The sequence below is a fragment of the Myodes glareolus genome, chromosome 15 (assembly GCF_982192425.1).
Source record: "Myodes glareolus chromosome 15, mMyoGla1.1, whole genome shotgun sequence".
NCBI lineage: Eukaryota > Metazoa > Chordata > Mammalia > Rodentia > Cricetidae > Myodes > Myodes glareolus.
In genome coordinates, this window is record NC_142040.1 from 69,561,013 (window position 1) to 70,708,209 (window position 1,147,197).

At 41.4% G+C, this 1,147,197-nt stretch overlaps 1 protein-coding gene across 4 annotated transcripts; it reads left to right on the forward strand.

Annotated features, from left to right (window-relative positions):
• Positions 1–153,820: 153,820 nt before the first annotated feature.
• Ctnnd2 (catenin delta 2) lies at positions 153,821–958,161 on the forward strand. Of its 4 annotated transcripts, XM_085676585.2 has the most exons (23): positions 153,821–154,050; positions 306,671–306,807; positions 453,859–453,971; positions 567,050–567,084; positions 567,659–567,775; positions 581,493–581,665; positions 595,100–595,655; positions 615,790–615,984; positions 629,244–629,499; positions 719,502–719,634; positions 750,043–750,256; positions 797,332–797,515; positions 835,924–836,041; positions 841,700–841,885; positions 857,560–857,733; positions 873,025–873,099; positions 874,046–874,196; positions 915,275–915,485; positions 920,273–920,357; positions 940,172–940,298; positions 944,683–944,814; positions 950,821–950,894; positions 956,965–958,161. In XM_085676585.2, the coding sequence occupies exons 1-23, from the start codon at positions 154,014–154,016 to the stop codon at positions 957,223–957,225; spliced, it is 3,744 nt and encodes a 1,247-aa protein (XP_085532711.2). In that variant the 5' UTR covers positions 153,821–154,013; the 3' UTR covers positions 957,226–958,161. The 4 variants fall into 4 exon arrangements, with proteins under 4 accessions (XP_085532711.2, XP_087753098.1, XP_087753100.1 ...); XM_087896972.1 differs by lacking the exon at positions 873,025–873,099 and having other exon boundaries at positions 153,823–154,050; XM_087896974.1 differs by lacking the exons at positions 153,821–154,050; positions 306,671–306,807 and adding an exon at positions 429,732–429,865.
• Positions 958,162–1,147,197: the final 189,036 nt, after the last annotated feature.

Here is a 1,147,197-nt window from a genome sequence, read left to right on the forward strand (position 1 = left end):
CTTGGGATCACAGAAGTTTATGAAACTATAAATATGATGTTTTGACATGACAGCTTACAGGCATCGTGACTTGATGGGACAGCACCAGGTTTTGACATTTCTAATCAAACCTGTCATCCTTAGTGAATTTTGTTTTTTCCTGAGGGCAGCATTTTCCTTTTAGATTTATTCTCTCTGTCTATTACACAACTTTAACTCTGATTTTTTATATCTTCTTTCAAATATCTATAGACACAATGGATGATGAACTACTTCTTAGATGAGTTAATGTACTAAGTTTCACATACAAATTGTGATTGAGAGTTTCCCAGCTGGAATTTCAAACTAAAACACTAGTGTTTAGGACTGATAGTGACCTAAATAGTGTGCACTACAATTCTGGGAGGCAAGATATTATGAGAAGAGATTTGATGCACAACTCAAGTAACATTGAAAAATGCAAGTTTACCCTTAGTCTTGAATGAAACATCCTTGTGAAAGTAGATAACAGGGGGAACCACCAACTCTAATTAAGCAAACACAAAAAGGACCTTTCCCTGCTCTCCCAGCAGGATACCTTCAAATTCCCCAGGGAACTTTACATCCCAAGGAGATGAAGACTTAGCAAATCCCATCTGTACACTTAAACCTGAGTATTAATGCAGATGGCCAACCGACTTGCTTCTCTTCTAAAAGATTAATATTGATTTAAAGGAGCAAGGTGTACATTCTCATGCTAACTTCATTGCATAGTTTAAATTATTTTTAATTTTCAATTGTTTGAAGATTTCATGCATGAACACTGTATTTTCTCCATTTCTACTTTTCTCCACCCCCTTTGACTCCTCTTGTATCTCCCATTATTTCTCAAATTTATGACCTCTTTTTTAATTATCATTTTTACACATACACAAGCACACACATATGCACACCCTTTGTTATTTTTACATACACACACGCACACATATGTATAAATAAACTAGTGAATTCATTTAACGTTTATCGTGTACATGTGTGTTTAGGGATGACCACTTGGGAGTTGACAATCTATCAGAAGGCTTATTCTTAGAGAAGACTGTTCCTCTCTTAGTAGATTTTAATTGTCCATTGTTCTTCATCTAGAAGTAAGACTTTGAAAACTTCTCCCACCCACAGTGTCATAGCAAGTGGCATTACCACTCTGTAGGTCATATTATGATAAGCATAGTGTTGATATTTCATGGTTACAGTTTTCTAGTCATGTATAGAAGAAACTATCCCACAGCAGATGACATGATTCTCCATCTGTTACAATAGTTCTGCCCCTCTTCTGAGATGTGGTAAACCTTAGGTATAGGAGCTGTGTTGTAGATGTATTAACTGAAGCTAGGCATCCTGCAATCAACTGTTCTCTGTATTTTGACCAGCTGTACACTGCTGTAGTAGTCTCCGTTTATTGTAAAAAAGAAGCGGGAGCTACATTTATCTGTAGGTATAAAGATAAATCCCTAGAATGCAGTCATAAATTATACTTCTCCATTATCTTTGAGATTGTATTTTAAGTACAACATTTCTCCTTTTCTCTCTTCAAACCCTCCCATGTGGCCCTCCAAGCTCTCCTTCAATTGCATGGCCTCTTTTTATATCAAATATCATTGCACATTTATGCATATGTATATACATAGATATTCCTAGATATAACCATATACTGTTCCTTGTATGTATGTTTTCTTGAGTGGCCATGTGGCGCTGGATAACCAATTGTTGTGCTCTTTCCTGGGGAGAGCCACCTCTCCTGTTCCCAGCTTCATTCTCTTACCTGTAGTTCTTTGTGAAGGATTGAGGTCTCATGGGAATTTCCTCATTTAGTTTGGTGTGTCTGTTAGTGTTCAGCACACATTTGAATGGCCATGTTAGTGAGACTTAAAGGGTACAGCTTCAGAAACTAGGAGACAGAATCTCATGGCAAACTCCCCAATCCTCTTGCTCTTATATTCTTCCTATCCTCTCTTGTACAGTGTTCCCTGAGTCTTAGGTGTGGGAGTGTTTTGTAGATATATGCATTAGGACTTCAAAAAACCTACAACCAATCAATAGGCAGAATTGTGGAGCATCATCCCAGAAACTAGAAATTATAATTTTTTTAAGAAAGTGGTATTAATAGGGTCTCCTCTAGAGTCTATAACCTTTAAATTACTTCTATTTTATGTGCATTGATATTTTATTCTCATTCATATCTGTGTAAGGGTATGGGATCCCCCAGAACTATAGTTACAGACAGTTTTGAACTGCTATGTGGGTGCTGGGAATTGAACTGCGGTCCTCAGAAAGAGCAGTCAGTGCTCTTAACCCCTGAGTCATCTCTGGCTGTAGAAGGAAGAATCCAGAGACAGCCACTTACCAAAAACTTCATTGAATTTCCCTAGGTATGTGCCGGCTAATAAAAATAATAGCTAGGTCTCATCATCCAAAAATGTGACAAATCTCATCTCTGAGAAATGTATTGCAGATTGGAGAGCAAAATTTTGGCTCTCATCTGAGCAATTCTATCAGGAGGAATAGGATTAGACACTAGTGTAACAACTGAACACCTCTCTGAATTCATTATAAACTCCCCACATCTTTTTCCAATCAGTTATATCTTCACTCCAAGCATTTAAAGGAAATCTCTTGCCGAAATTGCTGGCTTACACTACCTTCACAAGTGGTGTCACTTGCTGGTAGTCAAGAAGAGCATCTGTCTCATAGTGTACAGTCTGATGTCCTCAGACTCCTACTAAAATTGTCCTCTAGGTAAGCTTCTAACTAAGCACTTTTTCAAAACATTTTATGCCCCGAATTGGAGAGCATCATATCAACAAAGAAAGTAGAAAAAAGTTCAAAAATGGTAACTTGTTCTTGATATTGTCATACACTTACAAAGTTTCCGAGTTGGCCTTCATCCTGAAGCTTCTGACTATTTTACCCTCCTATATTTGTTGCTTCAGTCTGACTGTTGAGAAATAATCATGTACACATAACTATGCCAACATAAAAATACATTATTTTTAGTTAAACCAATTTTTTTTTCTTGTTGCAATGTTAGAGATGGATGTCAAGAGTCTTCTGCACCAACTTATTTTAGAGACAGGAACTCTAAAGGAGCCTAAATCTCACTGATTTGACCAGACTAGATTGCCACCAAGTCCTGAAGCTCCACCTATCAATACCTTCCCCAATACTGGGTTAGAGCCATGTGCTTCAGAGCTTGGCTTTCACTTGAGTGATTGCATTTTTTTCATGCTTGTGCAGATAACACCCTACATACTCTGGCCACATTCAGTTCATTTGAACAAATTAGTCCATTCACATTAAACTATACTCTTATTAAGATAAGATATTCTGTATCCCATAAAAGAAGCTCCCAGGACTATCATCAGGTTTGGAGATTTGCAGAAAGAACACCATAGCTTAGCCAATGACTCATTATTTTGAGAAGACACAAAACAATATCATCAAAAGCAAAATTGAATATAGTGATGTATGGAGACGCAGGCAAGTTTATAACAGTCTTATCACACTGGAGTCATATGTGATGAAACTAATTCCTCCAACAGCAATTGTCAATACCAGTTTGAGACTCAGAATCTCTCATTCATGGTGGGTTTTATCACAGACGCATATTCTTCCTTGCAAGTATGAAAATTTCAGACTCTAGTAAAGGAAACAAGAATTCAGAATTCAGCTTAAATAAGCAATTACAACAGTTTAAGCTAGTGAGCAAAGTTAATGTCTTCATGAAGGTACAACTTTCTAAGGAATAGATAGATCTCAGACTTAATGTCGGAATAGTTTTGTTTGTGGTCAATGTAAGTCAATCTTACAAGGCATGCACTTTCTGTAGAAGCAAATTTTCTTCATCTGGTACTTTGCGTGTATGGAATCACACTGAATAACAGTGCTTTTTTTCAGAAATATTTGATAGTTTCTAAAATAACGTGTTTGGATTTATTTTCCATCATATGTAACAGGCAACACGATGTATCTCAGACACTATGGCCACACCTAGTGTGAGATAGCCTTTATATGGTATCTCAGACACTATGGCCACACCTAGTGTGAGATAGCTTTTATATGGTCTGAACACTGGGAGTTCTATGATAATGCACAATTGACAACTCCAGGAAAAAAATCAGACAGACCTGAATTGAGTTCTGGCGCATTCTGAAGATGACATGGAGCAAGGAAAGCGTGGTTGGATTGATTTGAAGCCAGAGGAGAATCTAGTGGGAAAAGTGATTTAGCGTCTTTAGCTGTTTTGATGCTTCCTGATTCATGTGGCCAATGCGCTTTACCTCTCCTATTTGTTATTAAAAACACTTGTTCATCTTCCTGAGTCTGAGCAGAGGTCTCCCTGAGTCACCCTCTCTAATCACCCTTGTTGAGGTGAAAATATACCTTTCCTTTTTTGGAAGTGGGGGGGCTTTTATATTTTTATTTTATTTTCTGTTTTGTTTTGTTTTCAACATATCCCAATCTCAGATTCCCCAACCCTTTCACTTCTCCCAGTCCCCTGTCTCTTCCACCAGATCTACTCCTCGGTTTCCCTTCAAAAAACCTTTCCCAGGGATTTCAGCTGAATGCAGCATAACAAGATACAATAAGACTAGGCATAAATCCTCGTTATAAGTCTGGGTGAGGAAACCCAGTAGGAGGAAAGGGGTCCCAAGAACAGGTGAAAGAGTCAGATATACCCCCCATCCCACTGTTAAGAGCTACACAGAAACACAAAACTAACAACCATACCATGCAGAGGACCTAGGTCAGACCCATGCAGGCTCCCTGATTCTTAGCTACTGTTTCTGTGAGCCACTATGAGTCCTGCTTAGTTAATTTTGTGAGTCCTGCTCTCCTGGTGTCCCTGAACCCTCTGCTCTTACAATTTTTCTTCACTTTCTCCCATGGGTTTCCCAACTCCACGTGGACAGACCCAGTGGATATCTCCAATTTGGGCTCTCTCTCTATCTAATGTTTGACTGTGAGACTCTGCGTCTACTCACATCAGCTGGTAGCAGAGGTTTCACTGATGACAATCGGGCTAGGCGCCAATCTATGAGCATAGTAGAATGTCATTAGGAATCATCTTAGTGATTTTTCCCTCTACCATAGGTCTCTTTTTTATTCTTTTGTACTGTGAGATTTTCTTTTCATGAAATATCATTTTGTCTTCCATGTGCTAGTGGAATTAGCTAGTGTCTTCCATCCTCTTTCATATACATGAGGAATGCTAAAATACTTGAGAGTAATCAAAACCTTTTTAAAGTTTTCATTTCCTACGTCTTAAAGCATTAAAGTTTGTAACAAAAAAGAATGCAACTTTTACCAATATTTTATGCATACTGAATACCACTTTATAGTCGTTAAGATAACTCTCTCCCATATTAACACACTCTTAGTGAATTAGTTCATTCCTATCACGTGAAGACTGCTACTGATTAAGTTGAATTTTTTAAATCTTAAATTTTAATAAAAAAGTTTCTTTTTTCCAGTTCTGATAATCATAACAAGTGCATATACCCATGTTTTATTAAAGGACAACCCTCTGAACCATTTTGAATGAATATTTACTAATGATGATTTTGTGTTATGACTCCTGTACAGATACAAATCTATCCCCTAAAATCTTCTAATTAAAAAAAAAAAAACAAGATTCGGTGATCATCTTAGAGTTAAAAGTTATTCCATCCAACTTCACAAGTTTTAATTTTCTAATTTAATCTCCATTCTCCAGCTCTGTTGGTAAAGTGTATGTAGCGAAAATCCTAATAATATTTTTTGTCAGTACCTCAGCAGCTTATCTGTGTAGCAGTTTCTTTGCTTAAAGTATCAACAATCTGGCTGGAAAAGAACGTAAATTTTCTGCATGATATACAGCAAAGCTTAAGCAAGTTTCTGAGAAAAAAAAAAGCTGTAATGTAATCAGTCTCTTTTCTTCCATCGTAGTCAGTCTGCATTTTCCACTTTTATCTGCTTCTGTTATTTTGAATCCCAATTAAATGTCTGTTGAAAGTAAAGTTAAAACACAGTATACTAGTAAAAGCTATATATTCACAATATATACTAATGATCATAATTCTTCATAATGCATACTTTTCTTATGATTTTCCAAACAACAATGTTGGAATCATGATTATTTTCATTAGACACATTCAAGCACAAGCAGTAATATATAATTTAATGAATATCTTTGAAACTTTTTAAGTCATTAGACCTTAGAGTATATATTCTAACAACAGCAACTATTGTTTAGGTTATTTTGTTCAAATATAATGACTACTGCCCGCGTTTGCTTCTCTGTTGTTTTAATGAAACACTGACCAAAATCAACTTGGGTAGGAAAGGGTTTGCTTGGTTAACAGGCAATATTTCTGTAATCCAACACAAGAATTCAAGGCAGAAACCTCAAGGCAGAAACTGAACCAGAAACCATGGAGAAACATTGGTCACTGGCTCATTTCCATGTTCTTGTCACCTTTCTTATGCCCGCCTAAGGATGGTAACACCTGCAGTAGACTCGGCCCTCCTACATCAATCAACAATCAATAAAATGTCTCACAGACATGTTCACAAACCAATCTGATGGAGGCAATTTCTGATTTGAGGTACTTTCTTTACAGGTGTGGTGTAGGAGGACCTTCTGCATTTGCGTTGCTTTCATTGGTCATTAAAGAAACTGCCTTGGTCTAGTTGATAGGGCAGAACTCAGGTAGGCGGGGAAGACAGAACAGAATTCTGGGAAGAAGAGCAGAGTCAGGCAGATGCCATGGCTCTCCTGCCTGAAATGAATGCTGGATAGGCTCATGCCAGTAAGCCACAGTCAAGTAGTGATATACATTAATGGAGATGGGTTAATCAAGATGTGAGAGTTAGACATTATTAGGCTAAAAATAATGGGCCAGGCAGTGTTTAAATGAATACAGTTTCTGTGTGATTATTTTGGGTATAAGCTAGCCGGGCAGGATGAAAAGCAGGCCCACTCTCCTTACTAACACAGGTATGTCAAGATAATCCAAAAAAATAGCCATCAGACTCTTTACTAAAATACAGATTTTTAAAATAAAACTGTATGTAAGACTAATTAAAAATATTATGTACATGTCTTGTTGATATCCACAGAAAGCCTTCCCCTTTCTAAACATAAACAGAGGAGGAGAAGATTGGGTGGAGTGGGGCAAAGGTGAGGTGGGGAAAGGAATAGGAGGGGAGGAGGGAGGGGAAATTGCATACTGGATGCAAAACAAATAAATAAATTTAATTAATAAAAAAATTTATGTACATTTTTTAAAGTTAGTGATGACTTGAGAAGTATTAAATTCAAAATTCTCTTAGGATTCCTCCTGATCACAACTACTTTTATGATCTTTCAAAGTTTGTTTGTACATATCTGGAGATCACTTCCATTTTCAAAACTAATCAGTTTTTATATTTCTAACTTGATATTTCTGATATGCAAAAGAGCACAACTGGTCACAATTAGCTTCTCCAAAATCAGTGCTGAGGAATACAGGTGGAATTTTGAATCAAGCAATCTCAGTCTAGAGTACCCTCTTTTTTTGATACATGATCACTGTAGTTATATCATTCCCCCTTCTTCTTCTTCCAATTAATTCCATGTCTTCCCTCACTCCTTCTCAAATTCATGACCAGATCTTATTAATTACTTCAACATACAAACCACACACGCATGCATACACATGAACACGCATGCATACACATGAACACACATGCATGTGCACACACACGTGCATGCACTTGCACGCACACACACACACACACAATTTGCTGAGTCATTTAGTTTCTTCATATATGCTTATGTTTAGTAATAACCATTTGGGATTAGATAATCCATCAGGGCACTTGTCCTTGAAGAAAATGAATTTTCCCTCTCTCAGAAGCAATTAATTGCTTCCATATGTTCATCTAGGTGGGGAGGTCCTGTAAGATTTCCCCCCTTCATGTGGGCATATTAGCTGATTCCACCATTGTACAGGTCTTCAGGCAACCATGTTTTAAGAGGTCATGGGTGACACTCCTTGTCATATATAGAAGACAGCCAATGCCTTGGTCCTCAGGATCTTAAATCTTTCTGCCCCTCCTCACAGAAGTTACCTAAGCTTTAGGTTTGATTGCTATGTTGCAGATGTATCATCTGGAGTTGGGCAGCACATGATCAATTTTCCTCTACATTTTGACCAGTTTGGGATGTCCGGAATGGTCTCTACTCACTGAAAAATTAGGCTTCTTTGATGAAAGATGACAGCTAGACCTCTTTGTATATAAAAATGACCATTTATAATGAAATTGGAAATTACCCTGAGTGTGATATTTTTAATGTAATTGGCACCCATAAGTTCATAGAGAGTGGCACTATTAGGAAGTGTAACTTTGTTGAAATAGGTATAGCCTTGTTTGAGGAGGAGTATCACTATGGGGATGGGCTTTGAGATGTCCTGTGCTCAAGATACTTCCCACTGTCACAGTCCCATTGTTACTGCCTGCAAGATATAGGACCCTCAGCTACAACTCCAGCACCATGTCTACCTTCATGTTGCCATGTTCCCTGCCATAATGACCTGAAGCTCTGAACTGTGAGCAAGCCCCTTAATGAAATGTTTTCATGTAAATTGGGACTAAATTTTCATTTCTCACCCACACATCCCCAAATACTCACACAAAAACTATATTAATTACAATGCTGTTTAGCCAATGGCTCAGGCATATTTTTAGCTAGCTCTTACATCTTAAATTAACCCATTTATTTTCATCTGTGAATCACCATGAGGCTGTGGCTTACTGGTAAGGTTCTGGTGTTTTTCTCCTTTGGCAGCTACATGGTGTCTGCCTGATTCCACAGGTATGTGATGTTTTCAGCATCAGGATCTTATCTTCAAGTCATTGGAAGCAACTAAGGGATACAGCAACAACCATACAATTTCAGGAGTCTCTTGTATATCCATGACCAAGTACTCATGCAGTTATTTTTCTTGCCTGCCTTTGGAGTTATTGTTAGATAGTCTATGACTTTTGGGGGTGGACATTGTTAACCCTAGCTCTATAATACCATTTAAATTATTTGCATATTAATGCAATATACATATATATGTTATACTTGTATTTAAATGAACTTAGAAAAATCACTTTTGCAATCATCCTTAGTGTTCATCGCTCTTCCATCACTGTACATCAGTTTGCTCCTTCTTTCCACTCAGTATATCCATCCCTTCCTCTACCCCAGAACAATTCCTCCCTTTTCCCCTTTATAGCTCCTGTGATATGCTATCCCTTCTTTCTAGACAAACTTCTACACCCACCCCCACCATGTGCCTTTTTACTTTCCTGTTTCTGTGGTTATTCCAGGTTGTATATTCACAACTAAATATTCACAAATATGAGAAAGTAAATGATGATTGTCTTTCCTGGTCTGGGTCCCACACTCAGTAAAATATGTCCTAGTTCCACCCATTCACTCCAAATTTCATTAATCTTTGCAGCTGGATAGTATTTTGTAGCACATATGTACTACATTTTTTTTCATCCCTCATGAGTTGAGAGATTTTAGGATTGTTTCCATTTCTTAGCTGTTGTGAAGAGGGCAGCAATGAATATGGTCACGTATCTGTTGAGTAGTCTATTGGACATATGACAAGGAGTTCTATAAGTCATTCAAACATTAGATCTACTTTTACAGTAGATCTTAAAAAGATCTTAAAAAAGGAGAGATTAGATCTCCTTTTACAGTTCTCCACACTTGTTTACATAATGGCAGCACCAGTCCACTGCCCTGCCACTAATGAAGACGGTTTCCCGCATGCTACAGTCTTACCTTTAGATGGGAGTTTCTGTATTGCTCATTTCTACAGCTGTTCTGCCCCCAAAGAAACACACAGAGGCTTATTTTAATTATAAACTATTTGGCCACTTAGCTCAGTCTTGCTATTAGCTAGCACTTATGACTAAAATTTACCCATTCTTGTCTACGTTTAGCCATGTGACTTGGTACCTTTTCTCAGTGAGGCCTTCTCATCTTACTTCCTCAGCATCCAGCTGGTGACTAACTCTCTGCCTTTCCTTTTTCCAGGATTCTCCTAGTCTTATTGCCCTGCCTACACTTCCTGCGTGGCTACTGGCCATCAGTTTTTTAAACACATTATCTTACACTACTTTCTGCTATAACACTGAAGACTACTTTTGAATAAAATGCATTTTTCACAGTAGTGGTTATCATCAAAAGACTGCATCTGCTTCAGCCAGTGTTACTGTTTTAAAACATGTCATATCACACATGATGAAATATTAATGCACTGTGTGTGTGTATTAGAAAAAGAGAGAAAGAGAGAGGACAATGCCTTCTTCCCTTTCACAAATGACTCCCTCATCTGCTAACAGCCCTAAGCCATTAACGAAGGCTGAGAACCCCTAACATACTCACTTTCTAAAGGTTACAGTCTCCTGTCACTGTTGGTAATTTCTCAAAAACAGACTTAGAGAAAAGCATTAAAGCATTCAATTCACTTCCTACACTAAGAAACAAATGGGTGCCAGATCAAAACAATAGCAATGATGTAATAAAATATAATAATTTGAATTTAATAACTGTATGTCTTCAGAATAAGTAAGAATTTGAGGAATATACTGATTAGAGAGCATGTATGCTTGTACAATTTTAAATAACTTGATCTTTAGTCTTTCAATCTACATTTTTCATATGACAGAGCCCTATTTTAACTACCCATCAATTTATGGTTTCAAATCTTTAAAGATATCTCCAATTTCATAAGAAAAGCTAATATTCAAGGTGTCAGAACTACTGATGTTATAGAGTGGATGATCTTCCAGAAGCGTGAGGTGCAGCTGCTCGTGCTATTTGTCACGTCTTTGCTCAAAATTAAAAACCATATCTTTGGCCTGGTATAACTTTTGCATGCTGACATTTCAAAACAACCTAAAAAGTTTAAATCCCCAAGCACTCACTTGATATTGATGTGTGCCTTCTTATTGTTTTCTAATCTATGTTGTTTTTTTTTTTTTGAGAAAAGACTTTCTCCAGCTTTAAAGGCCAATATTATGAAAAGCACATCGAATGACTGTATTTTCAGAGAAAAAAAAACTGATCAGGTTTTAGTATATGAATGTTTTAACCTATAAGGATATTTTTAAACAAATTGACATAGAGTAGAACCTGTGTTTCAAACAAACTAAAAAATGATGTTTACTGGTTATATGAAAATAAAACTATCAAGAATAACTTTAAAGACCCTATAGAATCTACTAGAAAATTTTTTATGTCTACTAAATACTTACAATAATGTTACAGGATGTAAAATAATTATTAAAAAGCAGGAGACTTAATATATACATATATATGTATGTATGTATGTATATATATGTGTGTGTATAATATGTTCTCAGACAAAGAAATTAAGAAAGGTATTACAAGGTAACCGCATAAATATACATCTAAGGGCTGGAGAGATGGTTCAGAGTTAAGAGCACTGGTTTTTCTTTCAGAGGTCCTGAGTTCAATTCCCAGCAACCAGTGGTGACTCACAGTCACCTTTAACATGATCTGGTGCCCTTCTCTGGCAGAACACTGTATACATAATAAATAAATAAATAAATAAATAAATAAATAAATCTTTTTTAAAACTTTCTAAATAATTTCCAACGAAAACAAGACAACACACAGAAAGGAAATCATAAAGACACTAACCAACCAAAAAATCTTCCACGTTCTTAAACTAGCAATGATAATATTGTGAAAACTTTATATGCCAAAATTTATCTAGAAATGTAACACAATATTATTCAAAATTATAATATCACATTTCATAGTTTTTTGGGAAAAAGTGGCAATCCAAGACTTCATCTGAAACTACAAAAAAAATCATGCATGAACAAAGGGGTAAGAATATGACTGGAGGTAGTACAATATCCAACCTCAAATGATACTGCAGATCGACAGTGATAAAGACAGCCTGGTACTTACATAAGTCAGACAAGGAGACCAGTGGAATAAAACAGAGGACCTAGTAGTTAAAAAACTGCATCCACCTAAGTTCTAACAGAGCAGGAAAACACGTACATTGGCAAATTAAAGATAATGTATTCAACAAAGAGTGTTGGTAAAACTGCATACCCCAATTCCATAAGAATAAAATTAGACTCACGTCTTTCAATTGAAAATAGTTCAAAAACCTTAATTTAAAACCTGAACTGCTGGAAACTTAGAGCCTACCCCTTAAGATGGTGGAGTGAGTCAGAGCGAGCCTCAACTATCAGCAGGTATGAATACAGCACAGCATGGACATCATAGATACCCCACACAAGGAGAGGAGAGCTACCTGCTACACGCAGACAGAGTCTTAATGTCTAAAACTTATAAATAATTGCAGAAATTAAATATCAGGAGAATGAGACTGCCAATCAAAAAATAGGTTAATGAATTGAACAGACAGTTTTCAAAAAGAGGCATTGAGCCAATAACTATTTTCAGAAGTATTCAACATCCTTTGGTAACAGGAAAATGCAAATTAAGACTACATTGAGATACCACATCATCCCATTCAGAACGGGTATCATCAAGAAATCTGTCAATACATGTCAGATACATGGATAGAAGGAAATGCTTTTTAACGTTGATAAAGGGTGAAAATTAATATAGCCATTATGGAAATCAGTTTGGAGAATCCTCAAAAACTTTAAAATGACTTACCATATGACCTGGCCGTTTTACTCATTGGCATACATCCAGAGACCAACATACACAACCACAGAGATATTTGTACACCCATGTTTATTGATAGTTTACTCCCTATGGCAAGAAAATTGAACTGATCTAGTTCATCAACAGATGAATAAATAATGAAAATCAGGTATATATGGAAAATAGAAAACTATTGAGGTCTAAAAAATCGAAATCACAAAATTTGTAGGACAAAGGATGGATTTAGAATGTATACCATTAAGTAAGGTCATCTAACCTCAGAAAGAAAGAAAAACTGTGTGCTCTCTCTCTCATTGACGAATCCTACCTGTAATGCATACATGTAAACAAATACATGTGTGAGTGAGTACACTATGACACATAGAAAGGGGAACAAAAAAAGATACTATTAGGTAAAGAAGAAGGAGGAAATGCAGATAAAAAACTCGTGAGCTCTGGAATAGGATATTAACCAAATTATGTTTTCGAGTTTTAACAGTGTCACAGATTTAGAAAATTAGTATGAGTGGTGGATAAGTTCATAGAAGGTAATGTGGGTAAAAGAGCAAAATCCAAAGCAAAGCTCCACAGTTTCATAATGGCCATTGTGACTACATAGAAGTTTGTATGGTCTTGGGACCTGGCAATACCTTGTATGAGTGATTCTGCTAGTCTAGGTGTGTGATGTTTTCCATTTGCAAGTTCTTTACAATTAAGTGGATTTTATTTAATAAAAATAAAAATGAAATGAAGGAGACTGATTATGAAAATTAAGAAGAATGATTGCTTTTTAAAAGTTTCAATTATGATGGTATTTCTAGCTACAACAGAATAAAGATGTGAAACATCTTAACATAATAAGTAAAAGTGATTAAATAATGAGATTTTTTTAAATTATGTTTTAGTTTATATTTTGTATAAATATATTTTCAAGTTGTGTATACTTGATTGGTTCATTCTAAATGATGTCTTTATGAAACATGTTTCTAAAACATTTTAAATGAAATAAATGAAGAAGAAAAAGATCAAAATTTCTTTTTCACATATTTCATTTAAAACATCATGATTTGGGAAGTGAAAGTATAAAACTTTATAATTTAAGAACACCTAAAGGAAGTTTGGGGAACATTCTCATTGCACAAGTTACTGGCTTTGCAACAAATTACTTCTGAGCAGAAGGCAAATTGAACTAAATGCTACAAGCTCTCCAATTCCGTGCAGTAGAGAAAAGCTTGAAAAAACAGAAGGTTGAGAAATCGTTGTTCAGTTGCTTGGGGAACTTGGTTTCCATTGGTATACTTGATTCATTAATATCGACTTTCACAAAGCACATGTTTATTTGTTTCCTTAAAATAAAGCTTCTCTTTTTCTTAATGTCATAAATTTTTACTTTAGGTTTCGAAGATAGATTGGAATCAGGGAGCAAGTAAGGTAACACCAGATAAAATTTACAGTGCTAGTCCCTGGATGAAAGAAAAGAGTAATTTCTTGTCTTGAAGCACACATTTTAACGCCTAACTAACACGTAATAATTTACAAAGAGTCTCTAAGTAAAAAGAGTACCAGTAGGCTTCCAAAAGAATGGTCTATAGCGTGGGGGGGGGGAATCTTCTCAACTTGATTAACCTAATCAAGATAATCCCTCATAGGTGGAAAACTTGATCTGCAATGATTAGATTAGATAAAAATCAGCAAGTAAAGGATAAAGAAGAACATGTAGAATAAAATAAAAAGGCTAAAACATGTTTTCTGTTGCTGGGTTAAAATGATGCTACCAAAACAACTTAAGGGGAAAAAAAGATTGTTTTGACTAAGTTTCCAGAAAACAATCTTATATTTCAACGTTTTTCATGAGGCTACAGTCAAGTTTTCCAAGAAGGTTTGCTCTCTTCTCTGAAAATGTACCCAAGGAGGGGTTGATTTCCACTCTCAGTGATTTAGCATGATTTAACTCAGAGGTTGCTCAACTAAACATACTGTTTCCTTGCTGGTTGTTGGCCAAATGCTATACGTCATTTTTGTTCACTGTTGTTAAAACCCTTTGCCATATGGAAGCCATAAAGGCAACTGAAATTGACTGCTGGCAAGGATAAAAAACTTTCAGTATTATGGAATGCATCCTTAAAAGTGATTTCCCAATCTCTTTGTCATATTCTACTAAATCAAAGCTAGTTAGAGTAGACCTATACCCAAGAGCAAACTCCATCCAAGAGTTGGACACAAGTATTTCGATTATAAATGGAAATTATACGCTAATGCCAATGCTTAAGAATTGGATCTACTGTCTCTGAGCTACTGTTGCTGTAGCATCCCTGTCTTAAATACTGTTGGCACAGTTGAATATCAGCCCTTTGCTCCATAAACACCCAGGTCTGGATAACGTGACTCTAAAAAGATGGCTGATTTATCAAGACTGGCTAGGTCTCACTTTAAAACCCTTGCCTTCACTGAGGTATCCTGCTACACATCTATAATCCCTGCCCTTAAGACATAGGATAAGGAGTTCAACATTGAGTGTATACAATAGCAGACTGCGTAAGTCATGAAGACTAAAGCTAGCAAATGAATTCCTACCTGATCTCTGCTTCAATTCCTGCCTCAGGGTTCTTGACTTGAGTTCTTTCTGCCTTGGAGTCTTTCAAAGGACTATGAATTGGGATATACAATACAAACAAACTCTTTCCTTCCCCAGCTTGCTTTGGTTATGGTTTTAACACATCAACAGAAACCTAACGAGAATAATGCAGTATTTAGCAAATATTGGTCTCAAGTGATATTTTTTTAACCATGTTGAAACTATAAAGTCATAAACTTTGCCCAATCACAATTCATCCATCTTACAAGAATGACTAAAACTCACATCATTATGGATCTAGAAGTATGTAAATATCTTACCCTGGAGCCATCCTTCTGAAATATTACTAGAATTCTAACAAAGTAGGATAGTGTCTGAAAGCAGTATACTTGATTCAGTCAATACATTTTATGAAGAAAATGATATTCACTACATCTAATAACTAGGTGGAGTTAAGAGGTCAACTTTGTTGAATATTATGTCAACATAAATAAATTAATTATTTCATGCTACATTTAGATGAAGAACATTGTATCAGGCTAGGTTCTCTAGAGAAACCGAACACAGAAAATACCATTAGAGATATTTATTGGATTGACTCAGCAATAGAAATGAGTGTTATTCTATCTTCACACTGGAAGGAGCTATGTTTCCAATCCATGAAGAGGGATATTTCAACAGTTCCAATTCACAGAAGAAACCTGGAGAGTCTGAGTTACTAAGTCTGCATTGAAAGGCTGATGAATTTAGAGCCTGGTTTCAGTAACAGCAGCAAAAATGAACATATTCAAAAATAAGCATTAAGTTTATTTTTATAAATTTTGATATCACTATTACAGTAACAGGAACATTTTCTGACCTGAAAAAGAGGCATCTTCTCTGGCATTAATACTCTGAATATGGAATTCTCCTGAAAGTAGCTTTTTTACTGTATCTGTAGAAGTTTAAGAACACAGCTTTATTTTATTTTAATTTGTTTTTGGGTTATGTGGTTACCGACAAATCTTTGGAATACTCTTCCAATAATTATTCATTTTCTTCCACTGCCTTCAAGATTCCCTCTTAGCAGTTAGTGGGTAGTTCCACCGTGTCACCGTGTTATGATTAGATATACTTTTCAGAGTTAACTTTTGTCTGAATTTATTTATTCTTTTTCATTTTTGTGCCTCTCCAGTCTAGAACTACTGCTGCATGTTTATTAATGCATTTGATAATGGTCCACACCTGTGAGATATTCTGTTGTTTTTCCTTCAGCTGAGATTTTTTACCTGGTATTCCATTTGAATATTATTCCACAGATGCAACTTCAGCCCAGTTGCTGAGGAATTTTAATAATATTCTCTATTTGTAATTTCTATTTCTTTCCTTAAATTTCCCATCAATTTTTGCAAGCTGTCCAACATGTTGATAGATCCCTTGACATACAAACTGTAAGTATTTTAGATGCTTATTTAACAATTCTAGTATCTAGATAATCTAATGGGTATAAGTTAACTCCTTGGTTTGGCTCTAGAAAATGTTTATTTGTACACTGTTTCTGTTTTACTTTGTTCTTCATTTGTTTTATTTGCTTGTTTGATTGATTTGGCTTTTAAAGATGGAATCTTGCTATATAATCCAGTCTGTCTTTGAACACACTGCGTGGCTGAAGGCTGATCTTACATTTGCAACCTATTTCAGCTCTGTGAATTCTTGGATTTGTCTCTTAATGTTTGTATTGAATGGTGATTATGACACCGGCAGGCAAGTTGTATTTGTACCTAAATGTTTTTTCCTGTGATCCTTTTAGACTATTCATAAAACACTAGTTAGGAAGCAGTGTTTGATTGGTGTCTTTACTGCTGAAGTTATCTGAAATTCACTGAAGGGTGGAAAATCTCCCACACTTCTGCTGCTGTTCCCAGGGATTTGTGTGACACTTTCCTCATCACTGTTTTCCTAAATATTTGTACATAATCTTGCAGCAGGAAAAGCAGACTTCCTTAACTGGGGTCTCACCCTGTATCTCTGCTCCTTTCCTAGAAGTTAGCCTGCTACTAATGCCTGATAGATGGAGATTTCTAAGCTGCTAACTCAGGCTCTAACCAACGCAGTCCATACGGTGATTCCAGGGAGTGTTCTCATTCACACTACGGCATCTAAAATTTACCTCATATCAGGGAGAAGACAGATGAGAGGGACTTTTCTTCTTCCTCCGGCATTAGATCTTCAGTTTACTTGGCTGCAGAATCTCTGGCAAGCAGCACTTCCAACCCTCCTCCATCAGAGGTAGCTTCCGTTTCTTCAGCTGCTTGGTCAAAATGTTTTCTGGGACAGAGGGTCGAGGGATTGGCTGCCTCCTTTCTGTGCATATGGCCTCTGCTTAGAAGAGAACGGTGTTCTGAGAAGTGGAGAGATTCCTGTCCTTAGGAAGCCACAAGTGCTGTCTTTAGGACCGATTTCTCTGTGTTTTTCTGATAAACCTCACTCTGGAAGAGGCAAGGGCTCTGTCTCAGGCTGGTTTTCCTGCATTTCCCTGATAAGCGCTCAGCTGGATCCTATGTAATAAGCAGGGTCGTATCTAAAGTCCTCAGGCTTCTGCCATTATTACTATGACAGAAAACCAGGTAAATTCACAAGAAGAAGAAACAAGAACGCAATCCACTACAGATAGGTTTCTTCAATGAGTAGTGATGCCAGTATTATGACTGAAATATCTACCACAGAAATTTAAGAGTATATTAAAAAGATTACTGCAACTACCTTTGTCTCATAACTATGATTCAAGAGCACGTCAGTATGTACAAAGTAGTATGAATAATCTATATGAATAATCTTAAGAAATGAAATCATTTTGATAGTTGCAGAAAAATACTGACCAATAGTGAACAATTCTTCATGAAAGAAATACCGCATACATTAGAAATAAATGAAACATAAATCTCAACATAAAAAAGACTGTATACAGCAAACCTATAACCTACTTTGTAGTAAATGGGGGGGGACAGGGTTGTTCCTAAGATGATGGCCTCTAAAATCTAGTGAGACAAAGATAGCTGCTCTCTATACTCATTAAATTAAAAGTCTGGATGACATAAAGTAAAATTTTAGGTGTGTTATTCATAACCTAATTTTAGAGTAGTAGAGCTACAAACTATTGCGAGTGTTTCAGATTTACCTGTCACAGTAAGGACCTGCTGTCATAGCCACTGTATTTAATTGTCACTCGCTGTGCTGACAACTCAGTTGACCGGTAGTTATGTCATCATTATCAACAGATGCCGTTTGTCCTCTGGTAGGCCCTATGCTAATCATTATCATCCACGTTCACCCAGTGCCATAACAAATGTTATTATTCCTTTGACCCAGGTAAGAAACCAAAGTTTGAGAAGTCCCAACGGCTCGCTGATGTCAGCCAGTTCATAATATTGGCCGGGACTGAATGTTGGACTCCTGCTTCTGCGTCTAAGCTACAGCCAGACGCTCCACTTATGAATGTTCAGATCAATAATCGATTTGTGCCTATGCTGTTAGTCTTTGCACCAAGACCAAATACACACCGAAATTTCCGCAGGGAGTATTTCCAAAGTGTCTTTCGAGAGTAATGACGTATTTCTTCCAAGAAGAATTGATATGATTAATTTTAGAGTTTCCAGTGCAAGGTATTCATATAAATATAATTTAAATTTAGAAACTAAATCTCTTAGATTACAAGCTTATTCATAAGATTTCTTGTTAGTCTTGAAAATTAGTATTCCTTTCTGCATTACATTATAATGGCAATTACAGAGATTCATTTATCCCAGAGTATTACTGACTATTTCTAATTTACTAGGATGGAATCTGTACATCTTCACTGGATATTAAAATTGATCATTTAAGTTCATGAATGGAAAATGAAGAACTTAGTTGGAATTTAGGGACTGATAATAATGCACCAATGCATTTCTATTTGTATAGTATTTGCCATGAAAATCACACACATGTATTAAAGCTTAAATTCAACTTTGTTTCTCAATGTCAGCAGAAAACTATTCTAAGATGATTTAAAATGAAGTAAGGGGCTAACACCTGCTCCCCGCTGGGCTGGCCTTTCTTTATAATATCCCCATGTTATATTCTAAGTCATTTCCTTAAAATAATTCACATTTCTTCTAAGTTTACAGAAAAGTCACTAATCCCTCATTGTTTCTCTATGGTATACGATAACAAGAGCTGCAACAGATGCTTTTGAAAAGAAATGCCCAGATAATTTAAACAGCAAAATGCAGCCATGGTTTGATTGTGTTAACACAGACAGCCAATTTCTCCAAACAAATTTGAGAATCATGAGCTTATTGTATACACAAAAATACCTAAACAATCAACCCAATGAATAAAACAGTAGCATGTTGTGACCATCGAGGAGGAAGTGTGTCTGGGTCATAGTGGCTGACAAAGGGTCTGCGTGGTTATTCTGGAGAGTCCATAGTGATTTCCCCAGCAATGGGCATTAGATGGGGGAGCAGCAGAGTGAGTGAGACAGCTTTACTCTTTTAGCATCAGTGGCACTCAGAGCATTGTGTGCAATTGCCTGCCGCACGAAACCACGTTGCTGATGCTAAGATGCTGAAGGCTAAAGCAATGCTAATTTAACATGTACTAGATTTAGGCAAATCATAGTCCACAGAATGTAGTCTAATTTGCATTTCCTCAATCATTGCTTAGGCACACCCATAACTCTAAAACCTCTTTATATCTACAAGATACTTTTCATTATAAGCTTGTAATCGTTCGACGATCTGGTATGTGTAGAGTTTTCTTAAAGGCTTTACACCTCACTAAATACCTATGCATCTTTATGAATTGCCTATCCATTGATACTCCCTCTTACAACTTGGCTGCTTACTCATATTTCATGTTCTATTTTATTATTTAGTTATGTGTCTTTACTAATATTTACATCTTTTTATCTTATAACTAGTATTTGCTTATAGATTTGGTATTTTGCAAACATTATTGACACAAATGTTCACTGTCTTTTTCATTATGAGGCTATTGGGCAGTTTCTCATTAATGAGTAGAGAGGGATTGTCTCAGATTCAAGTGCTGTAGGAAAATAAAAAACATCCACTTTACAGACAGCCAAGACTCATTTTTCCACCATGTGAGGGCTAGAGAGTCCACAGTGAAATCAGCTGTGAAACTGCTGTGGCTGCTGAGCATCAGAAATCACAGTATGTTACCACGTCTTCACCTGCCCAAAGTGCCAAGGTTTTCTGTGGTTCCCCCCGACAAAGAGTTCAAATCCCATCCACAAAGACCCCATCTTCATGACCTAAATCAGTGGTTCTCAGCCTTCCTAATGCTGTGACTTTTTAATATATTTCTTTATGCTGCACTGACCCCCAACCATAAAATTATTTTAGTTGCTACTTCATAACTATAATTTCACTACTGTTGTGAAATGTAATGTAAGTATCTGATATGCAGAATATGTGACATGCAACCCCTGTGAAAGGGTCATTTCACCCCAAAGGGGTCATGACCCACAGGTTGAGAACCCCTGGCCTAGTTACTCCCAAGGGCCTTATTTTCTAAAAGTCTCACATTGAGTAAGCCTTCAATACATCAGTTTTCTGTGGATGTACTCAAACCATAGACTTTACTTTTCAGATGATTTCATTTTAAAGTTCTTCACCTGCTAAATATTAACTATCGTTTCCTTTGCTGTTAGTTTTTGTTATTAGCTCTGAACATTATCCCGTAAGTTCATTCATGATTCTTGAGTTATATAAAATTGGATATGCCTGATTTCTAATACTTTAGTTTTCAGTTTCGTTGCAGGTACTTTCATGTATCAGGAAGTTTTCTCATTTTGTAGTTGTCCACAAGGGTTATCAAGTGTCACAGTGTGCTCTGCTGTCTGCTCTGTCTTTTCCTGTCTGATCTGCATGGCCAATCTTAGACTTCGGTGTAACTTCTGGCTTCTCAGTTATATCCTATCTACCAGCTTTATCAATGCTGTGCCAGTACAAAGTGCCCAGTTCTGAAAGCTTTAGGTTATACCTTTACCTCTGTGGATGCCTCCCACAATCTTTCTCTTCTTCTTGATAAAACGGTGAGGAATTACTTTTTTAAAGTATCACTAATTGCCTAAAGGGGCTACATGTGAATCTGAAAGAGGTATATGGAAGGCATCCAAATGTGCCAAGAGGAACTAGGAGACAGTGATGTTGTTGGAGACATTAACACAATTGTAAGCTAGGTCATGGGGCAGACATTATAGATTGGGTGGGTTTGGTGACAAGAAGGGCAAGCTACATAACTACGGTGTGCTTGCTTGAAAAATACACAAATGAGGCACCATAATTAGGAAAAAACATACTGCATCAGGGTAGAAAAGATATAAAGCTCACTGAGAACCTAAAGCAAAACAAAAACCACATAGATCAGAAAACATTAGATAAAGTTTAACAAACAAGATCAAGAAATGCTGTGCTATCTTAAGACTCATTTATATTACATCACTATCTCTGCGCTCTATATACTTGCTACTTTTAAAGAGAGAATTGGGAAATTGGTGCTGCTTCAACATGGAAATGGGCCATAAATGATATGACACCATGGATTCTCTTCCTCTATCTTAATTAAATGGGTTACATTTTGAGAATGTGCTATTGCTACAAGATATTTATTTCAGTTGTGTTCTTCCCAGGCACCCGGCTATTTTAAGTGTTTGAGTCTCTAAAGATTCAGGTTCCCTTTTATTCTACTTGCTGACATTTGTGGAAAGTAAGACTCATGCCATTTCAGAAGAGGAAGAAAAGCCTGGGAAGTTATGTGCCTACACCTTGCACTTGCAGAAGAGCTGTGACGGAGAGCTTTGCAGTCTAGACTCCCACCTTAACTGCCCGCCTCAGTCCTCCCTACATGCTGTGTGACTGGAATACTATTCACTTCTCTTTGCCTCAGGGATTGCAAACCAAGACAGTTGTGTTAGTCAGGGTTCTTTGGAGTAACAAAACTTACAGAATGAATGCCTCTCTCCTCCCGTCTCCCTTCTTGCACTTCCCTTTCTCTCTCTCTCTCATATGTCTATGAGTGCATGAAGGGAATTTGTTAGAATGACTTATAGGCTGTGGTCTAGCCAACCCAACAATGGTTGGCTATGAATGGAAATTCCAAGAATCCAATGGTTGCTCAGTCCACAAGGCTGAATGTCTCAGCTGGTCTTCAGTATACTCTGGAATCCTGAAGTAGGTTCTAATGCCACTGACTTGATAGCAAGGTGAGAGCAAGCAGGGAAAGAGCCAAAGTTTCCTTCTTCCATGTCCTGAACACATAAATTTCCAGCAGAAGGTGTGGTCCAGATTAGGATTAAAGGCGTGTCTTCCTGCCTCAGAGACCCAGATTAGAAGTGGATCTTCCTGCTTCAAATTAAGCTAAATTCCTCACAGGTGTGCCCTCCAATTTGGGGTTTTAGTTAACTCCAGCTGCCATCAAGTGGACAACCAGGAACAATCATCACACTGGTGATGCTATTGCTGTCTCAAAGAGTTAAAATGTTGACTGTGTTTATGCATGTGGCAATCTGAAATGTATGCAGCACACCCAATAATGTTTAATTTGTAATAGCCATAACCTTAAATGTGAAATTTTAATCATCTTTTACCCATGCTTCTTTGGGAGGTTTGAGCGGAAGTAGCCCCACAGGTGCATGGGAAATGCATTGTTTAAAAGAAATAGGGGGTGTAGCCTTTTTGGAGTAGGTGTGGCCTTGTTGGAGGAAGTGTTTCACTGGGGGTGGGCTTGGGGTTTTAGAAGTCAAAGCCAGACCTAGTGGCTCTCACTCTTCCTACAACCTATGGATTCAGATGTGGAAATTCCAGCTACCACATCTGTTAGCATGTTATCACACGGATAATGGACTAAACACCTAATACTGTGAGCAAGCCTTGGCTAAATGCTTTCTTTTATAAATGTTGTCATGGTCACGGTGTCTCTTCACTGCAATAGAGCAATGACATGACATCTTTTTCAGCCTTTATTTGGTTTAATTTAGTTTGTCTTCAATCAGTTTAGTAACACGAGACACTACTAGGAATCAAAAATGAATATACAACCATAATACTCACACAAATAGATATGTAACATTTAGATATGAAACAAGGCATTCACATACAAGGTAGCTTTGGAGCGATGTGAATTGATTGTTCCTGTGCACGTTTCTATTTACTGGGGGAGCGGGGAGACAGTGGTATTAGATCTCAAATCGTATGATTGTATGAACACATGGACATAAATGTTCTCAGGGAGTGGTTATGCTTCAAAGGGATTTTGAATCTCAACAGAACTTGAAAAAACTTACTGCAGAATAAAGCCCATATTCAGACTTAGTACCAGCTTCAAAGTGGATAAAAATTTGAGCTAATAACAGAAAGTATTCCAAAAGTGCAAACTCTGATCCATTGTTCAATTTTTCTCTTTCTAAACTGGTTTTAAAGAAAGAATATAAAAGATTTTGTGAATTTAATGCAACTTTAGCATCCAGTCTTTATGTCCTCAATGCTGGACTGGGAGTTTATATCTTTCACATATTTGCCTTCCTAGTTTCGACATTTCTAATTTGGTTCTATAAAGGGTCATATTTTAAATTATGGAAAGTTCTCACCATGTATAGAAGTATTAAAAACTCTTTGCAGGTATGTGCTATTTTAAATTCTTGCTTAAAAGATAGTTTTTCAGATTTTCTTTTGTCCTGCAGTCCAGGGTAAGTTTGTCAAATTGATGTTTGCTATTTATTAATTTATGCATTTTAGGAAGATATAGGAGCTGTTTTGAAATCAGCTGAGATCACTGCAATGCTACTCTCTGCAATACATCAGAGTGAACACCACAGCTTGCTGAGTTAAAACAGATACTGAAAAGGGTGAGTACTTGGCTTTATAAGGTGAAATTTATTCATGATTTCTTGACTTAGGGGTGGAGCCCAGCGCATCATTACCTAGCATGTGTCAACTACATCATGAAGGTCAATCGAATGTCAAACCTGAAGCATCAGAGAAACAGGTGAAATTATCAGCTCTCAAGAGAGAAGTGACAGATTAACAGTGTGAAACTTCATGTAGACTTTATCATATTAAATTAGAAGTATTGAAACATTGTATGTACTGGCACTTTCAAATGTAGACATAACCAGGACCACAAAAGCATTCCTAAAATTTTAATTATTTCATAATTTAAGATTATGGTGTAATTACATTATTCCCCTCTTCCTTTCCCTCCCTCCATACTTTCCCACATACTCCCACTTGACCTATTGAATTCATGACCTCTTTCATCATTGACTGTTTTTACATACATATATTAACATGAACATCACCTACCTGCTTTCCTATAGGATAAAGAATCAATTAAAAACTGAATCTCCATTTCACATAATATCTTTACCTCTTGATAAGATTCAAGTCATTTGTGAAACTCTTTTCAGGTCCTGCAAGCTGCTCAAATGTGGAACTCTCTGTACTTTAGTTTCAGTACAATAACATATGAGGTTAGGTTAGGCACAAACTGGCTTCCTCTTCACTGTGTCAGACTCATTGTTGCCTTTGCAGATTCTGTTTTTAGAAGGTGGTGAAATAAAGATATTTCTTGGGCTAAGTCTGAGAAAGTTAAACCATAAGGAGAGCAGCTGCTGACTGCTGAACATTGCCACCTGTCCTTACGGTAGCATTAGTAGAATTTGGGCACTTGAGATATTACTTGAAGGTGGTGCATCAGAATAATTCTTCACAGGCAAGAGTAGTGCTCGAAGCAGCAACCCTCCCCAGCCTGACACTGTCCCTCTGCCTGCTTCCTCTCCATCCCCAGGTTTGCTGACTCTTTGGACACAAGCATAGGAACTGTGCAGCAGACAAAGAACTAATCTTACTTTCACAAAAGAGATTTATAGGCATCCAAATGGCTGTAATATCCCACAATCTAACAAGCAGCCGATTCAGTATAAAATCAGAATCATAATCCCTTTTGCCTCCAGATCTAATAGTTTTTCTAGAATCTTGATCATATTTTCCCTCCACCCAGGCTACATTGTGCTAAAATGTCCATCCAATACCACAATGTTTTTATTCACTTATAAATTATTTATTGATTTGTTATCTATGAACCACAAAAAAGCCATTAACAAATTATAGCCAATAGGAAATGTGAATGTGTAATAGGCATGAAGTGTAATGAATGAAGCAACACTAGAAGAAAAGATCAGAGCTAAGAGTGTGAACGATGGCTCTTTCAGTCCTCTGATCAGAAAAACACGTGGATTTAGTCTCATCTTGGCAGCATGGAAATGCTACATTTTCCCAGCATCGAGCAAGTGTGTTTTATATAAACCCATAAGAATGAATATAAAATATATTTAAACACATAAAAATAAAATGTGAGAAATATGAGAAGATGGGAGAAAAGCATAAAGGTCTTCCACTACTGTGGTCTTGTATGTCCTGTGTTCCACTTCAGAGAGCAGAGTCAATAAACTGAGTATTATAATTAGCTACGGACAATTCAAGGAAAACCTTGGCGGTGTACTGTAACCCACTAGCTGTGTCCAGCTTCTGCACGTGTAAGAGTAGGGCTATAGATACATTGCATTATTTCTCAGCATTAGGGACACATATGTCTAGTAAGTTCACCACACTTCAAAATTCTCATTATTGTCTTTGATAATTCAAAGTATTAGAGCAAGAGGAGGCATTTAAATGTGCATAGTTGTTTATGGGAGCACGTTTTAATCCTTTTTCTTGTCACTGAGATAAAATGTCTGAGATAAACAATCTAAGGAGAAGGAGCTGATTGTCTCATTGCTTCCAGAGTTCTCCAGTCATCACTGAAGAGTGCATGAGCAACAGAAGAAGCTAGACCAGAGCCTGGGCCGAGGGACAGCTTCAAAGCACTTCCTTTCCCAGTAACCAGTTCATCCAATCAGGACACAGCTCTAAAGACTCTAGGATCTCACTTAAAGCACCTACACCTATTGACCAAGTGCTCAAACACAGGAGCCTATGAAGAAGATTGCACACTTACACGCTAACAGCACACTTACACGCTTACAGGATATGGCACAATTTCAAAACCTTCACTGGAAAACACAACATTGGTGAGAAAGGAGTGTTAGTGATTGGTTTCAGAAAGACTAGAATTTGGGTGGATTTGAAGCATTAAACAGTTTGATACCCAATGTTTTTGTTTGTTTGCTGTGATTTTTTTAACAGCATAGAAAAAAATGAATAAAGCTAAGAGGGGGAAAATCATTCATTTTCCTCCCTCAGTGAAGTAGGATACAGCATTTTCTATTCTTTAAGGGAAGTTTCACGAAAACACCCATTGTTTTACAAGGTCACTACTATTAGGAAAGCAATGAACACAGAACCCCTTTGAAACAGCTCTTACAGCCCTTCTGAGCCTGTGGTACAGCAGGGTAAATAAATGATGTTCCTGTATGTGGTTCACAGGCTGCAAATTCTGACTAATGTCTTAAGAAGTAGGCATGTGTGGACACCGTGAAAAAGACCTGCAAGACATCTTTTAAAGGCTTACAGAGTAGCCCTGAAGATATTAGGTGTGTGAAGCACCAGTCTTAGGTTTAATCTCATGTTTCTTTTTACTACTATCTTTGTTAATTCACTCACCTTCTTGCCTATAAAATGGGGAAAATTATAGCCACCTTCCTGTAGTGCTTTTAAGATTAACTTATCTGGTGACTGAAATCTTCCTTTAAAATATCTTGCCTTTACAATCAATGGATGCATGTTAATGATTATTACCATTATTAAAATAGTATGTTCTGAAGTGTTCAAACCATATACTTAGGAAGGTGTGTGCTCAGGCAGACAATGTTTTACGATCCTTCCAACTCAATGCTTTAAGAACAATCACCTCCCTGATTTTCCAGAGAACCTATTATTGGTACACCAGCAGCCACAACTCTCTGCTCCTCTGATGGCTATGATACGTGCTACAGTGTAATTTATTTTTAGCTAATGTGGGTTGTCTGCCAGGTAAGTTTTAATGTTTCTTTGCCTGAGACATTTCATCTTATCACCTCAGTTTATCTAGTTTTATCTAGTTCTTAGTGGTTTTTTTCTCTTACTCAACATACAAAGCACTCTTTTGGTGTAGAGAACCTGTTTTCTCTTATCTTAAGAAAACCAGATTTTTATCCCTTGAGTACTATATTTCCTGAAAAATTTTTACATTTGTCCAGGCAGTTCCCTCAACATAAACGAGGCCTTCCTACAATATGGGTCTTTTACTTGCTCTCACATTTAACAATACCCATCTCTGAGTGCTAGAACACACACACACACACACACACACACACACACACACACACACACACACGTGCTCTGTTGCTTTGTATAGAAACTTCTGCTTCACCTGTTGTGGAAAAATGTATTTTCCAAAAGCTACCTCTTAGAAAAACATTCTTGAAGGTCGCTGTCGTGGAAATTAGGCACACTGTTCCCTGGAGAAAGAAAGTGAAGCAGAGAAGACCCAGGGCAAACACATCAGTGTAGGTACATACTGGAAAAGCAGCCTCAGACTTTAGACTCTAACATCCAGTGAAGGCCAGAGGTGACCATTGTCTGCCAAAAATATGATGCAGGTTTTTGTCAGAAACATGAGCAAGATAATGTAGCAATTTTATATCTTTAATTTGGGAGACCATATCATATTTAAAAATCTTAAAGAAGAGATCATATCTTTCTTTTTTATCATTTACTGCACCTTACTACTATTTTATAATCCTCCTGTGTGTGTGTATGTGTGTATGCTGTTTTGTTTTGATTTTAAAACAATGTTTCATGTAGCTTCATGTAGCTCAAATAGGTCAGGCATGACCTTGAGCTCCTAATTCTGGCGTTCCTACCTTCCAAGTGTTGGTATTTCTGGCAAGCAGGCACCACTATGCCCAGCTTCTATGTTAGAACGATATTTCTTTTCTCTCTCTCTCTCTCTCTCTCTCTCTCTCTCTCTCTCTCTCTCTCTCTTTCTCTCTGATCTTTTTTATTTTTTGTATTGAACTATACTGATTGCTTTGTTTTATTGATAATATATTCTTTTCTTACATAATGCATCCTGACCACAGTTCCCCCTCCCTCCATTCATCTCAGTCACCCCACCTTTCCCACTCAGATCCACTCCTTCTCCATCTCCTGTCAGAAAAGAACAGGCCTCTAAGCGACAACGATCAAATACAACAAAACAAGACACAATAGGACAAGGTAAAAGCCCTCATCAATGCTGGACAAGGTAACCCAATAGAAAGAAACAAGTCCCAAGAGCAGACAAAAGAGTCAGAGACACACCTGAACCCATTGTCAGGAGTCCCTTGCAAACACTAAGCTAACAGCCATAAGATATACTCAGAGGACCTGGTGCAGACCATTACGGGCCCCACGCCTACACTTTCAGTCTCTGTGAGCCCATGTGAGCCCTGTTCTGTTGATGAAATGGGCCGTATTCTCCTGATATCCTCCAACCCCTCAGATTCCTACTATCTTTTCTTCCTCTCTTCCATGGAGTTCCACGATTCCCTAGTTGGGGGGGGGGGGACCCATTGGAGACCTCCAATTTAGACTCTCTCTCTCCCCAAAATGGCTGACTGTGAGTCTTCGCGTCTTGCCCCGTTGGCTACCAGAGAAAACCTCTCCGATGACAACTGAACAAGGTCCTGATCTCTAAGTATATCAGAACATCCTTAGGAACCCTCTCATTGCTTTGTTATGTTTGGTTTTTTGACAATTTTTTTCTAGAGATAATCCAAACGGGATTATCAAAAACAGTCACAGAGCACTCAAGTTGTACAAAAGCAGGACATAACAGCTTTCAAAGCTAACAACAGCCCTACTTTTAAAATGGTTAACAGACAAGTTTGTGTGGATGGAACAATCGCCTTTGACATCAGAAAAATTACAGGCACTGGAACAACAGGCACAGGAGCAACAAAATGCTCAACATATCGAAGAACTGACAGGTGCTTGGAATTCTCCTTTATTTGTTATTAAAAAGAAATGAAAAGTGGAGAATGGAAACTGAAGAGTGAGAACAGATCTGAGACCTATTAGTAAGGTGACCCAACTAGTGAGCTCTTTTACAGCCCGGAATCCCCTGGCATTCTTTATTACATAAATGGCGTCCTCTTAGAGTGATGGATTGAAAATACTGCTTTTTTTTTAACTACACCTTTACAAGAACAAGATAGAAAAAAAGCTTTGCCTTCACAGTGCCTCCTTTTAATGATTCCCAGTCTGTTAAAAAAAAAAAAAACTTGGAAAATTCTTCCACAAGGAATGTTAAACAATCCTGTTTTGTCAATATTTTGTACAAGAGTCACTAGAAATAATTTGTAAACAGTTCCCTCATTCTATAATTTAACATTATGTAGATGATACCTTATTTGCTGATTAAAACATGGATACTTTGGAAAAAACTGTTTGATGAAGTAAAGAGAATTTTGACTTGTTGGGGATTACAAGTTGCTTCTAAAAAATATAAAGAGCAGATTCTATTAATAATCTAGGATATAAGTTAGGTTTACAGAAAATTCAAACACAGAAAGTAAAAAAATCAGGAGAAATCAATTATGAGCTCATGAAGATTTTCAAAACTTGCTGGAAGATATTAAATGGCTATGACCCACAATTGGATTAACTTCTCAAAAGTTAAGTAATTTATTTCAAACCAAAAACGCAATAATGACTTAAATATTTCAAGAAATATTTTAGAGAGAATTACCTCTTGTAGAAAAGAAATTCCAGAATATACATCTGTATTGTTTGGATCCAAAACTTGATTGTGTCCTTGTTATTCTACCTTCTATTTATTCTCCCACATGAATTCTTATGTAGAGAGAAGATATCTGAAAATGGATATTTCCACCACATGAACAGAATGAAAAATTTAAAAACATACATAGAAAAGATTTCTATGATTCTGATAGGAAAACTGAGACTTCATCAATTAGCAAGAATAGACCCAGCAGAAATTGTGGTACCTGAAATTGTCTCATCATGGGCAGAGAATGAACATTTGTAAAGAGCTTGAAGTAATTTCCCAAGACAGATTAGCAGCGAATAACCCAGAAGCCCAAAAGCAAGAGACTCTAGTTTATAAAAAGAACTAATTGGATCCTCCCACACATAGTAAAAGAAACACTGATTTCTGGAGTCCCTATATACTATACTGATGCAAATAGTCAGGAAAGGAAGGTTATATGTCATGAAAAATAAGTAAAGTGGCTCAAAGTCCTTAGGATTCAGAATTACATGCTGTTCTCATGGTAATGGATTTTCCAGAACTTCTTAATATAGTTATTGACTTTCAATATGCAGAAAGTTGTTTTGCATGTCAAAACCACTGAAATTATAATAGATGATTTAGAATTAACTTTGTTACTTATTCAATTACAACAAATAATCAGAAATGGAAATCACCTCTTGTACATAAACATATCAGATCCCATATAGGTCTACCAGACTCTCTATCTGCATTGTGATCCATTGTGCTTTACTGTAAAACTCTCTATTTACAGTAAAGTTAAGCTTCTTTGATGATAATTTTTATTGCTTTTAAAATATATCACACTAAAGTTGTACATGATAAAAAGTATAAAATTAGGGGGTTGGAGAGATGGCTCAGAGGTTAAGAGCATTGCCTGCTCTTCCAAAGGTCCTGATTCAATTCCCAGCAACCACATGGTGGCTCACAACCATCTGTAATGAGATCTGGTGCCCTCTTCTGGCCTGCAGGCACACATGCAGACAGAATATTGTATACATAATAAATAAATAAATATTAAAAAAAGTATAAAATTATTCAAAAGCTACCAAGATATTTTCTAAATTTTACATATGAAATTTTATTCTCAATGTGATACATAATTAAGTTTAAGATATTTTCACATCCTTGTTAATTTAATTCTCTATACACTTGTGTTTGCCATGGTTTGTTCTGCAACTTTTTTATAATTTATTGATTTTTAGTATATGTGTATATTTGTCTGTGTGAGGGTTCCAGATTGCCTGGAACTGGAGTTATAGACAATGTGAACTGCCATGTGGATGTTGGGAATTAAACCTGGGTCCTCTGGAAGAGCAACCAGTGCTCTTAACCTCTGAGCCATCTCTACAGCCTTGATCTGCTTTTGAATGATCATAAACCCATCATTTTAAAAATATCTATACATACAAGCAAATTCTTCCAATATATGCATAAGTCAATAGCTTTTCTATTAAATTATGGCACTATGTAATCATCATCATATTACAATTAAGTAGCATTACCTTTCTGAAAACAATTCCTATATTAAAAAGTAACATATATGTCCATCTCCACACAGAACTCCAAGCAAGACCAGTGTACTGTTTGTCCTATAGATGAGTTAGTCTGTATTTTTTGCTTAATGAGAATCATTATAATATATTGTCTCTTTAATATGCTTTCTTTTATGTAGTCTACAAATTTTTAAGTTTTAGCACATTTTTACATGTATTTGTACTTTTGTTTTTAATTCTGAGAATTCTTTTTCATGGATATGCTACCTTTCATTTAACTGTTCAATTACTGAAGGTCATTTGGGTCATAGTGTTTCTTTTAATTTCCAATATTGTCATGATTCTGATAACTAAATATACGTGTGTGAGTGTGTGTGTGTGTGAGCATCTGTGTAAGTATCTGTGAAGATTTCATTATTCTAATTCACTGTTTTACATGAATGAAATAATTTTACCCTTTCTGATCCTTTTACAAATTTAGATGTTTGCATGAATTTGTATAAACACAGGGACAGTGTTCATTTATGTCTTAAGCCCACTATCCTATTGGGTATTTGTTTTTTTTTGCTTTCCTTCATTTTGTTTACGCAAAATTATTCTCCACCTAATATAAATAGTAGAACTTTACCTAACTTACATCCTCTGTATACGTACCACCAGTTTTCATTTTTACCTCACAATGATGCTGCCATGCAGTTTTTCAAATGTGTCATTTATGTGTAGAACTGTATCACGTGACCTCCGTATTTTTTCATGTTTTCCTCACTGAGACTCCTCCCTTATCTGGGAGGTAAACGTTCTTGCTTTTGTGTCTCTGGTTCATGAGACATGTTTTATGTTTCTGTAGCTATGAAAATTTATTGAGCATCTGTGTCCTCTACTCTGTTATTCTCTTTGTCCATGTACTAGTAACAGATTTTTAATTACAGATTTGTGTGAAGTTTTAAGCTCTGATAAATTTAGTTTATAGCTTTTTCAGTGCTTGAGTGTTTATTTTTACATATAAATATTAGTGTCAGATATTTAATTCCAGAGAATTAATTCTTAATTTTGTTTATGATTGTATTATCTTTAATAATTAAACAATAGAAAACTGGCATTTATGATAATGTGCAATTCCACTCAAGTAAATATGTTTGGAAAAAAAGAATTAATGAGCAAGTAGAATAGTCCTGCTAACTGATTAATGTGTGTGAGATATAAAAGCTATCTGACGACAGTAATTGGGTTTCCTTTTTAGTAAGTAAGTAAGTCTGTATCTATGGAAAACTGGTATTTCAAACCTGCCAGACTGGAAGCTTCACTCCTTGATACAGTAAATCAGCTGAAGACTTTTCTCCAGGGATGGTGCCCCACAGGATCTGTGTGGTTTTTGCTTTCCTCTTGTTATATGCCATTTTTATTCTGTCATGTTTTAAAGTTCATTTTGTCTGCCGCATTTTTTAAAATTATGGTGTATTTTGTAGTTTTTTTTCAAAACACATGATTTCAACCTCATTTTTTGAGTCTTGTAACTTCATTTTATTCCAGTGTGATTTAGCCTCATTTTATTTTCATTGTTCTTCAAAATCTTCATTTTTTTCTAGTTTTCACTGCAAAACACTACTGTCTTTTAACACAGATTTTCTAAGAAAAAGGTTTACATGTAGCAAAGATCACACAATTATTCAGATGGTAAAATTTGGAAAAGTAGAAGTTTTAAATATTAAAAAGTGTTTAGCAAATGATTATTATACGGTGTCGGGCTTTCCATTTCCTTTTCTGTCTGTCTTGGGTGAAGTTGTCACTATTAATGAATTCTGTTATCTCCTTCTTTTAGCTGAGGGTATGTCTCAGCTGATAGACTGTTAGCCTTGCATATGCAAAACCTTAGGTTCCATCCCTTCTACCGCATATACCAGACATGGTGGCTCACACTTCTCTCAGCACTGGAAAAACAGAGGAAGAATCAGTAGTTCAAACTCCTCCTCAACTACTCACAAGTTTGAGGCTAGACATGTGTCCCTGCCTCAAAAAAGAAGTAACTTTTAAGTTGTTCATAATATAATCAGTTTTCATTGCTTAACTGATCAGTAAAATTTATTTAATTGTGATGATGGTGGTGGTGGTGATGTTTTATTGAATCACACACAATACAAATCAAAATTGTTAATTATGTTTCCTAAATTTGTAACACCTGTATCTGTTTCACCTATGTGTGTCCTCTGAACACTAGCTCCCCACTGCTTACAGGAATCTAAAATTCCCCCTTTTTAATTCTTTCATTTGTGACTTCATCCCTGCTAATGTTTTGACACTGCATGTCCAACTGAGATATCTTCTCACAAGGTTAAACCTTTTTCTCCTTAATTGCCTGCTTTTAGATTGATCATGCATTTTTGGTACATTTCATTATCACAATGTTAATTATATATAGTAATGTACTCCACAGTTACATTTATTCACTCTTATTTGAAAGGAGTGGAATCTCTCTCTCTCTCTCTCTCACACACACACACACACACACACACTTCATAATACCTATTAAAATACACTTTTGAGGGGATAGAAAGATGGCTGAACTGTTAGCAAACTTGCCACACTTTCAAAGGACCTGAGTGTAGTTCTCGGCACCCATGTTTAACAGTTGTTTCTCCAACTCCAGAGGATCTGATGCCTTCTCTTTTCTCCCTGGGCACCAGCATACACATGGATTTTACTCACAGAGACACATAAATAAAAACAAATCCTTTTACAAAAGAAATCACTTTGTTCTCAGTTTCTTACTTATTTTTGCTACTTCCACAGAATTCATTGATTTCCAGGAGTTCCTTGCCATTGAAATGTTTCATTATAAGTTACATAATATTTTATAATTATGAGTTACATAATATTTTTGAGTATAAGATTCTAAATATGATGATGAAGAAAGTGCATTGCAGCCACTATAAATATCACATGGGAAAACAAGTGCTGTATTATGAATATATCAGGTAATAAAATCTACTACTGATTCTAGTAACTATCGAAGTTTAAATTAATTATGACTCAGTAGAAATCTGAGTCCCTGCAGCATATGAAATATGGCATTACATTATAAAGTCTTTGTTACCTTTGGTATTTGTAAATAAGGATGCTCTGGGTTTTAGAGATTATGAAAAAGATGCTATTTCATGTCCATACTTCATGATCACTTAATTATATCCACATTCCCGTGTTCTCTAAACAGGAAACCCTGCTTCAACAAAGCCAGTGCCTAACAATGGGGTTGTGTATATTCGTATCTACCACCATCGTGTACACCTCGGCCGGAGAAACAACAGGACCAGGATCTGCAGGGTCTCAGGTCAGTGGCGGGTGTGTCTTTTCAAATTTAAGCAGAAGGTCAAGGAAAAACAAGGTGCTGGGTGACCGGTTGTTGTGGGACAGTCTTTACTTTCCAGGTGTTCATTGGAAGTTAGTGTCCACTGGTGTTCAAAATAGACTTGGGGAAACTGAGTAGACAGACACAATGTAAGCGACTTCCAGTTTGCCACAGACAGGCATACAACTTTTAAATTAACATCCAGTTTGTAAATTTCATGTCTGGAATTCTTATAATATAGCTCAACTCAGGATACAACTTTACCAGACTGCACTATTCCTAAGGATTTTTCAAAGAAAACATCCTCGCTGGGCTGAACCTTTTGTTCAGGTATCATATTGTCTGAATTAAGAAGAGAAGCAACAGAACTGTTTCCAGGGAGTGACCCCCTCCAGATGGCAGTAGTACCTGAGGACCCTTTGCCCCTCCTTACAAACACATTCCTTCTTGTCCCAAGACCTCAGGGGAACGTGTGAATCCTTCCTTAGTTTATGCACTTTTTTAAAAAGCAATTTGCTTTTAACAACTTGTATGGACTATTTCCATAGGTGTCGTAAGTGCGTAGGTCATTAGCTTATCCTCTAACTTTTGTTGAGACAAACTAGTCTTGATAGAACATGAGAATATATAAAGACACGGACTTCATTCGAGTGCTGATCATGAAAACAATGGAAAGAGGAGCTACTAATCAGTGGGTATTTGCCACCTGTGGATGTTCTGACAGCAAAGGTGGTCCATATCGTCCGGGGTGTTAAAACATTTTAAATGCACTTATTCAAATGATCATAATTCTCCATTGTTGCTCAATATGACTTAAGTTTGAAGGATGATAGCAGACTGATTTTTGTCTTTTATATTAACATGCAATTGGTCTTAATTTAGTATTTGTTTCTAAAGCCATTTTGAAATCTGTCTGTGGCCCATCTCCTAGATTTTTTTGGCAAGATTTGCAGTAATCATAGCAAATAATATGCTATCGCTCAAATACAAATTATTCCTAAATATAGTAACTAGTTAATAATATGTTACACCAATCACCTTTCACGTATTTAAATTTCAAATGATGTAAGATAAAACCTAGGACTTCTAACAATCAAATTAGATCAGTTTATCCAAACAGTCCACAAAATAAATTAAAGTACTAGATGAACATATTTGATACTGTAGTATTCTATAATAATTTATTTAGCCTCTTCCCCTTAAAAGATATGAGGTAGCTCAATGTGAGTCATCTATTCGTGAATTCTCTATCAGTCTGGTCTTAAGTAATCCACATGCCATCAACAGCATATGATTTCTCCTTGCCCAGTAGAGGGCAGTGCTGCACATGGAACCCGTATATCCCAGTACTAGGTTCTTCAAGAGCTTTGAATAAATGACCACCTTCTGTCAGCATCTAGGATAATGATTGTTTCTTGAATAGATAAGTCTAAAGGAATGATGGGGAAATATAAACATACACAAAGCTAAGTGTTCTGGAAGGACACCGGTGGTCTCATCATCGCTGGGTATGAGTTATGAAGGATTTTCTTTTGACTCAAAAAGACAATATTACAAAAGTAATCAATCATTTTATTTTATTTCAGAGTACTCTAACTAATTGGTGTCTACTGCTATGAGTAAATTCACGTATTTGGATGATGTAGCTTCTACTATTGAAGCTTCTAAACCCCTGAAATCTCCACCATGCTGTGTTTGAATTCCTTTGAATCAATGATCTCCGAATCACGACTGAGTTTTACTTCACTGTATACCTTATGATGGGATCAATATCACACCATTAAATATTCATTTTAGTAATAGTTTCTAATAAATCTCCCCTCAGAGGCATTGAAATAACACAATGGGACCTTGTCGACATATGCAGTTATGATTGTATTGATTCTTAGAGAAAAACACATCTGTTCTTCGTGAGGCTTAAGTTATTCCACTTCACAGTCTTATTAACCAGCACTTACAGTTTTTCATTAGCTTGTCGGTTAGCAGTCTTGACGCATCATCCCAGATAGAATATCTCCATTCATTTCCATAATGTTTCTAAATTTTAAGCACTTCAGAAAAAGCTATTCCGTCTTTAATTACTTTTAATTAATCAGTTATTTTTGAGGATTTTATATATGCATGAAATTAGCTATGATCATATCTCCACAACACACATCCCTCCTAATTTTCTTGGATAGATAAATAAGTTCAGCTATTTGTCCACATGTGTATGGGTGTGGAACCATCCACTGTAGCGTGGAAAGTGCTCACATCCTCAATGATGGTTCACCCTCCACCATTAATTTTCCACAGGCAATAGGTCCTCAGTTAGGAGTGGGGACTGGATGACATACATGTATCTCGTGGTTGCTAGAATTTCAGCTGGTTTGAACTTATGAAGCTCTTGTGCAAGCAACCACAGCTATGATGAGTTCCTAGTTGTGGCAGCCACATCATGCCCAGAGGCCAGCACTTTGCAGACTTATTCTCCATCCTCCGGCTCTTACATTCTTTCTACCTCCATTTCCTCAGCTGTGGTGAAAATGGGGCTAAAATATAGATGCCCACTTCAGGGCAATTTGAAAAAAAAATAGAGATAAAAAGTTCCTTCTGGATGTTTTAGCATTCGACTTTTTGAGATTTAAAATATAAGAAAAAGAAATTGTTTCCTGTTTTGAAACCAAGAGTTGAGAGTGATGGATCTTCCTCGGGCTTTCTTCTCTGTACTACTTTTTTAATTTTGTTAAAGAGAAACATCTCATAAAAAAACTTAAATAACGGTAAGGGTGTCTTAAACAAATCCTGTCAGTTTATGGTGTAGCCTCTGAATCAACCCTACTAGGAACTATCTCTGCTTTTTATAATACATTGCATGGAGGTGATATGGTAGAAATTTACCATTCACAATAGTTATTTAGAAAAGACACCATCAACAGAAACCTCCAGGAACCAACTATAAATTATTTTATATATAATAATTTGACCTGAAATACACAAACTCACATTTTTGTCATTATAAAAATATTTATTGATATGGTCTATTAAATGAGGAAGGAAATACCTAATCTGAATGCAGGAAAATATTTTTTAACATATAGTAAAATGCTGTGGATTTAATTTAGGCTCTAATGTTTACAGGACTAATATCACTCACAGTGTCAGTTAATTGGGAACATTTTTGTGGCCCTGAGAAGACTCACACAAGCAAGACAGGTGAGCGTATGTGAAGATCCTGTCCTAAGGACCACAATGTATTCAGTGAGTAGAAAATATTGATGATAATCATTTGCTCTGAAAATGACTTTGTATTTGGTATTGGTTAAAGTGCTAAGTTCTTTGACTCATTTCAGCTTCCCTGAAATATAACCAAAGATTGCTGCTAATTTGAAATGAAATAGTAAAAGTGAAGCGTAAAAACACTTTGCAAATGATGAAACACTGTGTAAATATTAGGGTGTGTAATTAATCAGAAATACATAGAGGAATTACAGTGGCATAATAAACACTACATTGAAAATTTTATCATCTGAGGAGATTGTTTAGGAAAACCATTTATGAGTGAAGTTTTCACGGGCTTGAACAATAGCAAGTCATATTAACAACATCGTTATACCTATTTGCTTGTTTTGTGGAGATTCTGTTTACACTTCAGAATTTTGTCTGAACAATGACAGATTGATTTAGTGGATCAGACCTAATAATGTTAATGCAACACTTAGATAAAGTAAAGTACTTCCAAGACAAATTCCCCTCCTTATGTCTTATGTGCCTCTCTCTCTCTCTTTCTCTCTCTCTCTCTCTCTCTCTCTCTCTCTCTCTCTCTCTCTCTCTCTCTCGTTTGGTGTGTGTGCATGTGTAGTTCAGAGGAAAAGTTGCAGGAATCTGTTTTCTCTTTCTACCGTGGGGATCCAGGGGATGAAACTCAGATAATTGGGCTTGGCATCACTTGCCTTTTCTTGCTGAGTCATCGCCTTGGCTTGTGTACTGGGACTTTTTAAAGGATGTATGTAGTTGCTATAAACTTATATCAGAAGAAAGCAGTGCAAACATAGATAACACTGTGAACCACCTTAGGGAAATATGTTGAAGAGCCTTGACCCTTACCCTTCAGCTGCTCTCTCTCCAGTCAACTCTTGATTTACCGGTCAATTGGTTTGTTTAGTTGCTTAATATGGAAGTATCCAATTGTAAAAACCTACATACTGAACATACTGATATATTCATACCTACATCCAAATATGTAGCTCCATAGTAGGTCTGTGGTCTGTATCTTAAAAACAAACAAACAAACAAAAACCAAGAGGGATATCAGCTCAGGTCACTGGCTTTATCTCCTAGGCCTCATCTCATCACTTTAATAATTCATGCTCAAAATATTGCAAGTGGTAAGAGACACAATTGTTTATTCTGACAGACAGGATGTCAGATTCGCCTATAAATTCTCATAGACATCAGACCTCAGCTAACTAAAACTCACTGAGAACATGTTTTTTATCTATTTTTATTGATTCTTCAGAAATTTCATATCATTCACCCCAATTCCACTCATTTTCCAGTCCTCCCATGCCTGCTCTCTACCATTGTATCCTTCCCCCAAAAGAAAATAATAATAACAATAATACAAAGTTTAAAGAAACCCTTTGCTCTTCAGTCTTGCCCACCTCTCCATCACACACTCCTCATCTTATTGGTATTGGGAGCTGTGGTCTGTCATGCAGTATACTTTTTCTGTTTGCAAATGTTCAGTGTAATGAGTTGGTCAGGTTCAAGGCCTCTGTTTTCTTCTGCACCATCAATACCGGACCCTCACTGAGACTCCTCTCAGATCTTCTGCTGTTTCCCTGAGTCACAGAGATCCTGTGGCTATGGTTCTACAGGACTGGTCCCTTCACGAGCCCCAGCAGCTCATAGATGAGGTAAATGTTAGAGTGGCCAACTCAGAACACTAGATGTGACCCTGCGTAGTAGCCCAGTTGTACAACAGGACCCCCCTTCAGGAGAGGGACAGAGTCAGTTCTTCTGCCGTCGAGGTGAGCCCCTCCTCCGCCCCACCAGCCCCAACTCTCCAGCACTCATGCAATCACCTTTGCCACACCAAAGCCAGCAAAGACAGGGTCAGCTTCCCTGAATGTGGTGGCCAAGGGGGGACAGCACCTGCTCTCCTATGCCCATGCCAATGGCACTAGATCTCCTAGGAGGGGCAGGGATAACTTTCCCGTGGACAGACCACCAGGGACCACCACCTTCTACAGGTGCCCATTGTCCTGACTGCCTCTTAAAACTACCATGTTGACTTCCAAGGGCTTTGCTGAGCAGGCCCTGCCCCTCACTGACCCTGGGATAGCTGGCCTCACCCTTACAGGAGAGCTGGCCCTGGTGGCATAGGTGCAGGAGAGCATACTTCAGCATACACATAAGTTATAGTTTTACTCTTCAGTGCCTACAAATACATGGCTTCCACTTCTCAGCCCACCATAGTACCTCTTTACTGTTCACACCATGATCACTCAAGCTGAAATGGAATATCCTACACAGGAATCAGGCGCTGATTGATAAGGCAGCTCCTGTAGCAGACCATCCACAAAGATACATCACAGGGCATGTCCATGAATGCCCATAGAGGTGTCTGTTTTCTCATCACTGTGTCTAGAGACCTTACTACAGCGCAAAGGCCGTGGAAGAGCAGGTAGTTAGTAAATAGATCTTAGTAAATAAGTTGGGCGTGACATCATCTTTAGGACAGAAAGATAATACACTTTTCAGGATATGTAGATTATTTTGCCTCACTGTTAAAAACCAGAAAGTGTTATGGGACCATTTGATAAATGGCGGGCAGAGAAGAGGTGAACTGAGAAGCAGTAGTACAGTTGAGTGTTTGGTGTAGAGGCTGTGCGTGATATCATCAAATACCATGGACAAACAAAAGGATAAAGCAATTCAGTGAGGGAAGGAAAATTATAATGATACAAGAAAGGAATCAAGGGATCTTCTGAGAAGAAGTTTCAAGAGAAATAAGTGAACGGCTGTGAGAACAGTAACCATGGAGAACTGGAGGATTTCCTGGTTCATAGACACTGAGGGTGTGGGGACGGAGGAGGACCATGGGAACAGCGCAAAGAATTAAAAAATGAAAAGACACTGAGCAGAAGACCCTCTTCTGTGATCCACTTTTCCAATGTTAATATTGGTTCTTGTTTAAGTTTATGAATCTGTAGCCAGTTCAAAATAATATCTAGCTAACAGAACTAAAGTCTGAGAGTCTCGTCTGGAAAAAGTAGTCTCATAAGGCACTGGGAAACAGAAAGGTGTGTGTTTGGCTCTAAAGGACCAAGCTGGAACAGATGGGGAAGCATGAGGACAGAGGCCAGCTTGTAGGTCATTGATCTGAACAACAACGAGCAAAACACTCAGTATATGTGACACATTTCCGAGCAGCCTTTAAAGAATAAACACTGAAATGACCTCCCTCTACAAACACGGCTTCCGCTAATTAAGCCATAATTCATTAAAACCATGCAATTCTATTTAATTATGATGATCCGCCTTTTCCTTTAAAATAAGAAAGCCTATTTCTACGGTTACACTTACATTTTGCATTTGGGAGGTATCCAAGTACAGATTTTTGCAAGTTATGTACAATACTGACTAAAAATAATGTCTGGATATTTGTTTCAGAACAGAAGGAATTCTAGACTAATGCGGCAAATGGCATTCCCCCAACTACACCCATAACTATTCCATTTCGGTTATAAAGATAGTTCCAAGAGAAGACAGAAATTAAAATTTCTATCTTCATTGCACTTTAAATTTGTGGCATTCAGAGTTTTAGCAATCTGAATATATTCACCGTTCTCTGCTTAATACATAGGTATAATAATGATTTTTAAACCATCTCTATCATATGATTTTACTAGAATACGTAGAAATGTTGAAACCCAACTGCAAAATATCAAAATAGCAGCAATATGAAGAAATGTATATGCAATATACAAACTTATATGCAAAATGAATTATAATTCCATAAGTGATAATAGCATGTGCGATGATCACCGTCATCGACTTGAGAGCATCAAGAAGACAAGAAGCTTCTGGGTGTGCTGTGAAGACTTAGCTTGATGAGGCAAATTAGTTTAAAGTCTTGCCTTTAAAGTGGGCAGCGTTCACAGGTAGGTAATACAAAGGAAGCCCTCATTCAATGTAAACATTTAATCTAATTGAATGTCCTTAATTATAGTCTCTAACTGATTTGTAAAGGTGACATTGCAACCCAAAAGAACAGTAAGGGAAACGATTTTTAAATTGCCATCCAATAAATATTTTAAACAGCTTAAAAACATCCATTTCCTATAGTCAGCTGCAAAAGGAGCAGACATCATGGTGCCATGAGTTTCACCAACCTGTGTGTCAAAACCACAGTCAAGAGGTTACTCATATCCCCCAACTCAGTGAAGCAGCAGAGACACTTGAAATGCTGCAAATAGGTGAGGGATAACCATGAGGAAATGTGAGGAATTCAGCAGCCATCCGCTGGTAGTGGCTAAAACTTTCCCAGCAAAACAAACAACCATATTTTACTTTTGGTTAGAAATAAATTGGCATGACCTCAACCTTGACCCAGCAGACCTATGAACATCCCTGGATTCTAATTGAGTGAGGTCAAGGCTGAGTCATGATTTAGTTTTTCATGCATAATTAATGAACTATGTAGGTGTTGGCAAAAGTGACTGCAAGACTTCTAGATCATTTTAAAAATGTGAAAGATGGGCAAATGCCTTAGAGAAATGTCCATGCAGTGGTTGTAGTTGTAAAGGGAAAAACAGATGATTCTGCATTCACTAGAAAATTCAATTATTTACAAAACTATACACAAGAAATTAGAATTAAAATGTTAATTTTAAAATACCTGGATTAGAGGAAATCACTGGGGAAGAACTGCCACTGCCTGAGAAAGACAAAGCCATGTCAGGTTTATTGCTCCTCACTGTGAATAGAATCCAAAGGTAACATCTTGCCCGGAAATCATCCTTTATCTTTTTAAATATTATCGAATTTGTTGATGTGCTGTCTAGTCTTAGGTCAACTTGACACAAGCTAGAGTTATGTGAAAGGAGGGATTCTCAAATGAGAAAACGCCTCCCTATGATCTGGTTGTAGTGGTTAATGGAGGAGGGCCCCAGCCCGTTGTGGATGGTATCATCCTTGGGGTGGTAGTCCTGGGTTCTATATGAGAGCAGACTAAGGAAGTCACAAGGAACAGTCCCCTCCACGGCCTCTGCATCAGTTCCTGCCTCCAGGTTCCCACCCTCTTTGAGTTCCTAAAATCCAGCTGTAAGGCATTTTTATTTTTAATTAGAGACTGAAGGGGGGAGGGTCCAGCCCATGGCAGGTGGTGCCTTCCCTGGACTCGTGGTCCTGGGTTCTATAAGAAAGCATGTTGAGCAAGCCATGGGGAGCAAGCCGGGAAACAGCTACAACAGTAGTGTGTGGAGAATAGGATGAAATAGTGGCAATGTCAGCTGGTCAAAGTTGGCCACGTAGAGTTTTCCAAAGTATGACTGAGATGATGATTCATAAGACTGTTAGTGGGGAGAGAAACATAGCCCAATAAGAAGTGAAAATATTAACTCTTACCTTATTGGATTATACCGTTAGCATAGTCCATACCAGACAATATTTACAATGATGTAATTGCTTAGATACACAGGACAATCAGCTCTGTGCCTGGTGACATACTCGGTGCTGCTGCTGATTTAAAAACAAAAAGCCACCTATATTTCTCAGGTCCATGACTGATACCGAATGTTATCATGATCCCGCTGAGAAGCCATGCACGGCATTGGAGCAGTTGTCAGCTCTCCCTTGGGACTAGCATACTCAAAGCACAGGACTGCAGATGCTGAGCTGACAGAGGTGCCTTCAGGACTCTGAGGGCAGGAGGCAGACACAGTGGCAGAAAAGCCCCAAGCAGTGTCTGCTTTTCTACCCCTCCTCTTAGCTCAGCTCAGCTCAGCTCCTTATATTTAATCTCTTCCTTCATCGTACTTGTTTCGTCTTCGCCTTCACTGCCATATGGAAGATAGAAACAAATGCTCCCTCACTTGCCAAACTTACAGATGTAGATTGGAAAAAAAAAAGATGAGGAAAATATTCTCTCGGGTTGAGCGTCGAATCTGTTAACCCTGTAAACAGCCAAGGTACTGCTCTATGGAACAGAAGCCAATGGTTTCTGCTCTATGGGAGTGGCAAAGAACCAACCGCAATGAAAGTATCACTTTTTAAAAATAATGCACTTACATAGATCTCATATGTGATATGTAATGCAGTTTTGCTCAGCCACCAGACATTTCTAGGTTATGAAAACATAGACTGCAAAAGAATGAAGGCATCCGAGATATTTAAATTCCCTGATATTTGGATGAAAATTGACAACCTCGATGGACAACAATTCAGATTGGCAGGAGTCCACTGTAATGGCTCAATTTGGAGTCTTTTTTTAAAGAAAAGTAATTTGTCTGAAGATGGCCACCTAATTTCTGGGAATAGTGAAGGACAGAGATGAATGATTTTTCATTCTTCTCCAGTTACACACCAGACATTCCTGTCTTTTCTCCTTCTTTTTCTGATACTTTGCAGTCCTGACTGGTTTTGCAGATGGCAAAGGAACCACTGCTATGTTCACTCTGACCTTTGGCCAGTCTCAGGCTTTCCCCCCATGTCATAAGTTCGGGACAACACTCCATTGCTCAACAAAAACCAGTGACATACTGCCCTGGCCATCATGCCCAACTGATGTGGAAAATCCTTCTGTATACGCTTTGTTTTACTGGTTAATAAATAAAGCTGTATGGACAGAACTACATCCATATTCCCAAATATTGTTTATGATTGTTTACATTTAAAGGGGGATATGATGTAGATATGAGTAATTTGCATTGGTATAGATCTTGGTTTATTGATATAAATTTAAGGTCAGTTTTATTATTCTGATCTTGATTGTGTTTTGTATTGTATTTGTGTAGTTCATTTAAAAATGTAATGCATAATTAAGAAATATAGATTAATAGATAGTCATCTATAACAGTCAAGCTTGTAGTCATGTTAGTTAGATTTTCTAGATGTATAGAGATATATTTATGTTAGTTAGGTATTCTTCAAATCTTTCAGAGACCTTCAGAATATGGCATTTAAATGTTTAAAAAATTTAGGACTTTTCATGACAATGAGACACATCTGCTCTTGGCAGCACCAAGTTACTTCAAAAGGATGATGAGCATTGAAGAGGCTCCTTATGGAGCTGGTTAGCCATTTGGGCAAGAAACTGCTCTTGCCTTGACTGCTTCACTGGACATGCAGGACCTGCAGAGAAATGACTGCTGAACTTTCTTAAAGGTGAGATGATCATTTGGGGCTCCTGCCTCATGAAAGAGTCTACCAGACATCCTGCAGGACACAAATGAAAATGACTAAACTGTCTTTAAAATTTCCTGCTTCATGGAAAAGTCTGTTGGATACTATGGGCCTGTAGGCTGAAGATGGATGCCCAATGGTACAAAAAAAAAAAACTTTGGGTGACTGTTCAGGCAGCGAGATGTCTCTGTCAATTCCAGAGTTTTGGAAGTTGCTTACAATGCACTTTCAGTTTACATAGGTAATATTATATTGTTCTGGAGTCTTTGATGGAGTTGAAGAATTTATAGTTATAGTTATAGTTTTTCTTAGTTATGATAAAAGATAAAGTAGATATAGATATTGTAACTATAATTCTTGCTTGATAATTGTTTTGTTATATATAATTTTACTATCTTAAGGTTAAAGCCTTCCTTTTTGTTTAAACAGAAAAGGGGAAATGGTGTAGGAGTTCCTTCTCTTTGTGTGTTGCTTTCATTGGTTAATGAATAAAGAAACTGCCTTGGCCTAGTTGATAGGGCAGAACTTAGGTAGGCAGAGAAAACAGAACTGAATTCTGGGAGGAAAAAGGGTAGAGTTGGAGAAGTCATGGATCATCTACTTCTAAACGCTGGTTAGAATCTCTGGTAAGCCACTGCCATATGGTGATACAGATTAATGGGAATGGATTAAACTAATATGTAAGAATTAGCCAATAAGAAGTAAGAGCTAATGGCCAAGCAGTATTTTAATTAATATAGTTTCTGTGTGGTTATTTCGGGTGTGAGCTAGCTGGGTGGCCAGGACAAACAAAGGGCCCTCTCCCTGTAACAGTATTCTGTAGTAAGGTATAGAATCCTTTGAATCTATGTCAGGTAATTGTATAGTTGGATTATATTCTAGTTTTTGTGGCACCTCCAGACAGATTTCCATAGTGACTTACTAATTTGCACTCCCACTGAAGTGGATAAACATTCTCTCCCTTTCCCTACACTCATCCAGCATTTGTCATTTTTTTCATTTTTAAGAGACCTATTTCATTTTTAATTATGCACATATGAGTGGAGGATTTCCATGAAAGACAGAGGTCCTATATGCTGTGAAACTGGATTATCAGTGGCTGTGAATCCCCTGACATGGACTCTAGAAAATGAATTTCATTCTGGGAGAGCAGCGCATGCTGACAATAACTAATTCATCTCTCCAGTCGTAAGGGGAGGTAATCTCTCTCTCTCTCTCTCTCTCTCTCTCTCTCTCTCTCTCTCTCTCTCCCTCTCCCTCTCTCTCTCTCTCTCTCTCGCTCGCTCGCTCGCTCGCTCTCGCTCTCAATCAGGCTTGCCTTAGACTTCCATAGGGCTCACTGCTTGACTCTACCTTCCAAGTCCTAGAATTAAATAAATGGATCTTTAAATTATTTTCTTAATATCAGTCATGCTGACAGGAGTAAAATAAAAATCTGAGTGGATCTGGATTACCTCATTCAATATAGTCTTTTCTGGGTCTATTCATTCACCTGAAATTTTCACTATGTCAATTTTCTGTAGAGCTGGAAAATATTCCCTTGTGTATATGTACCACATTCTCATCAGCCACTCGTCTGTTGAAGGACACTCAGGCTGTTTCCATTTCCTGGCTGTTGTGACTGCAGCGACAACAATATTGCTGAGCAAGTACCGGAGGATAGGATGTCAAGTTCTTTAGGTAAATGTCAAGGAGTAATACAGATTTCTTTTAAGTTTTGAGTATTCTCCATACTGATTTCCAAACCAGTTTGCAAACCCAACAACAGCGAAGGAGTGCTTCCCTTTCCAAAAAAATGTCACTAGCATTTGTTGTTGGTTGTTTTGTCAATCTTAGCCATCCTGATTGGTGTGAAATGAAATCTCAAAGCTGTTTTAATTTGCATTTCCCTAATGACTAAAAATGGTTATCATTTTTTGAGGTGTTTTTTGACCACTTTCATTTCTTCTCTTGAGAACTTTCTGTTGTAGCATTTGTTTCCTTGACCCTTCCTTTTTTGATTTTTGGATATTCTATGTATTAATCTTCTGTCCATCATCACTGACAATTATTCTCTCCCATTCTGTGGAATTCTCTAATGCCAAACGTTCTCTTCACATGCAGTTTCTAGTTGCTCTGACTCCTCAACTATGAGTATACGATATGGAGTAACCACAGAAACCAGGAACGTATAAAGGATCCATAGGTGGGGTGGGTCTGGGTGGGGTAGGTTGGGCAGGGGACTAGTAGGGTAAAGGTGATATGAAACGGGAAATGAAAACAGTGAAAGGGCCAACTGGAGAGGAGGGAGGGAGGTCAATACAGATGGAAAGGGAGGGACAAATAACACCAAGCCTCAAGGAACCATATTATATTATATTTAATATTTACCTAAAATGAGAGAGAGAGAGAGAGAGAGAGAGAGAGAGAGAGAGAGAGAGAGAGAGAGAAGGGGGATCATTCCTTTGTTCTATTGCTTTGTTTAAGGAAGTTAAGCCATTGGACTGACAATGCTCTGCACAAGAACCGGCCTAAAGAAATTACAACTAGGCACAAAATACTCCCTTTGAATGGTTGGTAGTGGTAATCACGGTAGTTGAAATGGCTTCTAAAATAATATATTCAACTTAGTCCTTTCATCCACAGTTTCTAGCAAACTTGTTTGTTTGTTTTCTTCTCAGGGGTTGCTGAGAACGAGGACACAACACACTTAGTACTGAGGTCTAGCAGCCTCAGTTCCAGGAAATCATATGTGAGCTGCCAAGGGAGAGAAACAATTGAGCAGTCCAGCCCAGCTACAGCACTTGTGAACCTCAGAGTGACCATGAGTGCAATAAGTGACTCTCACCTGTCAGTGGTAGCCAACAGAAGTGTCACTGGACTGAAGAGCAACTCAACAGGTGAGAAACATGCTTGGTAATGTATTGACCAAAGTTTCTGTTCCGCTGGTCCCACTCTATTTCTTTTATTTTTTATTTTTAATTTTTAGCTTTTTGAGACAGGGTTTCTCTGTGTGACTTTGGCTTCCTGGAACTCACTCTGTAGACCAGGCTGTCCTTGAACTTACAGAGATCCACCTGCCTCTGCTTCCCAAGTGTTGGGATTAAAGGTGTGTGTCGCAACACTCGACTACTCTTTCTTTCTTTCCTTTTTAAGACTTTATCCTTTATTTTCTGTCCCAAGCCTACATATATTTTAAACACATTATAAACCATTGAGAGGTTTTCTTCATCTGAATTTATCTTTACTGTATATCTCTCTTTTTCTGACCACATGAGTCTTTATTTTGCTAAGTGATATGGCTAGGATTAAAGCCATGGCTTTGACAGCAGGATCTACCCCATTCCTTAGCTTTCTGAGAGTCTAGCCTCATGGCAGAGGTACCAGCTGGAGTCATGTTTATTGCCACAACTCTATGAAGTTTCAAGGTCCCTGCTACCACCAAAAAGCATGCAGTTGGCTATTCATCAACACCCAAGTGTTTCACAGCAGAGCCTCTTAAAAGAGTTGCAAGGTTTTTTTGCTTCTAAAACTGAGTCATGAAGCCTCTCTTAAATGAGGTGCACCTGCCTCTAGCAAACAGAAACCACCTGAGTAAATACTACCAATAATCTATGCATAACTCTGTTCATTTTTTTTCTAGAATTATTCCCCAAACTCTCTCAGGATTTAAGTGGATGTAGCTGTCTACATTGGGTGCCATTCTATTGGCTGAGGTTTCTGTCCTGCCCAGTTTCACAGCTGTTCAGTCCCAAAGAAACACACAGAGGTCTACATTCATTATAAACTGATTTTCCTATTACCTCAGATTTTTTATAACTCTTATAACTTACATTAGCAGAACTCTGGGAAGAGGAAAGCTCAGTCTGCATCTCTCACCCAGATACAGAGGAAGCAAGATGAGAATGCCTCACTGATGAAAGGTACCAAGCCACATGGCTAACACTGACAAGAATTATGGGATAATATACGTTATAAGAGTTATAAGAAGTCTGAAATAATAGGCCAACTGGTTTATGATTAATGTAGACCTCTATGTGTTTCTTTGGGACTAAATGACTGTGGGACCGGGTGGGTCAGAATTTCAGCCAACAGTAATGGAGACTAGAGAGCTTCCTGAGTCTAGGGAGTTTATGGATGTTAGAAAAGAATCTATGGTCATCACTTTTCTAGACCAGTAAAACTCCTTACAATGTTCTAAACCTTATCCCTATACTCACAGAAAAGTCTAAGTATTGCATTAAGAAGTCTTTATGGCAAATGGAGACTATCATATTAAACCACAACTGGACGCAGAGATCAATACATCATTGAGCTCCCAGATCTACACAGCTTCTGAATTGAAGGCTCAGAGAACATCACTGAAGAGAGGGCTAAGAGCCAGAAAACTAGGATATCTTCTGTGAAACAGTTTGTCCCACAAATAACTACATGTACAATAGAACAGTGGACATACTAATGTAAAGGGGGGAAATTTTCACTATAGGATACTAAGACTGCTATAGAAGCTCTCTTGACAGTGAGTCCTCTTATTGTCTGTCCGATGTCAACTGGTCAGCCCTGAAACCATATAAATATAAGCAACAAAATACAGATGCAGTGTTTCTATATTTCTGCATACACATTCATACTTATGTATTAATAACAACCAAAGTAATGAAGTTATCAACTTCAGAGGGTGCATAGGAACACAGAAGGAGCTGGACAGAGGGTAACAGGGAGGAGCTGGTGTAAGGAGAAATATGTGGGAGGCAGGCAGTTCTTTTACAATATGAATGTATCTAAATTTTTAAGTTAAATTTACAATATTCTGAGTGGTTTTGCCTTGACTGCTAAGTTGTTGAATATTTTAAATACATCAATAATTTAAATATTTAAAAAATATTCATTCAATATTTATATTTCTTTTAGAGTAATCTTTCTAAGTTCTGACACCCATTTTTTATTTTAAAAATTCCATATGATATATTTTGATTGCATCCTCTCAGTTCATGCCAGATCCTCCCCACCTCGCTACCCACCATCATGTTCTTTTACATGGTCCATTTTTATTTGGGTTATTAATTTTCTTGGAGTTCAGATTTTTATAAAGTTCTTTCTATGCTCTATTCTCTATTCATCTCTTAGATGAATATAATAGATGAATATAATAAATGAATATAATAGAATCTTAGATGAATATAGATGTATAGCTGGAAAAGCCTTTTTTTCTATTCTGTAGGCTGCCCTTTCACAAACACTGTCAGATGTAGGTTTAAGCTGTTGGTGAGGGTATTCATATTGACCCTCAAAATAAAAACCTCCCTTACCCTCAACTGGTACACTGGCTAGTTTTATGTCAATGTGACATAAGATAGAGTCACCTGAAAGGATGGAGCCTCAATTGAGAAAATACCTGCATAAAATCTGGTTGCAAAGCACTTTTTAAATTAGTGACTGGTGGTGGAGGGCCCAGATCATCACACATGGTACCAATTCTGGACTGGTGGTTCTCAGATCTATAAGAGAGCAAGCTAAGCAAGTCATGGTGACCAAGCCAGTAAGCAACACTCCTTCATGGCTTTTGCATTAACTCCTGCCTCAGGTTCTTGTCCTGCTTCAGTACTTGTCTGGAATGCCTTTAGTGATGGACTATGGATATGAAAGCAATCATAGGCCAAATAAACCCTTTCCTTTCCAACTTGTCATGGTGTTTCATATTAACAATAGTAACACCTAAAAAGACAACTGGTTGCTTCCAACATTTCAAACCCTAAATAACTATTTAATACTATTCTGAAGTTGAAAATCACAGGTTTATAAGAATTGAAGGTTAAAAAGCCTGCTGCTAAAGACACAACATTCTTGATTATGGGTATGGGAAAACAAAGCTGGTACTTACTTTGAAGCTTCATCCTTACTGGGTTAGATTTCATAGTGATGGAGGTGTCATGCAGGCTCAAGCAGTAGAAGACCAATCATCAGCTGTGACCCCCATGAGTACCAGTAATGACTGACCGGGCAAAATAGATTCCTTTGATCTGTAGTGTTATAAATCTTGTGACAAGAATGAACCAATCTCTTATTGCATTTAAGGCATGATTCACAAGATAGAACTCACACTGGTACTGTTAACATAGCCCATACATAGTTAGGTAGCTAATAGGCCCTAGTGGAGAACCTATCCCAACTATTAAGCTAAATGAATATAGTATCAAATTATCCTGTAAATATTTGTCTTTATACCTATCAATTACTATAGTTCTCAAACTTTGTCAGAGAAGCTTCTTTTTGCAATAGATCAAGATTAATATGGATGCTTATTGTCCAGAGAACAAGACTGTGATGTGCTCATCCCTAAGTAGGACGTCTTGTCTATATTACAAACCGTGGCCACAAGAAAGAGGCGAAAAGACTGAAATATCCGACAATTTAAGGAGAAGGCTGTAAGAAAGTATTATCCAGACATGCTAGGGCCTACAAGAACTCACAGCAGCTGTGTCTGTGTTCACAAGAGCTGCACAATGTCGGACCTGAAGAAATTGCAGTGCCAAATCCTACCCCAATCATGGAACTTCTGGTTACTGATGGCTACTGGGGAATTGAGAGTCCAGGCTCTATACTGACTCAGGTCCTGGCAGCACGGCGTGGACCCAAACAGGCTAAAGAGTACATAAAGCCAGGAAGAAAAGGTGGTGATGGGATATAGGAGGAAATAGAGTGAAGGTGCATGGGTGAGTTTGATTCAAATACATTGTATGTAAGCATGAAACGGTTAAAAATAGGATTAGTTCTACTCTGCTGACAAAGAGGGAGGCATACAACCATGCCTTTTTTATGGAGGCGGGGGTTGGTTTTTCGAGACATGGTTTCTCTGTGTAACAGTCCTAGCTGTCCTGGAACTAACTCTTGTAGACCAGGCTGGCCTCGAATTCACAGGCATTCACCTGCCTCTGCCTCCCGAGTGCTGGGATTAAAGGCATATGACACCACTGCCCAGCCACATCCTCGATTTTTTAAGTAAAATGCTTTATACCTGTGACATCATTCAACTGGGATATTTGTGTCATAAAAATTTCATGTTTAGAAAAAACTTTCAAAAGGCTAATAAATATTCTGGGAAGTCACAGAAATGAGTGATGATGTTGATGACAGTCAGCAAGACTAATTTTTAGATATTTTTCTTGGATTTTTAAGCAATGATATAAAATAAACAAATCTAAAGATGCATCAAACAACATAAACTATCTTACAATCCTCTGCATATGCATATGTGTTCATATCAGCTAACATACATAAAACCATCCTATTATCAGTGAAGTCCTATGAACAAGCATGTGGAGGAGGTGGGAATGTTGTAGACAAAATAAGAAATATTTAAAAAAAATCTTGGCATTCTGTTGCAAGAAGAGTTATAAAGACTTTGTTTTACAGAAGACCGTGATGCTGTAATTAAAGAAACATATCCTGGCTTGGATCCTACAGCAGTGACAGCTCAGCTTTACACAATGTGCATGACTGACCACTTAGACTATGGTCGTCATAGCAGCATTATTTGTCATAGCCAGAACCTGGAAACAGCCTAAATGCCCCTCGACCAAGGAATGAAGAAAGATGAAATATGTTTACATAATGGGGTACTACACAGCAGAAAAAAATAACAACATCTTGAAATTTAAAGGCAAATGAATGGATCTAGAAAACATCATATTGAGTGAAGTAACCCAGACCTAGAAAGACAAATATCATATGTACCCACTCATAAGTGGCTTTTAGACATAAAGCAAAGAAAAACTAGCCTACAATTCACTATCCCTGAGAACCTAGATAACAAAGAGAACCCTAAGAGAAACATATATGGATCTAATCTACACGGGAAGTAGAAAAAGACAAGATTTCCTGGGTAAATTGGGAGCATGGGGAACATGGGAGAGGGTAAAAAGGGAGGGAGAGGGAGGAAGGGAAGCAGAGGAAAATATACAGCTTAATAAAAACAATAAAAATACAGAAAAATGAAAATGTATTATTTTAACAAAAAGGCTAAAGGGAAAGTACATATTAATGCAACAGACTGTGACTATGTAGGTGAGGGTTGGGAAATAGGAGTAAACACATAATAAATAAATAAGAGTTTAAGAAAAAAATAATTAGACAAATTGATATTTGGTACTGGATTTACTGGGTACAAAAGAAATAGGAGCTGCAGTGGTGTCTGCATAGTTTTCCCTGTCAGGAAAGCAAAAACATTGTCCTGGGAAACAGAGCGTTCCCTTGGCGTTTCGTCTAATGTAACCACCCAACAGTGGATGGTGTCATGGACCTACTGAGCGGAAGGAAGGATGTGCCTCCGTGCAGAGCATCCCATTAGTACTTACTTAAAGATGTTTCCTGTAGTACTGCTACATGCAGCCGGTGAGAATGTGTTAACTTTTAGGAACATATGGGCCCAGAGTGTATTCTCAGGTGACCTGAGTAAAGGATGAAATCTAGAAGAGCACAGTCTGCTTGATCCTAGGCAATTGTCCATCATGGTAACATATACCAAGTCCTCTTTGGATGGTTATAAACATGAGCACTTTGGTGAAGGGTGAACATAAATGAGGCAAACCTGTCTGGTGGTCCTAACCTTTCTCCTTTCTCCTTGGTATAGCATTTTAAATGGTGATTATGTTGTTACAGGAAACAACCGAAGATTACCTAGGTAATCTCCATAGAAAGTGAGATATATGCTTCTCCACCTTCATTCCCAGCCATTCTTTTTCCTTCTCCCACATTCCCTTCTGAGTACAGCAGTACGCCTTGTAAACCTACACTGAAGAAATCTTGGAGTACATGTGTTGCAAGAGAGAGGTCTGCTTGTTCGTCCAGGCCGCCCAGCTAGCTTAGCCCCAAAATAACTACACAGAAACTGTGTTGATTAAATCATTGCTTGGTCTATTAGCTGTAACATTTTATTGGCTAACTTTTACACCTGATTTAGCCCATTTCTATTAATCTATGTATCGCCACATAGCAGTGGCTTACCAGGAAAGATTCAGCATGTCTTATTCTGGCAGGTCCATGGTGTTTTTCTCCTACTCTGCCTCTCTTCCTCCCAGCATTCAGTTCTGCCTTCCCCACCTACCTAAGCTCTGCCCTATCAACTAGGCCAAGGCAGTTTCTTCATTCACCAATGAAAGCAACATGAAGACAGAAGGACCTCCTACACCATACATGCCTTGCAAGAGTCTCATCCAGCTGTGAGCTGTGAGCTGTAAACCATTTCACTCGCCCAAACTGAAAAGATACATTCTTTCTTTTCTGAATCTGAATCTAAAACGATGAATTGGGATGAGAACTTGAGAATAAGAGATAGTGCTGATAACAAGTCATCCTTCAGGACAAATGAACACAGGAATGCTTGAGGAATTTAAAGCCTCAAGCATAGTTGATTGGAAAAACTGATGAACAAAGAACAGAAGAAATAGAGCAAAGAAGAGGGAAGCACAGTGTGCTACATTATACTCTTTAGACTGTAATAATAAACAATAATAAAATGTGAAGACCAATATAATCTTTACAAGAACAAAAACACATCCTCAGCACACTGATCCAGAGACTCCTAGGTGAGGGTAGAACAGTTAGGAGTTAGTACAGTCCCTCTACTGTATATCAGACACTGACTTCTTGAGAGATCTCATGGGGGACCTTTTTATGGGCACCATCTCCCAAAGGCCCTACCTCCTAACATCATCACTTGGGTGCTAAGAATTCTCACATGTCATTTTCTTCCAGTGGGAGACACGAGCAGATCATAGCATCTAAAGCTCTATGAGCTGCATAAAGTCCACATCCGTCTTCCTACTTTTTTTCTACTTTCTACTTTTTCATGCAAGTTTTCCAGAGTCAGGGAGTTGGATTTAACATTGTTGAGCCTCAGAAAATATCTGAGGATAGAAGAAAAAATGAAGGATAAGGTGTGTGAAAGCGAGCTGGCAAAGCGAAGGCCCTGGAAGGAAATCGTCGGGAAATGATGAAAGGGTAGCATAGTCTCCAAGTCTCGGGCCCTAAGATAAAGCCCCTACTTTCTTCACATTGATCCCATAGGCACATTTTTAAACCAGTTTTCAAAGCTCATGTAGAACACATATTTTCGAAAACCAAGTTTTCTCCTCGCTGGAATATTATCACAGAGTAGGCAAAATTGAAACACGGAGATCCCTGAGTAGAGAAAGGTATCACAATTGCCCTCTAGCAATAAAACCTTATTTGGGAGATGGAGTGGTAGAAAGGCTAAAAAGGAGAAGCTAAAACCCAAGGACAGGAGGAAGCTAAGGGAAATTGAACCATATCTCTGGGAATTCCTCATCAAACATATTTCTAATCCTCAAGTTCACTCTTGCAGATATGTGGTCCTGGTCGATATTCTTCTTCTGTTCTCAATATTGACCCAGAAAAGATTCTTCTACAATGATCTCTAAATAGAAGATACTTGATTTCTACATTTGTCTTCTACATTTGAATCTCTCTCTCTCTCTCTCTCTCTCTCTCTCTCTCTCTCTCTCTCTCTCTCTCTCTCTCAGTGTGTGTGTGTGTGTGTGTGTGTGTGTGTGTGTGTGTGTGTGTGTCTATAGTTTTGGGATTATGGGAAGCTCTGTTGGACCTGTCTGTTGACTCGCTTCTCTTGTTATGGTTGCATGCACTCGGAATACATTTGAGAAAGTACAGTGTGAAAGAAGAGAGTCCTACAACAGCTTTTTAGAATTTTTAAATTTGATCATTAGTCCAAAATAAACTGATTATACTTGAGGAAATTTAATTAACAAAGCAAATTGGCAGCAAATATCTACATTTGGAAATGTTTCACATTTTTAAAATGAGTGCCATATTAAACTAGTCACTAGGGATATTTAAATAGAGTTTGCATAGGTTTCAGGAACTTCTCAGTGAAGTTACATAAGTATAAAAAATATATCACACCCTAAAATAAATAAAAAACAATAACATTGACAAAAAATTAAGATTGTCTCACCTCTTGTCCTCCATAGTCACAGTGAATGTTGTTCAAGTCACCTACAACACTACTGGAGGAAGAGACCTGGTCAATCATCCTCATCAACTTAGACCAGGAAATCCATTATGGACAAGTTCAACAAAACTGCCATATACAGACTGCTCTGCATGCTTTAGCATTGCCAGAGCATAAATTTCATTGATTGATTATAGTACTGCAAAGACTCTTAATATGTGGTAAGGTCCTATAGATGCCCTAAGAACTCTTTGCAGAAAATCAACTGCTACAGCAAGTTGTGTCTTAATGTTCTCAGCCTGACTTTGGTTTAGCAAACAGATACCTGAGAACTTGCCTTTATTAATAGTTTGCAAGGCCAACTAGTTTAGTTTGAATCTGTTCTGAAGTCTGAAATCAGCTAAATGTGTAAAAATCTGTCTTTGTAAGATAGAATATTGTAATTTTCCTCTCCTCTCTGAGCTATCCCAATTCCCATCCTTCTATCTCTCTCACCTCCACTCACCCAGGGGATCTCATTTATTTCCCCTTCCCAGAGAAATCAATGCATCCTTCTTTGGGCCCTTTTGGTTAACTAGCACCTCTAGAGGCTTGGATTGTGGGCTAGTTACTTTTCTCCTATTATCCACTTATGAGTGAGTACATACCATGCTTGACTTTCTGGGTCTGGGTTACCTCACTCAGAATGATTTTTTTCTAGTTTCATCAATTTTATGCAAATTTTATGATGTCATTGTTTTTTTTTTCTGCTGAGCAATACTCTATTGTATAAATTTACCACATTTCCCTTATCCATTCTTTGGTTGAGGGGCATCTAGGTAGTTTCCAGGTTCTGGCTATTACAAATAATCTTTTATGAACATAGTCGAGCAAGTATCCTTGTGGTATGATTGAGTATCACCAAGAGTGGTAATGCTGGGTCAGTCGTGAGGTAGGTTGATTCACAATTTCCTGAGAAAATGTCATATTGATTTCCAAAGAGACTGTATAAGTTTGCCCTTCCACCAGCAGTTGAGGAGGTTCCCTTTACTCCACATTCTCTCCAACAAAGGTTGTCACCAGTATTTTTTAACTTAACCATTCTGACAGGTGTAAGATAATATCTCAGAATCATTTTGGTTTGCATTTCCTTGATGACTAAGGATGTTGAGCAATTCCTTTGGTGCCTTTTGGCCATTTGATACTCTTCTGTTGAGAAATCTCTGTTTAGACCTCTATGGGAAAAAACAAATAAGAAGGAAAGAGCATTAGATGCAATAGAAAGGGAGAGGGAACCTGGGAGGGTTAAGCTAGACCAAATTCCAGCATGGAATGGGAAATAGACAGGAAGTCCCAACTGCAGTTAAGGAACTATTGGCCACTAATAACTGTTGAAAGAAACAGTCATTTTCTTTAAAAATGTGGCCAATGGTAAGTCAACCACATTCTAGTAGATGGTCATATATCTAAGAATATCTGGGCAACACAGGTTAGACTTGATGGATTAAAAGAAAATGATACAAAGTTGAATGCATAAAGAAAGTATAGTAGATCTGAGGGTAGTTGAAGGAAAGGATGAAATGATCAAAAATATAATATTAAATTCTCAAAGAACTAATTTTAAAAAATCACTGAAAATAAATAAATTAAAAATAATAGCCGGGTGGTGGTGGCAGCACATGCATTGAATCCCAGCATTCAGGGAGGCAGGTGGATCTCTGTGAGTTCAAGGCTAGCTTGGTCTACAGAGCGAGTTCCAGAACAGCCAGAGCTACACAGAGACTCTCTCTCAAAAAGGTTTTTTTTGAAAAAAATGAAAACGGATTGTTAGCCATTAACTTACAATTTCTTGGACAGGAAATCATATTAGAAGCAATGAAGCAGAAATATCTTTTATGACTTTTCCTACATTACACATACAGAATATTAAGTAGGGTATTTCCAAGGGAATTCTGTTTACACATCTGTCAGTCATTCCTGGCCAGCTCAACCTGATTCTAAATGTTGGACTTTGTTTTAGATAGTCACTGAAGTCAACACAGCAGGGGAATAAGAATGGAAGATCTTTCTGGAATTCCACACATAAAATTCTTCAGACCCTACCAAATTATGTGATTGGAAGCCAACCATAGCACAAGCACTAACCAAAAGGACAACATTCAAGAGAACAGGAATTAAATTCTGTCTCTTAAGGGAGAAATGATGAAGTCTCTACAGAAAGAACAGTGGAAAACTAGTGAAAAAAATGTATTTCATTTTAAAACCCTACCAAGTAACAGGGGAGGCTCAATGAGTGTGACTACAACCTCAAGAACTATAACTAAGAAACACCGTGAGACTCGGTACCACATAGTCAACATCCAACATGTTATACATTATGTATAATATATATAGTTTTCTTATGTGCGCACATATACACAGAAGGGAATATCCAAGGCAGCTACATCTTATGATGCTAAGAAAGGTGGGAGGTAGACCATCAGTAGGCACAGCATCACAGGCAAATCATCATGAAAATGCACAAGCAATCAGAGTCTTCCAATGAGCAAAACTGCAATAACAATAAGAATTAAGTTAAAGAGGCCAGAATTGGAGAAGAAAAAACAAAACTTTCTTATTTGTACATAAAATAACTCCCCACATAGAAGGATCTAATAGACTCTAACTGCAAAGTATTATGAATAATATGTGCTAGGTAGAATATCAATAGAAAAATGGTATTTCTTTACAAAGCAATAAGAGGAAAATCGAATTAAGAATGCCCTTTACCATAGCAACAAAGTTGCAGTATCTAAGAAGATAGTCAAATAACACTTGGCTAAGAACTCAATATAATAACCTTTAAAAGACCAGAAAAGGAAGGAAAAATATCTACAAAAAGGCATTAGCTTGACATACTCATTTTATTTTTACTTTTTATTGTATTTTATTTATTTGCTCTATATATGCACAGGCTTGTATCTGTGCACACACACATATACCACACAAACACACACACACACACACACACACACACACACACACACACGCAGAGAGAGAGAGAGAGAGAGAGAGAGAGAGAGAGAGAGAGAGAGAGAGAGTGTGCTGTGGAAACCAGGGAACAACTTGCAGAAGTTGGTTCTTGCATTCCATCACGTGGGTTACTGCACTAAACTCAGATTTGGTGGTAAATGCCTTTACCCCTGCCATTCTCAGCATCCCATGTTGACATATTTAAAATGAGATTTAAGCACATCAGTATTCCTAAAGTACATACTAAAGAAATTTCAAATCACATGAGAATCAAAAGGTAAACAGATTTAGTTGAGAAATGATATAAAATGGCTTACAAAAGGCCTATGTACATCAAAGGAAGGTGGGACAGGTAGACAGGTCTGCTAAGCAATGAGAGATGAGGAAAACAACATCAGAGAGGACCTAAAACAGAAGCTCAGTGTGAGACATCCACTCAGCAGTAAATCCGCCTGGTGTAGGAATGGTTGACAGTAGACACCATGGAGGGAAAGCTGACCACTGGAGAAGCAAGCAGTCAGCCTTTCTTATGCCACTCACAACGGCAAAGGCGGAACATGTATATTTTACTAAAATAAAAAAGAGGATTTTTTTGTTCGTGTGTTAATATTGATTATGATGGTGACTATGCAATAACCATAAATTTTACTTTGATTACAGTAATAAAAAATAAAATATATTTTCAACTTGTAACACTATCGAAGGGAATGAATGCCAGGATGTCTCTAGGTAACGTCAAGAAAAGTAGCTGATTCAGATTCGTGTTCAGATGATATCTAATTGTGTGAATAACATGGTGAACCCACTGCACACAGAATTAACAAAATAGATGGAAACACTGAGAAGTGAAACTTCACGCTGATTAAAAATATACAAATTTTCTGAAGCAAATTGACAGTCTGAAAAGACAGGCTCAACCATCATTTTTATAGGAGTTTAGTAGACAAAGCAACAACAACACACACACAAAATGCCACTTTGCTACAGTCTAGATGAAAGTACAAATTATTTCAAATACTTAAAAATAGTTTTTAATTTTCTTTTAAAATAATGAGAGTGTTTTTTATGACCCGAGGATTTTATTTCTGACTGTACTTCCGTAGAAACAACATGAGGAGTGAGACAGAGGGAGGAAGCCAGAAATGAGGGAAGGAAAACAATACCTCTATACTGAGTGATTAAAAAATCTTTAGAACACTGAAACCCCAAAACTCAGGAAGACAGAAAATAAATTGTAGTGTTTTGTTGTATGAGTAATATAAATTGTCGATGAAATTAAATTCTATAACAGATATCACACCAGGCATAGATGTGCATGTGTACACATAAACACATTCATAGAAGCAAATATGTGCACACACGCACACACACACACACAGTGCATGGACTCTTTTACATGATAAGATTTTATGAAAGAGTCATGAATCCACTTGTGGACCACAAGAAACTGACCATTTGTTTTGGGGGCTTCCCAGACCCTCATCATCACCCATCATTACCAACATTTTCCCTGAGGTTTTGAATAACCAAAAATTAGCAGATAATTGTGCACAGAGTGTTGTCTTGAGCTATAAAGAACTGAGGTATTCAATGCACAGCATGAGGAATGTCCTCGATTGGGCAGGAGTTGTGACAGGTGGCACGTTCAGGAATGCACACAGGAAAATGAAAGGACGTCGTGACACATCCAATGATCAAGAAATACATGGATATATCATTAAAACTTCATAAAATATATTTCTAGACAGGTGAATAAGTAGGTACTCACACAGAAATACATTTTCACCTTAATAGATAACCAGAGAAGCCATCAGAATGATGTGAATTGTGCTTAATATAACATACCACGGGTAAAAGATTGGAAACCCTCAAATGAGAGCCTTATCATTCAAAAAAAATAACTCTTTTCTAAATTTTATATAATTTTTGTAAAAATTTTTATATATTTTTAAATAAGTTTTGCTTGTATACTTACTCAGGAATGAGATAACCAAAACAAAGTACAAATATCTTTCTAGTCTATGTTTAGGTGATTATTTAGCATACACAGCAACAAAGTTAGATTGGCTAGAGTCACCTCTATCCTACACAGGGACTTGCGCTGTTATACAAAGGATCATGTGGAGAGAAGATAAAAGACCTGTCAGGACCTCTCTTTCTGAGGAAAGCTCATTCTTGCAGAGACACTATAGTATCTTAGGACCAAGGAAAGAAAGAATATCAGAATAAGACATATAAATACATTCTATAATTATATATAAAGTAAACATTGTACCATGCCAGTAATTGAATAATAACTGAAGAATATTTGGCCTGAGGATTTTTCTTGAATACTCTGACCATTTAAAGTTAATAATATGCTGCACAGGACATGGTAAACTGCCAAGGCTGGCCTGCAGATCCTGTCTAGTGTCCTTGAAACCGGAAAAGCTGTGTAGAAGATGTGTCATGGGGTTGAAGAGTAAAAACGATGGTTTAAGAAAAAAAACAAAACTCTGTTTGTCACAGTTTATCAATGATGACTAAAACATATGGAAGAGTAAGTAAAGCATGTGTCCAAAAACAGAAAGGATATGATCTATGTTTTGGAGCCATTTGAATCTATCCCTGCTCACTGAATTCTGTATAAGAAGCATTCTGACTGCTAATCAGTCAAGTTGCATGATTCTCTCAACTACCATGCCTCATCCTTCCCTTGAAGACTTCCTATACCCTTTGGGGGACCTGACCACGGTTGGATCTGGTTCCCAGCAACTGATCTCAGGGCAAGATCCCACTCAGCTAAGTTTTCAACTTGTGAAAAGGAATTAAAGAAAAGCTTAGAGCCCCTTGTGTTGGTGCATGCCTTTAATTTCAGCACTTGGAAAGCAGAGGCTGGAAGATCACTGAGTTTGAGGCCAGTCAGATCTACAGTTCCAATTTCAGGGCAGCCAAGCGTAGGCAGTGAAGGAAACCATGGAAAACAGAAGGCTGGTGAGGATATAATTGAGCGAGGGGGCCATGTTCTTGTCCTAGTAAACAACAAAACTTGGCAGCTTTGGCCTTATGGTTTTGGCTTTAGAGTCAAGGATAGAAGAAAGGAAGGAAGGGGTTATGGAATCTTCCTCTGCAACCAAGGAAAAGCAGTGAAACCAGGCATGTGTTGGAGATGTCCTTACATGGAACCTATGTAGAGAGGTCCTTTTGTGAAGCTCTGCAGATGAAGCCTGTACTCCCTTAGAGACCCCAAAATATTAGAGATACCAGAACCATGGGATACCTGATGAAGAGAACTACTAACAAGGAGTGGAATCAGCCCAAAAGGAAGAAACGTGTTGCAATCAACAAAGCTGAAAAGAGTTGGAGATCTGAAGAGTGCTTTGACATCGGACATGAAGATGCAGAGATGGGAGTTTGCCCAGCTGGTTTTGGTCTTGCTTTGTTGCTCTATTTCCTCACTATGCTCCTCCCTTCCCTATGTTTTAGAATGGTAATGCATATCCTGTGCCACTATATGTTGGAAGTATGTGACCTGCTATTTGATTTTGATCTAATAGGCGATTGTAGTTAAGAGATTGCATGAATCTCAGAAGACTTTGAACTTTGGATTTTTAAATTAGTTTGAGATGGTGAAATGTGATGATTTTAAAAAAAATGGCCACCATAGAGAGTGGCACTATTAAGAGGTGTGGCTTAGATATAACCTTGTTGGAGGGAGTGTGTCACTGTGGGGTAGGCATTCAGGACTCCTTTGTTCAAGCTCCACCCAGTGTGCCACACGGAATTCTGCTGCCTGCAGAGCAAAATATAGAACTCTCAGCAACTCTGAACTCCTTCTTCAGAACCATGTCTGCCTGCTCACCTCCATGTCTCGACATGCCATGATGATTATAGACTAAACCTTTGGAGCTGTAAGCCACCTCAGTTAAATGCTTTTCTTTATAAGAATTTCTGTGCCTCCTGAAACTGAGAAGCTTCTGTAAAACAAAGGACACTGTCAGTAAGACAAAAAATCTACCTTCTGACTGGGAGAAGATCTTCACCAACCCCTCATCAGATAAAGGCCTGATCTCCAAAATATACAAAGAACTCAAAAAACTAGACACTAAAACTCTAATTAACCCAATTAAAAAATGGGGTGCTGATCTGAACAGAGAATTCTCAACAGAAGAACTTCAAATGGCCAAAAGACACTTAAGGTCATGCTCAACATCCTTAATGATCAGGGAAATGCAAATCAAAACCACTTTGAGTTACCATCTTACACCTGTCAGAATAGCTAAAGTCAAAAACACCAATGATAGCCTATGCTGGAGAGGATGTGGGGTGAGGGGAACACTCATCCATTGTTGGTGGGAATGCAAACTTGTGCAGCCACTGTGGAAATCAGTGTGGCGGTTTCTCAGGAAACTGGGAGTCAACCTCCCTCAAGACCCAGGAATTCCACTCTTGGGAATATACCCAAGAGTTGCCCTATCATACCACAAAAGCATTTGTTCAACTATGTTCATAGCAGCACTATTTGTAATAGCCAGAACCTGGAAACAACCTAGGTGCCCCTCAATAGAAGAATGGTTAAAGAAGGTGTGGAACATATACACATTAGAGTTTTTACAACCTAGGTGCCCCTCAATAGAAGAATGATTAAAAAAGGTGTGGAACATATATACACTAGAGTTTTACTCAGCGGTAAAAAACAATGACATCTTGAATTTTGCATGCAAATGGATGGACATAGAAAACGCTTTACTGAGTGAGGTAAGCCAGACCCAAAAAGAGGAATATGGTATGTATTCACTCATATGTGGATTCTAACCATAATTAAAGGTCTTTGAGCCTATTATTCGTGATCCTAGAGAAGCTAAATAAGAAGGTGAACCTGAAGAAAATCATGTAGTTATCCTCCTGGAGATTGGAAATAGACAAGAGTCCCAGGTAACCTCGGGTGCGTGGGGGGGTGGGAGGGTTGTTGGAAGGGGAGAGGGTTAGAGAGAAGGGAGTAGGGGAGGAATGGGGAAAGCTCGGGGGACTGGGATGGGGGGGGAGGGAGGAAGGATGGATATGGGATCAGGGAAGAATATATCTCAACTAAGGGAGTCATTTTAGGGTTTACAAGAGACTTGATTATAAATGAGATCCCAGGTCCAAGGAGAGATCCCCAGATTGTTCTCTGGACAGAGGAGAGTGTGCCTGAACCGGCCTTGGCCTACAACCATACTGATGAATATTTTGCTTATCACCATAGAACCTTCATCTGGCGATGGATGGAGATAGAGACAGAGACCCACATTGGAGCACCGGACAGAGTCCCCCAAGGTCCAAATGAGGAGCAGAAGGAGGAAGAACATGAAAAAGGAAATCAGGACCGCAAGGGGTGCGATCACCCACTGATACAAGGGGACGGATCTAACGAGAGTTCACCAAGGCCAGTTGGACTGGGACTGAACGAGCATGTGATCCAACCAGATTCTCTGAATGTGGCCGGATTCTCTGAATGTGGCTGGCCCGGAGCCTTTCTGAAAAGCCATTGACAATGACACTGGGACTTGTTTCCTCTGCATATACTGGATTTTTGGGATCCAGTCTGTTTGGATACTCACCTTCCTGGACCTGGAGGGAGGGGGAAAAATCTTGAACTTCCCACAGAGCAGGAAACCCTGACTGCTCTTAGGGATGGAGAGGGAGGAGGAGGGGGAGTGAGGGGAGTGGGAGGGTGTTGGGAGGAGGGGCGGAAATGGAAACTTTTATAATTTAATAAACTTTGAAAAAAAAGAATTTCTGTGGTAATGGTGTCTGTTCACAACAATAGAAGCCATAAATAAGACTAGGTGCATGGGCATACTAGCCAATAAATTTAAAATCCAATCAATAGTAATGCTCAATTACCCACAGAAAGTAAAAGTACTATTTCTACACACACACACACACACACACACACACACACTCACATACACACACCTGTATTACTCTGCGAGATTTTTCCTTCTTTGCACCTTTGTTAAATTTTTAACTGTATGAATTAAAGTTAGGAATTAAGGAGATTTGGCTGCTCATTGTTTTCTGACCATGACTATTTCTATTTTGACAAGAATGCACCTTTTTTTAACTTGTTCTTTTTCTTTCATCCTGTGACTTCCTGACATTTTCATTGTCCTTTTCTTCTTAGGGTGACAGATGTCAAGGAGTCTGGGATATAGTAGAGGCATTTGCAATCTTTCACATTATCCTAACTTTATTTACATGTGTAGCAGATAAGATCTAGTGGTATTTTTTTCTGCATCTCAATTAGATGCATACATCATAAATATATATCATAACCACATATATCAGTTACACAGTACAGAGGTGGGTCATAAATAGTCCCAACAGATCTGTTCATTTCAAAGCGACTGCATACAACTCCCTGCACATTGCGTTTAAGAGAACACTGAAAAAAAGAGTTCTAAACGCTATATTATCAGTTTTATGTTTTTATTCTTTATGGATTTTTGAATCTCCTATATGTAACCCACATTGGTTGTGAATTCACTATGCAGCAAATGCTAGCTTTGAGCTCATGAACCTCCCGTCTCAACCTCCTGAGAGTTCGAATTATGAAAGTGAACTGCCACACATGACTTACTGTTGTCTCAAAGCAATAGAACAATAATGGAAAACAAAGCATCTCGAGGGAGGTTGACTTACAATAAATTGGATTACCTCCTCAGTTTGTCTTTATTATAAAATTCAAATTTGTACAGAAAAAAATCTTAATCAGCTACCACTAGAAGTAATTATGTTATTTCTCCCAGAGGTGTATTTTATGGAATTTTAGTACAAAGAAAAAACATTATATCTTTAATTTACTGAGAATTCCCGAATAATATTGAATAATGAATTTAAATATCTATTGGTATTCAAATAATGAATTAAAAGCAAAATTGTGTTCTAATGCACACATTTATGATATATTTATATATACTTTATAATGCACTTTTAAATAACATTGCTTAAGTCAGTTGGTAGGACTTGTTCTTCTCTTTTAAGGTGAAAGTTTGAAAGAGACTAGTTGTATACAATAATATCAAGTTACATATGTGTATTATGAACTGCCAATAGAATGTGCAACCATAAAAATACTGTTGAGAATAATAAGTTTGATATGTATAATGCCATTAAAATAGACAAGGATTAGAAGCCAAATTTTATATGACTAAACTCTCATTTAAATTAAAGATTCTCCCAAGAACACATCAAAAGAATCATCCACCATGATTAAGTAGGCTTCATCCCAGAGATGCAGGGATGGTTCAACATATGAAAATCTATCAATGTAATCCTCCACATAAACAAACCCAAAAATAAAAACCACATGATCATCTCATTAGATGCCAAAAAAAGCTTTTGACAAAATACATCTCTTCATGATAAAGGTCTTGGAGAGAGCATGGATACAAGTAACATACCTAAACATAATAAAGGCAAGCTAACAGGCAACATCAAACTAAATGGAGAGAAACTCAAAGCAATTACACTGAAATCAGGAATAAGACAAGGTTGTCCACTCTCTCCGTATCTATTCAATATAGTTCTTGAAGTCCTAACTAGAGCAATAAGACAACAAAAGGAGATCAAGGGGATACAAATCAGAAAAGAAGAAGTCAAACTCTCACTATTTGCTGATGATATGATAGTTTACATAAGTGACCCCAAAAATTCTGCCAAGGAACTTCTACAACTCATAAACACTTTCAGTAATGTAGCAGGATACAAGATTAACTCAAAAAATCAGTAGCCCTCCTTTAAACAGATGATAAATGGGCCGAGAAAGAAATCAGAGAAACATCACCCTTCACAAATAGCATAAAATATCTTGGAGTGACTCTAACCAAACAACTGGAAGACTTCTATGACAAGAACTTTAAATCTTTGAAGAAAGAAACTGAAGAAGACACCAAAAAGTGGAAACATCTACCATGCCCTTGGGTAGGTAAAATTAACATAGTAAAAATGGAAATATTACCAAAAGCAATCTACAGATTCAATGCAATGTCCGTCAAAATCCCAGAAAAAATTTTCATAGACCTTGAAAGAAAGGTACTCAACTTCATATGGAAAAGCAAAAAACCCACAATAACTAAAACAATCCTGTACAATAAAAGAACTTCTGGAGACATCAGAATCCCTGACTTCAAACTGTACTAGAGAGTTACAGTACTGAAAATAGCCTGTTACGGGCATAAAAACAGACAGGAGGACCAATGGAACTGAATTGAAGACCTGGATATTAATCCACACACCTTTGGACAACTGATTTTTTGACAAAGAAGCGAAAAATACCAAATGGAAAAAAAGAAAACATATTTAACAAATGGTGCTGGCATACTGGATATTAACATGTAGAAGAATAAAAATAGATCCATATCTATCACCATGAACAAAACTCAAGTGCAAATGGATCAAAGACCTCAACATAAAGTCAGTCACTTTAGAATAAAAGTGGGAAGTATGCTTGAACTCATTGACACAAGAGACCACTTCCTAAATATAACTCCAGGAGCAAGACACTGAAAGAAAAAATAATAAATGGAACCTCCTAAAATCTTCTGTAAAACAAAGTACATGGTCAACAAGACAAAACAGCAGCCTACAGAATGGGAAAAGCTCTTCACCAACCCCACATCAGATATAGGTCTGATCTCCAAAATATACAAAGAACTCAAGAAATTGGTCATCAAAAGAACAAATGATTCAATAAAAAAGTGAAGTACAAACCTAAACAGAGAACACTCAACAGAGGAATCTAAAATGGCTGAAAGACACTTAAGGAAGTGTTCAACCTCCTTAGCCATCAGAGAAATGCAAATCTAAACAACTCTTACAAAAACAAGAATTGCCAAGATCAAAAACACTGATGACATCTTATGCTTGAGAGATTGTAGGGTAAAGGGAACACTCCAGCATTGCTGTTGGGAATGCAAGCTGGTACATCCCCTTTGGATATTAGTATGACAATTCCTCAGAAAATTGGGAAACAACCTCCTCAAGACCCAGCAATACCACTTTTGGGTATATATCCAACAGATGCTCAATTATGCCACAAGGACATTTGCTCTGCTATGTTCACAGCAGTATTGTTTGTCATAGCCAGAACCTGGAAACAACCTAAATGCCCCTTGACCAAAGAATGGATAAGGAAAATGTGGTACGTTTACACAATGTAGTACTGCACAGCAGAAAAAAAATAATGATGTCTTGAAATTTGCAGGCAAATGGATGGAGCTAGAAAACATCATATTGAGTGAGGTAACCCAGACCCAGGAAGACCATTTTCCTATGCACTCACTCATAAGTGGTTTTTAAACATAAAGCATAGAAACCAAGCCTACAACTCACAATCCCAGAGATCCTAGACAACAATGAGGACCTTAAGAGAGACATACATAGATCTAATCTACATGGGAAGTAGAAAAAGACAAGATCTCCTGAGTAAATTGGGAGCATGGGGACCATGGGGGAGTGTTAAAGGGGAGATGAGAGGCAGGGAGGGAATCAGAGAAAAATGTAGAGCTCAATAAAATCAATTGGAAAAAATTAAAGATTTTCTTATCTCATCATCTGGCTTTCCTTTTTACCTTGGAGGAATATATATCTTCAACCACACAATTTAAAATTCAAAACTGAACTAGATGAAATCTATGTTCCCACAATCTCTTCTAAAATGATAATTATGTCATTATATAACTTAAAATATATTTCAATATATTCCTTTTTATGTAATTGCCATTCTTTAATGATTCCATGCATGAGTACACTTTATTTAAATCACCTCTATCCCTTCCTCTTCCACTTCAAACTCCTATCTTCTCCTATTCTGCCCGTTAGACTCATAACTTCTTCTTACACGTGTGTGTGTGTGTGTGTGTGTGTGTGTGTGTGTGTGTGTGCGTGTGTGTGTGTGTGTGTGTGTGTGACCTACTGAGTTCAGTTAGTTTTGCTTTTTTGAACGCATGCTTTGGACTGCTATCATATGAATGTTTGGGATTGGATAAACTATCACAAATCTGATAATTTTTGACCAGGAGTCGGTAGGACCTTGTAAAATCGCTGTTATTATGTCAACTGGTATGTTCATGATGCAAGTCTGGTTTAGATGATCATACTAGTGAGACTTAATGTGTGCAACTTCCCTGTCCTGTCTAGAAGACACTATTTAGCAGTAGGCATTCTGGTCTTCTTCCTCTTGTTCATCTTCCCATGCTTCTCTTCCATGGTGTTTCCAGAGAGCCAGGTGTAAGAGTTGTGTCGTGGATTTATTCATTAGGATTGGGTGCCCGTGGTCCTCTCTGAATTTTGAATACTGTGGATTTGTGACGTAGCTTACATTTGCTGTGAAAATAAGCTTCTGTGATGGGTTTGGGGATGGCACTGTTGTTTGTTTGGGTGTATAAAGAAAATATAGCCTAGTTCCAATAAATGGCAGGTTCAGGCTCCATATCCCCCACTTCTAGGAATCTTTGCTAGGGTTGTCCTGATAGGTTCCAGGGCATTTCCACTACTCTATGTTTCTACATCACCCCACAAGACCCCAAATTCCAGTCATCTCTTCTAGTACTCTCTCACTCCATCCCATTCCACCCCATTTGATCCCTCTTATTCTCACTCCCACCTGCCCCCAGTCTACCCCCAAAATGTGTTCTGTTTTCCATTTTCAGGGAGATCCATGAATCTCCCTGAGCGCTCCTATTCAACACGCTAAATGCTATTTGTGCATATGTATCGTTATTCATGGGAAAACACCATAGATAACTGAAACTACATTTTCTTACTGTGGAGTTTTATTTCTTTTACTCTTATGTTGAAAATAATGTGTGACCAGAAAGAAAGTAATTTATAATCATTTTACATTTAACCACCCAACTTTTCATTCAATATTTGCTAAAGCACTGAGCTTTGTATAATATGGCTAAATGTAAGTCAATAATTTTTCTGAGTCACCTAATATTCTTACAAAGACTAAAATAGAATATATATATATATATATCTGACTACTTAAGTATCATAAATATATTCAACAGATAATTTTAAAGAAATCTGCTAAGAGAATTTTGAATGCTATGAGCAATGAAAAAAGTAAAATGTTTACTTTTGTGCAGCAAAAAAACATGAATCAATTTATTGAAGTAGCTCAACATAATGTAAATTTTGAACTAACGTGTCAAAGCTACACTTGATCTCACAAAAAAAGACAAATTCTCAACAGTTACTTTGTTTAGGGCTAGAACACCATATGGTTTGAATGTCGAGTGTCTTACACAGGTTCATGCACTCAAACACTTGGCTTAAGGCTGCCCATCAATTTTACTGTTTTGTGAAGATGGAGAACTTTGAGAACGCAGTCTCTATCCAAGAGATAGGCACTTGGGTGCAGGCATTGATAATTATAGGGACTGGAGCTCTGCCCTGCTTCCTTGCACTCTATCCCCCCGGCAGACTTCTACTTAGGCTTCTGCTGCTGATGGCTTCACCACTCCCAGTTCAAGACTTCCTTCCCATGAAGGCCTCTATGCTCTGCAACCATGAATAAAACTAAATCCTGCCTTTGTTAAATTGTGTTTTTTCAGATATTTCGCTATAGCAACTAGAAGAGTAATAAAGCAATTAAATCATGCCAGCAACCATATGTAATTGATTAAGAAAGGATGCAATTACCTTTAAAAATAGTGTGAGTTTAGCGATACTGAATTCATTTGAGCCTCAAAGAAATGTTCACTATTGATAGAATATGTAACATTAGTGAATCGAGACTTGTCTGCTCTCTAGTTTTAAAAGTTTATGAAAACTAACATGAAAAGTATCAACGATATCTTTGATTTTGTACTTTAGAGAGACATAAGTTATCTTAAAACATTCAGGTAAGATGTCAAATTAGAACGGACATTTAAGGATGTGGTTGAACAAGGTGCAGAGTAAGGAAAGACTCAGCCCAGAAGGATGGGGCTGCTCAGCCTCCCCCGCTTCCACCAAATCCCTGAGCTGTCTGCCGGCACTTGATGCATATTTCAGCAAGCTTCTCAGAGGAAGGGATACAGGGAGGCTGGTAGGTGCATTCTCTGATGCTGCAAAAGACAGAGGAGGCATCAACTACAGCCACCCTATCGACCAGCCTGCACTGTCGCTACCAACGAACTGCTCAGAACAGCAGGAACTGGAAATTCAGAGAGACGATGTGAGATGGTGAAAAGAAAACCCCATCATCAGACTGGAGCGAAGGAAGCCAGAGCACACAGCAAAAGTGAGGCCTGGATACCCAAGCATTACGTAGTCAGCCAGAAAAATCAGCTTCAGCCCCTACTCATCGCCAGAAGCACGACATAACCACACACACACCGCACTGTGGAACCTACACACTGTCAAGCTGGCAAGGAATAGGTGCTCAGATGAACAGCCTTCTGCTTCCCACCAGAGCGGGGCCCGTGGAAAACCTGGTCACTAGGTCACTAGAGGAAAGGTTGTAACTTTGGAGGGCAGGGCCTTTGGCCTGGGAATTCTAGCAGTCGTCTATGTTCACAGGAATCCTATTAACTGGAAAAGCCGCAGTGACCTAACTTGGGTGAACTACTGGAGACAGGCAGTCTAACCCTTTCAGTTTTGGAGACTGGTACAGGCCAAGGAGAGGGTGAGGCCATATCAAAACAAAAAACAAAAAAATGAAGACTATTGTATGGATCGTCAATTTTTTTATATCTATTTTTTAGATGCTTAGCTCTTTCCTATGTATTTTTGCTTATTATTTGTGCTTAAAATAGTACACTTGATTGTTAGGCTATCATGTTTCTCTTCATTTTTAACAAAATAAAATATAATAAGATAAAGCAGAAAGCATCACTTCCTAGTTGGACAAGGCAAACCAACCAAAGGTAAAAAGGAGAAGGCACAAGAATCAGAAACACACTCACTCACACACTCAGGAGTTCCATAAAAGTACTAAAGTGAAAGCTGCGATATATCTGCAGAGGACCTGGTGCCGACCTGTGCAGGCACTGTGCTTCTGCTTCAGTCTCCGTGAGTTCACGTGACCTTTGCTCATTTGGTTCTCCTTGTGTCCTTGATCCCCTCTGGCTCCCGCGTTCCTTCTGCCTCCGCTTCCAAGGGATTCCCTGAGCTCTGAGAGGAAGGATTTGATGGAGACAACCCATTGAGAGCTGTGTGTTCCAAGATCTCAACAGAAAGAATTCAGGATGTTAGACTTTAAAATGACCCATGAACAGATAAAAGACTTATATAAGCAGATGAAAGAAGTAATGAAATCAATGCAGGGACTCTGTAAGAGAGTTACCAACATGAATGATGTGGCCAGTAACATGGAGGAGAATTCAAAATCTCAAAGGCAACATTTGTTAAAGAAATAAAGACACTGAAAAAGAACCACAAAAAAGTTCTGGAAATTAAGTAATTGATCAAATAAAATACACAGCAGAAAGAAAATCAACAGACAAGAAAAATCAGAACAAGTTCCAGGTATCGATAACAGAATTTAGACAAAAATATATTTAGACATATATAAAGAAAAAAGTAAAAAAAAAAAGAAAAACCAAAAACAAGCATGATCCAAACTTCTAAGTCTTAGATATATACAGAAATCAAACTTAAGAATCCATAGGGTAGTCAGGGTTTTGACTGCTCTTAGGACTGGAGAGGGAGGAGGAGAGGGAGTGGGGGGGGAGGAGAAGGAGTAGGGGGAATGGGAGGGTATGGGGAGGAGGGGAGAGGAGGAAGTGGAAATTTTTATAAACAAATAAATAATTAAGTTAAAAAAATAAAAAGAATCCATAGGGTAAAAGAGGCTGAGATAAAATCAAAAGTCGTAAACAATTATTTATTAAATTATACTAGAAAATATCCCAAACCTCAGAAAGAATTGACATTCCATAGCAAGATACATATATAACACGGTATACATAATGAAAGAATTTCTTTGGGTCATATGACAGCCAAGATGTCCCAAATACAATATAAAAAAGGTAACACCAGTGCCTGAGGGAGTGTCTCAGTGTACCAGCATAAAGATCTGAGTCCAGTCCCCACAACCCATGTAAGAATGCTGGTGTTGCAGCTCCAGCCTCTAACCCCAGCACAAAGGTGGTGCAGAAGCAGATAAATCCAAGGACCTTGCTGGTCAGCCAGTGCAGTCAAAATGACAAGTGCCAGGTTCTGTGAGAAATCCTTCCCCAAAAACCAGCATAGCAGTGGCTTGAGACGGAACACCCGACAACTACCTCTGGCCTACCCACACACTGGACACTCACACCCATGCATACATGTAAACACATGTACACGCACAAGTGTAAACACATGTACATGCACAAATACATTCACACACACTACACGTATGCAGATACAGAGGGGGAATGAGGGAGAGGGGAGAGGCGGAGGGGAGAGAGGAAAAGAGAGAGGGAGAGGGATACAAAAGCCTAAACTGGAAAAATGCCACCATACACACATGAAGACAGAATCATCAAAGTAGCCGGAGAGCTTTGATCAGTGACATTGAAAGGCAGGAAATCGTACAACTATATAGACGCAGAGGAGGCAATAGCTGCCGATGGAGACTCCATACCCAGAAGTCATGCACTGTTTTTCCTTCACTTTATGGTTAGCACACCGAGTTTCAGATTTCTTTATGACACTTCATACACACTTAGGCTTGTGTTGGCCTCCATCCCGACTCACCTGCCTCTCCCATCCATCTCCCTGCGTTCTGCCTACATTTTCACCCTTCCGTATCTAGGGCACCCCGTATACTCTCAGAGAAACAGTGTTTTGTAATCTTCCTCACTTCTTTCCTTTACAGCTTTTCCCCCCACCTTGTCATGAACCCTTTTCTAGTTTCTGGCCTCTGTCTATACTATATACATGTCATATTCCACATGAATATGTATATAAAAATTAAAAGCTTAAATATGCATACTCAAGAAAGCCCTGATGTTTATCTGAGCCTGGGTTGTTCTACAAATATATTTTCCAGCTCCATTCAATTTCCTGATTTCGTTTTCTCCTTTATGGTTGAATAAAATTCTACTGTTATATGCACCACATTCTCTTTATCCATTCTTCGGCTGATGGACATCTAGGCCTGTTCTTCTTCCTTGTTTCTGTGAATAAAGCAGTCGCGAATGAATGTGCAAATGTCTTGGCAGCAGGATGTGAATCTTGGGATGTATGCTTAGAAATGGTCTAGCTAAGTCATAAGGCAGCTTTCTCTTTAGTTTCATTGGGAGCGTTCCATATTGATTTCCACAGCGGCTGTGGATCAATCGCTCCTATCACAGGTCCTAAGGTTCTCCTCTAGCTGCATCTCCCATTTGCTCTCGTTTGTTTTCTTAATAACAGAGAATTTAAGTGGGGTGAGTTGGCTTTTCAAAGTTCTTTGTTTTTACAAGTTGAGTTGTCCTCATATCTAGCAACATTACACAATTTTAAAATGTTTCTGGTCTCTTGTTATCTTCTTTTCAAAATTATATAACCAGTTCATTGTTCCACTTTTTTGGCAGTTTTGATTTGAGGAGGTGTTTAATTTTTCAGTTCTTTATATATTCTAGATATTAACCGTTTGTCAGAAGTATAGCTGGGAAACAGTCTCTCTCTATTTGCTGTCTTTCTTAGTTTGTATTTTATGGTTGTCATATAAATCAAAAGCAGTGTAGAGGAAAGGTTTATTTGGCTCAAATCCTTCAGTCAGTCATCCAAGAAAGGGAAGGCAAGAGCTCAAACAGGGCAGGAGCCTGGAGGCAGGAATTGAAGCAGAATCCATGGGACGGTTCTGCTTACAGTTTGCTCAGCCAGCTTTCTTATACCACCAAGGGCTACCTGCCCAGAAATATCATAGCTCTTAGTGGGCTGGGCTCTCCCACATCAATCTTTAATCAAGAAAATACCCCAGACACTGCCTATAGTTAATCAGAGAGAGATATTATCTCAGCTGAGATTTTCTTTTCCCGGATTATTCCAATTTATATCAAATTAATGCCAACAACAAAAGCAACAGGTCAACATACTCTAACTATCACTTAAAATTGATGGAGAAATAACAATACTTAAGGCAAACTCACTCAGATAATGCAAGAAAGCCAAGCCAGCTCTGTAGAAATACTTTAAAAAGCTGAGCATGGTGGTGCATCCTTTAGTTCTAGCATTCTGGAGGCAGAGTTCTAAGACAGTCGGGGCTATACAGAGAAATTGTGTCTTGAAAACAGAAAAGAAAGAAGAAAAGAAAAGAAAAGAAAAGAAAAGAAAAGAAAAAAGTGCTTAAAGAAACCCTACATATGGAAAAAAAAACCACAATCTTATACATGAGAAAATAAGAAAGAATAAATTCCATCACAAGAATAGATGATCAGCAAAGATAAGAAAAGAAAAATTATATTTAGCACAGTGAACCAGCAATTTAGTATCACCAGGGTAAGAAAATGATGACCAGCAATAAGCCAACATTAAAAAGGGTTGTCAGAGTCCTATTTCTTGGGCAACTTTAAATGCTTTCAAACTGACAGTTCACACTACCCACCAAAACAGTCTTAGCCATCTGGGAAAATGCAAATCAAAACGACTTTGATATTCAACCTCATCCCAGTTACAGAAATTTTTTTATATAAAAGACAAATAACAAATGGGTTGACTAAGCTGTGGATTAAGAAGACCCTGTACTACAGAGAGGCAGGTGAAGTGGTCCAGGCAGGAAATGGAGCTCCACATGACCTAGCTTTGCTGTCAGGCACAACTACAAAGACTGCATCCTACCACAAAGACACTTGCAAATAAATGTGTGCCTACTGCTGTTCTAGTCACAAACACAAGGAGATGAAATTGGCCATGCTGTTCATCTACAAATGGATGGATAAAGATGGCATGGTACATTTACACAGTGGAGTTTTACTCAGCTGTAAAATGAAATTATGAAAACTTCATTAAAATATATGGAATTTGACAATACTACTTTAGAAAAAAATAATTGGGATTCGGAAATATAAATATCACAGGTGCTCTCTCACAGTCAGGCGCCAGACTCTAATTTTCAATATATTTACATGAAAGCATGAGAGGGAGGAGTGAGGAGAGAGCTCATCAAACTAGAAACGGGACCATGAAAGGGGAAATAGGGGGAACGGAGGTTGAGGAAGCAAAGGGAGGTTCACAGAGCAGAGCACGTGGGATAAGAAGGCTGACTAGAAACTACTGGAGTAGAAAGGTAAACAGGAAAAGGACAACGGGGGTGAGAGATGGAGAAGCAACACAAATGAATCATATATGGAAATGCTACAATGAAAATGACGTTGTGCACATGTAATTTTTTAAAGCAATCTCATGGCAATTGGATGGAACTTTCCAATTTCCAATAAAGTAGTGATAAATTAAATCTGGGTTGAATTTTGTGATTCATCTGACAATAAATGTCCCTCTGGTTTATCATGGAAAAATAAGCCTGAAATTATATATATTGAAATTATATATTCAATTATGGGATAATTTTGTTCTTTTCATTTTTTTCTTCATAGATGCATTAAATGCATTTTCTCACTGCTTGTAAACAAAACCTCGCTCATCCCTTTGGTGAGGGAGTTATATTTGTAGTTGAGTAGCACCCTCGACAGCAACTATCAGTCATCTCTCAGACTCTATTAGTGAGGATGGAAGTTTGTTCCAATGTAGCTAGTAAGTTAAGTGACAAAACAAAGCTATAAACTGTTTACTCCCTCCAGATTCTCTCCTGCTTCCGGTACAAATCCTGAGAAAGGGAAGCGTGTCATGTTGGTTTGGTCTTCTCCTGGTGCTCCTTACCATCACATCGACCCTCAACTTATGACCCAGTCAGGTCTCTGAGAAGCCCTTGATCTGCACTGGTCACGTGTTTGTTCTGTGCCCAGTGGTTGTTCCATGAGTCTCTGAATTCCAATCTTCAGCTGGACTATGACAGCAGGTCTTCAGAGCCCTCTCCTTTTAGGAAAGCCAATGACAGGTCTTGTATCTATCATGAGCTCCACAGAAAGTCATGAGCTTTAAGGAGCTGCGACAGCAGAGGTTGCTGAGTAGGACTTGTGGTGCATCTTCCTCTAAAGATGGCATAACAAAGACCCCTACTCTTCACTCTCCAGAAATATCAGACCCTCTACATTCCCTTCAATATGTTCATTATTGTGTGGTTTATTCTCACCCATGTTCACATGTCCTTAATTCACAAGGCCTCTAAGTTATCTTAACATATATCATACTTCTTTCTTCAACATGATTTCCTGTATCCATTCACTAGAAAACTCTAAAATCTTTATCTGTAAAATAGATGACAAGTTAATTTCTGCTCTGTTTCCATGGTTAAACTCCTACTCTAGTGAAATCCCATTACTCTTGCTTCCATGGGCATCCACACATGGGTGTGTATGTCCAAATACAGTCACAAAACATGCACATGATTAAAATAATGTGTTTGTGAGTTCTGCTCAGACCACCGGAGAGTCAAGATCCTGCCTGCAGCAAGGTAGGACTGCAGTCAGGGAGATTTCTGGCCAGCAAGGGACACTGATCCTGTAGCAGAAGATGCAATGGAGGGGTAAGTGTGCTCCTGACCAGCCACAGAAGCCTGGCAAGGGAACACACAATTTCCCCACCACCCTTATCTCCCTGGGTATTAGGAAGGGGCGCTTTCCCTCAGCTAAGCCCTCTCTCCTCCTATCCCATCCCTGCTTTCAGTCAGGAACCCCTTCCCTTCCTCCCTCCCTTTTTCAGAGCCTAAAATCCCCCAGCCCAACCTGTGTGGGTGCCAGGACAGGGCAGTGAGTGCAACTGGGCAGGAAGGAGTTCCTTTGTTTTAATAGCCTGCCTGCAGCAAGGTAGGGCTGCAATCAGGAAGATTTCTGGCCAGCAAGGGGCACTGATCCTGTAGCAGAATATACAGCAGAGGCGTAAGTGTGCTCCTGACCTGCCACAGAAGCCTGGCAAAAGAACACACAATTTCCCAGCCACACTTATTTCCCTGGTTATTCAGCAGGGGCAACTTCACCCTGTAAAACCCTCTCTCCTCCTATCCTATCCCCGCTTTCACCCAGAAACCGCTTCCCTTCCTCCCTCCCTTTTTCAGGGCCTAAAATCCCCCAGCCCAACCTGTGTGGGCACGGGGACAGGGTAGTGAGTGCAACCAGGCAGGAGGGAGTTCCTTTGTTCTAATAGCCTGCCTGCAGCAAGATAGGGCTGCAATCAGGGAGATTCCTGGCCAGCAAGGGGCACTGATCCTGTAGCAGAAGATCCAGTGGAGGGAAGAGCCATTGGAGAGCATCGGAAGGAAGAGATGGGCAGGTGTCAAGGCAAGAATTCCTCCAACAAACTGAAAAACAACATAAAAACACCAGATCCCAGCGATCTTACTACAGAAGGACTTGAACATCCTATTCCAGAAGAAGTTGAAAACAGTGCCATTATAAAAGCAATAGAGTCCCTTAAGCAGGGTATGAATAACTCAATTAAAGAAATGGAAGAGAAATAAAACAAAAAGTTTGAAGAAATGAGTAAATCTGAAAATGACACCCTGGGAAACCAAGAAAAAAAAATCAAACAGGTAGTAGAAACAGTTCAAGAATTGAAAACTGAAATGGAGACAATGAAGAAAACACAAACAGAGGGCCGGCTGGATATGAAAAATCTAGGTAAACAAACAGAAATTTCAGAAACAAGCATAACCAATAGAATACAAGAGATAGCCAATAGAATACAAGAGATAGAAGAACAAATCTCAGATTATGAAGACACCATAGAGAAAATAAACGCTATGACCAAAGAAAACAGAAAATCCAACAAATTCTCATCAAAAAACATTCAGGAAATCTGGGACATGATAAAAAAAAAAAACCAAATCTAAGAATAATAGGGGTAGAAGAAGGAGAAGAATTGCAGATCAAAGGTCCAGAAAATATATTCAACAAAATTATAGAAGAAAACTTTCCGAACCTAAAGAATGATATTCCTATGAAGGTTCAAGAAGCATACAGAACACTGAATAGACTGGATCAGAAAAAAACATCCCCTCGCCATATAATAATCAAAACACAAAGCATTCAGATTAAAGAAAGAATATTAAGAGCTGCAAAGGAAAAAGATCAAGTAACTTATAAAGGTAAACCTATCAGACTTACACCAGACTTCTCTATGGAAACCATGAAAGCCAGAAGGTCCTGGATAGAGGTACTGCAGGAACTAAAAGATCATGGATGCAAACCCAGACTACTATACCCAGCCAAGCTATCGTTCACTATCAATGGAGAAAACAAAATATTCCAGGATAAAAACAAATTTAAACAATACATAGCTACAAATCCAGCCTTACAGAAAGTATTAGAAGGCAAATCACAACCTAAGGAATCCAACATTCCCAACACTACCTACAATAACTCAGACATCTAGCGACCCTTCACAAGCACAACTCAAAGAAGGGAAACACATACACTCTACTACCCAAAATAAATAAATAAATAAATAAATAACCGGAGTCAACAACCACTGGTCATTAATATTACTTAATATCAATGGACTCAATTCACCTATAAAAAGGCACAGACTTAGAGACTGGATACGAAGACAGGATCCAACATTCTGCTGTTTACAAGAAACACACCTCAACCACAAAGACAAACACCTACTCAGAGTAAAGGGTTGGGAAATGGTTTTTCAAGCATATGGACCTAAGAAACAAGCGGGTGTGGTCATTCTAATATCTAACAAAATCAACTTCAAACTAAAATCAATCAGAAGAGATGGAGATGGACATTTCATGCACATAACAGGATTGAAGTCTCAATCCTGAATATCTATGCCCCTAATATAAAGCCACCCAATTATGTAAAAGAAACACTTCTAGAACTCAAGGCAGTCATCAAACAACACACACTAATAGTAGGAGACTTCAACACACTTCTCTCACCAATGGACAGGTCAATCAGACAGAAACCTAACAGAGAAATAAGAGAATTATTGGAGGTATTGAATCAAATGGACTTAACAGACATCTATAGAACATTCCACCCAAATAGGAAAGAATATACCTTCTTCTCTGCAGCTCATGGAACCTTCTCGAAAATTGACCACATACTCGGTAACAAAGCAAACTTCCACAGGTACAAAAAAAATATATTAGTAACCACCTGTGTCATGTCAGATCACCATGGATAAAGTTAGAATTCAACAACAATGCTACCCCCAGGAAGCCAACAAACTCATTGAAGATGAACAGTCAACTACTAAAGCAACCCTGGGTCAAGGAAAAAATAAAGAAATTAAAGTTTTCCTTGAATTTAATGAAAATAAAGACACAACATACTCAAAAATATAGGACACTATGAAGGCAGTGCTAAGAGGAAAGTTCATAGCACTAAGTGCCCAATTAAAGAAAACGGAGAAAGCACACATTGGAGAATTAACAGCACACCTAAAAGCTCTAGAAAAAAAGAAGCAGACTCTCCCAGGAGGAGTAGAAGACTGGAAATAATCAAACTGAGGGCTGAAATCAACAAAATAGAATCACAGAAAACAATCCAAAGAATCAATGAAACAAAAAGCTGGTTCTTGGAGAAAATCAACAAGATTGACAAACCCCTATTCAAACTAATCAAATGGCAGAGAGAGAACATGCAAATTAATAAGATCAGAAATGAAAACAGGGACATAACCATAGACACAGAGGAAATTCAGAGAATCATTAGATCTTACTACAAAAGCCTGTATGCCACAAAATTGGAAAATGTAAAAGAAATGGACATTTTTTTAGATAAGTACCATATACCAAAGTTGAACCAAGACCAGGTGAACAATCTAAATAGACCTGTCAGACATGAAGAATTAGAAGCTGTTATCAAAAAATTCCCTACCACAAAAAGTCCAGGATCAGATGGTTTCAATGCAGAATTCTACCAGAACTTCCAGGAAGAGCTGATACCTACACTCCTTAATGTATTTCACAATATAGAAACAGAAGAGTCATTGCCAAACTCTTTTTATGAAGCTACAGTTACCCTGATACCAAAACTACACAAAGACACAACCAAGAAAGAGAATTACAGACCAATCTCACTCATGAACATCGACGCAAAAATTCTCAATAACATACTGGCAAACCGAATCCAAGAACACATTAGGAAAATTATCCATTATGATCAAGTGGGCTTCATCCCAGAGATGCAGGGCTGGTTCAACATACGCAAATCTATCAATGTAATCCATCATATAAATAAACTGAAAGAAAAAAAACATATGATCATTTATTGGATGCTGAAAAAGCATTTGACAAAATTCAACACCCCTTTATCATAAAGGTGTTGGAGAGATTGGGGATACAAGGATCATACCTAAATATAATAAAAGCAATATACAGCAAGCTGACAGCTAACATCAAATCGAATGGAGAGAAACTCAAAGCCTTTCCACTAAAATCAGGAACACGACAAGGCTGTCCACTCTCTCCATACCTCTTCAATATAGTGCTTGAAGTTCTAGCAATAGCAATAAGACAACATAAGGAGATCAAGGGGATTCGAATTGGAAAGGAGGAAGTTAAACTTTCGTTATTTGCAGACAACATGATAGTGTACATAAGTGACCCCAAAAACTCTACCAAAGAACTCCTACAGCTGATAAACACCTTTAGTAATGTGGCAGGATACAAGATCAACTTCAAAAATTCAGTTGCCCTCCTATACACAAAGGATAAAGAAGCAGAGAGGGAAATCAGAGAAACATCACCTTTCACGATAGTCACAAATAGCATAAATTATCTTGGGGTTACTCTAACCAAGGAAGTGAAAGACCTATTTGACAAGAACTTTAAGTCTTTGAAGAAAGAAATTGAGGAGGATACCAGAAAATGGAAAGACCTCCCTGCTCTTGGATTGGGAAACTCAACATAGTAAAAATGGCAATTCTACCAAAAGCAATCTATAGATTCAATGCAATCCCCATCAAAATCCCATCAAACTTCTTCACAGACCTTGAGAGAACAATAATCAAGTTTATATGGCAAAACAAAAAACTCAGGATAGCCAAAACAATCTTATACAATAAAGGATCTTCTGGAGGCATTACCATCCCTGATTTCATGGCATAGTGTTCACTCTGAAGACAATGCAATTAAAACTTTCAATGAAGTAATGAGTAGGCCACAACAAGCAGACGTCCCTGAATCTGCAGTCACACAAAGTAAGAAGCAAAAACTCTGCTGCAGGTCTTGGGAGAAACAGACTGGTTGATGGCAACATGGAACCACAGACCTGAGTGCAGTGGTATCCCTGTGCTGAGCTTGCATTGACAGCCTGTGACGAAATGGCTTCTGACATTTGTCCTGGATTGTACGTACACTGGGGCCTGTGGTATATTTATTCTGCATTTATTCTTTGAGAGAACTAATCATATTCTTTATATATTACCAGGCATGCTATGTAGTGGGAGGGCCAGCTTGTTTGTGGGTTTCTGTCCCACCTGGTCACCCAGCCGTTTATTCCCTAAAAAAATCACACAGGAATCTCTATAAGTTATAAAGCTGATTGACCCATTAGCTCAGGCTTCTTGTTAACTCTTATAGCTTATATTAACCCATTATTCTGATCTATGTTAGCCATATGGCTTGGTACCTTTTTCAGCTGTCAGCTCACATGTTGCTTCTTTGGTGATCTATGCAGGAATGGCGTAGGAAGCTTCCTGCTTCCCAGAATTCTCCTGTTCTCACTGCATCACCTCTACTTCCTGTCTGGTTTTCCCGCCTATACTTCCTGCATGGCCAATCAGCATTTATTTAAAATATGATTGACAGAATTCAGACAATTCTCCCGCACCATTTTCCTCTATTTTAAAAAAAAAAAAAAAAAAAAACAAAGGAAAATACCCATAGTCCATTTGTTGGGAATGTGTGCATAGTATTTCAGGCTACTTTCTGCTGGCTGGGGGTGCTGATAATCTTATGGGGACCTAAAAAAAATTTAGAGTTATAATCAAGTACTGACTGGAGTATCCTCTGAGTCTTGATCATCTCAGGTAGCAGTCTTGAACTGGTTCTGGATGAAGAACTCAGACATCTGGGCCATCTGTTCCTACCGGAGATTGCTCAGGTGGTCTCCCTTGGTCAAATATGATTTTTCTTAACTCTGAATAAATCCAGAGCCTCTCATTTTCTGTGGAAACAAAAGCAAAATCTCTTCTCCAAAGTAACATACCTTTTGACTTCAATTCTGAAGCCAAGGAATTTTCAAAATACCTATCTTGGATTAATTTTGCAGCATTTATAAGCAAGTATCTTTTAGCAGCTGTTTCTCCTTCCTCAGCATTTAAACAATTTAAAGAAAGCATAATAGCAAACAGTATCAAGATTCTCGGTATATTTTCTATCTTTATGCAGCTTTGTTTTAACCTCTATTTCTTTTGTTTTTACTTTTAACTTTTGGCTTTTTGAGACAGGTTCTCTGCATATCTTTGTCCTGGAACTCCCTCTGTAGACCAGGCTATCCTTGAAATCCCAGAGATCCTTCTGTCTCTGCCTCCCCAGTGCTGGGATTAAAGGTGTGTACCACCATGCCCAACTATTCTCTTTCTTTCTTTTTTATTTTAAGGCTTTAAACATTTTTTTCAAGCCTGCATATATTTTTAACACACTGTAAACCATTTAGAAGTTTTCTTACTCTTTGAATCTCTCTTTACTGTAGATCTCTCTTTTTCTGACCACATGGGTCTTTAATTTGCTAAGGAATATGGAGAAAACAACGTTCAAAAGCTCCTATGGCATTTCAAGGTCCTTGCCAGGAAGCAAGCTGCAACAGTGTTTCCATAGTCAGGACAGCCTGCTTGAAAGAGTCAGAGTTTTCCCTGGCTGGATGGCCCAGAAAGCCGGCATTTTAAAACAGCACAGCTTTTTTCCTGCTAGGGCTGAAAACCAAAATGCTTTACTCTAGTCTTTCCCAAGCTTTCTCAGGCTTTTTGTGGATGCAGTTATCTACGTGGGCGCCATTCTGTAACATGGGGGTGGGGGCTGTTTGTTATTTGGGTTTTCTGTTTCGTCCCATCCCCAAGCTATTTAGTCCCAGAGAAAAATCACACTGAAATCTCTGTAAGTTATAATGCTGATTGGCCCATTAAGTCTAGCCTCTTACTGGCTAACTCTCATATCTTGATTAACCCATTTTTCTGATCTTTGTTAACCATGTGGCTCAGTACCTTTTTCAGTGGGACAGCTTACATCCTGCTTCTTTGCAGGATCTGGGCAGGAGGGGGAGGAGTGAACTTCCTCCTCCCCAGAATTCTCCTGCTCTCCTTGCATCATTTCCACTTCCTGTCTGTGTTTCCCGCCTACACCTCCTGCCTGGCCAATCAGCGTTTATTTAAAACATGACTGACAGAATACAGACAATTCTCCCGCACCACCATACTGATGAATATTTTGCATATCACCATAGAACCTTCATCTGGCGATGGATGGAGATAGAGACAGAGACACATAGTGGAACACTGGACTTAACTCCCTAGGTCCAAATGAGAAGCAGAAGGAGGGAGATCGTGAGCAAGGAAGGCAGGAGCAGAGGGAACCCTCATCTGACGATGGATGGAGATAGAGACGGAGACCCACATTGGAGCACCGGACTGAGCCCCCCAAGGTCCAAAGGAGGAGCAGAAGGAGGGAGAACATGAAAAAGGAAGTCAGGACCGCGAGGGGTGCGATCACCCACTGATACAAGGGGACTGATCGAATGAGAGCTCACCAAGGCCAGCTGGACTGGGACTGAACGAGCATGTGATCAAACTGGATTCTCTGAATGTGGCTGACATGGGGGCTGACTGAGAAGCCATTGACAATGGCACTGGGTCTTGTTTCATCTGCATGGACTGGCTTTTTGGGATCCCAGTCTGTTTGGATGCTCACCTTCCTGTACCTTGAGGGAGGGTGGAGGAACTTGAACTTCCCACAGGGCAGGAGACCCTAACTGCTCTTAGGACTGGAGAGGGAGGAGTAGAGGGAATGGGAGGGTGTTGGGAGGAGGGGAGGACGTGGAAACTTTTATAAATAAATAAATAAATAAGTAAATTTAAAAAAAATTTAAAAATGTGTTTGCAATGATTGTAAAACATACTTTATCATTATTCTGTGCAAATGTTTTAATTGCTTTTCTTTGGGTTTTCTTTTTATTATGTTTATTTGTTTTGTGTTTGTAGTGCAATAGAGCTGAGACATGTTCAGGCCACAGCAAGCATTTCAAGATCAGAGGATCAATTTCAGGAGCTGATTCTCTCCTTCCACCATGTACATATTGGAAATTGAACTCAGGCCTTCAGTTTTGACAACAAGCACCTCGTTCCAGGAGCCATCTACCTGGTCCCTCCTCTGGTTCTCAGAACTAAAGCCTTTTGACTGATTTTCGTTACTTTGGATCTAGGTCTGGGTTATTAAGTGTATACATATCTCTGCACTCAACCATTTCTTTCATCATTACTTTCAATAGTAGGGCTTTTTGAGGACTACATTGCTCACAGAGGATAAGAAATTCTACCCCACGGTACATCATGTATGTCTTTAGAGTTCCCACTCCTAACCTCTCAAGTCAGTGCAAATGAAAAATGCATGCAGCCCTACATATCCAAGATGTGCAATCAATAAATCCTATAGGCTTGGGTTTATTTACCCCCAGAAGTTTTACTTTCTTGGGGTGTTGTTTTATTTGTGTTCTTTCTCCTTTGATCTGAGTTACCAATGGACAAATAATCATCTCCAGAGAAACTGCTCCAGCCCCCAGCAGCATGTGAAACTTGCAACCGTAGTAACCTTTTACCCTTTTCATCTTCCTTTTTATATATCTAGTGATAGAGACTTCTCTTTTAGAGAATTCTGTTTTATATGTCTTAATATGTACTATGATCCAAAGTACCACAGAATTACAATGAAATTTTAAAACTACCTGAAACTGTGTGTTAGAGGAGCTGGAGAGACAATTTGGAGATTTGAGTTAGGCATTACCCTTACAGTGGTCTAAATTACTTTACTACATATGTGCATATATATATATATACACATATACATAAATGTATATAATGTATATGTAATATTTCTCTCTCACTACCAATGTCTCTCTACTTTCTCATGCTCACCATGTGTTCTAACATGACTATTTCATTACTAAATTGTCATGTTTAATTTCCACTTGCCTTCCACAACACAGCACCTTTTCTATCTTTGGAGCCATGAGTCAGAACATGTGTTGCTATAATCAGATTTTTTTTCATTGTGAGATGCTTTCTTAGAAACTTAAATTTGTCAGTGTTAGGTGAGGCTATTATCAATCACAGTAAGAACAGGAAAACTGCCTTAAAAATTAAATACCCTATATTAAGCCACTGTTTAAATCAGCTCTAAGTTGTGATGCACTGATGTAGTAAACATACTAGGTCAAAAGAAGATACTTTCCATGAAGTCTTTTTCATAATCACAGTTGAGTTGTATGGTGCTCTGAGTGAAATTGTCTCCCATATACTCGTAGGGAATGGCATTATTGGAGGTGTGGCCCTTTTGGAGAAAGTGTGTCACTGTGGGGTAGGCTTTGAGGTTTTAGAAACATGAAGTAGTCATAGTGGCTGTCTCTTCCTCTTGCCTGCCAATTGGGGTGTAGAACTCTCAGCTACCTCTCCAGCACCATGTCTGTCTGTGTGCCACCATACTTCCCACTATAATGACAACAGAGTAAACCTCTGAACTGTAAGCTGGCCCCATGTTTTCCTTATAAGAGTTGCAGTGATTGTGGTGTCTCTTCACAGCAACAGAAACCTTAATAAAGACAAGTAGTGTTTTGAGTTATCTTCAAAACAAGATTATGCCAATGGTTTGACAGTAATTTGAATATGTATTTACTAATGGTGTATTTAATATATAGTTAGTGTAGTTCTTAATAATAATTTTTTAAAACATGCAATATTATTACATCATTTCTCCCCTTCCCATTCCTTGATACAACCCTTCCCATGTACCCTCTTGCCTCTCTAAAATTCATGTTATCTTTTAATTAAATTATACATATATATATATATATATATATATATATATACCTAAATACATCAATAAAACCTACTCAATTCATATAATGTTAGATCTAAGTATATTATCACAAGACTGACCTCTTGGTATTGGGTAACCAACTGGGGTGCTATGCCTTGGGGAACTATCTCTCTCAGTCATGGCATTCTGATGTTACTCATAGTTCTTTGTCCAGTGTAGAGATACTGTGAGCTTTTCTCCTTCTATTTTATCATTGCCAATAGTGCTATCATTGTTCAGATCTTGTTTAAACAGTCAAGTTGATGTGACTTCATGGGTATAGCTTCTCTGACATTTCTTGAAGGCAGAGTCTCACAGCAATCTCCCTGTTTCTCTGGCTAAACCCTTCTGCCCCCTTTTAAAGAATTCTGTATTCTCCACCTATTTTCCTTTCAAAACCAAAAGCACACATATTTTTCTATGCTTGGGTGAAGATAGGTTATTTTTTGAGATCTTATTTTTAAAAAGAAGAAGACTACAAATGAAATTGGCCTTGTGATATTTTTTCTTTGACCTGGAAATGTCTCCCAAAATTTCTTGTGATCTTTGAATCTAACAACTTGCACAATAAGCATCAAGGTTTTCCAAGAAATAGGTCAACAAATGAGAACACCCATCAAAACTGGTGAATATTTACATTGTATATTCAGATGTAAAAATCGTTGCAAAGATTTCGGTCACTGTGATGAATTGAGAGCATATGGGAAACATTAACCAGACATTAGACAATGAAATACAGACTGATTTCCAGCTGTAGTGGTGTAAAATTGAAAATATTGTGTGTTAAAACCTTAAATATCTGAATCTGAGAAGTACTTAATCACTTTCTTATGGACTCTAAAAACAATGTCACAATGTGATGAAATTATCCAATATTGATGATTCTCAGAAAGAACATTAACCAATGGACTCACTTTCCAAGAGACAAACAAACTGACAAATTGTAGATTAATAAAATACTTTGCAATACTTGATAATTTAACTAAAATTCCAACTGTGTCTTTGTTAAGTAAAAGCTTGAACAGATTCTTTTTCCTGAAATAAAAGCTCAGAGTAGGTTATAATAAGATTAAAAGTGGCCTCTGGAGACGTATAAAAATATTAAAAGGAGGTTGATGGATGTTCGTAAAAACAGATAGCATCGCAAAACTAAGCAATAACGTGGGAAGAAGGTAAATTTTGATGTACCATTTTTTGACCAGCAATGGAAGTTGGCTTACTAGGAAAGAGATGAAGGTGGCTCTGGGGACTGTTAGAGGTAAAGGAGCAAAAAAGGAGAAATATGCTCCATGTAGCCTCATGTCTTGCTGTCTAACTTTAATTTTTAAAAAGTCAGGCTTCCTAAGACTGAGACGCAGAAGCAAATAAAATATATTTTGCACACAATCAGGTACATCTTGAACTCTGCTATGCTTGCTCTTTATTAAACCCAATCTTAACTCAGGAAGTTACACATTAAATGTCACTATACAATATAAAAGTTTAAGGCAATAGTTTTTCCTCAATAGTTTCAAGTAACTTAAATTTTATATAAAGGCACTATGTATTTCTATTATTAATTTAATGTTGATTAAACTTATGAGAAAAACATGACTATTACAAAGTCATTTTTGGATGGTATCATCAAGAAAGAAAGGTCTAAACTTTCTTAATAACCATTCTGATATGTATTGGTCAGCTAGCTAAACCCGGTGTGGGGGGGGGTGGTTGGGTGTGGGTGTGGGTGTGTTGGTGTTGATTTGTTTTCATCTTCAATGCATCCTTTTTAGGAGAGAAGAAACTTGAACTTGGTAGGTAACAAAGTGAAAGAGGATCTGGAAGGAGTTGGTGGAGGAGAAAACGTATGATACAAATATAGTGTACAAAATTCTAAAAGAGACTTAGATATTTTTACAAGTTAAAAAATCATAACCATTTATAATTTCAGGCTTCCAAAAGTCAATAAATAAGTATAGCAAGTGTCCATAACAACTATCTTTAGAATTTCTATAATCCTACTCTTTGCTCTACCCCAAGTTTATCTCCAAATAATATTTTAATGTTTTCTCTACTGAAAAACACATCTCACCTCCTATAGTTTTTATTTTTTCCACTATTGGAGCATCCAGCCCTTTCCTGATGTTCTATATTCCTGGTGACTGCCAGAGAATATGTATTTCTTTCTTAACTAGATATCTATTGCTGTGATAAAACACCGTAACCAAAGCCAACATGGAAAGAAAGGGTATATTTCACTGTGTGTCATACCCTCCTTTGAGAAAGGATGTCAGGGCAGGAACTAGAGCAAGAACCTACAGGTAGGAAATGGAGCAGAGACAATGGAGTTCTGTTCACTGGATTGTTCCTCTTGGCTTGTTATGTTTGCCTTCTTTTAGAGCTCAAAACCATCTGCCCAGAGTTGGCATCACCTACTGTAGGATGCACCTTCTAACATTCATTAGGGATCAAGAAAATGTCTTACAGGTGGTATGATAGAGTCATTTTCTCCATTGAGAGCCCTCTCCCAAATAACACTCTCTCCTGTCAAGTTGGAAAGGAAATTAAAACAGGGACCACAGATAATGCCCTAATTTTTGACTATGGGTAAATGGTGAATATTTCTATTTCATCTATTTCCACATAAGCAGAATTCAACACAGAGTGGTGTTTTTTAAAAGGAGTCTTGTCTCTGTGATTCACGAGTTCTAGCTAGTGTTTACCTTACTTTTTCTCCATACACTAGCCATTAGATGTGAGTTTCCAAATTCAACAAGAAGATTGAACCATAGCATGAATCTAAGAGTGTAGATCAATAAAGACCTTTATTCAGTCCATGTTTATTATTCAACAGATCATATAATATAGTGTGGTAGGTAAACACTGAGATGCCCTTACTGCCAATGTCCATTGTAAACTTTGTCTTCTTTGATAATAGTTAGACTGCTAGAAATGATGAGAAACCAAGTGAAGGATGATTTCAAATTATGGAACAGATTTTATATTGATGAAAGGAGAGAGTCTGCGTGAGTCTATTCAAATCACAACCATTTAAAAGCAGAGAATTTGATTCATGTACTGATTGAAGAATGTAGAAATACTAAAGTTTGGAGAGAAATTCAAACTGAGAAAATTCTTCATGACAGTCTTTGACACTAGAGGAGCCACATGGGAAAGGATAGGGTAGGTAACTCAACCTTGTAGCCACAAGGGAAAGAATTTTATCAACAGTAAAAAAGAGCTCTGAAGCATGTCTGTAAATAGAGCCTCTGGACAAGCTCAACTAAGAGAGAGATTTTAGACTGTGCTGCCCATACCAGAGACTCCATGAACTGTTTCTGACTTCAGACTTACAAATCAGTGGGATAATACTAAGTTGATGCTTTGGGCTGCTTAGTTTGTAATACACTCATATTTAGCAGTAAAAAAACTGTGATACTCAAACAATATTAACCTCCTGAGGCAATTTTTCTCAGAATCTTCATTGTTAAGACTTTCCTATTTAACTGTGTATTAACTAGTCTTATTTCAGGAGGTTTAGTAAACAATGTACTTAACACAATGTGTTACTAGCTTGCCTTTATGCACAGACATGTATACCTACATGGATGTGCATATATAATAATCTGATCAATATTTTTATAAATACAAAACTTTTTGAAACTATGGTAATTATTATTAATTATATTCTCAACCTTAGAGGTAGCTAAGGATCTAAATTAGTAATTCTTTTGGCCAGGAATATCAGCAAGTATATATCTTATAAATGACAAAATTCATTATTTCATACTTCAGACAGCTAGAAATCAGATATCAAGTTGCCAGCACCTTTAGTGTTTGGGGAGATCCTACTGTCTGACTTAAAGTTGATGCCTCTTGATGAATCCGTCATTGGTAAAGAAGACAGAAGAGTTTCCAGAGGAATTTTTTTTATGGGGCTTCAATTCCACTATAAAGTCACCATCTCCCAAATATCCCTTCATCCTAGATCTATACCTTGAGGGTTACAATTTTAGCATATCACTTTTGAGGGGATACAAACATGAAGAGATATATAAGTTATCAAAGTGCTATGAATAAGAGACAGTGTTCTGCCCTAAATGGAAAATCAGTCATGAATCTCCACATATAACATCAAGAACATTGAAGAAGAAGAGATGGAAAAAATATAAGAGCCAAAAGATAGGCGTGGGTGTTGTGAAATGCTGTCCTGTAGCCCCGATTCGGTCATGGCACTCCTAAAACCACAGCTTCTTTGTTTATCTGGGCAAAACCAAGTCAGTCTTCGCTGCAGACATGGAGTAAATGATCTCCAATCCCCAACAAATGCTGAGGAGCTACTGCCAGTGCATAGTGGCTGGGAGACAGACAAGCATTCCTTGGTGAGGACGTGATTTCTGGTAACTTTTCCATCCTCTAGTGAATGGTATCATACCTATGAATATGTGGGTAATACTAACTAGACATACTGACTTGAGGGGAAAGAGAGAGAGAGAGAGAGAGAGAGAGAGAGAGAGAGAGAGAGAGAGAGAGAGAGAAAGACAGAGAGAGAGACAGAGAGAGAGAGACAGAGAGAGAGACAGCGAGAGAGACAGAGAGAGACAGAGACAGAGAGAGCGCTGAACTGAGGACACATAGTAGGATGGTAGGAGGGAGGGTGGAAATGGGAAAGAGATATGATCATAATTCATTGAACCCGTGTTTGAAATTCTCAAAAGTGAAGAAAACTTAAAAAGAACAAAGTCACTTCCCACTGTTAATTTTAAATTTTAAAACATGACTGTTATCAATAAAACTGCTATTTATATGAACCTAAAAGGATTAACATGTAAAAGTCTAAATAAAAAAATACATAGCTTTTTTATAATTCCTCAAAATCAATTGTTTCTGTAGTAAATACTGATAGATACAAGGCATTTAAACAAAGTCTTTGAGCTTTTAGTATAGTTTAAGAGTAAAAAACAACTCTAAGACCAAAATATTTAGTAACTTAGTACGTATGCCTGGGATTAGTGTGTAGTTTAGTGGTAATGCTGTGCTTAAGACCCTAGGTTTATTACACAGCAAAGCACACACAGAGACACCCCACACACACACACACACAATTTCTAATGTAAATGTTCTCTTTTGGGAGACTTTTTAAATTATTTCAGGCACGGTTGAAACACACTTAATACTTAACTAGTTATTTATTTTGTGACTGTGAATTCCTACAAGTTCTATTTTAAAGAATGTCAGCACTATGTAGAATTTAATCTGTAAAACTTAATCCTGTAGTTCCAGTTTGGAGAGTGAGTGTAAGAATATTAAAGGTTCCTATGAGACAGAAAAGATGTTTTATATCCACTTTAATGAAGGCAGAGTAAGAAATTTTTATCTTTGTAAAAAAAAACCATATTGGTCATTCAGCATATGAAATATGGTGCCTTGTTTATATTGTATTCCAACAGTGAAATGGGAAATATTCTGTTCCAAGCACCAACCTATTGACCAAGATAAAAACTAACAACTATTCAGAATATTAGTTTACTTAAAAATACATGAGATTATTTGTGCAAAAAAAACCATTAATACATGTGTTATTTTCAGTGTACCATATAAGTATGGTAATAAAACTTGGATTATTCTACATGAAGAGAATAGAAGAGAAAAGTATTTGTAGTGTGCTTTAGTAAGTATGCCGCTTTGTTGTTTTTGTTAACCTGACAGTCTAGAGTCAATGGGGCAAAGGGAGCTCAGCTGAAGAACTGCCTTCAACAGACTGAGCTCTGGGAATGTCTATGGTGGATTGTCTCCACTGATGATCTGGAATGAGTTTTTTTCTGTCCTGCCAGCCAGCTCTCAAATAGTGACATGAAGATTTTTATTAATTATGAAAGTTCAGCCTTAGCTTGGGTTTGTCCCACTATCTGTTATAACTTAAATTAATCTGATTCTATTAATCTATGTTTTACCACGTGATTTTTTTAACCATTCTTTCATTCTGTACATCTGACTCACGCCACATCTCATTAGAGTCTCTGCCTTTCTTCTTCCCAGAGTCTTCTCTATCCCTGGAAACCCTTCCTACCTCCTTCCTGCCAAGCTATTGGCCATTCAGCTCTTTATTAAACCAATCAGAAGGTACCTTGGCACAGACACATTTTCACAGTGTAAATAAATATTCCACAACAATGACTGATTTGAGGTGTCAAGCCCACTGTGGGTGGCACTACCCTAGGCAGGAGGAACTTGCCATAGAAGAAATCTACTTGAGCATGAGCCTCAGAATAAGCCATCAAGCAGCATTTTATAGTTTCTGATGAAAGATTTTGCCTCAAGTTCCTCCCCTGTCTTCCAGTAATGATGAATTGTAATCACAAGTGTAAAATTAAAATAAGTCTTTTTCTACCCAAGTTGCTTTTGGTCATATCACAGCAGCATAGAAAAGTAAAGAGAACAATAAGAAAAGCCGAGGCGGACATCTCTACTGTTGTCAGTGACTTACCTTATTATTTCATCGGCATAAATACCACATTTCTTTTTTCTCTGAATAACATCATGTAAAAGGCACCCATATTTGTCTTTTATATCAGTTAAAATTTAAGAGATATTTTGGAAAGGAAATTTTGGATAATGTTCAAAAATAGCACTTTTACAAAGTTTTCTGGCAAATAATGAGATTTCAAATGTATATTTCAGTTTTAGACTGGCAATTGCTGCCTAGCAGATTTTTTTAAACCAGTAAACCACAAGTAAACTGTACAGATGACAAATTCAAAAGTTCATCACTTTTCTTTATCTAATAGTCTATTGTTGGTACAAGAAAAAAAAGTGGCTGACGTATTTTTGAACAGTGATAACATTTTGAGAAAATGAGATGTTCAATTATCTTTACATCTAAAATTCTACTCAGGGTAGAAAATAACATACCAGCAGCAATGCTCCTTGTAGTATGTATGTTAATTCAATGCTCAAATCACAATGTAACACAGCCAACACATATATAAATCACTAAGAGAATACAATTTCCCCCAAATAATTTATACCAAGCATTTCTTAACAAGTCATATTTACTTAAAAGCTGAGCTTTTGAAAATGTTTCTGGTGTTCTAAACCTTCAATACAGATTTATAAATTTGCTGTTAATTACCTTTCCAGATACTTTGACAAAACGTTTGAGATAATTACATTATATAAAGTAGTATTTTATTTTGACCCTTGGATTCGGAGATTTCAGTCTATCCTGAGTTGGCCCCATTGCCTTAGATCTGAGACCAACTGATGCTACCAACAGAAGCCCATGGCAAAGGAGCTTACCTAATGCCAGCCAGGCAACATTGAGAGAGAGACACAAAGAGGATATGGTTACAACCCCAATAAACTCCATCCAAGGTAAGGCCCCAACAGCCTCACTTCCCTCCACTAGACACAATTGCTGAAGCTTCTGTCAGGTCCCACAAGCACCACTGAAAAGAGAAGAAGACACTGTCATGTGTCTGCTGTTGGACATCTGAAATCTGAACTGTAACATACAATCCGAAAGACAGCTTTTCTTAACCCCAGTTCATCAGTACCATCAAATTGTACTCCCCAACAATATTCCCAGATCTAGGTGTTCAGTTGTGTTGTGTTGTTTGTGTGTTGTTCTGCCCTGTCGTTGTGGCATAAAGATGTTAAATTTAAGAAGCCCAAATTTCTTTACATAAAAACTGTTTGACAAAGCCGGGCAGTGATGCCTCACACCTTTAATCCCAGTACTCAAGAGGCTGAGGCAGACAGATCTCTTTCTGTGAGTTTAAGGCCAGCCTGGTCTACAGAGTTAGTTCCAGGACAGACTCCAAAGCTACAGAGAAACCCTGTCTTGAAAAACAAAAGCAAACAAACAAAAAGCCTTTGACAAATATCATAGTCCCATCCTGTTTTAACCAAGAACCATTAACTGTGACGACCTTCAGTTCACTGAAGCATTATGTGAGTTAGGATATCTCAGTGGTTTCACATATACAATTATTAAGCAAAAACAGACAAACATTAGTATCAACGTGCTTTGTCTAGGAAAGCAGGTCATCTCCATACCTTGTCAGTCGACACTCAAATACATCACCTTAAGGCCTAACCTTCTGTCTTAGTTAGGGTTACGAGTACTGCGATAAAACACCATGACAACTTGGAGAGGAATTGGTTTATTTAGCTTACACTTCCACAGCACAGTTCATCATCAAAGGAAGTCAGGGAAGAAACTCAAGCAGAACAGGAACCTGGAAGCTGGAGCTGATGCAGAAACCATGGAGGAGTGCTGCTTTCTCGTTTACTCCTCAAGGCTTGATGAGCCTGCTTTCTTATAAAACCCAGGACCACCTGCCCAGGGATGGCACCACCCACAGTGGACTGGGCCTTCCCACATCAACCACTAATTAACAAAATGCCTTACAGGCTTGCCTATAGCCCAATCTTATGGAGATGTTTTCTTAATTGGGCTCCCTCGTCTCAGATGTCTTTAGTTTATATCAAGTTAACAAAACTATCCAGCACACTATCCATGTTATAATTTAATATGCATTCAATCTAACCTTTAAGTACTCATTGTCTTCAATAATACTAACATTTTAAAATTCTAAACTCACTTAATTTTAAGCTCCTACAAAATAAAATATAATATGCATGTATAAAATGTTCAAAGAGTAAATTAAATTTTTAAAAACCTAATGAGAGTTACATTCATCCCACCTACCATCCCAGAGACAACATTCTAGGTCCAAAAAAAGGAACTGAGCACACACACACACACACACACACACACACACACACAATGGATGGTTACATCAAAGCAAGACCAAGGTTCAGCGGGGCAAATGCCTAATCTTCCAGCTCCAAGTCTAGCCTTGGGGTTCAGACTGCAACATTCCAGGTTCTTAATGGGTTATCTTGCCCTACGTTTCTGTCTTTAGCCTCTACAGTATGTAAAGATTTGCTCCTAAACCAGAAGGTGGTGGCACATACCTTTAATCGCAGCACTCAGGAGGCATGGCCAGGCATATATCTGTGAATTCAAGGCCAGCCTGGTCTACAAGAGCTATTTCCAGGACAGGCTCAAAAGATACAGAGAAACCCTGTCTCAAAAAATCTAAATAAATAAATAAAGAGTTACTCCTAATCTAGCTTTGCTGTGTGTCTACAGCGATGGACGGTAGACCTTTTACAGTCCTGGGATTTCAGTATCCCAAGGTCTATGGTGAAATTGAGGTTTTACCTACATAACTTTACACAGTGGCCTCTCAGGACTTTCTTCAGGGACTCAGACTATGCAGCACTGATGTCTTTTTAAGGAAGCTAATGTTCTTAACAATTGCTGCTGCTTTCCTTTCTGTCGCCCCCCGCTTCATGTTAAATGATAAGTTTACTCGCAATGCCCTTCCACTGTCAAAATCGTCATCATCATCATCATCTTCATCATCATCATCATCATCATCATCCATTGTATTTAAATTCATGTTCACTCACGTCCACATGGCACAGGCACAACGAAACAGGATTCTTGGTTAAATTATCTCGGGAATAGTCCCTATTCCAGTGCCTTCTAGAGCCCTTGCTTCTTCTGAAGCCTCTAGAGTGAGGCCTCCACTGTTAACATTCTCTTAGCTTTCTACAATCTTCTGACCAAGAATGCCCTGTTAGCCACATTTGCAGGCATACCATGTTGTTTCTAACCCCAAGTCACATTTTTGCCTACATCCCAGCCGAAGAACAATTCCAAAGGCCTAAATCTTTTCTCCTTTTTTTGTCCTTTTATGGATATAATACCATGACAAAGCAATGTACAGGGGGAAAGGTTTATGTTGTTGGTTTTTTGTTTGTTTGTTTGTTCACAGTTCCATGTTATAGTTATAACAAGGAAGTCGTAGCATCAGGAGTTTGGGGAAGATGGGCACATCCTGTCTGCACTTGAGAACAGAGAGCAATGAGGAGTGGAAACCTTGCTGTTCTATTTCATTCCACATCCATAAAATCCCACATTCCAGGAAGGAAATGGCACCACAGTGGAAGGGTCATCCTAACTCCGTTAGTGTCATGCAAATATCCCACTGTAGAACTGCCAAAAGGCCCATCTTCTGGGTGGTTTTAGAGCCTGTCATCTTGACAACTCTAATAATAACAACTACTAAGTAATTAAAGATAAATAGATGTGAACGGCAACATCATGCTCTTCCTGCCACCTTGCCATCAGAAAGGCAAATTTCAGGTTATAGTATTGATCCTTATAGTACACACTGTGAATTTAAGCCTAAAGCCAGTTTTCAACAAATCTGCATCTAAAGACATGAACTACAATAACCAGTATTACTTCAAAGTAATAAAATATGAATACATATTTAATGTGAATGAAGATTACAGAGGTATTTACATAAGTTCAACAAAGGATTCTGGATAGGAATTTGAATAAATAACTTACATAAGTTGTCAAAACGTGAATAAAGCCCATAAATTGATTAATAGCATTATGCAAAGGCTAACTTTAAAGTTTTATTAATTATTTCATATACTTTTAAGATTTTTAATGAGGGAAAGGTTAGCTAAACTCTATATTATCTCTGTACTATTTATAAAAGTATGATTTTATTCCAAATAAGAACATTTTTAAATGGTCTTATGTCCTATTTAGGGTTACTGCTGCTGTAATTAAGCACCAGGACAAAGCATCTTGGGGAGGAAAGGATTCATTCAGCTTACACTTCCACATCACAGTTCATCCTTAAAGGAAGTCAGGAAAGTAACTCAGGTAGGGAAGGAACCTGGAGGCTGGAGCTGATTCAGAGGCCATGGAGGAGCTCTACTTACTGGCTTTTTCTTCATGGCTTGCTCAGCCTGCTTTCTTACAGAACTCAGAACCAGCAGTCCAGGAACAGCACCACCCACAACAGGCTGGGCTCCCTCCTGCCTGATGACTCTATCTTGGGTCAGCTTGACATAAAACTACCCAATACATCTTGCAAAAATAGGTCAGGTAATCAGTCCTCTAGAATAAACCTATAATCTCTTACCCTGGAACTTGAAGAAAGAGAACCTTGAGACCTAAGTTCAAGGCACACCTAGGTTACACAATGAATCCAAAGCACATCTGTCAGAACTGTAGACAGGTGTGATCTCTTGCAACAGCTTTCTAGGATAATGTCTGATATATATGTATCCTCCAGGGTATTCTAATATACCTCTTTCCTGACAACAGGAGCACCATAGAACAGGGATTGTTATGACTGGCCAGTCTTCTAGGAGAACCTGGCACTTACTCAGTGTTCATACATGTTAACTGAAGGAGGGAGGGGGTAAAGTAATCAATATGAATTGTATTTTTTAACACTGCATAGCAAAAGTATACAGGAGTTTTTGATAGTAACTTACGGTGCTCTTCATAGCGTAGTATAAAGTTTTATTGGCTTTTCTTAATGAGGAAGATCTCTGTGTCAGCCTCTCTAGGTCTTCAAGTTAAACAGAGAGCTTTCTACTGCTTACTCAGAAAGACTCACAGGATAGTGAGAGTTCAGTGGTCGATTGTTTCCTGTGTAGTCAAATTTCAACTCCTCTTACCTTCCCCTAAAGTCTGGAGCTGACCTTCTCTCAACTCCTCTCCCTCGCCTTTACAGTCCCTCACAGACAGTAAACAGGCCACGGGTCATTTTCAAACACATGACAACAAAGCAATATAAATAAATAATTTAAATCAGAAATATCTGGGTTAGAATCCTAATTCAAGTAATCCTAAACTAGTCTACAGTGAGGTATGTTTTAATGAAATTTGTAACACACTAATAAGAAACCTGGAAAAGAAACTGCAACTTCATGTCTAGAATTAATAGTGAGAATGGAGACTTTTGTCGGAGGGACTTTTAAGCAATTTAAGCTGCTACAGATGCACTGATTATACATTCTAAAAATCATATTGTAAAGTTCTGGAAGATGCCGCGTTTAGAAAATATACCTATATGATACACCACCCTAAACCATGCTATTTAGGTGCAAAGCTCACGTGGTGACAGTTCTGGAAGCTGGAAAGCACAGGTTCAAAGCACCTACTGCAATGACCTCTGGGAGACCGTGTTCCGTGTTTGTAGTCCAGAGGCTCCATCGCTCATTTCCAAAGCTGCATTCAATTTTATTTTGGGGGAGGGTGCTTCGCTTCTCAGTATCAATTTTTCTCTCTTAATTTACTGAGTTATAAAAATATTATGAGTGGCTTATATATAGCAGTCATTGATTTCTCATCGCGGTGAGACTTGGAAGACTGAGATCAAGCCGCCCTCAGACATAGTCTGGTGAGGCCTCACTTCAGACTGCAGAAAAGGAGTGTCCTGGGATTTCAGCTAAGGGAACACTAATCCCACTCAGCGGCGTTTCCTTTTCATGTCCTAATCCCATCCCTAAGGACCTGACTCTAAACATCGGTGCTCAGATTTCCACCATGACAAATAAGGGGAAATAACCAGTTTTTCTCACAGTTTTTCACTTCAGTAGGTTTAACTGAATACTTACTTCACTGCAGCAAACCAGTCCATGGAATGGGGATACGATTTTTAAAATCTAGCCAAGAAAACAAATGAACAACAACAAAATCCACTAACATTAGCATGATTACAGGAGGAAATAATAGAAATATCAATGCCTGTTTCAAAGGCAGTGTTTGAACACACTGTGACGTGATGAGGGTTTCGAATGTTGCAGGCAGAGTCAACTGTTTCTCATCTTCAATTGATTGTCATCCAACAATCTACTTGAAATGAGTTTTTTGTCCAGAAAACCAAAGGTTTTATTATAAACAAAAAGTTAATATAATAAGTTCTTGGCGTCATGCTTTCAGACAGAGGCAAAAGAAAATTAATGTACAATCATGGTCAAAAGCAGGGGGGATTAAAAAAGTAAAGAAATAGATGGATAGGGTATTAGTCAACTTAAAGTGATGATGTTAGATAATCATAACCTAAAAATATGTTCCCCCTTCTCAGGCCGTTCTTAATTCTAGCTTGATATTGTTTCTTCTACTACGTAGATCAAAGTTGTTATATAAAAGATAAGCATACAAAAAGTAAAAGTGAATTGTGATGGGGATTTTCAAGGGCCGAAAGAGTGAATTGATTTAATTTTATTGCAAGTATCATAAAACATTATTAAATTCGTTCTTCGTTCCAAATAGAATATGCCACGGTTTCCACAACTAAAAAGTAAGAAGTTTTAGATATTCCTGGAAATAAGTGATCTTAAATTTAGTGTCTTTGTGTGTGTGTGGCATTATAAAAATGTTCATAGCTTATTATCAAATTGGTATTAATACCTATGAATTATATAAAAATTAATTATGCATTCATTACCTTTGATGCTTAGAGTAACTTATTTGGGAAAATACCAAAAGATACTAATGTTAGTCGGGCATAACATGCAGGTGGAATTGCAAGCATAAATTTCCTTCATATTCTGTAAAATATGCTTTTCTTCTCAAGTAAATAAAAATCATAAGTGATTAATATATTCTCAATTATAATCCTATAATAACAGAGTATCTACTCTAATTTTCAAATATATGTGACTTTAAGCTAGTGAAGAAGGGTCACATCAGCTAGCAGTGTGGCTGCTGCCAACTGTTATAGTTGTAACACTACCTTTTATTGTACTTGATTCACATACATAAGAATCTTATGAGTCCATAAAAATAGAACACTTAGGAAAATATAAAAAATTACTATTTTACTTAGTTTTTAGTATAATATTCTATAAGTTATTTAAGAATCCCATAGGATGTATTTTTTATCATATTTACTCCCTAACTCCTCCAATATTGTCCATGAGCTCCACCTCCCCTCAACTCCGTGTTCTATTTTGATTTCTTTAATAACCCTCAAACTGGCCCTCTCTCCTGCTACGCCATCCCAGCTTTCGGCCCGGAACCCCTCCCGTCCTCTCTCCCTTTTTCGGGGCTTAAATTCCTCCATCTCAGCCAGGGTGGGCACCGCGGCCCGGGGCAGGCGGTGAGTGCAAAGGGACCAGAGTCCCTTTGTTCGGATAGCCGGCCTGCAGCAAGCTAAGACCGCAGGCAGCGAGTCTTCTGACCAGCGAGGGGCTCTGATCCTGTGGAGGGGTGAGTGTGTTGACCGCCATACAACTCAGGTTAGGTACACAAGGTATTCCCGCCATCCTTATCTCCCTGGCTGCTCCACAGGGGCAGCTTCCCCCAGCTAATCCCTCTCTCCTGCTACGCCATCCCAGCTTTCGGCCTGGAACCCCTCCCGTCCTCTCTCCCTTTTTCGGGGCTTAAATTCCTCCATCTCAGCCGGGGTGGGCACCGCGGGTCGGGACAGGTGGTGAGTGCAAAGGGAAGGAAGTCCCTTGGTTCTAAGAGCCTGCCTGCAGTGAGCTAAGACTGCAGGCAAAGTGATTCCTGGTTAGCAAGGGACACTAATCCAGTAGAAGAAGACCCAGCGGAGGGAAGAGCCATTGGAGGGCATCTGAAGGAAGAGATGGGCAGGCACCAAGGCAAAAATTCCTCCAACAATCTGAAAAACAACATGAAAACACCAGATCCCAGAGATCTTACGACAGAAGGACTTGAACGCCCTATTCCGGAAGAAGTGGAAAACAGTGTCATTATGAAAGCAATAGAGTCTCTTAAACAGGGTATGAATAACTCACTTAAAGAATTAGAAGACAAATATAACAAAAAGATAGAAGAAATGAGTAAAGAAATGGAAGACAAATATAACAAAAAGGTTGAAGAAATAAGTAAATTCGTAAATGATACCCTGGGAAACCAAGAAAAAACAATCAAACAGGTAATGGAATCAGTTCAAGAATTGAAAACTGAAATGGAGGCAGTGAAGAAAACACAAACCGAGGACCGGCTGGATATGGAAAACCTAGGTAAACGAACGGAGACTACAGAATCAAGCTTAACCAATAGAATACAAGAGATAGAAGAACGAATCTCAGATTATGAAGACACCATAGAGAAAATAAATGCCCTGACCAAAGAAAACAGCAAATCCAACAAATTCTCATCACAAAACATTCAGGAAATATGGGACATAATAAAAAAACCAAATCTAAGAATAATAGGAGTAGAAGAAGGAGAAGAATTGCAGATCAAAGGTCCAGAAGATATATTCAACAAAATTATAGAAGAAAACTTTCCCATCCTAAAGAGGGATATTCCTATGAAGGTGCAAGAAGCATACAGAACACCGAACAGATTGGATCAGAAAAAAACATCCCCTCGCCATATAATAATCAAAACACAAAGCAGTCAGATTAAAGAAAGGATATTAAGAGCTGCAAAGGAAAAAGGTCAAGTAACCTATAAAGGTAAACCTATCAGACTTACACCAGACTTCTCTATAGAAACCATGAAAGCCAGAAGGTCCTGGATAGAGGTACTGCAGAAATTAAGGGACCATGGATGCAAGCCCAGACTACTTTACCCAGCTAAGCTTTCGTTCACTATCAACGGAGAAAACAAAATATTTCAGGATAAAAACAAATTTAAACAATACGTAACTACTAATCCAGCCTTACAGAGAATACTAGAAGGAAAATTACATCCCAAGGAATCCAACATTGCCAACACTGACTACAATAATTCAGACATCTAGCAACCCTTCACTAGCACAATTCAAAGAAGGAAAACACATACACTCTATTACCCCCCCCCCAAAAAATGACTGGAGTCAACAACCAATGGTCATTAATATCTCTTAATATTAATGGACTCAATTCACCTATAAAGAGGCACAGACTTAGAGATTGGTTACGAAAACAGGATCCAACATTCTGCTGTTTACAAGAAACACACCTCAACCACAAGACAGACACCTACTCAGAGTAAAGGGTTGGGAAAAGGTTTTCCAAGCAAATGGACCTAAGAAACAAGCGGGTGTGGCCATTCTAATATCTAACAAAATCGACTTCAAACTAAAATCAATCAGAAGGGATGGAGATGGACATTTCATACTCATAACAGGAACAACTCATCAGGAAGAAGTCTCAATCCTGAATATCTATGCCCCTAATGTAAAGGCACCCACATATGTAAAAGAAACTCTTCTAGAACTCAAGGCAGTCATCAAACCACACACGCTAATAGTAGGAGACTTCAACACTCCTCTCTCACCAATGGACAGGTCAATCAGACAGAAACCAAACAGAGAATTAAGAGATTTATTGGAGGTATTGAATCAAATGGACTTAACAGACATCTATAGAACACTCCACCCAAATAGGAAAGAATATACCTTCTTCTCTGCAGTTCATGGAACCTTCTCGAAGATTGACCACATACTCGGTAACAAAGCAAACTCCCACAGATACAAAAAAATATTAGTAACCACCTGTGTCTTGTCAGACTACCATGCATTAAAATTAGAATTCAACAACAACGCTACCCCCAGGAAGTCAACAAACTCATGGAAGTTGAACAGTCAACTACTAAATCACCCCTGGGTCAGGGACGAAATTAAGAAAGAAATTAAAGTCCTCCTTGAATTTAATGAAAACAAAGACACAACATACTCAAACCTATGGGACACTATGAAAGCAGTGCTAAGAGGAAAGTTCATAGCAATCGGTGCCCAAATAAAGAAAACGGAGAAAGCACACATTGGAGACCTAACAGTACACTTGAGAGCTCTAGAAAAAAAAGAAGCTGATTCACCCAGGAGGAGTAGAAGACTGGAAATAATCAAACTGAGGGCTGAAATCAACAAAATAGAATCACAGAAAACAATCCAAAGAATCAATGAATCAAAAAGCTGGTTCTTGGAGAAAATCAACAAGATTGACAAACCCCTATCCAAACTAATCAAACGGCAGAGAGAGAACTTGCAAATTAATAGGATCAGAAATGAAAAGGGGGATATAACCACAGACACAGAGGAAATTCAGAGAATCATTAGATCTTACTATGAAAGTTTATATGCCACAAAGTTGGAAAATGTAAAAGAAATGGACATTTTTTTAGATAAGTACCATATACCAAAGTTGAACCAAGAACAGGTGAACAATCTAAATAGACCTGTTAGTCGCGAAGAATTAGAAGCTATTATCAGAAATCTCCCTGCCAAAAAAAGCCCAGGACCAGATGGTTTCAATGCAGAATTCTACCAGAACTTCCAGGAAGAGCTAATTCCTATACTCCTTAATGTATTCCATAATATAGAAACAGAAGAGTCATTGCCAAACTCCTTTTATGAAGCTACAGTTACCTTAATACCAAAACCACATAAAGACACAACCAAGAAAGAGAATTACAGGCCAATCTCACTCATGAACATCGACGCGAAAATTCTCAATAAAATCCTGGCAAACCGAATCCAGGAACACATTAGAAAAATTATTCATTATGATCAAGTAGGCTTCATCCCAGATTGCAGGGCTGGTTCAACATACGCAAATCTATCAATGTAATCCATCATATAAATAAACTGAAAGAAAAAAACCATATGATCATTTCACTGGATGCTGAAAAAGCATTTGACAAAATTCAACACCCATTTATGATAAAGGTGTTGGAGAGACTGGGGATACAAGGATCATACCTAAATATAATAAAAGCAATATACAGCAAGCCGACAGCTAACATCAAATTGAATGGAGAGAAACTCAAAGCCTTTCCACTAAAATTAGGAATACGACAAGGCTGTCCACTCTCTCCATAACTCTTCATTATAGTGCTTGAAGTTCTAGCAATAACAATAAGACAACATAAGGAGATCAAGGGGATTCGAATTGGAAAGGATGAAGTTAAACTTTCGTTATTTGCTGACGATATGATAGTGTACATAAGTGACCCCAAAAACTCTACCAAAGAACTCCTACAGCTGATAAACACCTTTAGTAATGTGGCAGGATACAAGATCAACTCCAAAAAATCAGTGGCCCTCCTATACACAAAGGATAAAGAAGCTGAGAGGGAAATCAGAGAAACATCACCTTTCACGATAGCCACAAATAGCATAAAATATCTTGGGGTTACTCTAACCAAAGAAGTGAAAGACCTATTTCACAAGAACTTTAAGTCTTTGAAGAAAGAAATTGAGGAGGATACCAGAAAATGGAAAGATCTCCCTTGTTCTTGGATTGGGAGGATCAACATAGTAAAAATGGCAATTCTACCAAAAGCAATCTATAGATTCAATGCAATCCCCATCAAAATCCCATCAAACTTCTTCACAGACCTTGAGAAAACAATAATCATGTTTATATGGCAAAACAAAAAACCCAGGATAGCCAAAACAATCTTATACAATAAAGGAACTTCAGGAGGCATTACCATCCCTGACTTAAAACTCTATTACAGAGCTACAGTATTGAAAACAGCTTGGTATTGGCATAAGAACAGAGAAATCGACCTTTGGAATCGAATAGAAGTCCCGGATATTAACCCACAAACCTATGAGCACCTAATTTTTGACAAGGGAGCTAAAGGTATACAATGGAAGAAGGAAAGCATCTTTAACAAATGGTGCTGGCATAACTGGATGTCAACCTGTAGAAGGATGAAAGTAGATCCATACCTATCACCATGCACAAAACTCAGGTCCAAATGGATTAAAGACATCAACATTAATCCGTCCACCTTGAACCTGATAGAAGAGAAAGTGGGAAGTAGTCTACAAGATATAGGCACGGGAGGCCTCTTCCTAAGCAGGACCCCAGCTGCACAGACAATAAGAGAAACAATGAATAAATGGGATCTACTGAAACTGAGAAGCTTCTGTAAAGCAAAGGACACTGTCAGTAAGACAAAAAGGCTGCCTTCTGACTGGGAGAAGATCTTCACCAACCCCTCATCAGACAAAGGTCTGATCTCCAAAATATACAAAGAACTCAAGAAACTAGACACTAAAACTCTAATTAACCCAATTAAAAAATGGGGTACTGAACTGAACAGAGAATTCACAACAGATGAACTTCGAATGGCCAGAAGACACTTAAGGTCATGCTCAACCTCCTTAGCGATCAGGGAAATGCAAATTAAAACCACTTTGAGATACCATTTTACACCTGTCAGAATAGCTAAAGTCAAAAACACCAATGATAGCCTATGCTGGAGAGGATGTGGGGTGAGGGGAACACTCATCCATTGTTGGTGGGAATGCAAACTTGTGCAGCCACTGTGGAAATCAGTGTGGCGGTTTCTCAGGAAACTGGGAGTCAATCTCCCTCAGGATCCAGCAATTCCACTCTTGGGAATATACCCTAGAGATTCCCTAGCATACTACAAAAGCATTTGTTCAACTATGTTCATAGCAGCACTATTTGTAATAGCCAGAACCTGGAAACAGCCTAGGTGCCCCTCAATAGAAGAATGGTTAAAAAAGGTGTGGAACATATACACATTAGAGTTTTACTCAGCAGTAAAAAATAATGACATCTTGAATTTTGCATGCAAATGGATGGACATAGAAAACGCTTTACTGAGTGAGGTAAGCCAGACCCAAAAAGAGGAACACGGTATGTATTCACTCATAAGTGGATTCTAACCATAATTTAAAGGTCTTTGAGCCTATTATTCGTGATCCTAGAGAAGCTAAATAAGAAGACGAACCTGATGAAGATTATTTAGCTATCCGTCAGGAGGTAGGAAATAGTCAAGAGTCCCAGGTAACCTTGGGTGCATGGGGGGGTGGGAGGGTTGTTGGAAGGGGAGAGGGTTAGAGAGAAGGGAGTAGGGGAGGAATGGAGAAAGCTTGGTTGACCTGGATGGGGGGAAGGGAGGAAGGATGAATATGGGATCAGGGAAGAATATATTTCAACTAAGGGAATCATTTTAGGGTTTATAGGAAACTTGATTATATATGGGATCCCAGGTCCAAGGAGAGATCCCCAGATTGTTCTCTGGACAGAGGAGAGGGTGCCTGAACCGGCCTTGGCCCATAACCATACTGATGAATATTTTGCTTATCACCATAGATCCTTCATCTGGCGATGGATGGCGATACAGACGGAGACCCACATTGGAGCACCGGACTGAGCCCCCCAAGGTCCAAATGAGGAGCAGAAGGGCGAAGAAAATGACGAAGGACTACGAGGGATGCTATCACCCACTGATTCAAGGGGTCGGATCTAATGAGAGTTTACCAAGGGCAGTTGGACTGCGACTGAACGAGCACGGGATCCAACCAGATTCTCTGAATGTCGCCGGATTTTCTGAATGTGGCTGGCCCGGAGTCTTTCTGAGAAGCCATTGACAATGTCACTGGGACTAGTTTCCTCTGCATATACTGGATTTTTGGGATCCAGTCTGTTTGGATACTCACCTTCCTGGACCTGGAGGGAGGGGGGACGATCTTGAACTTCCCACAGGGCTTGAAACCCTGACTGACCTTAGGGACAAAGAGGGAGGAGGAGAGGGAGGGGGGAGAGTGGGAGGGTGTTGGGAAGAGGGGCGTAAATGGAAACTTTTATAATTTAATAAAATTACTTAAAAAAAAATATCCCACAAACTGCCGGGCAGTAATGGTGCATGCCTTTAATCCAGCACTAGAGAGGCAGAGGCAGACATCTCTGTGAGTTTGAAACCAACTTGGTCTACAAGAGTTAGTTTCAGGACAGACTTCACAGCTACAGAGAAACCCTGACTCGGGGAAAAAACCCAACAAACTGCAGTTTGTGATGCCCAGGCACTCACTCACAGATGTGGCATCAATAACGGGAGTGTGGTCAAGCTACCCGAGACCACACCCTTAACAAGCGTAAGTCTCCCTCTCACAGAAACTATAGACCATCAATAACTCCTCAGTTAGGGCTGGGGCCTTGGAGTGCATGCTACAGAACAGTGTGAATCGATCTTCTGCAGGCAGTCACAGTGTCTGGGAGTTCGTAAGTGCAGTGGTGTAATCAGTTAAGAACTTTTAATACCAAGGAGGTTGGACTTTATTTTATAAATTTATAGAAATAAGAATATTGAAAACATTGCTCACTATAAACTACAGAATTAGAAGTAGGAGCTCAGAAAAATGTTTAGACCCATGCATTTATCAGTGACCAAAATGGGATTAACATGTGTTAATCAGACTCTTAATTTCAAGTCTTAGAAAGACAACAAACACAATCTGAGAATAGTAAAAGAGAAATTTTTAGGAAAAAATAGAATAGAAAATAACAGAATTAAATATTTGCAAAGAACGACATAAAAATGCTTAAAGATTTAATTTAAGGTGCAAAATGTGTCAGCTGGGCATCTAATATACTGAATGGCGACTCCAGGCAGCAATAGATCTTATGTGAGGGTCTTAAATGGTCTTACAACATTGTACACAATGGTAACTGTGAACTACAGATGTTAATTAGCCTGATATTGGTAACATCTCATGGTGTTTGCATGCACCAGAATGTCCTATTGCGTATCTTAATTATACACAATTGGTAAGTTTTGCCTGCATGGACGTGTGAAAATTTTGATAAAGTGTTATTTTCTATTTCCTTTAAATCTAATGAACAAAATATTAAAATGACCAGTTTTAAAAGGAACCTAAATTCACAGAAATATTGCATCTGGTGTAATAAAGAAATATGAATTAAAGAGATTAAAAATTAAGACCTAATTCTAGTAGTCTGTTCTGATATATAGATAAGCAAATTAAAGTTTAACTCAGATAGAAGAGATAATAAAATACTAGGATCAGACTAACGAAACACGTTCACAAGAAGAAAAGAAACAACTTGTCAAAGTATTGTGAAATTATTGAAAGCTAATGTTTAATATTATTTAGTTAATGACTGACACATGTAGAGTTTCTCTAAAATGCTTTGTGCTGACAAGCCATGCCACAGGTGGGGGTCTTCTTTCTGATGTGTGAATATTCCCAAACCGAACCAGCACCGCGGTGAGGTTTATCTCAGCACAAACTGTAGTGTACAGTTGCATATTTTTATTCTTTTCTTTTTCACAAAGCTTCAAACCACTTGATCGTCTTGGCCTGGTAGAGAGGTCTGAGACAGGGGCCTGTCTGTGGGCATCTTGGCTGCTGCTCTGAGGGTTTGGTAAGGAACTAAGCCCACCTTAGCAAGTTTGGCTTTAGAGGGGATTAGAACATGAGAATTGAAAAGACAGATTTCAATGGTTATATTTAAAGCACAGGACTCAAGTCAGACACCTTATTTTATTTGCCAAGTTTAATTAGTACACCAAGTCATGGGTTGGGTTTGCCTTCAACGTTTTCATGTGTACATGCTTTTTCTCTTCCATCTCACTGCCCCTGCACATCCTCATTGCTTAAAATCATGTTTACCTCTTTGCACAGGCTCCTGATCATTTATGTAACTATAGCCAAGTACACTAATAAAAATAAACACATAATAATTAGTGAGGGCCATCTAAAGAAGAGAAAGAACAGTTCATATTGTCTTTAATAATTCTGTGTTCTCTCAATATATTCCACTCCCATCCATTTTCTTGGAAAATTCATTTTTCTTTATGTGTTGGAGAAGGAGATGCTTGGTGGTTCCCGGTTGCCCGGCTAGCTTAGGCCCGAAATAATCACATAGAAATTAAACCACTCCTTGGCCCATTAGCCCTAGCTTCTTATTGGCTAACTCTTATATTAATTTAACCCATTTTTATTTGTAAAAGGAATGGTGGGCTGCTTCCCGCCGCCCGCCTCCCAGCTAGCTTTACCCCTGAAATAATTACATGGAAACTGCATTCTTTTAAACACTGCTTGGCCCATTATCTGTAGCCTTTTATTGGCTAACTCTTACATATTGATCTAACCCATTTCTAATAATCTGTGTAGCACCACGAGGTGATGGCTTACCAGGAGGATTCTAACCTGCAGCTGTCTCGCAGAGGAGAGTCATGGCGTCTGCCTGCCTCTGCTTTCTTTCTCCCACAATTCTGTTCTGTCTACTCCACCCACCTAAGGGCTGGCCTATCAAAAAGGCCAAGGCAGTCTCTTTATTAACTAATGAAAGTAACACAGACAGTTAACACTCCTCCATCATTTATTAATCTCTATATCACCACGTGACAGTGGCTTACCAGGTAAAGTTCACAGCATCTAGCTACAGCTGCTCCATAGCTTCTCTTTGACTCCACCCTTCTTCCTCCCAGCATTCAGCCTAGCTTTCCCTGCCTACCAAAGTTCTGCCTTGGCTATAGGTCCAAAGCAGTTTCCTTACTCATTAATGGTAATCACAGCACACGGAGGGGACTCCCACATCATCTATGGATGAATAAAATTCCATCATGTACATGGACCACGTTTTCAGGATCCATTCACCTCTTGATGGACTCCTTGGCTGAATCATTCCTTTGCTTCTGTGAATAGAGCAACAACAAGCATGACCTTGTGAATGTCTCTGAGATAAGATACAGAGTCCTTTGAATGTGCCCCCAGCAGTGATGGGGCAAATCGCTTTAATGCGTAGAATCTTTCAGATTGGCTCAGATTAACAAATGTTTTGCGGTGCTTTCTGCTGGGAGAAAATGAAGTCATGTCCACCTTACTGAGTGGGGTTTAAAGTATGTTATTTTAGAGTCAACACTTATTTTTAATTATTTGTATAATATTTGAATGATTGTATGCCATTGAAATTGAGATGTGCATCTTTCTGAAGGAGTGTTCCTGAACATGGTGAATGCCTACACCTACCCATAGAACTAGACATTCTCTTTTGATATATGTTCTTTGGTTTATTGAGAATGAGGGGTCTCAATTTGTAGCCAATTTTTGTAGATCAATTAAGTTTGATCTCAAACTTAATGAAAATCTTTCTGTCTCAGACTCCCAAATTCTGGGATTACAGATTTGAGATTTGGGTCTTAGACCTGTAACATTCTTACACCCATAACATTTAAAATAATGTGTCATGAAATTTAAATCTACTATAAAACAATGCCAATGTTCCCTTCCACACACATCCTCCCCTGCCTGCCTCATGATTGGAATATGTACAACAATGGACTCAGCTAGCCAAACTTCAGAAATGATAAAGCAAAGATGACATCCCAGAGGCTTTTCAGCCAGTAGGGTATCATGAGTTCTGCAAGTGATGTTTAACAAAGAAGCTTCTTGGAAAATTGTACTTTAGTTGAAAAATCATTTCTTAACCAAATTTTCCTAGAAGAAATGGATGCCCTGGTTAACTATCTAATTACTACTAATAAAAACTAAAATAAATGAACTATATAGAAATGCCAACAATAATAATATTGATGCCTCTGGCTCAAATAATCAAATTTAAATATTTTTATACAATCCCAGGAAATCTTCCATTATAAACAGAAATTGTGTAGATTTGCATACTTGCAATTATACAAAAAACAAGGATTTCTAACTTAAGAAATCAAACTAAAAAATAAAATTTATATGTACGTGTGTATAGTCTCAGACACAAAAACTAATGCAACATTTTATAATAAAGGATCATTAAATGCTAATGTATAGTAAAGTAAGCTGTTTTAAAATTATTTCAAACCTGTTCTGAACCTCTTAAAATATGGTCAATATTTATAAATTAATTTTCCTGTTTCAGAAATAGATTCCCTCTTTACCATTACTACACAAAATTTTCTGAACAAAAGTCTCTCAAATATCAACTCTCTCATAAAAGTTTGAAATCACTGAAACTCCAAGAAAGAGCCTTCAGCGTCTCCCAATAGATTTCCAGTGTAGTTCTCTGTCAAGCAGCACATTATTCTGCCTGTACCATAGTCAATTCATCACAATCCAAATTTTATTGCTCAAAAATTTAAAAATTGCATAATGACATTACTGTTTCTTTCTTGCTTTCAATTTTTTAAACAAGTGATTGTAATTTTGAATTGTAATTTTGTAATTTGGAAAAAGTAAACGTGCTTGTAAAATTATTTTTTTCTTACACAAAATAATCTGAAATAATAGTGAGGGCTAAATGAGTATAATACATTGATATGTTAAAATATTTCTGTACACATTATACTTCACTGTGTTTGCTTTATACTTCATAGTCCTCATGTTTAATTTATAAACAACTCTAATTTTTTCAAGAAAAGAAAAAAACTAACATGTTTTTTTTAAAGTGGAATAACATTTATGCCATTCTTTTTTCTATTAAAAGGCTTTTTCATCCAAAATATGGAAAAATCTTCAGGATTATTTCTGTGCTATTAATACATCTATCCTTGAAACACAAACAGCAATGCCTGCCCTAAATTAGGCATAGTTCACTGGGTAAGTCAAGACATCCAAACAACAAAGTGATATGGGATTCATTCTAAGAGAAGTCTGCAGATTTCTAGAATATTCTTTAAAAACAAATTCATTTTAATAGAATATATGTTAAAAGTCAATAATGTATAGCACCTTATAGATGACTATGAAAAATAGAATACAACATTCATTACACTTTTAGAAATGGCAGACAGTGTTTCCTCTAAATAAAACCTCAAGTCATGGATCATTTATATTAAAACCAACCTTGAATTCCAGAGGGGGAAATGTTTAAAGAATGAAAACATTAAAGCAGTCACATTTTCTGGAGGAGCATAAAGCTTTATTCAGAGGTGATAATCTGAATTTGAAATGACATCTCTGGAGAGAAGAATCACTATTTTAATAACAAAGGACTTATACATAACCACAGAGAGAAAATCAGTATAGAACGTCATTGAAGCAGGGTCAGAGAAAGAGGCTGGGCAATTTTTAAGTTAGAGAGAGAGAGAGAGAGGGGGGGGGGTAAGAAAGGATAAATAAAAGCAAACTCTCCAGAAAGGAGGCAATTCACACCTTTTAAAACTTGAAATAGGTCTGGCAGAATGGTTAGTGAGGGGGCTTAATGCTAAAACTATGAACCTGAGTTCAATTCCTATATCCACATGGTGGAAGAGTAAATCAATTCTAATCTACACAGACATTTACACACATACACAGGCACACATACACAAACACTCATGAATGTGTGTGTGCATAGGCACATGCACACAAACACACAAGTACACACACATACACAAACACACAGTGGCACACACAATGATCTGTGCCACAAATGATTAAAATGTAGTCATTAGCTTTAAATAATGACAACACAATTTTATAGAAAACATAACTTTAATATTTTGATTTCTCTAGAATGTTTCGCATTTACTCTGCCACCAACTCTAAGTGAATATAACACTGAAAAGAGTAAAGGGTATTTAGAAAAGTATGAATGCCTTAAGTAATACATTATTACTTAATTTAATAATTAATTAATAATACAGGTAATTGCAGAATACCTGTAAAATATAACTTTTACCAGAATACCTGTAAAAAAAATAACTGAAATCCTGCTGGGTTTGGTTGTATTAGACAAACTGTCTTATTTTCTCATTTCAAACCCTATCAGAGACCATCTTCCTGCAAGGAGACTTATGGTTCATTTCAGTGAAAATCTGAGTGATTGTCAGGTGTCTGTGGAAATCAAAATTTGCTTTGCAGTAAACCTCAAGAACAGAAAACAATATCTGAAAGACAGAAAGTAGAGCTGACTAGCTTCCCAAACCTTATTTTACTTCAGTGATTAGAAGTTAATTGATCTTCTCTCCACTGTGCAAACCCAGTCAAAACCCACGGTTCTCTCTAAGGGCACTGTAATGAGAAATCATCTCTCTTAGGAGGTAGATATTTTAAGCCAATTTTCTGGAAGGGGACAAAGGGGCTATTTCAGTGTAAAAATCTTCATCGTTTCAAATGTACAGTTAATTTTCTCAATAATTTTATTCAAATCTGAACTGTAGGACGATCTCAGAAGACATTGGAAAGGAAAGTGTCACAGGAACAAGTGAGAAAGAAAACAAACTGTCCGCAGATCTAAAAGTAGATGTTTGCTGTTTAGTGTTGGATTTCTCTTGCAAGCAGAAATGGAGGTGGTAAAGTTTGTTTTCAGTTGAAAGCTGGGTGTGAATGCTGCGTGTTTGTATGACTTCCTGAGTTCCAACAATAGGGGAAAAGCTACAAAGAAAACAACAACAAATCAGTAAAGCAAGGGAAACATACAGGTTTCATACGTGTATCTGACAGCATCAGGTCACAGTGTTGCTCTTCCTGCTCAGCTGTGACCTTGTCTCATGCCCTTGAAAAGGTACCCAGGCTTACACACTTCCTCACTGAGAAATAGGAATAGCGGATGCTATCTTACATCTACTTACATGCAAAGGCAAGATCACCAAAATAAACCTAATTTTAACTCCTCTGTAGGAAAAATACAGCATTTTCTGTGTAAATATTGCAGTATTTCTATGCCCCTACATGACAAAATTCACCCAAATCACAGATTAAGATTGTTGAGCCTCCTATGAGCAGATTAAGTTCTTCTATTTTCCTTTATAAAAAGATTTGATCTTGAACACAGCTGGGATTTAACATGTAATTATATCTGCAGAAATTTGAAAAATCTTACAAAATCTCAGTGAAGAGGAAACCGTGTAATGGAAGCAGTGAGGATCAGACGAGCAAATGTTCAGAAGGGGTCAGTATTTTTCTTTACATGGAAGCTATCCTTAGCTTTAAAGATAGTATGTTCCCTTATAGTGGTATAAAAATAGTTTTGCTTCGAGGCTGGGGAGACTCCATTCGTGAAGTCCTTGCCATGAAAGCCTGAAGACCTGAGTTCCAAATTCGCATTTCAATGTCAGGCATGCTTTTCTCCCATGACACTTTACTTGGCACACTTTGATTATTATGAGACCTAGTACTCGGGTAGGAGGCTTCTAGGTTAATCTAGCTCTATACCTCCAAGTGCTGTGTCCAGAATAGAATGTGTAACGTCTTCAGTAAGTCTAGCCCAATGGTACAATAGTGGTATTTTATCTTAAAGGAAGCAAACAGCTGTCTAGTTGGATTTAAGGCCCACTCACTATGAGGAAAGTTTTTAGTACTCTGAATCTAGCCAATTGCCATCGGCTAGAGTAATCTTAAGTGATAGAGAAGAGCCAGATATGGCCTTCTGTCTTCTAAACACCCATCCTCATACCTATAGATTAGGTATCATTTTCCTCTCATCAAATAAACTTCTTTTGCAGTAGCAGATGGAGGCTACTACTACAATCTTCAATGACCAAAATGCTGAGACAAGTGACTCTGGGGACCTGGGCTCAGGGAACATCGTGGGAGTGGGGCAGAAAGTCTGTGAAGGCAAAGGGGCAGGAACCCTTCTGGTAGGCAGTATCTTCTAGACGTGACAGTAAACAGTATCCATGGAATCTCACCAATATTGTTGTCTATTCCTGAATAGTGACATTATGCCAAAGGGAACAGGGAAACTTTCACAAGCTCCCTCCCCCTCCAGATGGAGACGTCGTCGAGACAGCCAATAGCTGCTGACTGAGAGATCAAGAACTAATTTTCTTCAGGGATGAGCCCCCTGAGAGGTTACCTACTCCCAAGCTTTCAACACTAATTATTTGTACATGCAAGAACACTAAATAGACTCAGTAGGGTGTGTGTGTGTGTGTGTGTGTGTGTGTGTGTGTGTGTGTGTGTAACAATAGCAATTATAAAAGAAGGGGTTGTGAATTGAATTTGAGAGGGACTGAGGGGGAAAAGCAAGGGGTTAGTGAGGAGTGGAGGAGAAAAATGATGTCTATAGAATACACATGGGAAGTCTGTGGGGCCACTGGCTATAGGACCAGGATTTATCCCAACTGCTTAAACTGGCATCTGGAAGTCCATTCTCTTTGAAGGGATACCTTGCTGAGCCTAGATATGGGGGCGAGGGGCTTGGTCTTGTCTGGAAGTGAGGTGTCAGGCTTTGTTGACTCCCCATGGGAAGTCTTACACTTTCTGAGGAGTAGATGGGGGGGGCGGTCTAGTGAGGAGAGGGTGGAGCAGGAGGAGGGGAGGGAATGGGAACAGGATAGCTATGTAAACGAGAAAAGATTTATTTAAAAAACCTTAATTAAAAAAAGAAAGCAAACAAAAAAATCTCAAAAATCAAATTTTTAAAATTCAGGAGTGGTGGCTGTCTTTGCAATCCCAGCCCTGCACAGTGGAGACAGGCAGATCTCTGCAGCTAGTTGCCTGGCCAGTGTAGACTACTGGACAACCTCTCCTCCAATGAAAGACTCTGGCTCAAGAAACAACAGCAGCAGTTGTTTCCTGGCTTTTAAGAACATGCACACACACATATATGAACATATACAATCATGCACCCACACACATAAGTGAGCACAAAATTATTTGACTTGATAATTTCAAAAGTACATTGAAATTTCCTGAGAAACATTCTTTCAGCCTCTGTATAATTTTGGTATTTTCTATCTGTTTTGATCCTTAAAACATGCATGCATTCACTCATAAGTGTCTTAATTGCAGATTTGTAAATAAAAATATTGCACTCAAAATAATTTAAAACCATTTTTGTTCATTGGAAAACTGAATAATAGATAGAAAAAATATATTGTAATATGTTCCAGATGCCTACTGACAAAGAATGTAATATAATAAATTTCTAGCATCATGCTCACTCTTTTATTTGATGATAAAATAACTGCTCTCAGTGAGGTACTTGTTAGTTTCGTGTCTGTTGAGAAGTACTGAGGACTATCACAATAGATTTTTTCTGTGTTATTTACCTTTGTGTCTGCCTTGCTTTAGGGTACTTTGTAAACATACTTTCAATGAAGATAGAGGTTTTCTTAATGCCAGAGATGAGAAAAAAATCAAGACAGAGAAAACAGCAATAAAGATTCAAGTAAGAATTGAATTTCATATCTCTTAAAAATGAATGTGATTATAAGCTCTAGTCAGTTAATGTCAACATCTGTAACAATATCTCCTTGCTTTTATCTCCACAGCATAAAAACCTAAGTTGGCAGACTCGCTGTTAATGAATTATTCCACTGTTGTGTTAAGTTCTGATATGACAATGAAAGTCTATTAAAATAAATATTGCTTCAATGTCATCAATGTGGTTTATAAATTATTTTCATAGATATGTATGCATATATATATATATATCAGATAATATTATTTTTCTTTGCATTAAAATCTGAAGTGGGCCAGATAGACTGGCCCGAACACTAGGGCGATATTAATGGTCCTGTTTTATCATCTTCACAGAGGGTCCATGCAGTAACACACAGAAGCAGGCAAGGATGAAGACTAAAAATAACAAGCAACAATCAGCGGCTTCTGAGTCCCAGGTGCTTGGCTTCAGTATCTTCTGAATCCAGTTCCCAAAGGAACAGAACACATTTAGGGCAATTAAATGGCACTATCTTTTATCTCGTGGAAGGGTCAAAAATCTATTTTTGCAGTCAGCAGCAATTATTGGCCCATTATCCTATATTTACCCCCGAGAATCACTCACCATCTCAGTTCTCCGCCAACACTTGGAGTCTCTGCACATGGGCCTTAAGGAAGGAGTCATCAGAATGCAAAGGAAAGGGGCTCAGTGACAGCCATTTGGGGAATAATGACCCAACTGGCAATCGGCTAGATGAATTTCCTAGGAGTACTCATGAAAATACAAAAATAATTAACACAACCATTCTGAAAGTGCACACCAAGCACATGTGATCAGATGGGTTGTACTGATACGTTGCCATTGTAGGGAGCTGTGAGATAAATCACAAGAGTTCACTTTGGTTAAACTTTCCACAGAAATACATATAGCGTGTATTACGTACAAAGCATTACTGGGTACTGGTGGTGCTGTGACCTCAACATTAAAAGCAGAACTCAACCTGCCAAGAGATTTAGTCAGGGCAAGCTCAGACAGGTACCGATTTCAAGGTGGGTGTAATTACCTTCTTACTAGTGGGCAGGTCACGCTGCACAGTTATTGTCACTTAAATCACTCTGACTGGAGTGGCGATGGATCAGGTGATAAGAGGCGAAACAGTTCGTCCGGAACTGAGGGGATCACAAAGGCACCAAGATGGGCAACTTCATTTCAATGTGTTTTCTGATCCAGCTCAGAAAGCAGCAGCATCTCCATGATACCTCTTTGTTCCAGGCTATTGTAAAGCATATTAATATATTTATCTTAAGAAGGAAGCTTGGCTACAATTTTCAATCTTACAGGTACATGGTGTTCTCTAACATCGTGTCCTTTGGCTGCCAAAAATCAAAAGGTTATTCTGTGTGTCTGATAGCCCAAATATTATTAAGTTTCTTGGGAAAAGGGTCAGTAAGAACCAATTTCAGTAACTTCATTATCACTGAGATTTGGGAATGATTTTACCTGGAAGAAAGGGACCATATTTTCCTAGTAGTATAGTAACAGCAGGCTGCATTCCTGCGAGCTATTCCCGGTTTCTGTATTTCCTGGAATGTGACTCCACTGGTTAAGAACTCCCAAGATGGAAAAGTGATCCTGGATATTACAGCTATGCATTTTGTTTAACCCAGAGCTTCCTCTCCAAGATATTGATCCAACCGCCTTCTCATTTCTCCCCGAGCCAGCGCTGCACACACTGATCACAGCACACACAGTTTCCAGTGGAGGAGCAGAAGAGGTGGGAAGGCTAGGAGCTCTCCCTTTCCATGGATAAGCGTGCTTATTTGCTTTAGAAAGGGATATTCTAGATAATCAAGACTGAAGGGGGAAAATCTTCATAACACTTCTAAATAGTTTTAAAATAACAACAATAAAATTAGGCTGGGAAGACAGCTTAGCATGTGGACCCAATTTCAGATTCCCAGCACCCACATAAAAAAGGTGAACCCGACTTTCCCACTTTTGCAGAACTAGGAAGGTCCCTAAAGATCACCAGTCAGCCATGCTAGCTGAATCAATCCGTAAATTCCAGCTTCAGTGAGAAACTTTGTCTCAAGAAGTAAGGGGGTTCCCTGAAGAACACGAACACACACTGCTGATCTCAGAGCCACATGTGTTCATACATGCATGGACATACACATGTGCATGCACATAAATATGAACACATATGAACACCACATGCATATGAAATATCATAAAATCAAACCTTTTGTATAATTGTTGCTTGTGCGCATGTGTGTTTGTCACTATGCCAACATCTCTCAGTATTTCATTGCATTTACTTTTTAAATCAATTTTCACTTTTTATTGTCTGACTAACGAAATAAATTATTTTCAGTGCAATAAAGAGAAAAAGATGAGCCAGACATACACATACTATCCATAAATCTTCTTTTAATACAAAGGATTTGGCACAGTTGTAGATTTTTTTGGATGTGGGCTTTAAGATGCAAAGTAACATTATCTACTTGAATTAAAAGTTATAAGGTCTCATTAATAGAAAAATTAAATATCAAGACATTGAGGAACACACGGCACCACAGGGCCAGGAAGTTAGAGTTTCACTTTGAAAGATAAAAAGCACAAAGTTTTTCAAATCAAGTAAAATGGTCATATCTGGTCTTAAGGAAAATTAAACTGACAGCTATGGTTATGTTGAATCAGAATGAGCACACAACTGGAGTGTGGAAGAACATTTTCCTAGGTGAACTTAATGAGAATCTAAATTAGAGAAGTGTCAGTGGAACTAAAGAAGAAGAAGGAGCTAAGAGGCTTGTTTTAGAGCCAGCTCCAGCTGCACTCAGACTTTATCTAATGGTGCAACAATAGAGGTAAGGTAGATGTCTCACCTCAAGTTCTGGGACCCTGGCACTTACCTGACACTTACCTGGCACTTACCTGGGACCCAGGCACTTACCTGACAGACTTATGGGGAAGGATGGAGATGTTGGAAATATGAGAAAGTAAAATTCTGAAAATATTACAATCTCAGATGGAATACAGTATAACCCATTAAAAATTAGTAAAATGGCATTCAGATGTTAAGAGACATGTATGGGTTTCCATCCAAAATAGAAGAATTTAAAATACACATAGAAACAAAGAAAACTATGATGGAGATGCATATAGAAGACAGAGCAGGCCTAAGACTTTCTTTATTCAGAGGAGAACCACTGCAGGGAAGCTAGTTATGCTTAGCTCAGGCTGAGCTCCTGGATGACAAAGGACAAATTGTATTGACTTGTGAGAGTCTTTAAAAGGAAGACTTTCAAAACATGTTTATTGTAGTGTTTAACTGTCTCAATATGTAAGCCAAGGAATTTATATATGCTGTTATAGAGCAATTAACGAGGCAGACTGTGTTCCAGATGTTTCTGTTCCGATGTTTGAGGCAAGACTGTGTCCATAACATCATGCCTATGAAACTACTAATAATGATAATGCCCGTTGGAAGGCTGAGCAGAGAAATGGGCAGCATCCAGACTAGGAAGGATGACAGAACAGTAAAAACCGCCATTACAGCAACCAGCTCAGGAAGCAACCACTGCAGCAACCAGCTCAGGAAGTAACCACCGCAGCAAACAGCTCAGGAAGCAACCACTGCAGCAAGCAGCTCAGGAAGCAACCACTGCAGCAAACAGTTCAGGAAGCAACCAGTACAGCAAAGAGCTCTTGACCTACAAGAGTCCACTAAGACCAGGACTTAGCCAATGACTATCAGACTTCTCACTCAGGATCAACTAGCAGACCAACATGCAACAAAACAAATCACACAAGAACTTCACTTTTATTGAACCATCTTCAAACAGATGTTACACAAAGTTCCCTGCTTCTCACTGGGTTGAATTGTTTGGTTTTTGTGTTGTGTGATTAAAACTTCCTGTGTCTCTGGCTGCCTTTGAATCTCTACCAAACACTAGGCATGGTGACTTGCTACTTGCTTTAGGGATTCTGAATGATTAGTTTATGAGTTTGTTTGTTTTTAAAATTTGGGGTGGGGGTTATTCATTTATTTCTAGAGTGGTTTGTCAAATATGTGTCAGTGTGCTTCTAAGTTTGTAGAGGTCAAAGTTGGGCCCCTTTGTGTTAAGTTCCCTGAGAACTCTGTACCATGCCTTGATGTTGTTGTTAGATTCCATATATGAAGCCTTTGTGGAATCAGGCTATTAAGTTTCACCCTTCTTGGCTCTTTTTTTGCATTTCCAGGTTGTGCCACTGTCTAAATTCACTGCTGTCGTGTGTAGAACACAGCACAGTTTTTTTTAACCCTGTTATTGAGCTCATCTGTGGACTCAAATTTTCTCACTTCTCAGCATCCATCTAAACATTCCTATGAGTCACCAAGAAAACTGGATGAAATTCTCTCCCTTCTAGTATTTTCTTTCTGGGATTATGGTTCTATCCCAAAGAATAATTTTAACTCACAAAGAAGCACAGATTGTTGAGACTCAAGTTGGATATAGTCATTAGTTTGTAACCCAAAACACAAAATACCCAAGGATCACTTTGACTCACCATTGTCACCAGCCACAGAGTCATTGATGCTCACCAGTCACAGGGTCACTTTTGCTCTTGTATCATCATACTCTACTCAAAAGAAGAGCAAAGAAGAAGAAAGAAGGAGAGAAAACTGTATATGCAAGGTATATGTAAAGATGTTGAAGAGGTTAGACTCCATAATAAAACACATCTTGTCTATGAAGCTATCAGATGGATAACTGCCAGATATGCTCCTAAGATTTGGGTGATTAAAGATGGGAAAGGTTATTTATTAACAGAATCAGGGGAGTTAAGCAAAGTTGGAGACAATACCTTGAAACGCTATACAATGATACTAATGCTGTCAAATTAGGCTACAATGAGAAACACTTCTGCAGTCATTCATACACCAGAAATGGTGAGAAAATATTAAATATTGATAGAAGCGAGATAGAGGAAGCTATCAAGAGAGCAAAATGCAAGACGGCCCTAGGAATGAATGACGTCATAGTGGAGGAACTGGAGGTGTCTACAATAGGCTCAGGGGCAGAGGCACTTCTCATACTCTTCAGGGAGATATGGGAACACAAAGTGATTCTCACGGAATGGAAGCACTCGGTCATAAATCCCATACACAAATAGAAGGACAAGCTGGACTGCTCAAACTAAAGGGACATTAAATTATTGTGCCAGAGCACCACGATCCTCTCCTCCATTATCCTGCAAAGAATGAAGCACAGAACAGAGGATCTCCTAGCAGAGACCAAGTGCAGATTTAGAGTTAACAAGAGCACAATTGATCCGAGCTTCAATTTTAGGCAGGTGGTAGAAAAATACAAAAAAAAAAAATTTCTGGAAATCCTTTCTGGAAATATCCTTGCAAACACACCCAGAGATGTTCTTACCAATCTCCAACATGATTCAAAACCATGTCAAGTTGAAAATGAAAATTAATCAACATGGGTGCAGCTACTCTTCTTATTTTGTGATACAGACATGGAGAATAAAGATTTACACCTGTATTGTCTGCCCCACAATCCTCTTAACCAACCTTCCTTAAAATTAATGTAACAGTACTGGAAACCTAAAGAAAAGTATCCACTCTCCTTAAATTTTATAACCAAGTTAAAGTACCTCTCATTGTTTCAACGATTACTCTCCGGAAGAATTAATGGTATACCTAAACAAACAAATCCTTGAAGGTATTTACTTACTGTTTTTGTGTGCGTTTTGCATGTTCCACAAAAGAAGTCCTCACTTTGGTCTGGTTCGTATTATTAGGCTGTATATGTTGCTGTAATTTCCCTACTTTGGTAATATTCTCCTATTAACAGATAAGCTGGAAGTGGTTTGACCTTTATGCACTTTCCTGACGTTTCTTTTAATTGTACATCTTAGACAATAAGACTACACAGCAGAAATTGGACAATTAGGGAGACTTATCTTTCTGCAGGTCATTGGGCAAGGGTTGAGAATTGTTAAAGGGCAATTAATGATGTTGATGTTAATAATAATTCTTATGATAAGCATCCCTTCTGCTGCTTACATTATTGTTGTATGAAAAATGTTGAGGAAGGGCATGTTAAGGCTTCCTAACTGACAGCTCTTGTACTTTAATTGGTTCTTCAGCTGCCTTGAACAAAGGAGATATAATCAAATGACCATCTGGCATGTCCTTAAGGCAGTCTTGGCTACTCTGAACCCTGTAGGAGATTGTATCCAGTCGTGACTGTTTTCCAGGATGTCCAGTTTGTAACAAACTGTTTGGCACCACAAGTCTTAGTGAGTTAGAGGTGAATATGGAGACTTCTCCACTTAGATCAGGGAAAAAGCATTTGTAGGTGGCCTAGCAGAGGAACTGTCATGACTGACAATGTAAAGATTAACAGAAAGGTGCATTTGCCTGGAAGGCATACTAAGTTTAGTGGCAACACCCTCTCTAGCTAAAGAAGTAGACTATTCACTTGTAGTGTGCTGAGAAATATCTCCTTGTGTCACCTGGTGTTGGAGGTCTTTCATACCTTCTGTCGGCAGAGTAGGTTGAGCTGGCAACAGGAATAATCCAATGAATGGCCCTGCTCTAGTGTGCACAAACTGGCAGCACTAATCTAACTCTGTGTAATAAAGAAGAAGAAAGAACACTAAATTGTAGGTACCCAGGTTTCTCCCCCTTTTGTTCGTGGCGATTTGCAGGGCCATTTGACCTCTGGCTCCCTGGCTCTTCTGCTCTTGCACAGGCCAGAACTTGGCCCTCTTTTGTTACGGTAATTCCACCTGTAAACAAGGTTCCAGCCATGGGGCCCTATGTGCCTGCCACGCCTGCCTCCGGCTCTACTTCTGGCTTTGGGCACCGGGTACCTGTCATCCTCTTCCACTGCTCCTGATGGGAGGGGGCTTTACCCTTTTGCACCCTTGCCCCCTAGTATATATACCCGACTTGAGTTTAATAAAGTGGCCATTTACTCTTTGGTGAATGAGCAGGTCTCTTTATATCTATGTGCTTCAACCCTTAGGATATTCATCCATTCTCGTGGGCTTGGTTCGGGAAAGCGCGCGCCTGTTCCGAGGTCTGGGTGTTCACAGAAAAGTGCAGGCCAACACTAAATGAAGCTGGGGGGAGATGAAGGATCTAAATGAAGCTTGGGCAGATTGGATAGAATAAGACTCATTTTATGTATGTATGTATGTACATACATATGTGCATATGTACGTATGTATGTATGCATGCACGCATGACAGTCTCAAATAAGTAAATGGAAAAATTTTTAAAATATAAGTGAAGGTGGAGAGACTGTCAGGCTAATCTCCAGAGGCAGAAGGGTGGGTGACTCCTTGTTAACTTACATTAAGGAGGAGCTAAGCAGACAGCAGGCTAGGATGTAAAGGATGCAGAGAGGCTGGCTGTGCTGACAGCTGGAAAGGTGTCAGAGTAGCAACTCCTTCAGTTGACAGTGGCAGCCATGACAGAACCAGCAAAAGGAGCTACAGAAGTCACTTCCCGACTCGCATCAACTGTAACGATGAGCATAGCAACCTAGCATGGCTTGGAAATTCAAGAGTGACCTAGACAGGAAGAAGGACAATGTAAGCGAGTTAGAAGGCAAGAGAGGACAGAGAGGTCAGGTTGCAGAAAAGTAGAAGGAGTGAGAGTCGCAACAAGAAAACTGTGTAGATCTTGATCACTAAAAAATTCCAGAGAGTGATGACATTTGTATTGCTAAGGGTCTCAGACATAGGCAGAGAGGTTACAATGCAGGCTGCATTCAATGTCTTATCCCAATGTCTATCCTTGAAAAGTTTACCCGCTAGACTTCCTATGCATACATGAGTCATACACTGGAAGAGTTAAGGGCCCTAATACTAGAGATCTATAAGCTGTAATATTTGTAAGGCTATGCAATCCCCAAAAACAAACTTATGCAAGAGCTGCAACACCAGAGGGAACTACTTGTAGCTGCTCAGTCTGTGTGACTCCCAAGATATGCTGATGTCAAAACTGAGGGGTCCAAATGTTCAGTTCCGAAAATACAAGTAACATTATACAGACTGAGTAGGTTATATTTATGTATTTAGATGTTAACTGCCATCCACCGATGGTTTCATCTGTCAGAACATGATTGGTGGCAGAACAATCAATCACTAACATGAAGGACACTAGAGTCGGTTGACTAACTGTCTGTAGCTCTTGGGGCACATATTTTCTTTCTTGGGTTCTAGTTTTAAATTTCTTAATCTGTAAAATGAAGAACTTGGAATAAACGAGCAAAACAACACCCCAGGGGGGAAATCCAAACCCGGAAAATTATCACCCTTGTCCCTGTGCCCGTGCATTTTCTTACAAACTTTATACTGCTGGCAAGCTGTATGCTTCTCGGTGCTCACACACTAATTAGGATTTTGCAACTAATAAAAACTTCCTGGCTCTAAAAGGTGGGTGATGATGGAAACATCCACCAAGGGTTTCCAAGGTACTGGGCTTTGATGAACACAGGCTCTTGTAAATGGAAACTGACTCTCAAGTCTATTTTTCCAATTAGATATTTAAGCTAAACTTCTGGAGTCAGAAGCATTTCTGCCACATAAATCTGGCATGATGATGTCAGGAAATCATTGTATGTTTACTAATAACTTACTTTAAATATGTAATACAGCATAGCATATTAATGTTGAAAGTGTAGTTACCAAAGGAAGCTTGCTTCTTCATAAGATAATGCAAGTCGATAGTTTACTATTTATTATTCATTGGTTTACAAAGATTATAAAAGTGACTTTGAAAAATATTCTGTCACTTTTTACTCATTCAGTTATAGTGATTTTTATCCGTCTATACCAGAAACATAAAACTGAATAAAAGCCGAAATTAATTTTATATGAAAACATCTACCTAAAGTTTTCAACATTGTATAAACTTAGGATTTAGTATCTATATTAATAACAAAAATCTGTGTTGAATATCTCTTTTGCTTTTAGAAACCCCATGTTTGCTGTAAAATTCTGAGTCAAAAGCACAATATAACAGGTTGCTCCAAGTGTTCATTTTGATCATGTTGCTTCCCATAATTAATTATACTCATAAAAACAAAACAAAATCAACAGCTCTTTGTTTACTAGTAAGATTCCTTTCTATCTTACCCAAGGCAAATTTAAATAACTTGGAAAAATATTCTTTTGCACTGTATTTTAACTATTAATGTTGATCTAACCACACTTTTATTTTATATCAAGTCCGAATATATGACTACAAAGGATGAATTTTTCAGATTGATAGAGAATTCTGACAATCACCATTGCCCTTTTCAAGATAATGTACCTGGGTAGGATATAGATGCCTGCAAATATCAGAGCTTTTGATGAATAAATCCATGATGATGATGGTAGTGATGATGATGATGATTGTATGGTAATGATGGTGGTGATGGTGTGATGATGATGATTGTATGGTGATGATGTGGTGATGATGACGGTGGTAATATGTTAATAATGGTGATGATAATTGTACAGTGATGATGGTGATGGTGACAATGATGATTGTTGTGGTTTTGGTGATAGTGATAACTTGTTCTTAAACATAAAGGGTCCTTGACGTGGAGACCGTTCAAAGCTTATTTTGGCATTCTATTGTCATAAAATGATGCTATCAGATGCTCCTCTGTCCTCTATTGTTATGAGAAAATTAGGAACAGTAAAGATTGTTTAACTAAGTCTCAAGCTGGTCCAAAACCTGGGAAGTTAGCTCGGCAGTTAGAGCACTGTTTGCTCATCAAAAGAATCCAGGCCAAGAAACCTTCCAGGACTCCCAGCACCTCCATGGTGATTCACAGCTATTTATAACTCCTGTCTCTGAGAAGATCTTATGCCTTTTACTGGCCTCTGCAGGTACAAGGCACATACCTGGTGTACAGGCACATGCAGGCAAAACACCCAAACACAAAAAATAAACTAAAAATAAAATATTTAAAAGATGTTGAGTCATGTAATAGAGCCTTACTTTCAGTCTGGAAAATATAGCTAAGCACACTTGGTACTTAGTCACTTTAATTGGCACTTTAATTTTACTCAGCATCATGTGAACCTTAAAACTAGGTGAGGTATCATAAATACCCAAAAGGTCCAATTTAGTTTGTGTTTATCACTCATAGATATTATGAAATTAGAATATGGTCATATCCTCATAAAATAATTCACTTTAATCCATTTACATTGGAATGGATTGTTTATAAATTTTTATTTTGTGTATTATATATGAGTGTAACCGAATTTTTACATTTTGCTGTTGTTGTTGTTTAGAGACAGTATCATTATGTAGCCACGCCTGGTTTGTAACTCACGATGTAGACTGAGCTGGCCTTGAACTCAGAGATGTACCTGCCTCTACCTTTGGAGTGCTGGGATTGAAGATGCATGCCACCACATCTGGTAAATTTCATGCTTATTTATCCTGAAAATGTATTTAACTCATGGATAAGTTTTAACAATCTTTTAGTGGAGTCTTTATGTTTTTCTACATGTAAAATTATGTCATCTAAAACCAGAAATGTCTATACTTTTTCTTCCCCTATATGTGCCTTATGGTGGTTTGAATAGGAATGACCCATATAGACTCACGTGTTTGAATACTTGGCTTAAAGGGAGTGACACTATTAGGAGGTGTAGCCTCATTAGAATAAGTGTGGCCTCTTTGGAGTAAGTATGTCACTGTGATGGAGGGGTTTGAGCTCTCCTATGACCAAGCTATGCCCAGGGTTGCACATAGTCTCCTTCTGTCCTTCTGTTGCCTGTGGGTCAGGATGTGGTACTCCCAACTTCTTCTCTAGCACTATGTCTGCCTGAATGCTTCCACGTTTCTTGCCATGATGATAATGGACTAAAGCCCTGAAATTGTAAGCCAGCCCTAATTAAATGTTTTCCTTTAGAAGAGTTGCCATGGTCATGGTGTCTCTTCACAGCATTAGAAACCATTAACTAGGAAATGCCTTTTATTTTCCTTAACCAAGTGCTGTAGTTAGGACTCCCAGTACCATACTCACTACAAGCTAGAGTGTGCATCTTTGCCTATTCATGATATTATAGAGAAACTTACAAGTTTTCACCATTAAGTGTGGATTAAGCTGTATGTTTTACGAATAAGGTGTGTTGTGCTGAAGTCACTCCTTATGGATGTAGTTTGTAATATGTGTTCACTAAGGAAGAACACTGAATTCTAAAACCTCAATTTACTCAAATATCCAACTTGAATTTACAGCTATTAATGTGGTACGCTTCATGAATTGATTTTCATATAAAAACCTATAATTTCATCTTAGAGGATGGCCAAGATGACATATTCATCTAAATATTTACATTGTATATCAAAAATCCAACTGGATTATGAAGTATGCACTTTTGAGCTTGCTGATGAATTTCATTTGCTATTATATTGTTTAAGGTTTACTGTGCATTAAGTTTATCAAGTTAATATTTTATGGGGAAATTTTTCATCTTTCACTTTTATGAAACAGTTTAACTAAATATTTTTGTTGACTTTCACATCTTCCAATGCTTTGAGTATACTGTTGCAATTTCTTCTCCTTTATTTACACACATTTGTTTATTTATTTAGGCATACATGTATCAGGGAATGAGAGTGGCAGTCAGAAGACAACTTGTAGGATTCAGTTTTCTCCCTCCATCATGATGTTTTCAGGATGAGCTCAGGTTGTCATGTGTGGCAGTTAGTGTCTTTTCCCACCAAGCCATCTTACTGGTCAACCACTTCCTATCTGAAAAGCTTCTATGTGGAAGCTGATAACGCAAAGGGGTTCTAATGTCCATGTATGTTGCTTTTCTCCCTGAGAACTTCTTAATTTTTTCCTTTGTGTTTTAAATGGTGACCATTTGATGGCAATATTAATTCTTGATGCATTTTTATTTGGGTTCATCACTTTGAGTACTTTATGTTCCTCTCCAAATCCGATTGTTGTTTTAGTGTGGATTTTCTTCCCTTCTTTCTACCTTTTCTGAAACTGGTATTGTATGTAAATGGATCCTGTACAGGGTATCCTCTAAGTATCATAACCTTGTTTACTCCCTTTACTTCCTGTACCAAAGTGACATCAAGTTACCTGTCCTTCTGCTTCCTGAATTGTCATCTTGATAAACTTTGTTATTTAAGCCATTTAGTAATTCATTTTTGCTTCAATTGTTATATTCTCCAGCTCCAGAATATGTTTTGCTCTTTTCTACAGTTCATATCCCATTGTGTTGATATTCTTGCTTTATCTTCATAATGGTGGTTTGATCTTCGTTTCTCTGTGTCCACTAGCATCTTACTGAGATATGAGACAACTGTATTGACACTCTAGTAGACCACTGGAGCTCTACATATCTTTAGAACCATTTGTTATTTCATGAGTATTTCTATTTTATTACTTTGATTCTGTCATGGTTTTAAACTTATGTATGTTACCTATATCTCCGTGGCTTTAGAATTTAAAGAAACAGCCACCATTATTTTGTTTTAACAGGAAGAGATGGACCATCTGCATAAAGACTCTGAGATACTGTCTGATCCTTTATGAGGTTGTGCTTTCAGGGATTCAGGTATGCAAATTTCTAAACAGAATTCTTCCTGGTGGGTGGTGGTTATTTTTTTGTTTTCAGAAGCCTATAGTTTCCTGTTCTTTGTGGTATCTGGAGGGTCAAGGTTGGGGTATTGGGAAAGTGCTCCATTTTTATTCCACATTCACTCTGAGGAAACCATTTATTCATATTGTGTACAGGAAATCTCTTGTCTGTTTCCTTCTGCTTGTAGCTGATGATATCAAACTTTATCAATCCCATGGATGCTTCATGTTAAATGAGACAGAGACAACCCCTTTTGAGATATAACTCCAAAGACCAAGGGTATGTGAAGCACGATACACTCTTCTTCCTTTCTTTTTCTAGGAGATGAAGCCTCCAACATTGTACCTTGTGTCACATAGCCACAACCTCAGAGGCAGCAGGTGTCCCTGCTCCAATGCCTTTTTTCTTAACTATCCCCATGAGTCTGAGTTATTCCAGGACTATCAGAGCCCGAAGCACAGTGGAAAAAGAATCCAGTCAGCCACGCAGTAAAATGAAGTCTAGGGAGGTTCAAGGTACACAACATTTTCCTTTCCTTTGAGATGATAACCCTGGGTTCAGGCTTTTTTTGTAACTTCTGAGTTCTGCTGGTTTGGAGGAAGATTTGATGCTTTCAAAGTAAAATCATTCCCATTGTTGCTATCCTGCCTACCGCCCAGAAATCCCTGTATTTGTCTGCTAAATCTGCCATACCAAAATATCACTGGCTGGATGACTTCAACAGCAGAATTTTATTTTCTCACGGTTTTACATGGAACGTTTAAGATCAAGGTCCAGTGAGGTCAGTTCTCCTGAGGACTGTCAGCCTTGCAATCAGTCACCTTCGAAAAGGTCCTCACATGCCTTTCCCTTGGGCATAGTAAATGGATGGTGACAAAAGCAGAGAAAGATTTCTACCATATTGTCCTCCTTCTATGGATGTCAGCCCCACTACACTAGACTCTACCCTCAAGATTTCCATTGTCTTTAATGTGCTAAAGGATCTTTTACTATCAAATAACACTATCAAGTTGGTGGACAAAGCATTAAAATATAATTATGTGAGGGTACATATTTTAGTACATAACAATTATTGCAATTTTTTTCACATTTGTTCCAGTGGTAACATTTCAACTTTATTTCTGTATAATGCCGGGATTACACATGAAATTGTTGTCACATCATAGCTGTGCACTGTTTATGTGATTAATGATATCACCATAGATGCTGATGTAGTCAGAATCATTGACAATCATCAGCATTTCTGAATAGCCCATTCAAATTTTTACAAATACTATTGAACTTATAGATTAAAATAAGATCACTAGAACTCCACTAAATCACAGTGGTAAAATCGAAAAATAATCTCATTTTGCTTTTTTGTGTACCATATTAGCTGTTATTCAACAATGCATTTCAGGAAATGGGTTTTTCAATGAATAGTATGTATTAAAATCAGTAAAAAAATAACAAAAAAGTTATTCCTGTAACAATATTATTTGATGAGGTTGTCTGAAGTGTCTGGCAGTTATTTCCATCTATGAAATTGATTTTTTATGTGTTGTATAGCTTTTCAGAATAGTAACTTATTTTATTCCTTTACTGATAGGGGAGTTCAGCCAATCACATCTTCTTCGTGGGGCATGTTGCCCGAAGGCAAAAGTTTACCTATAAACCTAGCAGGTGAAAGCCCTTGCCCCCCCCTCTCTCTCTCTCTCTCTCTCTCTCTCTCGACCTGGCCTAGATCCAGTGTTCCAGATGGGTGGGACTCTGTGTAAGTTTTTCCTTCTGTTTTATTAAAGCTTTATCTTTTGTAAGACAGTCTGGGGACTTTTCATTACCGATTGCCCTGCGTCTTCACTTTACAGTTTGGGAAGTTGTACTTTGTCTTTTGGAAAACACTGCAATTAACAAAAATAAAACTCAGAGTTGAAGCTATGCATTCAGTTTCTTCTTGAGATCAAGATGAACTGATTTTGATGAAGGAAGCTGTCACTGCTATCAAGTAATATATGTGTCTATGTGTGTATATTTATATGTGTATATTTATATGTGTATATTTATGTGCATGCATCTTTTCAGCAAATGTAGGCCAGTGGACAACAGCTTCCTGTGTTATCAGGAACTGTAAGTGGCATGTGCATTTATCACACTGCTTGGGAAACTTACAATGCTATCAACAACGCATTCTTGTTTTCACAGTAATCTGCTATTACTACCATAATAAAACTGCATAATCTTTCTGATTCAGAGCAGGCCATGTTATTGGACTAGCTCCCTGTATTGCTCAGTAGTGAATCTATCAAATAATAGCACTATGTCAGCAATACTGTGGTAGGTTGTAGTGTTTTTGCATCTTTCTAAAAGTATTTAGTTAAAAATGGGTTATAATTAATGCATGGCTTGGGGACTGAGGTTGACTCTAACTCTTTTGACCTTGGAAAAATAATTTACCTCCTTTATGCTTCAAAGCAAAATAACGGAGATCACACAAGTGATTTATAACTTCCTTTTAGATGAAACAATCTAGGACAATCTTCTGAAATTAAGAACTAATTTCCTTCAGGCAACAAACATTTTAATCAGACTCCTATAAAAACTCTTCCGCTTAATAGCATCCCCAGCCAAAATATGATTTTAAATTCAATGTCTCCCTCCCTTTTAAAAATAATAAATACACATTATCATCAAATATACATGCATTGGATCTATTAAAAAGGCATATTAAAATTTAAAAAGTAATCATTGACCAGAAATCCACTTTCTGCATCCATGTCTTGCTTCTTTCTGTGGACAGAAATTCAGAAGGAGTAAGGGCTCCTTACTGCTCCTGTGTTGTCAACCATCAGCACAAGGCGGGAAGTGCAGTACATTTGCAATCTCGGGTACTCTGGGCCTACGCACGTGCAATTTGGCTTGACTAGGTGAAGAAGAGAAAGAAGCAACTTTCTTAATACTCATTTCATGAACATACTACAAGAAATATGTGTAACACATTCATAAAAACTTCAGTGTTCATCCAAATGGGGTGAACTCTCCTATGGCTGCCATCAGTAAAGGCTTTCACAGTTGCCACACCCATTTACTGAGCTAGCCCACATCTTTTCTTAGCAAGGGAGCTACCTTAATCTGCACACAGATAGGCTCATCTGTGGTTCTCTTGCTAACACTGCCTGGGATTCTCTAGAGTCTAGAGAATTCTCAACCTGTGGGTCATGACCCCACAGGGAGTTGCAGATCATATACCCTATACATCAGATTATGAAGTAGCAATGGAATCATTTTATGTTTGGGGGTCACCATAATGAAAAACTGGTTCAAAGGGCCACAATGTTAGGAAGGTTGAGAACCATTGAAATAGACTGTTGAGGGAGGCAAACAGATCCTCTCTACAGCTTCACCTTTGTGATTTCAGTTAGCCATGGGCAATAGCGCTGTGTAAATAGCAAACAAAAAATTCTATAAGAAAACAATTTATAAGTTTTAAATGACAGTATAATGTTGAATTGTTGTATTCTGTTATTAATCATTGTTGTTTATGTTATACCATGCTTAGTATAGATTAAGATTTCGTAGAAATGGACCCATGGGTAAAACACAGTATGCAGATATGGTACATTCAGTAAAAATGGCTCCCACAGGTTCAAAAACTTTGTCATTAGGAAGTGGTGTTCATGGGAGTGACTAGCAGGTGTGGCCTTGTTGCATTAGGTATGCCCTTTTTGAAGGAAATATGTCACTGAAGGTGGACTTTGGGGGTTGGTTTCAGAAACCCTAGCCCTTCTGAGTGACTCTTTCTCTACCTGCTGTCTGTGAAACCAATGCAGAACTCTCAGCTATTTTTCCTGCACCGTGTCTGACTGCAAGCTGCCATGCTTGCCACCAGGATGACAGTGGACTAATTCTCCGAACCTGTAAGTCCCAATAAAACCCGGGACCCTATGTAGTAGAAGAATGGACATCTACGAGCTGTCCTCTGACTTCCACAGCCAGGCCATGGCTCATGCACTGTGGCAGATGTCCCAACATACATAAACAAATACATGTTAAAAAAATGCTTTTTAAATAAGAGTTTGTATGGTCTTGGCATCTTGTCAAAGCAACGGAGCATTGACTAAGACAGACATTGATTCCAGGTAGCAGGGTATTTCTCTCTGACAGACCTGACCATGTGGCTTCTTGGCAGGATGTAGACTTTGAAACTTTGGATTAGAAAACAGTTGAGCACTGTAAGTAGAGCTTAATGGTTCATACTACTAGGAGCTTGGAAAATAATGGTGCTGAGTGTGATTTGAACTGCGGGGGCCTGGTTCAAGGAGTTTCAGAGGGGAAGAATAGTAGGAAGTGGCCTAGAGACTTTTCTTGTGATATTTTGGCAAAGACCGTGGTTGCTTTTCATTCTTGTCCAAATAATCTGCCCGAGGCTAAATTGAAGAGTTTTGGATTAATGGCACTGGCAGAGAGGATTTCAAAACAGTCTAGTATTGACTGTTTGGCATAGCTATTAGTGGCCATGTTTATACAGATCTATAATAAAAACAGAGGAAGCTGAACAAGGAAAAATGCAAAATCTACAGTGGAAGCAGAAAAGGAGCACCAGGAAGGGTAATGGAGCTAAGACCTGCGCTCAAGGAGATAAAAAGCTTTAAAACCTGCTGCTAAAATAACAAAGGGAGTAGTGATCTCAGGACAAGTTTTCATACAGGTAAGCTTCCAACGTGTGAGCAGGAATTAAAGAGAAGCACAGGACCGGATGGACTTTAATCTCACCACTCTGAAGGCAGAGGCAGGCAGGTCTCCGAGTTTGAGACCACCCTGATCTGCAGAGAATTAGGTAATGAATGAAACCATTGAAAATAGAAAGCTGGTGAAAATGTATTTGAATGAGGGGGCCATGTTCCAGCTCCAGAAAGTAGCAGAATTTGGCAGCTTCAGCTTTATGGTTATGGCTTTAGAATCAAAGACACTAGAAATGGATTATGGACCCTCCCTCCATAACTAAAGAAAGCTGCTGAGACCAGCTCTGTGTCAAGGGTGTGCCTGCATGAAAGCTCAGAGAGACCACTATGTGAAGCTGCAAAGGTGGAGCCTAGCTTGCCTTAGAGACCACAAGATGTAGGAGATGTCAGAGATACTGGATACCTGCCAAGGAAAGCTGTTAACAGTAGAACCATTTTAAGAGAAAGGAGTATGTTGCAGTCAACAAGGAAGAAAATAGTTGAAGATCTGAAGAGCATTTTGATATCATACATTGGGATCTAGAGTTTGGAGTTTGCCCTGGGGTTTTTAGGTCTTGCTTTGGCCCAATATTTTCTTACCATGCTCCATTTCCCCATTTTTGGAATGGTAATATATATTCTGTACTGTTGTAAGCTGGAAGTATATGATTGTTTTTTTATTTTGTTTTTACAGGAGATTGCAGTTAAGAGATTACTGTGAGTCTCAGAAGAGACTTTCAATTTTGGATTTTTAAAGTGTTGAGTCAGTTATTGACCATGGGGACTCTGGAAGTTGGACTGAATGCATGCTTTGCATTATGATATAGCTACAAGTCCATGGAAGCCAGAGAATGAAATGTGGTAGTTTGAAGAGGAGAGACCCCTACAGGCTCAAATATTTTAAATGTTTAGACATTAGGGAGTGGTGTTACTTGAGAGAGATTAGAAGGTGTGGAGTAAGTGTGTCACTGTTTGGGGTTTCAGAAGCGTAAACCAGGCCAGTGGATCACTTTCTGCCTGCTGCCTGTGAATCCAATTCAAATGTTGATGTACCAGTTACAGTCCAGCATTATGTCTGCCTGTGTTCCACCATGCTTCCTGCCATGATGACAGTGGGTTAAACCTCTAAACTGTAAGTCATCTCCAATTAAATGATTTCCTTTATAAGAGTTGCTGTGGTTATGGTGTCTGCTCACAGCAACAGAACATTGAAACAGTGGAAATTTTAGTGCTACCTTGTCTATATGCACTGAGCAACTAAAACAAAGCTCCACAGATTAGAAGGTACTGTTGTACACCAAGATAAAGCTCTCTATATTTCTATTCAATCACTCAAAGCAGCCTCTGCCTTGCTGTCTTCTCTGTTCTCACATGCAGCCAGTCACAGGACCACAGCAGAGTAATAGGGCTTCAGAAGAAAGTCATCATCACATCCAGACTCACGGATGTAGGCGTATCTGCCTACCATGCCCCTAGCTTCATTACTTCAGTCAAACCTCCAGACTTAGGGCAGAGATGAACATTCCTCTGCATCTGGGTCAAATCTTTACTCACATAAACAAAGAAATCAATCAATAAATATTGCTGTTGCCATTTGTTTATTTTCTTAAGTGGTACACTTTTTAAATGGTTCTTTCAACAACCTATAAAATATTAAATTCTGATTGAGTAGGGTATCACCCACACATAATTACAATCTTACTATCAAACTCATCATTGTCATAAAGATAATAACTTTTATATTGGACCATAAAAGGGAGACGTGATAAACACAGGCATAATATGATTGATTGTGGAATTCTTCATTTATGTAGCACTAGAAACATACATTTAATAATCATACTAATATTTAAAGTATTATGCATGCAGGATGTTAAACAGAAAGCATTCTGCTCTCCTTGCTAAGCCTTAGTCCCTGCCATTGTCAGGAACCAGGGATTTCGCCTGATCTAGGGTGTGGCCAAGGGATGCACTATATGGCTACAGGAGATGTAGGATCAGTCACTTATCTTTGAGATAAACACATCTTGTCACATTCTCCATGATGCAGAAATTGCTGGCCAAAAGAACCGTGGCATGGAGCAGAAGAAGCACAGACCTGTGTCTAGGTAAGAGGCAGCATCCAGGGGTAAGGGTTGTTTACCTAGGTCCTCTAGATCTGCAGTCTCCAAAGACACAAATCCAAACAACATTAGATGGAGGACATTTTAAAATAGTGCACTGAATAGGTTCAGAATTTTCACTTGTCATTATTCCTGAATGACACAGGTTTCTTTACACAAGATTGGCTTAGTGCATGACTTGGGGATTTTGTTCACTCTGACACATGCCAAGAGGAATGACTTCAAGGGACGACAGGTTTGTTTTGACTCAGAGTCTCTGATGTCTCAGTACATGGGTATTTTCTCCACTTCTCTGGGCCTCTAGTAAGGTAGAGTGTCATGGCAGCAGGAGCAAGAGTTGGGGAATGGTACTCACCTCCTAGCAGACAGGACATTACAAGGGATGAGAGACTTCTTTCAAAGTCTCTTCATCCCATCCCTTTCCAACTTCTAAATCTTAGCTAACTTCTGATAATATCATTAAGTTAAAAGCACGTCAATGGGTTGGTTAATTAATAAAGAAGACACACTGTGATCAATCACTTCTCAAAAGCCGATCTATGAACACTTCTTGCATGGGTAACCAAACCTTCAATACACGTGTCCTTTGAGGGAATGCTTCATATCCAAACCATAACAAGTAGTTTTATGTATTAGATATTTTAAGTACTCTAGGGATGACTTACAGTAGAAGGAAATATTTGTGTAGGTTATATACAAATGTGATGCCATTTTATATAAAAGAATTGAAACTCCACCGATTCTGTTCCTAATGGGCATTCTGGATTCATAAACACTTAGAAACATCTGTGTATGCTTTGAGTCAGGGGCATATTTTTGTGAGTGCCTGAAGATACACACACATACACAACCAAGTATCCCAAATCCTCAAAGATAAAAAGAAGCACACATGGGTTCAGGTATCAGAGGTTAAAGCAAAACCAGGGGGCTAGGGCATTGACTCAGTGCTGAAAAACACTTGTTGCCCTTGCACCGGCTCTGAGTTCCACTCACAGCATCCATATGATTGCTCACAAGTAGTAACTCCAGTCCGCAGCAATTTGATGTCCTTTTCTGTCCTCTGTGGGCAGAAGGAACACACATAATGCACCTCCATACTGGCAAGCAAAACAGTCTTATGTGTATTATATTTACATATGCACACATACATGTATGGATATATACATATTCACACATATGCATACAGACATAATACATACTTATATCACACACACACACATATGACTTAGAGTTTTTGTCTCTGTGAAGAGATACCATAACCATGGCAACTCTTACAAAGGAAAATATTTAATTGAAGATCCAGTTAAGAAGTTTAATGCATTATTATCATGGTGGGAAGCAAGGCAGACATGACGCTGGAAAAGGAACTGAGAATTCTTACATCCTGACTCCCAGGCAACAGCATATGATCTGAAATACTGGGCATGGCTTGAACATTTATGAGACATCAAAAAAGTCTCTACAGTGACACACTTCCTCCAACATGGTCACACATACTCCAACAAAGCCTTTTGGGGCCATTTTCTTTCAAACTATTTCTCTCTTCTCTTCTCTTCTCTTCTCTTCTCTTCTCTTCTCTTCTCTTTCTCTCTTTCCCTCTCTTCCTTCCTCCTTCCCTTTCTCTATCTATCATCTCTATCTATCTATCTATCTATCTATCTATCTATCTATCTATCTATCTATCTATCTATCTATGTGTGTATATGTATGTACATATATATTTATATATATCAAGGTTCATAAAGAATTTTTAAAATACATAAACAGCTTCATGTTGTGCTGCGGGTTTGAATTTTTCTATTCCTGTGATGCTCAAAGTCTTAGAGCCCAGAAAAAGAAGCACCCCATTACAGGACACAGACCAGCTCCTTACATGGGTGCACCCCACTACAGGACACAGAACAGCTTCCTGTTTCCGGGAACACTTCACTACAGTACACGGACCAGCTCTCTGTCTTTGGGAACATCCCACTACAGTATACAGAGCAGCTCTTTTTCTCTGGCTCCTTTAGCAAGGAGAGACAAGTAAAGATGCCTCTAGGGGAAGTCAGCACAAGACCATTAAAGAAACATTTATTTAGTCTCTGATTTTGTTCTAGAGACTAAAATCAAAGAACTGAAAGGGACCCAGATCCTCTGAAGGTTCCCAGGAAGATTTTTTTTTTGTCTTTCCACCCTTGAATAACCAGCCACAATTCCGGGTGGTTTCAGGCTTCTAATCACTTGATTCTGGTCTCTGTATCCACCTTATGTAGTCTTCCTCCTGTGAAGGAGGATATCCTGTGAATATCTCTGTATTCTCTTTTCTTATAAGACACTATTTTTGACAGACTTCACCTAAAGCCAATGTAACTTTATCTTAACTCTCCTACTTATTTACAAAACTTCTTTTTCTAAATATATCACCTTTGGGCTACATGTAGAGACGGATTTCAGGGGCTAGGTTGGATTATTATATGTGACAACCTGAATGGTTATTTGATATCTACATTGAATACTATTTCTGGATATATCTCTGTACCAGTATCTCCTGCCCTCATAGCAGGCCCTCTGTCATTGGCTCTATTAGTTTCCAGGCCTTCATATTCAGACAGGGCCACACGACCCACTTGTCTGAGTCTCTAGCTTGGAGCTGGCAAATGAGGGACTAATGAGCTTCCACAGTCTTGTGTCACTCTTATAATACGTTACAGAATTTATTGGGTTTCTAATTTCAGTGCCGTGACTTTTGATCCTTCTGTTTCACAATAGAATGAAAACATACCCATATAACTGCTCTATTTATTTCCACTGTGCCCTGAAATAGTCAACAAATTACATGAGACACTCAACCCTTAATAAAGTTGGCTTTGTGTTAGATGACTTTTCCCCATTGTAAGTGTCCCCACAGCATTTAAAATTGGCTAACCTGCAATTTTCAGAAAAATATAAAATACATTTTTCATCTATTAATATTTTTAGAGCTTCACTTTGTTTCATTGGGATGGACCCCCAATCAAGGTAGCTCTGTGTGTGTGTGTGTGTGTGTGTGTGTGTGTGTGTGTGTGTGTGTGTTTATGCGTGTGTTCTGTTTTTCTGAAGACTACTACAGACTAGTATTACAGAGGAACACTATTTAACCTACTTCAAAGTATCACCATCCTGGATAGGTTAATTGAATGTGGCCATTAGGTAAATAGAGTTGTAAACAAAGAATATAAAGTAAAATAACAAAATTCAAGAAATTCATAAATAGTGCCGGGCATTGGTGGCACACTCCTTTAATCTCAGCACTTGGTAGGCAGAGGCAGGTGGATCTCTGTGAGTTTGATGCCAGCCTGGTCTACAAGAGCTGTTCCAGGACAGGTTCCAAAGCTACAGAGAAGTTTTGTCTTGAAAAAACAAAAATAAACAAACAAAAAATGAAAGAAATTCATAAATATATACACTGTGATTTTGTTAAACAGTTGTTAAATGTCAGCATATTTCCACATAATTTTGTCTATACTTTTATATTGATATATGTTTTATATACACTTTGGTTAATTTAGGGCTCCAGTTCTATGAGTTTTGACAAATATATTGGGATGTTTTATTAGTTCAAAGAAAATACAGCTTCCAGGATTATACAAGAGGAAGAAGATTTTGTGCTTGGCAATCATGTAGATGACCAATATGTTTACTGACAAACAGTATTTCACTGTAGGATGGTAATATTTTATACTTGTAAAGCCTATAAAAAACTGTACTCTGAGTTTACATGGGACTGATATTAAAAACTGCATCTAAACATGGATCAGGAATATTTTCACAGCAGTAAGGGACACCCATTGAAGCGCTTCATATACAAGCAGAGCTGAGATTTCAGATATTATGATTACAACCTCCCCGCCTCTTTGCTCTCAGCCTGTAGGTTTGTTAAAAGTTGTCTGTCCCTGCTCTGGAAAAATAATCTTTAAGGTAATGTAAATAAATGTCCCTGGCCATTCAGATTGGTGGTGTGCTCAGAGGCTCCACAGGACTGTGTGGATTGCAAATAAACCCTCCCAGGGAAACCTATCACCTGCGGAGCATTGGATCCTGCTGGTATCTAACATCATCCTTGAGTAATACAGCCTTGCCCCATGCAACTGCCAGGGCCAGGTGAGATGTTTCTCTTAAACAGAGAGGAAAAAAATACCAACAGAAAAAGGTATTCACAAAAAAAGGTGCTTGTAGAATTTATGGACTTTTGATTTCTCTGATATGGAAATATAGGAGCTTATTGTTCAAATCTGAAAGAGGAAGAAATGGAAAGAAAGTATAAAGTCAAGCTCCCCCCAGAAGCTGAGAACATAGCACCTGTGTACATAGATATTCTGAGTTTTGTACCCACTCCTAACTTACCACAATGCAGTCACAAATTCCTTTTAGCTTTTGTTCCACACACAAACATGGACAGCTTATAAATGCAGGAACCTTTAAAAGATACCGTGACCACAAATATAAGTATGTATAGGTTATTACTAAAATATGAGGGAACAAACTGGTACTGTCAAGCATTAAAATGTTGTAATAGTCTAAAAAGAACCCCTGCAAAAACAAACAAAAACAACAACAACAGAAAGAAAACCAACTAAGCCAAAGGGAAAAATTAGAACTCTACCCTGAACATGACAGAGAGGAAACACAGAAAAACAACATCCAGAACAGTGATCCTGTGATGTACAATATCATAGAAAAAAAAGTATTACAAGAACCATTATAATTCAAGGTAAGATTTTAGAAAAATTACCATTAGGGTCAGAGTGAGATCATGCTGTGATTACTTCTTCCTAGGTGTGCATGGGAATTACAGAGCAGAGAGATGGGATTCTAAGGACAAATACCACTTAACAAGATGTATGCAACTTTAAAGGGGAAAACACCAATATACGCTACGTGTTAACAGGGCAGTGGTCCACTGAGCTGTTCCAAACGAAACTGGCATAACCAACCTGAAAATCATTAGAGAATTCATCCAGGTTGCTGCTTCCTCCGCTTAGTGTGTGATTTGTGGTTGTTTAAGAAACATTTCCTCTTTTAATTCCAACTCATTCTCAACTCCCTGCATTTTCAACAGCTGGAGCTCGGAGTTTCAGTGCAAGTTTCCGTTAGGATAGAAACGGATACAGTGTTCCATGTCAGGGGAACACTAGGATTTATGAACCCATTTCTCTTACATCGAAATGAAAATGCTGTATACCAACAAACGTTTACTAAACCCCATCAACAGTTCCTACCTTACTACTGCAGCTGCCAGTAGTCCTCGGGGGTCTCCTCACCGCTGGTCATCTTTCAGGAAATGTGCATTTCCCAAACGGGAAGGAAATACTGACTTGGGATTAAACTTCTCTAAATGGATGTATTATGGCTAATCTCTCTTGTCAGCTGGATGAGATCTAGAATCGCCTAGGAGATAGGAATATACCTCCCAGGGATTATCTGGGTTAGGTTAATCTTAAAGCTAGTCTGTGGGGGAAACTCTGTTGATTATGTGGATCGAGCCGGAACGCTGGGATGGATGAAAAGGAGAGCCTGAGCTGAGCAGCATCATTGCCTCTCACTGGTGCTTGGATTTGGAGGCAAAGTGACCAGATGTCTCTGGCCCCTGCCTCTGTGACTTGCCCAGAGATAGGAACTGTAATGTATGTGGGACTCTGAGTCAAAATGAGCTCTCATTCTTGCTTTTGTCAGAGTATTTGTTTGTACAGCGATAGGAAAAGAACTAAGACAGCCAGCATGATTTTCAGGGTAGGAGCTGTACGTGTCTAACTCTGTCAGATTCTCCAGTCAGGTAGGTGACAGGCGGCAATTGAAAACAACCAAAGTGAAGAACACTCGATATCTTTAAAAAAATAAAAAATAAAAGCTTCATTATCCCCAACCAGCCCTTTGGCATGATGAGGTTCTATCATTGTTGCTATCTCTGTTGTTAGGGTCTAGAAAACCATAGAACAAGTTCTTGCACAATATAATCTCTTGCCATTGTCTCTTAAATTACCCATGCCTGGGGACTTTAAACCAGATGTATTCGCTTTTCAGCAGTCCCAGAAGCTAAGAGCTGAGAGTAAGGTTCAAGGCTGTTTTCTTTTGCTCCTCTTCCCCGCCTTGGGCATGAAGCCTACCCTCTATGGTGTTCTGTCCATGCTCTGGCCTTTTCTTATCAGGACACAGTTGAGAAGGGGGGTTGAGCTCAGTGGCTAGTGATGTCAAGAATGGGCAAGGCCCTGAGTTCAGTTCTAGCACCACAAAAACGAACAAACAAATAATAAAGTGACAATTATAGGGGACTATGGCACAATCCTAATGACCTCTCTTTAATTTTTCTCCCATACTCTATACTTACTGCGATGGTTTTACATCCTTATCCCTTGCCATTATTGTGCCATCTACTTAGAATGCATGCATCTGTGATATTAATACAACTTCTTTAACTATTCAGACCCAAAATGTCATCTACCCAGAGAAGTGCCTCCTGAACTCAGAATCGAAAGCGACCTGCTTTAAAGTTCTGGCACTTGCTTCCAGGTCCTTCAGGTTTCCGCACTGACATACGCATACTACAACAATCTGGAGACATTTGTTTCTCCGCTTCTTGCCTTTGCCGTCCCTCCTCTAGAGTGTTTGTTCCAGGACAGCAGGGATGCCTGCCATTCCTGGACCCACAGCATGGCCTACAATTGAATAGGAACTTAATATTTGATGATCCAATGAATGAATGAATGAATAATGAATTAGCAAGGTGAGTCAAAGAGATCTCAATCCCCAATTACCATTACGGACAACTAGCAGATGGTCGCTCTTAAGGCTAGACCTGTAGCCCACTTGTAAGTTGAAACCTTAAGTCTTCTTCTTTAGAAAATGATGGCTTTTGGAGACAAGGCCATGCAGGATGTAATTACATTAACACTGGAGGGAGAGATGGAGAAGCAACAAGCCCACAACGCAAGAGAGGGACAGAGCAACAGTGAAGAGAACACTGCAAGAAGGAAACCAGTGGAAAGCCAGGCGCAGTCTCCATGGAAACCAAACCTGCACACACCTTGATCACGTACTTCTATTCACCTGTAGGGGTATGTTTGCTTTGTCAAGCTCTGTCAACTAACACAGTGTCTGAACTTACACCAGCAATTAGGGGCAGAGGCCTAATCTTGCTGTGTAAAGGTGAAAAGACGGACAAAGGCCATGCCTGATGGATAGGGCAGTAGGCATATTGAGCTGGGACGTAAAACTGATGATTTAAAAATTATGCATTTGCTAACATTCAAGTAATACAGCTTTCCTTTTAGGTCTGTTTTGGAAAAGTGTCAATTAAAATCCTGGAGGAAAGTTTGCTGTCTTCTTCACGTGTTGATTTCTAGCTTCGTCGTAGCATTGTCTGAGAATATATTCTGAGTTCGTCTAAGCTCATAAAGCTTCCTGAAATCGTCCTCACCAGTTAGTGGACAGTTTATCTGTTGAATGTTTAGAAAATATTATTACCTAAGGTATTAAATAAGATTTAGTTAGCTTCAGTTATTGCAGACATCCTTGAACTTACAGTAGAGTTATCCTCACAGATTCCAGTGTTTTGATGAATTCGTTAATAGTTTTTGTTGTTATTGTTTCTTGGTCACTTCCTTGATTCTATATTACTTTGAGCATATAGATCATTGCTGTTCTAAACATCCTGTCTTCTGGTTCCAACTTCTGGAGCACACATGAGCCTATTTTTAATCCATATGTGTTCACTAGGTTTTAGTCATTATTATGTAGACATTGTCTACCTTCCTGACTGAAAAATTACCCTGAGTAGCAGGTCACATGTATACACACTGTGGACATTTGCCTCAAAGGTTTCATGCTTTCTCTACTTTTTCCAGGTGGAAGAATCACCTTTGCACTCAGAGACTCCACTGATTTGAGCTGAACCCCCCAAATAAACACACATCATTTCTTGTTCAGTCAACAATGAGGGCAGTAAAACCACCAGCAACATTAAACAATGGCTCTTTCCCTCGGAATCCAGCCTCTTCCAATGCTCTGGACTGGCAGAGACTCCCGTGGGAGAGAAGACTGTAACAACAGCCCTGCCCTGCACATTTTGTCGTCTGGGTTCTTGGCTCCTCTGGTTCTTTCTGCTTCAGCAAGACTCAGGTGTTTTCTGGGGATATTTCTGCTCTCCGTTCAAGACTTCTACTTATACCCAGCAGGGATAGAGATCTGCCTGAAAGTGGTCTATCCTCCCTAGCAACAGAAATCCGAACTATGTCACAAATAAAACATTTATCTTTTAAAATGATTGAGAAAAGTCTCCATTGGATGTTTTGTTGGCACGTAAAACAACATATGAAATGGAAACTGGATATTAAGGGATGGTCATATTTTGGAATAGAAGCATGCTAGAAGCATTTTAAAAGTATAGAAATATGGTTTTAAGTGAATACAAGAATATGCATTTTATATTATATCTCAATTTAAGAAAAAAATATGAGATGATTATGCCAAGTAAACTGAGGGGTGACAGCCTTGTTTTTTCATAAATTTTTGAAATTTCCATTTTATTTAGGTAAGAACTTGCTGATTTTACAACAAATGAAACAAAATGTTTGATAATATACACACTTCAAAAGTACAAATTTCATTTCAAAAAGCATAAAACACCACTTCTATATATCCTATGTAGAGAAACAAATTTCTTTTAAAATATGAATCTCGTTTAATCTAAATATGTATGAGATCATGAAATATAGCAAAATGGGTAAGTTTCTTGAGTCATAGATTTTCCCCTTTTAACTCCTTTAGATTCAGTGAAGGCATTTAACCGAGCTAGTCCACACAGTGGAACTGATTATGAAATCTCATCATTAATCTGCATGATATAATTGCTTGTATGTAGGAGAAATTCAGTTAATGCTTATTTGAAATAAATGAATATGAAAATACTTCATTGCAGTATTTCATATTACCCCTTCCTAAAGACAAAAAAATGTAGAAAGTGTGTTTTGTTGCAGCAAGACCAAGACAACAGCAGTAAAGGACATTTCAATGTCATTGCTCATACCAGCCAGGAGTTATTAACCATTTCCATGTTCCGGCACGTGGCATTTGCTTGTGAAGTACTAACTCACTCATTTCAGACTCACAGAAGATTGGGAACAGTGTTTTGCTTATTGTAGGTGATAAAACGGGACATTGGAAGGCTTTATTGTAATGAGTTGATTCACTTCATGCTGTGCTCTGTACACCATCTTGAAAGTATGTGGTGTACTTTGAGTGGGTGGAAAACATAAAGCTGACCTATGCCAGAGGGGGAAACTATCCATTAGTGAAGATGGTAAAATAATCACTGAAGCAGGCTTTTTACACACAGGACTGGACCAGTTAACAAATACATCGCGTCTCATGCTGCTGTGCACTGGCCTCCACTCTCACACATGGGGTTTCAGACCACACCAACAACTTCTCTCACTGGAAAAAGTTTAATTTTAATCTAAGGGAAAATACTTCTCAGAAAATACACTATATATCTATAGTAAGAGGAAGAAATATGTTTTTTAGTTTCCTTTTATTGAAAATAGATGTTTTTCATACAATAAATTCTTATCATGGTTTTGTGCTCCTCAAATCCTTCTAGATCTCCCCAATTTTACTCCATCTACATTCAAAGTCTTTCTGTGTTTCCTTAAAAAATAATCAAGCATCTACAGAATAATAATAAAAAATAAAATTAGATAAAGCAAAAACAAACAATCTAAAATAGGATAAAAGAATCAAACAGTATAAAAAGAGCAAAAGAAATCACACAAGAAATACATATAGAGGCAGAGATACGTGTTTATATGCATAAGAATCCCATAAAAAAGCCCAAAACCAGAAATCAGAAAATATATGTAAAGGACCTGTAAGGCAAAACAAACAAACAAACAAATGTCCTGACTAAACAATACGAGGCCAAGCACCTCCAGAGATGACACTGAGTTCATTTTGTTCAGCCATCTACTTAGAGGCGTGGGAACTTAAACCTCATTAACCCCTAAGCATGGTTTGTATCCCCAGTGAGACTGTTGAAGAGAACTAATGTTTCATTTGCAAGTAGTTATCAATTGGAGGTAGTTTCTGGGTTAGGGATGAAGGCATGAGTTCACTTCTCTCAGTGCTGGTACCCCATTTTGGTACAGATCCACGCAGGCCTTATGCATTCTGTCACAGCAGCCGCAGGGAGTTCATGTGAGTGTTGACGCTGCTTGCTGTGTTTCGAAGGCTTTGTGTCCTTGGTGTCCTCAATCTTCAATGGCCCTTGCACTTTTTCTGACTCCTCTTTCCTAGGGTTCCCTGAGCTCTACAGGTCGGAGGTTGATGAAGACATCCCACTAGGACTGAGTGTTCCAAGTTCGCTCACTCTCTGGACCTCGTCCAGTCTCTGTATTTGTTTCCATCTGTTGCAGGAGGAAGCTCCTTTGATGATGGTTGAGCAAGACACTCATAACACAATGTCATTAGGAGTCATTTTATGTTCCTTTAACAGAACAATAGTATTTAGTTTTACCCTAGGTCCTGGCCTGCCCCAGCTCAGGTTCTTGGCCATCTGCACAGCATAGGTGATGGGTTCCCTCTCATGGACTGAATCTTAAGTGCAACCAGGTATTGGTTGATTACTCCCACAAGCTTTGTGCCAATGATGCACGAGTGCACATTGCAGGCAGGTCTTTACTGTAGGTCAAAGACAATGTAGCTCCACCGGTGTTTACTTTTCACTTCTGGTAGCACGTTCCAGTATTTTACGCTCTGGTCAGTAGGGGTGAAGGCTCTAGCTATGCCCCAACTCAACTTCCCCATGTTTAATGAGTTGTGTAGGTGTGGATTTCAGCAACAGTGCCTTACTGTCAATTTGAGGACAACAACTAAAAGCCTTGGCGATAGCCTGGGTTATTTGGGGGCTCCTGTGGGGTCTCTTTGTCCAACAATTCAAGTAGATTTAATGCATTCTGAGCTCTGGAAGCTTCATTTGGTGACAAAAGATGGCCAGTTGGTGCTCTGTCTCACCCATTATATGACAATTTATATTAGATTGCCTTCATATATATAATATATATTATACATATATTAGAATAGATGAATATTTTTAGTAAGAATCTACTGTATTACATTTCCATACAACCCTCAAATGGCCCTTAGTTTTAGTTGTGGTTATATGGTAAAGATTTAGCTACTGACCTCGACATAAAAGTAAATACATACCGTATTTGTCTTTCTGTATCTGATTACCTCACTCAATATGATTATTTTTCTATCTAGATTCATGATTTATCTGCAAATTTCATGATTTCATTCTTAATGACTAAATAATATTCTACTGCATAAATGTAACACATTTTCTTTATCCGTCATTCATTGATGGACATCTTGGTTATTTCTAATTTCTTTCTATAACAAATAGAGAAGCAGGATGTGTAGAGCCTTTTGGGTATATGCCCAAGAATGATTTAGCTGGATCTTAAGATAGATCAATTCTCATCTTCCTGAGGAATCATCACACTGATTTCCACAGTGATTGTACAATTGTTCCTCTCACTCCATATCCTCACCGGCATGAGCTGTCATCTATTTACTGAGCTCAGCTATTCTGACATGTGTAAGATAGAATCTTGAAGTAGTTTTGATGTTCCTGCTTATGCTACCATGCCTTCACTCTGTCGTCATGAACACTAACCCTTTGGAACCATAAGTCCAAATAAAGGTAATTATCACTGGGTGTGTTCTAGCATCCAGGAATACTTCCATTCTCTTGATGACAGTGGGGTAATATTGTGTGCCCAGCCTCGTTTCTGGTGTATTTTTGTAAATGCAGAAAGGTCATCAATTCCTGTTGGGCTAGTTCCTGACCCAAAGTCCATTTCTGATGACTAATGTATGTCCTTTCTACATCTGACCAGACCACACAGAATTCAGAGATTTCAGTACAAACTATGACCTTGATTCTTGCAAGGGTATTTATCAGATGACCCCCCCCCCATTGAGCCCCAAGTCTTCCTGTCAGTGTCCCTCTCCTTGCTCTGTAGTGTCCCATGAGCAACGGCAGCTGGGGCAAAGGAGGCTGTCTCAGCCTGGCTGAGGGTCTCTCAGTGGCCCATCTCATAAGGAACTCAGTCACAGCCCATGGGGGTGGTGAAAGGCTTCAGAATGTTCTGCGCTCCTATCCGTACTGGCTTCATTGTGTATCAAAGAAACTCAGCTCTTAAGCTAATATGACCTTTCCTGGTTTTACATTAGGATTTCAGATACTATTTCTTCTCCATGCTACCTTTGGTGGTTTAAATGTTAATGGACCCCATAGATGCTTATATTAGAATACCTGAACTCCATTTGGTGGCTGTTTGGGAAGAATTAGAAGGTGAGGCTGTTGCAGGATATTTGATTACACTGTATGAAAATGTGACATTGTGGCTAGTTTAATAAAAAGCTGAACAATCAATAGGCAGGAGAGGATAAGCAGGACTTCTGGATGGAAGGAAGATGCGGTGCCAGATGGATGGATGGTACTGAGGAGAGGTAAAAAGTCACAAGGCAAAATGTAGATTAATAGAAAAGGGTTAATTTGAGTTATAAGAACAAGTTGGTGTAGATGGAAGTTTCTGTCCTGCCCAGTTCTGCAGCCATTCAATCCCCAAGAAACACACAGAGACTTATACCAATCATAAACCATTTAGCCTATTAGCTCAGGCTTATTATTAACTATGTCTTACAACTTCAGTTAATCCATAATTCTTGTCTATGATAGCCACGTGGCTTGGCACCTTTTATTGGTGAGGCATCTCATCTTGCTTCCTCTGATGACTGCAGACTAAGCCTTTCCTCTTTTCAGAATTCTAGTCTTGTTGTCCTGCCTATATTTCCTGCCTGGCCACTGGTCAGTCAGTGTTTTATTAAACCAATACAGTTGACAAATCTTTACAGGGTACAAGAGCATTATCCCACAGCAAGTTGGAACTAAGGCCAAGCTTTCATAATTAATAGTAAGTTTCTGTATCATTTGTGGGGGCTGGAAGTCCAAATAAAGTTCAACAAGAAAGACCTGCTATATGTGACCTTAATGGAAGACATATGTTACTGGGGTAGAGTGCAGGGTTTAAGGTTTCAAAAGACTCTGACCATTCTGCATTCTCTCTCTCTCTTTCTCTTTGCAGTTCAAGATGTGAGTTCCCAGCTTTTCATGGACTCTGACCCTCTGTAACAATAAGTTCAACTAAATGCTTCCTTTTATACAAGTTGCCTTGGTTATGAATTTTGGCCCAGCAATAGAAATGCAATTAACACATCACCCATGTCCTGGGGCAGTAAACATAACTGGCAGAAAAGAAATGAACAACTAAAAGACATTGGGAGATGGGAAGGAATCAGTGACTCATAGCACCACACAGCTACCACACATGCAAGCAAGAAGGAGGAAGTTTTCCATCATAGTCACTGCTGGATCTTCTCCTTGGATGCTTTCTTCTATTCTCATCCAAAAACCATAGTTTAAGTCATAGGGAATTCATCATCTGCTTGACTGTTGCTCATTGATTCTGCAAATTTATCCCCGTAGTAAACCACAATAGATACTCAATAAACATTTTCTGAATGAACAAATAAAAGAGTGTCCCAATCATATAAGCTTCAGTGGCCATAAAGGACACTCTACTGGGAGTGCAAACTTTTTAATAGAATGGCAATATGACCCCGGTACTGGTCTTCAGAAGTGTGGTTAATGAAAATTAGTTAACCACTATTTTATTTTGCTTTTTTTCCCTGAAGTTTGCAAAAATATAGAAATGCTCTAAAGTAAAATGCGGCATCTTCCATGCTTGCTATTGCTTGTATGCCTCGTATAAATCACAGGTCATGACTGCACGGATGGGTCACTGCATGGATCCTTCGTTGTAGAATTTAAATCATGATTTTTAAAAAGATTTAATTATGTTTTAATAATGTATATGTATACGTGTGTCTGCAAGGGAATGCAGTGTCTGTGGCAGCAAGAAGCAGACATCAGATCTTTTAAAACTTGAGTTACAGGTGACTGTGTGCTGTGCCACATAGGTACTGGAACCAAACTTAGGTCCTTTACAAGAGCAGCATGTATTCCCTTTCTCCCTTTCTCCCTTTCTCCTTCTCTCTTCCTTCCTCCTTCCCTCCCTCCGTCTCTCCCTCCCCTTCTTTCTCTCTCCCTCCATCCTGTCCCTCCATCCCTCCCCTTCCTTCCCTCCCTCCCCCTCCCTCCCCCTTTTTCTCTCCTTCCATCCTGTCCCTCCCTCCCCCTCCCTCCTTTCCTCCCTCCCCCCTCCCTCTGTCCTGTTCCTCCCTCCAACTCTCTTCCTCCCTCTGTCCTTCCATCCCTCTCTACTTCCCTCCCTCTTTTCCTCCCTCCACCCCCCCCCCCGAGATAGGGTTTCTCCATAGCTTTGGAGCCTGTTCTGGAACTCACTTTGTTGTGTGCCACCACCACCACCTTGCCTGCACTTTTAACCTCTAAGACATCTCTCTAGCCTCTTTTAAGGAGTTATTGTGACTATCTGTATTGACGTTCCATTATACTTTCCAATGTCAATAGCTTTATTTACCAACAGGTAAACAAAACCTTAGAAATGGCAAGCCATTATTTTCTAGCTTTCATGACCAAGATAACAATTTACTAGTATAAAGATAATGCTTTTTCTAAAATCGGCATATTTTGAACTCTGAAATATGATATATGACTTTATAAAATGTTGTGCATTGTTATTTTTTATTCTCAAAACATAAGTCAAATTTCCATTTAAATATATTTGCTCCAAATGTTAAGTTGATTTGGAAAATGTCAAGATACACGTGTTGCTTTTCGATGTGATTTCTGTAACTCATTGCTCTACTAATGTGCAAACCGTAGAGCAACAATTACGTGTTTTCCTTTAGCATTGATCGCCATAATTTGAAACAAACAGAATAACTATTTTCTGAATTCATACTGGATGTGCGAATTTTGGATACTGCTTGCTCCAAAGCAGGAGGCAAAAGATGGCAGCAGTGAGTCATGCCAGACTCAGCAGCACACAGCAGCATTACGTCTCACTTTTCAAAATTATCTAATTGTGAATTTAATAATATCTCCAGTTACAAATTATTCTGGAAGAATAGAAATCATAAGTGTTTCAATGAAATGCGGCAGAGGGTAAATTAAATCAGTGTAGTCCGCAGCACTTCTGTTTCTTAAGTATCCCACACCCACCACAGGAAGTTCTGCGGGGACTGTTCGTGGGTGCTGCCACGGTGCACAATCAACCAATGGGAATTTTGCAATTGCTCACAAAAAGAGGAAAGAAAACAGAATAAACAACTTGAACAAGGGCTTTGGAAGATCACTCTCTCACACTGAGTCTGTTTGGACAAAAATGTGCTTACGTTTAGGGATAGGATTGGTGCACCTGCTACATACAATAACTGATTTTGCTTTAACCTTTTCCCTTTCCCCTCTCCCCACTGACTTACTAAGTTGAAATACATAAGGAGAAAAACAAGTGACGCAGAGATGGCTGGGTAAGTGTCTTTGTTCTACAACTGGGAGAATCCAAGTTCAGATCTCAGCACCGGCACCAAAAGCCTGTTGAGCCCACGCTCACGCCTGTAACCCCAGTAGTGTGGGGACCTGGAGACTGGAGGATTTCTGGGGTCTGCTGTCCTCCAGATTTTTAACAAGTCCCAAATGCAATTGGAACTGATGTAAACGACATCTAAAAATGACCACAGGTCTTCCCTCACAAGAAACAGACTACATCATCAGCTTCAAAGTAGTCCCCACACTGGAGAACTGCTTTCTGCAAGTGAGACCTAGTCTATCTGAGGTCAGCAGAATGACTGCAAATTCCACTGTGGAGAACAGCCATTGCTCCATCTTCCGTTTGTTCCTTAGCCTGCTTAATCTGTTTAACTCACCTTTACATTTGTCTCAGCCTTCAACTCCAGAGAATACTAGAGGATAGCTCAGTTTTCATGCTTGTATCATCTCTTGCAAGCTGAATAGGAACGACCCTGAGATTACAGAAGCTGGGATGAGTCCCTCCTCTTATTACAAGTCCATGATTTCTGTCACATCTATCTGTGTCTCAGAAACTGGTCCGAGGAAGTGGTGGAGTGGAATGTGGGATCTTCAGGGTCTAGGATAATGGGTAGCGGGATAATTACGAGAAATACTTGTCCTGAATGTGACTCTTGGACTTTGCCACTTAAGAAGGCTGCAGTACAGGGGCATAGGAGAAGGGCCTGATGGCCTGCCTTGGCATGTGACGCCGGTCTTGTTTTCCAAAGTGTGATTTTGCTTGCTAGATTTCTCACGCTGTGGGCCAATGGCTGTCTAATCGAGAGACATATGGAAAATTCAGGTACAAATGGAGAAAGCTGCACAGGTTTCCCTGGGGTCTGTGGAAGAGGAACGAAGTTTCCATTTTAGCATGGGACAATGGGAAGAGGAGAAGGAAAAATGGTGGATGTGCAGAAGAGGACAACTGGGTAAGAAGTGACACGGGGACGAGGAGAAATCCACAGTCTTTAAAGCTCGAGATGAGACAAGGCTCTTCCTCGCAGGAAGTTCACCTACATACCAGATTTGAAACCAGACTGAGTTTGCATAAGGATAGAGTATCTGTGAAAAAAACATCATCAGAACACTGGAGGTGGTGGAAACGGGGCCGACACTGTGAAGAGAACCTCACAGACATCACGCAAGCTTTTCTCTGGAACCCTAGAATCTGCAAGAGCATACACCCCCATCCCCATCCACTGGCTCGCAAGGCTGGCTTGGTGCTCTCCTTAACTCTCAAGGTAGTCTAGAACCCCTCCATCGTCACCCGTTTACAGACTGGCATCTGGCCCGCCAGAGTCTCCACACCTGTTCTAGCCCGGGTGCCTCGCGCACCCGAGGATGCTCGGCCCTCTCCCAACCTGCTCCGCCTCCTCCTCCCCTCTCTGCTGCTGTGGCTGCCGCCGCGAAAACCAGAAGTGGAATTCGCGTTGCGAAGCGCCCCGCTCTGTCGGCGGCACTGGGCATGCTCCGCACCCGGGGCAGCTTTCGGCGGCGGCGGGGCGGACGCTCGCTCACTAGCCAGGCGCCGGAGTCGGCCGCCGGGGCTGAGCCGGGGGCTGAGCTGCTGCGCGCGGCGGGAGGAGCCTCGCTCTCGGCGGCGGCGGCGGCACAGGTGGCGCGGGCCGCGCGCAGGGCGCAGCTCGGGAGCGCTCGGCGCCGGGCGCCAGGGCCGCCCAGGCTCGCCCCCGCGGCGGCAAGCGGCCGAGCGGAGCGGCGGGCGCGGCGGCTCGGGAGCCCGGGCCGAACCCGGGGAGCCCCGCGGAAGCCCGAGCAGCCCGCGGCGCCCGTGGAGTCGGGCAGGGGGCGCTACGCTCGCCGCGCTCGGAGGGGCGGCCGGGCCGGGCGCTGCGCACTCGCGTCGGGAGCCGCCTCTCGCCCGCCGCGCTCGCCCCTGCTCCCCGCCAGCATCACTTGTCCCGCGGCCGCGCTCCGACAACAAAAGCGGAGGATGCTGCAGCTGGGCAAGGTCAGGACCTTGCTCTGAAGCCGGGCGGCGGCGCGCACGCCTTTCCCCCGACTGAGGAGCTGTCTTTGGCTGCGGGTGCATGTTCGCCAGGAAGCAGTCGGGCGCCGCGCCGTTCGGTGAGTTGCCTTCGCTGAGCTGCTGGAGCCGGGCGCATCCTCCGGGCGTCGTCCTCCTGCTTACCTCCGGTGGGGGTTGGTCCTTTGCCGCCGGCCGGGCCAGGGGTGGTGGTGGCGGCGGCTGAGGGGTGCTGTCTGCCTCCGGGGAGGACTGTGATCGCGCCGGGTCCCCTTTCGGAAGACTGCTCTGCCCAGAACGGGGTCCGGGGCCAGTGTCTTTCTTGGAGCGGTTACCAAGTGGCTTCTCCGCGTGCTCCCCTCCCTGCCGCCCCTCTCCCCCGGAGGACGCGTATATAGGGCAACACCGACTGCTCCCCGCCACCCTCCAGAGCAACCCGGTTGCATTCATGACGTCCCTAATATACGGGAGAAGAGGGGGTGGGGGTGGGGAAGACTTCCTTCCAGTCTTTTGCCCTTATGTTCAATGTCATTACGATGTTTGGCTAGAACAAAATGGAAAGACTTGGTCATATGCGTACATGGCCGTTTCTTCAGTCTCCCGCTGCTCGCCAGACCCAGACCCCTTTGGTCTATATTTAGCGTTTCCGAGGACGCATTTTCAGAGGGATTCACAGGCTTCCGGGGCTTCTCTGCCCTGACAATAGATAGCGAGGCTCTGGAAAGCGCTGCCTGACAGCCAGGTTTGGCAAGGGTGCTTGTGCTTGGGAGATCCGCGCAGCGATATTTGGGTGACTCGTAATTAATGGCTGAAAGCAAAGCTGCGTTTCGCTCTCCTCCCACCCGACCTTCCTCTTCTTCTGGTGTGTAATGTGTTTTTATCGATTGCTACTCAGCAGGTTTGAGCCACTCTGTTCAGAATAAAGTCGTTAGGAAGGAGGTACAACCTCCTTGGTCTTAGGGTGGGGGTCGGAAAATAGACTTGGGGGGCTTAGGGGGTGTGTATCTCTGTATTTTCCACAAAGAGCCACTTATTTCCCAAATGCCCAAAGTTGCGTATCACTGTAAACACCGGGGTAATGAAGGGTGTGGAAGAAGACGATAATGGGGGAGGCTGTGCTTGCAAGGGGGTTTGTATTTCCCTCATTTGAACTGATCTGATCTGCTTTAGCTCTGCGAGGCTTTATAAATATGCATGCCTGATGTTCTCAAACAAATATGTTGGCTTAGAAAAGAGATATGTAATGAGCAAAAACCAGGCCTGATAAGCATGACGGACAGTTCACTTTTAGGAACTGTGTGACTGATATGTAAGGTGGTGGGAATTTTCTGCATTGACTTCCATGAAAATGGGGAGGTGTTGCCATGCCTATGAGTTACCTCATTGTGCGCCCTTCCACTGACGGTAGTTTAGTTCATGTCTTCTGGTGGGGATGAATCTACATAATTAGAAGGCTCCCCAGTCAACACTACTAAAAACCCTATGAAAGACTGTTTGATATGACTCCTTTTGGATTGCCGAAATAGATCTGTGCATGATTTGGGGGATCCGATCTATGGGAAGTATGACCAATAGGGGCAAGAATCTTAGTGTATGGACTAGCTGCTTTCAACTCCCGGATGTCTCTTTCTTTAGTGTTTCTCTGTGCCAAACAGAATCCATTGTTAATGTTGAACAGTATGCTTACTGGTCTGTGGATCGCAAGGTCTCAGGGCTTGAACGAAGATGGCTGTGTTTGGAATTAGTTGTTGAAAATTTAGAAGGACTGTAATTATACCAGTAACAAGTGAGCACGGTGGGCACTCTACCGCCAGAGGCTTCACTGCTCAAGTTAAGGGAGTGTGTGCTTCTTTCTACCACGATGCTATACTTTCACCTTTATCCACATTTCGGGAACTTTCCAAGAGCGCTTGGAGCACACTGTTGCAGCCCTTGCATTGTACAACTGTACAGTTTCTCTCAGGAGCATGCCTCGGAAGCAGGAGGAGGAATGCCGTTCTCCCTCGTTTCCTTCCCTCTCTTCAAGTCTAGTGTTTCAGTCTGAACCATGGTTCTTAGAGACTAGTTGACACCGCTGTGTGGCCGCGTGCACCTTCCGGGAGCAGGTGCTGGCATGAGGCTTTTATGCCGTACTGTGGGTTGGAAACGATAGCGCCCAACTGAATGGCAGTTACAGCAAGTGCACGAGGTGGTTGCTGTAATGAACCTGCCCTAGTCTTGTTGAAAGGGGTTATTTAATTTTGTATGTGTTTGTGCAGTTGTAAAACCCAGTCATTGTAGATGTCACTAATGTTTGCATTGTTTATAATAAAAGTCACGCGCAGTCGAATTACAGCATTACCAGCCACTTTGTATCTTTCACAATACAATAGAAGCCACCAGTTCTTCCTCCCAGTTCAGTAGTTCATCACAGAGAGGGGAAAAAAATGAAATTCAAATAATATTAGTTGGAAAGAAAAATTTGTAGTTTTGTTCAATATTTTCTAAGAATACTATCGCTTTCATAATGGGATGTAAAATTGAAAAATAAACTTAGAGTATTCTCCAAGTATCTATCTCTTCGTGCACGTAATTGAATGGGTAGTGCCTCTCCCCAAAATGTGACCCTTTGATGACGGACACACATGTGGAATTATTAAACAGTTTTGCATAGTGCTCTTGTGTTTAGACAGGTTCTTTTTATAAAGGAAAACCATCACTTTTAAGTTGGAAATGATTTATAGTAATTTGTTTATAAAATCACATACTTTTTGTACGGATGGGTATATCTTGTTGTAACAAGCCAACTGAAACCAAAATAGGAAATGCTACACATCTCAGGCTTCCCCAGAATGCACCCCTTGTCCTCCCCACTATGAACAGAATATGGACACCCTTCTTGGTGGTTTCTCTTTAGGAATGGTGCTGTCCCTTTTAATGGAAAGTTGGCTTGTGTTCCTCTTCCTGACATAGTTTTCACTCTTAAGATTCCACATAGTTGAATGTATTTAAGCTCAAATTCAAACTATGAATATTATGCAAACATGCATTGCATAGTTATTTTATTTAAACCAGTAGTTTGGTTGAAGGTGTTGCACAATGGTTTTTTGCTGACTGGGCTTATGAGTAAGTAAACCTTAGATCCAAATTTTCCCAGTGGCTTGCAAGAGGGTTGTCATTGTCCACATTCCAAAAGTGAAGTTCTTCGATGGCTTCATGAGGTGTGTGTTGTTGTGCGTGAAAAGTTAATTTCAGTAAAACAGTTCATGGTTCTTGATGCTGGCTTCAAGTTTATCTGATTACATGCCAAAGTAGTAGCTTTTTATATGACTGTAAAGTATTAAACCTGCCATACATAAATAGTTTCCATCTCATTGTCTGCCAATCCAGCCTACTGATTAATAAACTGCCTGGTTAGGTTTAATGAATCCAATTATGTTCCCAAACAGTACCTCCAACACAGGAAACTCATAGAAATATTTTACCATTCTGTGATTTTAGTTGCTTAAATTATGACTCATAACAAAATAAGGGTTGACGATAATTCAAGTTCTTCATTTGTTAAATTACATGGCAGGTGAGGTGATTTCAAGGTCTTTATCTTGGCTAATTGATTTGTAGGGAATGGCTCATAGACATTAGGATATTGAAGTTATATTCAGTATCAATTGTTTTTTGATGGGTTACAAAAAATGACCAAATAAATGAGACAGTGAGTGACTCCTAGAAACTTCTGTATCACACATGCATCCAGCCATGTCTCTGGTCAAGTTGTCTGCTGAAAGCTAAACTTATTTTTTATGATTATATATATTACATATTACAATACATACCACTATTTCAGAATATTTTTATAACAGTGACACACAGGGTATGTAGGGCATGTTGCAGGGCATGGCTCAGTTTTCCTGTATACCTGCAATGAAAGTTATTAGAAAATTGAATTTCCATAATGTAACACTGTCTCATATCTCTCCTAATAGAGAGAACACTGGCTTTGAGTGAATGTCGACTGTTGTCTTTTAGCTGCTTGCCTATGACCACTTTTGCGGTCATTAGACTCGGCTTATTTATCTGTATAATGGGTCCAGTAAGACAGCCTATCACAACATTTTGATTTGAATATAAACTATGTGAATAAATGGCTTGTAATTTTTTACTTATTAATTAGGATGTATGCTTTAGAATAGATTCTAGGCATTAAATGATTTCCATCCTCCCTATCTAAGATTAGGCATTATTTACTATTATTTTATAGAGAGACGCTATTGTAATATTATATTTTGTAGATTGACATGTAAATGACAAATTTTCTCTCTTGCGATATATATTTCCTATTACTTATTGATCTATATAACCATTATAGTATAGGGAATTAAGTTATATCTTCTAGCACTATTTCTTTAAATGATTGCCATATCCCAGTAATCAGAAATTTCAAGACATTGATATTTCTTATTGTTAATGCCAGCCTCCTGATTAAGATCAAATTTTCTACAGAGATTAATGTTGTACAGTGAATATTATAGACTGTTTAATCAGCATCACTCTGTGAGGTTAGATATTAACCAGCTGCTCAATTTAAAGGCAGAGAGCTCCATTCTCAGCAGAAATCATTGTAAGGGAATAAAAGGAAACAGCAACAAAAACTATCTGGAAAGGAGACCACATCCTCTGATGTCATTGGAAAGGGAGCCGAGGGTGCGCATTGGCGCCATCTTGAACATCAGTCATCACTGTCATGTATTCCCTCATCCTAGGGATCTGCAGTGAAGACCTTGTGGGCTCTGCTTCCTCCTGGCTCCTTTGGCATCACCGAATTCCCCGAAGTCGGTGCAGCTGTGACCTTCTGTAGCCCAAGTTTTGTGGTCACTACACTTGGATATGTAGTAAAATTTGTGACCCCTGAGACTGACAGGAGAGACTAGCTTATCTTCAGTAGAGGAAGCATTTTGGCAATCAGCATGGTTATTTATATTCAAGTTTATGTTTTGTTGTAATAACTGCCAATTATGTTTTCAGAGGAAAATGCATGTTAAGTAAGAGGCATTACTGGCTTTATTTTTGCTTGTTTTTGAGCAAAGTAAACAGGTGAGCCAGTTATGGTTGGTAAAATTAGTATAGGTATATGTGTGTCAAAATTTTCTTCAACTTTTGAGTGTCATGAATCTACTTCTTTCAGAAAGTGGTAGTGTCATTGCGTCTAGGAAGACTGGTAGTCGTGTTGTTGAAGTTAGTAAGGATGATTATTCTCCATAGGTAAGACCTGGGATTTTCTCATTAGTATTGGTTTATTTCTTTAAAAATTGTCATTACCAAAACTAACCTTAGAAATTGGATTTAAAAGATGTATGTTGGTTAAATACATTTTTGTAGCTGTTACATATAGTTAGTTCTGTTGGTTCAGGAAACTCTTGGTGTCTACTGAAATACCTCCTCTCATTTACACTTGTAGCAACATTATTACAGAATAGTTTAGTTTATCTTAAAATTATGAAATACACATAAATATTGATTACTGATGCATCCAAGGAGCCAAATAAATAACCCTACCCTGATGTTCTGGGCAAGGTAGGAAATTAGAAGGGGAAAGATGAAGGTATCCCCTGCAGGGACTAAACATAGCTTTGTGTGACTGCTGAGTGACATCCTAGGTCCTTGGTCTGTCTTCTTTCTTCCTCACCTTGGAGACTGAGTCGCATCTGAGTTGGTAGAGCCCAGCTCTGCTCTCTGCAGACAAAGGTATGTCCAGAGGAGGAAGGGGGAAGAAGCAAAACAACTCCTTCCTGTGTTCTTCAGAGGCAGAGAAAGTGGAAGGTTGGACAGAGGCCAGAAGTGTTTCATTAATTAAGTTCCCTTCACCTGGAGGGAAGCGTCAGCAGTAAGAAAGAAGTGTTCCCTGTTGGCATGGTCTATAAAGAATTCCGCTTCGTAGAATTCAGGATATAGAAGCGTTCACAGCATTTCATTTAGTAGTTGAGTTCCTTAAATATTTCATGCAGCTTTGTCATTCTGTGAGGAATTGTCAGGGGAGTGCCTACTGCCCTGGCTAAGTTATAGCGAGGATGATCCATGAAAGTCAACTGAGTTATGAATGGCGAACTCAGAAGTAACTTGCCCTTAGGATTTCTTTCTTACTCTCCACGTTAGTTTTTTTTTTTAATTAATTAATTAATTTTTTTAGCTAAAATTAATTGGATGGCCTTGTAAGTGACAAACATTGACCATGAAAAGGATCATGTCACAGGCTAACTTTCCAAACCACATATAAATACCGATCCAAGATAGCTGTTATCTAGAGCATATTTCACCTCACTGGAGTTAGAGTCTGACTGGTGTTATAGTGTCTCAGGAATGATAGGCAGAGTTAAGAAAGAAAAAAAATACATTAAAAATAAATATGTTTTCTGTGACTCTGAGCATGATTGTTCAACCTAAAAATGTCCACTTCTTATAATAAATTTTATTCTTTAACAAATATTTTATTTGGTCCTCCAGATATTCTAGTAACATAGTAGTCATTATCTTCAGCATAGAATAATTTAACTTCTAGAAAACAATTCTTCAGTAATAAGCCAGTTTATACAAATGTAAAAGAGCTGTAATTCAGCCTTCTGGGTCTAAAAAGTCCTCATGGATACAGAACATTGTATACAGATAGACGGGTTGAGAATCGTCCAGATGTTGTCAAAGTGTCTTCCAAAGAAGTTGTATCATTTATATTTTACCACAACAAAAGTGAGATTGTCTTCCTAAAATGATGGCCACAATGGGCGTTGTAATTATAAAAGCAATTTCCCATTAGATTGCAAAAATGTTACTTGCCTGTGATTTAGTTTGCTACTTTTAAAAATATGAAGGTTGAATGTTTTATCAGCCTGTGTAACTTTCTTTTGGGGAACCTATATTTCTGCACTCTATCCATTTCTCCTTTTCTCTTCTTGCCTTTTAGTGATATAAATTGTTTATCTGTAGTAATTATCCTTCCCCGTTCTGTGTCTGAACAGCTGTAGAGTTCATTTCATTAACTCTTATTTCAGAGCATGGTTCCGAACCTTGTAAATAAATAGAGCCACAGAGAGGATAGCTTAGAAGTCACACCCCAAAGGGGTGGATTGTTACTGTCATTGTAAGTCAAGAAAACATACTAATTCTTGAATTTTCCAGTAGTATCGAGGGAAAGTTAAGGAATAATGTACTTAAAATACTTAGCCAAGTACCTTGTAAAGAGACATTAGGAGTGTTGGTTATTCTTTCTGCAAAATAATAAAATATGAAGTCATTGTTCTGTAATTTCTACCTTTGCCTCCCACCCCACGATGCATAATTAGGTGCCTGCAACAATACAGGGGCCAATGCTTGAGCAGGCCAGGTGTCCGTGGTCACTGTGGCTCTTGGGTAGATTTTGGGTAGATGGTCCTTACCTATATTACAGACCCTTTCCTTAATGTTGCTCTAGAGAGTCTTGCTTGTCAGGTTCAAGTTTCCTGGGGAAGTAGAGTTTGGCACGATCTAGGGAAAAATACTTTTTTTTAAATTTACATTCATCCTTTACCTTCAGAGATGTGTGCCCATTTTCCTGGCTATACATAGTAGGCTTTTTTTTAACCAAAATTAACCTATTTGGGAATTTATTTTATTATTGATCCTCAAATTTTAGATGGTGATGGGCACACAGTAAATATGCTAATCGATACACGTGATACATACAACTTTGCTTTCATTGTCTAAACCAGTTCATGGGCCTTCATGAGGTTTTGTTGTTATTGACTTTGGACAAATTTTGGATACTGGCTACTGGGACCTTATGAAAAAAAAAATCCAGTAGTTGCATGAGTTCAATGATCCAGATGATAGTGGCATTGGGGGCTTCTGTTCACCTTACCTGTGTGCCTGCTTTGTCATTTGCTTATTGGGATGAAACTCTCGGGTTTTGGGATGGGAAAACCGTACGGAAACGTTTAAGTTCAAAATACATTTTTTTGGAACCTTTGATATACTCCGAAATACGGCAGTTTTTATGAGTTGGAATGAAAGTATTTTCTTGCCTGTAAAACAGTGTTTGAGCTCCTCTACAATACCAGTTACAAGCAAAGAAAACCAGCCTACAAACCACAATCCCAGAGAACCTAGACAACAATGAGGACACTAAGAGAGACTTACATAGATCTAATCTATATGGGAAGTAGAAAAAGACAAAAGTAAATTGGGAGCATGGGAACTTTGGGGGAGGATTGAAGGGAGAGGGGAAAAGCAGGGAGGGGAGCAGAGAAAAATGTAGAGCTCAATAAAAATCAATAAAAAATTAAAAAAAACCAAACCCCAAACCAGTTACAATATTCTCACTTCACTGATGACTATAATGATTGATGTATGGCATGACATTGGATATCTCACAAAGGAAGGACTCTTCATGGTAATATACTTGTTAGTTCTTTATACTACTTCAAAAATTGAATATGATAAATCAAATCAAGTATTTAGATACTCTGAAAGGGGGAAGCATAAAACCCTTTGCTCTTCAGCAGTGAAGTCTGTCAAAGCTATCTCTAGAATGCTGTTTTCTCTCCCACGGGGCTGTGGTGCCTGGCGCCAATGAGGCTTTATCAGAACCGTTGTAGAAGTGCGAACTCTGTTTTGGCTTTCATTTTTTCTCTTACAATATTTCTTTTAAAATACTTTGAATAGAATTGCAGAGATTCTTATCACCCCAACTGTAGCCTGTCAGTGGCAGAAGTCAAGGCAAGTCACAAAACTTTAATTTGTTACACATTCTCCAAATGTTTGAAGGAAATAAGGAGGGGAAGTTAAAATTGCCCACTGAGTATTATCACTTAGCAAGTGGCAAGATTTTAAGATTTGGAGAAGACCTATCTTTGTGGCTGTTTATTTCAGGCATGGCGGTCTAGTTCCCTTGTTAATCTAAAGCCTCTCCTGCAGCTTAGGTGCCTGATACATTGTAGAATGACATCATTCTTTCTATGTGAGAACGTAGAGCACGCACGAGGAGCGATTCTGCCTTGCACCTGTGGACACTAGATAGAAGTGGACTGTCAGAGGAACTAGAGGATGGTTGTTGCAACTGACAGGAGACACCCCTTGCTTGGCAGGCTTATATATGGACACACCAGAGAAGGTGTGTTGTGGCGAGTCCTGAACTGGGGCTTGGATGAAAAGTGAAGTTGTTTGGAGAACTGTCAAAGAATGAATGTGTGGCTGAACGTACTTTCACTAAGCTGGGCAGCATTAAGTTTTGGAGAAGGAAGAAGCCCACAAAGAGGAATCAACAACATGTTCTGAGTGTGTTCTTCCAGAGCAAGATAGGATGTCTTCCCCTTTGAGATGTGGGGCAATTTTCTTTCTCTACTTGAAAGGTTACAACACTTCTGTTCAAAATCAGTTCTTAAAAATGTAGATGGTGGTACAATCTTATTTTCCATTGGGTCTCTGACATACTTTGCTTCCTCTTGTGCAAGTAAGCTTCCTTAAATTATGTTCATAGCCACAAAGACTCTGGATCCTTTAGTGTTAAGTGTGCATACTCTCTCTTTCCCACAGTGTAGCAAGATGAAATTACCTGTAGCCTGACAAGCTGTCTCCTACAGCATCTTGTTTTGTACATGGAGGCTAGCAGGTGACGCCAAGTTCCAGGAAGGTTTACCTGACGGCTGACGGAGCCTAGAAGCATTGGCTTTCTTTGAGCAGAGTGTTGAAGGAAATAAAAACAGTTATTTTTTGAGCTTTCCTAGCACATTTGTTTTTACATGTGTATTCTCATATTCTAGCACTGGATGTGAAAAACATTTTTTAAAGCAGCATTCCAGGTTTCTGTCCAGTCAGTTTTGCTGCTGCTCATAGATCTTCAGAATCCCCCTCAATGATATCTACTTGATTGCAAATAGCAGGAAGTAATGTCAGGCATTTCTCATTGTAGCTTTTGAGGTGGGGTGTGGCAGGGTTCAGTGACTTGATGAGATTCACAGCTCTGATTCAAAGGAGAGGTTAACACTAAGCTGTAATCACAATCTCACTCAGTATCCTTCATGCTCACACAATTCTATCTATTGCATATCACTCTTCCTTTTCCTTCTCAGTATTTTCCACTGAGAAAAGAACAAACCATAGTCTACGAGTGTACGCTTTGTTTACTGTAGCTTATTAGTGCTCAAAATACTTACTGATAGCATATTAAAGAGGATGCTCACATACTATAGGAGTGATTTCAGTTTTACTCTGGAAAGCAGCCCTGCTACCGTGTCAGGAAGTAAACTGAACATGCATGCTGGCTTTAAATTGGGCATACAGTAGAGTTTCAGGTGTTTCAGTGTGTGGCTGTTGGGTGTGTAGAGTACCAGGATGTCAGAAGACTTTGTGAAGATCTTAAGGATGGCAGGGAACATACTGCTTTTTAACAAAGTGTCTATGAATAATCTTTAACATTACAAATTGAGTAGACCACTGAATGGCATGAATTTATACCCAAATCAAGACCTAAGAACATATCATGTTTCTGTTTTGTGGGTAGTCCTACCTGGCTTTTGGGGAACTTCATTAATTGAAATATAGAAAGATTCTTGGTAAGATTGGGCAGTTGTCAAAACAAGATGGTGTGGAGCGGTGGCACAGATGGCAGGCTTCTGTTCTCAGTCCTAGAGGTTGGGAAACTCTGCACACTTAGTTTCTGGTAAGGGCTCTCTTCCTATTCCCAGATCCTCCCTTCTACCTGTATCTTCCTTCACATGGTCTTTTGCTCTCTGACCTTTCCTGGGAGGTATTTGTGTCCACCCCAATGATGGATTGAAGGAATGTTTGTTCCATCTCAGACAAGCTTGATGAGTCAATGTGTTTAATTGGGGTTACTTAACAGAAGTATTTGTCACTCTTAAGCACCTGTGTCACTGAAAAATCCATCCCAGCACAGATGAATGACGAATAAAAGATGTAATTCCAGAATCCCCACATAGTTTTCAGCAAGTTACTCCATTGAAGAGTTTTATCTTGGCAAGCAATTGTTTGTATTCTGCAAACTATGGGAAGGGCTTTGTGAATTATATGTTTTCTTATGAGTCCTTTGAGCTTCTTTCCATTCATATTTCAGTCTGGAGGAACAGATACACACTCATGTTCTAGATTTGTTTTACCAATACCCTTCATTTTGTAAGGTCACTGATTCCATAAGGCCCTCCTTCTGTGGAACTCTACTTAGCCTCAAAAGACCTCAATCCATTCATTTCCAGAGCTAGGGCTTCATCAGATAAATTTTTTTTTCTGGAACGAGCAAGTGTTTCCAATGAGACTATAGGACAAAGCCAGTGAGATCTTCAAAACCAAGAAGGCCAACCTTAATAGCAGGTTTTCTGACTTTAATACCGAATTATTTCTGGAGCGAATGAGAATGTTCGGTAGATAAAGTTGTCAATTCTTTGAGGAATTTTAAATTATTCTTCAGGTCTTCTTAAATATTTGGCTTTGATTTATAAACTGCAGATCATGATATGAGTCATGCTGTAGAGTACTATATACACACATGTGTTATTAAGGTTTTACAAAATTATCTTTGCATGTGTTGTTAAAAATTGGATGGCTGCTTCTCATCTTGGTTAAACCTATTGCTTCCCTGTATCTGAATTATTAATGCTGGTCCAGCCCACCCCCTATCTTATTTTCTACTCTAGATTCCTGATGGCAGGAACAGTTGCCTTTACCTGGCTTCCCTCCAGTACATCATTCCCACAGCTTCCAGAAGGCTAACATCTTGCTTTTGCTTATGACACCTGCGAAGATGGTCAAGTAAAGGACCAAATCTTTTGACTTCCAGGCTAATATGGACATTGTTTTAGTAAAAAGTGCCCCCTCCCCACATTTTATCACCTTCCTAATATGCATGTGAACCAGAAGTCATCTCATCTACTTATTAATTTGTATGATTGTTTTCATGTGTTCATCCCTTGAGGGTTGATGCTTCTAAGATGTCAAAGGAAGCATAGGTGGATGTCACACTGCACTCGTGAACACTAATGCATGCCTGGCTTCTAGGCAGATGCCTTAAGAAGGATCTGTTTTTAATATATGTTCATCGCTGAGGCCTGTGTTAGGTACATGTTGAAAGACAGGAGTTAGAAGGCAGATAAGCCAACAGTAGATGGCCATGAGAGATCAATGTGGTCATCAGTGAGCAAGAGATGATGGAGTGTCCATAAAAGGTCTAACACAGACTTTCCTTAGTAAGTTAGCTGCCTTGTATTTCCCAGCAGGTTATGTCTCAAAGACAGATTATCTCATCGTAAATATAATTCAAAGATCCAGAATAGTTTGCTGTAGAATAATATTAAGCGTACTCTTAGAATTCCACCAACTTCATATTTTCATGGGAAAGTGTTACCTCAGAGAAAAGTTGTACATAGGAGATGCTGGTTTGTGTAAGAACTTGGAGACCATTCTTCTAGGAACATCATTTTAAAGATAAGTATATATGAATAATGGTAACATTAGAAATGATTATCACATTTAATTATGAAAAGTAGACTTGTTTTCTCAAAGTATGTACTCATCATCCAATTTAAATTTCAGATACTATCTGTGCAATAGGATATTAAAACTGAAAAGGAAGTTATTTCAAACTCTACCAGTGTCCAGATATTGATTCTGAGATAAACCTTTGATTGTTTCATGTGGAACACACAGTATTGTTTTTTTAATAAGGAATACATTTTAGTGTATATGGGTTATTAGTGGGTTTGAAATACTGCAATGTAACAAAACTGTTAGCCCTGTTATGTGGCTTCAAGAGTTGAAATTTGGTAGCTTCATGTATACTTTTTGTTTCTTTTGTATTCGTGACTCAGAATTAATGTAATGCTTTTGCTTTTATATACATTCATGTCATTTGGACTTCCTTGTCACAAATTCCCCGCCTAATTAAATGTCGTATGCCTTGTTGAGTTGTCTTCAAAACAGTTTCCTTGTGAGATTGTATTTTTTGACTGTCTACTTAAAGAGCAGTGTGGACCATGCATTTTCCTCTTGGAGCCTTGTAGTGGTTCTGTGTTTGAGCATCTTAGGCTTTTGGGTACTGCACTCTGTTAACTCTTCCTTAAAACATGCGACTCAGTTTAACTCTAGAGAGGGTTCTAGTGTTCCTGACTTAGTTTGTCTTCTCAGTAGCTGTGCTGAGAGAGTGGACACCTCCAGGCTGGGTAGCAGGTGACATTCTGGCCTTTCCTTAACACCTTCCTGTGCACTGTTGACATTTCGTGTGCTATTTGAGTCTTACTGAAAGTGAGAAAAGGAACATTCAGCTGACTATTTGCCAAATGTATCCCATGCCTTGAAAATGTTCTTATTTAATCATCTTGAGCATTTGAAAAATGAACACTCTGGCCTGCATTATCACAGCGTTCCTGAGAATATTAGATAGGATCAAAAGAATCCATGCTGTGTGTCCTTTCCCTACCTTTTATTCTTTTCATTTTTTTTTCTTGTAACAGGGTCTCACTCTTTAGATCAGCTAGTTCCCAACTAACTCTGTAGCCATGGCTGCCCTTAAAATTTCCATAGTTCTGCATCAACCTTCTGAATGCTGAGGTTATCATGTGAGATACAGTTCCTTTTATATCTATCTTTTGTCCACAAAAATGTAATTTCAATCTAATCATTTTTCTCCTCAATTGAGGACCTAATTAATAATTACAAACAATGCTTAAGTTTTTTTCCTTCACTGAAATTTTCCATTTGGTGGCTTACTGAGTAAGACACTTGAATCCTCCTGTTTTCAAAACACTAAGGGAGATGTGCCAACAGCTAGGTCATGGGGGATTTCATGATTGGATTAACACTGGTGTGGCTAGAAATAATTATCTGAAGTCCCGGAGCATCTCAAGGACCTTTGGGCTGTTGTGGCTCTGCAGAGGGATGCAGTAGTTCTCCATAGGCAGCTGTTCTTACGTCAGCAGCACTTCTGTCTTCCTAGGTTTTATACCCAGCTGTAATATGAGCGTGGTCTTTAATTTCTAGAGAACTCAACTGAAATACCATTGTAATGTGCTAGTGTTTTTAAGAAAATTCATTTTCTGAGTTTTACTTCTTTGTGAATTATCCTTCTTTCATACATTGCATCCTGACCACAGTTTCCCCTCCTTTCACTCCTGCCAGTCCCCTCCCCCAGCTTCCCCTCCTCCAGCTTCCCCTCCCCCAGCTTCCCCTCCTCCAGCTTCCCCCTCCCCAGTTCTACTTCTCCTTCGTTTTTTTCCCCTTTCAGAAAAGAGCAGGCCTCTCAGGGATATCAACTGAAAATGTCTTAACAAGTTAAAATAAGACTAGGCACAAATCCTCATATCAAGGCTGGACAAGGCAACCCTCTAGAAGGAAAGGGGTCCCAGAAGTAGGCAAAAGAATCAGGGATACCCTCATTTCCACTGTTCAGAGCCTCACAAGAACACCAAGCTACATAGCCATTCTGTATATGCAGAGGACCTAGATCAGACCCTGAGTTTTATGGCGTAGACAGTTGCAAGTGAAAATGTTTAATAAATATTTCAAATCAAATTACAATTCATATAAGGTACTACTCACTTATAAAATACATTTTTGAGCTAGTGACTGTAAGCCTGACAGTCTGATTTTAGTCTCTGGGACCATGGTTGAGGAAAGAACCACTGAAAGAGTATGTGTGTGTATGTGCGTGTGCATGTACACAAACACAAACGCATGCACACACATGCACAGAAATAAAGAAATGATGTAAAAGATAAAGTGAAGCTTGTCCACTTTGGGTATTTTGTTGATGTATCTGACCTTCTGTATATGGTATTCTGCATTCAAGGACTTGAATTCAACTACACTTGAACCAAAAATAAAAATAAACAAATACTAGCATATATGCACAGAGTTCTTTTCTTTGTTTCTGTTTTCTAAAAATTACTTTTTTTAGCTTGATCACTTTTTGTTTGCACTGTTTCTAGTGCTGTGGTGTCGAGAGCTGCTGTAACCTAAAGACCCTGTGCATACGTCATATAGATTGGATACTGCATCAATTTACCTAAAGGGCTTGACTATCCAAGTACCATGTCTAGAACAAGTACATTATGGATAGTGGGGCATCACTGTGCTGAGTTGAGGGCATTAAAATAGAGTCGCGTATTCCAGAGCAAACAATTCATAAAATTATCTGTAACCCTCATGCTTCTCATGGTCTTGACACAATGTGCTGAGAGCAGCACCTGATTTTTGTGGGTTCTCGTGAGATGCTCATGACTTCAGTCTGATGCTGTTAGTGTTGTTAAGGCCCCCAAACAATGGTGGTCTAAGACATTCAGCGTTGACAGGAGCCCACAGAGATATGAAACTAAATGAAGTGTAGGGTCTTCTGTGGACTCCTTGAAAAGTAAGAGAACATTAGGGAAATATGAGGTGAATTTAAATGAAGTCTAGACTTTAATTAATAGCAATACTTAAGTATTGACTTATTAATTGTAACCAATGTACCATAGCAAAGAGGGTAAATTGAGTATTAAAAGATAACTCAGTATTAGAATTTCAGAAATTCCTATTTAGAGTTGTCAGAGACTTCAGGAAGGATGGGGAAGCTTGCTTCATTTGAATACTTTCGGACTCTGTCCTAATATTTTTTGCTTGTTTTTCTAACTTGACTTGCTGCTTATTAAATGGCAAATCAGTGAAGTATTATAATTAGTTATGTCATGGATGTCTTGCTCTGGTAACAGGAAAGAGAACACTAAAACTGCTTTAAAGCAATAAGTTTTCCATTGTCTTGATGATTGCTCATAACCACAGGAAAAACTAACCCAAAAGTTGCTGAATATTTCCATTCAGTGTAATTTTTAGAGCAGACCTTTCGGAGAAGCAAAGAACAACTTTATTATTTATTTCAACGTCATTTTGAACAATTATTAGGAATATTTTCTTGCTTCCACATACAAACACAAAACAACAATAATAACATGAAGAAAAAAGAAAGAAAAGAAATAGTCTATGTTTTGTAAATCATTTTTCTAGTACTCGAAAATGAAGTCTTGATGCCCCAACAAGGCTAATGCAGAACCCGTTCAGTCCCCAGGTTCTTTCTAGCTAGGCTTACAGTGGATACACTTAGCTAGTGAGGATGTGAGAAGCCTACCAAAATTAAAATAAAACAAGACTTTAAATAGTGCATTTCAATTTTATTGTTCTAAGAATTTTTAGGGCAACCTTGTCCAAAATAGTACATTAGATATATACATTGAAACAAAATTGACTTTCTCTCTAAAATCCAAATTGAACTTGGCCAAACCAAGTTAATTAGCAAAATCACAATTCTCTCCCTTAATTCTACTGATGCCAATATGTTTGATGCTGCTAACACTGGTGGTGGACCTGTCTTAGCATTTTTGGGCCCCCACAATCGTGTTGGGAGGTTTCCCTATTCAGCAGTTCTTCAGTATCACTTACTTAAATATCGTTTTCTTGTGAAAGCTCATCCAGTCCTACCTAATCTCAGCCCTGTGTGGAACTCAAACAAAAACTTACTCCATGTTGCTTTTCATAGCAATTATATGCTCATTGAGAATCTGTCATAGTTCCCTGGGCTCCTAGTGATAATGGATAATAATGTTATCAATCACATATTTTTTTTATTGATTTTATTGAGCTCTACATTTTTCTCTGCTCCCCTCCTTCCTCTTCCCTCCCTTTCAACACTCTCCCATGGTCCCCATGCTCCCAATTTACTCAGGAGATCTTGTCTTTTTCTCCTTCCTATGTAGATTAGATCCATATAGTCTCTCTTAGTGTCTACATTGTTGTCTAGGTTCTCCAGGATTGTGATTTGTGGGCTGGTTTTCTTTGCTTCATGTTTAAAAACCACCTATGAGTGAGTACATATGATAATTGTCTTTCTGGGTCTCAGTTACCTCACTCAATATGATGTTTTCTAGCTCCATCCATTTGTCAGCAAATTTCAAGATGTCATTATTTTTTTTTCTGCTGTGTAGTAAGTACTCCATTGTGTAAATGTACCACATTTTCCATATTCATTCTTCAGTCTGGAACATTTAGGTTGTTTCCAGGTTCTGGCTATGACAAACAATGCACTGTGAACATAGTTGAACACATGTCCTTGTGGTGCGATTGAACACTCTTTGGATATATACCTAAAAGTGGTATTGCTGGGTCTTGAGGAGGTTGTTTCCTAATTTTCTGAGAAATTATACTAATATCCAAAGGGGTGGGACCAGCTTGCACTCCCACCAACAATGAAGGAGTGTTCCCTTTACCCCACAACCTCTCCAGCATAAGTTGTCATTAGTGTTTTTGATCTTGCCCATTTTTACAACTGTATGATGAAATCTCAGAGTTGTTTTGATTTGCATTTCTCTGATGGCTAAGGATGTTGAGCATTTCCTTAAGTAATGTGGAGGCTATGTATCAGTGTGAGTCAACCTAGTTATGCAGCCTGAGAGATCAGGCCCTGGCGTCAGCAGATGAGAATAGAAGATTTGGTGCATTACAGCTTAGATTGCCAGGGCTTGAAATGGAGTTGTATATAATACTAGTTATCTGGGCATTCAGCCAATGAATTCTCCACCTTTGTAGGTTTCCTCGGCCAGTGGGGGGGAATGAATGAAGTCTTAAATGACATCATACATCACACAGCCATATTTCATCAGGCAAAGGGAACCACAGAGCCATGCATTCTTACCTGTGCCAAGAGACAGAGAGAACGAGGGTAGTTGAATGAATGGCCCTAAGCATACCTTTAAAAGAGACAGAAGAGTCTTAGTGAACTGGGTAATTTAGAGTTTTGGACTCAGGAATCACTCCTTTGGAGCATATAGTTCTATCCACAAAACCATACCTGGTTTCAGAACTCTTGTACTAAAAGCAGAGCTTTGGATTTTGTACAGAAGTTAAGAAAAAAAATCGTCAAAGCTTCATTTGTCGATGGTGCGGAATAGGATATGAATTATGATTGAGAATCAATATTATGATAATGTGCTCAAATAAAGTAGCAGCACATTCCAAAGCAATCTTGTTAGCTTTCAAGAATTACCATTTCTAGATACCAAGAAAATCCAGACCCTTTTTTATATAGTAAAGGCATTTGTGTGTATGTGTGTGCCTATGCATATATTAAACATATATTAAACATATATTTGTGTGTATTTGGCTAATAGATAGGTTGATTTATGGATTGATTTTTATTTTATTTTTATTTATTTACTTATACATGTGTATATCTCTGAGTGAGTTTTATGCGTATCACATGAATTCAGGAGCTAGAGGAGACTAGGAGAATGTCTTGGATCCTTTGGAACTGGCATTCCAAGACCTTGAGTTATGAGACGTTGTGAGCTAGCACGTAGGTGCTGGGAACCAAACGATGAGCTGTTTGTTGAGCCATCTTCCAGCCCCGATAGATTTGACATTTTTCTTCTCCAGTTCTTCTTGCCATCCATCCACATCTTCCTTGCCTATCACGTGAACCTCAGGGGCATGAGTTCAGCAGCCATGTCTCTCTGCTCCACTTGGCATCCACATCACCCTCCTTCTTCATGCTGGCATGGTCTCCATGGCAACCCCAGGCTGCTCCACAGGCAGCTGGCCGTGCAGGATGGCTGAAGCTGGCTGACAGAAGTGATCAAAGACTGAGGAGGCCTTGAAGAGCGCTGGGAAACGCTTCCAGTGTCATCACAGAGGCAGAAATGAAAAAATGTTATTAATTTGAGATATTCAGACTACTGGTCAAAGTCCCAGGAGGACTCATCTTCCGTCTGCACCTTGCAATTGCTAGTGTTCCCAAGTCCCCAAGCGTCTTCCATGGGTGGGTTTACTCTGTTGGTAGATGCATGAATATAGGACAGGCAGATTGACCACTGGGCAAGGGCCAGTTTCTGCACTGGGCAGTTGTGAACAGACACAGGACGGCAAAAGCTCCAATAAAACAATGGGAAATGTCTTGCCCAGATTTCAAGGTCTCTGGATTTTATGCTGCATATTTCAGTTTAGCAGTCTAGAAATTAGTTTTAGTCACTTCCTTAGTCTCCATGCTTTAGAGCTGTTTGACTTCCCGTGTACTCAGTGTAAGGTCTGCACTACAGAGCACTGTCAGACATTCAGTGGTCATGCGTCCTTTAAGCCTTGATCTATCCTGAAGATGGGAGGCAAGCTGCAGAAAAAGCTCTGCTTATTCCTTGGGTTCCACTGAACCTAGCATAACTTGATTGACCTTTCTCCAGGGAGCCCATCCCAGAGACAAGCTATCAAATGTTTACAAGAAATAGCCCATCATGGTGCAGAGTGAGAGCAAACATCAAAGGGGAGATGCTCTTTAGGGACCACGTCCAAAGAAAATGTGCAATAGATATAACACAGTTTAAAATAAATTCCACACACACGTTTGTTGCTCCCTGCTTCTTAATACATAGTGATGTTGTTTTTCAACATAAAATGAAATATAGTTTAGAAATGATATAATTTTATCTTTAATCATGTCTCTCACTGCTTCTAAAACATTCCTTTTTGTATACATGTGTGTAGAACTGTTAAGTGTTCTACATTGAACTTTTAAAAGGATAAAGCTTAAATAGAAGGTAGTTGTTTCTTGTGTTTCTTATAAGATTCGGTTACTTAATCCCACTATCATGGAATGTTAATAATTTTGCTCAATGCAATGTATTTTCCATTGTTAGGTGAATATATATGTGTAAATACCACATACATATAAAATAATACATAAAATATATATGGAATTTGTCTGTAACTTATAACTGAATTTACTTTCACTTGTAGAATAGAGATTTTCCTGACGTACAATAAACTATATCCATTCATGGTTTGGTGATGTTATTTGTCTTACAAATAATTGACATTCTCAAACAGATGTTAGTATGAGGTTTTGACAATAATGGAGACCATGACTGAGTGTGAGGAAAGTTTTCCCCAAATCTGTTTTCAGACTCTAGCCTGGATGGTGACATGGAGTAAAAGCTTCGCAGCAGATAACCACAGCACCAAGGGCAGAGCGTCTCTAACGTCATTCAAATAGCAATAATAATGATAATTGAAAAAATTATTTTTTAACTATAGCCTTTCTATTTCTTATTTTTATTTATTAAAAATTTCCACCTCCTCCCCTCCTCCCATTTCCCTCCCATTCCCCCCACTCTCGTTCCCCCTCCCCCCACTCCCCTCCCCCTCCCCCTCCCTTTCCAATCCTAAGAGCAGTCAGGGTTCCCTGCCCTGTGGGAGGCCCAAGTTCCTCCCCCCTCCATCCAGGCCTAGGAAGGAGAGCATCCAAACAGACTAGGCTCCCACAAAGCCAGTCCATGCAGTAGAATCAGAACCCAGTGCCATTGTCCTTGGCTTCTCAGTCAGCCCTCATTATCAGCCACATTCAGAGAGTCCGTTTTGATCACATGCTAGTTCAGTCCCAGTCCAGCTGGCCTTGGTGAGCTCTCATTAGATCAGCCCCACTGTCTCCGTGGGTGGACGCACCCCTTGTGGTCCTGACTTCCTTTCTATTGAAAGTTAAATCTGATTTGCAATTTTAACTGAAAAGTTTTGAAAATAAATTTGAGATACCACAGTGGCTTCTAGAAACCATATACCTTACTTTCCATTTATAAGCATGTATAACTGAAAGAACATATTTAGCCAATAGCGACACTTGATGGTACTTTAATGCACATATTGGAAAAGAAAGATGTTTGATGAATAATGAGCCGTGTGCATATCTGAAGACATTAGGAGAAAAGATAGCAAAGAAAATGAAAGAAAGCAGGTGAAAATTGGCCCTTACTGACATGTGGGCTATAATCGTTCCTAAGAACATGGAAATGGTTTAATAATTAAAAATTATCAGTTACAAGTCAGTTCAGGATTTACAACAGAGAGAAGTTAAAGGAGAGTGTTGGATGCGTATTTGATAGGAGAGCTGAGCAGTCGGAGGATGTAAAACTTACTTGTGGACTAGCCTCAGGAAAGCTTTACTACCTTTGTAGGTATATTGAGTGCCCTCCTCAACCCCACCATTTCCCACCACCAATTTCCTCACTAGTTAACCCGTTTTTCATGAGCACAGAGAGTATTATTTGAATCTCATATACAGACAGAAGTGATGTTCTCCAACACCCAGCCCTGCATTGCTGAACCTCCAGGTCTCCAAAATATAAGGAATGTTAAGATGGAAAAATGATGGCCAAAAAAAGATAGTGAAAGACATGACCCATAAAGCACCAGCGTGGGCTCTGCAGGAAAAGCACAGGACATGTGTAACTGCCAGCTTGGAGTTTGAGGAAGGCAGAGAGGAGGGGACAGTAAGGATCTGGCGCTTTGATTCGTCCTTCTGTTCAGGGCTTCCAAGTGGGTAAAGCCAATTAAAATCTGATTGACAGACAAGCACAGACATCTACCTGCAGGGCAGCCCCATGATATGGGGGCAAGACTTGCTGGGAAAGGTGAGGAAGTAAACTATAGAGAGAGATGAATCAGCTAATGCTTCTAGTCGATGCCTAAAATATATTAAATTTCAAAATTATGCACGATCAACAACTCTCAGCAAGCTAGGAATTTAAGAAAATATTCTGAACCTGAATAATACTTAAACCCTAAATTTTTGGTATTATTTTGGTCATGAAAAGAAAAAGAAATATAATAATAGTTTTCCTCAGTCACTACCATAAGGCAGAGAAGTATATATGAAACAAAGTATTTAAAGAAAAACTATAACTTAAAAGCTATTTGCTGATTATTTAAATATTTACATACACCTCTGAAGGAAATCTGAGGGATTTATTGAAATTAAAAGTAGAGCACAGTAAGATCTCCGGTCTTGACAATGCAGTGCTAGTTATGACTTGTCTTATAGCTTGTTCAAAACTATATTATAATTAATTGTTTTAAAAATATTTAAAATATCAATGTCAGATAAGACTGCCAAAGAAATGAATTAAAAAGCAGCAGCAAAAGTATAATATAGAATAGAGCTGTAGTTGAATATACATTGCAATCCATTACATTGTTAAATGCCCATAAATATTTAGTATGTTTTAAAAAATAATTGTTTATGCAAATTTGACTGTTCCTATATTCAGCTTTTATGCAAAGTTGCTTCTCTTTTGATCATTTATTGTTTTCTTTTACATAATATGTGTTTATGTGTATGTTACACATAGATTTTTAATTCTATGTTTTTTTGTTAGTATGTAAGTCTATTGACGGATTTTTTTTTCAGTGAAATGTGTCCCTGACCAAAGTTACTCTCTTAGTTACTTTCCTATTGTGGTAATGAAACACCATAGTTATGGCAGTTTAGAGAAGGCAAAGTTTATTGGCCATACAGTTTTAGAGGATGAATTCATCCATGACCACCATTGCATGGAACAAGGCAGTAGGCAGGCAGGCATGATGCTGGAACCGTAGCTGAGAACATGCATATTGAGACAGTAATAAAGAAGAGAGAGAGAGAAAACTGGTAATGGAGTGGGCTTTTGAAACCCCAAAAAAGATTCACAGTGATACACTTTCTAAGACAAGGCCATGGCTTCTCCACAAAGGCCATACCTCCTAATCCTTCTCACACTTTAGAAGGAGTGGAGCAGCGGGCTGCGTTCCCACTGCCCAGTTCTGGCTAGCTTTATATCTGAAATAATTACATGGAAACTGTATTCTTTTAAACATTGCCTGGCCCATTACCTCCAGTCTCTTATTGGCTAACTCTCACATATTGATTCAACCCATTTCTAATAATCTGTGTAGCACCATGAGGTCATGGCTTACCAGGAAAGATTCTAACCCATCTCCATCTCGGAGAGGAGAGCCATGGCGTCTGCCTGCCTCTGCTTTCTTTCTCCCACAATTCTGTTTTGTCTTCCCCCGCCTCTCTATTTTCTGACCTATCAAGCCAAGCAGTTTTCTTTATTAATTAACCAATGAAAGCAACAGATAGATAGAAGACTCTCCTACATCATCACACAGTTCCACCAACTGTAGATCAAGTGTTCAAATATATGAGACCATGGAACTGTTCTGATTCAAATCGTAACATCTACTTGTTGAAACGTTACATATGCCATCAGTTTTATATCTATCTACCTATCGTCTGTTTACTTTCTACCTACACTCCTAACGTGCCATCATCTTTCCATTCACTCAAGGGAATATGAGGATGTGGTGGCTCTTCTGTATGGTGAATAAGCATGGGTGAATATAATATAGATAGAAGTCACTTGGTAATATTGCTCAGTCATGATATGAAAATGTAGAGTGTATATACTTTTCACTATTTTATTTGTTTAATTCATCACCAGCCGTGTCCTTTGTAAGACTGTGGGGAAACAAAAGCAGCTGTATCAGAGAACCAGCACTTGAGGTCCTTCATCATTGTTGTAAGAATCAGAATCTGTCAGTAATCATGGTGTTAGTTCACTTGGTCTCCTATAGAAACATATGATCTGGTGTCTCCTCTTCTTGTAAGGACACTGACCATATCACAAGACCCCTACCGTTGTAAAATTCTCCAAACCTTATTTCCTCCTTCAAAGTCCTATCTGTCAATATCACCACAGTGGGAGTTCAAGTGTCATCATTGACCTGGGGAAAGGGAGTATATTTCTGTTGTAATGAGGAGTGGGCTGCATCCTGCCGTCTGACTAGCTTATACCCGAAATAATTACACAGAAACTGTATTCATTGAAATCCTGCCTTGCCCATTAACTCTAGCCTTTTATTGGCTAACTCTCACATCTTAATTAACCCATTTCTATTAAATCTATGAATCACCATGTGACTGTGGCTTACCAGCAAGATTCTAACCTATGTCCATCTCGGGTTGGGAATCATGGCGTCTGCCACACTTCCCTTCTTTCCAGCATTCTGTTCTGTCTACTCTGCCCACCTAAGGGCTGCCCTATCAAAAGGCCAAGGCAGTCTCTTTATTAAACCAATGAAAGCAACAGAAATACTACACCACATTTCCTTTGCTCTAGTCACTGATTCCAGAGTCTGCAGTGCTCTCACACATTGAGTCCTCTTCCTAGATCTGAAGGTTCTGAGCAGAGCTATATTTTCTTAGACTAAGAACAGAGAGAAGTGCTGGGTGTGCTTGCATGAATTTAACCATGAATAACAGAGTGAGGAAGCAAGACCTGAGGTTGTGGGTAAGGAAGCAATTTCAAGCTGAAGAGCTGAATACCATAATAGACTAATAGGCAGTCTGAACCTAGGGTTTAAAACTCAGAAGAATACAGGTTTCTAGAAGATGATTCAACAATTTGGAAACCTTTGTTTGTGAAAGAATAAGGGCTTTGTCCTTTCATACAAAAAATTATTTTTAACCTATCCATCTAAGTGAAGGAATATAGTCATGAATACTATCTGAGGTCAAAAGTCTTGTCTTCTATCTGTGAAAATCAATTTGGGATAATTTATAATTATTAACCATAAGTGTTTAGAATATTCTAGTTAATTACTACTACATAAACATTCTTTCATGTTTATTTTTACATCTATTTGGGTTGTGTTTTCCCTTCAAAGTTAGTAAGAAGATTTGCCCTCTTTTAGGACAGGCTGCCTAGATGGCAAGTTACAGAACTTCTTTCCTGAATTACAGATCTTTATGTCTCCTTTGCTCCATGATACTGTGTGGTCCTGCTTCTCTATTTGGTAAGGTATGGAGGTGAATAGGTTTTTCTCATGAAGTAGTGTTCAGGATGAAGGAAATTATCATTAACCCTTGCTGTTTTCACTTAATGGTAGTTGAGGAATAGAGCTTTGAGATTTTGTTACTAAATTCCAAAGTTTCCTTTGTTCTTGAGACCTTTTTTCCTAAAAACAGCCTTATAAAAACTCCCCAGAGTCTTCTCACCACCGACTTAGCGGGCTCTGAAGGAGTGCTGGAAGGGGACTCCATACCCACTTCTCTCCCACTCTTCCGTAGATAGCTCCCTCTTCTTCTTTATATCCCCTGTCTCTCAAGAGGCTACCTGCTAAGATATCCAATAGATGCCTACAACTGTGGCTAACCTGAACCCTATGTATAGGAGAAGTGATATTTATTATAAATAGCCATGAGGTAGGTGGTATATAGAGCAGGGCCACTCTTGCTCCCTCCCTCCCTCCCTTCCTCCATTCATCCATCCATCCGTCTCTCCCTCTCTTCATCCCTCCCTCCTTTCTTTCTTCATTCCTTTCTTCACAGATGGTTGTGAACCTCCAGGTGGGTGCTGGGAAGCAGGAGTGATCTCAATTGCTAGAGCCATCTCCGTGTGTGTGTGTATGTGTGTGTGTGTGTGTGTGTGTGTGTGTGTGTGTGTGTGAATGCCTGCAAAGGCCTGAAGAAGCTGGAATTCCCTGGAATTGGTGTGACAGGCTGTTGTGAACCGTCAGATGTGAGTGCTGGATACTGGATTGGGTCCTCTGGAAGGGCAACAGTGCTTTCAGCTGCTGCGCTCGCTCTCTTTCCAGCCCTCGCTGAGCCGTAACTGCTCCAGCTTTCACAGCAGAAAAGAACCATGTTTGCAAAGAAGCTTTGCGTTGAGTCTATTGAGCACTGCTTAAGAGTGAATAGATTTTCTAGAAACTCTATTCAGAACATATCACCAAGCCCTACTACTACGTTGCCTTCTTTTGAGAAGTCTGCAGAGAAAACTTCTTCTGTAATTAATTCTTGTTTGAACTGGTCTCCTCTCAAGACTCCCAACTGCTCGATGAGTGATGCAGATGTGCTTTATTTCGATTTGCTAAATTATAAACAACATCGCAAAGAGTCACCAAATATTTTAAGGTCATTTAGAGGCCAAAGTAAAGCCTTAAGGGGTGCTGAGGCATGCTTCTTTGGAATAGTAGTGATGACAGAAAAATTCTTCTTTTAAATATTTCATCATCCTATGCTTTTTATGTTTTTATTATAATATTTTTAGTCTGTGAGTATTTCAGATGTATGCAATTTATTTTGATCAAGTTCACCCTCTACTACTTTACTACTTCTTCTAACTCTTCCCGGATCTAACCTTCATCTCCACATCCCTTCCCAATTTGATCTCTCTCTCTCTCTCTCTCTCTCTCTCTCTCTCCCTCTCTCTCTCTGTGTCTTTCTCTCTCTCTCTCTCTCTCTCTCTCTCTCTCTCTCTCTCTCTCTCACACACACACACACACACAAAATGTAGCTATATGCATGCAATAAAATCACCACCAAGTTCAGTTGTATGTCCCATATACTGGTGTATGTGGAGCCATGACCTAAAGCATGGTCAGAGTACAAGGGACCAAACCCTTAACGAAAACTAATGTTTTGTTTCATTTCAGAAGCTACTCATCCCTGCTCCAGGTGATTCCAAATGTGTTAGTTCAGAATCAGTCGGCATGTAGAAAGGAGGGGATCTCTGGTGAACATCCTTCCTGAACCTGTTATGTCCTCTGAAGGGATGGTGTGTCTGGCAGATACTCATTCAACCCTTGTGCACAAGCCAGTTGACTGTGACAGCCGAGTGAGCAGAGTGGTAGCAATGGACTGGAAAAGATTCCCTGTTGTCTAGGAGATGTGGAAGTCACATGTTTCTTGCTATGCCCTGCAAGCCAACCTGGCTCTGGGAATATTTTTAGCACCTTTTTGTATAGAGGAGCCAGTCCAAAGAGCTCTCATTTATCCTCAGGCCTGTTTATGTCAAGGGATGTTGCAAAAGAATGTTTGCTCTAAGCAAATTTGGGGCTTTTATATTTTTGACTGTGTCAAATATATAAATAATATTTTGGTCACCATGCCCCTGTTGTTCCATTTTTAATGGAATGAGCAAGCTTTGACAGACTCTGTTTTTATGTTGCTTAAAGTTTGTCTGCCTTAGTCCTATTGACACTGAATTTGATGACATCCCAACTGTCTTTTGCATTACAGGAATTTTAGCGACATCCTTGGCCTCTGACTCACCGAGTGACTGTTGAATTCCATCTCCCAGTTGCCATTGCTAATGATGTTGCTACACATGGCTAAATGTCTCCTGGAGAGAGAATCATAGATGCATATGTAAAGAGCCTTTGTAGGATCTCAAGCCCTGTAACTGCTCCCTGTGACCCTGCCGATAGGCTGAGAGGCTGTGTGTAGCCCTCGGCAACATGTCACTTCCTACCTTGCCACTCAGAACAAACATAAATCTATCAAGTGGACGGCCTGCCCCAGCAAGATCTCTGCCATCTTCCAGGGACCCAGACACTTTGAAATTTTTGTGGCATACGATTTAGTGACTGTGTCCAGAGTTAGAATAAGAATCTTTCTTTCTTCTTTTCCCTTATTTTATTCCCAATGCCTCAGTGTTATTGCTCACGCAATTAAAACATGAACTCTTCTGTTCTATTACCAACAGCCAAAGGGATTGGTCCTTGGCTCTCGTTTCAGCACTAATAAATGGTAATTTTAAAAGTGCTGATCACTTACTGCTCACACAGTAGCCCCCGCGCCTCTGCATCTTCTGCCAGACTGAACTGCCATCATCTCTATGTGGACGGGAGAAGGGAAATCTTAAACAGCTCATTAAGGTTGTGATTGGCTGATTATAATAATCTGACATGTTCTCCGGAGCCTGGAATGTTTTCTGTGATTTGTATTTTCTTCTCCCAAATAAAAAATCAAAACCAGCAATTATTTCTTGCCTCAAATAATCATTGGACATTTTCTCTGAAATGAGTCCAGCGTCTGAGCAAAGGGTAAATTTTCTGGCTAGAGTGAACGTGATATAAAATTAGCGCTTGAGCCTTTAGCAAGTCCATGGTTTTCTGGAATAACGTGACTTGTTGAATCCTTCCCCGGCTTCAGTGCATTTTGCATCGGCCAACCCGCTGGGCATTCTCGGCAAGGGCGTTCTGCCTTGGCAGTCCAGAAAGAATGACACCTCAAGCTTTGATCGGAATCATGTGGTATTATAGACAGGCTTGTGGTATTAAAAAGAGGCTGGGAAGAGAAGGTGTGATGCCATGTCATGCATCTGTCACAATGATAGATGTGTTTTCGGATACCTAGAAAATTCGTCCCAGCTTATCTGCTGCTCCTGATAAGGTGTCACGGACACAGCTCCTTGGACGGCGTGCATGGTGACTGGAATCACGTATTGATCGGAACCACACAGAGAAGCACACAGTTATCGATTGTTCTGAGACTTCTAAGAGCTGCAGAGTGGCACGTGACCCCCCTCTCTGCCTATGTATTTTGCATGGGCACCAGAATAGTGTGTGATGAGTTCAACACAGGCAAGAGTGCCCTTAGACAAAGGTTCCCTCTCTGTCTATGGGGAATTGCAATAGAATGCCCACAGCAAACACTTAGAACTCAGGAGATACAGGCGCTGTGCTGCACAGTATAGATAACAAATCTCTTCAGATTCTTCCAGTAGCTCCCTAAAGTAGGTTTTCTTTCTTTCTTTTTGCTTTTTGTTTGTTTTTTGAGACAAGGTTTCTTTATGTAGCTTTGCAGCCTGTTCTGGCACTCTCTGTAGACCAGGCTGGCCTCGAACTCACAGAGATCTGCCTGCCTCTACCTGCCCAGTGCTGGGATTAAAGATGTGTGCCACCACGCTCGGCTTCTAAAGTGGATTTTAAAGACATTTTCAGTATTATCTAAAACCTTCTGATTCTTTTATAAAGAGTTGAGTTGGCTCACAATAGTATTTATATAACCATAGAGCATTCTGTACTGAGAACTTTTTGTTAATTCTTTTCTTGACTTTTTTTGAGACAGGATTTCCCTGTGGAACAGTTCTGGCTGTCCCAGAACTTGCTTTGTAGGTGAGGCTGGTTTTGAATTCACAGAGATCCACCTGCCTCTGCCTCCCAAGTGCTGGAATTGAAGGCCTGAGTGATGGTTGCCTTGTTTTGTCTTCCAGGGATTCCTTATATCTGAGGGCGACTTTTGCCTCTGTCAGAAGTCACCGTGCTGCTGTGCCATAAAATGCCACATACTTATGCTCTTAAAGTACCGTATACCAGGATTCTACCTGAGGTCTCACTGGTACCATCCAGGCTGTGATGTCTGTGCAGACTCCCTCCATAGAGAATCCATTTCCTGCCTCCCCCATAGTCCTTGACTTGCCTCCCTCATCCTCTTTTTGCAAAGCCAGAGACCCACAGTTTGAGTCCTTTGTGTTACACTGTCCTCCCTTCCCTCCTTCCACCTCCTCTGTGAGTCTCGCTCCCTTGCTTGCCTTTCTCTCATGAGTTGATCACCTTATTTCTCAAACCAGATAGTGCTTCTGGGTGCTTTGGAGATCTCTTCCTCTCAATCACGAAAGATCTATGAGAGTGCGCGGGTGACGGAAAGAACGTCAGAACAGGTGGATGATCGTTTTGAAAGGAATATCTGAGCAAACTGTCTCTTCTCTTGAACCTATTTTAGAGTTTTAAAGCCATGAATCATCTGAGATTTGACAGGTTATTTGTGGTAGGTTCTCAATGGAGGATGCTGATGGTGTACGGGACATGCTAGGCACTAGGTGAGGTTCTTGTTTTATGTTTGTTCCTGTTGTTTTGTTTTTTTTTTTTTTCTCATCTTGACTCTAGGGATAGCACTGCTAATGCCCACTAGGTTGTGGAGTTCAGAGAAGTCTAGCACTTCGCCTTACTTGCAAGAGCCTTCAAAGCGAAGGGTTATCTTACCTGCAGTACTGTGAGTTTCTTAAGACAGATAAGTGCTCAGACCAGTAGAATCAACTGTGAAGCCGATGCTGAGTCTGCCAGATGGTGACAAGGGACTTGAGATTAAGAAGCCTTTGTCTTTCAAGTGGTGACATTTTGGGACAAAACTTCAACTTTTCTTGCTATAAGTTAGTATACTCATGTTTTATGAATCACAGTCAGGGGATTTCCAAATTTATAACACACAGTGCTTTCTTTGTTTGATGTGACTTCCACTCCCCCCCCCCTTAGGTAATACTATGATGATTTTTTTAAAATGAATTCAGTATGAATTTCTAGGAATTGCAGCATTATTTGTTGGACTTCACATGTAAATGAGTTCTTGTTTCTGTTTTCTCTGAAGGAATTAGAAGTCCACCATGGTCATTTCTAGTAGAAACTTTTGATGTGACTCTTGGAACTTTTTGTTTCTTTTGATGAAAATGTCATCTGCTATTATTGGTGAAGATGAAGACGTCAAGGAACTATTAGGGCATAGAGAAGCTGATCTGAGTGGAGAAACTGATCTGAATGGAGAAGCTGATCTGAGTGGAGAAGCTGATCTGAATGCTCTAAGGGAAAAAATACAATTCATGATCTAGTTCACAGTCATGATCAACGTTTGACAGAGCTGTAAAGGACCAGGATGAGCAGACTTAAGTTGTTGAAAGAACTCTGGCTTCTGTCCTAGGTGGATGCCAAGTGAAACCTTAAATAAGTGCCTATTAGCCTAAGTGCACTTCTGCTGGTGCCAAATACACACGTCTTTCATACAGAACTGTTGAAGAGCATCCTAGAATTTGGTGCTATGATTTCATCCCATTGTCTCAAACAGCCAGGTTTTATACTACCCTTAATTGTGTGTTATCTTTTACTATGTTTCCTTTGTATTCATGATTACATTATCTGAAATTCAATCTGGACAGAAATCATACTTTCAGGGGAAAACAAAACCTAGGCGACAGCTTGAGTTCTGTGCTGATGATGTGCTCGGAGCATCCTAATGCTTGTTTAGGGATTGCTAACTTCAGTTCTCTGAGCTTGGATTTAATTATTATTTATTATTATTTTTATAAAGGTCAGGATTAAAAGGAAAGAACTCCATTCTACTCTTGTTTTGCCCATATAGCTTATATGCAATCACCTATTATCTGAATAATTGAATTTATTGTGGAAAGTTACTAATAATTTTATTGTCCTAGTAACATCTGCCCATGTAATGCCTATTCCAATAAAAAATAATTGGTTCCTTGGCTAGGGAATCTATTGTGCTTGGGGTCCTGGTGTGATATTTCTGGCCCTGTAATTTGATTTATTCCTGTTGAGCAAAATCCTTTGAGACCTGTATCCCTCAAGCTCTAAATAGGAATATTTTCAGGATACAACATTCATGCTAAGAAACAGCCCTTGTTGGCAGTCAGCAGCTTTATTATTGAGTGTATATTCGCATAACAATGTGCTGCATGCCATGGAGAATGCAGGTATGAGTCTATGTATGATTCATTCTCTGGAAGAGAAAGTTTTCATCTTTATGAGGAAGAAACCATTTAAACACAGGAAATTCAAGGGTTAAAGGAAATTTGGTAGGAGTGATGACATCTGGCTGCATTGGTGAAGCGAGAGTGGAATATACTATGCCAAGCTTCTCAATCTAATTCTGAGCTCTGTTCTTCCACACTTGAAGCCTGAATGGACTTATATTATTTTAGCCCTAAATTTCCTACTGAATTGGATGAAGAGGGCTTTTTACTTTAACTTGTGTTTCCAAATGGTATTCACTGTATTTCATTCATGTTCGATTTAATATAGCTCTTGTTTGCATCACCTTAAATGTATTCAGAATGGATTTACAATAACTATAAAGCAGTTTGAGAACTGTCAAGAGGCTGAGAATGGAAGGGTTTCCTTATGTGTAGAAGGAAATAGACTGGAGTTAAGCCTAGGGGTAATTGCCTAATACCTATGATAAACAGAAGCTCCTTTTGACAGAAGGGGTTGGAATGCAGAAAAGAAGGTACAGTCAATAATAGTAGGATGATTATTGTTTTTTGAGTCACTTTTCAAAATGCTTACCATTTTTAAATCACAGGTGAAGGACTAAAAATAACTACTTCAGTAATAATGATTAGGAATGCATCAAAGTTTTAAGTTTCCTAAGCCTGTACATATACTATGAGCTCTTAACACATGAACTATGAGAGTTATTTTCTTTTGTTTAGCTTTTCAAAATCATTGGTCTTGTGAAGTGGACAGGTGTCATGTGGTTAATGCCACACTTCAGTGTTGCCAGGGAGCTCTGTCTGGGAAATGCCTCAGAAAGTATAAGTCATGGTTAAAACATTTTAAACAGTAAAAGAAAAATACACTAGCATTATAGTGTATAACGCAGAAATTTTTTGTATAACACGAAGAAGTTTTTAAAACTAATGACCAAAATTAACAGATTACACCTATGAACATTGTGGTTAAATCTACAGATAAAAGAAGTCTTGACTTCCTTTTCACTGAATCCCCTTTACTTCTAGTTGAAGGTAGAATATTTTAGGAGGTGATGCGTCATTGGATCGTAAGGCAACTCCGAGGGGTTGTGAATAAGAAGTTCAGGTGCATCTTTTGTGGTTGTAAATAGAACAGTGAGAGACACACATTGACAAGATGCCAGTCAAGATGAAATTTCAGGAAGGTGGGACAATAGAGAGCAGCCATGTGGGTAATTACGTGCTGGGCAAGGATCCAGTAGCTTAGCCTCCTGAGGAGTGAGAAGGCTTAGTGTATCTGCAGAGTGTAAAGGAGAGCAACTGGCTGGGGCACGGAGGAGGACACACAATACGAGATGTGGGGATGATGTCAGTTAAAAATGGGAGGTCAAACCAAATTGCCCTGTGAGTCACTGTGAAGGTTTCATAGTTTTCATTCTATAGAGTTTTGATGAGTGTCCCAATCCAGTTTACATTTCAAAAAGATCCTTTTTTTTTTTTTTTTTGCCCTAATTGATTGGGGACCAAAGTTGGAGCAGCAAGATCCTGGCAGGAATCTTGACAAGAGATGAGTTGTTCTATATAATTACACTGCTTGTATTCCATGTGTAGGTTTCCGACAGATCAAGTATGGTGCAACAATTGTTGACTGGGAGAGTCATCCGAGCCATCATTGAGAGTTAAGCTTTCGGGGAGAAAAGTTGAGTTGGTCAGCTACATATTGAGATGTAGCAGATATACTATCTTGTATTAGACTTTGCCTGGCCGTTGAGGTTTACCAGATGTTTAAGTAGAGTGGCCCACAGGGTAACAGGTTGCACATACCTGGCATTAAACAGAGAAGCCTCACTGGGACTCCAAAAACATGAACGTGTATAAAAATATAGTACGTTATTAATGGAAGAATTAATTATATTCTGCAGATATAAAAGTGAGCTTCACATAAAAAGGATATATAAGGCTTTGTTTTCTATTTAAGTCATTCCTTACAACTTAAAATTACAGGACAGAGTTAATAAGAGCATTCTTTTGCCTTTTAGGATTCTATTAAGTAAAAACAGTAACTTGATTAAGATTTGAGGTGGGATTCCCCTCTGTAGGCTGTGAACACCATTGGTTAATATAGAAACTGTCTTAGGCCCATGATGGGGCAGAGTAGAGCTAGGCAGGGACAATAAACTGAACGTGAGAGAAAGAAGGCGAAGTCAGGGAGACGCCATGTAGCCTCTGCCAGAGACAGATATGCTGGAACATTGCCAATAGGCCACAAGCCTCATGATAAAATATAAAATAATGGAAATGGGTTAAATTAAGATGTAAAAGCTATCAAATAAGAAGTTAGAGCTAATTGGCCAAGTAGTCATTAAATTAATACAGTTTTTGTGTGATTATTTTAATTTTGGGCAGCCGGAAACAAACAAGTGGGGCCTCCTACTATAATGATTGGCAATAGAGATTTCTGAAAACATTATCTTTATTTATCTTTTATAATAAAAACAAATTGTGATATATTGTCACGATAGAAACTCTGCTGCAGTAGTAACATGTTGATGGCCCTTTAGGCAGATGCACTGCCATGATTTATGCTGATTATATTGTTAGGGTGGAACATTTTCTACAAAACCCTAATGTAATGGAGATTTGGCAGCTGTCTTAAAGAACTATTGCATTTAAACACCACATTGCAGTCATGGAGGTCATTGCTTGAATAAAAGTAAATTGCAGGTTCTAATTGGTTTCTAAATTACTTAGTTTAGCTTCTTTACGCATGTATCGCAAGGGAGGTTTTCTCACTTGTATAAATACAATCAGCCTACCTCTGATTCCCATAGGGTTCAGTTTAGAAGTAAAAGCAGTGACATGTAGTTTTGCCTTCTCATAACTTGCAATTTGAATATTTCTCACCTCTGTTAGATAATTTTATCTGTAGTTATACAGTATTTAATTAACATAAGTTGCTAAGATGGTAAAATTAGAAATGAACCTAGAAGCATGTAGCTCTTATAGATAGTTTGTTGCAAATCTGATTAAAAAAGCCAAAGTACATCACTTGTCTTCTGCAATATTTCAAAACATGATATTAAGACACCGTCATTGTAGCAGAGTTTTCATTTCCTGATAACTGAGTTGTCCAGTTAATAAAATTATTCAAATGTCGAGTGGTTACAGTAGTTGTAAATAAGCACAAGCAAACAAACAACAACAAAGCTGTTTGTAAGAAAGAATGGTTGCTCTCTTGATCAGAATATGTATATCTATATCTCTTATCAATAGAAGAATTAAAATAAGACAGAGATGTTGCTGGGGTCAATGGATTTTGCTAATAAAACACCCCTGCTGCAAAATTTTGCTATGTATTGTTATAATCAACACAGTCACTCTTCTAAGGATTCAGAAATATTATATTTCTATTAATACTTAATAAAAGCACGTGCTACCTAAGTTCGACGTGAGGAGCCAACGTAATGCACAGAAAACACAGAGGGTGACAATAAGTCTACAGTAAGAACTGCCAGAAAAAACTAGGACTGTTTTCATTTTTGTAACTCCCATCCTTTCTGTTTTCATGATAAGTAGAGGTGGAAGTGGGAAACCTGATGGCATCACCCCCCTCAAGCATCTGGAGGTGAATGAGGCTAAACCCACAGCTGGGAAGGCACTTTCCATGCTTTGAATGGATTTGTAAGTTTACTGTCCAATAAAGTTAATTGCATTTTCAATTTATTTCAGTATCATCCAGTTGAGGCTTGAGTATTTTAAAAGACTTCATCTGATTTGCTCATGAATGGCACTTCAGGCTACACATATTTTTCTTATTGTGATGACTCTTAAATGACAAATAAAAGACTAAAAAAAAAACAGTGGCCAGTCCATTCCTGGTATGTCCTGGATAATGACAGTATTGTGGGCAGTGCGTGCGGTTGGATTTTAAAAAAGTAGCCGTAGCTTCTACTCACAGGATGCTCATTCTTAGCTTTAGCTCACTTTAGAAGACGAGTTTAGCCTGCTAATGAGTGAATGTCAGATACTGAGAAAAAATTAAATGTGAAGAAAGCAAGATTCTGGGAAGAAGAGAGAGTACTGAGAATGCCAGGAATGTCCTAGAAGGCGTGTTCAAAGGAGAGATAAGTGGGTCTAGTGGGAGGATGAAGTAAAAGAAGAAAGTTCAGGAAAAACATGTATAAAATGCTCTGAGGCAATTTCCTGAATCCAAAGAAGGCTCATGGGATGAGCATTGGTGAATGATGGAGGCCCTGCTTCGGTGTAGAGATCTGGGGATTTCCAGTAAAAGACCATGTTTTAGTGCTGACATGGGGGCTGACTGAGAAGCCATTGACAATGGCACTGGGTCTTGTTTTGTCTGCATGTACTGGCTTTTGGGGATCCTAGTCTGTTTGGATGCTCACCTTCCTAGACCTGGAGGGAGAGGGGAGGAACTTGAACTTCCCACAGGGCAGGAAACCCTGACTGCTCTTAGGACTGGAGAGGGAGGAGGAGAGGGAGTGGCAGGGAGTTAGAGAGGGAGTGGGGCGAAAGGGAGGGTATGGGGAGGAGGGGAGGAAGTGGAAATATTTATAAACAAATAAATAAATAAATTTGAAAAAAAGACCATGTTTTATTCCAAGAAGTAGGAGCTGATGCTTACAATATTCTCATGATCCTCAGATCTATTGAGTGACAGAGATATATTTTAATTATTGTTGTCCTCGTTTTTTATTGTACTTAGTGGCATTCTAGCAAAACTGCTCTAGGAAGGTTGCTTTGAGAAACTTCACTCCTGTAGAGGCAGTGCCATAAGATAGGTCAGAAGTGAACTGCTCCAGCCATTCACAGAAAAAAGACATTAGCACTGAAGGGAACTGAAGACCCTACACATGATGACGCTTAAGCTGTGGATAAGTTAATAGGCCTGGAGCAAGTACTAGTCACACATTTGGGACATTAAAGGCCTAGGGTCTTCAAGATCCCAACAGTCAGCTTCTGACTTCCTCAGAGTAGATCTTATTTATACCATTGATTTCTTAAGTGAACGAAGTCATGAAGACAAGACTTTTATTCTGAGGACAGCATATAGAAGCTTACTAAAATATTAAATACTTAATTTTTTTTTGCTCTTGCAATTTTGTTTTATTATTTAATCACTTTAATAAAGGTTCTAGAATATTTAATGTTTTGTAAATAAGGCTGTGGACCTGTGATAAGACTCTAGATCAATAAAATGTATATACTGTTAGCAGATAAGACTAGAAAGAATAGGGCAATATTGCTAAAGTGTGCTTACGTTAAGACCTCACATTGTAGGTAGAAATTTTGGTTCCCTTAATTCACAAACACTTCAAGTTCTTATGAATCAATCTTCTTTCTTTTTTATTTTAAAATCATTTTTCGGTCAATTGGAAATTTACCTTTTAAATTATGAGGCTCTGCCTGCGTGCATGTATATTGACATCACTTACAAGGAGCTATGAAGTAAAGCCAGCTATCTATTTTTATTGTTAATTAGAGTCCTGTGTTTGGGGAGATGTTTAAGAAGAGTTCTAGAGATGCCATGGCAACTAGGAAAACCAAATTAAAACTAGAGAGAAGTGAGTGGAAAACAAGGATGAGCAATCACCAAATAAAGTAACTAAAAAAAAAATGGTGTGCAGCTGGGTTGAAGTAAGCTGTGTGTAGCTGAATTCCACTGCAGTCAGGCTGAGGGTCCAATTTCCACAACTGCCTACCCTCAGAACTACCCTTAAGGGAACACAATGTATGCTTTCCTCTCTGAAAAGCTTTCTTTGTCCCCTGAGGACTTTATGACCTTGGGCAGAAAGATCTTGCAGAAATAACGGTATGTTCTGTTTCATTTTTCTATTCTGCCTTTACACACATGCATGTGTACTATTTCAGAACACGCTGCAGAGCAGATAGGCATAACTTCCTCTGTATTGAGACTCTTTGTCTTTACTAGCATGCGTATCCCTGGTGAAATAGGCATAGCTCGGTTTTATTAAACACGACACTAAGTAGGTTAACCCACTTAATGCGAATCAACTCTGGTGCTTGCTGACCGCAAAGTTCATAGACTCGTTCGAGTCAGAGACTTTACATTTTTCTGGGTCCCATTAGAAAACAAGTGTAAAGTCATTGGCAAGGGGTAATCAGATCCTATTATTGTCCTGCTCAGGACTCTCCCCAGTCCTCCTGTGTACCAAGAAGAGCATCTTTTACAGATCCTGTAAGGCTGTGGCCCCAGCCGTATTACTGGTTTCCTGCATCGTTCAAAACAGGTACTGCATTCCTTGTTACCTTTGTATGTGCCATGCATTCTCCTACAAAAATGTCTTGAGACATGACTGACTGGCTCTTACCGTCCCAAGCTCCATTTGAATTTTTTTTTCCCCGAGCACATTCCTGTATTGGTCATCTGAGAGTAGAAAATGTTGAAATATAAAAACCAATGTATTCATAGTTAACTAGGCATGTGGGACGTGAGGAACACAACGTATATATCAGTGCTATGAGCCTGACTTTTAAAGCCATAGCAAGTTCAGGTCACAGGTGCATGGTCTCAAATAAAAAGATCTTAAGTGCATATAGCCAACATTAATGATAGAAAAAATTTTAAAATCTACTAGTTGAATATTGGTGTATGTTTGCAGGCATATTTTAACAATATAATTGTTTATTCCCCTGGGGATTTGATCAATGAGAATAAACACATTTAGTTTATATGTAGTATATTTCTGTAATTTTAGTTTCTTATCGCCTGGATATTTCAAACTGATGGGATTTTAGTTATTATTCTAATTGATTAATTATTTTTCTAGATTAGTTTTTATTCTAATTGACTGTTATGCATTTGGAGGCAAAATATTTGGTGAATGTATACATTAAACTTGTGTTTGCTCCTCGTGGTTAATTGTCTAAAAATGTTGCTGAAAAGGTGATTTGATTCATAGGTGGCTATTTACTAATTTTGACAAAGATTTTATGGATTGTTCCTGTTTTTAGCAAAGGAAGGCCATGTCAAGGTTCACTGTGATCTGCAAAAGAAGGGCTGATAAACTTGGATACCAGTCTGGGTCTGGGGACCTTGTAGCGCTCAGTTCTCTCCTTTCTCTGTTGTTAAACAAGATGCTGTTGTCCCAGTCTGGGAGATGATGCCTTTCACACAGATTCTTTTGGCATCTCCTGCTAATTCCTGGTTGAAGGCTGCCCTTTGGGCCTTACAAGATTTTTCTGCTCGAATGGAAAAGCCCAAGCAACCATCATTCTTTAAGGAGCTGTGACATATTAAGATTTATTTGGGGATTTGAGTGCAGCTGCACATTATAATTATGGTATGTTTGTAACACTTGCCTTATGAGAAGTGACAGCACATCGCAACTGGCCAGGTTCAAAAGGAAATAGTGGGTGGTCGTCACAATCATCGTCCAGTCGTCCCCCGTGAATAGATAGCTTGGCTGTGTCGGCACTTCATCTTAAAAAGAACACAACAAAATCCCGAAAAGTGATGTTTACTTTATAGAGAAAGAACTTTGAGAAAGAGAAGTTGAAGAAATTCTTCAAGGCTACGCTGTAACACCTGGGTTGAAGCTCAGGGCTGGCTGTTCATTTCTCGGGGTAGCTGGTGCTCGCCACGCATCGTGACATGTATCTTTTACAAAAGTTAGGTGAGAGTTTTCAATTGCTAAGTACAATTGTTAGCTTTGTGTATTCTTCTAATCAACAAATGTTTGCCGCGTTTCTCGTTTATGTTGGCGGGTCCTGGAGCTTCTTGGGTGGTGTCGGTGAACAGAGCCTAATGGGACCTGTTCTCATGGAGCGTTGAGTGTGATGGCGGAGTGTGACAATGACAGTGAATTATATACTGTATAAAATCTGATGTGTGCTGTGGGAATGAAACAGGAGGCGATCGGGGTCAGGGAGAGTCGCGTTGAAGCAGTGGGAACAGGGATAGAGCTTGACTTAGGGCTCACAGACAGAGGTGACTCAGAAATGAAGGATTTGGCCCTACCTGAGAAATCAGTGGTCCATAGAGAGCAGTGGGGGGTCTATGGTCACATATGGGAGTGCGTATAATGCACTAGGACTACTGTCTTGGATGCTGTAGCAAAAAGGAGAGTAGTATATGACACTTTATAGAACTAAGCAGCAGCCACATTTTACAGGGTCTTGAAGCTCAGAGGATGTTTTAAATTAATAGCTTTAGATATGCCTAGGTCTATGAAAGAGGGAATGGTGGGCACATGGAGGCCTGTTAACAAATTGTGTCATCAGTTTAGGTGATGACTCATGCAAGGAGGGGACAATAAAGTGGAGAGGTGGCCACATGTTGGGTGTGTAAGAATGAAAGGCTTGGCTAAATCACTTAGTCCAGTGGCTATAGAAAGAAAGAGGGAAGGCTAAGATCAGAAGTACTGTAGGCACCAACTGAGTGGGAAGATACTGTGGGTTGAGCAGGTTTATGAGCTAAATCAACTGATCACAGCCATTTGAATTTAAAAGGCCTAGCAGGCCACAAGACATCACTGTGGAAGAAATATGTATGTATTGAAGCAGGGTCCAGCTGCAGACAGTGTCTAGAGGTTCATTAACATCGGCATGGTCTTTCAACCTTCCAGAATGCATGTTCCCCTCGAGCAAGTGAGTTACCCAGAGAGGAGCTTATAGGGCTACTGAGTGTGAGCACATCAGCAAGAACACCTGAGAATCATCCAGGGGCTTTGCAAGCAGTGCTACTGGGAGACAGTCTTTATGAACAAAAGTTCAAATACGTGTATTTTGGCCCTCCCCTACATTTCTTTCTTTCTTGATTATGTTTCCAAATGCACATAGCCTGGGCTGTAGTAGGCATTGAGAAATAACAACTGAAATTTGACAAGGTATTGGGCATATACATTCGTAGGCAAAATGTTTGTCATGCAAGCAGGAAATCTTGGGTTGAATTCTTACTGGCACACACACCTTTAATCCCAGCACTTGGGAGGTAGAGGTAGGAAGATCTGAAGTTCAATCTCATGACAAGAATTAACAGGGAAAGTGAGGAGATACAGTGAGAAAATTCACTTGCGTAAACACAGGGCACTTGTATCTGCAGTGAAAAGAAACTGTAACTGAGACAATTAGCTCAGTGAAATCACAGCTGACAGAGGAAAAGCTCTTGGAGTGGCCCAAGCAATATCCAGTCACACACATACATCTCCTAAAATCATAATGTCCATGTGATATCAAAAAACTTAGATTTGTCTTAGAAAAAAGTCTTTTTAGGCTAAGTACCAAATTCAAGACCAATCTGAAGAACGTGAAACTTCTGTTTCAAAAAGAAAAAATAAAAACAACTAAAATAGGACCAGAGAGAGCAGACTATACATACATTGTATACATCTAAGAGTATCAAACAATTAGAGGAAGAAACCCATTTTAAGTGTATAGAAGGAGAACAGAAGCAAATGAACAAGGAAAAATCACTTGCCAATGACTTCAGGTAGAAGAACAAAATTCATAGCTGGCTGACTGGAAATACACTCAGAATCTTTTACTTGTACTTTCTGGAAATTGTGGAATGAAGTCAGCTGCCCCTTGTCCTCACCAAATTGTCTCATGCTGATTGAAAAATAAATAGCTTGTTCTAGCCAGATATTTTGAATATCAAGACAGTTTTTTGGGGATTCTTTTTCCCATCAGTACCTTTTAAACATATTATGTTTACCAAATCACAAATGGAATCCACATGGCCCAAGTGAAGACTTGGCAATGACAGCAGGCCAAGCAAATTCTAAAAACACAAACATGCCTGCAGACTGATGGGGAAGCACAGTTGGGGAGGATGCCATATTGTGGCAGGACCTGGGTGGGGTCGGTTACCAAACAGTCTCTGTAGAAACACGGCCTCATAAAGCTTGCCCCTCCTGGCTTGAGAATGGAGGAAGTAAATTATCATCAAATCCAACAGTGGGCTGAGGGCACAAACCTGTAATCACCCTGTTGCAGTTCCTCCAGTTATGAAGACCACAGACTTCTCATGGATTGTAGGTGTGTCAGCCATTGTTTTGTCACCATGCCCAAATGCCTGACAGGAAACAGCTTAAGCGAGAGAGGATTTATCACTGGGTATGTCTCAAAAGGCTCCTTCTTTACTGGTGGGAGAAGGCATGGAGTCATGACCAAGATGGTGGGTCATAATTCACCTACAGTTTGGAGTCAGAGAGTAAGTGAGAAGTGGGACTCAGCTATAAAACCTTAATATTGGGCTGGAGTGATGGCTCAGAGGTTAAGAGCATTGCCTGCTCTTCCAAAGATCCTGAGTTCAATTCCCAGCAAGCACATGGTGGCTCACAACCATCTGTAATGGGGTCTGGTACCCTCTTCTGGCCTGCAGGCATACACACAGATAGAATATTATATACATAATAAATAAATATTAAAGAAACCCCTCAATATCATCACACATCGATCCATTTCCTCCATTGAGGCTCTACCCCTTAGAATCTAAAATTTCCCCAACTGCACACTTTCTGGAAATTAAATATTTAAACACATGAACCCATGGGTGATATTTCACATGGAAACCACAATAGTAGAACTCAGCCAAGATGTTTGCAGTGATATTTAAATGCCACATCAAGAAGAGACCACTCCAGAGAAAAAGAACAGGTGTATATGCCTTAATAAAATGTGTGATGTGTGACTGTGTTCTGTACATGTGCACATGTCCACATACATATTGTGCATATTCAGAGAAAGAAGATTATTTTTAAAAATTGTCATAATCATGGAAACTGACAAGTGCAAAATCTATAGAACGAGGAGACAGACTATAAATTCAGGTAATAGTTGCATTCAAATATGTAAGGTGAAATATGTGCACATCTTAAGGTAGAAGTCTTTCTGTGGGATACCCTTGTTATGAACACACTATGTCAGAAACATAACATGAACTCTTTAGACATTCCATGATGTCAGAATTTGATGAATAACAATACATTTGTGACGTGCTTTTTTTTTAAAAAAAAAGTTTCTGAAGTAGTTCAAGTTTCCTTCATAGCTGTTCAAGTTAAATGTAAGGTCTTTTATTCAAATATTATTTACTAATACTAACTCTCAAATCACATTCTGTCACCTAGTAAAGCTTCTTATCTAGCATTCACATATCTATCCATCAATCTACTATCTATCTATCTCTATCCATCTATCTATCTATCTATCTATCTATCTATCTATCTATCTATCTATCTATCTATCATCTATCTGTCTGTCTGTCTATCTACCTATCATCTATCCATCCATGTTATGTATTGGTAGTAAAGATGTACCCATGCCCCAGCAGAGATTAAAATGTTTGAAATAGGCCCAAGAAGCTGAGAGAGATGCAGAGAGAGTTTCTGCATCCATAACTGAAGTTCTGCTGGTGATGCTACTGCTGCCATAGAGTCTAGCAGTGTTTCACAGTTGAGCTGTATCCGTGAGGTGTGGTACAGGCTGTAGTAGTGAAGGACAAACCTAGCTTGAGATGATTGAACAGGCAGAGAGGTCAATGCCAGGTCTACGTGGGCAAACAGGAGAAGAGACAGAAGATAATTTGAGTGTAGCACATCAGTTATAGAAACTGAACTGAGCTAAAGCTCTATCTTATACAGTGGCGTTTCTCTCTCTGTTAGTCCCTTGAAATACACAGTGGGTAGAAAAAGAGATAGGTTAGTAAGTCCTGGCCATCACCATTCTAAGTTTGTGACCACTTCTTAATACGGGCAGGGCGAACTTGAACTTCTTCTGTCTGATATGTGCAATAAATTTTCATATCTGGTTCTTCTCATAGGATATTAATATGTACATATACCTCTATAGCCCCAATTGACCTTGATGTATGTCGGGTGGCAGCCTTTCTACTTCTAGGAAAAAGTTATTTATTGATCTCTACCACGTAAGTGTTTCTAGATGGGATACTGTTCCTGCATCCATCAAGATGCAACACCATCCTTCTTATGCAGATGCCATCAAAAGCTGCTTACCCAGTGGTGTACCTTAGGGGACAGCACAAGCTGAAAAATTACTGTTTTGCACAATATAGAATAGCCTTGGAGAAGGCGAAGCATTGTCTCAGCTTTTGTATGTGAACAGATTTGGGGTACATAACCCAGCCAAGCTGACACATGCAGTTATCTATCACAGCAAATAGAATCTTCACCCAGTGATGGATGGAGATTGAGACAGAGATCCTCATCAGAGCAATCCTCTGAGCTCAAAAGGTCCAGTTGAAGAGCAGAAGGAGGGAGAAGATGAGCAAGGAAATGAGGACCGCGAGGGGTTGGTCCACCCACTGAGACAGTGTGTCTGCTCTAATGGGAGCTCACCAAATCCAGCTGGACCTGGACTGAATGAGCATGAGATCAAACCGGACTCTCTGAATGTGACTGACAATGGGGGCTGACTGAGAAGCCATTGATAAAGGCACTGGGACCTGTTTCTACTGCATGTACTGGCTTTTCGGGATCCTAGTCTGTTTGGATGCAAAGCTTCTTAGGCCTGGATGTAGTGGGGAGGGCCTTGGACTTCCCGCAGGGCAGGGTTCCCTGCCCTCTCTTAAGGAGAGAGAGGGAGGGAGGAAGGTGTGTGGGGGAATGGAAGGGGAATGGGAGGAAGGGAGGAAGTGTAAAATTTTGAATGGAAAAAAAATAAAAAAATATTAAACATAAAATTCCAGAAAAAAAAGAAAAGAAACTTCAAATATGTTTAATTTACAAAGTAGACACTCTGAACTATAAAGAAATTTATCTCCAGGGATGCACAACATACTCCATGTTACGAACTCGTGATTTTTACTGAATGAAATGCACATGTGTGAGGAGTAGACCATCATCTTGAGTTGGCACTCAAGGTACTATCATCCCCTTTTAAAGAATTGCAAAGTAGATGAAGAAAATTTCCCGTTATTTTTATAAAAGCACTAAATATTCTACGTTAATGTCATTTGCCTTCATTCTCATTCCTCAAGAAAATGTGTCTGCTAATGTGATTTTTATCTTCGATATGTAGTTGGATACAACCACTGCTCACAAGGAACAGAGGTATTTATTTGGCATAAATAATGCATATGAGTCTCTGCTTCTGTGTAAGTGAGAAGCTGATTATTACTAGCTTTTATATCGCCCATATATTATCTTGAATTATATCTTTGTGAAATTCAGTTTTCTTTTATCACAAGATAAAATATGCTCATCAATTTTAATTGGTTCAAAACTGGAGCCTCCTGTTCCTTCCAGTCATGTCCCTCCGCCTTGAAGGTCTGGTACAGGGCAGATGATGCCCTTTCTACAGGGTTCTTGAGCCTTTGGTCTTGGAGTACAAAGAAATCTGTGTTATTAGCTTGGCTTGTCACTGTTTCTGTATCCTCTTGGCTCAGGCGTTTGGTGTATTTGAAAGCCTGTGCATTGTATTCTGTCTGTTGGGAAAACCCCGTGACCATTGGATTGTGTGTAGCTGTTCAGTCTGCACAGGCTCCTGGTTTTCTGATCAATGAATTCCAAGTTACTGTCCATGGGTGAGTTGTGCCTCTGTAGTCACAAGTTTCTTTCTTTTTCTTGCTCTGTGTCTTCTCAGTGTTTCCAGACACAAAACTGTTTGCGCTTTGTAAGGGTTTGCTGAAGGCTGTGAAAAGCGTCCTGGGTGCTCTGACATGTCCCCCAAACCTCCACCTCCAGGCCTGGGGCACGCAGACAGGAGTTTACTTGTTGCTTTGCAAACAGAGGGTAAATCTAAATCCTTCACTAGATCCAACCAGGTCTATTTTTCTGACTCAGTGCTGACTGCGCTGGGCATCTTTCTCCATAATTGAGGATCCCTTCATTAAAAACGTGAAAGCCTGATGGGTGGGAGTGATGGCATATGCCCTTAATCCCAGAAGTTAGAAAGCAGGGGGATCTCAGAATCAGAATTCATTCTGGTCTATAGAGCAAGTTCCAGAACAGCCAGAGCTACCCAGCGAAACCATGTCTTGGGAAAAAAAAATTGGGAAAATTAATTGAAATCAGAATAGCTAGAAATATGGAATTTTTTTTGCTGACTCTTCATATGTAAAAAAACTTTAAAGTAAGTTTTTAAGTTTTTAAGGTTGTAAGTTGGTCCCTCCCCATGTTTATTAGGGCTTATTACTCTATTTACATATCAAAATTCTTTTATCTTTTTATGAGATTTATCTTCGGCATGTTTATGAATGGTGCTGACAAAGAGAGTGAGGTATGCAGACTTGGAGGGCATGGCTCCATAACGTCTTTATCCTTTGCAAGGGGAGGTGCCCATGGAGGCCTGCCTGTATTTCAGTGACTCTCAGTGTAGAACAGTGTCCCTTATGAAGATGTGTGAAATGGCATGGTGTGTAACTGAGACATCTCAGTCCTCGAGAGATGAGATGAGGAACAAAGGCTCATGAAGAGAACCATCACTGGGGCCAGAGAAAAAAAAAGTGAAAGAATCCATTTGGACGCGTATGCCCTTAAGTCCAAGGTAGAATTGCTGCACAGGAGCATATGGGGCACAACTAAAGATGCCGGAGGATGGATGTGCGCCTTAGGCTCAGGGGCATGGGCAGAACTTCCTAGCGAAGCAGTGTGGGCAAGGCCTCCTCGGGGGTGCTGAGCAGAGACTTACAACTATGTGTGCATCGTGACTTTAGTCTCCACCACAGTCATATTTCTATAAGGGAGACCAAGAGTGGGCTGAGGACACCTACAGAAGTTCTGAAGTACATTCACAGCGAAGACCACTGTGTCTGCATGAAGTCATGTTTTCACTGTCTGAGAAAAAGCAGAATCGAGTCATCCCCTGAAACCAAATTCTGAAAATGCAAAATCTTATCAGTCAAGTTCTAGGTTCATAGTGTGGTTGATGACATATCTTCCACAACTATTGTTATCAAGCACACTATATTAATACCATTTATTTATTTTTATTTATTATATAATAATGAGTAAAGTACTTTCAGCTGAGTTGTGCATAATTAGGGCACTAATAAGTGTAAGTTAAAGGTGGATGTCTTTATTATTTTTATTGAAGGGCATGACTTTGTGGAACATGCAGTTTTTCTATAAAATATGGCAATATTTGAATATAAGAAAGTAATTTGATAAACAGATTAAAATTCATTGATAACTGAATAGATAGAAGGAGTAGGGCACAAAACTTTACCTTTTCTGGAAGTCAGTGTCTGAAGATGGTGTGTAAAAATGGAAGGAACACCTAGGATTAGACGGATCTTGATTTCCATTAATATCAAACTGTTAAAGGTAAGAACTAAATATATTTTATAGCATTGTAAATAATGGCGAGTTTTTTTTTCCTTTTTTAAATTTGATTTTATGACATCTTGAAATGTGCACACAAATGGATGGATCTGGAAAACATCATATTGAGTGAGGTAGCCCAGACCCAGAAAGACAGTTATCATATGAACTCACTCATAAGTGGCATTTAAGCTTAAAGTATAGAAAACCAGCCTACAAATCACCATCCCAGAGAACCTAGACAGCAATGAGGACTCTAAGAGAGACTTACATGGATCTAATCTACGTGGGAAATAGAAAAAGGGAGGGGGCAGAGAACAATAGCTAGTTCTAACAGAATTAAGATTATTGAAATATTTTATCTATGGCCCTCGACAATGTCATCCCCGAGTGATTTATTCAGAAAAGGGTACTCTGTACGCGTTGGCAAATTACTCTTCTTGCACTGCCTGCTTCCACATTGCTTGTTTTGTAATGAGTCTTTTACAAATACAGCAACTTTGCCACCTGCACAATGTGAGATAGAATTTGAGAAATACTTATTTGATGTGTTGAAAACGCCACTGTGTGTGTGTGTGTGTGTGTGTGTGTGTGCTTGTGTCGTTTCTCACGCTGATGGCAAATGACATAGTTCTTATTTTTCCTCTAGGGCTTATTATTTGTGTGTGTATGTCTGACATACAGTTGTTAAAAATTGACAAAGTTCTTCCAGTGGAATGGGCAATGAAATGATACCTTCTTGTTCCATCTCTGGCTTGAAGTGCTGATTTTTAGTGTTTTGTGAATTTATTATTTCTCATGCTCATGTATTTTGAGTTATTCTTTTCTGCATTTTTATTCATTAGACAAACCATGATGGTTTGTGAACACAATAACTTGTTTTTTGTTTTCTAAAGGCGTGTAAAGTTTTGTTTCTTTTTTCTCAAAGGGCTTGTGTTAGTTTTCCTTGACTAATTTAATGAATCTGTTCTTGCTTCCCTAGGAGTAAACAAATGCTATGCTTTAAAGTCTAGATATTAAATTTTGCAGTGTATAGTTTGACACTTTTTCTCGCTTTGTCTGGGTTACGCTACTGGTTGCCAAGGCTTCTGTAACAAAGTCATAGGAATATACTGCTCCTTTTCAGGTCTGGACTCCAGAATTCTAGGCCCAGGTGTCCTCCAGGTCCATGAGGAAAAGGTCCCAGCTCTTTTCCAGCTCCACATCACAGTCTTTGGCATTGCTCTCAATCTCTGCTGTCATCCTCCAGTGACATTCCCTTCCATGTGGACACTGGTCCTGTTGAATGCCAGCCTAGCTCTGCATTTTTAGTTATAGGAATTTTGTAAGTGTATGGGATTTACACCAATTCATAGCAGCTACCATTGAGTGGATAAGCTTTATTTTACTAAACAAATATTTGCTACTTATCTACTAAGTCCTGCACCATTCACAGGAAATAAATTAGATTAAGACCCTTCCTCCTTTATAGCAAGTCAGCTTCACAGTGATAAGGCGGTGCTTACATTTTGACTGTCTAGGTCTAGACGTTGATGATAAAATCTACTCTACTTAGGCCTGTTCTCCTATCACAAGCCTTGTTTCCTTCCCTGTCTTCAGATGTCCAGCCTGGAAGAATCAGGTCCCTTGACATGTCACATTAGATGACTCTAATTGGGTCCCCCACTCATGATGACAGCTTCCTGTGTATAGTAAGGTAAACTCTGACCTTCACATGATGCATGCAAGCCATTCCCAAGAAGGTTGACTAAAGATGCTACCAGGGCTTACAATAGATGACATGTAGGAGTAAAAGGAATTTTCCTGTAGTTGGAGAGCTGGCTCAGTGATTAAGAGCACTGCCTGCTCTTCCAGAGAACTTGAGTTCATTCCCAGCACCCATACCTCAGCTCACAAGCATCTGTAATTCCAGTTCCACAGTATCCAGCACCCTGTTCTGATCTCCACAGCACCAGGCATGTATGGGGAACATGGGTATATATGCAAGTAAAATACCCATACATATAGAAAAATATTATAATTAAAAGTGTTTCCCTGGGTAAACATACTGATTATTTTTTTTTAAAAAGCAGTAATTGAGGTTTTATTCTTTTGACCCTTCTGTTCTTCCAGAAGCAGACAATAGAAGATGCCTGGCTTCTGTGAAGGACCCTGTGGAGTGAACAAAGAACTGTGTGGATTGACTTGTGTCTCTGATTAGAAGCAAGGTGAAACACAAGTCCCGGGCTGGGCTAGTTTACACTGGGCACATTCTCCGGATTTCAGAACGAGCGAGATAATTGGAACTGAACATTGCCTTCATTTAAATGGGGTCCGCAAGTCCAAATGCCAATTGGGCTCCAGGAACTGCCCGAACAGGCTTGGGACTCTGTCAAGGAATGTGTGTGTGTTCCAGTCTAGCACTCCTCACTTAGGAGACCTTTATAACGCCTTCAAGGTAAATGACTTCGTAGGTTTTATGAAAAGTTTTAGGAGTTATCAAGCAAACTTCTTAGAAATAGCTAGTAAAGCGATTTGTAAGGATGTTTGTTCTTAGATATAGCCTAGGGTTTTGTTTGAGGAGATAAGGGCTTTGTTTGGCTCTACATGACACACTTTCCCCCTTGCATCTGCATGAAAGGGTGGAAGATAGAAGGTTGGCGCTGGAAGGGAGCGCAGCAGGATACCCATGCCCCCACTCAGAGACAGGACAGTGCAATCTCAGAAATAGCACAAGTGTGGTGAGAATGGGCATTTCATGTGAATTCCCTTGAACCCCAGTTAGTATCTTAAAGAGAGCGGTGCTTTAACCATTTTGGGCTACTGATAATTCATAATTTGGGAATAGGTCAAATTACAACAATTACATGTTCTTGTTCATATGTGGAAACAGAACAACGCACTTGACCTGAAAGTCAAAGCATTCTTTCTAAGGACAGGAAAGGGTTTAAGGTGGGACAGAGAGTGCAGGAAAGGTAGCTAGAAAGCAGCGGCGCATACCGCATGAGTTTGTGGTGGTTTCCATGCTAAATCCCATTAATATTAAAACACTTGGTTAGTGTATAAATTGTTTTAAAATGCCACTGACCTAGTGTCTTAGCAAATATCAGTTAGCATCCCTAATGTGCATCTGGAAGATAAAGTACTTAGAATCAGTGAGATATGAGCCCAAATGTACGGTTTTAACTATAATAAAAGTGAGGTGATTCCTTTCTCAGATCATAGTATATTACTGGCAAGGCAAATTAAGGGAGGAATGGTTGGTTGTGTTTCACACTTCTGAGCAAGAGGTCTATCGTGGTGGCAGGTGTTTGAGGCAGCTGGTCACATGACATCCGCAGTCAGGAAGCAGAGAGTGATGGATGCTGGTACTCAGCTCACATACTCCTTTCTACTGACTGTGAGACTCCAACCCACTGAATGATGATGACCAGTCTTGGCGTGAATCCTGCCACCTCAATGAACCCAAACTAGATAAAGCCTCCCCGTCATGCTCAGAGGCCTGCCTTCTGGGTGACTCTAGATTCTGTCCCGTTGGCAGTCTACATTAATCACTGCACATGTTACATCATAATGATACTTCTGCAGTTTCTTGTTAAACGTTGTCAGCCAGGATGGCACTTGGTGGAAGTCAGAGTTGTAGAAAGAGGGAGATTTTATTCGCTTGTTTTCCCTCCTCTGACACCAAAACAAGCTGAGGCAATAGAACCAGATTTTATGTTCTGAGTCCTCTGGCAATTCTCACATAGTTGGACCAGAGACCACACTTTGGGTAGTAGCAACCTGGGGTAACTGTTGGAGAACCTCTTACTGTAGCCATCTTTCCTTTTACCACCAGCCCTCAGATAATGGCAAAGACTTCTTATTAATTATGAAACTTTGGCCTTAGCTCTTAGGTTTGCCTTAGCTCTTAGGTTTGTTCCCCACTAGCTATTATAACGTAAATCAACAGATTTCTGTTATCTATATTCTGCTACATGACTCTTTACCTCTTTTCCATTCTGTATGTCTGACTTGCTTCACACTTCACTGGCTTAATCTCATGTGCCTCAGATTTTTCCTGAGTTTCTCTCTCTTTGGAAGTCCTACTTTGTAGTAGGAGACTGCTTTTTTGTTCCCAGCTGCCCAGACCATGAAATAATTACTCAGAAACTATATTATTTAAGTTATTGCTTGGCCAATCACTTAAGTGTATTGTTAGCTAGCCCTTATATCTTTGGTTCACCCATTTCTATTTTTTTTTTATTTTGCCACAAGGTCTGTAGCCTACTGGCAAGGTTCTGGCTGGCAGCTTGCATCTTTCTCCTCTGGCAGCTCCATGACATCTCTCTGACTCCATCTACCCTCTCTCTATATATATATCTTTTCCAGCCTGGCTATATTCTGTTAAGTCATTGGCCAAAAGCAGCTTCTTTATTCATTAACCAATAAAAGCAACACATATACAGAAGGATCTCCCACACCACTGCCTATTCTCTTCTGAGTAGATACTGGCCATTCAGGTCTTTATTAAACCAATCAGAAGGTTACCTTGCACATTTTCACACAGTGTGATCCAATATCCCAGAACATCTTACTATTGGTTATTTTGCTGTATAGTTCTATTGCTGCCTAGGACATTTTTCTCCATATACATTGATGCCAAGATGTGAGTTTTCTTAGAACTATATGTTTGTTACTGGCATATCTGACTAGATTCATTCAGTCCTTAAAAGGTGAGACGTTGTTGTGTGTCTCACTTCTTCAATTGAGGTATTCAGAATTGTCTCCTCCCTTCACATGATCCCTACATCCCCGATGCCATGCACTTTATATGATACTTTATCTGAAAAAATTGACCAGTAATTTTTTCACTGACAATGGGTCAAAGGTATTTTTCCAGTTGTGAAAATTTGGACAGTAATTAGTAGATAGATTTTATCACTATCTTTATGGAGAGACACAAAATCGGCCAGTGTGGAATCTTGTAACCTGTTTGGTGACATTTAGAAATACAGTGTCTCTCATGTTTAAATATTTACTACTAAGCCATCTTGGATTGGAAAGAAGGGAGCAGCCACTCACTGCTGGGGAAAGGTGAGATGCGTAAATGATATGGTTAGGACACTGTTGGACCAGCTTGTTACTGTGGTTTTCTTGTGCTGAAAGGTGTCCAGTCCCAGGATTTCAGAGCCTGACATTGCATCCTGTGCTACTGTGTCCAGTCTCTAGCTTTATAGTTCAGCAGTCTTGGGCATGAAGTGGTTACAACAGTAGTTTCTGAACAAACTCTGTCACCTTGTCAGAAATAGCACCTAGCGAGCCCTTCCCTGACACTACCTGGTCTCTCCTTGCCTCCATCTCATTCTCTCCTGCCGTTTAGCCTGGTGTGTCTCCTGTGTTAGCTCTCACCCTGTAGACACACTGTCCTTTGAACTGTTTACCCTGGTACCTGGCAGAGTGTGCATATGTGGTCAAAAACTATTTTTACTTATTTAACCAACTTGTAGCCTAAATCTATTAAAAATCCATATTAAAAAATATAGGGAAATTTACCTATAATGACCAATGGGTCTATGATTTTTTAAAATCTGAAGTTGACCAATTGCTGACCATGAAGACTCTTGCATGCCTGACTGAAGTGCTCATAAATGATTAGGGACTGTTATGAGTGGAAAAGGTGATTAAAAGTGATTAGGGAGGGGAGGGTGATAGGTGCACATGGGGGTATTTTAATTTTTCCTTCTTTGCTATTTATTGTGAACAGTCCAGATTACCTTTGTATCATTGTGAAAATTGAACTGTCTGTACATTGGGCGCTTCAGATCCAAAATAGAAAGAATGTCACTGACTGTATGGCTTACAGATTAATTGAAATAATGTACTCCTGTCACTAACATCGTGTTTCAAATACTTGTGTTAATGCTTGTGGAAGTTAACATTGCCAGCTTGACAGACTCTGGGATCACCCTGGAGGCAACACTCCACGTGTGTCTGTCAGGAATTATCTTGATGAGATTGGTTGAGATGGAGAGATCCTCCTTCTGGATAGGCTGGGATTCTGGACCGTATGAAAAAGAGAATATGGGCTGAGCACTGAAATTCATTCTCCTTTGCTTTCTACGTGTGGATCGCATGTGACCAGCTGCCTCATGCCTCGGCTGCTGTGACTTGCTAAACAGTGATAGACTAGACCCTGTAACTGTGAACCAAGATAAACCTACCCTTCCTTCCATTGCGTCTGTCAGGTTGTTGCATCAACCAGACAGGCACCTAGTGCAGTATGGATAATGTGAAAATACGTTTTAAAGTTTGTTAGTAACTACTTGGTAGGAGAGGTATATACAGTGGTTTCTAAAGTAATCCTTAAGTACCCTGGATGACAGATTTTAGGTAATTTTGAATTTTAATTATAATAATTGAATAATTTAATTATAGCCATCAAAGGTATTTACTTTTTACTCACATTCATTCTTAATGAGCCTCTAATATTCCCCTATGTCTACTTGTTTTCATTGGCAGTTTATTACAGAATGCTAATTCTAGAAAAATTTTGTCTCATATAGCAGGGTGCCCTGGGTTTACATAGTCATGATCCCTGTTATAATACTTGTATTAATTCTTTGATAATGGCATGCAACATATTTTTATCATATTTAATCTCCCTTCCCCCAACTCCTCTGAACTCCATCCCAACCAAAATTAGCACCCTCCTCTCTTCTCCCCCTACCCAGTAACTTGTACTGCACAAACAGGGTTAACTATGCAAATGCCCTGGAGCATGGCTGCTTTTTGTGAGACTGTTTGGTGTGCTCAGATTTCAGCATTTGAATCTTAAGTTTTTAAAGTTGCATTAAGATCACAAAGAGTGAGTGTTTCCCCACTAAATGTTAATTTATTTCTGAAACAATAAAAACAACATAAGGCATATTTAATGTTATCCAAATTGCTAGAGTTCATATTTACCTGGTTGTAAAAAGTAGATAAAAACGAGCTATTCCTTGATCTTAGATAATTTTAAGGACATCAATAATTATTCCATCATATGTTCTGAAAGGATTTTTCCTATCCAGTAATAAACAGGTAATATTGAAGGAGAAGTACTGTATGTGGTCACTTAGGAATCAGGTGAGAGAGCTGGAGAGATGGCTCAGAGGAAGTTCTAAGTTCAATTCCCAGCAACCCCATGGTGGCTCACAACCATCTCTAATGAGATCTGATGCCCTCTTCTGGTGGGCAGGCATGCATGCAGGCAGAATATTGTATTCTAAATAAATAAAATCTTACAAAAAGAATGTGTTCAGAGTTTTTGTATTGGTGCAACTTGTATTGAAGGAATCTGTATGTGTGCATGTGTGTGTGTGTGTGTGTGTGTGTGTCTGTACATGCAGGTGTTTGTTTCGTGTGTATGGAAGTTCTTACACATATGTAAACACATGCACAGTATTTATGTGTGTTCATGCTTGTGTGTATTCATGTGTAATTTTTAGGTCCCCAACATGCATGTATGTGTGCAAATGCATGCATATGTGTTTGCAAGTTCTTACACATGAATATATAGGTGCATATTCACTTTTATGTGTGTGCATGTGAATTCACTTGTGTACTTATGTGTGTGTGTGTGTGTAGTTTTAGTTCTTCCATGTGTGTTTGTGTATGTACATTCATATATGGGTGTATGTGTTTGCATTTGAGTTGTTTGTGAATATGTATGTTCACATGTGTTTGTGAGTTCCTGCAAAGGCATGTATGTGTATGTTTGAGCATTCGTAAACATATATTTGTGCACCTGAATACTTTCACTTATTGAAATCTGTTATGTACTTATACAATGAGCTTTTTTTTAACTAAGTAGAGGCATTACTTTTAGCTCTTATAATTTATTTAAAAATAAAAATCTGTTTTTTGGTGCTTCACTTTCCCAGTAGATGTTATTATAGGAAGACTTTGACTTAGCAATTTGAGAATAACTATTTATATTTGAAATACCTCTTCATTGCAATTTAAAACTATGCCAATAAATTTAGAAGGCCATTTTCCTGAACAAAGAATGGTTTTAGTGACTTGATTTTAACCAATGTTGAAACACTCCTGAGTGTCCTGGTTACTGAGGAAGGTCTCAAAAAGTTCTGTAATTCACATAAACTCTTAGTCTGCCTGCTCCTCCCTCGCTCTTTCTTCTCTACCTTCCTCCCTTTCTTTGTTTCTTCATTTCTCTCATTTAGACTTTGACTCTACCTAAAAGAAGTATAAGTTCCCTGAAGTCAGGCTTTGGATCAGTCTGAAGAGTATATTGAGATTGGAAGAGCGATCTAATCCTGTGCTATAACCCCAGCTGCTCTCCAGATTTTCTTTTTTTTTTTCTCAAAGCTTATTAAAATACAAAAGTCTCCATTTCCGCCCCTCCTCCCAGCCCCCTCCCACTTCCCCCACTCCCTCCCCTCCTCCCTCTCCATCCCCAAGAGCAGTCATGGTCTCCTGCCCTGTGGGTAGTTCAAGCTCCTCCCCCCTCCCTCCAGGTCCAGGAAGGTGAGCATCCAAACAGACTGGATCCCAGAAGTCCAGTATATGCAGAGGAAACAAGTCCCAGTGTCATTGTCAATGGCTTTTCAGAAAGACTCCAGGCCAGCCACTTTCAGAGAATCCGGCCTCATTCAGAGAATCTGACTGGATCACTGGATCACGTGCTCGCTCAGTCCCAGTCAACTGGCTTTGGTGAACTCTCATTAGATCAGTCCCCTTGTATCAGTGGGTGATCACACCCCTCATGGTCCTGATTTCCTTTTTCATGTTCTTCCTCCTTCTGCTCCTCATTTGGATCTTGGGTGACTGAGTCCAGTGCTCCAATGTGGGTCTCCGTCTGTTCGCCATCCATCCTCGGATGAAGGTTCCCTCTGATCTTGCCTTCCATGCTCACGTTTTCTTTCCTTCTGGTTCTCGTTTGGACCTAGGGAGTTAAGTCCAGTGTTCCAATGTGGGTCTCCGTCTCCATTTCCATCCATCGCCAGATGAAGGATCTATGGTGATAAGCAAAATATTCATCAGTATGGTTATGGGCCAAGGCCAGTTCAGGCACCCTCTCCTCTGTCCAGAGAACAATCTGGGGACCTCTCCTTGGACCTGAGATCCCATTAATAATCAAGTCTCTAGTAAACCCTAAACTGACTCCCTTAGTTGAGATATATTCTTCCCTGATCCCATATCTATCCTTCCTCCCTCCCATCCTCCCAGTCCCCCAAGCATTGCCCATTCCTCCCCTGCTTCCTTCTCTCTAACCCTCTCCCCTTCCAACAACCCTCCTACCCCCCCATACACCTAAGGTTACCTGGGACTCTTGTCTATTTCCAATCTCCAGGAGGAAAACTACCTGAATTTTCTTCAGGTTCTCCCTCCTATCCAGCTTCTCTAGGATCACGAATAATAGGCTCAAAGACCTTTAATTATGGCTAGAATCCATTTATGAGTGAATACATACCATATTCCTCTTTTTCGGTCTGGCTTACCTGACTCAGTAAAGCGTTTTCTTTTCTTTTTTTTTTATTATTTTTTTTAATTTTTTTTATTTTTTTATTTTTTTATTATTTTTTTATTTGATTTTTACTGGAAACCCCTCCAGAATCAACTCTCTTGCAAACCCTAAAATGGCTCCGTTAACTGAGATATAAGCCTCCCTGCTTCCCCAACCATCCGTCCTCCCTCCCCCCTCCCATTCCCCCAAGCCTTCCCCAATCCCCCCCCTCTCCCCTCTCCCTGACCATCTTCCCTTACTTCCATCCCCCATCCCCCATGCACCCGAGTTTGCCTGGCAATCTTGCCTAGTTCCACTATCCAGGAGGATAACTATATGATTTTCTTCAGGTTCACCTTCTTATTTAGCTTCTCTAGGATCACAAATTATAGACTCATAGACCTTTAACTATGGCTAGAATCCACTTATGAGTGAGTACATACCATATTCCTCTTTTTGGGTCTGGGTTACCTCACTCAGTAAAGCGTTTTCTATTTCCATCCATTTGCATGCAAAATTCAAGATGTCATTGTTTTTTCCCACTGAGTAAAACTCTAATGTATATATGTTCCACACCTTCTTTAACCATTCTTCCATTGAGGGGCACCTAGGTTGTTTCGATGTTCTGGCTATTACAAATAGTGAAGCTATGAACATAGTTGAACAAATACTTTTGTAGGATGATAGGGCATCTCTTGGGTATATTCCCAAGAGTGGAATTGCTGGGTCCTGAGGGAGGTTGACTCCCAGTTTCCTGAGAAACCGCCACACTGATTTCCACAGTGGCTGCACAAGTTTGCATTCCCACCAACAATGGATGAGTGTTCCCCTCACTCCACATCCTCTCCAGCATAGGCTATCGTTGGTGTTTTTGAATTTAGCTATTCTGACAGGTGTAAGATGGTATCTCAAAGTGGTTTTTATTTGCATTTCCCGATTGCTAAGGAGGTTGAGCATGACCTTAAGTGTCTTCTGGCCATTCGAAGTTCATCTGTTGTGAATTTTCTGTTCAGTTCAGTACCCCATTTTTTAATTGGGTTAATTAGAGTTTTAGTGTCTAGTTTCTTGAGTTCTTTGTATATTTTGGAGATCAGACCTTTGTCTGATGAGGGGTTGGTGAAGATCTTCTCCCAGTACGAAGGCAGCCTTTTTGTCTTACTGACAGTGTCCTTTGCTTTACAGAAGCTTCTCAGTTTCAGTAGGTCCCATTAATTCATTGATTCTTTTATTGTCTGTGCTACTGGGGTCCTACTTAGGAAGTGGCCTCCTGTGCCTATATCTTGTAGACTACTTCCCACTTTCTCTTCTATCAGGTTCAAAGTGGACAGATTAATGTCGATGTCTTTAATCCATTTGGACTTGAGTTTTGTGCATGGTGATAGATATGAATCTACTTTCATTCTTCTACAGGTTGACATCCAGTTATGCCAGCACCATTTGTTGAAGATGCTTTCCTTCTTCCATTGTATACCTTTAGCTCCCTTGTCGAAAATTAGGTGTTCATAGGTTTGTGAGTTAATATCCGGGTCTTCTATTCAATTCCATAGGTCGACTTCTCTGTTCTTATGCCAATACCAAGCTGTTTTCAATACTGTAGCTCTGTAATAGAGTTTGAAGTCAGGGATGGTAATGCCTCCAGAAGTTCCTTTATTGTATAAGATTGTTTTGGCTATCCTGGGTTTTTTGTTTTGCCATATAAACTTTATTATTGTTCTCTCAAGTTCTGTGAAGAAGTTTGATGGGATTTTGATGGGGATTGCATTGAATCTATAGATTGCTTTTGGTAGAATTGCCATTTTTACTATGTTGATCCTCCCAATCCAAGAGCAAGGGAGATCTTTCCATTTTCTGGTATCCTCCTCTATTTCTTTCTTCAAAGACTTAAAGTTCTTGTCAAATAGGTCTTTCACTTCCTTGGTCAGAGTTATCCCAAGATATCTTATGCTATTTGTGGCTATCGTGAAAGGTGAAGTTTCTCTGATTTCCCTCCCTGCTTCTTTATCCTTTGTGTATAGGAGGACAACTGATTTTTTGGAGTTGATCTTGTATCCTGCCACATTACTAAAGGTGTTTATGAGCTGTAGGAGTTCTTTGGTAGAGTTTTTGGGGTCGCTTATGTACACTATCATATCGTCAGCAAATAACGAAAGTTTAATTTCATCCTTTCCAATTCGAATCCCCTTGATCTCCTTTTGTTGTCTTATTTCTATTGCTAGAACTTCAAGCACTATATTGAAGAGGTATGGAGAGAGTGGACAGCCTTGTCGTGTTCCTGATTTTAGTGGAAAGGCTTTGAGTTTCTCTCCATTCAATTTGATGTTCGCTGTCGGCTTGCTGTATATTGCTTTTATTATATTTAGGTATGATCATTGTATCCCCAGTCTCTCCAACACCTTTATCATAAATGGGTGTTGAATTTTGTCAAATGCTTTTCAGCATCCAATGAAATGATCATATGGTTTTTTTTCTTTCAGTTTATTTATATGATGGATTACATTGATAGATTTGCGTATGTTGAACCAGCCCTGCATCTCTGGGATGAAGCCTACTTGATCTTAATGGATAATTTTTCTAATGTGTTCTTGGATTCGGTTTGCCAGTACTTTATTGAGAATTTTCACGTCGATGTTCATGAGTGAGATTGGCCTGTAATTCTCTTTCTTGGTTGTGTCTTTGTGTGATTTTGGTATCAGGGTAACTGTAGCTTCATAAAAGGAGTTTGGCAATGATTCTTCTGTTTCTATATTGTGGAATACATTAAGGAGTATAGGTATTAGCTCTTCCTGCAAGTTCTGGTAGAATTCTGCATTGAAACCTTCTGGTCCTGGGCTTTTTTTGGTGGGGAGGTTTTTGATAACAGCTTCTAATTCTTCACGACTGACAGGTCTATTTAGATTGTTCACCTGTTTTTGGTTCAACTTTGGTATATGGTACTTATCTAAAAAAATGTCCATTTCTTTTACATTTTCCAACTCTGTGGCATAAACTTTTCGTAGTAAGATCTGATGATTCTCTGAATTTCCTCTGTGTCTTTGGTTATGTCCCCCTTTTCATTTCTGATCTTATTAATTTGCATGTTCTCTCTCTGCCCTTTGATTAGTTTGGATAGGGGTTTGTCGATCTTGGTGATTTTCTCCAAGAACCAGCTTTTTGTTTGATTGATTCTTTGGACTGTTTTCTGTGTTTCTATTTTGTTGATTTCAGCCCTCAGTTTGATTATTTCCAGTCTTCTAGACCTCCTGGGTGAATCAGCTTCTTTTTTTTCTAGTGCTTTCAAGTGTGCTGTTAAGTCTCCAATGTGTGCTTTCTCCGTTTTCTTTATTTGGGCACTTAGTGCTATGAACTTTCCTCTTAGCACTGCTTTCATAGTGTCCCATAGGTTTGAGTATGTTGTGTCTTTATTTTCATTAAATTCAAGGAAGACTTTAATTTCTTTCTTTATTTCTTCCTTGACCCAGGGGTGATTTAATAGTTGAGAGTTCAACTTCCATGAGTTTGTTGGCTTCCTGGATGTAGCATTGTGGTTGAATTCTAACTTTAATCCATGATGATCTGACAAGACACAGGTGGTTACTAATATTTTTTTGTATCTGTGGAAGTTTGCTTTGTTACCAAGTATGTGGCCAATTTTTGAGAATGTTCCATGGGCAGCAGAGAAGAAGGTATATTCTTTCTTATTTGGGTGGAATGTTCTATAGATATCTGTTAAGTCCATTTGATTCAATACCTCTAATAATTCTCTTATTTTTCTGTTGGGTTTCTGTCTGATTGATCTGTCCATTGGCATAAAAGGTGTGTTGAAGTCTCCTACTATTAGTGTGTGTGGTTTGATGACTGCCTTGAGTTCTAGAAGTGTTTCTTTTACATAAGTGGGTGCCTTTATATTAGGGGCATAGATGTTCAGGATTGAGACTTCCTCCTGATGAATTGTTCCTGTTATGTGTATGAAATGTCCATCTTTATCTCTTCTGATAGATTTTAGTTTGAAGTCAATTTTGTTAAATATTAGAATGGCCACACCTGCTTGTTTGTAAGGTCCGTTTGCTTGGAAAACCTTTTCCCAGCCCTTTACTCTGAGTAGATGTCTGTCTTTGTGGTTGAGGTGTGTTTCTTGTAAACAGCGGAATGTTGGATCCTGTTTTCGTATCCAGTCTCTAAGTCTGTGCCTTTTTATAGGTGAATTGAGTCCATTGATATTAAGTGATATTAATGACCAGTGGTTGTTGACTCCAGTTATTTTTTTGTGGGGGGGGTAGTGGAGTGTATGTTTTTCCCTTCTTTGTGTTCTGCATGTGAAGGGTCGCTAGATCCCAGAGATATTGTAGGCAGTGTTAGGAATGTTGGATTCCTTGGGTTGTGATTTGCCTTCTAATACTTCATGTAAGGCTGGATTTGTAGCGACATATTATTTAAATTTGTTTTTATCCTGGAATATTTTGTTTTCTCCATTGATAGTGAACGATAGCTGTAACATGTGGGGCCGGCTTGTTGGGGTTTCTGTCTGGCCCAGTACCCCAATAAGCCAGCAAGTCCCAAGGAAAATCACGCACAAGACTCCATAAGATTATAAACTGATTGGCCCATTAGGTCAGGCTTCTTGTTAACTCTTATAACTTATATTAACCCATTATTCTTATCTATGTTAGCCATAATGGCTCCGTACCTTTCTCAGCTGGGCAAGTTACATGCTGCCTCTTTGGTGGTCTGTGCAGGAGTGGCCGAGGAACCTCTCTGCTTCCCAGAATTCTCCTGTTCTCATTGCTCCACCCCTACTTCCTGTCTGGCTTTCCTGCCTATACTGCCTGCCTGGCCAATCAGCATTTTATTAAAATATGATTGACAGAATACAGACAATTCTCCCACACCATTTCCCTCTCTTTTTTTTTTTAAACAAAGAAAAATACCCATAGTCCATTTGTTGGGAATGTGGGCGTAGTATTTCAGGCTACTTCCTGCTGGTTGGGGGCGCTGATAGTCTTAAGGGGACCTAAAGAAAATTTAGAGTTATAGTCAAGTCCTGACTGAAGTATCCTGGGAGTCTTGATCATCTCAGGCAGCAGTCTTGAATCAGTTCTGGATGTAGAACTCTGTCATCTGGGCCATCTGTTCCTGTTGATTTCTCAGGTGGCCTCCCTTGGTCAAAGATGATTTTTCTTAACTCTGAATAAATCCATAGCCTCTCATTTTCTGTGGAAACAAAAGCAGAATCTCTTCTCCAAAGTAACATACCTTTTGACTTCAATTTTGAAGCCAAGGTATTTTCAAAATGTCTATCTTGGGTTAGTTCAGCAGCATTTATAAACAAAAGTCTTTTAGCAGCTGTTGCTCCTTCCTCAGCATTCAAACAATTCAAAGAGAGCATAATAACATACAGTATCAAGATTCTCTGTGTATTCTCCATCTTTATTTTAAACTCTATTTCTTTTATTTTTACTTTTACTTTTTGAGACAGGTTCTCTGTATATCTTTGTCCTGGAATAACACTGTAGACCAGGCTGTCCTTGAACTCACAGAGATCCACTGTCTCTGCCTCCCCAGTGCTAGGATTAAAGGTGTATGCTATCACACCTTGAACTCAGAGATGCTTCTGTCTCTGCCTCCCAGGCATTGGGATTAAAGGTGTGTACTACCACACCTTTAGGTCACAGAGGTCAATCCCTACCTCAGTCTCTTGAAGTCACAGAGGTCAATATGCCTCTACCTCCCAGGCATTGGGATTAAAGGTGTGTACCACCACTCATAACCACTCTCTTTTTACTTTAAGAACTTTAACTTTTATCCTGCATTTATTTGTAACATACTATAAACCATTTAGAGGTTTTCTTCCTCGTTGAATCTCTCTTTAAGTATATCTCTCCTTTTTTCTGACCACATGAGCCTGAAACCATGGCTTTGACGGCCAGACTCATGGTAGAGGTACCACTGGAGCCTTTTACTGCCACAACTCTATGGCATTTCAAGGTCCTTGCCAGCAAGCTGCAGCATTCTGCTCACAGACCACACTCAGTCGGACTGCCTGCCTGAAAGAGTCAGAGTTTGCCCTGGCAGGACAGCCCAGAAAGACGGCATTTTAAAACAGCACAGCTTTTTTCCTGCTACTGCTGAAAACTGAAAAGCATGTGTTCAGCTTTTCATCAACACCAGTTAAGTGTTTTGCGGCAGGACCTCTTAAAAGAGCTGCAGGGTTTTGCAGCTGAAGCTGAGTCAGAAAGCCTCTCTTAGATGAAAGCCTTGCTTGCCTCTAGCAAGCAGAGCAGACCCGAGAAATTGCTGCTACCAAGAAAACATGCTTTACTCTTTCCCAAGCTTTCCCAAGCTTTCTGTGGATTCAGTTATCCACGTGGGCGCCATATGTAACATGTGGGGCCGGCTTGTTGGGGTTTCTGTCTGGCCCAGTACCCCAATAAGCCAGCAAGTCCCAAGGAAAATCACGCACAAGACTCCATAAGATTATAAACTGATTGGCCCATTAGGTCAGGCTTCTTGTTAACTCTTATAACTTATATTAACCCATTATTCTTATCTATGTTAGCCATAATGGCTCCGTACCTTTCTCAGCTGGGCAAGTTACATGCTGCCTCTTTGGTGGTCTGTGCAGGAGTGGCCGAGGAACCTCTCTGCTTCCCAGAATTCTCCTGTTCTCATTGCTCCACCCCTACTTCCTGTCTGGCTTTCCTGCCTATACTGCCTGCCTGGCCAATCAGCATTTTATTAAAATATGATTGACAGAATACAGACAATTCTCCCACACCAGATAGCTTGGCTGGGTAAAGTAGTCTGGGCTTGCATCCATGGTCTCTTAGTTTCTGCAGTACCTCTATCCAGGACCTTCTGGCTTTCATGGTTTCCATAGAGAAGTCTGGTGTAAGTCTGATAGGTTTACCTTTATAAGTTACTTGATCTTTTTCCTTTGCAGCTCTTAATATTCTCTCTTTAATCTGAATGCTTTGTGTTTTGATTATTTTATGACGAGGGGATTTTTTTTTTTTTTTGATCCAGCCTATTCGGAGTTCTGTATGCTTCTTGAACCTTCATAGGAATATCATTCTTTAGGTTGGGGAAGTTTTCTTCTATAATTTTGTTGAATGTATTTTCTGGACCTTTGATCGGCAATTCTTCTCCTTCTTCTACCCTTATTATTCTTAGATTTGGTTTTTTATTGTGTCCCACATTTCCTGAATGCTTTGTGATGAGAATTTGTTGGATTTGCTGTTTTCTTTGGTCAGAGCGTTTAATTTCTCTATGCTGTCCTCAGAGTCTGAGATTCTTTCTTCTATCTCTTGTATTCTGTTGGTTATGCTTGTTTCTGAAGTCTCTGTTCATTTACCTAGATTTTCCATAGCCAGTCGGCCCTCGTCTTGTGATTTCTTCATTGACTCCATTTCAGTTTTCAAATCTTGAACTGTTTCCATTACCTGTTTGATTGTTTTTTCTTGGTTTCCCAGAGTTTCATTTACGGATTTACTCATTTCTTCAAACCTTTTGGTATATTTCTCTTCCATTTCTTTACTCATTTCCTCAAACTTTTTGTTATACTTATCTTCCATTTCTTTATGGCAGATTTTCACCTCCTGTTTAAGTTCCTCTATTATTTTCATAAAGATCCGCTTAGAGTCAATTTCTTCTATTTTTTCTGGAGTAGGGTGTTCAATTCTTCTCGTTTCGTGATCCCTGGATTCTGGAGATGTCATGTTGCCTTTCAGGTTGTTGGAGGAATTCTTGCATTGGCGCCTGCCCATCTCCTCCTCTCTGGATGAAACTCCTCAGCGCTCTCTATCCAGGCTCCAAGCCTGGAAGCCACTTCTGAACTCAGCCACTCTTGCTTTGACAACAAATCTTAAATGAATTCCATTTAGCCCAGTCCAAGTAACTGGGGCAATGGAATGTATCAGTAATGATGAAAAAAGGTGTGAGTGGTTCCCATAACTCTGAGTCATTTGTCACTCTAGAAAAGACTGTTTTTGAAGGAGTCTTATTATCCATCTGTGCTTTATAATACATAGGTCAAGAAACAATTCATGGCCATGATGTGTCCCAAGCCCAATCCTTTCCCAGTTTTAAAAATCAAGTTGACTACTGCAGGATTAAATTTCTGTTCATTATTTGATAAAAGACAATATCAAATGCAGAGTATAAATGACTGTGTGGTGTTCAGCACTAAGTAGGATGTGGGGTATATATGTTATAGCCACTCCCCCATCGGTTCAGAGAGCATTGTGGAAGAGAGTAGAATTATTGCGTGGAGGACTGCTGCTAATCAACGTTTTCAGTACACGACAAGGTCATTGAATACATGAAATCACACTGGCTGTGATTGCCTGCGCATGACCTACACAGTCAAATTGGTTAAGACCAACATGATAGAGGGAAGATTCACAAAGTCCACTCCTAGCTGAGAAACTATTGGCAGTTGATGGCAACTGAGGGCATGAGTCAGTTTTCTTCAAGATTTTTACCCTGTTAGGTTGCTCATGGTCCAGTATGTGGTCCTACCTGCTACATTAATTCATCTCAGTGAGCTAAAAAAAAATGAAAGAACATGAGATGTGGTCGGATTTCTTGGAGGAATCGGAGGGGAGAATGAAGAGTGGATGTGGTCAAAATACTTTGTGCACTTGGAAATTCTCAAAGAATAAAAATATATTAAGAGGCACTCTAGAGTCACATGGACGTGTGTGTGTGTGTGTGTGTGTGTGTGTGTGTGTGTGTAAAATACATAAATATAATGACTGAATAAAATAATGTTATTACCTTATTTTCATAATAACTGGATGGTTTTATTATTGCTTCTCTTTTGACTTTGACTTAAAGTGCCAGTAATTTCCCATTGTATTTAGCTGATTCCAAGAAAATTTGACTTTTTGATGCATAATACAGTATGCATTACAGACAGCAACATGAAAGAAGAGATGCAATTTGAAGATGTAAATTTTAAGATATCAAAGACAAACAAGTCTTTTTAAGTCATTCTGTCTTAGCTGGATTCATTACAATACTTAGTGCTATTTTCTGGTTAGTAAAGAATATTTGGCAAATAAAAGACAAATTTCAGTGTCATCATGAGTTGAGTGAACCTGGCCTTCATCAAGAAGCATAGAGTGTAAGGAGTCAGTTAGAATTGCTTTCTTTGGCAGCTGAAACATGCTACCTTTAATCCCAGTGGTACCCTTTAAGTACTAATACATATCTCAATCCTTATCCTGAATCATAGAGAGTCTGGACTTGTCATTTCACTAAATTGCCAGGTGACTCTGATAGCCACCGAGGTGTCAGAACCAGTATTCCAGCACACAAAACATCTGTCAGAGAAATGTTGCACTTCAGATCTTTAAAGGATAGATAGGGGAATTCTAACACATAGATTTAGGAGTGGAGAAAAATACCGCAAAACATAGAGGTCAACCCTAGGAACTGTAGTTTAGTGCAGGTGGGAGAATCATGTCATCAGAGAACTGATAATCGTTGTCGTTCTTTTGAAACATCGGGAAGGGAAAATTCTCTAGGAAGGGAGCCTGAAGAGATGAAGGAGATGAGATTCAAGGATGTTTTATGTTATTAGATATAAGCTGTGTACAGAATTGATAGTCCTAGCACAGTGGGAGACATGGTCAAGCTGCGGGCGGAAGGCAGTGTAAGCTTGACATAGAGCAGTGGATTTGGAATGGGGAAAGCAAAGAGCTAGAAACAGAAGAACATCAGGACTCTACACCTGGCTGTTTTCAGAACTGAAATTCTACTCCAAAGATGAACCAACGTGTTGTGAGATAATGTTTTATCAGTTGTATTGCTTTTAATAAAAAGCTGATTGACCAGGAGCCAGGTAGGAAGTATAGGCGAGATGACCAGGCAGGAAGTAGAGGCAGGGCAATGAGAACAGGAGAATTCTGGGAAGAGGCAAGATTCAGTCTGTAGCCGTCAACCAGACACAGAGGAAGCAAGATGAGACTGCCTCTCTCATAAAAAGTACCAAGCTACGTGGCTAACACAGACAAGAATTATGGGTTAATGTAAGTTATAAGAATTAATAAGAAATCTGAGCTAATAGGCCAACCAGTTTATAATTAATGTAGACCTCTGTGTGTTTCTTTGGAACTGATGGTTGCAGGACCAGACAGGCCAGAAACCTTGGTTAACACCAAAGTTCCAATCCCCACTTGCCAATGGACATACATATAAAACAAAAATCACTAATTTCTGTTCCACGGAAGAAAAAAGAAACTCAAAATCCTTTAATGTCAGGTGGGGTTGCAAAAATATTTAAAGTTCATGTGTCAAAGATCTGAGTGGTCTCTGAAAATACTCATTCTGAAAAAGCCAAGCGAACAAACAAAAGACAATCCCTGTGTTGTAGCTTAACAGCTCAAAACCTGGGCAGGGTGGAGACAGATGCCCACTTGGATAGACGTTCAGGATTGCTCAATTCTGATACGACCGTGACTTCTGCCTAGAAGGCCTCCTTCCTAATTCTGCCTTTGCATACTTCACATCACCAGTGGTGGTTCTGTGCTAGTCTGTGTTTATAATTTGCAAAACATTTCCACTTACACTGTCCTATCAACTTTTGAAGAAATCTTTTCTGTTGGATTAGACAAATTTTATGTCAATGGATTGCTAGATTATATAGGTAATAAAATATAAAAACATTAATAATAATAATAACCATAACAACAACCCTCTGAAGCTGACATTTTTTGTTTTTGTTCCTGGCAAATATAATCATATATTGTTATGGACTCGAGTATAATGATTTGCTATATACAGACACTGCTCATAGGCCAGTTTGGATACTTAGACTATCATCCACCTTACACACTTATTTCATTGTGGTCTCAGGTATTTTAATTTAAGTACTTTGCTATCTCTCTTCCTTTACCAGGTTTTCCCATGATGGTGAACTGGTAATCTAGTATATATTGAATGATATAATATTTTTTTAATCTGGTGGAAAATTTGCAGAAGTTTAAAGTTTGCAGTTTTCTGTGTTGATAAATCCCTATTTTAGTGTTAGGAAAGCTGGCACCCTGTGAATAAAGGTAGCTCAGCCAAAGTTTACAAATATAAAACAAGTTAACAAGACAGGTGTGGCTGGTTCCCTGACTGTTCTGAGAGATAAGCCTCTTCTGTTTGCTATGCAGATAATTGGGCTCTGTGCCAACCCCAGTTATTGATGCTTATCACCTTGCCCTGAGCATTCTTCCCTTCAGCTTTTCAGCCTCAGCGTGGCCCATCTTTGGAATTGGATGTTTTGCCGTTGGGATAATTTCTTTTGTTGCTCTAAGGCACGTGTGTGTGTGTGCGCACACACACACACACACACAGTATAAGTTGTCAGCTCCTGGGATTTATCCATGCATGTATTATTATGGCCATTATGGTTACTCTTGGTAAGCTGAAATATAGTATAACAATAAAATGTATTGATTCAAATAAATCTATTCTAGGACTTAAAAACGCTATTTATTAGATTATTAGGAAGCAAGGGAAATTAAACAAATGTCAGCAAATAAAGATATAATTTATCTCTGTTTTTGGGTGAGAGGACTTTGGTTTTTGAGTTCTATTTCTTTGCTTGAATTTTAATTTGCAGAGTGTTTGCTGTAAGGGAGTAAAAGTTTGGGTGAATCATTTCTTATTAGTGTGTATCTGTTCAGTGGTGCTATCTCATGTTTGAATGAAGGCAGGCAGTGTGATTTCTCGGAATCAATCAATGGTATCTGTACCCAGTAGGAAGCAGAAAGCCCTTGTGTTCACTTCCTCATCAATACTCACTCTGATGAACTAAGTACTTCCTATCAATAAAGGGAAGCACGTCTCTGCAGTTCTGAGATTTCACAAGATAAAACTACTCCCCACCTTTCAGAGTTGTTTTCTGTGAGACATTGAAGCAGCTGAGATGCACTTAGTGTCAAAATATTCTTCACTTTCTTCTAAGTTTTCTATAAGTTGAGGATTTGAAAGTTTCTCATTCACCACATACTTCATTCTGCTCTCAAACGGTCCAGATCATTTTATTCGTGGATCTGAAAGGGATGATACCCTTTTGAAAATTAAATATCACACTTCTGATGGATATGTGGATCAAAGAGAAAGATCCATGAGAAATAAACAAAATATACTGAGCCAAATGAAAATTTATAATGCATCATATCAAAATTTTGCATGCACAAAAAAGACATCATTGGGAAGGAAACCTCTAGCCCCAAGTGCTTTACATACTACATGCAAAAGAAGACATATCCCAGATTCAGCTAAAGGACCTTCAAAAAGTGGAAGTAAACCCTAATGCAACTAGAATGGGAGATGTAATAAAAATAATACGAACACTATAGGATTTCACAGAGATAAATATTAGTGAGAATAGATAGAACAGGTGCATATGTAGGATTGTGTTAGATCCCTGTCCGTGTGGCAAATACATGAAAAAGCAAAACAAAGCAAGACAAGTTTGATTTTTTTCCAATTGGTCAATGGGTTCAGGTCATTGTCATTTGACTCCAGTGGTCCTGGACTTGCATAGGCTGAATACCATAGTGAGGAGTGTCAAGTGCAGTGTATGACAGAGAGAACACAGGAGGGGCTGAGATATGGATGCCTACCACAAAGCCCTACCTCCATTACACTACCCTAATTGTGCAATACACTGGAGACTGTCCTTCTGTTTGATGATTTGGGAGGAGGGAATTTGGAATCCAAACCAAAAAATTAAGATTTCTAGCATCAGAAGACAGAAATTACCATTTTCAGAAAGCAACTGAGAAATGTTATTACTGATCATGTAGCTACTAAAATGAGGTACCATGGACAGTTCTACATGTGTTGATCAGGCAAATTATATAGACAAAATGGAACAAATCACTGAGACTTATAAACTACCAACACTAGATTGTAATTAAATTGGCCATCTGAATATGCCTCCAATTTTTATTGACATTGAACCCATAATTAAAAACTTCCTAGGTGAAATTGTTCTATGAAGATTTATGAAATATATTTAAAGTGGAAATAGCAGCAAATTATATAATATCTTCTTTTGTGTGGAAAAGAGAAGAGAGAAAGTGCTTGCCAACTAATTTCATGAAGTCACATTATCCTAATACCAATTCAGATAATTTTAATGTGGAAAAACTGCAGGCCAATATAGCTTATTTTGATACATATAAGAAAGTTTCAAATGTTGTCCAATGAAATTCAGAAATTATGAAAGGAATAATTTATCATGATCATCTTGTCGTTATTCCACATTTAAGAGTTGGGTCAAGGTTAACAACTAATTAGTACACTGTGTGTATTGTTATCTATTTTATGAAGGAAATTCATATACTCTTTTCAATTGATGCAGCAGATAGCATTTTCAAAAAGGCTGTTCATGATAAAAATGAATAGAACAAACTATAATTTGGGAAAAATCCATATGCAAAAGATGTATAGCTATCTTACTTAGCAAAGAACAGCTAACATGTCTATTTTCCATCATATAGATAAAGTCAGTATTTACCTGAAATACAATAAGTGAAATATTATAAGAGCATTTACTCTCAGCAGTGCTAACAGTGCTGAAGCTATAACCAGTGCATTAAAGGAAGAAAATCTGTCTAAAATGGTTGAGGAGGAAGAAACAAAGCCCTCACAGAGGAAAGATGCTCATCCGTGTAGAATAATACAAGCAGTTTACAAAGAACTTGACTGTAGATATAGGCTCAACGAACACAAATCGAATGATTTTTTTTAAGTACACCGTCAGGGAATAATTAGAATCAAAAATTTTAAACTAACTCGTTAATTTTCCAACAGAACTATGTGGACATATGCTGAGCATACTATCTATATGCTGAAAAAAATCACAAAATGCCTATAAAAGGAGTTCATGATATTTACAACAGAGGGACCACCAGACCTTTGCTTGCAGATTGTGAGACTACACAATCTGGGCCACCCATCTTATTTACAGGTCTGATGCAGTTCTCACCAGATCTGTGTAGGAACCTTTGCAGGTGCCAATACTAAAAACCTTCATTCTATAGAAAAGAAAAATAGCTATCCTGTTGTAAAAATAGATTAGGTTTGGAGGATCCTAGTCACTCATGTTAAGCTTCTTAACCACGTACAGTAATCAAGACACAGTAGTAGCTGAAGGAAATAGATCAAGGGAACAGAATAAAGACTCTGGTTATAGCTTTGCATGATTATATCCAGGTGATTTTCATGAAGTTGCTGGCGAAATAAATGTAATAACAGTGGTTTTAGTCAGATGGAGAGACATGTTTAAAAGGAAGAAGAAAACCGCTTAATTTAAATTTGACAAAGTTAAAAAAAATCTGTCATACATTTAAGCACAAATTTATGGATTTTTTAGAAAATATTCATAACCTTAGGTTAGGTAAAACTTAGTAGACCAGCCTTCAGTGCAAAGTTCCTGAACAAGGATGCTGATAAATGGACTTTAGTAAAGTTAATATTTCCTCTGTGAGTGCTGTATTAGTAGAGTGAAAAGATAAATTTCAGATCATCAAGCAACATTTACTTCACCTGTTCAAAAGGTAACTTGTATCCACTACATGAAGAACCGTCTAGGATCATGGGTAAAGAAAACAATACAACTAAATAATGTCTAAAAATTATTGTGGTGGTGCATGCCACAATTTGAAGCATGTAGAGGCTGAGGCAGGAGGATTGTGACTTTAAGGCCAGCCTCAGTCATGTGGTAAGAACCTGTCTCAAAATTTAGCAACGATGATGATGATGGTGATATTAACAGGTGAGAGAATAACACTTTACCAAAAAATATATGCTGTGGTGCTAAAAGTTCTTTCCTTCAAATTGAAATATTTCCTCTTGGTCAAAAACACTGATGACAACTTGTGCTGGAGAGGATGTGGGGTAAAGGGAACACTCCTCCATTGTTGCTGGGAATGAAAACTGGTACAACTGCTTTGGATATCAGTATGGCAATTTCTTAGAAAATTAGAAAGCAACCTCTTCAAGACCCAGCAATACCACTTTTGGGTATATACCCAAAGAACGCTCATTTGTACCACAAGGACGTGTCCTCAACTATGTTCATAGCAACATTGTTTGTCATAGCCAGAACCTGGAAACAACCTAAATGCCCCTCCACTGAAGAATAGATAAAGAAAATGTGGTCCATTTACACAATGATGTACTACACTGCAAAAAAAAAATGGCATCTTGAAATTTGTAGCAAATGTATGGATCTAGAAAACGTCATATTTAGTGAGGTAACCCAGACTCAGAAAGACAAATATAATATGTACTCACTCAGAGGTGACTTTTAGACATAAAGCAAAGAAAACCAGCCTACAAATCACAATCCCAGAGAACCTAGACAACAAAGAGGACCCTAAAAGTGACATACATGGATCTAATCAGCATGGGAAGTAGAAAAAGACAAGGTCTTCTGAATAAATTGGGAATCATGGGAGAAGATAGAAGAAAAGGGGAGAGAAAGTGATGGGAGCGGAGAAAAATATATGGCTTAATAAAAACAACTTAAAAAAAGAAAAAAAAGTTAAATATCTAAGCAAGCCATGGGAGGAAGTCAGTAAACAACAGGCCTCCATTGCTGTGGAGACTCCTTCATCCAATAGCCTTAACGATACTGACCTACCTTGGGTGTGGTCACATGTACTATATGTACAGATGTAAAAATGTATGCAGGCCCCTTGACTGCTGATCTGTGAGTTTTCTTCTAAATAAAGAAACCTTTATTATACCCCCCCATAAAAAGAAAAGAAATATTCCTTCTTGGAGAGATGAAGGAGGGTCATGTGACTTACAGAGGTAAGGATAGTTAGAGGCTTTAGACAGCTCTGATAACCACAAGATTGACAAGGGAACTCTCCAAGATTTTAAAAGAAGTAAATAACTCCTAAGAAGGGAATCTGTGATAGAGCTTCCTACAAGTTGGGCAGAATGCTCCAGGGATATAGCTTTTGTGAGTAACTGTCCATGCATGTTTGGGATTTCCCAGTTACATTTGATGTTACTGTAAGGAGTTCCAAAAATGTCACTGGATCACCAGGCTGAAGTTGGCATTTCTTCCCAGGAAAAGTCATACATCATGTGACAAATCAATCAATATGAATACCAAACATGAAGAAATGTTAAAAGTACCTTGACTGTTAAAGGAATGAAAATTAAAACCATGATTAATTTAAATGTATACATCTCAGAATGATTCAACTAAATGATGCCAACAATCATTATTATTATTTTGGTGTTTCAAGACAGGGTTTCTCCGTAGCTCTGGAGTATGTTCTGGAACTTGCTCTTGTAGACCAGGCTGGCCTCAAACTCACAGAAATCTATCTACCTCTGCCTCCCAAGTGCTGGAAATTAAAGGCATGCACCACCACCGACCAATGATATCAACAATTATTGATGTGATCTGCAAAGATTTGAAACTAGGCACCTTGCAATTTCTTAGTATGAATGAAAAATGCTTTAGCCACCTGGAAAAAAAGCTTTTTTGTGGTGGCTTCCTATGACTCAATATGATGCACTGGAGATTACAGTGCACAGTTTTTTGTAGTATACTTCAATAAGGCATGAAAAACATCTGATTGATATTCAGTATGTGAATGTATCACACTTATCCACTTACTAGTTAATGGGCTTTTGTATTGCTTCTGGTGTAGAGTTATTATGAATAAATTTGCAATAAATATTTTCTTATGGATATTAAATATTTTCTTCCTCAGATGAATGCTAGAAATGGGGTATGGTTTATCTGTGTGTGTCTGGTACTTGGACTTGAACCTAGGATGCTGTAAATATTAAGTAGTTGCTATACCACTGAGCTGTATCTCATCCCAATTTTAATTGTTTGTTTTGAGGCAGGGCCTCCTTAATTTGCCAACAATGTCCTTGACCTTGTAGTGTAGGTGACCCTTAAACTTGAGATCTCTGTCCTGGCTTCCCAAGAAACTGGTGTTACAGAATGGTGCCAAAAGTCCTGGCTGAGACACATATTCTTAGGTGTCTTAAATCTTTCCTGCTGCATCACACCCAACCAAACTCCTAGTGCATGCTTCTGTTTTGACCAGCAGTGTCAAAGGGTTCTAACTTCTCCCAGTCTTTGAAGGCACAATGTAGTTTCTGTAGGCTTTCATTCATTCATGTGAGTTGATGGCTTGTGGTATTTCATTGCGGTTTTTCAGTCCATCTCTAATGGATGCTGGTATTGAGCATCTTTTTATGTACTGTCTATGATCCACATCCTTCCTCCCACGGTGTCTATCAAGATCCTCTGCCAATGTTTTAATTGAGTCATTCTTCTTAAAGCTTATAGCAGGGAGGTTTTTTTTTCCTGTATCCATATTCTGGAGACATCCTTTCATTCAGTAGGTGTTTGGATATATCTTCATTCAGTTTGTGTATTACTTTTTCATTTTTTGATATAATATTTCAAAGAATAAATGCTTTATTTTGGTGTTCTTTGTTCTCTTTTTTTTTCCTGGTGTCTGTGTGTTTTGGGTTCTATATTTGAAAACTTTAACTTGTAATTTGGATTTTTAAAAACTTCTGCCAATAGTATCATTAAATTGTTGTACCTTGAAGCTGGTGGTGTATAGTGAGAGATTCTTTTGTTCATTTACCTCATATTTTCTCCAGATAAAAAGTAAATCTACCATCAGTTGTTGGGAACACCTTCGATTATGCTGGAAGAGACCATGATCAAAAGCAACTGACCCTCATATGTGAATGTGTAAATTAATGATATTTCATTGCACCCTTATTTTATATATCTTGTCTTATATCAAGGTGATACAATCTTGACTCACTTAAGTTTGAATGGGGTCTTTTGAGGAGATTAAATTTGCTGCTTTTCCCCACAATTTCTTTTTTTTTACAACAACAAAAAGATACTTTTACCTTGTGACATTTAGTATCATCTGCTCCATTTATGTGGAAATACTTACAAGATATTTGACTAGGATTGCATTGAGTGCAAGGAAAAGCAGCTTGCGAAGAATCCCTGTGCAGTCATCATAGAGTCTTGAATTCAGCTAAACCACTAATACATGGGAACATATTCTCCTGTAACTTTTCGATTGTTGTTTTAGAACTTTACCCTTGCAAATCTTACATTTATTGCTACACATCTTACGTGGTTTAATGTTATAGTCTTGATTCATTGATTCATTTCAATTGACAGCTGCTAGTGATTAGTATATATTTAAGGCTTTTTTTTTTTTGTATTGGGACTTGTCCTGCAACCTTGTTCTTCTAGTAACTTTTTGATAGATTCTGTGAGAGTCTTTAGGATCTAATGTGCTGTAATATTTCTTTCAAACAATGTGCCCCTTTTCATTTATATTTTAGTAGTATGAATCCCTAATTCATTTTTTGAACTATTAGTGAGACTGACTGCCCTTGCCACATGTACACCACTATCTTCACTGATGCCATAGTCATTACCACATGTGTGCTTTATACCTTTTACATTTTACTTTTATTGACAACGTTCCCTTTTATTTCTAATTTGCGTGCTTTTTATTATTCTTATAAAGACTGTTTTCACTTATTAACATAATTTAGTTTGTATTTTTTCTTAAATGTAAATTATATTTTAAAATTTCTTCATTTAAATTTTTTCTGTTGGAAAGGAGTGTTGAATTCCATAATGGAAACTGGATTTTATTCCCTTTTCTTCTTTTACTTTTATACACTTTATTTTCTATTTAGATCTGAATTTTGTCTTAGAATAGTGGGAGGATTTTTTTTAACTAGAGATTGAACCCATGTCTTTGCATGCTAGGTAATGATCTACCAGTAGTTTCTTCTTATGTTTTGATGAATTGTTCATCCTAGAGTAGTCTGTGTACTTATTGCTTTGGAAGCTGTCATGTTCAGCAAAAGATTACCACTCTAGACATCCTCTGCCTGGTGTTTGATGATATACAAGGCCTGTTTGTAATTACTACCTCATACAGTATAACTGATCTTCAAACATGCTGGTCACAATGCATGCTGCAAGTGTTGATGGTTTCCCTTTATGAGTCTGCAGCTGACTGAGAGCGTCAGCTCCCTGGCAGAAGTTAAGGTCCCCAAGAATCTACGTACTACAGAATGCACACATTTCTTCATAGTCATAGGGAATCCAGAAAAGGAAATCTCAGTTTGGAGCCATCTATTTGAGGGTCCCATGAAAGTTTTGCTTCTGCTGTTGTATTTCCCACAGTCTTTGTCGCTACTTTGGTTTCATTGGAGTTCCTAGATGTCTACTCTTGGCATATTAGTTATACACCTTCCTTTTATTATTAGCTGGAGGTTATATGGCTATGAAGGTATTTGTAACTTATCCAATTTCACATTTATTGCAGGACTTTTATTATTTACTGGATGCTATATGGCTATGAAGGTATTTGTAACTTATCCAATTTTACATTTTATTACAGAACTTATTATGTATTTCAAGAAACTAAGAGACTTTGCTATTATTAATGCTTTACGCTGTCCCATGCTTTTTGCATATGTTTCAAACCCCACAATATAACACCATTCTTTTGTCAATTGTTTTTTAAATGATTAAAATATTTAAATATGAAAATATTTGTGTAATGATTTTTATTAAGAATATTTTTCTGTCTTTATACTGCACCTTACATTGTATATCTCACTACTTACATGAACTTTTTCTCATGTGGCATTCATATCTCTCCCATAGATTTAATTCTTGAAGTACTACTGAGAAGTTTTTTACTAATATGATACCTACTAACCTAGAAGACTTTTAAGCACTACTATGAATAATGGTGTTCCTGTTCACTTGTGGACGTGAGAGTATTGTCCTGTTTTGGGAAATATTTATCAAAGTAAACATGTAGCAGTAACTTTTGTAATGAAAATATGCTATATATTAGATGAGCATTTAATAATTTTATAATAATTCATATATCTTTATTCACATCAGTCATGAAATCCTGTGCTTATGATTCGGGCTGCTTTCCAGTGTGTTTCTTTAGCTGTAGCTATAACATTTGTGGATCATGCTAAAATACAAATAGTATCTGGGGACAGATTTGAGTCAAGAAAATTCCTGATTGATTATAGCACTCTTTTTGTTTTAATTGAAAATAGAATCTTCTCTCACACACAGTGCATCCCAACCACAGTTTCCCCTCCCTCCAGTCTTCACAGATTCCCTTCCTCCTTCCCTTGATTCCAGATTCATTCCCCACATCCCCCATCCGTTTCTCTTCAGGAAAGAACAGATCTCTAAGAAGACTATAGCACTCTTCGTCACACACATACACACACACACACACACACACACACACACACAGAGAGAGAGAGAGAGAGAGAGAGAGAGAGAGAGAGAGAGAGAGAGCGCAAAATCCAAAATCACAGTAATTGAATAAAAGTTTGTATGTGTCATGAATGGTTTCTTACACTGATCTTTACATTAACTGTTTGTGGGATATTAAATGTCAGTTTGAAGTCTTTATCATGTGTACTTGTAGTCCTCATTTAATCCAGTAGTCTCCAACATTAATCTCATATAAAATGTTGAATTGTTGATGAGAGTATTGAAGTTATGAGTACAATATGGATTAAAGAAAATTATAATTAAATATAAATTGCCAAAAGCTAGAACATATGAATCATCTTAACATAGCAGCTAATTATATGAGAAATCTATTGTTAGAAAGTTTTGAATATCCTAATGTCTTAGAATAACACAAATTAGGGGCTGGAGAAGTAGTTCCATGCTTAAGTGTAGCTACTGCACTTGCAGAAGACCCGAGTTCAGTTCCCAGCACCCAAGTTAGGCAGATCACAACCACCTGTATTTCCAGTTGCAGGGGGATCAGGTGTCTCTTTCAGCTTCCTCAGGCAACTACACTCATGTGTGAGTGACACACACACACACACACACACACACACACACACACACACACACTTAAAAGCAAATCTTTGATATCAGTCTTGTGGTGGGGAGTCAAGGTGTGCGCCTTAGGTGGTCTTCTGATTCGTGGAACCTCAAAGCATCTGTGATTTCATCTGAAGTCTTGTGTGCTCAAGGGTCCATTTCTATAATCCCTCCAGATTTCCAGGACCATAACACCGCTTGTTGGGCTGAGGTCTTCATATCTTCATTCACCCTTGCTTAGAGATTTCCCTCTGTCCTTTGCTATGCTTTTTTCCCTCTTTCTAGGGTAGTAGCTTGCCTTAGCAAAATATGTGAACCTAGAAGGACTATATAGAGTCTAATATCAATAATAACTTAGAGTACAAAGTTTTATTCTTTTGACTCTTTGGTTTTAGGGGGCAACCACCCAGGTCTCAAATAAATATCACATGGAGATTTATTTTGTACTTATTAATCCCCGCCCTTAGCTTGGCTTGTTTCTTGCCAGCTTTTCTTAAATTAAATTATCCAGACTACCTTTTGCCTCTGGTCTTTTTCCTTTTCTTATTTTTCTGCATATCTTACTTTTACTCTACTCCATGGCTGACAGGGGGACTGGGTTGCCAGCCCCTGATGTCCTCCTGCCCCTTGTTCTCTCGTTGCTCCTCCTCTTCCTCATTTCTTCTTCTATTTAAACTCTCTGCCTGCCAGCCCCACCTATCATTTCTCCTGCCTTGCTATTGGCCAATCAGCTCCTTATTAGACCATCAGGTGTTTTAGACAGGCAAAGTAACACAGCTTCACAGAGTTAAACAAATGCAGATTAAACAAAAGTCACACACCTTAAAATTATATTCCCCAACAATAACCTTTCATTAGAGAAAGGGTCCCCGGGGGAAACTTACATAAAGTCATAAATGCCAGGTTGTGAGGCCATTGGTTAGCATCTCAGTGGCTGTCTACTGTAGTAAATATCACAAAATACTTCTTACAAAACTAGGAGTGCTTGTCTTTTTTATTTAGAATAATTGTTCTTCAAATGAGAATTAAAATCCCTGAAAATTTTTCAACTCATATGCTATTTAAATTTTTTGAAATACATCATTAAAATTTCATCTTAGCCAAAGATAGTACTATTTTTCTGCCATAATATAACCTCTAGAGCAGCAAAGATAGTGTAGTTGATAGAATGCTTGCCCAGTGTGTATGAAATGCCAGATTTAATCCTTCATATCATATAAACAGAATGTGATATCCCATACCTGTAATCCTAATACTTATTAGAAGTAACCATAATGTCAAAAGGTCAATACTGACCCTCGAATCACAGCAAACTCAAGACCAGGCTGAAATAAAACAGAAGTGGAGGGAAGAAAGTGAGAAGTAAGGAGAGAGTGATCGGCAGAGGAAAAAGAGTAAGGTAGCCCCCCAAAGGTAGTGTAAGACATAGACCAAGTTGGGTGGCTTCAGAGCCCCTGAGAGACTGAGGTAAGAGCTTCCTTCCCAGGTTCAAGTTTAGCCTAAGTCCGTAGGGGCCCTGCAGGAGATATACATGCATATATAATGCACATATGTGCTTGTAAATGCCAAGTTATTGTGAGAATAAAAACAGGCACAATGTAGAATCAATGCATGATTTTATTCAAACTCTTTTCCAACCAGTATTTTAAAAATATTTCATCAAATATTTTTTTAATTTATATGAAGCTAATAATGACTTATTGGATAGTTCTATAGTTTATATAAGATGATTTAAAAACCTCAGTATTTTACAACTGCACTGTACTTTTTGTAGTACGAATTATTATTATCCATACAACTCCTCAAAGAATGAGGAATCCTGCTCTACTGAAGAAACCTACTAACTTATTCTTAGTAAGCTGAGTATATTCTTTGCTTATTTGGGGACAGTTTTGCTGCTGTAATGGATTGTTAAGAAATAGTTCCAGCATATGCATTGCTAAATTAGATGCTTAAAATAACATAATGCTAAATTAAATGAGAATGGCTTTAGATTTTCCCAATTAAATAGAAATGTCAGTATTTTTAATTGACATCACAATGTGAATTTAATTGTTCCTTATGTTAATATCAGGTTATTGACATTGACATTTAGCTTAGGAAATGATTCCTAAGTAACATATAATGGGGTGTGGTAAATCATATATAGAAAGTCAAGCAGATAAAACAGTGAAATTCCAAAATAATAACTAGCCAGCAGTTCACATACAAAGGGTCTGAAGTAAAGTCTTGGGTGAAATTCATATGTACACTTTTATGAGTGATTTAAATATGTTTGCTAGAATTTTACTATAGAAACTTTAACACTACAAAATGCAGAATTTTCTAGTGAGCAACCACACACCTTTGTTCTACAAGTGATAATTCACTATGCTAACTTCTTTCACATTTCCATTCATTCTGTCCTTTTCTTACTCTTCCAGCAATCAGTCTATTGTTGGTGTTCCCAGCTTGTGCCGTAACTATTTTAGCTTGGTGTTCTCAGCTACAGCTTATGTTCTGACAAAAGAAGTTTAATCCCGAGACTTTACATGATATCTCACAAGTAAAAGTCAGCTTTAAAACAGAAGATGTTGTTTTGATAACAGGTTGAAATGTTTGCATAGTGACATCCTCTTCCCTCACTAGTCAGTCCTAAGGTGGCAAGGCCAGGATGGACATCTGCTGAGGTGAATCCTGGAGTGTGCCAAGATGGCTGCCGTGACCCTGGTGGAAAGGACACTGTCAAGGATGCAGGAGTACTTTCTGTGGCTTGGACTTAGTCAGACCCTATGCACAATGACAACAGTTGCTTCAGCAGCCACGCAGGGACATTACCTACCCCTGGCTCAGCAGGTGGAGATGACTGAGGATTATTTAATAGCCTCCAGCTGCCCTGGCTTATGCTGGCAGGGCAATACCAGAGTTAGTTTGTTCCCAGCCCTCCCAAGGTCCTCATTCTTCACTAGATCTCTGTAAAAATCTAGACAGAGAATCAGACTTGCTGCTGCTCATGACCTGAGCCGAGCAGATACAAATCCACCAGTGTAGTTCCTGCCTTTCTGGTGTTGGAGAAAATGCTCCCTACAGTTGTGCAACGTTTTCCACTGTGAGGTTTAAAGTCGGACTGGAGAGATGGTGCCACAGTGAGGAGGATGTCTTCCTCTTAACAGAGAAGCTGGGTTTGGTTCACAACACTCAGATCAGGCCATCTCAGGCCACCTATAACCCAGCCCCAGGTGATCTCGTATGCCCTTCTGGAATCTGCCGGCAATTGCACTCATACGTACATATCACCCCGCAGATACAGACATATGCATAATTTAAAATAAAATGTATATTTAAAAGAAAATATACTTAAAATATGTTTTTATTTCTTTTAATACCCTTTTATTCTTCTGTAGTTCCAAGACCTGATATGATCCTGCTAGTTAAATATTTATTAGATTAACATGGTGCATATATGTATATAGAGAGACATCATGAACTAACTCATAGCACCTGTCTACAAGGAGCCACCATTAAAGAGGAAAGAAAGGCAGTAAAGACCGTTTGTACTAAAAGGAGCAAGGAATAGATCCCTTCAACATTCCATGTCGTCCCCCATGCCCCAGCCCATGATCATGATCACAGTTCCCTGCTGTTGGGGGAAAATGTGCAATGACTGAGCCTGGTGATTCCTTTCATTTTAATTTCATTGTATGTATTACTCAGGTTTAATTTTAGATAATGGATACATTTTCCTGTCTGTAAGTGCATGTTCTATGCTCTCTTGTATTGGCGTGTTCTCTGATTCTGGGAGACATTTGTGTTACAGTATTTTTCTTGTTACTCTATTGCAGCAGGGTGTGGAGGTTTAGAGTTCAGATTGGTCAAATTAAATTCTTCTATTTCGGTGTGTTTTGAACATTAGTGAATCCATGAAATACCTTTATTCAGGATAAAACCCTTCCAGTAACACCTACATTGTAATCACTATACATCCTTCTTTCTGTCCATCTTTCCTTCTTTCATGCTTGTTAAAATACTGATAAGTGGTTTTCATATTATAAACTATAAGGAAATATTAAGGAGTCACAGTCATCTACTAAGTTAATGACAGAGCTGTTCTTTGAAAGGAAACATAATATAGACTGAATAATTAGATTGAAGAGAGATGACACACACCACTTCCCTGTAACACATACCTTCCCTTAATCAAAACTTGAAACTCCCCGGGAAGATTTTCCTTATTGAAGTTGTTATTTTCTTTATACACTCCAATTCTGGTTTGGAATTAAACCCAAACATTGATTTTCTTATTTTGTAATCATGTTTCCCTTTAGGGTAAAGGATGTGCTTCCACTGCTGTTGGATGTGGGTTCAGAGCCCTGATTGAGTTGCATGCTTGAGTCCAGCTGATCGGATGGACTCTTCTCCATTGACTCCTGAGGCCCTGCCTCTCTCCACCTCCTTTTTCAGCAGAATTGTAGAATCCTTAACTACTTCCCCCATCTGCAGACACAGGGCATAGAAAGTCTATTTCAGGTAGTGGAATCAGTCAGATTGTAATAAGCCCACGACTTTCATGAATCGTTTGGTTTAGAGTTTCATTCCCTTTCTCCCTTCCCTTCCTCAACCCAGAAAGGGTTATGACTTAGGGGATATGGAGACTGGAGGTTTCTGTTCTGTATGTCTGTGTTCTCTCTCTTTTCATCTCTTCTTAACTCCCTCTTCCTTTTCTTCCTGGGATAAGAGGTGGAAAGGACCTCAGGAAAACTATCTGTGCTCACCCTGACAGCAACATGCCGTCCATTGTGACAGGAACCCCACAGGCATCTCTCTGTATTGTGTGAAGTTTTACTTAAACTCTAATCTATGGACTTTGCAGTTTAGCAAGGAGGCCACTTGTTTGCTCCCCAACAGCTCGGGAGTTCATTCCCAAAACAATTGCACAGAAACTGTATTATTTAAAACGCTGCTTGACCCGTTTGCTCTAGCATCTTATTTGCTAACTCTTACATCTTAATTTAACCCATTTCTAGTAGTCTCTGTATTACTACGTGGCTGTGGCTTACCGGCATAAGTTCTGGCTCCAGCTGGGCTACATGGCTTCTTTCTAACTCTGCCCTTCTTTCTCCCAGCATTCAGTCTAGCTTTCCATGCCTAACTAAGTTCTGCCCTGCTAGAAGGCCAAAACAGTTTTCTTTATTAATCAGTGGTAAACACAGCATACAGAGGGAAATCCCACATCATTTAGCCGGCATCAGGGGACAATAGAGTGCTGTCTGCACCCCCATTCATAGAGCTCACTGTGTCCCTCATATACACATTAGCAGCAGCAAGATTGGTGGCAATAGCCTTGCTCTCTGCCCTTCTGACACAAAGTTCAAATCTCATAGCGAGCATGTTGGGGTCATCTCAGTGGTGCTCCTGAAAATGTGCACCTGGATGGACATTTGTTGAAATGTCCATGCAATGAGAGAGCTCAATTCCTCATCCCCCACTAAACAAACAAATTGATTGTCTGAGCTGTTTTACTTAAAAATCATACTTGATTTTGTCCAGAGCTATCTCTAAATACTATTGCTTGCCAGTTACAATGTGGTACAGTTTAACAGAGCAAATGGAAAAAAATAGAAGCTCAGTCCACTTAATGTTGGCTGTGTAGCGAGAAGAATAACTGCTCTATAATTAGGGTTTCCTAAGACAAAATTCTTAATAATGGTCGATTAGTTAAAATAGAATTTGTGAGATGGTATCTTTCTAAGAAGCACTTGTTCTTGCTCATGTGGTGATGAACATAAATGTAACCTTAGTGATGGCAGTTACGTTACCAAGTCACAGTGTAGAGCAAGTTACAAAATATCAATGAAGGTTGTAACATTCATTTTAATTAACATTTAGTGTTAGTACTTTTGGCTGCTGCAGAAATGATACTTCTCCTTGGGGTTGAATTCATTTAAATATACTTTTTATTTTGATTTCATCCAGCACTATTTTCAAACAATGTCTACATCTGGATACATGTCACATTTTCAAATATAATATTTTATTATATGTTCACTTGCTATGTTTGTGCATCTATGTATTAGTGTGGATGCAGTCCTCCATATCTGGAAGTCAGAGGGTCACTTACTGGAGTCAAGCTTGGATATTGGTGCCTTTTCCTACTAAGCTGTTTTCCTGGACCACATGCCACTCCTTAATAATGTTTCCCCTGTCTTCATGAATCTTCATTTTATAGAGATTTTTTATGTGGTTATTATTAACAAGTGGAATCCTTTTAGCAAGTATAATCCTGGCATCCCCAAAATTCTGTAAGTTGAAATAAGACCTTAAAAACAAGTCACTCGAAAACCTTTTGTGTCTATAATACATATTTACTGTGTTCAATTATACCTGGATTCCCATTGATCTTGGTAATGGAAATATGGACTCATTTATCTTCTTTATAATTCTTAGACATAATCTATATTGTGACCTCACAGCGAGATATATGGAGCTACTTGTATAGCAGTTCCTTTGGAGTTTATTTTTCTTTGTCATCCAGACCAGCTTTGCATAGGGATGACCATGGGTTCGGTGTAGACTGAGCCTGGAGCTCGGCTAGCAAGACTGTTGTCATTTGCCGCTAAAACCTGCAGGTTGAATGTGACCACAGACAGCTTGCCTCTAACTAGCAGGTGCCCCTCACTTGCTGGGTAGGTTCTCTTTTCACTGGCCAGCTGCTGCTTGCCATAATTTACTGTATGTTCTATGTAGCTTCTTCCACATGACTGCAGTTGTTATTGATATGAAGTTTAAGGTAAATTTTAGGCATATCTGTATTCTATATGATATTTGCATATTATATAGACTGTGTGTGTGATAGCTGCATAATATCCACATAAATCTAACATAAAGCTGTTATAAAATTCTTCAAGTTAGCAATCAGCATCACAGTGTAAGTGTCTCCATGCCTCAGTGGTATCCCACCCATGTGAACTTGAGCTTCCATTGGCCCTCACATCCTTTGTTAAATGCATGTCTGGGCACTCAGTGTTCTGTGATGTAAATACGTCTTCACTTTCTTATGTGGGATTCCTGATTACTCTCTGTACATATTCAAAAACAAATGCAATTTGTAAATATAGATGAATTTAATGCTTATTGAAAATCTACTTTGTCACAAGTTAAAATGCATTAGCAGTAACTTATATTGATTTTACATCAGTGTCAGAATGCCAGGTTATACCATTAGTACATGCAGAAGTCCATGAAATACACGGAATATAGAGAAGAGGTTAGGCGTCTGGAGAGAAGGCTCAGCAGTTAAGAAATTGGCTATTCTTGAAGGAGACCCACTTTCATTTCCCAGCACCTACGTGGTGGTTCACCACCTTTCTGTAACTCCAATTTCAGTGGTCTGATGCCATCCTCTGTCTTCTGTGGGCACTGTCTGTGTGTGGTATACATATATACATATGTACATGCAGGCAAACCACATTCACATGGAATCAAAATTAGTCTCCCAGAAAATAAATGCAAGATAATTATCAAGCATAGAGGAAAGAAATGTCTGGAATGTAAATTCTATTAGCAGTTATCTTGTGGCTGTATTTGATTATATATCCAAATAACTATGCATATTCTTATAAAATTTTTCTGGATCAGTGAATAAATGAGACCCTCACTGATTCACAGTAAAGACTGAGAATTATGGCTTCCTTCTAAAGCCTTGTTGATTTTTAGTTAAGATACTTATCAAAATCTTTGCTCTAAAGCAAATGTGGACCATTGTATAAAGTGAATGCTGGCATATATATATATATATATATATATATATATATATATATTCACAGTACCAGTTACTAGGAGATAAGGGGATATATGTTTCAATTTATGCAAAACCCAATTAAGGGCAGAAATAATTAAATTCATTTTTATAACAAGTGGAGGGGAAAGAGGGTTGGTTGCTAAGTATTATAAAATGAAAAATTAACAGATCACTTCAGATTGTGAAAATGTTGCATGGGCTGGTGGAGGAGACAAAGTTTAGTATTTCAATCTGTTCTGGAAGAATATAATGTGAATGTTATTCTATGAAACATGTGACTGTATATCCACTTCATTGTTGTTGATGGTGGTGGGGGATCATAAGCAGCAAACCATGCAACATTAACTTGTCGTAAGAATATGTTTGACATGTCTGAAATTTTACTGTTATTGTGGGCTTCAGGCTCTATGATTGGCTTCATGCTGCCCTGGACTAAGAGGTGGTCTGAACCTAGGCCCAGTCCCCTTGCTGTAAAGCGGAGACTCCCTCAGTCCTGGTTCTCACATGCCGAAACACATCCGCCAAAGGAAGAGACCCTCTGCTTTGACATCATCAAACAAACAAACAAAAAAACTCAGCATTGCTGTCACTTTCCTCTTTTAACTTCATCTCCTCCCGATTTGTTCACAAGTTCAATTGTATAACTTGCTTAGATGTCTACCCTTCAAAGCACCAGTGTTCAGGTTAAGTCAGTTCAATGCAAAAGTCAAGGCTGTTCACAGTGAGCTACAACAGGCGTCAGTGCTGGAGAAATTCAGTCTGGTGTTGAAAAGGGTGTGGAGGAGGAAGCTTGGAACATCAAAAGGACCATATTGTGTCAGCCGAAGGATATTTTTCCAGTTAGCCCTTTCATCAGAAGATCCATTACTGACTTTTTAATGAAAACATATTTTTAGGAATCTTTATTTAGCCTGAAAACTAAAATGGTTTTTAGGGTAGCAGGGACGGCAAACGAGGGAAGGAAAACGAGAGTAAAATGAAGACGGAGGTTTAGGTTCCTGTCCCTCATGCACTACCTGGCTGTTACATGATCCGTGCGATTCACCCCACAGTGAGGCATGGAAGCCAAGCCACACAGAGGAAGGGCTCTTTGACTCTTCTCCATGTTCATAGACAGCCCGTCCACCTGACAAAGTACTTTGTGATCATTTGACTGGCGTGTTCCTCTGAATCCTTTCATTTCACGCTAGCAACACTTGAAGTTCATAGGAAATGACATCTTAATAAACTACTTTAAAGATCATTCTATATGAAAATGCCTATTTTTCCCCTTCAGCTGCCATTTCTAATCCAAGATGTCTAGCTTCTGATTTGCAGCCAAAGATAGCTAACCTGTTGATCAGTGTTGAGGAGGAGCCTGCACAGCCAGCCAGGAAATTAAAAGCAACAGTAGAATGCAGTGTCTTAGAGTCTTGTTAACCAGATACACATAAGATGAAAATAGGAAATGCAGGGCCTTTTGCTTCCCTTCACTTTACATTTCAAAACTAAAATAGATTATAAGGTTAAAATCCTTTTTTTATCTCTGTATATGTAATGAAGTCATCAGTTGGACCCTATGTGACCAAAAAGAAGAAGAAGGAGAAGAAGAGGAAGAGGAAGAAAATGAAGAAGAGGAAGACGAGGAGGAGGAGGAGGAGGAGGAGGAGGAGGAGGAGGAGGAGGAGAAGGAGAAAACGAAGAAGAAGAAAAAGAAGAAGAAGAAGAAAGAAAGAAAGAAAGAAAGAAAGAAAAAACAAGGAAAATTAGCTGATATAGATATTTTGCAGTATACAAAATGTAAATGTTTGAAGTCTTCAAGTATTCTTCACATAAACATGGGGACTTCAGATGGAGCTGAGTGTTATGTGTGTTCAGATACTATCTTGATGAGGACCTGCAAAAATTCATCCTAAGATATATAAGTGTATATTGGACATGAGCATTCCACTGGGGAAACCAGATGGGCCGATGGGCAGGAAAGGGCTCAGTCCTACCTGCAGTTTCAATATCTCCTCACCACTCACAGTGCTCCCTTGTACAGCATCCTGAAGTTGATTTCAGTTCTCAAAGCAGAATTGAACTACTTTCTTCAATTTTAATAACGTCTACCCAGTTCCTTATGCTCCAGACTGCGTTGCTATGAAGAAAACGTGGTGCTGAAATTGGAAGGCTGTGGGAAAGCTGAGCTTAGTTACAAGTATGTGAGAAGGTTTGTATGATGTGTGTTATGAACCCCTGGGTCTCTTTCTCTACTTGCATATAGACTCATTGGGAGTGGACCAGTAAGAAACCAAGGCAGTATGTGTTGGCTAGCTGTAAAATCAACATAACCTTAGAATATTGCTTTTTAAGCACAAATATTTTATTTTTAAGATGACTTTCTTAAAGCTTACATATTTAGCATTGTACACATTATATTAAAGTTCAGATGATATAAAAATATAAATTATTAGTGTACCCCAAACATCTTTTGTGTCACATGTCATAACATTTGTCTTTCATTAAAAATACTTCTCAGTGCTAAAGTGAAGTGCTCACTAATTTGCCCTGATTTTAAGCTTTCATTTAAGGTGGTATGACAATACTTAATTAACGAACTTAAGTGGTGTGTTGCTTTTTAAATTTAATCAGCAGAGTACCTGTATATAAATGCATATGCACGCACAGGCACACCAACAGTTTGGTTGGTTTCCAAATCATTCTTGTCTCATAATAAGCATTAGAAGCAAAGTTGTTTTTCAAGTTAATGATTTTTCTGACATGGCACAATTGATGTAATTGCAATTATATTTTATATTGAATGGAAAATATGATCATTTTTAATTTAGAAATCAACATTTGTTAAAAGTAGTAATCCACATTAAAACATTTAATTTTCAAAACATTGCTTCAGGCAAAGGTTTGACATTTACTTACAGTTATAAGATTGATTTTCAGGATTAAACTGAAAAAATTAATTTGCTATAGCAAATCCCTGATAAAAAATATGAACACCATCCAAAACTTCATACCCATCTTTAATGAAAGCCTTTCTTTGTCAAAGTCAGTGTCATAGTTATACTTAATTACTCTTTAAGCTTATGTCATAATCGTGGCAATTTAGCTTAAATTAACACGATTGCTCAGATGGCAACATTAGTAAACACTCCGGAAACATAGTTAACACTATGGAAAATTGGCTCCATACACAGGAACTGGGTTCTCTAATCTATTAAGTAAGATGAGCTAGACGTGGCAGCCCACACATGGAATCCCAGCGTGTGAGGGGTAGAGGCAAGAGGATCAGGAGTTCACATCCATCCTTGCCTACACAGTGACTTCTAGGGTCGCTTGGCTCCTAGTGGCCCTCTCTCAAAACAACTGAAATCTAAAATATATTAAGAAATATAAAATACAAGGGGGTATGAATGCTGTCTTAGGTGTAACTCCTTATATTTAAGATACCAAGTTGGTCAGGGGTCGAGGTTTCATTGTTGTGTAGAATGTAAGGTATCATCAGCTTTGATATTTTTGTTAAGGCTCTGACACTTTCCTTGGCTCGTTTCCTAAATGATTAAGGTCAATATTTACATTTGACAATGCAGCTTAAGATGTATTCTTCAACTGAAGGCAGTGCAAATCTTCCCTCCAATTACAGTATTGTTTTGGCTGCAAATCATTGACCATTTCCATGCTTTCTACCCAGTGAGTGATTATTCTTCCTCCTGTTCATTTGGCAAGAGATCATATTTACAAGTGCTTTCCGGTTCCACCTAACTAAACTGTGAGAATTCTATAAACTGGAACTCATCCCTGTGTCCTAGTAGAGAACAGAGCTTTAGGTGCTCTGAATGGCCGGTGATTTAACACTATTTGGTTCAATAGGAAGTGACACTGGTTATCTGGAGTCTGTGACTCAGTACCCTGACTCGGTAACTCTCTTTGCGCTCATGACATCCAAGTTTCTAAGCTTGACTTATTTTTCATTATCATCTGTGAGATTTATCCTTATTAGTGTCCAATCATGGCACATAAAACTGAGATTGTTTATTAAATCTTGATCATGTGTCTGTATTTTTAAATGGGCATCTGAGCCCATACATTGTAATTAAAGGGTGGGTACTCAGCACCCACATTAGAATATTGGGCCTCAGAACTTTGTTAGATTCTTTCAGAAATCACCCCTAATGCACTGTTGTGATATGTAAGATTTAACATCACTAATGGAATGATGTGCTGGAATACACTTAGTGAATGCACTTCTAGAATGTGATGTTTCAGGATCCCAAAAGGTATTAATATAAGATAGCCATGATAAAAAACTAGATAATGAGAGCATCCAAGTTCCCCATCAGTATCTGAGAAACCCATGCTTTTGCACATTTCACAACCATTATGGTGTAGTGTAATATTCAGTATATCTCTTCAGTGAATTACAAACCCAGAACCCTGTACTCCATTCTTACCCCATTTACTTCATTTGGGGAGATCTGAACTCTCGTCTTTTTGCTTGTGTGAAAGGTTTTAACCACCATCTAACTCTGCGTGCCTCTGGTGGTCTCTTCTGGCTTTGAGCCTGTGTTTGACAAGTGTCTGCTGTGTCTCAGAGCTGTTTTCACAGTCGTTCGTTCCCTCCTTTGTATGTCAGTGTCCTCTGATGGCCAAGGTCTACTTTGTAGTCTCTGGTCTCGCAAGGTTCTCAGTACCTCCAGACTTTCAGATTGTACTGGCAAACGTGCTAGCTGGGCCACACCTTCTAAATAGGTTGCAAGAGGAGGACGCAACCACAGCATTGGCATCTCTGCGTATAGAAGCTCTGCCATCGTGCTTCCTGCATCTTGTAAGTACTGAGCACCCCATGGAAGATTATCACTGTACATATAAATTTCCCAGGTGTTTGAACACTAAGGAAATGCATGATGGGATGAGTAGTTCTATTGATTGAACCACTTGACCCCAGCCAAGCCTTCCCAACTTCCAAGGTTCAACTCTGGCACCTGATGGTAGGCTCTCTTTCCACTTGAATGTCACTGACTAAATTTCAGCATCTTCTGCTAGCATCTGCCTTCCTGCATCTGGACTTGTCTTCGGTGTATAACATAGTCAGCTTCCTCCAGGGCTACCTGGTTTGCCTTCTGGATGGGGCTCACCAGAAGTCTGTATAGCCTCAGCTTTGCCTCCCTTCTCTTTTGATAAGTCACCGGTCATTTTCTCTTCTTTTTTCCACTGACCTTCTATTATTTTTGTGAACTACTGAAATTCCTTCTCTATAGAAAAGGCTCTTTTTCCCCTCTTGTTTGACTTTCTTTTGCCAGGCCACATGGAAGAAGCTTCTAGTTCATTATGTTACTCAAAGTTTAACCAATTTTTTTTTAAAGATCTCCTCCTATTAGATTGACACGGTGTGGGTGAGGGTCCTTGTACTGAGTCATGTGGAGTGAAATACTTGGGTGCCTTACCTGAAGATTGAAGCTGTCACAGATCTAAAAATAATAAGCTTCTTCATGTTTTCATGACTAATTATATGGGGCAAAATGCTGACCCACCTTGATGCACAGATATTTGAAATTACTTGTGTACCTTGTATATTGTGAGTATTCATAATCTAGTCTCATAACTATCAATATAAGTTGCACCAAGTCTTCCCTAAGACCTTACCATGACCTTGGTAAAAATCATACATTTATTTCTATACATCCAATAATAATTGCACATGGAAACACATGCAATTTCATTGATTTATATAGCAACATATAACATGAGGGTTATAAGTGATGAAACTTTATAGTTAATTTTCAGCTTGTAAATTGGCTCAGCAGTTAAGAACATTAGTTGTTCTTCCAGAGAATCCAAATTCAATTCTAAGCACCCACATAGTGGGTCACAACCATCTGGAAGTCCAGTCCCTGGGGATCCAGTGCCCACTTCTGTCTTCCGCAGACACCAAGTACACATGTGGTACTCAGACATCAATGTAGGATGAACACCCATACACAAGAAGTAAAATAAAATAAAGTGGCTCTTTAAAAAATAGCTGATTTTACTAAAATAGGAAGTGTTCATGACCAGGCACAGAGTAACGTTACCATGGTTAAGCAAGTGCAGAAATTTGCTACATATGTCTAAGTCTTTGAGTGACTGCAATTTATATTTTTTTCAGTGTCTGTGCCTCTGATAGAGAGTTGGAGAAAAACAGAGGCAGGTGCATCCGAGGTGGTCGACAGACCAGCTGGAAGAGGGGAGAATTAGAATAGAAACCTTCTAGTTGTAACAGACTTCAAGTTCTGGCAGCTATGAAAAATACCACAGAACAGTTGGCATGAAACTGTTTGAAGACCCAGAGCTACAGAAAAGCCCCGAGAGGAGCTGATTCCAAATGAAAGAATTCCCTGTGGGGAGCTGGGGCTAGTTTGAGTAATGATTGATCTCAGTTCAGATTTCGCTAGGTTGTAATTGCCTGTTTGTATCTCTGCTCCCTATCTAGACCGTGAGCGTGGGCAGTCAGTCTGTCTGCGCTGCTGAGGGGGTAGGAGAGCGTGCACTCCTCAGACATCAGCTGGCAGCTGGTGGGTGTTCATTAGTTCATTTGGCAATATGTGAATGAAGTCTAGTTCGCTAGGGTCCCATGGCTGCAAATCTGCACATCATGGTTTTAGTATTTGAAGTTTAATGAGCGTGTTAGAGTAGGGCCAAGGAAAGGAAGTGCTTTGTGCTTTTAAACATTTAAGAGGAAGCACTATGGAGAGTGGGGTAGGGTTTATTTTGACCTCACTGCTTATGACATCCCATCCGAGCTCCCATATGTCATCACAGTCAGGATATTCTATGTGTGATGCGACTTGCTGATGCACAGCCACTGTGACTGATAGACGCTTTCGCATGTTTGTTTGGTGCTGACACGGAACATAAGGGTGAGAACCACTGCGGGGAAGAGGTCCAATCTTAGTCAAACACATTAGTGAATGGGTGAGAGTGAGTCTGTGTGCTTAGACATTGTAACAGCAAGGCTTGTTTTAATCTCTGTTGGAGAAGAAAACCATGCCATGCATTCTTTTAGGCAGTTGGATCCTGGGGGTCATTTGGACAGTGGTGGTGTGTGTCCACTGCTATAGCTGAGCAGTGCACACTGGAAATGGTGTGAGCAGTGCTGGTACAGTCCACTCCTATAGCTGAGAATGTGCACATGACAGACGACGTTCAGAATGGAAATTCAGTATTTTGGAGATAGTTTTACAAACTCAAGTATGTTATGCTCTTTCAGCTAACAATTGTTGGGTTATATTAGCAAATACAAGTTTCCGAGATTGACAGTTGATCCTGCCCCATCTCATACCTTTTGAGTACATTACATACTATTTCTGTGAGCTCTGCTGCGCATGGTGAAGTAATACTGAATAGAATTGATAACAGGAGAAAGAAGGCTTGCGTACAGTATTTCAAAAATCTAAAACCTGAGAAGTGCAAGGACTTTGTGAGTAACCCAACTTGGGAGGCAGATGGAAAACAGGAGAGCTTAGAGAAACTGAATTTTCACCTGTCTAAGTGGGAAGACAACAGACAGAGTCTAACTGGATACAGCAATAGCCTTGATCTGGGTGTGCTGTCCAGAGACGAGGAAGTTGTGGCTCGAGTGACAGAAACAGAAAAAGGTTGAAAATCACTAATGCTCATAGATGCTAAGGGTGAGGGCAGGATAGAATTGGTTCTCAACAGAAAACGTTCTGAATATTAGTATTTAAATTTATGCACATACTGTTAACCTAAGACAGAGTTTAAAAGGATAGACTATAAGTGTAGTTGCTTATGTCTTAAATGCTTATTTTGTTATACGTTAATGCATATTTATCTAGAGGTTGAAAATAAGAGAACAGCAAAAGAATATCACCCCTGACCTGACCACTTAAAGGTAACTACTGTTTGCCCTGCCCTGCCCTCTCCATTTGGCCTCGGTTACTTAATAAACCTGGGGAGAGAGGAGTGAGCATCTCTTTGTTTAGGATGGCATCTTAATGATAACCTTCACCATCATGGTGGCAGGTACTGCTGGTGCTCGTGATGTTTGAGATGCCCCTAAGTGTTTTAAGAGCAATTTCCCAAAGAACCACGGAGGTGAGTGTATTCTGAACAGACATGTCCTAGGCAAGTGAGCCTAGATGCAAATCCAGACTGCTGGCTCACCCGAGATACACCACCAGACAAGAGTCAACACTGGAGAGGAGTCAGTGCGGCAAACTAATGTCTGCCAAGGTGTTGGCAATTCTGTTCTACCTTATTCAATAGAGATTAATTTGAGAATAACTTTGAATGCCTTAAGGTCCTTTAGGAATTTAATTTGTAATCAGAATAATGTTGATTTTAGTAGATCAGCTCCTATTGTTATTTATTTAAATTACTATAGGTGGAATGCATGTTTTTAAAATCTTTTAAGAAATGCTTGACCGTTTCATGTATCTGTAAAGTGAGTAAAGAATTAATAAAGCATGCTTTAAGGGGTCAAAGGGATTGCTCAGTGTGTGATGGTATAGTTCACACTAGGCAGAGAAGAGTGAAACTACCCCCTTATCAAGAGTAATTCTTCTTCATGAGGTGTTACCTTTTCTCCTCATGTTAAAATTTGTTCACACCTTTAGTGTGGATATGTGAACGTTCGTTTTATACTGTGTGATATAACGCAGCACAAATGTGCATAGTTTATTGTTGAGGAAGTTCCAGTTTTTCTTAAAGCAGCTCTTGCATTCTTTTGACATGCCTATGTGTATCTATTTATTAATTAACACATTTCTCATTTTCTTTGTGTGGGGGTAAGTGGGGTGTGGAAGTGTGCAGTTTTTTGCTTAGACCAGACAGTGGTGACGTGCACCTTTAACTCGAGTAGCCACAGTAGTTGCTATAGAAACCATGAGGTGCATGACTTTAATCCCAGCCCTAGAGAGGTTTATAAAACAGGAGGCGACAGCTCTCAGTCTCAGTCTCAGTCTCATTCTGAGATTCTTGGAGGCAGGATCACCATTTTCCGACTAAGGTAAAGGTAACAGCCGGTGACTGGCTGTTTGCTTTTCTGACCTACAGGTTGAACAATTTCTCTCTGAGTTTTTATTACTCATGCTTCATCTTATCTCTCCATTCTCTTATTCAACCCTATCTCCTCTCCCCGCCCACTTGATCTTCCTGTTCCTGCCCCCCACCCTGCTACTTCTAGTCCACCCATACAATCTATTCTATTTCCTCCTCCCAGGGAGATCCGTGTTTCCCCCTAGTCCTTTTGTCTATCCCTAACCTTTTTGGGTCTATGGATTGTAGACCGCTTATTATTTAATGACTGATGTCCACATATAAGTCAATAGATAAGTTTGGTCCATTTTAATACTAACATTTGTATAGTAAACGTCCACTTTCTTCCTGCACAGCACAGCACAGCTAAGTGCCTATAAGCAGATGCCAAAAGAAAACACATTTGATGGCTGCCTATAGAGTCCCGATCATACACCTGAAGGGTGCCAATCATGGCTGCATTATGCAAATGGCACTGTCATTGTTGGATTATCATAGGTAAGGAATCCTCACCTTGGCTTTGCACTTTTCGTTCCTACTCAGTTAGGCTGTTGACTACTGAGGAAAGCCTTTTTTATTATTGTCTTTTAATTCCACAGCAGCTGTGCTGCCAGTCTGATGCTGTGCCCTTGGTAAATGGAGCCATCCCTGTTACTCCCCCTAGGTGATGAAGAATTTTGTCATTAATACATTTGTTCTATACTGGCTCGGAAAATAAAACCACTGTGCGTGCTTACACAGAAGCACCAGGCTTAACTGGTACCTGTCGGCTAACAAGACATTCTGCCAGCGTGCTATTTAGCACAAGGAGCAGCATCAACAAATGAATGTGTTCATTTGGGGAGAGACGATTGTAAAAGATAATTATGGAAGAACGGCCCAAATGTGCCTCAGCCTCGTATTATTGCTGTAGGAGATGAGATCCTTGAATCCGCTCTTTCTTTGTCACAGGTGGATGTAAAGAGCATCCTCGGGAACAGTCAAGGAACGCTGTCTGCTCCTCCTCATTAGAAGTCTTCACACTGTGGATTGTTAGCTGCCGTGTTTTCTGAAAGGAGGAGACGGGAATTGTACAGTGTTTACATGGGTGATAAATAAGACTTGTTAAGCTTCTGCTGCTTTGGCTTTGGCCTTCAGATGTGTGTACGTGTGCGTGTGTGTGTGTATGTGTGTGTGTGTGTGTACATACAAATACACCCAATTTGGAAAGAGAGTGTTCAAGATTCCAAATATTCAAAAATATACAGAGGTGCTAATATTTTGCTTAAATTAGAGCCATTTTTGTCTGATTATTTCAATTGGCTTTTTTAAAATCAATCACTATTTCACATTTTGAGGAGCCCAATGAAAGCCTCATTACAAAAGCTTTATTGGTGACATGAAGGATAACCTGCTCCCCACTGACAGTCGTTACCCAGACACAGAATGGGACACAGCAAATGTCTTACATTTGGAGGAATAAATTAGAGGTTTTATGTTGACCTGTTTCTCTTTATTAGTAGTGCTAATTACTGACTCAGAGGCTTATAGATACCGTTCAAATGCATCACATAATTCTATGATTACAATGCTGGGTACATTACATTTATAAGAGGTTTGAAGGAGATAATTCCCAACATTTATGCTATGGAACACATTCACTCACATATGTAATTGCTAAGAGTAGCCACCCTGATATCTTTCAACCTCAGTGTAGCAAGCACCTTTGCCTCTAACTCATCCCAGAATTGGCCTAAATAAGGACAAAGAAAAAATAATAATGCATGTTCATCCATGAAGATCTACATTCCAGCGAAGCAATACTTACTCGATATCTATGATATGGCAGCATTTATCTATTCCATCGTCTTACTGACTCATTCTGCTGATATTACCACTTGAAGTTTGAAAGAAACTGTACATGTGTCTGAGAAGCATTCATTCAGAAGATAGAAAGCCATGGATAGTCGCTCTTGGAAACCCACAGTTTTGAATGACAGGCTCTGTAATTTGACTAAAGGTGGCATGGAAGAAATTGAATATTGTTTTTCTTTTTTATCACAGTCGGAATCCAGCACTGCTGTTTGTGTTTTGTGTGAGAGAATAAAGCAAGGAATGTGTTCAACCTCCTGTCTCTTTGTAGATGATACCCTGGGTGGCGTCTAAATGGTACCTGTTACTCTCCACACTATCAGGGCGCTGTTCCGTATCTTTATAGATATTGTTAGCCCCTATAAAACATCATAACCCCATTCTGTAGCCAAGAGGATATCTGGACGGAGAAAGGTGAACATTCAGAGCATTGTAGAAATGTATAATATGTTTCATTAAATCTTTCAAAATATGCACATGTTGTCTCAGAGGATACTTTGACAGGTATTGCAGATAAAGCAATAAATCAAAATAATGTAGGAGAACTCTTAACAGAAGGCATAGGAGACAACTGTTTGGAAAATGCACTCATGTCTTCAAGAATGCGTGACCCAATAAAAGTTAAGAGATTGAATAATCTTTGACACCGTAGAACAGAAATAATAAACAGAGTAGCCAGTAAGGAACCAGAAGCTTCACTATTACACACAGAAAATAGGAAAACAGAAATTAAAAATAGCTTGTGAAAATGACACAGAATTTCCATTGGACTTTGACACAGAAATGAAAATTATGACAGTGGAGGTGAGAGTAAGGCATGGCACAACTAGAGGAGGCGAGGAGACTTGATTCTGAGGAATCTGAATGGATGGCAGGTGGGAGGCGTGCCCCGTGAAGACCTGAAGTCTCACAGGTGTGCTGTTTCTCGGAGGTAAAGAACATGTCATGATTGAAATAGCCGCATGTGTGTATGCACAGCACAAAGAGAAATTCAGTTCTCAGAGATCATTTTAGGAACTTAAAAATAAAGCCAAAAGGGATTTTAAAGCAGACTATTTTTCAGTTTTAAGTGTGGATATGAAGTATTGCTAGATATTAATTATAAATGGCATAATATGCAAATCAATATTTTAGTTTTTTGTAAAATGGAAGGGATTGCATATGGATATATGCATTATACATCAAAGCATAAATTTTGCATATCACTAAATATATGCATATTAGTAATAACACATAAGTTTTCTGTGTATTCTCATGTTGGGCAGAGGTAAATCGATGTAGTGAAAGAGAACAGTTCACCTCAGTGACTCTTAACACCTCAGAAGCGCTCTTATCCTTGAGTGGAGGGTGGAGTTGTTGCTGTGGAAATGTGTGAATGGTGATATTAGTTAGCCAGACAATTTTATAACGATGCCGTTGATGAAGTAAGAAATAGGGCATCCGATGACATACTTAAAAAGTCCCAAGTTTATCTCAGCAGTATGTCAAGATGTTAATGCTTGTCAGTAATTCACAGTCCCCAGGTGAAAATTCTCTTTGCACCCAAAGGGACTTCTTAATGGCCCTAGGAGAACAACGACATGGACTTCTTTCTTCTGGTCTCTTAAAGTGTGATAAGACTCACTCGAGATACCCATTTTCTATGAAAGACTGCTCACTCATAGTAGCCTCTAAAATATGAAGTGATTGGTAGTGAGTCCAGCAACAATTAATTATACATGTGTTTTATAAAAGTAGTAATTGTGTTTTTTTTAAATTTAGCAGTGTTTGGGGCATAACCTCTAACATTTGTCTTTGTGTTTAAATGCTGTGTAAGTACTATGTACTTTGAAGGCAAGGTAGCATCCTGCACTCATGTGTGATTTCTTGAATGACAGAATGAAGTGAATCCCTCTTCTACCCCAACCTCTCTCTTGTCTCATTCTCTCTATTACTCAATTCTACCTCTTGTCTCATCTTTGGTTCCTTGTAACCTGTGTGCCCCAGCATGCTTCTAGCTGATACAGTAACTAGTTTTCAGTCAGTATTGGTAGCAAATCATTCCTATTAATAATAATGATTGAAATCATAAGCTCCTCTGTTTAAGAAACTGCTACAAAACGGAGCTCCTATGTTTTTTAAAGTTTAAGCATACTAATTATTTTGAAACTGAGCCTGGTTTCTTGGGGAAGCGTTGTGTGTCTCCCTCTGAAGTAATCACCTTGAAATGAGCGATGATAATCCTTGTTGTGTGCAGAGTGCTACGCTCCTTGGGGAACAATGATAAAGATAAGATAGAGGGAAAGCTCACACTTGGCTTTGAGTGCTCTTATTAATGTTTTATGAGAACGCTAGCTTTTAGTCGTTTAAAAATATGTTTCTTTTAAAAGTATTTGTTTCAAAGTTGGGCTTAACACCTTTGGAAAATATAAGCTAAAAAGGAAATACGTAGATGGATTGTTCAGTTCTATCTGTCATAATCTTTCTCCTTCACACACTAGCAAACCTGCCCACTCAGTACTTACCACGAGAGTAATATATATCAAAATTATTTCCACTAAAATAAAATAGTTTATTAAATGCATATAACAGTAAATTAATATCTTTGTTTGAAGAAACAGAAGTTATTAAAATATTTTATTTCCTTCATTTTGCTAGAAATGTGTATCATAAATTTTTTCCTACCTGACAAACATATATCCCTACTCAGTGGTTATCACAAGAGTAATATATACCAAAATAATTTCCACAAAAAATAAAATAGCTTATGAAATGCATAAAACAGTAAATTGGTATCTTAGAAGAAATGCAAGTTATTTAAGTACTTTCTCTCCATACTTTTTCTCAGTGCCTCAAAAAAAAATTTTTTTTTTGTTAAGAAGTTTCACAGAATCATGCATAAAATGTTCCAAGACTTCATCCTTGCCCAGGAGCCAGGGAAGGCTGAGCATCTGCTGGCTTTCATTAAAAAGAAATGTGTCTGTTTAAACGTGTTCTCCACTTCAGAATCATTCCTTAAAGTCCTGCACAGTAGGGGACTGCCAAGATCGGTCAGGATTTGAGAAACTTGCAGGTCTTACAGAGGACCTGAGTTTAGTTCTCCATGTTTGTGATTGCCTATAACACAGCTTCCAGGAGATCCCATGCTGTCTGCCCTCCTCAGGGGACTGCACTCACGGACTGCACAGACACTCATGTAGGCACATGCAATTTTACTTATACATAAACACATAGAAGTCTTAAAACATATACTTAAATATCACATTGTTCTGGATAAGACAATTATTTTAATCTATACCTATGTCATTTAAATCTGCATTTGGAGCCCTTTTACCTACGTTTCTTGGTGATAATCTAATTAGTGTACATACTTAAGGTACATTGTTTAATTAAAATACTGAAATATAAACATGTTTATTTTTAATTGACCATATAATGATAATATATTTCATAATTCATATGACCTGTTAATGTTCCCTTCAAACACGTTTGTTCAAGTCCCAAATGCTTATTGTGTTAAGTGTTTACAAATAAACAAATTGAGACTAGTAGAGGCTAACTTCCTCAAAGATAGATTAGCAAGGAAGAGGAACTTTTGAAGAACCAGGAATTGACTTCAGCTATTTCACATTCAGAGAGAATATTCACTCTCATGAATGAAATTGTCAGCTCCCTCTGCTAATTTTGTAGATAAAACTCATGATCACTCCTTATGTAAACTAAACAAGGCAACCACATTCTGTTTATCATACTGCTTAATATGTAAAATGTTTAATGTACATTTTAATACAAAATTATTGAACAAATTATTTTCTATTAAGTATTACTTTGGACTGTGTCTTTGAAATAACAGGTGATTATAATTGTGTAAATTCTCTATTTTTTGTAAAAAGAATCATTACTTATGTGATACTTTGACACAGATTTTTGTGCATATTTAGTAGTTATGACAAGAATAACTAGACTATAAGAAAATAACTTTGACTAAGGATTACATCCAACATATTAATGTTAGTCAAGAAATATCTTGGTTGGAAGAAACACAAATTATTAAAACATTTCTTTGTCTTCATTTTTTCTTGTTGCTGCATTTAGCCTGTGTCCCAAGTTGAGTTTTAGAAAAAACTGCATATGAACATACATTAACTGCATATGAGCATACATTAACTGCATGTGAACATACATTAACTGCATATGAACATACATTAACTACATATGAGCATACATTAACTGCATATGAATATACATTAAAACACTGTGTCCTTTCATCTTCACTGAGGGGGAGAGGAAACTTGTGTCTGTCTTTATTGTGTTACTTTATTATTTCTTATTGTGTTGTCTATCTATGTTAAATCCTCAGAGATATGCTGTCAACAACATGGAAATGTATAGTAGGAAGAAAACAATTAAAATTTAAATCCTAAGTCACACAATCTTAAATTTCTTGAATCCTAGCAAACTTACTGCTGAGTATATTTGAAAGCAGTTTATTATTTTCATAGTTGTGCCTCTGAAAATTTTTCACTTAAAATATGATTAAAGGAATTTATATTTAAATTATTAAAGTAACTAGTAAGGAAGCTCCATGTTCAGAGATGAGTTATTTGTGGATAATAATTAATGTAGTGTGGAAAATTTTATTTTGGGGTGGTTGTTTACCACTCATTCTATGTAACATATGTAGAGTTTTCGGTTTATCTGCCACGGTGGGGATACTAGTGAATCCTAAGTCAGGGGATACCTTTCAAGTATAGGAAAGGTTAACTTCTTTTCTTCCTGTCAAGTTTGGAAGGTCCGGCCTGGGGCTCAGGACAGTCTCGCGCCTCTGTTGAGATTCAGGCGAGAGCAGAGGTACAAAGATTAGAAGAACATTGTGTCCCCTGCTGCCCAGGGTCCAGCCAGGCTCTTCACACAAAAGTGATCAGTGAGCATTCGGTTGTAGTGATGGAGATGGGTTTTAAGAGGCTTTCTCCATTGTTCACTGAAGGAATTTAATTTTAGAAAAAAAAACATTTTTTTTCAGTTAAATCTCCTGTTTTAATATAGTTAATGATCCCTTTCTGGCTTATTTGCCTGTTTATTGCAGTTAGTAAGGAGATGCATACAGGTTGCATGTGAACTCCAGTGTTTGGGAGTGTTCTCCAAAGCTCTCACTGCTGGGCTGCATCCAACACACACATAGATTTTACTCTGTCGTATTCTTCAGTAGTTTGGCCCTTAGGTTTTAGCAACAGATGCAGCTTTAACTGTGGTCCTTTTATAAAAAGTATTTTATTCATTCGACCCACCAACCACAATTCTCCTTCCTCCCTCCTCTCCTCCCACTTTCTCCCACCTTCCCACAACCCACTCACCCACCCACCCACCCATGAACTCCTCAGAAAAGGTAAGGCCTCTTATTACAGGAAATCAACAAAGCCTGGCACATTAAGTTCTGGCAGGACCAAACTCCTTCCTCTTGCGTTCAGACTGAGCAAGGAATCATACCATAGGACTTTTTGGAACTCTGGTCTTTCTTATGTAGCTTCTGATGATTTTTCTTGCTGTTAGACTTGAACAATATTAAGCATTCTTGTCTATTGTTTGTTCCAAAAACAAGAAAATGGTTTGTGTGGATAGATGCTTGTTTTTATTTTCATGTAGATTTTTCTCTTTTATTGAAAATAGATTTTTTTCTCATACAATACACTCTGATTACAGTGCTCCCTCCCTCTGTTCTTCCGAGCTCTTCCCCACCTCTCGTCCCACCCGGATCCACTTCCTGTCTCTCTTTAGAAAAGAATAGGCTTCTAAGAGAGAACAATGAAACATAACAAGATGAAGTATAAGATAAATAAACAAAAAGTTTAAAGAAAACACAGAAAACATAGCATCAAGGATGGACAAGGCAAACCAACAGAAGACTTTGTTCTCCTGGTGTCCTCCATCCCCTCTGGCTCTTACCCACTTTCTGCCTCCTCTTCAGTGGGTTTCCCTTAGCTCTGACTGAAGAGATTTCTGACTGGAGGGATTTGATGGTGACATCCCATTTAGAGCTGAGTGTTCCAAGGTCTCTCTTCTCTCTGTGTCTCCTGTCTGTCTGTCTGTCTGTCTGTCTGTCTCTCTCTCTCTCTCTCTCTGTCCCCCCCACTCTGGGGAGGGGTCTTGTATGTGTAATGTCTAGCTCCAAGTGTCTGTTTTTGTTCCCAAATGCTGCAGGGGAAACTTTTCTAATGAAACACTAATCTATGAGTATAGCAAATGTCATTATGAGTCAGTTTATCACTGTTTTTGTTTTGTTTTGTTTTGTTTTTTGCTGTTGTTTTATTTTTAAAGACCAGTAGTATTTGGTTTTACTCTAGAACTCTGTATTATCTATTCTTTGGTTCTTGGTTACCCAGGTGTCAGTGTCTGATAGGAATTCTATGGCATTTAAAAGGATTAAAAGATCCAACAATAGGACCTATTACTTACAATTTTATAAATCTTTCATTGATTTAAATTAATTTGTTTAAAATCATTGTCTTGATAACTGACCAAAATTTATGACTGACAATATTCTGTGGTTGTCTTCAGTGGTATAGGGACTGATAACTTTTCTGTGCTCCCATAAATAGCTTCCTACTCACGCAAGAAAGTGCAGTTAAACTCTGAGTCTGGCCTAAACACCGAGACATAAACCACAGAAGGAGAAGGGATGCTTGTTGAGAAGTAGAGTTTCTGGAAGAGGGTAGGGAGTGATTATAGAAACCATGGGGAGGGAAAATGACAAAAATCATTACCTCCAGGGATGGAGCTGTAAATGGTGTAACAATACCGTGTGGCTGTGAAGCAAGTTGTAGAAGTGAATTGAGAAGTTCAGTGGATGAGGCAAAGGTTGGGCAATGTTGTAGATGCTACTGTCCGAGATTATCTCTGATAGGAAATTTGTTGACTTGTTGTGAAAAGGCATCCGTTCAGACAACGGTACCATGCATAGCCCGTGATGATGTTCTGTATAAAACAGAATTCTTTCGTGATGCAAACCCTTTCCAGATAAGTATGTGGAGTAGACATGGACTAGGCTGAGCGGGCAGAACTATCTCAAATGTGTAGTTAGCACGGAGATGTCTTTTGAAGATGTTTATTTCCCAACATTTCCTAATTCTTAGATTCTATGACTGTGAGACATCTCAAGGCAGTGGGCTTTAGAGTTGCGAATTAGATTAAGATTGCAATGCTGCTGGCATTGAGAGGATGCATATTTGGCTTTTCCTGATGGGTGTAATAACAAACACAAGTCCTCAGAAAGATTAGATTCTTTCCCATACACAGAGGTGACAATAGAAGAGAACTGGTGTGGGAGAATTGTCTGTATTCTGTCAATCATATTTTAATAAAATGCTGATTGGCCAGGCAGGCAGTATAGGCAGGAAAGCCAGACAGGAAGTAGGGGTGGAGCAAAGAGACTGGGAGTATTCTGGAAGCAGAAGCTCTCTCAGCGATTCCTGTACAGACCACCGAAGAGGCAGCATGTAACTTGCCCAGCAGAGAAAGGTATGGAGCCATTATGGCTAACATAGATGAGAATAATGGGTTAATATAAGTTATAAGAGTTAACAAGAAGCCTGACCTAAATGGGCCAATCAGCTTTATAACTTATAGAGATCTCCATGTGATTTTCCTTGGGACTTGCTGGCTTGTTGGGGTACTGGGTGGGACAGAAACCCCAACAAGCCGGCCCCTCATGTTACATATGGCGCCCAGACGTGGATAACTGAATCCACAGAAAGCCTGAGAAAGCTTGGAAAAGAATAGAGTAAAGCATGGCTTCTTGGTGGCAGCAATTTCTCAGGTCTACTTTGCTTGCTAGAGGCAAGCAAGCGCTCTCATCTGAGAGAGGCTTCCTGACTCAGCTTTAGCTGCAAAACTTTGTAGCTCATTAAGAGGTCCTGCCACGAAACACTTAAACGGTATTGATGAAAAGCTTAATGCATGCTTTTCGGTTTTAAGCTGTAGCAGGAAAAAAGCTGTGCTGTTTTAAAATGTCGGCTTTATGGGCTGTCCTGCCAGGGCAAACTCTGACTCTTTCAGGCAGGCAGTCCAACTGAGTGTGGTCTGTGAGCAGGATGATGCTGCTTGCTTGCTAGCAAGGACCTTGAAACGTCATAGAGTTGTGGCAGTGAACCACAGCTCTGGCTGGTACCTCAGCCTTGAGGCTGAAAAGCTAAGGAATGAGCTGGATCTAGCCGTCAAAGCCACAGCTCTCCATATTGCTTAGTAAATTAAAGACTCATATGGTCAGAAAAAGAAAAATATACAGTAAAGAGAGATTCAAAGAGGAAGAAAACCTCTAAATGGTTTACAGTGTGTATATGCAGGCTAAAAGTTAAAGTTCTTAAAGTTAAAAGGAAAGAAAGAGAGTAGTTGGGTGTGGTGGTACACACCTTTAATCCCAATGCCTGGGAGGCAGAGGCATATTGACCTCTGTGACTTCAAGGGGTAGAGGTAGATTGACCTCTGTGACCTCAAGGGGTGGTAGTACACGCCTTTAATCCCAATGCCTGGGAGGCAGAGACAGATCTCTGTGAGTTCAAGGTGTGGTAGCATACACCTTTACCCAGCACTGGGGAGGCAGAGACAGAGGAATCTCTGTGAGTTCAAGGACAGCCTGGTCTACAGAGTTATTCCAGGACAAAGATATATACAGAGAACCTGTCTCAAAAAGCCAAAAGTTAAAAATAAAAATAAAAGAAATAGAGGTTAAAATAAAGCCACATAAAGATGGAAAATGCACAGAGAATCTTCATACTGTATGCTATTATGCTCTCTTTAAATTGTTTGATTGCTGAGGAAGGAGCAACAACTGCTAAAAGACTTTTGTTTATAAATGCTGCTGAACTAACCCAAGATAGGAATTTTGAAAATACCTTGGCTTCAAAACTGAAGTCAAAAGGTATGTTACTTTGGAGAAGAGATTTTGCTTTTGTTTCCACAGAAAACGAGAGACTCTGGATTTATTCAGAGTTAAGAATAATCACCTTTGACCAAGGGAGGCCACCTGAAAAATCTCCGATAGGAACAGATGGCCCAGATGACAGAGGTCTACATCCAGAACTGATTCAAGACTGCTGCCTGAGATGATCGAGACTCACAGGATACTCCAGTCATGACTTGATTATAACTTTAAATTTTCTTTAAGTCCCCATAAGATTATCAGCGCCCCCAACCAGCAGGAAGTAGCCTGAAATACTACGCCCACATTCCCAACAAAGGGACTATGGGTATTTTCCTATATAAAAAAAAAAAAAGAGGGAAATGGTGTGGGAGAATTGTCTGTATTCTGTCAATCATATTTTAATAAAATGCTGATTGGCCAGGCAGGCAGTATAGGCGGGAAAGCCAGACAGGAAGTAGGGGTGGAGCAAAGAGACTGGGAGTATTCTGGAAGCAGAAGCTCTCTCAGCGATTCCTGTACAGACCACCGAAGAGGCAGCATGTAACTTGCCCAGCAGAGAAAGGTATGGAGCCATTATGGCTAACATAGATGAGAATAATGGGTTAATATAAGTTATAAGAGTTAACAAGAAGCCTGACCTAAATGGGCCAATCAGTTTATAACCTTATGGAGTCCTGTGTGTAATTTCTCTTTGGGATTTGCCGGCTGTTGGGGTACCAGGCGGGACGGAAACCCCAACAAGCCAGCCCCACATACTACAGAGAACCATTTAAGATTTTAAGATTTTGATCTGAGGATGAAGGTCAGGGGCCCAGGAGTCAGGGTCTGCAGGAGACCTATATAAGATTGGGACCAGGGTCTTGACTAGAGTCTCTGGTAATGTCAGTGAAGGCTGCCACATGTGTGTTGAACTTCTGACTGAAGGAACTTACTCTACATTGATTTTGGTGCTTAGGCACTTTGAATATGCTACCTTTCCCTATCAAGTAGAACACAAACGGACGTAGGTCTACTAGTGAGGTCCTCCATGGGCAGCAGTTCCTTCTCAAAACTAAGAAAATATTTGGATTTTAAGATACCATACTCTTGTCTGTATGGCATTTTTGTCTCTTTCCTCAGCTGTCATGTGCTGCCAGACACCCTGGCCAGACCGTAGTGCAAGTCTCTCCTCACTTCTCTTCTTTCCACTTTCTCATGCCCTCTTTCTCTTTCTGCTGCTCTGTGACGAGGTTACTGTAACCACTGCTCAGCTGACATTCCATGTCCTGTCTCATCTCTTCCTGCTTTCACCCATTAAATCCAGAACTGTAGCACTGCTAGCCCTAGTTCTCCTCGGTGGTCTCTCAGTACTTTAAAGATAAAGGTTACTTCAAAACATGTTGAGGCTTGCTCCAAGCTTTTTGTTCCTTCTTTGGGTATTGTCTCTTCATCTGCTGGTTTAGCCACTCCTCTTATCTATCTATCTATCTATCTATCTATCTATCTATCTATCTATCTATCTATCTATCTATCTATCTATCTATCTATCTATCTATTGTGTACCAATCCCAGCTCCCCCTACCTCCTTCCTCCTACTGCCCTTCCCTTCTCCCCACCCCACCCCCCATCTGCTCCTTAGAGAGGGTAAGGCCTCAGCCTCCCCTGGTATGTCAACTAAGTCTGTCCCATCACCTTGTTGAGGCAGAACCAAGGACCCCTTCAGTGTGTAGGCTGAGCAAGTTATCCCTCCATAGAGAATGGGCTCCACAAAGACAGTTCATGCATTAGAATTAGATCCTGATCCCACCGCCAGTGGCCGCATATACTGCCCAAGCGCAACATTGTCACCTGTATTCAGGGGACCTAGTTTGGTATGCAGGTCATTCCTCTTCTTATCTCAGCGCACATTCAAAGTGTCATTTCCTTTCGTGGTCATCCCTGGTCTTCTGCAGACAGTAATCTCCCTTCTATGCTGTTTGGCTTCTTATAGTTTCAGTTGTCCAATGACAGCCATTTACTGAAAACACTCAGTGGGGGCTAGAGAGTTGGCTCAGTGGTTAAGAGCACTTACTACTTTTGCAGAAGGCTTGGGTTCAATTCTCAACATATTTATAGCAGTTCATAATCATCCTTAACTCCACTCCTAGGGGATCCCGTGCCCCCTTTTGACCTTGCATATATAGCACACATACATACATATAGTAAAACACTCCTACACATGAAAATAATAAAGTAATTTTAAAAAATTAAAAACTACTCAGTGGGGGAACTGGGGAGATGGATCGGTGGTGAAGAATATGTGCTGTGCTTACAGACGACCTGGGTTCTACCCTTGATACTTGCTTGACAATGTACACCAATGTCTGTAATTCCAGGTCCGGCTAATCCAATGCTCTCTTTAAAAATGAAAAATGCTCAACGGGAAATTCCAGAAATAAATATTAAAGTTTCAAGTAACTTTTATGTATATCATTAAAATTGTCCCATCTTATTGTTAATTGTTTGCTATGCTTAACTTATAATTTAATTTTATCATAGGTATGCATGTACAGATGAAAAGAGTATAGGTGGAGGGTGATGCTAGCCACAGTTTTACCATCCACTGATGGGTCTTGGAAAGTGTGCTTTGTGGGTAACAGGACTATATGTAGATAGATACAGATATACCTGTGTTATTCATTGTGTCTACTTCCTCCCCTGAGTGGGCAATAAGGTTTACAACAGAAATGATAGCACCTAGGAGATACCCATGATGGTATCTCTAGAATACAACCATGCAAATTTTGTTTCAAAATTGAGTGAGTTGATAAGTTTTTATTATCCCTAAAGAGTATTGTGCTTCTTTATTCCAAATTTCATAAGGTTTTGATGAGGATAAATCAACAAATAGGAGGAAATGTGAGATTTATAAGTATGAGCACAGTGGTTTTTGAAAGGAAATATTGTGTTAATTTTCTACAGGGAAAATAGCATGAGTTATTGAGTCAAGCCTACTAATCATTACTACAAGTAATGATTTGAACCATTGTGTATATATGAAATCATCCAAGTGGATGAACCCCCTACCCAAAAGATGTAGACACAGTTAAGTGGGGGGAAACCCATCCCATTGGATCCTAAAACTTTCATTTCATAACCTGTACATCACTTATTTAATGGAGGATAGATAGTATAAAGTTTAATTCGGCCAATGATTGCTGTTGATAATTCTTGTTCCTTAGGGACTGAAAGTTCTCATTTTTTGGTTCTATTGAAAACAGTCCTTGTGGACAAAGATGTTTAAGTATGCTTTCAAGTTGCAAATGAATTCTAAGTACTTAATATCCCAAACAGAGTGTAATCCACAGTCAACAAAGCCATTTAAAGAGAAAAACACAAAGACACACAGCAAGACTCCTGTGCCCAGGCCTGCACTCATTGATCTAAAGCTGCTCTGATCTCTTAGCGACTGTAACATCCGTGCCTGCAGTTCAGCTCCTAATTATATAGTGTCTTGGTCAGTAACAATCGTTTCTCAGATTCACTATCTGATTTTTTTCTCCATAAGATTAGCTCAGTTTCTAAATTTTCTACAAAACGAAAGTTAAAGTATGAATATCTGTAAAACTTGAGAATACCACTGCCACATTGGCTCCTTCCTGGGAAAGACAAGAACACAAGAAGCTGACTTGTTCATAGCATAATGAATGCTAGTTTTAGTGCTTGGCCTAAACCTAGGAGCACTGGTGTAGAATAGTTGGGTGATCATGTTTACTATGTGCCAGGAATAGTACAGAAAACATGAAATCATGCATGGTACCTTATAATAGTTCTTACTAATAATTTGCTATTTACTATTTGACTTAACCGTATGCCATGTGTATACGGTTGGGACTGATCCTGTTTTTCAGAAAATTTCCTCATGATAAAATATCGAAGAATAAGCCTAATTAAAAGTAAGCATTGACCAGAAATTATTTCTGTGGGTTCATAATATCTGTAGTATTGGCTGATCCATTGAATGCAGTTCAGGTGTATTGGGGTATTCTTTCGAAATATGGTGACTGGGTGGCCTAGAACAATGGAGAGTTTCTTCCCGTTCTAGAGGCCAGAAGTTTAAGGTCAAGGTGTCAGGTGAGCTGGACTTGTCTGCAGCTGCTTGGGGATCTGACTCAGGCCTGGCTCTTAGGTTCTGACCTAATGGAAACAGAATTTCCAAGCTTAGGTGACCAGTTCCAAATGACCTTTTGTCTGTGTTCAAAGGTTATATAAGATTGAAGTTTGCAATACTCCATTGTGAATGTTGTTCAGATAATTGCAGTATATCAAAACTTCATTTCCAGATACAATCACATCCTGTTTAATTGGGGGTTAGGATGATAGCACTAGAATTTAAGGATGAGGCCAGTTTAAAATAACCAATAGAGTATCAAAAATTAAGACAGGAGTCATGGATGAGTGAGGCTCTTTAGAATGAGCAACTAGAAAAGTATGTGAAACATCAGAATCGGAAAACTGGGATGATCAATTCAGTGGTTTCAGAAGCTAGGTTTCAGGTAGATTGACCTTGAAGGGCTCATGTGAAGTGTGCTGTGAATCAGCATATATGATGAACCATACACCTTTACTTGATTAAATTTTCTATTAACAACTCAATTTCTCTCTGTGGGGAAAATGACAGACGTGATTTCAGTGACCTAAAGCATTTATAAGTTGCACTGACATGTCTCACTGCTAAGTCATTGTGTTCAGTTCTTGTTTGGCAAATGTGAGCATTTTACTCCTTCATAAACATAGCTGATGTATCTATCCATGAGTTGGTTTACCATTTTAAGCCTTTTTGGCAAGGATTCGTTGGCCATGAATGGGATTTGGCAGACGAACTTCCCTTAGGGGATGAGGAAATACAAGGACAATAGAAGCATTGTAAGCGGCTAGAATATTTTTCTTTCAACAGGACATTGCTGTTTTATTGATGGAAGTAACCATGGAATTTGATAATTAAAAGAAAGAATAAGCAAAATTCTAGGCAACCCAGAAGTGAAGATTTTTAAAAAGCCATGTCAAGTATGAATAATATCTTGAACACACAATTCACTGCCTTTGATAAGCTTTCTTTTAGACCCCTGACTTAATTGTGTTTGAATGTCTGCAAATTTTCATGTCTACACACAAAGATAAGGAAAAGATGTTCAAGACTTTTCCTGTTTCTTATGCTAGGAGACCCAGGGATCACTGTACCCGCACCCTTGTCTTCTCTCATTTCATTAGTACTTTTGAGTTACTTGAAAATAGAAAACTCAATATAACACTGAGAACTAATTTTCATAGTTAAAATTTGGGCTTCAGTGATTATTAGTGATGAATTTCAATAGGCATATTCAGAATTTTAAAATATGTGAGTGAATATATTTTAGAGAAAATGGGATCCTGGTGTCTAAATCAGCATGGCCTAACAGTTTATAAGTGTAGAACATTGCCATAATTATTATCACTCCTCCCTGACTGTGTAATTAGAACATTGAGTTTGGCAGGAGTTCCCTCATTTCAATTGATTATCATCTGAGAATAAAAACTTTGAGGCTGCCTAGTCTAGTGAAGAGAAAGGAGAATTGATGGGGAGAAATTCTGGTTTCATTCCCAGATTTAGAATAGCTCCATCATATGACTTGGACAGCAAGTCAATTAATTCTATTTGTGGAGTGTTAAATGCAGCCACCCCCTTCCTTGGCGTGGCATCTATGTCGTTGATCCTGTTTGACCAGAGGGAATGCAGCATGGCTTCTCCTGGCTTGCCTTGTGAAGCTGATGACTACACACTAGTTGACTTCTCCCTACTCATCAATTAGAAAATGAGGATGAACAAATTTTAATTTTCTCCAAGTGTAAGAGCTGTGCTTTCCACGAGTAATTTGGGATTTTAACGTTTACCAGTGATGGATTGAGAGAACAAATAGAAAGTATAAAGTGAGGATGTGTTCCCATGGCCAAGATGTGTTTTCAGCATCAACTTTCACTGATACATTGGAGATTATGCATGTGTCTTTATTGCATACAGAATGTTGGGGGAGGCCGCTAGCTTATTTCCCGACTCTGCTCTGACTCAAAATAATCACGCAGAAACTATATAATTTAAATCACGGCTTGGCTAATAATTTAGACATGTTGCTAGGTAGCTCTTATATCTTAAATTAATTCATTTCTATTATTTTATATTTTACCATGAGGTTTGTGGCCTACCGGCAAGGTTCCACTGGCAGCCTGCACCTTTCTCCTCTGGCGGCTTGTGTCTTTCTCCTCTAGTGGCCCCATGGCTTCTCCCTCACTCTGCTGTCTTTCTCCCAGCATTCAGTTTAGTTCACCCCCACTAGCTCTATTCTGCCCTATCACAGGCCAAAAGCACAAAAGCAGCTTCTTTATTCATTAACCAATAAAAGTCACACATATACAGAAGGGCTTCACAGATCAACAGAGTAAGGCTTTATGGCATTATTTTCAAAATACATTAACAAATCTCAAAAGCATTTTTCAGGCTATTGGAAAACTTTGAAACAATGTTATTAACTTCAGCATACTTAGGCGGCCTGTCACATGAGGCTCTGCTTTTTCTAGCCTTCCACCCCTCCCTTTACATTGGCTCTCACTTGCCTGCAGCTCAGAACACACTCCTGTTTTCATCCCAGTTGGGATAACATTTGACTTAGTATCAACATTTTCTTGTTGCTGGTGGCATACCATCTGGCTCTTTGTTTACTTCATTGACATCATGAATCTCTGTCTCCTTTCTTGGCTCTGAGCCATCGCACCACCTTTCCTGGAGCTCCTGGAACAAAGCAACGCTGATGGCATTTTAGAAGAACAGAAGTATCGTATCCTCGGCTTCTGGAAACTGAAGATAAGAAGTCAGGGTATTGACAGAGCCGTGATCCCTCTAGAGCCTGTCAAGGAGGATTCTTCCATGCCTTTCCCAGCCTCTAGCTGCCTCTCAGTTTGTATGTATCAGCTCAAATTCTGTGTCTGTCTTCCTGCAGCGTTTGTCTGTTGGCTACTATCTTTCATTTTTTTAGTATTTAACTTTTTATTGATTCTTTGTGAATTTCACATCGTGCATCTCAAATCCCCTTATCTACTCTGTCTCTTCCCATCTGCCCTCTACCTTTGCAGTACCCCGCAGGATAAAACAAAATAAAATTTTAAAAATTTCAAAGAAAATAAAAGAGAAAAAGAAAAAAGACCTAATCTCATTGTAGAAGCTGTAATGTGACAGAGTGACTCACACTGCATACCATTTATTACATATGTCATTAATTGTAAGTCTTCATTGCAAGTAATCATTGGTCTGGTTTGAGGTCTCTGGTGTTTGCTACACCATTAATACTGGGCCCTCACTGGGTCTCCCCTTGGATATCCTGTTATTGTCCTGTATCATGGAGATCCTGCATCTTTGGGTCTACAGGACTGGCCTCTTCACATGTTCCAGCATATCATGGGTAATGGGGTGGGCCAACTCATAGCCCTGGGTCTAGGTAGTTGCTAGGTTGGTCAGCTCTCTCGCTCTCTCTCATCTGGGGTGAGCTTTTTAGCACTGCCCTGGCTAGCTCGCCATATGTAGTAAGCAGCAAGGGATGGGACCTTGTTTCTTCTTCTCATGTTCTTTGGTCTGGCTCGTCCACACCTACAGCACCAGGGCCAGCTATCTTTTGAAGGCTTTAGTCATGTTGGATGAGGACATCCTACTCCAGTGTGATCTCGCTTTAGCCAATTGCATTTACAAAAATCCTATTTTCAAATAATGCTCTGACTATAGACACTGTGGTGTTAAATAGAACCTCTTCTTCTTGGGAGATAAAGGTCTGAACATTTGCCTACAAGGTTGCTAACTCTGCCGTATGATTTTAATTTTTTATATTCCAAGATAGTCTCATTGTCTACATCAGATGTATGACTCCAGATTTTTTTCTCATAAGAATGCCAGTAGCCTTTCTTATATGAATATATGGTACTTGAATGAAATAGGTTCACCTCTTAATAAGTGAAAACATGTTATTAATCAAAGATATAAAAAAAGTATATGAAGGAGAACACTGGGGAAAATTGCCAAGGGAGTGTTTTCCTGCAACAGGTAGAGTGAGGACTTCTATTGGCTGAAATAGTTACCAGGGCATTCTCATGCAGGATGAAATTCTCAACACAAAATGCAAGTACACAATACTTAGTACAGTATAGATATTTATACAGTAAGTATTTAAAGATTCAGACTGGTAGTTCAGGCCTGTAACCTCATTTACTTGGAAAGCTAATACAGGAAGATAAGAAGTTTAAATCCTGACTGGGCTCTAGAGTAAGTTGAAACCAGCTTAGTAAATTATTTTTACCCATCTCAAAATCAAAAATAAGTAAAAGTAGGCATGGATCCAGCTCATTGGTAAAGTACATATCTAGCATTCAATCTCCATTTCTGGAGAGCAAGTTCCATGAAATCTTTACATGGATAGTTTAATATTACAATAATCAAAATTTACTTCCAAGTCACCTAAGTTGTTGTGGCACAGTTCACTTCAGAATATTTGTAGGTTAATTTGCCAGGCTTACCTGAAATAACCAAACCAATAGAGACTGCTTTAAAGGCCTCTTCAGGGTCCCCAGCTTCCTTATTGCAGGTTTAGGTGGTTGTGTTTGGAAGGAGTGGCCTAGTGGCTGACCATGTTGTTTGTCTCCTGTGTAAGCCATGTGTGTCATGCAGAAACCAAAATGGACAGAGAAATAAATACTTATATTCCATTCACCAAGAAAAGCCATCATCATCATTATCATTCATAGAAATGCTCTGTGAACTTTACTCAGTCACCACAGCAGCATGCAAGTGAGAGATCATACATACTTCACAGAGGTAGAGAACATGAACACAGGGCTCAGTTCATAGGAACAGGTCCAATCAGAGCTAAGACAAAGGCTCATATTTATTCTTCGTCTCAAGAACACTCACCCATAGGCATCTGGACAAGTACAAACTAGGATGTCCTCCTGGTGATCACCCATAACCACATAGACAGTGCTAAGCAACTGGGTGGAGCAAATGTTGTGAGGGGTAAGAGTTAAGGGATGACAAGCCAATGAAATGATATCAGTCAGATCGAGTAAGCCAAGAAATGTTGCTTTAAAGAATTTCATTTTTATCACATTTTTTAAATGCAAGACTCTAATAAATGGAGAATAAATAGTAAGTGAAAATAGATCAAACTCAGTTTTCATCATCGAATCAAAACTCAGAAAAAAGTCTAAGTGTTCAAACTAATCATAGGAAAGTATGATTCCAGAAAGGCAAAGATGGCTGAATTTTAGAAAACTAGTGAGTTAAACTTAGTAGGTTAATACAATCAGTAAAACAAGTTTTATTGTCTTTATAAATTATCATAAATAATATCTAAATGCATTTGAGAGACTTTAATTCATACTTTGCTTTAAAAGTAATTATCTTACCAGAAATATACAGGCAGAATTGTTTAACTTTTTAATGCCGAGCAATACAGATGGTTTCAATAGTGAACTATTAGATTCTAGAATTGTAGGGATTTGCATAATCTGTAGCACTCAAGATTAAGATACTAGAGGATCCTAAACATCAGAGATGAAAGGATGAAGAATCATGAAACATGCTGTCATTAGGACTTTATAATCATAGCCCAGAAACCTAGAAGAACAACCTGTAGGCCATTGGAACTAATCCATGAGTACATTTAAATACCCACATCAAATTTCAGAATATAGAACCAGAGAACTTTTCCATACCTACCATAACTAGAAAATATAAAATGCAATTGCAAAAAAGAGCAAATTGATAAGAAACAGATAAAATATAAACAATTTTATGATAAACACTTTGGAAGAAAATTGTAAAATTTTATTGGAATTCATTAAGGAAACTTGGGTTATAACTGCCTATGAATAGGAAGGCTCAGTATAATAGTCTTACCTAAAAAGATTAATCCTAATATAAACTAATGTGTTGAAATTTCTCAAGGTGTTCAGGTGTGGAAGGAAATACTGAAGTATTACATATTTCACACAAAGTAGTCTAAAATTATTTCAAAAATAATGATGATTTTCCTAGGGCATAACTTGTAGGCATTGCTGGTTTTCATTCATATGACCATGCCTTCACATCACAAATCTATAATACATAATACATGTCATGTGATTAAGACTAGCAACATACTCAATGTGTGTATGAGATTCTCCTCTGTTGGAGTAAAGAAAGAAACTTGCAGTCGGCACCATTGTCGTGATCTTGGGTCACTGAGTATCTGTCTGGTGAACCGACCATGACTGGACTTTTTCTTTCACACTGTAAACTTGAATTCTGGGTTGGTTAAACCTGGAATTCAAAGTTTTTAAATTATGCAATGTTAAGTAAGGTTACTGTAATTTGGTCTATGGTGAAATTAATGGTCATCATCCCTCTCACAGATTTTAGTGAAGGGCACAACTTCCTAAGCACCATGGTGGGTAGGAGCTTAGTTTATTAAATGAAGGAAAATGTATAGTAATAGGTTTAATAGCCAGTCAGGGAAAATTTGGATTCTTGAATAGCTACATCTTTATAAAAATCTATCATCTGTCTATCTGTCATCTATAGCTGCAAATGTCTGGAGTCAAGAATGTATATGTAACTAAATCTACATATAGAAATTATAATTTATATATATATTTAAATATATATTTGAATATATATATAAATTACACACATATATATTTAATTGCCTTAGTTTTGAGATCCTGTAAAGAGACTTTGAAATAGCATCATAGAAGAGTAATTCCTTGGGCTTTAATTTCTTGCGGTTTCTCCAAGAAATCTTGAAGGTTGATAGTCCGTCAATGACTGCTGTGTACTTTCTTGGAAGTCTGTTTTATGTGGGGCCCTGTGCACACTCATACTCAATTTCACTTTCAAGTAAACAGACTTAAACCTGGTGTCAACAGGAAATACCAATGTCCCCACCCACCCTCTAAAATTGTGCCTGTGTTTCACTTATTGGAAGTTCAAGAAGAGTTATTTATAATAGTCTTCCTACTAGTAATCCTTCCTGATCTATCTTCAGTCTAAAATCTGTATTACTAAGATATGAACACACTCATAGACAACACACCTAGCATGTCTTTATTAAAGGCTAGACATAGGTAAAGTCTGGGGGTTTCTAATATAATTAATAAAACGTTCTAAATGTCATTCCAATAACTGTTCTTAATGAAAAGGCTTAGACACTCAAAGGGTCTACTGAGAAGTTAAATAAACATTCCAAGTGTCTGAGAACTGGAGCATCTACTAACACATAGTGTATCAGCATAGTCCTGACTAGAGACCCTGACTCATGTGAGGTCAGTGTGGCATGTAACCTGTTCCTCGGGGAAGGGGTTGATCTATAGTAAGTAAATCACAAACTATAGCTACTCTGTGACTGCTTTCCCCTTACCTATGATTTGTGTTCAATTTTTAAAACTTTAGCTGAGTTCATGATGTACGTGGAGACATTTAGACTGTCTTGATCATGCAAAGATGGTTCAATCTCAGTATAACAGGTATGCTTAGCTATCTTTGGCCGGAGTGTTGCTCAATGACACTGTTTTAACAGTTTCAACAGTATTTATCCAGAGGGTTGTGTAAGAGTACCATTGCTTAAATTTGGAACAATTACAGATGTGGATGAAATCTTGCTATTCTCTCCCATTTTAGATTTTAATAATTGCCCACTAGTAAATGGCGTAGCAGTCTTACATGAGGGCCACCACATCATTCCATCCATAACATATCTCAAATAGTTGTAAAACTCTGGGTGACTCAGGCTATAATTTGTCACTTGTATAATGCCACTTTATTGTTTAAGTAATTGAATTTTTGAGGGAGTTAGTCTGTCACTTTGTCTGCTGGTGTGATAAAAATACTCTGACACAAACACTGTCTGTGATCAAGGGTTTATTCTTGCTCAGAATTTAAGGTACAACTCTGCATGTCAGGGGAGTCACAGTGCCAGGTGCTTGAAGCAGCTGGCCACATTGTATCCACAGTCAGGGAGCAGAGATTGTGACATCATTGCTTCTCTGGCTTGCCCAAGCCTGCATAGTCCAGGACACAATGAGGAAATGATGCTGAACACTTTGAGAATAGGTCTTTCCACCCTAGTTAACCAAGGCCCTCATAAGCATACTTCATAGGTTTGTCTGTGAGTTTGTTGTCTAATTAATTCAAAATCCTGTCAGTTTGGACATCAATGCTTTTGCACTTAATATGCCTTCTTCAGACATTTCATGATTTTACTCCTTCCGGAAACTCTATTTGAATATTAGGAAAAAGATGTTGTCACTTAGTGTAATGAAGTTAAAACAGTGTCACCCTCAAACCTACACAGGGCTCACAAGTCAGTTAGTGTAGGTGTAAGATTGTCCGAGGTGTTCAGGTCAATCTGTGGGAGTTGAGGGAAGATGTTAAATTTGAAAGGAAGGGGTCTTGAGGACGAGTTATCTTTTCTTTTCTATTTTTTAAAAGAACTTCAACTTATTTTGTCAGAAATATGCTATGAATGTGATGCCCCTAGCATAGTTCCATGTTTTTCTTTTTCTCTGTCTAGTGCCAGAGCCTTTTGTATAGCTGCATTGCTTGTGTATTTTTCAGTGTTAGGAAGGAATTGAATTATCAACATCAATTAATTTTTCCAGTATTGCTCTGGAAACCCGGTGGCACGTAGCCTTCTGGGTTGGGTACTGAGGGATTTAAGGTGTAATGCTTTATTTATAACAATCTCAATGATTTATCTGACAGAGAGAACCTTGGGAAGCTGCCTCACTTTAAGAAGTGTTAACAAATTAATAGATGTCTGAAAGAATCTCCAGGAACTATGTACATTGAAGAACTCCCTTCGGAGAGGGCCAGCTTCCACCCTGCCTTTCTAAAATAGAAATGCGGCAGCTGTAGAGGTGTGCTGTGATTGCCGTAAGAGAAAGAAAAGGCAGCCCTCACCCTTGTAGAGAAGATGGAGTACTCTACAATATGCTAGCCTATCGCATGCTCACGCGCAGACACACACACACACATACACAGAGACAGAGAGAGAGAGAGAGAGAGAGAGAGAGTAAAATACCATTGCCCTATAATTGGTTAACAATGCCCCGACTAGACACCCCAGGTCAACAAAAAGCCAAGTTCCAAGAATGGGTTTCCTCTGAATTGTTGGCCGATGTGGTAGCATACAACCCCACACATTAGAGGTTGTTATCAGTGTTGTTTGTTACACTCCAGACATCATGCACTTGGATTGTAGAACAGGACACTATTAACCTGGCACTGCTGGAAGCTTCATTCCTATTGGTCAAATTTCATAGTGCTGGAAGGTGCAAGCTCCTGGGGTGGAAAAGTCGTCAACAGCCACACTCGGCTGGAAATCCTATAAACTACAGCAGACATCCCCACTGGTGCAGTAGCAGCCTGAACGTTGAGAGTGAGTGACCGATTTCTGATGGAATCGAAGCCCTGCTCTACAAGATGAAACCCAAACCTGGCATCATCGCTAGCTAACTTTTTTGTACCGTAGAAGATCACGGTACTAATCAAAATGATCCGAGCCTTTCTGCTTTGACCTAGCTCTCTTTCCATTCCTGTAAAGAAGACCTGGAGCAAAAGCAACTTACAGAGAAAAGGGTTTATTTGGCTTTCATGTCCAGATCATAGTTTATCATGGAGGGAAGTCAGGACAGGGACTGAATGAAGCAGGAGGCAGGAACTTAAGCAGTGACCATGGAGGACCTCATGACAAGAGACGGTCCTCTGGAAAGAGGTAACCTCAGCTGAGAAAATACCTCTACCAGATTGGCCTTTAGCCAAGAATGCAAGGTCCTTTTCTCAACTGATGGTAAATGCAGGAAAACCTGCCCTACCATGGGCAATGACTTGTCTAGACAGGTGGTACTGGGTTGAATAAGAAAGCAGGCCCATTGACAATGGCACTGGGACTTGTTTCCTCTGCATATACTGGATTTTTGGGATTCAGTCTGTTTGGATACTCACCTTCCTGGACCTGGAGGGAGGCGGGAGGAACTTGAACTTCCCACTGGGCAGGAAACCCTGACTGCTCTTAGGGATGGAGAGGGAGGAGGAGAGGGAGTGGGGGGAGTGGGAGGGTGTTGGGAGGGGGGCGGAAATGGAAACTTTTATAGTTTAATAAAATTACAAAAAAAAAAAGAAAGAAAGCAGGCCCAGAAAGCCATGGCGAGCCCGCCAGTCGGCCGCATTCCGCCATGGTTCCTGTTTCAGTTTCTACCTCCAGGTTCCTGTCTTGAGTTCCTGTCCTGACTTCCCTTTATAATGGACTCTAAGCTCTAAGTTGACAGTAAATGATTTTCTCTCTAAGTTGTTTTTGGTCATGATCAATAGCTCATTAGACAGGTATAGAAAACAAAGTAGAATATACATCAGTTAACAATCAAGACAGTCCCTCAGAGATATGCCCATAGGACAGCCTATCTGGGCAGTCCTTCAGCTGAGACTCCCTTTGTAGGTGACTCCAGGTCATATTAGGTTGACAGTCAAATCTAAGGAGGACACTGAACCAAACCAATTTCTTCTGCAAGATAAATTCTAATACTTACGAATTTTATCTTATTTAAACCACAAGTGTGGGATCTGCCTTTACTAAAAATATGTTCACAGCATACTTCCATCTCTTTCTACTTGTTAAATTGTGTTGAATTATTTTGATGGGCATATATTATGCAACTGACTCATATTTTATTCACTTTAAACTGGGGCTTAAATTTTTGAAGCGTTTTTCATATATATATTTGATGTTCCCATTGCTGGGTAGTGCCTAAAATGTCTATTTTGAGAATCTATATTAACAATTTCTTTACTTGGATCATCATTTATGATCCTTCCGTTTAAAATCTCTGCATAAGCTACTTCCAGAGAGACAGCTTGCAAGATAATTATCATCCTTCTCTATCTTCATCTGCATTGAATTTCATGGTGAAGTAAAATCATATTTAACATGTCAACGTGAAATACAAAGAATTGTGACCATATTTCACTTTTCTTATTGCAAGTCAAGAAGAATGTATGAACTGCTCTCCATGCGAGTGATCCTTAATGATTTCTATTTTCTTTATTTTGAGGTTATGATATAATTAGACCATTTTTTCCTTTTTCTCCTTTTGAATACTTTCATATTCCCCCTTTTCTCTTACAAATATGTGCCCTTTTTTCATTACTTTTAGTTATATGTGTATATATAAAATATATATCCACATAGATTCCTAAATCTGATCAGTCTGTATAATGTCACTTGTATGTATGTCTTCAGGGTTAGCCATTTCGTATTAGATAACCAATTGATGTGCCCTTCTTTGGGTAAGTTTGTTTATTGTTGCTTTACTGCTCTGGGGTCATAGACTAAAGGTTCCTTAGTTTTTGCTTAGAGCTAGTAGTTACTTAAGAGTGAGTACATACCATGCTCATCTTTGTGGGTCTGGGTTACCTTACTCAGGATTTTTTTTTCTAGATCCATTCATTTGCATGCAAATTTCAAGATGTCATTGTTTTTTACTGCTGAGTAGTTCCAGGTATCCTTAGCCTTATTCCCCAGGGAAAAGTGAGTGCACTATCTGCCCATTCGGCAGACCCACGATACAGACAATCAGACACTAAAGGGAGTCAAGTCAAGTCAAATCAGGGACTCAGTTTATTACTGTGAGCGTCAGCTTATATAAGTTAAGTGACATTATGTGATGTGGGGGTACCTCCAACCAATGAGAGACAGCCAAACCATCCTTCTGGCTAGAGGGGCGCCTACCTAGATTTTGCTGTCTCATCCACACTCAGTAGCTTTCAGACTATTCTTCAACTCAAGACAGGCTTTTCTCTGTCCTACAGGCCTTGAGGTACAGGCCCTAAGATAATTTTGGCCCAACAGAGTAGTACTCAATTGTGTAAATGTATCACATTTTTTAAATTCATTTTTTGGTTGAGGGACATTTAGGTTGTTCCCAGGTTCAAGCTATTATAAATAATACTGCTATGAACATAGTTGAGCACATGTCCCTGTGGCATGGTCAGGGCTATTGTGCCAGGCTGGTCATTGATGGGGTCACAGATGTCATACTGAATAGGACTATTGATTGCTTCCCTCTTTGGAAGCTTGCATACTACTTTCTAGTATCACAAAGGCTAGTCCTCAGGGTGGAGGTCATTTAGGTCTGTTCCAGCTCGGTGCCTCTGGGCCCTATGTCTGAAGTGCATGTTGTTTTATATATATGGGACTATATGTTTGTATCTGTTACTTACATTCTCCAGTACATTGTTCCTCAGTTACATTATAATTTTTGAAAAAGTAAACATTTAATCATGTACACATCCAACATTTGGCCAACGATGAGCTGCTTATGTGAAGTTAATTGCATGCAGTTATATCACCTGATGATATTTTATAATGTATGTCATAGGCTAAAATTGACTGAAAACTTACATGTTTCTGACAGTATAACTCTTAACTAGTGCATGACTGTGTTAGATTTTAAAGTAGTAAAAAAAAGGTCAATATTATTTTTTTACCTTGTATGAACATGAAGACATGTATGTATTTAATTAATTTGTGAGAACAATGGAAAAGAACAGTTACACACATTGTCTCATGTTAGTTCATGCTTTGGGGTCTTAATTATGCCCATGAAAGCCCTCTGTCTTTGTAGTTAAACAATGCCTTATCATACCCGTTGTATCCACAAGGCTTCCTTCTGGGTATCCTTTTATATGTTTGCCTCCCATCTTCAAGAAAAATCCTCTAAGAACAGCGAACTGCCATCATATATTGTGGTACATCTGAACTGTGATAGGTGACTGTGTTATTTTCATCTCCTATACTTTTCCAAAACATTCTTACATAGTTCCCTTTCCCTAGTATGTTTCTCCTTGCGCGTTGCATGTCCAAAGAGACATCTGTTATCATGGCTGCAGGGAGAAGGATCTCACTCCAGGATTTCTCTTTCCATGGGGGAACCACATTCAGGACATCTGTACAACTTTTCTTGACCCCTCCTTCTTTTCCCTGGGTGATTAGGAACGCAACAGAAACAGGTGAAAGTAGACACTGCCCCAGTCTTTCTTCCTTGAGTTCACTTATTGTAGTAGGAGCAGCGGGCCACTTTCCACCGTCTGGCTCCCGGCTAGCTTTACCCCCGAAATAATTACATGGAAACTGTATTCTTTTAAACGCTGCTTGGCCCATTGTCTTCAGCCCCTTATTAACTAACTCTCACATATTAATTAACCCATTTCTAATAATCTGTATATCACCGCGAGGTTGTGGCTTACTGGGAAGATTCTAACCCACCTCCATCTCGGAGAGGAGAGCCATGGCGTCTGACTCATTGCCTTCTTCCCAGCATTCTGTTCTGTCTACTCCACCTACCTATGTTCTGATCTATCAGGCCAAGCAGTTTCTTTATTAATTAACCAATGAAAGCAACAGAAATACAGAAGACCCACCTACATCAATTTATTTCTTCCATAATGCATTGAGATTACTAACAGTGTTGTTTGTTGATCTCCCTATGCATGAGCTTCGACATTCAGGCTCCCTTGGATCACTGCTCTACAGCCTATTCTCTGTTGTCTCTTAGACCAGAACATGGAAAGTGTGTTTCTGTGTTGTCTCGAATCCCTGCCTCAGGCTCCTGTGTCTGAACTTGGACAGAGACTATGAGTAGCAATTTACTCAGTTCCCTGAAGAAATGTAAATATAGTTTCTGGGAAATTCATTCTAATCCTGTGAAATAAGGTTCAACGTGCAGATGAAAAACGAACCCAAATCTCATCCTGGAGTAAAATAATAATAGAAATATTAATATAAATAAAATAATAATAAAAGCATATGTAAGTTATTGAGTGTTTCCCACTAAGGGAGACCACTCTAAGACCCAAAGCAAAAGTTACATTAAGCATAAATGAATGATTTAGGGACTATTAGTGAGAAAAAGTTTGTATTTGTGGCATCTAATCAAATATTTGAGTAGTAGATGACAAAGGATGAAATTTGGTAAGAAAACAGATATGAAGGGTATTCTTTTTCCAAGATGGTCTTGGATGGAGTTTAAGCAAAGGATCAACATGGTCATTATTTCAAACCTTCCCTGTCCTCATTGGTACACACTTAGAAGTGTAGTTCAGACTGGACTCAGGACTCTGTAAGGATGAACTGGGACCCTTGATACAGTGTGTCACCATGTTTGTCTCCATCTCATTTCTTTGAAGAAAAAAAAAAGGTTCTAACTCTACTAAATTTACAAAAGAGTATCTTGTTTTTGTTTTATTTAACGTTTAGTGGCACTGTGGTTGTCAACCATTGAGCTCCTTAATATTCATTCCCTGTCCCAGGCCACACAACCTGCTTAGTTGCTTCTGCATCTCCGATGTCAGTTTTTAGAAACCCAAATGTAGCTTAAAAGTTGTATGTTACACAAAGAGTTTTGAAAATAGAGATGCTGGAAAATGAGTATATAAGACTAAAGGGGGCCTCATTGTGTGTCGTTGGGAGTGAAGTGGGGCCTCATTGTGTGTTGCTGTGAGTGTGATGCTGGGTGGAGAAACAGAAGATGATGATAAAGGCATGCTTATTTTACCTGCAGTCACACTTGAAAATCAGGGGTAAATACGTGTGAATTATTTCTTACGTAAATTAGCTATTGAATATATTGCAGAGAAAAGTGGAGACTTTCCATGTGTTTGCACCTACGTTCATGTGTGTGCTTATGTGACTTTTTAACTTAGTTTCCAAAGTAAATAATAATAATAAGTAATTGCAGCCAAAGACAGTGGATGTACCGCACAGCACCGAACAACCCGTGGCAGGAAGCAAGTTCTTCAGTTGTGACTGGTTCTTTGTAGCTTTAAAAAACCTTAGCTTTCCTTAATACACTCTGTTTTTGGCAACTGAGGATCTTAAAGATGTTACAGATCAGAATGCTAGAATAAAAATAGCAACATAAGAGGGAAAGGTGGAAATTATCTAAGTATATGACTCATATATGAAAGCCTCAACAAACAAAAAGCCTGAAGATAAAAAAAAAATGGTAACATGAAATTGGAAAGACAGAATTTTGTTTTGTTTTGTTTTGTTTTGTTACAAGTTGGCTAGGCACAAGTGTTCACTGTCTGTCACTGCTCAGCTCCCTCCTAGGGAAAGCATGGGTGTTCATGTCTGTTGCTGGGGGATTGTCTGAAGTAGTATTTTTCAGACTCCTAGTGATTGACATTAACTGGTATGTTTTAATGAACACTCTCTTCAACACGAGCTTGGAAACAGTATGGAGGCATGCTTGGCTAAATCAATGCCTCTGAAAAGGAAATAAGGTAGTTAAAGACATTTAAATTGAAGGATATGTAGACAATGCATGGATACACAGATAGGACCTGCTCTCTCCCCAACAATGAAGTAGCTAGCTATTTCAAGAGGAACTCCTGAGATTGCGGTGACATTAGGGGATTGTCTATAACAGGGGTTGATTGGCTAGGTGGCATCTTCTGTTTTCTAGGCTTGGGAATGGAGCATGCTGGTTTACCTACACTAAATTCAGAGGTTTACCTGGGCAGGGGTGATAGAATCGCTTTCAGGGTCATAGCACTGTCCAAACAGAGGCAGTGTGACTTTGTCGTCTTAAAATTTACAAGAACTAATTTTTATTAGGGGAAATGGCGTTATTTTAGTAAATACATTCACTGATAACTTAGCATATTATATTGATGGTCGTTAAAACTAGCTGCCCAACTTGAGAGGGAAGTCTAAAATATAGCAGACTCTGCGTACTTTAATAAGGAAGGGAGGGAGGGAGGGAGGGAGGGAGGAAAGAAGGAAGGAAGAAATTACTCTTTAAACATTAACAGCTGGTAAGTCTTCATATAAGCAAGGTGGATCTTTCAAATGTAGCAGAATTCACCTCCATCTAAGAGATTTACTGGCCTACCAAGCCCCTAGTGTTCTAACACTTTCTCATGACATAGCCTCTGCCACAAGGGAACTGATTCCACCGCATTCTTATTCTCTTTCCCCCTCTTCCTCTTCTTCTTCCTCCTGCCCCTCTTCCTCTTCCTCTTCTTCTTTCCCCTCCACCACCAAACAGCATGCATCTCTCCCATCAAGTGAATCTTAGTCAACAGAGCCTGCCATATGCACACATTTTTCTTTATCTGTTGCGTTACCTTCATGACACACGAGAATATGAGGCAGAGCATAAAGAAAACTATTATTTCAGTGTAAGCTATAAGCAAAGCCGAAGGCAAGAAAAAGATTATAGTTGTAGGATTATTAGGGGGTGGGTGAGAAAGCAGTGAAAGGGGGTCTAAACAAGTGGTAAAAATCCAGGATTGTTTTGCACTTAACCTGTTACAGAGTTTTGGTTTTTTTCTTTTCTTTTTTTTTTTTTTTTTTGCATTTAGTTAAACTCAGACCCGAGTCTACATCTCATATGTTTTCCTATGAATGACATGATAGGGCCTCAGACCCCAAGCTTAGATTTAGAAAGAACCGTACAAAAGATGGGACTGGTTGGAACGCTACGTATTTTATACAACATGCTAAAGGATGTACCTGTCCACTCTTGTCCTTTCTTGTTTATTTCCTTGACTGTTTTAGCTAAGTTTTCCACTTAGAGCAGTGTTAGAATCACAGAGAATTTTAGGGGGCAGTAGAGTTCCCACAGGCTCGCACCCAGAGGTCTCTGTTATCCCCTCCTCCAGGAATGCTGGGTATTCTCCATGATGCGCAGTTCAGGACCAACACAACATCATCGACTGAAGCTTCTAGTTAAGAAGTCTTCCTTCCCTCACCCCCTCTGAGAAGCAGATAGTGGGTGGATGTCAGGGAGGTGGGGGCAGGAGAAGGGGAAGGAAGGAGAGCTGGGATTGGTATAGAAAATGAAAAATAAATTTTTTAAATAATTAAAAAAAGAGAAGCTTTCCTACATTTTTCCTTAACACTGTGTCTGTCCAGCATCCACCAAGGGCTGGCTGGCGATTATATTAATAATCACATCTCCTCACTGTGCCAGTTTCTGCCTTTGTTGGATTTGTGAAGAGCTTGACAGTTTGTGGGAGTGCTGCTCAGACATATTATGGAATGTTTCTCATTTGGTGTCTGTCTCGTTTTTCCCCTCTTGATTTGTCTAGAGTTATGAATTTTGGAAAAAAAATTCATGAAATGTCATCCTATCAATTTATGGGCCCAGGTGTCACTATAACTTGTCCCTGTCCATGTCGGTGGTGTTCCAGGGGCCAGTATTTGTGTTCTTAGTCAACTTTAGAAACTGCTGGTCACTCAGAACCGAAGGATTTGGAGTTTTGACTCTCAAAGGAAAAGCTAGAGGTTGTGTGTGGTCTAAGACAAAGGCTATGTAAATGTCAGGCTTTGTATTCCAAGAGGTCAGGGTGAAAATGGTGTGAATACACATCTGTGCATGAAATTCTCAAAAAAAATTAAAGTTTTTAGGCTCTGAAAACTCATATGATGGGATCGTCCTGTTGAAGGAGGTGGCCTCTTGTTCGTTCCAGATGCCCAGAACTGAAATAACCACACAGAAACTGCATTCATCAAATAAGTGCTTGGCCCATTAGCTCTAGCTTCTTATTGCCTAACTCTTATATTAATTTAACCCATCTCCATTAATCTGTGTATCACCACATGGCAGTGACCTACTGGGTACAATTCCCAGCATCTGTCTCCGGTGGCCCCATGGTGTCTCACTCCCTTCCTTCTCCCTGCGTGCCATTTAGTTTTCCCCACCTACCTAAGTTCTGCCCTTTCAACAGGCCAAGGCAGTTTCTTTATTCATTAATGGCAATCACAGCATTCAGAGGGGACTCCCACATCACATCCCATAATGAAAAGCCAGGTCCTGAAACATGTTTACAGAACAGACCCTGGGATGCCAGACAGCAGAGTATGTGGGTCTCATTGGGAGCTTTAAGGAAGAGCTCAGGACAAGTCACGGAGCCATTTACAGAGCCAGGGCCAGGGCGATGCTGTGTTCTACAGGGGAATTCTGAAAGTTGCCAGCAGGATAATTTTGCTGCAGAAAGATGGCTGCTCTTTTCACCTGCCAGTCCTTCCCTCCCTGCTTTCTACACCTCTCACTGGCAGCCAGAAAAGAAAGCCCCCTCCCCTGACTTTTCAGATTTGCTGCTAAGACTCTAAGGCTCTGGAATGAGACTTTGACCAAAACTCCCTTATAGATCTACCCCATCTGCTTGGTCTCAGAAGTTTGTGAAGGGCTGGAGACACTGTAGAAATCAGCATGTCTATGCAGAGGTTTGCCAGTGAAGGGACAAGGGACCATGAACTTTGTGCCCACTGCAGCTGGAAACATACGCACCTTACATCAAGAAAGAGTCGGGTTTTGTTTTCATTTGCAAATGAAATTTTGAAAGGCCACCAGTTCAACCAATCAATATTTCAGAATGGATCAGAAGCATTTTTTGTTTTCTATCAACAAAGTGATATGCACTTGAAATATATCCCAGTGAACAAGTGTGTGTACATTTTTCAGTAATAATACAGGATATGGGATTTATTAATTATTTTTTTTAAAAAATAAAATGAAGCTACTGCTTGGATTTCCTTCTGTCCAATATTATTGAATAACCTGAGGCAGCTCTACGTATTCATGTAGTTTCTCATCTTGTTTAACTTCTTACTGAATGTTTTCTGTCCCGCAACAATTTGACAAGAACATACATGTAAATTTTAATAGCTACTTTCCGTGATCCAACCTTATTACTTATTCTCTTAGTATTAAAAAAATAATAATTTCCTGGCTTCTACATCATAATTTTCTTTTTAAGCAGATTCAATATAGAGTTATACGTTTCCGCATGCCTCATTATTAAATCTGTATATATGGTGTTTTAGTGTAAAACAAAACAGAGATTTCAGTATTCTGACTATAAATAGCATCTGGAGCCAGAACTGCATTGTGCCCCAGTAGGCTCAGGCTCACTTGGCTGAAGAGATCATTACGTAATATCTGACTCTTTTCGGCCATGTTATGGGTCTCTTGCACAGTTTGCACTCCTGTACTGAGCAGAAAAGCTCTGGAAACCGAGTTTGCTTCTCGATGAGCATCACTGTGTTGATGTAGGTTTTGGGGATGTAGAAATGCACTCACAGGTTCGTGTCTTCTCCCTTGCTTACACACTCAGCTGAGCGAGACTTAGCCGCTCGTGGGAAGACGTTATTGGCTTTCAGTTTTTCACTGACATTTGGGTTGGCTTGACATCAACAGAAACTGTTCCGCACAGAAGCCGTGCCAGGGGTGTCATTCTAGTGAGTCTGCAGGGACCCGAGTCTTGTCTAGGATGCTGCGGTGCTGGCCTAGGCCATTTCCTGCTCTACTCTTTGAGAAAAAATATGAATATTTCTCATTTAATCCAGAGTGTATTTTCTTGTTCTATAGCCATAGTGATTCTATGCTACGTTGAGTCTTTCTGGACTCCCTTTTACTTAGAGGAAAAAGATGAATTCGGATAGCATGGGCTACCTAGAGCTGTATCTCCATATCTCTCTCTCTCTCTTTCTCTCTCTCTCTCTCTCTCTCTCTCTCTCTCTCTCTCTATTTATCTATCTATATCAATCTATATCTATATCTATATCTATATCTATATATATATATATTATTTTTGAGTTCTGTAGTAGCTTCTAGGCTCTCTCATGGAACTCTCAAGAAGACCCCCATCTCTATTGGACTGATGTCAGAAACCCCTGCTCTGCTCACTGATGTCAGAAACCCCAAACTCTCCCTCTCCCGAGGTACTTTTCTTATTTCAGAACCCCTAAAATTGTACAAAAGAAGTCTGTTACTATATATCTGGGGTGCAGATCATGTGTATGGGACTCAGTTATTTCCTGCCTCATGAAGGTCCTGAGGATTAAACTCAGATCATCAGGCTTGATGACAAGTCCATTTACCCTCAGCCTACTGAGCCATTTTGCCAAGCCTCATTCCCAAAGAGTTTATCTACTGAAATGGACAGGTTAGCAAAGGACCTGATGAAGTTCCTCATTGGGAGTAGGAAGCACTTTAACTATGTAGAATGTAGATCAGGCGGACAACTGTAAACATCCACCAGGGAGAGACTGTGCCACCACTAAAATGACCACATGGACGATTTCAGTATAGATGGGGATCAGGAGAATGTATTAGTCGAGAAGCACATGTTATGAATCAACATCATATAACATTGTGTATGTGTTTGTGAAAAATAATGAATCAATATCAGTCAGCATATTAATATTGATTTTTCTGAATATTGACTTTTAATTAATCTGGTTCTTTTGTGATCATGCTCCTTGTCTGTGTTTATGTTTTTTCTTATAGCCCTGGACTTAATAAAGTTTTAAAACTTCTTTTTAAATATTTATATTTTTAATTAAAAAATCACATTACTACAGTACCACTGGTAGCCAGCAGAGGGCATCAGATCACTGGAACTGGAGTACAGATGGTTGTGAGTTGTCGCCTGTGCTAGGAACCAAAGCCATGATTCTTTTTCATCTCTTAAAAAGCACAGCATTTCGCCCTATGCATATCCTGTGAGTTTGAGTTTTAATATGCGTAGAAGGGTGGTTGATTTCTTTGGGACACATTTGACTCATCGGCTTTAATAGAAAAGGAAGTGGTTTCATTTGGCTTTAATTGGATGTGGCTGCTTCTCTCATAACCCGCGAAGGGAGCAGAGCTGGATCTCATGGGTCACTGAAGCTCCCTCTGCTCCTTCTGGGGCAGCTCTGGTGTTTCCTTGGGCTTCTGTCGCTCCCATGTTGTTTTTATCTCTGGTTCCCTCTCTTCTTTTCCTCTCCCCTCTCTTCCTTCTCTCTCCCTTTCTACCTAGTCTAGATAGTTCAGAATTCAGATGCATCTCTCCCCTTTGACATCTTACAACTCTCTTCACTGGCAAGCCATGTGGATGTGGGGGAACCTAGAGGGAGCTGGAGGCGGTGAGATCCCCACACACGGTGACTGTGGCAGGGTGGAGACAGCCTGCCAGCTCCTTCCGTCATTGTTGTCGCTTGCACAGCTCAGGGTAGTCCCCTTCGTATTGGGAAATCCCTTATCACAATTAAAACGTAGTAGCCATATTTAATAACATCTTGATTTTCTTTTAGACAACATGTAGCAAACTAAACCTGAATCTTCCCTGGCATTTTGGGGTCTTGACACATTCTAACTATGCTTGCTTTATGTAGCATTTCCCCAACACCTGGTGTGCACAGTGAGGTGACAAGATGAGTCTCTGTCAGATTCTGTGACTCATATCCCTGGGTGTTAGAACTGAAGCTTCAGTATTTCTTGGATTTTTCTCTAGTTTGTGCTGCGGCTGTGGTCTATCTGGGTCCAGGGCACCCGTGTCCCCAGTTCCCTGTGGCTTTTCTCTCCAAAGGCTTCCACAACTCTGAGGAGGCTTCCGTTCTTTCCAGTTTCACCCAGAGGCTGATTGCATTCTTTGAATTTCGTGAACCATTTTAAATTTCATGATCTCCTCCTGAAACTTAACAGTGTGTTTTCCTGAAAAATACACAGAAAGTTATTAAACCTGGAATTAGACTGCCAACATATTTTCAAATCGAATGTTTAATTTCATAATTGGAAAATGATACATCTGCCTAGAGAAAATCAGTGGGGTTGGAAAACAAATTATGTCGACAGTGTTGGTACAGAAAGATTATACATATTTATGAATGGCCAAATCATCTTTTACTGGGATTTGAAAATATAATTATTAACTATTTATAATGTAATGATTTCAGTTGGATGCCATATCCTGCAGCGTAGTGTGTGTGTGTGTGCAAGCACATATGCATATTTAGATTGGTGACTGTGTAGGATTTCTGGTTAACATCTCATTTGATCTTTAAGCTATTATTACTATAACTCAGAGTCTGGTGAACTGAGTGTCTGCTTCATTGATATAGGCAAATGGATACCAAATGATATGGTTAGTAAAACAAGCTGGCATTTTAATCTGTAGAAGAACGGTATAATTTGCAGTATCTTAGTAGGGATGTAATTTGCTCCTTAAGTACATCTTGTTAAGTGTTCAAAGACCACATTAAACTAAGTTCTTTAAGGACATAGTTGTTACTACTAGAGGGAAGCGGGTGTGTTCCATTGATAACTTGTTATTGGAGTGAGGAGTGAACACAGGTGTGCTCCCCACCTCCATTCCTGTTAATATGGCTGGAAACCGTGTATCATCAGCGCTAGGAGAGACCTCTGGAGGCACTCTGCCAACCCTCACAAAGCTGTCCCCCAAGACACAGCTTCTCTTTCTGCATCTGGGCATTCGTGAGAGGTGCAGGGTGGAAAGGAACCAGGTTTGTGGCCCTAAAGGGATTCAAGAACGTGTCAATCAGATTTTCCGAGGGTGCTGCCTAGAATTCTATGTGTGGAAGTTTGAGAATTGATTGATTTGATTGATCACTGAATTGATTCGGAGGGATAGGTTTCATTTTTAGAGTGTAGAATGAGAAAGTAAAAGAAAACAGTCTCCTCTCCCTTGTAAGAAAGTTGGCTTTGTTCTGCCAACCAGAGAGCTGAAGCAACAGGAATCTGCACAGGCCAATGCAGTGCAGACAGAATCTGCAGAGGAGGTGGGCAAGCCGGCCTATAGGAATTTTAGGAAGCCTGCTTCTCTTGGGAGTCTGTGATTGATTAATCTTTAGCCCTGCTGGTTCTCAGGAATAATTGTTGGGGGGGGGTGCAGGGAGGGACTGGAGCTGTGGTTGTGAAAATCAGGATGATGTTTTTGTAGTTAAGAAACATCTCACGCTGAGCCAGACTTTGTGAGTTCTTGCCGGGGCTTAGTTATACTTGGCTCATAGGGTCTATGTATTATGGTCCATATGCTTGTTTTCTTTTTGTTTTTTAATAGTTTTTAATTAATTTTGTTTCATTTTATATACCAACCCATTACCCCTCCCTCCCCTTCTCCCACATCCCCTCCCTTTGCCATGCCACCCCCTCATCCACTCCTCAGAGCGGGTAAGGCCTCCCTTGGGGAGTCAACAGTCTGGTATACCAAGCTGAGGCAGGACCCAGTGCCACCCCCTACTCATGGCTGAGCAATGTATCCCACCATAGGGAATGGGCTCCCAAAAAGCCAGTTCATGGACCCGGGATGTGTGCTCATCCTACTATCAGGGGTTCCTGAATAGGAAGGATGCTTTCTGGGCTCTGGGTGTCCTTCTTTGCCATTTTCGGTAGAATCTATCCATAACAGATACAGGGCGCTTGCCACAAAGACCATGTACTAGCGAGGAGTCATAAGCAACCTGTGGCACTTAGTTCTGAAAAGCTTCTACTGAAAACCTTTAGATGACTAATACTGTATTGCAAAATTTGGTATAAGAAAACATGCCAACCTTATTTGGGATTATTAATAGAAGTAAAGGAACATGGCATTTCAATGCCAAATCTTTACATAGTTATTAGTGATTTAGCAAAGAACTGATTGGGGTGTTGTCTTAATTGACAAATAAACCTGGGGTATTATACATAGGTGCTTGCTTCTACATTTTTTGACTTTGCCCTATATTTGGAAAATTACTGTCTGAGCAATGTAGGATCGAGTAGCTAGTGGGTACTGTAATACAGGCTTCGTCAATAGATGGAGAAGCCAGGGATTGCTATAATGTGGGCTCAGTCAACAGGAGAAGTAATAGGGGGTGTTGTAATACAGGCCAGTCAACAGACAGAGTACCTGGGAGGTATTGTAGCAAAGGCTCGGCCAGCATTTAGAGTAGTCAGGGATGCTGTAACGCAGGGTCCATCAACTTTCCAGTACTGTCTGTTAGACTGCCATACAGCAAGTAGACCTCCGATCTGCAGTGACACCTTCAGAACTCAGTTGGAAACCAGCAGATTCAATGGGAAAAATATGCCTTATGGCAGTTTGCTTTGTTTTGTGACCTCTGGTGTCCACATTCATTGTTCTTATAAGTAGGCTGAAACATAGCTAAGGTACTAAGAGTCACGTTCAGGCATCCATCCGACTCCCTCTGCTGAGGGGAGACTTACTTTTCCCATTTAAAATAATCCCTTGAGTGTAATACAATATATACACTCTGGTTTTTTTTGTTCCTATTTATAGATCGTGCTGATCAAGCAGGATGTGGGGTTGCAGAAATTCAGTGTTTGTCTTTAATCAGATGAACATACATGCCTGCCTGCCACCACACACCTGACATCACATGGCACACTAGTAATTAATAGGTGATGTGTAGCTGATGGCTTTCTACCACTAAGACATCATTGACACATAAAATTACTGAAAACTAATTTGAAGGAAAGCAAGAAGAGGCATATAGAGAGTTTGGAGGCAGAGAAAGGAAGGAGGAAATGATATAATTATAATCTCAAAACTAGGGTTTAAAAAAATAAATTTAAAAATAAAAAACATTGAGTCAATACGATGTTGAAGAGCTACAGAGACCTGTGCTGTACAAGTTAAATAATTCCCAGTTCCTGCATTCCACACGTGGGTTTTGATCTTAAAGTGATGATTCTATCCGGTAGATGTAGGGAGAAGTCTTCTCTTCTACCTTCATTGGAGTTTCTGTTGGAGGAAGGTCGCTTGTTGGTTCTCGGGCACCTGGCTAGCTTAGACCCGAAATAATCACACTGAAACTGTATTAATTAAATCACTGCTTGGCCCATTAGCTCTAGTTTCTTATTGTCTAACTCTTACATCATAATTTAACCCATTTCTATTAATCTGTGCATCACCACGAGATCGTGGCTTACCAGCAAAGTTTCAGCACATCTATCTCCGGCAGTGACCCTATGGCATCTCTCTGACTCCGCCCTTCTATCTCCCAGCATACAGCCTAACTTTCCCTGCCTACCTAAGTTCTGTCTTGCTATAGGTCCAAAACAGTTTCTTTCTTTATTAATGGTAATCACAGCACACAGAGGGGACTCCCACATCAGTTCACAACTGATAGCACATATTACAGGGACCCAGAGACACTGGTGATGATTCCTGGACATAGCTGTATGTGCTAGAAACAGACCGGGTTCCTGCATCTCCTGACTCAGGTACATGTGGCCATGAAGACCCATGGGCATCCTTGCCATTGTGGTCTTGCATTGTCGTGCTTTGTTTTGTAGGAGAGAAGAAAAATCTTAAGTATGTGCACTACTACATATTCAGCTGCCAGCAGCAGAATGTCACAGCCTTGGGGAGCTACAAAGCAAAGATGCTTGTCAGCTCTGCCTTCACCCCATGATACCTGGCTTGTTGGCAGAGTCCCAGCGCCGTGCATGGAATCATATAACACGAAAAGGAAACTACAGTGTGACCCTTCTGCCCTCTCTTAAAAAGACAACAGTCTTCAGTCATGGGTGTGCACATTCTGTTCACATCTCAAAGGTTTCACCTCTTCTATCCTTTTTGGCACTTTGATGAGGACTAAATCTTAGGGACATACTCAAACCATTAGGGATATATGTGTGTGTGTGTGTGTGTGTGTGTGTGTGTGTGTGTGTGTGTGTGTATGTATATGTGTGTGTGTATGTGTGTGTATGTATATATGTGTGTATATGTATATATATATGTGTGTGTGTGTATATGTGTGTGTATGTATATATGTGTGTATATGTATGTGTGTGTGTGTGTGTGTGTGTGTGTGTGTATATACACACCCCATATCCAGACCATACCAGGTGAAGGGACAGGAAAGGCTTCCTCAATGATTTATTTGGGATTCCCCATAATACCCTGGTTCAAAATGAAAGCCTTTTCATCTTGCCTATGCCACCAAATGTGAGTATCCCTGGCTCTGCCCTAATCACACCAGTACCATGACAACTGTGTTCCTATCCTTAAGGAATACTTCCCACTTATTCTCATCACAGGTCTGCGTTCATTATCAGCAGAAGAGGTGCTGAACACCCAATAAAGGGAGATATTGTTCAGCCTAAATTAACTGGGAGAAAATGTCATATGAGTAAATGCTCATTGCAGTGTCAAACACACGCTGTGAGGTGTTCTCAGGTTTGTGTGCCTTCTACAAAACCAAGCTTCTCTTTCTGTGATTGGTGTAATGTTAATTTTTGAGAAATAATGCAAAATTCACAAAGTGGGAAGGCAGGCAGACAGTCAGGAAGGATGGGGAAGAATAAAGGGAGAAAAGAAGGGAAGGAGAAGGACAAAGGGAGGAGGGACAGAAGGGAGAAAGGAAAGAAGGAGGAGAGGATGGATCTTGTGAGAAGGCCAACAATGTAACTTCCTTAAGGCACACATCAAGGTGGTCACAGCAGCAAAGGACCAATGAATGCTGATAAATTTACAGTACGAGTTGGTACCCATAGGTAAGGTTTCCCTCTGTTTGTCAGGATGCTTTTCCTGATATGAGTTTAACTTTCTATGTCTCAAGTGTATAGTTGGGACTGCAACATTATAAACAACTTAGTATTGAAAACTTTTTGCTGCTGACTTCCTGATCCCTCAGCTGAGTGCAATATCTGCACTCAGAGAATACATTTTAATAGAAATCAGCCAAGGACCTTGTTATAGTCAGGGTGAGTATCTGAATGAATTAACGATTGTGTTTAGCATCTTTGGCCACAGATGAAAGAAATTAGAAAAGGAAAAGTTATTTATGGGACATACATAAGGTACTTGGGCGGTAGCGGGGAGAAAGAAAAGAAAAGAAGGTGAAGGAAAGAAATGACCAGTGGTCTGGATTGCAGGGGCTCAAAACTCCAGGAACATCAGTGGCAGGGGTGGTACATGGTCCCACCACTGTAGGGGCTGAGGCACATTTGCAGCTGGCCCAGGGAAAACGGTTCCTGGTTCCATTAACTTCTATGAAAGTTTACCGTGAGTGCTGTGGTTTAAAACAATGCGGATGACTATCCCCTGTCTTTAGACATCAGCAACCTGATTCACATGCCTAGACTAATGTTGTGTGTTGTCCAAGGTCTTAGGCTTTCCTAGGACACATTTATGTTTCCTTTCATTGGCTTTTAAAATACTCCCTTTGGGGGTCATCTAGGCTCTTGGATCAGCAAATGTTTGCTGTTGTTTGTGTATGTGTGTGTGTGTGCACATACATGTGTGTGTGCATGCTTGTATGTGTGAGCACACGTGCGTGTGTGTGCATGCTCGTATGTGTATGCTTGTGTGTGCATGCACACATGTGTGTGCATGCTTGTTTGTGTATGTGTGCACATACGTGTGTGTGCATGCCTAGCCTGATGTCAGATGCTTTCCTCTTTGTTACTTTTGCAAGAGTACAAGATTGGAAGGAGCCCCTGGACATTACAATTTGTATCTAACAGCCAAAACTTATAGTTTTGTTCCCTGCTTCATTAAAGAGTCAGGGTATGACCTTGAAAATATTACTTAATTCTTTTATGCCTCATTACGCTCCCACTTACATGATCTCAGCCAAGAGTCCTTCCTCTCCCTGGGGCTGCTCAAGGACTACTCATGTGCTTCCGAAATCTTTGTTCTATGCCAAGAAGAGATGGGTAGAATGGCTATCATTATTTTAGGGGGCGCTAGAATTGACAAGGGAAAATTGGAATTTCACCTCATCAAACCAGTAAATACTTTTCAAATTTAAAACTGCATTCTCCCTGCCCATGAGAGGAACTAAGTGTGTTAGAAGTCACTTACTTGTGCCAGAGATGATGACACGGGCCCGTGATCTCTGAAAACGGACAGCTAAAGCCGAAAAACTGCTAGTTAAGGTCAGCCTGGGAGTGTCTAGCAGGGGCCTGTCTGAAAAGCAGAAACAGGCCAATGAAGTCACATGGCCATATAGGTAACTTGTTCTTGTGACAGGCTTCATCCCTGGCAGTTCTTGTAGCTTTCCTCTCTAGTTTTCTACTGATGGTAGAATATAGTTTTCCAGATTTTCCCATTACTTTCATTAATGTAGCCAGTTTTAATGTTAAGCTGACAGGTGTTTTGCTGACCAATATAATCAACATATTTTGTCCGGTGTAAAATAGTCTGTGAAGATAATTGTCTGCAGGTCCTATTGGGGGTATGTGGCTACCTAGTGAATTCTCATATGAGCAGGAGATTCCACTATGCTCAGAGGGTGCTGACTGTAATAATGTTGGTCTCAGTTCATGTAGAAACCCGGCAAGCTTGGATTTTTTCGGTGTATTTGTATAAGAAGGTGCAAATTTAGATATATAAAATTTAATATTTTGTTACTTATCTTCCCTAAGTATCCATGCAATTAAATAGTGACTTAATCATGAGTTTGATCATATCTTGAGAACGAAGTGTTCAAATGAATTTGTAATTGACGTTTTTCTTCCTATTTTATCCAGTCTCTTCACTGTGTCACCGGGCTTTAATCTTGTGCTCAGAGTTCAGAGAGCTGCTCTACTTTTTAAAATAGCTAATTAAGAGACATCTTTTCTCAATTGTGCAAATTATATGTGTGGTACGTAGAAATTAGATAATGATTTGCCAATAAGATGATGTGTAGATTGGTTATTCGAAATTGAAATTCAGTCAACTTGTACAATTTAAATTTAGCATCGTTCTGAGAGTAATTACCACTCCATAAACTCAGCTTGTCTGTGACGCCTCTTGTGGCTGTCGTGCGCAAACACCCTCCCCGGGGAGCCAAAGCTGAGTCCCTGGGACACAAAAGGACCCTTCAAAACTAGGCTTCACTTTCCCTGGAGGAATGGCTGACATCATCAAATGCCAGTAGCCACTTGTTTGTTAATTAAGTTAATAGATGACTAATTGATCCAATAAGTAAATGATTCTTGGCAAAATACACACTCCCATTCTGGAAAGATCAGCTGAACAAAATATCCCTGAGCAGACAGCCTGGGTTTAAACATCCTGAAGTCAATTATTACTCATCTCCCAGCCAGTCACTCATCCCACAAGTATTACTGAGACCCCTCTTGGTGACAGGAATGCTTCCAGTCAAGCTACAGAGACCAGCGGGCTAGGATGGATTCTTCCAGCGAGGGACTCTTAAACCCCTGCCTTCTGTGCTCCATTCAGCTCACTGACCTTATAGCAACCATTTTTTTTAAGTTTATTATTGAAATGGGAGTCTGCACCTGTGTATGCCACGTGAACACTACGTTTGCAGTTTCTGCTTCTTCAGGAGAGTGAGGAATCTAAAACATGGGCGAGGAAATCATTTCCATGTTGGTGATGCGTCCCTCGCCATTCAACACCAGCTCCTCTGTAAATAATTTCACGGTGTTTTAATGGTCTATCTTAAAGGAGGTTCACCAAAGCAGGCATTTAGCAGCAATAAACCTCTCTTCTGGATGCAGTTATGTTTCCTGGGTTTACAAATATTGAGATGAATGATTATGAATTAAAGTGAGGTGAGTGTGTTTGGAGGCAGCATAGCTGGCTTCTGATATATGCCTGTCAAATATTTGTGGGAGGGGTCCCCAGGCTTTCTTGAAGTAAACAACTGACCATAGGTTACCAGATTCCTGAGCAGCAGGGTGACATGCTGGAGCTAACCAAGTGTCTTTCTAAACATATTTTTCGGATGTCACAGTAGACCCTGAAACGCCTAAATACTAAGCTTGCTGGAGAGCTACCTGCTGGTAAACTTTCTCCCTTTCTAACCAAACCCCGAATGCTATATCCTGTCAGTAATGTCCACATTTTCTCCAGCAGTCACTCCGCAGTAGGAATTTTATCTTTTCATCCAGCCCTAGTGGCTCACTCTGGACCTGGATTGTTTCTGAGTAATGAGCTGTCTTCTTTGCTGTGGCTGAGAGTTGAGGGGCATCTCATGCATTTACAGCACAGTCACCGACTGGGAACAGCACAGCGGGGGCTGGACAACAGTTCTTCCCTCTGATTCTCTGCGGGTGGCACTGCTCTGGTTTTCTGTTGCCCTCCGGAAAAGGTGGTAGGGGGTGATAATAGAAGGGCCTCAGCTTGTTTGTTAACCATCAGCCTTGCTGAAGAGCTTAGCCCGGTGCAACGGTGAGTATTCAGCCAGCGCCCCTATTGTATGGCTTTGAGAAAAACATCTGTTTAAAGAGAACTTAAAACTCTGAGCATGGACACAGGAGAGAGACTCAGGTGTTAAGGGCATCTCCTGCTCTCCCAAAGGGCCAGAGTTTGGTTTCTAGCATTTGCACCTGCGTGTAACTCTACTTTCTAGGGATCTGATCCCCTAGGCATGCACATGGTGTGCAAACGTAGTGGTGGGCAAAACACCCACACTTGTAAACTTTTTAAAAACTAAAAATAAAAACTTTGAGCACATACTCATTTTTTTTACCTCATTTGTAATGCCACCTGTGTGCATATTTAGGATAACTCCTAGGGCTGGGGTACCACAAATGCAAAATTTCAATTGCTCTTTCTTCTAAGAAAGACAGAAATGGATTGATGATATAGGACCTCTCTAGAGACAAAGAGAAAGGCTATGTTGTTAGATGTTTGTACATTTTTTATTTTCTAGCCAAAAATCTATATACCTACAGTGTTTATTTTTATTTTTAGACTTTCTTTATATGGAGTCATAGGCATCATGGACTGGCCTTGAACTTGCTTTGTAGCTGAATATAGAATTGAATTCCTTATCCTCCTGCCTCCATATCTCCTGCACCAGCTAACCCGGTTTATACAGTACTGAAGATTGAACTCAGGGTTTCATGCAAGCATTCTAGGAGTTTATATAATGGAGAATTTTAAATTCATAGATAAATGGAAAGCTTAAAATGTGTTAATTAGTTTTTAGTTTTGACAAGTCATTTCCTTCAGGTCTTTGGACAGTTGTGTATAAAAAACAAAACAAAACAAAAACCTTTAACCTTGAGAATTTGCTAGCGTGTTTCTCTTGAGAGCACACGCGAGTGTAAGAGGATTTCACAACGGAAAGGATTCAAAGCTGTCCCTCCGTTGTACTTGTATGGATTAAAACTTTCTTTACCCATAGCCCTTAGAGATATGGGAAGTTTATGCACAAGGTAGAGACAGCAGCTAAAAGCGAGTTCATCTAAGGACTGGACCTCTCACTGTGAAAAAGACATCATTCTAAAGGTTTTGTCACTTAGAGCAAGGTGCGTGCTTCCCACCAAAAAGCATGGTTTGCGTAAACAACAGTACCACAGGTTTTCCTAAGCATTGCACTTCCTTTGCATGAAGCTTGCACAAACATTTAAGAACACTTGCAATTCAATAATTGTATCGCCACTACAAGTCATTAATATTTGACATTTTATTTACTATCACAGTCCGGTAAAGCTTGGAATATAATACATAGGAAGAGAAAGAAGGAAGTAGAGAGTGGGAAACCTGGCGACTGGCAGAGGGAGAGTTTCCTCAAAGGCCCAGCCACTGTAGTGTGCCTGAAAAGGACAGATTTTAAAGGGACAAATGAACTTTAAAATGCTAATTATTATTGTTGTTGTTGTGTTTTGGTTAAATAATCTTGGATAAACTTTTCACTCATCAGTGATTTAGAATGTGACACAATTACATCAAAACGTTGGGCGCATGTCTAAGACCTGCTTTTCTACCACCCCCGCTGAACTTGCCTTTGGAGTTCTCCTTGGACTTTGCCAACACTGGGAAGGTTTTCTGCACTCCCAGGTTACCACGCATCGAGGGGAGGCAGATGAGGAAACCTAAAGTGTTGGCTGTAGGATTGAAAGTCTCAGGTAAACAGAGGGCTACACTTGACCTATTGCACAGAACAGAAGCCATTATAATTGATAATTGTAATGCATATGATAGCCCCAGTGTTTGCCTCTCAGAAAATAAGCATATCGGATGAATATACTAGTTATCTTTTTCAGATCATTCCACACTGCTAACATAGGTGATAATATATTGGTCGAGCCTATAAAATATGCACAATATTATTTTTCAGTTAGAATTTTATTTAAAAGATAACTGATATCATCGTGGTTAAGATTTTACCATCCTGTCTCAGAAACTCAAAACAGTGACCATCTTAAGGACGCATCTACACACACACACACACACATACACACACACACACACACACACTGGCCTCTTGGCCCACTTCTGTAATTACAGCTACATGGGACATTGGGACAGATTGATTTCAAGTGCAAGGCCTGCCTGGAATATGTAGAGTCAAGACCAGATTAAGCAATTTAATGATGCTATAATAATAAAAAAAAAGTGACTGGGATTATAGTTCCATTGAAAAGTACTTGCTTGATACGACAAGATTTTGTTTTCGGTCCTAGGTGTGGCAAAAGCATTGGCAACTAACTAGCTAACTTATTTACTCACTAAATAAGTAAATAAATAAACAAAACAAAACATCAAACACTTGAAACTTAAAAGGAGTGAGTATGGTTTTCAAGTAATTTGCATTTGTAATGTAAAAGAATCACAGCATTTGTGACCCCACCCCACCCTACCCCACCCCGCCCCCAGGGATAGCTCTGTCTGCTAAATACTTGCCTTGCAGTGTAATGACCTGCCTTCTATTCCTAGAACCTATAACTCTGATATGAAAAAAATGACAGACGTAATGAGATCGACGTGTTATCTTTGCTAGGGAGTCAGAGACAGAAAGATCACTGGGGAATGCTGGCTAGCGAATTTAGTGGAATTACTAAGCATCAAGCCATGAAGGACTGTATCAAGAGGTGGGTGGCCTTCCTTAGGATAAATTTTGAAGCTCTCCTTTTGGCCCCCATATATGTATGTGTGTGTGTGTGTGTGTGTGTGTATATATATATATATATATATATATATATATATATATATGCGCACATGTATATGCACACTTGCACAGGCATGATCATATATACACACGGTGAAGAAAGATGAATTATCACGCTGAAGCATCCATAGGGATTCAGAATAACCAAACATTTAGTGCACAACAGTGGGCTGCTGTTGACCACATGCTGAGAAGATACACGTTTTCTTTTTCTTGGGTCTCACTTTTTGCATTTATAAAATAGAGTCACTGGTGTTGTACTTTGGTGTAGGCATCAGAATCGTTTCGTCAGTAATGACAGAGAAAGGAATAACTGCTATAAGGAAACACAGTATATAATAGAATGCATAAGTCATGGGGGGACCAAGAGACTTGCTCTTTGTGGCTGGGAACAGCTGCTTGTCTCATAGAGTTTTCAGTGTAACAATCCATTTTATACTACATGAGACACTGTGTGCATTACACTCTAATTATCACATTGGGCTTGGAGTGTACACTTGAAGATCTTCCCTAATAACTTGCTTTCCTTTTATGGATGTTTCTCATGAATTTGGGTATAGCAATGCTGATGAATAAAGTTATGAGGTTATGGGTGGTAGGGAGAACATTAGTGTTGGTTAGCTGCAAGCTTGTCAGTATGATACTTAGTAAATAGCTTTTGATTTGCCTTCTATTATTGCCCTGAGTAGAAGGTTGAGTATACATTAAAGGAGTGTTGCTTTAATTGCCTGCTATGATGAGGTGAATAACTATGTGGCTTCCATTTTGCCTCATAAAGATTTTGAATATGCATCCTTGTTTTATTTAGGAACATGTCTCCACCTCTACCAATGTGTCATTTATATCACAAAGTAAACTCAGTGCAATATACCCTATTGTTATAGTTTATTTATCAGTAACTATTGATTATATCTTAATATGTAAGATGGCTTAAATGGTATCTAATAGATTTTTTTAAAACTTCGAACAGCTTAAAAATAATTTTTAATGCCGAGTCAAGAACTTCATAATTTTCCAAGTATAATAATGAGAATAGTTTTGAAACAGACATAGTCCTTGAACAGAGATCATTGCCTGCTCTGCCAATTGCAGTGGGGCATTCTAGTATATTTCCCAGTGGTATGGTAATTAAACCCGATCACTTTCAGCTCCTTAGTCTGCCACAAATTACAGCCACTGGTTTTCAAGCCTAAAGCAAAGGAGAACAAAGGAAAATGAACAATGAAATTGGTCTTTAAAAGCAATTCGTATTCCCATGTCTTCTTCACAGAGGAATCTTTGTAAGATGGCTTTGTTGGGACCTCTGGATAGTGTGCCTACCTGTATGGGCTGGGAATGGGGAATAACAAAGTCTCCAAACCCCAGTGCCTTTCTCCAGGCACTGTCTGTGTGATGTCCCAGGTGATGTTCCTAGTGGAGCTGAACAAAGCCTTGTTTTCTCATAGTCTTTGTTCAAGTGTTGTGCCTCTGCCACCCACACAATGCACAGGACCTCCCAGAGCAAAGGAAAACACAGAATAAAGATTTGTGCACTGGTTATGAAGTACATGTGTATCACCAGGTCTGTTAGAGAAGGCATGGAATTCCATGTTTCATAACATGGAAAAGAAGCCATGCTTTTGGGTTCGTATGTGTTTCCTAGCATGTAGCAAGCAAAGGCAAAAAAATATATATCAAGTAGCAAAACAAACGAACAACAACAACAACAAAAAAACCCCACAAAGGGTTGTCAAGAATCATTAAATAGGCACTTAGAGCATCCAGAATATGTGACTACGGGGTCCCTTCTGAAATATTTGTTCTTGGGTTCTTGACTGAGAGATTTTTCAGACGGGGCAGAGCAGAGGCTGGTCTCCCCAGAGATGATCTCCCAGCTTCCTGTTTCTAAGGTGGACAATTTATAGCATGGGATAAATAATAGCGATCACAGTTGGAAATGACTCACCTTCTAGCTGCTGTCATGTATGCAGGGGTTTGGATTGCCATAGCTCTTCAATTTTCTTCTTGTCCCCTGCTACAGACCTAGGGGACTCTATAACCCAGGAAACATGGCCTTCCAGGCTTTCAAGTCTACTTCGAAAGTGGATACTCCACAATTTCCCAGCATAACTTGTATCACAGTAGAGTTTACAGTTTATATCTAGCTTCTCAAGAGGCTGAGGCAGTCGGATTGCAGCTCAAGTTCAGCTTTTGACTACAGAGTGAGTTCAAGGTCAATTTGAGTAACTTAGCTAGATAGACTGTCTCCAAGTGAAAAACCCACCAAAGGAGTGGGGATATAGCTCTGTATTAGCCCTGGATTCTATCATTCAGAGAACAAAAATAATAGGTAAATTAATTAACAAATAGTTATGTAGCCACTAATATTTTATTGAGCAAAACAAGTCCTAATATCAAGAGTTTTTAAATGAACTATGTAAAGAACAGCACCAATTTCTGTCTGGATACAATTTCACACCAGTTCTCTTAGATCAAGACCTAAAAGGGACCGATGGGCAATTGGAAAGGATCTCATATGTTAGTGATTGGCTTCAACTTGAACACATAACAAGAAGTGAGCAGGACCTGCCAAGAAAAGCTCACAAAATGCTCTCAGAAACTGCATCCCTGGAAGCTTAGTGTCAGCCTTCGCTGGGTAATTGAGGGTGATTACAGGTATCCACCAAGGGGAGAGGCTGAAACTGTAAGGAATAAGGATCTGTTTCTTTTTTTTTAATTGATGTGCAGTATATGAATGAGATTCAATCATCTTAGGATATTAAAACATTTTGTCCCCATCACTATTCACATAAAAAGAGACCAGTATTTATGCATATTTTATGAAAATTATAGAATAGATTCATGTAAGTTAACAGGATGTCCAAAAATAGCATCAAAAATTTAGCAATAATATGGAATACTTTGTATACATGTGCACTATTCACTCAAATCTCTGAGCAGACACAAATAAAGTACCTTGTGAAGTCATCTTCAGACTCAACTAATTATTAATACATTGCTCTAACTGATTTCTCAGTACTCCTGGCTTTACTTAAAAATGGCTGCCTATTGGAAATGATGAGTGTGTAATGCCAACATGGATGTGGAAAACGTCAGGGGTTCCCAGGCTTTGATGAAGAACGACAAGCAGTTAACTACTGCTGGGAGATAAAGTAGTCTTTCCCAGGGGTACGCCCTTTGATTATCCAATACGAAGTGATCAGCCCTAAAATCACATTCATATAAGCAACACTAAATGGACTCAGTGAGTTGTATTGTGTGTGTGTGTGTGGGTGGGTGTGGGTGTGGGGGGGTGGATGTTGGAGTTAACTTATGGTAAGTCATAAACTCTAAGCAGTTGTCTGGAATAGCTCTTGATGAGAAGGTTGAGTGACTGTTTAGCTTACTTGTGTTTCATTCCACACGACTCTCTAAAAAGCTGTCCCAATAATGTTAGCACTGGCATTAAACTCTCAAGCACATGAAGACTGACAATCATCTCACTACTGTTCATTTGTTGGTACAGAACACATTGCCCAAGAAGCTAAAAAACTAATGCTTATCTTTTAGTTCTGTGGTCCAGGAATTTGGTAGCAGCTTAGGTACATGTCTATTGACATGTATTTCTAATACTGTGTCTGTGAGGATGTCACCCAGGAATCTGCCATCCTAAGAGCACTGGGGAGACTTTCCGTTATAGCCCTCTTATACCGCTATGGCTAAAGTTGTGTGACATTGATAGGAATGCTGGGCTCTGTTATTGGCAGTATCTCTGTTGGAATGAGATAAGTGTCTTCTCTGACAATGAGTGTTTACTCACAGTGTGAGTTCTGACCCGGGAACCTCACTGATAGCCATGTGGGACAAGTGCTTTCCAGCATTCTGAGAAATCGTGAGAAATCACATGTATATTTGTGATCAATGTGAATGGCCAATTGCTGTAATTTCAGTGGAAACATTCCAATGTGACACAGTAAGAACGTGTTGCTGACCAGTGTGGGGCTGGCATTCGGGAACTTCCCAGTTAATGGATAGTCACAATCTGAATTGGAAATTCGTAGCAGTTAATTTTTTGAGGGCTGACTGCTGCATATCATGGAGCATCCTTTTTACAGTGACACCCCATCATGCAGATCTCTGATTGAGCATGGGGATAGAATGGAAATCTATGTATGTGTTTGAAATATGGTGAAAGAGAGTACTTCGGAAGGCATATTCTTTTCCTTGTCAAACTGAGATTGTTAGCCCCTTGCACAGACCCCAGGGTTAGATGTGGCTTTAGGCTGCAGGAGCCGAGAAGGGAAATTCTCCACACTTTGAGGCATTGTTAGTCTTTTCTAGACACTCACTGTGTGACCTGCAGTGTGTGGTGAACTGCTTTTTCTTTTAATCTCTTCTTTCAATTTACAGCTAAAGTCAACAATTCAACTAACCTGAGAGAACCTCCCATGATATAGTCAAAGTCTTAATGCTGACGGTACCAACTCTCTGTTCAGCCTATTGTCATGATGGTTAGTGTTTAATTCTAGAAGCCCATACTTCATTTCTTTGTCATGATGAGAGGTGTCTCTACAGTGTAGCAAACCCATTGATCAGCTCGGGAAATGCATCTGTGTCCTTTGGGGTATGAGCGTGGTTATTGATTCCAGAGGTGGACAGCTGTAATTTTTGCCTGAAATACTGCTTTATTATCATCATTACGTTCACTTGGACATTCCTGTTGTAATTAGGGGAAAACCAGCTGTGTGGCTTGGAAAAAGCAAGGACAGTGTCTCTGTACTTTAATATTATGTGTATTATTCAAACTCATTAGTTTGTCAATTTCACAAGCATGGCGAATTTATAGGACATTTAAACAACAATCAGAGTTTGGGGTATAAAATTCCTTGATACTTTAAAATAAGGCTGATGGTGAATTTTAACTCATTTCTTTTTTGACATAATGAGCGCTAATCATGTCAGGCACGATTCTAGGCACTGAGGTCATAAATATGAATGAGACACAGTTTCTGAGCTCAAAGAATCCATGACCTAATTAGGAGACATAAAATATAAATTTATGGTGTTTCCATAAATCTGAGCACATCATTGATTTAGTGGCACCTTTAGTTGCAAGTGCTACAAAATTCCATCCAAATCGCTTACAGGAGAAGGGGACCATAGCCGTACCAAGTACTGTCCCAATTTTAAAAGCATTAAACGGCCCTTTTTTAAAACAAAATTCCAGGAGAAGTTAGATGGTTAGATCATGGGAGAATGAGCAAAGAGAAAGTTATCATCTTAGTGATGAACACATGCCGGCGAATGCTCTGTAGGGAAGATTCCATGTAATAAGATACGCTGTGATGAGGAGTCATTGGTGAGTGTGCCCAATGACCCAAGCTTCATCCCTGAGATGTGGAAGGAGAGGACCATCTACGGAAGTTTTCCTCTTGACACATGCATTCTATGACATGCACATGGCTGTATTTGCACAAATAGCATACAAACACATGCACACATAAACATAAACACAACACGCACAGCAAGTAAAATGAGTAATAAAACATGATGTGCGTGGAACTACACGAAGCTTGTATCTATACCAAGAATGTGTGTGTAGGGCCACTAGGTTAACCAAGACAAGACAGAAATTGAGAAAGAAGCATAGTTAGGCCAGGACCACAGCCTCCCATGGCCGGACTTCACACTTTATACCCGTGGTTTCTTGCCTATTTTGCTTCCATCAGTTTAGAAGGGACTACTGTTTTAAAGGTCATTTATTTACTGTGGGGGGAGGACAAGGCATGTGCACCACAGTGCTCATGTGGATATCATAGGGTTGTCTGCGGGAGTCCATTCTCTTCCAGTCTGTGGGTCCCAGGATTGAACAGGCTGGCAGGCTTATTGCCAAACATGTTTACCTTCTGAGCCATCTCACTGGCACTACCCCAATCATATTTTTAATGAAATTAAAGGAAATGGGATAGTGTCTGTATGTTATTGGATAATAATCTAAAATCTCAAATAAAATCGACCTTCACTGTCAAAGTTGTGATTGGAGGAGGCGGTACCGTAGGGAGATGGGTGACTCTGGGGATTTTTTTTCTGACTGTTCTGTTAAGAGATAAGGACACTGCTGAACTTGGTGTCTGTGGGGTTCCCAGGAAGGAGATAACAGGAAGCGACCTGCCTGGATGGTCAGGTTCTGCTCACAATAACCTTCCAGGTCATCATCTGCATAGCTAGCCTCAGATGAGTTTGGTTTTCCCAAGGTTTGGTATCATGAAGCAGGAGGTTGTACTGCTTACAAAGGCTCATGGGAAGGTTCTGGGTTTCAGTCTCCTCTCTGTGTGCTATGTAGGGGAACCCCACACTGCATATAGAGTGCCTGAGTTATGTCCCTTCAAGTTCTTACATGGAAGAGTCCATTCCTCTACGACCTGACTCTGCCTTCTGAGACTCTTGCTGTTTGGTGGTCTGATTATAGTCCAATGCTGGCGTTTTCCATCTTTGGGTGGTGCATACATCTTTTTCTAATTCTTTCTCTCAAGTTGCTATTTTCCTGTGTCAGGTCCCAGATACCTGCTTGACTGATGGTTGTACCTTAGTAGCCAAATACCCAGGATTCATGACTGTCAGGACTCTATTGAGCCAAAGCCTTCAGCTAGCCTTAGGATTTCTGAAAATGTTTCCTAAGTCAAAATAAATCTCTCAAGTATTGTACAGAGAAGTGCTTCCAACAAAAAGCCCATTTTGCTTATATTACATTCTCTAGTAAGCAGCCATTATTGATTTTTCTCTAATAGTTTATACATTAACTCAACAGATATTAACTGGCTGCTATATATCAGCTACTGAGCTAGGTGTGATATATTGAACACTAATCAAGACATATCACACTTCTATCCTAATTACTCAGCTTTGACAGTGATTAACTATTATCCTGTTTATTTTATGCCTAGCAGTGATTTTAAATTTCTCTTCTAAAGGACAGAAGAAAGGGTAGATGTATTTATATCAGTGCAGAGCACATCTGACAGAGGATGGGTTTCTGCTTCCCCTTGGCAATCGTACATTACTTACAAATTGAAGCTTGAGCTTGAATGTCCACAGTGATCACACAACGAAGGAGTTCAATGTCAGTGTTTCAATGCTAAACTGTTCTAGCTGTGTATTTTATACAGCTTTCTCTTCATAAAAATGTTAACGCTTATTTTTAACCTCTTTGAAGTATTGCAATTTGATGTAAAAAATATAAAATCAAAAAGTAAAACATATTAAACTTTTAATCATTAAGCAGTTCGTACCCATATCTATTTAAATGGAAATTCTTAAAGAACTTCATTATTTAATTTGGTATGAGTGATACATTATGAAAGTGATTCTAAGCGATAGCAGTTAAGCAAACAGTCTGTATGAGAAAGTGTGTTTGTGCTTTAGAGCATCCAACCAGCGGGGTGTTGTCATGAGGAGGTAGTTCTAACCAGTGGCAGTCCAGGGAATTCTAGTTGGGTACAAAGAGAAGTCTAGGGGAGTCATATAAGCTTTTATAGGATTGAAGGTAGAGATGAGAATTTCAGGTGTATAGACAATGAAGTAGAAGATGAAATACACTTATTCAGACAAGAGTAAAATATGGGAAATCTGCAGACTTGACACACAGAGTTTAGAAACATCTGTATGTCATTCTGATTAAAAAGAAAACATGGTTTCTGGCTGAGCATTCACTTGTGTAGGAGTTGCACCAAACATAAACCTTGGAGGGTTGATTTGGGATTGAAGGTTTGCTGCAAGGAAGGTCACCTAATACTGTATGTTGGATCCTGAGCGTTTCCTCAAGGTTCAAGCGTGAAAGTTTTGCTCTCCATGGTGGCCCTCATGTGAGGAGGTGGTGCCTCATGGGAAGTTAGTAGGTTATTGATGCAGGCTATAAGATGTGCCCTCTTCTTCTTGTTGTTGCTTCGAAGCTTGTGAGGTGAGCTGTAGCTGGACTGTCCTTGGTGGGACTGCCAGCCTGCAAAACACAAGGAGACTTATTACTTACGAAAGATTGACCTTGGCTTAAGCTTTTTCCCAACTAGCTCTTACAACTCAAATTAACCTGTTTCTGCTAATCTGCATTCTGCCGTGTGACTCAGCTACCTTTCCTCTGTACCATGTGTATGACTTCTTCAGGGTCTTGCTGGCATCGCTCTTGCTCATAGATTCATCTCCTCTCTCTCCCCAGAAGTCCTGTCTGTTCTCTCTTGCCTAGCTATTGGCCATCCAGCTCTTTATTAAACCAATCAGAAGGCAGTGACACATCTTTACAGTGTACAAAAAGATTATCGCACAACAGTGAGCACTTAGCTCTGCCATGCTTTGACTCTGACTCTCGAACCAGAGATTTAAAATCAATGGTTCACTTACCTTCAGCTCAAACGTCAAGAATTTTGAGCTAAATAAATTTTTATGTTAAGTTAATTATTTCAGGTTTTTTCTATACACATGGAGGACTGACTAACATTAAAATGGCCAGAACGATTTTAACTGAAGGTTTGTAGACAATATCCTTCCGGCCAGAGTCTTTTCTACCCAGTCTGGATATCCTGGCAGAGCTGGTCGTTAAGAATATAGCTCTGAATTCACCTTGACTTGCCTCCCTTCCTTCCTGAACATTCTTTCCTCAGATTATGTCCAAATGTAACAACTCACAAATTCTCCCACTTAGGATGTGAACTGGGATTGCATCCAAGACTTGAATACAGGGTGTTTATCAGAGGCATCCATAAAAGTTTGTGTGTGTCACTAGTAATACCTTTTATTTTCCAGTATAAGTAGCTACAGGTCAGAGCTACATGTTATTGGACACGTGAAAACAAATAGTGCAGCATTCTTTCTGTATTTTTACCTCTAGGAATTTGTTTATTGAAAAAAATACCGTAACTTCAAGAATGAGACAGATATTACACATAAGCATTAGGTAAGTCAATTTTGAAAATATAAGTTTTTTTAGAGCTTTTTATGCTCCTGTTGAGACAGTTTGGGACTTAGTTCTGGTAGGTCATCTCCACATTTCTTTTGTCTCTTCTTTGTATAGCATAAGATAACAAGTTTGGGAGGAAGTTCTGTCAGTCTTTGCTTCTCGGGCATAGTAGTGACCAGTGGTCAAGTTACAGCTGTCCTGCAAAAGTTCCTGTGAGTCGTATTCATTCAGGCATGAAAGTTGCCCCAGATAACATCTGCTCTGCATGGTGGAATAAACCTTGAATATTTCACTTTGCTTCCTGCTCCAGCTTCAGAAGAATGATAGGAGGGGGGAGTTGTATAAACAGCACTATGTATCTCTTAATTATGATCTTATTTGGATCAAATGTCAAACGGTAAGCCTCAGTTCAATGTCTATTAAACATATTATTTTATTTAGATAAGTCACTGCTATAGTTTTAAGAAATACATTCTATAAAACTTTGTTGATAGGCTAGCATTTCTGATGCATTACAGGTTGTTGGAAATAGACATATCAAAAGGTACTAAAAGGAGGAACGGAAAAACAGAAAACCTGAATTCTGGCTTCTTAGTAACTTTGAGACCTTAGACAATTTCTTTATCAGAAGACACTTATGATAACCCTAGCCTGGAACCTCAATTAACATGGATCAGATAAACTTTAGAGAGCATAAAATTTATAATAATGATTTAAAGTATGCAAGACTCTAACTTTCTCAGAGTTTGGTGCTTCTGTGTATTCCTGTGGAAGCCACCTACATGGGCAGTGGTGGAGGGTCCAGTGTCAACCCCAGAGGTGGGTCTCTCAGATGCCACAATGTGACATTTTCTTTCTTACTCCTCTGTGTCCCTGGCTCCTTCCTTTCTGAAACATCTCCCAATTTCAAGGCTGTAGGTCTCACTTCTTTACCTGGGTGCATTTGTTGACCTAAATATCTACATCCTGCAGAATCCAGAGACTTGGTCAAAAAAGGAGAACACCTAGCAAAGTGATGTAAATGCATAGATACGTTTCAGATCTTCCCAACAACACACTGTCGTCATGTAGGTAGCATCCATTCCCTTAGTTTTCATCCTTTCGAATAGACATCTTCAACTTGTCAGCTGTAGCTGCATCTCCCCTAGTCATATTTGTGTTGATCATAATTGTATATTCAAATTTTGTTTTTCTAAACATGCTCATGGGTTCTGTTTTACTGGATTCATTTTCCAATGCTTGCCTGATCCCCCAGGTGAAGTAACTTACTTCAAGAGCTGGTTGGCTGAAAGGTGCAGTGAGAAGTTTGAATGACACATTTTTATTATATATTTTGGGTAAGATAGGGCTTAAGTGAGCTTTCTTGGGTTTTTATAGCCCAATAATATTAAACAACTGTAACACATAACATCGAATAAGAGCATATGTAGAAATTCTACCTCAGTATCAAAGCTAGGATGCTCTGAATGGGGTCATAGAAAGTGCTTTTGGTTATGCGAATTGTACTGTTCCCAACTCTTGTGTTGGTATGAGGATAAATTTTATCTATCCTTAGTCTTTTAATAGGATGCTGTAGTTAAAGTTTATCTTACTTTTTAATGCTTTCTGTGTTAATGAACGCTGCTAGAGGAGATATGCACCTGACAGAGCAGTCTTTGTCTTAATCCATTCAGGATTAATTCATCATGCCAGTGACGGAGTGCTTGCCTGCTGTGTATAACACCCTGGGTTCAGTCCTCAGCACTGTAAAATACATACATGCATACATACACTCATACACAACACACACACACACACACACACACACACACACACACACATATTAACTTCATCTTCACCACCATCATCATCATTATTTTTCACAGTTGTAGAGAGTCAAATAGTCCAAGTTCAAGGAACAGCAGAGTCAGTGTCTGGTGAGGTCCTATGTTCTGCTTAATAGATGATTCTTTTCCCTGTGTTTTCATATGGTGGGAGAAGGAGGGGTACCATTTGGGCCACTTTATCATAACACCAGCAGGCTCATAGCCTAATCAATACCAAATAGACTAATCAGTTACCAAAGGTGTCCTACCTCATGGCATTAAAATTTGAATCTGTGTGAGTTTGACCAATAAAATAGAACAAAAATAATTTTGGAGAAGCTTACTGTTAGCCTACACCAATGTGTCCGTTTTGCATTGTTAATGTGAGTTGAGTTTCTGATTTTTTTTAAACTCACACTATGTAAATGGATAAAAAGCGGGGGCTTTCTGGTTTTAAAGAAGTTTAGTCTGCTCTCTGTCAGGGTATGAACTTAGTTGTGTGCAGGATGAACCAGTTGTTTTCTGTATTTCACAGTACTAACCAAACTTTTTTTTTTGAGGGGGTGGATATCCCTTTAGTTATTGATAATAGCTGGTCATTACATTGTGTGAGTTTTCCTATAAGGGGGATGTGTAATAGATTATCTTGAAAACATACCAGTAGAAAAGAGAAGTGCCTTTCTGTAAGACAGATGTCAATCTGTAGTTAGACTTTTAGACTCAATGTTTTTATACCTTTTCTCCCATTCTTATTATCTTGCTTCTACCTTGTCATAATTTATTGTCCCACATTCAGGATAAGAGAGCACAAAGGCGTGCCTGTGCTATCTCAGACTTGGTTGGGGTCGATACAGGGTGACATTTTGTTTGACTTCATTCTTCCTTGTTATACAATTATACCACACTTGTTGGGACAGCTTGTGCCTTTCATCCCCCCAACTGAATTCCCCACAGCTGTGTTTGTTTACGATGACGTGTGGCTGGTCTGACCTTGTCCTCTGTTGTTTCAGGAGCTATGCCTGTCCCAGACCAGCCTCCTTCAGCCTCAGAGAAGACCAGCTCCTTGAGCCCAGGCTTAAACACCTCCAATGGGGACGGCTCTGAGACAGAGACCACCTCTGCCATCCTCGCCTCTGTCAAAGAACAGGTAGAAGCATTCCATTTGTGTCTCGTTCATGGGGGCATGTAAAAGTTGTTTCTTTGGGTGAACATCCATGATTACATTGTTTGAGCATAATATCATGTTAGTATTTATTATATAAAAAATATTAAAATTATTTTTGACTTCATAATACTTGTGATTTAGGCAGCTTTTCTTAAAAACATAGCCCAACATATTTCATAAAGGGAACACTTTCATGGAGTTGAACTTTTGGAAGGTATGTTGATTAAATTGACATTTGTTGTTATTGGGCATTTCAGGCCAAATACTTGGTGTACTGAAATATTGTCTAATAACCTGTCAACAAATATCTGGAAACTTAAAAATTGAAAATATATTGATAATAGCTGACTATTTCAGTAAGTGAAGGGAAAATGTCTTTCCTGGCGGTTTTTTTTTAAATGACTTCATTTCTGGGGAGGAAGGGAACTAGATTGCACTGATACTTTAAAAGATTGTACGAAAACATAAACACTTGACAGTTTAAGGAAATCAATAAAATTCATCATTAAAACATGTTAATTACAATACAGGAAAAATTCTACAACTTTCCTATCAAAGTCTTCAATATCTGATTGACTTCTCAGATATGTCATCGCTATAAAAATGAAAAAATAAATAAAATTTAAGTCTGAGATTTAAAAAGAAACTGTTCTACAAATGCTATGCTTCTTGTAAATCAAAAGTGATTACAGAAAACTGAATAGAGACTTGTATTTTCTTCTGCACATATTCTAGAGAATAAAACAGGATTATCAATATAAAAATGTAATTGACATGTAATTTTTGGATTTCTTTAAAGAATGCAGTATTATAATTTGAAACCTGTCCTGCAGAATCTCTAGATGGAGCATAGACATTTCTACCTGTGAAATGAACTCAGGTTGTTTTCTGACAGTTATTTTGAATTTTTACAGACTTTAGTTATACTGTCATTTTATAGAATATTAGACAAATTCTTCTGTTCAAATAGACTTTGCTACCCAGCATTGCACCTCTCTGCTCCTTCACACCCTAGTCTTTGTGGGCCTCATTCTGCTCTCTGTTGGGTTTGAGCCATTTTATTCCATGCTGCTGGGTTTGCAAATGCATTTGTGTAAAAGTGACACAAGGAACACAGGCAGGGACACTGTGCCTGTGGAGGAGCACGACCCAAAGGTGGGGTGATGAAGAGTAGGCACTGCTCTGTATGCAAGTGAAAAGTTCCAGAGGAAGCTGATCATGTTTAGTAAGTGGGCTGATTAGGTCAGTGTAGGAAGCCACCTACATATCAATCCATCAGTAAAGCTAAAGGAGATGCCATTGACAGGGAAGATGAATGATGTTGTCAGGAGTGCGCCCCAGTCCCAGAAAGCGTGCAGCTAAGTAGGTCTAAGGGAGAGCTGGGTGGATCGATTGGATCGTCTAGAGTGGTAAATGTAACTAGGATTGTGCTGCTCCATGAGTTTGCTGGTGAAATCCCACTCGTGAGTTTTGTGATCATTCTGAGGAAGAGTGGGTGTGGGAGCCCAGTAGGGCTTTGGGCCAGCCCAGAACTCGGGACAGTTGAGGCAGCCTGGTATCTTCTTTGGATTTGCTCTGGAAGTCTTTGTGAGAGACTGATTTAGTTCACTGACAAAATGTAAATTGGGAGATCAAAATTTAACAAGAAAATTGCATGACTTATCTATTGACAAAAACAGTGTTTTATTATGGGATTTGGTAGTGTAGTTTACAGTGAGAGAAAAGGCATGAAACACAGGTCATCAATATTATTACCATATCCCAAAGGGACACATAAAGTTAGACAATTGTTTCGTTGTCATTTTGATGTAGTCTCATGTAACCCAGTCTAGGCTTAAATCCTCATGTATCTAAAGAAATTGACTTTGAATTTCTGATTTTCCTACTTCTACTTTACAAGAGCTAGAACTACAAACATGTATGAACATTCTTGGCTTGTGAGATTCTGGGGATTCAATCCAGGGTCTCCTGCAGACCCATCAGGCACTCCACTGAATCACATACCTTGTTCGTGTTTAGGCATCTGTAGCCAGTATCATCTGCCTGGTTGTTTTGTAGACAAGCAGTAATGTTAAGGTCTTCTGGATATATGAATATTGGAAGGTTCAATGTAGGATAGAATCTGCTTCCCAAACATACTAATCACAGCAGTATCAAGTGGATGGAAATAGAAAGACTTATCTTGTAGGACATAATGAAGGGCTTATAGCAGATTCAGAGTGAGTTGGGGTCCAATTCCTTTCCAGTTAGTATTCAATTTAATACAGAGGCGCACTTAAATGATGCCAGCGTGAACATCTCAAATAAAATTAAAGTTCTTGCTTTACAATATGTAGGAAGAAATACCCAAGGAAATACCATAGTCGTAAACATGAAAAATAAGCATATTTGAAAAAAATATGGGAGATATATAGTTGATGTCAGGCAGTGGTGATGAGGGCTTTTATTCAGAAAAGCAAATTATTAGGGAATGTGTGGTATGTGAGGCAGTGGAGTAGCAACAATAGTAAAGTAAATTATGCGTTAGACAATAGAAAAGGGAGCCGAGAGATGGCTCAGTGGTTGAGACCACTGGCTGGCCTTGCAGAGGACCTGGGTTCTGTTCTCAGCACTCATACAGTAGCTCACCATGGTCTCTGCCGGTCTAGTTCTGATGCCCTCTTATGATGTCTGCAGGTACCAGGTACATGGTGCCCATGTATGTAGTCAGGCAAATCATTCACACACAAAATGAAAATAGAAAACTATTTAGTTAAAAGTAGAAAATACCCTAGAGGAAATATATGCCACAGTATAACAAAATGTGGATGGAGCTACTGTAACACTTTTTAATGCTGATGAGAAAAAGAACAGACAAGATTAGAAAACTAAGTAGAACATAAAAATGAAATTCACAGGAGAAAAATGTAAACAAGCCATGGGTATGTGTTTACTTTTGTATACATGCATTGTGCATGACAAATTTTAAGTACAGATTCTCATTTGATTCTATCAAGTATACCAGTATAAAATATATTATTATTTTATTCTAACTAATGGTTAAGGTTTAGCAAAATCCTCATTTTATTAATTTCAAAATGGCAGTGAATTGGTGTATGCTTTCCTTGGTCAAAGGATCTGTTTGTATGCACTGACCTTGGAGTGACATATTAAGTATCCAGTAGGAGTATTGAATCCTTTCAAGTCTGGACATACTGTTTATACCTTCAGATTATATATACATGTACATAATATTTACGCACAGATAATCTATCTGTCTATTATCTATCTGTTTATCTATCATCTATCTATCTGTCTATCTATCTATCTATGTATCTACCATCTATCTACTTATCTATCATCTATCTATCTATCTATCTATCTATCTATGGATATTTAGTACAATACTTATTTGTTATCTATCTATCTATCTATCATCTATCTATGGATATTTAGTACAATACTTATTTGGGGGTCACAAAATACCTAGAAGAATATTGGCTAACAAAGAGAGGAAATAATAGCAAATTCTTACTGTAAATAGTGCAAACATTAATAAAGGTGAGTTGGAGCTATATGAGTAGCATTTAAAAACAAAACTGTGAGACATTGTAAAAGGAAATGGTATATGATGGTGTTACCGGGTCTTTAAAACAAGAGAATAAACTAACTGGGATTAAAAATCAAGAATTGAAAATGCATGGTAGGGCAGTGGTGAGAATCTGAGGGATGTTGGAGGAGGAGGAGAATATGATCAAAATATAGTCAATAAGAACATTAATAAAAATATATTATTTAAAAATTACTTGTTTGGGATATTCTAGAGATGTTCAAAGGAAAAGTTAAAAATGTTGCCTGTGATTACACTGATTATAGTATGTGATTACTTAGGAAGAATATAATGTGTTCATAAAGAGTATGGAAGATATCAGAAATTACAAGGGAAAATTTAGTGTAAAATAAACATTTATAGGATTTGGTCAATAGAAATTCCTCTTAAAGCTGAGTTAGTGTTGGATCAGTGTTGAGAACTCCGATGATGCTCCTAGTGCCAAACTTTATTGTTGTAAATAAAACAGCTCCAACAAACCCAGCCCCCACCCCACTTTTTTTGCATTATTGAGGATAAGTCCAAAGCCCCTACATCCAAGGCTAGACCTGTGACACTGGCCACACTTCTAACCTCCACCTTCGTGAGGAGAAGAATGTGAAACCTAAAGATCAATTTATCTAAGTAATCGAAGAATTCAATATTTGGCTTTGGGGAGCAAAACTGAGATTCTTCTGTGGTAGATGATTAAGATGAGAAGGAATCAAATGCCTTCCGGGGAACTTGACATAGAGCGTGCTGAAGGGCTCAAGGGAGACCTGTGGTCTGATGTGCAGTGTTTGCTTAGGTGGAGCGAGAAACGCACTGGGAAAATACAGGAACATTCTTTGGGTAGCCTGATCCAGACAATCCATCACTTCTGCATTAGGGGATTTAAGTTCTAAACAATTTTAAAGGATTATTTTCTCTCTTACATATAACTTTTATTTATACAGTTTAAACAAATTAATGCTATTTCTACAAAACATCATGTCGTCATAAAAACTGACTTTAAAAGTTAGTCTTTTATTTTTTATGTTTTCTTTTTATTCATGTGTATGTATGTGTGTCTGTGTTAGTGTATGCCATGTGTCCAAGCAAGTGCCCTTAGAGATCAAAATAGGATATAGGATACCCTGGAGCTGGAGTTATGGATAGTTGTAAGAAACCTTCCTTTGGATGCTGGGAACTGATCAGACCTTCTGAGATATGTGTAAACACACACACAAACACACACACACACACACACACACACACACACACTTTCTCTTAACAGCTCTATCATCTCTACAGCCCCGAGTTATTCATTTTTATCATTAGCAATAACATAGACAAGGTAGGTTTGTATTTTTAATTTAAAGAATACAATTTTATCTCCATCCAATAGGCAGTTTTGATAACTGGCTATTTGAGTATAGACCATATTTATGAATAGGGAATTTCAAGTAGAATCTTTTCTGATATCACATCATGTTCTAATCCTGTCCCTTTGGAACATTCCTGCAGCCGGGAAGTCATTCTTTTGTATAGCAGGCATATGTTCTGAATTATCATGCACTAAGTTGAATAATTCATTAACCCATCCAGAATACATACTGAGAACCTTATACTGTCAGCATACACTAGGGCAATGTGCACAGTGAAAATCGAGTAGCTAGAGTTCATTAAAATAAGTTGTTAATGAGATGCAGGCTGGTAGTTAACGTGGATGGAAATAAATTCTAGTTTACAACCACAGATTGAAACTTCAGTCATGCTACACCATATGCTTTGTACCTCACAGAAAGGCGTGAGCGAAATGTTTGTAAGATGAGTCCTTGAACCTAGCCGTCATGCATTGTTCGACATAAATGTGTTCATTGATTTTTCTTTTTGCTACAATTTCCTATCTTGATTGCCATTTAACTGGTGGATTTTCCACTTTCCTTTTAGCATAAATAGATGGTTTAGCATGATAGGTGGTTAGTTAACTCCCATGCTTCAGTTTCCTTGTCTCACAATTCCTGCCTCACTTCCAACAGTTACCAACTCTCTCCTATGGAAGTTTTGAGAAATACCTAATCTTCATTTTTTGTCCTGTAACTGGGTGTTCTTCGCCAAGTGAGTAGGGAAGAATGAGCAAGCATTATGTGGTTAAGCTGTGATGCCAATCATTTGGATAAATAAGACTGGCCATGGGTGGGTACCTTTGTGGCAATCAAGAGGCATTATTCTGTTGTGTTTACCAGGCCCCTACTGTGTGCTCAGGACTGTGATTATGAAAGTTGATTCTCAGATTTTGAGTTTGCCTTTATGACAGGTATGTGATAAGCTTTAGAATGCAAGGGTGGGAGGGGCAATGAGGATAAGGCTCAGGAGAACTGATCTTATGATGTAGGATGGAAAAGACCCATGATTTGTGTAACTGATGTTAGCCGAGAGACCGTCATTAAGAGGACCAGAGTGAGCTGAATCCAGTATACACGCGGAATGGTGACAGTTTAACCTTTTCAAATGGCTGCAGAGCCAGTCCGGATTAGTCTAGTTTAGGAAATATGGGTTATTGTTTTTATTTTTATCACACTGGCCACGTCTACTGGTTTGAGTTCATAAGTTCTGAGTATGTAAGGAGTTGGGCTGAACCAAGTTATAAAAAGAGAGACATGGGAAATGAGGGATGAAAGACTTTATTTCTTTTTTTAATTTTATTAATTTTTATTCAGCCCAACATTTTTCTCTACTCTCCGCCTTACCTCTCTCCTCCTTTTCAACCTTCTCCCAAGGTTCCCATGCTCCCAATTTACTCAGGAGATCTTGTCTTTTTCTACTTCCCAAGTAGATTAGATCCAAGTATGTCTCGCTTAGTGTTCACATTGTTGTCTAGGTTCTCTGTGTGGTTTGTAGGCTGGTTTTCTTTGCTGTATGCTTAAAAACCACTTATGAGTGAGTACATGTGATAATTGTTTTTCTGTGTCTGGGTTACCTCACTCAATGTGATGTTTTCCAGCCCCATCCATTTGCTTGCAAAATTCAAGATGTTGTTATTTTTTTTTCTGCTTTGTGTAAATGTACCACATTTTCCTTATCCATTCTTCAGTCGAGAGGCAGTTAGACAGACTTTAGTACTAAGCCTTAGACTCCCCACCAAGTGAAAAAGATTACTGACTAAGATCCTGTTGGAAAGAAGGGCTTCATGGTCACACTGAAAATGATGTAAACCCGAGAATGGGTACAAAACCAGAAACTGGAAAGCAATCATCGATAATGCCAAGACTCATGTTAAAACCATGAAAATGAGGGCATTAGTAAAAGTAGAGATGGCACATCTGTTATCTGTGTCCCTTCTGGCAGCTGCTGTGGGAGTTTAGGTGGAGCAGTTGTGAGGAAGGCCTGGCGCTCTCTCCGGTGGGGAAGAGAGAGCTGGAGTTCATCCTTGCTGCTGGAGAACGAGTTTGCCGGCCTGTGACCAGCCAGAGGACAATCACTCTGGTCTTCATGTGCATGCCGTCATTTTGAAAAATAGTGGTATGATGTTGGTGTGCTCGCCTAGGCACGAATTTGTATTCGACCATACTTTATAAAGTTTGCCTTTGTGTTTGGTTTGCAATGAATCTGATTACATTTTGCTCTTTGCAATACTATAACTGCCCTGGAAATATACTTTTGATTAAAAATAATATCTCCTCTGTTGTTTAGCCACTGTATCATTAGATAATTTTGTGCTTCCAAAAATTAGTATCCAGGTGAGCTTTCTAACTTTCTTTTTTGCATGTGTTTCTGCCATGCATACATCTATGCTTGTTTGTGTGTGACCGGGTCAGAGGTTGATATAGAGTAATTTTTCCAGTCACCACCCTCCTTATATATTGAAGCAGTACCTCACTTGAATCCACAGTTCACCAGCTTTTCCGGTCTAAATAGCCAGCTTGATCCAAAAATCTTCTGTGCTTGCTTCCTACATAGCTGGGGTCTCAGGCTGGCTGCCCCGCATACCGAGCACTGCAGGTGGTGCCAGGCACCCAGACTCAGGCCCTTGCGTTATATGGCTAGCACCTTTACTCTCTGAGGTAGCTCCCAAATACTCCAAAGTATCTTTTTTATGAGGTAGAAGAAAATAATTGAGGAGTTTTACAGTCTTACTTAGTGCTTATTGATATTTGCACTATGTGTTAGCTATATAAATGACTTTTTCCACCATTCAGGTTTATTCAATTGTGAATAGGCCACACGGAGGATTTCTAGGCGTCTGCTAGTTTGTGTAAAGACATTTTTCCCCCATAGCATTTACTAGGCTCCTATTGTGTGCTCGGGACTGTGATTACAAAGGTTCATTCTCAGATTTGGAGCTTGCCTTCTTGAAAAACATATATAATGAGTTTTAAAATGTAAATATTGCAAAGTTTTACACGTTATTGAATTCCAAATGATTTATACAAAAAAAAAGTACTCAAAACCGTGAAGACTCTTAGCACTGATGCCCTGTTGCTGCTGTAGTTTTACTTATTCTCCCAGGATCACACACATTGTAAATCATATTGCTGATTGGAGAGGCATTTTCTGGGCCAGTGTTGAGTACCTGACGACTAAGAGATAGCAAACACCATAACACCGTCCTCTCGTTTATAGGCCCTTTGCTTGTCATTCAGTAAGAGACAGAGCTGGAGGCATTTCTCAGCTACCATTCTGATAGAACCACTCCACTGTGTCCTTGACACAAGATGTGCCTGCCATAGGAAGGCATCTATAAACTATATAAATTATTCTTTCTTTTCTTTGGTTTTGGGACTCAACCTTGAGAGGCCATGTCCACACCTTGGTCGGCCTAACTCTTCCCCTGAGCAGTTAGCCTCCTGTTAAGCCCTGTTAAGTGATATAAATGCATGTTGTATTTATATGTTTCCCAATAAACTCCAACTCTGCTTCAAGAACTTTAATTTTATGTAAAATTAAATTTTACTCTTTTGCATTGATCCATTGGATGCTCTTTCTCCCCCTTTTAAAATATAGCTTCTATATTTATAATTTTAAAGAACTTTAGGGTGATGTCTTAGGGTTTCTATTGTTGTGACAAAACACAACATGACCACACAACAAATTGGGGAGGAAAAGGTTTATTAGACTTATACTTTAGTATTGCTGTTCATCACTGAAGGAAGTCAGGGCAGAAACTCAAAACAGGGCAGGATCCTAAAGGCAGGAGCTGATGCTGAGGCCATTGTAAGCAATAGTGGAGCTGCTACTGACTTGCTTTCCCTGGCATGCTCAGCCCACCCTCTTAGAGAACCCAGAACCAGAAACCCAAGGATGGCAGCACCCACCATGGACTGGGTCCTTCCCTATGCATCCCTAATTAAGAAAATACCACACAGCTGGATCTCATGGAGGCATTTCCTCAACTGAGGCTCCTTCCTTTGATGACTCTAACTTGTGTCAAGTTGACACACAAAACCAGCCAGTACAGCATGGAATACCATTTTAAAGATAAGGTTATCTTTTCCCTTTATAAGATAGTCTCTTAATTGCTATTCCCCAGTTTTGCATATTGCTTGAACTTTTAACATTATTGATGCTACTACCAACACAGCTGTAGCTCTGATAACACAGTATGGAATATGAGAAAACACCATGAAACATCCCCCAAACAGTATTCTGGAAAAGCATTTTGTGAAAGTAATGACGGAATTATTATCCATGGAGAGAAGGAAATTCAAACACCTTCGGGAAAGGTCAAGAACAGAAAGGATTACCTACAGAGACCAGTGAACTTTAGATTCATTTAGTCAGAAAGGCAAGGATTAGACGTTCCATAATACCTGCATGGAAATTTTTCCACATGTCAAAATTAAAAAGAAAGTTACTTTGTTCTTGACTTTTAAACTTTATATCTTGTTTCAAGCCTTGCATAAATAGAGGAAGAAATAGCAAAAGTACGATTGACCCTACATTTTTTTTTTTTTTACTAGATCAGAAGCTGCTTTAGGAGCAGTGTGGTTTTCAAGGTGTTGCTAGGAGTCTACATAGTGGGGCTTCTGTAGTTTCAAATATAGTTCACAACAAATACATGCAAATGTATATACAAAAAATATAGTTCACAACAAAAATAGGACAGAATCTCAGAGCAAGGCCTCTGCATGTCACAGACAAGGATGGCCGGGCTGGAGTTCTGCAGTTGCCTGTATGGAAGAACAGGATAGTCAGTATTCAGACGGTCAGACTAAGGATTTTGTGGATCAGACAGGGGTGGGACAAATCCAGAAATGAGTGAGACACAGGGGTAACTGCCGTGAGGAACTCGGGAGTTAGGCTGCAAGCCGTCTTTCTCTCCACATCATTCTCCTCTCACTTATATTGTTCTGCTCTTTCCTGTGAGGTATTTTGTCTTTGTCCCTTAAAATGTGTTTTCTCTAAAAATTTCCAAATACATCTCACCTCAAGACATTTCATTATCTGCTCATCTGCTTGAAAAGCTCAACTCCACTCCAAGGGTGAATCCAATGGATTCCCTGTGCCCCTTTCTCTATAACTCCTAATCGTGGGGTTCATATTCATATGGCAGTGGAGACTATGATGATTCGGCTTTGCACACTAAGTAGGAAGGAAGCTTTTAGCATATAGGGTTTTGAAAAATGTTTTAGTGCCTCTTACCATTCTCTCATATTTGTCAAAAGAAGTCATGGTTAGATATTCATCATGTGGAATAATATTAAATATTTAGAATGTGATATTTTAGTGTTTTATGGATTCCAGGATTAAAGTAATTCTTGAATATTATGGGAAATGCACAAATACTTATCAAAATTTTCTTCTCCAAGTTATATATGTGATTATTGAAATACAATGTTCATTTTGCTTGGTAACTATTATGACCTATCTTAATTCATTTAGCATATCAGTAGTATTTTTATATTATTACTTTTTTCACCTTTTCTCATATATACAAAATACAGAATCATTGTGAATTGTTTAATAGTATAATTTTTTAAGTTTATGCCGACATTCGTCTTCTCTGTTGATTCAATTTTGTTAGTATAAAAAAATGCAGCCACATGTCATACTTTCTCGTTCATAAGTCATTTGGTCTGCTCTGACGGAGGTGCCTGGAGCAAAGTTTCCGAAAAGAGTTTAATGACCCTTACAAACTCTCTGGGAAAATATGTCATAATTAATTACTGATAAGGGCCTCAGGCAGAACAACAAAGCAGGAACTCTTGGAATATAAAAATCAATGCCTCATGAGTAGTTTTCTTAGAGTAGGAAATGAACACATAGAACTGCAGGGAGAATAAACAGGGAACACTTGTTGCTCAGAAAAGCAGAGATAAATACTGTCAGCCTAGCATCTGTGTGTCCAGCATTTAGGTACATGGTGGAAATAATTGCAAAAACACAGAACTTATTATCAGACAAGGAAGCAGTCATAAATGGTACCTCAAGTAAAATAGTTTTCTAAAAGATTATATTTTAAGTTTCTTTAAAACTGCACAATTTTAGAAAATACATATTAGTTTTTTTATAAATTTACAGGCAAAATTGTCTCTCAGGCATATAGTTAAATACATTTTTATTTTATACTTTTTTGCTTAGTATTTTTGTTTATGACAGAAATTCCTAAGACTAAAACTTTCTCAGCTGATCTGCTAAAAGTTGCAACCAAGGAGGTTGCTGGGAAACCGAAATGAAACATCCGTGTTTGCTGTTAGTGATGGCTCTCACCACAATACCCAGTCTCACGTCGTAAATACAGCAGTAGACTTGTGATGTGCTCTCTGCTGGTCTTCCTCTGGAAATGCTTTCCTAGCACCAGAGCTCTGCTCAGGCTAAGACAGGTTCCCCTTCAGCACTGAGTTCCACTGTGCTAGGGACAGGGGAGGGGCTGACAATTCTATCAGCAGTAGCCGAGGGGGTCACTAATGACGATCTAATCAGTACTTAGACACTGCACAATTAGTGAGTTCCTTCAGTGGACAGGGTGTGATCCTCCGAGAACCCTGGCTTAAGTGTGTTCTGCTTTAGTGGAGCATTCCTGATGTTGAGCGTCAGTGCTTTGGACTGGAGTTGTCTGTGCTGTGCATCAGTGACATAGGTAAACATGCCCGAGGCAGGCTATCAATCATGTTCAAGTTGCTGTCACCGGGCCGCAATCATAAAAGGCAAGTACAGGTTCAAGCCCGGGGCTCTAATTGAGCCTGCTCTGTGGCCTGCTGCTGCTGGAACATGATCAGCATTCTCCCTTTTCACTAATGATGGCTTCTGACTGCCACGCTCCACTCATGGCCTTAGGAATCAGCTGGACTGCTTGCCTAATTATTGTGGAAAAAGAGCAACTCAACACCAATAAGGCAAAAAGAGAAAAATCACTTTTGACATGTGATCCTCCACATTTAGAGATTTGGGATCGAGTCATGTGGGGATGCCTTTGCAGCCTACACAACTGAGATGTTATGCTTCTGGGTGAAGTTGCACTCAAATGAAGACTTAAAACAACACATAAGTCAGTGCTGGATTATGCCAGAATTGTTTTAGGCAATCACAAACAATGTAATATGCAATTTTGACTCTCAGCTCTTCTGTTAGAGGTGATATTGTAAGCCCCATGAGTTGCTCCCTTTAACTGCCACACCCATGACAGAGGAGAGGCCCTCTCTCCAAACAGGTCAGCCTGATACTCAGATCACCTATTAGCAAAATAAAGTGCCACTAGCAAATACTGCTGTCTGTTCTAAGTGTTTGTCCGAGACCTGAAATTGCCTGCTATTGACCTCCTGTCAAAAGACACAGGCAATTTATTCGTAAAATTAATAAACTAGAGGGAAAATACTCCCTCTTTGGGGAACTCTGCTCAAATTGGGAGCAGCACTCCAGCCCTCCATGGAGTACTGTCCAAGAGCTTGGCTTTAATAATGCCAGGGAGAAAATACATCGCCACGCCTGAGATGACGCAAGAGAAATGGCTTTTCTGGGAGCTTCGCTGGCTTGCACAGAAGTCTGGCATCGGAAATCTTTCCTATGTGCTCACTATTTGATGTTTAATGAGGAAAACTTAGAAGTAACTTACAGTGCTGCTATTAACTGGTTAATATCAATGAATAGGAACAGACATTTTATGGTACATTGGTTAATTATTTCATTTTTTTAAAAACTTGCAAATTTTTTGTAGCCCAAATTCCCTACAATTCTTCCCCTTCACCCCATGTTGTGAATTTACTAAGGAGGTCTTGTCTGCTTCCCCTTCCTGGGGGAGCCGATCCATATATGTCCCCCTTAGGGTTCTCCTTGTTTTTCATCTTCTCTGGGATTGTAGACTGTAGGCTGGTTATCCTTTGCTTTACATCTAATATCCACTTATGAGTGAGTACATACCGTATTTGTCTTTTTGTGTCTGTGTTACCTCACTCTGTTTGAGTTTTTCTAGTTCCATTCATTTGCCTGCAAATTTCAAGATTGATGACTACCTTGATTGTCAGTCATCATAGAATCTTCGTCCAGTATCTGATGGAAGCAGATGTAGAGATCCACAGCTAAGCACTGGGCTGAACTCCTGGAGTCCAGTCATAGAGAGGGAAAAGCAATAATATGAGAAAAGGGATGAAGGCCATGATGGGGAAACCCATAGAAAGAGCTGACTTGAGCAAATGGGAGCTCACTGACCCTGGACAAATGCTGGGGAACCTGCAAAAGACAGAGCTAGGCCCTCTGAATGACTGTGACAGTTCTGTGACTTGGACAGTTTGTGGGGCCACTAGCAGTGAATCCAGTATTCCTAGTATATGAACTGGTGGTTTGGATCCAATTCCTTGTGGAGGGATACCTTCCTCAGCCTAAATACAGGGGCAGGGCTGTGGTCCTGCCTCAAGTGATGTGACAGAGTTTGTTGACTCCCTATGGGAGGCCTCACCCTCTTTGAGGAGTGGATGAGTATGTGGTGGCAATTAGGTGGGGGGAGCAGGAGGACAGGAGGAAGAGGGAACTAGGATTGATGTGTAAAGTAAGATTGTTTTAAAAAATAGAACAATATATAAATAAGTTAAAAAAAATTAGTGATGTAGTATTATATCTAGTTTGGTGTGATTGTTTATTTTGATTGCCAACTTGACAGGATTCAGAATCATCCTGGAGACTAATTCATAGGCTCATCTGTGAAGGGTTTTCCAGACTGCGAAGATTGCTAAAACAAACAAACAAAAAAGATACAGGAAGTTTAGCACAAGCATTTACCTCTCTCAGCTTCCTAGACTGGATATAATATGGCCAACTCTTGACTTCAAAATGCCCCTATCATGTGGGAACCTCAAACTATGAGTCCAAATACACCCTTCCTCCCTTAGTAAGCATTTGCGTGGCAGTTTGTCCGTGCAATGAGACACATTACAGGTACACTTTGCATGAATGGGTCAAGAAGTTTTTGTAGGAGATACCTCTGTGGTGGGTATCCAACCACCCTAAGGCCCATACTGTGTACAGTGCCCCAAGCTCATGCTAACCATGCAGGATGATGACCTGGGAGTGACCGAGTGAACCAATATGAACATCTGAGATTGGCTATATCTCTTTGTCTAGCTCTGTTCTGTGAGAGGAGTTCACTGGCCTGTAGCAAAAATTAGGACAATTAGAATACGTGTTCTGTAAAAAAAGCCAGAATGCTTAGTTGTTTGATTTTTTTTTGGAGATTTAGTTGAGATAAACAAGTATCCTTTTGATAAAGTCTTTCTTGTTTGATATAGTTTTAGAGGGCTCAAAAAGTGTCTCTATAAAGACTGTTGAGTAATTCAAATTGTGCTGGCACAACCAAATGATTCTCACGAGGTCGCACATATGGGCTCGCATGCTCTCCCTTTATATCACAATGTGATGGACAGTGCCTTTGAAGGCAGACCCACGACATCTCCTTTTCATTCAGGAGATGACTATGAGACTCTTTTACAAACTTAGTGATCTGCTGCAGCACCCCAGAGTATTCAGTGAAGGCCAGGCCACTTAGAACTGACTTTTAAGGAAAGAATAGGATGGAGAAATCTGCCTTCCGCTTACTTCTGTGATTTGGCTAGCGTTCTCCAGTTAATTAAAGACTATTTCCTTAAGCAAAATGGCTCATTTGCGTATAGGTAAGGTCTGCAATTAAGCCAGTTACTGTAAAGAAATGATTCCCAGGAAACTGCCTTGGTGAACTGGAACAGGGACCTTTGCACACTGCCCGTTTGTTTTCCTTTCCTGCCTTACCATGCAGAGAGAGCAGTGACAGACTGGAGATAACCTTCTTCTAGAAGGCGTTTGGCGTTCTTTTGAGATAGTCTGTAGTAAAATGTGTTCATGAGGAGCATACCCATGACATAACCGTCTTCCCTACATACGGTATTGAACTGGGCTGGAGACAGATCTGTGTTAATTCGGAGTCCTCTTTTCCTAACCGCTCCTGACTTAGGGACACTGAGAGACATTCCATCTGCAACAAAAAGCATAAGGAGTTTTATTTCCACATAGCTGCTGATGCTCTGCTTGGTAAGGACGGGAATAGCTAACAGCAATGTGCCAAAATATAACTTCTCTTGTTTATATTCCCGAGTCCTCCTCATTTCCAGCATAAGGAAGGTTGCACTCTACCCCTGTTTAAATTAAGACGAGGTTGAGAGAAAAAAAAAATGGGATTCATATAGTCACAGATTATTAAATTTCTGAGAGTGGTTCAAAAATAAATTTCTTTGCTTTTAGAGTAAGTTCACTTCTGTGCTTTGTAACTTTACCTGAACTAAGCTTTAGAAAGGAGAAATTTGGACAATGAGGTTTACTAAAATAAACCACACACACACACACACACACACACACATACACACACACACAATCATCATCATCGTCGTTGTCGACGTCGTCCCTAGGAATATAGAAATATTTAAAAACTCAGGGGAAATAATTGTTTCTCTGTAAAACCAACTGCAGTCAGTTTTACTGGGTTTCCCTTTTTATCTTTTTTTCTACAAATTTTAGCTCAGCAGGGACACTCCTCCATCATATTCATTCTCTGTGTTTTCAGATGGATTTGCAAGAAAAATCTTTCAAGTTCTCCTTAAAACTAAATTAAACCATCACTCACAGCAAACACACACTCCCCGTGTAGTGAAATTAAGGGTAGAGTGCAATTTACAATTAAACTAATACTGAACTTGCTGTTGGCACCACAGCCTGGGTACAGCCCTGCCATGTTTGAGTGGCTGCGACTGTGGAGTCCACAGGGTGCCCCCTGGTGCCCTCTCTGACTCTATCAGTAGGCCTCAAGGACACAGGTCAGGAAGTCCCAGTCATTCGTGATGGCCTGTTTCGGTTCAATGATTGGATTCTTCAGACTGACCACAGCTTCCATTCCAGTGTGCTAAGAACATTATAGAATTGTCGAATTCTATTTCATGTCGCCCTGTTTAAGCAGACTTAATTTGGAAATGTTTTAATGATATTAAGAGTATTTGTGGAGAAAATCTTTATAATGAAAATGTTATGGAAAGTGACAGTTTATAGTCCTTGCTCTCAGGTAGCCGAGGCAAACAAGGAGGGTACATGTGAGGCCAGGCTGTTAAATACACTAGGGGGGAATTCTATGTGCATGTGAACAATTGCGTTTTCTATGTAGATAAATGTTAAGTAGCTCTACAGTAGGTAGTTTTAACCTGGGTCCTAGGTACACAATGGTCATGACAGTAGCAGTTTCATTAGTGAAATTTCTTCTTTGTGTATGTTTCTCACTCCAAAATAAGAAAGGAAAATGCTAACTGTACTTACTTTCCTCTCTGATGAAAGCCAATAATATTTTCTTCAGAAGATTTTTATCTTATTATCTCTTACTACTTTCTCCCATGTGCACGCTATTATGTACCTCTGTTTGCTAAGACTGGGGCACCTTCATCTTCCTTTACGGTCCGCCTCGCCTCCAGGCTAAGATAAATTTTGATAATAAGATATGACCATGCTCTCAAAGGCTGCTACTTAGTCCTATTGATTGCTCTCTTTTAAGCTTTTATATTTATTTTTATTTTATTTCTTTATTTTGTTTTGAAACAAGATGTTGCTAGGTAGCCTTAGCTGGCCTGAATGTACATTAGAGAGAACTCACAGAGATCCCCCACCTCTGTGACCCAAGTATAGTGATTTAACACATGGGTCACCATGTTCAACTGTTTGCTTTTAGTTTTAATTATGCGTGTAGGGCTGGGGTAAGGGAGTCCTGTGTATGTGAATGCAGAATTTATGTGCCCCACATGGTCATTTGGGGGCACCAGATACCCTGGAGTTACAGGTTGTGGTTGCGAGGCTCCTAATGTGGGTGCTAGGGACTGAATTTAGGTTCTTTGCAAGAACAGTGCATTCTCTTAACTACTGAGCTGGGTTTTCAGGTCTTGACTTGCATTATAAGCCATCAAGCCTGGGACAGTGGGATGTTTCTGAATACAAATTTCCAGATTTGGCAGTGTTTCTTTAACATTTTTAAATGTATGTCAAAGTAATGCATTATCCTCAAATTCATTAAACAGTTATTTAAATTATACTCATTTATGTAGCATCATTGGAAATTGGGTTTTAATTAAGTAATAGCAAATAACAGTTCCTGACCTTCACAAGCAGTATTTTTTATTTAAATCATTTTATAAAATTATTTTTATTTTTATCTTGATCTGTATTCCTTGGCGAATTAAGAAAAAAATCACTGCAGATGTTTGAACATTTTCATGACCTCTTAGTGTTATTAGTAGGAAAAATTAAGTTTACTGTGCTTCATCCATGAACATCGAAGCACGCTCTGTAAAACTGCAGAGAGAATGGTTTATGTATCAACTGCTGCAGAAATTGTTTCACACACCGCCCACACTTCACTATCAAAAGTAGGGACAGCTTTATCAGTGCAAGCGCACACGAGTCTGGGCATCTTGCAGCTTTCTGAAGAGGTAATTGTGGAATAAGAGGTTGAGGCAATTTTCTCCCTGTTGACTTAACAAAAGTGATAGTTGGTATAGTTGATACAGTGTGCTGAGTACCTCTGCAAACATGGTTTGATCTGACCTTGAACTGTATGATGTGATTCCAGGGGACATGTAGCTTAGTCTCAAAGCTCAGGCCCAGGAACTGGCAAAGCAATGGTCTTCGTCAGTCCGTGTGAATTATAAGCTCTCCACACTGGCCGGGCTTTGGACTTCTACTAATAACAATACTAACTAAAAATCATTGAGGACTCATTGTGACCTAGGTACCATGTCATTCAAACTTAATTACTCCACATTGGGACATATGCAGTCACACAGGTCATTCTACAGGTGGAGCTTTCTCAGAGAGGCTTAGTTGGCCAACTGGCTGGCATACAGAAAAGAATCAAGATGTAAGGATTGACCAAAAGACAGAGCTACACATGACTTCATTGTGATCATAAATGGGAGCATTGTAAGATATATTTCATATTTATTAAACTTCTCTCTGCTCCAGATTTATCCTCTATGAAAGTCAGTGACAAGAATGTCTACCTTGAAGGGTTATTAGAAATTCAAACCCAATATCTAATAACAGCTTAAAATCATTTATTTGTTTTTATATAAAAGACAATAATTAAACTAAGGCATTTAATATAAAAAACTTGGGATGGACAGTTAGATATTTTTATATGAAATTCTATGTAATAATACTGTTGTATATGCAGTGCAGCACTGTGCCCACTAAACAAATGAACAATGCCATCGCATTGTCAATAGTAAAGAGAATGTGTCTCTCAAGGATTCCCCTTTGACCTAAGTCAACACAAGAAATATTTAAAGGCAGTTAAAGAGTAATGATGGGCGCTGATGAGAAATTGTTTGCTTCTGCATTTTTGGTTGTTACTGTGTCCCAGTGATACGCTGTGGTATTTTTTCCATGACAGACAAATAAATTACTAAGCAAAACTTTAATCCAAGTTATAGGCTCAGCTCTACCCTTCTCTTCTTGCATATTGAAAATGCTGTCCCTGCAGTTCACTGCCTTGTATTTCTGGTGTATCTAGTGGAGGAGGCAGCAGGGGAAGAACTAGGCATGAAGAATTAAAGATTTATGTAAAAATGATGCCAGTGTTGTTTTGTGGTGACACAGACAGGCTTGGGGACTGCCACCCACCCCCTTTCTCTCTCTTGACTTTCTGGGTCATCTTCTTTACCATTCTGACTTTAGAACGCGGCTGCTTTTCAAGGAATGAGGAAAGGCATGTTCAGTCGCGGGAATTTTCAATTTTTCTTGTAGACAGTGTAAAAAAAATCACCAAGGTAGAGGGGGAGAGGGTAGTTGTACTGTTTTGTGACACTATGCTGGGAGATGTGAGCAAATGTCTCCTCACCCCAGAAAGGAAGCGAACGACAGACTAATGTCCAACTACGTGAACGAGTGTATTTTATTGGCGTTACCCACAGGAGTGTGGGTGAGATGCTACAGGAGCAGAAGTAATTCCAAGAGAGTTGCATCACAAAAGCAGCATCCCACCCTAGGATGGGACACAGCTCACGAGAACTGGAAAACTGGAACACACTGTACAGCCTACAGGTAGTTCGGTGGACTGGAGAGTCCTTTCCGTATAACTCAGTAGGTCTGAGCCTCTTCAGGGTAACTCCGCTCTCTGTCTCTTTTGGGGGGCTCTCCTGGCCTTTGCTTCTTCCAGGAAGCTCTGCTGGTCTCAGTCTACTCTGGGCAGCTCAGCTGGAGTGTCTTTTAACAGGCAATACTGCTTAGGTATTGCTGTGGAAGCAGGTGTCTAGGGAATCAGGGACTTCCTGAAGCTATCAAGTCTTTTACTTCCTGAGCTTAAGGAGCATCCCTGCAGGATGGAAAGCTTTTGCCCCTTGTTAGAATCTCCTGTCTGAAAGATCTTACTTCTCAGATGGAAGGCTTTATCTGAGTAGAAATTACCACCCTACATTTAGTAACTGTAGTGCTCTATTAAAGCAGGAAGTACAGTTGAAAGGACTCTGTCCAGCTCAAGTGTAGCATGCTGGCTTTGCCCTTCTCTCCCATTCCCCCTGCCTTGCCAAAAACCCTTAGTTTACATTCCTAAAGCTAGTCACCAAACTCTATTCCCTTATTTGGTCACCTCTTCCTCCTGGGGCTATCTACCAAGGTTCAACTATCAAAGTATTGAATTTCAGCCATCAAAATCCCCCATTGACTCACCTAAGTAACTTACCCAATTAAAATTAAAGACATCATCCTATTTTGGTATTCCCTTTTTTTCTTTATACACTTTCCTATGTGCCATGTCTGTTTCCTCTCTACCCAGAGGCAGTTCATTGTCTTTCCAGAATAAATACACTTGCCCCTTCTCTTGTTCTCTTCCCCTTCTCCCTGGTCCTCTATTGTCTGTGTTTGTTTCTTATTCCCCGCCCTCTGTCCTTTTCCTTTCCATAGTGAACAGATTGCCCTTTGGAAAAACCAAGACCCAGTAGCCTTGTGGTGAATGCTAATGGAAAGGTGAAGAATTGTTGTAATATGTTAGAAAAGACGCAATAGGCCAACCCCAAAAGAATACTGGGAAAATGAAATCGGATGCAAGGGATATAGACAAAGAATTGTTCTATAGCATTTAGAAGATTTTGACAAACACAGGAAGGCTTAAACATGGTTTCAGCCTGAACGATCAGCAGGTTCTTTAGACTTTCTTCTGACTTAGGAAATGGAGGCAAAGGGAAGAGGTTGAAACAAAGATGTAGGCAAAAGTGAATTTTAATTGTTTTCCTGAAGCCAAGATAAAGACATGACTATCTTTACTTGCTGGTATTAAGGTTGTCAGTGTGAGACATTCTCTCTGTATCTCCCTCTGTCCTTCTGAAAATCGTGTTATATTTCATACCTCATAGAATGCATAGCATCTATGGATTTTAATGGAAACACTGCAGGCTTCAGATCACCACCTGTTTAGTTTTTATATTATCTTCATCTAATTTAATCAGATGTGCATGCACTTTAGTGACTTCTTCAACCTAGTATCGTCTATCTAATGGAACATAAATTTAATGTTAATGTTGTTTTATACAAAAGCCTCTCCATGTTAAAATGAAACCACCCTCAGCTTTCCTGACATCTTTTGCATCATTTTAGGCCTTCTTGATCCTTTGTCTAGACTTTTTTTTTTTAATGAAGGGAGCAATTCTCTTTATGCTGTTCTTTTTGTTTTCTGCATAATTTCCGACTTTTTCCATTGGTTTGCAGATCACTGTATGTTCTCAGCAAGCAGAGAAAGAAGTAGCACAGAGGGTGTTTTGCATTGTTGTGTATAATTTTAGAATACAGCGTTCACTCATCATCTTCCTTTATGTGACATTTTGACAAGCGTCTTAACAGATTGGAGAATAGAGATGCTTTTACATGATCAAATTAGACAAAGAAACACACATACAAGCCGTGTCATGGTGTAGCTCTATTTTCCCAGAGTCACTGAATAAGAGATTCTTGACACCTCTGTGTGCTGACGGCTGGAGCCAGCTCTCTTGTTAATGCTTAAGAATAACAACTTTGAAATCTCTTTGATCTTGCCAAGTCTCTGCCAAGCACTTTTGATAGGCCAGTCAAGACACCTCCGCTTCTGGCTTGGGATACAGAAATTGGAAAGCCGAATTTGATCTTCCAAGCTTCTTTTGTAGCCAGGCACACCATTCATGATGCACAGTGTATACTTATCCTTCTTCAGTCATGCTTAACAAGTTCCTCTCCCGGGTAAACTGAGGCATATTTAATGGCATGAAATGTACACTCAGCTCTACTGATTTTTTTTACATTTTCCTGCTGATAAATTCATTCATCTCTCTCTTACATTTTAAAAAGTTACAAGTTCAACAATATTTTTAATTTTGTTTATTTCTTATGAATGTTACCACATAGTGTTACTATTTACATTTTAGAATTTGAGAAATAGGTAAACAGAGTATGAGAGTTTTCAGAAATACTTAATTTCATCTCTTTGCTCCATGTATACAGGGAGACTCCAAGAGGCAATGATTTTTCTGATTTCTTTAGAGTGAGAAAATAGGAAAACTTCTATCTTGGTTTACTCTCTAAAATGCTTGAATGCTTAACATTCCCTATGTTATAGGCTGCTGCATGCTATGCGTTTCAGTTAGGGCAAGATTCTTCATCTATCAGAGCCTCTCTCTGGAGTATCTTTCTGAGTTCCAAGAGGAATGAGTATTGATGATGCATTCCCAAGATTGCTTTTCAGTCAGGCTGTTGGCCCTGATGCAGTTTTCATCAGTTAGATTATGTGAATAAAACTGAGGATGCAGAAGTATTTTGAGAGTAGTTATTTTGTAAACAGACATGAGGAGACAGACAGGGGCTCCCATTCATCGCTGGTCCATGTGCTTTGGTGAGAGGCTGGGGTTCTACCAGCTTAGCTGTTTCTGAAGCCGCCAATGGGTAAAAGTCACAGAAGTGAGATACTTCCTTCTCATCTTATTGTATGTAGCGTGTTCTCTGACAAGGAAGTTCAGAAAGAAACAGAATTACCAGCATACAGTAACCACTGATGTCAGACTCCAAAGTCTTCTTTGATGCAGGAAACTGCAGGATTTGTGGGCTCCACAAACAGATGGAATTAGACAGAAACTGTTAGCAGATGCCTGGAGAAAGGGGATGGCACTGATCAAACATTCTGTTCCTTGACATCGTGACATGCATCTGTGTGCATTTGTCCAATTTTGCATAAAGTTTATATACAAATGGTGGGTTTTACATTGTGGGAAATTTTTTCATCAGTGGGCTGTTGTAAAATACTAAAAAGTACAGTTGCGGTAAGTAACTGTGTCCTGCTCAAATTTCCTCACCGTGCTTCAGGCCACACCACGTGACTGGGAAGAGTGTTGGAGCTTTGCTCATGTTAGATGTGGTCTAAAACAACACACATGTGTCATTCCCAGTGGGCAAGTTGGGAATTCTAGCTTGTTCATCTGCTCAGGGTGTCAGGGCAACATTCAAGGTGTCCTCTGGGTTGGGTATGCTTGAAGGTCCAATGGAGATGATTTGTGCCCATGTTTGTTCAGAGTGTTGAAAGTATTCCTTTAGAGCTCTCCTTTTCAACAGCTTGCTTGTCCAAGACTGCTATGGCTCCCAGAGGTCTCCTCTGGTTCTTGAAAGTTTGCAACATCTCTTGGTTCTGCAGGCTTTCCCAGCAAGGCTGCCCCCTTCAGCAGCCTGCCCCAGAGGGTCTCTAAGATAGTCTGATGGCAGGGTCCTCCCCTGTTGTGCAGGTTGTATGATGGAGTGCGCTCATCATAACTGTTGTTTATAGCAAGTCACAAACCCTGATTACCCTCAGGGCGGGCAGACTGTATAAAACTCTGAGCAGACATAAGGGCCACCTTACAGTCTGGGTGCAGTTTAGAAAACGCTGTTGCTCTGGGAAATTGAGGACATGATGGGAACATACAGAAGCAGGGCGATGGAGGGCAGAGCAGGAGGACATTAGACTTGGAGACGGTTACAGTGCTTTGCTTGGGTTTGACTGAATTCTTGGAGGATAGGCCCCGTGCAGATTTTCATAGCTGTGTGTTAGGAAAGCAAAAATAGAACTATATGAAGAAAGCAAAAAATAGAATTCATCTCCCCACACTAGGTACTCAGATATGTGCTTTTAGTTTTAGATACACTATCCCTGACATTATTGTATTTGTATACCTTCATACAAATACATTTTACATATGAAGAAATACAGCCTTCTTAATACCCACTGAGGATTCTTCTGGCTCATACTTTTTCTCTCAAGTCTGAGCAATGCCAGTTGGGCATGGAGTGTTTGGGGCGATGCCCTGTTCCACTGCTTTGGTTTCCTACACAGACTTAGGCAGACATTTCCCTGGGTAGGGCATCCAGTCACCCTGGTAGGGGTTCCACACAATGTTTGCACCTTAGGGTGCAAGTCTGAACAATGCCGTTTGGAAATTATTTATTTCTGCGTCACTGACAAATGTCAGTTCTTCACATGCTTATGGCTGTCTCCTCCTCCATTCCTCTCTGACTTTGTCATCAGATAGCTTGTCGACTTTAATTGTAAGAAAATTGTCTCTTGCTTGTGAGATGCTTGGTTGAGATATTTCCCATTGATTTCTAGCAACGTCTGCTTTTTGCTCAACCTCTGCAGAGGAGTGTGTCAGCTCTCTGTTGCCTCAGTTCTGTTTTACTGGGTTCGCATTAACATTGTAGATATTTCCCATGTTAATACGTGTGCCTGGATTATTTCCCTCTATTCCAGTGGTGAGGAAAGAGCCATCAGGTGTGTGTCGGTAGCCCTCCTTCTTTCCTAACTCAAGGCTACAACTCAAGGGAAATGGTTGTGTAATGACTGGGGCAGACTGAAGACCTCCAAAAGAACAGTTTCAACCTGTATGTCTTTAGATTAGAACAGAAGTGCACGCCTTACTGTTCGTCAAATGACAGGTTAAATTTATAAAGATCAAAATAAATGGACTATTTAGAGCCAACACATTCAGTCCCCAAAACTGATTGAACAGCACCCATATTTTGCTCATCTGGAACCTGGAACCTGAGTCACATCTGACGCCAGAGCTTAGGTCGAGCATCCTGCTACACAGTGGAGGTGACTTTAATACCCCGGCCAGGTGGGAATTGGGTGACAATCGCTTCTTTTCATCAGACTCATGTTAACCATCTGTTACTATGTCATCATGTCTTGACCCAAGTGAAAAATGGGACCTGTCACTTTGACTCTGGTGAGGTAGCCTGCTGCACTGTGAGGAGCATTCTTAATTAATCTTCGTGCAGTGAATGTCAGGCAGTGCCATGCGTTGGATCTGTTCTGATGTTGGAGCTGTCTTCCCACCTCTGTAGGTGGCTCTCTTAGGTCATGCCCAAGCTAGATTGATGGGACGAGCCCTGTGCTTTCAGATAATGAACTTGAAATTAGTCTAAATAGATCTCGTTTTCTAGTCATTGTTTTTAAAATAGCATGTTCAAAGTTTTGTTCAAAAATCATTTTCTTTCCTTACAGTCACCATAAAAAAAAAAGACAAAGGCTGTAGAATTGTGGGCCAGTAATGCTTTTAAATGAGTACTTCAGTACAAGCATTGTTAAGACATTGTATTAGTCCTTTAAAATTCCATGTGACTCAGAAAAGAAATAATTATTGTGATTTTCTACTTCCTGGATTACATTCTCTGACTTCTTGTTAATTATTTCAATTACTTATTGATTGTTGCCAAAGCCTCTGAGTATTAGCCACATCATATTTTGTTTCTGTAATGCTTAATGTTGTCAATTTGATGGACTTCGAGTCATCATAGAACAAATCTCTGAGTCTGTCTGTGAAGATTCTTCTAGATTCCTTTAACTGAAGTCAGAACACTTGCCCTGAATGTTGGGCAGCAGTATTCTAAGGGCTGGAATCTTGGACAAAAAGGAGCCAGGGAGCCTAGGAGCAGCATTCAGTGTTGCTTTGTTCCAGAGGATGCAGTGTGGCTCCTGCTGCCACAGTGAATTGTGTCCTTGAACTGAGAGCCGAATCAGCCATTTCTCCCTAAAGTTGTTATCGTCAGGTACTTTGTCAGAGTGGCAGAATAAGTAGCTGATATAATATTTTTATTCCAAGCATTGGTTTGTTAGAAGATTTACTACAGTAAGAGAAATAATTTGTAAAACTAGAGGTTTTCTTCCTTTGTTTTCAAACCTAAACCACTGGAGAGTAATTTGTCCGTCCCTTTACTAAATATGCCTATGGAACGGGTGGTCTGTTTCCAGAGGCTACCCTCAATATTGTACCTAGCCAGTGTCCTGTTCCACTCAAAATCCATGAGACACTCTAAGCTCTACCTTCAGCATAGTATTTGTTGAATAAATACAAAATGAGGGTTAATGATTTGTTTCCATTACATTTGGTATCTACAGGAGATAGAGACCGCTAAGGTACAGTGGTGGTGTGCTCTACTCTGTCGCTGTGACGCTTCATAGCTAGTTAAAGGGATGTTAAAGTAGGCTCTCTCAGCTGCCAGTGAATGCCAGGCCGCTGTGTTGGTTGTGGTGCAGGATTTCTCACCGGAAGCACAGAGCCAACAAAACTTGTACCTTATCTGGTCTTGCTTGAATCATATTAAGATTTTTTTTAAAAAAAAAATACTTGCAAACTACATGCTTTCTAGTTCTAATGAAAATTTGAAAGACTTGAGCTGGACATGAGGACACATGTCCGTAGTCCTCGCACTTTGGAGATACAGGCAGGAAAGTCCGTTCAAGGCCATACTTGGTTTCATGGCAAATTAAAGGCTACTCTGGGGGATATGGCATACTGTTTCAAACAAATGAACAAATAAACTAAATATTTGTAGTCAAAAATTCTTTGTTTTACAGAGAACTCACTAGAATCAAGTAGCTCTTACTACCTTTGGATAGAGCAGGAAGACTCTAGTTAGCTAGAGCCCTAATGTCCATCACATCCAGGTGCTGCCTCTCTGGTCATAAAGAGGTAAGCCTTTACAGCCTCTGAAGGTCTACTGAGAAAATTTCTCTATGATCTCTGCCTCTCCCCCTCCTTCTCTCTCTCTCTCTCTCTCTCTCTCTCTCTCTCTCTCTCTCTCTCTCTCTCTCTCCCTCCCTCTCCCCTTCTCCACCCTCTCTATAATATATATTATATATAATATATTATATATGTGAACTACCTACAAAGGTAGCTACAAAAAAGGTGTTTAGCTACAACACAAACACACACACACAGAGAGAGAGAGAGAGAGAGAGAGAGAGAGAGAGAGAGAGAAAGTGTGTATATGTTTTCTACATAACCTCTTGCCTCTGTTTGACTCTTGCCTGTATGGATAAGATTTCAAGGCTGACCCCTTGATATTAGAAAACCAGTTAGGAAGCCCTGGAAATGATTAATTTTCTCTCTCTATCTCAGCATTCCTTTGGTGCCTGTAAATCTTTGCCTAAGGGTAAGGCCCCATGAAAATTTCCCCCTTCCTTAATAGCATTTGTTGGTTCATTGTTGAAGTCCTGTTTAGACAGCTATAATTGTTGAGGTATCATCAAGACAGGAGCACACCACAGACTTCCTGGCCCTCTGAATCTCAGTCTTGTGCCCTCCCCTCTGCAACGTCTCCTCCTCTTCCCTTGTTTATGGGAGAGCCCTGGAGGACCTAAGCATCAATTATCCAAGTTTACCTCCTCAGATACACAGTTCACCCTTTGAACCAAGTGGGAATTTGGTTTTCTGACTTAGCGTAGAGTTCATAGTGTCAGCCTCAGTTTATATCTAGAGAGATTACGGGAAGTGAAGTGGGTTAATCCGGCATGAGAAAGGAGGAGGGGACAAGGCTCACTCTCTGCACAGACACTGTGTTAACAGATAACTTTTGATGCAGACCCATGGGACAACTGTTGGATAGAATGGTATGGAAGCCTAGCAGGCAAGCTCTTTTGCCCTCAGTTTTCTTCTATAAGAATGTGGTATGGCAGTCTTTCAGCTCCCGAGAGTGGGTTTGAACTGGTTAAATGTTCTTGTTTTCTAACTCCCTTTGTGTCCCCAGCTCAGGATGCCTATTTTTCCATGTTCTCACAGCAATGGTGGGTACATGAGGTGGAAAACAATCTACACTGGACTCATGAAACCTTCATCTGTGCTCTGCTTCCCTCTCTACCTGCTTCCAGGAAGAGTTTAAGAGGATATTGCAAATTTAATTCTCATTAAACTCTTGTTGACACATGCCGTAAATATCTTTAGGGCATTCTTATCACAGCATAATTCAGCCAACATGACAGGTGTGAATTCTTAAATATTTCCTCATCTTTATGTCACAGAAGATCTTACAAATAGCAGTTATTTCTCTTTGGGTATGCCCATGTGAATGTGATATGCATGTATGTGGGTATGTTTACATATGTGTATGAACATGCATATGTATGCATGTAGAGGCCTAAAATTCACATTGTGTGCATTCCTTATTCATGCTTAACTTAGTTTATTGAATCAGCATCTCTTGACGCACTTAGAGCTCATCCACTCCGGCTCTTGTAGCTAGCCACTTTCCCCGGGGATCCTGTCTCTGTCTCTCAAACATTAGAGTTACAGGGGTGGGGCCGGCTTTTCTGTGGGTTTTGAGAATCTGAAAATTCCTCACATTTCTGTAGCAAACTTTATCTCCTGAACCAAGTCCTGAACCCCACAAATATTTCTTATCATGACTTTTTATCATAAGACTTTAAAAAAGAAATTATGTATTAATGCTCTAGGGGACTTACATAAGGAATATTCAAAAGACTTCTTTATAATTTTGTTGTTAAATGTGCAGGTATGTTTAGTGATATTCCTAAAAGACTCATTTCGATTGTTGATTGGTTCTGAGTGTTTTGAAGACAGATTTCAGTATTTAGGTTTTACTAACTACAGGTCACCATATAGTTCACTGGCCTGGTCTCAGACTCATGAGCACTCATCCTGCCTCTGTTCCATGGGCAATATCATTACAGGCCTGTGCCAGCGGGCATAGCCTAAGTTTTCATATACAAATTAATGTAGCAAATGTAGAGTAAAGTTTCACCTTAACATTTTTTGTGCACTTATGAGATCTTACACAAAATTCATTGATTGCAGTTTAATATTTCAGAAGTCTATCAGTTTAACTCAATATAGAATATAGATATTAAATATATATTTATTTTGGAAAGTTTATATAATCACTTTGGGCAAGTAATATATATATATATATATATATACTGACTAACATCTTATCATTGCTAGGATGTTCATTTTTTTCAGTTTGGACTGACAAAATTAACATTCGTCCACTGTCTCAAGCTGCCAGCTTGGAATATAGCTGTTGTCTCTGGTGCTGCCAGTGATGCTCAGAGGGTCCAGAGCTGGCACAGAGATGCTCGGCATCCACCCAGGAGAATTCTATCAAGGAGACTTATGAAATCACAAGTCTTATGAAAGCAGAAATGGATACCCATTCAGCCTGTTGCGCCTCCAAATAAAGGGGACAAATCTCCACCTGAGGCCGATGGTTATTTTTATAGCCTTTTTAGAGTGTTGACAGGTGATTTAGACATCTGAAAAGGTTATTCTGCGCAGAATGGGTATCAGATTACTATGAGTGCCTTTAACTGAAATGAACATCTGTGTAATGAAGCAACTGCCTTTTGTTTGTGTGGTGTTGCCAGTGAAGGATAATCTGTGGAGCAGCGTGCTGAGTTAGCAAGACCTGACTTCACAACTTCTCAAGTGCTCTCTCAACAGGAAGGGCCCACATTGTTGCCTAAATCGGCAACTTCAAGTAGACCGCTTGCTTTCACTGAGGCCTTTCTCCCTCTTTAGCTCAGTTGTTCAGTAAGAGTCTTATATCAGGAACTTATCTCTTCCTTCCTTAAGCTCCTAGCCCTGTTGTGTCTTTTAGAAATGCTCTGAGATCTGAGAATATTCTTTCTAAAAAAGAAAACCTCCTATTCATCTGATGTTTCTATTGACTCTTGCCTTCACAGAGTCAACAGGAAACATAAAATCAAAAGGATGCCAGCTGAGAAGGATGGCACAGAAGTGTGTGTGTGTGTGTATGTGTGTGTGTGTGTGTGTGTGTGTGTGTTTAGTGGAGACTGCAGTAGTTTCCCCATATACCATACTTACAGTGTGGTTTATTTCCCAGACACTTCAGAACACAAAATAGGCCTTTGATTCTTTAAGTAGTTGATTCAGCAATAAACTGGAACCTCCTTAAGGTAAGAGCAGGCATCTTCAGTAATTGAATCTTTGACTCAAAAATTACCATGGAGGATAGTCTTAGAATAACACAAATGCACACACATGCACAGATAGAGAAAGAGAGAGAGATTTAAATCCATCATGCAAGTGACTATACGAAGTTTCCAAGATCAGTCAAATGAATTTCATCAAAGGACCCAACTTCCTCTGCCGAAGAAGAAATGCTACTGAGCCAAAGAAAGAATCCGCCCCTGGAGATTGATTAAATTCACACTTGGAGGCAATGTACTCATTTCATGCTCACCTTTGTAATTTCTAACTTCATAACAAACTAATTAAATTTCTTATACAGGTACAAGTTAGAATGCTTAAACAAAGGCTTCATTTAAAAAAGAAACTCTAGGCTACTTATGAGCATGTGTAAAAGCGACGAAGATGTAAATACATGGCTAAAAGAGGGAAAGCAAATGGGCATTTCTGTCTCACCTCTTTCTCTAGCCCTTCCATCTTGGCCCTTCTTTTTGCAAAGTTTTTTTTGTTTTTTTTTTTTTAACTTTTGTCTTATTGGTCTTAAATAATTTTTTGCTGAAACTCTGGAAAACATTGATTTACTGACATTCAGCCATCTTAACATCTTTCCAGGTTTCATGACCTCTGGACACATTAAACTCTACACACCGTGACTTACCTCCTTCCCATTGCTTTCACCTTTTCCTTCTGTCATTTCATCCTGAATCTCTGATGATCCAGTCAGACGCCAAGTCCTTCGAGTAACTGTCATCCCCCTTCTTTACTGGACACAGTCCATACATTACCAAGACCTGTTTTGTTTGTTTGTTTTGATCTTGCTTTACTCTCCTGTTAAGATCTCTGAAGCCTATAGACAGTACTATGAGTAAAGACAGAGCAATATTTCCAAAAAAAATACCTGAACCTGTTTTCCTAGTATTTAATAGTATGACTGCATGAGAAACCTATTCTGTAGCCACTGACTTGATAAAATTGACATACTCTGTCACAATTTTTTTTAGGATTTTCTTTTTCTAAAAGCATAATTAGATGGATTTATAGATACATTTACATTTATGCTTGTCTCTATATGTTTGTGAGCATATCACATATATGCAGCTAACTAAACAAAATTGTGGAACATTTTAATAATAGCCATACCATAGTGTTATAGCAATTGGTAAAAGATAGGCAATATTCTAATTGATATCAATTAGGTTGGAAAAGTCTGAAAGTTATAATTTAAAATAAATTAAATATATTTATAGGTTCTCTAATGATTCCATTTTCCAAAAATAATCAGAATAATGACTTACATTTTACAATTCTTCAAATTCTGTGATGATACTAGCTTAATACCCTTAGTAACACTTTGTCATTGCCCGCATGCCAGCTGAATAGGAACATTTCCTCCATGTTAGAGTTCATCCCCTAACATTTCCAAGGCTTCCTGGGAGACAGGTTTAAGGTCAAGATAATGCACCCTTTTCTTAGGAGAATGCACTGCATTCATGGGAAGCAGCATTGTTGGTCTTTACCATGAAGTGGCCCAGAGAATTAGCCTGGGGAATGTTGCTGGGGAGCTGTCTCCTTAGTGGATGTGTCAGTTTTCCCTCTTTCTCTGTTGTGTTCACTCAAATTTAAGTTAAAATAAAACAAAATAAAACCCCAGCAGCCTTTAGTCTTCCCCTTTACATTCTTGTTCACCAGTCCTTGTCATCCAATCGATACAGCTGCTGTCCGGATTGGTTGGTTAAAATGAGATTGTCCTGGGATCTCACTGCAGCCTCTCTTCAGCTCCCTGGTCCTTGTGAGCTCTGAAAAGAGAGAGTGTAGAATAAAAGCAGAGTTTGTTACAGACGAAAGTGAAGTGCTTTTAAGTGCTGAGGATATACAATGGCCCAAAGGATCTTCGCAAAGAAGAATACACTCACAGGGTGAGAGTAGACAATGACCAGAGGGATTATAGTGGCAACACACATTTTAGGTGGCCTTAATAGTATTTCCAAACTCCCTAGATTGACAGTTTTCCTTAAAGGGTATTGTCCTTCCCAGATGATTGATGAGGAGCAATGAATGGTCTTTGTTCTCTACTAGAAACCCTCCAACTAGATAACAATGTTAGAAGACTTAGATTGTTGTCTGCTAATGATCTGTGAGGCAGTCGAATATCATGTCTCCACTTTACTCTGTCTACTGAAACAATGCTCAGATACCATTCATTTGTATAATCAGATTACTGTAGGTGCAATTCCTGGTTTTACAAGATCTGGATTGTGAGGGAAGGGTCCATCCCCAGGGAACCTCAAGACCTTCATATCTTACCTCCAGCCTAACAACATCTGATTCGTAACTCTTCATTCTTCATCCTTTTGCTTGATTATTTTTGATTTAGGCCAGGCTTTCTATAAATTTGCCACTCTCCTTCCTCAATTTCCTAAGAGCTAGGGTATTAACACTACATACAGCTCTGCTTCTCTTTGAAGACTTCATAGCTTTCCATTATTATGGGATAAAAGTTGAGCTCCTAACAAAGGTTTTCTCATGTTCCAGGCATATCAGCTTTCCCTTTGTGGAAGGAACAATGGAGTCTTCCAGAAATAGATGTTATACCTGCTCCTTTTGAAATGTCTGTCTTTTTTCATTGTTGATGCCCTCGAGCCTTTAGGCTTTATTTTGAATCATCATTGCTGAGAAAGACTTTCCTAGTCCACTGTCTCCTCAAATGACCCCTTTCTAAAGTTTTATTGTCCAAAACCAAAGTATCAAGATTAAGATCCAAAACCTAGCATAAGTGTGGTGGCTCATTCCTTCAACGTCAGCCCTCTGGAGGCAGAAGCAGAGGGGTTCCACAGCAACCAGGACTTAATAGTGAGACTTTATCTCCAAAAATGAAGGAAAAATAAAAGTCTGTAGCACAAATAATAAAAAACCCAGAGATAGATATTGGGGTTCAAGCTGAAGATCAGAGAAACAGTCAGACCACTAGAGACGTCTTATTATTCATACTATAAAAGTCCTAACCCACTGTTTGAAAGGTTGTATTTATATCAAGGAAGAGACCAGTTCCATTGCCCTTAATTTCCTCATTAGCACAGTGAGTTTAACATTAGAACTTTTCTCTTAAAGTTGGGATTTTGAATATATTTATGTGTACTGTGCTCAGAGTTTCCTGGCATACTGAAAATGGTACTTATTATAGCATCCATTTTTTTAAAAAAAATTATTTTATATCCTGGCCACTGTTTTCCTTCCCTGCTCTCCTCCCAGATCATTCTCCATATCCCCTCTGTTCCCACCCCCTAATTTACTCCTCCTCCATTTTTTGTCAGGAAAGAACAAGTCTCCCGTGGATATCAACGAAACATGGCATATCAATTTGCAGTAATACTAAGCACCTCCCCATGCATTAAGACTGGGCAAGGCAACGAAGTATGAGGAGTAGGGTCCCAAAAGCCAGTAAAAGAGTCAGAGGTAGCCCTTGCTCTCACAGTAGGAGTCCAATAAGAGGACCAAGCTACACAACTCTAACTTGTATGCAGAGTACCTAGGTCAAAAGACTTACCTAGCATCTCATTCTCATAAAATACTAATATCAATGTCTCATCAATATTAACTGGTTGTTTCTTAAACTCTAACCTCGAATGGCAATGCCAAGTTAGGGATGGCTTTTACCTTTTTCTTCAGGGATGTCCTGACAGCTGCACACTAGAGGAACTCCACACATGTTTTATTTAAGAAATGAAAACTGGGATCAGACATTTGCCAGTCCCGTAACTATGCAGTTGACGCCCATCACTCCTGAGCTCCTCCTGTAAGCAGAGAATGACTGATACCACTCTGATTTCTGAAACCACTTTTAGGACGAGCTGGCATTCAGCTGCCTTGGACTATACAACCATGTTCCCCATTACATACTGCTGTTCAGACGGGTTCAGGGAGTTAAGGGCCTCCATTAGGATCAAGCTATAGGTACTCAACCCAAATACTTATAGAAGGCTTAAGAATTGCCTGCGAGCATCACGGACTTGAACAGGAATTCTTGTCTTATAGCTGCTATGCTAATGAATCGCTGGTTTCAAGTGTCCATCATCCATCAGATTTAAGGATGGGTGATTCATTTGAGATAGTTCCTCTTTAGAGGATGAGGCTTCTGATTGGAGAGAGATCAGGCTTCTCCTGGAGCAAAAGATGCTCATGAGGCCAAGTAGTAAGTGACCACGATTGGGGATCAGGAAAAGACAGCTAGAAGTGAAGTCCAATCGGCTGCCTCTTTTTCTTTGGCCTTGAGCAAACAATGATTTTCACATTTTGGGTAGCTACACAGACTTGAAAGAACAAAAACATCATTTGATATGGGAAGGTTATATGAAATTTAAAGTGAATTTTTGTTTGAGCAAAGCACATTCATGTATTCAAAGCATCACTTCTAGGCACCAACATGATGGTGCTGGATGCTAGCAAAATAAATATCGTTATTGTCATTAAATGCCCAGTTTGCTGCTTCCTAGTTTAAATTATCATATAGGCAGCATCATATTCTCAATAGTAAATATTTTAAAATATACACACTCACAAATATATTTTAAAGTCTTCCCAAAAATGTAAAATTATTTGTAGTACCCATGGTGAATGGCTCAGGCATATCAAAGTCATCTATATTAAAAAGATGTTCTATGACATTAGACATTAGCCAGTTTATTTTTAAAAGACTAAATGCTGAACAAGACAGCCAGATGTGGTGAACTACACCTTGAACCCTGCCCTCAGGAAGCAGAGCCAAGTAGATCTCTATGAGTTCAAGACCAGTTCATTCAACAGAGCAATTTCTAGGCTAGTCCTGGCTATACAGTTATACAGTGATTTAAAACCCATTTCAAAAACAAGTTTTGTTTTGTTTTGTTTTGTTTTTGGTGTGTGTGTGTGTGTGTGTGTGTGTGTGTGTGTGTGTGTGTGTGTTTTGTTTGATTTTATTTTGTCAAGGCAGAACTTCTCTGTATAACAGCTCTGGCTGTCCTGGAACACAATTTGTAGACAAGACTGGTCTTGAACTCACCCAGATAGTTTCTTTGCCTCCCAAGTGCTTGGATTAAAGGTGTAGATCACCACTGCCTGGATCTAAAACAATTTTGTAAGAAAGCAAATATATAATCAAATATAATATTTATATAATAAATAAATATATAATTAAAGGCTTAATATATAATCAATATAATCAATAGAAGAAAAATCTCAGTAATTATTTTCACACATTCATCAAATCATATTTAAGTTTTATTTTACAAGTTATTCACATTGCATGTTTTATAAATCTATTGAAAATGTATTAATTCATTTTATGCTCTAGATAATCATTTCAAATTTTATTATATAAATGGATCATTTTATTGGTAAGAAGACATTTAACATATCATATATTTATATTTTCTGGTTATATATGTTATATTAATTATAAAAAGTGTTGTTTATATATTATTTAATTATAATCAAATTCAAACAAGAAAATATATATATATAATATCACTTTTGTTATTAATATGTAGGCACATAATGTTTGTTTTTCTTAAGAAGTGCATGGAACAGATTAAGAGACTATGAGCAATAGCAGTTTTATTTGTTATATAACAGTTCTAAGCAAGTCTCCATGTGTCTAAAATAATAAGACCACACACGAGCATGGACCACCAAATTCATACCAATGATTAGTTACTAAAAGAACACTTTGCATAGTTTTCTCATTTTTGAAGTAAACATAAGATATTCCATGTATTCTCAAGAGATAGAAAAACATCTCTGTAATCCACAAATGAGAAAATAGCCCCAAATGGCTTCGTATTTATCCAGTCTATTTAACAGAGCAAAAGGAAAATTGAGGAATGTTCTGTGCCTGGTCCTTAATGAGTCTGTAGACAATGACTCAAGCCTTGATTATCAGTGCAATGAAAAAGCAACAAACCAGGAGCTGCTGAGACAGAAAGTTGTTCTCATTGTCATTGCCACCAAACTACAGATCAGGTACATACTAATGGGTGATTAATTTCCCTTCAGGACACTTGTTAATAATTGTCTGGGACAGTGGGACATGGTGTGAGACAGTTGGTAATTCTAATAACATGTTATGAACCATTTTCTTCCATTATATGATCCCAAACCTTCCAGCCCATCTCTTCCTGATCTGGCTCTCTGTGATTGTAATAGTTTCCTGATCGATAGGGGTGTATTTTATGAACCACCTCCCAGCCACACACTCACACACATGGTGAATGCTCAAAACCTCAAATAGTACCTAATTTTGTATATGCTGTGTTTCCCCCTATAATCTATTCTGTGATCAAATAGTATTAGAATGCATATCTCTCCTTCCATGCATTATACCACAGGGCTGCCTCTACAATTAGTATTCTTAAGGTTTAAATCTATTTTTAAACAATAACGGTCACTTGTTCTTACACACCCAATGACAGAAAGAAGTTCAGTCTTTTAACTGAAGAGGAGCAAGTGACTTACAGGCAAATAACATGCGTAGTGTTGATGGAGGGACTCGGGATAGGCTCATGTCCTGAACAGAATGTAACAGCAAGGAGTGAGATTTAATCACACATCCAAGCTATTGTGCATTTTAAAACTTTAAACTGTTAGTTTCTAGAACTTTTTGTTTTAGTGTTTTCTTACTTTTTGTTTTATTGTTAGTATTTGAAAGAAAGAAAACAAACCTCTTGATGGGGGTGGGTCCATTCAGCCAGCCACATCCCTTAATCAAAGGTAGCAGCCTTCCATATACTCCTGTTCACTCAGTGTCAATGGGACTCATTGTTTTAAGTTTGCCTTCTTGCTAAAATGCTATTATAACTCTCAAACTAATTGTCAGGGTGCTCTTGAAGTCATATACCACACTCATGTGGCCTGTGAATACCACCAAAGAGGCACTGGTCTACTTCTCTTGAGTTCATGTAGATAATCAACCTCTGTTTACAGCCCATTTACTGCCACATTTTTGCAAACATATTCCCTTGGGGATAAATGTTGTTTAAAATGGGCCACAAAGTATGGTGCTACTACTGTTCTACTATGATTTCTAAATATAAGAAAGCTATCATATGGCTTAAAGAAAGCTTTAGTATAGCTTAAAATGTGTGATAGATAAGCTATGTTTAGGCTTGAGTTACAGAGCTGTTAGCTGTGGATTCAGCAGTAAAGCAGCTCTGACTCTCACATAGGTAGCCTGTAGACAGAAGTTTCTGTACTGCCCAATCCCGCAGCTGCTCAGTTCCAGTGTAACACACGGAGGATTATATTATTTTTAAACTAATTAGCCTATTAGCTCAGACTTATTATTAACTAACTCTTACAACTTAACCCGTAATTGTTATCTGTGTTTAGTCACATGTCTTGGTACTTTTTCTCAGTGCAGCATTTTCATCTTGCTTCTTCTACATCTGACTGGTGACTACAGACTAAGCCTTTCCTCTTCCCAGAATTCTCCTAGTCTGGTTGCTCTGCCTATACTTCCTGCCTGACTGCTGGCACAATCATCATTTTATTAAACCAATACAAGTAGCAAATCTTTACAGGGTATAAGAGCATTACCCACCACAGTGGCCCTCAAGGCTGGGCCTATCTGCAGATGCTTTCCATCAAAGATGGCAGAGATGGCAAGTATCAAGAGCTCATCACATGTGATTCCAGCCACTTCATCTTGCATGTTCCCACAAACTGTGTATAATTCTGTCCTAGCAACATATGTGATCATGGGATCCCAAAAAATGCTTAGCTGTGGAGAATTCATGCATGCAGGGGTGGGACTTTTTCAGTTCTGTGGTTATTTTGGAGTTATCCATTTTCCTGTAAGTAGCCTATCACACAGACTCAGTAAACTCAGTGGATTGTTAATGTTTCCTTAGGTAGCATTGTACTTTGTCGTGTCTTTAGTTTCTACGTCTCCAGAAAGAAGATCAAGCAACAATCTTTGAAATGTTTTGAGGCAATAAACATTTTTTAAATCATGTGTCTCTTAGGCGAACTTCCACAAAGCCCCTTTAAATGTTGAGAAGCTTTTTAATGTTTACATAATGACATTTTTATCATCTTTGCATATATGTAGCTTTGTCAACTAATTCACTTCTCTAGCATCCTTCTCAGACCTGAAGTTTGTTCCACTGTCTACATGATAAGATGAACTCTTATCCGTGAACTATCAGAGAAGCTACCTGTGTGTGGTGGCAAGTCCCACCCCTTTGGCAACGTCCCCTTTAATATGTTGTACACTTAAGTAATAATTTTTGTTATTTTTAATTTTTTATTTTTATGATAGCCTGGAGACCCGATTCCCTTACACTGTAACTAAAATTCTCATGTAAAATTTTAAAACAAGATAAAATATACAGTGAAAAATTTAAAAAATCAAATAGTTACATCTTCAGAATTAGGCAAGATGAACATTCATGAATGTCTTGAAAACTGTCCATAGATTTCTATGCTAACATATTTAACTGCTCCATCCTAAAACTTTAATGGTTTCCTTCACACATGTCCACATACATACACTAATATAAACAAGTAAATTATTTCAAGAGATTGAGAGTGATTGAAGACAACTCTCAATGTTGACCTCTGGTGTCTACCTGTGCATACATGTATATGGTATCTATACTAGTACACATGTGCACATGCCTACATACACGCAAAAGGAAAGAACTGGATTTCTTCAGTCATTTCACTGATGACTTTTGTGAATATGTTTATGTTTGAGGAGACTGTAACTTTCAAAACCCATGTTGTATGTCTTCTCAAGTCATTTGCTTAGTGACATCATCATTGTCTGAAGTCAGAATAGGGTAGGTGCTAAAATCATTGTCAAAATAACAATTTAGTTTTTTTAACTAAAATTGTGTGTCCCTTTTTCAACATAAGTTCTGGTTGATCCTTTTGTAATCTTGAATAAGTTAGAGTCATTTGGGATGAAGGAACCTCAAATGACAAAATGCTTCCATCATATCAGCCTGCAGGCATATCTGTGGGGTATTTCTATTATTGATAATGGATGTGAGAAGGCTCAGTCCACTGTGGATATTGCCACTCCTGACATCCTGGTCCTGGGTGTATAAGAAAGCAGACTGAACAAGCCACCAGAAGCATGCCAGTGAGCAACACTCCTCCAGAGTCTCTGCTTCAGTTCCTGCCTGCATAACTCCCCTCAGTGGGCCGTGGGCAGGATGTCCAAGCCACATAAGCCCCTTTCTCTCCAAGTTGTTTTTGTTCATGGTCTTTATCCCAGCAATAGAAAGTGAATGAAAACAACAGAGTGCTATGTTAATATGTGGAGATTCAGCTTCATAATTATCAGTTGCCTCTCATACACAGCAGGGTTTTGTGCTACAATTACAAGGAATTTGCTTTGGTCAGGGGGATCCTCCTGAGAGTATGGATTCCTAAAGTCAGGGTCCTTGCCTGGAGAATAGCAGGACTGTGATTCTGTTCCGTCTCACATCTCTATGTGACCGAGACTGAGGAGCACTACAGTGCCGTGCACATTTCATGTAACAAGTGTTTGTCACATATTATGGTCTGGCAGTTTCCACTTTTAGTTTCAGTTGTATACTTTCGTTCTCTATTTGTTGTGTTAAAACTTTACCTGTTTCATGGCTTGGAATTCCTGAGACACTTTGGATTTCTTCCCTATTCTTGTCTCTTGATTTTGTTACCTCATCAAAGTGCAGGTTTTTTTTTTTTTTAATTTGTGTTCGTCTTTGAAGTCATTTTTTAATTAAAGCAATGAAAATACTGACACTTGGGGTGATAATATTTAAAACTTACCCAGATTATTATTTCTGAAGAACAAGTCAGCTTTCTACCCATGTTCAATGGCTGCTAAATAGTGTTTATGGTCCTGATTGGAAGGACGCGTGGGCATTCACTGAGTCTAAGCCTTTACTCTCCTCTGTTCAAGGCCATGAAGTCTGGCACTGCTGTAACAAGATGGCTGCCCTGTGTTGTTTATTGTCTTCTATTTATGGACCATAGTGCTGCTTTAACAAGATGGCCATGCCATGTTGTAAGGCTATTCCTTTACTGTCCTCGGTTCATGGCCATAGACTGCAGTGATTCTATAACAAGATGTCCACACTGTTCTGTATTGGGCACTACTGAGGAGAGAGGATAGGGTCCTGATCCCCACACTAAGCTGGAGCTTAGTCAATTTTATTATTGCAGACTTGAAGGTGACTTCATATAACTGCTCCCTGGTTGCTCTATGATGGACTCGTTGCTTTTTCGTGTCAAATGTCACAATGCCAACATAATAAAATGCAGGGACAGCATTGATGAATAGAATATTTGCTCTACTGTTTCAGCAATACAGAAATTCTTAACTGTATGAAATTGTTGCACCTTCAGTATTAAAAGAAACAATAAGCAATTCCCTCTAATCTGTACAGTGGCATGCATAGATGGATTTATATGGTAAAAAGCAATGTTAAAATATGAATGAGTTTGCTTTTAAAATCTTGATGGTTATATAAATGGTAGGAAAAAATCATAGTTTGTAATGATAACAAGCTGCTAGCTAATTTTAAGGAAACATTACCCTTATACCTCTAGTTGCTTTCTTTCTAATTGACTTATCTTCCCCCATTCAATGGATCCTGATGATCCAATACCAAATGATCAGCCCTGAAAACATAGATACAAGTAACATTATACATACTGAACAGGTTATATTTAGGAATATACATGTATACACATATTCATGTATGCATGTAATAATGAAGAAATTTACTGAAGAAAGAGGCCAAGAATTTGAGAGTTTGAGAAGGGGCATATAAAATGGTTTAGAAGGAGGAAAGTGAAGGGAGAAATGAAATAATTACATTTTAAAATATTCTTAAAGAAAACTCATTTATATTTTAACATTGCTTTTTACCATATAAATAAATCTATGCATGCCACTGTACAGATTAGAGGGAATTGCTTATTGTTTTTTTTTTAACATTAGAGGTGCAACAATTTCATACAGTTAAGAATTTCTGTATTGCTGAAACAGTAGAGCAAAAAGAAAAGAAATAATTTAAAAGTTGCAGGATTTTTTTAAAGGAATGTCCAAGATCTCCTGTGTAGTAAGTGGAAGTCTCTTACGTGCAGTACCACGTTAGTTAGGTTTTCTTGTTGCTGTGACTGTATGATGGGACTCTTACTGAAGAATTAGGATTGGACAAATGACATGATACTAAAGTAGCAATATGGAGATTAGACCCCATCAGCAGCAAGGCTGGTGTGGCTCATTCAGTACCTCCTCATTCCAAGTCACCCCTACTTCTTATAGCAACAGGCCCTCTTTTGTGGTCCTCACTGTGTCCTTCAGCACAGGGGACCTACCTGTGACTGGTGGACACCAAATTTGTTCTCTGCCCTCACTCCCGAGGCTCACTTTTCCCCTCATGGCCTGTGGCTATTTTTCCTGCCTTATGTGGACTCTCTAGGAAGCAACCTAGGAAGGGGGTGTAGGCTATGTGCGAGGAAGCAGCTGTAGGGCCTTTTGCCCAGAACAGATTCCTGGGCACATGACTGAATTTTCATTAGTTGCTTCATATTTTGGTCCTCACTTTCCTTTCTTGGAAAATGGAGATGTTTAAATCCAAGTATCACAAGGTTATTTCTGAAATGTATTTAGATAACACTTGCAAGAATTTTGAAAATCATAAAATGAAATAATTTTAGCAAAATAGCCGAGTACTGCTGAAGTTTGTGCTGACATTGCTTAAAATTGAAAACATGATGTCAGGGGAAGGGACGTACTTATTTCCTGCCACTATTTTCAGTCTCTTCCAGAAGAGTCTTAGCCCTGTGTGGCATCCGGACTTGTGTGTGTGTGTGTGTGTGTGTGTGTGTGTGTGTCTGCACACATGCTTGTATGCCTGTGTGTGTTTAACGCTTTTCATTTGTTTTCCTCTTGTTCCTTCGGTGTGAGGTCTTTGCAGGACCCCTCCTCTGTGGTAAATAGCCAAGTAGTACTGGAAAACTGAGATGAATCCCAGCCCTGACTTTCCAGGAAGTAACTGGAGTTTAAATTGTGACTATAGTAAGTGACAGGAGGTGTGGGCTGTTCCATGACAGCAGAGGCCTGGGGGTGGGAGAGGAACCAGGCTTCCAGGTGTACAGGAAGCTGCCATGGACATTAGGCCAGGCATGATGGACGATAGATTTTGTGTCTTGGTAGCAGTGGCACTTGTTCGGGAGTCTGCATGAACTGTACCCAAGAGCCCTAAAGGGAAATGAAAGGTGGTCTATTTGGGTGTGGCAGTACCACCCAGCCCGCCACGTGTGCGGAGACTGTCGCTGGGCCTGTCAGGACCGGAGGGTGGGAAGGTAGGCAGGTAGTTTTGTGGACTTGGCAGGACAGTTTGGTTACCATAGCAACCACCAAAGGTTTAATGTGAGAAGTGAGGGTGAGGTAGTAAAATCAGAGGGAAGAAGGAAGAGAGGGAGGAGAGGGAGAGAGAGAGACAGAGGGAAAACACTTTGATCACACATTTCTAAAAAGAAGAAATCAAACAAAAGAACGGTGTCTTGCTTCCTTGATTCCATTTTCTATTTAACACTAAGTTATTAAAATAGGTAGATAATACATATTTATCTATATATATTCCTTATAATAATTTTTATGTAATTATATACTACTTATATATTTTATATGGATATCTGATGTCCTTATGTATCATTTACACTTGTATATAAAATAAACATATTTTATTGTGTAATATTTATTATATAATGTATATATGATACCTATATTCTGCAATATGCTTATCTGTATTTAGTCTCATATGATTCTACTGTTCTCATCCATGTTCTCAGTTATGAAGCACAGTGGCCAGGATTCACTCCCTTCCCTCCACTCACACCGTTCCTCCTCAGAAGTTCTGCTTGATCCATAGCCAGAATGTGACTGGGGGAGGCCTTTCTGGAACTCTCAGTCTGGAGAAAGTACTGTAGCAAGAACCATGAGATACATGCGTTGTTATTTGCTGCAGACCCCAGGAGCTGTCATCACCAAGGAAACATTCCCAGCAGGTTCCTGACCAAGGGCTTCCTCCTGAAAAACACTATTTGTCCTAAGTGCTTGGAAGAGAAAGATTATGAAAATCAAAGAAGCATGACTGCTGGTATCAAATGAGAAGACCTGGTATGTCGGGTCCTCCTGTCCTTCCAGGCAAAAATGTCTATAATCTAGTGTTAGGTAATAATAATAATAAAATAACAATAATGATAATATTAATAGTGATAATAATCTCTTGAAGTACACAGTTTTTCATGAGGCTTGTTCCCCGTAAGTCTTTGAATTTAATACATTTTAGTCATAAAAGGAATAGGAACTTAGCTCAGTCATACAGAATCGAAGATATAGATGACTTTAGGCTATAAAATGGCTTTGTTCAATTCAACTGCCAATGACATGGTGGGGAAGGGAGGACTGGACTATGAGACATCAGTGTAAGGCTGAGGAGTGGATTCTTTCTCCTTCCTCATTGCTAAGAACAAATACATGACAAGGAGAAACTTCCAGAAGGAAGAGTTCACTGCGACTTTCACTTAGAGGGACAGTCAATGGTGAAGACTGTGAACAGCCATGGTGACAAGCGTGTGAGCAGCCATGGGGACGAGAGCGTGAGCAGCCACAGCAACCACAGTCACAAAAGTGTGAGCCACCATGATGATGAGTGTGAGCAACCGTGGTGACAAGAGTGTCAGGCAGCTGCAGTCAGGAAGCTGAGGGACATTAATTGCTGGTCCTCAGCCTATTTCCTCCTTTTTAAATAATACGAGCGCTCAGTAGACTGGTATTGCTCACATTTCGGGTGAGTTTTCCACCTTTAGAAACCCAGTCTACAAGCTCCCCTGGAGATGTGCCAAGGTGTTTGTTTCCTAGGTATTTCTGGATCCTCTCTAGTTCTTAAGCTTTGCGTTCTTATGGTGTCTGCGTGCATTCATAGACAGAAAAGAGGGTGGGGTTGGTGCATTGTTCTGACTCCTTATACTATTGCTATTGGGAAACCATCTCAGCAAAGACCTCTAGACATGAAGAAAAATCTTTCCATCCTAAGAAAGGTGAAGTGGAAGCTGATTCAGTTAAAAGCTTCAAGAAGTGTGGCTGAGATGATTTACCCAAGGAGTCTGAGGCAGCTCACACAGTCGCTCATCCCTTGGTGAGGAAGGCAGCAAGTGCAAACTCTGTAGAACCAACCGGCTTTGTTCTGCCAGAGGTGGAGCATTTCTGCAGCCGACCTCCTGCTTTCGCTTCCTGTGTGGAATCAGCCTGATAGCCAGGTGCTTGTTTTCAGCCTTGATCCTGTCTTCATTCTACGGCTGGGTTCTCCTTGAACCTCCCCTTGTCCTTCCAGTCATCTGTCTCACTAAGCAAAATCAAACTGTGAATCCAGAAATGTTGCTAAACAGGCCCGCTAGTTTCTGGGTTGGGTACAGCAAACCCAGCTGTTACTTTGGAAGCTATCTTGACACATAAAGTTGGAAGGGTACTTATTCAGTGAAAAGAAAAGAAAGTGAAACTTCTCTAAGAATCACACTGTTGCATCAAACACATGCTCTTTGTAGCTGCATCACTGAGAGCCACAAAAGCAGGTCCTAATCTGAAGCATGCTCCTTCCCCAGCCATTAGATAACAGCTGATGTAAAATAAACAAGCAGAGAAAAAAAACCCAAAAACAAACAAAGAAATAAAACATGTGCAACACAAAAAATGCAGCAGCAATGACTTTTAATTTAGCATATTCATGTTGTGTGTGTATGTGTGTGTCCATGTGTGGGCATGTGGTGTGTGTGTGTGTGTGTGTGTGTGTGTGTGTGAGAGTGAGGGTGGGGGCGAGCATGTGAAGGTGTGGAGGCTAGAGGACACCCTTAGGTGTCATCCACAGGAAAGCTACCTCACCATCTAAGGCTCACCAGTTAGGCTAGACAGGCTAAGCATCCTTCTGTCTGTACCCTCCCAGGGTTGAGTTACAAGTACACCATTATGTCCAGCATTTTTGCATGGACTTTGGGTATTTGGTTCAGGTCTTAATGGTTTCAAGGCAAACTCTATACAGACGTTGACTTCCTCTCAAGCCGTAACTTTAAAGTCTGAATTAAGAATGTAGGAGAGCAAGTATGTGTAACGACTGCCCATTGTTATGTTCTGGCTTCTTAAGTACCTTAATGCACTTCATACAATTTTGGGGATATTCTTGCTTAAAATAAATCATGTAGAATGTTCTACTATTGCTTAAAGTAGTTAATTTGTTCAATAAAGCAGGATCATTAAAACTGTTTCTCTTTAAATATTTGAGTGAGTTTTCTTAATGTCAATAACCTTTCAAACTGTGATACTGGCAGTTTCTCTTGATTGAGAGTGGATCAGCCCTGGGACAAAGTGTTATTAAATCTATATCTTCTTCGTTCCCCTTCCTCAATTCTCAAACTACTGAGCCTTTCGCTGCCGCAGAGCTTGTGAACTGATGGACGTCTGGAGTTTATTTCCTCCAAACTGCTTATGTTGCAGCACGGAAGCAGAGACCCGCCAGGCCACAGTGACTTGGACTTTGACCACAGTGTGCCACTTGATCATGGTGAGGGAAACAGTTATTTTACCTGGAGTTTTTAATGTTGTCACTCTGTGGGATTTCCACGGATTTTTCAGGTTACTAACTGGGATCATGTGTGGCTTTGGAGGGAGAGAAATTAGAAACTTGTTGTCCAGGACGTACTTGTCCTCCATTCTCAGAAGTTGTCCATTCGTTCTCGCTGAGCACTTTCTGAAGAGCAGCTCTACAGAAAGTCAAATAACAGTACTGTTCTCTACTAGGTACCATCCAATGCCAGGGCAGCAGTGCCAGGGGAAATACAGCTTATGCTTTGAATCAGTAGAACTGATAAGTTTGAATTTTGAAAAAAAAAGTGGTTTTAAGTTGGTTTAAGTTGAACTTTCTTATTGTTTTGGATTATTAATTGAGGTTTCAAGAGGTGGCTTGTGAGATAGTAAGGTCAGAAGAAAATGAAACCTGTTTTCTGCTACACTTTAAAAACTAGCGTGCCAGGCTAGGGTATTTGATTATTCTGGATGAATCTTCATTTTTCATTGGACTTTGCATCCTGACTTGGAAGTTTAGCATTCTCTTTATTGAATTTCTCTTCAAGTAATATTTAAGTATCTTGAGTCTCCATGATGTGTCTGTGGATTTCTAAGTGAGGATAAAAGTATGTTATAAACTAGTTACCTACATTATTAGCATAGATATACTAGCATGACAGAGTGAGTCACTAGAAAATATAGTATTGCCTGCATGTGTGTATGAATGCTTCATGCATGCGTAGTGTTCACAGAAGCCAGGAGAAGGCAGCAGATCCCCCAGAAGTAGAATTACAGAAGGCTGTGAGATGCCACGTGGGTGCTAGGATCTGAATGTGAAGTCCTCTGCAAAAGCAGCAGTGCTCATTCTCAGGAGCACCTCTCCAGCCTCCTCCTGCCTGCACAGCTGAATACATGTCTCCTTGAGAAGACTCTTGTCTTGGTTGTGTTTCTAACCTCCCCAGGTAGAGAGGCCATTTCTATTACACACAGTCAGCACATTGCCTGGAACACTGTCTGCTCAGGAGTTTCCATGCTGCCTGCTGTAGTCTGGAGCAGCAACTCCCAGAGGATCATGTGATAAAGGCTTAGCCACAGCTTAGAGCACTAGAGGGACATGGTGAATCATTGAGGAGATGGAACTTACCAGATGGAAGTAGGTCGTTAGAATCATGCTCTTAAAGGGGACAGTAGACCCAGATCTTACTTCCTGTTTTGTATCCCAACCATGAGGTATGTAGGGCTGCTGTACCACATACTGCCACCAGGACATGGTGCCTTACTATCTACTAAGAAGCAATTATATTAATTAGTCATAGATTGGGATCTCCAAAACTGCGAGCCAAGACTAACCCTTTCTACTTATGGGCTGATGTGTACCTCAGGTGCTTGCTATGATGACAGGAGACTGACTAACATCCTGCCTTTGAGTACAAGACAGTTCACTTTCATACAAGTTATATGACCTGCATATTGTCCTCATTTGTTTTCTATTGCTGTGATAAATACCACATCCAAAAGTAACTTGGGGGGAAAGGTCTTATTTCATCCTACAACTTACAGTGCATCATGAAGAGAAGTTAGCCACAAACTCACAGCAAGAGTCTGGAGGGAGGAACTGAAGCATAGATCATGGTGGAGGAATGTTGCTTATTGATTCCACATGCCTTGCTCAGCTACCTTTCTTAGACTACCCAGGACCTCTGGCCCAGGGTGGCATCACCTGCAGTGCACTGGGCCCTCCTATATCAATTAAGAAAATGCACTACAGAGCTTTCTTACAAGAAAATCTGATGCAAGAATTTTTTGCAATCAAAAGTTCTCTTTTCAGATGTCTCTGGCATAAGTCAAGATGGCAAAATACTAACCAGAAAAAATATTTGTATACATATTTGTATACAAAAAATATTTGTATACATATATATATATTTATATATATTCTACTTATGATCCACAGTATTGACAACAGCAAGACACAGTGCTTAGAACAATTTGTACAACTTGAATATATATATATGGAAAGAGAGAGAGAGAGAGAGAGAGAGAGAGAGAGAGAGAAGATAATCTTCTTGCTCTAGAAGAGATGGGGCCTGGGAGAAAGGAACCAATGAGGTAAACTAAAGTCTCATGCAATAGCCAGCTTTATTCAGAGCATCAAACAATGTATACTCTACGAAGAGAAATTATGAGTAAAGTTCTCATGGGTTCAAGCTGTGTACAGTCACAAGGACATTCCACACAGCGAAAACAAGTTCTTCAGTAGAGGAATAAAGGATGGTTTAAAATTTTAGTTGAACAGCATCAGCAGGCAATAATGAGTAATCTGAAGTAAACTCACTCCTGTCTGCTTCATCCGGGGAGAGCATGAAACCACTCCAAGGACAATTCCATGTTTGAAGAGACTGAGGTCACAAGATTCTTGTCTTGTTTTCTTGGAGTTTTCTCACAAGAACTCAGAATTTTCATACAAATTCATTCCTGGACTGTGTTACAACATATGATCTTAGAGTCAACCCCTTGGTATTGGAAAACCAATTACATTTATTATAAATATAAACTAACCAAGACACATAGTTTCAGATATGTTTCTGGTGCGGGAGAATTGTCTGTATTCTGTCAATCATGTTTTAAATAAACGCTGATTGGCCAGGCAGGAGGTATAGGTGGGAAAACCAGACAGGAAGTGGAAATGATGCAAGGAGAGCAGGAGAATTCTGGGGGGGAGGAAGCTGATTCCTCCCACTCCTGCCCAGACCACCAAAGCAGCAGGATGTAAGCTGCCCCACTGAAAAAGGTACTGTGCCACATGGCTAAAATAGATCAGAAAAATGGATTAATCAAGATGTGAGAGTTAGCTAATAAGTAGCCTGACCTAATGGGCCAATCAGCATTATAACTTGCGGAGTCCTTTGTGTGATTTTTCTCTGGGAGTAAACAGCTGGGGGGCCAGGCAGGACAGAAATACAAACAATCTGGCCCCCTCATGTTACATGTTTCATATTTACAAATATAAGAAGCATTATTGAAAATGAAAGAAGTCTTGTTTTCCCCTGTATTTACTCAAATAAATATTTTTGTATTATCAAGTTGGGGAATCTTTTCATTTTGAATATGCTCACCATGCAGAGTAGACATGATTTTTGTAAGTTCACTTAGATGTTACTGAACAAATTGTTCAAAGCAACGTGTCTTGTTTGGAATACTGTGGATTAGGCACAGAGCCCTATACATGCTAAGCATGTGTTGTACACTAAGTTACTTTGTATTCCGTTTTTGTTTTTTCATTTTGCTAAGTCACTCAGTCTTCCCTTAAACTCACTCCATAGTCCAGGTAAACCTTGAACTTGTGACCCTCTTATCTTAGCATTCTGAGTAGCTGTGATTAAAGACATGCACCACCAGGCCTTACTGGTCAATTACTTTGGGCCACCTATGGAATATAGCATACTGAGGTTCAAGGACAATTCTCAATACCTGTGAAGATCTCTCTAATCTTGCTTCCATGTATTGTTTTCTAGTAAATATCAGTTCCAAATATGTGTCCTAGGCTTTATATTCGTGGTATGTCTATAATATAAGCTTCTGAATGTCTAGTAAGAGAGTATGAAATTGCCTTGTGTCAAGATGAAGTATAGCATTCCACTCTGTTTCTCTGTTGAGGCGGGAGATAATTCAAATGTTCTCTGACTTTATACCATGACTCTGTGGTAGGAAGTCTCAGTCAGGCCAGTTGCTTTTCCCAGGTACCCAGGGCGAACAAGCTGGCCCTCAGCTGTGTAGAAGGACAACGGGCTGTTTCAGGACTCTCCTCTGCAGACAGCTTGTGTGTATCTTACTGCACTGTGAGATTTACTTCCAGTGGCGACCATGAGGATGCTGCTGAGAACTGTTAACCCATTCCTGATAGGTCAGCAGGTTTCTCACAGGTAATTAGTAACCTCACAGGTAGCTGGCAAGGTGTGTGCAAACCAATTTGTTTAAGGAATTAGGCCCACAGTTCTAACACATATCTAAATGTCATGGCCAGTGGTAATGATATTGTGATAAATGACTCTATCATTAAGATTATTGTGTAGCTATATAATTGTTGGTTTACTCAAAATTAGCATTTTTATTTTCTGTTGCCAGTATTATCCCTTCATTACCTCTGCCTGATAAGAGTTGAAGGTGTTTCATTTCTTGAAGAGTCAGAATTGCTTAGAAAGCCCTCGACCAGGTGCAGTAGAAGCAAGCATCAAGCATGCTTAAAATGAACTAAGACTGAGGTTAACCTGAAAGGATGGGTATGTGTTAGAAAAGATCAAGCTTTTGACTTACTTTTTGAAAAGACTAATTTCCATCTGGTAATTTATTCGAGAAGTCTGGATATGCCATCTGTGGGTATATTTCACGTCTTCCTCTAGCCCATACCATCCTTCTTTCCTAAAAGACCTTCTTTATTGAGTCCAGCATACAGTCTTGCCCTGGTTTTCCCCTACAACTCTGCCCATTCCCTCCATTTCCCATTGCCCTTGCCACCACTCTCTCTGCCTGACTTCTAAACGTGTGTGTTCAGGAAGCTGCAACCGAGACCTCACAAGGCTCGGCATTCCCTTTGTATCTCTCTACACATATAGTCATTCCTGGCTTTGTTAAAAGTTCTCAAGCCTTCTCTGAATATCCAACATTCCTATTTTATAGGTCTCTAAACCCCAAGATAATTACTGAAAGTAGAATTTTCTCTCCAAAACCAAGTCCTTTCTAGACATGATTGGTAGGTATCTCTGTCTACCCAATGGTACAAGACAAAACAAGAAAGGTCACTTCTTGGAGCCTGCCCTTTTCTTTCTCCTCATGGCTGTCTATAGACAAGGATTTTTCACCTTGCATATCCCGAAACCATCATTGTCTATAGGTACCATGCTGGTCTGTGACGTTAATCTCATCCTGACATCATGGATTATTTCTAAATTCATCTTCCTCAGATACATTTTTTTCTGTCTTTGTATTCATTTTCCTTATAGGACTATCAGAGTTTGTATGGTTTTAATTGCATAGTCCACACATTTTCTTATGGTACTTCTTTGCAGAAACTGTCTGCAGTCTTCCCACTGTGTTAAGGCATTGTTGTTGTTGTTGTTCTTGTTTAACACTGGCCCTGTTGATTTTCAATTCCGATGACCCTCTGCTATACAGAGCAGCCTTCTGCATAATTAGCAGCAAGCCTTAAACTATGCCAGATGGATGTTGGTAGACCCCCACTTACTACCCACGACTTCTGTGACAACCAGAATTCTCAGACAAGTGTTGGTGATGAGAAGGGGACAAAACTATTATTTGAAAATGATTTGAGTCTTTCTCCCTTATTCCTCATACCTGGGTTTTCACATCCTCCATGTATCTCAGTGCACTGTTATCTTTGCATCTCTGACTTATGTTCCATGGACTTTGGGTTCATGTTCCTTTTCTATGGATCTGGATGACTTGCTAGGAGTCATACCACTAATGAGGCTGGAGCTCTCCGATGGAATCTGGGAGCTCTGTGTGGGAACCATAGAATCTCTGACTAAAATAGAGTTAATTTACAGTGTTCTCTCACATTTTGAGAAGTGTTGACTGAAACAACACAAAACGAATCTTAAGTGCATGGTTTTATAAAAGGTGATGTATACATTTTTTTGTAAATTTAGGTTTATATAACCGCGTGTTCTCTAAATATACTCATGATGCATTGGAGTTTTTGGTACTTGTCTGAAAACCCTGTCCATTTGAGCATCACCCACGTGCTCATGTTAACTCTTATTTCTAGACCATCATGATCGTGATGCTCTTCCTGCCATCAACTTAATGGGGAGATGATTTAGAACTTAAGGTCAGACAGAGTCAAACAGACAACCAATAGAGACAAGGAGATGTGTTTTCGGTATAAATAAGTAGCTGAGGACCAAGTTTTTGGTTGTTTCCTAAAGATGATGAGATAATGTTGAGAAAAGATTCATGAGCTGAACATCCTTTATAGGTAAAACATTAATGTACATGGAAGGAAAGCAGGCTTAATATTAATTGAAATAAAGCATTTTTCATAGAAAAAGCTCTTAGCTCCCGAGTTGTAGACCAGACGAATAATGGAAAACTGAATTTGAAAATAAAGTACAATTTTGCTGTACTGCTTAGTAATGGCTGAGGAGTTTTCAGACCTTGAGATTAAAAACCCTGCAAACAACTGAGAGCATATGGCACAAACTGATTCAGAAATAAGGACATTTTTAATTACTGAAAAAGTATAGGAAGCAGTTTGCAGAATGCTCGCTAGCTTACATGAAGCCCTGAGTTTGCTTCCTCGACACCGTGTAACTTGGTGTGCTGGCACATGCATACCATCCTAACAATTCAAGGTCAGAGATAGGAAAATCAGAAGTTAGGGACCAAAGTCAGCCACATAGTGAGTTTGAAACCGGGTTGGTTACATAGGAAGTTATCTCAAAATTAATAACATTGAAATATGTACATTGTTACTTTAACTTTAGTCAGAATTCCAGGGTGATTTAGGCTGTTTGATGTTTTTAATTTTGGCCCCTAAGTGCTGGGGAAGAAAGTTTTGTGCATCAGCACTGAGATACGAAAATATAGAATTCTGAAATTGGACCTCAAACTTTATGCCACTATAGTTCCCCATTTTGTGGATTCATTCCTACATTTGCTCTCTGAGCCCCTGTACTTCGTCTCTTTCTCCCATGTGAGCAAACAAGGTTCTATACATCTAGTACTATCAGTGCTGAAGAGGCTTAAAAATTTATTTCATTTGCTTGATTGCCTAAGAGCTTCTTGGTAATTGTGACAACATTTAGCATGACCTATTAATGGGAACAATATTGAAATGTTTTAGGGACCTTTCCCCCTGATTTTCTGCAAATAGAACTGTGTACAAAGCTGACTTTTTATCTGAAATACAATAAAAAAGAGAATACGATGAAGTGAGGTGAAAATATACTTACATATTGCATAAATATAAACACAATATGTTGCATGGCTAGGTAGGGAGGTAGACAGACAGACAGACAGACAGCAGATAGTTATTCCTTTAAAGTTTTGTTTAATGAACTGACCAACTAATGAAAAGTTTTGATCATTTCTATGATAAAATCTTGTCAGAGAGACTCATGAGTTGAAAGAGTAGAAAGTGAAAACCACAGGAATGGTACAAAGACATGTCTACATTGTTAATAGTCAATTGACTCCGTGATACTGTGTGTTTGTCATTTAGATCCGCGTGTATGTGGCCAAAGTAACAGCTCCATGTTTCCAAATGGCCTAGAGAACATATAGCAAGTACCCCTCCTCTTTCTCTTTCTGTTTGTGGCTTACCTACTAAAGTTCCAGCATCAGTCTCCATCAGGGCTACATGGCATCTCTCTGACTCTGCCCTTCTTTCTCCCAGCCTTCAGCCTAGCTTTCCCTGCCTACCTAAATTCTGCCTTGCTATAGGTCCAGGCAGTTTTATTCGTTAATGGTAATCACAGCACACAGAGGAGACTCCCACATCAATACAGAAGATGTAAGTCAGCTTGCTGATGCCAACTGTGTCCTTGATGCTTTTTTACTTGTGCCATTGAAGAACATCCAATAACACTAAGATTTAGCCTAAAGAAAAAAGTGAAAACACAGAGGAAAGATTAGACTTGATTCCTCATTGTAAAGCAGCAATAATTCAAGTTAATTTTGACTCATTAAAAAAAGTACTTCTATAATTATTTGCTATAGTTTCTATTGGTCTTCGTAGAGCAAAGTCTCCTGGTCAAGATGATACTTTAGCCTAATAATCCAGTTGAACCTTATCGTTTCAGTCAAGGGACCACCCCTAGGAGGGTGGACTCACTTTATGCCCTGCTATGAGATGGGCGGAATAATTAGTCTTTTAGTAGGACTCTGTAATCTTTTCTTCCCAGAATCCCTGCCTCTAGTACAGTGGCTTCTGTAGGACCATAGGTCTATCCAGTTTTTTGAATTATTCAGAAAAGCCTATATTTTCCCTTTCTTTCTTCTATCTCTTCTCTAAGTGTGCTTTCTTTATCATTTTGAGCTTTCTTAGTCTTTGCCTGTCTGTACTATGTGGCTGATTTGTCTGCTTTGTCCCTAACATTCATTCCATCTTAAAATGGCATGGCCTTTTTTCCCCTTCTTCTCGCCTCAGTTCCCTTCTTTTGAAGGTTGCTGAGGTTTCACAGCTTGCCTACCATAAAAAGTTTTTTGTTTATTTTAAAATCTAATAATTATCCTTGAGCTTCTTTTTGAGTCTGTTTGTATTTCTTTTATTAAAAGACTAAGAACCTCAAGTGGAGATTTTGCTTTCTCCTGTATTAGCCTCAGCACAACATTAAAACAACTTTTTATTTTGTTTTGTTTTGTTTGTTTGTTTTATTCTGGCTTTTTATTTTTTGCTTTTTATATATATATTCATAGTTGGGATCTTAAGCGGGAGAGAGGTCCATACTATTTGAGCTAAGCCAGCAAAAACGTCAGCCACAGGGAAGGGAGCCTTAGAAAAATGGAAGGAAACTCAAGAATCAGAAAATGCGTATTAGGTTTTGGCCAGCATCCAAAAGAAAAACAAAAGAGGAAAAAAATATTAGGAAAAGTAAGACATTTTGAACAAAATTGAGAAAGGTAGGTGAATTTCTCTTGACACACCTAGAAAACTAATTATTCCTTCTGCCTTGTTAACGTGACTTAAGGTAGACCCGCCTTCCTGAGAGGTGGTCCATTGGCCAGAGGATTGAGCTCCTCAACTGAACTGTTTAAGAGATGATGGCATGTCTCCACCTAGACATAGATTCCATTCTTCACTGTGATGGCCTGGGAAGAAATCTGTAAGCAAACACAAATATGTATTCTTCAAGATTTTAGCATTAAAAAAGAAAATAAAGCAAGCAAAAGAACTATTGAAGAAAAAGCAAGAGAAGACAGACCAAAAGATAAAATTTCCATTTCTGATGACTTGTACTCAGTGTGCATCATAGTGGCACAAACCTCTAATCGCATCTCTGAGAGCCACAAAACATCCTGTACTGGTATAGTGAAATTTATATCTTTTGGTGTTTGTGCATATGGAAAAATTACATATATGAGTTGGTCAGTATATCAATAGTGACAGAGATAGATAAAGGCAGGAAAAATCACCCAGAGATACTTTCCATCCTTTCTATTGTTCCTTGGGTAGAAAGAGGCTTCCCTAGTGAAAACTGTCTAAGCTACATTCTCTCTACTCTGGACCTGAAGGTCCAATTTGTCCTCACCTGGAAGAAATTTGACTCCCTCCCCAGGGAGGCTTTTGTGTGCCTTCTCAGTTTCTCAGAAGTCACTTTCTCTCAATCTGAAGTGTAGAATTCCTTCCTTTACATTACAAAAGAGCAGTTAAAAATCTCAAGTGCTCTCTTTTGTAGCCCACAGGAATATGCCAAGCAGCAAGTTCTTCTCCACAACTCAGATGCAAAAGAGAGCAATTCCTATGATGAGGCACAATTAGCCCCATTCTGTGATTTCATTACACTGCACTTTTATTTTTACCCAAATATATTTCTTCAACTTAGTCTCAGATTTTTTCTCGTTTTGTAATTTCTAGTTGTTCACGTGATCCCATGTATGAATACTCTTTAAAATCTTCCTCTCTGAAGAGTGTGATTGAAATGTTTCTTTCCTTAAAGTGCCTAAGGATGAGCCAAACATGCTGATTGACTTGAGACTTTGCTTCTCTCTGAAAGGAAGTACCTAGGCACTAGGATTCTGGTAGCTTGGGCAGTGTGTACTCTGCAGAGAGAGGAAGACAGACTATTCTTTAACATAAGCTCAGAATTTGTATACATGTCTTTATCCCCCTAAAGCTTATTTGGGATTTTAGGCTTGTATTTATCATTTTATGATAGATAGGCATCAGATTTAAACTGTTGACCACCCAATAGATATGGCATGCCAGCGTAGTGAAGCCCTCGGGTCTCTGAAAATTGTTTCTGGTTCTTTACTTGAAACACATATGGCTCTTTGTTACTTATTGTGAAAGGAGATATATATATATATATATATATATATATATATATATATATATCTGTCTTGCTTGTTTATTTAAAATAGGAAACCTTGTTTGTAAAATGGGAACACATGTAGCGGGTGCTTTGGGAAGAACAAAGGTATTATTGACAAGGTGAGGGTGAAAGGGCTCTCATCACTCAGCTGGTTCTAAAATACACATCTTTTCCTCTTCCCAGGTCATTATAAGTTACAGAGAAAAAGTTGGCATCATTCACCCAATATAGGAACAAATATGTGTCTTTCTGGAATGCTAAAACTAACAAGAGATGGGCATACTTGCATAGACTGTCCCATAAGCGTGGATAGTAAAACAAAATTGCACCCCCTGGAAAGAAAACAAGCCCTCAAGTGACCTATAATCTGTTTTTCCCTCACAAGAAATCCCCCAGAGATTTCTGTACTGTGAAAATGTAAGAAGAATTACAGCCAAGTCTCGGGGGCTCCGTTTCTATTAAGTAACCTGTTGTGTGCTATAACTAGATGGCATTCACAACTATATGTATAAAGTGGAACTACACCTTTTTAATGTCAGTTTCACTGTCCCCACTCCGGCCGTGAAGCAGCCGTCTGGAATAATTTGCTCGTTTTATGGTTGCAAAGCAGTAGACCTGAGATGCATGGGCTGGGTTCCCAGATGGCGCACAGACTCACCGCCGCATGCACACATAGTTGTGTGGTTTTGCTCATGAACTCTGATTGGATATCTCACCTGCACCAATTGCATATATTACCCTGGCTTTCTTTAAAGTTAACCCATGATTTAAGTTATTCCTAGGAACTATTGTGAAATTGTTATTCAGTTCATCCTCTTGCTTACTGATTATAAAAACCGCCAGCATCTCTAGTATTAGAACCTCACTAAATATGGGTGAAGATGGTATCAGATAGGCAACTGTCAGTGACTGCTCATGACAAGAAGCCATCCGATTGGATGCCCTCTTCATGTTGCTTTCTGAGATGCTCTGCTGTCGTTCTACAATTGTAACATGGGGGCCGGCTTGTTGGGGTTTCTGTCCCACCCGGGTACCCCACAACCGGCAAACCCCAAAGAAAATTACACACAGGACTCCTTAAGATTATAAACTGATTGGCCCATTAGGTCAGGCTACTTATCAGCTCTTATAACTTATGTTACCCCATTATCCTTATCTGTGTTAGCCACATGGCTCAGTACCTTTCTCAACTGGGCAAGTTACATGCTGCCTCTTTGCTGATCTGCACAGGAATGACTGAGGGAGTTTCTGCTTCCAGAATACTCCCAGTCTCTTTGCTCCACCCCTACTTCCTGTCTGGCTTTCCCGCCTATACTGCCTGCCTGGCCAATCAGCATTTTATTAAAATATAATTGACAGAATACAGACAATTCTCCCGCATCATACAATAGCATCGCCAATCCTACAAGAAACTGTGCCTTCATAGTGTTCTCTGTGTATATTCTATTGGAGCAGTTCATTCTGGGAAGGAAGGATGGCACAATGGTCAGTTTCTGCTTCCCTTAATCAAGTGTCCATAGGGAAGGTGGTGGCAGGAGTGGCAAAGGGTAAGCACAATTAATTAAATTGAAGTTGATAATTTATTAAAACAATAATTGCTCAGAGGCCCTTGGAGACTATAGAAGGAGCACACATTTTTCAGTGATATTTTTGTAGTTTTTATAACATTTAGAATAAATTACTTTGATTTGTAAAAGTCTACTTAATGAACCCATGTTTAGAATCTCTTTTCTTGTTCAAAGCTTTGGCCCAGGAGTGGTCTTTTCTTAAAGTATTGTTGAGAATGAAAATATTTGATGGGTATATGATACTTTGGACAAAGATATTAATAGTGACACCCATTTATAGTTTTATGAGGTTGTATTTTTTTAGAACCTTCACTTATAATATTCAGATCTGAATAAGTTTTTAGACTAACATTTAATGTAAGGCTTCTGTTGGTAGCCTTCTGAATGTGAAAATGAAACAGCAGCTGGAGGAATGAAAAAAAAAAAGAACTAAAAGAAAGGCCATGACTTTTCCTAGGTATGGTGGGGGAGAGAATTTATTACAGCTATATGGGAGAGCACAGGCACAGGCAGGGGTATCTGGTAGAGTCCAGAGTGGACATGATCAGGCTGAGCTGGGTCATGTGGGGAGAAGGGGGAAAGGAAGGAAGAAGGGAGAGAGGGGAACCAGGTACATCAGCCAAGAGTCTAAGGGTACGAAATGGGAGGGGTAGCCAGAGTTAGTGGGCTTCTGATGGTTGCTATGGTTACAAGTGAGATCAGTTGCAAAGAAAGAAATCACCAGTCTGAAGTCTCCAGACAGTCAGACTTTACTCTTGATCAATAGAGTGTTTCCAGGAAGAACAAACCTACACCAAGGCAGGAAGTGCATTTGGTTTTTATCCTAAGGAATGTGGTGACTGTGTCTTTTCCTCATTCATCCCCCACCTCCAAGTCTTATTCAGTTGACTGGTCTGAAAAGAATTGGAGCATAGGAAATGGCGAAGGGAAAGGGGTCACTGCTGTAGGCCATCCAAATCCTAGAATAAAGAGCAGTGGGCCTTTGTGTTACTGACTGAACAGGATTAAAGCACTTGCAGAAAAGTCTTACTAGGTTAGGGAGGTGCATTTTAATTTCTTGTCCTAAAAACATGTTTATATCATAAAAGGAATCATATTTAATATTTCTTACACTGCCACCACAGATCAAAAAGATCTAATTTTGTGGGGTGCTTTCAATTTTAAAAGGCTTTTAAAAACATGTTTTTTGTCAGTTCAGAGCCCGTGAGCTCCTACTAACTCGGGTCAGCTGTCTGTGATTCTCCCCATCAAGATCTTGACCCCATCCCAATTTCTCCCTCTCCTCAACTGAACTCCAGGAGTTCAGTTCTTCTTAAGGCATGATGAAGAGGATATCTTTTCTTGAGATTCTGTTGTGATAAAATAATCATTAATGAATTAATAAGTATATGGAGATATTTTTTCCAACAACCATGAAAGTTAAATTTATAAACTAATTTAATTTAGGAACTTGTTAATTTTAGTTATTCAATATTGTTGACCTCAGATATGTTGGGAAAGTATAAAATATCTTTATTATTATTGTCTTACATGTCTAATGCCTTTTGATAATTATTTTGTTATTTCTAGGTCAAATTATGACTTCATCTGGGATTATTTCATTAGCAATAACCTTTTATTCATGTCGGTTTTGTTGAATGAGTGTCTTTTAGAACTTTGTGGAAATTTAGAATCTGATCTTATTAGTCTTTCATTTCCAAAAAATTTCACTATGGTGTTACCCAGTAAAATTGGGTTCCTTTTTTAATTATTAGTCTAACCAATAAAATGGTTTAAAAACACAAAGTGTTGTAGAATATTCCTTTACCCATAGTGAAGATGTGTCACTGTGATTGGTTAATAAATTGGTTTAATAAAGAGCTGAATGGCCAATAGCTAGGCAGGAAGAGGTTAGGTGGGACATCTGGGGACAGAGAGAACTTGGAAAGAGGGAAAGGCAAGGCCTCAGAGGAAACTGGACCTGCAAGAAAAGAGGTAAAACCCATGAGCCACATGACAACACGTAGGCTAATAGAAATGGGTTCATTTAAGTTATAAGAGCTAATTAGGAACAAGCAGGAGCTAAAGCCAGGCTTTCATAGTTAATAATCAGTTTCCTTGTGGTGTTTTGGTGAGCAGTGGCTAAAGAAAAGACTCATCGCAAGAGGGAAGTTCGGAGATCATTGTATTAGAGCTTGAAAGAAATACAGGGGAGACAAGCTGTAACTCTTTGCTGGTGACAGGACCAAGGCTGAGAAGAGAAGGAAAGGAAGTAAGCCATTTTGAGCTAGCATCCATGAAAGCTATTGTGTTCAGCAGGCAACACCATGGTGGGCAGGGGAAGACTTCAGAGATAAAGGCTAGAGTATCAGGGCAGGAATACTTTGTCTTTGACATAAGGAAAAGGAAAAGGTATACTATTTGAGTTAAAATTGAGAAAAATCGGCAGACCTGGCTATGCTGATGGAGGAAACATCTTAAGCAACTGCATTTGAGGAAGTGTAAGCACATTATCATTTTTGTTTTAAGACGTTTTCTGTACAATGTATTTTGGTGTTTTTCCCTCCCCAGTTCTTCACATCTCCCTACCTACCCACCCAACTGTATGTTTTCTCTCTATCTCACAAAGAACACAAAAGACCCCACAATCCCACAAAAATGAAAAATCAAAACAAAAAAGAATAATAAGACAAACAATGCCAAAATAAAACACAAAGCATCATTTAAAAAAATACACTGATTTTATTATGTGTTGGCTAACCACTCCTGGTACTCCTGGGCACAGGGCCTGCCCTGAAGTGTGGTTGGTATACTTAGTGAAGCCTCATTGGAGAAAACCTATTTCCCCTTTTCTTCATAGATCTCTGATGTGTTATCATTTTTCTTTGGGCCACCAACCAGCTCAGCTCCCAAATAAAGAGACAGAGATTTATTATTAATTATGAATGCTTTTCTGTAACTTGGGTTTGTCCCACTAGCTTTTTAAACTTAATTTAACCTACTTCTATTCATCTGTGTTCTGCCTTGGGGCTTTTTACCTTTTTTCATTCTATATGTTCTTCTTTCCTGCTTTGTTGGAGACTGTGGAAATATATCCCATGGCAATTGATAATTCAGATGTCAACCCACCAAAGGAATGACTCTGACGGAGGCTAATCCTGTCCAGGAAAGCCTGCAGGACCATCAACTCTGAAAATGTTTGCTAAAGCTTGTATTGCAGTGTGTAATCTCATGTGATGTGTATATGTAATCTCATGATTACATCTCAAACTTTTGGGCACATATCTCTGTGGGTGGTGAGGAAGATGACTTTTCATTTAGCTATAGAACTTTGGTATAGAGAATACATGCTTTATAACTAGATCTATTTTTCCCACGAGGATTGTAGACACTTAAAAGCCTGCTTTGTTCCTTTTTGCTCAGACCAGCTGCACATAATTTGCTTACTTTCACCTCAAAGAAAATTCAAGCTAGACTAAAGGATTTTTGTATGTGGATCATAAGTTTAAGACTTTACAGCTATGCACAAGGTCAAAGTCACAGATGTCCAACCAGGTTGCTACACGAAGCACCCTAAGAAAAGCATGCCAATTCTTCTCTTGTCAATCTGCTAATAAACCTATGTCTCAGAGTTTGTCACTGGTCACTGTGTTTTCCTGTCTGGTCATAGTTTTACTCCTGTAACCTTGGAACCTTGTGTTGCCACGGCAGTGGCTCAGCAATCTGTCAGTTTACCCAAGGAATGTGCTTTTGACCAATGAGAGGTAACTTACTTCAAGGTTCCTGTAAGAAGAGTTTTTAGGCTAGAGAGAGAATACACTAGGAAAAATTAGAAATAGACAGACAAATCAGAATTGAGATGGAACAATAAAGAGGCTGATTTGGAAAAGCACGGTGAGAGAGTTCTTTCATTCTCAGATACCCAAAGAAAAAGTCCTTTTCACTTGCTGTCAGTCAGTCTAATCCCTGAAAAGAGTCTTGGGACTGGAACCCACAGGCACGGGTTATTGCTTCTACTGTGTCTGTCTGTTTGTCTGACCCCTGGTGTCTCCCTGGTGTCTTTTTTTTTTCCTTTTTACCCTTGCACCTAAATTTCTCCCCCTATTTACTCTCCCTTCCTGGAAGTCCCACCTATACCTCCTTTCTCCCTATTGGCTGTTCCTGTTAGACCAGTTAGGTGTCTTCAGCAGCCAAGGTAATTCAGCAACACATCTTTACATAATTAAACAAATGTAATGTATCTTTCCATAGTTAAACAAATATTCTGCAGCACCCTGAGCCTTGAGAGTTTGAAATATTAATAAGACAAACCATTTGGGACTTACTTCTCTAAAGTTGCTCACTATCTGCATATTGTCCAGTTGTGGGTCTCTGTGTTAATTTTAATACACTGCAGGAAGAAGTGTCTTTGATGTGGGTTGAATGGGTTTATGATCTATGGCAATAGCAGTATGTTATTAGGAGTCATTTATTGCTATATTCCTTTAGTAGAATAATAATATTAGATTTTCCCCTAGGCCCATGATGTATCTATTCTCAGGTTTTTAGTCACTTCAGAACTTTCAGATATGGGTATCATCTTAGGTAGTGGTCCTTGAATACAGTTTTATAAAGTTGTTGGTTACTCCTATAATCAATATTGCAGCTAGAAGCTTCCAAGTATAGGTTGCAAGGTTTGTATCTGGGGGATTTTGATAAGTAACCATTTTCCTCCAGCAGCATACAGTGTACCTTCCAGAACCATGAGCACAAGTCTGTTGGGCTGAAACTTCTAGTTATGGGCCAGCTCAACTCCTCAGTGTAGCATGGTATAAGTAAGTGTGGTCTTAAGCAGTAGGCCTTCATCATCAGGTGGTGGAGAACAACCAATAGCCTTGGCAATGGTTTGTGATATTTGAGGGGTTCAATGAGACCCTTTTGGCCAATGGCTCAACAAGATCCCTATTCAACAAGTAACCCATTCCTGGCACTGGGTTTTTCTTGGTGGTATAAGGTATCTATTGAGGCATTGACTTTCCTCAGTTGTTTCTTACTTTCCCAATATGTAGTAGTAAAAAAGATCATTTCATCCCACAGTCATTACCAAGCTTTACAGAAGCAAAGGGAGCTGTCAATACCTCACAGCCATTATCCTATTCTTATCTCTCCTGCGGGCCACTGTGATCTCCCAGGCATTCCAGAGCAAAAGGTCAATAGCCCTCAAGGGCTGCCTGGCTGCACATTACTTTTCTTTGTTATCTCAGGGGACCTGTGTAAATTATTTCTCAGGTCTGTGCACTCTAATGACTGGAATAGAGCAGTTCATTTCTTGCCAGGCAAACAGACACAGGGCTTTCAGGTTAAGGGTGACTGTCACCTCCCCTCCCTGCAGTTATTTGGTAATTCATCAAAACTGAAGAAATTACTACTGAACGAAAATTGGGTCAAGACACAAACGAAAACTTGAACAGTTGGATGAAACCTGTGTCACACAGTAGAGGCAGGTGCAAATCAGCAACACTAACTGTGTATGTCAAGAAGCTGGAGATAGCCCTTAGAGTACCTTAATCACATCCCTCAATTCTCTAGAACAACAAGGAGAAAAAGCACCCCAATAGAGTAGATGGTAAGAAATAATCAAACTCAGACCTGAAATCAGTGAAGTAGAAATAAAGGAACAATAAGAAGAAAAAAACATTACAAAGAATAAATAAAAGGAAGTGGTGGTTCTTAGAGAAGTTTAAAAAAAATATTGATAGCACCTTAGCCAAGTTAAGAAAAAGACAAAGAGAAGATCCAAATTGAAAAATTAGGAATGCAAAGGAGGAAATTACAACTAACACTAAGAATTCAGAGGATCATCAGGACATACTTTAAAAATTTCTGTTAGGTCAAACTGGAAAACTTAAGTACATCATTTTATTAAGAGGAAAATTATTCCTTCCATCTTCTTAGCATATTTCTAGATAACTCTGTTTTCCTGTGGGTTCGGCTCCTAGCAAAGTGATTGACAAGCACAAATAGATTAGCTGTTTAAGAGAGAAGACAATAGTATGTAATGGTAATCTTTGAAGCATATCTGTTTGTCGTCTTTGGCCCCACTCAGGGTCAGAGGTAGAAGATAAGATTCCATTCTTTGGTCCCAGAATAAAGCAGCTTTCCCTTAATGGGCCTCAGCAAAGCCCTGGTACCTCCACCTTTATGCTTGGAAAGTTGTGATGTTTTCATTTCTAGTGTAACCAGGGAAACATGAGGTTTGTGATCCAAAGCCTCAAAGGCCTTCGAGGCTACAGTGGATTCCTGGAAAGAAGCTGTCCACAATGGTTGATTGACTGATTAGGACTTTTATGATAAGGAGAGGTTAGAATGTTGTAGACCTAGAGGCTAAGTACAATTTATCTTTCGCTGTGAGCAGCCCCTAAAGAGCCAACCCTTACCCAGGTGTCTAGGTTTCTATAACTAATAGATAAAGCTGAACCTAATGTTTGGGTAAACACAGTAAAACCTTAGGAATGTGTTAGCTTAACATAACCCTATTCTCCAGCAGTCAAAGGGCTAAGAATGCTCTCAGATAGTATGTGAGGTCTTCAGCTGAGATTTCTTCAATGTGCAGTAATCACCGGCTTTGTTTCCACTGGTTTACACGAGAAATTTCTTGCTTCATCTTTGTTCTGTTATTCTAAGAAGTGCATGAGATTGCAGCCTCATTTTAACATGGAATTTGGAGAACCTAAATCTCTGTTTCCAGGCCACTGTCATGCATGTCTGGCCCCTTATTTCTTTTGAAGTGAAACCTGCATTTTTTGTGTATGCTACTAATCCCTATACCAGGGCTACTGCATTTAGAATAGTAGTAAGAAAAAAAAATACTGTGTTAATGAAAATATATAACCTCTATTTACATGTGCATAACTAAGTTCACTATATTAAGAACATATTATATTTTAATGGCTTTCCTGGTTATTGCAAAGAAAGCATATTCTAAAAATAAGCATCTTTCTCCTCCAAGAATATCTTTGTCCTGTTCATTAAAGGACTTAAATTATGTCAGTATTGTCCATGATTTATTTTGACAGACTATTTATGTGAAATGATTGCAGATAGAAAAAGTAACTCATATTCATATCTGAATTACATTTTCTTGATGGGAAAATGCTATTCTCTGCAGATCAGTCATCATAGAGGTGCAGAACATGAAAATGCTTTTTAATGACTACTTTTTTCTTTTATATTTTGAGATTACTATCTAATTGTATTATTTATCCTTTCTCATTTTTTCCTTCAAACTCTTCCATGTACCCTCCTTGCTTTTTTTTCTAATTTTCGACCTCTTTTTCCATTAATTGTTGTTACATAAATATGTTTATATAAACATATATTTAAGAACACATACATATAACCTGCTCAGTCTGTATAAAGATAATTGAAGGTATTTTTTTCAGGGCTCATCATTTTGTATTGGATTATCAATTGGTTGGGGAAGGCAATTTAACTATTTGCATGTGAAGATGCATTCTTTTGTAATTTTATGGTAACTCATTTTCCAAATAGCAGAGGCATGGAAGACCATCTCATTGTATGTCTTGTCTTTATGTAGACACAGACTTGAAGTACTCCTATAAAAAAGATATCTTGAAAATTGCTAAGGTCATTAGTTATCAGCTTTGCTTCCATTATTCCTTTTAGCACATTGCTACACTTACCCTGCTTGTAAGGTCTTAAGACAACGTGGTTTTGGTGTAGGAGGTCCTTCTGTATTTTTCTTGCTTTCATTGGTTATTAAAGAAACTGCCTTGGCCTAGTTGATAGGGCAGAACTCAGGTAGGTGGGGAAGACACAGAATTCTGGAAGGAAGAGAGCAGAGACAGACAGATGCTATGCTTCTCCTGCCCAAGACAGACGCTGTTTAGACTCATGCCGTTAAGCCACAGTCAAGTGGCGATACACAGTAATGGAAATGGGTTAATCAAGATGTGAGAGTTAGCCAATAAGAGGCTAAAGCTAATGGGCCAGGCAGTAGTTTAAATGAATACAATTTCTGTGTGATTATTTCAGGGATTAAGCTAGCTAGGCAGTGGGACACGGCCTGCTCCTCCTACAACATGGTATACTCATTTCTGCCTTACTAAATACAAACTGGAAATATTGGACTATTTATTTATTTAACATTTTTTGATATAATTGTTTAACTGGATATAGTGTGAAGTGGTGTGTACTTGTAATTCTAGTGTTCAGGAGGCTGTCGATGAAAAAAATTGATGGTAGTTAGAGTTGTCAACATCTCTGCCTCAGTAGCTAATACAACATGCAAATAAAAATAGTACACACAAAATATTTGATCAGTCTTTGTGGTTTTTGTGCACGGACACAGACTACATCTGCAAAATATAATAAAGTTGAGAAAACAAGCCTCACACCAATTGTATTTTTTTTAATACCATAGTAATGTGTTTAGGCTAGTTCAAAAGTTTGAACAATTTTAATTCTAGTCTAGTAAATCTAAACCAGGGAAGTTTAAAATGAAGCATCATTCAGGGTCTGTGGTTGTTTGTCTGCGAATGTCTCTAATACATTCAAATGTTTTAATACTTGTCCCTAGGTGATTATGCTATTTGGGTATGTTTAGAGTTTTTGTTAGGGTTTTATTGCTGGAAAGAAACACCATGACCATTGCAACTCTTGTGAAGGATAACATTTAATTGGGGCTGGCTTGTGGTTCAGAGATTTAGTCCAGTTTCATGGCAGGAAGCATGGTAGTATGGAGACAGACATGGTGCTGAAGAGGCAGCTGAGAGTTCTGCATGTGGATCCTCAGGTAGCAGGAAATGACAGTAACACACTGGCCAAGCTTGAGCATCTGAAACCTCACTGCCCTGCCCTAGACATACTTTCTTTGACATGTCACTCCTACTCCAAAAACTGCCATACTTCCTAATACCACTCTGTATGAGATTATGGGGCTAATTTTATTCAAACCCCCACATTTAAGAAGTGTGGCTTTGATGAAGGAAGTGTGTCAATGGGGGTAGACTTCTGGGTTTCAAGGACACATTCCATTCCTAGTTCCCTCTCTACTTCCTGCTTGTGTTTTAAGCTATGAGCTCGCCTGCTGTCATACTTTCTCACCATGGTGGGCATGTCCTTTATCCTTCTGGAGCCATAAGACCCCCAAAACCCTTCCACCTCTAAGCTCCTTTGTTCATGGTATTCTATCACAGCAATAAAAAAGAAATCTACTATAGAGTGAAAATTATAGAGTCAAGGTGATAGCCATTCTTTTTTCAGCATTGCAATGTAAATGCAGAAATGTTGGTAAAGAGGATGTGGGGAAGATATTCAAGTACCCAGAGTTAGGACAGCAAATGATGGTTGTGATATAATAGCGTTTGGCCTTATGATGACATGTGTCTGAATACATAGAGGGGCCATGACACTTGTGTATGGTCAGGTCCATTGAACAACATCCCTAGGGCTGGTTCTCATCGTCTTCTGTAGAGTCACGTTCCAGTTACAGGTATAGAGTCATGCCCTAGTGAGGTATGCTTGTGAAAATGTGCATGCTAACATATAGAAAAAATAATTTATGAAGCAATCAGGATCATAAAACTTCCAATTCTACAAGCCTCACCTAACTGTGGCCTGCAGAAATGAAGGATTCACTCTAATAGCATACCCCATGCTAGAAATATGTGCAATAAATTATCTATTACAATGCAGTTTACTAAAATAAATTTTTAAAATCTTTTATTAAACTGCTAAATGGTTTCTAAATGTTCTATAATTATAATCAGTTTTATGAATAGTTAATTCATGCATCTTTAATTGCTTTTAACTCATCCTTTGTAAACTATAGAAAAAGGAAGATGTTTTTATTTCTTAGAGAAGACAGTGAGTTTTCAAATTTCAAGTTCCCTACTTTTTCAAACTCATGTTAATAGTCAATAATGCTGATGATAGGCCATGTTTTCATATTGTGTGTGTAAAATTTTAATTCATCCATTTGTCACTTCCTCCCATCAGCAATCTACTGTCATTTGTGGAAAGCTTACAGACGGAGTTCATGGAGCCAGAGGGCTTAAGTGACTTCCAGACATTGACTGTAATGTTTTTAAGGCTTTGACAAAAATGAGGGATGTCAGGTTTTTTCAGTTTAGTGAGTTTCCGACAGAATATAGCAAACCCCATAGCACTTGAAGCCAGGAAATAAGAGCTTTGCAATAATGGATTTGGTTTAGTTGTTCACTCTCTATAATTTGACTTGACTGAATCTGATCCACTCGGAAGAGCAGATAGACTCAAAATGCCCAACACCACTGCACATCTTTGATGTGTAGAAGCTGCATCATTACAGATGGATGCACTCTTTTTATAAGGTGAACTATGTAATAGGAAGGAGTGTTTGCAGACCAGATATTTAATGGGGGATAATATACAAGTATATAAGAACTATAAAAAATATTTTCCTTCACAACTCACCCAACTAACAGAAATGAGAAAGCAATAAATGTTCTTGTTTTCCTCAGTGAACAAATACCAATGACTGACAGACTTATCAAAAAGTGATCAAAATTGTTCATTATCAAAGGTATATAAATCAAAACTACAATGACAAATTTATTCATACCTGATTGATGTGCAGTTTAGCACTGTATGCTGTGATTACCATTAATGAATAAACTGCTTTGGGCCTGTTGATAGGGAGAACTTAGGTAGGTGAAGAAAACTAAACAGACCGCTGGGAGGTAGACGGCAGAGTTAGAGAGATGCTATGGAGCTGCCGCCAGAGTCTGACATGCCAAATCTTTGCCAGTAAACCACCACCATGTGGTAATGTACTAATTAATGGAGATGGGTTAAATTAAGATGTAAGAGTTAGCCAATAAGAAGTTAGAGGTATTAGTCAAAGCAGTTAATTAATATAGTTTCTATGTGATTATTTCAGGGCTGAGCAACCAGGAATGACCAAGCGGCCTCCGTCCCTGCAACACCCAATGATAATGCCTAGTATTAAAGAGTAAAATAAGTGTTGTTAATAGTGTGAATACAAGATGACCATTGTACAGTGTTGTGATGATAAACTCCCTCACCATGCTGGAAGTTCTAACTGAATCGATGTGCACAGGTCATGTGTGAGTAACCAATATCATTGCAATAAGAAGATTCTTGATCAAGGTCAGAACAACACCAATTTATGACTATAAACATGAGTATTTAATGGCCATTTGACAACATGAGCATTTAGCAAAACAATATTGATAGGTTCTCCCCTAGAGCCTATGATTTCTGAGCCATGTTTCTTGACCACGCCTATATTATCAAACATAAAATTCCCTCCTGCTGGGGAGATCTCAAATCCTATCAAGAGACCAGTTGGTTACCTCATAAATATCCGTGCAACGATTGTACTAGTTGGCACATATTTTCTGGTAGATCACTATTGAAGCATACAAACAGACACAATTTAATATAAATCAGCTTTTAAAAAAGAAAACAAAGTCATACACATATCAAATAATATGGATAAAAATAAAAGACATTAATATAAGTGAAATAATCTGGAACTGGGAAGACAGCTCATTAAGCAAGATTGCTTGCTCTTCAAGCATGAGACTCTGACTTTGACCCAGCACCACATCAGAGGTTGAACATGTTGCTACTGTGCACATTAACATTGCTTGACAGGACGAAACTGGGGGATTGTTGGTGCCATGACTACACGCTTGACTATTATAGGTGACTATCTATTAACCTGTACTCCTTAAGTATAAATTACATTTTAAAATAAACTACACAATCACAATACCTTAATCAAGAGCAGAAATATAGGTATAACAAGATTTACCTTAAATTTGCATCAATAAACCAAGATTCATACCAATGCAAATCTCTATAGCGTATCCTCCTTTAAATATAAAGAAACATTTATAGATAACTTTTGGGAATTTGGGTGTAGTACTCTCCAAATTGCTTCCTGCTGTTTATTAGGCAAAGTAATTCTTTGAGGGGTGTTCAAGGCGACCTTTTAGGGGGTCTTGGTCCATAAAATCATATTAGTCTAGAAACAATCCACAGGTTCTCATCCTCTGTGGGAACAAAGGAAGAACCTTTTTTTCCATAGCAGCATATCCTTAGACCTATATTTTGAATTCAGAAGAATTCAGGATATTTTTAATAAATAATAAACACACACACACGTGTGTGTGTGTGTGTGTGTGTGTGTGTGTGTGTGTGTGTGTGTGTGTGTGTATATATATATATTAGCTTAGCCTAACTTTCCCCAGAATCAGATGTCTCTCTGCAGGCAAAAATTCAAAGAAAACACAATAATAGACATAATCCATACTCTCTTTTTATATTCAGTCTTCACGTGGCTTATTGTTTTTTACTTTTTAAAATCTGTGTCTGTCTGTACTGTGTCTTTTTAAAGATTTTACTTTATTTTTTAAAACAATTTACTTCTTTTCCAACTCCCTCTACTCTTTTTCTTCTCTCTCCCAAACCTACATACATTTATTCAACAATGTGACCCATTTAGAGGTCTATATCTGTCTGAATCTGTTTTTATTGTGTATCTGTAAACCCTTTCCAAACAGGACAGCTTCTTAAAACCCTAAGCACTTCTTAAAAACTTAAGCTGCGTCATTGCTGGGGGGTAATACGGCATTTCCTGCTTGCCCCACTCAGTCCAGCATCACTTGCCACCTCTGAGAGTCACACACACCGGCCCACTTCCAGACACACAGTTGGTCCAAGTTGCCATCAAGCAAGCCACAGCATGCTCCTCACAAACCCCATCCAAATACTTGGTCTCCTGAAAGAACCAGAGGTTGTGCTGGCAGCATGGCCCAGAAAGCTTGTATTGCAAAATGGCACGGACATCTCCACATGGCTGTGGCTTACAGGGTAAAGTTCCCAGCGTCTATATCTGGCAGCAACTTCGTGGCTTCTCTCTTCTTTCTCCCAGAATTCAGTTTAGTTTTCCCTGCCTACCTAACTTCTGCCCTGCTATAGGTCCAAAGCAGTTTCTTTATGCATTAATGGTAATCACAGCATACAGAGGGAAATCCCACATCACTGGGTAGTATGAGTAGTTTTTTGTGTTGAGAAGCATTAATTTCTATAAGATATTAAGTGTAGATACAAATGCAATTACTACTTTTTATCCAATGACATTATTTCCTTATTTATTTTTCACGCTTCTGTGATAATTTTGTAAGTAGATGTATTTATACATATATACTGATTCAAAGAATGGTTTATTCTTTATTTAAAAAGAAATCGTTATGCCATATAAAAGCAATGCTTTAAACATAGCCATGGCATAGGTTTTGTTACATATTTAAAAAACTGGGTAGCAATTGTTAACATGTGGTTAAACTTACTTTCAGTAGCTTGAGAAAGTAATTTGAGGTCAGGCATTTTAGACAGTGCTGTAAGATGCACAGAATTTCAGGCATGCAGTTCTCTGTACTATGCACCATTTTCAGAATGTTGCATGATGTAATACATACTCAGAATGATTTGTTGTGAATTGACACTGTGTACCAAAACTTATTTAGGGTTTGGCTACTTTATGGTTTTGGACCACATTGACATTTCTGCCATTAAATCAAGTTACCTCCCTCATATTTCTGCTTTCACAGAATTATCTACAAAAGGAATCCATGTTTATATTTATCTTCAGTTTGACTTCTGTGAGATAAGTACCCATTCTTCAACTGGGTGCATTAAAGTGCCAATACAATAAGCCTGTGAGAGGCAGCCATGGCTGTCCTCCTCTGCTCTTCTGGGGCCAGGAGAATTAAATATACACAGTGACTTTATTATTGAATAATAAGTCATTTGCCTTAAAATGTTTTGGATGTTGGTAACTTGTTATGAAAAATATCCTATAAGCTGCCTCTTTAATCTTTGTGTCCTGTTTCTGGAATGTTATGTTCCTGTAATATTTTCAAGTACTGTTGATACTGTATAATAGTGTATCTGGAATGACATGTTCCTGCCAAACTGTCAAATACTGTTACCTTGGTGTTTTTACTGTGCCTTATTGACCTGCTATTGGTTTTCCTGTTAATGAGACTCTCCACTCTGGGGAAAACAGACAACGTAGTAAAGTCAGACTCCAGACTAAGCAATTTTATCATCCTCCAGGCTTTGAATATTTAGGAAAAGAACAATCAAGGCAGACTTCTAGCCTGTGACCTACTTCATGCTTGACAATTGGAATGGATCTTTTAAAAGATTTCTTCCTTCTGTCAAAGAGTTGTTTTCAGTAATCACCGTAAAATCGGATGGATAATGCTGTAACTATGTGAGTAGTAATGACAGAAAAATTTCTGTCATCTTAGTTTATATACTCAGGGTAATAAAACAGATGATATTACTGTGGAGAAAGGAAATAGATAATAACAGTATCTATGCCACTGCATTTTGATAGAAATTTTTATAGAAACATAATTACTTTTACTTCTCATGATAATATGTAATAATACACAGTTTAATAGCATATGGCAATTTTATATACAAATAATTTAAACATAATATTTTTTCCCTGAGGTATTTTTGAAAGCAAGTGAAAGATGTGTATGAACTAAAATCTGCATATATGCATGCACACACAGACTTGACTCCTGATGGCTGCATGTGTGCATGCACACACAGAGTTGATGGCTGATGACTCTGATCTATTTCACTGTCTCAGTGTGGGACAGAAATAAAATGTCAAGATGCAGGGGCTTCAGGTGTAACTTGGTGCCAGACTGGGTTCTTGGCCCGGGTCAGCCACAGATTTAATCCTTGATATCCAGGAGAGAAAAAGACCAAGAAATCACACAGAATCCATCTGAAGATCATCACTCTGGCAATACCTGATTTCATTATTTCTAAGTGCAGGCTTATATTTGCAAAGACTTCAGACAGGAAGTTTATGTGGTCCCTCAATGTCATTGCATGTGGCTGAGAACACATCTGTAGGACTGATTAGACAGCAGGGAGTGGCCTGACAGGCATGTAGGACCTGGCACACATGCCTGTTAGTGAAACTCCAGTGCAGCCACAATGATGCGGAATTTAGTCCAACGAAAAAGTTCACGTGTCAAGGATAATTGTATCTGCCATGTCCATTAGAATTGTTGCCATCCTCTTGCTGGCTTCCTCTCCTCCTCTAATTCTCTGATCAGAATCACATTAGGTACCCCTGCTTCGATTTTTCTACTTCAGACTGCACCCCTCTCTGTCACATTCTACTCTCCTTTAGATGTGACTACCTCCCTGGAATGTAATACATAATTTGTTGACTGACGATGATATTCTTTTTAATTGTTCTCTGCCTTTTGCCCCAGGAAGACAGTGCTCTTTATTAAACTGATAAGCAAAGATAGTACATGTGGTCTTAGGCAAAGGGCCAAGAGTGAATGACAGTGCTCTGTATGTATTTTCATCATTGTGACGTTCCACACCTGGTAGGTAATAGTTACTTGGTGAACACATCTTAGTTCCTTTTTAGTTGCTATAACAAAACACCATGACCAAGGCAACTTAGAAAATATTTCATTTGGGACTCACAGGTACAGAGAGTTAGAGTCCATGACTATCTTTGTGGGAGCACGGCAGCAGACAGGCAGGCCGCAGGCAGGCATGGAACTGGAGCAGTAATTGAAAGCCCACATCTCAGTCCATAAGCACAAGGCAGAGAGAAGTAGCTTGGATTTGGCTTTTGAAATTTAAATGTTCATCCCTAGGGACACACTTCCTCTAGCAAGGCCATACTTTCTAATCCTCCTAAGCAGTTCCGTCAGTTGGGGACAACTGTTCAAACATATGAACCTATGGGGGCTATTTTCATTCAAACCACCCACATCAGTACTATTGTTAACGTGTTTCAACTGCACAGATCAATGGGGCTCACTGTGAAATCTCAATGCATGCACATAGCATATCGATCACATCCACCCACTCTGCTTCCTCCTTCTCCTTCTTCTTTCTTATCTACGTTAACAATCTCCCATGCCCAGGTGCATTAGTTAATTTTCTCATTGTGACCAAGAACCAGACTAAAGCAACTTATGGAGTTAAATTCTGTTCTGTGAGGGTCTCCATTTTTCTCATAGTCCATTGGCTACCAGACTGTAAGGGAATAGCAGCCATCTGCAGAACTTTGTAAGGTGGTGAGTATGATGAAAACAGCCTTCCAGGTGTCAGGTTCAGTGAGACAGCTCAACTTTATTCCAGAGTGAGGGAAATATATAGGGCAGGGACAGCGGCTGAAACATCACCTGCTGGGTGCTCAGATCACGCTTCATTTGCCCTTGGCAGCATGGTCCCATCATACAGGTAGGAGCACAGCATCTAATTATCATGTGGGCAGCGGCAGGAGAGTGTGTGTGGTGAATTGTGTCAAAGGTCACACGTAAGATACGTCAGGCATCCAGGCCCAGGGACAGATTCCAAATGAAGTCAGACAGTGAGGAGGAGGCCCTGCTGGGGGAATGGAGTCTTCCATTTTGCTCCAAGCTCAGAGAGCTGCCTAGACATAATGGCCTGCAACCCTTAGCAGTAGTACTTTCCAACAGGGTTCCCTTACATTTTAGCTGAAAGTTTGGTGGTAAAGTCTACCTCAGACTGCTGGGAAACTATGCAGACAGGAATATGAAGCAACTGGTCACATTATATCCAGTCAAGAAGCAGAAATGAATGCTGATGTCTAGTTCTTTTCCTACTTTTTATGCAGACTAAGACTCCAGCCCTTGGGATAGCGTCACACATGTAAGAAGCAGTCAATATTAGCCTTTTCTATCAGGACTGCAGAACTCCTGTTTGCAACAAGGAAGTTAAATCTTCTTATCTCTTTCACCATGTAAGATTTTTATGCAAATGATTTAATTCCCCCCACTGATAAAAAGTTTTATGTGCCCAAAGGCCCTGCTACATTCTGTGCAGTAAGGTGTCCCCCTCCCTTCATTCACTTCCTGTGCACAGATTCTCTTAAAACCAACCAATGGAAAAGGGTTGTGGGGTCAGATCCTAGCTACTGAGGGAAAGACTCAGTTGCCACCTGCCTCAGAATGAAAGCCAAGTGCACTCTTGCCCCGGCAATCTTGTGCTTTTGTGCATAACATCTGCCTTGCTGAGTGGTGGTCTCTTTGGGACTCTGAACTTAATTCTAACACAAGCATCGAGGATACACGTCTGTGTATCCTCTCTCAGGAAACACCCTCAAGACACACACACAGGTGGGTTTCCATGGTGATTCTAAGTTGATTCAGGTAGGTAATAAAGATTAATCATATACCTGGTAGTCTGTATTTTCAGGTCAGCTCTTCTCTTTCACGTGTAGGAGATAATGTGTTAAAATTGTCTGTTTGTAACTGTCTTAATTTGTTTTACACAGTGCCCTCTGATTCTTCTATTTAGCCCTGAATGGCAGGGTTTCATTTTTCTTTATGGTAGAATCATTCTCTAAATTGCATGTACATAAAATTTAAAGTTTTTTTTCCTTTTCATGCATCTGGTGGCAGATGCATGCACTGATTCTGTAGTAAATGGTGCTGCAGTAAATGCCAGTGGACAGAGGTTTCTTCTGCATGCTGACCTTATGCTCTTTAGGTATACACTAGATCCATCCCAGACGTGGAGCCTCTGATCCTAGGAGGGCTCTGTGTTTCGTGTTGTTTCCCCCCGCTAAATTCTCTGTACCATTTTCCATAGTTGCTGTCTTAGTTGTTTTCCCGGATGATCTTATAAAATAACCCCATCAAAAGCATCTTAATGGAGAAAGAGTTTATCTTGGCTCCCAGTCTGAGGGCACAGTCATGGTAGGGGTATTAAGGCAGCAGACGCTTTGAGTAGCAGGTCTCATTGCATCGGTTGCTGCATGTGTCGGTGGAGTAAAGGAAATGCTTGGAGTAGCAGGTCCCATTGCATCGGTTGCTGCATGTGTAGGTGGAGTAAAGGAAATGCTGTGCTCAGCTCAATTTCTCCTTGTTAAACAGTTAGAATCCCAGTAGAGGGAGCAGTGCCAGCAACAGTGGGCAGATCTTCTGCACATTGTTTGCCTAGCATTGGCACCACAGGTACCACAGAGGCTGACAGACCTGAGTAATCTCTCACGTGTGTCTGAAGCTGTCTCCTAGGATACGCTACATCCTGTCCAGTCAGTAGTAACCATGACAGTTGCTATAATATTTTATCCTCTCATGAGAGTTTGTTTTTTTCCATATCCTTACCAACAATGTTTATAATAGTTTTTGTAACTAGGGAGAATCCTATGCAAAAAAAAAAATCACATGTAAAAATATCTTTAGAGGGACTGGACAGATGGCTCAGCGGTTAAGAACATAGCCTACTCTTCCAAAGGTCCTGAGTTCAATTCCCAGCAACTACATGGTGGCTCACAACCATCTGTAATGAGGCCTGGTGCCCTCTTCTGGCCTTCAGGCATACATGTAGACAGAATATTGTATACATAATAAATAAATAAATATTTAAAAAATATCTTTAGAAATTTCTTACTTTCCTGTGCCCATTCCATGGTTTCAGGTCTTGCATTAAAGTTTTGCTTTTCCAGAATATGGGCTAAGTGTTGAAGAATCTCATTGCAATGCACAGGGCTGTCCAGCTTCTGCAAGTCCGTGGTTGAAGATGCCCTTTCCCCGAATGGATGTAACTCTTTTTAGTGTGTGGAACTATGATAAAAGAAATGTTTTCCAAACTTTCCATCTTTTTTTTTACTCTTATGAAATGATTTCTCTAATCTCACCAGTGAAGCTCCCACAATTTAATATTCTCCAAGAAAAGCAAGCAGCAATCGCCCCAAGCCTTGTGAGAGAGAACGCTGTGATTATGTTATGTACCATAAAGAAAGGCTGCTGGGAAGGCAATGGGATCAGCGACCAGCTTTATCACTTTTAACCATATAAATTGTCTTATATTACCTAAATGAATACTTTCAATTACCTTGTGGATAGGGGGGAAATGCCCTTTATTCTTGTTCTAAGACGGAAGTAGATGCTAAAGGAGATTAACTGCCTTCTCTAATTTTAAGTGGCTAAAGCTAAAGAGAGCCTGGGGTGTGGTTTATCTTGTTCCTTAACTGGCACTGTTTCCATTATTGTACATTAGAATAAATCTGAGAGAGGGAGATATGGTCATCACATTTTTTGTAATCTTAAATAAATGAAAAATTTTATCCATTCCACATGGATTCAGGAAGCAAGGACAGCTCACCCTTTCCAAAATCCTGTGCCTTGAACGAACTGAGAAGATACCGCCTCTCGGCATCCCGAACCCCTCGTCTGTCATGTAGAAAGCCCTTAGGGCAGGATAGGTAAAAAGTCAAGATCATTGTACTCTGTGTGCTATGTGTGTGGCTCTGCCTTTTATTACTTCATTGATCAGAAGGATTGATTGGGCTTATCATTCTCACATCATCCATTGACCAGATTGATTTCATTGTTTAGAAAAGAATGATTTTGGTTTATCAAAATGACTGTTCAGCATCCAAGGGTGTCTGAATAGCTAACAAGTCTTAAAGATAGAAAACTTGGTATTTGTGTGTGTGCATGTGCCTATGGGTATATGTGTGTGCATGTATGTGTGTGTGTGTGTGTGTGTGTGTGTGTGTGTGTGCCAAGCCATGCACATGGAAGTTAAGGTTATCTAAGGTGTTGATCCTTGCCTTTTACATCACCCCACCAAGTATGTCAAACTAGCAATGAATTGAACCCTTTAAATGGCCCAGGTGTTTCTTTGAATTTGCCTGGCTCCACCTCCCATCTTGCCATAGGAGTTCTGGAATTGGAGACATGCATGTTGTACCTGGACTATGTGGCTGCTAAGATTCACACTCAGGTCCTCATGCTTTTGAGACAAGCACTTATCCTCACAGAGTCAAAATCACAGAACTCTAGAGCCTTGAAAGATATCTGAAATCTATCTAAAATCGCAATTGTGAATAGGATGTGTTTTGTAGGTGTGAGTGTGTGTGGTGTGTGTGTGCACACATGTGCATGTGCTTGTTGATTGTCAGCAGTAGCGGGAGTTACTGTCACACACTGCTGCCAGCAGTCTGTTGTTCTCAATGCTCTCTCCTCCAGCAAAGCCAAGTACTTCACCTTGGAAATAATGAAGCAGAATTGAAATTTATTAAAATAATTTGAAGCATAGACTTTAAGCATGGGAGAAATAAAGAGGCTTTTAAGTAAGGAACAAGCACACCAGAGTACCACAGAGGCAGTCCTGATTTGAGAGTACTATAATAGCCACAGCTTCTGGTGACTTCTGAGACTTCACCTCAAAGGATGCTAAAGCATCTTCTCATTTTTGGCAAATAACGTCATGGGTTTGTTCCTGGTGAAAATCGGGTAGGGTCAGAACAGATAAGGTAAAGCCACCATAATGAAGGGCCTACGAGGTAGTGTTGATGCTTGTGGCGCAAGGAAAGGCTTAGTCCTCTTATGAGGCTGCCTGAAAATAACTGGGAAGAGACTAAAGCCTCACATGAAAGTCATGTTTATTGCTATTTTAGCATTTTTATTAGAAAATATCTCTATTTCTGATATACATTAGGAAATATATGGAAGAAATATTTCTGTGTTAGTAATCTGAAATTTTATTTTTTGGTTTTTAATTTTGGGTGTATGTGCAAGCACATATCTGTTGGTGTGCACATGTGTGTTCAGGAGCCCATGGAGGCCATCAAATCCCTGAAACGGTAGCATAGACTGTTGTGAGCAGCCAGATATGGGTGCTGGAAACCAAAATGGGGTCCTCTGGAACAGCAGTATACACCCTTAACTGCTGAGTTATCTATCCAATTCCAGATGCCTCCGTTTTAAAAAAGATTTCAAGTATGTTTAAATGTTTTATACGACAGCAGTCTTCACAGCCAGTGCTGTCTCTTCTACTGGAGTTCTTGACTCTCAGCATCTGAGGAGTTTCCACATGGCTTCTTTCCCTTTCCCTGTCCCTTTAATTTTCCATCTCTTTCTACCTTGCCTTAGCGATTGCTAATGGGCTGTTGGAAGAGACTGCCTGTGTGCGTTCTTGCCTGCCATGCAGTGCATACCACCTTTTACATACTGTTGGGTAAGTATGGCCTTTTCCTCCACTTGGCTAAGGTGTGAGCATGCCATTGGGTTTGAGGGGAGCGATGCATAACTCCAGTCTTGCTCGTCATTAGTAACACACAGGGACACCTTGTGTGCTTGCCTTTTTAAAAGACTCTAACATTGCATCTATATGCATAACCACATATTCACATGAAGTATCAAGGACACAAGCGCAGTTTGTGGGACAAACTGAGGAACTGTTAATTGCGGAGGATATGCTCATGGATCTGCAAAACTATCCATACTGAGGTGATTGCCTTCGCTGAGTAAACCTTCAGAAACCCTTAACATAATTAGTGATGAGGGAAGACAGTCAGTGACTGGGTATTATTTATATGTAATAAAGTCACCATTGAAGCTATGAGTCACTTGTGTTTTTCCTTTCTCTCTCACCACTGTTTCCAAGCATTGCTTGCTAAATTATTTTGCCCTTATTCCATACTTGGCTAAAGCAGCTGGATGATGTGAGGACATGTGAAATCTGATTTCTGAATGTGAATCTAGGCCTCAAGTGGCTTCGTTCTCAGTGCTCCACACGAACACTGCCCTAGATTTTTTTTTTTTTTGCATCTTGCTTTGTGTGTGAGAGACAATATCCACTGTTACAGTTTGCCTATTCCCTTATGAATGTCTTCTGAGTTTAGTTACATTCGTTGTTGGTATGCATGTTTGCTGATGTTTGCCTGAAGAGTTTATTTGTGGTGTAAGTGGACTTTATAATCAAGGAAGGAATGGCTGGAAGATAATCCTTGGAGAAGTAATAAAGACTGAAGGCATCTGTTCTTTCCTAGATGGCCTGGCTTTCATTTGACATATGCCACTCCTTTTGCCATTTTTAATTTTAAAAAATGAAAGTGTAATTATGATAGAAATAAAAGATTTTCTGCTTTATGATAAAATATCAAACATTAATTGTGACTAGGGTTTTAAAGAGCTGAGTTCTCTAGTATGAGATTAGAGACTGAAGATATGGAACTATGACTCTTTCTAGAGGCAAGTGCATTAGTTACAGAATAAGGAGTAGAGATGTCCCTGTGTAGACTCATGATGTCAGACTCCCAGCAGGGCAGAGAAGGAAATAAATGCTCCTTCTGCTCTGCTTTCACCAATCTAAAGTTGAGAGAATACATTAAAACTTTAATAAACCCAAAGCTAATTCATTTGACCAAAAAAAGAGATGCTATTATCTTTTCTCATTAAAATCAAAGACTTTGGAGATCAGTTCTTTACATTAGATTTTACTGATGGCTTCTTACAAGGTATGACTTTTCTTAAGCAGATAAATCCTGCATCCAATTTATATCAGTTCTCTAGGCTCTGCATCCTAGTGTGTAAAGTGAAGCTTCGAGAAGATGGTCTCTAAGGGCTCATCCGGTTTCACAGCACCAAGATTTAGCCATTGCGTCATGGGTTTGGCGGAGGACTGAGAAACCAAATTAGGTATGAAAATCAGAAATGACAACTTTATAGGATCCACTTTATAAATGACTGCACTGTCTATAAAACAGTTACTTGATGAAAGAAATTAATAGCTGATCAATTTTAGGGGTGTTTACAAATATCATAATGTTCAAAGTTAATTAGAAGTGATCACTGCAGCTCTGTGCTGTGCGACTCTGATTTCCAGCAATGTTGCTCCGAGACTGACGGGGTAGAACTCTACCCTAAATTAGCAGTTGGTAAACAAATAACAAGCAATGCATGTAAAGACAACTGGGGCATATGAAAGTCTGCAGTAGGGACAGATGGATGGCTTAGTGGGAAAGGGAACTTTCCAAATAATGACCTGAGTAAGCTCCTTGGGATGCATGTAAAGGAAGCAGAGTCCCAGCCCCTGAAAGCAGTGGTCTGACTTCCTCATGAGTGTGTGGCATGTGCACACATACATCCCCTTCCACAGCACCATTTCAGTAAAGTTAGAATGAATCAGCAGTCAATGTCACCGAGTAGAGATTGCCTGTTAATTGTTTGCTTCTCTAGTTGCAAGATGAAACTATTTCTCGAGTTTGTTTCACTGAGGCCAACTGGTGTGGGAGGCCTCCATGCTCATTGCTTGAGGCCCCTGTACTCAGCTCTCAGCATGATGCCACTGTTCTTATGGACCTGGGTTCTGCTGAGTCATTTTGTTGCAAAAAAAAAAAAAAAAAAAAAAAAAACCCTCAGGGTATTTAGAACTGTGCAAATTTTTTCCTATTTGTCTTTCCAAATGTTCATTATGCATGTATAAGTTGAAAAATTAAGGTTAAGCATTTATAAGTGAAAAATTTTTAAGGTCAATTTGAGCATTTTAGGGTAATACTTTTAAAGTTAAAGAAGCTATGGAATGGCTAGCTTTGTTATTCTGAAATTGCCATCTGTCTGAGGCGGAGGGCTGAATTTTTTTCCCTCATAACTGTGAGTTTTGTTTTGTTTAGTTGTCTCTGTCATAGTTTTTCAGATCGTAATATTATTCATTTATATTACAATCCACCTGCACCTTGGAACCCTGAGAAATAAATTCTAAAGGCATAAAAGCAAGTGTGAGGAATTGCCTCTGACTCTCAAATGGAAGGTCACTGCTTAGTATTTATGTGACCTCCTCTGCTCCTTCTTCATGCTCCATTCAACTCCAGTGTGCAAGCCTTCAACTCTCTCCCTGTGCTTGCTGATAAATAGATCTGCTCCAACTGGCTGCACTCCGGCTGCGTGGCAAGATGACACTCTTTATAGTGTGTCAGAAGTGTCTCTCAGACTTGTGCATTGGGCCTGAGAGCCTTTGATTAACAACACTCTACTTTTCTGGGCAGTAGAGTTTATACAAGCTTGCCATCATGGGTTTGCGGATGGGCGTTATCACGGGGTAGAGAAGTGTACTGTTGGGGCTGCACTGCAATACCAGTGTTTCACCTAGCTGCTCACACAGCTCAGCCATCTGAACAGCTCTGCCACCGCAATTCTGTGTTTTCTTTCCACTTAAAATTTAATTTCCATAATTACTGAGGACATGAAGTGTCTGTTATAATCACCATCTACATGGATGTAGAAACACGCTTCACACAGAATTACCTCTTACTCTCATGGTTGACTTTATCCCCAAATGGAAGGAGATGTGAAGGCAATGAAGACTAAACCACTGATGTAGAGAAGGGCTGAGGAATTTGAAAGTATTTGTAGGGAACTGAAACTTAGGGAATAATTTTGATTTTTGATATATTAAAATAAATTGAAGAGAGATCTAGTATACATACCAAAGAAGTCATAAAGGAACCGGGACAGGAGCGGCCCTAGCGGGGTGATGAGTTTCCAAGGAAGCATACATGCAAGGCGAGATGAAAAGAACCCTCACAATGTGTCGAAAGATGAGTGTCTGTGTTAGATTTCCAGTGCACTCGCTCCTGTGGATAGTGGAAGACTGATCTGTGGTGGGACAGGAGGGTGACGTCACAAAATTCCCGAGGGTATAGGATACAAAATGCGTGCATTTCATTAAGGGAAATTTGGAAAAGAGTCGTTGTGTATTTTAGAGTGCTGTAGAAACCCATACTAGAAATACATTGTTGTCCAAAGCAACTGTCCAGGAATCCCTTTCTATCACAACTGATCACTGGTGGTGCTTGTTATGAAATCTCCTTATCGCTGGACTCCTTTCCCTGTCCACTCTCCTTCCCCCTGGTCTCACTTCTGTAGTCACCCCCCCTCCCTGGGCTCCATTCTTCTGCTCCAGCCCCAGGCCCTGTACTCTGCATTTTCATGTTCTAGCACCTGCCTACCCCGTGAGGTTCCAATACTGGGTTTCCCCTGTGTTCAGTAGATGATGTTAGGACTTCGGTTTCTCTGTTCTTCTTGTCACTTTTCAGGTATGAGTGGTCCCTTCTTAAAAGAAACACTGAACCATACCCCCAGTCATTTTGTTACACATTTGGACCTTGGATCAGTACTTTGCTTTTTCTCAAAAGTGAAGCCATTCCCCTTCTTAGAGCTGCAGGTTCCTGCTGGAATCATCCAGCCCCAGCCTGTCTTCACTCTAAACCGATAGCCAGAGCCCTTCATTTTTCTTTCTCACTATTCTTCGCATGCATTTACCACCTAGTGTCTTTAAAAGCGTTCTGTAAAATCTCTCTCTAGCTTAGTTTTTATTGATCTTTCAGCCCCAGACTGCAGAACGTCGTTAAGGTTGCTCTAAAAGTTCATGATCTTCTGTTGGCAGAAAGAAATGTTCTCTAATACTTCTTAACACGACTGATAGATTTATGGAATCTAATGCTGTGTGCTACACAAATAGGAAGGTCTCACTCTGTATTTTCATTACCCCCCACACACACACCCTTATTTTCCTTTTCTTGTTCATCTCCTCTCTGTCTTTGTTTCATTTCCCCCATGTTTTCTTAAACATTATTATTTCCAGTGGTTCTTCCTTTAAAGCTCTTGTCATTGTGCAAGTATTTTCTGAGTCATTTCATGTTAAAGTGCCTTTTGTCTGTTAGCACATCACCAGCAAGGTAAATGTTCCTCTTTGGTGTCTTCTACATTGTGAGGACCATGAGTTACAGAGACAGAGAATAGGATGGAGATCCCTGATTTGTCACTTATTTTTACACAAGAGTAAGATGACAGGTAGAACTGAAGAGCCAATATGCAGACGAGGGAAAAAAGATTGTGTAACCTCTTTTGCACACACATATGTACGTTGCACTGTCCAAGGTGCTGGACTTCCTTTGGGAACTCCTGCCTGATGTTAGGTGCCTTGGCGGACAGTGGCTTATTGCCAGCTGCCTGCTTGTGCTTCTGCTCAGAGAGCTGGTGCTGAAGACAGATGTTACAGAAATGTGCTGTTATCTCCACCCAGGTGTGCTCCCACCTTCTAGTGAATGCACGGCCCCTTGAAAATACTTGTGTCTCTCTTTGACCAAAGTTTTCAGAGTTACAGAAGGAAACAGATGGGATCAGGGCAACTCACATGGAGTTAAATGTTATATGTCAGAAGCATAAGCCTGATTTGATCAACTTCAAGCTGAACCAGATCTCATAAGGCTCTGCTTGTGAGTACTTCCTGGGACCATTCTTTTAGGAGTGCCCAGTCTCATAATTAATGTAAGCTTCGACAAATTTTTGGATGTGCCACAATCATTGAACCAAGAGGTATACCAGTCTTACCAAGACTACAATAGAAATATTCTTGTGCTTGTAAACAATTACTGAAGTCAGTTAGTTTCACTGATAGATTCTCTACCTGTATCCCTGGATAATGCTCAAGAAGAAAATGGGCATATTTCATTCCAAGTTCCTAGAACCTCAGAGTTGACCCACATTAAAGAAAGGAAGATATTTCCTTTAAAATGAAGGTTTTAAAACAATGGATAAAGTCCTTCAAAGAAAAGCTTTGAAGAAAGCCACAAATTTAGAATGAATCACCAGAGAAACTCCACAGCCAGCAGGGAGTATTATATACAGCATGTCAATCTTTGCTACACTGTTCTATTTGCTTCTTGGCTTTCAATTCTATTCCATTGACAAAAAGCTGTGTCAAGTGCTTTCATCTGCTACTTTAAGTAGTGTGTTTATTCTTATTACAGTTACCTGTAACTAGTTACCAATTTGTAATTGGTTAGTAACCAATCTTTGCTGTTGAATTGTCCTTGTTTCTTTTCAGTTGTGTTTTTGTTTTGTCTATTTGGGGATCTCTGTATTAGTTGAATGTGTGATAACTTTGAATATTTCATGCTACTGTCTTCTGCTCTTGACTGTTTAATGATGATTGGTTTTCTCGGTATTCCTTTGTATATATTAGGCCTTTTTTCTCTTTCAACCTTTGACTGTAATATGCCTGGCTTGGATCTATCTGTTTATGCCCTTCTTGCAGCTTTTTGAGCTTTCACAGCTGGATGTGTGAGTTGAAGTTTCTCACTAAATTGCAGAAGTTATGGTCATTAGGTGTTGAACTTCTCTCCATTCTCTGTCACCCCTGCCCTTTGGGATACTGACAGGTGTCCCCACATCATTCTGATATTTCGTTCAGTTTTTAAATTTGATAATTTATTCCAGTCTCTTTTTTCTCCACTATTTTGGTTTTGGGTCATGTAATAGTCTACCCTCAAATTCATTGATGTTTCTTCTGTTAGCTCAAGTCTCCCACCCATGTTTTCTGATAAAATTTTTGTTCTTATTATTGTCCTTTTCTACTAGAGAATTTTAGTTTGATGAAATGCTGTAACTGCCATTTAGGGTCCTTATGAAGAGACCAGCAGTATTTGCATTTCGCTCCTCTACCTGATCTACATTTTCATATTTCTCTGATATCTTGTAACTAATTTGATTGAAAACTAGGCGTTTTAGATAACATACTGCTTCAGCTCTGGATACCTGAGTGTCACTCTTGTTGATAGCATGGGCTGCTGTCTGCTTGATTGTTTTTTGGTTGTAGTCTGATGAGTCAAGGTTTCACACACTGTATAATGGTCTCAAAATTTCTCTATAGCCAAGGATGATGTAAGCTCCTGATCCCCCTTCTGTCACCTCCCAAGTTCTGTGTGTGCCACCGTACCTCACTTGTAAATTGACAGAGCTGTTTTTGTGATGTTCATTTTTCTGTATTAAACCCCTTTGTATAGAATGTGGTCTCCCTTACTGCCTTCCCCCTCTGTCAATCCCCCCATGGTTGATGCTCAGCTGTAGTTCTGGCAAGGAGTCTTTGAGCTGTTTTTTCCTTGAGTCCCTCTGGAGACTCTCTTTATATCCCGCTAGATAGGAGACTCTGTGATTAGTTCTGGCCCCAGGAAGGACCTTCACAGCTCTCTCTCTTTTTGAACCTTTCTAGTCTTTCTCCCTGATCTTGATGCCATTGCATTTATTCCAGTCTTCACTTATATGCACAGGTTATGCAGATCTCCACCATATATAGTATTCCCTTTCACTTAACCTTTCCTTGCTCTGTTAAAAGAAAAAAAACCAATCCTCTCAAGAAAACTGTGGATCCCTTTGTCTATAGCCCCTTTGTCCTTTGGGGCAGCTTATCTGTCCCATGACTCTGGAGGCAGAAGGCACGATCTTGAGGTGTTTCATTCGAAGTGAACCCTTCCTGTTTTCTAGGCAAATGTTCTACCATTGCTATGGCCCTTTTAGACAATTAATAGGTATTTTTTAAAATATTTTCTTAAAAAGCAGTTCTTTCCAACTGTGGTTATCATTTGGAACTCATTGACTCTCCTTCTCAGGCGGATTCTTTACTTGGGTCCTGTTGTAGAACTCCCTCATCACTCTACAATTTTCCCCTATGTCATTTGCAAACAAAGCCTTGCAGTTTACTCTCAGCTGTAAAAAAGTCACTGATCTAGTAACTTTGACTCTCTGACTTTGCTTTTCCAGAAGTTTCACAAGGAGACAACTGCCCTGGCTGTCTCTTCATGCTACTCCTTCTGGGTCTTTCAGTTTGGGCATCAGTCACTCATTACTTTCAAGTCCCAAATAGCATTCCATTGGTCGAATAAGTTTATGTTTGCCCTCCTAGCACCGGATGAATATCTGCATTATTACTGTTTGGAAACTAGTAAGTGAATAATATTTCTACAGAAATTCGCACACATCTTTGTGAAGATAAGCATTTCATGGGCATGTCCAATGGAAGTGAAATTTCTGGGCATACTCGGTGCATGTTTAATTTTTAATCAACCAACAAGCTGCTTTTTAAATGGCTGTGTTATGATGCATTCTCACCCATACTGGGTCACTGTTTTGTGTCCCGGACAGATTTTGTTATCTCTCTTCATCGTACACATTCTGGTGACTATGCAATGCCCTTTCTTCTGTTTTTATAGGTTTTGTTTTTATTTTTAATTTTATGTATGCACATATAGATGAGTTGTGAGGTTTCTGACAGAAGAGGGCCTCCAATGCCCTGGAACTAGAGGTCCAAAGTTGTGAGCCACCTTCAGTGGGAAGTGGGAGCCAGAGTGGTATGTGCTTTCAATGTTCGTGTTAACTTTCTGGCCCCGGTTATCTCATTTCTTAATTACGATAATGAAACAGTTTTGAATTGACTCCAAATAAATTCTTCTATATTTTCAAAAATCAAAATAGATACTGCTTTATTTGTAAGTTACCAACATTTTCTTAAGTGACATTATGAGAGATGTTCAAAAAAACATATATACTAAAATGAGATTATCACCTTAGAAATATGGATACGGTTTATGAGGTATGTCCCGTTTTTTTCCCCTCTTTCCTTACCGAATTGCTTGTTTTCAGTTGTGGAGCCTTTCCTGATGTTAACTGCATGGGGCTCTCATCCTTTTCTGTGTCAGCTTCCCTCTTTCATGTTTAAGTTTCTTGCTCCGCAGCAGCAGATGTTGCTGACTCTTCAGCTGCGCGTGCATGGTGTCTGAGGCAAAGCATGAAGGTGAGTGCAGAACTGAAGCCTCTTTCCTAGGAAATTTGTCCGAAAATGGAGACAGGAAAATTGCCTTTTTCCCACTGAAGTTTCTATTTGGGTGATTTTTATTGGCTCATAAAAATTTTGGAGCTTAAGCAGACCTTGAACACCATCTTGTCTGTTTTATTTTAGAAGTGTGAGGCATGGATCTTAGCATTGTATATTAGTAGATTTTAAAAGGGAAAGTCTTTGAATATTTCTACTATTTCTGTGCTTTCGAAAGCTTATTCTTGAGAATAAATATGATAGGGTGAGTCTTTATCAATGAGTATGCTTGAATTACGTTTTAATATCTTAATGTTACTTCTTGTAATATGGCTTTGGTATTCTCAAGGATGTAAGGAGTTCATTAGAGAATGTAAAACACAGAATACAATGATTGAATGTAGACATCTGATCTCTAGCATGTAACTGAAATAACAGCATGTCTTTTTGGAAAACAATAAAGAAAATCTTCTCACTAAAATAAAATCTGTATTTATTTAGGAATAAGCAAACATATCCTTTTTATAGAAGATTCCAGAGTGGATAAGCATGAATATGTAACCTTGAAGTTATGAAAAAGACAACACAACTTGACTTTCTGTTTGATCCTCTTAAGTTTCTGTTTTAAAAAATTAAATGTGGTAGACCATCTGCCATCTGCTATAACAAATCACCCAAGTCAGGCCACCAATGAAAATTTTTAAAAAATGGATTTAACCCACACTTTTAAAGGTACAAAGGCGTGTTGCTGGTGTTAACTCAGATTTGGGAGGAAATTCTCCCTTTATCATTGTGCAAGGCCATGGTAGAAGCAATTGTTTAAATCACATCCGACACCAGGGTAGGGTCAGGGTGAGGCTTTGGTAATAGTTCTCTCCAGAACTAGCCAGAATCCCACTGGAAATGACCCAAGTCTTTGGAGGGCATGCCCTGCTTTACTGAGGTGCTCTCGCTAAGTCCAATCTTTTGAGGACTTCATCATCTCTATGCATCAAGTCTCCTAGGTCATCATACCTGCATAGGAACATACAAGGTGAGAGACAGCACCTGAGCCATAAAACAACCCTGTAGAATGTAGAAAGGAAGACTCTTAAGGGCTGATTTTAGTGACAGCAAGGAAGGAAAAGCATTTTATCCATTTTACAGGTAAGAATCTCAAAGGTAAAATCTTCCCCAATATTCATCCAGTTAGTGACTATAAGAAATGGTTATTTACCAGGAGGGAATTCTCAGAATAAATAGGGAAGCTATTCACATGAAGCAGAAAAGGACCCAACTTCCTGCTGGAAACTAAACAAAGGACATTGCTTCGCAAGCTTCATAGTGGAAGCCAGAACCTCACTACAGGGTTGTGCTAGCTAACTCCCTAAGTGTTTTAAGGTGATCTTTGTAGTGAGAGTCCGTTTGTTTCTGTGCTCTTCAGTCCTCTGTGCTATGTGTTTTATTCTGCAATGGCTCACAAGGTAATTAAGGGGCTTTTTACCACAGCATTGCTGGGAGAGGAAAAGTCAGGAGCTCCTCCATCAGCCAAGTGTGGTTCATGCCTCGGCCTGAATTAATGATCATGTCCCTGTACCATGCCAGGGACAGAGACAGAGTCCGAAGGGACAAGAGCAGTAAGCAGAGTTAGGGGACTCTTTAAAGATGCTCCAGGAGCAAGCCCTACTGAGCTTGAATTCGAATGACATTAATTTACTGCAGTCAGGTGCTTCCGTGCCATGGTGATTGGATGCAGGACGGCAGATATATAAAAAGATAAGCAAAGCACACACACAGAAGCAAACACAAAATAGAACTGACATCTACTGACCAAAAGTCAGATCTCAACAGAGGAAAATTGTTTTAAAAAATGTCTACTTTGCCTGTGAAAATAAGGCACTTTAACATTCAGTTCTCCCAGCAATTGAATTATAACAAACCAAACTGTAGCCTATGTGATTTGGAGACCGATGATATATTAAAATAAAAAAATGTCAATTTTTGCTTGAGAGGTAAGTGATGTGAGCTTACAAATTCATACCTTTTAGTCCGGCATGCTTGAAATGTCTGGAAATAGAGGTAAAGGTCTTTGAATGACAAGTGTTGCCCTGTGCAGTCACGTCACCAGCCAGGTGACTCTCAAGGTGCCTGCGTGGGGAGTGAGCACGGTGTTTCTGTGCAGGACTTTGGGGAGCAGCTGTCATGCCAGTCACCTGAAAAGTCTGTCCCATCATGGACTTGTCTTTTTCATTAAGGGGATTATTGATTGTTTTATTTTTCTCCCTTTCCTCGCTTAGATGGTGGGACTATAGCTCATGTTCAGTGATTAATGAAGAAGTTTATGTGCATTATTCAAAAACATTGCTATTTCACTTATCAAATCCTAGCTTTAGCGTTCTCATTTGTTCTGATAAGCAGATCACTGGTAAATAGTTAAGGATACGAGCATAGGAGAAAGAAGTCTGTGCCCTCCTACCCGACATGCCAGCCCCATGTAGCTTCCTGTGATTTCCTGCATCGAAGGATTGACTTCATGACATTCAATTAGTCTATTCTAATTTTGGAGAGTTGCAATTTCTGAATGGTTTCCTGCCAGCTCCTATCCCACATGTCCTAGCAAGGCAACAATTATCAAGGAAGTCCAGTTTGCATGTGACAGTTATTATCCATGGAATATTCCTTCAAGAGCACTATCGTGTTCTTATACTTCAAATTTTTTGACTATACTTTCTTTATGTAACATTTCCTATCCTGGAGTTGCTATAATTTACATAAAATAATGTTATTAAAAGTCAAGGTGTTAAAGAAGAATAATCACCACAAACACTCTGCGATGTTTGGTGTTAGGATTCATTTAGCTTTATTGACACTGAAAAAAACTAAATCACAACTTAGCATCTTTGAGAATAAATGTGGCCTGGCAGACTAGAGCATGGGTGAGCCAAGGATGCTACTTGTACATGGTGCCACATGTTATTTCCTTGTGTGACCTTGTGCAGCCTACTTAAACACTCTGAGTTCAACCTCCTCATCCTTTCATGTAAATTCTGTTCTCACTATGATCCAATGCTCTGAGGATTGAGTTATGTGATATTTGTGAACTGTTTAGTATCTAAACTAAGACAGCACAATCAATCAATAAAGATATGAGTCAATATTCTGAAGCCTTAAATAAGATTCAATTTCTTATCTTGGACCATAAAAATCTTTACACTGACATTAAGATATTTTTTATTCATCCTAATTCAATTTCACCTCTCAACTTTTAGGATTCACTCATTCTTCCAACATTGTTCTTTTTTAGGATCATTGCTATCATCGAAATGATAGAGAATGACCTCTATTAAAATCTTGAATTTGAGAAGAAACTTAGAGGTTCTGAGAGAATGTCCCATCAAGTGAAACAGTCCAATGTTAAAATTATTATTGGGTTTATCCGTGTATGAGCCATTACCCGTACTGTTTTCTTCTTTTTCTTTGTGACCTCACCTGCAGGGCTTTCTTTAATGTTTAATTACATTTGGGGTGTGTGGGGGGTGTGTGGTGTGTGTGTGTGTGTGTGTGTGTGTGTTGTGTGCGTGCATGTGTGCATGTAATTGTGTGCACATGTGTGTGTGCCCGTGTGTGGTGTGCACATGTGTGTGGAGTTGGAAGACTACTTGTAGAAGTTGATTATTTCCTTCTGCTAAGTGAGCTTTGGTAATTGAGCTCAGGTTGCCAGGTTTGGTAGAAAGCAGCTTTACCTGCTAAACCATTTAACTGGCCGTTAACTGCAGATTCTGTTCATTAACATTGGAAACCTTAATACAGACCTGCAATTGGCTGACATTGGAGCATCATGTTCTTGAAGAGCCAGGTGTTAAACTGTTCAAAGCTTTGATGCAGGGCTGATTACAGGCAGGTAAGGCCTGTTCCTTAGAGCAGAAGGAGAGCTCCTGGTTCTCTTTCTGGATTAGCTATCATACTCTTAGTCAGGCTGTTGACATCTGGAGAGGTCTTGAAATGTGATCACAATGATGAGGGTTAGAAGGACATCCCAGGGCACTGTCTTCTTTGATTGAAGGCCAAGTGCATTGTTTTTACTCAATTTCCCAGTTCTTTCTGCTTTTATAAACTTAGTAGAGACACTTCTCGGCCTGGAGGGATTTGCTCTTCATGACCCAATTTGGGAGCTTAGTGATCAGCAGTAATTTTTCACGTTCCTTGCAGATACCACAGCAAATGAACTCTGGTTGTATTCATCAGATGTCTGCTACTTGACAGCTAAAAACAGACCAAATCGTCCCAGGGCTAACAAAAACAGCCAGAGCCCTGAACAAACTAAAGGAAAAAAAAAAAACAAAAAATGAAAAAGAACAGTCAGCATTCTTTCTAGAAAGATTTAGAATAAAGTCGCCAGTGCTAGCTCATATTTTGCAAAAGTGTGTGTTTATAATCTCTATAAACTCTTTCCATACCTTTGTTTTTGAATTTGCGTAAGTTTAGTACTTTTTATTTTTATTTTTACTATTTTGAGCTGTACCAAAGAAACAAAAGCAAACAAAGCAAGGCTCAGTATACTTTTTGGGGTGGGATGTGTGATTAAATAGCTATACCTGAGACATTGTTCCTCTTCCTGCCTCTCCTACTCTAAAGAAAGCACATTGATTACACAGTGGCAGCCACTAGAGACAAAGCCAGAGTGTCTAGAAAAAATGAAAACACATTCCAAGGCTCAACCACTTAACTTGTTGAGACTTAAATACCCTGACTCCACAATTTGTGCTAGCAGATGGAATATAATTTTGTAATTAGCAGTGTGTACCCTCCTAATATGATGGCGTTTCCTGTACACTCAATGAATTATGCAAATCTCTTTACCTGCAAGCTTATGTTTTACGTCTCACCTCATTACTAAATATCATGCATGGCATAGTGTTCACTCTGAAGACAATGCAATTAAAACTTTCAATGAAGTAATCAGTAGGCCACAACAAGCAGGCATTCCTGAATCTGCAGTCACACAAAGTAAGAAGTAAAAACTCTGCTGCAGGTCTTGGGAGAAGCAGACTGGTTGATGGCAACGTGAAACCACAGACCTGAGTACAGTGGTGTCCCTGTGCTGAGCTTGCATTGACAGCCTGTGACCAAATGGCTTCTGACATTTGTCCTGGATTGTACATACATTGGGGCCTGTGGTATATTTATTCTGCATTTATTCTTTGAGAGAACTAATCATATTCTTTATATATTACCAGGCATGCTATATAGTGGGAGGGCCAGCTTGTTTGTGGGTTTCTGTCCCCCCCCCAGTCCCCCAGCCGTTTAGTCCCAATAAAAATCACACAGGAATCTCTATAAGTTATAAAGCTGATTGGCCCATTAGCTCAGGTTTCTTGTTAACTCTTATAGCTTATATTAATCCATTATTCTGATCTGTGTTAGCCATATGACTTGATACCTTTTTCAGCTGTCAGCTCACATGATGCTTCTTCGGTGGTCTGCGCAGGAATGGCGGAGGGAGCTTCCTGCTTCCCAGAATTCTCCTGTTCTCATTGTATCACCTCTACTTCCTGTCTGGTTTTCCTGCCTATACTTCCTGCCTGGCCAATCAGCATTTATTTAAAATATGATTGACAGAATACAGACAATTCTCCTGCACCAATGCTATATAACTGAGGTAGAAAGAATATGCTCATAATATTAATACAAATTAAATATGTTTATAATCCACAGGTAATTCCATAGTAAGCATTTAAACTGTTCAGTTTCTTAAAGGGCTTTTTTTGAGGCATAATCCAAGAATTGCAAAACTAGCCATCATTTTAAAATAATTTAAGTGGCTATTATGTTTTGCTTCTATGTATGTTTGTGCACTTCATTCCTTCCTAGTGCCCACAGATGCCAGAAGAATGTGTCAGATAGCCCAGAACTAGAGTTACAGAAGTTTGTGACCTGTTATGTGGGTGCTGATCTTGGTCTTGTGGAAGAGGACCTTAACCAAAGGCACTTAACTGCTGAGCCCTTTCTCTAGCTCTTAAAAATAATTTTAATAAATTTTTACATTTTATTTATTTTATTAAAAGAAAACAAACTTTTCATTTTACATATCAATTCCAGTTCCCACTCCCTTCCCTCCTCCCATTCCCTCCACTTACCCCACCCCATTCTACCCCGGGTCCACTCCTCAGAGAGTGTAAGGCACATTGCTTTGGGGAAGGTCCAAGGCCCTCTGTACTTATCTATGCTGAGCAAGGTATCATCCAAAGAGAATGGGTTCTCAAAAGAACTAGTACAAGCAGTAGGGACAAATTCTGGTGCCACTGCCAGTAGCCCTTCAATCTGCCCCAGCCATACAACTGTTACTCATATTCAGAGGGACTAGCTTGGTCCTATGCTGGTTCCTTCCCTGTCCAACTAGAGTTGGTGAGAGACCGTTAGCTCAGGTAAGCTGTTTTAGTGGGTGTGCCCGTCATGTTCTTGACCACTTTGCTTGTATTCTCACTCCTCTCACTCTTGAACTTGTGGGAGCTCGGTCCAGTGCTCCAGTGCAGGTCTCTGCCTCTGTTTCCATCAGTTGCTGAATAAGCCTATATATAGTTCATGATCCTCGAGAAGCTAAGTAACAAGGTGAACCCTAAGAAAAACATACATAGTTGCCCCTGGAAAGTCGAAATAGACAAAGATTGCCTGAAAAAAGTGAGAGCATGGGGGTGGGGAGAGTAGGGAGGGTGGAAGGGAAGAGCATGGGAGAAGCAGAGGGAGGAGAAGAACTTGAAGGAATGGGACAGTCGAGATGGAGGAAGGACAGAGATGAGAGCAAGGAAAGAGATATTTTGATTGAGGGAGCCATTAGGAGCTAACAAGAAGCCTTACGTTTTTATTTTTAAAACAATCTATTTACAATTATTTCAGGTATTTTTTTGAGATTATGAGACAATTAGATTATTTCCCCTTACCCTCTCCTTCCTTCATACCTTCCAATATATTCTTCCTTACTCTCTTTCAAACCCTTAGAGTCTTATCAGCATGACTGCCCAAACATGAGCTGAGGAAAGACAGTGACAGCCAAATGTTCGGGTGGACAGCTGAAAGCCTAGGAGACCTCCCTGAACACAGTTGCTTTAACTTTAAAGCAGAGAGAATAGTAGAATCATCACAAGGATCCAATGAGAATTTGCCTTAAAACCCATCAGATAGTTGAACACACAATACATAATAAATCCTCCAAGCATGAATATATCTGTCCTTCAGTTTCCATTTCTTTACCTACCATAAAGAAATAAAAATAAACAAAAACTAATCCGTGACTGGACAGTTCTTTTCTGGTGTGTTTTCCTGTAAAGAGTATTCATCATGGAGGTCAAAACAGCCTATGAAGTTGAAATGATCCGTATTTAGGGTCAAAGTATTTTGTTTTTCTGAGATTAGTGCTGTTGGAAGTATAGACTCTTTGCTTGTTGTTTGATTCCTATATTGATGGTGCCTTCTCTTGTCCAATCCAAAATAGATAGAAAAGATAGATAGATATGGACAGAGATACATACGTACTATGAAAATATTTAGTGATTAGCTTACATAAAGATAGGCAAGGTTTCTGAGCCGTGTTTTGTAAGAACAAGTGTACTTCCAAGACTATATCGTTCTCACAGAGTTGCAAAAAAAGAGAGTTATATTTGTCAATTTGATCATTTTTGCTATATGGCCAGTTCAGTTGATTGTGTCTTTTAGGATAACTGTTATGAAACCAGATCATCAAAACTGTATATAAACCATCATGAATTCAAGGGAGACCTCTCTTTTAGACAAGGATTCTCTAAGAAAACAATAAAATGTATTATATTATTATTGCACTCACTGTAGAACTATTAAATGTGTGTGTATATGTATATACACATATTTGTGATGTACTCTGTTTAGCTAGCTCCTTTCTTAACCTCAATCAATATTACATTTATCATTTTCATATTTGTTAAGAAGACAAATTCAATTTATTTTATGATTTCATTTGGAGTAATTAATAGTTTGGTAAATAGGGTGTATTCAATATGTATTTCTTGAGGATCCCAGTGGATCAGTGTCTTTCTCCATCTACACACACAAAAAAAAATTAAAAATAAAATAAATGCTAAGACTGATATACTTGGATCTAATCTAAGTGGGAAGTAGAAAAAGACAAGATCTCCTGAGTAAATTGGGAGCATGGGGACTGTGGGAGGGGATTGAAAGGGAGGGGAGAGGAAGGGAGGGGAGCAAAGAAAAATATATAGCTCAATAAAATCAATAAAAATAAAATGAATATTTTTATACATGCAGGCACATATTTCTACAGACCATCACAATTACATTTCTATAACACAATTCCTTACCAGAGTTTGCATTAACTAATTGTTGATCAGTCTCGAAGAAGACAGACATTTTCTTCCTTGTATTTATTAATGAGTTCTTGTTTGCTGTAGTGACAAACCACAGCATGAGATCATTCTGGCATTGGTGTTCCCTGAGCATCGTGTAGCCCATGCTGGCATTGGTGTTCCCTGAGCATTGTGAGGCCCACGCTGGCATTGGTGCTCCCTGAGCATCGTGAGGCCCACGCTGGCATTGGTGTTCCCTGAGCATCGTGAGGCCCACGCTGGCATTGGTGTTCCCTGAGCATCGTGAGGCCCCACGCTGCCATTGGTGTTCCCTGAGCATCGTGAGGCCCCACGCTGGCATTGGTGTTCCCTGAGCATTGTGAGGCCCACGCTGGCATTGGTGCTCCCTGAGCATTGTGAGGCCCATGCTGGCATTGGTGTTCCCTGAGCATTGTGAGGCCCACGCTGGCATTGGTGTTCCCTGAGCATTGTGAGGCCCATGCTGGCACTTGGCATCAAGGAATGCTGCGGCAGAATCAGGGTCACCAAGGTCTGTGTTTCTGGAATTTAGAGCAGTTCTAGGCTCTGGTTGTAAAGCACAGCCGTGAACACGGGAACTGAACTAGAAGCAGGTAATAAGAAATGACCCTAATGAACTTAATGTAGGTTTTGATTTATTATTATATTTAATAAAACAATAAAGTGAGGCCAATAGATTAGGGACCATTACTACCACAATAACACTCAAAATATCCAAGAGATAGCATGTGATTCTACACCGTGTGTGTGTGCGCGTGTGTGTGTGTGTGTGTGTGTGTAAAAACACTGCCTGTCACTGGGCAAAGGGAATAAGCAGCAAATGTGTTCAAGAGACCTCATTGCATCTTTGGACAGGCATGGATGGGGAGGCCTGGTAAGCAGGCTGAGCATGTACTAGTTTGAATCAACTCCTGAGGCCTTGGGTGTAGAACAGTGTTCAGTTCTAGGCTCCTGTCCTCGGGTGGTGGGTGCAAGGGGATACAGCTGTGATATGAGATCTTGGTAGTGGTGATGCTCTCTGCAGAGGGAGCTTCTTTACAGAAGGCTCCTTTACAGAAGGTAGACATTGCCATTTCTAGAACAGACAAGTTGTGGGGCAGGAGCTTCAGCTCACCACTAATGTTCACTGTAAGTTCAGTGGACTCCAGAATGTCGAAGCATAGGAATGACAGAGCTTAAAAATGTGATTGACACACTTCTGATTCTTAGTATTCTTTCCACGACGCAGAGTGATAATAATATTACTGCTATTTTAAAAGCATTTATTTAAAATTTGTGATACCATAGAAATCAAGAAATATAGAATATCATTGATGAAAATCTCTGTTCTTATTAAGATGCCTTCAAGACATTACTTTAGACAGTTTTTTGGGAAAAGATAAAAAAAATCATCAAATACTCCGTGCTTGTCCTCAACTCACATTAAGATAAACTGGAAGCTGCTCCCTGGGAGAAAAGCCCAGCTGGGCACACAGGATGTGGAAGCCCCGAGAGGTCAAGCCAGGGAGAAACTCCGAGATAATAATTTCAAACTTCAAATGCTAAGGTGACTCCCATGATTTTCCTTCTGTGAGATATCCAAACCCCCACCAGGTTGGATGCCATTCCATCAGTACCAACAGATGGCACCAGTAGTTAGCAGAGAAGGGTTACAACTCCAGCTGAGATAAGCAGAGAGGATTAGAGAGTCCCAGCTACTTGTGAGGCATTAAGAAGCTGGGATATTTCGGATAATGTCATTTTTATATCCTTACCTAAGCCAAAATGCTTACACCATCTGTTTGGGATGCTCAGATTTTCTCCTCTGTCATCATAGGAACACACTCAGAAATTTAAAATGTATTAATTGCAACCCATGTTGGGGAGTGCAGATTGCTTTTGATCTCTCCTTGCTCATTTGATTTTTAGGAGTACTAAATAACAAATAGCAGGTTGGGGCACAGTCATCCCTACCCTTAAACTACATGGAAGACCAGGTATATGCATCCATGCTCGTACATCCATAGCCATCCATACACACATGCACATGTACACACACACAGACATTCACTCATCCATTAGTAAACACATATGTAGACATACATATAAATACACTCTGCCAATCTGAGAAAAGAAAGTTAAATATCCAGCAAAACAGTTTGGGGGATTTGTTCACCCTTCCCCTTCTAAGGCATTTACTCTGTCCATTATAGTATACATAGCCTAGAAGTTTGGGTAATAAAGTATTCCTTATTCTAGTTCAGCTTTTTTTTTATTCTAAACTCTATTACTAATATTTGTGCAAATACTTTTCCTACAAGATGTTTTGGGAAATGGCTGCTATTTCCTATTGCATACATATTAAGCAAGAACTAGGGCCATGAGCCATTTTTTTCATATTTGTATTATTGTATTCTGCACTACCATGAACCTAGAAAAAAATAACCACTCAGGGAATGATTGTCAACACACAAAAAAATTAGTAAAGTCTTTTGTCTATACTTGACTCATAAACAAACACTAATAAATTTGCAGAGGACTACACAGATAACACATTGTAAGGTGTAGGGGGTTTATAGTGTGAAGTACCTTTTGAGTGTTGGATCAGGGCAGATCAGAATGATACCTAGGACCCAGCCATAGAGGATGCCAGAGGAATTTACCTCCAGGAGTAAGTGATCAACATGGAGTCACTGTCAGTCAATGAGAGAAAGAAGTCATAACTGACATGTGACTTAAACTTTAAATAAACATACAGCAGGAAACTGAGCAAAAGGAATCAAAGCCAATATCTTGGTTTGTAGTTTGGTGAAAGCATAGAACATTTGAAGAAAACCAGAAATGTAAGTACCTATATAATAGAGAAAATATGATTGCAAGTATGATTTTTAATAAATATGATGTGTAGTGAATGGAAGAGAATGTGAACAAGAGTCGTTCTTACAGACAGAGGGAGGAGGAGGCTATTTCAAGGAAGCAGGAAGTGCACAGGTACATCACACTCAGAATATGTGAACCGTCTTTGTAGAGGAGTGCACAGGCACATCACACCCGTGAAGGTCAGGTTCTCAGAAGACTCCTGCACTGAGAGCTCAGGAAACCACTGGTGGGGTAAACTCAGCATGTTTGTGCAGCAGAGGGGATGGAAACCTTTTTTCAGTGAGCCAGGACAGAGACGGAAAAGAGAAGTTAAAGAAATTATTTTCAAATCCTTGGGGGAAAAAAAAAACATGGTCAAATGGATCTTGACAACTAAAGGATTGAAAAAAAACAATAAAATGGTTTTTCAAATACAGTGAATAAATATAATGGAGAGAATGAGATTAGACATGCAAGAGAATATGACTGTACCCAAGAAGAGGCAAACAGCAGCCTGAGAGACCTCATGTAGAAGGGAATGAGGAAGCTGCTACCTGTCTACCCAGCGATTTGGAAGTGGAGTGAAGTTAGAAACCGTAACATTAATCTCTTCGGAAATGATTCCACTCACAGTCCATTGGGAAAAGGGGCGTACAGAAGTAGATGTTAGAAAGAAAAGTACTTAGCACCCCCCAGGCATGCTTCTGCTTGCCTTCCTTTGAGCTTGCTCCTTTAATAGTTTCTGCCTTGCATGCTCAGAAAGCCATGTCCTTCCTCACAGACGTTAAGATGTCTAGATGTCTGGCACACAAGGAACAAGGTGCCAATGGTCTTTCTATTAGCTTTTGGGACTCCCACATTGTGGGACACATTATCTAAATTAGACCTCTAAGTATGGTCTGACGTAAGACTCTAAGACATTGTCCTACTTACTGTTTGTCGTCATTTGCATATATCTCTAGTTCTTTGTTTTCTTTACTTGAAAGGCTCTGATGTGACTCTAGTTTAAAATATTCACTATAGTTTACATTTTTCCATCTCTAAGAGAGTATTTCTATCTTTTGGACTCAATATTTAGTTATATGAAAATGTCTAATGAATCAGCCTACATTATTTCTAATAGAAATTTGTATATAAACTTGAGACTGGAAAACATACCAATTGCCTGCAGGTTTCTTTGAGCACCTGACAACATAGAAAGTGAATAATCTCTTTCTGTGTTTCCTAGTTCCTAGTGCAATTCCTGTAAAATAAATCCATCAAAAATTTTATCATTGTAAACAAAGTCAATATAATTATTCTGTGAGAGACAAAAATGTTGTCTTCTAAACACATTTAATATGAACATTACATGTATTTTAATTTTTACTTCAATCTTACTATATTCTAACAGACACAAATTATGAGAGCACATGTATATTAATCATCTCTACTCCTCATCTGACTTATTTAGTGTACATACATGCACACATACACACGCCCACACACACACATACACATACACACACTAGTCACAATGACCTTGTAAAGTAGGTACCACTATCTCCACGCTAGAGATGAATAAACCAAGGAACACAGTGGTTATACAGTGGCCGCATTCACATAGATGCTCTCTCTACACTCCCATAACTCATACCACTGCATTCAAATGACAAAATGTGGGTTTGGAAGTTTACATGTTATGTACCATTCAGTCTACGAGAGTCTATCATGTAACCGTGACCTAGTTTATCCTCCTCGATTCACCCACCTTGTCTCTGAGCTCCAGCTACTCATCTTGGTTACCTTCCCTTGCTGCAGGTAGGTGCCCTGAGAACAGCAACTTAAGGGTCTTCTCTGGCTCCCAGTTCTAGGGGGACACAGTCCATACTGGTAAGGAAAACTTGGCAGCAAACAGAAAAGGCCTAGTGGCAGGCACAGATGTTTGGCTAGTCACATTTTATCTGAAACCAGGCAGAAGGTAGTGGGACCAGGATATAAAAACCAAGAAGCCCACCACCTGGGACCCACTTTATCCAGTGAGATGCCACCTCCTGAATTATCCACAGCCATCACAAACAGCCCCAGCATCTGGGAACCAAGTATTCAAACAAACGATCTCATGGGAGACATTTCACTGTTCCCCACAATGCTTTTGGAAAGAGCCTTTAAAACCAGATCTGGAGGCACACATCTTTAATCCCAGCACTTGGGAGGCAGAGGCAGGACGATCTCTGAGTTCAAGGCCAGCCTAGTCTGCTGAGTGAGTTCCATGACAGCCAGGGCTACACAGAGAAACCCTGTCTTGAAAAACTGCAATAAAATAAAACAACAGTCTTTACACATATCAGGATTCATATTTTCTACATTTTTATTTGTTATATACTAAGAGTTAAAGTTCATCTTAATAACCTAACACCACATTATTTTCCAAAGTGATTACTTAAGCATGTCCAAATGGCAGTAGAAATGATTCTGTTGGTTCCTGTTTCCAGAATCTCTGGACCATCTTTCTCTTGGTTAACTGAAGTGCATCCTAAAAATGAAATGAAGGAGATTCAATGTTCTTGGCTCTTCACACTCATCACAATTCAGACATCAGGAAAACGCTAAACACTTTTGAACATCAGTATGTACCTTTGAAAATTAAGGATAGTAGTTTAACTCACTAAAGATAGTATCTACATAACAGGTAAACCTAATAGACATATCTGAGAAGGCTGAGGGGGAGTGGCGATTCAAGGGCAGCACATACTACATAGCAAAAGCCTTTTCTAATAAATGGTGAAGATCATCCAGGCAATCAGATGTATAATGATTCTCTTAAGAATCAAGTCCTCTATAAATAATTAACATGGTTGCATTGTTTTTAGAAACAAAAATCTAAGATAAAAGTTGAATATCAAACAGGGTATTATGTGATCTTTTTATTGAAAATATGTATGCATTTTCAATTAGCATACATTTTTAATCACAAGTGTTTGTATATTTAAAATACAGTTCTCATGAGACACTTTGTGTTCAACTATGATCAAGACTTAAAGAAGTTAGTAAATCTGATAAAGTGTGGAAGAAGAGTTTTGTTGAGCAGCAAGGGTACGGAGAACAAACATTGTGTGATTCTGGTGAGTTCACAGGAAGTTAGACAATTGTACTATTGTTACATCAAAAATGTAATCCTAATTCCCCAGCCTAGACCGTGGAGAATAGGGGAGAAGTGGACAGAACTGGAGCTGAGAAGTTGCTAGGCAGCAATCTAACACCAGGAAATTCACCTGAGTGGAGAGTATGCAAGGTTATAATCAGTGTTTGATCCAGTATTTCGTCAACATGCCTCCATTCCTCCCTTTTACAATGGTCGTTGATATTCTATATCATTGTATGTTGGAGGTATGTAACTGGCACATTGATTTTGAAGGAGTTTACAGTTAAGAGATTGCTTTAGTCTCAGAAGACTAAAGTCTTTTGGACTTTGAAGCTGTTAAGACTGTGAAAGATTTGGGGGATTCCTTGAAAATGCACTTTTCATTGTAACATGAAAGTCTGTGGTGGCCAGGCATTGGAATGTGGTTGTTTGAGGGAGAATAGCACCAATCAATACATATATTTGATTACTTGTTCCTAGTTTGTAGAACTATTTGGGAAGGCTTAGGAAGTGTGGCCTTGGGGGAGGGAGGTATCTCTGGGGGTGGGCTTTGAGGTTTCACAAATGTCCCCAACTTTCCCTGTAAGCTCTTCCTCTGTGTGTCTGTTTGTCTCCCTCCCTCTCTCCCTCCCTCCTCATTCTGCCTAGTAGTTGTGTCTCAAGATGTAAGCCCTCAGTTACTGCTCAGTGCCACGCCTGCCTGCCTGCTGTCCTGCTCTCTGCCATGATAGTTATGAACTCTCCCTCTGAAACTGTAAGACCCCAATAAAACATCATTGCATCTTAGCATAGCCATAGAAAGACAACTAAGACAGTTACCTTTGCAGAATTATACGAATAAGAATTAAATTCAATACAGGGGCAATAAATTGTTGGAAATAGTAAGCTCTAATGCATAAATAATAAAGACATCTACTCTTACACCTGAAGGGACTCAGCTTTAGCCTATCCCTCAGTTCCTGCTTTATTCCTAGGTTCTGAATTACACAGAATTTTTGTTGCTTGAGACATTCCTTTTCCTATCTTTTTGAAGGAGGCCTGGGATTTCCTTGCAACTCTAAGTGGCCTTCAGAAACATTCAGTGACCTTTAGAAACATTATTGTAAGTTAAATTCCAATAGAATATCTACAACACAAAGTTGTGGTGAAGAACCAACTTAAGCTTTAATTTCCTTACTCACGCATATGACGTGAGGTAAGATAATTGGTGTAAAATGCCGTCTTGACATTCAAATAAAAATAACTCCAAAGCAAAACAAAACTTAATGAAGGAGTCTTGACATTGGCAAAATTTCTTAGAAAATATTGCAGAGATCGTGTCGGACTACCCATGTACATCACTGCTGTTGACAATGTGAAGCAGGAAAAGCATGCACTCAGAAGTAGATGTCACAGTAGAGAGAGAGTAGCCAGAGAGAATGTCTGTTCCTGGAGATAAGTGGAATCATGAACTTAAGCTGTTGTCAATTGACCCTTAGAAAATTTTAGAAGTTAAAATGTTTTATCCTTAGAAATGACACTATATATTTAGTAAGCAATTTAATCTCTAGTTTTTGTACCTATAGTTTTAGTGAATAACTTTTCTTTGTATTTAAAATTACTTAATGCAGATGCCTTAAAAAGGCAGAATGGTGCATAGTTGAGATTCTGCGTATCTTGCCATGGTTCTGCTTATTTGGGATGTTAGCACTTTAAGGATTTTAGAAAGACAGACAAGCTTGATACTCGATAAAAGCAATTAGTGATTACTCCTGACAGTTTCTTGTTTCTATGAAAAACAAGCTTCCAAATATAAAGCATGAGTAATAATTTATTGAAAGAAAGAACATATAATCATGCAAGATAATTCACATTCACATGCTCCTTTTGTAAAGTCATCAGTCTTTTGATAATCTGAGACATTTTCCTTTTAGATAAGCACTCATTATGCTCTTTTCATGAATGTAGTGTATTGTTACCATGTTTCCTGCTCCTTAATTGTTCCTATTGACCTTCTCCTCCCAAATATCTCTTTCCTGGTCGCAAAGACAGTCCCTTTAAAATATTTATTCTGATAATCATGGTGTAAATTATATTGTGTAGACTCCATAATTAAATCACAATTTCATGCTACGTCTACCTCAAAAAGAATCTGAAAGTTGGAGTTAACCTGTTTTTCTGTTAAACTTTTGCTTACACCTTATGTTCATGAACTAACTCGAGTCCAAACTGGTGTATATCTAAGCTGTTTTTCCTCAGTAAAGTATCTTTTCCTCAAACAGAGAATAAAGAAGAATATCCTTGTTAGCCTAAGCAAGCATGCAGGCACGACTCAACAAACAACTGGGTAATCAAACAAAAATATGTCAGTGACTCAGAAATATGGCTTCATGGCATCATCAAGGTCTGGAACCCCATGAATGATAGAACCTTCAGCAACATATTTTGTTATAATTGGTATGGACAACATCTGTGAGATTGACTCTGTAACTTAAAAGATATAACTGTCTGTGAGTCCAAGGCCAGTCTCGTCTACAGAGCTAGTTCCAGGAGAGCCAGAACTATTACACAGAGGAACCCTGTCTTAAAAAACCAAAACCAAAAAAAAAAAAAAAGTTATGACCATCAACTAAAACCCAAAGTGTTTGCTTTTGTGAGCAAGGGGAAGGGAGTCGACGATTGAAAGGGGCTTCCCTGACTGTGAGGGAAACTCAGGCCGTCTTCAGACCTTAACACTTACTGGTTTATCACTCTGAGCTGGTTACTTCTCTTCTCTGTTTACCAGTGTCAAAATGGGAATACTACTGTCCTCTTGTATGACTCACACTGACTAGGTAAGGGTTTATGGTGAAATTAGCTCTTCTTACAATTACACTGTTTCTGAAATTAAGTCCCCCCCCCAATAAAAAGAAATCTGTACTTGTAAAAGATTATGTAAGACTGACAGGCCCACTAGAATTTCTAAAATTGTGGGGGACAGGAATGTTTCAGGTCCCAAATTAGTTTGTCCTGAGCCATCTTCAGTCCCATTAATAGCCATTTATGTCTCCTTTCTGTGTTTGACCTAATATCCATGTGACAGTCAAGTAAAATCCATTTTGGAAGGTGCAAACTGAGCCTAGCTTCCACTGACTCCAGTGCTAAGAATGGCACCGTGCAGCCCCCGAGGTCCTCAGCAGAGAGTTCTGCACTTTGCTGTGTCCAGCCTACCTGATGTTCCCACCCGTGCGTTTTAAAAATACCTTGGCTTATGACTTTCTTCTCTTACTATAAAAAAGATCATGAAACTATTGCCATGTTGGAACATGGAATTTGTGGAAACCTCAATTCAGGTTTCCAGGTCATGGTTACTCATTTCTGACTCCAAAATAAACTGTCTCTTTTCTTTGAAGTGAGCACTATGGTTTTGTTTTGTTTTGTTATGAACACCTTCAAAACTTTTAAGTATACAGCCTGAAGTGCTTAGTATTTCAAGATAAATAAGACAGGACCTAGGGAAATTTTTCAGTATTGTCTACTTGATATCCAAGTGAAATATTTGCCTCCTTGACCTGGACAAGCAGTGAGTTTTTGCTTAAGATTTATTTATGAAGGTCATTTCTATCATTGGTCTGGCTAAGTTTCACTGAGCTTGAGTCCCATGGAATGACCTAGTGATGTCAGTGGAGTGGTGCAGAAGGAACTCAGCATATGGGCAGCTAAAGTCGTACTTTGTGTCCAGAACAAGCAGTAAAAGTATGTCCTGGACACTTATATTGTGATCATAAATCAATATGGGAGATACTAGGACTCAAACCAAAATGCTGTCAAATAAATCAGTTCTAAATTTCTGCTTAGATTTAAAGGAGGTCATTGTGTAGGTTAAAGGATTCTCGGTGCGGTTTTGTTAGGCAGAAAACTACAATGATAAAAGGTTAATGTGAGCTGACTAAGGGCAAGGAGTTTATTCCTTTATTACCTTGAGTCCACAAAGTGTAGATGGGTGGAGACCATCTCAGGGTCAAGCTTCACTTGTGTTAACCTGACCTGGGGCTGAGACAACCTTGGTCTAGACATACCTTCACAAAAAGTTCCTCCCTGCTCTTTCATTGGTTAGAGGGGCATACTATCAACTATACTGTGCAAAACATAAAGTTTGTTCATTATAAAGTTCCAAAAATTTGAATGTTATATTTTCCAAAGTTCAAGAAATGTCCTTCTTCCTTTAGGGGTCAGTGAGCAATGAATAATTCTCTTCACACTTAAGACTGACTGTCCTGGTGACAGAGAGCAGATCCCACAGATTTAGAAAGAAGGGCATACTCTTTAAGCACACATAATTTTCTGTGTTAAGCAGGAAAAATAGCTTTAAATTTCAACTACTCATAGTTCATATAAAAGGAGCAAAACACTCACATCTTGTGGAAAGAAAATAAGAAGGCATATTTCTATGTCACATTGACTTACCAGGAAAACAAATGATCAGTATATAAATAAAACCATTAAAAATCAATAATTCATACCTGTAGTGCCAGAGAATGGTACTAATACAACAAAACCCATGGGACATTGAAACTGTAAATTATAAGGCAGTGGTAGAAGATGAAGCTCCATTGGGGTGAAAGGATTGCTTCATTGGTTCAAGAAAGACTTGCTACAGTATGGCTAGGATTTGAAAAAACACTGGGAGAAAGAGAAGTTAAGTTAAAGAAAAAGATAATCCTATCCCATCCCACCCCACAGACTGCTTCACAGCAACAGTGATGTTGATGAGCACAATGATGATTGTGAAGAGGATGAGTTACAGGGTGCCATTGTGCCTGTGAGGGCAGTTGTGACATCTGCCACACTGCTGATCACTAAGGTTGACTTGATCATGCATGTCTTAGCCTTACCTTACCCCTCTGTGTGTATATCCCAACCCCAAAGCTACTCTCCCTCAGGATAAGGACCTCCCAAGTTAAGGGGTAACCCTCCTTTTGTCAAAGGTGGATGAATAGCTGTACTCTTTTGTTAAGACCTGCTAGCAAGTTCATGAGGAAGCCATTTCAAACTTTGATGTAAAGTATGTCGTTAAAAATGAAGAAAACTCTCTTCTCTGTAGCAATGGCTTGGAGTTAGGGCAAGAACTTAAGGAAACTAAGAAAAACACTATTGTAGAACTTAAATTTTTTGTTATTTATTTACATTTTTGTATGAAGTGTTCCTCTGTTGCCCAAGATGTTCTTTTGACTTTATGGGTTCAGTTAATTCTTCCACTTCAACCTTTTTGAGTAACTGGATCGATAGACGAGTACTGCACCAAGCTAGATATTTAGAGCAGAAAAGGATGGGTAATTGACATTAGTAGCGTTCATGGGAATGGTCCAAAGTACAGTTTGCAGGAGAGTGGTCTGAAAGGAATCAGGCTGATGTATTTTTGAGGTGTGCAAGGAAAAACAACTTAGCTTGAACTCTTCAGCAAAATTTCTCTCCCCCAGGCCTACACTGCTGAAGATCTCATTTCCAGAGGTGGGGATGACAAGAACTAGAAAGCCTAGGAGGGACTGGGTAGGGATAACAGAAGAACTAACAGACCTGTTCCGGGGCACGAACTTCAAGAAGTCAGATAAATAAATACCAAGAGAAAGGGGGAGGAAGGTAGTTGGCTGGATGAGCCCAGAGCTCCACGGGGACATTGAACTTAGATGAAAGCCTTGGAAACTATCAGCATATAGATGATATTTAAAGCCTTAGGCCGGTCAGAGATAGCTCTGCATTAATTTCTACTTCTAACTAGGTAGTTTCTGGGTTTCTATGAATCATGGTGATTCAGAATTTAACAGGACTCTTCCAAGTTTCTGTTGCCTTGAGTCAGTCTATAGTGCATTTAGCACAAAACATTCTATTTCAGAGTTTGTTGCAAATTGTTGGTAAAATTCAAAGTTGCTTCATTTTGAGAGAGTATATTCCCTCTGGGTTCTTTTTCAGGCTTTATAATGGACTTGAGAATGTATTATAATGCATAGTGTCAACCTTAAACACATTCTTTGCATGAGGCCTAATTATGTATCAATTTCTGCTTATAGCAGAAGGTATGCTCCTTTTCAAGTTGGAGGGGGTTAGATGCCTGCCGTGTTCACAGACTTTCAGCTCGAATTTTGAATTTATGCCATTTGGATTGTTGACAGTTTGACATTTTTAACTGTTCTAAGTTAAATAAAACATTACTTGGATAAACACAAAGACCGCTATGTGTAAATGGCTTCATAGTTAAGAATATCAGTAGCTTTCTTTCCATAATTTTTCATACAGGATTAATAGTTATTTGTACCAATTGAATCTCAATAGATTTTGTCACAGATCATGTAATAAAAGGATTTAGTTTGTAAGTCAATTTATGCTTGATAATGAATGCTTGCTTTTCTGTTTCTTAAAACGTGAACATTTAAAAGGATGATCACTGTTGTAATTGGATGAACAGATTATCTTTTCTCGTCATATTTTTATCTCTTTCATTTATTGTAGTTTGGGTGAAGGCCATCATGCTCAAAATACAACTGGCTGACTACGACAGTGGCCAATTTTCCTCCACTGTCTGTCAATTAATTTGTTAGGGCTGCTCTTGCAAAGTGCCTGTTACTGGGTTGCTTAAACAGCAGCCACTGAACATCCCAATCTGGAAGTCAGTTCAGTTCTAGATGTAAGAGCAAATCTGTCTCCCTCTGAAACTGTGAAGGTGTAGCAGCCTCATGCTCCACCCCTGGTCTCTGGTGGCCTGTAGGCCATTGCGGCTGTTGCTCAGCATGTAGAAGCATTGTGCTGGTCCGTGTTGTCATATTGGTGAGGCATGCTCGCTGTGTGCAAGTCTCAATCGTACACTCTCAATTCTTTCAAGGTCACTGATCTCTTAATAGGACGCTGAGCTTCCTAATGACCCCCTTCCAATTTTATTCCCTCTATAAAGACTCTGTCTCTAAAGATAGTCAAATTTACATGTTCTAGGATCAGGATGCCAAGATTTTTTTCCCCTCACAGTTTAGTCTGTTCTAGTGTGGAGTCTCTTCCCATTCTTAATGCTAATGACTTTCCTGACTTGTAAGTGCACTCTGAAGGCTTTCTCTCTTCATCAGTAGTGCTTGGAGCACATGTGCAACTCTACTTTATCATGTGTAATTTTCATGCTCATCACACAGCGTATGCCTTTCACCCCTCATGTTATCGCCGAAATCCAGACGTGTGCTTCTCATTGTGAGCTGCAAAACTTCCAGGCATCTCAAGCTCAGGATGCTCAAACTGAATGTTGCTTTGTCCCCCTCCGAAAGTCGTCCTCCTTCAGCTCAGCACAGAGCCCTCTGAGCCCCTAAACTCAGTTCTAACATGACCTGTCTAAATTCTCCGTTCCCTTCGTCCTTTCCTCTAGGATCCTACTGCTGGTTGGATTTGTATTGCTGTTCTATCCAATTGTAACAACAATTTGTAGCACAAACTCTTGCTTGTCCCAAGTAAGGATTTCTTTCTTTGAAGAGCAACATGACCCTCATTGGCATGAAGTCAAGGTGCAGTAAGTGTAGTAGATTACTTTCTGGAGGTCTAGCACACCGTTGATTCTGTTACCGAGGTTGTTGACTTACTTCACCAGTGTTATCCAATGCGGGTGGGGGGGGGTCTCTGATCCCCTGCTGTTTTGATGCTAAGTGTCATCACCACTTGGCTCCCTTCTCTCTGACATCACCTCTATCAACTCAGGTGTTTTCTATACTACTCTGACTGCAGCAAGATAGCATCTTTGATGTCTGCGGGATCCTGTGATTTAATTTGATTAACCGGGATGATTCTCAAGCCTTCCTGTTTTATGTCAACTATCTAGAAAACTTATGCTAATTTCAAAGCCCCTTCACAGTAGAATCCAGGTGAGTGCTTAATCGTGTGTGAATGAGGGGATGTAATTCTTCGGCTAACAGCAGTTAGTTCCACGCTGACACAGTCCATCTTCTCTACTACAGACACCCCGGTTCCAGTCCCCATCCCCACTGTTTCTGGGTAATTACAGTAGCTTCCTTTATCATTCCCTACATGATTTCTATAACTAGTCGGTGGGCTTATTCTTTCCTAAAACAATACCTGTAGATCATGAAATTTAGGAATATCTTCTGTCTTCCTCTGTAAAGCAATCGAGACTGCATGGGCAAAGGAGACCCAGCCTGGGAATACGAATGCTTGAAAACATGTGATAAAACATCATCTTCACTACCTATATATGATAGGACAGTAACCAATTATTTGTGAACTCTATTTTAATACTGTAAATTTGTCAATTTAACAGGAAATACTCTTTTAATCTGTTAGGCCGTGATTAAATTTTTACTGTAGGAAATCCACTGTAGAAATGAACAAATTGACTTGCTTAGCAGAGATAGAGCAGTTCCGAGAAGAAGCAGTGGGAGGCAGATATTGCTTCCCAGCTAAAGTGGGCTGAACACTGTTTGGAAGTGTGATCACATCTCTCAGCTTCCTTATCCCTCAGTGAAGTGTCCATAACAAAGCAGGGCATGAATAACTGTGAATTAGTGAATGAATGAATGAATGAATGAATACGAAAATAAAATTTCTTAAGGTAATAAATTCATTTGGTTATATAATAGACTTCTGTATTTATAATTTATTCCCAGTTTAAGCTCTGTCTGTATTTATTGCCTTTTATTTTTAAGGAGCATAATCTTCCTGGGTTTTAAAAATAATGTCATAATAAAATCACATACTGCTAAGTCTATAATTAGCCATTTCTCTGAATTTCTTAGAGTTTGCTGTTTATTTCAATTCAAAGCAGATATAGGGAGGATAACCTTTGTGATGTAAGGACAAAAGTTTTGGGGGAGAGCCCTGAAGTACATTAGGGCTTCCTAGTGGCACTGGGAAACAGTATTAAGTTTGAAAACAGTCTTCAAGTACAGCATTAGAAAGTAAAATGCAACTCAATTAATTGTGTTTGTTGCCTAGGATGACGTGTTGGCATGTTCTGAAATTTGGGATATTTAACAATATATTCTGAGAACCGTGGCTGACAATGTTACCCTGAAAAGTTAGATATCTAGTATTTTAACTGTAGATGGAACCCTGCTGGGATTTACAGTCTAATGTAAGCATCCTAGCTAATGGTGAGTATGAGCTCCATTTTAGAATTAAAGGCACAAACTTTCAACAATTTGCTGTGTTGTTAACACAACTATTGTGAAGTCTTCTTCTCTGTTCCTCTTCACCAAACGATACACAACCTTCTGTACTTAGCGGTCCACTTAAATTGCTAACTGATTTATTTATCCTTGCTAAGGTACCCCAGCAACTCATTAACATTTCCTGCGATGGAATGCAGCAGGTCCATTCTCTCGCTGATGCTGTGCAGAGATAGCTTCTCCCACCAGTGTCTTTAATACTATCAATCTAATAAGGGAAAAGCAGTATTAAGGTTTAGTGGTTTTTATTTCAGTATTTAAGAAGAAAGTGAACTCGTGCACTCATTTCTTGTTCATTTCTGAATTTTGGAAGTCTATTCCATTAGTGTTCCCAGTGGCATAGCATGTCACTCCTCCGTCCTGGATGGCTGACTGGAAGCGACACGCTGATCTCTCTGGCCAAAGGGCAGTGGCCTTGTTTCTTGCTGCTACTGCTGAGGAAGTGTTTGACTAGCACTGTGGAGTGTCACCGTGATTATTATGCGTACTGACACGCGGCCCAGGGGAACTTGACTGAGGAGAAGTATTCTTTTGTGCTGCTTTGAATTCTGAGATCTTTCCAGATGACAAAAATCACGGGACTCTTCTTGGTATCAACAATGAAAATAAATAACTCACATTCACTTCTCCCTATAATTTATAATTATACTATGTTAATACAGAAGCAGTGAGGCATTGCTGTGAGCAGTTCCCAGCATTAAAAGTTAAATTATTGTGGTGGAGCCCTTTATAATAACACGATGGATAAAAAGAGAAATGTTCTTCATTTTCCTAAGAAGAGAAGAAGTCTTCTTCACTGATTTCTGTTGGTCTAAACTCCTAGAGTATTGTTACTGCCTGCCTGAAACATGGGAACAATAGACTATTAGGAGAAAGGGGCTCCCTATTCACCCTGTAGAAAATTTTTCTAGAAATTTCTGCATGTGGGATTGTAGGCAGTTGGTAAATGGTGTAAGATGTAATAGAACCTATGTGTGTTCTCAATAAGCAGACCTGACTACCTAGCTATATATTAATAGGTGCCTGAGTATTGTCTGTAATTTTAGTCTGGCAGTTTAATTCCCCAAATAAGAATGCTGTGGTGATGGCTCTGCCCCAGGTCCTCTGTGTGTGTCATGGCCCTTAGCTTGCTGTTTTTGTGGAACTCCTAACAATGAGAACGGGTGTGTCTCTGACTCTTCTGCCTGCTCTTGGGACTCTTTTTCTCCTCTTGAGTTGCTTGGCAAGCCTTGATACAAGGACTTTTGCCTTATGATACTATATCTTGTTATGCCATATTTGGTGGTTGTCTCTTGGAGGCCAGCTTCTTTCTGAAGGGAGTCAGAGGGGAAGTAGATCTGGGGAGGAGAGCAAGGGGATGGGAGAAGTGAAGGGAGGGGAATCTGTGGTTGGGATGTATTGCATGAGAGAAGAATCTATTTTCAATTAGAAAGAAAACGAATGCTGTGGTGGTGTAAATTAACGTAGTTATTAAAATCATAATAACTTTCTAGTTTTGGATATTAATAAGTCCCTGAAAGATTATTGAGAATATCAAGTGATGATTTATTTAGGATCATTTTGTAAACCATGAGATGTGAAATATATTTGTGTATTATCATAATGATAGATTTTATCATTTAGAAAATTATAACTTCCTAAAAGCATAATGACTTCTAAGAACTAAAGAATTAAATATTTCCAATTAAATCTAATAAAATAATTTAAATAAATTTAAAATGATTAGAGATTTTTCAAACACATCACATTAAAATTTAACATCTAAATTTTATTTTTAATAGCCTGAATTAGATCTATTTCAGTTAGTAACATGATTACTTCGAAAAAAAATTCCACAAAAAATAAAATTCATATAGAAAAATATACTATTCATTGTCTACAGTAATGAAAGATATCATTAGGACAGAGTAACAGGGACAACAAGCTAATCATTTTTATTAGTTCATATGCTTAAAAGTGGCTGTCATGGAGAAAAGGGACCACCTGTGAAACGACTTTTCTATACTTATCAATTATCTATTAGCCAATATTATGAACACATGCAATGTGTTCTTACATATTCTGACAATGTACATATGAGAGCACATTGTTCCATGTTCCCTAGTTAGACTTTAATATCAGAGATGAGTTGCTTCAGAATGCGTCTATGTCTGTGTGGGGGACTATGAGGACAATAGGCGTTGGACACAGGATTCTTTGTGCTTCGTTAATTTGATCCAGGCTGTACCTTTGGGCTTCCAGTGGCAACAACAAACAAGAACTGTCAGATCTTTTCCCGGTATCCGCCCACGTGTTCCTCATGAATTCTTTCCCCATCAGCCTTCTCATTTCCTTTCTATTTCTGCCTTGGCAATTGATGACATTTATTTCCAGATCAAACCTTTCATTAGTACTATCATTGTCTGTAACTGTTCTGCTCAATAATTTTGAAATAATAATGCCCTGTGCTAGAATTCATTTTAAAAATTTGTTCATTTGTTGGCATATTGTTCTACTTTAAAAAACAAAGCACAAGACATGTCATGTATAGATAAATTTAGGCACATATTATACGAAAGCTATTTTTAACTTTATTGTCTCTCAATTAATATTTCTTAGTTAGGTCTCAATGAATACTTTCCATAAACTGAATGCAACCCACAAAACAACATATATGCATCAGTGTATATGGATATATATATACATATATATATGTATATGTATATATATAAGTGTATATGTATATATATATCCTCCTCCCCTCATGCTGTACATGATAAAAATGCTTAGATTCCTGGTTGCTCCATAGTATCAACTATATGTATATCATCATGATAATAACTACTTCATTGACTGTCTTGGACAGCCAGCAGTATTAGATGAGGGAATTTGAGTCACATACTACAATCACAGATCATTTAATCTCAAGCCTATAGTTATGGTTGTACTTCAGAGACAAAAAAAAAACCCACAGTATTTGAGACTACCTAAAAGTAGTTTCAGCTGATTCATATCAAGCCAATTCTTGACTGGAACTCCTTAGAGAATAACTGAAGTATCATCCGGATGAGGAGAGAATGCCAGAAACAAAACGCATAATCTTCCACCTGCAGGTTCCCAGGCACAAAGTAAGTTCAGTTCTTAAGATTTTTGATGACTGAGTCCATGTTCTATCTCTCATCATTAAAACAATTCAGTCATCAAATAATATGTTGGTCAATATTATTAACACATAAAACGTGTTGACTCGGGTTCCTTTTTGTTCATACGTCAACATGAGTGTCACATGGTCTTCTGTTAGACTTTAATTTCAGAGATGAAATGCTGTAAGGTATGTATCTGTGTCTATGTATAGGATTCCATGCCTAAAATTCCAAGTGCAAAGTCTAGTTGCCCTGAACGTTCCAGAGCTGAGCTCTGTGGGGAGCCAAGAGAGCCTTGAATGGATGTTTAAGGATCAGATAAAGTCCTGAATGGATGTGTGTTGTCAATATGGGCATAGCATGTTAGACACAAAACCTTGCTCACAAGGTCAGTCTTGAAAGTGTGGCAAAACCTCTCTCTGATTTGAGTGTCAGTGCTGTCAGTGTGGGTAAGCACTAGCAGCTGCCATCTTCTCTTTCCAGATGTTTACAGCATGAGACTTTTGAACTAAGAGGTGACCTACCAACGATTGACTAAGTCATCCTCCTTCCCTGTACGTAACAAACATGCTCAAGTGTTTCCTCGTACATGAGCACACACCTGTGCTGCTCCCTGCTTTTCTGTACGGGTGTCATCTTCTCTTCATTCTCTGGCTGTCCTGAGTCAGGTCAAGCCACAGTTGTGCTAGACACATTGCTGGGTACATTTTATCCTTGACCCCCATTGAGCATAGTTCATTAGAGGACCTGATTTTTTTATGAACTTTAGGAATTATCAAAAATGAAAAGAAATTTAAAAACAAAACAAAATTTTATTTCTTTTGTCAACATGGATGTTATATTTTGCGAAAATGAAACACATGGCAAAATACTCTTGGAATTTTGACAAGTTCATACACAATAAATTAATGAAAATTCTCCAATAATTTTATTAAATTGGAATACATAGAGTTGGTGTAATGGTTTGATAGATAAGGACACTTGTTACTAACCCGGATGATCTGAGTTCAATCCCTGAATGAACATGATGGAAGAAGAGGAATTCCTAAGTTCACAGAAACTTACACTGCCTCTTTCTACCACATAATACACATACACATCATAAATAAGTATATTTATAAAAGTTAAGCAACGTAAATCCTGCTATGTTAAAAATCAGTAACTGTACAAGTGCCGTTTAAAATCTATCTGAGGTACAAGGTCTGCTGCAAATGATATTTTCTTCCAGTTTTGTAGGAACTGTAGCATTCTAACTTGCAAGACAGACTGACAAGTATATTTTTGTTGGAGTACGCACTTCTTTTTGATTTGTGTGTGTGTGTGTGTGTGTGTGTGTGAGAGAGAGAGAGAGAGAGAGAGAGAGAGAGAGAGAGCATGTCATGAACAGATACTAATGAAAATGTGCTGTAAAGGCATCTACTTTTGACTGTGTCCCATGCTTTTCATATGCATTAGCAGAGATATTTTGGCTCTTCACCTTCAGTCCTGTTATTAAAGGACTAAGTGGCAGTCACTCTGTCTCTTCAATTTGCAAACCTTTCTACAGGAGGCTTATTTAAAGGGAAGAGCAGATATGTTTCCTTTCATTTAAGGAAATGTGAGTGCACCATTCAAATGTACTCATACACGGGATTTTAAATTTTGGGGTATGTTATGTGGCTTTCACTGTGTCTAAAATGACTGGAGAAATCATGTTTGTTGAGGAATTGCTTAGTGCATAGATTAGAAGGAAGACAGTCACAGCTTTTCTTGCCAAGGGAACTTGGCTGATGTTGATGGACCTGGAGGCTCTCACAAGAACTGTGCTGTGTTCTGATGGAAGTGGAAGAAAAATTCTGAGCCTTCAGCACCATGTGAACATTTTAAGAGCATCATCAATACATCCGAGGTGTAACTCCTAAGAGACAGACTAAAAACTTCTTGAGTGAACACTGGCCACTAATGGGCAAGAACTCTGAGCTGCTAAAATTCAAATATTGCTTCTACCTCTTGAAGTCTGTGTGATGTGAGAAAAATTATTAATCGCAGAATCTGTTTTTTCATTGGTGAAATGAGGTAGGTCCTAATCCACCTCACTGGAATGTGTTCATAAATGTGGAGATTCCCATCTTGTGCCTAAGCTGTTGTTTTGATGTATCTCAAATATCGCTATTTCCTATCTTATAAGCAGGTATGTACAGATGCACTTTCAGTAGTACAGGGGATAAGTTACTCTTGATAGACAGGAGAATTACCTGTGGTAGAACACTGACTATTCTTAGTTTTATTATTCTTTAGATTTTTTTGGCCAGGTTGTTCATAAGTAAATAACTCACCTTATAGACTGGGGCCTGCTTATTTTAAAATCAGACCAAGAGTTAAAAGACATAGCATGGACAAACTGAGCTAACTGAGCCTTCCTTTTTGTTCAGTACTGTGTGTGAGTGGTTCTCAAATGCCAAAGAGTCCCTCCATTCTCAGTGTACTGAAGATACAAAGGGACAGACTTCAGTATTTAGGAGCTCTACAGAACGGAGAGCAAATCAAAGTGGACACTTACTAATTCAATATTAATCCTAGAACCAGTATAAGTTGTGGCATACAGTTATGGCTCCTGGTGTCATAGACGTGTGTGAAAACTTCAGGAATGAAGAAAGATACGTCAGAGTCTTATAGAAAAAGGCTTCAAAATTCACAAAGGATGATTCTATGAATATATTAACAAATGGCAAGGTTCTGCTCCCCCTGTGAGTCGTGTTGAAGTCATATAGAGTACAACCCCATATGTGCAAAATTCTTCATGTGTGTTGGACTGGGGTGGGACCTGTTCAGCAATGGCACATGTTCACGGCAGAGTTTGACTTAGGAATATCTTCTCCAATTATTTTTCCACCTTATTTTGTGACAGGGTCTCTCATAGAGCCCAGTGCTTACTGATTATCCACACTCTCTATCCAATGTGCTAATTGAATCCACCGTTCTCTGTCCTAAAGCACTGGGGTCACAGATGCAGGGCAACATGCTCTATTTTGATGTAGAAGCTGAGTATTAGCTCTGTAATGGTCTCATGCAATCTTGTTTCATTTACATAAAATCTCATGTCATGAGCATCTCATTTCTTCATGCTTGAACAGCGAGCACTTCACACCAGTCATAGCCCCACCCCAAAATGATTTGATTACAAGTTAGTTTGATCTCATTGGATCTAGTACCGTAAGGTACTCCACATGCAACTAATCCTACTGTAAGACAGCGAGTGTACTTAAGGGTTTATCTTAACTATCTGAGAAGAAATCGAGTGTAATTTTATGTATGATTGATAGTAGGCTGCTTGATAGTGTTATTGGATGTTCTTTTAACCAAAGACCATCAACCTAAAGCATAAAGAGAATACTAAAGTCCAAGAGTTATGGGAATGCTGGATGTATTGTGCCAACCAGACCCTGTTTATGCCTTTACCCTAATGACTACATTAGGGTACTACCATCATTCCAGTACTCTACACTTAGCTGCCCAAGGTGAAAGTTAACTTTTTAGATAGGGGACAGACTCAGGTACTGCATAGATACAGGGAATAAGTCTACACATATCCTTATGTAAATATGACCTGATATATTGAGTGGTAGTATGTTTTCAAGAATTTACTCATACTTGTTTTAAACTGTTTCTTCGCATCTCAGTGTGGGTTCTGTGCATGTGTGTGTCCGCATGCAAAAATAGTTTTCAAATAGTCTCTTTCGCCAGGGTCTTAGCCAAGCACACTGTGTGAAGAACTTAAAGTGCTCGGTCATGTGCGCTTTCCTATTGGTATTCCTCCAGTGCCCTGGCCAAGGGCAAACAGAATAATATGTAAATCCAAGCGAAGAAACAGGGCTTACTCTGTTCTGACAGGGTATTACTCATGATCACCACTTTATATAAATGTTAGAAAAAAATATAAGAATAAAGAAATGAGCTAAGTATGCGAAAAATGGAAACAAATGTCATTTTTAATGCTGCGAGATTAAGATGCAGTTCTTAGCAATCGAATGAACTGAGTTATTTCCTTCAAAGATAATGTCCTAAATATGCACTTTGGACATAAAGAGTAAAATATAGAAGACTTTCTCCACCCAGTTATAAGCAGAAACATTGGCTTAGTTGTGCCACAAGGAAACTGTCTTTTGTAATTTAAAACTGTATTACATTCTGCCAGTGCTTTCCTACGTGTGTGCCTGTGTGGATATGTGTCAAAGAATGAGAAAGATAGGGGAGGTGACTTCTCTACAAGTGGGACTCCTACGTGTGTTTTGTTTCTATTATTTGGTAGAAAATCATATATCAAGAGTAAACCCAGCACAGTTTGCTGTCATGTATTCAGTAGTCTAGGAATTCTAGTCTTCAGCTTTTATTTTTCCTGAAAACACGAGTCACAGATTTCATGGACTAATTACGTATAACATCAAGAATGCTGAGGGGTCAAGGAAGTGCTGCCAGGATGGTCGAGTTCGAATCCTGCTTGAGAGACCGAGAATGCCCCTACACGGTGAAGTTCGTTTCATGCCAGGATGGAAAACTACGACTAGCGTTGTTTGTTAATCTGTCATGGCAGGAGCTTTACTTTGAGGTAAAATGAAGGAGAACATGTAATTTGCCTCATGTGAGGTCCTGGATGGAACGAGTAGTAACGGCAACATATTTGATTAAGAAGATTTGCAATTTTCTGCAGCCTTCTTGACAGAGTTCTAGTTTACCCCGATTGACAAACAGGAGCTCGTGTGTGAAGACATGCAATTGTAGTCTCAGTAACCAGAGACTCACTTTGTGTCTAGCGAGCTCTCCATAGTTCAGGGAAGCCAGGGATTGCACTGGGGCTCTGGTTTTGTCTGAGAAGGTCACGATAAGTCCTAGGCAGAAGTCCGGCACAGTTTTCAGCTTCCTTCCTCTTTTCTCCTTTCTGTCTCTTCACCATCTCCTACAATCTGTCTTATCCATGGACCACAGTGATAACTGCAGGCCTCCGTATGAAAAGCTGAGCCAGCTCCAGCATGGTTATTCCTTGAAGTCGTTTGCTACAGCACCACCCTGCTGTAGACTTTCCATGGCCCTTGGAAGGCCAACTCGGTCATTTTATAACAGACTTTGGAAAGAGAATGAATAGAACGATAGACTCTCGTGGAGGACTACTTATTCTCAACAAAATGGAAAGACAAAATTTCTGGGAAGATGTAAGGTAGAAAAAAACTCATTGAAATATCAAACGTCCTATTAAATAGAAAATTTCCATGCTGATGTGGCACTTAATTATGAATCACTACGAAACCACCTGCTTATAATATCATGTGTTAGCTTTCGGTGTTAGTAATACTTCTCTTCCACTCTGAATGTACAATTAAAAAATAAAGTCAAGTAATTAAATATAACTTTGTTTCTGTCATGGTATGAGAAGGCCACAACATGCGGAATTATTTTTTAAATTGATGATCCTGTATTACATGATGGCTATTCTTCTACCGCTGAGTTCTGCTTTTAGTCTTTACAAGCTAAAATTATTTTCTTTTTAGTGATATTGCTAAAAATCTCTGAGATTATAATGTTTTGGTTGCTTTTTTACTCATGAATATTTAGTAGCTAAATAATGTTCTACTTTTCAAATGCACATTCCTGCTATAGCCTCCCAAAATCTAGCATTGAACGTAATTTAGGACTTAAAATTTTAGTAGGATATGTTTTAGTCTTTATGCCAAAATGGGTATGACATAATTTCTGATATACAATGAGACATATAACATAATTTCTGATATACCCTGAGACATCAAAGTCCTCATTCAACTTTTGTCTATGGAATGTTTGCTAAGGATTTTAACTATTAATGTGTCTTGCATTACCTGTAAACTTCTAGAAATACCTAGTAATTAGCTTGATTAAGTCATCTTGTATGTATAAAAATAACATTATTAGCATATATTCATTTTCCATAGGAATGAGTTTAATGACATTTTCATTCAAGTTTACCATGTACATTGGCTGTATTCACGCATGAACTTTGTTCCCATCCTCACTCCCCTGGGACTTTATTTCTATGTGCAGCACACAGATATAAAAGTTCTTAAGTCATCAAGAGCAGCTGGCTTGCTATCATTCGTCCAGACTCAGTCTTAATGTCACATATGGCTTCTACGGATGTGTGTTCTTCGTTAAGTAGTAATCCACTGTGCACATGTGTCCCTCAGAATCTCTTCTAATTATGAGACACAAATTACTGTAGCATAAAGACTCTGGGAGCATCTCAGTAAGTGAGGTCTGGTGTACTGGTATATGTATAACAGACTCCTTTTTTTTTCCTTAATTCATCAAATTTAATTAATAGTTACATAGTTTATATTTTCAAATTTTATTTATAGAAACATGAAGACACAAATTAAATATGGTTCCTGTTTTCCGTTGTTTTGCTATTTACCAAATCACGGGAGTCCTGTGTTCTCCTAGTTTTCCAAGGTTACTGTGTTGCTTTGTTCTGATGACTGGGATTTGAGCCCAAGACCCTGTGTGGTATACGGAGTTTGGGCTCTGCCTTGGAACTGTATCTCTAGTTCCTGAAAGTTTTATTTGTTTGTTTGTTTGTTTGTTTGAAGCTGGCAAGTTTTGTTGAATATGTCATGAACAGATATTAACTCATGTGTGTTTAGGATTTCCCATCAACCATTTTTATACAGTCTCACAAGCTGGAGTCATTCTACTTCAGGGAACCAAACACCAAAGTAGTGGTGGGAATATAAAATTCTATTTATCATCATGCTAGGAGCAGAGTATGCCTGATATTGTGATATGTTGAATTTAGGTGTATCTTTCCTGGTAACATAAGAATGCATATTTAATTTACAGAGGAGGACAGAAGGGGGCAGGGACAGTGTATTGAGAGGAGAGGCTTCGATTCTTATCTGGAATCTTCAGCTGAAATGCCAAGTGATAAAGTAAATAAGAAAGGGACGCCATGGTGAGGGAACCTCAGTTCAGACACCCGTGCGATGAAACTCATTTGAGACTGGGACTAGAACTGAGGACGGCACAGGAGCTGCAGCATCAGTTGACAGCCACTTCCCAGTTCTGTGCACCGTAGCTTTCCATTCCAGTCTGCACCTATGGACATCAGTTAAGATAGTTTGCATTTTCCATAATACAAATAATATATAAAGGGGTTTAAATATTGCTATGCTGGTGCTATAAACTTAAAATGTGGAAATAAATCAGAAAGAGTAGAAAGAGATCCAGCAATGTACAGAAGATCCAGAAATTATAACTCCAGAACAAAAGCATTGCTTCCAAGTGCTGTAAGAGGTTAACTGTGTTCATCATCATAACCTAATGGAACTTAGAATCGTGAAAATATAAATCTAAGTAGATCCAAGGCAAGGTGTGAAAAGAAGAACTGAACTCATGGGAAATAGAACAGTAGAAAAAGAAGTAAACCCTTTGCCCAACTGAAACTGTCTCAGTAGCATCAAAAGAAATGGCAGGCATTGGAGAAGCAGGGAAAACAAAGCAGGAAGAAGAACAGCCAAAGGAAGGGGTAGGTACCGAAGGCCCATCAGTTGCTCCAGCGTTCCTTCCCTGGGTATACTACTTACAGACTGGAAATAGCCAGCTTTCCTCACCTTTACTTCAGGGCTCAGTGTTGGAAGGCATCAGGATGCTTCCCTTAGAATGACTTGGCAGGAAAACTCTTGACTTACAGTGCATATATTTGACTTCTGTACCTACGAAACCTGGCAGGATCCCAGGAACATATTCACAAAGAATCAGTGTATGGTGTACCAGCTGTTGGAAACTCTTCTCTTCCAGGATTATGTAATGGGTATTTGCCTTCCTTGAAGGCAACAGAAAAACCATCACCAATGGGCATTAACAGAAAATTGGTTCACATGGACTGTTTTAGCAAAACTTTCCTGAAAACAGAACCAAAAGAAAAAAAAAGAAAAAAGAAACAGAAAGAAAGAAAGAAGAAAAAGAAAAGCAAGTCAAATTGAGATGAGAAATTTAGATTTAGAGATGCAATTATACTAAAAACACTATTGAAATTAGAGTAGAGAATTTGGGGCCTCGAAGTATAATTAATTTATGAAATTTAATACTAGTCGCTTTTGTTATTGTTTTGGTAGATTTGAAAGGGGGTTAAATTCAGGACCCTAATGGCTTAAGAAAATATTCTGTAACTGATTTAATGCATGTCTGTGGAACCCTCAGGAAAGACTCTGCTTGTGTTTTTCAGGTCATGGTTTTGTTTTTTTGTATTTTGGTTTGTGTTTTCTTTTCCCCCTTGAGACAGAGTTTCTCATTGCTGAGGAACTCACTAATTAAACTAGACTGTCTGCCAACTAACCCAAGGTCCATCTTGTCATCAACTCCCCTAAACAGATTTAACATTCCTGGCTTTTAAAAACCTGCTTCTGGGGCTTAAACTAGGTAGACTTTACTACCTGAGCTATTCCCACAACTTTGAATTTTATATGCATGTGTCATGAATGAATATGACGTGCACATATGATATATTTGTGATGTGTGTGTGTGTGTGAAAGAGATAGAGATAGAGATAGAGAGAGAGAGAGAGAGAGAGAGAGAGAGAGAGAGAGAGAGAGATTGCCCACAAGTTCAGAGCTTACATATGGATATCAGAATAGCTTTCAGTGTGAACCCTTGCCTTCCACCTAATTTGAGAAAGGCTCTCTGTATTTTTTGCTGCTGCACTGAGAACATCAGGATAGCTGGCCTGTAAATTTTTAGGCACCCACCTGTCTTCACCTTGCATGGCTGGGATTATGCTAGGATTACAGATACATGCTACCCACTTCAGTTGATTTAAAATGGGCCATGGGAATTGACACCCAAGACTTCCTGCTTGTGCAAGCCCTTTACCCACCAAACAATCTCTTAAACCTTGACATTTTAATAAGCTTGCACTGTTTTTTAAAAAATCACAGTGTCATTTTACAAGGCTAGTATGTGTTGTGGTTTGAGTGAGAGTGGCCTTCGTAGGTTGCTTGAACACTTGGTCCCTGATTGGTAGAGCTCTTTGGGAAGGATTAGGAGGTGTGGTCACCTTGGATGAGGAGTGTCACTAGGGGCAGGATTGGAGGTCTCAAAAGCCTATGTTATTCTCAGCTAACTCTCTGCTTTGTGGCTGTGTCTCAAGATAGGAGCTCTCAACTGCTGCCCAAGCACCATGCCTGCTTGCCTCTCACCATGTTCCATGCCATGATGGTCATGGACACTAGCCCTCTGAAACCATGAGCCCCAAATTAAATGCTTCCTTTTATAATTGCCATGGTTATAGTGTCTAATCACACCAATAGTAAAACCACCAGAATACCACACTTAGTGCTTGTGTGAACTGACCTTAAATTGAACATCGATAAGATGGGTAGTAGTAATTTTTTATGCTAATTTTTTTATGCTTCAGCCAACATCATCTTGAGAGTTTACAGTGTCTCCAGTTACAGAATTAAAGCAAGCGCCCCTGGATGTTCACAGCAACCTCGTTACATAGGGGAGCAATCTCAGTTGCAAGTAACTTTCCTTGGCTCATCTAGTTATAAAGTTGAACTGCGGTTAATTTGTCCCACAGTTCAATTAAAATTCTTTTAAAGCTGCAGCATTTGTTTTTTGCTAAAACTGAGCGAATAAGATCCTGTTAGAGGTATACAATAGCTATAGTGGATGAAGGGTTATATCAATATGTAAAATTTAGCTCTGAAGTCAGCATCCAGACAGGTTTCTTTTCTGTAAATTTGGTGACCACCTTAGGTTTTTGCCTCATTTTGTTCTTTTGGCTTGCAGCCTCATTTCCAAACCCACAATAGTAAGAATAAGCACTTGCCTATCCAGCAGCTGTCCGTCTCAAACCAGCACAGTCTTGGCTAGATTATGAAGTAGGTACAACCTTGGCTAGATTATGAAGTAGGTACAGTCTTGGCTAGATTATGAAGTAGGTACAATCTTGGCTAGATTATGAAGTAGGTACAATCTTGGCTAGATTATGAAGTAGGTACAACCTTGCTTTTTAATTCACCCAGCAGTCATCTGGAATTGGTCTGCAAATCTTATTTTATAATCTTTGCTTTTTTAAAAAAAAAATGGGTTGATGCTGTTTTTGTTTGTTCTGTTTCTTCAGATTCAGATAAGGATAGCTAAGAACCCAGGTACAAATCTGGGGCAAGAGAGAGGAAAATTAGAAAACTAGAATTTGCTAGGCTGGCTAGTGGGAGGGTCCTTTTGTGATGAAATGTTGCATAAATAATGCCGGTGGGGGTCTAAATTCACTGTTGCCATGGAGACCTTTGTGCCTGGCTGAACTCTATTCTTTTCTCTTTTAAGACAGCCACCACTAGGTTTGCGCTGTCTTATGCTTCTTGCTTTGCTTTCCATTGCTAGTGGAAGCAGAAATTAAAGTGTGGAAATTCAACATCCTGACTTTCCCAGGACTGCTTTTCTCTGCTTCCTTGGACTTTGAGCCCCTCTGCTTGCCTTCAGCCTTCTTTCCAGGAGGGAGGAGCAGGTGGGTGGAAAGCCTGAAACAACTCGCTCTGTGCCCAGCGAAGGAGGGCATTGCATCCCTTCTTCATCTTTAGGACTGGTGGATTTTCCTGCCTGGACCCCAGTGTTCAAGTTTTTAAGGACCCTTGATTTCCAAAGGTCTAGCCAAGGTAAAAGGAACAAAATAAAAACTAACTTCATTTGGCTTTCCAACGCTTTCGTGATGGTCATTTGGTTTTTGTGATGCTTTTCAAGTTTCGTAACTGCAAACTTAAACTTGTGTTTAGAATGTAAGACAAGAATTGATCCATGGCCTCACAGTGGTTGGTTTATTGAGTGTACGAACGCTGAACTTGGGAGAGCCAAGTAAAAGAATTAAACAGAAAGGGATTGTGAGGTCTGCTGTTCCAGTTCTATCTCTACTAACCACCGTGACTGTTCAGTGATTGTTTTTAGTAAAGCTTGATGTGTCTGATGCATGCTTTTGATTTCATGAAAGTTCTGGTGATTCATGTCAAAAGGTCTTCATGTATTAAGAGGTGTGCATGACTTTATTTTGAAACTTTAAAAGAAACTTCAATAAGTGAGTAAGCCAGAAAGAAATATCCAAGGAGAATAAAGACAAAAAAAAAATTAGCTGATAGTGTAACTATGTGGAGCTATTGGAAGAATAAAATACAGGGGTCACTTGTGGCTTGGCGTTCACTTCCTTGTGGCAGTTGTTTGATTTTCAATGGCTAGCTTTACATTAGAATCAGAATACAGTAATTGCATGTTTTGATTATTGTAAATGGCACCCGTGTAAATGGAATGCATGCATCCCATAATTGTAGAAAGCCATGTGTCTTCATTTTTCATGCCAGTGTCTCCACCTTGCTTTGACTCAGATACTTCATTGAAAGAATCATTGCCCCAAACCGTCAATGGCTTCAGATTTTAACTGTTCCACCATTGTGGTTAAGAAAGTTTTTAAGATTCTTAACAGGCTGTTGAAACCAATTGGGAGCAGACAGGCAATGTGAGGGTGATCACCATGGTGACAGCCTGCCTATGTTAACTGGACATGAGACTGTCATATCTGCAGCACACATGCATACCATGGAATTGTGAGTGGTGTCACATCTTCAGAACCCGGGAGTGTTGACACTTTTGTCTTTAAATCGAAAGTATTTCTGAGTGGGTGGTCACAGTGACAGGAGATGATTTCCCATCAATGGTACCAGTTATGGATGCATCCCGATGCGTTCCTAGAATTAAACATCTCTTCCAGAGGATCGTAAATGGCTTCCTTAATGCAGGTGCTAAGATGAATTACCATACTGAGATGTAAACATGGCTTCTTATTTTTAGTTGTTGGTGGGGAAGGTCTTTGTAAACACATTCCTAAAACCTTTAATAGAATTTTGATAAAAACATATTTTTGCATTTTAAGTTTTTAATTGCTCACAGTTATTTTTATTTCAAAGATTAAAAAAAAAGCCTGCATATACTCTGAAGGTGCACTTTTAGCTCACTATCTCATTGAATTAAAAGTTAAAATGTATTCTAGTCATATTAAATTTAAGAAGACTTTTTAGTTTTTAGATGTGAAAAGTAAGTCTCATTGAGTGGATCTAAAATAGGGCTTTAAAGACTGGGGACGTCAGCGGTGGAGCAATTGAGTAGCATTCATGAGCCCTTGGATTTGATCCCCAGCACTGCAATAATAAACAAAAAGGAGTAGAAATTTTAGAAGACTTTAACCTTTGGCGATTTCTACTGTATTGATCCTTATTTAGTAATTTTATCAAAATATTGGAGTAATTTCCCATGAAGCTTCACTTTAAGCACATACAATAGACACAATTTTTTTAAATCAATGTAATCCTTTTTAGATGACTATAAACCATCAAACTGTATGGTACAATACATGTATATAACCAAACAGGTAATCTTAAGTTAACTGATTCGATAATATCATTGTGTATTTCTGCACGTTACAGAGTTTAGGTATTTGACATGAGAAAGTAATTTGAATAGTATTTTAAATTTCAATGCAAGTTTCTATATCAGGTGGATATAGAAAACAGAAAAGCAAAGTTCTTAAATAGCATCCAAAGGCACAGACAGAGCTGAATGTGATTCAAAAAGAAAACACACTATGAGGCTTTTCAAATGCCAAGCTGAAAAATGCTGTCAGTGCAATTTTGTTTCTAAATGCTAGCCACAATTAAGAAAAGTACCTCGTTTCACTTGTCTAAGAACATCATTTGCTTGACAGTCATAGATCTGGTGCAAGTGGCCTAAGTCAGCCACTGTGGAGCCCTAGGTAGAAAGTCTGACAAAACTGTTTGCATCAGCTTGAAATTGAGTCTGTTGCATATCCCCAGTTAGTTGTGTCTGCAGTTCTTCTGTTGTTCGTGTATTTTTTTTAACACTGTGTATTCAACAGATTTAGTTTTAATACTCCTGTGCTTAAAGACACTAGAAAATGCCAAATGGATAAGGTATTATCAAGGGTCAATGAACTAAACAGTCTGATGGGATCCAGATATCAAAATAGAAACGATGATTTAGTATTTGATTTGCAAAGTAACTGTTAATAAATGTTAGTAAGAAATATTTCAGATGGAAGCCTACAAGTGTTGGAAGAGGACACTTGTTTGTTCCCGGCCGCTTAGACATGAAATAATCACACAGAAACCATATTATTTGCAGTATTGTTTGGCCAAGAGCAAAAGCGTATTTCTGACTAATTCATATCCTAAACTAACCCATCTCTATTAATCTGTGTATCGCCACATAGCAGTGGTTTACCAGGTAATCTTTCCAGTGTCTGTCTCAGGTGGAGGATCCATGGCATCTCTCTGGCTCTGCCCTTCTTTTCCCCAGCATTCAGCCTAGCTTTCCCCTGCCTACCTAAGTTCTGCCTTGCTATAGGTCCAAAGCAGCTTTTTTATTCATTAATGGTAATCACAGCACACAGAGGGGACTCCTACATCATACAAAAATGTAAGAGTTGTCATTTTACCACTCTGAACAGAGAAGAGTTGGAATCTTTCTGGTTTGGGAAGTGCTTCTATGGGCCTCCAGCTGACTCCTGGCCCTCTTCTGACATCTGCCCCCACCCCTGCACTGTTTGCTGAGTAGAGTATGGCCTTTGTTGGAGCATGCTCTTGTCCGTCAGCTAGACCTTCGCAGTTCAGTTTGCTGTGCCATCCCAGCTCCCCTTCCCTCCAGCCTTCAGCACAGATGGATGCTCTGCTTTCCTCTCTGTACTGTTTCACGTCTTTGCTCATATTTCCCTAGTTTTGTTTTAGAGGATCCTGCTTCCATTCCTCCCCATCATCTTTTTTCCTGAAGCATTGCTCTTTGCCTTTATGGCAGGTAACATTCTGCATCAGTTATGGACTTGTTCATTATTCTGGCAAGTCTTGCCTCAACTTAGCACAAGCTAGAGTTACCTGAAAGGAGAGAACTTCAATTGAGACTATGCCTCCATAAGATCCAGCTGTAAGGCATTTTATGAATTAGTGATTGGTGGGGGAGGGACCAGCCTATTGTGAGTTTTGCCATTCTTGGGCTGGTATATCTGGGGTCTATAAGAAAACAGATCAAGCAAGCCATGAGAAGCAAGCCAGTAAGCAGGACCCTTTGGTGGCCTCTACATCAGCTCCTGCCTCCAGGTTCCTACCTTGTTTGAGTTCCTATTCTGACTTACTTCACTGATGAACTACAGTGTGGGAGTGTAGGCCAAATAAACCCTTTCCTCCCTTCATCGACTTTTGGTCATGGTCTTTCATCACAGTAATAGAAAAGCTAACTAAAACATTCACTATTTTCTCCATTAGAAACAGATATTTTATGAGGGCAGGGATCTTTTTTTTTATTTCCCCCCCTTTCATTATCTGCATCCTTGCCCAACATGTTTGTTGAGTGAATAAATAAAGGTATTCTGTTTCCTTTCCTAGGAAACAGATTTTTAAAAATATACGAAAGAGTGGGTATTCAGGGTCATCACTTGCAACCCAGTAGTTTGTCTTGCAGGAGGGAACACGGGCATGCTGACATTGCTGGTCCCTCAGCTAAGGCATCCTAACCAAATGGGGTCCTGCTTTAGCCCTGTGTAAAGTCAGGTAGACTTTCAGTGATAACACATATAATCTCTTTTTAAGCTATTTTTGTTTTTAACAATTTGCAGATATGTGTGTGTGTTTCTATGTGTGAATGTCTACTCTGAGTGCAGGTACCCTCCGAGTGTAGAACAGGGCATTGGGTCTCCTGAAGCTAGAGCTGTAGACAGCTATAAGCCATGCACGGTGGGTACAGGGAACAGAACTTGATAGGGTTCTCTGCAGGAGCAGTATGTTCTTGTAACTACTGAACCATCTCTCTAGACGACACTTAAGTGTGATTACTCAATATGGGATTTTAAAATAAACTGCAAATTCTAGAAAGTTGATAAGCATGACATTGTGGCTAATTACACAATACCCTTCTCCCAACTTGTATTAATTTATGCAGAGATCTGAGAATTATTTTTTTCCTAGCAATAAAAATGCAGAATTGTTGTGTGACTTCTGATGGCCTAGGTTGGTTTTATTTCCTTTTTGTCTTAGTTACTCTTGTATTGCTGTGCTGAGATACCATGACTAAGGAATCTTACAGAAGGTAGAGCTTATCGGGGCCTTACAGATTCAGAGTTAGCGTCCATGGCTATCATGGTGGGGAGTATGTCATCAGGCAGGGAGTGTAGAGCTGGAACATTAACATAGAGTTTATAGTTTAATCCATAGGCACCAGGTCAATAGAGGAGGGCGGGGGGAGAGCTCACTCACTCATTGATAATTCAGACTTTTGAAACCCCAAAGTCTATCCTAATAACATACCTCCTCCAACAAAGCCACACCTTTAATACTTCCAAATAGTTCCACCAACTGGGGAACAAGTATTCAAATGAGCCTATGAAAGCCATTATCATTCAAACCATCACACTTTTTGTTCTGCTTTTATAAAATGCTATTATTTTGGGGTCCAGAGACATGTCTCTGTGGTTAAGAACACTTGTTTCTCTTGCAGAAGACCCAGGTTCAGTTCCCAGCACACACATGATATCAAATGCACAGATCAGGCACACGCACATGCAGACAAAATACTCAAACACAAAGTTGAAAAGTCTTATAAAAACTAGACCTTCCTTTTACACTGTGTGTCACCTGTCTGATTGCTTGAGTACGAAGTACATAGATATTAGCAGCTTTTTGCCAACTGATTGTTACCAACCATTTTAGACACAGGCTGTAACCCCGGAGAGAATGCTCCTGTAAGAAGGGACTCTCTGGATAGGATTGCTTACTGCATAGCTTCCTCGTTAGTCACACATTCCCTCATTATGAGTTGCATCTGCTTCACTTCAGACCCTCATGCTCTTCTGAACCAATTTCTGGTAATTTTCATCAGCATTAATAGAGTTTCTTCAAGAGATACTATATTCAGTGTGGAGTTGTTAAATGTAATTAAATTTAGTTGCTAAGGTTGAAGATTGATTGTATATGTTACTATGGAATACATCTGCCAAAAAAAATAGAAAGATTAACTATATAGGTGGAGATGAAAGAAGGAGATATTGAGTCATCTGGGGACAGTGACCTTTAAGGGCTCTGAGGCCCTTCAGCATGGTTACGAGTTAGCACTGGCAATAGCCCAGAGCATGCCTGGACTTTGCATTTGTTTGTGGACTGAGGTGTATCAGGGGTTTATTTGGCCAAGAAAGGGCATATGTGTTGGCTGAGGGCCATACATTTTCACATTGGAGTGGTAAACCCCGATTTTAATGTTGTGGAGATACAGTTTGCTTAGAACAATGTAGATAGTTATATTTTTTTGAAGGCCAGTTATACCGGAGTCTCAAATTAGATGAACATTCCCCATGACAAAGGCGGCAGAGTTTGGTGATGCTCACAGGCCGTGTTACTTCACCATGTTTAATGCTTACTGCTCTTGCAGAACTCTGGTTAACCAAGCAGAGCACTGAAAGGCGTTCTCCGATCCTCTCCAGTTCATTCTGTTTTCTCTCTTTTGTTTTTGTTTTGGCATTTGCCTCATTTACTTGTTTGCCTCCAGACCGGGGTAATATATGTTGAGAATGGATTAGAACCAGCTCTGGTATTAACTTCACTTCATTTTTCTTTTACTTGGTTATGTCCCATGTGGGCTTTAAAACTGCATAGTCTAGTCATTTAATCCCCCTCCACCTCCATTTCCATAACTGCAGAATTAAAAGCTCCCTCTCTATGATCCCTTATAAATGAATAGGATTTTGTTGTCTGTCCTCCGGGGCTCCCCAGTACAACTCGGGAAAGTATATTTAAGCCGTGGAGGAGCAGGCCAGAGTGGCTCAGCTGAGCTGTCATCTGAGTTCCCTGGCCCAGCATCTTCATGTCTGTGATCCCACAGCCCCCATCCTAGATGAAAGTCTTCTGAGCAAGAATATCTCTTGTGAGCTTTATAAGAGTTTTATAAGAGATAAATGTGCCTCTCCCAAATGTCCATGTCATAAAATAGTCTAGTGTTTTAAGTTATTTTGAAAACAAAACATTTAAATATAGGCTTGAACCTTTAGACCCATGCTCCCTGGGATTGTTGTGTATACCTTGATCTAAAAACAACTGCTTCTCCTACACAGAATTGGCTGGCTTAGCATGAAACAGGGAAGATAACACTTCAGTTTTCAGCCAGAGGTATGGGAAATAGGTCATGAAAGTTTATATATTTGTTCTTCTAAGGCTCTCTGCCTTAATCACATTCTGAGTTCAGGGTGTCTGAAGAAGATTGTGAATAATTGTTGTTTGCAAATGATGTATAACTGCCTGTCTTTCTGCCGACAGGGGCACTAAGACAACGTCGACAGCACAGATGCTAGAACCCTACCCGCTGTATGTCTACCTTTATATGCATATGGTGTGGCATGTGTTTATATATCACAGCGGTGTGCTGTTTATGCACCATTATTCATATGAAAGTGAGTGTCAGGAGACAATGAGCTATGTACTTACTACTCAAATCTGAAATCAAAGAATTAGACCCATGTCCTCAGATTTATTCATATTTTTGATATAACACATTTTGATAAGAACCCAAAATGCTAAGAGCTATAAAATAACAACAAAGATATAAAATGGGGGAATGTATGTCCTGCCTGTCTATAGGCAGAAAGTTGTTACCTGCAGGGTATGTAGTATAGAGCTGTCTTGTTCAACAGATGGTTATAACCAAGTCGGGTTGAATTGCGATTTCATTTGATGCAGCTACTTGGCAAGGTTATGAAAGCTCATTTAAGTCCAATTCAGATAATAAGAGAACTCTTGGTACGTAGGCACTTGACAGTTGTTACGCTGTATCAGGAGTGGTATGTGAATTGTCAGGAGTTCTAAAGTGGGGTAAATGGAACCAACAAACAAGAAAGGAAAGAGATGCGGCCGTGATGACGTTCCCCATTCCGGTCACAGAAGATGTGGGGTTTTCCTACCACAAATAAATAGTGTGTGCTCCCAGCAGGAGAGTCAACGTCATGCTGTGGGATGTCTGTGGGATGACTATTCGGAATGCAAGCCAGTCAGAATCACTCAGCAGATTCTACTAAGATTTTGATTTCGATGCTAAACATTGACATTTGGTGGATTTGAGGTGCCGTTCTTGGTAACTCTCCAAGAAAAACAAACTACTTGATATTCTAGATACCAACCACACTATAAAGGTATGGTGCCTAGATTGTCTAGAATTACGTGAAGTTGAGTTGTGTGGAGTCTGGAAGTCCCAGACTTGGGAGATAGCGAATAAAGTGCTCACCGTGGTGGAATGAGGAACTAAATTCAGTCCTCAGAACTGTGTAAAACCTGAAGACTATGGTGTTTGTTAGAGTCCCAATTTTGGGAAGATAGAGACAGACAGATCTTGGGGCTCCCTCAGCTTCCATCATACCTGTGGGTCTGTGAGTAACTTGGACTCAAAGCTAAGATAGGCAGCTCCTGAGTAATGACACAAGATTCTCCTCTTCATCTGTGCACTCACACATGGCCACATATGTGTACACACATGTGCACTTATGCACACATACACATAAAGTTAAATCTAAAATGATGTTTATGGTGCACAATTTTCTGAACGCTGAGGTTTCTGGAGGTGAGGGCTGAACTATGAGAGTGAAAGCAATCTCCAGAGATTGATGGATGCCAGGTGATTAAGGTGTAGAAATGATAAGAAAATTAGATTGTTCCCTAAAATACTTACCTATCCTATACATAAGACCGCTTGGAAATACATTTAATCAAATATATCTATAGATCTATGTGCATATTCTAGCCCTGCTTTCTCATCTATAAATCAAAAGTAATAGAATAATGGTATTATTTTTGTTTCTGAAGATATTTTGCATCACTTGGGGAAGGAAAATGGGACATTACTTCTATGGCAAAATGCATTGCCTAAGTTTATTAAAATAGGTCCTTCATGCTGAGTGAGATAGGATTGGATTAAATCATTTGATTTGACTAAATACCAGTTCTGTTGTGTTTATTAGGTACACATATCTTGTTGACGATTTAATTTCCTTCTAGACTATTGCTCTCCCCCACTTGATTAGCAAGGGAAAATTGTTTGGGCAAAAAAATTGGCCTAATCCATATGAAACAGCTGCCAGAATCAGGAGCAGCCCGCAACCCCGTGCTGCCGCCCAGGGGGCTAATGCCAGTCTGCCCTGCCCTCACTGCCAGGTGAAGCTGCCGCTGATGGGGATTTTAGTACCTGGTTTCAGGGGACAGGAAGATAATTTGGCTGTTCCTAAAAAGGCATAAACAAAATATTGGCTGAGTGTAGACAGATGCTGAGGTTACTCTTTGTACATGAATTCACGTACTTGAGGCCGCGTTAATGGAGCCGAGCTTATGGTGTAGAGCCCTGCCACCCGTTATAACTAAGTTATTATGAGCTGCTCATTTGTTGGAAGCTGCTGTACCATGTGCAAGCCCAAGTGCCGTGATGGGTCTCGTGGTACTTACTTTGGATTAAATGTGGAGTCTTTTAGTTTTTTCCCCGTGGTCCCACAGAATGATATTAGCTTGTCTGCAGTGTGACAAATTCCGTGTACCAGGAACATCTGGCAAGCTGTTCCCAATAACTGAAAATAGCCTGCAAATGCGGGGATGCACACCCAGGGAGACATTTCACACACGGGGGGCTGTGGAAGCGTGGTGACCATGGAGGGCGGGCGCCATGGGCACAGTTCATGTAGCCACGACCTAAGTGCTTCACACTGCGGCACATTCGTCAACACGGTGTACCTACAAGTTCCTGTTTGATTATCAGGAGGCAAATAAGAGCGTATTTCTTGTCAAACTATGCTTCGTTTATTACCAGTAGAGACATTTCAAAACGGGAAAAGTAATAAAGGAAAGAGAAAGTAAAGCCATCACAGCATGAAGACAGGTTTAAATTCAGTCTTTTGATGTTGATCTGAGAACAGATCACACTGATATGTTCAAGCCACGAAGCTGCTGCAGCAAAGAGACTTTAAAATAAACACATAGTACATAAGAAATGAACAGTACGTCAGAGTCTGTTGTCTCATTTGAATTTAAACATGTTAATATAAGAATGTTCATGTTTTGACTATTGCCTAGGCTGGGGAAGTATATTTCACAGATGAAAGGCAAGGGTTGACATGTGTATGCATATTAAATACCTTATCAAGCAATGGGAAAGAGCTCTGAGCTGTCTCTGTTGGTTTCCCTGTTGTACCACTGACTCACAAGGTAGTTGGAAATTATTTATTTAACCCCCCGATTATCAGCTTACTCCTCCTTACACTAGTGGAATACTTTTAATCTTCTAGATCTTTCCCTAGGTCAGAGTAAAGAATAAATGCAATAAGCCTGTAACTGTTATTATACAACAAAACTGTCACAACTATCACAAAAGGTACAATTATAATGATGACTCTTTTTATCTGATCTCGCCCTAATGATTACCTGAGACCCTTTAGTCAGTACCAGTAAAAATGCATGAAGAAATGTGAGCTTAGTGTATATAGCAATTACTTACATCCAATTGTTATGTATAGGATGCAAGCATTCTGAGCTGAGGATATACAATTCGGTATCTAGACTTTGTGATTAACTTAAAGTCACTGGACATATTCATTCAAAATGTAGTTTTAGTCTAGTAAAAAAACAAACACAACAAAGCAAAATAAAATCACCCCGGGCAATGAGGAAAAGAGGGTTCAAACTTTGTGTACCCCAAATCAATAAAGTATCACCAGCAACACAATGAAGCAGGAGCTGCCTCTTTGGATGAAATGACGAGGGTATCTGTGTTCTCAAGCCCTGGAGGATGTTGCTATGTGCTTGGTTATAAGCAGCTTCACAGTTGGCAGTGATAAGAAGGGACAGGCAAACTGAGAACCTCATCGTGTAGCTTTGGACATAGCCCACATTTCCACTATCAATCCTGAGACTTTCCAAAATAGTTGTTCTCATTAAGTATTTTACCGTCAGGGAAATAAGAGAGCAGACACGTTTCTAAGGGGACTTTAACTGGGAGTATGGGAAAGTGTTAACCTTGTTGTCAAGCAACTCATTTGACTGACAGCCTGGCACCTACTACATTGCACTTACATTGAACAATTGATTGTACTTCCTGTAACACGATGGCTTCCCTCCACGCTTACACATAGTCACTGGTCAGTTCTTAGTGTCCTGAAATAACAACCCCTGTACCTGACATGGCCTCTGAGTTCCTCATTCTCCGCTCTCATCTTCCCTGATAAGTTGTCTATAAGTTTCATTCATATTTCCATCTTGCTACTTCAACAGGCTACTTTGCAGTAAAGTAAATTTTGATTAGGCTCCAGATCTCTTGCTAGATTGAAGTCCATCAGCAGGATCTATCCCTGACTTGATTTTGTAATTCATATCCTCCTTGCCTGTGTCCCTCAATACTCTGCAGAATCCTTTAAGCACATGTGTGTTTTTTCCTATTGTTATTTTATTCTTTTATCTTTTTATTTGTTCATAATATGAGTAGATGCAAGAACTTTAGATGAAGAAGATAGAGTTTTGCTTTGGGGTAAAATATATTTATGAAAAAAATGACTGGAGCTTGCCATTTATTGCCAGCCAATGGGGATGAAAGAATCTGCACTGGTGTTTGCTTGTGACAAAAGGTAGCATTTCCTTGACATTTCATTAATATGAGTTTAGACAAGAAAAAGAAATTCCCCATTACCACACTTTTACAAATTTTATTTTCTAGTGATCCAGTGAGAGAGAAATGTTTAGAATTAGAAACTGTGGAGTCACTGAAAGGATAGGATATTTCCTCCTCATACAAGTCTCACTCACCTTTCAAAAACTACCAGTAAACTTAAGAGAATTTTATGTCGACAAGAGGATAAATTATGGGAAAATGGAGGATTCTGACCTAGAAATGAGGTAGGGTAAGAGTGTACAGGAAAAACACCTCAACCTTGAAATAGTTTTTCTACATGTGAACTTCACTTTGGGGAAGGGGAATCAGGTGGTGAAAGGCAAAATGTCCCGATGGTTTTCTCATGACCAGAGGAGTTTGTCTTCACTCTGAAAATGGTTACCAACATTCCTGGCTTATCAGTCATCTATCCACTTATTGTTATTTGAGTATATGCTTCCTGTATTCGGTGAAAGGAAAGTGGTGAAAGGAAAGTAGTAAAGCTAAGTATAGTTTCTACTGCCGGGCAGGGACAGAAAGAAGACGAGGGTATAGTTAAGTGAATTCAAGGAAGTATCATCGGTCTTGTGAGCACATTGGTCAGTTTTTCCCAAGCTGAAGTGAGAAATACACCTACACAGAGCAGGGGGCAGATGCAGGATGCAGAGTTGAGATTTGTTGCCATAAAACTGAGAAGCAGAGGCAATCTTCTAGACTTTCAGATCAGGAGACACAGGGAAGAGGGAATGGGTATCTGGAGTAGTGAAGGAAGATGAGCGCATGCAAAGTCCTTTGGAGAAAATGGTTGTCTTGATTTTCACTGAATCTAGCCTTTCCTTTTCATCCTTTAAATATCAGAAGGCTACTTCCCCCACTCTTGCAAGAAGGTTGGGGATTTACCCTTCTGTTTTGTCATTGCCTTTATTGGGTATTCCCAAAGTTTACAGTGACCCTCTTAAAAGTTAAGAATTGTGTTAGGAGGAATTCGTTCCATCACAGTATGAATTTAAGCATCCCAGTGGGTATTCTTCCTATATCTGGATAAAACATGCTATTTTATTTCCAGACGCCTGTGGCGAGAGGGAAAAAGTAAAGGAAGCAGAGTGAAAAGATGAGTTTACTTATTCCTCATTAAAGGAATTTATATTTCAATTATGTCTGCATGATTCCTGATTCTTTAGTCTACATGGAAAGAGTGGATGTGATTAGCGTCAGTGTTTTCAGACAGTGGTGTTCTGAACACTTAGGTAGGGTTAGACCTTCAGATCCAGGTCGAGCTATCTTTGTGGAAACCACTTAGCATCTTCATTTCAGAGATGTCTCAAATAATTTCATGCCAACTTTGTTGGGATGATATTTGTTGGAATGGGTAAGTAATGTCATAGAGAGCACTTTGCCGTGATGAATATAATTTCTTGTTTGTTAGCTTATCAATTCATTCATCATTTATTGAAGACATTCTATACCAAGTGGGAAGAAATTCTTATGTAAAGTGTATATATATATATATATATATATATATATATTAAGAGAAAATACTGGCATGGGGTTAAGTGAATTCAGTATACTCCAAGACTCTTTATATTCACTTATATATTTGTTATAGCTATGGAACCAGAAAAAATATGGCCAACGCATTTGAAAAATACTTAAAGCATTAACTGTCACTTTTTATGTGCTATTGCCATAAATACAATAGGCACTCTTAACAGAATAGTATGTTGAACTTGTTATCTGAAAAAAAAACAAACTACAAGCTCTGGGATTTATCTACAGATTTATATTCTCTAGTGTTAGAAGGCATTATAATGTTTCTAGCGATACTTGGTATAACTAACAGTCATCAATATTGAGTATTTCTAAACTTTTAATCAAGACTAATGGGATTAACATCACCTTGAAATATGCAGAAAAATGGTTTTGCTAATTTCCAGGTGTCTATCTCTCTGATGAATGAAGTGAATCAGCTAGCATACTTCCAACAGCTAACAAGGCATTTGCCAAGCTAAAGAAAGTGGCAGAACAAACAGATTAGAGCCTGCTGAATGCAAGGCTTGGTCAGAACAGGGTGTTTTGTTATATTTCATTGAGACTGCTCTGGAAAGGTGCCTAAGAGCCTGCCTCAGACTGCTGATTCCTGTCATCTGCTGTCTTGCTAGGTGACCCAGAATGACACCATGGTTGTTTAAAACATTTTTCTGTCAGCTTTGTAAACTTCTGTAGACAGCTCTTTGCCGTAGTTTTTGACTTGCCGATGAGGTCTACACAGCTGAACGGCTGACATTGATTTGTTCCATTCCATCTTGACATCATGGCTTGGTTCCCCACATTTGTTGGACACTTGGCTGTAAGATTCCTATTATTACCCTGTCATCTCTCCATTCTCTCTTCAGACGTGCCTTGCCGTGTATCTCAGTTGGACAGCATTAACATTTTCAGAAGGTGCTGGCTATGAAGTCAACTCATTCATGTGAAATGGGAATTAGGTGTTATATAAGAAAGAAGGTCATTCTGTATTATTTATATCTAAAACCCTTGATGAGAAACATGAGGGTGCAAGATATTACCTCTGCAGTGAGATACTGAGATGGAGAAGCTACCTACCATCCTGTACTGTGACCTCCTCCCGGGTAAATCAGCACCCAGAGATAATGTGTAGATGGTAATAATGACCAAAATTCACTTGAGCCACCATTGTATCCAGGATTGAAAGTGTGTCACTGTTAGAGGCCCTGGGACCTTTGTCTGAGAAGCTGAAGACAGAGCCAACAGTGATCTTTAGTCCCCTCATTTTATATGGAACTGACTTGATTGCTTGTAAGAGCCAGGTCTTATCTGGAGATGGAATGGCCAGTACATTGAGGAAATAGAAGAAATATGGCATTTGTACTGGGGGTTCTGTGAAAATGAATAATCCTCTGAGGTGCACTAAAAGTCGTGGGTATGGTGTTGTAAAAGGAGCAGTGGGCTGCGTTCCGGTCAAGCGGCTCCCTAGCTAGTTTACACCCGAAATAATTACACGGAAACTCTATTCTTTTAATCACTGCCTGGCCCATTATATCTAGCCTCTTATTGGCTAACTCTCACATCTTGACTAACCCATTTCTAATGCTCTATATATCACCACATGACTGTGGCTTACTGGGAGAGATTCAGCATGTCTGACCTGGCGCCTGGCTCCATGGCATCTGCCTGACACCGTCTTCTTCCTCCCAGAATTCTGTTCTGTCTACTCCGCCCATCTAATTTTCTGCCCTATTAAAAGCCAAGGCAGTTTCTTTATTAACCAATGAAAGTAACACATAGACAAAATGACCCTTGGACATCATGGTGGAATTGGATGTTCTTAGATCTGAGTAAGAAAGAGTCCAGACTAGGGCAAGGGTCCATTAGGGCTGTAAGTCACTAGACAGTCAAACCCAACATCCAATGCAGAAAGGCTATTGAGAGGTAAAGCATTGATCCCCAAGAAGGTTGAGTTATTAAAATTCCTCCCATAAAGAGTACATGCCTGAAAATTGACTGCTATCTTTATTTCTCACCCACTGATTTGCTCAAAATAACATGAAGTATGAACCCAGTTTCCAGAAATAGAGGCCACAGGAAGAAACCTGACCAAATTTTAAAGTATCAGATTTGAGAAATTGAAAAAAATTCTTCCAAAGCAGGAACATGGCGAGCATCTTGGTGTATGCAGTGTTCATTCTTTAAATGAGAGCACTGGAATCACCCTGGGTAAATTCAAATCCAAGCTCAGAGAGTTCTAGGGTTAGGACAAAGTCTTTGAATGGTATAGGTTCACGATTCCTTTTAGGCGTCCTTTGCTCTGAAATTCTCAATTTTCCTTTAGAAATTAGCATGAACTCTTAATAAAGAAGGTGGGTTGAACCTGTATTAACACCTCCTCTCTGGCCCAAATGGCAAGGAAACAATTTAAAAGAACATAATGTATAAAATGGACATGAGCTGGATAAAGAAATGTGTTTCACCAAGGTTGCAAAATATCAATAATTAGTATATCTTTAATTAATTCTATCAGGAAAGCAACAGTGCATTCTAAGTCGAGTAAGTAAAACTTAGAGGTCTGAAGTGAAGAATATCTTAGAACTTCCTGTTAGGAGGTACTGATGTGGTAGATGGACAGACTGACAGATTCCTCATCACACTTGAGAAAATGGAGTTCTAAGGAATGGAGAGAAGTAAAATCATAAAACTATCAGAGACCAGCCTTGACAAAAGTACCTCTTACCAGGATAGAGGTGTGGGGATTTAAAAATATAGTAAAGAATATGAAGATTTGAATGAATATATTAAAGCGGAGAAACATATAGGATAATACTGGGAGGGAATTTCAGTGAATACTGAAATTTGTCCACGTTTAAATTTCCAATTGCTTAAAATACCCCTGACCCCAAAAGGTAGGAGTAAGACAAAAAACTACATTAGCATGATACAAGGAAATGAACGTACCAATTGAAGGTCGCCAGGTAGTTACACATTCTGTTGCTAGAACAAAACAAATCACACTTACACCCTAAACCAGAACATTCTGTAGGCACACCACTCCCTGGGTGGAATCCAAAGTTATGTCCTTAAAGGAACTAGAACTTAATTGTATCCTTAGACTTTTGCTTGAGGTTAAAACGTGTCTACTACTCTATTCCTGGAGTACAAGACCTGACTATTAGCCACACCTGTTGACAATAACCTTGAAAGAGCAAAACTCTGTAATCTCTGTCCAGGTGGGACCTTTCTTTGCGGTAGAAGCACAGTAATCTTGAAGGAACTAGAGGTGTAAGCCCCAACTCTTTGACCTTTGGTCAACTTGGAGGCTCTCATTTTCAGGCCGCCACATAAAGCCCTGATATGGAATTCATCATCATGGCTGTGTGGAAATAGAGGAAAAGGTGGAGGACAGTTGAGGAAGAGGGCAGCGTTACCACCATCTTTCATGGGATGCCACATAGTACTCACTATGCACACTCAGAACTGTCCTGAGAAAACACTGCCAGGGAACCCCACTCAGGCAGGGTTCTCCATGTATACACTCAGTACCCAAATGTGAACCACTGGATACAGAACTAGATTATTTTCAAAGATGCTATGTCATGGGAAAATCTACCACACATAGGAAAGCATTATAAAATCGAGAGAAAGAAAGGACTAAAATAATGGAAAGGAGAAATAATCTCATGCTCATAAATTAGATACCAGATGGTAATTAAAGGGAGTGTTTGTAATGTGATATTTATCTCTTGAATTACTAGCCTAGGAAGAGCAACAAACTAAGATTAGAGGAAGGAGTGTTTGCACGTGAGGAAGCAGAAGATAGCACAGTGGAAAAGCCAAAGAGAATGGTTGATAGCCGCACTCGGGGACAGGTCCAGATTTCAGTATGTGCATAAGAAGGAAACAAAAATAAGGAAGCTAGTTAGAAAAACATTTAAATAAGAAAGGAAAACATTAAAAATATGCTGTGGAACGGTGGTACTGAACTTCATATTTCACAGAAAATTCTGCTGAGTGTCCATCAGCTTCTCTCAAAGCAGATATGATATGAAGACAAATCACCCAAAAGGTTTGCAAGGTGAGGCATCCAGAGGTTATCAACAACTACCCTGGGAGGAACGGAACAGGGATTTTTCCCTTAAGTGAAAAATACCTCTGTAAGTTTACCTTCTCAACAGCATCACTGACAAACTCTGATAACAAAATCCACTTGATACCTTGAAGAGAAAGAATTTCCTGTCAAGAATTTCTCTACCTTCAAACCCAGCCCTATTATTAGATAGGTGTGTATATGCTAAAATAGAGAGCTGTTCGGTGTCTTAAAAGAATGCTTCTGATTCTGTCTATCTTGAAAGATAATTTTTAGTCAAGAAAGGAAATTAGGAGGAATTGAGAAGAAAAGTCTACACAGAAAAGAAAACGCTCAAGTGCAGAAGCCTGGCAACCCACAGATACACAAATATGGAAGGTTTGAACAAGCCAGAAACTCTGGCAAAGATTTCTTCCATACCTTGCATTGATGGCTTCTTTCACTTTACTTGCTGGGATATTATTTTTATCAGGATTAATCAATTTAAGTAAATTAGAAAAGTGTTGTATTAGACTTATTATAATTACACAGACAACTAAGCAAAGGAACGACAACAGCAAAAACATCTAACTATGGTAAAAAAAAATTAAAAAATACAGACATTGATGGATATACTGGTTTGCTATTGGTCCTATAGCACTATGTCCACCCTTGAAACATGATACATATTGGGGTGTGTGATTACCTTATTTTAATCAACCTGCCTGTTGTACTCAAGAAGCTATGGCTTGTGATCTTAAATAATTCATTCATAAACAAACATGTCCTAATTCAACTACTGGCTACTATTTTTTCAGTGGTAGAATTCCAGTTTAGAAAGTGATCCCTTCTGTTTGAATCTTTTCACCCTGCAGGGACAGACACTGAATAGGTAATGGCTGTAAATGAAGTGTAGTAACAGGAACTCTTATATTGTTGAGTCTTTGGATGTGTGATCTCATCATAAATTATTTTCATTTTACTCATGTACATTAATTGATCAAATTATGTATATCCAGTTGTCCAATATATTTTGAAATCCATATATATCATGAGATAGCTTAAGTTAAATACAACTTGGGGCATCTCACACACTTAGCACTTTTGTGACAAGAATCTACAAATCTAACCTAATCAGTTATCATGAATATAGTATGTTGTTATCACGTATAGCCATCACAGTGCACATTAGACTCCTTGCTCTAACCTGCCTCTTCTACACAACTGAAAACTCTGTGTTTAACCACTAGTCTGTGCCAGGACACGCAATTCTTGGTAACTAACATTCTCCTTTTATGAGTTAAACTTTAGATTCCACATAAAAGTGAGATTATGTGGTATTTTGTCTCTTTGTGTTTGCTGTGTTTGACTTAATGTCTTCTCAAGGCGATATTTTTCCATTTTTACAGGGGACATGATTTTCTTCTTTGTAAAGGATGCCAAGGGTCCCATCGTACATATATAGCAGCACTAGATTTTCCATTCTCAGGGAACTAGACACATCAGGAGGAACATGTTATTTTAGTGACGTGGTGGAGAATCCCAGAGTCTTCACTAGTGTGGTTATAATCATCATCCTTGGTTCTTTCTACTTTGTCCTCATGCCTGGCCGCACTCTGTCACACACATGATGATCTTACCCAACTCTTCTAATGAGTCTTTTGGGGTCCTCCCTGTGTATGGGATTCTTTTCTTCTTTGCGGTAAAAAGAAGTCATTGAAAAAAAATCAACTCGGCACATTAAGTACACTGGAAAGTCTTTGGACATGCTTAGTAGCCACCTTCCCATTTCATCTAGTGCTGAGCCTGGGTGCAGAAGGCTTCAATCTCTTCGTTTATTTCCTGCAAGCAAACCACACTGTTGCATGAAGATCACTTTTGTCCTGGTGTCTAATCTATCTTCACTGATCTAATGTCTGATCTGCTCTTTATCTTCCCATACTGGTAAAATCATCCCAAGTTTATTTTATTCAATTTATGATTCAGGCTCAATTTTCACCATTCTTGAGTCAGTTTGTTCCTTCCAAGCTGATGGTCCATCACCTCGCTATATAACATATTTATTGCAGGAATTAGATGAGGCATGAGGTTTCAGGTTTTTCAGTTTTCATACTGACTAGCTAAACCCTCTCAGGAGATTTTATATGCTTTTAGACATTTAAAAACGTTTAATAAACCTCATTTAATTAAAGGAAATAAATTATTAATCTAGGTTCCTCAGGACAAAGTTATAAAACTATATGATAATTTTCATAATAATCCAAATGTATTATATGAGTCAGTGATGCGTTGTTCTAAAAGTAAGACTATTTATGTCCGCTCATGTACATTTTAATGAACTTGGAGTCATAGATCTGATGCTTTTACAAACATGTGTTCCTTATAAATCAGGGCAACAACTATACAGTGGAGGGAAGGCGATGTTTTGCACTACTTTGTATCTCTTAAAATGTCCTTCACTGCAGGTCATTCTATCTTACTCTGGCACAAGATTCTCATCAGATTCTGGTGTCTCTGGCCAGTTTCCATATTGTGTATTTTGTAGCCTAATTTGTATCATTTCTTCTCTGCTGGAACTGTGTAGGTGAAGGTCTTAGTAGACAGTTATTTTAGACCCCCCCCCCCCCGCCTGACTTTTATTGTTCAATCTGCTCTCCAAGTCTTTGCATTTCCTCATCTTATTTCAGGAAGCCTCATCTTCGTTGAACTAATTCAGCGTCGTGTAGCTGTGGACAGCTGTGTTGTCTATTTAACTCTGTACTTTTTTTTCTGGTTGATCTCATACATACTCTCCAGATCAGCCGAGGGCCATCTCTCTTCCTGATTACTTTCTGGGAGCTTATTCAGGCTTGAGAGATCTGCGCTCCCTCGAAACACCATGCTAATGCAGCCTGTCGTCTTTCCAGCCCCACCACCTTTGCAGCATCCCCCCTGGCCACAGGGTCACCTCCATTCTGGGAAGATAATGACGGCTCTAGATGCAGATACATTTTGGTCAAATGTATGGCCCATACCAATGGAAAAAGGAACCTTCCACTGAATGGCCAATTATTTGTCATATCAGTTACAGTTCTTTAAGACTCAGTTGTTTATCTCGATATAAGTCTATGCAAGGATAGGGTGGTTATAGCCCGAGAGTTTCCATATCCAGTGAGTGATATATTGTGGCTGAAATAGCCTTCCTCATAAGCCTTAAACCATTTTCTTGGGAAAGGGGAATGCTGCTTCTGATCATACTGTCTATGATCTAGGAAGGCAGAAACAGTGATGGACAAACAGGGAAACAAATGCCTCTGTGATGTGGAATTCCCCTGTGTATGTTGTTAATACCACTGGTTAACAAAGGACTATCTCAGGCCTGTGATAGGGTCGAGTAGAGCTAGGCGGAGGGGGGGGGGAACTAAACTATATGCTGGAAGAAAGGAGGTGGAGTCAGAGAGAAGCCATGGAGCCACAGCCAGAGACAGACATGGTGAAACCTTGCCGGTAGGCCACGAGCCTCATGGTAAAATATAAAATAATGTAGATGGGTTAAAATAAGATGAAAGAGTTAGCCAATAATAAGATAGAGCTAATGGTCCAAACAGTTATTTAATTAATACAGTTTCTATGTGGTTATTTCGGGAGTCTGGGCAGCCGGGAAACAAACAAGCGACCACATACAACACCACTGAGGTTCTCGGGCTCATAGATTCAAAAGGTTTTCCTTGGGGGCAGAGTCTTTTCATTTAGCAAAGAGTAAAGAAGAGAATCTGAGTACAAAAGTTATCAAAGAGCAGAAAAATAACCATCTGAAGACACAAGAGGACACGGTTTCTGGAGTTCAGTCAGAGCTGGCAATGCATGATAGCTTCCTCTAGTAAGGCCAGGAATCCCCTCTGTTTATGAAGTACTGACTGCAGTTCCAGAAGGGTCTTGGAGGATGATTGACAGTAGGTTAAAGTACTGTTTCCCCAAGTAAGTCAGAAGATAACTGGTAAATCACAAAAAAAGGAAACTGGAAGTCATTTCATGTCTAAAGGTCACTATTTGTGCAGAGGAGCCTAGACTGAGATCCATGCTGAAGAGAGAAGTCAGTCATCAGCTGGATCTAACACAAGATGCTGCAACTGATAAATACACACATCATAACAGTGACACAAGTATATTCCTCCATGCTAACAAGAAGCCCAGATGAATTACCCCAGCAAAGCTATTGGGATTTTAATTTACCAGAGTTCAAGATAAAATACTTTGGGAAGAATTATTGAAGTATTAAGCAATGCAGAAGAAAAGATTACTTAGCTTGGCTACACCAATAGAAAACACACAAAATGAAGCACAAAAAAATCTTAAATAAATGTTTTGTGAGTTGAGGGTCAGTTCTAAGTAACATAGTATATTCTCAAAGAAGAAGAGCATGCAGAAATCATAAACATTAATAAAAAATAATCATAAAGATTAATTTTGCTTCTATATAATGGAAGCTAACAATTCACTAATATGATCAGCTTAGTCAATTCTAAGTAAAAATTATGTCAAGGAACATTATAAAATTTCACATAATCAATGGTGGAAAAAAATATCTTAAAGGCAGGGAGAAAAAATACCATATCTATAATGCTATAAAGTTAAAATAAATGTGAATTTTTATAAAATTTTGGACAGAGACAGTTTAAGTGAGAAACATTACAAAAAATACCTTTAAAATAAGATCATTTTTCTTTACATCTGAATAACATTCCACCATACACATGTACAATATTTTCCTTACCCATTTGTCAGTTATAGGACCGTTAGGTTGTTTCCTAGTGGCTGTGAAAAGAGTAGCAATGAACATGGCTGAGCAAGTATCTGTGTAGTATGATGTTAAATGCTTTGGGCAGATGCCAAGGGTCATGCAGGTCAGTCCTAAACACATGAAAATGAGCAACTTTGAATGGACTCTGCAGATTATTTACAAACATATGTATTTAACAATATTAATTAAGGAACAGATCAATAATTTGAGAAAGAGTGAGGGGTCATGAAAAGAGTTGAAAGGGGGGAAAGGGGAGGGAAAATATAAATACAGTACTCATATATGAAATTCTCAAAAAAAACTTTAGTAGAAGATATTGTAAAATAAAGACATATTCAAGTCTTGTAAATTTCGAAATATTCTTCTTTAAACACCTACAGTTGGCCTGGAGAGATGACTTAGCCGTTAAAAGCTCTGGCTACTTTTCTAGAGGTCCTGAGTTCAATTCCCAGTGACCACATGGTGGCTCACAACCATCTGTAATGAGAGTTGGTAACCTCTTCTGAGGTTACATAATAAATAAATAAATCTTAAGAAAAACCTTACAATATAGGAAATATTTAAAGATCTTCTTCAGGAAGGTGGATGTTGTGTCTGTTTAAAGGGATGTCATATGCTGGATAGTATTTGTTCATAATGCAGTTTTCAAATGAAAACTTGCCAATATCTCCTGGCAATAAAGGAGATGACCATGTCTCCTCTCACTCCTGACTTGATGTGGTTTCCCTTCACTCCCAACATTTGAGTGTCTCTCTTTGCTCTTGGCTATTGACATCTGTGGTCACTCTTGACCAGTGACTGTTTCCATCACTCTTGGCCAAGATATTGTTTCCCATGGTCCTGCCTATTGAGTACCTCCCATCACTTTTGACAATTGACTATGTCCCTCACTCCTAAGCACATTGTGTCCTACCTCTCCTGACCATTAACTCTCTTCCATTTTCCTGACAGTTGGAATGACATAAAGAAAGCATACAATGAGAGCAGCTATAAGCAAATTGTGTGTTCTTGGTGTGTGTCTCTTGACTTTGGACAGATTGCTTTACTGTGTCACCATGACAGTCTTCTATAGAGAAGAAGAAATATAGCAATTTAAACACAAATCATAGACTTTCATCTGGATGGCAACAACCCTGTGTGACTTTTAAGTTCTATGTTCAATACAAAAATATGATTTGGTTTCCTATAGCATAAACAGAATTAAGACATGCTATTATTTAAATATTAGAAATGAGCAATTTGATATTCCTTTGAGGGTGAACTTCTAAATCTTTAGAGAGATGGCCAGGCTATAGAACATTGATTCATCCAACAGGGGTCTTCATGTTCAAGTCTTCATGTTCAGTTTTTACCAGAAGTAGTTGGTACCATTCAGAATATTTAGAAGCGAAGACTGAACTTGTCTGACATGCCTCCCAAGTTTTACCACTGCGGTAAAAAGAGGGATCCCTCCTTTGCAAAGTGTCTTGTACTTGAATCTCCAAATAATATCAACACTTAAAAAAATTCCACTTTTATGAACAATAGATTTGATTTGTTTTTTTTTTAATAAAACTAAACAAGCTAGCTTTTTGTAGCCCATCCCCTATAGTGGGATACCTTGCTCAGCCTTGATGCAGGGTCAAGAGGCTTGGTCTTGCCTCAAGTTTGTGTTCCAGATGTTGACTTCCCATGGGAGGCCTTACCCTTTGGGAGGAGTGATGCGAGGGCAGACTTGAGGGGTGAGGGAGTGGCAAGAGAAGGAGTGGAATGGAGAACTGTGGTTGGAATATAAAATGTGATGTAAAAAATAAATCAAAAGCTAAAGGGACAGTCACAGCCTGTGATGTGAAATCGTTACCCACAAATATCTCAAGTTGACTAATAAGATAGTTGACTATGTTGAAAAGGCAAACCCACTAAACTTTGAGAGGTTTTAATTCTCTAAAAATCTACCTCTGTCCTACTTCTAGATTGCAATAATATTTTTCCTTCTCATTCCTGAAATATAACTGTGCAGATAATTTAATTTTTGAAATAGTTAGACATGAAATTGTAAAATAATAACTGTTAAAACTTTTCTTAAATATGTGACTTCTTATAATTTTGCTTATCAAACAAAATAATAAAAATTGTAAGTGAAATATGTAAGAAAAGTGCTTTAGCTGGGTGTCTCACTTAATTCGCACTTCCTACTTATGAAATTAGTATTTTAGCCCAATTAAAACAGGATGAAACGGATAATAAATAAGTTATATTAGTGTTTGGGGGCCAGTGTCTTACACATCTAATTTTCAAGTCCTTGCTTTATTATATAGCACCACCCTCTGTTTCTCAAAGTTGATGCCTTGAAAAAAAATCTTATTTTCCACATCTGTCTGCCTGTCATCTTTGGTTCTAAACTTCGTGTTTCATATAGATGCTACCATTCATCTTTCCGGTGGATTTCTTTCAGGAATTACAGTTTGAAAGGCTGACCCGAGAGCTGGAGGCTGAACGCCAGATCGTGGCCAGCCAGCTGGAGCGATGCAAGCTTGGCTCGGAGACGGGAAGCATGAGCAGCATCAGGTACGGGCTCTGCGCTCCCTGCGGCTTCTGTCCTTTGAGTTGCCGCTAGGAAGGAGTTGTGTTTTCTTCCTTTTAAACCTAGCCAGGGAATTGGGACACTCAGTCAGATGTGGGAAAGAAAGAGTGAGTGACCTGAATTAAGAAGTACGATGTTCAAAAGGTGTCCAGAGTAGCCTGATTTGTACTTTGAGACTCTTCTTAACAAAATTAAAGCTTGTCCTGAATACAAAGTGTGCAACTTTTACACAAAGGGAGGCTTTGCTGCAGTCCGCTGGCTGGGAATGGGAAGATGCCAAATCCCAAGCTTCATCTTCCCACCCGAAATGATTCAGGGCAGCAGGTTATTAAGATTTTGATAGAATTCAAGTTGTTTCCTAATGTATAATCCAACTTATACTAATGTATAAGGCTGTTAAAAATTATTCTTCCAGTAACAGTGACTTATGAAAGAATATTTATTCATTCATGGCTGAAAGTCTTCAATGAGTTAAAGATTTATAGCTTCTAAAGCCACTTTTTAATACTTGATGATAAGTAAACTGCCCTTCTTGGGACCATGTGTAAGATTCTGAAACATAGTGTATCTCTCTATCATCTGTTTGGTGTTATATTTTTGTGTATTTTAACGCCTGTGTTAAAATCCTATGGCACAATATCTCCTGGTGTCTTGAGTCATGATCTCGAGAAACTTGTCTATCTTTTCTGCCCATTTTTAACTTGGGAGTACAAACACTGCTGCATCTTTCTCTCCATCTGCCAAATGATGATTATCTTGAGATTATTCATCTGAATATATTTCCAAGATTTATTCTTCTACAAGTGAGATAAATGTTACTGATGTAATTATGATTAAATGTATAGGGAGAGACCATTTGTTATTCTCCTGTGAAGTCCTGCTTCTTTCTCAGACTGCCCATGTCATCTGATAATTTTACTGAGATGTATGTCTACAAAACCAGCAACCATATTAAGTACATTGCTGTAACACTGACAGTAGTCATCTTTTCCAGGGGTTGTATGGAGGTTATTAAAAAGTTTGAAAAGTTAATGCTTATAGTTCCTTGTAGTTTCTCATGAATATATGTCTAAACCTTTCTACCATTTCTGGAGCCAAGCTTCTTTCCAAAATGTCATTTCAAGCAACTAGTACGAATTTTAAATCTAAAAATAATCAATTCACAAAATTTTATTCACAGATATTTTATCATAAAACAGATGGTGGATGAGAACTATAGTGGATTTTGAAATTTAACATTTTGATTGGGAGAGAACTGAAATCAGTAAGCGTTTAATTAGCGAGGAGACCTTTTGTGTGTGTGTTTCTATCTTTGTAACGTTTATTTCCAAGAGATGTGAAGTAATGAGTTTTTAGTTACATAAATTATATTTCAGTTTCATCATTGTTGGGCTGGAGATGTGGGTCAGTGGTAGAAGTATTTTTCTAACCTGCATGAATCCCTAGCACCCAGTACTAACAAAACCAAACACAGGACCATTGTGTTTCTAGGTATTGAGTAGTTTTGCCTGGAAATGTTTTCCATATCTGTGAATTTCAGTTTTCTAGCTTTAGAATTGTGATACTGCATTTCTATAGCTTCAGAAAGATAAAAGGAAGAATGGAAGTACATCAGGAGACTCATAGTTTATCACCAGTAAATCATGTATGTTTTTCTTTCTCAGCAATTGTACAGAAAAGCTTTTTATTGCATCCCCTTGCTTAATTATTAAGCAACACAGATTATACAAACCAAATTTCTTTTCACTCTGAACAAAAATACAGGGTTTGTGTTGACAATTCAGACCAGACACTCAGAAAATGACAAGGTACAATGAAAGGAAACTCACGCAGGACAACTTACAAAATCAATTTTGTTCCATTGATTCTATGCATGCTATTTTTGTTTTTCATTCGCTGATGCCAGCATTGAGTTTTATTATTCCTTCCCTTTGACTCTTTTTAGGAATTGTTTCTTCTCATTTTTTTAAGTTTTCAAATGTATCATTATGTTATTTACATAAGATCTCTCCAGTTTTGTTTTTTATTTTTAATTAGGCACTTAGAGCTATGACCTTTTTTTCTGGGAGCTGCCTTCCCTATGTCCAATAGATGTTGTCATATTGTGTTTAATTTGGTCCTAAATTGTTTTAAAATTCCTTCTTTATTTCTGCCTTGACCCACCTTTCACTCTGTAGTGAGGTATTTAGGGTGCATGAGTTTGTGTACTTTCTATCATGTTCGTTGTAGTTGGTACCTAGCACAAAGTACTGTATTCAGATTTCTCCCATCTTTGGACACAGAGCACAAGCAAGTCTTAACACATATAAGAGAATTGAAATAACACCCTGCACCCTCTCTGGCCACCACGGATAAAAGCTCACTGAATCTGTAGATCACACATTGGTCGAGGTAAGGTGGCTTTGGTGATCTGATCTAGAAAGAGTGCCCTCTTTCTAGAGATCGGTCATAGAAGTTAAGCAAAAGTAGTCAGTGTCTCCAGAAGCTTCTAAGTTAGGTGGAGAGTTTCTGGAAATTCCACTTAGTTAAATGATACAGGAAAGGAATGGAAAGTAATTGTTTATTTAAAATATTTTCTTCAACATTTGATGCTCAGGACCTACTGGTACTTTCTGCTTAACTTCTCCTGGAAGCATTACCATTCCAAACAAAGACTCCTTGATTTGTTTTACTCCATCCTGTGTGAATATATTCTAATTCTCTTTCATCCAGGAGAAACTATCAGAATTTTAAATGTAAGAGATTGCTGTGTTAGCAGCAGGCAGCAAAGATGTTGCCTAATTTGTTGACAGTAGAGCGGTATTCATAAGCCCCAGTCTTCCCAAACATCTGTTTGTTTAGTACCTCAAGTACTGAAGAGGTTTAAAAACTGCCACATATTGTTGCTTATTCTTATGTACTTATTTGAGAATGTAGCTCTCAGCAAGATTTTATTGAAAAGATCTGTCCAAGGAATTGACTGCCGACTTTTCTTAAAATTTAGCAATTAACCTTCTTCCCCTAATGTGTGAATGATGGTGTCCACCTGTTGAGAACTCATTGTCATTTTAACATGCCTCATTTAAGGTAAATAATTAAATTGTGTCTTTCGGGACTCACACATTGCCACATAAGTTGTGAAGCAAATGCTTGGCTTTCATTTAAGGAATTTTTGTAGGATGGTGGTGAAGACAGTGGAGTTGGAACCTGTGAATTCTAGAGTTGAATGTCAGTATTACCTGTTTCTAACTTCATAAAGGGCTTTTAAATGTCCCATACCTACTTGAAGTTGGGAGAGTGATTACCTTTTAGTGTGTTACAAGGATCACTGTGGAAATCGAACATTATTACAGTCTTTGTCACTGAAAAAGCATTTGATACATATGGACCAATCTTTTTTAAATTGTTTTATTGAACTATATATTTTTATCTGTTCCCTTCCCTTCCCTTCCTCCCCCCTCCCCTTTTACCCTCTCCTATGGTCTCTGTGCTCCCAATTTATTTAGGAGATCTTGTTTTTTTCTACTTCCCATGAAGATTGGATCCATGTATGTCTCTCTTAGGGTCCTCTTTGTGTTGTCTAGGTTCTCTGGGATTGTGACTTGTAGGCTGGTTTTTCTTTGCTTTATGTCTAAAAGTTACTTATTAGTGGGTACATAAGATATTTGTGTTTCTGGGTCTTGGTTACCTCACTCAACGTGATGTTTTCTAGATTCATCCATTTGCCCACAAATTTCAAGATGCCATTGTTTTTTCTGTTGTGTAGTACTCCACTGTATAAATGTAGCACATTTTCCATATCCATTCTTCAGTCAAGGGCATTTAGGTTGTTTCAAGGTTCTGGCTATGACAAACAATGCTGCTATGAACATAGTTGAGCACATGTCCTTATATGATTGAGCATCCTTTGGATATATACACAAAAGTGGTATTGCTGGGTCTTGAGGAAAGTTGTTTCGTAGTTTTCTGAGAAATCACCATACTGATATCCAAAGTGGCTGCACCAGTTTGCACTCCCACCAGCAATGGAGGAGTGTTCCCTTTACCCCACATCCTCTCCAGCATAAATTGTCATCACTGTTTTTGATATTGGTCATTCTTACAGGTGTAAGATAGAATCTGGAAGTTGTTTTGATTTGCATTTCTCTGATGGCTGAGGATATTGAATATAATTCCTTAAGTATCTTTCAGCCATTTTAGAGTCATCTGTTGAGAGTTCTCTGATTAGGTTTGTAGAGCATTTTTATTGGATTATTTGTTCTATTGATGATCAATTTCTTGAGTTCTTTGTATATTTTGGAGACCAACTCTGTGATGGACCATTCTTAAAGTATTACTTAATTTATCTAGACATTGTATGAAAGCATTTGCAAGACATGTGCAAGAAGGCAGAAAGTGCCCTGGTTTACAGACAGGCAGGCAGACAGACAGACAGACACACACACACACACAGCCCCCCAAAATCATTTTTATTCTTTTTCTTTTAGTGGGTGGGAAATTGTGACTATGACAAATTATAGATGGAGTTTTCAACTATTGCCATTTCTCGCCAGGAATGCCATGGTAAAATTATGTATGTCCTAGGTGTATGGTGTTTTAGCCAGGGCATACTGAAGTATTACAATGTTTTCGATGGTGGTTTTAGTTTTAGCATCAAAAATTGTTGTTCTCACTTTAATTGTTGCCACTGCAATTCTTAGGTCTTTGTTGAAGTATTGATAAGGGACATTTAATTCCCAGCCACCTGGTACCAAGGATTTTTACCAATGAGATTAATGTGAGAATAGATGAAATTCATATTATCACATAAACTTCAGAATTGTTAGTGTTCTTTGAATACCATGAAGTGTTTAAGGGTTTATTGAAACTAAAGTTATTGTGTAGGACATGTATCTAAAAATTGAACCCTGCCTATTGCTGAATGGGTAGGTGCCAAGGGCAGTGCCAAGGGCGGTGGCAAAACAGAAGTGAGAAACATGGGTTTTGATATCCTCTAGTAAGAAGAGGAGGAAGGCAGACAATCAATTATCCATTATTAATTCATTCATTCCGTGTAAATCTTGGGCATGTCATGTGCCTTACAGTGTAGGATACTGGAAAGCAGCTGTCTATAAGAAGGGAGATTTGCCTTCTCTCGTGCAGACTACAAGCTTATTGACACGGAGCAACGGGCTGTTCTTCAGTGACGGATTCCTTAAGGGAAGGATGAGGGATCAGAAAAATAAGGAAAATGGGAAAATTGGGTCGGGAGATCTTGCACAAGCTAAGTGTTATGAGAAGCAAGTTTGTTATGCATTGCAGTCTCTCATATTTAGTTTCAGGAGAGAAATGGAGCAGAGTCAGCAGAAAGTTACCCTAGGATGGGATAAAGTCCACAGGGAGCTAATGCAGCAGTGTTTCCCCAAGGGAACAGGATGTCTCCTCCTGTGTGTCAGAGACCAAGCACTCAACAGCGCTGGAATGGATAACTCTAGTCTCTTAGTGGGAAATCCAAGTTCCCAGAACCTGAAACCTAACTTCCTTGAGGCCCTGGCCCCAGTCCCAGGTTATACCTTGCCATGTCTACCCGCGGGGAGAGAGACATAAAACTAGGTTCATTTTATCCCTTCACCAGGACCTCTGAGAAATCCTTGATTGGCCTAGCCTTCAATGCTTACTGCTGTCTTATGGATAATACTTTATTTAGCATGGATGTAACATCATCTTGACTGGCTAAGAACAGTTCTCTTCAGCACCCCTAACTAAATGTTTGTTGGGGTGAGCTTTTGTTTCTATAAACTGATCTTTCCCAAAAGAGCACAGAGAGAGATGATTAGAAATTCAAAGGAAGGAGATCACATTGATTGCTTTCACTCAGGGAGGGGCTGGAGAGCTATGCTTTAACCTTAACCTGCCCAGTTGAAGCATTTATTAGACTGGCTGGTGGGTAAGCATTCCACAGGGAAGATGTTAAACACAACCTTCTTTTTTTTATGTAGCACTTGGGGTCACAACAGGGGAACCATAAACTAATGATGAAACAAAGCTAGAATAATATTTGAATGGCTGTTTTTTTAACTAATTTTATTTATTTATGTAATTTTTTAGGCCTAACTGCTCTGTTTGCATGTATGACTACATGCCAGAAGAGGGCATCAGACCCCATTACAGATGGCTGTGAGCCCCCATGTGGTTGCTGGGAATTGAACTCATGACCTCTGAAAGAGCAGCCAGTGTTCCTAAGCACTGAGCCATTTCTCAGTGCTTATATTTGAATAATTTTAAAGAAATAATGAAAACCGAATACTAAGGAAGTCTTCAATAAGACGTAGAGGAGCTGTTGTTGGTGACATCAGGGGATCGAATTTCCGATTTTCACAGGAGATTTAACTGGCCTCATTCCAGTGAGAATTCTTTCATTGTAAGTCAGAAAAGTACAAAGCAAGTACATCTCTGAGATGCTAATTATATCCAGGGATCTTTCCAAAGAAATCTATTTTCATATAGTAGATGGAATTATATACTATTTTTAAAAATGTTATCATGTATTAAAGGATTTTAGTTGTAATCTAGAAAGATTGTATTTAAGATTGTGCTATATAAATATAATTTCCAGAAGCAAGTATTAAAAGACAGTAGCACATACAGTTTGACTCTATTATCTACAATTGAGAATACAGAATATTTTTAAATTCATGGTTTTTAGGAAAATGTCTCAGTTGTGCTGTCTAGTAGCTACCAAGGACTCGATTTGTCTCTCCAGTTTCTCCAACAGGAGATTAGAATAACACATTTCTGAATTTTCTTTTATTCATTTCATTTTTATAGTTTCTTTATAGTTTCCCTCACAGGTATATTTAATATATAAAATATTTAATCTTTTTGTTTTTTGAATTTTAAATATGTGTTATACATATTTTGCAAACTGGTCATGTATATTATGTATATATATATATATATTACATACACACACAAATTAACTTATTTTTGCTTCTTAGGATCAGTTGGGTTGTTGTGGATGCCGGTAGTGCATGCACTCTCTTAGCTGATACCTTCTACTCCATCATGTGACTATGTCTCAGGGAATTTGTTATGTATACACAATAGTCTCAGAATTTACAGATTTTGGCTCTGTACACATATGGCCGGTACATTGCTGAATGACATTCATGATAAGGGCAAGCTTTGGTTCCTGTGGATATGGGCAGAAGAGCAAAAACCAGTGTGTAAGGCTAAGAAATTTCTCAATTCTGTCCATGCACTTTCAACAAAAGTCTTCCAGGTTTTTATTTGTTCTTTTAAATCTGTTGGACTTGATGCTTTCATTATATTCTAATTCCTGCTCTATTAGAAGACCGTGCACATTTATTAGGTACTCATGTCTACAGTCTTCTTAAATGCTGCTCATACATTTTGCATATTTTATTCTATTGACATCTTTGTTGTAACTTAGTTATTTTCATTCTCAGTATATTCAGTTTCTAACTTTTTGTTTCTCGGATATATTGCAGTTGTGTTCTCCAAAGTATTTGGCCTTCGTCACCTTCCTGTGTCACCTTTTGATGGACATGCATCTTCTTGTTTGCTTTTATTAACTTGTTTATTTCTTTTTGATTCTAGGCTCCTGTTTCCTAAGCATTTCCAGTCCCCAACTCACTATTTTAATCCATGAGGTTATCCAGTCATTTTCTTTTGGTTTATGGCTTTGGAAGCTTGTTTTTGAATCTTTAAGTAATTTAAGAAATTGAAACAATGACCTATGAGACTACTCCCACTAATTGAGGTGTGTCTTTCCATGTTGCAATCTGTTCGTTCTTACTCCCCCACCCCATGTAAACAGCTGATTGTCTCCACAGCTGCTCTGCAGGAGACTTCCTCTTGCTTCATAGACTCCAGTGGTCTCTGTAACGAATCACATTTTCGCAGCTGTGCAGTCTGCTTCTGGGCAATTGATGCTTTACGGTTACAAGTCATTCAATTCATGAACACAATAGCCATTTATTTCATTCTTTCAACATGTCTCAATGGAATTTAGACATCTAGCCTTAAAGTTTTCATTGAGCTGTTTCATGTGTCTGACACACACACACACACACACACACACACACACACACACACACGTCTGTTCTCTGTAAACCTTTCAAAGAGGTATCAGGTCATGCTCCTTAGAATATTTCCATGGGAATTAACTGAGGTCTGAATTTAAAATATGGAATGCCCAGAAAGATATGGACTTGTTCTGCCAAGCACAAATGCTTACCAATCATTGTGCATGCCTGTGAAATGAACTGTTAGTATGTCTTGGGAGAGCATAGTAAAGAATATGAACTCAGTACCAGACACACATAGGAGCAAGAGCCCTACCATTCTGAAATGCCTGGCTCTCCCTTTGGTTTATATTCATGTGTTCAGGGGTACATGCTGTCCATACTTTTATTGTTCCTTGTCCAAATATAACATCTCTGCATTTAGTGGCAGAATATATGCATTCCACAAGTGCGACAGATAATATAGTCATTGTTTTCTCCTACACATAATTGTTTGTGATAAAATTTAGCTTATAAATTAGCGACTCTAAGGCACTGAAAACACTATATAATAATGATATAGGATCCTTGTACACCATACGAAATGACTTCCTGTGTTGTGTCCCCTTCTTGTGATGATAGGAGATGATACAGTGATTATCTGATGAAGGGCTGTGAATTGAAGGGTGTGGTCATTGTGACCTGGTGTTCAGCCGCTACTGGCCTAGTGCTGATGGTCCAAATTCTCAATGAGCCTAAATCATATTGGATGGCCACTTGTAACTGGCACTGTAGAAAGACACCTTCAGATAGGGAGGGACTCTGTACATGTTACGGCCCTAACAGAATTTGTGTAAATAATTATGTATAATCTGTGCCATTTCTCATTTATCATCAGCGATTGGATCATACACAACAAAATATCCAACACAAGGTAACAGCTCTCTCCAACCATCTTGCTGCAAGCGTGAAATCTATGAGCATTAGTCCTGTTTTTATTCTCTAGTTAGAAATAACTTCTTTTTCCCCATACCCTGGGGCGTTTCTTCGTCTTTATCACTGTAAGGAGTGGGATGCATGTCGTCATACACATTCTGATCGTATTTACACATCAGAAAGCTACAGCCTGAAATGACAGCAGACTTGATCAGTGTAAGATGTGAAAAGGAAACCACCCATCTTAGCTGCTTACGAATAACCTTCAAGTAGGAACCTGAAAAGAATGACAGAATATAGACATCACTTGATTAAGCATCTCATCAGCAATGGGTAATTCCATTTGCTTGAGTACTTGTTTGCTTTCAAATTAATTACAATCTAGAATGCATAAAGAATTTTTAAAAGGGTAGATGCAAGAAATTAAATAATCCAGTCAATTAATAGATCAAAGAAATGGATTATTCTCAAAAGATCAAGTACAAATAACCAATAAACCTGAAAAAAAAATCAACTTCTTAACCATCAAAAAAGCATGAATCAAAGCGACACTGAGATTCTATCTTGCCCCAGTCAAGATGATGTTTGTCAAGAAAGCAAGTGACAACAGGCACTGCTGACGATCTGAGGCATGGGGAATCTTTATGTACCGCTGGTGGGAATGGGACTAGCTGGGCCAATGGAAACAGTGGAAGTTCCTCAGAAGAAATAGAGCAAAGGAAATAGAACTACCACAAGACATCCTTACCAATCTTGTGCACTAAGTAAATACCCAAAAAAATGTGAAGCAAATTATGACAGAGCCACTCTTTATGAAAGCTCTGTATCATGTGTTCTCTTGTGGACTCTCACATTTATATAAAAATAAAATTATTTCCAAAAAGAAAGTAGAGGTCAGGAGATGCTCTATTGAGGGTTTATCGTGAAGAGTTGGCATGGGGTTTCAGGTGATAGGTAATTTAAAATTAAAAATAGATACACCTGTCTTTCTTGAGATTCTTGAGAAATCGCTTTTGAAAAGCAGAAATTTAAGTTGACTGCAATGTGCGCCTCCTCAAACAGATTATTAAATGAGCTCAACATTTCTCGACCTTGCCCTTATTAAAGGGTGAACGTTTATCCTGTATTTTTAAACGGCAGTGCACTCTGTGTCAGTTATCACAGCCAGCGACAGCCATTTGATGCTGGTGCCTGGTTCATAACATCAACGTGTGGTGGTGGCAGTAGGCATTTTAGTGTTTATTGTACAACTAACCAGAGTTAGTGCTCATGGTTCTCCCTTGGAGGTCTTACCATGAGACGAATGGAAACAAGGTTTAGGAGACTATCCAGCTAGAACCTAGAGTCATTACTTATTTTTAACCTGTCCATCTCTGTTCTTTCCTACCATGAAAGTTGTTTTGTCTCAACAGGAGGAAGTTCTGCCCTGCACTCCTGCTTTGACTTCCCTCAATCATGGGTTGTACTAGGGAATTGTAAACTGAAAAGAAGAGAAAATGTCCTCCCCAGGTTGCTTTTGTGGTGTTTTATCACAGCAATAGAAGCCCTAATGAAGAAAGCCAGTTAAGATATACTGTGTGCTTTTGCATATATTAATTATGCAAGTAAGCGATTTCATCATACCATTTTCATGCATCGTCTGGGAACATGCTGTGATCATGTTGACTGCTACCTTTTCTCTTTCTTATTCCCTACTCTTTCAATGTTTTCTTCTGTCTCACTGACTTCACATTTCCATGTCCTACTTTGCACTCCGTAGTCTACCTAGGAGAGGAAAATGTGACACTTAGCCTGGGAAAGTGCCTTGCTTTACTTCATGTGATCTATAGTCCTTCCCAACTTCCTGAAAGCAACAATTTCATTCATTATAGCTCAATGAAACTCCATTGTGTGTATATCCATGCTATTCTGAATGTCTTCAAACATGACATTGCAATTATTGCTATAGTAACCCAACCACATTTCTGGTTTCCCACCACCAGCCTAATTGTCTCCTCCATCTCCCATCCCCACCAATGTTTGTTGTCACAGATTTTCCTGATGGTAGCCGTGCCAACACCAAGCCACAGTGTGGCTTTAATTGTCATTATTAATGTGTGGATGAGAGGATATAGATCTTCAAGGGACAAAAGTTCTTGTTTTGATTTTTAATTTGATGACGCCAAAAAACATTAGATATCATTGTGGTGTGTGACTATCCAAAGGACAAAGGACAAAACTAGGCTTTGGTATACCTTGTTTGGCATGGGTGGTTAGAGAATTAAAGATTCCTTCAGTGACAGTAACGAGATACCACTGCTGTTTATGAAGAACAGAGAAGTCTACCGAGGAGCACCTGTTGACATGGCCCCTTGTTTAGATAAGGAAAATGATATTTAGTTTGATCTGCTGAATTGAAAGCAATTACAAACAGATCAGAGATTGTAACATTTAAAAAAAACACACATCGCTTTAGGGTAATATGTGTCACCCCCATAGAAGAGTGCTTTAATTTTTTAAATTATTTAAAGATTGAAAAACAAGATTCTAAAAGCCATAAATCAAAATGGACACTGACTGAAGTGAAAGCACTCAGTGTGTATCCTTGTAAAGATACAAGAGAGAAAACATGGCTTTGCCGATGTCCTGTCATTGGACTTCCTGTAGTAGCAATAGAGGGACAGCATGTGGCTTGCACATCACTGTCTGTAACAAGAAGAATCTGCTACAGTACAACACAGCTGCCCCACAGCATCGTGCAGGCCTTACTACTTGTACAATTGTCACACTAAGGAAACTCGGAAGGCTGAATGACGGCTCATGTAGACTATGGACTTGCAAAGCAGGTCTCTTAAAAGCCTCAGTCCTGGCTGATTCGAGTACTGTTGAGCTATACGTGCATGATGGGGTAAAGAGATGATCAGAAGTTGGATGCTGGATGAGGTCATCACAGATTTTGGAATGAGAACGCAGCATCTTCAGAAACCTTGTAGGGAAAGGTTTATGGGACTGAATCCCTACAGGTGGTCCCAGACAGGGCCTCGAGGAAACGATGATTGAGCTGGTTCCCATGGCAGCAGTTGTCAGGGTGAGGCAACAATTCAGATATACTTCATAGTCATTCAGAGTGACTTTCACACTGGAGAACACATTTCCTCTCTATGTTATGGTTCATGAATATCAGGTCTAGCATCTGCTGAAATCCAGAAAAGGTCCCTAATGTTTTTATTATTGCTCTTTTTGCTTACTGGGCATGGGACCCAGTTGAATTGACCTTAAGTATTTACCTAATATCTAGGCATCTGAAATAAATAATCTGTATTAATAGAAAGATGTAATTAATCTTAAAAGCAATAGGAGATATTTAAAAGTACACATGGAACGCATCATTTGTATCCAGTTAGATTTTAATATAGACATGCCAGTGAAAAAAAGTTTTTATTCAATCAGAAAACTCTTGCACATTTGTGTGACAACATCCTTGTGAAAAATAACATCCTGTGAATTTCCAGGGCATGCTACAAAATGGCATACATTGACCTACGTATTCCCAGCCTGTCTTACTAGGTGAGAGCTCTTCACAAAGACTAACAAACAAGACAACAAGAGCGTATTGCTTCCTTTCTCCTCATTAAGCACCTGTACCTCAAGCCGTGTGTCCCTGAGTAAAGACGGGACATATACAAGGAATAAAATAGACCAGTTGCTATGCTGCTGGCCACCTAGACATTCAAAAACCTTATGAAAATGCCAAAAGCAGCACCAGTTCATCTTTGGAATTAGGGTGAGAAGAAAATGCTATGACAACTCTTGTTTTATCTCTCCAGTCCACCCTTCATGACTTTGGTATGTAAGAATACAACTAAGGATGGTCAAGGGGAAACTGTTGTAGTCAGTAAGAAGGCAGGGCCATGTTTCATTACAAGAGCCTTCATGTTGACAGGAAGTTAATGGGATGCCGCAGAGTCCTCACACTTTGCTGAAGACCAACCCAGAATGAACATTATTATTCCTGGGCCCCTCTTGTCTGTTACATTCAAAGCCTCACTTTTCATCTATCTGAATAAAATTTGAAAGTTTGTTTTTCTATAGCTTATGGAATTGGAAACTGCTTCCATTCAGCCACCCGTAGGGAAGGAAGTGCCCTATAGGTGCGTGCCCATCTTCTCACTGTGACAAAACCCTGCAAGAATGGATACTCTGCTTCGAAATGACTCCTTGTTGAATGGTTTGGGTGTTTTTGGTTTTCCCCCCATGGAACCCATGTAAATCCATAAAGTGCTAGACAGTCCCTTGAGAAGATTTAGAACCTTACAGAGAATCTTCTGCTGGTGTTTAGTGACTCAAAACTAGTACTTACAATTCCTAATTCTGCATTCGTTTTCAGAAGCTTGGAATAAAAAAAAAACATGCAAAATGGATGACAAATATGCTTGTCTCTTTTATCTTTTGAAAGGTTGTTAGGATATACTTTTAAATTTTCTGATTACTAATGTGAACATCATACTTGAAGACTGTTTGTTGATTTCTTGCTCCTGAGGATGCCTTAGTTCTTAAACCCTCCCTGTGCTCATTAACCATGGGAGTCTATCAGAGGCACTTTGCTATTTCTTTTCCATATGAGTAAAGAGGGCATCTATTTACTCTCTGTCTATTGGATACCAGTGCCTAATTTAAAAGTGGTAGAATGTTAGAAAGTGAATATATTTGCAGAGCTATGATTTATGTAGTGTATGTAAGTTTTACTCAGCTTCATAATTCCAAAGAACTTTTAATTCTAATTTCTGCTCTTAATTTTTCAAGGTTGCAGGCAAGCTTTAATTTCATGTATATTAGCCATGCATTAGTGTTGCAAAATACAAAGCAATATATAAACTTAGAAATAGAAAATAAAAGGGGTGTTTGGATCCACAATCTGGAGGTTCTGGTCGAAGAACAAGAGACCCTATCACTTTGTGCCTCTGATAAAGGGAGTATGTTTTTGAGGGAGCACATGGGAGTGAATCTCTGGTATCATGACCAAGGAAGAAAAGGAGAAAGATAGGAGGAGCCAAGCTTCCATAACCCCCCAGTGCATGCCCCAGTGACCTAATTACACCATCTTAGACCCTCCTTCCCACAGGTTCCCAATTGTGCCACAGTGGGGTTCAGGCTTTTCCCAGCACATGAACTTTTGGGGACATTGGACACATTTAAACCACACCATCATGACAATGGTAGGTTAACAGCTCTGAACACTTACGCTTAAAATAATTACCATTCAGTGACCACTTGGAGCAAGTTTTTATAACAGAGACTTGCATGATCAAATTATTTGACTTTTAATTGACAAATAGTCATTTTATTATTTATGGGACACAGTCTACAATTTGGATAAGATTGCAATGTGAATGCAAAAGATCCATCTTACATATTTTTTGTGGTGAAAATATTTAAAATCTACTCATTTATCAAGTAAACTATACAAGGTTTTCTTCCTAACTATATGAATTATCTCATATATAAACCATTGAATTTATTCCTATCCTTAAGTCAGATGAAGATACATTATAACAAAATAATTTCAATATTATTTTTGAAATGATGAAATTACTAAGGGAAGAATTTTGTTACAGAATGCCGAGGGTTCATAAAAACTCTGAAAGCTACTCTGGGAAGAGTCCAATCACCTGTAAGTCATATTCTTTTTATAGTGAAGAGGAAAAGGAAGGGAAGAATTCATGCTTAGCATGACACTGTGTGCATAGGAAAAAAATTAAAAACAATGTAAGTGTTTGCATTCATGAGAAAGAGTGCTATATTATTTGGGTGTGTTCCGAATCACATTTCCCATTGTATGGCAAGCTGAGGATTTTATAGGATTACGTAGTGTACATTTGAGTGGGGATGTGCATGGTTGCATTAAAACCCCCTTTGCACTGTCTGTTAACACAGATGAGTGAGCACTCCGTAAGGAGGGGACTGGTTTCCCTTTCATGCTCCATCCTCATCTAACATTTGCCCATGAACAAGTCCGAGCAGAGAAAGGTTGTCACGGAGGCCCTTGAGGAAACGCTCCTGTGTATGTTTCTAAGGTGTGACTCACAGACCCAGCACTTCGTTTCATCCTCCTAGTAACCTTATAAAGAGAGGGAGGCGTGATTCCCAGTCTTACATAGGTTTCAAATGGGCATCCCTAGACCCCAGCGGAGCAGAGGAATCCCAGGATTTCTGTTTTCTACCTGCACCCGTCATGTTGTTCTCTGGTTTCAGTCTAAGGAGATGGGACTTTAGTGCCTACAAAACCCAGGAAGGCTGTGGGAATATTTCGGTTCTTACAGCAACAACCATGTGATCTTCAGTTTCTCTGAGATGTCCCAATGATGTTAGCTAAGTTGAACTACGGAAAGTGGAAATGGTTCACAAAACAAAAACAATATAAAAGTCTAGTGAGAAAAGCCGTTTTTATATCCCTCCTGTTTGAGAATGAAAAGAGATGTCAAGAGGAAACTGTCTGCATGAGAGAGTCCTGAATTCAACACAGTATGCCTTCTTGCAAGCAGTGTGAATATGGATGGTCACTGGTATGATGGGGGAGGACCTCCCTCTCTTCATGGTGTAAACCATTAAACTCTAGGTACCCAAAATGATGCTATGGACTAAGACACCGTGCATGCCTGCTGAGAGCTTGTTAGATGTGCAGAATTGAAGCCTATAACCCAGAATCTTGACTCAGATTCTGCATTTTAGCAGGATCTTGGAGCACTAGAAAAGGTGTCAAGGTTTATGTCACTGTCGCGAGTGATCTACTGATAATGAAAACTGGCCTCCCCAGAGAGGAAGTGGTGGCGCTACGGGAGGCACTGAGGCTCATGTTGAAAGTCATGGGAAAGATGTTAGATTTAGCGGCATTGGTCTGTCCCATATCTACAGTCTTCTGATAGACCCCTGAGCTGTAATCAAGGCAGAGGCTACATATTACCTGAGTACCATGTAGATTTTGCTCCTGATTTCCCATGAAGCCCAGTTGGAAAACATTTTCCCTGGGAAGCTCTCCAGTGTAGAGTCTACACTGTCGAGTGCCATTCCAGTTGGAAGGAGTCATGAGGTCAACTCCTCTTAGAAGTTCAGAAAGTTTCACAAGTGTTGTGGAGAGTCCATCGTCCGTATCATTTCCTGCTCACTCAGAAACATCAACCTTTTCTAGCACGTTGTTCCTGAAAAACACATCCCCTGTGTTTCATTGGCAGTTTTGCATTTAATACAGGAATTAATGTTAATCCAAGGGTTTTGGAAGAGAGAGCTGCCTCCTGTCCTTGTGAATGTTGATTTCTCGTGGATCCTCGTAGGGCTGAGAGCCTTTGTGAACTTGTATCTCCACCTTCCCTGTTTCCAGTCCCCTGTGGCTGCCACTTCAGTGTGCTAGTTCTTGTGTTGAAGTCCCCACTAATTGCTTTATTATTTCATGAAGAGGCATTAATTGCTAATATGATGTTCCCTCTCCTCTGAATTGATTACTCTTTTAATGCAAAGTGACTGCTTCTAATTCTCTTCTGCTTATGCCCCAACTCTAACCCCCACACAGTCCTTCTTTTCCCTATCAATGTAGAGGGAAAGTTCACCTTGGGAATGGCTGTGGAAGTCTCTGCCTACAGTGCTGGATTCTTGCTGTATATTGGAAAATTTATTCTGTGCCACATCAGAGTTCTTTAGATGCCTGTTTTGATTTTTTGTTATATTTTGAAAAAGTTAATGTGTTTTAAGTCTGCAAGTGCCCACCTTAAAGTTTTCATGACCAAAGTACTTGGTAAACCTTGAGCTGGGAAGCAGGTGTGAGTGGAGGATGCCAGCATGGCTCATTGTATCTAAATTTACAATGTCTATGCCAAAGGAAAAGTTCTTTGATAAATATGAATAGCCTCAGATGGCCAGAAATGGCCAAGAACAGAATGATCTGCGTTCTGTCCCTATAATGGTGCATGGGTTAAAATGAATCCAGTTTGAGGCTCAATTCAGCTTCATTTCCAATATTTGTTGTGTGGCAGTCATAGACATCACATGGTCCACACATATTCTGTATAGAGCGTCTCAGAGCGCTGGTTACAAGAATCCATTCTGTTCAGGTAAGTGAAAGAACTTCCATCAGGACAGGTGCACCGAAGGTAGGTAAGTAGCACAAACAACCCATCTCTGAGTCAGTTCAAAAAACACAACCTTTCTTAGGTGGGTATGGGACCTACAGGGCTTTGTATGTTAAACCGTGAGCAATACACCTGAAACACTAAAATGTAGGACTTCTAGAATGTAACACCTCTCACACAAGAGTGGTAGGGTCTTAACAATCTTCCTAACTACTAAGCTCTTAGCATTATTTGCTCTGCAAATTACTAAACACCTCTAGCTTCTCTTCTCCCAATAATCAAAACTTGATTTTAATTTGCACATCCCAGCGGTCATACTCCAGAACGTGGCCCCTCACTAAAGTTTTTCCATTGACAGTCATCTAATCTATCATATCAGCTCCCCAAAAGCAGCACACTGTTTTTTTCTGTAGCAGCTTTAAGCTTAGTTCCTCTGGAGACAATATGACACAGGGCTTTCTTTCCCTGCCAGCCATGAAAAGATTATCTCCTAGATGGGGAGGAGCAACAGCCAATGGTGAACCCTTGTTAGAGGAGATTATTCTAAATTCACAAAAGACATCAGATACCGCTTGAATATGCATGCACAGTGCTCCAAGTGTCGGAAATCCAGTACACCTATCCAAGTGACCCATGAGGCATGGCATAGCTGCAGAAATAAGTATATAGGTGAAATATGTTGATGAGTGAAGACATGGCGGAAGCCATCACATTCAACTCTTAGAGTCAGATGTGACACTGCCATTTGGGAATTTTATCATATGATACAAAATACTATCGATACAGGGAAGAATACAGGCATAATTGAAGCCACCTAGAGATAGCACTGACCATTCTCAGGTATGCCCTCTAGCCTTCTTTCCTGTAGGCATTTTACACATTTGAGTCCTGCAGATGGACACTCCCCCTTCCCTCTTTGTCTTTCCTGCCTTAGCTCACTTTGGGTGTTGGCATAACTAGATTAAGGACTGTCTAGTTGACTAGCAGAACCTTCATTCTGGGTTATGATAATGAGTCCCGGGCAGCTGGTCTGCACGGGTGGACTAAGCAGAGAAGGTCCCTGCTCAGTGTGCATGGTAGAATCCTCATTGTTCAACATTCTATCTGGTTGGGCCCCAGATAGAATGTGAAGAGAACGATTTCCTCTCTCTATTTTTATTTTGTACTGGAGTAGGGATTCCCTTCTGCCTGCCCTCAGACATCTAGTCCCTAGGTTCTCTGACTTTTCACTTCTAGAACTTAAACAAATGACCCTTGGGTTTTCAGCTTTTGATCTCAGACTACAGTTAAATTATTAACATTAAAAGTCTAAGCCTTTTGGACATGAAATGTGTCAGTTCTCCCTCCATGTCACCTAGGCTATAAGGGGACTTCTCTGCCTGAATAGTCTGGTGAGCCAATTGTCCTAATTGCTTATTAAGTCCCTTTGCTTCTGTCTATAATTTATACCTACTCTATATCTGAATGTCTGTATGTGATCCATAGCAAAGTCACCCATTTCTAGATTATCACCTTACCTCTGTCCTGTCTCTACTTTTATGTCTGCTGGGAGAACCCTGACGAACACCCCACCCTCTTTCCCCTTCCCTTTTCTGTGTTGATCCCCAGAGAATCCCCAGTTAACTGCTCACATATTATACTCTATATCCAAGACACACAATAACATTTATAAGATATAGAATATTTAGTCTATATATAGACTGTTTATAGAAAAGCATTCTTCAAGCCAACTTCGATTCCAAATTATTAAAATTTTCTAATTAAAAAGATATTAAAGAACTTTGAACTCCAAATTTTCACTGAATTATTGAACAACTACCATATTCCAAATATTATAGAACATCTTCCTTGCTGGGATGCTAAAAATAAGTGTGTGTGTGTCTGTGTGTGTGTGTTATAAGGTGCATATTGTGTATACTGTGTTGTAATAAATGAGTTGTGTGGCAAGAGCTATTAATGAATGTGTATGGCGTTTGTTGTCTTGTCTTGTGTATGTAGTGGACTGGAATGAGCAGTCTAAGAGATGAGAATAGTTTTAACTTATAATGTGAAATTCATGAGACTGACAAGATAAAAGCCACTATGCATAAAATGATTTATTCTATTATTTCAAATTATTTCCATGCCGCAAGAGAGTTTAGGATACCTTCTTTATAGAAACAGTTTAATATATGAATCCAGGCTTACTGTAAGGTAGAATACTGCATAGATTTCAAGGTAATGACAGCTTTAAAAAAGCAATCATATATGTTATGTAATTTCTAATATAAATGACTGTTTCTAAAAAATAGCAGAATAATTGAACTCTTTGAACAAAAGAATTTTTGTAATTCTATGAAAGGTATTAAATGCATATATTGAATCATTTTAACAACAAAACAAAGCAAGATCTCTCAAATCCATGTTTCAGATTGTTTGAAAATACCATTAATCTCTTTAGCCAGCCTTTTTAATGAAATATTTCTTAGTCTGTTTGAAATTTTGTCTTGAATAAAGCTTAAGATATCTCCATAATCATAGTTGACTCTGAAACCCCATTCATATTCATAGTTATGCTAAAGACTTAGCAGCCCCATCCAATCCCTTTGTTTAGCAGAGGCAGCCAGTTTCCAAACTCAGCTTTATTTAACTGCAGTCCCTTGGGAATATTGCTTTTTATTGAACCATTTTTCCTGTGAGTTTCCCTTAAGCACCAAGGCAGAGTTAAAAATAGATCAAAGATGGCTCAAATCATGTGGAACTATGGTGTGTGTTTCTTATTTATGAACTATGTAGGATTTGTCCTCATTTGTCTTCTTTTCTGAGCCTCTGTAAATTACACGTTCATTCCTGAGAGAAGCTTTAGCTTGTCAGACCGTTTGACATTTTAACAGAAATTAAATAATCTCTTTAGTAACCTTGTCAAAAATAACAATATTTTAAAGGAAAATCTGACTTTTGTTTGAAACAGTCATAGTAGGAGATTGTTGCTAACTAAGGCAAAAACATCAACACCTTAGGCAAAGTATGTCTAATCTTTGATCTTTGAGCAGGATCATCTTCAAAGTTCGTGATAGAGAACCCACACAGTCAGCTTATATATAAAGAGAAAAATATATAAAAAGTAGCAATACGTTTATCTCATACTGTTGTTTGTAAGTTTAAGTGCCCTTGATTTCCCAGGTCTCAGAGGCAGTGTCTGCAGAATATCTTTATATCACCATTTATTGCAAGCCCCCATCTGCCTGGGTTAGCCCTGTGCATTTAATGCTAGGATTTTGCTTCCAAAATATTTTTCATCATTCCCGAATTTAAGTGTAGATTTCATAAAATAAGCACGATCTTTAACATATCTCATATAGTCAACTCACATCAATTAGTTGTCAAGTGTAGAGAGCTACCCTGGACCCCAGGCGCTTTGGGGGCCACCTTCCTAACGGCCAGTCTAAGCCCGAGAGAACATTAGCCTCACAGGAACGGCGTCTTCTGTTCAGACAGGGCCACAGATGGCCAGGAGGAAACGGCTAACATCTCTAGTTCTCCAGGCCATTTTCTCTGAAAGATACTCGGGAAAGGTTGGACATAGTTCAGCATCATTTTGTAAGTGGACTTGTGGGACACGTTCCCTGTGAACTCCTGGGAACTGCATGGAAGCCTTTATCTTCAGCTCCAGACTCTCAGATTTTTTGGGGGTGGTTTCTAGTTCTGGAGACTTTACATCCCTTTCTGATCAGAGATGTCACAAGCCCACTGATATATTTCAATTGTCGTGAATCTCTAACATCACCATGAACTGGAGGCTAACCCCTGAACATCTATGAAATGCTTTCATGTGTACATACATGTGTGTGTGTGTGTGTGTGTGTGTGTGTGTGTACACACATATATAAAGAAATTTCATTTTCAATGTGAACCACTGGAAATAGAAGTTCTTTGATTCATGAGTGTCTGCATTTTGCTTGATGGACATAGCATGGGTTCATAAAGGGGGAGTCAGCACACCATTCTTTAAGAGCACTGCTTTATGATGTCGTGCATAATCACAGATCTGAAGGGCCTCTGTGAGTACAGCTTCTGCCAGTTCAACCCCCAGTTAGTGTGGCTGCGGTGATGGATGGTATTGTCACTTGACACACCGTACAGTGTGGGGGAACAATGTGTTCATTCTCCGTGAACCCTGTGCGAGGGGCCCGAGTCGAGACACCGATTCCGAAACTGACAGTGACTGATCAGCCCCACGGGGAACTGTATAATGTGCCGTTCTTTACCTGGATGCTCATACTGTGGATGGTTTTAAGAACTGACTCTATTTGTATCGTTGCGGTAGAATATCTTTTCAGTTTATTTCCTAGGGGAAAATATCTGTTTAGAGAAATGCTGTCGACCCCTCTGACTCTCAACATTCGTGTTAACACCATGGCTGTTGGTGCTGCCTGTTCCCCAGGTACCCGTTTGGCAGGCATACAGGGCAGTTTGTTTACTAAACAACCTGTGTGTCCACCATTATGTTCTAAGTGCAGGAGAAAATATACAATCATACCCTTTCTCATTATGAATAGGCCGTAATATCTGCAACACAGATTTTTATGAAATGTTAAATATGCATAGTAACTCCAAAGAATGTCATCTTTGATCAACCATCATAAGAAACTAACTAGAGGAAGAAATGAAGTCTCAGAGGCACTGGGATGACCTTTGACCCCACCTTTGGCTCTGTCCATCCAAATGAAGTGAACTTTTGACAGATGATCTTTATAACCTAGAGTGTGGGGAAGGACATGGGAAGCTTGGTGGGGTAGAACAAGTACCAACGTCTGAAATCAAGGCAAAGGTGGTTTGGAAGGAGCCTGGAGTCAAGAAGGCTAGAAAGTGGACTAGCGGGGTGGTATATATCCTAGGAGTAACTGTGACCAAGCTTGGTGAGCTTTGTACATGAGCATCTTGGTTCGTCAGTATCCAGGAGAGCTAACTGAGGTGAATGCAGACTGAGTCTTAGCCTGAGCCTGCTGGCTCACAGACAGAGCACAGCTCCCTGCTTGAGCTGTTAGCAAAGGTCTACTGAGCTTGCTGGAGTAAACATGACATTCTATTTCTTTGAAATATATATCCCTATACCTTTCATATATGTTTTATTATATGCATAATATTTATATAAAGTAATGTCTTCAAAATTGCCATGTTAGCTGTTTTAATGTACAAATTAGTCTCTTTAGCACACGTATAACAATGTACAGCTGTCACCATCATCCATTTCCTGAATCTTTTCATCACCTACACCTGAAATGCTGTGTCCATGCCGTGATTTGGGAATGGAACCTGTGTTGAAATCAGATTGCTGGTCATTGTGGCAGTGCTGGGAGAGGGGCTTTTAAGATAAGGACTGCCTGCAGCCAGCAGTACCGCTCCTTAAAATTGATGTGAGACTGGGCAGTTACAGAGCCCTTCCTCGCTCTCATATGCATGGGTGCTCACTTGTGTTCTTCTATGCCAATGGTTAAATCAACCAAAGGCCTTTGATAATACCAGGCTTGTGGATGTCCCAGCCTCCCTAGCTGTGAGCCTAGGCAAACCGTCCTCCTCACAAGTAACCTAACTTCAGCTGTTCAGCCTTAGCAATAGACGAGGGGCAGATGGCTTGTTTAACAAGGACTCTCTTATCCTGCCCCTGCTTCCCTTGGCTGTGACAATCCCTCACCTTGGTTTCTCTTCATTTTGAATTTGTCTTCTTGTTTGTGCCACATGTAAACAAAACATAGCTTTATTTTCTTCTGTGCCTGTCTTATTTCCATTAACATCTTCAAAACTAATCTATGTCATACGGTATTCATTCCATTATCATCAAAATCATCATCCTTGGTGATGGTTGAGGAGAAACAGTATTTCTGAGATAGAGTCTAGTTGTGTAGCCCAAGTAGGCTTCAAATTCAGGACCCTCTCACTCAGTTCCCAAGTGCTGGAATTAAATAACTGATTCATTCTTTTAGAGGGTTAAATATAACTACACTGTATATGGAAGCCACATTTGCTAATGCATGTAGTTATCCTTGGATACTGGTTGCTTCCATCGTTTGGCTTATTGTGAAGAATGCTGATGTGAATCTTAGTATGTAAGTATCTGCCTCAGTCTCTGTCTGTGGTTCTTTTGTGGGAGTAGAGACCAAAGACCATACTGCATTCAACCACCTTGAATTTATGCTTTCTTCTGGGCTAGAACAAAGATATAGGTGTTCCTAGCAGGCAGTGATCTTGACACCTGAAGTATTGGTTCATACAAAGTGTTGGAGCATGTTGGCCCCAGAAAAGCTGTTGTTTGATTCTGACTGCTCTGACTTTGTCTTGGCGCAGTGCTGGGGCAGCTTGGCAAACACCTGTAGGTGAGACCTGGTCATCAGCAATGTCTAATGAGTAGTAGGAATGTCACATGCCTGTGGTCTTGAGGAACCCATACTTTTGACCTTTGTGGGTTTCTGAAGCACTGTCATTCCAACTGTGTTTGATCTTTTTAGCAGGTGAGGTAGCTAATTCAACACACTGACCCCAAACAACTGAGATCTAAGGTCCTAGTCTTTAAATGTGTACTCCCTTAGTTTTTTTTTTTTTTTTTTTTTTTTTTGGTTTTTCGAGACAGGGTTTCTCCCTTAGTTTTTTTTTTATGAGGAAATAAAATGTGACTATTGGTTTTAAATGATAAATGCTAATTCATAATATAAAAAAAAACTGTATCCATGTTTACAGCTCCCAAATATCTTTTGCTGAATCATCCTGTGTGTTGGCAGGAGTCTCCTGGTGGAGGGACTACCCAGAAAAGGAGAAAGGAGATTTCAACACAGAGCATTTTGAACTCAAAGTGATGTATGCTGGTCTGAGTAAGAAAAATTTCCCTTGATGCAAAACCCAAGCATGCAAGTACGGCCATGACTAAAAACCCGAATGCTCAATCCAGCTCATTTTTTCCTGTAGAAGTTAGTTCTGCTGATCCCTTGCTTCCTGTCAGCAGACAGAAGTCACCTTACAAAAGCAAAGAAAAAAATACTTTTAGCCCCCTTTGGCAACCTGATTTTCTAAAATAGTCAAAATTAGTCAAATATTCCATTTAAATTCTGCATGTCAAGTCATATCCTGTGAGGGTTTCTGAGAATTGTAACGGACACAGGACGTAGAAATGGTTCAAATAAAATCACCACCGAGGGGCAGAAAATGTTTTACAAGATGGACTGACCGTCTGGGCATGCATTCATGGATGACAAACGCACTAGTGTGCATTGACACCAGAAAGTATGCATAGAACATCTATATTCCAAAGAACAATGATTATGTTATTATGAATAGGTGTTTATTGAACAGGAAGAGAAGAAGAGAGGGTGGGATCTTGTAGAAAGGAATTTGTCTAGTGAGTAGACAAACACGATCCTCCTTCATTTGCCTCCAGCATCGGTCTCCACATTACTGTAATCCTTCAGCTGTTGGAGGGTTTGCTGGAGAAAGAGACCATTAAACCATCTTCTCTATGTCATCACTGGTGTCCTCATTCAGCCCCCTCTAAAGCCTCAGGAATGTAGTGTCCCCTGTTGGTCCTTCCAGACATAAAGGAAGAATTAAAGCCCCTTGGTTGCCGGTACTGAAATCCCCTTAGCAAAGAACAAATGCATTTTTGTCTGCCTGCAACTTACTGCAAACACTTTGGGAGTCCCTGTTTTACTGTGATGACGTTTGACTTAGGGTGCAGTTTGTTCATAAACAATGCACTCATATCTCCATTTCCTTAGGAAGTGAAAGAGAATGCACTGGCTAGAAGGCCCAGGGCCAGGTTGAGGGAGGGACAATTGGGGATGAAATGCCAGGTAATTGTATTAACAATGCCTGAGGGAGGTATCCACCTCTTCCTCTCCATCCTCTTGCCTGTAGCTGAGGAACTTCCAGAAGTCTGCTTTTAAGAGAGGTTTTTTTTTTTCTTTTCCGAAACAAGCGTTTCTGCCTATTGTGATTTATGAGGATGACTTTTGAAACATGGCTGAATTTGTATAACCAGGGGGTTAATTAGCTGGAGAATCACAACGACAGTAGCATAGATAAAGCACCAGAAACCTAGAGCCCTGACTGAGGCCTCCGTTCAGCCAGCACGTGATGGAGAAAGAGTGTGCAGCCCAGAGAATCTGCCCCCTGTCCAGCCAGGACAGGCTCAGTGTTTGCGAGCTTCAGGTAGGGCAGGGAAGATATTCTGATTTGGAAACATGAAGAGAGGCCATGGCAGACACAGAAGAGAAACATCCAAGCCCTCTGTGTTTATGGATGGCAGTGAGTTGTTTCTTTATATTCTGCTTCGAAATGACATAGGCTAGTTGCTATGATATGGTCATCAAATTTACTCTTTCAAGAGGCACGGCGTCTAGCCTGTAGCACTCTGCAGCGAACCCACAAGCCTGTCTTCACTGCATATGTGCTCTTTTCAGATTTGTGTTTACAGCTAACATTCATTCAAGTACAACACTGAATGTTCCCGTTGTGGATACTAAAATTTAGGGTCATCGTGCTATCAGATTCATGGGAAATCTCTTGGTGGTTGTTAGATCATGCTGGGGAAACTGATGTCCACATCTGTGATTCTTAGTCTCATTTGTAAAAATGTTTAAGAACGGCCTCAAACAGAAGCACCAGCCCAATTTTGTTAATTTAATAGGACCTTAACATGAAGACTCTGGTCTATGACATCACCATCGGAAATAGTTCATTTATAACTTTTCATAACTTCCTGATCTTCGAATTGTAGGTGAAATAGATATTGAAAACAAGTTCCCTTCATTTACTTTGATTTTTCACTAAATCAAATTTAAATTTTTAACTAAATTTAAATGTGTGTGTATTTCTATATAATAATCTCTGTGCACATGTAGCTTGTAGAGACAGAATTTATCACATGACATTTTTCTTATATTCATTTTTCCCCTTTACTATCCAAGAGTGGTAGTGTTGTCTCCAGGGAATAACAAGATTCAATTAGTCTTGAACAACGCCGTCAGATTCCTGCTGTAGCCCTGCCTGGCACTCTGCCGCAGGCTGGCTGTGATGCCAATGAACGGGAAATCCAGGGTAGGAGAGCTCTGGATGTTGTGTAGCTTCAATTTGCACTTACACGGTCTCAATCAGGTGGAGACAGAGCTGGCGGCTGTGTGCAGCACTCCCTCATTGTGAATGCTGATTTGATATTGTCTCCGTCTAGATAGAGCCTGGGTGCAATGCTGAATTCTAACTTAGATAATAGAGTTGATTGTGTCCATGGTAATGGTCGGGGAGAATGACACTAACAAAACAACAGATTGTGTTGATGAGTTGTAGTTAGAATCTTGAGATCTTATAACTACAAGGGGATAGACAGATTTCAAATAAAAACCCAGGCCTGCCTGTAAGATGACTTATTCAGAACCAGAAAGCAAAGATGACTATTATTGCATCTCTAGAACTTCTAACTCATTCCCTTTCTGTTCAGCTTTACGTTATATAGATTCAATAATAATTTACACTTCCATATTGCCTGTTACACAAAATTTACATTCTATCCTCCCCATACACACACAAAGAGAGACACAGACATTTGTTTATGGCTGGGTTAGACTCCATGCTGCTTAATATATACTTTTCTGTTCAGCATTTATTGTTTTAACCCTCGCAGTCTCTGATGAATGAATTGATAGTCACCATGGAGTGTTTGTGTGTTTGGTGTCAGATGGATATTTCTTGACTGTACTTTAATATAACTTCCTCTTCTAAGAAGACAACAGGTTCATCCATGTTCTTCAACAGGTACTTACCTAGAAAAGCAAGAAAGGACAGGGTGCAAATTATTCTTACTTGAAGTGCATCTGGTGCTACTGGCATAACTGTGAACAGAGACGGCGCTTTTCCTCTTCCCAGAATTCTCCTAGTCTGGTTGCCCCACCTATACTTCCTGCCTGACTACTGGCCATTGGGTGTTTTATTAAACCAATGTGAGTGACAGATCTTTACAGGGTACAAGAGGATTTCCCACAGCAGTTACAATGGAGAGCCTATAACGTTTAATTGTTTCCTAATGGCTATTTAACACTGTCAGTACAGTCTTGCCTCAGTGTACCGCCTTGTGCTGCCTAGCCCAGGAGTTCAGCATCACCCTTACTTCAGAGTTAACACTTAGTGTGTATTTTATAACACCTAGTGTCAACTAGACACTTGGTGTGAGACTGAACCGTGACATATGTGGCAGACTACGCAAGACTGTTCACAAAACTTAAAGAAAGGTAGCTGTGCATCTGTTTAATTACAGTGCTGGTGAAGACAATGGGCATACAATGAGCAGTTTGCTATGAGCCACGCTTTATGCTCAGGATTTTGTGTGGTTTGTTTAATTCCATCCCCAGAACAACTCTCAAACATAAGAGCTATTGTCACCCCCTTGGGAAGACAAAAAAGGGAAATATATGCTAAAAGAGATATGGAAAATTGCATAGGCATAATCAGGAAGGCTCATTTGGAGACAAGAGCCCTCTAATCTGTGCTTGTTGTTAAGATTTATTTTTATTTGGCTGGTTGGAGACAGTATTGAAAGGTAAATACGTTTAAATGCGTACCAAAGGCTGGCCTTGAACTCATGCTTCTTTCAGCCTCCTCAGTGCTGAGCTTACAGGCGTGTTGCCATCATACCTCATTTGGCCATTTCCATTTCGGCAAATTGATTATATCATTTCCTCGATATTCCAAATTTCCCTTTGCTATAAATATTTATTCTGTTTCCTGGTAATAATAAATGCGTCTGCTTAAGCATTCAAAAATTTCTGTTACTTTTTTATTACTTCAAATTAGAAATTTAGAAAATAGGAAAGCAATGAAAATTCCATTAAGTAAATAACCCAGACAGCATAAAGCAACTCGTTCTCATTTGTTTCTTTGGGTTCATATAATCACAGTGTTTCACTGGAAGATGTGAATTTTACTGACATTAGCATTTCCTCCAGAGACCTTGTCTATTTTAAGTCTGTTTCTCAAACTGCAAGGTACTCAGCTCTGGCTTGTGACTGTTGTAATGGTGTAGCTTCCTCACTAAAGCTACTGAGATACTGAAGCTGCCCAGCCAACAAGGGAGAACGGGAGGCATGGCAGTCAGTGCGAGCACTAGGTGAAGAAGGGAAGAGCCACAGAGTGGAGCAATCTCCAGAGACTTGAGGTTGTCCAAGACTCAAAAGGAAGAGAGAGAGGTCCTAGACAGCCATACAGTGATGCTGTGAGACTGTATTATGTTGTTAACTAAGGGCTTCTGGGAAAATAGAGGAGCTGTTCCTTTAGGCACAGTGCAAACAGTACTATCCTCTCATGATAGCAACAGTGTGGTGTCTGGTCCACCTCTGAGGATTTATAGGCATAGCAAGTATCCCAATGAAGCCTTATTCTTCTTGCAAGTGTAGGTTATCTTTGCATGTTGGCAGGCTAGGACAGTTCTTTGAATGAACATTTCTAGAGCAGTTGGCCTCAGATATGGAATACAGGGAGATGCTATATATAGACAACGTGGATGTAAGCCTTGTCAGGAAGGAGGGCTTTCAAGATTCATTCTGAAGTACTGTTTTCTTTACCATTTTCTTGGGAATAAGGGATTGATGCTTGTATGCACCCATCCCACACTCCATCTTTTTGTCCCATCTCTCTATTCAGCAATCTAGTGAGTTGTTTTTAAACAGGTTTTTTTGTTTTGTTTTGTATGTTGTGGCTCATGAGTTTATGTACTGCTCTAAGGAAATCAAAAGTAAACCAGGCTCAGTGACCAACAATTGATGAGTCTCAGTTATACTTCACAGGGAAGAAGACACTTGTTGAATCTTTTCTCTTTTTTCTCTCAATGCTGCATCTGAAACTTTGCACTCTTAGCCTCTCGTACCCCATGACCTCTTCTCCCCTGGCAACCACTCTCCCAATATGCTCCTGTGTGTTGCAATATTTTAGATTCTACATAAAAGTGAAGTCAATCAGTGGTTTTTATTGTTTTGTTTTGTTGTTTATTTTGTGTGTGTGCACTTGGGTATCTTATATATGACATTCTGATCATAATATATTGAAATTTGCAGCAAGAGTAGATACTAGTCTTTTTATTATATACACACAAAAGAGTAGAAGGGAACTATGACCATAAGGGGTTATGGACATGTTAATTACACTGACGTGGTGATGTTTATACCTCTCAGAACATGTACGTGGACACATTTGACGTGTGGGCTTCCTCCTTCTTATTCAGTAATCTGTTAAAGTTTCCTTAAGCCACCAAGATCGCTTAACTAGAGCTATTGTCTCAGAGAACAAGAATGTAAACCTGTTTAGTATTACTTTAATTCTGAATGTAATTCACTTAGTTTTTGAGTGGATAAATATGAGAATTTGCTATTTTTATATCTTCTTCCCTTCTTCTTCTTCTTCCTCTTTTTCTTCCTCCTTCTCCTCCTCCTTCTTCTTTACCTTCTTCTTCTTTTAAGGTCTTAGTAGTATATCTAAAGTAGATGTAATTTTCAAAGTATTAAATTAAGTCAGTATTTTAATGTATAGGATAACTGCATGATTTAAGCGTGTTTGTGCTTGGTTCTTATAAATTCACATATTTATTTGGAATGTGCCCACAGTGGTCAAATATTTCTTATTTAAAATAAAACTGCTGGAATTTATTTTAATATTATAAAATAATTCTTATACTGTACTTGCCTAAATTTATATAAGCACACATTTTATAATTTTTATAAAGTAACTATATGTTGAAATTTTTATAAACGTAAAAGTCTGTGCTAATAACTACATGAATCTCACTGAGTTTGTGTGTTACGAATTTCAGTTCTGCTAATTTGGGCTTCTTTCTCGCTTTATTATTCCATGTCATTATATTGCCATTTAAATTTCTTCACCATTACTTTCTTATTATTTAAATCTATATACTTATATAAAGCTTATTATTTTCTACAAAAATAGGGAAAATGATATTTTTATAGAAATTGTGATCAGGGTATAGTCTTGTTTAATGGGCTTTGTCATCTTAACAAAATTGAGTTTTCCAGTTTAGGGACATGAAAAATCTTTGTGTTGACTTAGTTCACCTTTAGTTTTTAAACACTGCTTTTTGAGAAGTTTTGTTTGTTTTTTTAATTTCATGCTGCATATAGTACATGTGTATTGATAAGTTTATTTTTAAATATGTTGGTGCTTATAGAAGAAAAATCATATTTCACCTTTATTTTTTGATTAGTTCATTTCTATAGTGTTGAAATAATTTCTTCTATCATGTCACAAACCTTGCTGAACATGATTGCCAGTCTAAGATTTGTTTTCTCTACTTCAGGATTTGTTATTGCAATATTATATCAACTGTGAGTTGAAGATAAATGTATTCCTTTATACTCCTGTCTAGATGCTGTTAATTTCTGTTTCATGCCTAATTGCCTTGGTCAGGACTTCCTTCACCATGTTAAATGGAAGTGTTGAGAGCTCCCTGTTTTTATGATTATAATTTGCTCTTAGAAGGGATTACTCATAATTACATATAAATGATGTATGGTGACTGTAAAGGCAGCTCCTGTTTTCTCTCTTTATTATTTAATTGCACTGTAGTTATTACACTTTATAAGTTAAGCAAATGTTTTAACTGAATTAAAATATTAATAAGCTTTCTATTCACTATAGTAAAAGGATCCATAATTAGATTTTTATAGATTCTGTTACTACTTTAGACCCTTATAAGAGAAAGCTGAACCTTTGAATATTTAGATTTTCCCTACAGGCAACATATATACTTCTGATAGAATTCAAACAGGACCATTGTTTAAAATCTCAGTGTGGCGCTGTGTTGATAAAAAGACATATTTGTAATAATGTAAAGCCCACATAATGGCGTACTTATATATTATCTTTATGTCAGAGATTGTCAAATTCAAAGAAATTCAAAGATACATTATAATACAGAACATGGTATAAGGCTGCTAAGTTTGTCCCTTGCTTGTAACATCAAATTCTCATAGGTGTCAATTAAATAACTGTCCGCACATGAGTACATGCTACCTGGTAGAGGGGAGCCCCAGCTGACTACAGTGTATCATAAACTGAATCTCCACCTGAGACACAACCGCTGTCTTCTTGACTGTTCATGTTGCCATTGTGCAGCCTTGTCAGCACAAGGAGGAGAGTAGCTTTGTTTAGTCTGCAGAGTCTCACATCATTAGCCTTCCAGTGTCACTTTTATTATACAAGGGACATGAATGGACTCACATTTGAGGAAATATACTGCAGGCTCCACTGTGCTGAGAAAGTGCAGAGTGAGATGACCTTAGTGCTTCAGCAGAGAGAGCATCCCCTTGCATTAGACGATTTGTTTTGTTGGTGCACATCATTTCTGTTATAGGCTATGTGAGTGTAAGTCCCTTTGCTTGCTTTTCCTTTCAGGAATGTCATTGATTCTGTTTCATGTACCAATTACATGAAGCAAACATTGGAAGCCATTTTTTTCATGGTTTCGAAAGTATTTGAGTATGTGTCATAGAGACAATGCTGCCTGTGGTCTTTCCAGGTGTATCAGCATATACCTGTTTCCAGACAGGTGTCAACAAGCATGGAGTCAATGAAATAGATATTTCAGAGGTGCCCTTGTGTGTCACCAGTCCATTCATGTCTCTACTGTGCAACAGTTATGCTTTGTTAACTTTTGAGGTCACACTATGGCATTCAGAAGACAAGAAAAAAGTTATATCTTAGACCATTTCAAGAGTAGAATATGTTAAGCTTCTGTGGCTGGTCACAGATAATGTGTGCTGTGTAGCTTCACACAAAGTGATATTCAAATATTAGTGTTATTTTTGTATTTTCATAGTTTTTGTAGTACAGAATCTGCCCTGCAACTTCTTACAGCCAGTGCTCAGGGAGAGAACATAAGTAACTTCATTTTAGAGCAAGATACACACTAGTTTATAAAATCTAGATCATTTTCTTAGATCCAGGGAGTGGGATTCATCTCAAGTATGTAAACACACAAGCACATTTGTCTTTAGTCTGGTCAGACTTTCACATTTATTTACTCTGTGTGTGTGTGTGTATGTGTGTGTGTGTGTGTGTGTGTGTGTGTGTGTGTGTGTGTATGCATGCATACATGCGTGTATGTGTTCCAAAGTGCACATAGGGAAACCAGAAGAAAACTTGAGTTAATACTCTTCTTCCAACCATGTGGCTCCCAAGGATCTCACTCAAATCCTCAGACTTGAGGCATGCAACTTTACTCAATGAGCTATGTTGTTGGCCTTCATGTATTTGTTGCATCTCTCCTCTCTCTCTCTCTCTCTCTCTCTCTCTCTCTCTCTGTGTGTGTGTGTGTGTGTGTGTCTTTCTTTCATTATATTAACATTGTATCTTTTGATCTTTACCAGTATATATTGTAATATTAAATAGAATAATATATATTATATAATAATTTAATAATGTGATAATATATAGTAAATGTTATATAAATGCCATGGGTCTTTAACTGTCTGATAAATGAATGGCTGAACTTACTCTAAATTAAGACAGATACAACAGATTGCTTGTTAAACTAATCTTGAATTTATTTTCAAGAAAATCAGGGGTAAAGTCAGTAATACCAGTTGGGGTGGTTCAATAACATGTTTTTGCCTACATTCTACTTTTTTTCTAACTAGTTGAGTTTAACTTCACGGTCACTGGATATGTTAATGCCTCAGATATTAGAACTTGCATGTGATGTGGTGAGCAGTAGGTAAGGCTGGAATGGAGATAGACAGAGCTGGAGCCCCACACTGCTTGTAGATTTGCCCTACACCCACCCATGGATGCCTCCAGCGAGCATCCCTGTGCAGACTAACAATTCTGTAGAGAAAGCAGCAGTGGTCATGGAGTTGACCATGATGAATAGTGGGCATATTAGCTACAGAATCAGAAAGGGAGCAAGGAGATGTGGTTTCTATGAAAATCTAATTTGAGCTAGGGTGTTTTAAGTACTCTTGAGTGGGGTGCATCTGTCCTCTCTCATGGATCTTTTACTCAAAACCACTGGAATTAAGAAATCATGTACTTGCACATCCGTGTTTGCTCACCTGTTCTCATCACACATGCTCCCATGAAGAAATCCAGGAACAGAAGAGATCTATGCATTGATGAGATGGCTGTCACTTCTCTCACTAATACCATTCAATAGGGGCGATGAGCCACCCAGGGTGGGTAAGGAAGGCCAAGAACTACCATATTGTGTGCTGATACGTGATGCCTGATTAATGAGTTACGCATCAAATATGAGAAGGAGTGAGTTCAAGTTCATGTAACAGTAGCACAATCCCAGGGCAACCAGGGCAGACTGCCCTTTTCAAAGAGAGATGCATATTTTAAGGTTGGCAATGTTAAGGTTGTCTCAGTCCTGAGATACTTACAATTATTCTTTGAAAAACATGTGACAGATTTTTTACTAATGTCCTATGTATGACTCTATATGACTGAATGACAAACACATGCAGGTGCTCTAAAGAGGTCAGAAGAAGGTGCCAGATCCCTTTGAAATAGCTTTGCAGATGGTTGAGTGCTGCCTGACATGGGTGCTGGGAGTCATAGTCAGGATCTCTGGAAGGGCAACAATCGCTCTAGCCACTGAGCTCAGCCCTGATGGAAGAATTATCATTTCCTCATTTTTTCTGAGTGAACAGACTGTCTAATCACAGGAGAGAATTTCCAGCTCTTCTGTGAAGGGGAAGGCCAGACAGGAGCCGCAGGAAGGACACTATTTATACAGGTGGGGACAAGTCAGTCATACAGCTCCCGGGGCTAAATTTTAAGATGGTGGCCTGGTGAGATGGCCCATCAGATAAGGGCACTTGCCACCAACCCTGAAAACCTGAGTTTCAGCCTTGTAGCCCATAGCTATAACGAGAGAACACATTCCTGCAAGTTGTTCTGACCTTCATGCTCATTCATATATGCACATAAATAAATAAGTGTAGATGTTAAGTTTAAAAATTAAGGTGATTGCAACAGAGAACTAAATCAAATACTATGTTCTCTTTGAATATGCATCCTGTGGATCTCATGACCTTGGAGCCACCTTGGATGGGGGAATAAGTGACAGCTGAGTTAAATTTGTGAAGGTACCAACATTCCATTAAATGAGATTGAATGCGGGAAGACAATCTGGCTCACTTGTCTGCAGAATAGATTTGCTCTAATAAGTCTGAAGTGACTTCAACAGAAAAACAAAAATCTTTGGCTGTGCCAAAGAGAGACAGAAGTTAAATTTTTAGCTTACAACTGTGAGTTAAGCTCTATGAAAGCTGAGTGTGGTGGTATCTAAGTGGTAGATAGTGCTTTAGGGAAAACTATATGAAGATATGGAATGGGATGGAGGTTGGACAAGGATAGAGTCTATGAAGCATAAGCATTCAAAATAGAGAATAATTTCCTTTGTTCTACAACAGAGCCTCGCTATATCATCTGGGAAAACCTTAAGCTTGTTATTCTCCTGCCTCAGATTATGAAGGTCTGAATTTGCATGTATATACGGTATGTGCCATATTTGTATGAGTCCTGGTGCCCTGTCCATGGTGCTGAAGTTGGACACAGTAAAGTGCCTGTGTGTACTGTTCACACGCTCTACCAGTCCACTGCATATCCTGCTATGGAAAATTGTTTGCAAGTTCTATTTCTTAGCATTCCAGCCTCAAGTTTAGTGCCAGGTATATAAGTGATTAACTGATAGATAAAGAAAGGAAAACCTAAAATAATTATTTTAAATGATATATATGTTTTGTGACCTGGTTAGAAAAAGTCACAGAAGTTTCAAATGCACTGGTGACAAACACAGTTTTGGAGAACGGAATGCAACATCACTGTTATTGATGTTGTTGAAGTTCTGGGGTATCTCTCCTGGCTCCCCATTCATTAAGACTGAGCATTGGTTTCTGCATTCCCAGTCTCAGCTTCAATTTTACAGTCAAGACAGACCTCAGTAGCCGTACTGATTCCAGTCTCCCCTGAAACATGGCTCTGGATCTTTATTATAATCCCTGACAATCTGGGTTAAAACTGTAGTTTTGATCTTTGCCTGTTACAGATAGAAACCAAATAGAATGTTGTGCCTGCTACTCATTAAATATTAGATTTTCCCTTAAGAAAGTGAAGTGACCTTTAACACTTCCAAAGAAAACATGACAGTAATGCTGGGAGGAATGATTCTTTTTTAAAAGTAGCTGGAATCCTCTCTCAGCAAGTCTGAAATGCCACAGGGCTTCTCCTGTGTGGGGCCTTATTATCATAAAGTTCAAATTCCTGGATAGAGCATTGCATTATCAAAGTCTCCTGCCTTGTTATGTAGAAACTGCTATGGGCTCCACTTCCAGATGTGGTGTGAAAGCTAGTGATGTTCTCTACTTGAATGTCTTTGAAACTTTAACACATTTGCCTTTTTGTGTGACTTTGTTTCTTATGTGATTTTAGTGCTGTTCATGAATAGGTGTAATTATAGAAAATCCTACAGATAAGTAATGAACAAGGATTAATGTTACTCAGGCTCACAGACAGGACTGCTAAGCAAAATCTTTCCAGAAATGGAACTCAGACAATGCCTATTTCTCACTTGTAACAATTTTTATGATAAGTAATTCTCAGTTTGGCTGAGTGTGTGGTTCAGTGATCTTCTTACCCTGTTACAGCTGGGTAGTTTGGGGTGGAGAGTGAGGTTCTACTTTACAAACAAGTTTCATAGGTGATGCACCATTGCTGAGACCATGAACCACATTAGACTGTCAAGGATCTAGGGAGTGGGATAAAATGAAAGGGGACTTTATTCCATTTCCTCTGACCTGTGCAGCTTTGTTTCTGTATGCAAAGTAACAGGAGGCTTTTCTGTCTGGAGGGAAAGGGAATTCCATCTAGAGAAGGTGACGGACGAGTGTGTGCAGGGGAATGTGAGAGAAAAGGGTTTATGAGGGAAACAAGGTCTAAAGAGGAGGGGGAAATGTGAGGGAAGCGGAATAAATGAAAGACAGAGCAGGAGATGGTTTAAAGAAAGATGACCAACAAACCAGCAAGAGACAGACTAGGAGACAGGACCCGAGAGGATACATAAGAAGTACACATGTATGAAAATGTCACAATAAGCCCTATTTATTTGCCTGACAATAATGAAGAAACATTTTAAAATCATTTGGGCTTTCTCACTGGTCCATTACATAAAATGTTTGGCAAATGCTTATAAAATAAGATGAAGAAAACCAGGATGAGAAGTTTGGCACACTCCCTCATAATCCCTGTCTGGAGTCATCCTGTGCTAAAATTAAAATCCATTTCTGTCTAAGGGTAGGGAAAGAGGTTGGATTTATTTTCAACATTCTCCCATCTTGGAGATTCTATTATGATTTAGAAGTCTAAATGGAAACTCATTTCTCACCTAGCTACCTTGTATTCATTTGTGGTGTTTTTCTGTATCCTCTGTTTCCCTTCCTTTGGAATGTTTTGAGAATCTTATCTCTAGTGTTTAGTTCATCCACCTGTCATGATCAATATTCTAGCATAAATTCTCCTCCTAAGGTCCACTTTTAAATCATCATGGGGTTCTTAAAATTCCATCCTTACTTTCTTTTCTTGCCCTTTCATCCCTCTCATAAGTAAGGTTTGGGTGGAGGGAAACGGAAGAAATATAAACCTGTTTTGAACTAAACAAATGTTATAAAATATTCTGGGAGAGGGTTTTTAAAATAGTTTTTTAATATCTCCATTGTGTGTGCAGTTTCTGGCATCTTCTCTCTGTTTAATAAGCACCTTTTTAAAGTCTAAATGGCTGTATTTAGGGAGAATTGTTCCCTTTTGCCAATAAAGCTAAAATCTGTTCACTGCTACTTTGTCTTAGGAAAAACTAACTGAGCTAGACCTTAGAGTATCTGGCAGTGTGGTCCTTTTTATTAAATGCTTGTTTTTGTGATCTTCATGGTACTCTTGCATTTATTTATTTATTTAATTTCTTTCTTTTTTTTTGATACAGGGTTACTCTGTAGCTTTGGAATCTGACCTGGAACTAGCTCTTGTAGACCAGGCTGTCCTCAAACTCACAGAGATCTGCCTGCCTCTTCCTCCCGACTGCTGGTATTAAAGGCCTGTGCCACCACCACCCAAAGGTACCCTAGCATTTAAAAGCAGTAGTTTAGTCTTCATTTTAACAAAGTTCAAAGGTAGCAACAGGTCACTCAGATCCGAGGAAAGTCATGTCAGTAGCTCACAGTCGGACCTTGCTCAGTTATGTTTCTAGATTTCCCTGTGTATTCCAGTATTAATGTTATCTATCCTATAGTCTTAGTGATGTCAGTGATGTCCTGGAAGGTGTTCTGGGTCCTCAGAAATTTCTTCTTTGTTTTTATTTTCTGTGATTAAGCTTTCTTTTTGTTATTTCCAAATGAATATTAAATTTTTTGAGTACAACATGACAGACATTATTTCACATGGTAATGTGTTGATATATTACAATTTGGGGCCACATTTAAAAAAAAACTCATTTCCTCATTGGCTTTATTATGTCACACTCAAGGGCAGATGCTTTCTCTTTCTGGCTCCAATCTGCTTATTTCAGCCTGACGTCTCAGTAACCAGGTGGTTGTTTGTTTAATACACACTGACAGGAATGCAAGGGGGAAAGCCAGATCCCATATCAGGCTGCTGTTTGCTTTCCGGTGCATCTGTTGATGAGTGAACCTTTGCAATAACACAGATACTGACTTTTTTACTTCATGACCAAAATTCCTTTTGACAGAGGAGAGCCCCGAACATTTCCAGGTGCTGAATTACTGCCTTAGAATGACTCCCTGGGAATGACTGCGACTTTATACTGGAAGTCAGTCTCAATTCTAACTAGTGGCACATAAAATGAGGACTACGGAACAAAGATTGTAATTATACACCATTTTCCTCTGTCATTAATGCAACAGAGTAAGAGCCGACTTCTTCATATGGCCAAGGAACCAGGTTTCTTACCCTTCGTGTTTAGTGATTCTGAACATTGCATGAGCCACCCCTTGCTTGAGTTTCATATGCTGAGTCCTCAGTGTTCCTGGTGTGTGGTGTAGACATGGCCATCTTTCCCCTGTTGCTCAGTGACCCTCATCTTGCAGCAGCAGGTTATGGGATGCCACCCTGCATTATCTAGCTCACCTTGCAAAGCTCTGGAAAAGCTCAGAAAGAATACTTGATCCCATTCAAAATGCCTCCATTGCTTTGGATGCAGATACCACACCTCCCTCATCCCCTTAGAGCATGGGACTACAGTTCTTGTGACACTGAGTAAGTGGGAAAAGACTCCATCTTCACCCCCAAGTTCAGCCCATTTCTGTCTTTGGGTAATGGTCTTGAGACCTCTCCATTGAAATCAGTCCCCCTTTCGTGTTTTAAAGGCACACTCTGAATACTGATGTAGAATTTCCATTAGAACTGTTGTCTTAGATTAAATGAATAGGGTTGCAACCATGTTCTTCAAGGGACTGAGAATCAAATGCAGTTCAGTTTCTAACCACAGATGCCCTTGAATGGAGCTATCAAAGTGTAAAACTCCACTGTACCTGTCCCTTATCACCACTTATCAAATCTTCTAGAAAATCTTTGTGGATGTCTCAAAAATAAGGGTGATTTCAGGCTTACTGAATGTTACTGTCTCTCTCTGCATAGGCACCAGCTGGCTAAAATGCACCCAATTCTTATTAGTGAGCAGCACTTAGAGTTATAACTACATCATCTGCGGTTTTATACTTGCTTACCATCTCTATAGCCAGCAAGAGAGCATCCCTAAGTCACCTTCTCCCTCCTGTCCCCAAGGTCAAAGCACAACACAAGGCTAGGTTCTGTGTGTCAGCCTCATGTTCGACGTCTGTGGTGCTTATGGTTATAGAACTCCAGCTCCTGCAGTCCCAAGATCCCTTCCCCAGCCACTGTCATCACGATGGAACATTTTAATTAGACCAGAATATTACAAAGAGAATTTTCTTCCCAGGAAAAGAAGAAAATGGCTGCTATTTGAGGTGTCTCAGGTATCCCGCAAAGATGAATCGGGCACCCCAAAATCTGGAACACTTGTCAGGATAAAAAGTCATCACCTCTTTGGGCAGTTGAAAACCTGGTTGTTTAAGACATGGCAAACATTATTCCTTCCATTACCTATCTCATCACTGTAGCCTCTGCTGCAAGTGCTAATAACAGCAAGAGATACACAGGTTCATGATGAGAATAGGATTCATATGTATCCTTCACAAATAGGTGATGAATATCAGAATCAAGGTTGAAACCAAGCGCAGGGCAAGAGGCTGCATTTGTCTTGTTAGTTGTCTTAGCATCTGGGCAGGGAAAGGGTGTATTCCAGCTTACATGTTCTAACCATAGTCCTTTGTGAAGGAAAGCAGGAAAGAACTCAGGCCAAGAACCTGAAGTCAGGAGCTGATGCGAAGACCGTAGAGGAGTGATGTTTTAGGCTTACTCCTCACAGCTGGTACAGCTTTCTTTCTTATACTATCCAGGACCAGTGGGGTGGGCACTCCCACGTCAATCATTACTTGAGGAAGTTTCCCCATAGGCTTGACTACAGGTTAATCATATGAATGCATTCCCTCAACTGAGGTCTCCTCCTCTCACAACTCTAGCTTAGGTAACATTGGCAAGAACCTACCCAGCATTGAAGGAAAGGTTGAAAGGGAGATTTTTTTCCCCCTAGGTAGCTTCCCTAAATTTTCTTACGTTGGTTTAGACAGTGGGTAGAAAGGAAATCAAAACAGTCTGTGTCTCAGTTTTATTTAATAAGGTTGTGGATGTTCACTGAACCTTGCACACAGCTATAATTAGACCTCCCTGCTGTGGGGACCTTTTGACGAGGTTCTGGAGCCTCTTTTTTCTGCATGGCTTTCCTTAAGCAATAATCTAAGCTTTCACCTGAGTGGTTTTCTGATCAGCTTGCACCTTTTTTTATAAATAGGGAGGGCTGTTCCCAAACACCATGCCACAAAATGTTGCGCTACAGATTCGTGTGAGGTGAGCAGACACTGGGTATCTAACAGAGTGGATACTACGGTCTTGAAGCGAATTTACTCTGTACATATAGATTATCACAGCTCGCTTGTCTTGTGATTGCTGTGATGAATATCAAAGGAAAACACAACCCAAAGAGCCTAGTAGGTTGGTTATTCCAGACTGTGCTTCAACAGAAGGCAAGAAACCATCCTAAACCAAGTAGCACTGGCAAGGCAGTGAATACTCCTATATTCACGAGGGAGATAGAGAGACACAGACATAATTAACAGGCACCATTCATGATTACTATAACGTGCATGTTTTATATGGTTAATGTCCCTGTAACAGGCATAAATGAGTCTTCTATAATTAATGAGCCTAACTCATGATTTCAATTTTTTAAAAATCTATTTATTTTATATTTTATGCAGATGGGTGTTTTGTCATGTGTGTCAGGGCCCCTGGAACTGGAGTTACAGACAGTTATGAGTTTCCTTGTGGATGCTGGAAGTTGAAGCCATGGCCTCTGGAAGAGCAGTCAGTGCTCTTAACCTCTTAGCCATCTCTCCATCCCATGGATAATTTGAATTCTGATCTTGCTTTTTTTTAATCAAGGATTTAATTTAGACTACACTAAATTTATAATCAATTTTGAATAAGTCAATATTGACTAAGAACTTTTAGAATTCTTTGTGTATAACTTTGAAAAATGGGTGTTTCCTGTCATGTATTTTGTGACACATTTTGAATATCATCTTTCATAATTAGATCTATCCATTTTATACATATTGAATCCTTTGAGTTGAATGGATTCATGGTAAGGAAAGTCCTCACTGAGGAATCAATTAGAATATATGGATATACTAATAGGCATGTGTGGAGGAATGTGTGTGTATTAAACATGTAGAATAATTGCTTTAAGACAGTTTTGGCATATCACAAACAAGTCACTTTACTTCCAAAATTTATTACCAGGACCTTGAGGAAAGCAAGAGGACTTAAAATGTACCTAGAACCTTTGTGATCATAAATGGAAACAAATTCTTTTCTACACCAAGTGTACCCCTTTCTAGGACTGGAGAGAGTGCTGCACCTAAAGAGGCAGGATGCCCACCTGCGGCTGAGAGCTTGTGCCGTGAGACAGCAGAAGAGTGAGCTCACAGTCCCCTCTGCTCAAAGCCCAGGCTTGGTTCTTCAGGCAGTAGAAAGCTTTTGCCTTACTGAGCCATTAAGGGCCTTATCATGTAAGGACATCATTGATAGCCAGGTGAAGATCCACTTAGAGGTGGTGAGGCTGTATACGCAATCACTCACCAGGGAAATGTGTGTCCAGTGATCTGCTTAGAAGTCTTCCGCATGTCAGATAAAGATGGTGTGGCCACAAAGTAGACCAGTGACTGGGTGAGAAGACAGAAGGCCACTATTCAGCTTTAAGGTTCAGTTTGTTGCTTTGTGTGTAAGAAGAAGATAGGTCTTGGCCACTGATTGGAACCAGGAACTTAGATGTACTGAATGACTTTGAGACTTTGAGACAGGTCAGTAGTCCGATTTCCCTTCTTCTCCTATTAACTTCTTCTTCCTATTGTCGGTCCTTTGATCTTGTCCCTGTCTTTTGATTCTGTGTTGTGGCCCTCTGAGTTTAACCGGGGCTGTCTGTGTGATTATAGGTTTGGAACTATCCAGTGAAGCTAATATGCCCTAAAGTATGTTTGAAGTACAATGACTCCCCTTCTCCCCCTCATCACAGTGAGAATGCCTATTATCAATACAACAAATGACAGAAAAGACTAGAGAGGGTATAGGAAAAGAGAAATCCTTATCCTTTATTATTAGTTCCAGTTGGTACAATCACAATGGAAATCAGGGAGGGGTTGTGAATTCCATTGTGTACTTCACCTCTCTCTGCCTTGGGTAGATGTCTGTTGAATTCTTTCAGCCTTCATGGTAGAAGCTCCCTTTGTACAAATTCAATAAGCTTGTGAAGAATTGAGGATTTCAGGGAGGCAAAGCAATAGCATTATTGAGAATTTTTGAATCCATAACAAGGATGAGGTGACTTGGTGGCTGATTGATTGATCAAAGCTTATTATAATGTGGCTGCCAGCCTAAGAACTTTATTCAAAAAGATAAGCAAAAGCTTTAAATAGGAAAGTTCAAATGAGACACCTCTGACGTTTAGGGTAATGCAGGGAGTAGGTCTTCAAGTTGAAGTCATAATTTTCAAGCCAGTAAATATGGTCTGTTTTTTAGAGTGGTTTATGAACTGACATTAAGACTTGTAACCTTCTGTGGGCATGATATTAAGTCCTTACGTCATTCAGATATTGCTAGTGAAGGACATTTGAATGGCTATGACTTCATTCATTGCATGTTGGTGTTGGCACCAACTTTTATGTATATGTTGAGGGTATAGATTCATCTGAAAATGCTGGAGATAAACTGATTTCTCTAGTGTCATAAATACTCAATCACCATAATCTACATATTGATTTCTATTGCAATATAAGCTTCATTCATTAATAAACCTTTTGGTATGAGTATAATAGTACAGTTTATTACTCATTTTGTAAATCTGGTAATACCATCTCTGAGCACTCCAAAGTCTTTCAAAAGATTTCAGATTTGATGTTAAAGTACAAATTGTTTCTTTTGATAGTTTACGAAGTCATATAGGTGAGATGTCATAGCGTACCTTTTGATGTTTGGTGGATGAGATGAGGAAGCTTACAATGCCTCAGCCCCAGATAAAGAGTAAAAGCAACTAAGGAATCCTGAAATCAGGAGAATGTCTTCCCCAGGGAGGAACACACAGATTGGTTATCCAATACCAAATGGTCAGCCATTAAAATATACATACAAGTGATACAAGTGATATTATACAGTCTGAGAAGGTTGTATTCATATAATGAGGTACACAGACACATACACTAACACACACGCATTCACATACACACACCACCAAGAACTACAACAATTTAAAAAATGAATTTGAAAGAAAGCAAGGCATGGAAGATTGTGAAGGGAGGAAATGGAAGGGGTGAATGATGTAACTATATTATCATCTCAAAAATGATTTTTAAAAATGTGAAGCATGCGTTCAGACATTTGTTCACATTCCAGCATTCTGCTGACATTTCCATTGTGTCATTATGGGAAATCTACTTACTTCCTGTGAAGACACAGTAGATTAGAAGACGGTAGGAAGCTTGAAGAAATGAATAAGGGTGGATGATGACCTTAGATGAGAGAATATGTAAAACACTATGGATATGATCGTTAGAGGCTGGGGTGAGTTTTGTGTCATCTGATGTGAGCAGGGAAGAAATGCACTATTAACCCCACCTGGGCTCAAGGCAGATGGCAGTGATGAGGGAAGGGATAGTAGTGTGGGGGCTATGGAAGATAAGGGCAGAAGTCTGTGTTAAATTAGGTCTTCATGCATGCTCTTTGTTGAAATTAGAAGCTTTTTTTCTAAAATAACATTTTATTTATTCCTTGATAATGTGTATAATATATAATACAATATATAAAAAATTATATTCTTTCTTTTCCCTCGCCATCACCCAGATCTCTCTCCACATCCCTACCCACCCAACTTCATGTTCTTTTGCTCTCCTAAAAACAAAAACTATGGAGTTTGATTAGTGTTAAATGATGACTCTTGATCATAGGGACTGCTCTGGAGTGTGACTGATGTATTACCCAGTGTCAGTGTATTGAATAAATCTGATTTTTCTCTCCAACAAGCTATCGATTATGAATAATTTCTTGACGAGGAATTGGACTTTGTATCTACTTTTCCTCCTTTGTCCTGGAGTTGTGTCTGGTTTGAGCTTGAGCAAGCCCTTTGCGTGCTGCCCCAGTCTCTTTGAGTTCATAGATGTATCTGTCCCATTGTGCTTGGAAAAGTTTCCTGAAGTCATCCACCACCTCTGACTCTTACTCTCTTTTTTGGCCTTCCCCTGTATAGATCCCCGATTCTCTGTATAGATCCCTGAGGGGGAGGGGTGTGATATATGTACATCTCATTTAGAGCTGAGCATTTCAAAGTCTCTTTCTCTGCACACTTGTCTAGCTGTGGGTCTCTGCATTAATTACCATCTACAACAAGAAGAAGCTTCTTTGATGAGTGTTGAATTTTGCACTGATAATATATGGGGGCCCTGATCCTCTCTCTCTCTCTCTCTCTCTCTCTCTCTCTCTCTCTCTCTCTGTGTGTGTGTGTGTGTGTGTGTGTGTGTGTGTGTGTATGTGTCAGCCTGACACATACTAGGGTTATCTAAGAAACCTCAGTTAAAAAAAAATGCCTCCATAAGATTAAACTATAGGAGAGTCTTTGGGGCATTTTCTTGATTTATGGTTGATTTGCAAGGGCTCAACTCATTGTGAGTCATGACACATCTGGACAATTTGTCCGGGATGGGATATGAAAGCAAGGTGAGCAAGCCATGAAGAGCCAGCCAGTAAGCAGCACTCTCCTTCTACTTTGGTTCTTATCTCTAGCTTCCTACACTGGTTCGGTTCCTGCCCTGATTTCCCTCACTGATGGAATGGCCTGAGAGTTGCCAGATGAATTAAACCCTTGCCTCCCCAAGTTGCCTTTGGTCATGGTATTTTATCACAGCAATAGAAACCCTACATAAGACAATGTAATATGCCATCAGGTGTTTCTTTATAATAATAGTAGTAATAGGTTCCCCCTAGGCCAATGACCTCTCCTAGTTTCAGGTTCGTGACTTTATGGACAGTGCCAGATATGGGTTACATATCATAGGGTGGAAGTTTTTGACTAATAGCTAATTCATGGACATAATCTCAGCACCTTCCAAGCAGGTAACCCTGTAGATCTTGCGTTGATTTCACCTCCAATGCTCCCAAGATCAGACCTCTTGACCAGGCTTTCCTTTTCAAATGCAGAGCAACTTCCAGCGGGAATTAATCATGCAGTCAAGAGTTGCATAAGATTCTGTTTTCTCCGTTGAGTTCAGTTTCCTAGAAGCAAATTATCAGTTTGTTCCTCACTGTACAGACAGTACTTAGAACCATGCCCAATTCATGGCACTGCATATTTAATATCACAGCCAATTTGGGCATCAGCAGCAGACTATGATAACGTCATAGCTTAGAAACCTTGCATGCCTTTCAGCTCTGGCAGTTGGAAGCCTGTGATTGTGGTGAAATGGGGCTGTGTTCTTGCTATGACCTCTGCTTGCATTTTAAATCTTTAGCTGTGCCCTCACATGACAAAAATAGAGCAAGCTAGCCCTCTATCATCTTTCTGTTAAATCACTAATCCTATCCAGGATGCTCCCTTTCTTTTATTTAAGTTTTTTTTTTTCATTTTACTTAGCAACCAGTTACCGCTCCCTCAGGTTGTGACCACTTTGGCAAACCTCTTTCTCCAAAAATATTTACATTACAATTCATGACAGTGGCAAAGTCACAGTTATTAAATAGCAACAATATGTGTTGTGGGGGCTCCACAACACAAGGAACTGTATTAAGGGTTCACAACATTAGGAAGGATAAGAACCAGTGATTTAGAGGCTCCACAGTTACTTTTCACTGACAAGGCTGGGGACACCTTTTAGAACACACAGTTCTAGGGTGTCATTTTCATTCTTTTTTTAGGATTTCAATGAGTTTATCTTGAAGTAGTTAATCTTGAAGGCTCCTGAGACTGTGTTTTCATGAGTTCTCAGGAATGCTTTGAGGAGATAAATACCATACAAAACAAAACAACCTTAAGGATCTTAAGGAGTGACTGAGGTTTCTTTTGCTTTAGCTGAACCCTAGTCATGTGATTTTATGAAAGAATAAATGATCAGACAACCCCTAGCCTCACTTTCTGTATGCACTAGAATCAATTTTAAAGGATAGTTTGAATGTGTTTAAATACAGAAATTAGACGGGTATGAAAACTCAATAGAAGAAGCGTCCTGGGAGGCAATTGACTGATAACAGATGTTGTAGTGGCATTTCAATTGTATTTTAATACATAATGATTGCCAGAAGATCAGGGAGTAAAACAGCCACACTGGTCAGGTTTACTACTAGGCAGTGGTAACACACACCTTTAATCCCAGTAGCCACACTAGTTGCCATAGAAACTGGGTGGTGCATTCCTTTAATTCCAGTGGTGCACGCCTTTAATCCCAGCCCTAGAGAGGAATATAAAACGGGAAGAAACAGCTCTCAAACACAGATTCAGCCTGAGATTCCTGGAGGCAGGATTGCCAAATTGGACTGAGGTCTAAGTCAGAGTAGTGGCAGGCTACTTTGCTTTTTGGGTCTTTAGGTTGAACCCCAATTTCAGTCTCTGAGTTTTTATTAATGATACAACATTTTGGTGCCCAAAGTGGTCACAGCGAGCCAGGCACAGGCCAGGGCTGGACCCAAACCTAGGCACCTGGGTTTGGGAGAAAAACTAGCACTCCCAGCTCCCAAGCTCCCACCCTCCCCAGTTTAGCATCCTTAGAAAGATGGAAAATAATCAGAGAATATGGATACTGTGAGTTATTGTGTTGTCTTTGAATTGTTTGACTGCTGAGGAAGAAGCAACAGTTGTTAATTACATTTGATTTTAAATGCTGGCAGATTAATCCAACCTACATATTTTGAAAATGCCTTGACTTCAAAATTTAAAGTAACAAAACATAAAGATATGTTACTTTGTAGAAGATGTTTTGCTTTTGTTTCCACAGAAAATGAGAGGCTGTGGATTCATTCTGGGTTGAGAAAAATCAGGTTTGATCAAGGAAGAACCTCTGAAAAATCTCCAGTAATAGCAGATGGCTCAAATGATCCAACATTTCAGTGGACCTTTCTTACAGTTTCCTCTGAGTTCTACATCCAAAACAACCTCAAGACTGCTGGCTGAGATAATCCAGGCTCACAGAATACTCCAGTCAAGGACTTGACCATAATCCTAAATTTTCTTCATGTCCCCATAAGATTATCAGCATCCCCAATCAGCAGGAAGTAGCCCAGAAAACTACACCCACACTCTCCAAAAATGGATTATGGATGTTTGTCTTTGTTTAGAGTGTTGGTTACAAGTTGTTATTGATAATGGCCATGAAAAAAAGTTAAAGGAGATTAGATTCATACCTCTTGTTTTGAAAAGAAAAAAGGGGAAGTACTGTGGGATAATGCTCTTCTACCCTGTAAAGTTTTGTTACTTATATTGGCTTAATGATATTCTGGTTGGGCAATAGCCAGGCAGGAAGTATAGGTGAGGTGACAAACCTAGAGGAATTCTGAGAAGAGGAAGGACTTACTCTGCATTCACCACCAAGATACCAAGGTACCAAGCCACATGGCTAAACATAGTTTAAGAATTATGGATTAATTTAAGTTGTAAGAACTAGTTAATGATAAGCCTGAGCTACTAGGCTAAACAGTTTATAGTTAACATAATCCTCTGTATGTTTTGCTGGGACTGAATGGCTACAGAACCAGACAGGACAGAAACTGTCTATAAGATATTAATGACTGTCATGTTCATGTTCTTCTAATGCAACCCAAGTTTATGATTCATTAGTTGTGTCCTATCTAGCAATAATAATAATAATAATAATTCTTAGTTTTTTTGACTAGTAAATTTGGATTTTACCTGAGAGAATAAAACCAAATCAATTTGTTTATATTATTTAGAGTCATGATATATCTCTGAGACACAAGATCCTAATCCACTCAGAAATTGATGGAGCACTCCTGACTCACAGCCTGGTGGTCAGTGTGTATTATAGACTAGCTGTATGATGGATGAACTGGACAGCGGGGTGAGCCAGACTGGTGATAGATGTAGCTGGTGTTCACATTCCCACAGCCATAATATGCAGGTCCTCTGAGACACTCATTCCTCCGTCCTCATTGTCTTCTAGGTCTTCACCCCTTTGGCTGACTGCTTTTGTTTAAGTCATTTTTCCTTTCCTTCTCAGCTAAGCCCAAAGGTCTATGGAAGATGGTTCTGTCTGTGAAATGAATGGGAAGAGAATCCATAATGCACTGACAGTGCAGAATACATCGGTGTTAAAATGGCGGTGGGCTGTGAAGGACCCTTGGTCTCAGCCTAGGCACGAGTTACTTAATAGCTGGTGTGCAGAGATTTTGAAAGAGGAGTTAGTTCTCTTTCAATTCAGTTTTAACACTGAAATCTTGCAGTGTGTTGGGGATTGTGTAATGTCTCAGTCTAAGACTTGGAGCCTGTTTTACTGCAGCCAACCCAGTCTTCAGAACTGGAATATGTGCAAGGAAGGGAAAGGCATGTGCCTTCACGGAGAAACACATCAGGAACATTCTCTTACTCTCCTTATAGGAGACGGGAAAGAAGTTCAGACGCAAAGGCAGATGTATCTTGTGATGATCCCACAGAGCAGAGTCTCTGTTTGGGGGGAGGTTGTTATTTTGTCTTTACTTCCCTTCTAGCGGAAACAAATACTAAGAGCTGCAATGTCAGTAATGATCACCTATGTCTGTCTATGGAATATAGCAACAGATTGGGTAACAGTTCAGTGAAGTAATTAACCAAACTCAGAAAGCATTGTAATGAATATTTCAAGAAAAAAAACTTTCTTCTACATCAAAACAATAGAAAATAAAACATACGAGGAAATGATTAGATAAAGAGAATCCTCAAAATTTAGCAAAGCAATCAAACATTTGGAACTGACCATTATAGCAAATATAGGTGAAATATAGGTGTCCTGAATTTGTTTCAAATACTTTTAACAAGGGCCAGGGAGATGGCTCAGTAGGTAAAGTACCTGTTGCACAAGTGTGAAGACGTGAGTTAAAATCTTCAGAGCCCACACTAAAATCCAGGCAAGCACACTGGTCACCTGTAATTCCAGGCTTGGAAGGCAAAAACTGAAGATCCCCGGACACGCTGATTAACAGTACTAGAGAAAAGCTGAGGTCCAGGTTCAGCAAGAGACCTTGCCATAGTAAGTGAGGCAGACACCCAGCATCAACCTCAGGTCTCAATCTGCAGTCAGAGACACATGCACCCACAGAAAAGTGTGCACACATATGCACACATTTACACCATACACAGACATACAAAAGATGGCGTCAAGGGGCTATAAAGTCTTTCCGCTGAAACAACTGGAGTAGGCTTGGTAGATAACACAAGATGGCCACAGTATTAAAAATTTTTGAAGCCATGTGATAGACACCAAAGGTCAGCAAGCCTCCTCCTATATATATAGATGATAGATGACGGACGATAGACAGACAGACAGACAGACAGACAGATGCATGCTTACATACATAGGTGGATAGATATCAGAAGCAAGTTAAAAAAACAATCACACCACAGGTGTCTGACCTGGCTGTGACCTTTGGTGGCTGCAGTTTGTAAAGCAATGGGGAATTAGAGGGACAGGAATAAACACTGTCCGTTTACTGGCATGTAATCAGAGTTCATATTCTGGAGACAGTAGGTTTTGAAACACCATTTAACTGTTCACTGATTTTGACTGGAGGGTTTTCTTTTTCTTTGATGTGTGTGTCTCTGTGTGTGGGGGGGGGGAGGGAGAGAGAGAGAGACAGAGAGAGAGAAAGAGAGAGAGAGAGAGAGAGAGAGAGAGAGAGAGAAATCTTAAGTTTCTCAGGGTTCTCTAAAGGAATCCTTATCCAGAAACATGGGCTCCACTGGGGTCCAGGAGTCGCCAGTGAAGCAGTTTCCAGCTTTGAAAGTCAGGAAACTCATGTATCTTTGAAGAAGTTTAATTGTTCTATTTTAAGAACTCTCGGCACAGCAGAGAGGACTCCAGATCTCATGAAGTGTGCATCTTAATGTATTCAGAGTCTTAAGATAAAAATGTTCAAGAGCTATCAAATGCATTTACCAGGGGGGAAAAATCACACTGAGGTCTTCAACTGGCCTGACCAGTGTATCAACAGCCAAGAATATCAATAGATGCCCTTCAGTGTCGTCCCAGAGTCTAAGCAGTAAAGCTTCATGGTTAGAGGAGCTGCTTCAAAGAGAAAAATAAATACAAACCTTCATGAGGTGGAGAGCGTAAGGGCAGCATAAAAACCCCAGCTATACACAAGAGAACAATGTGGCAGCGTCTTCCTAGCTGAGGAAAGAACCGTCTACCAGGGACATGGGAGTCATCTCCAGCCTTATATGAAATGTGCATGGAAGACAGGAATAAAGTGCTGTGGCCACTGTGTCTCACACCCATGCTTTATTATTTCAGGGGAAAAAACCAATTTCATACGTAATTTGCTGCTCATTTTTGTTTATTTTAAAGTTTGAGGTATTCCATAGAATGGATTTACAAGGAAGCTCAAAGCAGTAGGCTTAGAACTAGCAACCCAATTTTAATTCAGTTGCTAAATCACAGCCGTACAAGCCATTCTTTGCAGTTCAGGGTTGCAGTGCGTGTGCCATCAGAGAACCTAGTGATTGCCTCTGTTTTGTTTTCAAGTCTGGGTCTAAGCCTGAGCTGATCTGTTATATGTATTTTGTTTGTTTGTTTGTTTGGCTGGTTGTTGGTGGTGGTGTCTGTGTGTGTGTATTAAAATTTACATTCATCAGCTGTTGCTGTAACAAAAATGCATAACAAGCAACATGAAAATTCAGTGATATCTAGTACAAAGAACATATATGCACATTCACATCTGTGTACATGACAGAAGCAAGGGCTTCACACACATCTGTGTACACAACATAAGCAAAGGCTTCCCTCACATCTGTGTACCCGACAGAAGCAAAGACTTCCCTCACATCTGTGTACACGACAGAAGCAAAGACTTCACTTGCATCTGTGTACACAACAGAAGCAAAGGCTTCCCTCACATCTGTGTACACGACAGAAGCAAAGACTTGCCAAGCCTATGCTGGCATCCTTGAGTCAGGTCTTGTCTCCATGCGTCAGACAGCATTCAGTCCACTGCATTGTGCAGGCATCCCACATCCAGGATGAAGGGCATGTGCTTCTAGTGATGAATTTCCAGGACATTTTACAATCTACTCTGCATAGTCTTCCTAACAACTCACAGAATTAAGTCACCCATCCACATCCAGTGCTGATGGGGCACGGAAGCCTGTTCCATGGAAGTGGGGAGAGGAGGAGGACCGATGCTAAAAGATAATTGAATTTATCACAAAACCATTTCACCACACAATATTACACAAGCACATCATTAATTCTTCTCGCCCAATTTCTGGATAATGTCTTATATAAACATGTAAGATTTATGTTTGACTCCAACATGCAAATCAATGTCCAAAGAATATGCCCCAGAACTGACTGTAGTTTGACTGACAGTTTCCTAATGTAAATCTGCTGCCTTCTCAAGATGCTGTTGACCCACCCTTGTATCTTCACAGACTCTCCCCATGCAGTAGAACTCTCGGGTCCCCAGCATGTCTTTTAGGCCCCAATGCCATTAAGCCTACTGTTCCTTTGCTCTGTCTAGCTGTGTTTCTACAGCCCCAGTAGACTCAGGGCACCTTGCTTCTTTCCTCATAGCTAACCATAGTTTCTCCAGGAATCTGTGGTATCATAGTATCATTAATGGAAACAAACTATCAGTGATGCATAGATGGTATCCCCTCTCAACTATTCATTGGAAACATGGTTTGAGTATTTAAGAATGTATGTCCAAATGCTTCTATTAATGAATTAAGTCGCTGGAAATTCAGTTTTCTCTTTTCAGATGACTCAGTCTCCATGTTTGACCAGCACAGGTTTCAGCCCCATTCTAGTGGTTGACTGAGCCTTCATCTTTTGCTAGATGTCTGGATTTCTTTGTGCCTTTTTAAATAGCCCTATGTCCCTAACTCTGGCTATGGTTTTGAGGTCAAGTGAGGCAGTGACTGTAGTTTCTAGCTCAATAATATGCTGGCATCAGGCAATCGAAACTCAGGAACTAAATACGGGTTTGATCTTTCTTCTCTCCTGAGTGTGGTTCTCAAGGTACAGCATGAGGATTTTGAATCTTCTAGTATGAACTGCCGGGTGTGGCCAAGAGTGGTCCTGGATACTACTATGATATTGGTGCTGAACAGGGAAGTGAAAATAGAGTGTCTATTGTAAAATCTGTGTAGAATTCAGAGCAGGAGCATGAAGAGCTTCAGATCACTATGATTAGGGGCCTCTGTCTGAAAACTCAGACAATACAAAATCCTGTAGTTCTATTATTCAAACCTCCAAATACAGTGTGGAAACTCTCTAAGACTTTGGCTTCAAGCCATAATTTAACAAGTAGTCATTGTAAAAGTGCTGGAGAAAACACTGGAAATATCAACAGTGCTACTGCAGGTCCATTCAGACAACTTTCATGAGGGTGTCATTGTTGTTCTGCTTTCAGAAGAACGTTTTCATGCTGGGTAGTGATGTGCAATGGCCATGGTTTCCCTGTGTCCAACCCTCCCCTCTTTCCTTTCTTCCTCCACTCTACCTCTTATTCTTAGTTTCATGTCTACTTTCATGTTACATATACACACATTATCTTATGTATCAATACAAGATCCAGGATCCACAAATGATAGAATGCTTATCAATTTTTTCTTGGTTCAGCTCAAAATGATAATCTCTAGTTTCTGGTTGCATATACTTACCAATTACTTAACCTTGTTCTTTTCCATGGCTGAAATATATATATATATATATATACATATACATATATATACTTTATAAAAATATATAATGATATATATATGACATTTTCTTCATTCGTATGCTGAATGACACTAGGCTGCACCCATACTTTGGTTTTATTAGTATCACTTTTTAAGTGAAATGAATTTTACTTATTAACTCATGCTGCATATTTTAATGTCTTAAAATATTTATACCAATAATAAATCTGATCGATGGACTTACAAAAGATTTTTAACTTCAAGTCAGGACCAATTAAGTGAGGTTGTCAGGAGAAAGCAAAGCTTAATCTTATTATCATTATTTATCCAATGGCAACTCTAGTAACTACAGTCTGCAAGTCCCTCCTTTAGATGTCGTGTGTTCTTTCAACACGGGAACAGAGAAACCCATCAGGACTCGTAAAGAACTTGGACAGAGAGAAGAAGAGAGGCTTTCTTTCTACCTTAGAGGCAGCAGTGAGGGGAGCGCTATCTGCAGCCTTGATAGTTAGTAGTGAAATGAGACTCCAGATTTGAATAGAACACTGAGAACAGAAGTTTTGGAGCTTCTAATTAGGATACTAAGAACAATGAGTACTGCCTTAATGCTACCATAGGAATACCATTAACATCGCCAATTCCAGTAAAACCCAGAGCATTTCCCCATTTCTGAAATGGACCTTTTCTCGAAAGTGGGATGTTGAGATTTTTGGGAAAAACATGGCTTCTTGCCTTTGAGTCTCTTCTGAGACCTATCAGAAAAGGGGGAGCATCCAAATAGGAAGTGGTGATATGATGGCATTCTGCTCTAATGTTTGCAATATATGCATCCATGTGTATGGGTTGCCATTGTATAAGACATGCTTAACTGAGTAGACCACAATGAGTGGCTGACTGCTCTGAGCACATGCCTCACAGCACAGCATCTTTAGAAACGTATTTGTTTATCTCACATCAGAAATTTTCTAAATTCTAAATACCTCTTACAGATTTTTTAAGCCATATGATGATAAACATTTGTAGACCAAGACTCTCCTTCACAATGGAAATAAAGCATGCCAAATAGCTCAGTCAAATTGAGCTTCTGAAAGTGTTTGCTCCCAAAGAGGTGTGTTTTTTTTCTGCATATATGAACTTAAATGATACAACAGGTTTCACTGTTTAGCAACTGACACCACCTTCTGAATCAGGAAAATGTTATTGTGTCACATGATCAATTATCAGTGATTGTAGTAATGCTCCAGTGGAAGGCTTAGGGTCTTGCTAAATCAGGATATTATGAAAACCAGTGGGCTGTTACAGATTGTAAGTAAATCTTTCTTTTCCCCCAATGGGTAGATCCTGAATTAGCAAATTTTTAAACTGATTCAGTCTTCCTTAACTCCATATTCTACCACAGGTCTTGTGATAATGTTTTAAAATCACTGTGCTATTTAACAACTTTTAAATGTTCAATATGTATTTAAGTTATTGTTTTTAAGACAACCAGTGTCAACGGGAAATGATGTAGCACTTTCTGTGTCCGCATGAGTGTCTGAAGTGGATTCTAAACACAGGTAAAAGCAGGGTATGGCTGCATGTACATGTGCCTGTGGAGGGCTGTAACCCCAGTACTGGAGGGACAGAGACAGGCTGACACTTGGGTTCCTTGTCATCCATTCTAGTGCCAAAGGCAATCACCAGGTTCACTGAACAATCCATTTCAAAAAGTCAAGTGGAATACAATAGAAAAAGATACCCAAGGTCAACCTCAGACCTCTACATGCATGGCGTGTATATACTTGTACAACCTACACACATGAACATGTATATATCATATGTATAGCACACACAAATAATTAATATAGCAATAATTCTAAATTATCCAGATTACATGCCTCTATCTTTCCTAGATTAGGACATATACATTACAAACTGGTGTAAACTACTTTTGGGTAATTAGTCAGCTCCTATGAAGTAGCAATATTATATCTGTCTGTGTTTTGCAAAGATGTCTACAAGAACACCATTAATGTAAATGCTAATATATCTCTTTAAGTCATTCAGTTATTAAAACATACATCTATATGGGACCTGTGAGTCTAGATGTGTCTACATCTTTTGAAGGAGGTTTTCACAGCAGCCTTGCCTTCGAATTTGTAGTGGTTTTTGTTTTCTGTGGAACAGTTTATGAGACAGCCCAGACAAGGCTCTAGAGTTCCTTAGAAGTATGGCATCTGCTCTCACCTACATGCGCTCTTATCCGCAAGATTTGGCAGATTGTGCTTGATAACACCAACAATTTGGGGTGTGTGTGTGTGTGTGTGTGTGTGTGTGTGTGTGTGTGTGTGTGTGCAGGCATATATCAACTTCAGGTGGTGTTTTTAAAAAAATATGATCTATTGTCATAACAAAACACTCCGAGCAAGACAATGCAAACGCTTAGTTTGGGGCCCATGGTCCCTGAGGATTGGCGTTCATGGTCGTGTCCTAGAGCAAGGCAGCGGGTAGGTAGGCGTGGTACACAAGCAGCAGCTGAGAGATCACATCTTAAGGCACAATCACAAGACAGAGGGCTAACGAGAAACGGTATGAGCTTTTGAGCCTCAAAGCCCCCTATCAGTGATTCACTTCCTCCAACAAGACCCCACCTTCAAATCCTTACCAAAGGACTGCTTCTACCTACTGGAGACCAAGCATTGAAATCTACAAGCCTCTGGGGCTTTTCTCCTTCAGAGCACCACAGGTGATGTTCCTGTCACTGTCTTAATGCTTACAAAGGTAGTCTAGCTCGCCAGTGAACCCAGGGCTTCTGTCTTTCTAGCTCTGGGGGCTCACCAGCACCAGACCTGGCTTTCTTTTTAATGTGTAGTCTTGGAATTCAACCTCAAGTTCTCATGTGTGCATGGCAACCGTTTTACCAACTGAGGTACACCCCAGTTCTTACACTAATTTAATTTTAAAACACTCTCTTTAATTTCCAAATGGAAAGTCAGAATTTGGCCAATATAACCATCTGGACAAAGGACTCAGAGATGATCAAGAATCACCCGGTAATAGTAAGGATATTGCATGAACAATACATATACATATATTGCAAATTTCATATTAGTCTTTTATATTTCTCAAGGAAAAAAATGTCTGGTTGGAGAAAGAGAGTCTGGATGCTGATAGAGATGTAGATGAAATTCAGCTCACAGGAAGGATTCCTATATGCAGACATCTGCATGGTTATCTCCAGATACATTTTGATATTTATAAATATGTATCTCATACTCACACTATTGAATAAAACTTCATGAGCCAAGACCCAAGGAAGTGAAGAATGCAAAACATTCTGTAATGGGAAGCACACTAATTCAGAAACTCATTCATGAAAGGGCGTTAACACTGGGTTACATTTTCACCCCTTCATTCTTGACAGTCTTCTCCCAAGACAAACTAGTAAAAACTCATGTTCCCCTGCCCTACTTGCTGAATTTAGAGGTTATGAAAACATATGAGTTAAGTGTGACTTATTAATAGTGTGCACCACTCACAGAGAATGTACAAGAGAATGGGTGTTTTATGGAGCCTGAGGAAAATATTGAAGTGTGAAAACCAGTTCCCACCTCACCCATGGAGATACCCAGTAGCGAAATTTCATGAGTCTTCACATTGCAAAGGTTATGATAATTTTTGACAGCTGTCCTTGTTCTTTTTGAAAATATTTTGCTAGGCAAGTTCTCATGCATGAAATTGTGGCGGTTTAGCGACAGTGGAGTGTCTGAGGACCAAATGTTCGATGGTAATTAGAAAGAAAGCACCAAGCTAAAATATCTCACGTAAAACATTGACTTCTGCCTGGAAATCAGACTTGTCACTTTAGTCTCCTTCCATTTTGGCATCAATCACTGCTTTGTGAGTCATTGCTCTGACCGAGACCCAGTTTGCTTGCCAGGGAGAGTGTAGTGCGGTGCCCTGGAGCCTTTGGTCTTTACAAAGCGGTGGGGATGAGGCAAGGTCTCAGGGCTCTGTGCTTCTGTCCTCCTAGGATGCAGGGCAGTGCTAAGACTTTCAAATCTGTGGTGAGAAGATGACTCTCAGGTAAAATTCAGATGTGGCTGTGCAACTATGGAGGGCAGAGTGCAAACCCGTTAGACACAGGTTAGTGCCGGGCAGGTGTGGAGCTGCTCACACAACAGAGGTGGAGGACGCCTGGAGAAATCTGCCTAGCAAAACTAGCTGAAGCCATGGGCTCTAGGTTCAAAAGACAAAAGTAAGAAACCTTGCCTCCCCATTTTGTTTTATATCCTACCCCCTCCCCCAGTCACCAAGCTAGAATAGCCCACCGGCGAGAGAGTACGGGTCAGGGCCACTCCTGTTTGGAGTTTCAGCTTGGATACCCTCAAATTGATAGTTCATCCATGGGGTGAGATGCTTCAAGCCTATCATAATGTACCTGAAGGGTCATGAGTTGTACCTGTTTTGTCTGATTTTGGGATACTTATTTCAGCTTTTAGAGAACTCATGGGTCAAAAAGACAAATCAATAAACAATTAGCCATCAGCCTAGGGAAGAGGAAAGTGTGGCTTACCGTGGGGACCAATTAAACCAGGTCTCATAGGGGGGCCTTGACTTAAATGAATCAATATCTTTTCTTAACTCATCTAGGATTTTTGTAACTATCCCGGAATGGTCCTCATAGAAGCAACATTCTTTCCCAAGTCCCCTGCAAATTCCTCCCTGTTTCATAAACAGCAAGTCCAAGCCTTTCCTATTATAAGGTTATCCTTGCTAAGGAATCCAAAGACTTTTGTAAATAATGTAATGCAGTCTCTGTCTTTTCTAATTATGTCCACCCCAGTCTGCTCATATCCCAAGGAAGAACAATAGCAATCAGGAACCCCCCCACACACACACACACACAGCTTCTAATAGTGGAGGCAGTCTGGTTGCTTCCAGGGCATACATAAAAGGGTGTCTGCAGGAGGGCATGTCTCCTAAGGACATGAGAACACCCAGGCTCATTAGGGTAAGATGCCTGAAATACGGTGCACCCCCTAGAGCCTCCACATTCAGGTCTCCTTTCGATTCTGCTTCCCCCCGAATCCAGTCTCCCACATCCCGGCTCCCATGTGTGAAATCACAGAAGTCAAACATCAGGTCAGGTCACCACGTCCAGGGTGTCATCATCTGAGAAGTCTGGAGGTTTAGGGTCCCTCGGTGCCAGCGCTTGACAAGATCCACATCTGTGGATCTTCTGTGGTTGGTGGGGGCTTGCTGTCTGGACCTTGGTCTCCTGTGAGAAGAATTCACATGATTACCTCCAGGAGGGCCATCTGAAATAGATAAACAGGCAACACTCTTCTCAAGGGTCTGTCTCCCTTGGGCAGTGGCAATTTTTCTCTTCTTGTGTTTGCATTTAAGGGTTGTCCACAATAATCTCTTTCTTTCTTTCTTGGTCATCTTGGTTTTCCCCATTGTTCTGAGGGAAGGGGAGAAATTTTAAGTTACAAGCAGGTAGTCATATAGGCGTTTCCTCTCTGTATGGGAAGACACATCCATATCCTCGGCCTTCTGTCAACAAGGAATTTGGGCCCCTCCATTGGTTGGTGAGAGGATCCTTCCACTTAACCTCTAGGCAGGGCCTCATTGGTAGGGATTCCCAATGTTTCTGGAATCTATTTTGTTGATCTGATTTTTGAAAATTAAAATATTGATGGTTAATAATGCCTTTTGCAGTTGTAGATGGGGAGAGAATCCTCCCCCTTTTGTTTTATAAGGACCTCTTTGAGATATTGGTGATATCTTTCGACAGTCTCTTGAGCCTAAGGGTTGTATAGAATATATTCTATCTCTGAAGAATTCTTTTAATGTTTTACTTATAAAACAAGGGCCATTGTAGGTCTTGGCCTGTTATGGTAGTCTCAACATAGCAAACCATTATAAGAAGTGGCTTTTGGCATGGGTTGCTTTTTCACCTGAGTGGGTATTAGCCCAGCAGGCCTTAGATGTGTGTCTCTGCTCACAAATATTTTCCTTGAGCATCTTAAGCTTAAGTTTAAATAATGGCCACTGCTACACCCATACCAACTTACCAGGTGCCACCTAATAGTCTGTACTTTTGGGGGTGAATCCAAATCCATCAGGGTCCCCCGATGACACCTTTGTCAGATTTATCATCATAAAAGCCAGGTGGCCAGTGGTAATAACGGCATCCATTTGTCCTAACAATCTTGTCCCAGGAGATTCTGCCCTACATTCCTCTGCGTGAGAGTCCAAACTTTGCAGTTCCTCCCAGTGGCTGGTATAGTCATTTCCTCCTGGCAAGTACGGAGCCTTCTTATTCGTCCCCACAAACACATGTATACCCCGCATAAACACAAACACATGCTGCACTGATACATATATACCCCACTAGAACACACATCCAAACCCATGCATGCATGCACACCCTCACAAACACATGTGTATTGAACATGAACACACATACACACATGCACAAACACCACACATTAAAAAATAAAAACATATTTTGGAACCTGGAACCAATCTTCCTGAGTCACAATCCCAGCTATGCCTTCTCCTAGGTTTCAGACACCGAATGTATTATGTAATAAACCTCTTTGTGCCTACCCGCTACAGTTGAGAGGAACTAATGGGAAAATGACTGGAAGGCAGCTAAGATGGGGCATAGCATTCAACAAATGCTATCTAACTATTTGTGCTTCATATGGTAAGTGATCAGTCCCATTGAATGCCCCAAATTCTGTTGACATGGTATGGACTGCCACACGTACACAAAGAGCCTGGAGTTTCCGTGTGTTGCTATAGGAGCAGTCTTATGCTAGGTTAACTCTACCCTAGGTAGTGATGGTAGTCAGCATGACTTCGCAATGCTCTGGGGTTTGAACTGCCACAGTCCTTATAAAAATTCATTCTGCTTTCTCAAAATCTGAAAATTGCTAAGCACATTCATGACTTTTTGATTTCTTAATCATAATTGCAGCTTTCATCATAAACAGTCTCATGTTTTTATTTTAATGCACGTTTATTTTGCATATTTTATTCCAAGGACAGGGCTTACTAAAAATTATGCAAGGTTTTTGATAAGTGACAGCTATGCATCCTGGTATGTTTATTTATGTTTGCTAATTAGTGAAAAAACAATGTAAGGACAAATTAAAAGTGCACACCAAAAGTGTGTTTGGGTGAGTGCAGAGGTAAGTGTGTGTGTATGTGTGTCTGTAAAATCTATATTCTTTATCTTTATTTACGAAAATCAATACTTCTTGTCAGGCACAAAATTTGGACTATAAAATTCAAAATGAGATGGCTGAGATATTAAGTAGTTCCATTAAATCTGTCTGGCATGTTGTGGAGCTTTCAGATTTTGTAGTTAGTGTCTCATCCATGTTTGCCAAAAACTAAATGCATAATAAGCTTGCATTTAATTTCCAAAGCTGTGAAATAAATTAATAACATAAAGAGCAACTTCCATCTTGGTCTTCGGTTTATGTGCTGTAAATTTTATATTAAACATGTTCCTCAAATATATTATTTCTTAGTAGGTAAAGCAGTTCTGAAGCCTTTCAAGAAATCTTTGATTCTTAAATATTTGATATCAACTGAAAATCTAACCAATTTAGAATTCTTAAAATTGCTCTTGATTAATTGCCTGTAGTTCTTTGTCTATGGGTGAGACCCTGCACCATCTCGCCCCTTCTATTTTATCATGCCCATTATTATTGCCATTGTTCTGGTCTTGTCCATGTGACCATGTCTGGGAGAGACTGGACAAAAATGCAATTGTAAGTTCTGTGTAGCACATCCCCCCAGAGTGGGAACCATAGATCATGAAGTGCTGAGATTGGGCTTTTCCTGGGGTTTGCCTGGGTTGCCCGCCAGATTTTACCTTCCTTCTCTGTTCAATGGGCAGATACTGAGATCTTTCTAGAGTATGAATCTGATCCATGGCCAGGTCAGGTGGAGACACGAGGCCCTGGGAAGATCACAACAACCCTAGAACAAGATTGACAGGCAGCCTCCATCACATCCACTGGGTTCTCATTGCACGCACAGCTGTGCCAGCAGATGACAAAGTCGCTTCCTAATAACAAATCTAGTTTGTTTCTTTATTTTAAGACTATAAATGAAATGAATTGACAAATGAGTGTGTATCGAGCAGGCGCAGACAATAAATTCATACAACTGTAGCAGTGGTCAGGGAACCTTGCGTCAATCAGCACATTATCACCCATTAGGTTATCGCTACATATTCAGTCACGTGACCCAGAATGCGTCTTCCTGAACCATCTGCTTCATTTCACTCCAAGCAAGTCAAAGTATGTGCTGAAAAGACCCTCTGTGTAAATGTTACTCCCCTTCTGTGATTGTCAGATCATCATTTATTTTGGAATGTGTTTTGTTTCTCTTTTATGAGAGCAAAGCCAGATGGCAACCTAAGAAATTCAAATAAACTAACAAATCCAGCCACAGTGTCATAGCCTGTAAGTTCTGTCTATGACTCTGATCCCTGTAGTTGACAGTGGAAGGTGGTATGGAGGACTTGAGCAGACACCTCACCAGTAAGAACCCAAAGATGACACGTGAGCCCAGGCAGACGCTGAACATCTTCCCAACTCAGGGAAGTGACAGCCTCACAGCGTTCTGCCCACTGAACACCGTGGCAGTGCACACCGGCTGCAACCTGACAACATCAGAGCACACGGAGACCGGAACACATATTTATTGCTGGAAGAAATACAAAAATACATCTTGGCAAGCATGTTGATGATTTCTTACAAAGGTGTACCTCAGCATGTAATTCAGAACCTCCTCTTTGGACCTGTATGCTGTAGAAAGGAAAATGTGAGCTCGTATCAGAACCTTTTGGGTTAGCTTTATCTGCTCCTTCTCAGCAAGTTGAGTCTTCAGCGTTTAAACCATGTTTTCCACATCATAGGACATGCTTCTGCCATAAAAAGAACCACCTGCTGGTGCGTACAGCAACTTTAAGGCACCTCAGCACCACCTAGCCATTCAGGAGAGATGTGTATGAATCTTTCTGAAGCATTCTCCAGGTATAATGCTGCAGTGTTGACAAGCACATCTGTGATTGGCAGGGATTGTGAGGATGATCAAGGAAGAAATGAGGGAAGGTTTAAGTGAGGCTGCAAATGCTCCCATTCTTCCTGCATGTGCACACACACATACACACACACACACACACACACACACACAGAGAGAGAGAGAGAGAGAGAGTCATACACACACACACTCACTCTTATATACATGCACGTTAAAAGTTATAAAACTGTATACAATAAATATACTTACACTTTTGTAGTGAGATAGTTAGGGAAGTTTTTTTTTTTCAATATATTCCCATGTAGGCTGCGTAAAAAGCTAAATTCTTCCTAGCAAAGGTACACCAATGCAAAACTCAAAAAATGAACTGTAAAGTCATGTTGTTGAATAACTTTTTCCTTTCAGCCTTGTGAATTACAAAGAACCAAAGCCTGGGAGGGATTTCTTAGGATGGTTGAGTACAGTGTGGAGTTAGATGGGTATCTTCATTTCAATAATTTAGAAATTATCTTAGTGAGAATTTAAGAATACATAAAACACATCAGATCCACAAGTTCATGCTTTATGTTGCTTAAAAGCAGACTTCTTATTAAAAAAAGTGTATTTCAAGAAACATTTATGAAATTTTATAAATAATATGAGAACAAAGATTGCTGAGAAATGAAGTGAAAATTGAGAAAACAATAGATTGCCCCTTATGTGGGCAGCCATTTATAGCATATGCAGCAGAAGAGAACATGTTATATGTGAATAGCTGTATGACCAAATGCTTAAATAAAAAAAAATTTTCTGAAAATGTAAGAGATTAGATAAAAGATGTTGAAGGTTTGAATGTAGCTGTGTATACATGAGTATTATACTATCAAGCCAAAATGCAGAGCAGACAAGAGAAACTTAGATTGTATTTTATAAAGCAAAACTTAATAGTAAAGGAAGGAATAAGCCCAAGCCAGCATTTTGTCTTATTTTAGCTCTGTTAAATTATGTCCAACATCATCATTGAAAGTCTCAGTTCAGTATTTGGTCATGAATAGATAGTTCAATAAAAAAAGTAAAACCTTACTGATGTACAAACAAATAAAAAAGTTAATCCATCTCATATTTTTATTGAACTAGGAGTTATTTTATGTGAGCATAAATATGAGTATTAAAAGAAGTAGGTGATTTTACATATCATACAGTTTGAAGTTTTGCTATGTGTGCCCATTGCTGGTAAAGCTTGTAGGTAGTTTAAACTGTATCTCAGCTATTTTCATAATTATTTATGTCTCACTTGGGTTTATTAGTCTCAAGTGAATTGAATCTTGCTGAGGGATATTTTCAATATTACATGAGCTAGACATTCATTTTCCTTATAACATGAAAATAGTATGCTTTTAGTGCCACTGGCTGAATGGTATTGTTTATTAGTAAGTAGTTCGCTTACTAAGTCCTCGCAAGCTCCTGATATCAGCTGAATTCCCAGACATATCCTTATTCACTCAAGTGTCTGAATCTGCATTGATTGCAAGGTATTTGAAATATTGTTTTTTTAATTAAATTTATTTATTTTCCATCCCAACCACCGTTTTCCCTCCCTCTTCTTCTCCTATTCCCTCCCCTCACCCGCTTCTTCACTCCCAGCTCCAATCCACTCCTTCTCTGTTTCTGTTCAGAAAGGACCAGGCCTCCCATGTGTCTCAAAAGAGCATGGCATATCCAGCATCTCCCACTGTATTAAGGCTGGGCAAGGCTACCCAATATGAAGAATAGAGTCCCAAAAGCCATTCAAAATGTTAGCGACAATCTCTACACCCATTGTCAGGAGTCCCACAAATAGACCAAGCTACACAACATATACATATGTATAAAGGCTCTACATTGGTCCCATACACACTCCCTGGTTGTCAGTTCAGACTGTGAACTCCTAGGAACCCAAGTTAGTTGTTTCTGTGTGTTTTCTTGTGATGTCCTTGACCCCTCTAACTTGTACAATCTTTCATCCCTCTCTTCAGCAGGATTTCCTGAGCTTGGCGTAATGTTTGGCTGTGGTTCTGTGCATCTGTTTCTATCAGTTACTGGTTGAAGGCTCTTGGGTAGTCACCAGTCTATGAGTATAGTCTAATATTGCTAGGCCTCATTATGTTGACTTTTTTTCCCTTAAATCATGTTTGGTTCTACCTGAGGTCTCTGGGCCACCCAGTCTCTGGATGCCAGTGCTCCAGGCAGTGTCAGAGGGGGGACTTACTCTTGTTGCATGGGGCTTAGGCTGGACCATCATTGGTTGTGCACAAAAATATAAAATCTAAAAGAAATGGACAAATTTCTTGATAGATAGCACATACCAAAATTAAATCAATATCAGATAAACAATTTAAAGAGAACTATAACCTCTAAGGAAATAGAAGCAACCATTAAGTCTTTCAACCAAAAAAAAACTCAGAGCCAGATTTCAGCACAGGATTCTGTGAGCCTTTGCAAGAAAAGCTAATACCAATACTCCTCAAATTATTCCATAAAATAGAAACAGAAAAAACATAGCCTCATACTTTTTATGAGACTAGAGTCACCCTGATAACCAAACTACACAAGGACTCAACAAAAAAGAGACTTACAGACCAAGTTCCTTCATGAAACTGATGCAAAAAATACTCAAGAAAATACTCAAAAACCAAATCCAAGAACACACCAAAAAGATCATCCTCCTTGATCAAGTGAGCTTCATCCCAGAGATTCAGGGATGGTTCAACATATGAAAATCTGCCGCAATCCACCATATAGACAAACTGAAAGATGTTTCTAAAGATGTTTAGTTGGATTTTCTTTTTATAATGCAAATATCTAAGTTATTTGTTAATGTGCTGTTAGCTACATCTAGACTTGATGTAGAAAGATAATCCACGTAGATAGCAGTTAACTGCATTGAATATAATCAAGTACACATGTACACAAAGACACGCACATATTTTGATTAGATGTGGAATTTTAAGAGTACTGTGTCTTTCCAGTCAGTTGTAAAATACCTTGTTTTCTGAGTGCATAAATTATTTCCTTCTTTAAAAAATAATTTAATTATAAATTTCTATGACTTTTTCTGATGCATCCATTCAGTACATTTTACACTGCGTGAGACTGTAGAGACATTATTGCTCAGTGCTACATATTTTTAGCTACTTACAGAAAAGTGTTGCTTTTTTGGTGTATATCACATCATTTTCTATTAAACTGGTTTAGGGGATAGCTGGCTCTTGAAAATGAGTATACATGGAAATGTAAACACATATGAAATGTTTAGCATGCGTCATCCTTGCACCTCATTTGGAACATTTTGATAAGTTCTCGGACAGGAGGAGCTGTCAGTGAATATTAGGGTCCTGGCATCAGAGCAAGCCCCATAAGCACTGTGCTGTGCACTAGCTCAACTGCTGTTTGATTTGCAGGGGGCGATATTATTTTTCATTATTTTTAATCAATTTTAGGTTTGCACAGAAAGCTATGGATTTGATGATCACATTTCTGAAGCACAGGTGTTTGTGTTTTTCCTTCTGTCCTGTCTCCACCCCCTCCTGCAGGTCCCCTTCCCCTGGCTAGAAATACACCTTCGGCTTTATACTCTCAGCATGCATTCCGTCTAAGCTCCAGAATCACTGGTGAGAATTTTCCTTCACCTCTCTGACACCACCTCCTTCCCTCATCTCCACATTTTTAAAAAGTATATATCTTGGGGAAGACGTTTGGATTTTCTGATTAGCTGAATTAGAACAAGGTCTTGCCCCTGTCTCTACCACCCACCCCTGCTTCATGTTCTGTCGTAGTACTTTTCTTTGTCTCACTCATGTCTGTTTCTAGGCAGCCCACCCCCACCGGAATGTTCTAACCTTGAGACCAAGGATTTGGGTTCCTTTATTCACTACTCCGTGTCTATTATCTAAAAGTCATCCGGTGCTTCTTTGTTTAATGAAGGAGTGAGTATAGGCATGCATTGCAGAAGCTTCCCATTCACCAAACATTTATTTATGGGTGAATATTAACCATGCAAATATTTTATATGTAGCTTGATTAGGAGCGGGACCCTTGGAAACTTGCTGCCCTGACACTACCCATGAAGATATCCTGTATATGGCAGAGGTAAACCCCTCAGAGGATGAAACTACCAGAAAGATGTAATGAATGGCAGGCTGCAAACAATGTGCCCTGGGAAACCACAAAATGCCAGTTCCTGTCATAAGGAGGTCAGCGCTGTAGTGTGCAGAGTTCACGCATGAGTCTGGGTCTCATTGGTAGGAGAACGTTAATTCTTCCAATAGCTTTTGTACTGGGACAAAGATTTGTGCCTCGGGCCCAGAAAAGCAGCAGCAAGGGAGCAGGCACTTTTTCCTGACCCCAAGACTATGTTTTATATTTTAAACTTACAATAAAAGGACTATGCAAAATAATATAATAAAAAACAGCATAGTAAAATCCTCTGAACACAATTCCCTGGCATGAGAGTTTCTTGGCCATCGACTGGCTGTCCAGATTTCTCCATACGACCTACAGAAAGGAATGCCTGTCCCATTTCAACCCAGTCCAACTATTGTGATATTTAAAAACAATACTGAGTTGTCTTTGTGTAAGATGCTCAAAAAATTGCCTTTTAGTCCAGTTTTATTTTATTTGTAGATTTTTTGTTTCTTTCTTTCTTTCCTTCTTTCTTTATTAAAAATTTCCACCTCTTCCCCACCTCCCTTTTCCCCCTCCCTACCTTTCCCTCCCTCTCTCTCTAGTCCTAAGAGCAGTCAGGGTTCCCTGCCCCTTGGGAAGTCCAAGGCCCTCTCCCCTCCATCCAGGCCTATAAAGGTGAGCATCCAAACAAACCAGGCTCCCACCAAGTCAGTCCATGTAGTAGCATCAAAACCCAGTGCCATTGTCCTTGGCTTGGTAGCTGTTCATAAACTCAGGAAGAGGGTTAGGGTAGACAGATAGGAAATTAATGGAAATTAATGGAAGGCTAATCTGGATAGCCCAGTTGCCCTGGAGTCTGCTCTCTCCATCTAAACACTGAGATTGTGGGCGGGCCCCACTCCCTCTGACCTTTACCTGGGTTTTGCAGTCCTGAGCTCTGGTCATCCTACTTCAGCACTTAGCAGGCCTCCTCACCCTGCTGCCTGTCACTCTTGTTTGGACAGCAGTTCAGTTTAAAAAGAGGTAAACACAACTGTAAATCTCCAAACTTGTCAAAACGAAGTGCGCTGTTCCTCGTTGGTCTCAAGCTCCTCAGCATGTGTGAAATCATGCTACGTTTACAACTAACTGCACAGATAGCAGCCACTGCTTCCAGGAGCCCGGTATTCAGAAGCCACTGCAAACCCCAGGGGACCATAGATTCGAATGCATAGTTAGCATAGGACAGTGGTTTGCTCTGACCATCGAGGGAAACGGGGGCGTGTGTCTTTGGGATGTAATGAAGCAGCAATATGCCTGATTGAAGACGATCTTAAGAGTAAAGCTGTTTCTGGTACTTCACGGCAATGAGCAGATGGATCTGGTGTGGTGTCTTCACAACGTGCCCTGAGAGCACACTGCTTCCAAGGCTGAAAAGCCACTTCCTCAGCAGTCCCTGCCTTCCCGAGCTGCATTGTCAGATTTCACAGGCCTCACGAAGGAAATGAAACGACTTTATAGGAGTGCGGGGGACGTGGACCATTTTGAGCCATGGGTAAAATGCAAGATTTTACATTCAATCAACTGTGATAAAAACCACTTTGGTAAAACAGATATCAAATTCATGGGTCCCCCAAGCACAGCAAAGGGACTAGGCCCGCGGTAAAGTGAATCCAGGTTGATGAAATAAAATGGGAACTTTGTGAAAAGAAATTGCAGTCTTCTACAAAATAGAAGAAAAATGTGCAGACACAAATGCATGCATGCACGCACACAAAACACACACACGATGAGACCAGAACCCACTTAAGAACCCTATATATTAAAAACATTTTTATTGATTAGATTAGAGATCATGTGACTTTTACCAGAGCCACACTGCCCCTCATCTTTAATTGAATTTGGGAAGAAAACCCCTCAAAACTGGGTCACTTGTGATCCAGCTCAGGGTTTGTTGTCCTCATCCCTGACTTTTTCTAAGAAACAGCGGGATGCCACAGTTCGTGAGAGGAAAGTCAGATCAGTCTAAAATGGTGGAAGGATAGGTGTGCAAGGGTGTGGTGGGAGTGGAAAGACAGGCGAAACACGTTCAGCTCGCCAACAGTTTTCCTTGGGTTGTGAAGCTAAGTGTGACTGATGGGCTCATGAAGCCAAAGTGTGACCAACAGGCTCAGGTCTCTGAAAGGCTGATTCTGCAGTAGGCTGTACCCACCCGGTGAGTCACTTGGGTCCCCAATGTTTTGAAGGCAACAACTCAGCTCTACTTTTGATTTAATTTCTCGTTCTCTGCTTGCTGTGTGTGACCCATCATCTCACTCCTCTACTTACATGGTTGATCCTCTGCACCCACCACCCATTCTCCTTCCTGATTGACATAAACCCTAGTAAAATCTTAAGTCCAAATAAATCTAGTGAGCTGCTTCTGCCTGGGAATTTCCCAGAGTAATGAGGAAAGTGATGAAGAATGTTCTATAGTCCTAACTGATGTATGTCTGCACAACAAAGCATTAAACAAATGCATTTGTTAAAAAACAAAGCTGGAAAACTGAAATAAAGGTGCCAAAGTGTTGAGAGTTAATTGTGGTTCATGGGAGTTAATTACCATGATACTGTGAATACATCATTATCTGCTGATAAAACAGTGAGATGTAAAGATCTTCCTGTAAAGCTGAGGAGTAAATCCACAGCCCAGTCATTCAAGGGGGTCTTCCTAACACTTCTTTCCAGTTCATTAAGAACAAAATCATTACAAAAGGCCTATTATTTCTATCATCAGATATTGGAACTGATGAGTACCCAATCTCTCATGCTAAAGGGCTCCTCATATCAAAGTAGGGTGCTTGACTTCAAGCCACTCATTGTTATCTGAAATCCATTCATCCCCTCTTGGTCCTGTTTTATAATCTAGTTAAAGGAACAGACAAATATTTTAAAAAACTATAAATGTAACATTTACTTCATTAGTGCTCAGTTTCTCTACTGCTTCTTCTGTAGGCTTTTTTTTTCAAAGTTTATTAAATTATAAAAGTTTCCATTTCCGCCCCTCCTCCCAATACCCTCCCACTCCCCCCACTCCCCCTCCTCCTCCCTCTCCATCCCTAAGAGCAGTCAGGGTTTCCTGCCCTGTGGGAAGTTCAAGTTCCTCCCCTCTCCCTCCAGGTCCAGGAAGGTGAGTATCCAAACAGACTGGATCCCAAAAATCCAGTATATGCAGAGGAAACAAGTCCCAGTGTCATTGTCAATGGCTTTTCAGAAAGACTCCGGGCCAGCCACATTCAGAGAATCTGGTTGGATCACGTGCTCCTTCAGTCCCAGTCCAGCTGGCCTTGGTGAACTCTCATTAGATCAGTTCCCTTGTATCAGTGGGTGATCGCACCCCTCGTGGTCCTGATTTCCTTTTTCATGTTCTTTCTCCTTCTGCTCCTCATTTGGACCTTGGGGGGCTCAGTCCGGTGCTCCAATGTGGATCTCCGTCTGTATTGCCATCCATCGTCGGATGAAGGTTCCCTCTGGTCTTGCCTTCTTTGCTCACATTCTCTTTCTTTCTGCTTCTCGTTTGGACCTAGGGAGTTAAGTCCAGTGTTCCAATGTAGGTCTCTGTCTCTATCTCCATCCATCGCCAGATGAAGGTTCTATGGTGATAAGCAAAATATTCATCAGTATGGTTGTGGGCCAAGGCCGGTTCAGGCACCCTCTCCTCTGTCCAGAGAACAATCTGGGGATCTCTCCTTGGACCTGGGATCCCATTTATAATCAAGTCTCTTATAAACCCTAAAATGACTCCCTTAGTTGAGATATATACTTCCCTGATCCCATATCTATCCTTCCTCCCTCCCCCTCTCCCAGTCCCCCGAGCTTTCCCCATTCCTCCCCTACTCCCTTCTCTCTAACCCTATCCCCTTCCAACAACCCTCCTACCCCCCCATGCACCCGAGGTTACCTGGGACTCTTGTCTATTTTCAATCTCCAGGAGGATAACTACATGATTTTCTTCAGGTTCACCTTCTTATTTAACTTCTCTAGGATCACGAATAATAGGCTCAAAGACCTTTAATTATGGCTAGCTCTCTAACTTTTGGAGCTGGAAAGGTGACTCAATGGCCAAGAAGACTTTCTGTTCTTGCAGAGGACCCAGATTTGGTTGCCAGCACCCACGTGGGTGCTCACAACTGCTTATAACTCCAGTTTCACTAGATCCAATGATGTCTTCTGTGTGCACTAAGCATGGATGGGGGGCACAGATATACATGAAGGCACGTACATGTACCCATTAAGTAAAATAAATAAATCATTTTTAAAATGAATATATTTATATGCACTTTACAATGGTGTATTTATTTAAAACAGAGTTCTTTATGGATTCTTTGGGAATGTCACATCATGCACCCCAATCCTGCTCACTTCCCAGTCCCTCCATATCTGACCCTCACCCCTGCAGCATCCCCCCAAAAAATAAAACACCCCCCAAATGAACTAAAAACAAAATCAAACAAGCAAGCAAACAAAGTACCTCATTCCTCCATCTTCCCCATCTCTCCCACACCTCTTCCTTCACATTGATTGGAAGCTGTGGTGTGGCGTTCAGCAGACCCTTTTGTCCACTCAGCCCTACTCACAAATGTCCACTACAGTGAGTCATTGGTTTGGTTCAAGATCTCTGGCCTCTGGCTCACCATCATCACTAGACCTTCCCCAAAACTCCTCTCAGATATCCTGCTGTTGCCCCAAGTCATGGAGACCCCGTGGTTATCATTCCTCAGGACCAGTCCCCTTACGCACTCCAGGGGGTAATAAATAGGGTAGATGTTAAGGTGTGCCAACCTATCTCCGCTATTGAAGGGTGGAGCCTGCTCAGGACGTGAATCTGAATGGCTGCTGAGCTAGTCAGTCTTTTGCTGGGACTTACCCCTCAGGCAAGGGGCAGAGCCAGTTCTCCTAAGTCTTTACCATCAAGGCCAGTTCTCCCATTCTTATGGTGAGAAGCTAGACCGTCTCCCCTGAGTGCCCTGTGGGGGGCGGAGGCAGCTCTCCTACTTTAGTGTCCAGCAAGGGGCAGGGCCAGTTATCTCAAGGCCAGTGAACAGTGGGGCCTGCTCAGCATCGCCCTCAGATCTCCATGGCCCCCGGTGGTACCATGTGTAATGGATTTGCTGCGGGTCCCTGGCAGCTTGCTGCGGGGTCGAGACCATGTAGCAGGTCCTCAAACCAAGGTGGCTGGTCCCCAGCCATGTGGCAGCTGACTGGTCCCCGGTGAGCAGTGTGGGCAGGCGGTGGGTGGGAGACATAGATGCTGCAAGTCTCCATGACTGCTGGAGACCCAAAAGCAGCCAGTCCCAGAGACCACGTGGAGGCAGGGAAGGTGGCTGGTCTCCAGCGGAGGCAAACGGATAGGCTGCAGGTGGGAGACACAGAGATAGACATGCCATAAAGAATGAAATTGGACATTTATTTGGTGTTATGGAGGAAAAGGAAACGGAGAGAAGGGGTAGAGAGAGAGGGTGAGGGAGAGGGGGGGACAGAGAAAGAGAGAGTATGGGGTTGAGGTTGCAAGCAGGAAGGGAGTGGGCGTGGCTTGTCTCTTAAAGAGTCAGAACATTACACCGTGGGCCATTGAAAACAGTTTTGAGTTATATGTTGAATTAATTCTGAAAATATCATGTGACTATAGTACATGTCTCTTGTATTGATAAATAATTCTCTTTGGACAGAGTCCGCTACTGGATATGAAATAGGCATTGTAATTGTAGAAAAAGTAACTTGTGGTCGTCACACAGGGAAAGATTGTTGGTTGCATGGCTGTGTGGCAGTTTTACAGGGGACGGTTTCTCGTCTTCTCTGCCTCATCGTGAAAGTGTGAGCATTGCTAACTTTCCTGGCCTGGCTGAGCCTCCCATCTCCTCGCCTGAAAACATGAGTAATACCTTCTCTCTCTTGTTGTTATTCTGAAATTCGACTGTAGTTGTGCACTGAGCTCACATGGCGTGCTGCCTGGCACATGCTAAATTGTCTGAATAATTATAGGTGAGCACGGAAGGGTCAGGGGAATTCGGAGCATCCTGAAATTCTGAGAAGTCATTAATAATGCAAGACTATTGATAGAGTTACAAGTCCTTAAATAGATTTTCTGAGTTAATTAATCTCCCAAATCATCTACTTTAAGTCCAGCCATGTTTAGCAAAATAAACTCTTTTCCTTTTTTTTCTTCATGTGACTATAGCCACAAAATGCCTGTGGCAACCCTACTTTAAGTATAGAAAATCAAGGTTTCATTTTATGGGCCTCCGTCCTTCAGTATCAGTTGGTTCTTTCAGCCCTGAACCACGTTATGATAGATCATCTTCGTGGACTTCTGTTTCCTGGCTTTGGAGCTGACTTCAATGTTTTGCGGAAAATTGTAGCTCATGCAAGCTCAACGTTAACTCGATCTTTATTGGCATTCACTCTTCATGCAAGTATGTCTACACACTTACTTACAGCAAGGGTCTAAGAAATTAGGGATCTGTTTGCTTCTTTGCTGTTTGTGCATGTAAGAGACTTTTTTTTCCATGCTCAAAGAAGTGCATAATAAATACTATTAAACTCAAACTGATTGGAGAATTTTAATTATTACTATATTTACTCATCACCGTGCTGGCTTTGGGGAGGTTGGTGGATAATTGGGAATAGCAGTGAGTAACTCACTCACTCTCCTTGAGTGTCTGAAACCATGAATGAGAGCCTGAAGGAACTCTTCTAACCCCTTGCTTTGGCTGGCAAGAGCAACTGCTGTAGGCCTACATTCTTAGACTCTCTGCTCACGCAGAGCATAGCTCACAGGCCCTAGTGGGAAACAAAGTCCCTCGGCCAAGTGATTTGCAGTATGCAAAGAATACTGACAGTACTTATGTATGCTCTCTGTCTAAATGAGTTTTCAATATTAGTCCAATGGGCAGTTAAGAATATTGTAGCTGTGGAGGCAGAACATGAACTTTGCTGGTCATTGGGGGAAAAAACAGGTGAACACAAGATGTCATAGAAATGTAACTCTGGCGTGCAAAACCCACAAAGGGCAGGTGCATGCAGACTGGTCCTGGGAACTCATGAGAGTCATGATGGAAAAATGAGTTAGTCATCTTGCCATTGCTGTGAGAAAATACCTGAATTTCAGAAGTTTCTGCACATGGTCAGCTGGATTCACTGGTCTGGGGACTGTGACAAGACAGAGGCTTCAGAATGCCAGGGTTCAGGAAAGCTGCTCGCTTCACAGCCAGGAAGCAGAGACAATGAGTCTTAATGCCATAAAAAAATTCAGTGACAACATTCAAGTTTTGTTCTGTTTCCCTTAAATAGATTAGAAGATCCTTGATAATCCTTGCTCATGTAGGTGAGGGAAGGAGAGTCATACACTTATCCCAATGCTAGACTTGGAGCTATCAATCAATTGAATTATTAAACAAGTGAATTATAATCTATAGTAATTATTGGTATCTTGACCATTCAAGCCATATTAGATTCTCCCTCCCCAATTTCACATAGACAGGATACAAAATTCTGCAGCTAAAATCTTGAGTTTTCTTCAGATTATAGAAATTAAAAGAGAGAACATGGAATTGGGAGGAGGTGAAGAAGTGTGGGAGAGATCTGGGAGGAGATAAGGGGAGGATGGAGGAGGAAAAGGGAATGCCAAAGTAAGACCCAGTTTGGTATGACTTTATAGTCTAATAAAAATCTGGGGTTTTTTTTTCTCCTAAAGATGTGAAGATAAACTAAATTGCAATGTCATAATGATATGTTTTTGTGGGACTCTGTTCCAGACAGATGAATTCTTTTGAGACCTTTTTTTGGCTGCTTATGAGTATACAAGAGCCTGCTTGATTCTAGTTACACTTAGTCACAAGTCTGCGTGCCTCATAAATCTTCTTGTCATGTTAAACCTGTCACAGAAGATTCACTAAGAGTTGTGTGTGCTCAACTGTGTGCAGCACACATCCCCTGTGTGCTGAGGCTATGGCCTGTGGTTCCCACAAGACGCACCCCGGATACTGGGATCTTAGACTTTGTTTCCTGGTTTTCCCTTTGGTGTCTTGCTATGTCCTCTCCTCTCGGGCTCGGTCATGTGTCTTGTCTGTGCCTCTTGTCTCTCTCATTCTGGTCAGGTGTGGGCTTTTAACTTTACATTGAGTTGACTAATGTTTCTGAAAATGGTGGTGAAGTCATTTCCCCCTGCTGTTGATTTTACCAGTGAATACTGAGGAGCAGAGAAGGCAAGCCATCCCCGCTCTTTCTTTACTCCGTTAGCCTCTGCCGATGCCGCTCCTTTCAAACATCATTGTCAACTTTGGGACTGAGTCGGTGTTCTTGGGGTGCCCTGTAGTGCTTTAGTCTTTACTGTTTGGCCCAGCGAGGATCTAGTACTTATCACAAAGTACACGAACATGCAATGCCGGTGTCACGTATGGACTAGAAGATGCTACAAGCTGCGGGTGTGTCTTATGGAGTTTGCATTTGCTCCTTCCCTACTCTCATTGGCTTTCTTGAGACCACAAAATCTGAACAAACGCTATGGCCATCTGTTCCCCTTAGTCCTGCAGTCACCTGTCCCTGCTCTACAATGAATCCTAGTCCTTCGGCTGGAGCTTTGTCGGGCTGTTTGCTATTCCCTGCTTGCTTTTGTAACTGCCACCAAACAGTGAGATGTGACAGTGATCAGATGTAAGCAGTAAACACCTCTCATCTTAGAGAAGGCGACCAGGAAATGTTTCGTTTTTATACCCTTCATTCACTCCTGGAACCTCCCTGTCACATAATTGCTGGGCAGCCTACCACTTTCTTCCTGTGTATCTTCTGCAAATCATAAAATACACTGTAATGGGAAAATCAATAGCACCTGTCTCCCAAACCCATTCGAAAAGCCAGTGCTATAAGACCTCAAAATACAAGTGAAAAACTCAAAATCTTTATTCTTTGAAGTCAATTAAAAAAAAGTACCTGAAGGGCTAAATACAGAGCTTCTGGAAGTGCTTAAGAAGTAAAAAGTATAATTAGCAGAATGTTTGTCAGTATCACACAATACACTTATATACTGAATGCAATTCTGACATGAACACAGAACACTAAGGAAGAAGTGAGATTCCAGAAACAAAGATAATGGAGAGTCTGCCCAGGAAAGCCAATGAGGGAAATTAAAAGATTTCAGGAAAATATTCAAAACAGTGAAATTTCCCTTCAACTGTGAAAGCCAAACATTACATTACTTAGACCTGAATGGTGCCAGTGATGCCAGGAATTGTGAAAAAGGAGAGGACAGCTATGGATACAGTCTACTGAGAGACACTGGTATTTGTATCACTGGCTACGAAATAAGAATTAACATTGGGGGGGGGGGGTTCTAGATTCAGTGTGAAGTTGCCAGTGAGGTGCGCGGGTTAAATGGGTGTCTGCCTAGGATGAGTAAGCGAAGCTGCGGAGACTGACGTCTTCACAGTGACAACTTGAAATTTTTGTTTTGCCTTTGTTTCTGTGTTTTGTAAACTTACTCTACTTTTCTTTAATTTTAAAGGTGTCATCTGCACATGGTGCACACCTGTAGCCTAGCAGCAGGGAGGCTGAAGAAGACAGAACTGCAAGTTGAAGGCCAGGATAGGCTTCCTAGTGAGACATGGTCTCCAAAAATCAAATAACAGCATTAATAGTGATGAATGGGTAGATTTGCCAGGCCTACTATGGACAAAATGGAGTCAAGCATAGACCTGCATTTTGGCATCCATCTTTCCAGCTTGTGACTTATTACCTCATAGCAACGCCCGCATGTAAATAATCCTGATTTCCAAACTTTTTTTGCTTTACTTTGAGAATTATTATATTAAACTTGATTTCTGCTTTTCCTGAAAGTTACATGTGTTCTTTTGGGTGTTGTTAATTCCTGCTTAGGGATCAATCCTTGACAATGACAGGAAACTCCTGTGTCAAATATTCTCAGCGTGATTTTGATGTGATATTTAATGGACCAGTTTTGGCCTTTAGAGAATGAGCTGTCTACGCTTTAAAAAGTCGTAGTCAATATGTGTCCATCAGCTAGAGCAGGACACACTAATTAGCCACATGAGCTCAGCATTTCCCCACCATTTGCTGTAGGTAAATATCTTTATCAAAACCAATATTGTCTTCCTAGACTGTGCTGTTTACAAACATTGATAAAAATCGATGTGAATTTAACAATAGGAATCGGTGCTTTCTGAATATAGACAGTCCTATTATGTTCATTTTTAACAGAAAAGAAAAATATTTTTAATGCAGTAGAGAAAGTCAATCAACTGTGTTTAAGTTCAGTGCAGAAACTAGAATATATATATTGAGATACTATATTAAGAAATTACGTGGCTAAATTGAAAGCCAAAAATGCATGAAAATTATAGATTTTTTTTCCATCTGTGATGGAATAAAATGTAACCATGCCCATACTAGCTGTCAGGCACCAGGAATTGAAAAAGAAGGAAAATAGACCTGCACCATTGAACAAAGTCAGCATCCACCGTGACGTGTCATGGTGACAGTTTGCAGTCTTGCAGAGATACCAAAGCCCTGATCATCCATCTCCACATCTGTATTCCCAACGGAACCTAGGATGCCAGCAGTAGACATTCTACAGGACCCCTGACCAGCGCTCACCAGAATCATCAACACCATCACCAAAAGGAAACAATGAGAAACTATTAGAGGCAAGAGGAACCTTTGGAGACATGATGGCGAAGTGTAAAACGGATCCCTACATGCCATCTGAAACAAGTATAAGACATTCAATTAAAAGCATAATAAATCTAAGCAAACCAAATATGCTGGTTAATAATATGGCAATAGTTATTTGATAATTTTGACAAATATACCACATTCATATGAAATGTTAAGCACTGTAGTTAAAATAAGAATGGGACACACAGAGACCCTCTGCAAGTGTCTTTTCTGACATAAAAATAGCACAGTGGCAACAAGAGCTGAGTAGGCTAACACAGAATGACTCTGTGAGGTACTAAGCAGTTTGGTTGTGTCTGAACTGTCTGTGGGGCCCCTGTAGGGCTAGTGGTGAAGTAGGTACTGCGGTAGCCTTGGGAAAGCTCAGGTCACAGAGGGCCTTACAGAATTTGGGAGAGACAAGGTCAAGTGCCTGCACCAGAGACACTGAACTGGAGGCCAAGGCAAGACTCGAAAACTGTGGAATTAGCAGCTCCTTACTGAGGGGCGCATGACCAAAAGAGAGGGGAGTCTCATCTACTGGGTTTCAAGTCAAAGATGGATATTTACAAAAGTTGACAAAGTTATGGAATGGGCCCACATGTTGAAGATATTCTTGGAAAAAGAGGTATCTGTTGAGAAGGTCATGGGTAAAATATGCAGAGTGTAGAATGTGCCAGCAAAGTGGAGTTAAATATGTGGCTGTAGCTTTCCTAGTCCTGAATAGAGACCATATCAGCATTATGCTGCTCCAGCCATTGGAACAGCTATGCAATTTTGTTTTTGTTTTTGCACCAAAATTGAGGGGGACCCTCAATTTATGATGCTCTACATTCAACTTACCTGACTTCCAACAATATTTATGATAGACACGATTTCATCTGGTCTTCCTTCTGCACACACAAAACACAGGTAACAACCCAGTGGAAAATCTCCCCCCAATATTAGTACACAGCTTTCATGGAACAGATGAAAATCCACACACACAGCAGAAGGAGAGGGTCATCAAATCATCTAGTCCATTTTTTTCTAATAACTCAGTGCTAAAAATTGGCGACTTGTAAAGAAAAAGCAGCATATTTTGGCTCATGTTTCTGGTTAGAGTTTTCTGGGTACATCTTGTTGGTGCAACTCTATGTCTGTGGGGTGAAGCTAGTGTATACATGAATGAGTGTGTGTGACTGTGAAGGGGTGTGTGTGTGTGTGTGTGTGTGTGTGTGGGTGTGTGCGTGCGTGCGTGCTCAGGGGTGTGTTTCTGGAATAGAGCCACCAGGGATCCATCATGGGTGCTCGACCCCAGTGCTTTAGTCTAATCTTACTCTCCCTAAAGCTCCACCCCAAAGACACTACCGAGATTAACTTTCTGTCCCACAGTAACAACAGCAAGGAAGACATTGCAACATGAGGTTTCTGGAGCAAACAAACTGTAGCTGTCTCCTACCTGTCTTGGGAGTTGTAGAAAGTAGTTTTCAGCAAGCTGACTTTGTGGTTATCATCTCTAGAAGCCTGACTCTGTAAGGGCACTCCAAGATGGAAGGCAACTTCCCGACAGCAGTTAGCCGTGTGGAAACAAAGTGGGAAGCCATCGAATTTCACCTTACACTTTGGTTTTTAGATTTTTCCTCATACATGGTGTGCCACAGTGGTTTAGGCTTGCATTTGTATAGGATTTGGTTGACATTCCCCGTTTTTCCTCTTTTCAGACATGGGGCAGAGGGGAGTCTGTAAGTTGACAGGCCAGACTCAGGACCTGATGAAAGGCTTAGCACTGGGGTAATCACTAGTTGTCCTGCACACTTCCTTCCAGGTGAATGGCTGCAGGGCAGACCACTTTGTTGAAAAAAAATGCTTTTATCTTTGTAAATGAAGCACAGAGCTTCCGTGAAGGCCATTTTCAGTTGTACCGGGTTTATTTCCATGGAATGTGCCATTAGGGAAGCTTTCCAAAACTGTCATCTGCCCCTCTCGATTTACACTGACTTTTGTCTTCAAGTGCTGTGCCCCGAGTCAGCCAGGATGAAAGCTGTGGCCATGCCTCCGTCTGTGTAAGGGAACGCCAAGGAAGGAGAGCAAACTTGAGCTGCTCTCTGGTCATCTTTCCTCCGGTATTTTTTGGAAAGGATAAGCTAGACCAGCCTGCTAAGTGGATTTAATTGCTTTAATTGGTTTTAATATTTTCCGAGTCTGCAGCATGTGGAAGGGGAAGCAGATGTTGAGTCACAGTGTGGCGCTTCGAAGTAGCGACTGCTGAAATTGGGTGGATCAGGATCCACGCAGTCAGAAGCGATCTCTATTCCTGTCAGTCTGGCAGAACCGAAGGTGACAGGAAGGCTGCCTGGCTTTAGTCTGTTTAATTCCTGAGCCTCAAAATTAGAATACAGATCATGGAGGAGTGCCCAGGTGCAGAGTTCCTGCGGTAACTGTGCCTTTGTTTCTGCCGTTTGCCAAAGTCTGCCTCCTATGATAATCTGGAGCAAGTCCGCTGTCCTGCTCTCTCTACAGGGTGGAGGAGAGTGCTCAAAGCCCACCGTGGGGTGTTTTGTACTATATCAAGGAAAGCAGTGATGACCTCACATGCCTACACATGATAGAAGTTTTTAGACTATACTCTTTCTCTTCCTAATGAACTAAGTAACGCAGATCTGTAACTTGAACAATAACCATGTGAAGATGTTAAATACTTTAGTGTAATCATTAAAGGGAAAAAATGTGTTTCTCACAAAACTTAGGATGATTTCAAAAAGTAACGAAAAATTTAGAGGGGAGAAAAAAATTCATTCAGGAAAACAAACCATGGCCTGCAAGAAGAGGTCCACCTTAGTATGTACCTGGAGTCCTTCTGCAGTGAAGTAAGAGATAGTCGCACTGTCTGAGTGCCCATCACACTCACTACTTGCCGTGTCCCAGGCTTTCATCAGGTAGAGTTCATGAACCGAGCCAGGCAGTGCTTCCTAAGCTTTCCCAATCACATACCATGGGAAGCATGTTACATGTTATGAAGGTGTGTGAACTTGAGAAAGAGATGGCAGGGTCTCCAGAGTCATTTTTCCCTATTATAAATCTGAGGTCCACCTGGGAGACTGAGACATAGCTCATAGACTAATGTTTACCTGGTCTTTCACGCTTTGGGTTTGGTCACTAGCACCACCAAAGAGAAACAAATAAGGGAGGAGTAAAGCTATAAGACAAAAAGATAGACTACAGAACACTAAAACAGCTGAAGAACTATTATTTGTGTTATTGAATTTATTCATGTTTATGTTGCCGTACATTTTAAGAGACAGATGAGTGGGTAGATAGATAAATGACTCTTAGTGCTGAAGAGACTTACAAGTTCATTTTCAATTTTGTACATAAATTAACATGGGGAGCAGTCCTAAGAATGTATCATATACCAAAACAGGGTCATTATTTAAATACATTTTTCTAACTTGGCCAGCAGCAATAGAATATAATTACAGTACATTTGAAATGAAATGTTGAAGGGGGAGCTTTAAACTGGCAAAGATATTATGCTGGACTTGTGTGATTAATCTCTGAGAGGAATGGCAAGCAGATATTTAATGAGTTTTAAATGTAAGACCAAGATTGATGGGTAGTCCAGACTTGGTATTGAGACTGAAGTGTATGCAAAGGCGATAGGGGAGGGCATCCGGGCAAAGTCCACGTGGGACAGAAGTGTTTTCTGGGTGGTTAACTATACTGCTATTTTTCTTATTGCTCTGCACTGTAATTGTTTACTATAGACCAGTGTTAAGAAACACATAGATTAGAAACATAGCCCCTCGTTTCTTTGTTGACATTCACACAGCATATCATAAAAATAAATTACTTTCTAGATCTCAGTAATAGAATTTAGCTTTCACTTATATTTCTAACCTTGTCTTTTCTTTCTATTCCTTTTCTGATGTCTTACTGATATTTTTCCTCCTAGCCTTTTTCTATAGAATAATGATTATCCTGTAGAATAAACTTAAAGACAATATTTGCTTCCTGGGTGAAGTTCTGCTGTCCTAAGAATCAAGCCTGAGGCTGCAAATGACAAGCATTGTCACCATCAGGTTTCCATCTACTACCACAGTAAGGAATGCGCAGCAAAGGGCGAAAGAGCCAGCAGAGACCAGTCCAGGGCCCCAGGCGAGAGACGTCTGGCATATTCCAGTGCTCTGCTGACTGAATGTTAAGAAGTCATGTCATGCCTGAAGGAGAAGAAGTACTTCTCTGAGTCCTATGCCTGATTGGGCATCTAAAAATAGGAGAAAACAACCAACTAATGATACCGTCAGAATTGGAACTGTGGCCTTTCTGGCCTTCAGCTGTTTGATTTGGCCAGGCATGTGTGTCTTGGCTTGGTGTGAGTATCATAGCCAAACCATGCCTTCGGATGCGAGTAGACAATAGCATGGGTTGCCAGGTGACATTCCTGCTCCAGTTACCCTCCTTGAAGGCTGGGACACATATTCCTAGGGCTTAGTTATTTGTGAGACACACTAGTTAAATAATCCAAAGATCTATTGCAGCTTTAAGGGTGAAGGTTTTATGATCCTTGTTCATTAAGTCTAGAAAATGCTCCAGATGAGTTGGGGCAGTACAAATTCCACAGTAACCGTGACCTTTGTCCTCTGGCCTTATGGTGTTCTAAATAAAAGTAATTTGAAGTTCACAAAACTGTTGGGTTGAGACACATATAGTTATAATATGAAATTTATGAGCAGCCCCTGCCCCTCTTCGTTCTTACTAGAATTCTTCTGATCCTGGTTTCCTGGGATTGTGCTTGTGTCTAACATGACATTGAGCTTGAGTCTGTTTCTTGTGAGCTGTGGTGGGAAGGGCTGTGCTCTCTGTGGTCCCAGTGCATCTGAAGGCTGAGCGGAAAAGTGCTGCTCTATTCTGCTCATCCAGATCCATTCAACACCTGGATACAGGATTATCAGAGACACATTGGTTCTCTGATCTCACAGGGGCTGAGGGAGGATCAGTAAACAAAAAGGCATGCCCAGCCTTCCTCAAGATTACACCTAGGAAGAAGAGAAGCAAATGGAGAACTGTGAAGGATAGTAGAACCGAGTGTGGAACAAGAGCAAGGGATTGTGCTGAGAGTAGGCAGAGAAATGCAGAGGGTCCACCCTTTAAAGAGATACAAAACTCGTGTTTTCGTTTTCAGATACAAACACATTTGTCAATATTAAAATATAAGATGCATCTAATCCAGTATGTCACCATTTAGAGTCACAAACAAATCCTCAACTGAGTGGACAGTTATGGAAAAGGTGGACGATATTAGTTTTGATGTCCAAGTTAGCTGCTGAATGTCTTCCTTCGCGTTGATCCCATACTATTCCATTTGTCTATTTCTTCTTGGATTGTTGCTTTCAAAGACACTTTAAAACCTACCAGTCATTGTATTATCTCCATGTGGCATAAGATTTAATAGGCTGTGGGCAAGGAATGCTTTGGTTTTACTAATCTTGTATACTTGATGTGTGGGGTGTGTATGCGTGTGTGTGTGTGTGTAGGTCAGAAATCAAATTACCAGAATCCAATCTCTCTTTCCACAATGTGGGTCCTGATATTTAAACACATTTTCCTTTTTCTGCAAGTGCTTGGACCTACTGAGTCATCTCCCTACCCCTTCTTTAAAGGTCTTAGCTCTATAAACTACACAGTGAAATATTCACATTGGTAATAAATGAGTAAATCTCACTAAAATCTTACCTCTTTATGCCTGCCAAATACGGTGTAGGAGTCAGGCTCTCCCCACGGTCTCTACCCTAGCTGTTGTTCATAGTGCCTTGAAAATCAGAAGCAGGCCGAACGTCCTAGTGTATGTCTGCCCAAGCCTCAAGTATGTGTGGCTCTCAGCTGGGCCTGTGAATGTGAGTTGACGTAACAAGAAAGAAGGTAGCTGTCTGAGCAGACATGGTAGTAAAAGCAGACGAGGAGAGAGGAGGGAAGTCACGTGTCACTCATTGACGGGTTCTGTGGATGGGACCAGGGTAAGGAGAGCTCTGAAGACACCAAGAGCTGTATCCTCTCATGGCCAAGCTCATTTTGAAACAAGTAGGAGTGTCAGGTAAATTTGATAATTGTCCCTGTAATGGTTCTTGAGTCTACATCCGCTCAGCCCTCCTTCCTCTGTTAGCAGTCAGGCCTGAGTCTATTTATGCATGGCCAAAACAATCAAGCTCTCCTTGAAGCAGGGAGGAAAACCAAACACAATTCTTAATCCCCTGGGGCACATCAAGAAGTAGTAGAACCTATTAAAGCCTACCATCTAGATGATTGAATTAGATTTCAAAGGAATGATGGGAATAAGTGCTTATTTGACCAACTGCGTAAGAATTGAACTATAATTTGCAGCCTTGTAGATGCTGTACCGTACACAGACTAATATATAATAATAGATAAAAGTTTCACTCCTTTTCATTGTATTAACTTAGATTTTTTTTGTTCTTTTGGCCTGTAAAAGGTTTGCTTTTTCTCTAATGAATAGGTAATTGCATGCCCATTGCCAATGTGGAAGATTTATGCTGACAGAATCTAATAGCAGATGTAATCTTGTTTCTCAAAGGCGCCTGAGCAAGCATAATCTTGGTTGGGCTGGAAAGCAAAATGCTAAGCTCTTATTTCATCTGATCACTTTAATTTTGAGTGGAACAAACCTCCCTTGATAAGCATTAGTCACTATTATTTAAAGTAAAAAGTCATGTTTTCCTTCATGCCCTTCATCTCTCTCCTGTGAGGAACAGTCCCTCCCTGGATGTCATGATTGACAGTCAACTGACACCTCAGGATGGGAGGGAGGAAGGGGGAGGAGCCCAGTACCACAAAACTTTCTATGCTGTCTCTTGAGGAATTTTAAGCATCACTTCTTACCACTTAGTCAGAAACCCCTAGTGCATCCTGGAAGTCTGCAGAGAGAGCAGTCTCACCAAAGGTGAGCAGGGGCATATCCTCTCTGTATGTGGCATGATGCTTTAGAGACTTTTCCCAGTAGCAGTGAAAAGAACATGAACACTTATGACTTAGTAAACTGAAAAAAAGAAATAGGAAGGGGTCCAGATAAACTGTTCTCTCTATAGCTGACAGATCAACAGGGTTCCCCTACCCATGCTTCACTGTGGGAAAAAGTGAGGGACATACTGGTTCCTGGCTCTGCTTCTGAGTACATCATCTTTCTGTGTGCAGTCACTTCCATGTTCAGTCTTGTCCTTGCCCTTTTTCTAATCTAATGGTTGGGTGTCTTAAAGGCTCTGCTGCTCTGCATTCTTCTAAGTCAGCCCTAAGAGCACACAACAAGAAAACTCAGGTGCTGGCTCTTTGCCGGTCCCGCTTAGATCTCAGATAACTCCCAATCTCCCATTGTTAGGGTTTTGATGCAAAAGGAGAGACCAACTTCTTGCAAACAGTGTTCTCATGTTCAGAAATTGCACCCTATTTTGAAAAAGTGTCCAAAAATGCACTCTTATTTTTAAAAAGACATTCTTTTGTATAACAGAAAGTCACTTAATGAAAAATACAAATAGAGCCTTGTGATACTGATATTCTTTTATATCTTTTTTATTCCAATTGTGTTTTATTTATTTATCATACAATATATCCCAACTATAGCCCTCCATTCTCTCCTCCCAGTCTTCCCCCACATCCCCTCTGTCTATTTATTATAGCTTAACATACAGCTTGGAGCAATCAAAAGATTCCTCCAAATGATGCATTTGATTTGAAGATAAAATTTAGTTTTAGCACAGAAACCATGCTAATTATATTTAGTTTTTTTACTATGTTTTGATAAGAAAACCTCCGGTGTCACTGAGAAACTCAATAGAAGACGTTCATAGAGAAGCACAAAGAAAAAGTTTGTACATTAGAGCAGGCAGTTCTGCCTGCTGCTTCTCTTAAAATGTTAAAGCTTTAGGACTGACCATTTGGGGTGGATAACCAAGTCCTGAGCCCTTCCCTGGAGATGACTCTTTGTCCCGCTCTGCGTGCTCCTCAGCTGCCTGTAGTGCTTCGTGTAGGACTGAGGCCTCTAGGGCTTCCTCCATCTGCTTTGGCACGTCAGCTGTCGCTGGACTTGTTCACTTCGTGTTTATTTACGCAGTCATGATAGTGCAAATGGGTGTAATAGATGCATATACGTATACATATGCACACACATATATGAGTGTGACAACAATCAATGAAGAAAGGCAGCTATAGATTTGAGAGACCGCAAGGGAGGGGCATATGGGAAGGTGTGGAGGGAAGAAAGGCATAAGTTTTCATCCTCTCCAAATGTAAAGGTAGTAGTAAAAAAATAAATAAAATCATTTTAAAAGTCTTTATTGGATAACAAAGGCAGACTTTCTCAGGCTGCCCTCTGTTCTTATCCATCAGAACTGACTTCCAGCTCCATGCTTGTCTTGTAGTCTGAACATTTTGGCAGCGACCTCAATGGTATATGATAAACAACGATGGATTTTTACCATGGTGGGAGATTTTGAGACAATCAGGAAGAAATTGTGATTAGGTGTCAGTAGATCTACAGATGACTTCGTTTTACATTTTTAATGTGTCTTTCTCCAAGAAGAGATGATTGAAAAACACTGGGCATCTTGGCGTCCAGAGGCTGAGATGCCACTATTAACATTTAGGTTCAGTACAAGAAAGAAGCGTCTGGTGTGAACCCTCTGGCTTCTGCATGCTAAGTTGTAATGACAATGTTATTTGTTGTGGAGTCGCATGTTTGTCAAGAGTCCAACGGACATCATGCAGAGGGCCCAGGGTTTGACATTCCTGGCATCTGGGTTTCAACTCCATGCTCCTTTGCCCTTCTGTCTGTGAGGCCTTTGTCTTCGGTCACCTAGAGTGTGAAATGGAGAGGGTACCCCTTTCTCCTCAGGGCTATTGGCTTGTGAAGTTTCTTCGATTAGAAGGAAGTCAGCACCTTGAGCACTGATGAGGCTTCCCAGTGTCTTGAGTTGCCAGCTCATTCTCTGGGAAGCCATTTTCTCCAGTCTGACACTGATCGCCGGGGTGTGCACATATTATAATGTGCTTTAAACCGGCACTTGAAAGAAATATGTGCACAAGTCCAAAACCTCTTCAGATTTAAACAAACACTTTCAAAGGCAGCTTAGGTTTCTTCTTTGAGTTTTCTCCCAAGACCAGGTGATATTATAGGAATTAGATTAGATTAGAACACTGATGTGGAAGCCATTTTAATGGTCTCAAAGTCTGGTGGCATACATGTGTATTTGCATCACTGAAAGTACAGCTCAAGGCTAGCAAAATAGCTTAAAGGATGAAATCACTTTTTGGGGTCTCTGTTAACCTGAACTTGACTCCCTAGGACCCCAATGGTGGAAGGAGGAAAAGGAACCCCACAAAACTTGCCCTCTGTCCTTCACATGTGTACAGTGCATGTGTGTGAACACACAGAGAGACACTTAGAAAAAGATAAAATGACAATCTAAATAAGTAAACAAAATAACTTATTTATTAAGTGAATGAGAAATATTTAAAAATTATAAAACTGTAGATCAGGCATTATAATTATACTCGAAACCTCACATATTCTTTAGGTTTTAACAGAACTGAGCTCTATGAAATGAAACTTCTGGGGAGGCAAAGCCCAGCAAGAGTCTGCCAGTTCTTTCCTGAACGTTTTTTGCCATAAAACTTTTCAAATTATATGACCCAAAATGTTTGAATTTCTGAAAACCTTGAGACTAGCTGGCATTTAGAAGGAGCTCATAAGTTACATTTGTTTTGCATATTTTAAAAGATAAACCATAAAATTTTAATCTGATTTGGGTTTATATTTTTCCATGGCAACTCAATTTCTCTTTGTGAAGCATAAAATGCATTTCTATTTACCAGCATGTTCTCTTCATTGAGTCAGAGAATTTCAATAAAATTATTTCAACCATAATAGTTGAAAGACTAGGATAAAGAAAGCAAATATTGAGTCTGTGCGCCCTTTATATGGGTGTTCTGTATCCTGGCTTGTCATCCTTCCTCTGCTGGCATTGAGAACTTAGCCCAGAGGGATGTAAGAATTCCTACCCATGCAAACATGTGACATCATTAAAATAAATAACCTACTTTATAGTTCCTTTCTGATTTTATCGTGATGCCTGAGATTATCCTTGTAATGACTATAGACTAGATCTCATTGACTGGTCATTTGAATTCTGAGGTTACTGTTTGCATTTATCTAAATATAGATGACTAAAATAATAATGTGGGATTCTAGGGAGCATATGCCAGTGTCTTTACTCTTTAATTCAAGAATGTTGTGTACACCATGTATTGTTCAATCTAAATATGTCTTCATCAGTTAAATTTTCAAGTTAAAATAGGCAAAAAAAACTATTTATGCAAATAGATCTTAAATATGTGACTCACATAAATAATATTTTCGACTAAGCTTTCCATTATAGATAACTTGCCCAGAGGAGTAGAAACTTGTCATTCTTTGTCATTTGTCAATAATCGTCATGACAAACATTGCTCTGAAAGACAGATTAAAGGACAAATCATGATGAATTTATTTAATCAAAGTTTCTTTGTGGTTTAAGAGACTGAAGAAATGAAGGCACAGGAATAGAAAAATGATCTCCATGTAGCTGTGAAGAATAGACAGTGGTGGAGGAATGAGAATGAAGACTGGTAGATTCTAGACTCTAGACTACAGTAGACATTTAGGTATAGACTGGTAGACTCTAGACTACAGTAGACATTTAGGTATAGACTGGTAGACTGTAGACTACAGGAGACATTTAGGTATAGACTGGTAGACTCTAGACTACAGTAGACATTTAGGTATAGACTGGTAGACTCTAGACTCTAGACTATAATAGACATTTAAGTATAAACTTACTCACAGGTGGTGAGCAAGACCAACCCATTCCCAATCTTCTGAAATCCAGTGTGGTTGAAGGAATCTCTGGGATAAGAGTGTTAAAGGAAAATAAAGGAGAGGGACACTGGCCATAATTGGTTCTAGGACTTGATTAACCTATCTATGACCTACTTTGAGGATATAAAACTCTGGTTTCTAGTGCTCCTTGGTAAATGAGGAATGGCAAGAGAGGAGAGGGGAGATAAGCTTATAGACACTGCTTCTGAGGACTCCCAACATTTTAAGTAAAGGCAGATAGCAGGAGTGTCATATTTTGGGATGTGGTGTGCTCATTCCAAATACAACCTAAGAGTTCGATATTTTGGCTTAACCATACTATCCTGAAGGCATCTAAACTCAACTAAATCTGAAGTTAGGCAGGTTTCAAGCCTGGTTGGTAGTTGAATGGGAAAGGTCAGTATTTTACTGTAGCAGTATGGTAGTATGGTATATCACCACCCATTAGACACGCATACCTACTTGTCTTCAGATACATCCATGAAAAAAGAAAACTATACTGTAGTTATGTTTTTAGAGTTCCTATTTCTCTCTATAGCTGTGCTACCAAAGTATGGATGAGGACATGATTGATTTAAGCATGGCCATGTGCAATATGAGGATACAAAATAAATACCTACATAGTACCACACACACAGTACCACAGATCATGACAGAGATTACATATAGAGAACACATTGTCTCTGGTTAAGCTGTATATCAGTAGGATTGTGTGTGTGCGTGTGTGTGTGTGCGCGCGCGTGTGTGTGTGTGTGTGTCTGTGTGTCTTACATGTAGGAAAATAATTTTTTACATAAATTTTGTATTTGTAGTGATGGAAGTTATGATGATTTGATTGTTTGGTAAAGGAAGCTGCTTCAACAGAATGTAATCTCTTATTACTGAAAATGATCATAATTAGCTATTTTTCTGTTGCTGTGATAAAATGCACCATGACTAAGACAAGTTGGAGAAGAAACTGAATTCTGTTTAAGGTTCTGCAGGGAAACCAGTCCATGATTGCAGGGCAGAAGCATGGCAGCTGGAGCGCAAAGCAAAGAGAGCTTTCTCTTTAAATCTTAAGCATGGGCTAGAGAGTGAACGAGAAGTGGGTAGGGCTTTTAATTCTCAGGGCAGCCCCAGTAACATACTTCATTTAGCAAAGTCTTACAACCTAAACCTCCCCAAACAGTGCCACCAGCTAGGGACTACGCATCCATATGCCCAAGACTATGAAGGGCACTCTCATTCCAACCACAAGAAGTGAACACATTTATGTTTTTGAAAGGTGGTTTATAAAACTGTCGCTTTCCAGACCCTACACTTGTGAAGACAGAGTACCAGGTGCTGTAAGGAAGTTTCTATGTGCTGAGTCAGCGGTGCAAACTTGGGACTTGTTGGCTTCCTGGCTCCTGCTCTGACACACTGGCTAAAGCACGTGATACCTGTCAGAGCAACTCCCGTCAGCTGTGTGAGTCACTTTCAGAGGCTTAGGTTTACTCACTGGCACCCTCGATGAAGGCGTGAGTGTTCCGTGTAGAGTGTGATACTCAACTCAGCACGGTCGTCTCAGGAACCTGGGCATGCCATCTGGAATCACACCTTCTGTAGACTGTGTGCTAGTTTAACCAGTGCGACCTCTGACTGGCCCATGTTCAGTATGCATTACATAACTCTAAAGTGATCGAATAGTGGGGGAAGGGAAAGACTATGATCGAAATACTTTATATAAAAAGCCTATAGCTTCACAGAGTGATCAGGTAGATCAGTTCTTCCGTAGTCTTGCTTCCTAATTAGCTTCAACTGTCAAACTGACACAGCCTAGAGTCACGTGGGAAGGGTATCTCTTTTGAGGGACTGCTCAGATCAGATCCGTCTGTGGCCTGTGTGTCATAGTCCATTGGTGTAGGACACCCTAGCTGCGTGTGGGTGGCACCATTTCCTAAGCAGTTGGTCTTGAACTATATAAGAAAGCTAGCAACCCATGATACTGTAAGTGGGTTAGTGAGCCATGTTCCTCTGTGACTTCTGCTTCAAGTTCCTACCCTGACTTTCCTCAGTGATGGCCAGTATCCTGTAACCTGGAGTAAACCCATCTCTCCTAACGATGCTTTTGGTCACATTGTTTTTAGCAACAGAATGTCACTAAGATACCTAGTAATTTATCCCAGGCCTGTGTCACTCACAGAGGGCATTTGTTCAGTGGTTGTGTGTTTATACTTCTGAGTCTTTTAATCGCCCTGACGCTTGGCATGAAGTCAGTGCCAGGATAGCGCAGTTAGCATCTTTCCGAATAATTGCTTCTGAAGCGAGTCACACAAAGCCAGCATTCTACACTGTTGGAGAGTGATTAATCATGTCACATATCCATATGTATAAGTGAAATTGTGCCATTGTCAAGCAGCCAGTGAACAGGTGGTGTGCATGTGGAATAAATGGGTGAAGTACAAGGAAACGAATGCCTACCCAACGCCTAGTTGGAACTGTGCTCAACTGTAAGTTTGATATTATAATGTCATCCTGGAGAAGAAACCTGTAACTCACAATGTTTAAAACCCTCTAACGTTGACGCCATGGAGAAATAACAGACACTATATTTGAACTAGATTTTATGTGATTTTCAAATACCTCCTTACAGAATAGATTTTTCCTTCCATCATTTAGAGTTACTTTTTTCTTAGGATAACAGTGTATAACTAAAAGGAATATATAGAATATATAAGAAAAAGTCAAAACAGAGTAGAAAATAAATTTGGAAGAGGAATTTTAACTACAGAATTTAATCTGCGTACATCTGCATACTCATGTATAAAAGATTCACACATGCATGTATCTTCCTTCACACACACACACACACACACACACACACACACACACACACACCACTAAGAGAATGAAATCATTGGCAGGTATGGATTTGCTGTTGGGGACAAGGACCCTGGCTTGTACCAGTTTCACTGGACCGGCTACTTTTCATTGAGTCACAGTAAGGGACATTCTTCAGATTCATCTGTGAGAAAATGCCGGTGGAAATCAACATACAGTTTTGTAATTCCCATGCATGTCTTTCTTTTGTCCTCTTCAACTGCTGACATACAGTGGAGAATGTTTTGAATTACTTATGTATGTGAGAGTAAAGGATACAAGAATATATATACATGTGTGTACTTGTGCATGCATGCATGCAGATACACACAGATAGATATATGCACGTGTACTTGTGCATGCATGCACATACACACAGATAGATGATAAGCATATGACAGACAGCTAGATACATAGACAAATGACAGATATATGACAGGTAGTCTTAAACTTCAGAATTAATTTCTGTTCATAGGCAGAGCAAATAGTACATCTGATGTTTAGCCTGGGTTCACACTTGGAGCACTGCGAATCCTCTCCAGAAAAGAAACACATTTCCCAAACCTCACTCTGAATCCAGAACTCAACTGAGATCCCCAATGAGTAAAGCTCAAAGTTGATTCAAAAAGAATACATTTTTACCACTAAGAGTAAATGAATATTTTTAATTATTATACCGAATGTATATAGTCTCCACCAACTTCTTTTCTGTGCCAGTTTATTCAGTGTCAATTCTTGTTGTATTTCTTAATACCAAATCACTAAACAAACCTACACAAAGTATCTTTTGATTTTTCATAAAATACTCTGGTTTTCCCAGTCTCCCAAATATAAAACTGCATCTACAGCTACTCTGGACATTTTATACAGAAATAAATGATGGAAAAACTCAATATATACATTGTTTTAGTAAAATATTATTACCACACTGTATTGAACAAAAGATTTATTCCTAAGTAGAATGTGTCTATTTTTTGTTTCCCCGACCTTTAAAAGGAAGATGTGTGTGATAGGAGGCTGCTTTTTCATTTCCCAGCCACCCAGATTCACAAAATAACCACACAGAACCTATAATACTTAAATCACTGTTTGGCCAATCACTTAAGTGTATTGCTAGCTAGCTCTTATGTCTAGAATGAACCCATTTCCATTATTTTATATTTTACCGTGAGAATTGTGGCCTATTGGCAAGGTTCCAGCTGGCAGCTCATGTCTTTACCTTCTGGTGGCTACATGGCCTCTCTCTGACTCCGCCTCCTTTCTCCCAGCATTCAGCTTAAGCTTTCCCCCACCCAGCTCTGTTTCCCTACAGCTCTGCTATAGGCCCAAAGCAGTTTCTTTATTCATTAACCAGTAAAAGCAACACATAGACAGAAGAACTTCCTACACCAGACGTGTATAACAGGTTTTACATAATGAAGTATGCCTACATGGAAATGACAGTAAAGGGGAAGATGCAGTCATAGCCTCAGTAATCACCCAAATATCAGGATCAAACTCCTGAAGTACTGGCATTACAGCTAAAAACTTCCCCAGTTCTTAAAAATAAATAAATAAATAAATAAAAGCACACAAACACATGCCTTATGGTATATTAAGCAAATAAATTGAGAGTTTTCACACATGTCAAATGTTTGTCCAGCAGTCATAGTCACAGCTCCTGCATTGGAGCTTTACATAAGTACATATTTTCTCACACACAGGTAAAGTTTCAATATATTGTGTTAGAAGAACAACATTCAACACAACTTACCTGTTTACCCTGAACACTCGTTATGGGAAGTGTTGTCCACACCATAATGTCCTTGAGAAAGCTGACAGTGGTCTTAGCAGCTCTATCGATACAGAACTCTGTTCAATCCATTTATTAGTTATTCGTTAGAAGTCATAGAGAGTGCTGTATGATAGATATCTATTACTATAAAAAGAAATTGAGTTGTTGATAATTAAGAGATTTAGAAGCACCAAAGTAAAATATTTTTATAAAACCAATAGAAAAGCATTAATGTTAGACTGGCTAATAATTCTTTGTCAAGGGCTCATCCACAATATTTTTATAAAGTAAGGAAATAACACACTGAGAAATATAGTTATTCTTTCTTGCTCTATTTAGGTGAAGTTGGTCATAATAAAATGCATTAATGTAGATATTGTTTTTAATATTTAAAAAGGTTACTTCTTTGATTTACTTGAGGAAAATTGGCACAGCAAAAATAAAGACATACTACTCTATTAACAAGTCAAATTTTCAGCTTTCTAATCAATTTTGGACTTTGTCAGTATGCAAATTATTGATTTTATATACTCATGTTAATATATATTAAACCATTAGGAAGCTAACTTATTGAGATCCATGTCTGTATTAACTTATGTATGAATCTTAAAATTAAATTTGGGAGCTGAAAAACTTAAGTGAATTTGAATGCTTGCCAAACTTCTTTTGTTGTTTTATTTTTATTCATTTTACATACCTACCACTCCCTCCCTGTCACCTCACTCCCCCATCCACTCCTCAGAAATGGTAAGGCCTCTTTTGGGAAGTTAACACAGCCTGGCACATCAAGTTGAGACAGAACTAAGCCCCTCCCCCTCCGTGTCAAAGCTGGGCAAGGTATCCCTCCATAGGGAATGGGCTCCAAAAAGCCAGTTCGTGCACCAAGGATAGATCCTGGCCCCACCAACAGACTAAGCCACACACTGTCACCCTCATTCAGAGGACCTCGTTTGGTTCCAAGGAGGCTCCCCAGCTGTCAATTCAGTGTCCATGAGCTCAAGTCAGCTGTCTCTGAGGGTTTCTCTGTCATGATCTTGACCCCCTCTTGTTCATGTAATCCTTTCTCCCTCTCTTCGACTGGACTTCCGGAGCTAGGCTCAGTGCTTCCATCTCTACATTTGCTTTCATCAGTTACTGAATTCGGTTCTGTGATAACAATTAGGATAGTGACCAATCTGATTACAGGAAAAGGCCAGTTCAGGCACCCTCTTCACTCTTGTGAGGAATCTTAGCTGGGGTCATCCTTGCACCAGGTTTCTCCCCAGGCCCTTAATGGCTCCCTCTATCAAGATATCTCTTTCAATGCTCTCCCTCTCTGTCCCTCCCCTTACATGGCCATCCAGTTCCCTCATGTTATCATCCCCCACCCTCCCTCTACTGTCCCCTACCTCAGTTTACAAAGAAGATCTCATCTATTTCCCCTTCATAGAACAATCCATTCGTCCCTCTTAGGGTCTTCTTTGATACCTAGCTTCTCTGGGACTGTGGACTTCAGTCTGGTTATCCTTTGCTTTGCATCTAATATCCACTTATGAGTGAATACACACCATGTTTGTCTTTCTGGGTCTGGGATGCCTCACTCAGGATGATTTTTTTAGGTCCATCCATTTTCTTGCAAACTTCATGATGTCATTATTTTTTACAGTTAAGTAATATTCCATTGTGAAAATGTACCACATTTTCTTTATCCATTCTTCTGTTGAGGGGCATCTAGTTTGTTTCCAGGTTCTAATAATTATGAATAATGTTGCTATGAACATAGTTGAGCAAGTGTCCTGTAGTGTGATGGAGCTTTCTTTGGGCATATGCATAAGAGTGGTATGCCTGGATCTTGAGGTAGCTTGATTCCCAATTTTCTGAGAAACCTCCATATACTGATTTCAAAAGTGACTATACAACTTTGCACTCCCACCAACAATGGAGAAGTGTTCCCTTTATTCCACATCCTGTCTAGCATAAACTGTCATCAGTGTTTTTGATCTTAGCCCTTCTCTCAGGAATAAGATGGTATCTCAGTATCATTTTAATTTTCATTTCCCTGACTAAGAATGTTGACTAATTCCTTGAATGTCTTCCAGCTATTTGAGATTCTTCTGTTGAGAATTCTCTGTTTAGATCTGTAACCCATTTTTGATGGGATTATTTGGTATCTTGATGTCTAGTTTCTTGAGTTCTTTATATATTTTGGAGATCAGCCCTCTGTCTGATGTGGGGTTGGTGAAGATCTTTTCCCATTCTGTAGGCTGTCATTTTGTCTTCTTTACCGCTTCCTTTGTTTTACAGAAGCTTTTCAGTTTCAGAGGGTCCCAATTATTAATTGTTGATCTCGGTATCTGTGCTACCATGTTCTATTTATGAAGTGATCTCCTGTGCCAGTGCATTCAAGGCTAATTCCTATTTTTCTCTTCTATCGGGTTTAGTATAACTGGATTTTGCTCCACTTGGACTTGACTTTTATGCATAGTAATAGATATGGGTCTATTTGCATTCTTCTACATGTCAATATCCAGTTATGCCAGCACCATTTGTTGAAGATTCTTCTTGTTTCCATTGTATAATTTTAGCTTCTTTGTCAATAATCAGGTGTTCATAGTTGTGTAGATTAATAGTGGGGTCTTCACTTCAATTCCCTTGATCCACGTGTCTGTTCTTTTACCAATACCAAGGTTTAATTACCATGGCTCTATAGTAGAGCTTGAAGTTAGGGATGGCAATGCTTCTAGAAGTTTATTGTACAGGACTGGCAAACTTCTTCTAAATAGTATTTTTGGAGAAGAACAATTAAATAGTTTATTTTTCTCAATAGCTTTGATGCCATCTCTGTAAGTCTAAAAAAACCAAACAAAGCCTCACAAGGATATTTGTCACAGAAGGGTATCAGTCATCAAAATTTCTCAAATGTATAATCAAGTTACAAGAAAACCAACTAAATGTTAGAAATTAGGGACTATGAAAATAAATGTATAATAGTCTTGTATAAGAAATGCTGAAAAATTATAGCTAATGAAAACATGTAAGTCTACAGTAATGAGAGAAATTAAGTCAAATGTCCATAAATATTTCCTGTTATTTACAAATTTCTGAATGCTTTAAATATTTTCAGCCTTACTTAAGGTTTTCCCACAAATATTTATTACTAGTTTTTATTTTTCAAAAATAGTCTGAAGCAATCAACAGACATTTCACCGAAACACACATAAAGGTCTCTCATCCCAACAACACTGGGGAAAAAGTCAGAGCAGAGAGCCACATGGACTTATTTGCCTCTGTGAATTTTGTCAAATTCTATTAAGGAAGGAAAAGGGAGAGTATAATTATGGCCCATGATTATGCTAATGGAGGTCAGGTTAGAGAAAATACTGTGTTAATACTCGTAGGTGCTGATGATTAGGGGCCAGGACGGTCTGACTGATGCTCCCCCTTCTGCCCTACAATGGAGCTGAGACATCACTCATTAGCTCCTTGGGTTCTCGGAGAAAGAATTTTTATGTCTTTTGGGGGTTTGAATACTTTTACATTTGCACATTGTAAACGTAATGAACCAGTGCTGAAAATCTAGAGAAGCCACTTTTGCATTTGCTTCACCTCCTTGTGGTAAGGGAAGTCAGATATCCTGAGACCTTCCATGTAGCTGCAAGAATAACGCTAAAAATTACTGGTGTCTGGGTATTAATTGTCTGATCCACCTTTCAAGAAAGTAATTAGCAAGCAAGGTCCAGCGGGTGTGCTGTTTTTCAGCTTTCTGTCATAACAAAATCATCATCATTTAAAAAAAATGACTCCCCCAGGCTCCAGTGGACGATTCCACCCTGATGGTCATACAGACAGCCCTGGTTGACTCCGTGAGTTACCAGAGAAAACAAAAGACGTGATTGTAGGAGACGGAGCGGTGAATGAGTGCCGAGGGTGAAAGGGGGATAACAAGAAGGAAGTGTGAGAGTAGCAAAATGCCCTATATGTGGCTATGAGATTGCGAAAGGGGCTGGAGAGATAGGTCAGCGGTTAAGAGCACTGACTGCTCTTGCCGAGGACCCAGGTTCAATTCCCTGTATCCACCAGGCAGCACACAACTGTCTGTAACTCCAAGATCTGACACCCTCACTCAGCATACCTCTAAGCAAAACACCAATGCACATAAGATAAGAATGAATAAATTATTTTAAAAAAAGAAGTTACCAGAAGAAAGCTTAACTAATAAAAAAAAAAAGTTCAGTAATGGCGCCTTCGGTTTTTGTATTTATTTATGTCCTTGGGGGAGGGGCACACATACATGTGGAGGTTCTGGGACTCAAACTTAAGTGACTGGTATGGCAGCAAGGAACTATACTCAGAAACATGTCACTGCTCTCAATGACAGTGTATCTTCAGCTCCCAGATGAGCAAAAGTTATATTTTTTAACCCAGAACCCTGCCCCTTTCTCTTCAACATTTGTTATTTTACATGCATTATATGTTTTCAAAAAAGACAATCAAAGACTGAAATGTTTGGTTCACATGATTTTATTTAAATTATATTTAAGCTCAGCCTATAAAAGCTAAAGTGCGGTTTTACAATTTTACAGATTGGACAATATGAGGAATGATTCTGTTAGCTAAAAGTTCAATGTAAATTCTCAAAGAGTCGTATATCGGCCCATATTACATTTGTCTGCTATGTATGTCTTTTGTCATAAATGCATTTTTAAAGTATATTTTTGCAATGAACTGCACTACAGTTAATCTACAATAACTGCTGACATAGATAGTTCATGTTTCCAATACTGTGAGCATTTTCAAATAATAACGGAAGTCTGAGACACATTTCAGTCCCCTTAAGCCAGGCATGCCTCCCAGTAATTCTCATGTCATAATTCCTCACGATCAATCTGTTCTATCCAGCAACAGAATTCAGAAGTGCATTATTTGCTCTTAAATTTTCATAAACATTGAAATAGTCTCAAAGTCAATAGCCAGTCTTATTAAGGTTTTTTTTTTTTTTTCACATTACAGTCTTGGTGAATCTCAGCTGGAGTCCTATGTAATCAGCTGACTAGGAGAGTAGAAATGGAGCTGGAAGGGAAGAGAGATATTGAAGCATCATCATGAGACCTGCTGAGTCCATTTAGAGTTACTCCTAACCTAAGTATTTAGGGCTGACCACTTGGTGTTGAATAATCAGTTAGGGAGATCATTCCTGGGGGAAACGAATTATTCTTCTCCCAGCAGTCATTAACTGCCTGTAGCTCAACCCACCAGTGGGTGGGATGGGACCACATGAGAGTTTGCTCCTCCCTGTGGGAATGTCCACTGGTACTGTCATCATTCAGGTCTTATTTAGATATCCATATTTTTGAGATTTCATAGGTGCAACTTCCCTGTCATGGGGGATCCAATCTGTGGTGGTTTGAATGAGATTGAAACACCCCCTCCCACACACATAGGCTCATGTGTTTGCATGATTAGTCCCCAGCTAGTGAATTGACTGAAGGATTAGAAGGTATGGCCTTGTTGTACCTTTGTTGCAGGAGGTGTGTCCCTGGAAATGTGCTTTGAGATTTTAAAACACAAGGCCCAGTCTCTCTCTCTCTCTCTCTCTCTCTCTCTCTCTCTCTCTCTCTCTCTCTCTCTCTCTCTCTCTGCCTGCTTCCTTTGGATCAGGATGTCAAACTCTAAGCTATTGCTCCAGCTCCATGCCTGTCTTCTTACCGCCATGACAATCATGAACTAAGCCTCAGAAACTGTAAGAGTGGTAATTACTAGGAGTTTTGGGGGTTTGTTGGTTGGTTAGTTAGTTTGGTTTTTTGTTTTATTTTGTTTTGATTTTTAATCTCTGTGGCTGCTTTTGGATTTTTGTTCTACAACTGCAGTGCATCTGTCCTAACCAAACTTCAGTTCTGGCCCTTTGCAGTCAGTTCACCAATCTGTGTCTATATCAATGTTTTTCTCTGTCATTTTTTACACTGCAATGACAGAAACACATCTTTAAGGACTTTGTTAAGCATTGTTTGAGTGAGTTATACTTGTATACACTGTATAACTCTAACAGATCAGGCTAGATTATACAGCCTAGTGAGACGGAGAACATGTTCCTTTTTGACATACCTTGTCACATTTTTGATCCAGGAATTTTTGCAATGCTTTAAGGAATTACTTTCCTTTATTTATTTTTGAATATTAGCTATTACAATAATTCTAAACAATTTATCAAGGAACTTGTGAAAAGAATGTAGCACACCCACCAGTTGCATTTTTTCATCACTCTTGAATATACTTAGCTGATCACAGGTCTGTCTGTTCATCTGTCTGTCTCTTTACTGATTGAGCCATTGCTACACTTTATAAAGCATTTGAAGACACCAGTCTTCTTCCCCTAAATATTTCCTCATATACAGACCTAATAGGACTTTAATCTTTATTCTCCATTTTTCCCTTTGAGGTACAGTATATATATTTTGTTGTCGTTAGTTTTTCATGTAGGGCTGAGGCCTTTTAGGATTTCCCTTGACCACGATAGCATGTCTGCCGTTGTCCAGTCATCCCTGAAAACATAGGCACAAGTAACATCATACAGACTTAGTGTGTTATGTTTATATTTATATATGTAGATGCATATATATATATATGTATGTATGTATGTGTGTGTATGTAACAACGTTAATAAAAAGAGGCCATGACAACATGATATGCCATGCTTTGCTGATATCCATGGGAGGTCTGCCTATTGACCAAGTTTTCTGTCCCACCAGGTCCCACACAGAGGTCTACATTAATTATAAACTGACTGGCCTATTAGCTCTGGCTTCTTATTAACTCTTATAACTTATATTAGCCCATAATTCTTGTCTGTGTTAGCCAGGTGGCTTGGTACCTTTTGTTGGCGAGGCAGTAACATCTTGCTTTCTGTGTCTGGATGACGACTGCTGACTTACTCTTTCCTCTTCCCAAAATTCTTCTGCTCTCATTTCCCCACATCTACTTCCTGTCTGGCTACTGGCCAATCAGCATTTTATGAAACAAGTACAAGAAACAAATCTTTACAGGGTGAAACCATTGTGCCACAGCACCTGCCCCTTTCTGTACAGAAACAGAGGAGGAGTTGCTTGAGGTGAGAGAAGGGAAGGTAGGGGCAAGGAATAAGAGGAGAAGGGGGGAATATAGTCAGGATATAAAATAAATAAATAGACCTTGAACTTGAAAAGATCACATATGGAAGGGTATGGAGGGAGGAAGAAGAGGGGAATGTAATTATGTTATAATCTCAAAAAAATAAAAGTCTTAATTTAAAAGCTTACTCTCTGTGTTGACCAGGTGAGATGAAGGGCCTGCTCTCCCAGATGTTGCAGTTGGTGGGGGTGCAGCACTCAGAAAAGTGGACCCTGCACCTTGCCAGGGCAGCACAATAGAGCTGACCCTACTGCAGGAGGTGTGAGTGAGCCAGCCCTGGCATTGGGAGCATGGGAGAGCTGTCCCATTACTCATCTGTCACACTGCAGCCTGGGCAGAGGACAGATGCACGCCCCCTCCCCATGAACATCTGAGGGCGGGCGGGGGGGGGGGGGGGGGGCTGACCCTGAGGTCAGGCCCGGAGAACTGTTTCTGCCCCTCATCAGCTGCAGCACTAGGGAGAGGGGCCCCTAAACTCGCTCTGGAAATGTAGGTGTGGGGGAACTGACCCTGAAGACTTGAAAGAGGCAGAAACGACCCTGCTTATTGCTCATCGCTGCGAGGGGTGAATCAACCCGGGCAATGCTGTAGAGCTCACTCTGGTGGCTAAAATGGCGGAGAGATAAAGGGCTGACCAACCCTGTAACTACCCAGGCCCATAACTAGGATTATATGCCGGCCCACCCCAACATCCACCCCATCCGTGATGTCCTGGAGCATGGCAGTGGGAGAAGGGTCGGTCCTGTAAACCCAGAACTGCAAGATCTCCGTGTCACAGGGCAGCAACAGGATGTCCAGGAAGAGTCCCAGCGAGAGCCCAGTCTTGATGGTGTAGCAGAGACCAGTGACCTCAGACCAGACCAATGATTCTTTGGGATGAACCCCTGATGTAAAAATATTTGTGGATAAAGGGTTTTAATGCAGGACTCACTGTGTCACACTGCAGCTTCCATGATGAGATTTTCCTCCTCCTCCTCCTCCTCTTCTTCCTCCTCCTTCTCCTCTACTTCCTCCTCCTCCTCCTCCTCCTCCTTTTCTTCTTCTTCTTCCCCTTCCCCTCCTTCTCCTTCTCTTCCTCCTCCTTCTCCTCTTCCTCTTCCTCCTCTTCCTCCTCCTTTTCCTCTTCCTCCTCCTTCTCCTCTACTTCCTCCTCCTCCTCTTCCTCCTCCTCCTTTTCTTCTTCTTCTTCCCCTTCCCCTCCTTCTCCTTCTCTTCCTCCTCCTTCTCCTCTTCCTCTTCCTCCTCTTCCTCCTCCTTTTCCTCTTCCTCCTCCTTCTTCTCCTCCTCCTTCTCCTCTTCCTCCTCCTCCTCTTCCTCCTTCTCCTTCTTCTTCTCCTTCTCCTCCTTCTCCTCTTCTTCCTCCTCCTCCTCTTCCTCCTCCTCCTCCTCTTCCTCCTCCTCCTCCTCTTCTTCCTCCTCCTTCTTCTTCTCCTCCTCCTCCTTCTTCTATTGTCCTTTTTCCATTTCTTCTCTTAAAATTTATTTAGTTTTATTTGGGAGTGGGGTGGGAGATAGGTGAGATTAGGAGATGTGATGTGAAAGACACAAGGAATAAATAAAAAGAAAGATAATAAAATTCTCCAACGAGATGTAAGGCAATACCTCATTTTGCTCTTGATGTTCATCTCTATGGTAGCTCATGATATTGGGCATGTTTATGTTGTTTGAATTATAACATTGAGGTTTACTGCTGCAATGACTGCATTAAAATAAAATTTCTATAAAAATTTGGCATGGAATATACATGCACACACAAATGTTATGTCACTTTACGAGATATTTCCCCTTGTAAATTGTCATTACATAAGGAATTCGAGCATTCTGTGTAGGAGCACCTGAGATACCTGTGTGTCCAGAGAATGGGAGGGATCTAAAGCCAGGTGCCCCTGGAGCAGAACCCCATTTCTGTGCCTGTGTGATGGCTGTTTGACCATGTCATCTAGCTTCTCCCATGAATGAGACTTGCTCTTTCTTCACCCCCCCCCAATCCGTGTGCCTCCTTTTAACCATGGGCTCATGGTAGTATCTCACAGCCCAAAGTGCATCCTACATAATTCTTTCCACCCACTTGTAGAATCATCTAAAACTGTTGACCTGACTTAAATAAGTCGTCAATTGAATTCTTTCGTGGTTGTCTCATGTTAGAAGTCTGCCATGTCAATACTCTCATATAGTCTTTTATTGAATTTTGTCCCACCATTTCTTTCAAGTCCTGGACCAAACCGTGTTTGCACCCAGAAGTCCTCCCTGGTGTTGGAAATCTGGGGGAAATTTCTCTCCAGTCCAGACCTTAACACACTTAACACGTTCTGATTTATATCACTTTCTGTGTCATCATCTCTTGATAATTTGCATTTTGTTTCCATTCTGAACTATAATTTTCTTAAAGTAATAAAACTTAGCGCTTTAATAGTTTTGCTTTAAGTCTCAATTGCAGAAATCCAGAATATGAAGTATATCTAGCACTCCTTTTAAAAATTAAATAAAATACAAGATTGACTCATTCTGCAATGAAGACAATACACAGTACTTAACCCATTGTTTCTGCGCATATCCTTTTATTGAGGATAAAATTGCCTTGCAGAAATTCAGGATGATTCATACATTTAATAGTCTGTCATTTGACGTGTTCCCTTCGTGTTGGTTCCTAAGGAGCACTGTATGCTGTGCACACTGTTTTGATTATTGGTTACACCTTAACAAACCTTCCCAAGCTCAGGGGCAGCAGCACAAATATACTCGCCCCAGAGCTTGTGGGGAGAGAATCCAAGTAGGGCATCCAGGGGGAGCTCTCATGCCATTCCTCATGGCATTAACCAGAGTCATTCACCCTACCAGCCGAGCTCAGAAGTAAAGTTCAAGACCATTTCTCTCACATATCTGCCAACTCAGTGTGCCTCTGGGCAGCTCCTGTCTTTCCAGCTGGCCAGCTTGGGCTTTCTCGTAGCATGGTTGTCATAGTGTAACCAAACATCATTTATGGAAGCTGGTGTCCCAGAGGTACTTTTGTTTATTGAAGGACTAACCACTGAAGATCTCCTAAGACCCAGCCTGCAAAGTTAGAAATTTAAAAGCTGTACTCTTCCCCACTTCCAACTCCTCCCTTTTATTAGTAGAAACAGGTCACTGGCCAGTCCAGACTCAAGGAGTGGTATAGAAACCATTTCTTCCTAGAGGCTGGGGTTGGGGTGGGGGGTGTCTAGTGGATGACTTAAGACGTGTTTCATCAGAATTAACAGCTTTCTGGGAGCTGTAATGGATCAGTCTAACAGTTATTGTTTGATTTCTTGACATCTCCATGACTTTGCTGAGTCCACTTCCAAAAAACCTTTGTCCTCTTTCATTTTAAGTTGTAGAACACAAGCTAGGGGCACGCAAGTCACTGAACACCTGCCTCCAAAAAGGAACCCGGAAGAAAAAAAAAGAAAAAGAAAGAGTCCATACAAATCCCCCGCTATGCAAATTCATCTCAGTAAAGAACAGCTGTTGGATACTTTTGACTTCACAGGAAAATATTTCAGACGACGTTAACACATAGCACAGGCTTACTCTTTCTTTTAAACAGTTGTGAGAGCCTTTAAACTCACAGACTCAGCTGCACATCCCGACAGAATGCACAGTTCCTACTGATGGCATGAAGAGTTCTTGATTGAATCTTTACAAAGGAAGAAAATGAGAGCGTTGAAGTATGACCCTGATGCACGGTGTATTTATTTCACCCAGCCACACTGAAATCTCATTCCCCAGGCATCATTGACCCTAGGGTTAGATACTGACATTTCGCAAATGTCCCCAGTCTAAATGAGGGCAAAAGGGATGGTCTTGTTTTTGTTCTTGTTGTGTGTGGTCATGGTGTGTGTGTGTGTGTGTGTGTGTGTGTGTGTGTGTGTGTGTGTGTGTAAGAGAGAGAGAGAGAGAGAGAGACTCTGTGCATTGTGTGTATGTATGTCTGTGCACGTGAACTCACATATGCATGCACATGTATGAATATGCTCATCAAAATTTCTCATATCAACGTTTCACCCCATTGTGTCTGTTTTTTTCTATTAACACAACACTTTCAAAGAATCACCTGATATTTCTGTAGAGAAATCAGATTACTCTTATCAATTACAAGTAAAAGAAAATGAAAGTCATTTGATTTCCTTGTTCTTTCTTAACTACAAAAGGAAAATGAAGGGAAGCTGGCGCTTGGGGAGAGGCAGGATTTTCTCCTAGGTTGACAGCCTTCAGTTTTAACCTTCCCTCAAGTTCTAGAGGCCTTTCCCTCCCTTCACTTATGCAACAATGTGTCAGTCACCTCCTCTGAGTGCCCTTATTTCTTTCTTTTGCAATTAAGTTGTTTATAATTACTGCACAAAACCCCAGGTTTTGTTACCACGTTTGTGTACATGCCTATCATTGTGTATGGGGCCTTTTCGGAGCAAATGGCTCCGCCCAGCCATTTCTCCAGGGCTGTAAGACTCCATGAGTCTGCTAAGAACTAAGTCAACATCGCCCCCCATTCCATTAAAGCCATTAAGTACATCAGGCGAGGAGGATTTTGCGATTTCCTCAAAAGCTGTATTAAACCAACAAATTAAAATCAAGGATGTCCTCGCTGGCTGTGTGTTTCTTCAGACCTCACTCTCATTCCAGTTCCATGTTGTCTTCAACAAACAGGAAGTCCTCAGGAGCAGAGCAGGGATGTGGTAATGACAACTGCACTGCTGAGTGTAGATTTATTTTCTTATAATTGTCCCCAATTAGAAGCCACTGAGAACACATCACAGAACCCTGATAAGTGAAAATAATGTTTCACTGAACAGGAAGCTTGAACGAGTGGAATATTGCAATGGGCTTAATTAGAGAGAGGAAAATTAGTTTACTCAAGTTTATACATTGGACAGACATAACTGAAACCAAAAGACATCCAGTCATGAGGGATAGCATTCAGTGGTGTTTGCAAAGTATGTTCTTTGTGCACATATAAATGGAAGTTTGGTCAGGTCACTGAGACATAATTTCACATTCTCTTTCTGAGAAGAGTATACAGACTTTAAGAGAAAATGGCTGTCATCACCAATGTGGCTCTGTAAGAAATTTGAGACGTTTTGCAAGCATTACTGTTGTTTAGCAAGAACTCTGATTCAAATCTTCCTTCCTTCATGAGCCCAGTCGCTCAGAATAAACAGCCGGTTTCTACCTGCAAAGGGAAGTGTCTGATCAAATCTTTACATTTCAAATCTTCTGGACTGAACATTGGAAAGTAGCTTTAAATGTGTGATTTTAGTTTCTAGCACAATACATATGGAAAGCAATGGATATATGTAATTAGTCAAGGAGACCAATTTCCAGGCATGCAGAGAGTGCTTTATAAGACACACAGCAAAACAGACTCTGCAATTACCTGCAGATTTGCAGAAAGAACGGTAGAATATCCACCAGGCAACAGCCTACCTCTAATAAATGTTTGCAGATAGACAATCCATTGCATTGTGAGATCTTCTGGATCTAAAGGGCATGCATAAAAACTTGCATTTTGCTCCCATATATGAAACCAAAATATCACTTTAAGCTTTCCTTGAAATCACAGGCCGAAGATGGAAAGGAGTTTCGGGTCCTGATGAGCAGTGACTCTGAGGCAAAGCCCTTGAGTTTTCACATATGACAGCTCCGATCTTGCCCGATTGGCAGTGTGCTTGGTAGCGTATGTTGCTGAGATATCACCTAGGAAAGCATCAGTGAACCTGGGCAGGTCCAGTCAGCTCTAGTCAGAATGAAGAACAAAAGGATAATCTCAAGTGAACACCGCCCTTTCATCCCTTCATCGTTTCTGTCCTCCCATCGCCACCCCTTCCTTTCTCTGTCATTATCCCAATATCCCCAGGCTTCATTTTGTTCTAGTTTATATTACACGGGAGAACCACTGAGCGGCGTGTTGTCTTCAGAAGAAAACAGCTCAGGAGAAAGAAAACGAAGCATTGTCAAACCATACTCCACTTTTGTTTTGGTTTTTATCAGTAACTAGTTATGAGTCTATGGAAATACAAGATAATTTACATAGAAATGTTGCCTGTAACTTTGCCTGTTTCCCTCTACAATTTAATATGTAAGACATTGGTATAATCCACAATTTTCTGTTTTTAATGTACTTCTCTCTCCATCTCTCCCCCCCTGTGTGTAAGAAAGAGGTGAGATAGGAGAGAGAGAGAGAGAGAGAGAGAGAGAGAGAGAGAGAGAGAGAGAGAGATTTGTATGTTCTTGGTTCTATGAGAGTGTACCACCGCCATTGTCAGTTCAGAACCATTACATCATGGCATGGCTTGCTCATTCTGCAGTACCCCTGTTCCTGTCCTTCATACTTGGCTATCATCGATCTTTTCTCCAGTCTTCTAGTTTTGTATTTCAAGACTATTGCTTCTTTAAGGAAGCTTAGTCTTTTGAGAATCATTACCTAGTGCACATCAAAAACCATCCTTTGCTGAAGAGGTTTCCGTAGTGTGATACATTGGTACCATTCACTGCTCAGTTGATGAGTTACATTTGCTGGTACTCTAGCCCTTGGTGATTATGAATATTTGTACATCATTTGCATCACTGAATGTTTCACTAAACCTTTGGGCTTGCATGGTTAGAGGTTGCTGCTGCCCTTCAGAAAGTGAAGACTGAAATCGCCATGGCCACTACTGTCCATTGATGCCATGTGCTGTCTTCTATATAGAAAGTCAAAGTGGGATTTCATTTTTACAAATCATATATTGCTATTCACACTTTTTCTCCTTCTTGAGAACTAAAAGACTATTTTTTGCATATATTTCCAATGAAAATATAAGGAATAAACTTCAGATTTACAAACAAACCCATATTTTTCAAGTCAAATCAGTACCCAGGCTTTGACATATTTGTAACACACACACACATGCGCACATATTAAGTAAGAATAGATAAGTGAAAAGCTGGAGGATTTGTGTGCAATTTGCAACAGTACGCCTAGTGATCAAAAATTACAATTTACTATACTCAAGTTTGTGGACGCTTGCTGACAAAGATATTATGATAGTTTATTTTCTAAAGTAGTTAGATGTATTTCTCCAACTACAATAAATGTCTTGTGTACCAGTAAAGTCATTTCAAAAATAATTTCTAACCCATACACGAGAAGGTTCTCAGGAGGCTGTGGAAGGAGATACAGCATGAGAAATTCATATTTTATAATACACCATTTGTTGCTGCTTTTAATATTGGATATTATACATAATATGCTTCTTGTAATATAGCAACAATCAACTCTGAAGCTACAAAATTAATTTCAAGAAGAGAAACTTGGATTGATTTCCTTCCCATGGTAAGAGTTCGGCTTTTGTGTAAGCCAGCACATTTTGGACGATGGAGCTTCGAGCTAATTCTTTGTGGTTGTGGAAAATTCCCTCAAAGGAATGAAACCCAAACGGAGTCCATGCTTTTTCTGTCTTCCTTAGTTCTGGCTGGCTCACTCCCACACGTGACAGTGTTGGGGCCCTTTGAGATACACACAGGAGCCACTTATACTCTGCTTCCCTGGGGGAGCATGTGTGCTTTCTCGTATCAGCTGCTATGTATTATGTCCGTCATCAGTGCCAACACAATTAGCTTAGGAATGCAGATTTCTTCTGCTTCAAACTGAAAAGAAATCCATAATAACAATGTAAGTCCTCTATATTTCCTCACGTGGTTTTGGGAACAGAAAATGGTCCTGGTTTTCACTGTAGCAAAAGTGACGGCAAATGCCAGGAGAGGCAGGCTGCCTGTGTGGCGCTGATTGAAGAAACTTACAGCTCAAAAGCAAGCCGCCTTTCTTTTTAAATCCTACACCCCTGTTTTGCTTTCTATTTTAGTTTTAGTGGAAGATATCACAAGCTCTGTAGAACCTATGATATATTCGTGCGTTAGTATTTATCGGTTCCCAAGCAAAGACAAGTTGAATTCTGTGGCTGTCCCATGGAAGCTCATGTTGTGAACTCATTCTTTCTTTTCGTGGAAGCTCTTGTTTCCCAAGCATTTTCTCCTTGGGATTCCATTCACAACGTCCCTCATGATATCAAATCCTATGCTCTCATCACTGTTCTGTGGGTTTAAGTTCTTTACAGTCTTAATTTTCGTAAGTCCCTATGAGAAAGCTATCCCTGTCTCTCAAATGAGAAAACTACCGGTTAGACAGCCGACCTGTCAAAGGCCCCCATGGGCTTGGCACAAACTCCTTTAACAGACTCTTGCTCCCAGCTCTGTGCTGGGAGACAGGCCCGGAGACGACCCCACCTCATTGGCACTTACGTTAATACACTTTCTGTCACTGTAACAAGATACCTGAGATAACTCATATACAAAGATTCAAATGGTTGCTTGGGTCCCCAATTTTGCAGGTTTCTGTCAGTAATTGGTAAAATGTATTCCTGATCACATCGCAATGAGAACACGTGATGAGGCAAACGCCTCACCCCACTCGTCACCCAAAAGAGAGGAAGAGGCCAAAGCCCCACAATGCCTGTTTGGAGTCATCATCAATGACTTTAAAAAAAACTCTCTCAAGAATGCCAGTCTTTCCATAATGTCCTTGGGACCATGCCTTTAACACACGAGCCCTTTGGGAACATCCAGGTAGCAAACTACAGTGAAAGTGGGTTGATCTGGTGATGTCTCTCTCTCTCTCTCTGTGTTTCCTCAAAACCACAAAAGGGTGCTCGCCAAGAAAATGTGTCATCTGTGCTGTGGCATCCTCTCAGGACCTGTGGTGACCAACAGTAAAGGTGCAGAGTCACCATGCATGGCCGTTTCATGTACCCGCTGTCCACGTTTCTCCATGATTACTCCCATTTAGACCCTCCCACCGCCAACTTCCATGCACCACAAAGAAAAAAGGGAGAGTAAGCCATAATCAATCAGTTTATAATTACTGGCACTGACATTCAGTAATTTATAATAAATGGTTATAGTCATAGCCAGCTATTATTCATAAGCAGTTTTAAGCCGCTGCATACTTCTTAGGTGCTCTAAGCCTCTAATCAGCACACGTTTAAACACCTAAGAAAAAGGAACTGACTGAATCCTCACAGTTTGTCCTATGTTCAAGTCTTGCCTACAGTATTGTGAACTGGATGTGCCAGAGCTGGACTCCAGCTCCACAGGGTCTGATCTCCAGAGACCACCCTGCCCAGTACTGCACATGTGTGACTTCCTGGTTCAGCATGATGCTCCTCATGCTAACTTTTGAAGCCCTATGAAAATGTTTGTAGTAGCAATAAAAGTGTATATTTTGTTGTAATAATCAAAGCAGAAAGTTTTGTGATCTAAGAAAGAACTCAACATGTCATTTACATGCAAGATATTCTGACTGCGCTGTTCGGCTGGGGCTATTTCAGGGACAGTAGCCAAAGGGAAAAGGAGAGATGCTCACCCTCAGCCTAGGAAACAGAACACACAGATAAAAAGACAGCAGTGGCCTGCAGCAAAATACCACAAACCAGACAGATCCATTTCTTACCGTTTTTATCATACACATATCATTCCGACAGTATCTAAGACTTTGAACTAAGGTCATTTTATTTTGCAATCATTGCCCATAGTGTGAGGTACTGCATAGAAATTAACTACTAAAAGCTATTTTCTATTAGAGCCAAGGGTCAAGACATACAGATGCCATCAATATGAGGATCTTTGTCCCTGTAGGGTAGAATCAAACATGAGTTTGAAAGCAATTTATTTTACAATAGCTTCCCTGGCCTGTGTTTTAGGTGCTGTGCTCAGCTTCAAAGCAAACCTAACACGAGCGTCGTGATTCTGTACCTTTATTTCATTTTGAAAGAAGTTGGGAGCAATCATGGCCCGCACAGTTCGGGGTGGAGACTGGTGCTTCAGGCACCCGGAAGCCACAAAGGAAAATATATTTGAGAGAAAGTATCAGTAGCGACGGCTTGCTCTGTGTCACCTCTGAACTTTCATCTCTGTTCTTTATTAGAAATGGCTCATAGGCGGCTGAGGTGATCATCAGGGAAGACAATGGTGGGACCCACTTTGCAGGGAACTCAAGGTGATTCTTCGATCTAAACTAGGCTCACCCACCACACACAAACTTCATGACCTCAGAACATGGAAGTTATCGGTTCCCAGCTAGAAATGTTCAGAGGACCTCGATTTTGCAAGCATGATTCTGTCATTTTCCTCACATGTGGCACGGAGGGGAAATGAATTATGTCTTTCTACAAATGGATTTTTTTCCATTGTACTAAATTCACTTATATAATTGAGGATGTTTACTAATTACTAATCCCTAATCCTGGATACGAGAATATCTGAGATACAGGCCTGACCCTTGATCCTTTAGTGAATAGTTGAGCTTTGGGGGTTTGGGGTTTTGTTTTTTAAAGTTGTATCCATCTTATAGCTCTTCTTAAGGGAAGAAATCGGGCACATAAACCACGCAGTTACATAGAATCCTAGAGCAGAGAAAGGAAAGTACGCATTTAAGGAAACAAAACCCAAACCAGGTTCCTCTGGGGATGTCTGCACTCTGTGATCAGTCTTACTGCTAATGCGTTCTAACTATCTGAAAGAAATCAAGGAAGACTCTGAAGTGATTAATGCTTTTTGTCTGCCCCAAAGGAATATGATTTTTCTTCCTGAGAGAACATTTCTATATTACCATCAATAGTGGGTTTTTTCTATTGTAGTAATAATAATAATAATGTTCCTTATCATGTCTATGACATCATAAAACTGAAACCCTTTATAAAGGGATGAGCCAAAGGATGACTATCTGGTGATATAATGTTATGCAGTGATTCACCTATTGTAGAGGAACAGACAAACCCCCAAATGAGCATTAGCAGAGGCCCCACCTTCTCTTTGCAGTGATTGCCTCGGGCCCCTTCCATCCAGCTTCATCACCTGCAAGGCGTTAGTCAAGAAGAAGAACTGCCTGTGAACACCAACAATGATGCATTTCTCTAGTGGTTAGTGTGGCGTGAGTTCTATAGAATCAACCTTCAATTTCAGAGTTTCTAAACCGCAACCCCTTATTTCTCACCTGTGTTCTGTGTAGGCTGGCAGAAGTGTCCGTCCTTATAGACCCATCCAAATACAGGGCTTAACCTGGTAGAGCGTTCAGAGAACCCATGCCTGCCTTTCCATGCTGGGGCAGGAAATGTCACCCTTCTCTTCCTCCCTTGAGGCTGTGTGTAACCTTGTCTATATGTAATGGCCTGGAGCAATGTGCATCTCAGTGTCCCACATGGGGAGAACAGGACACAGATGACCTCAAGGGATGGTTCACTCACTTGCACTGCTTTAGACATGAGGAAGCTTAAGACGTATCTATCCTCCACACCCCAGTGAGGGACTTTGTACTGTGGGTGAGAGGTTGGCATTGTGTTATGCAAGTCAGTTCAAAGCCTTGATGAGACTCTTAGTTGCTATATAGTCACAATCCTTAGCATCACTAAGTTCTTCTGTTAAAAGGAAGAAAGACGTTGGTGCGTGTTGAGAAAAGGACCTACTGTATATGTGGTCTTAGTACCAAATGCATGGATTGCTTTCAGCCTGCAATAGTGTGAAGGTAGTAGCAATCCTCTCATTGTATCAGGGGAAAAGTAGTATTAGAGCTATCAGAGGCTGCCATGACAGTTACCACATCTTCCTGGCTTCAAAACAGCACAACTTTATTCTCACAGTTTTGGAGACCAAAAGTTTGAAGCCATTGTGTCGGCTGAGTGACAGGCTTTAAAAGACAGGAAATTCCTCCCCCCAAAAAACTCTTCCTGGTTGTGTGGTTTCCACTGACCCATGTCCGAGTCACCCCAGTCTTCACCCCCATCTTCACCTGGCCATTCCCATGTCTCTGTGGGTCCTCTTCTGTCTCTTATAAGGATCTCGTGTTTAAGTCCCCACTGGACATGATCTGACTGAAGACAGTTAACTGATAATAGGTCCTCAAAGCCCTGTCTAAAAGCAGACTGCCTTGCACAAGTTCCAAGACTTTGATCTCGAGTTTGTTTCGGAGGGAAACCACTATTCATCCCGCTACAGTGAGAGAATGTTTTCTATTCTTGTATAAACTGATGGCATGCACACTAAGAAAGTTATACTACCTTCAAAGTCTGTCCAGCCTTAAAATGCAGAGTAATAAAGCCTGGATCAGCAGTAACCTGACCATGAGGGTCTTCCTTAGTGATTCTAGCATTCAGAGCACATTAGGGCTATGGAACCTTATTGCTTACAGCAGACACTCAGCTGAGCCTACATATTTTCTGAGTTTTTAGGCTTCTATAGGTGGGGCTTCACCTATACATTTAAGAAGTGCCACAGATGATTATGACACAAACAATATGCACTTAGAGTCACTCAGAATCAAGATGCCCGAATACTAGTTTGGGGAAATGTCCAATGAATTGATGTGCAATAGTAGAATCATGACAGCAGATGCTCAGTGAATAGCATTCTTAAGGGTTTAGTGTGGCCATGATGGCTGTGGTTAAGTCGTACCATGGTGATTCTTGGAGCTTTAATGTGGAGCAGCCTTATATTCTGTGATACCGACTAAGGAGCCTGCCCTCCTGGTCACTTTAGAAAATATTGATTTGTGTGTTACATTCCTACGGTAAGGGTGGGACTGTGTGGCTATAAATAGCTTTTGTATGATTTTCTATCTCTTTAATGCGCGTAAGAGCTTCATGGAAATGAATCTGTAGCTACCTTTTTATGTGTCAGATCTGCCTTACAGTGCTTAGCATTGTTAAAGGCTTTTCCGTTTTGCTAATGTGAGTTGGTTCAGGAGCAAGGCATGCTGTAGCAGTCATTCGTATCTGAAGGGGCCGTTCTTGCTCTCACTTACATCAATCATGGCTTTTCTGGGTGCTGGCTTCTACCAGAATTCCCCTTTCCCAGATCAACGGATTCCGAAGCTGCCTCTGAGGTACAAATCAAGGGTCTAAAATTCACTTACTGTTAAGGGACTGATGAGCCATTCATAGAAGCTGCTTGATCAAGACAAAGACCTGGTGAAATGCCTGAAGAAAATCATTCTCAAAATGGTATCTGTCACTGATAGCCTTGTTTCTCCTCAGTTATTGACTGGAAATGATAGTACCGTTAGAAGAACGTACAATGGAAATTGTTCACGAACAGAAATTTCAAGTGTATTTACTTATGTTGTAGTTAATAAGTGATGCAAAATAAGTCAGTCATGTATACAGGCCTACTCTGAAATGTCACTTGCCTATGATAGACAGACAGACAGACAGACCGATCAATCGATCGATCGATTGATCATCGATCGATAGATAGATAGATGAGCAACTCCTAGCTGGACCGTTTTTATAAGATATTTTGTTAGGAGAAAATGTTCAGTTGGTGGTAATATGTTATTATTTTTAAGCCACATTGTTTAAGCCACAATAATCAGCTGGAAAGAAGGATTCATAGAAAATGTTGAAATAAAGGCAAAAAGCTACTTTATTTTGTTTTTTTTAATTAAAGGGGGATATATATTTCTTTATTTGGCTACATTACAATGTCTAATACTATGCAGACTTATATTTCAAAATAACTAAAAATGAATAAAGCGTATTATCCATAAGCTATTGCTTAATGGATAGGATTTGTGAAAAAAAAAATGAGCTACCTTTACGAAATTTACTGAATAGTGTTCATGTATTGTATGGTATTACCTGTGAATCAAAAAAGGATATATGTCATTATCCTTTAATGCATTTTTAAATGCATTAAAATTAAGATTCTATCTCAGCGGGACCCTTTTCCTTCGCGAAGACTTAAAGCAAGTTTCAGGAAGCTACCTCTCCTGCTCTGAGTTCCCTGCATATCTTGTGTTTAGAGGCCTCTCTCTGCTACTCGGTTCATTACAGCTGTGTGTTCTCTTTCTTGCAGTTCAGCAGGAGAGCAGTTTCACTGGCAGACACAAGGTAAAGTATGGCCACGTGATGCCATCTTCCTTCTGCTAGATGCACCTCCACTCATTCGTTTTCTCATCAACTTTAGATTTCTAAAAGTGAATTGGAAAAATAAAAAGACAGTAGGAATTAAGTAAAGTTGTGACCGCTCATGATTGGGATGAGGGGCTAACTTCTCTTAATTTTCTGACAACTGAATCTCCTCCAAGGGTACACATAATTGATTAGCTTTTGCTTCTCTGTTTGATGGCAAGGCTTGCAAAGATGCTGTCTGTTAGATGTAGTATTGATTGTTAAATAATAACCTAAAATAGTGCTTCTCAGCCTTCCTACTCTTGAGACCCTTTAATACAGTCCCTCGTGTTGTGATGACACGCAACCATAAAATTATTTAATTGCTACTTTATACCTGTAGTTTGCTTCTATTGTGTATTGTGATGTAAACATCTGACATGCAGGTGGCATGCAACCCCTGTGAAAGTGCCCTTTGATGCCCCCAAAGGGAACGTGACCTACAGGTTGAGAGCTACTGACTTGGAGCTCTAGTATTGCCTTATCGTGTTGACCACTTTCTGTCCCTTTTCAGATGGACAGAAAGACATCGAAGACGAGCTTACAACAGGCCTAGAGCTGGTGGACTCCTGCATCCGCTCTCTGCAGGAGTCAGGAATACTCGACCCCCAGGATTACTCTGCAGGTGAAAGTAAGTTGAACAGAAGCCCCTCTGGGTGTCATGTCTTGGCATCTCTTTTTTCTTAAGGCGGTCCCGTGGGGCCCAGACTGTCTTCTCACTCACTGTGTGTGGAGTCAAAGATGACCTTGAACCCCTGATCCTAACTCCTCCGTCTCTAGGATGCTAGAATTACAGGCATGTGTCTCCACACACTGCAATGGAATGTTCATACTTGGCGACTCACTACAAACTGAGCTACATCCCCAGCCTCAGCAACCCATAAAAGGGAACTAAATTGAATAAGAGTACTGTGATTTCTTAAAACATAACATCATTGCAGGTTATGCTAGTTGCTTATTGTTGTTGTGATCAAATACCACTACAGAAGCCAGACAGCGGTGGCACATGCCTTTAATCCCAGCACTCAGGAGGCAGAGGCAGGCAGATCTCTATGAGTTCGAGGCTAGCCTGGTCTACAAGAGCAAGTTCCAGGACAGCTAGGACTGTTACACAGAGAAACCCTTTCTCTGAACACACAAAACAAAAACAAACAAACAACAACAAAACACACCATGACCATGACAACATATGGAAGAAAGAGTTTGCTTTGGCTTAGGGTTGTGGAGTGGTGGTCCATAATGGCGGGGAAGGCATGGCATCAGGCAGGCATAGTAGGGAGCTCTCTGATCCCATTTTTTATCACACCAGGAAACAGAGAACCAAATGGAAGTGGGGCAGGGTATGCACTCTCAAGCCCTGCCCCAGTGATGTAATTCTTCCCAAAAGTCTCCCTGTCCTAAGCCTCCTCAAATATCACCACCAGCTGGGAAACAAATGTCGGATATAGAGACATTTCTTATTCAAACTGCTACATGAGCCATATGTAATAAAAGCTTCATAATATCTTTATCTTTCTTCTCTCTCAACAATTTCCCCATCACCAGTTAGGTTATGAAGTCTCCAAGTCAGCAGGTAGATCTACGTTTTTAACCAAAGTTTCGACTTCTAGACAAACATAGTTTATGAACGCATATGTATTTATTTGTTTAACTAACACAATGACTGCATTAAAATCAACTGTGACAGGTGTGGATCTTTGCTGGCAGAGATCTCCATGACCCCAATTGTATAACAAGATAGGTTTTCCCTATAATATAGCCAATTTTAACAACTCTGTGCTATGCCAAAGTAATTGGCAACAACTTCACATTTCTATATTTAAATTGCATTATTTCTATAGTATTTAAGGACTTACTCATTATTAGGTATGTTTTACACCTAGAAAGGTTGAAGCTTAGAAATAAAGAGTGCAGGTCCTAGAATAAAGTTCTGTGGACTTATTTCCACAAATTTTCACAAATGACAATATCACACTATTAAAATACACTTTATCTTTGTAATGCAATCATTTAAAAATCAGTAAAGCTTTTTAAAAAATTAAATTTTCTTGACTGCACATCAAGGTTTGTCATAAAAACGAAATATGTAAGAGTAAGATAACATAGTTGTTTTTAAAATAATTTAATCTACAGCCGGGCGATGGTGGCGCACGCCTTTAATCCCAGCACTCGGGAGGCAGAGGCAGGCGAATCCCTGTGAGTTCGAGGCCAGCCTGGTCTACAAGAGCTAGTTCCAGGACAGGCACCAAAAACTACAGAGAAACCCTGTCTCGGAAAATAAAAAAAAAATTTAATCTACATACTAATTTCTCTATAGTATCATTTCTCTGTAGTTTATATAATACCACTATTATTCTAGATACGCATTGTGCTTATCCAGACATGCTCAAAGCTAAATTCCTGATTTATACTCATAGAATAGAATGCAGAGTTGGCATTATACTTGGCATTATACTCTATATACTCTATATAATCTCTAGATCTATATTTTAAAATGTACTATTGTCATTGCTTTTAATGGAGTTATGATATCAAATTATGTTTAACTAATATTTCATGCACAGACCTTATTACAGAGAGAGCAACATACAGCACAGCATGGCTTCTTGCTGAGGGGAGCATGAAATAGATGTCTCCTTTTCATACAATAGAGTAGCATATTTGATTATTAGTTTTGGAAAAAAGTTATCCCTTAATAAGTAGAAAGTAGGGAACAGATGAATAATTGAAAGAGAAAAAAATCAGAGGCAAGCAAATTAAAATAAGAAATTTAACCCCATTATATCAACCTCACTCTTTCTATAAGCACATTGAAGTATCTCCTGAAAATATCAATAATACAGGCATGCAAGTAACAAAAATAAAACTGTTACATTATCTTTACATGAAACAAGATCAAGGAAATGGATAGAAGTTAAAAGACTAGGCACAACTCTGCCAGCAACTGCAGTGAATGCAGAGTTAAATGAAGCAAACTGTAAGACAGAATAGAAACTAATACTAAAGACAGAGAGAAAAAGGGTAAATTATGTCATTGTAATCTCAAAAATAAAAACAATAAATAAAAAGCACTAATTCGACCTTTCCCATGCACATTTAGATAGGATGCTGAAAAGAAAAGGAAGGTTTATAGTTGATAAGTAGAGGCCATGCAAGAGGTTTCATTGGCACACTGCCAATTCCTCAGTCCCAAGGGTGGGACGTAACTGAATCTCATTCCTTTGTATATCATGGCAGGAGGAAAATCAAAACTACAGAGGCCAGCCTGGTTTGTCAAAACTGCAGGGGCCAGCCTGGATTATATGAGTTTCTATCTCAACCAATAAATAGCAAGTAAGAAAATATTTTGAAAACAACATATTGAATATATTTTCAACTTCTCTCGTGTGATTATAAAAATATCTAATTAGGAAATTTTGACATGAAGGGTCAGAGAGAAAATAAAGATATCAAAGAAAAAGTTCACATTCACTGATAATAATTCATAAAAAATAAAAACAAAATTATAATATAGGGAATCAAATATGTGTATGTGGTATATATACATATATATGTACACACACACACTTCTGGGAAGCATTGACTTCGGTGAGAAAGTTATGCACTATTTACAAAACAAAAGTATTTCATAATAAAACTTCTATTCCTTGGAAATCTAAACTATTATCAAAACATATAGGAATGTTGTATTTATTTTTAGAAAATCTTAAGAGCAAACAAGAGCTGGAGAGGCAGCAAGTGGTTTCCTGCGCACACAGCCTTTGTAGAGGACCTGAGTTTGTCTCTCAGCAGCATGGCAGGCAGCTCACAGCCATGTCCAACTCCAGCACGAGGGATCTGCTTCTGCCCTCTGGACTCCATAGGAACCTTCATGCGCACATACACATTCTCACTCAGAGACATACACAAACACATTAAAGATCATTTCTCAAAAGCTAAATGGATAACGACAAGAAAGATGGAAATGGTATAAAGTATTTCAGAAATCAAACAACAAAGTGAAATAGTTGAAAAGATAAGTATTATGATATTTTATCGTAATAAGTAACCACACTTAGCTTCTCAGTTGAGAGGCTCTCATAGACTTAAAGGGCATTAAAGGAGTGTCTAGTGAACTCGTTTCTTCTCTTGAAGTGTGTGCTCAGAGTCCTCCGCAGATGGCATGACCCTTTACTTCTATGCCTTACAGGCAGTTAAACACTCCAATTATTGCAGATATATTTTGCCATTGTTCTGTCTTTTAAGGAAGCTTATGTACTTTCTATAATGTACTGAGTAGTCTGATTACAGATAGCTAAGATTTTCTCCTAAGCTCTGGCATACAGCTTTAAAGAAAGGAAAAGGAACTAAAGCAAACCGCCCTCTAGCAAGGCAGCGGCTCTTCAGACCTTTGTATGCCTCCTGGGATCCATAGGAGCTCAGTCACATAGTATCTGCTTTGCATTGTAACTGTGAGACTTGTTCATTTTGTTTTGCAAAACAGTAGTTAACTTTTTCAGTACTAAATAGAGTTAGATTGTAAAAATATATTACAACTCACTGGTCCTTTGGAATGTTGATTGCTATTTGGCTGTTTTCTAATTTGGGCCATTAAAATTCTATATGTTTAAGTGCCGGATGATGAAGACAGCACCTGAACTTTTGTGCCAAAGAATTCTGAGCCACGGCCACGCGCGGATTGTTGTCATTCAGGAAAGAAATTTGTTCTTAACAATTTCAGAAGCACTTTAAGACTAAAAGTCACTGTATAAAATTTAAGGGGGAAAACGGAAATCTTAGACACAACTATAATTTGGGCTATCAGTATATTGCTAATGCCTAGTGTTGAAAGGATCTGAAAATTCAAATGGTAGTCGTTCCCTGTATGTCTATCAGTTAGGGATCAGATAGAATAAAGATTCTATTTCTATTCAAAGGAGTTTAACTAAAAGCAATTTAATTAAGAGACTATTTACAACGAGATAGGCAAGATTAAAGGAGCACACAGCACACTCTGAAGCTCCCAGGAGTTAGCAACAAACTGACAGAAGCTGTCACCACCCTTGGGCCTGAAGGAACTTGCTAGAACTGGTAGAAGCAGAGTCAAGCAGCAAGAATGCAGTACCGGTAAAACCTAATCTCCTTGCTGCTTTCCTAGATCCCTAACTCCTCTGACAGGTCCAACAAGTGCCAGACCTTCTCAACGGAGGGATGGAAGCGAGTGAGTGTGAAGGCCCAAGGTTCAGCCAGCACAGCGGTCCACTGTGCGGGGCCATAGGATCTGCCGTGGACGCTCTGGGTCTAGAAACAGCGCGTAGATGTGTAGCGCTCTCAGATACATCCATCTAATTAGCGTAAGCACATCAGATTTGGGGAGTCCCTTGTGATTATTCAATCAATGGCTTCATTAGCTGGAATAGCTGTGAGCTAGCTAATGCTAAATTGAACCTGGCATCGTGCCCTTGAGTCTCCTAATCCCTACTCAAAAAGGACTGAAACAACACTAAGTAAGTCTAAATCAGCCTGGAAAAAATTATTAAATAGGAAGCTGTTTCAATACCTGAGCAAGTGGTACTTGATTTGTGATATTTGAAGCTTTTGTTGTTTTTCTTCCTAAGGACTGATTAAAAATAAATGTGAAATCACGGTATATTTGTCTTTCAAATGCTATGAAGAGCAGTAACTGCCCAGCCTCACTAATGTATGGTGTAAGTTGTAAAATATTTTCCAAGTCTCTTTGTGAAACACACTGTCCTGAACAGTATGTAAAACATGAGCAACCTTTGGCACCCGGCAATTTCCTCAGCGTGTGTCCCTGAGTCAGTAGAAGGATGGCTTCCGAGACTGTAGCTTTAGTTAAATGAGACAGAACAAGTGACCAACACAAGCAATTTATAGAGGATGCTAGGAACCACAGCTTCTCAGTGTCCTGCATGGCTTGGCCCGAATGAATATGGATCTAGAACTTCGTTTAGCTCAAGCATCCTTGGAGATACATATATGACAGTTAAGGGTGATAGTATCTCAGCCAATAAATAATAAAAATACTGTCAGTCAAAATCATAACTAAAGCTGGACCAATATGGGAAAAAAAGAACAGCTTGGGAGAAAATGACATGTAAGTTAACCAGAAATTAAGTTGTCCAATATATCTTACAAGAGTGATTATTTCTTTATTTAGTGTGGTGATGAATTTGAGCTCTACTATAGTGTGGATAATTCTGCCATTCATTGGGAAACTCATGAGAACTCATTTATGACGAATTTTTGAGAAAATGTATATAATTTTGAGCTTTCAAATCAATGCATAAACATCAAGAATCAATCATGTATAGAATTCCACTGTGAGCAGACAGGACCCAAATAGAATATCTGCAGTGTGGTTACTGCGAGCGCATTATTCACTGCGGAGCTCCAATCTGTCCTCTTAGTTCACGAGAGAACCTTTGAGACATCCAGTTATGAAAATGCTGTAAAACGCAACACCACATAGCCATATGATTCATAGTATTAAGAGTGGGAGGCATTTTGTGAAGTGACTTTTCCTAGTTCCAGGGAGGAACACCACCAGCAAAGATAGAAATACTACCAAGAAAAGTGAAACATATGAATCAAACTAGCTCAGCACATGGAAGCCATGGTCAAGGGAAGGGGGATAATGTGCTGTCTCTGTTGTCTATCATGGTGGAAACCAAGTCTAGATTCAACAAGATAGAAAGCCTTAGGGTCTACATGGCTGCTTTCTGAACCTTGTCCCATATCTTCTCGCATGGGGAGATACTGGACCCCAGATGCAAACATGGGGATCTCTTCAAGTGTTCTTGGGAATTCTCAGAGGGGGGTGGTGTGTGTTGAGACTATTTCAGAGAGCCCTCAAAATCAAATGGTCTTCACAATACTAAGAGACCAATTGCCTTTCCATGATTTTTTTTTCTCCCACGTGACAGTTCGTGGGCATTTTCGTAAGACCACAAGGCATGTACCAGCATCCATGCTATAACAGTAGTTTGTTCTAAATACTCCACCAAATACCACAGCATATAATCCACATCAATGGAAGCTGTTAAAGGTCCTCCATTATGTGAGACCAGAAACTCTGAGAGCTACTAGAATTGATAGATGATGTAGTACCAGTATATCTCCATGTGAGAAGATATGTAATAAGAAATAGGGACAAAGTTCACAGGCAACCACTAGACCCCAGGGACAGGGGCATGTCCACCACTGTGAGGTATCACCATGAGCCAGTGTGACCCAGACATTGCTGAATTTTTCCGATTCCCGTTGTAAGGTTTTTCTCCTTCATGACTGGGCTCCATTAATTTTCCATTTCTTTTCAAGATTTTTGGTACAGAGAGATGAATCTGCCTTCATTGGATTATCAATTTATGAGAATATATTTAGTATTTCCTCCTCATTACACAATAGTAGTACCTAATGATAAATAAGAAGAAGATAAACCGTTATAAAGAACCACTTGGGAGCTACAGTATGAAATAAAAACACTGGTTATACTCCCAGGCTCTGTAAAATTCTTTGCAAAGCATTGCGAACTAAAAGTACATCTTTGGCCTTTGTGCTTCTGACAACTCTGCTTCCTCAGCCTTCTCTTTCATGTGCAGCTCTAAAGGAACAGACCCTGCATTATTTGAGCCCCTCACCAACTTCGGGTCATGTCTCTGCATCAGTCCAGCTTGAAAAGGCAACAAGACAAGGACATGTGTTGGATTTAAGTCAGAGTAAAGTCTATATGTGTGATCCAGGTCATCTTGGAACCATTAAAGTTTCAGTGATCACATAAATTATTTTCCAAATTGGAATCAGCTGACAAGGGCTAATAGAGATTCTGGATACAGAGGCACAGGTGAGATGTTGATGCCTCTCTGTTCACAGAGCAGCCTCGTCAGCTCTAAGCCTGCTTGTGGAAGAAGTCCTTGGAGTTCTGTCCTCGGGTCCATTTTGAGGTGGTGGATGGGTTGGGCTACTATTTCTAGGGAACCGCCTCCCTGGAACTTCCCCAAATGGCAACTCATAAATAGGTTACTAATTAAGTTTGAGAGACTATAACCAGTTTAGCACCACTAGGTACTAAACATCTTCTCAGTGTCTTGGGAAAGTGGCTGGTTCTTTTAGAACCCATGAAAAAGAAGCCTCTGCTGTAGGTAAAAAGGATACATGGTTCGTTTTAAATTAAGTCAGTGTTTATATTCTGCAGAACAATTTGTGGTTACTATGACCATAATAATCTTACAAATAATTATCTGGCTTTCCCTTTATTTTGTAATTTGTAATAACACCTTGGTACATAATCACCACTACATGCTTCACTTAGCCCTACCTAGTGCTTGCAATAGGCCAGCTGCTACCCCTTTCATTTAGTATTGCGGTAAGGGTTTACTCTCATTTCAAACAAACCAAAAGAGTTCTTCATTTTCAAATCATTCTTATGCTTCTCCAAAGATCAAGTAGCAAGAATGCAGAAATGAATGCCGATTTCTCCACTGCTACAGAGGTGTGTGAGATTTGGTGCAATTATTTTTCATGGCCTGCATAAAAAGTTTTCTAAATTATCTTGTCAAAAGTAAAAGTTTGACTCCAGAATGTATTTCTGGTCTTCCCGAGAAGCATAAATTTAGCTAACATTGAGAGTGTGAGGAATTCCCCTTCCTGACGTGGGCATCATTTGCATGTTTATTTTTCTGCTGATTATCCTAAATTAACAGTCTCATAAGACATCTCCTTGGGCGCCTGTTCAAGGCTTGCTCAATTCTCTTTGGGTTTTTTGTTTCTTAATGTACTTTTAGAATGGTAAATAATTCTTTGAGATGAACTCTGTAAACTCTGTCCTTTGACGGTCTTCCTGTGTCTCGGGTTTTCACACGCCTCTACAGGTGATTTTCACAGCCACACTCCTGCTCTCACGTTTTATTTATGTATAATTGAAGTATGTTTTTATAGAAATGACTTGGGAAATTATTAAAGACCTAAAATATTGCATTAGCCAAGTTTCATTAGAGTCTAAAGTGTCTTTAAGATCGATAGATGAAGTCCCATCATCTTCTTGAGCTCCAGAACTGAAAAGTAAGGCAAGAAATCTCCACATGTGGAGTCTGACACATGCCTTCCTGCCACTCAGCCTGTGCGCATGTGTTTCCCGTCTGCTGGGTTCTTTGCTCCTGTCTCTTAAGTGAGTGTCTTCCTTTCCACCCTGTTGTCCCCCTGCTGCTACTGTGATTTCCATACTCATGGCGGAGGACTTTGTCTGCACTGCAAGGAGTTCCCAGTCTCCATCTCTGCTGCCACTCAGCATCCTCCTGCTATTGCCTTAGATGCCTGTGGTTTTTATAAAAGTACCCCATGCTAACCCATTGTGCCACCGGAGTACCTACGTTCCCATAGTTTCAACTTCCATTCCATTTTTCAAGACCCTTTTGGTGCAATGCAGTACACAGGATACAATTGAAACTTCTTGGAATTGGGTCTGTGGAGAACTAAGCATGGCAGTACAGGGTTAGCTAAGGTAGCATGGCGGGACAGGGTCAGCTAAGACAGCATGGCAGGACAGGGTCAGCTAAGGTAGCATGGCAGGACAGGGTCAGCTAAGGCAGCATGGCGGGACAGGGTCAGCTAAGGTAGCATGGCGGGACAGGGTCAGCTAAGGTAGCATGGCGGGACAGGGTCAGCTAAGGTAGCATGGCGGGACAGGGTCAGCTAAGGTAGCATGGCAGGACAGGGCCAGCTAAGGTAGCATGGCGGGACAGGGCCAGCTAAGGTAGCATGGTGGGACAAGGTTAATATTCCCTGGACATTTGGCCATCAATGAAAGGTTCATGGAGAAGGTGATATTGAAGCATTTAATATTTGAGAATGAGCTTCGCAGTTAGCAGAGAAAGAAATTTCGTGTTGAGAAAACAAGAACAACTTTCTCATATTGACAATGATTTTAGCTTTTCAACTCCTGAAGGCGACATTAAGTATCCATTTGTTTTCAGTTCTTTTACTGCAGCAGGCCACTTCGCAAAACGATGTATTAGATACCCCCACCCACAGAACAGAAATGGGAAGTGTGTTGAAAGAAAGCAATACGCGCTATGTGAGACAGCCCTGTGACGTGTTTCCAGGAAAACAAATCCCGTTCACGGTTTTATTGCTAGCAGAGAGTGACTCTGTGATTGGGCAAGTATAGCTGACAGCGCTATTCCTGCTGAGACTATTTTAAACGTCCGTTTGTTAATAGGTGTGAGGTGCTCAGTACAGTTCTTGGGACCTAGTCAAGAGCCCCTGCTATTGCCATGACTGCTCCTGCCGATAGATATGGCTGTGGGAGTCTGTAAGAGGACTAGCCCACATCTGCTGTCTTCTTCTGGGTTGATTGTTTTTTTCAGTACATACCCCATCATTTTACTTACATTGCTGTGATTTAAAGGATGACGTGCAGACAGAACTTAGGGGACCTCTGGCCTTTCTGTATTATTGGACACTGTGTAGTTTAATTGGGATTTAATGTACCTGCAACAGATTTAATATATCTGGAACAGATGTTCAGCTAAGTCAGATAAGAACTGGAAATTGCAGATATGGTCTCCTCAAAGCTTTGCAAACATATATACATGGCCAACCACATATGGTCTTAGATATTCTTAAAGTACCCAGTTAATTTCATGAGAAAATGACTGTGTATCATGGTGTCTATGCTAATATAACCTGTAGGGTCTAAAGCTCTCTGTAAAAAAAAAGCATCCCAGCCTTTGTATTTACTGAGGTTGGGACTCAGAAGTAGAAGTTGACTGGGAAAATAATCAAATCTGAGAAGTGAAGGCTTCGCCTGCTGCAGGGGCCTGTCTGTTTTGTGGACTGTTTCATCCTGAAAGGCTGACATGTGTGTGAGACACAGTATTGTGGGTTTAAAGGACAGCACTTCCTGACCGAGGAGACAGAAGCCTGAGGGTCAGGACTCATTCTCAGCCACTGAGTCGGAGACATCAGCTCTAGCGCTGCCTGTCCCTCTCTGCTCGTCTCCTGGGAACAATGACATGTAAAGTGCAGCCTTTCCGGAAGGCTGCTGTGTGCTCTTGTAGTCAGTTTATATGTGTGGGAGCCTATTGGGGTGTTTCCCTCACGCTCAGTAGCCCTTGCTCCCGGCATCCCATACAAGTAGTGGGATCAACTATGGCAGTTCCTGGAAATTTTTCTCCTCCATCTAGTCAGAATGGGAAGGGTTGGTTGATCAAGGACAAAACGACTGTCTGAAACACAAACTGACCAGGTCTCCTTGACCTTCAAGGAACGGTCGTTCCCAATTGACTTCTGACCCATGTTCAGGGCTCTTCTTTGATGAACTCTACGATGACCAGTCTTGACCTTCCAGCTCAGTTTTCTAGAACCTTGCCTCCAGAGCGTGACTTCGGTTTTCCGTAAAGGCAGAAATTGTCAACTTCAGGTGCTTGGAATTAGAGTGTCTTCCGGTGTAGTTATTGGTGCTGAAGACAGTATTTTCATCCAAGGCAAAATGTCCTCTGTTTCCCCCACTAAATTCTTCCACATTACCCCATCATCCTCCAACACATACACTCCACGGCCTCAAGAATATTGCCTAAGTTTGTTACTAGCCCAAGCAACTCTACATATAAATCCAAAAGTTCTAAAGAAAGAAAAGAAATATAATTTAAATCCCTAAACTAAATTTTTTTAAAAAAATCTTTGACAAATTTATATATTTTTTGCCTCAATACACCATAACATTAATCAAGTAATGGAAATTTGTATGCAATTTTAATTTCCATTATGAAATAATTTAGGGATATTGTGTGATTTTTTAACCATTTTTTATATTTTCAAGTATGCATGTCTTCCAAAATTGAAAGAAAAAAATCTTACTGGTTCAAAGTCAAATGAACAGTGGGAAGAAGACATTGTAAGGTGCACAGAGGACCTGGGCTGTTGTTCTGACTGTTTTGTCCTTGGCAGGTGACATGTCGGTATTGCAATGTGATGATACTGCTCGTTGGAACAATTATCATTGTCAGAGCACATCTTGGTTTCAGGGCTTGAGATGTATTAGCAGGATAATGAGATAGCGAATCTTGGTTTGTTTCCATTGAGTATTGATCAAATACATGACGGATTCTATAAAAGATGAGCAGGTTTGATTACCCCATGATGCATTTCTCAGGAGCAGGTAAACCATCATTTTAATAGCAATTCATTTTTGAAAAAGAATATGATGTTGTTATTTGAAAAATTCTATATAAACAGCATTTGTACATTTCTGGGAATAATTGTGTGAAGTCATAGGACACAAAATTATTTAACTTGCTACTCAGGAAAACTTCATTGGAGTAAATCACATACTCTCTTCAAAGGCAAATAGTTAAAATATGTGGGCATTTAGCTTTGTGAATTATGTTAAATGATGTGAAATTACTGTTTCTCTCTTAATTCACTCTGTTGCACTGTTGTTGTGTCTGCTATGACCCCCCTTGCCCTTGAAGTGCACTGTGGGAGGAAAGTGTGCCCAGTGCAGGCTGTTATGTGCCCATCTACTATCCCGAATGAGATAACAAACTAAGACACTGTGAAACTTCCTCTCTCACATAGGGAAGAGCCATTGCTCTTCCACCATGCTCTCTCTCTCCATTATGGTCTTCACTGAGGACCAGGACTAAAGCACTGGGCCAGAACTCTTCACTGCTCTTCCAGTGAAGACCTGTCTCTTCTCCGTGGACCACTACCCCACATGGAGTTTCCTACTATGCTTCCAAAAGCTTTCCCAGAACTCTGCCTGCCCATTTTCTAGTATGAAGAGATACTCTTGACTCTGCCGTGGCTGGCAGCTTCTACCGCTGTAATCAGCACAGGGGACTTCTACTGTCCTGAAGGAAAGGGAATGCCTCTCCCCACATAGACGGCATCATCCGGGCGATTGAGCTTGTAATACCATCAAAAGAGATTACCTGGGCTTTTTGCAAGCCGTTGAAAACATAACTGTCTGATATATATTGTTTCCTTGGGATGATGTTTTGTGTTAAAAGAAAAAGAGTTGCACTTGTACTTTTGTAAAAACCATTCATGATAAGGTTGGGACTAAATGGAAACACAATGTAAAACAGTATCCTCTTGTTTTGAAATCCCAATAGGGAATGAGGGAAGGCAGAGACCTTAAATGGCGAGGGTCATGTGAACCAATACACCTAAAAATAGGCAAGTTAGAGTTTTCAAAGAATAGTTCTTGTCAATCCCGAGTTTCATCTGAAAGAGAATGTCATGTTTAAAGACAAATAAGAACCCTGAAATTTCCCACTTAACAGAAAAGATCCTGTTATTTTGAGAAGCAAAGCAAGCATCAAGGATGTTCCATGACTGTCCTGTAAGGCCATATGTTTTATTACTCTGCATGAATGAAGAACTGGCTTCCAACCATGTTGCAAAGAGACACGAAGACATTGGTATCGCCAAATTCTGGCTCCCCTAACACTGTTCCTCCACCCGCCATCTCAAACACACACCAGGGAAGCTGGCAAATGTATGCTCACTTCGTGGTGAAGGTTTAAACTCCCAAAGTGAATATTTAGTTTGAGTTTTAATTTTTTCCTGAAATAAAATGTGTAAACTCTTACAGGAATTCAATACAAGTGAAATACAGGAAAATAGAGCCAAACAGTATGTGCAAAATGTGATTTTCAAGTCAGGACCTGCCCATCCTCCTCCCCTCATTCCCTATAATGCACACCATGTTGACAGCGTCAATCTTAACACCATAACTTTCTCTTTGTTCTCCTGCTGAGCATTGCTGTGACGGCAAAGATAACTAGTCCGCAGGGACTAGATGAGACCAGGGTGAATCCTACATCGTATGAACAGCTATTAATATTTTAAGCACTGTCTGCTCTCTGGCACTGTGGTATTACATCATTATTCATACAAAGGAAGCTCTCACTGATCAGAAGGTTTTTGAGTGTTTTAGCATGCCAGTCATGAAGTGTGATATATAATTATATTAATGCAATTAAAATGTACAAAAAAGCTGAAGCTTTTTTTACATTATTTCAAATGTTTCTGATATTGTCTGATCCAAAAATAACTACTTGATTAATTTGCTTCATAAGAAATGTCTCTATGTAGGTCAGGATGAGATCATTTGAAAAATCTACTCCTCTGAGAACTTTTAGCACACACACACACACACACACACACACACACACATTCATCTCATCTGGAGCTGAATTATTATATGGTCATTTTAGTTCTCAGAATTCAAAGTGTAGAAGTCATGTGCGTGTGATAATTCTAGGCTACTCTCAATAAATAATACATGTCATTTCTGCTTCACCGAAACTGTCACTGACTGCTCTAAATGACTTTCAACGCAGGGCCCAGCCTGCTCTCCCAGAGTGCACTTCAGCTCAATTCCAAACCTGAAGGGTCTTTCCAGTATCCGGCCAGCTACCATAGCAACCAGACCCTGGCCCTGGGTGACACAGCCCCTTCTCAGCTCCCAGCACGCAGCACACAAGCCCGAGCTGCCGCCCAGAGCTTCAGCCAGGTAAGGGCCCTTTGCTCTTTTGTGGGGGTGTGCTCCTAGGGAGCAGTGGCAGTGCCAGGGGCACAAGGAAGGTGGGATCCAGAAGGTCTCTGTGAATGTGTTGAACAACTTGCTAAAAGTCCTTTGCTGTGAATGAATTGAAGAAATGTCAAACTATGAGTGTGGAGAAATACAGAATGGCAACCTTTGATTTAGAAATATCTGTGAATTGCTAATCTCGTGTCTCTGTTGTAGAAATTTAGCTGCACTGATATATAAGTGAGCTTATAGTTACCAGACTGACCTCTGTCTGTGTTTTCAGTAGATCAGACAGTCTGGATCTCTGAGTTTACCTGGGAAAAGGACAATGAAAAAAATTCATGTAATTATTCTTTGAAGTTAATCCTATCAAGGCCAGTATAAACTCTTAATCAAGTATATGGAAGTAGACTGTAGATAATTGAGATTAGCTTAGGAATAGTTACACTTTGTCAAGTCAGATATTGAAGTATACCTTTAATTGTTTCTTTAAGGCATGTAAATATTCTTACAATTTCACAGCATAAATTCATTATCTGTAGTTAAAGACAACTTAGTTAAAAGCAGCCAGATATAACACATAGAGTACTTATGCACAGGGGAGCGTACATACGCACATACATGTGCGTACACAGGCACACGCACATGCACACACACACTCACCCCAGACACACACACACACATTGTCCTTTGAAAACTTTTATACCAACCTAAAAGAAAATCTCAGGTTTATGTGTATGTGGTGTGTGTGTGTGTGTGTGTGTATGTAAGCAACATTTTTGTTTTGTGATTTGGATGTATTGTATATTAAATTTAATAATTATATTATTAAATAAATAAAATATTATGTTATTAGATTCGATATAGTCGCTCAATCCACCAGAACTAATATATTCTATAGTTATCTTCTTTAATGAAATTTTGAGCATATTTTCATCTACACAAGACATTCTGAAATTACATGCTTTTGATCCTGGAATGAAGGGCCAGCAGCTTCCAACTCTGAAATGAGGAGGTTAGTCATTTCTTAGGCACTGAGTACTGCCTTTACCAGGAACCCTTCCCATGTGCTAGGACCCTCCACTGAGTTCTCTAGCCCATCTCTTTGCCTGATCTCTTATTATTCACCCAGGTGTCTTTCCAACAAAACTTAGAGGTACTTGAAAGCAGGCTCTCCTCTACGTAGCAGTAGGACCTCGAAGACCAGGTGGACCCCACAATGTATGTAGAGAGATTAGATTACAATGGCTTCACAGAGCCACTACAGCAATCAAGTGGCACTGTGCATTTCATTCCTTAAAGTTAAATCATTCTGATAATTGTATTCAAAAATGACTTCTTTCCTTAAACCTAGACAGATGTGGTTTTGGAAATGTTGCAGTCTTGTGTGTTGGACTGTAACAGAGATAATAAAAGTGAATTATAAAGCCGCTCATGGACTCAAATACTTGGTTGTCTACCTCCTGTGAAAGTTGAATCTTTGTCAGAATGTCACAGCTGGGTACGTGGTGTCATCCTGGTCATGGTGTGAAGGCACTAGTGAGCAGGAGTGCTCAGATCTAGCTGTGGCAGGAGTCCAATGCTGTGGTGTAGAGAGACGGGATCAAGAGGTCCTGATGGACCGGTGAACTTTTCCCAGCAGGGCTGAGATGGGAGCTGACCAACTCAACTTTAAGAACCTTGCTGATTATTGGTGCTGTCCAAGAGCAGCTGCTTTGCCGGATAGCCCAGAAGGTCTGTAATTTGAAAGTAATAGCATAGAAATGCTGAACCAGAAAACTAGCCATTTAACCAAACCATTAGGGTTCCAGCCAGACCCCATTTCAGAAATTTCACATTCAGATCCATTGGTTTTCCAAAGCCCCTGTGAAATTTTCTGGCCAATATCCGCAATGGTGTTACATCTCTCCTTCAAGCAGGATTAATTGTTTGAATGTCTGGGAGTTACTGCAAGGGCGAGGTAACCCAAATTGTGGCTAAGGGATGATGAGCTGAGTAAGATCAGTAATCAACAGTAAAAATGTTTATCCATTCTCTCTACAAATTGAAGTTCTGAAGTGATACGAATTGTTTTGGTCTTGCTTGAGGATCCTGCCCCACTGTAACTGTGAAGCATTATCATTGGTGTTTAAGATTCCGGTTTCAACTTTGAGAAAGATTCTTGTTTATCCAACCTCCTAAGAGTTTGTGGAACAGTATTGCTAATTCTGCAGTAGGCCTTGGGGATGGATTCTGACCTTGATGTGTCCTCTCAGAGCCCCATCAGTCAAAGGAGTCACTGTCAGACAGCTCCTCTGTGCTACTGGCTAGACTTTCTTCAGATGCTACAGTGAATTCACACAGTTGAATTGTAGGACAGCGGATATACAGCCCACCCCGGCAAATGTTACATCCAGGAAGTGATGTAGCCTATTCTACCTCCAGCTCTGTCTTCTCCATGCCGGAGGCTCTGCTCATCCAAGTTGCCCACTTACAGTTTTTAAGCAGGTTGTGTGGATTGCTGCCCCTATTTGCTTGCTTCTCCTCAGCCAATATTGGCTCTTATAAGCAGAGCTCTTATAAATGGAGCTTCCCTTCCATTTACTTAATGTATGACCCTGTTATTCATCAATTCATCAAGACATTTATTCTATGCTATTGTATATCATGAGTCTGTGTTCTTTGGATGGTGAAATACAGAAAATAGACATGGTCCTGGTCCTCAGAGACCCTTTGTATGTATGAAAACAAGAAAATCAACACTTCAAATAAGCAGCATGCATAGTATATATCATGTATTAGAAGGCGATAGTCACTGAGGGAAGGAAATGGACACAGAATAGGATAATATTCAGAGAGGAAAATAAAGCACTATAGGGTTTTGTGGAAGAGACATTTAGGTAAGGGCACATAGGAGAGATACATGCTTATCTGGGGGATGGTGAGTGGAATGGCCTCCAGGTGGAGTTGTCTGGCATAGCAATAAAACAACATGTAGGTGGGGCAGCTAGAACAGGGTGCACAGATTTGCAAAGTGTCCGGGGACTTAGTGGACCCTTGGTGGAGCTCATCTTAGAGTAGATGTCTGAGCAGAGCATGACAATATGTAAAAAGGGACATATCCTGTCATATGTTGATGCATTAAAGGGTCCCATTAGTGTGAGTCCATGCAGAGTTTTGCCTACAGAAATTAATGTCTACATCCTCCATAACTGGCCAAAGGCCCACAAAATTCCACCAGGTTCTGCCAGTGTCAGGGAGATTTACCATGTTGATACCATACCAGCTTCTGAGCAGGTTGGAGAAGGAGTTAGCTAGCCTCTATGTTTTGCTTACTTCCATGCATGCAACATTTTCTGTGTCCCTACTTGAGATGCTGTACATACAGCCTATAAAAGAACCACTCTCAAAATGATTTTTCTCACGTCTAAACATAAAGTACAATCATCCAGCAAGTCACTCCTAAAAGAAACAAAATAAATGGAAATATGAAATTACATATCTGAGGACACAACCCTGGAAAAGTAGTATTGGAGCAGAGAGATTTTTTTTCTTTTAAAGCCATTCACATGTTTCCAGGAAGGACTGAAATAGCCATGGTAATTCCAGGGAAGTGACCAGCAGGAAACTGAGAGTCATGTGACAGGTGTCTAAGATGACCCCAAACAGTAGTGGACATTCTAGAAGAGCAACAAGCTTTTCCATAGAACAAAATTGCCCATTTCTTTTCAATGTGGCCTGTCTATTTAATGTTACACTGAATTCATGTGTTTAAAGTCCCTCTGTATGCTATATCATAATCATCAATATGCCGATGTTCAGGTCTCCCAGAGGCAGATGAGTACATTGTTGGAACACTGGCAAGTAGGTGGCTACTTTATTAGTGATAGTAGGATAGACCCTAAATTACCCTAGGGTGTGGAGGAGGAGACAGTTCCCACCAACAAGGCATTGTATTGATCTCAGCATGGGAAAGGCCAGTAACTAACTCTTACTTGCTTAGTTATAAGATAAATTATCTTGAAGTAATACTTTGATAGACAAGTTACCAGTGCATTTAGCAAACACAGCTTTGCATGGAGGTATGCTGTGTTGGATGCAAAGAATGCATCCAGCATGCAATCTTTAGAGGAGAAAGCATGTTGTTTTATGCATTTTCCTTGGCAGGAGGGTTTTGTTTGGGTTTTGGTTTTGACTTTTTTCCCTGATAGTTTTAAAATAGTTGCTTCTTGTAAATCTGCGTTTCTTGCATGACTTTCAAATCTTCTCGCCTGTTTTCCCTTTCTAGCATAAATATGTTTAATCTGGCTTTGACAATTGAAGTGTTTTGTATTGCGGGGAGTGTATATTTGTGTTCCAAGTGAACATTTCCTTTTCTGGGCAAATATTTAGATTATTAAAATCGTCCTGATGGAGCTTAGTGCCGAAGTGAAAGTCTTATGTGATAAATTTTTGCCAGTGTTCATGTAGACTTTGATAAGATATGCCACTAAGACACCCTTCCTATATATTATTTACGACAAATATTTATGGGATCTTTGTGTCATCATTTCATGTTTTCTTCTCCACTTTTATTTCTATTGGGGTTTATAGAAATGGTTATACATAAAATGCTTATTAGAATATTTATGAACTAATGAACCTATCAAGTTTTTATTAAAGGGAGGATAAAAGGCAGGAAAAACCAGTATCCGAGGAACCAAGTAGCACCACGTTTGTCCTAATGACATCTTTAAATCCTAAGGATTTAAGACTGGAGAGTTAGGATACTCGGTACCTCCTGTTTGCATTGCTAGGGACCCAGTGGCTGGGAGAGGCTCGGGGAATCTCTCAGTATCTCTGATGTGTCCTCTCATTCTCTCTCCTCCTTTCCTTCCACAGTTTTTAGTTATTTGTCTGTTTGTTTGTTTATTTATTATTTTTAAACTTCTTTATTAAATCTTTGGGGGTTACACATCATGTACCCCAATTCTGTTCACCTCCCAGTCCCCTCATAGTCCCCTCTCATTTCTGTTGCATCCCCCATCCATGAAAGAAAACAAGACAAAGTTAAGCAAGCAAGCAAACAACAGCAACAAAATAAACCACACAAACAAACAAACAAAATCCAATAAACCATAACAGGACAGAAAATCACACCCAAAACAGCAAAATCTCTGCTTGTCCCCGTCTCCTGCCTTTCCATCACCTCTTCACCTGTCCTAATGCCACTGGAGGTTTTGGTGTGCCATATGATATACCACCTTGTCCCATTGGCTTGACTGGCAACTGCTCCCTTTTTTATCAATTAAATTTTTACCTTTATTTTACATCCTTAGCACAGCTTCCCCTCTTATCCCCTATTCTATTCTTCCACCCTTTAACTTTCTCCTCAATCCACAGCCCCCACCTCTGCCCAGAAAGGAGCAGGCCTCCCATGGGTGTCAGCAAAGCATGGTTTATCAAGTGTACCTATAATAAGGCTGAACCACGCAGCCCAGCATTAGCAACAGGTTCCCCAAAGCCAGCCAAAGCAAGGCCTTCTTCTTGCTCGTTCTCATCTTCCCTCTGTCCTCACCCTCTTCCTTCTCTCTTCCTCTTCCATTCACTACTTTCCATAATTTACTTGGATAAAAAGTAAGCAAAGTAGCAATGAGGGTGGTCTCCATGGTGATGCACAGGTGATACTTGTTCTTGTGGCACTTTAACTCAAGGGGGGAAAAGTTATCTTCATTTTTTCAATAAAGTTGAATTTGTCAGTGAGATGCTGCCCTCAATTTTACTAGCCCTTCATTTCCCACTGATGGCAGCCACCATAGCAGCTCATGCCTTCGGGGACAATGCGGGCCCTGTACCTCTCGGGGACAATGCGGGCCCTGTACCTAGAGGCTGTCTCTTTTCTTTATGTTGTTTATCAGTTTTTATCAAAGCCGGTACCCTTGAGAGAATCGCTAGACAAGCATCACAGCATTTTATTTGATTGTTTCCAAAATCAAATCTTTCTTACAGTACCAAGATTTTTCTTCTTTGAAATTAAAGTTTGGCATCCCTTTATAGACCGACCACTGCAGAGGAAAAGGTATTGTATTCCTATGGACAATGGTCATAATACAGAAGCCAGTTTTTTTTTTTTAAATACAGAGAGTAAATTCAGAGAACATATTTAGGGATGTAAATTTATCCTCATAGTTATATTTCATATAATGCATTAATAAAGCCATTTGTGTTTTAGAGTTGGTGATTTTTCTCATTTGAAAGATTGGAGAGCCAACGGCTTTGTCCATGCTTGTGTGAACTCCTGAGCTCTAGACAAATGGCTCCTAAGGAACCGCAATGACGTCTCTAAAGCTTTAATCAGCACAGAGCTGATGTTACGACATCACCTTACCTGATGGTTCTCAGTGAGAAATCAATGTCTCCAAAGATGTCATTGCAGTGCCTTATCCTTCATTCTGGCTGCTCTGAGTCACTGGATGACAGGTCATCACTTTATTTTCTGATCACTTTGAAATCACCTAGACCACACTGTGTTAAGATAGTTTCTGCTAATGTCAGCCCAATGCCATCCCGATGCAAGCTAGGGCTGCATTGCTGCACCTCTCTGGGCAGCCTTGATATGGAGTCTCTGCTTCCTGATGCAAGCCAGGGCTGCATTGCTGCACCTCTCTGGCCAGCCTGGATGTGGACTCTCTGCTTCCTTTGAAATGTGCTGTCCAGACTTTCCTTCCATGGCTCTGCACTGGCCTACAAGCGCTTCTGCCAACAGAGACTTAGTCACCACCATTCAGAGCTGTCTTCAGAGGGGGCACCTTTAGTGACAGGTCTGCCCATGTGTCATAACCACAGGAAACTGGGAAAGGAGAAAGTATGCTTAAAAAAAAAAAGGAGGTCGCAGACTGTAATAGGCATTCAAGAGGCTCATCTTGGGAAGCCACCAACCAGTGACTTCAGTTGTCCATTCCTGGCCTCACTGTGCTAGCTGCCTAGCATTCCGGGCAAACATCATTTCTCTCTCAGAGCCGGGGGTCTTATGACTACTTCAGCAAACTTGGCAGGTCTCACTCTGTCCTCGCCATAAATTAAGGACTGCCATAAATCAGACCCTGTTTTATAAGATGTGGTTTCATTTAGTGTTATGGTATACTCATGATTGGAACCCAAGATTCCTGAGAGCTCGTTAGCTGTCAGGTCACTGGAGAGCTAGCCAAAAGCACTGGGGTTTTTCTTTCTTCTCTCTCTCCTTTTCCTGTTCTTTGCTTTGTTTATATTGTCAAAATTCCAGGAAAAGAGAATAAAATATCATCCAGGATCTGAGAAAAGGTCCCCTTTGTGACCTCTTTGCCGTCCCTGGTTCCTTTGTAGATGATTCAGAGTGATGATCAGGAAGCAACTGCTTGCTATTTGAGGCCAGTGCAACATTCTGAACTAAACCCAGTATATTCTTGGGTCTCCATTCTTCCAGAACAGAGCAGTGTCATGATTGTGGCCCAGAGAGTACACAGCACACACTAAAGTGCAATGACATAATTTCCCAGAAAAGGACGGTATTCAGGAGAAGTGCTGAACCCACTTTGGGAGCACGTCTCACCGTGCCGGGCAGTTGCTCTAGTTAGTGACCAGTGAGTGAACCGACATGTCAAGCTTGGATACTGCTTTAGTTAAAACCTGTTTGGAAGCCATGTGTGCCTTGCCTAACTTCCATGTTCAGTGTCTTTCAGTAGTGATTGGACAGTATATCCTTTACTCAACAGTTCTATCAAAAAAGCATGAATGTATTACACACTTATGGAGACGGCTACAACAAATAGGCAACACAAACACACACACACAAATATACACACACACAAACACAAACATAGAATATAAAATTTATAACTGTAGTATATTCTGTCTGTCCCAACTAAAACTTAATTCAAAGAGACAAGCAAATTGTTTTATAAAAACATTTATGAGTTTATGACTTCTATTTTTTTAAGGATTTTTCTAACAATAACTAGCTAAAACCAGAACTACACTGAGCATGTACCGAGGTCCAGCCTGCTGGATGCTATTCAGTCATATTGTCTCCTGGATAGCTGTTTGTCTCTGATACCTACTTCCTTCTTCGTTCCAAAGAGGTGGAGCTCCACTTTCTCGGGAGACAAAGAAACCGCTGTTCCTGGACTAATAAAAGGAACTGTGAAGGGAGGTATAGGTAGGAACAGCCCCTGCCAGCATCCATAACCATGACAAAGGACAACATCAGGGCTCACTCTACTCCAATTTCTTGTGAAATGTGTTTTATTATTATTGTTCCTTAAGGGCCTCTCAACAATGACGCATTTCTTTCCATTGTCATTGCTTACAAAGATCACTATAAAAAGGGGTCCAGTCCTTAATTTTTAAAACATCAAATTCTGGTTAAAATCTAATCTGAAAAGTACACCTACATTTTTAGTGTACGACTCATGCTTGAGGTACAGCTGAACCCCTAGATGAGTGGGTTAGGGTCTTTGCATCTATTGTGTATTGTCTTCATTCAACAATGATTATAATAAACCATCCTATGAACTGTGAAGTGGATTTGAACTGCAGCCTTATGGCTCCCAAACTGGCGAAGAGTTACTAAATGAATTTATGCAGTGAAACAGAAGTGGCTACATGCTCCCAAATCCCCATTTTTGCACAAATGATGAGCTGTTCTTAGACATTTATTACTCCATCAGCCTCTGTGATGGACCGTAGCACCTCTGGACCATTTGTTATGAGCTGAAGATGGGCTTGTACAGCTGTGCAGTCCAATAAGGTAGTCTCCAGTCACATGTTACTATGTAAATTGAGATTAATCATATGTATGGTAAACCAGATCTTCAGCTGACAGGCAGCATTTGAAGCACTCGGGGAGCTTACCCACCTCGTGGCAGCCGTACTGGGACATACCAGTTGGGACCCTGCCCTGTACATGGCCATGCTGCTCAACAGGTACTAGTAAGGCTGGCATCCTGGGAAGGCCAAGTGATGGAGGCTTTTAAACAAATGGAAACAGCAGGCTGTGTTAAATTCACATTTTGGTGCACAGTGAAAAACAGGACTTACTGCTTCAGAGAATGCAAAATGCCATTGCCTCATTCTCCTTCCCCTTCTCCTTGTTAAAAATTCCCAAAATCTCACCAAAATCCTTCTATATGCCTATTTTTGAGTTGGACACTTTTGCTTTTAAAATGTCTAGAGGTAATATGGCATTTTCCCAAATTTCTACTGAATTGAGTGCCATTTGAGGAAGCTATTATTAACATTCAACAGAATTAGTACTCTCAGATTAGACATTCCGAAAGATCAACAGAAAGGGAAGGTGTTTATAAACTATACCTTTCCTGGCTCACACATCATTCAAATGCAGAGATACTGAGTAATTTTCCTATTTTATTAGTTAATTAGCTTATTAATTGAGTTAGTTCCTTTTAAAATTATTTTTATCAAAAATACAAGTGAGTTGCATTTACATTATTTCTACTACTCCCTCTCCATGCTCCAACTCTTCCCGTGTGTCACCTCTTAAATTTATGGCCTCTTCTTCTTTAATTAGAATTGTCTTACACAGAGAGAGAGAGACAGAGAGACAGAAAGAGAGAGAGAGAGACAGAAAGAGAGAGAGAGAGAGAGACAGAAAGAGAGAGAGAGAGAGAGAGAGAGAGAGAGAGAGAGAGAGAGGTGGGGGGAGCGGGAGCCAAGTCCGTCCATGTTGCTCATATGTACACGTATTTAGGGATGACCACTTGGGAGCGCACCATCTCTCGGGGAGCTCACCCTGGGAGAAACCTGATTCTTCCTCTCTCAGCAGCCTGTAGGTCTTCATCTAGAGCTGGAGCCTTGTGAGATTTCCTCTATCTGCATTGACATGTTGGGACGTCAACTTGTGTGATCATTTTGCAGATCATGTTTAGGCAGCCTCATTGTTTAGATTTCATCGGTGCAGCGTCCCTCATTATCTCCCAGTAGATGCCCTGTCTTGGTGCTCTGGCTCTTAAAATCTCACCACTCCTCTTCAGCAATGATCCTTGAAACTAAAGTATAGGGGCTACATTGTAAATGTGCTAAGTGGGGCTAGGAACACCACAGTCACTAATTCTATGAATATTCACTCTCTGTGGGCCTTTATAGTAGCCTCTATCTACTGTAAAAAGACACATAAAAAGTATGCATCCCTTGAGAATTTCATACGTGCATACACTGTTTTAAAATCATACACACACGCCTCACTCCTGTCCTTATTTGCCCTCTACTCTTCTCAGATCCTAATATACTCCATCCAACTTCAGGTCCTCTTCTCATTTTGAAATCCAGCCAGTACCATTAGTGCTGTCTGTATAGGCATGAATATATGGCCATCCACGGGAGCATAGACAGCCTCCCAGGGCCACACCCCTAAAGCAAAGAGACTCTCCATTCCTCAGCAAATCTCCTGGGTGGAACCTTTGGATGTTAGGTCCCATTCGTGCTGGGACTGACTTTAGCTCACTAAGGTCGTCTGCAGGCAGCCACCGCTGCTGCGAGTTACTGCTGCAATGGCCCTGGAGTGTCCAGAAGGCACAATTGCATTGCACTCCTCCCTGTTCCCTGACTCTTCCCATCTTTTGCTCCTTCTTTCGTAATGTTCCGGAGCTTTGAGAGAAGGTGGGTCCTGCACAGCTGAGCGCTAAGCCGGTCACAATGACTTATTCTTTACATTCTGACTCGTTGTCTGTCTCCATATCAACTTCCCATTTGCTGCAAAAAGGAGCAACAGCTGCACTTCAATTAGCTATATTTATCAGTATTTATTAAAGTATGCCATGTGGTAATGCCATCAGTAATGTATTACAGGGTGATTTTTAGTTCCATAGAAGACGTAGCAAAGTGTTTTATTGTAAGCAGGGCACTCCCCTAAACCTTAGTTTCCCACCATTATCTTCCTGTATGAAGCTCTCCCACACCACTTACTAGCTGGGTACCACGGTGCAGAGACCCTGGTTAACATAGCAGAGCCTCAGAAGGAAGTTGTCTGTGGGCTTGTCAGAATTTTTACATCAGTGCCATCTACCTCCCTTGGCAAACTGTCAGAAATCCTGGCTCCAGGACCTACTTCAGACCCCCAGAACCAGATGGTCTGCCATTGTTGGTTTTCATTGTTTGGTGGTGACTCAGTCACCTAGAGAGCTTGTCCAAAGAGAGGGAGCTTGGCTTCCAGTAGGGTTCCTGTTCTGTTCAAGGTGCTGTTGCTTGAAAAGACAGCACCGTCTGAAAAATCACAGCTCTTAGTGGTTCTTGTGTGTGTTGGGCTTTGAAGTCTCCTGGGAAGCGGGTGGCTTGCCTATCGCTTAGGTCCTACCTTTATGTTTCTGAATTAAATGTCTAGGGTAAGTCGTGGCTGCTCTAAAATGTATTGGAAGTTCCTCTGGAAATTTTTATCTACAATTCAATTTAGGATGTTATGTACCATACTCAGAATTACTGCTGGGGGAGAAGCTCCAAGCTTCTCTGGGTGAGACTGGACCACAACCCTGGGACCCAGGGTAATATGAAAGTTCTGCAGAGCTTGTACGTTCTTAAAACTGTCAAGGCCAAAGCCATGTGCCAAGCTTGCGAACCACTCCTTACTCAGCAACCCCTCCTTCATGTGCGCAGCAACCGCTACTGAGGTGTCCTTTGTGGACAAGGTCCTACTGTGGTGGCTAAAGAGGCATCTTTGAGCACACACTTGGGGGTTGCCTTCTGCTTTTGCTCCTACTGTTAAGCTAAAAATGATTCCAGTTCAGCTGGGGATACATAATGCCCCTATGAAATTCATATTAAGCATACACATGGTATATAAACAAATGTGTGTGAGAGAAATACACACACCTTCCACTGAGAATGTCTCTTAACAAATGGTTTTACCCCTCACCCAAAGCTGTGTTTAGAGTGTGTGTATAAGTGTGAATGTGTAAGGGTGTATGCCTGTGCATGTGGCCTGTGCGTCGGTTGGGGTGAGGTCAGGAGATAGCCTCAAATGTCAATCCCTGGGTTCTGTACAACTTTCCCCCACAAACACAGTATCTCATTGGTCCCAAACTATCCTCAAGAAGTTATGCTGGCAGACCAGTGGGCTCCAGGGATGCTTAACCTGTCTAGCTCCCTAGTAAGCAGGACCCCCTTTTGCCTCTCCTTAAAGGTGGGTTTTAGGAATCAAACTGGGCTCCTCAAGCCCATGAGGCAAGAGATAACTAAAATGTCGCCCCAAATTCCAACTTGTTCTTAATATAAGAACTTGATGCTGCCCGGCTAAGCCCTCAGCGTTTCTCCTAACATCCCAGCCACAATTGGGAATGCTGTGTGTGTGCAGATCAAGTGCCAGGCCTCCCACTTGCCAAATGCCATCCCAAAGGGCAGAGACACAACTGAAATGTTCAATAGAGAGCGCGTACCTTCTCTTCTGCCCCCTTCCCTCCAGCTCCTTGCTCTCTTCCCAGCCCAACCAGAAGTCTTTGTTCCCAAACCTTCTTTTCCAGCTTCTCCAACACAGGGAGCAAAGCTACTAGCTTCTCACACACCAGGGACTCCTGGACCCTTTCTGTTCCCCTGAGGGGGAAGCTTGAAGGATCAAGACCTTCTTCCCAGAAGTGGTTGACCCTGCCGGGCTTTCATTGTGATGCAAATCTGTCTCAACCCTATTCAGGGAAACCGCCTTTCCCCTCAGTGTTCGAACTCCACCCCAGCCCTTGTCTGTTTTGTTCTAAGTGGTGGAAAGCAACTGGCTTTCAGTTGAAAGAGCAACTGCAGGGGCTCCTAGGAGCCTGCTGGAGAGAGGCCATGAACTGAGCCATCTAGAGTCCACTTTTAAAATCCAGAAAAGAGAAGCGCTTTTTGTCATTTCAATTTTAATTGACCTGCTTCCTCTAGAATTTTTTTTTGATATTGAAAAACCAAACTTATTCTTGTGAGGTAGCATTTCTCCCACCGTTTAACTCTTGCCCCCCCCCCCCCCCCCCGCCACACACACAAAAGAGTCTTAATGACAAAGCAGCAGAATACATTTTAAGAAGTGCATCTCTTACATCCTCCATATAAGATGCAGTTCGGTCAGTTTTTGATGACTGCAAGTGTGTCTCCCGAAATAATGGGAGCATTTAATGCCTGGAGTTTTCATTAAAATTACCAGATTGGGAGGGCGTTCTGGGTGATCACCGGTTGGTGGCCTTTAATTTTTTTTCCCTGTGACTAAAGCCTCTTGGAACGCTGAGCAGAGGCTTGTCTCTTGCCCTTTGTCAGCCAGCCTTTACTAACCCGCTCCTTTTTCCTCGGAAAGGAATTAGATTGGGCGTGAGTTCGCGTCCCTTTCCTCCTGGAGCCTGCCTTTCCCGCGGCACTGGGCGCAGAAGTTGTCCTTTGCAGCCGCGCGGGGCGGGTGGGCGGCTGCCTCTCCAGCACTGAGCGCTCGTGTTCTCTGCTCTCCCGGCACAGGGCACGACCGGTCGCGCGGGGCACCTGGCGGGGTCCGAGCCTGCACCGCCACCTCCGCCTCCGCGGGAGCCGTTCGCGCCCAGCCTGGGCAGCGCCTTCCACCTGCCCGACGCGCCTCCCGCCGCCGCCGCGCTCTACTACTCCAGCTCCACGCTGCCAGCGCCGCCGCGCGGGGGCTCCCCGCTGACCGCCACGCAGGGCGGCTCGCCCACCAAGCTGCAGCGCGGAGGCTCGGCCCCTGAGGGTGCCGCCTACGCCGCGCCGCGAGGCTCCTCACCCAAGCAGTCGCCCAGCCGCCTGGCCAAGTCCTACAGCACCAGCTCGCCCATCAACATCGTCGTGTCCTCGGCCGGCCTGTCCCCTATCCGCGTGACCTCGCCCCCCACCGTGCAGTCCACCATCTCCTCTTCGCCCATCCACCAGCTGAGCTCCACCATCGGCACCTACGCCACCCTGTCGCCCACCAAGCGCCTGGTCCACGCGTCCGAGCAGTACAGCAAGCATTCGCAGGAACTGTATGCCACGGCCACCCTCCAGAGGCCGGGCAGCCTGGCAGGTAAGGGGACTGGCGCTCTGGCGCAGCTCACCTGGATGCACGGCGGGAAACATGGGGGACTGGATCCAAGCAGCAGGTCTGGGCATGACTTGGGGTCAATTTTCAGATTCTGGGGCTGTGGGAGTTGTCAGGGCTCCTCTAAACAGACTTTCAGCATTCTTCTTTAGGTGTGCCTACAGTGTGGTCTCTCAGCCTCTAACACCCACCTATCTTCCCTCTTTCCTCCCCGGAGTCTGAAGACTTAAACAGAGCAACAAGGTTAATTTAGTAGGACCACATAGACCCGTTGCTTGCATCCAGAAAGACATCCAGTAGCCATCCCAGCGGATAAGCTCAGAGTTAGTTGCCAGAGAAAGTTAGATTTTTCCCCCCAAAACCAGATTCTGAACTTACAGGCCGCAGAGTAAAGTAACCAATAGGAAACTGTCTTTAACGTGTTACCTGTTTCATTATAGACGTGCATAGGGTGGGGATAGGGAGTGCACTGGGGGGGGGGGGGGTGCTTTCCTCTGCCAATGCAGAAGAAGTGAGATTTCTGAGGTGCCTGTCCCCATCACAGACTGAGCTGAGCGGATGACTCCGCTGTTCTCAGCATATGCTCAGCTTAAACAAGGCGCTGTGATTGAAAGAGGAGCGCTCTCTCCTTAAACACCTGACAAGTCATCTGGATTTATTGCCTAGTTCTTCCCTTATAGAAGGATTCGGTAATTTTGCGGCTCTAGTAACAGATGCTTTGCTTGTGTGTTTCTTTTCCTGACACACACAGATGACTGTAAGGATAAATAGGATGAAAAGAGGGAACTTGTTGCAGCCACAAGGCAGGTGGCCCAGGGCATCTTGAATTCAAACACAGTAATTGCCAGCGTGGACAAGCCTAGCTTAGCCGGATGCAGGCTGGGGTATGCTGCCCACGGAACTGTGTGGGGTGTATTTGCAGAACTGAAAATAATCATTCTGTCTGCATTGCTTGGAGAGTGACATTTTGGAGGTAAGACCATCGTTAATGCCCAGATCACTCTCATGTCGTCACTAGTTTGCAGAGCAGCCTGAGAAACAGGCACCAAACTTTAAATTTAGGAGGTCAGACCAAGAGGCAGAGAAGTGGGAGGTCATAGGAGACTAAAGTCCTGAGACCTCATCTCCCCACCCCCTCTGCCACCAGGTACTGTGGAAAAGATTCAAGGAGTCTAGGTTTCATTTCTCAGTTTACTTGATGAAAGAAAGTAAGAGTAGTTTTGTTGTTGTTTGCTTGTTTCTTTTGGGGGGGATGGTTCCCAGCTCTTCCTGTACCTGCTACTGTGTGACAGACATGTGCCTGTTACATTGTGACCACCACAGTGAAGCAGAGAGTCTGACCAGGTAGCTGAATATGTGGGGTCTTGGGGAAGGGTTTAGGGAAAGGAAACACAATAACCAAGAACTCAGCTGTCCCTTGTATTGTTGATTCTAGAAAAGTGATTGAATTTTGAAAATGATTGATACTTTGATGTCTGCAAAGAGTTTTCAAAGGTTTTGCTGCTGCTGCTGGTGGTGGTGGTGGTAGTGGTGGTGGTAGTGGTGGTGGTTCTGGTGTGGGTGTGCACTCAAGTGTCTACTGGTTAGAGGTGAGGATACTTCTCTATTTCTCTGGCCAGAAAGAGAGCTCCAGTTGACCAGTGCATTTCCTCCCATCTGTTCCCCATTTTCTGGCCATATCTCATTTTTGTTACCTAGTGAGAAAAAAAATATATAGTCTTAATTTTAGAGTCGCAACGAACATTTTAAATGTTTGAATTCGTTTGTTTCACGTACGTGTTAAAATATTCATTTAGAGACGTCTCCATGCAAATTGATACTGGTGGTTTTGAGTTCAAAATTATCCTGTCAGCGTGTGTGAACATTGGACTTGAATAAGATTTTGTGCTCCATTTAGAAAATGGAGACCCATGCATGGCCCACGGGAGATCTAGGGGAGAGGTTATGGTGTGTGTGAGCTCACAGATAACAGAATTTTCATGCTCTGTGTCTGGTGTCCTGTGTTTGAAACCAGTCTCAGCATAGAGTTGGAAGTCGCCTGCTCTGCTCGTTGAAATTTCACCAATACGTTGAGACTACAAAGTAGATTTTGTCTCAGGAGAGCTAGGGATTGGGAGACCTGTCACTGACAACTAGAAGTGTTAATAGAGGGTAGTGGCATTCCTTAGTAACTAATTTCACATTTCTTCACTATGTGGCTCTTGTGTACCACCACCGGTTCAGTCCCTGGAGATTATGTAGGCCCTGAAATCTCTAACCTCCTCTCAAATAGAGAGGACAGAAAATTATTTCTTTAAAAAAAAAATACTTTCAATGGGGTGATTAAGGAAGGCTCTAGTCAGGAAGTGACTTTTGAATCTTTTCTGAAATGGTAAGCCAGATAGCCCTGTGGGTGCTGGGAAGGGTATTCTGACCAAAGAAAGGTGAGTTCAATGGCTGGGGACCTGGAGTGTCCCTGCTGTGCACAGTGGAAAGCAGAATGCAGGAGGAAGGCTTGGCCATCTGACAAGATTGGGAGTTTTACAAGGGGCTGGAGTAGAAGGATAGGTAGATCAGGAAGGCCTTATAAGACAAGCCATTGAGTGCGGGAGCCGAAGTGACACATTCTGGCTTAGTTTGTAGCTCATGTATTAGAAATAAAATTCGAGGATCAAAGGCAGAAGTAAGACTGTAATTCGAGAGTTATTACAGTCATCTAAGTTAAAGTTAACTGTGGAAGCATTATACTTAATTGAAGGTGATGAAGAACGGGGTGTGTGTGTGTGTGTGTGTGTGTGTGTGTGTGTGTGTGTACAAGTCTGAATGCCAATGTGATTTTCTCATGAGCTAGATGGTGATGGTCAGAAAAGGATTACCAAAAGAACAGAGTTTCAGTGGCGGAGATGGAGCAGGTTCCAGAAGCGCGTGTGTAGGTGTAGGGAGTGTGGATTAATACTAAGACCTTGGTTTGTACATGTGTTGGCGTTCTGCCAGGACCCCCGTGCACATGTCACGTAGAAAGTTGGATGTGTGGGTCACAGTTTTACTTGGGACTTGTTTTATTTAGCTAAAAGGATGTCAAGGATTGCAAAATGCTGTCTAAGCATTTCAGGGTGTGAGTTGGAGAAAACTCGGCATCCACGTTCTCTCCTGGATCTTACTGGTGACTGCACCTTACAACTGCCAGCCCAGGATTTCAGAGATTTCACAACCCAGATTAAACCCAGGAAAGTGTAACTTTTTGAATCTTAAGTCATTAGACACCTGATTTTTTAGTTGTGTGTGTGTGTGTGTGTGTGTGTGTGTGTTTTTATGTGCGTGCGCACAGTTATATTTTCTTTTATCATAAAAACCTGAATGGAAATCAGCTCTGCATCCTGGGAGGTCCTGAACTTTAAACAGCTGCCTACTTAATGCAGGCAGAGGGGGCAGTATAGTATTTGCTCTTCTTATTTGACAAGTGACTAAGGTAATATATATGAAGTATTTGTATATTTCTGACTCCTTAAAAGTTAACTTTAGAGTTATCTATCAGATAATCAACATGGGACCTCAGAAAGAGCTGGAAGAAACTATGTGTTTTGTCATAGGCAGAAAGAAACTGTGCTGAACTGGTAAGCATGCCCCATGCTGGGATTAGCATGTAATGGAGGCACCATACCTGTGTTCAAAATGCATCGCTTCCATTGAGGAAAGTTAAAAAAGAAGTCTCCCACTGCAGTGTCAGTTCACCTGGAAGTCACTGCGTAGCCCAGGACAGCTCTGAACATACAGCAGTTTCTCTGCTCTGCCTCTGCCTTTGCCTCCAAGGTGCTGGGATTTCCATCATGAGCCACCATTCTCAAGCTTTGGAAAAAAAAAAAACGCTCCAATTTCAGTTTTAATGCCAGTGTAGAATGAGACTGAGTATAGTTGTGATGGGAAAATCCAGAAGGGGCCAATTAGTGGGATATCATGTGTGCCTAGCATGTGTCCTTAAAGGAGACCATCTCAGAGTCTTAACTGTGAATGAGGAAAACTAGTCCAAAAGATAGCTGAAACAAACTCCAAACTTTGGTGTGTTTATGTGGTGAGGGGCAGGGGACAAAGGACCAACACATCAGTGTTTGTTCAGCAAAGATGAGTGAGTGGCAAGAAATGTCACGGGAGTGGCCAGAGAGGACAGCACAGAAGAAGAGGGAGTGGGTCCGCCCTAAAGGACTTGCGAAGGTGCCCTTTCTGCAGGTGGTTGGCAAGGCTGTCCTGGCCTGTTGGCAACTGTTCTGGAAGCTCTGTGTGAGATGGGTGAAAAAGAATGGATGCGCAAGCAAACACTGCTCTTTCCATCTGACCCAAGTGTCACCACGATCTCCTGCTTCTTTCAAGAGGGTGACACTCAGTGCTGGTCACGTGTAAACGGTACAGGAAGAAAACTCTGCCGATGACAGAACTTGCCTTTGATACCCTTCTCTGCACAGTCTCGTCGCTGAACTCAAATTTCTGTACAGTGAGTTCAATGCCTTTATCTTAATGAATGAACACATTAAATACGAACAATGAGCAAAACTCTATTGGAGAACACATTATATGATAAAGCATTTGCCATGCAACCCTCAATGGGCCGCACTCTGCAATGTGAGGACCATGTGGTCTCCAGCAACTGATGGAGGGCACGTGATTTTTTACCTCCACCCGGGTCATGTGATTTTTACCTCCACCCCTCAGAGTTGAATGCTGAGGCTCACAAATGATGTATTCCTTCAGATGTATGCCTTCAGATGGCAGGAATGCCATTTAACCTGGGCAATTTTGATTAGAGTCTTTCATAGTCTAAGCTATATGTAATCCATGAGTAGAAAGCATATTTTTCTGTCACGAAAGAAAAATAGTAAGTCCATAGATTTTTTTTTTTGCCTACCAAACACAAGATTTTAGTGTTTGTAAATCTCCAGTGATTTTGAAGGAAACAAAAGCCTCTCCCTCTCAAAAATATTTCGGCATCCTATTGAGTATGACTTCACTTGTGCCAGTTTTTGTTCCTTTTTGTGAAGAAAATAGCATGATCTGAGTTTAGAGCCAAATTAATCCTGTTAGAAATACAAATACAAGTTGTAAATATGTATTGAAGTTGTCAAGCTTCAGAAGCTTACTTTGAGAGAGAAATTACACATGCAATGTAAATTCTTAGCCAGCAATTTCCATGGGGATTGCCCTTATATGGAGAATTATTTAGTCAAGACATGATCATCTCATACTCCAGCCAGATGGGCCTAAACCATCCTGCTTGGAGTGGATCAAGTACAATAAACCCTGAGTCCTAGTAATTTGGAGATAACATTCAGTCCCTGACTTACTGTGGCTCCCAGGTCTCACTTGTTTAGTAAATCAAGGGGAAAGTGTCAATCAAAACTCCTGGAGGGTCTGCTGTGCTCCATGGGTTTCCTAGAGGAGATGGTCCAGGAGTCAGAGGGCGTGGTCACAGGGAATGCATTTAACACTCAGCTCCTGGGATTCAGTGCAGAAGCAATGAGATGCGTGGCTCTTGTTCTTTACATTCCTCTTCCTGGAGATGATGGCGTCCTAGCCTTTGTCCAAGAACAGGATGAGTCTCATAAGCATCTGCTCACTCAAGCACTAGACATCAATGAAAATGAGACCTTAAACAAAACCCATTCAGATTTGCATTTTCTGCTTATTATTTGATCAGCTGAGATCTCTTAATTGATACCTTAACTTGGTTAAGAAGACATCCTCTCGGCTGTAACATCAGCAGGTCTCCTAGGAAGAGGTTTCCTGGGCAGCGCTCCAAGCCAGCAGACGCCTGCATTTTCCCTGCCTAGGCCCCTCACCCAACCATCCTAGAGCTTTTGTGCTGGAAGACCAGGTCCTGCCTGGGACATTTGAATCTGTGGCGAATGTATCTCTCCCGCATGTGGTGGCTACACTCTGGGATCCTGTGTCTCCACCTACTTGGGGAGTGCAGGCCATTTACCACATAGTGACCATCTTCTTCAAAACCTCAGCACCCCTACTTTACAGTAGGGCAGTCACGTCTTGGTGTCTCCTTAGAGGCGCATATCATATGTTCCCTTATCCACAGGGAGGCAGATACTTGAGTGCAACACGCTGTCCTTCCTATGTGCAAGTCAGCCCTGTGAAAGTCTGTCTGTCTGGCAGTGCAGAATTCCTAGAAGAATCGGATCCTCCGGAGCTGGAAGCTCCGTCAATGGAGCCTCTGCATTGCAGGTTCCTTGCTGTCTGTCTAATTTCTATCCAATCAATGTCCAGGTGAAACCGTAGTGGGGAAAGTGCTGTTCTCAGCATCGTCTTCCAGGATGTTCACAGCTACAGCCTTGAACCTGAGTTCACATTGCTCGAAGGCCTCAGAGGCCTTGCTATCACCTCCCTACCCTTCCCACCTCATACCGCCCCTGCCGATGAAAATGCAGTAGACAAACTGACTTGTTTGAGAAAGAGAAGTGGTATCTTCCTATCGAATTCTTGTAATACAAGTAGATATTTGTATCATCTTTAAATTTAGACTGAGAAGGTCTCAACTAAAAACTTAACTGGAATCACAGGTAGGGGTTCAGCCGGTATCCTCTGCCTCAGATTTGCAGTCCTGTTTCCCACACACCACCCCCAAATGCAGAAGTAAGGGTGCAATGGGGAATGAAGTCACAAGAGAGACAGAGCGTGGACTCCAGTGTCACTGATAGGAAAATAAAGAGGTTAGTAAAAACTGGAAGTTAGGAGTTAGACTCAAGCTGGGGCTTCTGAGGACTCTGAGACATGGGGCCAAAGATGTGGGGGAGGAATTCAAAGTGAATGTTTGCCACGATCAATCCTAAATTGGTATCCGTCTTTCCCTCGGTGTCTTCTCTCCTGCCAGAATGGCTGGGGCCTACTCCAGGGGAAAAAATAATGGGAGTGTTATCTTGAATACTACCATAAACGGTGTTAGAGTTAGACTCCTGATCCAGATGTTAGCATCCTGGGTGAAGTTCAAATCCCATAGGCACACACAGGGGTTGAGAGGAAAGAGGAGGAAGATGCTTACTTCCCAGTCATTATGGAGGACAGTGTCATCATGCATGACCCCCCCCCCCATCCTAAATTCATACGTGGAAACCACACCTAGCGGGAAACACGTCTGTTCGCACCGCGCAAAGACGCTGCCACTGGGTTTTTCTTCCTCAAATATGATATATTAACAAGGATTACAGAGGAATGGAGAGAATTATTGGCTTGAAAAAGAGAGACTAAAATAGAAAAATAAATTATCTCTTAGAAGAAACAGATAATTTAAGGGATGTAAGAGATTAAAAGAAATAACCAAAAACTTTAGGTCTGGCATTGAAGAGGATTTAGGAAGATCTTGAATTCATTAAATAAAAACTGAATAGGATATGTAGAAGAAGCAAAGAACATGAAAATCCTTTTAGGCTGTAAAAACATAACTCATAAAACTGAAAACAAATGATAAAAATGACTGGGAAGTAGCTAAGGAAATAGCCCAGGAGGCAGAGAATAAAGAAACAGAGACAGAAAATTGAAGAATAATGCAAGAAGAACCAAGACAACCTTGGGAGATATAATGTACTGCTGCGGTCTCAGAAAAGGAGTAGAGGAGGTAAATTATCAAAGTCATAAGGTAGAATTCCTCAGGGTTCATGCCTTAGTCAGAAACACCTTGCGCTAGGAATTGAAAATGTTCCCGTTCCACATCATGAAAATTCAAAGCCCCAAGATAAAAAGACCCCAGTGTCTCTAGAGAGAAATAAAAGACTTTACTTGACTAAGCAGTCACAGTTTTGGACAGCAGAGAACAGGAGGAGCTAAAGGAGTAGTTCTTAGCCCCCAGATCGACACCCAGCCTGTTTCCCATTGTGAAGGAAAAAAATCAAACATGCTCTAGCATGTAGCTTATCAGAAAAGCCATCCGCTCAGCACACTGTCCTAGAAAAGCTACCACATTTGAAAAATGTTTCCTAGCTAAAGAAAAGCATGAAATGGGAGGGAACAATATCCAGAAATAAAGCATATTGACTGGAAGCAGCAAAGAGAAGTCCAGGAAAAGGCCCCAGGCAGCAGGTTAGGAAGCCAGAGAAGGGAGACTCAACCCAAGTCCCAGAGGACGAGTGAAATGGAAATGTCAGTGTCTAAAGACCAACGACCTGAAACAGCCACCAACTCCATTGCAGATGGAGACGAAAGAGTTGTTAGACTTCATAGAGTAAATCCAGAAGGCAGCGGTTGAGAGATTTAGCACATAGACAGATGTGTGGGCACGTAGCTCCATCCCCTCTTAGCTCTGCAATGTTGCGCTATTTCAGTGAAGCCAATGTAATTTAAAGAGCATGACTTTCATGCTGGGCACTCTTCTCAGGGCTGGGGACTCACCTGTGAGCAGCAGAGGCCGGAGCCCTGATGTTCTATCAAGGGTCAGATAAGAACCCATCATGGATAGAGACGAGGGAACACAGAGATCAGAGACAGAGTTGCTGGGGACATTTCACAGAGCAAACCTTTGAAGGAAGAAGAGAGGAAGTTCCTTGATATTGAGAAGAGCATCTGAGGCAAAGAAAATATTGAACCCATGGGGTCTGAGGGAAAACAGCGCACTGCCCATTGGGATGTAAAATGGGGTTTCTCAAATTGTCAGCTTGCTTTGCAGTGTAGGAAAAAGAAAGGAATGACAATTGCTGGCTTTAAAGCTTTCTATGAGATCTCCCTGTCCCTTGTTTAGCATGTCCACAAGTAAAACAGGCTTCCTAAATCAAGTTTTGTTTTCAAGAACGTCGTAATGTCTGGCTCTTCTGGGCATTCAGATATACACAGATTGGAACCCAGGACTTAAGACTCATCTTACTGAAAAGACAAAACAAATTTGTCTAACACAAGTTGATGTGAGAAGGGATCTGATTGGAGGAAACCTAAGAGAGAGGCATGTGGGAGTCAGGGAAGGACTGTTAAAAGAGGCAACGTTCAAGGTGTATTGTGCCACATACACACGAGAGGAGTTAGCATAGCTACACACTTGTGGGGATGCCTGAACAGACGATTCGCCAGTCTCGGGTACAATGCTTTGACTCCATTTGTTTGCTTCCTGTTGTCATCACAACATACTTGACTCTGACTACAAAGAAGTGTAATTTAGGTCAAGGTTTTAAAGGTTGACAGACTATGAAGGATTACATCATCGATTTGGCCTCTGTTGAGAGCCCTTACACCATGTCACTATGTGACAGGTGACTTCAGAAGGACAGCATATGGGAGAAAAGTTACATGGCAAGAGAGGCAGCAAGAGATTCAGGATCTATGTTTTTTTGTTTTGTTTTGGTTTTGTTTTAACAACCCATTGACTCAGCATATAACCCAGGTTCCACAAGAACTGCCTCAGTCATGTTCACAGGCAGCATTCTCAGTGACTGGCTTGTCTTACAACTCAGCTAGGCCCCCTCCTAGGACCAAGCTTCCAACACATCACCCTTGAAGACAAACCATACCCAAACCACAGCAAAGCAACACATCACATTTTGTTTTTAAAGCAAGGGGCATTTTTTATTTCGGAAAGAATAATTTCTCTAGAAATCCAAATAGGATTTTTTTGCATTACCCTAAGGGTCCCCAAGAGAATGTGGCTGAATACTGACAACATCAGAGACTGAAGGCAAAGGGAGGGTGTGTGAGGAAATTAAAGAGGAATCAATTAAAAAAGGATTGCTTCTGGGAACAGAAAAATGCACCAAATGCCAGGAAATTTCCTTGTTCTTTGAGAAATAGGCCACCCTGTGAATGAGCCCCGTGGTTTACTGGTACTGTAAGTGTTTCTTCAGGGTGCAGAGAGATGGATAGGACACCAACCATCTGCTGGGAAATGCTTGTCTGTACAGTCTAGAATGGCAAAAAGAAACCACGGAATGGGAACGGAGAGACTCAGAAACAGGAATCTGCGCATAGCTGGGACACCAGGACTGGGCCTGCATGCCATCTCCCCAACAGCCAACTGGGGAAAGCTTAGTTGACACTGGGGTTGTTGGTGAGTTTATCCTTAACTTTAGAACCTTTTACTTTTGACACCTAAGTTAATGGGACATCAAGGAAAAAACAGAACAAGCATACGTATTCCCTGAAGATGGACTCAAGTGAAAGTGTCTAAAATCTCTGTAGGCTGATGCCAACGCATGGGCATTCTATACGTTCACTATGCTAAGTGCTGACTTTGACACCAAGAAGAAAAAAAGCAGCAAATGTCCAGGGTGTTCATTTGGGCTCCTAAAAAGCAAGTCATGGAATCTCTGTACCTGTAGAACATTATATCATATGCCTCTTTCCAAAGGCAAACCTACAAATGTGTTGGCTGCCTATGGTAAACAAATGAGTGAGTGAAATTGTTTTAGTTGATAGATAACCAAAAACCATGTTAATAGTGACCAAAATGTGAATACGAAGAAATACCAGATTGTGTTAGTCGGGTTTATATTACCATCACTAAAACATCTAAAATTTAAAAAAGAAAGGAAAAAAAAAACCCAAGAAGACCTCAAGAGTGAAAAATTTATTTAGCTTCCAGTGTTGGAGATTTCAGGAAGAGCTTGACTGAGTGGCTCACCTCACAGCAGACATGAAGCAGAGTGATGAAGTTATAGGATGGAGCCAGGGCAAGATGTCACCCCTAAGGAAGCACCCCAGTGACATACTTCTCAACTCTGTCTCACCTTCCACAATTCCTCCTCCCAAGCTCCTTCTGAAATCTTGACTCCATCAGTGAATTAATCTTTCCATTAGGTTACAGGAAGAGAATGTTCCTTACCACTGGGCTTCTTGGCTCTCTAGGAAGTGTGTCTGTCTCTCTTGGGTCTCTATCTATGGATACCTATAAAGCAGGCCACAGAATACTGTAGGTTCATCAACCAAGTGAACAGCCATGAGTGTAGCCCTGGGAAATAAGATTCTAAAACCGGACAGGACCTATTCCATAACTTTTCTTGACCTTCAAGGAACCCACAGCAAAGGGAATCTAAAGAAAACCTTCAATAATTTGACTAAGGAGCCAATTTGAACAAGCCATTTCCATTTCTGCTCCCTGTGTAAATATCTTCAAAGAGACTTTCCAGCCTTGTTTTCTGCCTGCTGGTCCTCATGGATGGTCTCTGAGCCCAAGGAAATAGGTTACCACAGAGGTAGACTCAATGCTGAGCTGTAAACAGCGGTTTCTGAGTCCAGCCTTAGCTGTCTGTGTATGGACTGGCAACATGGTGTAAGGAGGTGAACCACCCCCTCCAAAAGAAAGAAGCATACAGTTATTGTAAAAAAACTGAAGTCATTGTTCCTTCTCCTTATGATGAAACACACACATATGCACTATGCACATGCTATGCATGTACACTCATTCATTCAAGTTTTACACTCAGCTGCTTAGGTATTGAAAATCTCATATCCTTCTCTGGTTACTCCATGTTGATGTATTTATCTATCTGAGTTGCTTTAAAAATAACCACAAATGTCATCATTTTTATACAACGTAAATTTACATGTCACAGTTCTGAAGGCTAAGTGATCTAGAACTAGAGGGGCGGTAGATTCAGTGTGGAGTGGAGCCCACTTTCTGGTCCACTGATGGGGCCCTGAGAGATCATCCTAAGGCGTATTTTATAAGGGCCAAAATCTCAGGAATGAGGACTCTGTCTCATCCGTGGTTAACATCTTGATTTTAGACTCAACTTCAGAATTTGTGGAAGATACAAGCATAATGCCACACTCTCCAATGAGCTTGTCACTGCCGCATACTGACAGTAGCCCCGACTCTGGTTGACAATGTACTGTCACATTTACTCCCTTGTGGAACTTTCTGTCCTAGAGACGTGTCACTTGTACCGTGGAATCCTCTTCTCAGATGACTGACAGCTCGTCAGTGTCTTTTCTGAATAGAGACATCTGAGAAATGGGATGGGAGCATTGCAGCTAGACACTGGTGCTTTTCACATAGGCTATGGCGAAGCTGATGTTTTCAAAAGGGCAACTGGCATCCAGTGGGTCGTGATAGGTATTATTATTTTCAGTCCAGAAATTAATTCAGCTTCAAAGCATACGTAATCAAAAACACATTCTAGAACTTTTAGGAAAGAATTGAAAACAAAATCTAAAGCCTCCTAGAAACTGCACGTTTCCCAGTATGCTTCCTGTCATCTAAAAACCTTTTTGTGTACCAAATTCGATATAGGTAAAACTCTCAAAATTAATAAAACATCAATACATGAAGAGATTACAAAATGTATACGTAGTGAATAAATAATCTACTAGATCTATCCCTGGCACTTTGTCTTTGTAAATGATGTTGTAAGTTAATGTGTTTTTTTCTTATCGAAGCCACGAAGCCCTCTCTCTCCTAGTTAAACCATTACAGGGAGACAGTAGAGAAAACACATTGCACACACGTGTTTTTGAAGCTCAGTGTCTATCTCTTAAAAGGAATTTGCTCAGCCTATGTATGATATGATAAAAGCAATCTAACAAAGGGCTTTTGTTTACGATAGAGAATGTAAACCATCTGTAGTCACGTATCTTAAGAACTGCATTCCAGTGTGGTTTTGTACCTCTTTAATTCCAGCACCTGGGAGTTCTGTGAGTTCAAGTCCAGTCTGGTCTCCTTGAGAGTTTCAGGCCAGCCAGGGGCTACACAATAAAACCTTGTCTCAGAATCTCAAAAAGCAAACAAGCAAAACTGTAATTCATGAAAACATCTGCCTGCTGATTTCCCCTTTTGTTGAGCCAACCTCTTCTTCTTTCCCCTTTGAGAATTTCCCTTGTGGCCCGGGGCAGAAGCCACAGAACCCAAAGGGAGACAGACTTGCTCCCCTGGTACTTTGAAGAACTAATGAATCTTGCCTTGAAGTCTCAGCCTGCCTGTGCTGCTTAGCTATGAAAATGTGCTTGGCCCACCTTGCCCTAAATACTCCCCATGGACACACCCAGGATTATCTATAATAATTTAACCAGAACTTGGCAGGGCAGATGCACTGTTCAAGAATGCACTGATGAGGTATCCCAAAGCAGCAATTGAAAAAATGAAATAATACTGAGTTTTATCCCTTTTTCTAATATAGACAAGTTTGTGTGTGAATATCAGACTGACCACTAAAAACTCTGGGAAGTCACTAATTAATATGTTGTCAAATCATAGATTGTTTTCATCAGCAGTTAATTAGGACAATAAGGAGGAACCAGTGAGCCAAATTTGTGATCTATTCTAGCCAGGGAATAAATATATTTTGGAACAAATTATAATAACTATAAAACTCCTTCCAGGTAAAAATTAAATTTCATATGCTAAGCTTCTTTGCTTGTAGATGTCAAACATTGTAATTATAAGTATGAATATGTTACTCTGTATAAAAGCATAACAATTCAGTTCTCCCTGTCCTTGCAAGGAAAGGATTGAGATGCTGGGGTGGAGTCCTTTTGAAACCCCTTTTGTCAGGTTGAGTCTGAAACTGATTGGAAAGATGCCAGAGAGTCCACAGGACATTTATGAGCCAACTCTGACTCCCCTGACTCTGTAGCCTATCACAGAGAGACCTCAGAAGTTTATTACCCCTGGCATCTCACTTGATGCTGCTCCAAGTCTTTTTTCAGGAAAAAAAATCAAATAAAAAAACAAACAAACAAACAAAAACCGAAGAAGGGCAGGAAGCAGGGGGAGGCAAGAGTGTCCTGATGTCTATACTTGGTCACTGCCTGTCAGGTCCCAAGGTTTCCCAGCAAGAAGCTAATTGCCCCACAGAGTGCATCGTGCTAGGCACCAAAGCCCATATCCTTTTTGTTGTTGTTGTTCTCGATGGCATTGCTAGCTTTCCCCAGCCCCATGTGCCGTCCAGGAGCCACTGTACCTGTCTGTTCCAGAGTGGATATTCCTGGGGCCATTCAATTCCCAATTTAAGGAAACTTCCGAAAATTAAGCCTTGAACGTGCACTGAAGACCCTACGTCTTGCCTCAAATCTACTGTGACCACTAAAACCAGGTCCCTTTTCAGAGGCACCCAGAAAGCGCCAACTGGTCTGGAAAGGGTCTCCTGCATAAATGTTCTCTTTTAAGTCTCAGAGGTGCACAGATTTTCCCAGGGTGGAGCTGTGCTATTTGTACTCACAAAGCGGAAGATAAAGGGACCTTTGTTCTACAGGGTGTGTGCACCGTGGCAAGGCAGGGAACCTGCACACGTGTTCCCTTTAAGAACTATGTCAAAAGCCGGGTGGTGGTGGCGCATGCCTTTAATCCCAGCACTCGGGAGGCAGAGGCAGGCAGATCTCTGTGAGTTCGAGGCCAGCCTGGTCTACAAGAGCTAGTTCCAGGACAGGCACCAAAAACTACAGAGAAACCCTGTCTCAAAAAATCAAAAAAATAAAAAGAAAAAAAGAAAAAAGAACTATGTCAAAATCAGGATGGCCTCAGCAGAACATCCCAGCCCATCCAGATTTAAAAAGCCCTCTGATTCATAAAAAAAAAAAAAACCACGATGCCCCTGTTTTTCCCTTTCTAGAAATGACTCTTCCTCCAGATAACCATAACCCTAGCCCTCCAGGCTGTCCTGAGGAAGAGTCCTTCTAGGAGAGAAACAAATCATTTGTGGCCCCCTGGGGTAGACCTGGCCTTGGGCAGCCACACGGCAGCTACAGGATGAGTCACCGTAGTGAACAGAGCATGAGCCATGAGCGTACTGAGCCAGGCTACTGGGCACCTGCCAAAGTCCACCTGCACGGCCAGCGTTCTGCTACACTCTGCCCTGTGTTTTTGTTGAGGCCGCTTGTGTTTGCTCAAAAAGGCAGGGGAGATTATGGCCTTGATGTGTCTGCCTCTAGCATTCAAGATGGGTACCTATATTGAAGTCCTCTAGCAATCAGATAGGTGTTCACAGCTAGACCAATGGCCTCTGCCTCCTCAACCAGAGGAGAAGCAGGAGCCTCTTAAATTGTGCAACCTCAGGTCCTCGGAAGAGCTGAGAAAGAACATGAATTCCAATCAGGACTTTCTTATGTGTGGTATTCGGAGACCCAACTACCAGACTACTCTCTGCCCTCGGAGGAGAAAAGTTGGCTTCAGGGACAGGTGCCCCAGCACCCTGTGTACCTAGCATGTCTGCCTCATGTCTTAGGCAGTCCACACATCTCACAGTGGAAAGGAAAAATACTGTCATCAAACATCGCACCTCAAGAACACAGTGTTACCAGAGGCCACATTGCTTGTACACCCTGTCACTCCTGCTTTGCAAAAGCCTGCCTTCCACCGAAGGAGAGAACAGAAGAAGTCTGTTCTCTGAAAAGCTAAGGGAGGAATGCTTCGGCTTATACAGGAAGTACAAGGCCAAGAAACAGTGCCTTTACAGGAGACTAGATCCCACAGGCACCGCCACTGTAGCCTGGGGACCAGTGATTTTGGCCTCTGGGTTTTTAGTTTTACTGGAAAAGGCTTGAGTTACAATTGGTGACAATATTCATTTGGGAAAAAGGGAGATAGAGTAATCATAGAGCATCAAATTAGGTAACTCATCAAAAAGGTGATGGGAAAGAAACCCTGGGTTTGTACACAGACACTTGGTTCACGGCCACCGGCTCCATGTGTACCCAAGGCCTCCATGATAACAGCAAAGCTGTATGATATATGGAGTATGAAAACCTAGTATGTATGCGTTAGAGGCAATAGGAAGGATACTCTTTCTTTCTAAACACCAAATCATCACGGAACAGCTTTGTATCATTACATTGAAATTATTGGGTTACAATGCAGTTTTATTGTTGAATACATATGAATTAATAATTTCCCTCACAAATATTGATCTGAAATATGACTCTGAGTCTTCATGCAAAATGTATCCATATAACTTTGCATTTATAGCTATGCGATACATTACCAAGTGAATTCAATGAATTGGTGTTCATTTGCAAATAAAATTTGGTTCATGAATTTAACTCAGAAGACAGGGAGATTATTCTGGAATTCTTTTTTAATACTAAGATTAACTTTTGAATTAGCATAGGAGTAGGAAGTAGATTTGGGAATTTCAGTTTGAATCAAAAGCCAAATCCAAGAAGAGAACTGAGCTGAGAAGGAAGAATGTTGGTGGGCTCACTTTTTAATTACCTTTCTGGTTGCTTTGTCTTGTTGAGAGGGCTTTTATTCAGGAGCCCAGGCCGACGAGAAACTCACACTCCTCCTGCTCAAGCTCTTTAGTGGTAGGGTTTCCGGTGTGAGCCCCTGCATGGTGGGTTCACTTAAGTCAGAGTGCCAGATCAGTTTCAGTTCAATGCTTTTTTTTCTCAGTTCCACAGTAATCTTTGCATCTTTATCTGCTTACCTGGCGTACACTTGTGAGATTATGAGAGTGACCAAAGCTATTAGATTTGATATCTTTAACTCTTCCTGTCCATATATTATATTTTCTTCTGAGTTCCATCAAGCAGCATGATTTTTTTTCTCAAGAAAGGAAAAGCACCCTAATTGATGTTTCATAAAACTATCAGGAGAATTTGTATCACTTAGAATGTTTCAAAATCAAATCTCCACATTTGTGAAACTTGGATAGTGTGTGCTAGAAGTACTTAATGTTTTGTTTTTTAAACCAACCTGTACCTATGCACAAGATGGCTTCACTTCTAGAGTCTGAAGTCCAGGGGACAAAGGACATCTGCCAGTGTGACTTCCAAGTGCAGAGCACTCTTGCGCACGGTCTCTTGCTTCTGAATCACTAACTCATAGTCCTATATGTTGTGCTCACATTCCAGATGTGAGTCTTCTCACATACTTCCAGAAACACTGTGCACTAAACTTGCCAGTGACTGAATTCTGTGGCCTCTGGGTTCCATTGAGAAATAGGAAGAGCAGGGCCACATGATAGATTTGAGTTCTGAATATTAGAATAATCACAAAAATAAGTTATAAAATGCTGTTTATTGACATTATTCCTACAAAAATGTACTTCTGCAAGGGCAGGGAAAACAGTCCAGGCAATTGGTCTGGTAGTTTCTTTGGTCCATCGTGTTTGGATTGCATTTTGCTACTTTTCAGCTCTGAGCTCTCAAACTTGGGTAAGGTCAAGTTCCCAGGATTGTTTGCTACCAACATAATTGGTGAGGGCACTGGGCCTTGGCATTGGGGACATTTAAGACCAAGTCAAAAAATTTCCCAGCGTGTTTCTTCTTATAATAGCAGAGTTCCAGTTCCTGGGAAAGATATGTGTTCGTGAGGGGTGTTTAGCATCTTGATGGTGCTTAGAACTTGATCTCAAGTAGATCAGCTGACGACAGGAAATTTCTATCAAAGAGAAGTGCATTTTGTTTGAGTCAGAAGATATATAAAACATCCAGTGAGATTTTGATGCATATTGTCGGAATTGGTTTTCATGTAAATCTTTCCTTCGTATTGGCCATGGCAAGATAGATATTTATATGGATCTAACAATCCTATTTTTCCCCCTGAGCAAAGCCAGTAAAAAATTCTTTTAATGTTTGACCCTTCGGCTTCTCTTCTGGTTCACAGCCCTTTTTGTTTGTCTAGATAATGGCTGTGTCCACCCACAAGGTCTTTAAACCTGACCACAATGGATTTAAAAAAAAGTATAAACAGTGCTCTTTTTGAGAACGATTTTCTCCATGCTCTATATACAACTTCAATGGGGAATTTAATTTACACAACTGTTCTCATGGAAAACACTTGAACTGTTAATATTGCTAATGATATTCTAATATTTCATAATGTCATTGTGATGCTGTTGCTGATCATTGGCATTTTTTATTGTTTGGGAATTCCGTATGTGTGTACGATGTATCTGATCCATCTCATCTCCTCCAATTCCCTCTCTATCTCTCTACCACTGCTCCCTCCCAGTTTTATACATTTCCTTTCTTTTTTCTTTAGGCCCCTGGGTTCGCTTAATGCTTTCAGTGTAGGGACATGGGACCATCTACTGGAACATGGACAGTCTTTTGGGGCTCACATCCCTAAAGAAAACAGGATCTCCCTCTCCCAATGATCATCAATTGCCAACACCCTCTCAGTTGGAGACAAGACTTTTGGAACACCTCCCCACTCCATGCTTGGATTTTTTGTCTGGCTTGACCTTGCGTAGGCACTGTCAATGCTGTCTCAGCTGTTGTGTGCTCATGAGTGCAGCTGACATATTGATTCTGGAGATTACTGTTCCACTGTAGCTGTCTACCACCTATTGCTCCTACAGCCTTCCTGCCCACTCTTCAGTTATGACCCCTGAGCCTTGGGAGGAAAGGGTATGGTATAGACATCTCATTTAGAGCCGAGTACACTGTAGTTTCTTCCCATCTTCACGCTGACCAGTTGTGGGTCTCTGTGTTCCTTAATGACAACATTTGTGACAATATCATCACACTGAAAGTCTAATATCCATAAAGATGAGCTTCATGTTAAGATACTGACTCTCCGCCTAGCACTAGATTATTAATTTGCGAATGGTGCTAATAAATAAATCTTAAGAAATATTTGCACCCACGTCCCAAAGTCAGCACCAATGTTCAGTAACAATCCTATTTGTCCATCACTGTGTAGGGTTTTTTTTTTTAAAAAAAAAAAAAAGTCAGAGCAAAGAAATGGTATTAGAGTCACCAGCCTGAATCCTATAATCATGCTTAATTTTAGTCAAACATGTAAAGTCAGGATGAAAGTAATGTTTCCTTGATTTTTAGACTGTGGAGATCTTAGCATCATAATCCGAGCCTGCAGGAAGAGCTGAGAGCAGGAACTGGAAGCACACTACTGAGATATTCCTGGCAAACCCAAGCTTGAGCTCCAGTGGAGCGCTGGCATTTGGAAAATCAGATGCAGCGAACCCAATTATGCAAAACAGTTATTTCCAATCTATCATTCATCACAACTCTGTCTAAATCTGAGATTAGTTAATTATCGACAAAGAGAAAGACCTCACCTACCCTGATCCTTCTCTTCCTGCAAATACCTAGTGATTTTATTTTTATTTATTTAAAATAAAAATATAATGACATCATCTCCCCCGTTCCCTTCTTCCCTCCAATCCTTCCAACGCAGCTCCCTTGCCCGCTCTGAAAGAGCTCCAAACCCAGGCTATTGAAAGGTAATCTGCAATTAAATCCCACGATGGCTGGTGGGTGTCAGTTTGGGGGCTGAGGGTGAAGAGTCATTCCTGAAATAGGCTGAAGTCCTCTGTGTTTCTAGTGTGCATTCTGTGCTCAGCACAGATATGTAGAACTCCTGCTTGTCGCCCCAGGTCCGTGTCATGATGCCATGGCCCTGAACTTTCTCCTCCGGACATTAGCTCTAAACCAGTTTCTTATCTCCTGTCAGTCAGTGCGAGCAATGTCTTAAGTATTTCCTGGTGTGGCAGGCCTCGTTTTAGAAGCGTCTTTCTCTGCAGCACAGCTCCACGGAGACACCTTGCCCCAGCTACGCAGGGAGTGTTGTGAATGAGGAGTCGCAAACACTGGAGCGCCGAAACACTTATACTCATCAAGTGTGAATAAGCCAGTTAGTGGTGAGCTTTTGGACTTTGTCCAGAGGGAGACAGACTCAGTGCAAATGCTTCTGTTTGGTGAGGCAGGGGAAAAGGAAAAAGGATGCAGAGACCTTGTCCTTAAACACCTGCTTCTCAAAGGGATAGGGGCCGCTGTCTGTCCACTCTGGCTCATCCATTGTCCAGGACAAAGCCTGCTGATGCTAGCAATTTCTACTTCGGTTTTCAGGGGTGAGAATCCTGAGGTCTTCACTGCTTGAGCCTACTGATTTTCTCACCACTTCGAATGCTCCCTGTTGCACTAAATCAAAATTATGCGTGGACTTTTTAGATTGTCTGTCCATCTGGTTCCCTGGGTAAGGAGGCAGGCTTCACACATCAGGCCATGGGAAAAAAAAGTTTCAGAGGTCCTGTTGGGTGTGGAATTATTTGAGAAACCCCAACATCTGTCCAATGGCATCAGCTTTGGGAGCAGAACAAGGCAGCTGGATAGGGTGAGGAGCTGATTAGTCTGGCTCCTAGCGTTCATTGGTGTTAGTCATTGGTTCTTTGTAGATTTTAATCGTTACACTATTCCATTCAAATGTTCTTGGATAAAATACTGTCTGGATGTTGGCTGAGTCTTAATGTGCCATATTCATTTCTTTCAGCTGGGTCCCGAGCCTCATACAGCAGCCAGCATGGGCACCTGGGCCCCGAACTGCGGGCCCTGCAGTCCCCAGAGCACCACATAGACCCCATCTATGAAGACCGTGTCTATCAGAAGCCCCCTATGAGGAGTCTCAGCCAGAGCCAGGGGGACCCTCTGCCGCCTGCACACACTGGCACCTTCCGCACGAGCACAGGTGTGTACTGGGGATACATTCAGGCCTGCCCTCTGGGCATGGGGGATATGGACCTCCTTGGAAGCTAAATAATTGTTCCCAAATGAAAGCTCTGTGTGTGTGTGTGTGTGTGTGTGTGTGTGTGTGTGTGTGTGTGTGTAACCTGCTTCTGTCATCAGTACCTTTGATGATGACTGAAAGAGAGTGTAACTCCAGCTTAGCTACCTGGTGATTCTATGGATGGTAGAAGAACTAAGGGAATTGTCGTTACATCATGAAGTAGAGAAACTAAAAACAAAACTAAAAGAACAAACAAAACCCCATGATTGATGTTTTCTGGGCCCTAGGTAGGCGATTTAATGTAGTATAAGTTCTCCACAAAAGGAATCACAGCCATGTCATAAAATATAGATGCATTATTTTTGTAAGACAGTTTTAATGAGGCAGTCTACCTTTTAGCAAGCCTGGAGATCAAAATATTTGTTTAAAAAACGTGGCATATTTTGAAAGGTAGACTTAGGATATGTTTCATTCACACTAATAGTCCAAATCATTCAGAATTGTTATGTAAAGGTGGGAATTTGATAACTAATGATAACTCAATAAACAGTGTAGTCCCCACCATTAAATATGAATTTTTAGTTGTGCATAACTATAAGACACATGGGGAAGGACAGGTGTTTCCTATGACCTGTAGCCATTCATAAAGTAGTCCAAGGTTATGATTATGTTCCTAGTGACACCGACTTTAATGATAAATATGGAGAAATTAGACAACTGTTGAGGAGTGCACTTTTTGTAAAACCTAACCCTCCCAGGTAAACAGCAGAGATGCCTGCCTGTCAGCTGCTGGTGAAGCTTACCCCTTCCCCTTTCTTGCTACGCATGCTCAGAGCCACGGCTGAGGAGTGGAATGGAACTGTAGCTTGTAGTGACCACTGAGTACAGTGTGGTGACTTTGTTAAACTTCAGGTGATGCTGGATTACATGTTTTGAAGCCGAGGAAAGCTGCCCTTGCGGCTGATGATGGCTATTTACATTTCACAGCACTGGAAGAGGGAAGGCTCAATGTGCTCCCTGTGACATCGTCAATGCCATTCAATATTAATAATATATATTTAGACTTGGGGAAGAAAGAACACTGATTTATCCTTGTCAGAGCTTTTGCTCGCAGCCTGCTGTATCTGCTGCTGTCTGGAGTTGGGCCACTTGAAGTTTTTTTTTTTTTTGCAAATTATCAATTTAGATAATTTTATTTCCTAGTATACACTTTGTGAAAAAAGAGGTGACAATCTCAGTGACATTGAACACCTAATTTGAATAAAAAAGACAACAAAAGAAGTTTATTGAGCCCCTGTTCTGTATATGCCTTTAGGACTGTATTTTGTTAGTAAACTTCTGAAAGATTAGTCAAAAATTAGTTACAACAAAAAACTACCATGCATATTTCAAGCCATAGAAAATGTTCATACTTAAATAAAAAGCAGCCATTTCTGTCAGCTATTCTTTTATTACTGTAACAAAATATCTAGGCAAAAAAAAGAAAAACCCACAACTTAGAAAAGGATTCATTTCAGCTTGTATTTGCAGGAGGGACAGGCAGGCTTGGTGACAGGAAGTTGACTGATACCATTTCCACACACAGGAAATAGAGACCCAAAACAGGAACAGGAAGTAAGGTGAGGCTATAAACTCTCAAAGCCCCACCCACAGTGGCACACTGACTCCAGCAAGGCTACACATCTTAAAAGTCCCACAACCTCACAAACACCAGCAACTGGGAACCAAGCGTTCAAACCCATGAACCTAATGACAGCATTTGTCCTTCAGATCTCACACTGGGAGTCTACGCCTGTGCCAGGATAAGAGATAAAAACGTGCCAGTGACATGAAATTTATATTTTAGTGTCCATGTGTCAATCTTTGGGTCACACCCTCACCCTTACCTGTAAATGTCCCCTAGAGCAGCTCTGGGACTGCAGAGGCAGCAGTATGAGGCCATGACAGAAATCATACAGTTTATAGGACTTGGCCTTTTGCAGAAAGTTTACAAACCTATTTCCCGGTGCCAATGGAGATACATCTTGAGCAAAGGCATGCTGTGCTTTTCTCCTTCTTTTGAGGGCAACCAGAAGTTTCCTCAAAATGCTTCAGAGAGTCTGTTGGAATAGGAACCATGACAGAGACCTGGCAAGATGTGGCAGTCAGAGGTTTGACACCTTATGCTAGCTGACACCGTGGAACCTGACATTGTTTGTGAGCAAACATGACGAGTCACACGATGCTGTGAGCATTACACAATGCTGTGAATGTCACACGGTGCTGTGAGCATCGCATGATGCTGCAAGCATCACGCAATGCTGTGAGCATGTCTAAAAGCACATAGAAGGAACAGGAAGTAAAGCCCAAGCCTCAAGACACAAGCTTCCAACCCGCCCCTATCCGGGAGACCTCTGGCCTGTGTTGTGCTCTCACACTTTTTTAACCCTAGGACCCATTGCTTTAGAGACTGAATGTCTAAGATGATTCCTTGTGTGTGTGTGTGTGTGTGTGTGTGTGTGTGTGTGTGTGTGTGTGTGTTTAAGTATGTATCCATAATCATTTTATTCACAACCCCCTCTGTTTTACTCATCCTTGTGTCTTGAGATCACTAAAACTGAGCTAAGAGACTTCCAGAGCAAAAATAAATACCCTTACTTCTAGGAGAAAGGGTCACATTCTAGTGAGACCCTTAGTTTGAGGTACTTGGTTCTCCATGCTTAGCTTGAATTGATGGCTGATGTGACATGACCAAGCAGCCTTATCTTCCTGCCTTTCAGTGACAGGCAACCAGTTGTAGGTCATTCGTTTCTGTGTCCCCAAACAATCCAGACAATCCTGTAGCAAAACAGAAAGTGGGTCACTCTCTTTCACTGCACCCGCTCCTGGAAGTAAAGACGAGGGAAAGGCACATCAGTGATTAGGGAATGAGGAGTGGGTGCTGAGAACCGAGGGTGAGGTCCTAAGAACAAAAGCAGGTGGCACATAAATATTTTGGGGACAGCCACTAGTGCATTTAATATAGTTACGAATCCTGCAGCTGACGTATATTTTGATGCTTTTTCTATATATCATAAAGCAGACATGGGGATGTTGCTTCTACAGTCACATAGGTTGTTTAGAGCCAGTCTTTGAAGTGTCATGTCTAAGCTATCTTGTCCTAGGTCCTGCTTTTGTTTGACGCCACATTTGTAAAAACCATTTGAAAGTCAAACAGATTCATTTGTTAGCCGTGGAGCTTCATGGCTTTGGATGTTCTGTTATTAAAGAGCTATCTGCTAGGATCTACTGTTGACTGGGTAGACTGACTCATCAGAGTGGCTTGCAGGCTACTGCTTGACTTTGAGCCCATTTCATCTCATATAGTCTCCTAAACATAGAAGAAATTGACAAACAAAGGATGGGAATGCCTGTAAGATCAGTGTCATGGACCTGTTTTCAACTGCCTTGGTCTCCTAAGCATCGTACTAACTCCATGGCAACTGTCTCCCTGTCCTTTCCTCTTACACGCTGACCTCATCTCTGGGCCGCCTTGGTACCTGATTACAGCTATCCAGAATAATAAGTCACTCTTGAGCAGAGAGATTTTTAGGGAGATAACTGGACAAAATAAAGAACAAAAACAAAACCAGAACTCATGCCTGCAGATGCAGAAGGGAAGGCGTGTTGAGACTACAAACTTCTCCATCACAAGGAATGTAAGGAATGTCCCAGGAGTTTCTTCTTGTGCTCATTCATCACTCATCTTTTTCCTGTTTCTTTCCATCCTTCTTTCTCTCTTCCCTTGCTCCTCAGCTTCCAGATGTACACCGCCCATGTCTGTTGCTTTGATATGGGGCCTAAGTCTCAGATACCAGCTTAGACAGTGCCATCTTTCTTTTTATGTGTAGTCAAAAGTCCCATGAACTCCTGAACCATGCATGGGCTACCTAACCCTCATGTGATTGACCTCATGAACATGTGTTTAGAAACATTCAGGGTCATGCTGGAGCATCAAGAAGCATCAAGAGCCCCTCTTCATCTCTCCTCCACTATGGTCTTATGGATGGTGAAACACACGTAGGAATTATCTGGATTCAATAAAGCAGATGCACAATCCACTGAAGCCATACCAGAGGCCTTGGTCTCCACTACCCCTTCTTGAAGACTCAGCTCCAGACACTGTCTTGCTCAGGCACACCAGACCACTGCAGGGCAGAGCCTGCTCTCTCTTCCACCCAACCTAGCAGAAGGATGCAGGCGCTAAGGATGACCTGGCAAGTCTCACTACTCCCAGATGTGTTATAAGTAGAGATGTTTGAAGAAAGTATATCTCTTCCCTTGCCCAAAGACAGCAGTGACAGGCAGAAGTCAGCATGGCACTCCAGAAATGCAGCGACCTCAGAGAGGCCAGGACCACTTTTTGAATCAGCAGTAGCTCCTAGCCAGCTAGGCTGCCAGAGAGGGTCCCATCACCACCCATGAGAACTCATCCTTTTCCTTGATTTGAGAAACTATAAATGTGGATGGTGGGATGAAAGGGAAAGAGAGTTACCTACTGGCAAGTAACAAAGTTAGCCCTGTCCTGAAAGGTCCACAATAATTCCACAAGCATAGCTCTCTCATGCTTCCATCACGTCAGTAGACAGAGGAGTGCTGGAAAGAATGGAAGCCCAGGATGGTGTGTCCACTGAGCAGTGAATATGACATCATTTATAATCTTCACCTAAGGGCTCAACAGCACCAGAGGTTGCAACTTAAGAATAATGAAGATGTGGACCCTTAATTACAAGTTGGCAGGTTGTACCCTCCATTCTAGACACTGTCTATCAATTCACATGGTTAGAATTTATGTGTATGACCACTACAGTTCTTGGCTGTCTTTCAGATTTGCAGGCAAGTGAGTAGATCAAGATTAGAGCACAGCCTACACCTGAAGAAGAAGTGTTTATTTTTGTACAATAAAAATACTCACATCACCTCTAGTCCCAAGTCTGCCAGATTCTAGGCTGTGCTCTTGGCTCAGGTTCTTAGCTAGCTGAGAAACTTTGTTTAGAGAGTTAAATTTCCACAGTATTTCTTCTTTAATTTCTTGTTCAGCAGGTAGATATTTGTATGCATATAGAATACAACATGCCTTTAAATCATAAGAACATACTTGATATAAAATCATTTAGTACTTAAGATAGTGGAGCATATTAGTTCTGTTCTGCAGCCACCTAGTTTTTATGAGCAGCTCTGCCTCCACATTTGAACCTCCTGTAAAGCCAACTAAAGATGAGCTGTCACTAACTTTCTAGAGATGGGCAACAGAATATCTTTTCATGTTCTCTCTGTAGTCTGTCTCCCTGCCTTCTTCCTCTTATGCTATATTAGATTTGCTCAGCACCTTTATGTCACCCTAGGCAACAGAAGTGACTCTACCATAGATATGTTAGCACTTTCCCCATTCAACTATGCCATTTTCATCTTCATGGAGAATACTATCCAAACTCTTCATCCAGACCCATGCAGCTTTCACTTGGAGGCAATTTTAGCACTGTTCTTTCCAAGTGAACAGATACTGATGAATATTTAAATAGAGCAGATAATGACTAAAGATAAAATCATACAGACTTACCTAGATATGACATACATATAATCACCTCGTATTTTAATTTTCTTCAGATTTTCTGCAAACTATATTATCATTCAAAGCAAATGGGCTGTATTTTTCTGGGCATATCCAATACTAAGTGTCCAGCAGATCAAATAGGATGAAACAGGCAAAGAAAGGTTAATCAGCCTAGGATTTGGTCCCCATTTTACCCATTCACCCTCCACCTTCTCCCCTATGCAATGAAGAGTTGGTGTTGAGAGATGGGACCATTCACTCAGGTCATTGTTAGCTCTAAATGAGGATGTATGTGATGGCTCATCTTGTGGTGTCTGCACAAATGGAAACTCTGCATGAGGATAGTACTGATTATATTCTTTCCTCATTTCTAGTCTGGGAGGTGTTGCCATACAGCACTGAAATGGGCTCAGGGTGTTTAAAACACATGGGTATGCTATCATCCATTGGTAGCCCCGGCACACACGCTGTAAATGAGAAGAAATAAGAGTGTGTACCATGAAATGTGCATATGAAATTACATGGAAGAATATGTATGGCTAAGTATGAATTCACTCACTTTCCAGTGGGTTCACTTGTTTATATTTTAATTTTTTTAAAACAAATTCTACAGACCTACTGAATTCTGTAAAGCTACGAAACTCTATTGTGATAGTTGTACCTGGATTAACAATCAAGAATAGCCATTTCTGAATCTTGAAAAAGATCTTAATATGTAATGGAAGACCGCTCATTTGTTCCCAGTCACCCAGACCCGAATGATTGCACAGAAACTGTATTAATTACAACACTGTTTGACCAATAAATGGCTTAGACATATTCCTAGCTAGCTCTTACATCTTGAATTAATCCATTTCTATTAATCTGTTACTACAAGGCTGTGACCTACCTTTAACTTTCCCTTCTGCAGCTACATGGCACCCTTCCCCTTCTGCAGCTACATGGCATCTCTTTGACTCTACCTACTCTCTCTCTGTTCTGATTTTCTGCCTGACTTTACACTGCTAAGCCATTAATCTAAAAAGCTTTATTCATCAACCAGTAAAAGCACCACATACAGAAGGACATCCCACATCACTAGTGATTATTTTTTCTGTTAATCTGTATTTTAAGTACCTGATAAAAAAAATACTTCTTAAAAATTCTTAGAGCTGGATTTGGAGAGATTATTCAGCAGTTAAAAGTATGTGATGTTCTTGCACAGGACCGAGATTTGATTTCCAGCACCCACCTGGCAACTCACAGTCATCTGTAACTTGTGTTTTAGGAGATTCAACACTTCCTCTTGGTATCAGGTGTACATGTGATACACAGATATCCATGCAAAAAATTCAAACATATAACATGCCGAAAATACATAACTGTATCTAAAACAGCACTTATAATTCTCATTGCTGTATAAATAGAACAAAAACTGGTCACTGCTTAAAATAGGTTTTTGTCCCATTTTTTCTTTCAAACTTAATGTTGTATTCATTCATGATGACCATGTCTGTGCATTTCTACATCTGATTTTACATTTTGGGGGATATTTATTCTCTGTTTCCAATAAAAGAGTGAAAATATCCTGAATGTTTGTCATAAGGATTCCACCAGGAGTGTTACCTTCCTGAAAATGCTGTTTTAAAAAATAATAATGACATAAAGCCATAATACCATGTTGTATTTTTTCTCAAATAGCTATTCATTGACTGCAGTCTAGTTCAGACTATACTATAGTACAGTAAGTGTAGAAACTTGGAAGACATTTACAGCTCAACTTTGCTGAGAGCATGCCAGATTGGGAGCCAAAGAATTTTTATTCCTGAAGTAATGGACTTAAAAGCTCTTAGCCCCACTTTCACTAGGCCATCCTTGTGTTCTGATTAGACATAGCATTCCTTAATTACCTTCTTATATGTTTCTTCTGTATTAAATTATCTAGTCAATTTGTAAATACATGCTGTGTTTTCATATTTATCTATATATACAAATATACATAGAAACACAATGAAAGGAAAAAAAACAACTCAGGACCCCTAAGACCAAGTTCTCAGCACAAAGGAGGTTTCTTTGCCCCAGAGGAACAGAGGGCAGTTCCAGGTGGGTCTGAGGTCCTCTTCTGGTCTCTACAGACACCAGCACCTACATGGTACACAGGCATACACTGAGTCAAAAAACCTATACATGTAAAACAAAATGAAAAATGCATAAATATATAAAATCAAGGGTAAAAATACAAAAAGGAAATTGCTTTTCTTACTCTTTGATGGATTCCACTTTATATTCCTCACAGCAGTTTCTTACCATGTGCCCAGATTCCTGGATTTTATTCTCTTCTTGGTTTTTCCCTTTTCAGCAAACAATGCTTGTAGCCATCATTCGGAAAGCAATGTTTGGCTTTATTAACAAGGATGCATTGTTCCTCCTTCAAATACGGCACACAAAGCATCTCTCTGTTTTGCCTTGACAAACTAAGGTTTTATTTGTGTAGCTTTTAGAAAACAAACATAATTTCAGCAATGGCAAAGGTGTCTGTCGAGGTGTCAAGTCCACTGCAGAAGAGGCAGCTTGTTAAATCTCCCCAGAGAGGCCAACAGCACAGTTCATTGAGTTCTAAGAGCTCATGGGAGGAGACGGGGCTGTTTGCAGAGGACATGAAGGAGAGGGACAAGTTTGCAGAGCTGATGAAGCGCCAACCCCTCCAAATGTTTGCCAAGAGGACATTCGGTTGGCTGGAGTAACCCGCAAGGTCAATCAGTGGAGCTCTTGGAATGAGATGAGATGGGAGAAAATGTTCAGTGGCGGAAGTTAAGGGGAAGGTTATGAAATGAGAGACGTCTAACAGAGGGAGGGTAGTTGTTTATCCATGGCAGCAAACAGGCTTGGTAGGTGTGAGGTGTACCAGGAGCTAACTAGCTGAGCAAATCAGAGGGCAGCACTGAGCGCTGACTCTGGCAGTGCCTTTCTTTCTGACTGCCATCTAGACCATCCCAGAAAACAGCGGCGGTGGTGTTGTTGTTTTTCTGAATCAGGACTTTGCCCCATAGCCCGGGTCATCTTCTAAGTGTAGATCAGCATGGGCTTGAACTCACAATCCTCCTGCCCCAGCCTTCTGAGTACTAAGGATAGAGATGCCCATCACTATAACCAGTCAGTTTCAATCTTCCTAATGCTGCTACAGCTTTTCATACATGCGCTATTTTCTGTGTACCAGATAGCCAAAGCAAACTACGATTCCATGGTCCCATGCGGTAGTTCGGGGAAGCATTTGTCCTAAACATAAGAAATTCCATCATTGTGTTATTGAGGGTCATGGCTTCTCACATATTTTGTTCTCCAAGGTCACAGGATCTGTTCTTTACATTAAAGAGCTGTTGTTGCCTTCTTTGTGTTGGTCAACACTTTATTTTCGTGGCTGGGGTATGTTAATTTGACAGCAATTTATTTGAATTGTGATTTTTTTCTATCTCAAAATTCTCAAAAACTACCTTTCTTACTGGGACCTGCACAGAGATTTAAGCATTTTTGGGGGTCTGACAGGGTAGGTCATCAGGTGAACTGTTTGCTGTCCAGCATGAGCATTGCTCCCCCGTAACCCATCACTGTGGGCTTGTGAATTTGCTCTCTGAGCACTGGGGAGGCTGAGACAGTAACATACCAGATGCTCAGTAAGCAGTCCAGCTAACTGAGTCAGTGAGCCCTGTATCCCGTGAGAGAGAGATCCTGTCTGTCAAAAGATGCAAAGTGAGAGCCCTGTTCCTAGAGAAAGGCACCAAAGTTTCATCTCTGACCTTCACAAGCCTGAGTCCTGACATGTTCACCCCCCAATCTGTATCTGCACATGCATGCAGATGTACATGCAAACACATGCACATACAAACTCCCCTGCTCTCCCTCCATCCACCCCCTCTCTTTCATGTTAATGGATGATACTTTTGAAGGACCAACTCCTCAAAGCCAAAATTGCGATTTAAAAATTAATAAATAACTTCTGGAAAGTTGCTCATCCTCTTTAAATTCTATAGCCAACCTCCTCATATCCTCACACAGTTATGTCAGGGATGAGACAGAATCAAAACACCTTAAAATTAAGATTCTTATTTGCATTTTTTTGTCTTCTGCAAGTTAAATAAAAGTCATATTTTTGGAATACTTTATATATCTTTTCTATATATCTATGTAAATTCAAGTTTACAAAAATAATATAAATTAGTTTACACAACAATCTATCATAATTTTTCCAGTGTGATCTTCGGGTGTTTGAGTCCTGTGACTAACTCATCTCTTCATCTGCCTAGTTGACATTCTAACTCCTTGTTGTTATTTAACATTTCCTAATTCTACTCAGTAACTCACAAATATTTGTCCTCGTGATTCTAAGCCTGGTCTAGAAGCTTAGGTTGGTAACAATTGTGACATCTGAAGTCTAACTAACGGGGCTTAAATTCATTTTCTATTAGAGACTGATCTGCTAGGGCACTTCATTGCCCCGTGTCTCAGCTTCTCATCTGTAAGGCACAACTGGCATTCTTCCCTCCTCACAAGTTGCTGAGGGAATGTGAGTTCGTACAGTGGAGCACACAGAACAGCATGAGCATTCTGTTGCCCAGGGCAAGGCTCTCCCCGCACTGACCGGCCCTATCCATACTTCCTTTGTGTAGGGTTGTGGGTTTCTGCCTTGGTAGTAGAGTGATGACCCATTAGTGTAATATTTTCTCTATGTGACATATTGGATGTTTTTCCTGCCTTTAATCAAACAATAATCCTAGGAGGCCATTTTACACCCTTCCATAACTCCCAGTGTCTCATCTTGTCCAAGACCGAGGACTAAAGCCCAAGTCCACATCTGACTCCCAAAGCCAAGCACTCCATGAGCTATGTGGTCCTTCCCTGGAAAAGGCCACAGTGAAAACCAAATAGGGGCCTAGAGGGTTGACTCAGTGGCTAAGAGCCCTTGTTCCTCTTGTCTCAGACTCACATGGCAGCTTACAACCGTCTGCATCTCCAGTCCCAGGGGATCCAATGATCTCTTCTCATACATGCAGGAACCAGGCACATGTGTAGTGTACGATACACATACAGGCAAAACATTCATATACACAACATAATGAAATCAATCTAAACAAAACTTTAAACTCAATAGGAACTTAACCTTCTCCATCTCTCCTTCCGTACACATCTAGGTTTTGCCCTAATAGAATTACACATGTTGCCCATCTTGAGCCTGGTCCCTTGCATCCTTCCCAAGTTTGGGTCTGCTACTCATCAGTGTTTTCCCCCAACCCTCCCCTCTTCTTCTTTAATTCAGTGTCCTTAGACAGATTGGGAGACACTCATTTCATTCCTCTTACCTATCCTAGCATTAGCTGATAAACATCATTTTAAAGATATAGGTATGTGATATATGAGTGTGTATACCCATGTTTCTGTGTGTGTAGGAAGACGTGTGTTTGGTATGAGAGAAGGTGCATGCCCAGCATGGGAAACAAGCTTCTGTGTCTCCTTTGAGACAAGGTCTGAAGCTCACAGATGAGTCTAGACCTGCTGGCCAGGGCAGCCCAGGGATGCTCTGTCTACCTTCCCAGCGTGGGGATGGCAAGCACACACCTTGTCCAGTTTTGTCTCGTGGGTCCTGGGATTTGAACTCAGATTCTTTTATTTCCACAGCTAGCCTACACCAGCTGGTCTTTTCCCAGCCTCCAAAATGGTCCCTTTAGGTTTTTAATATTTCTTGGTCTCGACTACATGTGCCTTCTTGTGTGAATCACTAAGATTAACAGCAAATACATTTTTAGAAGAGAATTTATTTTTGCCTATAAACAATTTTCAGCAAGAATAAACACTGATGTTTGGTTTTCTGAATGAAGAATGTGCTTCTGTGAAAATGAGGCAGTGTACTAAGTTTCTCCTTTTGCCCTTCATTTTTTGACTACTTAACACAACTCTTGAGCAAAAGAAGATTTTATTTCTGTCTGTGTTCTTATGTAGATTTTCAGCTGCTTTGGCTATTGTGTAAAGAATATTGTTCATGATATTTTATTTTTGTAATTACATTTGTTTCTTTGTGGTGGTTGAGAAAGGGACCCTTGTAGTCAAATACAATTTAAAAAAAAACTTATCTAGCAGAATACCCCTAATCTTTAAAATGCTACTTCTTAGGAAATATGGACACTTTTTCTTAGAATAATTTTTATGACTATTTCAATAGTTTTCATCGTGCCAAATAGCATATTCTCCTAAGTTTTTCTCATCAAATGATAATAGTATTGCTAATTAATTGGAAAAGTAAGATCCTAAACTCATAGGTTCCAATCCAGACCTCATCAGGGGAATCTCTCCTTCAGTTTACTTTCAGCATTTATTGTTTTGAAAGAATTTCTTGTACGCTCTTGGCAATTGCTTCCTTGATGTGGCATAATTACCCTTGCGTTTCATTTGGTATATGGCCCTTAGAGCAAAAAAAAATGCACTAAGAAATAATTGCTGGCAAGTCAAATATGTGCTGTGTGACTTGGAACTGGAATCTAATTCCATATAGCACACATGGGGTATGGATCCCTGTATGTAGACATTCGCTGTCTCTCAGCATCTGTACTGATCCAAGTTGTCACAAAGCAAATGTCCTCATGGTGATTGTTGCTAGGGCAATAAATAACTAGTCACATCCCACTCCTAAGGAAGACGTTATTTCCATCATATATGTCAGTTTGCCTTCAGACGTGAATATTTTTGAGGGACAGATAAAAGCAGTGGCCTGGCCTTGTCTAAAAATAACCCGAGGAAAGAAAAGAAATCGAGATTCAGTTTGGAAACAGTGAAACTGATCTCAGTAAGTTGTGTAAAATCTTCTCAGAGCAACCTAGACATGTTGAAAAGATGCAAAAACATTGGGGAAAGTCACGTCAATGCCCGACTCTGTCTTGCTCACTTCTGGGATGACTTGTTCCTTGCCTCACGTGTCTGCTTTCTCCTGAGTGCATTTGTTCCCCTGAAAGCCTTACGGAGGAAGTGTAGGAATCCACTGTACAGAAAGGAGAAAGCCTGGCACGGGATGCTGCCCTACTAATTATTCGTGTTGAGCCCTCCTCACTCCCCATCCACCTCCGGGCAAATGCTCTCCTTTCCCCTTCCTCTATTCTGGAAAATGACTTTGCTGCTAAATCTATGACAAACCCAGTGAAGTTAGTATCATGTTAATCTGAACATATCCTGAATACTGTCCAGCAGAACAACACAGAACTAATTTGTCTGTATAAAATATTTTCCTCTGAAATGTATCTTAACCTGTGCTGGAGACCGAGCCCAGGGCCTTCTGCACACTACCCAAGCCCTCTGCCAGAGACACACCCCAGCCCAGCTTTTAGTTTTGAACAACGTTCTCATGCAGGATGCTTGTGCCTTCCCTTTGATTTTGGTTAGCAATGAACCCTCAGCAGGTGTGCTTTCTCCCCGTATTTTCGACGTACTTCTGAGACAGCATGTGAATTGTCATTTGACTAGATAGCATTGACTATGTTGGAAGATCTGTGACAGATTAATTTTGTTTTATTCTTTCGAACCCCTATTTTTTTTTATGTGTGTAATGTCCCCCCCTGCCTAGACCTGGTTAACCGTTTCTGCGAGCAGGTCCTCAGTTTTTTACTTTGTCCCTACTTTCCTGTCCTAGCCCCATCTTCCCCCGGTGTCGACTCCGTCCCCTTGCAGCGCACAGGCAGCCAGCACGGGCCACAGAATGCCGCCGCAGCCACCTTCCAGAGGGCCAGCTACGCTGCTGGCCCCGCCTCCAACTACGCCGACCCCTACCGACAGCTGCAGTATTGCCCCTCCGTTGATTCTCCGTACAGCAAATCGGGCCCTGCCCTCCCACCCGAAGGCACCTTGGCCAGGTCCCCATCCATTGACAGCATTCAGAAAGATCCCAGGTGGGTAAGACTGTATTTATTTACTCTGAGATGTGTAAAGAGGTTTTATGACCCAGTCTCTTCTTTGCGCTCTCGGTGACATCATTGCCTTTGTCTTCCTGTTATTGACTGAGAATGAAAAGATTGGTTTTTCTTGGGTTTTACAGTTTTTTATTCGATATGGATATATGGACACATAGGATGGACCCCTATTATCTATGGGTCAGCACTCAAAAATATAATATAAAGAGGTATTATAAGAATGCCTTTGGGTGCTTATGGTTATAACCATCTGATTTGATCGGACGGGGTCTTGAGTGTCGTAGGAGCAGAGATGGGAGCTGGGCAGAGGTCTCGCCTGACCTTCGGTATCACTATCCACGTGTGCTGCTCCCAGCTGAGAAGAATTCAGTGCCATCCTCTGTCTCTCTGGTTGTTAGAATATAAAGATTCCCCCACCCCAAAAATTATTCTCAGATTTGAGAAGTCCGAAGTTAGTTGTTCAGGGACTGGTAAGAAGTTGGCTGTGGATTGTTGGAGAAATGATTTGGTACGTGCGGTGTGTCTCCCTCCCGCCTTCTTCTTTGCAGCATCAGTGCAGGTTGGTGTGATGCTCTACTCCTGGAGTTGGGATAGACTCCCTGTTGATTTATGTAGATGCAGTCCCATGTGAACACACATACAGATGTGTACATGTACATATACTCAGACATACATGTAACCTGCTGTGAGCATTCTAGATAGGCCAAGATCCTGGTGTTTCTTAAGGGCTGGACTGGGATGATAAATTTGAAATGCCTCTCCAGGCATTTCCCTGACAGAAGACACAACTCGTGTATTATACAGAGAATTTGCATGGTTTCTCTTATAAAAAGAAATGGCTTCTTCAGACATGAAAGGCAAATGGAATCATTCCATAGTGTGCTTTGAGATAGCTGCCTCGATTCAGATGAAGCCCACATGAGGGCTCTTGCCAAGTGTTGTGTGTGATACAGTCAGCCTTGTAGAGCCGAATTGGACGAAAGGCTCAGCTCCGACTGCAAGAGATTGAAAGGAGAGCTCAGCCACAGTGCGCAGGGTTTGGTCTCCGGATTCTCGAGCCTTCACAGCAGTCAGAAGTCTTTGAACTGAAACCTGCCCTTCACTTTGAAGGCATGCATGGTTAGAACGTTCTTCAGAAAGTATTTTTGTCATGCTTTATTTGGAAATATTTTATACTTAACAATAAGGTAGAAACATGTAGAAATAAGACCTTACTGAGAGCAGAAGAGGTGCTCATATAGAACATTGTGTCAGACTTGACACCATTTGACTTTCAACACTGTGTTATGTTGGATAGTATGGATTTTAGTCATCCTTCCGTTGTTGCAATAAAACAGTGACCAAAAGGAGCGTGTAGAGGAAAGGGCTAATTTGCTTATAGTTTCCAGCTGTAATCTATCACTGGGGGAGTCAGGGCAGGAACCCGAGGAGTAGCTTGAAGCAGAAGGCATGGAGGAATTGGACTTAGCGTTTCTCTGATGCAGCCCGGCTTCTGTGTTTTATACTGTATGATAAAGGCACTTTATTTTATTAAATCGAGCATTCTTCCGTTTCCATATTGCTGCCCCTTCCGTAGGCCTGTTTCTCTCTGTATAGTGTCACAGCTTTTACCTTTTCAAGTCATGGATTATGTTACCTGTGTTTACCGAGTGCGTGCTGTATACCAAAGAGAGAAACGCCAGTAAGAAAGGAGAAAAGAGTAAGAGGACCTTGGCCACTGGCCTTTAGTATGTGTTAAATTTATATGCAAATTAGTGTTCTGTATATTATAAATTCACCTTTATTTTCAAGATCACTAGATGCTGGCCGTAAGAGTGAGTGTTCGTTCTGAAACCCCCAGCATGCTAAGCACAGGCAATAAATAAATAAATAAGTAAATAAATAAATAAATAAATAGGGAATCATGGCAAGAACCAGAAAGGATTTGTTTTTTCTGTTTGTTTTGTTGTTTGTTTTTGTTGTTTTTGGGGGGGAGGAGTCTTGTGTTCCTCCCCCCTTTTATTGATTTTTATTGAGCTCTATATTTTTCTCTGCTCTTTCCCTTCCCCTTCAACCCTCCCCCAAGGTCCCCATGCTCCCAATTTACTCAGGAGATCTTGTCTTTTTCAACTTTCCATGTAGATTAGATCTATGTAAGTCTCTCTTAGTATCTTCATTGTTGTTTAAGTTCTCTGGGATTGTGATTTGTAGGCTGGATTTTTTTTGTGCTTTATGTTTAAAAACTACTTATGAGTGAGTACATGTGATACAGAAAGGATTTATAAAACACAAATAAACCAAGAAATATCTGGAATGAAGAATAAAATAAGTAATGCCTTTTTCTCAGAGTGTCTTTCAAACTCTCATTGTTGTTATGGATTCAAAAACCATATGACTCCAAGTCCAAAGTATTAACTTTTAAAAGACATTTTCTATCTCTTTCAGATGATGATTTTTGGTTGTTTCCAAGGACATGCTAGAACTAAGTGTGCTAGAACAAAGATATCTAACTTTTAGGGTTCAAAAGTATTCACTTTGTGATTAGAAGCTGTTGACTGGAATCTTTTGATCCCCTTGACTCTTCGCTCTTCTACATAGTATTCGTTAGACTAGAAGGAAATGTCCGGTTGGCTGTCTGCAGCCCAGTGAGTTAGGACGGCTCCAGGTGCTGTCCCACACACATGCCCACAAACCTGCTGGTGACATCATGAGAGCATTTTGTGACTTTGTTTGTTGTGCAAGTGCTAGCATCAGCAGTTTTATTCCTTTTGAATCTTATGTGACTCTTTCAGACATGTGGACGGGAGTTTCTGGGCAGCTGTGTCTTAGCAGGGAGAATCAGGAAGTGGTTTGAGGGGCCAGCTCTCGTACAGCACAGATTGGGAGGTATCTGGTTTCAGTTTTCTAGTGTCTGCTACTGTGACCTTACAGACACACCTTCTTTTTCACTGAAGAGTTATGGAGTGTTATTCAGTAAGACATTTCCAAGAAAATACTGACTTTTAACATACAAATTCGCAATCAAAAGAGTCTTACTCTCTGTATGAAGACCCAAAGACTCTCTGTCACCTGTGAGTTACCTTCAGCCTTGGGGGAAGGAAGGACCGCTCCCCAAAACTTGGAATTTCCTTGCGGATAGTAGAGAGTTCAGTCATACAGATTTTGGGGAAATGTTGGTATTCTTTGCTTTTAACTCTTTTAGGCTCTACCAAATGTACAGAAACCTTTTATCCAAAGAGACATCCAATTTCCTAAATTTGTAAAATTAGGAATCCTGGGAAGAATAAGGTTTTAACATATACAAAATTCGTTTCACGGCCACATTTGCTTAAGCGTTTTTTAAATATAATTATATATTATTTTCTGTAAGATTTGAACCTCCTGACTTTGAGCAATGACTGATACATCCTTTGTATGTGATGCCAAATAATGGTTTGTTCCTATGAATATGTTAAATATACATGTTTAGATATGCTTATGGATAAGTTAAATATGTGTGTGAGTCATAATAGTATTATTATTTCAAAAGTTAAATAACGCGACTAGAAACTTAAGTAAAGAAAGATCTATCAGTGGCTACCAGCGGTACTATAAGTGGTCTCATGCATAAAAGAGTAGGAAGTTATGTTTAGAACTTTTGTGGCATAATGCACAAATCAGAATACTATTATAATATATTCTATAATGGGGTTGTTTTAAGTGAAAAAACCTGATCAATAATATAAAAATAGGCATTTTTAGGAAAATTCATATTTATGACTTCTGCATTTTATTTGTTATTTCCATATATTATGAACCTTACTATGTTTGAGACATCATATTGTCTCACTTAGATAATGTTGCTTATCCATATTTTATCAATGGGTAAACTTTGGTAAAGAACATTTTGAAATGTTTTTTTCTCATTATTCATCAATGTGTATCACATACATAATATTAAATGAACCTTCAGAGAGAAAGTATGTAGACGGAGACTGCTCATTCATTTCACGGCCATCCCGACCCAAATAATCACACAGAAACTATATTAATTAAAACACTATTTGGCCAATAGCCTAGGCATATTTCTAGCTAACTCTTACATCTTAAATTAGCCTATTTCTATTAATCTGTGTATCCCCTCAAGTTTGTGGCCTCCTGGTAAGGTTCTGGCTGGTGCCTGCCGTCTTTTTCCTTTGGCAGCTACATGGTGTCTTCCTGACTCTGCCCACTCTATCTCTGTTCGCTCTTCTAAGCCATTGGCCAAAACAGCTTCTTTAATAACCAGTGGTAATAAAAACATATTCATAGCATACAGAGTGGAAATTCACATCAAAAGTAGTTTTAAAATGCTTCTAGAAAAGTGGAGGTTGGAATGTTTTTTAAATCTTAATGCTTCAACTGTATTACTGTGTAATTTAGATTATTATCTAGCTTAAGTCACACTGGGGAAATGTTCAGAGTATGTATAACATTCCCATAGTCTGCTTCTCTCGGGCTATGAATCTCTGCGGATCCTAATACTCATTTCCAAAACAGCTATCACTTACCTAACTGGCCCTTCCAAGTTTAAGAATCATTCATTTCAATGAATAGCAGCCATTCTATTCCCTTCTCCGCCGTACCCAGTTCCCACAGCCGGCCACTCACATTGAACTATTTTACAGAGTTGTTGGAGAGTAAACCAGACCCAATCATGTCAATGAAGCTGGTATTTGTTTTTGATTTGTAGTTTTTATTTTGGAGAGGTCTCATGTAGCCCAGACTACCTTCAGGCCTACTATATAGGTAGGATGACCTTGAACTTCTTGTTATCCTGCCTTTACTGCCCCAGTACTGAGACTACAGGTGGCCACCACCATACCATGTTTTAAGAAATGCAGAGAGTGACATCCAGGGAGTCATGTGAGTAGACCAGCACTGCCAGGAAACTGCATCCCCAGCCTTCCACACTAACATAGGTGGAAACAAAGGCTATTTGTCTCTTGTGGGTTCATTCTCTGGTCTTTTCTTTTATCTTTGAGATTGTAGGAGAATTTGATGGTTTCCCCTTCAAAAAACAGTTACTTCACCCTCCGCTACCCATAATGGTCATGTTCTCGGTCTCTTGTCAAGCTACACTGGCCTCTCATTGCTCTGTCTGACTCTCTCATCTGCCCCAGACCTCACCATTATTTGTAGAAATGGAGTCAAGGTTACCTTGGTCCCCCTACATTTACTGTGGTTTTACCTGCTGGTTAAATGGCAGTGATATTCATAAGTGACAACCCTGATAATAAAAAATAACTAGTAATATCACTCATGTCTGGTGTTAGACACTTTATATCCATTATGTAAGGTTTTAAGGTGCTCATTCCAAGATCTCTATAGCCTGACTTCCTCTTTAATTACCAGTTGACACTCATGTTAAAGATTTCTTGGCTATGACTGCCTGTCTTTCATCATCCTTAACCATATAATGCCATACATCCTGCAGGTCCTGCTTCAATACAAACCTGGTGTGATCTAATATCATCAATGCCTCTTCATTGTAATTATTTGAGATGTGATTGTTTATCCTCCAAGGGGTCTAAGAACAGGTCTGAAGTGTTCTGACTTGTGTTCATCTGAGATACCTCTACTGTTGGGTGGGACCACTGGATTTATCTTCTTCCAACAATATATGTGATGCATTTCCATGATAATATAATTAATGTATGGAATAAGTCTTGACTGTTTGAGTCATGAGAAAGGTGATGTGTTCCTGGAACAGAACAAGAGTAGATAGAGCTGGCTGTAGATGGAATAGTTAAAGGAAGCTCGGAAACGATACCTCCTATCATCCTGCCTTGTTATTCCATCCCGTGATGTGCAATCCTTCTTGTCTACCATGAACAACCAGTATTGATGTGTAATTCGAAGTCATAAGTCACTTTTGTTTACCATCTTGCATTGAACAATTAATTGCCCTCAAACATGGAGCACTCAAAATATTTGTTGTTTCCAGACAGGTGGTAGCTGATTGTCGGTTGTTAACCAGTGACAATTAATTTCCATTGCCTCTTGAAAAGTTTTGCAGCAAATTGAGGTCATTAATTTAGAGATTCTGACATTGGCAGAAAGAGGATTAGCATTTCAAAGTCAGAAGAACAATACATTTTAACATGAAGTTCCACTGTGCTGGGCATATTATAATTTGACAAGTCCAGTAGCTGAAAATCTTCCATCTACTGAAAGCCTCCCCAACCAGTTGGACAGGCTTGCTGCATTGTGTGTTATCAGATCGTAAATGTGTTAGGAAGACAGGAAAGTAGAATGAGGAAAGAGTGAGAAAGGGCACCAGGGAGAGCTCTGGGGCATGATTTCGTGAATGAAGCATGTCGATGGGTGAGACAAAAAAAAAATCCACATATCTTTGTTTTAGTCCTTCCTCAGTTTTCTAAGACATCCCCACAGTGGCTTTGTTCTTTCTTTACGCCTGTCGTTTAAACTTCCATGTTGGAGCTTGTCACCTGAGCCTCTAACTTAGGGGCGCCTTAGAGATACGACACCATACTAATACAGTTCATGATGTGATTAATGGGTCACTTGAAGGAAGCCCTGAAGTAGAGATCTCAGTCTGCCCCATGTAGCTGCAGTATGCTAAAGGGTGCTATGCTAGGGGTGGGTCTCCTGACTTTCAGAGTTAGCTTAGTGGGTCACAGTATTTTTTGACTCTATACATCACTTTCTTTTTGAAAACTTTATGGATGCCAGCAGAGACTGACCACTCCCTTACCTTGCACAGAAGCGTCCCCAATCACTGAAGACACGGGGAAGAGACATGAAGTGACTTTGAATGTAGGAGAGTTGTTTTATTTAAAGAAATAAACGTGAACTTGTGAGAAAAGAAGACCAAAGTTGGTTAAAGACAGTTGTTTGGAAACAACTGGCATAAAAATCACAATGAGGGAGCAATCACTTCTTGAATAAGGGAGGGGTGTAAAATTAGTTTAAGACACTTATAAATACCTACTCCTGTGAGTGTGATAAAAGTCACCTTGGCCTTTTGTTTGCTTACCTCTATAGACTGTTTGAGTTATTCTTGACAAACAAGTGAGTATTTCTTCTTAATACAGTTCATGCTCTCCTTAAAAGTGATAATACTTATTTTTAATCATTTCCAAAAAGATTTATCAATACCTACCATATCATATAAAATTAACAGTAATGAAGTTTGAAGTTACAAACACACCCAGTGTTTATATCTTGTTTCAACCTTGTCCATGTTGAATGTGGGTGGACTTGTACACATAGCAGAATAATGTAGAGAAGACATTTGTGAATCATGAAGGCAGAAAGCAAGTCAGAGTTCTAGGGCCATGCAAGCAGTGCTGCGAGCCAAGTGCTCTTTCCTCTGCCCATCTAGTCTTTGCATCTTCCAGCTCAGTTCTTAGAAATGATAGAACAGAGATAGGGCATCATCCCTGATGCATCTTATCCTGGGCTCCTGTGCAAAAACACTATAAAGTAATAACTAACATGCTTGCTGTTTCCCATCACTGAGTTGTCGGGTGAGTTGTTAAACTGAACCTGAGTGATCTTCTCAACAAACCATTAACCTTCACTTTCAGTATCTCCTTGGAAACCCTTTACCCCTCTCCTTATTAAAAAGAGAATAGTGAAGAAGCTGACACAGCTGGGCATGTTCACCAGCACATGAATGGATAAACAAAATACTGAGCTTGCACACAATATTCAATGTTGATAAGGAATGAAGTAAGATGTTTTATAACGTGGATGAACTTCAGGGACATTCTCGGTAAATAAGCCAGGTATAGGACAGCCAGTGGTTCTGTGGAATATCGTGAGGCAGTAAGAATATCAAATTCACAGAGCTATAAGGTAGAACAGTGACTACTAGGGGAGTGGGAGAATGAGTAGTTGTTTAGTGACCATCAGCTTTATGTTTAGGATGAGAATGTACTAGAATTGAATTGTGAAGGGTTTTGCACAGAGTTTGTAAATGTGCTTAATAACACTAACTTTGAAAGAGCTAGAATGGTATGAATCTCTGTATATTTTATAACAACAAAAATGTAATCAAGGGCTCTGGTAGGATATGTCTCACCCAGGAAAGTCCTTACTGTCCAGCCATGAGAACCTGAGCTCGTATCTCCCAAAACTCTGTAGAAAACTGAATGTGGTTGAATGTCCTGGCACTGGAAAGGCAGACAGGAGGATTCGTGGGCCTTTCTGCCCAACCAGCCTAGTCAAATTTTTGAGTTCCAGGTTCAGTGAGAGACTTCATCTCAAAACAAAACACAAAGCTGAGGTATAAACTAGAGAGATGACTTGGTGGTAAAGAGCGCTTCCTGTTCTTTCTGGTGATCCAGACTCAGTGTCTGCACCCACATCAGGCAACTCACAATCCCCTTTAACTCCAGTTTCAGGACATCCAGTATCCACTGGTGTACAGGGACACTTGCACCACATGGTGAATGTACAGATACACAAATGCACATGCACAAATAAATCATAAAATCGAGTAGTAGAGCAATTGAGGTAGATACCTATTCTCGACCTCTTCCTCTATGTCTACTCACATACCTGAACACATAGGTGTACACATACACACAGGGTTGTGGCCAGCAAATTTCTGCCCAGGCACTACCTTCTTACAGATAGACATCCTACACAGGAGCAGGATAAGGGTGCCAGGAGGAGAGAAGATGAATGTGTCATGCTTAGGAATCCTGACCATGGCTGTTTGCCAAGCTGTGGCTTCCATTACCTTGTAAGAAATGGTAAAAGTCACTTGTGTGGAGGTGACCACAGCAGTTTTGTTCTGCACTGCTCCTAAAATGGGCTAATAAAGTCTATAAATATATTATAATAATATATTGCCTAATTATAATAACTGTAATACCATGCTAAAGAATGAATGTAAAGTAGCTTTTTAAAGGAGATACCATATTATTCTGCAGAACAAAAACATTTGTTCATAGTACTCGAGAATTAGCATCTTTATGGTGATCAATTTTAGATATTTTATTCTTTTGCTTGGCAAATATTTCTTGAGCAAACTATCAGGCACTATTTTGGATGGTGAAAAACATTTGCATCAGGTAAATGAGGTGAAAATAGTGACTCGGAAATAAATATGAAATGGTCATGCTTAAAAATCATATAAACTTTAAATTGAATGTAAATGTAAACTTACCTTTTCCATTATATTTAAAATTACCATTAGTAACTGCTTATGCCAACCAGCACATATTTCTTTCTAATAACCTCAGTCCTTCTCATACTGCCTGTCTGCTTCAGAGCCAAAGTTCCATCTGATTTCTACCTCAGTTGATTTCCCCTCACCCAAAGGACAAGACCCCAAATCACCATAAAGGCCCCAAAATCACCAAGTTTTTGACAAACACCAAAGAATCTAGTAGAAAAGCATCCTGTTCTCCCAGAAGCCAATGAGACTCTTCTCCCTTTACAAAGATGATGCTGTGTTTCAAGCCAGTTCTGGTTTGATTAAGAAAATTATTCTCCATGATAATTGAAGTTGACAACAGCAAGGTACATCTCACATTGAAGGGTGAAATATTATAATGCCCGGATATCTTTAGAATAAGGTGGTGTGTTTCTGCCAGGGCCTTGTAATGTGCTCATTGTCCTCTATTTTGAGGATGGTTGAAGCATTAACAGATTTAAATTTGCCAAAAGTCAGAATGAAAATAGCAGAAAATGGTAGCATTAATATTGTAAATGGAGCCTTAGTAGCACCAATACTGTGGGTCTGCGAAGGAATGTATAAATATCTTTGTGAATATATCTACACAAATATACACAGACACTTAAACATTCAGAGAGATACATATACACAAATATAACACACACACACACTGGACCTTTCTCTGTAGAGGTAGCTTTAAACCTAACCTTAGCCACAAGGACAAGACCCCCAAATCATCCCAAAGAATGCATTTCTAGTCTCCAGAATCAGTGCAGATGCAGTTCTATTACTGACATCATTGGTTTGCTAAAAATGGAGGTGAACTGAGCAGTGCAGACGAATCTCTTCAGCCCCTGAGCCTGTGCTGTGCATCTGCCATTCTGGTCCCTGCGCCAGGCCAAAGTGCCTGTGTGTGATGTGCTGCATTAGCTCATTCTGCACAGCAAACACTTAGGTTGCAGGGAATGAGAATGCACTGTGGCACACTCAGTCAATAGGAGCTTGTTGCAAGTTTCCAGAGAGGTATGAAAGAGACAGGAAACGGGCCCCCCAGCCTAAGCCAGGAGGGCCTCATTGAAAACCAGTTCACAGGCTGGGGTACAATAGAAGCTTTCGGGGCCTGGACAGGAATGCGAGAATGGTGCTGCGGGTGGAATGAGCCTGTTTTAGGCCTTACAGACTCTGTGGTGAGAGGTCTAGGCCCCTCTGCCCGTTCTCTGCCACCTTGCTACTCTCATCCCCCACTCCTCTCCTCCTTGTCTTGTCTCTGCTCACCAGGGCTATTATGGCAAAGATTAGGCTATGCCTTAGGTCTCCACTCCTTCCTTTACGTGCAGAACTCTCCAGCACCTTGAACTCCACCTTGCTCAAGAGAGGTGTTATAGACTCAGTACTATCCTCCAAATTCCTGTGATGAAGTCTTAACTCCTAAACTCACAGTATGAAGAAACAGAGTTTCCAAGAGGGCGACTAAGGTAAATTGAGATCATTGGTGAGAAAGATTAGGTGCAGACAGTGGGAATCCAGCCATGTGCAAATTGAGAAGAGAGGCCACAGAAGGCTTGACCTTGGGCTCCAGCCTACAGAGCTGTAAGAAAATGAGCATCATGTTGTGAACAGCATGTAGCCTCTAGTACTTGGTTGCCACAGTCCTAGCTGGGTTTAGCACCTTCAGTGAGCAGCCATGACAGTGCCAACTAGACATCAGTTGCTCAGAGATTGTGTCATCTGCCAGTAGCTGAGAGTTTGTCCCCTGGGCCACGTGGATCCCCAAGCTGTGATGGGAAGCTGTAGGAATCTACAGAGCTGTACCCGTAAGAAGTAAGGTAGAGTGGAGCTCTGAGTATGACAGCTTCTCTGAGAAGGCTGAAGGGTGGCTGGTCTAGCTGGTCCAACCTTTTGTTCATAGAGATATGGCTTTTCTGAAGATTAATGTGGCATAGAGATAAGGTACAATGTACAGGTCAAAACAGAGCCATTTATCAGCTCTAAAAAAAATTGAAAATGAATATATAGGTTCTGTAAAATGAGATTTGAAAATGGGGAGTTCTATACTTTTCCATGTCTCTCTCTCTCTCTCTCTCTCTCCCTCTCATATGTATAAAAATGATCCTGGCATATATACATGTCCAGTTACAGAAGTGAACTTATTTCTATAGATTAATTATCATGTCATCACTTAAGGTGTAAAATCACTGAAAAAGTATTCACTCTAGCATATTTTGAATTTTGCATTAAATCCTATTTTATTCAAACAAATGAGCTCTAGAGTGAGAATAACTTACTGATATCTAGAGGCTTGCTCTCCAAAAGTGTGGGCCTGAGCCTGGATGCTGGCTGGAAATTTAGAATGCTAGGCCCTACTCCATGCCTCAGACACCATAATCTGAATCTTAACCAGACCCAAAATGTAAACTGTGCATTCAAAAGTTGGGGTTGCTGATTCTATCAGAAACACCCCTCAACCACCACACCCAGGTGATTGCAGAAGCCAGAAGTCAAACAATGGCATTACAATTGACCATTAAAATTGATCTGATTGGACCATGTTTAATGTGCCTGGTATTATATTGCAGTGGTATGGCAGAATAAAGTATGAGGGTCATTTGATTTTATAGACTTAGAATGTTTCTTAGCTGATGGAATGTCTGAATTTGAGAACTCGGGTGTTTCATGCAGTTGATAGCATGATCAACAAAATGTAAAGTCACCATGTAAAAATGTCAAAGTGTAGATTTGTAAGGCATATTTTACCTACTAAAATTTTTATTTTCTTGTCTTTCAAAGGTTTTCTATGTCCTTTCCCCCTTCCCCCAGATAGCCTCATTATTGAACCTTTCTCAGCTTGATAAGGGAACTTTGAACTCTTCAACCGAGAATTACTTACACTTTCCAAAGCCTTCTTATTTATATAATGCTTTGTTTCACTCCCTGCCCTCTGTCGTGCCCTTGACCTCCATCGATCCCAATGTAATTGCTGCGCCCAGGCTCCTCTGATTGCATCTGAGGAGGAGAATCTCTCTGCACTCTGACATCCCTCACTCTGGACATGAGCACTTCCAACATTGCCATTCTTCACAATCTGTGTGTGGATCCTTGTCTCTACCTCCCACCAGATAGATGTTCCTCTGGAAATTCAGCCATGTATCTCTAATGAGCATGGGAAAGCTTTCAAGTCTGATGTCTGCAGCCAAGTGTACTGCACTGCAGCCTGAAATTCCGTGTTAGAATTGCAGAATGCTGTATCTACTCCCAGACCTACTGACCAGTATCGGGAAGACCATCCGATACTGATTTATTTTAACATTAAAGTTTAAGAAGCTTCCCTTGAAAAATCAGTATTGCCTAGTCCTTTCCCTCCTGCATTATCAATATAAGGTAACAACAACATTTGATATACCTTGTTATGGTGGTGCTCAACTCTTAGGGACCAAAAACGAGGGATGAAGAACTGACTTTAACCTTTGTAAGGAAAAAGAGACCATGCAGATATACCTAAAAGGAAGCGGTGATGCCAGCTGTGTTGTTAGACCAGATGTTTTCCAAGATAACAATAGGAAATGCAGCCCTTGAGCTGTGGATTAACAGCTCTCAGGCTGGGGTAGTGTGCCTGAGTGCAGGGAGACTCGGTTGGTTCAGTATCTGGCTCAGAGTTTGCACTTCTCCCAAGGCCCCTTCCAAGTCACCCTCACAATTTCCCATGCAACCTCTTTACACATAGTGAGCAGTGCCTCCCCCCTCAGACACTCACTATATATTTACCTGTGTAGCATTTCAGAAAATACACATGTATAGAAAACAAAACTAGGATAACCAGCCTGTCTCATTCTTAAACATTCACTCATGGGAATAAAACCATCTCAACAAAAGTTGTACTTTCAATAAAATTGTACTTTTTGTTTCATAGCTATATACCAAAACTTTATGGCTTAAGACATATTTTTTATCTGTGTCTTATTAGCCACGATAACCACTTCATTCAAAAATTAACAATTAGATCTTTAGTGTTAGCAGAACTGAATCACACATGTATATTTATGGGTGTGTATGTTTTAATGAATTATCACAGTACTTTCTTGATCACTTCAAAGGGATAAAACATGGCTGTTCCTTTAACATGTGGGAATGCATCATGATCTATATTTTATTGGGTCAAATCTGACTCTTTCATTGGGCCTATAAAGGAAAATAAAACTTCTGAGGGCTTCCATTAGGCCTCACCTTTGAGCCAGTTTCTCAGAAATAAGAAAGGAAACAGTCTCCACTCCTCTCAGACCCCAGTGCAGGCAGAAAAGGGGTCAGTCCTTCAGCTACAGACTTTGATTTCCATTTAAGTCTTTTACTCTTTAGAAAAACAGAATAATGTGTTGGGTTGAAAGCTGGAAAAAAAAAATGAAGCTTGGCCTTGAGGTTTTTTGAGAAATCAGTACCCATTCCCTAGCAGATTTCAGAAATAAACCATTTTAGCCTCAAAATAAATACTTTCTTTCAATTAACGGACAGCAAAGGACAATGACCAGAGTGCCTTTTGGGACAAGGGCCGACTCCACACTTCCCATCCCAGGACTCTTCACGTTCAATGGCACACTGTCCAAACAATGGCACGCTGCCCTCAGATGAAGAAGACTTGGGCTTTTCATCTTTTCAAGACAGCCAGAATTCTCCCCTGCCAGCAACCTGAGGTGCCGTGGCCTTGTTAGGATAGGTACCATCTAATATCCCATTATTATTCGCTGAAGTGAAGAAGACCAGGTAGATGTTTTCAGATCTCCCTCCCAGGTTCTTTATACAGGCAGAAGCCAGGCTTTCTGAAGGATATTGCAGCTCAAAAGTCCCTTAACTGGGCCTGCCAGTTACTCACTTACTTACATTTTCCTTTTAAGATTTGCCACGCTATCCCAGTGCTAACAACTGGGGAGTAAGTAGTACCTTAGACAACTAGGAATGTGTCCCATTGCTTGGTAGTGTTTTGATGGGGCAAGTGGTCTCTGTCACTGTTTTTAGTCTTGTTGGTGTCGGTCATGTAGTCTCAGGAAAGGGTTACCAGGAAAATCTCTTTAGACCCAGCAGCACGTTCAGATACTCCAAGCTCTGGAGATAACCCGGACCATGATCAGAACACACCTAATGCAGTGGAGTTCCGCATCTCAAACATTTGGCATCTCTCTCGTGATAGTCCACCCGTTGCCTGGTGTCTGGAATTATGCCATTTTAATTTGGTAAGATCCATTTAGTAGGAATCTTCTCATGGCCAAACTATGAAATGCTTCTTCTCCAGGGCTGAGCCCACCTTGAAGTCATAGCAGTCAGCTCTACACTCCCACAGGCAGATACTAACCGCATTGTGGTGATCCCCATTTTTCTATAGCTTTAGGATAGTTTCCTGGGCTGGGATTAGCTGCTTGCTCATCAGTATCTCCTGCCAAAATAGAATACCCATACTTGTGTGAAAATTATCTTGACCTGGAGCTAAGGTTCTGTTCTATGCTGTGCACGCTTTGATTTTCCCACTTGTAATAAAACAGTTGCTCTCTTAAAGCGTGGAAAATGAAAATAGCTTGCATAGTAAATGCATTAGAAAACCACACAAAATGTGTAATTCAATAAAATATTGAAATCACCAAACAACTTAGGCTAGGGTGACTGCTTTCTAGACACAGATTTGACATCTGATGAGGCACTTGTATGGGAAAGTACCATTCTGTCACTAATCATTTTGGTGGCAGTACACATGTGCTTATCACATGTTATTGGGTAATGGCGCCTTCTTTATGTCAACAGCGATTGAGGCAGTCAACGCCATGCCCCATTTAAATTACCAAGAGAAGTAATGTAGGCCTACATCTAAAAGAAACTTTGGGGTGCCTGTGGGAAAGAACAAATCAACACTTTACATCCCGACCGCTCAATGTCAGAGTGACAGGCACCGTTAGGAGAGTCGTGCAGAAGGAAAAAGAGCTGACCTTCTAGAACAAAGGTGTTAAACTGCATTGCCAGCATGTAATGGATCACAGAGCTAATTGTGGGATGTGAACTAATAGCAATAGTGAAAGGTCTCTGGATATGAGGTGATCAAACGTGAATTCAAAATCAAATGTGCATTGAACCCAAGACACATCTGACAATGCTTGGCCATGTTATACAACGTGACTTCACCAAAGTCTTGGTACCTAACACTGTGAACACCTAGCACTGAGCAATCCTCCAGACCACGCAAGACCAACAGATGCTTCCTGAAACATACCAGTCCGACGTCATTATTCCATGTCCCAAAACAATTACTCCAGTGTTTTCATTGACAATACAAAGTTTGTTGCTATTATAGAATTATGACAGATAAAGACTTTTACCATTTTCCTCCCATCCTTCCATCATACTGGTATATCTTTGGATTATATTTTGTTAGAACATTTATTTTTAAAAAAACTTTTGAGTTGCTGACTTGACTTTCATTAAAATTAAATAGATTTTGGCTTGAGATAAGGACAGTATTTCCAGCTATTTAAATTACCCCAAACATATTTCTGTCATTTGTACTAAGTATTTTTGTGTGAAATGGTACTCTCAACATTGAATATTATAAAATCAAAGTGTCAATCAACTGAAAAATGTTGGAGATACATACCATCTATCTACTTCCTGCAGTGTCAAATGTTCAGCCAACATTTAATTATTTACATAAAAAATACATCCATCTCATTAGCATGCAAATTGCTCCATAATTATATTATAGAAGCTATAAACTACATATAAACTATATGTATATCTAGTAGCTATTTTAAAAGAAACTTCTGTATAATTTGTTATTAGTAAGTGTTGAATTTCTGTCTCTTTACCCCTCGTCATGTAAAACTTTTCTCAGATGAGAAAAGGTCTCCCACAGAAAAAATTAGAAAAAACCTTAAGAAGCCCTGTTCTAGAGCAAACTGCATGAGACTGTTGGAAGATAAGCAGCCCCCACAGGAGGTTCAGGATGAGTTTCCCACAACGTGAAAGTACTGCAGTTTAGAAAGACATCAAATACCCAGCATGCAAGGCACAGCTATGGAGGGAAAGTACTCTGTCGAGTGCGAGTCTTGACTTGGCCTTGTCCTGATCAGGCTGAACTTTTTGTTGATATAAACTGATGTCTTTAACAGACTTCCAGCCAAGGCCCCAAAGGGTAGGAAATGGTCTTGAGTTTCATGAAGTCCCTATCTGCCTCAGGATCAGACACAAGAAGGCTGCGTGTCAGCCAACCTCCATATTCGCAGTCTCTAGGGAAGAATTCCAAGGAACCTCACCTGTCCGCATAAGAGCACACGCCATGTGGTTAGTTCTGTCATCTCTTTAGGGTGGATCAGCCTGCTGGTACACGCTCCCTGTCTTCCTTTATCCAGCACTTTGTATCTATTGAACTTCTCACAGCTTACATCATGTCAAGGCAACGTGTGCTAAGACTAGAATTTGGGATGGCTTTGCAGTAGTAATGGGAGTTTCCTAAGTACCCGAGGCTGCAGAGGTGAGAAGTTGTTTTTGTGTCTCTGGTCCAGAGAATGCTGTTTGGACCTTAAAACTCTGTCCAGTTTCCACTGTCACCTGGGAGATATGTGAGGCTATAACTAAGGTTCTCCAGGACGCAGTATTGTTTTGACCTAATGATTTGGTTTTTGGTAAACTATAGGTAACAAAAAATGGAAAATTAAATTCTTCTTCAGTGCAATAGCATGTATTTCTGTTTCATAAGTTGTTTTCCTGTTGTTTTGTAAAATAATGTCCATTTTATGTTGGTTATTCTAATAGCTGAAATGGTTTTGATTCTGTGGCTCTTGGTGGACGGTTCATTTCCAGTTGGTTGTCTTTTACATGCTATTGGAAAGACAATAAAGCTATGTTTTAGAATGCATTGCTGAGGTCTGCATGTATTCAAGCAAAAGAGGATTGAGCAGCATAAGCTTTGAATGTATAAAAACAAAATTTGTTGTATAAGATGTCTTGAAAACATCTTCATGCTTATCAAACTAAAGAGCAGAGTGCATGAATCGGTGTTAAGTTCTGTCTGCCCATTCTCGGGCACTGGTTTCACTTTAATAACGTTGAATATTAAACAGTTCTTGTTTTCAGTGTTGCTCTAACACACTTTTTCCTTTTCAGTTGCTCGGCTGATGAAATGCTTAGTATTCTGCCCGATTCCCTCACCCACAGAGCTTTTTTGAAAACCATGACATAGTCACTTGTTTGTCTAAGGATACAAATATTTAGATAAACAAAAATCCTAATGGAAAAGGCAAAATTGAACCAACTGTTCTTCTGTGTTTGGAAATGAAAGCATTAATTCCCAAGGAACAGTTCCATTTCTGCCTGAATCTGTCCATTGAATCTACAAAAAAGGGGAAAAAAACAGAAAAAAAAATAGATAAAATATTTTATTTGAAATATATGTAATTTACTTTTGATTTATGTTGGTCTTATCTCTTGTTCCATGCCAATTCAACACAGTTAAGCAAATCCTATGACCTATAAGTTCAGGTGCAGGCTCACCATAGAATGATGGGGAACCCTCCCCTCAGCTGCATTCCCAGTCAAATTCGATTAGTATTCTGAGGTATCAGGTCCGTGAAGGGCACCAAAGCATTTCCATTTGAAGCCAAAGAAGCATCCCTAAAAGCTTTGTGGAAATTGAGAGCATATTATCCGTTGCAGAGTCAAATGTGACATACCAGAGTATTCTGGACATATGAAAAATCCAAGGCAATTACAGATTTATCCTGTGCTTCGTCACACTTAAAACTTACCAAACGGCCTGTTGGCTCTACATACACAGTACATAGGCGGTCACAAGGTGGCCAAGGAAATGCACGTCGGAACAGAAGCCTGAATAGGAGTACAGGTCAGCAGAGATGAAGGCTTCTGGCTAAAGGGAATCCAAAAGGCAAAGTCCTGAGAAACTGCAGCAAGGTCTGTGAGCCTGGAGAAATGGGGCAAGAAATGTAGAGATTTGTGCAAGGCAGAGATGTGGGGTGATCCTGTTAAGACTGGATCTGTGAAGAATCAGATGGAGAAGCAGTCAGCATTTTTACAAATATGAGTATTAGATTTTAAAGAATTGCTGGGGCTTTGAGAAAAATGGTACTGAATGGGACTAGGCTAAGGCTTGTATCGGGTACTGCAGACCTAGACTGTAAGCAAGTGGTCCGAGCATGATGTTGAGAAGGATGGATGGCTATTAGGAGCCCCCACATTGGGAATGTACTTAAGGTGGCATCCACGGAGTCCTCTATGAATTTAACTTGGAGTTCTCAGAGAAAAGGACTAGGAAAGCCACATACTGTTGCCCTGAACAGCTGGGAAGAACCTTGTTTCTCAAGATGAGCCCTTCCAGACAACATCCCATGTGGGAGAAAGAAAAAGGAGAACGGAAAGGTTGGAGTTGGTCCATTTCTATCCAAGTACAAATATGGACCAGAGCTCAGAGCACAGACAGGGCTGGCAGGAAGACCTGGGCATGCCAAGCCTATGACTCCACATAGGTGAGATGCTGGGTTAAGCTGTTTGCCCATATTGCAGCAGCTTTGTGATTCCTAATACGGAGGCAACTACTCTTATCCTCAGGTGACACTTGAGCAATCCCCTCAAAGCTGGCAAATAGCTTTGAATAGAGGCATATTTGGCAGAGAAACCTGACGCGATGCCAGCCATGGAAGAAGGAGGTGATCAAAGAGGGTGCTCAAGCGGGGAAAGCGCGGGAAGAGAGCAGGGGGAGAAAGGACAAACCTGGGTCAGATGCTGCTGGGCCATCTAGTGCAGAGGCTGATGAGGAACCACTGGAGTCCGCAGCTTTAGATCTGGGATCCGGGCCAGTAAATCTCAGTCGTCTGGACTTACCGGTCTAGGAAAGGAAACAATAAAGATCTCAAGTGTAGTAGCGTTTAGAAGCCAGCACAGTGTGCCTTTAGAAAGAGGGGCAGCTGCCTTGGTTCAAATCTGTTCATCTCAATTAAAAGCTGCTGTGCCCTTAAACTGGTGACCTAACCTCTTTGTGACACTGTTGTCCAAATCTACTATGATGATAAAAAGTCTTGTGTTAATGTGTGCAAAATGAACAAAATGATGCCCAATATTATGTGGATTACAAGTGTATTTATCATTATCAATACAGCATTGTTAGCACAGGCATCTGTGGTTATTTAGCTAAAGATGAGCATGGGGGTATGTGAGTAAGGAGAGGGAGAGAGGGAGAGAGAGAGAGAGAGAGAGAGAGAGAGAGAGAGAGAGAGAGAGAGATCTTTCCAGTAACAGATTTGCTAGCATGCTGTTAGCTGCTGGAAGGCAGATGGATACAATGTGGGGTGAAAGCAGGTAGGGTGATTGTGAGAACTGTTGTATTTGGCAGAAAAATGGATTTAGTGGTATCAAAGGAAAATGGAGTGATTTCGTCTATTTTAACAGTAAAACAAAGGCCTGAGGAAATGGAAATAGGCTTGGTCAGGCAGGCGGATCTGAAGAGAGTGCCACCATCTGTTTTCTCACAGGACAAAGATTTCAAGTGTCTGAGGTGAGCACACGGAGAGATCTGCAATCTAGAGGTCTCAGGAAGCTATGTGGGTTCAGTGTCTTGAGTGTGGCAGGGTATTTGGCCTGGGGTGGTGGGATTGCCGGTAGGGTTGAAAGGTAAGTCTTGGCGAATGCAAATGGCCATAATGGTTCTATGTTGGCTTTCGCCATGGTAGCAAACCAGAGACTTCAGTCTAGATGCTGGGGTGCTTCCAGGAGGATGTGAACAGACAGAAGAGGATCCAGAGCTTGATTAGAGCTGACGCTGAGCTCAGGCAGGGGGATAGCCAGGACCCAAATAATGACAGTACAAAGGTCTGTGTGGTCAACACACTTAAGAATTCTTTTGTGTTACTAGAGAAAGAGCTGGGCTCCCTTGAGTCCTTGAGCACCCCTGAGACACCCCCAGACAGACAACGCTTGATCAGACTCCTAAGTCGAGGGCTCTCCAGCTCCAACAGGGGCTTTGGTACAAAAAAAAAAAAAAAAAAAAAAACCTCATCGTTCTCTATTCAATACCGCCTTAGAGATTGTAGACTCTTCAGACATCTGAGAAAAGGGCCTCTTCACAGTCCCGCCTTGACATAGATCCTCAGGTAACGTTTGATAGGAAATGCAGTATCCAAAAGTATGTTGATATAAGGATAGTTTTAAATATACTCATAATTAGTTAAAAATGGACTTATAGTGGAGAAAAGTACCATATAGAAATATATTAAGGGTAATTTAGAGTTTATTACAATTCTTCGTAGTTAGGGTTACTATTGCTGTGGTGAAGCACCAGGACCAAAAACAGCTTGGGGAGGAAAGGGTTTATTTCACTCACAGTTCATACAACAGTTCATCATCAAAAGCAGTGAGAGAAGGAACCTGGAGGCAGGAACCTGGAGGCAGGGGCTGATGCAGACGCCATGGAGGAGGACTGCTTACCGCCTTGCTTACCATGACTTGCCTAGACTGCTTTCATATAGAACTCAGGACAGCCATACCAGGGATGATACCACCCACAATGGGCTGGACCTTCCCCATCGGTCACTAACTAGGAAAGTGCCTTACAGGCCTGCTTACAACCCAGTCTTTTTAAATTAGTTAATTAAAAATTAATTAATTAATTTTACATCCAAGCTGCAGTTCCCCCCCCTCCTCTGAGTCCTCTCCCCACCCCAATCAGTCCCCATTCCCAGTCCAATCCTCCTTCTGTTGGGTGAGGGATGGGAAAGGGCAGGTCTCTCATGGATATCAACAAAACATGGCATATCAAGTTTCAGTAGGACTAAGCACCTCCCCATGTATTAAGCCTGGGCAAGGAAACCGAATATGAGGAGTAGGGTCCCAGAAGCCAGCAAAAGAATCAGAAACAACCCCTGCTCCCACTGGTAGGAGTCCCACAAGAAGATCAAGCTGTACAACCTTCCATACGTGCAGAATGCTAGGTCAGTCACATATAGGTTCCCTGGTTGTTGGTTCGGTCTCTGTGAGCCCCTATGAGCCCAGGTTAGTTGATTCTGTGGGTTTTCTTGTGGTGTCTTTGACCCCTCTGGCTAATACAATCCTATCTCCCCATTTTCTGCAGAATTCCCAGAGCTCTCCTAATATTCGGCTGTGGATCTGTATCTGTTTCCATCAGTTGTTGAATGAAACCTCTCTGATGACAATTGGGCTAGGCACTAATCTATGAGTATAGCAGAATACTGTTAGGCATCATTTCATTGATATTTTTCTCTAGTCCTGCTTGGTTCTATCCCTGGTCTAGCATAAAACCCAGACCAGGAGAATAAGCCCTTTCCTGACACTGCCTGGAATACGAGAACCCATAGGCTGAGTGACCCAGAGACCTAGGATACAATTCAGTCTTTGGGAGGTATTTTTTTTCTTCTGCGTTCTTTCTTTCTTAGCTTTGAATCCTGTCATGTAACTAGCTCAACTAGCTCTTGTAAACCAGGCTGGCCTTGAACTCAAATAGATCCACCAGCCTCTGCCTCCCAAGTGCTGAGATTAAAGGAGCGTGCCACCATTGTCAAGCTAGGGAAGCACTTTCTTAAGTGAGGCTTCCTCCTCTTGGATGACCCTACTTTGTATCATATTGATGTAGACCTGGCCAGCACACGGGTGAAAAGCACAAGCCTGAGGCAGATACATAGTACATGCGTGAATGCACCATCCTTAGTTCAGTCTCGCTCCTCTAGCTAAATGCTCTTCCCTCACCATTCATGCAAACTGGTCAGTATGGAGAGGATGTAGCGTGTGGTGCATAGTAGCTAAAGCAATGGGATGTGTACATGCAGGTGGAAAAGGAAGAGTCCTTGTGTAAAAGTCGGTATATCGTCATGATGAGGGGAGGTGGGAGGAAAGGATGGAGGCAGGAGGTAGTAGAAGATAGAAGAATGAGATGGGGGAGGAAGATGGAAGAGGTGGTCGGAGCAGGCCAGAACCAACAGAGTATGGCTTGGTAAGATAACAAGGAAGGCAGTCACCTTTCTGTACAAATGTCTGGGGCCATGCAGGATTCCTCCCTGCTCTGGTGGATGTGCTGAGGACGAAGGAACTGCAAGCCATCAACCCTATAGGAGAGAGACTCCTGATTTTCCATGGATGGGTGGGGCTTAAAACCATCTACGGCATTTTAGAATGAAGGTAAACATAGTCTGGAAAGATAAAGTATCATAAGCAAAAACTCATCCAGGAAGCAGAGTCTATGCAAAGGGGGTGTCACTTGAGGCATTGGGGCTGGTTTTGAATGGTTTGTGTGGCACAAGTATGAACATGGACCTGTGAGTGGGAGGGAGTGAGTCTCTAATGTGCTAGAGTGGATAAGGGTGGTGAGAGGTGTTTGGTGTTGAGTGTGGACGTTACTGCATGTGTGTGAATATACAAGAGTGTGTGAGAGTATACGAGAGACACGATGTATAAAGAAGAGTGTCTTTATGTGTGACTGTGGGCACGAGTGTGTAGGAAGCTATGCATGTGTTAGAGTTTATGTGATTATGTTAGTGTGAGAATATGTAGGGACTATGACTGCATATATGTGTGTATACAAGGACGTGTGTATACAAGGAGCGCGTTTGTGTGGGGGGGTGTGCGCACGCGCATGCACGCTCAAGTGTGTAGTGTAGTGTAGTGTTTTGGGAGGAAATGAGTGTCTTGCTAGTGAGAAGGGACCCTCTGATCTGAACCAGATGGCAATGTGAGTGGAAGAGCTGGCCAGTCTTCCCTTGGTGGTGTCACATGAAGAGGCAAGGACCTGTGTTTCTGAAAACCAAGAGCTCCCAGGTGTTATGAACAAAGATTGACAGAATCAGAGCTGAGCTGCAGGAAGATTACAGTGATTTTAATGTGTAGGATGGAGTGAAGAGATGGCTCTATGAGCTGTCATGAGAGATGACTTTGGAGTTTTCAACCTCAGAAAACAGAGCTATAAATAGAGGCAATGGAGGTAGGAAGAGAAACAAAGTTTGAGGGAAACTAAGGATCCACTTCTGATACACGGAATAGAGTATGGCAGGCCCCTCGGTCAGGAGAAATGCTCTGAACACCTCCTGGAATCTAGGCTTGTGCTCACACCGGGTGGGGCTGGAGGAAATGAAAGATATGCTGCAACCTCTGGGTGCCATCGATGGGAAGCTCCTCGGGGGGCAAGTGTGGTCTATTTCTATCTAGCCACTGATGAAACGGAGGCCCAGACCCTTGAAATGACTCAACTATGTGCTAACAAAGACTCGCATATCTGAATGGAAAGATCTTGTCTAAGCAATGAAAATTTTTGCCTGGATTTGCGTTCTATTTATTCAGTATTTTTAATTTTTTTGCCTTGATTGAAGCCAAATTTATTTTTAAAAATATAAAAGTCGAACAGTTAACATTTCTTTAACATTTCCTGTATCATCTCTACCTCTGAGCTTGTGACTAACAGAACCTCCAGGGAAGTAACTCCGCTTTTCCTAAATCGGGGTTGGCAAACAAAGAACCTGTAGGTGAGATCTGGCCCTATCCCATTATTTTCAATAACATTTTATTGCCATGCTCATCTCTTAACCCATTGTGAGTGGCTCACAGTACAGCTGAGCTGACTGGTTCATTCTTCAAAGCCTGAAATATTTAATTGGTGGTGACTTTTTGAAAAAATAGATAAATCACTGAAATTTCTAGAACAATAAAGAAACCAAATGCTTGTTTGCAAATGCAATATACAGATAGCCATTCCCCCCCAAGTAGTCAGAATTAATTAAGATTATATATTATTCTTTGTCTTTGCTATTCTAACAAAAAATCCACAAATTGAGTGGTTTATAAATGGGATAAATATTTTCTCTCACACATGAAGGCTGAGCAGCCCAAAATGAAGGGTGCCTCAAATCCAGTGTCTGATCAGGACCAGCTTACACGTCAATGGTCAACAGTCATTGTCTGTGTCCTTGTGGCATTAAGAGACTAGAGACTTCTCAAAAGGGTGCTACCTAACGACCTCACCCTGTGACCTTCAGGATGAGGATTTCCACACATGGATCCAAAAGCAGCGTGGACATTCACTCCTTTGCAGCAAGCGCTCTATAGCCCCTTTGTGGTAACAGGGAGTGGCCCTGGCCTAAAACAAAGAAGAGTGTGAAGAACACATTTCGTTTTATCCTGAACATCTATCACTTTTCACTATAGACCAGTGTTTTGTTTTTTGGTTTGTTTCTGTTATTTTTGGACGACGATTTAATTAATACCAGTTAAAGTGAGCGCCACGGCTCTGTGTAGTGGTTTCTGCCTACAATTCCAGCACTTGAAAGGCTGAGGAAGGAGGAGCCCCAAATGCTCAGAGCCACGTGGTTCTCATGAATTCATTTCAGGTCAGAGTGGGCTACAGAGTAAGACTCTGTTTCAGAAAATCAAAACAATAAAACCAAACATAAGATAAAGTGACCCTGCTGGCTCAGTAAATAATGAATTGATATAGCATGCACTATTAAAGAGAGTGTGGTTTGAACTCCAGGCAGCACCTGACTAGTGAAACTTCTCTTACCCACTTGGCTCCAAGTCTTAAAGCAGGTCCCCAAATGGCTTCACATGGTCTGTCTTATGCTAAGAATAGGCCTTTCCTCCCAGCAGGCTTCCTTCTAAATTTGAATACTATGCTTTGCAAACCTGACTCATGAGTTAAAGCACCATACTCGCGTATGCGGACACATACACACACACACACACACACACACACACACACACACACACACACACACCGCAGAGGTTAGGGTATAACCTTGGGGACGAAGGCCTCTGATCTCCCTTCACTTCGTTACTGACACAGGCACAGAGAGAGTGAGGGATGACATTTTCAAACCAGTGATGTGGAAAGAATTGCCATCGCCATGAAGACAAATTTGTCTGTGGGGATGGATAAATGACTTTGAAGGCAATTCAGAAAAATGCTTTGGATCACACTTTGAGTAAGCTTGCCTCATTGAACTAAGCTGGTGCCCTCGGGGTCCACTCTGAAGGAGACTGACCACTTCCACTGTCACCTCAGAAACTTTGGTCACAATTTACAAAGAGCAAAGGTTAGCCTTGCACCCAGACTCAAGCAGTGTCAGCATTAGACGGGGCACCATGGTCATGAAGGCGGCAGTCAGCTCTGTTCTGGGGCAGAAGATTGTGACAGCTGTCACTAATGGTCTGAATTTTAGACCCAACTCAATTCTTTGTTTTTTTGTTTAAGCACAATGAGCTGAACTTTTGAGATATTTTGGCATTTCAACTCAGCATCTGGTAAAAGATGACAGCATCAAACACCCCCTTGCTCAGGTGCAGAGAGAAGCACACACTCTTATGTTTTAAACATAGTTGGTCTTTACATGCCAAGGTCCAGGGTCAACCTGTAAATTCTGCAAAGAGAGCAAATCAAGGAGGCAACAGCCTTTCTGTTTCCAAGGCAACAGAATCACACACACACACACAAATCTTGATCTTTTTTTAATCCACTAGACAGTGTGATGCTCTTGTAACTTTTCAGTTGAAACTGTCTGTTGAAAAACAGATGTCCCAGGATTTGCCCCATGGGCCTGTTTTCCAAATAATGTTTTGGCTGGCCTGGAGTCTTTCTGAGAAGCCATTGACAATGACACTGGGACTAGTTTCCTCTGCATATACTGGATTTTGGGGATCCAGTCTGTTTGGATACTCACCTTCCTGGACCTGGAGGGAGGGGGGAGGAACTTGAACTTCCCACAGGGCAGGAAACCCTGACTGCCCTTAGGGACAAAGAGGGAGGAGGAGAGGGAGGGGGGGAGTGGGAGGGTGTTGGGAAGAGGGGCGTAAATGGAAACTTTTTATATTTTAATAAAATTACTTTCAAAAAAAAAAGATGACCTAATAATTTTGATGGAAACAGCTTCCAAATTCTAGTATAGACCCAAGAATAGAATTTCATGTCTAGTATAGACTATATACTATAGTATAGTATAGACATGATACCTGTTACCTAGTTATATAGGATTGGTTTCAGTGGCTTGTATAATTTGTTGATAGGATACTGAAAATATATACTGATGGAGTGGAAAGAGATAGATTAGTCACAGTGCTAAGTTAAGAAGGTACAGATTAGATGTAACCACCAAGCCTTGGAGGATGGGTAGAAATTGGAAACAGAAAGGCAAGAAACGCTGTGGAGGACGGAAGCCTCTTGGACTTTCCTGAATCATATTAGCATGTCTGTTGTTGTTGTCCTTCTTCAGGTCATGTTCAGGCAGTCATGCTGGTGATGGTTATGGGTCTAGCTTGTGATGTTACAGGTAACTAAAGAATACTGAAAGTAGAAGACATAAACTTCCCCGGGGGAAAACTCACCCATTAGTTATCCAATGCCAAATGGTCGACTGGGGAAACATGCATATTAGTACCACTATACAGACTAAATAGGTTGTACTTGCGTGATATAGAAGTGTGTGTATGTGTGTGTGTGTGTATGTGCATGTGTGTATGTGTGTGTAACAACAATTAATGAGGGAGGAGAGGCCATGAATTTGAAGAAGAGCAAGGAAGGGTCCAGAGGGAGGAAATGGAAGGGAAAGATGATATAATTACAATCTAAAAGCCTAGAAGAAATTATTTTAAAATGAGGCAAGGGTCTGTAGAGGCAGGGGAAGAAGACGGCCGTCATAGGCAGCAAGAAGCTGTTGCTAGCAGCCTCTTGATACCTGAGTGGGGAAGATGGGCAGGTGACTTCAAGGAGGCTGCTCAGGTTTTGAGCAGTTGCTGCCTCTGGAATCTGGGTACTAGCCTCCATCCACAGCTCTATCCTGAAATTTCTCTAATTAAAATGGAAATCAAGGGAGGTTGGGTGGATCAGAAAAGAGCTGGGGGAAGAATGTATGTGATCAAAATACATTGTAAGCAACTCTAAAAAGAAATCATAAAATATTATTTTTAAAAATTGAATTTAAGTAGGATCAGGGAGTTTACAAGAAAAATATGATTATGTACAAAGACTATTTTTAATGGACATGATTTTTAGCCCTTTGGGGATCATCTGTAATGGTTAGGAAAACACTGGCTCACTGCTCTGGATGTTCAGAGAGCTGATACAGGGGTCAGTATCCAACAACGTCCTGTCTCGGTTCCTTCACAAAATAGAGATGGCAGGAAAAGAAAGTAGAGTGAGAGCCTTAAAGCCAATCTTTTTCTGATGAACCCACTCTCCGGGTAATGCAGCTACTGGGGTGATATCATGAACTCACTCCTCGGAGCAGAAGCTGCGGGACCCAATCGTCTCTAAACTGCAGTGCTGGTGACTGAACAGCTAATCACCCCTCTCCTGTTCATGCTATCCTCAACTTCCACGCTGAGTTTAGTTCAAGACCCTAATTGTTCCCTGCGAACCATACTATAGGATCGTCTTTCTTTGTTACTTCCCTACTCTTTGTCCTTTGGTCAGTTTTAGTGTTTTTCAGATGTGTTTAGGGAATGCGTATTCTTGGAGCTCACCACTTCTTGCCCCTCTGAACCGGCTTCTTTGATGAAAGACCTCTTAGCATCCCTAAGCTTTCTTTCTTGCGTCCAACCATGGTTTGTAACAATGCACCAAGATCTGTGTGTTCCTCCTTGACTTTGGATTTCCCATCGCACTCCATTGCATGAGTCATTAGCAAGCTCATGCTAGACACTGAGACATATTTATAGATAGTGTGGGAGAGTCACACTGTCTAGTGAGTTTAGGCAGGATATATAAACAATTCAATAGAGCGTGATACATGATACAAAGGAGGTGCACTACACGACACATGGAGCCCTGTCTGGGGAAGCTGCTGTAGGGGTGTTACAGATGACAATTCAGGCTCTTACATTATTAGCCTGAAATTGAAGTGGTCTGTCCTACAGCATGGGAATTTGGCCAAAGAGGAAAAGAAGGGTGGAGCCTAGGGATTAGAAAGTAAGATCTATAGCCAGATGATCAGTGAGGTCATTTTTCACTCTTGCCTTTCTGGTTGTGTAATCTGGAGAATTCCCCCCCCCCACACACACACACTGTTGTAAAAGGAGCAGCCTGGCTAGCTTACACCCGAAATAATTACATGGAAACTGTATTCATTTAAACACTGCCTGGCCCATTAGTTCTAGCCTCTTATTGGTTAACTCTCACATCTTGATTCAACCCATTTCTAATAATCTGTATGTCACCATGAGCTCGTGACTTACCAGGAATGATTCAGCATGTCTGACCTGGCAGCTTCATGGCGGGCAGCTTTCTGTCTCTGCCTCCTTTCTCCCAGCATTCTGTTCTGTCTACTCCACCTATCTAAGCTGCTGTCCTATCAAAAGGCAAAGGCAGTCTCTTTATTTAACCAATGAAAGCAACACATAGAAAGAAGACCCTCCTACACCCCCACCCCCCCCACCCCCACCCCTGTTCCTTCAGTGCTAGATTCTTATCCACCCAGTGGAAATGATAAACGCAGTATCAGCCTTACCAGGATGTAAGGTAGAGAAGAGCTGGAGTTTGAAAGGCACTCTCAGCAGTGCTTTAAGTTAGCAAGAGCTGGATCAGCATGTTACATTGCCAGTTCAGAAATGACCAGGAGGTCATGGGAAGCCTCACTGCAGCCAGAGATGCTGCTAAGATGCTGACTGAAAGCTGAGCAGAGTCCAGAACTCCACACGAAAATAAGGATGCAGCAGTTCATGAATTCATTTCTTGACCTCACTGGACCCAGGGTCAGTGGAAAGTCATATGGCATTGACCAAGAGAGGGGAGAATAGTTGGAGATAGAGAAGCAGTAAGGGAAGGGAGCCACTTACTGCCTGTTGTATGAGTCATAACTTGTCTCTTTTAGCACAGTATGATTATTTGATCATAGTTTTGTGAGGCAAGGTTAAATTTTATGACAGAATTTGAAAAAAGGGGGCTATGGGTTTCTATGACCACTTGGGCGGAGGGGGAAGGAATTCTATTTTCTGAAAGACCTGAGAGAAGGTAAATCAAAAATATCATCACTTCTGAAATTTCAGATTTCACTTTGGAGTGCAATTTAAGGAGGCCAAACAATGGGTAAGACATATTGAAAAGGATGAGAAAGAAGCCGACTGATTTCTGACCACAGTGGCCTAAGGAAAGCAAACCCACCTATACAATTAACAAAGGACAAGACACAGGGTCTTTTTTTTTAAAGGTGGCATAACTCCATGGGTAGCTGACTGCCTTTCACAGGTAAAGAGAGACAGATATAGTCTCTTCCCTTGCAAGGATCCCTCCCACCACCTCAACATACTGTTTCTTGCCCCAGTTCTCAGCTTAAATAAATAGCCTTTAAAAGAGAGACAGACAGACAAACAGACAGACGACAGACCCTGGGGGTTGACAAGATGACTCCATGGGGAAGGACGGTTGTTGTCGATACTGACCACCCTGAAACCACGTGGCGGAAGGAGGAACTGACACCCCACACACGGGCTGTGGCCTGCAGACTTCAGCCCCATAAATAAGAAACATGAAAGAGCTCTAATTCTGAGTAATTTTATGCTTTTGTAGAAGAACCCAAAATTATTGTGCCAGTTTCAGACCGTCAAACACCGTGTGTCTGGATAAGGGGTAGAGGATTTGTTTCTCCTGTACAAGGCTCTGTTTTATTATTGGTAAACAAATGATTGTGAAGTAAATAAAAAGGTAAAACAAGCCTTCTGCGTGGTGGAACATGGATAGAAGTGTGTGTGTGTGTGTGTTTATTTGTGTGTGTGTATGTGTGTGTGCTTGTGTGTCTCTCTGTCTGTATTTGAATGTGTGTATGTGCAAGAAATGCCAAGGTAAAATAACAGATTGCTTTTGGAACATTTCACAGAGTAGATCAAATAACAATACTCCCGTTTTAGAAGGAACATTGAGGCCAAATATTTCCTGAATGACCACAGTTACGCTACGCTACATATGGGAATCTGTGAAGTCAGGGTAGCTTACTAATGGCACCTACTTCCTTCTAACGGGCATGAGAAGCTCCAGGAGAAAAATGGACCTGTAGCCAGCAAGTGGAAATCATTTCCTTCTGACCAATGGTAGACACTAAGAGTGGACAATGAAGTCTTACTCTGTGCCACGCTCCTAACTTTCACAACCTCTGTCTTTTATAGAACAAAGTCTTTGCAAAAAATGAGTGAAATAATTTATCTTATTACTTTTTATAGAAGAAGGAAACTAAAAGCACAGACTATATGTGGCTGGCCCAGGACCTCCAAAAGTATAAAGAGGCTGGAAGCCATCTGCTTCCCAGGATCCTGCTTGGAGCCATCATGGCCTTATGACTGCCATGGACAACCTGTGCTAATCAGAATAAATGATTAGATTTTAGCTTTGTCCTGAAATGAAAGCAATAGCCTTTCTGCCCATTTTAGTCTTTATTTGTGCCTTTAATGCCAAACAGAAGTGAAAGTCTGCTGAATGCTAAAGACTTCACTAACTAATGTGGAAGAGAAGGGAGTGGGTGGTGCTGCTGATGGCCTGAAGATGTTTACACCGTTGAAGGAAAAAGAGATGCGACAGAGTTCTAGGATTGCCCAGTGAGCAGTGATAGACCCCGGCCAGGGCTAAGAGTCCAACTGCCCTTGTGAGTGTGGACCCCTGAAGATGTTACATAGGGCAAAAGAGGAGAGACAGATTTCCACGGGGGGGGGGGGGGGTGGAACTTACAAAATGGCTGTTCTCCCTGGGGTTTCACTCTGCTCTTGCAAAGCTTGCCAGGCAATCCTTGCCAAACACAAGCATATACTACATTCATCCTCCTCTGTTTGCCCTGAGGTCATTTCTGTCTTGCAGCTGTCCACAGACAAAGGTGGCCACAAAGAGCTGGGACGTTGTGGCCATGGTGGTAGTCACATGATGACATCCTCCACACAGAGAACAAGCCATGTTTTATCAAACTACTTGGTGTCCTCCTCTTCTCTGCGGCTGCCTTCTTTGGGTGACCTTAGCCAGTGTGCTTAGTTCTTGATGCTGCTTCGTTTCTTCAGAGCTTACCACGTAGTCCCAGCACCAACTATGCCAGAGTGTGTACCCTCCCTTTTTCTTTCTATCCTCTTCTGTGGCCCCACATAACTTTGGGGTGAGAGGAACTGACATAAGAACAACTTCCTTTGTTGAAATACAGCACGTGCTCCTCCCAGACGGTGGCCAATAGGATCCTGAGGGTAAGAACTCTATATGCCAGAAGTGACTAAGGGACCATCATTACCTTCACTGACCTTTGATGTGGTCTTCTACCTAGAGTGGCTGTGGTTTCCACCTGCTGATGAGGTTCATCTGTTCTTGGAAGTACAGTCCTCTTCCGTTTCCCATCTCACAGCAGATAAGGACTGATACCATTCATCTGGAACCACGGACAACAAACTAATCATGCCATGAACATGCTAGAAGCCCAGACTAAGTAAAACCAGCTCACTGGGTCCTGGTTGACAGCCAATTACCTGTACCAGTACAAGGCCTTTGAGGTTCTGGCTCCCCACTGCACACTTTTCTTCTTAGGATCCACTCCTACATTCTGTGAGTTGACAATTCTTCCAGAGGCCGTAAACCAACCATTCAATGTTAAACCCGCTCAGAAAGAAGAAAAGATCAGTGAAGAATCAGTGAGTTCTAGAAGTGTCACTGTTAATTGGAGAAAATAAAAACCCAAGGCAATATTCCCATAAGGAATGTATCTTTTCTTTCTCTCTGCCGTAGGAAGGAGCAAAATGGGCCAAGTCCCCACTGTTTATAATGGTGCTATAGTTAGCAACGTTAATATAAAGTGTACATTTTATGATTAAAATGAACTAAAACAATAATGTGTTCTTGCTTGTTCCTTGCCTGATCATAAGCCATAATTTATTGTATGGCAGAGGAAAAGTAAGAACTTAGAAATTTCATTTATTTCCTACCAACAGTAAAACTTTAGAGGAAAAATAATGTTTGATTTCTTAGAGGAGTGTTAGGAAACAAATAAGCAAAAATGTAGCATTTGAGGAAGTCTTCCAGAAATGAGTTACCTGCAGTTGTTCTTATAAAATGCACACTATAGTGATACATGCACATCCTGGTCAACACTTCACCACATAGCACGGGAGCCACATGCTGGCGATGGTCTTAGTCTTCCTCCTGGTTCTTCCACCTACTCCAGATGAGGCCATCAATGCTGTTTTCTGATCCCTGAGCCCTAGGATGAAGAAGCAGATGGAGGAAGACCTCATACTAAGAGTTCCTGTTTAATTCTGTTTTTATTGTCTGCTCCTGCTACCATCTTTGATGCTCTCTAGTCCCCAGGCAAGAATGTGCCTTAGACCCATATTGTCTGAAGATAGCTCCCTCCTGTGTCCATGCTGGGAAGTTGGTGCCCTGGAGAAGCCAGCACAAGAATCTGGGAATGCTCAGAAGAGTTGTATACTCATTGAAGAAGGGTTGGGCTTGCTGAATAAAATAAAAGAATTCCATTTAAGGTTGAATTTCAGGTAAACAGCAGCAACATTTTTCATCCCAGATATTGCATGAGACATCGTCAGCTAGAAACTTCATTTATCAGAAAGTCCTGTTTAATCAGGACTCCTAGATTTTTACTGAGGAGTCAGCAGACTGTGAGAGAAAAAGCAGGGCAGTCAGTGAGTATTTCCGGTCCATGGAACTCCAAGCTTCACCTTCATATAGAGAGCAGAAGTAGCAGAACCTCTGGGGAACATGGATCCCTGAGGAGACTGGATCATACAGACCTGAACTGTGAAAGTGTGAACAATGGGCTTCCATGAGGTGGCCAGTGACGTTCAAGGACTAAATGGCCACAAGAATGGTTTCCTGCGCTAAACCTTCAAATAACCTTGAGCTTTACCTGCTTATCCCACCTCTCAGAGGGAGCAAGCTTGTTCCCACAAGCATTCCTTTCTCTGGGACAATTACCTATACTTAGGAAGTATATTCTGGAATCCAAAATCAATCAATCCCTCCTCCCAAGAACAAGGTTTTCACCTCTTTTTCCTCTTGAAAGTATCTGAGCATTAACCACAGATTCTGCAGTGTGATAGATGCAGGCTACAGTAATACCTCCCAAAGGAAGACCAGCACTCACCCAGAGACCACAGCTCCATAGCACTCAGCATCAGACTCAGGTGGGTACCAGTGGGCTTCAGCTCTTAGCACTCAGCATCGGACTCAGGTGGGTACCAGTGGGCTTCAGCTCTTAGCACTCAGTATCGGACTCAGGTGGGTACCAGTGGGCTTCAGCTCTTTGCTGTGGCATTTGCAGTCTTCACCAGGCCTTAGGCTAGAAGTAACCCCTTTGAATGAACGATCAGACACACCCTAGCAGAGGGAATTTCAAAGGAGAGAGGAACGGCATGACCATCATAGGTGTTTCTGCTAAGGAAACCCACCAGTAATGTTGCTAATAAACAGCATAGCTTCTCTGGATACAGAGGACAGAATGAAAGCATCCAGAGGCATCAGTGGAAGGCATGAACAGGAGTTGTTGCCCTTCATTGGCTCCTGTGAAAAAGTTCAAGATCTTTCCCCATTCTGTGACTTTGGGAAAGATACTTCCCCTTTGTATATCTTTCTCCCTTCAACAAAATCAAAGATGACAGGCCTTGTAGCATGGCTTATTGGTAGTGGCTTGCCACCATGTCTGGCAATCTGTGTTGCCCTCCCAGGACGCATACGGTGGAAGAAAAGTTCAGACATGAATAAAATATTCTGTGTCTTTTTTCATTTTAAATAATAATAATATATAATATAACATATAATAAATAAAAATAATAATATCCATTATTAAACATGTCCAAGTGTATTAACTGTGGCAGGATTTCACACACATACTCAATAAATGAAATTTTTAAATGCTAAAAATAAAAATAAAACAGTGATGCTGTGAAGTGGCAGCGTGTTGAAATAAGGCATGTTAGAAGAGCCGGCACATTCGTTTCCTGCAGTGAATATATAGCTAGCAGCTAAGCTTCCCAGCTTTTAGATGGAAAAAAATTAAATTGATAAAGAATGCAGTGTAGAAAAGTCTGTTGAAATCTTAAGAGGTAATATTTAAGCAAAATCAATGCTTGTAAAAGTTTTTTAGAGAAAGTAGACATAGTAAAGTGATGAATATTTCCCTAATTTCCTTCTCTGCTAAGAGTTCACCAAAGGGACTTTTATCAGCTCATGTCACGCAAGCATTCTTACACTTGAACTTAAAGTTTCTGCACACTACTGACAAAACTGTGGCCTAGTAAGTATGTGTATTAATTGCATAAATAATATGTAGACATGACTTAGTGGCTGCTTTACTAATCTGAGCACAATTCATCTGTTTAATTTATGTCTTACAAAACCCTCTACCAAGTCAAGTTGTGTATGTGTGTGTGTGTCTGTGTCTCTGTGTGTGTGGTTGCACATGTTGTAATTCCAGCAGTCAAGAGGTTGAAGCCAGAGGATCCTGAGTGTGGAACCAGCCTGGGCTCTATAGCGGTGGAGCAAATTTCTGCATGCTGAGATAACCTAGGGACAAGTATAGAGAGCCTGTAGCTTAACCTTCCCTGTTGCTCCCACTTAGACCCTCTAGCCAGAGGTTTACAATATTTTTTTTAAGTTTTGGACTTCCTTTTATATTTTTAAAAATTACAGGATACTTCAGAGCGTTTTATCAATATCCTTTGTATATGTTAGTATTATTATAAGTGACACTAAAAATGTGAACATTTAATTTGGTATGTTCATTCAGTATTTGTCTTAAAGTAAAATATAAACCCAATGAATATTGAAATAAATTTCATTTAAAAGACTTATATTGTCTGCATATAAGAAGATGGCGTGGGGAGAATGAGCCTTTCCCAGGTCTGAACCCCCTTATTGATTATCCAGTACCAAGTGATTCTGCCTTGAAGTCATACATAAACAAAATCAGACTCAGCAGGTTGTGTTTATATTTTTGTATGTACATATATATGTATATAGCAATAATAAATAAAAAGAAACTATTAATTTAAGTGTGAGATGGGCTGGCAGGGAGGGCATGATAGAGGTTAGAAGAAGAAATCGGAGGGAGGAAATGAGGTGATTCTATTTTATTTGAAAAGGCATTTTCAACTAAAATAAAAAAGAGAAAAAAGAGGGCCTAGATTTGGTAACTTTGCAAATATAGAGAATGCTTGACTTCACAGAAACAGCTGACCTTTCCTACTTGTGCCTATAGAAATCATCTATGAGAACGTATTTTGTTTGAACTACATTAAGAAAATGTGCCCAAGCTCATCCATGGATGGTGTGCTGACTCCCGTTTTCCTGCTGTGATAATGCACACTGACAAAGATGACTTAAGGACGAGAGGGTTTGTGTTGTCTCAGGAAACTGGAAACAGCTGGAAGGAAGTGCAGGAAGCTGGCTAGTCATGTGTTCATTCAGTTCAGAGGAAATGGAGTGAACGGGAAGGGAGTCCAGGCTGTCAACCCTCAAGTCCCACCCCCAGTGATGTACTTTCTCCAACAAGGCTGTACTTCTGAAGGCTCCACAACCTTCAGAAACAGGGCCACCAAGTGGGTACCAATCACTCAAAACATGAGCCAGTGAGACACATTTCTCATTTAAACCATACTGATTGAAGACAGCATTTCCAGAGCCTTTTCAAATCATTGCAGATATTCTTTGATATTACACCACAGCTCTAAGTTACATTTCCTTAAAGGTTAGTTGTAACATGGAATTGAAAACACTGATCTTTTTGCTCAAAATCCATTGTGTTCTCTCAGGTGAACCTTGAAGGCCGTAAGTGGATTCTTTAAAATTCCATGTGATGTTGACGTAATCTGCAGTAGATTTCTTTCAGATCATCTGAATACCAACATCCATTACATGCCTCCTAAAAGTCCCATTTGTTGATATGGCTGATGGTAGCATCGGAAATCATTAAGAACTGCATGTGACACATGTTTTCAGTGTGCCACCTCTGTGAAAGCTCGTGTTGAAGCCGTGGTGAACGGTACTGTCTTCTGCGTTGTTCTCCTTGAAGTGAGATGTTTCCTTTGTTTGTCCTCTAGAAAATGACTTGAAAATTCCCCAGCGTAAATAGCCACATCCAAGAAAATCTGCCTAATTGGATTCAGAACCCACAGAGGCTATTACAGGAGAGAGCCGTCACGTAGCAAAGTGTTTTATGTAGCCCTCTCTATCATTTAGAATATTAAAAAGACTGGCCTTCCTGGTCAGATTCCTTAAAATTGATAATTTTTACTACACATTCACAGTTCCTCAACTAGAGATGGCTCTTTCCTTTTCTTTGTCCTGTAAGAGTGTCATGAATAGTATAATGTCATGATGTCGCTGGAAGTTAAAGTTTTGTGTCACTTCAGAATTAATGCTCAGTGTCCAATAATTTTACCACCTGTTGTGCAGTATTTCTTTACACTGGGTGAAGATGTATCACTGGGGTTGGTTTGATAAAGAGCTGACTGGTAAATAGCTAGGCAAGAAGAGGTTAGACAGAACTTCTGAGGACAGAAGACAGTTGGTGTTGCCAGACATAGAACAAGCAGGACACGCAAGAGCAGAAGTAAAAGCCATGAGCCACGAGGCAGCACGTAGATGAATAGAAATGGGTTAATTTAAGTGATAAGAGCTAGTTAGAAACAAGCCTAAACTAAGGCCGAGCTTTCATAATTCATAATAAATCTCTGTGTCATGATTTGAGGTCTGGCGATCCAAGAAAGCCTGCTATAACTACCATTACTTCCTTTGTATAAATGTGAATAAAGTTCAAAGGAACATAGTGGCCGACCGTCAGTAAATAGGTGTACCGTGTAGGTGCCATGGGAGGAATCCTGGGGTTCAAATACCTGAGTCTGTGGGGGACATTTTTCGCTGAAGACACCACAGTGGCTGTGTGGCTGTGTAGACTTCCAGATAGCCTGACCCAGCATACCAAGTTTGTATTAAGTGATGCCCTTGGCTTACTCAGTTACTGTCAAGCTTGTCAAGTAGTCAAGTAGTTCAATCAAGAGTACAATTCAAATCGACCGAGGAAAAGTAAGGAAGCATGTCTTGACGTTAACAAGGAAACAGATCCCAGCTCTTGGGAGTCAGAGGCAATCAGATCAGACCAAGGCCAGCTTGGTCTACCAAGCAAGTTCCAGGATAGCCAGGGCTCTGTTACAGAGAGAAACCTGGTCTATAAAGATGATGATGATGGTGATGATGATGATGAGTCAGAGTAAAACTCATGCTGTGTTGCTGAAATACATAGTTGGCATAAATGTATATCCTATGAATGTCAAGAAGGAAAAAGAAATTGGTAGAAGTTCCTAGGTTAGACCACTTGCCTTTGATTGATAGCACCTGTCCAGCCGACAAAGCCCAGGTGGAGATGGGTTTGAGTCAGGAGTACTGCAAATAGAAGGCAGGGCAATGCTTAGTATCCACCAAGAAACACTCTTCCTTGAAGAAGGTTAATATGTGACCACTTCTCTTTCCTCCTGTTCATGTACTCAAATTGTTTCTAATAACAGCAACATAATTTTAGCTGTCAACATTCTAATGGAGGAACATCCTAACTTCCTAGGTCTCAATTAAGATCAATAGCTTTATTGAGTCTGACAAGCCAGCTGCCATCGCATCATCGGTCCTTTTTAGGGATCCTTGTGCCTTGTTAAAAAGACGATGAAGGTCACTTTGTGTTAAAACAGGAGGGTTCTTAGGAAACGACTCCACTTTTGATTTATCTCTTTTAATGTTAAAGAGTAGTATGAGCATGGGGTTCACACCAAAGCACAAAGTGACCTCCATGATTATAAAAGTGAGGCCAATAATGGACAAAATCGATGTTTTCAATGAAATGTCCCCTTTGATAGAATTCTTTTATACTTTGTTAAAAGCCCACTCTGAAGGTCGATTATAGTGGAACCCAAGGTCATTTTTTTCAGCAAATGTGATAAAATGGTAGGTGTTTATTTGTATGAGATCCTCCACATACAGCTAAAATGAGTTTCTGAGACAGGGCTTCAAGTCATCAAATCTTGCCAATAACTCATGATTCTTTTGAACTCCCTATCCCGCTTTTTCCTCCTTCGGGGTACCAGGGCTGCAGATACGCACCACACAGCTCAGAATATAATTGGAGATATAAAACTGACACATATTTACATCTGGGGAAATAGTTCATTTGGTTAAATGCTCACCTTGCAAACAGGAAGATGTCGTTCAGACTACCCAAAACCCATGTTAGAAAGCGCAACCCTGTGGTGCACACTTATAACTCAGTGCAAGGGAGACAGAGACTGATGAGCTGCCAGGTCAGCTCCCCTAAACTAGTTACCAGGTTACTAGTGATGGAAGAGATCTGTCTCAAGCCACCGAGGTGGAAAGCCTGTGAGGACCGACGCCCAAGCATTTGCACATTTTAACTTGTGCATCTACATACACACAAACACACACAAAGCAACCATTATTTAAAGTTCTCAAGGCATCCTGAAGACAAAAACAGTAAAAGGTAAAAGGCAAGCCGTCGTGTTCATTGTTGGAACTGAAGGGGGATGCTACAGACTTGAGCAACCAATTGTGCGCAACACACATACCCCAGGTGCATAAGGTGCATAAGCTCTCATGGTATAGTCAGTGTCTTGTTACAATGTCTTGCAGGGAGCTACAAACTAAATTAACAGCTGGCTTTGTTTCCATATAGCTTTTAATCTAGTCTAAGGGAAAGAATGCAGAGCCTTTAAAACTACTTAAAGAGGCCTAGGCTTCAAAAATCATGAATCTTTTCTCATAAGCAGAGAGCAGATTGCTCAGATTAATGTGTGCTGAGCAGGAGAGCATGGAGAAGTTTCGTGGAAGTGTGTAGCTCACATCCTGCCATTTATAAGTCAAGCACAGTACAACTCCTTGCCTTCTACATTTTTTCCTCTAGACCCCATCTGATAGGTTGCAAGAGGAGCCAGGCATTTCATGACCCTGGATGGGCTTTATGATAAACCCAGAAATTACTGAAATCCCCACATCCTGGTGTCAGCAGCTATTCCGCTGCTTAGCTTCTTCTTCAAAGCGAAACCCGTGAGACCCTTTCCCTGCAGCTTTTGGACGTGGGCGCTAAAAGGGCGATCTGCACTTATCTCAGTGGCGCACAGTGACGAGCGCAGTCACAAGTGGCCTCGGAGGTGACGAGGGACAACCCTTGAGAGAAGCAGTGATAGGTAGCAGGGAAAGTGAGTCCCCAGAGATGCCTTTGAGTCTGCTCTTCCTGAGGTTTCAGAGTTCCTAAGAACCCAGAGAACAATAGTGGATCTGTTGTTCATTTACGGGTTGGTTTGCGACTTATCCTGTGGGTTGTTCTCATTTGCATGAGTAGGATTCTACCTGATGGTTAAGGAATGCTTCAGCAATTTGACCTGCAGGATTAGCATGTCCATACTCATGTTGTAGGTACTCTTTTGAAGCAAAAGAGCTGTTTCTCTGCAAGTATACTATTTGCTTGGCACCCTGAAGGTATTCTTATGGTCAAATTCCATTTACTAAGAGAAAATGCTCGCTTCTGGAATATAAGGAAACCACTAATGCTCATTAGTGGGTCTTTATAGTTGCTCTTGTATTGGGCAAAGGCATCTACAAAGAGGTCTAGAGCATCTATGTACAGCAATGGACAGATGGGGTTTGGTTCGTCTTCCTTATCCCCTGTTTGGTGTCCTGCTTAGATGCACTGGGTCCAAAAGGTGAAGGAAATAAGTGCTAAGAGCCACATGAGCAAACAGCCACACAATAGATACAGTACAGTCAGATTCATGGCACTATCTAGGGATGGAGATGTGTGGGAATGGGGGAAGGTTGATGGGAATGAAGCAGAGCACATCAGAGCTGGCATTAACCAGATTCTGTAGTGAGATGAGGGATGTGCTAGGGTGGAGCCACTAAGGACAAAGGTGTGTGTGTGCCTGTGCATCACTGGAGCCAGAAGAAAGTGTTATATTAAGCAGAATTGATGACTTATTGTAGGGAGAAGCCTAGAATACACTAGAGGTAAAGCAATTGAAGTTATAATTTTGCAAATATTTTATGGAATTTTATTGATATATAAAATTAAAGCATGAAAATGTATTACTAAAAAATATACAATATCATAGTAAATGTATTTTTCTGAAAAAAACGTAAAATGAACTGCAGTTTTTAATCCTTAGGGTGTCATCTGTTAACTATTAAAATTAATAGATTATGGAGTATATGATCTGGTGCTTTATGAGAAATTTGGCAAAGGATTATAAAATCCTTGAAAGACAAGAAGGACTGCCATCATTATTCCAACATGCCTCTTTCGCTTTACCAAACAAGACAGTGAGATGCAGGGAGGATTAGTGGCTCATTCGGTTTCCTTGGAAGAGCAATCTAGACCAGTGATTTCCAAACCACGTGCTATAGAAACAGCTGTCAAACACAAAGACAAAGAGTGAAGGAAGACCACCTGGCAAGGTAGAAAAAGCTAAGTTGCAGTGCAAGTAGAGAGAACAGTGTGCTTGCAACCTTTGGTTTTATTTATCTATGCAGTAATTATCAAATACATATCTATGTGTTCTGGCTGCAAGACATGGGAAAGGATGTTCTGGACACTAGGGCCCTGAGATACAGCTGAAGTTTGGTCCATTAGCTAATGTTCCTGGAAACAGGTGATGCCCAGGGGCCTGTGTGGACCTAATAGATTGGCTAGTACCAATCAATCACACTCCACTCAGCAATGCAAAATGCAACTCTCAACCCATAAGGAGTAAGAGATAGTTCATACTTGAGCAAAAAGTGGATAGCCATGGCCAGGGAACATAGATTAGGTTGCCCTTAATAACTTGAGAACCTGCAAAGATTTTCCTGAAGGTTTTGTAATTACAGAACAAAAGAAAATCTTGAATTAAGGCACTGTTCAGTTACACTGATTGAAACATCAAGTAGGCAGATTACAGCAGAGAAGAAAACATATCTGCTGTAGGCCTCAGATATTATCTGATGGTATTATTAGCTTTTGAGTTAGTGGAAGCTAGTTTGTTAAGTTAATAAATGTCCAAAAGGTACATGATAGTCACAGATGCTCATACACAGGTGGATAATGAATAGCTATTAAGGGCTTAAATTGTAAGTCCTTAATTTATCATGGACCTTAAAGGATAGCCCAAGGTATTTTAACTCTGGATCTCCTACATTCCAACTCTCACAATCATCAGACTCTGGTCTGTCAATGAGCCTTGTAGAGTCTTTAAATTAGGAATTTCTTTAATATGGGAATGTCAGCACCCCTTCCCCCACACATGCACTCATACACGTTCTTCCCAGGTCTTCCTCTTTCTTCCTGCTGCCCCCCTATGCTGAGGCTGTTCCTTCTTCCCTCCCTGGCACCCCACTGTTACCATGCAGCCTTGGCAGTGACTTTTCGTAATCAGTCTTCATTCTGCCTGAATTTAAGATCTTTATGAGTAGAACCTAAGAGAAAGGCTCGGGTGCAGGTTTTTTATTTAGGAAGCAGGAAGATCCAGACAGAGACTCCAGGTTCTGAGTGAGGGCTGGTTCTATTTGCACTTGGAAGGAGCAATCAGAGTCCCTCTGCTTGCTGTCTACCCAGGTAGGCTTATACCCACCAGCTCCCACTGGTTGGCCTTGTCCTGAGAACCCTAACTTCGCTGTACTTCTATGCTATACTTGGGTGGAAGCAGATGGTTTCTGTAGCTCTGGGGGAGGCTTTGGCAGAAAACTGCAAGGCCCGGGGCTCAGCTGTGTACATGAGCTCACAAGGAAATGTCCCTTGGAATTTCAGTTCATAAAAGTGTTGGATTGCAAAGCCTCTGTCTTCCCCACCCTGTGGTCCTCATGATGTCTATCACATGAGGCGGCATTTGGGTGCTTTCTAGTGAAACTCACAGCCAGGAGTGGCATCCAACACCCAGATTCCTGAACAGTACCTCCTCCCACTCACCCACACTGCTGCCAGCACCGTTTAGCTCCTTTCTTTTTTGTTAAATGAAATTCGCTTGTTAGTCCCTGGAGTGTCCCTATTTCATAGCATAGGAAACTGTATTTACACAGGCTAGTTATTTGTTTTCTGTGCAGAAAATGATTCTTTCTATCTCATTTGAATTATTTATTTTCCTTTGAAGAATGCTGAGTGTAAAGGTTTATTTACATCCCTGGCATCTCAGAATGGATCCTGTCAGGAATCCAGTAGTAACGGCTGCCTAGGAATGGTACATGCTGGGGACAGGAGGGATACCTTTTTGAGCTTTCTCACAGAGGATGCCAGCCTGTTCTGGACTTTTTGCAGCATGCATCCATCAGGCCTGTCAGCTCTTACTGTAGAGTCATGTGCAAGTGTTTTCAGGAACAATGCTGTGGGATGTCTTTCTGGACACTGTGAATATGTGTTGCTGTCATTGGTTGATAAATAAAGCTGTTTTGGCCTATGGCAAGGTAGGATAGAGCCAGGCAGGAAATCCAAACTGAGATAGAGGAGAAGAAGGGTGGAGTCTGGGTTAATTTAAATGTAAGAGCTAGATAGTAATAAGGGTGAGTCATTGGCCAAGCATTTGTAAGTAATATTAAACCTCTGAATGATTAGTTGAAAATAGCTATGAGACTGGGCAGGACAGAAAAGGCTCCCTTTACAAAGAAGATTCAATATCTGAAAGCTGCCTTCCATTCTGATTAGTTCTCTAAGATTGCTTCTTTACTGGCTGGAATAAAACAGCAGCGAGAGTCTAGCTGTATACAGTTTAGATACATAAGTCAGTTGTCTTGGACCATCATTTCATATATCTCCTAGTTTTAAGTAGAGTTGGAGTCACCAGTCGCACACATTGAATGGAGAAGCCTGGGATTTCCATTATCCTTATTAATCTGCATGTCTTCTGAGACTCCTGACAAGCTTCCTCCTGCCTTACATTGAATGCTGTGTTTTTGTCATAGCTCCTCCTCTGCCTGAGGGTTGACATCAGGGTTTGCTTTGGGAGATGCCACCCTAGTTCCTATTGCTCCCATCCTATCCTCTCCTTACACAGTGCAGGCAGGAACTGAAAAAACTAATAACAAAGATTCCATGTCTGCCACCTAAGTGGTTACTGCCAAGAAAATTGATTTGCCAATGAAAGAAAAGCATTTTCCACATGGTCCTCTTCTTTATGGTGGGCTTTCACCCCATTGTGGTCTTCTTCCTGCTTTTACTGACACCCTGCTCCACAAGGGCAAAGTTCCAGTTACAGAGAATGGATCACTGCCCAGCAAAAATGTTTCCCTCTTTAAGGATGCTCCGAGGGCAAAGCTCTGTGGACAAACTTCTGTTTGTCAATTGTTGCTACCTTCAGACTCTGTCCACCTAGAAAGCCATCCTCCATTCTCAGCTGTGGGAAGGGTCCCATTATAGCACTATACACCTGTATTCCACTTCCTGGTTTTTACCTATATTCCTGACAAGGAGCCTTCTTCTTCAGACAGGATCTGTATCTTGCTCAATGGTGGTCCCAGACCAGCACAGAAGAGATGGGAATGCACATACTTTCCTTATTGAGAATTGGGTAGAATCTTAATGTTCTCCCATGGCTTATGGCTTGACAGCTTGACCTTCAAGCTGATAACACTATTAGGAGACAGGGCCTGGCGGAAGGAAGTTAGGTTATTGGGAACATGTTCTTGTCCTTGACAGAAACATTGCCCCCCCCCCCATTAACTTGGACACTGTTTCTGTCTTTTGGGAAGCCCTTCCTTGAGTTGATTTCTCTCTAGTCTTTTATGTCAATGAAAGAAGCTAACGTAGCTGTCTGTATTTGGTAGCACTTGAAGTCACACATCTTTTCCATAACAAAGGATAACCAACTTGAGATAAGGTAATATTCAACTTGCATAGCCACTGTTTCAGAGTCCTTTGAGAAAGCTGGCTTTCACACCTCAGTCCCACCTACTTTCTTGGTTGATTGATTTCCAGCTCAGGTATCTTTCTTTATCCAGATAAAAGACTGTGTAAACAGACGTACATACAATGAGGCCCACAGTATAGGTTCGTAAGTGGATAAGTATCTGATGTTTGACAACCTATATAATCGTTACACTCATAGAAGCAGGGAAGAACTGATTTGCATAACAAGGGTTTTAATTAGAAATCTGTTAGCATAAATGACATGGTGTTAAAATTAATTAGCAATTGCTTTTCCTGGGCCTTAAAGACATCACTTGAAGGTATAGCAGAAATCTTTTATGAGCTGTTTTTATAGTAACAAAAGCTATGTAATAGAGATGTTTTCAATATATTGATGTCATTTAATGTTTCATTTCCTTGGGTATTCTAGTCTTATAGGACATTAAATATACAGCATGTGATTTTCATTCATATTACCTTAAAATGTGATGTTTTGTACAAAAGGAAAATAAGCCGTAGCAATGGATCAGGCCGCAGTAGAGCTCTAACCAAGAAGACACTCAATAATTTGTCATACCTGAATGATGTCTGACATAATCCACAAATTAGAACAGCATAATTTTCAACTAATTCATACTCACAACATACATTATAAATTATAACACACATCAGAATACAAATTCTTTGCCAATACAAAATAAAACAACAGCCCAGGAAGAGAAACTTTAACTCTTCTAACAACCAACTGATGCAGAATTTCCACTCTGCTGTAACAGTTGTATCTAGCTTTCAAAACTGTCCAGTCACTCAAATTATAATTGAAGAAAATCGATTCATCTTCGTGTGCCAGAAATGAGACATAGTCACTGTCCTGAAAAATGAGATCCACTTGAAATACAAGCCTTGGAATTGTCTAAACCATTCCCTGCAGTTGCATGGCCGGCAGACTCTTTAGACAAGTCCTTGAAGACTGTGTGTAGACTGTTCTGGTGCTGTTGACGAAGAGCAGCGTACCATCATTCCCAGTTATACCGTCCAGGGAATACTTGACTGCCAGTCCCTTTGTGTCTTTGAAATGCTTACATCGTGTAAATCTGTTATTTGGTATTCTCTGAGTAAACAACCAACAGAAGACATAAATGATAGATATGTAGACAGACAGACAAACAGACAGGGCAAGATTTATATTGAAGAACTGGCTCATGACTCTGTAGAGTTTGAACAAGATTCAACTGCAGATAGGCCTGCAGAATGAAGATGCATGGGAGAGTCCAAGTGTGAAGACAGTCTGCTAGAAGAAGTTCAATTTCTTCAGCTGATTGAGTGAGGGTCACCTGACCCTAGGTAGTCTACATTAGTCCATCTGCTAATTTAAATGCTAATCTCTTCTAAACACCTTCACAGAAAAAGCTAGGATAGTGTTGAACCCAGTGTCTGGATCCTGTGGTCTAGTCTAGGTGACACATTGCCGACTATCATGCTGAATGTACCAGAGATCTCTAGATTCTGTCATCTAGTCCACATGGCACATGACACTGACTGTCATGCTACCTGTTGCAGATATCTCTGGATTCTGTGATATAGTCCATGTGACACATGATATTGAATATCATGTTGAATATACCAGAGATCATACTTGAAGTTTCACTCTGGAAATCTGCCCATGCAGGAATGTGACTGCATATTTCATTACTTTTTTCTGCTTTTTATCAGTTGTATAAACTAGAGTTCATTATCTGTTGTCCTATCAATAGATATTTTGATATCTGTCATGCCTGTCTTACTTGTCAACCTGACACAACCTAGAGTCGTTTGGAAAAAGGGAACCTCAATTGAGAAAATGCTACCACTAAATAGGCTTGTGAGTAAACTTGTGGTACATTTTTTTGCTTGACGATGTGGGAGGGCCCAGCTCACTGAGGCAGAGCCACCCCTGGTCTGGGGGTCCAGGGTGCTGTAAGAAAGCAGACTGAGCAAGCCTTGAGAAGCAAGTCCGTAAAGTAGCATTCTACCATGATCCACCCCAGTTCCTAAATCCACATTGCTGCCCATACTTCCCTTGGTAATAGACTTGCTAGCTGTCAACTGAAATAAACACTTTCCTCCTCAAGTTGCTTTCAGCCAGGGCATTTTATCACTGCAATAGAAGTGAACATTTGTCAGGAAGCTCTTGTTTGTAGGCAAATGTTGAAGTGTGTCCTGAAGACATTTGAACTGCTGGGATAGTGGTGCACCGTCTTCACAACAGAAGGGTTCCCTTCCATTATCTTCTGAACCATTTGCTTCATTTCCACGTCTGCTATGAACTTATGCCAGTTCCTGTTTTACCATATGTATCAGTTCCTGGTCAGCCTTTTAGGCACTTGCAAATTCGGTGGGTTGGTTGCTTCAATTTTTTCAGCCATTTTCATTCTTACCCATTTGATAAACTGGTTGCTTCAATTTGCATTTCTTCTATTATGTTCAGTATTTAGCATTTCTTGAGGACAGGAAGTATCTAAATTGTTCACGCCTACCTAACCCTATTCTAGTACTGGATTATGGGCAGTAGTGTTGGAAATAGGCCGCCTGAGCAGAAAGTCCCAATATACTAATCATGTTATCTCATGTAAATGTAATCCTTATTTCCTTAAGCCCTTTTTCAATCTTTAAAGTGAGACTGATACAATTACCTATCTCATTAAGTTGTTTTGTATTGGTTTAGATGTGTGTGTGTGTGTGTGTGTATGCGCGCATGTGTGTGTTGAATGCTTGTGAGTGTGAGGATGCACATACGCCTGTGTATCCATGTGGAAATTAGAGCAGGACATTCAGCGTCTTCTCCAATTGTTCTATGCATTATTGTCTGATAACAGGGTCTTTTACTTATGGAAGCTCACAGTTTTGGCTAGATTAGCTATCCAGGGAGATCTTGAGATCTGCTTCTCTCTGCCCCACCCCCACTGCTGGGGTTTATATACAAAAACAACCATTTCTGGCATTTTATGTGGGTATTGGGGATTTGAACACAGATTCCCAGTGAGTCGTCTCCCCAGCCCCTGTTATACTTTTTTAAAAACTTATGTATGCAAAGTACTTGAACTTGCTTGGTTTGCGAGTGAGAGTCATTACTAGTGCACACAGGAGCAGCTGATACATTCTTGATAAATCTTTCCCCTTATCTTTTCTCTCTACTTATGACAATTCTCACCTTAGTCTTTTAACTTTAAATTTTAACGTATTCCACCTTTGTTCTTTTTATGTCTAAGGGATCCTCCTTTGTACTAAGTTTTAATGTCCTTTTTTTTCCTCATTAGAATTTGTAAAGCTTAATCCTTCAGATTTGTTGTTATTGCTATTATTATTATTATTATTAGCTCTCCCACCCTTTCACAGTTTCTCCTCCCTCTCTCATCTCTACCCAATCCCTCCTCTCCAACCTCCCCTTTTCCCTATCCATTCTTCCTTCTTCCTCTTCAGAAAAATGCAAGCCTCCCATGTATATCAGCAGCCACAGCATATCAAGTTGCAATAAGGCTGGGCACCTCCTCTTCCATTAAGACTAGAAAAGGCAACCCCGTAGGAGGAAAGGGTCCCCAAATCAGGCACCAGAGTCAGAGACAGCTCCTGCTCCTACTGCTAGGAGTCCCACAAGAAGCTATACCGCTGTAACTTAAATGCACAGGGCCTAGGTCTATCCCATGGAGGCTCCCTGTTTTAGTGTCTGTGAGCGCCTGTGAGCCCAGGAGCCTGAACCAGCCATCTCCTGTAACTAGACAAGACTCCTAGTGGAGGGATAGGACCCCCCCAACCCAACCACATAACCTCTAACCTACAATTTGCTCCACCTACAAGATATGCTGGGACAAAGATGGCACAGAAATTATAGCAATGATCAACCAATGACTGGTCCAGCGTAAGCCCCATACTAAGAGAGGGAGCCCACTCCTGACACAGCCTGGAGGACCAGGACCCAGAGACTGGATGACCCAGAGACCTAGGACAGCACCAAACATGATTCATAATGATAATCTGCTATACTCATAGATCGTTGCCTAGCCTGACTGTCATCAGAGAGGCTTCACCCAGCAACTGATGGAGACAGACAGAGACCCACAGCCAACCATTAAGTGGACTTCAGGGGATCCTATAGAAGAGTGGGAGAAAGGATTATGGGAGCTAGAGGAGCCAAGGGCATGACAAGAAAACCCATCAAGTCAGATTTGTTCTTGAATGGGTTTTCAATTTATTTTGTGTATCCTATGAGATACTAGTGGCACCCCGTTTCTGTTTTAGCATATCCTATGAGATACTAATGGCACCCCGTTTCTGTTTTAGTGTATCCTATGAGATACTAATGGCACCTTGTTTCTGTGTCTCTTGTTTCTGGTATCCCTGCCTCCCTGATCTCCATTATTACTTCTCACTAAATGCTGTGGCATCGGCACCTCTCTACACTCTCTGGTGCTGTTCCGAGATCTTGTTTTTTGTTGTCTATCTATCCTTCATGATTTTTAGGATGACCTTTGCTTTGCCATCAGCTGTGTCTCCCCTCTAAGGACCCTACGCCAGCATTGTATCACTGCCGCCTTCTAACTGGAGGACTAGCCTCCTACTAGCTGCAGAGATGGCCTCAGTACTCAACCAGTTAAGTGGGGTTTACTTATTTTCCATTTCCCAGAAATTTCTGAACAGTCACGTGTTTGTTTATATTGTCCATATGTTAACAAAAACGGCAATCTAAGTCTTGGTTTAACAATGCTTCTAAAAGCCTAAAACGTTTCAGAAGTTGCCCTCTATGGTAGTCATGGGCAAAAGGTTCCAATTATATTACTGGAACTGGGGCGGGGGGGCATCCATATTTTATCTAACTAAAATCAGGATTTTTTTGAGAGTTGAGTAATGATTAGACAGTCTAGCTAAAATTTCCTTTGAAATTCCCAAACAAACATGGTTAAAAATAGTAGAGATAGTAGTAAAAAAAAAAATAACTCAAAAACTAACAAAACATGTTCTAGGCGCTAAAAGACCAGCCATTACATCGCTAACCACTTGAGCCTATTAGGATAGATCTGCTCTCTTACTTTATCAGATTTTTATCTTAACAAATCAGAGAGACTGCTGAATTGGAACAAATGTGACCTTGGTTTTTTGAGTCTGGAGTAAAAGTTTTTCAGAAAATTTATTATTAAGGGGACGACAGAATAGCAGAATCTTTACTTATTTAATGTTTGAGTTAAAACTGATAGGAACAATTAAAATAGTAATAGTGTTAAATTAACTCATGGTTCATTGCTCTGTAAATATTAATTGCTGGAAAAATCTGCATATGAAAGTCTAATTTTAATCACCATTAATTGATTCAAAAAAGATATGCAAATCTACCTGCCTGGGTGATCTGAGCTAATCGCCTAGCAGCTAGAGACCCAGCAGCCATTTTCCTGTCACATGTGCAGCACAACGTAGGTCCCAGTAGAGCTGCACACGTCTGTTGTTAACCAAGGCCAGCACAGCCACCTGCATGGGGCTGGGCGCTTGGCAGAACACCTTTGCAGTAACTTCCAGAGCAATACTTGCTCTTCCCTGCCCTATACCTAAATCAGATGTTTCCTTCTGGGAAGGGGGATGTTACCATCCCCGGTCCCTGGAGTCAACCTATAGGGGATACCTTCTTGAGCCATTTTACAACCAGTAATAAATATTTAGCAAACACTTTCTGCCAGACTTGCAGCTGGGTGACGTGACAGAAGGGATCAAATGTGAACATGGAGTGGAAACGACAACCTTTGGAGCACCTAATGAAGCTGGCTATTGACAATGATCGAGGTTGAGATGGCAGAGTCTGGCCCCTCTACCGGTTGGCCGACAACCAGCTGCCACCACTTGATCAAGCATGGGAGATGAGTTAGTTACCTTGCTCACTGCTGTGGATAAATGCCCAATAAAAGCAGCTCCAGGAGAGAGTTTTGGTTTACAGCTTCAGTATACAATCTATCATGGTGGGCAAAACAGGACATGAGGCAGACACTCACGTTTGACCTTCAACCAAGAAGTCCTCTTACCCCAGCAATTGTCGCAAGTTTTTGTGAATTCCATCAAATAATGAATGGAGAAAGGAAACCCCCCCCCATGATACAGTCAACTCTTTGTGATTGGATCTACCAGCTAAGGACCAAGCTTGGACCAAGCCCTTGGAGGATGTTCCATAGCCAAATGATAGCAGGTTCATTTTGACTCTTGATTTGGGAGTGTTGGAAGTCTTAGCCTGGACTACCAAGAGTCTTTGTCTTAACCTTTGATGCATGGAAGGAAGACAAGAGGACATGTGAGAAAATACAGAGTGAAGGGTCACTTTACTCACAGGGATCCACCCTCGTGGTCACTGGTCCAGTCTCATGAAAGTACAAGGAAGGCATCAATCCATTCACAGGGCCTGAACTGTAACCCCAATGGTTTCCTAGTAGGCTTTGCCTCTCAACGTTGCTACTTAAGGAACTAGTACTTAGCAAGGGTTTTGGCACTCTATTCTTGTAGGTCCGTGAGCTTGCAAAAGAGAACAGAGATGTGATAAAACATGGCGGAAGGTGTACTGAGCTACTGCTTTCTCTCACACCAAACGGCATCAAAGTTACGAGAAACAAAGACATAGTAGCCCATCCGAAATAACGTTTGGTCTCTGGCCCTCGGAGTCTCTATATATCAAGTATGAAATTCTTTAGGATTGTGTGTGTGTAGGCATGTTTATGGGGGTATTTATTCCATATACTCATGTGTGCTCATTTGCGCTTCTACATATGGAGGCCAGACAGTGATGTCAGATGTCTTCCTTGGTAGCTTTGCATTTTATTTTTTGAGACAGAGTCTTCCACTGAAATGGAGGTTACTAACTCAAGTAGTCGATATGGCCAGTGAGTTCCAGGGATCCCCTTTCAATGGCTCCCCAGAAATGGTATTGAACACAAGCACTGTTGTTCCTGGAATTTGATATGATGCTAGAGATTCACACTCAGGTTCTCACGCTTGTGTGGCAAGGATGTTACTGATGGAGTCATCTCCCAAACCACTCAGTATTTTTTTAGTTAACACATAAGCTATAATTTTTATAAATTAACTATTTTGCTCTTAATTGAAAAATCATAGAACAAGGGAAAAACTGACTTCTGTCCTCAGCACAAGTGATACTTCTAAAAACCTAAATATTCATAAGTTATTTCGTAGAACCCACTTCTCTAATAAGTTTTGTGGGGATAGATTACCTTGAAGATGATTTGATGAATATTTCTTCTTGGGCTGGCAAGATGGCTCAGCAGGGAAAAGCACTTGCCAGCAAGCCTGAGGACCTGGGTTCAAACCCAGGACCAATGTCACAGGAGAAGGCAGACTTCCAGCTGTCTTCTTGTGTCTGCATGCTTCGGGTATAAACTAGCCGGGTGGCTGGGAACCTGGCGGTAGGAAGTGACCCGCTGCTCCTTTTACACATATGTGCATCTCCCTCACCACTGCCAGAACACACACTTGCAAATAAATGAGAAGTGTCATTAAAAGTGTTTCCTCTCGCTGTTCCAGGAAGAAGAAAATAGACGAAAGCCCAGGGCCACATTCAAGGTGTACTACATATTACATACACACTTCGATCGCATGCCTGTTATCTTCAATTGCATAGGTTGTTTGTTTTCGTAAGGCTGTCAAGAGAAACTGCCGTAATATTTGAAGCATAAATCAATAGAAACATCTCCTCCCACCTTCCTAGAGGCCAGCGATCTAAAGTCAAGGCATGAGCAGGCCCCTGAGGACTGTCTCAGCTATTCCCTTCTCCTTCGTTGTTTTCATGAGGCTTTCTCCCAGGTTCTCTTTGGATCTCAAACACCCTCTCCTTTCCCTTATAGGGGTATAGGTCTTTGAATTGACTCTAAAATGATTTTGTCTTGAGACCTTTAATTTTATTGGCAAGGACTCAATAACAGGTAGTAGTAATAGCATGTAGGTTTATTATTTTGTTGTAAGCAGATTGGCAACTCACTACACGTGTTTTCGTAATTTGAGATGCATTTTGTTTTAGATCAACATGCCATTCTTTTATGTTCTGGAAAGTCACACCATTTAAAATAATTATATAAATAAAGTTGTTTTGAGTTTCGAAAGAAATAAGGAAGCCTATGTTTTAACTGTATTTTAAAAACCATGTACCAAAAATAGATGACATGGGAATTAAAATCAGTTATTCCACAGTCTGCAAATTGTATGTTTCCCTTGATGGAATTAAATTGTCTAGAAAACACAATTAGTAAAATGTCTGTTGAAGAAATACGTTCTGTTCAATGCATTCCCCCATGGCTTGGCACAAAAGAGCATCCTGATTGATTTGAAATCATCTTATTCTTCAATTCTAGCCATTTTAAAGTTTCATTTCCCTTAAATGTAGAGCTGTAGTGTTTTATGAACTAACAGGAATCAGCAAAGGTTCTGCTGGTGGGGTGAGGGGGAGGATGCTACATCTGTTTCACTTACGGCTTTCTCGAGCTGGGATCTCCTTTGTGATTGGTGACTGGAGCCGTTCAATGAGACAGATTACATCTTACACCTCCTCCTCAGCAACAGTGGGAAACTGCACACACACACACACACACACACACACACACACATGCACACACATGGTCAGGTACCTATCTAGGAATCCATCTGGCAGAATTCAAACCCAGAACATTAGTATTTGAACTGTCTGGTTTGGAACTAACCACAACAATAGAAGAGGAGGTTTAGGGCTACGGGTTCTTTCCTGATTTCACCACTGCTAATGGTAAACAGCCGTCAGGGAAGAGTGTGTTGAAACATTAGACATCATGTCTGGCATTGATGTCCTAGTCTTCAATGCTGCCTCTAAGACTCTCTTGAGCCACTCGCTTATATATTTGTGTCTTATTTTAAAGTGGAGACAGTGGTATCACATGCCATATCCCATAGAATAAAGATGAAATAAGTGATTTTCACATGAAACCCATGTAACAGGGCCTGCACTCTGAAGGGCCTGTTGAGAATATCTGTCCCCACCCTATGGCCTAACCAGAGTAAGGTTTCGTCCTGAGAACTTGAAAGCCAGCTCTTTCTCATCTACCTTTACACATGCGATTTGGTTTTTAATTGTGTGTGTGTGTGTGTGTGTGTGTGTGTGTGTGTGTGTGTGTGCAGGCACATGTTTATGTATGGTTGCACATGCCCCAGAGTGTTCAGGTGAAGGTCAGAAGACCACTTCAGTAGTGAGTCTTCATCTTATGCTTCATTAGAGACAAATCTCTTGTTCACAGTTGCACACTTGCCAGATCAGCTGATTTGTAATCTTCTGGAGAATCTGTCCCCATATTGTCATAGGAGTACTAGGATTACAGCCCTGTACTACTGAGCTCAGCTTCACATGAGTTCTGAGGACATGCATTAAATGAAATGCACTCAGAAGACCTGCCCATGAAACCTGAAATTTACTGGTTTTTCTCCCAACAGAAGTAGTTTTGGAAGATATACTAGTACGCATTATCTAAACATATTCTTTCTGTCTTTTAGGGCTTCCTTTCAGATCTATGTGTCTAGCCTGCCTCAGATTTGTCCTTCGAAAACAATTATTTTGATTTTTGAAAAAAGCTACTTATATTAAAAAAATATTTTAATAGGAGACTTAAAAGCAAAACCAAGTTAGAATATTTTATGCATGAAAGATGTTTTCCAATTATTATTGACTTGAACTTTATTTGGGGGGCTTATAATCTGTTTCTCAATATATCTTATTTAACTTGTTCTACAAGACTATGTTAAAATCAAATGTGGATAAATCCTGTTCCAGTGAAATTTTAATATGTTTTAACATTTTTGCAGAAATTTTTATTTTGTTGCATTTTCTAGTTACTCTCCAAAGTGCGTTTTAACTGTGATATTGAATATATTATTTCCTGCCCTGAGCTTACCTAATGTCTTTACTGATACAGGCTATTTACATGTACATAGTATGATCACAAGATCCCTGTGAGAAAGCTTTTTGGTTTTGCTACAGCAGACATAAGAGCAACAGAATTTGGTGAAAACCCAAAGCAGCCACACAAACCCCAGTGTCTATGGACTCATGGAAGTAGGGGACAAGGGTTCACCATCACTGTGAAGGGCTGGACTTCACAAGGCAGCGTTGGTGGCGGGGCAACTGTAGCCTCCGTGAGGATCCCAAGTAGAGGCCTGGTCTCCTCCCTCAGTGAGGAGAAAGTGACTGGTAGATTGTTGTTGAAGGTTTTCACTCAGGAGTCCTGCAGAAATGTAATTCTGAGAGTGGATCAGGAATCACGTCATAGCAGAGTAGAAATTAAAAGCGCGAATACTCCCTGGAAAATCTATGTTGGAATCAGATTGGGCCTTCCCTTCCGGGTGCTAAATCTTAAAACCCGAATACTCAAGAGAGCAACACATCCTTGTAGGTAAACTTGACACGATAACGCAATGTGTTTGTGTTTGGTTTATTTCTGAGAGAAAATAATATACCGAGCCAAATGATAAGGCCTTGCGGTCAACACAAAAGCAGACTATTGCATCTTGACTGTAATAAACGCGAGGCTGCACAGTAAAACCATCTACTGGGCCCAGGGGTGGGAGCTACTGGGAGCCAGCTGCCCTTGCCAGGAAAGCAGGAAGCGCTCACTTGCTGGGTTGCTCATTAAGTGGAGTGCCTCCCACCGCAGAGGTGTGCAGCTTCCCCGGAGGTCAGGGGAATTCGTTAGAAAGCAGTTTTATTGGATGAAAAGCCCAGTTTTCCTTTGAGCTTATGACTCTTAATAAAAAATAATACCTAGTTATTTTTAACAAAGACATCTGCCTCACCGTAGCTCAAGAGGACTCATGTTCAGAGGACACTCTCGCAGGTGGCGTGCAGAAGGACGCGAGGCTCATAGCTCAGCCAATCGTGCTTCTCTTGTGTTCATTTCACAAGCATACACATAGCCGCCCAGTGTCTTCTATTCATTGAAAATTTGTGTTTTAAAACAATACATTTTGATTATGATTTCCCCATTCCAGCTCCTCGCACCAACCCAAATCCACGCTCTCTCTTGCTCTCTCTTATTAGAAAGCAAACAGGAATCTAAAAAAAAAAATAAAAAGATAAAATAAATAAAAATAAAACAAACAGGCCAGAATAGGACAAAATGAATAAACAGACAGAAAAAAAGAACAAATGAAAACATACAAGGAACACACATAGGTGCAGAGACACGCAAATTCACATAGACAGGGTGATGTGGGGTTACCTTCTTTGTTATATGTAATTTTACTATGTTAAAGTTAAAAACTTCCTTTTTATTTAAACAGAAAGGGGGAACTAATGTGGGAAGTCCTTCTGTCTAGGTGTTGCTTTTATTGGTTAATGAATAGAGAAACTGCTTTTGGTCAATGACTTAACAGAATATAGCCAGGCTGGAAGAGATATATATAGAGAGAGAATGGGCAGAGTCTAGAAGACACCATGTACCCTCCAGAGTGGAAAGATCCAAGCTGCTGGCTGGAACCTTGCCGGTAGGCAATGAGCCTAATGGTAAAATTTAAAATAATAGAAGTAGGTTAATAAATGATGTAAGAGTAAGTCAGAAATATGCTTAAGCTATTGGCCAAACAGTATTGCAAATAATATAGTTTCTATGTGATTATTTCTGTGAGTTCAAGGTCAACGTGACCTGCAGAGTGAGTTCCAGGACAGCCAGGGCTGTTACACAGAGAAACCCTGTCAAGAAAGAAAGAGGGAGAGAGAGAGAGAGAGAGAGAGAGAGAGAGAGAGAGAGAGAGAGAGAGGAAAACCAGAAACTATAATATATAAGCAAAAGATCTACAAGGTTTAAAAGAAGAAGAGAGAGGAGGAAGAGGAGGAGGAGGAAAAAGAGGAGAAGGAAAAAGAAGGAGGAGGAGGAGGAGAAGGAAAAATGAGGAGGAGGAAGAAGATGAGGAGAAGGAGGAAGAAGAGGCGGATGAGGAGGAGGAAGGAGGAAGAGGAGAAGGAGGAGGAGGAGGAGGAGGAGGAGGAGGAGGAGAAGAAGGAGAAAGAGAAAGCATTACAAAACCTTCAAAATTTGCATTGAATTTGGTTGTGTTGTCATCTGCTGTTAAGTGTGGTTTGTATGCCCAGTGAGACACTGCTGGAGACAACTGGTATTTCCTTTGCAAGAGGTTATCAACTGGTGCTAGCCTCTGTCTTACGGATGGGGACCTGTGTCCACTCCCACTCTCAGCACTGGGACACCATCTGGCTTAGACTTATCCAGGCCTTGTGCACGCTGACACAGTCTCTGTGAGCTCCTATGTCTGTCAGTTCTATTGTATCTAGAAGGCCTTGCTTTCTTGGTGTCTTTCATCCTCACTGGCTCTTACCATCTTTCTTCCCCTCTTCTACAAGGTTCCCTGAGTCCTGACGGAAGGGATTTGATGGAGACATCACATTCAGGGCTGGCGTTCCAAAGTTTCTCTCACTCTCTGCACATTGTCCAGGTTTCTGTATTAGTTCCTGTCTACCATAGAAGGAAGCTTCTCTGATGATGGCTGAGCAAGGCACTGATCCGTGAGCATAGCACAATGTCATTCGGAGTCATTTTGTTGCTATGTTTCTTAATAGAACAGTCGTATTTGGTTTTACCCCAGGTCCTTGGCCTGTCTAATTTCGGGTTCTTGGCCGCTCAAGCAGTGTCAGACATGGGTTTCACCTTATGTAGTGAGTCTTAATTCCAATCAGATCTTGGTTTGTTACCTCCCAAAATACTGTGTTCAAAGTGGTACCTCCAAGATTCAGGCAAAGAACCAGCAATGTGGGGTGCCATCAGTGGTTGTACAATCAATCACATGGGTAGCTATGGTGGTGTATTGCATTGGCTGCTTGGTGATCGGACAGAGAAATTATGTGGTTTGTTCAGGTAGCAACCTCATGTTGCTCCAGTTGTTTCCTGAATCGACCTGTGTACTTAGTACACAGTGATTTTTGCAGTTTTTAAGTACTTGGTATTCTAATTTACATCGTGGAAAGAGTTTAGGAATTGAATCTGAGGACAGAGAGCTTGAATTGGACTCAGCAAGAGCTGTGTTCTTAGGCTAAGTGGGATGGTTCATATCTCAGAACATTCCCCTACCCTTCTCTGTCTTGCTTCTTCCCTCTTAGGTAGCCCATCTGATAATTACACCCAGTTTTATAAGTACTATCACATTCTCAAAGACAAACCATGGTTCTTTCCAGTGTTCTATCTAAATCCAATATTCTCTGTTTGTCTGAATATCAAATCTTTTATGATGGTAGTGAAGGCCCCCTGATGATTAGGGTTAGACTCCAGATTAAAGCAGGTAATGTTATCATTATCACTGTGGTTTTTATCTTGTTCACGGTATTGGAAATGTACCATGTGTGCGGAAGAAAGGAGGGAGGCAAATAGTCAGAAAATCACTAATTAGTATCATCAAAATGTTCTTTTTCCTGCTAATGCAATGTTACTCTTTAAAAGTGATTAGGGTATCACTTCTCAGACCATTAGTGATCAATACACTCTACAGATGATTTATCAGGATATGTTTACTTTACTCTAGAGTGAAAGGAATTCACACACGTCCATACATATGTAACACATGGGTAGCACACGCATGCGTGTGTGTGTGTGTGTGTGTGTGTGTATGTGTAATTTTTGCCAACTGTAGACTTCAATTCTTTCATGGGCAGTAAGGGCCACTTGTTAATCACAAGTAGTATTTTAAAATTGATTCAGAACTGAATAAATGGAAACTTTCAGGGTGCTGCTCCCCTCAAGGTGATTGGCGTCTCACTTATTTACACATACACAAACCTGTGTTTGAGTGGGTTGATAATCGTGTTTATATTCATATTTAGCTCACTCTTTTAAGTGCTTAGACATAGGACTAAAACAGTGACATCAAACATGCTCCCTTCCCTATATTACATATGTATTGCCAAGTGCTAAGGCACAGTAATTATTGGTAGGTTACTAAATATAATTTATTTTCCACAAGTATTTTTATTTTGGTTACACATGGTATTTGTATGAGCTATTATTTGATTCGCTCTTCTCTCCCAGGGTATTGTTATTGGATGTTTCTTATCTGCTGTTTTACGCATTCTTGCAGTAATAAGGAATAAGGATTGGGTTGCAATAATCCAATAAAGGCACACAAAGGAAGTATTAAGAGTCACAGCCCAGAAGCACAATGCTGGGTACTCATTTCAGGAACAAAGATCTTGATCCTTCCTAAAGCTGCTTCTAGCGGTGCCGCGTGTTGAAGCAGGAACCTGTAGCTTTCACAGACATTGCATCATATCTATTCTTTCCCAGCCGTGGAAAAATCAATCTAACCAGAAATATGACACCGGGAAAGCAGGGGAATAGTTAAGACTGCGCATTAGCGTGCTGGGCTTATGTTCTCTTTTCTACCAGGGTTTCTTCCACTGAATGTATGTAATAGGATTATGGCGATGCATAGCCCGTGTCACATGTTGTATGGTATATGTCTCCAGCACTTATCAGTTGGTATAGGCCCATTATATAACATACAACTTTAATGTGGGAGTTTCTGGTCATACACGTGAACAGTTGGATGTTAGAACTTTGGGGCGAGGATGGGGAAAATCTCTACTGTACCCATACTTTCTGCTTATGAATAAAATAAAAATTAAAAACAGCCCCATTTGGAGGAAGATCTTAAAGGAACTATTCTGAGTAATTTCTTTATTTATGGAAACTTGGCTCAAAATTGAGTTCAAATGTCGTCCACACCATTGCGGGCATTTGGTTTCTGATTTAGTTCCTTCTGTGAGAAACTTTCTGACATTAATAGTTGCATGGTTAACATTCCCAGGATTAATACAGCCTCGGAGCTCATGATTCCAGGCCTTCAATTTTCTCCACTGGTAGGATGATTTTAGAAGTTGTAATTCCTCGATGAATGTGGAGTTCTGAGCATGCCTGCCTTTGAGGTTATGGAGAGGCTGCTGATGACAGCCCGAGTGTCTTGAGGCAGGGTGATTACTCCTGTAAAACTCATTCTACGGGGAGTCTACAGAGGGCAAGTCCAGAGGGAGCTCTGGCAGTAGTTTCCAAAGAGAGACACATTTATTTTAAAGGTAAGTATTTACCCTTGTTTGGTCTGAATACCAGACCTCATCTTTGTGAGACCAAGTACTTGAGTCTCTCTTCTCATTTAACATCTAAATCTGTGTCAGCTTTAAAAACAGCATGGGCTATGTTCTGTGGTCTGACTAAATATAGTTATGGTCATAATGTAAATTTTGAAAGAAATTTAGATTCTTCTAAATAAAGATTTTGGGGTTTGGCTTTGTTTTGTTTTAGACAAAATGCTCTGTTTATTTTGGTCAGAATCAGGTAAGTCAGGAAAGCTCTCCTGCCTAAGTCAGGTGCACTCCTGCCTCTGTTACAATGGACTACACAGATGCCAGATGCTGCCATAGAAGGACTTTGGTGTACCACAAACCTGTTCTTATATACAGATATATGTATGCAATCTTATTAAATTGCATGGTGAAGATTTGACATTTCAGGACTAGGCAAATAGGTTGGTCCCCTCTTGTTCTTAATCAGACTCTCACAAGGAGGCTGTGTATAAAAGAGAGCCGGTTGCTGACGGTCTATCAAGTTAAAAATCTCAAGTGCGTCTTGTCTGTGTCTCAGTTAATGACTGGTGACATCTAGTGGTGACTGGCGTTGAGGCACCAGAGGCTGTGCTGGAGAGGCAGATCCAAAATAAAGTGTAATATTGGTGTTTGCAGATGGAGGTAGTCAGATGGCAGCATCTCGTGGTGCTGTTGCCAGGGCACCAGTTTCTACCGTAACTAGTGAGGGCATGCCCTTAGCCACCCACGCCTTGGTAAACAATACGTGGTAGGGGAACTCTCTTGGTCCTCTTTCTGAGAAGCCTGCCCTCCCCCTCATTCATCATTCACAGAAAGCAGTGTCAGATCCACTCGGTGTGTGCGTAGCAGCTCAGGAGCAGGAGACTTGGTCTCGTTCTGATGCTCCCTGGAATGGTTTCCACATGGGAAGCCAACCCATAATGGCAGCTTCTTTATTAAATATGTGCGGCGGAAATTATGCTAATTACACCGGAGTGTAATTATAGACTAGAAAGACTCTCACAGTCTGACTTGAATTGTTGTAGATAAATGTGCATTAACTTAATAGTGTGCAGGTAATTAGGAAGGGTAAAGGAGAGGCAGAGATGGAATCAGTTACTCGGGGTTTTAAAGATGCTTGGTCCCAGGCAGACTGTACCCATAAGGCCCAGGTACGGGGAAACCCTGCAATGAAAGTTCTTCCTCCAGTCATGTCCAGAGTTTCAACACAGCACTAAGAAGAGCCACTTGTGACCAGTTCATCAGTTTAACTCTACTTGTCAGTGGCATTCATGACGGCAGAGAGTTGAACACTGTGGAATCTGCTGCTCTATGTTCTAAGTATGTTTATGTAGTTAATTGTTTGGAGTTTATTTATGCATCTGTGTGTACTTATGATAATTATGGAAATGGAAAAAAGTATTCATCAGCCCAACTGATTTTAAATAGTCAACAGAAGTTGTGTTCTGGGAAATAAGTTCTATTTTCATGCAATTAAAGAAGTCCAAGTAGTGGTCAAAGTTACCAATTCACAGACTGACATTGTTGGCCTGCTGTGGTGATGGGAAGGACATCTTAGATATGCCAGTTGAAGATCTCTTAAACCTGTCAGTAAGATGGCACCATCAAAGACCCAGAAGAAAAACGCATGCATATGGGGAATGTTGAATGATTCGCAATTTTGCAACTAATGTCAGAAAACGTAATCTTCACATGTCTTCTGAGAATGACCAATACCCAGTCAAATACTGGTATGGGGTTTGGAGAATACTTCTGTGAAGGGAACAGCGATCCAGCAGATTCAACTGTTTAAAAGGTTTGCACTGACAGGAAGGAAAGGCCATGGCTCTAGCTGGTAGAGGTTCACCCTGGGGAACTGACTGTACGGAAGAGGCTGTGCTGGAGGAAAGCACACCTGATCCTTCTGATTCCCTCGAACCTTAAATAAATCCTCACACCTGCTTTTACAGCTAGAAAACCAGTGAAAGCATGGAGATGTATACCAGGCTTTCACTGATTTCTTTAATATATTTCTAAACTATATTCATTATGCAAACTACTGGGTTTCATGACACCACCTACAAATATGTTATATACTTTATCCTTTGACCATATCCACCCTGTTGCTCTTGCTATTCCACTCCCTATTCAGTTAATGCCCTTATCTCGTCAATCAGTCGGTCTTCTGCTTTTATGCTCAGGTGTATGAGTGTGTGTGTGTGTGTGTGTGAGAGAGAGAGAGGGGGGGGAGGGGAAGGAGGGAGGGAAGGTCCTAGATTCCACATATGACAAAAACGTTGTGATATTTGTTTTCTTGAGTCAACACGATGATCGCCAGTTCCATCTGTTTTCCTACAGTTGGCATCATTCCGTTAATGGTGCTTCACTGTGGACAGACACCTTGCTTTATCCATCCCCATGTGTTGATGGCAGCTAGACTGATTCTGGCTATTATAAGCAGGGTGGCAGTAAATATGGACATGAGACTATCTGTGTGGGTGCTTACATAGATTCTACTGGGTATATTACCGGGAGGAGCGTAGCTATATAATATGGTAATTCTTCATCATATAGTTTTCTGAGAAAACTCCATACTGGCTTCCACAGTGGCTGCACTCATATTATCTCTACAGTGTCCAAGGTTCCCTTTTTCCCCACATTCCCACCAGCACCCCCTGTTGTGTGTCTTCTTGGCCATAAGTATTCCGACTGTAGTACCAGAGAACCTCCGTGCAGTTCTGATTTGGCTTCTCCTGATGACTAAGAATGCTGAACACACTTCATCTTCTTATTGGCCATTTGTATTTCATCTTTTGAGAGTGATCTGTTAAATTGCTGTTTTCCCATTTCTCTCATTTACATTATTCTTCTGGTCTCATACAGAAAGTGTTTGAAGCACTATCAATCAAGAGCTCTCGATTTTTAATTCCCTAGGTCTTTTGTGGCGGTGTTTGTCAGTTCTTCAGAACATTTACACTAACTCCTTTTCCGACTTAATAAAATTTAGCCTAGACTTGTTTTGCTTTTGACATGTCATTACATTTCTTTTTCGCTAAGACAATAAAGGCATCAGAAGAGTTTTGGAAAGCTGATTATTTAATGAATATGCTTTTGATTAAAGTGGGAAATTGATCTTTCCTGTATGGCAGTTTGACTGAATGGCTACACCAATGAGTTCAGCTGATATTTGCCCAGAACGATGTGTAAGCTATTTGATTTTGGAAAGATATTTGCCCTCAGGTCCCAGTTCCCTCCCCCATGAACATTATATAATGATCTTATAGACAAATGACAGTACTTTGGCCAAGTCTTCCCCCTACCTGTTTCCATAAATGAAGTTTTATTGACATAGAATCATGCCCACTTTCTTGTGCCTTTCTGTACCTGCTTCTTACCTGCTTCTCTGCTATAAGGGCAGAGGTAAATAACTGTCACAGAGACGATGTGCAGGACAATTCTAATATATTTATTATCTGACCACCAGAGAAATACTTCTAATTATGTAAACTCTTATGCATGTGCATAAGCATCTATAATATACTGATTAAGTCTTCACCATTAACTTGCCACCTTGTAAGAAGTCAATATATGTCTGCTGTTAAAAATATCTATTATTGTCATTTCATTAAAGTTAGTTTTACTTACCTGTTTGAAAATCAGTTGGGAATAGTATTAAATTTCTCATAAAAAGCATGTGAGTTAAAATATTTCTCTTTGAAAATGCTTTATCAATTATTTTTGCCTATTATTTAAGCAGATTTGATAATGAGGGCATGTATTATGGCCCTTTTGCAAGAACATTAGGCCCTGGACTGCTTAAAGACCACTATCAACAAGAGTAATGTAAACAACTGAATCTCAGACTCTAAAGGCATCATGTCTGAGACTGGGGTGTCAGCATGTTCACTATGTCTCAGAGGTCCAAGAAAGACCGTCCCTGACTCTTCCAGTTCCCTTGGCTGAGGGCATAGGCTCTATTTGGTTTCTGGATGCTTTACTCTAATCCTTACCCTGTAGGCACTTTGCCTTCTTCCTCTTAAGAGTATCTGGATCTCAAGTCTCCTCTTGTAGAGCTACAGGTCACTGGATTGGAGCTCATTCTGTTCTTGCGTCTGTTCACTTGATGTATCCTCAAAGCCCCTTTATCCAAATGAAGTCACATCCACAAATTACAGGAATTCGGATTTCAACATGGAGTTCTAGGTAATGCTATTCAATCTAACTCCTGAGGAACTGTTATCTGGGAGAGCAGTGATTTTCTTTGTGTTTTAGACTACAGGTTGGATCGAAACAAATAATTAAACCAAGTATTCCAGTTAGGTCGTCAGATAACAAACTAAAAATAAAAGCTGGTCAAATGCTGTTGGCCCCACATATTTCTGAGAGAATCTGTGTTTGATTGACTGGAAGGTAAAGGTGAGAGTACAGATGAGAAGCCGTGACAGAGAATGTGGTTTTAGAATGTGGGTAGAGAGAGGCGTTCAAAACAAAGGCCTAATCCACACACACCAGGGCCGCTCCCCACAGCCAGGTCAGAATCTCACAGAGACTCATGCACAAACTGGACTGAGTTAGAGGAGAGAATGACACATTCAAACACATGCCAAGGGGGGAATACATTGTGTTCGATACAATAACATCTCAATACTCTGAGCAGGGAGAGGCACAGTAAGCAAGAGGGCAGAAACTCACATATAAAATAATGCATAAAGGCCCATATTGGGATGTAGAGAAGTTGGGAAAACTCACAGTGGGTTTTTCTAAAGTGTTCCTCTTTTCAGGAACAGTTCTTATTCTTCCAAGCTTTCTATAATCTCTTGTTTGTTCTTCCTCTTTCTTCTCTCTCTCTTCTTCCAGCACACGTTTGGAATATTCCCTTTATCAGTTTGAGTCTTGTTTTGTTATTGGCTGTCATTTCTTGACCAATTCCCATTTATTAAATATAATTTCTGAATGTCCTTCTTATTGATTTTCAATATTCTTCTCCATGATAGCTCTGTTAATCACTGTAGTTAAAATACATTTAAATTAAATGCAGAAATGTTTCTTAAAAGGAGAGATATTACATTAGACAGTTTGAGATGTCAAGGGTAAAGCCAGAGGGTTGAAGCATCCTTATTGATCAATAGGAAAAAATATTAAGAGTGTATGTCTCCTAAGAGGGGCATGGGTTGATTGCTAGAAGAGAAATGTCTTGTCCTATACATGGTCTTATGCTTTTTCAGTAAGTTTCCACTTGGGGTAAAAGTTGGCCCATGTAGGCACCAGGTTTTGTTCATCTCTGGAATGTTCTGTTTGCATCAGAGCCATTGGGAGTTCCTTCTGAAGATCCTGCCATGTGTAAATAAGTTAAGTGATTGTAGGACCAAAAATAAAGTCTTTTCTCAAGGCCTGGTTTTAAAGGCCTGTGTTATTGAAAGGCGTTGTAAGGATCAAGCTAATCCAGAGCTCAGTCTTTGAATGTTAAACTGATGTCAACAAAAAGTCTCACCAAAGGATGTTTCAAAGATCTAACTGGCTTTCAGTATTGATTTATGAGCCAGGCAGCATCCACTTAACAAAACGGGGAGGTGCTCTGGTGGGAGAATGCTCTGTCTTTGTAAGGCAGCTTTAGCTGGTCCAGAGAAACAGCACACACAAAACTTGTTCCGGTTGTTATCAGGTTCTTTTCCTCCTGTGGCTGTCTGCTGAGAGTCCGTCCCTGTGATGCTGCCTTAGGGTGACTCGGCCCCCATTTGCTGTGTTCTCGTGAATATCTCTGGTTGTTTGGTTTCCTTTTAAGCCACCCTGTTTGAGAAGTAGGTATCGTCTGTCTCTGGTCATCAGGCCAGATTGTACAAATCAGCTTGTCCACTTTAGCCATGGGACCCCTAAGTGTGAGTGACTGCATCGGGAGCCAGGTACTTTGCTTTAACACTCATGACATATTTCATAGGAACTGTGAATTAAATGGTTGATACATGGCTGAATTTCAGTCCATCTTGGTTAAATTAGACAGAGAGAGAGAGAGAGAGAGAGAGAGAGAGAGAGAGAGAGAGAGAATTGGGTAGTGCCTTAGTGCCTAACACTGTTGGGGTAGGTACTCAGCATGTTATTTTATAGCATAGTGCCCATCATTGCAATCCCCAGTTGATTTACATGATAGGAAAAACTGGGAGTCTACTTTCCCATGCTGACAACTACAAAACCCGTGATGCTCCACGCTCTCCTTTCTTTCCCACTCACCAAATCAAGTTGTGGTTTGGAAAGCCAAGGTTTGCAATGACAAGAGGCCACTTCTCAGCCCTGAACAAGAATGGAAGTAAGACACTTGACCTTGAGAATGCCTCACCCGCTAAAGAAATAAAACAGTTCTTGGTTTCTTCCACAGGGCCATGGGATGCTACTTTCCCGTGAAAGCCAAGTAAAAAGCCAAGACCTGTTCAGCTAGAGGACTTTATACCTGGGTATTTATCAGTCCTAATTGTGAACTGTCAGGAGAGCACTGGGAACCTTGCCAGATCCTAAGTGTGGTATCAGCAGCAATAATATCAACTATAGTTTTCTGAGAGCAGATTAAGGGGGGAAGAAACTTTCAGAATATAAAGAATTTGGAACCTCCCCATCCCCCTATCCTTCATATAACTTTAGGGGCTAGACAAATAGGGACAGCCTGGGTCCTTACAAAAAGCTGGAGATAGGGAGGCTAGTGTCAAATTTTTGGAAACATGGCTTGAGAACATAGTAATTTTGTCTCATAGTAGGAAGTGTATTTTTTTTCCTTTTATTGAAAATATACTGTTCCTCACACAATGTATTCTGGTTATAATTCTTCCCTTCTCTAGCCCTCCCAGTTCCTCCATGTTCCCCATCCCATACAGCCCCCCTTTCTCTAGCCCTCCCAGTTCCTCCATGCTCCCCGTCCCATACAGCCACCCCCTTCTGTCTCTCATTAAAAAACAAACAGGTATCTAAAGAACAATAATAAAATAAAATAAGATAAAACAAAGACTAACTCATCTGAATTGGATAAAACAAATAAACAGAAAGAGAAGTACAAGAAGCAGACATGCACTCAGAAATCCCATAAAAACAGTAATTGGAAGTCATAATATATACAAAAAGGACTTTTATGGTTAAAAAAAGGAGAGAATGAAATATATATAAATTTAAAATTCAAAATAACAAGATATAGGTTTTTTTCTAAGAAAAAAATGAAAAGACATGAAGAGACAAGGAACCAAAGATGTCTTTGAGGTCATGTTTTCTGTTGGCATCTACTGTTGAGCATGCAGTCTGCCCTTAAGAGTAGTTTGTTTCCCCAGTGAGACTCCCTTAGAGGAAACTAAATATTCGTTTGCAAGTGGTTACCGACTGGAGCTAGCTTCTGGGGGAGAGAAGGGGGCGTGTGTCCGCTTCTCCATGCAGCTCTCGGACCCGATCTGGTACAGACTCCTGCACCGTGTATGCCCCTTCAGTCTCTCTGAGTTCATGTGTATCAGTCTCATTGAGTTAGAGGGTCTTGTTTTCTAGGGCCTTGTTTTCTGCCTTCCCGCCCTTGTGGCTCTTACACTCCTTACACCTTCTCTCCTGTGGGGCTCCTAGAGCCCTGAAGAGAAAGATTTGATGGAGACTATTTTGACTTTTTAATTTAATTAATTTATTTCTTTTCCATCCCACCCACAGTTTCTTTTCCCACCTCTCCTCCAATTCCCTCCCCCTACTTCTCCTCTATCCCCTCCCTAATCCATTCCTCCTCTGGCATATCAAGTTGCAGTTAAGACTAAGCAAGCACCTCCCCTTATATTAAACTGGGCAAGGCAATCCAGTAAGAGTAATAGGTTCCCAAGAGCCGGTCAAAGCCTTAGGGACAGGCCCTGCTTCCTTTGGCGGGAGTCCCATGGATAGACCAAGTCACACAAAATGTTACAAAAAATGCAGAGGGCTTAGGTCAGTCCCATGTAGGCTCCCCCATTTGTTCGTTCAATTTTATGAGTTTCTGTGAGCAAGGTTAGTTGTTTCTGTGGGCTTTCTTGTGATGCCCTTGACCCCTGTGGCTCCTATAAACTTTTCTCCCTCTCTTCTGCAGGATTCCCAAAACTTGGCCTAATGTTTGGCTGTAGGTCTCTGCATCTGTTTCCATCAGTTACTGGATGAAGACTCTCTGGTTGATAACAGTTGGGGTAGGCACTAATCTGATCACAGGAGATGGCCAGTTCAAGCTACATGTCTACTATTGCTAGGATTCTTAGCTAGGGTCATCCTTGTAGATTCATGGAATGTCACTTGTGTCAAGTTTCTATGTGACCCTGAAAAGCAACCTTTTTTCAATCATTTTTTTTAGTACTCTTCCCCATCAATCCACTCCCAACCTGACCCCTCAGCTTCCAATCCCCACCCTCCCTGACTTCACCCTGAGTTCCCTGAGTTCTTCTATTTCCCCTTAGGTCTTTCTTGTTACCTAGACCCTCTAGGTATGTGGATTGTAGAATGATTATCCTTTACTTTATAGCTAATATCCACTTATGAGTGAGTACATGCCATGTTTGTCTTTCTAAGTCTGGGTTGCCTCACTCGGGATGATTTTTTTTTCTAGTTCCATTGTTTGCCTTCAGATTTCCTGAGGTCATTGCTTTTAATAGATGAAAAAAATACTCCATTGTATAAATGTACATTTTCTTTATCCATTCTTTGAGCATCGAGGTTGTTTCCAGGTTTTGGCTATTACAAATAAAGTTGCTATGTACATAGTTGAGCAAGTGTCTTTGAGGTATGATTGAGCATCCATTGGGTATATGCCCAAGAGTGGTATACCAGGGCCTTCTGGTAGATTGATTTCTAATTTTCTGAGAAACTGCCATGTTGATTTCCAAAGTGTCTGTACAAGTGTGCATTCCCCCCTGCAATGGACAAATGTTCCCCTGGCTCCACATCATCTCCAGTATAGACTATCATTTGTGGTTTTGATCTTAGCCATTCTGACAAGTGTGAGATGGAATCTCAGAATCATTTGAATTTTATTTTCCTGATGGCTAAGGATGTTGAACATTTCTTTAAGTGTTTCTCTGCCATTTGAGATTCTTCTGTTAAGAATTCTGTTTATGTCTGTACCCCATTTTTTTAGTTGGATTATTTGGTTTTTTGATGTCTAGTTTCTTGAGTTCTTTATCTATTTTGGAGATCAGCCCTCTGTCAGATGTGTGGTTGGTGAAGATCTTTCCCCATTCTGTCAACTGCCATTTTGTCCTATTGAGAGTGCCCTTTACCTTACAGAAGCTTTCCAGTTTCAAGAGGTTCCACTTAATAATTATCAATCTTAGTATCTGTCTACTAGTGTTCTATTCAGGGAGTTATCTCCAGTGCCAATGGGAGACATCCCTTTTAGGGCTGAGTGTTCCAAGGTCTGTTATTCTCTGTATAATGACTGGCTGAGGGTCTCTGTATCTGTTCCCTTCTTTTGCACAAGCCTCTGATGATGGCTGGGCAAGGCACTGGTCTGTGGTTGCATCAAAACATCATCAGGAGTCATTTTATTACTATCTGTTCTCTTCTTTCATTTTTTTCTCTCTTTTATTAGAACAGTAGTATTTGGTTTTACATTAGATCCCTGGGCTATCTTGTCTCGGGTTCTTGGTCATCCAAGCAGTATTGGGTATGGGTTCTATCTAATGGAGTGGACCTTAGGTCAAATGAGATACTGATTGGTTACTCCCACAAGCTTTGTGGCTGGTATAATTCTGAGCTAAAACCATCGACCCTGGACAGTTTTTTGGCTGAGCGTTTTAATGACTGCTTCTATTTCACAAGGGGTTAAAGGTCTGTTTAAATTGCTTATCTGATCTTAATTTAACTTTTGTAAATGGTAAATGTTGGGAAAATTATTCTTTTCTTTTAGAGTTTTCCGGAAGAGTGGCATACAAGTTTTTAAAGTATGTCTTACTGTTATGTACCTTTCATTTTTAATTTTAATATGTTGGATATTGTCTCCCACCTTTTAGTTAATTTGTATAAGGGTTTCTCAGTCTTATTGGTTTCCTCAAAGAACAACCTTTCTTCCACTGATTCTTTTTTTTTTTAGTAAATTTTATTAAATTATAAAAGTTTCCATTTCCGCCCCTCTTCCCAACACCCTCCCACTCCCCCCACTCCCTCTCCTCCTCCCTCTTCGTCCCTTAGGGCAGTCAGGGTTTCCTGCCCTGTGGGAAGTTTCAGTTCCCTCCCCCTCCCTCCAGGTCCAGGAAGGTGAGTGTCCAAACAGACTGGATCCCCAAAATCCAGTATATGCAGAGGAAACAGGTCCCAGTATCATAGTCAATGGGTTTTCAGAAAGACTTCGGGCCAGCCACAGTCAGAGAATCCGGCCAAATTCCTAGAATCTGGTTAGATCACCTCCTCGTTCAGTCCCAGTCCAACTGGCCTTGGTAAACTCTCATTAGATCCGTTCCCTTGTATCAGTGGGTGATAGCATCCCTCGCAGTACTGATTTCGTTTTTCATGTTCTTCCTCCTTCTGCTCCTCATTTGGACCTCGGGGGGCTCAGTCCGATGCTCCAATGTGGGTCTCCGACTGTATCGCCGTCCTTCGCCAGATGAAGGATCCCACCGATGGTCCTCTGCTAGAAATCAGGGCCCCTGATGGATGGGAGCCAGGATCTTCCACTGATTCTTTATATTTGTTTTCAATTTTATTGGTTTTAACTGGAGTTTGATTATTTCTTGCTGTCTATTCCTTTGGGTGTGATTTCTTCTTTGTGTTCTAGAGCTTTCAGATATGCAGTTTCATTGCTAGTATGAGATCTCTCCAATTCCTTTATGTAGACACCTAGTGCTGTGAACTTGCCTCTTAGACCGCCCTCACTGTGCCCCACGTGTTTGGATATGTTGCGTATTTGTTTTCATTCTCTTCTAGAAAGTCTTTAATTTATTTCTGAATTTCCATCTTTGCCCACTTTTCATTCATTAGTGAGAGGTTTTGTTTCTATGAGTTTCTAAGATTTCTGTTGCTTCTGGTATTGATACGTAGGTCTAATCCGTGGTGGTCTGATAAGTTGCAGGGTGTTAGTTCAGGTCTCTTGTACGTGTTGAGACTTGGTTGGTAAAGCACCATAATTTTAATCTTTAATTTTTTCTTAAGGAAGAAACCACATTAAAATCCTTTGGGAACAAAAATGACATACAAATACATACAAACTTATACATGATTGTAGGTATGTATATTATTAAAAATATTAGCCCCTAACCTGATATTGCCATATGTATCTAAAGACAGATTCATCACTCCAAGAGGTGTGAGCTAATGACAATTAATATCTTCAGAGTCCTGCTCTGGTCCCCATTGTAATTAGAAATATGTCAGAATTAATTTAATAACCTTTGTATGAATTAATTTTTTACCCATTAATTCATCAACTTCCTAGTAGCACTGAATTTTATATTCATTCTCGAGTTGTTGAAAAATGATCATCTTTGCAAATCTGACATTTTTCAGATTATTTTCCACTTTTTATTTTTTAAAATATATAATATACAAAATTTAAATATTTTGATATTTTTCCTTTTTAATAAGAGTTCATCGGAAATTTTGCGCTTTTAACTCCAGCAGAAGTAACAAACTTAAAATGTGTCATTACGTTATTTATTATCATAACTATTTGTTATTTAACAGTACCTATGGACTAGCCTCCCAAAGAGCTACCTGTAACAAGTGTCGTTTTCTGCGTTAACCTTTCTGAGAGAATCTTTGTTGCACATTGAAGTGTTTATCTCCTTCCGTCCTGTCTTGTCAGCCTCCATAGTTCCACATTGCTCAGCCCTACTCTCACTGTGTCAAAGAGTAAATAGCAGATATGCATGTACCATTGCGCATTCCATTCCAGGCAATAGGAGACATGTATGTACCATTGCATATCCCGTTCCAGAAAAAGTCACTGCTGCTGTCGTGAAACATCCCCACCTATTATTTTGCCAACCACATGCAGAACCCCACAGGGAATACCTCTGAGGAGCCAGAAATTTTAGGATATGGTTTCAGTATTTCCATTTTGATATAATTTCTAGGTAGCTTAAAATGTATTCACCCCTTAAATTTTTAATTTTATTTTATGTGTATGAGTGTTTTGCCTGCCTATATATATGTACAGCATGTATCCAAGGAGGCCAGAAAGAGAGAGAAAGAGAAAGTGTAAGATTCCCTTCAACTAGCATTATAGACAGTTGTGAGCTGCCATGTAGATGCTGGAACTCAAACCACGATCTTCTGGAAGAATAACTAGTGCTCTTAATGACTGGACTATCTCTCCATCCCCACATTCTTCCCTTTGTAAATGCTGATCACTGAGTATAAAAGATGAAGTGCTTCCTTTGGCCCACAGTTTTGGTGCAGGTGAGCCACATGCATTCAACACTGTCACTGAGGGGTCATTAACAATTAGGAGATAGTCACAAGTAGCTCTTTGAAGACCTCTGATTCTTGTCTGATGGAAAAGACATTACTATAATTAACTAACTATATGGAGTCCTGGCATCCCCCTTTTCAGTAGTTTTCGTCATGCCCGCAGAATACTGTATCTGTTTGCAACAAATGAGAAGATGGTTAGTGGGAACAACATAGCAGAAGCTATTCTTTTGTCCTTGTGTGGAGCTGCATGATAAACTACCCCCAAAACCCGGTTGCTTAAAAGAAGGATGACTCATAGCCTTTCATCATTCACTGGATAGGCAAGGTTTAGGGGAAGTCCTCATTTAGGTAGTTTCATGAGGGCACAGAAAATGGCCATGGGCTAGTCTTCAAGTTTTATTTCTTCTGCTGTGGTAAACATGAGAAGAAGGCATTTGTTTAACTTACAGGTTGCAGTCCACCATCTAGAGGAACCAAGACAAGTTCTGAAGAACATTGCTTTTGGACTTGCTTCCTCTACCTTGCTCAGTCGCCTTCTCTGTATAGACTAGGCTCTTCCTAGGGACGGCACTGCCCAATGTAGATTTAGCCCTCCTATACCAATTAATAATTGAGAAAAGACTTCGTGGGGCTGAAGAGATGTATGGTTTAGCAGTTAAGAGTTCTCTAGCTGGTATGCCAGAGGACCTTGGTTTGATTCCCAGTACCCATATGGTAACTCAGTCGCTATATCTCCCATCCTTAAGGATCTGATACCTTCTTCTGGTCTCAGTAGAAGATACTGCATACATGTGGTGCACAGATGTCCATACAGGCAAAACACGCATACGCATGAAAAATTTAAAAAGAAAATGCTTCAAAAAAATGGCCACAGGCAATTTTGTGATTAATGTTTCCTCTCATCAAATAATGTGAGGTTTGTGTTGACAGATGAAGCTATGACAGCTGGAGAGCTTGGAGCCCAATATGGGACATTCTCATGTAGGCAGCTGGCTGTTCCGAGCCATTAGACTAGATCTCTGCTCCTAACACAGCAACTTGGAATCTAAAGGGACCTGTCTCAAGAGATGTAGACAGTGGCTGTATGGTGTCTTAAGACTTATCCCTGAATCATCTTCTGTTCGTGCAGACAGGTCACACAGGCCATCCAGTTTCAAAGGGAGTGTGATGATGATTATTCTTGACTGCCAACTTGCCAGAACTTCGAATTATGATGGGAGGGGGGTTTCTGGAAATATCTATGAAGAATTTTCTAGATTAGGTCAGCAGACATGGGAAGACCTGCCCTGTATGTAGATGGCACTGTGGGTTTTGGTCTTGGACTGTGTGAAAAGGAGAAATCAAACAGAGCCACAACCATCTCCCTTGCTTCCTGGCTGGGTGGAATGTAAGCAGCTTTCTCAAGACCCTGCCATGAGGTCTTGAGTGGACCAGCAAACTGTGAGCCAAAGCAAACCCTTCCTTGGCTATTTTTGACAGACATGTTGTCATGGCGATGAGAAAACTAGCCAAGGAATTCAGACGATGCCTCTTGATAGGAGGAGAGGTATGAGGCCACAGCAGGAGGTGGGAGAGGTATCATTGTCATTGGTACCCATTCATCTTTCTACTGCATCCACCAGCAGAAGCATGTGCATGAGATCTGAAATGGGAGATTCCTGTTCTCCCTTGGTCTTTATCTCTGGTCTCCATCAGCACATGCACACACATGGGGATGAGGACAGAGAGGCAGACAGACAGATAGACAGAGAGAGTCTAACAGATGTGTCTCAAAAAGAGAACTGGAACCATGATGTATCGTGTGTGTGTGTGTGTGTGTGTGTGCGTCTGTGTGTGTGTCTGTGTGTGTGTGTGTCAAAGTGAATCATGACATTGTGGGTTAGCAAGTCTGAAGCCTGTAGGGCTGCTCACAGTGTCGCAGGGCAGAAACTAGAAGACATGGGTTCTGTGGTTTCTTCTTCTTCTTCTTCTTCTTCTTCTTCTTCTTCTTCTTCTTCTTCTTCTTCTTCTTCTTCTTCTTCCTCTTCCTCTTCCTCTTCCTCCTCTTCCTCCTTCTTCCTCTCTCTCTCTCCCCCCCCCTTTCTCTCTGATCAGGTAATAACACCTCCATTACTGAGATCATCTTGTCAGGACCACATCCAGAAATACCTTCTGAGCCACACCAATGTTCAGGCTTCTTGATGTGACTGTGAGCTGTGGCCTAGTCCAGCTGACTCAGAAAACAGCCTTCTATAAAAAGGACATGCTGATTCATACACGGGCACAGTTGAAGATCTGGAGAAAAATGCAAAATCTTCCACATAGCCAGGGATTGTGGAAGAAATCAGATGTTCAAAGAAAGGAAAAAACATTGTAGGCCATATATACAACTTTTCTATTTAAATTCACTTTTTGAAATTTATTTCTTCTCTTTAATTTTTGTTAACCAGGATATAATCTCATACCATTATGACATACCTAGCCAGAATATGTCTTGTGGTTTGTTTCCCCTCACCTCCTCAGCCCTGAAACATCCCAGGTCTCTTCCTCTTTCATGTCCCATGAGTCTTCCTACCCAACCCCAGTCCTTCCTCATCAACTGTTCCTACCTTGTTTTGGTTCTCTTTCTAGTTTTTTAGACTTTACCCATGATTACATCTGTTTACATATATACACATGTACATGTTTAGCTGATATTCACGAGTGAGAGACAATGTATGGTTCTTGCCCTTCATAGTTAGGGCCATCTTTCCAGCTGCATCCACTGCCATAATCTCATTTTCCTTCACAGCTGCCACAAGAGGCTTCTCTAATGAAGGATGAGCTGCACTTACCTGTGAGAGAAGAGTAAGAAGTATTTACAGCATGATTAGGAATGACATCTCTTTAGAAATTGGCAGTATTAAGTGTTCCTTTAGGGGCCATGACCTCACAAGCCATGGGAGTTGGCTGTGTTTTCAATACCAGGCATGAATTATTTCCTATTGAATGGAACCTGGATGTCTTTTGTGTTCTCAGCTTGAGCCAACTCTACCAAGCAAATGCTTGTGAGAGTCATTGCAGTGCTGATGAGTAAATGTTGTGAAGGATTTGGAGGTTACCAGAAGGAAGTCACTGTGCTTCTGGGGAGAGCAAAGAAGAAGTGGGACTGGGCTAGTTTAGTACTTTCAGCCTGGCCAACTTTGTACCCCTGATTCTAGCCACGTGTCTGTGGTCTTCCTGGCCCATGGAAGACGTTGTCCCAGTTACAGAACTGCCAGGCTCCCTAAAAGAAGGGTTTTATGTTTCTCCGAAGTCTGGGTTTGTTAGAGAAAATACATCAAGGCAAGGCTTTAGACAGCTGTCTTCATTAATGCCGTGCCGAAAGGATCTGACTTTCAGACAGATCTAAATTTGATTGAGATACCGTAGCATTTGAGAAGCATTGTTTACCCCAGGAATATGACTTTAGAAAATGCAGTACCAACTCAATTCCGATGGGAGATGACCTGATTGGCTGATAAGAGTATGAAAATAGTGGTAAAGTGCTCAGGACTCTTGGATGTCTTGCCTATAAATATGTACGCATACTGCAGAATTCCCTGGAAGAAGACGGCATACAATGGTCATATAGTCATTCACTGAACTGTATTTGTTGAGGACTGAGAAGACCCATAAGCCATCAGGCTACTGTTGGGGTGACTGATAAGATCTGGAAATTTCCCTGTACCTACATCCTTTTCATGTTCTGTTTCTGCCCCATGGCTGGTCATTCCCTTCGTTTATTTGACCAAAAGTAACAAGAGGCCACTGCTGTGCATCTTCCTGCTCTTTCTTCTGTGCACAGTTCTAGTTCCGAGCTCACTCAGCTATAGTTCACAAAACTTGCTCTGCCATTGGCCGAGATATCAAGAGATCAAGAGATAATTAATACAGATTAAATAGTATGGCTGGGGTGATGAGTGTGCTGGGCCTTTCTCCTGCTACTTCAGAACTCCTACTTCGTGCTTGTGTTTCTCAACAAGGTATGACACCCTAGCCTCCCCACAAAGTATTACGTAATATCTGCAGACATTTTTATCTGACACAATCAAAGGGGATTATATGCTATTGGTTCCTAATTGATAGAAGCCAAGGAGACTACTTAGTGTGTTACAATACAGGAGAGCCTCTTGTTTCTAGTCATGTAATATCTGATTCAAAGTTATGTAGTGCTAAGTCTAAGAAACCCTGTCTTACATTATGTTGCTCATCATAGGTGCCAAGAGCCCTTGCTTCTGGGGACGGGCTAGTCTTCATTGGCATTCTGCATTTAGAAGATGTTTGGGGTTCTAAAGGCAGGATAAGGGAACGGTGAGCAGCTGGTCAGTCATCCCATGGTTCTTATCTACCATGAATTAGTTACATCTGCCTATCAGACAATTACTCTGTCAAAAGCCACATGTTGGACTTTGAAAACATAGACATTGAGTTCTTAGAATGTGCAGGAGTTAAAATTGGCAAGAACCCCATTCCAGGGGGATTACCTACCTCAGTGAGAAAACATCGTGATGGTTACACAGTGAGCCTAAGGTTTCAGTGTTGTAAGGGTTATGACGGCCTTTCCATTGCCGCAGAAGAGGCCAGGCAAGCTTCCATGATGTCAAGAACCAGGCAGTGTTTTCCTCAGAGGAAGCCTGACCCACAGGTGGCATTTTAATCCTGTCACTCCACCATATGGATAGGAATAGTATCAATTTGTTTCTTCATTGGTGAAGATTTTTACAGGTGACAGTGGATGGGCCATTGACAGAATTGATGACAGAATGTGTCTCTAGAGGGTCTGGGCTCATGACTTACACAGCGGACAGACAGACCAATGATGTAGCTGAGGGAAGAAGTAGAAAGGGAAGCTGTACTGAAGTAAAGCCCCGGGGTGACAGGGCACAGGTCAGGGCTGCTGGAAGGTCACTGAGATAATGGAGCTCATCTTCAGAAGCCTGCACTGGCCAGGGTGAGCAGGATCAATGGAAGAGGACCCAGCCTGGAATAAAGAGCCCTTTTGAAAACTATTCAAAATTTCCAAAGCACCAGGGCCTTTGGGAATATTATGGGAAATGAGTTTATAGTTCTTTGATTGTGTGTTAGAAGTTACGAACCTTTCTTTTATTTGCTGTAATTATTCAACAGTTACTGAAGTAATGGGCCTTTGAACTATGTATTCCTCTGGGATGATACTGCCCTCTCTTTGCCATGTCCGTTTATGGTGAGAACAATGTCATGGGTTTTGCATTTCAAAGAAAAAAAGAGAAAACAGATGTGGTTGAATTTTATTTCATATAACAGTATCCCAAATTTTAATTCTAAGATAGTACTGTTTTTTATTTTGGCAGAGAAAAAAATAACTGTAACGTTCCTACCTGCTAAATGAACAGAAAATGTGCCTGGATCTCAGCATGCATCTGTGTCACACTTCTGCCTGCTTGAAGTTTTAGTTGGCTTCTCTGTGAAGCCATTGTATGGTGCCCAAGCTATGAGAACTATGCCTAGAAATAGCGGGGGGTGGGGGTGGGGTGGTACGGCTATCTCAATAAGTGGATATAGAGTCAGATGCACCATCCCTTTCTAGCCCTAGCTAAGGGTTGCGATGACAAGGTTAATAAATGAGAAGCAGAATAGTTCCTTGGTGATTATTCTGTGTGACTCAGGCAGCTTCAGACAACCAAAGATACGAAGGGAGAAACTACCTACCTACTCAGGTTAGGTGAGCAGGGTCAGTCATGATTGTTTGTGTTGGGACAAAAGACGTGGGAATCAATGATGATGGACTGAGTGGGAAATCCAGGAAGGCCTGTTCAGATTCTTTCTGTCCTTTCTGTTCAGTCCTCTGCCCTCGTAGGTATGAGACAGGACTCCTTCTGAAATGGGGTCCCTAGGACTTACTACCAAACGAGGTGGGACAGAGAATTTTGGTGTCAGTAGCTTTCATACAGAAAGATGAGGCCTGGTTAGATGAATGTATATTTTATTTTACAGCTAAGATATTAGTTGTTTTTCCTACTGTAAGAGCACACTAAGTTAGCTCACAGTTTAAGGATATATATATATATTCATATATATATTCAATTGTGATATTCCATAGCAGTGTGAACATTAAGTGGCTGTTAATGTTCCTCCACAGTCAGGAAGCAGTGATGAATACCCGTGCTCCACTCACATTCTTGGGTGATACTACAATGAGGAAAGGTCTTCCTGGTCTTCCCTCATCATGTACGCCTGTCTGGAAACTCTTATATGTGCTCACAGAGGTAGATCTCCTAGGTGATTGTAGATCCTATCAGGATGACAATCAAGAGTAATCATCATTACAGTTGCTTTGGTGAAAAGGGGCTTCTAGGTTCTACAACTTGCTTTGTAGTAGCATGTGGTGGTTTGAAAGAAGATGACCGGACAATGGCACTGGGTTTTGATTCTACTGCGTGGACTGACTTTGTGGGAGCCTGGTTTGTTTGGATGCTCACCTTTATAGAGCTGGATGGAGGGGGGAGGACCTTGGACTTCCCATGGGGCAGGGAACCCTGACTGCTCTTAGGGCTAGAGAGGGAGGGGGAGGGAAAAGGGAGGTGGGGAGGAGATGAAAATTTTTAATAAATAAATAAATAAATAAAAATGTTCAAAAAAAAAAAAGAAAGAAGATGACCCCCCTAATGGGAGTGGCACTGTTATGAGTGGGTGTGGTCATGTTGGAGGAAGTGTGTCACTGTGGAGGTGGACTTTGAGGTCTCATTTGTGCTCAAGCTACACTCAGTGTGACACTCAGACTACTTCCTGTTTCCTGTAAGATGTAGGAGTCTCAATTACTTCACCAGCACCATGTCTGCCTGTACACTGTCAAGTCCCACCATGTTGATAATGAATTGAAACTTTGAACTGTAATCCAGCCACCCTAAATAAATGTTCTCCTTTATAAGTGATGCTGTGGTCATTTGCAGCAATAGAAACCCTAACTAAGACAGGGAGTTCCAGCATTTGTGCTTCCTTTGGGACAATTGAGGGGTGTTACAAGAGGCCAAGAGAAAGAGAGAGAGAAACTTGGTTTCCAAGGCCACCTCTGAGGCCCTCATTGAGGGGTACCACCCCACTGAACCTTCACAGAAAAACTCTCACTGAAATACACAAGCACAAACAATTATCTTAAAGTAAGACTTGGTATTCCCCCACTCCTTGTCTCCTTAATGCAAAAATGTCTCACTTTGACTTAACTACAAAGGAAGTATTAACTTACACAATGAACAGTAAACTTGAAATCTCAAATATTCAAAGTCTTAAACATAAATAGGTCAAGGGATTTTTAGGAAAAAGTTACCATTGAGATGTGCATGACAGATGGAGGACAGAACACGATACCATTAGCTGCTTAACTGGCATGCTTAGAATAGAAATTGAAGATATATGGCCAGCAAGATGGCTTACTGGGTAAAGGCAATGGCTGCTGAGCCTGATGACCTACCTGGCTTCAATCCTTTAGGGTTAATGTTCTAGGCTATCAAAGTGAACATGATGTTTTAATCAACCACAAGTACTTTCTTTCATGTGCAAATAAGAGCTACCGTTGATTCTTCTTACTCAGAGAAAGATAGACCTTTTCCTTTCCCTTGCAGATAAAAACAAACGCTCACTCTAATGATGCTGAATGACTTTGAGGGTTCTCTGAACTCTAGGAAATACACCTTTCTCTGATCTAGTGGAACAAAAGCTCTTTTGTCCTCTGGCCTCTGCGCCTAGCCTGTGCCTCAGACACCTAACAAATGGAGTCCAAACACTTGTCAACCAGAAGCAGAGAACTGAGTGGCGTTCAGTCACTCTGTGTCACAGGAGCAAGGCACTCTTACTTCCTTGGGATTAAATTGCTTCACTGTATTCGTGGAACAATGCAGCTACCTTTACCAGGTTTAATACCCTTAGCTGCCACAGGATTGACTTTGTGTGTGGAACAGAGGGAATGAGTCCAGTGAAAGCGGAATGGCGACCTATGAACTGTGGGATCCTTTTTCAACTCTGCGCAAGTCTCTCAAGCTCCCTGGTGTTCAACAGAAACAGCCAAAGCCCCCAACTCCAAGCACTTTGGGGGAGACCAGCAAATTAACACCTAATGTTTATTGAACAGTACATTAAAATAAGGACTATACATATCTTTTTCAATCCAACTAAGGCTTTAGCTTGATAGAATTGCTAACTAGACACTCAGCATTCTCTGAATGTCTACTCTTTTTCTCTAGTCATCGTATTAGATTTTAATAAAAAGTTCTAGGGCAAAATAACACTACACCTGAAAAATACATTAGTGTTGAGACTATAGAAGTTGTGTGTTTTATATTACATCATGCTTAAAGAAAATGTGAGGATTAATTATCAGCCAGCATGTTCTGATTACCCTGAAAAAAGTCCGTTTTAGAAAGACTTTAAATGTGAAAACACTAAGATGGGTAGAATAATGCAAATAATGGAAAATTATTTTACCTGGAGGACTTTTCCCCCCACTGAACTACCAAGGAGCACAGTTCTCTAATGCCTTAGGTATGTAGACAGTCCATTTTATTTGACCACCTTGGTGATTCATTAAATGGTTGACAGGTGACTGGCAAATGCCAGAGGAATAAAGAATGTAAATTAGAAAGGGATCTGAAGAAGCAGGCGCTCTGTGGAGTTGAGGCCACATCATGAATAAGAAGCAAACAAGCTGCAAAGACATTGGGGGAGGGGACCATCTTTCCATGCTCCATCACCTGACCCTGGCCTCCTGAGGAAGCATTAACGTCAGTACCATAAAATGTCACCATATGGGTGACTGGCATATGTATTTTAATAACAGAACTAGATCTAAAATTGCAGGATGCCTGGTGTCTGTACTAAATCCAATAATTTCTCTTTTCTGATCCTAATGAAATTTCCAAGGGGTATAAATTTATTCCTGTGCCTGACTTGTAAAATAATAAAGAATGTTTAATGAGGTGGTGAGCATCTTGACCGTGACCACACAGACACACTAACCCCTGATTATGGGTTTGAGGAAAGCTGTTGAATGACTCTGAACCCTAGCGGCTGCACCTACGTGGGAGAGTTAGTGCACCGTCTGATGGCAATGGAGTGCACATCACTGCAAGTGTAGTTCCCTGCTGTGCAGAACATGCCTAATACATGTTACCTCTTTCTAAGCTGATTTCTTTCTATGTGGAACAAAGGTATGTCCGTGCTTACTGGACAACAGTGCAGCATCTCGCAGACAATATATCCAATAATTAGGTAATAATCATCGCTAAGATGGAAGAGAGAGTAATATCTATTTGACATTTATCACCCCCCCCCCATGCAGTCAAATCCACGGTGAATTGCTTGTTACGTTGACCCCAGAGCAGAACTCGGTCGTTATTGAATTTGTTTGCTTTCTGTGGCTCTCAGCTCTTTCGGATGGTAGATATCTCCTTCTGCAATCTAAGTTCATCGCAGCCAACAACAGTTCTGGAGAAATGGCAAGGAATGGGCAGGAAGGAAGGCCCTTAAGATCAAATAAAAGATTGAAGATGTTAAGACCAATTTACTACTGCGAAGAGCATGTTGTATGTAATAAAAGAAGTGTTTTCACTGTCACTGATAGCTACCACTAAAGTGGTGCTTTTGTCATGAGCATTGCATGACGCTTTGTGCTGTCCTGTGACCAGGGTTGTCCGTCTGGACCAGTGCATCCAGGTTCTTGGCTCTCATTCAAAGAACTAGGGAAGTTCACATAAACAGCAAACAGTGATAAGGAGACGGCACAGTGCACACTGCAAAAGGAGCATTTGACTCCTTGAGGTTGAGTGCCAGGAGCAGCGAGGTACTGTTTGGGGCTTCCTTTATGGGTCACAAGAGAAGGGATTGATTGCTAAAGTAGGTGGCTTTCTGGTTTGGTTGACAGGCTTGAATCATGGAAGCGTTTCTTCGTTGCACGTCTTCTTTCCCCTGGTACATCTGACTTTAATCATATGCATGGCCAGTCATATGTAACCAAAAATGTTTTTCCTTTCCTAAAACTTCACTCAGAGGACAAAGGTTGTCTTACTGCATATGCATCCCAAAGCCGTCCAGGCTGGAATGGCCCCCTCCCTCTAGTTCCTAGATATTTCCCTGACGTGACTGAAAGGAAGCGCGGAGTTATCAATGGCTGCCTGCATGATTTGATGTGGTGTGCAACCCTGTGTAGGTGAGGGGCCCGAGATGCTAGGTGCATTGTTAGGAAGCAGGTGTGGGCTCAGGCAGGACCCTCATTTGCTAAGCTTTTTCTACACTTGCTGCCCAGTACCCTGAGGAAAGAGAGAGGAGGAAGAGGGAGATGGGGTGGGGGTGTCCAGAGAATACCTTAAAATGATATTCTTACCCCTTGGTTAGTTAGTCATTAAGAAATGCTATGATTTATGTCCTTCATCGTGAATAGCATATTTCAAAACATATTGAGAAGAAAATTCTTAGAAATGAATGAAGTCTATTTTTCCCCAAAGAACAAATATTTACATTCAACTGACTTATCTAGTGAGTCATTTAATTGAAATTCTAAAATTAGACTTTATAGACTGACTTCCATTCATATGCTAATGATCTCCCCTTCCTCCAACAATTACTCATTATGCTAAACTTTCTCACTATGATTTAAGTAACAGCTGTCATAGGGGCAGCTCACTTACCCTCATTCCCAAACATTTCCATAATACTAAGTTTGCTCATGGAAACACAGGAAGTGCTGAGGGACAGTGGGTTATTTTAAATATTTCAAGAAAATATAATAATGCCAAGTATGCAGTAAAGCTCATATGAACTCAGTAGAGTTTCAAATGTTGATTTCGACTCATTTTTGTTTTCTTTATCTCTGATCAAGTTTTTCATCACTTTGCAACATGGATTTTTAGAGGTTTCTAGGATTTAAAAAAAATTAGTTGCTATCAGTAGAGGACAGGAAATGAAAACAATATGACTTCTGCAAGGTCTGAGCTGTTTGGTTCCAGAGACCTTCACCTTCGTGGAACATGGGCGATTCTTAGGTTGTTGGGGTCAACCCCTGAATAAATGAAGGTGGCAGACACATCAGCCAGGACATCATGAACACAGAGCCACCCAACTCTCCCAGCCAGTCACATTTAGGCACTGATTTGGTGCCACCAGGTCAAAAGCATCTGGAGTTTGCTGCCCTCTTCTGTCAGTCACTTCTTACTAAGGAAATGCAGGGTTTCACAACTTTGCCTGCACAGCCCTTAGCTCAAGTCAATGACCCTAGAGGGCCACTGCTCTTCCCCTTAGCGATTTCAGGTTAGTGCTCATACTGAGCTGAAAACCAGGCCATTCTTATGGACAAAAGCTTTTGGTCTTAATTAGTGAGAAAAATAACAAACATAATATATGAATTTATGACTTGGATAGATAAATCTCCATTTATCTGCCATTTTCCCTTTCCCTGTGGTGAAGCCTCCTTATCTTTCTGGTCCCCCCTGCTCGTCTTACGTTGTGATCGCTACGACAATACCAAGAGTGGTCCCTAAACTCACTGTGAACGTTTAATTAATTTTCAAATAAATCAGAGCAATTCTGGTAAAAGTTAGGTGCATGCTGACCCAATAAAAACCAGACCTAGGAACTTATTAACAAAGAGAAGCATAAGGTAAGTGGACACTATGTTTAAAGTGAACCTTATTTATTATTATTATTATAGTTTGCATATGTATCTCATTGCCCAGCCATGGAATCCTCTAGGATAATACTCTACAGTTCCCCACTGCCACACACCACACACCTCTTGGATTCTACCCACCGATTGACACCCATCATCACTTATTGGATTCAGACTGAGAGGTGAAAATGCTTTATGTGTATAAAAAATGTTGATATTTTTATACTTCAAAAAATCCAGACATTGGGTATGGATGTAAGTTAGAAGGTTTAGAGGAAAAGGCACTAGGACTGGATCAAAGAAAATGCCGTGGGATTCCTCTGCGTCTGATGCCAGGGATGAGAAGTAATCATGCATGCACACTGACCTGGGCACCGTCATGCTCTGCTCGTAGACGGGATCAATAGCCCAAAGAATTCATGCCTTCCTGAGGCTCCCGTATCTGAGCTTAGATGGATGCATTTTGGCTGTTTCTTTGTCCGAAGCAGCAGTGGCTACAGACCTAATTAAGCAGGTACCTTTCTGTTGCTTTGCCATCCTAGCAGCTAACCGCCACTAGTGCATTTGTATCCCAGACCAAAATAATGCAATCTATGAATCACACTTCAGGAGTTACGCAGGAGTGTCAGACTCGCTGTCTGCAACATTTCATGAGATAACAATACCCTGGAGAAAGGAGCTTTATACAAGCAGCGTGGCTTCCCTGAGCCAGTGCAACTCATCCATCTCAGGCCCTGTCTTCATAAAAGTTGTAATTTTGCTATGATGTGCAAAGGGCTTGGGACGTGACTGTAGGCCCCAGAACAATACTTGAGTGGAGGCAGACAGATTTAGAGTAGGAAGTTTCTAGGTGGCATTTTCCCCATTCTTTCTATAGTGTCAAGATCTTTTCTCCGGGTAACCCTTGCCTAGACCTTAGGTTGGAAATAGGTCCCTGGCAGCCCAGGACTAAGTTCCACCATGGAACTATCATGGTCATGGTACTGCTATGTTGAACGTGAACACTCTTGTAGCTCACCAACCCCAGGCGAGGTGACTGTCTCCCGAAAGCCTCCCTGTGCTGCCCAAATGGCAGGTGTTTCAGTGCCCGCCACAGAGTAAGTGTTGTCCTCTGCATGGTTCTTTAAGGTCCCCATGCATAGTTGCATGTATGCAGATAGTTCAAAACAAAACGACTCTACCAGGACACCAGTACAGCCGAGTCCTGAAAAGCTGTTTCCACACCAGCATAAGGCCATGCCCCTGCGGTCTCTGTGGAGTGGATTCTCCATGTTACCAGCACTAACACCCCACTTTGTTCAACCACAGATGTGATCTGGTAATCTTGGTTAGATACACTGATGTAGCACCAATGTGTTTAGAAACTCACTTTTGAAGTTTACTAACTACTACCGTATATGGCCTGTATTCACCAGAACACTAACTCACAGAGCATAAGGAGATGTACTAGCCTCTTCCTTGAATTGTATTCGTAGAGTATTGTGTAAGTCTGCCTCCTCTGTTGCTGACAATAATCCAAAACAAGGGTTAGAGGCTGAGAGAGCATGACCAGATTTCACAGCAGATATGGCTAGAGTCTACTGAGATGTTCTTTAAGGGCGCTCTCTCTCCTGGATGTTGTCTTAAGTAGAGATAGCACACATTAGGGAACTGAAGGGTAACAATAAAAGTGAATGTGTATATGGGAAGCATGTTACAAATATTTTTAAGAGTAAACACAATATTAGGTAAGGTTATATAGTGTAGTGACCGAGGCCAAACCCAGACAGACAACCTGAAAAACCCCATGTTTGTGTTTGTGACTTACACTGTAAAGACTCCATGACAGGTGCCTTAGAACAAACACCTCTTTATGCTCAGGAACATATAGACCACAGTGGAGCACCAGGAGATGGTCTTATAATTAAGATGTGTACATGTGTCGTTGTGTCTTCTAAGAGAAACTCCACGCTTCCTAAGTCAGGTTCATCAAATGCACCTGAGTGCAGGCAGATTAGGTATAGTTACTTGATTCATTTTCTAAGTTATTTATTTTGGTTTTTTTGAGTTTATAGTATAATTATATTATCCCCTCTTCCCTTCCCTTCCCTGCTTCCCAAACCCTCCCACATATCCCTCCTTACTCTCTTTCAAATGTATGACCTTTTTTCATTAATTGTGGTTGTACATACATAGATTTATGTACATATATATTCTTAAATATATAAATACAACCTGCTCATTCTAAATAATGCTACTAGTATGTATGTTTTCCATGATGACCACTTGGTATTGGCTAACCATCTGATGTGCTAGCAGTCCCTGGGGAAGATTATTTCTCCCTCTTTTAGTATTCCTTAGTTGCCTATAAGTTTTTGTGGAGGGTTGAAGACTCACAGGCTTTTCTCTGTCCGCTTTAGCATTTCTGTTGTCCTCCTTGTTCAGTGGATGGCTAGGTAGTCAGGATTTATTCATAGTATTTCTAGTCTACTATGTAATATCCTTTTAAAATATATGTATGTGCATTATATAAATATATATAAACATGTGTTATATAGTCAAGTATTATATGGATGGATGTGTGTATAACACATATAGAAACACACACATATATATGAATATACATACATACATGAATATTACATAAAATATCCACACAAAGCATTATAAAGGTGACCATTTTTTTTCTCATTGAACCTTTTTAATTGAATACATTTAGTAACATTAATGGATACATAATTAGTATTTTGAGTTTCATTGGCATCATGGAGATATAATAAATAGATATCTTTTACAGCCTTGTGGTCTTTTGGAATATCTAGGTCTTTACTAGGAGCAGAAATCTGTTGATTTTTAAACTACATGTAGTTAAAGAAATTAAATAATAGCATTATTAAGTGATTTCCTGTTGCTATTTCCCTCATGAGCTAGGCACATATCTGTGGAGCAGGTGGCTGCCCAGGCATGAGGCTGAACCAAGGAGTCATGGCAGAGTTAATGCATGCTTGTGATATGACTGAACCAAGGAGTCATGGCAGAGTTAATGCATGCTTGTGATGTGGCTGAGTGAAGCTGTTTTACTAAAACTGTGCAGTCTGAAGAAAGCCACTTCTTTCTGCAAAATTAAGACAATTCACTTCCTTTCTGGGTGATCCTAATTCTAACTATTTATATTAAAGTTAAGATTTTTTTAAATATAATTAACAGGTTTGGGCAGGTTTTTGTTTGGGATTGCAAAGTACTCAAGAATAAAGTGGACAACATTAATTCTTTCATGTGAGTTTCATCAGATAACTTCACTTTGGTTAGTGAAAATGGAAATATCTCCTTTTTATTATTAATGAAAGCCTTCTGCCTGCTTTCTAATTTCATCACCTCTGAAACACTCCCAAGTTCTTCAAGATAAAGTCAAATAAAGAACAAAACAGCCTACCTCATGGCTTTGGATCTAAAATTTCAAATTAGTTCAGTCTTTAAAACTTTTAGAGTTCAAAAGTTTATAATGATCACAGGCCTAAAAGACGGTCTAGTTGGTAAAGTGTCTTCCCTACAAGTGTGAGAGGCTGAATTTGGATTCCACGTACTCCCATTGAGAGAGAGAGAGAGAGAGAGAGAGAGAGAGAGAGAGAGAGAGAGATCACCTCAGCAAGCTCCAGCAATCTCAGAGCTCAAGGGTGAGATGGGCTCTGAGGTGACTGACCAAGGCCAAGCAGCCTACCCAAAGCTTGTTCAGTGAGAGACTGTGTCAAAAAAAAAAACAGAGGGCAATTTAGGAGATCCCTAATATCTACTTCTTGTTTCCACACACTTGCACACATGTGTGCTGGCGCACTTACATATACACACATACTTGCCCGTGTGCATGCACACGCACACATACACATAAATAAACACATACAGTTGAGATTTCTTACACTAAGTGCAGACAGGCGCCAATGAAATTGTGCAATAGAAGGGAGAGTGTTCACTCTGACAAGAACCTTTGCTAATGGTGAAATTTGAATTGTGAGAACCCTAGGTGTCCTCGGGTCCTTTTCCTTGAGGAATGTGATGAAGTGTTGTGACAGTCCACCAACTCTTTGATTTCGGTGGCAGCATGGCAAAGTAAGACATTTCAAAACGGCCAGCTCTTTAGGCCTGTGCTGAGCCTTGTCATCTTAGCAGTGCAGACAGTCCATACATGGGGGAGGGTGTATGGCAATGTTGTGGGTCTATGTGACAAGCTTTAGTGCAGGAAAGGTTACATTTGCATATTCTCCAGTCCATTACCATCGCCAGGGTAAAGCCCAGTAACAAATGAGAGTTGTGAGTTCGCCTTCTAGGAATTATAGATGGTTCTTACTTCTCATTCTTCTCTCCGTCTAGTTATATGGAAGCCCTGACATTTCTAGAGGGCCCACACTGGGTGCCAGCTGTAGCTTTTATTGCTAACCATCCCACCAGTACACGCAGGTAGGAATCATTATCTCACTCCGACACATGGGCTTAGCGAGCATCCACTCAGCCAGTGCTCCTCACCGTACAGAGCCAGCAGTACATATAGAAGCCCCATATAGAAGTATATATACAGCAGCCCCATATAGAAGGTCATGGGGGTTCTCCAAGCCTCTCTTCCGAGACACTGGGATCTTTGGAGGGTCTGAACCAAAAGAGTGCCATCAAATTCCCCCTGAGGAGAGCATTGAGGTGGGAAGTGATTACAGAGGCTGTGGATGGGGAGTGAGGGACTGCAGCCACCTTCTTTTCTCCTGTTCAGAAACAGTTTGGAATGTTCTTCTGCCACATCTGTGTGTGTGTATGTGTGTGTATGTGTGTGTGTGTGTGTGTGTGTGTGTGTGTGTGTGTGAGAGAGAGAGAGAGAGAGAGAGAGAGAGAGAGAGCATGTACACACACATGGTCATGGTCAAGGTTCCTAAGACTTCCTTCCTGGAGGTATTGCTCAAAAGATATTCTTGATGTATACCCTATAAGCCATTGGCTAATAAAGCAATTACCATCTGGCTTATAAAATAAACTTGAATGCGTTCTTTACTAATTGCTTTCTGAAAGTGTAAGTTTACCTACATTCATCTTAGAGATGCAGTGACTTTGCGTGGAAGTTTAATTTGTAGGTACTCTGTAGATTTGGGTTTCATTTGCATAAAGAATATAATTCTACTGGGATATTATTATGAGGACAGTGTTTTTTTTATTATAGAGGTGATCTGGAATTATGCAACAAAGGGAAATTAAATTAAGAGGAAAACAGGCTTTTCATTTTTTTGACCTGTAATTTTCTTCTGTGATCTCATAGGCGAGGAGGGTCCGGTGCCAGCATCGCTTAACTATTTTCAGCAAATATGTGCTCTATATCTTTTGGGAAATTTTTCAGCATGTGTATTGAAGACTTCCTCCACATGAAATCAACTGGTTTATCTTCCCCAATAAAAACTAACCATCTTCAGAAGCCTTCTTATCCATCTGTCTTCAGCACCAACGTGCTTCAGGCTTTGCTCGACAGTTCTCCCAATCGTAATAAAGGAGAGATAAAGAGGGCAGGTTAGAATCTGCCAGGAAACTTTTAACCCCGGTCTTCACCTTCTCTGCCTCATTTTTCACAACTCCTCTGCTCAGACAACAGCTTTGACCTGCAGCAGTAGGATGGATGCTCCTGAGTCACTTCACCAGGAGGAGGGGTGGCTGCAAAGGCACCCCATTTCTCTCCTCCAGTCCATCTTTCAGATTAATAGTTCCCATTGTAGCTTCTGAGGTCAGGTTTTTATCTCTGGTCTCAGAGGTTGCTTTTTATTTCTCTGTTTAAAAAAAAAATCAGCTCTCTGATTTCTAAGAATAGAACCCACAGAGTTCACCCTATTGGCCATGTGGTCTGCCTGAGGACCCACGGAATTCACCCTATTGGCCATGCGGTCTGCCTGAGGACCCACGGAGTTCACCTTATTGGCCATGCGGTCTGCCTGAGGACCCACAGAGTTAATCCTATTGGCCATGCGGTCTGCCTGAAGACCCACAGAGTTCACCCTCTTGGCCATGTGTCTGCCTGAGGACCCACGGAGTTCACCCCACTGGCCATGTGGTCTATCTGAGAGAACTGAGAAACTTCATAGATTAATATTCTTAGGAACAACACAAAAGTGAGTTTTAGTGTAGAAGTAGATATTTTAGAGCATATATCCTGAAAGAAAATAAAGAACCAGCTTCTCGAACTGATTTTTTTCCTTCTTGTTAGGAAGAGGACACAGAAAGGAAGACAGGACACAAAATTTGCTAGCATGCACTGAAAAGCTCTTCAAATAAATAATTTCCCTTTTCAAATTGCGCTACTCCACTTCTAGCCTCAGATAATCATGAAAAGGTCTACTCTCTCTCCTTGTTTCGTTTTGTCTCTTAAAAGGCTTTGAAAATACGAATAGTAAAATAGCAGTATCAGTATGCTTACCTGGTCTTGTGGCATATTAGATTGTACCCATTGTTTTTCTCATCTGAGGATGTAAGAAAATGCTATATGCCAGGTTTTGAAATCATTTATTAAAATAATGTGTCCTTTACCCATGTAAGCCCAAGTAAAAATGGAGGAGGGTGGTGTAAATTATCTCTTCTTCATCTTCTGTAACTATTTAGTTGAGATATTCAGTCACATGTATGTAATCTCATGGAATGTGAATGTATACAGATGTGGATATGGAAAAGCTGGTACCCCAGGTCTTTTCAGAAGTCCTCTCTGCACTGGACCCGTTTGTGCATGAGGAAGACAGTCCAGTCATTATAAAGTGTTGCCTTGGCTGCTAAGCACATTGAATGAGTGTTGGTAGAGCATTGCATGTGCCCAGCTTTATTCCTCATGCTCTCCTGCTTCCTTTCGTACAGGGAGTTTGGATGGAGAGACCCGGAGCTGCCTGAAGTGATACAGATGTTGCAGCATCAGTTCCCTTCCGTTCAGTCCAATGCCGCAGCTTACTTGCAACACCTCTGTTTCGGAGACAATAAAATTAAAGCAGAGGTAAGTGCTCCTCACATCATCGGGTGGACGGTACTAGGTTCATAAATACTTAGGGATATTCAGAGTTGTGTCAGACAGAGATGCCAAAAAATGAAAATTACGCCATTGACTTGTAGACTCATCCTTGAGACTGAGACATAGCACTTGTCATCAGTCACACATGTATTCAGATGTGTTTTCTGTTTGAACCCTGAGGATGAGGAGACCAGGCCTGCCTGCCTGTCGTAGGGAAGCTGAGTCTTCAGTGCCTCGTGCTGCTATGATTTGCCTTTCTTTTTTTAATTTTGTCTTTGTGAATAATTAGTCTCTCAAGACTAAAAACTGCAAGACATCAATTGTTATCTCCTCAAATCATTGTCAGGATTCATGATGGGCTGTCTGCCTTTGAGAACTTATTAGTAGCATGAGCACTGCAGGCTTTGCCGTGGAGCCCAATGCTCTGAGCCATTCACAGGAGCCACAGTGGATATGATATGGATATATGTGATCCATTACAGAGCCTGTTGTCTGTGTCCATCACATAAATGGTTGTGAAAATGCCCCATGCTTTTAGAATACCCTGAGGTATGTACTACATTGTAGTGTGTTTTATTTCTAGAAAATCACCGTGGTCACTGTAGCTAACCCAAATTCTTTTTCAGATAAAGGACAAGCATTTGCATGCGAGGAACTGAGTAATCAAGTTTTTAAAAAGATTTTTATAAACTGTAATGAGTCATCTCCATAGCATGTAAGCAGCTTTGAGCATGCGTCCAAATTTGTTTAATAGGGGAAGGAAAAGACACGAGGATGGCGCTGCTTTTCACCGTGAATCTTAGCTTGCTTCCATCAGGATGCACGATTTTCCTTTAAGAAGTTGGTCATGCCTATCATCGGAAAAACCACATTTCTTTGTAGTTCTCAGAAAGCTGTGATTTGGTGTCTGGAGACATTTTGGACTAGAGGGGTATGGGAGTGGAACTGGTACCCCGTGGGCAGAGACCATCAATGCCACAGAGCATCCTGCAATGCACCTGGCAGCCACACAGCATAGAATTATCTGACCTTAAATGCTAACTAAGCAAGGGTAAATTTTAAATGTGAGAATGTACCTACTATTAAGATGACCTAAGTCACATTAAAGGTATACAGACGCCATCTTAGGATCCCTGCTTTGACACCCCAGGTCCAGTCATCATGTACAGGTTAGGGCAGATTGGGATGCAAAGTACTGAAAATATTCTGAGAGGAGACCTTTTGAGTTTCTCCCAAGGTCATGAAAGCTTCTTCTTTTGTCGCTGGCAAAATGTTGATGCAGGAGCACTTGGCGTGTCAGTCCCATGTGAACTGGGTTTCTGTGACTCACACCCCAAAAACACACAGTAAGGCATGTTGTTCACATGACGAGGCTCTCAGGGATGAATAGAAGAGCTCTCACATAGTCCAGATGGGGCTTCCGAGAGGTATGGAAAGGACCCTGGTTCATCCCTGTGAATGGTTGGGCAGTAGGCTCTTACCCACAGACTGGGCCTCCTCTGGTTTGAATCTCCTGATGTCAAAGGGGGAAATGTGAGCTTTCTGTCACGTTGTTTGGATGAGGGACAGAAGAGGAAAAGGAAAGTGACAGATTTTAAGATTTCAGAAGTCAAACATGAGAAAAGGAAGTCATCCAGTCAGGCTGCACTGCCCCCATGGCCCAAGGCAGTCTGAACTCACTTCTCTAACTAGCTCTGCACACATGCTCTGTGGACTGGCCTTGAGGCCTCTTGGCTGCCATGCAGCCTGACAGCAGATCTCAGACTTACTTGTATCTGTATCAGAACTACCCTCTGTACCCTGTGGGGGACAGGGGCTGTGTGCAGTGAAGGGGAACCAACGTATCCATCAAATCTGATTGAAGACGCTTCCCATGCCAGCAGCCAAGCCTGTCGTCTGGAACGGAAGCTATTGTCTTCTGGAACCTCTTTGCTTATCTTTAAAATAGTGAAAGAATGGGAAACAGGGAAACGATGTAATTAAATTTTAATGTAAAGAAATTTTAAAAGAAAGAAAAATACAATAGCAGAAACGTGTATGGAAAACCTAGTGGTGCTGAAACTCTATTGGTGATGTCTCTGTGGGATTGAAGGACTTGATTTATGTAGACGGATTAGTGAGTGGACATACTTTATCCACAATTATTAAGTTGCAGTTGTAACTTATGGATGGATGTGCACGTCTGAATGTGAGAACTTGTGTGTATGTGTCAGTGGGCACATGTATATGTTATATGCCAGTGTGCTTGTGAGCATATGTAGGCATGAGTTTGTCTGTGTGTACAGGTGTGTATGCCTGTGTTCATGTAAGTATGCATGCTGTTTGTGCATGTCTGTATATGTCAGTGTGAGTGTAAGTATGTGGAAGTGTTAGCATGTCATGTGTATGTATGTATGTGTGCACACATTTGCACATATAATTTTTTTTCTGTGAGTGTCATTGGGCTGCCTGTATCACCTCCCATTGTTTGGAGTTCCTCTAACAGCTAGCACATGAAGGACAGTTAATGTTATCAATGAAACTCCTCCTCCCCACTGGTGCCCCCATCCTCTGGCTCCCCATGATGACTGGGGTGACAAGGAAGACTATGGTCCTGTAGGAGTGAGAACATGAGATGGAACGTGTCTCCCCACTTCCTGTGATCATATGGGGAGTTAGGCATCTGTGTATGAACATGTGCACACACAAACACGTAAAGTCTGATAAAATTCTGCGTGGACGTGTTTTGTCCTCTCTTCCTTACTTAGAGTCCAGACTGTTGGTAATTACTCCCGCTTTGTGATGGATGGCTGCCTGTCATGTTTTCATACACAGGTATTGATTTTTTGTAATTACCTGTTGTCCAAATACTAATCTGGCAGGCACTAGCCTTTCCAAATTTACTCAGTCCTCTAGCCTTTCTATTGCATTTTATTGAATTGATTTAGCCCTTCAGTCTACATTTCATTATTGGTATTGACTCTGCTCACACAATGGATAGGCCATTGAGCAGAAGGCAGAATTAAATCTCCTCTACACAGAGGGCTATAAATCATAGCTCCCTCATTCCTTATCATGGTGCTTTGTACAGTTTTCTTGTAATGAAGGGGAAAAAATCAGTTTTGTTCAAAATGATGCCAGAACTTATAGGTACAAAGTCTTAGACTCACTTCCTTAACATCAGCAGATGAAAGGCAGGACTTTGCCGTTTCCTTCAGAGCTAATAGGCTAGTAGAGTTGAATGTGAGCATCCATGCAGCTCCCTGCAGTGCAGCCAAGCCTAGGAGCATCAGCCTGACGGTGTCCAGCGACTAAAGTGAAGTTTGCGTCCACCAGGTGACCCGATCCAGGGTAGTACATTTCAGTGTGTATGCTTTGAAGATCAGCAAGCACCCAAAGGTGGGCACACAGCCCCTTCAGAGGCATGCTCACAAGGAAGGCAGCTGAAGAAACATTAAAAGAGAGCAGAGGAAGCAGAGAAGATGGAAAGAGGGTCTGAATTCTGACTGGCAGTGTCGTGTGTGAGGTTTGTCAAACACATACTCCATGCTTCCTTTCCATGCATGCCATGACCCCCACATGTGGGAAATTTGACAAGTGGCCTGAGTCTACCAGAAATGAAGATTTAATGTAGAGTCTTGACCTGATTCCTCCTTATAAGAAAAATTAGTGTGGCTATAAGAATCTATTACTAACCTTATTCCCTTTAAAAATAAGGAAAATTGCACTATAAAAACAATCCTGATTATAGTTGCATACCCCCAAACAGCCCTCCCCATTCCTAAAGCCTGTTGTCATTGTCCCAGAAAGATCGTTGTAGAGGAGAGAGAGAAAGGCACCTCAACAGCTGGGTTTACACTAAAAGAGAGATCCAAATGTTACTGGTATGTAGGTTAAGGACTCCACACACACCAGGCAAGCCTATATAAGCAGCACATTGTCATACAGGGATCACACACGTGGGAGAACAGAGAACAGCTCCAGAGTGCTTGGAATAAGTACTTAAAATCCAGTTAGGGAAGTTGCCTGCATTCTGCAGTGATGGGTAGCCCAAGTTAAAAAAGAAAAAGAAGGAAAAAAGAAATCCGAAAATCAGAGGTTGCCAGAATAATACTATCTACAGTGCACCCACTTAAAACTGGTGGAAGAGGACTGAGAGTTAGCCTGCAGCTCTGGGGATTTATTTATATCTACCTATGCAACTTCTTTTTCTTTCTTTTCAGACAAGGGCTCACCATGTAGCCCAGGCTAGCCTTGATTTTCAGCCCCAGCCTTCTGAGTGCTGAGATTGTAGAAGATTATGGATGTCTGTCACCACTCCCAGCTGTGTGTCTTTGTGTGTGTACATGTGTACACATTTTATCCAGTTTATATCATTTATAATATTTTTTTTTCAAATATGGAAGTGTCTTAATTTAACTGGAACCCAGAAATGGATCTTTATATATAAATGTCCCTTCCTCCAAATTTTTTTTTTATTCAGATGGGTTTAAAACATTTTAGATGTTAAAGAGATTGGGACTCATTCCTGTATATTGCATATGAAGTATTTTCACTTCTGATTCATTCTACCTCATGTCTTCAAGGAAGGCTCTATCCATCTCTTTACTCAGTTGCCTTTGAATGACCCCTTCTCTGGAAGTTGTCCCTCCTTCCTTTGGCACAGAGCCTGTACTTGGTTGCTAGGCATCAGGAAGTAGAATGCAGTTGCTCTTATCGAAAGGGTGCCGGAGCCAGCACTTGAACTCTGCTTGTTGTATGACTCTGGCCCCGAGACCTCCAGGAAACTGCTTTGCTTCTCCGAGTCCTAGACGACCAGACTGAAGAGTGGCCGGGGGGCTCTGTATCTATGTGACGAGGACACCACTGTGCTGGCAGCGAAGAGCAGCTATCTCCTGGAAGACTTTATAATAGTTTAATGTGAAACCAGTGTGTGTAGACACCCTCTTCTCCTGTCCGTCTCCTGAGGTCTGCTGCTCTCAGCTAGGGGATGCTGAACCAGGAGGTGGATATTCCTGATCCCATCAGCTACAGTCGAGGCAGGAGGAGGAACAGGCTGGAAATGTGCTTCGGGCAATAGTCAGGCCCATGGTTAGCTCTATGGAAAGCGGAAAGCTTGCGAAGATCACAGCATCGCCGACACGGGAGGAAAGTGATGTGCCGTCCACTGTGAGCACAGTGCTGCCAGAGCTTATATAGAATGAGTGACGATGATGGCTAATACATTTTTAAAAGATTTTCCGAAAGCCTGGTCCTTCACACATGAAGGGTGATAGAGGAGGTGGAGCACCGGTTATGGGACCTCAAAGGGAAAGAACCGTGACTCACCCTCAGTGGAGGAGATAATAGGTTGGCGATATTGCTAACAGGCTGCAGCAGAATTAGAAATAAAGAAGATAAATATGGTTCCACTGAGGCATGATGGATGAGGGAGGAAGTAAAAATTATGACCCTTGGAATGCGGAGAGAGCAGGAGAGACAGAGACTTGTAGAGACACCAGGAGCTCCTTATTGAGAGGCTTTTGTATTTGATGGGAGGAGGCCTGGAGTGCTCCCCCCGGTCCCCATCACATGCATCCCTTCATCACCTGCCCTGGAGCCCCTCCCATTGCCATCTCCTGGTCCTGTCAGTGCTGTATCCGTTCCTGGGCTTGAGCCGATCAGAGCATCCCTCAGTCAGGCAGGCTCGTCTGGCCTTGGAGGTTTTTCTCAGAGGCCTGTCAATGAAACCTCAGATTTCAGCATGACACTTTTAGGTGACTTATGCAATGCGCCAAATAGGTACTTCTCAAAGTCCCAGAGGACACAGCATCCAGACATAAACAATTATCATACCCATGACAAAATGAGTTCATTAATACCAAGCCTAATTTGGAAAGGACCCAGTTCTTGATAGAACTATATCTTAATAGTCTCTACAGTGGCATCATGACCACATTCACAGAACGTAGCCAAGGACAGAAGTTCCCACTTGGGAAAGGTGGGATGGAGGGATGGAAGAGCCAGGGTGTTTCTAGGAGGCCCAGCTTCCTGAGGATTTCACATCTTAGCTGGTGCCTTGCCTTGTGTTTCTAGACCACAGGGAGGGCAGCACAAGGACACAGCTAGTCCTGGGGATCTAGGACGGCCAGAAAATTTCAGGATTCCCCAAGTGGACCCTCACAAGGTTATTGGAGAGAGAAGAGGTTAGAAGCAAAGAGGTGTCAGCTGTGTTCCTTCTGGATCACGGCTTTGTGGAGTCAAGACAAGTCAAGCATCAGAAGACAGAGATCGGGCTGGTCCACCAGCCTCCTGAGCACAGGTGACCCACAGAGAAGATGGTGTTCTCATGACATGCCTTTGGATAAGTGAATTTGCTCTCCTTCCCTCCAGCAGAGGAGAAAGATGGAGAGCAAGAAGGAAGGAGAAGAGAGTATGGGTATTGAGGTGCATCCAGCCTACTTTGCCAGGGGTGTGTTGGGCACAGGGCGGTGGCGTGGGGGTAGGGTTCTGAGTAGAAACACGGCCAGACTTGGGACTGTGTAACTGCCCTGAGGTCCCTTCAGGAGGCTGGAGGGCATCAAGAAGTCGGACCATCTTCACCGCAGAACTTAGCAACCCAGTGTCAGAATGAAAGACTTGACTAAATCACCAGGTTTATGGTGTTCTCTGCAAGCCAGGGACGAGCCTAGAGCCACCTCAGAAGCTGGGTGGTGACAGGGACAGCCATACAGCCAGTGTCCTTTGAGCTCTGTGACATAACCTTGGTTTGTTCAGTTTTCCTCTGGGTTATTTTAATTGTATTTTTTGTGGGTCACCCCCTCCTCCTGTTTGAATGGATCCTCCTCTTGGCCTGCCCATTCCTGGAATAGCGTCTCGTCTTTATAGTTATGAGAAAGAGAAACAAAGAGCCTGCCTAGATACCGGTCAGTTCCTATAGTGTCGGGGGCACAGGGATTACTCTCTAGGTTTTGTTTCCTTGGTACGGTTTATTTTTTCTGACAAGGTCTCGTGCCATGTAAGCTGACCTTGAACTCCCGCTCCTGCCTCCTCCCCCTCCCGAGTGTGGGCATGTGCCACTAAGCCAGTTTTCCTTGCTACGTTTCTGGAGGTGAAGTATTTCATATGTACCTCCCCTTTGGGGGAAGTATTTCTCTTTTGTTGTTGTTGGGGGGTTTTTTGCCATTTCATTTTTTATTTTTTATTGATTTTTAATTTCATTTTACATGCCAGCCACAGTTCCGCATCCCAGTCCCCTCCTATCTATTCTTCCCAATGGGTAAGGGTTCCTATGGGGAGTCAACAAAGCCTGGCACATTAAGTTGGGGCAGGACCAAGGCCCTCTCCCCTGCATCAAGGCTGAGCATGGCATCCCACCACTAGGAATGGCTGTGAAAAACTAGCTCATGCACCTGGGATAGACCCTGGTCCAACTGCCAGCAGCCCCTGAGATAGTCCAAGCTTCACCACTGTCACCCACATATGGAGGGCCTAGTTTGGTCCCATGGAGGCTCCACAGCTGTCGGTTTAGAGTTCATGAGTTTCCACAAGCTTGGTTCAGCTGTCTCTGTAGATTTCTCCATATTCCCTTGCTCATATAATCCTTCGTCCCTCTTTTCAATTGGTTTCCCGTTGCTTGGCTCTGATTCTCTGCATCTGCTTCCATCAGCTACTGGATGAAGGTGCTATGATAATAGTTAGGGTATTCACCAATCTGATTACAGGGGAAGACCAGTTCAGGTACCCTCGCCACTGTTGCTAGGAGTCATCCTTATAGTAGACCTTTATCTGAAGCACTCTTTCCCTCAGAATGTGATCAACTTTATATGCAACCTAAACAGGTTCGCCCAGCATTCTTTGGGAGCAGTGGCCTCTCACCTCCTGGTAGCCATTTAATTCCGAATTGCTGCCAGCTCGTTACCCTTAGGCCTCACTTCCATGCTTAAAAAAAAAAATCTCTAAATCATCAAACCAAGGAGGATGCATCTTGTTTACCTGCCATCTTTTCAGTTTTCCCGTCTAAAATTCTGTAGGTTTTCATGGCACAGAGCTAAGGAGAACATTTTCTCCAAACCATGAATGCAATGACGCAGGAAGGCTGAAGCAGCACCCTTTGTCCGTGCACAGCGCACTCCCCCATGGGTTTCCATCCCATGTCTGCGCTAGCAGGGTATGTCCGCTGCCTCTGTTTTTGTGAATCTGTCCTCAGTAGGTGAGCTTGACCTCACTCCCGAGTTCCAACTTTCCTGGTGTTATTGCCCCATTTCATCCTAAATCAGAAGTCTCAGATCCTCCCATCCCAGTAGCACTCCCTATGTAGAAGGGTGTTGCTCCCTGGGTTCCACATGGCCCTTTTGGAAGTGTCTGCTGTTTTTTTTTTTTTCTGAAGTTGTACACTATGAATGTTCATACAAGATGCTTTCTGTATTCCCCAAGGATCTCTACGGTGGCTAATTTTAATTCCCGTAACTGTTTAGAAAAACATAGAACTTTATGATTGAGCATGTTTACTTGGTTAACAATGATGTGTGAAGAGACAAGCTTTCCCGCAGAATTCACCAGAGCCTTGTTAAGCCAAAATTTTCCGTGGAAATGTAGTTAAGAGTAAATAATACTATAATATCCAATAGCCATAGAGGTGTAAGGGTGGACAGTGACTGCTGCCGTAGAAATGCCATGGATGCTTTCAACACTTCATCTCCAGGGAAGTCATAGTCCTCTGCATGATGTCATGAGTTTTAGAGAGGGAGTGAGGGCAAGCCACGAACTGTAGGTGATATAGAATCGGTAATCTAAAACAGGACTTTAAGGACAATGAAGACAGCATTCCCCCACACGGTATAATGTATAAAACAGGTCAGTATCAAATAGTGACAATAAATCATTTTTTAAAAGTAATTATTTTATAGACCTATAATGTTAACAAATCTGCATACCAAAGAACCTTATGAGCTTGTTTTTACATAAACAAATCTGAGCTGCATATTTAATGCTATAGAATGTAGATGCAGTTTATGCTTTTCAGAATTGATCAGGTTTTTTTTATTTCATAGTCGTCATTGATGAGATCGCCCCTTTGTATAAATACGTGCATAAATGGTGCAAATGTGTTCAGAAACGTTTCAGAGATTGTTGAGAATTCTATCCTAATCCCAACTCAAACATCAGTTTAAAAATCAAGCTTTCTAACCCAAGACAACTCAAAGATACATCAATCTCGTGTTTACTCGCTGAGGAACAATGCCAGGAAAATACTAAAATCCTTTTCTTCCATAATTGAACTGTGGTGTTTCCATGAGAGCAGGATACTGTGTACCTATGCAAAAACACTCTGTTTGGAGACATCATGGTCTCAAAACTGAGCTGCAGTGCTAGGTCAGCAGTTGGTGGCACTGTGTGGCATGACAGCATGTAAAGTTCCATGTGTGTCTGGGGCCAAGGCTAGAGTGACACATACTGCCAGGGACTCCTCAGGTTCATTACCCATAAGGATTTAAATTATTATGTAAGAATGTTACATTGCTTCTAGATTGTGCTTAACTACCACAATTAGATACACTGCCTATGGGGTCAGAATCCACAGGTTGTTTCAGAGGAAGTTGGGTTTTTTGTGTTTAAGAAGTTGTGACTGTGCCCAATATCCTCTTACAGAATTCCAATTTGATTTTACGTGGAGACACGGGAGAACTGTTGCCAAGAGGCAGGGGAAAGTGAGAATTAGGCCCCATGTTCACATTCGGGCTTCATCTTGAAATTGTGTTTGGACATAGTTTGAAGGAACTGGAGGGATCTCAGAGAATGTAAGGGGGATTCTTCAAAAACGAAAGACATCTTTGCTGTAAGAATGCTTTTATTAGATATGAGCTTCAGATGAAGCGTTTCATATTCATCAGAAAGTTAATGCTCATAATGAGGCTGAAGAGCTGGCTCAGCAGTTAAGAGCACTCGCTCTATACCAACACCAAGCTCTGCTTCCCAGTCCTCATTGGTACATGACTGTTTTTAACTCCAGTTCTAGAGGATTCAGTATCATCTTCTGGCCTCCACAGGCAATGTCCACACATATGTACATGACATACATGCAGATGAAACACCCATGAAAATCAAATAAAAATGAATACGTCTTTGGAAAAAGAAAGTTAATAATCATAATTCTGATTTAAAGGTAAATATCAAAGTATTTCAGATAGTCAGCAGTTGGGTCCTTGGTCTTGAGAACTACTTAACTGTTTCATGCTGTGGCTGTAGAGGACATTGGATTGCCAGGTATTTGTCAGTAGTAAATCTTGTCAGTGCTTCATGCAGGCTTATGTTTACATTTTAAATGACGAAACGAAGGCAGAATTAGTCCATGCTTTTGTAATCTGTCAACAGTTCAATGAACATCTACTAAAGGAATCAAAAGGAAAGGGTCATTGGTATTTTTTGTTTTATTTACTTAATTTGTTTTGTTTAGTTTTACAACTGGCCTGGTCACACCCCAGGAGAGGAAGACTTTGGGGAAAAAAGAAAGAAAGAAAAACAGCAATGTAGGCCAGGTATTCACATTGACCGTGAACCACTTGACAGTCGAGACTCAACAGTTTTGAAACAAAAACGACACACACCTCCTGGAAGATTCCAGCATCATCTCTTCTCACAGAGGCAGCAGCAGAGCAGGTCCCATCGTTCACAACAGTTCTCAACACAAATGACCTGTTAGACCAGAGTGATGAACTGTTCTGAGTCAGCGTTGTAGATTATTAACATCTGAATAGAGTAGAACTCTCATGATTCTCATGATTCCAAGCCAATGAAGTTCAAGCCAATAAAGAAGCTCAATAGGTATCAAAGGTTTACAGGGCTGCTATCAGCCTGGAAGCCTGTTAGATCTTCTTTCTTTCTTTCTTTCTTTCTTTCTTTCTTTCTTTCTTTCTTTCTTTTCTTTCTTTCTTAAAAAAAATCCATTTCTGAGAAAAAGCCAATCTTAATTTTCTTCTTATCTCAGATGCATGCAATCTATTTTAATGGTTTTTACAGAAGATATGTTAAGTACCCTACTCCTAGTGTGACAAGACCCAAGTTTACTAATGGTAAAGTGCTCCAAGATGTGGCTTTGATGGCCTCATGATTACAAAAGCGGAGGGTGACCGAATGGAAAGAGTGTCGTTTGGGTGATGAGCTGAGCTGGGTAGGTAAGTCTGCAGAGCCACAGAGGCTGACAGAGGACACTTGATGTAACATGAGGGCCGGCTTGTTGGGGTTTCCGTCCCGCCCGGTACCCCAACAGCCGGCAAATCCCAAAGAGAAATTACACATAGGACTCCATAAGGTTATAAACTGATTGGCCCATTTGGTCAGGCTATTTATTAGGTCTTATAACATATATTACCCCATTATCCTTATCTATTTTAGCCACATGGGCTCAGTACCTTTCTCAGTGTGACAGCTTACATGTTGTCTCTTCGGTGGTCTGTGCAGGAGTGGCTGAGAGAGAGCTTCTGCTTCCAGAATACTCCCAGTCTCTTTGCTCCACCCCTACTTCCTGTCTGGCTTTCCCGCCTATACTGCCTGCCTGGCCAATCAGCGTTTTATTAAAATATGATTGACAGAATACAGATAATTCTCCCGCACCAACTTGAGACCCAGGGATGCTTCTCAACTGCTCCCAAGTGTTTCCTGGATGTTGTCCTGCAGTGAGTAGGAAACAGCAATTGATAGAGCTCCTTGGACTGCAGAGAGATTGTAACATATATTGGGGATATTAAGGTCTATTAGACATGAGAAGTAAAGAAACATTTTTAAAAAAAAAAAGACCAAAAGAGTCATGAGGAAGGAAGAGGATGAAAAACAAACAAACAAAAACCAGAGTCATCAGCTCTGGGCATTGTTTAATGGTGTGGCCATAAATCAAGCAATGAACCCCTTGACCTTGGTGCTTCCTCCAGCAGAGCAGGTAATCATTTGTCTTGATTCTCCCAGACCTAAGTTCAGCCATGTCATTTGCAGATTACTTCATCTAGCTGCCCAGAGAGTCCCAGTAGTTGGCGCTCGAGACGATGATGTATAGATTACTACTGTGGAGATAGGAATTTGAAGATCAGAACAAGAGGGCACAGCAGCCTCCCGCTGTCCACAGGTGTGCAGATAAAAGCAGCTGCTTTGTTATCTACTGAAGGCTGATGCGCTGCTCCGGAGAGCATCACCCGGGCCTCAGCCACAGCCCTGAGTATCAGCTTCCTGCTGCTGCTGTAACAGATGTCCACAAATCCAACTGCTTCATTTTAAATAAAGTTGTCATCTTAAAGCTCTGGAGCACAGACATCCAAAATTGACCTCTGTGGGCTGAAACCCACTGCCTGACAAGGAGGTTTGTGTTGCTTTTCAGAATTGCCTTGGCAGAAGCGATTTGCCTTCTTTTTCCTTTTTTTCTTTCCTAACTCCTGCTGGTTTTCACTGGGTCACAGCCTCTTCAGTCTTCCACGCCATTTCTAGTTGGATCTTCCTCCATACTGTCACCTCCCTGATTCAAACTTTTTTATCTTCCTCTATCGTAGTAAACGGAACCTTGAGATTCTGTTAGGTCCGTCAAAGCCATCTAATAGAAGCCTTCTGTTTGGGATCAGCTGATCAGCTACTTCACCCCATCTGTAACCTGGATTCGACATTGTCAAGTAACATTGTCACAGACACCAGGAATTAAACCATGCATGCTTTGTAGCACCAGCAGTAGGTGCCATTCTTAATACTGCAACCTGTTAGAATAAATAAATATTTCTCTCAATAAGAGCCCTGGGAAAGTATACCTCAGAAAAAAAAATATTCCTGTTGCCTTGCTCTGTGGAGTCGCCTCCCCTCAGATAAGGTTCCGGACTCCCTGACTAGGTTATGGGCATCAGTCCTTTTCTCCATGATGATTCTATGGTTTTCAGCATAATTGCATTGATCATACACCCCCAGTTGTTATTATGAAAAATCTCCTTTCAGCTGCTTGAGTGGACAATCACAGTTTCCTGGATCTTCACATTCAGTCTTGCCATTTTCTACCCCTGAGTGTCTACATTAGCCCATCCCCCTTGCAGGTTATAATATTATCTCTCAGGAAAAAACAGCTGATGTTTTCTTCCCTTTGCCAGTTTCCCTGGCTCTAGATAGAGTTTTTCTGCAATGAACATCCTAAGAAATGAATCAATAGATGATAATTTGTTCTGCAATTCAAATTTTCTATTTTAATATTTTAATTCTGCCTTCCACCCAGAAGAATGACAGCAGGATGGGAGGACTTCATGTTATGAATAATCTTCCTTATTGTTCTGAATCTTGTCTGCCTCTTTACCTTATAACCCAGGCACACCTCACAGAAATTGGGTATTCATCTACAGACCTGAGTGAGACCTATTTCATGCGATCTTAGATATTTTTATATTAGAGCAAACAAGCCATCTGCATATCTATAATTAGCTAATATATTCAGCATCAGCCTCTATAAACAAGATGCAGGTGCACATAGCTCAGGAGCACAGTGGTGGCATTCGCTTGTGGAAAAATTCCTGCTGCTTCACAAATGAAGAAGTTCAAAGGAAAACACTTTCTACATATGCAAAGTGTTTACCTGAGCTCCTGTCTGCCTATTCAGTGCTGTATAATATTCTAGAACTCTGAAATAGCTTCTTAGGCACTGAAATTTTTATTTTTTTTTTAAAAAAAGCTGTTTTTCTTTATATATGGGTTTCTTCAAGAGGGTGGAATGACCAAACAGGATGATTATAAAGTTTCCCAAATCTAGGGTTAAATCTTCATTCTTCAAAATTGTATGGTATGTGTGCTCAGTGCCAGGTAGTACCCTGGACCTTGAAGAGCTGAGTTGAAGGCTTCAGGTAATATCTCTGTCCTCACAGTGCTTATATCCTACAGACTTGGGGTGGGAGCAGAAGTTCATGGATGTGCATAAAACAATCAGGAAATAAGTGGAAAGTATAATGAGACCCAGAGAAGGGGAGGAAACCCTAAGGCAGAGGGAAGAGGTGCCAGGTGAGATGGGCATTTCAGTAACTACTCAGGTTTGTCAGATGCCGTTGTGATGGAAAGGGAGCCATTCTGTAGCCTTCGTGGAGCATGTCCAGATGCCCAGAGCAACAGAAGGCGAATGCAGTCAATGGGAGATGATGACAGCCAGAAGACAGGGTAGAGTGGACAGAACCAGACCCTGGGGGGATGACCTTCTAACGTGGGATGTGGGGGATTCTTAGCAGTGACTGACACATCTGATTATGTGTGTTTAGTAAAAGAACTGTAATTATTGTATCTCCATAATTTAAAACTCAAACCAAAACATCCTTTGGTACCCTCCTGCTTTGCCACATATCTTAAGGGTCTATCAGCCGGTTAAAAAGAGAATGAGTACCCAATGCCTGCCTTCCCGTTTGGAGAGGAACTTCATCCACCAGCACATAGAACTCACAGGACAATTCTTGAAGAATTTAAAACAGAAACCAGGTCATTTATATAGACTATGTTTCTTTAAATGCATAATTAGAAAGTCACTAAAGAAAGTAACTTGATAGTTTAAACACAGGATTCGAACATTAAAGATTTTGAGTTCTTGAGAAGATGTGCACATCAAGACGTGAAGTCTGAATGCAGAGTAAAATCTGAGCTTTTAATTACTTATAATGTAGGTTGGAGACATTTAATCTGGCAAGCTCCAGTGAAAGTCTTTGAACTGAAGTTATTGATGTAGAGAAATAATTGTTCTCAGCCTCGGTGGCTACATTATCTATTGGAGAGTTGCAGGCCTCGGGCAGGACCTTTGGCCCTGCAAGTAATGAGTTAAAAGAACAAAGAATATTAGTGTTAGATATCTTTAATTGCAGCAAAATAAATGAGTGACTCATTTTGGTGAGGAGGCAAAGGCCTTCCTTCTTTCTTTTAAAATTGTGTGTGTGTGTGTGCAAGTGCGTATGTGTGCGTCTGTTATTTACTTTTCTATTGCTGTGATAAAGTTCCATTGCTAAAGCAGCTTACCAAAGAAAGATCTTATTTGAGCTTATGGTTCCCTAGGGATAAGAGTCTGTCATGGCAGGGAATCGTGGCAGCAGGTGGCAGTCATAGTAGCAGGAACAAATGAGAGCTCGCATCTTGAACCTCAAGCAGGAAGCAGAGAGTGAGCTGGAATAGCGCATGCTTTTCAAAACATTAAAACCCACCCCCCGTGATACACTTCCTCCAGCAAGGCCGTAGGTCCTAAACATACCCAAGCAGTACCACCAACTGGGAATCAAGTATTCAGACATCTGAACATCAGAACCTATGGAGACGTTCTCATTCGGACCACCTCTCTCTCTCCCTCTCTCTCTCTCTCTCTCTCTCTCTCTCTCTCTCTCTCTCTCTCTCCGTGTGTGTGTGTGTGTGTGTGTGTGTGTGTGTATAATGTGTTCATATATATGTTATATATAATATATAATTTTTGAATGTTTATGTGTGTATAGAATTTTAGTAATTTAGTATTATTGAGTTTTAAATGACTGGGAGAATTTCTAGGCCTTCAGGACCCTTGCTAAAATCTTTCACCCATTCCCCAGAGTTATACCTCCTTCCTCCTTAAGGAATAAACAACAGGGTCAGGATGCCTGTCAGTGTGCTTGATGGGATGTCTTAGCACATAATTTTACTTTTTAATTCAAAAGTCAAGGAGGATGCATTCAAAAGTATCAAACCCCTAGTGTCCCATGACTGTTCTGCAACTGATGGACACTGCTGAGTGAGTGTCACTGAATCTGCTGAGCAGCACCGCCGAGGGCTCCTACTTAAGATGCCATACCGCAGAGGGATGTCTAGTCCCAGCTAGCTCTGGCTTCCAGAGAAGCACAGGAAGAATTAAGGGAAGCATCTGATGCTTGGGTTTTTAACTTGGCTGGGTCACAGTAGGTTGAGTCTGGTAGAGCCCCGGAGAACTCTAGGTGGTGGCATTGTTTTGCTCTCTTGCTCAGACTTTGGGATTCCCAGCTGGCTGACCCTCCAGACCCAGTGGCAGGGTTCAGGGGAGATCATAGGTGGGTTCTATTGTTACCTTTTGGGCTCAGGAAACAAGACCATCAGATTAAAAAAATAGCAATAACAGTTTATACAATTGGCGGAATTGGTCATATTGACGGAGTCTGCAGATGTGAAGAAAACGGGGAAATAGATTAAGACCCTTCCACATTACAGGGAAATCACTGACGTGCTTTCACAGGTACATTGATGCCTCTGAAGCCACAACCTCCATTGCTTCCGTCCTCTGCTGAGGACCCTGAGGTTGGTCCTTCCGTGCTGCCACCTCCATCCTTTCCACATTCACGTGGATTTCAGCATCTTCCTGGTATTTCTAGTGCCCTCAGCATCCACTCTAGGAGGCATTCTCTTCAGGCTGCCACCACTGCCTCTCCCCCACCTTTTCAGGGCTCTCTATTCTTGAAGTCACTCAGGGAGCCCACAGACGGCAGGGACCCAGGGCTGCTGGCCAGAGGTGCTTGCTGTAATCATGCAATTCAGCTTGGTTCTCTTTTTCCTTTAAAATTTCTAAGATTATTAAATTCTACTCCACAAAGAAACCAAAGTACCCCTGGTGACATATCAACAGAGGTTCTTTCTAGCAACCTGGAGGCCCAAGTTCAACCCTCAGGACTGACATGGAGATAGGGACGGCTGACACCTGCAGGCTGTCTTCTAATTTTCATGCATGTGCAGCAGCCCGTGTGCACTCACACACTGACATACACACTCACACACTCCCATAAACACATAAACACACACTCATGTAAACACACACTCACACGCATGTAAACACGTAAACACACTCATGTAAACACACTCACATAAACACACAAACACTCATATAAACACGCACACACTCATGTAAACACACACGCTCACATTCATGTAAACATACACACTCATGTAAAAATGCACATGCTCATGTAAACACACACATTCATGTAAACACACACTCACATAAACACTCATACACTCACAAAACGCAAACACACAAACTCACAGAAACACATGCACACACTCAGAAACACACGTAAACACACACACCCTCATGGTAAAAACATGTAAACACACACTCATGTAAATGTACACATGCTCACATAAACACATACATACACTTACATAAACATACATACACACACACACACACTCATGTAAATGCACACATGCTCGTATAAACACACACTGTAGGAGGAGGCCACTTGCTCATCTCCCAGCTGCCCAGAACTAAAAATAGACACAGAAACTGTATTAATTAAATCACCGCTTGTCCCATTAGCTCTAGCTTCTTATTGGCTAACTCTTACATCTTAATGTAACCCATCTCCACTAACCTGTGGATCACCACGTAGCAGTGGTTTACCAGCTAAAGTTCCAACCAGTGTCTGTCTCCTGCGACTCCATAGCATCTCTCTCTTTGCCTTCCTTCTCCCAGCATTCAGTTCAGTTTTTCCTGTCTACCTAAGTTCTGCCCTATCAACAGGCTAAGGCAGTTTCTTTATTAACCAATAAAAACCATAGACAGAAGGACCTCACACACCAACACACACTCATGTAAACACATATACACACACTCACATGAATACATACACACACTCATGTAACACACACTCATAAAGACACACAAACTCATGTAAACACATACATATACAAACTTATATATGCACATTTGCATAAACACAGACTCACATAAGCACACATATTCACATAAACATGTATACACACACTCACATAAGCACACAAAAATTAATGTAAAACAATCAAATGTGTCACTGCTGTATTCTGAGCAGTTTAGAGTTTGTTCCCACACTGCTTGCCTCTCTGGAAACCTTCTATGGACTTTACAGTGGAGCCTCTACCTTACTGTGAGATCCGGCAGACCAGAACCAGCATTTAATAAATATTCTTTCTCAGCTGTAACCTAGTCTCCTGGATATTGGTTATTTCTACAACAACAATCACAAAAAAAGAGTAGGATTTGGAACTTGTAAGATGCTTCATAACTGCGTACAGAAAGGGAAAAAAATAAATGTATAACAAGAAGACCCTTTCAATCATGTAATTCATATAATAAAGCCTATTTTTGATTCTATACAATTTCATGAAGTTAGTGAAAATCTTACTTGAAGTGGCACTTTTTAAAAAAAATTCATGTAATTTTAAAATAAAATAAATGTGAGGGGAATTTCTACTAAACACACACCATTGCTCTTCCAGTGGAATATGTTGTGGTTTCTTTACTGTTTATTATCCATTATAACTGTGGGCTAAAGATGCCAATTTTCCATTTTGCATGGATAAGGGAATAGTAAATTTTTAAATGTATGCTTTTATGTTAACACAATGAAATTTAAATGAGGGGCTGTGTCTCTCATAAGTGCTTTGCCATCTGTCAATCAACCAAATTATGGCCGAGATGATTATCGACAGCATGCTTGTTTATTAAAAATGAAAGAGCCGAGAAATCACAGTCAAGCTATGATTCCTTCCTTTGACTCAGGCATCGTGCTTATAGCCCTATCTGCCAAGCAGATCTGGATTTTGACACTCTACAAGTCATCTTCCTGTCAATCATCTAGAAGGTGCTGAGTTTCTTCCACTGGGTTAGTCTTGATGGCTTTGCCTGGTGCCCAGTTTATATCTTAGGAATATTCATTAGTTTGTAAGAAAGCATTTTAGAGCAGAGTTCATGTTTGCTCAGAATAAATGCAGCACCCCAGTGATGATCAAAGTCCCCAGAGCCAGCCCTGCAGCGTGCTGCTACGTCATACTGCAGGTACCCTTCTCTCTCTCCATCCCTCAGCCCAGGCCCTGACCTCCTTGCTCGTCCCAGTGCCCCTCATCACCAGTGTACATCCCTCAAGCAGTCTGCTGCCCCTGACACCCACACCCTCTCTTCTGGTTCTGTTATTTGTTTGGTTCTTACTTCCTGGGTACAGGAACTGTACGTTCAATTCACCTGATCGTCTGTAAGGGAAAACTGCAAAATGGTGACCACGTGACTGACGATCTCTCCCAGGTAGAGCTGCCCCCAGTTTTTACTCTTCACTCATCATACTTGCCTCTTTCCTAGCTTCTTCGTCTCCGACTCCTGTCTAGACATGTTACCTCCCTAAATGGAAAGTCTTGGCCATCTAACCCTCCCCTAAAGGCTAGACAGGATAAATCAAATGAACAGCGTCCTGATCTTTACAAAAATAAAGGCTTGGAGAGAATATCTGGGAGCTTCCTATATTCTGACGTGATTTAGTAGTTTTCAGATAACTAGGTTGTACCTTTACCTTTTGGAGTTTGGATCTTCAAAATTTACACTAGTGCATACACAGAACATGCTAGATCACATGTGGATTTCCATTCTCTATACATAATCTCGTGAAAGTATATATTTTCACAATGAAGAAATGAAAGAACGTTAGTGATTACTAGTCTAAGGGAGTGTTTAAACTCAGAAGGAGACGTCTAACTTGTTCCCTTAAGATCGGCATCTGAAGAGCATCTGTTCGGAGTCGACACTTATGTCTTTGAATTTATCATGAACTCGGTCCAGTGCATGTTGGCACTGAGAAACAGGGAAGGAGGGAGAGGGAAAAGGAGGTGAACAGATGAGGACGCCTGCTCCCCTTAGCATGGAACCCCTCGCAGGTTGTGTCGCAGTCTTGTTCACACTTCCTGGGTCCCAAAAGCTGGAACAATTCCTTGTGTCTGCAAACAAGTAGGTTTTTTTTTTGTAAATAAGTTACTTATATTATTATTACTGTCAGTTGTTCAGGATTCCTTGTTCATCTTTGAAGGAATTTTTATGTTCATGACAATTAATTTGCCTTTATTTGGTGTATTTAGCTCTTCTTTCATACACATGACCTATGACCACCTCCCTTATGAAGCTTCCGTCATGAAATTCAATCCTCCCACATTGGCTTTTAATGTTGCCTTTTATCAGATAGCAAATTCTAACTGCTGTTAACTATATTTTTCTCATCCATCCCTCAGCTATTTTGACTCTGTCATCAATACCCCAATGTTTTATTTATTGAAACATACAATATTTATCCATGAGATAAAATAATCCCTTTTGATTCCTCCTTATTAAAAGTGGTCTTTATTATCTGGTATGCCAAAATTACAGATCAAAATTATGCTAAGTTCAAAAAATCCATTTTTTTGAAATTTCATTAAAACTACAAATAAATTCTGGCCAACATTAACTTTTCAATATCTAGTTTTTCATCCACGACCTGGGCATTTTGTTCTATTTATTGATGTATCTGTTTGTGTTGCTTAGCAATGCTCTCTAACTCTATTCATGAAATTGAAGACCAAGGCTCACCAATAATAAGAGGACAATTAAAACTTGAGGCTGATGTCATTTTTCATAAAGTATACTGGGATGGTTGAAAGAATTCTAAAATGTGACATGTATAGGGTGACTCTTCCTCGCTGTGGTAGAACATAAACTACTGTCACCTTTTAGACAGCATCGGGTGGTTGAAGGCATGCAGACCCTACAGCCCGCCAACCTCAGCACGTGTGAACTGCTTTTCTGTGCACTTGTTGCTTATGTACTCCAAAACAGGCAGTAAAAAATGTCTGTCCTCATGAGACTAGATAAAGAAGCTGCAGTATACACTTTCAGAGGAGCATATCTATCCTATTAGTAAATGCTGTGAATCCGCATGCCTTTGAGAGAAATATCATGTATCTCTTTACTCAAATAAACATCATCAACATGATTTGTAATCCGTGCAAGCAGAGAGAAGTATGCCCACCACAATACCACTCAAAGACCCCTTGTGGATGAGTCCCAGAGGTGTCTGGGCATCAGAAGCACAAACTAGATTCACACCTACTTTGATATCTATGCCTGCCTCAGTGTCCCCATCTAGAATAAGGCTGTGCGCATTTTGTCCATCATGTTCACAGTCAATAATTTTCCTGGTCTGCCCCTCATTAACGTTTGCCAATATGGTGAGTGTGTGCTGGGTTCTCACTGTGCTGGCTGTCTTTACGCCAGCCTTAGCTTCCCCAGGAAACATTCACTCTCACATCCTGCGGCTCTTCCACTTTGTTCTTCACATTTATTTACCCACCTATTTCATAGGTGGGGATCATACCTTACCCTCTGGCTTCTCACTATGTAGTCAAACAAATGTCTAACCTTTAGAATTTACTTTATGCAAGTTTGAAGAATGGAAAGTGATGTTCCCCTATTCTGTGATCCTGTTTTCGTTAATTCTGGGTTAGGCCCTGCTGTTTTGGGACCACATCCTAACTTTTTTTTTTTTTGATATGTGAATCTTCTGCAGTTTCTTCTCATCCTCTCTTTCCTTGCTGTCCAAGAACTTTTGGTCCATTGCCATGCTGTTCTGTTTATTGTCGCTTTAGACTGTGTTCCTTGTTCCATAGTCCTGTAGTTTCCCTATGATTTTTCCCTGTATTAATTCCCATAACACTTCTGGTGATTTTTTTTACTGCCATTCTGTCAAAAACAACTTTGAAACACAATTTGACTTTGGATTAGTAGAGCTTTAGTTTTTACCCACATGAAGGCAAATGGAAGTCTTATGGTCATAAAAGGTTTCAGAAATGTGGTCCTACAAGCACATTTATTCAGATAACTCTTTTGTACCTCAATAATATATATAAATTTTCTCACACAGAGTCCTTAACCTTTGTTTATTTCCACAGAATTCTGTATACTGTGGTCTATTTTTTATTAAAATTCTGATTCTTGTGTTGTACAAATGCATAGCAACGATATCTGCTGCTGTGGGCCAACTTCAAGTTTAAAGGGTCCTCGCACTCAGCCTTAAAGTAAGTGTCCTCAAAGGGTAACTTAAGCCCCAGACAGAAGCTCAGGCAAAGGATCCCTAGGAATAGCCCAGATCCAAGGCTTCTCCCTGAAGATAAAAGTAGATGCTCTTCCTGGGAGGGCAACACCAGCACCTCTTTACCCCTGGGTAATTTGGAGTCAGGTTTCCTGGAAGAAAAGAAGAAATAAGCAAGAAAAACTTAAACCAGTATTGAGCACAAGAAGAAGAAAAGCAAGTCTGCCTTGAAGTGAGCCTTCAAGGGAAACTCCTCTTTACTGTGTTCTGCACATGCCTGAGAAAACAGGGAGGATTGTCCGGAGTTGTAGAACAACCCATCTGTCAGTCATAAAATGCTAACCCTATTCTCACCCCTGGGGCTCCCTCTTTCCTTCTCCTGTGACATGAAAAGAACCCAGAAAAGACCTCAGGTCTCTTTACTCAAATGTTTTCTTGTACCAGTCCTGTGCTCGGAGTATAGACTATGTTTTTTCTTGCTATTGATAGATTTCTACTTAGGTGATTGGGGATGATGGCTTAATAAGTGAGACCATAAGGACCTCTATTTGAACCTCCAGCACTCTTGTAAAAAGCTGAGTATGGCCATGCCCCCATAATGGGACAGAAGGGTTTCCCAGCTGCTAGCCAGCCCAGGTTCAGTGAAAGATGGTCTCAAGAGATTAAGTGGAGAACAATAGACCAGGACACGTGAGTCCATCTCTGGCTTCCATATGCACGTGGATGGGTCCATCTGCACACATATATGCAAACACCACACACACAGTCTATACATATATTACATATATTACTGAAAGAACCTAGATGGGCATCTTGTCATGGGACAGGCTGAGACCTCCTCAGGTAGCAATTGGGGAAAGAACTTGGAGAATCAGCTTGTAATTTTTCTTGTATTTTTTTAAAAGTCCTCCCATGACTGCATTAGACAGTGAAGAAAGCTAAGGTATCTTTGGGGTTCAGTAATTCTGGTCACCAAGGACGATATGGAGGACGTGAGACCCCAGCCCTCAGGAAGATGGCTGGAGTTGCACTTGGTGTTTGTGCCTGTTTCTTCAGTGGGTAGCCAACTGCCCGCACACTCACGCCTGTCCTTACCCCATTCTCATGCAGTGTAACTGACCAGAAACCTTCATTGTGGTCATTGTTAGCAAAGGAGAATAGTAGTCAGAGCCTTGCAGTGGAGGGAAGATGGATTTCTTCATGGTGTTGCAGGGATTTTTGTGTTTTTTTTAAGTAGCTTATATCAATGTGTCACTGTGTAGAAGATAGTGATTCATACTATCCATCCAAATTAAGGGTTCCTCCCCTCTTCTTTTATCTCTACAAATGATTGGACCCTGTGGTGCTATGAACTTGAAGTTAGTACAGCAGTAAAGTAGATCCTTTCAGAGGTTCCTGTGACAAATGGTTGCCTTTAACCACTTATAGACAGAAAACTTTACTAATATTTACTATAATCACAGCTACTTCACTCAAGTGAAAGGTATTGAAAAAGATTAAAAATTGTAGGCAGAGGCTGCTCTTTCTTTCCCTGCCGCCTAGTCCTGAGATAATTACACAGAAACTATATTGCTTAGATCATTGCTTGCCCAATCACTTAAGCATATAGCTTGCTAGCTCTTATATCTTAAATTAACCCATCTCTGTCAATCTGTGTATCACCACAAGGCTGTGGCCTACAGGCAAGGTTCCAGCTGGCAGCTCGTGTCTTCCTCTTCTGGCGACTACATGACATCTCCCTGACTCCACCTACTTTCTCCCAGCATTCAGTTTAGTTTTCCTGCCTAGCTCTATTCTGTCCTATCACAGGCCAAAGTAGCTTCTTTATTCATTAACTAATAAAAGGCAACCCATATACAGAAGGACTTCCCACATCAAAAAATGTCAGAGTCTCTTTACCAAGGTGTTTTTCTGTCACATGTTCTGGGAACTGCCTGTGGATGATCTTTTCTGATGCCAGTGCCAGCCAAGGAAGGACATGTTGGTGGTGTCAGAGTCTGTGGAGATAGATACCTTTGTGGGGTAGCAAAGAGTTTATAAATTATAGGGACTTTAGAGTTGATACTTAGGTGGCAAGAAGAAAGAACTCACAAATACTAATGCATCTGTAGGCTTGTGCCATCCACAAGCATCCCTTTGTGCTGTCTCATTTGCGTCCTAACAATTCCCTGAGTAGGCAGGGAAGAAATACACACTGCACATCCAAGTAATTTCATGCAAGATGCAGGTGGAGATGAAACTTGAAGCCCTACACATCCTCCACCAAGGTTCGGGAGTAGTGCCTGGGGAAGTCTGTGTAAGATAGAACCATCTGGCTCATTTAATTTCTTATTGAGGCATCTGTTGCCATGGTTTTGTTTTCTCTTCTACTTATTGGAAGTTACTCTGTTAATTGAAGTGTTCTCTTTAGTTTATATTTCATTTAAAAAATTATAACACCTTGAAATTGAGAATCTGAGTATTTTTGTGTAATCCCAGTTCTTGGCATAAAAAGGAATTATTTTTCTGATATATATATAGAGAGAGAACTGGGATTGCTCAAAATTGTTTAAATGCCTCTAAGAAAATCTGCTAACTTACCATGAAAAGAAAAGCAAGCATTGCACTCCCTTTCAAAACATAAATTAATTCATTTTTCTTATATTGAGATCATAGCTAGGAAAACTCTTACTGGACAATATTTGTGTATAAAAAATTATTTCTTAAATAGCCAGTAAATCAATACAGTTGATTAGAATCATAAAGCCCCTATTGATTCATTAGCCATATTCCAGATGGGATTCTGATTGTATTACATAATATTTTCAATTTGCACTAAAAACCACTTTATAAAGGTACAGCTAGGAACTGCATTCCTTCTTTTCTTGGCTCTTGTATTTATGTTATTCTTTCTGGAACTTCATTTACATATTGGCCAGCTAATAAGTTTAATAAGACTATCCTTTAGCAAGTTGGTATACACTTACAGTTCCATAACAAATAATCTTTTTGTAAATATTTTTGTTATTTTTTTTGAGAGTTTAGCGTCTTATGTATTTTAATGGTATTACCCCTTCACATGGTATAGTGGTTAATGCTCTGGACTCCGAATCCAGTGATCCAAGTTCGTATCTTGGTGGAACCTGTTCCTTGAGGAAGAGACCTGGTCAGTCATCCTCATCAACTCATACCTTGAAACCCAGTTCAACTGGGCTACCCATGTCTGCTTCAGTATTGTGGGGGGGCATGTTTCATTTTACCCCTTCACCAGCTTCTCCTGATCCACGCATTGCCAGGGGGTGGGGGGAACACGTTTTGTTTCACTCCTTTGCCAGCTTTTCCTACTTCTACTTAATTCACTTTGAGTCTCTGCTTTTTAAAAATAATAATTTAAAAAGTCATCAAGTCTGATCTGTACTACTCTAATACTCTTGGGTGTGAGGCTATTGCCTCGACCATGGTGATCTGACTGAGCAGGGTCACAGCTCTAAAGAAGAAATGATTATTTCCCACTAGCTCTAGATTCCAGTAGATCCTCAGCTAGGGTGAAACTTCATGCCAACCTCCCCTGGCATGGGCCAGAATTTTGTCCTGTTTGAATTTGCTCAGGTCTAATGCCTGCCTTCATAGTAACATATCATTATATCCATCGATTAGTGCCATCTCTCAACCCTCATCAAAAAAGCCTCTGATCGCAGCAGATAGTTATTAACACAAAGACCTAGAAGTGGTCAATGGGACGAGAATAAGAGCCCAAAGCATACTTAGTCCAAATGGAACATCTGTATTACACACCATCCTTCAAAGGCTCAGGGGGCAGCATGGCAGAGCGGTGGGAAAGACTGTAAGAGACAGGAAGGATGGATGACGTCAAGAAAACAATATTTTAAATCTTGTTTGGTTCTGAGAACAACCAGCCCTATAAAGTGCCCTTATGTCATCCATATTCATAGACATTAACTGTCTAAAAAAGTACAGAGGAGCCACAATTTGAATTCCAGGGAACCCTAATGCTAATGGTGTGCTGTGTCTCTGATACATAATTTAAAAACAAATATAACTCATCTTGATTGTCCTATTAGGCAGAGGGAGTGAATTGTTTCACATAAACAGAGGGAGGGAAAGAGCAAATGGAGATTCTCTCTCAAACTCTTCAAAATGCCTTCCACTTTGTAACTGAAACACACTGTGGCCCCTCTGAGGTACACCTGTTTATTATTTGGAAGCAAGCACATGGGCTTATGTTCATTCAGGTTCTATAGAAGCATCTGTTGCTTCACTAATTTTATTTCACAAGCCCAGTATTCAGAAGCAGAAAGATCTTAAGTTCAAGACTATACTGAGATACTTTTTTTTTTTAATGAAGGAAAAGGAAAGAGCAAAGAAAAGAATATCTTGCCTGTCAACAACCCAACAGGACAGGCAGTTTTGCTTTGGTTAACGAAGTCATACTTCATCACTGAAGGTGGAGGCCATCAGCCTGCCTCCTTTTAGTTCTTGATAGACTTAATCTCATCTAGATCCTAACTAGGTAGAGAAATAGGTATATCTACATAGAAACTATTGACTACGTCAGCCAATAATAAACAAGGTAAGGCTGGCTCTCTGGGATAAGAAGGAATAAAAATCTTTTGTGATCATTTTCTGATTTTGTCAGGTTCAGGGATGTAGTTAACTCAAACGAGCTGTGATCGTCCCATCTGCATTTCCTATTGATTTTATTTAACCACACGAATTAGTGCAAATAAATCTGATTTATTCAGGAGATCTTAGGAGAAGAAAAACACAGGGCCATTCGACTGCATGCTTAGCAGTGCTGAGAATCCGGGCACTGAGAACCTTAACTGCTGTACGGCTATGGAGCAACAGGAGGTTGTGCGGGCAAACAGTGGCACAGCAGCTGCTTTGTTTAATAAACTGATTATTTTCATAAGATTCAACAATCGCACTCTTGAATTTATCCAGAGGAATTCAAAACTAAAGTACATACAAAATCGAGCAAATGTTTAGGTGTCTTGGTACATAATTTTTAAAACTTGAAAGCCACAACCTAACAGAGAAGCAGATAAATTCACGATAGTATATCCAGAAGCAGGATGTTAATCAATTATCTACTCACAACTGAGGAGATATTCTTCACCTGGATTTTATTTTATTGTTGTATTATATAAAACATTACATATTAGCTACCATAGAGTTGTGTTTTAATAATCCATAAAACCTAAAGCCTTTTAAGATTTGACTTTTAAGGACTTGTGCAGAAAGAGTTGGGGAGGTGCTGCAGTCAGTAAAGTGTGCTATGAGGACTTGAGTTCGTGTAAGCTTCCGCACTTTTCTGTGGACACCCGAACCTCGAAACAGGCGCGCGCTTTCCTGACTCGAGCCCACGAGAACGGACGCATGTCCTAGGGGTTTGAACAGACGACACACACACAAAGAGACCGGCTCATCTGCCAAAGAGCAAGTGGCAAATGGCAGCTTTATTAAGCATAAGTCGGGTATATATACTGTGGGGCAAAAAGACACCAGCCCCCCATCAGGATCAAGGAAAGAGAAAAGTCAGGGGGCCGCACCCAAGGTCACAGAGCAGCTGAACAGAGAAAAGAGGAAGCCAGGTGGGCGTGCTCAGGCTCAGAGAAAAGCTGACCCGGGAACCTTGCCTGCTGCGAGAACCTTGCTTGCAGGTGGAATTACCATGACAGTAGAGTTCTCTCTGAGCTACACCCTTGGGCCGTAGGCGAAATTAACATAACAGGAGAGGGCAGTTCTATGCTACACCCTCAAGCTGCTGCAGTGGAACCAGGAAGCAGAACAGCCCTGCATAGCACCTCGGGGAAAAATGGGGAACCTGTGTACCTACAAGTTCGGATCCCTGGCATGCACATAAAAACCTGGAGATGTGGTGGCTTACATATGTGATGCCAACAGTGGGCAGGTGGAGCCAGAGGGGTGCCTGGGGCTCCATGAACTCTATATTCAGTAAGAGATCCTCTCTCAAAATCTAATGTAGAGAGCAGGAATTGTTTTAGTTGGGGTTTCTATTACTGTGAAGAGATGCCATGACCAAGGCAACTCTTATAAAATAAAACAGTAATTGGGGATGGATTACAATTCAGAGGTTTAGTTCATTATTGTCATGGTGGGAAGCATGGGGACGTATAGGCAGACACAGTACTGAAGAAGTAGCTGAGAGTCATACATCTAGATTGGCAGGCAGCAGGAAGAGCATGTGAGTTATTGGGCCTGGCTTGAGCTTCTGAAAGCCTGCTGCCAGTGACACACTTATTCTAGCAAAGCCACACCTACTCCTGCAAGGCCACACCTCAATAATGCCACTCCTTGTGAGTTTATGGGGGGCATTTTCATTCATACCACCACAAGAAAAGCAGTTAAGACACCCAACCTCAGCCTCTAACCTCATGCATGTGCACACATACACACATGTGTCAGCCAAGCACATGTACACATGCAAGCAAGAACCAACTGTTCAGCTTCCAGAACTGTTATTTCATATTACTTTATTAAATTGCATAAATATGAAATGCATTATTACAAATTAAACATATTTACAAAATTAAAACGTAACTTACTAACTTCCTCCCACTTTTAATATATCTATGCCTGATATCTGGTGAGATTTATTTCTTCTCTCTCCATGACTTCATCATTATTAGAATTCATAGAATTATAAAGCACAGAACACATATGCAAATACACACAGAGGGGAAAAAAAGGACTTTCCTTCTAGCCTTTGTGTACACATGGAGCACCCCTCTGAGTTGAGGCGATGAAGTGGCTGGGGCTGCAGTGCAGACATGCTCGGTTCAACACACACACACACACACACACAAACACACGGTTCTGAATGCTGCAGACAAGCCCAGGGTAAAATTGTGAGGGAGGGACATTGTTTCCGGTTCCATTGTTTTGTTTTGTTTTGTTTCTTAAATCAATTCAGCAGTCCTTTCAGATGACTTCCCCAGGCATCCTTACCCCCTGCAGGCTGTGCACAGTGCACAGAAGAGAACTCCGCATTCACTCAGCAGTGATGTGCCCTGGGAGTCCTCCCCTCTGTCTTCTCTGGTGCTTTTCCCATGGGAGGCACAATACACAAAAGGCTACATCATGCTTTCCGGATGAAAGAATTGGGGTTCTGTGAGCACTGTGAGGCTTTCTTCTTCTTCTGTTTGCATTGTGTGCATGAGTGAAAACACTTCTCGTAGGCTCCCAGTGAGTCATCAGTGTTCCACCCGGTGTGCACGAAGCCTTCCTTCCCTCCTTATGTTTGTAAGCTGGTGTGGGAAATGCCCCCTTGAGGTCCCTGCATACCACATCCTGGACTATTCACAAAAGGCCTTTTCCCCGCTCGTTCCTTTGCAGGGATTATTGCTCAATTTTGAAAAGCAATATTTTAGTAAATCTGTAGAACCCTAAGGTAGCAAGTTATATATTAATTAACTCTCCTCATTCATTCATCTCTTATGTGGTGAACTTTTACCATGAGCATGGAAATGCACTTGGGATGAAAATATATTGGTGAAGCAAATGAAGAATTCAGTCCTATGGGACCTTGGGATGCTGGAGGGAAAGTAGGGATGCCCAGATTGCAGCGTGAAGCATGCAGCTGAGCACCATTGAGAGAGTGGCAGGATACAGCATGTGTCCTAGCACATTTCTGGGATGAATACGTTTTCTGGAATATGAAAATTAAATCTTGGAGGTGTCAGGCCTTCATCCCTACTAACACTGCAGTCTAAAGAAAGACAAAGCAGCCCTCTCAAGTGAATCGGGTGATTGTCCCCACAAACACAGCAGAGTTCAGATATGGCTTAGCTGATGGCCATGCCAAGAAAGAGTCTGTGTATTAATGAGCTACTTTGTTCTCTTTTCAATTTAAATATTTAAATCGCCCCCAGTGTTAACAGGCAGCAAAAAGAACATAAATCTGGAATATGTATCACAAAGCATTTGTTGCGTTCATCTCCAGATGACTGTTTCCTTTCAACAAATAGAACATGGAAACATAATGTACTCTTCACTTCACTTGCTAATCAAAGATTTAAGTATACAATGTGCTTAGTGGAGCCACCCACACTGTGCCTCGCACTCCGAGTGACCTTCTTCATCCCCCAGAGCTTCTGAGACAAAACCCCAGTGTCGGTTATTTCGGTTTCCCATCTAGCGTCAGTGTCTTTACGTGTTTGAGGTCTTCTCCTGTTTAGTAGAATACTTTCAGTCTTTTCTGTATCAACACTACTGCCCTTGAAGACAGTGGTAAAATTCAGTAAAGTGTTAGGAACGGTAATCATTCTAACCCCATGAGCACGTGACGTTTTTGTTTTCTTTATAGAAACATCTGAGACACCCATTATGAAGTTAAAATCATATTTCCAAGATTCTGTCATTCAAAAGCGGTACATTCAGCTCCTTATTGGTGGGTTATTAAGGTGGCTGCCCGGAATGGAATCCAACAAGAGCGCTCAGTTGTTTTCTTTCCCCTTCCTAAGCCTAATTCAGTCCGTGCAGTTGTTGATGGCAGGTTTTCTGAGGATAACAGTGCTTGGACTCAGACAGTGGAACTTGACTCTCCAAGGCCAAAGCTGTTTCCCTGTTCTTTCAGATAAGGAGACAAGGAGGCATCCAGCTCCTGGTGGACCTGCTGGACCACCGGATGACGGAAGTCCACCGCAGTGCCTGTGGGGCTCTGAGGAACTTGGTGTATGGGAAGGCTAATGATGACAACAAGATCGCCCTGAAAAACTGTGGTGGCATTCCAGCGCTGGTGAGGCTGCTTCGCAAGACCACAGACCTGGAGATCCGGGAGCTGGTCACAGGTGAGGCCTCTCACTAAATGGTTCTGTTTTGTCTCAAGATGCGTGTTTCTTTTTCTAGCCCAGTAGCAAATGTAAGAACCAAGTATTACAACACAGAGCCTCCCAGATCTGATAGCACAGTCATTCTCCAATTTCCAATGAGTGAGCAAAATACCATCAAAGGTAACTCACATAGGTTGATCGTACTTAATAATCCAGTAAAGGCAGCTATCACCAAAATCCTGTGATCTTACTTCAGTCCTTGTTATTTGCTTTAGAAGTAGTTGAATATCTTACAGGATCCACAGGCCGTCATTAGAGTAACATTAGAAATACCTGATAAAAAAAAACGAGGCATGCAAGCTATTGGCAATCAGCCGCATGTTCTGGTTTATAAGTACACTGAGCAGATTGTGCTTCTAGTGTGAATTTATTGAGTAAAATACCCCTGCGTGCTCCACGTCCCAAGGTTATAGTACTGAATACTAAAGAACTATTTGAAAATTAACTTGAATGTCTTTCCACATTCACAGAACTTTGGGTTTTAGATATAATAACGGGAGCTTGTAGATTATTGAGGGTGCAAACAGGGAGAATGTTGAAAGCAGTCAGCCCATACCTTTCTTGGAATAATTGGACAGAGTACATGTTAACCACTAACTGTCATTCCTCACTTTGTAAGTGTGTGGTCTTAACTCGTTGGAGTTCTAATGACCTGCATGTCCCCGGTGTGGGATTCCAAATTGCTCTGAAGCTTCCTCTTCTTCGTTATGCTTGCTGCTGTTGTAGGTGTTGTTTGGCATCTGGTTCATTAAAGAACCCCTACAAGCAACTCTTTGACAAATGAATTCCAAATGCAACTTTCCCAAAAGATCTCTTAATTATCCACGATACCATTGCATTGACCTTCTGCCTCGGGTCTAAAATTTCCCTGTATCTACGTGGATGAAATATGTGAAAAACTTAGTTAAGGACATACGTAGCTCAAGCTACAGAGTCATAAATAGGCATCCAAGGCCGGGGCCAGACTCCCAGTTTCAGTACATCTCCTGTGTCTTCTTCCTCCAATGTCTTTGTTCTGCCGTTTTCTTGTTTTTAGCTAAGTTTAAACCAGACCCACATTGCCTCATTCTTTTTTATTTTTTCTTTGTTATGTCCTCTACTAACCCTTACTTGCTTGCTGGCTTTATTTCTCCTTCATTTTTCTATAAGTAGAGGGTTTTCCTTTTGGAAATGATTATTAGCAAGGGTTAGAGTATTATTAAAGTAATGTTTCACAATAAGCTCAGATGGGTCAGGCAAGGTAAAGTGGTCATTATGTGCATTCTGTGATTTTTTTTGAGGACTGTTTGGAGGTGAGTTAGATAATCTAAACTACTCCCTGTCATTATGGTTATGCAAGACGGCCTTTATTTTCACTGGCTGAGTGTGAATTGGGAATGCCTGGGAGAAAAGGTCGCGATATGTGTGCCGGAAACAAGATGCTTGGTGCATAAAGGTTTTGCTACTGGATGCAGAAGACCAGGAGAATAAGAGTCTACAGTGCCTTCTGCACATGCTGTGCATGCCATCTCCTGCTTGGAAAAGACTTGGAATTAAGTCAGCTTTGTATTGTCTGTAACACAAAACCATTAGATCGAGGCTGCTTCAGTAGCGTTTGTCCCATTGGCAAAGAAACAGTGTCAATGTCAGAGGTAGAGAAACCCATTGGATGAGCTGCTGCTGCTGGCCCTTGAGCTGGCTATAAAGGAGTCGAGAGAAGCCGAAACATTCTCCGTCCGCCTTTGGAAGATCTTGGAAACTACCATTTTAACCCAAAACAATGATAGAAATGTCTCTGTGAGCTCCATTTGGAAATAATAAAAACCATACATCCTTCTCGGAGGGTCAAGAAGACACCACTTGTGGCGAAGCTTGGGCTGTGGGAAGGATGTAGTTGGTACTTGGCTTACAAAGACCTTCCCTTCTTACTCTGCTTCTCCTGAGGAAAGCCAGACAAGTGTGTCCCCGTGGTGGCCAAAACTTTCTTCGCCTTCCTTCCTGAAAGGAACGCTGTCTTTGACTCAGCAGCAAATCAATTATGAAGAATCAAAGTTAGCACCCTAGCCAATGTTCCCTGCCTTCCCAGAGGTGGAGTGTTATAGTCTCGCTGTAGCTGGAATTAGCTTTGTAGGTGATGTACTTTGTAGGTACTGCAAACTTGGGCTGCAGTACCATCCCACAGAAGGAAACAGGAAGAAGGAAAGCACCTGTGTGTAGTGAGGAGTTGCAGGCAGACCTGCTTTTCGTCCTGCCCGGCTCCCGCACGGCTAGCTTAGCCCCAGAAATAATAACACATAAGTTGTATTCGTTTAAACACTGCCTGGCCCATTATCTCTAGAGAGTTAGTTACTGACTAACTCTCATATCTTGATATTAAGCCATTTCTAATAATCTGTATAGCACCACGAGCTGGTGGCTTACCGGAAAAGATTCAGCATGTCTGACCTGGTGGCTGGCTCCATGGCTTCTGCCTCATTGCCCTCTTCCCAGCATTCTGTTCTGTTTACTCCGCCTACCTAATTTTCTGTCCTATCAAGGGGCCAAGGCAGTCTCTTTATTGACCAATGAAAATAACACAATAGACAGATAACCCTCCTCCATCATTTCCCCTTTTTCTGTTTAAACAAAAAAGAAAGGCTTTCATTTTAACATAGTAAAATTACACATAACAAAACAGTTATCAAGCAAGAATTACAGTCACAATATTTATAACTGTATCTTTATCATAATAATGGAAAACTATAACTATGACTATCCATTCTTCAACTCCATTAAAGACTCCAGAAGGATATAATATTACCTAAGTAAACAAGAAGTAAGCAACTTCCAAAACTCTAGAAATGACAGAAACATCTTGCTACCTGGACAGTCACCCAAAGTTCCTCTGTATCGTTGGGGCACCCATCTTCGGCCTTCAGGCCCATAATATCCAGAGACATTTCCATGAAGCAGGAAATTTCAAAGGCAGTTCAATCACTATCTGCTATGTCCTGCAGAATGTCTCGCAGACTCTTTCATGAATCAAGAACCTCAAAAGATCATCTCACCTTTAGGCAAGTTCAGCAGTCCTCTCTCTGCGGGTTCTCTGTGTCCAGTTTATACAACAGTCCAGGCAAGAGCAGTTTCTTGCCCAAATGGCTAACCAACTCCATAAGGAGCCTCTTCGATGCCCATCTTCCTCTTGAAGTAGATTGGTGCTGCCAGGAGCAGACGTGTCTCATTGTCCTAAGTTATTAAAACATTAAATGCCATGTTCTGTAGTCTTTGAAAGATATGAATGTCTATCTGAAATATATCTATGCACTTCTAGAAAATCAGACTAACATTACTACAAGCTAGTATTATCCATTAACAACCTATATTTTTAATTATACATTGCATTTTTAAATAAACTACACAATCACAAACCTCAATCAAGATCAGAAACATATATACATATAACAAAATTGACCTTAAAATCCATACCAATGAAATTATTCATATCTATATCATATCCCCCTTTAAATGTAAAAGAACATTTATAAGCAATATTTGGGAATATGGACGTAGTTATTTCTCTCCAAACTTCTTCCTGCTGTTTAGGGGCGCTGTTAATCAGGTCTTTCGTGGTAAAACCTGTCTGTCAGGTTCATCTCAAACGGCAGTTGAGTGAAGAAATTTTTTGAGGGTGTTCACAGAAACCTTTCAGGAGGGCGTGGTCTATCATACCATATTGGGATAGAAGCAATCCACAGGGTCTCATTCTCTGTGAAAACAAAAGAAGAACCTCCTTTCCAAAGTATCATATCCTTAGATCCAAATTCTGAAGTCAAGGTATTTTCAAAATATCTATCTTGGATTAGTTCAGCAGCATTTATAAACAAATATCTTTTAACAGCTGTTGCTCCTTCCTCAGCATTCAAACAATTCAAAGAGAGCATAATAGCATACAGTATCATGATTCTCTGTGTATTTTCCATCTTTGTGCAGCTTTATTTTTAACCTCTATTTCTTTTATTTTTACTTTTTACTTTTTGAGACTGGTTCTCTGTATATCTTTGTCCTGGAATAACTCTGTAGACCAGGCTGTCCTTGAACTCAGAGATCCCACTGTCTCAGCCTCCCCAGCACTGGGATTAAAGGTGTGTGCTACCACACCTTGAACTCACAGAGATCTGTCTCTGCCTCCCAGGCATTGGGATTAAAGGCGTGTGCTACCACACCTTGAGGTCACAGAGGTCAATCTCTACCTCTGTCTCTTGAAGTCACAGAGGTCAATATGCCTCTGCCTCCCAGGCATTGGGATTAAAGGTGTGTACCACCACACCCTATATCTCCCTTTCTTTTTTATTTTTAATGACTTTAACCTTTTAACCTGCATATATTTTTAACTCATAGTAAACCATTTAGAGGTTTTCTTCCTCTTTGAATCTCTTTTTACTGTATATTTCTCTTTTTTTGACCACATGAGCCTTTAAGGAGAGGACTAAAGCTGTGGCTTTTATGGCTGGAATTAACCCATTCCTTAGCTTTCCAGCTTCATGGCAGAGGTACCGCCAGAGCCATTTTTATCACCACAACTCTACAGTGTTTTAAGGTCCCTGCCAACAAGCAAGTTGTAGCATTCTACTCAGAGACCATACTCAGTCGGACTGCCTGCCTGAAAGAGTCAGAGTTTGCCCTGGCAGGACAGCCCAGAAAGCCGGCATTTTAAAACAGCGCAGCTTTTTTCCTGCTATGGCTGAAAGCCGAAAAGCATGCATTCAGCTTTTCACCAACACCATTTAAATGTTTCATGGCAGGACCTCTTAATGAGCTGCAGGGTTTTGCAGCTAAAGCTGAGTCAGGAAGCCTCTCTTAGACGAGAGCGCTTGCTTGCCTCTAGCAAACAGAGTAGACCTGAGAAATTGGTGCTACCAACAAAACATGTTTTACTCTATTTTTTCCCAAGCTTTCTCAAGCTTTCTGTGGATTTAGTTATCCACGTTGGGTGCCATCTGTAGTGAGGAGTTGCGGGCAGACCTGCTTTTCGTCCTGCCCGGCTCCCGCACGGCTAGCTTAGCCCCAGAAATAATAACACATAAGTTGTATTCGTTTAAACACTGCCTGGCCCATTATCTCTAGAGAGTTAGTTACTGACTAACTCTCATATCTTGATATTAAGCCATTTCTAATAATCTGTATAGCACCACGAGCTGGTGGCTTACCGGAAAAGATTCAGCATGTCTGACCTGGTGGCTGGCTCCATGGCTTCTGCCTCATTGCCCTCTTCCCAGCATTCTGTTCTGTTTACTCCGCCTACCTAATTTTCTGTCCTATCAAGGGGCCAAGACAGTCTCTTTATTGACCAATGAAAATAACACAATAGACAGATAACCCTCCTCCATCACCTGTGAGGACAAGCTTGCAGAGAAGGGTGGGTACTGAGAAGGATGGTCAATGCAATGGCAGAGACTTAGGGGATACCAATAAGCCTGCAGAACTCAGTTGGCTTCTGTTTAGACATCACACCAATGATCAGGTCTAACCAAAGTCAATCCCCCAGCTTGAGGAACAGAAAATGAGGTGAACTGAAGGTATCTCAGAGAGCCTTAGAGAAACATTTTCATCTTCAGCACTGGCCCATGTCATCTGCCAAAGGGAGCTTTAGAGCGCTGATTCTGCTGCCTCCTGCAGAGCGTGAGGAATTCCTGGTCTCAGTTCAACTAACCCAGGTTAACCCCAAGGTCATCAAACCCTTCCAGGTCTCTTTATCTCTCCTCCTCTGAGACACTTGTCTCTGCCCAAGTTCCACGGGCTTCTTGATATAGGAACCCTGCCCATGTGAGCCCAGGAATGTCATGCGTTCCATTCATGCCTCAAGCACTTCACAGGACCCAGGTGGTGGGTGGTCTGTAGACTTGTTAACTAACCACCCTCCATCTGGAACTCACCGCCAGGGTAAAGCGCTCTGAATGGCCAGTGCCTGGGTATTAATGATAAATAGATAAAGATACTCTGATGGTTTGAATAGAAATGGCCCCCATAGACTCATGTGTTTGAATGCTTGGCCTATAGGGCATGGTACTCTTAGGAGGTGTAGCTTCATTGGAGTACATGTAGCCTTGGTGGAGGAAGTGTGTCACTGTGGGCCAGGTTTTAGGTCTCATATGCCCAAGCTATGCCCAGTGTGGCCCACATTCTCCTGCTGCCTGGGGGTCAAGGTGTAGAGCTCTCAGCTCCTTCTCCAGCACCATGCCTGCCTGCATGCTGTCATGCTTTTCGCCATGATGATAATGGACTAAACCTCTGGAACCGTAAGGCAGCCCCAACTAAATGTGTATAAGAGTTGCCATGGTAATGGTGTCTCTTCACAGCCATCACACCCTAACGGAGACAGGGATATTCTGACAAATGTGTCCACATTTTATAAACTTACTAGATGAGCCATGAGGAAATCGATGTCTATAGAGGGTAGACGAGAATGTGAAAGTGGCTTGCTTCACTTCATTTGCTCCTGGGAGCCTGCACAGCTCCACAGACCCTTTGGCAATGAGGTCAAGTGTCCACGCATGAATTATGTCAAACTGTGACTTCTCAGTTCTGCAGGAGGCATGATGAGAACTCATCAAGGTCTCATGACGTGGTGTGTGATAGGAGTCCTCTAGGTAAAGGGGGCTGTTTCTGTCCTCTGCCCCTGAGCTCATCATAGGAATACAGAGCATTGGGAAATGTTAGGGAGCCAGGGAGAGGGGTTCTTTGGAGTCATTCTGTCTACAGTTATATATTGGGATGTGCAGAATTGTAAGGTGATGAATTAGGTGATTTAAACATGTTTTATAGGCAGGAATTTGGATAAAGTCTTGCTATTAAGTCTCGGAATCAGCCTCTGTGTCCATCCATCAGGGAAATGAGTGAAGAGAAAAGTGGCGTATACGCACACTGTAATTGTATTCATCAGTAAAGGGCAGCATCATGTTGTTCACAGGAAAGTGGATGCACCTAGAGATTAGCATATGAAGAAAATTATCACCCCTTCTCTCATTTGGGGGTCATAGAATTTACATAGATTCGTAAACTCACATATGTATATGTGACAGGAAAAGGTAGAGGTGAGCTCTCTAGGGAAACTAGAGGGACTCACAGGAGAGGGAGAGATGAGTAGGGCCGTGACGTGGTCAAGCGCCTGACATCGCTGCATTAAGATGTCCACATGAAATGCATTACCATGTGCAAGGTGGATCTACCAATTCAAAACAGACACTGAGGAAGCCAGAATGCAAACAATAGAAGAATAAAATAAAGCAATCATCCTCCAGGCCTATAAATTGTTTATTGAATAATTCTTGGAAAATTGTTTGAACAGTAATTAAATGTTAAAATAGAGAAATCTGTATGCAGCACACAGCCATAGACGCTGGAAAACACCTGCTTGCTCACATTGCGGCCTCAGCTCCCAGCGGCATGTATTTCTCCGCCGCGTAGCAGACCTGGGAATACATAATTTTCCTTCTATGCAATAATGATGATGAGATAATGATCAGCCTTGTATTTAACCCCAGTCGAAGTTATTCCCTGCTGTCCATTACTCACAGTGCTTGGGAGCAAACGCACCAATTAGAAATGTTGCCTGTCCTTTGGGCTTGACTAATGTAAGGTTTTCTCTCTCTCAATGTGGGAATAATCAGCATAAGTTTTGAAATACACAACTGAAGTTTTGAGAATGCTTCACAAATCATAATAAAACAGTGTTTATTGGAGCAGAAGACTTGGTTAGTAGGTTTTCCATTGGGTTAAAGCAAGTGTCCTTGGGAGCATGATTTCTCGAGCAGTGGGGGGTATTCTGTTTATGCTGTATGTGCCCAAATGGTCCTTTCTTTTCATTAAGGAGACCAGGCACTGACTCAACCTTGCCAATGATTTCATTTTTCTTTCTTGGTTTTTAAGTTGGCATACAAAGTAATGGTTTTTGTTGCAGTGCACCATACCTGTCTGCGCTCTACGCGCCACCATACGGTTCGTGAGCCAGACAAGGGGCTGGAGATTGAAACACACAAAGACTCACAGACAGAGACAAGGTCATCCTTGATGCCAGAATGCCCCCTTTATTGTGTCCGGGGCAGCTTATATAGGGATAGCCACGCCCCAGCCAAACGCACCAGAAACCAGTCCCCTGCCATCAGGAACTCCTGAGAGTGTTGTGCTCAAAGCAGCTGTAGGCACTCAGATTGGGGGGGGGGAGTTGTTTACAAGAAATTCAGGATCTGAGGGTTCGCTGCTCCCAACATTATGTTACAGCATGTTCATCTATACTGTGTATTCTATTACCTGCTCTTTATTTTATTTTTCTTTCCATAAAATCTCTTCCTTCCTTTTCATGGTCCCCTTTCTGCATTTCTGCATGACTACACGCACACACACACACACACACACACACACACACACATACACACACACACATACACACACACACACATACACACACACACACAAACACACACACACACACACACACACACAAAGTCCTGCATATGAGAAAAAACATGCAGTGTTTGTTTTTTAATCTTTGCTCATGTTTTTTGTGATCACTGATCTCCTGTCTACTCCATATATTGTATCCTAAAATCCCACACATCTGGCAACATCAGGGTCGTGTTCCCCAAATCTACTGCACAGCAGCCCCAGCTTACAATGTTCCCTAGATCTCAATAGCCTCCTCTCTATTGTTTTACTGTTTTACATATTCCTAAAAATGGGCAATCTGTAAATATTATTAAAAGAACACCGTTTTAACATCTCATCTGTAAGTGAACTATACTGGATGTGGAATTTATGGTAGGAAGTTATTTTTCTTAGGAATATTTTATGACTGCAGTTTTACCTTTGATATTATAGGACTCTGTGAAGGTGTGTGCTGCTAGCGAGCTGTGTCTTTCTTTGAAAAATCTTCCTTGGTAATGAACACTTCCACATTAAAAAATGACCTTCTCCAGTGCTAGCATATTGCCTTTTTGAAAAACACTAACTCCCATAGCCTCTTCTTCTGTCCTCTATGTAATTAGTCAGACTTTGACCCTCAAGTTATCTTTTTTTTGTCTTTTCTTGGGTAATCTGGAGACCTTTGCCCTCTCTGTTACATAGTCTCTGAAGAGTTTCCACTGCCTAATATTTATTTGTGGCATTCATTTTCCTCACTCTTTGTAGAAGCCTCGGGGAGGAGGCTCAAGCAATAGGATATCATCTCTTTCATTCATTTCAAGAACTTGCTTTATGATTTTATGGCCTCTATTTTCATTTTACTAATACACCCTGTTAAAGAATTTCTCTAGGAATGTGATGTATCATGAATTATCTCACTGTTCCTAGCGTCCACTCTCCTATTTGTCTCTGTAGTATCACAGGCGTGCTTTAGCCTGACCATCACCCTCAGATGGAAACTGGGCTTTGTTGAGCTCTGTGCATGCAAATGTGGCAGGATTCCTATGTGTTGAACCATTACTGAAGGTGGACTGGCAAGGTAGACTTTGTGGAAGGGCCCTTAAGTGCCTTTGTTAGGTAGGCTTTTCTTCACGACTGAATTTTCACTAGGGAAACCTTTTAGCCCTCAGTAATATTATCAGCTTTCTTCTCTATTTTTTCTTAAGTTCTTCGGAGTTGTCAGTTCTGTGTAATTGCTCTGCCTACAGGGATGGGCCAACACGTTCCTGCCTGTGAGTGAGAGCCGCCCTTATGTGGCTGGGGCAGAGAGAGCAGGGACTAGCCCACTGCTTCTAGACAGTGCCTTCAGAGCTCCTACCTTCCTATTTCCTTCCCATATGCCACATGCTCTCCTTCTGGGAATATCTTCCTGAAAGTCCATCCGGACAGCCAGTCTCCTCATTGAAACAGAGCCCCTGGCTAGACCCAGCCCTAACTGGATCCCTCACGGCCCCACTAGTGCACTGAACTCCTGCTGTTTGCATGTCGAAGACATAGGATGAGCCGTCCTTACGCTTCCATACATCTTTCCATTTCTCTTCCTTGCTCCATTAGATTCCTAATGAATAATACCTTCCCCGTGTGACTTCTGAACAGTGATGGATGAAACAAAGTGTAAATATTGGTGAATATTATCTTCCTTCTTTGTGGAAGCCAGGTTGGCGGCATTACTCTTGGCGTTGCAGCTGCTTGAACTTACTAATTTAAGACATTTACTGGTATTATTATTATTATTATCATCATTAATGTGCTTCTATGGGCTGAAGCCATGTTCTACTAGCACTGTAAACTGAACTACATCCCCCAGCCCCAGGCACTTTTCCTTTTACCCAGGTTTCTACAACCATCCAGAGACTCCTTCACAAGCAGGCGCCACATGGTTTATATGGCAGCCTTTCTTCCACCTTTATGGCTCTTGAGGGAGAAGGCCATTTAGAATTCTGGGCAGAGCGTTTCTACATCACCACAAGAGTTGCTGAAATGGGTCAGAAAAGCAAGATTTTTTTTTTCATCAAATTCAGAGCCATTATGCTCTCAGAATTCAAAATTAAACCCCAATTTCATTCCTTATTCCAAACACTGTGTACCCATGTTGTCCAGCACAGTGAATCATGGCCTCACAGTAACGAAAGGCAACAACACAGAGGTGAAAATGAATACAGATGCCCCAGAAGGACAGGACAACAATGCAGAAATACCAAATTCCCGAGGAGAAATTAAAATCAAAGGGTAAAACCTATTTCATGTTGAAATCCAAAGACATGAGAGTTCAAAAACAAAATAAAGTTTAAAAGGCCAGTGTCTCTTGCCACTGTGTGTTCTAGTTCAAAGTGAGTGGGGCTGTAATCACGGGCTTACGGGGCTAAGGAGAGGACGTCTTTGATAGGCTGTCACTCTGCTCACTGGAGTATCTGGACAAAGGGACACCCTTGAACTTAGGAAAAGCAATACCAATCTGGTTTCATTTGGCTTCAAGAGTCCATTATCAGTGAACTTAAATGTAATCAAGAGAAAAGCTGTCTAGGTTAACTGTGGTGGTGAAGGAGGTAGAGAGATGGCTCGGTGGTTAAGAGCACTGGCTGCTCTTCCAAAATATCCAGGTTCATTTCCAACACTCACATGATTGCTCAAAGTCATCTGTAACTCTAGTCCTTGGGGATCTGACCCCTTCTTCTGGCCTCCTCCTGTAAGGTACATACGTGGCACACAAACATACATACATGCTAGCAATGCATGCATACACGTAGCAGCGTTTTATACATAAATCTTTCATTTTGGTGTTAAACATTTACCACCTGAAGGTGAATTGTCTGTAACCTGTTGCTTATTTTGGACAGTGGAATTTTAGTGTTCCGGTCACCTTACAATACTAATGTGGCCTGGAGGCGACCCATCCCATCATCAGGTACATCAGCATTAGTGAGCCTGGAGGAGCAGACACACTGGAAGTGACCTGGAAAATGGACTTACCGTCAGGATTAGACCTGATATTGTCATCAGAGCTGGCAATGAATGCTCTGTGCCTGGCGATGAGCTAGGAAGGGACACTGGTCATCAGGCTGGTCATCAATCGGGAGCAAAAGCTGGACAGAAAGCATGGAAGACAACAGCGACCAATGAGTACCTGAGATGATGTCCGCGACTGATGGTCACTGATTCTGTTCTGACCATGAGTGATTATGGTTCAGAGCTCTCCTGTGTATGTGCTTGCGGAAGCTGAGAGAAGAGATTCGGTATAGCAGACAGATCTGTGTACCCATGCTGCCTTCCTCCCAGAATGGGACACGGCACAGCAGTGAAAGAGTGCATAGGCCAGTGTTGGCTGTGCCTTGCCTGATATTTTCAGAACTTCTGGCTGTTGCCTCATTGGTCCATTTCAAACTTCTTAATTTTTTGTGGACAGCCTCACCTAGAACTGGGAAGGAAGGGAGTTCTTGAAAGTGTAGCGCCAGCTCAGCTCAGTAGAGACAACTTACTATAACCCACCGTACCAGGACTGACATGAGGTAACATTCTTCCCTGATGCATGTGTGTGCTGTGAGCATGCCTGGAGGCCGGGGGAGAATGGATGGATGCCTATTGTCCTGCCCATCCATCACTCTCTCCCACAGTCCCTTGAAACGGGGTCTCTCACTGAACCTGGAGCCAGGCTGCATTCTAGAAGGCTCCAGTGTTCCCCTCCTACCCAAATGCTGGGGTTAAAGATCTATGTGTAGCCTCACCCAGTTCTTGGGTGGGAGGGGAACGCTGGGACCTGCTGCTGGCTTTCCTTTCTTTTTTTCAGTCTCTGGGAGATCTCTGGAAGGTGGCTGTCCCTCAGGTTACAGTTGACAGAAGCCTCAATCTCATCCTTCTTCCAGTACCCACTGTGGGTGGCACTATTTCCCGAGTAGAATCCTGAACTCTGTAAGCAGAGTGTATCCTAAGTGAAGATGCAGTGTGACTGGCCAGCTTTCTGCTCCTGGCACCGTACATGCTCTCCTTCTCTGCCTGCTGCCATGTCCCTGCCATGGGGGATTGTATACCTCTGCAACTGTAAGCCAAAATTAACCATTTCTTCCATAAGTTGCTTTGGTAGAAGTGTTTTATTGCAGGAAGAGTGGCTAAGATTGTAGACATGTGCAGCCAAGAATGGGCACCCTCCTGTGGGGCCTGGCAGCTTCATGCCCCTCCTCTAACAAATGCCAGGGTACCTCTCACGGAGACCAGGGAAGCTCAGATACCTGGGGTTACTCTAATAAGAGGAAGACTGTCAGAGCTCAGCCTTCTCAGAGAAGCCAACAGGTGTTTAGGTTGAGCCCTCTAGCACTCTGGGAAAGAGCAGAGGAATGATGGGAGATGAAGCCTGCACTCAATCATGTGTGGTCCACTCATAGGAAGGAAGGAAGACTTCCTGGGGAAGTTCCTTCCTCACTAATGCATGGCTGTTAATTCCACTCGACTGCAGAGGGGCACAAAAGATGGAGTGTGTTTGCTTGGTCTCTTATGGACCACACGGCATCTCGCCAGCTTATAATGATTACATTCGTTATAAAGACATTGCCTGTTCTTACCTGCTCTCATTTTGGCCATTTTACAGTTGTCTCTCTACAGTGATTAGCCCCATGATATGCAAAGAAGCAAAAAATGTACAGTCCTCAGCACTGTTCTGACACCCAGTTTTCTCCTACCCAGCTGAGTCCCGTCCAGTTAGGAAATGTGCACCATCAGAGCCTGCCCACCTCACTCTCTGCCCTAGAGGTAGAAGCCCATTTGTGGGTTATTCTCAGCCCTTCACTAAACACATTGGTGAGCGCCCACCCTAGAGATGTGAGGCCAAGCTTAGCATTGCAAGAGCAGAAAGCACAGATTCCTCCTGGCCATAGACCAGCTTTCCTGTGGATACGGATTCCTTTTCCACAGCTAAGATCACAGTGAGTGTTTTTTAGGGAGCCAGATGGAAGATGGGGTTGGGAAGAAGCCAAGTAGAGAGAAAATCTGCTTTTTCAGGTGAATTGTATAGGAGAGAATGAACATCCTAAGGAGAATTTCATAATCAGTTCATAAAACCTTTACAAGAGGTTTCAATCTTAAGCCCAGAGACATCGTGTGTTGTGGTGGACAAAACAGATAATAAACCAAAGCAATAGATCTGGTTCCATGAAGCTGCAAGAACTGGCATGAAAAATCAAGTGAGTGGTTCTCCCGAGACCAGAGAGGGACCAGGGCTTATCTACAAGACGTCTCTGCTTGAAAAGGGAAGCCTGCATGTAGTGGCATACTGAAGTAGAGGCGAGCTTCACTCTCTCACGCCTGACGTCGGAAGGGTTGTTTTAGTGAGATGCCACGACGCAGTCGCCTGGAGTCTTCATGCTCATGTCCTTCTCAGCTGCAGCTCCCCTCGCTCAGTAGGGTGCCCCTCTTCCTGCTGATCAGGATTATGCCTTAGTGAGATATTTTGATCTAAATTTCCCAGAAGAGTTGTGGCTTTTATTATAATTGTATCTAGACAAGGCATCTTGCATCCCTTCTTTATAAACTGTAACACAAGTCATAGCATGGAATCAGATGTCATGGATGGTGCTGTGTTGGGGAGGGCTTAGTGTTATTATAGCCCTTTACTTACCAGGAAAACACTGTAGAGCTTCATCATTATATGGGTGATACTGCTTGTTCAGTTTTTGCCCTGCAAAAGTGAGGACTTGAGTTTGAATTCCCCAGAACTCAGAACCGTACAAGCCTGTAACTCCAGCATGAGGACACAAAGATAGCAGAATCCTCCAATCCAGCCAATGAGGAGGATCTGGGCTAAGTTAGAGACCTTCTCTCAAAATAAAACACTATCAAAGGTGGAGAAACGATTGAGAAAGACACACACACACAAACACACACACACACACACACACAGCAGCTTGTAAGCTAATGTTAAGTGATCATCCTCATCCATCCTACATATAGCCAAATCATCTGAGGTTTGCCTTCGCTGATCACACAACATTCATCTTCATGATCTGTAGTCCTGGAGACCTAAGGTGAAATTCTCTTACACACCCTTGCCAGGCATGCCGAACTCTCAGGAAGGTATTGGTGAGCTCTCTCGGTTTCCGTTGGCTTACCAACCTTGAAATGTACAGTGAGTGCATTTGTGCTCGTCAGGCCTGACAATGTGTAACTGATTTCTGTCTCTACTTCGCAACTCAGGAGTAACAAGTTAATTAGAAACACTTTTCCCTAATTATATTTGGGAGTTTGCTCTATTTGCTCTACAATTATCACAAAAATTACATTAACTAGCGTTAACAAACACAGCATATAAATCCCCACCGGATGTTGGAGGTAAGGGGCAAGGCAGACAGTCTCAACATCCCTTCCCGAACACCTGGTTTCATTCCCAACAGATGTTTTTATTCTATACTTAAAGAATCTAGAACAAGCTTCCTTCATGCTGTGTCTTAGAAGACAAAGCCAGCCTGCGAGATTGGAAGCTTCACTTTTGCTCGTTCTGTACAAGGCTTGCATAGTGACTTGCTCTTACAGTGGGCTTTCCATTGACGGCATGATTGACATTTTGAAGTGCTGGATGAAGCGTTTAATTATTCTTTAACAATAAAAACTGGAGACTCAGATAATGGGGTAGGAACCTGAATGATCAGATAAGAAGCAGAGAAGTGAGGCGGTGACCTCCTCACTCTCTCCTTCCTCTATCCAAAAGAGCTGAGAATCTTTCTCAGCCCCACCCTATTACTTTCTTTGTATCTTCTCTATGTGCCCTTGGTTCTTGGAAACCTCTATGTCAAATTTTGGTTTTGCCAAAGTAGCTAGCTTCACCCTCTGATTCAAAGTAAACTTTATTGGCAGTCTCGGGAGAATCAGAATGTGATCAAAATATCCCATAACCGGTGGCTGTCAGCCACATGTCCTCGAAAGAATGCTCAGAGAAAGGGTCTCGGGGACATTACTTCTTAGCACAGGAGCCATAGCCTAGGGACTCGAGAAGCAGGGACACTGGTATAATGGTGTCTTCTTTCTTTGCTGCTCTTGTACGGGTAGGTCTGAGCCACACTTCAGTCAAGGTATAGTAGACAGTAAAGAAAAGAGGGAGATGTGAGCTCTGCCCTCAAGGAGGGATCAGTTGAGAAGAAGGGATCTGTTCTCCCTAAGATGAGCACCAAGAAAAGGACAGAGAAGCCTACAGCAGGAAGTCCCACCAGTCAGCTGGGGGCTCTGTGCTTTCCTTTGATATCCATTGTCGATAGTCAGGAAGCTCTCCGAGTGCCACACTGCAGGAGCTTGTGGTTCCCCGCCCCCCCGCCCCCCGTGTCTGATTGTAGTAACTAGCAGCAGCAGGAGATGCCCTCTAACTTTGAAGTTGTGTCAACCTTGGTATCCAGATCTTAGTCCTTGATAATGTAGTTGTCCGAGCCTTCCTCTACAGAGTTGGCACCTGACAAGAGCATCTCTTATGACCATAGCTTGCACATTCTCCTCTAGGCTCCTTGATACATTTGAACAGTTCCCCGAGTCCCTCTTCCTCTCTCAGCTTCCAATTCCCTTCTTAACTCTCTGCTCGAGTTATTAGTAGCGGCTGCCAAGATGATGTGGACACTTACTTGCCTCCATCAGGAAAGTGTTCTAGAGATGAGGCATGGGGAACGAGGCCTTGGGTTAGGCAAAGATCAATCAGGTTCATGGGAACCTTGGGTAGGGTCCATAAGTTGTCTGGGGAAGCAGATCCATACTGAGACCAGGAGAATTGGAGTCTGTGGGTGCTGCAGGTAGTGGATCTGAAGTCTGTGTAGGAAACTTGTTTTTTTGGCTATGGGCAGCAGTTGCCAGTGTTTTATACAGGAAATCCAGAACTTGGGCAAGCAGGGCTCATCCAGAGTCTAGCACTGAGTATCAGATACGAGGCACCAACTGCTGGACACCTCTGAGGCCCTAGGACCTCTTCAGCTGTCAAAAATCAGTTATGAGGAACTCAGGTGAACGTGCTGGGCTATTTGGAAGGCCAATGATGTAGTTCTAGGAAGTAGTGTTAGAAGGCCACTGTCTTGGGTTCAGATAACCGCCATAGTGTCTTCGACTGTCAAGCACAGGGGAAGCATACACTGTGCCCATGAGATCCAGTTGCTGCCGGTACTGAACTGAATTGAGCACCTGTGAATTCAAGATCACTAGAGATAAACCTCTATTGGAACAGATGCTGACAACACATGGAAGGTAGCAAGAGTGTCTCCCGACCAGTTCATGAAGTAAGCTAAGCAGTTTATGTACCTGGAGAGTGGGTATTTGGGCCAGGCACAGCTGCTGTTTGGGCAGTCTTTGTTTCTGGACCAGGCATACTCATGAAGGCTTGTGTTTTGGATCAGTCATAATCTTGCTATCAGTGATAGTTGTCTCTCCTCCAAGGGAAATGTTTCCCCTATGGCCAAAGTAAAAATGTGTCATCAAAATGTGTGATTGCAGAAAGTCTTGTTCAAACTGTTTAGACAGTTCTTCTGGCGGTAACCGTGCCATCCCGAGCCAGGAAGCCAGTGACAATCTTTCCATGGCTCTCTCAAGGCATCTGTAGGATGTTCCAGATTTCTGGTGCTAAGGGCAGTCTGACTGATGTTAGACTAATAGTCTTTTTGTTCAGAATAACATAGTAGCAAGAAAGTCAAACCTCTGCTGATTAGGAAGTCAGATTATCACATTCTCAATGTTTGTGTTTATTTGCGGGAAAATGAACAGCAGAATAGAAACTTACAAATGTTGTAAAAACCATCATTAACAGTGATAATTTAACAAAATTTTTACTTTAACAGATATTAACAGTGCCTTCCCAGTACCCATGGAAAGGAGTGTGTCTCTGGCCTAATCTCCAATGGAAAAGAAAATTAAAGATTTAAAGATGGATGCTTGGCTTTAAGGTAGCCATAGCAGAAAAAGAAAACATGAGTCAAGAAAGTTGTCACTTTATATAAACCCCATAAAGTTTGGCAAGAATGCCTTTAAGCTCAGTCATCTGTTTGCTTATCTTGGTGCAAGTATGCAAACTTACACATAGAATCACAGATATACACACACTCTCACTGAGCGTACACAGCCTTTTCATGCCGGCCATTGCCAGTTCCTTTCACCGAGGTCTAATGTTGCATGTTCAGTCAGTCCAGGATTCTCTCCTTGTCAATATGATCACCCTCCCCAAAATCTGATCTCTGTGTGCTTCTGCAAGGAAGGGGTCATGCGAAGACAATGCACATCCTGACCCAGTTCACACAAATACACATGTGTCCTGCATTTTCCTTGATTTTAGTCTATGTTGAATTTTTTTCTCTTTGGCAGCAAATGAATTTTAATTCAAGTGGTCTATGTGCTATGTTCACACACGGTGTCCAAAGTTCATCTGTGCAACTACTTAAATGAAAGCAGAAGAGAGCCTGCATCGCGGTCAGGTGTCCACTGTTAGATGCTTTCACTTTGCACTGACAAGGCTCCCTCACAGTGCATGTCAAGAGTTAATAAACATGTGCATGATTTCCTCGGGACAAAGAACTGCCCTCTTTCCACTGCCCGTGATTCAGAACCTTGCTTTTGCGATTAGTGAGAGGCAATAAGACACTGAACATGCAAGGCTGAGAAATACAAACCCCCACACATTGAGAAAACAGTAATAGAACAGGATACTGGGCGTGAAAACTAGCGGTTTGATCATACTGGTGATGGGTCCTTTTAGTTGCTTTGTTGTTTTTATTTTGTTTTAGCTGTTTACCTTTTGGATACTTTTAGAGTCTTAATGTGGCAGATGTTTCTGAGCATTCCCAGGGCACTGCAAAGAAAGAATGAGGAAGTAAGAAAGAATAACAAAACTGAGAAAGGTTTAAGTTTAAGTAACACCATTTCTCTCGTACGCCTGTCTCCTCCAAGACAAGAATCCACTGGCTTGCACACACAGGCATGTATAAACACAGAGGTCTATACACAGGTGTGCACACATAATGAGTGCTTTCTCAAGTAAGGTTGAGTGTAAATGCTTCTCTCCATCTCTCAGCCCTTGACCTTGACCTCAGGGCTATTTTCTGTGATGTGTAATCACCATGCACAGCTGATCACGTCGACTCTTCAGCGCGTTTGTGGTAGAATTGTATCAGCATGCCTTACTTTCCATGTAGCCTTCAAGAGATGCCTAATACTTTGTTACATTGACAGGAAGTAGGGACTCCTATCTAACACATTTTTGTGCTTTTGAGATGAACGGAATCATTTAGGCCCTTCGAGCAGTTAATCAATTTGATAACTTTCTGCAAAACTGTCTTTGCTATTAGCTTAGTTATTGGAGTGTGTAAACCCAGATGTGAAGTTTTATTGTCGGGGGAAAAACTTCACGTTGAACATGCCAAATTATGTATAAGCTGAACCTAATGAAAATGTGATTGAAAGGGGTAAACTGTGTGATTTCTGAAGGGGAACCACCCCACAGCAGGCACAAAGCCTCATTAAGCTTTTTTTTTAAGTGAACGGAAAGGAAGATTCTCATGTTTGCCTCTCTACTTCTGCAATGCTTTGAATAAGAAACATTACCCATAGGCTCAGGTATTTGGACATGTAGTTCCTGATTGGTGATAGTGTTTGGGGAGTTTAAGAGGTGTGGCTTTACAGGAGGAATTATGTCATTGGCTGCTTGGTGCCATGCCTCCTTTACCATAATAGACCCATCTCTCTGGACCCATAACCCCAAATAAGTTGCTTGGATTGTAGTATTTTATCCAGGCTACAGAAAAGTAAGTTAATGCTGTCTCCAAATATTAAAAGTCTCTTTACCACCAAGGAGTTCCCTCTCCATCTCCATCAAGGCTGCCTGTCATTTATGTCTGAGGAAACAATGTTTGCTATGGTAACAGCCAACTCTATGCAAAGTACTTTCTTTATTTAAATAGGATTAGACCATGGGAAGTTTGTGTGGCATGGAATTTGTTAAGTACTCCAGCTCAAGCTACACTTGGAACTACTTCCCCTACCCCGCTGTCTCTCATTAGCTACTCTTTCTATGTGTTTTCTTCAGAGATAATACTTCTGAATGCTTGGAGGAGAACAGTGACACTAAGAGTTGAGGACAGGAAGGTGAGAACCATCTAATCAGCTATAACGAGAGCTCTCGGGCATCTATGGGTTGTGGTAAAATAAAGCCACCCAGACATGGGTAAGAGGGGCGAGAAGCTGAAGTTAGAGCATAGCCATTTAAAACAATGGGGACAAGTTGTCTTGCAGGTAATCCAGTCCTGTATGGTCAGCCCTAAACACATATACATAGGAACAATAATGAAGGCGTTCAGCAGGTTATAGATTTATGTATTTATATGTGTGTATGTAACAATAACTGAAGAATAGTAGGACCTTGACTTTGAGACAATGTGGAGTAGAAGACAGCTTGAAAGGAAGGGGAATGAAAATGGGAGAGAGGAAATGATGTGAATATTGTACTCATATATGAAATTCTTAAGAAAGAAATATTTGAAGCCAACAGTTATCTTCCATACACATGTCCTCCTTGACAGCGGTTCGGTGACTTTCACACACTGGCATGCAAATGTGTGCACACTCAGGTATGCCTGTACAGGAACCAAACATACCTTTAATTATGCCTGTACAATCTAGGCATGCTCAGACCTACAAGTGTAGACATGCAAGCACAAATCCAGGCCTGCATACACAGCTGTGTATGCACCAGTATACACAAACACACACACACACACACACACACACCAGTCAAGGTGCCCTTGGACTTATCGTGCATTTGTGAGCCTTCTCAGGTGAAGTTATGTATTTGAAGGACTTCTGTTCCCAGCCTTCTGGCTGCATTTCTACATCTGTTTTGTACACCAGGCCCAGCAGATCCTCTGCAGTGCTCCTAGAGATATACAGGTCATCCCTCTGATTGTCACTGCTCCCCAGGGCACCGTGATTGCTGCTCTGCTGGCTGCTCCAGTCTTGTAGGCTTGTCTCCATGCAAACTGCCCCATGGGTATCATCCTCAAGCCCCCAGAGAGCTGTACCTGCAAGCTGTTATGTGGCCCAGAAAGAATAGCTTGCTGGCCCTTGCAATTTGGCTTATATAGAAATCCCCAAAGAGTGCTCCTAAGGCCCCAGTTGTGATAAAAACAAAGATTTCCACCTCTGCCTCTTCCCCTGAGATGGGATTCGGGCTTCTCCTTGCTGAGCCGGGGCAGACTGTTCAATTCCTTCAAGCCCAGTACCCCCACGACTTCATTCTATCCTTATATCTAGTAGCTGTATTCTGTTGGGGTCCGGTTTCTCTCCTAGGACCTTTTCTGCCCCATCAGTCAAGACTCTCCCAGTCCATTTGTCCAATCAGAGAGGTCCCAGTTCTCCAAATTGTTTTGATGCCCAGTGTAGTGGCATTTCAATTGTATTTTAATAAATAAAGCCTGCCTGAAGATCTGAGAGTGAAGCAGCCCCAACTGGTCAGCCTTACAGACCAAGTTATGGTAACACACACCTTTAATCCCAGTAACCACAATGACATGCACTTTTAATCCCAGTAGCCACACTAGTTGCCATAGAAACTGGGTGGTGCATGCCTTTAATCCCAGCCCTCGGCCCTAGAGAGGAATATAAGATGGGGGGGGGGGCTCTCTGACACAGTCTAATTCTGAGATTCCTGGAAACAGGATCACCATTTCAGACTGAGGTTGAGGTAAGAGCCAGTAGCTGGCTGCTTTGCTTTTCGGGTCTTCAGGCAGTCTTTGTTTATTAAAATACAACTGAGATGCCATTCCAACCCAGAACCTCCTGTGTCAGTATACCATAGGTTGAAGATCAATTATGTGAAATGTGTCAAAACAAAATGCTTTTAATTGTTTTTCTCATATTTTAGAGTGCATTATGAAATACATATTATGAACTGTCTCTGAAATGGGGCACAATCTAAGTGTGGAATTCACTTCTGTTTCATACCCATCTCACACATGTTGTCTGAAAATAATCTTGTATTTCTTTTAGTGATTTTGTACACGAAACAAACGTTGCATGATGGTAAGGGAATGGAAGTGCCTCTTCTTTTCTCTCGGTGATGATGGATAACCCAAGTGGGGCGCCTGCGTTTTTACTGCACCTTGTCACGTAAAGTAGGGTGTGTCATTTTCCACCAGAGCCTCTCGTTAGCCCTCAAAACCTTCATATTTAGAAACATTTTCGGTTTGAGGTTGTCAGGTGAGGACGGCTTCACCTGTAGTAGGTTCTGTCAGCCCTGCGTCTCCCTGCTGCCTGGACAGACAGGTCCTACCTCATTTCCTCAGTGGACAGAGGCATTCTGTTTCACACGAATTGCAAGGTTGTGTCACCACAAGTGCGTGCATTTGTTTGGCTGTCTACAGGGTCTAGGCCAGGTTTCCAGTGTTTGCTAGGAAGTTTCAGGACAGAGAGTCTACCGTACTGAGTCCCTGGTCAAAAATAGACTGGTTGCTGCTAACCCTATTCTTCAGGCCAGGGAGGTCCGTCTCTGCCCTGCTTCCTGCACGGATGGGACATGAATAGAACATACTGCCTCAGAGACAGCATGATGCTGAAATTCCATAATATGTGACATACACCATCTTCATACGTTTATTATATAAAGCTTAAAAGCAAGGGACACTGAGGGTGAGGGTGGCCGAGGGAGGGAGATATGACATCTAACCTAGGGACCCAGCTTCTCTTAGATCTTGCGATGCAGATCAGTGAGCACCACACAGGTCCTGAAGTATTCGGTTTGGGGTGCCAGAATGAAGAAGATATGGTCTCTGACCTGAGGACCACCATGCTTCGATAAAGCTGGTGGACACTACTGCAATTTTTTCATCATCTGCCTGACTGCACCTCAAAGTGGTCAGCTAATGACCGCTACTATGTCCTCTTGCTAGCTTACCGGAAAGCTAGCCCTATTGTAGACTTCTCTGTACTTGCTGGCTGCCTATGAATTGGGTAGGGTCTCAGCCAATCAACAGTAAATACTGTCTTATACTGCTTTAAATATTAACTTGAAAATCCACTTCTAAAAAAAGTCCTTATGTATTAAGGCCATATATCCAATTTCCTTTGCTGGCTGCAAAGCCTCAGTGAATACTGCAAGAAATTTCTCAAGAAGCAGAGCCACGAGGTTGTTATTCGAAGAAAATAAAAAGCATATTACTGCTCCTAACCCCATGTTTGGAGGAAGAGATATTTAAAAAAATTAATGTCATCTTTTCCAAACTAAAAGTTTCTTCTTATTTATGGAAAAAAATCAATTTAGAGTACAAATCAATTCTCTAAGAAAAATATGTACGATTTAAAGATGTTAAGACACTCACTTTCCAGAATGGTGTGAATTAAACATAGTCTCAGATCTGAGACCTTCTGACAGGAATAGAGGCTAGCATATAGTTTTAAAGAATATATTTACTATAAGAGATTATCCCTTTGTGAAAGAACTTAAATTGCATGTGTTGCAGATACCAGCATTATATATGGTTAAATCTGTGCACTCTAAGGATGGTCCATATTGTAAATAGTAGCCTTATTTTGGAAAATATTAATAAATAACTGTTTTATCTTTAACATTAATTAATGTCTACATCTCTTATCTTAAAAAATATTCCCACGCTGAAAATAATGTAGCATCTGTAGTAAAGCTATGAGAAACTATCCAGTTATTTCTATACATGCCGTCTTTATAATTAATGGCTGTAAAATATTAGTTCTCATCTCAGTTAATTTTAAAAGAGTATTTTCCAGTTATCAAAGTTCTGTGGTCTACGAAACATTGTTAAGACATGGAGTTTTCTAACAAGGTCAAGAGCTCATCATGTTTTGTCTTTCCTGCACAATAAATACATAACAACTATTACATTATCTTCCAACTTTAAGTGATTAAGTCCTGTGGTCTTTTTCAGCCCAATTCAATTCAACACCAGCATTTAATGTGCTGTAAGTCATGATTTGAATATATCCTCCTCGAAGGAGTGAGGCTGTATGGCTTGCTGCCTTCACGACACGCCAGGACTTTCAGCTGCACTGCCTCTGATTTGTTAGGGCTCTGTCCCCTCTGAGGCATTGTTAATCTCTCTCATAAACATAAATACACAAATTTTTTTAAGGGCAGAGGAAATGACATTTCACCAATGAACCACCCTTGGCTTGCTGGTGGCGACTCTCCTCCAACATTTCCCTTAGGCTGCCTGACCACATCTCAGTGTGGTCCTCAGCTAACATCCACTATATCCTCCCTCAGTCTTGCTGGCACCCGTTTAACCCATTGTCGGCATGTCTGTTCTTCCTGGTTGCTCATCTGTCTACCTGTGATTACATGGTAAGACCACCCTTGCTGAGAGAGTTGTTTGGGGTAGCTGTATCCTAACACTTCTTCTGTAGGTACTTTAATGCTACTGCAGGAATGGAAATAGGCATTGAGCGTTCTCATTTCATGCTCCAACAATATCCTCCCAGCTTGAATACTGAGCCAACTCTTGGTCTTCCTTCTACACTTCTGCTTTCTCTCTGTCACCAGCAGCTCTACCGTGTAACTAGATGCCAGGGATCAGCAAGGGCCACCTGTGTCCATTTGTCTTACATAAAAAAGTCAGTGCAGTTTTGAAATGCATGGTCTTATGAAAGAATAAATGCTATGTAATAGAATGCACAGGATTTTTCATCTAATTTAGCTGGTTTCAGTCACCACTATCCATAACCTACTGGAAAAAATAATTGGTCCCACTCTAATTATTTCAGAAAAGAAGGACTCTACGTCATGAATCATAGAAGTTATGTTAGTAAGATATTTTCCAGAATTTAAATAAATGATATTAAAGTTTCCATCTGGTGTTAATTCAGCATGATAGAATGAAAAATATTATAGATCTAATGAGCTCTTCATAGACTGTAAACATGAGATCTTTCAAAACTCTCACTTTCCCTAAAAATTTGTTATCTTCATGAGATGACATATAAAGCATTAACCTTTTATTTATTCTATTGAGCTATGTATTTCATTCCTCTCCCCTCCCCTTTAACCCTCGCCCATGATCCCCATGCTCCCAGTTTACTCAGGAGCTCTTGTCTTTTTCTACTTCCCATGTAGATTAGATCCAAGTATATCCTCATTGTTGTCTAGGTTCTCTGGGATTGTGATTTGTAGGCTGGTTTTCGTTGCTTTATGTTTAAAAACCACTTATGAGTGAGTACATGTGATAATTGTCTTTCTCTGTCTGGGTTACCTCACCCAATATGATATTTTCTAGATCCATTCATTTGCCTGCAAATTTTAAGATGACATTATTTTTCTGCTGTGTAGTACCCCATTGTGTAAATGTACCACATTTTCCTTATCCATTCTTTAGTCGAGGGACATTTAGGTTGTTTCCAGGTTCTGGCTATGACAAACAGTGCTGCTATGAACATAGTTGAGCACATGTCCTTGTGGTATGATTGAGCATCCTTTGGGTATATACCCAAAAGTGGTATTGCTGGGTCTTGAGGAAGGTTGTTTTGTAACTTTCTGAGAAATCGCCACACTGACATCCAAAGGGGCTGTACCAGCTTGCATTCCCGCCAGCAATGCAGAAGTGTTCCCTTTTCCCCACAGCCTCTCCAGCATAAGTTGTTATCAGTGTTTTTGATCTTGGCCATGGAATCTCAGAGATGTTTTGATTTGCATTTCTCTGATAGCTAAGGTTGTTGAGCATTTTCTTAAGTGTCTTTCAGCCATTTTAGATTCCTCTGTTGAGAGTTCTCTGATTAGGGCTGTACTCCATTTTTTATTGGATTATTTGTTCTTTTGATGACCAATTTCTTGAGTTTTTTAAATCTATTTTGAACTCTGTCTGATGTGGAGTTGGTGAAGATCTTTTCCCATTCTATAGGCTCTCATTTTGTCTTGTTGACCGTGTCCCATTTATCAATGTCTATGCTACTGGGGTTATATTTAGGAAGTGGTCTCCTGTGCCAATGGGTTAAGTGTACTTCCCACTTTCTCTTCTATGATGTTCAGTGTGATTGGCTTTATGCTGAGGTCTTTGATCCATTTGGACTTGAGTTTTGTGCATGGTTATAGATATGGGTCTATTTTCATTCTTCTACATGTTGATATCCAGTTATACAAGCACCATTTGTCAAATATGATTTTTTTCCATTTTATACGTTTTGCTTTCCTGTCAAAAATCAGGTGTTCCTAGGTGTGTAGATTAATATCTGGGTCTTCAATTTGGTCCCATTGATTCTCCTGTCTGTTTTCATGCCAATACCAGGCTAATAAAATATAATTTTATTTTTTTGGTCAGTGTAGCCTTGAATGGCTGAACCATCTCTCCAGACTATATAACGTATTCTTAATAATTTTTAATGCCTGTGTTTCGAACAGTTTATATATGTATATATGCTGATTTATTTTTGTTAAATGTACTTGGTAGTTTTAAATAAGTAATGAATACATCTTTCAGGACACCAAGAATTTATTTTTTAGGGTGTATGTTGTTGCTATTGTTGTTCTTCTAGGATAATAGGAGTCCTGACTCTAGTTTATGTTAGAAGCTATAGTATTTTAAGTGATGGAGTTGGTCAGAAACTGAACAACAATGCCTTGAGACATATGATTAAGCATATTTGCTTAGCTGGAGACCTGGGGAAAGTGCTCCAGTATTCCCTCTGAGTGTGGGTCCAGTATCTACATCTCACTTCCTTTTTGGAGATTTAACAGAATTTTCGTAGTCCTTGACGAAAACCAAAGTGCATTGGGATTTGTTGTGGTTATTTGAGAGATCAACACTCATGCACCTTTGTATACTTTGTTTATAACATTCACACTTACAGGGTTATGTGCCTGGACATTATTCTCTCAATCCCAAGAGAGGTTGATATTAATGTTATTTCACTTATTTTTATTAGCACTATAAGAAGTTATATGGAAACTGGTTCAGCGAATCTTATAGACTTCCTCTTCTGGATACCCTCTAATCTGTCAGTTTTGCTCAGATCTGTGGATGATGGAGACAAGCAGATGGTGGCTGAGTAGGTCAGTGACACGAATTTCTCCCGTGTGCTAGCAGCATTAATCTGACGGCAGTGGCCTGATGGATTGGCATTGTCTGCCCTGAGATAAGCAGAGGTAGTGGGAACAGTTAGGTTATTGTGATTTTTAGAGCTCGAGATCATGGCAAAAAAACGTTCATTGAAGTTCATTCCAGATTTTGGGTTTCTACTCTTTCAAGTTAGCATGAAGTAGCAATTCTTCACAGGTAGGGCGACTTGAAGAGAGAAGCAGAAGCATGAAGATCTGTGGAAAGGGCTCAATGCATGAAAAAATGCCATCCTGCTTTCAGGTCAACGGTTTCCTCCTCAGCCTGCAAAAACAAGCCAAACCATATGCTTACAATAACGAATGGCTAAAGGCTTTATACGCTTAGATTCCGGTGACAGAGAGAAGTTTATTATTGGAGCTGTAAATGGTTAACGCCCATTGACAGCAGTATATGAGCAGTGGCCCTTACTTTCCAGAGAAAACACGGTAGACACCGTGTTTATAGTGGTTGAACCTTGTTCTAACCAGGACACTCAACAGAGAATCATGTTGGTAGGAAATAGCAAAGACCACTCACCAGATTTTTTAAGTAGGAGTAATGATAGATTGCAAATGAATGAAATAACACTGCAATAAAATATAGCACCGGCACTAATAGATAAAAGTCCCCACAAGGGAAAAGAAAAACTAATGGGCTTGCACGTCAGTACTTATTCTGATACTTTCTGAATTCTTCAGTTTAATATATTTGTTTGCTGCCAGTGCAGTCAGCTAGGAAGGGATGTTTCAAAAACTAACCTGAAGGTAGCTGAAACAGAACCCTGTGGTAAGGAGACACCACCATGCTGTGAGAACCCCCAATTAAAAATAGTTGCTTGGTCCAGTTAGAGAAGACTTCACGCAGTTAGAGAAGACTTCACATTGTTGGGTGGGATTATCATAATGTTTTTGGAACACATTAGCAATTTATTACTACTTAAAATATCCACAATTTTTACTTAGTGATTTAAGATTTTGGAGCTGATGCTCAGAAGATATTAAGAACAGGTTTCAGTGGAGTTGAGTTAAACATAAACCCCTTGTTCATATGGTATGAACTGATAACAGAAAAAAAGAAAAGTCGCAGCTTGAACGTCTATCTAGGCATGTGACTGGATTAAAATGGACCACTAGTACATGCCTCTAACCCTAGCAGTCAGGAGCAGGGACATGTACATCTCCAAGTTCACAGGCAGCCTGCTCTCTGCAGCCAATTCCAGGTTCACTAAGGCTACGTTGTAAGACCCTGTTCCCACTCCCCTCAATCAATACAGTTGTCCATGCAATAGACTATTACTAAGCATTAAAGTAATACATGGCTACAAACTTGTTCATACCAAAATACATCCATGCTATGTGCTGAATGCAAAAAGCCATCAAGCAGCATGTGTGTTTACTTCTCTAAAATGACTTCTGAATATCTGCTGAGCAGAGAGAGACCAGGGGATCCTGCCCTAGTAACTCGCAAAGTCTGTGGCCGGATTTCTTTTACAGGTTATTTCTTTTTTCCTAGGCTGAAGGTTTTAATCTTGCCATACATTAAAGTTAAAGATAGAAGGGGAAACTAAGAGCATATACCAAAGCATGCACTTTTTGTGAACCTGAAATTGAAAAATGATTAATTACAATGTACATTGAAATTACAGTCAATGTATCCCCTAGAGGAAAAATCAGGAATTCCAGAAATAGATGCATTGTAAAAGCTTGGTTGAAAGAGACAAAGCATCAACCTCTACATTTTAACATAATGGCTCAGTAAAAGCTGCCTTTGATTCCCGGGAAACAATACCGTTTCCACTCACCTGTGGTTAGTCAACAGATAAATGCGTTACATGTGTTCCGCATAGTCAACAGTATCTCTGCAAGCCATTTTATCAATTTTGTGATTTACCTGGAGGAGTAATGCTGAATGTCACACGGCATTTAAATAAGCAAGACTGTCACTTTCCCTAAATTGTTTTCTGAAAATCCTATTACACTTTACATTCCAATCATAATAGCGGCCCCATCATTATGCATCCTCTGCCACGCTCTGCTTCTGCTATTGCTTTGATTCACAAAATGCCTAAAATAAGCGATTTTCTCCCCTCCTGTCATTTGTTCTGCTTATCGTCACTGAGTACCTGACGTAATGATCAACCTTCTAACTTGCATCTCCTTGTCCTCAATCAACCCACTGATGGGTCTAAACCAAATGCTTTGCGATGAAAATTGTTGCTCGGTTTTTGGTGGGAGTGTGTTTTGGGGGGAGTTATGCGTAATAAGGGAAGCTTACAGACTGAGGGGACGGCTCAGTCAGGAAAATGCCTGCCTGTTTGGATCCCTAGAACCCACGTAAAAAGCAGGGCCCTGGGGCAGGTGCCTGTAATCTTAGAGTGTGGGGTGAGCAGAGTCAGGTGGATCTCAGAGCTAGTCAGCCAGCCAGCCTAGCCAAACCCATGAGCTGCAACTTTAGTAAGAGTCCCCATCTTAAAAAAAATAAAGGTAACAGCTGGGCAGTAGTGGTGCACGCCTTTAATTCCAGCACTTAAGAGGCAGAGGCAGGGGGATCTCTGTGAGTTCAAGGCCAACCTGATCTACAAGGGCTCGTTTCAGGACAGACCCCAAAGCTACAGAGAAACACAGTCTCAAAAGGAAAAAAAAAAAAAGTAACCTATCTCCAGGAGAAACAGTGATGTGCCCTGGCACATAGAGGCCCAAGGCAGACATTCTTTATAACCAAGGAGAACTATAAGTATCTGTCGTCAACTCTTCAAAGACCTCAAAGGGATATATTACCTAAGTAAACAGAAAGTACATTGTAAGTAACTTCCAAATCTCTAGAATTGACAGAGACATCTTGTTGCCTGGACAGTCACTCAAAGCTTTTCTGTAACATTGGGGCATCCATCTTCAGCCTACAGACCCATAGTATCCAACAGATTTATTTGCGAAAGAGGAAATTTGAAAGGCTCTTTCACCTATATTAACAGTTAATTAATATATTAAATTATATTGACACTATATTAAAGTGTCAGTCACTTTCGTCTGTGTCCTGGAGAATGTCTGGTAGACTCTTTCATGAGTCAGGAACTCTGAAGGACTATCTCACCTTCTTTTGGCAAGTTCAGCAGTCATTTTTCTGTGGGTCCTGCATGTCCAGCTCATACAGCATACCATCAAGCAGTCCAGGCAAGAGCAGTTTCTTGCCCAAATGACTAGCCTTGTCACATTAAAGGCAAATTCCATAACAGGTTTCTTCAATGTCCATCAATCTCTCTGAAGTAATTGGTGCTGCCAGAAGCAGACATGCCTCACTGTTGAGAAAAGTCTAAGTTCTTAAAACATTTTAAATGCTATATTCCATAGATCTTTGAAGTGTTGAAGATTATCTAACTGAAATATATCTCTGTATATCTAAAAAAAAACCTTACTAACATGACTAAAAGTTTGATTATTATAAATGACTATTAATATGTATTTCTTAATTATATATTACATTTTAAAATGAGCTGCACAAACACAATACCTTAAACAAGAACAGAAATACATATATACAGTGTAAAAAATCAACCTTAAATTTGTATTAATAGACTAAGATCCATACTAATGCAAAGTATTCATCTCTATATCAGATCCCCCTTATTTCCATTACCCATTTATAACCAACCCTTTTAAAATGAAAACAAGCATTTATAAACAATCTTTTTGGGAATGTGTACATTGTATTCTCCAAACTGCTTCCTGCTATTTATGGAGTGAAGTATTTTTAGGGTTCACATAGACCTTTCATAGGGTCTTGTTCCATCAAACCACATTAGCCTGGAAGGAATTCATAGGTTCTCATCTTCTGTGGGAACAAATGCAGAACCTCTTTTCCAAAGTAACAAATCCTTAGACCCAAATTTTGAAGTGAAGAAACCTTGATGTTGGTTTAAATTAGCAAGCCCCAGAATCAAATGTCTCTCTGCATTCAAAAAATTCAAAGAAAAACACAATAATATACATAATACAGACTCTATATATTCCATCTTTATGTGGCTTACTTTTCTCTACTCCTATTTAGTCTATGAGTTTGTATTCTTTTGTATTACTTTTTCTGTCTCTTCAAAGACTTCATTTTATTTTTTAAAATTGTTTCTTCTTATAATTGTCTATACTCTTTTTCTTCTTTTTCCCAAGCCTGCATACATTTTAAAACACACTACGACCCATTCAGAGGTTTATTTTGTCTGAATCTTGCATATCTGTAATTTTCTGACCAGGAGTGTTCTTTTTTTAATTGCTAAGCAGACATGGCTAGGAGCAACTCCATGGCCCCGCCTATTGGCTCTACCCTATCCAACATGACAGAGGTATGTTCATGGCCTCTACAAGCCATGCCTACCACCCCGGCTCCAGGAATGCAGTGGGTCTATGTTGCTAGTAAGCAACTAGTATCATGCTGCTCACAAACCCCACTTAAGTGCAGGACCTCCCAAAAGAGCCAGAGCTATTTGTGCCACTAGCACAAGCAAAAACCAGGAAGCTGTCTCTCAAAGAAGTCACACAGGTTTTGCTGCTAATGTTGAGTCAGAAAGCCTTCTGTTGAAGGAGCCGCACCTTTGCTTGTGAGACTATCTGAAAAAAAAAATGCAGCTATCAAGACGCTCCAATTGACTGTCATTTGTGTGGGTCTAGAAGCCCTTTTTTAAGCTTTCTGAGGCTTTATGTGGGTGTACATTGCCGAACATTTCGGCGCCATTTTTAAATGGTGACTGCATGTTTGTTTCCACATTGGGTGCCATTATGTAAGATGGAGACTGCTTGTTCATTTCCCAGTCACCCAGACCCAAATAATCACACAGAAACTGCATTAGTTCCAACACCGTTTGGCATGTTTCTTATTAACTAACTCTTACATCTTAAATTAACCCATTTCTAGTTATCTGTGTATCACCACAAGGCTATGACCTACCAGTAAGGTTACAGCATTCCTGTTTTTCTTCATCAGAAGCCACATGGCATCTCCTTGACTCTGCCTCCTCTCTCTGTCTCTATTCAGATTTCCTGCCTGACTTTGCTTTGCTGAACCCTGGACCAAAACAGTTTCTTTATTAACCACTGGTTATAAAATGTATTCACAGCATACAGAGAGGAATCCCACATCAAATCTCTCCCCCACCACCACCACACACCCATTAAAAGGAGACTTATACTTGCAGATTGCCTTTATATTTAAAAAAAAAATGTCTGAGCAATTGTAAGTTAACAGCTGAGATCAGCTGAGATCTCAGACCCATACCACTGCAAGGCTGGCAAGTAATCAATCTAAAACTTCTATAGTACCTTTCTTCTGATGCCAAACTGCCTGCACCATTAGCCTCTGAAATGCTAGCCTGCTAAGGACCAGCGCTGGGCTGTTGGCTTTTTATCTAACTCTATTTCTGTGATTCCATTCCACCCTGTGCCCTAAATACCACCTAAATGCTGAGGCCTCTGTGTTTCTATCTTTAGCGATGTGCTGCTGACTCGCCCAGCAGCTGCCCGCTGCTGCCTCTCCTGGATAACTAATTGGCATCTTAAATTTAACACATCCCAACCTGGAACCCACAGTTTGATTCCAGTCTCTTTCTTTGTATCTTCCAAGGCACAACTGTCTGACTTCCTCCTCCCTCCTTTAGTCCAGTCAGACAGACGTTTCAACTCCACAGTTGACTGAAACATTTCTCCTGCGAAAGCACAATGTAACCTACAACTTGGCTTACTAACTGCTAACCTCTTAGGAATATATAAGCACCCCAGAGCAGTGCCTCCATGTACCAGCATCTTGCTAGGGTGATGGAAGCATGGTCTTCTAAGGAAGCATGGTACCTGCTCACTGTTGTGAATGTATTAATGCAACTGAGCTGTACATGTCAAAACTGTAAGGTATGTGTTACAAGAGCTTCATCTTCAAAAATTGACTTTAAATGTCTTTAGAATGTATTTAGGTATGTATAAAAATTCAAAAGACAGATTTAATTAGTAAGATAAAATCTGAAAAAAAAAAGTAAATTGCAGACTGTTACACATAGTCGTTACCCAAAAATGTTTGCTCAACAACACCAAGAAACTTTAGCACTATGTGGGCACAACTTCATTTTGCACAAATGATGTACCAGGGAGAAATTAGACTTTGTAAAACAAATCTAAGGGGTAGAAAGATGCCTCAGCATATTAATGTGCTTGCTTCCAAGTCTGATGACCTAAGTTTAATCCCCAAAACCCAAATGATGGAAGGAGAGAACCTACACGTACACATTGTCTTCTGACCTCCAAATCCAGTAGGCACTGTGGTACACACACGCACAACACGTACACACACAGCACATATACACCACACACACAGCACACGATACATACACACACAGCACACATACAACATGCACAACCACACAACACACGTGCATACACACAACATACACACACAACCCACCCAATACACGCATCACACACTCCACTATAAATAGATGTAATTAAAAGCTTTTTCTTTTGTTTTTTAAGACAGAATTTCCCTGTGTAACAGCCCTGGCTGTTCTGGAACTCACTTTGTAGACCAGGCTGTCCTTGAACTCACAGAAATCACTTGCCTCTGTCTCCCGAGTACAGGGATCAAAGGTGTGAACTATCATGCCTGGCATTTAAATAAACAAAATTAGGCATTAATCATGATTGCCATCTGCTTAGCCACACCTGACTGTACTCACAGTGGATCTTCCCAGGATGTGCCTCTCCACGCACGTTTTCACACGGGCCCCGTAGAGACTAAAGTGGGAGGAATGGCGAATGAGCTTGAATTTGCCAGAAAATCCAGTGATGGAATCCCCTTCCAGGAATACGATCTGGCTGATTTAGGACTGGTCAGGCATTTGTGTCTCCTGCATAAGAGAAAAGAGTGTTTTCAGAGGCTATCAGCTTCAGGTGCCTACTGAGAGCTGGCACAGCACCCCTGCTGTCTCCTTCCGTACCCTCTGAATTTACTCAGATTCTTCTATTGGCTGAACCCTGCTGCATTCAGGAAGGACATAGGTTCCAGGGACTTCCACATCAGGACACAAGGGCACCTTCCTTTTAATTCATTAATAATTGTATGCTTGTGTAGAACTATAGTGATTATGCACAGCGCTCTGTCCTCTCCTTCCCCTCCCCCACTAACTCTTGCTGGCTCCTCTCTTACCAAGTAGCTCCCATCCTACTCCCATTTCCATCTCTGTGTGCAAATCTTGCTTTTAGAAGATTGTAGACATCATTCGACATCAGGGTGCCATACAGTGCCTTGAATGGTATTTTCCTGTCAATCTAGACAGACAGCAAATCACAAAAGCACAAGAATTTGCCTGGGGTCTAACACATAATATCTGGGCGTATTCTCAGCTTGGAGTTACATCATTACTGAAAGTCTCACGGCATATGGAGACATCAGATGGAGTGCACGTCACACCTCCTCCCCTGCACACCTCCCTGTTAACTCCTGAGTCTGATGGTGTTGCTATCAGGGTGACTCTTATAAGCTGTTTCGACATCCTGAGCTTGGGACTCTTAAAGAAGCATAACTGCCCCGTGTCTTCCCTTTACCACCCATTTACCATGTCGCCCCCTGTTGCTCCTCCACAGCACTGCTCCCACCTTTAAAGAAGTATAATACACATTTGTCCCCTGGCTCAGCCTCTCTGCCCCCCTGTTGCTCCTCCCCAGCACTGCTCCCACCTTTAAAGAAGTATAATACACATTTGTCCCCTGGCTCAGCCTCTCTGCTTCTTGAAGATCCGCAAGGCTTGCTTCTCCCTCTTTCTTCTTCTATTCCCAGCTCTAAAAAACATGCACAAAGGCAGCAGAATGTTTAGAAAACTGATCCCCTACCGATTTTCTCTCTCTAGAGCCGTTCTCAAACTTCCTAACGCTGCAACTTTTTAATACAGTTTGTCTTGTTGTGGTGACCCCCAGCCATAAAATTGCTTTCACTGTTACTTCATAACTATAATGTTGCTGCTGTTATGAATCATAATGTAAATATCTGGTAAGCAGGATAACTGATATGTAACCCCTGAAAACAGGTCATGTGGCCCCACAAGGCTCTCGACCCACAGGTTGAGAACCCCTGCTCTAGAGCTCCGGCTACTTTGGTTGAGGAATATCGTCTTTACTGAATAAACAAATAATAAAATGGATCCCCAAGTCGATGACGGAGCTAAGTGGTGATGCTGAAGGGCAAAGGTCTCCCTCATCGCATCCCTTAGTCTTCACATAGTTCTTCTCTTCTCCTCAAGGCGAAGTTACATGGGATCTCGTGTTGATGAACTCCGTTGAGTTGGTCAGAACTAGGATACAATAATGGACAACCTCAATGGCTCTTCTTTTCGACAATTCTGTAAATCACGGTGGCATTCTGGGCCGAAGAGATGGCTCAGCAGGGAAGATGGCCTGCTGCTCTTGCAGAGGACCCAGGTTCAGTCCCAGCACCCATGTAACAGCTCATAACCATGTATAACTCCAGGACTAGGGGATTCAGTGCCCTTTTCTAGCCCCTGCGGGCACTAAATACACAAATGGTACATAAAGATACACGCAGACAAAACATGTGTACACATACAATCAAAATAATTTTAAATAATGGTGGTACCCACTCAGTCCCCAAGCCATTTCCATTCAAGTTGGAAACTGGGTGAGTTTTTTCTGAATTTCCTCATAGTGGAGGGGTTAACTACTTTTCTAAGATATGACTGAAATTGCCCAAATGATAGGTATCTTTTGGATAGTTAAGGGATATACCTTTTGATTCAACATTTTAGTTGGCATCTACCATGCAATTAAGCCTCCAAACACTAGGTCTCTTACCCATTCATAACTGCAAGGCTTTACTGTGTCTTTCTCTTCACCTGAACTGCCCTGTCTTTCACTGGATGACTCTGTACATCAATCAAGGGTCATTTCATGATCCACCCCTGCTATTGAGCTTTCTTTTAGATCCTCCCATGGAATTTTCCTACCTATATATTCTTGTCATGCTTTCTCTGGCTCATGAATGTTATTATATAAAACCCTCTAGAGTCAGCTTCAAATTGTCCTGAGCACATGCACACACCTTTTTATCCCTTAGGTGGCCTCTGCTTCATTGACTGTCTCCAGAGTTACTAACAGAGTCACGACGCCTTGTGTTAGTAGATAGTCATCAGTTATCTGCTGAAAAATTAAAACCATTAAAAATGGCACAAGGAACAGGAATGGCCCCCAAAGGCCTGGTAAGGTGATAGATTGGCTTGTGGAAACCGAGTGGGAAGAGCACTTGCAAGAAATCTGTAGTTGTAAAAGTGAAACCGAGAAACCTAAATTTGAGGTGATCAGCAATGATTACAGCTATCTTAATGGCTGTATCGACTGTTGTCGTATATTTCCCCTGAAGTAACCTCCAAGAGTATCTCCAAGGGGCAGTAGAGTTCCGAGAATGGGAACCAACATTTACATTGGAGCTCTCTTATTTGTATCTTCTCTTTGAGAAATTTTTCTAAATTCTTTAATGACTGGATATAAATCTATAAGATGACACCCCCAGCTATGCGTCTTTTCTGGGTTATAATCAGAGTTATGAAAGATTTCAGGCTTCCAGTGCAGCAAAGTATCTTATACTTCTTCTTTAACTAAAAACAGGGAGACTTTCATGGGGTGTAATTATAGTAACGGGGATTTGGTTTGAAATTATTTCCCATTCCATCTTGCGTTCATTCAGCTTTCCACCACAGAAGATTACGATTATGTTGTTGTGCTTTCGTTTTGATTTTTTTAAAGCAGAGATAATAGAATTAAATGTTTGCAAAAAAAAAAGTTCTTAGCAGGAGTAGTTTCACAGCTCCAAGTCTTCTCTGTTTTGAGAGTTCAAATGGCTTCTGGAAATTTCTCAAGCTATGTGACCTGAGGCTAAACAGAAACCGGAGAAAAGATGAGAACAGGGCAGCCTTCTGAGTTTATGCATTCTGCTCCCAAAGACGGCAAAGCACATCGCCTCTTTAATTCAAGCTTCTGATTCACGCACCTGACAGTTTTCTGGTTTCTCACACGCGTCCCATCACATCTGGCCTTCATTCTCATCCACATGGAGAGTGACTTTGGACAGGGGACTCGACTTCTCTTCCCTGAATTTTCTTATCTGTCAAAGGCAATTGGTGGAAGTTTACATGAGTCAGTATATTTGAGGTACATGGCAAAGACCCTAGAGAATAATAAGAACTCAAAATGTGGGACTGTTTGGCCATTTTAAAAATGGTTTTTCTTTATTTTCTTTATTATTGCAAATAGCCTTTTCTCATCTAATATATCCTGATTATGGTTTTCCTTCTTTCTAACGTATTCTTCCAGCTTCTTTTCACCTCCTCTCCTATCTGGAATTGCCCTCCTTCTGAATCTCATTAGAATACGAACAGGTTTTTAAGGGACGATAATAATAAAATATAATATAATAAGATAAAACAAAAGCTAATACATTGTTATTAGGACAATAGCTTTGTTAATTATTATTTGTTTTTATTATTAACAAAAATTAAAATATTTGTTAATTATTTGTTAACAATTAGCTTTGTTAATAGGACAAAATAAATACAAGGAAAAGAAGGCAAGAAACATCACATAAAACAGATATAGATTCAGAGAAGCACTCACTCACACACACTGGAATCCCTTAAAAACGCTAAACTGGAAGCTATTATATAATATATAGTATACATATACACACACAAAGACACTGCTTCCCCTTACTCGGGTTTCTCGCTCTGAGGTGAGAAATTTGAGTGTTCCAAGGCACTGAACTACAAGTAAAACAGAATGACATTATGAATTATTTTATTGTTTTTGTTTTTAAGAGCAATCAGATTTGGTTTTGCCCTAGGTCCCTGGCTATCTAGTCTCAGGTTCTTGGTCCCCCAAGTAGCGTTGGGTATGTGTTTAATATCATGGAGAGGGCCTTAAGTCGAATCAGATATTGGTTGGTTACTCCACAAACTTTGTGCCACCATTGCCCTAGCATGGAGAGCGCCGTTGTAGACCATGGCATTTGTGGTTGGGTTGGTGCTTGCGTTTCTCCTTCGGTACCTTGCAGAGTACTATCCTTAGCAATGATGATAGCACAAAGGGGTGAAGGCTCTATATAGGTACCGCTCAACTTCTCCATGTTCAGTGAGTTATGTAGGTGTTGTCTTCAGCAGTGGGGCCTTGCTGTCAGTTGTTGGAGAGCAACCTGTAGTCTTGGCAACAGCTGGGTTGTTGGGGGGGGTGGTTGTTTCAATAGGATCCCTTTGAGCAGCAACTCAACTAAGTGTAACCCAATCCCTGTCCTGGAAACTTCATTTGGTGACAAAAGATGACCAGTGGGGGAGGTGTCTATCTCCCCCATTATTTGGCAATTTTATTTAGATCCCCTTCATATACATACATAATTTTCAAGGCTTCTACTATGTTGTATTTTCATTCTGCCCCTCGAATGGCCCTTGATTATAGCTGTCTCTCCGAATATTCCTCCCTCATCCCCTCTTCCCGTGCCCTCTCAGCTTGATCTGCCTGTCTCAGCCCAGCCCCATCTTTAAGTATTCTATTTCCCTTTCCTAGAGAGATATATCTCCTCCCCCAGTCTCTTGCTCTATACCTAATCTCTGTGGTTCTACAGACTGTAACTTTGTTATCATTGACTTAACAGCTAATGTACATATATAAACCAGAATATACCATATTTGTCTTTCTGGGTCTGGGTTACCTTACTCGGGATAATTATTTTCTAGTTCATTCCACTTGCCTGTGTGTTTCATGCTTTCATTTTAACATCTGAGTAATAGTCCCTTGTGTAAATGTGCCACATTTTCTTTATCCATTCATCTGTTGAGGGCTACCTAGGTTGTTTCCAGTTTCTGGGCATTATAAATAGAGTAGCAATGAACATGGTTGAACAAAGGACTCTGTGGTAGAATGAAGCATCCAAGAGTGGTAGAGCTGGATCTTGAGGTAGATCAATTCCCATCTTCCTGAGGAATCGTCACACTCATTTCCTCAGTGGCGATACAAGTTTGCACCCTCATCAGCAGTGAATGAGTGTCCCCCCCTTACTTCACATCCTTGCCAGCATGAGTTGCCACTTGTTTGATTGATCTTAACATTTGGACAGGTGTAAGATGAAATCTCAAAGTAATTTGGATTTGGATTTCCCCAATGACCAAGAGTGCTGAACATTTCTTTAAGTGTTTCTCAGCCCTTTGAGTTTCTACTTTGGGGAATTCTCTGTTTGTATTTGTGCCCAGTTTTTTAAATTAAGTTACTTGTTTTCTTGGTACCTGTTTTTTTTGTGTTCATTATACGGTCTGAATTTTAGCTGTCTATAAACTGTGTAGTTACTAAAAGTCTCTTACCATTCTGTAACCTGCCACACTATCCAGATGACAGTGTCATTTGCCTTGCAGAAGCTTTTCAGTCTCAGGAGGTTCCATTTATTAATTATCTCTCTTAGTGCCTGTACTAATTGTGTTTGTTTAGAAAATCTTATCCTGTGCTGGTGAGTTTAAGGGTATTCCTCACTTTCTCTTCTATCAAGTTCAGTGTATCTGGTTTTATGCTGAGGTCTTTGATACATTTTGAGTTGAAATTTGTGCAGGGTGATAAGTATGGATCTATTTGGCTTTCTTTACATGTAACCATCCAGGTTGACCGGTACCATTTGTTGAAGATGCTGTCTTTTTCCCAGTATCTATTTCTGGCTTCTTTATCAAACTCAGTGTCCCCAAGTGTATTAATTTATGTCTTTATCTCCAATGATTTATCAGTGTGTTCTTATTTTGGAAACCTTGCTCCATTATCCATTATCCGTCTGTGTGATAATTTATATATTAGCATTTGTGTGGTCCTATAACACCTACAGCAGACCCAGCAGAGGCTATTTTGTAATGTTTGTGAGAACTGAAGTATCAGCTTCAGTCTTTGGCTTCCAACTGTGAGTCTTTTTATCCTGCTACATGGCTTTATAAAGGCTTCTTTTTTTGAAGTCATAAGAGTAAGGATATTATTAAAAAGGACCCAATTGTTGTTCCCAGTTGTCTTCTTCCAAGAGTATATTAATTCATTTTTCAATAACATAACCACATAGCATCTGAATCTAGATAACTTTATATAGAAAGTTTATAAAGAAAAAATGCTTATTTAGTTTATAGTTGTGAAGACTACAAGTAAGAAAAGAAATCTGACATCCCCATGTATCTAGCCTGGGCATAGCTGTCACCATAGTGAGCTTTCATAGAGGAGCAAGATTTCACAGGGCAATTCAGGGAGCCAGAAAGGCCACCTCCCAGGATTCCTTCCCCAGGCCATACCTACGTTGATCTAAGCACTTCCTCCAGATTCCGCCTTTTAAAATGCTGACCTACACACTGGGGCCCAAGCCTCTGCAAGTGAACCATTAGGAGGCAAAGCAAGTCCAAACCACAGCCCAGGATGCTTAGCCGTGAGAGGACTGAACTCTGATGCCTGTGCCAACAGCACAAGACTGGGATGCAGTTCTGTGTGTGGTAAACATGGAAGTCCCCAAGGTGGCCGGTGCCCCATTTTGTATAGAGGTGACATAGCTCTCTATTTTCTTCTCACAAGGCCTAGAGAGAGATGCTAGAGTGGCTGTGGGAGGTACTGCCAACTTGCGAGGCTGTGTGAGCCCTGAGGTGTGACAGTTAATGGAGCTGCAGATGGTAAGACTGCTTACCCATCACTCTGCACCCAAGTAAGATTTCTCTAGTTGAAGGAGCCCCTGTGCATTCAAGCACTCCCAGGCTCTGTGTTAGCCAAAGTTGAGAGTGCACACCTTCTCAGACATTCATATGATTTGACAAATGTCCCAAATGGCAACAAGCAAAATATTGTTGATAGACAAAGCGAAGTTTATTAGAGTCACAGTCAGGATTTGTATGGTCTTAATCACAGAAGAAATGATGTCAGAGAGAGATTGCAGGGCATTAACCAGGTTCTTGGGGACTGGGGCGATGACTGAGTTGGTAAGGGTGCTTGTTGTCCAAGCATGAGGACATGAATTTAGATCTCTGGCACCTACCAAAAAAAAAAAAAAAACCTAAACACAGCTATACATGCCTATAACCCCAACATTGGGGCAAGGCAATCAGGCGGATGCTGGGAGCTCACTGACCAGCTAGACTAGTCAGAACAGTGAGTTTCTAGTTCAGATAGGGACCCTGTCTTAAGACAAATGGGAAGTTAAAAAAAAAAAAAAAGGAAGACAGCCAATGCCCTGTTGTGAACTCCAGATGCACATGCAGAAGCATGCACACCTACACACTCATGTGTGCACCAGAGAAACATGCACCACTTACACAACACACACACACAGGACTCATCACTGCATGAGTAAAGATGGGCATTGCTCTGGGATGGGCAGAGTTTCTATTGATGGCACAATACAGGTAGGGTGTTGGTATTCAGTCTCTAGCTCTTGAGAAATCTGTTCTCAAGGCATCCTCTTCTTACCTCTGCAGGAAGCAGACACACCCATGGGTGGGTCTCATACGTGTATGCAGATCAAACACAGACAAACAAATATTTTCAAAATAAGTCATCTTTTAGAAAATGGATATGGTTTTCTAAAGGATTAATCAAAAATTTAGAAGCATATAGGTCTCTTGCCTATATTAATTTTACAGGCTTAGGTTAAACTTTCACCATATATAAGTGGTGTAGAAATTTGAACTTGAGTTCGTTGTTGAAGTCCATTCTGGCTTTAGAGCAAGAAACTGTCGATTGTAATGGCTGCGTCTTTGCAGAAAGCTGTTTTAGAATCTTAGCAATTAAAAGGCCTCGTGGGAACCAGGTAAATTTTGTTCTCTCAGACCAGGATATGACTGCTTTATGCCAACAGAGGTCAGAATTATTCTCCAAAGTAAGGAACAATTCATTCTTCATCTGTTATACAATTAAATTTAGTGATCGATTGATTGATTTTTATTTAAAGATGAGCAAAAACTTAGTTTAATGTTAGCCTTTATCTCCGTGTGGGTATTTAGAATGACCTAGGCTTTGGATCAGAAGCCGTATATGGCAGTAGTAGTATGGGAATGTGTGCTGATGTTGGGGTCAGTCCCGTTTTGCTTTCTCTTCACCCCCAAGTTGACCGTGCCCAACAGCCCATTCCTCCCATAACTAGCTCTAAATGCTTGCATGAGCTGTAATTCCAAGAGGCTTAACCTTCACTGGGCCCCACTGTGGAGAGCACGGAGGTTTACTCTTTGGGAATATTAAGGAGATATACTTCCTTTGTTCCGCATCCTCAGCCCCTGGCACTCCTGAAAGAAAGCTTGAGGGGCCTGGGCCTAAGGAATTGCCCCTGGTTATAAGCCTTGTTATGACAAATGTGAGCATAAAGTTCAGCTAAGTGATTTTATTAAACAATATTCCATGAGTGTCCGGTGTGTCCAGAAGGACTCTCACTACGGTACAATTCTCATGCACACCTTCAGCCCTTCACATCTTAAGTGCACATTTAGAATCTGTGAACACTACTGATGTGAGCATAAATATCCAGAGGTACACAGTGTGCCTATAGATAACCCAGCAGGAGTTCAGGGCTCCTAGACTTCCATCAGCAGCTCAACACTATAGGTATGAATGAATCAGGGTGGGAAAAGAATCAATATGTTCCCTCTCCGCTCCCTTTCAATGACCTCACTAAGCCCCACTCTGATTTTATTACAAAATAAACTCTTTTGAGGCTGGAGGTGACTTAGCAATGAAAAGCACTGACTGCTCTCTCTGCAGACGTGAATTAGAATCAAGCACCCACACAGTGGCTCACAGCTACTTGTAACCCCAGTTTCAAAGGCTCTGACTCCATCTTCTTGCTTCTGTGGGAGCTGTATGAATGTGGGCACAGACATACATGTAGCCAAAGTACCAAACACACACGATAAAGATATGGGGTTTTGCGGTTGTGTTTGAGCCTTATATGTTCTGTTGACTATGTAGACCAGGCTAGCCTAGAACTCACGGAGGTCTCCCTGACTCTTCCTTCCAAGTGCTGGGATTAAAGGTGTGCATTAGCACACCCGGCCCGTAGGCCTATGGTTTCTTAAAATTCAATAAAAACAAGGTTTGGATTCCATTTATCTTTTTCCACTCCCTTCCTCAGGTACACAAACTGTCACTCTCAAAATTAACTAAATGAAAGTGTTCCTTAAACTAAACCCTCATAATTGCATACATTAATTTTTCATAAACTGATTAATTTTAAAGAAATAATTTTAAAACATTTAAAAGAAATTAAGCCCAGACTTCTTCTGGGCAGTTTTAAGAGGCCCACCTTTTGTTGGAATTCTTCCTCAGGTTTTATAGTAAAAATCAAAGTAGCTTCAAGCAAATGAAGGGTGAAATAAAGACCTGTATGGCCCAGAGGCCATGTTTGTGGCTTGCTGCTCTGAAAGCGTGGGTTTTGTTCATTTTTTTAAATGGAGATAGTCATCTCTTTCAGGTTAAGAAACCACAATTACCCCCACTAAAACAAAATAAAGGATCAAATGAAAGTAATTAAGACCTTATTAAAGAAATTTTAATAAACCAATTAGTGCTCATGAATATGATAATCTCTAGGGGAAAAAAAGCCACCATTTGCCTGAAATAAAAATAAAGTATCTCTTAAATATATTTAGTATACATCATTAGTTATTTAAATTTCTTCTCAACTAAATCAGCTGTCAATTCTATTTGGAACAGCAATAACTTTGTACGGATAAAGGGATGCTGCTGGATGATTAATTAATGGAACATTCCACAAAAAACAATTTTATTACAGCTTACTATCAGAAATAAGTTACCATGCCTCTGTCATGTAAATTAAAGTATCCCAGTTACCAATTACTATGTTTTTTTAGTTAGCTTCTCATGGATGTAGATTGTTCTACAATTTTTTCATGTGTTACAATTTGGTATCGCTCTGGATAATATAGAATTATTGGTAAGTTACGGTGATGAAATTACCCAGATCAGCTGCAAGAGGTGAAACTCCCAGTGCTAAACTGATTACTGTTTTTCAGAGGTATAAATATTTCTCTGCCAGCTACAGGTAGAACGTCTGTAGATTCAGGGCATATAATGTCATTGAAATAGTGTTTTCCCGTTTGCACCTGGATTTTTATTACTTGCCTTGCATCTCCTATTTTAGTCCTTCAGTTCATTGCCTCCTCTTGCTAGCACTGTGATGCTTTGGAGGTGCTCGATGCTCAGCGCCCCTGGCATCCTGCGGGGTCATATCCTATGCTCTGCTTTCTGCAGTAACTACCGGCCAGCGCCTCTTGGGTGCTAGAGCACATTCTGTGTGCTACAGGCGGAATGCTGAGTGTGTTCTGCACTTTTCCAACACAGGTGCCTCCTATCCTCTCGTGGGGGGAAAGACAGCAAGGACAGATGGTCAACTGAGGTGCAACTAGAGGGGTGTGTAGAAATCCAAAGTGAGGTGAGCCCATTGGACAAAGGGAGGGGACATGAAAAGGATGGAGAGATACAGCAGGGTGTGAAGAAAAGGGGGTATAACAGACAAAACCCCAGAGTTTGAGAGCAAGAAACAGCAAACATATCTCACACGGTGTCCAAGGGTCAGGGATCCAGGAGCAGCCCCATTCTGTAGCCCTGACTCTGCTCCTTTGCATGACTCAAGTCTCTGAAGACTCAGGTTGAAGTGGAGGACCTGCTTACAAAGTGGTGTGGTCACGTGAGCTTGTTCAATGCGGGCCTTCCTCCCCACCCCAGTGACCTGTTTGTGGGCTGCCTGTGGTCCTGGGGCATGAGAGCAGGCTGCACTGCCAGGAGATGCCCCAGAGGGAAATATATTACATCCGGGTGTGGGCTCTCAGTCTGCCATTCTGCTCTGTTGGCCACAAGAAGTCATTGAGTCCCCTTCTCTCTCCTGTGTTCAGACTTTGGCTGCGTAGCTTTGTAGGGAATATCAAACAATCTCCGTCACAGCCTAAACCACCGCAGAAGAAAAGAGGAAAGGAAAGACTAGAGAATTTGAGAAAAATCCAATTCTCATTTACTCAGAGAGGAGGAAACAGAACTTTCTAGTTTCCTACATGAATTTCTAATCTTTCCCTCCAGTGAATTCTCTCTTCTCTCTCTCTCTCTCTCTCTCTCTCTCTCTCTCTCTCTCTCTCTCTCTCTCCCTCCCTCCCTCCCCCCCTCCTTCCCTCCCTTTTTCCCTCCCTCCCTCATGTGTTTTTGTCAGCACAACCGTGGACCCAACTCTTGCCTAATTCCAGCCTTTCTCAATATATCAACCATTGCATCAGCTGTCTCCAGAAAGTAGTGATTCATCCTCCAAGCTTCTCCCTGTGTTCAGATAATTGACCCAAACTCGAATTTTGAGAGCACCCTCTCAAATAGTTGGCTGGGTTCCTTCCAGAGGAGTTGTGCTGTTGTACCCATTTTTCCAACTCTTCAACTCATACCAGAGTTGTCCTCGGTGGAGTCATGGTCCTCCCTTCAGGAGAGGTACTGTAGGTCTCAGATACTCATGAAGTTAGGTGGAAGACTTACAGATGCAGACCACGGGCTTTCATAAGTTTGCCGGACTGGGGCACACCCAATAGAGTCAAGTGGAAAGTTCGATTGATTAGGAGCTAAGAGACCACCACACACTGAGGTCTGAACTAGCTTAAACTAAGAAATTAACAAGAAAAATGAGGGAGACAAAACAGATGAAGACATCTTCTCTTTCATCTTCTCGCCTCTTGTAAAAGATTAGTCCTTGTGTTTTCCCTTGATTTTTTTTTACCTCTTCTTCCCAACTCTTTTTTCAATCCTTAAAATAACAAAAAATATTTAGTATTTATTATTATCAGCACAGAATGGCTTATATGTAAAAAAATGTACATTTTACTATTTAGTTACGTTTTGTTGTGAGACGTCGCCCACATTTGAAAACACTCCCTTTCAGACTTGAGTTTGTGTTAATATTTTCAATCAGGAGCTGGTAATGAAAGTGTTCATTACCATCTGTCACCGGTGTTTACATACAGTGCACGCCAGTGCTTTCACATGCCTTTCTGAAAAGGCACCCTCAATACTGAGATGAAATATAATTTATTTTTAATGTTCTTCTTTAAACTGAAAGATCTATTGTTTTGCTATGAAATGACACAATGACACTGCCAATGATTGCTGGTGTGCATTTTGATTATTTCAGTGATCAGAATTTAATAAAAGATTTCATCATGGATGAATGAACAGGTTTATCTTATTTTTCAAAATGATATAATATGTTAATTTGTCTAGCATCACAAATCAGCCCTACTGAAAATATATTTTCTATACCAACCATTTACCACTGATTGTTTTGTGTACTCCATGTGAGAAGAGTAATGAGAACAAGAGTCATACACAGAGCACACGGATAATCATTGATGGATAAAAGAAAGGGGTGGTTAGACTCCTTTTTGGAAAAGACAGAATGACAAGTTGTTTGTGTACAAAAGCAGAGATAAATATGCCAATGGGCAGCGAAGTCTAAATCCAACTGTGTTTGTAGAAACCGGTAAACCCGACAGCTGAAAGTTTATCTTGTACGTCGTTTTTATAGCGCTGTGTAGTCACTTATTTCATTAACCATCAGATTTGTGTGATCAGTGGCTCTGTTTGGTAGAGCATGTGGAATGCGAGAATTAATCAAAATGTTAATAACAGTGTTCTGACCCAATAGATGAGATATTTCATCTGGTTGAAATGCTGCATGTCCCTTAAACAAGTAACCTGAAGGTCGTTGTGTGAAGAACAAGGCAGACTTTCCTCTGCATCCCAGTAGGAGTTACTCCAGCTTAAGCACAGACATTTCCTTCTATGCCGAGTATTCAGAACAAAACTAAAATAGGACAGTTATTTTAAAAGCATTTTTAAACAGCACCATAGCACAGAGACAATGCTGGTGACCTCATCTAGATTTAGGTTTGTTTTAGTTAATTCATGTTGTAAAACCCAAACCCTTCTGTGTGGTCAAACATTGTTGCTTTTGTTCCGTCTCCATTCATTCCTGTTAACACTCAGTTTCCCACTGTCTGATGCTCCCTCTTTAAAAATATTTTTAAAGATTTAAAAATATTTTAAGATCATAATATAATCATTTCTCCTTTCCTCCCTCCAACCCCTCCCATGCACCAACTGGCCCTCTTCTCTTTCTAATTCATGACTTCTTTGTCTTTAACTGTTGAGGGCAGGCTCTAAGACTCTAAGAGCTTAACCCGCCCTGTCTTTTATGTTTATGGGGTGTGTGTGTGTGTGTGTGTGTGTGTGTGTGTGTGTGAGAGAGAGAGAGAGAGAGAGAGAGAGAGAGAGAGAGAGAGAGAGAGAGGAGAACAGCTTGTTGCAGGAATTTGGGGTCTAGTAATTGAACTCAGATCATCAACCTCAGCAGCAAGCATCGTTACCTACTAAGCCATCTTGCTGGCCTAGTGCATACTGTTTATTTACCCCTTCCTGCCAATACTGTTACCTCCAGTAAGGAAACCTGGTTGAGATGAGAAAGAGTGGTACCATTCAGCGGCTTTCCTTGTATGTCTTCCAGGAGTCCTGTGGAACCTCTCCTCGTGTGATGCACTCAAGATGCCAATCATCCAGGATGCCCTGGCGGTGTTGACCAACGCGGTGATTATCCCCCACTCGGGCTGGGAAAACTCACCTCTTCAGGACGATCGGAAAATACAGCTGCATTCATCACAGGTGCTGCGCAATGCCACTGGGTGCCTAAGGTCAGTCCCTTCCCTGTCCTCCAGGGTCCTGGTGCAGGGACTTCTTTCTGTAACCTTGGTGACTGTTTCCTGGGGACCAGACTGTTCTGCCGAGACAGATGCTGGCATGGCAAACAGAAAGCTAAACAAAATCATTTGAAGAGGAGGTTTCCACAACTCTAGACCCACAGAGTGTTCCGCTGAGTTAGCTTGCTGGCTTACATCTAGAAGAAATCAGAGTTCCATCTCAACCAAAACCAAGTCCCTTTCTTTCACTGTAAACAGTAGTTTATAGTGATTTGACATGACATTTTACATGTAAAACAACCAGGAAATTGTTTAGAGAGAATCTGTGACAAATGTATAGGGGTGTAATTAAATACCACCAGGAACTACTTTTATTCCAATTTTTCCCCCTTAATTCTGTGTATGCTTTTACAAGAGTCCTTAATTGCTTAGAAATAGCTTCTTAACAAGGCCCGTTTTACTTAATGTTTCTCAAATAATAAAAAATTATAAGCATTTGTAATCTTTTCTACTGTATTTAAACAAATGACCACACAGAAATCTCTGTCATCTTCTTAGCATCAGCTGTGAGCCTCGACTTACTTTTAGGAGAGGAGGTAGGCACCAAACAAGATAGACGTCCTTCTAAAGTCAGCCTGTGCTCCTAGGGAAGGTTTATGGTAAAGTTGGAAATTCCTACCAGATGGGGTTAATTATGGGCTAGGAGCCAAAGGGCTTGGTGAACATGCCTAAACAAATAATCTGCATTTCAAAGCTAAAATGTTGAGAATGGCTTCAGCTGGGCTGCCACACAACAGTTGGTCTGGTTCTAGCTGCGTCTGCTAGGACAGAACAAGAGTACGGCAGTGAGGATTAATACTAACCATCTTCTGACTTCCTGTGAATGCTGTAACAAAAAGCCCTGAGTCTATTATTCATAGTCCTTATATACCCCAATCAAAAGGGGAGGGCGCCTGACTCCCATGATACAAAGAACAAGCATGCATAATTACCTCCTTATATCTCAAAACACCCAGTAACCACGCCTTAAGTCAAACATCCTGTTGTCTGGATTTTGAGGAGCAAAGCATCTAGTAGCCACACCTTTGGCTGGGCGTTCTGTTGTTCATCCTTGAGGACCAAGAACAGGTCACGATGGAAGGGATTCAAAACTGGGGGCCCCCACCACCCCTCCACCCTGACCCACAGAAGCTGCATTCACAGAGTACTCCACAGAGAAGAGCCCCTGGCCTCCGCCGTCCTGAAGAGGAATGAATTGTCTCCTGTGGGCGCAGCAAAAGTTAAGCACAGATGATTTGTAAAATGAAGACGCAGAGCCCTCAGTCCTTTCCATTTAAAAGTCATTTTGGGTAGGAAATGGAATTTTTCTCGGGCAGATCCATCTATTTGCTCCTGAAATGCTTATTTATCACTGATAAAAATAAGATAGAAATGGGGGCAGGGAGACCTTTTAAATTTTGTGGAAGGAATGAGTTGATAAGACATGCCAGTCGCTGGATGGTGGGATGGGATGGAGGGCCCTAGAGCCATGAGTCATCACGATGCAGGGCAGGGTAGAACTGAACTCTCCTCACTGCCTCCACCCTGTCTACCTTCCTCGTCCCCTATACAGCCACCCCCATCCACGCTCATTTCTTCCTATTCTGTAATGCCATCTTCTGTTCCAATTCTGCTATGTCCAAACTTTACTTTTAATCAGAAACCATATTTAAAATATTCTCTAAAACAAATGTGACAAGTATTCTCTTAGTCTTTCTCTTCCTCCTTTCATGATTCAGACCTCCTCTGGAGGAATGACGTCATGACCTCCTCTGGAGGAATGACGTCATGACCTCCTCTGGAGGAATGACTTCATGCAGACCAGGTCAGACCTAGGAATAGATTCGGGTTTGCGCTGACGATTGTTTTGCTGAGCACAGTGTAATCACAGTGTCTCGTAACCTTTGGCCATTGTAATGATCACCTTCATCTGGAAACATGTATTAACAGACTGCATGAGGCCAGATCCAATCAGTCTGTGAGCAAGTCCTTGCTGGCTGAGGTCACTGTGGTGGCAGAAATAAACATTCCTCCAAAATCTTGGTCCATCTCTAACTGTGGAAAGCGACCTTTCTTGGAAATAGTGTCTTTGGAGAACTCAAGAGTTGGATTAGGGTGGATGTACGTGTAATAGCACCCTTTTAAGGAGAGATGTATGGAGGGAAAGGCTTTGGAAACAGACAGGAACACTGGGGATGCCTAAAAGCGACCATAGGAAAGGCTCCCTAGAGCCTTCATGTGAGCATGGCCATGCTGGCATCTGGATTTTGGATTTCTAACACTAGGAGGATGCATTTCTGTTGTTTTAAACCATGAGTTTTTTTGAGATTCTACTCTGGCAGACCCAGAAAAGAAATGCATATTCCATAGTTGGAAACAGAGGGGCCTGCAGAGCCAGGGGGCACCCGAGGACACAGGATAGGGAAGAAAATACGTAAACCATTGTTCCCAAATGATCCTCACAAACTGGGACAGAATGACCAAAGGGGGACGTGATTTTGTCTGTGTGTAAAACCAATTGCCTCTATAGGTAAGGAATAGAGGCATTACCTATGCAGGGGTGAGGTCTGCATGTCTGGATGTGATTGCCTCAGACTAAGAAGGTTTGCCTCCAACCCCCTTACCAGACATGCATGAAGGAAGAGACTTCCTAGCTGAGTGTGTGATTTCTGTGTGCCCTGCTGTTGCCGAGGAGACTTTCTTCACTGCCTCTCCTGATGCTCTCAGGGCAGAACTTGGATTTGCAGAAGGCTCTGTGCAGCCAGAAGTCCTTCCAGGTTCCTATACAGGCAACCTCCTAGGTTCCCACAGTGCACTCTAGCAGCAGTGGGCAGAATGAATGCTTCCTGAACCTTCTGAGAAAGATGGCTGTGTTTCCCATTTAACACGTGTAAATCAATACTATAAAGATCCTTGGCATGGCCATAATCATCAGTTCGGAATGAGCTGTAGGTGAAGGCTTGATAAGCGGCCCTTTTTCCCTCCCTTTTAATCCAGCCACTAACTCAGTAAGACAACTCGGGGCACTTAGGACTTCATCGGCAGGGGGAATGTGTGCAGAAGGCTGGCTTTGTCAGCTTCCGCAGCTCCTTTGCCCATGCCACCAAGCCATTTCTTTATTTTTATTATTCTCTTCCCACTTCGGCATCTTGTCCTGAAGGACAACAATATACAACCCTAATTTTTCTCATCTATCTTGTGTACACGGAATGTTATTAAGCCTGTCGCTGTGCCTGTGCTTATGAGTATAATTAAACTCAGGTCCTCAATTAGTCATTTTAACCCATCTAATGGATGAGCGCTTGGTCCCACAGTGCCACTAATTCTAGAGTGACCTTGAGAAAACTCATCACAAAGTAATGCTTATGATAATCACACCATGGCTGGAAGGCTCCGAGGACATTATTTTATTTGGTTTACTCTTGCATTAGCCACAGGTAAGAAGAGGAAAAATGACTGTTTTTATGTTAAGATCATGCCAATATTATCCACCTATTCAGATGAATGTTCTTTTTAATATTTTATTTAATATCCATATATGCATATAATGTGCTTGGATCAAATCCAGCCCCCATTTTTTCCCTCTCCTCTCTCTTTTGTCTCCCTCACCCCTTTGACCTCCCAACTCCATATACTTTCTTTTTTTCATATACTCTCTTTTAAAGCTACATCAGTTTAGTGCTGTCTGTATTCATACAGATTGGGACCATCTACTTGAGTATGGAGAGCCTCTCAAGGCCCACCTCCCTCAAGCATGCTGCACTCATCTGTGGATGTGAAGACAAGAACTCACAGTGTAGTTTATTCTGTGTCCACTTAACAAAATAATAATACAATGTTCTCCCCTAGTCCTGTGACCTAGTTTATTGGGCCTAGTCAATGGTTCCCATGGATCCATCTTATAAAGTGATCTTGAAATCCAATCAGAAAGTTATTATTGGCGGCTCCCATAGCCATAATCAGCTTCTCCTATAACAGTTGTGCCACAGTTGCACCAGTGATTAATGTGTCAGCAGGCTGGCTTTTACTATAACGCAGGGTTCACAGCTAGCTACTGCTGTTGAACTACCTAGCTCCCCTAGTGGCCCTCAAAGAGCCTTCCAGTACTACAAGAGATGGCCAGCAGGTCTGAACCTTCAGAGTTTGCAATTGTTGGATGTTGAACTCTGGGGTGGTTTTCCCATCTGGACAAGGATATGAGCGTGTGCCAACTACATAAAGCACACTTTACCTGGTGCTTGGAGTGGAAGGGGGCTTTTTCTCTGAGTTTAGAGGTGCTGCATGTAGCTTGTCCTAACCCCCTTCTTTTTCATACCTAGACCTCAAGCAGCAGCATCTCCTTACTGTTGAGAGGGTCTAGTGTAGATATGACAGAGCTTCCCTGAGACATGCCTCGGCTCTAGAGAGTCTGGGAGCTCAGTAGACTAAGCAGTTGCTGCCTTATCTAGCAGCGCATTGGAAACAGGGCTGTGTGCCCCGTCACTAGTAGCCCAGTTCCCTTAGCACAGTCAACAGAAGGTAGAAAATATTTATACTTGCTCAGCTGCTGGATCAAAGTATCATGGACTGTGTGACCCGAGTCCCGGGATCTGTGTCCTCACAGCTGTGCACCTGGAAATCAGATATCCAAGTGCCCAGTGGATGTGTTCCTCGAAGGACTCTCTCCTGGACTGGCAGACTTCTGCCAGCCACTGGATCTTCCTGTGGTCTTCTCTCAGGGATCTGGACCCAAGTGTTCTTTTCTTTTAAGGACACCATTCAGACGTGGCTAAGACCAAAATCTTAATGCTAAGCATATTGCCTCATTTTAAAGTCCCTGCCTTTAAATACTGTTGCATCCTGCAGAGGAGAGAGCTCTAAGTGAAGACTTCGCTTTGAATTTCAGAGTGATACACCTCAGGCTATGGTAATGCTATGACAGCTGGATTTCTCTGTTTGGTCCCATTTTAGAAAATACTGTGGGTTGTTTTTTTTTTCTTTAAAAATGAGCACACAAAGATGGGGTTAGTAATGGCATGTCCAATACATGATTCTTTCTTTGTTTCTCCTTTCTCCCTCTAGGGCCCTCTTCTCCCTCCTGCCCACCACCTGCTAGTCCCCTTTTCTCCCACCAGAAGTTCCCATTCCACATGTCATGTGTATTCTCTTACCATGTTTTCTTTTCTCTCTTCCTATTCTGTCTTGGTCTCCTTTCTGCTTCCATGCCCTGTGGCCATACTATAAGCACATATGTATATGTGCCTATATAAAAAATTAAAATCTAGGATATACATATGAGAAAAACATGTTTGTTTGTCTTTCTAGGTCTGGGATATGCAAATCTCATGGTTTCTTTTTTGCTTGTTTTTTTCAAGCTGAATATAATTGCACTGTATATATGTACAATATTATTTTTGTCCATCAATCTGTTGATTGATATCTAGGCTGGCTGTTTCCTGGGTATTGGTATCTCTGCACCTGGAAATGGTGTAACTAGATCCTATCATCCTAGTTTCAGGGTCTGAGAACCCACCACACAGATTTCTGCCATCTCAATTTGCATCCCACCAACGGTGACCAAGCCTTTCTCTTCCCTCGCATCCCCTCCAGCTTCATCGTGGTTTGTTTTCTTGGCTTTATCCATTTTTACTGGGATAAGATAGACTCTGAAAGGGGTTTTAATCTGCATTATTCTAGTGACTAAAAATAACTAGATTCTTTTTAAAAAGATTGATTGATTGGTCACTTGTCTATCTAATTTAATAAGAACTGTCTGCTTAATTAATACATTGGCCCATTTATTAGTTGGTAGTGCAGTTTTCATTTGGGGGGTGTTTGATTTTGGAAGTTCTTTATATATTCTATGTTAGCTCCGTGTCAGAAGTACAGCTAGCCAAGATTTTCTCCCACCATGTAGCCTGTCTGCTCACCCTGCTGATCAGACACCTCATCTCACCCTCACTGTGAAGAAGCATTTTGGTTTCATGTAACGTAAATGAGAGTCTAGTCAGTTCTGGGAGTAATATCTTGTACTATTAGAGTCCTTGACAGAAGTTCATGCCTTTGCCTAAATCTTGAAGTATATTTTCTGTTTTCCTTGAGCAGTTTTAGCACTTTAGGTTGTAGATTAAAGTCTGTGATACAAAACTTTATTGAGTGTGTGTGTGTGTGTGTGTGTGTGTGTGTGTGTGTGTGTGTGTAGAGTGAGATCTGATTTCATTCCTTGGCAGGTATATATCAAGTGCTGCCAACTCCATTGGTTGAAAAGTCTGTGTTTTTCAGATGTAGTCTTTTTACACACCCATATTAAAATGATATGGTTGTAGCTGTGTGGGCTTATTTCTGGATATTCTACTTTATTTTATTTCTAAATGTCTTTTTGTGCTACTATCATCCTGTGTTTGACACTTTGGCTCTGTATTATAATTTGAAGCCTGTAACATGAGGGGCCGGCTTGTTGGGGTTTCTGTCCCATCGGGTACCCCACAGCCAGCAAGCCCCAAAGAAAATTACACACAGGACTCCATAAGATTATAAACTGATTGGCCCATTAGCTCAGATTTCTTGTTAACTCTTATAGCTTATATTAACCCATTATTCTCATCTATGTTAGCCATAATGGCTCAGTACCATTTCCAGCGGGGGCAGCTTTCATGTTGCTTCTTCAGTGGTCTGCGCAGGAATGGCAGAGGAAGCTTCCTCCTCCCTAGCCTTCTCCTATTCTCATTGCCCCGCCTCTACTTCCTGTCTGGTTGACCCACCAATACTTCCTGCCTGGCCAATCAGCGTTTTATTAAAATACATGATTGACAGAATACAGACAATTCTCCCACACCATTTCCCTCTTTTTTTTATTTGTTTGTTTGTTTGTTTGTTTGTTTATTGTGTATACAGTATTCTGTCTGCATGTATGCCTGCAGGCCAGAAGAGGGCACCAGATCTCACTACAGATGGCTGTGAGCCACCATGTTGTTGCTGGGAATTGAACTCAGGACCTTTGGAAGAACAAGCAGTGCTCTTAACCACTGAGCCATGTCTCCAGCCCTTTTTTTTTAAACAAAGGAAAATACCCATAGTCCGTTTGTTGGGAATGTGGGCATAGTATTTCAGGCTACTTCCTGCTGGTTGGGAGCGCTGATGATCTTATGGGGACCTAAAGAAAATTTAGAGTTATAATCAAGTCCTGACTGGAGTATCCTGTGAGTCTTGATCATCTCAGGCAGCAGTCTTGAATCTGTTCTGGATGTAGAACTCAGACATCCAGGCCATCTGTTCCTACCAGAGATTTCTCGGGTGGTCTTCCTTGATGAAATCTGATTTTTCTTAGCTCAGAATGAATCCACAGCCTCTCATTTCCTGTGGAAACAAAAGCAAATCCTCTTCTCCAAAGTAGCATACCTTTTGACTTCAATTTTGAAGCCAAGGTATTTTCAAAATACCTATCTTGGATTGGTTCAGCAGCATTTATAAACAAAAGTCTTTTAGCAACTGTTGCTCCTTCCTCAGCATTCAAACAATTCAAAAAGAGCATAATAGTATACAGTATCAAGATTCTCTGTGTATTCTCCATATTTATGAGGCTTTATTTTAACTTCTATTTCTTTTATTTTTATTTTTAACTTTTGGCTTTTTGAGACAGGTTCTCTGTATATATCTTTGTCCTGGAATAACTCTGAAGACCAGGCTGTCCTTGAACTTACTAAGATCCCTCTGTCTCTGCCTCCCCAGTGCTGGGCTCAGCTACTATGTATGTATGCTACTACACCTTGAACTCACAGAGATCTGTCTGTCTCTGCCTCCCAGGCATTGGGATTAAAGGTGTGTCCTACCACACCTTGAAGTCACAGAGGTCAATCTGCTCTGCCCCTTGAAGTCATAGAGGTCATTTGGTCTGCTTCCTAAGTGTTGGGATTAAAGGTGTGTACTACCACACCCAACTACTCTCTTTCTCTCTTTCTTTCTTTTTTTTACTTTAAGAACTTAACTTTTAGCCTGCGTATATTTTTAACACATAGTAAACCATTTAGAGATTTTCTCATCTTTGAATCTTTCTTTACTGTGTCTCTCTCTCTTTTTCTGACCACATGAGTCTTTAAGGAGAGGATGAAAGCTGTGGCTTTGACGGCTAGATCCAGCCCATTCCTTAGCTTTCCAGCCTCATGGCTGAGGTACTGCCAGAGCCATTTTTATCATCACAACTCTACAGTGTTTCAAGGTCCCTGCCAGCAAGCAAACTGCAGCATTCTGCTCACAGACCACACTCAGTCGGACTGCCTGCCTGCAAGAGTCAGAGTTTGTCTTGGCAGGACGTCCCAGAAAGCTGGCATTTTAAAACAGTGCAGCTTTTTTCCTGCTATGGCTGAAAACTGAAAAGTATGCATTCAGCTTTTCATCAACACTGTTTAAGTGTTTCGTGGCAGGACCTCTTAAAAGAACTGCAGGGTTTTGCAGCTAAAGCTGAGTCAGGAAGGCTCTCTTAGATGAGAGCGTTGCTTGTCTCTAGCAAGCAGAGCAGACCTGAGAAATTGCTGCTACAAAGAAAACATGCTGTACTCTATTCTTTTCCAAGCTTTCTCAAGCTTTCTGTGGATTCAGTTATCCATGTGGGCGCCATCTGTAGCATGAGGGGGCCTGCTTGTGGGGGTTTCCGTCCTGCCCAGTACCCCACAGCTGGCAAGCCCCAATAAAAATCACACACAAGACTCCATAAGATTATAAACTGATTGGCCCATTAGGTCAGGCTTCTTATTAGTCCTTGTAACTTATATTAATCCATTATCATTATCTATGTTAGCCACACGACTCAGTACCTTTCTCAGTGTGACAGCTCACATGTTGCCTCTTCAGTGGTCTGGGCAAGAATGGCAGAGGAAGCTTCCTTCTCCCTAGCCTTCTCCTATTCTCATTGCCCCACCTCTACTTCCTGTCTGGTTGACCCGCCAATGTTTCCTGCCTGGTCAATCAGTGTTTTATTAAAATACATGATTGACAGAATACAGACAATTCTCCCACACCAGAAGCCATGTACTGCCTTAACTCCAGCATCATTCCTTTTATATGCAATTGCTTTGACTATGTGGAGTCTTTTCTGTTGTCATATGAATTTTATGATCATTCTGTCTAGGTATGAGAAGAATGTCAGAATTTTTTACTGAAGACAGCATTGAATCTGTACTCTCCTCTTGGAGGTCCAGCCGTTCGGTCACTATTAATTTGATTAGTCCATTAGCAAAGAAAGCCTTAGCATAACCACGTTTCTTTAATTTGTATTTCTGTCTATGTGTTCTCATTATATGCATCTTTTACATTTGTTGGTTTATTCCTAAATATTTTTAATCTAGTGTAAGTGATCTACTTTCCTAATTGCTTTCTTAGCAAGCTCACAGTTGTATGTAGAAAAAAATCAAATTTTGTCTATTGATTTTATATCTTTCAAAGTTGGTGAAAAGTGTTTATCTGAGCTATGTATTTTAGGGGAAGTCTGTGAGTTCTTTTAAGTATAAACTCATATTATCTACCAATAGGGATAACTTGCCTTTTTCCCCCACTTGTATTTGCTTTTCTTCTCGTATGTTTTTTCTGGCTGAGATTCGAGAATTATAATGTAAGAGCAATGAGACACCCGTGCTTGTTCTAGACTTAGAGGAAATCTTCTCAGATTCCTCCATTTACTATAGCATTGGTCATTTTCTCATGCACAGCTCTTTCCTATACAGATGTATTTTCCATCAGTTCCTATTTCTTTTAGGACTGCTATCACGAAGTCATGTTGAACACTTTCAGATGCTCTTTCTGAATCTGTTGAGAAGAGATCATGTGATTTCTTTCCTTAAGTCTGTTTATATCATGTGCTCTATTTATTGATTTACATATGTTCAAGGAAATCTTATAAATTTGCATCATCAAATTAATTGGTCTATACTGTTCTTTTCTGTTGGGTTTTTATCTGGTTTTGGCATCAGGATAATTCTGGTTGTGTAAAGAGATTTTGGTAGTGTTCCTTCCCTTTATATTTTTCAAAACAGTTCGAGAAGTATTGATATTATGTCTTCCTTAAAAGTTTGGAAAACAAGCATCCCTCTGCTGGAGGTCGAGCCCTGGGAAGAGCTTAGTACTATTGTTCTGCTAAAGTAACACGCCCCCAAACTGCCTTCTACACATCCTTTAACTTTGCTTCTGGTGTTTTATTGGTTGATCTTTGAGACTCTAAGGAGGCATGGAAAGTGCATCCATCCACCCTTGTTTGCCCTTGTATGCTAAGGACACTGCTCCGGGCTGCCCGGCATATTTCCCATATTTCCCGTGATCCTTCAGAACTCACCCAGGCACTCACCTGAAAGGGTATGTTGTCGTCTTTGGTGAACATCTCACTTTGGCATCTCTTCCCAGCTCCTGTTTCCCTTCAGTCAGTTCCCTGTGAGTGCCTTATCCAGACTCCTGTCACATTTCAATAGCCCAGACCTTCTCTCTGGCTAGTGTGTCACCTGCCCAGGAGAGCATTTCACTGGCAACAATAGTGTAGCCAGTTGGCAGCAGCTTGGCTCCTTCTTTCTGGAGAAATTCCACCTCCACATCATTTTGTTTCCTTTAGGTCTTTCCCTTCTGTGGATAAAAGCTATTGTGTTTCCATCTTAACCTTCCTGAGGCATTGTTCGGATGCTTCCTATGTCCTGCCAACACACCCAGAATGCTGAAATGGTGGCAAATAACTTTCAATAGCTTCAAACCTTTGTATAGCAAAATCATGCTGACCAGCGTGAAGTATATTTGACTCATTATATAGTATAAACAAAACGTTTATTTTATGACCTAAGTAAAAATAGCTAATGTTAGCTTTTAGGTCCCATTTCCAAGTGGTAATGATCATAAACACAGACTGTAAAAATGTCCTGTATGGAGGCTTCCCTGCTCATTTCCTTCCCCGGGGAGATGAAGCTAAAGCTCGCACAGTGGTAGAGTGTGAAACAGGAATTCTCAGCTTACTCTACTTCTACCAGAAGTTAATATTCATAGAGTAACTTCTTCAAGCCAGTTAGTGAAAAAGAGAATCATAGTCTTGTATGACACCAGAACGAAGCTCCCCACTGCATGCAAGACAGAGACGAGTCCTTCTCAAATACACCTGTTTATTTGTGGCGAGATATATATGCTGGCTCAGTCCAGAGTCCTCTAAAAGCATCAAAAGGAAATTAGCAGTTCATGTAAGGTGTCTGTTCAGAGGCCACACCTCTGAGGAAAAATGGACAGAGGAACCAGGAGAGCCATCAAAGCATGATACAGGTTTCTCTCAAATAAGAAAAGGGAAAGGAGATGGGGAAAGGGGAAGGAAGTAATGAGGCAAAGAGGCGGCACTGGAATGTCAGGCTGACAGAACTCATCAAGCCACTGGAGAGGTCTTTAGCCCAGACATCCTTCACGGGAGCTGAGTCTCCTTTATCTGAGCTTGCCTCATGGATGCCGCTAAGATCTCAGTCAACTGGCTGCAGCATACGTGGGAAACGAAGCCTTCACCTGAAGGCAGACACAGGGATGCATTTCAGGGCACAGCAGCCAGGGCCTATCAGTCAGCGACACTCCTTCATCTGTAATCTAGCCAACGCTCATGGAGCCTCCACCAGCATTTTCACTCTCTGTGGACTAACTGCATAAAGGACCAGTGCAGAATCAGGAAGTTACCTGGTGAAATCCAGGCCAGAGGTGTGTGTTACATCAAGAGAAAGCCCAGTTCTCTCTGTGGATGTTCCTTTGGGCATCCTTCATGCTCCAGACCATGGACTGTGTGTTGTGGTCATGATGGTAGCAAATGGACAGTGTCCACAAATTAGCAGCAGACGTCCTTGCCTATCCATCCTGAGGTAGACAGATGTGTGGATTTTTTCAAATTAACATAAAACAAAGAAGTGTATCTCTTTTTTCTCTCTGTGTACTTGTGTATCTCTGTGTGTGTGTGTGTGTGTGTGTGTGTGTGTGTGTGTTTTCTTGTGTATTTGTGCACATGTATTGGCTATAAGTCAATGTTAGGTGTCTTCCTCAGTTTCTTGCTGCATTATTTTTTGAAACAGGGTCTAGCAGACTGGCTGGCCAACAAGCCCCATGAATCTTCATGTCTGTCTCCCTGTAGCTGTGGTTATAGACGCACACTGCCATTCTTGGGTTTTACATGGTTGCCATGTATATAGTTCTCTAGCTCAGGTCCTCAAGATGTTATGGAAAGGAGTTATTCTAATTATCCGTAGTTTATTCCAGCATTCATATTGCATAAACTGGTAATGAGGACCACTTCTTCCCAAACAAGATGTTGTTTCACTTAGTCAGAAAAGGTGAGCATATAATGATTTCACCTTAAAGATAAACGATTAGCATAAATATCCCATAATGCTATTTATTCCATCTTACAGGCAATAACTAAAGCTTAAAATGTTTCTTTTTAATTTGGTTGTAAATATTGGCTTCTTATACTCATTTTTCCTAGCTATACTTGAATCTAATCTCAGTACTTAGGAGTAGAGGCAGGAAGATGAATAGTTCAAATCCGGCCTAAACTCTGTTGCATTCCAGGCCACCCTGAGCTATAGACTGAGACCTTGTCTCAAAAGGTCAAATAAGCAAAAATCATTCTTCCTGTCAGCATATAAATACTCTGATATTTCCATTACATTTTTAAATGTGAAGAAATTGCTTCCTTAAAAAAAAAAGTCCGTGAAATGTAATTCATTCCCAATCAATATGTCAAAATATTAAATATTTTAGACTTTTTTATTGATTCTTTCTGGATTTCAATTCATGCATCCTGATCCCATTCATCTCCCCATCTCTTCATATCCACCCTCTGCCCTAGCAACCCCCACCCATAATACAATAAATTTAAAATGAAAGCTAAAAACAAAACAAAAACCTAGGGGGAAAGTCTCAGTGTGGCAGCTGTAGTGGGTACGACACCGTGAGTCACACCATACACCCTTGAGTCCACACAGCTTTACATGGAAGTGTCCTTTGGAATGTGTCCTTGGTGTGGTTCGAGGCCTCTGACCTCTGCTGTGCCCTCAATACTGGGCCCTCACTGGGGCTCCTCTTGGATGTCTTGTTACTGTCTTGTGTCATGAACATCCTGCGGCCTTGGATCTGTAGGTCCGGCCCCTTCACATGCTCCAGCAGCTAATCAATGAGGTGGATGCTGGGGTGGACCAACTCATAGCCCTGTTTCTGGGCCTGGGTATTAGCTGGATTGGGCAGCCTGCCAGTTCTCCCCCATTGATGCCACCAGGGCCAGCTCTCCAGCATTGCCCTGCAAGCTCACCCACTGCAGTAGGCAGCAAGGAGTGGGGCCAGTTCTCCTGCTCTCCTGCCCTCAGGGCAGGGAGTGTGGGTAAGCTGGCTCTGAAGACCTGAGACAGGGAGAGCTAGCCTCATGTCTGTCTGTCCCCTAGCTACTGCAGCTGGGAAGGCTGGTTCCAAAGACACACGAGTGGGAAGACTGACCTGCCCCTCACCAACTGCAGCACTTGGGAGAGCAGGCCTTGCACTTCACCTGGGCAGCACATTAGAGCTAACCCTGTGGATGGGGGGGCACACGATATCAGGTGATCCGGTGCCATGAACTGGGTGAGAGGTCTGGCCCCACCCTTCATCTACCATGTAGGGGGCGAGGGACTTAATATTTATTTTTATAAAACACTGTTTTATAAGAGAGAGTGTGTCCTTCAAAAATAAATGATATAGTTCATCCTTTAAATCATCACAATTTCTTGATATGATCTATGTGTATATAGTGTCTGTGTATATGATATACATATATATATATATATGAAATCATCCCAGATTGCTTTGCCAATACTGTGTAAAGAGCAGTTTCCTTGAAGATACAAAGAAGCAATTCTACTACCTGACAGTGCAGGATGAAAAAACTCAACTTTTTTAACTTATAGTTTACATCCTAAGCCTTTGCAATACCTTAACATGTCTGCTTGTATGCACTTCTCCTTTGCAAAGTGAGATTATTTTAAAATAGCTAGCAGCAAGCGTAGTTGGAACCAAAGCAACAAGGTGAGTATGGATCACACAAGAGCAGAGACCACCTGATGATGGTCCCCCCGCTTGCTTGTGTGAGTCCTCTTAGAAGAAGAGAAGCTTAACAAATGAGAGAACCCTCGAAAGCATTCCAGATGTGCTGAGTCAGAGGTCTCCCCTCCGACACCCTGGCTTGTGAGTTCGGAGCTGGATGCTTGAGCCAGAACTTCACTGTATGTTCACGCTGCCTTGTGAGTTCAGAGCTGGATGCTTGAGCCAGAACTTCACTGTATGTTCACGCTGCCTTATGAGTTCAGAGCTGGATGCTTGAAACAACGTTTCACCATGTTGCTTCATTCTGTCTGCCCCTCATACTCATTCCCTTGATTCCAGTTCATCCTTAGGCAACAAAAATACTCACAATTGATGCTGGTTCTTTTTACGGTAAGATTAAAATAAGAATACTTAAGGGTCAGGTGAACAAAGAAGTCAATACCTTTGCCTTCATGTTGTTGGACTCTGAGCTTTTCTGTCTGCGCCATGAATGTATTTCTCCATCTCTTGATCTGCTAAGTAAGAGAACAGACTCACTAAGGCTTCTGATTAACCTGTGCTCTTCATTGTTGTTCCCGGGAGGTGCAACTGCATCATTATTCCCCATTAACAAGCTCTACACCGGCACGGAAGACATGATGTCACCGAGGTACTGACTGGAGCTAATGAATTCTCTACAATTAATCACATTTCTTTTTAGATAACCTATTACCGGGAAGAAGCTAAGCTAGCACAAAGATTGTCTTATGTGACTGGCTATTCCCAGGGGAGGCCAGCTGATTTGTCATGCCCTGTGATGCTCCACGGGCCTGCTATGTTGACTTTCATGTCCTGGCCATTGTTCTTCCTGGGGTTGCGTTTTTTACCTGACCTTCTTTTGTAAAACAGTGTAACCACTAATTGCAAGCTAATTTAATTTAAGCCAATGAAGGTCCTGTCGCATGGGCCACCAGAAGTGGGCCTGACTACTCTTACAGCTCTGTTGGCACAAGGGTGGGTCAGGTGGTCGGAGAAAATGGAGCTTTCTGGAAAAGGTAATTACCTCAAGTAAGAGTAAAAGGCACCGTGACCTTTTGGAGTCTGCCAGGAGGAGTGGCATTGGCCTGTCACAGTGAGTGAGTACCCATGGCTGTGGGAGGAACCTGGCTCTGGCCCTTGGTTCAGTCTGGCAGCTCCTGAAGGTCAGGCCTTCTCCCTAGCATGTGGGAGAGTGGCACCAATAAGCTACTTTCTAGAACAAAGGAATTTTACTTCTTTTCCAGTATGAGCAGCACTGTCTTTGGGGCTAGCCAACGTGATTAAGTGTCATTTGACCTTAAACCCTGTCACTCCTAAGCAGGTGAAGTGAATGGACAGGACAACACTCCCCAGTCAGATGGGGCGAAAAGTCTCGTCCTGTCCTGAAGCAATAGGTTTAATGGGGAAAGGATGCCATTTATTCAGATTTCCCAAGGATAATTCCCATTTGAGGACAGATCATTGAGACCGATGATACTCTTGTTTCCCACCAAGTAGTTGGTGGGGAAGTTCTGCAGCTGATGAGGGAGACCTTTCGAGACTGCTTGTCTGAGAACCCATCCCAGGGCTTGGAACGTGCAACAGTTCCCACAGGAAACAAGGAGACCGATGGAGAAAGGAGCACCTTGCTTCTCACCTTCCAGGCTTCCTCTTCTTTCTTTAGTAACTCACTGACCTGTGAAGACTATTTCAGGAGACTCTGCAGACCATCAGGGCCACAGGGACTCCTAGAGATCCAACTTTTCAGGCCTTAGTGCAATCCTGGCCAGCAGAAAAGTTAGACCTAATAGCTAAGTTCCTTTGTGATCCCCCATTCCATGGGCATTTCCTTTACTTAACTTTTGTTGTGTTTTGTTTTCATAAAAAAATAAACTCAAGTGAAAGTCATCCAGCGTAAAACTAACTATTTTAAAGAACTGCAAGCTGCTAGTGTCTAATTCCAAACTATGGCACCTCCAAAGGGAACCATGGCCTCATGAAGCAGACAGTCTCCTGCCTTCTCCCCAGGCCCTGGCAGTTATCAACCTGTGCTTTGTTTCCTTGGATTTGCCTGTTCTGTGTATTTCATATCAGTGAAATCATGCAATGCGTGGAGCTTGCTTTCATGTAACATATGTTATGGATTTATCCATTTGCTGGTTAGTTTTTATGAGCAGTAAATCAAATGAGAACTTGTATCTCAGTATCTCACTCCTTTGTGTGTGAATAATATCCCTTTGTGAATACACTGTCCCGGGTACTCAATCATTGGTAAGTTAGGCTGTGTCCATTCTTTGGGAACTAGAAATAACCCTGATATTAGTACCCTTGTATGGGTGTTTGTTTTTAATTCTTTAGGGTAGATGCCTAGGAGGAGAATTTCAGGGTCATATATTGTAGGCGGAGACTGCTCATTCGTTTCCTGGCCACCCTGACCTGAATAATCACATAGAAGCTATATTAATTGCAACACTGTTTGGCCAATGTCTCAGGCATATTTCTAGATATCTCTTTAATCTTAAATTAACCCATTTTGATCAATCTATGTATCACCACAAGGCAGTAGCCTATCGGTAATGTTCCAACCGGCCTGTCCTTTTCCTTCAGCAGCTACATGGCATCTCGTTGACTCCACCCACTCTCTTTCTCTATCTCTTCCAGCCTGGCTATATTCTTCCCTGCTATAGGCTGAAGTAATTTCTTTATTGACCAATGGTAATAAAACATATTCATAGCATACAGAGGGGAATCCCACATTATCATATAACTACGGGTCTCACTTTTCAAGGAAAAACAAGAATGTTTTTCCTGGCTTTTTTTACATTTTTAGTTCTGTCAACCTATATTGTGTTTGGGAGCTCACATACTTCATTTCACATATAATATTATTTTTCTTCTTCTCTTTATTGAATAGTTTGGCTAATATGACCCTTGTCTTCATATCAATGTCCATGAATTCTTGGAAGAAAGGACTGTCTATTGATGAGGAAAAGTTGGTTCCAGCACTCTGGTGTCCATCCTCTCAGTGCCCTCTGCCCACACTGTTGTGTTTGTAATGACAGCCTCCTGACTCTCACTCTAGACACAAGGGCCTGATCTGCCCTATGACCTTCACACATGACCCCAAAAATACAGAGAACTTTGTTCTTCTCCTTGCCTCTTCACGTCTCAATTTAAATGGCTTGGATTCGTAGATATTCCATGACAAGTTGAGGCTTCCCTGGCCCCACATAAAGCACTGCCAACATGCAGTGCATCTCACCATTTGGAGCAAAGCCCTTGCCTATGTGCCGCGTGAAGCCCAGCCACATAATAAGTCACACTCCCAAGCAGCTGAGGATCATGACTTGTTCATCAATCCATTCTCCCTGGAATATCATCATTCACCTTGCAGATGCCTGAGAAGTCCCTAGCTCAGTGACTGAGGAGATAACAGAATCCCTGGATGTACCTTTAACGGCTGCTTTGCCACCTGCCTGGTTTCTGCTCTGTGCCCAATCCCACCAATACAAGGGAATTTGCATGTCTCCTAGTCACTCCGAAGGTCTCCTGGGTTGTACGTGAAAGCCATCCCTTGGTTATTGCCACTTGCTTACTCGTTTTCCAGTGTGAGTGTTTGGGGCACAGCTACTAAATGAAGCCACTGTGACAGTCAGTTCTGTGAAGCAGCAGAATTTCCTTTCTCTCACGAAGTCATCCCTGCCCTGCTCAGTGTGTAGTGTCCTTTCAGCTCTTTGCGTTGCTCTGGCTTCTTGTTTTTCAGGATACTGAGTCATCGTCGACTTTACTTGAAGCAGACTGTTGAGCTGTTCACCAACACAGCTTGAAAATAAATAAATAGTATTGCTATAGTGCTTTAGGAACACAAATGCATACTCCAATTTTAAGTAAAAATAAGCTTTGAAGTAAGCATTTAGCAACTGGTCCTGTAACTCATGGCAAAAAAAAAAAAAAAGGAAAAAAATCTCTGTGCACTAATGTGCACTAAGATTGCAACCTGAGCTTCCTGAGTCCAAAGAGAAGGCTCTTCTCGTGATGTGTGGGCCTTGGAGTCAACTGACAGTGCTCAGCATTGAAGCCAGCTGTCCCTCTTTAAGTAGCTTAGACTAGCCATACCATCATACAGTCTCCTTCCTAGGTAAATACTAAATCAACAGCTTAGCTAATGTAAATGTGGTCTCTTGTTCCACATATACATAAACTAAATTTCTAGGCTGTGCCCAGGACATTGCTAGGTACCATAAAGACAAAGATTAATTAGGCGTGATACCTGTGGTCTGAGCGAACAGAAGGACGTTTGAGGCACAGTGAACAGCAAGTGTACATAGTGCCTTGATTAAAACCTGTGGACCATTGTTGAAATGTGCTGGTGGAGGGGCATATGTCACCCTTAAGAACACCGAAGGACACCCAAATGGTGATTCTGCTCAAGCAGAGGAGAAAGGAATTACAGACACAATTCAAGTCTGGGATTTGGCAAATATCTCAGGTTTGCTACCTAGGGTATGGTCAATGTGTAGGAGCCTGAAAGAGGATTTTCCATTAATTATCACATTCTTTCATTCCAGTTTTTAGAAGTTCAAAGACAGACATCTGGAAAAAGTCCCATTATTTTTGTAGACTACCCGAAACTGTGGAAGAATGGTTAGCAAGGACAGGAATACAGGTCCCTGTACCGTGTAAATGTAACTGTATGTATAGTCTGGAGGGAAGAGCAGAGACGTGAGCAAGGAAATGGAGAGGGGTTAAGAAGGTAGCATGGGGCAGGTGGGACCTAAGACAGTATTGACCCTGCTTACTCTTCCTAGCCTATACCCTACAAGTTATGGGAAGAGCTTTAAGTCAGATGTTCCGTCTTTGAGATGGGCTTGGTGTTGATGTGGGATATCTTCAGATATCTATACGGTCCAAGGATAGGAAAGACGTTCTACTCTAGATCTGATTGGAAACTCTCTTGCTGTGTGATCTTGGATCACAGCAGTATCCACCTCTTTTTGACTTTGAAACATCATTTGACAAGTAAAACTGGTAGACTAGTGATTGGATGCATTCTTCACATGGTTTCTCTGTCAATCAACCCATCCAGATACCTGGGATAACTGTGATACTTTTTTCAGGGTTTGATTCAAGATAAAATAGGACATGTTCTTAGTTCAACAAATGTGGATAAAACGCTTACACTGTGCTAGACCCTGGTGATATTACTGACAAGAAGGGCACACACAGAGAGAATAAAGGAAGCAGTTAAGTCGGACCAGATGTAAAAGCAGACCCTGAAGAAACAGAAAAATTGGTTTCAACCTGGTTGAGAATATAGGACACCTTCCTAGCATGCACAATGCTAAGGACTCTGATTTTGACGAAGGACAAATTGAAAGATCTTGAAGAGGTCTTATACTTCAATGTATGTTTTCTAAGAATCGCTCCAGTGATTCCATGGAGCTTCCATGGAATCAGGAAAGGAGGAACAGTAGAGTGACTGATGGGAGACAGAAGACGGTGTATGGATAAGACAGTGGCGTGGAGGATGAATGGCAGCAAGCTGTGGAGCTGCAGCTGACTGACTGAGCCAGTTGAATGAGGTTTTATGGGAAAGAGTCAAGGACCAGAAGCATATGCTGCTGACAAGTATCCTGGCATATGACAGAGTTACTGTTAGGGAGACCTCCAGATCAGTCCATCGGTTAAAACCTATGGTCTCTATCTCCATTGCGTGCTCTCTCTCTCTTTCTCTTTCTCTCTCTCTCTCTCTCTCTCTCTCTCTCTCTCTCTCTCTCTCTCTCTGTCTCTCTCTCACACATGCGCACACACACACGTACACACACACAAAAAACTTTCTCTCTTTCTCCCTCCTTCTCCATCCTTCTTTCCCTCCTTCCCTCTCTCTCCCCACGTGCTTCCCGCTTCCCATCTCTTCTTTTGCACCTCTTGATCATGGCAGACACAGATTCACTTTGGGTAAGCCTGTGTTTTCCTCCTATTATCTCCTTTTTACTCATCACTAACTTAGTCCGTGGTCTCCATGGCAAATCAATCCGTAGCTAAAAGGAAAAAGAGAGGGCTGACTATCTTCATGCAGGCTGCTATGACAAGATACTTTCACTCATGTAATTCAAAAACAACAGAAATTTGTTCCTCAGTCCCGAAGGCTGAGATGATGGAGGTGGCCAGTCAGTGTCTCAGGATGGTTGCTTGCTGTTTCATACCCATGAGAAAAGGGACAAGCATTCTCCCCCGGGCCTCTCTTGTAAGATCTCATTTATGAGGGTTCCACTTTTCATCTATTCACCTCCCAGACACATCATCCCTGAATACCCTCACCTTGAAGGTTAGCTTCAACATAAAAACTTGGGATAGGATAAGAGCTAACACAAATAAATATTCACGCCTTCTTCCCATTGGCTAACACTGCTGTAGAGGCAGATGCTGCTCCCTAACCCTCCTCCAAAACTCAGATCCAGTGGAGAATGATAGCTCATCTCCAGTGTTTGTAGCTGCATGGAAACCACGGTGCACATTGCACCATGCAGCCAGGGTTGGTAGAGAGTGAGAGCCATGGACACACGGCCTTTCAGATGTGTCCATGAGCAACACAAGACAGAAACTTGGAATTTCTTTGAACTTGGAATAAACTAACGTTATGTATTTGATTCTTTTCACATTCTATAAAAATATTCCATGTTGAGTACTTATGATTAAAATTAAAGTGGCACAGTGTGTTTCTTGGGGATTTTAGCAAATTATCAGATTAAGTGAAGCCATTCAGTGCCTAGCTGGAGCAGCTATAGTGTGTGCATTTGTATGGCATATAAGGATCCTCTAGCAGTATAGATTTTAAACAAAAATGTGCACCTACTCTGCCTTCTTGTAGCTGTGTTCTTTACTGGCCAATGGATCTCTAAAATCTTTCTATTTTAATACTCAGGAAAGGATTAGTCATAAAAGCAATTATATTAGGATGAGATTTAAGAAAATCTCAAGTTTCTGGCTTCTGTGTTCTAGGTTATTGCTGCACCACACTGATGTATTGTTACGGTTTGTCCCAGGTGTCTAAGAATCCTAGTTATCTACAAAGTACAGTGAGGATGTGACAGGGAAGTGTGCCTAGGCTGAGTGTGAAGGAAAGAAACCTTCTCTTTTATACTTTAATTTTCCTTGAGGAAGAAAATAAGTTGGTTAAATGTATAATTTTCAAATAAAATATTGATATTTGCTCCAAACCAAGAGCAATGAAGGAACTACACGCAGATTAAAAACCCTTCGATAGTGGCACTATTAGTTCTTCTTAGGTTAAATCATGAAATTCAGCTTTTCATGGTCACCTCATGACCTGCGTAGAATGTTGCTTTGTGGATCCACAGTGTGCCTTCGCATCTGACCTTTAGACGCAGCTGTTACCATCCCTGGATTTACAAAGCACCACTCCTTCCACAGCCACAGCAGTTAAATGAGATGATGCGCCCTGCCATGAGTGCCCTATCTGGTGGCAGTGAATGTGGGGTATTACTCTTGGGTCCTACCTAGAGTTGGTGAGAATCCTGCTCAGATTGAATTGTCACAACAATTGGCATCTAAAAGCCCTGATGACTGTCTCCCATCTTGTTCAAAGTATTTAAAATGTGCTCATAAAAAGAACCAGAAGGCTGCTCTAATATCCATTAAGTCTGCACGCAGCAATGTTAAAATGAAAATGTATGCAAAATTTCCTGATGAGGTCCAGGCTCTGATGAACTGTCAAGACAAATTACTGCAAACTAGAGTCACAGAATGTATATATTTCTATAATCACAAAGTTCTGTACCCCAGAAGGACAGCATTCACCTAGCAGAACTACACAGTTGTCTCTAACCCATCTACTGGAGTCTGGATTTTCATACTAGTTGTGACATTCTTTGACCCAAGTAATATCACCAAATGAGTTTTCAAACTTAAGTCATGATTTAAGAATTTGCGGAGATGTGTACATTTCTAAGACAAAAAAAAAATAGATATTCTAATTTTTAAATTACTTCTATTTTGGACACAGCTTTTAATCTTTTTGGTCCAATGACATTTTTAGTAGCATTTTTATCATAAGTTAAGAGCCCTCCTCCCTGCTTCCCCTCGCAAGGAAGAATTATAAGAAAATCGTCATAGTTAATTCAGGCTTCCATGACAAAGTGTAGCTGCTGGGTAGCTTATAACCACAAAGATTTGTCACTACTCTGAAGACGACATCTGAGAGCAGAGGATCAGAACGGATCGATGCTCACAAGTGTCGTGTTCTAGAAACAGGTAGTGGCTCCTCCTGTGCCTTCACAAGGTAGAGGAAGAACTAACCAAATCTCGAGAGTCTTATCTCCTTCATGAGAGCAGTGATTCCCTCAGGAGGCTCCACTCTTATAACCTAAAGGACAACAAAAATGCCACCTCTCAGTATTGTCGCCCTGAGAGAAACTCAACATTCAAATGTTGTTGAGTCCACCATAAACACCAAACACTCAGAAGGAGAAGGACAATAACGGAGCCTGGCCTGGATTAACAGAATGTGGGCTTTCTACTGGTCCACTCCTAACTTGGGACTACTTAACCCAGCCATTCCGCTCAGCCTTGCAGGGCAAGAACCCCAAAGTCAGGGTAGGGAAATGATGACAGTAAGCAGTTAGGAGGGCTGGGGAGTCACACAGGGAGAGCGGCTAAGTTATAATAGCATAGATTGCTCTTTTCTCTGAATATGCTTTCAGGGTTCTTGTGGTTGTTATTGGTACCCAGTAAGCTATGACTGTGTGATCAAAGCTGACATGTAGTAAGAATCATGCCTGGAGGAAGACTTAGCATCCAGATAAGTAAGCTTTAGAAACCCCTTGGATTCTCAGCTTTAGTAAGGCTTTGAAGTACAGTTTGTTAAAATTTCTTTCAAATAAATAAATATAAAAGATTACATGACTGCATTTAGGGTATTAGGCAAAGAGGAGAAATGCCTATTAAAAGGGCTCGTTTTAATATCTATCAATAATCCAGAGTGCCAGATATTGAGAGTCTTCAGACTACACACTGACACCGACCAGACAGGTGCCCAGTTCTAGTGCTCCCTGCCTTGTCAGTTTTGTTCTTCTGCTCCTCAGAAGACAGAGGCAGTGACCTCCACAGGAGCAACTACAAGGAAGTGACTGCTGAGAGAACAGGCCCAAGCCAGAGACGTCTGTGGTACAGGGCCCAAGCCAGGGACATCTGCAGTAACAGATCTGAGCCAACAACCTCCACCAGAGCAGGCTTGAGCCAGTGACCTCCACCAGAGCAGGCCTAAGGCAGTGATCTCCACAGGAGCAGATACAAGGGAGCCACCGCTGAGAGAGCAGGCTCAAGCAAGACCTCTGCAGTGGTGCACACCTTTAATTCCAGCACTTGGCAGGCAGAGGCAGGTGGATCTCTTTGAGTTTGAGGCCAGCCTGGTTTACATAATTAGTTACAGGACAGGTAGGCCTATGTAGAGAGACCCAGTCTCAAAAAAAAAAAAAAAGCAAGCAAACAACCACAAAAATAAGCAAATAATTCATGGAAAGTTTATACTACGAGGAGTTGGATTATGTCATCATTTGATGCTCCTCTTCCTAGAGGCTCAGTAAAATTAATATTGAATTTATATTTTTAGTGTTTCTTTCAATGCCAAACACAGCTCTCACTTCAAAGACAACAAGAGACATGTTATTCTTGAACTAAATATGAGTGACCATGGCCCTGGAAACACAGATTCCCATTGCCCTGAAGAACATGTTCCAAAATAGAAATGGTCTCATGAAGCTTTTACAGCAACACAAGAAAAGAAACTCACAAATCAAACCATTTCAAATATGTTGCTGAGAACATCAGGTTCCACTGAAGGGGAGAAATTGATTATAGGCTTCAGATTCTGTCTGAGAATATTCTTAGCTTTGGGGTTGATGATCTACTAAGTTAACACATTACAGGAGGTTGTATCTGAGATTCACAAGCATATGAGACCTCAGAGAGAAACAGGTGGAGAGAGGCCATGAGGACGCTACTGATGTCCCAAGATAACCTGACCCTGGGTCTGTAACCGTGCGGTGCTCTGCAGTCACAGTTCTGAGCAGTCATTGACCTGGCTTCCTTTATGTTGCTGCGTACGATGGGACCAAAACACAACTGGAAGGAGAAAGGGTTTATTTGGACCACAGTTCCAGGCTATAGTTAATTGTTGAGGGAAAGTCAGAGCAAGAACTTGAGTGCCCTGCTCACAGCACAGTCAAGAGCAGAGAGAAAGAAATGCATGTCATACCCTGCTTGTTCTGGGCTTCATCTCTTCACTTACGTACAGTTCAGACATCTTGCCTAGGGAATAGCTTCACCCACTATGGATTGAGTCTTCCCAGATCGATTAATTTAGCTAAGACAATGTCCCAGAGACCAGCCCAATACAGAAAATAGTTACAGCTGAGACTCTTCCCAAGTGATCATAGCCTGTGTCAGGTTGACAACTGAAGACGGTCACCACAGTCAGCACTTAGTATCTTCAACACAGGCATGGATTTTGCTGGGAACCTCAGTTTCCGTGCCCTAGCATGTTAACTTATATACATATGCATGTTCACATTATGCAACACACATATTCATATATGTATAATATAGGTGTAAAGCTAAGTTTTCCGATGTCTCATGAAACCACATCTGGCTGATGAATAATTTGAATCAACCGAAAAGGGAAGGAAATATTCAGTATTTTTCATTTGTGAACTTCGTTTACTTTTCATTTATGAACTTCGTTTACTTTGGATCTTTGCCTTTTTTTTTTGAGCTGTTAGTGCTTTTATAACTGGGCCATTACCAGTCCACTACTTAGCGTGATGTAAATGTTTGCTGCAGTGGTGTGTGAATTTCACCAAGGTAGAGTTGCCAGATCTGTAGTTCATATGGGCGCTTCCATATGTAATACTCGGGTCTTCAGGTCTGTCACATGTAAGTAAAACTGTACATTAGTGTAATCAAAGGAGGTGGGCATTGTCTGGGAGTTGAACCACGTGAAAACACTCTTCAAATTCTGCAAGTGGTCACCAAAAGATCAAATGCCAGAGAGTACAGCTCACGCCCTTAGTACAGCCAGATAGGAAACAACTGTGAACTGTGTGAGCATGTTTGGGAGCTCAGAGGGTCACAAGCACAATTAGGTTCCCAGCTAATGGCTTTAGCCACACAGCGTTCATGTTCTTAGCCCTGTGATTTCCCTGTAATTTAGCCCAATGGAAAACTTTCAGCAGACATTTCACGGAGCCGTTAGCTCCGTGCCAACCATCTAGTCTAATTGGAACCATGTAGTTAAAGCCCCAGGTAGCACTTGACAGCGAAAGGGGGGTCTTTCAACTCAGGTACCTCTGGTTCTGCTTTGGGCTTCCCTGGAACAGTGTTCCCTGATGCATGGCTGACTGCAGACGGCACATGCCCAGGCAGTCTTAAAAAGGGACAGTGTTTAATCGTCAATGAAAGATGAGCTTATCCATCTCCTTCTGCTACTTTTCATTTACGAGGTGACCTGGGGACCATGGGGGAGTCCGTGCAGCAGTGGATGCTCGGAGTACGGAATAGCAGCAGGCTTCTCTGCTGGCCACAGTAGGTAGCTGGTCTTTGGCCACTGAAGCATTCTGTCCCCGCAGCTCAGCAAAGCAATTACCAAGCCCTTGTCATCTTGATTTATAAAGAAATTGCCTTCCTCGAGAGAAGACAGCCAGGTGCACAGTAATCCAAACAGCGAGGCTGTGCTAATCCTTTAAAAATTAAGGAAATGTGTTTCTCAGGAAACAAGCTCTGACTGGGCTGTGATGAGGTACTATTTGTACTCAGCTGTGGGGGTTGGGGATGGGGGGGACAGGAGCTCGTAAGTCACTTCTGCTCCCCAGTGAAAGTATACAGAGCTATGGCTAATCCTAATGTGGTTAATATTTCTCAGTATGCATGACTGGCATTTCAAATAATGCTTTTCTAACACTTTGATCATCTTCAGTTAGCACACAAAGTAAAAGCTGTGGTTACAGATTTTCATAGATAAGTATTTGGTTAATTTTCCTCCCATTTTATCCCAAATCTGTCCTACTTGTACTTCTCCTCCTCTGGGGGCCTCTTTTGTGCTTTTGCGTCACAGGTGTGCAAAACACGTGTGCATGTGAATGCCTCCTTAAACCTCTTTCTTTTGCTTAGTTTCAGAATCTACACCCCATACATCACACTGACACACACATGTGTATGTGCGCACGCACACACACATACACACACACATATTTGATATTAAAAGCAAACCTCTACATTTGAGAGAGAACATGCAGTGTTTGTCCTCCTGAGACATTACAGTCCTTAACATGATTTCTAGGATGACCCAGTTTCCTTAAACCTTTATAACTTGGCTTTAAAGCTGAATAAAAATCTATTACATACATGTTTCATTCTACATTCATCTGAAGATGAACATCTGAGATAGTTCTCTTACCTTGCTATGACATAGATGAGCAGATGTCTTTGGGTTATGACAGAGTCACTTGAGTCTAGGCCCTCAAGTGATATAGCTAGGTCATGTTTTCGCTCTAGTTCCAGCTTACTGAGAAATCTTCACACTGATTTCTAGAGTAGCTAAGCCAGGGGCCACTCCAGCCAGCTTTGAAGAAGGATTCCTCTTTCCCACATTCTTGGCAGGAGCTCTTTCTTTCTTTCTTTCTTTCTTTCTTTCTTTCTTTCTTTCTTTCTTTCTTTCTTTTTTTGATAGCCATTCTGACTGGAACATGATGGAATCATGTTTTCTAGTAATGTCTGTAATTTCTTTTAAGTCTAGAATTGTGTTCTCTAAAAAGAGGGAAAATTTAACTTCCTGCTTTTCTATCTATATCCATTTATATCTTTCTCATGTCTTATTTCCACGGCACTGTCTTCGAGTCACAGTGGATAGGAGTGAAAAGATTGGACACCCTTGTCTTGTCTTTTATTTTAGAGGATATTCTATTTTTTGTTTTTTTCTACTTGGATCAGTGCTATTGATAGGTTTGCTATAATATGCCTTTGTTATGTAGACATATGAACTCATCTATTCTTAATTTCTTCAGGAATTTTATCTGCCCTTAAGACAATTTGTATGATAAATTTATTTAATGATATGGTATGTTGATAACATTGCATCCCTAGAGTGAAACCAATGTGATAATAATGTATGATCCTCTAACAGTTTCTTGAATTAAGTTTGAAAGTATTTTGTTATGAAATTTTATATCTGTGTTCATCAAGAAAATTGGTCTACCATTTCCTTTCTTCCTTCCTGCCTGCTTTCCTTCTCCCTCCCTCCCTTCCTTGCTTGCTTACTTTTACCTTACTTCTTTATCGGGTTTAGGTATCATGATAATACTGGCTTTCTAAAATACCTTTGGTGGTATTCCTTTCTTTTGTATTTTGTGTAAGAAGTGTGGTTGTTAGATCTTATAAACTGTATTAGAATTCGGCAATAAACCTGTCTGGTTTCGTGGAGAGATTTCTATTACTGTCTCAATCTTACTGCTTCCTATGGGTGTGCTGAAATTTTCTATATATCTTGGTTTTAATTTTGGTAGGTCATATAAGTTTAGAAGTATATCCTTTCTTTTAGATTTTCAAATATAAGTTTTTAAAATGTTCACTGCACTGGAGCCTATTGTAACAATTCTCTCTTCATTTCTAATTGTATTAATTTGGGTTTTCCAATTTTGTTAATTGTCTCAAAGATCCAGGTCTTTGTTGGATTGATTCTACATATTTTCTTTTAGTGTTTGTTTCATTAATTTATATCCTGGTATCTTTTATTTCTTAATGCCTACCGCATTTGAGTTTGCCTTCTTGTTTTTCCAAAACTCTGAGGCACACCACTGGGTTATTTATTTAAGATTTCCTAGGACTTGTTTGGCAATGTTTGCCTGGTATACATTCAATAAATGATAGGAGAGATGATCCAAATCAAGAGAAGGAAATAAACATTCAGATAAAAGAGGCGTGAAGAACCCCAGGTAGACATGACCAGAAAAGACTCTTTCCATGACATGACATAGTCAAGATGTCAAAAGTACAGATCCCAAAGTTTATGTTCAATTGCGCCATCATTTTCATATGGTTATGGGAATTGTTTAGTCCCTTCTTTGTCCTACTTTCTTCAGTGACCCATTTTACCTTTTAACTTTAAACTTTATTATTTAGTCTTCAGGTATTTGTGTTGTTTCTCAGGCTTCTCTTACAGTTTATTTCTAGTTTTATTTGACTGGATGAGCTATAAAGAAGTATGTCAATTGGGCCTTGTTTCACTTTTTTTTTGTCATGAAAGCTTGATTGTAGTCTATGACATATGTTCAAGTTTAGACAAAGCGCCACCAGCTGTCTAGAGGAAAGTACAGCCCAGACCTGTTGGCGATCTTCATCTGATGATCGCTCTTAAATCCAGTTGATCCGTAGCATGTCTAGCTCTGACTTTCTTTTCTAAGTTTTAGTTTGGAGAAACCTCCTAAATATGAGAACAAGATATTGAAGTCTCCAAGTATCATTTTGTCAGAAACCATGTGATATCTTTTTTTTTTCTTTATGAAATTGGGAGCTGCAAGATTTGGTGCATAAATATTTACAGTAGAAATATCTTCTCAATGAATTGTTCTCTTTATTAAAGTCTAATTGTCATCTTCATATCTTCCTAACTAGTTTTGGTTCAATATGTATTTTATGAAATATAAAAACTGATATGCCAACTTGTTTACAGCTTTTTTTTTGGAAGTTTTTTCCATCCACTGACTATCATGTTTGGATGTCTGTACATCAGTGTATCTCTCCTAGACAGCAGACAGTTGGATCTTAATTTGTAATCCAGTCAGTTGGTCTGTATTGCTTAATCGGTGAATTGAGACCATTTGCATTTTAGGTTGTTACTGAAAGGAGTTTGCTATTAGTTATGGTTCTCTTCATTGATATACTGATTGGCTGTGTTACTGACATTTCTCTTTCCCTTCACCTATTAGCTAGCATTAGACGTTTACTGGTTTTGTGTACTGGCCATGATTGATTCCTTCCCAGCTTGTCTTTGTTCATTTGTTCCTCTCGTATAATATGTTGCTTCCTATTTTCTCATCAATGAGATGGCCTTTCTTCCTACTCCTTTACACTGTGTCTTTAAGGATTTTCTGAGAAGCTGTCTAGTCTTGCATGAATTGTCTTAATTTGTTCTTGAAATGTTGACTTAGTTTTACCAGTTTTAAAATATAATTTTTACTAGGTCCACCAGGCGCATGATCTTGGTTAGCATTTACCTTCATGACTTGACATATCTTTCCTTGCTTTTAGGGTAGCTGAAGAAAGTCCTGATGTTATTCTACCTTTGCATATGAGTTAGCATTTTTCCTTAAAGCTTTTTATATTGTTGCTTTTTAATTTTGGCATATTGACTATGATATATCATAGAAAGATTCTTCACTTGTCTTTTCTACTCGGAATTATTTATGCTTCCTTTAGTTAGATATTTACTTCCCTAGGCATGGGAAATTTTCTGCTCTAATTTCATTGAATAGATTGTCTATGACTTTGGACCTTATCTCAATTCCTTTTATTCCATGGTTACTTAAGTTTGGTCTCTTAAATGTGTCCCAGATTTCTTTGAAGTTTGGGTCAGATTTGTTAAAAAGAATTTTTTATGTTTGTCTGGATGTATTATTTCTCTATTTCACCTTCCATCACTGAAATTTATTCTTATACTTGGTCTTGTGTGTTGATCTTGCATTCTGCTGTGGTTTTAATTTGCTTGGTTAAGTCTTTCATTTTCAGGAAGTTTTGTTTGGTTTCCGTGCTTCAGTTTTCTTGCTGATCTTTCCTCCGTGTTCTAAAATTCACCCTTCAGTTACTGACTATTCTATTAACTTTGGCAACAATCTTTTTTTAATTCTTGGATTTATATCCTTACTTGTCCATCTGCATATTAGAGTCCTTTGTGTGATCATTTATCCTTTAAAAAGTAGAACTCTTTCTGCTCTTCAACTGGACCTTGAGAGCTCAGTGCATTGCTCTGATGAGGGTCTCTGTCTCTATCTCCATCCCTCACCGGACGAAGATTCTAATGGACTGAGCTCCCAAGGTCCAGTTGAAGAGCAGAAGGAGGGAGAAGATGAGCAAGGAAGTCAGGTCCGCGAGGGGTTGATCTACCCACTAAGGCAGTGTGCCTGATCTAATGGGAGCTCACCAAATCCAGCTGGACCAGGACTGAATGAGCATGCAATCAAATCAAACTCTCTGAATGCGGCTGATAATGGGGGCTGACTGAGAAGCCATTGATAATGGCACCGGGACCTGTTTCTACTGCACATACTGGCTTTTTAAAACCCTAGTCTATTTGGATGTACAGCTTCCTAGGCCTGGATGGAGATGGGAGGGCCTTGGACTTCCCACAGGGAAGGGTACCCTGCCCTCTCTTAAGGAAGGAGGGGAGGAAATGTAAATTTTTGAATGGAAAAAAAAATAGAACTCTTGGTTCTTGTTTTGACATTCCAGCTATCTCTGTGTCTTTTATTTCCATTATTGGGCGATTGTGTCGTTGTGGATATAACACGCTGGGGCATTGTCTCGTATCATTTCTCCAGTTTTACTGTTTTGTGTTTGTGTCTATTGGGATGGATATGTCTGGGATGTGTGTTCACATTTTGCCTTTTCTCTTCACTCTTTTTCTTTGTTTGTCCTGTGTTATCTGAATCTTCCTGAAAAGTTGTCTTCATTAAGGGTAACGTTTATTGAGGCTATTTACAGATTAGATGGCTGGCTCCCCCCATTGATTGATTGATTTACCACCTGGCTCACCTGTGTCCCTGATAAGATTCACATGCAGTGGGTTTTGAGGTACTGGTGGAGAGGAAAGTGTAATTTGTAGAGGGTTTTAAAGCAAAGGGCATCAATATTTAAGTAGTTAAATAAGGAAGTATTGGGGGAGAGGGAGGGTAACACACGAGTGACAACGACAATCTGAGTTAGAGATATGAGACAGTAAAGAGTATTATAAATCTAAAAATGTATAAAATAAAATTTTTTTTAGGTATGGATGAAGAAGGGACTGTTGTGCAATTCTTTTACAATCGGCTAAAAGTTAAAATGTAGTATCTTAACAATTAAAACAGAACTTGTATATAATTAAACAAAACATAGATAAAAACTAAACAGCTCAAAAAGTTAATAACATGAAATAAATGCTAGACCTTTACTACTTCTTCATTAAGCTGGGATGGTTCCTCTCTACCCTAGGATCATCATTTGTATTAATCTCTGCATGTGGATAGGGGGAAGGAGTTCAGTCAGTGTGCTCTTTCAAACAAGGGTTTCTACGTGTATAGACTATTTCTGCCAGAATTTCCCATCACAGGACCTCCACCCCTGCTTCTAGTGAATTAAGTATGGACTATTCCATACACACAGTCCCTGAAGGGAACTGAAAGTCCTGCCCCACTGAGTGCCGTTGTGTGCTGGCAGAGCGCTCCTCAAGGTTACACGCATGCTTCCAGAGATCACATGCAATTCACTTTGGCAGTAAGGAGGATGTGTGTGTAGGTGTGCTTGTCTCCCATGGTGGGTACTCATTTTCTTTGTCTGGTTGTCCCACGCCCGTGTTTCCCTGGTTACGCTATGACTGGCCATTCTCATGTTCACCCTGCTTTAGTTCTTCGTGTTTGCTCTTCAGCATCCTGAACCCTCACACAAAGCAGAGCTACTGTTGACACTTAGAGAAACGACATCTTTTCCTTGTCTTAATCAGTGTCTTATTGCTGTGAAGAGACACCATGGCTATCACAACTTTTATCAGGGAAAGCATTTAATTGGGGCTAGTTTACAGTTCAGAGATTATAGCCCATTGTCGTCATGGTGGGAAGCATGCATGCAGGCAGACGTGGTGCTGAAAAGGCAGTTTGAGAGACTACATCTTGATCCACAGGCAGCAGGAAGAGATAGACACTGAGCCTGGCTTGAGCATTTGAAAGCCCACCCCAGTGACTACTTTCTCCAGCAAGAACACACATCCTACCTAATCCCTATCAAGAAGCACCCACTCCCGAATGACCAAGCATCCAAATATGTGACCTTATAGGGATTATTTCTATTCAAACCACCACATTCCTCAGACCCAACCTGGATTTAGGATAGCACTACTCAATAGTACTCAATGTACTACTCAAACTCACTTAGTTTGATTTCTTCCTAGATTTGCGGGGAAGATGTATGGCCTCAGTGTATGATACATTTTTATACCTCTAGCCATACAAAATTAAGAACATATGCATAAAAATCTGTGATATAGTGCTGGTGTTCAGAGATCCATTTCTGAATCCTGTCGCTGAGTTCCAGATGAGATCCAGGTCAGGAGTTCGTTGGTACACTGGCCCATGAACCCAGTCATGCCCATGAGTTTGTCTATATAGCGAGCAGGATAAATGAGGTTTATGCTTTTAGAGGATTGCCAAAAGAAGGAGGAAAAGAAGTAACAGAGCCCTGCATGGCCGGAGAGCTAAAGAATCTACTCTGTTCCTCTCCATGAGAATCATCTAACCCTGGGCTTTGACATCCAAGGGTAGAACTCTTTAAAATAGTCTTCCTTCACTGCACTATATGCAGGCGTCGTTCATAATGGCTGTAATTTCCCATTCCCATGTGTTTTCACATAAATAACTCATAAAGCCAGGTGATGGTAGCACACGCCTTTAATCCCAGCACTTGGGAGGCAGAGGCAGTCGGATCTAGGTGAGTTAGAGGCCAGCCTAAACTACAAGAGCTAGTTCCAGGACGGGCTCCAAAGCTACAGAGAAACTCTGTCTCTAAAAACAAAACAAAACAAAACAAAATTATAAGAAAATTAATTAATAAATATAATAAATAAATAAATTGTGATAAATTAACTAGTCACTGAGTAGGTAGGAACATCATCAGAAATTTATAACATTTATATTTTACTTAGCTTTTCCCTTGAAGATGAATCTATCTATGTCCAGTCATTTGCTGGTTGACTACTAGAAGCCATGATTACTTGTCTAAAAGCTCTCTGTTATACTGGGGGAACTGTGCCCTATTGTGTTAGGAGTTGCCTTGAGAATGTTGTTCAGAGTCTGTAAATCAGGCCAGTGGTAGTTTATTCTATGGCTTCTGGGCAGATAATCAGTGTCTTATGTGTGAACTGATTCTGTGGATTTCCTTGCTGACCACAGACGGCAATCCTTAGGCTGGTATGGATGTGTGCCTTCTGGGCAGTGGAGCAAACATAGAGTCACTGGGGCAGGAGGCAGCCTCAGGTTTGTGTTTTTATCAAATTCAAGGATAATTCCATCATTCCCAAAGTCTTAGAGTCACTAGAGTCGGCAGGAGCTGAGTGCTGAGGAAGACCTTCTGGGGCCCCAACTGTTGAAAAAAGGCCCCTGGCTTTCACACTGCTGAGCTTGTTGTGGGGCCTACTGTAGGGTGATTGCCTGGTCCTGGCAACCTCCACTCAGTAGATGCATGCTAGTGATTTCTCAACACTCACACAGTTGTGATAACAAGTATCCTGATACCCAGAAATTCAAAGACACCTGATCTAGAAGCACGCTGGGCTGAAAGGAATTGTGTGCTCTTTCACTGAGTATGTGGTCACTAGGTGAGTGCCAAGTGTGTGCTGAGCAGGAGAGACAAGGCACAAATGACAGGAGCCCCCACTGCTCTGCCAACCTCAGGGGGCACCAGTGTGACCTTCAGGCCTCACAGCTGCTACAAAGGAATACCGGTAGTGAGGCAGGAGGGGGTGGAAAGGCAGAGGGAATTACTGTGGTTTGCATTTGAAATGTTGCCCATACTGCTAATTTACTGAAGGCTTTGTCTCCAGCTACTGGCATTATTGTTGGAGGCATTGTTGGAGGAAGTGAGTTGCTAGGGAGTGCTTTGTTTTGGTGCGGGACCCCTCTTCCAATGTCTGTTGTTTCCTGGATGCCATAAAGTAGGGAGCTTTCCTCTTGAAATCCTTCTGCCAGGACTTCCTCACCACAATCCTGAAAGCAACAAACCTGAAACTCTGGACTGAAATCCGTGAAACCATGAGCAACGATTAATCTTCCTTAAGCTGTTTCATAAGCTTGTCAAAGCAACGAAAAGCTAACTAAGCTAACTTAAGGCTTAGAAGATGGGCACAGTCTAATGTCCGCCTTCTAATCCTGGAAACTGTGACGGTCAGAGTTGATAGGCTAGTGGTAGCAAGGAGGACATTCTAGATCAGTGGTCCTCGCCTTCCTAATGTTGCTACCTTTAAATACAGTTTCTCACGTTGTGGTGGCCCCATCTATAAAATTATTTTTGTTGCTACTTCCTAACTATAATTTTGCTACTGTTATGAATCACGATATAAATATCTAATATCTAGGATAATAGATTTGCAACCCCTATGAAAAAGCCAAAGAAACAGGTTAGGTGGGAAGGAAAAGACACCTAGACACCCAAGCGGGGGGGAAATGGTTTCCATTTTGAAGCCCCCAGGTTGTAGATTCACGTGCAGCAGAAATGCCTGACAGCCCCCAGGCTCAGAGCAGAGCAATCCTCTCCACCACGCCCTCTGTCATCTGAACTGCCATAGGAGAGCACATCTCCAAGTGAACCTGATTGTTTGCTGTTTCTCTGAAAACTGAGGTTTTACTGAATAAGCCAAGTGAAAGGAATAGTGGCAAACACCATCTATGTATGGATCAGAAGCCTGCATCCAAATTCCGAAACATATTCATACATAAGCATTTGACATGGAGGTAAATCATCAGACATGTCCCCAACTTCCTAAATTCCATTCTGAATGAAGAAATGAACATACTTATAATAGCCAACATACTTATAACATACTTATAATAGCCAACTTGCCCTGAGCACCTGCAACAATATCTCAGTCACTCTAACTAGATTTGCACCTAGGATCACATGTTTCAGCCCTCCAGAAGGGAACACTGTAAAATAAGGTCCAATTCTTTGGGATTCCCATATAAAACCAATGCTGATGAGCAGGTCAAAGAACTAAAGGAGTGTAGAGGGGGGAGGCTAAATGCAATATTATGTCCCTGAATCCATCCCTTGGTTTTCTGTATGCTTTGTTCTATCACGTGCCAGCTTTTCCCCTAGCAGACATATATCTTTCATGATGTGATATTGCCATTCACATCTGGTCTAAGTCCCCTGTGGAACCTAAGAGAGCAGTGTATGGAAAATTTAATTTAAATAAGGGCAGGGAGTATGGGGGTCAGAGGGAACTGTCCAGTAGCACTGAAGAGGAGGGAAAAGAGCCAGTTGTCTGGTTGCAAAGGAATAAAAACTTGGTCTTTCACCGAAAGATATAGAAACAAACTATCAATTTTTCAGAGATAAAATGATCATAGAATCCCCTGATATCTGAACCTGTTAAATAATATGCTGACAATTCAGCCGGGGATTGTATTAGATTATAATATCTAATCTAGGGGTTAAATATTATACATGTATTCAAGGTTTTCACAAAGAATCAGGAAATTTTTTCAATGCTGTTTTATATATATATATATATATATATATATATATATATATATATATAAATAGTTGTGCTGCACAAATTCTAGAGAGATTTAGAAATTGCCTCCCACATGATGGACAGGAAATGGCTTCAGTAAAATGGGCAGAAGTCTGTGTTAGACATTGACTCATTGCCAATGTCTGTGACTAAAGAAGCCACTCAGTTGTTGTAGTTGATAACCAGCAAAACTTTCGTAGTAAATATGGAGGAGGAGGAAGCGAGCTTATGTCTTTATGGTGTCCTGGTGACATCTCTGCATTTAAGCCATCAGCCAGCATAATTCCACTTAAATGGTGATCAAAAGTCTCTAACAAATGCAGCTGGAAAGTAAGCTTGTTTGTAGGGACGAGCAAGAGGCACACTATGGCTTGAACATGAAATCTCTCTCCCAGGGTTTGAACACTTGGTACCCAGCTCGTGGTGCTGATCTGGAAGGTGATGGAGCTTGGGTGGCAGAGGTGGATCACGGGATGGAGACATAAGGGTGGAGCCTGGTAAGGCTTCCAGTTCCTACCTTCTGCTTCCTGGTGTGGAAGCACATTCCACCGTGGGAAATGTTCTGCCAAAGTCCTGCTGACTTGAACGCAACTGTGCACGCCCATCCCACAGCCACCCCCACCCCACTCACCCTGAATTACTACTAGAAACATCTAATGTTGATGAAGTTTTTTATTCTTGCTACTTCGTGTTGACTTGTCCTGTATATTTGCTGGATACCAGTGGCGTGAGGCTGATCATAGAGTCTTATGAAAGGAAGTAGTTTGCTACCTTCTTGAGCTTGAACAGAAAAAGGGCTGAGGTTATCCATGAAGAGAAGTTAGGGTGCCAGGGTGTGCGTGAATCATCTGTAAGGAGTCTGGGTTTCAAAATTGTTTGGGAAAACTCGCCCACCAAGCAAGAATCACACGCCCCTTGTTGCCCAACATTCCTCATGCCATAAAAGACTAACTGAAATTTTTGACAAGCTTCCTGAATGTCTTCAAAGCTCAACTTGGTGAAAATCATTTCTAGGTGGCATGATCTAGAACATTCTTTTAGAATTTCCCTTCTGGTTTAGAATGACACCACCATGCCGCTCATAGATTTTTCCTAGCAGACGGTTACTCCTCTCCTGCTTCATCTGCATCAGATACCTTCTCAGAAACAGAGACTAGAATTTACAAGAATTCACACTAAAATATTTTTAATATTTACCCAGTTGCCTTATCTAAGCAACTAAAATCTTCTATTTATATTTTAAGATCAGTAAAAAATCCTATTTAAATTGAATAACCTTTCATAGTGTTATATTAAAGTACTGATTGATCCTATTTTAGCCCACCCTATAAAACTTCTAGCTATCAAAGTAAATAGTTAGGATCAGTAGCCTTTTAACAGCATTACACCTGCGTTCTTTTCATTAAATTAAAATCCCAAACGAAACCCATCATCCAGATCCCGCACCAGTCCCGCAGTGCTCCGGTTTCCCGCGTCCCCTTCACTGACTCTCAGAACCTCTCTTGGGGCTCAGCTCCTCATCTTTAAAATAGTTCAGTCCTGCAAAAGAAGCTGGGAGTGAAATGAGAGAGAGCACCAAGCCAGTCAGCTGGTGGAAGGAAGTCACCCTTGCTGCCTTCACTCCAGACTCTGCCCAAATGCAAGATTCTTGTCGTTAGCCTCTTGGGCTCCCAACAGTCAGCAAAGAGCGCCACTCCTGCAGTAAACTCATCCATGGAGTTAGAGTCCAGATGTCATGCCCTGTCATGCCCTGTCATGCCCTGTCATGCTCTGTCATGCTCTGTCATGCTCTGTCATACTCTAGGAGGTGCATGTGATCCCCCTGCATCCAAGCTTTTAGCGTCAGACTCCGGAGAAGAGTGCAACACTACATTCTAGCTGCCTTCACGGTCATCATCAGGATTCCCAACTTTGAGAGCCACGGCACTCTCTCATTCTCCTACCCTCGTTTCCCAGGTGTTCTCCAGTTCTTCCAGTCTTGTGCCTTCCACCTCTTCCAGCATTCTTTCTGTGTTGTCTGTTGTCACTCCAAAAAAAAAAAAAAAAAAAGTCTTGGTTGAAGCTGAATCATAAATATAGATAGAACATGTTTAGGTAACAGAATAAATAAACAACACTCCCAAAGATTCTCTCTGATAACCTGCCAGGACTCTTACCTACTAGGATATCACATGTCTTTTGTAGAGCTAGAAGAATGTCTGTCTGCTTAACTATGTGAGGTATTAAACAGGCTCCTTCTGTTGTCTTTAGCTCAGGATATGTAACACGGGAAAGAGTGTGGTGTACCTCCTTCCTATGGGCTATGTCAGAGACATCCCAATGACACAGAAAAGTTATGTTCCTAGAATGAATTCCTACAAGTATACTTCTGGTAGGGCGGTAGACAGTACATGTTTAAAGCATTAAAAATACGTCCCTAAGGTATTTAGTAAGTTGGCAGCTCTGTTTGTGAAAATACTTGAGATTTCTTAAAGAAGAATGTTCAAAAGCTTCTGATTCCTTCTTCAATTGTAAGTGAGGTTGAGCCTCAGAAGTTTCTAGAAGTCTTTAATCCTCAAGAGTCCTAGGTCTCTGACATAGCTTGTTGGGAATTCTGCATTCTCTCCTTAACGAGTTGCAATAGATGCTTATGAATTAGCTCTGAGATGTGTTTGTTGAAGCCACATCTACTTGGTAAAACTAAGCACTTTAAATGGGAAAATAGCATTCTTCTGAAAGGGTGGTCTCTTGGTGGCTGTCTGAAGGTCACTGTCATGTTCCTTCCTTTGCCTTTCAGGAATGTAAGTTCAGCTGGAGAGGAGGCCCGCCGGAGGATGCGGGAGTGTGATGGGCTCACGGATGCCTTGCTGTATGTGATTCAGTCTGCGCTGGGGAGCAGTGAGATCGATAGCAAGGTTGGTGTTGTTTGCATAGATCCAGATTCTTAGTGGTCAAAGGTACTCCTGAAATCAAAGAACGCTAGCAGCCATGGGAAGCTGTGACTCGGCTTCATACTGACGTTCCGAGCTCTATCCTGATATGACGCCAGCGTTGACCAAACATCTAAAGGGATGCTCACTGTAGCTTAGTCTGGCATTTGACAATTGCTGTTTTTGAAAATTCAGTAAGTTAAAGTGAAATTTAGATTGTTGTAAGTAAACAAAACCATGGGTGTTCTGGATGAGCAGACTTTCACAAATCTGAGCCTCCGGCTTGTACTCTTAAAAAAAATAATAATAATACTCTACTTGTAAAGATGAAGATATTAAAATTCTCTGAGATTTGAATAAATATAAATTCTTATAAATTAAATTTTAATAACTAACTATATAAATTGTACTAAGGGCTGCTTTTAAGTGACTGCAAAACCTTTTTTTAATTTTCAAACTGCTCAGTCCAAGCTTCCGGCGTGCTGTGTCTCACTGTCACTGCACTGTGCTGGTTCACAAACTCAGAGCATTCATTATGAGGTGGGCGTCTCCGGTACCTGAGATACTTTGTTTTATCTTAATTAAATTAGCTCTTCACGACAATTAGAAAGTTGTGATCTTGTAGGATCCTGGTATATGGCCATGTGCCACGTATACTTTTAAAAATAATGCATGTGGCAAATGTCACTCTTTAACAAGGACTTATTAAGAGCTCCTGCTATAGACATTTGCAGCAGAGCAAGCCTTTGTTGTAAGAGTCTGTGCACTGGATTTGCTCAGCACCCTCTCTGGCCTCTGTCTACCCACTAGATGCCAACAGCTTTCCCCACACCCAGTCACCACCATGGTACAGGGGGCACAAAAACACAGCCCTTAACTCAAAGGCCATAAGACAGTTTAATGTGGAGCCAAATTTTAGTGACCATGGTCTGGGAACATGGATTTAGGTTACTCCAAGTTCTAATTTTTCAACACAGAATCAGTTTCATGGAGTTTTTAAAGTACTAGAACCCAGGAAATTACAAGTCATGGTTTTAAGAATGCACTGGTGGGAACTTCGGAGAGGTGGGCTACAATACACTGGTAAGAACTGTAGTTTAGGCCTTAGGTGCTGCGTGACAACACTCCTCGTTCTTTCATTGGTAGAAAGCTAGAGTTCCGTGAATGCGTCCCAAAAGATTTGGCTCGTCACAAGACATTAGGTCTGATGGTAGGAAAGGCCAAGGAGATAGAGTGATTGTGTAGTGAGTTTAAAGATTACCCATAATAAATTGTAATTAGACTCGATGTGTAGCTTTCCTAACGCTCCACAGTTGTGGAAGTTTTCGTCACTCAGTCCCTGCAGCCATATTCTCTTCAGGAATTCTCATCCACAGTACCAAACAACAGTGTCTCCAAATGCGGAGCGTGTCCCGTGAGGAGCTCAGCTGGCATTGCTGCGAACCACTGCGTTGATCCCATGGTTTCCAGCGCTAACTCTTCATCAGAATTGCCTTTGAATCAACCTAGGAAGATATCTACGAGGACCCCATTACCACCCTCCAAATCTGAATACCCAACTCTGGCCTCAAGAATTTACCCATTTAAAAATGAATCCTGATCTGATGATAATACGGATTAGATTCTTGCCTGAGTAGATGGAGTTTTGAAGTGGACTACTTAGGGAAGGTACATAAGGGAATATGGTTGTAAAGCCAGATGGAAAGCAAATAGGTGGGGTTCAGTTTGTATGATGTTTGCTTACAGTGCTTGCAGGAGGCCCTGTGTGCAAGCCCCAGCACCACATGAACAACATGAGTCACACACACCTGAATTCCAGCCCTTGGGAAGTGAAGGCTGGAAGAGCAAAAGTGCATGGTCATCCTCAGCTGTATTGAATTCAGTGTGAGCCTGGGATATATAAAACCTGTCTCAAAGAAAGGATAACAAAAAATGAGCAATAATTTGGGGGCTGGAGAGGCAACTCAGCAGTTAGAGCAATTGCTGCTCTTGCAGAGAACCTGAGTTCAGTTTCCAGATCCCACGTTGCAGTTCATAACTGTCTATAACACCCGTTCCAGGGGACTGATGCCCTCTTCTGGCTTTTGTAAGTATCAGGCATACACATGCTGTACATACTTACATGCAATGAAACAATCATGCACATAAAATAAGAATAAATCTTAAATAATAGTTCAGTATGCTTAGCCATTAATTAGCCTTATGGGTGAGTTAGCATAACCCTTCTTAACTTTGACTATACATTACAGTTACTGAGAAACTTAGAAAATTTTACTGATGTCTGAGCCTGTTATCCTGAAGAGTTGGGCTCAAGGTGTCTTCCAGGAGTATGGTCCTGTGAACACTGGCTCCATCCAGTTGTAAAAACTACTGTCCTCCCAACACTGATGCTCCCTGGTCCTAGAGCCAGTCATGCACCACATACTACTAATTTCAAGGATGAGATGTTATGTAATAAAGACAAGCATCCCTCTTCTGTAAAGGCCCTTAATAACCACCACAGACCTATTAATACTGTTGACAAGAAAATGAAATCCCTAAACTTGTGACCAGTCAAGAAATCTTGAGTATTTACGGGAGCCTGTTGATGCAATAGACACGTGAATTATGAAAGGGCTCGTTTAGGTAGTTCACTGTCGTGGCAGCGCTGAACACTTTAATATTCACAGTAGCAAAAGACTGAGACCATGGAGACGCTAAGTCTGTGAGTTTGGTGGACACAAAGCACTTTCCCCGCTGACCTTGCAGGTGAATAAAACAAAAGCCACTGCCTCATGCCTCTGCCAAACTCTCCTACTCCCCTCTCAGGAGGTTTAGGCAGTTTGCGGGGCACAGGGCAGGGACACCATCATCATAAGCGTCACTGTATGACTGCTTGGATGAGCAGACTCCTAATCCCCCTGGGAGACTGGGAGATTTCTCTTTTAATGTCCATGTTTTTTTCTAAGAGATGAAGTTGGCGTGGAGGACTTCTCCAGGCTGGCGTGAGAAGACTTGGAGTATCGCTGATGAGTAGGGAGTGTGCTGAAGATCAGGACAGGGCCCTCTCCATCCCCCACTCTCTAGAGCACTGTACCCAAGTGCTCTTAACTGGTGACAGGAAGGACCATCATAACCACATGCCCTGACTGTTGAAGGGCTTCATCCAGTGTGGTGATAAATTACTCCACCATGCCTTGCTGGCTGGATCGTACTATTGACTTTTAACATATTATTATTGCACCATAATTTTCCACTCAGCCCTCAGCTTGGCCGCTTCTGAGCTTTCACAGTGGCAAGTGAGAGGGGGGAGAGACATGAGTGCACATTCTCTTTAAGGCCAAAGAAGTTAATGAATAAGAGCCTGCATTCCATGCAAGCGCGTGGCTCCACTCCTATAATGGGGAGAGTTTATTGAATGGGTAACATATGGTGGAGCACTCCACAGATGACTCCCAAATTAGCCTGTTCTAATAGAAAATAAGGAGTCAAAATGACCCTGGTGACCAAGAAGAGCACTAAACAGCGCTGTTGACAGTAATGGATGTCACAAACATAGCCACCAGACGCCACGCGCCTTCTGCTGGTGCCAATGGTCTGTCTTGTCTTCTTTTCCACACTCTGTTTAGAAAAATGCTCTTGAACTGGGAACCTAGCTAACCCCCAATTCCAGGAGGCTTTATAAGAAGCACAGCGTTCCTCTCTGGGCCCTCTCTGCTTCCTCTGTCTCCAGCCCCTCCCCACACCATCTCCCTAAATGCAGACTGATGGAAATGCTTCCTTTGAACCTCCAGATGTAGTCTCCCTAGCCCTGTTCCAGGAACACCAAAGCCCCAGGGAAGGTAAACAACATCATGTGAAGGAAGCTTAGTCTCCAGAGTCCTTGATGGAAGAGAAATCAGTTGAGATGATTTGAAAATTGTCCCGACTTGTACCCTAGCATTTCCCTTTCAAGGAGAGACGTGTCTGTCTTTCTTATGGCCTCCCATGCTCACCTGCTTTCATGCCGGCTCCCTTGCCTGACGTGGAAAGGATGCTCCAAAGAGAAAACGAAGTTGGCTCAAAGCCTGTGGGATTAGCAATCATGAAACCTTGGCAAGCTGGGAGAAAAAAAGAGCTGGGGATGGCATGGGCCCCAGAGTGTATCCTGAGAACCACTTTTCTTGATTGACAGTCACAGCAACCCTAATCAGGTAAAGCGCACAGGCTGCCCTTTACCTGCGTCCTGCCAATGCGAGCAACAGGCTAGGATCTGAGTCCCGTGTCCTCTGCCTGCGCTGGCACTGAGCCCAGACTGGAGCGGGAGGGCTTGCATCCGTGAGCAGACGCTATTTGTCTTCCCCCATCCCCTTCCCTCTTCAGCATGAAATTAGGTTTCTTGCTTTTAGTATTCACAGAGTGGGTCTCGGAAACATAATTGCTAAGGTGCAAGGGTTTGTTTTCAACTTCCCCTGATTGTTTTCCCTGAGAATAAAATTTAAAAGGTCAATTTTGAGGCCCCGTGATATGGCTCAGCCTGTAAAGATGCTTGCTGCACAAGGCTGCTGGCAGCTTGACTTTGATCCACAGAACACACAGTGAAAGGAAAGAAACTTCTACAGGAAGCGGTCTTCTGATCGCCACGTGTGTGCTGTGGCACGCATAGACACATACAGACACGTAGACACGGATATACAGACACACAAACACAGACACTCAGGGAAGCACTTTCTGCAGAGGGTCAAAGGGCAAATGTGAGCCCCACAATCTCTGTCTCAATTCTCTTGTTTCCCCGATAGCAGGCCTGGGATGTGTTTTGCCCTCTGCAGGGTGGTCATAAACACACGGGCGTGCCAGGTTTGTGAAAGCATTATAGTAAGACTAGCCTCAGGTTGGCTCCAGCCTGCAGGATGCAGTTTCCTGAATCTTGCTCTCAGCTTCTGGAAACAACTAGAACTTGTTTTGCCTCATCTCCCCAACATACCGGTGACAGCAACAAATGGCACCAGGTCTCTAAATTCACCCCGTCCTCTGCACAGTTCTGTGGTACTGGACCTTTTATCATTACTGGCTTACCAACGAAGAGACAGAGGGACGAAAGGGGCAGTCAGTGTGCAGAGCCACACAGCCACTGGGGCAGAGGTAGGATTTACACCAAAGCCAAGACGAATGTTGAATGTCCTAGGCTAACGACATCCTCTGTGCCGTCTCCAGCATCACTGAAACGGTATTATTCCTTGGTAAATGACATGCAACAGCATCCCCAACCAGAGCCGAACTGAACTCACTCCCACCCCGTGATTTAGTGACTTGGGTTCCTAAACTCCTGGCTGGAGTTGTCTGTAAATGGTGATCTTGTAGTTGTGAGTTTGTCCAGTTCTCACAAGTGCATTTTAATTTCCCATGACTGGTGTTTGTTGAAATACCCAGGGTTGATGATTATTGTCTGTCAAGTGAGACATAGTCTTAGAACCTTCCAACCATATCCAAATTCTGGTAGCTGGTAGTGGAGCCCTTGAAAGCAGGCCCTAAATGCAGTGAGGACCAATGTGTCCGCTGCCTTCCCAGGGTGGAGACGCCTGCTGATTGGCTTCTACTCACTCCTCCCCGCCTTCCCAGTGGAGGCGTCTGCTGATTGGCTTACACTCACTCCTCTGTTTCCCTTTTTCTTTTTGGACGCTACAGACCGTTGAAAACTGTGTGTGCATCTTGAGGAACCTCTCCTACCGGCTAGCAGCAGAAACGTCTCAGGGACAGCACATGGGCACAGACGAGCTGGACGGGCTGCTCTGTGGGGAGGCCAACGGCAAGGATGCGGAGAGTTCCGGGTGCTGGGGCAAGAAGAAGAAGAAAAAGAAATCCCAGGACCAGGTGATGCTACCTGCTCGCAGCTGCATGCAATTATCCCCTTCTTCACTACAATATTAAAGCTGCATCAGTGTATAGAAAGAAACAGGGCTCTGCTTTCACAATGTATGGTGAAATCGCTAGCGTGTCTGCATCATTTTCCTTTCTTCTAGTTCAGGCTGGATAGAAACTTCCCAAGTAAAGAAAAAGCCATCAACATACGCCAAAGACCCAGTTCCTAGAGTGTGGGTAGAGGCAGGAACTGACGCCTGTGTGTTGAGTGACAAATGCATTGAGTCCTCTTTGAGGGTGGGGAAAGGCGGCTGCCACGAAGGTGAGGATTGCCACGGACAGGAAAAGGTGGGGAAGCGGTGAAGTTGACAGAAGACCATGATATTCAGTGTGTGTTTGACAACAGGTTCAGAAGGCTGGGTTGTTATCATGTTTAACCCTGGGAGGCGGGGATAAGAATCTGTGGGCTTAACAACTGGATGATGTCAGAACTTTGGTCTTGGGAGCATTTTGGTAAATTCAGAACGCTGTAGCTAGATAAGGAAGCCTCCTCCACATAGAATGCTCTGTACTGTAGACACCTGTGGGAAGGTTCCCCTGCTGCCCAGTGAAGGCCATTAGGCAGCTCTCCTCAGGGTGGTGGTGAGGATGGCAGAGCCTTCAGTCTGTCCCTGAGGTCCCTGGGGTATGAAAGCCCTCACCCCCAGTGCCTCTGGAACAAGGCATGGTGGAGCTGCCCGTCTGCAAGCAGTGGGGAACCCTGCACTGGAGTAGGCTGGTTCAGACAATGCACCTGACTGGCGGACACCAGGCCTCTAGTCTTCCCCTCCACGCTGCACAGCATGTCCGCCTTCCCTCACACAGGAAAGTCTCACGGTCAGCACTCACACATCCAGTGTCCTCCTCTGGACACTGAGGTCACATGGCCAACTTTTCCTGGACACCGTACTGATGCAGCCAATTGGTGAGAATTTTGTCAGCCCGTGACCTGATTAACCTGAAGAAGTGGCTGCTAAAGAGAGACAGGGTCCGTAGCCGCCTCTGTAGCCAAACTTTGAATCCAAGAAGATATATTTCTTTACTAATATATTTGTATTCATATGTGTATATATGAATAGTACAGTATTCTAAATGATGTGAGAAATAGTTTTGCTTCAAGTAAAGAAAGTGTTTTCCTTTCTTTAAGTAAATAAGGATTAGCAGGAATGCCCTTTAAATCTCATTTCTAAATTTATCTAGAAGGGCAGCCTCAGTAATAAAGTCCACAGCTGGGAGTATCAGCTATGTGCAGCTCCTGAGAGTTTCCCAGGTGCTTCCCACAACATCTGGACCTGCACGTCCTACTTACCTGTGCCTCTGAAAGGGCCATGCCCCATGCCTCGGGCAGAGCCTTCTTACTCGGAGATCTGAGCCCCAGTTCTGCCTTTTCCTCCAGAAATCAAAGCTTTGTGTCTCTAATCTCCCCGAAAGGACTGAAGGACTTAATTGTGATTCTTAACCCAGCCACTTATACCCTCCCACCACAGGGCTGCCAAGGGCATCTCATCGGTATTCACTCAATATTTTAATGCTGGCATTATATACTAGCTGTCATGTCATCCTTCACTGTTATGCTAGGACATCAGGGAGCCAGAAAATACAATTCTGCTCATTCTCCCATTGAGCCAACTAAAGCAGGACCTTATGGAAATACAATGGGTTCTCCCTGTCTGCAGCCATGCTCCATGACCACAGGGCCCACACTGCTTTCCCCTGGAAATAACAGCCATGGCATAAGGATACAGAGGAGAAAGCATCTCCCACCACCATAGGATTGTGCTGGGGCAGCCCCAAAGGCTGGAAGACACATTCAGAAAGTCTCAACAGGGGGAGCTTTTGACTGATGTTGCACCCACTCCCATATCTGGCTTCACCCCCAACTTTGAGCAACTACACCCTTGCCTGAGCCTCTGGTCTGACACTAGTATCTCACTTCATAAAATCCTGACCTGACACAGAACCATTCCCACTCCACCCAGATGTCCCTTATTAACCCTTGGGTGACAGAGGGGATCTGTGTCGATTGGGTTCAGAGAAATGAGTAACCAGAAGAGAAGGAACACTGTGGGCCTCCCCCAATCACAGCCCTTCTCTGGGGATGAAAGCCTTCACATGAAGCCCAGAGAAGGACCTTGCAGCCTTCACACTGTCCTTGGTGCCACATCCTGTGATATTTTTCAACTTTCCAACATTGAACATGATATAAACTATTCATAGAATTTTGTGATTTTTGCCAGAAGTCAACATTAAATTGTTAATGCTCCATTGCTCCCATTTTGTCTAAGAATTTTCTTGAAGAATGTTTTGCTGAGACCTCTAACAGTTAAAGTGCAATGGAATGAGGTTACAAAGACTCCTCAGACTGAAATGACAACCAAATTGTAGATTTTGTTTTTGATTGTTTGGTTGAATGGTTTATTTGTTTGTTTTAGATTTCCACCATGAACTAAATATATGCAAAAACTATATGGAAGTTCCAGAAATTCATTGTAAAACTTAACTGGGGGTGTAAACTGACAACTATGCTTGTTTGGAAAACCGTTTTGTGTGTTTTGTCTGTTTCAATGTATCTTCCAAATAGTTGGAAGTGAAAACTATCTATCTTGCAGCCACAGACTGATAACAGGGAGAGAAAAGAGGGGTGAAAGTCCAGAGACTGTAAGAGGGTGATGGCCGAATATGAGAGAAATGAGAGAGGCAGACAAGGTTTGGGGGACTTCATGCCATCTGCAAGGGAGAGAATTATGCTATGTGTTGCTACCACTGGGGCCAGTTCAGCTCCTCCAGGTTAGACTAGGCAGTGATTTCCCCAGGCATACCCTGTAGTTCTTTGCACTTGGGAGATGAGGCCAACATATGGAAATGGGAGTGAAGGAGCTTATAGGAATTAGAGGCAGGACCCAGGGCCCCAGTTCATCACTGTTACCAGGATGCAGCATACTGAGCAATGCAGATAGATATCCCAAGGCCTCCGCAGGACAAAGCATAGCTGTCTTCTCTGACTCCAGAACAGCAGACTGCCTTCTGCCTTGGAAATTACCAAATTTGCCTAGATGCATCCGGAGAGTTCTATGTATATAGCTTTAAAGATGGACAAAATATCATCTGACCCCAGTATCTCTACTGCCCCGAAGTCAGGAGTTGACTCTGTCTTGCATTTGCTCTTAGCTGCTGTGTATGCTGGACAAGTGCTCGACCCCAGCCACGCCACCACCCCTCAAACCTGGGTTTGGAAGTGGTTTGAAAAAATACATAATAAGAGCTTTCAAAAGTGGTAGGAAACATTTGTATATACAAATAGATAAATAGATGACAAAGATACAGATGACCCTTCCTCAATTTTGTGATTTGTTGTATGAAAAGTAAGATGTATGTGTGTGCAGAGTATTCTAGAAAAATACGAGATCCAAGATTGACTGGTTCTGATCACACTCAGTGATGTCATTTAAATGTAATGCTCAAGCTTGGTGCCTGTGGTACACACCTGTAATCCAACAGTCAGGAGCCTGAGCAGGAGGATAGCTGTGAGTTCAAATGCAGTCTAGTCCACAGCACAAGATTCTCTCTCTAAGCAAAACCAAGATGTTGGGGTAATCATTCAGCTGTAGAAAGTTTCCCAGCAGGCATAAGGCCCCGGATCTGGTGCCCAACACTGCAGTATAGTTATAACTCCAAAAGGCCCTGGGTAGGGAATTTTGTGTATTACTATAAAAATGCATAACTCTTTTCCTGTTATATGTAAGATGCCTCCGAGAAGGGTGGAAAGGCCTATTATAAAACCAAATGGTCTGTATCCACCACGCAGACTCCCAGTACAGAGGAGCCAACTCATGACATCAGGATCAGTTTAATGATGGCCCTGGAGCTTTCTGTTTTCTAGACATTTGCATCGGCCCTTAAATTTGGCTTTAGTGACCAGGTAGGGAAGCACACGCCTTTAATCCCAACCTTGGGAGGCAGAGGCAAGCAGGTCTCTCTTTGAGGCAAGACTGATCTACACAGCGCGTTCTAGGCCTGCCAAGGCTACATAGTGATGTACAGCTTCAAAAAAAAAAATGGCATTTGTGTTTTGAACCTTAGAAGAACCTATACAATTCTGCAGGTCAGACTGAGTTATAAGATAAAAATCTCAGAAATGTTTCCTTTTATTTCCTTGATAGGGATAACTCAGAGAAATGTACACTGCAAAGGTATAGCACTTTCTTGCTTTCATTTAATTAAGTGGTTGCTATGGAAACATACCTGAACTGTCACCCTGAGTACAGATCTATATGAACGGTGCATGTTTTGCCCTCGCCTATAAAAGCTCTTGGCAGCTGACTCTGCTCACTGTCTGTTGCTGAACCCCAAAGCCCATAGTTCCTGGTGTCCCTTCCTGGATAAAACTTCCCAAAGTGACAAACCATCAGGATTCTCTCTGTCCCACTGTACAGTTTTGTGATGACAATCTAGCCTCTCAGGGCAATAGAGCAACCTAAAAAAGTAGAAGACAAAATTAATACTTCTTTTTTTGTATAAAGAAGCCCTTTGGGGTTTGTTTTTCAACTTGGCATGTGGCCGAGGACCCGGTAACAGCACACTGATGGGTTCTGCTCCATCATGGCGGAAGGGTCACACCACACTGTCCTACTACTGGCTGCAGGTCAGGCTGACCTAGGTCTCACTCAATGCGAGTCTGGCACCAGAAGAAAACCACAGGGCCAAAGCAGCAAAGGCAACTGGGAACTTGCGAGCTCAACTCCTTGTCCCAGGAGTCACCAGGAAGTTCTCCTCTCAAAGAGATGAAAAGTTAGGTGTGTGTTCAAAGGAGTGTCAGGAAACTGATCAGACTCCAACATGATTCCGACCCAGTCTTTACACACACATAGGGTAGATTTTCTGTTGTAATCATCTTTGTTGCGTGATCTATTGCAGCATTATCCCTGGAAGAGGTAATGTTTGGCGTTGTGCAGATCTCCCTCTTTAGTTGTAGATGCTAGATGCTTAGGTTAGTGAGAAGTTTCATCTGTTAAACTCTCCTTGGCATTCCTTCACAACTTCACTGGGAGAATGATTCCTCACAAGCAAATTAAACCTCAGCCGCACCCTTCCAAAGCAACCTCGTGTGAAACTGTTCACTGGTCCCTAATCTACTCCGTGTCTTCATGTACTCAGACTGCTCTCATAGTCTCTGGAGTTGGACACATCAGTGGGTCTTACAGAGGGTATAGAAGGCCTGTATGGAACTTATCTCCACATGTGACCTTCAGGCCAACACGTGGCACCAGTTATACTGTATGGCCATTGGGGCGTGGCCTCCAGTGCCTCTGGGTCTTTCCAGAGTCTTGTTTTAAGTGGTGTTCATAACCAGGGTTTGTCCAGTCTCAATTTTTTCTTTCTTGAAGAGATTTTATGTTCAAGTGGCCATGAGATGGTATACCCCATGGTCTTCTCTTTCCTGGGTTTTCATCTCCTCTACATGATAACACATTGATAGTTGAAATCAAGAATTACCTAGAAACCTAATATAATACACATTCTACATTATCATCATTTAGGAGCATAGAATATGTGGCCTGGGATGTTAATTCAGTCAATAAAGTACTGAGTTCTCTCACGAAAATCTGTGTAAAATAAGAAGCTGGGCATGGCAGTGTGTCCTCCCAGTCCCAGTGTTAGGGTTGGGGAGGTGGGAGCCCTAGACTATTTATATGTTCTTCCTTGTTAGAAAGACACTGTCTTAAAAAAATTAAAAGATGGATTGTGCCTTAAGAACAACACCTGAAGTTATCCTCTGGTCTACATACATGCAAACACACCCAACACAGACATATAAACCCACACACAAGCTTACACATGTGTTCACATACATACATACATACATACATACATACATTCATACATAACTTACAATTGCATGCATGTAGTATAAATGTGTCAAAGCATCCTTGCAGATGCTATTTTAGATCATAGTGGAAAAAGGAATACTTTGCCCTCGAGGGATTAGCATAGCATTCTTGAACGCTGCCATGGAGCCCATCGCCTGCCACATTTTCTTGAATCTTCAGGATTTTAGCACTGGGCTTTAGCCTTTTGGAAGCCCACCAACTCATGTGTATGATATTGGCCTGAAAATGAGAATCTGAGCCTAAATAGCATGCAATATCTCAAGGCACAAATGTTAATTTTAATACTCGTTCAAAATGTTACATTAGAGATTTGAATTCATTTGACAGTGTTTCCTGTCAGACAAAGCAAATGTTAATTAAGAAAAGAAATCCAAGTGGCTTTCACCTCTGGATTCTGTATTGGCATATGCAACCAACAACAGACAAAATACTCAGGAATAAACTCTGTTCCAAACATGTTCAGAATCTACAGGTAGTCCTGAAATAATATAGCACAGCAGCTTAGTCCACACAATTTATGCGATGTTATTTACAATAAGTGGTCTAGAGATGATTTAAAAACAAATAGCACAGGTCATACGCAAACACTACACCATTTTTGTGTGGGAAATTGAACATGGATTTGGTATCTGCTGAGGATCCTGGAATGGATACCCCCAAACACTATGGGATGATGCATATATATCCATCATGTGAAAATAGTATGTAGGCAAAATAGAAACACACTCTAAGAAGAAATATTCATGCATGCACAGCGCCCTCACCTATGAGAACAGAGCTGACAGTTCACAGGTGATCATCCATCATTTTGAATCTTTTCATCCTGCATACATCCATAGCTTTGGCGTGACAAGTACAGTGACGCCGTTGGTTGGGTGCAGGCACATAGGTTCTTCTAGTAAGTCTTGCCCACTGGTCAGACCACCATCCTATAGTTGGCAGGAGCAGATGCTAGATCTTTTTCAGAGATCTTATCTTTAGGATCCTGAACTCCTCTTCCTGGTCCCAGAATTCTTCTCATCTACAGTCCATGAGCAAAAACAGACGACAAGCATTTCCCGCCCCTCTGGACACATCCCTGATCTCCAGGTGGCCTGTGTGTCAGAGCAGAGCCTTATCAAAGGATAGCGCTTTCCTAGAACAGCCTGGGTCCTCTGCAAATTATCCTTCAGCAATGCTTCAATGAGCAAAAAGGGATGCCCTGGAGTATTAAGTAGGTCCAGTAGGGGAACCTCTCAGAAAGAAGTATTGTTCAAATTGTTTAGCAATGCCTACACAAGGTAGTCATAACAGATCTCTTATTCATTTTATTCTTCATAAACTCTCTGCAAAGAATGTAGCCCCTTCTTACCGACCCTCAGGCCACCTGTCCTCTACTTGGCTGGACACATCTGTGATGGCGAGAAGTGTAGAGAAGACCCATTGTTCTAATGCCAGCCACTTGTTACCTGATACGGCACGGCCTGTCTCCTTCCTGGCAGATAGCCCTTTAGCCTGGGAAGCAGAAAAGCTACTGAAAATTTTACCCTTGACTCATGTCATGGTGTGCTGACCCAAGCCTTTACCAGTAGAAATTTTCACTGATGTGAACTGTAGTAAACATTTGTATAGTCAACGCTCACCTACCTCTTTAATCACTTCTTAAAAATGTATCCACCAGGAAGCATCTAGAACAGATGAAATGTCTTAAGGCTTTTGACACCCAAACTACTATTTATGTTTTTGCATGTGAATGGCACATGTAAATGTGATTGTGTTCAAATGTAGATATACATGCTCATGTATGAGTGTGTGTACACATGCATGTGAAGGCCACAGGTTCCTCAAGTGCATGCCTCATTTTCTTTGTTTTTAGACAGGGTTTCTCACTGCACCAGTAGCTTAACCATGTGACTAATCAATGGTGTCCACCAACTCCAGACCTCCTTTTGTCATTGCCTGCCCGTGTGTGGGGATTGCAAGTGGATGCCACTCTACCTGACTTTCTTCAGTGGCTGCTGGGTTTCCAAACTTAAGTTCTCATCTTTGAACACGCTGACTGAGTCCCCAGTATTTGTCTTCATTACTCTATGAGTGGTAATTTAAATAGATGAATTTGGTTTTACATATATAATCACCCTAGTGACTGTGTCCTTTATGGCACTATTAGTGACCTTAAAATTTTCATGTCTTGATGTCACAACTGCCTTATTCTTTCCAGACAATTTTCTTTGCCTTATTAGCAGCCACAGTTTTATTTTGCTGCTTAATACCGCTTCCTTTCTGGCCATCTGCTGCTTTCCGTCCCTTCTGCTGTTGGCTCCAGCTTTGTCTCACTCCACTCTCACCCCACCATATGCTAGGATGTTGTTGACTTAAGAACCACACTCAGCATCCCAGAAGCGGCACAGTGCACATTCCCATGAGACTGGCTGCACGGTCCCACTGTTCCCATCCATGCCCGAGATTCTTCTCCTCCTTCCTCACTGCTAACAGCACGTCAAAGGAGCTCAGAGAGCGAAACACATGTCCCATTTAATTTGCTGAGGTATACCTTACTGCTCACTACTCCTGGCCATCAAAAATGGTTGCTTAGCCTATTGGACAAGGTCTAGCACTGAAAGCCCTTTGTGCTGGATAATTCTGTGTTTGGTCTGCCTGTGTGTTAGTGTTTGCCGGCCTCCCTGGGCTCTACCAGGAGATGCCAGTAGCACCTCTTCCACCACTTATGACAACCAAAGCTTCCAGACATTGCCCGTTGTCCAGTGAGCAAGACCATCTGAGTCACCAACCAAATAACCAAGTCAACAGAGCTATGAGAAAGGTATTAACACACCAGAGACAGTGCCTCTGCAGAGATCAGACTTCAGGTTTTTCTAGGCTGAGACGGGAAGGAGCAGGAGAAGAACTCAGGATAAACATAGTGCTGCTCCAGTAATCGTAACAAAGAGATGTAGAAAATGGTCCAAATGGATCCAATAAGGCTGAGCTGCCCTGGCAACACATCTTCCATCCTAAGGGATGTTTGTATGCCCAGCCTCCATGGCTAAACCCAAGGCTATCCTGCAATGCCTTTATTCTGATACTTTGTAACTAAAGCCCTCCTCCTTGATACAAGTGTCCAATCTCTTCTCATTGTGTATAAGTTGAGCCTGGAGACAATGCAGTGTCTCCAAAACACAGCTGACTAGGCCTGTAAACTCTTCCCAGCCTCAGCTGTGCACTGTGGCTCTGGATAGCGCTTGCAGAAATCCACACACCTGAGCTAGCTTCACTTTTGGAACCCCAAGAAACAGCATAAAATATCCTTTCCCTTCTAGCTTACAGTTAGAGTTTATAAGTCCCCATTCCGCTATCTCTCTCCTACCACACCCCCATCCCCAAAAGGCTAGGAGTGATCAAGAATATACCCTGAAGGCAAAATCATGATGTGCCATTCGTACCACACCAGCAACAAGACAGTGGAGGAATTTGGAGTTGGATTGTTATCTGTAGAGGCATTTTATCCAGACTGCAGCCCAATTAAATCAAACCCAGTTTGAGAAAATATCCTGCATACTAAAGCACTTTGTCTTCCTACATTTTACAACCTGTGACTTCCCCGGGAAGGAAAAATGGGATCGTAAGTCAGACTGCTCCCCATTGCTGCACATCCTCTCCCTTTATCTCGTGGCAGTTCCTGTCTCACTTGTTCTTTCAGTTAGCTAGAGTTTGCCTGTGCAGACATAATGTGGTTGTCCCTCATCGGCCAAGAAATCTAGGAACTATGGACACATTCTGCAGATAAGACTGGCCTTTCCTATCTGTGATCCTCAGAAACAATTCACCAAGAAAACATATTTTTGGAGCATAAATTTAGCTGGCTAAGATTAGAGCGAAGTTATGACGCTTTGGGCAGAAGAAGCCAGTGTTTTCACACTTCCCCTTTGGTGGCGATCCTTCTACCTGTGTAACAAGTGATTTTCACTTTTTAGCAAGTCCATGGTATACAGCCTAGGGCACTTGAGACAAGACAGTGAGGACAGTGAGGTCTGGTAAGGAAGAGCTGAAATTTTCCTGGATTTCTCCATATTCAGCATGAGCTTTGGAATGTAATAAAGAGAATGATTCCGTGAGTCTTCTTAGGACCTATTTGAAAAGTCCCTTTGTAAATTGTATTGGCATTGTCACTTGGTTGTTTTTTTTTATTGGTTTTTTCGATTTTTTAGCCCTAAGTTATGCCTTTCTCTTCATATAAAGGAAAAATGACTTCTATTTTTAATCCTCAACTTAACTGTAGTAGAAACATTTTAAGTAGAATCCGAACCCAACAAGGGCACCAAAGAGAATTTTGATAGTTTTAACTGCCCCTTGGCAGTTGTACAGACTTGGGCGCACAGGATGATGTTCCAGTCCATGTGAGCAGTTATAATAATTGCATCAGCACAGGTGACATCTCTTCTCCTAAAGCTTGTGTCATTTCCTTGTGCGGGAAGCATTCAAACTTCTCTCTGCTAGTTATCTTTAAAGCATTTTAAAATACAATTGTTTTCTCCTTTTATTGAAATAGTTTTCATACAAGGTATTCATACTCACTGTGTAGCTGAGCCTGGACTCCAAGCTCTTAGCCTCCTACCTTCAGCTCCTAAGTGGAGATTACAGGCATGTGCCACCATGCATCAGCATCCCATGCACCGCCACGCCAGCATCCCATGCACAACCAGGCCAGCATCCTATGCACAACCAGGCCAGCATCCCATGCACTGCCATGCCAGCCACCATGCCAGCATCCCCTGTACCACCATGCCAGCATCCCATGCACTGCCACGCCAGCATCCCATGCACAACCAGGCCAACATCCCTGATGCTTTCATATTCCAGCTTATTTGGTTTTGTTTATCCCAGTTTTATTATTATTCTTTATATGCCAAGATCTTGATGATAAATCTGAAAGTGCTCAGGAAGCATAAGCAGTATCCCACACAATGTAAACACAAGAAATGACATTCTGAATAGAACTCCACTCGTTCAGGAATTAAAGCCAATAGTTAACAAATAAGACCTTGTAAAACTAAAAACTTGTATTGAGCAAAGAACATACTCCACCAGGTGAAGACAAAGCCCACAGAATGGGAGGAAATTCTCTCAACTCTGCATGTGATAGGGGATTAATAACCTGAATCAACAAATAAAAAAGCAGAATCAAGAAAACAAATGAACAGATTTTAAAATTTGGACTCTAAATCTGAACAGAGAATTCACAAAAGAACAACTAAAAGTGGGTAATAAATACCTTTAAAAGTGTTCAGCATCCTTAGCAATTAGGGAAATACAAATTTTAACTACTTTGAGATTTCATCTTACCCCAGTCGGAATGACTAGGTTCAAGAAAACAATGATCAGAAGGAGGAACTAGGGAGAGAAATGATGTACATGCAGTAGTAATATCTGGAAGGTTTTTCAGTACTACTGTATATCACGATATGATCTATTTTTAGCTTTATGAGAATTCTCCAAACTGATTTCCATGATGGCTGATCCAGTTTGCAATCAAAACAATAAATAGTAATCCCCCTTCCTCCACATACCTGTCAGCATTTGCCATTCATATGTAGAGATATGAACACACCCCATCACTGGAAACACCACACACATTTGACACAGGACTGGCAGAAATCCGTGGAACCGGCGCAGAGGCTCCTTTCTGGGGACTGACTCTCATAGTATCTAAAGGTGCCAGGAAGCTGCCAAAGGAGAAAAGCCAATCCGAAAAGCCAATCTGTAGTCATAGGCCACTGTAAAGTGAACCACGGCAACGGATTGAAGCAGGACAGTGGCGAGATCTCTGCAAGGGCACAGTAGTGGCACCTGCATCTCGAGAGTAACCGACAGCTGTCTAATTGGACTTCCTGTAGCCCCTGGTCCTGTAAACCCTCCAGCTACCCTTGGCCGGTGAGGTGATGGGCCCTGGAGGAGAGCCTACTGCTGTCTCCTAATTAGTTTAATTTGTAACTTCACTTAAACACTCTACCTTATACCCAGATATAAGTGTTGATCTGACCCGTTACCAATGAAGGAAGGTCCTTCCCCCACCCCCACCCCCCGTACACACAGCAGATAGAAGCCATTGCAGAAATCCACAACTTGTCAAAATCCAGAGAACAAGTGACTGTGGACTACCCAGCAATGGTGGATACACCCACAGTGCACTTCTGCACCCAAGGCTCAAGGAGTACTGTGGAAAACTGGGCAGAAAGACTGTCGGAACCGGAAGACTAGACCATCTGCTAAGAGACAGTGTCAGCTGTGTACTACAGGGATGCTGTATACCTGTGAAATCCCAAAACCAGAGGCATCTACACAAAACCAGCAACAGTGGACGTGCCAACATGGATGGAAGGAGTCTCCCAAGGCCTCACCCCAGATGAAGGGCTCCAGGCGGTTCATGGCTGTTGAGAAAGGGAGACTCAGTCTTCTCCAAGGTCAAACCCCTGGTTAGATTTAATTCCAAACAATCAGCATAAACACATATACATATGAGCAATGCTAAATGGACTCAGCAGATGCATTTTTTCATATATACTCAACAATAGTAATTGAAGAAGGAAAAGATCATGAATTTGACAGGGAATCATGGGGATGGGGAGGAGCTGTAGAGGGAGAAGATGTAGAAATAATGTAAATACAGCACTCACGTGTGAAATTTTAAAGGAAATAACAAACAGTTGCTACATACAGTTCACCTGCATCCTGCACCATTAAATCCACACCAACATTGACCTACACCTTCTTGGTGTTGATTAGCCAGCTAAACAAGGTCACATATATCGACACAGCATATATCGAATGCTCCCAACTGTTTTTAAGGGAAAATTGATGCTTCCTCTTTAATTAACTCAATAAAAGTGCCCAGATAAAGGTCCGTTACATTGACTGGCTTTGAAATGGTTCTTTTTCTTCAGTATTAACATATCTGGGTTTCGTCAACTTTCTGAAATCGCAGTGATTTCCCCCTTTGAACTCCAGCCCCTGGTCACTATCAAAGATTATCCACGCTCACGCCAGTTGTTCTTTTATTTCCTCGGATTTCCTATGAAGCTGTTGAGACATGATTATAATAAAAGGTATTTAAGGCTTGCAGAGAAGACATGTCAGAGCAGAAGAAAGGTGTCTAGTGATCTAATCATTTACTGTGCATTATAGAGCAGGAGTTGGGAAAAGGGGAATGAGATGAATCCCAGCCAAAGTGAATGTGACTGTCGTTCCCATGTACATCAGCTGCCACATCCCATAGCAAGCATCCCAGCACACCCTCCTTCCGTGCGTGTGCGTGTGTGTGTGTGTGTGTGTCTGTGTGTGTGTGCGTGTGTGTGTGCGTGCGCGTGCGTATGCGTGCGTGTGCGTGTCTGTGTGTGCGTGTCTGTGTATGTGTGTGTGTGACGGTCCTGATAGAGGCAAAGCTCGTCTGGGCTCAGCTGAAGTTTTATATGCTGATTTCTGTGACTATTATTAGACTTTCAGAACTTGAAATGTTCTAAGAGATAACAGACTAGAAAATGAAGCAAACGAAAAAAAACAAATGAAATCTGTGTCTATCTCTCGTACTAGCAGATAGACTCGCTCTGCCAGTCTGGACTCTTGAGAAGCCTGTGTTATTCCTGCTCGGCCTTGAAGCAGGCAAAGTTACAGAATGACTGCTCATTCTCTGGTGCTGCCTTTCTCTTCATTTGCGACAAGCTAGTTTCGAGTAACAAGCCAGGAGCAGAGTGGCAGGGCTGGGTAACTTTCCTCCTAACATTTAAAAGGCATAGGCCTCTTCTATGGGTGGCTGTTCACAGACGTGGGGCTTCTTGGAGCAGTCAAGATGAGAGTTGGATGAAAAGAACAAGAAGCCTCGTACACTGAGTGCCCTGATGACAAACTTGAAATTGCATGTCCAGCTAATTAAGAATGACCTTTTATGGCTTAGCCACCGTCCATCGGTGGGATGTCATTTATTGCCAGGCCGCAGCCTTAACTTAAACCGAGCCACAGCATAATTGAGAGAAACAAGACAGGAGTGCTTTATCTTTATCTCGGCAAATAATGAAATTCTTGAAACTATTATGGCAGTTAAGTAACAAAGTGTCTCTCACATCTCCATTTTTATGTAACAAGGATACTAGGCAAGCCAGCACTTTCCCTGATGGAAACTTAACACTGCATGTGCTTATTCTGATTCTGAAATCTAGTAATATTTTCATGTTGGCTCACCTGTAGACATATCTACAGATATATCTATGTACATAAAATGTATGCAAGAACACTATATATATATCAACTGTGTTTACTTTGATGTAATTATTAAGGTATACAATAAGTCGAATAGCTTAGCATCTCTTCTCTAAACCTGAAAGAAATTGCTTTGTCTATAAACTATCTCAGGATTAAATGTAATATTTGTGTGTGTGTATACATATATATATATATATGCATGTACATAGATATAAATAGATAATTTGACCTGTGCTCCCTGCCTTTAGTTTTCACAGAAGATAATATTTATGCGATCAAAGATGAATATATTATTTTAATGTTGTTACTTTTAAAAATAAGTGTGATACAAGATTATGCTGGGTGGTGGTGGGTGGTGGCGCATGCCTTTAATCTCAGCACTCAGGAGGTAGAGGCAAGCAGATCTCTGTGGGTTCAAGGCCAGCCTGGTCTACAAAAGCTAGTTCCAGGACAGGCTCCAAAGCTACACAGAGAAATGCTAAATCAAGAAACAATATAAGATTTGATGTGCAAAAAATAGAACTGAATCATTTTATTAAAGCTTTTCACTATTATTATTATAGACTTTTCTAATGCATTTGCTTAGGATAAACATTAACCTACACACCTTTACTTTACTTCATTCATTTAACTTTTATTGTTACAATTTGCCCAAGATGCCGCAGTCCTCATGGCAGCCATTTTTAGTGGTGAACTGGTATATCCTTGTGAATATAAGCTATAATTTTTAAGCTATATGCAGTTAGGTTTTGGTTACAGATTCTCTTATTATTCATTATATTCAGCAGAAAGTAAATTTAACCATAGAATGGCAGTATGATCTATCTAAACTTTCCACCTGGTATGGTGGTGTATGCCTTTAATCCTAGCACTGGGAAGGCAGAGGAGGGCAGGTCTCTGAGTTCAAGGCCAGCCTGGTCTACACAGTGAGCTTCAGTACAGCCAGGAGTACATTTGCATAGTTCATGTCAATGTATATACTAAGTATAACAATTTGCTCTCCGTTGTACATTTTTATGTGTTTGTTAGAAACAGTGATGGTAACCTTCATCAAGCCTAAGACATGGAAACTTACCAGAGTTGTGCAGAAGTTATCACACTTATGCAGAATAAATAAAGGTGTTAGGTTGGTAGCTTATCACTTCTGTGCAGTGTCTGCTATGTGCCGATAATAAAATATGTGACCTTGATCTTGCCATTCTTGCACTCCAGAATTATGCATCTCTGTCTCCTTCCTTGATCTAGCAGTTGTGTTGGAATATTTCCAAGAGCGGACCCCCTTCAAATGCTAGGCACAGTCACTTCTGAACATAGGCCAACCCCCATCCTCCCTTGATCAAAAGTTCTGTATCAAGAATAGCTCTCTGATTTTTGGTGGTTCTTCAACTGCTGACCCTCTCTGCTTCATTGCTTTTGACAGAATGCTATAATGCCTGCTTTTGTGTTAACCTGTGATTTATGTAGGAGGCAGTATCGTGAAGCATAAAGATGTTAAAGATATTTACTCTCTCGTTTTTCTTTCCCCAGTGGGATGGAGTAGGACCTCTTCCAGACTGTGCAGAACCACCCAAAGGGATCCAGATGCTGTGGCACCCATCCATAGTCAAACCCTACCTCACACTGCTCTCTGAGTGCTCAAACCCAGACACGCTGGAAGGGGCAGCAGGCGCCCTGCAGAACTTGGCTGCAGGGAGCTGGAAGGTATGACTAGTTCATTGCAATACAAAAACAATCTGGAATTATGAGCAACTTTTAAAAATGGTACAAGTATAGGTTTGAAAAAAAAATGTAATTCTAATAAATATTTTTAAGACATTAGAGAAAACCAATTCTATTGAGCTGCTGGACTTAGAGAATGCCCTTAAAATTTTTTTAGGTACTTGAGTGTCCTTGAAGACCATTGTAAATGTAGAGAAACAGACATGAGTACAGCCATTAAAAACCCTCTAAAATGTGTATCATTTTTCATGGATAGCTAACCTGCTTATCCTTCAGGAATTATTACGATATGTTGATGTTTCAAAGCATTACCATTGACCATCAAGGGAGGTGAATCTAAACACCTTTTATAAATTACAGTGTGAACATGTAGACAGTGTAGTGCCAGTTCCTGGTCCTTAAAGCTAAGAAAAGTGCAGACTTAATGAAAGGAAACAGCAGATGCATGACTGTAATGACCAGAAAGAAACCCCCTTTCCTCCAAGGTGTTCCAAACTGTGCCCCTGACTGATTTTCATAAGAAATCATCATCCCTTCATTTGGGGTAGAAAGGATTCTCCTTATTAAAGAAGTCATGGGAAGTACATGTTAGCCATTCGCTAACAGTTCCATGTACCAGCCAGAGGATGTATGGGGGAAAGGCCAGGAAAAGAGATAAAAAATTTTGAGTTTTCCCATCATGTTTCATTCATTCAATATCAGTGCCTGAGTTTGGAATGTTCATCATCACTTTATTCCTTTGACACCCGTTCTCTTCAAAACATATTCCTGTTGACATGCAGAAACATAATGTTCAGAATCACATGCTGGAGATGCACAGGACACAATACAGCTGCACACTCCTGCTCAGTCCTTCTAAAGTCTGCCTTTCTCCTCTCACTTCTACTTTCCATAGATGGAGCCTGAGCTTTCGTTGTTTCCTTTTATCTTCCCCGACATCCTAACTCTCTGGGCCCAGACCTAATGAGTTCTTTTGATGCTGCTCATGGTGGGTAAGCTCACCTCTTCTCTCAAAGACCTTAGGGTTTACCAGGTGGTGGTGGCTCACGCCTTTCATCCCAGCACCCAGGAGGCAAAGGCAGGCAGATCTCTGTGAGTTTGAGACCGGTCTCAACTCACTGGTTGAGACCGGTCTCAACTCACTTAACTTCCAGGATAAGCCCCAAAGCTACACAGAGAAACCCTGTCTCGAGAAACAAATAAACAAACAAAGGACTGATCAGTTCACTCCCACCCGTGAGGCACCTCCAGTGCTTAAAGAATTCAGGTTGGGGGCTGGAGAGATGGCTCAGTGGTTAAGAGCATTGCCTGCTCTTCCAAAGGTCCTGAGTTCAATTCCCAGCCACCACACGGTGGCTCACAACCGTCTGTAATAGGTCTGGTGCCCTCTTCTGGCCTGCAGGCATACAAGAAGACAGAATACTATATACATAATAAATAAATAAATAAATAAATAAATAAATGTTTTTTTAAAAAAAAAGATTTGGGTTGGGCTGGGTCGTAGGTGAAGCTGTCTCTAATTTTCAAACAGAGATTGGGAGAGAAGTTTTAAAAGAAGAGTCTTGCTCTTCAGAAGGCCAGCACACAGCCTGCCATGGCTAGGGAAGAGGTAACAGTGGAAGAGCCTTTGAGCTAGCCAGCAGGCCTTGCATCTCTCCAAGCTTTCACGCTCAGAAGCTTTGATTTGCATCACAATTCCAACCTTGGCCTGAGAGGACTAGCAAATTATAGCTCTGTTGTGTGTCACACGACTTCTTGAACAGAAGCCATGTGACTGCCACAGTCCGCAGCATGCAGGACCATCAGAACACTGGATGCAGACATAGTAGAAGATGCAGCAGATCAGGCAGTTGTCTGTCTGTGGGATCAAGAGCACCCCATGCACACAGGTCCCCCCAGCTTCCCTTCCTCAGTGCACCTATGGACAAGCATACTTGGGTGAGCCTGACCTGAGACATGAGGATTTACGTAATAGCAAATCACATGTTTTAGGATACAATCTTAAATAAATTATTGTATTTGTCAGTATACTTTTCTGTTTTTATCATTTTTCATGTTCCTTAAGAAATTTGTATGTCCTTAAGACAATTTAAAGGTGAAGAAATGTCTTGGACACTACAAGATTTTGAATGCAAAGGTTTGAACTTAAATTCTGTATTTCATGTGTTCAGAAAGTGAAGGGGAGATATGCAGATGACCTAAATCAAAGCTCTGGAGTCTTGAAAGTAGTGTCTGAAATTAAAACTGCACAGAATAAAAGTAATGGCAGACTAAATAATGCAAAAGGGTAAAAAAAAATCAAAGAACTTGAAGACAGTATAAGAAACTATAGAAAATGAAACACAGAGAGAAGAAAAACAATGTCGGCACAGTTGCACTCAGTAGGCTGGTATGTGTAATGTTTCCCATACGAGAGGGCAAGGAAGAGAGCGGAGAATAGCTTTTAAAAAGTGAGAACTTTTTATATTTAATGAAACCACACATTTATATATCAAGGAAGTTAGGAAAGTCTAAGCACAGGCACAAAATGAAGGGAACTATACAAAGAACATGGTAATCAAATTGCTCTAAGCTGGTAATAAAGAGAAAATGTTAAACGTATCCAGAGGAAAGAAAATTGTACGCAAAGTGCCGCCCCGTGTCCAACCCCAGCATGCAGTCCATGTCGCTAGTCATCCATTCATTCATGAAGAAAGGCCTCGCTGAGCCACCGACTGCTCTCTAGGACGGGGTGTGACCGAGAGGCCCTGAACGACTGAAGCCATGAGTACTTTTCTCTTTGTGCTCTACTGACTGCCCTATGCTTGGAATAACTGAAGTTCTCAAACACTAACTCTCAGCCCCAGCAGCATGTGGCCACACATCTCTATACACAGCTCTCAGTGTTGACTCCTAGGTATCAGTAAGACATTTAGAGCATACGTTTCTCCCCAGGCCAGCCTTAGAGGGGCACAGTTCAGGACTCATTTGATTTTGATAATTTGATTCTGATAACAACATGCTCTGTGATTTTCATCTCTTTCTCTCTCATGTGTGTGTATGTGTGTTTGTGTGTGTGTGTGAGAAAGAGAGAGAGAGAGAGAGAGTCTGTCATAGCATATATGTGAGATCAGACAACCACTTGCAAGAGTTCATTCTCTCCTTTTACCATGTGGGTCCCAGAGATTGGATTTGGGTCCTCAGGACTGGCACAGGTGCTTTTTCTCTTTGACCTTCTCAGCAGCCTATGGCGTGCCTTTACATATTGAATCATCTCATCTCAGCAGCCTATGGCGTGCCTTTACACATTGAGTCATCTCAGCAGCCTATGGCGTGCCTTTACACATTGAGTCTTCTCAGCAGCCTATGGCGTGCCTTTATACATTGAGTCATCTCAGCAGCCTATGGTGTGCCTTTACACTTGGAGTCTTCTCATCTCAGCAGCCTATGGCATGCCTTTACACATTATGAGCCATCTCTTCTCAGCAGCCTATGGCGTGCCTTTACACATTGAGTCTTCTCATTTCAGCAACCTATGGTGTGCCTTTACACATTGAGTCTTCTCATCTCAGCAGCCTATGGCGTGCTTTTTACATAAAACTGATAGAGAGGAGTCACAGGAGAATGATCGCTTCACTCTCCTAGGCTCAGCAATGCCTAGTAGTGCAACCTAGATCAACAGCATCTGCCTGAAACGTGGAATATTTTGTGTTACTTACCAGTCTCTGTCTTGGGGTAACCAGGGTAGTTTGCAGAGTTAATGAGACATGCTTGAGTCCTTAATTAGAAGGAAAAAATGATAGGGTTTTAAAACATTTGCTATTTTTATATTTTCAAATTCTTTCCTACCTTGAATCATATAATGCATGGAATGAAAGATGTGTGACATCATCCCGGGACTTAAGCCAATCACACCGTGCTCCTCTCAGCCCTTGGACCTGCACATTAGTGCAACACAGATCTCACCGCTGTGTGGCTGTCCCCACTTGTCCAGAGGACATTTGTTTACCAAACTTTCTGTTACTAAAGTAGAGATTAGGAAACAGGAGAGAGAGGCGCTTAAGAGAGATGAACTCGCCATCACAGAAGACTGGATAAAGGACTATGACCACTGAACTTTTCGAGTCTCTATTCGATCATGAACATGAATTAGAAAAATGCAAAGTCTTAAACTTGCAACAAGGAGATGCACCATAATGGCAATATCCCAATGGCAAAGGGAAAGGTAGGCAAGAAAGAAAAGTTCCAGAAATCATTCCAAGACTCTCTGTTGCTTAGCTTCTACTGAGTGATGGTCATAACGTTGTGCCACTGTCAACAGGATGTCCAGTTGTTGTTGACTGTTGTATAAGGTAGAATTTTAGAAAGATTCCTATCCCAGTTGTACAAAGTAGAATATTGGTTCTTAGGGTGTCAGTCTTACTGCAAACACTTCTTCCCTAACAATTCTAGACAAATGTATTGGTCCTCTGTCACACAAATGTGTCAGAGTTGAAGACCTCCGAGTAATGTTGCTGTGCATTTACAAATGTGCACACATACAGAGATCTTATTCATCGGATCCTGTGAGACGCCCCCCCTTGTCCAGCAAGAAGGGACGACCACGAAATCGAGATTGCTTCCCAAATCACGCCTTTATTTGGAGCACTCGGTTGAGGAAAATTGGGGAAAAGAAAAAAGAGAGAAAAGAGGGAGAGCAGGTGAGGGAGAGAAAGCGAAAGAGGAAGTGAGAGAGAGAGAGAGAGAGAGAGAGAGAGAGAAGCCCAAGCGGCAGCTGCTTTTCTAGGGTGGAGAGGCTCGGATGCTGATTGGTTAATACCATTTGCTGGAGCCCGGGAATTTCAAGATAGGCCAGGGAACCAAGGCTCTGTAATGCAAAAATACAAGCCCCAGGCGCTCTGGCCCCTGTTGTTGGCAGCAACAAAGGATCTGTTTACCTCCAAGCTGTAGGAGGCCAGCACCATTTAACAATGGCTACGTTCTGACGGCTCCTTACAGGATCCCACATGTGTGTGCAGGAATCAGGCACACTCCTAGACACTTCATCCACTCTATCAGGGAAAGGAGATAAAGGGTTCATAGAGGAGATTAAAGATGAATATTGTTATGCCAAACAATGATGCATCATTATAATCAAAGAGATTAAGAATGTCTAATATAAAAACTGAACGGAAAAATTCTTACTTGACAGAGACAGTCTCAGGTCAAGGGAGATGGCTGTCGCTTGCTGGACAAGCCTAAGACCCTGAGTTCTATTTCTAGAATCCACTGCAATGCCGAGTGCTGGGAGATGGAGACAGGAAGAACCATGGGGCTTGCTTTCCAGCCAGTCTAGCCATACAGATGAGCCCTAGATACAGTGAAAAATCTCTGTCTCAAAAACTAAGGTGGAGAATGACTGAGAAGACACATGGTGTTGACTCCTGGCCTCTGCATGCACCTTCACACAAGCATGTAACCATGTACATGTACATACATCACACTCACAAATGCAGAGATGGTTTTTTTAAAAACATAAATAACCAAGCCTATGGCAGGGCATACAGAGGCTTCCACACAGCACTGCCCTCAGCAAGTGAGCCCTCTAAGAATGTGTTTTTATAGCAACTGTCAAATTTTAGTGGCATTTCTTAGTAGTCCTTAACTTTTTATGACCCAACAAAACATAAATGAGGAGGTAAAACTAGAGAATTTTGCATGGAGAGAGCTCTTTATGGGCCTCCTTGTCTGGCACAGTAACTTCCGTTTATGGGGCGAGTGTGATCACTCTTTGGCGATGACAAATCGACTAGCAAACTAGATCTTCCTGAGGGCCCTTATCACTTCCTAAACTTTAACGTGCTCATCACGTGCTTCATGAACATCGGACAAAGATAAAAAAATTATGGCAGAAACAAAGTGAAGAATGTCTCTCAGAACCAGCATGGACATTAGTTGCACTTTTCTTGTTCACAGACAGTGAATTTGTTTGTTGCCGAGTATTAAAATGAATGATCCAGTAGTTTGAAGATTTCCGAAGTGTGAGTGAAACTCTTTCATCTCCCATCTGTAGATTCTTCCTGTTGTGATTGAGGCTTAGGAAAACCCAGGCTTTGAAATGTAGAACGGGATGATGATGAAGGTGAACATGTCTATGGCCTCAGTCTATTTCTGCTAAAATGTGCATATTCTCTAGGAATATTATCAGGATTTCATAGTTTAAAATAAGGTAGAATAAAAGTCACATAGATAAGATCATCTATTTTCTGAAACGACATAATAATAATGTAAAATTAAGGAGAAAGAAATAGAATCACTGGCCATATGACCCAAATGAAATTTTTTAGTTGTAATATCTCTCGGAAGTTTGACACTTATCCTTAGAGAAAGGAATGGCGACCTTGAGAGGGTCAGTGAGTTTAGCTTCGTCTAGCAGTTTCTGTGTCAGAGAACCAGAGCAGATTAGTAGACTGCCACAAAAAAAGCAAGACTCATGGTTTGGCTTCTAAGATGCTGTGAGTTATCTTTGCCCTAGTTTTTGGCACAAGCCAAAGCATAAATTTTAAAAGCAAAGACGAGTTTTAGAACATGAATTTTAAAAATGGAACTCGAAGTATCATGCCTGATGAAAATAAAAATAAAAACCGTCCCAGAATAAACATAAAGGCTGTCTGAAGGCTCTGTCCACGTGGAGTGCATGGGAGACAGTATGTCAGGAGACAAGGACCAGGGTGAAGGGCCTTTGTCACACATGACTCGGCAGCTTCTCCCCCACGTGAACCAAGAAGTTCAACTGAGTCATGAACCACAACATATTACAAATGCCACCTACATTGATGTCAGCTCCAGAGGTGACCTGTGCTGATAACTGGATCCTGGATCCGTCACTGTCAGGACAGATTCTGACTCCCACTCCAGCTCTGATGTAAGTGTCACAGAACTCCTGAACCAGATTGCCAGGCAGAGTGACAGGGTCCAAATTTACCTTCTTTTAAAGAAAACTAATAAAAAACAAACAGGTAGAACACTGGGGTTTTGACAGAGAACTTGAGGACAGGAAATTAAAAAATGTGATCCCTGAAATCAAAATAGGTAGAGTTCATGGGACGAAACTTCGAAGATTCTGAACTGACGCAGGGAAGTCCCCTCTAACATTCTGCGGGGAACTCTTCGCACTTGCCTGTGAGAAAACCGCCTACACCCGTCAAAGGCCCTGAGAGAACAAGAAGGAGCAAAACTTGGCTCCAAGATGAGATGGGCATAGTATGTGTTTGCAGGTGTCATAAGGGAAAATCTCACAATTCACGGGCCACTGGCTAAAGCACGCAGAAAAGTCTTTTGTTTATCGTGAAGAATATTAGCCATCGACTGGGTGTGTTCCATCCTTTCCTATAGAACCTTATAAGCAAGATCCAAATTTATCAACGGTTTCCAATTTTATTGATTGCAGTCTAAACAAAGCCTTAAAGCGTCTATGGGAATGTAAGAATTTTCAATATCCCATGAGCTAAAATTGGGGATGCACTGCCAACAAATGAAAAAGAAAATGTAGTCCATAATAAAAAAAAAAACAGAAAGAGAGAGAGAGGGAGGGAGGGAGGGAAAGAAGGAAGGAAGAGAGGGAGAGAGGGAGGGAGGGAGGGAGGAAGGAAGGAAGGAAGGAAGGAAGGAAGGAAGGAAGGAAGGAAGGAAGGACAGAAGGACAGAAGGATGAGCTCAGGACTGACAGATGTTAAAATTAGCAAGCATGATAAAATTATGATGGCCTCATGCATGTTCAGAAAGTTAGAGATAGATGACATGTGTTTGAAAAACCAAATAAAACATGTTGAGTTAAAAGTACCATGTTTGAAATGAAAAATACATGAGATGCAATAAATAGCAGATTAAACATCACACAGAAAAAAAAATAGCACACTTCAGGACAGTGATGCATCCTTGAACCTCAGCTGGCCCAGTGCACACATCATTGGGCTCCCCAAACCAAAAGACATGAGAAGGATCAAGAGAATATAGGAAAAAAAAAATTGGCAGGAGGAACAGTTAAAATTTTTCCAAATATAGTGAAAACCATAGACTCACAAATCCAAGAATTTCAAAGAACCCCAAACACAAGGAAACTGATTAAATTGTAGCAAGTACTTTATACTCAGCTCACTGAAACTCAGCATTAACAAGAAAGGCTCCTCATTCCCCTGGGGTGAGGATTTGGGGGTTTGGGGGACAGACTGCTCTCATCTGCAGGTCAAGGTCAGCACCATGGACAGCGAAAGGCATTTCTAACAGTGACTAAGGAAATGAAAGTCTTACATGGCAGATACAACTTCACTTACAAAAGTTGTAAAACTACTTTCTGAGTCTTTTCTGAGACGTGAACTATGCCAAAAGCAGACACTGTCAATCGCCCATGTAGTCAAGCCAGAGGGAAATTGGGACCTAAGAACTTGAGTTGAATTGCTATAGCATTGATTAGAGTATTGGGCAAAGCAGCTCAATATTCTGATCTTCCCATCCTGAATAAAAGCATCTACTCATGAGATCCTAGTCAGTGGGTCTAGCACCACAGATAGGGTTACAGGATTAAAGGATTAGTTTGACCACAGAAAAAACTTCCGCAAGAGGACATAACCACTTAGGACCTTTTCCTGTGGAAATGGTTGGAAATCTCTGGCCCCATCAGTGATTGTACTGTCTTAGATCTTTAAGGCATAGATCCTTTCCATGGAGATAGTGCTGCCTTACATAATGAGCCCTTGGTGTTGAAAATCAGGCAGACGCTTTCTTTCATCAATTAAACACTTCCATCTTCCACTATACCAGAAACTGAAGACAGTTGAAGCAAAGAGATGTATGGAACTTCATCTCTCCTTTACTCTGTAGCAAAGACGTAAGTAAAAAGTCTAGAAGGTCATTGTCAACAGTGTGATGAGAGTATGTCAAGGTCCAGGAGTGACCCTGGGGTCACTTCTACAAGAAAGCAGTAAGGGGGAGCCGACCGGCACACTTCCAGCGTTGCTGCTTCAAACTCCAGGATGGTTTCGAATGACTTTGGCAGACTATTCCAAGCGGTCTGTTATTTAAAGGAAGGCCAGCTGCTATGGCGTTCAGACCCCCAAATACAGAAAGTGTCAGGCAAGATAGAAGGCAGAATTTATCCTCTCCTGGTCTCAGCAGGAAGGTCAGAGGGCAACAGGAAGCAGTTCACACAGGCTGAGAGCGGTTCTGTCACCTTCAACATGTGACTCTGAGACTACTGCCATTGTCACACCCACTAGCAGGAATCAGAAGAAAAAGTTCAGTCTCCAGCAAAAAAATCTTCTCTATGCAAATCCCAGTGGCAGCTGTGTTCCCTGCTGATAGTCTAGGGCCCGGGGGCTGGAGGGGGAGGCAGACACTTGCATGTGGTTTTGCTCCCACCAAAATGGAAAAGAATTGTAGGAAGGTCCTGTAAACCTAGATTCAAGAATAAGCTCATCTTCTTTCATGAGAAAAAGAAAAAGCTTTCACTAATATAGTCCCCTATGCTGCGGAACAAAGTGTTGTATGAGTAGAAAGTAATCGCGATTGAGTGCTGCTGCCGCATAGGTGTCCACAGAAACTGTACTCTATGGTTACCAGAATAAAGGTCCCATCATTATGGCCTCTCCAGACTGTGCCACATAACAAAATACAGATTTCCTCCATCCCTGTCATCAAAAGAAGAAATGTTTTAATATCTCCAGAGCGGAATTCCCCTGGCTCAATGAGAAGGAGATTAAGACCAGTCCCCTGTTTTCATGAGAAACTACATTTACAAAGGAAAACTTAAGAGGACTGTTTTTTGGCAAGCTGTCAAATAAGGGAAAAGTAAACTATTTGAGTTACTTTCCTTGTCTCATATTGAATAAAAATGATGGCCAGCTCAGCCTGGGAGCCTGCCACCTCCACTACACTCTGGTTCGAGGGCAGGGTGCTGTCAGTCTCCCCTTCTCAAGGATGTGATTACACAGCATTCTCAAGGGGGAAATACTGGTGGCTCAGGGTGAGATCTGAGGCAGCGTTAGTTTCATGCATGCAAGACCTCTGGCCAGAAACAGGTGCATCGGATTCCCTGGAAGACATTTCTAAGTGGCAGCTACACACAGTGTTTGAGAGAAAAAAAATAACTTTAGAGGGTTCGTGTTTAAAGATAAGGTGTGATAATTGATAATTGCTGCTCTTCGCCATGGCTGAGGATGGGTTATAGGTATTTGTTCAGCTTAATGAATGCTTTCCCTAGGTCACTGTGAGTTGAACCTCACCTTCTTTACTTCTTCATGAAAGCACAGCAACATCCTTTTCCTCCCCAGAAACCCTATTGCCTGGACGTTAGTATTTCCAGTAAATACGTGTGACAAAACTTAATCTTTGCCGTAGCCTGACTTACATGTGAGAAGCATGAGCAGGGTTAGGCAAAACCTACTCTTTCAGCACACCATGTCTTCTGCCGCATTAGCCAGTATCTCTGCTTATAAATTATAACTTTGCTAACAAGGAAATTCTTCCCTAGCGCCCTTGACTAGAGATTTCACTTCTGAAAGCAAATATTGAAATTTTGAACATAAAAGTATATAATCTTATTACATGACTGAATTAAAAGAGCAGCACATGAATGCCATCCATGTAGAGGAGCCCTCGTGGGGAGGGCTTTGTGCTGACATTACCCAAGGGCTCCCTGAATTCATTAGTAGCCACCAATCATAGTTGTATCTCAACTATAAAGACTTAGTAACTCAGACAATTAGTAATAATAGTAACAATACTAGTAGCATGAGCCATACAATAGAAACCACATGTTTTCTGAATATTTAATACATTCTTTTTGTAATAAAACTTCTAGCAAAGTAACACTGAATAAATAATTTGGCCAGTGGGATATGCTATGCCCTAATATAATGCTAATTCGATTACCAAGAAAATAACATGGCATTAAAAATAAATTCAGAAGCAAATTTTAGACTCTCATAATTTATACTAAAGTTGTTGTTAGGTGTTTTTCATTTTATGGGATAAGAATTAAGTACCTTGAGGCCCTGTGACAGCAGAAGATGCTAGAATAGTTCTGAAAAGCTAAATTACGGGCTGAGATAAATGAGTTAGTGAGGTGCTTGCCCGGCAAGGATGAGAACCTGACTTCAATCCCCAGAAACCATGTTTTAAAAAAGAGTAAACTGGGGACTTATCATTCATGGGGGTGAGTATTAAATTTTATTTGAAATTATTAGGTTTTAAAATGGGACATTTCTTTACCATGTTAAGAGATAAAGTGAAAAAATGTCTACTTTAATAATTCCAATGGAGACATGTCTATCGTTTAACGTAAGATTTTTTTAGTAGCTAATGACTGTACTACTAAAGCAACAGAAAATTTAAAGACTAGAAAATTCATCAGTTCAGAATTTTAGCGCTCTTGGGTTCAGCTTCAAAGAGACTATTTTGTTCTTAATGGAAAACACTATCTTCAGTTATTTAGTGCAGTGTTAGGATTTCAAGGTGAGGGGAGTAACCTAGGGAAATTACCTCTTACCTGTATAAATCAGCTTTAGTGGAATTATTTCATTTTAATGTAGGATAATTTTTAGAGTTATCATAACCATCATTTCTGTTTTATTCTGACTGATATTTTTAAATTAAGTCCCAGGAAATCCACAATTGAATTAGGCAGCTTAGATTTGAAGAATTAAAGCAAAATACTGACTTTACTTGATCTTTAATTCCTCCGAGTAAGGAAATTTATTAGACACAAATAACTCTGTTCTGGATAGTTCTTTTTAGGTCCATCTCTGAGCTTCATTTTGCCTAAAACAACAAAAGTGGTAAAACAACCATCTAAACCCTTGTAGGCAAACTCAGCAAAGGGCAGCTTTCCCATGTTGGATCGCTCACCTTCTGCTAACCTCGAGGTGATGCTGGCCTTGGGTTCCGTGAGCAGAACTCTGTAGTGGGTAGGGGTTGGGTCGTACATTGATTCTGTTTCTCTGTCTGGAGTCAACCTTATCCTCCAGTGCCTCCTGTCTGGGGCACATAATGGTGTGAGGGTTGGTGGCTGGACCACCTCTGCTTTGCTGCACTCTCTCAGCCTTGTCTCACTGTTGAGCATCCTTGGATGCAGCCATATCTCCTCCATGCTAACCATTCTTGTGTGTCACCTACTTCCTAGTCAAGGAGCTCCTCGGTAGTTCTTATCTGTGGCTCTTTTCTCCTTCACACTTCAGCCCATTGGAGCCCTCAGGGCTACCCTGGTGACACTGGGGTCACAGAAGCCATTCATTCTTCATGGATCCCTCCAGGATGGTCCTGACAACTTCACTAGTTAGTTCTTGGCCTCTTCTATAGTCCAATAAGGGAAGTGGTTCGTTGACTCCCCATTCTGCCATCTTGGTTGCGGGGAGGGAGAAAGTAACATGGCACCCTCAGCCATATCGGCGGCTTGCACCTGGACACTCCAGCATCGTGATGAGAGCTCACAAAGTACTGTTGCCTCTCTGGCATCTTCCCATGATGCACCCCACACCAGTTGTGGAGACTCTGTGTGGGCTCTGAGAAGTGAACACGTTTTCTGTTCCTGCTAATCTCCTTTCAATCTATCCAAGCTTTTACCTGGTGTGCTGTCCTTAAAAACAACAATTTGCTTTTTCTTCTCTGTCCCATTCTGACAACATCTTGTGGAGCTGAACAATGACCCAAATTCTGCCCAGAAGAAAAAGGAAGAACACAATGTTTATTCTCTGAAGTACTGTCTCATTCCATGTACACAAAAGTGACCCTTTTCTGACCCAAACAAGATATTCCACTTACATGTGGCTTTTGTATCAGCCACAGTGAATCAGGACAGCTCCTCCCAAGAATAGATTCTAGTGTCCAGTGGGCCAATTTATAGTGCTTAACTATCTTTACCTCAGGAGTTTAGAGGGAAGCTAAATGGATTATTGGTAACCAGAAATAATAAAATGGCAAACGGCATTAGTTGATCAACTTGTGAGGAGTTCTGTAAACTGTGGAATGAAGATGTTCATCATTGAAGCTGTCCTTCTGAGGTGCAATCATTGAAGCTCTCCTTAGGTGCGATGGAGAACAAATGTCAAGCACACTGACTCAGAGATAGTGCTTCATGGGTTCAAGACCAAGTTGAGAACTCCCGGCCTCCATCTTGCTGCGTTTCCCTGGTCTCCCCTGTAAAAGAGGACTGGTGATGGTGCCTGCTTCCCAGACTTGAGGACAAAATGAGTCCAAACGTACCAAGATGTCAGAACGTCTCCTGCAGATGTGTTGTTAGATGTTAGCTAGAATGCTTTGAGGGAACTTGCCCTTCTGAGCCATCTTTGGGAAATCACCACATAGGGACAATTTGAATCTGGCGTCCTGTTCTGCTTTTGTACCCAGTCCTTGCGTTCTTCCTTCCTCTTCTCCTTCTTCTCCCTGCTCTTGCCTTTCCCGCTTTCTATGCTGTTGGCAGTGCTAAACATCTTATCTTGATCATGGGTCAGTGGTGTCCTTGTCACACCTGGTTTGTCTCTCTCCTTGCTGCCCCAGCTCAGTGCATACTACCTTCAGTCTGTTGACGGAACATCAGGGCTCAGTCAGGTAATTTACCCCAATCAGGATGAGTTATGTGCACCTTTCTCTATTGTCTGCTTATTTCATCGATACACATACTTTCCAATTAAAGCTTTTGGCAGCACATACACCTTTCAAGCCATTACTGCACTTAAGGAAAAGCAGCTCCGTTCTCTTCTGGAACACTGTGTGAGCCTTGTGCTTCCATACTACTTGCACATGTGAAGCATTCCACAGTATCTCCACTATGCCTTCTGTTCTTTTAACTCCTTCCTGGGTGACTCATGGGTTTCCAGCGCACTCCCTGGCTGATGACTAAAAACATTGTGACCTCCTCTCTTGGGAAACCTAGAAAAACTCATGCAAATTTGCAGCACCCTTTGAATATGATGAAGATGGCAGACTTTAGACTGTGGTGATATGAGAAGACACCCCCCAACACACATGCATGCGCACACACACACACCACAACGCACACGCATGTACACAAACAACACAAAAAGCAAAAAGTTCCAAAAACAAGAAAATTCTGCTCTTAGATCACTTGAGTGCCAAATCCATTGCCAGTCTATCACTTTTCATATCGCAAAACGGATGTGTGGAACTCATACACATTGGGAGTCTGCATGGTCACCTTTTGGTTCAGTTTTGCTGTTTCCTCTCAAGTTCCCATCAGAGTTAAAGGGACTCTCTCCATTCTCCACTTACCAGGCCATCCTTCCGTCCATAGTAGAGTAAGTGAGTGTAGTACTGGACCTTCCAAGAATGTCATAGCTGTCACGTTTAGGGACGTTACAGATGTGGCAGTGTGGAGGACAGAGGTCCAGGGTAAATCAGAGTTTGAAGGCTGATCATAGGCGATTACCTGGTCAGGAGGAGCAACGGCAGCAAAGAGAGAGAGCATGATATCTTCAACCAAAGGAGATGCAGATTCAGGGCCAAGGGTATCTCCTGTGATAAAGTTATTTAATATTTTACGTTTAAATATCCCTATTGATAAAGTGATGATGCTGATGTTCCTGTGTTTTCAGGAATTAGAAGAGACCTCAACTGTATACACCAAGCGCATAAGGACCTGAAAAAATTGGTAAAGGAAAGTGAGCCATCTCTAAGGCCTGTGCTTAGGGTGCCAGGAACTGTTTGCAATGGTCTTTCAGGACAAAAGTATCCCAGTATTATTTATTATTAATGTACACTTCTAAATTCCTCCATGTTGATGCAAACTCTGAATCCCATTGTCTTAACTCCAGGTTCTCTCCTTAATTTTATAGACGAGGCCAATCATAAGCAATTGCATAAGCTTAGGCTTCAATCCTTTCTGGGTTGGGTGCTAGACGCTCGGATAGATAAAGCAGTGTGTCTAGAGGAGGCCCTATTTCTATGTGGGGAGCAAATGCACACGTGGAAGTGGGCACTTGATGCCAGGAGGAGCACTCCCCCTCTGGGAACTGGTGTCAGAGCCGCACAACGTGGTCTAGCTTAGTGGTTCCCAAACCTTGGTGTTTCTCCATTGTCGTCTGGGCTCCTGAATGTCGTTCCCTTGGCTTCTGTCCTTGGGGCTGTTGGATAGGCTGAGAGGTGCCATGGTGAGTTTACTGCGCGCCTCCTCCGCAGGCACAGAGGGAGAAGAGAAGCGTGCCTCCCTGGATGGTGGTGTTGAAAAGAATGTGAATGTGATTTCTAACGTAGGACAGGATGAAGTTGTTTGTTTTTTTTTTTTTAATCTCATATTTCATGCAGGGCTGGGCTGAGGATGTGGCAGGCATGGCGTATGCCCTACGTTCACTGCCAGAGGGGGCTCCCTGCCTGCCACAGGTGAGAGCCAGCTCTGGGGTGCCTGTCCCTGTGGGGGATTGGGGGGCTGGAGTGGGCCTGGTGGGGGGAGGGGCCGGGAAGGACTGGTTCCCTCCAAATCCGAATCCTTTCTCCTGAATGTATTTTTTCCAGATCGTAAATGGAATTGCCACCCATCGAACCCTGACAGTCAGTCTTTGCTCACAGCTGTCTCTGGAACACTATGGAACAGTCCAAAACATGTGTGCATGTCTACAAGGCTCAGGCTACCTGCATTTTCTTAAATGACTGAGGCCGGGGGCTTTATCTGCCCAACCAGGGCACCAGCCCCAAACCAAAACAAATCATGTCTTTAAAACATAGGACATTGGATGATAGCCCTGGAAATAATACATTTTTATCTTAATGTTCTTATTTCAAAAAGTGTTACCATTCTCTCAAGGTCATATTTTCCTCTCCCCAGTCCATACTCTCTTTTCCTTATTTCTTCTCCATTGAACAAGGCCCCCTCCCTTGCATGCATGGCGGTTGATCTCTGTGGGCCACCTCAGAGCTCTTTTCAAAGACCACCCGTATGCAACTCACACTACTTCCTGCGTGTGGTAGTTCTTTCTTGATTTCTCTAATATCAGTGGTCAGCTCTGCCCACCCCAAACCTTCACATCTTACAGCATCACGCGTGCACATCCTGTATGTGGCTTTTGTCTCCACATGCTGAAAACACTGCCACCGTAGAAAGGAACTGTGGTCCATGGAGCAACCCTGGAACTTTTATGTTTGGTTCAGAGGGGGAAAGCAAACACTCCCCAGTGCATGTCTAACCTACTCAGCCTGTTCTGCAGCTACGTCATGGCAAGTCAACCTTTTTGGTTCCTGCGAACAGCCGCCTGGCGACCCTCAGAGCTGTCGACTTTATAGGGCTTCTCACCTCTGTTTCTAATCTCCTTTGCCTTCCCTCTTTTGGCAGTGGTCTGTCTATATCCGAGCTGCTGTCCGGAAAGAGAAAGGCCTGCCCATCCTTGTGGAGCTCCTCCGAATAGACAACGACCGTGTGGTGTGTGCAGTGGCCACGGCGCTCCGGAACATGGCCTTGGATGTCAGAAATAAGGAGCTCATCGGTATGTTCTCGAACTCGGTGTCCCAGTTTTTTGCACAGGCGTGTGTGGGGCTGAATTCCCCTTGAGAGCATGTGTGTGTGGGGGGGGAACTGGGTTTATTAGCAGCTTTCTGTCTTCCCGCTCTCCTGTTTCGATCGATGCACTGGTTGATCCTTTAGAATTTAAAGGAAAATATGGTTTCTAGTCCTTGCAAATGAGAAGTGAACCTGTGTTTCATGTTTGATCCTGTCCTCCCAATATTTTGAAGCTCTGCTGTGCTGTTTGTTTGCCTCCTGCGTGATGAGATTAGGAAGCCTGATAGGGTACCTGCTCCTTTTCTCCTTCTCTCTATTCTCACTCATTTATATGTTTGGGTACCTATTCCTGTATTGGTTATCTATTTTTATCCTCCTTAAAATGAAATAATCTCCCCTAAGAAATGTCAGAGATCTTTTATTAAGGGGAGGGGCTTCAAAGAGGTAAAATATGTATGTGCCTCTTCTATTGGTTCCAGGCCTGATCTAGGTCCAGAGAGTGAAACAGACAGGAAGCCTTGGGATACTCTATACAAGAACCAAAACAAATGAACTGCATGCTGCCTACAAGTGTTCTTTGGGGGAAATGGTAAAGAAGGCTGTCCTTAGTGAGCTTGTGATTTTTTTCAGTTGTGTGTAAATTTACGTAACCACTTAGCCATTTTAAAATGTGCAAGTCCACAGCAATGGGTGGTTTTCCAATGCCGTATAATTGCCACCTCTTCATTCCGAAACATTGTCCTCGTCCAAAAAGAAACCTGTACTCATGAAGCCAACTCTCTTCCCCCAACTGTAGTGGCCACCAAGCCAGTGGACTCCCATGATCCAGACATTTCTTGTATGTAGATTTGTGGAATGTATGAGTTTAGATGTCTTGTGTATGATTCTTGGAATGGTTGTGGGTTGTTTTATCATGCATTAGTAAATTATAATTGTATAATTAGAACGCAAAGTGGCATTAGCACACACAAAATGTGGAACAGACCAATCAAGTGACGGTTAACATAGCACCTCACAAGTTTTGTCAAGGTCTCCACATACAGCACATGCTGCCTTTGGGTGGGTGGAGTAGCCAAAGCTAGCCTCGAAGTTATAAACACTCTACCTCGGCCTCCCTAGTGCTAGGATTATAGACCTGAACCACCACGCTGGAATCAGTATTTATTTATAATAGGACATTTGAGATGTTACTCTGTAAATAAAAATAAAAATTGTTTTAAAATCTGGATTTTCTTTTAATTTTACCCTTTGACCAATATCAACCTATGTCTCCCAGCTGACAGCCTCCAGGAAACAACATTCTGCTCTTGCTTCTAAGAGTTCATTCATTTTCTATTCTACATTTATATTTCCCTTGCCATGGATGGTCCACAGCTCCATCCATGTTGTCACAAATGTCATCATTTCTTTCAGTTTAAGTCTCAGATACAATCTATTAGATTCCCCACTTTCATTATGCACTCAGCCATTGATGAAAAGGTTGTGGACATGTACCCAGAAATTGAATTGCTGGATCATATGGTAATTCTATTCTGTTTTTTAATGTAACTTCCATAACATTGTTCATGATGTCTGTGCTAATTTGCAATCCCACCATCAATACATGAAGAAAAGTTCCCTCTTCTCCACACTTATTTTCATTTATAAAAGCTGTCTTGACAGGTGTGAGGTGATGTCTCACTGGAGTTTAATTTTCATTTCAATAACGATCAGTCATATTGAGTATGTTCTCCACTATGTCTTGGTCACCTGTATGTCTCCTTTGGAGACATGTCTAGTCATAGCCTTTGCTCAGTGTTGAAATGAGCTCTTTTCTTGCCATTGGGGTTGATTTTGTGAGTGCTTCAGTATTAACCCCTTGTCAGGTGGATGCTTTGAAACATTTCATCTCAACCCACAGGTAGTGTCAATCATTCACATTCTTGGCAGGACTTCTGTAGCTTAATGCAGTCCTGCATGTATGTTTTGAGTTCTCTTGCTGAGCTTTTGGAGTCAGATCTGGAAAAACTAATGCCCAGACCAGCTTTCCCCTATACGCTTTCTTTAAGACATCATGCAATTTCACATTTAACTATGTAATATATTTCAAGCTTAGTGTTATATATTGATGGAGGAAGATAGGACTCATTTTCACTCCCTTGTATGCAACTTTTCCACTTTACGGCCGTTGCTTTAAGTGAGGTTAAGGTGGAAGTGCTTGATAACAAAAAGCTTTCAGACTGAAAAGCAGAGGACATGGTCAACAAGACAAAATGACAGCCTGTAGAATGGGAAAAGATCTTCACCAACCCCACATCAGACAGAGGTCTGATCTCCAAAATATACAAAGAACTCAAGAAATTGGTCATCAAAAGAACAAATAATTGAATTTTTAAAAAAATGGAGTACAGACCTAAACAGAGAACTCTCAACAGAGGAATCTAAAATGGCTGAAAGACACTTAAGGAAATGCTCAACATCCTTAGTCATCAGAGAAATGCAAATGAAAACAACTCTGAGATTCCATCTTACACCTGTAAGAATGGCCAAGATCAAAAACACTGATGACAACTTAGGCTGGAGAGGTTATGGGGAAAAGGGAACACTTCTGCATTGCTGGTGGAAATGCAAGCTGGTACAGCCCCTTTGGATATCAGTATGGTGATTTTTCTGAAAATTAGGAAACAACCTTCCTCAAGACCTAGTAATACCACTTTTGGGTATATATCCAAAGGATGCTCAGTCGTGCCACAAGGACATGTGCTCATCTATGTTCTTAGCAGCTTTGTTTGTCATAGCCAGAAACTGGAAACAACCTAAATGCCCCTCAACCAAAGAATGGATAAGAAAAATGTGTTGTATTTACACAATGGAGTACTACATGGCAGAAAAAAATGATGACATCTTGAAATTTGCAGGCAAATGGATGGAGCTATAAAACTTCATATTGAATGAGGCAACCCAGACCCAGAAAGACAATTATCATATTTACTCACTCATAATTAATTTTTAGACATAAAGCAAAGAAAGCCAGCCTATAAATCACAATCCCAGAGAACCTAGACAACAATGAAGACACTAAGAGAGACTTACATAGATCTAATCTACATGGGAAGCAGAAAGAGACAAGATCTCCTGAGCAACTGGGAGCATGGGGACTACGTGAGAGGGTTGAAAGGCAGGGACGAGGCAGGGAGAGGAACAGAGAAAAATGTAGAGTTCAATAAAATAAAATAAAACAAAAACAAAAAGCTTTCAGTGAAGGTGTAAAGGAAGGTAGTTCTGCAGACGTGTAGAGGAAAGAGAGACCTTCTTGTGCCTCTCAGTAAATGGGAAGGTATAGGACAAAGGCTGCTTGATGTCTGGAAACTGGATCTACAAACCTACAGAGAAGTGGCACCAGCTCCATAGGTCACTGTTACAAGGGTGGCCCTGGAACTGAGGAGATGGCAGAGTTCCTCGTGGGCTTCCTATGGCTCCTGGGCAGTTTACAGGCTTCCACCCAAAGGCATTGCAGCAGGTGAGCAGCAGGAAGCTGGACCAACCACAGCAGGCACGGTGCAGCCTCCTGTACCGCCTGGCACTTTGGAGACATGAGCAGGTAAAACTCTATCACTGGACAGTTGAAGAACCAAGCATGATGTGTTGAATAAATGCTCAGAGATTCAGGAACCTGACACCTTTCCCATGCCATTTCCCAGTGCCCATCAGATCCTCCACTCTGAACCAAAGTATTTGTGGGTTTCCAGCCATTTATTTACTCGGAAGAAAATCAGACTTCAGGTCAGTGTCTCTTAAGTGTACTCACTCATCATCCTAATAATATATTATAAAGAAGAATGTAAACTTGCAAATTTGGTATTTGTACTTAGTTTGGATTTAATTTTAGTATTTGCAGACTCAGTGTGCTTTGCATATTTAAACTAAACTAGTAAATCAAAAGGTCAAAGAACCCTCTGCATATACATGTTTCCTTTCCTTAAATAGCTACTGCAGACAGGACCAGCACCACGCCTTCCAATATAAGCCTCACAGCTTTTCTATAACATAGAGGGGAAAAATCAATAGCTAATCAGTCTACTGCCTGGATGCTAAACACTAGGTATTGTGCGCTTGCGTGTTTTATGTCTTTTGGTGGATTAATATATAACAAAATACTGAAGTATTGATTGGCTTTCTAGCTCCCGGGCATCTCTTTTTTCTGTGAAGCCAGTTATCCAGTGGTCCATCTGAGCTCGGAGCACTTGAAGCTCCAAATTGTCTATGAAGCCATTACTATCGGATATCACCAGGGAGGAAATGGAGGCGGCCATTCAGAAACAGAGCTGAAAGCACTGAAGCCCCTGCTCCATGAAAGCAGTAGCTTTTTTTTTTTGTGAATGAGAAGAATAGAATTTACCAAATTGTTAAAATTCTGTTTAGGAGAAAGCACACATGACTCTTGTCAACGAGCTGACTCTAAATATTTTATCAAAGTGACTGTATGAAGAAGTGCTACATAGCACTTTGCACATTGAAAACAATGACTTTGAACTAAGGACAACGGCAACCACACAAAGAAAGACAAGCGTGGCTGTTTTGTCCTTTCTGTCAACTGTCTCTGAAAGTTTTGGTGACCTCATCTAGGTTTATGACCTTAAAAGATCTTCTTCCGAGGTGTCACACACTCGGCCCTCACCTCAGCAAATGCCACTTTCCCGAGAGAAGCTTTGCTGCACACCATCCATTAGCCCACCCTACCTCCTTCCCCAATTGATTTTTAATAGACGTGATCCCTATTTAAGATGACTCCACTTACAGCCTTTCGATTTTATGATCATAGCCACCCAGAAGAAACTGCTTTGAATTTTCGAATTTTCATTTTATCTCATGCTGACGGTTCATCATGCAATATTCTTTTTCAACATTGGGCTGTGGCATTAGGTGACAGCTCCCAATCTGCCGTGGATCAGTAGAGGAAAGAACTCATGTTCTGCTGTGCACTGTGTTGCACTGTGATGTTCAGTAAGTTAGGTGTGTTACGTGCATATGCTTATAATGTTCTCAGCTTATAATGCCATGTTATGACATGACCCCAACATGATAAGGATCTCCCTATGTGATGATAGGACCTCCACATCTTCCCCCTCCACTTGGTTGTGCACTAGTAAGGAGCAGATGTCTTGTTTTATATTCTGATGCATTGCTTGTGCCTAGAACTGTATGTGACCCCCAACAGGGACTTGATAAACATATGCCGAATGCATAGCTGAGATAGATTTTTTTCCTGTCCAACCATCATCTTATACTCCATTTCAGAAAAAAATAAGTAAAAGAAAACATTAACCAAAGAAATTTTGTGTCTATAAATGACCAAAAAGTTAGGTCATTTTCTCCTTAGCTGTTCTAGATGCATGCAGGCTCTCAGAAATTCAGAAGGAATCCAGATTTTCCCATCCCTGGTTCTGAGGTTTCAGTTGAAATTACAGCTGTCTTGGACTAGTCTCTTCATTGGCAAGAGAGCGGGCAGACAGCCACATTTGCACTCGGGGGGTAGATCATCTTCAGACGGCTCCCTTACAAGAAGCTGTTGGGTGAGCAGCAGTTGCACGCCCCATTAGATCTACTGAGAAGCAAATGGTACCATGCTCGGGAGCAGAGCCGCCTCCACTCATCTTCTCATGGGCTGTGCCCATGGTCATGTGTACATCTCGGCAAACTGATGGCGCATGCGCTATAGATAGATCCTGAGTCCTTCTTAACAGCATGACTCAGTAGCTGAGGTACATACATACTTGGCAACTTCCAGAAGTGTTAATTATCCTCCTATGTGATGAAGATTGTTCAAAAGAACGGTAGTAATTAACGTCCAGGGAAAGGGCAGGCCATACCGCCTCATTTCATTTCCAGTTTGCTCCCGTTTCAGCATTTCTGGGAACTGGGCAGTTCCCAGTGGGGGCCCAATCCCCACCCATCATGGACGAACCCAACAGAACAGAAGCCCTAAGGCATGTGTGAACTTGTCTCTCACTAGAAGCCCAGCTCAGATATTCCTCCCGGATGGAAACTCTTTCCTTAACTCGGCTTTGTAGGAGCAAATACTTGAAAAGTCTTTTAGCTGCACATTGTGTGACCTTCACACTTTCACACTGCGCTCGTCCCTGAAGCAGGGTGGGATCTTGTTAGGGATAGAGTGGTATCTAATTATTTATTATTTTGAAATTTAAATTTCATTTCAAGAATTTTATACACAAACATTGTCTTTATGTCATACTTACCCTTTCCTCTCCCCCTTCAATTCCTCCCATGTCTCTCACTTACTCCCTCTCAAATTATTGACCTCTTATTTAATTAATCAATATTATTATTATTGCTACATGTGTATACACATACCTGCTAAATTCAGATAATGTTGCTAATGTGTATATGTGTTTAAAGCTGACTCCTTGGGATTGGATAATCTGTCAGGGTTCATTCCTGAGTTGTATTTATTTTTATTTTGATGTTCCACAATGCCTGGAGCTTTTCTAATGCCCATAAGAGGCACTCAGCGTATATATGCTGAATGAGTTCACGGAGGAATGAATAGCACATATTAGTTATTCTGAAGAGTGGATCGGGGTGGGGTGAGGATCAGAAGTGAGAAGAGAATGACTGGAGGAATGGCCTGGTTCAGCCTTTCTCCAGAGCCCAGGAACACAGAAGAACAGTGCAAACACTCTGTCAGATCCAGGATTCTAAGCAGACTTGGTCTCCTGCTGATTTAGATGAGATTGGGTGGGAAATGACACTTTCCACATGTGACTCAGTCACTGCCAAAACGTCTGCATTGGCAAGGCCCCTGCATCCCCAGAGTGTGTCGACAAAGCCCATGGAGTGCTTCCCTTGGCTCCCTGGGTGGTGGTTCCTGGCCACATCTCTGGCAGGCAGACTAGGACTGGGATGCTGTCAGCATCCTTCCAACTTTTGGGCATCTCCCTGAGCCGAAGAGGAGAGCCTCTCCATCACTTCATGAGCCAGAGCCCATTTGCCTCTGCCTTCTGACTTGTAAGACTACACACACACACACACACACACACGCACGCACGCACGCACGCACACAAACACCCTGGAGTGTTGCCACAGCGTCACTTGGTCCACCCCACTGTTGTAAGCCACAAGAACACAGTTATTCTTAGGCTGGTCCAATGTACAGTCATGTGATATGAGCCATTCTTCACTTTGGCTGAACTTTCGGCTCTGTCAGCTAGTCGGGCTTCTCCTTGGTCATTGCCCTCACCACCAAGGGAAGCGCACGGCAGACCAGGCTTTTTCTGAAGCCATCAAGGAGCTGTTTCCTACATTGTGTCTCTAAAAGATGGGAACAATTAGATCACAGTCTCTCTATGTGTGCCAGGCAATATGCGGCTCGCACTTCCATAGGGGAATGAGATCTGGAATGAAACGGGCCGCTGCTTACCTGTGAGTTCCTTTCTTTCTCAACAACAAACCCACTATAGTTCTTTCACCTGTGAAGGTTTGGAATCACGCCTTTCTGTCATTATGGAAAGTTCAGTGGGAAGGTCTAGATTACTCTTTCCTAACTCTCTTTTCTTGCCCCAATTTATCTTAAATATTTAGATTAATATATATTAATGTTAAGACTGCGTAGAGCTTGCTGGAAATATTTAAAGAATGACAGAAAATGTTCCATGTTTAACCAAATGTTCCATGTTTAACCAAAATCAATGAGTGGGTGATGGATGGAGGAAGTAGGAATGTTGCTCATAGGATTGCAAGTCCCTCTTCTCCACACCAGATCTTAGTTAGTGAGACACTGTACTTTCTCTTGGAGACCTGCAGAGCTGTGAGGAAGATGAGGGGCAGGGAGTCTTCACTGTGTCAGAGAGATCACTATCCTGAGTGATGCATGGCTTGGTAAATTTCCTTTTTCATTTACTCAACCTGTGACTGAATTCTTGATGAATGACCGCACCCTTAGGTTTCCAGGCCTGTACATACTTAACTGTCATTGAAACTCTGACACACAGTCTTACCCACCCCAGAAATCACAACCCTTTATTCTTGAAGGACTGAACAGATAGTCGCACCTTTGTCCCTGACTCCGTAACAATGACTTCACCTGAAATCATTCTCAAAACTCTGTGTAAAATTGGCAGCTTAGGATTGGGAAATGTCTTAGTCACCGCACATTTGTGTTTGGTGTTGTGCTGTGTCTCCTGGCAGAACTGAAAGGGCTCAATAAGACTTTCTCAGTGAAATTGTACCTACATGCTTGTGGGCCTACATGTGTGATTTTCCTGTCTCAAAGCCAATAGATCAGGAGCAGCAAAGGCTTCTGGGCAACATCACCTCCGCTCCAGGAAGCAGACCTCCCAGCCAGTATCCCTCATATGACGCCATAAGCACTGTCTTCATCTGTGCCCTGACCCTGACGGATTCCATCTGTGTCCAGGGACAGTCTTGAGACGCTAGAAACCTCAGAACACTCCAGGAGGCAATGTGCCATTTCTAATTCCCGGAATGGATAAACTTCACTTTGTTAAGTAGATGTGAGGAAATTTTAGAAACCTACCTTCTCTGCATCTCAAAGCATGCTCTTCAGCCCAGGGCAGATGCTGTTTTAATTAAAACACACATAATTTCCATTAGTATTTTAAGACGGGGTGATTTATGGGAACACTCTGCTGTCTCACTGTAGTGATTTGGTCTCACAAGCCAGACCAGCAGAAGGAAAGCTCAGCTTCAGCCAAAGCTTCACATCTTTGGATCCCTTGCTTGTGTCCTGACCCCAGAACTCAGTCTCACAAAAGCCGCTTCTCTTTTCTGTAAAGCCATACAAATTCCTCGTTAATTAAGTTTGAACACCTGCCTATTGGGGAAATGTTAGTGTCTGGGTCTGTAAGATAAGACTTCTTTGGAAGGGTATTTATAGATAAATCAACGAGTCAAAAATTATTTTATTAGACAAGCGTTTAAGAGTTTATTCTTGGAAATTTTTCATGTAGGTAAAATGCAAAAATGAGAAATTTCCAGTTGATTCCAATTCAGGTTCAGAGAAGAGGGGGTGGGGCTTCATGTTGACCGGGTGTTCATGTAACGCCTGGCCAAACAGCCTGAAGAAAATGCTTCGAGAGGAGGATATGGAGAAATGAGGTGGCTCTCTGCAAACACCCCGTCAAATCTTGAGAACTTAAAAGTAGAGAGGAGGACTTTAGGAGGATAAGTTGTTTAAATTGCTTTCCTGTTAAAGCATGAACTGTCACCCTTCCCCCTTGTCGTCCGCCCCACTCCCAGGTGCCACACACACACAAATTCTTGATAATATGGAGAGAAAATATGGAGAGAAAGTTTTACACTCTAATACTAAAAATAATGTTGTACAAAGACCTTACGATTTTTAAGATGTGTATTCTTTTAGCAGTCATCATTTATGTTTGTTATTTGCCCTGCTGGATCTAGAGGAAAGACTAAGCAAGTGAGTCCATTTGTCATTAAACAATCAGCTTTGAGAGTGAAATGGTGTCAGATGGTCCAGGGGTTCTGCCCTGATTATGCACAAGAGGCACCTGGTGGGGGAGGCAGATGTTGCAGAGGTGAGCAATCATAAAGGAGAGAGGACACAGTGACTCCCCAAGTACAGGCCAGGGAAGGAATGAGGGAGAAGCTGAGAGATATAGGCTGTGACCCTCCAGGTAGCCTGAGGCCAAAGTAAGGGTGTTAGTCTATTGGTAGAGAATAATGAGGGTTCTCTCCTTGGAGTTCTTAGGCATGATAATACCAGATTTTAAGAACAAAGTCAAAGTGAATCTTGAGAAAAATTTTATTAGACTTTCAGAGAGGAACCCCAAGGTGACAATTGTTGGGAAAGGGAAGATGGGGAAGAAAGAGGAGAGGCCATGCTGTTTGAGTTAATCCATCACAGATGTTGGTCACATGGTACACAAACAACCAAGTGGCAGGGAGAAGGAATCATTAGAAAAAAAATTAGGAAGTCCAAGTACCAAGAAAAACACACTTAGGCACTGACCAGTGTTGAAAAGGAAGAGACAGGAGAAAAGAAAAAGGTTAAACAGGCCCAGCAAAACCTCAGAGCCAGGGGCTGTGTAGGCAACTCCACTACTGATGGGAATTCTGGGAAGGAAGGACATTAGATAGATAACTATTCCTCCTATATCTTTAACATTGCCATGGAGGAGTTGCCTTCCAGAGGAATGGTCCTGACCTGACCTGCTGCTAAACACACTATTGTCTCTTGGAGGAGGAGACATCCTTGTGTAGATTCCATTCTTTACCATAATACTATGACATGGTTTCCACAAGCGCAGATTTTGATCCAAAGTCTAATAAGTCAAGGAGAAACATTTCATTATGTCATGCTGCCAGACAGGAGCCAATGGAACAACGAGTAAGGAGCAGGGCTGGGGCAGCATCCAGGAGTCCATCCTAGACTCTCCTGAACACCCTTCACAGACCTTCGATATACAGAAGGGTTTTCGTCCCTCATACCCTAGGAAGTTCATGATCCATGACTGTGTGATAGAAATGCCTGTCTTTTATGTGTAATAAATTACTCATTTAATTTTGTATTTAATTTAGTATGCCTTTAATCAGCATCAAGTAGAATGAATAACTTTAATTGTTAAAAAGTATAACAATTAAAAAGACAAATGAAATCCATCCCCTAGTGTACATGTATCCTCTGAACCACTGGCAATGTCCTTGTCGTCATTTGGTAAACACTGGGACAGGTGGCCCGGGATGAAGTGGATGACCCCTACTGTGTGCTGTGCTGACTTTAAGTAGCAACGAGTGATATTGCAGCTCCAGCATCAGAGGGTATCCTGTGCTGAAGACAGACCGAAGGATAAAACCCCAGTGGTCCTCGTCTTCAGATTGGAAACACTTTAATTTGCTTGTCAGAAAGACAAGGTATAGCCATGGACTGAAGAAGAATGGTACTAAATCTTTAATTAAGGTCACAGACAAATGGACCTGGTGCCTGTGTGAGTCAGGCCATTTTAAAAATGGCCTTATTACTTTTAAATGTTAGGAACCCGATGATTTTAACTTCCAGTCACCTTCGAGTTCACTCCTCTAATTTGAACCCTGACTGGGCTTGCTGCCTTTTTCCCAGTGAAGAATGCGTTGAATGCCTTTTCCCTCCCTTTTTCTTCTGTAAATCCTTTTCTCCGGTTTTCCTCCCTCCCAGTGCATCTCTCTTTCAGCCCCAGCCGGTGCCCAGCCAAGTGCCCAGAGTCTGGTCCCTGCCCCGCCCTACGCACAGACCTCCCCCATCATGGTTGCCACCCTGACAACTTCAAGTGGCTTCAGCTGCAAAGGATTCAGGGTTCCCTAGTGTAAATGATGCGAAATAAACCAACAGCCTGAATTTCTCAGGCAAATTAGTTTCTCACTCAAGAATCTCCATGGTGATTCTTAGTACAATAGGCACATTTTTAAAAAAAAATTCTTTAATTTTTTGAGATCAGAGCTGCTCCTACAAAGTCTCAGCAATGTGGCTGCATAAACATGAGCTGAACAGGGACCCCTGTAGACATGCTAATGTGGGGGGCGGGGCTCAGGAGGCCACAACCCAAAACAACTACAGGCAACTAAGGAATACTGAGAGCCGGAGAAATAGTCTTATTTGGAGCACAATTTTTTTTTCATATAGCTCTATCTGTCCAGTAGCATTTGATAGATTTATGATCTTCATTTCTCAGACACACATTGCCTAGCCTCCTCTCTCTTTTGCCCCTTCCTGCTTTCTCTTCACCTTGTTTCAGGGCTCTAAATCTGCCCCTTCCCCTCCCCTCTTTCTTTTTGTTTATAGAGTACCTCTAAGACCTCTCTTCTATTTTGTATCTGGTCTCTTCATTTCATCAACCCATCCTACGTAATTCAGTCACATCTGGAGTAAGTCTCCTTTGCCTGAATGGAGTCCTTCAGTATTTACTGTACCAAGGGTTAATTCCCTTGGGCATTTTCCCCTCTGAAACTATTTATTTATTTGTTTGCCATTCAGAATCTCAGCTTCTGATTCTGCCCCCAGCTTTGAGTACTTTAACGATACCGTGGTGCTGATTTTTGCTCTCCATCACTTTTTTATATTGTATTCTTTGGCAAGTTTATACTTTTAATGAGAATTCATTCATTCTTACTGCTGTTACCTTGAGTGTGTGTGTTTTATGTTCGCTGGCTTAAGGTAACTGGTGATATTTACACAATATTTTGTCTATGCTCAACTTTCTTTCTGGGATTCTAGCTACATATATGTCACATAAGTCTCACTGTTTTGGATATTCCATTCCTCTTCCATATAGAGTTTCGTTTGGATAAATCCCAAGTCTGTGTCTTCCTCTTTGTGATCCTTTAAAGACTGTTGTCAATCTTCTGTAAAGTATCCTATGAATCCCTCGTTCTGAAGTATTTTCTGGTTCCTTGATTTCTACTTCATGCTTAGAAATTTTCTCAGTTCCCTGCTGATCCTGCCCATTTTTCTCACATTCTCCTTCTTCCCTCTGTAGAAGTTTCATACTTGCCTCACATAAAGTCTAGCACCTGGATTACCACATATTTGTTCATGATTCTTTCTTCTTATGCTGTGGTCTCATCTTTATTCTGCACGTCTTGTTATGGTATGCCAGGAGTTTTATGTTAAAAGAATACAGTAGACTGAATTAAATAACTCCTTCAGTAAATAGCACCCCATTTCCTGGGTTGCTGAGTAGGGGGCTAGGTTAGTTTACTGCACAGTTAAGCACTTTGCTTCAAATCTGCCAGGCCACACTTTTTATTAGATTCACTTGTCACAGAAGTCAAACGTTCCAAGATGATCAGTGTTTAACTTTCAGTTGGGCTGAAACGTTCCAAAGATTTTTACACACTCCACAGCCCTGCCAGGCACCAACTTTCTGGACCTTTCTCTTCCTTATAATTTCCTTCCCGTCTGGCTCTTCCTACCTCAGTAGTGAAATTCAGCTTTAGCCTTATGGACAGGTGTATCACCTGCATTTCCTGCCATAAATAACATTGTTTCAACTGTGTGGCGCTTCTTCACCCACATTTGAGGCCTTAAGTAACATTGTTTCTGCTGTATGGCTCTTTATCACTACATTTTGGGTCTTAAGTAACACTGTTTCTGCTGTGTGGCTCTTCATCACATTTCAGGTCTTAAGTAACATTGTGTCTACTGTGTAGATCTTTAGCCCACAGCCTTCCTTCCTACTGGGCATTCCCTTCTCTGTTTCCACTCACTCAGTTCCCATTCAGCTCCTACACTTCAGGTATTTCTCTAATCACTCCTTCACCTCTTCTCTATCCCTCCCTGCCCATCTTAAAAAATATTCCAGTACACTCTTTCGCAAACCATCTGGAAGAATACCAACTTTCCCCAGATTTGAGCTCTTTCCCTGTTTATGTATATGGACTCTGAATCTAGCACTTTGGGATGCTGAGGACAACAGTCGGCTATCTCCATGCAAATCAAGAGTCCCAGGGTCAGCCCCTCATCTAGTGACTTTTTAAGATAAGAAAAATAACATTCTTTGTTTTCACTTTCTGTGCTTCCTTTGAAAGCCCTGAGTAAACCTAGTGTTGTATAACACAGCAGTAAGGGCACACACTTGGATCATTTCATCCTAGAGATATGCGCTCTGCTAGAACATACACAGTGTCTTCCTCATTTGCTGCTACATCCCCAGAACAGAGCCGTTCTGGTACCTGGGTAATAACAACACCTGAAAATATGGTGACTTGAACTCCAAAGTATTAGGATTTCACAAACCAAGCTTTTATCAGTTATAGATTTAAAAAATTGTTTTCAGTAGGTTTGGAGTTAGAGCCTGTACTGTAGCTTCTTGTCTAGCTTAGAACTGCTTAGATTCACCTTCTTTCCTATCCTGAGTAGGACCACCCTTTAAAGCACAACTATTGACCTGACTCTCACTATGTCAACCAACACAGACCAGCAGCATCTTTGGCAGGATGTGGCTCCTAACCTCAGAGATAAACTGTGACCTGGGCCCACACCCAGAGACCTCAGAAATAGCACATATTTTAAGATTCTCTGAATAGTTCTAAATACCCAAGGCTGAAAAGTACTAACTTAGAGTTTGTAAAACCCATCATCGAGAAAAGCATCTGGAAACTGTCTTCTTCCAATTTTGAAATATTTGTATTGAATACATTGTAAACGGTTTTCTCTGACATACATATTTGATTAGAAAAGACAAAAATTAAACCACATTCCTTGTGGTGGTGTGGTGAGTCGAAAGAAAATGGCCCCAAAGGTAATGGCACTACTAGGAAGCATGGCCTTGTTAGGGGAAGTGTGTCACTGTGGGCAGGCTGTGAGGCCTCCTTTGCCCAAGCTGCTCTCAGTGTCACAGTCAACTTCCTGTTGCTTGCAAGATGTAGGACACGACTATTTCTCCAGCACCATGTCTACCTACATGTCTCTGCGCTCCCTGCCATGATGAAAATGGACTGAACCTCTGAACTGTAAGCAAGCCCCCTCAATTAAATGTCTTCTTTGAAAGAGTTGCCATGATCATGGTGTCTCTTCACAGCGATAAGAACCCGACAGAATTTGGTCCCAAGGACTGGGGTATTGCTGGCATAGGCCTGACCATAGTTTTGTTTGAAGGAATATAGGCCTTGGGACTGTAGATTAGAAAAATAGTTGAATGTTTTCAGTGTTCTTATTAAGGGAAGAACATGGAAGAACATGGAAGATGGAGGTGCTGAGTGCGATTTGAATTGTAGATGCCTGGATCAAGAGGTTTCAGAGGAGAAGAATGTTAGTTTGTGGCCGAGAGACCAGGCTTGTGATATTTTGATAACGCATGTGGCTGCTTTTTGCACTCGTCCAAAGAGTCTGTCTGAGGCTAATGTAAAAAGCTTTAGATTCATTCCGTTGGCAGAAGAAATCTCAAAACAGACTAGTTTTGACTGTCTTATGTGGCTATCAGTGTTAACTCTGATGAAGATTTATAATGAAAAGAAGCAAACTGAACAGGATAAATTGCAAAATGTACAGATTGAGAAAAGGAGCACCAGGAAGTGGAATGGAGCTAAATCCTGTGTTCAAGAAGATACACAGATTTAGAAATGGAATAAAGGGAGTGTCAGGGCAATATCCACCCAGCTAAGTTTCCAACTAAGAAAAGCTTAAAGCAGGGTGCAATGGTTCATGCCTTTAATCCCAACACTGGGAAGGCAGAGGTTGGTGGATCTCTGAGTCTGAAGACAACCTGGTCTACAGATCCAGTTTCAGGACAGGCAAGGTTAGGTAGTGAAGGAAGCAATCAAAAACAGAAGAGTTGGTGAAGATGTAATTGAATGAGGGAGCCACATTCCAGCCACAGCAAGTAGCAGAACTTGGCAGCTTCAGCCATGTGGTTCTGGCATTATAGTCAAGGATAGAAGAAAGGCATTATGAAACCTAGGAAAAGCTGCTGAGGCCAGGCATCTAACAGGGTGTCCCTGACTGGAGGCCTGGAGATCCCATTGTATGAAGCTGTGAAGGAGAAGCCTGGTTTGCCTTGGAGATCCCAAGATACTGGAGATGCCAGAGCCATGAGATACCTGCTGTGAACTGCTAGCAGGGATTGGAACTAGCCCAAGAGAAAGAAGTGTGTTGAGGTCAACAAGCTGAAGGGAGTTGGAGACCTGAAGAGCATTTTGACAACAGACATGTAGATGCAGAGTTTGGAGTTTCCCAAGATGGTTTTCAGTCCTGCTTTGGTACAGTGTTTCATTTCTATGCTCCCTTCCCTACGTTTTGGAATAATAATGTATATCCTGTGCCATTATATGTTCGAAGTATGTGATCTGCTTTTTGATTTTGATTTTTACAGGGGATTACAGTTAAGAGATTGCATGAATCTCAGAAGAGACTTTAAACTTTAAATAAGTTTGAAACTGTTATAGACTAGGAGACTTTGGAAATTTAACTAAATGCATTTTTGTAGTGTGGTATGATTACAAGCCTTTGGCTGTCGGGGTCCAGATTCTATGGGTTTGTACATTCTAAGGTAGTGGCATGTGGGCTAGGAATGTTGGACAGAAAAAACAAAGACACACAAGAAATAAACAGAGACACAGGATTGTTGGCAGAGGTTTTTGTCTGCCCGGTCCCACAGCCAATCATCCCAAAGAAGTACACAGAGGTCTATATTAATTTATGAACTGGTTGACCTATTAGCTCAGTATTCTTTTTAACTCTTACATCCTACATTAGCCCATAATTCTTGTCTGTATTAACCATGTGGCTTGGTACCATTTATCATCTTGCTTCCCCTGTGGCTGGGTGATAACTGCAGACTAAGTCTTTCCTCTTCCCAGATTTCTCCTGTTCTGGTCGCCCTGCCTATACTTTCTGCCTGGTTACTGGTCAATCAGCTTCTTATTAAACCAGTAAAACCGACAAACCTTTACAGGGTACAAGACCATCCTGTGTCCCACCACCTACGATAGAGTTGAGAGGGCAACCCAGTGAATACTGAATCCACTCAAGTTTATTTCTCATAGGTTTTATTTACCCCAATCTAAAGAGGAGGGAAATCTAAGTAATTATAATAATTAAAATGTAATAAAAAAATGAAAATAAGGATAATACAAAACAAACAAACAAGGAAGCAGAAAACAGAGCCAAAGAAAATGGACAAGAAACATATATAGTTACAGAGACACACACATTTTCACATATAGAAATCACATAAAAACAAAATCAGAAACCACAATATATAAGCAAAAGACCCGTAAGATAAAGAGGGGCAGAGTGCCTGACAAAACATTACGTGACCCAAATAAACCCAAAACCCTTCAAAATAATGTTGTTTTTGTTTTGTGGTGGCCGTCTACTGCATGGAGGCTGTTCTCAAATGTATATTTAAAAAAAAAAGCAGCCTTTTAAATATACCTCAGACCACCTGTATGCCAATGGTGTCATATCTGCTACTACCGTCATCTTTAACAATATGTAAAAATCCTCACTAATGGAATCCGGTTTGTTAATTGCAGACCATCTTTTCACTTCCGTGATCCCAGGCCCCTTTCACAGAGCCCCCTCTCCAGGTTTTGCCAATTTGTGCATTTTGTGCTCCAAAGTCTCATATTGATAGTTTTTTAAATAAAAAATTTAAATTTAAATTTAATTTTGAACATTTCTCATGGTACCAGTCTTTAAACAGTCAATGTCCTAAGTGTTATTTCTCTATTTCTTTATCTGTTACTATAGATCTTAGCAGAATACAGTTCATCAAAATAATATGTATGCCATAAATCTTAATTAAAAAATTATATATGAAAGTAAAATTGTATTGGAAATGCATTCCTTAGATGAAGAGGCTATTTTTCCTCAATCAATTTATACGTCCCAAACTAAATTGCATAGATGAACAGGACTCAGTGTCATTGTGTTTCCATTATCGTTTTGTTTTGGTTCGTAGATTTGAATCTAAGATGCCACCTTCATGTGTCTAAGGTTAAGAGTTGGCAAAGCCCTTCACTGTAGCTGTGAACAACTTCTTTGAATTCCTTCTGCTTTTCACTTCAAAAATCTCATTAAGGTCTATCATTGGAATCTATCATCAATTACCTTTTCATGGACACCTTGATTTAATCTCCTTTTGATGTGGTTGAAGCTAAAGAACTGAAAAGTTCAATCTTAGAAAAAATTCAGTGACCCATCCTGAGATGTGTTTCCTTTGCAGTCCAGATTTAACCGCACTGTTGTAAATGGAGACTTTCTCCATCTCCCCTGGCCCCACTGGGCTGTTCCCTCCCACCAGTCCCCATAGCCACCTGTAAGAGAACCACTCAAAGGCTTAATATTAATTGTAATTGTTTGGCCACTGACTTAGACATATTACTGACTAGCTCTCAGAATTAAATTAGCCCATTTCTACTAACCTGTGTATTGCCACATGGCCGTGGCTTACAGTGATGCCCTGGCATGTTACTCCTTCGGCAACTATAGGGCATCTCCCCAACTCTGCCTTGTTTTTCTCTGTATCTTTGTTTGGATTTCCTGCCTGGCTCTATTTTCCCTGGCCATTGGCCGAAACAGCTTTGTTCATCAACCAGTTAAAGAGACACATATTCACAGCATACAGAAGGACATCCTCCATCACATTGTGGTACCTTAGTTTCATTCCACCGGCTGTGAGCCATCCCGGAGCACAGAGCAGTTTGGGTCATGTAAAGAAAGAAAGGAAACATTGTGAAGAACATCCTTGTGTGTTTTCTAGCCAGTGGTCTTTCTGGTAACAGTAAATATGGAAACTGAGAGTCAGGCATGACTTCTCTAGACCCCCTCATACCCTCCAGACAAACTGCATGGGATCTCAGAACCCACGGACTACATTTACAAAGCACTATCCTACAACACCTGGGTCTGACAGACTGTGGCTGTGGCTCCAAGGCTGTTCCCACAGCCCAAGGTTAACTTTGGGAACACGTGCCTCTCAGGGGCATGCACCCCGATTTTCCCAAGCCATTTCCCCGAGTACCCTTTTTGTACCTCGGATCCCCAGAGGGAACATACTGTGAGAAAAATAGCCACGGAGTGGAGTATGGACACAGGCTGAGATTTACAAGTTACATTTTAAGTTAATAAGTCTGCAGGATGGGTTTTATGCTAGATCATCATTTCTTATCTACACGTAGAGAGTCATTATTGGAGAAATGAGTGTATTATTTAAAACTTTCTGGAGACCAATTAGATATAAAGAGAAGTCTGGCTTTCCGACTGCTGGTGTCACAGTCGAGCTCTTATGCCATAAAAGTCTCATAGACTGTTTAACGTAATTGTCATGGCCCTGTATTAAAAATAGTTAACTATCGGGAGCTTAATGTCATGTTATTTTCTCCTTGTCTATTGACTCCCAAGAAATGGAATTAATTTATTTATTCATTTGAACAATAATTGTTGATGCCTGCCGTGAATCAGTCACAGTTCGGCACCGAGTATTCTGCGTCATGGAGCCGTGGTCTGCTGCTTCAGACAGTCTCCCAAGCAAGCAAACATTTACTTTCTGACGCAGAGATGATAAAATAGGATAAGGGATCACAAAGTATCAAGGAGAAAGGGTATTCAGTGTGGTGTTCAGGAAACGACTCTTGGAGAGGAACTAACCATGGAAATATCTTCAAGGTCTGTGGAAATAAGAGAGCATCGAGTGCTGAGCCCATAGAGTGGGGAACAACTGGCATGCAGCAAAATGGGGCATGCATTCCGGCTGGCATCTGAGCATGGAAAAGTTAGATGCTGATGCTGTGTGTCTTGCACGGGGGAAGAACTCGATTGTTCCTCTGAGCCTTTGTGCCAAAGAAATGAAGCCTGGGTTGACATAAGAGTATCTCCTGGATGTCAGACGGATTCTAGGCTGAAGGGAAGGAGAGTGATCAGGACGACTTGGCTGCAGAACCAGGAAGGTGACAGAGCATCCGGAAAAGAAATTTTTAGAGTGGGACCAGCGAGACACGCAGACGGATGGAGAACAAAATGCTGTCAACAGGAGAAGAACAGAGAAGAGGAGGGGATAATCGGATCAGGAGTTCAATTTTGAACTGAAAGTTTGGAATTTCTATTAGACATGAAAGGGAAGCAGACAAATAGGAAGCAAATATGAATTTGTCGATCAGGACAGTGGTACTTAAGTCCCCTTTATTAAGTTAAAAAGCAGAGTTTAATATGTTAGTTCCCTAAGTACAGAAAAACAATCTCAAGGAAGCTTTGTCTGAAAATGAAATGGCCAAGGTGCTGGAGAGATGGCTCTGTGGTTAAGAGCACTGGCTGTGCTTCCAGATGGTTGGGTTAGGTTGTCAACATGCACATGGTGGCTCACAATTGTCTGTAGCTCCAGTTCCAGGGCATCCAATGACCTCTTCAATGCTCCATGGCATCAGGCATACACATGGTGTGGACAAACACACAGGCAAAGCACACACACACACAGACACAGAGAGAGAGAGAGAGAGAGAGAGAGAGAGAGAGAGAGAGAGAGAGAGAGAGAGAGTAATTAAAAATAAAAATAAGTACCTAGCCACTGGTAGGCAGGCAGCAGATATTATATAGCTCATTAACCAAAAATAAGGGTTTTTTTAACATTTGGGGGGGTTCAAGGCAGGGTTTCTCTGTGTAACAGCCCTGGCTGTTTTGAAACTCACTCTCTCACTCTGTAGGTCAGACTGGACTCAAACTTATAGAGATTCTGCCTTTACCTCCCAATTGCTGGGATTAAAGGCATGCACCAACACCCAGCTTCTTGTTTCTGTCTTACTCTTAAATAAAGTAGTAATGTTTCTTCCTGAAAGATCTAAGCCCATATATATTCCCATAATTTCAAGATGACCTGTCGGCTATATTGTGAAGAATTTTGAAAGTCATCATCCTTATATAATTATAGTACTTAACCATGAGCTCATGGATAAAGTACATAAGACCCAGCTTGTTAACCAGCTGTGGAAAAGCCAATCAGCCTACAGGGCTGGAAAGTGTGGGCCTCCAGTCACCAGCCTGCACTCACTCATTGGCTAATATTTGCTTCCCTATGTACACTAATCTGAATGGTCATATTTTGCTAGTTAAGTTTTCATCCACCCTATGGTGCAAGCAGTTACCCTTCTTATCACTTTTGGGGACTTGATCGGTACATATAGATGGGACGCTTGGCCTGGTCACTCTGTCTTTTCAGTTTTGCATGGGACATTACTTTTGAAGGCTGTATATGCAATGTCACATTATTTATTCATGGGATATATTATAATGACTATATCTGGGTGTGCATCTTGGCTGGTATCTCTGTAGTGCAGAGAGGGTGCCTGTCTCCTCCCTCCATGGTCTCCACCACATTCTCTGGCTGTGGGTAAGCTGCTGTTTTTCAGCTGAGCCAGAGACTTGGTGGGAGACATTTAGAAGTGAGAATAACCTGTGGTCAGGCAGATGCTTCTGGGATGGATGAATTTAACTGATGGAGGATCGTGGGAGGCATTTTGTAGTCAAGGTCCCTCCATTTTCCAGGAAAAGGAAACATTGCAATTCCTTTTCTAATTTTAGGTAAGGTTTATCTATCATGATATATTTATGTGTGTATATGAAACAGAGTTTCTGTGACACTTTTTCTCATAAATTTTGTGCTCCATCACTTCATTTGAATTTAGTTGGCTATGACTGAATGATTTTCTTAATTGTGTGTGTGTGTCTGTGTATTTGTATCTTGCTATGCCTCAGGACTTTCTATATGATTTTTTTTCCAGAGCTATTTTCAGAGTCATATATGAATAGGAATAAGAACACATAAGAAATCACGTTTGTTCTGTCTTTAAATCCCCAAGAGACCCATTACATGTTTGTTTATGACTGAGACTCAACTCTACAGTACTAATGATCTGTACAAGAAACCCTAATATTCACCTTCAAACGGTTCCCATTCACTTCATTATTACTGTTCTACTGAGACTCAGTCCTGGCCAGAACAGCTTAGGATGTTATCCATGGCAGAAGGAAGGCTGTTGACAAAGATATGTGATTTCTATTATTTGAATCATGGGGCATCCAAAGTTAAGGCTCACAGATAGACAGACATCACTGCAGTATAGCACAAGGCAGAATTCTACATGTTGTGATTAGTTAAAAAAAAAAAAATGTTAGGCACGCAGCCCATCACCTTCAGAAGTATCTAGGATGGTATGTGCCCTGGCCTGACCCCAGCATTCACAAGTCTTGTATCTTCCAATGGCCCTGGGCATTTATCAGTCTGAGATCCTCACAGGCGCTGCTCATGCGTAGTCCGGGCTGAGCTGGTGTGTGAATCTCCCTCAGAGGAGGGAGGCTGCTCTTTTCTCTCTTGTGGGAATGCTATGTTTTGAGCCCTAACTTACTGCTTACAAAGGCTTTAAAACCTTAGAGGAAGCCTAAGCGACATGCCATTAAGATGATGTAACATGACCATGTGTTTAAAACACTTAGCCAATGTGACAGCTGGGTCACTGTTACACACAAGGATAAAAATCTACCCTAGTTCTCATTCTAATATTTTCTTATTAGTAGTTATATTCCGTCAGTGAATATTAACTGAGTGATTGCCATATTTAAGACATCAGCCTGGGTTTTGTGATTCCATACCCATTATCTACTTCGATTCTCAATTCGAAAGGATTACAAAGTAATATAGAAATGTGAAATGCTTATTATTCCCGATAATAAAAACTGTTGCTCAAACATCTTGTTTTAATTCAAGCAAATGCTTAGCAACATACCAGCGGTAGGCAACATCTACAGCACACTCCGTGGCCCAGAGTCCTAGCATTGTAGTTACACACGGGGATCAGTTAGAACTCTGTATTCATGAGTGTTTGTGAGAACCCTCCCTACCATATCTGCTTGGACCATGAAGCGGACCTCTTTCTGCAGGCTGGAGGCCAAAGAAGCAAAGTTTGGTGTTACAGGTTCATTTTTTTTTCTCGACACACAGGCGTCCAACCTGGTATGATCACGTAGCCTGGGCCGTCTGCTGGGGCTCTGTCCTTGCCCAGAGCAATCTCAGACATGCTGATAGGTCTCCGTCCCTTGCTTCACCCCACCTACATTTTCTTTGTTTAAAATCACTTAGTGCAGTCCAGCCAAGCACAGCGGCTTCTATGGCAGCTCAGGGTGCTTCGGCAGTTTGTGACCAGGGACACCCAGCTCAGTTCCTGTATTAAATACTCAAGCTACCTGCCTGGTCGAGGAAGGAGAGGTGGACTGATGATATCAGGTTATCGAGAAGAGACAAGCGTTTTTCACAGGCGTGTAAGTAAGTCACTGAACAACTGGGGGACATTAACACGGAAAGGGAAGGTGGGGCTGGCTCCATCTGGTAAAAAGCAGACTTGGAAGAACTCAATGGTAGTATAGGTACAGTTTCTCACCCCATTGCTGGGCGTCACTCTCCTTGCCTGGAGATTCCCTAGAGGGGATTTAGATCAGTTTAATTTTCAGAAAGCTCAGCCTTCGAAGAGGAGGCTGCTTCTCCGCTTTCTCTTTAACCATTCTAAGGGTTGTTTGGCAGGGACGTTTAGGTAGCCTACCCCTCAGCCTCTGTATTCTTAGCCACATTGGTCCTGTTGTTTTCTTTTCCCTCACTCCTTTATCAGTCTTAGAGGGCACACAAAGGAAGCATATCTTGGCAGACTTCGGGCAAGCCCTGTGAGACAGAGAGGAAACAGGACCCTTAGTGTTACCAGGCTCTTTGCTTATACAAAGCTGAATTTGTTGTGCACAATTCTGTGGTGCAGGAGGACTGTACCCAAAGACCTCAGGGGAGGGCAGTACCCAAGGGCAGAGGAGATTTTAGACTCTGAAGCATGGTGTACAAGGCAGACTTTTCAACGCTAGAACTGGCCAGAATTCAGGGTTGGTAAAAGCAGGAATTCAGAGTCTTAGGGTACAAGCTTCTCCTTTGATAAGTGTAGTTAAAGCATTGATAGGTCTTTCCACAACTTTCTGTATTGAACAATCAAGCCATTTGCCTGGGTCAGAATAGCAAGTGATGCTAATGAGGATAATTAAGTAATGTTAATGAGGAGAGCCAGACTTTCATGCCAGTTCGTTGTGAAGCAGTGTGTGTAGAAGCAGCAAGGAAGCCAAGCTGTTGATACAGGGGGATGGGGCTCCTCTTTGGGGCTCTCAGTATCATTCATAGAAAAATTTAGGAATGGACTCAGAAGCACAAGGACAGTCTTAGGATTTAAAAAAAAAAAAAGTCCAAGTATGGGCAAGGCATAAAACCTCAGCATCTGTCTGGAGGAGAGTGGATGGGAGAAGAAAAAGGCCATGCCATTTACGCTGGCAGAGACCTGCTGCCGCACTATGAGGAGGGGGGCTTTTGCCAAATGTTGAGAGGAATTCCCAAGGTATTAAGGAAAGCACTCTTTGCAGCACGAGAGAAACAAGGAAAGGAAAAGTTATGGTTTTCTGAATAATTCAGAGAAGCAGGCAAATTAACAACTCTACATGGCTGTGGTCTGTAAACTTCTGAATGGGGTGGGGATTCCGGGAAAGAAAAGTACAGCACTTCATTAAAGAACCAGTGATTCTGCTTAGGCCTTTAGCATGGCCCGAGGTGAGCCCACCTTGTCATGATTGCCCTTTAGCCAGAGTGACTGAATCAGGCCAGCTGGAACATTAGGTCTCGACCCAGATCAGACAGTGTGTCCTCTTGACCAGGACTGTTCTCTCTAGGCCTGGGAGGCTCCGAGTTTCAGTTCTCTGCAGTCTGGAAGGAAGTGTACGTCCCCAAACTGCTGCTTCATAACTGACAGGTAGCCTGACAAGACTGAAGGAAAGCTACGCCTACATTGATTCTCTGGTTGTGGCTAGAGGCTGAGCATTCACCCATTTCAAGTGCTTCTTACATGTTTACATCACTGAGATGCGTGGTGGAAAAGGACTATGGGAGTTGACATAAGAGAGGCATGATGGGATGGCAGTGCTTATTAAATACATAGTGTTCTGCCAGAAAGATGATTCAGAGGGTATAGGTGTTTCCAACACAAACCCAGGGACCTGAGTTCGAGTCCTAGAAACCACATTTAAGTAGAAGGAGAGGACCAGTTTCAAAGTTACCCTCTGACATCAGTCTCTATGCATACACACGCATTCTAGGAAAAACTAGAATTTTTAAAGTACAGATGTAACTCACAGAGAACCAATCAGCAACAACTATGGTTTTTAAATCACAGTTTAAAGCTGTGTTTTAGTCACTCTTAGCGCATGGCTCTTATTTGTCTTCTGAATGAGGCCAAAGCAACAAAATTTTAGCCTGTCAAAGATTATTTGTGGAGCTGAAAAGTAACAGGCATTCCTGCTTTAAGTTCATAGAAAGCAGGCACAGCGGGAGCTATAGCTTGAAAATGCTGGGGAAAGTGTGAAATGACCCAACTCTTGGAAGACTTACACGGTACCCCCGGTTACTCGAGGGACACTGTGATACACTGGACACACTGGCTGCTCAGGATCTGATGTCAGCATTTTTCTATCCTGGACCTCTAAGAGATACAGACTTATCAAGGGATGTCCTAAGTCCCTGACACTGAGCACACACAGTGTGGTTCATGTTCCTGTCAGTGAAAGCAAACACAATTGTCAACTCCTCTGCCGTTCTTACCAAGTTCAGCAGAATGGCCCAGGAAGCCGCCCTGGGTCTCCATTTCTCACAGGTTCTTTGCCTTGCCAAATTCCTTGCTGATTTCCTATCTCTCATGCAAGATTCTCATCAGCTTCAGGCAGCCGTTGTATCTCTGCATGTGCTGTCCCCCCCAGGGTACCGATTGGCAGTCTGGTCATTGAGCAGCCTAGAGACAGCAATAGTAGTTAGCAAAGAGCCTTTTGAAGACCTGAGGAAAAAATCCACAAGACACTATGGGCAGCTTACACGTGTGGATAAGGTCAGCTCCTTTGCCTTTCTTTGGTGGAAAAGGTCATGTACTCTAAACTTACCATAGCAGGGAATTCAGCTACCATGATTTGAACTTGCCAGGCTTCTAAAGGCAGAGGCGTAATAGCTATTCTGGTACATTCATGGTCACACATATCTGTGCACTCATGTATGTGTGTGCATGTGTGCACATGTATGTATGCATGTGTGTGTGTTGGGGGGATCTTTGTGTACCCTGATTGGAAGCTGACAGCCCAGGGAAGCTGAGACAGCAGGATGTTCTGTGTGAGTGTTGAAGAACTTTTTTTGAGTTCTAAATTGGAAACAAGCTCAAAAATTAGAGTCTGGCCATTTTCCGCCTGTTACTAATGGAAGTTCTGAATGGTGCCTAGAGTTAGCGTTCTGTTCTCCTGCAGGAATGATTTTTAACACACCAGCCTCCAAGGTCATTTATTATAGAGAAGATTCTGGTTTCCTTGTCAGGTGGCTGAAGACTATGGGTCTGTTTTGCCTCAGAGTCTGACCATTGTCCATTGATATGTTTAGCCTTTCAGTGGAGAAGCATGAGAGATTCTTCCCAGAGCTGAGGACCGGACCCAGGGCACTGGGTTATCTAAGCAAGCACTCTACTTCTGAACTAAATCTCCCACCCTGAGAAGTCAGGTTGATGGCAACAGAACTCTTATTCTAAAGTATTTTATATTAATTTTAGTTCCACTTGTAACAAAATTAAACATAGGCATTTTGAAATAAATTATGCCCTTGCTCTGAGTGTCTCCTCCCCTGTGTTGTGTATAACGGACCTGCCTGTAGATGTAGAGAGAGGACAGGATCTTAGAAACAGAAGGGCCAGGCCAAATCAGTGCAAGCCCCTGACACAGCTTAGGGGCTCAGTCTGCCTCCTCTTGAGTCCCACCGTGGTGGACACTGGGGAGTGAGTTTCTGGTGGGAAAGTGTTCATGGTGTCTTGGAACATAGTGCATGAGTCATTAGAGAGAAGAAGTACAGCGCACTTAAAGAAGTGAGAACGTGCTTCCAAGTCTTAGTAAGTAAGGAGAAAAAAGCCCACACTTAGAATTCCAGGGCTGCAAAATACACACCGCATTTCTATAGCCTAAATCATTTTTAAAACCAACTTGTAAGAATACATGTAGAGAAGACCCACATTATTTAATTTCTGTGACTCTTTCTGTAAGCACTGTCAGGTCCTGCTATGAACCTGGTGCCAACGACGCCTCCCTATGATTTGTGAGTGGTTATCTATAATGCCACAGGGGCACAGCATATATCTTCAGTAAGACGAATTGATTGTAGCTTACAGTTTCCCTATTTAAATGGAATAACAACAAAGAGATATAAATGGTAACGCATACTCCTCTTAAGGAAAAGGCAGGGTTCATGGTAGCTTCATAAAACTGATATGAAATCTGGTTATTTACTAAAGGTATACAGTGCGGCAAGAGGCATAACCATGTGGCTGTAGAGTGTATGGTGCTTACAAGCTTGAAGAATTTCAGGGCACCTTGCAGATGAGGGGCACACACACACACACACACACATACACACACACACACACACGCACACGCCTACAGTACAAGGGAAGATACATGGGCAGTAACTTGGGGCTTTCATATATCTCAGTGGAATCCCTGGGGAGTTATCACAGTGCACTAAACAAGTCTTAATTTTCATTCCTCAGGTTAAAAGTTTTCCTGCACTTTTTGGAACTGGCCACTGTTCCAGTACATGCTTACACACTTATTTTCTTGCATGGTTTCTGTTCCTGTGCATGCTTACACACTTATTTTCCTACGTAGCTTCTCTTTCAGTGCATGATTACACGCTTATTTTTCTGCATAACATCTATTCCAGCGTATGCGTACACATTTATTTTCCTGCATAGTTTGTGTTTCAGTAAGTATTTGTACAATTATATTCCTGGATAGTGTTTAATCCAGTGCTTGCTTGCACACTTATTTTCCTACATAGCTTCTGTTCCATTGAATGATTGCACACTTATTTTCCTACATAATGTTTGATCCAGTGCTTGTTTGCACACTTATTTTCCTGCATGGCTTCTATTCCAGTGCATGCTTACACACTTAATTTCTTCTGTGCAAATGTTCGCGTGTTTACACTCTGTGTAGACAAGTGAGGAGGAGTTGCAAGCAAATTGTAGTGTGTCTGTTAGCACCAAATCACATCTCCTGTCTACCCTCTGATGACGCCAAAAAAACCCATGAGGCATGAAGTGCCCAGAACTTGTGAGGTTACTGAGCCAATGAGAGGAGTACAAAAGAGACACCAGGACACTTAAGTCCGTGACTTTCGGAAGGTGAATTATCTACCACCTCTCCAGAAATTACCTGGTCCTGCCTCAGACTCTCTGGAACCATTTTCCTTTACAGATGGCACTTTGATTCTCTCTGGACACATTTAACAATGCCTGAAAATAGGTTGGGGCCCAAACAGTATAAACAGAGGCCAGCCATGCATAGGACAGTCCTCACCATCATGCATGATCCAGCCCCAAATGTCAGTAGCACCAAGAGTATCAGCGATAGACTAGGGGCCACCAAAGATCTTAGATATCTCCTGAGAAGCCTTCTCAAAAGCGCTACCTGTATTTAAAGGAGATAGATTATATCCACCTAAAAACTCTAGTCACAACTGAAAAATCCACTGAACCTATCATGTTATCCAGCCAGATGACACAATTTGTGTCTAAAACTTGATCCTCTTCAGATAACATGGGATCAATACTAGAAGGGCTGAGGAGGGAAAGACTGGCCACAAGAAAATATTCTAGAAACAGTTATGTGGCTTTTAAAAATGACTCTCTCTTTATAGTCATTCTTGCTAGTTTCATAGGCAGCACAAGGTATACTAACAAATGCATGTTTGCAGGAATCTTTTTTTTTTGGTGGGGGAGATTCTTTGCGAGCTGGAGGACATTAAAGAACCTTCAGCACAAGCGAAAAGGAAAAGAGTTCAGATCTCCAGAACCCAGGAAACACTGGGTGTGCGTGGAGGCTCAGTGTAACTCACCTGAAAGGTGGAGGCTAATATTCCTCAGAGCAAGCTGCCTAGGGAAACTCTCTATGCTGGTGAGCTCTGGAATTGATTAGGAGACTCCGAATTAATGAACACAGTGGAAGAGTACTTGAGGATGAGCCCAGCATTAATCTCGGGCCTCTATATATACTCTTGTGCACCCCACCCTGCAAACACGTATGCCCACATATGTGCAACCATAATACACATATGCATACACATACATATACAGACACACATACATTAAAAAAAGAAAAGACAAACAGGATGCAGCAGACAACATAATATTAAATCTGAACTACCATTCAAGACCACCTGAACACCATCACTTAGAGAATGAATTACACTTGAAGTAGATTGGTGTTGTCAGGAACTGATGTGTCTCATTGCCATGAAAAGTCCTAAGTTTTTAAAATATTTTAAATGCCATATTCTGTAAGTCTTTGAAAGGCTTGAAGAATAACTATCTATCTGAAATATATCTCTAGAAAGCCCTAACTAACATGATTACAAGCTTGACTATTATAGATGACTATCTATTAATCTGTATTTCTTAATTATACATTACATTTTTAAATGAGCTACACAAATACAATATCTTAATGAAGAGCATAAATATATATATAACAAAATTGATCTTAAATTTGTGTCAATAGATTAGGATTCATACCAATGCAATGTGTTCATCTCTATATCATATCCCCCTTTAAATGTAAACAAATATTTATAAATGATATTTGGGAATTTGGGCATAGTTCTCTCCAAAATGCTTCCTGCTTTTTGTTGGATGAAGTATTTTTTAGGTGTTCACAGACCTTTCGTATGGTCTTGGTTCATCAAACCACATTAGTCTGGAAGGAATACACAGGTTTTCATCCTCTGTGGAAACAAAAGCAGAACCTCTTTTCGAAAGCAACAAATCCTTAAACCCAATTGAATTTTGAAATCAAGATACCTTTAAAATATATATGTTGGTTTAGCCTAGCAGCTCATACAATGAAATGTCTCTCTGTTCTTAGCTCATTCATAGTCAAAAATTCAAAGAAAACACAACAATGTACATAATCCAAACTCTGTGTATTTTCTATCTTTCCATGTCTTTTTTTACTTCCTTAATCTATGACTGTGTGTAATATTTTATATTATAACTGTCTATACTCTTTTTCCTACGCCTACTTACATTTATCCAACATTGTGACCCATTCAGAGGTCTTTTTCTTTAGTCTGTCTTTATCGCATATCTGTAATCCTTTTCTGACTAGGGATGCTTCTTAAAATGCTACAAACATGGCATGGCTAGGACGAAGGCTGCTGTGCCTTTTGGCTCTGCCCAGTCCAACATGGCACAGGGCCATTCACTGCTTCTGCGACTGTCAGGTGGGAGTCATCCTCACCACCTCAACTCAGGTAAGCATTTGGCCCATGCTGCCACCAAGTCACTTGCAGCATGCTGCCCACAAACCCCATGCAAGTTCTTGGCCTCCTGAAAGAGCCAGAGCTCGTGCTAGCAGCGCAGACCAGGAAACGACTGCTGAGTCTGGAAACCTCTTATCGGAGCCACAGTGCTCCAGCTCGCTGACAGAAAATAGAGCCCTTCTGGGAAAAAAGAAGTGTGCTACAAAGAAGTTGTGCTAAACTCTGTTAGTACTAATTTCTGGAAGGTCAGGAGAGGATAGTGTATGGGATCCACAGGAGATGTGGAGCTACCGCTGAGACAAGTTTGGGGGAATGGAGTCTCCTTGGGGAAGAGAGAGAGCAGAGAAGGTCTGTGGGCAGTCTACCTGGTCTTCTGGCAGGCATGGCCTGAGATTGATTGTCTGCCCAAGCTGGGAGCTGAGACCCAGAGATAAGACAATCCCCTCCTGGTCTGTGGGATCCACAGGAGGCTTGCACAGTGGGGAAAGGAAGCTGCAGTTGATGTTCTGTTGCCTAGCTAGGGATGAGCCTGAGGGATTGGGTCAGCTGGGGAACAGAGAGAGCAGAGAAAGTCTGCAGGCATGCTACCTGGTCTCCTGGCCCAGATTTTTCAAATATGCTTACAATGTCGTATTGTTTTTAGTGTAATATATCAGGGGCTGTTCTGGAATGCAGAATGTATGTTGAAAATACTCTTCTAATATGAAGATGCCCTACTCACATTTGGCTAGTAAGAAGTTTGACTTTCGGGTTCGGTTTTAATTTGTTGGTACTGACCATTATCATTAGATAATGACAACTCAACTATTTGTAGGCCAAAGTGCCAGCTTTTGCATGATCCTTGCAGGTAATTATTTCCATTGCTGCTCTCTGGCCAAGCATGTTGAAATGCACTTGGGAGAATGTCAGGGCAGTGTGCAGTACACACTCAGTGTCCATGCTTTAGAACGTAACGCTCCTAGGGTGTCATTCTTACCAGCCTCGAGATCAGTCAGAAGAATAAAGAAGGGCGGAGCCAACTCTCCACTGTTCCCCAAATATCCCCTGGAAGATGTGAGCCAGTCACTCCCAGACTTCTGTGATTGACAGTGTCACCACCCCTTGCTTGAGCTCCACAGTGAGCAAGACAAATAGACCCTTAGCTATTTCAGAAACGGACTGCATAGATAAGAAAGCTAAAACTCCGAGTGTTTGCTGGGCTTTGGAACAACTGAGCTGCAGATACCCAGGGCCTAATATTTTTCTGCTTTTTTTAATCTTCCATGCAATCTCTCCCACTCATCATGTCTTTCTCCTCCTCTGCAGCAAGGGAAATCCCACCACAATAACGAAATTGCCAAAGGACTGTCCAGTGCCTTTTTCTTTCCCTAGAATTTTTCAGTGTTAAATATTGCTTGTAATAAGTGGGTTATCAGCTGGACTCGGATCTCATGTGGAGCCGTTTTGATGGAAAGGGATTAGCAAAAGCAAACTTCGATCTGTTCTTTGTCCCCAAAGCTCATTTTTGTTTCTGTTACATCTACGTGGTCTCTCATTTATTCTTTCTCTTTATATCTGCTTCTCAGTAGTTCATAAAATTGTTCTAATTGTTGCTGTTTTTTTTTAACTGCACCACAAATACAAAAACTTTTAAACTCATCAAACACAAATCCAATAAGGTTTCATTTTTTTCGCACATATCAAAAGCCTGCAGCGTATGTGCCGGCAGATTAATAATGCTGGCAGTGCCATTCAGAATGTCCACTGTGGTTAATTCACAAGGAAGTACTCGATATTATGTGGCCCAAGACATTTTTGAAGTTCATAGGAACACGGTTTTTGCAAGCTAGGGAATTGGGAGAAATATCTAAAACATAAGCCAACTGTTATTAAAATAATTTTTCAATATCTTTGAGTTCTAATGTTCTTTCTCTCAAGTTCTACGTATTGCAAAAATATGAAAAATGGTGAGAGTCTTTATCATGGAAAAAACGCCTAATATATAAGTGGGCAGAAACTACATAGTAAGCTTGATGTAAACTTCAGGTTCTATAAACTTGTACTAATAAAGAAAAAAAGAGTGGATAATGGGAAGTTCCTTTTTGTCTTTTGCTTTAAGCAAAGGAGCTCCTTCATTTAGCTGTCAACTTGTTACAGCCCAAAGTTTTTTGAGGGAGTCTCAATTGAGGAATTGCCCTGATCAGATTGGCCCGTGCCTTTGTCTGTGAGAGACTGATGGCTGACGATTGCTGTGGAAGGGCACAGCCTATGGTAGGCAGCACCATCCCTGGGAAGATGGGCTTGGGCTCCATACGAAAGCCAGCGGGGTAGAGCAAATAAAGGATTAGTAAACTGCATTCCTCTGTGGCTTCTGCCTCAAGCTGCTAACTTGGATGCATGCCCTGACTTTCCTTAACTGTGACCTGGAAGCATAGAGGAAATAAATTCTGTCCTCCAAGAGTTGTTTGGGGCTGGAGTGTTTTTATCACAGAAACAGAAACGCAAATTCAAACACAGCTATTGCTTTAGTTAGAAGAGGCTGAAGCCAACCCCTCAAACCATGACTCTTAATTAGGGTTTCTATCGCTGCAGAGAGACACCATGACCATGGCACTTCTTATAAAGGAAAACATTTCATCGGATGACTGATAGTTCAGAGGTTCAGTCCATTATCATCATGGTGGGACATGGTAGCATGCAGGCAAGCTTGGCGCTGGAGAGGCGACTGGGAGTTCTGCATCTTGCACAGGGAAGAGGAAGTGGTTTGCCTGACTGGGCGTGGCTTGAGCGTATCTAAGACCTCTAAGCCCACCTCCACAGTGACACAGTTCCTCCAACAAGGCCTCACCTACTCCAGCAAGATCATACCTCCTAACAGTGCTCCTCCCTTTGGTGGCCGTTTTTTTTCAAACCACCAGACCAGGATAGGGGATTATCCCTGAAGGGTATGGAGAAACAAGTGTTTCAAAAGATCTGGAGACATGGTTGAGTCTGGTGGCCTGTAATTTATGATCCATCTTGTTTTCAAAAAAGAGATCAAGCAACTGTCCAGTCAGCACTACCACCCCCAACACGACCCCACACCACCTCATCAGAACGCCTGTCTCCTGAGGCCAACTGTGGCTGAAAATTTTCTCTATGCCTCTGGTCCCTGGACCAGTTTCTCTCCAGCTTGCTAGTTCCTGCAGCTGCTTACAAAATAATTGCTCAGAGACTAATATATTAAGTATAATGGTTTGGCCAATGGCTTAGACTTCTTACTAGCTAGCTCTAACTATAAGTTAACCCATTTCTATCAGTTTATATTTTACCACGAGGCTCATGACTTGCAGGTAATGTTCAAACCTCTTTCTCCTTTGGCGGCTACATGGTGTCTCCTCAATTCTGCCTACTCTCTCTCTCTATCTCTGTTCTGATTTCCCACTTAGCTTTGCTCTGTTAAGTAAAAGCTGACCAAAACAGCTTTATTCATTAACCAATAAAAGCACTACATATACAGAAGGACCTCCCCCATCAGCTGATCTCTGTGCCCGTGGGAATATATGTCATCAGGCCACGTGGTATTTTATCTCACAGCGCTCACAGTCTGCCATCTTGTTTCCACAGTCAGGGGGATTCCATACATTCTTATTTTTATTGATATTAACTCACATTGCTGTGAAATTTTAACATGTTTGGTCGTAAAGATCCAGGAATGTATAGAAATTGCTGTCTAAACATAAGAGTGGGTAGCAGAAGCAGCAGGGGCTCCCTAGAATCATAATTATCAAGAAGCGTTGCATGTTTTCTCTGCTCACACAAGTTAGGAGAAGCCTGGGTTAAGGTTATTTAGCCAAGGAGCTGCCTTTTCATGTATTAGATAGTTTAGGACGTTTGCTTTTCTAACTTGAAGTAAACATGCTAATAATATCTTGAGACAATGCCTTAGAGATCGAGTACAACAGTTTCCACATTCCGACTACATGAACCTGTTTTAGCAACATCTTGTAGCAGTTATGTTCCCAAGACTTTTCTTGGAGGTGGGTGGCTGTAGTGGAAGGAAAAGCATGAATACGATTCTCAGAGGTCAAAGCACTCATTGCTGCTACATTGTGCGTTCTGAGGGTATATCCCAGATGTGGATTAGTTGGCCAAGAGACATCAGGTTGTTTGATTTTGTCCAGCCATCAGTTCACAACAGCGTCAGAAAGGAATGTCCAGCATACCAGTCATGAGCTGGCACTCTGATGAGTGTATGGAATCCCCGACTGAATAAATGATGATCGAAAACTGTCCCAGCAATTGAAAGGTCTAGCCTGGGAAGGAGCTTGAGGGAAGGACTGAGGAGGGTCATAGCGAACAGGAAAGCTCCTCCATTTGAGACTTGCAGGTACCGAGATGCAAGAGACAATCTGTCCTGTGTCATTTCCCTTCTTGAACTGCATTTGTCTTATACGTAAGTTGGAAATTGTGTGTCTCCTTTCTGGACCCCCCAGGGCAATGCAAAATCAAAGTGACAGTCACAGACATGAGTTTTCTTGAAAAGGTGGGGCCTCTGTGTCATGCCAACGATGCAAAGTCGCATATTCTTCTCTTAAGTAGCCTTAACGGAAGCTGTCCCCCCACTTTGGCAGTGTGCAAGTCAGTTTGCTAAACCAAGAATGAAAAACTGTGATTTTGAAATCCATCATTAGGCTATTGTTGTACTCAATATACTTTCCCAGTGTGCTCAAGTCGGACTTCATTCCTGAAATCAATTTTTTATTATGGAAATACTAACTCATTCTCCTAGGGCAGACTATTGTTTTATGAAATTTTTATCTTGGGAGAATGCTTGGCTCTTGATAGATATCAATTCTAACCAAAAAGAAAAGATCTTCCATATGTTTTTCTCTCCTGAAGCTATAATTAGCTAAGTTTGAATTTGATCACTTCTGCTAAAATTAGGCGATGAGTTGATATAATTATTTTGAGGGCTATCATACTTAATATTTAATCAAATTAGCTGAATCCTGTTCAAGTGTGTATCAGCTGCTTGCATCATTTTCAATATTTCTGAAACTCAATTCATTTCTAGCTCAGAAAAGTACGACATCCAGCCTCCTTTTAATTAGCTGCCATCTTTATTTTTAGAATGATTCTCATGCTACTTAAATGTGCATAACCTCACCGCCTTCTTCCTGGCGTTTCCACTCATTTCCTTCCAGTCCTTGACACTCAACAGTGTGGGAATTTCTCAGATCCAATTCAGGGACTCCTCTGGATGGAACCTCGAGGTGTCAAGAATACAATTCATCTTGTATTCTCAACACATGAGGAAGGTTATTTATTGGGGATGAATAGCTCACAGGAAAGCTGCATACTACACGGAATGAACATAAAGGCTTCTGCCTCACTTAGTATTACTTCTTTCTCAAGGGTTAGTCACCCTTTGAATCACTCTCTCAGGCCAGCGGCTCATCAGTTCTGGCATGGAATGTAGGTTCTTGTATATGTTATAACTCGGTACTTGTTTTGGAAGCCACAGTTGCTGGATAAAGCAAAAGAAACTATAACCTGTCTTCTAGTCTGTATCTCAACCTCTGCTCACACTGCCATCAGATTCCCTACTTCCAAAGGATCCCTCCTAATCATGCCCCGCCTCCACATTTTTCCTCCTGTTAAAAGTCTCTAATCAAGTAACAGATGCATTAAAAGAAAAAGAGCATTTAAAAATAATTCATCTCTGGCGATATCTGTTCCAATCTACCACATGCGGAGCGGGTCTCCTGCTGGAACGGGATCTGGTATGGTTCAACCAAATGACGGCTCTTGTCACTGCCGTTTTCCACCTGTGGAGGGAGAGCTGAAGAGAATGCAGCAAGAAGAAAGGAACCGGAAAAACGTGATTTTACCTTCACAGTGAATATCAGTTGGAGATGGCTCCCCCATCAGGCACATATGTGTTGGGAGAACTGTTTCCTTGCAGTCATGCATCCTCTTTGCCTCTTAGATCTAAACCCTGTGCCGAGCAGTCGATGGCTAACACAAAATGAACTCAGCAGTGGTTCTGTAGACTTCTTGTCTCATATTGCTTCATTTGGATGTTTTTGTTTGGTTGGTTTGGGTTTTGTCCTACTGGCCTTTTGCTTGAATATTGATTATGATTTCCAATTTTGTGTTTTATGGTTTTGTTTATGTGTGTGACTTATTTTTATTTCTTTTTTAAAATTCCAATTTATTTTTTGTTTGTTTTCTACAGGAGAGAGAAAGGACTTAAAGTTGGGTGGGTAGGGAGGTGGACAGGATCTAAAAGGAGTTGGGAAATGATGATCAGATAATTTATATGAATTTTTTCAGTAAAGATAAGAAGAGAGACTTTTACTTATGAATCATTAGAAGGGATCCAGCCTTAATAACTGGTGCCCATATATGGAGTGAAAGAGTGCACGTTTACCGTGATGTATCATGATGATGTTCACACTGTACTGAACAAACAGGCTCATCATAGGATAACCTTGCTGTCATCCATAAGGATATAGTCCATGTCTGAGATAAAGTTGGTTAGAAGCCCAGAGCAGGGATGTAGGCATGTGATGGTGTGTTTATTTTGCTCTTTGTCTCTTCTTGCTTCTTTATTCCCTGAGCGAATCTCCTGTGCTGTGCTGTGTTGATGTTGATGTGCATGCTGCCGGGGACAGACAAGCTAGGGACTGGTTTTTCTTACTAGTCTTCTCTCATACTGAAGTGCAGAGGCCACCATAGATGTCTGCTTAGCTCTATTGTTTGTGACCATTTGATGACACAAACATAGACTCAGACATAGCCGGCAGGACTGAACCATTCAGAAAGACTTCTTTGTGGTTAGCAAGGTGAGAAGTGTACACAACAAGTCTCACCAGTTAGCTTTTTCTCTTGGTGGAAGTGCTCCATTCCTTTTCATCTCAGCTACCAAGGTCAGAACACAGAACTTTCAGGAAGGAACATCGCCTCTTCCAAGTCTCTCCTCCATTGCCTGCTTCAGGGATTCCTCCAGGTTCTGAACTCACGTTTTCAGTGATCCCAGCCATGCTACCTGTAGGGCTGAAAACCCCTAAACCATGTAGCATGAGCCAAGCCAGTGTCCTGGGAGGAGGCTACAGATAACCAATTTCACATGCAAAATGTTCTAGTTCCTTAATGGCCTTGTCATGTCTAATTAAATTTTATTTGCCTTTAAATGTAACATAGCTGGTAAGGTCATGGTTACAGATTTTATTTACCTGATTACATGCTGGTGAGATTCAGACTCTATAACTAAGGAAAGTACACAGATAGAAAAGGCATCAATACTTTTAAAACTGTTACTCTGAGTTGTTTTAACTCAGGCTGATCAGTGTAAGTCGTTACATTTCCAGGCGCTGTTGCCATAGTAGTCATTGTCATCGTTGCTGATAATCATGTGTCTTAGAAACTTTCATAAGGATCTTTTCAATGAACTCTGAAGGATTCATTAGAAAAGGGCTCCATTTGAACAAAGTGTCGTTCCAATTTTACAATGTAACCTGTCAGAGGAGGCAATAAAGACAGGGGAAGTGGAAAGAAGGCTTTTATAATGAGCCTCATTTGAAATGTGATGTCAGCCACAGTTATGTGTGTTTCCCTTTGGTCTTAGATCTTTATTTTATTGATCTTGGATTAGCAAGCCATCCAGCTTCTCCGGGTGGTCTGATCAGAATCTGAATGAGCTGTAGGAATCCCGACTCCTGCATTGTGTTGATGATGTCAGTTTTGACTGTCAGCAACAGCCTAGTGTTTCTCACTGCGTGTGAGCATCCTGTAAACAGGCTTCTACTGAGATACTTTTTTACAAAGGCACAGTGGTCACCCACTGTGGGTCTTAGGCAAGCATGGGAGACCATCAGGAATCCCCTGCTACCAGCAAAGCTGGGTATCTGCAGTTGTGCACCCATCCTAACCAGTGATACCAAGGCTGTGACACTTGTCCTAACATGGGAGTTAGTTAGTGACACATGTGAGAGCAAGCACACTTGGTATAAGCACAGAGGCAGACACGGGAGGGTGTGAGACAGCTCCAGGCCTTCTGCTCATCCATCCAAGTGCACTCCAGGATCCCCAGCAAAGGAAATGGCTCTCTGATGCCTTTGTACTAAAAGGTTGCATTCTTTAAAGAGAAAAGAACATATGTCTCTCTAAAAGACTATAAATCATTCCTGACACCTGATCAGGATGAGGATACTGGCCACAGTAAATGGAAGCTGAGTTCTCCTTTTGTTCCCTGGTCAACCATTTTGTATTGTTGGCTTAATTGTTTCTCTTTGTCATCATCACCATCATCATCATCATCATCATCACCATCATCAGCATCATCATCACCACCACCATCATCATCATCATACTGTTTCAGCCTGGCCTCTAACTTTATGTCAGTCTAGGATTCTAAATGAGAGCCATCACACCCAACTCTTGTGTCAGACTCTTGATAAACAAGACAGATATCACCACAAATGTTACATCATATAAGAATCTGCAGACCGCCATACATATCTAAAGTTTTGCATCCCATATTTCCTAAGGTGCTTTGGTGTCTAGGAAACTCCTAAAATGTTTCACATTGCTTTGGTTTTTTTTTTTTACTTTATTTACTTGCTTATTTACATTTTATTAGCTTGATTATGGGGTGTAAATTTGGAGAAGGCACTTTCAAACACAGTTCTTAAAGGACGCAAGACATGGATGTTAACCCTGAGTGGCTAAAGACAAGATACTCTAATAAATCTGGTTTGATTCAGAATGGTATTTAAAACAAAGCAGTAGCGGCAATGATAGCAAACTCATCTCACCCATCTATTCTTTTCCTCTTTTTATTTTTATGTTTTTCATTTTTTTGGTGTGTGCAAGGATCCTTTGGTAAATATTAAACTAAAACATTCAACTATAGAATTTTTATCAGTGTTCCCTTTGCCCACTGGCTGAGACACAGAAGGGAGACAGGCTACTGAGTAGGTACTCATGAAACCCAACACAAACGTTACAGAAAAGCTGTGTCTCCTTTAGGCTTTGCAGATTGGGAGGCTATGAAGAAATCACACATTCACAGTTATACAACATAGGTTCATTTATTTATTAATTATTTAGAGACAAGGTCTCAAGTAGTCTCGGCTGGCCTCAAACTTTCTGTTGATGCAAGGATGAATAACCTTGAACTTTTGATGGTTGTGGCCCACCTCCCAAATGCTAGAGCTCACACCCAGTATTTCGCGCATGCTAAGCAAGCCCTCTTCCAAGGAAGCCACATCCTTTGCACCTGGCATTTTTAAGCCAAAGCAGCAGCCCAAGCAAAGAAATTCCGCAGATAAGTCTCTTCTTAACCATGGCAATATTAAGGTCACAGAACCAGTCTTCCACACTCAAAGTGAGAATGTCCCACATCCTCGATGGTTGAAGTGTCTCTCAGTCCTCGTCGTCAGAACTTCCTGCATCACTTCCCTTACGGAGGCAGGGAGGAAAGGACGCGTCCGTGTCCCTCCATCTCCTTTCGTCCATGGCTGACAGATTGTCTCGCGGTGGCTTATGATAGAACCGCAGGCATGCTGAGCTCGACAAGAAGCAAGCTCCTCGTCAGAGTTGAGTTGATTTAACGATAAATATATCAAGCAATTTGCTATGAAGACTATCCACACACAAAGCATCCTCTGCAAGCCATATTGAATGCTGTCATTAGAAAATAAATACGCCACTTTGGGGGGTGTTCAAGTCAAAGCGCTTCCTTCTCTCAGACACTTCCTCTACTGTCATCAACTGAATGCAGACGCTCTTCTATTTCCGTAATTTAAACATCAGCATTTTCTGTCCGTGCTAAAATAAGGATAAGAGCAGATATCAAAATATCATATTACAGAGCCCTATGTTTTATTTATTACCACCTGGCACTAAGATACTGCCTATTCCCACGGGATTCTTTCTCCTGCCCCGCGTTCCCACACACTGGACAGTTTCTCAGCAGAAGGAGGTGTCATTTAGAGGTCTGTTGCAGGCAAAGTATTTCCTGTAACTATTAGAAGCTGGCTACATATGTCTAGTCCTGGGGTGGGAGGTAAGTAAGGGACCTGACTTGGAACACTTGCCAATTCCACCCAAAATAATTCAGGGACAGCAGACTTTGCTGCAGGCTCTTGTTTACTTCCAGAAGTAAATTAAAGGAACAGAATTGAAAGCTGTGGGTGGGATGCATTAATTGTCCTGTTGGGCTGTTGGTAAAGTCTAAAGTGCTTTGTATTCTAAAAACACTCCATAAATCTGTCACTGTAAGTACCTTTATCATTGGGAGAGGCAAGACCGGTAATGATAAAGTGAATTAAGTAAGCAAAGTTGGGTTTTATTTTACTTTCACGCGAAGAAAAACATGCCAGGTTAGTTAAGGCTGCATTACAGAATCGTGCAATAAAAGCTCATCGGAGAGACAAGGTGACCCGAGCACACAGGCTACTGCATTAGACAGTTTGTCAGGGTCGCCTCCCCTACAACTGCTGTTACATTATAAAGATCCCAGTCTAAGTTCGTGCGGTTGTGCCCGTCACCATACATTTTCTTTACTTCCGGGGATATCAACATGGCATCTGTTGAAGCTACGTTCTTTCTTAATTATGGAATAAGTGCTTTCCATGAATTTCCTCAGTTCATCGTTAAGATAATCTTATAGATGTCGTGTTCTTACTGTTCTTGCTTTAAAATCTGAAATCAGTGAAGATTAGAGCCATAAAGTCACTCCCAAAGAGAGCCAGTCCTACATCTATGGACGACCAGACCCTGGGCCTTGACTGTGAGCAAGTGCAGTTGGTCCTCAGTATTGCATAAGCCTCAGCCAGGACTCATCCACCTGCAGATCGAAATTATTTGATTAATATTCATGTGCATTAGTCATGTGCAGAATTTGTAGTAATATGACGTCAACTGCTTTTACGCAGCTTTGACATTGAACTGAGTCAGAGAAGTGATTTAAAGTGTGAGGACAGATGGACATGTGCTGCTTTGTGTGAGACCCGGGCTTCCATAGATTTGAATATCCACAGTGTGGTTGATGGTGAGGATGTCCTGAACCCAGTGGCCGTCGGTGGGCAACCTTCCTGTACCCTCTACGTACAATCTCCCTGCACAGAACAGGCAGTGCCTTCCTGCGCCCACTTTTCCTCCTCTGTTCCCAGCTCTCCGTTGTCCCTCTCCTTCCACCTTCACCTTCCCTAAGCTGTTCCCTTCGTTTTCTTTCCTAAAGGCAAATACGCCATGCGAGACCTGGTCCACCGGCTCCCTGGAGGGAACAACAGCAACAACGCAGGGAGCAAGGCCATGTCAGATGACACCGTGACAGCCGTGTGCTGCACCCTGCACGAAGTGATCACCAAGAACATGGAGAATGCCAAGGCCTTACGGGATGCTGGTGGCATCGAGAAGTTGGTCGGCATCTCCAAAAGCAAAGGAGATAAGTAAGTCAAGGGGCAATATGGTCTTTGGGTTGGAGTATGTCGGGAGCGGCATTGCCTTTGCATTGGAGTAAGTCCGGGCAGCATTGCATTTGCATTGCTAAGAAAGACTTCACATCCCAGCCTCCAATCTGAGTTCCTTCACAGGGCAGCCAACCGGTTTAGTCTGAAAACATGACATTATCTCCCTGCTGTTATTTCTCAAATGTGCTTGCCAGTCCCTGTATCAATGGACCCGTATCCTTAGGTTCTGTGTTCCAAGTCATCACACAGGCGTCTTCTCTGTGTGTCCTTCCTATGGAGTCAGAGAGAACTAATTCTACTCAAGTCTACTTCTTTACCCGCTGTGAGGTTCTGGGCAGGTCATTTGCTATGGTCTTGCTTTCTAACCTAAAACTGAAGGCAGGCCTGGCGTGATACCCTTCCTGGAATCGGGGGTCATCAAATCTGAAAGGATAAATAGGAATTCCCCGGGCAGAGAGGCAATATTCCCTGTGATATAAGAATCAAGGGTATCTTACTGTATGCAACTAAAAAAAAAATAAAAAAGTAATAAAAAAAACTTCATCAGCTAGGATGTTAGTGTATCAGCTGGTATATCAACCTTTACAGAAACCTTCACTATCCTTAATTAAATTTTGTCTTCTGCAAGTCCCTCAGTGTAATCAAAGAAGATTAAATGGGTAAACTTTTTATTATCAAGGGCCTGCCGACTTCTTGTCTTTTCATTCCCTGCCTCCCGTTCCTTTACATCTAAATTCTAAATAATTAATTTTTCTTTTGTTATTGAAGATGGTGAGGAATGCTCTTTGAGACTCTCCGGAAACTCTGTCTCATTATTTCATTTAACTCGAGATATTGGCAATGTGTTATAAAAGTTTCGGGGGGAGGTTTTTAAATACCCTGAGCTTCTTAAATAGGTTCGTTCAGCAATTCAGCATTAGAGTTGAATATGTTCTTGTGTCAAGGGGTGAAGCCCATCAGACTCAGGCAATTGTGCAATGTAGATTTGGGACTTGAATTTTATACAGCGTGTGATGTTCTGTCTGAAAATAAAACATCATGGTTCACAGCCAGGAAGCTATGTAGTTTCCTTCTTCATATAGCTCAGCAGACCTGTGGGTCTCAAGGAAAAGAAATGCATACTTCCCTTGAGCATTGTGAGCCCAATATATTGTTGCTGTGACTACTTTTCCTTACGGCAGATACGCTTAGGAGACACAGTAAAACCACGGTTGAAAGGAGCACTCTATTTGCTTGTACTTATGAGACATCCCAAGGTTAAAGTACATTCTCCAAATTTAAAGACAAGAAAACTGGGGGTGGGGAGGGGGTGGCGGGGTATCTATCAAGTCCCTTGGGTTGTCCTGAGTTTTTCCACAGCAGTAACTGACACTCAGTGGGCCTTGAGTACAAAAGATGCTGTGGTCAGACTTACAGCCAAAGAAAACTATTTGGTGAAACTACTTTGAAAAGTCTGTTTGGAGAAATCACCTGTGACATCTTGCAGCTCTTCCGTGGTGGGTCTGAATTATCCTTCAAGGTGTGGCCCAGACTTGGTGGTTGCAAATGGGCAGGTGTTTTTCATCTGAAGGTGATCTCAGGGGTGTCCTTTAGTTTGACTAAACATTTCTTCATAGACAGCTACTCACTTCATCGAATTCTTCCTTCCTCTTGTTTTACTCTTTGTCAACAGTCTGGAATTATGACTTTAATAACAAGTGTTAAGTTGAACTGAATCAGGTCTCTCACAATTGGAGTTCTCACACTTAGTCAGCCCTTCCATTTTCCATGTGATTTGTCTCTTTGGTATACGAATATCCTGACTAATTGGAGGATCAAAACAAGGTTTTCATTACCTCTCGCTTCCTACCTACACTTCCATTTATAATTGCTTTTCACTGCTTTTGAAACAAAATGAGACCAGGAGAGCTGCTCTGATTCTCAGCGTGAAACTTGTATTTGTTGCTCAGTCCTATGGTGACAACAAGCATTGGGATTCCCTTGAAGCTCTTGATGTGTTTTAGTAAACCAAAAACCTTTTCAGGAGCAGAACTTTGGAGCTCAGGAACCAATAGCACAGTAAAAATATCAGTTCATTCCAGTTAACCTATACAACTATCACAAATATGTCCACACGAAATTGTTCTTAAAAACTTGCTTAAAAACTTGAACTAAGTTCAGTTCAAGTCTGATTTTTACTTGAAACAGCATGCCAACAAACATGGCAGAGCAAGCAAACAAGGGCATAGAACAAAACGCAAATGTGCCTAGCTGCGGTCCTCAAGTTTGAAATACTTTTACATTTTACTTCGAAGTATGAGCAAACCTAACCATGCAGTGATGGGACCACAGTGCACCGGAACCACAACCCCTATGGTGTTGGGAAGTCACTCCGATGTGACTGAGTTGTACAGCCACGAGAAACTGGGCCATCAGACATCTTCAACCACCCCGGATTTGACAGCTCCCAGGAAGATCAAAGCCCTGTGTAATTGTTATCAACACTTATAGGAGCGGAGTGCACACTGTTCTGAAGTCTGATGACTTACTATTTTCATATCATTTTTAAACATACACTGCAGACATTCTGTCATGTCCATCTGTTCCAAATATCTACTTTCATGATTTCAACAGTTGTATGGGAAATTGTGTTGAATGTGTCATTGTATTTATCATAAGGCAGAGAAGCTATTAACAATCTGAATTGTTGCTTGTCAGTATAGAGCTGTGTGCTATGGCTCGGGTTATAATCACTTAGGAACATTCAATTTTTCCAGTCCTTCCATTGACAGTTACAGCTTTTCAAGTGGATATTTTTATGATGCTAGTCAGTGGAGGGATCAAAAGGAAAGACGAAGAAGAGGGCAGTGTGCCTTTTGACCTTCATGCTGCTATAACACCATGCTATTCTGGCATTTTAACTGAGAAGCTAACCTGCTTCTCATACACATTCACAGTCTTATTTTGTAACTAAAGAAGAAATTGAAACAAAAAAAATTAAACTGTGTCTGAAAAATTTTTCATGCTAAATGTGTCCGCTACACCACCATTACCTGAATTCTAATAATGTTCCTCCAGGGTTGCCTGGGCATTGCCAGAGACAAATTACCAAGTAGCTGCGGTAAAAACACAAGAGTGTTTAGTCTTTGTTTAACCTTGGTTATGCAAGGCCAACCGGGGCTCTAATCTGTATCCTTGAAAAGGTTTACATTCTTCTAAGTTACAGGAACTTAAAACTGTAGCTGGAGCATAATACTATCATAAATTATAGAATAATTAAACATCCATTCATTTTAGTGAAATAAAACAAATGTTACCTTATTGTAGCTAATGTATTAATGTATTACAAACAAAAAAAATGGAATACGTAGGACCTCATTTTTGTTGTTGTTGTTATAATACAGCCAAAGTTGGGTTGTTTCTCAGAAACAGGTAGCTGTCACTGTTGCTCTTCAGTCAATGGATGCAGGAGCTTTAACCTTAGTTTGTGTAAATTACAAACGTGAAGACCCAGAAAAACAGCGGCCATGCTATCTGCGTGTCCTGCCGTTTCATGACTTTATTATAGAGTGCCTGTCATAGATGTTCATTTATTTCAGCTCTTAAATTCAAGCCCACCCCAGCCAATCCACCATCTGCTTCCTTTGCATTTCAAAGGCCTTTCATTTCAAATATGTCTTTTTATTTAACATTTTGAGAATTTCATACATGAGTTCTGTATAATTCCACCCTCCCTCTCCCCCTTTCAAACTCCTCATCCCCCAACCCCTCTCAAATTCATGGTCTCTTAAGACTCCTGTAATTTTTATTGGTGTGTATTGGGGGGAGACCTTCATATTGGGGTGAGACCTTATGAGATGTCAGCCCCCCATCCACATTGATTTGTCCCCTGATGTTGTCATTGTGAAGGCCTAGCTTAGGCCGCCTTTGTTGAGATTCCATGGGTACAGCATCCCTTTCATTGTTAGAAGACCCTACCTAGAAGTAGGTGTCCTGGTTCTTTGATTCTTTGGGAAGAGGGGACAACAGAGGGGGTGTAAGAGTCAAAGACATCTTTGGTCTCACTTCAGAGACTTGTCAGTGGCCCTGTCATAAGAGGAGTCAGATTCTGAACTCTCATTGCTTTGGAGGCCTTATTACTTGGTTACAAGAAAAAAATTTATATACTATATTTATGGGTTTCTATGGCATTGATCCAAAAGGACCAAACTTGAGGGGCACACAGGGCTTCATAGATTCTTGTTTACGAGCATTCTTAGGTATCCATGTTAGGGTGTGTGTGTGTGTGTGTGTGTATGTGTGTGTGTGTATGTGTGGTATATATGCTTAGCATCCACAGGCAACAGAAGCAGTTGCTTGTGCTCACACAGGCCAGTGTGCCAGCCCCATACCTGTACCTGTGCCCTAGGAATATGGCTGTCTCCATTCTTCTTATTCCCCATGTGTGGCCTAACACTGCTGTAAAAAATCCCTAGACTCATTCAGTGCTGCAGAATCACTTTTTTTTTTCATATTTCTCTTCCATTTTGTAGAATTAGAAACTATATCTGTTTTCACCCTGAGTGTCATGGTTCAGGTGTTTGCGTTTTGGAATGTCTTTGCCAAATTCTAGTGCCCTCCTGCGGTCACCTTCCAGATGTGTCATTGAGAAGAATGGGACTAGGAAAGCAATAGTCTACTGAAGAGAAAAACCCAGAGGATGTGGGTTTTGTTCTCTTCTGACGAGACAATGTGCTTCCAAACTAGACGCCATTGGTCACCTGCATTTCCTGTCTTTTCTTTACCAGGCACTCTCCAAAGGTGGTTAAGGCTGCATCTCAGGTCCTAAACAGCATGTGGCAGTACCGAGATCTGAGGAGTCTCTACAAAAAGGTAAGGGCTGCTTTTTTCCTTTTTCTGACCTGAGGTTCCTGAGCTCACAGGTTTTAGGGCCAAAGGTGCCAAATATGACCATCATAAGAAGCATCCCAGCTACAGTAAGTGTTTGTTCAAAAGTCTTGGGACCTGAAACAGGAAAGAGAAAGATGCTATTCGTATACAGCATGTGAGCCTTCTTGACTAAACAGATCTGAACTTATCTAGACTTACACCAAATCATCTTTTTTTGATTCCCTAAGAGTCTATAATTTCTTTTCAAATTTTTAATTTATCATCATCATTATTATTACTAGTGTGTGTTTGTGATGTACATGGGCACATATGCTATGTTGTACATATGGAAATCAGAGCACAACTTGTGGAACTGGTCCCCTCTTCCACCTTTATGTGGGTTTCAAGAACTGAGCACAGGTGTCAGGACTGACTCAGCCAGCACCTTTGCCTGCTGAGCCATCTCACTGGTCCCTGTGAGTTCTTTTATTTTCAGATATTCATTTGCTTCTTTATTTTATGTGTGAGCATGTGTGTATGAGTGTGAATGTGTCTGTGTGTGTATCTATGTACTCCTCGTAGATGCGGGATACCACAGAGATCAGAAGACATCGAATCCCCTGGATCTAGATTTCCAAGAGATTGTGAGCCACCATGGGAGCACTGGGAAAGGAAGGAACCAGGGTCATCTGAAGACTAAAGAGAGATCTGAGCCTCTGAGACACCATTCCATCCTCTTCTTCCATTTCTAATTAACACATAATACATACACATATTTAGAGAGTACAGTGTGCTGGTTCAAAACATGTATTTATTGGTTATTGGCCCACTCAAGGTATTTACCTCATCCATTCTCTTAAGCATGTATCATTCTTTATGGTTAAAATTTCAAGATTCACCCGTCTAGCCATTTTGAAATGCATAATTATATATTTTGAATAACACTAATTCACTTTGTAGGAGGGGGAAAAAGCACTGTTTTTAGAGCTTGTGTATTCCAAAGTAGACCCAAAGGTCGTAAATTTAGAGATTTTGAAAAAAAAAATTTAAAGTATCAACAAATTTGAACAAGTAATTGCAGAGAGGACACAGGAAAAATAAACAGCTCAAGAGAAACTGAGGGAGTCAAAATATATGACGGCCAGAAAAAGTCACCTACACGATGCAGAACCTGCTCTGTGTTCCGGGTCCTGATGATGTTACTACATGGTTGCCCAGAGGACAGAGAAGGTCTGCCTGGCCTCCATAACCACAGGAGGCTTGGCCTTCGTTCTGTGTGCTTGTGAGGCAAGCAGGAATTCATATTTTACATTTAAAAGCATCTTCACTCTCCATGGGGATCAAAAATAAAACCTGAAAAGTACCACTTCTGGGGATGTTGGTGCTGTCCGTCATGGCTGGGTTCCGTGAAGAAAGGATGCTTTAGAAGCTGGTGGTCAGGCAGGCCTTCTTTGTTTGTTTGGTTTGCTTTGTTTTTTGTTTTTTAGACAATAATTTTTATTGAGAATTTTATCTAAGAGCATTGCATCTCTACCACTTCTACTCTCCCTCACCCCCTCAGCTCCTTCTGTGTCTTCTCACCCTCTCAAATTTATAAACTCGTCTTTAATGATTATTGTTACATGGATGCACATATTCTTAACAATACCTTCCAGGGGCTGTTTTTTGTTTGTTTGTTTGTTTGTTTTTGCTATTCCTAGCTAAGCATGTGGGGAAAATTTAAATGTCACTAGTAAGCAGAGATGGAGGACATCATAAACACAAGAATAACACTAGGGTTCAGAAAGAAAAAGGCAGGCTGGAGAAGGTGGGTGACTTCCTTCTACCATGGCCAAGGACCCTCCTGCTGAGAGAGCCTGCACCAGCGCTGACATCCCTCATCACCAGCCCCTGCTGCCTGCAGCTCCCTGGGCAGGGGTGTGAGGGCGCACACAGTGTCCCACATCAGAAGGAATGAGACCCATCTTGCCAGAGGCACATTTTGTCTTTCTCTAAGCCTGTAAAATATTTAATACCTGGCTCTCCTGTTTTAGTCTATCTTTAGATTTCCCCAACGGCCCTTCTTCTTCCCTTAAGCACTCAGCACTTTGCACTTTTAAGTTTATAAAATTTAACATATGCATGTCTCTTTCCAAGTTTTCCTGTGCTTCTAGACATGGCGTTTAGAACAGAGATCATAAAATTAGGAGTTAGGGACTATATCAGATTGGTGATAAATCTTTCTAAATATTTTCCTCTTAAAGATGAGCAAGTTTTCTGCTTTGCATGAAATTCAGACCCCCACTCCCCCATGGTCTCTGCTCAGCTCCTTCTTGAAGCTAAGTGAAATCTCCCTTATAGCTGAGCAGTGGTGACACACGCCTTTAGTCCCAGCACTCAGGAAGCAGAGGCAGGTCGATCTCTGTAAGTTCAAGGCCAGCCTGGTCTATAAGAGCTAGCTCCAGGACAAATAGGACTGATACACAGAGAAACCCTGTCTTGAAAACAAAAACAAAAGAAAGAGACAAAAAGAAAAAAAGAAAAGAAATCTCCCTCAGAAAAGGTCGTTGAACTAAGCAGGGGAGAAGACATGACTGAGCTAAGCAGGTGGGCAAACTTGGTGTTGCCCCATAAACTGGAGTGGAGCCAGCAGTTCTGAGCCCCTGGCTGAAGGAACTGCAGGAGGCCCTGCCTTACAGGAAGCACTGGCTCACCTCCCAGGTCTTCTGCTCCTCTGCTGTGCACCTGCTCACACTGTGTGCACCGTGGGAGAGCAGCTCTGAGACACCCTCAAGCTATTTAGTGAATGGCAGCGCAAGCTTTTCACTTTAGGGCCATTTTTTCCCCTCTGTTGCTAGTAGAGTTCAAGAAGTGTAATTGTCTTTGTATTTCCACAAGTAGACGAGTGTGTTGACAGAAACTTAATGGAGTTAAAGCTCAAGAGCTAAGTTGGTTTAAAATTACGTGTTTCATATGAGCACATTCAAGAAAGATAGGCTGGAGAAATCAATGTGATGTTTTTCGTTGGTCCATGATTAAAAAATGTTGAGAAAGAGTTGTTCTTAATCATTTCCAAATTATGCAGTTGTGAAATGAAACAGGGACCTCTGAGCTCAGTGTCATGAGCTCCCCTGATAAAGCCCTGCATTCATAATCAGTTTCCCTTTAAAAGACCTGCCAAAAAGCCCAGTTAATTCTTCCTCTTCAATTGTCTTTAATCGGCAGGGAGGCCGATTTCTGTTCTGTTCTTCATTGACAATTTGCATACCTTTGAAAGCTGTGTGATCCATATCTTTTAATTATCCTTATGTCAAATCTACTTATTAGAATCTATTAGAGATCAGTAACTGAAGGTCTCCAAGGAAAACTTAAGACACAGAGGCCACGGCTGTGGGCAAGTGTAAAAGATGGAGCAATTGTTGGCAATTCTATTGCTTTCTGAATTATATTCTTTAGGTGTTAAAGCACGGATCAAAGGGAAGAAAACTATAGAGCTAAATCTTGAAGAATGTTTAGAATTTGTATAATTAAGAGTTTGGGGTGAGGGTATTAGAAGAGGGAAAACATAGTTGGGAGATGGAATTTAGGATGTCTGAAACCCAATGTGGCAACATCCATCACTGGCTACACAAAAGCCAGACGTGCATAACATTAGCTCAACTGTGTTATTTTCCAGATATGCATTTAGTCGGCTAGGGTACCTTGGCTATCTGGGTTCTGACCAAAACAAAACTGTGGTTTATTCATGATGTATTTGACGCCCCCAAACACATTTGCATTATCTGAATCTTCACCTTGAGTGGAGCCCATCCAGATTCTCCACTTTGGGAAAGATGAGCAGAGGTTAGCATGGTTATGTAAGACACCAGCTTTTCTAAACAACTCTCATGTTCAGCTTAGCCCTAGGGAGAAATGTGAAATCCTTTATCATCTGTGAATGGCTGGTGAATGGTTCATAAAACAATGAAGGAGACTCACAAACCTGCTGGTTATATAGGAGATCAGAAGTGCTTGTCTCTGTAGCCACTTCAGATTAAAAACAAAATGGAGTGCTTGTGTTTGACGGTGTTTGGGAAGTCTTACGATGGGTGGCTTGGGGAAGAGTAAATAAACTTGGGAGGAGGGTATAAAAATCCGAAAACAACTGTCTAAATGCTATGTGGCATCACCGAGAAATAGAATGGGGTGTAAACAAAGTCACTAACCAGACAGCTCAGCTACAGATGATCCACTTAAGTAGCTGCTTCTCCTGCCATGGGCCGAGATCACACAGGAACCCTCCACTCTCTCGCTCCTCTGCCACGCACTGTAGATTCAGTCTTTTCTATGTAAGTTAAGCTTATTGGCTCGTCCCCCCTCTCAGCCCCATACACTTACTCCAACCAAACTGTGAAGGAGAGAGCTGGACAGGCAAAGAGTAGGAAGCTGCTGAGCTCCTGCTCATACCCAGGGAGCTAGGACTCAGCCTGGGCCTACACTCAGCTGCCAGGGTGTTCCAGAGAAGTGGTTGGCCATAAACCCTTTGACAATTCTTTGACAGTAGAAAACCAGTCTAGACGCCAGCAGTCATTTCTCTGGTTCAGATATTCCTAGTGTCAGTTGCCGGCCTGACCTAGCAAAGCATGTTATTCTACTTCAGGGTAACTGCCATTAACCAGAACTCTGCATTTCTGTGAAGGGCACATCCCTTTACCGGCAGCTTCTCCCTCCAAGCCACAGCGAGCAAGTCTAAGTTCTCATCTCTGTGACATAATGTAGAGCTATCTGTCTCCAGATCTCCAAGAAGTCACACCTTGGCAGCTGGACATTCTGAGTTCTAATACGCCAAGATAGCCTGAGCCTTTCACTGCTGTAACGCGTGACTGTGGGCATGCAAGTCCTTTCACATCTCCTGTGTGATGGAACCTTCCTGAATGGATATGGACTTCAGGTTTCCATGAGACAGAGGAGGCCAAGGGATGCTAGGCTTCCCTGGCTCTGGGTCCTGCATGTCTACTAGCAACGTTTGTCTTCAGATTCAATCCCGAAAGCCATGTCATCTTACTTGGAAAAATAGAGAGTTGTAGACCCAGAATCAAATGGCCCAAGGTCCAAGGCACAGCCCTACCATTTCCTGGCATCATGACCTCAGGTAAATCACTTGCCGAGACTGTCGGCAGACCCAAGATGCAGCAAACTTCACACCACCACAAAGACAGAGTAGATTGAGCGTTGACTAACCTCTTCCAGTAGTCTCTTCCAATTATTGTTCTGCTAGCGGAATCTTCTTTCCAGGCAGCTGGGCATGCACACAGGACCCGGAAGGCCTTTAGACAAACCCATCCTGCTTATGTCAGATCTGGGAACTTTCCTCACTCTCCACCAAACCCTTTGCACCCTCCGATGAAGTCCTTTGGCATGTATGTATCCCTCGGACTCCCTCCATCTTAAATATCCCCATGAGTGACATAAAAGCCGTATCCCCTGCTGTCTGGGATTGTTGATGGTCAAATGGAGAGCAGTCGTCAAGATGCTTCGCATACACAAAAGTGACAAACCCAAAGGAGTCGCCAGTGGTGAATCAAATTCTTTTCCTGCCATTTGGTGCGCTCCACCCCTATCATACTCTCTGCAAGCTGCTGATTCTGTCGTGATTCCTACCAAGATCGGCTTCCATCGCCATTTTCCCTGCTCCTTTCCCCATGATCCCCTGCTGTCTGTAGTTGCGAATGCCCTATCCTTTACCCACAATCTTGCTCCTAAGTGACTCCACCTGCCAGCCATTGCTTTGTAATGGAGCCCAGCAGGAACAGCCACACACATGGAGGCTTTAGTAAAGCCAACCACAGGCTTGGTGTTGTAGGACGTGACTGTGGGAAGCAAACCGCCATGGGTTTTGTGGGTGGCTGTTTCTGTTGCCTGTCAGCGCTGAGTGTACGTGCACAGTGTGGTGGGTACACCGAAGACTCCTGTTACCTGGAAGGTCAGAGTGATGCCTAAGAAAGAGGGAGATTCGCGTTCAAGCAAAGCCTATCGCTGCCCTCCTCCCCACGACTGTCCCCATTTTGGTCCCATATGCTTCTCCTTTGAAGTGTCGCAGAACAAATGAGCAAAAGCAGTCTTCTCGTGACTCCCATTACACACCAGTCCTCCCGTTTGCCTCAGGCTCCCCCTGCCTCTTCTCCATCCTTGAGTAGCTCATCTTCCTGTTCATTCCTTACATTTTGGTGTCTCGAGCTCTTGATGCTTGGGACTCGTCTGTCTGGTCTGCGTATTTCCCGAGTGGCCAGAACTCTCCCCGCTGGGTGCAGTTACCCAAATGTGACTGTCCCTGCGATCTGTTTCCTAGCTCTTGCTTTTTAGATCATTAGCCATCTACACAGCCCATTTAAATAACTTTTCTGCAGTGCCACACCGAAACCAGATCCCAGAGAGTCTGCCCCTCCTAAATTCAGCTGCTCTTCCCGGGTCCCCTGCACATCATCGTGAGCTAACGCTGCTCTCCACACTGGTGCCAGGAGCCATTCCTGACTCTGCCAGAAAGCTCACATCTCAGGCCCTGCCCACCTCTTTTGACATTCAGGGACGCATAAGAAGCCGCTTCTTCTCTGCTGGATCATCGGGCTGAGCTCTGATCTGCGCTTCTCGTCTTTAGACTCGGCCTCTGCCAGTCTGTTCTCCAAAGGGCCGCAGGAATAAGCGGTCTCAAGGGTCAGTGTGATTCATGCCTTCCTATGGCCCCCTTGGTCCTCAGTGTGGTGTCTAAATATCTTGGCATGGCTCGTGAGTCCTTCCAAGACCAGCCTAGGCCTCTCTCTAAATCATCCCATCCCTTGCAAGTACTTATGCAGCCATCTCTGACCTTCCCCTCAGACTGTCCCTTAAATCTGTGTTCTGTCCCATGGCACGCCTCAACCTTCATTCTCCCCATGGTTTTGATATTACCTCCCTTGAACATAAACTTTGTGAACTCCTTAATCCAAATTAATAGCACTGCTTAGTAACCTAAAACAGTTTTAAAAAACGATGAGTTTAAATAATTTTTAATTTATACTTTGAATTGCTTTTTGGTATTATAAACCCATGACTAAACATATTCCAGTTTACTGGCACTATACCATTTAACGACTACATAAGTATTTATGCGTCTGGTAGAAACAGCTTCCATTCCTGGCTCAGATATTTGTCGTGGGAGAGTTCTCACCATCAACTAATTTACATGGCATGTCATCCATCCCTTCGTAACCATTGACATCACACTTGTCTCTGACCCTGGAGCAATTAATATCCACCCTAATGAAAAGCACCGAGTACAAGGATCCCCCAAATATAGAAAAGGCGAGGTGAAGATATGCCTCTGGGAAGAGACTTCATCCGTATGCATGAGAAATAAGACTGGAGTCAATGAGAGAGACCAGAGCTGCGTCGCTGGCAAAAGTAATGGAGATGCTTTTTAACTTTTCCTTTTAATAAAAAGTCACACTTCTTAGTTTATCTCAACTACTTTGATTACTCGCTGGGCCAAACTTAAAAGTTTCCTCTTCCAGACACCAGTATCTGTGAAGATACAGCCTACGGTTTAATGGAATAGAAAATTGCAGCTTATCTCCTCCTCAGCCAGTGTTTTATGGGTCTTCATGGGGCATTATGCTCATGACCACTTTAGCAGACCTTCCTGAATGCAGCCCGGGTAACAGACGTTGGTTTTAAATTTCACACAGCCCATTCAGCTTCCAAAGCATTATATACACAGCAGTTGCCTGAAGTAGAAGCTTCCTTTATCATTTGGACTCTGGGTTTTTGTTATTTGGGGAAATTTATTCCCTATTAAAGTTTAAATCTTTGTGTTTCTTAGGATGGTTTTAGGTTCATACAAAAACTAAAGGAGGATACAGACTTCCCATGATGGAAATTTCTCCCCCACCTGGTCCTCTCTGTATGCTATGAATATGTTTTATTAACACTGGTTAATAAAGAAGCTGCTTTGGCCAATGACTCAGGCATATTTCTAGCTAGTTTTTATATCCTAAATTAGCCCATTTCTATTAATCTGTTTATCACTATGAGGCTGTGACTTACCGGTAAGATTCTGGCATCTTTCTCCTTCAGCAGCTGTGTGGCATCTGCCTGACTCCACCTTCTTTCTCCCTGCATTCAGTTTAGTTTTTCTGCCTACCTATATCCTGTCCTGCCACAGGCCAAAGCAGCTATTTTTCTTCCTGAATCACTTGATGTCAAATTAGGGTAGCGAAAGAAAATGCTGAGGTTCAACTCAGCTACGAAACATCCCCCTCCATAAATCTGGGAATTTACTTGGTGATGTTTGTATTGACAAAGAAGGTCTTTCTTCATGAGGTCCCTTGACCTCTAAAAGACAATTCTTAGATGCTCATCATATGATATCTGTCCAAAATCAAATGTACAAATGGGGACAGTAGCAAAAATCAATCGTTCAAAAGTGAAAATCAATGTACGTGGCAGTTACTGAACACGAAGTGACTAAATTACACCTCTTCCTCAAGCAGATCCCCAAGGAAGGGAACCCCATCTTTAATCCAGTCTTTTCACAAAACTTTACCCGTACAGTTTTAAGTCAAAACTTGCAGAGACAAAAAGCAAGGGGAAAAAGACTCGGTCAAGCACGAGAAAAGCCAACAAGGCGAATGTAAGTTTACATGCACACAGGAGTTCGCTTTGTGATACTAACGCAAACCCAATCACTTGTTTTCTGCCAGATCAGGATAAACTGGGTGGTGTTACAGCTACCCTAGTTCCTCCTCGCCTCTGTCTTTCGTACGCTGAACTTTTGCCTGTCCCACACCTGCCAAGCTGGTTAAATAGAGGAAGAAATGGCTCCATGGTGAGGAAGGCCAGCCTGGCTAGCAGAGTTGCACCTGGCTTTGGTCACTCTGCCCAGGAGACATGTGCCCATGTTGCCTCCTTCTCTCCTGGGGTCAGCGGTCTTGTTTGCTCGGAGTCGTACCAATCACTGAGTCTCTCCCATCTGTTGATGGATCACTTATGCTTCACTGGGCTACCCAGAATTGCCCATCAGCCTCAGGCTTTTGCTCGACCTCTGCAAGCAAATTACACTAGATACAAAGGCTGTATCCTTATATCCCATGCCATTTGAGAAGTCCTGTTTAAAAGGAAATGCTTATAATCGTAAGACCGTGTACAACTCTTGGAAGTGTATCATGTGGTGACTCCAGCTGAAGCTTAAGCCACAAGAACAACAGTCATTTCACCTCTGTCTCTCAATGTGTAGATCGCCCTGCTAATGCCACTTTAGACAATAACCCCACAGCCCCCAAGTTTTCAAGAGTACATAGTTCATACTCCTTTTGTCTATGCTCAGAATTTCTAGGAACATGCTCTCTGTCCCACATCGTCCATCTCAGTGAAAATGCTACAGTAGTTACCTGTAGCTTCAGCCTTAACAGCTACCCACACCCATGGTTCCTCAGTCCTGTGCAAGACCAGTGCCCTAGGAAACAAGATGTCTTCTGACGATCTGTCACGGAGTGAACAATATGAAAACTATCATCAGTGGCCAAGGGAAAAGGAAAGTCAAAGAATTTGGAATCTTGATGCTTGTTTTTGGTGCTACTGGTCCTGTGGGAGGGTGACACCCTTGACATGGCTCCCATGAACTCCTGAGAGAGACACTGAAGCCCCATTTCCCCAGCTCCCATCTTCCTGCCCTGAGTGCCCCCCTCCCAGTCCAACTTGTAAATAGCCATTTCCATATTCATTCAGCACGTAACTGGTTGTCTTCTAGGTTCTGGGAATTTCTAAGTGGGTTTATTTTTTATTGGACTTCCTTTCCGTGTTGATAAGCATGTGATTCTCAACAGTTATTTCTTGAATGCTTTACACTTTCTTTTTCTGAAACAGATATATGTTTCTTTTGTTTATGGTCTGAGATTCTGAAGCAGATGGTCCCCATTTGCTGTCAAGAGAAGCTTCTTTAATAAGAGTTGGTAGTTACACTTATCTGTAGGTGTAAGGATAGGGTTTAGAATGTCATGAGGGATTGTGCTAGACTAGAAAAGTTGCAGTAGGAGATTCTTTTCTAAGGTCCATGACCTCTCTAGCCCTGGGAGGCTGGCTGAACTTCCAGTACAAGGCATGCTTTGCTTCATGCTGAGCCGGCCTTAAGTTAAATTAGACAGCTGTTGCCGGTCACCAACATGTACATGGACTCACTGCATCTTCATGCATATCTTGCCATGCTGGTGACGTCATGGTTCAGAGGTGCTGCAGCTAGGTAGGACTGCTTAACTGCCTCCATCCTGTGGCATAGTATTTTCTGAAATCACAGAAGCTAAACCACAGAAAAGAGACTGTCATATCAAGTGATGTCTTCAGTAATAGGGGCCCACCCTCAATTTCCGAGAGGCAACCAAGGGCTACATCAATAGTCAGTGTTGTTTGGGGAGTCGCTTCGACACCCCTAACCAGCTGTTTCAAAGAAGTTTTTGTGTACCTGATACTGGAGTTTTATTAGTCTGTGGTTCTTGTGGAGAACATTGTCAGTCCAAATGGCTCAGCTCATATACACATGTGTTTACACACATGTATGCAAACACATACATTCATATGTATTCTGTATAATTTTAGGTAAATATAAATTATCTCTTGAGGCTTTATCACACAATCTTGGTGTTATTTGTCCCTCCTTCTCCTTCTATATTGGCTCCCCTCTCTCCTCCTTTGTTTTAGTCCTGTCCCATTCTGTGTGTCCCCCTTTATATCACCTGTATCCTGGCATTCCCTCTCGTGATCCCCCATTGTGATCCCTTCATGCTTTCCTGATTCTGTGGCTGCTCCATGCTGTATATTCATATCTGAGGATGTAGAACCAGGAATCAGGGATAAGAGAGAACATGAGGTGTTTGTCTTTCTGTGTTTGAGTTAACTCACTTAGTGTGACCTTTTCTAGATCCTTCCATTCATATTCAATTTCATGGTGTCATTTTTCTTTATAGCTGGAGAGTATTCCACTGTGTATATGTGCCACGTTTTCATTCTCTACTCCTCTGTTGAAAGACATTTATGACCCAGCCCCTTCACTCATTGACATATGCCCAAAGGACTCAACATCCTGCTCCACAGATCCTTGCCCAGATGTGGTCCTTGCCATCCTATTCACAAATAGGAAATAAAAGTCCACTGTTTGATTGAAACTCCCAAAGTGGCACCATAAAAGAGGCTGGCTTGATCTTCTGGTGTCTAAGGTCTTTGTTTTTCTTCTTTTGGTACCTGTTGGATCCTGAGAAGTCATGGTGGTTTACCCTCTTTGACTAAAGTCCATGCATTCCATCACAACTTGTCAGATCTTCTTGATGATAACAGATCTTCAGGATTTGCCCAGCTGAATTAAACTGAGCTCATAAAATTGATTTATAAGTATTTGCTTTTAAAACATAGTATTTCAGAAGAGTCACATCCTAATAAATACTGTACCTTTAAAGCCCAAATCAATTTAATTAAATTTCTTTAAAAGCTGAAACAAAGTAATGAAAGTCCGGGGTCTGTCAGGAAGTATTTATTTTTGCATTAAACAGCAAACACTCCCTTTTGGCCCTTAACATTTAGTTTAAATATTTAACACGAATGGCTTCTAGAATTGTTGGAATTTAATGAATCCCTAACAAACAGTTTACCTTTGAAATAGAGATAATTTTATATTCTTATATCAAAGAACAGCAGAAGGTAGCATTGTTATGCGAAATCTGGCTTGGTCTTCAGTCACACTGGCTGTGTGTCAAACATTCTTCCTCTGTTCTTTCCATGCCGGTGAACGTTTTAGACTGAAATAGAGACATAAGGCAGTAACTCCCCTAATTCAGAATGTTTTCTTTCTCTGCTTAGTGTACTTACATTAATGAGTTCCTTCTACCTAGAAACGACTGGAAAACAGCACCTCTCTGAACAAGCATTTTTTAATGTATGAGGGCAATCTGGCCTTTTTCAGAAGGCGGCCACAATGTATGTTTTGACTATTATTTGAACATTTGTTTCCCCAATGAAGGAGTCTGGGATGTGGGTGTGAGTGACAGGCTCTAAGCATATGAGGTCGATGAGTGAACGAGCTTGAGTTACTAAAAGCCTGAAGGATTTGCAGCACACATTCTTTTCTAGTTCAAGTCGCTCGAAGAAAATTAGAATTGACAGACTTTACGGACTGCAGAGCCTTCAAGGACAGCAAAGGCAAAAAACTTGTATTTTTTACTTCAACACCAAGTAGTGTCTGAATGTCCACTGAGAAATCATTGTTCTGAAGCCAAATAAATCTTATCAGAGGAAGAAAATTTGAGAGCTGTTTATAAACAAGAAAGAAAGGCCCAGCGCCCATACGTAAACGACCACTGCTTAGTGTTTACTTCGGGTTTCAGCGGATGTCCCCTGTGTGCATAGACAGTGTTGATTGTCAAAATCAATTATTTATTGAACCCCATGCCAGTCAGAGACGTCTTTATCATAAGAAAAGTGTCTGCCAAATCTAAATTCTAAATCTAGAAAGTAATACACCAAAACTGGCTTTGGAGAGTGCTGGGAGCAGGGCCTTCAACATGGACCTTGTGTGGGCTGTGACTCTTCACTGTCACCCTTGTTCCCACTCTGACATGGTCTCCAAAGCTCATCCTCCAGAAGCGGAGGTCAGAGGCCACCAAACAAGTAACCCTAAGTCCTGTGCCCTGCTCGCCCTCACCTGTTTAGTAAGAATTTGCTATGTCACCCCATTTTCTCTCTCCTGACAAACAAGTCTCTCTCCAACTTGCCTTTTAGCAGCCTTTGAGACATGTCTCTTCCTTCCACCTTCTCATAAGCCTTGTTCTGTGGCCTGAGCCAACTCATACCCCTAATCCTCCTCCTCCTGTGATGTGAATTATAGTTACTCATCCTTCTCTGATTGAGTGGGAGTCGAGGGAGGAGGGGCAGGTCTGTGCACGACCCCACACCACAGTTCTCCTCCCATCCTACCCAAATGCTCTCCAGCCCTCTGGATGACGAGGTTATCGCACTTTCTGGAATGTGACTCTGTCGTCACTGTTCCCTGGCCAATAAGGGTCCCAGCAGGTAATGCCTTCAGGAACCCGCCCCTCGGTCTGTTAGGCACACTTCTGCCGTGGGTGTGAGTGTCTGCACCCAACCTCGAAGGACCTAAAGAACAACTAGTGAGACATGTGATGTGCTTCCCTCTCCTGCTTTCTCCCCAGCTCTTCCAAGGCTTTGTGAGCGGGGAAGCTCAGTGTCTTCACTCTGGGCAGGAACTTGGATTTCCTAAAACAGCAGGGATGAAGGAGCAGGGCCACATGCTCTAAAATGATGGACTTAAGATGGGCATCAGTCCAGGACCAAATGTATGGGTAGATGGATGCTTCAGAATTCCTCTCAAGGTTAGATTAAAAAGGAGGCAAGTTCATGTACTCCACACCTAAACGTAGGCAGCCCAGAGAAGCCGCCACTGCCATGGCTGCAGCTGAGTAAAGATTTCCTCCTGAACCAGTTCAGCAGACCCAGCGCTGCTTTGCAGCCCAGCTGTGTCGATGTCATGAACCAACAACAGAAAACGATTCTTGTGTGATTACTTTCCACTAAAACATTTCCAAAAAGATCGTGAGGCTCTGATCATCCTCCTGACACAAGCAGAGAGTACAAAGACTGTGAAGCTGGCGGCAACACCTGTGGAATTGATGAGCCCTTGGTTTTGCAATAATTGCTGCATTATCTTACAGCATAAAATCCAACTAGCATATGTCAGGCATAGCTGTGTCCCGGCATTAGGCCCAGCACCAGAATCTCAGAAACCAACAGGGCTCTCTGTCTCACAGCTGGGAGGCAGGCAGACAGGATTGCAACAGTCTGTAGCGTGATGTGAACACGCAGAGTTAGTGGGGAATGGAAACCGAAGTGGATTTTCTAGACGCTCCCGAGGCTGGAGGCAACACACGTTTGGCTGTTGTGATTTGATGCGCCTGCCTTTCCTGCCTCCTGTTTACCTGGCACAAAGCAGAGCCAGGCTGGTGTACTGAACAGATTGGAATAAAGAAGGTGTTGTGCTAGGTCTCTGAGGTAACAGCTAGACGGTGTGCACATGTAAAGCCGAATCCCAGAGTCAGTGAGGCTCCGTGCACGGGTGTGACCGGGCTGATATGAGTGCAGTATCTCTCAGCTCTGAGATTGTGGCCTAGTCTTGTCTCCACAGAAGTCAACATGGAGAATGCTTTATAAGACATTCCCAAATACACTAGGAGACTGGAAGACTTTAAGTGTTTATACACATGTGTGTTCCACCTAGCACATGTGTGCTGCCACCTCTGCCTGTGTGGAGAAACTATAGGAGCAGCTTACTACTAGGGCGAGTCATTAGCATCAGCCAGAGGGAGAGGGGAGATCCTGCCAGGACTTATGCCTGAACCTTCCTCGGAACAATGCTAAAGGAATCTCAAGGGCTGAGGCACAGGTGTTGTGACATTTTAAGCCCCATACTCATGAGTTCTGTCGCCCTTGGCTTATGGAGGAGAGGGAAACTGAAACAGAGATTCTACTAGCACTGGCTAGAGGAGCTGAGTCCTCCCAGCCATCGCTCCACCTCTCCGTGATGTGAGCCTTCTCCAGTAGGGGACAGGGTGATCCTAAGAGCAGTTTGGGCCTCGACCAGCAGCTCTGGCTCAGCCTATGAACACACTCAGCAAACTCCGTACTAATATGGGTTTAATTCCTTGTGATTTCTCTAAGAAGAAGTTATGGGCAAAGGTATGCAGTCCTAAGCAGTTTGTAAGGGACTCAGCTGTGCATCTCACCCTGTCAGGGAGGTCCCTCCACTGGTAGCATTCTGTTTGCCAATGTTCACTGTATGTTCAAAACTATAGATGAAGGGCTTGGGAAAACAGCGGGCACGGTACCTGTTCTGCAAGCATGAGAACCTGAGTTTAGATCACGGGCACCCACATACAAAGTCTGGTATACAATGTACATCTGTGTCCAGTGCCAGGAGGAAGAGAAAAGAGATTCCTGGGGGCTCGCTGACCAGCTAGTCTACCCAAGTGGTGAACTCTGGGATCAGTTAGAGCACCTGACTCAAATGTAAGGTGCTGGAGGGAGACACTAAAATTGACCTATGTCCTCCACACATGCACTTGGGTATACAAGTATACATCATACATGGTGTGTGTGTGTGTGTGTGTGTGTATGTGTGTGTGTGTGTGTATGTGTGTGTCAAGTTCACATGCACACACATCACAGTCCTCATCGTACAGAAGCACTCGTGTTCCTGAGACCATGAAGTTGAGCATGGGTTCATAAAGTTGACCTGGTTCCCCTGTGCTTAGAATCCCCCAAAATTCCACTGTAGGAAGCCACAACTTTGATGGGTAATGAACTTCTTAGAGAAATAAATAAGAAACTTTGACACAGAAGCCGAAGCGGGGGCGGGGAGGGGGGAGACAACAGGAGGAAGTGGAGAAAGGGGCAGGTGATTCCTCATGGTAAGTTAAGGCTCAAGGACTTTGGACTTCTCTTTGAATTTCTTCTCTTTGAATTTCTGTTTCTATCTATGTGAGGCAATTCAACAGCCTCCAGTTTTAAATTTAATGTGTTAAAAATAAAAACCAATTTGACCTGCCAGATATCATATCACATTTCTGACGGCTTAGCTGGGTCTCTAGCTAAAGGGCACGTCTTCTGGGTCACTGCTCAAGGTCTGCAGAGTCATGGACATTTCAAAAGTTCCTTATCGTCAGCCTTGGGGATTAACAGCTCTTCCCTAGTTACTGTGGCCGTTCCTCGTTCTCCATTTTTCTTCCCTGAGCTTTCTTATCTAACCCCAGCAAGCCTTAGGAAATGTACAAAGAGATCTTTGGTTAAGCGTTTAATATAATAAAATATAAACACACACACACACACACACACACACACTATGGCCAATAATGAGTTAAAATTTAAACAAGAAAAGCTAGCGAGCAAAGAGACAAATGATAAAGGAAACTATCTCCCAAAGTTGTGTACTTGTGTAAACCAATTTTAAGTCTTTGTAAGTGACAGCAAGAAGTAAGGAAATGATAGTTTATTGCTAGCTAGATTGCAGATATGCACATGGCTAGCAAAACCATGTGCAGTTTGCAATAATGTTTCCCTCAAAAATATTTATCTTCATTATCTGAGCTTATTTAGTACACAAAGAAAGAATCGAATGATCAAAATTCACCTGATAGACGATGTGGGAAGCAGTGAGGCTTCACAGTTACTGATGAGCCAGAGAATGTGCTTGGAATCAGCTGTGATCTGTCTCCACCTGGACCAGCTGCACACTGGTCTCTAGCATCCGGTGCTACACCATGCTATGTATGACATTTGTAAGCATGTGCCATCAGAATAGAAAGCTTAATGTCCCATCCAAGTTTCTCCAGATGCAGTCATATCAAAGTTCTACAGCTTGGCTATTCCAAGATTCCTGTTTCAGTGAATGGGAGGGCAGAGAGAAAAAGTCACCACCATCTAGGGTTGTTGTTTGTAGGCTGTGTGTGTGTGTTATGTATGTGCATGCATGTGTATGTATGTATGTGTTCACATGCATGCATGCGCGTGCATGTGTGTATGCACATGCATGTGTTTGCGTGTGTGTGTGTGTGTGTGTTTGCATGCGTACATGCATGCATGTGTGTGTGTAGTATGCATGTGTAGAGGTGCACATGTGTATGTGGGCCTGTGGAGGCCCGAAGTTGATATCGGATTTCTTCTCTGATTACTCTATGTCTTATAAATTGAGACAGAGTTTCTCTTTTCCCCTTCAACCCCAGAGTTCACCAGTTCGGCTAGTCTAGCTGCCTGAACGCTCTAGGGATTTAACTTCACTTCTGGAACACTGGCATTTCAGGTGGACCAACACGCCTGCTCAGCATTTCCACTGGGTGCTACGGATCTACACTCCAGTCCTCAGGCTTGCTTTGTGTGGTACGCACTGCACCCACTGAACCGTCTCTCCAGCCCCAAGACCCCTTGCTTCCCACTTAGCTCTGGGACTGAGCCTCGCCGCAGTTTCAACCCCTCCTATTCCTCCTCCTGTTCTCTAAACTATTTTCCTTGCTTTCAGAGGATGACCTCATTTCTTATTTTCATCGAAAAAAGAAACATGCAAAACCAAGAAAGAAGATTTCACCCTCCTGTCCCCAAATCTCCCCACTTCCTTATCTCTTGGCTGGACAGCCTCTCTCTCCTCACCCTTTCCTCATAGCCAGGACCCCTTGGTCCCCTGCATCCTACCCGCCCTATACTATCCTGTAATGGTCTCTTCTCCCCGGTGTCACCAGCTTCTTTGTCTTGGATGTTGAGTCATTCCCATCAGCACACACACGCCTGAGTGACTTTCAGGTGATCTCTTTAGGAATCTCTCCATCCCTTATTTTCTTCAAGCCCCATTTGGCTGCTTCCCTCAAACCTAGAACTTCACCAAGAGTTGTCCATACTTGGGCTTCCCTTCATCCATTCATGTAATCCTCCGAGCTCACTTGAGTTAGATTTAACCAAACTTGTCAAAGAAAGCACCTCAGTCCCCACCGCAGTGGTTTCGAACTCTCCAAGAACAGTGTTCGTCTTTGCTGTCTGCTCAGTCTCCTCTTCCACGTTTACCCGTCTTTCCTTGCCTGACGTCACACCTAGCTCCACCTCCTCCCCAGTGCTCCGCTAGGCTCCTCTCGTCCTCCTTGGAAGCTGCTCTGGCTCTGATTACTGAAGCTCCCTGGGCTCGCCTAGCCTCTGCTTTATGCTCTTCCTCATTTGCATCCACTCTCCAGGTTCTTTCCGTTCTCTTGCCTTGGGTAATGTCTGTGTTCGGAACTCCAGAATGTTACCTCTGATTCTGCTCCTGAGAGCCAGACTTGCAGATTCGGCCTGGTTCTTTATCTTTCATCTGTATCTTTCAGGCATCTCTAATCCAACATACTCCCAAAGCAGTCTTAGTTTTCCTTCCAAAACTGTTTCTCTGCCATATTCTTTCCAGGAGAGCACCTCCAGCCCCTTAGGCTCACAGCAGAAACACAGAATGAAGCACGATTTCTCCGTCTAACACCCAAAGGCCAAGGCATCAGGTCTTCCAAATGAGATGCAAACATTCCACTTTTCCCCAAGATCTCCATCCTGAGTCAGTTGCTCACATGCTCTCTTGTAGCCTCCATAGTTGCTGTTTCTGCTCTGTGGTCTATAAGCTGTCTTCAGTTCCCAACACTCAGAAGGCAGGGTGTCTTTCTGTACCCTTGATCACTCCTCAGGCATGGCAACCATTCTGTTTCCACCATGTACCTTCACATCTGTTTTTTCCTTGACTTGGAGGCTGAATTCAGTGACTGGGTCAACGTCACTATAGTCACAACGCATCCGTGCTAGCACTCTGCTTGCCCCTGACTGCTGTCTTCTCTTCCAAGTGTAAGAGCTTCGCTTTTAACCTCAGCATCCTTAGCTTGCTTCCTTCTTCACTTTGCGTGTCCTCACTGCCTTCCTTCTCTGTGAAATGGAATCCAGCTCTTGGATAGAATCTTGCCACATAGTTACTTACCCAGGGCGTGCTAGGTAATCTCTTCCAAAAGAGCCTACTTTAATTCTGGCTTTATCATATGAGTAAGAACAGGAATTACCAAAATGCATAAACAAATATTGAAATGAATATAAATTTTGTTCTTAATTTCCAATGATTCAGCATGGGGATCTTGGGAGAAGGTTGAAGAGGAGGGGGAGGCAGGGAGGGGAGCAGAAAAAAATGTAGAGCTCAATGAAATCAATAAAAAGATAAAAATATCAATTAAATATAAAAATTTGCAATAATTCTTTGTAGAACATCAAATTCTTTTAAAGTCTAAGTATTGTCTTTTAAAAGACAACGGAAAGAGTTGGAAAGAGTTGACTCCACGAAGAGGGAATCCGGAGCAGGGCAGGTGCCCGCTGCTCTTTCTTGCTGTGCCAGCACCCCTTGGGACAGGGCTTTGATAGAAATACAATTGAATTAAAGAAGGAAGACTGGAAGGAAAGCCTATGACATGTTAACAAGAGGTAACTAGCTAACTCTCTGCAGCGAGGACTTAGACCATCAGCTATTTTCGTTTCCTTCTTTGTTCTCTACGAATTCATAAATGGTCTGTAATGCGTTTGTATGGGCCTTAAAATAAGATATACATTTCACATGCTGACTGGATCATGGAGAGCTAGGGAAGACGTGGTGGGAAGCATTTTGAGGATGCTCTCATAGGAAGTAGAATTCCCAGGATCTTCTGGGAATGTATCATCCATTCAGTGTCTTACCAGAGCCTTGAGGTCCTGAGGCAGGAGGATTGGGTTTCTGTGATGCAGAAAGAGACTGGAAATCATGGGAAGGTGATAAACGATGTATCAGGATGCTGTCACAGGACCCTGTTGCTCACAGCTCTGTCCTGAACATAAGAAAGTAACACTTGAGAAAGGTTAGTTAGCAAATGGGGAGCAAGCAGGCACAGCTGAAACCAGGTAGGCAAAGACAGACATTTCGAGCCATCTGACTTTGAAAGAGCAGTGCATTTGCCTTTAATAATGCATATGGCCAAAACAAGTTGGCACAGAAACCATTATTCAATATTTGGGGCAGAGGGAAACAGACACAAACTGCCTACCTTCCTGGGCCAGGCTGCCTGGGGGAGAGAGAGGTGTGTCCTCAATTCCCACTGCTCTGGGTTAAGCCTTGGTGATGTGCGGGGCTCTGTAATCTCTTCTGACACCTGCAGAAATGTTTTGCAAATTCAAATGCTTGGAACTCTGCAGAGTCAGGAGGTGAAGCATCACCATGCCTGTGCCTTCTCTGCTTAATAGGAGTATGCTGTCTTTTGCAGGATGGATGGTCACAATATCACTTTGTAGCCTCATCTTCAACCATTGAGAGGGATCGACAAAGGCCCTACTCCTCCTCCCGCACACCCTCCATCTCTCCTGTGCGTGTGTCTCCCAACAATCGCTCAGGTAAGAGCCAGCTCAGGCCATGGTTTCCTCCTGAGCCAAGGAATTCATGCCCAGCCCCTCCTCTGGTCATCCCTCTGAGAATAGCTATCTGGCTTGCACACTGGGTAGTATGTGGTGTATTTTCTGTTGTGGTGAGCAACCCTGTTGGCTACACACAGACCAAGAACCAGTCTCCTCTGAGCTTGCTTCCTATCTATGTAATGTCCTTGTGCACTCAGGGAGTAAGAAGTCTAAAGGAAGCATTCACACATCACAGTTACACAAGTATTTCTAGCTATCCCATACTCAACTCACTTTCTATAAACTATGAGTCATCAGTAAATTTATATCACCGCTAACATTTACACATAATTTTTCTCTCACTTTGTCACATCCCTAGCACTTTAATTTTGATCTCAGTTTATTTCTAAAATATTTTATATGATTTTTCAGTCATTTGAGTAAATCCAAAGATTATATGGAAATATTAAAAGTCAATTATGTGTGTCATTTGGTAACATAAGCATTCTATTGTTCTCTGAAGCATGATTGATAAAAACTCAGAGAGAAAAATTGGGGTGCAACCTGAAGGTCAGAAAAGCAAAACAGCCAGCTATTGGCTCTTACCTCTACCTCAGTCCTAAATGGCGATCCTGCCTCCAGGAATCTCAGAAGGAGACTGAGTTTGAGAGCTGTTTCCTGCCATTTTATAATCCTCTTTAGGACTGGAATTAAAAGCATGTACCACTGGGATTAAAAGGTATTCGCTGCCCAGTTTCTATGACAACTAGTGTGGCTACTGAGATTAAAGGTGTGTGTTACCACTGCCTGGCCTGTAAGGCTGACCACTGGGGCTGTTTTACTCTCCGATCTTCAGGAAAGTTTTATTTATTAAAATACAAAGGAAATGCCACTGCAGTTCTCTACCTCAGCGGATAGGGTTTTAAGCTTATCTTTTCATGTCTGAATGTTTATTTCTTTGGCTGAGGAATAAATGAAGATTCAATCAAATGCCCTCATGCATGCCCTGATGTCTAGGCTCTTATTTGTGACAAGCTTCTATTCCCTGCCCCGCCCCTGACCCCCACTGAGGAAGCCCTGTTCTCTGAAACAGCATTTTGGAGAGTTGGGGGAAAACAATCTGCTCATTTAAGTGGCTTTTGTGTCCCTGAGGATGTCTGTCCTCAAACTGTGACAGATTCACTTGTCATACAGTTGAGGAAAAGCAGAAACAAAGAGAGAAATTTTGAATGAAATCAGTTACTCTCTCCAAGCTCCATGAAAGTTTGTATATTCAAGGGATGGTTGTTGCTTAGGACATCTGATCCAACCGTAGACGAGAATCAGGAGCCCCCTATAACTTGGAAGTACAGAGGTGGGCACATGCTTCTAACTCTACAGTTCTGAAGGCTTAAAGAGCATCTGGGGCCCCTAGGAGGCTGGTTTTTTAAAGGCTCTACCTAACTAAGAGCTACATCCACACAAGCAGGGTTGGAAGATGAAGTGGCAGAGGAGATGGAAAAAGCCATGTCTGGAGTAGGCAGACAAGGGCCAGACTGGGGACGCAGTCAACAAGTGCTTTGCCTTGGTATTTCCTAGGCCAGGCACATCAGGACACCTAATAAACATTTGCTCGCATGAATTGATCTTTCCTGGAGCTTAAGCCTGATTTACTGAAGACTCGGGGCATCACTGTGTGCAAGGTCTCCGGAGATAATTACACACTTCATGTAGCTTAATAAACGTCGCCATCTGTGCAATATTAGACTCTCATTTTAAAAGCTTTGGTCAAAAGACTCCAAAATACTGTGCCTTCCTGACGGATAGCACTGACACCTAAGTGGCCAGGTTCTATGCAAGGATACCCAGGACCAGAGGAACAAGGACAAAAGAAGGTGTTTCCCAGAAGAAAAAGTTTAAGCAGGAAAGAGAGAAGGCAGAGAGCTGTGAAAGTGAGAGCCCCATAGCTGATGGGCAAGAACAGGAAGGAAGGACTGAGCACAGCCAAGCTGGGGGCTCGCTGGAGCCTTGGATGTTCTCACAGCAATTCTCCTTTGAGTTCAGTATCCTAAAGATGCAGAAAATGCAGAGTCCTTTCACCATGCCCCGAGTCTAATCCAGCCTGCACAGACAGCAGCCAGGTCCTTCTCTGTTCCCGCCTTCATCGGACGCGGATTCCTTCTTGAAGAGCCCGAGTCCCTGTGTGGCGGGGAAATGGCACCCTTGAGTCAGATCGCTATTTCAGGTGCATCCAGGAGAGTCACCTCAGGTCATGTCCGACGCTCCTGAATTCCCACTGGGTGCTTTGACCCAACTGGTATTGTCTAGGGCTCAAGCATCTATATTTTTTTTTAGGAATTTGGGGAATTCTTTCTGATAAGTAGTTGGGGTATGAAATCTCCAAGTACCTCAAGAGCTGAGCAGTGAGCCCACATTTCATTTTGATCCATTTGGGATGTGTAATGAGGTTCTTCTGGGGCAGTCAAACAGCACCTCTGCTTACTTTCCTAGCATTTGGTGTGACTTTCCCTAAATGCTTCCAGGTCCAATTCTAAAGTCCCCGTATGTCTATTTTCCTGCTGTACTGGGATACCCTGGGTTTAGCGGGCATGCTACACTTCCCATCCCTGCATCTGATTCTGGCTGGCACAGGGATTTACACACCGAATTTATTCAGTTTGACAGAATCCAATGACTCACATGGTGGAAAGAGGTACATTCAGGGTAGAAGCAAGCCCTGTGTGCCGGGGCTGAGGAACCCTGTACTGGATTCAAATGATGCTCTGAAAGGTAAACTGAGGCATGGTTGGAAAAGCAGCTTAGACACTAGCAAAGAAGGCTTTATGTTAAAAGTCAGTTTCTAATAAATAAATAAATAAATAAATAAATGCAACCTTTATTTATCACTCACTGTGCTTGTTAAGAGTGGATTCCAAGGACGTTCTGTGGAAAATTCAAACCAGAAAGGGTCAGGATTTTGTGGGAAAGCCCTAAACTTTCAGACAGATCTTTGAGTGAATCAAGATTATGGAACATTGCCCTGGGGCTTAGGAAGTCAAAGGAAAATGGAAGATAAACGCACACCGTGGTTTATCATATTGCATCTGATGCCCCCATCATGGCGCGAATAAGCCTGGCTCACACCCTATAGCACCAACCCTATTTTCTGCTTCTTCCCGCAATCAGCTCACTGTTGAGTTGCTACCAAACCATCTCATGAACTGGGGTTTCCATGTTTCTGGTGCCAGTTTACTGAAAATAGCCTGGAATTCCTCCAGGGAGTCCTTCCTAGAATTACAACCCATCTCCTTTACAAATAGGAACATGGCCATGGTGGGGTCCATTCCTTATGCCCAGCAATCAACAAGTAGCTGAAATGTAAGGGGTGCCATGAGACACTATTGACATAATCACCCCAAGAGCTGAGCCCTGTAAGGAAATAAAAGCAAAAGGCAAAAACAAAACAAACAAAAAACCATTCTTCCCACTTATCCCAGGCTACCTGGAGAAGAGCCTCATGGGTAACATAGTTCCAACGCCACAAATTCCCTTCATGGGAGACATTGCTTCCGTCTTACGTAAATCAGCATCTGAGCAACTCTGTGTTGAAATCACATTGTATTCTTTTCATCAGGGACTTTTCCGTGTCAGCGTTGTTCGAAAATCCTTTATCCAAATGGCTAAAACCAGAAATGTTTCAGGTTTCTCATTTTTAAATATTTTTTTAGCCTGGAATAATTTCGTATATATCATGGAGACACTGAGCAGAGAACACAAGTCTAAACACAAAATGTATTCGTGTTCCCTTATGGACCTTTCCCACAGCCTGGAGTCGATTGTATAACATAGTCTGCGTCACTTGGGGTGCTTTGACTGCAGCCTGTGTTACGGGGCAGAGTGTGGAATTTTCCACCTCAGTTGTCATGTCAGTGCTCAGAAAGTTTCCGATTTCAGTGTTTGTACTTGGGGTTTTCAAATTAGCGATGCTCAAACTGTAGCAGCTCCTTTGAAGCATATCTAATTAAACAATAAAGTGAGGGCGAGGGGGAGAGAAGGGAAAAAAGCTCAGAAGAAAAAAGCAGTCTCCTTCCGAAAGCTCTTGTGTACACCTAGGGAGGGTCGTGTCTCCGCCATTTCTACCCAAGGAAAATGATTCCAGCATTTAATCCTCAGTTTCCCACCTCCAAGTCAAACTGTCCCTCTTATGATGAAGCAGCAGTTGCATGGATGGAGGGAAGATGGTAAGAACAAGAGTCAAGAGAAGTAACGGTGAAAAATGAGTGATCCATATACAGTACTGACATAGGTCGGGCCGTGTGTATTTGTGAGGTGAACAGTTACGTGAAAAGCTGTGTGTGCCACGGAGTGAGACACATTATAAAATCTTTCTCATTTCTTTATATAGCAAGTGCCCCAGCTTCACCTCGGGAAATGATCAGCCTCAAGGAAAGGAAAACAGACTATGAGTCCACTGGCAACAATGCCACCTACCACGGAACTAAAGGAGAACACACTTCCAGAAAAGACACCATGACAGGTAAGCACTATCATGACTTAGGATCAGTGACCTTGATCAGGATCAATGTTGACAGCCAGGGGGACTGTCAGAGCACTTGAGATCTTGAAAACACCCGGAACTGGAGGAAAAGACAAGGGTATCACAGGATTCTCATTGAGACATTTTCTTCTCCTACCGTGACCCTGACAATGCCCATGAAGCTTCTAGAGAACAGATGAGCTTTTGTCTTCATCCCATCTCAATCGGAGCCATCATCCTTTTCCATCCCCTAAGCTGGGACTTTAGGGAAACTAAAGTGAATACACTTGGTGCCGGCTAGTTCCTCTCCCATTGAATGCCTTGCTCATCTTGACTCGTAAATGGGCGTGGCCTTACATATCCTTTGCACAGTTTTCCTGGGGGATTTACAGTCATCTTCAGGGTCTCCCTTTCCCTGATAGCTTCTTTTAAGAACACAGATATAGAGATGGAAGAGGGGAAGCGGGACATAGGAGGCTCTTGTAAGGAATTTAGATCGTCCAAACTAGATTCTCAGAGCCGCGCGACTTCAACAAGGGACCAACGCAAATCTTTACCACATGGAGATGAAAATGGGTCCCTCCTGAAGATAGAATGTGAGTAATGGGCCTTTAAGAGGAGATCAGGTGGTCATATCATTGATAGAAATGGGGTGCAAGGGGTGTAACCCTAAAGTGGCGCAGAGATGCTTTCATCGGTGCACGCTCCAAAAGCACAGGGCTTGGGTCTCTGATGTTATTTATGCGCAGACCTGCAGGGAAGCAGAGTAGACAAATTGGATGATTTATTAAATGTCTCCCAAACCCAGGACAGATAAGATAAATTTTTGCAATAACAAATCTATTTACCCCAGCAGCAGTGTCTTCCTTGTTAACCCTGCACAGCTGTGTAAAGAAACATGCGACGAAGATATATGTCCCTTCTACACCCCCAGGACCACGTTCTGCCTTCGTGTGCAGATCCCACATGCCACCCTTGATCCAGAAATGCCTCTTGAATGGGAGAGATGAATTCATTTCACCACCATAGCCTATCCTTCTTTTTCACTGTATTTTTCCCAGCCCTAAAAATGTTGTTCTTGCCGTCATTGAATATGAACCAAGAAAGTTGAGAATCTGAGTCCTCAGCATAGAGGTCCCCAGTGGCAAATCTAATTCATACTGATGAGCCTGAATTAACAATGACAGCAAATTCATCTGACCAGTTTGGTTTATAATTATTCTTGCCCCAGGTAGCCACAGCTCCAGAGTCTGGGATGACAGATTGAGATTATAGTTACAAGAGTAATTGTTAGATTGATTGTATGACTGTCATTTGATTTTACTGTTGCTCTTCCACTCTCCGGCACAGTGGCATCATCCCAGTGGATTTTAAGAGCAATATGTTTATGGTGAACTAATTCTAGTGATACATGAGTTTGCCCACACACATACACACAGTAAAATAAGACATGTCTCATGTGCCCGATAGTCTTCCTGCCTAGGAAATGGCCAAGATCTTGACAGCCCCACTACATCTTAAGTATGGAATTCTTTAAACCTATTTAGAGGCTCAACAACTTAGGTTAGTTCGAAAGAATGCTATCAGTCATGTAGTCAACCTAGGAGAACTCTGAGCTCTTTACTGAGTGTGTGTATATAAGAATCTCCTTCTCAAGTCAATGGTGTTTATATAAAGCTGGTTGTTATCAGTGGAAGCAGTGAGGGTGGGGAAGCAATCAGGGAAGTGGAGGTGATGGTGGTGGGAGCAAGAAGAGAAGTGAAGGGGCAGAGAGGCAGTGGGAGCAGTGAGCGAACTGGAGGTGTCTGAGTGCTAATGAGAGAACTGGAGGTGATGGTGGTGGTGGTTGGTGTGGAGGTGGTGGTAGTGGTTGGTGTGGTGGTGTTGGTGTTAGTGGTTGGTGTGGAGGTGTTGGTGTTAGTGGTTGGTGTGGAGATGTTGGTGTTAGTGGTTGGTGTGGAGGTGTTGGTGTTAGTGGTTGGTGTGGAGATGTTGGTGTTAGTGATTGGTGTGGAGGTGTTGGTGTTAGTGGTTGGTGTGGAGGCGGTGGTGTTAGTGGTTGGTGTGGAGGTGTTGGTGTTAGTGGTTGGTGTGGAGGCGGTGGTGTTAGTGGTTGGTGTGGAGGCGGTGGTGTTGGTGGTAGTGTTTTGTGTAGTAACAAGAGAAGGGGAGGTGATCATGCTAGTGACATCACGACTACGGTCATAGTGCTGTAATATAGGTGCTAGCAAGGGTGGTGATAATGGAGGTCCAGCTCCATGACGAGGTGTTAAGGGCAGAGGTGAATGTGTCAGTAATGCTGGAGTGTGCTGGGAATGATATTAATATGCTGGCGAGGATGAAAGTAGAGGTTTTGGTAATGAGCCTGATGGTAGCGATCGCCTCCTTTCAGTGGTGTGAGTCAGGTCACCAGCCGAGCCACAATGGCACCCAACGCAAGGTTTCACTGGAATACAAAAGCTGCTTCACTGGCTTCCACTCTGGAAACCTGGGAAAATGCCCATCGTTCAAGAATTCACTTATGAAGTCGGATTTCTTAGGATGTCCACATCAAAACTAGTCATTGTTTTTCTCGTTTAAGATTAAACCCAAGATGTGGTAGGGTTTGGTGGGGGAAAAACGACCTCAAATGTCTCCACCTTCCTTGGTCCTGAGGGACCAGTGATACCTTGTCATTCCCCAGTGGCGAGAGGCTGTGGACTGCGGGAAACAATGGGCTACCTGCCCTCACAGGCAACATTGGAACAATGGCAGCAGACACAGTCCCTCACCTGTGTGTCACTGCCTAGCTTGGACCTCAGATCCAAATCCGTGTGGATGTTCTCCCCAGCCACCCCCCAGCTCTCTCCTTCTTTCCTATCTTCTATCATGTCGCTGAGAATAAAATACCATCTCCCTCCCCTTGAGTTTCTGCAACCAAGGGGCCGTGAGAATCTCAACATCAGCTGTGCATTCAAGCATGCCAGATGCTGGCAGCTATTTCTCCAGCTGTGGTTGCCTAGGAACCTCTTTGTGCCACCTGATCCCTGGCGATGCAGCCTAATGTTTACGTTTATCTGGGGACTCCACCTCTCCATGTGAACTTCCCTTTTCATCAGGTGATGCCTGCGGGTTTTGTCAATGCCTCTCTTAGGCCTTTCAAAGCCATGCTAATCCTTTTGGCTAGAACTGGAGTGTTTAGGGAATGACAGGAAAAGGAAGGCACTTCTCATGAAGAGCATCCTTGAGGCCCTCTGCTTCGTAGGCCTGCAACTACTTCACTAGTAGTTCAACTAGTTCACTGTCAACCAGAGTCTCTTTTACGCGGGCGAGCGAGCCAAAGAGCTCAAGACAGAACTTCCAGCAGAAGCATCTTCCACTTAAAAACCAACAACACAACAGGAAAAGAGGCAAAGATTGTAATAGTACAGATATTCCAGCCCCCCCCCCCCCAGAATACACTATTCCAAATACTGGAAAAACCAACCTTATGCCTTGACCTTGAAGTGACATTTTGTTTGTTTGTTTTGTTTTTGTTTTTCAAGACAGGGTTTCTCAGTGTAGCCCTGGCTGTCCTGGAATTAGCTCTTGTAGGCTGGCCCCGAACTCCATGAGATCTGCCTGCCTCTGCCTCCCGAGTGCTGGAATTAAAGGTGTACGCCACCACCACCCAGCTTTAAAGTGACATTTTTATCATCAATACATAGATAGGGCAGATAGATCAATTTCTAAGATTCATGCCTTCATTCAGTCATTCAGTAATTTTTACATAGCTTGCTTTGTGAAGATCCTCTGAGACCAGGCCTGTAATAGGAAGGCTGTTAGTTTGTTCCCAGCTGCTCAGTCCCAAAATAACCACATAGAAACTGCATTAATTAAATCACTGCTTGGCCTATTAGCTCTAGCTTCTTATTGGCTAACTCTTACATCTTAATTTAACCCATTTCTATAAATTTGTGTATTGCCACGTGGCTGTGGCTTACCTGCAAATGTTTCAGCTCATCTGTCCCTGGCTGTGGCTACATGGCATCTTCTTGACTCCACCTTCCTTTTGCCAGCATTCAGTTTAGTTTTCCCCACCTAGCTCTATTCTGTCCTATCGCAGGCCAAGGCAGATTCTTTCTTTATTCATTAACCAATAAAAGCAACACATTTACAGAAGGACTTCCCACACCACAGGCCCCTTCCCAGAGGCACACAAGCAGAAAGCACAAGACATGGTTTTTTACGGGGCCCTCTACTCTAGTAAACAGAAGCCATCAATAAACAAGGCCAGCAGCAGAACAAACTCTCCACAAGGTGGAGATCACATGATCTCATGATGCTGAGCATAACGAGGGGGCTGAACGGATACTGAGACAGAGGAGGCCAGGTGGCAAGGGCAGCTTTACATGCCATGGGTAGCAGAGAGACATCTCAACTGATATCTGAGATGATAATCAGCCAGATCCCAGAATCTGGGATAACGGAGGATTTGCAGGTACAGTCTTCCCCGGAGGCACACAAGCTTCACTCACTTAACAGAACAAAGAGGAGAAGCGGGGTGGCCAAGGCTTCATAACTAGAGAGAGAGAATGGTTGAGAAATATAGTGGAAAGTGGGGTTGGGGCAGATCATGTGGAGAACACTCGAGTATTACCAAGCAGGGAGAATGATGTAATCCAATCCATAAAACACAAGGATTGCCCTGCCTGGGGAAGATTGGTCAGTAGTGAAGACAGGACAGACGGGAAGTTGAGCCCGTTAGGAAGAGTCAGTGATCTAGAAAAGAGTAAGAAAGGTAGACCGGCACAATGTGTGTTTATTCAGATAGGGTGTTTTGTACTCATGAGGACCTGAGAGGGAAGCTCACACACGTAAGGAGCTGGGCTTGCCTGCCTGTGCCTGTAACACCAGCACTGGAGGGGCAGAGGCAGGCAGTCTGGCCAAAGTGGTGAGCTTCCGCTGCAGTGACAAGGAAATAAGGTAGAGAGCAGTAGGGAACATCTGCTGTTCTGCCCTGTCCTCCACACGCGTGAGCAAAGGCTCGCATGCCCACACTTCCGTATACATGCAGCACACACAGGGGGTAAAAAGAAAGCTGAAAAATGAGCGTTACTCTCATTCCGTGTGCAGATTTTAACTGCACAGCTGCTATATGCCTTTTAGGCAATAATCGTGGCAATGGGTGGTATGAAGTTAACCCTTGATATGCTGTCCTGATCTGGTGTGCTTTTGATTCTAAGAGAGTAAGGGGTGTACAGATTTCTTTGTCCTCAGATCCTGGAAGCCAGGGGTATTTTGGAAGTTTTTTGTGTGTTCTATTGACCCTGAAGCAGTAGCATTTTCCAGACCTTTCTTAAGCCATGACCTTTCAGTATCTGTGAGAGGAGCAATGACCTTCATCTGGGCCTGTGGCGTGTACCTCTGAGGTACCACTGAGGAAATGGACCTCCTCCAGAGCATGACACCTTCCCCCCTGTCTCCTAGAGACAGCTGTGAAGACAGCATGGGCTTGTCTCTGTACCCAAGAGGATTCTGAAACCTCCTATCCCTTCCACCAAGGGTTGTTAAGTTAGTGCTGCTGCTGGCGCGGCCTCCAGGCTCAGAGGGTGAAGTGTCTGAGAAATGACCAAGCATTTGTGCACGCTCACGTTAGAAATAGCATTCTTGCCATTCCCTAGCTAAACCCCTGATCAAGCTCCTGCATGCTCCAATGCAGGTGACCAGCTCTTTTATCCTTTGGTTTTTACCCCCAAAGAGAGCAATAAAACTTGCAAGATGATCATCTGTTAGCCATAGCCTCCCTGACCCTCACCATGATAGGAACATTATTAGAATAAGCTGACAGGCTCTGGGAGTTCACAGCATGGTTCCTCTTCTTCCTGAATATGTAAAAGGGGATCTGGGGACAAAGAGGTCCTTCCACTTGGAATGGTCCGCGATAAACCAAGCTGTATGAGGCCAAGAACCTGCCCCCGTGCCCATCCTTCCATCCTTGGCACCTGGCTTTTATTGCTGACGATTTTGCTTTCCTTCTGCTTTCAGCTCAAAACACTGGAGTCTCGACTTTGTATCGGAATTCCTACGGTGCGCCCGCTGAAGACATCAAACACAACCAGGTGAAGTGCAAGCAACAAGCTTGTGTTCTCGTTCCTGTTGCCTTGCGTGGCCTAGAATCCTAAATTGGTTTCTCAAGGAGTAAATTGACTTCTGCTTCACATTCATCAAAACAAAAGCTGCCCAACGTTCTGTCCTCATATCCAGGATAGTGTACCTGCACATGGTACGGTCGCAGGCTTTAAACAGCCTCGGGCTTCAGGACAGCTCCTGGCTTCGCTATCACTTCCTGCCTGGCAGGAGAAAGTAGGCGTCACTCTATGATACTGTCTGGTTCGGATGTGGTGTATCCCCAGGGTTCATGTGGCAGTGCTTAGGATGTAGGACCTTTAAGAAGTGGAGTCTGGTGGAAATGCATGGACAACACTGACCCTAAAAATGACTACAGGAGTCCCTGTGAGGCCCAGAGTTAGCTTCCTCGGGATCCACCCCTTTCTCCTGGGGCACAGTTCAAACCCCAGGCAGTTTCCCTTACGTGCATGAATGTACTCTAACCGGTGCCATGCCCTCTGAAGTCCAGTGCTGACACCATGCCCTTGGACATCCTGAACGAAGAGATAAATTATCCTCTTTCTTTGATAAAGCTACCCAGCCTCAAAGGTCCCATGATACAAGTGAGAAACAGACTGCAGGTTAAGCCTAAAAAGAAAGCCCCCAGCGAGACGAGTGCAAGATGCCAGTGACTGAAGCAGAATGGAGTTTCTCTTCCCCAGTCATCTGTGATTAACACAAAAGCCTTCCATGACACATAATATTTACCCATAACAGAACCTCCTCTCTAAAAAACTAAGTGTTTGTAGTCCGAGTCTCTATTTGCTTTATTCGGGAACTGTTCATTAAAGGATCATTTTGCCCATTTCTATGGGACTATAAGAGCAGAGACAGAGGCTGGGCCTCCCTGATACACCGCCATTTGCTGCCCTCACTCCTGTGGTGGGCATCAGAGCTAGTGTGGCTCTCTGCAGCTAATTAGCCTCTGTGGATGCCTTCAATTCTTGTCACACTTCAGAAAAGTCGCATGGAGATGCATAACCGAAAGCCACGCGCTAATTGCAATGGCTAGGGGTAGGAAAGCTTGGAGAGTGTGTGGCTTTAGAATAATACCAGCACCCAGGAAAGCAGCATCCCGCTCCAGCAGGTGGGCGTGTCCTGTGCAGTCCTGTTTCTAAGGAAGGGTAGGAGAACACTAAACTGTCCTTGAACTGCAGTTGGATTTCACGTCTGATCAACCACCGGCAGGAAATGTGACCCTTAGCAGAGGCGTCGCCCTCCTACCTTCTGTGTTCCGGTCTGTGCACACCCACTCCGGACATCTGGCGCTGTTATAACCCTCCCACCCATGAATGCAATGGTCCTAGAGCCTGCCTACCTGGCATATTGCTAATGGCAACGTGCCCCCCTTCAATTCTGGGCTTTACTACAAGCAAAAAAAAAAAAAAAAGCTAGTGAGCAGTAGACAGGAAATCGCCAAGTGGCCTCAACTGTTTTCTTGAACAGTGAACTTGCCTCCCTGTAAAGATGGGGCCAAAGTGTGCTAGAGATATCAACTCTGGTTATGGAAATAAACTTTTTCTCCTTATAGTAAAAAAAAACCATGAAATTCTGTAGCTATGTAGAGCAAGAACTCTCACGCTCTCGAAGAGATTTGCAGGGGTGAAAAGAGAATTCTTGACTTTGCAGCCAAGAGTACAGATTTACCTTTAACTGCTCAGGTAGCAAAAAAAACTGGCCCCAGAATCAGCGCATCCCATGGCAGCCAGCCTTCCTGTCCATGCAATCCTGCTGTGCTTGGTAATGAAAACATAGCTGGTATAGCTCAGGCCCGGTCTGACTGCAGTAGCTCCAAAGACTGTTCCCTATGTTTGTAGAGCAATCCACAATGTTCTCAGAAGCACATTTTAGAGAATGTTCTGGCCATTTATGGAAACTAGAACTAAGATTTGCAAAGTACCAGAGAACAGACACCTGATACAGGCCAGGTATGGCTCCTCAAACCCATAATCCCAGCACTCGGGGTGCCGTTGCCATTAGTTCAAAGCCAGCCTAGGCTGAATAGTAAGTTCTACGCTAGACAGGGCTGTAGAAAAAGAACCCGCCTCTAAAGGAAGCAGTCATAGAGAAGGGTCAGACAGCAGCTGGCCTTAGAGAGCTGGGTCTCCGGGACGTTGCGGAAGACTGGAGTCCCGAGAAGAGGGCACAAGTGCCAGCACCTGATGTGTGAGCTGCATGGTCGGGTAGGGAAAGAGCCCTGAGCCACACTGCTGTGACTCCACAGAAAAGGAGCTGAGCTCCGGGGCACAAGTCATGTGACTCCCAAGAACTCCTTGCACATTCTTAGGAACTACGTACATAAAGTCTCCCAGGAGAAACAACCAATAGTGTAAAGTAAAGTTGATGATTCTTGCTTCTTATGCCTGGTGACAGGTCACATATCTTATTTTGATACTCCCCAGCGTCCCTGTGAACTTCTATTCATCAATATCATGTTCATAAACGCAAATATGTCTAACTATGCGTGCCCGTCTGGCAGGGGAAGTTTTTGTTCATAAGCTCTCCGTAAAGGAGGTTCTCGTTTTGATGACCAGTACTCAAAGTTATACTTAAACCATGACCTTGAGGATTTGCTGTTGTCATTGTCCTGAGTCCCAGTCTCCAGCAAGCAGACAAGTCTAACTGTCACAAGAGATAAGGAAATGATCCTCCAGGGACAGGGTTTACCTTCAGTCCTCCTCCTGGAAGAACCGAGGATTCAAACCGATTCTTCTGTCTGTGTCCTACTTCCTGTCTCTTGTCCCGGTGGCCTTAAAATCTGGGCATGAGTCCCACTCCCCCTCTATTTCTCACCCCTCACCCCCACTACCACCACCCAATGCTATCAAACCATAAATCTGTGGCCCCCAAACCAGACTGTCTGATTCAATAGATATGGGTTTTAGCCCAAGAATGTACATCTTGGGCAACCTCCTGCTGCGGTGACAACATTGAGACCCAAGATATAGAATAAAATGGAAGTCCTTCCAGCTTGGCCCACTTTATTAACGCTCTGAATCTTCAGTTTTCCTGACCAGGAAACATTGAAGATCCTGTCATCCACAGCTATTTTTGCTTGTGTTCAAAATAAATCCAGCTTGCTAGTCAGTCTTGATCTTTTTTCTCTGATACTGTAAAAAAATGCTGGAAGCTGGGTGCTACATAAAGGAAATAAGTTTATTTCCTAGGTGGGGAAGCTGAAGGGACAAGACCAAGAGGCCCCATCTGTTCAGTGTCTTGTAAAACCTGTCCTGGCTGCACAGTGTGCCTGAGAAGCAGTAAAGAGATGTGTTTGCTGCAGAAGAGGCCAGCAGAGTAGGAGTCGGAAGGGCAGACAGATGGAAGTAAATAGACAGATGGAAGACACAGATACAGGCCTCTGTGGCATGCACATGCATGCACTTCTGCAACACTTTGAGGAATAAGAAAAGAACAATTTATTCAATACTGAAGGCGATGCTTACTGACATATTGACAGTTAGTTCTAGTAAGTGCCCTGTGCGAGTTTCTAAGCCCTCTGACTGGACCCTTCAGTGCTTCGAACTCTGACTATAGCACAGTCTCACAGAGCACACAGCTCTTTCTGGAATGGGCAGGGTGCCCTCCCACGAAGGCAGCCTGTTAGACCTGGCCTTCATGCATGTTGCAGGCTACTTCCAAAATTCCTCTCAGGCCCAGGGTCTGGGGCTAGCAGAGGTTAATGCTCCATGCGCATCCAGACTTTCACAGGCAGAGAGAAGTCTCACTCATTCGCTACCACTAACTGGAGGTATGAGGCACCCTGGACAGCCCTCTGTGGAGAACCGATCGATTGCTGGTATAAATCAATCCTATATAAAAGATGGAGTTTCTCTTGAAAGAAGAATTCTATGTGGCTCATTAGAGGCATTCATTATACACACTGTGCTAATAACAAATCACTACCTATTAGCTAAAGTCATTTCCAAAGGCGGCTACCACACTCAACCTTAGCAAAATTAATAGGGAATTACCGAGTCTGCTGGATAGTCATCAAACTGTATCTTCCCCCAGTGTTTTGTAATCCATGCCAGACATCCTGGCTATTACAGGCTAGAGCTTTACACATCACCGTGGACACAGGCTGTGAGGTCCCCCTCATCCCATACCTGGGTCAGGTACCTGAAAAGGAACCCGAGAGTCTCTCAAAACAGAAAGAGGTAGAGGGCTGCAGAGGGGTAGGGGATGGTTGGTTAATATATTATCAGCCCAGGAACGTTCCTTATCTTCCTCTCACTAAAACCAAGCAGAGGAACCCCTTCTTGACTCCTAACCAGGCTCTCACGTGACCTTTGAATGCTTTGAGCCCCTACAGCAGATAGCAAACCACAGAGGCCAAGCCCAGGAAGTACTGAGTTGGGACACCTGAGGGCATTGTAGACACTATGAAAAGCTTCAGAACGCCCCTGAAGTACTGAGGATCAAACCCAAGGCCTCAATATCCCTTGACCTTCTGAAACTTTAGCTTTGAGGCAGAGTCACACTGAGTTGCCAAAGCTGGCCTTGAACTTCACCCATTCTGTCCCAGCCTCCCTCATCTGTGGTTTCTCAGGTGTAAACCATTGTTCCGCAGCCTTTTTAATTTGATTAGTTCTTAATTGCACCAAGTGGCAGGAAACTTTTGGTCTTCCAGAAGGTAGAATATTTGGAGTGCGTGTCTGTCTGAGGTCCTAGTCACTCTGAGCAGGTGTGATGGAGTGGACCAACCACAGGGAAGCTACAATCCCTTATGTAGCCACAGGAATGTGTTATAAGCAGGAGAGAGTGGCCCTCAGACCTTGTCCGTTTCCAGCCTCTGATACTGCAGCACCTGAGTCTGATGCCGACAAACGTAGAAAGATGAAGGGGACACCCTGTATCACCCTGTATCTTTAGCGTTCAGTCCACATTCACTCCACAGCTCACCCCAGAGCTGCTATGACAAACAGTTGGGGTGCCTCACAGGGCTACACATAGAGTTATCATCTGGTCCAGGGCACACACCCACAAAACCAAACTCTTAATAGACAGAGGGACATCCAATCATCCCATTTGGTTTTGGATGAACAAAATGTGGTGTGTCCATTTTTTATTCATTCTTCAAAAAAAAATATTCTGACAAATTCAACATGTAGAAGTGATGAAAACTTACTGACGGAGACAAGCCAGACACACAAGCATAAATAAATACTGTGTGATTGCATTCATGTGAGGACAGAAGGTAGACAAATCCGTAGAATCAGAAACTAGTTTGGACATTGCCAGGATCTAGGAGTGGACAAGAGGTTTAATGAGTATAAAACCTGGAGCCACCAAGCCTGCCTAGCCAGCTTGCCCCAGCTTGCCCTGTCTCTGGCTCTCTGGTGAAGGGACTATACGCGCCCACCACACCTACCAACCTTGATATGGGTTCTGGGAATCCAAACTTGGGTCTTCAATTTCGTGCCAAGAACTTTATTCATTGATGTGTCTCCCTAGTCCACTGGACCAGTTATCAAACCTCTCCTGGCCCTCTCTTTCCTGGCTAGGACATCAGATCAAACATATTCGTTCTCCTACAGGGCTGCTAAAAAAATCAAGTTGCTTTCAGAGAAGAAGCATAGACCAGTGGTCAGCTGAGTCAGGAAGAGTGGAGAGGAAGAGAGAGAGGGATGCCAGATGAGGACTCCCCGGCCCCGTGAGACAGGGGAGTGAGCACTCACATCCTCAGTACCACAGAGTGACACTCAGGATGAGGTCTGTGCGCCTTCTAAAGAACTAGAAGGGGAGGAGTTTGAAGATTTCTAACAGAAGGAAATAAGTGGCCAGGGAGGTCGAAATGCTACTCAGCACGTTGAATACTAGCATCAAATCGCCAAACCCGCACCCTATAGATACGAAATTAAAATTAAGAAGTCAAATTACATGGAAAGAACACAGCCAATGGCGCTGTGTGCAGAAAGCCCCCGGCTCCAGCCCTTCCCGTGCAGGGGCGGTAGAGAGGCGTGGGGAAAGGAGGGTGGGGTAGGGGCCGGCTAACCCAGAGTAACACCTTCTCTCTGGCAGGTTTCAGCACAGCCTGTCCCCCAGGAGCCCAGCAGGAAAGACTATGAGACCTACCAGCCGTTTCAGAATTCCACACGAAATTACGACGAGTCCTTCTTTGAGGACCAGGTCCACCACCGCCCTCCAGCCAGCGAGTACACCATGCACCTGGGCCTCAAGTCCACGGGCAACTATGTCGACTTCTACTCCGCTGCCCGCCCTTACAGCGAACTGAACTACGAAACGAGCCACTACCCGGCCTCGCCCGACTCCTGGGTGTGAGGGAGAGGAGCCAGGCCACGCGCGCGAGGCACTCCGGGAACAGTGCATGTGCATGCATACCACGGGACATTCCGTTTCTTTTCTTTTCCTTTTTTCCCCCCTGCAGATTTAGTTTGTTAAAGCCTGTTCCATAGGAAGGCTGTGATAACCAGAAAGAAATACTCAGAGCTATTTTAGAAAGCGAAATGAATTGAGAGTTAACTGGGAAATCGAGAGGAGGCTAAGCGCCCTCCTAAATGTGACCATATTCAACACCTTTCTAGTTTGAGCTGTAGAGGTTTCCAAGTGCTTTATAGGTCATGCTGTGAAGGAAGGAGGGAGGAGACAGTCAGGGTGGTGGGCCTGGAGGTTATCACAAAGCACAAGACAGAATAGTTTCCACTATGGGGGCCGGCTTCTCACGCTTCCTTACTCCCTTCATCCGTGTGACTCTAGGCTTCCAGTTACATTGGGGTTTCTCTGTACAGCAAGACGTCTCTTGCCTTTTGTTAATGCATTGTTGTAAAGTATTCAATGTACATTACAGATTAAAGAAGAAGACAGCATTGTGTATATTACACCAATGCCGCCGTGTTTCCTCATCAATGGTTCTAAATATTGCTTCAATTTCAAACTTTTGAAAGATGTATGGATTTCCAGTTTTCTTTTCATTTCTTTCTCCCAGTATGTTTTAACAAAAAAGAAGAAAAAAAAAACAGGAAAAAAAGGAATATTTAGCAGTATTGTTCGTTCTGATGTGTGATGTTTGTGGCAACTAAACAAGGCATCCAGCAGTTTCTCACAGCTAACACGTCATTCCACATCCTTGTCAACAAAGTGCTTTTTCACTGCCCAGAATTTTAGATGTAGATATTTGAAATAGATTTTTTTCATTTATACCAGTTTTCTTTATGATGATACAGTGTTAAAAGAAAATAAATTACAATTGATCTGTCATCCATATTTGCTAAGAATGTCTGTTTCCATGGACCAATCTTACAGAATACACACTCTTGCTCGTGTGTCTGTGCGTGTGTGGGTGCGTATGTCGGTGTATGTGTAATGCCCTGCGTGGGATTTTCTTTGGATAGAAGCGACTTCATCTGCTGTCCATCCTGTCCAGGCCTTTTGTTTTCCCGGCATCCGTGTGCATCTGTTTGTTCCTTTTGTAATGTATCTACTACTCTCACCATCTAGTGGCTCAGGATATTAGCCCAGCTGAAGTAAGGTAGGATTCTCACATGTTCACACATTCTTGGATACCAACTCTTTCTACAGGTCAACCCCGTCCACATTTGATGCCCTCGGAACATGCTAAACCATGGCCAACTCGGTAGTTTCCCTTCGGGGCCAATTACTTGAAGTATCCATAGAAGATGTAACCTGCCCGCCTTATGCCCTCTCAGACGTTGTTGTTCATGTGGCAGGGAGCAGTAGACAATTATGGGCTAGATGATTAAAACTGAACTTGAAGCTAACGTTAGACTAGTGGTTAACAGAGCTAAGAAATAAGGCTAACCATTTCAGAGAACGTGGGCTGTGGGTAATTAGCTTTGCTCTTTAGATGCAAGTGACTGAGGCCAACAGGTGCCTGGCAAATGTTAACTGTTCTTGGAAAAAAAATAAAAAATAAATAACGAAAGAAATTGGCTGCCATCTTCCTTTAAAACCTGATCTCCCCACCACCACCACCACCTTTGTCTACACAATTTAATCCACCTCAAAGTCGAAAAGCAGTGGCTTCAAAATTAACAATAACTCAAATATACTTTATTCATGTAGCATTTGGGGAAAATAAAAGTTAAATTTCCAGAGTAGAACAGCAGGCAGACATGGGAATTGTCCTATAAATTGCATACTGTGTTGTTTCGTCTATTAAGGACTCTTGAGTTCCCTCAAAGAAGTGTGTTCCCATCCATGCAGAAAGACAAATGTGTAGCGTCACGGACAAGGAGACGTCATATTTCCTGTGTCACGGGATGAAATAGTCTTGTTTGTCAAGGCAGAGACTGTAGCATCACTTACCACAGCCTAATGGCTGGTTTTGTCTTCTCAGTTTCTTGCTCTGAGCTAAACAGAGGGAAATAAACACGTGTTGAGAATCTCCTTCTTCCAGAAAGAACTTGCTATTTTCTTCTCGATTCTGAGTCTCAAAGCATGGCTCTCACATCAGCAATTCTTGAAGACTGAAGGATATTTTTGCTATCTCTAGTTCCTTAAGAGTTCTTCGTACCAGGCTATGATTAACTAACTCATCTGGCATCACAGATAAAGATACAAAAGAAGATCAAGGTCAAACTTATTTAAACCAATCCATTTTTCCTTTTTGAATATGTTCATACAGACATAGACACAAGACAAATGTAGCCTGACTGTGAGGGACAGAAAGATGATCAACACGGAAGGAAGGAGAGAAGGAAGGAGTGGGTGAATAGGTAATTCGTGGGTGGAAAGGCTTGACCTGAACTGTAAAGTACCCCAAAGCCCCCATAGGCTTCTTTGGCAAAAGCTGGTCAACAGTTGAGTTGTGATTTGTAACACGGCACACACTGGATAAAATATCAAGGTGGAGAGGGACTCTTCTGTGGATTTCCTTTCACTGTGTTGATGACCACGTGCGACAACCTATCCCAAGTGGCTGCCTCTATAATCCGGATCCCCCTCCTGAGAAAAGAATGGTGGGGTTCAGAAGAATATCTGGGAACCCCAACATTTCTTTTTCTATTTAATCCTTATAATAGAAAATAAATATACTCAATTTACTTAATAGATAAAATTTAGATCTTATATATGAAAAATAGACACCCTTTTCACTTGGGAATGCCATCAGCAGAAGCTAAGGAGTGCTTGGCATTGTATTGAAAGATCTTAGTTCACAGACTAAGATACTGGATCGATTATAATGCACCCAGTACTTTGATCCTTATTAACAAGCATTGAAACTGAAAGGCAGAGTTTAAACTCAGCAGTAAAGCAGACACCATCAAAAGCTCCGTGTATTTTATGTCCTGTTTCTCTTACCTCAGCTCTTCTTTGTCATGTGGTGTTGTCACCCTGGGTCCTGGGAATTGTGTCTCCAGAGGTACGATTTCTGTCTGGAGAAACTGGGTATTGTTCACATGGGTGGAGGAAATACGCACAGCCTGTGCCTGAGAAGCCTCCATTTTCAGCATTACTCCCCCAGACCAACAAGGACACTCTGGCCAGTCCATCTCTGCCTGTGATGTGGAGGCTGCAGTGGTCAGTCTGTCAACCCAAGGCTAGCATTATCAACTAATCCTTACCACCCAGCCGACAGCCGTGCTAGACTCCGTAAGACAAAAGAGAAGAGTAAGCCAAGCTTCTGGGAAGCACACATTGTATGTTAGAGATCACTGGTTGTCCAGTCCACCCACATCCAGAAAGATTTTCTGGGGAAATGTGTTCCTGTAACTCTGGTCTCCGAAATGCTATTGGTCAGCTTTTTCCTCGGGATCCTGCGAAATCCTAAAGCCAGCAGCGATTATGCAGCTTGATTTGAGACAAACAGCCTGTGCAGTTTCCAAGCGTTTCATGGTCTGTGCCTATCATTTGTCTGATGACCACTTGGTTAGTTCTCCTGTGAAGACGGACACTTAAAAGAAATCCCACACTAGCTTGGAATTGAGAAATAGAGGGTTATTTATTTAGGGGTAAACTCACAAATCAGAATCCTCTGCTGTAACAGAGATCAGAAACCGAAATCCGCAACCGGAACAGAGGGAGAGGCCGGAAAAGAGGCCGGACGCATGCTATGCATCAGCATATATGGTATAAGAGGCCACGCCCCAGTGGGTGGGTTACCACAAGCTGTTAGACTTCCTACAGCACTCCTGTCCATGTTTGGACACAAGGTGCTGCCCAGAGTGTTGTGTTAGGGAGTTTATGGTGCGCACCTGATCCCATCGGAAAATCTGAACCTTTCGTCTTCTCGTTTACCCTGAAGTTCCCACATCGACAAACTAGTACTTGAACCCTTAGTAAGAGAACTGGCCCTTGGGTTGCCAAGGCTTCATTTGGGTCCTAGAAACCAGCCCTTTTCACCTCAGGCCAGGATCTCACTGGCCTTGGAGAAGGCTCTGTGGACAGTCTCTACACGGAGTATCCTCCTGTATCCTGTAAAGCTAAGTGAAAAGTGTAATGTCCTTGGCCTTACAAAGAGAAGGGAACAAGATCTCTTGCTGTAACATCAGCTGTGACTGGAAGACTCCAGGTTGTGGACATGTTTTTTTTCAAGGTGCATACTAAAACCTCTGATTAATTCTATAAGCTACATGACCGAGAAACTCAGACCTAACCTTGGGTATAGGGATATAATTGATGTCTTTGATTATCAGCCTGTTTTTCAACAGGCAGAATTCATGGGCCTGTAATACATGAAACTTCCTTATTTTTATTTTCCATCCTCAGCAAATCTCATTTTTAAGTGCCATTGCTCTATACAAATCATCTTCATTATAATCTGCACGTGAGTTGCCCAGTGAGGAGTGGGATTTTCCCATGAAACAATCACCTGTACTGGATATGGTGGGATTCTTTCATACAATCATCACATTCCAAATACCGTAAGAACATGATAGCAACCAGCAGGAGAAAGGTCAGAGAAGCCAGGGGCATTCTGGAGACAGTCCCTGCCCTCCTGGGCTTGGCCTCCCTGGGGTGCACACATCATTACTGTGCTACCGTTGTGAGCTGTACTCCGTGAGCTCCACTGCTGACCAGAGCTCCTCCAATGTGGTCACTGCTGGAGGAACTTACATGCGTCAGGGAAGGGAAAACAGAGCATCATGCTACTGTCCAAACAGGGCGGAGAGACTTTCATAAGAGGGGAGTAGGAAATCTCCCTGACAGGATAGAGAGGAGGAAGAGGGCTGAGAAACAACCTTTGCAGGGCAGGTGGGACCTTGGAGGGTGGGTGTGATGGCAGAGAGGGTGGGTGAGGAACACTGACCAAAGACACTATAGGGTGTACAAGGAACCATTCTGGGAGGACTGAAAAAGCCTGCAGACCACGGAGCGGCGCTCATGCTCACGCTGATGATTTGACAGCCCCTGCCCCTGCCGCAGAAACACACACACAGGTGTGCGCACGCACGGTTTTTTAAACTCCAGCACAATTTTAACACTGTTCTCTCTGTCCTGTTTACCACTATCAAGTGACTCCTAGGAGATCCAGACCCTTTTCAAAAAGAGAAATAAGTTCAGTAATATCATATGGCTTTTAGTGATATTACATAGCTAACAAATTTCATAGCTAGTCATAAAATTGAGGCTTGTTACCTTGGGATGTGATTAGCAGTCTGCCAAGCACAAAAGCCGTATGGAGACAAAAGGGTAACCAGCATCCACCCTTCACTTAGTACCATGGCTTCTGTATGTAGCAGTGGGGAGCAAGTTTAATCCTTATTCCTTTGGGTTGGAGAATCTGTCTGCAGGTTTCCTCAAGAAAGATCATTTACACTGCATCCTATACCACAACGACTGCCGTCCTGTTTACTGTTGCCATGGATTCCCAGGTTCCCATCCTTCACCCCGTTGCACCTGTCTTATCCGGGCCACTTCTCATTTCTCCTGCGTGCACGGAGGTGACCATCAGCAGATCTGCACTGTCCTCTAAGAAGTCCTTGGCTGGACATGTCCTCAGTCTCACAGCATCTCCCTTTGTGCGTGCGTGCAGCAGAAAAGCAAGCGTCCACTCCTGAAAGCTACAAAGAATCTTTAGACTTGTAACTGAAGCCAGACATCTCAGATATTCAGACAGTTCAGTCACACAGACCCTCATGCAAATAACATGCAAACCACTAGCCTTGGTAAAGCTGTGTACACTACAAGAGTAGTCTGTCATTAATGAAAGAACTGCTGCAATATCATTGAGTATATTTTTGTTGTTTTAAACTTTTTGTTAGTTCACTGGAAATTTCATATAATCTATTTTGATCATACCCCCATTACCTACCCACCCAGTTCTGTGTAACCACCATGGCTGTCATGGAACTCGCTTTGTAGACCAGGCAGACCTCAAAGTCATGGAGATCCATCTGCCTCTTCCAAGAGCTGGGGTTAAAGGCGTGCACCCCCTTACTACCCAGGTAAGACAAGCATTTAAAAGAAAACAAGGGGATACATGAGAGAGTTTAGAGGAAGGAAATTATATAATAATATTATAATCTCAAAAATAAAATATAAGGCTGAACTTAATGAAATAGAAAAGAGGAAAGCATCAAGTCAATGAAGAGTTGGTTTTCAAAAGGATCAACAAGGTTGGCAAACCTTTAGAAAAATTAACTAAAAGAAAGAGATCAATATTAATGAAATTATTTTTAAAGGGAGACATTACAACAGATGCAGAGGAAATTCAGAGGCTCAAAAGTACATCCTTTAAAAATATATAATCTACTAAAATAGAAAATCTGAAAGAAATATATGAATTTATAGATATATTTGACCCACCAAAGCTTAATCAAGATGTATTAAATGATTTAAGTAGACCCATAACATCCAATGTCAGAGGAATAATAGTTTAGCTATTTAAAAATAATTGATTCAACTATAGAAAAATAGGGTTGAAAATCAAGCACATATAATTTAAACTACGTGTTTTTCGATTATTTCCTGCCGTGCAACAAATTGCTCCAAACATTGTTCAAGAATTTGCGTTGCAGGGGCCGGAGAAGGGTAAAGAAGCTTCCTGCACAAGTATGAAAACTTGTGTTCAGATCTACGAACTTACATAGAAAGCCAGGCAGGGTTGAGCCTGTGTTTATAACCCCAGTGCTGGGGAGTGAGGCGGAGACAGGAGGATTATTGGGACTTGCTAAGGACAAGTCTAGCTTCAGATTCAATGGGAGACCTTTGATCCAGACCAAAACAGAGAGCGGTAGCAGAAGACACCCAACATTCTCCTCTGGCCTCGGCCCCTGTGTGTACAGGCACCCACACCTGCATGCACTCATACTTAAAACACACACTCATCAATCAGCATTGTGAATTATATCAGTAGTTATTATTGTGAAAGCATATAGTAAAATTACAACAAGAATATACATTGACATATCCAGAGAAGCAAGAGAAGACAACAATTTTTGTAGGTAAAGAGAGAAAGAGTTATTGTCATTGTTCGGCGATGGTTACCCTAGGCTACAAACATCAAAACCAGGATGGCGTCAGTCCAAAGCTGAACAGATAGTTCTGAACATGTGCCCTCTTGGAAGTGTATCCTGGGTATGACTGAGTGTTCCTTGTACAGAACCCTTTAGGCCAGAGATATTCTCCTCTTCTCTCTCTCTCTCTCTCTCTCTCTCTCTCTCTCTCTCTCTCTTTTATTCTTCTTCTCTCTCTCTCTCTCTCTCTCTCTCTCTCTCTCTCTCTCTCTCTCTCTCTCTCTCTTTTATTCTGGTTTAACACAAGTGAATCCATCTTAATTATAACAGTCTTCACAAAGCAAGGCCATTAGCCTCAATACCCAAAGTAAATCTGGTGTACAAATATTTCCTGCTTTTGCAAGCCCTGAAAGTAAGGGATGCTCTGGAAAGAACACCAAATAACAGGCATCTATGGTAACCTATGGGATCTTGGGACTCTTCCTCCATGATCTTGACCCCCAACCTCAGGCTCCTGTTCCTTGACAGACGCACCTGCTTCCTTGGAGGCTATAAGAAGAATCTAGATTCCATTAGGAAAAGCTGGTGTCAGTTAGAGTAATGATTGCAATATCCATTTTCACCAAGGACACCACAACATGGTGCTGTTGCCCTTTAGTCTTTTAGCAAGGGTTGGCAAAGCCAATTAGCAAGTAGGTGATGGCATAGAGGTAGCATTAGGAAGAAAAGGAAAGCTCCCATGAACCCACACTGTGACTGAGCACAGGCTGGGAAGGCTGCCTTTGTTTGGCTCATGCTGCCCCTGAGGCCCAGGGTTGGCACTGGCAGTCGCAAGCCAGATGCTAGAGTCAGTCTGAAGACATTAGTTATTCATTGTTGACCAAACTCTCAGCACCCAAAGAAAGCCCTAAAGATGCTGCTGCTGTAGTTTTTAGGGTACCATCTCTAAGCTGATAGCTGCCGAAATCATCCAGCAGACATTTCAAGTCAAGGTATCCTTGAAGTAAGGGAAAAAGCTGTCCTGGGATCTAAGAAGAGGTAGATAATTAGGAACAGATTTGCTCTCGGTGGCTCCGTGCATGGAAGAATGGAACCAGAGCTGCCAGGCTGAGAACTGACGTTAAACAATGACAACACAGCTGTAAGGACATGAGCCCGTCTCTCTGGAGCACTGCGGCTGTCACAATCTTGTGTTGTATGTGACTGAAACCATGATCCAGATTTGAATTAGTTGACACACATAAATGAGAACTCCAGGCATGATTAGGCTCCGGGCATGGCAGGATCTGGGGACCAGAGACATCCCACCTTGTTTCTCTCCAGCTCTTAAGTCTGTCTCCAGCTGTCTAGGTTTTCATCTCCAAGTTCAGAGGTAATAGGATCTCCAGGAAGCTTGTGCTCGCAGCCTTGAATCCATTAAATAAGAATAAATTCAAGAACCCTAAACAAAACACTTGGGTGTCTCGTTATTGTAGGGTCATATGCTCATCCCTGAATGAGTCTGATGGGAAAATGGAAACCTCTCAAGACACAAACTATGCTTTTAAGAGAGTCGTCGTCGGGTGCAAAGTACCACACTAGAGGCTCTACTGTGCACTTCTTAAATGGATTTTTAAAATAATTCCTAAGAAATATCTTTGATCTTTCTGATCTTCTAGACAGGCTCAGAGAGATTAAATAGCTTGTCCAGCGCACTGAAGCGATGACTCAGTGGATAAAGTGCTTGCCACACAGTGTGTGGGGACCAGAGCTGGGATCCCCAGAACCAACATAAAAGCTAGGCAAGCATAGTAGCTGCATGTAGTCCCAGTGCTCAGAAGGAAGACATGGAATTGGGGGTAAACTGCCTTGCTAGGCTAGACAGAACTGACTAACCACAGTCTCAATGAGCTCTTAACCTCAGTTACTGTAAAAGGAGCCGCAGCAGGCTGCTCTCCCGCTGCCCCGGGATAGCTTTACCCGAAATAATTACATGGAAACTGTATTCTTTTAAACACTGTCTGGCCCATTATCTGTAGCCTCTTATTGGCTAACTCTTACATATTGATCTAACCCATTTCTAATAATCTGTGTAGCACCACAAGGTGGTGGCTTACCAGGAGGATTCTAACCTGCGGCTGTCTCAGAGAGGAGAGTCATGGCGACTGCCGGCTTCTGGTTTCTTTCTCCCACAATTCTGTTCTGTCTACTCCACCTACCTAATTTTCTGTCCTATCAAGCCAAGGCAGTTTCTTTATTAACCAATGAAAGTAACACAATAGACAGATGACCCTCCTCCATCAAGTTACAGTTGACAGCAATCAAGGAATACACCGGACATAAGCATGAGTTCCCCATGTGCATGCACACACATACACACACACACACACACACACACACACACACACACACACACATGCAAATAACATATCCACAGTTGCAGAGTAAGTGGTGGGATTTAAAGGGTACTGCTGGACTTGGGACTCTTATGACCGAGTCACACTAGAGCTTCCTAGTCCAAAGCAGAGTGGTCCACGGAATCCTTGACAGCTAGTCACTGCTTTCCACGGGTGTGGTAGAAACTGTCAGCCAGCCTACCCAAGCTGCAGTTGCCCTGCCCAAGCCAGCCCACATGAGCACGCATGGCAGGTACTTCCTCCCCGAGCCAACCTAAGGCGTGCTGCTATGCCCAGAGACTGTTGACCGAGAGACACCTGACCGGAGATGCCCATGGCCGCCTGAGCCAACAGAACCTTGGGAGGAGGTCCAAGAGGCCTGCCCATACCCTCAGTAAATAAATAGCTTTTGCTATTCACCTGACTGTCAGAGTCTATGTCATTGGCTTGGTGCCTTCTTGCCCCCTCTCCTTAGAGGTGTCCATTCAGGGTCGCCTGCAACACATGGATGTATACTAAGTTGTCAGCCCAATTAACAAAGTAAACAGAAAGACAGCTAGTATTGTACCTGCTTCCACACTCGCTATCAGACATGGTTCTAGGTCTGTTGGGATCTGTTTTTAGGCTGATTCATTCAGCCTAAGTTTCTTTTCTGCTTATTCCACAGATCTGATGCACCTACCCCTCAGTCTCCTGAAATTCTAGGTCTTATGGTTTGACTTTACCACATGTTCATTTTTCTAGATATGAACCTGTGTTACCAAGAGCCTCTCTTCTTACATCTGTGCACTTGATCTTTTCAGCTGCACTTAAATTTCACCCTGTCCCACCTCTACTTTTGCGCCTACTACAGTGCTCACAATATACCTACCACAGACCTTCATCTGGCTCTCATGTTTGAAAGCAAATTGCCCATTCAGAGACATGCAGACCCAGACAACATTTCAGAGCCAATTTTATTGGTGAAGACTATTGCTTGTGCCATGTATAGCACAAAGAAGCCAGGTGAGTCTTGCCTGGTCAGTATTTCCAATAATTGTTGGTCACAGTGACCACATTATGTAGGAACAGCATCACAATGGCCTCTGTCTTAGAGTTCTACTGCTGTGAAGAGACACCATGATCACAGCAACTCTTATAAAGTAAAACATTTAATTAGAGTGGCTTAAATTTTCAGAGGTGTAGGGGCTGGAGAGATGGCTCAGAGGTTAAGAGCACTGCCTGCTCTTCCAAAGGTCCTGAGTTCAATTCCCAGCAACCACATGGTGGCTCACAACTATCTGTAATGGGGTCTGATGCTTTCTTCTGGCCTGCAGGCATACACACAGACAGAATATGATACTAAATAAATAAATAGATAAATAAATAAATTTCAGAGGTGTAATCCATTATCATCAAGGTGTGACATGGTGGCCTGAGACAGACATGGTTCTGGAGAAGAAATTGAGTGGCAGGTAACAGGAAGTGTTCTATGTCACTGGGTGTAGCTTGAGCATAGAAGACCTTAAAGCCCACCCCCACAGTGACACACTTTCTCCAACAAGATCACAATTTCTCCAGCAAGGTCACACCTCCTCATATTGCCATACCATAAGAGCTTATTGGGGCCATTCACATTCAAACTACCACAGTATAGCAATAACCACATTAAGTAGTAACAGTGTCAGGCAGTGGTGGCACACGCCTTTAATCCCAGTACTCAGGAGGCAGAGGCAGGTGAATCTCTGTGAGTTCAAGACCTGGTCTACAGAGTGAGTTCTAGGATAGCCAGGATTGTTACACAAAGAAACCCTATCTCGAAAAGAAAAATGTAGTAACTTTATCACAATGACCACATTATGTAGTAACAGCATCACAATGGCCACATTAGGTAGTAACATTATTTCAGCCTTAAAGTTGTGACGGTTCTCCAAACTTTTAAATTGTGAATCTAGACTAAAAATGTTTGCCTTTGTCTTTCCAAAATACCATAGACCATTTGGCTTTAACAGAAATCCTTCCTTTTCATAGTTCTGCAAGTTGAAAGACTCAGAGGCACCAGTAGATTTGGGGTCTGAGTCTTTGTTAATAGGAAATCATGTTTATAACTATGGCTTCTTTCTATAGTAGAAATGAGGGAGGGGCAGAGAGAGAGAAAGAGAGAGAGAGAGAGAGAGAGAGAGAGAGAGAGAGAGAGAGAATGTGTGTGTGTGTGTGTGTGTGTGTGTGTGTGTGTGTGTGTGTGTGTTTGCATATGACCACCATATCTGAAGATCATCTTCCACCTTATTTGAAGCAAGGTTTCCTCTGTGTTCACACTGGGTACACCAGCTCACTGGCTTCTGAGCTCAGGGACGCCTCTGTCTCCACCTCATCTCACCATAAGAGTGCTGGGACTACAGACATGCTCTACCATATCTGACCTTTACCTGAGTTCTGGGGATTAGAATCCAGGTCTTCAACTTTGGGCAAACGCTATACCCACTGAGTAATCTTCTGGTCTAGCAAATTACTTTCTTGCCTGAGCCTGTTTTCTCCATCACCAGAATAAGAGGGTTAAGTCAGAGAGACTCCCAAAGTCCTTTCCAGCAGATTTACTCTCTAATATCTATATGTTCAGTGATGCCTTCCTTTCTTACTATTATAGTTTTAAATTCAGACACTATTTTTAAAACAAAATTTCGTGCAAGGATAAACAACAGTTCACACAATGTGTCCCCTGTCATCTTTGCAGCACATCCACTCATTTTTTTTTTCATTCTCTTGCCTGATTTGGAAGGTCTTTTGCAACAAAGCAGCCCCTTACCTATCCATAAAAAGCTTGCCAAGTACTTCTTGGTGATGAGAAAAGTGCGCCGTTCAGATTTCTAATATACACTTCTGCTCTGCCAACTCCCTCCGGAAACACAGTGACACGCTTTCTATTGCAGGACCGGAATAGATCATCTATTAGAAAAGACCGGGCTGATCAGGTGGCTCAGTCTGTAGAGTGCTTGCTGTTTAAGCATAGGACCTATATTCAATACCCAGCATCCACGTTTAAAATGCCTGGGGTGGTGGCATACGCTCATGATCCCAGGACTGGGGAAGGGAAGACAGGAGCCCTGGGAGCCTCTGGCCAATCAGACTAGCTGAATCAGTGAGTTTAAGATGAAAGTGAGAGACCTTGTCTCAAAAACCAAGGTGGAAAGCAATAAAGGAAAACACACAAGGTTGAGCTTCAGCCTCCGCCTGCACCCACCTACCTAGCTACAAACATGTACACACACACACGAACACACACACACACACACACACACACACACACACACACTGGAAAATAAGCAGTACTTCCTCACTGACTTCTTGAAGCTACCTCTCTGTTGCAACAGACACCTCGGCTGACATCTTAAAGTCTAGGGACTTCCTCTTCCAGCCACATTCCTCCGTGTTTGTGCACAATTACCCATGCAAATAACCTTGGTCCCCGCACCATGCAAGACATATTCATCTCTCAAAACAACAAATTGCAAACACAGTGCTTCGTGTTTAGCTTACGAATGCAAAGGAAAGAAAAGTCACAAAATACATGATGCCGATTCCAGATCACCCGAGAGAGGGAGAGAGCCATTTGTCAACTGTCCGCACCCCACTCCTTGATTACAAATGTCCACCTATAAAGACACTGGTGAAGCAGAGAAACTTACTCAGAGAATACGATTTTTAAACTGCCAGCATGGGTTATTAAAATATCCAAAAAAATAATCACTGACATAAGATTTATTTCAGGTAGAAAAAAATTATTATAATTGACAACAACAAGAGGTAAGACCTAACACAGTTTATGCTTACACGTCTTTCTGGCCTTCAGCGTCAGCCTGTGACGTTCACACATGGCACATAGGAAGGACTTTGATCTCCTTGGGAGAATTTTGCCTGTCTTTATTTTACCAGACACTGTTCTGTTTTCTAGAAACACATCTATTGATATTGTTTCTTAGTCAAATACTATCACAACCAAGCCATAGCCTTTCAGGTGAGAGTGTCTGAGTGATAACGGAAGAGAGGGGGATCCACAGGATGCTGGAAACCCTGGTAACACAGGCAGGAAGACGGTCCCAGTGCAGAAGCTGGAACACAACCACCGAGCGTGGCAAGCGGGAGCAGCTGTGGACCCCAAAGGAAATTGCATTCAATCACCTTTAACCATGGAGACCCAGGACAGGCGGAGGGAGGATGCCCCCCACTCTGCCAGGAAGCCTCCTTACTCGGTGTCTCTGTTCTCCCTACCCTCTCAGTCCCTCGCTCCCAGCCGTGTGTAAACTCTGTGTGTGTGTGTGTGTGTGTGTGTGTGTGTGTGTGTGTGTGTGTGTACAAGCATCTGCATAAGGAAGACCTACAGATGAGTCCTGTGGTGTGAACAAGGTACTGTCTATGGACTGGTAAGAAATCCCAGCCAGAACTGACTCGGTAGAGGGAAGAGTCCAAAGACCAGTGAAGCCAAAGCGGGCTGAATCTGTGTGACAGGGGCAGGGAAGAAGAGCTGAGAGAGGTGAGTCAGTGCTGCAGCCTGAGCATCTGTGCCTCTCCCCAGAAATAGTGTGTTGAAATTCCAAGTCGGAAGCATTTGGAGGTGGGGCCTTTGGGTGGGAGAGTCTGCATTCTGTGATCAGAGGGCTAAAGGGAGATTCACACAATAGCTGTGACTTTTCTGCTTCATTTTATGCTGAGTCTCCCCGAAATAATTCCCATCACTTAGGAGGACAGATCATTGTTAGAGATACTTTCTTCCAAACATGGTTTTGGGTCCCCATTTCTCAAGGCTTTATGATGGGAACTACTGTCAAATCACATCAGTCACACGTCATGGGATTCTTTTTTACGTGCAGCAATGTACATCATGAGTTTTCAGGGTTCATTTGACAACATATCTCTCACGTGGCAGCTCTTAACATGCCAGGAAACCTGCGTTCTAGAGAATTCACAAATCCCAGGGACAGCTCTGCCTTTCCAGCTGCCTCAGAGAATAGAACAGTGCACAGCTCCTTTGCAAAAACCAGTTTATCAGAGGTGGGATACTTGCCACCTCTCTGATGACATGGTTCTCGAGATCCCCAAGCAATCTCTATGGAAAATTCTGGAGAGGAACAGCAAGATAAAGAGGATGAGCCCAGATGAGTCTTCACGTCAAGGGACTCTGGCTATCGTGGGAACTTTATAACAGTTTGGGGATAGGTGGTGAAGTGGGAATTAGGAGAGAGCAGAGAGGTGGACAGAGATGATGAACACTTCCAATTAAACTTAGAACACTCTTGGAGATGATAAGACACATGATGCTCACTCATTCCATAAGAATATTGATAACGGGGCAGACTCCTATCAATGAGGAGTGAAATGATACATTTAATCACTTATTAACACCTTTTCTCTTCCTGACAAGCGCTGTCATATCTTTAAATCATCACTGTGGGAACAAACTTCACGGGTAGCAAGCCTTCATATAATTTTGAAAGCCACCATCCTTACACTGAAAGAGAGCACGCACACTGTTTCCAGAACCTGGAAGAAGCAGAAAGGACCACTGACAACGAATGCTATCAATGAACCTACAAAGACTTGCACAGTCGACCACAGCTCTTCTGTACGTTGTAAGATGTGTTGTGCCTGTTGAAGTCATAAGTGACTTCCATTGTGTCTGGAACACTGAATACGCACCTGAGCAGATGAGACTTTTAAATATAAAAGTCAATAAAGGGTCTCTGCTCTGGAATGCTGGTGGAGACGGGCAATGAGCGACTCGCCACGCACAGTGGGGCATTTTTCATGTAGCTGCAATCCCTTGTATCCTCCTTATCTTGTCCCATTACATATCCCGAATTGTGAGAACACATTATCAGGTACGGGCTGTATGTTATAATAATAAATTAAAGGTGGGTAATCATCACTCCTGCATTGGGCCATTCAAAATGAATAAAAGCAATGGCTAAGTGTGAAAATGAAAAGATAAAAAAAGCAATGGTGAGGCATGGGACATAGATGAGACGGAGGAAAGGCCCAGCAAAGGTGGGCCTTTCTGGGTAGAGGTCATAGGGTCTGGGGCCCTGGCTTCCTCCCACATGGGTGCTCCCACTCCCAAGTGGGCATGTTTTGTGCTAATGTTTCCGTGGTGTGGTAAGTACTGTAGTATCTTCAGTACTGAGCTGAAGCCTTGAGCTCAAAAATACAATTGGCCTGTAGAAGAGAGGAACTGAGTTGGTATGTCAACTTCAAATTTACTTAGTCTACACATTCAGAATGAATATGTTTGAAGAAGTTTTCTGAAATTGGTAAAAGTGTTTTTAACCAAACCTGTGCCCCACGCATCTGTGTATTGAACTAAAAGCAGGCATCAGTCCTAGTTTTGTGGGTACTGGGATGCTCAGTCAATCAGCACACCTCACAGCATGACGGTGTCCTCTTGTTATAGAGTCTAAAGCTGATGCAGAAGCGATGAGAGAACCGGAGGCTTTGCAGTGCCAGCTGGGCAGAGCGCTGATGAAGGAGGAGCAGCCAATTATACTCCTTTATACACATTGATCATTTCCCAGAGGGAAGACGGTGTGACCACGGAGAAGCAAATGGTGGGTGCCTGTTCTAAAAGAAATCTCAATGTAAAGTAGCCAGAGCTGGTCTAATATACTGAAAATTGAGACACATGAAAGCAAAAGAGGGTTTATAGGAGCACAGGTGGTAGGAAAACTGGTCTATGAATATTCGAGAAAAAAAAACAAATGCTGGTGCATGAAACATGTCAGGGGAGCTCATTCCCCCATAGACTGTGAGATAATCCATATAATATCGCAGTGATTGAGAAAACTTGTAAAAAAAAAAAAACAAAAAAACCCAAAACCAATATCCAACTATTCCCCAGTATTTTAGTTGTTCAAGTTTTCTGTGAACAGTTAAAAATATTTCCTGCATGCCCCTAGGAAAGAAGCAGCCTCTTCCAAGGTATAGAACACAGAGGCAGCAATGTATGACACTCCATCTTCTTTAGCCACACAAACAAGACCCCTCATGATAGAAGGGTCCTCCAGGTTTGGAGATCTGTGTAGCAGAAGGAGAAGCTTTTATTCTTTGCAAACAACTCACACGGGAGAGAGGGGACCAATAGAATGAATACCAGAGAGTGTAGGCATGCCAACACCTCCTGGAGCCACATGGTCGTGAACTGAAGATTCTGGAATAATCCTAGTCTTTCCTCCTATCCCTGACCCTTCTCTTGGCATTTCTTTGTATTCTTCCGTCCCTGGTTTAATACCTAGCAGCAAACTTCCTGTAGCTCCTCCCCTTCCGGCTCTGACTTCCGCTCATCGTCTGCACGGCTCTCTACCATTGCCTAAGTGAACAGAAGTCCCTGTCCCCAGTCAGGACCTGGGGCTCGAGTTGCAGACATCATAAATCGCCTCCTACCCCTCCCGTGCAACAACTTTTACACAACTCAGTGGGTGACACACAACAAGACAATATGAAACTGGGGGGACTTGTTTGAGGGGAAGGAAAGATTTCAGCAGGAGAGGGACAGGGTAAGAAGAGAATGAAGATACAAACAGCTAGAATTCATTCCACATGTGTATGAGACTACCAAAGAAATTTTTTAAAAAAAGGTACAGACTCTAGGGTGGGCCTGCCATGTCAAGCTCTCTGCTAGACCTCCTATGCATGCCAGGTGTCTCTGTAAACTCGCGCCGCCAAACTGCCACCCATGCAGCTGTAGGGTTCATTCTAAGTTCTTCCTCCTCCTTTGCTCTGCCTGTTTTAGTGTGGAGGCCCAAAAATGTGAGCCTATCTCCACCTTTTCTGATGGTCAGAGAGTTTGGAGGTTGCTCAATATTTAACAACAACAAGGGCTACACATATTGACTCAGGATGTGGCTCCTTGGTGCTTTTGACATTAGGATGGCTCATACAAGTAGATCCACTCCATCCTGAAAGATGGCCAGGATATGCAAGTGTACTTCTGCTCCTTCTTTTGTAATAGGAGGTTACCTGGGGAGTTGCTGCTTTCAGGAAACTTGGTCTAGGGTGGGTTCACTGTCTAAACAACAGAATGCTAATGACTTGATGTCTCAAAGTGTTCAAGCAATTAACTGTTGGAGTTGTCCTTTGAATCGTGTTAAAGATTCAAAGAAGTCTTTTGTTGCCGTCTTCCCCCTTTTGTATTGTGGTATAAAAGTGTGTAGAAAATTAAATGTGGGTATTTTAGTATTCACTGGAACTCCCTCCTGATACTATATGATGTTTTCTGTTTTATTTTTATTCGCATCTTTGTTCTCTTTACTACTTTTCTGATCCCCACACCCCTACCCTGGCAAGAGGTATCCAGGCTGGTCCCTAGCATTTTAGTGAGCAGTGTAAAGCTGGGTACGCGCCCGTCCTTCATTCTGTCTTTCCACCATCTCTCCTTTTAGCCAGCCCTATTTCCTCCCATCTGGCTCACTGCAGAGCATCTCCAGTGTCTTCTATTCCATAGACTGACTGACCTTCTGGGTCCCACCATTTTACCTCCTCAACATAAATCCAGTCCCATTGCTGCATTTCCAAGACCTTCTAGGATGTAGTCTGAACTTCAAGAGTCTTTATATCAGAAACTGCCTCTACACCAACTCCTTCAGCTGTGTGCCTGGATCTACACCTCTACCAACACCAAGCTCTTAGCCATGCCATAAAGCCTTCATGGCTTACCAATTAGTGAGAATCCTGCTGCCGTTTGGTGTTGTGTCCTCTAAGCGGGGTTCTCTGGTGCTATGACCTGACTTCCTCCCCTTATATCTCCATCACCTTGAGCTGCAGGCACTTTACATTTGCTTGGCAGACTTCCTAAGAGATATCAGCAAGTCAAGTCCATATTGGGTGTCTCATGATCTTGACATTCTGGTAAGTGTCTGGCGCATAATGACCAATGAATGTAGTGGCATAAAAGTGTTTGTGTCAAAGGAAGTTACTGTGATAATAAAGAGGCTGTACAGCGCAGCGCCAAGGGGTTTCTGCTCTGAAAGTCTCTCACAGTTGAGTGAGATGTGGGTATGCCACACAGAAGACAACTGGCAAAAAATGCTGTTAGAGAAATGGAAACACAGTTCCTGGAACTTTAGGGGTGGAGGTGGGGGGCAATGCTTATCAGATTTCTCCAGAGATAAGGCAGATGACAGATTTGGGTTCCTTCAAGAGGAAAAATTAGAGGCAGAGGCAGGCAAATCTCTATGACTTTGAGGTCAGCCTGGTATGGAGAGCGAATTCCAGGACAGCCAAGGCTACACAAGGAAGCCTTATCTTTAAAAAACAAAACAAAAGAAAAGAAAACGTCTCAAGAAAGCCAACAATCAATGTGGCCTTTATTCCATGAAGTAAATGCTTTAATAAACTAAAATAACAGATAAATCCCATGCACAGTTTTCTAAAATAACCCTAGAATGTTATCATGGTTGTATTTAGAGAAGATGATCATCTTTTGGTTAATTTAATTATTTTTTTATTCTTTAGCAATTTCACGAATGTATGTAATACAGTTTGGCCATTTTCATCCAACACTGGTCTTCCTCAGGCTCCACCCCAACACTTGAAAGACCTGGATAAATCCAGATCCCCCTAGCAGGAAAATAGAGCTAAAAATCTAGCGGGAAGAGAAGAATCAGTAATCTAGGATTAGCCAGTTCCAGGGTTTCAGGAACTAGCTGAAGATAAAGGTAGATTGTAATCTTGAGAGTAATCTTGAGAGACAAAGAGATTCCCCCTAGTAATTATCACCCCCTAGTAATTATCACTAGAACAGGAACTAGCTGATTAATGATCTTGAGAGGCAGGGAGTTGCCCCTTTGTAATCATCACTGGACACCCTCCCTGCCCCCCTTTTCGGATTACTGGACTGTGTGGTTTCTTCCTATAAAAACTACTTCTCCCGGTCACTCGAGGTCGAACTCTTCCCCTGCGTGGGTTATGAGTCTCGGCCCCAGTGCACTGGTTCCCGTCTTGTCGTCTTGTCATTAAACCTCGTGTGATTGCAGCAAGGATGGTCTCTCGTGAGTTACTGGGGGGGTCGCGTCATCCCGAGGCTCGAGTGAGAGTCTCCCCGAATCGGGGGTCTTTCACACTCACTAACCTGTTCTCTCCCAACAAGTCCTCTCCCTCATTTAAGGTGTCTTTGGCTTTCTTTTGGGGTTTGTTTGGTTGGTCACTCACTGAGTTTAATTAGGGTTGCTTGTGTGAGCAAGGGCAGAGGGTTCTTGATTGGAGCATGGGCAAGTTGCCAGTGACTACACCACTCTGTGAAATGATACCCCTCCCCCGGCACTCACTACCTGCCAATAACTCCTAAGGGAGGGGCGGAGCCTGAGATGGAATATCTGCAGGCCCCATTTTGTGTAGGTCTTATGCAGATAACCACTGCAGTGAGTCTGGGAGCTCAATGTACACATCTTATCTAGAAGACAGCATTTGGCAGTACTCTTACTCATCCTCCTGTTCTTCTATTCTTCATGCCCCCTCTCCTGTGATGCTCACACAACATACAGGGGCTGATACTGATGCTGATGGCTGAGCAGTCAGCAGTACTTATCCCGTATTCTCTGGCCAGTCGTGAATCTCAGTATCGACTACTGCCCACCCCCACGGTATGGGCAAGCTTTCTGACCAAGGCTGAGAGTACCACGCATCAGCGGATATCAGAGTCTGCAACCCTCTTCTTTGATGATTATCCCCCATTGAAAATCATTAAGTATTTACCTTGTCAATGCAGTTTTTCAAATCCTAAGAACCTTTATTTCCTCTGGCAGAAGCTGAATATCTTAATGTACCTGAAGTACAAAGAAAGCAAGAAATACAAGCCCATGATGGGCGTTGACAGAGGGTCAGTGGTTTAACTGCTTCTCATTTAGTAAAGAGAAGCCCACAAGCCACCTACCCATCAGGAGACTTTTTCAAACTTCAGTAAGCACCAGGACATCAAAGCCATTTCCCTTACCCACTTCGTGACCTCACATGTAAGAACAGAAAAGTTCAGACATTAAAACACCATTAACATCACTTTGGTTGTAGGATTCCCACAGGCTCAGCAGATCTGGGTCTAATTACTGCTGCCTTCAACGTGAAAAGAGGGTATTCCAGTATTGCTTACAGGAGGATCTCAGATGGTACTTAAAAAAAAAAAAAAAAGCAACTGAAAGTCAACAGTGAGAAAGCAGACTGTGGCTTAATTAAACATACCTTCTGGTGAAAAAAGCAAACTGTACTCAGGACTGCTGACGCTGGAACCTGAGATACCTGAAGTGCCCTGACAATTAAACAATCAAAACTTCCTAGCACTTCTGTATTCCATGTGTTCCTTTACAGAAGGGAAAAGGATGCTCGAAAGACGAAGGGTAACATCCAGAGAGGCCAAAGAAAATGAAATTTGCAGAGGCAAACCCCCAAGTAGGGAAGAACATGGGGTACTTATCCCCCTTCTCACCCACTGCAATCTGAGGACTGCCTGGGGCATCCCTCAGCAATTCTGACCTCTGCAGCAAGCCCAGGGAAAGTCCCTGTGGTCCCCCTTGGCTGGTCTGGGATAGTAAGTGTTGGGAGAAAAAGAACAGGAGGCTAGACATTTCTGCCTTTGAGATTTGGAGTCACCTGCTCAGGGAAGGCAACCCTGTTCCCCTGCCTCATCAGGGAAACTTCAGGAGTCTTTGGAGCTTCTCTACTGCTAACATTCTACACCGCTCTCCCATCTGACAACAGCTGAGGTGGAACAGAGTGGGGACATTTCCCTGGACGTGAAGAGCCATGGCCAAGGCAGAGCAGGAAAAAGCAGGTGAAGATACCATGTGATCATGGTTTTAAATTCGTGGAACCATAAGCGAGGAACGCCAAGGGGCTTGCTTCCAGAAAGTGGGGAGGCACATATCAGGGACTGAGGTCCTACAAATCTTTAGTGCCTCAAAGGCTGGATCACATGGTTACAAAGAAAGGCCACCTGCAAGTGACCACTGACAGACAAGACCCAACATGTGACTACCTTTTGCCACTGGGCTCTGTGACATAAGCAACTCATCCAATGACACTTCACTCTGTTACTGAACATTCTTAGAACATTACCGCTTAAACAGGACCTCAGAGAAAGCAGGGACTTACTCTTCAAATTGTGGATGGCCTTTAACTTTGAGTGATGTCCGCCATACTGTAGGCTACAGTGCAGACTTGAAAAAAGAATATACATTTAACCATAATCTCCTGTACCATTGTTTCTTCTGTCATTAATCCCCACCCCTACCCCTAATTCCACTTTTCACTCCATTGTCTCCTCTTCCCAAATTCACATCAGGATTTGCTCAACGTTGATCTAGTTCTGTGCCGGGTTCTTATTTCTTGGTCCAGAGACCACTGTAAGCCCCACACTGACCATGACCCTCACTCAAGGATGACAGAGAAGCAAACCCTTGATGCGTTGTTATCTCCAACACACTCCATTTTAAAAACCATCCCTTTATCACTATGCAGAAAGTCAAAAACTAGGAACTATACATGACAAGACAATGATGAAATGAAAAGTCTCCATTTCCGCCACCTAATTAGGTAGCGATACAGACTGTCTTCAAACTACTGGAAGAGTAATATCTATATGGGTGCTAAGGTTCCACCTGGAAGTGACATGCTAGTGAATGTCTCATTTCCTGGCTCTCATAGTTAAAATTCCACCACTCAAAGAGATTCTAACAGTATCCCAATGTCATCACTATAAAAGCTCATTCTCAAAAATCGTATTCTATTGGAAGTTGGTAGGGGTAAAATAAGGTCTCAATGTGTCTCCCAAAGATTCTCAACACTACCAGCTTGTTCTCCAGTGTGGCAGGACTGAGAGAGATGGCGGAATCTTTGAAGGGTGGTGCCTAATGGAAGGTAATTTGGCTGTTGAGAGCATCGCCATAGAAGGGAGTCATGCAGGTCTCGTGGGACTAGACAGGTCTCCACAAGAATGAGTCACAAGAGCGAGCATCCTGCCTGTCCCTAGTCCATTGTCCATGCCTCTCTCACAAGCTCCTCACTAAAGCCGAACAGATGCTCTTGAAACATTAGCGCTGTGAGGGAGGAAACATTTGTTTATACTAATAGAAAAAAAATACTACCATGCTACTTCAGCAGGGATAAATGTTCATAAATATATAATAGCTGAGATGAAAAATACCTCAGAAGGCATGAAGTCTACCTCCCTTTCCTCATGTTAAACCCCTTTATCTCTGACACAAATCCCAGGTTGTTCTTAAGGAGGTGGCATTGCACCTCCTGCCTCTGATTCTCTTTGAATGCTATAGCAAAACACTAGCATTCCTTTCAAGGGTGGCCACAAAGCCCCTATAGATACCCTCCTGGGTGGATATGAGACAGCCCGTTATCGAACAGGGGTCTTTGGTCAGAGTGAGTATTTGCAGTATCATGAGGCCTTGAGTGAGCTGTCCACTGTGGTCAAAGCACTAATTGGGAGCTTTCAGAGACAATACCAACCAGCAGCCAAAGACCTAACTGAGTCACCTGAAATGTCGCCAACAAATCCAAGTCACATACCTCTCTTCACTGGAGGGTTTTAACAGTCTGGAGAGGACTCTGTGATGGAGTTGTAGACGCCGCCTGTGCAACCTACACGCTGTCTGGCTCAGCAGGCCCAAACTTTGCCAGCCAAAGCTTCTGTTGAGGCCATAGTTCCTTCAGAACTGTGTCTGAAGGGTCATTCCGCAGTCCTTTCTTAGGGGCATTGTCAAATACTGGCTAAGACCTCATTATCTCCCAATAGCACTTTTTATGGATTTGAATTCAGATATCATTAATGTTTCTGTCTAAGCTTCCTTGAAAATCTCCATTTGCTTTTGACTGTAATTCACCTACCCTGTTCAATGCTGTTTAGTCCCAAAGGTGTAAACTGAGGCGAGATGCCTATTTTGTCTACTCTACTGCATTCATTTGAATGGAAATATTTGGGTTTAGAGCATTCCAGATTTGATTGATGGGAAAGTCAGGCAGGATCTCGTGAGGAAAAGGGAATGAGGAAGTGGGGGAGAATGTCCTCTGGAATTTTGGTGCCCCACTTAAAGCAGGTGCACTGAGACATGAACATGACTTTCCTGAAGGGGAAGGATCTGTCCTGCCATCCCCCAATACTGTTAGGACAAGGAGATGGGAATGTTCTAGCACTTGGCATCACCTATCAGAGATGGTGAGACAATGTGAGTGACTTCCTCTAATGTCAGTGAGTTAGTCTCAGTTCACAAATTATTTAATAAAATCAACTACTAAAAGAAGAAGAAAGAAGGAGGAGGAGGAGGAGGAGGAGGAGGAGGAGAAGAAGAAGAAGTAGAAGAAGAAGAAGAAGAAGAAGAAGAAGAAGAAGAAGAAGAAGAAGAAGAAGAAGAAGAAGAAGAAGAAGAGACAACATTTGACTGCTGTTATAATGGGGGAATTGAGAGGAAAAAAGGCCCCTGGAGGATTCCCTAGCCAGAGATGGTCAGAGCCTAGCCTGCAGGTCCTGACCTGGATCCAACATAGATAAAAACAGCACTATGTTCCTGAGTCTGTACCAGCAGGTCCCCTCATGGGCGCCACAAAGATACTGGCACTTGCTCATTGGTGCTGATGGGTGTGTATCTGGTGCTCTGCTGGTGTGAATACAATGGCTACTGAGAAACCTGGTAGTGGCCCTACCAGGTAGCTGTCATAACTGCTCTTCTATGTGATGAGAAGGGAGAGAAACTTAAAGTTATAAATAATTGTTGGGCTAATTGGTGATGAAAACAATTAGCATGTCTCTTGCTGGTCAGTCGTAGCTGGGGGGACGATAAAGGCCTAGGTACAATATGCAAAAGGTAGTGTCTCTGTACTGTAGCCCAACACTCATCCTCCACATAGGTTCTGACTTCATTCCTTGCTTATATTCAGTCCTGAGTGAGAAAAGTCTTCTGTAAGTTGCTAGAGCTGATGAGGTAGGGATTTCTCTTCATTCAAGGCAGTCAAGCAGCCCTGAAACCCTCTTTGAAAGCCCGCCTTCAGTAGCTTCTCTAAGGGCCGAGATCCAGAAACTTCTATACACTGAACACTGAAGGGTGCTACAATCCTACTCATGACAAAAATCACAATCCCATGTCCCTGTGGCATGCTGTATCACAGGAGCATGAGCAAAGCACTTTTTATATCCCGCGTGCCATAGAGCAAGCTCTCTCACTGCCCACTGCTCTCCTGGGAGGTTCAATTGAAGAGTTAATATCAAGGCCCTGCCGCAGCTCCAGGCAGGCCAAGCACACCTGAAAAACAACAACAAGAAACATTTGTCAAAAACAGCTTAATTCCAAAAAGACAGATGGGTAATTCTTTTTTTTTTTTTTAAACCTACCTTCTATTTAGCTCTATTTTTAGAACTAAAATTACAGACTTGCTTTGCTGCAGGCCGTGACACCAAATGCAGACAAAAGCTCCCCTGGCAGCCCCACAGCAAATTTGTCTGACCCCAGCCCCCTCTGTGTGTGGATTGGTGCCTCCAGGCCTCTCGACAGGAAGATGTGAACCATGACAGGCCAGAAGTGGGGTCCCGCTGTCCGTTCAAGTCTGCATTTCTCTGAATAGAATTTTTTCTTGCTTTTAAAAAATGCATATCTATTCATTTGTAAGCTCCACACTAGTGAGAGACATTAAGTCAAATCTATTTTGCCATTTTGCCATTTTTGCAGACGTGTCTTCACTTCAAGTCCTGCTCTCAGTGGAAGGTTAACATCTTTATCTCTCAAGACAGCATTTTACTCAAATTCCTGCAGTTAGTGAAATGATCATGTTTATGACATCACTATAATTTATTTGAACATGGAGTTCATACCACATCCAGGGGGTGGATAGTCATGTTCAGCAGACTTTTTAAGCTCTGAAGAATCTAAATATTAACCTGTCTTTATCTTTGTTCCCTTCAATACATGATGCATAGTGGGGACTCGGGAGAGGTTTGTTGAATTAATTTATGTCTGGACAAATATCAAGAACACGTAGGAAACTAAGCCATGACAATGGTTGCCCGTTAGGTGAGAGTCTCTGGCTCACAGTGTTGGTCTTCATTGAATAGGCTCTGGGGCTAGGTACTACCCTTGATATTGTCCATAAAAAGATACAGGTGTGACTGAAATGACAAAGGTAACACCATCTTGTCCTGACTCCACTTTGTGTCAGCTTAGACACTTCTCAGTCCTCTCATCTGCCTTGGCAACACATTTGGGAGTTCAACGCCCCTGGTCACAGTCTATTTGTGTGAACCAAAATAATGAATGTTTACACCAATTAAACATAAGATAAATAACTGAAAATGTATAAATCAAAATTAATTGTCATGTTGGGCCTGAAATAAATGCTATGTTCTGTCATAAAAATTTTTGCAATGTTTCTCTGATCCTCATCTAACACTGAAGTGGTCATGGTTTTTGTTTTTGAAAAATGTTGTACTTCTGAGCTTTGGTACCAAAAACTCCAAGGCGTTAGCCTATTCTTGGTCTCCAGTCAAACTTAAAGAAGTCCTAGACTCTTAATTGTCTTAATCAGCATGCTTGTCTCTGTGTCTCTCTAATGAACTATTTTACCACCCCATGGGGTCACCTGGGGTCAAATTAGAGTTATGCTAAATCTTGACATGTTCCCAAAAGAAAAAAAATTTCTACAAAAGGCACTGTTGAAAAGGAGATTTTTCCATAAGATTCCACAGGGAGCCCACAAACCTGATGCCCCCACTGAGTAAAGGCTCGTGCCCCACTGCTGCTCTCAACCATATGGCAATCTCTACCCTGCGAACCAACCCATCACACTCTCAACTCAGTATTGTATCATAGAACAAAGAAAATCCTCCTGAAGATGTGTGTCAAGCAGAGGAGTTTCCATGTCTGTAAAGGGGGAAATGGGTATGGAAAGAAATGCGAACAGAAAGGATCCATCTTATCACAGGTTTGTCAAGCCACAGACACAGCTGTCTAGAACCGACTGCAGTGCTAACATCATAAAGAGAAACCGTATTTTCTGAAGGGTTGTCGAGACACACGGAAAGATGAACACAAAGACTCATGGTCCTCGTCATGGAGAACACAACAAGAACAGATTTCAACAGGAGGAAACTATATGCATGAAGGTGAATGAAGAATATCAAATTCAGGTGCAAAAGAAGGAAGGACTGGGCTGAGAGACACAGGGCAGACGCTGATACCGAGAAAACCCAGCACTGACAGTTGCTGACATTATTCCTGGAATTGGAAATGTAATTAAGAGGGCCTTCTTGAAATATAGAAAATGCTTATAATCATATTAAGTAAAATGGGAAAAATTAAAAAGCAACAGACCATGGTTATGGATTAGAGTTGCTTAAAAAATATGTGTGTGGAAAACATTTGAAAGTGCTCTTAGAATTTAAAAGAGGCCAGCCACCCAAAAACTATTAGATTAAGACTTTTTTTTCCTATAAAAAGTTACTTAATGGCTACTTCATCAACTTTTGAATTTAAAAGAACAAAAAGGTGTTTTTATTTCTGAAATAAAATTTGTTTCTCTCTATCTCTCTCTCCCTCCTTTCCTCCCTCCCTATCTCTCTCTCTCTCTCTCTCTCTCTCTCTCTCTCTCTCTCGTGTGTGTGTGTGTGTGTGTGTGTGTGTGTGTGTGTGTGTGTATGCTCTCAATGGTATGGTTCAACCCCAGGACCCTACATATGTTATGCCACGGAACCACATCTCCAACCCCATGATTCCAAGCAAACCTGATGTAGCAGTCCATGCGAGTCACCCCTGAGCTGCTGCACACCAAGCAGACGCACCTTTGGGGGAGCATTCTAAGGACAGCCTTCCACAGAGATCCTTCCAAGTGTCAAACACAAACTTTCTTTCAACTTCCCACAACTGGACCGACTGCCAATATAAAGGAGGCCAACGGCAGACCCAGCTCCGTCTCTGCCTCAATTTTTTTTTAAATCATTGAAGAATAAAAAATTTCATCAGTATTTGCACTTTGCCGTCCAAAAATGGTCTTAAAGAAATGTCTGGCAGGAAACGACTGGAAAGGACTTCTCAAACCTTTTTAAGTGTTGCCTGGAAGAGAAGGGAGCTATGACACTTTACACTGCCTAGACCAGAAGTGGGCACAGCTAGAGTCTAGATGGGCTTGACAGGCAGGTGCTGGGTCTCTGATGGTCCTTTCATCCTCTTTCAGATCCTGCAGCTCACTAACCAGTCATCTGAAATAAAGAGAATGAGACATTGGGTGACCTATAGGACGTAATAATGAAAGAAATTGAGGTCACTCATTTGTAACATGAGGGCCGGCTTGTTGGGGTATCTGTTCCTGCCCAGTACCCCACAACCGGCATGCCCCAAAGAAAATCACACACAGGACTCCATAAGGTTATAAACTGATTGGCCTATTAGGTCAGGCTTCTTGTTAACTCTTATAACTTCTGTTACCCCATTATCCTTATCTACATTAGCCACATGGCTCCGTACCTTTCTCATCTGGGCAAGTTACATGCTACCTCTTTGGTGGTCTGCGCAGGACTGGCAGAGGGAGCTTCCTGCTTTCCAGAATATTCCTGTTCTCATCGCCCTGCCTCTACTTCCTGTCTGGTTGACCCACCTATACTTCCTGCCTGGCCAATCAGCATTTTATTAAAATACATGATTGACAGAATACAGACAATTCTCCCACACCATTTCCCCCCCCCTTTTTTTTAAACAAAGGAAAATACCCATAGTCCATTTGTTGGGAATGTGGGCGTAGTATTTCAGGCTACGTCCTGCTGGTTGGGGGCGCTGATGATCTTATGGGGACCTAAAGAAGATTTAGAGTTATAATCAAGTCCTGACTGGAGTATCCTGTGAGTCTTGATCATCTCATGCAGCAGTCTTGAATCTGTTCTGGATGTAGAACTCAGACATCTGGGCCATCTGTTCCTGTCAGAGATTTCTCAGGTGGCCTCCCTTGATCAAAGCTGATTTTTCTTAACTCAGAATGAATCCATAGCCTCTCATTTTCTGTGGAAACAAAAGCAAAATCTCTTCTCCAAAGTAGCATACCTTTTGACTTCAGTTTTGAAGCCAAGGTATTTTCAAAATACCTATCTTGGGTTAGTTCATCAGCATTTATAAATAAAAGTCTTTTAGCAGCTGTTGCTCCTTCCTCAGCATTCAAACAATTCAAAGAGAGCATACTAGCATACAGTATCAAGATTCTCTGTGTATTTTCCATCTTTCCATGTGGCTTTATTTTAACCTCTATTTCTTTTATTTTTACTTTTACTTTTTTTTAATTTTTTTAAGTAAATTTTATTAAATTATAAAAGTTTCCATTTCCGCCCCCCCTCCCAACACCCTCCCACTCCCCCCACTCCCCCTCCTCCTCCCTCTTCATCCCCCAGGGCAGTCAGGGTTTCCTGCCCTGTGGGAAGTTCCAGTTCCTTCCCCCTCACTCCAGGTCCAGGAAGGTGAGTGTCCAAACAGACTGGATCCCCAAAATCCAGTATATGTAGAGGAAACAGGTCCCAGTGTCATAGTCAATGGCTTTTCAGGAAGACTTCGGGCCAGCCACAGTCATAGAATCTGACCAAATTCCAAGAATCTGGTTAGATCACGTCCTTTTGACACAAGTTCTCTGTATATCTTTGTCCTGGAATAACTCTGTAGACCAGGCTGTCCTTGAACTCACAGAGATTCCTCTGTCTCTGCCTCCCCAGTGCTGGGCTCAAAGGTGTATGCTACCACACCTTGAACTCACAGAGATCTGTCTGTCTCTGTCTCCCAGGCATTGGGATTAAAGGTGTGTGCTACCACACCTTGAAGTCACAGAGGTCAATCTCTACCTCTGTCCCTTGAAGTCACAGAGGTCAATATACCTTTACCTCCTAGGCATTGGGATTAAAAGTGTGTACCACCATACCCTATGTCTCCCTTTTCTTCTTTTTTATTTTTAATGACTTTAACCTTTAGCCTGCATATATTTTTAACATACTGTAAACCAGTTAGAGGTTTTCTTCCTCTTTGAATCTCTCTTTACTGTATATCTCTCTTTTTCTGACTACATGAGCCTTTAATTTACTAAGCAATATGGAGAGCCATGGCTTTGACGGCTAGATCCAGTCCATTCCTTAGCTTTCCAGCCTCAAGGCTGAGATATCAGCCAGAGCTGCAGTTCACTGTCACAACTCTATGGCATTTCAAGGTCCTTGCCAGCAAGAAAACCACAGCATTCTGCTCACAGACCACATTCAGTTGGACTGCCGGCCTGAAAGAGTCAGAGTTTGCCCTGGCAGGACAGCCCAGAAAACCCGCATTTTAAAACAGCGCAGCTTTTTTCCTGCTACATCTGAAAACCGAAAAGCATGCATTCAGCTTTTCATCAACACAGTTTAAGTGTTTCGTGGCAGGACCTCTTAAAAGAGCTGCAGGTTTTGCAGCTAAAGCTGAGTCAGGAAGCCTCTCTTAGATGAGAACGCTTGCTTGCTTCTAGCAAGCAGAGCAGAACCGAGAAATTGCTGCTACCAAGAAGCCATGCTTTACTCTATTCTTTCCCAAGCTTTTTCAGGCTTTCTGTGGATTCAGTTTTCCACGTTGGGCACCATTTGTAGTATGAGGCAGGGCAATAAGAATAGGAGAAGGCTAGGGAGGAGGAAACTTCCTCAGCCATTCCTGCGCAGACCACCGAAGAGGCAGCATGTAACTTGCCCAGATGAGAAAGGTACGGAGCCATGTGGCTAATGCAGATAAGGATAATGGGGTAACATAAGTTATAAGAGCTAATAAGTAGCCTGACCTAATGGGCCAATCAGTTTATAATCTTATGGAGTCCTGTGTGTAATTTCCTTTGGGGCTTGTGGGCTGTAAGGTACCGGGCGGGACAGAAGCCCCAACAAGCCAGCCCTTCATACTACACTCATTTCAGTTCCCCTCGTGCCCACCTTTCTTTTATTTAGGTTTGGACAAGATGCTACTAGTAAACTTTCCCATCCATCTAGAATACAAAGCTCTAACATCAGTCTTTATGTGACACAGGAGGCACCCAAGCTGAGTGCAGCATTTCCCCATCTGTGCTAGGGAAACAATCCCATAGACGAAGGAAGCCCTGGGGTGGGACCAGCTTCTGTTATTGGCAGCCAAAGGGAACAGAAGCTGTGGCTGCCAAGGAGACCGCTTGGGCAAGTAGCAGATCTTTGTGGTGGATATGACTGATCATGAGATTTCCAAATGACTTGGCATGAGTCAGACTGAACCCAAGTATAGTAAAGGTGCTAAGACTTCAACGTTCAATACATTTCAGAGCAATCAGAAGTTGAGCAAGGAGAAAATAGGTCACCCTGGTGGAAGATGATGGGCAAAGCCCGTCCTGGCTAGTGTGTGTTAGTGAAAGAGCTGCTAGTCACTGGACCAATGTAAGCAGACCTGGCAATGTGTGAACATGCAGAAGAGTGTGCCTGAAGGCATCACAACGGGCCGTGTGGAAAGACTAATACAGAGGAGTTGGCTGCACCTGCCCCCCAAATGCCCCTTGCCCAAACACCTTTGACATGAATTTGGAGGCTGTGAATTTTATCAGACACATGGAACTTGTATCGGCTGCCTCACGCCACCTCCACTGCCCTTTGCTGCGTTTGAGACGATGTTTCCCACGGAAAAAGATGCGCAGCTCTGATTTTAGAGGAAAGGTCTTGATGTGTCAGAGAGATATTCAAGCCCATGACCACTTCCTCCTCTGAATCTGCTCACACTGTAGCATTCACAGTACCCACCAGTGTGTTTGCAATTCATTCTGAAAACAACTGCCACCCACCACCACCACTGCCCACCACCCACCAGCCACCACCAATGCCTGCCACCACTGCCCACCACCACCCACTGCTCACCACCGCCCAACAGCCAACACCACCAGCCACCACCAGCCACCACCGCCCACCACCACCCAACACCACATCCCACTGCCCGCCACCAACACCCACCACCTCCGCCCACCATCCTTGATGCCCTTCATTCTCAGCAAATAGCATAGCAAGATTTTTATTTGTAAATTATTTCCCTTTCTGCTTGTAAATGTGTTACTGGAAAGAAGAGGTGACCTGACAAACTTACTGGAAATTTTATTTATAGTATAAACTGTGTACAAAACTCCTTCATTTCAAACATGGTGAAATTTTTCTGTCCTCCAGAGTTACAAATTCTGCATGAATTTGCCTGCTTAGACATCCTCCTCCTTCCCCCCTTGCTGTGGAGAAGTGAGAACTAGGCACTCGGGCGACAGCTGGTAGAATTACATCTGGCGAGTTCTCAGCATCCTGTCAGGGAAGAGATGTCGCTGCCGCATCAGTAAAATCAGCTCAGATGACTAAGTCGCTTGCGGACGAGAAAAAAGCCTACATGGTGAACATCAGAGGAGAAAAATAAGAAAGTTGGCTTTAGAGAAGGAGGAAGATAGTAAGTATATCCGTTTCCTGACTCCAAACAAATAGCACCAGGGTCAGAAGGCTGCAGTCAGGTCAGGGTCTCACAGGTGTAATCAAGTTGAAGATCCCAGGGGAAAAGTAACCAAAAGCCAACAGTTGATATGTTTATATGACAAATAAAAATTAATTTCACTGTGAAGCCAGGAGAGCATCCGGGGTTCTCTCTGGAGAAAGAAGTCAGCATATCTTGGCACAGTGATCGTGACACCTTGTGCTCAAAACGTTTTTTGAATGTGAGATATGAATATGAGATATACAGACCAAAAGTGTGAGGGGGAAAAGGCTTCCAGATGCTAAGAAATTTAAGCCCCGAAACAATACAGTTACATAGTTAAAATGAGAGACAGAAGCAACTGTCAACTCAGAATGAATGCAAGGCTAAAAGAAGTACCTCTCAAAATTTAAGATAAATTAAAGATTTTTTTTTTTTTGGCCAATGAACTTCACTAAAATAAAAGGATTATTTTCAGACAGAAGAAATAGAGTATTAGCTCAAAACACAGAAATGCCAATAGGACATAAAATGAAAAAGCAATATAAAATATAAATAAATCTATCTGATACATAAGATAATAAGAGTGTCTTATAACACTTGAAGCATACAAAATTAAAATAAGCAGTGACAGTTCTGGAAACACAGTCTGTGGCAAATGTTAAATTCAAAAGGGATTTGTATGCTCTTGCTGCTCCAGAAGTGAACCAAGGCAACACTGGTGGCGACTAAGTCAGAACTGAGGTGAAGGAATCAGGAGCCCATGTTATCTTCCCCACAGAAATCACTAGGAGAATAGTAAAAGGATGTAACTAGGGAAGGGTCACGGCACAATAATAAAAATCAGGCCCTGAAAATTCCAAAAGAATTATAAGTTCGAAAAAAGAAACATAAATAAAATTAAATGTGAAACACATAAATTATGGTGACCAGAAGTTCCCGTGTGTTAGTGGTTATATCACATCTGGAATGACAAAACACCTTCAGGAACAGAAAAGTACTGCAAGACTGAACTACAAGAAAAACTAAGTTTAGCCATACACTGGCAGCACCAGCCAAAGATGTACCTGAAAATAAGAAAACTGAAGCAATTAAACCCAAAAATACAATTAACTGCTGAAGTGCTGGTCAAGCTAGCATGCGCCTGTAGTGCCAAGGCCCCGGAAGCTACAGGCAGGAGAATCATTTGTCTTCGGAGGCCAAGACCAGACAGCACAGCAAGACACTGTCAGAAAACCAAAGAGAAACCTGATGCAAACCTAGCTGGTCAAGAAAAATAGATTAGGTTGCATGCATTCCTAAAGACGTGGAGAAACATCTCATACTGAAAAACAAACCTGTCAGTCCATCAGGAAGATTTAACAGTGGTTCACACCTGAAAACACAGCTTAGAGACCCAAAGGATTGACAGACCTGCGCTGAAACCAGACCAGCCGGGTATGTTCACCACCTCCCCCAGAAACTGACAGTACACAGGGACATAGTGAACAATAAAGCAGACTGGGCTGTTGTTAATGAACATGTCATAATTGTCATACATGTAGAAGCCGAGCATCGTATAACATAAAAGCAATGTCAAAGAGGAGAGGCTGGGACAGGAGACCTGTGAGTTCAAGACTAGACAGGGCTACATAATCAGACTGCTTTAAAACCAACCAACCAAACAGAAGCCAACAACTACAACTACAACCACAACCACAACAACATCCAAGTAGGGAGCAGGGGGCAACACGCCACCATTGACTATACAATGGAGACTATCTCAACCACTCAAAATGTCTTAAGCCCCACTAGGACTGAGCTAAACTTGATTTTAAAAATCACTACAGAATCCGAAAATGTCTGAAATTAAACAAAAGATGCATAAAAATAATTATAGGCATCACTTTCATTGTTTGACTACCAATGTGATGGAGTTTTAGGCTCCACTGAAACCAAGAAAATTAAAAAAATCTTTTGTTTTCTGCTTATAAGTATAAAGGTCTTAAGATGTGAACATTCCTAAAGTAACTTTTGTAAACCCATGTTTTGGTGTCTCCGCTTTCAGTTGCTAAAGGGTAAGGTTTGATACTTGCTATTCCTCCATGTTTAAAATTAAAGATGAAAGAAAAACATTGTAAAAAGTGCTGTTTCGATCATGGGCGAAAAGACTTGGTATCCTTTAACATGTCTTCGTGATTTAAAGATTTGGCCTCTGTTTGCCTGAGTTGTTTGGAATATTTTTGACACAAGGTTGCTGCTGGCCCACTCACTGAAAGGTAGAATTCTTGACACAAGGTCTTGCTGGCCCAGGCTGGCATGAAGCTTGTCACTCTCCTATGCCAGCATCTTGAGTGCTGGGACACACGCCTCCAAACCTAGCCTTCATATCTCACTTCTTATCCCACGGACCTGCTCATGACACTATCCACCATTTTGTATGTGCCATCCGGTATTTGATTACCACAGGAACGGCTTCGGAGGAGCTGGTAATAGGAACACTTAGGCTTCTGGTACATTAGTGTCATGTTCTTCCTTAGGAAGAACTCTGCAGCTATCAATGGAAAGGCTGTCCCAGCAAGAAAGACCTTCTCCGCGTGTGACTGAGCACAAATTGACGACCACTGGTGCTAAGGAAGGAGTGCATACCCCAGAGATGAGGCTTTTCAGGTTATATGTACGTTCTGAGCATTAATAGAATGCTATACCTTTAAGTGGAAGTGTAGGAAAGGGCTCAGACCCTACACAAAGTAGGTCAAATGTGTCCGTGGTAGAGATCCTTCATAGATGAGTTGTCCTGCTCTCTCATGATATGACCTACAGAGACGGTTAGCCCAGAGCTGCTCCTTATGGTTTGGCATAAAGACTGATTGACAAGGACATAGCAGGACAAAGGGCAAGAGCAGAGAAGCCAACATCAGCTGCTGCTTCCTCGGCACTCATGCCGCCAGCAGGGAGAAGCCAATCAGAAGTCTACCCACCAGGCCTGGATGCTCATCACCCTTAACGTAAAAGAACGAGTAGGCGATTGGCCAAATCTGGAAGAGCGTGTTATTTTCTCCAATGCCTGACCCTGATTCTGGAGAGACAGTCTCACTCCAGACGGGTAATTTTTTTTCTTAAGCATTATCTTTAAACTAATGTGTTTGGTGCCCTTGCCTATATATTTGAGAATAAAATCAATACAGAAGAGTGAATTAAAATCAGCAACTAATTGAGCTGATGTCAGTGGAAAGAAAATGCAATCTACCAGCAGCCACATTAGTGACAAGTGCGGCCTGATTTTCTACAGCTTCTCATCAGGGGAGGAGAAACTCCTTTGATTTTAGCCTTTTTCTTCCTGCTGCGTATGATTGCTCTTTGTGGCTTTTCTGCTATTAGCGGGACCCACGGAGACCCTCGTTTCAACCTGGTGTTGCAATGCAGCACTGTGAAATTTGTGATATAAATTGCCAACCTGCATGGAATTACTCATAGAAGGGTTGATTTAGCTGCACAGAACTGTGGACGTGAGGACCATATTCCAACGAACTTCATCAAGTTTCTATTTTAAGTAAAAAGAGAACTTCTTTCTCGGGTCTGGCCTATAGTACTCTCATGATGATTATTTATTTCCTTGAAAATCAAAAAGATTCTAGGACATTTTTTTTCGGTGGTGTGCCCATGGACAAATACATTTTCAGAATAACTATTTGGTCGGGACCTTGGCAGAATTCAAAACTAATTTGATCAACTGATCCCCAAACTTGATAGTGAGATCATAGGTCCTTCTTCATGCCCCTCCTCTTCCAGTAATCAACTAACCCAGACAGAATTATGAAATAAATGACCTTGGTTTCTATGCACCTCTTCCTGTTTTCCTTCCTTCTTTCTTTCCTTCCTTCCTTCCTTCTTTCCTTCCTTCCTTCCTTCCTTCCTCCCTCCCTCCTCTTTTCTTTTTCTCTTTCTTGCTTTCTTCCTTTCCTCTTTTCTTTTCTTAATATTCCTTGTCTTAAGCCCTGTCTTTACCTGCATTTCCTTGGTCCTCTGACAACAGTCAGCACCGAACTGATCCGGGACTCATCTACTGCTGCAAGCTTCCAGCAAAGGTGGGCGATTCTGATGACACATAGTGATTCCATGAGCTCCCGATGGTGGGGATATTTCTGTTGAATAAAACAGATCAGTGGGTAAGCTTGTGGCTCTCTGCCATGCCTGAATGTCCAATCTCCATCCATAAACAGTCACTATTAAGAAAGAATTCCCAGGAAGCCCATAGTGAAGAACAAAAAGAAAAAAATTCAAACTCTCAAAACAGAGGGAAATAAGTAGAGCTGAAGACCAATGGTCTCACTTGGCAGTTTCTGTAAGTAAGGAAACAACCAAGATCTGAGTCATAAGTAAACTAAACACAGATACTAGGCATGTCACATGGGCTGCCGCATTTCAGAAAACATACTTTACATATGCTCATCTTGCTTTCTATGATCTTCCTGTGTCCTTCAATGCCTGTCAGCTCACGGAACACCCCCAAAAGGTCAGGTTCCCCCTGAACAGAGGCTCCTTTGGCTATGGCCACAATGACTATTGTTCTGCTTACGGCTGTGAATACCTCTGACACTAAAATTCAGAGTTCTGGAGAAAGAGAAAAGGTTTAAAGACTGAAGGCTTCCTAAACGGTCATCACTTCTGAACATCAGCCTTTGCCTTAAAAACAAAAAGTGTCTTTACATTGGTATTGAAGGGGAAATCAGAAACCCAAGAAAATACAAAGGACATTTACTAAAATAACTACCAAATAGATCATAGGCCCTTTATAAGCAGGACAAATGACTACATTTTATGTTACATGTATTTACATCAACCAAAATATTCTAAAGTACAACAACCTTCTTGATGGTGTTTTCTTTTTTCACAGTCTGAAAACTTTGACTCATTTTAAAATATTTTATGAACTCCCAAGTATCATTTTTATAGAATCCTTTGTATATTATTCTCTATCGTGTCTAAGTGTGACCAGACCACTGACTTGATGGTAGCAACTGTCACGAAGAAATACATACCACATTTTCTCTTCAAAATTTATAAAGTTAAACTGCATGAATTTTGGTGCGGATGACTGTTAAGAAAATTAGCTTTGAGAACAACACCAATAACAGCAATAACTGTCAGCCTTGTGCAGCTAATTAAAGTCAATAGAATGAAAAACTGGACCCTGGTACTATTGTACAACTTGAGGCCAGGAAACTTGTCAAAATACGATGTGTGTTGTGTGGAGCATTTACTTTGCAAGGGTACTTATTGCTCACTTCATCTCACTCTTCTTCCCTTCTCCCTGGAGTTAAAGAAAGGAGACCGACATCCTTCAATTACACCTTTTCAAGTATAAATTGGGTAGATGCTTTCCTGGGGCTTCCCTCAAAGATTCTCAGAAGATGCTCAGGGTCTATTCAATGAAGACAATCCTGTACAAGGACTGATACTCAATCACCTTGTGTTGGCTCAAGCCAACAGCCTGCTGTGAAGCATTCCCCGTCTGACCGGTTTCCAAATGTTGGCTTTAACTCCCATCTCTTTCCTTGCTTTGATCTCTGCCTTACCTCCTTTACTGGCTCTTTTTATTTGCAAGTGCTTGCTAAGCTCCATGTAAATGCTTCAGGGATGCACAGTGAATACGCAAATTATCTTAGCGAATGCAGAGGAGGACAGAGCAACCACAGCTGAAGATAAGGAAAATCCACAGAACACGTTTCCAGCATCAAGAGAGGAAACCCAACAAGCCACTCTCCCTGCTAGGAGCACTTGCTTTTGTCTCAGTGGAAGATGGTTGCGTCGTTCAGATTCATGTATCCATATGCAAATGTCACAGACATAGTGACCAAGGGCGGTGGCGGCTGCTGCTGCTGCTTCTTCTTCTTCTTCTTCTTCTTCTTCTTCTTCTTCTTCTTCTTCTTCTTCTTCTTCTTCTTCTTCTTCTTCTTCTTCTTCTTCTTCTTCTTCTCCTCCTCCTCCTCCTCCTCCTCCCTCTTTCTCCTACCCCTCTCCTCCTCCTTTTTTTTCTTCTGCTACACTGGGCTCAAATATAGTTATTGCATCCTTATAACTGCTAACCTGCATTTTGTTTTCTGTTTGAATTTTCCTCTTTTCTACTGAACATGACATTGTATAAATGCTTTTTTGTAAGCTAAGGTGGTGATTGTGTCAAAGAGAGAGGAGTTTGTGTATAATCTGTAATTGTTGGTTTTTTTTTTAAGGAATTACTGTATATGCGTGGGAATTTTGTCTGCAATTATGTCTGCATTTTATGTGCTTGCCTTGTGCCTACAGAAGTCAGAAGGGGGCATCACACACCCTGGAACTAGAGTTGCAGGTTGTTTTATGAGTACTGGAAAATCCAGGTCCTCTGGAAGAGAAGTCAGTGTTCTTAACTGCTGAGTCATCTCTCCAGCACCCACCCTGGAGGTTCTCAATGATCACCGTTGAGGTTTGAACAGCAGCTTACCAATGTAATGCCAAACGTATCCTCTGACTCACCCCTAAATGTGACGATGTGGGCTGTGGGGAAACTGAGTGGCAGGCATGTCTTCCCATGTCCTTTCTTTAACTGTCTGGTGTCACCTCTGCCTGCTGCCCTTCCTGCTGTGCTGACCTCCCAGCAAGACAGGGCAGAGGCCTCTGAAACTCTGTCAGCTGCTATTCACTGTCACCTTCTGGAGGGTCACTGTACCAGAGCCTTATTTTGTTCCCTCTGAACCCAAGAAAACTTCACATTTGGGTAGTGGATAGCAATTTTCCTAGATAAGTCAACTTAAACGCTTGTTTAATTTAAAAATGTGCTCACAAATGTGATAGAAGCCAGCGGTTTGTGAAATAATACATTTCCATAGTGTTACAGTGATGACCCTCTTAGAAGTTATTCCCTACAGGTGTCCATACCACGCAGCAGAGTAAAAGGGCTGCTGCTGGATGCAGGAGTGGGGGCTTCTGGAGGTCTTGGGTGAAGGACACATATGTCAACAGGAGACATGAGCTCAACATCTCTATTTTTTAAAAATCTTTTTAATTTAAACAACATTTCTTTCATTTAGTTTACATATCAGCCAGTTTCCCCTCCCTTCTCTCCTCCCATTCCCTCCCCTTTCTCATCTGCCCCCCTCCATCTGCTCCTCTATCTCCATTCAGTAAGGGATTTGCACAAAGCATGGCACATGAAGTTGAGGCAAGGCCTAGCTCCATCCCTCACACTGAGATGGGGCCAGATAATTCAGCATGGGGAACAGTTTACCAAAAACCAGCTAAGCGCCAGGGAGAGGTCCTGCTCCCACTGTTAGAAGCCTAGGTCAGTCCCACGCAGGCTGATAGATGTTAATACGGTGTCCATGAGCTCTTGCAAGCTCAGGTCTGCTGTCTCTGTGGGTTCCCCCACCATGACTCCCCTGGCTCATACATTTCCTCCTCCCTTTCTTCCACAAGACTCTCAGAGCTCAGTGCAGTGCTTGTCTGTGGATTTCTGCATCTACTTCCATCAGTTACTGGATAGAGTATCTCTGATCACAGTTAGGGAAGTCACCAGTCTGCTTACAGTAGATGGCCAGTTCCAGCACCCTTTTGTCGCAAGTTTTCTGGTCCATCCCATAGTCAATGATGGAGTCAGAGACATTGTTTTTAATAACCATGCTAAGTTCACCAGAAAGCAATGTTTCCTGTGGAAAAGAAATATTTTGTGCTGCTACACACCCCCTACGTGTAGGGTCCTGAAAATATGCTTATGATACAGTCAAATGAGTGAATAAAAAACAAGGTGCTGAGCCGGGCCTGGTGGTGTACACCTTTAATCCCAGCACTTGGGAGGCAGAGGCAGGTGGATCTCTCTGAGTTCAAGGCCAACCTGGTCTACAAGAGCTAGTTCCAGGACAGGCTCTAAAGCTACAGAGAAACACTATCTCGAAAAACAAAAACAAAATGAAGTGCTGACTGGAGGATGTAACTCAGTGGTAGAGCACTTGACTTACACCACATGTGGTCCAGGGTTTAATACAGGAGAGCCGCAGCAGCATCAACAACAAATAAATTAACAAATACATTATTTAGTTTGGTGTTGTCAACATAAAAGGAAAACATGTATGCAAATATATATACACATGCACAGGCACACACTCATACATTCACACATACATAAATATATCTGATAAACAAAAGAATATTCAGGACACGTACTGGATTAACTCAACAATGTGTAGAGATTTTCCAAGGTCTAAGTTAGTCCTAGTGGAATGTCTTCATCACGCTCCTCCCCTCCAGGCTCAGGGAGCTCTGCAGAAGAGGCGCTGGGGAAATCACAAGAGTCAGAGGTGGTGATAATTCTAAAGAAGCAGTGTCTCAGACACAGCAGGACTGGTGTACATACAAACGCACGGACACTGTGACAGCGCCCACAACCTGCTCATGAATAAGCCAGACAGGCTCTCAGCACTAAGAGGGGAAGTGAATATGGGCTTCTACCCCTAACCAGGAAGCTATTTGTAATTGATACCTTTGGGAAGAAGAAAAATCAGTTTTCTCTAGTGGGGTGTCAATGGGTATATGAATCACACTCCAGGGTTGGCCCGGTGCCCAGGAAAAGTTGGCCAACACAGAATGAACTCCATGGGGGGTTTTCGTGGTTTTTTTTTTTCAATTTGGCATGTCATCTTAATGGATCTTTTGTTTGTTTTTATTTTAATATTGTGGGGTTTCTAATTTGTTTTTGAAAGCGTGAACGAAAGAGAGAAAACATAAAATTGGTTGGTTAGGGAGGTGGGAAAGATTTGGTAGAAGCTGTAGAAGGAACAAACCTGATCAAAATATACTGTTTTAAAAAAATTAAATAACAGGAAAGAAGAAAGCTTTTCAAATTGTCACATCCAGGGTAGTACTGGAGGGATGGATGGTGACGGTTTAAGGTTGACTTCAGTCTTTGGCTGTGTTCAACTTTTAAGCAGGAACTTGAATTGCTTTTGAAGAATTAAAGATTTACACAAAATACACAGTAGCAGTAGTAATTGCATCTGATTAGTATGTGATTCAGATACGTAACCCATGGGATATTCGGCCTCGTGAGCAAGAAACAGAATAATGTCTATATTATCAGGACCATAATGAAAGGATGGGAAGATCTCCATGTCTTGGTGAGAAGTCCCCTGCTACCTCCATACCTGGCCTGCCCTTGATGGAGTCTGTGGGTCCACCATGGAGCCTGGAGAACACATGCACATATTTTTTAAAAATTTTTATGAGAATGTCATACATGAAAACTTCATTTGCATAATTTCCTTCCTCCCTCTTTTTCTCTGGCCCCTACTGCATCTCAAGTTTGTGACTTCCTCTTTAATTATTATTGTTATACACACATACATTCAGCCTGCTGATCCCACACAGTGTTGCTCATATATGTATGTATGTGGTCATATGAAATTAGAGAACCTACCAGGTGGTTCATCCATGGAGAAGAGATTCTTCCTCTCTCAGCAACCAGTTGTTGCCCATAGTTCTGCATCTAGGGGAGGGACCGTGTGAGAGTCTCCCTATCCATGTTGGCATGCCAGCTAGCGCTGTTACTGTGCTGGTCTTGGTTAGGCAACAATACCGCTGAGATTTCGTGGGTGCAGTTTCCCTGTCATAGATAAAAGACGCATTCTCTCGGCAGCCATCTTGGTCTCACCCCCCCCCCCCGTGTCTGCAATGTTCTGAGCTTTAGATGTGGGGGTGTTGTAGATATATCAAGTGAGGTTCAACCTCCCATGGTCTGTCCTCTTCATTTTGATCAGCTATGAATTTCTGTACTGGTCTCCATCTTCTACAAAAGAAGCTTCATTGATAGGCGCTGTGGGCATGGGGGAAGTTTTGAAAACGCAGTTAGGAGCTATATTGCTTTAGGAAAGTGGCCGTAGTAGTTCTCCTCTGGGGTCCATGATGTCACCAACCCTGAGTAGCTGACTAGGTTTACAGTACCAGGCATGAATGGCATGAATCTCCTCCCACTGAGGGGGTCTTGAGTCCAATTAGACAGCAGTGGGATAGCCCCCAAGTATAAGTATAGGAATAGCAGACACCAGGTTCTTTGAGGGGGTGATGGGAAAAACAAGGGAGGGGAAGGATGGGTAATACAGAAAGGAATGAATGAGGAATAAAAAACACTAAGAGCTTTTTTAAAAGCCACAGGAAAACATTATTATTGTCTACTTAAAACACATATATCATATATGTACAGGAAGTAACACCACTTGGGGCTATAATGTTTCCCACAAGAGCCATAAACTATCTAACAAAACTCCAGTACCGAGTATGGAAACCTCCTCTTGAGTTGGCCAGGGGAGTCTGAGAAATCCCCCTAAACAATACAGTCTGTTACTGTTGTCCTTAGTGTCTGCCCGGAACTTGAAGGTAGGACCCTATTTCTGAAGGCCCACGCGCTTTGGGCATAGGACTTGGAGGAATCACACTGAATCCTTGAGAACTAGCTCCTCTCGGAGCCAAAGTTGCTGCATAAGCTGCCAAGAGAGAAAAGCAATCAGTAGTTGGACTGGACAGTAAAGCCTTCGAACCACAAGGCTCAGCCCACTGAGGTATCAGGTTCACATCTTGAGCGTCAGGACCCCTGGACTTGGATAGTGAGGAAATGATGAAGCTGGCTGGTGCTGGCTGCCTCACGGGGAGGAACCTATGTAACCACAGTGGGTGGACCCTTGTACTTAGACTCGCATCTGACTCGTGACTGGAAATGACAACCACATAATTACAAAGCTGAGATCCCTGAATGATGAATGGGATGTGGTGGCTTCGTTCTGTGTAAGTCTGGCTTACAGCCGCCATTACCTTAAATACAGCTCCTTCTAAATAAATCACAGTGCACACCAGGGACTGGAAAAATGAATTATGGTGAAAATGAATTCCCTAAATCCATTTTTCCCTCTGTGTAAGCTTGCCAAAGTTCTATAGCTTGCGTTCATGCGGGACTCTTGTTCTGGTCTCTACTCAAAATACAGGCTACAAATCAGGACCGCTCTTTCTTTAACTGGATTTTTGTGTCAGGAGAGAATATTAACATTTTTAGAGTCACACGACTAATGGAACTTGCGGAGAAGGAGCTCCCATTGCCCTGCTGAGGATCCACTAAGCCAGCAAGCACAACGATACCCTGGAAGGAAGCCGGGCATCCTCTTCACCCCTTCCTTCCTCTTCCTCTCTCTTTTGTCTTTTTTTTATCCTTTTCTTTTTAAAAATTTATTGAAATTGAATACACAGGACACAATATTTAACATACATAACCCCCTTTAATGGTACTGTTCACTAGAGTTAAGCAAACTGCCTCTGTTGGGCAGGCAGTTTGTCTCTAGAACGTTCTCATCTTGCTAAAATGGAACTCCAACTCATTCAACAAAATGTCCAATACCCACCCCCTCTTAAGTAAGATGGCAGCCACCATTATACTTATCCCAAGGATTTTGGCTACTGTTTACCTTTTGTAAGTGGAATTGTAAGGAGCGTTCCTTTTTGTGGCCGGTTCATCTTATCAAATATATTATCTCAAGGTTCATTCATGTTACGAATGTCTCAAGATTTCCCTCCTTTTAAAATACAGGCATATTCTATTATAATACGTCGCTTTTTGTTAGTCCTCCTCTGCCAGGGGTCACAAGTTGCCTTTCTCTTTTGGCTGTTGTAGAAATGTTATTGCAAATACACGTTTTAGAGCCTGGTTTTAATTCCTTTCGCCTTTGGCCCGTTCCATAAGGCCTTACGCGAATGAAAAACTGTTCGGAAACTCCTGTGTTCAGACAGCACAAACTCTCAGCTAAACCCCGCTTTTTATAAACGAGGATGAATGAAGCAGATCAATAAACGAAGAGATCAGAGTGTGGAGAACATACCAGGTGAGGGGCTCTAGAGACTGGGAAACAGCGAGGAGAAGAGAAGGCTTGCTTGTAAGGGCAAGTTGAGGAAAGCCCTGGGGTATGAGAGGCTGAGGGAAGAGGGCCCTGGGTAAGAAAACACCTCACACAAAGACCTTGAGTCACTTTCACGGCTGATGCTTGAGGCTAGGAGTGAATGCCAAAAAACCAACGCTTAATGTAATTTATTATTCGCTTAAGAATAGACCTTAATCAGTAACATCTTTTATAGACTAAAATATACTATTTCCCTCAAGGGTTTTGTTTTGATCTTTAAGATAAAAACCACAGACTATATCTCTTTCTTCTATTTTCTTGCAGCAGAATATTCATGCAGGTTAGTGATAAATCATGTTAACTTGCTTCTTTCTCCATACTGGGTTGCTTCTTAATAGGAAGCTAATAAGGCTACTCGAACTGATCTTTTTAAGTGGCTACGCATATTTCATATTGTGTGCTCACCTTTCCTTATCCTGAGGTAACAGGTAAAACACACACACTCACACTCGCGCAAATAGATTCACATTATAAATATTACCAATTAATTACATTCCCAATTGACATTATTAAATGGTCCTGGCGTCATTTTATGTAAAGTCTACTTAAATCCACGTTGTCTTAAACATTATCTCTTCTAAATGAACCACACCCACTGTACATTGGAGACCAGAAAAATAAATTGTACTGAAAATGAATCTTCTGCCAGAAACCATAATTCTGAGTCATACCTCCAGTGACTGAAGGGCCGTGAAGAACGTGAAGAAAGTGAAGAGACCTTAATAACCATGACAATTACAGTGACAGACGCTTCCAGAGCCCTGGTGATACATCAGGTGTGCTATTAGGTGTGCTTCATTTGGTCCTCACAGCTCTAAGGGCTATATGATTAATTACTGTCTGCTGTTTCTCTGCAAAGACCAAGGCTTAAGAAACCCTTTGCCTGAGATTCCAACGCAGTCTTGTCTGGATCCTGGCGAGCACACTCATGAACGACACTCTGTCCCTGGACCCTTCAACTCATCCCTTCCCCTGCTGGTAACTGTCATGCACAATTTTGTTTTTGAAACTTATGTAAATTTCCCTATAAAATGTGTTAAGTTTTGTTGTTGAAGGCTGCTTATTTGTTCCCAAATGCTCAGACCTGAAGTAATCACACAGAAACTATATTATTTGCAATATTGTTTGGCTAATAGTTTAAGAGTATTGCTGGCTAGTTCTTGTATCTTAAATTGACTTACTTCCATTAATCTGTGCATTTCCCTGAGGCCATGGCCAACTGGCAAACTTCCAGCTAGTGGCTCACATCTTTCTCCTCAAGTGGCTACATGATGTTTCCCTGACTCTGCCTTCTTTCTCCCAGCATTCAGTTTAGTTTTCCCTCCTAGCTCTACTCTGTTCTATCACAGGCCAAAACAACTTCTTTATTCAATAACCAACAAAAACAACACACATACAGAATAACTTCCCACATCAGAGTTTACATTTCTTCCTCCCTCACACCCTAGACATCTCAGCATTGCTTTTATGTACACTTAAAAACGTGAATGATGTCACATTTCCTTTTTTTCTGTAAACTAGGCTTTTCTTTTGAGGTAAATCTTATGTCATAGATTCACATAAACTGACAATCAACCCTCATAAATATTTTGAGTTTCTGGTTTTTTTCCTGGTGATGTTTTGTGAGGGTGTGTTGTTCCCACACATGGGTCTCCCCAATAAAAGTAGGTCTCCCTAGCTATGATGAACTATTACCTAAGAAACCATAACCCAAAATAGACTTCTCTTCTCTTTGATTATACTTGTCTTGTATTTTATCCCAGAGATAAGAAAAGTAGTTACTACAGAAAACTGGTATAGAGAAGTGGGGCTGTTGCTATGATAAAGCTGGGATACTGGGAATGAGGTCTTGAGAGCACAACCCATTTTCTCAAAGACTCTAGGGGGTAACATTAGAAATGTACTGGGAAAGCTTCCATGTGGAACTAGGAGGGCTTGTAAACAGAGCCTGAACAGTTCCATCAGAGTACCTAGGAATGTGTTTTACCCACACCAGCACCCAGAGGCCCCTCAGCCATGATCTAGAGGGTTCAGCAACATCTCAGTTGTCATCAGAAGTTGGCATCATCCATGTGGCGGTTGTAAGGGGGGCAAGGCTCTATGAACACTTGCTCCTAGATTCCAGAAAATGCCTATGAAGCCCCACAGTGTGTGGCGATATCTGAGGCCCTGCAGAGCCTCTGTGAAGCCAGTCAAGGAAGGAGTGAGGATGAAGTCTAGCTGCAGTGGAGAGCCCAGGTTGTTGTGAATGACAGGTCAGTGAGAAGGCTGCCGTCCTTCCCTTCCCTTTTTTGGGAAGGCAGGTTCTCTGCCATTGTATGGGAGGTGTGTATAACTGATTTACAGGCACTCACATTAAAGAGTTTTTCTTCAGTGTCAGAGAGATTTCAGGAATTTGAATGTTGCTGGTACTGTTAAGATCATGCGGACTCTTGACTGTTGTGGGAGTAACTTCCGCTGCCTCAACCAATAGTCACTGAAATACGAGCCCACAGTGCAGCGGGGAGCGACTTCCGCTCCGTCAGCCAATAGCTGCTGAAATACCAGCCCACTGGGGCGTGGTATATTTCTCTTTTAAAAAGAGAAGTATATCCGGAATAGGCTCTCTTGGTTCCGGCTCTTGGTTCCGGTGCTCGGTCTCAGCTTCTGCTCCCGGCTCCTGCTCCAGCAACTAGGCTCCCTTCCTGACGGTTTATGGTGTATGTAAGTTTTACCCCCCGCCAAATAAATAACCCCTTAAAACATAACTGGTGTGGGATTGATTCGTTAATAATTGGCGCCCAGCGTTTGGTTTAAGAACCGCCCCACCCCCCCACCCCCAGCTCGGTCTCCCAGGATACACAGGTCCGGACAGTCTCTGCCGGCTTACTTTGCCCTGTTTGGCACGGATTTTTAAATTTCTCCTTGCAACGTGAGTCAAAGAGCTCACAGCGCAAGCTCCCTTTGAAGTTCCAGCAAGCTGTTTGAAACCCATAACTGATTAGGAGTGCTGAAAGCAGCTTGACCCTTAATCCCAGCACAGGGACACGGGGCCCAAAGCACTAGGCCTCTTTAGCAACAGCGCAGTGGTTGTGTCACGACCCTCTGCATCCGGTTGAACAGAGCAGCAGGGCCTTGTTTATTGCCTTGTTTATTGGCCACTAGAAGCTCTCTGACCTTTTGTGATCTGTGGATTTAACCTCTGGATTTGAGTGTATATATTCTAGAGTTTACTTCCTCAATCAACACCACTGCCACGTGGATTCAGGTGCGCCCCACCTCCTACTGGCAGGCAACGGTCATTACAGGTAAGATTTTTCTTTTCGGTTGAAAATAAATACATACATACATACATACAAGTACAATTTCCTTTGATTGAAAATGTCGGAAAATATTACTATCCAAAAGTTCAATGGTTTTTTCAGTTGCGCTATGGAGGATATTCTGAAGGATGTCTCAGATATTCCTCTTACTTTGTTATTCCTGGGATCTGTTGCTTTTCTGGTGTTTGGCTATTTTATAAGAAAGATACAGTCCTTACAGACTGAATCTACAATGCTGAGGGCAGAGATTAAAACCTTAAGAACAATTCAGACTGATACCAACCTCCTCAAAAAAGAGTTTGGAGATTTCAAGGAGGAAACTAGATCAGAGTTTGGAGTTTTCAAGCAGGAGACTAGATCAGAGTTTGGAGTTCTCAAGGAGGAGAATAGATCTTTGTTTGATATGACTCGGTCAACTGGCCAAAATATCAAGAAGGTACAGTCTGATATTGCTTCTTTAGAAGGGAGCGTCACTGCCCTGGAGGAGGGGACAACCAAAATGACGCATAACCTCCAGTCCATGACTGTAAGTGCTGAAACATTAGCTGAGAGGATTATAACCATTGAATGTGAAAATCGGACTTTATCAAAAGGGTATGATAGATTAATTGACAGGATTTCCATACAAGAAGGCACAGTACATGCCATGAGGATTATGTCCAAGGAGGATATCGTGTCTCTGACGGACAAGCTCCATGCCTTAGAATCGTTAATGAAGGCTTTGGAGCATAATACTGGACAGGAGATTCAGGACTTACAGAAGGCAATGGTGAGCAGATTTAATAAGATTGAGGAAATCATAGACTCTGATGAACAGGAGCAAAAGGTAGAAAGGCAACCTTCACCTCAAAAAACTCTCAGTCTACATAGAGTTATACCTGCCTTTCCAGTAATAACATCAGAAAAGATAACTGGCTCCAAAAACCCTAAGGTCGTTAAAGAACATACATGGGAGCCTATACGTATGAATGATCTGAAAGAATTTAAACAAGCAATTGTGAATTATGGACTACATTCATCCTTTGTTAGGGAGATGTTAAAATCCTGGGCTCTGAGCAACAGGGCCACCCCTAAAGATTGGAACCAGCTCACATCAGCTGTCCTTGAGAACGGACCTTTATGGCATTTCAAATGCCTATTCAAACAAGAGGCCAGACTTTTACAACAACAAGAATCAGCAAAAGGAATTGAGGTTTCTCTAGATCAAATTCTAGGGGAAGGACCTTACTCTGATCCTCAAGAACAAGCTCTTTATGATGAAAACATTTTATCCATATGTGCTACAGCAGCTCTAAGGGCCTGGGACAGGGTTCAAGACTCAGGTCAGAGAGTAGAATCGTATGTCAGGGTCAAACAGGGTCAGAGAGAACCCTTTAGTGACTTTTTGCAACGACTAACTAAGGCTGTACAAATAGGGATACCTGATCCAGAAGCAAGAAATATAGTAATTGAGTCTTTGGCTTATGAGAATGCCAATGTAGAATGCAAAAGGATCCTGGGGCCTTTAAAGCTCAGATCAGCGCCTTTGGACGAATGGGTTTTACATACAATGAATGTTGATACATTTGATTATGGCAATGAAACATGGGTACAAGAAGCAATTTCCAAAGGTAAAAGGAGACATCAGATTACAAAATGCTTTCATTGTGGCAAAATGGGACACATGAAAAGGGACTGCAGACAATGGAAGTCCAGGAATAATGCCTCTTCTAGGAATAACAGGAATAGGAGGACTCAGCCTTCAGGTTTATGTAGGAGATGTGGAAAGGGCAGGCATTGGACGAATGAGTGTAGGTCAACAAGAGATAAACAGGGCAACCCGTTGCCATCGGGAAACTCAATAGGGGGCCTCTCGAAGGCCCCCATGGCAAATGTGGTCCAGTCATTTCCGATCACTGCAGAGAACATGCCTCTTCAGGGAAATTAGAATGCCCCATGCCTGCTGTTAAAAGCAATAACGGCCTGAAGGATGAGTTAAATGTGGTGAATGAATCAAGAAATCTAAGAGGACAAAGTAAACGAATATTCTGGCAGACTTCTATAAATGAACAAAGGCCACAGCTAAGAGTGTGTGTAAATGGCAAACTTATTACTGGCTTACTGGACACAGGTGCGGATGTAAGTATCATTACACCAGAGTCTTGGCATCCGCATTGGCCTCTTCAGGAGGTAGATATTCAGTTCTTAGGAATTGGAACCCTATCTCGAGTAAGACAAAGCACGAGATGGGTCAATTGTATAGGTCCAGATGGACAAATAGGAAAACTAAGGCCATATGTAGCAAATATTGCAGTGAATTTATGGGGCCGTGACCTATTGCAGCAATGGAATACCCAAATTAACATTCCTGCTGCTTCCAGAGCCCATATTTCTGAGGACAATATTACAAGATATTACAGATGGCGGAAACCAGCCATTAGAGCTATACAAGAACACAACACAATTGATGGCTCTTCAGAGGTACCAACAGCCGTGCCTCTACAATGGTTGACTGAGAAACCAATATGGACTAAACAGTGGCCTTTAGCTGAGGAAAAGTTACAGGCTTTAGAACAGCTGGTACAAGAGCAATTAGATGCTGGACATATAGAAGAATCTACCAGCCCTTGGAACTCTCCTGTGTTTGTTGTTAAGAAAAAATCTGGTAAATGGAGAATGGTGACAGATCTTAGAGCTATCAACAAGGTTATTCAACCTATGGGCCCTCTGCAATCTGGAATTCCTCTGCCCTCCCTGTTACCAAAGGGATGGCCTCTTATAGTTATTGATCTGAAAGATTGTTTCTTCACTATACCATTACAAGAAAAAGATAGAGAAAAGTTTGCCTTCACAGTGCCTACCTATAATAACTCTCAGCCTGCGAGGAGGTACCAGTGGACCGTCCTCCCACAGGGAATGTTGAACTCTCCCACCCTGTGCCAATATTTTGTAAGCCAACCATTGAAAATTATATGCAAACAATTTCCTAAGTCCATAATATACCACTATATGGATGATATCCTGATATCTGATCAAAACAAAGATACCTTAGAAAGGCTGTTTGAAGAAGTAAAACTAGTATTACCTAAATGGGGATTGCAAATTGCTCCTGAAAAAATTCAGAGAGGAGATTCTGTTAATTATTTAGGTTATAAAATAGGCTTACAAAGAATTAAGACTCAAAAGGCACAAATCAGGAGAGACCGGTTACGAACGCTTAACGACTTTCAAAGATTATTAGGAGACATTTCCAGTCTACGACCAGCTGTTGGGATAACACCTGATCTAATAATTCATTTAAACAAAACCTTAGATGGTGACAAAGATTTGAATAGTCCCAGAGAGTTAACAGCTGAAGCAGAAAAGGAACTGATGATGGTTGAGGAAAAATTACAGGAGGCACATGTAGATAGGGTGGATCCAAATTTTAGTTGCGTTCTAGTTATATTGCCTTCCAGAATTTCTCCTACAGGAATTTTAATGCAGAGGGAAGATACTATTTTAGAATGGATTTTTTTACCACACAAACCAAGTAAAAAATTAAAAACTTATGTGGAAAAAGTCTCTGAATTGATTATAAAAGGAAAATTGAGACTTCGTCAATTAGCAGGTATAGACCCATCAGAAATTATAGTGCCTTTCACTGCTGATGAGATAAAAAAGTTGTGGGAAGACAATGAACCATGGCAAAGAGCTTGTGCTAATTTTTTGGGAGAAATCAATAACAATTACCCAAAAAGCAAGAGACTTAACTTTATAAAGAGAACTTCTTGGATCCTCCCTCGAATTGTCCGTGATGCTCCAATAACCAGAGCCCATACATTTTATACCGATGCTAATAAATCAGGGAAAGCAGGTTACAAATCAGAAGAATTGAGTAAAGTGGAACAAAGTCCTTATGATTCTGTCCAGAAGGCAGAATTACATGCCATCCTTATGGTGCTTAGGGATTTTAAAGAACCTCTTAATATAATTACTGACTCACAATATGCAGAAAGAGTTATTTTACATATTGAAACTGCTGAATTTATATCTGATGATACAGAACTGACCTCATTGTTTATCCAGGTACAAGACATGATCAGAAACAGGCTCTGCCCTATGTATATAACGCATATCCGATCCCATATGGGTCTGCCAGGTCCTCTAGCACAAGGTAATGCAGATATTGATCAATTATTGATTGGTAGTGTGCTGGAGGCATCTGAATTTCATAAAAAACATCATGTCAATAGCAAAGGCTTGAAAAAAGAGTTTTCTATTACATGGCAACAAGCTAAGGAGATTGTAAAGAAATGCCCTACTTGCTCTTTTTATAACCAAACACCATTGCCTGCAGGGACTAATCCAAAGGGTATTAAAAGGAATGAAATTTGGCAGATGGATGTGTTTCACTTTCCAGAATTTGGCAAGTTAAAATATGTACATCACACCATTGACACTTATTCAGGCTTTCAGTGGGCAACCGCTTTAAGCTCAGAAAAAGCTGACTCAGTAATCACACATTTATTAGAAGTTATGGCCATTATGGGTATACCTTCACAAATAAAAACAGATAATGGTCCAGCTTATGTATCTAGGAAAATGAAACGATTTTTTGCTTATTATAATATTAAGCATGTTACAGGTATACCATACAATCCTACAGGTCAAGCAGTTATAGAAAGATCAAATCGTACTATAAAGGATATGCTAAACAAACAGAAAGGGACGAAAGATACCCCCAGAAATAGATTGCATAATGCTTTATTAACCTTGAATTTTCTTAATGCTAATGAGAAAGGAACAACAGCAGCAGAGAGGCATTGGATAATGGAAAAAACTTCTGAACTAAACCAACCTGTTTATTTCAAAGACGTGCTGACCTCTCAATGGAGGCCAGGAGATGTGCTACGTTGGGGAAGGGGTTTTGCTCTTGTTTCCACAGGAGAAGAAAAATTGTGGATACCATCAAAATTAATAAAGGTTCGATTTGAAGAGGAGAAACCTCTTGGAAAGGAGAAATGACAGCTTATCCACAATGATGATATTCATACAGTTGGTAAGAAAAACATATAGAATGGGGGCAGGGTTCTGTTCTTATCTCCACAGGAAAACACTGATTTTTGAAAAGTTCAAGGGACCCTGGATATCTGAATACTGACAGATGGAAAATAATGGCACAATAAGGACTATCAAGAAAACTGAATAGGTTCTGTAAGTAAAATATACTAAATCATATTTCTAAATTTATAGAGCTGGTTTTAGAGTTGGACTCTGGCTCAGTCCCTCTCTAATTCCAAGCCTGTTGTTAAAAGAAAAACCCAGAATTTCTGGAGTTTCTGTCTCATGTCAAGAGCCATGATATGGGACAGAAAGAAATATGAGTTTAGAAAACATTTTTGCTTTTCTTCATATCTATCATACCTTTCAGTGAATATATCTATCATGTCTTTCATTGAATATATGTATGTCTGTATATGTCTATATGATTAATATACGATTATATATTATTATAATCATATAATATATGATATTGATATATGATTAATATATATGACTAATGTTTAATTTTTCCACAATGAACAATAAGTTTTTCCTGCAGTGACATTTGAAGTTTCCAGGAAGAAGATGGGGCCCCATAACAACAACTCCACCTGGTTGAGATGACATCATGATACTGATAGCGCTACTACAAGACCTGTTTTGGGTACCAGATGCACAAGACGATGCCAACGTGGTTAGCTGAAATGATGCACATCTTGTACAACATTCTGGCCAGACCTCCACAAAATACTCAGAGACTATTTGCAATTTTAAAAGACATTGATCTTGAAATTTAACCATCATTTTGCTTTCACAGGATCCCCCAGAAAGAACGTCGCCCCCATGACAGCTGGAAGTAATTCTAGAGAACGACGTCCCCTCTCCCAGTAAAGTTTGTCCTTGGGTTTAGGGACATCATTTAGGGGTTGGTTATAATTAGTATAGGGTTGAGGGTTGGGGGAGGAATTTTATAAGCGCAGGAATCCAAAAAAAAAAAAAAAGAGGGATAATTGGATTATGGGATAATAGCTTTGTACTTGTGAGTTATTGTTTTTAGACAAATATATTGGTATTGATTCTTATATATTGATACAAACTTAAATTATGTTGACTATTTTAGGCATGCATGCTTCTACCTCTGTTTAAAATATTTTTATGTATTGACATATATATATTGTATTGATATATGTATATTTTACCATATTGCATTGTACACTTCTACCTCTGATTAAGATACTTATATATTGTTTATGTATTGATATATATATTTACCATATTGCAATGTATACTTGCACATTGTTTATACTTGGAGGTCATATTGTCCCCATTTATTGCACAGTTGTTTACTATTTCAGTCTTTAAGTTAGATAGATATTGAGAATAATATAGATCAATAGTCATCTAAGTTTGTCATTTATAATTAGACTAATCAGGTTCTTTAGATACATAGACATTATATTCAGTATAGATAGATAATCTTCAACCTCTTCAAAGAGCTGTAGAAAATGGCCTTTAATCTAACTCAGAGATCTGTGGTAGGGAGACACAATCGCTCCTGGCAACACTGATCTATTCCCGAGAGAATGTTGAGCACCAAAGACACTCCACCTGGAGCCTTTCTTCTTGGCAGAACTGGCCTTTGGGTAAAGAAATGCCCATACCTTAACTACTGACAGAGTTACAGAGTATCCGTAAATGGATAAAACAGGACTGTCATATCCTGCCAAGACAGGATAAGATAGTTTTGAAAAGTTCCTTGCCTTTGAAAATGGTATGTCAGTTACGTTAGGCCTTAGCCAAAGTTGGTTGCTTCAACGCTGCAAACGTGATTTTGGGTGTTTGCCCAGGTAGCCAATTGTCTATGTGATTTGTTACATGTTCTGGAAGTTTGATTGCACTTCCTAATTACTCAGGTAACATTATTTCCCTTCTCAGATCTTTGATGGGATTGAAGATTATATAAACGTAGTTACTTTCTTTTCATGACGTGGCCAAGTTATTTCTTATACAAGACTTAAGCTAGTTAGAATAGGATATTTGTATTTATTGTATATAATTGTGTAGGTTTGTACTTGCTGTATATAATTTCGTAGTAGGCTTAGAACTCTCTTACTTAAACAAAAGGGGGAGGTGTTGTGAGAGTAACTTCCGCTGCCTCAACCAATAGTCACTGAAATACGAGCCCACAGTGCAGCGGGGAGCGACTTCCGCTCCGTCAGCCAATAGCTGCTGAAATACCAGCCCACTGGGGCGTGGTATATTTCTCTTTTAAAAAGAGAAGTATATCCGGAATAGGCTCTCTTGGTTCCGGCTCTTGGTTCCGGTGCTCGGTCTCGGCTTCTGCTCCCGGCTCCTGCTCCAGCGACTAGGCTCCCTTCCTGACGGTTTATGGTGTATGTAAGTTTTACCCCCCGCCAAATAAATAACCCCTTAAAACATAACTGGTGTGGGATTGATTCGTTAATACTTGACATTAGAATAAATGCATCTCGCATTACTAGGTAGCAAAAGCTTTCGGAGCTACAGCGAGTGTCATGAGTGGAGTCTAGAATGCTTCCCACAGGATCTTGTTTTGAGTTATTGATCTTCAGCTGATAGTGGTTGGGGGTGGAGGTATGGAACATCATAGAACCTTTGTGTTCACCAGGCCTCTGTGGTGACTAGGGAGGAATAAGCTGAAAGTAACTCCCACTTCTGGTCCAGCAGGCGCTGCCTGCCTCCTGATCCGTCACAGAGTCAGCTGTCACCGCAAGCACACAGTGCTGTGCAATGAACTGCTCCAGCCACCATGCTTCCCCTGCCATGATGGCACACACTCTCTGAAGCTGTGGGCCAACAAAAGTCTCCCCCCACCTAAGCTGATTCTGCCAGATATTTGTCACAGGGGCAAGGAAGATACTTCAAACCTAAACAAGCATTGTGAACTCCCCCCCACACCCAGTGATTTGAGATGTCACTTCTTTTCATTGTATTTACTAGAGTTCTGTCTAGAGTCTCTTCTTCAATGACCAACCCTGATGTCTTACAGCAGCACTGTACTGTTTTAAATATGTGATAAAGTAACTTAATGTTATAGCAATAGGACAATTAAAATTGTCACTATATTTTCCATGTATTCTTTCAAAATATGTAGGAGAAGCTGGGCAGTGGTGGTGCATGCCTTCAATCCCAGCACTCAGGAAGCAGAGCGAGGCTGATCTCTGTGAATTCGAGGCTAGCCTGGTCTACAGAGCTAGTCTCAAGACAGGCTCAAAAACTACAGACAAATCGTGTCTTGAAAAACACCAAAAGAAAATAAGTAGCCGGAGATGTTTAATTTTAAATAATTTTTCTCAATTCAATCTTTGTAACTAATAAAAATATATCACTGTTTACAATTGTCTTTCTTCATATTTTTCCCCAGAGGTGTTTGTCAGCTTTATTTAGAAGTGTCTAGGTGCGGGAAAATGCTCACATCCGTGGAAAGGCAATGTGCGCGTGAATGTTCATGGCAGCACATGTATAACAGGCAAGGTTTCGCTATGTCTGGAATAGTCCCTAGCATGAAGATGGGCTAGAATGCCCCACACCCTTCCAGCAGGATCCTACAAACAGCATGCTGGCCACAACGAACAAGCTGAGAAATGATCCTTTCAGTAGGATGCTATTTCCATGGGGCGTTAAACAAAACACAAAGGGAATTTAGGAGTATACGAAACTCAAACGGATATTTAAGAAAAGCATTAAGAATAGCATGAAAAACAACCTTCATGACAATGATTTTCTCTGAGGAAGGAAAGTAATCAAGGGAAAATGCAAGAGTCTCAACTGTATTGGCTCTGTTTAGTGTCTTAACCAAGATCGCCTTCCCAAAGCTCATGTATGGTTTGCTAATACTGTCCAGTATGTTGGATATTTTATACTAAATTATAAGCAAAACCACTACCATTTTTTTGTGTGATCATTTTGTAACAGGATAGCTTATTTAACTTTCCTCTTGTTTCTATGAATACATTCATTGGCTATTGGTGGGGCTTCCAGTGAGTGAATCATATCATAACTGAAATTACTGTCCATGTCTTACTGAAGTATAGAGAACCGATTGAAATTTTTCATAATTTGCATTTTACATATCCAGAACATTTTATGATGATAGCTATGGAAGTCACCTATTCTATTGTTCACCATCAAATATATATAGTTTATTGTTCCAGTATAATGATAAGACATACAAAATAGTATGGGGCATGTAGGTGATGGAATACATATCTACCGTGTATATACTGTTGTTTCTGATCTCACCTTACTACAAGGAAACTTTCATTTACTTTGAGTTGTGCTGCCGCAAGCGTGTCTACAATTCAAAGTGGATTGGATCGAGCAGTTTTGTTCTGAGCTCTCTGTAATACAGTTGGACGGGCATCCATAAGTAATGAGAAAACTTCATTCTTTCTGCTTTAGGGGAAGAGCCTAGGATTGATCAGTTCCTTAAAGACGTGGAAGCATTCCCTTGGAGAGCATAAACTTTGAAGTGAAATATGTAGAGTTCTTTTTTGACCATTTTTTCATTTTCTCCATTTTTTTAGGAATTTCTTGCAATCTTTAGAAATAAAGTCCAAACACAGCGTCATCTCCCGACCACCGCAGCTGTGATACCATGCAATTTTACACACTTCTCTTGCAGACACAATGACTCGTGTAGGCGGAAGGTGTATTTGCACCTGTACAATGAGTGTTTTATTTGTAGAACTTTTTTTCCCAGACTTCTCTTTTGAATACTACCAAATCACCTCCATCATCCTTCCCTGTTACAAACCCACATGGAAGATGGTGGAGTGGAGAGAAATCACCAGTCTTTCATCTGGGATATGAGAACTTTAGTATGCCTGGTGGCAGATTTTCAGCTAATTACAAAACATGAGCAAGATTAGTATCCTTCTTTTTAGAAAAGAAAAGTCTGTTTCTGTTCACACGGAATGGAGTATTTTCTAGTACCTTGACTATTAAGCATTGTGGGCTGAGCTGACGGACTCGGGAGCTTATTGCTCCAATCCATGAACACTAGAGACTTATGTCTTAGGGGTTGGAAGCCAGAGCTTATAGCTTCATGTTCTCCAGACAAAGGCTCAATGCTCTGAGCTCTGATTTCCAGTGGGCTGGCACCCAACCCTAGCTAATGAAATCTTGGCTCTAAACAGTGGTCAGTAATCAGTGCCAGCTGGTGTGATGGTTCCTAAGTACTGGGTCTCAAGATGCACGGCGCCTGACAATGAATAGTGTTGCAGCTTGCATTGCGGCATTTAGGTTTCAGGACCCTCCAGCCGTCGCAGTGGCTCCTGCTTCACCTCTCAGACTTTGGGACCCTTGATTGCAGGGCAGAATAACTCTCTGGAATTTCCCAGTGCATGGAGCCCGTAATTCATCTTCAGATCCACACGTCTTCTGCCTCCTGCTGTCTTGGCAACCCCATCTTCACTCTCTTTCTCTCTTTTATTGGCCTTTGCCATCTTTACCCTGGTGGCATCCAGCAACTCCTGGGCTGCCTTTGTGCTCCCTCTGCTGCTGTTGTAGCCTCTTTATGGTTCCGTCTTTGTCTACTCTAACCATAATGAATGTCAGAAGTGGGCAAGAATACTCTTTTGTTGGGTCCCAATGTCACAACACCAAGTACAACATAGGAGAATGTCTCCTGACTGACTTGAAAAATAAGATAAACACCCTGGCTATATAAACAGAAAAGAGGTTTTGTGTGTGTGTGTGTGTGTGTGTGTGTGTGTATGAAAGAGAGAGAGAGAGAGAGAGAGAGAGAGAGAGAGAGAGAGAGAGAGAGGGAGGGAGGGAGGGAGGGAGGGAGGTTAGTACAGCATTTTAATTTGCACGGACCACTGTGTTTCTTCCCGTTTTCCCAACTGTAGACTTACATATTGACAAATATGCAGGACTCCCATGACAAACTCCACTCTGAGTCACCAAGAGAGGTCCACCCTTCTTAGGCTGATTGAGAATAGTTCAAGGGTCGTTTAGAGTATAAAAGACATGTCCCAGAGTGATGTACGCCGAGAGTGCACAGGCCGTCTGGAGTAGACATGACTAGAACAAGCGGCTGAAGCAACAGTTGTTGCTATGTTGATACAACACTGGGATGCTCTCACAGTGGCAGCAAAGTGCCTACGTCCACCAAGCCTGCCTTGGAGGCCATCTGGCCAGCTGCCAAAGAAGGGGCAGTTTACTCAGAACAGTCTGTCAGGCTTAAGGGAAGGGCCTGCTGGCTGCTGTTTAAGTGACCTACAGCCCAATTCTGACCATTTCAGTCACTCACAAAAATAATAAATAAATAATAAATGGTACCTTCAAAAAAGACCCAAAGGCTGAATGCAAAACTAAGAGTGTTAGCAACATTGAATGAGGCCTAAGCCCTGGCTGAGAGCTGAAGAAAACTGAGGTAGCTCTGCTGCGTCTCAAGTCGGTGAAACCCGGGCTGGGGAGCCAAAGGCAAATGTAGATGGTCCATGGTGCTATACAGATGGCAGCGATAACAGCCCTGCATTTCCTTCTGAATCTGACATAGTTCTACCAAGAGATAGACACTGAAGATCAATTAAGACTCTCTGTTGAAAAATTTTAGGCAGGATAGTAAAACTATCTTCAATTAGAGCATTAAGAGCAAAGCAAACACATTATTTTATGGTCAAAACTTTCCACATCACAGCCAAAATACTGCTGAAAATGTCTTTTAACCGTCTTCTCTTTCTTTTGAGACAAGGTCTCACCTTGAAGCCTAGACTGGCCTTGAACTTCAGATACTCCTGCAGGGACCTCTCTAGCACCTGGATGATGGGCCTATACCACCGTGCTTGCTAAATTTGATGTTTTAAAGTCACCTTAGATGGTTTTATGATGAACTCAGAACAGAATTTATGAGTGACAATTAAGACTGCCGCCATCATTTTGTAAGTGTCCTGTTCAACATGCACCAAAATTGATTGCATGGTTTTAGTTATTAAAAAAAAATATGTAAGTGCCAAGCCATAAAGACCCGGAAGCTCACTGTCCTTTCCTTGTGTAGTTCTGAAGTACTGAGTGTAATCTCCCTAAGCCTGAGTACTAGCTCATCCATGTGTTCACAGTGTGCTTTTGGATGATCAGTTTTATCCCGTTTTATCCTTGTTTTATCCTGTGTTTATGCTTTAGCTTTTTCTGGCCAGTTGTCTTGTCTGCCATTGTACACATACAAAAATGGCAGGAGGCAAGAACTTGACTGTCATTATCATTATTACAGAGTCCTTCTCAGCTTCCACGCTGTTAATTCTTCATCGAGTCTTTCAGTTCTTCCATTTCCTTCAGGAGCATTCAGCAAATTCATCTCTAAACACCTGTTGTCCTGTCACAAAGATGCCCTCTCCATGGGTAAATAAGTATTGAACACAATGACATTCACTCCTCCCAGTCCCTGCTCCCGCTTCCCCTCTCTTGAGATCAACTCCTCCTGTTTCCTTAAAAAAAAAAAAAAGCACAGCAGGCCTCCCATGGATGTCCATAGAACATGGCCTCACAAGATAAAATAAGACGGAGTACAAACCCTCATTTCACAGCTGGAGGGAGGAACCCAGGAGGGAAAGGGTTCCACCACAGGCAAAAGAGTCAGAGACACTCCCACTCCCTTGTTGGGAGTCCCACAAGAGCACCAAGCTACGCAACCATAAAGTATATGCAGAGGACCTAGCTCAGACTCTACAGGCTCGGTATTTGTTGTTTCAGTCTCTGTGAGCCTGGATGAGTCCTGCTTAGTTGATTCTGTAACCTGTGTTCCCGTGGTGTCCTTGACCCCTCTAGCTCCTATATTCCTTCCTCCCCCTCTTCTGTAGAATTTGATAGCTCCACCTAGTTAAATATTATATTCTTATTTGGGGTATTTTATTGTCTAATGATTCTTGAATATTCTTTCAAAAACCTTGACAAAGTACTTCAAATATCTTTTCTCTTAAATTCCCAAAATAAAGTATTTCAAGTCCCATTCAAGTTTAACAAGAATGTTCTGTTCTTGTTATAATTATGATCTTTTAAAGTGCTGTTATCTGGATCACAGGAGTGACAGAAGACCATGAACTCTTCGAGCAGAATGTGTGCATAAGCAGAATGTGTGCATGTTCTCTCTGCATGGGTTGAAATTCAACTTCCAAGGTCATGGCATTAGGAAGTAGGTCCTTCAAGCGGTGGTTAGGTCTTGTGTTGTGAGATGTTTTGATTGCATTCTGATAATAAAGCTTGCTTTGAGTCAGAGGGCGAAGCTAGCCACTGACTGACCAAAATTAACCGTGGAGATTTTGGAGGACTGAGGACAGATAGGAGACAGGAAGTAGTAAGGTGGGACTGAGAGAAAAATCTAAGCCCTTTTGGATGGAGGACCAATAGAGATAGGAGGTCTCTGGTGTTTCTCCACCGTCTCTTTGATCATTCAGATTTTCACCCCATATCTGACTCCTGATATTTTTTATTGATAAAGAATAATTAGATAAATGCATCAGTCATGAGGCAGAGTCATCATGGAAAGGATTAGTGCTCTCATTAAGCAGATCCTAGAACATTCGCTTGTCCTTTCTGTGAACATATCAAGGAGGCCTTGCTTATGAGTCAGGAGGCGGTCCATCGCAAGACAGCACATCTGCTGGTACTTTGGTCTTGAACTTCCCAGCCACAGAAGTACAAGAAATAAGTTTTTGGTTGATGATGAGACACATGTTCCATGGTATTTTTTTTAAATAAAATCCCCCATCAGACTAAGACCTGCATGATTGTCTGTGAAATCTAATCCTAAGTCCTCTAGCAGTAGACTTCACAGGGATCTCATGGTACTTTGAGCAAAGAACCCTGACAGGAGAAGTGACTTGTCATTGAGTACTAAGGAGCATAGTCAAGCTGGATCAGCCCCTTGCTGTATCTGTGAACTTCTCACTCACCTGCAGTAGGTGGAGGGCTAAGGTTGCCCCCTGGAGCGATGTGTTGGCAGAGGACCACGGCAAGCCTGAAATGGTGGCGTTATTTATTAGAATAATACTTTCATGCTTCACCATTAAACATGGGGGTCACTTTTTTGTTAAAGGCTTTTTTCAAAATAACTCATCATGGACTTTAAATGAGACTATCATTCAAAATGAACACTTAAAACCCCTAATTAATACTGAAAAAGTATGTGCTATTGTAATATTGCCAGGGACCCTTTTAAGTGCTTTTAAAACATCATTTATGTATGTGCACACATCATACCCTTTAATTCTTCAACCCTAAGAGGGAAGGATGCTGTTTCATGCTGGTTTTATAGATGAAGAGAGCAAGACTTTCTATTTGTAATTTTAAGGACTGTCCAGTGAAACATTCCCAATGACAGTCACTCAGATGATGGGTCTTTCTCAGGAAAGTTTTAAGACAGTCTAACTGGACCAAAATGTAAATTCATTCTTAAATCCATCGTAGGACATATAGGTTTGTAACAACAGCACATATTGAATTAAATTAAAGGTAGATGTTAGTCCGACTTGGTGGAGCATGCCTACAGTTCTAGTGCTTGAAAAACTCAGGGAGGATGGTCAGACTTGCAGCTAGTCTGGGCTACAAGAAGTTCCAAGCCAGCGGGAAAATTACATAGTGAGTTCCAGTCTAGCCTAATAAGTAGTAAGTCTTTGTCTCCTGCCTCAAAAGGAAAAAATATGGAATAAATGTTACGGGTCTCATGGTTTAGCTCATACATAGTTTATGAACGTACGAGGTCATGATTCTAAGAATATTGTACTTGTTCCTAATCTGAGGTGTATTTAAATATTTTTAAGTAAACTGTTGAGGGTCAAAATAGTTTCATAGCATCCATGTATATTATACTTGAGAACCCAGTGGGCAGCAATTCTCTCACTCCCTCAATTGGGTCCAGCAGTGGTCCTCCATCAATGGCCAATATGAGTTTGTTTACTTGTTTTTTGTATTGTTTTGTTTCTGCCACAGATTGGGGCTTTAGGAAACTGTGAAAACCTGCACCACTCACTCCAAGGCAAAGTCCCAAAGTTTTGTGAAGCAGGTCACTTACTCACTCCAAACTTATCTGTGATTTATATCACACATGAATCCATTTTCTAAGCAAGTATTTGCCTTTGGGAGGTTTAGAACCTCTATCTTTCATGCCTATTTGCACTCTGGACAGAGCATGCTGGATTCAGCACACAATAAATGCTCAGTGAATACCTATTAAATAAATGTGCTTTAAAAAAAAAACTAGCCGAAGACAAAGAGCACCCAGTACAGCAAATCTATTTTCCCATGTGTTTCACAAAGTCCTGTTGGGTTCCCCAAGCTCACTGAAGCACCTCTCCTGGGTATTCACTTGAAAGGTGCACAGGTGTCTATAAGGACGGACAGCTCATTGAAGGTCAGGGAGCCTGCGGATGAGAAGGTGTCTTGAGTAGTTCATTAGGCCCTCTTTTCTTTGCATTAGAGTCTACCATTGTGCCACATTTTGTTCAAGTATTCTCTCTGATATTGACCAACCAGAACCTGCCAGTACAATGAAGTATACGACTAGTGTTTTTAATCTTCACTTTCCCATGGGTTAATGAGGTCAAGACAATTTAAACCCCTTAGTTAATATCACCTAAGTTAGAACAGACATCAAAACAGTTTTCAGGTGTTTCTCATGGCGCCTTGGCCATCTGGATTAAAAGCTACAGGAACACACAACTCACATTTCCAGTCTATTGGGACCTTCCTAAGCACTTAGACCATGCTCAGTGCTTCTGCAATGGATGAATAAGAGTATAAATTCATGGCTCTAGGACCCATACATAGAGGATAAATACCCATATATTGTGCCCTACAGTTACAGAACAGAGAAATTAGCTTGAGCTGCTTTGTGGAGGAAAGCCACAAGGTGATTCATGAGACTATTTGGAGATGATACAGGACTCTGGAGAGATTCTTGCCAAAAATGAAATACCACAATATGCTCTAAAAAAAAAAAAAAAAAAAAAAGCAGCAATTGGTATCTTGGCTCATGAGGCAGACAACATGGGAACAGTCTGAGACGCCACTTGGCTCTGTGCCTGCACTTTCCTAATTCTCTCAATAAATGTAACAAGAGCCTTCAAGGAAGGCAGGTGAAGTTTGTCCTCACAGGCTCGGAGCAGAGACCCTCCTCCTCTTCCAGTCCTCGGATGTTGTATGCGCAAAACGAAAACAGCAGAAGACACCACACCCCAACTTTGCAAACTCCTTTGGTGGAGAGAAGGAAGATCCCAAAGGTCACGCATTGAGGAGCAGGCAGCCCCGCCAGATCAGAGCTTGAGTTAAGGTACAATACTGACTACAATGGAGGCTGAATCCAGCAGTACCCAGTACCACTAAATGCTTTGGTTCCTGACTAGCCTGCCCATCTTTCAGGAACTAGCCTCTGACTCCTCCAAACGATCTTGAAATGGAGTGTCCGATTCAGCATCTTTTCTAGTCTTCCAAGTTTATGTGTCAACTTTTAAACATCCCACATCATCCTCGACATTTTTAGAAAAGTCACTCTGAGCTAGTTTCTCTCTCAAGTAGATGAAGGAAAGATATTTTCTTTGAATTTTATTTTTTCTTTCTGTTGGTTACAGAGCAGGAGAAATTGGCCCATGTTTAACAGACCTCTAAGATGAGTCAAGTGCAAGGGTTGATGAACACGTACACAGAAAACTAGTTACCCACTGTCCACTTTGTGGGCCCAGGGTCTCCACTGATTCCTCCCCGATTCTATCTGCATGCCCAGTGCTGCCCTGTCCACTAGTCACCACGGTGCTACACACTGAACAGCTGCAGATTCCAAAGAAGTCAGCCACGGTGAATTCAGACTTGAATACCTTTCCTTACTCTGGTATTTCTTTAAGGATAAGTCTTCCATTTTCCTTTGTTTGAGAATGAAGTGCAAGAGGCAGAGAGGGGGAACAGAGAAAAATGTAGAGCTCAATAAAAAAAAATCAATAAAAAAAAGAAGAATGAAGCACATGATTGAAAGACAGAACACCCTAAGCAGTCACACTTGAGAACACGGGACTCAGGTAGACCCTTGGGCGGTAACCACCTTCTGTTCCTCATCCCTTTCTTCAACACAAACCCAACTCTCAACTTCCTCTCTGCAAGGAATTCTTTCATCTTCCTTATTTTTTAAACTTTTTTCTAAAAAGAAAATCTCATTAGCACATTTTTTGTCTTCTCCCAAGAACGTTACTGAGTTTTAGCCGTAACAAAGAAATTCTGTAATCAGCTATTATCTCTTAATAATTCTCCTTTAGTCTGTAGGCAGGATGAAATCATCAAAACAATCTTTGAACCCAAGATGACAGCAGCCATCATGAGCAGACACAGAAAAATGTATCTGGTGGATGAGCTTCACTGAGTCATAGAACAATAACAATGAGCCACCATGCAAGGCCAAGACAAAGGAATTATTAGGAAAGAAATCATTACATGCACAGCATAGGCCCTCCACCCTTTTCTCAGTGGGCCACATAAGCCCACTATGTCAGTAGTGGTTGCTGTTTTCAGGCTCTCCTACTGCCCCTTTCTTTTGCTAGATCATCACCCAAAGGATTCTACAGTCAGTAGCTTCATAGAAAACCCTTTCTGTCCTGAGAATGGGTTTCAGAGTCTTTCTTGAATGAATTAATTACAGACTTTGTCTGTAAGGAACTCGGAATACTGCAACTCAATGTTGTAGAGTCCTAGCCACCACTAATTCACCAGACCTCATTTACAGGGCCAATCCAGGAACTAAGCATGTAATGGAGTCAAGAAGTAACTTTTTGCTTCTTTAAGAGTTTATAGATAGATGGTAGATAGATAGATAGATAGATAGATAGATAGATAGATAGATAGATAGATAGATGGATGGAAGGATGATAGATGCATATAAATATATAAACATACATACTTACATACACAGAGATAGGAGAGAAATATTTTCTTAAGGGAATTGGCTCATGAAACTATGGAGACTGAGAAATATACCATATACAGTCTGCGCTCTGAAGACCTGAGGAAAAAAAACCATGGTGTACAGTTCAGGACATCAGAACCAGAGAAACTACTGGTGTAAACCTCAGCCCAAGGCTGAAGACCCTAGAGCCTAGAATTTTAAGTTCCAGGACCAAAGGATAGCGACCCTGAAGTTATGCTACCCAGGGCATGAGAAGAAGGACGGTCCAGCACCACAAGAGCGGGGAACTCTGCCCTTCTTCTCTGTTCTGATCAAGCCCTCAGCTAAGCTGGTGCCTGGAAATGCCACTATTTGTGCATTTCTTCATCCAATCAAGTTGAAACCTAAAGTTAACCACCCAGACAATACATAGCTTAAAGTTCATTTAATTTATGAAGACAGCTCAATTTTACTGAAGTCAAGTATTTTAAAATGCCCCTCTTGTTGTCAGGTTTTGTTTTTTTTTTGAAAAAGCACAAGACTGAGCACTTGGTGCCGGATAACCAATGGCTGTGCTCTTCCCCACGAAAGACTGTTTCTCCCACCCTCAACTTTCCTCAGTCGCCTGGAGTTCTTTGAAAAGGCTTGAGGCCCTCTGGTCTTTTTTCTATCCTCCTCAGCATGTCTATTGCTGTTTTCCAATGCTGAATGGTCATCCCATAAAACATACATAGAAGTTACGTCGTCCAGACTGAGCAGGTTGTAATTAGGAGGCAGGGGAGAGTAGAGGGGGAAAATGCATGCATGTGACAGCAATTAATGAAGAAAGGCTATGACTTTAAAAGAGGGGAAGAAGGATATAGGAGGATTTCGAAGGAGGAAAGGGGAGAGAAGATCATGCCATTACATTCTAAATTTCAAAAAATAAAGCAATAAGAAAGAAATAAGCACAAAACAAAATGCTTTTAAATAAAGAATTTTATATCAGAGTTAAAACTATGTCCACATCACCTCTCCCTAGTCTAATCCCTCAGAGTTGGTAAAGAGAATTCCAATGAAAAGAATGATGTCGCATCAAGCTGAGATTGTCCATCAACACTGCCCACTTGTAGAGTGAAAATGACAACGTGGTGTCGCTGTGAATTGGCCTCTGCTCTTGGCCTCTCTCATGCCAGTGAAACAGTGAATGGATGAAACAGTGATGCTTTGTGCCTTGGGGTCCTCACGTGTGCTCCACACTTGGCGGCAGTTTCATTCCCATCTAGACGAACTCAGTCCCAGCATGCTGCAGACACATCTCCCTGGGTGTGCTGTGAGCATCCCAGACATCTGAACGCTGAAGCATTTACCAGCTCCATGCCCCAGCTTCTGACTTATCCTGCCTCTGTCTTTCCAGATTACTGAGTCAGAAAACCAGATGTCATTCCAGCCCGTTTCTCTGACTCACATCTCACCCGAATTCACCAACACACCCTACAGATTTTCCTCTCTAATCCTCCCTTGAGCCATCTGAGTAACTGCCTAGCTTCATCTGTTCCTCCACAGATTGCAACAATTTATCCAATTCTTTCTCCAAGAAGACACCCCAGATTTCTGTCTTCCCATATCCCTAGTGCTTCTGCTCTTCCTGATAGGAGAACTAGCTCCCCAGTAGATGCCCTGCCCTATGTGTTCTTTAGAACAGCCAAGGAATCCTCCTCATCCTCTTGGTGTCAGAATAAATGTCATTTGTTCAAGGAAGCTGTGCCCTGATTACTCATAAAAATGGAACGCACATACACTTACACTTGTTTATATCATCATAGAATCCTACCCATAACACAACTTCTAGATATATAGCTACTTTGACATCTCTTTTTAAATCCAAGTCTTCTATTAAATTATGAATCAACTTAGCTTCTACTCTGCCCCTTGCATTGGACCTGATATTCAACAGAATAAGCAGTCAAAAAGAACTTGTTGAAGAGAAAACCAGTAGTGTCTTCTAAACTGATCTCCTCTCTAAGCCCTTTCAGTATTGCATTCTCAAGCTGGAGGGGTCTTCTTAAACTGTGACCTCATCATTCCGCTCCTTGAGAGTTTTAGAAGGGCGTGGGCATGGTGGCACACCCTGCAGCCGCAGTACTTGGTCAGGATATAAGTTCAACATCAACCTGAGCATTACAGCGAGAACTTGCCACGATGCTGGCTCCTATGTGGGTTGCCTTGGGTTTTTACAAAGAGAACATCAGCTGTACAATCCTCGTGGCTCTCCTCATATGTAGGACGTTTTAATTTTTCTGTCTTCAGCATCTGAGTCATCTTTTCTTGTCTTCCTGCCAAAGAAATAAAGTTCAAATTTCTTATTCAGGCATCATATTGCATTGAAAATGCACATATTCTGAGCTCCTTGTTTGGATCTTCTGTCATCCAGTTCACTGGGCTCAGCATTTTCTCGATTATTAGAACTCTCTTGTTTATTATAGAATCCCAGTTTATGTTTTCCAACATGGTGTATCTCAGATGACAAATATCAGACAGTAAATACATTACATGCCACTATCTGACACAATGTAGTCTTATTTGCTTTGTTGATTCTGTCTGCTTCTTTGCTGTGGAGTTATAATTTCATGTGTTCCCGGGGAATGAGCTTAATTGAACATTAGATCGGCAGTGAAAGGATAGCACATATCTCAATGGCATAACTGAAACGTGGGGGCAACTCTTCAACAAGCTCTGTGTTCTCAGGAGAGGAAACTAACCACATGTGGGGTGGGGCAGAGAAGGCTACTGTCACTTTAAATGAGTGTGGAAGCTACATCTGTTAGACACACAAGGAAGTTGCTGCCTGGTGTTTTTTGCAGGAAGCTGAAAATCTAGTTGGAGGACTGGTGGATGAAAAGAAAACCAGGACAAGGGAGGAACACTGAGCCCCAAGACAGCTTTCTGCAGAAACAAGGGATGCTTCCTGTTGCTGAACCACACGTTTCAAAAGAAAGTGGGAAAGGAAGAGGTAGACAGCATTGAGACAGACAGCAGAGGATTTCATGTAGCAGTGGGGTGCTTACTGGACCTCTAAGGATGTGCGAAATTTCAACAGGGGAAAGGGAAGAGAACCCCAGAAGGGGAACTTTTGACCCATCCGAAAAGAGCCTGGAGTTTGATCAGAGAAAACCTTGTAGTAAGAGGTGGGCAAAAGAAAGAGTTGAGCTCACCCAGGTCAAGAGTCACCAAGATGCTGGTCATGCATCACCAATGTGGCTGGGATGCTGGTTGATGTTGCCCTGGCTTGCTGATCATATGAATCTCTCTCTCTCTCTTTCTCTCTCTCTCTCTCTCTCTCTCTCTCTCTCTCTCTCTCTCTCTCTCTCTCTGTGTGTGTGTGTGTGTGTGTGTATGTGTGTGTGTGTGTGTGTGTAAAGAAAAAGAAAGAGAGAGATCCACCCCCACAAACAATACCCAAGAAACATTGTAAAGTCTCTTCTTGGATACTGCTGTAGTTTCACCACACTGGAATCTTGGTGCGGGAGAATTGTCTGTATTCTGTCAATCATATTTTAATAAAACGCTGATTGGCCAGGCAGGCAGTATAGGCGGGAAAACCAGACAGGAAGTAGAGGTGATGCAATGAGAACAGGAGAATTCTGGGAAGCAGGGAGGTTCCTCTGCCATTCCTGCGCAAACCACTGAAGAGTCAGCATGTAACCTGCCCAACTGAAAAAGGTACCAAGCCATATGGCTAACATAGATCAGAATAATGGGTTAAGATAAGTCATAAGAACTAATAAGTAGCCTGACCTAATGGGCCAATCAGTTTATAACCTTATGGAGTCCTATGTGTGATTTCTCTTTGGGATTTGCCAGCTATGGGGTACCAGGCGGGACGGAAACCCCAACAAGCCGGCCCTCAAACTACAGAATCTCCAAACTCTCATTTACAAAAGGCAACCAACTACTAACAGTTCTTCAGCTAGAGTGGGACTTCATGGCCACCTCCCCCTCTGTGCGAGGATCTTTTGTCTTTGAGCTTGCACAGGTCTTGTTAGTACTATGACAAATTTCCTGAGTTCATTTTTGCAACTGTTCTGTTGTCTCTGGGAAGCCCTGCTTTCTTTATTCATCCCTGACCTCTGGGTTTTAGAATCTCTCCCCCTCCTCTTCTATGATGATTCCTGAGTCTGGGAGAAAGAGAAGCAATGTGTGTAACCCACATATAACCCATGCACTTTACGGTCTCTTACTCTCTGCACCTTGGTCAGCTGTGGGTCTCCATGTTAATCACCGTCTACCACGAGAAGCCTCTGTGATGACGCTGGAGAGATCTATCGATCTCTAGGTATAACGAGAGTCACTGAGAGTGGATTTGATACTGTGTTCTCTTAGCAGAGCAATAGTAGTAGATTCTCCACTAGGGTCTGCAGCTGCTAGGAGCAGGTAGCTGCTTTTCTCTATGGAGACAGCCACTTACCTCCAACATGCTCCAGTGGTGGCTACCCACCCAGAGGGCATAGCAAGAGCTGAACTGGATTTTTTAAAATGAGGACATAAAGTTGAGTGGCAATGAGGGGAGTCTGGGAGGAATTGGGGAAGGGGAATGAATAAGATCAAAATAAAATGTATGAAATTCTGAAAGAATTAATAATAAAAAGGAGGTAAAATTTTAAGTAGAAAGGACAGAATCATTCAGTAAAATGGAATATACAAGATTTTTTTAATCCAGACAACGAATCAGATTGGTGACTACCCTAACTGTCATCATAGAGCCTTCATCCAGTACCTAACAGAAGATGATGCAGAGATCCACAGCCCAGCACCAGGCCAAACTCCAGTAGTCCTGCCGAGGAGAGGGAGGAGCGAGTATATGAGCAAGGAGGGTCAAGACCATTGACAGAAATCTACAGAGACAGCTGAATCAAGCTCACAGGGACTCATGAACTCTAGACCGTCAGTTTGCTGAGCCTGCATGGGACTAACATGTGGGCGACAGTTATATGACTTGGTCTGCTTGCGGAGAGGGGCTGACAGTGGGACCAGGATCTGCCCCTGGGGTATGAGCTGGCATTTTAGAGCCCATTCCCTATGCTGGGATGCCTTGCTTGGCCTTGATACAGGGAGAGGGGCTTGGTCCTGCCTCAACTTAATGTGCCAGGCTTTGTTGACTCCTCATGGGAAGGTTGGATGGGGAGTAGGGGGCAATGAGGTGGATGGGGAGACGAGGGAATGGGTACAGACTGTAGTTGGACTGTAAGAAACAGCTTACCTGAGTTAAAGAGAGCTTGCTGACTCTTGACTGACAATGTGGGAACCAGCATAGGACCAAACTAGCTCTTCTGAATGTAGGTCACAGTTGTATGGTTGGAGCAGACTGCAGGGCCATTGGCAGTGGGACCAGGATTTATCCCTAGTGCTTGAACTGGCTTATTGGAGCCTATTCTTTTTGAAGGGATACCTTGTTCAGCTTAGATACAGTAGGGAGGGCCTTCTTCTTGTGATGTCCTAGACTTTGTTGATTCCCCATGGGAAGCCTGACCCTCTCTGAGGAGTGCATTGGGGTGGGGTTGGAGGGAAGGGGGACATGGGATTGGTATATAAAATGAGAAAAGATTGTTTTTTAAAAATAAATAAATTTTCAAAAATAAAATATTTTTTAAAAAATCCAGGCAACTGATTGGTTAAGATACATAGGCCAGAGAAGTTTGGGATGTACACCGGAGTGTACTGAATAGACATGAACAGATTTGAACATAGACATAACCCGTTTTAGGGGAATTAATTTAGAAGTGACTAGAGGTTGAGGATGGGGACAATAAGGCTAGAGAGAGTTAGAAAAGGTTGCAGAGGCCACCCAGGAAGGCAGAAATGGGTTGGCATCATAAAGCCTTCCAAGGAATAAAGTCAGTGGAACATGCGAACAAAATATCATGGAACAGCCAAGAGGATAGAGGTGAAGAGAAGGCCATTTAGCAACTGAAGGTTTCTTAGGCTTAGCAGGGGTGGTAAAACAAATTAGATAAGCTATAAATCTTAGGTTGGAGGAGCTCAGATGTCACGGTGATGCTGGGCTTGGAGAAGTTGTGCTTCTAGTAGCAGTGGGTGTCCCTTTGAAAGAATTTACTAGGAATTGACCCCCTTTCTGTAAATGGGGTGGGAGAGTGCATTTGCCCCAGGGTTGCTGGCACACTGAGTGAAATAAGAAAGTAGAAAGAGGCAGATGGGGACCTCACTTGACATCCTGCAGTTGGGGAGGGAAGGCACTGAGAGCCTGCTGCTCTTCCCTGAGCGCTGCACCGCAGGGCAGAGCCTTCTGTGTTTATGTAGAGCAGGGTGGCTCAGCTCCTCAGCTGAGACTGCACCCCTCTGCCAGTTCAGCACGGTGTCTCCTCTCCTGCGCTCATGAGCTAATTCTCCAGAGGACTTGTGTCTTAGAACTGTTTTGTTCAAAATACATCTTTTCCCATCCTTGGCAAAATAAAGCAGACTTGACAAGAAGTTCTGGTAATTACTCCCCAAACAATAAATCACTCTGCCGCTGAACCATGTGAACTCCACGTGGGGCATGAGAACATTTCACAGGAAGCACGCTGAAGAAAAAAATGGCACCCAGTGAGGTGATTACAGCTTACACAGACAAGACTCTGCTGACGGCCACGTTGGCAGGAGCCATCCAGAGCAGCCATCATGGAGCTTTGGCGGAAACAGGGGAGATCTCTTCTCATTTGGCTGCTCCTCCTCCTTGGGAAAATCAGGGAGCACTGGAGGGAAGTTTTCAGTTTTTCTCCTTCCCTGACTCTTCCCTCATTCATCCATCTGTCCATCCATCCATCCATCCATCCACCGGTCCATTCATCCATCCATCCATCCATCCATCCATCCATCCATCCATCCATCCATCCATCCATCCCTTCATCCACTCAGTTGTCAGCTACAGGCTGATGCTCAGCTGAGATACACAGCTGTGTTGGTGAACAGTCTTAACAGCCTATGTCTGCTGTACTCATTGACTGTTACTGCCTTGCTGTACAGGATGCTGATTTTTGCAGATACCACCTTATTATTCAACTTAATCAAATCAAATTCTCTATAGTCTGGAAGAACAATGAAAGTACTGCAAATATATACATGTATGACCTGAGAGCCATCCTGACTTAGGGAGTTTACCAACAGAAAGGGAGATGTTGCAGCTTAAGAAAGATAAAGCCTCCCAAATAGTTACATTTAGTATAAGCACCAAGGCCCAATGTTTAAAGTGAAGAAGGCATGGAAGGATCATGATTCATGTGAGAAAGGGTAGCTGTCTAGGATGGTGTAGTGGTTTAAAGGAGAATGTCCCCCAGAGGCTCAGGTATTTGAACACTTGGTCCCAGCTGGTGGTACATTTTGGGGGAGGGACTAAAGGTATGTGGCCTTGCTAGAGAAAGTATGTCACCGCAAAGTATACAAAGTTTCGCCCTACTTCCAGCCTGCCCTCTCTGCTTCCTTCTTGCATTTGAAGATGTGAACACCCAGCGTCCTGCTTCCGCTGCCATGTGTGCTGCTGGGGACATGCCTTCCTACTGTTATCCTTCGTCCTTCTGGAAACTTAAGCCAAAAGAAACTCTTCCTTTTGTAAATTGCCTAAGTTGTGGTGTTTTGTTGTAGGAACAGACGGTAACCTGAAAAGACTCTCGAGGTGTGTCTTTAACTGTGCAGGGGAGGACGCAGGTTCTTGCAATTCTCTTGTTAAAATCTTCTTCTTTTACCCTCCTTTCCTCCCTCTTTCCCTTCCTCCTTTCCTTTCTCCCTCCCTCATTCCTCTCTTTCTTCCTTCTTCTCTTCCTTCTTTTCAGCTTGGGATCCAGAAGAATGGAGACACATGCTCCTACAGAACAAGTAGGCAGACTGGACATGGGGCTGCAGAACCCCCAGGGTCTAGCTCCAGAATTCTTTCCACCAGGTCACTGGCTTCGTAAGCGAGATACAAGCGCTCTGAAGTTTTAAATATAAGAGCAGCAACTAACAGCAACGAGGATCTGGGCTTGGCGCTGTACTAACAATTGTATTAACACCCTCAAGCCTCCCAATGAATCTGCACCATAGATTCATCCTCTCCCTCTCAGGTGAACAGACTGAGGCATTATGTTAGCCAGACTTTACTGTTGCTGAAACAAATATCTGAGAAAAACATCTTACAGGGATAAAATTGTTACTTTCACTCATAGTTCCAGAGGTCTCTATGATTCATTCATTTTGATGAACAGAAAGAGGTGAAATTAAGTTGAAAGAGCTAGAGGGACAAGCCTACGCTAAAGCTGAGCACTCATGATTAGTAAGTCTACGTGTCTTTATGTGGGAACTGGTTGGTGGCCCAAAGGAAAGCCCAAACACAGAACACTGTTTGCATCAGCGACCGAGCCTTTAATGCAGGGGCCTTTTGCAGGTTCACTTCACATCCAAACACTAGCAAGCGTCCAGACATGGCTGAATCCATCCCCATCAGCAACTGGTAGAGCTCGACTTTGAAACTAGGCAAGCTGCTGTCAGCATCCAAATTAACACATCTGTGGTAGTCTGGTCCAGCTGGTTCTGCCAAAACAGACTACTGTAGATTCAGATTCTTGTAAAGAACAGAAGTGTATTTCCTTGGGGTTCTGGGGCTGGATGTACCAGCTTCTGGTGAGGAACTCCTCAGCACATCGTCTCATGACAGGACAAGAGCATGGGAGGCAATAGAAGGGTGCTAACCTGAGGAGCCCAGCCCACAACATTAAACCTACCTGGGGCAACAGAATTAACCCAATCACTTTGTTCTGTATACCCAGTTGCCACACACGCAACTCCACCTTCCAACGCTGTTGCATTGGGGCTTAAGGGTCCAGCACTATCGGGAGGTACTTTCTCTACTTCGTCCAGTTCTCAGAATGAACCCTGGGCATCAGCCTTAATCACCGCACTCTCACCGAGCACTGTTGCCCTGCTGTGATTGTTCACCTTGACCTGAGGGAGGTGCCATGGTGGTTTCCAGATCCTAAACATTTATGAGGTAGCATCGGGGGCAGGATTTACACCTAGACAAGTGGGTAGAGCCCATTTCTTGGATTCAAGCTATTTGAGATAAAAGATCAATTTTCAATTTGTTTCCCTTTTCTCTGAGAAGTTATAGGGTATTTATTCTAGTTTAATTTTTATTGTTTATGTGATGGGCTTCCTGATGAGAGATTCCACTTTGCATCTCTCCACAGGGAGTTGTTTTCCTCCATCCATTCTGTCTCCCTAAGGGAACCTTGGCCTGGGCCACATGCTCATTGTCTTCAATTCATTAACAGCCACCTCTGTCCAACGGCAGGGAGCTGATCTTCTAATGGGAACAAAGAGAGTAAAGAACACTGTGTTCTTCTGAGCTGAAATAAATAAGAAGATTGTGTGGGAAGTGTGATGCCATGAATTGAGGGGAAGGTGTCATATATGTCGCAAGGAATAAACACACACTGTCCTCCTGAAAAATGAGTAAGACAGCTGAGCAGGGATTCCACCTCTGCCTGCCAGAGACGAACCTCGGGGCCTTTGTCGCCCCTAGTGACCCATTTTGTGATACAGGATGGTCTGGAAAAATCCTGTTCTGCTCCACTGTTCTTCCCCATCTCTTGGGCTGGAGCAGGAGTCCGGATCCCCACACACCAGGCTGCTCTGGGCTTTTCTGAGAACTGTGCTGAGGAAGAAGGATGCTCCAGGGTGAGTCACTGACGGCGGAGTGGCTGAAGAGAAGAGTCAGCGATGGCTGACCAGGAGCCGACGCTGCTCCGGAGTGCAGAAGGCTCTGGCATCAGTGACCTCATTGTCCCAGAGAGCTAAGAGGACACAAAGCTGACCTGACGACTGCAAGAAAGAAGAACAAGAACTCCCCAGTGTCTCAGTGAGGGTTTCCATTGCTGTGAAGAGGCACCTTGACCATGGCAATTCTTCCAAAGGAAACAGTTAAGTGAAGGTGGCTCCCTTACTGTTTGAGAGGGTCCGTCAACTGTCATGGCGGAACACGGCAGCAGGCAGGCAGGTGTGGTGCTGGAGCTGAGAGTTCTACATCTTGACTCAAAGGCAACAGGAAGTTAACCGGCACACTGGGCTGTATCCTGAGTACACGAAACCTCAAAGCCCACACCCACAATGACACATTTCCTCCAGAAGGTGTGGCCCAGACCTGTAGTCTCAAGGTCTGGATTTAAGGCTGGTATCATCCAGCTTCCTGCAAAGTCACACTTCCTCAAAAAAGGGGCACGCCTCCTGATAGTACCACTCCCTGAGCTTATGGGGTCAAATACATTCAAACTACCATATCCAAACTATACTGTTTTAGTGTTTTATTATTGTTGGTTTGTATGTGGTGTATGAGTGTAAGCACAGAGAATACACATATGGAGGTCATAGAACAACTGAGTATCGGTTCTATCCTTCCTCAAAGCAGAAACCCCAGGGCTAAGACTGTGGGGCAAGTGATTTTACCTCCTGAGCTGTCTTGCTGCCCAAGTTAGCCTTAAAACAGTTTCTCCAAACTCCCATTTCCTCCCAAAATGAATCAGCTAGAAATCTTATTAACTCTTCCTCCCACACCACACCCCGCAGATACCGAAGCTCCCTGGGTTTCTGTTGTCTGGTACACTAGGTTACAGATAGGAAGGGCCAGGAATAAAAGGATGTTTATAAGTTCAGAGAGAGAGAGAGAGAGAAAGAAACAAGCATGGTGTCTCTGCATTGCCACCCATGGGTCCCACCCACACTGCCCCTGCCACAGTGACTAACATCTCCAAGTGATGCCTCCAGGTCTCCTCAGCATTAAACCGGCACAGTGTGCCCTGTTTCCTGACAAAGAATGGGTGGGTTGGGGAAGGCCGTCTCGGTTGACCTAACAAGAAAATGGCAGCAGAACTTCGGAACACTGAGGTGAGCAGAACTTCAGAACACTGAGGTGAGCAGAACTTCGGAACACTGAGGTGAGCAGAACTTCGGAACACTGAGGTGAGCAGAACTTCGGAACACTGAGGTGAAGAGAGGGATACAGAGGATGCCAAGTCAAGTCCAGCTGTGGCTTGTTGAGCTCCAGACCTGGGAACTAGAATTCCAGAACTGGGAACTTTTTGTAAGAGAGCGAGATTCCCAGAGGAGGTGTTACTGAAAGAAAGGAGGTGGGAGAGAAACACAGGGGACCAGTGATACACCCAACAGGGGACTAGCAAGGCGCAGGACAAGCACTCAAAAGACTGCCAACACCAAAGGGACAATTGGGTTCTTGGAGACCGACACAAAGAGTAAAGGGCTCCGAAGCAGATGTTTGCTTTTGTTTTCACGCAGGAATAGCTTGTCACTACAGACAGCTTCCCCATGCTGTGCAGGATGGGGAAGGAACACTTTCTTCCAGCATCCTGCTCCTGACTTAGACCAGTTCTAAACCGATGCTAATCTTGAAGCAGGGCTGATCGGCCTGCCCACGTCTGACCTTACAAGGGCACTGATCAGCCGTTTTACCTTCATGGCTTTTTTTATTGCATTTTGGTTATGTGTGCATGTGTGCACACTTGTCTGTATGTGTACCACATGTTTGCGGGTTCCCATGGGAGTCAGAGGAGGGTTCTGATACTCTGAAACTGGAATTCCTGGTGGTTGTTAGTTGCCCACTGTGAGTGCTGGGGGCTAAGCCCTGGTCCTCAGTGAGAGCAGGTGCTCCTATCTGCTGAGTCATCTTTTTTTGAAAATGATAAAATCAGCAGGAAGACAAACCCAGTGGTCGCTCACGGCTCCCCAGTAACAGTGCCACATAATGACGGGGTTTGCTCCTCTCTGGTTGGAGCCCAGGCAACCTCTTGTGTGGGCAGAGTTGGTGAGGGGAAAAATATCGGCTCAGGATCCCTGAGACTATGTTCTCAGCACGAAAGAGATTTATTTGCCCTAGAGGGATAGAGAGTAGGGAATAGTGAGAAAGATGGAGATGGAGGACAAGGGAGGAGGGGAAGGGAAAGGGGCACAGGTATTTGTCCTGGAGTACAAAGAACTGCCTCTGGATAGAGAGGAGACAGACATGGCACATAGGAAAATGGCAATTTATAAACATACAAGGGGGAAACCCCGTGTTAGGATGAGGGGTTTAATTTTAATTGGGCACGTTAATTAAAAGAACCAAATGGAACTTTTGATTGCCATATTTCAATACTTTGATAGCTGGACCTTGGTAATCAGCCTCAGGAGGGGAAAGTGGCCAAATAAGGGAACAGACCATGGGGGCTAACTTCAGGGGTGTAATCTAGTGGTTCTTAGCAAGGCAGAGGGGATGTGCAAGGCCTCCCAGAGCCATGCTCGCCACGCTGGGACATTCAGAGTCTTGAGTTGGTAAGGCAGGAACTCTGCAAACACATGTGTTCCTGGGACCCTAACAAACAGGTTGCAGCACAGGTGACAGGCACAGCCATTGGCAGGAGCTCAGCGGAGTCTGCAGCCAAGCTCAGTTGTGTTTTTCTGTCTCCGTGACAGAGCTCAGACCACTCACACATACCAGGGGCTAGGAAACGTCTCTGCCCAGTGTGCTCCTGCAGCCGCGGAGTCAGCCGTTTGCACGCCTCCTCCCACACCAGATCCTACAGCGTCTTAGAAAAACAGTTGCTCACAATGTTCACAACACTACCATTTATGCTTTGTTGCATAGACAGGAAAAGCGAGCTTTAGATGCCTCCCACGGTGTTAAGTTCAAGCCTTAACATGAGGGGAAAAAGGTATAAAGAACCCAAAAGGAGAGTTTCAGAGAAACTCAGAGCACCTTTTCCTACACACGCAGTCAATAAGGGAATAATTGGTTTATTTGGTGCTGCAAGTATTCCAATAAACTAGCTTTTTCAAGAACTGAGATATGAGTACATTCATCATAATAAAAGTTTCTCTGTTTCAAAAATATGAACAGCAAAGCGCTTATGGGTTTTGATCAAGAACAATGACTCAATTATTCAATTAAGGGGAAAAAATATGTTCAAATTGCAAGTCCATACAAATCTGTGTCAAGCAGACAGAGTAAGTAACCACACTGCAGTTCTGATAAAGCTTCCGTGTGATGGACTACCCACATACCAGAGGGTGACCCCTAAACCCAGGCACACACTGGAAGCACCAAGTGAACTCAGAGGATTTCAGGAAGCACACATGGGAAGAAAAGTGGTGGGGAGGGGTTGAAAGGAAAGAAGTAAGGAGTGGATTTGATTAAAGCAGATGGTTTGCGTGTACGAAATACTCAAACATTCAAATCTTTAAAAGAGAGGGTATTTTTAAATTTCTTAAGGAGTGACATGAAAATGACGGAGGAGAAACTGTTAGTGTAACCTGCAGTCTGCATTATCTGTGCCCAGCGAAAACAAAAGAAACAAAGAGCAAATGACATCTCCTCTTGGAAATGACAAAATGTAGCGAACTCACACACTAGTCTCCTGTGGCCACCATAACAAAACACCATAGACTGGCTGCTTAAATCCCAGAAATTTGTTTTCGACAGTTCCGGAGACCGGAAAACAGAGCCACACTGTTGGCAGGACATGTTTCTGCTGAGGCATGTCTCCTTGGCTTGCAGTATTTCTTCATGAGCCTCCAGCACGGGTGTCACCACCCCCCCATAAGGACATTCATCATGTGTGGTTATTGTCCCACCCTTATGACCTCGTTCAACTTGCTTCTGCCTGCAGTGGCCTTAGAGGTCACGGCTTTGACACAAATTTTGAGGACAACATGATTCAATCTGTGACAGCTCTTCGTCAACCAGAACACAGTTCAAGAACAAAGCATATTCAAACATACCCTTTTATAGTTGTCAAATCAAAGAGAGGATTCCATCAATTTATCTGAAATCACAAAGAACTATTTGGAATTAATTGATAATTATTTCACCACCATTTCTCCAAATCACAGAGGTTAAGAAAGGCATTTTTCAGAAATGGGAAGAATTTGCCTTCCTGATGCCCCTGAATGAACAGATGACAGAGCTGTGTATAATTTGACCGGGTGAACACAAAAGGGCTTCATTGAGACACATTCGTATGTGGATAGACTTTGCTCACAGTCAGCTCCCACTGCCTTGTCTTGTTACCCAGCCTTCTCCATCTTCTGTTTCCCTCCTCCTCCCACACAGTTCCCCTTTGTGATGGGTAGCCTCAGCGGTCAGCTCGATGGGATCTAGAAACACCTGGTACATGGATCTCTAGGTTGGGGATTATCTTGATTAGATTGATTATGAATCACCACCGTGTGAAGCACCGTTCGCTGGGAGAGGCCTCTACACAAAAAAGAAAAGCAAACTGAACGTGTCTGCTGTGCTCTGCTTCCTGACTGCAGGTCCAGTGTGCTGGATCACCTCCAGCTCCTGCCACAGTGACGCCCCCTCCACGACAGACTGGAAGCTCAAACTGGAAGCCGAAGTAAGCCCCTTATTCCTTAATTGGCTTTTGTAGGAGTACTTCATCACAGCAGCAAGAAGAGTAACTAATATACTCTGCTTTCACATCATACAGATTATTTTTCCATTTAGATTCCATGTAGAAGAGGTATATTTGTGTCTTCTAAAAATGACAGGGAAGCTACACACATCATAACTCAATAATATGACTGCCTAAATAAGACACAAACAATGACAATACCAATAGATATGCTACAGGGAAAAGGAAATCTCCTAAGTTCCTGCTCCTAGACAAAGAACTACAGGCAACTAATGACTGTCGAGAGAGAATTAGTCTCTGAGAGACAGAGAATTAGTCTCTCCCAGAATGAGCCCTTAACTGGTATCTAACACAAAGGGATCAGCCCTCAAACCATATATACATAAATAACAAACACAGACTCACAAGGTTGAATAAATAGATAAAAGATAGATAGATGATAGATAGATAGATAGATAGATAGATAGATAGATAGATAGATAGATAGACGGACAGATGATAGAAAGATAGATGATTGATAGATGATAGATAGATAGACATGATTTATCAATAATAAAAAAAAGGTGATACATTTGAAGGAGTGAGAGGCAACATGGAAGATGCTCATGGGAAGGAATATGGAAAGAGTTGGAAGGAGAAGAGGGGAAACAAAAGTGATATAACTATATTTTAACTAAAAATTTTACAGACTTTTTCAAAGGAACCTTTGCTTTCTGAGTCTGCCTTGTTTAGGTGAGTACGCTAATCTCTAGTTCCATACATTTTCCTACACATGACATCATCTCACTGCTCTTTATGGCTACGTAAAACTGCGCTTTGTGTGTATGTGTGTGTGTGTGTGTGTGTGTGTGTGTGTGTGTGTGTGTATACCTGTGTGTGGTGTGGAGGGGAGGGGTGTGGTATGTGTATATGGTGTGTGTGTGGTATGTATGGTGTTTGTAGTGTGTGTGTGTGTGTGTGTGTGTGTGTGTGTGGTGTGTGAGGAAGGGATGGGTGTGGTGTGTGTGTGTATGGTATATGTATGGTGTTTGTGTGTGTGTATGTGAGGGTGTGTGTGTGCCTGTGTGTATGTGGTGTGGAGGGGAGGGGTGTGGTGTGTGTATGGTGTGTGTGTGTGTATGTGTGTGTGTGTGTGTATGTGTGTGTATGGTGTGTATGTACGGTGTCTATGGTGTGTGTGTGGCTGCGTGTGTCTTGTTTTCTTCACCCATTCACTGTTGACAGACACATAAGCAGATCCGTATATTGGTCTCTATGAATCATGCACAGTTATCACGGACACGCTGACAACTCTTGCTTCTGAATCACGGGGCAGTCAGATTTTCAGTTCTGTTGAAGAGTCTCCGTGCTTACTGCCACAGTAACTGAAATAACTCCTATTCCCACCAGCAGCGTGTGAAGTCACTTTTTCTCCACATCCTGGCTAACACTTGCTGCTGCTTATTTTCCTGATGGCAGTCATCCTAGATAAGATAGATTCTCAATGCAATTTTGATTTGCATTTCCACAATGGCTAAGGATAATGAATATCTTATATGTTTATTGTACACTTATTGATTAGATAGTAGGTAATGGTGTTGACACTTAATTTTTAGAGTTGTTAATATATTCTGGATATGAATTTTGTCTGATACACAGTTAGCAAAGAATTTCTTCCACTCTATGGTGTGTCTCCTTGTTAATTGCCACTTTCCTGGGCAGACACTATACAATTTCATGTAACCTCTTAGAGTCTTGATATTGGAGCCCTTTTCAGACATCCCTTGCCCTCACCTGTGACTTGAGATGTTCTCCTTGTCTTTACCTTTAGTAGTTTTGAAATCTCGATCTTTAATCCGTTTTGGATTCATCTTTGTATAGGGTGAGAGTTAAGATCTAATTTCTCTCCTTAATGGGTGAATATCCAATTTTCCTAGCACAATTTTTTGAAGAAACTATTGTTTTCTTCAGTGTAAATTCTGGGCACGTTTTTAAAAAAAATAGTGACTGTAACTATGTGGGCTCATTTCAGGATCCTTTGTTCATTCCGTTGAGCTGTATGTCTGGTTTTGTGCCAATACCTCAACTCTATACTATAATTTGAAATTGAGTGTTATAGTACCTTCTCTCTAGGCTCAGGATTGCCTTGGTTATTTGGGAGCTTTTGTGCTTTCATGTGACTTTAGAATTGTTTTTCTTCTAGTTCTGTAGAAAATGGTACTGTAATTTTAATGGGGTTTACACTGAATCTATAGATCACCTTTGCTTACACAGCCATTTTCATGATATTAATTCTGACAATCTGTCTGTGGGAAAGATCTTTCCATCGTCTACTTGTCTTCGTCAATTTCTTTTAGGGTTGTGAAGTTTCTAGTATAGACATCCTTCACCATCTTGGTTAGGTTTGATCCCAGATTTTTTGGAAGGTATACGGTTTTGTCTCCGTATGTCCCCTGTGGGTATATAGAGAAGCTACTGCTCTTCTATGTTAATGTTAGAACTTTGTTGAAAGTGAACATCGACCTCAGAGTTTTCTGGAGGAATCTTTTATGGCCTTTAAATTATAGAACCACATCTACAAACGCAGATGACTCGGCTTCTTCTTTTCCTATCGTCCCTTGTACTTGTTTTGTTAGTGTTAGTCTTCTGGCTAAGAATGCAAGCATTACATTAACTAAGCTGAAGTGAGCACACACCTTTCCTTCATTCCTGATGTTAGTTGAATATGTTGAGTTCTACCCATTCAGAGTAATGTCAGTCTAAGGTTTGTCATATGTAGCCTGTTATGCTAAAGCATGTTCCTCTACTTCTAACTTCTTTAGGGTCATCATCACAACTCCACATTTAAATATGACCCTTCCAAAAATTGACCAGATTGAGCCATAAATGTAGCTTCATAGGACAATACTGTGCAAGGCCCTGGGTTTGAACCCCAATATTCAAATACATAATTTAATTAATTAATTAACAATGTCTTATAATTATGAACCAGAGTTTATTATTATCCAAATTGTTTTGATTTTGGGTTAATAGTTATTTTTAACTTACATTGATTTTTATTCATTTATACTGTTGACAGTTTAAGTAAGTATGATAATATACTCTTAAAATCCATTGCTCTATAAACTTGCACATTCCTGGGTATTTCTGGGTATGTCAGCATTTTTTCTATTCTAACAATATTTAATGTGCAATAACGAGGGATTATCAGTGAACTATGGGTAATGCTGGGACGTACGTACATTCTGTTACCCATTGCCACCCATCAGCCTGTGTTCCTGCTCCAATGTGGTGTTGATTTCTCGTGCCAAGCACAGCACATCACTCCTCGCTGGCCATCAGAAAGTGTCCAATTATCGTCCTCCTGAAGCCTTGAACCCTCAAGCTTCTTCTCTGTCTCACGCTTAATCCCATCTCTCTTTTCCCTGTTGATGTTAAGACCAGGAGATGACCACACCCCCTCTCATTAACTGCTTTATCTGCCAGTAGAGTATCATAGAAAGGTCTGTGTGGCCCCTTTCTATCTCTCAAAGACCCATCATCTTGATGACGACCTATCTCCCGTGGGGTTTTGGATACTGGGTCTTCATACCACTTGGCCCTAGACCCTTGTTCGCTCCACACTGTCTCTTCTTAGTTGCTTTATCTTTCCTAGATCACACTCTTCAGCAACTTCTTTCTTGAAGGTAATTCAGTACTCTTCATAGCTCCAGGGTCTGAGTCCCACAGAGAGGAGGGTGTAGAAGTTACTTGGTCCCACTTCTCACCTCCTGAACAGCCCCGCAGTGCCTACCCCTTCCCCGGTGTAATTGATCACTGTGCTGAATGGGCACTCTACCTCAGGGAGTCCCAGGAATGCATGGGCTTCAGCAGTCCCAACTATACTCTATTTCTGCATCTGGATGCCCATTACAGAGACAATAGGTCATGAGAATTGGAGGGCTTATGAATTTTGATGTAGGGAGTTTTAGTACATGACACTCCAAAATGTCTTTTCTCCCTAAACACTCAGTGAAAAAGAACACAAAAGACAATCTAAAAAAATATATAACAACAAAGAAAAATGTCATTTACCCTTTCCTTCTACATACCTCATCCTTGGCTCTTTGCACATGCATGTGTGAGTTCATACAGCCATCTTTGTATCCTGCTTTCCACTTAAGATGCAATAGCGGATACATAGCCTGAACTGGCCATTTCCTGCGCTCATGAAGACTTCTAGTGGATGGACTGGGACACCAACCCAGGCACATGACCTTTGACCTACAGTCTGCCCTATCTGTGAGATGTGCTGGGGTAAGGGTGGCTCAGAGATCGAGGCAGTGGCTAACAAATAACTGGTCCAGAGACCTTGTATAGAACCAAACATGACTGGAGAAAAAAGGCAATGTAATGATGCTATACTCATAGATTGGTGCCTAGCCCAATTGTCATCAGAGAGTCTTCATCCAGCAACTGATGGAAACTGATGCAGAGACCACAGCCAAACATAGGCTGAACTCAGAGAATCCTGTGGAAGAGAGGGAGGAAGGATTGTAGGAGTTAAAAGGATCAAGGAAATCACAAGAAAACCCACAGAATCAACTAACCTGGGCTCATAGGAGCTCATAGAGTCTGAACTGACAACCACGGAGCTTGCATGGGACTGACAAAGCCCTTCTGCACGTATGGAACAATTATGTTTTCTTGTGGGACTCTTAACAGCAGAAGCAGGGGCTGTCTCTAACTACTTTTATTGACTTTTAGGACCCTATTACTCATACCGGGTTTGCCTAGCCTCCCTAGGCAAGGGGAGGTGTTTAGTCTTATTACAACTTGATATGCAATATTTTGTTGATATCCATTGGAGGCCTGCCCTTTTCTGAACAGAAACAGAAAAGGAGTGGACAGACCAGGGGCAGGCAGAGGGGGGATGGGGGAAATGAAGGAGGGGATATTGTGATTAGGATGCAAAATTAAATAAATAAAAATTTTAAAAAGGTTATATAATCTTCCCCATAAGTTAACAACTATAATTTAAAACTTTTGTGATTCTATTCTATATCTACAGTTAAATAAATTTATGGGCAAAGCCGTTATTCAGACTGAACTCTATGTTATGCCCCAGATCAAACAAACTGACTCCTGCTCGCGTTCCAGACCCCTTATTAGTGTGGTTTATTAGAGCGGTACAGTGGCCACATCCCCCAGAGGCCAATCCCAGCCAGCTCGATAAAACGAGATATCAAGAAATCAATCTTAAACTGACCAGGAAGCTCTCGCCCCGCTACTTAGCATCCGTAGACCTGGAAATTGCTCTTCAGGCTGCTGGGGAAGAAAGGACCTCAGTGGCTTTACTCACTACTGGGCCTTACATACTACAACACCAAGCTGTCAGGCAAATGGCATCGAATGGTGCAGTAGTGGTGTGATGGTGATGGAGATAACCAAGCGCTTTATGACTGAAGGGGAAACCTGCTGCATAGGGGAAAGCCATGTCTGCTACTGCGAACCTGGTCAAAAGCCAGGTCCGATCACAAGCCCTAGGGGGTATTCTACTGAGATTATTGCTCTAAATGAGTGTGCTATCAAACTAGTATACTTAATATTTATGTTTAGATGCATAGGTTTGTGTCGCTCTCAACCTGGGTCAGGGAAGTTTCTTTTTGCATTGAATAGTAGGTAGTGCAGAGACTCTTGTCATAACATAGAATGACTGGCCATGAGCACTCAGCCGGACACAGGTCATCAACCTCCTCCCGCTAAAGCTCAGAAGCATCATAGGAAAGTGGACAGAAAGGATGAGGAAGCTGGAAGATGGGAAGAAGAGGTTTGAGATGCTGTCTTCCGGCCATGGCATGGCTGGTGTCGCAGCAGCTGTGCAGGCACACACAAGACGAAACAGTCCACATACCAGCATGGGCATAGAGAGGCTCCGTATGCCCACCACCTAGCTGAGGAGCTGTTAACCATTCGTGGCTGCTGTGGGACTAGGAGTCGCTTTTCTTTGGAGATGTGGCTACTGGTAGATTCCCCATGCCTATTCACACATGGTCAGAGAAAACTGGACTGGGATCTGGTACTATTCCTGCTAATAATAGCAATAGTAGTTTAAACCAGGACATGAATTCAGGGGGAGATATATTAGTGTTTCTGAAAAGAGTGGAAAAGAGGTAGTGAGAGTAGATAAGAGGGAAATACATTGTGTGTGTGTGTGTGTGTGTGTGTGTGTGTGTGTATACATAAAATTTTCAAAGACTAAACTTATTAGTACTTTCCTATTGATATGGTAAAGTCCCATAACAGAGCATTCAGTTGGGTTTCCGGGGGCTAAAGTCCATGAATAATGTCCGGAATAACTGAGAGCTGTTGTCTCAAACTGCAAACATGAGGCAGATAGAACAGGCTCTTTTGAAACCTCCAAGCCCACCCCATAACACCCTTCTCCAACAAGGTCACACTGCCTGATCCTTCCCAGTTCCACCAATTGGGGATCAAATGTTTAGCCTATGGAAGTCATTCTCATTCAAACCACCACTAAAAAATAATATATTACTCTTGAAAATTTTATTAGAGGGGTTGAAATTATCAAAAGAGCCAGAGGGTCAGGACAGCTGCTGTGAAATTATGTCTTCTATATATGACAAGAAAGTTGCATGCATGAAATCTCAAAGAGGAAACCAACTGATTAAGACCTATACAATGACAATACCCGTTGGCATGCCAAGACGGGTGGGGAAATCTCACACAGTCCTATACCGAAATGAAGAGTGTCTTAGTTGGGGTTAATGAAACACCACAACCGAAAACAAACTGAGAAGAAAAGGGTTTATTTGACTTATACTTCCAAATCATTTCTCATTATTGGAGGAATTCAAGACAGGACTCACGTAGGGCAGGCACCTACCTGGATGAGGAACTGATGCAGAGGGCATGGAGGAATGCTGCTTACTGGCTTGTTCCTCCTGATTTGCTCAGCCTGTTTTATTATCCCCGCAACCACCAGTCAAGAGCGACACAACCCACATGGGCTGGGCCCTTCTACATTAACCGCTAATTAAGAAAAGGACCTTCAGCTGCATCTTATGGAGGCATTTGCTCAGTAGAGGCTCCCTTCTCTCAGACAACTGCAGGTTATGTTAAGTTGAGACAGAATTAGCCAGTCCAAAGAGCTATAGACAGTCTACGGTTGCTGTAGCTACCGAGAGAGGAAGAGACAGTGTTCTCCAGGGATGAGCCCCCGATAGGTTATCCAATCTCAAGCAGTCAACCCTAAAAAATTACACATATGAGGAACACTAAATGAACTCAGCACAGTGCGTGCGTGCGTGCGTGTGTATATGTGTGTGTGTGTGTTTGTGGTGTGTGTGTGTGTGTGTGTGTGTGTGTGTAGCACTTCTGTGTGGAACATTAGCTGTGAAAACTCTAGTAGTTATCAGCGAGCGAAGACTCACCTTTGAAGCTGTGCTGGGAGGATCTAAGGAGGAAGCTAGGCCTCTGGGGATGCTCTGGCCTTGCTGTGTAGCCTGTCTAGCCAAATGCTGGGCCGACTTGCACAGGTTTCTCAGAGTAAGCGGGATTCTGTCCAAAATTATACTTAGCCTCTAATGCGCAGGTTCTAATCAGCTAACTGCTGTTGGGAGACGCAGAGAATTGTTGCCTCTCAGAGCTGAGGATGAAAAGCAATAGCACGCTGTGTGGTTAGCACATAAACACTTTTCAAATGTGCATGAGAGTTTGAAGAGGGAGAGAATTATTGTAATGCCCTCCCTCCATGTCTATTCCCCAACCACGACTCACATGCAGTTCAACCAAAACTGCTAAATTTCACCTGAGAACTCTTGGGCAAACCACTCCCTCTCCTGTAGCCCCAGTTTGATATTAATGTGGGATTGCAGTGAGAATTAATATATGTATCTGAAGCCCTGAGATAGGGTACCTCTTGAAAATCAAAACATATTAAACAGCAAGTGTTTTGTTAAATAGTAAATGTTTAATTTGCCCAGACAGGATACTCAGAATAGGAGCTCAGCTTCCTTCTGGCTATGCAACATTGAAAGGTTATCCCAAATCTTTGAGCTTCCTTTCTCTCCAAAGTAAAGTGATATACTGGAACATAATAAAAACAATTACAGTGTTTGTTTGTTTCTTAAGAATAAAACAGCATATCCAAAATCTGAACATAATGTCTGCCATATGCTACATTCTTAGTACATTTCCTTTAATATAGCAAGAAGAAAAAAGACTCAATAAAAGCCACTAATCCCAATGGGAAATGGCATGAAAGCACCCACAGAAAATGGGTTGTTTTTAGGAGTTAGCAGCTCAAGTCTCCCTCTAGTGCCAGCCCTGTAAAGCTCTCAGCGTGGTGGGGGCCTTGGATCTCCATGTTGTCTTCCCACCTTTCAAGGGGACCCGGACTCCGAGTCAACAAGAAATATGACTGCCCCACACTAACAGGATGTTTCTCATGGAGACGGAAGGGGACCCAGTGAGATGGTGAACATTGCTGTGGTTTGAGTCCGAAGTATCTCCACTCCTGCTCCTGTGTGGTCCCTCACACAAGTTCAGAAGAGGGGTTTTTGAGAGAGTGTCTTTCTATGACCCCCATCCAAAACAGCCAGCGCCCCCTACTGTTACATAAAAAGCCAAGGCTCCATATTCTCCTCCCCAGCATTCAGCTCCTTTCAGATCTCTAGTTGCACCGTTCATGGACTGCTTCTCCCTCCCCGGACTGGACCAGCTCCGTCATGACTGAGCCTGAATCCCATCCCAGGCATTCTCCTACAGGTTCCTACCTCATTTTTTTGGTTAGCTTTCATCAGCTTGACAGAAAGAGTGACTGAGGAAGAAGGACCATCGACTGAGGGATTGCTGCCATTGAGGTGGTCCGTGGCCTACCTGGGGGCATTTTCTCGATTGCTACGCAATGTAGGACTCAGTCCACTGTGGGTGGCATCATCCCTGTGTGGGTGGACCTGGGCTGTAAACTAAAGATAACTGAACAAGCAGAGGAAGCTAACCTGTCAGCAAGTTCCCTTCCTGGTTTCTGCTTCAGCTCCTACCTCTGTGTTCCTGCTTGGGTTCCTGCCCTCAATGATGAACATGCAAGAATGGACATGTAAGTCAAATAAACCCTTTCTGCCCAAAAGGTGGTTTGGGTCAATGTGTTATTACAGCATCAGATTTCCTATCTGAATAACAAGGTTATTCATCCTTCCTCTTCTAGGAGTTGATTGCTCTTCAGTAGCTCTCTGCTCTGGGGAGAGCCTGTCTAGCCTCCAAGTTTATATTTATCAGTCATTGCAATTCTTTCGCTCTTAACTCTTCCTTTTTTCTGATACTTAACTATGCTATGGTGGTCACTTTTGTGTTAATTTTTACTTAGATCCATACCAGTACTAGGTTATAATATCATTTAAGGTCAGGAATACCACACACCTAGCCCAAACTTCACAGCATACCCACTAAAATATGTGTTGAATTTTAATATTTTTAATTCAATACAGAAAATAGTTCAAATAAATTTTGTGGGTTTTATCTTAAAATATAATTCAAAGATTCATTTAGTAATCATTTCTTCATGCTTTTTTTCTGTTCATTGTTGTTTTTGATGAGATTAGAGATGACATGTATATAGTAGGGTTGACTAAGAAGTTAATTGCACAAATACAAGATGCAGGCAGCCAATAGTGATCAGTGCGTGATGTGCATTAGGAGGCTTAAGGGAGCTAGATTGGTTATGGCAAGGACATTTCTTAATACCTTGCGTGTGCTCATGGACAAAGTGCCAACCAAAAATGCATCATCATATCTCTGAAAAATTTTAAGCTCCCTAAGTGATTCTAATATTCAGTGAAGGTTAGCAAGCAGGGCATTTGTAAGTCTGGGGTCCCAAAAGAGCCTGAAGCATCCCATAACCCACCTGCCTGATTTTCCCTCTCCTCTTCCTCTTCCTCCATCTGTCTCACTCCCGCCCTGGAGACTTTTATTCAAGGCATGCATGTGAAGGGTGTCTCCCGCTGGGGACCATGCCCATCACCATCACAGACTGCACTTGGTAATACATGAGAACAATTTTGTCTCTCGGCCCTGGAGGCTCTATGTCTAGAACATGCAGTGTGGGCGCCAGGGATGCTGACTGACAACTAAGCAGAACGCACAAGCGGCTGCACAGCAGACATCAATAGTACTTAGGGCGCAAACCTTTGTCTCCAGAGAGAGAAAACAGGCTATGGGAACCTTAGACCCATGCTTTCTCAGCCCGGGCCTGGGAAGGGGCAGAGGAGACAGAGCACAGACTTCAGGCTCTAATGCTCCACATTCACATCCCACGTGGAGTAGTCTGCTTTTATCAAAGTAAGCCAGATAAAGCGCTACAACCAAGAAAGAAAAAAATTCAAGGAGATTGGGGTTGGGGGGAGATAGGGAAGGGAAATGGAGATAGAGATAAGAGAGGGAGAAGGAGGGAGGTAGGGAGGGGAAGGAGAGAGAGAGAGAGAGAGAGAGAGAGAGAGAGAGAGAGAGAGAGAGAGAGAGAAATGCAAAGTCCATAAACTCAGCAGGTATATTATAGCTGTGCAAAACTATTAGCCCATGAAAAATTAATTCTAGTTTTCATTCAGTAGCAACTGACATTAAAATGAAAATAAGACCACTCAAGTAATTCTGAGCAGCAGCATCTCCGCCAAGGCAAAGTGGTGGACTATCTGGGGAAGGCGCTGTCAGTCACCAGCCCCACGAAGCAGAAAAACAGCCATTTCAGAGGCCTTGCGAAGCGCCCAAACAGCAGCCTGCTTGCTCTTCGCTTTCCCATTTAAAAGCATTCAAGAATCAGTTCGATGGAAAGCACCCCTCAGAAAATTTAAGATAGTGGGTTTATTGGTTCTCCTCAGACCAAAAGAGAGGAAATAAGGCAGCCGGCACGGAGCAAATGAAGTGTGTGTTTCCCTCGGTGGCGCCTAATGAATGGGCTTGTCGGGTGAGTGACTCGGCCGGGCTCTGAAAATGAGCTGCCAAAGCTTGGTTTGCAACTGCAAGCAGTAGGTTCCAGAGCCAAAAACAGGGGCCTGCTTCCGGACAAATAAAAACATGGCCTTGGAGGAAGCGTGGATGTCTGTGGAGCAAGGCCGAGGCTGCTGCTCCGAAGACCAACAGCCGCACGTCCAGTCCCCAAGGCAGCAGGGACCTCACTTGAAGATGAGTCTCCGGCCAGAGGTTTTACAGTCAAATCCTGGACACTAAAACCCCTAGCAAGCTAGGCTTCATACTTGTCTTCAGTAGATTAATGGTTTGAGATAGAATGTGAAAAATTGCTCAATATAGTCACAAAGGAGAGAGAGAAGGACATCTAGTGGTCTCCCATCTTCGGCTGAGTAGTAGTACCAAGTTTCAGGTTAAGTCAAGAGTAAGAGGGTGTATCACTAAGCAGTCCCAGGCAAGGGCAGTTTTCGAACACCAGTACTCTATCTTCTGGCTCCTAAGGTCTGGTCTGTCCTACACGTTGTCAGCACCTTACGTGTTCTGTTTCCAAGAGATAAACGGCCCCTCTGGGTTGACCTTGGTGAGGCACACCTTTAATCCCAGCACTCAGGGAGGCAGAAACAGACAAATGTCTGTGAGTTCAAGGCCAGCCTAGTCTATATAGTGAGTTCACAACAACCAAAGATTCACAGGGAAACTATGGCTCAAAAAAACTATAAATAAATAAATAAATGCCCCTCTGACTGATGCAAGGGCCCTAGCTCTTCCCTCCCCCAGAACAAGACCCCCGTGAAAATTCCAATCTCTTGGGTTCTGTCTGAGTACTGAAGAGAGGCATACATATCTCTCTTTAGAATATCTTCGCTTCAAGACTGCACTTTCAGGGATCCTATCTACAGTCCATTACCAGAATATCTTCTCTTCCGTTCAAACGGCTATGATTCTTACTCTATTGGGAGGCGGGATCTTCCTAGTTGACAGGCATTGACAGGAGCCAACACATGTCTGGTGAGAGACCTGATTTTAAGGTGTCACCTTTGAGTTAGGATGGGAGGCCCTGCCTGTAAAGTGAAGTTAGAAACTTTATCGCCATCTTTGCTCTTCCCACAGTGGAGCCACTGAAGGAGGACCCGTCACCCACAAAGGTTCCAAGGCTGTCTTTCCTGGGTCCGAGGTGCTTTGTGTCATTCTCCAGAGTTTCTCTTCTTATCTGGCTTCCCCGGAGTCTTTGGCTCTGAGACCACAGCCAGGAGACTTACTAAACATCCAATGATGATGAAATCAACAGGACCGAACACTCATAGCTACATGGCACCCAGAGCTCCAGTATAAAAACCTTCCAAGTGTATTCAAAGAAACAGGGCGTGGCCTGAGCGGTGAAGTCTAATGGAGGTAGACCGGGAGGGTTGTGCAGACAAGGGTGGTTGCCACTCATTTCTGTCACTGAATGAAGGGGTTTTGTGTTTATTTACCTGTTGTCACAAAGTTAAATTTCAAATGCACAATGAACCTGGGATGTGGCTGGCAGCACTCACCTGTGTGACATCATAGGATATCACTGCAACCTTGAATCTGAACTCCCAGCATTCAATCAGCATGATGCACGCCACCATGCCATGCCATGCCAGAAATCTCGATTCTGAACACCCAACATTCGAACCGAATGAGGCATACCACCATGCCATGCCATGCCAGAAACCTTGATTCTGAGCACCCAGCATTCGAACCGCATGAGGCATGCCTCTGTGCCATGCGATACCAGCAAACACTTCTTGAAATGGACCTCGACTTGGATTCGGGACACCTGTGTTCTATGGATCACGGTATCTTTACTATACACTTAATTTACTTAATTACAGAAAAGATTTATTTGACCTTTCCATGTCTTTGTTCCTCAGCATGTGAGCCAAATTAGTATGTCTCTGGATCATATTCTGTTAGAACATTTGATTTAAAAAAAAAATCATCCTTTTAGTTGCTGACTGGAATTTCACTTCAAAATATTGCTGAATAAATTTTGCCTTGTTATTTGATTAGGGAAGAATTTTCAAAATCATCCTGAAAATTTTATATTACGTATTAATATGAAGAATTCTGAGCGCTGGCAATTATAATCAAAATATCAATCAAGTCTGAAAACATTGAAGATGTTCACCCTGCAGTATCAAATATTGGGCCAAGACTTAGCCCTCTCTGTGGATATAATCAAGCACATCTACGCTACAGATATACAAATTTAATCTCAAATTTAATAAATGGCAAAATTGCATACACCAGAGAATGAATCTATAAAATACATTTATTTGTGGTTTCTTATCAGTAAATATTTGCTCTACAGACCTATTAACTTGAGGTTACGTAACAACATCTAGACTGAAGGGGCCCAGGTTGGAACAGTTTAAGAAGGCCTGGTTTTCCTCATGCATAGATTGTTTCCTTCACCAGACAGAAACCTTTTAGTTCTACCCCGTCCCCCTTGTCAGCTATTGGCTGTAATTCCTGGTCACATGGAGTCCTGCTTGGAAACCCCTCTCCTACATCTCTGTCCTGCCTGTGTTCTCTTCTAGCAGTTTGAGTGTTTGGGTTGAGAAGGAGAGAGGGGAAGGATATGGGAGGTGTGGAAGGAAGAAGACTTGGGAAGGTTTGGAGAGAAGAAAGGGAAAGGTGTCATGAAGTAATTATTTTTTAATTTTTTAAAATGTAATAACTAAACTAGGAAGAGAAGGGGTCCCCATTCTCGAAAACTGTCAGCGTGAGCACAAGGCAGGGGTATTACCTACATAGCAGCTTGGAGATGCTGAGGATGCATTGCACACAGCTGGGTAACCTCAGAAATTTATTGTTTTTAAGTCAGCTCAGAGTTAGTGAAGCCAAAGGGCTCATTAAATTGGTCGGTCACAAAACTATTAAGAAAGGACTTCCTGACTCTTGTTAATGGCAGGAAGACAGACCCTGTTGAGGGTAACAATGGTGGGGGGGGAGTTGCAGTAGCAGAGATGAATGGACTCATTTCCTAAATACATGAGCAAATGAAGGATTTTTTTTTTTTTTTTTTGGCAAAGAACAGAATAGTGGAGAACAGGAGTAAAATTACTAAGAGGAAACACTAAAGCTAAGGAAGTCTTGTTAGATGGATCCAGCATTAATGCTGCTGAAGCAGGCCAGGGAGATAAGATGTGGGGAGCGAGGGGAGGAATTTGATCCCGTATCAAGTATGGAGGATTTTTCACTTAACCAACCCACAAAGGTCAGGACCTTGAGGGATTTGATTATCTTGACTAGAATCAGGTGGAGGAGAGAACCTTCGCCTCAAAGAAGAGCTACAGTCTGGGTCCAGAAAGGCCTACAAAGGCCTACGTGATCAATCCTGGTCTCCTTGCTCCTAGTGCTGTTGAGAAGTTACACAACTGCGGACTATTAGGAGAACTTAGATCACTGGTGACGTGATCATGAAGGGGATATTGGGAACCTCTCTGTCTCTCTTTGCTTCCTTGCCTTCTTGAGCAGAATGGGCTTTTGTGAGAGCCAAAGTTAAGTTTTAATTACTGTGCTTAAGAGATCTGTGAAGCAAACTTTCCTCTACCCTGTAAGCCCCTTGCCCAAGAACAGACACTTCCTGAAATGCTGGAGGCTGCTCTTTATAGATGATAACGAGCCACCTGTCTTCATTCCCCTAAGCAAGTTTGTTTGACCCAGCTACACCAGGTGTGCTCCATCACCTGTGGGCAGGAGGTGCAGAGGCAAGAAATACGTCAGAATGTATGCTTGCCTCTGATTGGCTGTAGATGGGAGATACACAGGATAAAATAAGTCAGGATATATGCTTGCCCCTGATTGGATCTGATGGGAAATACACAGGATGAAGTAAGTCAGGATATATACTCGTCCCTGATTAGATGTAGATGGGCAATACAGGATAAAGTAAGTCAGGATTTATGTTTTTCCCTGATTTGGATGTAGATGGGAGGTACATAGGATGAAGTAAGTCAGGATATATGATTGTCCCTGATTGGATGTAGATGGGCAATACAGGATAAAGTAAGTCAGGATATATGCTGTCCCTGATTGGAGGTAGATGGGATTTACACGGTGTTATGATTCCAGCCACACAGCGTGGCTGACACTTCTGGGCTCCAGGGCCACGCATATGGGGGCAAGCACTCAGGCAAAATACTTAGCCGCCCCGGGGTCCTTAAAAGGTGAGACTCTATAGCCCTTTATGGGCAGGAAATTTAAAAGAGCAGAGATATCAGTTTTGCTAATCTCCAAGGATGGACTGCAAAGTAAAATATCATCGACATACTGTATGAGTTTAGACTTAGGGAGAGACAGTGAGACTAGATAAGAAGCTAACGCCTGATCAAACGGGTGTGGGCTGTCCCGGAATCCCTGGGGAATGTCCAGGTGAGCTGTGTGGATAGGTGAATGTCGGGGTCAGTCCAGGTGAAGGCAAAGGTGTTTTGAGATTGAGAGCTGAGAGGAATAGAGGAAAAAAGCATCCTTGAGGTCTAGAACTGAGAAGTGGGAGGTTCCTGGAGGGAGAGTGGAAAGAAGTGTGTAAGGGTTAGGCAGTACAGGATGAAGAGGGACCACTGCGGAGTTAATGGTACCAATGAAATTACCCGGCGTGAACGAAGCACACAACAAACCTGCTTAGGAGTTTATTAAAGGCGACAGGTATAGACCTGGGAAGTCGGTGTGCAGAAAGAGAGAGCTGAAGATGGTGAGTCCAGCGTTTAAAGAACGCCTAACACATGCGCACAGGGGGTTGATGTAACTACGTCATGATGGAGCTCACGCAAGCGCACAAGGGCTCACGTAGCTGCACCATACATAGGTGATGCCACACTTAGGTCACACAGGGCCTTTTAAGGTTCCTGGGGTGGTTAAGTACTTTGCCTGAGTGCTTGTCCGCACATGCATTTCCCTGGAACCGGGAAGTGCCAGCCACGCTGTGTGGCTGGAATCGTTAACACACAGGATGAAATAAGTCAATATATATTCTTGCCCCTGATTGGATGTAAATGGGAGGTACACAGGATGAAATAAGTCAGAATATATCTTGCCCCTGATTGGACCTGATGGGAAATACAATGGCTCCATGGTTTTACCTTTTTAATCCCCTGCAAGATATAACCCATGGCCATTTCCTAGCAAACCTGGAAAGGACCTGGTCAGAATCCATCAACTTGGCCAGTATTTAATTAAAACTTGCTTCAAATTTGACTTTTAATTGTGGTAGTGGTCTTATTTTCAACTGGAGAAGCTAGCACTTCCTCTACTACACATGCACCCAACACAACAGACCTATCTGACATGAGCCAGAAGTAGGAGCATCAAGAACTAAGGGTTTAAGTCATGAGCCAAAATAAACTTCTTTTTTTCCTTAAACTCATCTCATATATTTTATAAAATAATTCAGATCCACCACAGAATTAAACAAAAGTCAGTGAGCAGTTTAGAAAGCACCTTGCCTAAGTGTGTCTTTGAACTACACTGCAGATACACTACACTCAAACCCTAAGCAACCTGACCTTCCAGTTTCTTTTCCTAAAATATTTTTCATTAACTTCTGCTTGACTTTCTATGTAACTAATTATTTTCTGCAAACCCCTCAGAGACTGAAACAATACCATGCCTGGTTTTTTTTTTTTTCAAGGCAGTTTGACTTCGGCAGGCACCAACCAGAATTTCTTACTAACAAATGATATCATTTCCAACTCTCCTTTCTGGTTTGTAGCTATAAATACCAGCAGAACTTTGACAACTCTCACAGCTTTTCACAATTGCTCGGATTCATGTTTGCCAAGATTACATTCCTAATTAGCCCCACGCAAATGCCATTTTCTTCACTCTCCGCCAGGCTGACTTTATTCTCAATCAACAGTCCTGAGACATTGGATTTCAAGTCTCATCTCTGAACTGGTAGGGCTTGAATCTGAAATGATCTCTAGCGTAATAGATGCTCCTTCACCAGCTGGTGGCTCTATTTGGGGAAGTGGAGCTCAGACAGAAGCAGGTCATAAGAGGAGGGCCTCTGGACACTGACCTGGCCTCTGGTTCCCGCCACTCTGTGCCTCCTGCTGTGCACAGAGAAGCCTCCACCACAATCCTCCGCCATGATTTCAGCAGTTCTGCCTCGACTTCTGTGGCATGATGGATGGAAATCTTCTGACATTGTAAGTCTAAATCAGTCCTTATCCATTTAGTTGTCCTCACAAAGTATTTTGTTTGCAGTGCTCAAAAGCACATAATGCAGAAAGCAACACCAGAGAAGCATGTTCTTGCTGTGACTAAACCCAATCTCGGGGGGGGGGGGGGTAAAAAGAGCAAGCAGGCTGCTTTTCATCCTGCCCAGTTCCCGGCCGCCTGGCTAGCTTTACCTAAAATAATTACATGAAAACTGTATTCATTTAAACATCGCCTGGTCCATTAGTCCTAGCCTCTTATTGGCTAACTCTCACATATTGAATCAACCCATTTCTAATAATCTGTACCGCCACTTGACTGTGGCTTACTAGCATGAATCTAACCAGCGTTCGTCTCAGAGAGAAGAGCCATGTAGTCTGCCTGACTCTGCCTCCTTTCTCCCAGCATTCTGTTGGGTCTACTCCACCTATCTAAATTCTGTTCTATCAAAAAGCCAAGGCGATTTCTTTATTTGACCAATGAAAGCAACACATAGAAAGAAGACCCTCCTACACCAGGGTGGTGTCTGGGCCTTCAGAACTACTTGTGGGAGGAGTTTAAAGAATGCACAGATGTGCCCTGCCAAGGTCCTAGAATCTCTGAGTGACCATGAAGGGCAGCTCTGGCAGGCGTGGGGAAGAGGTCATTTATGTCACATTCTTGCACAGGGTCTGCCCACATTCAGCCAAAGGAAGCGCCCAGGTCCTGAAATGTTGAGTGAGGCTGAATTCAGAAATAATAAACTAATCAATTTGGTGGAAAGAATGTCCAAGCAACATATCACTGAGACTGTGCTGTGGTTACTGCTTCCAGCTTCCAGCTTAGTTTACACCAGGAATTGGAAGTAAAAAGAAATTGGAAAGATGAGGGGGAAATGTGCTGTTCGGTCAGTAGAAGGGAGTGCGTGTGTTTATGGCTGCAGGCAAAGAGGACCTGCGCCTAGGCGCTAAAGAGATGAAAATCTTGCACGGTTTAAGCATGAAATGTCCTCCACAGTTTGAGCACTTTGGCCTTAGTTTGTGAAATTGGGGAAGCTGCAACCTTAGGGTGAAAGACATGACTGGTAGCCACAGTAGTGGGTCACAGGGACTGGCTTGGGGGGTCACAGTCTGACTCTGTCCGGCCTGAGCTCTGCTCCACAAATGTGTGAGCAAGTTATACCACAAACTCCTGCCACCATGGGCTGAGTCATCCCAGTCACCACCCTCCTCACCGTGATGGACTGTGTGGCTATCTATGGCCCCCAGAAAGCCTGTCCTTCCTTTGTGGTGTATATCACTACAAGGCAAGTAGCTTACTCAGGATCCTGTAAAGAGAAAGTGATGAGCACCGGGCCAATAGGAAAGATGCCTTGGGAGCATTTTGGGACTTAGCAAGGCTCTGCCCATTTCAGGTTCCAGGGTCTGAAACTGCAAACTCACTTAGAAACCTGTCTTTGGAAAAGAGAGGCCATCCAAGCTTCCCTGCTCAAAACAGGCCACACAAAGACGTGTTTCCCAGGCTCATCATCCAGGGAGTCAGAGGGAATTTCAGTTGCTCAGAGGGAATTTATCTACTGCCTCGGCTGGCAGCAATGCTTGGCACCATCCACACGGAAGAAGAATGCACAAGTTACACCGCCAGCTTATTCTACTTGAAAGGTGCCTTCCAAATTTCTAAGGCATCTGAAAACCAAATGAATGTTCCGACTCTTCACTTTGCCTTAACTGAATAGCTGAAACCACTTTATCCCGGGACTTCTTGCTTACGCTGACATGGCTTTACCACTCGGTGGCCCACATCAACACTCCCTTACTTTTCAAGGAAATTCTCACCCAGAGGAAGGTATTGTAGTCTATGTTTCCTTAGCCTCATGACAATCTGTTCATCCAAATGAGAGCTGACTCATCGAGATGCTATCAGAGTAGGATCTCACGTCTTAGCTTTCCAGGTGTTTACTTCTCAGTCTCCTTCAACCTGGTCTGTTATATGTACCATGAATCATATAATCACATTTTTCTCAACTCCAATTAGCACCTCCTTTTCAGACATGGAAAAAACTTATGCTAAATGTACCCTAAGAACTTCAAGAATAATTCCCTTCCCTGCCACTCACCCAGACTTTGAAGCAACTCTAAAACCATTGGTGTTAGAGAATTTCTACTGTGCCGGGTTTCACACAGTTTCCAGGGTTCAGCTTGATCCCCAAGTTCCTCTTGGATATATAAAAAAATATATCAACCTCACTGAGCAGTGGTAGCACACACCTTTAATCCCAGCATCGAGGGGGTGGAAGCAGGTGAAGCTCTGAGCTCAAAGTCAGTCTGGTCTACAGAGTGAGTTCCAGGACAGTCAAGACTACCCAGAGAAACCCTGTCTCAGGGAAAAGAATTACCCTCTGTGGTGCACATTAGAATGGCTGTTGTGGGCATCCTGGGCCTCTTTGGACTATCATCAGTGGAAGCCAGTGAGAAACCACTCAGACACTTAGGACTCAGTTTATAACTGAAAATCATGAACGGCTAGCTCTTCCTCACAATTTACACACACACACACAGGTTATACACATCTCCAACCTGAAAACCTGATATTGTAAATACTTCAAAGTCTAAAACTTCTGAGCATCAGCCTATTGTTACAAGTTGAAAATGGCCACATCTGACCTCACGTTGTGGGTTGTAGTCAAACCGTAGGCATTAAAGCTACCTAATAAAACATCTGCGCTATTGTAGGAGGTTGCATGTGGAATTCAAAGGGATTTCATGTTTAGACTTGCATCTAAGATTTCACATTCGTGTGTGGAATACTCCAAAATTTTAGAAGTTTCCAAAAGCCTACTTCCGGCCTTAAACGTCTTAGATATGGGATCCACAGTCACAGCTCAGGGGTCCTTGTATGGTACCATTCGAGAGAGGTGTGGGCCAGGGCAAGAGGCACTTATTCCACAGATGAAGATTGGGCTCTAAATAGGGACAAGGGGAGGGGGATGCAGCCCGGAACTCTGTAAAGAACCAGGGTTGAAAAGCCAAGGGTTCCTAAGTCCGGCACGATTCCTCCTGTTGTTCAGCTTTCCTGGGTAGAAGCAGGCTCGGGGCTCCCTTCCCATTCCTACTCATCCCTCCTCCCAGTAGCCCTGCCCTCTGCTAACCCTGATGGGATGAGTCCTCTGCCTGGAAAGAAAGAGCAGCTATGTCTTACTCCATGCAGAACAAACCATTGCCAGGCTCAGACACCGCGAGAGCCTGTGGTCTAACCGCTGGATCTTGAGCACTGAGTTCTGGTTAACAGAAACATTTCTTACCCTATGTAATTTTATCCCCATCCCTCTGTTTAGGACTTGGAGACTAACCATGGAGAAATGATGAATAAGTTTCTAGAATCTTCCTATAACAAAAAAGAAAACTCCTGGTTAGTAGATGGCTGACTCTGAATGATTTGGTATTCCCCAAGCAAGATCATGGCCTTATGCTTGCAATGCACACATTTTAGAAATTTCCAAAAATGCTGAGTTGTCAATATTCATTTTACCAACTTTCCACATCTTGTAAAACAATATTTTAGGAGAAAACACATTATGGATAGCCCCTTCCATACTCTTGGAAACCTTGGGGGCATCAAGTGGAGAAATTCTGTGAAGATCCAGGAACAAAAATCTAAAATCGCTGTCTGGGTGAACAACAGAAATCCCTCAGCAGCTAAAGTGTCTTTCCATATTTGTCTCACTTTACCTGTAGCTCAGCCGTGTCTCCAAGCAGGCCAGCCAGCCGACATGCACAGTTCATCATGACGCTGCGTTGAAGGCTTATGAAACCCATCTTGTTTAGCCGCTATTTAAAGGCTGTCCCCTCCCACAGGTGCACCGGCTCCTCTATGCAGATGAGTCTTTGAACAGCCTGAAAGATGTGGCGCCTGAGCCTGCCCAGCTAGTGTTCACATCCTCCCTAGTTACAGGCTTGTTCTGTCTGCAAGGAGAGGGCCAGTTGCTGCTTCCTTTTCCATTAAAAATAAATAAAATAAAATGAGGAGCTCGGGAGGTAGCTCTGTAGAGCACTTCCAGGTCATGCAGGGAGACATGGGTTCAACCTTCAATGTCACATACATTGAGCATGGTGGCATAGGCTTGTATTCTCAGCACTCAGACTGTAAAGACTGTCCAATTAGATGTCCAAGATTATTCCCAGCTTCATTTTGCAAGTTCAAGGCCCCCCCAGGGCTACAAAGAGTTCTGACAAACAGTATTCTTCCTGCCCAGGTCCTTCTCCACTCTGCCCTGTAGGAGGGCCTTCCAAGTTCAGGCCTTTAGAAACGTTAAGTGAGGGTTGAGGGCATCTGTCAATGAGCCGACACCAGCAATCTGGGGCTCCGAAGTGTGAAGGATTCAGCAAGTACGCACCAGGAGGGAAGAGTGAGTGGCTCTCAATTCCCTGGCAGCTGCAGCCTTCCTCAGTGCTTCTCCCTGCTCCTTTCTTAGCATCCCAGGGCCAACATTCAGTTGCCCTGACCACTCTTTCCTCCTTCCTTGATGAAATATTTATTGAGCAACTGCTTTCAGTAAGAAGGGGATTTTGACTCCTACGCAACTGGGTCTCCAGCTTGAGAGACAAGATAGATAAGCACCCATAAAATATTTAATAATGATACAAAAGCCAGAACAAGCAATTCAGAAATAATGATAGCTGTAGGATTCTGGGGAGAAAAAGAGCTATGAGGGTCAAGATGCTTGCGAGAGGCTTTCTAGAAGATACCAGACGGGAGGAACTTTGGGCAGTGCAAAACCTAGGGAGAAGCCATCCCGAGGGCAGCAGAGAGAGACAAGGAGAAAATGAGCTGATAGGTTTTCTTTGTTTAGCTTTAACATAATATAGCTTTTATTTCTTTTCATTGGCATACAGTCACTGTAGACAACGCTGGCTATCATGAGACGCATGCTTTATCAAGCCTATCATGTTCATACCCATTCCCTATGCCCTTCACTTTCCCCCTCCTCGCTTTCCCCTCCCACTAGTATCCTTCCTTTCCCCGGTCTCCCTTCTGCTTTCACACTATATGGGGTCTTTGGAGAAGCCTTGAGATTATGTTGAACTGTGGAGAATCACACTGGGCCCTCTGGGAAGAAAAGTGTGTTTGTCGCAGGCTGGCAGTCTGTGGATGACTTAGACTTCTCTAGACTTGCTTCTCATTTCCCTCCAGCAGACGCTATCAGAGGGTGTGCCACCCCAAAGCCATGGCTGGATTTTTGGCTTTTGTTTTTTTTCTTGAAGCCTGAAGAACAGGACAGGATATAATTAGGATGAACTCAGGGCATCCCTTCATCTACAAAGGGAACAAACCAAGGTATCCAAGATGCTGTGATTAAAGGGGAGCTATTGGGGTGAGAGTAGAGAGGCCAGTGGTAGAGTACTTACCTAGAGTTTATGATCCCCAACATTATTCTAAGAAATAAGGAAGGAAGGCAAGGAGGGAGGGAGGAACAAAGGAAGAAGAAAGAAAACTACAACAAAAATAATCTTAATGGTACAAATTTTTTATAAGCATATAAATGTAAGAAGGGTCACAATTCCTTATTTTTCCTAAATCAAGTTATATCCAGTGAAAGAGAAAATTCTAGACAGTCCTGCAGACACATATCACTTAACCTGTAACCACAATGACATCACAGGTGAGGGCAGGAAGAAGGGCGGGGTCAAGTGGAGCCTGCCTCTCGAGGTGCAAATCAAGGACTGTTTTGGCAACCAGCTAAAGCTTCCTGCTAAGTTCCATGCTTGTTCTGCTCTAGCCTGGTAAAATAGCCTAGGGCTTTATATTACTTTAAAATGGTCATTTTCTCAACCTGCCCAGGAAAGCCCAGGCGCCAAGGTACCTCTCACCTGTCTGACACTGCCCTGCACCCCTCGCCCACCTGCCTGCGGAGATGCTCACTCAGTGCCAGCTTCCCCATCCCCTCTGGCTGGAAGGGGGTTCTCCTCTTCTGGGGACAAAAGTATTTAACCCTGGATTAAGCTGAATAAATTGGCATTCGGTGATCTCTTATTGGATGACCCGGACTATGTGTGTGTGTGTCTCTGTTCTTAACCCCTAGGACCTTACCCAGCTTGTGGAAGGTATGAAATTGCGGTCCATACTGGGTGGATGGTGATGCAGACCTCGGGTGTGGAATGTTTTCTGCAGGATCCTTCTAATTAAAGAGATCTTCTACCCTTACACCATCCAAAATAGCCAATTCCAGAGAGACTACACATCTATAAGATTGCACAAGACTTCTAACTTTGAAACCAGGAAAAAAAATCGTAAAATTGCACAAGATGACATTCACTCAAAAGAAGATGAATGAGGTAGAACAGGTTGAAATTAGGAGATCTTCCTTTATTTCAAGGCGACTTTATGAGAGTGAATGGGAACCCAGGGAGGAAGAGAGAATTCTTTCAGGGCACACGAATCAGTTTGGAATGCTAGCTCATAATGATGTAGAGTAAGTGGTTGATAATCATCGCAATTCACCCCTCAGAGTTCTGGAGGCTGAGACGTCAAACATGCCTGAACATGTTATTCCCTTGAGGACCCCCTTAGTGATCAGTAGGTCATTTGCCTTCTCTTTACCCCTTTCTCCCATGCTGGAAAGCTCACAGAGTTCTCTCTCTCTCTCTCTCTCTCTCTCTCTCTCTCTCTCTCTCTCTCTCGGTGTCTAAAATGCTGGGGCTCATCTTTAGGAAGGTTCCACCTTCAGAACCCTATCCGCTCCCAAATCTCCAAACTCCAAATTCTGTCATATGAGGGATTAGGGTTCCATGATTATATTTGGACACTGCCTGTTTGCTTGCACTCTGATACAGGAGCCGTGCCCAGAAACCTTGAAGAATGTCTTCAAACCAGTAAGACAATCTGCTCAGAGGAACAACAAAGAAATGGCCCAGCTTGGAGACTCACAAAGAGGAAAGACAAACATGCAGTGGAATATGGAATTATGCAAGCTCATCAGTACTGGAGAGATGTAAATTATAGCTATAGTTAGATATGTGTCCTTCAGAGTGGCTAAATTGGAAAATCTACCAATGTTGTGTGCTGACAAGAACCTGGGGCAATCAGAATTCTCATACAATGACTGCAAATGAGTGGGTTTATATAAAATTTTGCTTGTTTGCTGTTTAGGGGTTTTATTTTTAGATTTAAAAATGTTTTATTTGAGCTCTATGTTTTTCTTAAGTTTTCTATCCATATTTTACTAAGTTGGACTTTATAGTTTTCTCAGACTTACAATAATAGCTACCATGGTTGTTATTTTTTTTAAGAAAAACTAACCTTACATTGGCAAAAATCTCTAAAGTCAGAGAAATCTGAAAGTTGAATATGTACCATTGAGTATAAACTTAATTTTTCTTACAAAAGAACTTATGTTTAATATCTTCCAATCCTTAAATGAGTCTTTGAGGTACCCTTGCAGTCTCCAATTTACAAGATATTTTAGTATGTTTTTATTATTCTTTAAAAATTTTATATATGAATACAGTGAATTTTGATCACATTCTATCCTCCCTCCTTGGAATCCCTCCTGAACCTTCACCCTAGTCTCTTTTACATTTTCATGACTTTTTTATAGTAACTTCGTAAGTTTGTTTAGTGCTGTGCATATATACGTGGGTGTGGGACCATCCACTAGACTGTGAGTAGTGCACCAGAGGCCACACTTAGGAGCTATGAATTGCAAATAGGTCCTTAGCCTGGGTGACATTTTTTAAAAAAAACGAAAAACAAACTATTAATTACATTATAGTAAAAAAATTAAGCCTTAAAAATAATCTAAATATTTGAATGTTTTAAGAATAATTTTATTTTTATTCTATTTGTATCAGTGTTTGGCCAGTATGTATGTGTGTGCACCGTGTACATGCAGGTGACCACAGCAGCCAAAAGGAGGGCTAGCAAGAGAATCCCCTAGAATTGGAGTTACAGATGGTTGTGAGCCACCAAGAAGGTGCTAAAAACTGAACCAGAATCTGCTATAAAAGAAGGGATTTCCCCAAAGTCACTGGGTCTCCCAAGTGCTCTGAACTGCTGGGCCATCTCTCCGGCCCACATGTTAATCTTTGAATTATTTAACTTCATATAGCAACAGCAACTTTGCAGATTACTTAGTAAAGGCAGATGAAGGGAGAGGTGATATTATTGGGGGCACAGAGACTGGAGTGGTACACTTGAAGATGAAAGATGGGGCCATAAGCCAAGGAATTCAAGGAGCCAGTATCAGCTGGGAAGGCTACAAAAGGGATCTTCCCCTGGAACCGCCACAGGCATTGTGACCCTGCCAACACCTCAACTGTAACTCAGTGAAGCCCATCTCAGACTTCCAACCTCCAGAACTGTAAAGGAATCCCTTTGTGTTACTTTAAGGCAACAGGTATGGCCACTGTTAACAACAATGATAAGAAACTTGCTTAAAAGTTGACAATTTTGAGACAAGACAAAATTGAGTCTCTCTCTCTGACAGGTTGCCTTGCCATGGAGAGCAGCCATTAGGCAGCCCCAGGTAGGTCCCACTCACCAGGGACAGCTGCCTGCTAGGTCACACTATTCATTTGTCAAGAGGGAAATTTTATTTGCACGGCCCATTACCTTCCCAGTGACGCTTACTCAACGCTGAATGTCAAGTTTCGGGATTCAAAGATTGGATTTTGTTGCTGTATACAATTTCCCTGCATGAGAAACAACCCGGCACACAGTCATAAATCAATAGGTACATGCTATGATTCATGTTCAAACTTTGGCCAGAATCTGTGATGGGGTAGATCATCAGGAAGCACGGATCCTGGTGAGAATATCTTTTAATATCAACTAAATTGCCAGTGTACAAACTGAGATTGACTTGGCTTGTTGCCATTTTTATTAAACACTAAAGAAATGTAAGTAGCAAAAAGGTTTCAAATACAAATGAATACATCGGTCATTTGAAAGATTCAAAATTGTCCAGTAGATTATACTAACCTTAACTGATTTTTGCTTCACATAAAATTATCCCAAGACATATTTTTACCTAAAACAGTTTCCCAGGTACATGGGAAAAGGTGTATAAATACTCTGCAATTTCCCAATCTCATTTTCAAAGTGTTTTCCTTTCAACATGTAAGTTTTGGTATCTTTCTTTTTTTTTAACTTAAGAAAGAAGCTGCTTTTGAGAAGGGAGTTCTTAGTGGTGGATTGCAGCTGTTTCCTTGGAGGTTACAGCATCAGCATCTTTCTCCCAGTCCTGGGTTTGTCATCATCTAGAGACTGCGGTGTGGGAATAAGACATGGGAGTTACTGGTACACTCTCTTCCAGAAAGGATGCTTCTGGAAGGGGAGAGCTAAGAGGTCTGTGTGGAATGGGATCAGACAGGAGGAATTTACCCAGAGTTCTCAGCACCTCTTCACTGATGATGAACCCAAGACTCTCTACATCTCTAAGCAGGGCCACATAAAATAGCCCATACCCACAGTGCTGTGCTACGGCTCCTGAAGAGAAGGGAAACACCACAAAAACTCACAGCCTGGCCTTGCAAAGAGCCTCGCCTTCAGGTACCCCAAACACATAACATCTTCACTGCACCTCCGATAAGATGTGTTCTAAAATAATTTCCAGAATCAGGCTCTTCAAATAAGAGAAGGAACTGGAATGGAAAGAAAACTACTCTTGAGGTTAAAATATTGTTCTTGTTCCTGGCCCCTCAGTTGCACTGGTGCGAGTTGGTCCTTACCTTCCCTCACTCACACACACACTCACACTCCATTTTCTCTCTCAAACAGACTCAAGGAATCATTTCAGTATCTTTTCCAAGGCCTTTATTTTTTTTTATCCCATTTCTTCCCTGACTCAAAAAAAAAAAAACAACACTTTTTCTTTTCCTTTTCTCACACTTGAACTCTCTGTTTACACAAGTTTCCTGACAACAGCCATGTGGCAGGGAGCCTCTTTCATGAACTATTCCTAGATGACAACAGTCAGGTAGCAGGGAGCCTTTGTCATAAACTCTTCCTAATGCTGTTTTCTCTGCTCCCCACTGCCCATCTCCTTTCTGCCTCCTGGCACGGGAGGCACGGTCATCTGCTCTTCACAACTAAGCAAACAGATCCATGGCATTGCCTTTCTGCTCAGCTATGAAAAGTAGACTGCCACCAGGACCCAGAACTAGCACTCTCCAGAACTGTGAGCCCTTAGCACTCTTGCCTCTGTTAAACAGGGCTTATCATAAGAAGGCTGTTATAGAAAAGTATGTAGGGTTTGGCTACAGACTGGCTTTTTTATGTCGATGTCTGAATTTGTAATTCTATGCTCTAGTAAAGTTCTAGGTGGAGGGCAAGGAAGGAAGAAAAAAATAGGATGGAAGTCGGGTAAAGGGTTCATGGGGAAACTTGAAGGTAATTGTTGTACACAACCCAGGGATGCTCCCTAAATTGCATGAGTTTCTATCTACTTTACCCCAAAATGGATCACTAATTTTGCTAATCATTCCTCCAAATTATCCAAATACCAGGAGAATTACCTGTGTTAGGTTTGGCATCTCTGCAGCAAAGGCCATCAGATCATCACAGGGCCTATTTTTATGGGCTATGGAGTCTAGGATAAGGGGCAACGCCCAAGGAAGGGATACAGCACACAGTCGATGGATGCTGTCCTGAGCATCTCTGAAGCATACTCCTTGGAGGTCAGTTCATCACTGACCTGCTGGAAGACTCCACACCAAGGGGCTCTGGCTGACCGGGCTGCCTGCCTACAGAGGGCTCTTGGCGATTGGAGAGACAAGCACAAACAGAAGTTGCTGAGGAAAGGGATGGTTTGAAGAAGCTGCATCTAGACATGCAACAGTAGGCATAGTGCTGATGGAGGATGCTCGGGGGCTACTCCAAGGGGCTCAGTAGAAGCCATGAGCCAAAGAACCAAGAGGACAAACGGGACCCACAAACCTGAGAATTATGCCCCTTGTTACACCCATAGGGTGGGTGTACAAGTCAAAAGTAGGGGAAACTAGAGATGCCGATGAAGAATTCTTAAGAACTTAAACCACTTTAAAGATCAAGAAATGAACCTCTTAGTGTGGGGTACACGGAAGGATGTCTTCTTGACCCTGATATTGCTTCAGTCTTTGGCATCAAAGACTGCCATCTTGTCCCTGCAGCATCCTCACGATGGATGTGATCGCTACCTGACCATGTATGAACCTTAAGAAAGCTTGGGGTTTGGGCAAATACTCTTTATATGGCTGTTGCTGTACAATCTGTTATTTCCAAAGAATGTAGACTTTACAATAGCTATCTGGGAGCCGTTTGGTGTTTCCGCCGTAATTCTCAGTCAGGGGATTTTATGCGGCAATAACTCTAAAGTCTTCCTGCCCTTTCGTCTTCACCTTTCTCTCTCCAGTCTTTCTTTCCTTGATCTCTACCTGTAACTGAGGTAGAGCTAACTGCTAACATCGGAAAACACTTTACAGTATACAAAGTATTTTTTTTTTATCTGCTGCCTGAAGTCATTTGATTTGGTTTATGGTTTCCAAATGCTCCACTCCTGTGACTCTACCAACAATGATTGCTTTGATAAACACCACTGAGCAAGGCCTCCCAACCCCTAGCAAAGATCAGGCCCAAGGGAACCCTCAGGGAGCTTCCCCAAAGGACCCTAAAGGGGTGAGCAGAGAAGAATGACACCAAGGGGACAATACCAGGTGAGGTCAGGTGTGGTTTGGTCCCCTCGGGCCTCTGGAGGAGACTCTGCACCTTAAGTTTGCCCCAGCTCTGAGCAAAGGACCGTCTTGCCTAGTGAGCCATCAGCTGATCTTGAGAGAGAGAAAAACATAGTTTGTAAATACAGGCACTGTCACTGTTGTTTACAGACCTGGGGGAGGGACACGGTCCCCAGAGAAAGTCTTCCACAGTCACAGGTAGCCTGAGCTGGGAAAGAGAGAAATGGCAATAGGCTAAGCAATTGTACTGGGCTGGGGGCGTTCCCAGTAGGCCTGCAATTGACTCCACCTGTTCCCTGTGGTGCACCGGCCTTCATTCTCCTTTCTCATGCTGCCCCTTATCCACCGAATCTAGCTCAGGTATGGGTGGCACTTGCCTTGACTGCTGGTCACACCAAAAGCAAACTCTGTTCTTTCACGTCCCTTGTTTACCTTGAGCATCTGCCTAAGAGGGGAGCTACTCATTATCAGCTTAATGAGTCTTACCCTGGTGTCAGCCGCGCTCCCTGTTCGTGGGGCTGATCCCAGGTAACCGACATTCATACATCACTCCAAGACCCTAATTATCTCCAGGGAGGCAGCTGGGGAAATGAACTCACTAGATGCCAATGACTAATGTTAGCACCATGACTCTTAGCCATTGCGAAGTCTGTGTTCTTTTACCGCATAACACATTGTGTGTCAAGAGCTTTCTACAAAGTGTTTCTCAAGACCGTAAGCATTCCTCATTGTCACAAATACTCAAGCGGTGAACACTTTCGCTGTTGGGGTGCTGTGTGGATGTTGGAGCTTACACCACCGAGCAAAGCAATGCCATGGGCAAGAGGATAATTCTCCTTTTGCGTCACGCTTGGTTGTGCATTTCACTTGTGTCCCGAGCAGAAACACAGTCAACTAATAATTTCTGTCTTCGAAATTCTCCTTTAATACATCAAGCAAGCTCACGGGTGTTTGACAAGGTACGCGGACTGAAAGGAGAGAAAGAGAGAGAAAGAGATCAGTCTGCGCTGAGAGAGGATCTGGGTCAATTTTATAGATTTACGCCCACGTGAAATACACAGAAGCACAAAATTTGGGAGATACTGGTTAAAAGAAAAATCGTACCAACTATCAGAATAAGTTAGGTCGCTGTTTACAGTTCACAGTTCAGTAAATGGAAACTATCCAGGACCTTGGCATCTTAACAGAATTTCCTTGGAATTCCAGTATAACTTTAAACACACACATAGGCGCGCACGCGCGCGCGCACACACACACGCACACGCGCACGCACACGCACACACACACACACACACACACACACACACTTGCAAACACTGTTCCTGAGAAGCAAAGCAGCAAAAAATTTCTACTTTCACTCGTCAGGATTCCAGTCAATTTTACTCGAACAGGCTGTCCACTCAATTCCACCGGATCACTGGAAATCTGCGGTTCCGGGATATGCTTCTAATTGTCTCCATGATGTACTTGGAAGGTCCCTGAGGAAACTGCACACACAACATGTCCTGTAGGCCACTCTGACAAAACAAAGACCCGGAGCTGTGGTGCCCAGGAATCCAGAACCTCCAGCCCAAATGGCCCTCTTTTTTTTTTTTTTTTTTTTTTTTTCCTCTTTCCTGAATTCCTCACTGCTTCTCTCTCCATGGATATTTATGTAGATGCCGGCTACATCCCTGACTCTGTAGAGTTCGTTCTTCCCCAGGGCTCTAAGACAAAAGCAGCTGTTCAGTCAAAACCCTGAAATTTTTTATTCTCCCTCTATTTGTAGCAAAAATTAGGCTTGCCTGACAAATTTATGGGAATGCCAAAAAGCTCAATAATCAAGATAAATAATGTCTGAAGGCATTGCTTTCCAAAATCAGAATGAATGCGAATGAATTAGAGTATGATGAATAAAGAATCAAGATTTCAACACCTCTACCATGGCAGGGACTCAGAGGTGGTCATAAGTTATTATTAGTGCTTCTTGACCCATAATGCATTGCTTCTGATTCCCCAGTCAATATAGATAGGGACATGTGACCAGTTCTAGTCAATGTGTCCAAACAGAAATAGCCACTCTTACTTCTAGATGGGAGCGTGTGTTTTCAAGGTCATCCAAGAGCTCTTTTTCTTTAATTCACAGCAACGGACAAATTTATAGACTAGCAACATTGCATTGCAAAATTCCTAAACAGGTTAAACAGAGCCTTCCTACAAATCCACAGCAGTCTTGTGTTTTAAGCAGTAAATAAATCTGAATATTTCAAGGTATCTAGGTTCTGGGGACTGTTTGTCACAGCAGCTGGCCAAACTTCTTCTGACTGATGCAGACTACAAGCAAGGTTCTGACTCGGGTTGTTCTCAGTTCTCCCAGTGAGAGAAACAACACTGTCCCTAGCCCCGAGGCTCTGCTGAGACTTCCTGACCGAGAACAAACTGCTTCTCTTCCCCTGGAGATGTTATTCTTAAATCCATGTCTTCGTCATTGGACAAATGCAGTTTGGAAAATGTTATTCTTAAATCCATGTCTTCGTCATTGGACAAATGCAGTTTGGAAAATATTATTCTTAAATCCATGTCTTCGTCATTGGACAAATGCAGTTTGGAAAACTCATTGTATGTCTTACAAGCACCTAGAATTTTAAACAGCTCCTGAGAAGTGTCTGAGTTGCGAGGTCTGTAAAGCCAGGTCAGAAGCCTTCCCTCCCGGAATAGCTATGAAACTAAGTAAGGTAGCACATGGAGTCCCCAGAAGCCAGGGGAAGAGGTGTTTCAGTGAATCAGGGCAGCAAAGGGTGTCAGGACCCACAGATTTTCCTTAGCAAATACAGTCAACTGTTCTCTCAGTGTCGGAAACCAAACTCCTCTGTAGTGATATTTTGTTTGTGTTCTAACAAATCAAGCTTGCCTGAAGATCAGCGTGCAGAGCAAGCCACTAGTTAGTCAGAGACCCGGCAGTGGGGGCACATACCTTTAATCCCAGGACTCAGGAGATGGGGGCAGGTAGATCTCTAAGTTCAAGGCCACCCTGGGTTACACTAGATTGATCCAGTCTCAAAGAGAAACAAAGCCAGGCAGTGGTGGCTCACACCTTTAATATCAGCACCAGGGAGGTGGAGACAGGAATGATAAGGTTGTGCAGAGAGAGGAATATAAGGCGGGAGGAGACAGGAGTTCATTGCAGTCTGAGGCAGTCAGTCTGAGGCAATCAGTCTAAGAATGCAGTCTGAGGCAGCAGTCAGTCAGTCTGAGGACAGGATTGCCCTTTTGGTCTGAGCATTGGTAGAGGTAAGAACTCTCTAGTGACTGACCAGTCCGTTTCTCTGGTGCTTCAGTTTTCACCCCTAATATCTGACTGAGGTTTTATTATTAAGAACAGTTAGAATCCGTGCTCCACTTCTCCCCTCATTCAAACAACCACACCTTGAGTCACTGGAGGACAAAACTGACATCTGTGGGGTTTTCCCGAAAAGTCTGCAATAGCGTGCCCAAAAGTTACCGGACATCATCACATGTCAATTCCTGTTCCACGCTAGGTTAGCATACCATGTGACCAGATGCCAGCTGATAGCAGCTGCCTGAGATCCTAACTCAGAAGCATAGCTCAGGATATTTGGGAGGTCTTCTTGGGTTTGGGTCTTAGGGGACATTCATATTCTGCAGTAGAGGCCGGGGGGCGGGGTGACAGATCACGTCATCTGTAAATGTTCCCGGGGAGCTAAGTTGACACCCAAGGCTGGCAGCGGGAGTCAGGCAGAGAAAGCATCTCTCACCTGAGTGATCAGGAGTCTCTGGAAGGCCATGAATATAAACAATAAGAATTGTACGTCACCCATGCCTCTTTTACAGAACAAACACTGGGAAGGCCTGGAAATGAGCACAGGGTTCACGAACCAGTCAAAGGCGACATTAGCTACTGCCCTAAGGGAAGGATTCAGCAATCCCAATTCTCACGGGACAGGTGATAGGGGAGGTCATTGGGAGATGAGAAGAATTTCATCTGAGGGCATCTGTGATAGAGGCTGCAGTGTTCCATCCATGACCTGTTCTTCTGATCTTCCTTACAGTAAAGACTGCTGAGAAGCCTGGCACTATGTCCCTGCTTAAGACGTGCATGGCCATGAGATACCCGTGTATTTACAGGGTCCCGTGATGGTGTAGAGGCTTGAAACAGCAACATTCTATTGCCCCAGAGTTCTGGAATGAAAACATCCAAGTCAGTGTATTGGCAGAGCTCTATTCCCTAGGAAGACTGCAGGGAAATCTTTGCTTGCTTCTTTGGGCTTTTGTTGGTTCTTCCATACGCCTTGGCCTGCAGTAGCTTTTCTCTATTCGCTACCCCTTTGGCTGTGTGGCTTCTGGTGTGCTCCCCAACACACGGCAGGACGTGAGCAGGGGTCGCTGGCAGAGCTGCTGAGGAAAGCTTAAATACGGCAATAGAATTCACACACTGCTAAGGTTTCTCTTCACGCTCCCATCTTGCTTCCGTCACTGTTATTTGAGCTTTCTGTTATCTGCAGCTGAATTGAATCCTAAGTCATCCAGGTACAAGGTGCACTGGCTTTCCCCAGGCCATAGCCGCGGTGCCTCGGTCAGCTTTCTAGTGCTGGGATAGCACCACGAGCAAAAGCAACTTGAGGAGGGAAGGGAAGGGAGTGTTCATCTCCCAGCTTATTCATCCAGAGAAGCCAGGGCAAGAGCGGAAACGGGACAGGAACCTGGAGGCAGGAACTGGCGCAGAGGACAGGGAGGAGCGCTTCGTGGCCTTCTCAGCCTGCTTTCTTACGTCAGTCAGGCCCATCTGCCCAAGGTTGGCACCACCCCCGGGAAGTGGTAAGCTAAGCTCTCCTACATGACTCATTAACCAAGGCCAACCGATTTGGCCACAGGCGAATCTTAGAGGCATTTACTCAGTTAAGAGAAAATGACCCACGCTTTGTCCAATTGATATAGAACTAACCAGGACACAAGGGTATTGTGAGGAGGAGTGGGCTGCATCCCGCCGCCTGGCTAACTTAACCCCTGAAATAACCACACAGAAACTGTATTAATTAAATCATTGCCTGGCCCATTATTTCTAGCCTCTTATTGGCTAACTCTTACATATTAGTTTAACCCATCTCCATTAACGTGTATTGCCACTTGTCTGTGGCTTACCAGCATGAGTCTAAGCAGTGTCTGTCTAGGGCAGGAGAACCATGCCGTCTGCCACACTGCCTTCTTCCTCCCAGCATTCAGTTCTCTTTTCCACGCCTACCTAAGCTCTTTCCTATCAAAAGGCCAAGGCAGTTTTATTCAACCAATGAAAACAGCACAAATACAGGAGGACCTCCTACACCACATGGGATAAAAGAAGATAGGAGGAGCGGGTGTGATTGATGGCCAGAGTGGCTGACTTCCCTCCCTTGCCAAGCTTGAATCCGCCACAACCACTGCTCCAGGCACTCAGGTTTCTGTGGGCCAGGGGCAGTCAGTCCAAGAGCAAAGCCGGAGGAACAGACGATAGGGCCCATGACTACCAAGCTTGCCACTGACTGCAGCAGGAGCCAGGGCTTCCACGCATATCCGTGCTCCTTGGGGTTTCAGCTGCAGCTGAGTCTAACCATAGTGCACTGCCAGAAAGTAGACAGAAGGTCTTATATGGAGTACCTTTTTTCCTGGATTCTCAGGCAGGGTACTGAAGGATTCCTGAGAAGAGCTCAATACCAAACGTCTTGAATTTGGGTGAGAAATATATTAGTTAATAAATTAGTTACTTTTCCGTTCTCCATCATCATAAGATCCAACAGGCACAACTTGAGGGAAGAACTTCCTTTAGGCTCGAGGCTTCAGAAGGTCTCAGAACACGGCAGAGAAAGCAAAGCCAGCAGTCCAGACGTGGCATCAAGAGCATGATGGCTCCTCATGTCCTGGATGACAGAAAGCACCAAGGACAGAAAGGACAGACTGGAACCAGGTGTCTAACCTTCATAGGTTTGTCCCTGATGACCTACTTCCATCAGGCAAGCCTCATCTCTAATTCTTCCACAGCCTCTGAATTCTACACAAGCTGGAGACCAAGTATTCAGAACACGGGCCTGTGGGTGATGGTTCAGCATCAAACCACACAAGGGCTATACTGCCCCACTGTTTCTTTTCAACTCTGTCATCCTCTTCCTACAGTACCCAGAAACACTATGTAAATGCACAGCCATAGTTGTTACTGTTTGTCACACACACACACACACAAGCACACACACACTCCCCCATATTTAAATGTTGCCAATACAATCATACTAAAAGGCAGAGACTGGGAGATGCTTAGACCATGTGTGAGCACTGCCTGTGAGTATTCACCACATAAGCGAGGGTCTGACAGTTCCTAGATTTACCAATAAAGTTTTAATGGTCCACAGTCCACCCACGCGTTCACATAATGTTTATGTCTGCTTTTGTGCTGCATTAGAAAGGAGCATCATCGTGACAGGCAATAGCCATCAACACCTGAGGTCTTCCTTCACTAGCTGTCTCTGCACAGAAAACCCTTGCTGAGGCCTGGCCCAGGCAACTGCCCAGGCTGAGAGTTAACTCTGGAGGCAATGCTAGCCCTGTTACCTGTGCCTGCCACTCAGAGCCCTCTGCTGCAGGCATTCCTGGAGGAATCAGGGACTTCCCTTTAACTCTCCTTCATCATAGGGTCGATACACCAGTGTGTTCAAGGCTTACTAACTACCCACCAGGAGTCCCCAAAGACTAAAGAGAAAACTTTCCTTCTCAGCCCTAGTTGCACCAAAGGCTGCTTAGCTCTGCATCCATTGCTCTGACACTGATGGTCAACACTGAAGACAGGTCACCTAATGAGAGGCACGGAGACTAAAGATTCCTCCTAGGGCTGCCAAGGAGTTACCTTCTGTTGTCTGTGCAGCGGTGTTGGGTCTAGCTTGGCTTGCTAACATGTATCTTCTGTGAAGTTCAAGTTAAGAAACCTCCAGGGTTCATGGGGATGAACCTCAGGGTTCACCAGGACTCTTGCACATGAAGACTCCAAAAGATAAAGAGAATCCACAGATGAGAAGTCCTGGGTGTGGAAAAGTCATTAGGAAAGGTGAATGCATGTTTGCCCTTTCACACGGCCCCCTGTGGATTTGAACCTGCTCCTGTTCGAAGCAGTGTAACAAACACCAAGTGAAGTATTAAAAAACAAAACCAAAAAAGCTATTTCATCCAAATCTCCATGTGACAGAGAGAGCATAAGGCAGTAAGTCCTAAGGATTTCTCCTCCGTGAAGGATGCCACAAGCAAGGCAGACAGATGGCCCACTCAACAGAGACACTTCCACTGTATGAAACAAGGGACTGATGTCTAGAATAAACAAAGAATGTCTTTAGATTGTTCTTTAAACCAGAAGGTGTTTCTCTGAGTGGGGGACTCTCTGGTGTGAGCACACAGAGAGGAACCCTGGAAATTTCCTGTAATACGCAGAAAACAGAAAGGGTGGTGAAAACCCGCACTGGAATATAGGCCACTGGGAGGAGCCCCTTCCAGCTGTGGGAGGACGGCACTCGCGTGAGCCGCTGCAGCCATGGGAGCCATCTGTAGAGGTCTGTGAAGCTAGGCATGCTGTCCCCAGACTTGGCATGCACACCTGATGACTGCTTGCCCAGGCCTCGGTCACTCCAGTCCAAGGCTCCACGTGCAAGGAAGCACATAGAGGCTGTGCTGTGGTCGCACCAAGGCAGAGGCAATCTGCTGTCGTTTGGTAGGTGGCTGGACTCGGTGGTAGCTCCACTGTGAACAGGAATGAGAGAGCTAGGTGAGTGAACAGGTCACAGACAGGTAAAGCTCAGCAGGTCATGCAGGGAGTGTGAGCGTGAAGAATAAAGCCCAAGTAGGTTTTATACACACACACACACACATACACTCACACACTCACATCACTACACATTCTATGCAGATACCCTCTAGGATGGGTCCCTAAATGCAGATCCTGAGAGAGGGTTGGATGCTACCAACTCACTGAGGAAGGCCTGCAGGGAGAGAGAAGGAAGGAAGCAGGATAAACAGATCGCAGAGTAGCAAGGGGGAGGGAGGAGGAGCTAGAAAGGCCTCTTGGAGGAACTGTGGGGCATTCATCATATCCCAGACTTGTTCTTTTGTCTCCAGAGGACTGACCTTTTACACCCTCTATTACACAGGTCTTGGTTGGAGCAGGGGAGGGACTCTCAGCAAGGGTCACTCTCCCAGTCTGGAGTCAGCAGCCATAAGAGTACTCTGAGCCAGCTCCTGGGACAAGCGAGGAGGGCACTGGGAAGGGGCAAAATGACAGAAAATATAACAGAACAGATCTCAGACAGCAGGGCGGTGGGAGCATGCCAGAAATAAGAACGCGGTTAACCTCAGGACCCCAGGCCTCTGCCTCGTAGCATAATAGAGAGGGAGGCAGTCAGGACAGACAGTGCTCCATGCAAACCCTGGAAGCTTCCATCAAAACAAGCAGGATGGACACCCTGCCACCTGCTGGCAGAAGGCACAGTACAGACTCTGCGCTTCTGGAAGAAGCGGGGCTCTGCGCCCAGGTTTATTTGTGAACAAAGAAATCGGAGAATTCAAATCCCCTCTCTGTGAGGTAAAATATGTATAGCCTCAAAACAAGTGGCCATCGAGGGGAAGAGCAACAAAGGCGAGAGGATTCTAAGCTTCCCTCTGTGAGCTCCACACAGAAAGGCAGAGCTGAAATGAAAAGCTAACTGGAGGACTTCGCTGGGCAGGTAGGAAGCAGCAAACACAAGATAATCAGAACCAAAGATGAAGAGATCTCTCACACAAAGAGATGGCTACAAGTGGAGGGCAGAATTCAAATAGTTGGGATTACTCTTGCCACCTTTGTGGAGGAGCGGCAGGGGCTGCTGGCTTTGTCTTGCCTGAGTAAAGTAAAAACACTCAAGCTTGTGTTATGCATGGGTTGTGCCAAAACCATGACTGCACACAGGTACCTGCATATTCCTGCACACAGTTGCATGCTTACCCACATACACTTGCATGCATTTGCACAGGATATATGCAGTAATATATGTGTGCACACGTGAAAATCTACCTCCCTCTTTTCTGAATCTCATCTGCCCACAGGGATGATGTTGGGGACTCTTCTATTTCATAGAAACCATCACTTCAAGTTTCTACCCAGTTTTATAAGGACCAAGACTCAGGCCCAGGGGCTGGACTCGGGCATCAACCTTGGACATCGTGCCAGTCTCAAGGCACATACGGACTAACGTATGGTTTCCCAGCATCAGATCTCACGTGCGAAATAGTTTCTGGAAACTCCTTGTTATCCTCTGAGGTCGTCAGTCCTGCCCAGACTCAACCTGATGAAATCCCATCAACTCACGCGGCTCAGGCAAGCGAGACTCAAAGCGTGATCCACAACGATGGAAGCTTGCCAGCAGTACCTGCTCTCATATCCCACCTGGACTTAGACTCTTAAGCAAGACGGGGAATGTGTGAGCCTCAGAGGGCAGGAATGGCTGTCCACATCCTGGAAGCCTAGAAAGAGATGAGGATTTGGCTGCTCAGAAAACACCATGGCATTGCTGTCCCTTCCAAAGAAGAAAAGTAGGAGGTGAGGGAATATTGAAGGAAAGACTCCATAGGAGAGCATCGTGGCTCGACTCCTCAGGGAGCTGCTAAGCATTGTCTTACCCTAAATCTTGTCCCACAAGAGAGGAGACACTGTCACCGTGTCAGCCAGTAAATCACGGGCTAGGGGCTGCCCTCCAGGTACTGTAAGACCTGGGCAGGGCAGCCTCCATCCCTCAGGTGTTCTCAATATAGGCAGCAACTCAGAGCTGTCAACCTCCCAAATATCAGCAGCCAGAACGCCAGCCAGGAGAGGGACAAGAGCTGGGTGCCCCTCTCTCTTGACCAGCCTCTTGGTTCCTGCACTGTTCTGAGCCTTCAGGACATCAGCCCCAAGAACTGATGGGGAGAAGTGGACTGGGAGAAAATTCCCTGGGCCTTCTCATTTCCTTGGGCTTCTGGAAGAAAGCGGAGCAAAGCGGGTGGGTTAAAAAGAACGTAAACCTTCCCGTCTCCAGCTGCCGTAGGGAGAGGAGCCACTCTGCATCAGATGGTCATTTGGAACTGCTCCAAATGCTCCAGTTTCCTAACCAAGACGAATAAGCAGACGTTATAGCACCAAGCCCAGTAATCTTAAAGCACGCAACTCCTTCTGCGGCAATGGGCTGTTTCACTGCAAGACTGCGGGGGCTCAGCCTGCGGCCGATGGCCAAGGGTTATGGTGGTCATGAAACACAGATCCAGTCAGTGAAAACCAGCTACTTCTTACATAAGGACCAACGACAAGAATGCACAGGTGTCAGGCACGTGATGCGAAGGAACAATTAGACCCCTGCTCTGTGCATGGCAGCCGTCCACTGGGCCAGTGTTGTCCTTAGAAACCAGACACCTGGGGTGGTGGAGAGGAAACCGACCCACCCCACCAAGAGCTCCTGAGCCCCATACCCCAGAAGCAAAAATGAGTTCACTGAATTTCTAAACAACCAACCCCCAAAAAACAAAAACAAAACAAGCAAAGCCCATAGACACATTCTCTCATAGTTTTGTAAGCTTGAAGGCCAAAACCATGGCTTTTGAGGAGGTTCTGTTCCCTTCAGAGTCTCCTCAAGGTTCTTAATCTTCATGTCTCTTGGTGTTGAGATGTGTCTCTCCAACCCCTGCCTCTAATGCTGCATGCCTCTGCCCAAGCATTTCTGCCTAATGTTCCCTCTCTTTTTTTTCAGAAAGGAGAGGTAGGCACTCCCTGAAGTCGACCCTTCACATCTCCAAAGACTATTCCAAACATGTTCTATGGGCTAGAACTTCGAACCGTCTTTGAGGTAGACACAATTCAGCTCAGAGCAATGAGGATGACTTGAAAGCCCATGCTTTTAATAGATGCAGAGACTGCCATACCCCAGGGGGCTCTGTGAGAAACTCAAAGTGGGTCCTCCAGCAAGGAAGCTGCTAACGTGAAATCCAGGGCTGATTCCAAGCAGTTTAAAGAACCCTGGGCTCAGCTAGCCTTCTGGCAGGGAGCACTCCTTCCATGGTGATGCCCCTTAGTAGAATGGGAAGAGTTCAGCTCCACAGAGATTCAGACAGACAGACAGACAGACAGACAGTAGAGGCAGTGACTAACAACCACTCCCCATGAGAAGCGAGATGGGCTAGTGCCGGCAAGGCTGGGGAACACTGATGAGTCAAATCATGTGCTAACAACACCAGTGTTATCCTGAGTTATCATTTCTGCCCTGAGATTTCTTCTCCATTAAAATAAGACAGTGAGGGCCCAGGCTCCCAGCTGCAGGGAAGAGCAGCGGTCTTAACGAGGCGGCAGCATGAGCAATTGACCTTCCACCTAAAATCTGGGCAGCCAGCGTCTGGAGACTGGGAAGAGAGGCAGGGTCGTGGAAACTAGGGATGTGGCTACAGGTGCAGGCAGGAAATAAAGGAAAGGGGGCTTGTATTCGTGTCAAATCAAGACCCACAGTAAGGAAACCTACAGCAAAGAATCCAGCCCAAGACATACGTGAGGGCAGATGCTCTTTCAGGGCTTACAGGGTTCAAAGGGGCCAGAGCACAGCTGATGTGTCTGACTATCAGGAGGAAGGAAGCTGCCTCTCAAGGTCCCTATGGCTGTGCTCTGGCTTCACCAGGGGACCAGAACCAATAAAGATCCAAGTGCACATGGAGATGGAGGGTGGGGGAAAGAGAGCAAATAGGAGGGAGAAGAGAAAGATAGAGGAGAGAGAGAAACAGGGGAGGTTTGCATATGGGGACTAGAGCTGCCTTGGGTAGACAGGGTACCCAGGTAACCCAAAGTCTCTCTCCCATGTGAGATGGACAAAGACAGACATTTCTGTTGCTAACATGAGACGTAAGGGAACTAGCTCTCAAGGGCTGGAGTGGGGAAAGGACCTTGCTAGGAGCCCAGGCACGATGGGACCTCAAGCTGGACACAAAAGAGGGCCTGTCAGAGTCTACAGAGTCTGGACATAGGCAGGATGAATCCCGCAGGAACAGCTGTCCAACTCCACTGGATGGACCACCCTGCTGTCCACCACGCTCAGAAGTCAACTCCCAGTCCAGACGGTTTGCCTCCCTGCCTTGCTTGCTAGAAAGCACATCACCCCCAAGAGAAAATTATTCAGAACCATGAACTAACTTATTACCCCTCCCCTAACAGATACCAAGCTTTAAGCCAGCTTTCAGCTTGCCAGAACAGCCTGGAATCAGCAAGATTAAAGTTCTCTGCCTTGTGTAGACGTGAGGGTCTGTGAGCTAAATTAAACTCAATTATAAAACAATAAGGAAAGATACATTTCTGCACACTAGAAGTTTACGGTCGTGAAGTTTGCACCTCCCATGCAAGGACTGGAACTGCAAGTCGAGACAGCGTGATGTATTCATACCACCTCTACCAGGGAAGCAACATAGTTTATGGATTCGGGAAAAGGGGAACCTGTGCCTAGCAGAGTTTTAGGATCTGTCTCCGCTTACAGTTCAGCCTCTTCATCTTACAGATTACCTGACACTCTCCCTCAAAGCCAGCGTCCCATAACGGTATTAGTTATGACTTTTTGGGCCACCAGTGACGAGATCCCTAACTCAAATAAGCTTAAGGAAATAAAAAAGGAATTTCTTCATTCAGAAAACTGAAGAATCCCAAGGGCGCTGTTGCTTCAGGACACAGCTTGATCCAGGCTGCACAAGGTCTCTCAGGGATGAGCGTCTGCCCCTGAACTTCTCAGTCCTGACTAGCCCACGCTCAGGGCCCATGTGCTCACAAGAAACTGGCCACAGTTCCAGCCCAGTGATCCTTTCAGATACTTGCCAACAGGAAAAGAAACAGCCTTCCTGATTGTTCTAATAAAAATAACCCTTCTCAGATGTGGGCGGCCACCACGAAGCCGATCTCTCTGGTGCCAAAGGATGGACCATGATGATTGACTTAACCGGAGAGTCAGCTTTACCCCTGGCCTCACTGGAGAATGGCAGAGCACCAAGGACTCCCCAGGGGGTGTAGGGACTTGATCGTGACTAAGCAAGTGTCTAGTAGTCTATCTCAAAATACAATTCAGAGTTTGGTCACTTACTGTTAGACCGTTCCTGAGTCCAGGCAGCTTTCTAGTTGTTTGCCCCGATGAAGCTGTGATAAAATACTGACAAGCTCCTTGGATTTGTTAATGTCACTGGTTGAAAACAACGCCGACCAATGCAGGCTACCTTTATGACAAAGATGAGGAGGGAGGGAAGCCAGCAGAGATAGGGGAAGAGAAACAGAGGGCAAAGGACAGGGAAAGATGCAGACAGAGAAGAGAGGGACGAGAATAGGGAGGGCGCACAGGAGAAAGGGAAAAGGACCACATTGTCAAGTACAGAGGGATCATGGAGACTCAAAGAAAGGATCTGCATCAAGTCCCAGGCTCCGGGCCCCAAGAACTTTTCTGTTTCCTGCTTTATTTTTTCTACATGTTCATGTCAGTTGGTGACCCCTCTGTGTCTCTGTCCGTCTGTCTGTCTATCTATCTGCCATCTATCTATCTATCTATCTATCTATCTATCTATTTGTCATCTATCTATTATCTATCTATCTATCATCTATCTATCATATACCTGTCTATCTATCTATCTATTCATCCATCTATCATCTATCTATTGTCTATCTGCCTGTTTGTCTATCTATTTATCTGTCATCTATCTATTGCTAGCAGTGATGTTCACTAATAGAAAATAAATGGAGTAGGAAGAATTACCCTTTCCACTCACATACAAAAAGGACAGTTAAGCATTGAACACACAGGGATGAGCTGCGTACCACAGGGTGTCTTCCTTGCCACCAGCGTGTTTCATTCTGTAAGGATTTTCCATACTGACCACAGTGCATTACAAAACCCTGTCTTCAATAGGTTGGTGAAATCTCAGGTTTTGGTACCAAGGAGGCTGCAGAAGTTCCAGTCGATGACTCCAGGCTAAAGTGCATATCGTAATATTGCATCATCAGTTCCCAAAAGTCCCACCAAGAATGGCCTCCCACCTCTCTGACTCTGCTTGAATCACCTGCCCACACCTATGCCAACCCCTGTAGCTAGGAAGACATACTGCTCTGACCGTGGCCCACCTGGAGCTAGGGCTGGAGTCAAGGAACTTGGAAAATAGGAAAAACAACATGGAGGTACTGCTTTGAGCACAGACCCCAGAAGCCATAGGATACCATGCAGAGACATTTCCCTCCGTGGGCACCTCCACCAGCAGAGAACTTGGTTGCTGTGTTTCACTCCACATCATCAGCATTTTCCCTACTGGTGTCCCTGGCTGTGTGCTTCCTCCTTGGTGAAAATACCTAGCAATTATTACACACTATGTTTCTCACTGTGCACAACTTTCCTCAGCTTTCTGAAAGCCCAGGGAGCTGGAGATGTTCTCCTTCAACCCTAACCCACCTGCCCAGTAAATATAGCAGAGACTCCTATCAACAGCCAAATCCCAGATGCACTCAGCCATGCGGAAACATTTAAAACTTTCATCCGAAGTCTCCACAGGTTAATTGAATCTGCTTCTCTTTTTAAATTTTATTTATAATCAGTGTGCTAGAACATGTATGAGGGCACAAGGATGACACGGTGTGCCTGTGGAGGGCCGAGGACGACTTTTTGGAGCTGGTTTTCCCCATGTCCCCTATATAAGTTCTGCCTGCCAGCTTATGTTGGCAGGCTTACATGACAAGTGGCTTTGCTAGCTGAGCCATATCACCAGCCCTGGATCTTTTTCTTATCATTTGTGATGGATTGAATGCTTGTATTCTACCACCACCCAGAAAACTTCAAATACTGATGTTCTGATCTCTGACACAACGTTATTTAAAGGGGAATGCTGTGGGATAATGCTCTTGTACTCTGTAAAGATTTGTCATTTATATTGATTTAATAAAATGCTGATTGGCCAGTAGCCAGGCAGAAAGTATAGGCGGGGCTACCAGATTAGGAGAAGAGGGAAGGTTCAGTCTGCAGTCACCAGCCAGATGTAGAGGAAGAAAGATGAGAATGCCTCCCTGAGTAAGGTACCAAGATAATAGCTAAACATAAATTATGTTTTATAGGTTAAATTAAATTGTAAGAGCTAGTTAATAATAAGCCTGAGCTAATAGGCCAACCAGTTTTTATTAATATAAGCTTCTGTATGTTTTGTTGGGACTGAATGGCTACAGGACCAGGCATAACAGAAACTTCTGCTTACAGGGGAATTTGGGGGAGCCATTAAACTTAGGTGAAGACATGTGATTGTAGCCTTATGATGGAATTAATATCATCAGACAAGAACAAAGACAACTCCCTTGCTCCCTCCTCTTGCTCCTCCTCCTTCCCCTCCTCTCCTCTTCCTTCTTTTCTTTCTTCTCCTTAGTTTTCTCTCCTTCCTCGTCCCTCTGCTCCTATTTCTTTGCTCCCCTATGTGAGGACATGGTGAGAAATGAGCCCAAGCTGGACCAAAGGCCTTCTCCAGGAACTAGCCATGCTAGTCCCCTAATTATGGATGCCAGGCCTTCAGAATTGTTGTGTAAGCCACTGTTCTCTATTATTTTCTCAGAGAAAAACCAATGCCTCTTGGCCTGAAAAGTTAAGAGTCACCCAGGTAAAAGGAAAAAAGGAACTCTTTTCCTTTTCTTAATGTCGGTATTTTCAGGGTCAAATTTAGATATAAATATATTCTGATATAGCAAGGGAAGTTTTTCTCAGACACAGCTTGCATTCAAACGTTATTTAAATCATCAAAATGTATTCAGCTTTGCAAATCAGTGAGGATTGTGGCAGTTCCAATGTAAACAGGGAACAGGTGCAGGGCGCTGCAAGCGGTAACTAGGGGCTCATGACTGAGCAATGCTGAGTGGCAAATGGGAGGGGGAAGGCAAAGAAGAAGTAAGCCTCGCTATTGAGAACTGTGTGTAGGCAATCGCTATGTACGTCAGTCAGTCAGGTTTCAGTCAAAGAAGCAGCGCCCTGGAAACGTCTAGAAGTACATGCCCACGTGTATGTGAGTATATATGCTGCATGCTACACTTCCTGTGCTGTATTCATGTGTTAGACGGCAAATGGCCTACGCTTTTCTTTTTTAATTTTTATCAGTTCTTTGCGTGTTTCATGGAATGTGTTTGGATCATATTTGTTCACTCTCCAACTCTTCCACAGTTCAGCCTCTTTCCTCGCCCACTCCACTTTGTGTTCTTTTTTTAAGCCTTCAAGACCTATTTGCCCCAATGTTCTTGGATGTGCAGTCTTTCACTGGAGAGAGATGACTTTCTCAGGATTCGAATCAGCTTTCACCAGAGAGTGACCAACACTCCTAGAGAACATTATCTTTTCCTCTCTCAGCAGATAGCAATTGCCAATAACTTCAAGGCTTAGCGTGGAATTGTGTAGAAGGCCGCAACCACACTCCCCACCATAGATGGCGCTGCACCGCCAGGTGAGCTAGAAAGCTCACACGTGTTGGTATTTTTCCACTACTGTCCCCGCCTACTCCCGAGGCATTCACCTGGGATTATGGACAATTGACCAATCCAAGAGTGACACGTCCAAAGCAGGGTCTGTTTCCTATATAAGGGATGGGTTCCATCTTATCTGTGTCTCCGCCATGTGGCTTATGCTCTAGTTCCCAAGAGACATAAAGCTTTTCTGCAGAAGGATCTTGTGTCCCGCGTGGTTCTTGCAGGCGAGAGGAAGCGCGGGACATCTGGTGCCATACCCGGGAAGAAGAAGAAGAACTTTGCACCGCCAGAGACCCCTTGGACACAAGGAGGATTCAGAACTGCAGGCATGCATGCTTAGAGAGGTACGCTCTAAAGTCCAGAGAGCATATCAGAAACTGAGCAGCAGTGGGAGGTTGTGCGCGCGCACTCAGATAAGTTAAAAAGGACCCCCCAGTGATTCTAAAAAAGTGAAAATGGGGGAGAAGGCTGATTTACAAGGTCAAAAGCTTTATGTTATGTTGTTCGTGTTGTTTTTTATGTACTGGACAGGAGAAAGATATTTGAATTTAGGAACTGCTAAAAAAGGTAGTTTAAATTTAAAACATGGGCTTAAGAATATGATGTTTTGGAGGAGAGGTTCTGTTTTCGCCTCCATGGAGGATGGGAGCCTAAGTATGTGCTTGAGATCCACGTGGTTTGAATCACCGAGACCTCCTGAAATGTTGTAGTGTATACCCCTGAAATTCAGCGGCCCAATAACAGCAGGAAGCAGCCAGAGAGACTAACGACGCCCAAATTCCCTAAAAGATTAAATGAGGTCCTTTCAAGCCTGCTTCTCTGAGTTCCGCTTTGCTCCGTACACCGGTTTGGGCTAGGAATGGGTGCAGCTGGGTCTGGAGGGCGGCTGGAGCGGAGCTTTGCTCTGTGGCTATGGTGGGGAGCACGTTGCGCCGGCTCAATTGGTGCGGCTCGGTTGGTGCCTGGCCTGGAGGATGTCACAGCGGTGCCACAGGCAGCCGGGCCAGAAGGCTTACAATGTACCTAAAACTGTGAGGGTCTCTGAGGGTAAAATGGCTCTGGTTCCATTTGGCTACGCTAAACGATGCTGACTTCAGGCAGGGCTGGTCGTAATTATCATAATAAAAGCGCAATTAAGGTTTAGACGCAGTAAACAGGCAGTACCGTATTACATCTACATAGTGCGACTTAAGTTTTTAAGAACTGCTTAGCATTTTAAGAACTCAAGTCCTCCTGAAAGATTGCTGTGTATACGCTTGGCTTGTCTGGTGTTTCAGGATCCGCAGGGAGGTGGATGCGAAGGGCCCTTGGATTTTGGGGTGATTGGGTCGTTGGCTGGATCTGTGAGAGTTTACAGCCGCTTTTGCTGTGGCACAGGTGTTGAGAGTTGGCTAGTAGGAAAACGGCCCTGGTCGCCGCCTCTCCCATCGGCCCCTTGAGCCGCAGCGGCTCTGGCGCGGACCTTGAGATGTTGCCGCCTGTGCCGCCTCGGTCTGAGTGTCGGCTCCCGCCACACTCCGCCACCAACACAGCCGCGGGGAAGGCAGGGGCGCCTGGGGATGGAGCCACCACTTCCTGGCCTGGGACACGCGGAGCCGCGCAGCGAGCAGGCCCAGGGCCGCACACAGCCCTTGGATGGCGGGCGGGCTCTGGAGCCCGAGGCCACCATACCAGCAAGAAATACGGGAGCCAATAAATCTTAAATCTAATATCAACAAACAGAGACCTGTAGATCTCTAAGTTCAAGACCAGCCTACTTCCAGTACTGACTGTGCTAAATTTTTACACTGAGTTTTTTAATACTCTTAAATGTTATTTTGGGAGATGTTTTTTTTCTAGGAATGCTACTATTCATGCTGTGGATTCATCTGTCCAGAGGCCTGAGGACAAAGCCTCTGCTATGGAGCTGTCTGGCCTGATTGCTGTGGAGCTGGCGGGTTCCTGAGGGATGGTCCAGCTCCTGCCCTTGGTCTGTCAGTTATTGCTGTGCTGTTGTTGCTGTGCCATTGCTATGCTGCTGGATTTCCCCTTGATTTGTCAGTTGTTACTTGCTATCAGTTTCCCTTATCCTGTCAATTATTTCTGCTAAACACTATGGGTATCTTCAAGACAGGTTACAAAATGCCATGGTTATTTAAATTAAAAATTAGATAAATATCTATTTAAACAAAAAGGGGGGGAAATAATAAAGGAACTGCCCCCGATGCCAAGAATGGCTATTGCCATGGCTCTGTTCACTATAAATTTTTTAAATGGCAGCACGGCCTATACCATGGAAAACAAAGACCCTCAATCAGTTATCTACCACAGTGGCTACAGCCTTGGATCAACAGGCTACCATAGATACATCTATTAGAGGTAAAATAATGATTCTTAATTAAAGAATTGACCTAGTACAAGAACAGGTGGACATCTTATGGCAGCCTACCCAATTGGGCTGTGAATGGAAAACTCCACCCTTATGTGTGACCAATGTACCATATGAGAACTTTATAAAAGTGGCTAACTTGTCCCGAGAATTGTCTTTGTATCTTGCAGGAGAATTTTGATGATTTGCTGTCCTCCTTGAGACGGTCCATCGTGACAATCAACTCCATGCGAGTGGACATAAGCCTGGCCAAAGGATTCCAGTCCTGGATCGTGTCCTTCATCCCCTACTTCAAAGAATGGGTGGGGGTGGAAATGTTTTGGAACGGTCCTACGCTATAGAATAGTGTTTCTCCTCTGGATGGTCTGCTGACTCTAATCCCAAAATCGTAGGGACAAAGTGGTTATTGCACAAGCGCTGGCTGCTCTGGAACAGGGGCCTCTACTGATGTGTGGTTATCTATGTTAAAGCAGTAAGGTTTAAGCCAACCAGCTCCTGCACCCCTAGGACTGTGGTCCATTGCACAGGGTGGAGTGCTTGGCTTAGCTAGCCCTGAAGGTTGTCGAGCTGAAGAGCATCGCACAGAGAATGGCCCTCTCTGAGAGATATGTTGTCCTGCATAAGGGTTTCCTGCCGTATAGTCCCTTTCCCAGAAAAATGGCAGAGGGCAGGCCGGATAGGTTCCAGGTGTCATGAACCTAGGGGCAGATTCCGTGTAAGCCCATTTTAATGTTTTCATTTTGGGAAGTGCGACCTCTATCTTTACCTTCCTAGGGAGTTGCCTTTCTGCAAAGAAGTAAAATTAGGGGGAGATGTAGAAGGCCGCAACCACACTCTCCACCATAGATGGCGCTGCACCGCCAGGTGAGCTAGAAAGCTCACACGTGTTGGTATTTTTCCACTACTGTCCCCGCCTACTCCCGAGGCATTCACCTGGGATTATGGACAATTGACCAATCCAAGAGTGACACGTCCAAAGCAGGGTCTGTTTCCTATATAAGGGATGGGTTCCATCTTATCTGTGTCTCCACCATGTGGCTTATGCTCTAGCTCCCAAGAGACATAAAGCTTTTCTGCAGAAGGATCCTGTGTCCCGCGTGGTTCTTGCAGGCGAGAGGAAGCGCGGGACAGAATTGTGTGCCCAGCTCCCCTCTTCATGCTGGGATCTTGTCTGGCTTGGGCTTGAGTAGGTTTTGAACATGCTATTTTGTTACAAGTGCCAAGAGTTCATCTGAACGGCTACTTGGATGTGTCTAGGAGATAATGCTTTCTTGTAGAAATCTGTATTATGGTTCTCTAAAGGAACGTAACTGATAGAATGAATATATATACATATATATATATATATGTAGATATAGTTTATATAATATATGGGGGTTATTAGAATAACTTACAGGCTATTGTAAATGGAGCTTTTTCTGTCTCATACCATCCCACAGCCACTTCTAAATAATATCTCAGAGGTTTGATGTTAATTACAAATTATTTGGCCTATAGCTCAGGCTTATTACTAACCAGCTCTTATACTTCAATTAACCCATTTCTGTTCATTTGTGTATTGCCATGTGGCCATGACATTATCAGTCTGCTGGCATCTTGCTTCGTGGGTGACTAGCTTATGTCTCCTGACTCTGCCTTTTTTCTCCCTGTATTCAGTTTGGCTTTCCCATCCAGCTATATCCTGCCTTGCTAACAGCCAAAGCAGCTTTTATTATCAACCACTGAGAACAACATATTTTCACAGAATATAGAGGGGTTATCCCACAGTAGGCTGTGATCTGGCTAGTCCAATAAATGGTTTATCTACCAGTGAAAGATCCAAGAATCCAGTAGTTTTTCAGTTCATGAGGCTAGATACTTCAGCGGCTCTTCAGTATATGCCAGAATCCCTAATAAGCAGGTTCTATCAATGAAAGAATGGACTAGCCAGGCAGAGAGTGAAAGCTTACTTCTTCCATGTTCTCTACATAGGCTGCCGGCAGAAGATGTGGCCAACATTAACAGTAAATCCTCCCACCTCAAAAGATCCAGATTAGCAGACAAGAGAGTTGACCCTCTCCCTTACTGGCTGGAATACTCAGGAAAGTAGGCCCTGCTCCTCACCTAGGCAGCACAGCAGAGCTACCCAGTGGTTGGAGGTGAGGGTGACCCAGCCCCAATGTTGTGAGCATGGGAGAACTGTCCTCATAGCTCACATGACATGTGACGGCATGGGCAGAGGAGAGATGTGCTCCTCAAACCTCTTACTCATCAATACCTGAGACGCATAGGGGAGCTGGCCCTGGAGTCATAAGAGTGGTAGGGCTGTCCCAGGCCTCTGTCAGCTGCTGCACTGGGGAGAATGGCCCTTGTACCTCACCTGGGCAAGATAATAGCACTGACCCTGATGGTGCAGGTGTGGGAGAGCTGACCCTGAGGGCATGAAAGCAGGAGAACCCATTCCTCCTCTCATTGCTGTAAGAAGTGAATTAGTAGGGGTAATGCTGGAGAGCTCACCCTGGTGGTGACAACAGGAGAGAACTGGTGGGCAGAGCAACCCTGCACCTGCCCAGGCCCAGAACCAGGGTTGTAACTTGACCCGCCCCAACATTCACCCCACCTGTGATCTGATGGAGCACATGAAGGGACCTGACCAGAAGACTTAAAGCTGCAGGATCTCCACAGCACAGGGCAACAACAGGATAATCAAGAAGAGTCCTAATGAGGGCCCAGCATTGATAGTGTAGTAAAAATCAGAGGCCTCAGACCAGACCAATGACTCTTTGCAATGAACACTTGCAAGTAAAGCTATACAGACAAAGGGCTATATGGTGTGACTCACTGTGTCATACTGCCGCTTCCACGAAGAGGTTTTTACTTTTTTCTCTTTTATCTCTTCTTTTTTTCTCTTAAATTTTGTTTTATTTTGGGGGTCCAAAGTGGCGGATGGTGGATGCAAAGGGACAAGGGAATAAATGGGATCAAGATATACGATATAAAAAACACATCAAATAAATAAAAAGAAAGTTAATTTTTTTTAAAGATCCAGATTGAAGTTTTCCCACTTCAAATGATTTAGTTAAGAAAAAAATCCATCACATGCATACCCAGCCACTTGGGTTTTATCAGTTAATATCAGATGTGGACAACCAATAACGGCCATCACAACATCCCACCTCAGGATCTTACACTCTTCCTGCCCCTTTCTTGAGCAATGACCCCTGAGCCTTGGGAGGGGGATAAGGTACGCATGTTCCCTGGAGGACTTAGCAGTCTCTTATTCTCTGTGTCTTGTGGGTGACAATGTTAAGCACCATCTACTGCCAGTAGATGCTCAACAGATAAGCACTGAGGAGTGCATTGATCTATGGGCAGAACAATGAATCAGTAGAAGTTGGTTCAATACTATGTCCATTTAGCAGAGTAGAAGTTGGAGGTTTGCCCTTTGGATCTATGACCTATATCGTCATAGACTCTTAGCACAGTAATGGCTCCAAGTACGAATTTCATCTTGTGGGGTAGAATTTTAATCCAACAAGAAAGTGGTTGATTACTTCTGTGATGTTTGTGCCACCCTGGCAAGAGTGGGCATTTCTTCCCAGGCTAGTCATTACTGGAGCTTGGGGAATTCATAGCTGGATATCATTGGTGATGACTTTTCTCCTGTAGTAGCTATACGGCACCTTTCAGAGCTATGAAAGCAAGTCAGTTAGGATGAAGCATCAGTAGTCCAAAAGTCTGAGATAAAGGTACCCATGGGTTAATTCCTTCAGCAACTGGGCTGCAGAGTCTGATGCAGCCTGCTCTTGGCTTTGGAAGTTGGCTGATAATCTCTCTTGGTTTAGAGAAGGAACATCTCACTTTCTGCTTTCATGTTCGTGTGTACAAGTGTGTGTGTACACATGTGTACATATGTGTATATGTGTGTATATGTGCTGTGTGTGAATGTGCTGTATCTCAATTTCCCTTTATAAAGAAGCCATTTGTGTTGATTGGGGCCAACTGCAATGTCGGTTTACCTTTGCTAACCTGATGAAGACCCTCTTGTCTCACAAGGTCACAGTCTGAGGTTATGGCAGTTAGGGCCCCACCCATTTGTGGAAGGAGACACAACTCAACACATGTCCTCATTTCACAACAAAGAGGGTTTATATCTGATTTTAAGCACACTTAAGATAGAGTTAGTATGCCCTAAAATCAACAAGTTCTAGAACATTCTCAGTGAAGACATTTATTTTCTTCTGGAACACTTTCAGATGCCATTAACATTTTAATCTCTCATTGAAAGAAAAATTCAGTAGTTCCCAACTGTTAACACAATAAGATCAGTGCATGTCTCTTAGCTGGACAGCTTTCATTTAGACCTTGTATAGCAGATTCCCCTTTCTATAGTACTAATAATGAACAAACAGTCCCATCTAGTAGTGATAGATGCTCATTGTCACACATCACTCTCATTTAATTCTTTGCTAAACAGAGTTACTGTGACATGAGATGACTGCCCCCATCATGGGAAGCGAAAGGAGAGAAGAAACACAATATATGTATTCAAAAAGAAAAGGCACACAAAAACATGGAGTCTCCTTTGTGCTGACCAACTGCTCCTGGGAATGAAGACTGCCCTGGAGTGTGGTTGACAGACCCAGGGTCACTCCATTGGTGCAAACTGATTTTTCCTCTCCCAACAGGTACTAGTTACAAATAACTTCTGGTTAGGAGTGGGACCTTGTGCTCACTTTGCCTTTCTGTGCTGGGATTTGTCGGAATGAAACGTGCACAGGTACTGTGTGTACTGCCACAGTCTCTGTGTGTTCATGTGTGTAGCAGCCCCATTGTGTCTTTAAGATCCTGTTTCTTTGGAGTCAACCATCACCTCTGACTCTTACAATGTTTCTGCCTCCTCTTCTGCATCTATTCCTGAGGCTTAAGAAGAAGGATATGAAAAAGAGACCCCATTCAGGACTGGCTGATCCAAGGTCTTTCGCTTTCGGCACATTACCCAGTTGTGAGTCTCCGTGTTAATTACTATCTACTACAAGAAGTTTCTCTGAGGGGGTTGAGCAATGAGCTCATTGGCAGAGGAACGATCTTTCTAAATAATCCATCAATAGTGCAGGCATTAAGACCAATAATTAGTAAATGGCCCTTGTGAAGCCAAAAATCTCCACAGCAAAGGACACAGCCTACAAAATGGGGAAACATCTTTACCAACTGTGCATCAGACAGAGAGTTAATATCCAGGGTACACAAAGAACTGAAAAGGCTAAACATCAAGAAAACAAATAAGCCAATTTTAAAATGGGATAGAGAACCAGAGAGTTCTCATAAAATGAAGCACAAGTAGCCGAGAAATATTTTTTTAAAATGTCAACATACTCAGTCATCAGGGATATGCAAATTATAACTACTTTGAGATTTTATCTTACCCCAGTTGGAATGACCAAGATTAATAAAATAAGTGACAGTAGATGCTAGCAAAAATGTGCGGAAAAAAATTACTTTTTCATTGCTGGTGTAGAGCAAACTCGTACAGACATTGTGGAAATTGTGGTGCAGCTTTCTCAAAGTGCTTAAAATCAATCTATCCAAGATTCAGCTATCCCAACCCTTGAGCACATACCCAAAGGAGCATGTACCTTACTAGAGAGATACTTGTTCCTCCATGTTCATTGCTGCTCTGTTCATAGTAGACAGAAAATGAAAACAAGTTAGATGTTCATCAACCAATGAATGGATAATGAAAATGTGGTTCGTTTACACAATGGAATGTCACTCAGCTTCTAAGGAAAGTGAAATTGTTAAATATGCAGGTCAAAGGATGGAGCTAGAAACCATCATCCTAAGAGACGTAAGCAAGATGCAGAAAGACAAATTTTGCATGTCTTCTTCTCTTCTATATGAATACGAGTTTTTGTGCTTTAGTTCTGTTTAGAATATCTGCAGAGGTTTAATAGCTACTAAGGAACTGAGGAGAGAAGAATACTAACAAAGAAGGGGAAATACAATAAAATGCTATACAGAGATGAAGGGTGTAAGGAGCCGTCCAGATATCGCCATTACAATATGGCGCTTGCGGTCCTGCAGCTTGGAGGTAAACAAATCCTTCTTTGGCAGTGCTGCGTGGGGCTGAGCGCCCTTTGCTTGTACATGCGCAAATGAGCCTTGTTCCCTAGCCAATCCCGAAGCCCCGGTTTTCAGCGGAATGGTATTCACCAATCAGGACAGTATCCGACTCCCTCCACCCTAGAAAAGCAACTGCTGCTTGGCTTTCTCTCTCTCTCTCTCTCTCTCTCTCTCTCTCTCCCTTCAACCAAGAGGCTCCAATAAAGTGTGATCAGAGAAGAATCCTCGATTCGTGGTCGTTCTTCCTTGCTGATCAAGGAGCGCGCCACAGAAGGGGAAATTATAGTAGGAGGATTAAATGGGGGTGGGATGGAAGAGCAAGGTAAATGGAATATGGGGAGGGACAACTGACTCTAAAGGCTTCTTGAGAAGCTATATGGAAAATTGCTACTGCATAGTCTTTCTAAAATATATGTTTAGTAAGAGGAATTTCAAAGGAGTCACCATTAGAGGACACACTCCCCCTACTGGACATTATATGCTACTGAGAGTAAGACACCCAATACCAGGAACTGCTGACACATTTTTGTGTAGTTGACCAAAGGGGTTCCAAAAACACCACTAAACATCACAGGCTATTGCCAACACTACTGGCTACCCTCTACGACTTAATGCTAAGGCTTGCAACACAACTTGTTTATGTCATCGAATGTGGAGACAAAAAGCTGGTGCCCAACCAAAAGCCTCCCCCCACCTACAGATTAGTGCTAGAAGAGAATTATCAGGCTCAACCAGCTATGGAATCTGCAAGCTACAATACCTGACCTGCGCACAAGACACCCTGGTACAATAGTGGCACAGGTATGGGAATAACTAACCATATTCTGATTGGATTTAAGGTCTACTCCATGACTTGGAACTCACACCTGCTACTGTTGATGAAGTCAGGAACCGGGACTACACAGGTCATGAGTCCTAGGGGAAAACTTGAAGTGGTAGTCTAACTATTCTTTATCAACATAAATTCAGAAGTCAGACGTTGGGGCAAGAACCTGAAGGATCCAAGAAGGAGAACAGCCACCAGGCCTCTCGTACCTGCTCCTTACCTTCCTCTGAAAGGGCTGAGATCCCTCTCTGCCCTGCATTATTACTTCCTGCCCTTTCTGTCTTCAGTCCTCCAAATCCTCTGTGGTTAATTTTGGCCTGTCAGTGGCTAGCTCCACCCTCTGACTCCAAGCAAGCTTTATTTGTCAGAACACAACCAAAATATCACACAACATTTCCTCCTTTTAAGAACAGAGCAGGTTGAGGAGGCACGGTGGCTTCTCTGCTTCTCTGATCCTTCCCTGATATCTGACTCCTGAAATTTTATTGATAAAGAATAACTGAAATAATACTTCAAAAACCTACTATTATTATTCTTCTAAGTGAACATAGCAATAAAATGACTCCTAATGACATGTTTCTACACCATAGATTTTTATTTATATAAAACTTGTAAAAACAATCAAAGCAAAAAAGCAGACGGCTGGCACTCAGAAAAAAGTTTACCCCTCCCTTTGAACTGCTAATGTTCCAGTTCATGTTCAAGGCTGAAGACACGTGGGTATATTCCATTGTCGAACGTTTATTGCATAAATTTTTCTCTCTACTTGGTATATTTCAGCTTGTTTTTCTCAGTTAAAGTGAGATTGGAATGGCCGTATTGGACGGCGAGGGTAGAGAATGATATGGACGGCATTTATGGCTCACATTTTTGCCTTGCATTACATTCTGTTTGAAGAAGGACAAACTGGAAATCTAAGACAGTAGGATCAAGTCATTGCAGCTACTCAAGAAGCTGAGGTTGTCTTGTGCCCAGGAGACCCTCAATCCAAAACGAATAAATGACTGTAAACAGAGGCAGAGAAGGAACACCCTTTACAAATGACAGAATTGATAAAGGACTCTCATTTGGCTTACTGGTCACTGTGGAGAACACACACACACACACACACACACGCTGGACTGCAGGGGCAGAGACCATAGTTAAAAGGAAAGAGTGCAGATGGCATCTCTCCTCTCAGCGTGGTCAGATGCTGTTGGAGACCAGCAGGATCTTGAGTCTGCAAAAGGCATGACCTTGTGAAACTCTAACTGTTCCAGTCCCTCACTATAGAATAAGACTCAGGACGCCTACCAGGCAGTAGTTTTAAAGAACAAGCGGCACTAACTGTCAGAGAGTATCTTTCAAACGCAAGGTGCCGCGCCGTGGAAGGTATTCACTTTAAGAGGTTTTATTCTATGCTTTTCACAAACCAGACAAAAGTCCGTGAGGCCACTTGTGGTCACGCTGAACTCCTGCTCTGAATGCTGGAGTGAGTTTCTGTGCTTGCAGTTAAAATGACTCAGCCCAAGCAGCCCTGCACAAGACCTCGGGATGCTGTTCCATCACTCTTTCTCGAAACTTTTATTTAGGGCACAAGATGCCAAGACTTTGAGACAACGCCATTTTAATTCAAAATTGCCCTTGCTAATCCTGCAGAGAAGTGAGAGATTGCCTCATTATCCAGCGTGAGGCGACCGGCTTCATCACTTTGGGATCGGCGTCGCTTACACTTCCCTGCTTTACGAGGCCCTCCTTCCAAGGCTGTGGCACCTAATTCTAATTTAGTCTAATTTTGGAGCCACAAATATAAACTTGTGTGGCATTTCACTTCTCTCTAAAGTAAAGTTATTGCTCTGGTTCTAAGTTCCCTTTTTAGAGCACATTATTGTTTGTTGAGTTATTGATCTTGCTTGGAAAATTAGAATATTAGCATTCGTGTCCTTTACATTAAAATGTCATTTGTTAATTTGCATTAAGTAGCTGGCATTATGGGCCCACTGTGGATTAATTTTGCTTCTAGCTGTTACTAATTATTAACATTTTTTTTATCTTTGTGCTTCAAGTGTTTGTTTTGATATCCTGCTTTCCTGTCTGTTCCAAGACATAAGTCATCGGGGAGGAAACAATTAATCCACCAGATTGCCCGAATGGCATTCATCCTGGGAGATCGTTTATATTATGAACTAGAGATTACCTTTTAACAACTGGTAAAGATCAATTTCAAAAAGATCTGTTTCAATATTGAGAACTGAAATACAGAGACTTCTTGATGCTTAATTATGCTGCGTGGGACTGACCAGGGCCTCCTGCCTGACTTTGATTTCGGGCACTAGAGAGAGAACAAGCTGCCGGGGACAGGGACATCCACTTCCTCCTAAAATACAGAGAAACCCTGGGAGATGTGGGAAGTATTTAGAAGAAGATGAGATCACAAGACAGAGAAAGCTATGGTGACTGCTCAGTCAGTGAAGTATGCCCACCCTGTAAGCTTAGGGACCTGAGAGCAGTCCCAGAATCCATGGAAGAGCCAAGCCTGGTGCCATGAACTTCCTGGGGAGGAAGAATCTCAGGATCTCACTGGCCAGTGAGCCTACTCGAACCAAGAAGCTCCAGGCCACGAGAGACCCTGTCTCAAAAAACACACAGGTACCACATGAATGTGCACACAGACGCATATGTACATATATACACATTTTACTTTTTAAGGTAGGATCTCAGTATGTATCTTAGCTTAGCTTCAAATTTCCAGTCCTGCCCTTGTGTCCCCAGTGCTGGGTATACAGGTATGTGCCAATGTACCCCACAGATGCGTTTCTCTCTCTCTCTCTCTCTCTCTCTCTCTCTCTCTCTCTCTCTCTCTCTTTTCTTCCCTCCCTCCCTCTCCTTCTCCTCCTCCTCCTTCTTCTCCTCTTTTTCTGTGCCTGGAGATTGAGAGAGTCAGAGAGAGAGTCTCTAGTTTATGACTTTTCAACCTCCTAATAAATGCCTCCAAAACAGTACTTATCCAGTAGAAAATATGTGTCCAGTTTTGATCTGCCCTGTGGCTAGAGATATATGATGAGGTGTTCCTATAAGTAGTCTGTACCCCATCAGCAAGCTGTGCCTTCCCATCAGCTCAGAATTCATAAAGGGAGACAGCCAACTAGATACAGTGTACTGCGTAACGAAAACACATGCTTTGCAGCCCAGACAGACTGAACTCTTCTGCAAATTGTGGTGGGTTTATGGAGATACACTCCATCCAAATCGCGGAGTATCTGCATATGTACTGAAAGTGTCCCTAAGAGGAATAAATACAGGGAGGTGCCAAAATGCCCACAAGACTGAAGTAATAGAGGAAGGGAAGCAAGAGCTATTTAGAAACCGTGGCTCTCTGAAAAGGATGCTGGTCAGGACACTCAAGCAAGATGAAGCTATTTTCATGTCTCCTGTTCTGCATTTGATTTGTGACCTCATCTTAAATGTGATTTCTATTTCCTGGGGCCACGCAAAGGCTCCTGCTAGGTGCTTGAGCCCTGTTTCCTCCTGTACATCCCTGAGGATCCTGGCTCGGACTCCCTTCTAGAATCATTATGAAATCACCTGGATGGCATTTTCCATACAGTACAAAAAAGGAACTCTCTCATTTCTTTTCTCTCCCATTCGGAATCCTGGACTAAGTCTCCAGGATGGAAGGAACTGTAGAAAATGCTGGAAGCAGTGGTAAAGTTAGTTAGATTTAGCTCATTAAAGGGCCTGGAGACACAGCAGGTACAGCGGAGCACAACGGGGCATAACACAACCCAACAGAAGGCTTGCAAGAGCAGGAGTCGATGGACATCTTGGGGTCAAAATAGGAAAAGGGAAATTGGAAAGGCTATGATGACATTTTTATACACAGACTCAAGTTAGACAATTCAAAACCATACAAGCCCAAAGGGAAGAGTCCTTCATAGTCCATCAAGTGTCTCCTGTGTCCTGGCGGCATGTAGACACCTGACCACTAAGCTCCCTGATCCTAGCCAGGTCTGTGACTCTCCTCTACCTGTGACGCTTACTCTGCTTACTAACACAAGCAAGACCCCCTGAACTACAACAGCCATGATGCTTCCGAGTAAAATCACCGCTGCTCCTCCCATCCTCATTCCTGCCGCAGAACTGAGCATCACTTCTTCCTGGTTCTGTGTCCAGCACTCTCTTCCCACGTCCACCCTCTCTCTCTTCAGTCCTCCTGGGCTCCTTGGCCTCCGCTGGCCTCTGGGTGATGAATGTCTCTCACTCTTTCTCCCCAGACATCACGGGTTCTGAGCACTAAATCCTTAGTCTTCAACTACTGCATAATGCCGTGTATACCGCCTTTGAATGGCACCAAGCTGAAGACCAAACCCGTGACCCATAGGGACATTCCAGATCTTAGGACTCAGTCAGCTCTGTAATTCTACGATTCCCACATGCCATGGAAGTATTTGAGGGTGGGGCGTCCGTGGTCTAGAAGCGTGTGCCCCAGAGGCAGCCAACACAGCTCCTCATAATGGGGGCTCCTGGCACAGCCAGCAAAAAGGATAGCAGTTTTCCCACTCCTCACTCATAGTTCAGTGAACTGGCCTTCTGCCCCATGCCACTGCGAGCTCATTCAGCAGCCAACAGTACTCAGAGGAGCACAGAACAATGGGTGGTGTGACCCAAGCGGACAGACTAGAGAATTCGAAAACAGAACCATTTTTCTGTGTTGGAAATTTCATGACTCTTTTCTCCCCCTAAACATCATTAGTTTTTTTTTAAGTACTTTTAACTTAAAAATAAAAAACTATCAAGCCTGTTATATTTGACAGGATTTGTTGCAGACGTGTAAGGTCCCAACCGTACTGGATCTAGCGTATACCCCGCACTTTCAAACCTGCACATCTGTTTGATACCTGCACTTCATTTTCTCAGAACTGTGAGCTAAGCAGATCTGGTTCAGCTATCTTCACTCTCAGATGAAGGGACTTGGATATTGAAAGCTTAATCCCGTGGCTTCAGCTCAGGTGACAAAACAGCAGGGATATAAACACCCACCTTGAGATTCTCATTACAGCCGTGTCTATCACGCTACAAAGCCCGCATTGACTGAGGCGCAGGCCTCCAGCACGCCACAGTGATCAGGTCCCCGCTCCTCCTGAGAATCTGGTGTTCGACAGAGATGGGAGATAGGGAGCCATAAAAGCAATAGATTCTGTCTGAACTTAAAAAAGTAGAGCATGAAAGAGACGGGGGAGAAAGAAAGACGGGGCAGAATACAATGGCTCATGCGAAATCAGATAATCCTTAAAAATTCCACCTAGACAAACATCCACACATCCATCAAATTTTAGACCGATGTTAAAGCCTTGGCAACGTAGCCATTTACAGACAGGGCTGTGGAAAGTCTCAGGAGTTATACAACGGGTCCTGGGTAGATGGTTTGGAAAAGGAAGGAAGTTCGAGTAATGCCAAACGGTCTGAAGAAGCTCAAGAGTCCTCAAGGCTCCTCAGTTCCTTGCCTTCTAATCCCTCATATGTGCTGACATATCCCCTGTGCAGAGCCCCAGTGGGAAAGATAGTCCCCAGCTCTCATGTTGAGATGCGGCCTGTGGGAAACGCGGGTTGCAATGGAAAGGATTGTGCCAGTCGGGAGCCCCTCCTGGCCCCTCTTCTGCTGCTGACCAGGCGTCAGCCCCCAGAGGCACTCGGTGTTCGCTATAAACGATGGATTGAAGGAGCTGATCTTAAAGGTCACCTCTGTTTTGAACTTCAGTAAGCCAGGGAAGATGAAAAGAAAGGCAATAAATCCCTGAGATTTACCCAGGTCCCTAAGAGATCTAGCTTTCCTTTCTCCACCTTGGCCAGGCAGAGCCTTTTCTTCTCCCCCTCTTGAAGGAGGCTAGGATTCAACCCCAGCATCTGAGCACAGACAGAGAGCCTGTGTCTCCCACTATGTTTATGTTGCAAACTCTTGGGTCTACATTTACCGAGACGAAGCCAAGACCAAGAGTAGGAACTTGATGGACACCGTGGGAGGCACAAGAATGATTTTTTTTTTTTTTAGCTCTTTCTAAGCCTTATCCTGAAGGTAACCTGACTGAGATCATTTAAGAAAATCTGAGGCTGAGACAAAGAGAAGTGTGGAAGAGGGTTGTTTTTTTCTTGCCTTCCACACGTTTCCCTTCTCCAAACCCCATCAGTCCCCAGAAAGATACTGAAGAGGCTAGCACACATGCAGAGAGTTCTAGGTGCCAGGACTCGTGAAGAACCTTCTTGTCCTTGGGGCTTAAGTGTCTAAAGCCCATCATCTCTGGTCCCTCACATCTGAAAAACTGTGTTTCTTCATTAGTCAGGAGCGAGGCAGTTTACAGCGCACTTTTACCCTGTCAGCTGGAAACAATAAACCACGTTCTTGCTCGCAGGGATGGAAGAACGCACTGGGACTCCGGATGCTGGTGCATCTCCATCAGAGCAGACGGCCTATGCAATCTTGGCTTTTCTGCATGTGTGTCTGTCTGCTGACCTTCCTTCCTTCCCACACCTCTCTGGTTAGGTCAGTCTCTAAAGCCACGTGGGTCGAGGCAGTCCATGGATATCTTGTCCTGCCATTTTTCACTATAGAATTGTAGGATCTCATTCACACACGTCTGCACCCCCACAGAATTGCAGGATCTCATTCACACACGTCTGCACCCCCACAGAATTGCAGGATCTCATTCACACACGTCTGCACCCCCATAGAATTGCAGGATCTCATTCGCACATGTCTGTACCCCCAAACATCAGGACTTAACTGTGAGTGTGTACAAAAATTTCCTTTCACAGAATTCCTGCTTCCTGCGCCCTCTGGGACTTTCCATTCTGCTTTGGACTACCAAGCACTCACACGCCTGGGTCTCCCGAGCTCTGCCCATGGATTCTTCGATTTGTGTTCCTCCCTAGAGATTGTCTTAACCAGCTTATATGTTAGGAGCTCCGTTCCCAGCTCACTGCATATAGACTTGAACTAGGAGATGGTCAAGAAGGAAGTGTGTGGCTCACAGAAGAAAGATGAGGTCCCAAGGCTTTGAGGACATGGCCCTGCCCTCTGAGTTTTGCCGGCCCTTTCACTTAACCTCATTTCCTTGCCGTCTCTCATTTTCATTTTAGTCCAACAGCTGTAATTAACCGAGAAAGTACATAAATCGAAACACATGAGTAATTTAGAAGAGTATGGAATTCAACCCCAACTCTAGAATCTAATGGCTTCTTGGGAAACTGTTCCTTACGGATAGATACACATTTCTAAATCCAGTTATAAACCATTTATCCACAATGACTAAAAGAGCATCTTTGTAGTAGGGTACAAGTTCATGGCCCAACGCAAGATGGAGTGATCTACAGGGAGAAAAAAAAACGAAAGTTGGAAATGATTATAGAAAGGGATATGAAGGGTATCGTTTGTTTGTTTGTTTGTTTGTTTTTATGAAAGAGGCCACTCCTAGTCTGAAAGAGACTTGTTTGTTGTCATTTTCAGACATGAGGATTTTAGCAGTGAGGATGACCAAAGATACTATGGACTGTTATTAACACAAGTAAATGAATACACCTCCCAACGAATTCATGTGAGTTTCTTCCTTTTGATAGAAATAGAATATTAACATTCGCAGTCACGCAAGAAAGAAAAAGTAAAAGAGAGTCAGAAAAAAATGAAAAAATAGCCGTGTATCAGAATGTTTCAAAATAAAGCAAAAACAGTGACTCTGTGTATCAGTCAGCTGGAGGTGGGCCACATGCGGCTTCCCAAATAAGCAGTTAATAATTCCTGCACTTTAGAGAACAGGGGCAGTGGGGAAGTGTGGCTTCAGACTCAGCAACTTAAACAAAGCAGCATTTCATACTGTGTCAGCAGGCTCTCGCTATGCAAATACACACAGGCTCTGTGACCCGGGAAGAAGCAGGAGCCAGGAGCCGGGGTCTTCACCCTCTGCTGAGTCATTACAGCTCTTAACAGGACAAATGACAACTGTCTCCAGTCTGCTTCCGAAACATCAGTGCTGTCTGTCAAACCCAGTTAACAGGACAAACCATCCACCGTTCCACATTACCATAGTGGGAATAGATTTTGCATGTGTGCACATTTTGAGTAGAATTTTAGTTAAAGTGTTTGTACAGCACATTTCTCTTTACGTAATGGAATATCCAGGAGGCTAACAAGACGGCCAACATATGAGGGCCAGAATTTCTTTCTCATCCATCTCTTTCTCTCTCATTTATGTGCCTATACATTTACACACACATACGTGTGTGAGAGCACATATGTGTGTGCACACGCATGTGATATGCAATTTATAGCTCCTTTCTCCCATACATAGAGTGAGAAACTCATTCCAGTACGTCTGGAAACCTCAGTTTGGGTACTGGGTAGCGTAGGCAGGTTTCCCACCCTTAGCCTCTGTCTTCCTACGTTACCAATACTGTAGTATATAGTTCATGAAGGAAAGCCCTGCCGCTTTAAGAAAGCCATGAAGATCTATTTATACCCTGTCCTACATCTACTTAACTTTCTCGTGAAACTGGAGGCAAGCTGCTGGAAACGGCAGAGGCAGTTCATATGCCTGCCCCACGTATACGCCCCCAGGCTCACAAGACTTCAGGTAGCCCTTTCTTCACAAGCCGGGTAGGAAGCTTAAGGCAAAGCCCCATCTACTCCTTCACAAAATTCAGGAAGTGGCCCTGACAGGAAAGGGCCTTGTGGTGACCTGGTTCTTCTCTTAGTTCTTCTGCTCTAAGTAGTTGTGTGACCTTTGATAAAAATTGTTTCATTGTTGGCCATCTAGACTCAGGGCCCTCATCTCAGGCGCCTACCACAGATTATCCTTGGGCGGGTTCAAAGAATACATAAACATTATTTAGATGACCGTGTTATCTGTATCCTGACTGATTCATTGGGGAGATTGTACATGACACTAGATATCTGATTTTATGCAAACTGTCTGCCAGTGCCGTATCTGAATCCAGATCATTTAAAGTGCTGGGTTACACTATTGCTTGGAAAATAAATTGCTCATTCTATCAAGAATCTAACCCCACAGTTGGACATGAAGCAACAATACAGACCTTTCACTAAGGCATTTTTCTTCAGACGGTTGCTAAGGCTCCAGGGGCTCAGTGATGAGGCTACTGACCACAGGGTTCTAGAACCTCACTGGCCTCACCACCTCTCTGAAAACTCTAGGACCACAGCTTCTTCCACATGGAAACAAGTCACCCGGTGGCACAGCGCCTCTCTGTTGCTAGTGAAGAGGTGGACGTAAGGAATCAACCAATCAAAGCAACATAGGACGGTGTTGGTGATGAAAGACAACACTGGTGTTTCAACTCGTGGCCTTTGCCTTCAGGGCCCTAATGTATTTTCATCTTAATGCTTTTTCCCATTAAAACCTGAGTCTCCTTGCTTTCGGTATAAGTCTCACCATGGCCTCTAATACTGAAAGTCAGCTTTTGTCACACCAGGTAGAAGTGACACAGGACTGCGCTGAAACCGCATCCTCTGTGTCTGGCCCTCGATTGGCAGGTTCCCACACCCTACAGCTCCGTGGAGACTGAAGGGAATCAGCTTCTCCCCATCTGCACCTCCCGACTTAAGAAGTTCTGCGAGATGCCTCCTTCATCTCCTCACACCTGTGAGGCTGGAGGAGGAGGAGGTCAGTAGAAATTAATTAAAAGAGTCGCTTAAGCATAAAAGTGAAAATTGCCAAGCAATTTCCCACTTCTTGGTGAGCATCCCATCCTCGGCCATGTCGACTGAACAAGTGGCTTTCTTTCGTGATTTAACAGTAGGACAGTAGGGTGTTTCATAGCTCGTCCAATCTGCATCCATTTTCACACCGACTGAACAAATGCAATTAGCTTGCAGTGAGCCAAGTAATGGTTTTCTTCAAGGATTGGGAACACTTCCTTAGACTCTAATGTGTACAAGCGTCGGCAGTGCCTTTTTCCACCCAGACGCCTGATTGTGTAACCACATGTCTTTTCCGCTGGACCAACACAAAAGTTCTGTGGCACAGAAGCGATCTTATGGGACTGAAGAGCCCGTTGAGATTGAGAGGCGATGGGCTCCCTGTCATTCCTACGTTGTGTCTTGGCCTGGAAAGAAACACTGTCGAATGTGAGGCATTGCACCGATGTGCCATACGATGATGGGCATGCCAGAACCTCAGGTGTGCCAGATCAGAGACCGCAGCGGACCTTACCACCACTGCATCTAAAGCACGCAGCGGAAGTCCTCAGAATGTTTACTGCAGCGCTGTTCCCAACAGCCACGTCCCAGTGGCCTTCAGGGGATGAGTGAGTAAGGGAAGTGTGGTGTGTGGACACAGCGGAGTGTCATTCAGCTGCAAACAAGGGAACCGTGGCATTGGCAAGAAACGTGAGAAGAGCTGGAAACTGTCAAGAAAAGTGAAAAGAAATCTAGATGCAGGGGCATGAGGAAAGAAGGAAAGAGCAAGAGAGGGGGAAGAAAGGCAAAAACGGAGGGAGGGAGGAAGGGTGGAAGGAAGGAAGAAAGGAAGGAAGGAAGGAAGAAAGGAAGGAAGGAAGGAAGGAAGAAAGGAAAGAAGGAAGAATAAAAATTAATTTTAGGTAATTTCATTTCTATTTCTTTGTGTTCCTTGGATGGGGAAGTTGGCCTTTCCTGGAAAGACGCCAAAGACTTCCTAATTATCACATCTAATGACATCAAATACAGAATCGTATAAATTTTTAAGCTATAAAATCTTAATTAAAAAAGGAAAGCCTAGTTCTTAAAAGGCTCCTGTAGCAGAATCAGAGCAGAGACTGAGAGAGGGGAGCAAGAGGCAAAAGGACGGATATGCTGAACCGCCAGTCTCCCACAGCATCAGTATGGGTGCAGGGTCTCAGGGGCCTGCAAGCTCTGAATGTCTATGCAGTGAACGAATGGGTGGATGAATGAATGAATGAGTTAACTGAACATACAGTAGTGTGAGAAACAGCTTTGTTAAACAAAGGGTAACAGTTCCCAAACCACAGAGTACTAAGAAAGACTGTTTATGGGGAAGCATGATGTGAAAACCACAATGAATTGCTAAAAATTAATTTAAAAATACTTTAAATAATTTAAGTGAACCAGGCATAGGGTCGCATACCTTTAATCCCAGTCCTCAGGAGGCTGTGTCAGGAGGTTTATGAGTTCAAAGCCAACATAGAAAGACCCTATCAAAAAAAGGAGGAAGAGGAGGGGAGAATGAAAAGAAGAAGCCCGTGTGAATTTTCACTGTATGGAAAGACTGAGCAAACCAACTAAGATGAAATTCATCTATGTAGACAGAGACTGCTTGCTAGGTTCCTGGTCACCCAGACCCGAATAATCACACAGAAACTGTATTAATTACAACACTGTCTGGCCAAAGCCTCAAGCATATTCCTGGCTCACTTTTATATCTTCAATCAACCCACTTCTATTAATCTGTGTATCACCATGAGGGAGCCCGTAAGGTTCCAGCATCTCTCTCCTTCGGCAGCTACATGACGTCTCTTTTACTCCACCTACTACTCTCTACATCTCTGTTTAGATTTTCTGCCCTGCCATGGGCCGAAGCAGTTTCTTTATTAACCAATGATAACAAAACAGGTTCACAGAATATAGTAGAGAACCCCACATCACATCTATTTCTGGGAGGGCTATGGGTGGGACACTGTGACCTGTGGCATGAGGGAATGTGTGTGTTCACATAGGTTACAGAGGCAAAACAAGCAGAGCTGGAATGAACTTCCTAACAAGGATTTTAAGAGTTCGAAAAGTCAAGTGCTATGTATAGTCTTCTGGTACAGATTTTGCCAGACCCAAAAGAAGTCCACAACGCGCCCCAACCTAGAGCGCTTCACCATTGTTTCCTGGAGAATGCCCAGCCTGCGGACGATGATGGCCAAGACCAACCTCTAGTCCGTGAGCCTTTACCCAGCATACGTTCTCCTGTGAACGGTGCATCCTGGGACTCCTGCAGAACGGTCAAGGGCCTCGCTATCACGTCTGAGTCCCGAGATCAGTTGGAATAGTGGCCACGGGTGAACAATAGCATCTTTAGACTCAGTGTCCTCTACGGGTCACATCGCATCTCTCCATCAAGGGTTGGGCTGTAGACTCCACCCTTAAGGGGTGAAGTCCACTGTCGGAAGTTGCCAGTAAGGGAGGGAGCTGGAGGCCCCCCGCTCATCTCCTTTTCCTAACATTTGACCTCGAGAGAACTGCAGAACTGCGGAGCTGCTCCGTGCCTTGCCGCAGGTGTGAGAGGCAGCGCTGTCACTTAGGTGGGGATTGCTGAATTTTTATTCCTGGCAATGAGGTGAGAAATAGAAAGTGCACGGCTGGATGTTCTGACCACAGGTGGGGTTTGTAAGACTTAGGGGTGTGGAGGGGAGCTGTCGTCCACAGTCAAGCTGGGAGTCAAAATCCATAAACTCGAAAAGGAAATCCCACGTTTTTTTACGGCTTCCCCATCTCAGTTGGGGAGAGTCTTGAAAAATAAATGGCAATTTTGTTTGAGGTAATTAAATGAGACAAGCAAGAATCCTCCCAAAGTGAAAATCGTTGACTATAAATAATTTGAATATAACTCCTGCCTTTTCTTTACAGGCAGTCTGTATATTTCCTGGGAGAGGAGATGTCTGTCCACCTCTTTTGTTGTCCGTGCTACAATTTATTATGACACACATGGCAGGAATGAATATTTATTTTTGGAAAGCATTAAAAAAAAACACAACTCAGACACAGCCCTACTCTCCACCAAAAAGGGGGAAAGCATAAAACAGAGACCTCGGGAGTATACACAATTAAGTGTTTGCACCTACTACATTAGGGAAGAAATGCCTACAGCAGACAAGACAAGGAGTCCAAATAAGTAGACCGGAGTTCAAATCCAGCTTTATAAAAAGGTTATTCTGTTTCTGTGAAAGCAGCCTAATGACTCTGCAGAGTTTTCATGTTCCCTGGGAACATAAGTCAGAACTGTCATAACCTGCTCTAATCCCCCTCGGTGGCTTCACACCTCCTGGCAAGTAAAAACCAATGTTCATGAGGTCAGGAGGAGGGGCTCATGTCTGTATCCTCAGCACTTGGGACACCGAGGAAGTGAGTTCAAAGCCCACCTCATTTATATAACGAGTAAGTTCCTGGCCAACAAAACAAAACAAGAACTTAAAAGTTTTCACACGATCCACCCCTCACCTCCCTGAGTTCATCTTAGCTCCTCATCACCTTGTGCACTGTGACATCCCTTTGGGTCACAAACTGCCTTCTTTTCTTCCTTCGTCAACCTCTACACCAGCCTCTTCACCATTCAGCAGACTAAGAAGCCAGGAAGCATAATCCAGAAGTGAAATGGAGTGCCCTTCATCAGTAGGAAGAGAAGCTGGGAGGAAGCCAAAAGAATAGATCCTGCTCTTCGGCAAATGCACCAAGACGGTCTTCTCCTGTGCACTCCACAGAGCCCTGGCAGGCCAACAGGCCAAGGAGAAGGCACCTGCTGTGCTCATGGAGACTGGTGGTCCCAGAGCCAGCTGAAGGCACAGGTCATTGTTCACCTGGTCTCCTCTCTCTCTCTCTCTCTCTCTCTCTCTCTCTCTCTCTCTCTCTCTCCACCACCCCCACCTTGCGCCTTGTGCTTGTAAAGGCCTCACCCCAGCCTTCTTCAGCATGGCACTGATCCTCTACATTCTGCTGCTTCTCTATCTTTTGTCTTCCTCCTAGAAGACAAACCCCAAAAGGGCAGAGGCTCCATTTATCCACAGCAGGTAGAATGCACTCAGTATTTGTTACATGAATGGATGAGTTCCGGGTATCACATCTGCCACCAAAGATCTGTTCCCAAAAACTGAGATTGTTAACATTTTCCCCAATTTCTGTGATATTCTGTGTTTTGTATACTTCAAACACACACACACACAAAATATCTTTTCCTTGGGTAAAATAATCTGTACTAAGAAATACCTTCATATATTTTTAAGACACGCTTTCATCTTTTATCATATTTTTAATTGTATATTATCTCCCGTATTCTTCCCGTAGTAAAATATAAACATGATCAAGAAAAGGGGATAGAACAACCATGGTCCTGTAGACCAGCACTTAGGAGGCTAAGACAGAAGAATGGAGAACTTGGAGCCAGCCCTGGTGACACAGCAAGACACTGTGGCGAAAAAAGGGAACAGCAGACAAAGTCAAGGGGTAGAAAAACCTTGAGTAAGCGTCATGGAGTAGAGTTGCTAGGATTCATGAGAAAAGAATATTCCTGAATGCTGTGGCAATCTATGTAGGGAAAGAGAGGAGGAGACGGCAGGTGGGAAAGAGAGAGCCAGACGGACGGACAAACACAGATAGACAGGAAAGAAAGGGAGAGGAAGGGAGCAAGAGGAAGACACAGAGAGAGATTTGCACAGTTGTTTCAGCTCCACAAAGTTAATATTATGACTAGAACACTTGAAACTTGCTTTACTTTTCTCCTTATGTTTCCAGGAGAGGTCAGCAGCTGCCCTGGTCCCAATCTCCAAGAGCTCAGATTCAGATCCCAAACATTTGAGTTCATAATATAAATAAGATTATAATGTATAATAATAATAAAGTATACTCTATTAATTTATTATTAATATACTGTTCATTAATAAAAATATAACGAAATAATATAAATAAGTTCTTGATATAAATAAGGTTTTATTTTATGATTACATATCCAGAAAATTCAACACATCAACAGAAAACATACCATGACTCCAAAAATATTTAGTGAGCTTGCAATACTCAAAATTAACAAACAAAAATAATCATTATATTTTAAAATAAAAAACAGCAAGAATATGTAACAGAAGACCATGCTTTCACTATTTTGCCTAATTCTTCATTTATATTTGTTTTCCTGTTTGTTCCTTTTTTTAAGCCGATCTTATCATGTAACTAGGCCCTCAACTGCTTGGCCCTCCTGTCTCCATCTGCCATGTGCTGGGATTGCAGATATGTGTCTTGTCTGCACTCCTGGCTCTGAAGACAACACTAATGACAGGAGAGACAACACGGAAATGCGTTAAAGCCTATGTGAAGGAAACCAGTAAACACCCTGAAAGACGCAAGAGTTCATTTGATGTGATGAGAAGATGTCCATGTTCTTCCACGGGAGCTCTGTGTGTATCCAAATACTCACTCTCAGCTAATACGTAAGTCTACGTGACCATTCTTAGGTGGACCAGTGCAGTCAGGCTGAACTCATTAGTAATAAACTCAGAGTCACAGTAAGGTGTCGGAGTTACATTACAGAAGAAGGACCCAAATTTGAGTTCTCTAGTTCTTGCTTCTGTGTCTCCAGCACCCTGTCTGCATGTATCTGAACCTGTGCCTGCTTGAATACTGTCTTGTGAGTCTGCCTGTCCTTGTCGCTGTGTCTGTATGTGTCCCTGTGTGTCTTAGGAAAAATCCCTAACAAAGGATTTTTCTCTCTCTTGTATTGAGCAGCACAGAAAGCATCACATGGGGAAGTGGGGAGGGGGCTTCATAGAGTCTGAAGGGAGGGGAAGTCGCTGAGTCAGATAACACACACATCCACACAGAGGGAGACACACACGTATACACTCAGAGGGAGATGCACACATACACACGAATACACACACATATACACTCAGAGGGAGACACACACATATACACTCAGAGGGAGATACACACATGCACACACAGAGAAACACACACATATACATATGCACACACACAGACATACACACACACATGCACACACACAGAGAAACACACATACACCCACATACACTCACAGAGGCACACATGCACGCACATGTACACACAATGAGCAAATGATTATCATAACACACATGCACATACGTGCATTAGTCTTGGGTTCACACACGGAAGAGTACATGATTTTAATATTACAGCCAGACACTAGCTTAGGTTGTAAAAGTTAGTTCCATGGGAAATCCAAGGCAAGAAGGGTTGATTGCAACATCGTTCCCTTAAAGGCAGGTTAAGCCAGTGGCTAAGTACACAGTAGGGTAGCAATCTTTTAAGTCTTAAGTGACCTTAAGGTATGTTATTAACTCTGACCCTTGAGGCCCAGCGAAAGTTCCAGTTGCTTAGAATGTAGGAGGTGTTTTCATAATAAAGCATCGCCACAGGTCAGGGGGTCTGATTATACAGTTCATTTAAATAACAAACAAGCTTGCCCAGCCTCAAGAAAGGAGGGGGTGGGGGACCTGACAGCAGCTAGATTTCTCAGGGGCTGAAACACAATGTGAAGTCTCTGCCTTTCAGGAAGCTTTAGTCTGGCGCTCAGACAGACAGACTCAACATCACAGAGACAATGCAGACTCACCTGAGAAAAACATCGCAAAAAAAAAAGTCATCTCACTAAACCAGTAAAGGCAGGTGGAAAATATTTTATATATTTAAATATGTGTCTATTCGATGAAAATGTGGATAAGTTCCTCTTTAAACTGAGAATTAAGAAAAGTTCCCAATTATGATCTGGAATCTAGAAGAGACGAAGGAAAGATCAGCAGAGGAGGAAGAACCAGGAAGCAAACCACTTTCTCTTGAGTCTCTCAGGATAGATTCTGTCGGCCCACCGTGCTCGGGTGAAGGCCACAAGTCCAAGACCCGGTGAAAATCAACAGTTTACGGGAGTTGGATTGGTGAGGAATGAGAGCGGATGTGGGAGGGACTGCGGGAGGGTGAAAGTGATCAAAACACGCTGTACAAACTTCTCAAAAAGCTAATTAAAAATAAGGGAAATTTAGTTTATTTAATTATCTGTAAAACCTCTGTGTTCCCCTATTTACTTTTGAAAACTTCGCACATATTTTACAGTTATATTATGATCATATTTCCCCCGCATTGCTCTTTCTTTATAGGAACAACAACAACAACAAAAAAAAAAAAACCTCAAGAAAGAAAGTAAAAATGAAAACTAATACACCAAGAAAATGCAAAGATCCGCGAACTTAATTTGTAAAGACATTCTAGTAAAGGAAGGTCAACACTGGTACTTCACGGTAACCTAGAAATATTAAGCAGAACATTTGTGGAGAAATGAATGCAGCCAACTCACTGGCAGACGGAAAGATGCTCCACTTTGGTTATAATAAGACAAGTGCCAATTAACATTGTCCCGAGATAACATGGGATTGAGATGCGTTTAACAATACAGACGGATGAGAGAAGAGTTTCCTTGGATGCCTGTGGAGGATGCCTGAGAGCCGACTCATTACAGTAAAAGTCAGCAAGCGAAGAGAAAGACTCAACCATCAGCCCTGACTTTATTAAAAGCCTGTCGTTGGGTGCACTCAGAGATGTGATACAGGGAACCGTCTCCAGACTATGAATAAAGAAAGATGGCATTTAAACATCACCATTTTGCAACCTCTAATGAATTCATACATTGGCAGAAAACCAAATTGACGAGATAAGTACCTTTAGCCCACTTTTGGGATCTAACCCAATGAGCTACTGGCAAGAATTTGAAAATAAAAATTCCAAGGGCTATTCATTGAAGCATCTTCAGTTAGATGCACAAAGCATAGAACAGCCCAATTGCCTATCAATCAATTTTTCAGTAAATTATCTGGGTACCACAGTACTACATAGTACTAAGGTATCTTGCAGCTGTACAGAATGATGAGTATATTTGCATCATGATGATTTCTACAGTCAAGTCGGAAGAGTAAAGATGGAGAGACTAGTGAATAGCGTGGGCTAGGGAAGGGAGAAGATATGACTGTATGGAGAATTCATGCCAATTCTTTTAAACACAAAAATATAAACACTTAGTAAGTCACTTAGAGAATAAAAAGAGGTAATAAAATAGAAGGGATAGGAGAGAAATCAGAGACTGTGGAGGTGGCTCAGGCAATGAAGCGCTTGCTGCATTGGGAGCTGAGATAATCACCAACACCTCCAGAAAACAAGACAGAGGCAGGTGGAGGAGAGAAGAAAGAAAGCTGGCCATGGCAGAGCTCACTTGTAACCTTAACATTGGGGAGGCAACGACAGGAGAATCCTTGGGGCTGGCTGGTCAGCTGGTTGAATTATTGCCAAATTTCAGATTCGGTGGGAGACCCTGTCTCAACAGCTCAAACGGAGAGTGATGGGTAAAGGCACCCAGTGTTGACCTCTGTCCTCCACACACATGCGCGCACACGTGACCTTCTACCCATCCATAGATACACAAAGAAATAGAAAGCTAAATACGGTGAGACAAACCTTATTTCATAGATTTCACTCTAGGACATAATCTAAAACAAAATTAATAATAATAAAAAATAAACTTTAGAAACGGGAAGGTAGGTGAACCCGAGAGAATGCAATAGCGTCCAGGCAACAGCAGAGCCATACAGGGGACTATCCAAGGGCTGCTAGAAATCTATCTGCACATCTCTTGGAACAAGTTCACAGCGTGAAAATGACTAACAGATCTTACGGGGCTTTCGCTCACCAATTGCTCCTCCAGGGCTGATGCTGTGGAGGCTGTGTGTGCACTCGTACACTCTCCATGGCATATACTATGCCTTTCCTACTCATCTCTAGCTGGGCTTCTGAGCACAGGAGCCCACATCCATCCAGGGCAATCTCATTCCACAACATAGAATCTCAATCTCTCTCTCTCTCTCTCTCTCTCTCTCTCTCTCTCTCTCTCTCACACACACACACACACACACACACACACACATACACACACACACACACACACATACACACAGTTGAAATGTGTTTACTACAGGCAGGGGTAAATGATCACTCTCCCTCTTCCCCAACAAGTCATAGTGTATTGGAGTTCCAACCCCCAAGATCTCAGAATGCGACCTTATTTAGAGACATTGTAGAAAATTACCATCAAGCTTTGTTTAGAAGGTGTGTATGGACATAAACAAGTTGTTTGAACTTGGGTCTCATCTCCAAGATGTTCTAGTGTGTGTCTGTGTGTCTGTGTGTGTGTGTGTTTCTGTGTTTGTGTGTCTCTCTGTGTGTATGCAAATATTTCAAAATCTAAAATAATACCCAGCACCTAAACACTCTTAGTCCCAAGCTCTTCAGATATACTTTGTGCTAACAGCCATGGCAGAAAAACACAGCTAAGAACTCCCTATTGTTACCTTGTCTGATTCATGCTCCACCCTACCCCGGCATTACCGCCACTGCCATGACCGGTGGGGACTGGTTGTGTGGTCTGATTCATGCCACAGAACGACTCTGGGACCCAGCAAAAGGTGGTCGGACATCCTCTGTGTACTTAGCTTCCTACCTTTCCTGCCTGGTCCATCCTCCCTTTTCCGGAGGGCCTTTCCTTTATTGATCCCTTGCACAGACTCCCTAGGCTTATAGTCAGGGGACTCTAGTTCAAAGCCTTGGCCTGCGAGTCAGGCCTTTTGGTACCCACAGACGCTTCCCAGCCTGGAGGCATCTGCCTGGTCCTGCTGTTATACAAAGCCTAGCTCCAGTTTGACATGCTTCTCTGACAGGCTAGGGGAGACAGAAGGGAAAAGCCAGCGGCAAGTGGAGGGGAGGGTCTTAAAGTCATGCTGGTTTAACAGTCACTGGGGAAGGGAGTTGCAGAGACAGCTCAGACATGAAAGTACAAAGACTCACAGTTCCACGCTGAAACTCGAAAGCTGGGTGTGGCAGCACACGTTTCTGATAGCAGGGCTGGCTGGGGAAGTTGGATCTCTGGGGCTTGCTGTCCGGCCAGCCTAGAATACAAGGCCAACTCCAGGCTGCTGAGAGAAGCAGCCCTTGCCCCAGGACAAAAACAAAAAGCAAAGGTGGAAGATGACTAAGGAATGCCAACCAAGATTTTCCTTTGGCTTCCACATACACGAGCACGCGTGTACACAGAGATGCACATAAAATTAAAGGCTCCCTAAGATGGAAAATTCACCCATATCCCCACCAGAGTCCACAGACTCACAAGGACAAGTTCAGATCACATTTCCTCTTGAAGAAGTGAGGGGGTGACCAGATTTTACAGGGGTTCGCGGGAGATCGAGAACGTGTGCTTGTTTCTCTTATGTTTCAGCTCTCATTAGGTTTCCACCTTAGTGAAGCAGCCCAGGGAACAAACCGGAAGGCGATTCTGCAAACTGCTCTGCCTCTGAGCAGGTACAGCAGGTCTGGGCAGCCTGTGTGTCAGTCCAGTGACCCGCTGTTTGCCGGGCTTGTGGTAGCCTTCAGAGGACTGCTCCTTGCCCAGTCCCTGTTCTCAATGTCCATTACAACTTCTCAGAAGCTAGCTCAGAGTAAAACCACTTCAGACCTCCTCCAGGCAGCCAGTAGCTTTCCAAGCAAGGCTTCTGTTGACGCTCTTCTTCTATCCAGACTTAATTGTCCCTGTACTGCTGGGGCGTTCAGCTAACCCCTGCATGGTTCTCTCTCTCCAAACACGGCACACTCAGAGTCTCCGAACAAAGGAAAGGCGCAGAAGCCCAGCTCCACATTCTGGGTGGCTATTGCAGCTTCTTTCCCTGAAGGCGTCCCCCACCCAAGTCCCCACCCAAGCAGTCGGCTTTTGACCACAGTAGGGACAACCCCAGCCCGTGGCGGACAGGTCGTCACCCCTCATCCATAATCTATAAAACTTTCCTGCCCTGGCTTGGGCCCTTGACTTCTCTGGCCTCAATCTCTGGGACCAGAGAACCCGCCCAGATTGCTTTGCTCAATGTACCTGTTGGTATATTCTGTCAGTTCAGCTTGATTTAGCTTACTGCGTGGGCGCAGAAACTTATTATCTGGGGGCAGAAAACCTAGTCGCCCCCTCCCAGTTTTTCACTTTCTCCTGGGCCATCCTAAGGTTGACCTCTCTTTGGTTCATGCCTGCTACTTGTGTTTTCATTTCTGGCCTGATTTCTGAGCCTGTAGTCCAGCTAGGCCTGCCATTTCATGGCCCACGTTTGTGAAAATAAGCTCCCTGCCCCACCCTTGGACACAGGCTGAAAGATGGATGGCATAAAGCCCTGACCTCGAGAACGGCAGCAAAGAGGAAAGCAATCGGTGCGTCTGAAAGATGGATGGGGTCTTGCTTACCAGATGGGAGGCCGTCGTGCATTTTTACCAAGGGGTGCTGGGGAGGCAGAAGACCGATCTCACTCACTACAGCTTTAAGAAAACACCACTGGGGTGATTCCGAAGGATCGATGTGTTTCATCCATAAAGATGGGAAAGCAAGGACATGAAGACTGTTTCCTGTGAAGAGAACAAGTTACAAAATGGTGCAGCGCCAAGTTCACTGGCCAGAGGCCAGCCCACGGGAGTGCACACAGGACACAGAAGACAGAATGGACAGGTTGGTGCCAGGGCAGCAGGGCCCTGAGACTTCAGAGAGCGTCCAGACTCACTGTTAAGAACTTAGGAGCTTTGTATATTTTGGAGTTCAGACCTCTGATGTGGGGTTGGTGAAGATCTTTTCCCATTCTGTAGGCTGTCGTTTTGCCTTGTTGACCATGTCCTTTGCTTTACAGAAGCTTTTCAGTTTCAGGAGGTCCCATTTATTAATTGTTCTTCTCGGTGTCTGTGCTACTGGGGTTATATTTAGGAAGTGGTCTCCTGTGCCAATGTGTTCAAGTGTACTTCCCACTTTCTCTTCTATCAGGTTCAGTGTAACTGGCTTTATGTTTTGATCCATTTGGACTTGAGTTTTGTGCATGGTGATAGATATGGGTCTATTTTCATTCTTCTACATGTTGACATCCAGTTATGCCAGCACCATTTATTGAATATGCTTTCTTCCATTTGATACTTTTTTCTTCTTTGTCAAAACTCAGGTGTTCAAAGGTGTGCGGATTAATATCTTGGTTTTCGATTTGGTTCCATTGGTCCTCCAGTCTGTTTTTATGCCAGTACCAGGCTGTTTTTAGTACTGTAGCTCTGTAGTCGAGTTTAAAGTCAGGGATTGTGATGTCTTCAGAAGTTCTTTTATTGTACAGGATTGTTTTAGCTATCCTGGGTTTTTTGTTTTTCCATATGAAGTTGAACTCAAGATATTGCTCATCAAAAGAACAAATAATCTAATAAAAAAATGGAGTACAGACCTAAACAGAGAACTCTCAACACAGGAATCTAAAATGGCTAAAAGACACTTAAGGAAATACTCAACATCCTTAGTCATCAGAGAAATGCAAATCAAAACAACTCTGAGACGCCATCTTACACCTGTAAAAATGGCCAAGATCAAAAACACTGATGACAACTTATGCTGGAGAGGATGTGGGGTAAAGGGAACACTTACGCATTGCTGGCGGGAATGAGAGCTGGTGCAACCCCTTTGGATGTCAGTGCGGCGATTTTTCAGAAAATTGAGAAACAACCTCCTCAAGACTCAGCAATACCACTTTTGGGTATATATCTAAAGGATGTTCAACTATGTTAATAGAAGCTTTGTTTGTCATAGCCAGAACCTGGAAACAACCTAAATGCTCCTCAACCAAAGAATGAATAAGAAAAATGTGCTATATTTACACAATGGAGTACTACACAGCAGAAAAAAATAATGACATCTTGCAATTTGCAGGCAAATGGATGGAGCTAGAAAACATCATATAGAGTAAGGAAACTCAGACCCAGAAAGACAATTATCATATGTACTCACTCATAAGTGGCTTTTAAACATAAAGCAAAAAAAAAAAACAACAGCCTATAAATCACAACAGAGAACCTAGACAACAATGAGGACTCTAAGAGAGACATACATGGGTCTAATCTACATGGGAAGTAGAAAAAAGACACAATCTTCTGAATAAATTGGGAGTATGGGGACCATGGGAGAGGTTTGAAGGGGAGGGGAGATGCAGGGAAGGGAGTAGAGAAAAATGTAGAGCTCAATAAAATAATAATAATAAAAGAACTTGGGAGCTGTTAAAACACCATGGAGAAGAGAGTAAAGTGTGAGTCTGTTCAGCTGCCATAACAGAATGGCACAGGCTGAGAAACTTGGAGTGCTCACAGTCCTGGAAACAGTGAGGGTTGAATGCCAAGGGATAAGCGGGTCTGGTTTCTTCTGAAGCCTCTTGCCTTGCCTTGTGAGTGGCCATCTTCTCCGTGTTTACTCATGGTCAACCTAAGCGTGTCTGTACCCTAACCTCCTCAAAGAGGATTCTGATCAAACTGGACTCAGCAACACATAAAGACCTCAACACCCTTCACCCCATCTTCAAACACAGTCGATTGAGGTTCTGGGTTAGAACTTGAATGTTGCTCCTATCCTGTGATAATTTCATTAAACTGCTGGATTAACCAGCTCTGGTCTTGTCAGGGTCAGGACAACTCCACGAGAGATAACCAGTGGCCTCTACCTTGTGCACTTCCTTGTTAACTAGTCTGTTATAGCCCTCAGCACCCCCACTGGTAGAAAACTCTTCGCTTCGTGTGAAAACTGCTGGGTCCTTCTTGATTTATTTCTCCCCGTTTTTTGTTTTGTTCTGTTGTTTTGCCCAGATTGGGGGTAGATTCTGGAGGGTTCCTGTGCAGAACCCCGAGTACTGGTGGTCTTCCCATGAGAACATGTTACATACCCATGAAGCATCATCTTTGGAACTGCTAGCCACTGTATACAACGACCTATGTTGGCAGCGACAAGGCAGGAAGGGAGGGTCTGTTAACTAAGGACTGTTGACTCTCCTACAAAGCGCCTTTGGGTTTGTTTTGGCTTCAGCTATGGCCCTCCAGAGAAACAAAAAACAAACCCAAATCCCTGAGTCACTCTGACTCACTCTTTACACGACCTTATTACTGATACTGAATGTTTTACCTAGAGGCCTTGCACAATCCAGCATCTTTGGAGCATGGATGTACAACCTTTACCTGTGCATGCCGACTTACATGTTTGCATCTACATTTGCAGATCAGTCTTTCCTATGAGAATATGTATGGTCTCCCCCCAATCACAATCTGTAGCGCACTACACCGTCTGCACTCTATGCACTACCATACAGTTCGTGAACCGGGCAAGGGGCTGGAGATTGAAGCACACAAAGACTCACAGACAGAAACATCCTTGAAACAGGAATGCCCCCTTTATTGTGTACCAGAGCCACTTACTGTACCTTACAGATCCTTAACTGATAGCCACACCCCAGTCAAACCCACCAGAAACCACTCCCCTGCCATCAGGAACTCCTGAAGGTCTCCTGCTCAGAGCAGCTGCAGGCTGTCTCAGAGCAGAGGAAAACAAGTTTTCAGGATCTGGGGAGTTCATGGCTCCCAACAACAATCCCTTGCTTTCCTAGTTTGAGGGGTACTGCATTGAGAATGGTCCTTCCTTATTGCAAGCAACAAACCCTGGCCCGCTACTGCTCTCCTAGCCATGTTTGTACGCTGTGCTCTCAGAGACAGAAGAACCTGAACAAGTCAACACGCTCTCCTGATGTCAAAACCTATGGGTGTTCTGCAGTCTCCGAGTTGAGTCTTCACAGGAGGCAGGCTAAACAAGGAAAATTGAAGGGTCGAGAGAAGGGAAGAACTCCCTCATCCTGGGATCACCCAGGGTCAAGAAACTCCACACAACAGATAAAATTCAAACTGCCTACACAGATGGTGCTTATCTTCCTAAAGGCCTCAAACAAGGGTGTGTTCAAATCAGTTAATGAGTCTCTTTACAGGCCTGAGTGTGGCCTTGTGTTTAATTGTGTTAGTAATCCACCTTACAATTTCATCTTTGAAGGGAAATTCTTAAAGAGAAGAGAGATAGCCTAGGGCTGGGGAGACAGCTCAGCCAGAGAGTACTGGCCGGGACAGAAGGGCAGCCGGGGAGCCCTGTGAAGACAGTAAGTGCTTCCAATCTCAGCACTGGGAGAGGCTGAGATAACAGCTTTACCTCAGCCCGGTCAGCACAGCCTACCTGTTGAGTTCTCTTTTAAAAAACAAGGGCAAGGCACTGAGGGACCACACCCAACCTTGACCTCTGAACTCCGCGTGCACAGACACACAGACACCTCCACAGGCATGGACACCCTCAGCAAAAAGAAGATAAACAACTCATGTTTTTCTTTCAGCTCATTTTTACATTTTGTCAATTCTTTAATCTTGTTGTAGATTGTATTTTTGGAAAAAAATGTAACTTAAAAAAAACAGAATCATATATGTCGATTTATATACGATATATTTATTTATTACGTAAATTTATTTACGATATATATATATCGTAAAGACTAAAACATGACACTTTAGTGGTCTCTCTCTCTTTCTCTCTCTGTCTAGCTCTTCAGATCCATGTATTGGTATGCACTGTACTTTTCCTGTGTGTGTGTGCACGCTCCTGAAATGGCACGGCTTAAAGCCAAAACGTCTTCCATCCCTTGTCTCTACTTAACAAACTCTCTAACCTGGTGTCAGTCTGAATTTTCCTGAAGTTGCTTTCAACATAGCAAGATCCTGCTTTGCCTGAGCAGAGGTCCCAAGGGATGCTGGGAAGAACTTCTTGGGATGCTGGTGGCACTGTCCAGCTGCATCTCACTGCTATAACTGACACCGGGGACTCCTCCCCACATCTGCATTACCCAGGAGCCCGTGTTCTAAACCTGAGGCAGAGCTCCAGCTGTGATTTGTTGCTTCCTCCAGTTCTCTGCATCTGCTAGACTGCTTTTGTGCTATAAGACAGAATATTTTTCCATTGAGAAGCAAGTAGGTAAGCCTGCTACCACTGGGCCACATGCTGTTCTTCTAGGTCCATTCTCCTGGCATGGACAGGAAACAGGAGCGATAGTAGCAGTATTTCACAGTGCATTGTGCCGTCCCTTCATAGTTTATAAAACATTTTCACACATGCCATCAAACTTCATCCTCAAAGTGCTGACTAAGTGAAGTAGACATAACTGTTCTTATTTTACAGAGGAAATACATTTGTAGAGGATTACTGGTTGGACAGAGGTCAAAGGATAAAGATTTGGAACAAGTAAAGATCAAATCCAGAATCATTTACTTTGTGTTCCTCTAATTCAGTTCGACTTGAAGTCTTAGTCTTTAAGTTATACAGGTATTCAGTCTCACAGGTCATCTATGTTTGTCATACTTATAGTTAGACTAATCAGGTTCTTTAGATACACAGAGATTGTATTCTGTGTAGATTGGTAATCTTCAGCCACTTCAAAGAACTGTAGACCATGGCATTTAAATAACTTAAGGTCCTGTTGAAGTGAGACACAGTTGCTCCTGGCAACACCAGTCTATTCCTGAGAGAATGTTGAACGCTGAAGACAGTCCACATGGAGCTTGTTTTCTTCTTGGCACAACTGGCCTTCGACCTCCCCATGCCTTGACCACTGAGAAAATGCATAATGTCTGGAAAGGACAAGCAGCATCCAAGAAGAAAGACGACAGGGTAAGACAGTTCTGAAAATTTTCCTGCCTCAGAAAATGGTCTGTCTGTTACGCTAGACCTTAGTCAAAGTTGTTTGCTTCAACATTGCAAATGACACTTTGGGTGATTGCCCAGGTAGTCTCTGTCATCTACTGTACATTTTGGAAGCTGTTTAATTACACTTCCTGCCTACTCAAGTAATATTATCTCCCTTCTCAGGCCTTTGATGAGGTTGAAGATTAATTAAATAGTTGTAATTACTTTCCTCTTATGATTTAGTCATGCCATTTCTAATACAAACTTAGACTCCTTAGGATAGAATAATTATTGAAACATTTAGCATATGTTCCTTGATTAATACTGGTTGTAATTCTAATTTTTATACTTGATATTTGTTCTTATTATACATAGTTTTGCATTAGAATTCTTTTATTTAAACAAAAGGGGGAGGTGCTGTAGGAATTCCTTCAGTCAGTAGCCTTTAAGATAGCAGCCTACTTGGGCATGGCCTCTTTGTTGGCAGAGGCCGCTAGTTCATTTCTCAACCACCACAACTCAAAATAATCACACAGAAACTATATTATTTGCAATACTGTTTCGTCAATAGCTTAAGCATATTTCTAGCTAGTTCTTATACCCAAAACTAGCCCATCTCCATTAATCTGTGCATCACCATGAGGTCATGACCTACCGGCAAAATTTTCCAGCTGGCGGCTCACGTCTTTCTCCTCTGGCAGCTACACAACTTCTCCCTGACTAGGCAGGGCCACCAGAACAGGAGAATTCTGGGAAGAGGAAAGGTTCAGTCTGCAGTTGTCACCCAGATGCAGAGGAAGCAAGATGAGAATGCCTCACTGATAAGAGGTACTAAATCACCTGTCTAACACAGACAAGAATTAGGGGTTAATGGAAGATGTAAGAGTTCGTTAATAAGAAGGTCTGAGCTACTAGGTCAACAGGTTTATAATTAATGCAGGCCTCTGTGTGTTTCTTTGGGACTGAACAGCTGGGCTGCAGGACTGGGTGGGACAGAAACCTCTATCAACACTTAGCCAATCTTTCTTTATCCCTCAGCACTTGGGGATTGCCTGGGATGTCTGTGAGGAAGAAACTAAAAATGTTCCTGTCCTGCTTAGAAGAGACAAAATGGGGTCAGGTTGGTGCCCAACTGTGGGAACCTCACACTTTGACTTGCTATGCTTAGTTTATTACGGTTCCAAGAATCTGGTATATTCTGCTAAGAATTCCTTTTGGCTTGTTTCTTCTCGAACTCTGTATGGAAATGGGGAGCAGAAAATAAGGCAAGGTAGTAGTCATAAAACTGATGCATGACTGTGCTCAGCAGAAGATAAAGTGCAGAAACCCAAGAGGAGAGTCAAGGGGGTAGGGGGGATGGGGGCACAGTTGAGGGGTGAAACTAAGATTTATTAGGGGAAAAGGGGAGTTTCACAGTGATGAAACTAAGATTGATTTAGTGAGCTGACTAAACAACAGAAAACATTAACTTTATTTACAAAATGCTTACTGTTCTTCAGGAGTATCGGTTAGTTATTTATAATTAATCGAATGCCTTCAAATTTTGTGCCTGCAAACCAGACTCATCAGTTCTGAGCCTGATGGCCGGTTCTGCTCGTCTGGGGCTTTTAGTCTGATTGGCTCATGTGCCTGCAGCGGCAGGGGGCTAGTCACAGGCCGGTTGAAGCTGACTCCGGCTGAGACAATTTGGTGCTATCACACACCAGCTTCCACCCTCTAAGAGTCTGGCTTGGTCTTGTTGTCATGGCAATCCGAGGACCATGGGAGTGAGTGGATATTTGTCAGACATCTGTAGGCCCAGGCTTAGGTCTACTACACTGCCATATTTGTTGCTTTATTGGATCTAAGGTAAGTCATAAACTGGGATATACCCAGGGGTCAAGAAACTAAGCCACCTATTGATATGAGGAGCTTTAAAACCCCATAACAAGGAGCTGGGGAAGAAGGAGAGGTAGGAATGGGGCGTTGATGGACATGTGCTGAATTTGAGGGCCAATGAAAGACTGTGTGAGATTGGCATGGTCTTTCTTACTTTATAGAAAGTAATCACAAGCCACTTTGTGACCTGTTAATGCCCACTATGGCTGCCTAGAAAAGCAGCAGTGAATGTGTGCTTCATCATTAGGAGGCAGCGGTGGGAGACAGTGGAGAAATGACTCTCAGCATCTAAGAAGACGTGTTGTCTTGCGAAGTTCTGTTCACAGCACCCACTTCAAGTGGCTCACAGTTGCCTGTGACTCCAGCTTCAGGGGCTCAGATACCTCTAGTATGGGCACCCAGGCACACGAGCAAAACCATCGACACACACAAAAAATAAATTAAAAATTAATCAGTTTTATATAAGAGAAGGCAGTGGCATTATACCCAAAAATAAAAGAACAGACCAAGAAAGCTGTTGCAAGTCAAGGTCAGGGCTAGCAGCAGCTCCTGATACAATGGCACTGGGGGACTTCAGCCAGCTGCCCACAGCCAGACATGGTGCGCGTTATGTGAAAAGAGCCTTAAACACACTGCTGTGCTTTTGTGGGTTGTCAAAGCACATAAAAATAAGACATATCCGAGGACTTGTTGCCGAGTTTTGTTCAGCACATTTCTGAGAACCCTGATGGAGGGCGCATACTTGAGTTTATCTGAGATGTGTGAGGAACACTTCCTCTACACAAGTTAACGGGAGTCTTTCTATATTTCCTGTTCCACAAAAGACACTGTTGCTATTTCCGGCCAGGCCCCTCAGAGCTTTCCAATACTTTAAAGCTTCACATCCTTTTATTCAAGACCAAAATATATGGTCAGGAAAAAAAATAGGATATCTGAAACAGGTTGCCCTGAATTTAATTTTTTATCATGCCATTACCATTAGCCAATGATTTTACCGAGCGCTAATATCGGACAACCCAGGAACAGCAGAAACCGGGTCATCTCTCAGCGAATCCATTCCCAGCTGTGTCTGTGTTCCCGGCAGTGGTGTTCTCATTGACCAAATAAGAAATACCTTTGCAACAATTGTCAATAGGGGGAAGGGACAGATTTAGCAGGAAATCCTTGGGGAATGTTTTAATTATGAAACTCATTCAGTCCCAAAGAAACACACAGAGGCTTATATTAATTATAAAGTTTGGCCTATTGCTCAGGCTTGTTACTAATTACCTCTTACAACTTAAATTAACCTATAATTTTTATCTATGTTTAGTCATATGGCTTGGTACCTTTTCTCAGTAAGGCATTCTCATCTTGCTTCCTCTGCATCTGGCTGGTGACTGTGTCTCTGCCTTTCCTCTTCCCAGAATTCTCCTAGTCTGGTTGCCCTGCCTATACTTCCTACCTGGCTATTGACCAATCAGTGTTTTATTAAACCCATATGAGTAACAAATTTTTACAGGGTACAAGAGCATTCTCCCACAGCAAACTCTCTAATGTGCAACGACACACACAAAAATACTACACAGGAACAACAATGAGCAAGCACATAGAATCCCACACAACACGTTCAAACGGGTGTATTCAGAGGAACAGCTACACCTCCCAGCTGAGGAGTGGAGCAGACAGCGGCAGTGGGAATATCTGGCTCGTAACAGTGTCTTCTTCTGGTGATGAAAACCCACATCTATTGTCTGGATGCCAACTTTCTATCCAGCTCTCGACATCTAGGGTTCAAAACATGAACTGATAGCCACAGGCACTGAAGGGTGTTCCCACCCAGAATCCAGCTCTCTGGGTTAGGAGTGAACCAGTCTTGACTTTAGGGTGTTGTAGAGTTTGCCTATTGCCGTGCTGCAGATAGTCTCTTGCAGACAGGTTCTAGCTGCCAGTATGAGGTCACCAAAAGCAGAGTTAAAGACGCTAGCCACAGCTCTTGTGAACAGCACCAGCACACAGAGGTACCCAGGAGTCATGTGGCTCGAGGTAAAAGGTGGATGCCTGAAACCAACAGAAAACACATGCCACACCGCCTCGCGAGGTATGCCAGGCGAGGCTTACTTATTCTGTTGACACTGTTTACTCAGTAAACCAAAACAGTAGGGGAATCTTATGGAGGAAGGCTTCGCTCTGACTCCTGGCACAGCATGCAGCTAGCAAACGTAGCGAATTTTCCACGCAGAAATCGGCAAGGCGGCAAAGAGCACTGATTAAGGTTTGAGAGACAGCTACTCTTAGGAGGCTTGCTTGCTTTGCTCTGGTTTTGCTTATTGTAACTTTGAACAGCTTTATCTCGTAACAAGTTTGAGGGGTGGGAAGGAAATCATATTAGAAACGCAGTTCAATCTAGAAGACACCCATGTGGAAAGAGTCTCCACGGCACGTGGGAGGTGATTTTGCAGATTGATGGTCCCCTGAGTCCCGGGGAATGGCCAACTGTGAGGACAAAAGCAGTACCCCCTGCCTAAGAAATCGACTCGAGCAATGGCCTTGCACTGTTATTTTGCAAAATGCTCACAAAACAACTTCTCTCTGTGCCTCTGCTTCCACGGGATTGTTTGCAGCTCGCACTATTAGGCTTTCTGGATGCCGACCTGAGATGGCTCCCAACACAAACAGAGAGAGCGCTCCGTTACAGTCCATTTGAAAAAGCTGCACACTGGAATAGGGAAATAGAAAACACACTCTGTATTTATCCAAAAGCAATGGAGCCTCAAACAATAAGTTAAGATTGTATTCTTGAGGGAGGCAAAATCCTCGATTCTAATATAAGCTACATGACTGGTTATCTCTCTACATCATTAACAAAGTTCCCCAGCCAGATGAACTAAATATACTCTGGGTGGAGGAGCTCCTCTACAGAAAACAGTCAGTTCATAGACAAAGGAGAGATTAAAAACAGGGGGGCTCGTTCTGCACTGACCTCCACGCCGAAGGCTAGGGCACAGATAAATTTGTGGATGCAAAGCAGAGCTCTTGATTCAAAAGAGATAAAGGTTGCTTTATTCTGAAACTCAAATATGAGTGATCATGCCCCCGGAGCATCAGTTTAGCTAATCCCCAATACGGTGTTCCCACGCGGAAGGAGTTTCATGGAACAAAGGAAGTTATAAATCAAGGCAGTTTTTAGATAGATGGGAACCTCAGAGGTGGGTTGCCCTAAGATAGCAGAATCTTTGCCATAGACTTCTGCTGTTACTGGGTAGCATTCTTAGCCCTTCCGTCAGGGAGGATAGGGCTTTGTTGAGTTAATACACTCCAAAAATGCTTATCCGTGTGTTAGGATCTCAGGTCTGACACGCAGAACGGGGCCAGGAGAAGTTCTTAGGGTGGGGGATGAGGAGGTAAAGACAGTCCAGGGGAAATTGTAACTAGGCTCCCAACCTTAAGGACACACCAAACTCTCCACAATTGAAGTTTTGATTGACCTTGGTGACACAGCTCTCTCTCTCAGGAATTCTACTTCACAGCTGTGAATGCAGCCTGCTGTACCCTAGCCATCAGTTAATGGTCAGAGAGCCTCAGATAAATATTTAAACCTCGTTTTGTCAAAGGAAAGAATTCAGGGACTATGGATGTGATCCCTTTAAGTGACACCCAAGCCTTACTCCCATAACCACAAACAAGCCGGCAAGGGAGAGCAAGGAACCATTTCCTTTGGCCTTGGTCAGAACAAGCTTCACACTCCACCCCATAATGAGGAAACCAAGTCTTGGGAAAGTAAAGGTCACTAGCACCTCCATAGCTGGGCTGGGCTGGCTGCTGATACCATGTTATTAAAATATTCTCTAATTGTCTCTTTACCAATAATGCCCCCTTCCTGACTTTCAAAGTTAGAAGCCATTAGGTCCAAAGGAGATTCCAATTCCCAAAATTCCAGAAGGCCACCTAAATACTCAGAAATAGGCTTAACCTGGACTGTAGGAGGATTTCTGGTAGTTGGATAAAAGCCAGCATTCATCAGGAACTTAGGTGGCCTATTTCCCTCTACCAAGAGGAGTCTTTTTCCTTATCACTAGCAGAAGGAACAAATGGCTCCCCATGGTTCCTATTAACATATCAAAGTGCTTGCTGGCCTCCAGGTTCCTTCAGTACCAGGAGTACTGGTACATTTCAAAGTCCCTGCTACGTTCCATTCTCACCTCCTCCCCTTCTCTAAACTCCCTCCAGCCCAGAGCCTCCTGCCTCTCCACCCTTCCTCATTCTCCTTACAACCCTGCTGTTTTCATGATTTTTCTCCCCACCCACTTTCTCGGCTCTGCTTCTGCTTCTCTCACTGTTTTCCCTACTCTCTGTTCCCTGTTACTCTACCCGCTCTTGTCAATAGCACTGTCCCGTCTGGTCTGCTGGCCTCCTGCGGCCTACTTCTCTCTCTCTCTCTCTCTCTCTCTCTCTCTCTCTCTCTGGTCTGGACTCCTCTGGATGCCTCTGACTGTTCTCTAACTCTCATATCTACAGTGAAAATCTTCCCCTTAACCGTACCAGGGAGCGCTCCTGTCATCAATTTATACAGAAACTTTTTTATTTCACGGACATTCTAGAACCTGTGCTTTTAACAAACTGAGATGAGCTTGTTTTTCCAGGTAACGAGACAATGCAGTGCGGGGTGGGGCAAGGAGCTAGGGATTTGAAGCCCTGAGTTTACCAGAATGCTGAGACAGGGGTATCCTGGGACCTTGAGTGGATTCCCATTCCCAAGCAGGGAACCTTGTGAGCCTTCCCTTGGCTTCATTTCAAGTTACATCTTGTCTCTCCTAAACTCATTAACTCAAAGTGCTGCCTTGATGGAGGCTATGAAGCAAACAGAGGAGGAGGAAGGGTGGATGAAAGGAGATTGGGTTTAATCAAGGTAAACCGTGGGCAAGAGCAGAAGCATCACACTAAATCCTATTAATGTGTGCAGTGAATACGTGGTAGAAACCAAAGGAGCTAAAACGGAGGCACTTAGGGGGTCATTTCAGAGCAGTGCCCAGGATCATATGCGGCTCAAGGGGAACACTTGCAAGAGGAACAATATAAGATCATGCAGAGGAGCTACAGTATTAGATGAAGTGGTGTCCTAGGTACTTTCTATTGCTGCGATAAACATCATGAGCAAAGAAACTTTGAGAAACGAGAGTTTATTTCATCCATCACTGAGGGAAGTCAGGGCAGGAACTCAAGGCACAGGCCAGAGGCACAGGGTGAAGCACAGGCTACAACGGAATGCTGACTACTGGCCTGTCCCTCCAGCAGCCGCTACTACCACTCTGGGGGTGGCACTGCCCAGAGAGAACTGGGCCCTTCCTCATTAATCATGAATCAAGGAAATGTATTAACTCTTGTCCACAGTCCAATGGGGGGCGGGAGCGGGAGACTTTTCCCAACTTGGGTTTCTTCTTCCCAAACAATGTTAGTTTGTGTCAAGTTGCCATAAAACACAATTGTCAACAACATTTAAACAAAAATAGTAACAGAAAGTTAGCTTGCGGTAATTTCCACCTCCATTTTGGCTCAGTAAAAAGAGTGTAAAAGACTCCAGATGAGTTTTTCTGTGATGTTAGCTGAGCCCCAGAAAAATAAGGTCCCAGCAGAGAGCCCCCTCTCCTTCCCAGGATTCAAGGGTTGCTATCCCACACGAATGGCCTTTCCAATGTGACAACACCGGCTCTGCTGTGTCTTGTTCTCCCCTCCCTCTTCCCCTCTTTCCAAGGCAGGCACCTAGCATGTTAGACCATTGGGATTTGAGGCCTACAACATCACGTGCCCAAGCTCAAGATCCTAGGAGAGCACACGGATGAGGCTGTTAGAAAATGTTCTTCCCTTGTTCCTGGGCACGGTGTTCCAGGAGCAGCAGCCTGACCCTGATCTTTCACCTAACCAGAAATAAATGACACTGTTTGACTCTCAACCTGGGTCCTTCCTGATTTTGTCAAACAATGTAGATTGACTCTGCAGAAGCTGGAGGGGGAGGAAGAGCAGAAATGAGAGTGTGGAGGGGTGGGAAGCCAAGGCCATTTTATTCCTCCCCTGGTATGGGAGAATTGTCTGTATTCTGTCAATCATATTTTAATAAAACGCTGATTGGCCAGGCAGGCAGTATAGGCGGGAAAGCCAGACAGGAAGTAGGGATAGAAAAAAGAGACTGGGAGTATTCTGGAAACAGAAGCTCCCTCTGCCTCTCCTGCGCAGACCACCAAAGAGGCAGCATGTAACTTGCCCAGCTGAGAAAGGTACGGAGCCATGTGGCTAATGTAGATAAGGATAATGGGGTAACATAAGTTATAAGAGTTAACAAGAAGCCTGACCTAATGGGCCAATCAGCTTTAAAATGTAAAGGAAAAAAATATATATACCACTCTTGATGCTGGAATGCAGGGCCTTAGAAATAAACAATTCAGGCCCCTTGCTGTAAGGGAGGGGAAGGGAGCCTTTTGTCCTGCGACAGGATGTGAGTCAGGATGTTTACAGTCTGCCATCGGGCCTCCAGCTAGGAAGGCAGGAAGAGATAAGAAAGACAGGTAGCACAAACCCCTCCTTGGTATTCAGGTGGGTCTCCAGCCAGGATAGGAAGCCCCTGGACAACCCCCCCTTGGTATTTAGATGAAAGGTCAAGAATGTGCCACTCAGCTTAGCCTTATTTAAATTGACCAATGGAATGAATCCCTGTAACCACGCTTTTTTTGCTTCTGTACCCGCGCTTTTGCTCTCCTATAAGAACCTCTCACCCCCAACCTAGGCGCGCAAGTCCCCGAGAGACTTGGTCGCCCCGGGTATCCATGTATCCTCAATAAACCTCTTGCTGCTTGCATCCGGCTGCGTGTTTTCGACTGATCTTTGGGGCGCAGGGGCCTCTCCCGAGGGAAGACGCCCCACGGGAGTCTTTCATTTGGTGCATGGGCCGGGAAGTTTGAGGCCCCTATCCCAGAGACCGCCGAATCACTGCCGGGAGGTGAGGTAAGCTGGTCAGGATTCTATGTTCTATGTCCTGCATTTGTCTTGTCTTAAGTCTTTCGCGTCTGATTGTTGCGCTGCGAATCTGAATCTGTTCGACACAGCTGGGTCGGCACAGCTGGGTCGGTTTGTATTTTGGCGGGCCTTGGAAAGGGGCTGACGGGCCTGGGAACTTTCCCCCCCGCACCCCGGGAGACGTCCCGGGGGGGAGTTTTAGGAGCTCGATTTTTTTTTCGGGCTCGTCTGTTTGAGCCCACAACCAGAATCGGACTTTGTCCGAGGGTACGGGGCTCATCTGTTTGAACCCATGACCAAAATCGGACTTTGTCTGAGGGTGCGGGGTTCGTCTGGGAGGTGGGGTGCCCGGGAGCCCCTCTGTAACCTCCGTCTGCGCAGCGTGTCTGATTGTCGGTCTGTTTGTCCTACTGCGCATCTTTGAAGTTTGCCTGTTTGTTATTGGAACACCAGCATGGGGCAGTCTCTAACCACCCCTTTAAGCCTGACTCTAGATCACTGGTCAGATGTCTCTAAACGAGCAAGCAATCAAACGCTAGAAGTCAAGAAGAAAAAATGGCAGAGCTTCTGTTCCTCGGAATGGCCCACATTCAACGTGGGCTGGCCGCGGGACGGCACTTTCAACAAGAATGTTATTTTGCAGGTCAAGGAACGAGTCTTCGATAAAGGGCCCCATGGGCGCCCTGACCAAGTCGCTTACATCGTTACTTGGGAGAGTTTGACTAATGACCCACCCCTCTGGGTGGCCCCCTTTATTTTTCCAGAGAAATCCCAACCCTCCCTAGGTCTCACTCCTTCGGCCCCGACTCCTCCCCCGCCTTCCCTTCCTCCGCCTTCCCTTCCTCCGCCTTCCCTTCCTCCGCCTTCCCTTCCTCCGACTTCCCTTCCTCCGACTTCCCCTCCTCCGACTTCCTCTCCTCCGCCTTCCCCTCCTCCGCCTTCCCTATTAAAGACCCCCACCCCTACGGTCTCCTCCCTTTATCCTGCACTGATGAAGGAGGAGACCCCCAAACTACATGGGAGACCGAAGGAGACCCATAAGCAGCCATCTGTCCTTCCCCCTGACCCAAATTCCCCTCTTGTCGACCTCCTATCCGAAGATCCTCCCCCCTACAACCCCCAGCAGGAGCCCGAAAATAATGAAGCGGATCTTGCGACGCCCTCGCCCTCGTCACGGAGCTCCCCACCCACTGCCTCCCCTGTCGCGAGCAGGCTCCGGGGAAAGCGTGAACCGTCTCCCCCGGACTCCACCTCCCAAGCATTTCCCCTGCGACAGGGAAATAACGGCCAGTTTCAATACTGGCCCTTTTCCGCCTCTGATCTATACAACTGGAAACAACACAATCCTCCCTTCTCCAAGGATCCTATAGCATTAACTAACTTAATAGAGTCTATTTTGCTTACACACCAACCAACCTGGGACGATTGCCAGCAGTTACTACAGACTCTCCTCACTTCTGAGGAGAAACAAAGGGTCTTCGTAGAAGCACGAAAGCAGGTTCCCGGAGAAGATGGGAGGCCAACCCAGTTGCCCAACGAGATTGATGCTGCCTTCCCCCTCACTAGGCCTGACTGGGATTTTACTACAATCGCAGGTAGGACACACCGACGCCTTTATCGCCAGTTGCTCATAGCGGGTCTCCGAGGGGCTGGTCGTCGCCCCACGAATTTGGCACAGGTAAAGCAAACGGTTCAAGGGGCAGATGAGTCTCCAGCAGCTTATTTAGAAAGGCTTAAGGAAGCATATCATATGTATACGCCTTATGATCCTGAGGACCCAGGACAGGCTAACGGCTTGTCGATGTCCTTTATCTGTCAGTCAGCACCTGACATCAGGAACAAGTTACAGAGGCTGGAGAATTTGCAGGGGTATACACTACAGGATCTACTTAAGGAGGTAGAGAAAATCTTCAACAAAAGGGAGACTCAAGAAGAGAGAGAGGACCGTATCCGTAGAGAGAAAGAAGAAAGGGAAGATAGATTGAGAAAGGAAGCAGAGGAAAAAGAGGAGGCTAGAGATAGAAAAAGGAATAGGGAATTGACCCGTCTCTTGGCCGCCGCAGTTCAGAGCCAGGAAAGTCGACAGGGAGATAGGATGGGAGAGCGGAGAGGCCCTCGCGTGGAACGCGACCAATGCGCCTACTGCAAGGAAAGAGGACACTGGGCGAAAGACTGCCCTAAAAAAACTCGTAAACCCAGAGGCCCCAAACCACGAGCCTCACTTCTGGCCCTAGATGAAGACTAGGGAAGTCAGGAGCCCCCCCCCCCCCCGAGCCCAGGTTAACACTCGATGTCGGGGGGCAGCCGGTTACTTTCCTAGTAGATACTGGAGCTCAGCATTCGGTTCTTACCCGGTCACCTGGACCGCTCAGTGAACGGACTGCTTGGGTACAAGGAGCCACTGGCGGAAGACAGTGTCGCTGGACCACCGAACGAAAGGTGCAATTAGCAACTGGTAAAGTAACTCATTCTTTCCTACACGTTCCAGACTGCCCCTATCCATTACTGGGGCGAGACTTACTCACCAAACTGAAAGCCCAAATTCATTTTGAGGGGGCAGGAGTTCGAGTGTCGGGCCCAAACGGGGACCCCCTCCAGGTCTTGACTTTACAATTGGAGGACGAATACCGGCTATATGAACAGGACCCCAAGGTACAAGGGGCCAGGGACTTGGACATATGGCTTACAGAGTACCCACAGGCATGGGCTGAGATGGGAGGTATGGGGCTAGCGCTACAGCAGCCCCCATTGATTGTAGCCCTAAAGGCCTCAGCCACTCCGATCTCAGTCAAGCAATACCCCATGTCAAATGAGGCCTACCAGGGGATAAGACCTCATATCAAGAGGCTATTAGAAGAAGGCATCCTGACTCCCTGCCGGTCACCTTGGAATACCCCCCTCCTCCCAGTAAAGAAACCAGGGACGAAGGATTACAGGCTGGTACAGGACCTCAGGGAAGTAAATAAGAGAGTTGAAGACATACACCCGACCGTCCCCAATCCGTATAATTTACTAAGCACCCTGCCACCTTCTCACACCTGGTATACGGTGCTAGACTTGAAGGACGCCTTCTTCTGTCTCAGATTAAGCCCCAAAAGTCAACCCCTTTTCGCCTTCGAATGGAGGGACCCCGAATTGGGGATTTCAGGCCAACTGACGTGGACACGGCTCCCACAGGGCTATAAGAATAGCCCCACCCTATTTGATGAGGCTTTGCACCGGGACCTTGCAGACTTCAGAGTTCAACACCCGTCATTGATCCTGCTCCAGTATGTGGATGATCTTTTGCTGGCAGCCCCCACAGAACATGACTGCCGACAAGGTACTGGGGCCCTATTGCAGACCCTGGGACGGCTGGGCTATCGGGCATCCGCCAAAAAGGCCCAGATATGCCAGACTGAGGTGACTTATCTGGGATATAAGTTTAAAAAGGGACAGCGTTGGCTCACAGCCGCACGCAAAGCAACTGTATCCCGCATACCTGTACCCCAAAACCCCCGCCAGTTGAGGGAATTCCTGGGGACAGCTGGGTTCTGCCGCTTATGGATACCAGGCTTCGCTGAAATGGCAGCTCCCCTCTATCCCCTCACCAAGCAGGGGGTCCCATTTGAATGGACAGATAAACAACAAGGGGCATTCGAGAACATCAAACGGGCCCTCCTCTCCTCCCCGGCACTGAGTCTGCCAGACGTCACTAAGCCATTTGAACTGTTTGTTGATGAAAAACAAGGATATGCCAAGGGGGTTTTGACCCAAAGACTTGGACCATGGAAACGCCCTGTCGCATATTTATCAAAGAAATTAGACCCAGTGGCCTCAGGCTGGCCTCCTTGCCTACGGATGGTGGCAGCCATTGCCGTCCTTATTAAGGATGCTGGCAAACTGACTTTGGGACAGCCCTTGACCATTCTGGCACCCCATGCCGTCGAGGCCTTGATTAGGCAGCCCCCTGACCGGTGGCTCTCCAACGCCCGCATGACCCACTACCAATCCTTGCTGTTGGATACAGACCGAATCCAGTTTGGACCTGTAGTCACCCTTAATCCGGCGACCTTGCTACCCACACCGGAAGGACCAGACCAGCATGACTGCCTTCAGATCCTCGCAGAAATGCATGGAACCCGGGCGGACTTGACTGATCAGCCCCTCCCAGATGCGGACCACACCTGGTACACTGATGGGAGCAGCTACCTGCTGAATGGAGAACGTAGGGCGGGAGCCGCAGTTACCACGGAGACCCAGGTAATCTGGGCCAGCGCATTACCCAGCGGCACCTCGGCCCAACGAGCTGAACTCATCGCTCTGACTCGAGCCCTTAGATTGGCAGAAGGTAAGAAGCTGAATGTTTATACTGATAGTCGGTATGCTTTCGCCACTGCACACATACATGGAGAAATATACCGGAGACGAGGGCTCCTAACCTCAGAAGGCAAGGAAATTAAAAATAAAGCAGAGATCCTTGCTCTATTAGAGGCCTTATTCCTCCCCAAAAGACTGAGCATTATGCATTGTCCCGGACACCAAAAAGGAGATCACGCCGAGGCCAGAGGAAATCGGCGGGCAGATGAAGCGGCCCGAGAGGCTGCTTTGGGACCACAAATTCTCCCCCTAATATCCGAGCCCGTCCAATCCACAATAGACTGGGCCTATGATAAAGAGGACATACACCTACTCCAAAAATTGGGGGCAGAATACAACTCAGCGAATAGACGCTGGATTTATCGGGGAAAAATAGCAGTGCCCATAAAAATAACCCATGAACTTATAGACTACTTACATAAATTGACCCATTTGGGTACAAAGAAAATGAAAACCCTCCTAGACATTATGGAGACTGGACAATTCCTCCTGAACAGAGATAGGGCACTCCAACGGACAATAGACAATTGCAGGGCCTGCGCCCAAATTAATACAGGCCGCTCGAAAACCCTCCAAGGGGTGCGTCTCCGAGGACACCGGCCTGGCATCCACGGGGAAATAGACTTCACCGAAATTAAACCTGGTTTATATGGATACAGATACTTGCTGGTTTTTATAGACACCTTCTCAGGATGGGTAGAGGCCTATCTCACCAAACATGAAACAGCCAGGATGGTTGCCAAGAAGTTATTGGAAGAAATTTTTCCCCGATACGGGATACCAAAGGTATTGGGATCTGATAACGGGCCAGCCTTCGTCTCCCAGGTAAATCAGTTGGTGGCCAAGTTACTGGGGATTGATTAGAAATTACACTGTGCTTATAGACCCCAGAGTTCAGGACAGGTAGAGCATATGAACAGAACTATTAAGGAGACTTTGTCTAAATTAACGCTCGCTACTGGCACAAAGGATTGGGTGTTGCTCCTACCCCTAGCTCTATATCGAGCCAGGAACACTCCTGGGCCGCATGGCCTTACCCCATTTGAAATATTGTATGGGGCACCGCCTCCAGCCGTACATTTCTTTGATACGGACATTGCAGACTATGCTAACTCCCCTTCTCTACAAGCCCATTTACAGGCCCTGCAGCTGGTACAACAAGAGGTCTGGAAACCCCTGGCAGCAACCTACCAAGACAGCCTCAACCAGCCGGTGGTGCCCCATCAGTACCAGATTGGAGACACTGTTTGGGTCCGTAGACATCAGACCAAGAACTTGGAACCGCGCTGGAAGGGACCGTTCACTGTTCTCCTGACCACCCCAACGGCGCTCAAGGTGGACGGAATTGCTGCCTGGATCCACGCTTCACACGTGAAAGCCGCCAGCCCAGAACAACAGACGGCCAGCCAAAAGGAAGGATGGAAGATCCAACGCTCCCAAAACCCCTTAAAGATAAGACTGGTTCGAAAATGATATTATGGGCATTAGTCTTTCCCATATTGATCTTGGGCTCCATGGGGGCTCCTAATGGAAGCCCCCACGAGATTTATTCCTTAACTTGGCAGATTATTTCCCAGACTGGGGAGGTAGTCTGGAAGACGACTGGCCAACATGCCCTCAATACTTGGTGGCCTCCCCTCACCCCGGATTTTTGTCAGCTAGCTGCAGGACTAGACTCTTGGGACATAGCCACCACTGACCATAGTCAATTAACGAGAAACATGCCGCCAACGGGGGGAGGATCTGTAGGCTGCTCCAACCCCGGGCGAAGATGTCGATTAGCAGAGGCCAGCTTTTATGTCTGCCCCCAGGATGGCTGAGATCGAGCTATGGCTTACAAATGTGGGGGATATAATGAAATGTTCTGTGCGGCTTGGGGATGAGGAGAGTATTGTCAGCTCTCCCAATGTGGAACTGATGGAAAATGTTTGCCCCTCAATATCACCTTCACTGAACAAGGTAAAAAGGCCACTGAATGGCAACAAGGGTATACTTGGGGGCTCAGATGGTACTTGGACTCGACAGACAGGGGGTTGACTTTCAAAATACAGCTCAAAGCTGAGGCCATAGTTTCCCGGGCGATAGGACCCAACCAGGTCCTGGCAGATCAGAGACTCCCATTTTTACCCAAAGCGCCAGCTACCCCTGGACTGACTAGCCTTACCACCGCTCCCGCCACCACCCTTGCCCCCCTAGCAGCCGCAATTGAGCCGGAGGGAGGAACAGGAGATCGTCTTTTGAACCTCATTAGGGGGGCGTACCAGGCCTTAAATCACTCGGACCTGGATCGGGCCCACGATTGCTGGCTCTGCCTTAACCCAAGTCCCCCATATTATGAGGGGATAGCTCTCAGGGGCAACTATAGCAATGTCACCTCGCCACCCCCCATCTGCCAGAGCATGAACCATCATCTAACCCTTACTCAGGTGACAGGTACTGGAGTTTGCATAGGAGCTGCGTCTGGCCAGCCCTTTTGCATCTCAACCGCGCCCGTTATCAAGGGAAACTATTATCTAGTCCCACCAAATGGGACCCTCTGGGCCTGTAATACCGGCCTAACCCCCTGTGTTTCGGCAATAGTATTCAACCAAACGCATGAATATTGTGTCTTGGTACAAATTTGGCTGCGCATCACGTACCACTCAGATGAGGCGGTCCTCCAATATTATGAATACCTTCCCCGGAGGGAAAGACGGGAAGCTATTACCCTGACCCTGGCCGTACTCCTAGGGGTGGGGGGCGTTGCGGCAGGGATAGGTACGGGGGCTGCCGCTCTAGTACGCACGGACCAATATATGCTTTTACATCAAGCTATGAATGAAGACCTAAGGGCTCTTGAGAAGTCGGTTAGAACCCTGACGGAATCAGTAGCTTCCCTGTCAGAGGAGGTACTACAAAATAGAAGAGGACTAGATCTGCTCTTTCTAAAGGAGGGAGGACTTTGTGCGGCCTTAAAGGAAGAATGTTGTTTTTATACCGATAAAACCGGCGTAGTGACTGAAACTCTAGATAAACTAAAAGAAAGGCTAGAAAAACGTAAAAAAGAATCTGAAGCCCAGCAGACATGGTACGAAGGGCTTTGGAACCGATCCCCATGGTTCACTACCTTAATCTCTTCTCTAATGGGACCTATAATCCTCTTGATGTTAATTCTTACAGTTGGCCCTTGCATTGTAAATCGGTTGATTCAATTTGTTAAGGATAGACTTTCGGTTGTTCAAGCCCTGGTCTTAACTAGCCAATACCAAAGAGTAAATCAAAGAGAAACAGAGGTCCTGTAAATACCTACAAAAAAAAAATGGGGAAATGTAAAGGAAAAAAAAATATATACCACTCTTGATGCTGGAATGCAGGGCCTTAGAAATAAACAATTCAGGCCCCTTGCTGTAAGGGAGGGGAAGGGAGCCTTTTGTCCTGCGACAGGATGTGAGTCAGGATGTTTACAGTCTGCCATCGGGCCTCCAGCTAGGAAGGCAGGAAGAGATAAGAAAGACAGGTAGCACAAACCCCTCCTTGGTATTCAGGTGGGTCTCCAGCCAGGATAGGAAGCCCCTGGACAACCCCCCCCCCTTGGTATTTAGATGAAAGGTCAAGAATGTGCCACTCAGCTTAGCCTTATTTGAATTGACCAATGGAATGAATCCCTGTAACCACACTTTTTTTGCTTCTGTACCCGCGCTTTTGCTCTCCTATAAGAACCCCTCACCCCCAACCTAGGCGCGCAAGTCCCCGAGAGACTTGGTCGCCCCGGGTATCCATGTATCCTCAATAAACCTCTTGCTGCTTGCATCCGGCTGCGTGTTTTCGACTGATCTTTGGGGCGCAGGGGCCTCTCCCGAGGGAAGACGCCCCACGGGAGCCTTTCAATAACTTATAGAGATCTCTGTGTGGTTGATTTTCTCTGTGGCTTGTCGGCTGTGGGGTACTGGGCGGGAACAGATACCCCAACTAGCCGGCCCCTCATGCTACACTCCCCGAAGCTCTGGCTCATTCTCTGGGCACCGCAGCAGAGAGGTTCAGGGGGTCATTTCATAGAGGTGCCCAGGATCAGGGGAACCCTTGCAAGAGGCACCTCCCACTGGAAGTTGCCTGGTTTCATAATTGGGGAAATTCACTAGTAAGAGAGAGGATACTACAAGAAGCCTGCTTCAGTGTCAAAGGAATGAGACTTTACTGTTAGTAAAACAGGAGTCGGGTTTGGGGGTTCTCACTAGGAGACCCTAGAAAGACACACACACTCATGCTCAAATCCATACGCACACACCCCTCACCATCCCATGTTATTATTGTCATGGTGTCTACCATTACCTAAACATGTTATTTACTTGTACTAAGAGTTCAGCTTGTGTTCTGATAGGATTCTGTAGAAGGACAAAACTTGGCTTAATGGCATACCACTCCCAGGAGCCCTGGGGTTTTATTTATTGGGAACACATTAAGTCAATTCATTTGCAGAGGATGGTGTACAATTTTACCTCCAGTTTGCAACGGAAAGCTTAAGATGCTCATTAGAAAATTAAAGGGCTCTAAGGGGATGGTCCTTGTGGTCAGAAGATCTAGATTATTCTATTCAGGCAAAGGAGGGATTCTTAGAGTGGGAAGGGATAAAAACTGTTTCTTTATGGTCATCTGCCACTGTGGAAGAAGCACAGGAACACTGGCTACAAAGGAAACATGATAAGGTCCCTTAAAAAATATTGGCTTCAATGTTGGTTAATTGTTCCCCAACAGTCGAACATCCAATATGAATAACATTGATCCCGGGGTCATTCCAACTTAGACGGGCATCATACCCTAGCATTACCAGTTGTAGAGTGTGGCTAAATTTCCTAAGCTTCTTTAACCCTCTGTTTTATCATCTCTAAATCAGATGTTATAATGACTCCTTCAAAAGTTGAAATAAAACTGAATGGTACACATAAAACACTGAGTATGGACCGAAAGCACCCAGCAAGCATTGTCTGTAACTTCTGTCTAATCCCAGAGTGCTATAGTACCTTTTAGGTAAAGGCCTTGTTATATACATTTGATTATGATGCCTTTCCAAAAGGGGTGTATGTTGGATTCCTGATTTCCAGGGCCTCCAAATGTGAGGTTGCTGGCATTGTGGTCTTTACGGAGGTGACAAAGCCTCCTAACACAGAGAAATTAGCCAGGGGTGTGCATTAGAGGAAGCCAATGAGAATGAACAATGGAAGAAAATGGCTTCCCAGAAGTCAATAAAAACGTTAGAGCAGATGTTCCCTCAGAATGAACCAACACTGCTGCTTCTAGAACTTGACTATTCCCAAAAGGCCCCTGTGTCAAAAGCTTGGTCCCCATTTTGTGGCACTTTGGGATGTAGTAGAACCTTGAGGAAGAACAGCCTAGTAGGAGGAAGCGAGTTCACTTGGGGAATATGCTCTTGAAAGGGATAGTTAAACTTTCCTCTCCACGCTGATCATTTTGGCTTGCAGGCACCATTAGGTAAACAATCTCCCAGGTGTTTCTGTCATGATTTAGTTTGCTGCTGAAGGCACAGCTGGGCCAAGCAACCATGCCCGAAACTTTCCTTATAAAGTCTGCTGTCTTGGGCACCTTGTCACCATGTGGAAAGCTAGCACACCTGCTGATCCGTGGCTGTCAGGCTTCCAGCCTCCAGGTCTGGGAGACGCTAACCTTCTGCTGCTTCAGCCACCAATCCAAGAACTACAGCCTTAGTATAGACTGGGCGTGTCTAACCCACAGCCACGGCAGCATGCACATGAATGTGGCCCAGCGCGTCTGTAGATTACAATTCCACATTGCAGTGTTAAGAGATTGAATACTCCAGGATATGATCCCAAGACTCAGCAATCGCTGGAGTAGAAGCTGTTAGAAGCAGAGTTCTGTGTGTCGCCACTAGACACTCTCATCAACCGTGTCCATCCTGGCCCTGACTCTGTATTTTTTAGTCTTTGTTTACAGACAGTGTTCAGTTGGCTTCGAGCTGCTGCTGTCTTTGCTATCAGGGACACAGCACCAAGAAGAAAGGTGTGTCTGTATGCAGCTCCAGGTTTAGATGGTTCTAAGGTCATGCTCTTATACAGAAAGTATCTTCGTTTCAAGAGTCCACACATGTGGATTAGCAGAGAAAAACAAAGAACACAGGTTGGATGGATTTCTCCTTCCCATCCTGGTGTCCGTCCAGACCCAGCCCACACCGGCACCCATTAGTCCTGTTCTTCTACCCTCACAGCTCTAGCTGATGGCCGCAGAGATTTCTTCAACAGTGCTGGCCACTGGACAACTGTCAGGGCCTAATATGCAGTAGGAGCCAACAGCATGTGGGGCTGGCAGGGACACTGGGTAGTGACAGCTGCATAGGCCTGGTTGCTAGTGGCTTCTCTGCCAGGCCTCCAGAGGTCCTGGGAGCTGGTGGAGCGTGAGAGCTGTTCAGCAGACTGAATACAGGTCTAAGCTTGCATTTGCACACAGTCCAGATTCTGGGGACTGTGATGCGCATAGCTTCATTGTAAAAAATAGATACAGCCTTTTTGTCCCAAATGGTCACTTTCTGACAATTCGTTTCATGTAAAATTAGCCCATTTTTGAGCATGAGACTGTGTTCCTACACGTGTTATAAAATTACATCTGTACATAAAGACTGCCCGAGGATTTGCCCATTTTCAGAACAGTGTGCAACCTAGGAGAGGGGAGTTGGGCCCTGGGCATGTTTGACAAAAGATGGAAACATGTCACCTCATGTGACAGCATCCGTGAACCCACATCCATTGGTTCAATCAACAACAGTCTGAACATATTCAAACAGAAAACTGATCTAAATTTTGAAAGCATAGTAACTGCCTACATAGAGCACTGATATTGTGTTAGGTGTTGCAAATAATTATTAATTGTTTAAAAGCATAACAGATATATGTATAGGTTGTATGCCAAGGTCATACTGTTGTGTGTAAGGGACTTTCATGGTAAGGATACTCATATCTCTCAGAGGTCTTAGAACTGATTCTTTCTGGATAACTAACTATACATATTTAATATATACATATATGTATAATGTGTTTTTATATATACATATAGAATTCCTTCCAGACAAGACCCCCCTTAAACAATGGCCCAGATGGTTCAACATCCATGACAGCTTCAGGACTGCTGGCTGAGATGGACCTACCACACATGATACCTCATGACAGACCTGATTAACAGTGCCTCCAATCAGCAGGACGTAGTGTAGACAATAATGCCCAAATTTCCTAAATGTTTGTTTACATTTAAAGGGGGATATGCTATAGATATGAATACTTTGCATTCGTATGGATTTTGGTCTATTGATACAAATTTTAGGTCTATTTTGTTATATGTGTATTTCTGCTCTTGATTAAGGTATTGTGTTTGTGTAGCTCATTTAAAAATGTAAAGTATAATTAAGAAATACACATTAAAAGATAGTCATCTATAATAGTCAAGTTTGTAGTCATGTTAGTTAGGTTTTCTAGATATATAGAGATATATTTCGGTTAGACAGACAATCTTAAAACCTTTCAAAGACCTATAGAATATAGCATTTAAATTGTTTTAAGAACTTAGGACTTTTCAGACAATGAGACTTATCTACTTCTGGCAGCACTAATTTACTTCAAGAGGAAGATGGGTATCAAAGAGGCAACTTATGGAGTTTGTTAGCCATTTGGGCAAGAAATTGCTCTTGCCTGGACTGCTTGTCTGGACTTGTACCCACAGAGAAATGACTGCTGAAGTTGCCTAAAGAAGGTGAGACAGTCCTTCAGGGTTCCTGCTTCATGAAAGAGTCTGCCAGACATTCTGAAGGACAAAGAAGAAATTGCTAATATAGGCAGAACTGTCCTTGCAATTTCCTGTTTTATGGAAAAGTCTGTCAGAAACTATGGGTCTGTAGGCTGAAGATGGCCACTCCGATGATACAGAAGAACTTTGGGTGACTATCCAGGCAGCGAGATGTCTCTGTCAATTCTAGAGTTTTGAAAGTTGCTTACATGCACTTCCTGTTTATTTAGTTAACATTATATCCTTCTGGAGTCTTTGATGGAGATGAAGAAAGATAGTTATAGCTTTCCTTAGTTATGATAAAAGATAAAGTAGATATAAATATTGTAACTGTAATTCTTTCTTGATAACTGTTTTATTATATGTAATTTTACTGTGTTAAAGTTAAAACCTTCCTTTTTATTTAGAAAGAAAAGTGGAAATGATGTGGGAAGTCCTTCTACATATATGTTGCTTTTATTGGTTAATGAATAAGGAAGCTGTTTTGGCCTGTGATAGGGCAGAGTAGAGCTAGGTAAGAACCCTAAACTGAATGTGGGAGAAAGAAGGCAGAGTCGGTGAGAGGCCATGGAGCCGCCAGAGGAGAAAGACGCAAACTATCAGTTGGAACCTTACCGGTAGGCCACGAACCTTGTGGTAAAATGTAAAATAATAGAAATGGGTTAATTTGAGATGTAAGAGCTATCTAGAAATACACTTAAGCTATTGATCAAACAGTATTGCAAATAATATAGTTTCTGAGTGATTATTTGGGGTCTGGCCATCTGAGAACAAACGAACAGCCTCCACCAACATGGATTCATTCCCAGTGCTTTCTCTGACTCCTGGTTGCACATCAAGAGGTAAGCTCTTAACAGTTCATGCTATAATGCCTATGTTCTGCCATCACGGACTCTAAAGCTCTGAAAATATGTCTTAGCTAGGGTTTCTACTGCTGTGAAGAGACACCATGACTAGGGCAACTCTTATAAAGGAAAACATTTCATTGGGGTGGTGGTTTGCAGTCTCAGAAGTTTAGTCCATTATCACCTTGGTATGACATGGCTGCGTGCAGACATGAAGCTGGAGAAGAAGCTGAGACCTCCAAACCTTGATCCTCAGGCAGCAGCAGTGATCTGCCTCACTGGGCACAGCTTCAGCATAGGAGACCTCAATGCTCACCTCCAGATGACACACTGCTTCCAACAAGATCACACCTACTCCGGCAAAGCCACACCTCCTAATAGAGCCACTTCCAATGGGGGCCAGTCTCTTTCAGACCACCACAAAGTGTAGGCCTAATTAAAAGCTTCCTTTCAAAAGTTGCCTTGATCGTAGTGTTTTATCACAGCCATAGAAAAGTAGCTAAAACAGAAGCTTATTGGTTCACAGTTCTGGAGGCCAGAAAGTCCAGGACTGAGATGCCAGCACCTGGTGATAGCCTTCCTTCTGCCTCACCCACAGAAAAAGATGGTGGGTAGACAGCAAGCCTGAGGACATGAATTAGTGCTTTTGTACAAAACACATATTCTGCTACTGGGTCAGACTCATCTCGTGGTCCCTACACAGATAATAACATGCATTCTGCATGAAGATAAGGCAAAAATTAAAGTTAAATATTCAACAGAACTAATGTGCTACCGTTTCCAGCAAAGCCTTAAGAGAACACACATTCTTAAAGTGATTTACCATAAAGAAAAAGATCTTACTACAGCATTTACAAATTTCATATTAAGAGGCCGTAATAGCAATCACTGTCTAAATGTGGCAGGTGTGACCCATGAGCTCTGCCATTTATAATCATTTAAAAAGCGGCATAAAACTGAAGGATCCATGAGTTGAAGGTGGAAAGATCTGGAATTCAGTCTAATGATAAATTTCCTCCTAATCAACTAGACCCATGGTGCGAGGGTTAATCTTGGTTTGATTACATGGAAAGAAGTGAACGGGGCAATAAAGCACACCTCTGGGTGTGTCTGTGAAGGTATTTCCAGAGGCGATTAGTGTGTGGGGCAGTAATAGGGAGGTGTTGTCCTGAAGGCGTCCCAGTTTCTGAAAGCTCAAGTTCCCTGAAAGCCGTGGATTATGTGATGCTCTGTAGCTCTGAATCCTGACCACAGCCCAGTGAGCATCATATCGTGAGCATCAGAGTGTCCGACTCGATGAGCCCAAGGCTGAATGAAAACCTGAGGAGCTCTGCAAGCTTTCAATGGCATGTATGCTGCTGGCCTGGGGACCACACTCTCAGAACTGCCACTCTGAAGAAGGGAACAGCAACAAAAGCCAAATGAATGCTTTCGGTATTGCAGCTGGGACCACCCGTACTGCGGCCACTCCGTGTGCTGTTCCAAGGCAGAAACCAGCATTAGCGGTGTGTTGTGTGCAGCGTGGCTGTGCTCCAGCAAGCGTTTGGATATAAACACAGGCAGCAGGTTGAACCTGGCCTCGTGCCAGAGTTTACTGATCCCTCCAGGCAGGATGAAGCATTCTTCAAAAGACTCACACGGAGGAGCAACAGAAAGTCTATGCAGGCGGTACCTCGCTAACCCATCCTTCTTCCTAAATGCGTGCAATTAGAACCACAAGTACAGGGACACCGCCTTTTACCTTCAAAGCTCTGTCCCAGGAACTGTAGCGTCTGAGCAGAAAGAACTCGTCACGCTCAAATTGGGGACCTCACCTTGACATTTAAGAAAGCCTCTTGGCATTCGGCCTATACTAAAAATATAAGTGTAATGAAGGAAAATCTGTAAGATCAGTATTCCTTCTGGTCTTATGATATCTAAACTTGGCCTGGGAAGGCCTGGTGCCAACTGTGTTTCCCTCCTCACTGTGACAGTCCCAGGATTCTAGGAGCAAAAGGGAACCATAGGATCAGGTGTGTTTATATAGACAAGACCACCACACTTGGAGAGATGACAAGGACAGGTTTCCTTTTGTTCTGGAGTGTTTGGGGAGCCCCACAGTAGATGATATATGTCGTCATGGGATTTGGGGTTTCCTCTTTGGGTTTTTGGCCTCATCAATAAAAGAATTCAAGAGCAAACTCAGAAGGAAAGTCATGGACAGTTTTCTTATTATTTAAAAGAAAAACAACATAGCAGGCAAGCTGGAAATCTCAGCAGCTGTCAAGACAAGGAAGATGGAGAAGCAAAGAGAAAGTCATGCCGTTTGAGTTAGGTGTGGAAGTCAGCCATGTGGCAGACGAGTAGCCTCATGGCAAGGATAGGGAGAGCTTCAGAGGACGTGTGGGCAAACCGAGAGGACCAGCAGCAGAACATCCAGGCTCTGGCAAACAGTTAAGGAAAAAGGAAAGGGTGTGTATTTCTGAGTCACTCGGAATAGCAGGCAGGCTTAAGAAAGCCAAATGGTAGAAGCTTTGTGTGCAGCTTCCCTGAGGGCAGGAGTCAGGACAAGGCTGAGACCCTAGGGCCATTAGTGGGCAGGGCCTGGAGAGGGCACTGAATCTGATGGGACAGGTCAGACTCAGGAATGGAGAGGTCGGTTGGGTAATGCTGGCCAGTGGGAGAAAGGAGTCAGTTGCCCAGAAGTAAGAAAGGTAATTATGTACATAAAGCTGTTGGAAAAAGGAGGCATGTCCTATGTGGAACAGACATCAAGAAATTGCTGTAAGGGATGAAGACCTGGGATCCCTCCTTTGCTTCACACATGCCTCCTTTGTCTTAAAACTTAGAGTCAGACTGGTGTTTAACTCTGCCTGCTGGCAAGTTACCCACTCACAAGGTGACTTCTCTAGATAATGGGCGCCTGACTAGCTTGGTCCATGAAGACTGAAACTTGAAACCTAGAGATAGCGAACCTGTTCCATCCCCCTCCAGGGACGAATGCACAGAGATAAGACAACCAGACATCTCACCATTGGCTTTTACGTCGTCCAAAACCTGCAGTCCTTCTCTTGGGCAGGCACCCCCGGTACTCTAGGAAGAGCAGAGTATCACGAACAAGGTCAAGCACGGCAGCCGCAGTCATGCGTGGAAAAATGGTCCACCCCTTGAGGGTCAACTTTGGGTCATCTCACATAACCAGAACTGAGATAAAGACTCTCCAGCCCCCACTGTGACCAAGATGACTTAATCATCCACACCACTCATCTCCAACCCCAGTATTCCCTCTTTTTTTTAACCCAAACCAGTGCCCCAAAGGTGAACTGAAATACACACTTTCTACCTTCCCCCGAACGGCCATTTTTATCAGAACCCTCTCTTAGATTTTCACCATTACTTTTGCTTGCTTTCTTTGACAGTGACTAGATTGGGCGTTTTGCAACCAGCTAGGGCTGTAGCCACATATGCAACCACTTAGATGACCTTGAGGGAATTGTTTCAAGTGAACTAATACAGGCACAGAAGGTCAAATACTGTACAACTCCACTTAAAGGAGAAATTGTGGATGGAGATTGCACTTTTGTTTCCCGGCCGCCCAGACTCGAATAATCACATAGAATCTTTATTAATTACAAGACTGTTTGGCCTATTAGCTCAGACTTCTTATTAGCTAACTCTTACATCTTAAATTAACCCATTTCTATTATTTTATATTTTACCACGAGGCTCATTCTTTGTTACATATTGCTTCTTGGGTGGCTACATGGCGTCTCCTTAACTCTGCCTACTCTCTCTACATATATCTCTGTTCAGATTTCCCACCTGGCTTTATTCTGCTAAGTGATTGGCCAAAACAGCTTTATTCATTAACCAATAAAAGTAACACATATACAGAAGGATATCCCACATCAAGAAACGTAAAGTAAGTAGGTATGGGTTGATGGAGGGAGGCATGGAGATGCCAATCAACTTGATTGATATGGTACTTCATCTATCCAAGTTGAGTGCATTCCCAGGTACAACTCTGGGCCTGTTGGGGACAGTCCTGTGTTGCACACTTGCTTTGTGAAAAGTCTCACTATGATGTTTAATGTTCCTTTCATACTTTAACAAGCCACCAGAACTTCATTTTATTTCTGTGAGGTTCAAGAGAATTTCCATAGACGTATAATCTAGTGATTTGCCAAATAACTAAAGCCAGTGAGTTAGCTCTTCATTAACAGTAGGCAGCCGGTGAACAAGAACAAGTTCTCCCTCAAGGGACAGGCTTAGAGCCTCATAAAATGCTCTTAAGTTTCTTTTCCATCTTGGAGCTACAAGGTATGAGGCCCAGGAGTTTTGTTCCTGGAGACCAAAGGCAGCACCAGAGGACAGAAGTGTTGTTATCTGCTGACATCAAATCACAGAACCATCAGATAGGGTGCATCCGAACCTTGGAGTAGATTTCCTGGGAATGGGCAACTCTAGTGTGGCCTGAGACCTGATTATCAGCTAATGAGGCTCCTGCCCTTGCTGTGGTCACTGGGTTGTAAGTGTTGTGTCTGCTTCTGCTTACCCAGAAAGATCACATCGCATAGCACCCGATCCCCAGTGAACTAAGGCCCCAGGATGCTTGCTGCATGCTCTCTGGAGTAGAGGAGTTATTTAAAAGAGAGGAATGGAAGGTGTGAGCAAGGGCCCTCCAGAGACGCAGGATTGGGAAGGGTGTGAATATGTGTATTATATGTGTACATGCACATGTACATGCCCACCATATACACACACAGACATGTGCGCGCGTGTGCGCGCGCACACACACACACACACACAACTGTGTGAGTAAAGAGATGCAGAAACAGGTCCAGAGAGACTCTGCCTTAGCTGCTTTTCTCATTGCTGTGGCCAAATATCCAATAAGAAGCAACTTAAGGAAGTATTTCTTTTAACCTATGGTGTGAGAGTACAGGCCATTGTGGTAGAGAAGGCATAGGGACAGGAGTATGAAGTGGTCGGTCACATTGTGTCCACAGTCAGGAAGCAGAATTATGGGGGTGTCTGTAGGCACAGCAGGGTCTTCTGAAATGGAAGAAAGCCCATGGGCAACACTTGACGTTTGAACTTCAAGACACCAGCAGACACAGACACCAGCAGAGAGAGTTGTGGAGTCCGTGTGTGACATTGCAGATGGTCTTTCCTCTGTTCATGTGCTCCACAGTTGGACACACCATTACCATGACGTCAAGGAGGGTCCTCATCACCTTCTCTCCAGATTCACCAATTGAAATACCCACCCTATCTGAAAACTCTCTCTACACAACCTAAGGAATCACATTTGACCAAATATCTGGGCACCATGGCTCAGTTGCGCTAACACTTAGGATAGAGGGTCACAATGTGTCATCCACTGACAGTGTCCTGAGAGAGGATGCTGTTGCCATGTCCAGAACATCCTGGTATTGCTGAGGCTTCTGACATCTTTCTTTAACCCCAGGAACCCCTGCTGCGCTGTATAAAGCGTCCCATAATGTTTCCGAATGTTCTCTTTCAAAATGGGTAAATGGAAAGAAAATGAGAAGGACAGCACTCCTATGTGACAAAAAATCAGCAGGCAAGCAAATCTAAGACAGGCCCAGAATATCATCCTGTAGTGTGTTTGCTGAATGGTGTCTTAGAGTATCATCCTGCCGTGTGCTGCTGAGTGGTGTCTTGCTACGCAGTATCTTTTCCACAGCCTTGCATGGAAAACTCAAGGGTAGCATTTCTTCCCAGGTCCCACTGCTCTTCACTAAGATAAAGAAGATGGGAAGGTACCCAATGAGCTACGAAAATTGCATCTTGTGTTTTCCATGGCAAAGGTAGTCTATTAATTTGTGCCAGGGAAAAGCTCCAGAATGGCACCCAGAGGGTCCTTCCACCCCAGAAGCACGGGTGGAGATTTGTCCTTAGCTGGATTAACAGCCATTGTATTTCCCAAGCTTGAACTTTCTCTGATATTGAACAAGCACAACACAGGCTTTGTCGTAGACACTGAGGACCGGGCTGTGACAGAAGTTGTTATTTACAGCTTTCCCCAGCCTGCAAAGTCACGCAGACGACACTCTGGTGGGCGCAGAATAATTAATCAGCGACGGGGAGTCACCAACAGAGAAGAAAAATGGTTTTGAAAGAAACCCAAGTAATTTCAGCAGGAAAAATAGGCTTTGAATTTGTTAGGAATATTGCTTTGCCACCTTTAACCTCCGGAGACAGAGAATAAGGAAGAGATGAAGAAAGCCACGGGAAGTATCTTCCAGAACTGCATCCAGAGATAAACTTGTTAATGCAGGCTCTTAGCAACTATTATGGGACTTAAACTAATACTGTGTTAGTCTGTTTTTTCATTACTAACAGGAAATACCTGAGGTGGACCATTTTAAAAAGGAGCGAAGGTCTATTTCCACACACAGCATCTAACAGTGACTGTCTTTGTTGGCCATCTCTGACCAGCACACGCATCGTGGATGAGAGATGAGCACCTTGTGTGTGTTCTCAATGTACTTCCTCTCTTTATAAATCTGCAAGGATACAATGGTGGGGCCTTCACTGTGATGAATTCAATCCCCTTTTGAATGTCCCATCTCTAAACAGCAACCTCATGGCAAGCCTCCACCCTTTCTATGAGGATGGAATTTCCATTAACGAAGTCCTGAGGGCATTCACACCATAGCCAAACACAAAAAGTCAGCTGGTTCACAGTGATTACTAAAGAAAGATCTTATTGCACCAATACCTTAGCTTTCACCTTACTAAACTGCCATATTTCAAAACCCTCTCCATCAGTGGGGTGATAAAGGTCACCATCTCCTGTGACAAGACACACTGACAGGATATTCCTCCTTGCCTAGTATGAGGACAATGTCCCAGGGGCGTCCTCCCCAGCCCTGCAGCTGCTGTTAATGAGGAAAACATCCAACATCCACCAAGAGAGAGACACTCTACAGAATGAGAGTGGGAAAAGGATCGTCGCTCACCCTTGTCTGGTGGTCTGGATGGGCACACGAAAGGACATGGTAGCCAGCTCCATAGACTGGTTATGTAGGATGTCCTTCTGTGTGCTGCGACTATGTGTTTCTCTTACTGGTTGATGAATAAAGCTGTTTTGTTCAATGGGCATGCAAAACATAGCTCGGTGGGAAACAAACAATGATACAGAGAGAAAGAAGGCGGAGTCAGAGAGATGCCATGTAGCTGCCGGGAAAGCCAAATGTGAGATAACAAACCACGAGCCTCATGGTAAAATATAAGCTAATAGAAATGGGTTAATTTATAGTTAGAGCTAGTCAGTAATAAGCCTAAGTCATTGGCCAAACAACTGTAACTGATAATAAGCCTCAGAGTGGTTATTTCATAAGCCACAGGGAGCTGGTGGGCGGTGAGCAGAGAGAAACCTGTCCAGTGGACGGCGGGACAGAGAAGACTTCCCACTACACTGGTGGGCTGCTGACCAAGCGCTGGCTTGCTCTACTCTTCAGATGTAACTCTGCTGTTTAGGTTTGACACAGGGCCTTGTTTTGTAGTTTTCTTCCAAAATGCACTCGGATTATGTCCTCATTTCCTGAAAGTAGTCCAGACATCCATGTGGCAAGTTGAGAGAAGCCGCAGCACGGAGCTTTGAAGGGAACAAAGTGGCAGCAGCCTCTGGCGGAGTCCTTTCTTCCTCACGGGTGAGCCCCGAGACAGAGAAGTGTGTG

Coding starts and splice junctions, on each gene's coding strand:
- Ctnnd2 (XM_085676585.2), top strand. CDS start 154,014: ATGTTCGCCAGGAAGCAGTCGGGCGCCGCGCCGTTCG. Junction 836,042..841,699: donor GCAGTGAGATCGATAGCAAG/GTTGGTGTTGTT, acceptor TGGACGCTACAG/ACCGTTGAAAACTGTGTGTG. Junction 915,486..920,272: donor TCCAAAAGCAAAGGAGATAA/GTAAGTCAAGGG, acceptor TTTCTTTACCAG/GCACTCTCCAAAGGTGGTTA.